Below are 972,500 nucleotides of genomic sequence, written 5' to 3' on the forward strand. Positions count from 1 at the left end.
TTGTCGCCTTCTTAGCGCAGTGGGCAGTGCATCAGTCTCATAAATTAATTAAGTTAATTTAATAATTAAATTATTAATATTAATTTAATGTTTAATTAATTTAAAAATGTTTACTGTCTGGATCTTATAGAATACCTAAACCTGATGTACACGGGGGAAAAACATGATGAAATAAACATGTTCTGGGGCACCTGGGTGGCTCAGTGGGTTAAGCCTATGCCTTCGACTCAGGTCATGATCTCAGGGTCCTGGAATCGAGCCCCGCATCGGACTCTCTGTTCGATGGAGAGCCTGCTTCCCCCTCTCTCTCTGCCTGCTTGTTATTTCTCTGTGTGTCAAATAAATAAATAAGATCTTAAAAAAAAAAAAAAAAGAAACATACATGTTCCATCCCTTTTGATTTCAGTCCCCTGAACTTGGACAAGATTGTATAAAGGGTGTCGATAAATTCCAGATTTGGCGATTTCCCTCCCTAGTGCACGAGAAACAAATTTTGCTTCTTATGTGTCACCGAGTTATTCTTCAGCTATCATAATGTCATTAACTGTCATTTTCCTTTGGCAGTTTAGCTTTCATTACATTTCCAGGCCAACTTCATCTGATTTTTTGGACCTATAAATAACACTGTTGTTCGGGAGGACTTCTGTAGATTCTGCTTCTCGTAGATCACAGGTAGTATAATCTAACTTAGGGATTGATGGGTATTTTGTGTAAAGTGCTGAATAGTAAGCATTTTTGGCTTTTCAGGACTGACAATGTCTTTTTTGAAACCACTCATTGCTGCCGGAACTACTGAACTTTGTCACTGTAATGTGAAAGCAGATACAGAAAATTTGAAAATGAATGGGACAAGTGTGTTTCAATAAAACTTTAATTATAGAAATAGGAGGTGAGCTGAAATGGCCCACGGGCCATAGCGTGTCAAACCCTGATCTAATTTGTTCTTTTATATTCCAACTCAAGTTCTATAAATATCTATTTATTTCCATTTGCTATTATATCCACTTTCAAAGGAAAGGAGCTGTCCTACTTCTGAATAAACTATGTATTAGAGAATCCAATCAATCAGCTAATATAATTTGGGGAAGAAAAATAACTCACCGAATTGGCAGATGTAAACGAAACTTCAGAACTGTTTTTCAATTTTGAACTTTTCCAGTGACTGCAGTAGCCTTAAATTTAATCCCCAAGGGTCATGCATGCTCAGGTACAGCTTTCAAGCAAGCAACTCCTCATACCCATATTTCCTGTTGGACTCTGACTGCACCCTTCTTGAAAGGAAGTCTTTGTTTGAGACAGTCCATGTTTTCACTGAGGCTTTTGGCTACTGTCTTTGAGTAGTGAGTCACTTTGAGTAGTGAGTCAGATTTGAGTGCAAATCTGAGGATGCCACCTTCTACCTGGAAAACAGGGCTGGTCAGAATGTCCCTGAATGCTGTTTCTTTCAGGGAACAACTCTAAACGTTTAAACAAATTGGTCATCTGACTAAAATGAGGTCCATAAAATCTTCTGAGGCACGTTCCTTTTTGATGGATGGACTAAAATGAAAGCGATTTCAGAGTCAACTTCAGCAGAATAATGCATTCTGTGTTTCCAATCATTAAAGTTGAAATTAAAACAGGTAGCATTCTGCCTCAGTGTTCTTGAGATTTAACTCTTCAGAGGTCATAATTGATACACCTTATTAAATAATGCAGGCCAGAAAACACTGCCTTAATAGAAGTGAAATGTCACTTTGGGTTTGAATTGATTTTCTTGCTTCAGGACCTGTCAGGTTTGCAAATCAGAATTGCCTTGTATTTGCACGTCTGAAGGAGGTTGGCTTTCCCAGGGTTAGCTTAAAAAATGCAGATTGATGGGAAAGGTTTGTATTGGGTCAGTATGGAATAGCCTTCTATAGGGGGCTTGAATTATTCATGAGCATCCATGTGTTTTATGTTTCTTGCTTAACACTGTGGAAGGTGGGGGGCAGGAAAAGAACATAGACAACTGCACACACAGATTCCTTCTTGAATAAGGTTAGCAGTTAGAGGAGGCTGGGGGTGGGCAAGGGTGGAGCCTGGATCTAATTTTACAGGAATTTGAGCCAATAAACCTTGAAATGGAATAACTGGTCAACAGCTGAGGATATCCAAGTTTTATGTTACCTATGGTTCACTTTTGACAAGCTGTGTGCTCTTCAAACAAAGGCCAAAGGAAAAAAAAAAGCAACAACAACCACCACAAAGCCAACTGTCTTCTGATTGTGCATATAGCTATTATTTGGGATTGTCTCTGACTTTGCAGTGGGCTGGCTGCTATAGATGGACAAGCACACAACTGGCATATGGACCTAAGATTCAAAAGAGCTCCCCTTCCTGTTGGGTCAGTTGTTCTGAGTATGTGAGCTAGCATCTCTGAGGTGCAGGTTCTGCTTCTATAGAATGAAGCACTTCTGGCTTTTTAAGTGGTTTTCAAGTTTGGGGAGATACAGAGAAGAGGCTGAGCTTTCCACTGTCCCAACTTGGTAGAATTGGTCTACCAGTTGGTAGAATAGTTGAATAACAATAGGGAAATTGGTATTTCCTCTGATCCCATTCTCCAAATATCAAGAGTGAGAAGCCAGGAGAAAGGCAGAGCTCACCCTTCTCCTAATCCCCGCCCCCAACACTCCTTCTCCCAGCCCCTCCTCCTTCTGCCTGTGGTTCCCCAACTTTGGGTCTTAATACAACTTCTCAGCTCACAACCTGGGAGTTCGTTTGTCTTCAGAGGAGTCCCAGAGTGAACCACAATGAAAAGGCTCTATTTTCAGGGACCACCTCCTGCCTTCAGAGGAATCCTGCGTGTGTACACTACTTTTGAGAGCGGCGAGGGAAGGAGGGAATGAGGAATGGTACAAAGTGAAGAGAAGGAAAGATTCTTGGATAAATGCTATTGTGTTGGACCTGGAGCGCTGCAGCTAAAACTCAGGTCTTAATTTTGAAGCAAAACCAGACACACAGGATTATACCAACATCTGAGGGCCTAAAGAAAAGTTACAGTACCTGTCGTTTCTCACCAAATAAATGCTTTTAAGGAACCAGCTGGCTCCCCTATATCTAATGGTCACCTTATTAACAAAGAAATGTATTTTCATGTCAAGGAGGAGTTGTCCTTTGTCATCTGGGCTTTTATTTTGTCTAGGACCTGGACAATAACACAATATATATACATATATATATATATATATATATATATATATATAAGCAATATATATACATATAATATATACCTATAATATATATACATATATGTGAAAATATATATAGTATACATACAATATACATAACATAAATACATATATTTATATAATGTATATATAATTTTTTTTTCTGACAAAAAGAAAATATGCCACCTTTTACCACTTCTACAGAAAAGATATCCAAGAAAAATATCCAGGGAAAAACCCTGCTTTAGCCTCAAAAATCTGTGTCCTTAATGCTAAATGCAAAAAGGTGATTTTATGACCAGAAAAGAAATGTCTAGATTTCAATTCATTTTTTTTTTCCTTGCTGTTAATTAAGGAAGGCAATGAGGACAGTGACCTTAAAAGTGTAACACTCCTTGGAGCAGGGAAGAAATAATGACTGCCCTCAAGATAGCCACTGAATGGACAAAGTATGCATTGATTATGCATGCAATTTCCCAAAAGTTTGTTATTTTACAAAATTGAATTCTTTCCTGCTGAAGTCCAATGCTGAGTAATTAAATACAGACTGTACTTAATTTTGTCACAGAACAAATAGCAGAGGTTATGGAAAGTGTTATGGCTCCGCAGTCATTAATATTCCACAGGTGTTGGAATAGATTAGCAAGCGAAGAACACAGCAGGTTAGGATTATAGGAATCTATTCAAACCCCACATAATGAATGTGAGGAGTGATTTGAATGTCTAATATCAGTCACTCTGCAGAAAGAGACAAATTCTCATGCTCATTCCCAAGGCTTTTTAAAGGGCTGTTTATTTCATAAATTTTCACTCACCTATTATAATCAGACCTACTGAAATAAATTGCTAGTGATTGTCAAACTAAATGAACTCAGTTTTTTTTTTCTCTAGAAAATTTCTAAACTTCCCGCTGTCACAAGAATTCAAATTCTGTAGCTTTTTCAAAGACAAGGATTCTGAGCAGTCCACAGCCCAGGAAGGGGGTCAGGAGAGGAATCATCCATCCTTCTTGAAATCAATAACCAGATGTGGTTACTTGCACTTTTTAGTGGAGATGACTGAAGTGCCCAGCCATTTATGTTTCTCTTTTACTGACTTATTTAGGTAAAGGTGATCAAAGGAGGAGTTACACACCAATTAAGGGATGAAAGAGAAATCTCCCGATTCCAAGATAAAAGTGCAGTATCTATCTGAGAACTTCGATGGTACGGGGTGGGGAAATCAAACAATAAAAGGTGGGGAAAGAGATCAGCAGAAAAGAGCAAGTTCAATCATTAGCACTGGTGGAGAGGAAGAAAGGAAGATGGAATGTTAGAGAATAGAAGGGCTACGGGAAAAGCCGAAACTATGTGAAAACCCCGTAGCATCTTGCCTGCCATCTCGGGAGACAGTCTTTCCAAGAATACTGGTAGCATTATACCAGGAACTCTATTCCCTACGAAGTCTTCTGTCTGCCAGCAAGGGTCCTAGCAGTTCCGAGGTCAGGTCCATGCCCATCAGCATCCGTGGAACATCACTGCTAAATCCTTAGGGTGCTCACCTATCTGTTGGGACCTGGCTACCATGCTTGAACTCTACCAATGGCGGAGTCTGCTACACTTGACCATGCTGTCACTGCTATGAGCTTTGGCTACTTGTACTAAGAAATCTCTGCCATCTTCCACACATGTTCCTGAATTCCACTGGAAGTACCTGCAACTTCTGTCTCTTCCCTCCCAGTACCACCCCAGGGCATCAGACCCTTATGGTGCCCACACACTGGGTAGAGGTCTAGGGGAAAATCATTACCTTTCCCTTTCATATTCTGATATGACAATATTGGCTTACTCTGACACACATATTTTTGGCAAACTAGCATTGCCAGCTTTTATTTTGATTGTTGTTCTTCTTATGATGAAAATAGGAGTCCTTCCTTGTGTTTGAGTTGGACTTTAATCGATGTGTTATTCATCACTCAGAGCTAATATTACTCCATTCCTCCTCTCCAGCTATATGGTTGTGCCTGACTTCCTCCTTCCTTGAAATAAGTTCTTAACTAGGAGACTCTCATGCAAACAGATTCCTAAGGGACCTGCCTCACTAGCCCAACCCACCTGCCCAGCCTGAATCAGACGTACAGACAATGTAGACCCAACCAGAGATCCAACTACAAATACTAGGAAAACATCCCCACATCCATTTGGCATGTTTACCTTTACAAAAAAATATGTTCTCATTATTCTTTCTTAATCCTGTTCCATTGAAAAATGGCAGAGCTGCAATCATGGGGACATTCTTCCAGAGACCTAGCCTCTCAGAGTGTTTCTGGACACCTGAGCAAATAGAATGGAGAGCCAAAGCAAGAATTAATTGGCAACCTTAGGCTTTCAAAATGCATCTTACAGTCAATTGTTAGATCATCATTCTATTGATACTGAAGGATATTTCTCTTTTTTCTGCAGGGTAATAAAATCCTCATCCAATTGGGCCATGGAAGGACTAACAGCAAGAAGAGAAAAACTCTGATCTCCTGAGACACATGGTTATTACCTTATTACCACATGCATCCCACTCTATTATAATTTCTTTTTTACTCATGTTGGTTCCCCACCAGCTTAAGGCTCATGTTTCTCTTGTTCACAGGGGATCCTCAGCACCTCGCCAAGCCTAACACACAGGATAGTCACAGTAAATATTTTTGAATGAATGACTTTGATATCTTCTGAGTTTGAGTTATAAGAATTTATCTATTTTTATTTTGTCTCTATCCTCTTCCTTTTGTCCAAAACTTAGAAAAAGTTGTGTTAAATAAATAACTGATAATTGAATTTTGTTTTATTTCTCTGGATAGAACACAAGTTAGGAAGGAAAAAAAAATGGCTTACTTTTCCATTGGATTGACAATATAAAGGTAGTCATATACCTTACACAGAGAGCTACAGTTCCTCAATAAGATATACTTTCAGAATTTGGGAACAAGATGATTAGTTACCAGAGCTTCAATATTTAATATTACATCTGAAATATAAAATGGATAAGTTTTGCCATAATCAAAAAGATTGACCGTTACTGAGTGTGTTAAGCTAGGACCAGGTTGTTGATCAACACTTCATTGACAAAATCAAAAGTGATACACTATTCTAATCATGGGATGCTTTCAGGAAAATATGACTGATTAGGATAAAGCTATAAAATTCATCTAGAAAAAAAATTTCATCAAGGAGGAAATGTCTTTCGCAAATGAGCAAAATGGCTAACCTACCTGGTAGATGCTCTGATGTGAGTCAGTTGCTGGGATCCAATTCCCCTGAGCAGCCTCTGCAAAGTCTTGAAACCTCTGGGGCTGCAGGTGCTGCTGCCTAAGGGCATTGGGGAACTGACACTCACAGCTGGTGTGCAAATCCCCCAGCCTGCTTGTCCTTCGACTGGGTTAATTTCACACCTTGTGTTCTACACCACTTTCCAGACTTTGTTTTCAGAGTCAAATACTAATTGCCCACTTGGGCAGCTGGCTTATGAGGACACACACCCCCTCCCTGTGTCACTACCCCACTCTGCACAACCCAGATGGACTACGTGTACTGAAATCCACGCTCAGGATTTCTAGGGAAATCTGAGCTAAAACACACATAGGTATTAAAGTAAATTGAAAGTATTGCTCCACGTATTTGGGTCTCTTTCTTTATGTTTTCTCTTTTTTTTTTAAATTTTTTAAAAGATTTTTATTTATTTATTTGACAGAGGGAGATCACAAGTAGGCAGAGAGGCAGGCAGAGAGAGAGAGGAGGAAGCAGGCTCCCTGCTGAGCAGAGAGCCTGATGTGGGACTTGATCCCAGGACCCTGAGATCATGACCTGAGCCGAAGGCAGCGGCTTAACCCACTGAGACACCCAGGCGCCCTTTCTCTCTTCTTTTAACATCCAGAGAAGAGATGGATGCAGTATCAATATCCCAGCAGGTGTCTGCATGAATTGGATATTATTACTTGGCTGCCTTCCCCACAGAGTAAACAGCTCAATATGACAGTGTATAAAACTTTATAACCCTGTGGCTGTCTCGTAGACCCAGCAAAGTGTTCTGTATATATTCACAGCACAGTGTGCTGCACAGTTCAGGAAGCCCTCAGAAGAGCCGTGATTTGTGATTTACACAGCAATGGTAGCCCTTGGAGTTCCCAAATAGTCAGGAAGACATAGAAAACAAAGAGAAATGTCCAGAAGTTAAAGGTAATGAAAGAAAGCATCCTTTAATTCTGTGAAAAGAACAATTGTGGGACCCTAAATCGTAGTTTCTTTATAATTTATACACAACATATACCTCTAGTCAAGATGGTATAGATCTGCATTGTCCAACAGAGCAGCACCCAAATACTAGCCGCTGTGGAGTTTGAGTCCTTGTACCATAACTGGTACAAGAAATAGATGAACTACTGCTCAGTACACATCTGGTTTTAAAGACTCAGTATGATAGGGATACCTGAATGGCTCAGTTGGCTAAACGTCTGCCTTCAGCTCAGGTCATGATCCCAGGGTCCTGAGATCGAGTCCTTGCTCAGCAGGGAGCCTGCTTCTCCGTTCGCCTGCTGCTCCCCTTGCTTGTGCTCCTGCTCATGCTGTCTCTCTGATACATAAAAAATTAAAACTTATAAAAAATAAAAAATAAAGACTCAGTATGATTTTAAAAAAAGATATCTCTAGAGTTTTTTTTACATTAATGTTCAAAGTATAATATTTTGAAAATGTTGGGGTAGACAAAATAGATCATTATAATTAATTTCACCTGTTTTACTTTTTAGTGCAGCTATTAAGTAGTTTATAATTATCTATGTGGCTCACATTCTGTTTCTATTACACCATAATAGTCCAAATGGTGCTGAGATAACAGATAAACTCTGAATTCTTGGTAGTGAATAATATAAGGATAGCCACTTTCTTATTCATGGTCCACACCCAAAAATGACACCACTTGGTGCACGTAAAAACCCAAGGAGGAAGGGGGAAGGGGCTCTACTCCTCACAGTCTCTTAGGAGCCCAGGCTGTTGGAGGGACTGTCCTTTAGCTCACAGATATAAAGATAAGATTTTCTCTTTTGCCCAGAAGGGAGAGAGAGTTCTGGGGCATCTTGCCCCAGCATGAAATATTTTGGATCAGAAGTGGCATACGTCACTCCACTCACAGCCCACTGTCAGAACTTGTCACAAGATGCCAACTGTAAAGGAGATCAGAGAAATGTCACCCTCCCATGAGCCAGAAGATGAGTCAGAGTGGATATGAAGGAACTCCCGGACTGTCTCCCATAACACACACAGCTCAGTGATGCCAAGTTTCCGACATCATTCACTCCAGTCTAGAGTATAGAAGCACATAGAGGGCAAGATGGGTGATACCCTCCGTCACCTACACCTTGACAAGAATGGCCTGTCGCACAGTCAGGGGAGGAAAAGAACTCAAGACTGAGAAAACAAACCTGCTTTGCTGCCTAATCTCTCCTAACAGTGGCCTGCACTTCAGTATATATCTCAGGTGAATGAAGTGAAACAAATGCCACCCAAGGAAGGCCAGAGAGCCGCTGAGAAAGAACATGCAATGTGAACTCACCATGGTCCAAAATCTAATGATCAGGGAGGCTTTGTTGGAAGGCCAAGAGTAGTTTTGTCTCATAGGAATGAGGTCATATTTTTTTAATGATTTTATTTACTTATTTATTTATTTGACACACAGACAGACAAGCAGGCGGAGTAGCAGGCAGAGGGAGCAGGAGAAGCAGGCTCCCCTCCAAGTAGAGAGCCCGATGTGTGGCTCCATCCCAGGTGGGACTCAATCCCAGGACCCCAGAATCTTGACCTGAGCTGAAGGCAGCTGCTTCACTGACTGAGCCACCCAAGCACTCCAGGAAGGAGGTCATATTTAAGCAGAATTCCAGGAACACCTGGGTGGCTCAGCAGTCGAGAGTCCAATTCATGATTTGGCTCAGGTTATAATCACAGGATGACCGTGGGTTCGCACCCCATGTTGAGCTCTGTGCTCAACACAGAATCTGCTTGTGCCTCTCCCTCTGCTTTTCCCCCTGCTTGTGCACACTCTCCCTCTCTCTCTAGCTGTAAAATAAATAAATAAAACCTTTAAAAGATACATCTTTAAAATAAGTACAAAAAATAAACAAAATTCCAACGTATTAATTTAAGATGGAAACACTGCATTCTCCGATGATAAGACTCACCAACTCATTCCCTTATTACAAGGAGAAAATAGGAAATGGAAAATCACTGTTAGTCAAAAAATAGGAAACTCAAGTCAAGAACATCAGCTTCTCTCAACAATTGCTTCTCAGGTAAGGAAGATTGTGGGAGCCCCACATTTTATAGGAATAATGCGGCCAAAATGAGTAGGACGCATCAGTCTACTTGGCCAAGAGCAACTATCTATTGGTGTAGACCTACAATGCCGCCCATGACCTGGTACTCTTTCTATTTTATGCTTCTGTGGCTGTGAGCCATCTATTTTCCATGATAAAAATTGTAGAAATACAAACAGAAGAAGCAGAAGTAATGGGATTTCAGATGGCTGAGTTGCATTGGCATCCGTTCCACCCTACCCCTCTGAGATGACTTCCAGAAAGCCTTAATTACAGTCTTAGATGTTCCCACATCCTTTCAGCACGTATTCACTCATAGTATTACACCTCTCCTCGCTTAGGGTTGAAGATTTTGCGAGTGTAGCTCTCAGAGGGCTCTCTCATTCTCACATTTATTCATCAACCAGAACACCTCTTTGTGGCCCCCATGAAATAAAATGCTGCCTGGTTAGGATTAGCGCAGCAACTTTATTTTCTATGGCAAATTATGTTGCATTGGGCATGAAGTTTTGCTACTCAGACTGGAAAAGGGAAATTGAACATTAGCCTCAATAATTCTAGGTGATAGGAAAGATCTAATCAAGCCAATGATCAGCCTTTTACTTAATAATAATAATAATAATAATAATAAATACAGATGGCTTTGCCTTTCAAGTGTTTACTCAAATGTTAATTCATTTCCATGGACTATCAAACAAATTTATCAAATGTTTCGTCAGAAACATCTGCCATTCATACAACACAAGCACTCAAAAACAAACAAAAAATGTAAACTAAAAAAATTGAAAAACACATATAGAGACAAATCTGCTACTAAGGAGAAACTTTCAACATGATGCTGAGAGGAGGTCAGCATAATCTGCCACTGCATTGGCTCTGGGTATGTTTAAAAAGACAGTTACACCAAGGATAAGTAGGGCCAATAGAATTTATGTTTATAGGTAATACAGATGGTTAATTACACTGCATGTTTCCAAAAATGATAAATAGCTTTCCTAAAATCCAAATATACCCTTGGCTGAAGTACAACCATACCTGACATTCCATTCTTTTAATATTTGTGGAAGATTACAGTTGAAGGTATCTTAGGGATCTAATTCCACTGTCAGCTTTTTGAGTTCAGCATTGCCCTTTATAGGCCTTCCAATCTAAAAATCCAAATGATACAAGACCAGTAGCAAATCAAGAAAATAGTTTTCCAATGTCAATTAGCGAGCACCTAGGACCAAAAATACCTAAGTTGTATAAAGTTCCTAATGCCTCAGGAAAGACACAGCCAAAGCAATCCAGAAGGGGAAACAAGAACAATGATGAGTCATAAAAAGAAGTTAGATAGGCTTTATAATTTTATTCTGTGTTTGTCCTTAGAAAAAAATATAACTACAGATAATTTTTAAGACCCTGAAGAGAGAAGTTATACTTTTATACTGCTTTATGTTCCCCTTAGCTTCTCATAGTATGCTATAAAAATGGAAGATAAAACATAAAAATAAAGATTTGTTCATTCAACAATTACCACTTTTTATAGTGCCAACTATATGCTTGTTGCTAAACCAGTTTATAAGTATATTTCATAAACAAGAAAGATTTTCTGCCTTCATAGGGTTTATGGTCTATATGGGGTTTCCAAACAATAAAATATGCCATTAGAATGCACTATAGAGGGGCACCTGGGTGGCTCAGCTGGTTAAGCATCTGCCTTTGGCTTAGGTCGTGATCTGGGAATCCCAGGATCAAACTCCACATCAGGCTCCCTGCTCAGCTGGGAGTCTGCATCTCCCTCTGTCCCTCCCCCTGCTCATGATTACTGTTTCTCTCTCTCTCAAATAAATAAGTGCAATCTTTAAAAAAAAGAATTCATAATAGATATAAGAGCAAAATACAAAAATCAGCTATATTTGTATAAACTGGCAATAAATAAAAATAAAGAAAAATTTTGACTCACAATATTATCAAAAACAATAAAATACTTAGGAATAAATTTATCCAAAAAAGCACAGAATTTATACTCTGAACACCATAAAACATTGTTAGAAGACATTGAAGATCTTAAAGAAATGGAAAGATGCCCTGTGTTTATGAGTCAAATGACTTAGATTGACCAAATGACCAAGATGGCAATACTACACAGATTTATCTACAGATTCACCATAATCCCTATCACAGATGTCTTCTTTGCAGAAATTGACAGCTGATACTAAAATTGACTCAGATATATACAGTACACAAAATGGCCAAAAGAATCTTGAAAAAGAAAAACAAAGTTGGAGGACTTACACATCCTAATTTCAGAACTTATTACAAAACCACAGGAATCAAGCAAGTATGGTGCTGGCACAAGGCAGACATAAAAAACAAAGGAACAGGGGGCACCTGGGTGCCTCAGTGGGTTAAAGCCCCTGCCTTCAGCTCAGGTCATGATCTCAGAATCAGGTTCCTGGGATCGAGCCTCACATCAGGCTCTCTGCTCGGCAGGGAGCCTACTTCCTCCTCTCTCTCTGCCTGCCTCTCTGCTTACTTGTGATCTGTCTCTGCCAAAGAAATAAATCAAATCTTTAAAAAAAAAAATCAAAGGAACAGTATTGAAAGTCCAGAAATAAAACCTCTCATTTATAGTCACTATATTTTTGACAAGTTTGGCAATTTAATGAGATAAAGAACAGCTAGATATCTAAATGCAAAAGAATGGTGTTGAATCCCTGATTCACACCATATAGAAAAATTAATACAAAGTATGTTTTTAGGTATGACATAGATGTAAATGTCATACCTAAAAACATAAGACTCTTAAAAGAAAACACAAGAACAAATCTTCATGATGTTGGCTTAGATAATGAATTCTTAGAAAGGACACCAAAAGGCCAAGCAACCATAATAACTATATATATATAAAATAAACTATAAAATTTAAAACATATAAAATCATATATGTTTATATATATTTATCTATAATTATATATGTTACATACTAATGTAATATATATGAACATATTTTATATGTGAAAATAATGGATTTCATAATTTTTTTAAAAATATACTTTAATGAATACCATCAAGAAAGTAAAAATACAACCTACGAAATGGGAGAATATATGTGAATTTTATATCTGATAAGGGATTTCTAGCTAGAATATAGAAACAACTCCTATAATTCAACAATAGGAAAATGAACATTTTACTAAAAATGGGTAAAGACTGGAATAATCATTTCTCCAAACAGGATAACCACGTAGCTAGTAAACATATAAAAAATGCTTAATGTCATTAGCCATTAAAGCAATGCGAAAACAGGGGTACCTAGGTGGCTCATTCAGTTAAAGCTGTGACTTCAGCTCAATGTCATGATCCAGGGTCCTGGGATCCAGACCCAGGTCAGGCTCTGTGCTCAGTAGGGAGTCTGCTTGAGGACTTGCTCTCTCCTTCTCCTTCTGCCCCTCCCCCCACTATCTCTGTCTAATGTAAATAAATAAATCTTTTAAAAAAAGAAGCAGGGGCACCTGGGTGGTTCAGTGGGTTAAGCTTCCGCCTTTGGCTCATGTCATGGTCTCAGGGCCCTGGGATCAAGCCCCACATGGGGCTCTCTGCTCAGCAGGAAACCTGCTTCTGCCTCTCTCTCTGCCCATCTCTCTGCCTACTTGTGATCTCTCTCTGTCAAATTAAAAAAAAAAATCTTAAAAAAAAATAGAATAAATTAAAAATGAAGCAATCTGAAAGATTTCCGCAAGTGAACTTTCTACTATCCTCAGTGACATGTTACCTTCCCAACATCTATATGCTACAATGTACATGGAGTATTGCCAGTCAGGGAAGCTCACACATGCTTTAGAGCTTCTATTGAGGTTTCATGTGTAGGCATGTATAATTGAACCATGGCCCATGGTTGTAGTCAATTTCCAGGCCTTCTTCCTTGCCCAAAATTTGGGCTGATGATATCAGGTAATTGAAAGCCCCAATCCTCTACTCACTTGGTTGGTCCTTCTGGCATGATGAATTGTCATCTCCTTACCATAACTTAGAATCTCCCTTAGCATAAACTATCAGATGTGATCCAGGTGACCCACCTTGATTAACAAAGACATTCTTACCCTTGGGGAAATCAAAAGATATTGGGAATTACCCGCCAGAATTCCCAGGACAAAATTTAGACCACTCTTTAGAAGAGGACAAATTTCTTACTATAAAGAATTGCATCTCAATAAAGCTTCTGTGAAAGAAAAAAAGAGAGAGAGAGACATCGAATCCCAATCCATGACAAATACCACTGATACAATGAACACAGAAATTTAATTCATATTAAATAAATTAAGCAAGATTCCTAAAAGGATAATATATGTGTATTACTGTTAATAAAATAGCACCCCAATTATGGAAATTTTAAATGACTGGCAATAAAAAGAATTACTGTGGAAGTGCTGTTCTGGAGATAAACAAAAATAACTGTGGAACAAAAGATGCACGTGTTGCAGGAAGAATATCAAGAAAGGCTACTAGCAAAGCACTGGCTTCAGGAAGTCTCCATGGGGTCAAGTGGTGAATTGTCAACAATAATCATGGCTAAGTAGTATAATCCTTAAAGATGCCATAACCAGACTAGAACCCAAAGTCAAGGAATATAGTGGAAAATATGACTTAGTTCTGGGGTCCAGAGTGATGAGCTAAAGCAGTGTAAATGTCCTCACCTTCCAGAGGATTTGTCCTAGAGTCAAGGTAGGACCATCTCTTTAGCTAAAGACCAAGAGGTCCCAGAGAGTCAAAGAAAAGAGAATGCAGAGGGCATAGCTCAGAGTCAACATGAAACATACATTCACAATGAATCCACTTGGAATAATTATCTGGCTCCCAAGGCATTGATTGTTGTTAAAGATTTTATTTATTTATTTGAGAGAGAAAGGGTAAGGGGATGTGGACAAGTACACTCTGCACCTAGCACAGAGCCCAACACAAGGCTCTGTCTCATGACCCTGAGATCATGACCAGAGCCAAAATTAAGAACCACAGGCTTAAATCGACTGAACCACCCAGGCGTTCCCCAAAGACATTGATTTTAATCTTTATTTCTCCTCAAAAATAAACTATGCAGGGAGAATCCTATGGACTGTGCCTCAGAGTAGACTTGTTAGAACTCTGAAGACAGTTTCCAGTTGGGAAATTGGGAGCCATGTCAACTTCACGCATGGCCAGGAACCAAAAGGAGCTGAGGAACACCTAGGCCCAGTGGCACCGATACCTTTCACCTACTTATGAATAGAATTCACATCTACTAGAGAAGTCTTGTTTGGTTTTATAAGTTAATATCCAGAGCCGAATTAGTTTCTAACAGAACCCTATTTTTAATGGAATGCCAAAGCATGGATTGTAATTAAAAAAAAAACTTATTTGAATAAGCTTGTATAATAAAATTCACTTACTGATTGATCATTTCACTCATCCAAAATATACCTGCGAACAGCTACTGATCCTGTATTTATCCATACAGCAGGTATTTGTATACTTACTAAGATTAAAGATCATCTTAGCATTGGTGATCCAGAAATAAACAAGTCAAATAGATACAGGTTGGCATTCAGAGGATCACAGGTAATACATACACAAAAATACAGACAAAAACATAGATATGTACATAAGAAAAATAATTCATACAGTGGCAAGTGCACAAAAGAAAAAGAAGGAAATAAGCATTAAGAATGCATGCAGAGGGGTACAACTCTAGTTTTGATGTGTGAGATCAGAGAATGTCTTGCTAAGACAGTGACATTTGGATGACATTTTGCATGGAAGACAGCCAGGCAAAATCTGGAGGAAGAGATCCAGGCAGAGAAAACATTAAGTATAACAGGCCAGGAGTAGAAATATGTTGGAGATTCTGAAAAATAGAAAAGGGGATGGCACAGAAAATAGACATCAATCCACAAAGCACAGGGAGGGGGTTGATTGAATCTAAAGGTCGCACCCTGAACCATGTGGATGACCAGGTCACTCTCTCTGTCCCCACCCCCACTCCCCAAGCCTTCCAGCCTAGACCTTGAGGCACAAACACTAAACACATAGTCACAAAGGTAAAGATAGAACTGCAGATTGGGACACACTGCAGAGAAAGACTTTGGCCCACTGTAGGGTTTTATAATTGAAGAACCTGATTTAATGGGGGCCAAGAAAGGCTTTTGGGAGAAAATAACATTTAAGGGGAAATTTGAAGGGGAGTCATATAAATATAACCAGTTATAGTAAATCAATTATTTTAAGAGTATGTGAATAAAGAGATGAAGATAAAAAGAGAGACAGAGATGGAGATTATAGATATATTCATGGGATTCACTCACTTTAATTAAAATTATAAAATAGTGACCCTAATGAGGCTTCTGATGAAAAGAATGGCAAATTTTCAGTCAAACAGAATATATCCCATCAGACATGAAAATTCTATTATCTTTGCAATGACAGATTGATTCACTATACAGGACTTCATAATATTTGAAATTAGGAACGTGGCATTAAAGTTCACGAACTGATTACTCTAATTACAGTTCATTTGATCTTGATTGCTTTTGTAGGGACTCCTGATTAAATCTGTCTGCCCTTGTAATTCCTAATGTGTGTTTCTTGCAAAGCTAAAAATTTCTGGGGATAATAATTCAGTGTTTCCCTTTCAGCCCTTTCTTCCCACACCATATGGTGACAGTTGTTTCAATCATAAATATACATTTTTAAAAACTCTGACTTGTTATAGTCCTCTTTGGTTTGCAGAGATTTTCACTCACAGGATTTGGAGCTCAAAACAACTTGGGGGAGGCAAGCATTAACTAATTCTTGTTAATGCACCTCATTCACGAAGGTGAAGTGAACTGACCTAGCTCATATAACCCCTTCTGTGTGCTATTCTCTTCAACAAATTGCCAGAGAACTAACTCTAGAATGTGGGATTCTCACAGGGAGGAAGCCATCCATGCATTCTTCTTCACCGACTGGGAGATGCATGCTAGAGCCACTTCACTTCTCTAGCAAAGGGCACCAGAGAGGATATAATGAAGCAGAAAAACTGAAGACAAATTCCCACCGAAATGCACACAGCTTTTGTTCATAAACAGGTGCACACACACACACAAACACACACACACACTTTCTGAGCTCTCAGCACACATCTTAGACCTAGGATCCTGACAGCAAAACAATAAGCCAATATATACTTCCTGGGGCAAGGGAAGAGGCTGTAGAGTAAGGAGACTTTGTCTTCCATGGACATTAACCTCTGAAGATGAGCTTCTGTAGAACTAGAGCCTCAGCCCTTTATGAAATGATTTGGCCAAGAGCGTCCAGTTGGCTGAGTGGAGTTAACAGAATTTCCAGGAAACCAAGGCCACCAGTGAGGGGGTACAGTATTCTTTTGGAATACTTAGCCATGGGAAGCTAAAGCCTGGGACCCCAGGAGGCTGGCAATTAGGGACAATTCCAGAAAAGGTAGCAGTGAACATTAATTGGGCACCAGAGTACTGTGAAAAGGGTGGGCATCTTGAAGAGAAGTTTCCATCCCAACCAAGACCATCGGGTGAAAACTCAGTCCCAGGGAGACTGCTGACCTTGTAGGGCACAGCAATAGGCTGAGAGAAGCACAGCTATTGGCTGAAACTCACAGATAAAGTGAAGGCCAAGGAATTTCTTCCAAGGACCAGCTCTAAGCCTTCTATCAATAGATGCTGGCAATCTCTTCCAAGAGAATTTCCTTCTCTTGAAAGGAAATAAGAGCACCCTTAACATTCATATGTTGAAGTCTTAAGACCAGTCAGAATACGACTGTATTTGGAGGCAAGGCCTCTAGAGAGGCAATTAAATTGAAATTACGTCATGGGGTGGGCCCTTATCCAAAAGGACTGGTGTCTTTATAGGAAGAGGGTATGTGGGGGCGCCTGGGTGGCTCAGTGGTTTGGGCTACTGCCTTCGGCTTGGGTCATGATCTCAGGGTCCTGGGATCGAGCCCCGCGTTGGGCTCCCTGCTCCACAGGAAGCCTGCTTCCCTCTCTCTGCCTGCCTCTCTGCCTACTTGTGATCTCTGTCTGTCAAATAAATAAATAAAATCTTTAAAAAAAAAAAAGAAGAGGGTATGTGGACACAGACAGGAGGGAAGATCATGCAAGGACACATCAGGAAGATGGGCCTCTACAAGTCAAGGGGGAAGAATATAAAAGAAGAAAATCAAGATGTATTGGGTAACTATTTTCAATAGTCTCACTCTTGACATTCTGGTATTTTTTTTTCTTTTGTATTCAGAATCACAGCCCCTGTGGTTATTCAGTTCTCAACTTGCTTTGGTTATACTTTATTTTTTTTTTAAGATTTTTATCCTTTTTTTTTTTTTTTTTTGAGAGAGAGGAGAGAGAGAATGAAAAGTAGAGGGAGAGGAACAAGGAGCCTCCACGCTAAGCATGGAGCCTGACACAGGACCCTGAGATCATGACTTGAGCTGAAACCAAGAGTCGAAGGCTCAGCTGACTGAGCCACCCAGGCATCCCTATACTTTACTTTTTAAAAAGACAAAGAAAGCATTCAAGTGAGACATGGTGAGTGCATGGCCCCATACTCGGGTTGTGGTGCATTGCAGCAGCACTAAAGTCAAAAGCACCCCCATGCTCAGTGCTCTACATGCAACAAACATCAGGGTGAGTGGCCAGGTGGGGTCCTTGCCTCCAAGTGTCCCTAAAGACGTCCTTAGCCAAGCAGGCAGGCAGGCAGGCAGGCAGCTACAGAGGGGCCCTTCCCCTCTGAGAAGGTAAGAGTTCTTCTCATGCCCTTGACCAGCTGATTATAATCATTCTGAATCTGAGAAATCAGCAAGTCTATCACCTGGAGATTTAATCATCTTTTCTCTACTCAAATCTGATAATGAATGATTCCAGGAGCTTATTAATTTTTCATTTCAGAATGAGCACATGAAGACTACCTAGTATAGAGTTCTATTGCCTTTGAAAAATTCCATTCATGCCTTGGGTCTGTGCTGTGAATGCACTATACATTCTCCTGATGAACACACTGAATCACAGTGAATCTTACTGACAAGGGTTTAAGGTGAGATCATACTAGCATGCACCTAAATCTGTCCACTGCAGTATTGCCAAAGCTCTCCTCTGGCTTCAACCAGAGGTGAGAGTGTGGGGCACCACAGAGCCTTTCCAGCCAGAACTTGCTGTGAGTCCCTCATATCTAACATCTGTCCCTCTGCATATACTGTGCCATGTCCCCCTGCTTCTGCCTCAATTCAAGTTTGTCATCTTTCACTTGGATGATACCATTGGTCCTCATCTTTCTCTTCCAGCTCATCTATTTGCATTTGACCACAACAAACTACCTGCACTTCCTTGGACATACCCCCCTGGAGCTCTGTGTATTGTTTGCCTTTGGCCAGAAATGCCCTCCTGCATTTGCTCCACTTGGCTGACCTCTACTCTTCTTTCAAGAAGCAGTCCAGGGCCACCTGGGTGACTCAGTCAACTGAGTGACCAACTCTTGATTTTGGCACAGGTCATGATCTGAGTCGTGGGACTAAACCCTATTTCGGGCTCCATGATTGCCGTGGAGTCAACTTGGCCCTCTCCCTCTGCTCCTCCCCCCTACTCTCTCTCTCTCTCTCTCTCTCTCTCTCTCATTCACTCTCTCAAATAAATAACATCTTAAAAAAAAAAAAAGAAACAGTCCAAGGGTCATGTCCTTTGAGAAACCATCTTCCCACAGACATCACTGCCTCTTTCCAACTGGACTATTCCTTATACAGAATGATTCAAAAAGAATGGGACACTTCTAAAAACATATTACTCAATAACTAGTTCATATATAAGAATATACCATACACATGGCACCTGGGTGGCTCAGCCAGTTAAGCATCTACCTTTGGGTCAGGTCATGATCCTGAAGCCCCAGGATCAAGTCCCACATTGGGCTTCCTGCTCAGCAGGGACTCTGCTTCTCCCTCTGCCTTTTGTCCCATTCCTTCTCTCTCCCTCTCTCAAATAAATAAACAAAATCTTAAAAAAAAAAGAATATACAGTATACACCAAATTTTAATTACCCTGATATTTGTCATTTTTCTTATTGATGATAGTACCCAATTGCCTTAGGAGTGGTGCTTGATCAGACAGTACCCTCTGAGATCAGGCAAGAGGGTCTCTGCTCTTTAGAAGAATCCAGATATTACAAACACACCAAAAAAATGTATTTATTAAAAAATACATAGGCCCCTCTGTCCCTTTGGATCTGGTGTATAGTATTTGCATAGAAACACTCCTAACCCTATTTAGTTTGTTCATATGCCTGGGCCATATTTGGGCCCAGAAAAATGCTTTTCCACATGCCTTAGGTCCAGATAAGAGAACTGCATTCAAATTCTGTAGAGCTTTTGGGTTACATCACTTCTCAAGTTAGAGATGGACTGCTTTGGAGTGTAGAGAAGATTTGGTAAGTGAAAAGCCTGGTAGGAGGAAAGACAAAACAGCTTGTCTCATCTCTCTCCCCAGTTAGAAATACAATGGAACCTGGGACATCTGGGTGGTTCTGTCAGTTAAACATCTGCTTCTTGATTTTGGTTCAGGTTATGATCTCAGGGCCATGAGGAGCCTTGGGGAGCCTGCTTGATATCCTCTCTCCCTCTGCCTCCCACCACGATCTGTCTATCTCTCTCTCTCTCTCAAAAATAAATAAATAAAATATTTAAAGAAAAGAAATACAATGGGTCCTAATGAATGAATTATCACTTCCCAATAGTGCTGAGCATCCAATCTCCTGCTTCTCTTTGGTTTCAATTCTTTGTTTCAGAGATTTTTATGAATTAATGCAATACACATAACAACTAGGTAAGTTTGCCAAGGAACATTTTGCACAATAAAACAATCATTTATTTAAACATCACTGGCTCTTCTAAATAACACTCAAACACATGCAACAATGAAGTTCAGTTGTTTGATACTTTGTTGACTTTGAGTCAACTAAAAACACACCTGTATACATATTTCATCATAGTGTGATATACAACTTTTCCATAAGTTGGTGTATGGATTGTGGGACTTCACTTGTGCTCTGGCCCTAAGTGTTTAGAGAAGACTCTACCTGGATTCACAGATATCCTGCACCACCAACTTCTTATGGAGAAAGATCAGGATTCTCAAGTCAGGACCATTCACTCTTCACCGCCCCGAGGACATGAATGAACTCATGATGCTGTTGATTATGGTATGCTAGAAAAGACCTCTGATATGCTGCAAAAGACAAATTAGCCTTTCATATTAATGTGCATAATTTCATTATGAGTGGGGTGCAATGAGCATTTCTAATACTATACAAATAGGCATGATTGTTTCCTTGGTTGTGACAACATGTTCACATAAAACCCGGTTCCAGAGTGGTAATCTTTGAGAGGGTTCAATTCTCCCTGAGTCTCCTGTCTGCAGCTCTCACTAGTTATTCTTGCAATTATGCATTTGCATAGTTGGCTTCACTCCTAGAAGACAGGAACCAATCATACTCTTCTTGGACATGCAAAAAAGATTGTGCGTGCCTCTTTTTCTTTTTTTTTTTTTTAAAGATTTTATTTATTTATTTGACAGAGAGAAATCACAAGTAGGCAGAGAGGCAGGCAGAGAGAGAGAGAGAAGAGGAAGCAGGCTCCCTGCTGAGCAGAGAGCCCGATGTGGGACTCGATCCCAGGACCCTGAGATCATGACCTGAGCCGAAGGCAGCAGCTTAACCACTGAGCCACCCCAGGCGCCCTGCGTGCCTCTTTTTAATGGAATGTCTGGCTATTTTCAAACCCACCTGGGGTTGAAATGGAAACATTTGTTGGAAGAAGATTCCTGAAGCTTATCAAGGCCTCTTTGGCAATCCAGATCTTTTCCTTATTTGTTTTCATGTCATGGTTGGTGCTCCATAAATGCACATGAAAATAAGAAAGCATGCCTTAGGAGTAGCTCCCTACTCTTGTAGACACGGCATCGCTACGAGTGATGGGTTTCCCATCTTGGCCTCGGATACTCTTGATCATATCAAGGTTTTCTTTTTTAATAGTATCTTTATCATTTCCATTTCTTTAGTTAACAATCATTGAATTAGCATCCACTGGGTGCTTTAAATTATCTTACATATTTACTATGTTTACTTCTTTACTGTTTTTCTTTCTCAGTAGAATCTAAACTCCTCAGAAGTTGACACCTATGGGTCTCACTCGCTACAGAATCCTCAGCAGGTGGAAGACAGTAGGCACTAAATATATGCTGCATGGTTGAGTATGTAAACGTGCATCTATATTATCAACAACTGAGATTCTTATGTGTTTTTTTTTTCTCCCCCTAGTGCTTTCTCCTTTATTCAAACAACAGCAAGGTAGTATCTACCTGTTTTCAAACAACCGAAAATGCTACTTTAGAAGGACTCTCTAAATTAACCGATTCTTGGTGGTGGTGGAAAGACTGATATTTTCGGTTTTTCATCCTTTATTTCTGTCCTGAGTCGTTCTTGATTCTAATGCGCACCATACATTACTAGGTGCTTCTCCAGCTGTTCCAGCACCTGCTGGAACAATGTAAAGCCTCTTTTTCCAGCAAAACCGCCGCTCTTCAGTAACACATCCATTCTCCACAGCCAAGATTACAAGTTGATTTTTGTTTTTTTTTGGTTTTTTTTTATTATTTATTATTATTTTTTTTTTCACTCAGATTTCACTTGCTTGGGATAAATCTTGTAAGCTATTAAATCTGACTTTCTGATCCCAGCGCCCAGAGCATTTGAAGAGCTATCAAAGGGACACTACCAGCATCTTGTATATTACAGTAAGCTCTTGATAGCAGCCATTAATGGGTTGTATGATGGGGAACATCAGTCTGAAAATAAAAATAGGTAGGCTGGAAGGAATAGGCTCAGTCGACTTCATTTCACACATGTACAGCCACTGACGCATCCGCAATGAGATTAGGCAGGGCCCTTGTTGATGGCAACCTATTTAAAACTTTTCTGAAATAATAAATCTCTAATTCGTTTCTGCTCTGGAGTTTGTGTCACTAAGCTGAAAGAGGAAGAACAAATAGTAGTTAATGGTAAAGGAGCCCCTTGCTTTAAAAAGCTCACCAGTGGAGAAGACAAATACCAGATAGAAGGATTTACAGTTCTTTTGTTTTAAAATAGTTGGAGGTATAAATAAGCAGAAGGGTCTGAAAGCTGTTGTCAGACCCTTTCCCTTTTCTGCCTTCGCAGCTGTCTTACATTTGTTACAGGCTCTCTATTAAACTGTAACGTAGTTTTCCTGCACAGTGGTAGGGCTTTAGCGGATCACTTGGAGCATCTCTTTGAAATGAGTGAGGCCCACATAGGCAGGAGGCACCATAAAAATAGCCTTGTTAGATACCACCTGTGATTCCAATGATACATCAAAGCCAAGACTCAGAGAGAACAAGGTCAAAAACACCCTGCAACCACAAGCAGTATATACTCCTGCTTCTAGGCGGAACACAAGGTCGGGGGATCCCATGGCAGGTGAATGCATCAGATTACTGGGAACTTATGTCTTATCACAAGTTTGGTTGTACAGGAGGTGGGAATGAGATACAGAACCTATGGGGCACATTGAAGATGCATCCCGAATGCAGTTCTCAGAATTTTGTTTAAGGAGAGAATGACTGTATGGAACCAGGGAATGTGGGGGGTGGGGAAAAGCAAGGCTTGAGGCTGAGAACACTCCCTTCTTGTCACAGCTGGGTAGGTGTGCTCATCCAAGAGTTCACAGGCATTTCTGCACTGATACTGTGAAATGTGAGCTTTCCTTTGATATAGAAGAAGAAAAGCTAGGTCTTGAAAAGTAGAATAATTTCAGTGTTTTTGTACTGAAATTCATAAGTAGGATGTATTTGCTAATTTAATCCTAAGTATTTGTTTCATGCCCCCTTCTTAAGTCAAAGGAAATTGCATGCAGATACAGCAGGGGTATAGGGAAAAAGTTCTTCCATTTGTGACAGGCCTGCTTTTACCAAAGCCTGAACTCCGAGCTAGCTGAGATTATCTCTGTGTCTAATGGGAAAGGCACTGTGGATTCTGAATGCGGCATTATCTTGCATTAGAGCTGTGTTGCCTAATAACAGAAGAGGGCTTTGGGCCATAATTAATAGCCATTCTTACAGATTTTTTAACTCTGCCATCTCCAAGGAGCTTACTTTCCATTAACATTTCCAGAAATAGCTTACTTTACATTATTATAGTGCTGCAAGAGATAGTTTCCAAATTATTCCCAAGCTAATTATTTTTAAAAAATGATTACTCAAAAAGCTTTCCCCACTTTAAATTGTACCTTTAAGAGCCTTGCAGTAAATATGAAGATAGAGCCATAACCATCGGAAGAATCTCTGTTTGTGATATAGCCAACTCCATTAACTCAATCTCTAGTGTGCTCTAAAATGTGTTTTCATTACAAGTTATGGTGCTAAATACCAGGGGAAAAGATATGCAAATCAGCAATATTAACTATGCCAGTTAAGACGAGCCAAACTAACCTAATGAAGGGGATATAGCCACTATAAAGCTATGTTTTGCTTCTTTTAAAGGTTAATTAGACTGCCTAATTATCCCAGACAGAGAGCATATTATTCTCTTGGAAAAGCAAGCATAATTAACTTAGAGAGGCTTCCCCTACAAGCAAACACAAGTAAATAGAAAAACTCCAATCCAAAGTGCTTTGCTTCCACTTGGTTTGAAATCTAAAAGATGGCTCAATGTTCACGTGAATAGGAGCAGAGGTACACACACAAACACACTCACACTCACACCCAAGAAGACGAAAAGGAAAGTATCACTAGGGAAGATTGTTATTAGACATTTGCTGCTTTGGGCTGCCTAGCAGTACTTCCCTTTTCTGTTGCTAAGGTTGGATTTTCCTTCTGCAAAAATTATGCACCTACAGTGCAATTCAGCCTCTCTCCTGCCCAATCCTACATCCCTCCCTCCCTGCCAGATAATATTTCTTGGCAAACTATCCAATAAACCATCTGCACACAAATGTCCATTTCAAAGTCTCTGAAAAGACTTTCCCAGGGGAGCTGATAAATGCCATTGTTGCCAGGATGGGTCCTAGGAAGCAGAAACTCAAATGGGATTTGGGGAGTTAGCAGCATTTGTCTGCTGGCTAGTAATGAGGGTAACATCACTGGGGGTTGGGCTGGAACCAGTAGCCCTTGGTACATTGTCACGAGATGACTGTTCATACCTTCACTGGGGGTCAGCCAGGATAGAACGCAGGCAGAAGCAAATGTACGGGTGTGTATGGTAAATGTAAGATTGGTACAATATCACAAGTGTTTGAGGATTTCAGGAGAGACAGCAATTATAAACACAATGAAGTTTGATGCTTGTTGCTGGGACTTTTGACGAATCAGGGAAAGACAAGAAAAGGCTGATTGTGATTACTAATTTAAGGTAAAGAATGGAAGGCAGAAGTCCTCCTTGGCAGCATATTTAAAAAAAATAAAAATAAAAAAGCACCTCTCCTGTAGACAGGTGGCAGAAAAGGCTGAGGACCAGGATCGAGAATTAACTATAATTACAGTGGAGATCCAATGAGGGTCGAAATTCCTTTCATTTATGGTAACTGAAATTGACACATTCTGTATACATATAGTTTTGCCCTTCTGACTGCAGAGCCTAGTAGCTCCAATATATGAGGGTATAAAAAATGTTTGGTCTACTGATTGAGGATCCTCCTCAACATTTCATGAGACTAAATTTCTCTCTTTACAGCAAAGGGGGTGAGGCAAGGACACCGGGTGCCTCAGTCCGTTAAACATTTCCTTCAGCTCAAGTCATGATCCCAGGGTCCTGAGATCGAGTCCTCCCCTGCTCAGCAGTGAGCCTGCTTCTCCCTCTGCATGTCGCCCTCCCTCTCTCTCTGTCAAATGAATAAATAATTTTTTTTTTTAAAGATGAGGCAGTTGACACAAAATCATTGGATCTATCCATCTTATACCACACCACCGAGAAACTGCAGGCATAATAAAGCCATGGGACAACACTTTGAAGACACAACAGAGGCACTGGATTGAAGATAATACACTCAAAGATGGGTACTACTTAAGGCCTCTTACACACCCTACATTCATGGTGTGGTTCTGTGCTCCAATAGGGAGAACACATCACAAGTCTGAGAACCAAGGATTAAAAGTAGGAGAAAATCTACTTCCTTTCATACTCAGTGAGCCCTTGAGCATTTTTTCTCTCTCATCCACACAAATGGAGCTCTTGAGTCTAGAGGATCTGATTCCCAGAAGGAGGATGCTTCTACCAGGAGATACTGTGAGAGTCCCATTCAACTGTAAGCTTGGGTTGCTGTCCTATCACTTCAGGTTCCTTGTGTCAGGAGACCAGATTACAAGGAAAGTTCATTATGCTCAAGGGATAATTGACCTTCATCTTTAGGAGGATGTTGAACTATTGTTATACAGTGGAAGAAATGCCAGAAACCTATTCGATCCACTGGAGTTTTTAATGATCTCCTGTCCAACTGTAATGCTAAAAGGGCAAGAGAAGCATTCATAGCCTATGGAGAACATGGTGACCATGGATCAGACCCCTCAGGGATGAGTGTCTGGGTCACCTCATCAGGGAGGTCCTGACAGGGGAGGTTCTAGAACAAGAGGGAGTCACCATGAGCCATGCAGGAGGAAGATGAGGAGCATCAGTGTGGCCCCACGCATAATGGTAGCCATTTGGGCTGTAATTTGTCCCATTAATGTTACCCTCAGAAATTTCCCCGCAAATGGAGATCAATGAGAATCCTAGAAAAACTGTTACCAGATGGGCAGAACTTACATACAGCAAGTGGGTCCAAGCCATAGAGGTGGACTGTAGTTCATGCTGGGGTGCAGCATGAGAATCCCATCATTAAGACTGAGTTACACTCTCCCCCAGCTGCCAACATCTATTTCCTGATGTCAACTGAAGTGTTACTTCTCCAGGAATTACTCTCAGCCAATGAGCTTGCCCATTCAATATTATGCCCCACCTTAAGTATATACTTCACTCAACAACTCCTTATTGTTGAGGCATAATATACAACTAGCTATTGTAGGGATCCCTCCAACCTCAGGGTGCCATCAACAATCATAAGACCATGAGAAGCAAGAACAACTTTCTGACATTTATACATTTCAGTCAATGTGGTACTCTCCAGGTGAGGACTCCTTCCAAGGTATATGAGCTATCATAAAGTAACTTGGATTTTCCCATATTTAATGAAAGGATCTGCCACAGGATACATACCTTTAAGTGGGCTTCCATGTTCTATGAAGAAGTATTTATGAGCTAGGCCAATATAAGGCAAGAGCAATCTATTTTCCTGGAAGGGGGTTTTATAGTGGCCTTATCTTTATCTGTTTATATTCATGCAAAGATTTGGCAATTAAAGAAAAAAGAGAAGGAGGAGGGAGAAGAGGGAGAAGTGTGGAAGCAAGGAGGAGAAGAAAGAGAATTTCAAGATCCAAATTTAGCCGTATATAAGACTATTCAAGATGACCTGTTCTCCTTCACAACTAACATATTCCACTCAACAATCTGTCATGTAATCCCCCACACTCACCCTTATAGTCCTTGGCTTCCTAATAAGTTATAAGGAATAAACACTGAAACTAATTCTAATGCCCCAGCTTCTCCATTATCTACCTCTAATCAGGAGAACTCTTGTCCCTGCCTGTTAGGAGCCTGAAATAGTCCTATTGGTTAAAGGTCACCGCTTTCTAATCACAAACATGACATTGCCTTTGGGTCCTAGGATGCTTGCAAAGATACAAATGTTAGCACACAGCTCAACAAGCGTAGAAAAAGGATTTAAGGGGAGTCAATCAGAGCAGTGGGGTGAATTCTGAGTCTTGGTTTCCTCACCTGCCCGAAGAGTTGGTTCTGCTGGGCTTTCTATCTGTTCCTTTCCAGAAGAACTTTGCCAAGGTGACATGGGTCACCCCAGAGAGAGGTGGTCATTCCTCCCAGCCAGGATGTAAGAGCTCTGTTCCTTTCTAGTCTCCACATCAAGCAAGCAAGGCTTCGGCATCTCTGCCACCTCCCACATGGACTTGGAAGTATTAACAATTTTCCAAGGTCAACACTCAGCCCCTCTCCCTTCCTCAGCAGAGTGCCATTTTCAGTCAAGGAAAATTTTCTCCTTCATGTAGAGCCGCTTGCCCTCTGCTTTTTGTCTCCTTCGAGTCCACCTCCTTGGCCCTAATTCTTTGCCTCAGTAAACTAGGAACAACATCAGAAATTGAACAAATTGCAGTGGCCATTTCCACTACCAGAGGTCGGAAGTTGCTCAAGGCCAAATGTTGCAGGGGCATTTGAGGCCAAGAAAAAGCAATTTACTTCTCACAACATTTTATCAAGAAGACAAGTAGAGTCACCCCATTAAAACAAGTCACCTCTTACATTTCCCCGCATCGAGTAGATCCCCTGAGCAGGGAGAGTCAACAATGCCGTTCACTTCAAATGAAGTGGACACAGCCTTGCTTTATAACGGTGGCTCCCACACAAATCAGGGCATCAGGCTCCTGAGCTTCAGATGCGCTCGCTGGAGTTGGGGCTTAAAGATTTGTGTTTCTAATAAACTCCAGGTGATAGGGCCCCTAGTGGCACAGGGCCCCACTTTGGGGACTGCTATTCCATACCATGGTAGCCCTTACATGGGGGTTGGGACACCGGGTGACCCCAACACATTGGCTCATCAGCAAGTCTGCACGGGATAGAGAATTTGATTCGAATAAACCACAGAGGTGAAAATCAATGAGCCAATTTCAAAAGGAGGCACTGGTGGCAAAGAAAACCTTCAATTAGCACATCTGCAACAGAGATCCTTGTCTGATTTTTTTTTTTTTCTTTTGGCTTCAATAATCTTATCAGCCAGGCACCAGAAGTCCAGCCAGTGATAGGTTTGTAATTGTTTTTAATCACCCTGAAAACTAAATGCTGGTTCAGAGGAGAATTCAATTGATTTGCAGACAGTGTTTACTGCTTTCCCTGTCACCCCACAGACAGCCAATTAATGACATTAAAGATTAATTAACAGAAAAGCCTGTGCCCTACCTGCCAAAGAGATGATTAAACTGGGACTTCTGTGTTTCTTCCCAGAGAGGAAAATAACCCTCAATAATGAAAGGTTCAGAGGCAGCTTTTGTCCTGAGTCCAGAGTCCATCCAAGGCTGGGCCAGAAAGGTTGGGTAAAGAGCAAAGTGGGCAGTGGGTGGGCTCTAGCTGAGGCTTAGCCCTCCCCCAGGGGGCACCGACCCGTGTGCATCCCCATGTGATCCAGCAGACAGGTCCTCCTTGCAGGGGAGTGGGACATGGCACAGCCCCCCGGTGTGCCTTCCCTCAAGATGGTGCAGCCACATCTCCCATCTGGCTCCCCATCCCTGTTCCTGCCCGTCCCTTGCCATCACATCCACTTCCCTAGAAAGTCCTCTGAATCCAAAACCATCTTTTATCACGTAACCATGCAGAGGCTGTCCATCCTTTTCTCAAAGAGGCAGGTAGCAAAGGTAAAGTGTGATCATTCCAAACACGTGTAATTAAACAGAAAGGACTCTGAGATCAGGAGAAGGACAGGAACTCGCCAGGATACTCTGGACGCTACCAGTAGCCCACACTGGAGAGCATTTCCTTGTTTACAGTTTGTCTTTCATCTACATTTTATCCCGTTAAATACTCCCCACAGCCTTGAAAGGGGGCATTTTGGGGTTTTTTTTCCCAGCTAAGGAAACTGAGCCAACGTGGGTGTGTGGAGTCCAGAGCAAGGTCGGGTGGGTCAAAGCTTCCCTCCTACCAAGGATGCTGAAGTACCCATAGCTGTGGGCATCTCTCACTGACAGTGCTAAACAAGGGGCTTGGCTCTACCACCCAGTGTGGTTAAAGCAGTTAGTCATGAAAATCTGACACTGAGAGAAAATATAAAATGACATAACTTCTAACTCTAAGCAGCCAACCAATTAAACAATAGAGGTATGAAAAGGCTCTTGCATTAGTAATGATATAATATGGCGCAGCTCTGATGCAGGATACTTTTGAGAATGATAGGGGACGAACAGAAACACGGGCAGCTCATGACTAGTAAACTGCTTCAAAAATGAATTCCCATGATTTTCAGCTTTCAGGTAGAAGTCTTAGGAGCACAGCAGCTGTGTCCACCTTTGAGACACATAATGTGATAGTTAAAATGTATCATGGTTTAGCCAAGATGGATTTCTTATATGTTCTTGCCTAGAAAAGATTCTTCAATGAAAAGCCTTTTTTTTTTTTGTATTGGAAGAGGTATATAATTATAAGGGAAGGAGGCAATAATTCCATTTGAAGCACTGAAGAAAATTTTATGGAGGACGTGATGTTTAAGTTCAACTCTGAAAGACCAGTAGACCATCTATTATAAGATAAAGAACATTTTGAGGCTGAGGGAATTGTTTGCACACATAATAAAGCGAGGCAATATTATGGAAGTAGAAAATGCCATGTTGTGCTTGGAGAACAGTGAGTGATCCTGACTTTGAGGGCAATTTTTATGTTTTTTTTTTAATTTAATTTTTTTCTCTCCAAGAGGAAATGAGTACAGATTCCACAGTACGTTTATTAACACACGGTGTTATCTCCTTTCCATGGACAATTCTCCCAAGAGATTAAATATTTATGAAGTTGCATTTTCTTTCAGATAAAAGATAAAATTTGCTTTAAGTAACATTCAATATAAGAATGATAATGCTGATTAAAAAGGCTCTCAGTTACAATGCCAGATAACATTTGATGTGATTATCACCAAAGTTCCCGAGTCAGCAGAAGACCCTGCAAATAAGTAAAAGTGTAGAATTGGAAATGTCTCAGACCTGATAACAACAGAAATGCCAACAAATAAAAGAGCAAATGTATCTATTCAAATCAACAGGTCACAATGCCTTTCTTGTGCAGTTAAGTGTTAAAGTTGCCATATTTAATTCCCTGCTCAAATTCACGTGCGGGTAGATAGTGAGTTGCAATGAGATAAACAGCCTGGTTCTCAATGCCTCGGTGACTGCCTGATGTTAAGAAAGCACCCCAAAAGTGTTGACCTCCCAGGTGCAAAGTAGAATTAAGAGAATCTTGTTCACTTAATCCATTTACTTAATGCATATTGAATGAATACAGAAATTAATGAATCAAACACAGGCAGAAGGAGACCGTAGAGCGTGAGGCTGTGTAGCAGAAGAGCAGAGATTATCGCTGTAAAAGTAAGAGTGGAAATAATTCAATTTTGTAATAGCTAGCAGAGCTGTGAAACCATATGCTATTCTTTCATTCTACAAATTTTTCTTGTACACGTTCTGTGCCAAGAGGTTCTCGGGACCTAGCAATAAATAAAGCTCCTGCCCTCTTGGAAAAAAGACAATAAAAATACATACATCAATCAATTTCAGCCGTGATAAGTATTACAAGGAAAAACAGCAGGCTCGGAGTGCAGAGTGGCAGCCGTGCTAGTTTCGATCAGAGAAAGTGTCTCTTTTGTCTCCATCATTTTCCAGTTTACACAGTGTTTCCATTGACTCCGTTATTTCATTTAACTCTGACATCAGACTGTAATTTAGGTACGACTCCCATTTTTGCTGATGAGAGGACCTGGAGAACTTGACTGACTCGCCCCGCAAGGGGTGGTCACTGTTAAGAAAGGTAACATTGGTTGTTCACTTGGGTATCAAACACCTGTCAAGGTGCTCTGCAAATGTCATCTTCTATAATCCTCATGTGATGTTCGGTGTTTCTGCTTCTCTTAAACTTCCCTGTGGTGGGTTTAAAGTTATTGTCCAAGGTGCAAAGTCAGTAAATGGCAAGAAAAGTCAAGTTCAGGATGGTCGATTCCAAATCTTGTTCCAATCCTACTGCCTTATGGTCAGGATGTTTAAAAAGAAAAAATGCAGGTTGCCTATTCCTTCCCCAGAGGAGAAGAAGGATAGTTTAAGCAGATGGTTGGGAAGTCGAATGGAGCAGAGTTATATATTTGTAAATTCTTTACAACATGATAAACACTTTATTTTCATATCTTTCCTTTGTTGAGAACTATTAAATGTTCACTAAGGAAATCAGGGTAGAGTCTAAATTCCCAGGGCTACCGATGTTTACATTCACCCCAGGCTGGTTTCTATAATGTAAATGATAAAGAGATTTGTTTTTCCTGCTAAGTTCTATAATATCCGTGTGTCTTTCCTAATCACCACGGGCTTTTTGTATCTGTCTTCTTCACTGAAATGCACTTCCTACTGAAGTAAATTTGTTGTCCTTCCTCTAAAAAAAAAAAAAAAAGATTTTATTTCTTTATTGGTGGGGGGAGGGAGAGAAAGCCTGCCGGGGCAGAAGGGTGAGGAGGGAGAGGGACAAGCAGACTCTGGGCTGAGGGAGGAGCCTGACACTGGGCTTGATCCCAGGACCCTGAAATGATGTCCTGAGCAGAAGCCAAGAATCAGAAGCTCAACCCACCCAGTCGCCCCAGCCCTTCCTTTCTACAGGAAGGGATGATGGCAGTGAGGGGAGAAGACGGCCAGGAGGGGAAGACAACACACAGAAGGAAACCAAGTATCCCTACTACTCAGAAAGAGTTGACACATCCGAATTACAAAATACACCAATGAAAATGAGCACATTCAAAGTGATACCAATGTCATAAAAGCATCTGCTAAAGAGATTAAAAGAAGTTAATTTTAGTTTGCTCTCAGAGACAAATAAAGGGATAATATCCACCTGGCAAACAAATTACTAAACAAACACGGATTTTTTTTTTTAAAGATATTTATTTATTTATTTATTTATTTGACACACAGAGAGAGAGAGAGATCACAAGTAAGCAGAGAGGCAGGCAGAGAGAGAGGGGGAAGCAGGCTCCCAGCTGAGCAGAGAGCTTGATGCGGGGCTCGATCCCAGGACCCTGAGGTCATGACCTGAGCCAAAGGCAGAGGCTTAACCCAATGAGCCACTCAGGCACCCCCAAACACGGATTTTAAAAGGACCATAAAGAAACCATTAACAATCTTTGAAATGAAAGATACAATAATTAAACTGGAAACCAAAACCAAAAAGAAAACAAAACAGGAAAACTTCCATGACCAAGACAACTACTATAATCCCAGAGAACTCTTATTCTGTTGTCTCTAAAGTGCTTCTGAAAACTGCTAAATGTATCATTAGCAGGAGCCTTTGTTCTTTAAATTCTGCAAACTGAGGAGACAAACAACCTAACAGGAGAGTAAAAACCACAGGCCAGCTGACAATGGAGAGAGAAAACCCAAATTGTTCGTAAATATTTAAAAACTTGCTTAATCTCACTCTTCCAGAAGAAACGCAATTTGAAACAGTAATGGGCCCTTGTTTCCCCACAAATCAGAGCAGAAGAATGAAAACATCTCACGAAAGTAAGTATTGGTGAGGTTGTAACCCTGGGAAGCGCCACTGTCTACACAGACATACAAGCTGGGGGAGCCTCTGTACCAGCATGGAGGAACATAATTTGCTGCCTCTCTTTGGAGAGCAGAATATCTCTGGATATTCTGGAAATATCCAAAAAAATTGAAGGTTCAGACACTTTTCAATCCAACATTTCCATTTCTAGATATCGACCCTAGAGAAAGCTCATGTAAACATAAGGAGATGCATAAGGAGAATTTTCAATATGGCATCAGTTATAATAACAAACGAAAGTTAAAGCACAGCAATTAGTCATTAGAAAGAGAAAAGTGAATGAAAGTTTCAAATAGGAGCATGGGGGGCGCCTGGGTGGCTCAGTGGGTTAAGTCTCTGCCTTCGGTTTAGGTCGTGATCCCAGGGTCCTGAGATCGAGCCCCGCATTGGGCTCTCTGGTCAGCAGGGAGCTTGCTTCCTTCTCTCTCTCTGCCCGCCTCTCTGTCTACTTGTGATCTCTGTCAAATAAATAAATAAAATCTTTAAATAAAAAATAGGAACATGGATGTATCTCAAAATATTATATTGAGATGAGCTAGCAAGTCACAGAAGGATATGCCCCACATGATGCTACTGGTAAAAATTTAAAAGCAGATCAAAAATATGATATGCCTTTATGGATACGTCCATGAGTGGTAAAATCATCAACAACAAATTGAAGGACTTTTGGCATCATGGTACTCGGGAAAGAAATAATAAAAAATAAGTTTAATATGGAAACATGAGATTTTAAGTGTCTCTGTGATATTTTATTTCTTCAAAACAACTGGTGGGAGATTGAATAGTCAAGGAAGATAGAGTACCCCTACTACCAGCATGGTTCTAGATGGTCACCCAAGTTAATACACAGGAGAAGCTTCTGTGCTGGGGGACCAGGGTGGTCTTTTCCCTGCAAGGTACATACTGCAAGGAATTGATAGCCACGTGAGACCAAGTGAATCTTGAACCCCATGTAACACTGAACATCAACTCTAGATATAGATATACTGTGGGCCTAAATGTAAAATAGAAATAAAAGAACTTTAAGGAAAATATGTCTATGACCATATGGTAGGCAAAATTCCTAAATACAATATCCAAAAAAAAATCTAATCATAGAAAAAATGACACACTGGACTAAGAATTTATGTTTATGACATGCTATCTTGAGTGTGAAAAGGCAAACCACAGACACTATTGAAATGCATCTATTTGCATATGCCCAAATGCATGTGTGTATATACAAAGAACTATAATAAAAGTAGTTTTTAAAAGACAGAGGACCTCACAGAAGAAAACAGGGGAGGGTAATAAAACTTAACAGGTGATTCACAAAAGACAATATCCAAGTGGCTAAAAAAAATCAAAATAAAAAGGACTCATGTTTCTTAATCATCAGGGAAACACCAAGGAAAACCACAAGGTAACAGTGATTCATACACACCCAAAGGGCTACAACACAATAGAGACCATACCCAGTGTCAACAATGATGTGAGATGGCAGGAACTTTCATAAGCTGCTGATTAGAATGCAAAGCAGTTCACTTTGGAAACTCTTTAGTAGGACTGATTCAAGATAACTCCTCTGGGACCTAGAAATTCCATTCCTGGGTATATCCTTAACCTTCATTGAAAGATGTATCCAGGAATATTCAAGCCTCCTTTATTCAGGACAGCCCCGGTGGAGGCAACGCAAATGGGTATCCACAGCAGGATATGAGATAAACTTGACCTATCTGTGCAGGTGCGTTCTGTAGAGCAATGAGAAGGCTCCACACATAAGGACACATTGCGACAGAGCTGAATCTCACCACATAATGAGCAAAAGAAGTCACACAGAAGACAGTTCCTGCTGTATGATTCTAATTACACCAAGTTCAAACACTTGGAAAACTAATCTTTTGAGCTAGGAGTCAGTCTGGTCTGGAGCGAGGAAGCTGCTGGGAGAGGAGGGGCCCCAGTGAGTACCACACTGTTTCCCCTAAAATCTCTCTCTCTTGGTCTGGGTGTGGATTACATGGATGGGTTCACTTTGTGAAAATTTATCAAGCTGATTCTACGTCAAAAAGTTTTCAGTCTTCAGAAAAGCAAAGACAAAAGTAAAACTTGTGGAAACAAAGGAAGGAATGCAGGCCAGATCCCTGGAGGACTAAAGCAAAGAGAAGGGGCCAGCAGCAGCCTTGGGAAGAGGGCAGGCAACCTTTCTCCTGGGTGCCTTTTATCCACCGCCATTAGGCTGTTGGCTCTAGCCCTTGGAGCTTCCAGCAGAGAGAAAGAGCTCTCTAAATTCATCATGAGAACGAAAAGATTTTAAGGTGCCTGTTTCTAAAGCACACTCAATCTTTTTATTTGGTACAGGCAATGTCTATACAGTGGAAGCTCCTTTCAGGTTCTGCACTGAAGCCTGTGGCTTTTTCAATTGATATTGAAATGTGGCCTTGGCTCTGTTTAGCTCTTAGAGGAGATGTTTTAAATTGCTCAGAGGCAAAATGGAAAACTCCAGGCTGAGTTGTTAAAGCTCTGCTTGGGATGAACCAGGGAAGCTGATCCTCTGTCACATGGTTCTTTCTGTGAATTGGTTTATGCAAAGCCCTACAGCCTAAGTTCTCTCTGCAACTTCTTTGCTCTTTATACAAAGGATTCTGGAACAATCTACTGGACCTCCAGATCCACTGAAAGGGATGTGGAAAGCACTCTCATAGATGAACCTCAGTATTTTACAGATTCACACACTTATTTGCTATTTCAGCAAATAGCTACTGGATGGCTCCTAGGCTGGATCATCTCCTAGGAGCATGGCGGAGGACAGATTTGAGTAGGAAGCCCCATGGCATGCAGGAAAGGGGGCCACAGCACCAATGATGAAGTCCCAGAACCTAAGTCAGGTTCGGTGGGGTGAGGAGGTTCGGAGCCGACGACTAAAGAAAGAATTCTTAAGACATCTTTGGTGCAAAATGGTGGTTTATTAGAGCACGGGGACAGGACCCGTGGGCAGGAAGAGCTGCTGCCCCGGGTTGTGAGGAGTGGTTGGTTATATACACAGGAGTTGGGTAGGTGAGGACAAAGGGGTGTTCAGAAGGGCTATTGGGGCAAAGAATACTATCAGAATATTGAAGGCTTAGTTACTATCAAGTAAAGACAATTGAGAGTCTCCTGGTGGAATGTTACATTCCTGCTATCAAGCATCCCTGTTAATGAGATTTAGGTTTAGAAGAAATTTAACTTTATTTACTTTTCCTTCTACTTCCACCTCCTTCGGTTTTTTATGGAGGGGAGGGTGACATTAGGCTTGAGGAACTGAGTTCTGTGTCTTTGGAAATTGGGCTATTGATAAGGTAACTTCTTTGTTGTAATCTCAAGGACATTTGCAAACCAAGGGAGACTCCTGTCTTGCAGGATTGTGATCTCAGCAAGTTAACTATTTATCATTTTATGGCAGTCAGGGGTGCCTGAGGAATGCTACACATATGGAGGGGAGCGGATGAAAGGGGGGTGCAAGGCGCCAGCTTTTGCTTTGTCCTCAGCCAGCCTCCTGATCCCTCATCACCAACATTTGGACTCAGGGCTCTGGCCCTCCTGGAAAGCGCTGTTTCTAGTCCCACTGCCTTACCTCTCCTCCATACCTCTGAAATATAGGATACCTTCTTAAGTGATTTTAAAACTATGAAGCCCAAAGGAAATGTCAGGGAAAGAGTCCTTATCTAGTTGTCAAAATGACAAAGAGTTGGACAAGATAGGAGCAAAGTGTGGCAAGGAGATTTTCTTTTGTTTTTTCCTTCTTTTACAGTTGGGAGAAGGTGGGAAAAAAAGGTGGTTTTCTACCATTATTCACTTCCAAAATATAGGTCAGATGTGCATGATCAGTACCAGAAAAGAATCAAAGAGAAATATGGTCCTTTCAAAGGAAAGATAAATAGGAAGGCCATAACACTAAACGTTCCCTCGCATAGACTTTAACTTTCTCCAAACAAGACAAATGCAGTTTTCCAATGAATATCCAGGTTGTGGTAGGCAGTCTCACCTGTTACACGAGATAATTAGAATGTCAGAGATGCTCTGGGCAGAAAGGACATGTCACCCTGGAGGGCCTTCCCATCACAGAACATTCTCTCCATAGTACCCTGGACAAGTGACCATGCCATTGTTGAACAAAATTTCTTTGATAGATGTTCTCTACTAAATTAAGCCAAAATGTCCCTCCCTGTAATTTTTGTCCTCATTCTGAATTTTTTCCTATGGGAGAAGCATATTAGAGGTGTAATTCCTCTTTACTTTGACAGTTCTTTAAGGATTTAAAAACCACAAGGGTATTATCTACCCCTGGCCTTCTCTTGTAAAAATTAGAACCGGATCCCCTAAGATTATGTTTCATTTGCCAGTGAGTATAATTTTTTTTCAAAGACCAGTTAAATGATAAGAATTAACCTTTATCTTTGGATTATAAAATTTGTAAATATTCAGTGCAAAAATAAACTTAAAATCCACATAAACATGAAGATGTAATAAAAATCATCAATAAATCTATTACTCTAAAAAAGCTACTATTTTGTTACATAGTTCTTTGAACAAGTTTCTATGCATATTTGTAAGTAGAACCTGCATATTTTTAAATGGGTCCATATCATACATGTTTGTCTCAAACCTTAAAACTTCACTTATTACATAATGGATATTTTTTCTTATCAAAAGTGGTACATTGGATAGACTTCAGTTCTGGAGAAAGATGACATAAGACTCAATTTTCTTGTTCTTGGTTCAACTTAATACCCTGGAAATTATTCAGCAGACAAGGATAAAAGGACTTTGAAAGCTGGAAGCAAGAAGGTAGACTGGCTTGCCATCCTAAGAATGAGGAACAAAAATGTGATGAGTTCACTGAGTTATAGTCTTGTCTCCCCAATACCCCTGTGTAGGCTCTGGAGAGACCACAACCCAGAACCACACACACAAAGAGAAAAACAAACAAATAAGCAAAGCCTGTGTTGTCTGGTGAAGGGACTGGTAAAGAGAAGTCCTTCTCTATCTCTCTCTAAACCAGCAAGTGGTCTGACCCATGTGAACCAGAGCAGTGAATCCCAGGCAATCCCAGTTCCCACCCACAACCAGGCATTGGTGAGCAGATGACAGCAGCATCAGCATGGAAATCTCTGTCTCCCTGATCTCCACCCAGTGGCATAGGCCACTCAGGTCAAATGGTTTCTGACCTGACCCCCCCACACACACACACACACAGAAGGTAGCCCAGTGACTCAGGTAATTCAGGTAAATGCCTTTCCCCCATGCATATGTCACCAGCTGAAATTGAGTTAGAATTCCCATCAGTGCCAGGAAAAGAAGGAGGAGGAAGAGGGAGGGGGAGGAGGAATGAAAGGAGGGGGAAGGGAGAAGAGGAACAGGGGAGACAGAAGAGGAGAAGGAGACAACATTGCAAGGGTTCTGAACACTAAAAAGTGTCATTGGAAATAAAGCTTATAAAAATAGGCTAGAACTTAGAATAATAAACCTGAACAAAGCCACTGCTGGCTAAAATAGAATATTTAAATAGGATTAAGCATCTCCTAACATAATAACCAAAGTGTCCAGAATAAAATAAAGCATTACTTGTGCAAGAAACCAAGAAAATGACTATGTGATTGAAAAAAGACAATCAACTGATATCAACATTGAGATGAATCAGGTGTTAGGATTACCTAAGGATTTTAAAGCAGCTGTCATAAAAATGTTCTAACAATCAATTATAAATTCTCCTGGGGAAAACAAAAAGGAAAAGATAGCCAAACCCAGCAAAGACATGAAAGTCATAAAAAGGAATTAAATTGGGAAAATGTAACTAAAAAAATAAAATCACCAAAATTTAAAGTGATCTGGATGGACTTAAGAGTAGAGTGAAGATAACAGAGGATAGAATCAGTGAGCTTGCAAACAGATCAATAGAATGTTCTCAATCTGAACAGAGGGAAAAAAATAGACCAAAAAAAAAAAATGAACAGAGTCTCAGGATCTCTGGGACAATAACAAAGAAAAAAAAAAAGCAAATATTTGTATCATTGGAGTTCCAGGAGGAGAAGTGTGGGATTTAAAAAAATTATGACTTCAAGGGTCATCTGGGTGGCTCAGTGGGTTAAGCCTCTGCCTTTGGCTCAAGTCATGATCTCAGGGTCCTGGGATTGAGCCCTGCATCCAGCTCTCTGCTCAGCAGGGAGTCTGCTTCCCCCACTCCCCGCCTGCCTGTCTGCCTACTTGTGATCTCTCTCTCTGTCAAGTAAATAAATAAAATCTTTAAAAAAAGAAATCATGACTTCAAATGTTTCAAAATTGCTAAAAGGCATAAATGTACAGATTCAAGAAGCTAAATGAACTTCACATAGAGTAGGTTTATATGAATAAATTCACGTGGAGACACAACATAATTAAATTTCTTAAAACTAAAGACAAAGAAAAAATCTTAAAAATAACCAGACAGAAGAGACACATTATGCATAATGGAACACCAATTCAAATGACAGTGGATTTGTCCCCTGAAACCATGGAAGCCAGATGATGTGGCACCACAATCTTGCAGATGTGGAAAGAAAAGAATGGTCAACCCCAAATTCTATACCTGGCAACACTATCCCTCAGGAATGAAGGGGGAAGACAGACATTCTCAGATGAAGGAAAACAAAGAGAATCTGTTGGTGGTCCATCTACCCTTCAAGAATGGCCATTAGAAGCTCTCCAACAGAAAGTTAACAATAACATAAGCAGTCTGGACCCACCATAAATAAAAGAGGGATAACAGAATGGGTGAAAATAAAAGTAAACCTAAAAGGTTATCCTCATCTCATGGATTCTCTTAATTTTATTTTTATATTATTTACATTATAACAAGATAGCACATATGCTCAATGCATGTAGAGAAAATACTTAAGACAATTTTATTTTAAAAGTAGGGAAGTAAAGGGATCTAAGTGGAATATATGATATATATATATATATATATATATATATATATGTACTAGGTATATTCTAGGTACTAGAATAGGTACTATTATAGAATAGAATACTACTATAGAATAGAATATTCTAGGTACTAGGTATATACCTAGTACCTAGAATAATTAGTAAGAACAGTATGGAAAGTGATATATTCACAAATATTGTGAACAGTATGGAAAGTGATATGTTCACAAATATTATAGGTAAATCAAATCTAAATATTTTTAAGTAGCCCACATGAAAGCATGAAAGAAATACAGAGGCACAGGGATGCCTGGGTCGCTCAATCAGTTAAGTGTCTGACTCTTGATTTCAGCTCTGGTCGTGATCTCATGGGTGGTGGAATTGAGCTTCCCATCAGACTACACAGTCAGCTCAGAGTCGGCTTGAGATTCTCTCTCTCTCTCTCTCCCCATCTCCCCACTTGCATGCTTGTCCTTTCCCTAAAATAAATAAATAAATCTTTAAAAAAAATATAGAGGAACAGAAAGCCAAAGGAACAAAAAGAATACAAATAATAACATGGCAGATATGAGCCCTAACATATCTATATTTACTATAAATGGGGGAAGCTGTCCCGATTTCCCAACTGGATAAAGTGTATTCTGATTAGTTTCATGGTGATACTGGGCAAAAACTGTATAATTACATAAGTGCATGTCAGGTCAACTCAGTGGAGAAAAAGACCAGGGAATTTGTTGGTGTGGAATGACATAACCCATTTTGTGAAAACCTACAGACAAGTAAGAGTCAAGTTAATAAATACTAATAACTATATTTTGGTTATTTAAAAATACATAGTAGTAATTAGCTAGCTATAAAACTCACTAACTCCGAAGTGCTTTACATATTTACCTAATATCTAGATAGGTAAATTAGTAACTAGTGTATAAAAGATTTTTAACAAAAATTTTCACATTTACTCTTTTGAGCCTCACATCAAAACTATAAGTTAGATGTTTATAATCCTCAACTGAAATGTAAAGAAACCTCTAAGTTTAGGCTGCTTGCAAGTTACAGTCCTGAGACCCCAACCAACATCTTCTAACCCAATATACCATCATTATTCTACCTTATCATGTCTTTATCCCAGAGCCTTCAGGGAATGCAGTAACTCTCAGTATTTCTTGCAAGACTGAAAAGACATGAGATATCCCGGCATATAGAGTTTATGGCATTATAAACAATAACCCCACAGGCGTGATTAAACCACAGCTGGGGAATTAAACCTTCTGGATTTGGAGAAGGACTTTCTGAATATCCTAAGTTCAGTGGAGGGGCTTTCACTGGCTCTTCAAAGGGACTTTTTTCCACTTCTGAGTATTTATCTGAAACAAATGAAAACGCCAATTCAAAAAGATATATTCACTCCTATGTTCATTGCATTATTACTTACAAAAGCCAAGATATTCGAGCAACCCTAGTGTCCATCAACAGATGAAAGGATAAAGAAGATAGGGTATATATACACAGGGGAATATTGATCAGCCATGAAAAAGAACAAGATCTTGTCATTTGCAACAAAATGCACAGACCTTCAAGGCATGATGCTAAGTGAGCTAAGTTAGACAGCGAAAGACAAATATCATAGTATTTCAATTATATGGGGAATCTAAAAATCAAAACAAACTGTTGGCACCAAAGTGGGGAAGGGTTGGGGGCAGGAGGGATGGGCCAGTAAATTAGATGAAGGGAATTAAGAGGTACAAACTTCAAGTGATAAAGTAAGTCATGAGAACATCATGTAGAGCAGAGGGAATAAAGTCAATAATATCGTAGTAACCTTGGATGGTGACAGATGGTGACTAGATTTATCATGAGGATCATTCCATGATGTATGCAAATATTGAATCACTAGGATGCATACCTGAAACTAATAAGATATTGTATGTCAGGTACACTTCACTAAAACAATTTTGAAAATTTAACACACGTGTTGAACGTCTGTGTGCTAGGATCTGTGCAGGACATTGTGTGGAAAGACAGAAGAATGGAAAAGATGAATAAATGCCTAGGTCACGGTAATTGTATCAGTCATGAGATTCAGTCAGAGAAGCAGAACCGCTCTGTGTGCTGTAGGGTAAGGATTGGGTACAGGACTTTGACCTTCACAACTGTGGAGTTGCTGAGGGAAATGAAGATGCAGTAGGGGAGCTGGAAAGTCCAAGGAAAGGTCACCCACCAACCTGTCTGACATACTGGTGTGGGTGGACAAGTCAGAACAGGAATAGGTATTCAGGGGCCAGCAAAGGGGGAGCTTCTGGAGAAGGTCTGGGCAGCCATGACCTCTGCAGACCCACCACTAAGTGTCTGTTGGGAAGACTAACACAGCCAGTGAGCAGCAGCAGCAGTCAGGAGATGAGCTGGAGGCAGAGCAATAGGGAGCAAAGATGGGACCAGTAGATCATCCTGGCCCCCTCAGCAACATTCTAATAGCTCTATGTAACCAGGGGAAGACATTCAGAGAATACGAGCAGCTGCTTTCCTTCCACCTTCCAATACATTACAAGTTCCTCTTTGGGCCAACTTGAATTTGGAACAAAACAGCAAAGGAGATTCTGGTTGGTCCCAGAGTGACTATATTAACAATAAAAATCCAGTACAACCAGTTAGACCAAGGGTGTGTTAGAGCAGGGGTGCAAAGAACATATAATAGGAGGAGGGAGAGGGGAGAGAGACAGGGGCTCAGGAGCCAGGTTTGGGGAAACTCTCGGACTCCACATTTCTTGTCTCCTGTCTTTATTAAAATACTTTGCTTGGGTGCCTGGGTGGCTCAGTGGGTTAAAGCCTCTGCCTTTGGCTCGGGTCATGATCCTGGGGTCCTGGGATCGAGCCCCGCATCAGGCTCTCTGCTCAGCGGGAAGCCTGCTTCCTCCTCTCTCTCTCTCTGCCTGCCTCTCTGCCTACTTGTAATCTCTGTCTGTCAAGTAAATAAATAAAATCTTTTAAAAAACAAATAAATTAATTAAAATTAAAAAAAATACTTTGCTCTAGTGAGAATGATGTTAGAACTTTGTTACAGCACTTACTGTGTTATGTTGGGTGACTTAACCTCAACTTAAATACATTACAAGTTCCTCTTTGGGTCGACTTAAAATACACCTCAAGGCATCACAAAAATCATGAGCAATTGTAAGCAGAGGCTCATGGAACACAACAGCTACTCGATAAACACCACCTTCTCCCCCACTTTTTTCTGCTTCAGAGGCTGACAGTCAATCTTTGGCCATGGGTCAACTCTGGTCTCCACCAATGACTCTGGTGGATACATAGAATCTTGTTGAAGGCTCTAATAATTCTGAAATACACCATGCCCTCTGAATTTCCTTTTTATTTTTAAAATTTTTTTAAAAATTTTGTGTTTATTTGAGAGAGAGAGAGAGCAGGGGTAGAGCAGAGGGAGAGGATCTCCAGCAGACCCTGTACTGACTGTGAACCCTGATGTGGAGCTTTATTTCAGGGTCATGAGATCATGACCCGAGCTGAAGCTAAGAGTTGGAGGCTTAACCTACTGAGTCACCCAGGCGCCCTTCTGAATTTCCTTTTTAAATAATGGAAACTATGTTTTAAAACATTCCAAGCTTCCATTTCTAAAATAATATCTAAAATATCTAAGCCCTTAGAGGGTGCCAAGATCTGTAGAATACGTACGATTATAAAATGCAAGACCTTAAATATTCCATTCCAGGTATCTTTGTCAAGCAATGATTTCCCCCAGTTCTTTACATGTGACCCCTTTGTTCATCAGCGAAGTTTTCATTTTTGCACTGAGTCTTCGGGAACTCCCCTCCACCTAGTCTTGAGCTATTCAAGATGTCTGGCAAAGAGATTTCCAAGTGTAGGTGTACGTAATTAGGATCAGGTGGGCTGTCCTCTTTACTCACCCCTCTTTCCATCTGTTTCGTTCCTTGCTTGTCATCTATCATACCAGATAATTGATTCCAGATTGAACCAGTTTTCTTCTGCATCTCCCCAACCCTAGGCTGAAATTGAGAAACTAGCTCTCACTGACTGCCTTTTTTTTCCTCTCTTTTTCTTGCTCTCTCTCTCTCTAAATATCCCATTTTATATCGTGACCATCATACCCCTTTGGGATAAATCGACTGTAATCAAAAATAGGATTTTTTAAAAATGGCAATGGGGAACTTGGGACCAGGAGAGCTCATGATGGGAAATATTAGCACATATGCAACAGACCAGTTGGAGAATATTGTCTAGTACCACTCAGCCAAGTTGAAGGAAATTGAAGGGATTCCAACTGGAATTCCAGGTTTCTCCTGGAATCCATAAAAATTCAAAATGACATTTTATGCATGAGCAGAGTAATCCACAAGTCAGAGAAAAGATGGATTTGCAAGTGCAGCTTTTTTGTGTGTGGCTGCAGAGTTAATGCTCTCAGAACAATTGTGCAACTCTGGGTTTGTTGTGGTGGAAAAAATAAAATGCACAAAGCACTTGGAAGAAGGGGATGAGCCAGGGGAGCTTCTCAAAACCCTTACCCCACATTTGACATTAAAAATGGAGCACATACTACCGCCCTGGTGCAGCAAAGGTTTCAGAGAATTACATGAAGCCATGAATCTAAGAATATTTTAAAATAATAAGACACTCCAGAACTCTAAGGCATTTTTAGCAGCACAAGATTTAAATTATTTACTTATTATTTAAATTATTATTCGATCACTCGTCCTTACTGTCTTTGGAAATGTCAGCATCAAGTAGCATTTATGTAAACATTGCCTTTTGCATCTTTCCGTTATTAAGCTAAAGTCAGGTCGCATATAAGTCTCGTTCCTTCTTTCTAAGATAATACAATCTAAACTGAATCCAGTACTGTAGACAAACATATAATTAGGACCGATAACTGCACAAAGAAGTATGGTTGCACAACTAATGAAGTATTTTCAGATGTGTTTCCATTTGAATACTATGTTCCGAATGAAAGCAACCTGCCCAGTGCCTGTCCTCCTCCCTGCCTGCTCCACCTCACCCCCATCCAACCCTCAGCCCGAAACTTGCATGAGGAAATATCATACAGTTGAGTCGGCAATAAGCAACTGAGCTTCCGGGTCATGCTATATTGTGCTAACATTTTTTTAAGCTGCTACTCGGCTAAGGAAAAGGTGAAGATAAGCAAAGTAGAACAAATCTAGGTTTCCACTGAGATTTTATTGGCCTAAATCAGCCAATGCACTATTTCTTATGACTGCTCCTATTATGGCCCTGCACATTTTATAGTTCCTTTGCGAAATATGCGAACAGGTGTATAAGTGCCCTATTGCCTCCAAACTGTGGGCCAATTGCCCATGTTCTGCCTTTTTTTCTAAACTGGGTTTGGCTGGTCTCATCACTGAAGGGCAGTCATTTCTAGAAGCCCCTTGAAAGTCCTCACTGCTGAGGAAAAAGGGGTTCCATATACAGAGTCCAATAGTTCAGTTGGATAAGGAAGCATTTTGTGCTCTGCCCTCTCCATCAGTGTTGTATTAAAAAAAAATCAAATCATAGCATGACAGCTTTTGCCTTGATAGTCTCTGCTTGTTTTAAGGTTTAAGGTATTTCAGCAGCATGCAAATCATATTTGACTTAAGTCTTGGAATGCTACCTGTGTCATGTCTTCCTATTCTCCACTCTAAACTGTGGCCCGATTAAACCTGGAATTCATTGGTATGACTTGAATCCCCATGGATTTGCTTATGTCTAGGACACTCCCCCTGTACTTGATCACATGGAGATTATCTACCCAACTTTTAAGTCTCTGGACCAGATAGTATGCCTGGGCCCTCAAAAGGATTGGAAAAAGTGTTTGCATTGTGTATTTGGTACCGTCTTATCTCATAACCCTACTTACATTTTATCATCATCTGGTTGTTTCTTCACTAATCTGTCCAATTTACTAGACTAGGCATTCCCAAGACTTTTGTTATTAATTTGATTTTGCTTAATCCTGCTCTTTGCTAGCACATAGTAGATACTTGCTACATATTTATTAAAGGACTGATTTAATGGATGGACAGATAGAGAGATGAATGGTATCAAGCCAGAATATCTATTCCCAAGCCGGTCATCACCTGCCTTTCATAACAAAGTGATGTTGTGATGTGCTGTGGGAAATGGGACTAAAATGATCCATTCTCCCACTTTCTCCAGCCATCATGGAGCCGTGGACACTTTAGTGAAGAGGCATGAAAATTTGAGAATTTTTGAAATAAAAATCTAAGTAAACACCAATCAGTGATCTCCTCAACAGGAGAAAAGTTGCTTCCATTGTTTTACTGCATAAGAATCAACAACCACCACTGACAGTTTAAAATTCAAAATATGTTGTACACATATGTTAATGATATTTTGATTTCCTACCTCTGCCCATATATGCTTGTGTGATGAAGATAGAAAGTGACTTCCCTTATCATTGATCTTCTTCCTTGAAGAAGCATGCCAGAGAGCTTGGTACAACTCCCCTTACTCTCTCAGTGACAGATGGACAAATATTTCAAGGTACAATTATGTTAACTTGTAGAAGAAATCAAATATTCCCCCATCATCCAAAGGATGATTTCATTCCAGTTAATATTTTGGCATAGCTAAACCAATGAGAATCTTTATTTTGAAAAGTGGAGTTAAAGAATGTTAAGGCTGGAAGTTACATCCACGGTGTAGTACAGATTTTAAGAGCGGTCAATTCATGATCTAACTTCTGTAGGTAATCTGAGATCTTTCAGTGCTTGTGTTCTCTTCTAAAGAACTAGAAATAATAATGATAATGAGCTCCTAGGGTGATTTTGGAATTGAATGAGATGATGCATGTATAAACCTAGAGCATTTTAGTCATTCCTGGCACGTAGCAAGCATTGACTTAATTCTAGTAGTTAAGAAAAGGAGGAGGCAGTATTATATCTTCATTATAAAGGCAGGAATATGAGGTCAGAAGAAATAAAGTGAAATTACTCAAGTTTACAGTGGAATTTATCTTAAATTTCCCATGGTTATCTCTATCATAGGCAGTGATTATTCATGAAACTGCAGATTTTTAAAGCAAAACAAATAACAACAAAGAACTATGGTCGTTGTATTAAAACAGAGCTGAATGAATTTGAAGCCTATTTTAGGACCTATCAGAATCAGCATGGCTGCAAAGACCCAACTAAACATGAAAGAGAATATCACACAGAAAAAGCAATATTAGAAAGCCTTTCCAAATGCCCAGTATACACTTTATAATAGTTCTTCTATCTAATTGGAGGAGGTAAGAAAAAAAGAGGCAAATATGAAATTTCAGAGGACAGGTTTGTACACACACCCTTAAATGGGGTTATTGTCATGTTCTGATGTTCTGTTTGCCTCTGACCTCAACTCAGCTACTAATACATTCTCTGGCCTCTTGACAAAAACTTAGTGCAAGAATCTAGACTGTTTCAGTCCAGAGTCCTCCACAGGTCAGCAAAATTGGAGCCTTAATAGTTTTCTTATAAGCTTTCCCACACTCTCCGTCTTGGCTCAAACTTCAATCTAGTATCATTTATCATAAGTTCTTGCCCCCAGAAGGAGAGATGTCAGCATTTGGGAGCCTTCCTGAAGAAGGAATGATGGAGGAAACCCAAAAGCAGAATCAGGGGACTACCAGATGGATACAGATGGCAGCAAATCAGGGTTGAGACTGAGAGGAGTTTAGGATGGGAGCACCACAGGGCTTGAATGGAAAGCTAGCCAGAAGAAATGAATTCAGTGATGGTCTTGAGGAAGAAATCATATGATCAGGACTATGCTTTAGAAACACAACTCTGGTCCCATTGTGGGAGAGGGGGGCAAAGGGAGAAATGAAAATCAATAGGGTAAGTATTTTGAAACAGCATTGTATATCACCTGCATTCTCAGGGAGTCTTGTTAATAGATTTTTTAATATAGCATATGTTTTTTTATTATTATTCCATTTATTTAAACTAACAAAAGACACACACACACACACACACACACACACCCCTTAAGAACAGTTCACCTATTTCCCCCACCCTCCGACTCCCACTTCAAGTAACCGCCAATCTGTTCCCTCTATTTATGAACTTGGTTTGGATGTATGGATGGATGGATGGATTGAAGGAAGGAAGGAAGGAAGGAAGGAAGAATGGATTCCACAGATAAGAGAGATCATGTCTTCCTCTATCTGAATTAGTTACCTTAGCATTAAGCCCTCAAGGTCCATCCATGTTGTTGCAAAAGGCAAGATTTCATTTTCTTTAATGATTGAACAACATTTGGATATATATATTTATAGATATAGATTAAATTTTTATATTTATGTATATAAAAGTTACTTCATTCATCCACCCATCAATGGACACTCACGTTGTTTTTGTATCTTGGCTATTGTAAATAATGCTGCATCAAACATAGCAGTGTTCTTTCTTTGGAAAAATGTCTATTCAGATCTGCTTCCCATTTTTAATTGAATTTTGGGTGATATTCTTTTCTTTGCTATTAAGTTGAATGAGTTCTTAATATATTTTGGAAATTAGCCCCTTATCAGATGTGTGATTTACAAACATTTTCTCCCACAAAGGAGGTTGTCTTTTCATTTTATTGATGGCTTCCTTTGCTGTGCAGGAACTTCTTAGTTTGATGTGGTCCCACTTGTTTATTTTTGACTTTTTTGCTTTTGTGTTGGTGACAGATTCAAAATATTGCCAAGACCTATGTTTACTGATTATGTTTTTTCCTTCTAGGAATTTTATGGTTTCGGGTCCTGTATTAAAGCCTGTAATGCATTTTCAGTTAATTTTTGTGTACGATGTAAGATAGTGATCCAGTTTCATTCTTTTGCATGTGGCCATCCAGTTTTCCCAACAATATTTGTTGAAGAGACTATTTCCCCCATTGTATATTCTTGGCTTCTTGTCATAAGTTAATTGACCATATATGAATGGCTTTATTTCTAGGTCTCTGTCCTGTTCCATTGATCTATGTTGTCTGTTTTTGTGCTGTTTTAATTACTATAGCTTTGTAATACAGTTTGAAATCAAGGAGGGTTGACGGCTCTAGCTCTGTTCTTCTTTCTCAAGATTACTTAGGCTATTTTGGTCTTTTATGGATCCTTACAAATTTTAAGACTGTTCATTCTATTTCTGTGAAAGATGCTGCTGGAAATTTAACAGGAATTGATTTGGGTAGTATGAGCATTTTAACAATAACAGTTCTTCTAACCTATGTATGATTTGCATCACAAATCAGTGGGGGAAAGAAGGAAGTATTTTAAAAATGGTATTAAGACTATTTGGATCACCATATGGGAGAGAGCATTTGAAAGATAGTAAGTAAGTAATCCAACAGAGGTGAAGAATCAACCTGGATTAAAGTCTTAATTATGAAACTTAACTATAAATCTAACAGAAGGATAAAAATGATATATTTTTTTTTGGTCCTCAGAAAGAAAGGATCCTGTAAGGAAGAACTCTAACAGCATATACTATACAAGGAAAACTCTGACTCTACCAAAGTTAAAAATTTCTGCTTAGTTACTAAAAGCCAAAGATGAGAACAGAGATTAGTAACAAATAAAACTAGTATGATAGCAATATTCAATAGATGTAAAAATTTCTTCTGAACCAACAAGAAAATATAAGAAACCCAGTAGGAAAATATGCAAGGAATATGCAATTTACAGAATGAAACTATAGCGGCTGAGAAAGATAAGAAGAGATCTTCATTTATAAATCTCTAATTATTAGTGAGGTTAAGACACCAATGAAATAGTATTTTATATCCATGATATTGACAAAATCACAACCTAGTAAATGACAGGGCAAAGATTGAGAAGCTATTCCATTTCACCCCAAAGTCCTGTATGTCCTCGTTTTACTATGATGTATAAGAAAGAAAACAGAACGTTTTCCAGCTCAATGAGTAGAACTCAATTCTTCACAGTGGGCCCAGCAGTGGGGTGAGGTGTTCACCTCAGGCACAAATTTAAGAAAGTGCCCAAAAGTTAATAATCAAGATGAATATTATTTTAATGAAGTATTTTTTAAAAATGAAATTAATGGGGGAAACATCCATAATGAACAAAGTATCAAAATTTAAAATAAAATGAAGATAGAAACCAACAGTAGCTCATCTATCCATATTGGAGCATGGGGTGATAGACAGGCCGCCCTTCTATACATATGTCTTTATGTATTTTTTAGTGGTTCTTTATCCCTGAACATTAAAATAGTTGAAAAATTATTGAAATGTCCAGAAGCCCATGTATTAAAACTCAGAATTATTTTGTGTTCAAATATTTATTTATCTTAAAAAGAATTTTTTGAAATTTTGTTTTCCTGGCTTTAAGAGAAGCAAACGTCCCCATAACATTTTTATCTGAAAACAAGACAGGCCAAGAAGTATATAGTAAACACTTGTGGCTTAGGGAAGATACAGCTATACCCTGGGGAGGAGTCCCTGCCTTGACATTGGGTTCGAATCTGCACCTATTTGGAATGGGTACTACCTCGTCCTGGCACTTTTGGGTGTCCCATCAGATCATGCTTTGGTTGTGTCTCCTTGTTCCCGAACTTTGCAGTTCCTGCCTACCCACACATCAGCACTTGCTTACAAAACCCTTGTCTGTATTTGACTAGGCAATGACTGGCCAGTGACTAGTTGGCTGGCCAAAAGAGGCCAGGCATCTCTTTTGAAACATCTTTGGGAATCATTCACATCATTCATTTAGAAGACCGCATTGACTTAAAGTGGGTTATTGACTCTGCAGATTCTTCTCAGCTAGTTGTAGCGATGTAGTGTTTATGGGAATCTCTGTGGTATCCACCAGAAGCTGTCTCCCTGAGCAGGGAGGATATTGTGATTAAAAATGAAAATCTAGGTGTTGGCCAAGTGTTTAGCAAAAGGATTTTAAAAATTACTGAACCTATAACTTTTGCAATTATCTTTAAGATAATAATGTCACTGAGCTACAATACAAGTCTCTGTCATTCATTCAACTTCTAACCCTTCAAATCCTGCTGCATTGCTTTGTAATGACCAGATGGCCTGCTTGGCCACTGGAGGAGATAGGAATGATGGTAGCAGGTCTCAAAATTTAGAAGCTATCAGAATTATCAGGAAGGCTTGTTGAAACAGATTGTTGGGCTCCAACCCCAGAGTTTCTGATTCAGTAGGTCTGGAGGGGGGTGGGGGGGGTTCTGAGAATTTGAATCTCCAACAGATTCCCAGGGCCTATTGTCGCTAGAGCCCAAGGACTCCTCTTTGAGAAGCATTGTACTAGCATGATATATATAAGTACAGATATCTTGCTAAACGGCAAGATTTACCTAAGATGTAATAAGTATGTGTGTTCCGTATCACAACTAAGTGGACACTTGTAATGAAATAAACCAAAAATACACACAGAGACCACATACTAGTCTGGGTATTTGGAGTAGCATTTCTCGGTCCTTCGTGTGCACTCAAATCACCTAAGGATCTCGTTAAAACACAGATTCTGATCTAGTGCATGTGAGGGAAGGCCCTGATTTTTCATTTTTCACCCATGATGCTGCCATTCCACAGACCACACTTTAAGTAGGAAGAGGCTAAAATAAACCCTATTTGATCCAGCCTTCATTTCATTCCTTACAACGAATTCAAAACAGAAGGTTTCTACTCCTGTGAACAACTTGTGAAAAATACTTTAAATTCAGAAACAGGGTTTGTCACTAATGTTGTGTTTATTAAAAATATAAAGTTTTATTTTATGGCTTCTGTCTTAAGCCACTTCCTTAGAATGGTGAAGGAGGAAAGTGCATATTCTCTTCAAAGGGAAAGATGCAGAGGAATATATAGGACATGGGATAGTACACAATGTGGTCTCCTTTCCAAAACTTAGGCCTCAGTGTCTCCTGTATCTTTATTTTTATTCTGTTCTCACACCAGCTGCTGTCTGGAGCTTCATCTAGCTTATATACTTCCAAGAAGATGGCTTTGATAGGTCAAGGTTGCCACTATGTAGCACAAAGCAACTTTATTGTAAAGAATTTATTCCAAGTCACAGAAGAGGTGCCCTTGCCTTTGGGTGGTACCCCACCTTAGTCAATGAAAAGTAATCAGATTCAATGGCAAAGTCAACATCAATGCAGCATCACCAGCACTTTTACAACTTCCTCGGTCTAGCACAGCCCCAACTATACACATACTAGAGGTAGGGTGACTAGCACTTCTGGTGTCCTGGTGGTTGTCTGGATTCTGGTGCTGAAAGTTTTGCATCCTAGGAAACCTCTGAGTCCCAAGCAAACAGGGGCAGTTGGCATCCTATAGGGAGCAGGGCAGCATTCTTTGCTCTACCGAATTGTGTGTGTGGCACGAATTTACACACGGGGAAGTGCAAACACCTGCCGGCTCCATGACTTCTCACAAAACATATGCCATTATGTAACCAGCATTTTGAGTAAGAAACAGAATGTTACCAACACCCCCAGAAGTCTCCCATGTTCCCTTCCAAACACTATGCTCTCCCAAAGATAACAAGTATGTATTTTTTTAAAGCTTAATGAATTATTACAAGGCAAACACCCTTCTAACAATAATCCAGGTCAATAAATAGAGCTTTTCCACTCACCCCGGAAGCCCTTTACCCTCCAAAATTAACCACCATCCTGATCTCACAGTATCTAGTTTCATTTTTTTTCTTAATCTCACAGAAGTTCTCTTGAAATATGATTTTTTGTATCTGTTCTGTTACCTTGCTTTGTTTCTCCCCCTTTGAGAATTTCTATTAACCACAAGTTGGAACTTTTTTGTCTGTCTTCTATATGTATGGCTTTCTCTCAAATTCTATCTCCTTCATTCTCCCCCCCTTTTTTTCCCCCAAATTTTCTTTCTTCTATTTTCTACTTCTTTTATGGCATCATTTGTTATGTTTCTTCATTCTTGTATATCTTCTAGCTTAGCCATTAGTTTCAAAATTACTTTTTCATTGATTTCCAATTCCTTCTACAGCTCGTTATCTTCATTTCTGAGGTTTTTTTTTTTTTAATAAAAAAAAAACCTATGACTGATGTTGTTTTATGTCGTGCACCATATTCTATTTCTTTTAACTTATTTTCAGTCATTAGAATTTTGTCCCTTTTATGAGTATTACTTTCTAGTGTCCCATTGCCTGTAGGGAAATCTTTCTGCTCTTTGTTCTCTTTTTTTTCTTTATATGGGATTAGACCCTCACACTTTTCTGCAGTTCACTTTTATATATTTAAATAAGTTTTTATTCTAAAATGACTTTAGAGTCACAGAAAAGTTGCAAAGATACTACTGTACCTAATTTCATCTATGGCTTAGCCTCTAACATTATTCTGATACATTGGTCACTTTCCAGTTTAAAATGTTCCCAATTTGCCTATTCTCATTCCAGAAAGCACCTGTTGCCTGTTTTTCAGTTGCAGTAACTCAAATCCATCAGATGGCCTCTGTATCACTCTGCTCTTGCCCATACAGGCACGTGGCTCTGGTGGTCATTGGTGGTTTGTTCCCAGTCTTTATTTTGGAGTTTGTTGAGACACTCGTCTCTGTATTTGTCTTTAGGGCTGTCCATGAGATTTCCATATTGCTATCAAGTTGTCCCGTCTGTTTTCACGTAGGGAAGTGGAAGACCTCAAAACTACATTGCTATTAGAGTCTTTCCAAAATCCCTGGAGTTTTCATTAAGCATTATAACTCATTAAAATTTTGTTTTGAGAAAATTATATCACCAAGAGAGAACTTTGTTTATCTTATGAGGTATTCACTCTCAAGAATGTAAGGGAGAATGAGAAGGAAGGAGAACTTCCAGGACTCTCACATAAGATGGTCTTGTCACAGACAAGGAAACAAGGGGAGACCCAAAGAGACTAACAAAGAAACATACCCACCACTTGAACTAAGTGATCAAAATTAGCTTCACTAGTGGTGAAATTAACATTATGTGCCCCATGATAAGAAGCGTGCACCACTTTTGTGGAGTTCTGCCAAAACCTGTTATGTCAATCTAATCTTGAGAAAATACAAAACAAACCTAACTGGAGGGATATTATATAGAATAACTACTCTGTATTCTTCAAAAATTCAAATTATGGAATACAAAGACAACCTCAGGAACCACGCTAGATTAAAGGAGACTTATAAAAAAGCATAACAACCAAACATAATGTCTGTAGGATGCATCCCGAATCAAAAACTTTCTTCTCTCTCTCATTCTATCTCCCTCCTCCTTTACCTCTGCTTCTACATCTTCCCTTCTTTTGTTTTGCTCAAAAGGTTATTACTAAATATATGGAAAATGAATAAGGTTTATAGTTTATATAATAGCATCAATATTAATTTCTTGATTTTGACCATTGTACTGTTGTCCTAGAGGATAATGTTCTCAATCATAGGACATACATGGTGAAGTGTTTAAGAGAAAAAAGGGCATAGTATTTGCGACTTACTCTCAAATGGTTTATAAAACAAATAATATGTATACCACAGAACTATAAAAGTCATAGAGGATAATTTTTTTAAAAAAGTCTGGATAACCTTCAATATGGTTATGCCTTCTTAGATGCAATGCCAAAGATAAGATCAACAAAAGAAATAATTGATAAGCTGGACTTCATTAAATTAAAAACTTCCACTCTATGAATGATAATGTCAAGAGAATGAGAAGACAAACCACATACTGGGAGAAAATCTTTACAAAAGATATATCTGATAGACTAGTATCCAAAATATATAAAGAACACTTGAGAGGAGTCAAGATGGCAGAGAAGTAGCAGGCTGAGACTACTTCACCTAGCCGGAGATCAGCTAGATAGCTTATCTAAAGATTGCAAACACCTGAAAATCCATCGGCAGATCGAAGAGAAGAACAGCAATTCTGAAAACAGAAAAACAACCACTTTCTGAAAGGTAGGACTGGCGGAGAAGTGAATCCAAAGCGAAGGGAAGATAGACCCCGGGGGAGGGGCCGGCTCCCGGCAAGCGGCGGAGCAACGGCGCACAAAATCAGGACTTATAAAAGTCTGTTCCGCTGAGGGACATCGCTCCAGAGGCTAAAACAGGGCAAAGCCCACGCAGGGTCAGCGTGGCCTCAGGTCGTGCAGGGTCACAGAAGGATCGGGGGTGTCTGAGTGTCGCAGAGCTTGCGGGTATTGAAACAGGAAAGCCGGCTACCGAGCCAGAGCCAACAGTAAGCTCACAGCTCAGTGTTACCTTGAACCGGTCGCTGGCTCGGTGAGCTCGGAGCGCGACCGGAGGTCAGGCAGACAGGAGTAACTGGGCGCTGTTCTCTGAGGGCGCACTGAGGAGTGGGGCCCCAGGCTCTCGGCTCCTCCGGGCTGGAGACCAGGAGGCCGCCATTTGTATTCACCGTCCTCCGGAACTCTATGGAAAGCGCTAAGGGAACAAAAGCTCCTGAAAGCAACCCTGAGCAGATTACTCACCCTGGCTCCTGGTAAGGGCTGTGCAATTCCGCCTGGGGCAAAGACACTTGAGAATCACTACAACAGGCCCCTCCCCCAGAAGACCAACAAGAAATCCAGCGGAGACCAAGTTCACCTACCAAGGAGTGCGGTTTCAATACCAAGGAGAGCAGCAGAATTCCAGAGGAGGAGAAAGCAAAGCACGGAACTCATGGCTTTTTCCCTGTGATTTTTTTTTAGTCTTGCAGTTAATTTAATTTTTTTCCTTTTCATTTTTTGTTTTTTTTTTTCTCGCCTTCTGGTTAATTTTTTTTAACTTTTTTTTTAATTTTTTTATTTATTTATCAGAGAGAAAAGGGGGCAGAGAGCAAGCACAGGCAGACAGAGAGGCAGGCAGAGGCAGAGGGAGAAGCAGGTTCCCTGCCGAGCAAGGATCCCGATGTGGGACTCGATCCCAGGACGCTGGGATCATGACCTGAGCCGAAGGCAGCTGCTTAACCAACTGAGCCACCCAGGCGTCCCCAATTTTTTTTTTAACTTTTACCTTTTTCTTTTGTGACGTTTTTAAACTAGTTTATCTAATATACATATTTTTTCTTTTTTATATTTTTCTTATTTGTTTTCTTTTTTTTTAATTCTTTTCTTTTCTTTTTTTCTTTCTTCCTTTTTGAACCTCTTTTTATCCCCTTTCTCCCCCCTCATGATTTGGGATCTCTTCTAATTTGGTTAAAGCATATTTTCCTGGGGTTGTTGCCACACTTTCAGTATTTTACTTGCTCCTTCATATACTCTTATCTGGACAAAATGACAAGGAAGAAAAATTCAACACACACAAAAAAAGAACAAGAGGCAGTACCGAAGGCTAGGGACCTAATCAATACAGACATTGGTAATATGTCAGATCTAGAGTTCAGAATGACAATTCTCAAGGTTCTAGCCAGGCTCAAAAAAGGCATGGAAGATATTAGAGAAACCCTCTCGAGAGATATAAAAGCCCTTTCTGGAGAAATAAAAGAACTAAAATCTAACCAAGTTGAAATCAAAAAAGCTATTAATGAGGTGCAATCAAAAATGGAGGCTCTCACTGCTAGGATAAATGAGGCAGAAGAAAGAATTAGTGATATAGAAGACCAAATGAGAGAGAATAAAGAAGCTGAGCAAAAGAGGGACAAACAGCTACTGAACCACGAGGGGAGAATTTGAGAGTTAAGTGACACCATAAGACAAAATAACATTAGAATAATTGGGATTCCAGAAGAAGAAGAAAGAGAGACGGGAGCAGAAGGTATACTGGAGAGAATTATTGGGGAGAATTTCCCCAATATGGCAAAGGGAATGAGCATCAAAATTCAGGAGGTTCAGATAACGCCCCTCAAAATCAATAAGAAAAGGCCCACACCCCGTCACCTCATAGTAAAATTTACAAGTCTCAGTGACAAAGAGAAAATCCTGAAAGCAGCCCTGGAAAAGAAGTCTGTAACATACAATCATAAAAATATTAGATTGGCAGCTGACTTATCCACAGAGACCTGGATATCATGCCAGAAAGAGCTGGCATGATATTTTCAGAGCACTAAACGAGAAAAACATGCAGCCAAGAATACTATATCCAGCTAGGCTATCATTGAAAATAGAAGGAAAGATTAAAAGCTTCCAGGACAAACAAAAACTGAAAGAATTTGCAAACACCAAACCAGCTCTACAGGAAATCTTGAAAGGGGTCCTCTAAGCAAAGAGAGAGCCTATAAGTGGTAGATCAGAAAGGAACAGAGACCATATACATTAACAGTAACCTTACAGGCAGTACAATAGCACTAAATTCATATCTCTCAATAGTTACCCTGAATGTTAATGGGCTAAATGCCCCTGTCAAAAGACACAGGGTATCAGAATGGATAAAAAAAAACAAAACCCATCTATATGTTGCCTCTACGAAACTCATTTTACGCCCGAAGACACCTCCAGATTTAAAGTGAGGGGTTGGAAAAGAATTTACCATGCTAATGGACATCAGAAGAAAGCAGGAGTGGCAATCCTTTTATCAGATCAATTAGATTTTAAGCCAAAGACTATAATAAGAGATGAGGAAGGACACTATATAATACTCAAAGGGTCTGTCCAACAAGAAGATTTAACAATTTTAAATATCTATGCCCCGAACGTGGGAGCAGCCAACTATATAAACCAATTAATAAGAAAATCAATGAAACACATCAACACTAATACAATAATAGTAGGGGACTTTAACACTCCCCTCACTGAAATGGACAGATCATCCAAGCAAAAGATCAGCAAGGAAATAAAGGCCTTAAACGACACACTGGACCAGATGGACATCACAGATATATTCAGAACATTTCATGCAAAGCAACAGAATACACATTCTTCTCTAGTGCACATGGAACATTCTCTAGAATAGATCACATCCTCGGTCCTAAATCAGGACTCAACCAGTATCAAAAGATTGGGATCATTCCCTGCATATTTTCAGACCACAAGGCTCTAAAGCTAGAACACAACCACAACAGGAAGTTTGAAAAGAACCCAAATACATGGAGACTAAACAGCATCCTTCTAAAGAATGAATGGGTCAACCGGAAAATTAAAGAAGAATTGAAAAAATCATGGAAACAAATGATAATGAAAATACAACGGTTCAAAATCTGTGGGACACAACAAAGGCAGTCCTGAGAGGAAAATATATAGTGGTACAAGCCTTTCTCAAGAAACAAGAAAGGTCTCAGGTACACAACCTAACCCTATACCTAAAGGAGCTGCAGAAAGAACAAGAAAGAAACCCTAAGCCCAGCAGGAAAAGAGAAATCATAAAGATTAGAGCAGAAATCAATGAAATAGAAACCAAAAAAACAATAGAACAAATCAACGAAACTAGGAGCTGGTTCTTTGAAAGAATTAATAAAATTGATAAACCTCTGGCCCGACTTATCAAAAAGAACAGAGAAAGGACCCAAATAAATAAAATCATGAATTAAAGAGAAGAGATCACAACTAACACCAAAGAAATACAAACTATTATAAGAACATACTATGAGCAAATCTTCGCCAATAAATTTGAAAATCTGGAAAAAATGGATGCATTCCTAGAAACATATAAACTACCACAACTGAACCAGGAAGAAATAGAAAGCCTGAACAGACCCATAACCAGTAAGGAGATGGAAACAGTCATTAAAAATTTCCAAACAAACAAAAGCCCAGGGCCAGACGGCTTCCCGGGGGAATTCTACCAAACATTTAAAGAAGAACTAATTCCTATTCTCCTGAAACTGTTCCAAAAAATAGAAATGGGAGGAAAACTTCCAAACTCATTTTATGAGGCCAGCATCACCTTGATCCCAAAACCAGACAAGGATCCCATCAAAAAAGAGAGCTATAGACCAATATCCTTGATGAACACAGATGCGAAAATACTCAACAAAATACTAGCTAATAGGATTCAACAGTACATTAAAAGGATTATTCACCACGACTAAGTGGGATTTATTCCAGGGCTGCAAGGTTGGTTCAACATCCGCAAATCAGTCAATGTGATACAACACATCAATAAAAGAAAGAACAAGAACCATATGATACTCTCAATAGATGCTGAAAAAGCATTTGACAAAGTACAGCATCCCTTCCTGATCAAAACTCTTCAAAGTGTAGGGATAGAGGGCACATACCTCAATATCATCAAAGCCATCTATGAAAAACCGACCACAAATATCATTCTCAATGGAGAAAAACTGAAAGCTTTTCCGCTAAGGTCAGGAACACAGCAGGGATGTCCATTATCACCACTGCTATTCAACATAGTACTAGATGTCCTAGCCTCAGCAATCAGACAACAAAAGGACATTAAAGGCATCCAAATCGGCAAAGAAGAAGTCAAATTATCACTCTTTGCAGATGATATGATACTATATGTGGAAAACCCAAAAGACTCCAATCCAAAACTGCTAGAACTTATACAGGAATTCAGTAAAGTGTCAGGATATAAAATCAATGCACAGAAATCAGTTGCATTTCTCTACACCAACAGCAAGACAGAAGAAAGAGAAATTAAGGAGTCAATCCCATTTACAATTGCACCCAAAACCATAAGATACCTAGGAATAAACCTAACCAAAGAGGCACAGAATCTATACTCAGAAAACTATAAAGTACTCATGAACGAAATTGAGGAATACACAAAGAAATGGAAAAATGTTCTATGCTCCTGGATTAGAAGAATAAATATTGTGAAAATGTCTATGCTACCTAAAGCAATCTACACATTTAATGCAATTCCTATCAAAGTACCATCCATCTTTTTCAAAGAAATGGAACAAATAATTCTAAAATTTATATGGAACCACAAAAGACCTCGAATAGCCAAAGGGATATTGAAAAAGAAAGCCAACGTTGGTGGCATTACAATTCCAGACTTCAAGCTCTATTACAAAACTGTCATCATCAAGACAGCATGATTCTGGCACAAAAACACACACATAGATCAATGGAACAGAATAGAGAGCCCAGAAATAGACCCTCAACTCTACAGTCAACTAATCTTTGACAAAGCTGGAAAGAATGTCCAATGGAAAAAAGACAGCCTCTTCAATAAATGGTGCTGGGAAAATTGGACAGCCACATGCAGAAAAATGAAATTGGACCATTTCCTTACACCACACACAAAAATAGACTCAAAATGGATGAAGGACCTCAATGTGCGAAAGGAATCCATCAAAATCCTTGAGGAGAACACAGGCAGCAACCTCTTCGACCTCAGCCGCAGCAACATCTTCCTAGGAACAACGCCAAAGGCAAGGGAAGCAAGGGCAAAAATGAACTATTGGGATTTCATCAAGATCAAAAGCTTTTGCACAGCAAAGGAAACAATTAACAAAATCAAAAGACAACTGACAGAATGGGAGAAGATATTTGCAAACAACATATCAGATAAAGGACTAGTGTCCAGAATCTATAAAGAACTTAGGAAACTCTACACCCAAAGAACAAATAATCCAATCAAGAAATGGGCAGAGGACATGAACAGACATTTCTGCAAAGAAGGCATCCAGATGGATCAACAGACACATGAAAATGTGCTCCATATCACTCGGCATCAGGGAAATACAAATCAAAACCACAATGAGATATCACCTCACACCAGTCAGGATGGCTAATATTAACAAGTCAGGAAATGACAGATGCTGGAGAGGATGCGGAGAAAGGGGAAACCCTCCTACACTGTTGGTTGGAATGCAAGCTGGTGCAACCACTCTGGAAAACAACATGGGGGTTCCTCAAAATGTTGAAAATAGAACTACCCTATGACCCAGCAATAGCTCTACTGGGTATTTACCCTAAAGATACAAACCTAGTGATCCAAAGGGGCACATGAACCCGAATGTTTATAGCAGCAATGTCCACAATAGCCAAACTATGGAAAGAACCTAGATGTCCATCAACAGATGAATGGATCAAGAAGATGTGGTATATATACACAATGGAATACTATGCAGCCATCAAAAGAAATGAAATCTTGCCATTTGCAACAACATGGATGGAACTAGAGCGTATCATGCTTAGCGAAATAAGTCAAGCAGAGAAAGACAACTATCATATGATCTCCCTGATATGAGGAAGTGGTGATGCCACATGGGGGCTTAAGTGTGTAGGAGAAGAATAAATGAAACCAGATGGGATTGGGAGGGTGACAAACCATAAGTGACTCTTAATCTCACAAAACAAACTGAGGGTTGCTGGGCAGAGGGGGTTTGGGAGAAGGGGGTGGGATTATGGACATTGGGGAGGGTATGTGCTTTGGTGAGTGCTGTGAAGTGTGTAAACCTGGTGATTCACAGACCTGTACCCCGGGGGATAAAAATATACATTTATAAAAAATAAAAAATAAAAAAAAAAAAAAGAATACAGTAACATGGGGCGCCTGGGTGGCTCAGTGGGTTGAGCCGCTGCCTTCGGCTCAGGTCATGATCTCAGAGTCCTGGGATTGAGTCCCGCATCGGGTTCTCTCCTCAGCAGAGAGCCTGCTTCCCTCTCTCTCTCTCTGCCTGCCTCTCCATCTACTTGTGATTTCTCTCTGTCAAATAAATAAACAAAATGTTTAAAAAAAAAAGAATACAGTAACAATTTCATAGTTGCCATTTCTTCGCCATGTCAAAGTCTCTGTTGGTTAATTAAAAAATTAATTATAAATATATATTGTAGGTACAAAGTTTAATAAAAAATAAACCCAACAATTGTCAATACTTAGGGTCAAGAAAACAAGCATTACTACTTTCCAGTGACATCTAACCGGGAATATGGAGGAAAATTTCCCATCTTTGACTGCATTAACGAAAATCCCCTGTAACAGTTCTAATAAATAATAAAATGCACTAAACATTTTTTGCCTGAGGCCTTCCTTTTACTTTATAGTGCCTTAATGTCCAAGACTTGGAAACAGATGTGGGTCCCAATGTCTTTCAGTTACCCATAAGTAAACTGCAGCCAGAGACAACAGGAAGCACACCAATATCCCCAAACTGGGCGGGAATAGAAGTAGGACTGATAAAGGCATCACAACATAATATCTTTTTAAATTAACATAGAATGTATTATTTCTTTCAGGAGTACAGGGCTGTGATTCATCAGTCTTACACAATTCACAGCACTCACCATAGCATATACCCTCCCCAAAGTCCATCATCCAGCCACCCCACAACATAATATTTTAAACATTTACATAAGCAAGGATTTCATTTTCAACAATATTCTCAGAGAGAAGGATAATCCCCCAAAAATATAAACTTTGCATGTTTTCTAGACAACTAGATTTCCAGACAGAAAGATCCACAATCATAAAGAAAATGATTCTTCAAATTCAGTGAAATCTGCCCTGTTTATCTGATAAGGTATTTATACAGACTACCGTTAGAGAGAAATGTATTTTCAGAACAGCCAAGGGTAAGGAATAAAACTTCAAGTGTTACAAAATTTAGTTATATGTGAAAAACAATAAACACGTCAAAGCACAGAGACAATAATAGACACATACAGTCCCATAAAGAATGTTCTAGCTCTATACAGCATCTCACATTATGATTATTTTTTTCTATAGGCAACGAATGTAAAATAATTAGAGAACAAAAATATTTATCCAACATCATTAATAAATCTGTGGCCATTATAAACAGAAGGAAGACTCCTCTGAGTCCAGCCTTTCATTCATAAATAAAATCAAGACAACAATTTATTCTTTTCAGAGAAGAAAGATCATTTTTATAAATGATTAACAAATAAATGCATTCCAAGGAATTGTGTTATATTTCTGTTGTATTTCTATCACTAAAAGATGTGATTCTCTCAATTTCAACTTATTTGACTGCATACCTCCAGAAAATTAAGATGAAGTTTAAACCCAAACACTACTTGAAACAGTATTATGTATTTAAGAAAATTTGCACTTACATTAATTACCAATGAGAGCAAGTCAACTAATCAATACAATGTTTTTTTGTAATTCTCAATTTTACACAAGAAAGGACTTTAGAGTCTAGCTACTAAAGAAAAATTCAAGCCTACAACTTGAGCTATGAATCTTAAATTGCCCCTGGCGTGCCTGGGTGGCTCCATCTGTTAAATGGCTGACCCTTGATTTCCCCTCAAGTCATGATCTCAAGTCCAGTCACACACTCAGCATGGAACCTACTTAAGATTCTCTCTCCCCCTGCTGCACCACTGTCCTCCCCCAACTCAGGTGTATATACATGCACATGCCCTCTTAAAAAAAGAAAATAAATCATTGCTCATATCCTAACAAAAAGACTCACATAGCTTACACAAGCATAACTTTTCTTAAGCGTATCAAAACCCTGAGGCTATAGGACAAACACATGAATGGAATTCCAAAGGATGACAAAACTCTCTTGGCAAATAGTACACATGAACTGATTCACCTCTGGCAGAACATGAGACAAACAGGATGCTACCACAAAAGCTGCTAAGAAACTAGCTCATATTTTAAAATATTCCTAAAGGCTGACTGGGCTAGTTAGACACTTTAGAATCTCTGGAAAAGGCAGACAAAGGATAATGTTTTCTTTTCCATGGACCTGTTCTACATGCTTATAAGAAAGACTAGAGGGGGGTGCCTGGGTGGCTCAGTGGGTTAAGCCGCTGCCTTCGGCTCAGGTCATGATCTCGGGGTCCTGGGATCCAGTCCCGCATCGGGCTCTCTGCTCAGCAGGGAGCCTGCTTCCTTCTCTCTCTCTCTGCCTGCCTCTCCATCTACTTGTGATTTCTCTCTGTCAAATAAATAAATAAAATCTTAAAAAAAAAAAAAAAAAGACTAGAGGGATAATACAAAAGATATGAGAGGGGCCCTCTTGGTGACACACAAACACAAAATATTCTCCACTTTTCAGACATCAAAGTCGTTTACTAGATATAGGACTGTGGGCTACAAACAAGTAGAATTCTCTTACCCTTAGTTTTCAGATCTATAAAATGCGAGTAATATATTTTACACAGGGGTCTATGAGAATTGGTCAAAATAAAGGAACTTCAGCACTTGACACATATCGAGTGTTTAAAAAATTATACTTATCACTCAACTGATTCCAACTCCAAATACTTACTTGATCATAAAATTAATGATAGCAACACAGGCTGGGCGGCCAGCTATAAAACATCTAAAAGGCAAAGGAACCAAAAATGGGGGGGGGGGGAGAAGCACACAAAAGATCAATGTCAAATTCTGCTAATTTAATAAGGTATTTAGAAAAATTCGTTAGATATTTTAAATCTATAAGAAATCTGCATTTATAATGACAGAAAGAACTAGCTATTTATGAGGAACCTGTGGTTCTCGTTCATGAAATGAAGAACTGTCTCTTAATTTCCCCTGAAAATTTATTACTTAAATATACTGGATTTTCATCAAGAGTATTTACTCTTTTTAACATGCTTTCTTCATTTTATACTACAGATATCACAAAAATTGGACTCGATTTATTGACAGGATTCTTTATTACTTCTGACTATAGAAAGAGGGGCTTCTGCCTACAGAAAGAAACACTCATTACTCTCTATGCTTTTCTTAGTGTTCATTTTCCTTGATGTATATGTTTAACTAAAAAATAAACATCATTAGATACTTAGGAGACTCTTCATATTTCTTTAGTTTCAACAAAGAAAATAAAAGATGAAGCAAAATAAGCTAGGAAAAATCCAGGGCAAAGAAGTCTATGACTAATAATTGCCTTTTTCAACCCACAGTGTAGGTAAATCACATATTGCTAAGGGACTATGCCACTGGGAAGGACAACTAAATAAATACATTTAGAATGAAATAGTAAAACACAAAAATGACAGAGAAGAGGCAGAAAAGGGACCCAAGTTAAGTAACCATAGAACCAACCTAACTTTGAATTTCTTATTAGACAAGAGGGTAAATTCTGTTTTGGTTAGCCTCTCTGGTAATTGCAAAGAACGCATCCTACATGCACACAAACAGTTTAAGAGTTCATTATAATCTGTTCCCAAAGAACAAATTATAAATCATTTTTTAATGTTTCAGGTAGGTCATTTTCATAATAGGTCATAAATATTCTTTTCTTATCACTTTATAATTTTTACTCTAGACATTAAAAAAGAAAAATGTAAGACCAAAATCTTCTAAGTCAAAATATCAGATGATACAGAAAAGATCTGTAAATAAACATAGACAAAATATATATACAAACTTAAAAATAAAAGTTTCCTATGTAGTTCTAATGAAAGCTATTTCTGATATCCTAAAGGCAGCCTGTACACCAGTCTTTACAAGTAATGATGTGTGAACTAAGCCCTCAATTAAAAATTGCGAAACAAACAAACAAAAAGTCACTGGGACAAATCTTAAGCATTCTCACCATATAATCGGGAGTTAACTGTGTTAATTATTTGAGATGATGCTGTGTTAATTGTCTTAATCTTTGTAATTATTCTATAATGTATATGTATATCAAGTTATTTCATTGTAGACTTTAAATAAATACAACTGTATTTCTCAATGATTCCTCAATAAAGTTCACAAACTAAAAAAAAAAAAAAAATTGCTCAACAAAGCAGTGTTAGATGACAGAACCCAGCATTCAAAAAGGAGCAGTCAATTCTTGTAATATACACAGATCATACTCATATGCAAAATAAAAGGCAAATTAACAAATGACTATAATAAAGATGAAGCAGGAAATAGTAGAACAGTAAGCTTGATGATTTAGCTACTCACTGGTTCTTAAAATTCAAAAGAACCTTTTAAGACTGCTTCAAAATTCTCACACGCAACCAAACTAATCAAACTTTAGTTGTGTTTCAGAAAGGTTCTACTGGCATAGTGAGACAATTTTTTTTCATTACTGTAATAAGAAATCCTACAGCCACAGCTCTCAATAGTGTATCCAATCCACTCACCAAAAAAAACCTGAATATAGCATTACTTTATAAGCAAGCATTCAGTACCCAAGACATTCCACATCAAATGATAGCACAAAACTAAAGGTAGCTGATAGGTCAATTTTGGTTGCTTTTGTTTTTCATTTTTAGAATGTGTTAAGTCCTTCTGCAAAGGGCTTACTGAGAGAAAGAAAAAAAGACTACATATTCCAAAGCCAGATCCTGAAGAAGGAGCTGGATTGTTAATACTAAGCTTGTCTTTCACTGATTTTTAACAGGCACTCACAAGTACTGGCAAGGTGAAAGTCTTGAACTCATTCCCATTTATAAAATCTCCACAGACTAAATGGCCTACAAGATCAAAGCCATTATAAGACCTTTCTCCAACTCCCATTTCTAGTCATAGCACAGTACTCTACTTCCAGAAACAGCTACTGCCACCTCTAGCCTAGGCTTTGCAATAGCCTGCTAACTGGTCTCTGCAGACATTCTTACTCCTCTCCAATCCAATTTCCCCATTTTCATTAGAGTGACTTTAAAATGCAAATGTCAGCTGCCACGTTCTTTAAGTCCAAACCCTATAAACATGGCCTAGAGAACCCTGTCTAATCTTGCCCCCACCTTTACCCACCATCCTCACTCTTTGCTACTCTTCCGGTTACCCAGTAAGCTTCTGGGCATAGGCTTTTCTGAACTTAACACAATTCCTAAATCCTCTCTGGTGCATGGACTTCACACATACTACCCACCGGCTCACTATCTCCTGCGAGGTCTCATCCCAAGCATTTCCCCTCACCACAAGTTCCATAGATCCATTACGTCTCAGTATTAGCATTATTTTGTCCAAAATATTCCCTAACTTTACTCAAACTGTATTAGCGCTCCTTCTAATACGCTTTCAAAGGACATTATATTTCTCTTTTATGACACCACAACTGTAATTAACTACTTATGCAATATTTAATCTTTTTTCTCCAACCAAATTGTAAGCTCAGTGAGGGAGAAGACCAAGTATGTTATATTTGTCCCATAACTCCAGCAGCTACCAAAGTGCTAGCCCAAAACAGATGCTCAATAAGCAGATGCACAGTTAATGAATGAATGCAATAAATCGACATGTAGAAAAATTTCAGGCCCCAGGCTATGAAAACTCTCATCTTCTGAGGTCAGTCAGCTGTGCACTGAATTGCAGAAGGAAAGGCCACTTACCCACTTCCCTAATATCTACAAGTACGCATAGCTACGTTAGACCTTAACGTATGCTGTATTCATTCAATAGCCACAATAATTCTGTGGGGCAGCTATCATTTGTTCTATTTCCTAGATGAAGCAACTAGGTGCCAAAATGTCAAGAACTCTTGCGAAGTCACAGGAGGAGAGAGAGTTGAAATTCTGGCTCTAATGTCATGTATGGTACAACAATACAGAATCACCATGGTTACTATTTAGGCAGCCTAAAGAAAGGCTCTCAGTCAAAAATGTCATAGGGACACAGCTGGATGGTCATAATCCCTCATTAAATAAGGTGAATTACAAATCTTTGAGGAACCATACAACTCCAATGTCATGAGTCTAGGCTACTTTTCAGTAGCAGTGTTAGGGGAATTTCTGAACTGTGCATGGCTGCACGAGAGAAACGAGAGAAGTGAAAGAACCACAGGTTGCACTGTGTCCTTTCTCAGTTCCAACAACAGAGAGCAATTTACTTGCCATTACAATGGGCTGTCAAAATACAAAGGCCATGAGCAGTTCTCAGCTAACTTAGAGAGTTCTGACCCTCTAAAAGGCCTCTCTCTCTCAACCCCTCCCGTCTGTACAGTGATGGTAATACCCTTCCCCTCCTACCAAAGATAGATTTTCAACATTTGCAAAGGAACTGCAGCTTCTATCTACTTCCCACTACTCCTCCCACCTCAAAATGACCTAAATAAACAAATAAGATAATAATAATAACAATATAATATAATAATAAATAATAAGATATCCAAGCATCTCAATGCTTGGGAGAATTAAAAGAATCACAATATCTGCATTATCAACACACAGGGCTGGCCCAGGAAGAAAGGGGACGGTAGGTGAGTGTAGTTAGAATGAGCTTCTCTGTTGCTACCTCTGCTTACTAGTTGTGCACAAAACAATAATAACTATAGATTTTAATAATGGAGTAATAAAACTCATTGATTTAATGTACCAGTTCTCAATTGAATGAATACTGATTCAACTGGAGAGCTAAAACATATTTTGCATACATGAACTTACCCTAACCCTACAATAAAACTATCAAATCATAATTGAGATTAATGCCCAAGCTAGAATAATTTTTAAAAGCTCCACAGATTATTATGAAACACATCTCTAGTTCAGAGAAGATGTTTTATTATATTACAACACAAAACTCCTTATTCATTCAAACACTGATTGGCTATGTATGGAGTGAAGTAACAAAATCACATAAAGGAGTAAACTCTTAGTTGTACACACTGCACTTAACACACACATAAATACTCATTTTCATTAAGAAATACCTTCTCTCCCACTTTTTTGAATTACATGGCTTTCTTAATCATTTTCTTTTTCCCCACATTTCCCCACAAAAAGCCGGGAGAACATACATACAGGTTTAACTGGGACAGCTGGCTTTATGTGTATCTTGCAGATTAGTTAATTATAACTTATGTAATTATAATTTAATTATAATTATTAAGTGATACCCCTCACTCTCAAAAACATCCTGGTTTGATAATAAATTCGATCACAAGTAGGCCACTCTTTTCATTTCTATGTGATTTTTTAAAAATTGAGGTATAATCCACATGTCATAAAACTCACCTTTTAAAGTATACAATTCAGAGTTTATTTGTCTTAATATATTCACAAAGTTGTACAACCATCCCCACTATCTTAATTCTAGGATATCTTTGTCATCCCAAAAAGAAATTCAACACCAATTAACTATCATTCCTCATTCCTCCCTCTCCACAACTCTGAGCATTTACTTTCTGTCTCTATGATTTGCCTATTTGAGATATTTCAAACAAATGGAATCATACAATATGAAGCCTTTTTTGTCTTCTTTCACTCAGCACAATGTTTTCAAAGTTCATCTGTGTTAAGTATTATCAGTACCTTGCTTCTTTCTTGGCTGAATAATATTTTATTTTATGGAAATACCACATTTCATTTACCCATTCAACAGCAGATGGAAATTTGAGTTTTTTCCACTCTTATGAACAATGCTTTGAATGTGTGTGTGTGTGTGTGTGTGTGTGTGTGTGTGTGTGTGTGTGTGTTACATGTTTTCAATTCTCTTTAATATACAGCTCAGAGCAGAACTTATGGGTCGTATGGTAACGCTATGTAATTGAATCTGTTTGGGGAGTACTGCAATCTTAGTTATATTAAGTCTTCCAATCCATAAACAGAGTAATCTGTCTTTGCATTTATTTAGGTCTTCTTTAATTTCTTTCAATGATATTTTGTGGTTTTGGTGTACAGATGCTGCATTTCTTTTAAGTGCTTTATTCTTTTGATGCTATTATTAATAGAACTGTTTAATTTCATTTACAGATTTCACTGCTAACATTCTACATCATTCTGGATTTCAAGAACTTTCAATGATAGGGGGACTTGGTGGCTCAGGCATTAATTATCTGCCTTCAGCTCAGGTCATGATCCCGGGGTCCTGGGATCGAGCTCCATATCGGGCTCCCTGCTCAGTGGGAAGCCTACTTCTCCCTCTCCCAATATCCCCCGCTTGTGTTCCCTCTCTCAATGTGTCTCTGTCAAATAAATAAATAAAAATCTTTAAAAAAAAAGAACTTTCAATGATAAAAAAAAAAGATACTAGAAAAGTTAACTGTATTGAAGTATAAATGCCATGGATCCTTGAATTACGATCTAAGACAAAAAGGGGGAAAAAAAAGCAAGCAAGAAATGCTATTGGCTACCCACTTTGCTAAAAGAGCTTTCTGAAAAATCAGAATCAAGCAATGTCTAATAATTTTAATCCCAATGTCAGTATTGACCAATGCAACTATATTACACACACACACACACACACACACACACACACACACAATGCCCTATATATATTCCCTTACAAAATATACAAACAAAAAATCACTCATACTGTACAATATGTTTATCAGACAACCTTGGGGGAAACCACCTTACTGTTAATTTTTAATACAACCAGAGGTTTTTGACTTTATGTAATTATCTCTTTCAGTTACTTTTACTGGAAGAACATTCTCCTTCGTTCCCTTTAAAATAGGATGTTTTCATACAGCTTACAAACAATTAAATCCAGGCAAAAGTTCAAATTCTAAATTAATTTAAGACTATCATTAAACTACTGTTTTATGGAAAATGACTAAAGCATTCCATTTCAGCCAGAATTGTACATGTTGTATCTAATTACACATTTTAAAAATACAATGATATGTTGTATGAACACAGTAACGGCCATTAGTCACTATTTAAAGAAATGACTCAACAAGGAAAACAAACTTTAGTTCAAATATAGAGCTAATACATTCATGGTCATCACTTGAAAATGCAGCTATGTCATAGTATGTAACTTTCATAAAGGCAGAATGTAACCTACAAACATTAACACCTAATTTTATAAAGTTCTGATTTGTATTGTTATAAATTTTAGGTAAAATTCAAAACACTAACATCTCATTGAAGAAATAAGATCACAAAAGTACAGACCACATTGAGAAAATAATCCTTGACCAACTAGAAAAGAAACTGTTTGTTGAACCCTGTGGGTACTAGGACATATTCTGATCTGCAAATTCTAATGCTATAAACCTATCAAAAGAAAGGCAAGAAATCATTATGACTCAAGGCCACTATGAACAATGCAGAGGTTGTACCTTGCACATAAGTGAGTGGCCAAGAGAGAGCAAATGGGGACTGAAATCCAACTTGTTCTCTACTTTCTAAGCACTGAATGCTCACAGAAGGCAGCATCCACCAAAAATTGGGAGATGAGCCTTTTATGAGTTTTGTAAAAACTAGCTGTGGCCTGGCTGTGGCACCTCCAAATAACTCACTACTTGTTAGAAAGTTAAGACAACTAAAATATAGGATATTGGTGTCCCTACCTGAAATCATAACACCACAGTATCACTTCTTACTATGTGTTTATTCAGAATGTTTTAGATAAAATCATCAACAGAAAAAATAATAAATAGGTTGGGGGAGGAGAGAAGTCATGTAAAAATCTTAAGAGTGATTTAAATATGCATCTATCTTAATTTGGATTTCTTTGATTAATAACAGGTTATATATTTCTATATGCTTTGACCCTATGCTTTTGAATGAGAGATATTTTAAAGCAAAATGCTAAAAAAAATTTGAGAAGCATAGGAATAAAATATTAAAGAGTCTATTCCCAGAAGGCTCTATTCCTATTAGAGAAATACAGACCTTGTTTTACACAACATGTAAGGAAGTGCTAAAAATTGTGTATTAATTACAAATACTGGTCACTTAAGCATCTTAAATTTGCTATGGAAATTAAGTGATGGAAACTGGAAGTAATATTTTTAATTAGTATCACTCTCTTCATTCCATTGTACAGGGCATTAAAGATTTTCTAAATTGTGAGACTGTGCTTCCTTAAAGCAAGAAATACTATTATTTTCAAATTATATAAAATTATCAATCAGGATAAATAATCCAAATACTAACAAAAAAGATACTGTAACCTCAAAAATTTTTATCAGAATGACCAGTATATAAAATTTGTTTTACTTCTAGATATACCAATGAACTGTCATATGATTTTCAATGACTCACTTCCTTACTACCTCACTCAATTCTACAAAGTGGAGCAAGAATATAGCTCAAACTTTTACGAAAAATTATGAGAATACCAGAAGGCATCCTTGGCTCCTTACATTTAGGAACAATATTATTAAAATCATTATTAGAAAGGAGACTTTGTAAACTTCCCTTATTAAGATTAAAGCCCATCCACACATAACCAGTCATTCCCAGATTAATTACACCCACTTAAGAGCAATGTCCTGTCTTCAAACAGGACATGCAAGAGAAATAAAGGACACAGTTAAGGCAAGGTGAGGGAATGAAAATGAAGTTCTAGTCTTTCAATCACCACCAGCTTACTCTCCATATTAGCATTCCCTTCATTTGTAAAATTCAGATATTCCCAGTACTTTTTGGGCTGTCATAATGATTTCTGGAAAAACTGCTTTGCCAATAATTATATGTTGTACAGAGATTAATTATCATTACTAGAAACCATACCAATTCTCTATGCTACTTTTCAAATATGAGCTATAATAAAAACTTTAAATCTTCTATCCCCTAAATCAATCCTGTACATAAATGCTGTTTTATCTTTATTTATAAAGATGAATATGATTATAAAGTATACCGCTATACTCAGAATCAGAAAATTTCTTAATGAATGTGGAAAGAAGTTTAGAAATGTGGACAGGCATGCATTGGAATTAGGAAATGGCATTTTTGGTGTTAACATATAATTGTTCATAAACATAAATATATATATACACTTGCTATATTTTTGTGTGTTTTGATTTTATTTTACAAAAATGGAATCACAAACTATGAATTCTTTGTCCCTTGCTTCTCTTGAGAAATGTATCTGCAAATTTCACCTGGGCAGCATGTAGCTGTACTTCATTCACTTTTATTTTTTAAAAGTATTGTGTTATATGAATAGATCACAATTTTACTTATTCAGTCAGCTGCTGATGAACAATGAAATGAGTTTGAAGCTATTATAAATACCCCTGCCTCCAGGTTATTAACACATCTATTAGTGTACATGCTCATACATTACTCTCAGGGATATACCCCTAGAAAGAAATTACTGGGTCAGAGGGTATGCAAATATTGAAGTGTTTCCTAAACTGTTTGTAATAGTATACATTCCCAAGAGCAGTGTTTAATGAGTTTCCATAACTTAACATCCTCTCCAAAATGCGTACTGTCTCTTTTTTAATTTTAGCCACTCCGGTGGTTTATGATGAAGCCCCTTCAGTTTTCATTTATATTTCTCATATTACTAATGAGGTTAAACACATTTTTCCCATGTTTCCTGCATATCTGGATTTCTTTTATGAAGTGTCTTTTCATGACTCTTGTCATTATTCTATTGTCTCTGTCATACTGATTTGTAAAAGTGAATATTCTGATACATGCTTTTTGCCTGTTATATGTATTGCAAGTATGTTCTTCCACTCTGGTTAGCCTCACAATTCTCCTATTGGTAATTTGGCAAGAATAAAATTTCTTAATTGTAAGGTAATAAAACGTATCAATTGTTTTATTTATATTAGTAATTTTTACTTCTTTTAAAGAAATCTTTGCCTGCGGCACCTGGGTGGCTCAGTGGTTTAGCGCCTCTGTCTTCAGCTCAGGACATGATCCCAGGATCCTGGGATTGAGCCCCGCATCGTGCTCTCTGCTCAACAGGGAGCCTGCTTCTCCCTCTCTCTCTGCCTACATCTTCCTACTTGTGATCTCTGTCAAATAAATAAATAAAACCTTAAAAAAAAAAAAATTTGCCTGCCAGAAGATCATGAACATATTCTCCCTATACTAACTTCTAAACTTTTAAAATTTAGTCTTTCACACGGAGATGTACAAATCAATCTTAACTTGATTTTTGCCAGTGGTATGGAACATGGGTAATTGTTTTCTGTATGGATCACCAATTGTTCTAGCATCATCTGTTAAATAGTTCTTTTCCTACTACTCTATAGTGCCAGTGTTGTCAAAAAGCATACATCCATGTACATATACACTGGCCCTCTTCCAGGCTCTTTATTTCTTTTGTTTATCCTTGTGGCATTATTTCATGAAAGTAATTATTACAGATTTATAAGTTATGAGTAAAGAAAATCCTTCCGCTTTAATATTTTCTTGCAAGAATACCAAAGTTATTCCTGAGCCAAAAAAATTTCCTTCAAAACACAAAATGAAAACAGATGAACTAATGAAAATTTTATAATATTGGTTAAGAGTAACATCGAGAATAAGCCTCAAATGGGCATAGATTGTAACACTGAGAAAGATATAACCTTATTGGGCAACTAAATTACCTCTATAAAGAATGTTCTGGACCAATACCAACAAAGCTTTAAAAACAAAAACACCTCAGAGAGATTCAGCTGATACCTAGTAACTTACATGAATACAAAAACAAAGCTCTCCTCTATGTAAAATAATGCAAAAAATTTCTTTGCTCAACAATCTTAACACCACAATGTCCAGCATCCAAAAAAAAAAAAAAATTATAGAAAATGAAAAGAAACAGGAAATGGGCCCGATATGGAGAAAAGTCAGTCAGTATAAACTCATGAATGATAAAGTTAAAGGAATTAACTGACGAGAGCATTAAAACAATGATTATAAATAAGCTCTAAATGTTAAAACAGGTAAAGGAAAACAATAACATGATCAAAAGAGAAATGGAAGAAATAAAACTTCTACAGATAAACAATAATTATCAGAAATAAAGATACTGAATGAGATTAAGAACAGATAACCTATTGCAGGAAAAAATAGATCAGAACCTCGAAACATGGCAATATCAATGATCCAAAAAGAAAAAAAGAGGAAAAAAAATACAATTACAAGTGCTGAGACAGTATCAGATGTATGAAATTTTCTCCTCCACTTCTAAAAAACAAATGAAAAACCCAACCCTGAGATGTGATATTTGAAGAAACAGTGCCAATATTTTCCCAAATTGGTGGGGAAAATAAATCCTAAGAAGGATTTAAGGCATATCATAATCCAATGACTAAAGCACAATCGTTGAAAAAGTCTTAGACCAGTCAACAAAATTGAAAAATTAGAATAAGAAAAACAGCAGTCTTTGTATCAGAAACTATGCAAGTTATTTCAGAAAAGATTTCACAACATATTACCAAAGACATAGTGGGACATCAAGATACAGAATTCATTAAGAATATAGAAAAAAATTAAATATGCATGCAACTAATATTAGAGCTTCAAAATACATGAACCAAGAAGTGAAAGGAAAAACAGACAAGCCCACAATTAAAGTTGAAGATTTCTTACTCCTCTCTCGCAATTACTGAAAGAAAATCAGAGGGATCAATTTTGAAAAAAAACTTTCAACCAATTTGGCCCAATTAACATTTTTAGAAAGTTCTACTCTGCAAGTGCACAATACACATTCTTCTTAAATACACACAAAACATTCACGAACACAGAAAACATTCTGCACTTTATAATTCATAAAATATGTTCTTAGCCACAACATAATTAAATTAAAAACAAAGAAATGGTGCCTGGATGGTTCAGCTGGTCAAGTGTCTATCTGCCATTGGCTCAAGTCAAGATCCCAGGATCCTGGGATCAAGCCCCAGGACAGGATTTCTGCTCTGTGGAAAGCCTACTTCTCCCTCTCCCCCTGCCTGTGTACACTCTTACTCTCTCTGTCAAATACATAAAATCTTAAGAGAGAAACATATCTAAAAAATTAACCAAATATTTGACAATTAAGTAGATCCAAAAAAAATCACAAAGGAATTTAAGAATTCTTTGAACTCTATGTAAATGAACACAAAACAAACTTTGCAAAATGCAGAAAAAGGAATAATTGCTCCTTTAGAAAAAGAAGGGAAATCTCTAATACCAGAACAAAGGAGTGGATATCACTATAAATCCTTCAAACATTAAAAAGAGTAAGGAATTACAATATGCAACCTTATGCTAATAAATAAGGCAATTCACCTGAAATGGACAAATTCACTTCAAAGACACAAACAACTGAAACTTTAATCAAGAATTACCATAATATGAATAGCCCAAATCAAAGAAATTGAGTTCATAGTTTAAAATCTTGTAAAAGACGCCTGGGTGGCTCAGTCCTTTGGCTCAGGTCATGATCCCAGGGTTTGGGATCAAGTCCCATATCAGGCACATTGCTCAGACGGAAGCCTGCTTTCCCCCTACCTGCCACTCCCCCCCCCATTCCTTCTTTCTCCCTATGTCAAATAAATAAAATCATTAAAAATAAATAAATAAGTAAAACCTTCCCACAAAGAAACTCCAAAACCAGAAGTCTTCATTATTGAATTCTACCAAACAATTAAAGAAGCAGTAACACCAAATGGATGGCAACTTTTCCAGAAGAGGACATCTTTTCAACTCACTCTTATCCAAATACAAGATGCAGACAAAACATTACAAAAAAGAAAAAACTACAAACCAGTATCTACTAAGAGCACAGATGAAAAAAAGTTAACTAAAATTTGGCAGATTAATCCAGCAATATATAAACATAACAAGTGGAGATTATCTAAGCGGAAATGCAAGACTTCTTAGTTTGATATTAAAAAAAATTAATGTAATTAACTACATTAACAGGTAAGAGAGAAAAAAAAAAAGAGGATCATCTCACCCATGATCATCTCAATAGTGTGGAAAAACTGATAAAATTTCAATACTCATTCATGACAAGAAAAAAAATTCTCAACAAGCTATGAATAAAAGAGAGCTTAATCTCACACAAAGGGTATCTGTTAAAAATCTGTAATTAACATCATACTTAGTGGTGAAAAACTGAATGTACTTGACCGAACATCAGGAGTAAGGCAAGAATGTCAGCTTACCATTTCCACATTGCACTAGGACTACTAGGCAGTGCAATAAAGCAAGCAAAAAAATAAAGGGATAAAAAATTTAAGGGAGTCTTTATTCACAGACAAGACGAAAGTCTACACAGAACATCTTAAGGACTATAAAAAAATATCCCTAGAACAGGGAGCCTGGATGGTGCAGTTGGTTAAGCATCTAATTCTTGGTTTTGGCTCAGGTCATGATCTCAGGATGAGATGGAGCCCCGTGTCTGGCTCCCTACAGAGTCTCTCCCTTTTTCCCCCCTGCCTCTCCCACTCGTGCCCTCTTTCTGTCTCACTCTCTCTCTAAAATAAACAAATCTTTTTTTAAAAAAAATGTTACTACAACTAATAATGAGCTTGGCAGAATCACAAATTACAAAGTCTAATAAAAAATCAATTAAGAGTCCGCATACAAAACCTTATTTTTTTTACATTACCACTTAACATAAAAATTTAAAAGAGAGATCAACATAACAAAATAGATGTAATATGCTTACGTTGAAAACACAACTCCAAGAAAAACTAAACACAACTTAAACAGAGAGAGGTACCAAGAAGATTCAACATTCTTCACAGGTCAATTCTCCCCAGTGTAGCCTCTAGGATAAAAGCAATCACTTATGGTTTGTCTCCCTCCCAATCCCATCTTGTTTCATTTATTCTTCTCCTACCCACTTAAGCCCCCATGTTGCATCACCACTTCCTCATATCAGGGAGATCATATGATAGTTGTCTTTCTCTGCTTGAGGGTTGCTGGGGGGAGGGGGTTTGGGAGAAGGGGGTGGGAGTATGGACATTGGGGAGGGTATGTGCTTTGGTGAGTGCTGTGAAGTATGTAAACCTGGTGATTCACAGACCTGTACCCCTGGGGATAAAAATATATGTTTATAAAAAATAAAAAATTATATTTAAAAAAAAAAAAAGCAATCACAACTGAAATCTCATTGACTTCTTTGTAAAAACTGACAAGCTGATTCTAAAATACACGGAAAGATATGGAAAGGATGCAGAGTACAAAAACAACTCTGGGAAACAGAAAAACAAGGGTGACAAATGGATAAGGAAGATGTGGTCCCTATACACTACGGAGTATGTAGTATCCTCCATCAGAAAGGATGAATATCCAACTTTTGTAGCTACATGGAAGGGACTGGAAGAGATTATGCTGAGTGAAATAAATCAAGCAGAGAGAGTCAATTATCATATGGTTTCACTTATTTGTGGAGCATTAACAAATAGCATGGAGGAGAAGGGGAGTTAGAGAGGAGAAGGGAGTGGGGGGAAATTGGAAGGGGAGGTGAACCATGAGAGACTATGGACTCTGAAAAACAATCTGAGGGATTTGAAGCGGTGGGGGGTGGGAGGTTGGGGGAACCAGGTGGTGGGTATTAGGGCAAGGTTTGCATGGAGCAGTGGGTGTGGTACAAAAAACAAGGAATACTGTTATGCTGGAAAAAAAAAAAAACAAGGGTAGAGGCTGTACACTACCTGATTTTAAGACTTATTACAAATCTACAGTAATCAAAACAGTACAATATTGGGATAAATAGATATACAGATCAATAAAATGAAAAGGTCCTAAAAAAAGACCCCCATATTTAATGGTCAGCTGACTTTGAACAAAGTTACCAAGGAAATTCAACAGGGAAAAATACAATCTTTTCAAAATTGCTTCGGGAAAAACTTGATTTTTATAGCAGAGAAATAAATCTTATCCCTTACTTCATACCATAACAAGAATTAACTCAAAAGTGGATCACAGACCTAAAATATAAGAGCCCAATGCAGTTCCAAGACACAAAGGAGAGGGAAAAAGGTAGAAAAAAAATTTGCCCAATCTCTGTACCAGCCTCCCCAATTTCCACCCTACCCCAAATTAGGACAGAATTATAGGGAAAACTAATCTGAAGCTCTTTAGTCAGCACATGAATCTGTTGAAAAGGAAAGCATTACTCAGAGTAACTCCTAAGCAAGTACTTATTAACTCAAGTACAACTCTCAGAGCCATAGAAGCCTGCCATGAAGAATAAGACACTGTATACATCCATAGATGTAGAGCCTAGTGGAAGAAGCATCATAAAGGATTTCATTAAGTTTAAACAGATCCCAAACTATAAGAGCTGAAGTTATGCCCACAGCTATCCCTGAGGTTCACAGAAGGTGCAGAGTTCAGAATTATGGACATCAAGATGGCTAAAATTCCTATAGTGCATTTAGAACTCAAATCTAGTTTCAAACAGTTAATGGACAAAAGAAATGTAAATAAGATATAAAGAAAAAACAAATATTCAAAGATTTACACAACACTCATCAAGGTTTATATTTAAAAATGGGAATTAAAGGGGCACCTGGGTGGCTCAGTGGGTTAAAGCCTCTGCCTTTGGCCCAGGTCATGATGGGGTCTTGGGATAGAGCCCTGCATCAGGCTTTCTGCTCAGTGGGGAGCCCGCATCCCCGATCTCTGCCTGCCTCTCTGCCTACTTGTGATCTCTGCCTGTCAAATAAATAAATAAAATACTTGAAAACTTAAAAAATAAAAATTGGAATTAGACTCTATTTTTCCCATCCTGCCTGTGTGTATACAAGTTCTGGCCTGTAGGATATTTTGCTTCAATTGAAAAAATTATGCCTTTTCTCCTACTTCCCCAAACTGAAAGATATCATAAAATGGACGCTTCCTCTGTCAAAGTTTTAAAAGAAAAATATAGAAACATAAGAAACTGGTATCATGGGGCGCCTGACTGGCTCAGTCTGTTAAGCATATGACTCTTATTCAGCTCAGATCATGATCTCCAGGTTGTGAGATAGTGCCCCACATTGGGCTCTGCTCTGGGCATGGAACCTACTTAAGATTCTCTCTCTCCCTCTACCTCTGGCCTTCCCCCTCCCTCCCTCCCTTCCTCTCTACCTCTCCCCATCCCTCTCTCTCTAAAAAAATGAAATAAAAATTTAAAAATAAAAAATTTTTAAAAAGAAACTGGTATCACAATAAAGTACTTTAACAAAGAATTCATTTTATAAATCATAAGGTTTTAATACCACCTAATACCCTCAAAATTTTACATTTTATGTTAAATAAAACTGTTCTTAAAACAAGTACAAAAAATAAATGTCAAGTTCCACTCCATTTTCTTACTGAGATAATCATCAGGCACATCAATGAGTTCTAATATTTATTTAAAATGTTAATGTTAAAACACATCAAAAACTATCCCCTACTAACATTTTTCAAAATTTTATTATTTCAAAATGTTCTGGTATTAATGTAACTAACTTCTTTTCCATTTTGAATACAGGAGGAATTCAGATAAAGTTTCAGTCACGAAAACTTTTTTTTTTTTTTTGATAGACAGAGATCACAAGTAGGCAGAGAGGCAGGTAGAGAGAGGGGGGGAGGATGGTAAGCAGGCTCCCTGCTGAGCAGTGAGCCCCATGTGGGGCTCGATCCCAGGATCCTGAGTTCACGACCTGAGCCAAAGGCAGAGGCTTTAACCCACTGATCCATGTGGGTGCCCCCATGAAAACTTTTGAAGAGCACCATACATCTTACAATCTGGAACCATGAACCTAGACCACTGTAAATTTGTAAGTCAAACACCCTACTCAGAAGCTTTGCAAATATGCACCTATGATTTAAGGAGGCAAATTCAAGTTACAAATGTTAAGTTGACATTTTTAAAAAATCTCTTAACTCTGCTTAACTTTTTTCTTTGACCCTTCCTAAGATATTTTCAGGAAATATTTGTACACTTCATCTTTCATTTGAACATCTTTCTCAGCTTATATCTAACTCATGTCCTCAAATCCACACTTTCTTCTATTTATTGTCACAGAAAATATGGACTACTTCAGGTTTTTTTCTTTTTTTAAATAAGGGTAAATGATATGGAAGATGAAATGAGAACAATGAAAAAGTTAGGATTATCTCAGCGGTATAAGATAAAATATATGAAAAACTGTCAGTGTACAGAAGAATGCGCTTCAAATGGACATTATAAATTCCCTTAATTAATCTACATTAAGCCACAAAATGAACTCCAAAAAGACTACTATTCAAGCTCACAAGACCATCTGATTTTAATAAAGGAAATAATTTCCATTGTGTTTATTTCCTTCATAACATAATGAAAAATATCTTACTAGAAATGATATATCAGCAAGAAAGTGCACTTCATATGATCCTTGCAGAAAATTATTCTTTGCTCCTTTTTCACAAAATGCAATTCCTAAAGGAAAAAAAAAAATGAGATGGGTAAGTGTTCTTAACTCCAAAATTGAACTAAATATGTTTTGTCATTATACATTCCAACTCTCAACACTATGCCCAGCAGATAGCTCCACAAATACTTGCTGAAAAATAGGAAAATAAATTTTTAAGTCATTTGTGGTATTTGCCTAATAAAAACATAATGTTAGCCAATGGAGAATTTCTAATGTCACTAACCTATTTTTTCAGTTAAGTATTACTTAGATGTTCAGTAATATTCTGTAACTCCCTAGATTCACAAATTGGGGTTCCTAGGTCCCATTTTCCTACACTCTAGATCCCAAGATATGCTTTCTATTTACCTTGTACACACAGCCTACTGAATGTGCGCTTTGCTAAAATATTGGAAGTATTCACTGTATTATGTTCTCATTTATAAAAGAAAATTGTCAGAGGGTCAGTGATCTGCATTGCCGTAAAATATGTTTGTATTCAAATACATGTATGCTTGTAGCTTTCACTGTCTTTTAAAGGTAATAATGAAATGAAAATAATGAACATAAGATTGTCAAAGTGCACATAAAACTGATGTCAATAATTCATATTTAAAAAAGGAACACTGGTGAATACTAAGCAAGGATCAGTACATAAAGAATAATCCAGTTTGCTTTGAATAACAATAAGGCCTTTAGGTATAAAGGAAAGATGGTAAAAGCCCCTTCCCTCAGTCCCCACCTTGCTCACCCAGATTGGCCAGGACCAATTATGATGTTGTTCATCCAATAATTTAGAAATGCATGACTGGATGACTCTACCAACTCCCAAGTAAATCTGCTACATCAAATAAAAATGGTAATTTCTCCATGGAAAGAATTACCAGTCTTTAGAATCTGATTCAGCAATATTAATTACTGTGATACTATAATTTTATTTCCATTTCAAATCAACCCCTTCTCTAGAGGGGAAAAATACAAATTGCCAAATATTCTTTTTGTATTAATAAATTAAATATTAAAAGCCTGAACTTTTAAGACATACACACACACAAATAAGCTTTTTTTGGCAAGGTTAAAAAGAGCTTGCTTTAAAAAGCCAATTTTAGCTTTTAATCTAATTACACTGAAATGAAAAAAAACTCCTTAAAGTTTCATCACCAATTTCTAAAATCAAGTAATTCAAAGTGGAGCACTTTTTTTATGGGTTCTCAAATTAAAGTTTAGCAATTTGACCCATATTAAATTACCAATTAAACACAAATCTGAGCGGCACCTGATTGGCTCAGTCGGTTTAAGCATCTGCCTTGGGCTCAGATCATGATTCTAGGATCCTAGGATTGAATCCCATACCCAGCTCCTTGCTCAGCAGGGAGCCAGCCTACTTTTCCCTCTGCGGGCTACTTCCCCAGCTTATGTGCACACTCTTGTAGTCTCTCTCTCTCTCACTCTTTCTCTGACAAATAAACAAAATCTTTAAAAATAAATCAATAAATAATCAATTGTTATCGGGAATTAGTGTTTTGTACATAGTTCTCAATTTCTAAAAGGAAATATTTTAAAAAATCAAATTCTTTTATAATATTCTATAATGAAACATACTCTTACCTTCAAAATAAAACCTGAACTAAAATGTTAGTGCTACATCCAGTTATCATTAAATTTCATATATTAAATCTCCAAATCTCATTGCTTCTGTCCAGGCAAGGGCTAGACAACCTGCATCTCCAATTGCTATTACTCCCAAATCTGATTCTGAGATCCCCACCAACTTCCTAGCTAGACCCTCTACCTTTTTTTTTTTTTTTTTTTTTTGAGAGGGAGCAGCTTGCATTCGAATAAGCAAGCAAGTTGGGGAGAGGGGATTTAGCAAAGGGAAAGAGAGACAGAGACTCCTAAGCAGGCTCCATACCAAGCATGGAACCAAACCTGGGCCAACTGCAGAACCCTGAGATCATGACCTGAGCCAAATCCAGTCAGACACCCAACTGAGTCACCCAGTCCCTCCGTTTCTAATCAGCCTACATTGTTGTTAACCTGGACTTCAAGCTCTGTAATTCCGCTCAAATTTTCACCTCTGCTAGAAAACAGGGTGCCCCCATCTCTTAAACAATCTTCCTCAGTTTAACGGCACCTTCTGTGACAGCAACCTCAGGAATACTCTTACCATCACAATCACTTCTGGGAGGTGGGGGGGAGTAAAATCATACTGAGTTTTGTTTAAGTATGAGCCTCTTCTATTCTATACTTTATGTTTTTTTTAGAGAAAGAACTTCATGTATTTTTATATCCCCAATATCTAGTTACTATTTGGAATAGAATTCAATAGAGTTCATTCAGAAAATGTTTACTGAGTATCCAATATACTCCAGACACCTTTCTAGGTTCTAGTGAAAAATCTCTACATCTCTACGACTGATCTCACGGAGCTTGCATTCTAGTTGGGGAAGCCTACATCACACAATGAATGAGGAATATGTAATATACAGCAGTTATATGAAGTCCTTAATAAAAAAAAAAAAGAGAGTGAGAGAGAGAGAGAAAGCAAGGAAGTAAGTACTATCATATGGGATTAAGATTTGAGAAAGACTTAATGAGATGATGACAATAACAGCAACTGCAACAGCAGTATTTATCATATGCTAACCAATATCCTAACTGCTTTAGATGCAGTTAGGAACAGCAACAAAGGCAAGCCAACAATAATCTCATTATTATCCTCAAAAGGAAACTGAAAGACTAAGAAGGTACCTACCAAGGTCACATAGCAAAGTCAGTCAAGTTGTCTAACCGAGGCATGCTTTTAACAGTTACGCACAACCACAGTTCAGCTCACTTATTTTTTTAAGGTTTTATATATTTATTTGTGAGAGAGAGAGCGAGTACGAGCAGGGGGAGAGGAAGAAGGAGAGGATGAAGCAGACTCCTTGCTGAGCAGGGAGCCCAACTCTGCTGGAGCTCAATCCCAGGACTCTGAGAACATGACCTGAGCCCTGAACCAAAGGCAGATGGCAAACCAACCGAGCCACTCATGTCATGAGATACCATGACAACAGGTGAGTGCTTGCTGTGAACAAAAATGATAAACACTGACAACTTCTCAATCTTATTCTTAAAATAAGTTTTAAGTTTCTATATGATAATTACCGGAGCAGAAATTACACAAGACAATATCACAAAATCACATGGATACATCTTGTAAAGAAGTAATCTGAAACAAATTAAAACAGTGTAGACACTATCATTCCAATAATACTTGAATGTCAAATATCGCAGTTTGTATTGTGAAACAAGTTACTACAACTTCCAATTTTCCATATTAACAAGAAGGGTTAAATGAAATGACTGATTCAAACTCCTCTTTTCAAATATCTCAACTACATTTTACAAAGCAAATAGATAACACTTAATACAATTGCTGATGATAACTGAAGACCTGAATGACCCAAGAAAAACCACTCCCTAATGCCTTCTCCTGCTATACTAGCTTGTTAATTATGTGCTTAATCAGTGAATGCCAACAAATTAGAAAGCAAAATGAAACAAAGTGCTCCTGACATGGTATTAACATTCCCCGTATCAAGTCTTAAGGGCCTAAAATTCTAAGCATCTCCTCACGTCTTGATAAAAAAAAACCTCAACCTAATTATGAAGAAAATTTCTGCTTTATGTTTGAACTTACCAAATTTCACTGGATACCTCTGCCCTGAGTATAATGCAGTATGAAAGAAAAGAGGTTTGTATATGCAAACAGCTTTTAAAATCAATCACGATTAAGGAGAAAATTAAACAGGCAATAACCAAAAATAAGTCTATAAACACAATAAATGGTGCATATTTGCTCAAATATTAATTTCATTTTGTAATGACTGAACGTTAACAGTCTTCAGGACCCCCAGCATGGCCTGGTACAACCTGTTTTGCTGGTAAACCTGTTTGGATTACAAACTGGGGAAGTGTTTTGAGATTCCAGGAGGACGGGGCTCCTGGGTGGTTCAATCAGTTAAGTGTCTGTCTTAGGCTCAAGTCATGATCACAAGGTCCTGGGATGGAGCCCCACATAGGACTCCTTGCTCAGTAGGAAGGCTGTTTCTTCCTCTTTCTCTGCCTGTTGTTCCTTTGTTCCTCCTGCTTGCTGCTTTCTCTGTTAAAAAAAAGAGGGGAGTGATATAACTGGGTTTAATCACCAGCTACATTTGAGATAGGAAGACCTACCTGAGAAATGTTCTCTAGGTAGAATCATCGTTCTCTTTTTAAAAAGATTTTTTTTATTTATTTATTTATTTATTTATTTATTTGAGAGAGAGAGAGAGAGCATGCACGTGGGGGAGTAGAAGTGCGAGGGACAAGCTCAGATGCAGGGCTCCATCCAGGACCCTGAGATCATGACCTGAACCCAAAGCAAGAACTGGATTCCTCAGGCACTGAGCCACTCAGGTGCCTTTAGAATAATCTCTATCTTGAGGTTATATCTAGGATATTCTCCAGAGGTATATAATCAGGGCACCCAAACATCATAGAGTAATAGGAAAATAAGACACCAGCTTCCTCCTTATTGCTAACTCCCAAACTTCTGATTTGATTCTGGCGGGATAGGAAGGACACATATGTTCTCACGCGAGTTTGAGTTTGCTGTTTTGTATTACTAACTAAATTCACATAATTGTGCAAGGATTGCTAGAAATTTTAATCTTGCAAATCTGAAACTCTATGCCCAGGGAAGAACAACCCCGTTCTTCCACCCCTCAGCCCTGGGAGCCATGGGTCCAATTTCTGTTTGTAGAAATTTGACTGCTTTATTTTTTATTTTATTTTTATTATTATTTTAAGATTTTATTCATTTATTTGACAGACAGAGATCACAAGTAGGCAGAGAGGAGGAAGCAGGCTCCCCGCCGAGCAGAAAGACCAGAGTGGGGCTCGATCCCAGGACCCTGGGATCATGACCTGAGCCAAAGGCAGAGGCTTTAACCTACTGAGCCACCCAGGTGTCCCTATTTTATATTATTTTCAACCACTTTAGAGATCTCATATAAGGGGACTCAGAAAATCTGGTGTGTGTGTGTGTGTTTGTGTGTGTGTGTGTGTGTGTGAGAGAGATACTGGCTTATTTTGTGTAACGCAATAACCTTAAGTTTCATTCATATTGTAACGTGTGACAGAATTTCCTTCTTTTTAAAGAATAATATTACATTTTCTTTACTCATTCACACCACATTCTCTCAGCCCATCCATCCATCCATGGGCTCCTGGGAATAGTGCCCTACGAACCTAGAAATGCAGAAACCCCCTTCAGATCCTGATTTCAGTTTTCCGCAATACAGAAGTGGGATTACTGGATCATAGAGTATTTTTTAATTTTTGGAGGAAACTTCGCACCATGTTCCACAGCAGTTGCACTGTTTCACATTCCCAACCATCTGCGTTCCAATTTGTTCACGTCCCTCCACAGCCCTGCCCGCTACCAGAAGTCTTCATGACAGGAAGGGTAGGCTGATGCGGCAACCTTGGTCGTCGTCGTCTTTGAAGAAATTGTCACAGTTTTCTATCAACCACCACCCTGATCAACGTGCATCAATACTGAAACGAGACCCTCCTCCCAGCTAAAAGATTACAGCTTGCTAAATGCACAGATGACGGTTAGCAGTTTTCAGCAAGAAAATATTTTTTAATTTGGGTGCCTGGGGGACTCCGTTGGCAAAGCAACGGCCTTCAGCTCGGGTCATGATCCCAGAGTCCTGGGATCGAGTCCCACATGGGGCTCCCCGATCCACGAGCAGTCCGCCTCTCCCTCTGTTCTTCTCCCCTCTCATGCTCTCTCTCACTCTCACTCTCTCTCTCAAATAAATAAATAAAATAATAACAAAAAATATTTTTTAAACAAGGCTTTTTTTATTTGATTTCCATAAAAAATATTAATTAATGAATTATGTGCTTTATGGTGACATTTGCATTATTGCGGTGGCCTGGAACTAAATCTGCCTTCCCTAGGGACCTGATGGCACCACTTTCCCCCTCCTCCCTCCAGGCAGGCCCAAGAGTGGGAACAGCTCCCCCTAGAAACAGAGGGCAATCATCTATCTGATACATTGGGCAATTCTCCTTTTGTGTATATACGAGCTAGGTATATTTTGCATATTATACAAATTGTGTGAACATCATTTCTTTCTCTCCTTAAAATTGTTTTAAAAATTGGCAGCTTTCTTTACTATTCTATTACTCTCTGTTATCGCCAAACTGACTAAAAGTGCCTTGTAAACTGCATGGGGGAGGTCTGTTTGCTTGCCATCTCTGAAAAACTTTTATTTTCGCTACATAAATTGAGAAATGTCTAAATATATAGCAAACAATAACTTAAAGAAAAGGGAAAAAGTTTTGAATGTTAACAAAGGGAGAAAAAATTGTAACTAAACTCTGCTAAGATAATCAAAATTTTATGAAGTTGGAATAGGAAATTGTTGTTTTAGGGTTTTCTTTTCCCCAGTTTTTCAAATCAAAATTTATTCAAATACATATTAATTGACTTGTGCAGATGTCTAATACAACCTTATGTGTATGAAAACAGCACACAAAAATGTTCATGCCATAGAAAAACGTTCTTAAAAAAAATGTTGATTATTTTAAATGTTTGTATCCATGCCAAATTTTGATAATTGTTAAAGTAACTGGAGATCTTTAACTTAAATCTTTAATTTAATATTTTCTAGTTCTAGAGGGTCTGGTGAAAATAATACATCTGTAAGAATTATAGGAAATGACACTTTAATGGAAAAATACTATCTGAAATCTATAATGCTAAATCTACTTGAATAAAAGCAATTGTACTATAAATTAAATAACTATCTAACTATCTATCTAAATAATACCTAAACTAAAAAGAGATAAGTCAAAATAACTTTAAAGACAGAAAACACATGCAGATGTTATGCTGTGGTTGTGGGAATTCAGGACCGGCCTGCGGTGAGCTCAGTCAAATCCCCAGGGGGCTCTGGTGTTGTGGCCCAGCTGCCTGGGCCCTCAAGTCCTGGCTCTTCTCCTTCCTGGGGGTGCTGATGATCCAGGGGTTCTCTGACACTTCTGGGCCTCTGTGGGCAGCTGGTGGAGGAGCAGGAGTAAAAGGGCCACTTGGGAAAAGCTGGAAGTTGGACTCTGCTTTGGCCAACATTTGCCTGTTGTAATCACTTTCTTTCTTTAGCTCCTTGAGGCTTCTCTCGGTCAGCACAGCTGCCATCCAGCTTTCCTGAGCTCTCTTTGCATGGAAGAGGATCCCCTTTTGATAGTGTATGGCATTTTCCTCCAATTGTCTCCTGGTGTCTTCAGCGATGTCCTTGTAGAAGTCTCGAGTCTGAGACATGGCCTTGATGTTTCTACGTGTGCAGGAAAGATTCCACTTAATGTCTGCACACTGCTCTTCTGCCTCAGACCATTTTCTCTCAACGGGGATGATGCATTCTTGATATAATTGAGGCAGAGTTTGAAGCTTCTGTTTCAGCTGCTGAATCTCCTCTTCAAGCTGTGAATTTTCACGCTGCAAAGAGGCCTCCTTGGCTTGAAGATCTGTTATTTGTGCCATAAGCTCCTCATTCATTTGCTTTCCTTCCTGCAATTGTCTGGCTAATTCCTGCTTTTTAACTTCAGCACTTTGAAGGGACACATTGGAAACAGCATCATCAGTGACACCCTTCAGATCACCCTCTGACCGTGGATGGGGCCATCGTCATTTTCTGATTCCCTCTTTTCCTGGACCTCACAGTTGACATGACCCAAATGATCTTCAAGCTGTGTGGGCCCGGGGAAGGTCTTCAGCAGGTTTTCACCCATGGGTACTAACTGGCTTACTTTCTCGTTCAGGGCCTGTTGGAATCCTGCGTTTGACTGTTCAAGCCTTTCTTTCTCCTGCTCCATTTCTTGGAGTCTCGGCTTCCATCTCGCAGTTTCTTGGGCAAGCCATTCTGGACTCTGGAGATCAGGAGGGTTTTTAGTCACATCACCCAGTGTTTTCTCCCCAAGGTCTTCTCCCTTCTCTTCTGAGGCTTTGAAGATGGGTCTGTGACCAGTCTCTTGAGATGATTTAGGAGGCTGGCCCTTCAGTAACTTTTTCAGAAAGTCAAGAGTATTCTGAAGAGACAGCCTACAGTGGTTTGTATTTATTGCTGATAAGCACGAGGATGTTAAGTTGGGAAGACTGGCCTCCGCCCCGGGCAGACCTCGGGCATCATCAGCTTGTGTCAGCGGTTCCATATTCTCACTGCCTTTTCCACAGACTTCAGCGTGGGCGAAACACCTTTTGCCTGACACCTTCACACTTCTCTAAAATGTGTTGTTTCTTCACTGGTAAAACCAGTATCACAGTTTATACCAGGATCTCCCAGGGAAATCCACGGAGACCTGAAACGTGTCTCCAGCTTTCAGAAATCACCAGCAGAGGACTGCACAGGTGGTCTAGGACCAAGTGGAAAGTGGATCTATGGTAGGCAGGAGGCCATCCAGGGCTATGGAGAGATCCCCAGCTCTGCCTCCAAAGGCCAGTGTTCTCTGGGTCTCAACTGAAGGCTCAGAACCTTGGGGGGCTCTCTACCTCTAAGGTAAACAGTTGCCTGACAACCAGAGCACAGCAGTTGCATTGGGGGATGGGGAGGCCAGCCAGCTTCTAGGAGAAAGTTGCTCTAACTTTACCCTGAAATCAAAAGTGATCTCACTTCTACCGGCATGGGGGGAGGTGGAAAGACTGATTGTAGCCAGGTGTCCAGCCACTGAAGGCCCACATGACCCGACAGGAAACCTACGGGTCAAAGCAGGACCAGACCTTGAACATTCTCTCAGGACCCCCACCTGTAAGTGAGGCTCATTCTCCTGATTTAAAGCTTCCTTCTGCTTCAGAGAAGCCTGGCCCTGTCCTCCAAGGTCTCAGGGATCTGTCTCTTTTGAGGTCCCCTCAACCACTCTGGGCAGGCAGCTTCCCAGTAGTGAAAGTGTCTCCCCAAAGGTATTAATTAAGACAATGGATTCTAGTTCTAGCAAGTCAGAAGAAATCAGCTGGAGCTGGCAGAGTCTCATGAATTCATGAATTTTCTGTGGAGCCAGCATGTCCAAGAATATTTGGAAGGGATTAACTCTGTTCTAGGGGTGACTGCAGTGGTCCATGTGGTTCTCCATCTTTAGCCCATCACCCCCAAGATGGCCCCCAAAAGGGTCCCTGGACCACAAATGTCATTTCCAGAAGCAGACCTGTGGGGAGAGGGCAGGTCCTTTTTTTTTTTTTTTTTTTTTTCCTTTTTAATATAATTTTTATTTTTTATAAACATATATTTTTATCCCCAGGGGTACAGGTCTGTGAATCACCAGGTTTACACACTTCACAGCACTCACCAAAACACATACCCTCCCCAATGTCCATAATACCACCCCCTTCTCCCAAACCCCCTCCCCCCAGCAACCCTCAGTTTGTTTTGTGAGATTAAGAGTCACTTATGGTTTGTCTCCCTCCCAATCCCATCTTCTTTCATTTATTCTTCTCGTACCCACTTAAGCCCCCATGTTGCATCACCACTTCCTCATATCAGGGAGATCATATGATAGTTGTCTTTCTCCGCTTGACTTATTTCGCTAAGCATGATATGCTCTAGTTCCATCCATGTTGTCGCAAATGGCAAGATTTCATTTCTTTTGATGGCTGCATAGTATTCCATTGTGTATATATACCACATATTCTTGATCCATTCATCTGTTGATGGACATCTAGGTTCTTTCCATAGTTTGGCTATTGTGGACATTGCTGCTATAAACATTCGAGTACACGTGCCCCTTTGGATCACTACATTTGTATCTTTAGGGTAAATACCCAATAGTGCAATTGCTGGGTCATAGGGCAGTTCTATTTTCAACATTTTGAGGAACCTCCATGCTGTTTTCCAGAGAGGTTGCACCAGCTTGCATTCCCACCAACAGCATCTGTCATTTCCTGACTTGTTGATTTTAGCCATTCTGACTGGTGTGAGGTGATATCGCATTGTGGTTTTGATTTGTATTTCCCTGATGCTGAGTGATATGGAGCACTTTTTCATGTGTCTGTTGGCCATCTGGATGTCTTCTTTGCAGAAATGTCTGTTCATGTCCTCTGCCCATTTCTTGATTGGATTATTTGTTCTTTGGGTGTTGAGTTTGCTAAGTTCTTTATAGATTCTGGACACTAGCCCTTTATCTGATATGTCGTTTGCAAATATCTTCTCCCATTCTGTCAGTTGTCTTTTGATTTTGTTAACTGTTTCCTTTGCTGTGCAAAAGCTTTTGATCTTGATGAAATCCCAATAGTTCATTTTTGCCCTTGCTTCCCTTGCCTTTTGCGTTGTTCCTAGGAAGATGTTGCTGCGGCTGAGGTCGAAGAGGTTGCTGCCTGTGTTCTCCTCAAGGATTTTGATGGATTCCTTTCGCACATTGAGGTCCTTCATCCATTTTGAGTCTATTTTTGTGTGTGGTGTAAGGAAATGGTCCAATTTCATTTTTCTGCATGTGGCTGTCCAATTTTCCCAGCGCCATTTATTGAAGAGGCTGTCTTTTTTCTATTGGACATTCTTTCCTGCTTTGTCGAAGATTAGTTGACCATAGAGTTGAGAGTCTATTTCTGGGCTCTCTATTCTGTTCCATTGATCTATGGGTCTGTTTTTGTGCCAGTACCATGCTGTCTTGATGATGACAGCTTTGTAATAGAGCTTGAAGTCCGGAATTGTGATGCCACCAACGTTGGCTTTCTTTTTCAATATCCCTTTAGCTATTCGAGGTCTTTTCTGGTTCCATATAAATTTTAGAATTATTTGTTCCATTTCTTTGAAAAAGATGGATGGTACTTTGATAGGAATTGCATTAAATGTGTAGATTGCTTTAGGTAACATAGACATTTTCACAATATTTATTCTTCCAATCCAGGAGCATGAAACATTTTTCCATTTCTTTGTGTCTTCCTCAATTTCTTTCATGAGTACTTTATAGTTTTCTGAGTATAGATTCTGTGTCTCTTTGGTTAGGTTTATTCCTAGGTATCTTATGGTTTTAGGTGCAATTGTAAATGGGATTGACTCCTTAATTTCCCTTTCTTCTGTCTTGCTGTTGGTGTAGAGAAATGCAACTGATTTCTGTGCATTGATTTTATATCCTGACACTTTACTGAATTCCTGTATAAGTTCTAGCAGTTTTGGAGTGGAGTCTTTTGGGTTTTCCACATATAGTATCATATCATCTGCGAAGAGTGATAATTTGACTTCTTTGCCAATTTGGATGCCTTTAATTTCCTTTTGTTGTCTGATTGCTGAGGCTAGGACCTCTAGTACTATGTTGAATAGCAGTGGTGATAATGGACATCCCTGCCGTGTTCCTGACCTTAGCGGAAAAGCTTTCAGTTTTTCTCCATTGAGAATGATATTTGCGGTGGGTTTTTCATAGATGGCTTTGATGATATTGAGGTATGTGCCCTCTATCCCTACACTTTGAAGAGTTTTGATCAGGAAGGGATGCTGTACTTTGTCAAATGCTTTTTCAGCATCTATTGAGAGTATCATATGGTTCTTGTTCTTTCTTTTATTGATGTGTTGTATCACATTGACTGATTTGCGGATGTTGAACCAACCTTGCAGCCCTGGAATAAATCCCACTTGGTCGTGGTGAATAATCTTTTTAATGTACTGTTGAATCCTATTGGCTAGTATTTTGTTGAGTATTTTCGCAACTGTGTTCATTAAGGATATTGGTCTATAGCTCTCTTTTTTGGTGGGATCCTTGCCTGGTTTTGGGATCAAGGTGATGCTGGCCTCATAAAATGAGTTTGGAAGTTTTCCTTCCATTTCTATTTTTTGGAACAGTTTCAGGAGAATAGGAATTAGTTCTTCTTTAAATGTTTGGTAGAATTCCCCCGGGAAGCCGTCTGGCCCTGGGCTTTTGTTTGTTTGGAGATTTTTAATGACTGTTTCAATCTCCTTACTGGTTATGGGTCTGTTCAGGCTTTCTATTTCTTCCTGGTTCAGTTGTGGTAGTTTATATGTTTCTAGGAATGCATCCATTTCTTCCAGATTGTCAAATTTATTGCCGTAGAGTTGCTCATAGTATGTTCTTATAATAGTTTGTATTTCTTTGGTGTTAGTTGTGATCTCTCCTCTTTCATTCATGATTTTATTTATTTGGGTCATTTCTCTTTTCTTTTTGATAAGTCTGGCCAGGGGTTTATCAATTTTATTAATTCTTTCAAAGAACCAGCTCCTACTTTCGTTGATTTGTTCTATTGTTTTTTTGGTTTCTATTTCATTGATTTCTGCTCTGATCTTTATGATTTCTCTTCTCCTGCTAGGCTTAGGGTTTCTTTCTTGTTCTTTTTCCAGCTCCTTTAGGTGTAGGGTTAGATTGTGTACCTGAGACCTTTCTTGTTTCTTGAGAAAGGCTTGTACCGCTATATATTTTCCTCTCAGGACTGCCTTTGTTGTGTCCCACAGATTTTGAACCGTTGTATTTTCATTATCATTTGTTTCCATGATTTTTTTCAATTCTTCTTTAATTTCCCGGTTGACCCATTCATTCTTTAGAAGGATGCTGTTTAGTCTCCATGTATTTTGGTTCTTTTCAAACTTCCTTTTGTGGTTGAGTTCTAGCTTTAGAGCATTGTGGTCTGAAAATATGCAGGGAATGATCCCAATCTTTTGATACCGATTGAGTCCTGATTTAGGACCGAGGATGTGATCTATTCTGGAGAATGTCCCATGTGCACTAGAGAAGAATGTGTATTCTGTTGCTTTGGGATGAAATGTTCTGAATATATCTGTGATGTCCATCTGGTCCAGTGTGTCGTTTAAGGCCTTTATTTCCTTGCTGATCTTTTGCTTGGATGATCTGTCCATTTCAGTGAGGGGAGTGTTAAAGTCCCCTACTATTATTGTATTATTGTTGATGTGTTTCTTTGATTTTGTTATTAATTGGTTTATATAGTTGGCTGCTCCCACGTTGGGGGCATAGATATTTAAAATTGTTAAATCTTCTTGTTGGATAGACCCTTTGAGTATTATATAGTGTCCTTCCTCATCTCTTATTATAGTCTTTGGCTTAAAATCTAATTGATCTGATATAAGGATTGCCACTCCTGCTTTCTTCTGATGTCCATTAGCATGGTAAATTCTTTTCCACCCCCTCACTTTAAATCTGGAGGTGACTTCGGGCTTAAAATGTGTTTCTTGGAGGCAACATATAGATGGGTTTTGTTTTTTTATCCATTCTGATACCCTGTGTCTTTTGACAGGGGCATTTAGCCCATTAACATTCAGGGTAACTATTGAGAGATATGAATTTAGGGCCATTGTATTGCCTGTAAGGTGGCTGTTACTGTATATGGTCTCTGTTCCTTTCTGATCTACCACTTGTAGGCTCTCTCTTTGCTTAGAGGACCCCTTTCAAGATTTCCTGTAGAGCTGGTTTGGTGTTTGCAAATTCTTTCAGTTGTTGTTTGTCCTGGAAGCTTTTAATTTCTCCTTCTATTTTCAATGATAGCCTAGCTGGATATAGTATTCTGGGCTGCATGTTTTTCTCATTTAGTGCTCTGAAAATATCATGCCAGCTCTTTCTGGCCTGCCAGGTCTCTGTGGATAAGTCAGCTGCCAATCTAATATTTTTACCATTGTATGTTACAGACTTCTTTTCCCGGGCTGCTTTCAGGATTTTCTCTTTGTCACTGAGACTTGTAAATTTTACTATTAGATGACGGGGTGTGGGCCTATTATTATTGATTTTGAGGGGCGTTCTCTGAACCTCCTGAATTTTGATGCTCGTTCCCTTTGCCATATTGGGGAAATTCTCTCCAATAATTCTCTCCAGTATACCTTCTACTCCTCTCTCTCTTTCTTCTTCTTCTGGAATCCCAATTATTCTAATGTTATTTCGTCTTATGGTGTCACTTATCTCTCGAATTCTCCCCTCGTGGTCCAGTAGCTGTTTGTCCCTCTTTTGCTCAGCTTCTTTATTCTCTGTCATTTGGTCTTCTATATCACTAATTCTTTCTTCTGCCTCATTTATCCTAGCAGTGAGAGCCTCCATTTTTGATTGCACCTCATTAATAGCTTTTTTGATTTCAACTTGGTTAGATTTTAGTTCTTTTATTTCTCCAGAAAGGGCTTTTATATCTCTCGAGAGGGTTTCTCTAATATCTTCCATGCCTTTTTCGAGCCCGGCTAGAACCTTGAGAATTGTCATTCTGAACTCTAGATCTGACATATTACCAATGTCTGTATTGATTAGGTCCCTAGCCTTCAGTACTGCCTCTTGTTCTTTTTTTTGTGTTGAATTTTTCCGTCTTGTCATTTTGTCCAGATAAGAGTATATGAAGGGGCAAGTAAAATACTAAAAGGGTGGCAACAACCCCAGGAAAATATGCTTTAACCAAATTAGAAGAGATCCAAAATCGTGAGGGGGGATAAAGGGGATAAAAAGGGGTTCAAAAAGGAAGAAAAGAAAAATTAAAAAAAAAAAGAGGAAAAAAAAGAATTAAAAAAAAAGAAAACACCTAAGAAAAATATAAAAAAGAAAAAATATATGTATTAGATAAACTAGTAAAAAATCGTTGAAAAAGGTAACAGTTAAAAAAAAAAAAATTTTACCCGAAGGCAAAAAAAAAAAAAAGAAAAAAAAAATTAAATTAACCGCAAGACTAAAAAAAATCACAGGGAAAAAGCCATGAGTTCTGTGCTTTGCTTTCTCCTCCTCTAGAATTCTGCTGCTCTCCTTGGTATTGAAACCGCAGTCCTTGGTAGGTGAACTTGGTCTCGGCTGGATTTCTTGTTGATCTTCTGGGGGAGAGGCCTGTTGTAGTGATTCTCAAGTGTCTTTGCCCCAGGCGGAATTGCACTGCTTTAACCCGGGGCCCGGGTGAGTAATCCCCTTGGGTTTGCTTTCAGGAGCTTTTGTTCCCTGAGCGCTTTCCGTAGAGTTCCGGAGGACGGGAATACAAATGGCGGCCTCCTGGTCTCCGGCCCGGAGGAGCCGAGAGCCCAGGGCCGCACTCCTCAGTGTGCGCTCAGAGAACCGTGCTCAGTTACTCCCGTCTGCCTGACCTCCGGCCGCGCTCTGAGCTCACCGAGCCTGCGACCGGTTCAAGGTCACCCCGAGCTGCGAGCTGCGAGCTTACTGTCGGCTCTGTCTCTGTAGCCGGCTTTCCCGTTCCAATACCCGCAAGCTCTGCGACACTCAGACACCCCCGATCCTTCTGTGACCCTGCGGGACCTGAGGCCACGCTGACCCCGTGTGGGCTTCGCCCCGGGTAGCCTCTGGAGCAATGTCCCTCAGCGGAACAGACTTTTAAAAGTCCTGATTTTGTGCGCGGTTGCTCCGCCGCTTGCCGGGAGCCGGCCCCTCCCCCCGGGGTCTATCTTCCCGTCGCTTTGGATTCACTTCTCCGCCGGTCCTACCTTTCAGAAAGTGGTTGTTTTTCTGTTTCCAGAATTGCTGTTCTTCTTCTCTTCGATCTGCTGATGGATTTGCAGGTGTTTGCAATCTTTAGATCAGCTATCTAGCTAATCTCCGGCTAGCTGAAGTAGTCTCGGCCTGCTACTTCACCGCCATCTTGACTCCTCCCCGAGGGCAGGTCCTTTTTTGGGCTCACCTTTTATTTCATTAAACCCTGTCTCATTCCCCAGGCATCTCTCTGGCAGACACAGCTCAGAACCCGTGAGCTAAAATGTTCATTCTTAGAAAGGGTTAATAATTATGGTGACTAACATAACACAATAGAAAAAGAAGAAAAGAAAGGTTAATAAAACTGACATAATCTCAGTGATCAAGGGAAAGAAAGACACGAAGTAACAATATAAGGAATGGAAGACAAAATATAAAAGAGAATATGAGCAATATGAAGAAAATTAGAGCATATGCACGTTGAATATTCATAATATTAACAATTTAAATAAAATAGAGAATTTCTTGAAAAACCCAACTTACCCAACTGGCAGAAAAAGTAGAAGAGTAGGAATCAGTCTATCTCTTACAGAAATTAAATATTTACTTTAAAAAACTCTCACACAGTAAACTCCAAGGACAAACAGATTTACTGGTAAACTTTTCCAAGTATTCAAAGAAGAAATATATTACTATTACACAAACTTCTCCAGAGAACAAGAAACAAGACTTCCCAACTCATTTTCTAAGGCCAGCATAACTTGTCATAACCTAAGAATGACATTAAAAGAAAAAAAAATTTCAGACTAAACTCACACACACACACACACACACACACACACACACACATACTTGCAAAATAAAAAATGGGGTAAGAACAATCAAATCAAGTGATATATATAAAGGTGTATTTCAAGAAATGCATTTTTAAAGCATTCAAATGCTTTAACATTGGAAAATCAACCAACATAGGATACTACATTAAAGAAAAAAGGGGAGAAAAATACCATAGAATCGTCTACATAAACTCAGAAAAAGCTTTTGATAAAATTCAATACTGATTCAGGATAAAAACAGTGGCATTAGAAATAGCAGAAAACTTTTCTATTCTGATAAAAGGGATCTTTTAGAAAAACTCTCAGTAAATACCATAATCAATGATCACATATTGAATGTTTTTTCCTAAAGTTGAGAATGAGACAAAGGATGCCCACTACCTTCACATTTATTCATTATTCTAGAGGTCCTAGCTAGTGCAATGAAACAAGATAATGTAATAAAGGATTTCAAAAAGTGTAATTCACTGTTCACAGACAACACAACTGTTTACATAGGAAATCCAAAATAATGTACAACTTATACTATTAGAAATAAGTAAATTTTGAAAGTGAATTTTGCAAGATTGCTAGACACAAAGTCAACATTAAAAAAATGAACTAAGCTTTTATAGGCTTACCAACAAGCATCGAGAATAATGAAATCTGGGGAAAAACATAATGACACTAAAAAAATTCCAATACCTAAAAATAAACAAAATAAAAAATGTTTAGACCTGTACATTAATAAAAAACAAATGTAAGGTAACCATATCTATTTATGGATTACAAGACTTAATACTGTAAAGATTTCAGTTCTCCTAAATCAATCCATACATCTGAATTCCAGTAAGTTTATTTTGTTGATTCTCTTAAGTGAATATTTTTTTTAAAGAATTTATTTATTTATTTGATAGAGAGAGATCACAAGTAGGCAGAGAGGCAGGCAGAGAGAGAGAGAGAAGGAATCAGGCTTCCTGCTGAGCAGAGAGCCCAATGTGGGACTCGATCCCAGGACCCTGAGATCATGACCTGAGCCGAAGGCAACAGCCTAACCCACTGAGCCACCCCGGCGCCCATCTCTTAAGTGAATATTGACACTTGGTTTCACTTGGAAAGAAAAATGACAAGAACAACCACTCAGTCATGCAGAATACCATGGTAGAGAATTTCTACTACCAAATATTAAACTATAGTAATTAAAATAGTACAGAATTGAGCAAGGATATAAAATACACAAATGGAACAAAACGGAGTTCAGAAACAGCCCCACATGTGTATGATTCCTTGATTCACAGCAAAGGCAACCCCTGTCATGCAATGGAGGAAGGATGGTTCTTAAAACAAACTGTACTGGGTGAACTGAGTATTTATCAGGAAAACAAATCTTAACCCAACACCTCAAACCATAAACAAAACTAAATTAAAAATGGATAACAGATCTAAAACATGAAAGGTAAAAGGCAGAAGAAAGCATAAAAACAATCTTTATGGACTTATGATAGGTAAGTATTTCTCCAACACAACACAGAGCATTAGCTATAAAGGAAAAAAATAGAAGAGAAACTGGACAACATTAAAAAAAAAAAAGGATTGAAAAAGTGAAAAGGCAAGCCATGATATGAGGGAAGTTATTTGAAATGCACACAATGAACAAAACACTCAGAATATATTATATACAGAATGTATACTAATAATTACTAAGAAAAAAGCAGTCAAGGAGACTGCCTAAGAAAAGGTAGTGAGGTACGACTTAACAGGTAAGTCATAAAAGAAGGTATCTAAAGGGCCAGGAAAGATATGAAAAGGTGATCAACTTCATCAAACATCACAGAAACTTAAAATTAAAATGTTACTTTTGCTCACCCACCAGAACAGCTAAAATGAAAGGGATAAAAACTAGTAATGGTGAATATTTAGAGCAGCTGAGCAGCTAGAACTTTCACACCCTGTTAGCAGAGCAAATATTATAAATCAGTACAACCACTTTAGAAAACTATTGTTATTAAAGCTATCACAGGTATATTCTCTGACTTAGCAACTGTACCCCTCGACATATACCCAAGCATTCATAGGTACCAAAGACACACATGGGAGTATTCAAAATAGCACTCTTTATAATAGTCTCAAAGTAGAAAACAACCCAAAATTCTATTTACAGTAGAAAAAATAAGTGTGCACATTGTGTTCTATCCACTCAATGGGATATCATACATCAATGAAAACATATATGAATATGTAGATTTATAAAATACATCTACATATATACCCACATGCAACACTAACATTAATTTCACAAACATAATGTTGCCTAAATGAACATATGCTGTTCACATAAATTCAAAACCAGGGGTAATTAACCTATGTGTTAGAAAGTTCAGTGAATGATTTTCCTTCCCTGGGGCAGGGAGATAATGCCTGGGAGACAAGACAGAGAGTTTCTGGGGTGGTGCACTGGGATATGCTGGTTACGTGGCCATGTACTTTTGCAATAATTCTCTTAGCCACACTTAGGATTTGTGTGCTTTTCTTTTATGTTATACTTTAATACAAAATTTACTTTCTAAAGAGAAACACATTATGCCAAGAAGGACCAACACAAGGTTTCACTAGAAGCTCCCAAATGGAAGTCAAGTGAAAGCTTCCAAGTAGAATTGAAGTGAGGTGAAGCAGCTCTTAAGTGCATGGTAGTGTCAACCCCAAGAGTTTTAACTCACTCTTCTAATGACTTGAAGTGTGATTTTATCTTAGTAGCTCCAAAAATCCATCATTAAAAACTCTATTCGCTGTTACCTCCTTCAGTACTGCTCTCTAAACAACCCCAGAGTTTGGTAGTTCCTTCCATAAACCCTCCCAGCACCTAAGCTTAGCATCTATCTGCCACATAGTTAAATTTCTTCTGTAGGCTATATGTTTTGAATGAGTCTCCAGTGCTTAACAGTCTCTCTCTGATATGGTAAATGTTCAAATTTGGATGAATAAGTGACACATATTCTCTTCAGCACAGAAACCTTTTTTTCCCCATTTTAATTCAAGAATAATGAAACTTTTAACTCAAAATCCACAAGTTAAAAATGACCAATTACGTCTGTGCCTAATCAAACCTAAAAACCAAATTGTCTAACTACCTCTACAGTATGGTTTCTGCATTCTTTGCCAAAATCTCCTGAGAAGAAATTCAGACACCCTTACCCTTGCCCCATCTGGCAGCTTAGTAAGAAAATGACTTAGGTAAACTCAACATATTAATTATTAATTCAGGCTAATTCTAGTTGCTGAGTATAGTGGCAAGCTTCATCTTTTAATAATATCATTTCCTTATCTTAAAAAGCTCCATTACACAGTCACTTACATATGCCTATCCCCCTTTTCTCTCTAAAGATGGGACGTCTTTTCCACTGGTAGATCCAGTGTATCTATGCTGAATTTAATCATGACTCTCTATGGGATAATTAGAGTTCAGGAAATGTTACGTCCTTTGCCAGTTCTCTGCTTTTATGTTATTCCCCGAATAAACCCTATTTTACATTAATATTGCATGTGTTCATGAAGCAGGTCCCCCATGTTCCCTCTATGTGACATAGTCCTCAGATTTATGAAGGGACATTTACTTGCAAGCTTGCTTAGAATCATGATGGACTAGTTATTTTATCACTCTCCCCTGTTTTATCAACCTTCATAAAGGATCATACTGTGTGAGCCCTACATTTTATCAGAAGAATTTTCATGAGATGAAACAGGAGTTCTCTTCATTTAGGTCCAGTGACAACTCTAATCACTTCCACTAACTTCTCTATCAGCTATTCAGCTGAGTTTTGTCTCCAATTATATCCATATTACCAGATGAATTACTACTCAGACTCTGCAGATTTTATCTTTAGTGCTGTTCTGTTCCTGGTAAGCTTCCAGAAACCAGCTTTTCTGGAAACTTCTCCTGAGAGGTAAACTTTCCAGAGCAGAATCTACCCCTCCTGCATATGCTGTGACTACTAGATTATTTACAATATTCTATGAAACTATTTTTCCTTCTTTCCTGTAAGCCAAGAGCATGGCAAACGTCTTCTTAAAAGGCCAGGAGTAAATATTTTAGGCCTATGGGCAACTACTCAATTATGCTGTTACAACGTGAAATCAGGCACAGACAATATGTAAACAAATGCACATGGCAGTTTTCTAACAATGATTTGTTTGTCAAAAGAGCCAGCGTGCCCATGAACCACAGTTTGCCAATCCCTGCTCTAAACTCTTACAATTTCTAGTCTTCATATATCAGTATTATAATTATCTTAAACTTACAAGGGTTTATTGACACTGGTGCTAAAAATTAAGTTCAATATATTTTATCAATTAAAACTGAGATCAATATAATAACTGTTCTGGGAATATTTGTGATAATATGAGTTATAAAAAAATTCTCTTTATTTGTTGGTTAACCAGAAAATTTAAGTGACTAAAGCTCATTCACTGATAACCATAGTTAACTTAGGTATTCCCTAATTATGAAAATAGAGGTGATAATTTATAATAATAATTAACCTATTAAAAACAAACATAATCAAATGAACAAAAGACTAAGTATATTACAATAAATCTACACAATGGACAGTAACGGTGGGACTACAGTGATCTCTTCTTTTCCCCTATATTTTCTAGAACCAACATCTATGATTTTTGTAGTAAGAAAAAGTTTCTTTAAAGCACATGATGACAAGCTAAAAGTGTTTAAATTTTTTATTTAGTTTAAAAACAAAAATAGTCCTGGAATAAAATTTAAGAAAAATTCAACCATTCTATCCTATGCTCCTCTTTATAAAAAAAATATTTACATCAAGAATAAATAAGTTAAAATTTTCATTTACCTGTCGATTCCTCTCATCCATTATGCGTGTGATTTGAATTTTCTTCCGCCCCATTTTCAATCACCTTTCCTTCCTTATATTCCAAACATTTAATTCAAAATGTATTTTCTTCAATACCCTAATGCATCGTACACAGCTTCTATTATTTCACCTTCTGGTGCAAGGGCTACAGCTGAAATTTTGTAGAAGATCTAAAAGAAAACACAAATTGGAAAATTTAAGTTCTCTAAGTTTGTAAATCATGGAAATGTTATACAAATTTCAAACTTACCTCTACGCTGCACATAGGCATATATTAGTTGAAATTCCTGGTTACATTTTGGTAGTTAAGTAGAAGCTTTGTTAACTTCACCCCTAAGAAATCCCTGGAATCTTTTTGTGCCTCTAGCTCTGGCTGAAAATAAGCTTTGAGTTTTTCTCAATGCATATAGTAAAAGCAACAAGAGCAACAAATTATTGGGATTTTTCTATGTGCCAAGAATTTTTCCATGTACCTGATATATCTTAACTCATTCAATCCAAACAGCAATCTTTTTGGTTATAATTATCTTCACCATTTTATAAATAAGGATACTGAGGCAGAGAGATCCTAAATAAATATGTCCAAGGTAACACACACAGTAAAGGGCAGGGCTTGGAATATGAACTCAGGGACTCTGGCTCCAGAATTTCTCTGCTTGGAAAATATCCTTGGAAATATCCTTGGAAAGTTTCTGATGTCCTCCATGTCAAAGGATGAACTAATAATCTGGGTAGCCCCAATCTGCCCTTACAAATGATTCTTGCAAACTGCCCTCGCTACCACCCAAATTACTGTCAATCCATAAAGGCACCCTATGATTTCATAATAATGTCCACTTATTAAATGAAATATTGTTCCTTTTAGCCATTTAATAAAATTCTCCTAATTTATCAAGATTCAGTTCCCCCGGATAGAGTAAACTATAGCACCTTATGCTCTGTGGCTATTTGTAGAATAAATTCTAAGTCCGTATTCCTGAGACCATGAATCCTTCAAGAACAGGATTTTTTTTTATTATTATTCCATTTATCTCTGTAATTCAATGACTGGCAATGATATCATCTGTCATGTTCCAAATGACAGTTGTGTCAAAGACCTAGTGTTTTCAAAACTTACATAATAAAATATTTACAAGGGAATAAAACACAAATACTATATACAATAATAAATTCTCAGGGGAATTTTATTCAAGTATTTCTAATATTGTGCATATACAGCCATAAAATTTTAAAAGTACTGTGCAAATCCATGCTTGATTAAATCTGGCTTTTGCTCAAAAGCAGTGAATTTTTCATTTCTTAACACTACCATCATAACTATAAGCATAGCATGTCTTACGTATCTTCCCTTGTATTCTTTCATTTCTTCATTCATACAAACATTAACTGAACATCTATTAACAATTGATAACCTATTAACTGATCACCAACTTGCAAAAGTATTCTACTTCCAAACACTGAAGTAGGCACATAGAGTAAAATAATTAAAAAGAAAAAAGGCATGATTTCTGATCTCACTGAGTTCATAGTTTAGAGGGGAAAACAGACATTAATCAAACTACCATATAAATGAGTCCAGAAATTAAAATTAGGATGTTAGTTTATTTGACCTAAATTCACAAGTTAGGTAAGGCTTCCTTTGGAATGTGCCTCAAACCTGAGTATGAAGGTATACATTCTAAGCAGAGAGAATACCATGTGCACGGAAGCAGGAAACATTAGAAAAACTGAAGGATGGCTAGTCAAGTGGTGGGAACCAAACAAACAACTGTGCTGTAGAATGTTTTTGCTTCCTCATGAGACTGCACTATAAACCAATAAAAGTCAGTTTATTCAAATCATGTTCCTTAACAGATCACACTGTATTCAATTCCCATTATAAAAATTTGAACTGTAGTAGACAAGATAAATATTTGTGCATTTCAATTCTAATGCCTCTAATGCCTCTAAGGTGTATGCACTCTGCTCTCTTTTAGAATCTGAAAAATTCTGAATTCTATTAGACCATATCTAAGCATTTTGCTTTTGACAATAGTTGAATAGGTTACTTCAACCTTCTCTCTTAAGATTTATTTATTTCAGAGGGAGGCTGAGAGAACATAAGCAAGCACAAATGGTGGGGGGTCAAGGAGATTCCGACCTGAGCGCGAAGCCTGACAGAGTGCTCAATCCCACAAACAATGAGATCACAACCTGAGCCAAAAGTAAGTCAGATGCTTAACTGACTAAGTCACCCAGGAGCCCCAAACCAACCTTCTAATAATGAGAAAACAACAAGAAAAGTAATCTGTTCAAAACCACTGGAGAACTTCCAAGACAGAATTGAAGGGCTGAGATCTGGAAGAAACGGATGAGAACGCACTTCAGAATAATTCTCCCCCTAGTCATTAGTAGATTCTTAAAATATTGCCTGAGCCCCATGTCAGGTTCTCTGCTCAGCAGGGAATCTGCTTCTCCCTCTTCCTCTCCATGTAACCCCCACCCACTCGTGCTCTCTCTCTCACTTTTTCTCAAATAATTAAGAGTGTGTGTGTGTGTGTGTGTGTGTGTGTGTGTGTATCTGTTTATTTTTAGACCCAAAAACGTTGGCTGAGAGGCTGAGAAGCTAAACAGAGCTTTCAACAGATCTTCAGTAGGACACAAAAGTAGATGCAAGGTCTGCCAAGGAATAGCCCAGCTCCAGTAAACACACCGGGAGTAGGGAGGGAATCCAAAAGACTATACCCTAGGTATATACGTAAATTAGAAATAGACCAGACCAACAAGGAGGAAAGTATAGCTTCATATCATCTCAATCCCTGATTAGGTTAAGGAATCTGGGCTACCTAGTGTCATTAGCCTAGCTGCAGGCCAATAAAAACTCCTGTAAAGATTTTAGCAAAAGTATATCTTACCAGCAAAACTTAACATCATCTAGAAATTTAAATGATCTTATCATTATTATACAAAATGTCTAAAAATGAAAAATTACCAGTCAAGACCTGACTTGAAAACTCTGATTTTAAAATGGCAAGAAATCAGACCTATAGTAGATCCAAGTAATGGTGTTATCAGAAAAGAACTTTAAAATATGTGAATGTGTTCAAAGAATTAATAACGACTATTAGCAGATAATGCTAAAAGTATGGAAAACAACTGAAAAATACAATTCTGAAAACAGAAAATAAAAAAATAAATCATAATAGGTTAGAATACAGCTGAACAATCAATGATCCAGAAGCTAAGAATGAGGAAAATACTCATACTGATGCCCAAAAAGACATAAATTGGGAAATACAAACAGAGTGTGAAAAACTTATGACACATGGATCCAAAATACATGTAACTGCAGTCCTTGAAAGAAAAGAGAGAAATGTTTAAAGACATATAGTTGAAAACTTTTTAAAAACTTACCAGTGACATCATGCCACAGAACCCAGATCTACAAACTCCCAAGCAAAACAAATCCAAAGAAAACCACTACAAAAAACATATCAAAGTAAAAAGGGTGGATGGAGGGAAAGAGAGAGACTCACGCAAAGAGACACAGCCACAGACAGAGAGATCTTAAAAGTAGTCAAAAAAGGAAAGATTTACAGTGGACTTTTTCACAGTAGTAATGGAAGTCAGAAGACATGGAATGATATTCTCAAAGTGCCAAGAGTGGGAGAAATGCCAAATTAGAATAGTCTATCTGGCAAGTAATACTCCTGAAGGGGGTGGGGGGGGCAAAACACAGACATCTGTAATCAAATAGAAACAAAGAATTTAACACCAAAAACAATGAAGGGGCTTCTTCAAGTAGAAAGAAAAAAGGATGTTTTCTTTGCAGAAATGTCTGTTCATGTCTTCTGCCCATTTCTTGATTGGATTATTTGTTCTTAGGGTGTTGAGTTTGCTAAGTTCTTTATAGATTTTGGACACTAGCCCTTTATCTCATATGCCATTTGCAAATATCTTCTCCCATTCTGTCAGTTGTCTTTTGGTTTTGTTAACTGTTTCCTTTGCTGTATAAAAGCTTTGGATCTTGATAAATATTCCAATAGTTCATTTTTGCCCTTGCTTCCCTTGCCTATGGCAATGGAAGATGTTGCTGTGGCTGAGGTCCAAGAGGTTGCTGCCCGTGTTCTCCTCAAGGATTTTGATGGATTCCTTTCTCACATTGAGGTCCTTCGTCTATTTGCAGTCTATTTTTGTGTGTGGTGTAAGGAAATGGTCCAATTTCATTTTTCTGCATGTGGCTGTCCAATTTTCCCAACACCATTTATTGAAGAGGCTGTCTTTTTTCCATTGGACATTCTTTCCTGCTCTGTCAAAGATTAGTTTACCATAGAGTTGAGGGTCTATTTCTGGGCTTTCTATTCTATCCCATTGATCTATGTGTGTGTTTTTGTGCCAGTACCATGCTGTCTTGATGATGACAGCGTTGTAATAGAGTTTGAAGTCCGGAATTGTGATGCCACCAACTCTAGCTTTCTTTTTCAATATTCCTTTGTGTATTGGAGGTCTTTTCTTGTTCCATGTAAATTATAGGATTCTTTGTTCCATTTCTTTGAAAAAGATGGATGGTACTTTGATAGGAATTGCATTAAATGTGTAGATTGCTTTAGGTAGCATAGACATTTTCACAATATTTATTCTTCCAATCCAGGAGCATGGAACATTTCTGCAAAGAAGACATCCAGATGGCCAACAGACACATGAAAAAGTGCTCCATATCACTCGGCATCAGGGAAATACAAATCAAAACCACAATGAGATATCACCTCACACCAGTCAGGATGGCTAATATTAACAAGTCAGGAAATGACAGATGCTGGAGAGGATGCGGAGAAAGGGGAAACCCTCCTACACTGTTGGTTGGAATGCAAGCTGGTGCAACCACTCTGGAAAACAACATGGGGGTTCCTCAAAATGTTGAAAATAGAACTACCCTATGACCCAGCAATAGCTCTACTGGGTATTTACCCTAAAGATACAAACCTAGTGATCCAAAGGGGCACATGAACCCGAATGTTTATAGCAGCAATGTCTATAATAGCCAAACTATGGAAAGAACCTAAATGTCCATCAATAGATGAATGGATAAAGAAGATGTGGTATATATACACAATGGAATACTATGCAGCCATCAAAAGAAATGAAATCTTGCCACTTGCAATGACGTGGATGGAACTAGAGGGTATCATGCTTAGCAAAATAAGTCAAGCGGAGAAAGACAACTATAATACGGTCTCCCTGATATGAGGAAGTGGAGATGCAACATGGGGGGTATAGGGGGTAGGAGAAGAATAAATGAAACTAGATGGGACTGGGAGGGAGACAAACCATAAGTGAATCTTAATCTCACAAAACAAACTGAGGGTTGCTAGGGAGGGGGGGTGGGAGAAGGAAGGTGAGGTTATAGACATTGGGGAGGGTATGTGCTTTGATGAGTGCTGTGAAGTGTGTAAACCTGGCGATTCACAGACCTGTACCCCTGGGGATAAAAATATATTCTATGTTCATTAAAAAAATAAAAAATTTAAATAAAAAGAAAGAAAGAAAGAAAAAAGGATACCAGACACAGCTTGGATATTTCACCAAAAAGTACGTACGTAAACAAAAAAATAAGTATAAGGAAGAGGGTAAATATGTAACTCTAAGTAAATATAGACTAAGAATATAATAATACACTGTAGAATTTAAAATATTAATAATACACAACAACAGTACAGTACAGGAGTAAATAAAGTTAAGGTGTTCTAAAACCCTTTCATTTAATGGGAAATTAAAAAAGTACTTTTTTACTTTTTAGACTTGAGTCAAAGATGCATGTAAGAACAGTAAAAGTACAGAAAGCTAACAAGCTAATGGAAGGGGAAAATGAATTAATAACTGAATTGTATTAAAAAAAGATCTGATGACTACAAAAGTACATCTTAAATATGAGATAGAATGGAAGTAAAAGCATGGAGAACATACTGTGTAGAACACAAATCAAAAAAAAATCTGTAGCTATACTTTATCACAGTACATTTTTTTTATTTTATTGAGGATTTTATTTATTTATTTGACAGAGAGAGAGAGACACCGTGAGATAGGAACACAAGCAGGGGGAGTGGGAGGGAGAGAAGCATGCTTCCCACGAAGCAGGGAGCCCGATGTAGGACTCAATCCCAGGACACAGTAAAAGCTCAATTCACTGGAAAGAGCTAGCAATTCTAAATCTGAATATACCTAGTAACACTTAAAGTCAGGAATCTGTTCCTTAAAATCAGATATCCTGTACAAAATCCTAACTAGGACTTTATTTTCCATTTTTTTAAATAGGAAAAATTATATTACATATAAACTCATAATCCCCAATCGTTTCTCTTTTAATACTTAACTGAAATACAGAAAATGTCCATTTATAATAGAAAATTATCATGGTTAGGATGTAAAATACTACATGACTTCAGATGCAATAGCTTTCTCACTGGCTTTATTTCCTTTTCCATGATTTAACACTTTCTGTGTTAAACACTTTTTGTGCTTTCTACAAAACTAAGCAAAATTAAGGGACAAATACAACAGCAAATAGAAATTTATGCAAGACAAACACATACAGCAGATAACAGCTCAAAGGCTTATAATATGGAAACCTCTTTCTTTTTGCCAGTAGCAACAGAGATGCACATTCCCTCTGTTGACAGAACATGTCTCAAAAATGTCTACCTGTGATTCTAATGTTCTACAAATTGATTTGAAATTTAATTTGTGACTTTGCCCACATATCAGTTTGTTAAAATATTGTACTGAACTGTGCAGATGGAAAAACACTTTTGTTTTCAAAATTTATTTGAGAGAGAAAGCAGGGTTGGGAGAAGGCAGAGGCAGAAGGAATCTCAACCAGACCCTGCTGAGCACAGAGCCTGATGTCGGGCTCAATCTCACCACCCTGAGATCATGACCTGAGCAAAAATCAAGAGTCAGACACTTAACGACTGAGCCACCAAGGCATCCCAAAAACATACTTTCTCCAAATAAACTTCAGTCAGTACCAAGGGAACTAGTAAGTAAGACGACAAATCTAGCAAGTTGATTTTAACAAAGCTTTCTCAGAAACTAATGGAACAAGCACACCAAAACAAGGAATAGATTAGAAGAAACAAAGAGATTTGAATTTTACAATTACCAGCCTGACATACAGAACGGTATACCTAACAAGAGCAGAAGACACATTCCTTGTAAGTGAATAAAAACATTTGCCAAAAGTGACCACATGCTGGATCATAAACTGCTAACAAATTCCAAAGGACAGACAAGTTTCTCTGACCTCCAATGAATTAAGCTATGAAGTAACAACGATATGATTAGAAATGCTTATAGAGTGAAATTAAGCAATAAACTTCTAATCAACTCATGGGTCAAAGAAGAAATCACAGCCACAATCAGAAAAGAATTGAACACTATAAAATTCACATAACATCAAAAGTTATGGGATGCAGGTAACACCATGCTTAAGAGGGAAATTTATAGCTTTAGAACACATATATGGAGGAAATGCCAAAAACCAATGTTCTAAGCAACCATCTGAAAGAGTTATAAAAAGAACAAATTAAACCCAAGACACTACAGATGAAGAAATAAAAGAGCATACCATAATGGAATAAAAAATATACAACAGAGATCAACAAAACTAAAAGTTAGTTCTTTGGAGGGAATAATAAAACTGGCAAGTTCCTGGAAAAAATAATAGAGAAGCTGAAAATAAAACAAATATCTGTCCCCAAAGGTTTTAGATTAAAAAATATGAACTTGTTTTTTATAACATGTGCTGCATTTACCACATGAAGATTAATACGAATAACCAACAAAAATCTGAAAGCAAATTATATCAAACTAAACTCATAAGTATAACTCTTTAACTACTACGTCCCATATTTCTGGCTCAAATGCTGTAGTAACATAATTTTAACACTCTTTAGATCCCATTAGGTGCTATAATTTAACTATACCTACCACCTTTTCACTGTTCCTCAGCCAATTTATGTCTCTTTATCTAATTAAATTCTCATGCACCCTCACTCCCTCGGCTCTTGCTCTCCCTCTTCTCTCCTCCCTCCAGTCATTTCCTGGGAAAGAACCCGCTCTTGACTACCTGCTTACTTCCATGTAGCTGAATAGGCTGAGAATAAACAACCATACTAACCAGGCTAATTAATCTTTCCTTAAGTTTAGTAATTTTCCATTTCCCAGTTATGTGCATGATTATTTGATGCCCTATTCTAACACTCTAATACTCATCACTCATCCTCACTTTCAGTTGATGACTTTGCTACCTATTCTACTTATGGAAAAAAAAAACAGTAATCAGAAGAGAATCTCCTCAAGTTCCTGCCACCATATCTATCAATCCATCAACATCTGTCCGACTATACATGCCTTCTTTCCTATTTAGGTCTTGGCTACAGCAATTCCTCCTTTCTTTCCTTCAAAGTCAAAATTTTCTTCTATACTGAAGCAAGCACTCCCACGGGCAAAAAATTAAATGAAAGATGCTATTATCTCAGTTATCCAAAACAAAACACAGAAAACAAAAATGCCTTGATCCTGAAATTTAAAATATACTAAAAGAAAAATCCATCTTGCAGATTCTGAGATGTTTCAATTTCATAAAGATGTCAATTCTCCCCCAAATTAATCTAGAGATTCAATGCAATCCTAATCAAAATACCAGATTTCCTTTTATTACATGCAGAAACTAACAAGATTATTTTAAAATCCATTTGTGAATATAAAGAATAGTCAAAACTACCTTGAAGAAAAGACTCATACAGTTATTTAATAGACTTATTATAAAATGAATAGTAATTGAGATGGTGTGATGTTGCCTGTTGTGTGTTTTGCATGTTGAAAGGACTGTACACCATGACAAAGTGGGACTTATTCCTGGAAATGTAAGGATGATTTAACACACTAATAAAATTAATCAATGTGATAAACCACATTAAGAGAATGAAGGAAAAAAACACATGACCCTCTAAATTGATGCAAAAGCAGCATGTGACAAAGTACAATATTCTTTTATGATAAACAAAATCAACTAGAAATAGAAGGAAACTACCTCAACAAAATAAAAATCATATAGGAAAACCCCACAGCTCACACCATGTTCAAGTGGTGAAAGACTAAAAGCTTTTCCTCTAAGATCAGGAATAAGACAGAAATGACTGATTTCGCCCCATAAATTCAACAGGGGAAGTTCTAGTCAAAGCAATTAAGCAAGAAAAATGAATAAAAGGTATCCAAACTGGAAAGGAAAAAGTGTAAGTACCTCTGTTTGCAGATGATGTCATCTTATACATAGAATCCACTAAAAAGATTCCACAAAAACCTGTTGAACTAATAAGTTCATCAAAGTAGTAGGATACAAATGAACACAATAAATCAGTTGCATTTCTACACTAACAATAAACAGTTTGAAAGAAGAAAATAATTCCATTTGCCATAGCATCAAAAATTTTTAAAAAATATTTTAGAGAGCGTGTGTGCGTGCAAGAGTGGGGAGAAACAGAGGGAAAGGAAGAGAATCCTCAAGCATGCTCCCCGCACAGCACAGAGCCCAATGTGGGCTCAATCTCAGGATCATAATCTGAGCAAAAATCAGGATGCAAGAGCCAAAGCCAAAATTTGGCTTAACTGACTTGAGCCACCTTAGGTGCCTCTACAATAGCATCAAATTTTTTTAAATACTCAGGAATTACCTTAGTCAATGTGAAAAACTTGCACACTGAAAACTCAACAACACTGATAAAAAAAAAACTAAAGAATACAGAATAAATAAAAAGACACCCTATGTTCACAGACTGTAAGACTTATTGTTGTTAACATACAGATATTACCCAAAGTGAACCACAAATTCAATGCAATCCCTATCAAGATCCCAAATTTTGAAAAGCCACCCTAAATTAATATTGAATCTCAAAGGTCTCCAAATATCCAAAACAATTTTGAAAAAGAACAAATTTGGAGGACACACACTCCCTAATGTTGAAATTTTCTATAAAACTATAGTAATCAATACAATATGGCGTTGGCATAAAGACAGACGCATAGATCAATGGAACAGAATAAAGAGCACAGACAAATCCAGGAATACATGGCCAAATGTCAAAAAGTGTCCATGGACACTATCAACAGAGTAAATGAGCAACCCACCAAATAGAAGAAAATAATTCTATGTCATATTATCTGAGATTAATATCCACAATATATAAAGAATCCCTAAAACTCAAAACCAAAAATAGGCAGAGGACTTGAATAGACATTTCTCCAAAGATGGTATACAAATGGTCAATAAGCACGTGAAATGATACTCAACATCACTAATCATTAGGCAAATGCAAATCAAAACCACAATGACATACCACTTCACACAATTTGGACAACTATCATTAAAACCAACGAAAACCAAAAAAAAAAGTCATATTGTGAATGGGGGTAAATGTGAAACCTTGTGCGTTGCTTGGGGGAATGTAAAATGGTACTGTTGCTGTGAAAACCAGTATGCTGGTTACTCAAAAGATTAAACAGCAAATAATCATTTGATCCAAAAATTCCACTTCTAGGTCTATATACAAGAGAACCGTAAGCAGGGACTTGAATAATATTTTTGTACATCTATGTTCATAGGAGCATTATCCACACTTAAAAGGTAGAAAAATCCCAATGTCGTTGGCAGATGAACAGAAAAACAAAACGTGTTATCTACATACAATGGAGTATTTTTCAGCTTTACAGAAAATCCTATCACTTAGGGTACCTGAGTAACTCTGCCAGTTAAGCATCTCCCTTCAGCTCAGGGTGTGATCTCAGTGTCCTGTCAGGCCTCCTGCTCAGTGGACAGCCTGCTTCCCCCTCCCTCTGCCCACTGCACCACTCATGAGTGCATGCACACATGTGCTCTTCTCAATCAACAAATAAAATCTTTTTTTTTAAAGATTTTATTTATTTATTTGACACAGAGAAATCACAAGTAGGCAGAGAGGCAGGCAGAGAGAGAGGAGGAAGCAGGCTCCCCACCGAGCAGAGAGCCCGACGCAGGGCTCCATCCCAGGACCCTAGGATCATGACCTGAGCTGAAAGCAGAGGCTTTAACCCACTGAGCCACCCAGGCGCCCCTACATCTATTTATTTTAAAAACAAAATGGGCAGGGTGACCTCTTTCGGAGCCATTACATGGATGGAGTTTCTCATCTCTAGCTTCTCTGGAATTTAAATAAAGAGCTAAAAGGAAGCAGACAATTACCTTGGATTGAGAACCCATGGAAAAGAGAATCCATGAGTTCTCTTTAGCCAGTGCAATTGCCTTGGAAAGTCAAGCAGGGCATCTGAAAGTCATCAAGTGCCTTGGGCTCTCTAAATCATGTCCATTTATTCCAGACAGTTCCAAGAGGCAAGTGATTTAAAAGGATAACTCTATTCTCTACACAGTACATGCAAATTTGAAATAGAAATTAAGCTTTCAGTTTCTTCCCAATACAACCTCATTCCAGAAGGGTTTAAAATCAAAAACTGAAACTTGATTCATAGCATAATAGGTAAGTTGTTTTTCTGAGAACAAGAAAATTTGCTCTAACTCATTTGTTCACGAGACTGATTTTTCAAATACAAATAGTGAAGGAGTTTGGAAAAGAACAAAACGTGATCATTCATTAAAAAAACAAAAACAAAAAAACAGATAACAGAACAAAACAAAACTCTGTGAGTTTCGGGTGCCTGGGTGGCTCAGTGGGTTAAGCAGCTGCCTTCGGCTCAGGTCATGATCTCAGGGTCCTGGGATCGAGTCCCGCATCGGGCTCTCTGCTCAGAGGAGAGCCTGCTTCCCTTCCTCTCTCTCTGCCTGCCTCTCTGCCCACTTGTGATCTCTCTCTGTCAAATAAATAAATAAAAAAAATCTAAAAAAAAAACCTCTGTGAGTTTCTCCTTATGGCTTGTTGCAAACTATGCCCTCCAAAACAGATTGAATAAAATTTCTTTGAGAGTAAGATCATAAGCTAACAGCAAGAACAAAAATCCCTCTACAGACACAAGGATTTAGCATCATATTTTGAAAAGGCACAGAGACAAAACAAGCAAGCAGCTCACAAGACACAGGCAAAGTGAATTGTCTCTACTTTATGGAGCCTGAGAATTTCATCTTTTTTGAACACTTCACATTAGGCATTTTTATTTATTGGATGCTTATCTTTTTTTTTTTTAGTATGCTTATTCTATTACAGGCAACCTGCAGCTGTTATGCACATTTCTGAATAAACGTTAATTTATAATAAGGTATTGTTTGTCACAGAAGACAAGGGGGAAATTGAACTCTTTCTGTCCATCTGGAGATGGTGAGCAGCTGGTTGAAATCAGGGATCTGATATATTTCATTTTCTAGGTATCTCACCACCCTAACACACTAGCCCAGCCATAGCTGGTTCCCTGAAATACATGTTGGTCTCTATCATCTAAACTTCCCCATTATTCTGTGGCCATCTGGCTGGGGGTTTGTTCTAAACCTTGGAGGTTTTGCCTTCTGTGAAATAAGTGTCTGAGAATTCATGAGAAGAGACTCTGTGCCACACTGGGGCAGAGGTTTCTCCATAGTCAGAGTCTGAAATTAACCATAACCAGACTGCATGCATGCCTGAAGTCAAATTATTCATATTATAGGGGAAACACAACAGCAATTTTGTGGCTGAAAAAGATTTTCTCAATCACGCCTGTGGCAAAACCATTAAAACACATAAGAGACAAACAAACAGAAAAGGCAAACACAAATGTGCTTTATATCCCTCTGATTAGTCAGCTGGTGGAGGGTCACATCCAGATTATATGCCACGGAGAAACTCTGAAGTGGATCTTCACCAAAAGCTCTCTGTGAGGGCCAAGAAGTGAACCACTAACTTTAGAAATGTGCAAATATGTGTCAAGTGAGAGCATTCTAAATCTTGCCAGAGGAAAACCATTAAACTGAACATCTATCTTCTCTTAAAGCTTTTTGACGTGTGCCTGGGTGGGTCAGTGGGTTAAGCCTCTGCCTTTGGCTCGGGTCATGATCTCGATCCTGGGATCGAGCCCGGCATCGGGCTCTCTGCTCAGCAGGGAGCCTGCTTTCCCCTCCCCCACCACCTCTGCTTGCCTCTCTGCCTAATTGTGACCTCTGTCTGTCAAATACACAAATAAAATCTTTTTTTAAAAGAAAAAGCTTTTTGATACATAGTTCATTTATTTTAAATTACTGTTACACTAATATATGTAATTTACATTTTCCCTAGACCCACAAGCCGAGGCAACATAAAATTAGTGAATCTGGACATAAGGAGTAGTCACAGGTTGTTTCCTCAACATCAAAATTATTACATTGTTAGTCCATAAATTCCAAGTATTCAGAATTTAAAGTCATTTCTTCATGGTCGTTATGGGCTTCCTGATTTTTTTTTTTTCTTTTCATATTAGGTTTGTGGTCCATGAAGTTATGAGACGCTATAAAATGACTAAGAATCGTAGCCTCAGAGACCACAATCATACAAATATGACCAGACTTTGTAATTCTGGGGAGAATTACTAGACTATCATTCTAAGACTAGCTTACCAACTTCTGGCAAGTCTTAGAGTGAAAATAAAATCTCAGGGCATCATCCAGAATTAAGGTCAAACCAAAAATGGACTAGGCCTAGATCATAATAGACCATAATTGGATCATGATAATTGTCCAATGTCCTAACTGACCAACAGAAAGCTTAAATTCTGTAAGAAGTTTACATCATCCAAGGCCTACAAAATAGTTCATAAGCAATTCCTAGCATTTAATCAAAAATTACTAAGCATGACAGGAACAACTGACCAAAACAGACAATAAAAACAGACTTACAAATGATAGGGTGATTATACTCATCAGACAACATGATTAAAAAAAGAAGGAGAAGAAAAGAAAAGAAAAAAGAAACTATAATGAATATATTAAGAAAATGAAGAAACAGATGCAGAATTTTATCAGGCAACTGAAATCTATTAAAAAGAATCCAAAAGAAATTTCAGAACTGAGAAAATGATTTCTTGAAATTAAGAGCTCAGAAGGTGAGTTTAACAGCAGAACAGAAAACTAGTGAATTGGAAAACAAATCAGTAGATAAATTAGATTGAAGAACAGAGGACGTGAAAGTGGGATATTTAAAAAATAGTATTAAAAAAATGTATGGGACATAGTAAAAAATTCTAATGTACATGTAATTAGAGAAACCAAGAAAACGGAGGATAATGAAGTAGGATTTAAATAGATAACAGCTAAGGGGAGGTGAACCATGAGAGACTATGGACTCTGAAAAACAATCTGAGGGTTTTGAAGGGGTGGGGGGTGGGAGGTTGGGGTACTAGGTGGTGGGTATTATAAAGGGCACGAATTGCATGGAGCACTGGGTGTGGTGAAAAATAATGAATACTGTTATGCTGAAAATAAAAAATAAATTTAAAAAATAAATAAATAAATAAATACATAACAGCTAAGAAAATTCTAAAATAGACATTCAAGAAACTTCATAAAACAAAGGGGGATGAATTCAAAGACAACCAAACCTAGGAACTTTATTGTAAGAGCTCTCAAACCAAAGACAAAGGGAAAATCTCAAAAGCAGCCTGATTACATGTTTCTATCAAGAAAACAAAACAAAAACAAAAACAAAAAACAAAACTACAGATATCATCAAACAGAAAGATCAGACTTCAGAATTTTCTTTAATAACATGAAAAACAAAATTAGACAACCCCATGTTTTCAGGTGTTTGGTAATTCCAAATTATTTCTTTAGGCCTATTATGGCTTTTGAGTTTGTATTTGTGTGTGTCTGTGCGCGCATGTTTTCACATTTGGGATATGGTCCAAGGAGAAGTTAGAATATCTAAAAGTCTCACCTCAGAATCCATAATGAATACAAACACAAACAGATATTGTTACCAGCCATAAAAGTACAATAAGACAAAGAAATAAATTTGAAAAATTTGAAAAAAGTTAAAAGATTGAGATTTACTCTCCTTATTTAGAGGTTTTTGATTATATATATATATACTCTTTTATATATATATCTTGTTTTGATTATATGTATATTTTTATATATAAATCTCTTATGTGTATAAATCTTATATTTGGAAAATCATGCATATATAAATAATAAATATTATCTATAAATCTAATACCAAATTATTAGACAATCTACTGGCAAAATATTAGAACAATTATAGTGGGTAAGATCAGTATGCAATTGATATAGAATATACAAACCGATATATAAACTGATCAAATAACAACAAAATTTTTGTGAGGCTTGACAAACTGATACTTAAATTGATATGAAAAAACAAAGGCCAAATATCACTAATATAATTTTACAGAAGAAATACAATGTGTAGGAATCCGATAGCCCAATCTTAATTGACACCACAAAATATGATGATTAAAGTATGTGCCATCAATGAATTAAATATGGAAAAAATAGACAGTATTAAAACAAATCCATACGCACATTAAAATTTGATATGTGATTGAAATTAAAGTAAGAAGGCAGAATGATAGCCTCCAGTTTCTAGAAAAAACCACTGTGAGAGGATCAGTTGGCCAGGAGACAGACTCTTGATTTCAGCACAGGTCATGATATCAGGGTCTTGAGATGAAGCCCTGTGTTGGGTTCCTCACTCAGTGGGGCACCTGTTTGAGAGTCACTCTCTTCCTCTCCCTCTAACCCTCCCCCAACCTGTGCACCCTCTCTCTAAAATAAATAAATCTTTGTATCAAAAATTTAAAAAAAAATAAAAGTTTAAAACTTTTTACAAATGTGGTGGGAAAATAACCAAAAAATATGGAGACATGCATAACACACATATGCACCAGCATACACTCATATTTAAACAAATCACTTTATTCACAAGAAGGCAAACAAAACAAAACAAAATAAACAAGCAAACAACAACAATAACAAAACAATTCTTCAAAACCAAACATGTAGGAAAGGCAGAAATCCAAAAAGGCAAATAACTTCTGAATTTAGTTCTTCTGATGCAAGGTTGATGAATCATAGCTGTCATCTCCACACCTATATGCATGGACAACAGGAGAATAAGCCCAGGTTTTCCCAAATATTGGCCATCAATTACAAAATGTCTGCATAAATGTGGGATTCCTGAGACCTATCCCTTTAGTTTTTGGGTGAACAAGGGGAAAAAGTCATAAAGCAAAGAGGAGAGCAAGAAATGGGAGGAAAATAAAGCTTCTATAATTATTCTAAGTCTTTTAGGGAATATGCACGTTTTATTTCTCCTAGGTAAATACCTAGTAGTGGAGGGGCACCTGGGTGGTTCAGCGGGTTAAAGCCTCTGCCTTCAGCTTGGGTCATGATCCCAGGCTCCTGGGATCGAGCCTTGCATCAGTCTGTCTGCTCAGCAGGAAGCCTGCTTCCCCCTCTCTCTGTCTCTGCCTGCCTCTCTGCCCACTTGAGATCTCTGTCTATCAAATAAATACATAAAATCTTAAAAAAAAATACCTAATAGTGGAGTCATTAGGTAAGGGCATGTTTAAGTTTGAACTACCAAAACTTTTTTTCCCCTTCGTTTTTAGCTTTATTTTTTAATTAAAAAAAATTATTGTGTTATGTTAATCACCATAACGATACCGTTAGTGTTTTTTTATTTAAGATTTTATTTATTTATTTGACAGAGAGAGATCACAAGTAGACGGAGAGGCAGGCAGAGAGAGAGATAAAGGGAAGCAGGCTCCCTGCTGAGCAGAGAGTCCGATGTGGGACTCGAGCCCAGGACCCTGAGATCATGACTTGAGCCAAAGGCGGCCGCTTAACCCACTGAGCCACCCAGGCACCCCGAGATATCGTTAGTTTTTGATGTAGTGTTCCATGTTTCATTGTTTGCATATTACGCCCAGTGCTCCACGCAATCCATGCCCTCCTTAATATCCATCACTGGGTTCACCATTCCCCCATTACTATCAAAACTTTTTTAAAGTAGTAGTGTTTTCTATTCTCAACAGAACTTCATGAAAGTTACAGTTCTGTGAAATCTTATCAATAGTTTGAGTTTAAGTCTTTCATCATTCCAGGGGTTGAATTAAGAGTATCTTGTGGTTAGTTTGTATCTCCCTGATTCCTAAAGATATTAAGCCCATTTTCACATGCCTTTCAGTCTTTGTCTTCTTCTTAAGCCTTTTGGCCATTTTTAATTGGGTTATTTGTCTTTATTATTTAGTTGTAAGTGTTATTTATCTATTCCAGATACAAATCCTTTGTCAAATGTGCAGTGGTGAATAATTTCTCCTGGCCAATTCATGTTCTTAGTAATGCCTTTTGATAAGGAAAAATGTTCTAAGGTTGATAAAGTCCAATTTACCAATTAAAATAAATTATTGTGAGTGCCTAAGGGTGTCTTAAGAAAGTTTTGTTCACATTGAAGTGGTAAAGATATTGTCCTGTGTTTTCATCTAGAAACTTTGTAGTCCTAAGTTTTACCTTTCAGTGTCTGACCCATCCCAAATTAACATATACCAATGCTATAAGAAATGAGTTGAGGTTGATTTCTTTTTTATATAAATATCTAGTTGTTATAGCAACACATGTTCAAAGGTTTTACTTTGCTGATCTTCATCAGCCACATTATCATTGTTGCAAAAATATTTTGCTCATATCAGTGTGGTTCTATCTCTGAACTGTGGAATCTGTTCCACTGATCTATTTGTCTATCTTAATGCCAATACTAACCTGCTTCAATTAATATAGTTTTAGGTAAGTCTTGAAAATCAGTATTGTAAGTCCTGAACATTCTTCTTTTTGGGGGTTATTTGGACTATTATTGTTTCTTGTATATTAACATAATTTTTTTTTCATTTTTTAAAGGTTAATTTATTTGAGGGAGAGAATGTGAGGGGGGAGGGGGCAAAGGAAGAGGGAGAGAATCTGAAGTGGGGTCCCCACTGAGTGCAGAGCCCCACATGGGGCTAGATCTCACGACCCTAAGATCATGACCGGAACTAAAATCGAGTCAGATGCTTAGCCAACTGAGCCACCCAAGCACCTCTCCATATTTATCAATTTCTACAGAAAAGTTTGCTGAAATTTTGATTAGGAGCATATTGAATCTCTAGATCCATTATAGGGAAAAGATTGTTAAAATGGCCATTCAAAATTATGGATTTGTCTGTTCTTCCCTTCAGCTCTGTCCCTTAAGTTCTTTGCATTTTGAATCTTTAAAATTGAATGTTTATGTACAATTCCATTTCACTTCTTCTACTGGTTTCTACCTATATCAATGTGGGTTTCTTTTTTTTTTTTATTTGTTTATTTGCTTCCTTTTTTTGCAGTTACTCAGGGGATTACAGTTGTATCATTAACTTATCTTATTCCACACAGGATTAATGTTACATCCCTTCATATATAATATGAGACTCTCCTAACATACTTTCATTTACCACCTTCTGTCTTTTGTGCTATTTTTGTTCCATAATTTTTCTTTACATAGGTTACAAACACCATAATACTCGATAATCATTTTCACTTGAAATAGCAAAATGCCTCTTAAATAAATTAACAAAAAGAGTTTTTTAATATCTTTACCCACATATTAACAATTTCTCACACTCTTCATTTTTCATGTAGATATGAACTTATACTTGACATTATTTGGAACTTCCTTCAGCATTCTTTATAGCGCAAGCCTACTGGTGATAAAGTCTCAGTTTTTATGTCTCAAAATATCTTTCCTTCATATTTTTGTATTATAGGTTGACCATTCCCACTCACTCCCGCAACATTAAGGAATCATTACTTTAGAGACTCCATTATGTTTTAAATGAAGTCTTTAGAATTTTTATTGACTTTCCCATATATTAATCTCTTCCATACCCCCTTACTCCCCACTCCCAGACTGCTTTTAAAATTTTCTCTTTATTTGTAGTTAAGGCAACTTGACTATATTTTAGCTACAAATTGTTTCTTGGAGTCTGTACTTCTTGGTGTTTGTTGATTTTCTTGGATTTGTAGGTGGACATTCTCTTTTAAATCAAGTTTGGTGGGAAAATATGCTCCTATCTCTTCAAATATTATTTCTGACCCAATTTACCTTCTCTTCCTCCAAGTCACCAGTATATCCTCTGATATATTTTCAGCATTTGTTTCTCTCTTTACTATACTTTGTATGGTTTTTGCTGTTCTTTATTCAAATTAATTGGTTTTTGATCTATAGCAGCCAATCTCTCTGTTGATTCCATCTAAAAATGGATATTGTATATATCAGTTATATTTCTGTTTGGTTCTTTTTTATGGATTCATTTTTTCTGACATTACTCCCCATATGCTCATTCATTGTATTTTCCCTTAAATTTCAAGCATATTGTAATTGTCCTAAAGCCTTTGCCTACTAATGCCAACCTATGTCTTGTATTTGAGCCTATTTCCACTCACCTGACTTTTCTTTTGGTTTTGGGTCACATTTTCTTGTTTCTTCTCATGTCTAGTAATTTTTCTTTGTATACTGGACATTGTGTATGTGAAGACATTGAGATTCTGGATTTGACATCTTCTAAAAGAATATTGAGTTTAATTCTGGCAGAGAGGCAGTTTTCTTCAAAGATAAGCTTGATCCAGTCATGGTTTCTTTTTAGGCCTTCTTGGTAGGATCCAGAGAAACCGTTTTCCTAGGCAACGTGTAACCATACTCAAAGGCAGGTTTTGTGGTGGTGACATCTCAGCTAATGACCTGGCTGAGATGTCCAGCTATTCAGAAACTTAACATCTCTCAATACTGTGGGGTGATCTCTAAAATCTTGGCTCAGCTTTTCTCCACCAGGGTTCAAGAAATAGCAGCTCAGTATTTGGACAAAACTTGAAGGAGTCCTCATGAAGATTTATGAAATCCCTTCTCTGAGAATATCTCTGCTCTGGTACCACACTCTTTACATTCCAGCCTTGTAGCAGCCCTCAACTCTGATCTTGGTTAATTCTACCCAGAAAAAACTTCTAACTCTGTTTCAGTTCCAATTCCCTGTGTGGTAGTTTGGAACATGCCCCAGGCAGAAATCCAGAGTCAATGTGGTGTTTCCTTGAGTGATTTCATTCTTTCAAGGAGTCAAGTCCTGCATTGCTGCTTGTTCAGTATCTGAACAATTTGCTTTATATATTTCATCTAGTTCTATAACGGCTTATGGTGGAAGCATAAGTCTTTTAACTGTCCCTCCATCAAAGCCAGAATAAGAAGTTTAATGTTTTTGCCTTTTCTACATTTACAGTTTATATTCATCTCTCACTGTTGTCCTTCCCATTATATCTGCTTTTCCTTGAACACCTTTTAATTTACTCTTTAAATCTGAGATGGATGTTATATTTTTCTTTTGTTTCTTTTCTGAGTTCTATCAACTCCTATTTCATAGCTTCCCGTTTTTCATCTTTTCTATTCTGTGCCTCATACCCCTTCATATGTGCAGTGGCTCTTTTAATGATATTTAACTCACAATAGAGTGTTTTGTTGCAAAGTTCCTCATTTCATGACTTTTTTTCAGTATCTTCATCTGCCAAGGTTTTTGGTATTAATTTATGTTTTCTTCTTATAACAATATTGCACAGGTATTGACTTCTTATTTGTTATTGTAATTAATAGTATTGAATTTCCCCCCGATTCACAATAGCAAGAAATTCCATGTGGAGAGACACTTTTCTCTTTTCCAGGGAAAGGAAGCATAAGTATTGTCATTATTTAGAAGTCAAAATTTCCATATTCTGAGGCTATAGTAAATAACAGGGCTTTTCCCCCCTCTTTTGTTTTTCTTATTCTGTTTTTAAAAGATTTTACTTATTTATTTGAGAGAGTATGCGAGAGCATGATCTAGGTGACAGGCAGAGGGAGAAGCAGACTCTCCATTGAGCAGGGACCCCAACATAGGGCTTGATCCCAGGACTCCAGGATCATGACCTGAGCCAAAGGCAGTTGCCCAACCAACTCAGCCACCCAGAGGCCCCTGTTTTTCTTATTGTTAAAGGCTATTTTGTTTCAGTAAGTTCTTTATTTTGGACTAGTACCTTCATTATCCAATAAAGGTAAAACCCTAAAGAGACACCACTTATACACTATGTCTCCTTTTCCATGAAAAGGGACCTTACCAGAAGCTCCTTTTCCCTTTGACTTTCCATGGCTCTGATTCACTTGATCTAAAACCTTTTCACAACATTTGCCCAATCATGATGAGACCATCCAAAAGGAAATTTTTAATTTTTGTAGTGAAGTACTCACATCAAAGATTTTTAAATATTGGCAATTTTTAAATGACATTCCCAACCAAATCCATTAGCTTAGTGTTCAGTAAAGTTTTGATTGTTCGAAGTAGTATCAAATCTTAGACATTTTTTTCTGTAGAAGAATATGAGCACATTGCACTGAACAGTATTAAGATACTTCCAGACTTCCTTCAAGTGAAGAACAGTGAGTAGAAATAAGAAAATGACATGGAGTGTTATATAGCACAAGTACGTGGAGAGATTTTTCTAACAATGTGTTCTTGCTCCCTATCTCCACTACCATGAAGGAAATATAATTTGAGGTGATTGAAGAAGTTGACATGTATGTTTTGAGATAAATAAAGCAGGGGTGGGGTAGCAAGGAAGGAATGAAGGAGGAATAAGAGGGAAGAAGGGAGGAAGGAAGGAAAGGGAGGAGAGAGGTGGAAGGAAAGGAGAGGGGAGGGAACAGAAAAAGGAGGAAGGAAGGAAAATACTCCTGGATATTTCTGGAAAATTCTCAACCACTGGCATTATCATGAAAACAAACACCAAAATAGAAAGAATGGCAATTTAAATTTTTTTTTTTTAATTCAACTTAACAGATAGTGTATTACTAGTTTCAGGGGTAGAATTTGGTGACTCATCAGTTGTATAAACATCTAGTGCTCATTACATCAAGTTCCCTCCTTAATGTCCATCACCCAGTTACTCCATCCTCCTACTCACCTCCCTTCCAGGAACCCTCAGTTTGTTTCCTAGAGTTAAGAGTTTCTTATGGTTTGCCTCTGTTTAAGTAACCCCAGAAACACACGGGGGGAGTTGGACATACATCAGTAGTTAGGGACCAGTCAGAGTCAGAGGAGAAACTGGATGATACTAGAGAGCAGGAGAGGTCTTGTGGGGCAGGGCAGTGGGTGGGGGCAGCTGATACACCAGAGGAGACAGAAAGGGAACCTGGAAATGCAGACAATACTCACCTGACATAAAACTACATGTTCTTCTCCTTTTCCAGAAAACCAATGCCTGACCTCCCTTAGCTCAACTTGTCTTTGAACTAAAGGGAGTTACGTGCTCTAATGAGGGAGGCATGCTTAGCTTTTGGAAGAGTTCACAACCAACTGCTAGGGAAGTGGTGTTAATGCTTGATTATGAGGCACACAAGCAAACTGAGGGGGTCCAATGCAGAAGTGCAGCTTTGTAAAGACATTCAGATATACACAGACTAGATGCACTAACTGGAGATCAATTAGGGTTAAAAAAAAAAAAAAGTCTCAGAGGTTTTGAAGTCCATGCCCAGGAAGAAAAGTTAGATGATCCTCCATGATCCACGAGGGCAGAACTAGCATTTCCAAAGGCGGCAGGCTTGGCTTTGACATAAGGATGGCCCTTCCAACAGGTGAAGGTGAACCAGCATGAATAAAACAGATATTCACAGGTAAAATGGCCATCTGGTGGGAATGTTGGAGAAGAAATTGAAACATGGAAGAAAAGTTAGATTCCAAGGCATATCTCACTCCTCCTGGGATCCCACGACTTCATGTTGGAGGCAAAAACACCACGGTGAGTGAAACGGGCTTGTTCCAGCTTCTCCCACTCAACCTGGGACCTGGAGAAATGTCCTTAAGTACTTTCAGCCTAGTTTCCTCCACTGTGGATGGAACAATGATAGCCCTATCTCATAGGTTGTGAGCTTCTTTAACGAGATGATAAATGTCCCATGTTTATCCGGAGCACAGTCAGACCCTAATGGCATTTGCTGCTGCTATTATTGAGAATGAATGTGACACTGGGACACAGCACAGTTCATCTACTTTGCGGATTCAGACAAGGGAAGATTCAGCAGATATTCCAACAGGCCCTTGGGTGTGTGGACACAGCAAGGTCAAGGACAGAGAACAGAAAATCGTCAACAATGATACCACATGGCATGTGGTCTAGAAGAGGGGAAAATGTGTTGGTCAATGATCAGTTGATCATTGAGAGGAACAACTGCCAAGCCTGGCCCCCTAAGAGGTAACTATTTGCAAGAGGAATTAAATAGAAAAAGTGCCATCTTAAAAATAAGTATACAAAATATGATCCAGGAAGAAAACTTTCCTCATTGGCAGTCTTACGAAGAGAAGTCATGTGTTGGAATTCATGGAGAAGGAAAGAAGCAGAATGATGAACTTTTCCCTGGTATTATGACATGTCAGAAATGCAAAATACACTGAAACTTGGAACTAGAGGCAGTGAGGACGTGATTTGGACCAGCACAAATGTATTTTAGACTTCTTTCTGCCACTGGGTATCATTATTTCTCAAGAAAATTACCAGGAAGACACAGACTGTCTTAGATAACCCCTTGGAGTGTTCATTCATCTACTACAATGTAAAACGGTGCAACTGGACGGCCTCCTTGATCACTTAAACCTATAAACCACAGCATATCACCCTTAAGTTTCCGATTCTGCAGGAATCTCATTTTGCATGGAACAGCTTCTAAAATCCCAGCAAAGAAAGTATGTTTCTTTCTGTCTCTGACATGAACGGTTGGCACTATCCTGGATACAGCAGGGGCAAAATATGTGTGAAATTGAATCATTCCAGTATAGGGAGTTAGATTATAGGAATATACCAAGAGGATTAAAAAGGAGTTGGATGCTGAGTAAAGAGCCTTCAATACTTCTCCCGAAATCTTGTCAATTGCCTGTAATTAAACATAAAATAATTTTTGTTTTATTTACATTTTCTCTTTTCAAATGCATAATAGATTCTATAACTTTGGCTGAACTGTCAAACCTGCTTCAAATTTAATTATACTATAAATAAAAATGCCAGAAAGAGGAGCTTTTACTTAAAAAAAAAAATCTAGTATGACTTCATTCCTGGCTTCTGTTGTCATTTGTGACGTTCAAAGCTGTGACTGTTGAAGAAACGTGCTGTGTCATGATCCTCTCTGGCCTCTTTAATTACTGGGATCACACCAATAATGAGGGCTGGTGGACCCCAAAATGAGACTCACCAGAGAGGGAAAGGAAATCATTGATTTAATTCTGCTGGAAGCATTAGGTGAGGCATTTTTGGTATTAGAAGTGTCTTTACCGCTTGGGCTGTGGTGGGTGCTATCCTGGGAGTGACGGGATTTGTATGTGAATGCCTGTTCCACCCTTTAGCAGCTCTGTGTTAATGTGAAAGCCAGTTAACCTCAGTGAACCTATAATAATTAAACTGCAAAATCAGAATAATAATTCAGACTTCACAAAGTTGTTATGAATATTAAATGGGGATTTATACCAAAATGCTTGAATAATTATAAATCAGCTTATAAAATTAAAGTAACAGTATTATTTTGCATAAATTAATTTTGTTACTTTGCATAATAAACAACGCAAAGAAGCACAGCGCCCTGCCTTCATTTCAAACTTTGGTTAGGAAGTTTATTTTATTCTTGATTCCAGAGATGCCGCATACACCTCATTTGAACTTTCTGGAAGGGACTTCTGTTGATTTCATTTGAGTCTCAACTTTAGGGATATGCTATTGAGAGGGTCACTTGTGGGGGTGGGACTAGGTAATCCATAAGGCCCTTTCCAGCACTGATTCCTGTGATCCAAAACCAAAAATGACCTTAACTATAAAATGTCATTTCTCCCTTTGCTTTTTTTCAGTCCTGCCCTTAGATCACCCCTGGCTTGATTTTCCTGCAAGCCCAGAGGAAGGGAATGTCATGGGAAGAGAAACAAGCCTGGCAGAAGCAGGACACCAACTGGATCCAAGAACCTTGCTCCTTGTCACTACCCTCAGTCCATTCCCTGGGTCTCTCCATGTGTTCTGCATGTAAGAGCGCCAAAAACTTTAGTCGATGCAAATATACAGTATTGAGCTAGCAGGACTGTTCAGAAGGAGGGGCATCTGTGGAAAAGGGGGGGGCAGTATGCGTCAAGGTACGTTCATAGAAATAAAATGTAGACAAAGGTACCAGCTAAAAGAAACACAACGCTGCAGAATTATGATATGCTTCATTTCAAGTGCAGGAGAGGAGAGTGCTGAGAACCCAGTGGGATCATGATTAGGTAGCCTTAAGTTTGCTCTGTGGTCAGATGCTATTAGCCTCGCCATCTCACAATAGAAAAGGGGGGAACTATGGGGTTACTGGGTGGCTCAGTCAGTGAAGCATCTGCCTTCAGCTCAAGTCATGATCCCAGGGTCCTGGGATCGAGCCCTGCAAAGGACTCCCTGCTCTGTGGGGAGCCCGCTTCTCCAGTTCCCTCTGCTGCTCCTCTGCCCCACCCAACCCCAGCTTGTGCTCTCTGGCTCTCTCTCTCTCTGTCAAATAAATAAATAAAATAATTTTTTTAAAAAGAGAGGATAACCTACATGAAATTAAAGCAGCAGCACAGAACAGCATAAAGCTGGTCTTTCCTAGTACATAGAGTTTTTCCTGGTTTGAAATTTTCACATCAATAAAGAACAGATATTGTATCTATTCCTACATGGGCAGGTATTCCTATAGGATTAATTATTAGAAGCAAATTGCCAGATCCAAGGTCAAGTACATTTAGAATCTGAATAGAGTGTTATTCTGTCCCAGTCAATGGGCCAAATCAGATTTCCATAGGCCACAGGAGACTGCCCATTCTCCACATCCTCACCAGCCCTATACCTTGTTTTAAAATATTTTGCTGGTATAACAAGCAGTATCACTTAAGTTGCATTTGTGCGATTGATAGCAGAGGTGAATATATATATATATATATTTTGCACGTTTCTTGGCCATTCTTATTTTCTCAGCTTGCCCATGGTATTTGCTCCTTTTCTCATGCAGCTGTTTGTCTTTTTCTCGTTAATATATAGGAATTCTTTACTCTGAATGTGAATCTTTGTTTGTAATTTTTGGTGCTGATAAAAATATCTCAGCCATCAGTTTATCTCTCATCAATGAGGTTTTTTTCATCATATAAATGTTTTTGAGTTTTCGTGGTGGTAAAATCTTTTTATCTTTTTCTCTATACAATTTCATTTTTATTTTTTTCTTAGGAAAGCTTTTCCTACTCGAAACTGTTTCAAGAAAAATCATTTTTTTTCCTCCTTCTAGGATTGCTACTGCTGTTTGCTTGTTTATTTTTTTTTTTTAAAGATTGTATTTGAAAATGAGCTAGATTATGTTTTCATATGGCGTGGGGTATTTTTTGTCAGATGGATAACGAATTGTCCCCAAAATATTTATATCAATTCAGGATTTTTCCTCCTAAGGCACAAATGCACAAATTCTTCTTGTACATCGAATTCCCAAAGACATATGGGTTTATCAGCCCTCTTGCGAGCCCTGGATAAATTTGAAAGGGCACAGAAATTCGGTGGAATAAAAACGGCATGTAGCAATTACTTTATTCTACCATATTATTAAAACAACAATAATATCTACTTCATCTCCTGGAATTTTCTGTTTCCTCTAAGTCAATGAAATGTCCTTTAAATAACTTTGACCAGCCATAGAGAAGGCAGATTTCCTGGAGACAATTCAGCTGTGGCGTCCCAACCACCTAAGCCCCCGATGGAGTCAGCATAGGAGAAACAGGTCCACAGGTAACTGAAAGGCTGTTGAGATATTTGTGTGGGGTTCAGTAAGGTCAGAAAGCTGCTTCTCACTCAAGCAGCCTGGAGCCAGGCAACTCATCTGAAGGTGCACGCCCCCCTTTTCCTTCTGGGTCTGCAGGTGCTGGCTGAAGCGGGCTCTTACAAGAGCGTGCTGAGGCTCTCCTGATAATACAGTTTTTCCAAGTGGGAACATTCCCAGCCAAAACTTTCAGATTCAGCTCTTCTAAACAGAGAACTGAGCCAACCGGGTTGCAGCCTCCTATATGATCCGAGGTACTGGGCTCTTTGACAGACGCAGAACAATGTGCCCTGGGAAAAAGACCCCTTGGGAAAGCAAAGCCCAGCCTCCAGCCCGGGCTTGCGCAGCCAAGGGGTTGCGGGAAAGGAGAGGGTGAATATTCTTCTTGACTTACCACCTACTGAATTAGGCTCAGAGAGGGGCCAGGATTAGCAAGTACTGTATGGCCAACACAGGTCTTTTTATGCTGCAAGATAAACACACACTCTTTCAGGTTATAGCACGTTAGGATCTCCTCCCTGTGTAGGGAACTCACCCGGTGAGGATCTGCCACTTCCTGGTGACTCAGGGGACCACAACAGCATACTTGGACTGAGGACAGTCTCCTTGAGCCAGAGGTGAGCGGGACCCTGTGCAGGGAGGAAACGGAGCTGAGGCTGAGCTTTCCCTGTTCAGCTGCAATAGGCATCACCTTGTGTCAGAGAAGACAGCAGAGCCCATTTGACAGGCGACAACCATCCTCCTCCTGCATTCAGACTAGTTCGGCTGGAAGACACCAACGTTGTGTGGATGCGTGTCAATCAGTGTATATCTTGAGTATGAAAAATGCAAAAATATCCCCTTTGATGGCTTTGACTTTCCTTTGCTTCCACACCCAAGCACTCACCTCCCCACCTCCACTCCGTGACGGTGGTGTTCCATCCATACCCCTCTAACTGAGTTCCCAGGCCACACTGTCCAGCACAAAAGCCACATGAGGCTATTGAAACTTACATTCAAAGGAATTAAAATTAAATAGAATTAAAAACTCTATTCCTCTGGCCACATTTCAAATAATCAACAGTTTGTGTCCACCATAACAGAGAGCACAGATTTAGAACATTTCCACGATTACAGAAGTTCTATGAATCTCACATAGTCCTTGCATACCCTCACAAGTCCTTGCATACCCGTCTTTCTATGTTTTCTTCTCTGCTCTGCCTTCAAAGAGGATGGGACCCACTAAGGAAACAGACAAAAGCCAGTATTCTTGCAAATGAATCAGCGGTCCCAGTTGGTGATAGGATATGAGGGAAGGTGCTGGGGGCTTGGAGAGAGGGCAGTGTGTGGTCCAAGACCTTCCGGGAGCGCCACAGACTTCACTTCAAGCCATCACTTTGAGAAGTGAAGTTTCAGTGGAGAAATGAAGAATCCATGGACGTGAGTGTGTACATATGGCATAGAGGTTGGAGCAGGTGTAAAGGTGTTCACCCTACAGAGACAGACAAGGGGAGAGAGCCAGAGGAGGAACAGATCCCAGAACGTCTCTGGTTTCCCTGCATTTGTTTTGTTTCCAAGCCCATAGAGATGCTGCGCTCTGATTTATTCTGTTTCCTGCTCTATCACCAGGCTCCCAATCAAAATTAGGTTCTACCCAAGGTACCTCAGCCTAAAAACAAGATAAGAACTTTCAATTCCTAAAATGCATATTAAAATTCCCACCCTTTGCACATCTGGTGGAAAAAGTCAGGCCCAGTTTGCACTGCCCCCCATCCAAGCTGAGCAAGAAAGGCCAAGTTTGCGCCACTGTGCTGGTGGCTCTTGGCAAATGTATATAGGGAATCGCTGAGTCAGCAGTGACTTAGAGCCCCTTGGAGGGAGGAAGGGGAGCATTCGGAAAACTCAGATTCCCTCAAAAAGAGGAAAGTTACAGGAGGCCAAGATGCAAGTGAAAATCATTAAGCAGAATATTTGTAACGTGGCTCTAAAATTAGGCTGAGCTGGCAGTTTTCATCTGAATATTATTTATGGAATTCTTTTATGACTTACATGCTTCCTCCTTAAACAGATGCTTCAAGAACAAAATTGTAAGGGAAAGCCAGCATTTAAAACAAAATTTCCAAATACTATGCTAGGTTGCCTAATTGAAGGAATAAAGACAAGTGTGGAATCACATGTCTGATTTTAATAAGCAAATAGCTCAAGTTGGAAAAGAGCTACTACTCAATGTCCCTTTCCAATGTAGCAGAATTAAAATGAACTTTAAGCTAGCTATTTTAATGATGGAAACAAAAGGACTGATTAAAAGGGGATTCCTAAAATAATCCAAACTTTGAATTATTGATTTAGGGAAGATTTACACATGGAATTATTGAGCAAGAAAACGAAGAAGGGAAACATGTATAATGTGAATTTTTGAAAAGCAAATATTGAGAAAACTCTTATATAAATATGGACAAAAATTTCAAAAGTTAGGTACCACTTCATGATAATATGTTAAATACAGATCCAGTGTCAGTAAAATCAGACAAATAGAAGGCGTGTGTGTGTGTGTGTGTGTGTGTGTGTGTGTGTGTGTGTAACTTGCTTATAAGACTTTCAGTTCTCTTTTTTTTGCAAGTCCCACATGGTGGTGGTTTTACCATGTTTAGTTAACCTCTTTCTTGAGACCAGGTTTCTGCTCTCAGCTGTGCATTCCTGGTGCCCTAGGACAGTCTCTGGTATGCATTAGGCATGAGATGAACTATTGTTGCATAAATGACACCAGATAGATCAAACAGCATAGTTGGTAGAGGATGCTTGGAAACAAGTAGAAAAGCACAAGAGTTGAGGTCAGAGAACTGTAGCCAAGGTATTTCCTGGGAGAGGCAGGCACATGAAACTTGAAGACTCTATGGACTTGGATTCTGCACCAAAGACATAACCTACTGATGTAGTTTGTGGAGCCCAGTGCAAAATAAAATTTCAGGGCCTCTCGCTTAAATAATTATTAAAGGGGGTCCTGGGTGGCTCAGTCAGTTAAGTGTCTGACTCTTGATTTTGGCTCAGGTCATGATTTCAGTATCATGAGATGGAGTCCCACCCAGGGCTCCTCGCCCAGCAGAGAGCCTACTAGTTCCTCTCTCTTACCCACCGCTTTCTCCCTTTTTCCCCCACCCCTAACTCATGTACACATGTATGCACTTGCTCTCTCTCTCTCTCGAATAAATCAATATAAATAAATAAATAATTAGAAGAAGAAAATAAAGATTTGTAAGAAGTTCAAGATTGTGACCACAGAGCATTAAACCCATCAGGGGGCTCTGTGCCCATGCACGGTCACAGACCTGTGACACCAACCCCAATAAAGGTGATCAAGGGTCCTTGAGAGACGCATTTAAGAAAGATCTTTAAGCAGGATCACTACAGATGTAGTGGAGGCAACTGTTGGCAGAAGGTCTGGGGAAATCGCTTGGAAGAAAGGTGCACCAGCAGTGCAAGAGGAAGAGGAGGGCCTGAACAAAACAACCAGTGGTCGCAGGGTTGGAGAGGTGCGGACACTGTCCAAGAGGAAATGAAGGAACGGGGCACCACTATCCTGATTGCACTGGGGGTGCAGACTCCAGGTAAATGGAGCTGCAGCAGGTCCAGCCCGCCAGGACTCCAACATGCTTCTGAAAGTAATAGTAAACCAGGGAATGTGATAACCGTGATAGAGCTATGAAATAGTAGAAATAACCCACTAATAATCTCAGAGGAGACTGACATCATTTCCTTTATAGGACCTGGGAGAACAGGACCTGCTCCATATTAACACTGGCATGGGTGCTGCATCTCAAAATATTGTTCAGATGCCGGGGGAGCGGGGAACAGTCAGTTGACAGACTGCCTCCTGGTTTCAGCTCAGGTCATGATCTCAGGGTCATGAGATTGAGCCCCACGCTGGGCCCCACACTCAGCGCAGAGTCTTCTTCGGAATTCTGTCTCTCCCTCTCCACCAACCTCCCTCCCCAAAATATATAAATAAGTTTTAAAATGCACATATTGTTAATTTTTGAATAAAAAGCAGCAGGGAGGAGAGTCCAAGAGTCCAGGAGTCCAGTCAAGTGAGTGAGGAGGATATATACAAGCAGCGTATAGACAAGGATCCCGTGATGTTTGGGATCACAGCACTTTTCTGAGCAAGTTGAGTCCTATTTACAGGTGATAAAAGGAGGTCACCTGGAAGCAAGGTGATACTTTCAAGGTTACAGCGAGAGCTAGAAAATTATGTCACCAGACTCCTTTTCCAGGGTTTTCTCCAACAGACCACACTTTCTTCCCCAAAACTCTTCTATGGTATAGACTGTTAGTCACTGATTGGATTAGCAACATGGCAAATTCAGTGGAAGGCAGGATAGATGCCAGATGTTGCAACCACTAAGGATTTGAAGGATAAATAATCAAAGGGTTGGAAATGAGCTGGGCACCAGGGTTAACCCATTCAGGGTAACAACATGCTCCTGGCAAAGACTAGCTTCCTGATCTTTAGGATCAAGGCAAACTACTCAGCCAAATTCAGTGCACAAGTGCTCATGAAATGGCAGATTTGGTTTTTTTGCTTTTGTTTTTTGCTTTTCTTCAAGTTATGCTTGAATGCCCAGTATTGTCATGAGAAAGTGCTGGTTGGAACGTTTGCTTCTCTCTTATTGATGGGCAGCTGTGGTTGACAGAAATATAAGACTCAGAAGTTTCGGTCCCTTGGCCCCATCCGTCCATTCTGGCTTAAGATGATTACACAGCTATTTTGTATAACAAGAGCCAGACAAAAGAGAGACAAATGGTTGTATTTCTCAAACCAGCTCCATCAAGGATTACTCAGAGCATGGTCTCCTTCGTCTTTGCAGACTTATACTCCCATTATGGCTTGGAAATGGTAAGTCATTTTTCACAAGGCTGATCTTTAACTAGTTAGCACTGGAACTGTTAACATTGGTGCATCCTGCAATACTGGACCTTTGTTTTCTGACCCTTCTGGCTTCAGGTGTCCTGTACATTCCCATCCATCACAGCAACCTCTTGGATAGCCTGATTCTGCTCTTCCATGGCCCTTCACGATGGGAGCCCAGAACCTGAAGAAGGGGAAATGGCCAAGGAAACGGCTTCCCAGAACCTTTCAGAAGGAGCCACAAAACCACTGTTCCTGAGAGAAGACCATGTAATATATCATCTCCTGGAATACTTTAGAAATTAAGAAATGTTTTATTATAAATTACATCAAGTCCACAGATATAAATCAATTGTAAGTGAGAAAAACTAAAACATATGTCACTCTTACCCTTATCAATGTAAATTACTAAGTAATTTAGTGAAGTAACTAAAGAGACCATTTCCATGATGGGCTATGGCTACAGGATTCCACAACCCAACCCTCTTCCTTTCCTATTAGGGATAACTCCAACAGTCACAGATCACCCAAAGGAAAACCCCGCATTACAGAAGACATAAGGGAATTACAGTTTTAGAAGGATGAGAAAAATCAGGCAGAAATTACATGCATACGTACACAAAACAAAAAACAATGTTCTCATTATTTTAGGGTCTTAGAAAACCTATGTGTCTCAATATGCCTGGTTGTCTTCATCAAAGAGCATTTATCAAGGGGGAATTCTCACATGCTCTGCTGTGTCATTCACAAAAGGAACTATACATCCCTTGCTCTGTCCCTAGAGGGTGGCATCCCTTGTGCACTGGGTCCATGAGGGGGAAATCATTTCCACAACTCACAAAATGTCCTAATTGAATGGTGAGAGGAGAGGCCATTTGAGGAGAACTAAAAGTAAAATGGTCTCAAGAGTGTCCCTGTGGATTTCTACAAAATCTTTTAATAAAAGCAGCTGGAATTTCATCCTGGCTCACTCGCTTTCGTTATGTGTCCCAAGTACTTCAATCTAATTTTTTTTCTTTTTTCTTTTACTACTTGTGCCAAATATCAGAGTCTTGAAAATACTGGAAAGATTGTTTGCTTTTCATTTTGTTCCTTTCTCAGGTTCCTTTTGAAAATGGGTTTCGGGCTCAACATTCCTTGGACACATTTCTTTGCAGTGAGTTATTGAAATGAGTGTTTCCTTGTGGCAAAGTTTAGCTATGAGTGCCACTAGGCCATTAAGCTATAAGGCGTAGTGCAGCCCCCCTGAGCATCCCTGCATTTCCTTACATACTGCAGATTCAGGGGAGGGAGAGAGGGGAACAGCCACATCCAAGGTGGCTGATACTTTGGACTCACTCAAGGCTTGCTATCATCATATCTCCTAGAAAAACCCAGGCAGCCCCTAAAGCCCATCCCAATGTCCCCACAGTGTCCATATGCCAGGATTCTCTCAGCACCACTATTTGCCCGGTGAAGCCTATTGAGCACTATCCGTGAACATCAGCTGGCCTAAAGCTGACGTCTTTCTACAGACCATGAAGCAAATGGGAAAATAATGGGACTTGGCACCCACAACCTTGACTCTCAGTTCCAGTTCTATCTTTGGTAGTAATTAGTATCATAATTAGCTGGGAAGGTTGTTTAGATTCACCGAGTCTCTGGGGGGTTTTGTCTGTTTGTTTTCTAAAATGGGCTATTCATATAAAACTATAGGAAAAACTAACCAAAAGAGGACATTACTTTGCATTAAAAGTAAATATAAAAAATAAAACTAGATTTAAAAAAAATACCTAAACTGCAGGTTTGGGTGGCTGGCAGAATGACTCTCTGGGGGACTTAGAAAAATGCTCAGTCTGGTCTTGATCAATCATTTGGGATTGATAAAGATGATAACTGAGTAGACCAAGACTTGGGAAAATCCAGATTTCTAGGCCCAACAATGTATGAGGCACACTAGCAGTCCCCACTAACCCTGCACCAGGGAAAGAGGTTTCAGAAATGGAGAGAAAAGAGGGAGGGACCATAAACTAATATCCGCCTTGTAAAATTTCCAGGAAAAGAATTATATATTTCCAAGAAAGTTATTAATAAATTAAGTATAATTAGCATCTGTATGGCTCCTCACAATTAGTTTTCATATCCTTTTTAATCTTACTTAATCGTAGTTGATTCTACCTACCTAATCTCATTCAATTCTTACCACAACCCCAGTGGTATCAGAATTGTTGTTAGGGAGACTCAAACCCAGGCCCCCACATACAGTTTCATTATACTGCAAGTAAGGTGGTATATTTTGGCAGATTTGCCTACTCTTGATATACCCATTAACCTCTCCAACCTCATGGGAAAACTGGAATGATGGCACAAAATTAAAAGGAAAAACCCACAAGAAGTAAGAGTCTGTGGACTTGAACTTTGTCCATTTGCTTTCCCAAACCCACATGTAGTCTGCTTACCCTCTCCTTTTATTTCCATCTCTATTGGCCTATGTATCTAGCCAGGCTGGGGCAGTTATCTCTGATCCTCATGTGAAATAGTGAGACCATGATTCAGAAAAAAATGCTTCTCTTTGGAAACACCCTCTGAAAATAAATCAGACATTTCTTCTTTTTTCAGTGAATGGCTTCATTTCCCACCCTTTTCTGTCTTCTAGAAGTATGAGTTCCATTTGGGGTGTGAAATCCACCATGGTTCCTTGGGCAATGCTCAGATGAGACTTAAGCTCCCTATTGTAAAATCTGCAAGAAACAAGAGGGCCTTTTGCATTCCCAAAGAGCTTCAGATCTGGATGGCACAGGAAGGCAAGCACCTAAACCTGTCATAATTGTGCCCAAATTGAAGACCTCTTGTCGATGACAGGAGGGATGCCACAGGTTTTTTAACGTCATCTAATTTGGCTGAGCTGCTAAAGAGAAGTTACAAAAATGTACGTGCCTTCTGTCATCCAAAGGGACAGCATCAATGCCTTTGAACCAATAGACTTTTCAGCTAAGAGAAAATTAAAAGCAAATAGCAAGGCTCTGTGTGCACCTGTGTCCTTGTCTAGCACATGGATGGTGAGTTCCAGCATGTTTGGGCCTGGCTTTGCCTTCTTCTCGACAAGAGAAGGGGAAGGGGGTCAAGGACAAAGCTGACGGGCAGACTGCAGGACACTACTTGCTATAGTCCTTGCATTCGCCACCTTAACAGTCAAAGAAATTAATCTTATCTCAATGGATTTCAAGATTCCAGCATGGCTGGCTGGCCTGGTTGTGAGAGAAGCTGGATAAATACAAAAGTATCCCCCAAGTCAATTTTTCTCAAGAAACTCATTCTTTATCTGAGGTAATCAAAAAGCAGATAAATGGTAACTTGAGCAATAGGCTCCATTTTAGGCAAAGCAAATGATGTATACGAAAAATAAAAATAATTCCTCTGCAAAGAATAGTCAGGGAAGGAGGGAGAGAGGGAGGGAGAAGCAAAGACAGGAAAAGAGAGAGACAGATTAGGTGTAATAACCACACACAGATAAAGTTTTACCCTTAACTCTGTCCCCCTGTTGACTGCATGACCATTAGTATGTGTGGACGACTATGACTATGGGGGCATCTGAATGTATCTGTATGTCTGTGTGGACATGTGTGGACATGGTGGGAGGGAGAATGTGTATGGGCCTGAGGTATGTGCAGGGGGCAGGTGAGAGGGATGGGTACAGGCAAGCAGGTGTGTATCTTGAGATGTGGGTGGGGTACCTGGGGGGCTGCGAGCTTAGACATATTAGAGAACATGTATATGAGAGTATGTAGGTGATATGTGTAAGCTATAAGGGGGATTGTGTTTGGTAGGTGGTAAGTGGTGGGTTTGTGGACATCAGGTGGGAACTGTGTGCACAGAGCTGCGTGTATGTATGTAGGGTACGTGTGAGGGTTGAGGGCGTGTGCATAGGGAGTGTGTGTGGATACGGTGTATTAGAGGAGGATGTGCATCTGTGCAATTAAAGTGAAGTATGGGACCCGATGAAAAACCAATTGAGCTTTCCTTTTGCCTCAGCTGCCCCACCCATGGATCCTGGTGCGACACCTAGAGTGTCTTGTCCCAGAGATGTCTCCACATGCTTCTTCAGTCCCCTGGAACTGCTTCAGAATCCAAACCACACTTGGAAGCCCACACCCATGTCTCCTTTGCTGCAACTCAGAAGACTGCCTTGCCATGATTTATGTGACAACAGAGCCTTTATTCCCCCACTGGACTGATTTGGGAAGAATACTTCTGGGCCACAATTCCTGCTAATAAATTGTCTTCCTCATCATGACTGCCATGACCATCGCCATCGCCATCGCCATCATCCCCATGTGTGGCGAGGTGCTCAGTGGTGATGATGCATCATCACCTCCTTGCTCTGTTTCCTAAGTCAGCTAATGACACATTATCCTTTGTGAAACTTAATTCTGTGGTATGAAATACAGCTGGATTTGCTCATGACTCCATGTTACTAGAGGGAAAAAAAAATCTTTGAAACCCTAAGACTGGGGAAGCTTAGAGATCTTCAAATCAACATACAATCTCCATTTCTTGGCCAAAGCCTTAATCCCTCCAGACCCCTTCTTGATTCTACCCTAACATGCAAATTCTCTCACTACAGCTCCAACTTCTGTACCCCTTCTACCACCTTCTAAAATACAAAATTAATAATCCATACTATTCCCATGGATGGTTGCATGGAGAAATATTCCTTTTGTGGCTATTGTCTGTACATGAATAGATGTGTCACAATACCGCTAGTGACAATGATGAAAGCACTATTCCTCCATTTTCCTGCATGGAACTTCATGGAGAGTAGTTAGTTACAGCATTTGTCCTGGGGTAAGAGCATTTTCACAAGCCTCCATATTTCCATTTCACAAACACCCATTCCCAGAATAGTTGCTGAAGAATTTCTCAGGGACAGCACAACAGGTGCAGTGGCAGAGATATTGCAAGTGTGCCAAACTGTTGAAATTGAAGGCAGAGCTCAGTCTAGTTAGGAGAAAATAGCACCTGGTATTTTCTCCAAGGAAGGGAGAGAAGGAAAGAAATGCCAGGGGCGGATGCACCCTACCTCTATCCAGGCAATGAGATTTTCTCTGATTGCACTGGAGGGAACAGTGGAGAGGTTATTCAAACATGCAGAGAATTCAGTTCTCATTTTTCTGGCCCAGTGAGTTCTGTATCCTTCTGCATTAGGAAAAGAAGTGACAGTGTCCTCAGAACTTTTATCTGGATCCAGGCAGAAGGGAGAGTGTGTCCCATGCCTGGAGGCAAAGATCTGCAGCACCCCATGTGGCTGCTGGTCTAAGTTCTTCCGAAAGCCAGATGGTTGTTAGGTCTTCCAGAGACCCAGATGGCAGATCATGCCCTCGCTCTCCTCTGGCATCGACCTCAGGCCACAACCAGGGAAAGCACAGATGTCCCAGCATCACCAAAATTGGGCTCCTCCCCGCCGTGGGACTGGGGCCGAGAATATTAGGACTTAATGGAGAATGTACATTCACTCAATTATAATGTCAGGCAACCTGCTGATGTATACTATTTTTCCCTGATGGAATTGTTTTGAAGACTGATTTAGACTTCAGAGAGTAATGATATTAGTTTCAAGTGTACAACATAGTGGTTCACCAATTCTATACATAGCTCAGTGCTCATCACGGCAGGTGCACTCCTTAATCCCCTTCACCAATGTCATCTACCTCCCAACCATCTCCTCTCTGCTAACCACCAGTTTGTTCTCTACCATTAAGAATCTGGGTCTTTTTGTTTAGTTTTGGTTTGGTTTTGCGTTTGGTTTGTCTCTTTTTCTCTTTGCTCATTGGTTTTTTTTCTTAAATTCCACATGTGAGCAAAATCATAAGGTATTTGTTTTTCTCTGACCGGCTTATTTCACTTAACATTATACCCTGTAGCTCCATCCACGTTGTTGCAAATGGTGATATTTCATTCTTCATTATGGCTGAACAGTATTCCATTGTGTATAGATATACCACATCCACTTTACCCATTCACATAGACTAACAATAATCAGCTCATCCATGAACATGGTTACAAACATAATGTGGACACAAAATGTATCAGAGCCCATGTTTTAACAGCATCCATCCATTCATCTAGCCACTCACAAGCCTCTGTGGGAAGACTGCAGTGGCCAAGCATAGGGCTTAGAGCTGAGCACACAGGGACAACTATCACAGACCCCACACACTCAAGAAATTCAAAGTCTGCAGACAATTCAACCAACAAAGAACAGACAGAGAGGTCAGTGCTTCAAACGCAGCTAAAGAACAGGGTGAAGGGACCCTGGTCAGAGTCTGGGTCGGGGTGAGGATTTCTTTTGAAGTCATGACACTTGAGCTGAATCATGAAAGATAAGCAGGAGCTGTCTTGGGAGATGGGAGCAATACTCCATTTGCAGAGTAAGTGGTCCCAGATGATCCCCTTACGTGATCAGTAGAGGGAGCAGGAACTAGGAAATGTTAGGCCAAATGCTTCACCCAGGAATCAGTGAGACCTCAGAAGAAATCTGACTTCCCCATATTGTTCTATATAACTCATAGTAAACACCTTCTCTCTCTCTCTCTCTCTCTCTCTCTCTCTCTCACACACACACACACACACACACACACACACACACACACACACCAGTCGTGTGTTTTACTCCCTCTTCCTAGAAAGCAGAGAGAGAATACTGTGGGAAACTTGAGGCAAGATTACAGTTTGTGCAGTTTGTTCTTTGGGCAGGAACTGGTAGATGGAACTTTTGGAGGGGAGGGGGATTGGTGTGTTAATGCCAATCTGAGGGCATATAGCTGCATAATTTATGTTGGGCTTCCCTGGGAAATAAAATCACCTAAAGACTGTAAAATCTTGCCTTGTATTACTTTCCAAGGGATTAAGTACCATCCTGTTTACAGGGGCCTAAATCCCTCCCAGTCTCACACTTTGCATCTGTCCTTAAGCTAGCTACCCGGTGCCAGCTACAGTCCCGAGACACAGACCCACTTCAGATGTAATGTAGATGGAAGTACATACAACACCAAAATAGGCACAAAGTACGGAAAGGCAGAACTATATGGGGATCCCACACCTGCCCTTCAGCAGGATAGTTATCAAGTCTTCCATGCATGCTGACTATGTCATATAGATACGTACTGATTTTACAAGATAGCGACAATGTCAGCCTTCCCAGCTCTTGCTCCCAGCTAAAACCTCCCATCCATCAAGGCCAAGGCAACTTTTCAATGTTTCTAAAAAGTCATTAATTCTCTTTTCCCCCTAAATTCTACAGCAAACGAGGTGTGTCACACCAATTTAGCCCTGAATTATATTCTCTGCATTACCTTGACCTCTCAAGTAGATTTTAAGCTCTCTCAGGAACCAAAAAATAACAAGACCTTATAAGGCACCTGGACCCTCATACTATGACCACGGGTTGTCCCTTCCCCAGAAACCCCAGGTCTAATACCTGGTTTCTGCCTATTGGATTTCCCCAGGAGGATGGTCTATAAGAACCAGAACCTCAATACATGTGAAGGTAAAATCATCTTTCTGCCACAATAAAGTCAGCTTGTTGACTGTCCTCTATCTCTTTAAGCTCTGACTTTTCCTTGGGTTAACCTTCCACCAGCCATCTTTGGTATTACGACTCTCCTATATTCTTCTGCCTTTCTGTTACAAATCCAGTCTCCCATACAACTCAGTCAGATTAATTTTCCCACAGCATCACATGAATGGTCCCTCCTATGCTTCTCACTGTCTGCTTCATAAAAAAAACAAAGACTTCTTGATGTAGTGTTCAAAACCCTCTAGATCCTGGCACCCATTTTGTCAGCTGCATATTTTACTACATCTTAGTCCATACCTTTTATTCTAACAAGGCCATGCTTGCTACCTGAACCTCCCTTGTGCCTCTCTAGCTCCACACCTTCACTCAAGTCACTAATTCACATTAAATGCTTTTTCCAGCTAGCATAATCTGGCTCTGTCTTTAAGGAATACTCAATGTGTATGAGTTCTTTGTAAGTGAACCCATCAAGATTCAGGCATTGTGTTCTTTGCTGAGGGCATTTTCAAATTAAGTGACTTTACAATGCATCTGATACACTAAAGGCACTATGCTCAATGCTGGAGGATCAATCTAGATAGTCCTACTTCCATTTAGTAAGAGTTTTAAAACATAAAGACATGAAAAGAAGAGACTCATTAATCAATTAATAGCAGGAAAAAAAGTCCTTGATATGAAGAAAAACATGCCTCTTCATACTGCAAAAGCACACTGAATAACAAGTTTATGAATTTATAGATGACTCACATAAAATATATCTTAGTAAAATGTTGGAATTCCATTCCATGGATAGCAACAAAAGCATAACATTTTTTTCTTAAAGATTTTATTTATTTATTTGACAGACAGAGATCACAAGTAGGCAGAGAGGCAGGCAGAGAGAGGAGGAAGCAGGCTCCCCGCTGAGCAGAGAGCCCAATCCGGGGCTCGATCCCAGGACCCAGGACCCTGGGATGATGACCTGAGTCGAAGGCAGAAGCTTTAACCCACTGAGCCACCCAAGTGCCCCAAAAGCATAACATTTTTAAAGAAATGTACAGAGACCCCCTAGAAAAATCTACATTTTGCTTTTCATCAGCACCACTAGGCAATCACCACAAATCAGAAGCAATTATCTTTGAAGTTTCGAGGGTAAATTTTTGGACCCTAGTATTCTATACACTGTCTAATTAACACATCCATGCAAGGGTCAAAAGTATATATGTATTTTAAAAAGCATACACATATATATACACACACAAATAAAAGGCCAATAAATGAGGGAAACAAAAAAAGAACAGCGCATATAGAAAAAACACAGGGGCACCTCAGTGACACAGTCAGTTAAGCAGCTGCCTTTGGCTCAGGTCTGATCCCAGAGTCCTGGGATCAAGCTTTGCTTCAGACTCCTTACTCAGTAGGGAACCTGTTTCTCCATCTCCCTTGGCCTGCTGCTACACCTGCTTGTGTTCTCTCTCTGTCAAATGAATAAATAAAATCTTAAAAAAAAAGAAAGAGAAAACAAAATATGAAACCTGCGATATTAAATGTAAATGGCTTAAACTTTCTCATTAAGAAGTGATTATCAAAATAAATTTTTAAAATAAACAAAAATCTAGCATTATGGTACTAATGACAAGTCTAAAATAGGATGACATACAAACCTTAAAAATTTATAAAAATAGGAAGGGATGACCATATAAAATAGGAAAACAAAATAGACACAGAGAAACTCTAAGTGAGACAAAAGAAATACAAATCAAAACCACAATGAGATATCACCTCACACCAGTCAGAATGGCTAAAATCAACAAGTCAGGAAATGACAGATGCTGGCGAGGATGCGGAGAAAGGGGAACCCTCCTACACTGTTGGTGGGAATGCAAGCTGGTGCAGCCACTCTGGAAAACAGCATGGAGGTTCCTCAAAATGTTGAAAATAGAACTGCCCTATGACCCAGCAATTGCACTATTGGGTATTTACCCTAAAGATACAAACGTAGTGATCCAAAGGGGCACATGCACCCGAATGTTTATAGCAGCAATGACCACAATAGCCAAACTATGGAAAGAACCTAGATGTCCATCAACAGATGAATGGATCAAGAAGATGTGGTATATATACACAATGGAATACTATGCAGCCATCAAAAGAAATGAAATCTTGCCATTTGCGACAACATGGATGGAACTAGAGCGTATCATGCTTAGCGAAATAAGTCAAGCAGAGAAAGACAACTATCATATGATCTCCCTGATATGAGGAAGTGGTGATGCAACATGGGGGCTTAAGTGGGTAGGAGAAGAATCAATGAAACAAGATGGGATTGGGAGGGAGACAAACCATAAGTGACTCTTAATCTCACAAAACAAACTGAGGGTTGCTGGGCGAAGGGGTTTGGGAGAAGGGAGTGGGATTATAGACATTGGGGAGGGTATGTGCTTTGGTGAGTGCTGTGAAGTGTGCAAACCTGGTGATTCACAGACCTGTAGCCCTGGGGATAAAAATATATGTTTATAAAAAAAAAAGTGGTACAAAGTCAAAAGCAAGAACTGAGGCAAAAAGAGAGATTCTATGACAATAAAATGTAAAATCAAAATGATGTTATAATATTAATGAACTTTATTTAACTAAAAATATAGAATCAAAATACCTAGGGCAAAAATTTGGAATGAAAGTGGAATTGGCAAATTCGGTTTCAGAAATTCTTCCCTTGGTAAAAATAGATTAAAATGAAAAAAAAAATGAATAGACTTACAGGAAAATTTAATAACTCAGTAGACCTATGTCATCTGAAATTGTGTGTGTGTGTGTGCACATGTGTGATGAGAGACAATAGTTTGTAAAACTTTGTACTTAACAAAATATGCTTATTTTATAATACATATGAACCTTCCAAAATCTTACGTATTAAGCCACGAAGAATTTTAAAAGTTCCAAAAGACTGCATTTACTGAATATAAAGCTAATAATAAACAGGGATAACCAAAAATGTATCCAGTCTTCTAGAAATCAGAAAAATGAAAGAAACTTCCAATATGTTATTTGATAAAACAGGAAGACAGGACTAAAATAATATATTTTGAAGTGAACAACAGTGAAAGCATCACATTTACAAACTTGTCATATGTGCTTACTCAAAATAATAAGTGTAATCTTGAACATCTTATAAAACAAGTAATATTAAAGTAAGATTTACATATTATACACCAGAAACTAGGAAATAAGCTGCAAATTGAACCCAAGGGAGGTATCAGAAATAAATAAATAAATATTAAAAATTTAACTTGATATAGGTTACAAAACAAACACCTGATTAATAAAACCAAGAGTTGGGACTCTTGGGTGGCTCAGTTGGTTAGACGACTGCCTTTGGCTCAGGTCATGATCCCAGAGTCCCGGGATCGAGTCCCACATCGGGCTCCCAGCTCCACAGGGAGTCTGCTTCTCTCTCTGACCTTCTCCTCACTCATGCTCTCTCATACTGTCTCTCTCCCAAATAAATAAATGAAATCTTTAAAAAAAAATAAAACCAAGAGTTCATTCTTTGAAAAGACCCCTTCCTCCCCAAAAATGAATCAATCTTTGACATATACACTAAGTAAAAATGAGAGAAGATCAAATTAAAAGCATGAAACATGAGAAAAATACCATAAATAAATAAAACCTGAAGATATTTAAATTATAAGAAAATGGTAGGTACAATACTCCAACAATACACATAAAATATAAATTAAGTCAGCTATTTCCTAGGGAATATATGTTATATAATACTGATCTGCCTTATTAGAAAACATGAGTGAACTTACACTCATATATCTTAGAGTACCATTATCATAGAAATTTCTTCAGAAAAATAAAACTAAGACCAGAGTTTCAATACAAATTTGATAAAACCCGGAAGAAAGGAATAGTTCCAATATCACATAAGCAGATTTAGTCTACTTTTTAGAAAAAAAAAAAAGAAGTCCTCAACTCTTTGAGTCCAGAAAAGCCCCTAATTTAAGAAAACCCCCAGAACAAATATACACAATAGTGGTCTTAAGTTAGGGAACAATCATCATAAGAACAAAAATAAAATGTATAATCTTCAAACTAGTAAAAGGAAATAAAATCTAGCCAATAGAAAAGAGAAAAGTACATATATAGAGAGAGACAGGGAGGGAGGGTAGGGGTGCAATAAATGGAGAATATGAAATAAAATGGCAGAAATAAACACTAACAAGGTTATTTATGAGAAGTATAAATAGGATAAACTTATCAACTAAAGACAGAGACTAATAAATTGGCTAATAAAAAAGGTCAAAATATTGTCTACAAGAGACACACTAGAAGCAAAAAACACATAGGTTCAAAAATACAAGGTCTCAGTTAATTCCAAAGAATAGATATCATACATACTATGTCACTGATCTTATTCAGTAAAATTAAAAATAAGCAACAAACCAAAAGATAAAAGATCCTATACATTTAGTAACATAGTCACAATAACAAAATAATTCAAAAAGTTAACTAAGAAATATTTAGAAAAGAGTGTGAATACAAATGCCCAAAGAGCTAAATTACAGAGGGATTTATAGTTATAGATATCAGAAATTCACCTCCATACCTAAATGAGTACTGGAAACACAGAAACCACCTGTTTCTGAAGACTCAATTTAAAAAATCAATCCTCTATAAATTAATTTATCTATTCAAGGCAATCTCAATCATAATTCTCCCAAGGATTATTATTATGTAACTTCAGAAAAATTATTTCAATTTTTACCAATATGCGAATATCTCCTCAACATTTTCAAGTGATGAAAAGGGCTTTCCTCCATCAAGGGCCAAAGAATACTGAAAAGCCCTGGTAATTGAAACAATGTTGGGTAGGTTTCAGAAAAGACAAACCTACTTACCGTTATAACTTGGATTATTACTATTACATAAACTAGACCAGACAGAGAGAAAGTGGTCTTTACAGTTGTCTTTTCACCTTTATATTCTCTTATAGCACTTTATATTTCAAAGAAATGTATTTAGATTTCCTTCTAATATTAGAAAAAAGGGGCACATAGGTAGATCCGTCTGTTAAGCATCTGCCTTGGGTTCAGGTCATGATACCGGGGTCCTGGGACTGATCCTGCACTGGGCTCCCTGTTCATCAGGTACCCTGCTTCTTCCTCGCCCTCTGGCACTACCCCAGTTTGTGCTCTCTCTCTCTCTCTATCTCTATCTCACTCACTCAAATAAATAAATAAAATCTTAAACAAACAAACAAAAAAAGACAATTGTCCTGTGTTTGACTCCCTGCTCAGTGGGGAGCGTGTTTCTCCATCTCCATCTGTCCATCCCCCCCACTTGTGTGAGCTTTCTCATGCTCTGCTCTTTCACTCAAATAAATATTTAAAATCTTTTTTTTTATTTATTTTTTTTTACAAAGATCACAAGTAGGCCGAGAGGCAGGCAGAGAGAGAGGAGGAAGCGGGCTCCCCGCTGAGCAGAGAGCCCAATGCGGGACTCAATGCCAGGACCCTGAGACCATAACCTGAGCCGAAAGCAGAGGCTTTAACCCACTGAGGCACCCAGGTGCCCCTAAAATCTTTTTTAAAAAATTAAATTAAATCAAATTTAAAAAAAAAGAATTGTTACCAAAAGCTAATTAAAAACAATAAAAAGAAGATACTTAAGAAGAGGCTATTCATATATTACTATAATTCATTCTTTTGAGTTGAACTTCTCCCAATGTGCTTGACAGAAATTTAGGGACTTTTAGTAATTGGAAAGATTGAAAGAATCTCTTATCCCAAAATAAAATAAGCAATAATCCTATTTCCCACCCAAACTTCTTAAGATGGGGGGATTTTAATAGATACCAGCTGACCAGCAGTGGGGAAGAAACATAACACACAGAATGGCTATTTCATCTATGTTGTTTCAGATAAGCAATGGGAATAATTATGAGCAGCATCTTCTTTGCTAAGCTGTAACTTTCAGAGAAGAAGTTAAAGACAGTGGGTTGACGATAATAGCCAATTGTCTTTGGAATCCCCCCCCCCCCAAAATAGCCCATGATGGACCTAATCGGTGACCATCACTGAAACTTTGTTTAGAAGAATTCTGAACATTACCAGAAGTCAGGAATTTTTGTTTTCAGTATTCATATCATTGTGAAACTGAACAAATTATGGCCCACAAGTTGCATAGTGCATGCAGTTATCTTAGAACTAAATCTTTCTTTGTATAGTCTCCCATTTGGTTATTCTTTGGCTTATCAATATTAATATCTCAAAGCCACCAGTCGCCAACCCATCTGTTTAAAACCCAGCTAGACGTTCATTGTAATATAAGTGAACCAGCCACAATGCATGGATATGGAATTTTATGATGTGCAAATATTACTACAATGCATACAATACAATATATACAATCAACTGAAGGTAAATTCCGTTGAGCAAAGAAATCCGATGTACCTGCTCGTGACCTGTTTAGGTAAAATAACAAAAATGCTAAAGAAGTCTAGCTCTTAGCACATACCATAAGAAGTGGAAGGAAGCTGGACATATCTAATCTAACTGGATCTAATCCAGTTAGATCCTGACTCAAGTATTTTGTGGGTTCTTCATTAGTACACAGATTTAGTGGTTATTCCTGTCATTGTACAGAAATCATCTGAACTCTCAGTCAGGAGAAATAGAAAACTAGGCTTGATATTTCCTAGGCACGATTCTCTGGAGATTCTCCAAACAAGACTGTGAGACCATACGCAGGACCCTTCCAGAAAATTCTGTTCCATCTATTTATTCATCTGAGTTGATTCTAAAGCCGACATCATTTCTCTTTGTTTGGTCACGCTGGTTCCTTCACAGGTAATTAAGATAAGTTACCACGAAAGCCTGGAGAGCAGCAAAAGTGCTCATGGTAGAGACACGAAATAAGATTAGAAAAATGAACGTTCGAAATGGCCATTTAATCTTGAAGTTACACTACAGGGGAAATGTCTTTGATTCCCAAATGATATTTCACAGATGTCTATGTGGGATAATGGATGGGGTAAAGAAGGCAGAAATGACTAAAATTAATGGAGTTGTTATCACAGAGAGCCAGCTCTTTGCGGATCTGATTTTTCTTTCCCTGTGGCATATGAGGCGAAGGCAACCGCACAGAGGGGAAGGAATGGAATTCGCAGTCAGAAGTTTGAGTTGTTGAGACTCTGAGCAGGACAGTTGTGCACTTCTTGTGCACTGGTCCTCTCCTGTGAAGCACAGACAGTGACACGACCTCAAAGGCAGTTGCCTTGGTGGTGCAGTTGGGTAAGTATCTGACTCTTGGTTTTGGAGTAGGTCCGCCCTCAGGGTCCTGGGATGGAGCCCCACATTGGACTCTACACTCAGTGCAGGGTCTGCTGGAGATTGTTTCTCTCTCTCTCTCAAGTAAATAAATACTTTTTTTTTTTAAGCAGCTGTACAGATTGAACAAGGCAACAGGCAAAATCCTTCATCAATGGTGAAGTGTACCCCATTCACAACAAGGATCTGGTGAATCTAGGAAGATTTCTAATGCCACGAGCTGTTCCACGCTTGAGGCAATGATAAGTTAGACAGATGTTCATGCAGAAAGAACAGATGAGTGAGAAAAAGACCAACTTTGAGTCCCCTGCAAGCAGATGCAGTCTCTCTGGCAACGCAAGAAACAAGCCAGGCAGTCTTAGCACATTCTGCCTTTGGAAGTCAGAAGCAAGGCCAGCAGAGACCTGTCTTCCTTCAACACACCCGGCCTTGGCCGGCAGTGTTCAACCTCGCTGGTTCTTATTGATCCTTCCTTGGCCCAAATTCATTTCTCCCTTGTTTTCCCATTTCACATCTTACTGCTTTTCTGAATGATTTGATTGGTAAATTATTCAGTAAAGCAACCATCAATTATTCTATTTCATCAATTTCACAACCGCTGAAGGAAGCTGTTCAAAGCTTCTACATCTCGGTGGATGCTTGCTGTGTACCTCTACCAGAGCTCAACTTCACTCGGGGGTCAGCCATGCAGGAAGCCTCTGTTCGGCTCCAGCCAGTTATCAATATGATATGAACATCTAATCAGAAACCACATTTACTGTCTGCCTTGGCTAACAAACACGTCCTAGCTGTGTGACCTCGGCAAAGTTATGTAATCTTTCTTTGCCTCCATTTCCTTGTCTATAATACGAGGCTAATAATAGCACTTGTCTCCTAGAACTATTAAGGATTAAATCAATGTATACAATGAATAAAACACTGAAAATAGTGCCTGCACACGGTAAGCACTGTATATATACTTATAAAGTAAAGAAATACATTATTTGTGGGAAAAATTATATATGAATCCAGAATAGCCATTTCCAGGTGAACATATAGCCACTTCCAGGTGAAGATGAACATATAATAATTTTTATGGTGAAACAATATTCCCTAGAAAGAAGATGCATTTGACAAAACACATAGAACTTTATAGCACAGGGAAACCTTAATGCATGTAAATTTTTAAAAAATCATTTAGGAGGTCAGGGGATCCCAAGATGGAAGGCAGACTGTGGCAAGTGACTCTAAGTATATGATGAATGTATGAGATGACCTCAGCAAAGGGGACGAAAGATAGAGGTGAGCCAAGTAACTTTGGAAATGAATGAAATCAGAAGACTAAAGGCTAAAGAAACTATACATGGCCCCACATCTAGTAGATAAAGCCATTTTCCAAGAGAGAAGGTCTTGATCATGCTCATACCGTTAGAAAGGGACAATTCAATAAGCACGCAGGAGGGTGGGAACCAGGTTTCTCACTATTGAGAGAGATGTTGTAGACAAGCACAGAGAGGAGGTTCCAATGACCCATGTGCTAACAGACTGTAGCTGGAGATACAAGTATGAATGCAAATGTAACTTAACATCAATACAGATGATTACGTGCTGCCCTGTGTTTATACACACAAGTATCTCCTTGCTCTGTCCATGGAGAGGGCAGCCCAGTAACAATAAGGACACCGAGTGCCAAGATCAATATTTTTAATAATATTCTTGGTTAAAGAACCAGGGATCCTTGAGAAATGGCTGATTCTAGGACTGAGGCAGAAAATGCTCAAGATGAACCTGGGCCATTTTGTAGTGCCAGAAAAGCAGGACATGGTTAAAGAGAAAAGAGCAAGAGAGGACAAAACAAGTGGTAAAAGACAGAGGAAGAGAGAGAGAGAGAAGTTGCATATCAAAAGGACATCGAAACCAACTGAAAGCATTCTCAGAAACCAGTTAAAACAATTTGATTTGAGCAATAAAATAAAGTAGTATCAGGTGTGATCAGAGCAGGGGACATACCATGAGAGACTGTGGACTCTGAGAAACAAACTGAGGGCTTTTTTGGGGGGGGTTGTGTGAACCCAGTGGTGAGTATTAAGGAAGGCATGTATTGCATGGAGCACTGGGTGTGGTGCATAAACAAGGAATTTGGGATCACTGAAAAAAATTTAATTTAACTTAATTTAATTTAATTTATTTTAAAAATAATAATAAATAAAATAGCATTGGATTATAACCTGAAGTATAAAATAAATATTCATGAGCTAATATAAATAAATGATTAAATAAATAAACAGAGGTGAGGAGAAGAGATAAATCTCCTGAAATGAACTCCAAATAGTCTATGTAGATGCTGTATGTCAAAGGGGTAGAATAAGGCCTCCTAGTCCTTACTAGTGGGCTCTACATCAGGACATCTTTCCAAAGCAGACAGCATGGAAAGGGAGGAAAAACAATAATCTTACAGTGAGAAATCAGAAAAACAAGACCTAGGCCAGTTCATCAAAGCCAACATCAACAGTGACGAGCCATGTTGACAGTACATACCTTTGATATCATGGGATGAAAATGACTTTACCTCTGTGGTCTTCCTCCCTAAAACCCAGGACCTCAACACTGTCAAAGTCATCAAACACAAGGAAAGTCTGAGAAACTACCACAGCCAGGAGGATCCCAAGGAGACATGATGACCAAATGTAGGTAGGATCCTGGAACAGAAGGGGAACATTAGGTTAAAACTAAGGAAAAGGGCAGGAAAGGGTAATGGGGGGAGGCAGGAGTGACCATTAGCCATGATCATGGTGTGCTGTGGGTTGAGAAGAATGTTAACTCATCCCCCTGCCCCCGAGGCAACAAATCCAACAAACCAACTAACAACTAATGCTTGTAAAACTGAAAGGAAGTAACTGAAGAAGTTAGTTATGCTGAGAAGAGAAGCAAGAAGAAGGGGCAGTTATATCTAAGGTGACTGGCCGCCCTTGAAGGCAGCTTCCCTGGGGTCACCATGGGGCCACCAAGCAAGGAGCGAAGGCCGTGGGTGAGACCTCATTACATGCAGTCAGTCCTGGAGGGAGTGGCAGACGGGATTTACGTCATGGGTGGTGGGCCCACGCATCAGCATGTTTGAGGGGACCTCCAGGTGACAGTAAAATTCAGCCGTGGTTGAAAGCACACCATCGGACTGTTTCAAGACACTCAAGGGGGAATTTGTGAAGTTCTGTAGCTTTCAGCATTTGGAGTTTATGAGGTCTTGTGGCCACCAATCCCATCCATCTTGTCAGGCAAGAGGCCAACAACCCGGAAATAGATAAAAGAGAAGATGAAGAATAAAACACAAGGGCTGGGGGTTGAGGGGAGTAGAAAGAGAGAGAAGACGAACAGCCAGACTGTTTAATTATTTGTTAGACTTGCAGCAAATCCCTCCAGAAGATGCCACGGATCCCAGTTTGGAAAATCATGGAACAGATCATACAGGTAACTGTTTACAGAAAAGCTGAGGAACCACCAAAGCCTCTCTGTTCTCTGGGTTAATTTCCTCCAAGAGTAGAGGAAAAAACAGCAGTAATGTTGGCCACCCTCCGGCGCCCACACTGAACAACTTAAAACCACTATCACAAAAGCAAGCCTTGGAAAATAATGAATTGTTCCTCGAATGGCTCAGACATCCAAAGTGGACCCTTGGTCCACAGGCTTCTCAAAAGGAGCCCCTTACTCTGGTTACAGTTGAAAACTACAAATTTGCTTTCAAGATGGCAGTCCAGATTAAAACTGGTCCCAGGCACGCACACCCTGGGACTAGGGACACTTTTATTTCAAGGGTGACCTGGTATGAGAAAATCTTTTACTAAGATTCTCCAAGGTTTTTTTTTTTTCTTTTCAGAGAGAAGTACTATAAATAAATAAGGACATCTATTAATATAACACTTGACACAAGTAGATTAAAAAAGAAAAATATGATCTAAATATACATAATATCTGGCATAAGTGGATTAATGTTCCTAGTACAAGTAGGAAAAATGTTAAAAATTGGTGACATTCTTTTTATAAAATACTAAAATACAGGAATAGAGGAAAACTACTTTACTATAATAAAGTCCATATTTCAATCTAAGAGCTATATCTATGGTAAAATAAACGTGTCCGGTTTCACTGTTATTAATATTATAGATATACTGTTCACTGAAAGCAAAAGTGAGATAGCATGAAAGGTTAGATTATTGAAAAAGAAGTGATAAAACATGTGGGACAGTATGATTTTATTGTCAGACACCCCAAGAGAATAAGCTGAGAAACTGTTTTAATTAATAACATTTGATAGGTAACCTGGAAGAAGATACACACACACACACTACTTCCCATTGTGCAGCTGAAGTTGTAATGGGAAAGAAATCTCATTCACCTGAGAACTATGTGTGGTCTACATGAATAACTCTGCAATATTTTAATAAAAGATACAAAGACTTGACAGTGAAAAAGAGCAGGTGGGAGACAATATATTTTAAAAGGACCAATTTTCCCAAATCATTTACATCTCATACAAATTGAATCTGAATCCCAACATGCCTTTTTTCTTGAAAAATTGCTTTAAATGTCACCAGGAAGGAAAGATTACAGAGTAAATATAATTTTGAAAATGTATAATGAAGAAGGAACAATCTTTTCAGAAAGCAATGCATATTACAGAAAAACAGTACTAAAAATTGATACTGATACAAACTGGATGAAAGAGTCACTTTGTAGCAAAGAGAAATGGTTAACAATTCACACACACACACATTTTGTCCATAAGAGGTTTTCAGACTGATAACAATGTGGAGAAATAGACTTTCAAGTCATGCTTAGACCAAATTAAATATAACACTATACTCAACACATAGTCAACACTCAATATTTAATAATTGTAAGACCTACAGACAAAATTGAAAATGGCATTAAATAAAAGGATTTTATATACAGTTATCTATCAGATCTCTGGAAAGGGATAATTCTCTACCCTAGAAGAAAAGAAGAGATGGACGGATCTCCTAGGAACAGAAGCAACATAGTGATAGGGTTTAGGTCATACCTATTTCTGGCTTTCTCTCTGTCCTCAGTAAATGTTTGTTAAACTGAATCAGCCTTGGATAGCATGACAGCAGTGAAAATAGCAAAGGGCCACAGAAGGTGAAGCAGGCATCATAGGGAAATCATGAACATGAACTTCTTCTAGGTTAAGCCTTATGCCAACTGCGGCTGGTCTGGCTAAGCAGGGCATGCCTGGGCCTTGAAGATGTGACTGCTAGGGCACAGGACCACTGCTATGGAGTCTCAGCTTGGCTACTGGTTGCAAAAGTACTCGGGCCACCAGCTAGTCACATTCCTCTTGCCGATGACTGGCCAGAGGCCCTTCCTTAGCCATTTACTTCTGTTCACATTTACTTCTGTTCACAGCAAGGTTTCCACCACTAATAATAAAAGTCATGATGCTAGTTCTTTAGAACAAGACAATATTTTGCAGTTTATAAAGTGCTTTGATATGAAACAGCTCATTTAATATTCACTCTAACCTTGCCAAGTATTGTCACTATCATTCATCCTTAATAAGCCTGAGGGGACTGACAACTGTCTCCTGAAAACCCTTTTTTTTTTTTTTAAAGATTTTATTTATTTATTTGTCAGAGAGAAAGAAAGAAAGAGCACACAAGCAGGGGGAGCAGCGGCAGGCAGGAGGAGAAGCAGGCTCCCCGCTGAGCAAGGAGACTGATGCAGGCAGGTCTTGATTACTGGACCCTGGGATCCTGACCAGAGTCAAAGCAGACACTTAACCAAATGAGCCACCCAGGCATCCCTCATTCATTGCTTTCAAAAGAGTCATGGGAAACAGTGTAGTCAACTGAACCAAATGTGTCATTCAAAGAACTAGTGCATGGTGGCCCAAGAAAGAGCACAGGCAGATGCCCTAAGACATAGTTCTACCTCTCCTCATTCAAGAGAGTTAACATATATATTTAAAAATTGCAGTGCTGGCAATGCACAAAAAGCAGTCTCCACTGCTGTGAATGGGATCTACCTCTTAGATTTCAATTACCAGTGGATAAAACAGGCATTGCATCACAGAAAAGGGACATGTCTGTAAGAGCACATGAACATATGTGTTTCCTGAAATGAGGCTGCCCCACTGTCTCTGACAAATGAGCTTTCATTGATTCCCACTCTCATCCTTTGGCAAGTATCTATTGGGACAATGGCAGTGTGGCACACACTGGGCAGCCTCTCCATTGTGCCCATAGCTCCACAAAGTTCACAGACTCCAGTTTAAGAACCTTTACCTAGAAGGTGCAAGTATCTTGTCCTCACTGAAGTGATAGAAGAGAGGATTAACTAAGCCCTGACGTTAGGTAACAGCCTCAGACATTAACACATGGGCTTCTCGGTAGACAGTCTAAACATCTGGCATCAGTTGATTTACATAAGTGATTCTGAACTGAATTAGCTAAGGAGCCCCCTTGCAGGGTTATGATGGAACTGATTCCAGGTCAGGTACAGTATGTAGAAGGAAGGAATTAGTTCAATTGCTATTCCTATGACTCGGTGCTGATGCATAACCACCAAATTGGATCCTTAACATACCTGCCTCTCCCACAGGAGAACATCAGTTCTCTTTGGTTAAGGTATCCCAAGTACCACCATCTGAAATCACAACCTGACACTCTAGCGATCCGGGTTCAAAATTGCTTACTGACAAATGTTTGGTCTCCCATCGCTAATCATCAGCAGACGCAAAATAATGGCTCTTACCAAGTGGGATTGTCTGTCCTTGTATTTCACCTTCAGGACTTGTCATTGCTAACATTGAAAAGCAAACACTGCATTGCAGACTTCCTCCAAAAGTGTCCTTGAGACCATTGCCACCTGACCCCTGCCCTATGAACTTTTACCAAAATTGATGGGCCTGGGGGGGCAAATTTGGAAGGAGTGAGCCTGGGGGGTTGCTGACTAGAAGTCAAGCAAGGAAGAAAAATAAACCCAAGGGAACCTAGGAGTCAGGATGCAGGTGGGAGCAGAGCAATTCCCAGGATTCACCTGAGTACAAGGGGACAGACCAGAGTCCCTACAAGGGTGGATTAGGGGAGCAACTGGTAGAGAAGCTCTAGTCCCATGAGCCTGATGGAGAAGTGGTAACGGAAGTCTGGGGCTCACCATTGGCGACCAACCTGTTCTGAGTGTGGCTCAGCCTGAACCAGGAAGAGGTGGGGGGAAGTGACAGAGATATGGAAATGAAGGTCAGTCCATCCCAAGATGAGGGCAGAATGTAGATAAAATTAAGACTGCCTTCCACTGAGATTAATTAGAGAGAGAGAAAGAGAGAGAGGAGATGTGTTGGAAAAGACTGGATTTAGAAGGTAAACCAGAGGCTCTGGCATGAAAGAATCACTTTTTAAGATCTAGCCGAGTGGACGCAATTGCCCTTTGAATCTAGTTGGTTACGATTTATGATCTGACAAATATTAAGCTGGAATGAATGGGCTTTGTTCATTCAAGACAAATGCACAGAGAGAATGGCTCCCGTTGCTTCATGCAAAGTCTCAGATTTGGTACAAAAATATACCAAGCGTTCATTAAATATTTATTAATTAATTTTTATATTTGTTAGAAAGGACCTGTCTGTCCAAATGATTTTTACCTTATGGTGATCTGACTCTCTCCTATTTAGATATCAGATAGGAAGGGAATAAAAATTAAATCTATGTCTCTTTTATATTTTGACCTATCTAGTTTATATTTCATTTCGTCTTTCTTCTTCTAATTTTTTCATTGATAATGTGGCATGTCACCTCATTTCAGACATATCCAAATTATCCTTTTTTAGAAATTATAGATCAAAATATTCACATCCCCAACATCCCTTGCCGGTCAGGGTGATCATGTCCCTCAGGTAAATGCAGGGGAAATTTCTGGGGGTGGTGAAAGGCTATATCATTCTTGAGCCCTGGACTGCCACCTAGTTCTGGCTTTCTGACAGCATGAGAAACATTGACCCATTTGCTAATGTGCCTCATTGTCAGGGTGTCTATACTTCTCAGCTCGGGGTATCCCCAACTGTTACAGATAGCGTCTTAATCAGCTCAGGCTGCCCTAGCAAAACATCACAAAGTAGGTGGCTTAAACAACAGAGATGTAGTGTCTTGCACTTTTGGAGGCCAGAAGGCCAAGATCAGAGAGTGCCAGCATGGTACAGCTCTGGTGAGGGGCCTCCTCCTGGTTTGCAGATGGCTACCTTCTCACTGTGTATTTATGTGTCCTATAGAGAGAAAGAGAGTCTTGGTATCTTCTCTTATAAGTACAATAATTCCATCATGGCGGTCCTACCCTCATGACCCTATCTAAACCTAAAAACTTCCCAAAGACCCCATCCCCAATACCACCCCACTGGGGATTAGGACTTCAACAAGTAATTTTGAGGAAAACAAATATTCAGCCTATAACATTCACTTCTTATGGCTAATTATGTGTGTCAAACTGGACTGGGCCATGAGGTACCTAGACCTTTACAAAACATTATTCTGGGTGTGTCTGTAAGGGTGTTTCTGGATGAGAATAATACTATGGACTGAGTAAAGCATTTTAGCAGAGTCCCCTCATTAGTAACAAGCTAAACAGAATCTCTAATACTTGTTCATTTTATATCCATATAGTAGCCATGATGTTACCATTCTTTTAAAAAAATATCCTCTAATAAGGATATGTATGCTATTTCATTCATCTTTGCATTCCCTATGCCTATCCTAAAATAAGATGTGTAGTCAACGTTCATCAAATAGGGGTGCCTGGGTAGCTCAGTTGGTTAAACATTGTACTCTTGATTTCAGCTCAGGTCATGATCTCAGGGTCCTGGGATCGAGCCCCCCCCATCGGGCTCTCTGCTCAGCGGTGAGCCTGCTTCCCCCTCTCCCTCTGCCTGCCTCTCTGCCTACTTGTGATGTCTCTCTCTGTCAAATAAGTAAATAAAATCTTTTAAAAAATATTCGCCAAGTAGAACTGACACTGGATTTAAAATATGTGGGGAGTTCGAGAGAAGGGATCTTGCAATCTGAGATGAAATTAGAACTTGATCTACCTATTGAAGATCTTAATAGAGCAATAAAGAAGCTAAGAGTCCCAGTGTAAAGTCAGCAGTATTTTGTCTGCGGGAGGCACCTGCGGCCTTATGCATTAATACCCAGACCCCAGCTGATTTTTGCTTAGGAGGAAATGCAACTACTTTGTGGCTACGAAGCCAGGAGCAATTTTCACCATTTACAGGATGCTCAGGAGGCTTTCATTTCAGGTGGTTTATTATTAGCGTTAGTAATCCTTAATGCACGTCTACTAGCTCCCCCAGATAGTCGGAGAGCTCATGTGCTCTCCAAAGGCCAATGTGAAATGCTTCAGACCACTTTTTAGATTCAGACCAATCTAGGTTGAAATTTCAGTATGTACTGGCCACATGACCTTGGGACTGGGGAGGGTTATTTGCATGGAAAGCTGGGACTAGTGCACAGCAGGACTCAAAAAAGAGTAACACTTCCATTGCAATCACTGGACAAATGAGACAAAGTTCTTTTTTTTTTTTAAAGGAATATTTTATTTATTTGACAGAGAGCGAGAGTACACAAGCAGGTGGAATGGGAGAGGGAGAAGCAGGCTCCCTGCTGAGAAGGGAGCCCCATGTGGGCTTCAACCCCAGCACCCTGAGATCGTGGCCTGAGCCAAAGACAGATGCTTAACCGATGAGCACCCAATCTCCCCCAAAGTTCTCAATTTCTGATGACTCAGAAATCCCAAGGAAATTCGAAAAAGAAGACAAGATAGAGTGTAACTGGTTTATTTGAATGCATATTCTAAAACTGGTTTCATTCATTGCTGTAGTAGTTTAATGTTCATTCGGGTCCCTGCCTCCCATTCCCTACTGGAAAGCTGATGCCATGAGGGGTCAGGGAGGGGCTTTTCCAGCATGGCATGGTGAGTGAATGGCAGCGGAGACATCAGAACTTAGTCCCCCAGCCTCTGCTCTAGATCTCCTTCTGAAATATGGCATTGGCTTCCAAGTCCCAGATGGAGGGCAGCAGAGCAGCTCTCTGCTTTAAACACCCATCAGAACACACAACACTCCTCTTAAAAAAAAATAAATAAATAAGTAAATAAATAAATAAAAACACAATGCAAGCAGATAGGAAGATGTAGGTGTCACTATAGTGTACCTGAGACCAGCATTCTGGATCTGCAGTTCCTAAAATTCTGTACAAGGCCACTGTCTGTGATGGCCTCAAGAAGCTGACCTCTTGTCTCTTTGTCAATTACAGCAACTATTTTTTTTATAAATTTATTAATGGAACAATGATTCTACACCATCATGTTCAGTAAAATGAGGGAATCAAGCTCACCCAGTTCATTCCAGGATTCAGGCTGCACTTTTTTTTTTTAAGGTTTTTTTTTTTAACTTTTTAATTTTTTTTTTAAAGATTTTATTTATTTATTTGACAGAGAGAGATCACAAGCAGGCAGAGAGGCAGGCAGAGAGAGAGGAGAAAGCAGGCTCCCCGCTGAGCAGAGAGCCCAATGCGGGGCTCGATCCCAGGACCCTGGGATCATGACCCGAGCCGAAGGCAGCAGCCCAACCCACTGAGCCACCCAGGCGCCCCAAGTTTTTAATTTTTTAATTAAAATATAATGTATTATTAGCCCCAGGGGTACAGGTCTGTGAATTGCCAGGTTTACACACTTCATAGCACTCACCATAACACATACCTTCCCCAATGTCCATAACCCCACCACCGTCTCCCTACCCCCCTGACCCCTGCAACCCTCAGTTTGTTTGGTGAGATTAAGAGTCTCTTATGGTTTGTCTCCCTCCTGATCCCATCTTGTTTCATTTATTCTTTTCCTACCCTCCAAACCCCCCACATCGCCTCTCAACTTCCTCATATCAGGGATCTCAAATGATAATTGTTTTTCTCTGATTGACTTATTTCACTAAGCATAATACCCTCCAGTTCCATCCACATAGTTGCAAATGGCAAGATTTCATTTCTTTTGAAGGCTGCATAGTATTCCATTGTGTGTGTGTGTGTATATATATATATATATATATATATATATATATATATATATCTTCCATCCATTCGTCTGTTGACAGGCATCTAGGTTCTTTCCATAGTTTGGCTATTGTGGACATTTGCTGCTGGATATTTGGGTGCGTGTGTCCCTTTGGATCACTGCATTTGTATCTTAGGGTAAATATCCATTAGTGTGATTGCTGGGTCATAGGGTAGCTCTATTTTCAACTTTTTGAGGAATCTCCATGCTGTTTCAGGCTGCACTTTTAATGCCATTTCTACTAGGGGTGTGTGTGTGTGTGTGTGTGTGTGTGTGTGTGTGTCTGCACACACATGTGCATTTCAAGCTTCTCTTTTCAACATTACAGTAGGTATTTGGGGAATAAAACAGAAGGGAAAGACTTCCAACCCCTATGAACTAAAGACCTAATAAAGAAACACCTTTGTGGGCGCCTGGGTGGCTCAGTGGTTAAGCCGCTGCCTTCGGCTCAGGTCATGATCTCAGGGTCCTGGGATCGAGTCCCGCATCGGGCTCTCTGCTCAGCAGGGAGCCTGCTTCTCCTCTCTCTCTGCCTGCCTCTCTGCCTACTTACAATCTCTGTCTGTCAAATAAATAAATAAAATCTTTAAAAAAAAAAAAAAAAAAGAAACACCTTTGTCCACAAAAAGGTCTGTTCAAACAGGTTTATAGCAACTTTATTGATAACAGCCTCAAACTGGAAATTGTCAGGTGTCTGTCAACAGACTGGATAAACATATCAGTTTATATCAGTCATATAACAGAATATAACTCAGCAACAAAAGGACAAATGACTGACACAGAGGAGAATGGATGAAACCCAAAAGAACCCTTCACACAACAGAGTGTAAATATATTATCCAATTTATTTGGAGTTCTAGAATAAACAGAACTAATTTGTGATGGACAAACTGCTGGAACTGAGTAACCTGTGCGTGTATGTGTGTGTGTGTGTGTGTGTCTAAGACAGGGAAGCATCAACTGGAGAGAGACAGGAATTATGGAGGGTGAAGATAATGTCTTATATCATGGTTGCCCAGATGTACTTATTTATCAAAACTCAGTGAATTTACACTTAAGATTTGTATACTTGAATATATATAAGATTTATATTGAAAGAAAAAAACCTAGCTAAACTAAAAGAAATTCTAATTAGAAGTATGCATGGGGGGGGGGGTATAAGAATGTCTGCAGTTTACTTTGAAATGTGTCCCAACTTAGATTGGTGGAAGAGAGAGATACAGAGTTGTATAGATATGTAACAAAATGTCTGATGGAATCTAGCTGGTAGATATACAGGTTTTCATGGTTTTACAGGTTTGTTGTATGTTTGAAATTTATCATAATAAAAATATTGAAAAAAAAAACCCCAGTGAATTTAAGGAACTTAGAGGGAATGAGCCTTATCACCATCATCACTATCATCACTACTATATCCAAATACTCAATTTGTTAGGAATCCACTTTGGTTCAGATACCTTCAAAATATTTATTAACCAAAAATGAATCTTGGGCTGTAGATAGTATTTCCAACTCACATAGAAGGGAAATTAATTTTCTTTAAGTCACCGACTACCAATGGCTGACCTTGAGCTTATAATCTATACCAGGTTTGTTTTATTTGCCTATTAGCTTATTGTTGCTTTTGCTCTACTTAGGGCCATCCTACTTCCCAAGTGTGGGTCCAAAAACAACTCAAATATAAGCTTCTACAGACTCAAGTTTGAAGTTTCGTTGTTCAGATTATAGGATACATTGGATAAACAGAAAAAGGAATTATTAACTTGTATACTAATGGGTAGTATACAAGTTAATAGATGGATAAATTAGCAAAGAGAGCTAATTTGAAGTGGAAGTTCACATGACTGATGTTATTTGTTCTGCAAATGGCTCTCGAAGTGTGAAGTCAACCAGAGGACAGGAGCTGCTAAGCTGGATTTGGGAGGCACGGGAAGACTGTTAGTCAAAGATAACTTCGATATATTGCAATTACCCACCGGAGTATAATATAGAGAGCCTGTCATTTTTAAAGAAAACTTTTGATAATACATTTGCAGCTTTGTCAGGCTGATAGATGAAAGATGCATAAGGGTGTTTTGGATCGTGAGTCATATCTTTGCTAGCTTGCCAGTTACCTTGGAAGGCAAATTTGCTCAGTGACTTCATGCTTGATGACTTCACTTCCCAGTTGCTTTAGGTTCTATGAATCTAGAATGCAATGAGTTCTTGTCCAAGTGCCTTGAGGAAGAAATCAGCATGTACTTGGTTTAGTTCAAAGAGAATGAGGAGCAGTGTCCTGACCTAGAAATTTTGCTAAGTGTCATTGATACCTGGGAATTTGCTGGGTTGATATTCAGAGTTGTAAGCCCTGTGTGAAGTTTTTTTTTTAAGATTTTTTTTTTTATATATTTGACACAGTGAGAGAGATCACAAGTAGGCAGTCAGAGAGAGAGGGGGAAGCTCAGCAGAGAGCCTCATGTGGGGCTCAATCCCAGGACCCTGACATCATGACCTAAGGTAAAGGCAGAGGCTTAACCCACTGAGCCACTCAGGTGCCCCGAGCACCTGTGTGAAGTTTTAAATATCATCTCTACTTATGCAAAGGTACTATTTAGTACTGAGGCAAAGACTGATTAAGATTCAAGCACTGCGCTCATAAAGGCTTATACTTAATGCAAGTAGACTGTTCCTCAGAATAAGATGTCACAGGTGGTCTAAGTCGCTGCCTCTTTGCAGTCACTAGAATTGATCAACTCAGAGAATCAATACTGATGATGTCATGGCTATGAGCCCTCTGACTGCATGCTAATGAAGTTTTTGTAAGAGGGCTGGACCAGCTTATCAGAGCTGCCAACAAGATATTTATTGTAAACAAATCAAAAATAGTAGTTATACAGTGAACTTTTTGGGTGAAAATACTAAGAACCTTTGTTCTGGTTCAATCAGTCTTCAGAAAATTGACTGCCTGAAAAATGACACTATAATCTGATGAATGAAGAACTATGTTATGAACTCAGATATCCTGAGTCCTTGTATAGTTTACTATAATTAAAATATTTTTAGTATGTTTCTTTTCTCATAGAGAATATATGCTATGCAAGTCACTGAGAGGCTATATGTTTGAGATCCAAATATTTACGGCATGTGAACTCAGCTTCTGGCCATGATGAAATAAAATAAACTAGTTTTACCCTCCCACAGCTAAAAGAGAAAAAATACAACCAATATATATGTGCCAATGGTTTTCAGGCATTAGAAAACCGATAGCACAGTACTGCGATCCCAGAGAAAAGGGACAAAAATGAGGTAAGGTCGGTGATTGCCCTAACTTACTCTCTGGAGAATTTCCAGTCGACAGCCTGGGGATGGGGAGACCAAGCAGAGCCCGGTGGCTTTTCTTAGTTGAGGAAAGAGTAGGGAGACCAAAGTAGCCATAATTTGTGTGCATTGAGGAAGCAGTATACAGAGGAAAGATCTACATACAGAGAGACAGGAAGAGAGGAGAGATACAGAAATCTACAAAGGATTCCCCTCAGGTGTTGAGCTGAATGCTAATTAGCTCACGTGTACAAGGAAACCACCAAGATCAGGAAAGAATCACTGGAAGATGCAGGTGAAACAGTCCCTCAAGTTCATGCCGGGCCATAAATAGTTCAAGTTTCCATAAGACAGTAAGGCAAGATTTCCTAATACAAGGGTTAAGATCCTTAGAGAGTTTAACCCCAGATGAGAGATTGTTCCATATCTACCCAACAAAGCTTAAAAACAACCCTCAAGAGAAGCAAACTATTTCCAAGCAAACTTAATCTGCATTTCAGAAAAAAAGATCCCAAAAGTTTAAAGGAATAATCATTTAAAAAATTCAGCACCCAGCAACATAAAGTTTATATTGCATAGCATTTTATCAAGGTTGACAAGGCAGGCAGGGAAGCAGGAAAAATGACCCATGGCAAGTAGGGAATAATGAGTGAATAGAAAAAAAAAAAAACCTAGAAGCAAAACAAATGACAAGAATTAGTAGACAAGGAAGATAAGCAGTATATCAATAAATTCCCTACATTTAACAAAGTGGAAGAGAGGATGAGCAGAAAGGAAAAATAAAAGATACACAAAGAACCAAAATCAAAATTTTCAAATTGGAAAATTAAATGTCTGTTGAAAAAAACCATTCAATAGGATTAATAGCAGGTAAGATATTGGAGGGAGAAATTAATTAACTTGACCACATAGAATGAAAAACACGGAAAATAGAAGCCTAAAGAAGGGGAAAAAATGAGCAGAGCATTTGTGAACTCTGGGGACAACTTTAAGTGGCCTCACATATATATGTGTGTGTATTACTATATATGTGTATTATACATGATTATATTAATTGTATATACATATAGTTCTCAAACTGAAAAAAACAGGGTCATAAAATATATGAAGAAAGTATGTTTGAAAATTTTAATCAAATTTTAATCAAATTCAATGTAAACCACAAACTCACAGGTTCAAGAACCCTCAACATTTTCTTCATCACACACTTACTGTGTGTGGTAATTAGGCATGCTAGGAGGTCTCTAGATTTATAACCCTGGCCTCCTGGTGTTCATGTTCTTGTGTAATCCTCTCTCCCTGAATATGTGATGAATTTATTGGTTTGCATCTAATAAGTAGAATATGGCAGAAGTGGTAAGATCTCATTTCTAAGATGAAGTTACAAAAACAATGGTGGCTCTATCTGGGTCTCTTCCACTCTCTCTTTGATCACCATGGCCATAACATGGGAGTGCATGGGCCACCTATGGAGGAGCTCATATGGTGAGGAATTATGGTCTCCCAACAACCATTTGAGTGAGTTTTGAAGCAGATTCTCCAGCCCCATTGGAACCTTGAGATGACTGAGACCTCACGTGAGATGCTGAGCCAGATACATCCATCCTAGCCACACCAGGACTCCTGCTCCACAGAAATTCTGACATTAGAGCACCTGGGTGGCTCAGTGGGTTAAAGCCTCTGCCTTTGGCTCAGGTCATGATCCCAGGGTCCTGGGATGGAGCCCCTCATTGGGCTCTCTGCTCAGCAGGGAGCCTCCTTCCTCCTCTCTCTCTGCCTGCCTCTCTGCCTACTTGTGATCTCTGTCTGTCAAATAAATAAATAAAATCTTAAAAAAAAAAAAAAGAAAAGAAACTCTGACAACATAAATGCTTGCTGCTTTGAGCCATTCAGTTTTTAAGTAATTTGTTACGTATCAAGAGTAAGTAAATAACTCATTGGGTATATGCATGAATTTCAAACAAAAAATCTTATATTCTAGTTTATGCTTGAATCAAGGTTTTCCAGAAACATTTGCAAAACAAATGAATGCATGAAAGACAAGACAGGTACCCCAAAAATGGTTTCATAAAGGCGAAAGCAATTGTTCTTGATTAAATCTTTATAAGATTGGCAAGGATATTGATATGAGAGTTCTTGGGAGGAGGGATTTCTCCTGTTTGAGAAAAGAGGGGATTCTTTTAGGAGGAGACAGTATTTGGGACCTTGAGGGAATAGAATTTGACTACATTTTGCTGACAATGAATCTAGGCACTTGGAGTGAAAGAATCAGTCAGGACTGATGGGAAACCAAGAGGTACATAGAAGAAACCATGAGCAGGATGTAACATGAGAAAACAAGAGAAAAGATACCGAGGGAAAAAATGCTACTCTTACAGACAGATCTTTGTAACTTTTGTTTTGAACTCATGTTATGGAGATATTGCATATTAACATAAAGCATTGATTTTTGCAAATAACTCTCTTATCATTATACTTTCCTTAGTCACATTGAACATATGGTATCTTCCTGAGTTGAAGTTCTAGGCAAGACCTAATGAGCTTTCTTATTTTTAGAGAATAATAGATAAGGCACAATATTAGGCTAGTAATCTCTTCATTAGAGTGTGTCTGCATTTCAAAAAGTTGTAGTGACAGGTACACCTCAAGATAAATGTGATCACAAGGAAGAAAAATCCATTTTCTTGTCTGACTAACATTACTCCTATACCTAGTATGAACTTTGATTTTACGGAGCACCTTTTACTTATTGTCTATATTATTTATCTTCACACTTTGATTTTCTTGCCCTGATGGTTCATAGTAGTTTTCCCTTGCCAATTTAAATTTCAGCTTGCTTCTTTATATTGTTCATTGATCACTCAATTTCTCATTTTTAATTTCTGCCCTTTAGAGTCCAGTCACACTTCATATGGTGCTGCTAATGCTGTCCTTTATTCTCCAATCATGTTTCATCATTAAGTGACCATGGAAGTTTCCAGCTTGTTGGGGACACAAGCTTCCTTGAGCACACCTTGCTAAAATGTATACTTCAGAGCTGTATAAAACATGAGCAGGAAACAGCACAATGATCTTATATGCATTTTAAATATTTTATTTATTTATTTGAGAGAGAGAAAAAGAGAGAGAGCACATAAGCAGGGGGAGGGGCAGAGGGAGAGAGAGAATCTCAAGCAGATTGTGTTGAGCAGGGATCCTGACTTGGGGCTCTCTGAATCCTGAGATCATGACCTGAGCCAAAACCAAGAGTCAGATGCTTAACTACGCCACTCCCACATCCCCTACTGCCTGACACGCATTTGAAATACAAGGCACCTGGGTGGCTAAAGGTAGTGTCTGCCTTTAGCTCAGGTCATGATCCCAGGGACCTGGGATCCAGCCGCAAGTCAGGCTCCCTACTTGGCGGGAAGCCTGCTTCTCCCTCTCCCACTTCCCCTGCTTGTGTCCCCTCTCTCACTGTGTCTCTCTCCATCAAATAAATAAATGAAATCTTAAAACAAACAAACAAACAAAACAACGCTGGTTCTCTGAGGCCACTCCTTCTGACTCGATTTGCAGCTCTCTTTAATTTAACAAAATTGACATTTATGGTATATACCAAAATACGGTTTGTTCAGGTGAAATAACATGTTAGGATTTGCTTAGAGAATCAGAAAAGTGATTTGTTTTTATTCCTGGGGAAGAAATATAGAGCCTGTAAGAAATAAAGCAAATGTAAGACTGTAAGAAATGACACAAAACTTAACAAAGGCCCATGGTGTTTTAATCACTTCTATGGTCATAGAGCTTGAACTCCTGCCTTAGGTTTAGGAATTCCTGATCATGTTTTACCACTGAGTGTGTGTGGTAAACCATACTCAGTTTGATATACAAGGCTTGGGTTTTTGAATGAGAGTTACTGAAGTGGAACTCCATTTTACAAATTCATCAAGTAGGGACTAGTTTCACAAAACCCATCAGGAATGAGGAGAAAAGTCACAAACTCATTTCGAGGGTGGGTGCAAAGATCATTTAAAAGGTTCAAACCATAACCAAATTTGTCTGTCATTGAATCAGCTGAGAAATTCTCTTTTCTTTATAATCTAAAGTATATTTTACATTTCACTGAAAAGATTTTTATCCCTCCCATTCTTCATTTTCAAATCAGCCTAGCAGGAAGTTCCAACTACCAAGCCAAGCTATTTTTCTTTTTAAAGAATAATCTCTTAGCAGAATGTAAAAATTTTGAGAATATAGTTCAATATAAGGAGTTCCCTAATAAGAAAAAATGGTTGAGCACATATATACGGGGAATTAAGAAATTCATTTAGCATTAAGGTCGTACTTCTTACTATTTTATTCTCTATTTTGGGCCCAGATTTTCTCAGGAAGATACAATAGTCATTATAAATATAAACCTAAAAAAATCAGTAAAGCTGGTGTTTACCAAGTCAGCTTGAAAATATTACTATGCACTTAATAAAGCCCCATGTATTTCCTGACTACTTTTCAATCCATTAATTAGTGATTCTGTATTTTCTTTGTAGGGTATCATTACCGCCAGTAATTGGAGGCTCAATGAGTGAAAACGTATTCAAATTATATGTCCCAGCACTCAGAAATATAGGCTGGAGACTACCCGTCCCAAATTTGTTGATGCCCTCAACTAAAAGTGTTATTATTTCTTTCCATGTATCTATATTTTAATTTTCTGATTACTCTAGTAATAATAATTGAGTAATAATACTCGAGTAACTGGAAATATTGCCAGATGGGTCTGGCTTCATTTCCTGACTTGATCTCTTGCTGGTTGAGCCCGTGTTCCTTGCAGTGACTCAGTCATGAGGATCTCTTCTCTCAGCCGTTGGGGCTGTGCAGAGTCACTGTGTTTGCTATTTCCCTTCTATATTTCCTGCCTGGGCTCCAGCACCTGACTCTGTACTTAACTTTCTGGACCCTGCAGGTGCTGCAACTAGTCTCATCCTTCTGACATGCTGTTGTGCTTATTTGTTTCCATGGTTTGCCCCTTCAACAAACTGTGAGCCCCTGGGGGGCAGAAGCAATCTTATTTATGTATACCCACCGTGTTTACTCAGAGCTTGACACATTGTTGGTCAGGGAACCGGAACAGCCACCTGATGTCTAGCCACCTGCCTTGTCTGGCCAGAACAGAGTTAATAAATGAATTCGAATGCCTTTAGGTGGCCAGTGTGTGGGAGTCTCTATTTTTTTTGTTGTTGTTGTTGACAGTCACATATACATTTCATCAGCCTGGCCCCTGATCATCCTAGTCTGTGGTCCTCCTTGAGCTACTCAATATATGTTATTGTTTTGTGAGCGAATGTGTCAACAAATGTACATCTAATTGCACAGAAAATTATTATTCCAATAGTTTGGTTCTGGAAATTCCTTTAGTTTCATCTCAGACTTAAAACAGTAAAGGTAGAAAAATAAAAATGTGTTAAACAATGTACCAAAAAGCACTGTTGAGGCGGGCCTCTCTGAGCATTCTAGTAATCAAATCAGAAAGGAAAACCAATTCAGTTGTGCTGTTTGCAGAATTCAGGGGATGCAAACAAACCCATTGTGTAGAAGAGCCTAGGTTTGCATTCTGGAGAGGACTAACAATTTCTACATTGGATCATCTTAAAACAAGCACCAGGATTTTAAGAACAATAACCCTGGCCAATATTCCAGGTGCAGATTCAACAATCCATTTCTCAAGACCAATTCCAAGATGCTTTAAACTAGGGCAACGACAGCACACAAGAGAACAACCCTACAAAGTGATTCTGTGTGGGGCCACAGTGATGTTGTACTGTTTGAAATGCTCTCTTGCTCTGGTTTAATCTGGGGGAAAAGCTTAAGCATGAGCTCACCAGATGGAATTCAAAACCAGACATAAAATATTGATGATGATGAAGTATTCTTGAGAAAGGTTAAGCTTTACCTAAAAAAGTAAGTTTGGGTCTGCTTTAATTATCTGATAAGTGGGGGACCAAGGTTCTAAGATTTACCCTACCACATCTTCAATAATTTTAACTTTTTTTAAAAGGCAAAAGATTTATGCAATCTGAAGAGAAACCAGAGTATAATTTTAACTTTCTAAAAGCAACTATTACCAAATGTTCATCTTGGGCATAAAAATTTTCAGCCTTGAAAACTATAATGTCTATGAAAATGTAACTTTGAGCAACTTACTACGTGCGAACACTTCCAATTAATTAGCTAGTGTTAAATACATGACTGGATATTTGAAATAACTTGTTACATAGGCTTATTATTAATAACACAACTAACTGTTGGTGTTGGTTTCCAAAGAAAGATTTTATAACAATTCTTACTTCTGAGCAATTAGAAAGGAAGACTCCTTTTCTGTTAGGGCCACTCCCTTTGTTCAAGAAACTGAAACCCTACCAACCACTGCTTTTTAAATTTTTTTTTCTGACCAACTGCAGGAAAGCATGTAGTTAGTTAAATGACAGAATTAGGAGTGAGTCACTAAGTGTGGTCTCTCTACACCAACAAAAGGGGATATGATTTCTATAAACTCTCAGGACAATTAAATGGTAGGAAGAAACCAAACTGAGCAAATATAATAACAAAGATGGATCGTGTGAACAATACAAAGAATACCGTTTTCTCAAGGCCACGTAGCAAAGTCCATATGCTTCCTTATGGCACACACTAAACATTGGCCACTTGGATAGTGGATTAAATTTTGCCTTAACCACGACATGGATTTCACCTCCTGAAAGGTCTAGATCTCTGTATTTATATCTCAATTGTTTTCCTACTTCAGCTTTTTTTGCCCCAGTAATAACAAGAAGCACCGATGAAGGCAAATGTGAGTGATGCTAGGTATCAAGCTTTTATGTCCCTGTTATCAGAGCTCACAAACTTTTTTCTGGGGCACCCAAGGGGTTCGTCCTCCCAAGATGATCTCTGAGTCCTCTGATCAGAGCTGGACTGGATTGATTCTCTGCACTTATAGACAGGAAAACCTCCTTTAACTCCACGGGCAGAGAGCCTAGGTGACTACAGCTGCCGAACTTGTCCTATTTAAATTACTCTTGCAATTCAGACAGGCACTGCGACATTGCTAACATACCTCCACGCGGCACTTCTGATACATGACAGGCGACATCAGCTGCGGTGGCAAAGGAGCACGTGGGATCTGTAGAAGACACATCCGCCATTCCAAATGGAAAAGAACAGGTGAAATTATTACGTCGCCATGCAACCCAGTATATGTTGTCTAGCATCGAAGAGCAATTGTATCTGGCAAGAGTCTAATCTAAATGTGGACAGTGAGAAATCCCTGCCTCAAAGGTTATATTCTCAATAGAGTTCTTTCTTCAAAGGCTACATATCTTGATGTTCATGTGAATTACAAAGGCAAGACTATTTTATTTTTTCAGAAAAGTCACCATTATGGCATCATGGACAGTGCCTATAAAACTTGGTTCAGACTTGCTTATGTCAAGAAATTCAATGTCACAACAGTGTATTTTGAATTTATCTGCCACATATGTGAGTCTAGCAGCTGTTCTAAGTGCTTCTTGTGTTTACAGAATGAAGTCAAGTTGGTTAAAGCAATGATATAATTTCCTGGATGGAACATACTAGAAAGAGGCAGGCTATATATTTGAACAAGTGAAAAAAAAAAAAAAAAAGAAAGAAAAAGCAACAACAACAAAAAAAAAACTTCAAGGAAGCTTGACAGAAGAGTATATTGTGGTGAGATGAGGAGGTATGACCTTAGATTTCTGTCTCTTCAGATGTTTCACTTTCTGCAGCATTTAATGATTGAAAAATGCTGTTAGTCATTTTCAGCCTGTGGTTGAGCTACAGGAACCACAGAACAGGAACCCCATTGTGGCAGGGGTTGGAAGCAAAAAGCTTTTATGTGTGGGTTCACTTACTATTTTAATTCTGTTGTATTATTAGTGGCCTTCAATGCTATGGTTACTTTCCCTATTTACTGTTCTTTCCCTTCTTCCAGTGTCCTTTATGTCCCCCTTTTCCCCCATTACCTTCCCTCCCCGAGGAAGGGGATACAGCCTGCAGGGCCACCATGGGAAAAGCCAGATTCCCCTAGGCTCAGGTGACTCTGCTCTGCCTGCTACGAACGTGTTTCATACCTTCAAGGCCGATGATTTCATGGCTCTGAGGCTAATTTTCCTCATCTTCAATGAGGGAAATTATGAACGGTTTCAAAGGTTTGTGAAAATTAAATAGGATCGGGTATTGTAGGCAGAGCCCCCAAATCGGAGAGTGGTGAGCCCTTCTGTTCATTCACTGGTAGCCACTACTGAATGCCTTCTTTGCATGAAGACTACACCTCTGCTTCCAAGTTCTCTTGTGTTCTAAATGTTCTCCCTCCTGGCCCACAACAGTTCTTACCATGCTGTTATTCTAATTAGCCAATGCTTCATAAGTGTGGATCCGTGGGCCAGGACACTGCGGTTAAGTACTTTACCTAAAACACTTAAGTATTTCTCAGAATCTATATAATAGCTGTTATTTGAATCCCCATTTATTAAAGACAAAGTGGGAATTCAGAGGCATTAAGTGAACTCTTGGGTTTATACCATCAGTTGCCAAGGCAGGACTTGGTGAGGTCTTTCTGACTCGGAGCCCAGGCTCTTAACCACCAATTATAACAATTAAATTCTCCAGTTGACAGGCCACCCACTCCCATCACCTATAGAACGCCAGGTCTGTCCCACACTCTTTTATATCTAATTCCTGCTCTTCCAAGGGGGTGGCCGGGTGTGAAGTTCTGACCTCCTGGAGGCAGGGATCTGGCCCTTTTCCTCCCTAACCACCGAGTGTCTTGCAAGGTCGACTCAGAACACAGAAGACACGGGCTCCTTGGTGGAGGGGAAAAGAAACCGCCAGGCGGAGATCAAGAGTAAATAAAAGTGCAAGAAGAGCACAGCAGGAAAAGGAGAGGAAGGAGGAAGAAAGTTCATGGGAAGGAACCAAGGGCAAATATTTGCTGAACGCTTTAGGGCCAGTCATGGGACCCAAGGATCTCTAAGGGTCTCTGAGTAGGAGTACTCAGCGCACTGGGCACGGAAATCGGCCCAATCTCTCCAGACCAGCGCGTCTGCGTGGCCGAACTTGCAGCCGCAGTCTTGCAAACATGGCGGGGCTTAATGGGGTGCCTGGTTCTGGTACCTCCTGCCCGGGTCAGGGTGGTAAAAACGCAGCTTGCTCTCCCCACTGATCCCTTCGGGAGCGACGGCCCCAAGCACTCCTCTGAGTATCCGCGGAGACACGTTACTCAGCCATTACAAGTTTGCAAGTCACACTTGTTCTCTTTCCTCACTTTGAACACAGACTGCTGGGGCGCATCTTCCTTTTTTGGCGAGCGAAGCCGGACCAGTGCGTTAAGAGCGATCTCTTCCTCTTCGCTCCGCCGGCGGCCCGCCGGGGCCCAGGGGCAGCCGGCAGCGGAGCCCCTGGCCGCCGCGCGACCGCGCTTGGGGGGGCGGTCGCTCCAAGGTGACGCGAGGCCGCCTCCGTCCCCTGGAGGCGGGGCTGGCGGGCGGGGGTCTAGGAAGTCGGAGGGCGCGAGACGTGCCCCCGCCCCCGGCGCGTCCCGGCCGTTTCTGCGCGTGCGAGCGGCGGCGGCGGCGGGTCCCGGCAGGTGAGGGGCGCGCCGGCTCCTGGGCAGCCCCCGGGACGCGGCCTCGGACAGGTGAGGGCGGGGTCGGGCTTACCTGGCAGCGCGCCCGGCGGGGACGCGGGGGCAGCCGCCGGCTCTCTTCCGGGGCGGGCGCCTGCTCGCCACCGAGGTGAGGCGTTGGGGACCCTGAGGGTTCGGGCTGGGAATTCAGCGGAGCTCCTTCCCGGGAGCCGCGGCTTCCGGAATAAGGTGTGCGAAGGAGGGAGGCAGAAATCCGAGGGGGGCAGTCCCGGAGAGCGCACGAAGGGCAGGCGGCTTGTCCCAGGAATTCGTGGCTTTTTAAAGGACACACCGTTGGTCCCCTCGGGGCGCAGTGGAGTTAGTCACCGCCACCGCCTGGGCTCTTTCTGCGGAGCCCCTCGTTTGTGTGGGATTTCATGCGCTCCCTTCGTGGAGACCCGGAGGTTCAACTCTGGTTGCCAGCGCAGGCATTGGCGCAGCTGCCCAGGAGAAGAAAGCCTTAGGATAATTGTGTGGGGGTTCGAGTCTTGCACATTAAAAACAAAAATACCAGAAAACCAAAAAACCCAATACGGGGATGGTGGTGGTGAACTTGAGAGGCGATTGCTTCCGCAGTGAGTTCCTCAGCGCGCGGTCCATCTGTCAAGCAAATGGGGCGCCGAAGGCTTTTAGTCGTGGTTGGGTTTCCATAAACGGGTTAGAACGTCTGAAGGAAATTCTGTGCGGTGTCTGAAGGTTTCAGCGGCATGTAGGTAGGTACTTACCAAGAGCGGACTGGAAGTGACATTGACAGGAGTGACTTAAGAGTTACCAAGCAGCTTCCAGGTGAACCTTGGAACTTTACAAAAACCTGCTTCCCAACGCACTGAGTGGCAAAGAGGTCTACGGGTTATGATTCCTATTAGCATCCATTTTCGCTTGGGTCAGCAGCATTTAATTCAGTACGTATTTGTTGTATGTCTTTTAAGGAGGAACCTTTGTGAGAGCCAGGTTGGCGTGCCCTTTGGTAGCACAGGTGTTGATACACAGGGGCCATTTAGGGCCCTCATTCTGCGCAGCTGGGTGCTCAGAAAGAGCAGGGGCTTGGGCCCGCATTTCTTAAATCTCTGGTACTAAGCGTTTAAATGCAGGGAGAATGCAAATCTTTGAAGAAGTCTGACATCCCAGCTGACAAGGATTATGAAAAACCATCCTCAAAATAAGGTTATTGGGCACTTTATCTTGTTGTGTAAAATACACAAGGTAGATATTATTCCCCCTTTTTCAGGTCAGAAACCCAGGCAAGGAGGAATCTAGCAGTTTGTTGAAAGTAATTAGTGGACCTGAGAGCCAAGGGGGATATTTCTGAATGCAAAACCCATGCTTTTTCACTATTCCAAGGTTCTCGGACATTTAATGTAAATCTGACAGATTTAATGGAAAATAATTCAAATTTATTTTCCTAAAACAATCCATCAGTTGCAGTGACGGTTATGAATAAATGAGTATTGCTTTCAGTCTCTTTGTGTGGTTAAACTATAACCAGTCTGGGCCAAGAAGATGAACGGCAGTTTTTAAAATACAAAGTTTATTATGCGTCTTTGTTAACATATTTTTAAGGACCAAATATGTCCAAGAGGGACAAATATGGTAAAACTTTGTAGGTATTCCTTGTGGATTACACATTGAAGTAACAGTTAATTTTCTTATTATTCATATTCTTTAACACAGGTCAGCTTGATTCCATATCTTTCAGAAGAATAGAAATCACTGTTTTCACCTAGAGAGGACTTTGTGTGTGTGTGTGTGTGTGTGTGTGTTTAAATCTATAATCATATATGAATATATGTAACATTTATTTTAAAAGGTGTATCTGTTTTTCCTTAAATTTGTCTCTAGAAGTGTAGAGAGTACTGCCGTGCACTTATGGGGGAAGGAATCCTAATATTCCCAGTTTAGCCTTTGAGTGAATGATCCATTACAACTTGTAATTTCTTCAAATTCCTGTCAACCACGAAAGTGATTTTCAAACTGCAATTATTAGGCTGTAGATGAGAATGAAAATAATGTAATAATTTTAATACGCTATAATAAATAAAATTTAATACATTTACATTTAATAATGTAAATGTAAACCACGAAAGTGATTTTCAAACTGCAGTTACTAGGCTGTAGATGAGAATGAAAATAGTCCTTAGACTTTTAAAAAAAATTTTTAGAAGTTTTTATTTATTTGTTTGTCAGAGAGAGAGAGAGCACAGCAGGCAGAGTGGCAGGCAGAGAGAGAAGCAGGTGCCCTGCCGAGCAAGGAGCCTGATGCCAGACTCGATCCCATGACCCTGGGATCACGATCTGAGCTGAAGGCAGCCGCTTAACCGACTAAGCCACCCAGTTATCCCTAGTCCTTAGAATTTTAAATAATATTCCCGACACGGAGAGCACTTGCTTTCTTAAACTCTTCCTTATCATTGTTAGTAATTATACAGAGATATTGAGGGGTTTTGTAATTAAATTATCTTAAGGTGTTGAAAATAAGTGTCTTTTTGGGGGGTGAGGTGGGGAAGAGAGTCTTTGCCTGTGTTGGGAGGATCACGTAGGCTATATTCTGCCCAAGTTGTGCTTGGCACAATTTTTATTTTTGTTTTCATTTGACAGTGAAATCAACAACGCACCTTGAACTCCTCTCTAGGAATATTTGAAATCCTGACTAGAATGTGTTTGTAGATGTGTGCTTGGCTTGGTTAAGATTCTCTAATGGAGGGGCCAAGAGTGATGAATTAGAGAACTTTCCAGAAGACCAAAAGGGCCAAGGAGCAGAGTATGCATGAGATGTGAAGTGGGCAGATCTAGATTTTGTGACACCTGAAAGGCAAATGACTTGGGGATCTTTAAAAAAATAATGTAAAATTAGTTATGAAAGTGAATGCTTATTTAGAATGGAAAAAGATATGATCACCATTTGCTGGAAGTTTCTTTCTCTTTCAGCTGAGAACTTTGGGCAATTTACCAGAAATGCTTACATAAAAATGCTTCCTGATTGCAGCCCTCTCTCCCTGAGAACACTGAGCATCTCCTAGCAGCCTGTAGCCCTCATAGGGACCTCTGCCAGCGAGAGGCCGGAAGCTGAAGCGCCATTACCATCAAAAAGTAAGAGGGCCAACTGTGGTTGTAGGCAAAGGACTCATGGTTCACTGAGCAGGATGAAGGCTGGTCGCTGGGGTGGGAGGGATACTCAGCTTATTGGGGACTCAGGGCATTTCATATCTAGTAAACAGCCTGGAGGTAAGGCTCAGAGCTGACTTTTAGGACCTACTTTGCTTGGCTCTCCAGGGAGGCCTTTGGCTATTGGCTCTCTCAGTGCTCATTCTACCACTCATCGTTAATGGAGGCTTCTCTATGTCCCAGGCACGGACTATGGCAAGGTCCTATTTACCAGGGAGCTCCTACCCTCATGGAGCTGATTTCACTCTGACAGCACAGGGTCCTAGGGGCTGGCCTGGAGCCTGGGGGGCTCCTGATGGCTTGAGCTGAATTTGGAATTGTTGGTGGAGTTACCAAGATGGAAGAGTCCAGGGAGGGCATTCTAGGTGGGTGGAGGGCTGGAGACAGCCAGAGGTTCGGACCCCCGTACTCTCCTCCATGGATGCAGTGAGGCCCCTTTGGTCAGGGGTTCTCTGCATGTCCTTTCAGACCAGCTGCACCCATACAACTGGTTTTAACTTACTAGAGATGCATGTTCTCAGCCCCCATCCCAGACCCTCTGCATTGGAAACTCTGTGTCTGGGGCATAGCGATCTGCATTTTGAGAAGCCCTCCTGATGACTGCGGTGCGTGCTAAAGTTTGAGACCCGGTGCTCTTGGTATTTCACGGAACTGGTTGGGCATAGACTCCCCTGTGGAGATGGTAAGAGGGGAGTGGGATTCATGCCAACGCTAATATGCTGTGACTGTGATATGAGTATCATTTATGTTACGGTCACTGGCATTTTTGGAGTACCTGGACTGTACTCAGGCGTTGTGCTAAGAAATAGGAACTCTTTTAATCATGAACATAACCCCACAAAGCAGGGCTGTTGTCACTTACATTGAATGTGAGAAAACTGCAGCCCAAGGAGACAAGGGGAGTGTCCCCCGGCACACAGCTGGAAAGCATTTCAGCCAGGATTCCGGCACTTTCCCTCTCTTCTGCCTGGGATAGTTTTCATCTGTGTCTTTGTTGCGTGTGGGTCTTGTAGGGGAGGCTGGAAGGGAGACTTGAGACTACGTGGACTGGCCCTTTTTAACAATCATTGTCATTTGCTGACCATGTGGGTTTAACAGCTTTTCCTTTAGGGACAAATCGCCAGATGAGATAGGTACCATTTTGTCATTCCGTCCTTGGGGGAATTTCTAAAGTTTCAAAAGCAAATGGACACAAGTGCATATACGTAATTGAGCAACATGGATGTTTCCTCCTTCCCTGGTATGGTGATGGGCTCATGTGCATTCCCTCCATGGGTAGAAGGTAGCCTTGTTTTGTAATGTGGGTTTCTTCTGGGTATGGGCATGGGGACTTTCTTCTAAAGCCCAGCTCCCTGTCCAGGACACAGATATCTTGAAGATGATGGTGTGTTTGTCTATGAGGTCCTGGAAGGTACCTAGAAGAGCTATGCTTTGCATTTTCACATTTTTTTTCTTTCTGAAAACGATTGTTCTCCACAACTCTCTATATTTTGTCATGGAATACCTCCATCATTTCAGGAGGCATGAAATAGAACACAGGTGGGGTACCTGGGTAGCTCAGTGGGTTAAAGCCCTGCCTTCAGCTCAGGTCACCATCCCAGGGTCCTGGGATGGAGCCCCACATCGGGCTTTCTGCTCAACTGGGAGCCTGCTTCCTCCTCTCTCTGTCTGCTTCTCTGCCTACTTATGATCTTTGTCTGTCAAATAAATAAATAAGATCTTTAAAAAAAAAAAGACACAGGTATAGATGTGAGGACATGTGTGAGTGTGCCAAATGGTGGTTTGCCTTTGGGTGTGGACCTCAGGTTACTGAGCCTTCGCTTCTCTGCACGCAGATGTTGAGACAAATGTTAATTTGAGTGCAGGGCAGGCAGCAGAACTTAATTCTGGGAGTGCTGGCTGTCTCAGCCATGCCTTCATGCATTCACATAGTCATTTGTCGCCTGCCTGGTTGTGCTGAGTCTTAATGTCAGGCACCGGAAGAAGATACAGTGGTGGCTGGACAGATGTGATCCTTACAGAGTCCTGAGGACAAACTTACCCGCTGTGCTATGGCTGAATGGAGCCAGATGCCCTACTTCCCACAATGAGTCATCTGGAAAGGAGTTAAGAACTTATCTTAGTTCAGGAGAGAGGCTGTAGGGCTTGGCTTAAGGCAACTGGGAAGCAGAGGTGTGTGAGGGTTTAAGAAATGATCTGGGAGATTGCGTAGGTGATAGGGGGTTGTAGGAGGTTGTGGGTCAGGGTTTGTGCCTTGGGCCCCTGTGTTGGTGCTAGGACCACAAGTCAGGATGGAGTTGTTTTGAACAAATAAAAATGAGTTTTGTGGACATTGTGAGTTTGAAATGTCCGCATGACTCCAAGGTAGAGGTTTGGGTACATTGAATAATGCAGCAGAGAACCCAACTGAATAATTCAGCAGGTTGAGTAATATCAACAAATGAATGATGCCATCTCCCAAGGAGAGGGTGGAAGCGAGAAGCAGTTCACAAAGGAAACGCGGGCATTTCCCCTGGCATTGGCAGGGTAGGCACAGATTCGAAGTCCTTTGATGGAAAAGGTGAAAAGAGTCTACTTCCACTTTTTCTTGAGAGGGTGGAGATAAATTCTCTGGCCCTTTTGCATGATTGATAGCCTGCTATCTGGCCCATGGGAGGAGGGTGGCAATGTGGAACAGCAAACAAGGGCTGGCCGGAGCAGAGGGGCAAGGGGCTCATTGAAAGCTCATTTGCAGCGTTTCAGCTCATATAATTGTCTTAAGGTAAAATGCTTGCCATCTGTCCTCTTTTTTTTTTTTAAAGATTTTATTTATTTATTTGACAGAGATCACAAGTAGATGGAGAGGCAGGCAGAGAGAGAGGTAAGCAGGCTGCCTGCTGAGCAGAGAGCCCGATGCAGGACTCGATCCCAGGACCCTGAGATCATGACCTGAGCTGAAGGCAGCAGTTTAACCCACTGAGCCACTCAGGCGCCCGCCATCTGTCCTCTTAATGGGTTATTTTCTCTTGTTAAAAGTACTCACTATACAGGTGCCTGGCTCAGTGGCTTGAGGCTTCTGCCTTCGGCTCTTGTCATGATCCCAGGGTCCTGGGATGGAGCCCCATATTGGGCTCTCTGCTCGGCAGGGGGCCTGCTTCCACAACCACCCTCCCCGCTGCCTGCCTCTCTGCCTCCTTGTGATCTGTGTCTGTCAAATAAATAAATAAAAATCTTAAAAAAAATACTCACTATAAATATCTATCATAAATAGTTGTATTTATTGTATATCATATTTATTATAAATTAACTATCTGGATCATTTTGTAGCTCATACAGATCAGCCAGTGCTGTTTTGTAGGCACTGCTGATACGAATACTACAAAATTAATTTTTGTGTAGAATGTTAGGTTTCCGTAGGTGCTCAGAGTTGAGTCGAAAGCTTGTTTAAAAATTGTGTTAGAAAGTGGCTGAATAAATGAAACAAGATGGGATTGGGAGGGAGACAAACCATAAGGGACACTTAATCTTACAAAACAAACTGAGGGTTGCTGGGGGGAGGGGGATTGGGAGAGGGGGGTGGGGTTATGGACATAAGGGAGGGTATGTGCTATGGTGAGTGCTGTGAAGTGTGTAAACCTGGCAATTCACAGACCTGTAGTCCTGGGGATAAAAATATATTTTTATTTAAAAAAAAACGAAAAAAAAAAGAAAGTGGCTGAAATAAATAAATACATGTTCCTTTGTCCAAAAAACTATTAATTGAGCATGCATTATATGGAGTTTTAGTTGTGAATCATCTCCCTGTCCCCTGAGAGCTTACAGCCAAGATGGGAAGTCGGACAGTTTTACAGATACCTGCAAGAAAGTGTGCTGTTTGCTAAGGATAAGGGGCAAGGTGCCATGGGAGCCAAGCGGTGAGGGGCTGGGCTGCTTGCACTTAGTAGGACTGGGCAGCTGGAGTGAGCCAGCGGTGGGCAGGGATCACTCTGTAGCATGAAGCAACATTTGGAAAGAACAAACAGGTTTTCAGAATTTGCTGGATGGATGCTTTTGAGGAACTGAAAGTTTATGATCAACTTTGTCCATTAAAAGTCAGACATAGGGGGGCGCCTGCGTGGTTCAGTGGGTTAAGCCACTGCCTTCAGCTCAGGTCATGATCTCAGGGTCTGGAATTGAGTCCTGCATCCAGCTCCTTGCTCAGCAGGGGGCCTACTTCTTTCTCTGCACCTGCCTACCATTCTGCCTCCTTGTGCTCTGTCTCTCCCCGACAAATAAATAAATACATACATACATACATACATATAAAAGACATATTCACGAGAGGTTGTGATCTGGTCAGGAAACCTAGAAAAGAAAGTACTAAACTTATCTGCATGACTGTCCCCACGTTCAGAGCCAAGAGGTGACTGAGGGGATGGTACAAAAATGAAGCAAACCCCACTCAAACCAGAAACAAGTAAAAATAATGATTGTGATGATTGTATGATAATTTGTGTTTTGGGTGGTAGTGGGGAGGGGGCTATTGGGAAAGATGTTGGTGTTTAGTTTGAGAACTTCTTAGAAAAGGATACTATATTATTATGTAATGTCATATAATATATATATACATTATAATGAATATATATAATATATATAATGTGTATAATGTATATAGTGTAATTGTATATAACCAATATCATTATGATTAACAGTCTTACGAAGTGTAAAACATCACATAATTATTACATATATAGGTTTCTAGTCTGAAAATGGCCTTGGGGGTCAGTGCTTCCACCTCCTGTTGCTCTTTCCTGAATGAGGTGGGGTCCAGTGGTGCCGCAGGCTTGCTTACCTTCCCCTGGTCAGTCTGTCTGGTGAATGAGTCTGTCGCCGTTTGTCCTCTGGCAATGTGTCTCACTTGAGTGAGAATTCTTGTCTGTTAATGAACTGTCTCCATCTTCTCCCAGTCTTTGTGTCACCCTCTTTTAAAGATTTTATTTATTGATTTGACAGTGTGAGAGACAGAGAAGGAACCCAGGCATGAGCAGGGGAAAGAGCAGAGAGAAAGGGAGAAGCAGATGCCTTGCTGAGCAGGGAGCCTGACACGGGGCTCGATCCTGGGACCCTGGGATCATGACCTGAGAGGAAGGCAGACGCTGAACCGACTGAGCCACCCAGGCGCCCCTGGTGTCACCCTTCTAACTTAACTTCCTCTCTGCTGTGGTTGTCACGCACTTTGTTACATAGTCGAGTGTTTTGGATATTATAAGAATCTTTGGCGGAAGTCGCTTTCAGTGTTTTAGACCTGCCTAAACAGGCAGAATTTCTCTGATGTTTCTTTCTTTCTCTTAAATCTATTTGATTTGTGCTGGCACAGAAACGTTTGGCTTCAGCAAGGGATGAGAAAGAAGGTTCTCAGGAAGTTTCAAACTCTGTTAATATTTGAACCAGAAGACATGGCAGACCTGAGAAGGTACATGATACATTGTTTCTAAACATCATAAACTCTTTATGTGATTAAAAAGAAAAAGTTTGAACAGGTTGGTGCCGCCCTGCTCATTAATAACCAATTGGCATTTACTTGCTTTGTTAACAACTTCCTTTCCAACTTCCGGCTTTGTGTCCACTTCTGCCTTTGTCACCGTGAGCTCAAGATTATAAATCAATAATTGAGTGCTTAGTTTTTGTGTTCCTTGCCAATATGTGCCTTTTCATGGATGTTTTTCTCTTTTGGTGGAAGAAGCTTTTTGTTTTCCCTGGTTTGTAGGGCATGTGGATTCAGCTGGCATATATTTCATGTCACGTGCCCACTCCTGGGATTATGGAGGTTCTGCTAGGTAGCAGCATCCTCTTATTCTCAGGAACCGTGCTGGATAGGAGTCATACCCATTTTATAGAAGAGAGCACTGAGACCCAGAGAAGCCATGTGAGTTGTACAGGGTCAGCCCATTGGATGGAATTTTACTTCCAACCCCCACCCCCCACTATTCCATCCTAAGCCTGGGCTATTTTAACAACTCCGTTCTGACTTATTTTCTGGTGATGTGGTTTAGCCCCCAAACTAGGGAGTCTCCAAGACTCATGACAGCTAAAATGCCGGGTATTTCTTTGGTTCATGGATTTGGAAGCAGCTGTTCTGTGCATTCCCAGGCTGAATGCAGAGTTGAAACCCTTCACCGCAGAGGCTACTTTAAAAGCCATATCGATAAAGCTTTGGATTCCTGCTAACCCCTATTCTGGAGATGGATTTGGCAGGATCTTGATAAACACATCACGTTAGAACAATTTTCTGCCAGAAGCTTGTGAATACATGAAACTAGATGCTCTGAGAAGGTCTCTCTTTCCTATCTGACCCAAGTGAGGATTTAAAACACGAAATTGTTATAATAAATTTGTGTAGCAAAGCAAGCAGTCAGTAATTGTAAAACTCATGGCTCGTTCCACATGAGTACAACCCCAAGAGAACAACTTAACTGTGTGTTTTTTTTGTTTTTGTTTTTTAAACTGATGTCAGCTTTTAAAGAGATACAGATGTTGACATTTTAAAATCCAGATGAAATTCTTGTGGTGCTGTTGTTTGTATCTGAGTGCTCTTTTGCTGTTCATTCATTTACAGATATCAAGAACAAATGAGATCTTTTAAGGGTCCACAGTGTACAGATGGGGTTGGTATTCTGGTTGATGTGATCTTGGAGAAGCTAAGAGTTAACTTCTGCTGAATGTTCTGCTTATCCCCATGGGGACTTCTGAGGTACCTCTTGGGAACCTTTCTTTAATCTAGATAGTCTGTTCACTGAGAACACAGAAGGAAATTGAGAATACATATTTCAAGCTCTATTCATTACACTTCCTTTAGGACTGCATTTTACCTTTCTGTTGAGGCTGATGTGGTGTCTATGGGAAGCAGCAGGATATGACCAAAATGGCCCAGCATCTGTCCTCATGTCCTACCCATCATAACTTCATGGGCCTTTGAATAAAGCCCTCATCAGTGTTGTCTCTATCCATTCCAATTAGAAGTCAGTTTCTTTCAGGGGCGCCTGGATAGCTCAGTCAGTTAAGTGTCTGACTTGTGGTTTCAGCTCAGGTCATGATCTTAGCGTCATGAGATCGAGCCCCATGTTGGGGCTCCCCACTCAGAGGGAAGTTGGTTTGAGATTCTCCCCTTTTGCCCCACACCCCATTCACACCCCCCCCAAATAAATACATCTTTAAAAAAAAAAAAGGAAGTCGGTTCTTTCATGGTATGCAATGAATGATGAGTTTGTTGTTGTTAAACTATTTTTAATGTAAATTTTGCTGAGCAGTTCTGGCTGTCTTGTTGGTATAATTTTGGTAGTGTCTCTGGTTTGTAGTAATAGCCTCGGTCTAGCCGGATTGAAAACCAGCCCTTGCTATATGAGATTTTTTTTGTTGTTTTATTGTTATTTTTTCTCTAGTGGCTCTGGTTGAGAGCTGTCTTAGTGCTTAAAAATCATTGATTTTACAGCTGCTTTTTTTTTTAAGATTTTATTTATTTATTTGACAGAGAGAGAGATTGAGCAAGCACAGACAGGCAGAGACAGAGGGAGAAGCAGGCTCCCCCCTAAGCAAGGAGCCTGATGGGACTCGATCCTAGGACACTGGGATCATGACCTGAGCCGAAGGCAGCTGCTTAACTGACTGAGCCACTCACCCTTACAGCTGCTTTTAAGATTACATAGAAAGCACGAATGGAATAGTGTAGAGCAGGACCTCTTTACACACACACATATATTCACACTATGTGCTGCTGCATCAGTACATTTGTTTTCTGTTAATAAGCACTAGAAATATACTAGTGGTTCCCTTATGGAGACCTCTAGTCTGGGCTGAGTCACTTCTCACTGCGTGCCTCTCTGCACAATTACAATTTCCTAAAGGCATACCTTGACAAAACATTGCCAGGGCCAATTTGATGCTGGGATAACAGGCCTTTTTCTGTAGTCTTTAAATGTCACTTAAACAAACTCCTCCTCAGACATGAGACTCTTAAAAAGACTCTGCATTTGTTTAACTTGTTAAAGGTCCTAAAAAAGTCTTGTTATCTATGTCCAGATTTTATCAGCCAAACATCTCCATTTGCGATCAGGAGAACCAGTCCTCCAGTGCGTGCTGCTTGAAATGATTACAGGGAGGAAAGTGTCCTGAGTATTTCTGTCTACTCAGTAAGCATTTCTGGAGGTCACTGCAGATGGGGTGGGCAAGGAGTGGGACCAGAGAAGACACTTCTTCTCCAGTAGGGCATTGATGGAGCCTCACACTGTGGCTTCCTTGTCTCACCATGACTGAGTTACTGGGAAGAGCCCCAAGTCTGGACAAACCCTGGGCTCAAATATCAGTTCTGCCCTTGTAAGACTTCAGTGGCTCCAAAATTCTGGTTTCTTGTTTGTAAAACAGAGTTTGCGACTATTTACCTGGGTGTGCTGTGAATATTAGTGGTAATCCCTGCAGAGTGCTTTGTGTGTAACACGTACTTTATAAATGCCTGTTATTCCAGGAAAAGAGGGAGTCTGGCTCCTTCGCCGTATCCACACTTTGGAGAACTGAGTGCCAACCATGTTAAGGCAGCTTTTCTCCAGGGATCAGATGCCTCTTCACTGTTGGTGTTTGGCTTTATGTTGCCTTTTAACCAGAAGAATGAGAAGAGAGAGGGCAGAAAGCAGGAGTAGGACCTGGTACTAAATTGCATAATTTCAGTTCAAAAATTAACTGGAGACAGATTTTTTTCTTTTTTGAGACACATTTGAGGGAGCAATAAAAATTATCTAAATTCAGTCCATTTTACCCCAGTGGAGGTTCTTATCTTTCGAGTTGAGACACTATCTCTTCCTTTTTTTCCTTTAGTTTTTTTCCTTTCACGTTTAAGGTATTTTTTCCCTTTTGCATTTTTAAGTAAGTCTTGACATTAGAAAGCTGATACTGGACATGCACACATTGATCGTGTGCTGAATTTAGCATTTTCTTGGTGATTATAGTATAATTTGATGAAAGCCCAGCCACTCCTCAGGGAAACCAGACAGTGTTTCCTAATTATATGTGGACGAATTAATACCTTGGAAGTTTGACTTTGGAAGGTGACACCAAATGGTTTCATTGGGTTCACAGCCTACATTTCTGATGGCTGAAAAAGAGAAGGGAAAAAAAAAGTATTGATTAGCTAAGGATTTCATGTTTAAATGGAACAACAGGGAAAACAGAAGCAGTTTCTGATTTCAAAATGCACATCTCCTTGGAGAGTCAAGATAGATCTTCCTAAAAAGGTGATTAGAGGAACCCTCTTGGGAGCAGAGAGGATTGTAAAGATAGGCAAGTTCTGTTTGGACCGAGAAGTGGAGGGAAAATGTGACTTGAATCTGGAAGGCTGGTGAGTAAGTGACCCTCAAAGTCTTGTAGAGGTCGCCGGGAGTCATTGGGATTTTTTTTTTCCAAAGTTTTCATTTTTTAGAGAAAGCTTGCAAACTAGAGTAAGTGGAAGGAGCTCAGCAGACTCTACCCTCAGTGCAGAGCCCCATGGGGGACTCCATCCCATGACCCGGGACCATGACCTGAGCTGAAACAGAGTTGGACGCTTAACCCACTGAGCCACCCAGGTGCCCAAGATTGGCGCTCTATGTTCCTCTCCTACTGCATGACCTTGTGCAGTTTTTGTGATAGTTTCTTCACAGTGCTGGCCCTTTCAGGAATGTTGACGCTGAGCAGGAGTTAGGTGAAAAAGACAGAGGGACAAAGTGTCACAAAGAACAAGGACATACAGCTGGGACGCTAGGCTCACAGGTGGCTCTGCAGCATTTTCAGTGTGTGACGTTGGGCAAGTAACTTAAGCCTTCTGTGCCTCTGTTTTTCCATCAGTAAAATAAGGCTTTGATGGTGAGAGGCTCGTATTAGCTTTGAAGAACTACCATGTGTCACGTTCACTGGTCCTAACAGAACCTAGCGATTCCATCCTATTTAAAACCTCATTTGCAGCATTTTAGCTCAGTGGGGAGATTTGTTTTGGAGGTTTTGGGATCGCTCCCAGCCTTTTTGTAGCTGACAGTCTATGACATGAGTTGCAGAGTGCATGCCCTGCGAGACTGTAGAACATTGGGGAATTTCATTTGGGAATTACCAACTGAAGCTGTCATAGGATCGTGTCCACTTCACCGAGCTGGCACTGGCATTGATGGAATCTGAGAAGCGGGGGGGGGGGATCGATATAACCTTTTTAAAAGATAGATGGTTTTAATATTGATAATAGTGTTCTTTACCTTTCCATTTGATTTCATTTGTAACGGAACGCCACATAAATGCTAGGGCGTGCTGACTGCCTTGCGATAGTGAGTCACCCCTTCAGGTATAGACACAGAAAGTTCAATGATCTGGACAGATGTCACTCTAATGCATCACTAACAGGCTGAGAGGTACAGTCTTCAAATAAACTGTCCTTCACATGACTGTAGGAAATACCCTTTCATCTGCATTTTAAAAATCTTCCTTCAATCATAGATGAGGAAAGTCTTGGCTGTGCATGTCTCTGACTCGTTTTGGTTCACCTGTGGCAGTTTTCCACGTTTGCTTCAGATGTTTGGATTCTTTTGGAGGTGACTGAGCACGTGTCCTTCCGTTCCTCAGGTGTGTGCCTTGGAGACCTCATCTGTTGCCTTTTCTCCTGTTGGGACACCTGCTGTCTCAAGACTGGAAAAGGATCTCAGCTTATTGAAATCCAAATGTTGATGGGAGGAGGGAAGCGTGGCTGGCCTCATAGGCTTGCAGTCATGCCCGGGTCGAGGACCCCTCGGCCCTTGGTGGATAGTTTCAGAGACCCCCCAGTTCGGTGGCCTTCTTCTATGCTGGAGTGCAAGGACTTCTCTGGCAACTTGTTGACCGTGATTTTATAAAGGTGATAAGAAAAGTAGATCATTCTACTGATGAAATGTTTTGGGGAAATCCAGATGGGAGGCGTGGGCAGAGAAATGAGTTCTGTCCACAGCAGGTTACACTCAGACCTCTAGGAAGGCTGTGTCATCATTATTGATGTGATGCGCTGGACCCAGTGCACGAAGCTGCTCCCACACCTTATCAGAGAGCAATCCGTAGATTGCCCATCAATAGTTATTCAATGATGAAGCATTTATGGGAAAGCTCACCAATTGTGAAACTTTTTAGGTTGTTGGGAGGTGCTGGTCTCTATGCAGGCTCAGAGTTCTGATGAGTATTCAGTCAGGATTGTAGTAGACTGAATTGCCCTCTGAATGAGTTCATTCATTCATTCAATCCAAACTCAACCACTGTGTGCCAGGTACTGTTCTGGGTGCTGAAGTGCAGGGGTGAACTGGGCAAATACCATCTCCTCTCCTTAGAGGACTTAATTATTGTGGGGGGATGGGAGTGGATAGGAGAGTCCAAATAAACCAACTCATGGGACAGTTTTGATCATGAAGGCCATGCTGAATGTCAGGTGTGACAGATTATGGTGCAAACATGTGCTTTCATACTAATGGGTCAAGGTCAGGGTGAGGGTTAAGGTTAAGGCTCTTGGGGTGCCTGGGTGGCTCAGTCAGTTAAGCATCCAACTCTTGATTTTGGCTCAGGTCATGATCACAGGGTCTTGAGATCAAGCCCTATGTTGGGCTCTGTGCTGGGTGTGGAGCCTTCTTAAGATTCTCCATCTCCCTTTAATTCTGTGCCTGCCCAGCCCCGCATTCAGGCTCTCCTCTCCCTCAAGAAGAAAAGAAAAGAAAAGAAAAGAAAAGAAAAAAAAAAAGGTAAGGCTCCCTAAGGAGGTGATGCTTGGTCTAAACCTGAGGTGAGAGAGCTAGGTGTTTGATCTGTATGGAGAACAGATTCTATTGTTAACAGCCTGAACCAACAAAACAAAATCCCTAGGTCTTCCCTCCAAAAGTTTGCTGCACCCACTTTTCCCCTTGGTGGGGGAGGGGGTGCTCCTTTCTCCTTCATGCAGAATTTACTGTCAGACCTGGTAGCACTGAACATCAAGGAAAGGAGGGCCGCTTCAGGCTGAGGTCTTCGCTGTGGGTTCAGTGAGCCTTCCCCCTTGTACACAACCCAAGTTGACCAAACTTTGCATCTGGCAATAGCTTCTCTTTTCACTTGTTGATGATACTGGCTGGTCAGATGAGCCCAGAGTTGTGGCTAGGCTTGCTTTAACTTCCCTTTCATGGTTAAAACATATGTAAACTTGTGTGATGCTTTTAGCTTTCTGCAAAGGACACACTGTCCTCTTCTCACTTTGTCAAGATTCTGTTCATTTGTGTCAAGACACCTGCTGGAACTAAGAGCTTCCTCTTCCTTTAAGTCTGACTCTTTTCAACTATGGATTATTTTTAGCCTTTTTCTGTCAATTATGAAGCTTGAATTGTATTGAGTATTTATAGAAAATGAATTAAAGCAGCCAGTGAGGCTTTGCAAAGGTGCAAGTTTCTGACTCAAAACTGCTTTATGTTCTGTCACTGGAAACTCACTCCGCATGGGTTGACTTGGTTTTTTGGATTTGTTGCCTAAGTATAGAATAGTATAATTTGGTCCTTAGAATAGAAAATAATTGTATTACATCACTACTACTTTATAGGAAAGCAGAAAATTTACTAAATGATGTTATTAAACCCAAACCTAGATGCTCTTTGAACATTTGTGTAGATATTTATACAGGTTGTTTTCCCTCCGGAAGTTTCTGTTCTGTATGGAGACAGTAAGTGTGAAAACCTTTCACTGCAAATAAATAAGAATTCTACCAACCGAATAACAGATCCGATTAAATAAATGGCTGTTGTAATCCTCTGACACTTTTGCTCCAGGCGAATGAAGTGACTGCATTGAGTTTTAAGAATTTATTTCTGGAATATTAATTAATTAATTAATAAAAAACCCCATACCTGGACTTTTCCCCTTTGGCTGTCAGATCAGAACAAAATTAGTTATGTCGTGTTTTTTGAATTGTAGAGGCCTCTTGAGTTGATTATTCTACGGAAAATCATAGAATACATTAGGTCCTCAGACAGGATCTGTGTTTCTGATATTAGGAGCTGAACAGAGATAGCCTCTGACTGGTCTGGAGCCACTGTTCCCTTTTCTGAAGCCTGGGGCAGATTTTCAGGCTGATAACATCAGGTTTCCCACTGAGCCTCAGAATCATTTGCAGTAATCTCTCTCCAGGCATCTACCTTCCCTTTATCACACCAGATCCTCAGAAATGTACTTGTCATCCAAGATGATTTTGGATTGAACTTTTCCTTTCTGTTGGAGGAAAGCACACAAAGACATACATATATAAAATACCAATGCACAGGGACACCTGGGTGGCTCAGTTGGTTAAGCAGCTGCCTTTGGCTCAGGTCATGATCCCAGCTTCCTGGGATCGAGTCCCATATTGGGCCCCTTGCTCAGCAGGGAGCCTGCTTCTTCCTCTGCCTCTGCCTGCCACTCTCTCTACCTGTGTTCGCTCTCTCTCCCTCTCTCTCTCTCTCTCTCTAACAAACAAATAAATAAATAAATACCAACACACACACACATCAACTTTTGTTTTCATATGTATTCTTTGGACAAAGTGCCATGTCAATACTAAAGGGCATAACATTTTTAGAATTAGAAAGAAAGCCAATAGTCTCTGCTTTGAAAAAACCAGTCGTTCCCATCAGTTCATACTTATACATCATTATGCAGTGCCGTAAGCATAGTTTAGGTACTATTTTTATAATTTGCGTGTCTTGCATTTAAAATTATAAATCATTTTCCAGGCAGCTACTGGCATCAGAGAAACAAATTTTCATGGCTGAGTTAATGAAGATTTGTGGTTCATTCTGTCCACAATGTGTGTATCTCTACAAATATATCTCTGGGATAGTATACATTCTGTGCTAGATATTCTGGGCTTGTAGTATGTTTACATTTTACATTAACCCAATTGTCATCTTGTACAACTGTGCAGAAACTGCCTGTTCTTCAGCTGTGATCACGGACTAATTTAAAATTTCACATGATGGGGTTGTACTGGGAGTTAGTATAGAAGTCTATGAATCATGTGTTTTGGTGTGGATTTTCTTTAATATATTCAAAGTCTAAAAACATTAAGGTAAATCACTGGGCTCTCCAAGGAACTAACACCATAGAATAACCTTGAAAACAACTTTATCTAAGCACCTAAGTGAATTTATACCTCGCAATGGGGGAGCGGTGAGTTGTATATTTTTCCTTTTATTAACTCAGTAAGGGTCTTTGTATCTCGGTTGTTTAATTGCTGTGACATCCACAGGGGGAAATCACTCAGAGAACAGCCTTAAAATTAAGGGAAAAATGGCCTCAAATAATACATTTTGACTATTATGCTTATTTATTGAATTCAGTGCAGAGGGACGAAGAGAGCACAACCGACAGCAGAGCCCGACAACGCTGGTACAGAAATGATCCATTCTGGGGAAAAAAGCTGTCTCTGTTGTGTTATTAAATGTGAATTGCTCTTGAGTGTTTATGGAGTGAGAAGCAGCAGAAAAATGTTTTCATAGTCAAGTTTTAGCAAACATTTTATCCAAATGAAAAGCCATATGTTGATATTTATGTAATGACATAGAAGAATGCCTATGGAAAATGATTTGAAAGTAGTGATACTCCGACTGCCAGGGTATAAAACGGTGGAAATTTCACATACGTGTTTAAGCTGGATGTATCTCTTGAAAAACCAGCACAGCTCCAGCCCTGTGCCTTCTCCCTCGTGCCTCAGCCCCCACCACAGCTCAGCCTGCCTAGGTCTTCTTGTTCCTTTCCTGGCACATGTGATCACCTGAGGTTTTGACCCAGCTATAGTAACATATATCTTATTATTTTACCTAATAAATAAATTTAAAAAGAGGTTGTATTAGGTAAAATTGTTTAAAAACAGGCTTCTTTTTAAACAATTTTACCTAATACAACCTCTTTTTTTTTTTTGAAGAGTTATTTATTTTATTGGGGGAGGGGTTCGTGACAGAGGGAGAGAGAATCTTAAGCAGGCTCCACACTGAGCACGGAGCCTGATGTGGGGCTCGATCTCATGACCTTGAGATCATGACCTGAGCCAGAACCAAAAGCCGGACTGTTAACTGCCTGAGTCACCCAGGTACCAGGTACTTCTCATATGACCTCTTCAAGGTACCACTTTATAAATCTATCTATTCACTCCAGCTTGGCTTAAAAATTGGTTTTCTAACTTATGTACATTTTATTTTAAACATTGGTAAAATACACCTAGAATTTACCATCTTAACCGTTTTCTGAGAGTGAAGTTCAATGGTGGTGAAGTCCATTCACGTTGTTGTGCAAGTATCACCGCCAACCATCTCCAGAGCTGTTCTCATCTTGCAGAACTGAAACTCTGTACCCAAAACAACCATTTCTCCTCTTTCCCTACCCCCAGTCCCTAGAGACCACCATTCTATTCTCTGTCCCCATGAATTTGACTACTCTCATGTAGTAAAGTCATATAGCGTTGGTCCTTTTGTGACAGCCTTATTTCACTTACCGTGATATTATCAAGGTCCATCCATGCTCTAGCATGTGTCAGTTTCCTTATAAGGTAGAGTAATATTCTTTTATATGTATGTACCACATTTGGCTTATCCATTCATCCAGTGATGGACACCAGTATGGCTTTCGTCTTTGGCTGAATGTGAATAATGCTACTATGAATATGGGTGTATAAATAGCTCTTCAAGTCTCTTCTTTCACTTCTTTTGGGTATATACCCAGAAGAAGAATTACTGCAATATAGCATGATCCTATGTTTAATTTTTTGAGGTGCCGTTATCCTGTTTTCCCAGAGGCTGCACCTTACATTCCCACTAACAGTGCATAAGAATTCCAGTTTCTCTAGATCCTCACCAACACTTTCTATTTTCTGATTTTCTTAAGATTTTATTTATTATTTGAGAAAGAATGCATGGGGGGAGGCTCAGAGGGAGAGAGAGTATCTCAAAGAGACTCTTCACTGAGCATGGAGCCCAACGTGGGACTAGATCTCATGACGCTGAGTTCATGACCTGAGTCGAAATCAAGAGTTGGATGATTAACCCAACTGAGCCACCCAGGACCCCCCTGTTTTTCTTAATGTTAGCCACCCCAATGGGTATAAGGTGGTATTTTATTGTGGTTTTGATCTACATTTCCCTAATGATTAATGATATTGCATATGCCTTCTTTATAAAAAGTTTACTGGAAGTGTAAGGACATAACATTTTGCCTTGTCATTGAAAGAAAATTACCTGGCAAGTCAAAAGATCTGGGTTTTAGCCATAGCTCTATCCTAATTAGACATTTGAACTTCAGTTCTATTTAAGAAATGTTATTTAGACTTCTGCCATCCACATAAGACATGAAAATTGTAACCTAGAGGGAAAAGTAATTGTGAATTTTTTGAAGGGGGTATCTATGATTAAAACCTGAGTTTTGCCTATTTACAGTGTGTACTTAGTTTGCTTTTACATGTCTTCCTTTAGGACTTTAATTTTTAAAATTTAGCCTATCTTAATGAAGTGACACTGTTCATTTATTGTATCTTCACTGGTGTACGCGTAGAGAGTATCTCTTTCCTCCTCACAGCAGAGCCTCCTGAAAGGGTGTCTCTTGTCATATCTTTGCTTCTTGCCTTCCCAATTTTCTGCCTTCCAGATCCTGTATCTCCAAAGTCTCTGCAGCCTTCCCAGTAGCCTAAAGCTGTGGATGCACCTCTGCTTTCCTCAGCCCACTTCTTTGAAGTGTTGAGGTGGTTGCTCACTCTCTCATTGAAACTTCTGCTTTCAGCTTCCTTGATCCTCGTTCCTTTTCCTCCCTGAGGAAATGGAGGTCCCCCTGGCGAGTCCTTAGTTTTCATGAAGACTTCCCTTTTGGGGCTCCTGGATGGCTCAGTGGGTTAAAGCTTCTGCCTTCGGTTCAGGTCATGATCCCAGGGTCCTGGGATCGAGCCCCACATCAGGCTCTCTGCTCAGCAGGGAACCTGCTTCTCCTCTCTCTCTCTCTCTCTCTCTCTGCCTGCCTCTCTGCCTACTTGTGATCTCTCTTCCTGTCAAATAAATAAATAAAATCTTCAAAAAAAGAAAAAAGACTTTCCTTTTCTCTGTGCTTCCACTAAGTCTGTGATCCCTATCGTTCTGTCCTTATCTTATTTTCTTTTCACTTTACCCCCTTGCTTGGGGAGGGGGTGGTGGTTCTGTCTTCTTCAATTCTATCCCACACCTTGTTCCTAAACTTTAAACCTGAATATCCAGTTGGGCTACAGTTAGCCTTGACTTTGTTAATTTATCAGTTTTTGAGCTGAACACATTCAACAGGGAGCTTATCTTGCCTTTTGTAAATAACTCTTGCTCTTATTTCCCTGTGTTAATTGCTAGTTCCATTGGATTCCTTGCTGCCCAAGAAGCCTTAGACATTTGCCTTGGCCTCACCCCTACCCTCCCAACACATATGATAACGGATTACATAATTCACTTCTCCACCAGTCCCCTAAACTTCATCGTAATTACTCTTTCCTTGGTCCAAGTTCTTGCTGTGCTAGTTGGATGCATCTCCCGTGTGTTCCATTAGCTTCTCATTCTTAACACCTCATAGGCCATACCAGCTTGTATTGGGGTTGTTTTGTTATCTGCCTCTCCTACTGAACTCCGAGTGCCTTGGGAGAATGAATAGTGTGCATTTTGCTCCTTGAGCCTAGGAGGAGAAAACACATCCCTTCATTCCCATTGCACTCCATTTTTTTTTAACTCATAAAAAATAGGAGCAGTTTATAGTCCCTTGCCTTTTCATGTTACAGTTCTTATCCTATTGTACTATTCATGTAATTATAACCAGTAAAGTCCAAAGATGGAAAAAGAATGTTTTCTCACCAGCTTAAAAAAAATTTGGTAGTATTCTAATTCAGTGGTGGACTGAAACCAACATCTGCTTTTAACTCGTTTTTATGCTCTGGAGCACACCATTTACTTTCCCCTTCAGTGACTCGGATTTTAAACTGTATGAATCAAGGTTGCACATGCGTGGACAGGAGGTTGGAGCTGGGTGACATGTAGAAAACTTTGAATACTTCGATGATGGATTAGTGTCTTCTTCTTCTTCTTTTTACTTGGATTAGTGTTTTCTTCATAGGGTTTGGGTCTTCTTTTAATGCTTTTTTAAATTTCTTCCATTTATTATAGCTACTTATTTCATAGGATAGTTAAATCCTATCCTTTTTTAACTAGCCTTTGTAATTTTCTGTACTGTTTCCCACTGTAATGCACCAATAATTATAATATCCATGGTATCTCTTTGGGTTTTTTAATTCTTAATTTAGAATTATGACTGACTTACCCAGAGAAGAGATTTGATGAGCCCCATTTAGGGATGACAATGCAGTCTATAGGACTAAGCACAGATTTTGTGATTTTAGAGAGAAACTGTTCAAATCTTCACACTGCCACATATTAGCAGACAAGATGCTTAATATTTATAATCTTTGATTTCTTCTCATGTTCATTTGGTTTTTTGGGGGGGCAATGGGGGGGATGGGAAGACAGAAAATTCATAGACAAAGAGTTCAATGCAGTGCTTACCCATAGTCACTACACAACAAAGGGTCACAAGCCAAATTACCAAATTACCCACTTGATTTGGGAAATGTAACAAATGTGTCCTGTGTGATTTCCTTCTCTCTCTCTCTCTCTCTCTTTAAAGTTTTTATTTATTTATTTATTTGACACTGAGAGTGAGAGCACAAGCAGGGTGCACAGTGGGGGGAGAGAGAGAGAAGTGGACTGCCTGCTGAGCAGGGAACCCGATGCGGGGCTTGATCTCAGGACCCTGGGATCATAGCCTTAGCCGAAGGCAGATGCCCAACCATCTAAGCCACCCAGGCACTCCCCATGTGTGATTTCTTAATGATTTTGTATGCGGGTAAAATTGAGGTTAACACAACTCAACTATATACAGTTTTTTTAAATTTATTAATTTAACAGAAAGACACAGTGAGAGAGGGAACACAAGCAGGGGGAGTGGGAGAGGGAAAAGCAGGCTTCCCGCTGAGCACAGAGCCCAGTGCGGGGCTAAATCCCAGGACCCTGGGATCATGACCTGAGCCGAAGGCAGACGCTGAATGACTGAGCCACCCAGGTGCCCCTCAACTATATAAATATTAAGAAAACACATAGGGCGCGTGGGTGGCTCAGTGGTTAAGCCGCTGCCTTCGGCTCAGGTCATGATCTCAGGGTCCTGGGATCGAGTCCTGCATCGGGCTCTCTGCTTAGCAGGGAGCCTGCTTCTGTCTCTCTCTCTCTGTGCCTGCCTCTCTGTCTACTGTGATCTCTCTCTGTCAAATAAATAAAATCTTTAAAAAAAAAAAAAAGAAAAAAAAGAAAACACAGATTTTACATTCTGATAAATACTAAGTTACAGATATATTTATTGGATGAACAAATGAATTTAAACTGTCATGCTTGCCCTTATGAGAGTAAGCTTTATTTTGCCATTAATCACAGCCTTAAATGATTGATGATTCTTTATTTAGAAATGAATGACTCTGCCAGAGAGAATTTCCAACTCTGTTGCATTGCTTGTAACTTCAATAATGTCACTGAATTATTTCTCTAAGGCTTGTAGTTTTCAGAAGAGCTTAATTTGACATTTTTATTAAAAAAATGTTTTATGGGGGCACCTGGGTGGCTCAGTGGGTTAAAGCCTCTGCCTTCAGCTCAGGTCATGGTCCCGGGGTCCTGGGATCGAGCACCACATTGGGCTCTCTGCTCAGCGGGGAGCCTGCTTCCCTCTCTCTCTGCCTGCCTCTCTGCCTACTTGTGGTTTCTCTCTGTCAAATAAAAAATAAAAAATCTTTAAAAAATTCCCAACCATCTGGGAATGGCCAGTGAATATGGTGCCAGGCTAGGCCAAACAGGGATTTATGGACATACAACTTTTTAGAAGTCTCTCTTTGGGACATCAGACACATGGTTCCTTTTTTTCCCTAAAGACAATATTCAGTAGATTATATTGATCAGTACTTTCACAACTAGTTCCTAACGCTTTGATCTTGCAGCTACGCACTCATTTTCTTGGTGAGATAATCTAGTCAGGACTGTTGACAGAAATTAATCAAATATATGTTTAGGGAAGATGGCTAAGTATGAAGTTTGGTCAGGCCTGTGCTTTGGAGACCTAGGAGTAAAAAAAGGAAGATCTCTTTAGAATTGTTACTGTATTTAGTAGAGAGCTGGCATTCATCTCTACAACAGAGATCTTTGGTATCAGCATCCTTTTAATTTAGTTTAGTTTAGGTGAAGAGGGCTAAAAAGTTAAATTTTTTTTAGCAATTTTGTTTTTGCCAAGGCACATCTCATCATCTGAGACAGTAAATATTTTAATAATTGATTATTTTATTTGTACCTGTTTTTGCCAAATAGTGAGAAATCCCATTTGGACAAACACCCTTAAGAATGGAAAGTGCTCCCCATGGGGAATCCTGGAGTACATTGGGAGGAAGGAGTAGAGAAGGGCTCTGGGCTAATGGAGGATAGTATTTTTTTTTTTTTAAGATTTTATATATTTGAGAGAGAGAGAGAGAGACAGACAGACTGAGCAAGCACGAACAGGGAGGAGGGGCAGAGGGGGAGGGAGAAACAGACTCCTTGCTGAGCAAGGAGCTTAATGGAGGGCTCGATCCCAGGACCCTGTAATCACGATCTGAGCTGAAGGCAAATGCTTAACCCACTGAGCCACCCAGGCGCTCCTTGCAGGATAGGTTTAAGTAAGGCCAGGCAAAGCTGGGACCACCTCTGTACTGGGTGCTGTTCTGAAGCACCTGTTGTGTATCCCAGTCATCTGTGTTCAGGAGGCAGAAAGAATACAGTGGTTTTGGGAAGAACTGGTCTGAAAGAAATCATTGCTCAAAAGTAGTTGTTGGGAAGCCCCAACATGATTTAGGGGGAAAATGCATTCTGCTGACGTGCAACTAGGCTTCACTGTGTATGTTAGTGGTCCCACTATTTTTGGTCAGGATGACTTTTATTTTCTCAGATGTCCCGAGAAGTCTTTACTTTCTTTCTCCCGAGCTACACTGCTGTGTCCAAAACATTTACGGACATATGGTAGGAATAAAATAAACACTGTCCTCCCCTACCACCCTATGTCTGTGGAATGAGTAACGGCTCCTACTGACGACACACAGGACTGCCCTGAAGCTGTTCCTCTACACAATATGGGGTTCCTTTGAGACAGAAATGGAAATCCCAGTAAATTCATGCAGAAGTTTGCATGGTGTTGTTTAGGTTGGGAGGCTGTGATGATGTCACTGGTGAGTGTTAGGAAGGCAGCCTGTCTCAGGGATGAATGACTTTTCTGAGAGTGTGATTCGCAGTGAAGTAAAGGCTCTCTTGGAAAGGAAGCATAACCTTCAGTTTTCTTCTTTCCTGAATGAATGCAACAGGCAGTGTGACGTAAAATGTGATATAGAACTGGCCTTTCCAGCAGTGTTGCGGATCCACTATTAATGACATCTGGATAGCCAGAAAGCTAAAAAGAGAAAAAGCAAATAACAAATGAAAGACCCTTTGATCCTTTACTTCTACGTGGTCTCCTTCAGCTGTTGTTCTAATTGGGACAGGTTCTCCACAGCAGCCGTTGTGATCCCTTAGAAGCATACAAGTCAGATCCTTCCTGTGACCAAGCCTCACCTCTCCAAGACCTCCCTACCCTAGGTCTTGGGGTGCCTGGGTGGCTCAGGTGGTTAAACACCTGACTCTTGATTGCGGCTCAGGTCATTATCTCAGAGTCCTGGGATGGAGTCCTGCATCAGGTTCTGTGCTCAGTGGGGAATATGCTTCTTTCCCTCTCTGTCTGCCCCTCCCCACCTCCCTTTCAAAATAAACAGATCTTAAAAAAAAAAAAAATCTAAAGTCTTTGCTGGTCCCAGGTCCCTCTCTGATGTCATCTCTTCTTACTGCCTGCTAGATCATGTAGTCTGGGTATACAGACCCTTGCTATTCCTAGGACACAGGGATCATGCTCCTGGCTGTGGGGCTTGCATGGACTCTTCCCTCTGTCTAGGATCCTCTTCCCTAAGTAGCCAGGTTTTTCCTTGTCACTTAGGCATCCGCTCCTGTGTTACCGCTTCCTCTGTGAAATGACTTTATTTGCCTTTCCAGACATACATACCCCAACAGGAACATGAGCTTCAAGGGAGCGGGTGTTCTGTCCGATCTGGCCACTGAACTGAGCTGTAAATAAGTGGTCAAGTCACACATGGAAAGCTGAGCCTGGGCGTTAATTCAAAAGAGGAACTTTCAGAATTTGTGATAGATCAGACCAAATGCAACCTCATCTCCCATACATTTTGCTTCTGTAACAGCAGTGTATATTAACTACAATGACCTGGAAGCATTCCAAATGAAGGTGATTTTGTTTTTGAGAACAGCACCATGGAAAGGATACTTACAGTCTTCTCTGCATATTGGCCTTTCCTTGTGCTCCAGGGCCATGAGGGTTTCCCTGTGTGTAAATCACAGTTAAAGCAAGGCTTCCAGTGACCAGATTTCTCTAAGCTTGCACTATGGTTAATGGATTTATTTTAATGTTGTGACTTTAATTTTCTGCTCTAATTATGAGTGACTTCTCTCTCAGAGGAGATGCAAATCTTTTTTTCCTACCTCTGCCCCATCACCTGGGTCCACAGAAAGGCACCTGCGTCTACTTCTGAAATTGCAAATGATATGAATGCTTTGGAGGAAGCAAAAGGAAACAGTGCATAATGTAGTTTGTAATGTTAGAGTAAACTTGAGACAAATGAGATCATTTGTTGAAATTAGTGCTCGGTGGATTTCCCTAGAGAAACTCTGTTAACAGAGGTGACAGCAGCATTTACCTATTTTCTGAAAACCCTATTTGTATCACTTACTTTTTTTTTTTTTTTTTTTTAAACAAGCATCTTGTGTATTTAACCTTGTCTGGTTTGTTTTATGTTGGTTACCTGATCTTTTTTTCACAAAGAAGAAACACAGTTCCAAAAATAGTTTTTGCCTGAAGGGGAAAAAACAAATTCTTTTCTTAGTATGGTACGGTTTTGTTTTTGTTTTTGTTTTTGTTTTTCAGCAGATTAAAGGATTTAATTGTTCAGGTGCTCTAAAAATGTTGTGTTCTTTTGATCATAAGCCTATGAGGAGATATTTTTTGAGTAGCCACACCCAGTCTAAGTTTATATATTTGCTTATAAATTATGTACATGTACATGTACTGTGTACTGATATTAGATGTATTATTAAACACTCAGCAAAATAGAAATTAAATGGACACATTAGACCCGTCTGAATGACAGTTCCAGTATTTTCTTTGCCTGTGCCGGGGTTGTCCTGGACACTCCCTACGGCATGCTTCTGGCAGCCTGCCCTCCCCACCCCCACAGCCTAGAGCACTTCACGGGGTTTGCCGGATCTCAGTAGAAATGCAGCGTGAAAAGATGTCCAAAATCTGCATAGAGAGCCTGGAAGGAGCATCATTTGCTGAAGGTTCTGAAATAAGCTCACTGAACTCTTAATTCTCCATCTTCAGAGAGAACTCAGGAGGGCAGTGGGGTTGGGAAGCAGAAGCTGATGTAGAAACACTTCGGAAGCTATTTTGTCTATCCCCTTCCGAGCGAGCCTTGGTATGTTTCATTATGGGGGTGTGACGCCAGCACTCGTTAGGTGGTTATGTAACATACAATGCGTGCTCTCCAAAATCTCCAATTCAGAATTCCAACAAAGAAACCTGGCCCAACATTTTCACAGAAGGGATGGCATCATTGTGCTCTAACTTTTCCTTCGAAGCCTGGATTGCTCTGTGGTTGAAACTCTTGCTGGAAGATGATTTTGTAAAGGGTGTGGCTTCTGGAAGGTCGTGATGATTTATAAGGGCTTACTCGGGTCTCTGCTCTACAAATGTCTATCTGGCCTGCTTTGGTCCCTTGTACCAGTATTTCCATTTTATACTTTGTGATTGGGTGGAACCATGGATGATTCTAGTCTAACCCGCATGCACCATAATGCCCTCCTCACTGCTACATAATTGCTCTTTCCACATTCCGTGTATTTGATGAGTTGCTGTCTAATCTCCCTGTTCTTTATCTTACTAAAACCCCTGCTCTTCCCCCTTTGGCCAGTCACCAGCTAGGTCATTTGCTTTAAACCCAAGACTATTATGAAAAGATTCTACCTCCACTTCCAACTCTGTTCTTCTGAGAGTCCAGCTTCCATACCAATCATCTCTGTTTGTTCTACTCACAGAACATTGACATCTTCCTCCTGGGGATTCTGGCCCCTGGGCATCTCCATGGAGAGATTAAATCTGTGCAAAATTCCTCTCCAGCCCCGAATCGAACAAGACCTCCTCCAGTGTGGTGTATTCAATTCCAGAATGCTTTCCTGTCTCTTTGCCATATCTCCCTTGTCCACCCCCTGAGACCAGGCCCACGCAGCATGCCTGCTGTTCAGCAGTGGGCACCATCTCTTGATCAGAGGGCACCTCCTTCAAGGACAAGCTGGCTTGCTGTCCAGAGTGACAGCTCCAAGCCTCCTTTTCCTCCTGACCTCCCACCTCCCATCACAGATGGAATGGCGGGACCTGTAGGTGGTGGCCAGATAGTCAGTGGGGTTTCAAATGCATAAAGGACTTTCAGTCCTTTCCTGCAGACAGTACAGGAACCATTCGAGGGGATCGCATCCCTGCCTTGTCAATGCCCTTGCTCTGGTGGGGTGGAAGGGAGATTGCCAGGGGAGAAGGTTGAGAGGAGATTCAAGAGGCTTCAAGGAGTCAGCTCTCAGCTGCCCTTGGAATTAATATCTCATTCCAGTTTCTAAACGGTAATTTGATTGACGATGTTGCCATTTGCATAGTGGAGCAGCGAGTCTGGCAGAGTGGAAAGCTCAAAGGTCCTGAGCTAGACAACTGTGACTTTTCATGACAGCCCTGCTACCAAAACCAAGCTGGTGACCTAAGGCTAAGTTCACTTTAGTTCCTTCATCTGTAAAGATTTTTTTTTTTTAATGTCATCATCCCTGCAGGACTTTAAGAGTATTATATAAATCAAATTTGTGACCTGTAACTCAGTATGAGGGACATAGTACATGCTCAGTGAATTTTATTCACTGTTTTCTATCACCCCTGCCATGAGATATTTGTGCTGAGGTCCGGCTTTGTGACACCCAAGGTGTATGAAGGCGATTCTGACAGTATTGCAAATAGTGCCTCTGTTAAGTAAGGGAGGTAGATCATTTTGGGTGGATTGTGTTAATAAAAGAAAAGGTTTTCCTGACGGTATTCGAGGCTAAAATCCCTGTGTGACTAGTGTTTCTGTCCTTCCAGAATGAATTCGTGCCATGGTGTAAAACTAGTGTTAAGTTTGTTTCCCATTATATGCAACTTTGGATGGAACATTCTAGTTAAATCAGTGTGGTCAATGTGAGGTTGTGTTTATTAGAGACTATTTTTATTTCAGGACTTTCGAAAAACATTATAATGATGTTATGTTATATACATTTCCTGTATATACCAGTGAATCTAATAAGGCAGCTACTTAATTACTTTTGGGACACTTCTAAGTCAGTGCTTTGTTTCCTTCCCCTCTAATTATTGTCATTATGCATTTTATTCCAATAATATAATCCACTGTATTCTTTTATTCAGATAATGTTGCTTATTTTAAAAGTTAAAAAATAAACTATGCTTAAAAGGTTTTTAGTTGCCATCACCTAAATAATTATAGGACCAGGAAAGGAAATGAAATTGTAACATTTGTATTGTACAATTATCATTAAATATGTTACTGCAGTGTACCTTTTCATATATATATATTAAGTGAGGTTCATTTGAAAAGAATTGTTGGAATGTTGTAGTTTTAATTAGCGTGACTTTTGTGTGTGTGTGCATGTGTGTGTGTTTCCTAATCTGTCTTTCCACTCCTAGTAACATGAACTGTTCTTTTGCGTGATCTTTAGGAAACTGATGGAAACATATTGGCCTAGCGTCACTTATTAAGATCAATGGCCTCTAAACTTACTCTTTATTTGGACTTTACTTGTGAATGCGAATGACTGCAAGATTTATGGGAGTCATAGCTGCAGTGTTTATGTGCTCAGTTTAGCATGCATTTAAAATATTTATTGTTCCTCAAAGCACATTACTATTTTATTTACTTTTAAAGATTTTATTTATTTATTTGAGAGAGAGTGTGCATACACACAAGCGGGAGGTGGGTAGGGAGGGGGAGAGGGATAGGGATTCTCAAGCAGACTCCCCATCGAGCGTGGAGTCCAGTGGGGAGCTGGATCTCAGCACCCTGAGATCTTGACCTGAGCCAAAATCCGGAGTCAGATGCTTAACCAACTGAACCACCCAGGCGTCCCACATATTATAATTTTAGTTGTAAAATGAATTGGGCATAAATTTACATTATGAAAAAAAATTTCTAGGTTGTTATTTCATCTTTATAGTGCAAAATAGACTCTTGACATAAATCTTTGTGACCACTGTTTTTTTTAAATCATTTTATTATTTTTTAATTTTTAAAAAATTTTTATAAACATATAATGTATTATTAGCCCCAGGGGTACAGGTTTGTGAATTGCCAGGTTTACACACTTCACAGCACTCACCGTAGCACATACCCTCCCCAATGTCCATAACCCCACCACCCTCTTCCTTCCCCCCTCCCCCCAGCAACCCTCAGTTTGTTCTGTGAGATTAAGTCTGTTATGGTTTGTCTCCCTCCCGATCCCATCTTATTCCATTTATTCTTTTCCTACCCCCAAAACCCCCCACATTGCATCTCCACTTCTTCATATCAGGGAGATCATATGATAGTTGTCTTTCTTCGACTGACTTATCTCGCTAAGCATAATACCCTCTAGTTCCATCCACGTCATTGCAAATGGCAAGATTTCATTTCTTTTTATGGCTGCATAGTATTCCATTGTATGTATATGTGTGTGTGTATATAGATATACACACACACACCACATCTTTATCCATTCATCTGTTGATAGACAGCTAGGTTCTTCCCATAGTTTGGCTATTGTGGACATCGTTGCTGTAAACATTCGGGTGTACGTGCCCCTTCGGATCACTATATTTGTATCTTTAGGGTAAAAACCCAGTAGTGCAATTGCTGGGTCATCGGGTAGCTCTATTTTCAACTTTCTGAGCAACCTCCATGCTGTTTTCCAGAGTGGCTGCACCAGCTTGCATTCCCACTGACAGTGTAGGAGGGTTCCCCTTTCTCCGCATCCTGGCCAGCATCTGTCATTTCCTGACTTGTTAATTTTAGCCATTCTGATTGGTGTGAGGTCATAAACCTGTTTCTTAAGCAGGAAAGGACCTATGATGCCCTTGGATTTCTGGCTGAATTCTGACCAGACAAAATGTCTATCCAAAGAAACACAGAATTGCCTGTTGTTATTCACAGTACTTATGATTCCCAAAGTCACCAGGAACTTTGAATGAGTACTTCTAAAGGAAATACAGAGTTAGGTTCTTGAGAAACTCTGGTCATCTTTTTGTCACCCTATTAATAAATAACCTTGTTTTATGTGCATTTCTGTTTAAAGTCACCTTTATTTCATGTATATAGCTGGTTCATTAACATGGAACTCACAACCAACAGCACCGTAACTCACACCTGAGCAAAGTTGATCGAACATGCGTATTTTCTTCATAACACACGTCACAGCCTTCTTGTATCTAGAACACCAGATAGCACTTTAGCGCTGTGTGTGTGGGCCATTATAAACAGCAAAATTCATGAGAAATAGCAAAGAAACTGCAAGCAAGTGGCATTAGATCTCCAGAAGGACGCTTGGTTACAGTGTAAGCACTGAAACAAGGAAGCTGAGCCTTGCTCTCCTCAGCCGACGTTAGGACGGTGTCTGCAGGGCCATTCAGATTTGTTGCCACTTCGCACGTGTTTGTGAATGACTGGGAAAGTGCTGCTGGGGTTGCATACATACATACACTTTTGTATGTACATACATATGTACAAATGTATGTACATACATATGTACAAATGTACATCATACATTTTTGAATAGGCAGATTCACACACATGGGTTATGTGAACAAGGAGGATTGGCTACACTTAGAAGAAAGTGATTCTGAGGCCATGTATGCCTCGCGTTACCAGCGGACCAGTTACACTATTCCTTTCCAAGAGCTGAAGCCGGGAGAAGTGGCTGGTAGGTCCCAGATCTCCTACCTAGAAAAGTGCAGTCCTCTTCCCTCGTGCTAACACTTGAGACCTCTTTTAGGTCACAGTCCCTCCTTCTGCTTGCATAAGGATGTCACTTAGGCCACCTCTCTGTGACCCTCCAGTTAGCTTTGCTAGCCTGTCCCATACTCTTAGTCGGGAGACATTACAAGAAAGCAGCCTGTGGGTTCAGTTGGCCTGGGTTCAAATCTTGCCTCTGCTGCTTAGTAGCTGCCTGCCCTTGGGCATGCTTTTCAAATGCCTGTACGTTGCTTTCTCATCTATCCAATGGCTGTCACAACATTGCCTGTTGTGTCGTGTTAGTGACTGATGAGAAAATACGCATTTCAGGTATGGCAGACGTTTAAGACAGGTAGCATGTTAGCCCTCAAATATGAGCTCTTAATCTACTCAGTTATCCATCTCAATGTTCCTTTCTGTTTTTCTTAAGGATTTGATTATGCATCACCAACAAAACCAAAACCAAAAATAAAATTGAGGAAAAGAAGGGCATCTTGGTGGCTCAGTAGGTTAAATGTTGGACTCCGGATTTTGGCTGGCGTCATAATCTCATGACGTCATGGTTGTGGGATTGAGCCCCACATAGGGCTCCACAGTCAGTGTGGAGTCTGCTTGGGATTCCCTGTCCTTCTCCCTCTGCCTCTCTCCTTGCTCACACATGCTCTCTTTCTCTCTCAACCTAAGTAAATAAAATAAAAATTAAGGAAAAGAATTAAGGTGAAAGATACTCAAGTATGAAAAGATGAAGCAGAGATGATTTAGAAAAAGCTATTAGGGAGAGAGAAACTCTCACATTGGCCTTGTGTTCTGACCAGTTTCAAAAAAGAAAGACAAGTCTAACCGGGTTTTGGATAAAAGCAATTGTTTAGGAAATACACGGCTAATTTTAGAAGGGAGCAGTTTTTCTCTTGGTTCTTCTTGGAGCACCTTGCTATTCAGATGTCTGTTATACTGATTTGTCACTTATGTGTGTGTGTGTATGTGTATGTGTGTGTGTGTACGTGTCTCTCTTTCACCCTGGAGTCTTGGAGTTTGAATGTTAACTCATCGAACTTGAGGCCTTCAGGCCTAGGGTCCAGACACTGATTCTGCTAAGGATTACCCCCTTGTAAAATGATGGCCAGAACACTTGTTTGTTCTTCTTCCAATGTTATCATGGATCCCAGAGACACAACTAAGTGTGGAGAAAGGTACTGAGTGTTGTGTCAACATAGCAAAGGCATTGGAGAGTCTGATAAAGGAACCAAGTGCAGTGTGGCTTGTGCAAAGGGGTTTAATGGTTATATGGACTTGGGGGACATTGTGATGGGGACCCTAAAGCCATAGTCTCCATGCTTTTGGACCATGCCTGTCTTTTAGCAAATAGTCTGAGATACATAGGTCACGTGTATGCATTTATTTACCTGTAGATTCTACATACTTAGTTTGGAACTACTGTAACACATACATTGTAATTTGCATTTAAGGAGATATTGAAAAGGAAGGATGATTGTCCTAAAAGTAGATGGTGGTGATAGCTTCCTAACTCAGGAGGGTGACTAAATATTACTGAGTAACACAGATAAAACAGGTAAATTTTATTGTATATAAATTATGCCTTTGAAGTAGCTTAAAAGAAAGGATGACACCAAGTTGAAATTAGAAGGGTGTAAACATGTAGAACCTTTCATAAGTATGAAAAAGCTATTGCTCTCACCCAATGTATTAACAGATCCGCATTTTAGGATCAGACATGCCAAGCTTAACACTTTTAATCACTTAATTTGATTTTTACGAAAAGCTCATTCTCGGAGTATAGTTACTGCTCTTTAATACTTTTGCCTGTGCTATGTTTTATCTTTAAGATTTTATTTATTTATTTGATAGAGGGAGAGATCCCAAGTAGGCAGAGAGGCAGGCAGAGGGGGAGTGGGAAGCAGGCTCCCCGCTGAACAGAGAGCCCAATGGTGGGGCTCGATCCCAGGACCCTGAGATCATGACCTGAACTGAAGGCAGAGGCTTAACCCACTGATACACCCAGGTGCCCCTTGCCTGTGCTATGTTATTAGCATTTTCTTCAGCTCACTGTTTCTCAGCAAGAAGCTTTCTCAGTGACTAGGTAGCCTCTGTCAATCTCTTTGGTCAGGTGTGCAGGTGGTCATTGTTGCGCGCGCGCGCACACACACACACACACACACACACACACTAGAGTCTATCCAGATGCCTCACACAGGAGGATCCTGGTAGCATGTGGCCCATGAACCACTTCTCTGTACCGTGAAACCTGCATTTTTCCCTCAGAGCAGCTCCCAGTGGGCCCAGAGCATTGACTGATTCTTGGCACAAATTCTTGGCTCGATAAATACTGTCCAACAAGCAAATCAATCTGTGTCCTAAATTTTAGCGACACTGATTTTTACTCAGTTTTGGGGTGAAGGTCAATATATGTAGAAGTTCTATTATTAAGTTCCTGCCTACACAGAGGTATTCACTCTGGAGACCACTGCCTGTCAGTGAGCGGAATGTGAACGGTGTAGAGGGAGTTGGGGAGTATGGAGGCAAGGTGACAGAGCATGTGTTTCATGGAGAGACCAGATTCCCTCTTTGAGCATCTGATCTGTGGGACAGACCCACCTTACCACGCTCCCCTTACAAACGGAAAGGACAGAAAGAATCTAATCAGAAAACAGAACAGGTAAATGTAATACCTTTCCAAAACAGTGTAAGGGATTTTGGAAATACTGTGCAAAAGGCAGCTGCTGGTGATGTTTGAGGGATTTGTAAAATTTGAAGGGTGACATTGTGACACAGGACTTTTCCACATTGGCAGGACTGGCAAGAACCAGGAAGTACTCGGGTGAATTTTATCTTTTCAGTTTGTTTTGTGGAACTGCTTTGTAACTTGATTGAAATCCAGTTTTTTTTTTCCCCAAGATCTGATTTCCTGAGATATAATTTACATACTAGAGTTTCCTTGTTTAGGAAATAGTTGTCCAAACTTGAGACAGAGATATGGGACCATTATCATGATATAAAAGGTTTCTGTCACTCCTCTGAAGTTCTCCTGTCCTTTCTGTATCCCATTGGCTGTCCCTAACAACCATTGATCTTATTTCTGTCCTTCTAGTTTTCCCTTCTCCAAAATGTTATTACAGTATTTAGCTTTCTGCTTTTGACTTCTTGCAGGAACATACTGTTTATATTCTTCCATGAAATTTCATATATTATTTCATTCCTTTTTATTTCCGAGCGGTATGCCATTGTATGCACATGTGCCATGTCTTTCAAATCCATTCCTTAATAGTTAGTGGGAAGTGGGATGATTTATGTTTTTGATGATTTTGAACAAAGTTTCCATAAACATATATGTGCAGGTCTTCATATGCAAATCCGTTTGAATTTCTCTTGAGTAAATACTGCTAAGTGGGATTTCTGAGCTGTGTGGTCATTGCAATTTTAATTGTATGAAAACCATCGAATGGTTTTCCTGAGTGTCTGTGCCACTTTGCATTCCTGCCAGCAATTTATGAGAGGAGAGGTAGGGGCAGAGGGAGAGGGAAGCAGACTGCTGAGCAGGGAGCCCAACACAGCGCTGGATGCCAGGACCCTGAGATCATCACCTGAACTGAAAGCAGACACTTAACTGACAGAGCCACCCAGGCACTCCTCATGAAGCCCTTCTATATTGATTTTCTGGGGTTAAGAAAACATAGAATCAACCCAGAAAATACAACTATTTTTTAAAGATTATTTATTTATTTATTTGACAAAGAGAGAGAACAAGTAGGCAGAGAGGCAGGCAGAGACAGAGGGAGAAGTAGGCTCCCCACCGAGCAGAGATGTGAGGCTCGATCCCAGGACCCCAGGATCATGACCTGAGCTGAAGGCAGAGGCTTTAACACACTGAGCTACTCAGGCACTCCTGAAAAAACCATTATTAAAAACAAAAACCAAACCTCTTATTTTTATACCTTTTGTTTTAAGATGTTATTGGTAGATTTTTTAGGACTTAAGAAAAGCATGTTTGCCAGGTTTCCAGTCCTGAATTGAGGATCAAATGGTGGAACACTGTCATTAACATTATTGCTTAAGCTAATAATATAAGGACTTTTTAATTATTCTAGCTACATTACTCTGTCTTCTTCACGTAGAATCAAGTGCTATTTCTAAAGCACCCATTGAAATGTCTTTTATTGCAGCAATTAGGCTTGGTTGGGCTTGGGTTCAAATTCTGCCAATTTTGAAGCTCTGTTTTTCAGCTGTAAGCATAATTAATGTTTTAGACACATAATAATATAGATTTGTCCCTGCAACTTTGGTTATCTTGAGTCACATCTTTTCACAGATTGCATTATGAGGATTTAGGCTTGGTTTCAAATTCTGCTAATTTTCAAGCTGTGATCAAATTCATTTGCAGGCATAATTGATATCTTAGGCAGATAATAATACAGATTGATGCTTACAACACTGAGAATATTGAGTCATATCTTTGTCAATGACTGCCTTATAAAGGCGTATTAAAAACTGATGTCTCAGTATTAATTTTCAGTGTTTATATAAGCAGTCTCATGGGATATAATAGTTTGGAAAAACAGAATGGATCAGACTCACATGCATATGATTATACATCACTGTGGACAGCTTTTTCCTAGTAGTTCTTGTCAGTTTTTCCTCAAGCACATTTTAATAGACCTAGCATTCCGAAGAAAATCTTCTCACCTGAGTATTTTGCTCAGAGCCCATTATATCCTCAGGTCTACAAGCCATTGTTTTATTACTCCAAGGTCTCTCAAGGCTCAACTCTGAACCTGAAGAATATTATGTTGTTCTCTGGCCTGGCTGTGTTCCATCGGTGATATTTGACAGTGATACTGTTTTAGAACTTGAAACAAGGGAGGAGGTCTACAACAAATGGTTTCTGTGGAGAAAATAGTCAACTTTAAAGAGCGTTTCACTCATCCATCCATCCATCCATCCATCCATCTGTCTTTCTTTTTTAAAAAAATTTTAATGCACCCACCCATCTTATGAATTTTGTTTCAATCGCCCATTTTCAGCTAGCAGGATAAAACACAGGAGAGAGAGCAGGGTGGTGGAGTGGGCAGGGATGGCACAGCGGGTCTAGCTAGTGGAAGTAGTGTCCCTCTGGGGTTACCTTTGAAAATGTGTATGTTTTTGAGGGTGGCGGTGACAAGGGGCATTGCTAGTGTATGGGAGATTGAGGTTGGGGTTGGTGACTCTCATCCTATAGTGTGTAGGACAGTCCCATACAACAAAGAATGATCCTATTCTAAATGCCAGTAGTGGTTCCTGTTGAGCAATTCTGAGATAAGCCTGGGTTTCAATTTCCAGCTATAAACCTGAAAAAGTTGCATTTTCCTCATCGGTGAATTTTGAGTGAAAATATGTACTTAAAAGATCATTCTGAGCATTGCTGACAGTGAACACAGGACCAGATATGTAGTAGGATCTAGTAAAGAATCATTGGCATCATTTTTCACCCTCCAGTGGCTTCTCAACCCAGTCGAGTAAAACACAGCGTCCTCACACTGGCACACAAGGACCTGCCTGATCTGATCCCTGCTCCCCTCTGAACACACTTTCTCCCAGTTCCTCCCCTGGGTCTGCTCCAGGCCTGGCCTCCTTCCTGTTTGTCAGTCTTCCAGATAGCTCTGCCCTGCTCTGGACCTGCGCACTTCCTTGTCTGTTTTCTGTGTGGGAGGTGCTTCCCTTTCAAGCATCCACTTGGCTGTCTCCCTCACTGCTTTCGTTCTCTGCTCATCTTATCTGAGGGGGCTTTCCTGACTCATGATGTAAAGATGGCTGCCTGGCTGTCTGCCTGCAGCCACCCCTTCCCCTCAGCTCTCACTCCTTTTGCCATCACGTGACCACCATAGTCAATGTATGTTTGCTTGTTGTCTATCTCTTCCAAGTAGAACATAAGTTGGATGAAAGGAAGGACTCTGTGTTGTTCACTGATGTATCCCCAGTGGCTGTAATGCCATAGAGCCTAGATACCAGCAAATATTTATTGAATCAATGAATGACTAAAAACAGCAAAGGAAAAGGTTGTGTTGTGGTTGACAATGTTCGGTGTAAACAGAGGCTGTTTGTGTATATCATAAAGTTATACTTTCTGCTAGTTCTGTCATTTTTACACCAGATGATGGAATTGTTTACTAGAATCTCCCTATCTAAACAATTTTGACAGATGTTCCAAGAGAGAGTGCCTGCCTGGTTGTCTAAGAATTGGATTTCTCTGTTCTCCTCCATCACTTTTTTTTTCTGTGTTCCAAAATTCATTGTTTATGCACCACACCTAGTGCTTTATGTAATACATGTCCTCCATAATACCCATCACCAGACTTACCCAACCCTCAACGCTTCTATCCTCCAAAACCCCCAGTTTGTTTCTCAGAGTCCACAGTCTCTCATGTTCATCTCCCCCTTGATTTCCCCCAACTCAACTTGTCCTCTCCAGCTCCCAATGTCCTCCGTGTTACTCCTTGTGCTCCACAAGTAAATGAAACCATGTGATAATCAACTCTCTCTGCTTGACTTATTTCACTCAGCATAATCTCCAGCAACTTCTTTCAAGACATGTCTCCAAAAACAAAGGAAACAAAAGTGAAAATGAATTTTTGGGACTTCATCAAGATCAAAAGCTTCTGCACAGCGAAGGAAACAGCAAAACAAAGAGGCAACACATGGAATGGGAGAAGATATTTGCAAATGACACTACAAAGGGCTGATACCCAAGATCTACAAGGAACGTCTCAAACTCAACATACACAAAACAGATAATCACGTCAAAAAATGGGCAGAAGACATGAACAGACTTCTCCAAAGAAGACATACAAATGGCTAACAGACACATGAAAAAATGTTCTTCATCACTAGCCATCAGGGAGATTCAAATCAAAACCACATTGGGATATCTATCACCTTACACCAGTTAGAGTGGCCAAAATTAATGAGACAGGAAACAACAAGTGTTGGAGAAGATGTGGAGAAGGGGACCCTCTTAGACTGTGGGTGGGAATGCAAGTTTTGGAAAACAGTGTGGAGATTCCTTAAGAAATTAAAAATAGAACTTCCCTATGACCCTGCCATTGCACTACTGGGTATTTACCCCAAAGATACAGATGTAGTGAAAAAAAGGGCCATCTGTACCCCAGTGTTCATAGCAGCAATGGCCACAGTCACCAAACTGTGGGAAGAGCCAAGATGCCCTTCAACAGATGAATGGATAAAGAAGATATGGTCCATATATGCAATGAATATTATGCCACCATCAGAAAGGAGGAATACCCAACTTTTATATCAACATGAATGGGGCTGGAGGAGATTATGCTGAGTGAAATGACTCCTCCATCACTTTTAATTGAGGAAAGCATGAAAATATTATTTTTATATCAGATGGCCTTATGGGTAGGAAGATGTGATTTTCTTTGAGTATATGTTTTTAAATTGGTTGCAAATGTGGAGAAGTCATTAATAAAATTGTCTATAGCATATTAGAATTATTGAGTTGTCCTGTCTTCTTTGAGGAAGCATAATCATTCTTCAGAGAGACAATTAGTGTTTGCTGCTTTCGTTGACATAGGCTTCACTTGGGCTTGGGGAGTGCTTTGGAAGTTTCTGTTGTAAAAGAAACCACTGGCTTGGGGTTTTGAAAGTAGGGCAATGATAAACTATGTGTGATGTTTATTTGAAAGGTAGGTATTTGTGTGTAAAAGTTTCTTTTTGTTTTTGATAGGCAGAGCCATATTTCTGAAAGGTTTTTCTTTGTATTCTGAAATACTTATATTGATTTGGTAACTGATGGGTATGCACAGTTTGTTTAACTCGTTCTGTTTCACACCAGAAACAGCATAAGAAGATGTGTCTAAGGATTCTTTTGTTCTAAATTAATGTATGTCTTTGGGCTTACCTTTTAGTCACACTTTTATATCCTAAGATGGCTTCTATAACATGCCTTTTACTCAAGAGGGATACGATTTTTAGTGGAAATTATCATCTTTCCATAATTCCATCCCTCTGCCAGTAAGGCTCTAAAGATACTTCAAGTGTTCTGCTTCTGCAGGTAGTTTCCTAGAAGAAGTGTCTTTAAATGTGATAATCATGTTCAGCAGGACATTTGAGGTTTGGCAGTTGTTCTGCAATGTAGACACTGGTTTAGAGGTCAGTGTGTGTGGTTTAATAGGAGGCCATTAAACTCAAGTGTGCGAAGAAGTAAATTACTTTCTATTACACTTGATATGTATTGTTAGGGGTGTGCATTTGTTTATTGGGCAGTGCTTGATTTTCAAAATTTAGGTCTGTAGTTCCATGACAGATAAGAAATATTCCAATAAGGAATCAAGAAAATTGAGTGTCTGTGTGTTTATGGGTGTGTGTGTGTGTGTTTGTGTGTGTGTGTGTGTGTGTGTGTGCGTGTGTGTGTGCACATGCATATATGCACTGGCAAGTGGTGGGGCGCAATTTTGTCAAGAGATAATCATTCATTGAACACTGTAGCCAGAAAAACATATACCTTTAGCAAGATATTACGTCTGTCTACCTCTTACCATGATCAAGTGTTCTCAGCTTGACCTACATCCTTCCCATTCAGCCTAATTTTATCTTTTGTCTTCAGTTTTTCCTTTCCCACACCCTTCAAAATTTACCCCAGTCAGGTTTTTTTTTTTCCCGTTTCTACCCCCACAACAAGTCATACGCAGATTACCAAGAAGCTCCATTGCACCAGTGGGAGCTCTCAGGACTGGTGTTATCTACAAGCAGGTCTTGAAGCTCTTGACCACTTCCTCTATACAGTGCCCTTCCCTTGTTATCTCTGTTTTGGTTTCTAGTTTTCATAAGGTGACACCACACTTTTTTTCATCATCTGGCTATATCATCTTAATGTCTTTTGCAAATTTATCCTGCTCTAACAGACTGCTCAGTGCTGGAGGTCCTTGAGGCTCATGCCATCTTTCCATTTCATACTCTTCTTGGCAAGGTCATCCATTATTATGCCTACAGTGACCGTAATCTGAACGCCAATCTCTCCAAACTCTTTTTTCTAGACCTGATCTGTCAGCTCTATAGTCATGTACTCAGCTACCCAAATGGCTTCTCCAGCTGAACTTCTGAAATACAGAGAAACCAAGACTGATCCCACAATCAGTGAGTGAATAGCTCTAGTATTTTTTAATTGGGCTCAGCTCAATCCTGACATCCTCCTCCCTCTCATTCCTTTTATTGAGTCCTGTTAACTCAATATCATTACTGTTGTTCAGTACCTCCCTTCTTTACTGATAAAACAATAAAAGAGCAGAATCAGAAGAACATAGGTCTAAGCATCACAATTGGCTTCAAATAGTTGACATACATAGAACCCGAGAATTGCAGATAGGCCATAAGGTGGATCATAAAGAAAGCCTCCATTTGCAGAGGAATGAAAACATATGGATTTTCCCTTCTGACTCAATTCTTAGGAATTAAGCTAGAAGTCAATAACATGAAGATAACTGGGTAATCCCATTTATGTTTTAGAATTAAGCACTATACCTCTAAAAAAATCAAACAAACAAAACCACCACCAACAAAAACTCTCCTATAGAAGAACTTAAAATGGAAATTAGGACATATTTTGAGTTATGTGGTAATGAAAACATGACACGCCAAAACTTGTTTGATGCAGCTCATTTAGTGCTTAGAGGGAAATTTGTAGCATTAAATGGATAAATAAGAGACTAGTAGAGTCCAAAAATCAGTATCTAATTTTCTATTTCAAGAAATTAAAAAAAAAGGCAACAAAAAATGGCAAATCAAACACAAAGGGTACAGAAAGAATGAATGAGGTTTTTTTTTTTTTTCTGTCTAATCCCTTTATTATCATGAATGTAGATTTGTAAACTTACACTCACAGTGGCAGCTTGTCTTCAGAAAGCTGTTTGGAATATTACTCAGCAACAAAAATTAATGTACTATCAAGCCACCAAAAGGTTTGAAGGAAATGTAAATAAATATTACCAAGTGCAAGAAGCCAGTTTGAAAAGTCTGTGTAATATATGTTTCCCCTCATCTTGATCAGTTTCTATTACCCAGAACCAGACCAAATAAATATACAATCTACACACCAGTAGTTTTCTAGGCAAGTACAACTTTAAGATTCTTCCCCTAAGATACCACTTCCAGGTGAATTACAGCCTTCAGTCCTTCCCCATGTAGAAATTCTAGAGTCCACATTCACACACATTCATGGCTTGTGTCTACCAAAACTAATTTTAAAACATATTAAAAATTGGAATGATGGGAACACCTGTGTGGCTTAGTCATTTGAGTGTCCAACTCTTTGTTTTGGCTTAGGTCATGGGATCAAACTCCACATCAGGAATCAATACATAAAATCAACAAAGGAAAGTTAGCTTTAGAAAAGTTAATAAACTAATAAAGCCTTTGAGAGCCTGATCAGGAAAAACAATATAGAAAATATTACCAATATTCTGTTACTTATTGAATTGGAAGCCTCATTCAGTGCAGAAAGGAAAAAGCATAGGTATTTTAGAAAAGATGAAACAAAATTGTTATCATTTGAAAATAATTTAGTGGTCTACATTGAAAACTAAAGTTATAATTTACAGAGAAATTATTAGAATTAATAAATGACCTCAACAAGATGTTAGGAATTAGAATCCATGTATAAAAGTCAATTGTTTTCCTCTGTAGTAGCTACTGAAAATGAAAATATAATACAAATATCAATTACTGTAAAACCATGAAGTACCTAGAAATTAATTTGACAAAATATGTGCAAGTTGCCTATTATGAAAATGTATACATAGGTAACTGATGATCAGTTAAAGACCGTTAAGAGTTATATACCATATACTTTAGTGATTGTGCTACTTGATCTTTACCCAAATCAGCTGAAAACTTATGTTTCCACAAAAATTTGTGCACAAAAATTTATAACAACTTTATTCATAATTACCATTCAAATTTATTGAAGCAACCAAAATATCCTTCAACAGCTGAATGGATAAACAAACTGTGGCAAATCCATACAATGGAATATTATTCAGCAACAAAAATACGTGAGCTATCTATCAGGCCACAAAAAAATATGAAGGATATGTAAATAAATATTATTAAGTGCAAGAAGCCAGTTTGAAAAGTTTGTGTAATGTGTGTTTCCAACTATATGACATTCTGGAAAAAGCAAAAACTATAGAGATAGTAAAAAGATCAGTGGTTGCCAGGGGTTGGGGGAGGGGAGGAGGAATGTATAGGTCAAGCAGAGGAAATTTTTAAGGGAGTAGAAACTATTCTGTATGATACTGTAACGGTGGATTCATGACATTATACACATGTCCAAACTCAGAAACGTATACTACAAAGAGCGAACCCTCAGGTACATTATGAACTTCAGTTAATTATAATATATCAGTAATACTTCATCAGTTCTAACAAATATATCCCATTAATGACAGATGGCAATCATTGGAGAAATGTTTTTGGGCAGAAGAAGAGATATATGGGAACATAGTTACTTTTGTGCAATTACTGTATATATCTAATATTGCTCTAAAAATAAAAAAGTCTATTACCAAAAAAAGACATAGAAAATAACCATATTCATGGCTAGGAAGATAACGGTATCTTGAAGCTGTCCTCAGATTAATTTGTAAAGCAACTGCCAACTAAAATATTTACTACTTTTATTTGGGGTGGCAGTATTAGACAAATATACGCAGATCTGAAATTTATATGGAAGAGCAGAGAAAAAGGAAACCAATCAGAAGAACCACAAGAAGATGGGACCTTATGCAGCTGGATATCAAACCTGTAGTGACTAACTATGTGATATTGGCACAAGTATCAATAACTAGGTATGGACCTTATATATGGAAATTATATATCTAGTTAAGATGGCCTAATATATCACTGGGAGGTAGGGTAGGTTTTATTTGAAATTCAATTATGTACACAGATGGAAAACCAAAATCTCACCCCACCCCCACAAAACCACACATAAACAATTTAGGATAGAACAAATAACTGTGAAATGCAAAACTTCAGAGCTTTATCAAGAAAATAAATGAAAATATATTAGTGATCCTGAGGATTTTTAAATTGTACCCACCATATACATGCTATACACATGAACAAAACATGCAAAGAAAAAAAAATACTGGTAAATTGAAGTCATCAAATTTTTTCAGATGTGGATCTCGACACCTAATTTTTTTAAAAAGCTATACATAGGGTGGAGAGTTTTTCAGCTGAAAGTACCAAGGAAGCATTATCAAAATTTTGAAAGTACTATTTCAGATAAGAGGAAACAAAGTGATCAACCAATAGAATAATGGGTCCACTTTCACAATTTCAGATTGGCAAATATTAAAAAAAAAAAAATCTTGCAATAGTAGTTACAGGCAAAGAGATTGCACAACAGAACTTATTGGCTGATGTTAAATATATTAATTAATATATCTATTTTGGAAAACAGTTTGGCAATACCTAGCTAGTCAAGTTTAGGACACACGTAACTTACAAGTCAACAATTCAACTCCGAGATAGGGTGTTTCTCAATGAGGTCTTATTGTTAATTTGGGCAGGACACGTGTCTCTTGTAAGATACCTTTTGTAACTCTGATTTGCTCCCACTGTGTATAAGTTATGCCCCCAGCTTTGGTCATTAAAACAACCATTCCTTGCATGTTTCTAACCACTTTTAGTGGGACAGTCCAGAGATGATGGAAAAAACTCTAGGGAAAAACTAACATTAGCACCAGAAGAAAGTCGAAGAATAGTTTTTATAAAGTCTGCTTACCTCTGTTTTTAGTAGTGAAATGGAGTACCTTCAGAATCCAGCTGCAGGAAAATTAATAATTAAATTATAGCATCTTCTCACAACAGAATATTATACCATAAACTACGAAAACAAAATATAGGAGTTCGTATTGGAAGCAGACTGAGAAAGAACCAAGAGACACCCTCTAGTTCTGGCCCAAGGAATAGAAAAGAGAAGCCCTAAAGTACAGAGAGAAGGGAGAAATCCCTCATTGAGCAAAGGAGAGGAGAATGATTGAAAAATACCGAACAGAGACCCTTGGACTGTTGGGCGATTACAGAAGGCATTTTGTTTATATTATTGGAGTCCCAGAAGGAAAGGAAAAAGAATGTGACTAATAAGTATTCCAAGAAATAAGGGCTGGAAACTTTCCAAGTTTGACAAAAGTTATAACTTTACAGATTCAAGAAGCTAAGCTGCCCCAAACAAGATAAACCCAAAGAAATACATACCCAGGCATATCATAACTGCTTAAAACTGAGGACAAAATCTTGAAAGCAATCAGAGAAAAAGTGACACCTTATCTATAGGAGACAGAGATTCAAATGAAAAATTTCTCAGCAGAAATCATGGAGCCCGGAGGAAATGTCTTACCATTTTTAAAGTGCTGAAATAAATAAAAGTGCAGAGCCCAGAATTCAGTGAAAATATCCTTGAATGTGAAATGAGGATCTTCTCATTTCAGGTAAAATTGAGAGAATTTGGAGTCAACAGACCTGCTGTAAAATAGCAGGTTAAAGAAATGTCTTAGGCTATGGGAATTGATATGAGAAATTTTGGAATATTAAGAGTGGCAGAAATAGTAAATATAATAAGCTGATCTCTTCCTGAATTAGTTAAAATATGGTTTGTGAATGAAATCAAAGTAAAACCTTGTCTGACAGGAATTTTATAAAGTCAAAATCACAATTGGTGAATTAAAATGAACACTAAAAAAAATGAAGGAAGGAAAAACAGGAAACGGAAACAGAAGAATAAAAAACAGTGGAAACAGTTACATTGGGAAACCTTCATATAATACAAACATATAAATTATTATGTTAAATTTAAATGGTCTATACAAACCAAATAAGAGTCTTTCAAAATGGATTTAAACAGCAAGATGATATTAACAGTTGTAAACATGTATACAAATAACAAAACTTCAAAATACAGAAGTAAAACCTGACAGAACTAAAGGAGAAATATACAAATTCACACTTATGATTGAGAGACTCAGCATTCCTCTCTAGGTAATACTAGTAGAAAGAAAATCACCAAGAGTATAGAAGAATTGAACCATTCACAAACTAGATCTAATAAACATTTATATAACTCTCCACTAAATGCTAATTGACTAAAATATTTCTAAATGAATATAGAAGAAATTCTTTTTAGCATATTTGCAAGTTAAGCTATGAGAGGTGAATTAAATAATGTATTTGTGTCTTGCTAATGTGAACTACAAGTTTATGTTTAGAACAACATTTTACAAAGCAGGAAAAAGTGGTGAAATATTTTCAAAGCTAGAGTGGCTCTGCGTGAAATAAGTGATATAATAATTTAAAAACTAGCTAACATTATCTTAAGTATTTACTCTGTGCCAAGCACCGTTCTTCTCTTTATATAGACGAATTCATTCAGTCCTCACGAGGCCATCGAGGTAGTTACGTATACAAATAACAATGAGAAAGAGAGCTCTTTAATAAATTAAGATGTCAAAATTGGAAATTATAACAACAGTATCAGTAATTTAAAAAGCTTTTCTTGACTAAATACTTTTTCTGCATTTGACACTGGGCCTTAAACCTTGTCTCAACTGGTTTGCACACTATGATGACTTGCCGCTAATGGTACATCTAAGTAAAATGTGACACAGCAAAATTCCAAATCTTGGAGTTTGTCTCTGGAACCCAAGTTCTTTATCCCTGCATTACCTTCTGAAGATGCCCATTTCATCCTGGAAGAAGCTGTTGCCTGTCCTGGTGGTCATCCAGTGATCCAGCAAAAGCTATAGATTCTCATAGTCCTGCTCTTCCAAAGGCAGTGACTTCTCAATGACTAACTATCCTGCCTAGAGTAAGATAGGGCTGGGTACAAACACTTGTCTTTGATATTCGAAAATGTATTTTCTTGTGGCTCTTGGCCTATTTTATCCTCAGCCGAACATGGCAATGTAAATACAGGCCAGATCAGAATTACCTGACTCTGCTGTTCTTTTTCATACTGAAAGGATTTATTATGAGCTACTTGACACATAGAATAAGGTTTATTTCTCCAAAGTTGATTTTTTTGGATTAAACCCCTAAGACCTTCAGATAATTTTCTCTTTTTTTAATTTATTAGTTTTCATTATGATAAATGTACTCTTTAATCCCTATCCCCTATTTACCCCATCTACAACCCCCAATAACTATCAGTTTGTTCTCTTGGTTTCTATCTCCCTCTCGTTCCTTTGATCATTTATTTCTCAAATTGCACATATGAATGAGGTCATATGGTATTTGTCTTTTTCTGACATATTTCAATTAGCATTTTTCTTTTTAACTCTACCCATGTTGTTGCAAATGGCAAGATTTCCTTCTTTATGGCTGAGTAGTTAATTTGTGTGTGTGTGTGTCTGTGTGTGTGTGTGTGTGTGTGTGTGTGTGTATCTTTATCCATTCATCTCTTGATGAATGTTTAGGCTGCTTCCATAGAGTTTGGCTATTATAAATAATGCTGCAATAAACATGGGGTGCATGTAATACTTTGAGTTAGTATTTTTTTATTCTTGAGGTAAATACACAGTAGTGCAATTCCTGGATCAAAGGGTAGAACTATTTTAATTTTTTAGAAGCTTTCATGCTATTTTCCAAAGTGGCTGCATCAATTTGCATCCCTACCAATAGTACATGAGGGTTCTTTTTTTTCTCCACATCTTTGCCAATATTTGTATTTTCTTGTGTTTTTGATTTTAGCCATTCTGACAGGTGTGAGGTAATATATCCTTGTGGTTTTGATTTGCATTTCTCTGCTGATAAGTGGTATTGAGCATCTTTTCATGTGTCTGTTGGCCATCTGGGTATCTTTGGAGAAGTGGCTGTTCATGTCTTCTGCCCATTTTTAATTGGATTATATGTTTTCTGGGTGATGATTTATATAAATTCTTTATATATTTTGGATTCTAACCCTTTATCAGATATGTCATTTTCAAATATCTTCCCCCACTCAGCAGGTTGCCTTTTCATTTTGTTGATTGTTTCCTTCACTGTGCAGAAGATTTTTATTTTGACATAGTACCAATAGGTTATTTTTTGTTTTACTTCCCTTGCCTCAGGTGATATAGCTAGAAAAATGATGTTATGTCCAATGTCAAAAAGATTACTGCCTGTGTTCTCTTCAGGGTTTTTATGGTTTCAGGTCTCACATTCAGGTCTTTAATCCATTTTGAGCTTATTTTTGTGGATGGTGAAGAAAGTGGTCAATTTCATTCTTTTTCATGAAGATTTGACTTTGACTTGATCCCTAATGAGTCCAACCTGTAATATGTCAAGTCACCCCTTTTCCTGCATAGTATTTACCACTCTGTATAAGTACATGTTATTTGTGAAGCATTCCTGTAATTCACACCTAACTTTTTGTGGGAAATACGTTCAATCATATATTCTGAAGCTAAAGCTCTGAAGCTTGCATTTCTTGAGATTTCCCTTACAGTTTTGTCAATTTTTCTGACTTGGTACATTGGAACAAGAACAGGCCTCTTACTTCTATAAATGCTTTTCTCTTTAGTCAACCTTATTTTTACTATAAAGTTTTAAGATTATCAGGTGGAATTTTTGTCAACATGAGTATGTGTGTATACTTCCAAATGCACCTATCTTGGTGGAAGGGAAGATGGTAACTTTAAAGCAGGGATTGGCCAACTACACTCTGCTGAATTTACATCAATAAAGTTTTATTGGAACACAGCCACACTCATTTAGGTGTTGTCCATGTCTCCTTGGGTGCCAAACAGCAGAACTGAGTAATCGTGATACACCATGTGTCCTATAAAGTCTTAAATATTTACTGACTGATTTCATACAGAGAATCTTTGTCTACCCTGGTTCAAACACTAAAAGGTACTGGTTATTTAATAATATTGATTAAAGATGCTGTTATTGTGGTGGCAAATTTTGGCTCTGCTTTCCCCTGGGGCAACATAAGAAAGTAGTCTTTTAGTTATGAAACAAATATTTTATGTGTAGAAATTATGTGTGTGTGTGTGTGTGTGTGTGTGTGTTTAGGGTAGACAACATGAGTTAATTACATGTATTGTGAAATGAGTACCACAATCAAGTTAATTAACATATTAACTTGTTAATTTGTAAATTTCACCTCACATATTTAGAACTTTTGTGTATGTGTGGTGAGATCACAGAAGATGTATTCTCTTAGCAAATTTCAACTCTACATGGCATTATTAAAAAAAAAAAGATATGAGATCACAAGTTTTGGTGAGGATGTGGAAGACAGAGAGCCCTTGTGCACTGTTGTCGGAAGGTAAACTGATACAGACACATGGAGAACAATATGGAGGTTCCTCAATAAACTGAAACTAGAAGTATTATATGACTCTGGGTATATATATCCTCCCAAACTAAAATCAGCATTTCCTCACTCCCTAGTTCACCTTAGCATTATTCACAGTTGCCAAGATGAGGAAAACAATCTAAGTGGTTATTGAGGGGTGAATGGATAAAAAAATGTGAGACACATTGAGATATGAGTTAGGCATCTGGAGAGAAGGAAATCCTGTCATTTTCAACAACATGGCTGAACCGGAAGGGAGGACATTAAATGCAGTGAACTAAGTCAGAGAAATCGTTCTTCTTATGAAACATTCTTTTCACATCAACCTCACAGTTCCATTCATGACTAGAATTTTTCTATGGCTCCTCTGACAAAAATGTTAAAAATTCAGTGTCTTAAAATTGCTTTAAGGGGGGGCGCCTGGGTGGCTCAGTGGTTAAGCCACTGTCTTCGGTTCAGGTCATGATCTCAGGGTTCTGGGATCAAGCCCCGCATCAGGCTCTCTGCTCAGGAGGGAGCCTGCTTCCTCCTCTCTTTCTCTCTGCCTGCCTCTCTGCCTACTTGTGATTTCTCTCTGTCAAATAAATAAATAAAATCTTTAAAAAAAAATGCTTTAAAAATATTTGTAAACATTACCAACCAAATGTTTCCATCTCAGTCCCTTAGTGGAACGTGTGAGATTTTCCAGTCACATCTTACACTTCGATGTGCTTAGATACTACCGAGAAGGGTCATTTGTGTTCTCTCTCCTCACATGGTGTTTTCTAGGAGCCGCTGCAGTTGTTTCCCACACGGAGGAGCTCTCTCATGGAGTGACTTCCTGGGTCTTCAGGCAGCCATGGAGGATAAACCGTCTGTCTGGGGCTCTTTGAAACAGCAGAGCAGGCCTTTGTTAATCAACCTGAGCAAGAGGAGGGTGAAAAAGAACCCAAACAAGCCCATAGACCTACGGGCAAGGCGTTCCCTGGACCGCCGCCTCAGCCTCTCTGTCTAACCTCTTGGAGGCTGAGGCCTTGGCCCCAGAGGGCAGGCCTTAACTCTGGGCCCCAGTCATCGTACACCTCGGTGCCCAGCAGCCTGTCAACGGCGGGGATCTTGCCCAAGAGCAGCAGTAGCTCCTTGAAACAGTCTGAGGAGGAATTGGACTGGAGCCAGGAAGAAGCCGACTACCTCCATGTGGTGGAAACGGACTCCGAGGAGGCCTATGCCTCTCCCGCCGAGGACAGGAGGCCTTCTAGCAATGGCATCCTGGATCTGCTGCAGAAGACGCCGGCTGGAGACGAGGCCCTGGAAGAGCCAGAGGTGAGACCAGGGCTGGGCACTTTCCTGCTCCTTCTTCTGTTTTTCTCCTTTCTATGTGTACTCCTTGACCTTGGAAGATTTGGTTTGGAGTTATTTTTGTGGTTCACTTGGATGGAGAGAATGTCATTTATAAGAATTTAAATTCAGGTAATATTGATTGCACCCACTGTTCCCATTCGTTTTAGGGTTGACCTCTATGTATTTTAAAACTATTACAAATAACCTCTCTGGGATACTTTAAGGCATTAAAAGCCCTATTGGATGAGTTTTCCTTTTCCCATGTTCCTGGCAAAGAAATTAAGAGCATAACTTTTCCTCGAACTTTTTGCTTTGTGTGTGTGTGTGTGTGTGTCTCCACCACTGCTCAGTGTTATGGTAGACAAAAATGCATGTTAATATTCCTTTAAAAAAAAGATGAACCATGAAAGACTATGGACTCTGAAAAACAATCTGAGGGTCTTGGAGGGGCGGGAGGTTAGGTGAGCCTGGTGGTGGGTATTACGAAGTTCACGTATTGCATGGAGCACTGGGTGTGGTGCATAAACAATGAATTCTGGAACACTGAAAAGAAATTTAAAAAATTAAAAATAAAAATTAAAAAAAAAATTAAATAAAATAGATGAAAAGTGTTCCCCAAATGTGGAAGAGGGAGGTTGAAGACGTGGAGTCAAAGTACAATTTTTGGATGTCCTCTTGCTGGCTTTGAAGGTAAATGAAGGACACATGAACCATCGAGTACAGGTGGCTCTAAGGCTAGGATAGAAAAGAAAACATAGTCTCCTCAGACTATGAACTCTTCTGTGCAGACAGTGATTTTAGCTCATGGAGACCTATTTCAGATTTCTGACTTCAAAAACTATCAGAGAATAAACTGATTTGTTAAAAAAAAAAAGATTTTATTTATTTATTTGAAAGAGAGAGAGAATGAGCAGAGAGAGGGGAAGAAGCAGACTCACCTGCTGGGCAGGGAACCTGACATGGGACCTGATCCCAGGACCCTGGGATCACGACCTGAGCCGAAGGCAGTCGCTTAACTGACTGAGCCACCCAGGGACCCTTGCATATTCATCTTCCTAAGAAATGTATGAATGTGTGTCTCCGTTTGACTGTCAGAGGGTTTGAACTTGCTCCAGTCTCACTTGTATGTGTGTGCATTTGTGTGTGCTTGTGAACACGTGTGCATGTTTGCCTGTGGACAGCTTCACTTGCATTAAAAAAAAAAAAAAACTCAAGTATTCAAATTCTTATGGTTTCATTGATTTTTTAATGCTTTAGTATTTTGATGAGATAAAATAGCCAAATACAATTATGATAAAATCTTGTATATCTAGAACACATTTAATATAAATTCAGTCCCCAGATTAGTAAATCATGGTGACTGGTTTAATCAGTTTTTTTTTGTTTGTTTGTTTGTTTTTGTTTTTTTTTTTTTTTTAGTTCCCCATCAATTTTTACTAACGTAGGTTGCAGCTTTGAGGGAAGAAGTGAATTTTTTTGTGTGGAGACTCTAGGTTTCTGTTATAATTGCATACAAACCTGGATCTTCAACTGGGATTTTTGTTATTCAACCAAATTTTTTTATTTAACCAAAGACTGTCATATTTTGGGGTGTCATATATTTATATTTAATTGTGTCATATATTTGGGTGTCATTATGGAATGGATCTTGGATATCTGGAGTAAGTACATTGCGACCAGATTCCTTTGGAAACTTGATGATAAGTCACGATTAACCATTCAATGACTTAACTATCTTTTTCCTTACCACTTAGTTTTATGAAATTCTTTTTGTAACTGTGTTACAGTTGTTACCATTGTTTATAAACTTGAAATATGTTTTTCCAGTAATCAAGATATAAATCAGGTGAATTATTAAACATAATTCATAATTCATAGTTTGGTGTGAAGGAGGTAATTATATCCAATGTAGAATTGGATACTGAAGTTTATCTTCTTGTTACATTATTAACCGATCAGAAGAAAATGTGTGGGTTTTTTGGGTTTGATAGGCTAACACTCTCGGATTAGAATTCTTCTTTTAAGATTATCTTTTTTTAAAGACTTTATTTATTTATTTGACAGACAAAGATCACAAGTAGGCAGAGAGGCAGGTAGAGAGAGAGAGGGGGAAGCAGGCTCCCTGCTGAGCAGAGAGGCTGATGCGGGGCTTGATCCCAGGACCCTGAGATCATGACCTGAGCCAAAGGCAGAGGCTTTAACCCACTGAGCCACCCAGGTGCCCATGATTACTTTTTTACAAAAGATTTTATTTTTATTTATGGGCGAGAGAGAAAGAAAGCAGGAGCATGGAGGGAGGAGGGGGGGGAGAGGGACTAGCAGACTCCCGCTGAGTGGGGAGCCTGACGGGGGGATCAATCCTAGAACCCTGAGATCAGGCCCTGAGCAGAAACCAAGAAACAGACACTTAACTGAGCCACCCAGGTGGCCCCAGAATAATTTTTTTTTTTTAGGTTAATGCCGTGAAGTTGTTTGGCTGACTATAAATATTCGAGTACCTACTCTTAACTCAGGCACCATAAAGGTCGTGACTAGAAATAGAGATGGATAGGAAAGTGACCCTGCCTTTAAGTTACGAGGTATTAAGAGACAGCTTTGTGTAGCTCTAAAGAAAGCATAAGAGGCAAGAAGATATTGGAACTGTCTGTGCAAAACATCTAAGCCTTGCCTCTTGGCAGCCTGGTGGTTGGAGGATATCAGTGCATTGGGACAGACAGGCATTGTGACAGGACGTGAGGGCTTGCGCAAGTTGGTGTAAATTTGATAGGTGAGGAAATATGGTGGACACAACCTGAAGTGTGAGTGGGGTGGTTAGGAGGTGGTGAGCATTTTGCTGCCCCTGACATAGGTGTTTGAGGAACTTTCTGATGTGATATGTGCTAGGAAGGGTGGTCTTTGTTGAGGGGCTGTTTATGGATGGTCAATGGATGGTTGGTAGTGGTTACTTTCTCTTTTCTGGGCTAAATGCAAAACTCTTGGAATAATTTAAAAAATTATTTTAAATAATTTTCCTTTTTAACTCACCCATGAAGAGAAAGCAAACTTTTTTAAATATTTTATTTTGAAGTCATCTGTGCCCTGAATCTGAGGTTCAGACCCACAACCCTCAGATTAAGAGTTACATGCTTCATCAGCTGAGTCAGCCAGGTCTCTCTAAACCTCTTTTTTGAATACAAATCTTCTGCTTCTATTTTCCTGTCCTAGGACGTGCAAAGTAGAAACTGAGACTGATCCTCCCATGGTCACTTGAGTGCTACATATCTGCTTGGTTTGCAGAGGATGGCAGGACTGGGCTATAGCTAATCAGGCCTATGGGATGACATGTGGTCAAGTGCATTGCTCTGTCTATCCCCCTTTTGAGCTCCCTTCCACCATATTGAGAGGGCTTCTCCCACTACCTGAGGATCTAAAATTTATTACATGGTATAGAAGTTACCACTCCCTTGCTTATCTTCCCCACTAGGCTGTGTAATTTGGTCTGTGGGTAGTTCTAAAGGAGTCATGTCTAATTTGTCTTTGTTTTCTTGGGGCCTTGCTGTGTGCCTGACACAGAGCATGTGCTCAATCACTATTTATATATGAGGAAATCAATGATAGTAATGAATCCATTCAGGTTCATACAGTTTTTATCAGTGTCTTTGTTGTAAGTTCTCTTCAGTTTATAATTTCATTAAAGTCAGAATTTCTTTATTTGTTTAGGATTTTTTGGAAAGAAACATACTGTAAATGAAATTTCTATCTATATGATTTCACTGAAAACAGATTTAGACAGGTGTAGACTTTTCATCCCAAGTCTGATACTAGCCTTAAATCTAAATGTGTTTGTCTCTGTCTTTTTTTCAATGAAGATGGAAGATCTGGTGAATCCATGTCATGTGAGTTTGGGGGTTGGTGAATCTGTATCTAGGATACAGGTCATCTCTTTTCTTCCTGATGAATAGTGGACAGGTTACTATCACTCTCATGGAATGGGAGAAGCAATGAGGAGGGAAGAAAGGATTGGCATGGACTGGGCTATAGCTAGTCAGGCCTATGGGATCACATGTGGTCAAGTGCATTGCTCTGCCTATCCCCCTTTTATCTCCTTCCACCATATTGGGGTACCACAAAGACAATAAGATGTTTGCTGAGTATTCGTGGTGTGGCTGATATTATTTGTAGCTTTCCAGAGCGGGGAGGGGTAAAGCAAGGAGCATCTGTGGTTCAAGTACCCATTGATGTTTGTCTCCCATGTTTTATGTCCAAGGGCAACTTCAAGGCTGAACCTGCAGCAGTGGGATAACACCCCAGATAATGATGTTGGCTGAGTGTCTTCCAGTTTTTTCCCCACTCCTGTCAGGGTCAGCAATGAAGTGAGGCGTGGGCTTACATTTAGGGGAAATGGAATGAGAAAGCAAAGAAAAAAATTAAGAGGGAAGAGGAAAAATGAATGTGAGAATGTAGAGACGTCACATGGAAGTCTGAAATAGTCAAGTATGGAACAGTCTCACTGTCGTGCTCAGTCATCCCTAAGATCAAAGTGGAAGAAAGTCATTTTAGAATAAAGGATGCATTTGCTGGAAGAGGAGTCTCCAGACTTTCTCCTGGGTCCCAGATTCATACCACACTGGATAGTCCACAGAAACCTGATCACAACTGGTTCTGGCAGAATTCTGTCTCTCTGAAGTGTTCTCACAGATACAAACATTTGTTTCTTGGCAACATCACCATTATGCACCAGGTGGCACCCGTGAAATGACATGAAATGCTGTTAGACTGTTCCCTTTCCTTGCTTCTCATGGTCTCTGTAATCTTCAGAGACCCATCTCACATCTGTCTTCTCCTCTCACATAAATTCTCTCAATCCTTCAAAGCCCAGCTGAAAATTTCTTTTCCTTGTCTGGGTTTCCTGACTATATAATCTGTATCTTCCCCCTACCTTTATTTACACAGCATTTCACTTTTGCTGTCATGGAACACTAACCTCATTCTGCTTTCTCTAGAAATCTGTAGAGGGAGAAAGGGTTTGGAGCAAATAGAGGGAGTAGGGAAGGGAAGGCAAATGGGTAGTCGGCAAAGGTGTCACTGAGTAAGATCCCGAGAAGATCATTAGCTTCCAAGACCTGTATTAACTGTCCACTGGCCATCTGGCTCAGAGTACCACCTCATGATAACCCAATACCCATGAGACTGAGCTAGAAATTACAAATGGTGACTTATATGCAATGAGAATGAAATACTATGTAGACTCTCCTATTTATTTTGATATAAACAGCTCACTGTGTCATTATTGTCAAGTTCTTTGGGAAGTCAAATCATAATGAGCATCAACTTCATTAAAGTGGAGTGAGCAATAATTATATCAGGGCCTAGAAATACTTTGGAGAGCCTGTTGGGTGTATTGGCTCCCTGAAGTCAGCCTGCATTACAAGTCACATAGAATCAGGAGACTGTTTTGTGGACTCAAATGCCTGAGAAGAGAATGGTGTAGATAGCCATCCATCTCCCAATAGCGATTGAATTCTGAATGAGGACTTGACATACTCACATTTTGTTGGCATGGGCCAATGACATGATGCCCACATGCCAACCTGCCTAGGCCATGAGGCCAAGGTTCTTAGAGTCCTGTGTGCTGGGCTCTCTCTTCCCTCCATAGGGTTCAGGAGTAAGTACAAACTTTTATCCAGGTCTTCTTGCATGACCTTGTCCTCTTTTGGATTGACACACTATTTGATTAGCTGTGTAATTATCACTTTCAGTCAGGATGAGAACATCACATGGTTGCCCGGCAACCAGATTTTCTCCTTTACATGACTTTGTATGTCTGGCTTCTGATGGATGAAAGGTGGTCTTACAGTTTTATCCTGCTTGCTGTCATCACCAAAACTTGGGGATAGGAGGTGGCAAAGGGCACCTTTTTTATTGCCAATCCCATCCACCATTTTGTATTTTCATTGGTTGTTTAGAAGTTGGCATCTCTCTCTCTCTCTCTTTTTTTTTTTTTAAGATTTTTTAAAAATTTATTTGACATACAGAGATCACAAGTAGGCAAAGAGGCAGGCAGAGAGAGAGGAGGAAGTAGGCTTCGCTGAGCAGAGAGCCTGATGCGGGACTCGATCCCAGGACCCTAGGATCATGACCTGAGCCAAAGGCAGAAGCTTTAACCCACAGAGCCACCCAGGCGCCCCTTGAAGTTGGCATCTCTTATTAGACTGGGAGCTCCTGAGGAACAGACACCTTTTTTTCTTTCCATTCCAGCTTTCTGCACATCTCATTTATGTGGAAAAAAAAAATATACACACACACACACACACACACACACACACACATTTTAAAATAATCATTTCAGTGGTGGGAAGAAGGAGAGGGAGAGCAAGAATCTCAAGCCAATTCTGCATGTTGAGCGTGGAGCCCTGCGTGGGGTTCAGTGTCAGGACTCTGAGATCATGACCTGAGCTAAAACCAAGAGCTGGACACTCAACGAACTGAGCCACCCACAGGCCCTTACGTGAAATATATTGACTCATGTTTCTCCACAGCTGATTTTCAAGCCACAGGCCATGCTAGGTACTGTGGGGCTGCATGAATTTCCGCTGGGTTGGGGAAGGTGGTGATACATGGAGGCCTGGGGGAAGGAGGGCGGGCTCTAAAGGAATTCCTAAGTGTCAGGTTAAATACAGTTAAGGAGACCCAGGGGTAGAGTAGCTTCTTTTTTCTTTCTTTTTTCCCCCCTTGCCTTTTTTCTTCTCACTTCCTTCCCTGGTACTCATTTTATAAGATACTCTCTTCTGCTTTATAAAGTCAGGTATTTAGAAAATACAGAAAGTTGCCACTGGTTCCCCTCCTTCGTGTTGATGGTGGTGTAGTTGAGCATAGGCCCAGATTTCACAAAGACAATGACGAAGATCTGAGGTGGTCCGGGCCCCTGATTCGTGCTGGATTACTGGGCAAGGTGAATGGGGAGGAGTCATGTAGCAGGTGGTCAGGAAAGGGCCTGAAGAGGGAGGGCATATCCACTCCAACTCAGGCAGGGAATAAGCCAAGTTGCTGAGTTTCATGCAAAATTTTAAGGCCAAAAAAAAAAATGAAGGGCTTTTAGCTCAAATAGCTTGAGGGCACAAGCACCTGACATGGTTTGCATATTACCTTTGTATTTATTAGTTATTATAGTGGTTTCTACCATTACATTTCCCAGAATGAAATGAGGGCCCGGAAGGTTTAATGACTTACCTAACATCATCAAGCTGGTGTTAGAGCCAGGAGCTAAATCCAGGACTGTCTGAATCCAAGTGCAAAACTCTATGTACATCAGGAGTTTGGAAATGAGACGACTCAGAGCCGCTGATCTAAAAAAGTTGGTAGTCAAAGGGAGATTTTTCTTTTTTAAGATTTATTTATTTTAGAGAGAGAGCTCACACAAGCAGGGGGAAGGGAAGATGGAGAGAGAAAGAGATGCTCCAGGAGACTCCATGCTGAGTGCGGAACCCCCAATGCGGGGTTTGATCCCAGCACCCTGAGATCATGTCCTGAGCCAAAATTGAGAGCCAGGTGGGCACTCAGTCGACTGAGCCACGCAGGTGCCCCTCGAAGGAAGGTAGTTATTTTTGTGTGTCCACTGTGCCCTTTTAAAGGTGAGGATAATTATAGTGGTTGAATGGCCTTGTTGTGCTCAGCGACTAATAATCCTGAATGAGAGGATTATTGCCTCCTACCACCACATTGTCCATGTAGTCGCCCACTGGGGATTTTCTGACATTTCATTTGGCAGTTGAGGTTTTAAATAACTAGCGTAGCGTCGGTGCTAGCTTATGCAGATGAGTTTAGTGGTTTAGAGAAGTACCTTACATTATTGGGAGGTTTCCAGAAAAACTACCAGCCAACCACAGACCTTCAGTTTCGTGACCACAGAGAAGCACAGTGACAAAGCAGTACAGAGGAACTAGCTTACACCTGGCACAACTGAACAGGTACATTAATTTCTCTACCTTTCAGTTATGTGTTCTGTACTGTTAGTGATTTATCTCCAGAATCATTCCTCACCATCACCGTGTCCACGAGACGGGCACGTCAGCCATGTTCCAGGAGCTTCTGTGGGGTTGGCCTCTTTCTTCTTCTTTCCTCCCTCCTTTCTCCTCTGTTTAGTGCCTACTATGTGCAGATGCTGCTGTAGACACCAGGAACACAACTGTCAACCGAACAAACACCCACTATCTCGTGGAGATCTCATCCTGGTCCCAATGGGGGCAGGCTACAGATATGTTCAGAGAGGGCCAGGTGTAATAGAGAAAAACAAAGCAGAGAAGGTTATTGGGAGTGCTTGAATAGAGAAGTCCCAAAAGACCTCTTCTGGCCTGGTTGCATTTACCCAAAGACCTAGAGGAGGCAAGGAATCCAGGTGTGTTGGTGCCTGGAGAAAGAGCTTCTCTAGAGGAGAGAAGAGTAAGTGTACAGGCTCCAGGAAGGCAGAGGAGTGCCTGGTGTGATTCAGGAATAGCAGGGCAGCAGTGTGAGGGGACAGTGGGTGGGGATGTGAGTTAATTTGGAGGCTGTGTGCATCATGTGGGCTTTCCTTTTCTATTGGGCAAGCTTGCGAGACCATAGGGCTACTTGGGTGTACCAAAGAATGGGCTAAGAAGGATCCCTTTGGGCTCAATAATGGTGTTGCTCACAGGCAGGGGTAAGTAGTATACAGGTGGTGCTTATAACACCTGCTCTAGACCCTGGGAATAGCATTAAGTAGAAGCTTTGCCTTGGAGGAGAGCCATGGAGGAAGCATGCACAGGTCAATGAGCTGTGCTTGTGAGGATTGGGGGCACTGTCCTGAGACTTCATTACCAGCCGTCTAGCTCTGTTGTGATGAAAGTATCAGAGGGAAAGGGATGGTTGGAATGAAGGAAGGGACTTGGTTGGCAGACCACCTTCATTGAGCTTTTTCCTCCAGTCTTCCTAAACACATCCCCCACCTTAATAACAATCATACTAGTAAGACAGCAATACTAACAGAAAGGCCACACCAGTATCGCTTTCTGAGAGGTTACATATAAGGACCTGTGCTTGGTACAGTATAAGAGTATTATCTCATGGGACCACATCTATTTGGTTTCCTCTACATACAATTAGCCTAGTAAAGTGTCTGGCCCAGAGACAGCCTTTCAATGAATTAATTTTTCTCCAAATAATCTGTAAAGTAAGTATCTTTTTTGGCCCTTTTGGAGATGTTCTCATGTCTTGAATTTTAAGTAAATTGTGCAAGAACCCAAAGATAGGAAGTAGAACAAGTAGGATTCGAAATTCGGTCTTTCTGACTCCCAAGTCTCGTCTTCTCCGCACAGAGCTGGGCATTCTAATTTTGAATTCTCCTGGATCTGGGCACTGTGAAAAGAGTGGAGGATCCAGGACACTCCAGTAAAAGTCTAACTCTTTAATCTCCCTTCAGCAGCCAATTATCCTGTTCACGTCGGCTTCCTTATTCCTACATCGATGATACTGATGACAGCTTGTGGGCCCCTTAACAGGAGAATGTGTGTATTTGAAATTACAAAGTGCTAAGAAAGTGTAATGGGGACCATTATTCTTTTAACCTACGTGCTGGTAACAAGCGTGAAAAGAGTGCATGCAAGGTGAGTGGACAGATATTACTGAGCGTGAAAATAAAGGTTGATTATACCAGGGGTTGGCAAACTTTTTCCACAAAGGGCCAGATAATAATAGGTTATCAATTGTTAATAGATGTTCAGTTAATGTTTGTATGAATGAAGAAATGAAAGAATACAAGGGAAGATACGTAAGACATGCCATGCTTATAGTTATGATGGTAGTGTTAAGAAATGAAAAATTCACTGCTTTTGAGAAAAAGCCAGATTTAATCAAATATGGATTTGCACAGTACTTTTAAAGTTTTGTGGCTGTATATGCACAAAATTAGAAATACTTGAATAAAATTCCCCTGAGAATGTATTATTGTATTTTAGTATTTGTCTTTTATTCCCTTGTAAATATTTTATTATGTAAGTTTTGAAAACACTAGGTCTTTGACACAACTGTCATTCGGAACATGACAGATGATATCATTGCCAGTCATTGAATTACAGGGATAAATGGAATAAAAAAAAAATCCTGTTCTTGAAGGATTCATGGTCTCAGGAATACGGACTTAGAATTTATTATACAAATAGCCATAGAGTATAAGGTGCTATGGTTTACTCTATCCAGGGGAACTGAATCTTGATAAATTAGGAGAATTTTATTAAATGGCTAAAAGGAACAATATTTCATTTAATAAGTGGACATTATTATGAAATCATATGGTGCCTTTATGGATTGACAGTAATTTGGGTGGTAGCTAGGGCAGTTTGCAAGAATCATTTGTAAGGGCAGATTGGGGCTACCCAGATTATTAGTTCATCCTTTGACATGGAGGACATCAGAAACTTTCCAAGGATATTTCCAAGGATATTTTCCAAGCAGAGAAATTCTGGAGCCAGAGTCCCTCAGTTCATATTCCAAGCCCTGCCCTTTACTGTGTGTGTTACCTTGGACATATTTATTTAGGATCTCTCTGCCTCAGTATCCTTATTTATAAAATGGTCACGATAATTATAACCAAAAAGATTGCTGTTTGGATTGAATGAGTTAAGATATATCAGGTACATGGAAAAATTCTTGGCACATTGAAAAATCCCAATAAGTATTGGCTCTTGTTGCTTTTACTATATGCATTGAGAAAAACTCAAAGCTTATTTTCAGCCAGAGCTAGAGGCACAAAAAGATTCAAGGGATTTCTTAGGGGTGAAGTTAACAAAGCTTCAAGTTAACTACCAATATGTAACCAGGAATTTCAACCAATATGTGCCTATGTGCAGCGTAGAGGTAAGTTTGAAATTTGTATAACAGTTCCATGATTTACAAACTTCTAGAACGTAAATTTTCTAATTTGTGTTTTCTTTTAGATCTTCTAGAAAATTTCAGCTGTAGCCCTTGCACCAGAAGCTGAAATAATAGAAGCTGTGTACGATGCATTAGGGTATTGAAGAAAATACATTTTGAATTAAATGTTTGGAATATAAGGAAGGAAAGGTGATTGAAAATGGGGCGGAAGAAAATTCAAATCACACACATAATGGATGAGAGGAATCGACAGGTAAATGAAAATTTTGACTTATTTATTCTTGATGTAAATATTTTTTTTTTAAAAGAGGAGCATAGGACAGAATGGTTGAATTTTTCTTAAATTTAATTCCAAGTCTATTTTTGTTTTCAAACTAAATAAAAAATTTAAACACTTTTAGCTTGTCATCGTGTGCTTTAAAGAAACTTTTTCTTATTGCAAAAATCATAGATGTTGGTTCTAGAAAATATAGGGGAAAAGAAGAGATCACTGTAGTCCCACCGTTACTGTCCATTGTGTAGATTTATTGTAATATACTTAGTCTTTTGTTCATTTGATTATGTTTGTTTTTAATAGGTTAATTATTATTATAAATTATCACCGCTATTTTCATAATTAGGGAATACCTAAGTTAACTATGGTTATCAGTGAATGTGCTTTAGTCACTTAAATTTTCTGGTTAACCAACAAATAAAGAGAATTTTTTTATAACTCATATTATCACAAATATTCCCAGAACAGTTATTATATTGATCTCAGTTTTAATTGATAAAATATATTGAACTTAATTTTTAGCACCAGTGTCAATAAACCCTTATAAGTTCAAGATAATTATAGTACTGATATATGAAGACCAGAAATTGTAAGAGTTTAGAGCAGGTATTGGCAAACTGTGGTTCATGGGCAAGCTGGCTCATTTTACAAACAAATCATTGTTAGAAAACTGCCATGTGCATTTGTTTACATATTGTCTGTGCCTGATTTCACATTGTAACAGCATAATTGAGTAGTTGCCCATAGGCCTAAAATCATTACTCCTGGCCTTTTAAGAAGTTTGCCATGCTCTTGGTTTACAGGAAAGAAGGAAAAATAGTTTCATAGAATATTGTAAATAATCTAGTAGTCACAGCATATGCAGGAGGGGTAGATTCTGCTCTGGAAAGTTTACCTCTCAGGAGAAGTTTCCAGAAAAGCTGGTTTCTGGAAGCTTACCAGGAACAGAACAGCACTAAAGATAAAATCTGCAGAGTCTGAGTAGTAATTCATCTGGTAATATGGATATAATTGGAGACAAAACTCAGCTGAATAGCTGATAGAGAAGTTAGTGGAAGTGATTAGAGTTGTCACTGGACCTAAATGAAGAGAACTCCTGTTTCATCTCATGAAAATTCTTCTGATAAAATGTAGGGCTCACACAGTATGATTCTTTATGAAGGTTGATAAAACAGGGGAGAGTGATAAAATAACTAGTCCATCATGATTCTAAGCAAGCTTGCAAGTAAATGTCCCTTCATAAATCTGAGGACTATGTCACATAGAGGGAACATGGGGGACCTGCTTCACGAATACATGCAATACTAATGTAAAATAGGGTTTATTCGGGGAATAACATAAAAGCAGAGAACTGGCAAAGGACGTAACATTCCCTGAACTCTCATTATCCCATAGAGAGTCATGTTTAAATTCAGCATAGATACACTGGATCTACCAGTGGAAAAGACATCCCAACTTTAGAGAGAAAAAGGAGCTAGGCATATGTAAGTGACTGTGTAATGGAGCTTTTTAACCTAAGGAAATGATATTATTTAAAGATGAAGCTTGCCACTATACTCAGCAACTAGAATTAGCCTGAATTAATAATTAATATGTTGAGTTTACCTAAGTCATTTTCTTACTAAGCTGCCAGATGGGGCAAGGGTAAGGGTGTCTGAATTTCTTCTCAGGAGATTTTGGCAAAGAATGCAGAAACCATACTGTGGAGGTAGTTAGACAATTTGGTTTTCAGGTTTGATTAGGCACAGACGTAATTTGTCACTTTTAACTTGTGGATTTTGAGTCAAAAGTTTCATTATTCTTGCATTAAAATGGGGGAAAAAGGTTTCTGTGCTGAAGAGAATATGTGTCACTTATTCATCCAAATTTGAATATTTACCATATCAGAGAGAGACTGTTAAGCACTGGAGACTCATTCAAAACATATAGCCTACAGAAGAAATTTAACTATGTGGCAGATAGATGCTAAGCTTAGGTGCTGGGAGGGTTTATGGAAGGAACTACCAACCTCTGGGGTTGTTTAGCGAGCAGTACTGAAGGAGGTAATAGCGAATAGAGTTTTCAATGATGGATTTTTGGAGCTACTAAGATAAAATCACACTTCAAGTCATTAGAAGAGTGAGTTAAAACTCTTGGGGTTGACACTACCATGCACTTAAGAGCTGCTTCACCTCACTTCAATTCTACTTGGAAGCTTTCACTTGACTTCCATTTGGGAGCTTCTAGTGAAACCTTGTGTTGGTCCTTCTTGGCATAATGTGTTTCTATTTAAAAAGTAAATTTTGTATTAAAGTATAACATCAAAGAAAAGCACACAAATCCTAAGTGTGGCTAAGAGAATTATTGCAAAAGTACATGGCCACGTAACCAGCATATCCCAGTGCACCACCCCAGAAACTCTCTGTCTTGTCTCCCAGGCATTATCTCCCTGCCCCAGGGAAGGAAAATCATTCACTGAACTTTCTAACACATAGGTTAATTACCCCTGGTTTTGAATTTATGTGAACAGCATGTGTTCGTTTGGGCAACATTATGTTTGTGAAATTAATGTTAGTGTTGCATGTGGGTATATATGTAGATGTATTTTATAAATCTACATATTCATATATGTTTTCATTGATGTATGATATCCCATTGAGTGAATAGAACACAATGTGTACACTTATTTTTTCTACTGTAAATAGAATTTTGGGTTGTTTTCTACTTTGAGACTATTATAAAGAGTGCTATTTTGAATACTCCCATGTGTGTCTTTGGTACCTATGAATGCTTGGGTATATGTCGAGGGGTACAGTTGCTAAGTCAGAGAATATACCTGTGATAGCTTTAATAACAATAGTTTTCTAAAGTGGTTGTACTGATTTATAATTTTTGCTCTGCTAACAGGGTGTGAAAGTTCCAGCTGCTCAGCTGCTCTAAATATTCACCATTACTAGTTTTTATCCCTTTCATTTTAGCTGTTCTGGTGGGTGAGCAAAAGTAACATTTTAATTTTAAGTTTCTGTGATGTTTGATGAAGTTGATCACCTTTTCATATCTTTCCTGGCCCTTTAGATACCTTCTTTTATGACTTACCTGTTAAGTCGTACCTCACTACCTTTTCTTAGGCAGTCTCCTTGAATGCTTTTTTCTTAGTAATTATTAGTATACATTCTGTATATAATATATTCTCAGTGTTTTGTTCATTGTGTGCATTTCAAATAACTTCCCTCATATCATGGCTTGCCTTTTCACTTTTTCAATCCTTTTTTTTTTTTTTTTTAATGTTGTCCAGTTTCTCTTCTTTTTTTTTTTTTCCTTTATGGCTATTGCTCTGTGTTGTGTTGGAGAAATACTTACCTATCATAAGTCCATAAAGATTGTTTTTATGCTTTCTTCTGCTTTTTACCTTTCATGTTTTAGATCTGTTATCCATTTTGAATTTAGTTTTGTGTATGGTGAGGTGTTGGGGTTAAGATTTATTTTCCTGATAAATACTCAGTTCACCCAGTACAGTTTGTTTTAAGAACCATCCTTCCTCCATTGCATGACAGGGGTTGCCTTTGCTGTGAATCAAGGAATCATACACATGTGGGGCTGTTTCTGAACTCTGTTTTGTTCCATTTGTGTATTTTATATCCTTGCTCAATTCTGTACTATTTTAATTACTGTAGTTTAACATTTGGTAGTAGAAATTCTCTACCATGGTATTCTGCATGACTGAGTGGTTGTTCTTGTCATTTTTCTCTCCAAGTGAAACCAAGTGTCAATATTCACTTAAGAGATGGGCGCCGGGGTGGCTCAGTGGGTTAGGCTGTTGCCTTCGGCTCAGGTCATGATCTCAGGGTCCTGGGATCGAGTCCCGCATTGGGCTCTCTGCTCAGGAGGAAGCCTGCTTCCTTCTCTCTCTCTCTCTGCCTGCCTCTCTGCCAACCTGTGATCTCTCTCTGTCAAATAAATAAATAAAATCTTTAAAAAATATTCACTTAAGAGAATCAACAAAATAAACTTACTGGAATTCAGATGTGTGGATTGATTTAGGAGAACTGAAATCTTTACTGTATTAAGTCTTGTAATCCATAAATAGATATGGTTACCTTACATTTGTTTTTCATTAATGTACAGGTCTAAACATTTTTTATTTTGTTTATTTTTAGGTATTGGATTTTTTTTAGTGTCATTATGTTTTTCCCCAGATTTCATTATTCTCAATGCTTGTTGCTAAGCCTATAAAAGCGTAGTTTATTTTTTTAATGTTGACTTTGTGTCTAGCAATCTTGCAAAATTCACTTTCAAAATTTACTTATTTCTAATAGTATGAGTTGTACACTATTTTGGATTTCCTATGTAAACAGTTGTGTTGTCTGTGAACAGTGATTTACTCTTTTTGAAATCCTTTATTACATTGTTTCATTGCACTAGCTAGGACCTCTAGAATAATGAATAAATATGAAGGTAGTGGGCATCCTTTGTCTCATTCTCAACTTTAGGAAAACGCATTCAATATGTGATCATTGATTATGGTATTTACTGAGAGTTTTTCTAAAAGATCCCTTTTATCAGAATAGAAAAGTTTTCTGCTATTTCTAATGCCACTGTTTTTATCCTGAATGAGTATTGAATTTTATCAAAAGCTTTTTCTGAGTTTATGTAGATGATTCTATGGTATTTTTCTCCCCTTTTTTCTTTAATGTAGTATCCTATGTTGGTTGATTTTCCAATGTTAAAGCATTTGAATGCTTTAAAAATGTATTTCTTGAAATACACCTTTATATATATCACTTGATTTGATTGTTCTTACCCCATTTTTTATTTTTGCAAGTATGTGTGTGTGTGTGTGAGTGAGTTTAGTCTGAAATTTTTTTTTCTTGTAATGTCATTCTTAGGTTATGACAAGTTATGCTGGCCTTAGAAAATGAGTTGGGAAGTCTTGTTTCTTGTTCTCTGGAGAAGTTTGTGTAATAGTAATATATTTCTTCTTTGAATACTTGGAAAAGTTTACCAGTAAATCTGTTTGTCCTTGGAGTTTACTGTGTGAGAGTTTTTTAATGTAAATATTTAATTTCTGTAAGAGATAGACTGATTCCTACTCTTCTACTTTTTCTGCCAGTTGGGTAAGTTGGGTTTTTCAAGAAATTCTCTATTTTATTTAAATTGTTAATATTATGGATATTCAATGTGCATATGCTCTAATTTTCTTCATATTGCTCATATCCTCTTTTATATTTTGTCTTCCATTCCTTATATTGTTACTTCGTGTCTTTCTTTCCCTTGATCACTGAGATTATGTCAGTTTTATTAACCTTTCTTTTCTTCTTTTTCTATTGTGTTATGTTAGTCACCATAATTATTAACCCTTTCTAAGAATGAACATTTTAGCTCACGGGTTCTGAGCTGTGTCTGCCAGAGAGATGCCTGGGGAATGAGACAGGGTTTAATGAAATAAAAGGTGAGCCCAAAAAAGGACCTGCCCTCTCCCCACAGGTCTGCTTCTGGAAATGACTTTGTGGACCAGGGACCCTCCTGGGGGCCATCTCGGGGGTGATGGGCTAAAGATGGAGAACCACATGGACCACTGCAGTCACCCCTAGAACAGAGTTAATCCCTTCCAAATATTCTTGGACATGCTGGCTCCACAGAAAATTCATGAATTCATGAGACTCTGCCAGCTCCAGCTGATTTCTTCTGACTTGCTAGAACTAGAATCCATTGTCTTAATTAATACCTTTGGGGAGACCCTTTCACTCCTGGGAAGCTGCCTGCCCAGAGTGGCTGAGGGGACCTCAAAAGAGACAGATCCCTGAGACCTTGGAGGACAGGGCCAGGCTTCTCTGAAGCAGAAGGAAGCTTTAAATCAGGAGAATGAGCCTCACTTACAGGTGGGGGTCCTGAGAGAATGGTCAAGGTCTGGCCCTGCTTTGACCCGTAGGTTTCCTGTCGGGTCATGTGGGCCTTCAGTGGCTGGACATCTGGCTACAATCAGTCTTTCCACCTCCCCCCATGCCTGTAGAAGTGAGATCACTTTTGATTTCAGGGTAAAGTTAGAGCAACTGTCTCCTAGAAGCTGGCTGGCCTCCCCATCCCCCAATGCAACTGCTGTGCTCTGGTTGTCAGGCAACTGTTTACCTTAGCACTAGAGCGCCTCCCAAGGTTCTGAGCCTTCAGTTGAGACCCAGAGAACACTGGCCTTTGGAGGCAGAGCTGGGGATCTCTCCATAGCCCTGGATGGCCTCCTGCCTACCATAGATCCACTTTCCACTTGGTCCTAGACCACCTGTGCGGTCCTCTGCTGGTGATTTCTGAAAGCTGGAGACACGTTTCAGGTCTCCGTGGATTTCCCTGGGAGATCCTGGTATAAACTGTGATACTGGTTTTACCAGTGAAGAAACAACACATTTTAGAGAAGTGTGAAGGTGTCAGGCAAAAGGTGTTTCGCCCACGCTGAAGTCTGTGGAAAAGGCAGTGAGAATATGGAACCGCTGACACAAGCTGATGATGCCCGAGGTCTGCCCGGGGCGGAGGCCAGTCTTCCCAACTTAACATCCACGTGCTTATCAGCAGTAAATACAAACCACTGTAGGCTGTCTCTTCAGAATACTCTTGACTTTCTGAAAAAGTTACTGAAGGGCCAGCCTCCTAAATCATCTCAAGAGACTGGTCACAGACCCATCTTCATTGCCTCAGAAGAGAAGGGAGAAGACCTTGGGGAGAAAACACTGGGTGATGTGACTAAAAACCCTCCTGATCTCCAGAGTCCAGAACGGCTCGCCCAAGAAACTGCGAGATGGAAGCAGAGACTCCAAGAAATGGAGCAGGAGAAAGAAAGGCTTGAACAGTCAAACGCAGGATTCCAACAGGCCCTGAACGAGAAAGTCAGCCAGTTAGTACCCGTGGGTGAAAACCTGCTGAAAACCTTCCCCGGGCCCACACACCTTGGAGATCATTTGGGTCATGTCAACTGTGAGGTCGAGGAAAAGAGGGAAACAGAAAATGACGATGGCCCCATCCACGGGTCAGAGGGTGATCTGAAGGGTGTCACTGATGATGCTGATTCCAATGTGTCCCTTCAAAGTGCTGAAGCGAAAAAGCAGGAACTAGCCAGACAATTGCAGGAAGGAAAGCAAATGAATGAGGAGCTTATGGCACAAATAACAGATCTTCAAGCCAAGGAGGCCTCTTTGCAGCGTGAAAATTCACAGCTTGAAGAGGAGATTCAGCAGCTGAAACAGAAGCTTCAAACTCTGCCTCAATTATATCAAGATTGCATCAGCCCCGTTGAGAGAAAATGGTCTGAGGCAGAAGAGCAGTGTGCAGACATTAAGTGGAATCTTTCCTGCACACGTAGAAACATCAAGGCCATGTCTCAGACTCGAGACTTCTACAAGGACATCGCTGAAGACACCAGGAGACAATTGGAGGAAAATGCCATACACTATCAAAAGGGGATCCTCTTCCATGCAAAGAGAGCTCAGGAAAGCTGGATGGCAGCTGTGCTGACCGAGAGAAGCCTCAAGGAGCTAAAGAAAGAAAGTGATTACAACAGGCAAATGTTGGCCAAAGCAGAGTCCAACTTCCAGCTTTTCCCAAGTGGCCCTTTTACTCCTGCTCCTCCACCAGCTGCCCACAGAGGCCCAGAAGTGTCAGAGAACCCCTGGATCATCAGCACCCCCAGGAAGGAGAAGAGCCAGGACTTGAGGGCCCAGGCAGCTGGGCCACACCACCAGAGCCCCCTGAGGATTTGACTGAGCTCACCGCAGGCCGGTCCTGAATTCCCACAGCCACAGCATAACATCTGCATGTGTTTTCTGTCCTTAAAGTTATTTTGACTTATCTCTTTTTAGTTTAGGTATTATTTAGATAGATAGTTAGATAGTTATTTAATTGATAGTACAGTTGCTTTTATTCAAGTAGATTTAGCATTATAGTTTTCAGATAGTATTTTTCCATTTAAGTGTCATTTCCTATAATTCTTACAGATGTATTATTTTCACCAGACCCTCTAGAACTAGAAAATATTAAGTTAAAGATTTAAGTTAAAGATCTCCAGTTACTTTAACAATTATCAAAATTTGGCATGGATACAAACATTTAAAATAATCAACATGTTTTTAAAGAACGTTTTTCTTTGGCATGAACATTTTTGTGTGCTGTTTTCATACACATAAGCTTGTATGAGACATCTGCACAAGTCAATTAATATGTATCTGAACAAATTTTGATTTGAAAAACTGGGGAAAAGAAAACCCTAAAACAACAATTTCCTATTCCAACTTCATAAAATTTTGATTATCTTAGCAGAGTTTAGTTACAATTTTTTCTCCCTTTGTTAACATTTAAAACTTTTTCCCTTTTCTTTAAGTTATTGTTTGCTAAATGTTTCGACATTTCTCAATTTATGTAGCGAAAATAAAAGTTTTTCAGAGATGGCAAGCAAACAGACCTCCCCCATGGAGTTTACAAGGCACTTTTAGTCAGTTTGGCAGTAACAGAGAGTAATAGAACAGTAAAGAAAGCTGCCAATTTTTAAAACAATTTTAAAGAGAGAAAGAAATGATGTTCACACAATTTGTATAATATGCAAAATATACCTAGCTCGTATATACACAAAAGGAGAATTGCCCAATGTATCAGATAGATGCTTGCCCTCTGTTTCTTGGATCTGTGGAAGCAGAAAGCAAGGCAAAAAGCAGAGGGAGACTCCCAGATGCTAACAACAGGGGGAGCTGTTCCCACTCTTGGGCCTGCCTGGAGGGAGGAGGGGGAAAGTGGTGCCATCAGGGCCCTAGGGAAGGCAGATTTAGTTCCAGGCCACCGCAATAATGCAAATGTCACCATAAAGCACATAATTCATTAATTAATATTTTTTATGGAAATCAAATAAAAAAAGCCTTGTTTAAAAAATATTTTTTGTTATTATTTTATTTATTTATTTGAGAGAGAGAGTGAGAGAGAGCATGAGAGGGGAGAAGAACAGAGGGAGAGGCGGACTGCTCGTGGATCGGGGAGCCCCATGTGGGACTCGATCCCAGGACTCTGGGATCATGACCCGAGCTGAAGGCCGTTGCTTTGCCAACGGAGTCCCCCAGGCACCCAAATTAAAAAATATTTTCTTGCTGAAAACTGCTAACCGTCATCTGTGCATTTAGCAAGCTGTAATCTTTTAGCTGGGAGGAGGGTCTCGTTTCAGTATTGAGGCACGTTGATCAGGGTGGTGGTTGATAGAAAACTGTGACAATTTCTTCAAAGATGACGACGACCAAGGTTGCCGCATCAGCCTACCCTTCCTGTCATGAAGACTTCTGGTAGCGGGCAGGGCTGTGGAGGGATGTGAACAAATTGGAGCGCAGATGGTTGGGAATGTGAAACAGTGCAACTGCTGTGGAACATGGTGCGAAGTTTCCTCCAAAAATTAAAAAATACTCTATGATCCAGTAATCCCACTTCTGTATTGCGGAAAACTGAAATCAGGGGTTTCTGCATTTCTAGGTTCATAGGGCACTATTCCCAGGAGCCCATGGATGGATGGATGGGCTGAGAGAATGTGGTGTGAATGAGTATAGAAAATGTAATATTATTCTTTAAAAAGAAGGAAATTCTGTCACACGTTACAATATGAATGAAACTTAAGGATATTGCGTTCCACAAAATAAGCCAGTCTCTCTCTCTCTCTCTCTCTCACACACACACACACACACACACACACACACACACCAGATTTTCTGCGTCCCCTTATATGAGATCTCTAAAGTGGCTGAAAATAATATACAATAGGGACACCTGGGTGGCTCAGTAGGTTAAAGCCTCTGCCTTCGGCTCAGGTCATGATCCCAGGGTCCTGGGATCGAGCCCCACTCTGGGCTTTCTGCTCGGCGGGGAGCCTGCTTCCTCCTCTCTGCCTACTTGTGATCTCTGTCTGTCAAATAAATGAATAAAATCTTAAAATAATAATAAAAATAAAATAAAAAATAAAGCAGTCAAATTTCTACAAACAGAAATTGGAACCATGGCTCCCAGGGCTGAGGGGTGGAAGGCACGGGGTTGTTCTTCCCTGTGCATAGAGTTTCAGATTTGCAAGATTAAAATTTCTAGCAATCCTTGCACAATTATGTGAATTTAGTTAGTAATACAAAACAGCAAACTCAAACTCGCGTGAGAACAAATGTGTCCTTCCTATCCCCCCAGAATCAAATCAGAAGTTAGGGAGTTAGCCAATGAGGAGGAAGCTGGTGTCTTATTTTCCTATTACTCTATGATGTTTGGGTGCCCTGATTATATACCTCTGGAGAATATCCTAGATATAACCTCAAGATAGAGATTAATCCAAAGGCGCCTGGGTGGCTCAGTGCCTGAGGAATCCAGTTCTTGCTTTGGGTTCAGGTCATGATCTCAGGGTCTGGGATTGAGCCCTGCATCTGAGCTTGTCCCTCGCACTCCTCCTCCCCCATGTGCGCTCTCTCTCTCTCTCTCTCTCTCAAATAAATAAATAAATAAATAAATAAAATCTTTTAAAAAGGGAAAGATGATTCTACCTAGAGAACATTTCTCAGGTAGTTCTTCCTATCTCAAATGTAGCTGGTGATTAAACCCAGTCATATCACTCCCCCCCCCCTTTTTTTTTTTTAACAGAGAAAGCAACAAGCAGGAGGAACAAAGGAACAACAGGCAGAGAAAGAGGAAGAAACAGCCTTCCTACTGAGCAAGGAGTCCTATGTGGGGCTCCATCCTAGGACCCTGGAATCATGACTTGAGCCTAAGACAGACACTTAACTGATTGAACCACCCAGGAGCCCCTCCTCCTGGAATCTCAAAACACTTCCCCATTTTGTAATCCAAACAGGTTTACCAGCAAAACAGGTTGTACCAGGCCATGCTGGGGGTCCTGAAGACTATTAACGTTCAGTCATTACAAAATGAAATTAATATTTGAGCAAATATGCACCATTTATTGTGTTTATAGACTTATTTTTGGTTATTGCCTGTTTAATTTTCCCCTTAATTGGGATTGATTTTAAAAGCTGTTTGCATATACAAACCTCTTTTCTTTCACACTGCATTATATATACTCAGGGCAGAGGTATCCAGTGAAATTTGGTAAGTTCAAACATAAAGTAGAAATTTTCTTCATAATTAGGTTGAGGTTTTTTTTATCAAGACTTGAGGAGATGCTTAGAATTTTAGGCCCTTAAGACTTGATACAGGGAATGTTAATACCCTGTCAGGAGCACTTTGTTTCATTTTGCTTTCTAATTTGTTGGCATTCACTGATTAAGCACATAATTAACAAGCTAGTATAACAGGAGAAGGCATTAGGGAGTGGTTTTTCTTGGTCATTCGGGTCTTCAGTTATCATCAGCAATTCTATTAAGTGTTATCTATTTGCTTTGTAAAATGTAGTTGAGATATTTGAAAAGAGGAGTTTGAATCAGTCATTTCATTTAACCCTTCTTGTTAATATGGAAAATTGGAAGTTTTAGTAACTTGTTTCACAATATAAACTGTGATATTTGACATTCAACTATTATTGGAATGATAGTGTCTACACTGTTTTTATTTGTTTCAGATTACTTCTTTACAAGATGTATCCATGTGATTTTGTGATATTGTCTTGTGTAATTTCTGCTCTGGTAATTATCCTATAGAAATTTAAAACTTATTTTAAGAATAAGTTTGAGAAGTTGTCAGTGTTTATCATTTTTGTTCACAGCAAGCACTCACCTGTTGTCATGGTATCTCATGACATGAGTGGCTCGGTTGGTTTGCCATCTGCCTTTGGTTCAGGGCTCAGGTCATGTTCTCAGAGTCCTGGGATTGAGCTCCAGCAGAGTTGGGCTCCCTGCTCAGTAAGGAGTCTGCTTCGTCCTCTCCTTCTTCCTCTCCCCCTGCTCGTACTCGCTCTCTCTCTCACAAATAAATATATAAAACCTTAAAAAAAAAAAAAGTGAGCTGAACTGTGGTTGTGCGTAACTGTTAAAAGCATGCCTCGGTTAGACAACTTGACTGACTTGCTATGTGACCTTGGTAGGTACCTTCTTAGTCTTTCAGTTTCCTTTTGAGGATAATAATGAGATTATTGTTGGCTTGCCTTTGTTGCTGTTCCTAACTGCATCTAAAGCAGTTAGGATATTGGTTAGCATATGATAAATACTGCTGTTGCAGTTGCTGTTATTGTCATCATCTCATTAAGTCTTTCTCAAATCTTAATCCCATATGATAGTACTTACTTCCTTGCTTTCTCTCTCTCTCTCACTCTCTTTTATTTTATTAAGGACTTCATATAACTGCTGTATATTACATATTCCTCATTCATTGTGTGATGTAGGCTTCCCCAACTAGAATGCAAGCTCCGTGAGATCAGTCGTAGAGATGTAGAGATTTTTCACTAGAACCTAGAAAGGTGTCTGGAGTATATTGGATACTCAGTAAATATTTTCTGAATGGACTATATTGAATTCTATTCCAAATAGTAACTAGATATTGGGGATATAAAAATGCATGAAGTTCTTTCTCTAAAAAAAATAAAAAAGTATAGAATAGAAGAGGCTCATACTTAAACAAAACTCAGTATGATTTTACTCCCCCCCCACCTCCCAGAAGTGATTGTGATGGTAAGAGTATTCCTGAGGTTGCTGTCACAGAAGGTGCTGTTAAACCTGGGAAGATTGTTTAAGAGATGGGGGCACCCTGTTTTCTAGCAGAGGTGAAAATTTGAGCGGAATTACAGAGCTTGAAGTCCAGGTTCAACAATGTAGGCTGATTAGAAATGGAGGGACTGGGTGACTCATTTGGGTGTCTGACTGGATTTGGCTCAGGTCATGATCTCAGGGTTCTGCAGTTGGTTCCATGCTTGGTATGGAGCCTTCTTAGGAGTCTCTGTCTCCCTTTCCCTTTGCTAAACCCCTCTCCCCAACCTGCTTGCTTATATGAATGCAAGCCGCTCCCTCTCAAAAAAAAAAAAAAAAAAAAAAAAAAGGTAGAGTGTCTAGCTAGGAGGTTGGTGGGGATCACGGAATCAGATTTGGGAGTAATAGCAATTGGAGATGCAGGTTGTCTAGCCCTTGCCTGGACAGAAGCAATGAGATTTGGAGATTTAATATATGAAATTTAATGATAACTGGATGTAGCACTAACATTTTAGTTTTTTAGTTCAGGTTTTATTTTGAAGGTAAGACTATGTTTCATTATATAATATTATAAAAGAATTTGATTTTTTAAAATATTTCCTTTTAGAAATTGAGAACTATGTACAAAACACAAATTTCCAATAACAATTCATTATTTATTTATTTATTTTTAAAGATGTTGTTTATTTGTCAGAGAAAGAGTGAGAGAGTAGAGACCACAAAAGTGTGCATATAAGCTGGGGAAATAGCACACATAGGGAAAAGTAGGCTGGCTCCCTGCTGAGCAAGGAGCTGGATATGGGACTCAATCCTAGGATCCTAGAATCATGATCTGAGCCCAAGGTAGATGCTTAAACCGACTGAGCCAATCAGGTGCCGCTCAGATTTGTGTTTAATTGGTTATTTAATATGGGTCAAATTGCTAAACTTTAATTTGAGAACCCATTAAAAAAAGAGCTCCACTTTGAATTACTTGATTTTAGAAGTTGGTGATGATACTTTTTAAGGAGCTTTTTTTCCTTTTTTTCATTTCAGTGTAATTAGTTTAAAAGCTAAAATTGCTTTTTTTTTTATTAAAGATTTTATTTATTTATCCGACAGAGAGAGATTACAAGTAGGCAGAAAGGAAGGCAGAGAGAGAGGAGGGAGCAGGCTCCCCGCTGAGCATAGAGCCTGATGCGGGACTGGATCCCAGGATCCTGAGATCATGACCTGAGCCGATGCAGCGGCTTAACCCACTGAGCCACCCAGGCGCCCTAAAATTGGCTTTTTGAAGCAAGCTCTTTTTAACCTTGCCAAAAAAAGCTTATTTGTGTGTCTATATGTCTTAAAAGTTCAGGCTTTTAATATTTAATTTGTTAATACAAAAAGAATATTTGGCAATTTGTATATTTTCCCCTCTAGAGATGGGGTTGATTTGAAATGGAAATAAAATTATAGTATCACAGTAATTAATATTGCTGAATCAGATTCTAAAGACTGGTATTTCTTTCCATGGAGAAATGACCATTTTTATTTGATGTAGCAGATTTACTTGGGAGTTGGTAGAGTCATCCAGCCATGCATTTCTAAATTATTGGATGAACAACACCATAATTGGTCCTGGCCAGTCTGGGTGAGCAAGGTGGGGACTGAGGGAAGGGGCTTTTACCATCTTTCCTTTATACCTAAAGGCCTTACTGTTATTCAAAGCAAACTGGATTATTCTTTATGTACTGATCCTTGGTTAGTATTCACCAGTGTTTCTTTTCTAAATATGAATTATTGACATCAGTTTTATGTTCACTTTGGCAATCTTATGTTCATTATTTTCATTTCATTATTACCTTTAAAAGACAGTGAAAGCTACAAGCATACATGTATTTGAATACAAACATATTTTACGGCAACGCAGATCACTGACCCTCTGACAATTTTCTTTTATAAATGAGAACATAATATAGTGAATACTTCCAATTATTTTAGCAAAGCGCACATTCAGTAGGCTGTGTGTACAAGGTAAATAGAAAGCATATCATGGGATATAGAGTGTAGGAAAATGGGGCCTAGGAAACCCAATTTGTGAATCTAGTCATTTATTGAATATTACTGAACATCTAAATAATACTTAACTGAAAAAATAGGTTAGTGACATTAGAAATTCCCCATTGGCTAACATTATGTTTTTATTAGATAAATACCACAAATGACTTAAATATTTATTTTCCTATTTTTCAGCAAGTATTTTTGGAGCTATCTGCCGGGCATAGTGTTGAGAGTTGGAATGTATAATGACAAAACATATTTAGTTCAATTTTGGAGTTAAGAACACTTACCCATCTCATTTTTTTTTTCCTTTAGCAATTGCATTTTGTGAAAAAGGAACAAAGAATTTTCTGCGAGGATCATATGAAGTGCACTTTCTTGCTGATATATCATTTCTAGTAAGATATTTTTCATTATGTTATGAAGTAAATAAACACAATGGAAATGATTTCCTTTCTTAAAATCAGACGGTCTTTTTAGCTTGAATAGTAGTCTTTTTGGAGTTCATTTTGTGGCTTAATGTAGATTAATTAAGGGAATTTATAATGTCCATTTGAAGCGCATTCTGTTGTACTCTGACAGTTTTTCATATATTTAGCAATACCGCTGAGATAATCCTAACTTTTTCATTGTTCTCACTTCATCTTCCATATCATTTAGCCTTATTTAAAAAAAAGAAAAAAAAAACCTGAAGTAGTCCATATTTTCTGTGACAATAAATAGAAGAAAGTGTGGATTTGAGGACATGAGTTAGATATAAGCTGAGAAAGATGTTCAAATGAAAGATGAAGTGTACAAATATTTTCTGAAAATATCTTAGGAAGGGTCAAAGAAAAAAGTTAAGCAGAGTTAAGAGATTTTTTAAAAATGTCAACTTAACATTTGTAACTTGAATTTGCCTCCTTAAATCATAGGTGCATATTTGCAAAGCTTCTGAGTAGGGTGTTTGACTTACAAATTTACAGTGGTCTAGGTTCATGGTTCCAGATTGTAAGATGTATAGTGCTCTTCGAACGTTTTCATGGGGGCGCCCCCGTGGCTCAGTGGGTTAAAGCCTCTGCCTTTGGCTCAGGTCATGATCTCAGGGTCCTGGGATCGAGCCCCACATGGGGCTCTCTGCTCAGCAGGGAGCCTGCTTCCCGCCCCCGCCTCCCCCGCTCTCTCTGCCTGCCTTTCTGCCTACTTGTGATCTCTATCAAATAAAAAAAAAAATGTTTTCGTGACTGAAACTTTATCTGAATTCCTCCTGGATTCAAAATGGAAAAGAAGTTAGTTACATTAATACCAGAGCATTTTGAAATAATAAAATTTTGAAAAATGTTAGTAGGGGATAGTTTTTGATGTGTTTTAACATTAACATTTTCAATAGATATTAGACCTCATTGATGTGCCTGATGATTATCTCAGTAAGAAAAGGGAGTGGAACTTGACATTTTTTGTACTTGTTTTAAGAACAGTTTTATTTAACATAAAATGTAAAATTTGGGGGGTATTAAGTGGTATTCAAACCTTATGACTTATAAAATGAATCCTTTGTTAAAGTACTTTATTGTGATACCAGTTTCTTTTTAAAAATTTTTTTATTTTTGAATTTTTATTTCATTTTTTTGAGAGAGAGAGGGATGGGGAGTGGTAGAGAGGAGGGAGGGAGGGGAGGGGGAAGGCCAGAGGTGGAGGGAGAGAGAGAATCTTAAGTAGGTTCCATGGCCAGTGCAGAGCCCAATGTGGGGCACTATCTCACAACCTTGAGATCATGATCTGAGCTGAATAAGAGTCAGACACTTAACAGAATGAGCCAGCCAGGCACCCCATGATACCAGTTTCTTATGTTTCTATATTTTTCTTTTAAAACTTTGACAGAGGAAGCGTCCATTTTATGATATCTTTCAGTTTGGGGAAGTAGGAGAAGAGGCATAATTTTTTCAATTGAAGCCAAGTATCCTACAGGCCAGAACTTGTATACACACAGGCAGGATGGGAAAAATAGAGTCAAATTCCTATTTTTATTTTTTAATTTTCTAAATATTTTATTTATTTATTTATTTGACAGGCAGAGATCACAAGTAGGCAGAGAGACAAACAAAGAGGGGGGAAGCGGGCTCCCCACTGAGCAGAAAGCCTGATGCAGGGCTCTATCCCAAGACCCCATCATGACCTGGGCCAAAGGCAGAGGCTTTAACCCACTGAATTTAAGAAGATAAATGTGTGTAAGGTGCAATACAAGGTTTCTAAGATAAATTGGTGATTTCTAAGATAAACAGGATTCTGTTGTTTTCCAAGCACCTTGATTGAAGTTTGCTAAAGAAAAATGTATAGATTAAAATGGGTCCTGGAACAGTATTCACTCAGCAGTTCCCCTTCTTTTTGTTGATGAATATTTAAAGAAAAGGGAAGAATTCAGAGTATCTACTAAGTTAAGCAAAAGAATTTAAACTATGTAGAAACTACATATGTAATATATGTATTATATACTCTTATGTTTTAGTTTGCTTTTTTTAAATGGTATAACCGTAGATACCAATTGGACATTTAATTTTTGAAAATTAATTATAAGAATATTTTCCGTTGAAGTTTTTCTCCTGATTTCTAGTGTATGTACAAAAAAAGGTATTAATATGTTTCAAAGAAAGTAAATATGTGAAATAGCATGAATGCAGTAAATACTCATTTTTTTATGATCATAAATACTAATATCATGCTTGGAAATACATTTGTTAGTAGTAATAATGATTCACTCTCCCGCAAATATTTACAATTGTGTAGCATTTTGTTCTAGCCCCATGTGGTACATATAATATGTATAATTTCAATTTTCCTCTTATAAAAAGTTAGTTTTAGAAATTGTGAGATACTGAAGGTTATGCAGCTCAAACAGTGAAATGTTTGTGGCTAGGATCCTCCTTTCTTACTCAAATAGTAATGGATCTTCTCAGTCAGATAGTGCTTTGAAATTCTAAGCAAGTTGTGAAGAAGGAGTAATTGGAAATGGCGCAAAATGCTAAAGCAGAAGGAAGATTTCAGCGATGTTTAAAGTTCATGATTTTTGGTCTTCAGGATTTGTCTTTCTTCTTTAATTTAAAGGCAGCCATTGTGGTGTTGTTTATAGGAACTTTCTTCCTTTTCTACTACTTCAAAGTAGAATGCATTTTTTCAAGGGAAGCTGAAAGATTTCTTTTTGGAAAATATTTAAAAAATTATTTTTCTTTAGAGGTGCCTGGGTGGCTCAGTTGGTTAAGTATCTGCCTTCAACTCAGGTCTTGATCCCAGAGTCCCTGGATCAAGCCCCACATCGGGCTCCCTGCTCAGTGGGGAGTCTCTCCCTCTCTCTGTCCAGACTCAGACTCACCCTCTCTTGCTCTCTTTCTTTCAAATAAGTCGATAAAATCTTAAAAGTCTTTTTATTCTTTACTGTTGACCACATTGTTTAAAAACCTCATGTCTAGATGATAGTTCTGGGGTATTCATTTGCAACAGTAATATATATTGTGTTCCTTAGGACTTTGGTGCTGATTTCATTTTATGTTATCCCTAGATGAGCACAGTGTTTCCCACAACATTAATAATTATATGCTCAAGATTCCCAAAGGCATATTTTTAGCTCTAATCTCTGAGTCTTGTGTCTAGGTTCCTGTTTGACATTTTCAATTGTATGATCCATGACCATCTCAGGTTTAATATGTCCCAAATTGAATTAAGTCCCCTCCTCCTCCTCCTCCTCCTACTCTTCCTCCTTCTTCTTCTCCTTCTTTCCTTCCTTCCTTCCTTCCTTCCTTCCTTCCTTCCTTCCTCCTTCTTCCTTCTTCTTTCTTCTAACAATTTATTTATTTGAGAGAGAACATGCCTGCCAACACAAGCTGGGTCAGGAACAGAGGGAGAGAGTCTTCATGTGGACTCCCTGCTGAGCACGGAGCTCAACAGAGGCTCAATCCTAGGACCCTGAGATCCAGACCTGAGCTGAAATCAAGAGCCAGTGCTTAACTAACCTGAACCACCCAGGTGTCCTCTAAGTTCCCTTCTTTTAAAGCAGTAATGAATCATTCAAGATTTTCTCTTGTTAAGTACTTGTTTATTTGTTTAAAAAGCTCAGTTGTTGATTGTACACAGTTACTTCTATTACAAAGGTACTTTTTACTAAAAATTTAGTACTTTTTACTAAAAGTATTTGAAAAACATTAATAATTGATTTACCAGGATCATCAGAATGAGATGTTCTGATGAACTCAGAGATTGATGTTTATTTAATAAGAGCTAACCTTAGAAAGTAAAGTTCACCTTGTGTTTAAAGTTCATGCTCTTAAAATATTTAGTTACTTAAGCAACAGAGTTCTTTAAAACAGTGAACAAAATTGATTTGAAAAGACTGAAATTCTGTGATCAGTATTAGTATGATTTTGAGTGTTAGACGATGTTATTTCTCTTTTCTTTTTTTTTTTTTAATTAAGTGAACTGTACCCCCCCATCGTGGGGATTGAACTCATAACCTGAGATCTAGAGTCACAAGCTCTACTGACTGAACCACAGGTGCCCTGGTATTTCTTAAATTAAGACAGCAGAACCCATATTGGAAGTCTTTCTAAAATGTGGTTTCTGATTTTATGAAAATGACCCACTAAAAAGAATTTCAGTTAACTGAGAGTTCAGTTTAAACTGATTTTTGACTTTAATGTTGCCTGAACACAGATATAGGCCTTGGAGATAGTGAGATTCCTTCCCCTCTCCCCGAAGGATAAGATATATTACTTTGCGGGGAAAATGCCATCTGTGTTTGCTAAAGATAACTATTAGTCTCAAAGCTTAGTATTAAATGTTTCCATTTCTTACAATTCCTTTAGTTTTATCATATAGAAGAATTAGCACTCCGTTGACCTAATATGTTAGTGGTTAGCTTAATTTAATAAAATCATAATCCTGCAGTTGTTTTAAAGGTGTGTACATACTTTTGTTTAGCATTTATATTTTTTGAAAGTGTGGTAGAATGTATATAACACAGTATTTATCATTTTAATCATTTTTAAATGTATAGTATGGTGGTATTAAGCAAACTTCTATCGCTGTGCAAAATCACCACCATCTCCAGAACTTTTTCATCATCCCATTTTAAAACTGTGCACTCATTAAGCAATAATTTTCCATTTGTCCCTCTCTGTCATCCCTGGGAACTATTTTACTTTCTCTATGAATTTTGACTACTCTTTGTACCTTATATAAATGGAATTATCTAATATGTGTCTTTTTTTACCTCTTTCTCTTATCATATATTTTTAAGGTTTATTCGTGTTATAACAAATGTTAGGATTTTTTTTTATAACCGTTTTATCAGTGAAGGTATCTTTTTTTTTTAAGGTTTTATTTGTTGATTGATGGGGCGCCTGGGTGGCTCAGTGGGTTAAGCCTCTGCTTTCGGTGCGGGTCATGATCCCAGGGTACTGGAATCGAGCCCCACATCGGGCTCTCTGCTGGACAGGAAGCCTGCTTTCTCCTCCCTGCCTGCCTCTCTGCCTACTTGTGATCTCTCTGTGTCAAATAAATAAATAAAATCTTTAAAAAAAAATTTTATTTGTTGATTGAGAAGAGCACATGTGTGCATGCACTCATGAGTGGTGCAGTGGGCAGAGGGAGGGGGAAGCAGGCTGTCCACTGAGCAGGAGGCCTGACAGGACACTGAGATCACACCCTGAGCTGAAGGGAGATGCTTAACTGGCAGAGTTACTCAGGTACCCTAAGTGATAGGATTTTCTGTAAAGCTGAAAAATACTCCATTGTATGTAGATAACACGTTTTGTTTTTCTGTTCATCTGCCAATGACATTGGGATTTTTCTACCTTTTAAGTGTGGATAACGCTCCTATGAACATAGATGTACAAAAATATTATTCAAGTCCCTGCTTACGGTTCTCTTGTATATAGACCTAGAAGTGGAATTTTTGGATCAAATGTTTATTTGCTGTTTAATCTTTTGAGTAACCAGCATACTGGTTTTCACAGCAACAGTACCATTTTACATTCCCCCAAGCAACGCACAAGGTTTCACATTTACCCCCATTCACAATATGACTTTTTTTTTTGGTTTTCGTTGGTTTTAATGATAGTTGTCCAAATTGTGTGAAGTGGTATGTCATTGTGGTTTTGATTTGCATTTGCCTAATGATTAGTGATGTTGAGTATCATTTCACGTGCTTATTGACCATTTGTATACCATCTTTGGAGAAATGTCTATTCAAGTCCTCTGCCTATTTTTGGTTTTGAGTTTTAGGGATTCTTTATATATTGTGGATATTAATCTCAGATAATATGACATAGAATTATTTTCTTCTATTTGGTGGGTTGCTCATTTACTCTGTTGATAGTGTCCATGGACACTTTTTGACATTTGGCCATGTATTCCTGGATTTGTCTGTGCTCTTTATTCTGTTCCATTGATCTATGCGTCTGTCTTTATGCCAATGCCATATTGTATTGATTACTATAGTTTTATAGAAAATTTCAACATTAGGGAGTGTGTGTCCTCCAAATTTGTTCTTTTTCAAATTGTTTTGGATATTTGGAGACCTTTGAGATTCAATATTAATTTAGGGTGGCTTTTCAAAATTTGGGATCTTGATAGGGATTGCATTGAATTTGTGGTTCACTTTGGGTAATATCTGTATGTTAACAACAATAAGTCTTACAGTCTGTGAACATAGGGTGTCTTTTTATTTATTCTGTATTCTTTAGTTTTTTTTATCAGTGTTGTTGAGTTTTCAGTGTGCAAGGTTTTCACATTGACTAAGGTAATTCCTGAGTATTTAAAAAAATTTGATGCTATTGTAGAGGCACCTAAGGTGGCTCAAGTCAGTTAAGCCAAATTTTGGCTTTGGCTCTTGCATCCTGATTTTTGCTCAGATTATGATCCTGAGATTGAGCCCCACATTGGGCTCTGTGCTGTGCGGGGAGCATGCTTGAGGATTCTCTTCCTTTCCCTCTGTTTCTCCCCACTCTTGCACGCACACACGCTCTCTAAAATATTTAAAAAAAATTTTTAATGCTATGGCAAATGGAATTATTTTCTTCTTTCAAACTGTTTATTGTTAGTGTAGAAATGCAAATGATTTTATTGTGTTCATTTGTATCCTACTACTTTGATGAACTTATTAGTTCAACAGGTTTTTGTGGAATCTTTTTAGTGGATTCTATGTATAAGATGACATCATCTGCAAACAGAGGTACTTACACTTTTTCCTTTTCAGTTTGGATACCTTTTATTCATTTTTCTTGCTTAATTGCTTTGACTAGAACTTCCCCTGTTGAATTTATGGGGCGAAATCAGTCATTTCTGTCTTATTCCTGATCTTAGAGGAAAAGCTTTTAGTCTTTCACCACTTGAACATGGTGTGAGCTGTGGGGTTTTCCTATATGATTTTTATTTTGTTGAGGTAGTTTCCTTCTATTTCTAGTTGATTTTGTTTATCATAAAAGAATATTGTACTTTGTCACATGCTGCTTTTGCATCAATTTAGAGGGTCATGTGTTTTTTTCCTTCATTCTCTTAATGTGGTTTATCACATTGATTAATTTTATTAGTGTGTTAAATCATCCTTACATTTCCAGGAATAAGTCCCACTTTGTCATGGTGTACAGTCCTTTCAACATGCAAAACACACAACAGGCAACATCACACCATCTCAATTACTATTCATTTTATAATAAGTCTATTAAATAACTGTGTGAGTCTTTTCTTCAAGGTAGTTTTGACTATTCTTTATATTCACAAATGGATTTTAAAATAATCTTGTTAGTTTCTGCATGTAATAAAAGGAAATCTGGTATTTTGATTAGGATTGCATTGAATCTCTAGATTAATTTGGGGGAGAATTGACATCTTTATGAAATTGAAACATCTCAGAATCTGCAAAGATGGATTTTTCTTTTAGTATATTTTAAATTTCAGGATCAAGGCATTTTTGTTTTCTGTGTTTTGTTTTGGATAACTGAGATAATAGCATCTTTCATTTAATTTTTTGCCCGTGGGAGTGCTTGCTTCAGTATAGAAGAAAATTTGACTTTGAAGGAAAGAAAGGAGGAATTGCTGTAGCCAAGACCTAAATAGGAAAGAAGGCATGTATAGTCGGACAGATGCTGATGGATTGATAGATATGATGGCAGAAACTTGAGGAGATTCTCTTCTGATTACTGTTTTTTCCATAAGTAGAATAGGTAGCAAAGTCATCAACTGAAAGTGAGGATGAGTGATGAGTGTTAGAGTGTTAGAATAGGGCATCAAATAATCAAGCACATAACTGGGAAATGGAAAATTACTAAACTTAAGGAAAGATTAATTAGCCTGGTGAGTATGGTTATTTATTCTCAGCCTATTCAGCTACATGGAAGTAAGCAGGTAGTCAAGAGCGGGTTCTTTCCCAGGAAATGACTGGAGGGAGGAGAGAAGAGGGAGAGCAAGAGCCGAGGGAGTGAGGGTGCATGAGAATTTAATTAGATAAAGAGACATAAACTGGCTGAGGAACAGTGAAAAGGTGGTAGGTATAATTAAATTATAGCACCTAATGGGATCTAAAGAGTGTTAAAATTATGTTACTACAGCATTTGAGCCAGAAATATGGGAAGTAGTAGTTAAAAAGAGTTATATATATGAGTTTAGTTTGATATAATTTGCTTTCAGATTTTTGTTGGTTATTCGTATTAATCTTCATGTGGTAAATGCAGCACATGTTATAAAAAACAAGTTCATATTTTTTAATCCAAAATCTTTGGGGACAGATACTTGTTTTATTTTCAGCCCCTCTATTATTTTTTCCAGGAACTTGCCAGTTTTATTATTCCCTCCAAAGAACTAACTTTTAGTTTTGTTGTTCTCTGTTGTATATTTTTTATTTTATTATGGTATGCTCTTTTATTTCTTCATCTGTAGTGTCTTGGGTTTAATTTGTTCTTTTTATAACACTTTCAGATGGTTGCTTAGAACATTGGTTTTTGGCCTTTCCTCCATATATGTGTTCTAAAGCTATAAATTTCCCTCTTAAGCATGGTGTTACCTGCATCCCATAACTTTTGATGTTATGTGAATTTTATAGTGTTCAATTCTTTTCTGATTGTGGCTGTGATTTCTTTTTTGACCCATGAGTTGATTAGAAGTTTATTGCTTAATTTCACTCTATAAGCATTTCTAATCATATTGTTGTTACTTCATAGCTTAATTCATTGGAGGTCAGAGAAACATGTCTGTCCTTTGGAATTTGTTAGCAGTTTATGATCCAGCATGTGGTCACTTTTGGCAAATGTTTTTATTCACTTACGAGGAATGTGTCTTCTGCTCTTGTTAGGTATACCGTTCTGTATGTCAGGCTGGTAATTGTAAAATTCAAATCTTTTTGTTTCTTCTAATCTATTCCTTGTTTTGGTGTGCTTGTTCCATTAGTTTCTGAGAAAGCTTTGTTAAAATCAACTTGCTAGATTTGTCGTTTTACTTACTAGTTCCCTTGGTACTGACTGAAGTTTATTTGGAGAAAGTATGTTTTTGGGATGCCTTGGTGGCTCAGTCGTTAAGTGTCTGACTCTTGATTTTTGCTCAGGTCATGATCTCAGGGTGGTGAGATTGAGCCCGACATCGGGCTCTGTGCTCAGCAGGGTCTGGTTGAGATTCCTTCTGCCTCTGCCTTCTCCCAACCCTGCTTTCTCTCTCAAATAAATTTTGAAAACAAAAGTGTTTTTCCATCTGCACAGTTCAGTACAATATTTTAACAAACTGATATGTGGGCAAAGTCACAAATTAAATTTCAAATCAATTTGTAGAACATTAGAATCACAGGTAGACATTTTTGAGTCATGTTCTGTCAACAGAGGGAATGTGCATCTCTGTTGCTACTGGCAAAAAGAAAGAGGTTTCCATATTATAAGCCTTTGAGCTGTTATCTGCTGTATGTGTTTGTCTTGCATAAATTTCTATTTGCTGTTGTATTTGTCCCTTAATTTTGCTTAGTTTTGTAGAAAGCACAAAAAGTGTTTAACACAGAAAGTGTTAAATCATGGAAAAGGAAATAAAGCCAGTGAGAAAGCTATTGCATCTGAAGTCATGTAGTATTTTACATCCTAACCATGATAATTTTCTATTATAAATGGACATTTTCTGTATTTCAGTTAAGTATTAAAAGAGAAATGATTGGGGATTATGAGTTTATATGTAATATAATTTTTCCTATTTAAAAACATGGAAAATAGGTCCTAGTTTGGATTTTGCACAGGATATCTGATTTTAAGGAACAGATTCCTGACTTTAAGTGTTATTAGGTATATTCAGATTTAGAATTGCTAGCTCTTTCCAGTGAATTGAGCTTTTACTGTGTCCTGGGATTGAGTCCTACATCGGGCTCCCTGCTTCGTGGGAAGCATGCTTCTCTCTCTCCCACTCCCCCTGCTTGTGTTCCTCTTTCACGGTGTCTCTCTCCCTCTGTCAAATAAATAAAATCGTCAAAAAAATAAAAAATATGTACTGTGATAAAGTATAGCTACAGATCTTTATTATTGATTTGTGTTCTACACAGTGTGTTCTCCATGCTTTTACTTCCATTCTATCTCATATTTAAGATGTACTTTTGTAGTCATCCGATCTTTTTTTAATACAATTCAGGTATTAATTCATTTTCCCCTTCCATTAGCTTGTTATGTTTCTGTACTTTTACTGCTCTTACATGCATCTTTGACTCAAGTCCAAAAAGTAAAAAAGTACTCTTTTTATTTCCCATTAAATGAAAGGGTTTTAGAACACCTTAACTTTATTTACTCCTGTACTGTACTGTTGTTGTGTATTATTAATATTTTAAATTCTACAGTGTATTATTATCTTCTTTAGTCTATATTTACTCAGAATTGCATATTTACTCTCTTCCTTATTCTTATTTGTTTGTTTATGTATGTACTTTTTGGTGCAATATCCAAGCTGTGTCTGGTATCCTTTTTTCTTTCTTTCTTTCTTTTTTATTTAAATTTTTTATTTTTTTTTATAGACATATCATATATTTTTATCCCCAGGGGTACAAGTCTGTGAATCGCCAGGTTTACACACTTCACAGCACTCATCAAAGCACATACCCTCTCCAATGTCTATAACCTCACCTTCCTTCTCCCACTCCCCCTCTCCCTAGCAACCCTCAGTTTGTTTTGTGAGATTAAGAGTCACTTATGGTTTGTCTCCCTCCCAGTCCCATCTTGTTTCATTTATTCTTCTCCTACCCCCTAAACCCCCCATGTGGCATCTCCACTTCCTAATATCAGGGAGACCGTATTATAGTTGTCTTTCTCCGCTTGACTTATTTTGCTAAGCATGATACCCTCTAGTTCCATCCACGTCGTTGCAAGTGGCAAGATTTCATTTCTTTTGATGGCTGCATAGTATTCCATGGTGTATATATACCACATCTTCTTTATCCATTCATCTATTGATGGACATTTAGGTTCTTTCCATAGTTTGGCTATTATAGACATTGCTGCTATAAACATTCGGGTGCATGTGCCCCTTTGGATCACTAGGTTTGTATCTTTAGGGTAAATACCCAGTAGAGCTATTGCTGGGTCATAGGGTAGTTCTATTTTCAACATTTTGAGGAACCCCCATGTTGTTTTCCAGAGTGGTTGCACCAGCTTGCATTCCCACCAACAGTGTAGGAGGGTTTCCCCTTTCTCCGCATCCTCTCCAGCATCTGTCATTTCCTGACTTGTTAATATTAGCCATCCTGACTGGTGTGAGGTGATATCTCATTGTGGTTTTGATTTGTATTTCCCTGATGCCGAGTGATATGGAGCACTTTTTCATGTGTCTGTTGGCCATCTGGATGTCTTCTTTGCAGAAATGTTCCATGCTCCTGGATTGGAAGAATAAATATTGTGAAAATGTCTATGCTACCTAAAGCAATCTACACATTTAATGCAATTCCTATCAAAGTACCATCCATCTTTTTCAAAGAAATGTAACAAAGAATCCTATAATTTACATGGAACAAGAAAAGACCTCCAATACACAAAGGAATATTGAAAAAGAAAGCTAGAGTTGGTGGCATCACAATTCCGGACTTCAAACTCTATTACAACGCTGTCATCATCAAGACAGCATGGTACTGGCACAAAAACACACACATAGATCAATGGGATAGAATAGAAAGCCCAGAAATAGACCCTCAACTCTATGGTCAACTAATCTTTGATAGAGCAGGAAAGAATGTCCAATGGAAAAAAGACAGCCTCTTCAATAAATGGTGTTGGGAAAATTGGACAGCCACATGCATAAAAATGAAATTGGACCATTTCCTTACACCACACACAAAAATAAACTCCAAATAGACGAAGGACCTCAATGTGAGAAAGGAATCCATCAAAATCCTTGAGGAGAACTCAGGCAGCAACCTCTTGGACCTCAGCCACAGCAACATCTTCCATTGCCATAGGCAAGGGAAGCAAGGGCAAAAATGAACTATTGGAATATTTATCAAGATCCAAAGCTTTTATACAGCAAAGGAAACAGTTAACAAAACCAAAAGACAACTGACAGAATGGGAGAAGATATTTGCAAATGGCATATGAGATAAAGGGCTAGTGTCCAAAATCTATAAAGAACTTAGCAAACTCAACACCCTAAGAACAAATAATCCAATCAAGAAATGGGCAGAAGACATGAACAGACATTTCTGCAAAGAAAACATCCTTTTTTCTTTCTACTTGAAGAAGCCCCTTCATTGTTTTTGGTGTTAAATTCTTTGTTTCTATTTGATTACAGATGTCTGTGTTTTGCCCCCCCCCCACCCCCTTCAGGAGTATTACTTGCCAGATAGACTATTCTAGTTTGGCATTTCTCCCACTCTTGGCACTTTGAGAATATCATTCCATGTCTTCTGACTTCCATTACTACTGTGAAAAAGTCCACTGTAAATCTTTCCTTTTTTGACTACTTTTAAGATCTCTCTGTCTGTGGCTGTGTCTCTTTGCGTGAGTCTCTCTCTTTCCCTCCATCCACCCTTTTTACTTTGATATGTTTTTTGTAGTGGTTTTCTTTGGATTTGTTTTGCTTGGGAGTTTGTAGATCTGGGTTCTGTGGCATGATGTCACTGGTAAGTTTTTAAAAAGTTTTCAACTATATGTCTTTAAACATTTCTCTCTTTTCTTTCAAGGACTGCAGTTACATGTATTTTGGATCCATGTGTCATAAGTTTTTCACACTCTGTTTGTATTTCCCAATTTATGTCTTTTTGGGCATCAGTATGAGTATTTTCCTCATTCTTAGCTTCTGGATCATTGATTGTTCGGCTGTATTCTAACCTATTATGATTTATTTTTTAATTTTCTGTTTTCAGAATTGTATTTTTCAGTTGTTTTCCATACTTTTAGCATTATCTGCTAATAGTCGTTATTAATTCTTTGAACACATTCACATATTTTAAAGTTCTTTTCTGATAACACCATTACTTGGATCTACTATAGGTCTGATTTCTTGCCATTTTAAAATCAGAGTTTTCAAGTCAGGTCTTGACTGGTAATTTTTCATTTTTAGACATTTTGTATAATAATGATAAGATCATTTAAATTTCTAGAAGATGTTAAGTTTTGCTGGTAAGATATACTTTTGCTAAAATCTTTACAGGAGCTAGGCTTATAACACTAGGTAGCCCAGATTCCTTAACCTAATCAGGGATTGAGATGATATGAAGCTATACTTTCCTCCTTGTTGGTCTGGTCTATTTCTAATTTACGTATATACCTAGGGTATAGTATTTTGGATTCCCTCCCTACTCCCGGTGTGTTTACTGGAGCTGGGCTATTCCTTGGCAGACCTTGCATCTATTTTTGTGTCCTACTGAAGATCTGTTGAAAGCTCTGTTTAGCTTCTCAGCCTCTCAGCCAACGTTTTTGGGTCTAAAAATAAACAGACACAGACACACACACACACACACACACACACACACTCTTATTTATTTGAGAAAAAGTGAGAGAGAGAGCACGAGTGGGTGGGGGTTACATGGAGAGGAAGAGGGAGAAGCAGATTCCCTGCTTAGCAGAGAACCTGACATGGGGCTCAGGCAATATTTTAAGAATCTACTAATGACTAGGGGGAGAATTATTCTGAAGTGCGTTCTCATCCGTTTCTTCCAGATCTCAGCCCTTCAATTCTGTCTTGGAAGTTCTCCAGTGGTTTTGAACAGATTACTTTTCTTGTTGTTTTCTCATTATTAGAAGGTTGGTTTGGGGCTCCTGGGTGACTTAGTCAGTTAAGCATCTGACTTACTTTTGGCTCAGGTTGTGATCTCATTGTTTGTGGGATTGAGCACTCTGTCAGGCTTCGCGCTCAGGTCGGAATCTCCTTGACCCCCCACCATTTGTGCTTGCTTATGTTCTCTCAGCCTCCCTCTGAAATAAATAAATTTTAAGAGAGAAGGTTGAAGTAACCTATTCAACTATTGTCAAAAGCAAAATGCTTAGATATGGTCTAATAGAATTCAGAATTTTTCAGATTCTAAAGGAGAGCAGAGTGCATACACCTTAGAGGCATTAGAGGCATTAGAATTGAAATGCACGAATATTTATCTTGTCTACTAGAGTTCAAATTTTTATAATGGGAATTGAATACAGTGTGATCTGTTAAGGAACATGATTTGAATAAACTGACTTTTATTGGTTTATAGTGCAGTCTCATGAGGAAGCAAAAACATTCTACAGCACAGTTGTTTGTTTGGTTCCCACCAGTTGACTAGCCATCCTTCAGTTTTTCTAATGTTTCCTGCTTCCGTGCACATGGTATTCTCTCTGCTTAGAATGTATACCTTCATACTCAGGTTTGAGGCACATTCCAAAGGAAGCCTTACCTAACTTGTGAATTTAGGTCAAATAAACTAACATCCTAATATTAATTTCTGAACTCATTTATATGGTAGTTTGATTAATGTCTGTTTTCCCCTCTAAACTATGAACTCAGTGAGATCAGAAATCATGCCTTTTTTCTTTTTAAATATTTTACTCTATGTGCCTACTTCAGTGTTTGGAAGTAGAATACTTTTGCAAGTTGGTGATCAGTTAATAGGTTATCAATTGTTAATAGATGTTCAGTTAATGTTTGTATGAATGAAGAAATGAAAGAATACAAGGGAAGATATGTAAGACATGCTATGCTTATAGTTATGATGGTAGTGTTAAGAAATGAAAAATTCACTGCTTTTGAGCAAAAGCCAGATTTAATCAAGCATGGATTTGCACAGTACTTTTAAAATTTTATGGCTGTATATGCACAATATTAGAAATACTTGAATAAAATTCCCCTGAGAATTTATTATTGTATTTTAGTATTTGTGTTTTATTCCCTTGTAAATATTTTATTATGTAAGTTTTGAAAACACTAGGTCTTTGACACAACTGTCATTCGGAACATGACAGATGATATCATTGCCAGTCATTGAATTACAGAGATAAATGGAATAATAATAAAAAAAAAATCCTGTTCTTGAAGGATTCATGGTCTCAGGAATACTGACTTAGAATTTATTATACAAATAGCCACAGAGCATAAGGTGCTATAGTTTACTCTATCCAGGTGAACTGAATCTTGATAAATTAGGAGAATTTTATTAAATGGCTAAAAGGAACAATATTTCATTTAATAAGTGGACATTATTATGAAATCATAGGGTGCCTTTATGGATTGACAGTAATTTGGGTGATAGCAAGGGCAGTTTGCAAGAATCATTTGTAAGGGCAGATTGGGGCTACCCAGATTATTAGTTCATCCTTTGACATGGAGGACATCAGAAACTTTCCAAGGATATTTCCAAGGATATTTTCCAAGCAGAGAAATTCTGGAGCCAGAGTCCCTCAGTTCATATTCCAAGCCCTGCCCTTTACTGTGTGTGTTACCTTGAACATATTTATTTAGGATCTCTCTGCCTCAGTATCCTTATTTATAAAATGGTGACGATAATTAAACCAAAAAGATGCTGTTTGGATTGAATGAGTTAAGATATATCAGGTACATGGAAAAATTCTTGGCACATTGAAAAATCCCAATAAGTATTGGCTCTTGTTGATTTTACTATATGCATTGAGAAAAACTCAAAGCTTATTTTCAGCCAGAGCTAGAGGCACAAAAAGATTCCAGGGATTTCTTAGGGGTGAAGTTAACAAAGCTTCTTCTTAACTACCAAAATGTAACCAGGAATTTCAACTAATATATGCCTATGTGCAGGGTAGAGGTAAGTTTGAAATTTGTATAACAGTTCCATGATTTACAAACTTAGAGAACTTAAATTTTCCAATTTGTGTTTTCTTTTAGATCTTCTAGAAAATTTCAGCTGTAGCCTTTGCACCAGAAGCTGAAATAATAGAAGCTGTGTATGATGCATTAGGGTATTGAAGAAAATACATTTTGAATTAAATGTTTGGAATATAAGGAAGGAAAGGTGATTGAAAATGGGGCGGAAGAAAATTCAAATCACACGCATAATGGATGAGAGGAATCGACAGGTAAATGAAAATTTTGACTTATTTATTCTTGATGTAAATATTTTTTTTTAAAGAGGAGCATAGGATAGAATGGTTGAATTTTTCTTAAATTTAATTCCAAGTCTATTTTTGTTTTCAAACTAAATAAAAAATTTAAACACTTTTAGCTTGTCATCGTGTGCTTTAAAGAAACTTTTTCTTATTGCAAAAATCATAGATGTTGGTTCTAGAAAATATAGGGGAAAAGAAGAGATCACTGTAGTCCCACCGTTACTGTCCATTGTGTAGATTTATTGTAATATACTTAGTCTTTTGTTCATTTGATTATGTTTGTTTTTAATAGGTTAATTATTATTATAAATTATCACCGCTATTTTCATAATTAGGGAATACCTAAGTTAACTATGGTTATCAGTGAATGTGCTTTAGTCACTTAAATTTTCTGGTTAACCAACAAATAAAGAGAATTTTTTTATAACTCATATTATCACAAATATTCCCAGAACAGTTATTATATTGATCTCAGTTTTAATTGATAAAATATATTGAACTTAATTTTTAGCACCAGTGTCAATAAACCCTTATAAGTTCAAGATAATTATAGTACTGATATATGAAGACCAGAAATTGTAAGAGTTTAGAGCAGGTATTGGCAAACTGTGGTTCATGGGCAAGCTGGCTCATTTTACAAACAAATCATTGTTAGAAAACTGCCATGTGCATTTGTTTACATATTGTCTGTGCCTGATTTCACATTGTAACAGCATAATTGAGTAGTTGCCCATAGGCCTAAAATCATTACTCCTGGCCTTTTAAGAAGTTTGCCATGCTCTTGGTTTACAGGAAAGAAGGAAAAATAGTTTCATAGAATATTGTAAATAATCTAGTAGTCACAGCATATGCAGGAGGGGTAGATTCTGCTCTGGAAAGTTTACCTCTCAGGAGAAGTTTCCAGAAAAGCTGGTTTCTGGAAGCTTACCAGGAACAGAACAGCACTAAAGATAAAATCTGCAGAGTCTGAGTAGTAATTCATCTGGTAATATGGATATAATTGGAGACAAAACTCAGCTGAATAGCTGATAGAGAAGTTAGTGGAAGTGATTAGAGTTGTCACTGGACCTAAATGAAGAGAACTCCTGTTTCATCTCATGAAAATTCTTCTGATAAAATGTAGGGCTCACACAGTATGATTCTTTATGAAGGTTGATAAAACAGGGGAGAGTGATAAAATAACTAGTCCATCATGATTCTAAGCAAGCTTGCAAGTAAATGTCCCTTCATAAATCTGAGGACTATGTCACATAGAGGGAACATGGGGGACCTGCTTCACGAATACATGCAATACTAATGTAAAATAGGGTTTATTCGGGGAATAACATAAAAGCAGAGAACTGGCAAAGGACGTAACATTCCCTGAACTCTCATTATCCCATAGAGAGTCATGTTTAAATTCAGCATAGATACACTGGATCTACCAGTGGAAAAGACATCCCAACTTTAGAGAGAAAAAGGAGCTAGGCATATGTAAGTGACTGTGTAATGGAGCTTTTTAACCTAAGGAAATGATATTATTAAAAGATGAAGCTTGCCACTATACTCAGCAACTAGAATTAGCCTGAATTAATAATTAATATGTTGAGTTTACCTAAGTCATTTTCTTACTAAGCTGCCAGATGGGGCAAGGGTAAGGGTGTCTGAATTTCTTCTCAGGAGATTTTGGCAAAGAATGCAGAAACCATACTGTGGAGGTAGTTAGACAATTTGGTTTTCAGGTTTGATTAGGCACAGACGTAATTTGTCACTTTTAACTTGTGGATTTTGAGTCAAAAGTTTCATTATTCTTGCATTAAAATGGGGGAAAAAGGTTTCTGTGCTGAAGAGAATATGTGTCACTTATTCATCCAAATTTGAATATTTACCATATCAGAGAGAGACTGTTAAGCACTGGAGACTCATTCAAAACATATAGCCTACAGAAGAAATTTAACTATGTGGCAGATAGATGCTAAGCTTAGGTGCTGGGAGGGTTTATGGAAGGAACTACCAACCTCTGGGGTTGTTTAGCGAGCAGTACTGAAGGAGGTAATAGCGAATAGAGTTTTCAATGATGGATTTTTGGAGCTACTAAGATAAAATCACACTTCAAGTCATTAGAAGAGTGAGTTAAAACTCTTGGGGTTGACACTACCATGCACTTAAGAGCTGCTTCACCTCACTTCAATTCTACTTGGAAGCTTTCACTTGACTTCCATTTGGGAGCTTCTAGTGAAACCTTGTGTTGGTCCTTCTTGGCATAATGTGTTTCTATTTAAAAAGTAAATTTTGTATTAAAGTATAACATCAAAGAAAAGCACACAAATCCTAAGTGTGGCTAAGAGAGTTATTGCAAAAGTACATGGCCACGTAACCAGCATATCCCAGTGCACCACCCCAGAAACTCTCTGTCTTGTCTCCCAGGCATTATCTCCCTGCCCCAGGGAAGGAAAATCATTCACTGAACTTTCTAACACATAGGTTAATTACCCCTGGTTTTGAATTTATGTGAACAGCATGTGTTCGTTTGGGCAACATTATGTTTGTGAAATTAATGTTAGTGTTGCATGTGGGTATATATGTAGATGTATTTTATAAATCTACATATTCATATATGTTTTCATTGATGTATGATATCCCATTGAGTGGATAGAACACAATGTGTACACTTATTTTTTCTACTGTAAATAGAATTTTGGGTTGTTTTCTACTTTGAGACTATTATAAAGAGTGCTATTTTGAATACTCCCATGTGTGTCTTTGGTACCTATGAATGCTTGGGTATATGTCGAGGGGTACAGTTGCTAAGTCAGAGAATATACCTGTGATAGCTTTAATAACAATAGTTTTCTAAAGTGGTTGTACTGATTTATAATTTTTGCTCTGCTAACAGGGTGTGAAAGTTCCAGCTGCTCAGCTGCTCTAAATATTCACCATTACTAGTTTTTATCCCTTTCATTTTAGCTGTTCTGGTGGGTGAGCAAAAGTAACATTTTAATTTTAAGATTCTGTGATGTGTGATGAAGTTGATCACCTTTTCATAACTTTCCTGGCTTTTTAGATACCTTCTTTTATGACTTACCTGTTAAGTCGTACCTCACTACCTTTTCTTAGGCAGTCTCCTTGAATGCTTTTTTCTTAGTAATTATTAGTATACATTCTGTATATAATATATTCTCAGTGTTTTGTTCATTGTGTGCATTTCAAATAACTTCCCTCATATCATGGCTTGCCTTTTCACTTTTTCAATCCTTTTTTTTTTTTTTTAATGTTGTCCAGTTTCTCTCTCTTTTTTTTTTTTTTTTTTCCTTTATGGCTTTTGCTCTGTGTTGTGTTGGAGAAATACTTACCTATCATAAGTCCATAAAGATTGTTTTTATGCTTTCTTCTGCTTTTTACCTTTCATGTTTTAGATCTGTTATCCATTTTGAATTTAGTTTTGTGTATGGTTTGAGGTGTTGGGGTTAAGATTTATTTTCCTGATAAATACTCAGTTCACCCAGTACAGTTTGTTTTAAGAACCATCCTCCTCCATTGCATGACAGGGGTTGCCTTTGCTGTGAATCAAGGAATCATACACATGTGGGGCTGTTTCTGAACTCTGTTTTGTTCCATTTGTGTATTTTATATCCTTGCTCAATTCTGTACTATTTTAATTACTGTAGTTTAATATTTGGTAGTAGAAATTCTCTACCATGGTATTCTGCATGACTGAGTGGTTGTTCTTGTCATTTTTCTCTCCAAGTGAAACCAAGTGTCAATATTCACTTAAGAGATGGGCGCCGGGGTGGCTCAGTGGGTTAGGCCGCTGCCTTCGGCTCAGGTCATGATCTCAGGGTCCTGGGATCGAGTCCCGCATCGGGCTCTCTGCTCAGCAGGTAGCCTGCTTCCTTCTCTCTCTCTCTCTCTGCCTGCCTCTCTGCCTACTTGTGATCTCTCTCTGTCAAATAAATAAATAAAATCTTTAAAAAAAATATTCACTTAAGAGAATCAACAAAATAAACTTACTGGAATTCAGATGTATGGATTGATTTAGGAGAACTGAAATCTTTACTGTATTAAGTCTTGTAATCCATAAATAGATATGGTTACCTTACATTTGTTTTTCATTAATGTACAGGTCTAAACATTTTTTATTTTGTTTATTTTTAGGTATTGGATTTTTTTTAGTGTCATTATGTTTTTCCCCAGATTTCATTATTCTCAATGCTTGTTGCTAAGCCTATAAAAGCGTAGTTTATTTTTTTAATGTTGACTTTGTGTCTAGCAATCTTGCAAAATTCACTTTCAAAATTTACTTATTTCTAATAGTATGAGTTGTACACTATTTTGGATTTCCTATGTAAACAGTTGTGTTGTCTGTGAACAGTGATTTACTCTTTTTGAAATCCTTTATTACATTGTTTCATTGCACTAGCTAGGACCTCTAGAATAATGAATAAATGTGAAGGTAGTGGGCATCCTTTGTCTCATTCTCAACTTTAGGAAAACACATTCAATATGTGATCATTGATTATGGTTTTTACTGAGAGTTTTTCTAAAAGATCCCTTTTATCAGAATAGAAAAGTTTTCTGCTATTTCTAATGCCACTGTTTTTATCCTGAATGAGTATTGAATTTTATCAAAAGCTTTTTCTGAGTTTATGTAGATGATTCTATGGTATTTTTCTCCCCTTTTTTCTTTAATGTAGTATCCTATGTTGGTTGATTTTCCAATGTTAAAGCATTTGAATGCTTTAAAAATGTATTTCTTGAAATACACCTTTATATATATCACTTGATTTGATTGTTCTTACCCCATTTTTTATTTTTGCAAGTATGTGTGTGTGTGTGTGAGTGAGTTTAGTCTGAAATTTTTTTTTCTTGTAATGTCATTCTTAGGTTATGACAAGTTATGCTGGCCTTAGAAAATGAGTTGGGAAGTCTTGTTTCTTGTTCTCTGGAGAAGTTTGTGTAATAGTAATATATTTCTTCTTTGAACACTTGGAAAAGTTTACCAGTAAATCTGTTTGTCCTTGGAGTTTACTGTGTGAGAGTTTTTTAAAGTAAATATTTAATTTCTGTAAGAGATAGACTGATTCCTACTCTTCTACTTTTTCTGCCAGTTGGGTAAGTTGGGTTTTTCAAGAAATTCTCTATTTTATTTAAATTGTTAATATTATGGATATTCAACGTGCATATGCTCTAATTTTCTTCATATTGCTCATATCCTCTTTTATATTTTGTCTTCCATTCCTTATATTGTTACTTCGTGTCTTTCTTTCCCTTGATCACTGAGATTATGTCAGTTTTATTAACCTTTCTTTTCTTCTTTTTCTATTGTGTTATGTTAGTCACCATAATTATTAACCCTTTCTAAGAATGAACATTTTAGCTCACGGGTTCTGAGCTGTGTCTGCCAGAGAGATGCCTGGGGAATGAGACAGGGTTTAATGAAATAAAAGGTGAGCCCAAAAAAGGACCTGCCCTCTCCCCACAGGTCTGCTTCTGGAAATGACTTTGTGGACCAGGGACCCTCCTGGGGGCCATCTCGGGGGTGATGGGCTAAAGATGGAGAACCACATGGACCACTGCAGTCACCCCTAGAACAGAGTTAATCCCTTCCAAATATTCTTGGACATGCTGGCTCCACAGAAAATTCATGAATTCATGAGACTCTGCCAGCTCCAGCTGATTTCTTCTGACTTGCTAGAACTAGAATCCATTGTCTTAATTAATACCTTTGGGGAGACCCTTTCACTCCTGGGAAGCTGCCTGCCCAGAGTGGCTGAGGGGACCTCAAAAGAGACAGATCCCTGAGACCTTGGAGGACAGGGCCAGGCTTCTCTGAAGCAGAAGGAAGCTTTAAATCAGGAGAATGAGCCTCACTTACAGGTGGGGGTCCTGAGAGAATGGTCAAGGTCTGGCCCTGCTTTGACCCGTAGGTTTCCTGTCGGGTCATGTGGGCCTTCAGTGGCTGGACATCTGGCTACAATCAGTCTTTCCACCTCCCCCCATGCCTGTAGAAGTGAGATCACTTTTGATTTCAGGGTAAAGTTAGAGCAACTGTCTCCTAGAAGCTGGCTGGCCTCCCCATCCCCCAATGCAACTGCTGTGCTCTGGTTGTCAGGCAACTGTTTACCTTAGCACTAGAGCGCCTCCCAAGGTTCTGAGCCTTCAGTTGAGACCCAGAGAACACTGGCCTTTGGAGGCAGAGCTGGGGATCTCTCCATAGCCCTGGATGGCCTCCTGCCTACCATAGATCCACTTTCCACTTGGTCCTAGACCACCTGTGTGGTCCTCTGCTGGTGATTTCTGAAAGCTGGAGACACGTTTCAGGTCTCCGTGGATTTCCCTGGGAGATCCTGGTATAAACTGTGATACTGGTTTTACCAGTGAAGAAACAACACATTTTAGAGAAGTGTGAAGGTGTCAGGCAAAAGGTGTTTCGCCCACGCTGAAGTCTGTGGAAAAGGCAGTGAGAATATGGAACCGCTGACACAAGCTGATGATGCCCGAGGTCTGCCCGGGGCGGAGGCCAGTCTTCCCAACTTAACATCCTCGTGCTTATCAGCAGTAAATACAAACCACTGTAGGCTGTCTCTTCAGAATACTCTTGACTTTCTGAAAAAGTTACTGAAGGGCCAGCCTCCTAAATCATCTCAAGAGACTGGTCACAGACCCATCTTCATTGCCTCAGAAGAGAAGGGAGAAGACCTTGGGGAGAAAACACTGGGTGATGTGACTAAAAACCCTCCTGATCTCCAGAGTCCAGAACGGCTCGCCCAAGAAACTGCGAGATGGAAGCAGAGACTCCAAGAAATGGAGCAGGAGAAAGAAAGGCTTGAACAGTCAAACGCAGGATTCCAACAGGCCCTGAACGAGAAAGTCAGCCAGTTAGTACCCGTGGGTGAAAACCTGCTGAAAACCTTCCCCGGGCCCACACACCTTGGAGATCATTTGGGTCATGTCAACTGTGAGGTCGAGGAAAAGAGGGAAACAGAAAATGACGATGGCCCCATCCACGGGTCAGAGGGTGATCTGAAGGGTGTCACTGATGATGCTGATTCCAATGTGTCCCTTCAAAGTGCTGAAGCGAAAAAGCAGGAACTAGCCAGACAATTGCAGGAAGGAAAGCAAATGAATGAGGAGCTTATGGCACAAATAACAGATCTTCAAGCCAAGGAGGCCTCTTTGCAGCGTGAAAATTCACAGCTTGAAGAGGAGATTCAGCAGCTGAAACAGAAGCTTCAAACTCTGCCTCAATTATATCAAGATTGCATCAGCCCCGTTGAGAGAAAATGGTCTGAGGCAGAAGAGCAGTGTGCAGACATTAAGTGGAATCTTTCCTGCACACGTAGAAACATCAAGGCCATGTCTCAGACTCGAGACTTCTACAAGGACATCGCTGAAGACACCAGGAGACAATTGGAGGAAAATGCCATACACTATCAAAAGGGGATCCTCTTCCATGCAAAGAGAGCTCAGGAAAGCTGGATGGCAGCTGTGCTGACCGAGAGAAGCCTCAAGGAGCTAAAGAAAGAAAGTGATTACAACAGGCAAATGTTGGCCAAAGCAGAGTCCAACTTCCAGCTTTTCCCAAGTGGCCCTTTTACTCCTGCTCCTCCACCAGCTGCCCACAGAGGCCCAGAAGTGTCAGAGAACCCCTGGATCATCAGCACCCCCAGGAAGGAGAAGAGCCAGGACTTGAGGGCCCAGGCAGCTGGGCCACACCACCAGAGCCCCCTAAGGATTTGACTGAGCTCACCGCAGGCCGGTCCTGAATTCCCACAGCCACAGCATAACATCTGCATGTGTTTTCTGTCCTTAAAGTTATTTTGACTTATCTCTTTTTAGTTTAGGTATTATTTAGATAGATAGTTAGATAGTTATTTAATTGATAGTACAATTGCTTTTATTCAAGTAGATTTAGCATTATAGTTTTCAGATAGTATTTTTCCATTAAAGTGTCATTTCCTATAATTCTTACAGATGTATTATTTTCACCAGACCCTCTAGAACTAGAAAATATTAAGTTAAAGATTTAAGTTAAAGATCTCCAGTTACTTTAACAATTATCAAAATTTGGCATGGATACAAACATTTAAAATAATCAACATTTTTTTTAAGAACGTTTTTCTTTGGCATGAACATTTTTGTGTGCTGTTTTCATACACATAAGCTTGTATGAGACATCTGCACAAGTCAATTAATATGTATCTGAACAAATTTTGATTTGAAAAACTGGGGAAAAGAAAACCCTAAAACAACAATTTCCTATTCCAACTTCATAAAATTTTGATTATCTTAGCAGAGTTTAGTTACAATTTTTTCTCCCTTTGTTAACATTTAAAACTTTTTCCCTTTTCTTTAAGTTATTGTTTGCTATATATTTAGACATTTCTCAATTTATGTAGCGAAAATAAAAGTTTTTCAGAGATGGCAAGCAAACAGACCTCCCCCATGCAGTTTACAAGGCACTTTTAGTCAGTTTGGCGGAAACAGAGAGTAATAGAACAGTAAAGAAAGCTGCCAATTTTTAAAACAATTTTAAAGAGAGAAAGAAATGATGTTCACACAATTTGTATAATATGCAAAATATACCTAGCTCGTATATACACAAAAGGAGAATTGCCCAATGTATCAGATAGATGCTTGCCCTCTGTTTCTTGGATCTGTGGAAGCAGAAAGCAAGGCAAAAAGCAGAGGGAGACTCCCAGATGCTAACAACAGGGGGAGCTGTTCCCACTCTTGGGCCTGCCTGGAGGGAGGAGGGGGAAAGTGGTGCCATCAGGGCCCTAGGGAAGGCAGATTTAGTTCCAGGCCACCGCAATAATGCAAATGTCACCATAAAGCACATAATTCATTAATTAATATTTTTTATGGAAATCAAATAAAAAAGCCTTGTTTAAAAAATATTTTTTGTTATTATTTTATTTATTTATTTGAGAGAGAGAGTGAGAGAGAGCATGAGAGGGGAGAAGAACAGAGGGAGAGGCGGACTGCTCGTGGATCGGGGAGCCCCATGTGGGACTCGATCCCAGGACTCTGGGATCATGACCCGAGCTGAAGGCCGTTGCTTTGCCAACGGAGTCCCCCAGGCACCCAAATTAAAAAATATTTTCTTGCTGAAAACTGCTAACCGTCATCTGTGCATTTAGCAAGCTGTAATCTTTTAGCTGGGAGGAGGGTCTCGTTTCAGTATTGATGCACGTTGATCAGGGTGGTGGTTGATAGAAAACTGTGACAATTTCTTCAAAGATGACGACGACCAAGGTTGCCGCATCAGCCTACCCTTCCTGTCATGAAGACTTCTGGTAGCGGGCAGGGCTGTGGAGGGACGTGAACAAATTGGAGCGCAGATGGTTGGGAATGTGAAACAGTGCAACTGCTGTGGAACATGGTGCGAAGTTTCCTCCAAAAATTAAAAAATACTCTATGATCCAGTAATCCCACTTCTGTATTGCGGAAAACTGAAATCAGGGGTTTCTGCATTTCTAGGTTCATAGGGCACTATTCCCAGGAGCCCATGGATGGATGGATGGGCTGAGAGAATGTGGTGTGAATGAGTAAAGAAAATGTAATATTATTCTTTAAAAAGAAGGAAATTCTGTCACACGTTACAATATGAATGAAACTTAAGGATATTGCGTTCCACAAAATAAGCCAGTCTCTCTCTCTCTCTCTCTCTCTCACACACACACACACACACACACTCACACACACACCAGATTTTCTGTGTCCCCTTATATGAGATCTCTAAAGTGGCTGAAAATAATATACAATAGGGACACCTGGGTGGCTCAGTAGGTTAAAGCCTTTGCCTTCGGCTCAGGTCATGATCCCAGGGTCCTGGGATCGAGCCCCACTCTGGGCTTTCTGCTCGGCGGGGAGCCTGCTTCCTCCTCTCTGCCTACTTGTGATCTCTGTCTGTCAAATAAATGAATAAAATCTTAAAATAATAATAAAAATAAAATAAAAAATAAAGCAGTCAAATTTCTACAAACAGAAATTGGAACCATGGCTCCCAGGGCTGAGGGGTGGAAGGCACGGGGTTGTTCTTCCCTGTGCATAGAATTTCAGATTTGCAAGATTAAAATTTCTAGCAATCCTTGCACAATTATGTGAATTTAGTTAGTAATACAAAACAGGAAACTCAAACTCGCGTGAGAACAAATGTGTCCTTCCTATCCCCCAGAATCAAATCAGAAGTTAGGGAGTTAGCCAATGAGGAGGAAGCTGGTGTCTTATTTTCCTATTACTCTATGATGTTTGAGTGCCCTGATTATATACCTCTGGAGAATATCCTAGATATAACCTCAAGATAGAGATTAATCCAAAGGCGCCTGGGTGGCTCAGTGCCTGAGGAATCCAGTTCTTGCTTTGGGTTCAGGTCATGATCTCAGGGTCTGGGATTGAGCCCTGCATCTGAGCTTGTCCCTCGCACTCCTCCTCCCCCACGTGCACACTCTATCTCTCTCTCTCAAATAAATAAATAAATAAATAAATAAAATCTTTTTACAAAGAGAAAGAAGATTCTACCTAGAGAACATTTCTCAGGTAGTTCTTCCTATCTCAAATGTAGCTGGTGATTAAACCCAGTCATATCACTCCCCCCCCCTTTTTTTTTTTAACAGAGAAAGCAACAAGCAGGAGGAACAAAGGAACAACAGGCAGAGAAAGAGGAAGAAACAGCCTTCCTACTGAGCAAGGAGTCCTATGTGGGGCTCCGTCCTAGGACCCTGGAATCATGACTTGAGCCTAAGACAGACACTTAACTGATTGAACCACCCAGGAGCCCCGTCCTCCTGGAATCTCAAAACACTTCCCCATTTTGTAATCCAAACAGGCTTACCAGCAAAACAGGTTGTACCAGGCCATGCTGGAGGTCCTGAAGACTATTAACGTTCAGTCATTACAAAATGAAATTAATATTTGAGCAAATATGCACCATTTATTGTGTTTATAGACTTATTTTTGGTTATTGCCTGTTTAATTTTCCCCTTAATCGGGATTGATTTTAAAAGCTGTATGCATATACAAACCTCTTTTCTTTCACACTGCATTATACTCAGGGCAGAGGTATCCAGTGAAATTTGGTAAGTTCAAACATAAAGTAGAAATTTTCTTCATAATTAGGTTGAGGTTTTTTTTTTTATCAAGACTTGAGGAGATGCTTAGAATTTTAGGCCCTTAAGACTTGATACAGGGAATGTTGATACCCTGTCAGGAGCACTTTGTTTCATTTTGCTTTCTAATTTGTTGGCATTCACTGATTAAGCACATAATTAACAAGCTAGTATAACAGGAGAAGGCATTAGGGAGTGGTTATTCTTGGGTCATTCAGGTCTTCAGTTATCATCAGCAATTCTATTAAGTGTTATCTATTTGCTTTGTAAAATGTAGTTGAGATATTTGAAAAGAGGAGTTTGAATCAGTCATTTCATTTAACCCTTCTTGTTAATATGGAAAATTGGAAGTTGTAGTAACTTGTTTCACAATATAAACTGTGATATTTGACATTCAACTATTATTGGAATGATAGTGTCTACACTGTTTTTATTTGTTTCAGATTACTTCTTTACAAGATGTATCCATGTGATTTTGTGATATTGTCTTGTGTAATTTCTGCTCTGGTAATTATCCTATAGAAACTTAAAACTTATTTTAAGAATAAGTTTGAGAAGTTGTCAGTGTTTATCATTTTTGTTCACAGCAAGCACTCACCTGTTGTCATGGTATCTCATGACATGAGTGGCTCGGTTGGTTTGCCATCTGCCTTTGGTTCAGGGCTCAGGTCATGTTCTCAGAGTCCTGGGATTGAGCTCCAGCAGAGTTGGGCTCCCTGCTCAGCAAGGAGTCTGCTTCATCCTCTCCTTCTTCCTCTCCCCCTGCTCGTACTCGCTCGCTCTCTCACAAATAAATATATAAAACCTTAAAAAAATAAGTGAGCTGAACTGTGGTTGTGCGTAACTGTTAAAAGCATGCCTCGGTTAGACAACTTGACTGACTTTGCTATGTGACCTTGGTAGGTACCTTCTTAGTCTTTCAGTTTCCTTTTGAGGATAATAATGAGATTATTGTTGGCTTGCCTTTGTTGCTTTTCCTAACTGCATCTAAAGCAGTTAGGATATTGGTTAGCATATGATAAATACTGCTGTTGCAGTTGCTGTTATTGTCATCATCTCATTACGTCTTTCTCAAATCTTAATCCCATATGATAGTACTTACTTCCTTGCTTTCTCTCTCTCTCTCTCACTCTCTTTTTTTTATTAAGGTCTTTATATAACTGCTGTATATTACATATTCCTCATTCATTGTGTGATGTAGGCTTCCCCAACTAGAATGCAAGCTCCGTGAGATCAGTCGTAGAGATGTAGAGATTTTTCACTAGAACCTAGAAAGGTGTCGAGTATATTGGATACTCAGTAAATATTTTCTGAATGGACTATATTGAATTCTATTCCAAATAGTAACTAGATATTGGGGATATAAAAATGCATGAAGTTCTTTCTCTAAAAAAAATAATATAGAATAGAAGAGGCTTATACTTAAACAAAACTCAGTATGATTTTACTCCCCCCCCCCACCTCCCAGAAGTGATTGTGATGGTAAGAGTATTCCTGAGGTTGCTGTCACAGAAGGTGCCCTTAAACCTGGGAAGATTGTTTAAGAGATGGGGGCACCCTGTTTTCTAGCAGAGGTGAAAATTTGAGCGGAATTACAGATCTTGAAGTCCAGGTTAACAACAATGTAGGCTGATTAGAAATGGGGGGACTGGGTGACTCATTTGGGTGTCTGACTGGATTTGGCTCAGGTCATGATCTCAGGGTTCTGCAGTTGGTTCCATGCTTGGTATGGAGCCTTCTTAGGAGTCTCTGTCTCCCTTTCCCTTTGCTAAACCCCTCTCCCCAACCTGCTTGCTTATATGAATGCAAGCCGCTCCCTCTCAAAAAAAAAAAAAAAATGTAGAGTGTCTAGCTAGGAGGTTGGTGGGGATCATGGAATCAGATTTGGGAGTAATAGCAATTGGAGATACAGCTTGTCTAGCCCTTGCCTGGACAGAAGCAATGAGATTTGGAGATTTAATATATGAAATTTAATGATAACTGGATGTAGCACTAACATTTTAGTTCAGGTTTTATTTTGAAGGTAAGAGTATGTTTCATTATAGAATATTATAAAAGAATTTGATTTTTTAAAATATTTCCTTTTAGAAATTGAGAACTATGTACAAAACACAAATTTCCAATAACAATTCATTATTTATTTATTTATTTATTTATTTTTAAAGATTTTGTTTATTTGTCAGAGAAAGAGTGAGAGAGTAGAGACCACAAAAGTGTGCATATAAGCTGGGGAAATAGCACACATAGGGAAAAGTAAGCTGGCTCCCTGCTGGGCAAGGAGCTGGATATGGGACTCAATCCTAGGATCCTAGAATCATGATCTGAGCCCAAGGCAGATGCTTAAACCGACTGAACCAATCAGGTGCCGCTCAGCTTTGTGTTTAATTGGTTATTTAATATGGGTCAAATTGCTAAACTTTAAGTTGAGAACCCATTAAAAAAAAGAGCTCCACTTTGAAATACTTGATTTTAGAAGTTGGTGATGATACTTTTTAAGGAGCTTTTTTTCCTTTTTTTCATTTCAGTGTAATTAGTTTAAAAGCTAAAATTGGCTTTTTTTTATTAAAGATTTTATTTATTTATCCGACAGAGAGAGATCACAAGTAGGCAGAAAGGAAGGCAGAGAGAGAGGAGGAAGCAGGCTCCCCGCTGAGCACAGAGCCTGATGCGGGACTGGATCCCAGGATCCTGAGATCATGACCTGAGCCGAAGGCAGCGGCTTAACCCACTGAGCCACCCAGGCGCCCTAAAATTGGCTTTTTGAAGCAAGCTCTTTTTAACCTTGCCAAAAAAAGCTTATTTGTGTGTCTATATGTCTTAAAAGTTCAGGCTTTTAATATTTAATTTATTAATACAAAAAGAATATTTGGCAATTTGTATATTTTCCCCTCTAGAGAAGGGGTTGATTTGAAATGGAAATAAAATTATAGTATCACAGTAATTAATATTGCTGAATCAGATTCTAAAGACTGGTATTTCTTTCCATGGAGAAATGACCATTTTTATTTGATGTAGCAGATTTACTTGGGAGTTGGTAGAGTCATCCAGTCATGCATTTCTAAATTATTGGATGAACAACACCATAATTGGTCCTGGCCAGTCTGGGTGGGCAAGGTGGGGACTGAGGGAAGGGGCTTTTACCATCTTTCCTTTATACCTAAATGCCTTACTGTTATTCAAAGCAAACTGGATTATTCTTTATGTACTGATCCTTGGTTAGTATTCACCAGTGTTCCTTTTCTAAATATGAATTATTGACATCAGTTTTATGTTCACTTTGGCAATCTTATGTTCATTATTTTCATTTCATTATTACCTTTAAAAGACAGTGAAAGCTACAAGCATACATGTATTTGAATAAAACATATTTTACGGCAATGCAGATCACTGACCCTCTGATGATTTTCTTTTATAAATGAGAACATAATACAGTGAATACTTCCAATTATTTTAGCAAAGCACACATTCAGTAGTCTGTGTGTACAAGGTAAATAGAAAGCATATCAGGGGATCTAGAGTGTAGGAAAATGGGACCTAGGAAACCCAATTTGTGAATCTAGGGAGTTACAGAATATTACTGAACACAGCCTCAGAGTGACCACCTCAGTTCTGCTCCTCCCTTCTCACTAGTTTATCAACCCCTGGAGTTTTCAGTGTTCAGCTCCCAGGACAAGAGCTATTTATTAGCAGCAATCCATTGCCCATACAAAGGTTAGATTCTTCATCTCCCTATACACAGATCCTTCATCTCCCTTTACAGATTCTGTAAAGGGCTACAAGGGAAAAAACAGTTGCAGAAGACCAATTCACATCTGTCAGGTTCTCACCCCTCTAGAGTCTTGGCAACTCAAGTCCTTTTTCCTGCAGGAACTTTCCAGTGTCTTTTGTTGTATTTTATCTTGTTGTTCTGGTTGATGTCAGTGGGTTATTTAGTCTTCTATCAGTTACTTCATCTTACCTAGAAGCAGGTTTGTCAATTTCTTTCAACATTTTATTAATATAATACATGCTATTTTATATATTTTGAGACTACATACCATTAGGCTCATACATATTTAGAATTATTTTACCTTCTTGATGAATTTTTCAATATATATTGATCTTCTCTGTTTTCAGTGAGACTTCCAATTTTAAGTCTATTTCATCTTACTTTAACATAGTTATACCTTTCTTACAGCTAGTGTTTTCTCAGTAGGTCTAGATCTCTACATTTACTTTCAACCTTACTATGTACTTAATGCTTTAAGTATATGTTTTATAAATAGTATATGGCTGGATTTTTCTTTTTAATGTAGTCTGATAGTATCTCTTGACTTGCCAGTTTACTTGGATTTTATTCTTTGTTTTGTTTGTATATTTGCACTATTTTATAACATCTTATTGATTTCAATTTGTTTAAGGGCCTCAGGCATTAAAAAATGACATAATCATATCACTCCTTGTGTCCTTAAAGGGGATATCAGAGGGGGAAGCATACCATGAGAGACTGTGAACTCTGAGAAACAAACTGAAGGTTTTGGAGGGCAGGAGGGTGGGGGTATGGGGATGGGGATGGGTGGTGGGTATTAAGGAGGGCACGTATTGCACAGAGCATGGGGTGTGGTGCATAAACAATGAATTTTGGAACACTGAAAAGAAATAAAATAAAATGGGGGGGGAGAACTCTTCAGATTCAGCTTTACACAGAGTCCCCTACAGAAAAGAGCACTGGAAGAAGATACTCTATCTAGATGGAAATCTACCAATGGGGGGGGTTGGTTTGTATTTTGTTTTGTTTTGTTTTTGGATTTGTTTGTTTGTTTTGTTTTGTTTTAAGATTTATTTAGAGAGAAGGCTTGAGTCGGGGAAGGGGCAGAGGGAGAGAATCTTTCAAGCAGACTCCTCTCTGAGTGAGGAGCCCAATGCAGGGTTCAATCCCACAACCCTTGAGATCAGGACCTGAACCAAAACCATGAGTCAGATGCTCAACCAGCTGAGCCACCCAGGTGCCCCAACCTTGGAGGTTTTGATTAAGAATGGTTAGGTAGCCAATGCCAGAGATTAGTCAGTCCCTACCCATGTTTTTCAGACTCTTATACAAACCATTGCTTCTGTGATGCTCTGATATTAATCCCTCTTATGAGGTGGCAGGTAGTAGGTGTCCCAGAAATGAAGATGAGAGGCATAAGCTGAACTGAAACTGCTCTTTTTATTTTATATTATATTATTTTATTTTGTTTTATTTTATTTTTTAAGTAGACTTCCGTGTCCATTAGGGATCCCAATGAGGGACTTGAATTCATGACCTGAACTCAAGACATCCCTCACATTCAGAGTTAGATGCTTAACCAACTGAGCACACAGGCACCCCAAAACTGCTTTTTATTTTTAAATTTTTAATTTTTTAAAAGATCTTATTTATTTGCCAGAGAGAAAGAGAGAGCAAGCGAGTGAGCACATACAAGCAAGGGGAACAGCAGGCCGTGAGTGGAGTAAGCTCTCCACTGAGCAAGGACCGAGATGCAAGACTCTATCCAGGACCCAAGATCATGACCTCTGCTGACAGCAGACGCTAAACCAACTGAGCCACCCAGGTGCCCCACCACTGGTTTAATTCTAAGGGAGGTAGATCCTGTGTCAACATCTTGTCAGAAATCTCAATTTGCTATTTTTTGATTTTGTTAAAATTAATAGTCCTATTCTATTCTGTGATCTAAATTTCCAGTATTTTAGTCATAGTTCTCAATTGAAAGGATTCATTAGTTATCAGTTATTCTTTACTGTGGTTCTTGCTCCCTTTTGTTGTTGTAATCTGTTTCGTGCTTTATGGATTAATTTAGAGAATTCTTTAGCACCACTCAGTGCCATGTGGCATTTTAGAAGCTGACTGAATATGCAGCATTGAACAAAACTGAAAAAAATCCCAGTTTTTCCCAATTTACATTTTACTTAGATGACTAGGTTTATTTCAGCTAGTAGTTTTGTTTTGTTTTTCTTCCAAGAAGAGTTTCTGGGTGCTATATTTCCTTAGTATTTTTTTTAAAGATTTTATTTATTTATTTATTTGTCAGAGTCACAGGTAGGCAGAGAGGCAGGCAGAGAGAGAGAGAGGGGGAAGCAGGCTCCCCGCCAAGCAGAGAGCCTGCCATGGGGCTTGATTCCAGGACCCTGAGACCATGACCCAAGCCGAAGGCAGAGGCTTTAACCCACTGGGCCACCCAGGCAACCCTCCTTAGTATTTTTATGTTTGAAAATGTTTGTTACTTTGTACTTGCACTATGGCTTGGCAAGGTGTAATGGTCTAGGACCCCATTCCTTTTCCCTAGAACATTGCAAAGGTTAGTTCAAGGCGTTCTGGCTTTCAGTTTTGCCAGCATCAGACTGAGTATATTTTTCTTTTCACCAACAAGTGACTTAACATTCAGTAACTTATGCAGAATATGACATGAGTTTGATTACTTAAAGTGTGTGTGTGTGTGTGTGTGTGTGTGTGTGTGTGTGTCTGAAGTTTGTGACCTTTCAGTATTGTTTTATTTTTTTAATTTTTAATTTTTTTCATTTGGTATGGCTATACTTTGCTTTCTTTTTTTTTTTTTTTTTAATTTTAATTCCAGTGCAGTTAACATGTTGTATTAGTTTCAGGTGTACAGTATAGTGATTCAGAGTCCCATATATTACTCAGAGTGCATCAAGGTAAGTGTACTCTTAATCCCCTTCACCTATTTCACGCATCCCCCACTCCACCTCCCCTCTGGTAATCTACTGTTCTCTAAGTTGAGAATCTGTTTTTTTTTGGTTTCTCTTTTTTTCTTTATTCATTCATTTTGTTTCTTAAATTCCACACATGAGTGAAAGCATATGGTATTTGTCTTTGCCTGACTGGCTTATTTTATTTAGCAGTATACTCTCTAGATCCATCCACGTTGGTGCAAATGGCAAGATTCCATTCCTTTTTATGGTTCAATAATATTCTAATGATATATAACACATCTCCTTTATTCTGCAATCTGTAGACACTTGGAGTGCTTCCATATCTTGTAACAAATGCTGCAGTAAATATAAGGGTACATATATCCCTTTGAATTAGTGTTTTTGTATTCTTTGGGCAAATACCCGGTATTGTGATTACTGGATTGTAGGGTAGTTCTATTTTTAGTTTTTTGAGGACTCTCCATAGTCTTCCACAGTGGCTGCACCAGTTTGCATTCCCACTAAGAGTGCACAAGGGTTCTTTTTTCCCCATATCTTCTCCAATGCTTGTTGTTTCTTGCATTTTTTTATTTAAGCCATTCTGATAGGTGTGACATGATTATCTTATTGTGGTTTTGATTCGTATTCCTGTGATGATGAGTGTTTTCATGTGTCTGTCGGCCGTCTGAAAGTGTTTTTTGGAGAAATGTCTGTTCATATCGTCTTCCTATTTTTTATTTGGGTTATTTGTTTTTTTGGGGTATTGAGTTGTATAAGTTCTTTATATACTTTAGATAATTCCCCTCGATTGGATATGTCATTTGCAAATATCTTTTCCCATTCCCTAGCTTGTTTTTTAGTTTTGTCACTTGTTTCCTTTGCTGTTTTCAATGTAGTCACAAGAGTTTGCATTTTGCTTTTATTTCTCTTGCCTCAGAAGACATGTCTAGAAGAATATTGCTATGACTAGTGTCAGAAAAGGCTACATGCGAAAGAATGAAACTAGACCACTTTCTTAGACTATACACAAGAATAAACTCAAATGGATTATGGATCTAAAATGTGAGATGTGAAACCAAAAAAAAATCCCAGAGAAGAACACAGCCAGAAATTTCTCTGATGTTTTATTTTTAAACAAATATTTTTTTTCTTTCCAGTTGTGTGCTTTTTTAATATACTTTCTTTTGACTATACCTGATGTCTTTATTCATACTAATTTTTTGTTTGTTTGTTTTGATCCTTTGAATTTCCTTATTGTGGCTTTAATCTCTGTTACGATTTCTTTTCTTCCTGGTTCTTGTCTGTGTGATACTAGCTCACTTTTTAGGTCATTATATTATGTCTTTGGTAATGGCATTAGGTACTAGTAAACAAGGGATGATTTTTTTCTGCCCCTAAAGATTTTATTTATTTATTTGAGAGAGAAAGAGCAAGAGCCAGAGGGAGGGGAGAAGGACAAGCCAACTCCCTACCGAGGTATTCTCTAGCCTAATTTTATGTTATGTTATCTGCTTCACATGAAATACATGAACTGAAATGTAGCTGGATTGCAACATTACTAATTAACAGTATACCAATTAGGAGACTGACTAATACCCACTTTTAGATGGAAAACTGATGTCTAGAAGGAAATCTCTATATGCCACCCCAAAATTTCTTAACTGCAAACTCTGAAGTAGAGGCAAAATGTAGAGACTCTGAAGGCTTATTTTTTTCCTTTGTATCTTATTATTTTGTTACAATCTAGTATCTTGGGCAGAATGTTTTTTACCTTAAACTGTAATCGTTATCTTTTCATTCTCTCTGTTGTTGCCCTCCCCCACCTGAATTCCATTTCCTTAAAAACGAAAACAAATATTTCAGCAGATGTTGAGGGTTTTTTTTGTTATTTGTTTTGTTTTGTTTTAACGTAACTTGTAATTTGTGTTTCATACTGAGAATTAAAATATCAGCTATAGGCCAGTATTCAAAAATACTTCATAAAAAGTATTTTGGATGTGTGGACACCTTTCATATAAGTAAGTGCCATAAGCAGGCTGCATTGCTTTGGCTCATTAACTTTTCTCGTCACGTGAAAGTTTAATTAAAAAAAAAAAACTTTTAACCCTATTTTCAGTCAGTCCACAAAAATGTGGCTTATTTTTCTGGTTATATAATATGTGGAACTTTATACTTGGTGTACTGTGAAATATAAAAAGAACTTAAGGAGATCGATCTCTATAAAGTTAGGAGAATAAAGTAATCAAGTGCTAAGAGGTATAGATGTTAAATGCATCTGATGTTACCAAAAGGAAGAACACATACATCTTGCCTAAATTTACTGAAAACTATTAAATCATGTTACATTTTAATTTTATCATGCTACATAGGAAATTTATTGAAAAATAAGGAATATCTTTCATTTGTACAGTGAAATGCATTTTAATTGTTGCTTCTCTTTTACATGTGTAGATTATATTTGTAATATAATAGTATAGTATAGTCAATAGTATAGTATAGTCAATTTTATACCTGTGGGAACAACTTTGTAGTAGAAACAATTACCTTAATCATATTAAAGATTCTCAGCTTCTTCAATAACTACTGTAATGATTGATTATAAATGTAGGTCGGTAATGAGACAAAGTTCATGGAAGGAAAAGCATATCGTAGTTGTTGGTGAGGAGAGAAAATGCTGCAGTTAACACTGTTTCCAGTTCTATAGACTATTAAAACCCATTTTTTTAAAAGATCTTATTTATTTATTTATTTATTTGACAGAGAGAGAGAGATCACAAGTAGATGGAGAGGCAGGCAGAGAGAGAGAGGAGGAAGCAGGCTCCCCGCTGAGCAGAGAGCTCAATGCAGGGCTGGATCCCAGGACCCTGAGATGATGACCTGAGCCGAAGGCAGAGGCTCAACCCACTGGGCCACCCAGGCAACCCCCCCCCTTTTTTTTTTAACCCATTTAAAAAAAATAGACTTTATTTTTAGAACAGTTTTAGATTCACAGCAATATCAAGGAGAAAGTTTGCGTATACTTTGTGCTCCCACGGATGCACAGTTCCCTGACTACCATATCCTACATCAGAGTATGGTACATTTTTTTAAACTGTTAAAGCTACATTGAACAACATCATCGCCCAAGGTCCATGGTTTACTTCGGGGTTCATCCTCAGTGTTGTACAGTCTCTGTGGTTTTGACAGTTGTTTAATGACATGTAGTCATCATTATAATATCATGCAGAATAGTTTCACTGCCCTAAAAATAATCCCTCCTGCTAACCCCTGAAAACCACTTACCTCTTGACTCTTTAGTTTTGCCTTTTCTGAATTTCCTGGGATTTTTGCGAATTAAATTTTCCCAAATTAAATCGTATAGTATGTAGCCTTTTCAAATTGTTTTCTTCCATTAGTAATAATACATTTAAGGTTCCTACATGTCATTTCATGGCGTGATCGTTTATGGCTTCTTAGAGTTGAATAATATTCCATTGTCTGGATGTATCACAGTTTATCCATTCACCTACTGAAGGTACATACATATTTATTGGGTTCTGTTGATATTATGTTGAGTGTTTTTACATCTATGTTCATAAGAAATATTGGCCTGTAGTTTTATTTTCTTGTTCATCTATGTGGTTTTGGTATTTAGGGTAGTCTTAGTCCCTTATAGGTACCATTGGATAAGTTATATCCTCATAGGATAAGTTAGGAAGTATTCCCTCTGCTTCTGTCTTCTAGAAGAGGTTGTAAAATGTTGATATAATTCCTTAAATGTTTGGTAGAATTCACCAGTGAATCCATCTGGAGCTGATGCTTTCAGTTTTCAAAGGTTGTTTACTATTGATTAATAGATGATCTGAATAGGCTTGTATTGATTTCTCCTTGTTTGAGATTTGGCACATTGTGGCTTCCAAGGTACTGGCCTATTTTATCTAGCTCATCAAATTTGCAGGCATAGAGCTGTTCATATTCCTCTGTTATCTTTTTAATGTCAGTGGGATTTGTAGTTGAGTTGTAATGTCAGTTTTTCATTTCTAGTGTTAGTAATGTCTGTCTTTGTTCTTAGTTAGCTGGCTAGAGGTTTATGAATCACTCCTCGCCCCCAGAGAATTAGTATTTGGTCATAACATTTTCCCCTTTTGATTCCCTATTTTCAACTTAAGTGTTTGCTGTTCTAATTCTTATTGTTTCTTCTCCTTCCTTTGGATTTAATTTTAATCTAATTTCTTAAGCTTAGATTTTTGATTTTAGATCTTTCTTCTTCTTAGTTTATGCATCTAATACTATTTTCCCTCTAAGCATTGCTTTCATTCTCAGTACCTGAGTACTTTGATTTAGTTCAAAATAGTTTTTCATTTCTCTTGAGATTTCTTCTCTGACCTCTATGTTATTTAGAAGTATGCTGCTGGGTGTTATATTCAACTAATGATGTACTATAAGTTGGCTCTTTAAATTTAAATTAAAAATAAATTAAAAAATAAAAGCACACACACAAAATAAAAGTATGTTGTTTAAGTATTTTGATATTTTCCAGCCAATTTTCTGTTACTGATTTATTTAATTTCATTGTCATCTGAAAACCTATACTTTGTGATTTCTATTCTTATAACTTTGTTGAGGTATTTTATGGCCCAGAATGTGGTCTGTCTTATTGAATATTTCATGTGAGCTTGACAGTAATGTATATTCTTCTGTTATTTGGTGAATTTGATGTCAGTTATATTAAATTGCTTGATGATGCTGTTGAGTTCAGTTATGCCCTTACTGATTTTTCTGCCTGTTGGAACCAATATTCAACATTTCCGATAGAAATGTAGTAAATAAAATGCAGTCTAATTTAATAGCTTTCACTAAATTTACTCAAGATGTCTGTTTTCTTCTTTTTGGTAATATCAAATCCCTTTAATATCTATTTGTCCTATGTTGAAGTCTCCTCCTATAATAGTAAATTTCTCTGTATTTCTTTGAGGTTTTAACACTTTGTCTCATATATTATGATGTTTTGTTATTAGGTTCATATGCTTTAAGGACTGTTATGTCTTCACAAGAATTGACTCCTTTATCAATTTTTAATGCCCTTCTTCATTTGAAATAATTCTCCTTGCTCTGAAGATTGCTCTGCTGGAAATTAATGTAGCTATGTTCGTTTTGATTGGTGTTATAGCAAAGTATATCTTTCTCTACTTTTAATCATTTATGTGTCCTTTAAGTGTTTTTTTTTTTTTTGTAGACAGAATATAATTGAGTATTGGTTTTGATATATGGACAATCTGGTTTTTAATTGGTGTATTTAGACCATAGACTTTTACAGTGATTGGTGATACAGTTAGATTAATAACTGCCATATTTGTGTTCTAATTGTTGCTCTAATTCTTTGTTCCTCTTTTTGTTTATGGTCTTTTTCTGTGTTCTGTGGGTTTAGTTAAGTATATGATTCCATTTTCTCTCCTTCCTTAGCAGATCAGTTATAGTTCACTTTTTATTTTTATTTTTTTAGTGTTTGCCCTAGAGTTTGCAGTATAAATCTACTTTCAGATAAACACTTCACAGTTATAGATTTACAGGTAGTACAATAACCATATAATAACAAGTATTCCCAATTCCTCCCTTCTATCCATTCCATGTCATTACTGTAATTCATTCCATTAGTATTTTGTTGCTATTATTATTTGAATAGACTGTTATCTGTTATGTCAATTAAGAAAAAAAGAAAAACATTCGGGTGCACGTGCCCCTTTGGATCACTACGTTTGTATCTTGAGGGTAAATACCCAATAGTGCAATTGCTGGGTCATAGGGCAGTTCTATTTTCAACATTTTGAGGAACCTCCATGCTGTTTTCCAGAGTGGCTGCAGCAATGTCCACAATAGCCAAACTATGGAAAGAACCTAGATGTCCATCAACAGATGAATGGATCAAGAAGATGTGGTATATATACACAATGGAATACTATGCAGCCATCAAAAGAAATGAAATCTTCCCATTTGCGACAACATGGATGGAACTAGAGCGTATCATGCTTAGCAAAATAAGTCAAGCAGAGAAAGACAACTATCATATGATCTCCCTGATATGAGGAAGTGGTGATGCAACATGGGGGCTTAAGTGGGTATGAGAAGAATAAATGAAACAAGATGGGATTGGGAGGGAGACAAACCATAAGTGACTCTTAATCTCACAAAACAAACTGAGGGTTTCTGTGGGGAGGGGGTTTGGGAGAAGGGGGTGGGATTATGGACATTGGGGAAGGCATGTGCTTTGGTGAGTGCTGTGAAGTATGTAAACCTGGTGATTCACAGACCTGTACCCCTGGGGATAAAAATATATGTTTATTAAAAAAAAAAAAAGAAAAGCTTTTATCTTCCCTTATTACTTTTTTGATATTCTTTATCTACATGAGTTTTTGTTCTGTAGGAGTTACCTACTTTTTGAATAATTTCTTTTGACATTTCTTGCAAGGCAGATCTATAGACCATGAATTCCCTCAATTTTGTTTGTCTGAGAGGGTCTTTGTTTCTTTTAAAGTGTAATTTCTCAAGATACAGAATTTTGGATTGGTGGATTTTCCCCCCTTAATACTGTATATATCACTCCACTGTCTTATTTCTTATATTGTTTCTGAGGAGAAATTGCTTATAATTCTTATATTTGTACTTCTGTAAGTACGGTGTTTCCCCCACTCTCCCGGCTTCTTTCAAGATTTTTTATTTTCTATACTTTATATCGACTATACTTAGATGTAGTTTTTTGTTTTTTGCAGGGGGCGGGGCAGGGTTGTTGCATTTCTTCCTTGATCTGTGGTTTGCTGTCTGACATTAATTTGGGGAAAATTCTCAGATGTTATTGCTTCAAATGTTTCTTACTTTCATTTTCTTCCCCTTCTGGTATTCATGTTATGCATATGTTATACTTTTTTAGTTGTCCCACAGTTCTTGGATATTTCATTCTATTTTTTTCAGCCTTTGGTCTTTTTGATTTTCAATTTTGGAAGTTTCTGTTGACATATACCTTAGCTTAGAGGTCCTTATCAGTTTGCAGCCTGCTAATGATCCCATCAAAGACTTTCTTCATTTCTCTTAGAGTATTTTTTATCATGAGCATTAAAAACAACAAAAAAAAGTTTTTTAGAAGTTCTGTCTTTTTAGTTATGTTACTCACATATATTGTCTGCTTTTCCTCCATTAGACTCCCTTAGCATGTTAATTAGCATGTATTGCTGGTCTGATCAACATTTTTGTTAAATATGAGTAGTTTTGATGCTTCCCTTTTCTCTTCAAACTGTTTTTTTGCCATGAAGTTTGCCTTGTAAATTTTTTTTTGAACCAGGCATGATGTCCTGGGAAAAGGAACTGCAATAAAAAGACCTTTAGTAATGTGGTGGTATGGTATGGGGAAAGGGGAAGTGTTCTGTAGTCTTCTGATTAGTTTTCAGTCTTTTAGTGAACCTGTGCCTGTGGCCTGTAAACTTTAAACCTGTTTCTCAATCCCTGCCCCCCATCTTTAGGTGGGACAGAATGGATAGAGGGGTTTAAAGGTGAATATTTCCCTTTGCTCATGTTAAAGGCTTGAGGGAGCTGGAGCTGGATATTTCCTTTTCCCTAGGTTACTTGGGCTCTGCTGTCATAGAATAGTTTGTCTTGAAGGCAGGCCTTGTAAAGAACAGAATGTTCTGGTGTATTTCAAAATGATCACTTTTCCTATATTCCCTGCTTAGAAGCACAAAGGGATTTTTCACTGATCTTTACTGTGAGAACGTGAGAGGCATAAAACTCACAAAAGTGTATACATGCAACCCAAAGCCCAAACACTCCCCCGCCCAGGAGTTTTTAACTTTTATATTTGTCTTCTCTGAGACTTCAGGAATTCCTCAATTACAGTTTAGGTTTTTTTACCTTGGTATTTCTTTTTGTGATAGTTTCTGCTGTGGCTCTGGTATTTTATGATTTTCTGTATCTGCCCATCTGTGTCCAATTTGGAGAGCAGAAATTACTCTGCGACCTCAGTAGTGGGGGATCTAAAAGAGTTGTTGATGTTCAGATTGCTCAGTTTATTTACACACATAACATGGAGGGTAAATAACATGCTGGGTCAACCAGGAAATCAAAGAGGAAATGAAAAAATACATGGAAATAAATGAAAATGAAAGCACAATCGTCCAAAATCTTTAGGATTCAGCAAAAGCTGTTCTGAGAGGGAAGTTTGTAGCAGTGCAGGACTACCTGAAGAAACAAGAAAAATGCCAAATAAACAACCTAGCCTTACCCCTAAAAGAGGTAGGGGGAAAATAAAAGAACAAAGCCAGTAGAAGGAAGGAAATAATCTAGCACAAAAAGAAATAAAATAGAGACTTCAAAAAGCAACAACAACAACAACCAAGAAAGATTAATGAAACTAATAGCTGGCTCTTTGAAGAGAGCAACAAAATTGATAACCCTTTAGCCAGACTCATGAAGAAAAAAGAATAATCAAATAAATGAAATCATAAATGAAGGAAGAGAAATAACAACTGACACCTCAAAAATGTAAAAGATTATAAGAGAATATTGTGAAAAATGGTATGCCAACAAAATTGGACAACCCGTAAGAAATAATTAAATTTCTAGAAACATACAACCTACCCAAACTGGAACAGGAAGAAAAACAAAAACAAAAACTGAACAGAATGATTATTAGCAATGAAATTAAATCAGTAATCAGAAACTCCCGACAAATAAAAACACAGGATCAGATGGCTTCACAGGTGAATTCTACAAAAGATTTAAAGAGTTAATACTTATCATTTTCAGAGTATTTTTTAAAACTAGAAGAGGAGAGAAGGCTTCCAAATTCATGCTATGAAGTCGACATTACCCTGATAACCAAAACAAAATAAAGGCACTACAAAGAAAGAAAAATAACAGGCCAATATCTCTGAATGAACATCGATGCAAAAATTCCTCAACAAGAAGATATTAGCAAACTGAATCCAACAATACATTTTAAAAAATCATGTACCATGATGAAGTGAGATTTATTTCAGGGATGCAAGAGGGGTTTGTATGGGTCATTATTCACAAATCAATTACTGTGACATACCACATTAATAAGAGAATGGTGGAAACCATCTGATTATCTCAATAGATGCAGAAAAAAGCATTTGGCAAAGTACAACATCCATTCATGATACAAACATTCAACGAACTAGGTCTAGGGGGATCATACCTCAACATAATAAAAGCAGTATATGACAAACTCATACCTAACCCCTTACTCAATGGTGAAAACCAGAGTTTTTCCTCTAAGACCAGGAATAAGACAGGAATGTCCATTCTCACTACTTTAATTCAAAAAGCCATCTAAATTGGTAAGGAAGAGGTAAAGCTGTCACTCTTTGCAGATGGCATGGTGTACTGTCTGTAAAAAACCCTAAAGACTCCACTAAAGAAACTCCAAGAATTGATAAATTCAGTCAGTCCTAGGATACAAGATTAATATACAGAAACCTGTTATATTTGTATACACAATAATGAAGTAGTAGAAAGATAAAGAATACAGTCACACTTTAAATTACACCAAAAATAATAAAATACTTAGGAATAAATTCAACCAAGGAAGGGAAAGACTTCTACTTTGAAAACCATAAAACACTGATGAAAGAAATTTAAAAGTTACCCAAACAAATGTAAAGATACTTCTTGTTTATGGATTGGAAGAACAAAAATTTTTCAAATGTACATACTACCAAAAGTAATCTAGAGATTTAATGCAATCCTTTTCAAAATACCAACATTTTTCACAGACCAGAATAAATAATCTTGTAATTTGTATGGAGCCACAAAATTCTCCAAATAGCCAAAGCAGTCTTGAGAAAAAACAGCAAAGCTGGAGATATCCCAGTTCCAGATTTCAAGATATACTGCAAAGCTGTAGTAATAAAAAACTGTGCTATTGGCACTAAAATAGACGTATAGATAATGGAACAGAATAGAGAGTCCAGAAAGAAACCCATGCTTATATGGTCAATGTGCAATAAGAGAGGCAAGAATCGACGATGGGGAGAAGACAGTCTCTTCAACAGATGGTGCTGGGAAAACTGGACAGCTACATGCAAAAGAATAAAGCTGGGCCACTGTCTGAAAACATACACAAAATTTAAATGGATTAAAGATCTAAATGTGAGACTCAAAACCATAAAATTCCTAAAAGAAAACACAGGCACTAATTTCTTTGAAATCAATTGTAGAAACAGTTTTCTAGATGTCTCCTAAGGGAAGGGAAACAAAAGTAAAAATAAACGATTGGGACTGTATCAGAATAAAAAGCTTTTGCATAGCAAAGGAAACTGAACAAAACAAGGCAACCCACTGAATGGGACTTCTCCCATTTATTTACAAATAAATATTTAAATAAATATTCATATACTTACAAATGAATATATTTGTAAATGATATATCCAACAGGGGGTTCATATCCAAAATATATAAAGGACTTAGATCAATACTATAAAAAAACAAACAATCTGATTAGAACATGAGGCAAAGGACCTGAATAGACATTTTTCCAAAGAAGACCTCCAGATGGCCAGCAGACACATGAACAACATCGCTAATTATCAGGATAATGCAAATCAAAACCACAATGAGAGATCACCTTAATAATCTGTCAGAATGGCTAGAATCAAAGAGACAAGAAATAACAAGTGTTAGTGAGGATGTGAAGAAAAAGGAACCCTTGTGCACTGTTGGTGGGAATGCAGATTGGTGCAGCCACTATGGAAAATAGTGTGGAAACTTCTCAAAAAATTAAAAATGAACTACTTTATGATCCAGGAATCACACTGCTGGATAATTTGCCCAAGGAAAACAAAACCACTAATTCACAAAAAAAATTTATATATCCCTATGTTTATTGCAGCATTATTTATAGTAGCCAAGATAAGGAAGCAAATCAAGTGTCCATTGACTGAAGAGTGGATAAAGAAGGTAAAGATAAAGAAGATATTGAGATAAAGATAAAGAAGATATTAAAAAAATTATATATAGTATATATATACACACATACATACATGCAGTGGAATATTATTCAGCCATAAAAAAGAATGTAGATGGACCTAAAGGGAAAAATGCTAAGTGAAATAAGGCAGACAGAAACATAAATACTATATGATTTCACTCATATGTGGAATTTGAAAAACAAAACAAATGAATAAGAGACAAAATAGACAAATACAGAGAACAAACTGGTGGATGCCAGGAGGCAGGTGAGGTGGGTAGGAAATAGATGAAGGGGATTGAGAGTATACTTATACTGATGAACACGGAGTAATATTTAGGATTGTTGAATTAAAAAAAAAATTCAACAGTAAAGATAGACCGAAATACATTGCATGTAAGAATCTTTGCAGGCACTTGGGATCTTAAATATAGATGGTCTTTGAGATATGGTGTGCCACCCTTGTTAAATTCAGAGAATTATATGAGTCCCAGATTTGATAACAAAATCCAGAAAACTATTTAGGGTAAAACAAATTTGTCTCAATTTATAAAGGTAATGAGTGTTTTTTAGGTTAGGCTTTTAGTCCTATTTTTTTTTTCTTTATAGTGATGGTAGTACAGGAGTAAAATGATTTAAAATTTGTGTTTATTTTGGCTACATATCACTGAAATAGTGATACTTTAAGGATTATTAAAATTTGACAATAGTTAGAATAAAATATCTAATGTGTTTGATGTAATTTATAAACCCATTTCATGATGTATTCAGAATACTGAAGGGGAAGAATCTACAGCCAAGAATACTCTATCCATCAAGACTATCATTCAAGGGCACCTGGGTGGCTCAGGGGGTTAAGCCTCTGCCTTCGGCTCTGGTCATGATCTCAGGGTCCTGGGATTGAGTCTCGCATTGGGCTCTCTGCTCAGCAGGGAGCCTGCTTCCTCTTCTCTTGCTCTGTCTGCCTCTCTGCCTCCTTGTGATCTCTGTCTGTCAAATAAATAAAATTTTAAAAGAAAAAGATTATCATTCAAGATACCATTTTACCTTTAAGTGGGAAGAGTTTCCCAGACAAAAGTGAAGATTCATGACCCCCCTACACCAGCCCTGCAAGAAATATTAAAAGGTACTCTTAAGTGCAAAAGAGAGACCAAAAGTGAGAGAGGACAAGAAAGGAAGGGGGGAATTCTTAGTAATCAAGGTAATGAGGGCTGCATAAATCCTGATTCACTCAACATAATTTCCAAAAATAATCCACACAGAAAAGCATGAAGAACAAATACAATTGTATGAAACCTACAACTTTGGTGCAACTAGAAAGCAAATGATGTCCAAATTTGTTTTAGCTTTAGGGAAATATTACCAACTTACAGTGTGCTATTTTTTCTTTAACTTCTGCAGGTCTTTCACATGAGCAAGCATACTTAAGGAAAAACAGTGTGAAAGGGAGAAGAGACTTTGTGAATATCTAAAGTTGATTTGAAATCATTACTAAAAAAAGGAAGTCTATTCTAATAAGTACAAAAATTCTGAAAAATACTACTTGTAGGTCAAACAGACCAGCGGTAAAGGACTTAAAATTTATGTGATATTTAAGGAAGTGGTCTTGGGAGGGTAACTGTTTGGGGGCTTTTATAAAGGAAGACAGAGGTAATCATTTGGAAAATGTTTTTTGAATGGAAAAGAAGGGAAGAGATAATGAAATCCTTCAAGAAAAATTTAAAAAAAAAGTACAAAAAAAGATATTGAATGATATCAGAACTCCTCTCCCTCCTGCTGCTCCCTTAAAAAAAAGCTTCCATTAAAGAGACCATACTGAATGATCCATCCTCCCACTGCCAGTACTTTCCATTGCAATTAATTGAGGCCAGTAATTTTCACGTATACAATCTACTATAAAGAAGAAAACAGATGATTTATAGCTGTTCAGGTGATGAAGTTGTTGTCCCCAAACAATGGAAAAGTGGAAAAAAACCTGTAAAATGATAACTCCAAGCTGAAACCATTCTCCATAAATAAGTGTTTAGAAATGTGACCGATGAAAAAAATCATTATTCAGAATTTGGAAATACTAAGAATAGATTTCGATTTTTTCCAAAGGTATAGATAAAACAAAGTGATTAAATTGCATAAAGAAAAATAAAAAGATAGCATTATATCAAAACAAAGATTAAATTACACAGTGACCACAGAAGACTAGATTCAAGTGAAATCTTAAAAAGATTACTGAAGGAAAGCAGGAGATAACTAAGTGAATGGAAATGAGATAAGATTGGTATATATATACAATGGAATACTATGCAGCCATCAAAAGAAATGAAATCTTGCCATTTGCAACAACATGGATGGAACTAGAGCAAATCATGCTTAGTGAAATAAGTCAAGCAGAGAAAGACAACTATCATATGATCTCCCTGATATGAGGAAGTGGTGATGCAACATGGAGGCTTAAGTGGGTAGGAGAAGAATAAATGAAACAAGATGGGATTGGGAGGGAGACAAACCATAAGTGACTCCCAGGATCCTGGGATCAAGACCTAAGCCAAAGGCAGATTGAGACACACAGGCACCCCTATAGTTTTTATTTTAACAAATTTTCTCTAATCATGCTTAATGGATATTGTGAAGCCGCATTACTTGTCTCAATTTTCATACTTTTTCATAGCTCACTTAATTTGCAAGCCTTAATTTAGAGTAAGAATTATTCTTGGAATAAATACTTTGTTGATTGTCATTTTCTTTCTCTTCTTCAGTATTAGAAGTATGGGAAAACATTTCTGACTAAATCTTTGCTAAACTCAGAATTTTAGTACAGCAGGTACATCTAGGTGCATCTCAAAACATAACTGATTTCAAGTTCAGTGTTTTAATAAGGGTATTCTTATATTCATTATATTTTTAAAGTGGTATGATACAAGGCCAGGATTCTAAGAAACAGTGTCACAATCATTAATGAAAGCTTAAAACTTTCTAATGACAAATATTATGTAAACAAAGTTGATATATTAGTGGGAAATTTGGGAAAGTATTTGTAAAACATAGTTAATATAGCTAAGGAGCTTTTACTTAGATAAGTAAAAAAAAAAAAAAAATCATAAAGTATGAAATGGCCAAAAGATGGGCAATATAGAGAAAGCAAATCCCAAATGACAACAAATATAAGAAAAATATATCTAACAATTACTAGTTAGGAAATGCATATTAAAGAAATGAGATTTTTATTTTACATCTATCATACTAACAAAACAGTTGTAACATTTATATGAAAAAATTATGAAAGAGTCCATTAGTATACCATTTGACATAGAGGCATATCCACAAGGTGTGGTTGAATTACTAAAATAAAGAGTATTGATAGAGTCCCTGTTTTATCAAATGCTGACAAAATCCCTTATTATGTATAAATGTATATATGAATATGGTTATATGATCTTGCATAAAAATGTGGAATGAAAAATACTAAGTGAAAAACACTGGTTAAGGGGGTAATTTTGGTTCAGGGGAAAGTAGGGAGGCAAGTATAAAACACTATTTCCATATATATATGCACTTATATAAAATATATATTTGTGTATTTATATTGTAAGGATTTTTTTTTAAGATTAATTAATAATAGATTTACTATCACAAGGTGAGGAAAGGAACCATTAGGCACATGTAGTGTTAAGAGTGTTCCACAAGGAGGGAAAATAGAAAAGTTCCCAGGGAGGAAAGTAGCTGGTGGTTAAGGAAGACACACACACATGCACATAAGCACACACACAGACACATGAATGAGGCTTACTGGATGTAAAGGAGAGTGATGGGAAATAACTTCAGAGAGATAGTTTGAAGCCAGATAATTTATTTTGTTTACTTAATGAGTTTGGATATTACTTCCAGTGCAGAAAAAAAGCTCTAAACTTCTACTTAAATAATTGGATGTATGTTTTAAAAATATCACTTGGTTATCCAAAGGATACGAGCATAGTCATTTGAAGGGCACATGCATCTCAGTGAGGGAAGAAAGGACCTGAGAATAGACTGTAACAAAGGGGTGAGGTAAGTGGACTGCAGGACTGGATGCAGGTTAAAGAATTTCTGGAGAGAGGATACAAAGCAGGAGAGCTAGATAGGAGGCAAAGTGGAATACAAGAAATTGAGATTTTGGAGGTGATGTTGATGAAGTTCTAGAACCTAGATGAGGTTCGGTGGGCTGAGGTCTGGTGCCGATGACCAAGAAAGAATTCTTGAGACATCTTTGGTGCAGAATGGTGGTTTATTAAAGGACAGGGACAGGACCTGTGGGCAGGAAGAGCTGCTGCCCTGGGTTGTGGGGATGGCAGGTTATATAGCCTGCGGTTGGGGGAAGGTGAGGGGGAGGAAGGTTTCAATGGAGTTTTCATATGCTAAGGAGGGCCTATAAGGTGCCAGGATGTCCCAGGCCTACCTGAGGCCTTGCCCTGGCGACTTGATCAATGTTGTCTTTAGACCAGCCATTAACATTAAGATAGTTGGGAGACTTTTTGGTGGGGTGTCACAATCCTGCTCTCAATCGTCTTTGTTAGTGAGATTTAGGACATTTGGAAGCCAAGGGAGACTCCTGTCTAGCAGGATTGTGAGCTCTGCAAATTAACCATTTGCTTATTGTTCATGCAGTCAGGGCTGCCTGAGGGATGCTACACATATACTGAGCGGGAGCAGATGGAGAGGGGGGTGCAAGGCACCAGCTTTTGCTTTGTCTTCAGCCAGCCTCATGCTCCCTCATCAATGTGATTATTGGTGGTGGCAGAGTTAAAGGTGTGACAGTAGGAGTGGGTGTTTAACATAGGGTGGATGTGGATCATTTGGAGGTTGGGGATGTTTTTGCAACGTTCTTTTTTTTTTTTAAACTGGGATACTGAAATCACCAGTTATACAAGTAGGGCTGGAAAGGGAAGTACCAGGTGAAAGATATCAGTACATGAGGGGGTCACATGGTGCCCTTCAAGAGGACAGTTATTGAGTGGTTTAAGTTTCATGGTGTGAGCTTCAAAATACCTGGGGCTTTTGAAGGAAAAGGAAGGAAAAATAACTTGTAAGATAGAATACGGAGCAAAAAGGACTTACTTATCTTTCCCGCTCTTGAGCATAGTAGATGTAATATTTAAAATAGACCAACAAATATTGGTCTCTGTTTGAGAGGACTTCAGGTGACAGGTTTCAGTTGGAAACTGGAAGAATATTCAAAGAAAAATTTGAGGACACTGGGGAATTTGTTGACCCTAGACTGTGAATTTTACACTGGATGATAAGGGCCCAGTGGTCAACTGTGTCCTCTTGTTTTTTGCGTTCTGCAGCAGACTGGCAGCCAGGGATAAAGGAAAACTTCCTCAGGAGAGTGCTTTCTGAGGAATTAGAAGTTAAACGTGGAACACTAGTCTTGCGGCAGATGGGGGAGTAAGAGGCTCATGTGGAACATGAGGCTACCAACCTTTTTCAGCTGTGGAATCTGACTCAGGATTAAAAGAGGCCTCATCTTTAGGTAGCCTGTATTCAAGTACTGCTAATGCTTTTACTAAAAATATACCTTTTTTTTTCTTTGATCGTCTAGGTTACTTTTACAAAGAGAAAGTTTGGATTAATGAAGAAAGCCTATGAACTTAGTGTGCTCTGTGACTGTGAAATAGCATTCATCATTTTCAACAGCTCTAACAAACTGTTTCAGTATGCCAGCACTGACATGGACAAAGTTCTTCTCAAGTATACAGAGTATAATGAACCTCATGAAAGCAGAACCAACTCGGATATTGTTGAGGTAACACATATATCTAGTAATGCCTGAATTGCAGACATGATTATTTCTTCCCTTTAGTAACTTTTAACTGTCAGATTGCTTCACATCCACATTTCAAATCCGTTGTATATATATATAAAATACATAAAAATATTTAAAAACATATATTTAATTATATATATATAAAAAAATTTTTTTTCTCCAAATCATTTCCTGAGATGATCTGATTATTGTATAATAATGTATATATATTTTTTATCCAAATAATTTGTTACAAGGATCTGATTATTGCTCTGTCATGACCCACTTAGGCTATATACATATCCTGTTTATTGAGACAAAATTAGGCTATTGTACTGTGTAGAGCAGTATAATACAGCATTTTATCTATGATCATTTTGTATGCATTTTAAAGTTAATATTATAAGAATCTATATCACTTGGGATAGTATGAAGTTACACTGTTAATATGCTTTAATCATTTCGTTGCATCAGTGACTACCCACAATTTTAAACACTAATGAAATGGAAGAAAATGACAAAAATAATACTTCTATTTTGTGAATATTATTTTAGTTGTGGGGTGGGGAGAGATTCTTCACTTTTTTTCCCCTCCTTATCTGTTGTCCTTCAGTATTTCTAATAATTCTGCCAACCTAATTAAAGTGAAAATAAAAGGAATTTTTTGGAATTATTTCCATCTTACTCAGAAATAGGTTTTAAAGCAAAACCTTCAAAAAGGAGAATCTGTATGCCTTCCCCTATAATTCTTTTCTGCTGTAAAATATTTTTATAAAAGATAATTTTCCATTTATATTTCTAATGACATTTTAAATTAGCTTAATACTTTTGTCTTTTTTGTTTACATTTAGAGATTCTGTTTCATTTTTATTCAAAAAAGGAAATTTTTTCCCCTACTACTTCAAAAGTTACATACTTTGGCTTAGTTTTTATATTAGAAGACTATTTCAGTAAATTAGGGATTTCCTTGTGAAAACACTAAAACCATGTGAAACGATGCAGAATTAACCACAAAGGAAGAAATGAAATCCTAATGTAGATTTTATATGAGTAATTAAAATTAAGATAAAGATTCTTTAACTATTGTAGTGTACAGGAAGCTAATTTACCTGCCTCCACTGATGAAATGCATTTTAAATTTCCTCTATACCCTATTACTCTACTGCAACCATTCATTTTTGGACAGTAATTGATTTAGTTTGTTACTGCGGGGGAAAAAAATCTGCTACTTATAGTTAAAAAAAACCTCTGTTACTTTTTAGCAGTTAATCAGTTGTTTGCAGTGAGAAGTAAAAGCATCTTCTATTACAGCTACAACTCATCTCTGTTGCTTGTTCCCCACAGTTTTATTTAAATGGCTCTTTGCTATGAACATCCCCTGAAATGTGTATGAAGTGTTCGATTTTGCTTTTGTGGTTCACTTCAGTTAAACAACATGGTTACATAGCCAAACCCCTTAATGCAGTTGTGATTGTATCAATTTTAAGTTACTTTATATTAGCATTTATGGTATATCTTAATCACTTATGTGCGGTATAAATTAGACCCTTTCCCTATTAAACCATAATTCACTTTGAATTATGATTTTGTAAATTATGAGATCATTATTCAGGTAATCTTTTATCAGAGACTTCATAACTGGATTCCCTTGAAATGGAGAATATCCCTGGTGTGTTTAATTTAAAATGACATCTTATTTTAAAAATCTTTGTATCTTATCAAACGCTCCACTGCCTAAGTCAAAGAAATAGAGTTGACTTTAATAATGCCAACAAATAGATAGTTCAAGCTAGTTTCATTGTAGAAGGCAACCACCTCCTTAACCCTAACTACTCTGCTCTTTCATTGCAGCAGTAGTTGTTCTTGGCCCCTGGAAGTTGAGGGTACTTCGCACAGCCTAAAGTTTACTTCCTTAGAGAATATGAAGAATATAGTCTGATTTAATCCTCACAGAATTTTCAAACTACCTCAGTCTTCATCTCTGTTGTGGTCAGCAATCAAAGTGTAAGAGAGTAAATCCCAAACAATTTTTAGCAGTCTCCTATATTACAGTTTACTTTAGTGTGAAGGGAAACTTCGCAGGTCAATTATCAATTGGGAGTTGAATGTTTTCTTTTTAAGTGAATTTCTTAGATACAAGTGAACATGAATATTATGTGGAGGTCTGAATTATATAAATACAGTGGGTAGAAGACATATTGGCTTATAAGGGATAAATTTGTTGGTAGGATAAATTATAAGGCTGAATTTACTTTGTATGTGAAGCTGACTGAATTAACCTTCATTATAAAACAATGGTGGTTATCCTAGATACTCTTTCTTCCACATATAAAGGTAATGGAACTGCAGTCTCACTAGTGGTGTGCATGTGTCTGAGTTCCTTTTATCAGTGGTGGTGATGGCTTATACTAAGGGAGCTATGAAGATTATTGTGAGCCAAACTAAGATTATAGGATAAGAGTAATGACAGATACATATAGAACTTCCTATGGGCCAGGCATTTCCAAGTGCTTTACAAATATCTCATTTAAAGATACTGTTAGAATACCATTGTAAGTATTTTTTTCATATAGTGTTTCATATAGTTTCCTTTCAAACAGTTGTAGTCATTGGAAGCACATTTTTGTCCATTTAACAGAAATATTCAAGGGGTTCCTGTGTGCCATGGAGTCTGCAGAGTGATGTTATTTAGTGATTTCTGACTCAGGCGCCAAGACTATTCTTTCTACACATAGTTTTGTAAACCAGTGAGATACACTTGTACCAACTGAAGATTTTTTATCTGTGAACGTCTAACAAATTGGTGTAATGTTCTGGGTGGCTGAAAAGCCATCTCCTGTGACTGAGTTCATCAGCTACAGTAAATGGAAGCATAAGTGACTCACTTTAGAGTGTTTTCTAATGCAATACGGTTGTCAGTGAGACTAACTGAAAACTTTGAGAACAACCTTCATAAGGCCTCTAACATGAATTCATTTATTTCCTATTGCATGTAAGGTGATGAAGTTCCAGAACCTAAGTCAGGTTCGGTGGGGTGAGGTTCGGAGCTGACGACTAAGGAAAGAATTCTTAAGACATCTTTGGTGCAAAATGGTGGTTTATTAAAGCACGGGGACAGGACCCGTGGGCAGGAAGAGCTGCTGCCCCGGGTTGTGAGGAGTGGCTGGTTATATACACAGGAGTTGGGTAGGTGAGGACAAAGGGGTGTTCAGAAGGGCTATTGGGGCAAAGAATACTATCAGGATATTGAAGGCTTAGTTGCTATCAAGTAAAGACAATTGGGAGTCTCCTGGTGGAATGTTACATTCCTGCTATCAAGCATCCCTGTTAATGAGATTTAGGTTTAGAAGAAATTTAACTTTATTTACTTTTCCTTCTACCTCTGCCTCCTTCGGTTTTTTATGGAGGGGAGGGTGATCTTAGGGATTGAGGAACTGTGTTCTGTGTCTTTGGAAATTGAGAAATTGATAAGGTAACTTCTTTGTTGTAATTCTAAAGGACATTTGCAAACCAAGGGAGACTCCTGCCTTGCAGGACTGTGATCTCTGCAAGTTAACTATTTATCGTTTTGGGCAGTCAGGGGTGCCTGAGGAATGCTACACATATGGAGGGGAGCGGGTGAAGAGGGGGTGCAAGGCGCCAGCTTTTGCTTTGTCCTCAGCCAGCCTCCTGCTCTCTCATCAAGTTACTCTTTAAGATCAGTAGGATTTTACTTTCTCCCATATTGCTAAAAAGCTATACCTGCAAGGATGTACGTGTATTAGGCCTATGGAACTAGATCTAGTATGTTTTTTGGGAACACAGTGAAAAAAATATATTAAAAGTAGTTGGTATTTAAATATTATGATGATAAACAGATAAAAAGAAAGATGTGGTTCTCACATTCTATCTATCTTTTGATTTTAACCTCAAATTTAAGAAACCCATATACAGAATGGTGTTCTATCTTTGCTGTCCCTTGTTTCACATTACTTATATTTTGAAACTAGTTTCTTAAAATTTTAACAATTACAATTGATAAAAAATAATTTCTCTATGGCTTTTAAAAAAAATCAACAGCATTTCCATATTTTAAATTGCATTTAGATATTTTAAAGTCTGTAATGTCTTGTAGGATGTAAATACCCCCTACATTCAGAAAGCTTAAATAAATGAAAATGGAAACTTACACATTAGTCAATTAGATAGTGTCATTAAGATAAACTTTATAAGAGACTTCATAACTGGATTTCTTTATAATGGAGAGTATTGCTGCAGTGTTAATGGGATCTTATTTGAAAATGCTTATACACTGCTTTTTAGGAGCTTATTCCTTTAAAAAATGGGTTTTACTATATTTACTATATTTCATTAGGAGACATTCTGTAAAGAATGTCATCAGAAATATGCATTGTACCTCTCCATGTTATTAAGCATTGATAACAAAAATATGTGGCTTTTTGTTTGGTAATTTAGTTGAAATGTACAAAGGCAATGTTATAATCCCCCATCTTTCTCTTTTCAATAAATTAAGATTTAAAAGCTTATGAACTGTAGTGTGCAATTTGATAAGAACATTGGATTTGTCTTAGAGTATTAGAGAAACTAGCAATGAAAATCAGTTGGTTACCGTTATTCATACACGTGTGTGTACATTGTGTTTACACTAAACAAAAGCCTAGGGCCAATAAAACATTTCTGTATCAAAATAAAAATGATGCTAAAGCCACAAAGTGAGGATTTTAGCAGCTGCTAGTAAATGCCTGAGAATAGTTCTGTATCTACTTTTCTCTTTGCTTCGCTTTGCAGGAATATTTGAAATATGATATATTCCAGTATATAAATATTTTAAAAATAGTTATGACTTGGTGATATTGGAGAATATTCAGCAAATAGCTTATGTGGTGATTCTGATCACTGTGCTGTTATTTAAGAATGTAAGAGACCATGGCCATTTACCTCTTTAGTTAGTATCTTGTAAACTGTTCCCAGATAGAGGTATCTTCCTCATGACAGGAATACTGTAGTACTTAAAAGAAAAATTTCTCTTGTACTATCTTATTTGATCTTCATATCCAAGGTATGCTTTTTCAGAAGTGGGGATTGAGACTCCATTTGCCCAGAGTCATTTAGCAATTTAACAGCAGAAATAGGATTGGAATCTGGCATTGACATTATAGCCTCCCTTTGCTCCCCAGTTTATTGAATCCATTGGAGCTTTGGAATATTTCGTCATAAATGGATGAAGGTTTTTTTATATAAGTCAGTGATGTATACATAACATGTAGCAACCATGAATGAGTTTTCCTCAAAAATAACAGAAAATGAGTGGGGATAATTGTAGTAAGAATAGTAGATAACTTTTATCTAGTTGCTAATTTAGCCTGGTACCTTCTGGGGCTTTTACTTATTTCATCTGATTGAACCCTCTTACTGTCCTTATTTCACAGATGAGGAATTTGAGACACAGTGATAAAATAGGATGACAATAATTCGGATTCTAAAGAAAGAGAAAATCTGCTTTTTCAGAGTCTTACTCATTCCTCCGACTTTCAGATCACAAAGAATTTAGAAATTACCAATATCTTAAAAAAGAGGAAGATAGGGAATCAATATAAGGTGCATCTACCAATTATTAAATAAAAAGAGCTGGTAGTGAAAGTTGACCATGGCAGGGATACATTATTTGAAAATCCGTGGCTCTCAGAGTATAGTACCTTGACCACCAGGAGCAGCATCATAAGAGAACTTTTAGAGATCTGAGGCTACTGAAGCAGAAACACTGAGGGGAGGTCTGAGCAATCTTGTATGAACTCGAATTAACTTGTCCTAAGTGGTGTGAGCCCAAAAGCTTCAAGGTAACATGCAGTCCCTGGGCAGTGGTTATCCAGCTTCTTAAACATTTTTATTCCCAAGAATATCCCTGAAATCATTTTAAGCAATGAGCAAGAACAAAGTGTAACTTGTAAGACCTTCTAAGGAAGCAATCCAAAATAGCATGCCAATTTCGGTGTGAATTACAAACTAGGGGACACGTTTCCAGTGGGTTACCTTCTAACGGGTTACTTTCAATTCACTTCTGCATGGTTATAAGTGCTTCTTTGAATGTATATAGAGGGCCTGGTGCGGATGTGTGGGCCATGGATTACAGTTCCTCAGTTGAACAAAACAGAAAGATAAAAATGATTTTTGTCTCCTGAGATCATCTAGTACTGACCTTATAGAATCAGAAGCATCATTATACTTCGGTTTTCTGACAGTATTACAATGTTCTCAGAGAATCTTTCTGAGCCAATCAGTTTTTTTTTTTCTCCCCATGTTACAGATAAGGAATGGAACAGACAGGGAGTGTTTAAGAGGCTTGCCTAATGTTTTACAGCGCTGCAGTGGAGCGGCAGGGAAAGGGGAAAAATAATGAGACAACTGAAGACAAGACAAAGCTTCCCTCCACCTCCAGCCCCCTGCCCTGCTCTTTTATTCCTAACAGAGCCTGATGCAGCAGGATGGTGATTCACAGGGCGAGGCACGAAATCCTCATGGCCCTCCTCCTCTTCTCACTTGTCCTGCATCATCACCTCACGCAGCAGTCACCATAGCTCTCGTAATTTCAGTTTGACTCTTTTTATTTTTACTATGTATTTGAATATTATTATTTATCATACAATTATTGGTTCTCACGTATGTGCTTTTTAAGGAACTGTGCATCTCTGCTTGTGATTTTTATTTTCTTGAGGTCAGATTTTTCTCCCATCGAAGATTGATGTTGCTGATATATGAACAGGAGTTCATGTGGGAAAGGGATGAGGGATCACTTTATAATACAGCTTACATTTCTCTACTGCATTTCTTGTGTTCGTCGATGAATACCTATGTATCTTTTTCATGTCTCTTTGGGTCACAGATTGAGTGTTTTAGTAGTTAGCATCAGTAAGTTGTTCTTTTTCCTCTGAAGTTCTTTGCTACATTAGCCACATTTTTGGCCAGTGAGAAAAAGGGTACAGAGGATTGGGGGAGTGATCAGAGAAAACTTCCTCTCGAGGAAACACCATCATCTTAGTTCTTTAAAGGACAGAGTTGGAGAGCAAAGAGGGTAGAAGAACGGTGTTCTAGCTCAAAGGGGCAGCTTATGTGGAAATTGGGAAATGAAACCTAGCACAGTTATTTTATGGAGTTAAAGTCAGCCAAGCATAGCTGTAGTAGTATAGTGTGAAGAGTGGAAATGGCCAAGATCTGGAAAGGAAACCAGATCCCAGGGAGGTGTATAAGGCCCTTGACTTTCTCCTGAAGGCTTGGGTAGCTATTGAAAGAGCTGTGTCTAAGTTTTATGGACTCTCTTCTCTTTCCAAGCAGTACCTTGTGTTCAAATCACACTGTAATTTTGTTTGTTTGTTTTTGAAAGGGGTTGAAAAGGGAGGAGGAAAAGGGTAAAAATGTTGACTATAGTGCATTATTTTTACATTTTTAATTTATTGTACTGATACTTACCATACCATGTGCAAGGCATTGTGCCAGACACTGGGAATAAGTGGCCATATCTCCGCCATTTTCCTAAAAGCTATTTTATTATCTTTCTACAGAAGTTCTTTTGTTAGATACATTTCAGTATAGATTCAAGACACTTAGAATCTCAAGGGTTTGATGTTTTCCATCAAAGAGTAATCATTCAGCATATAAATACTATCTTACTATTAGAGTTATAAGCTTATTTAGTGCAAAAGATGCAGGGTACTTACCATGTTTAAGGATGTTCTGTGTGTGCCTATAGAGTGAGAGATCGATAGAGTGTAAGTGATATTTCTCTTATAAAGTTGTAGCAAGTGCAGACATGCAGTTTTTTTTTAAATAAAATGGCCATTGAAACACATAGCTCTTCTTAAAACTAAGGAGACAATTTGTATAGTTTTTATATTTATTCTGATATTATTTTTGTAGCTCAGCTTTGAGAGAAGCTCTAGAGATCTAGAGTCTAAAGAAAGGTATCTTTGGGTTTTTTTTTTAAGATTTTCTTTGTTTATTTGAGAGAGAGAGAGAGAGAGAATGTGTGCATAAGCAGGGGGAGCAGCAAAGGGAGAAGGAGAGAAGCAGGCTTCCCGCTGAGTAGGGAGCCTGATGCAGGGCTTGATCCCAGGACCCCAGGATCGTGACCTAAGCCAAAAGCAGACACAACCAACTGAGCTGACCAGGGACCCTGAGAGATATCTTCTTATCATAGATTAGTCATAATCCTACTTTTTAAATTTACAATTACACATTCAGTGCTTGACCGAATAAATCCTTCCAAATGGTAGTATGAACTTCCCTTATTTTGGAAAAGTAAGCATACCTTATAATTTTGTAGGTTTTGTTTGGTGTGTTGATTTGTGAATCAAATCAATTTTGGATATGTGCTTTGATACTTGTGTGTCCTAGGGATATTCTGTGAAGAATCTTATTGTATGTGTAGGCACACTGATATTTGATTTTATTTCTTACTCAAAGAATAGTTCCTAAAATTTTGATTTTAATTGATGGGCAGTAAAAGATCAGAAGTACGCTTTTAAGATTGTTTTTGAAATGTTAATGACTCTTGCAACTTGTTATGTAAACTACAAGTCTGAGTCTTAGAGAATAAACCAAAGCTTGAATTCATATTGGAATTTACCTCTTGTAATTTGACAGGGAGTATTGTTCTGTGCTGCTTTGTTTTTAAAGAAATTTTCATTCCATATAACTGCTTTGTTATTTTGTGGTAATTTCTGGGCTTGAGTTGTTATTTCCAAAGTCTCTTGAAAATCTCAAAAAGCTTATGTTCTGCAAAAAACCCTTAGAAATAGTAACTAGTATTTGTAAAGGAATTTTTAAAAAATCAGTTTGCTTTTTCATGCTACCAGTGGTCTTATAGGATTGTTCCATTGTATGGTATAATTAAAATATTTTTAGTGCTATTTTTCATATGTGTTATAGTTGGATTAAGTTTTTAAAAATTGTTCTGTTAGTTTGAGGTATAAAAAAATCTATCAGTTATGTTCTGTACAACAACAGAAAGGAAGGGTTTTAGATGAAGATTTAGGCATTTTGTGAAAGGTGGTAATAATTCTCAAATTCTGTTATTTGAGATTTCACTGATTAGGATCTAAAGTAAGTTTCTATATATATTTAGTATTTATAATTAGCATTTCTTTGCTATCCTGATCTGTTATTTATTGAATATTTATGGTACCTATTTAATAGGAACAGAAAGTAGAATTAAAGTTCTAAATCCTGGGGCACCTAGGTGGCTCAGTGGGTTAAAGCCTCTGCCTTCATCTTGGATCATGAGCATAGAGCCCTGGGATTGAGCCCCACATCAGGCTCTCTGCTCAGTGGGGAGCCTGCTTCCTTCTCTCTCTCTGCCTGCCTCTCTGCCTACTTGTGATCTCTCCCTATCAAATAGATAAATAAATCTTTAAAAAAAAAGTTCTAAATCTTGTGGGTATTCAGTATCAATTAAAATAATATATGCATAAGCATTTTTTAAAAAAGATTTTTTATTTTTAAGTAATCTCTACATGCAGCATGGGGCTCATACTCACAAGCCCAAGATCAAGAGTTGTATGCTCTTCCGACTAACTCAGCCAGGCACCCCATGAAAGCATTTTGAAAACTCTTTTGTATTAGGTTGTTTCTGATTACAAGCAACAAAGACCTGACTGAAACTCACCTTTAAAATAAGGGTACTTGTTGGGGCGCCTGGGTGGCTCAGTGGGTTAAAGCCTCTGCCTTTGGCTCAGGTCATGATTCCAGGGTCCTAGGATTGAGCCCCACATCGGGCTCTGTGCTCAGCAGGGAGCCTGCTTTCTCCTCTCTCTGTCTGCCTCTCTGCCTGCTCGTGTCTGTCAAATAAATACATTTATTAGCAAAGTCTTTGCTAAAGAACATCAATATTCTTCCCACTGGATTCCCAAGATCTTTTAAAAATCTTTTTAGAAAATTAAAAAATAAATAAAGTAGGGGTACTTGTTACATCACATAACAAAAAATGCAGCAGTGTGGTAGAGATTAGGCTCTGCTCTGTTGAAGTAGGCTCCAGGTTTCTGCCTTCTCTCAGGCATCAGCTTTGTCCTTATGCTGGCTGGTGCATATTGACAGTAGCAGCTCCCGATCTTACCTCTGCACATGGCATCATCTATAGCAGCATTACCCAATAGAACTTCTTGTGGTGATGGAAATGTTCTCTATTTGTGCTGTCCAGTAGTGGTAGCCATTAGTCATATGTAGCTGTTGAGCACTTGAAATAGAAATAGTGCCATTGAGAAACTGTATTTTTAACTTGTCTACCATATTGTTAAGCACCAATATAAAGCATCAGAGATCTGTTGTGTCCTAAAGTTTTCACCAAATGTCCTGAAATTAACTCTATTATGCTGGCTTGGATAACATGCTTCCACACTCCTCCCTGCAGTACACTAATCATGGTAGCGAGGAGAAAATGGAAAGTGCTGATTGGCTTATTCTTGCTAGATACTCCACCTCTGAGAGGTACTATGAAGCTACATTGATCCAGAAAGTTTCTATTTGCATAGGTGGGGATAGACCTGTAGCTCAGTGGAACAGGGCACAGAGCTCAGAAACAGACCCATACATTCATGGTCAGTGGACGTTTGACAAAAGTGCTAAGGTTAATCAATGAGAAAAGGAAAGTCTTTTCAATAAATGGTGCTAGAAAAGCTGGATATACATAAAGAAAAAATAAACCTTAATATTACTACACATCATACACACGTCTGTGGAGTAAAGAGTTTGTATGGGTGAATAATAAAGGTGAGGAACAGACAGACTGGGTGTAGCTGATACAGTGCCTTGACTATCAGGCTGTGGTGTTTGACCTTTGTCTTACAGGCAGTGGGCAGCCTTTAGAGGTGTTTAAAAGTTTAGGTAGTCAAATAATTGTTACAAGAATACTAATCTGGCAGCAGATTACCAGCATTTTAAACATGTTTATAGCTTTTAAAAATAGACTACAGATCTCATCTTTTAATTATGATAGTCTTTGGTAATGTTGAGATTTTATGAAGAAGAATGCTGTTCCACTTAGTTTGAATGAGGAATGGTGATTAAAATGGTGGTTTAGACTGTGTCCTAAAGATTATGGAATATTGACATGTCATGCTTTTTCTTAATTGATCTATAAAAAAATTGAAGAGAGCATCATTTGTAGAAAAGGAAATGTTTAGAATTTACCCATAATGTGAATGTGATCAAGTATAAGTATAAATAAGCTTTGTAATGTGATCTCCCTTAATGTAACAATTTACAGTATTTTTATTTAAAGTCATTATTTATTATGAAAAGTGACCAAAGTTACTGTAAAAGGGAGTTTATTATGAGAAGGTTTGGAAAACCCTGATCTAGTTCTGTACTTTATTTAAATGATAAGAAAGCAGGAGTCCAAACAAAGCCAAGGACTGGTCCAAGATCTTACGAGTTTGCAGTGACAAAACCAAGACTTAAATAATGTTTTCTTGAAGACCCTGGGTCTATCTCAGAAAGTCTTTGCTAAAGAACATCAATATTCTTCCCACTGGATTCCCCAAAATCAGCACACAGCTTAATAATAACCTGTACGGTTGAACTAAAAGCATTGTTGCTTCCTTCAGTTAATTTATACTCTTAAAACTTTATCAGGGACGCCTGGGTGGCTCAGTTGGTTGGGTGTCCAACTTGATTTTAAGTCAGGTTCACGGTCTCATGGTGACAGGATCAAGCCCCACGTTAGGCCCTGCACAGTGTGGAATCTTGCTTGAGATTCTCTGCTCCCCTGCCCCATACACACACTGTCTCTCTGTCTCAAATAAATCTTTAAATTAAAAAACAAAAAACAAACATCAGACGTTACCCAAAAGTGTTAAGGACAAAAAGCAATGAAGTATGTTTAAATGGAAATAAAGTTCAAGAATGAAAGAATGTGATTCTCTTCACACTGTAATACTGGAAATACTGCCTTGATTGCTGTATTGCCCCCATCTTCCACATTGACTCCCACGATATATTATTTCCAACCTTTAGAAAAGTAAACAGAAAAACATACAAGTGCTTCTGCTGTAATGCATTCCTGAAAAATCTCATAAACTCCAAAACCTGTGCAACGTTGTGTTTTGATCAACACAAACTAAAAAATAATTAGTAATTGAAAAGAGAATTTGAACTGCTCAGTGAGACAGCTTAGTATGTAGTTAGTGGCTACCACAGTAGGTGTTATAAATGCACAGAATTGATTACTTGAGTAGAAGTGTTGGCAACATTTAATTAGAATGGAGATAGTGGGTCTTAGGACAGTGCAGATGACTGTGTAGCAATGAGCAATGGAAGGTGGGGGGGGGCTTGCCATTAAAGTGAGCATGGGAAATATTACAACCTTCATCAAGGCTGGGAATAGTCCTCTGAAGCCCTCGTTTTCAATTTCTTTTTTTCTTTTTTTAAAAAGCTCTGGCTCTCAGGAGGCCTTTCTCCTTTCCTGCTAAAGGTTGCCACTTTCCTGGCTCCCCTTTCCTAGGAAAAATCCCCAGTGAACCAGAGTGACTTCTTTATACTGACACCATTCCCTATTTGTCAGTTTCATGGCACCTAATTTATATTCCAAAACACATTATAGTAGAGCAGACTGTATTGTTTAATCATAGAAAGAGTTTTGCTTTTTTTTTTTTTAAAGCAAATTTATCAGCTAATATTCATCTGAATAAGCGGCTGCTGTGTAAAAGATTATTCTGGGTGTGGGGGGAGTTGTATTATTACTGGTTTCTTTTAAGGTACAAAAAATAGCTGTTTTCATAGATTCTATTGGCTTTTGTTTCCTATAGTTCTGTTCAGTGCTAATCTTAATATACCTGGGTATAAGACTCAATAGGTGTGAATTCCAGTGTGATTATTCGTAATAATGGTAAAGATTTCTAGTGTTTTCTGCAACCTGCATAAAGTGCTTTCACACTACCTGATATCTTTATAAATTATTGCCCCCAAATCCTTCACTGTCATGTGAAGTTGAATGATTGAATGTTCAGCAAGGCAACGTAGTTTAGCTAGTGGCTACCACAACGTAGACACATTTGAGATTAACTTTTTCTCTTTTTATTGAGATATAATTTTCAGACCATAGAATTCACCATTTAAAATTATAGTTTTTAATGTATTCAAAAGTTTGTGCAACTGTGCACGCTAATTCCAGAACATTTTCATCAACTGTTCACAGTCATTTCCCAGCTCCCCTTACCTCCTCATCCTGGCAAACACTAACCTTTTTTGTGTGTCTATGAATTTGCCTATTCTGGATATTTCATCTAAATGTTCTGTCTTGTGTCTAGCTTCTTCCATTCAGCATAATACTTCCAAGGTTCATTTATATTGTAGTATGTACCAATATATCATTCCATGGTTAAATGATATTCCATTGTATGGATAAACCATATTTTATTTATCCAGTCATTCATTGATGGACATTGGGTTATTTCTACTGTTTTATTGCTACAAAAATGTGGCTCTGAATTTGTGTACAAGTTCTTGTACGGACATGTTTTCATTTTTCTTAGGTATCTACCTAAGAGTGGCATTGGCCAGTTTGTATGATAGCTCTGTGTTGAACTTTTTGAGGAACTTGACAGTGGAATTCTGTAGAAAATATGGGACTCCTTTCCACAATTCAAGGAAAAGCAGAAACATCATCAAAAAACTTTGTAGATTTCATTAGAAAATATTTGGTCAATTTTTTTCTAAAACGTTGTTGTTGTTGTTTTTTATTTCTGTAATGTTGGATCAGGTTATCTGGACCAACCCTTCTGCTGAAGACAACTAAAAATACTAGAAAAATTGTACAAAAACTTCCTTATAGTATCAAAGAGCTGTTAAGGAACATGCCAGACCAAAATCTAAGAAAAGGTAAGATCCTAAGAGGTAAAGAAGTATTTAAAATTCTGGCTACCCTGAGTCATTTGCCCACCAGGATAAAACAGTTGAAAACTGAGCTTCAGGTTTTGTTGGATCCAGAAGCAAAGAACAACTCATTACATGTAGGTTTCCAAGTCTAATAGATCGCCTCCCATATCAAACTGGGACCTCAGGAAGAACAAAAAGTCCACAGTCTTTTCTCACTTGAAAAAATTGCAAGGGGAGATCTGTTGTCCTGAACAGATGGGGGAAGAGGAGAATAAGAAAAGTAAGAAAGAGAACCTGTCTCTGTGGGTTGTAAAACAAGTACCAGCATTGTGTGGGACTACTCATTGTCCAAAATCATTTAACACAGGAAGCCCGGGAAAACTTTTGCCTCAGGTATCTGGAAGAAGCAAATTGATATACTTTTTGAAGAAAGGCACTTTATTCAAAGCATCAAAAATCTCTTTCAAATAACCTTTCAAAACCATAGAGCATACCTCATACAAAGATGACTGACCATAAAAGAAAATAAGACACCATAAGCAAAATGCAGAAGAAATAGCAGAAACTAACATCTAAATACTTCAGATACTCATTATTATACATAGATTATAAACAGTTTCACTCTGTTTTAATAAACAAGCTTGAAAATATCTGCAAGAAACAGGAAAATCTGAAAGAAGTAATATAGCAAAATTGAATGAAATACTTAGAGCAATGAAAATTCACAAGAATTTGTGAACTGAAACAGGTTATCTGGAGGCTCACCACAAAGAGATGAAAAGGTAGAAAATATAAGATGTTGAGGAAAAGGAAAATTGGTTGGAAATTCTAGCCTGAATTTTTGTTGGCTTTCTAGAAGGAGGGGAAGAGAGGATGAATATGATGGGGGCAGATGCGATATTTGAAGAGATAATGACAATTTTCCAGGATTGGTTTAAGGAGTTCAACAAATCCCTTGCAGAATAAAAGAAAAAAGAATATATATATATATATGGAGTAAAACTACAGAAAACAAAGACAAAGAGAAAAACATACAGAGCAGTTTATCTTCAAAGGAGTAGTGACTCTAAATAGCCGCAAATGAAAATCTCTAGTCAATGAAATGATATCCTGAATGTGTTGAGAAGACGGAACTTGTAATCCAATTTAGAATTCTATATTCAGAGAAAATGTCTTAAAGAATGAAGGCAGGACACCTGACTTACATGCCCAGGAAACCCCATTGCTTCCTTTCTTCTGGCTGGCAGCAGGGAGGCCACACTATAGCTGGAGGTACTGTAAAAGACATGAACTAGCAGGAATTCATCAGCGCTTTGGCAGTCTTTGCTGAAAAAATTTGGGGAGCTGAAAGCCCCTGCATGGGTAGACACTATAGCAGAAAGAGCTTGCTTGCTCCCTGTGATGAGAATTGTTTTGTTTGTTTGTTTGTTTGTTTGTTTGTTTGTTTTTTAAAGATTTTATTTATTTGTCACAGAGAGCACAAGCAGAGGAAACAGCAGACAGAGGGAAAAGCAGACTCCCCACTGAGCAAGGACTCCCTCCCAGGACCCTTGGATCATGACCCAGGCCGAAGGTAGCAGCTTAACCGACCGAACCACCCAGAAGTCCCTGATGAGAACTGGTTCTACACATGGGCTGCTTCCACAGCACGGCACCTGTTTCTCTAGGGTGGTGCTGGGGTCAGCTCCATAACCAATATCTACGGGGGACACCAGAGAAATGGGTTCATGCCCAGCCACTTCAGCAGAGGTTCTAGGAGCATGGCCCACAAGTCCTCCAAAACTTAGGAGCTGAAAACTATGAAGAAGGACCAAGAGGGAACCTGCACACTGACACATCAGGGACAGAGAAATCTGGAAAGAATCACCAGACAGGTATCAAGTGCCACCAGAAGTATTAGAACAAATGCTGGGTTAATAAATTGGCTCATTCATTTAAAAAAAAAAAAAAAGCAAAAAAACTGTGTATCAGTTTTGCAACTAAACCATGTCAGGCTTTTGAAGAAGGGGTCCAAAACCCAAGTCAGACTGTCTTGGTAAGAAAGCAGTCTTCATGGGAAGATCAAATGATCTTCAGAAGCTTCCAGTAGACAGTGACCCGTGTCTCTGTTTCATCAGTGAACATTAGAACCTAGTAGGTACTCTCAGTAAGTTTTGTTGGAAAAAAAGAAGGCAAATTAAATTATTTGTACAATTAAAACACACACACACACACTAAGAAGGGATGGTGAAAACCAATAGCCAAGGCTTTTGAAGATACACTTTCCTGACTTCATGGTGCACTGAGAACCAAGTTTATCAAAATATTTATGTGTGAAGATTTGCAACAGAATTACATTATCCTCTGTTGATAGGCTGATGCCCAATATCTGGGTTTCTGTGAGTTAAGGGCCCCCTCAAACTGTTGGTATTGCTCAGGGTTAAGGGAAGAAGTATCATTGTCATTTATTGGGATCTTTACACTCAATCCTAGGAGTATCATAGAACTTTTAAAATTTAAAGAAGCCATATTTTGAACATGACACACTTCTTACTGAGGAAGATAGGAATAAGATTATGGAGGACCTGGAGAAGGAGCCAGAAGGCATTGCCTATAGCTATATGCAAAAGGAATGTGCTGTCTTCCCAAGGTTGAAGTGTTTCCTGATCCCAAGCCTCTCTGTGTTCTCCCTTTCATTTATCAGCTTATTAATGCAGTCTGTTGAACCAGCTGAACTAGTACAGTGTGGTGGAAAAAGCACTGAATTGGACATCAGAAGATTTAGATTCTAGTCCTAGTTCTGCTATTTAAGAGCTGTGTGATGTGGTAGGGTTGAAGGCAGAGTACTTGGGTCTCTCCTAAGCTTCATATTCTCCTTTGTAAAGATAGGAGGTTAACCTAGGTTGCAATGGTACCATTTAATTTGTTTTTCATCAGCTATCTTAGTATACTTTTTTTGTGTATGTAAAATCTCAGGATCCTGTTGTGCCTCAAATATTTTGACTCAGTGGACAAATTTTCAGAAAAATAAAACTTAACAAAATGGAATCATGAAACTATAGACAACCTGAATAGTCTTAATTGTGAAGTTTACCACAGAAGATCTCCAAGTCCAGATGGCTTCATAAGCAAGGACTAACAGATTTTTTAAGGAAGAAATAATGCCAGTATTTCTAAACTCTTTCAGAGAACAGAAGAAGAAGAAACACTCTTTTCTCCATTATATGCGCTAGCCCAACTTTGATAGCAAAACCAGCAAGCAGAGTTCGAAGAAGAAAAATCAGAAGTCAGCCCCACTGAACATAAATGCAGAACTCCTAAACAAAATATTAGTCCACTCCTTTGAGCTCACATCTTTTTTAGTGGAGACACTTAACTTGTTTTCACTTTGATCCATTTTCTGTACTCCTTGGGCATGCATATAGACTCTATCAGCCTCTCTTTGGGAGTAGCCATGTGACTAAATTGGCCAATGGAATTTGAGTAGAAGTGACACATGCTGGTTCCAGGGCTGATCTGTCAAATACCTCCCACATGATCTTCATACTGTCTCTTCCCTCTTTGCCTGCCAGGTGCAGAGAATCCAGATGGGCACTCTTGAGGTCTTATGTGTGGAAGCACAAGATAAATGAATCTGGGCTCTGAATAATCTCATGCAAGCCTCTGAGATAAGAAACATCCTCATATGGCTTTTTATAAATAGGAAACTTCATTGTGTTAGACCACTGAGAGTGTTTTGTTCATTAAAGCATCTCACGTTACTTATGCTAACTAAAACAGAAATTAAATCCAGCAGTATATAAAAGGGACAGTGTATTATGACTACATTGGATTGCTCACAGGAATGTAGGGTTGATTTAACAGAGTTATCCCATCATTGTGGAATGGAACTCTCAATAGGTATATATCTCTGCCACCAAAAAACCAACCAACCAAATAAATAAATAAATAAATAAATAAAATAATAATAATCTTTATAGAGTCAAGGAAATGCCAGTCAAAAGAATTCAACAACTGATTCTGAAATAAAGGAAAAATGAGGGGGAAAAGAAGACATCCTGAAGAATAACAGTGTGAGAGGGTTTGCTCTACAATATATTGTGACTAATTTTAAAGCTGTAGTAATGAAGATACTATGACAATGCACAAATACTGATTTCCAAACATAGCAGTGAAGTAATAGCTTAGAAACTGAACCATGTGTGCATAAATGGGGGTATCTATAATCATAGGGGAAAGAAAAAAATTCTTTAATAGTGTTGGGACAATTAGATACATAGGAAACTATGAAGGGAGTCTACCTCATATCTTACATAAAATCTATCTCCAGGAAGATTATAGACTTAAATGCAGAAGGCAAAATTGAAAGCTTTTAGAAGATATAGGAGATTATTTTTATGATTTTGAGGTAGGGAAGGATTTATTGAAGACATAAAAAGTATAAAGGAAAAATTGGTAAATTTGACTTTGTTTTTAATCTGAAGGCAGTTTTTTTTTTCAAACCACAGAATGGAAAAAGATTTTTTATAATGCATAAAATTAGTAAAGGACTTATGTTGATTTCAAATTATAAAAATGACAATAAATAAGAAAAAGATGAACAACCCAATTGAAAATTTGGAAAGTACTTGACCAGACACTTAGAAAAAAAAATTCAGAGAGCCAATAGGTATGAAATGTGCTTCAGTTCCTTAGTAATCAGGGAAATGCAAATCAACTTCTCATTTCAGGTAGAAATGTACTTTGATACAATTATACAATTGTACAACTATACAATTATAGTTGACCCTTGAACAGCTCCACAGTTGGGAAAACAGCACCCTGTGCAGTTGAAAATCCATGTTTGACTTTTGACTCCCCCTAAACTTAGCTGCTTACCAGAAGCCTTACCAGTAACATAGTCAGTTAACACACATTTTTCAAGTTATATGTGTTACATACTGTATCCTGACAGTAAAGTCAGCTGGAGAAGAGAAGATGTTATTAAGAAAACTCGAAGGAAGAAAAAATACATTTACTGTATTATACTGTATTTATTAGGAAAGAGATTTGGGTAGGTCTGCACAGTTTAAACCTGTGTTGTTCAAAGAAAAAAGTACTTTAAAAAATGTTTTGACATTATCTAGTATAAGAAAGATAAGAGCCACATATTTTATGAACTTAGCAGTTCCTTTCCCAAGAATATACTCTAGAGAAGTGTGTGTAGATATGGGGTAGATTATGTTTACAAAAATGTTCATAGCACCATTTTCATTTCAATAATGGCCAAAAACTGAAGCAACTCCAATATCTGCAGTAGAATGAATAAAGTTTTTCCCCTATACAATGAGTTACAATATTCAGTGAAAATGAACAAACTAGATCGGTATGCAACCCTGAATCTAATAAACATAATGTATAATAAAAGAGGCGAGACAGAAGAATGCATCGCATATACTTCATTCACATAATATTAAAAAGTAAGCCGAAGGATATAGTTACAGGTACGCATACATGTGGTAAACCAGAAAGCTTCATCATCACAGAGGTTGGGTGGTCTTTCCTGGAGAGGGCAGAGAGGAGAGGTGTGTGATTGAGGGAGATATATAGGTTCCAGTTCTAGTCTGTGTTTTGATTTGGTTTGATTACTAGTAGTCATTTTATAATTGTTGAATTTAATAAATTTTGATGGCCTTTCTTTGTGAATTTTTCAGTTTTAAAAAATGTTTTTATGCATTTTCAGAGTGTTTAGGAAGAATATAAAATGTCTTTAATTAACAACAGTTATTAAAAATGAGGAAAAAGAGAACTTTGCCTATTTAAAATAGCCCTATTTGGTTTGAGTTTCTTGAAACTTAAGATATGTTATTCCTTTATTTTACAAGTAGTCATATCTTGTGCTAGATCTGATTATCCATTCATCCAGTATTTATGGAGCATTTACTGCTCAGGTGCTTGACAGAAATGAGATTCAGGATGGGTGGTGTTATTATAGATTGATTAATTAGCTCCTTGTGCATTTAAAAAATCATGCATATATACCTATTGAGTATTTTAGTTCCATAGTTTTGCTTCTGAGTACTGTGATTCTATTAGCTTGTAATGGAATTTGGCAGTAGCAGAATTGAGCATACATTAAAGAACATTTCAGTTCTTTGTAGACAGTTGTTAAACACAGTCTTGTCAGGTGTGGGCTCTGGTAAACACTCAGAGAGTATAGACTCCTGAGTTGAAAACTTTGTAGCATAACAAAAATTGCAGAAAATGCCAGCCCCCTGTGATTATTTTTAATTTTTTATTTTTTTTATAAACATATATTTTTATCCCCAGGGGTACAGGTCTGTGAATCACCAGGTTTACACACTTCACAGCACTCACCAAAGCACACACCCTCCCCAATGTCCATAATCCCACCACCTTCCCCCAAACCCCCTCCCCCCAGCATCCCTCAGTTTATTTTGTGAGATTAAGACTCACTTATGGTTTGTCTCCCTCCCAATCCCATCTTGTTTCATTGATTCTTCTTCTACCCACTTAAGCCCCCATATTTCATCACCACTTCCTCATATCAGGGGGATCATATGATAGTTGTCTTTCTATGCTTGACTTATTTCGCTAAACATGATACGCTCTAGTTCCATCCATGTTGTCGCAATTGGCAAGATTTCATTTCTTTTGATGGCTGCATAGTATTCCATGGTGTATATATACCACATCTTCTTGATCCATTCATCTGTTGATGGACATCTAGGTTCTTTCCATAGTTTGGCTATTGTGAACATTGCTGCTATAAACATTTGGGTGCACGTGCACCTTTGGATCAGTACGTTTGTATCTTTAGGGTAAATACCCAGTAGTGCAATTGATGGGTCATAGGGCAGTTTTATTTTCAACATTTTGAGGAACCTCCATGCTGTTTTCCAGAGTGGCTGCACCAGCTTGCATTCCCACCAACAGTGAAGGAGGGTTCCCCTTTCTCCGCATCCTCACCAGCATCTGTCATTTCCTGACTTGTTGATTTTAGCCATTCTGACTGGTGTGAGGTGATATCTCATTGTGGTTTTGATTTGTATTTCCCTGATGCCGAGTGATATGGAGCACTTTTTCATGTGTCTGTTGGCCATCTGGATGTCTTCTTTACAGAAATGTCTGCTCATGTCCTCTGCCCATTTCTTGATTGGATTATTTGTTCTTTGGGTGTTGAGTTTGCTAAGTTCTTTATAGATTCTGGACACTAGTCCTTTATCTGATATGTCTTCTGCAAATACCTTCTTCCATTCTGTCAGTTGTCTTTTGATTTTTTTAACTGTTTCCTTTGCTGTGCAAAAGCTTTTGATCTTGATGAAATCCCAATAGTTCATTTTTGCCCTTGCTTCCCTTGCCTTTGGCGATGTTCCTAGGAAGATGTTGTTGCGGCTGAGGTCGAAGAGTTTGCTGCCTGTGTTCTCCTCAAGGATTTTGATGGATTCCTTTTGCATATTGAGGTCCTTCATCCATTTTGAGTCTATTTTCGTGTGTGGTGTAAGGAAATGGTCCAATTTCATTTTTCTGCATGTGGCTGTCCAATTTTCCCAGCACCATTTATTGAAGAGGCTGTCTTTTTTCCATTGGACATTCTTTCCTGCTTTGTTGAAGATTATTTGACCATAGAGTTGAGGGTCTATTTCTGGGCTCTCTATTCTGTTCCATTGATCTATGTGTCTGTTTTTGTGCCAGTACCATGCTGTCTTGATGATGACAGCTTTGTAATAGAGCTTGAAGACTGGGATTGCGATGCCACCAACATTGGCTTTCTTTTTCAATATCCCTTTGGCTATTCAAGGTCTTTTCTGGTTCCATATAAATTTTAGCATTATTTGTTCCATTTCTTTGAAAAAGATGGATGGTACTTTGATAGGAATTGCATTAAATGTGTAGATTGCTTTAGGTAGCATAGACATTTTCACAATATTTATTCTTCCAATCCAGGAGCATGTGTCTTCCTCAATTACTTTCATGAGTACTTTATAGTTTTCTGAGTATAGATTCTGTGCCTCTTTGGTTAGGTTTATTCCTAGGTATCTTATGGTTTTGGGTGCAATTGTAAATGGGATTGACTCCTTAATTTCTCTTTCTTCTGTCTTGTAGTTGGTGTAGAGAAATGCAACTGATTTCTGTGCATTGATTTTATATCCTGACACTTTACTGAATTCCTGTACAAGTTCTAGCAGTTTTGGAGTGGAGTCTTTTGGGTTTTCCACATATAGTTTCATATCATCTGCAAAGAGTGATAATTTGACTACTTTTTTGCCGATTTGGATGCCTTTAACTTCCTTTTGTTGTCTGATTGCTGAGGCTAGGACCTCTAGTACTATGTTGAATAGCAGTGGTGATAATGGACATCCCTGCCGTGTTCCTGACCTTAGCGGAAAAGCTTTCAGTTTTTCTCCATTGAGAATGATATTTGCGGTGGGTTTTTCATAGATGGCTTTGATGATATTGAGGTATGTGCTCTCTATCCCTACACTTTGAAGAGTTTTGATCAGGAAGGGATGCTGTACTTTGTCAAATGCTTTTTCAGCATCTATTGAGAGTATAATATGGTTCTTGTTCTTTCTTTTATTGATGTGTTGTATCACATTGACTGATTTGCGGATGTTAAACCAACCTTGTAGCCCTGGAATAAATCCCACTTGGTCGTGGTGAATAATCCTTTTAATGTACTGTTGAATCCTATTGGCTAGTATTTTGGTGAGAATTTTCGCATCTGTGTTCATCAAGGATATTGGTCTATAGCTCTCCCTTTTTATAGGATCCTTGTCTGGTTTTGGGATCAAGGTGATGCTGGCCTCATAAAATGAGTTTGGAAGTTTTCCTTCCATTTCTATTTTTTGGAACAGTGTCAGGAGAATAGGAATTAATTCTTCTTTAAATGTTTGGTAGAATTCCCCTGGGAAGCCGTCTGGCCCTGGGCTTTTGTTTGTTTGGAGATTTTTAATGACTGTTTCAATCTCCTTACTGGTTATGGGTCTGTTCAGGCTTTCTATTTCTTCCTGATTCAGTTGTGGTAGTTTATATGTTTCTAGGAATGCATCCATTTCTTTCAGATTGTCAAATTTGTTGGCGTAGAGTTGCTCATAGTATGTTCTTATAATAGTTTGTATTTCTTTGGTGTTAGTTGTGATCTCTCCTCTTTCATTCATGATTTTATTTATTTGGGTCCTTTCTCCTTTCTTTTTGATAAGTCGGGCCAGGGGTTTATCAATTTTATTAATTCTTTCAAAGAACCAGCTCCTAGTTTCGTTGATTTGTCCTATTGTTTTTTTGGTTTCTATTTCATTGATTTCTGCTCTGATCTTTATGATTTCTCTTCTCCTGCTGGGCTTAGGGTTTCTTTCTTGTTCTTTCTCCAGCTCCTTTAGGTGTAGGGTGAGGTTGTGTATTTGAGACCTTTCTTGTTTCTTGAGAAAGGCTTGTACCACTATATATTTTCCTCTCAGGACTGCCTTTGTTGTTTCCCACAGATTTTGAACCGTTGTATTTTCATTATCATTTGTTTCCATGATTTTTTTTCAATTATTCTTTAATTTCCCGGTTGACCCATTCATTCTTTAGAAGGATGCTGTTTAGTCTCCATGTATTTGGGTTCTTTCCAAACTTCCTTTTGTGGTTGAGTTCTAGCTTTAGAGTATTGTGGTCTGAAAATATGCAGGGAATGATCCCAATCTTTTGATACATGTTGAGTCCTGATTTAGGACCGAGGATGTGATCTATTCTGGAGAATGTTCCATGTGCACTAGAGAAGAATGTGTATTCTGTTGTTTTGCGATGAAATGTTCTGAATATATCTGTGATGTCCATCTGGTCCAGTGTGTCATTTAAGGCCTTTATTTCCTTGCTGATCTTTGCTTGGATGATCTGTCCATTTCAGTGAGGGGAGTGTTAAAGTCCCCTACTATTATTGTATTAGTGTTGATGTGTTTCATTAATTTTGTTATTAATTGGTTTATATAGTTGGCTGCTCCCACGTTGGGGGCATAGATATTTAAAATTGTTAAATCTTCTTGTTGGACAGACCCTTTGAGTATTATATAGTGTCCTTCCTCATCTCTTATTATAGTCTTTGGCTTAAAATCTAATTGATCTGATATAAGGATTGTCACTCCTGCTTTCTTCTGATGCCCATTACCATTGTAAATTCTTTTCCACCCCCTCACTTTAAATCTGGAGGTGTCTTCGGGCTTAAAATGAGTTTCTTGGAGGCAACATATAGATGGGTTTTGTTTTTTTTATCCATTCTGATAGCCTGTGTCTTTTGACAGGGGCATTTAACCCATTAGCATTCAGGGTAACTATTGAGAGATATGAATTTAGTGCCATTGTATTGCCTGTAAGGTGACTGTTACAGTATATGGTCTCTGTTCCTTTCTGATCTACCACTTGTAGGCTCTCTCTTTGCTTAGAGGACCCCTTTCAATATTTCCTGTAAAGCTGGTTTGGTGTTTGCAAATTCTTTCAGTTTTTGTTTGTCCTGGAAGCTTTTAATCTCTTCTTCTATTTTCAATGATAGCCTAGCTGAATATAGTATTCTTGGCTGCATGTTTTTCTCCTTTAGTGCTCTGAAAATATCATGCCAGCTCTTTCTGGCCTGCCAGGTCTCTGTGGATAAGTCAGCTGCCAATCTAATACTTTTACTATTGAATGTTACAGACTTCTTTTCCCAGGCTGCTTTCAGGATTTTCTCTTTGTCACTGACACTTGTAAATTTTACTATTAGGTGACGGGGTGTGGGCCTATTCTTATTGACTTTAAGTAGTGTTCTCTCAACCTCCTGAAGTTTTGATGCTCGTTCCCTTTGCCATATTGGGGAAATTCTTCCCAATAATTCTCTCCAGTATACCTTCTGCTCCCCTCTCTCTTTCTTCTTCTTCTGAAATTCCAATTATTCTAATGTTGTTTCGTCTTATGGTGTCACTTATCTCTCGAATTCTCCCCTCGTGGTCCAGTAGCTGTTTGTCCCTCTTTTGCTCAGCTTCTTTATTCTCTGTCATTTGGTCTTCTATATCACTAATTCTTTCTTCTGCCTCATTTATCCTAGCAGTGAGAGCCTCCGTTTTTTATTGCACCTCATTAATAGCTTTTTTGATTTCAACTTGGTTAGATTTTAGTTCTTTTATTTCTCCAGAAAGGGCTTTTATATCTCTGGAGAGGGTTTCTCTAATATCTTCCATTCCTTTTTCGAGCCCAGCTAGAACCTTGAGAATTGTCCTTCTGAACTCTAGATCTGACATATTACCAATGTCTGTATTGATTAGGTCCCTAGCCTTCGGTACTGCCTCTTGGCTCTTTTTTTTGTGGTGAATTTTTCTGCCTTGTCATTTTGTCCAGATAAGAGTATATGAAGGAGCAAGTAAAATACTAAAAGGGTGGCAACAACCCCAGGAAAATATGCTTAAACCAAATCAGAAGAGATCCTAAATCGTGAAGGGGGAGAAAGGGGATAAAAAGAGGTTCAAAAAGGAAGAAAGAAAAAACAAGAAAAAAATTTTAGAAAAGAAAACAAATAAAGAAAAATATAAAAAAGAAAAAATATATATATTAGATAAACTAGTTTAAAAACGTTAAAAAAAGGGTAAAAGGTAAAAAAAAATTTTACCAGAAGGCGAGAAAAAAAAAATTAAATTAACTGGGAGATTAAAAAAAATCACAGGGATAATGCCATGAGTTCCGTGCTTTGCTTTCTCCTCCTCTGGAATTCTGCTACTCTCTTTGGTATTGTAAACCGCACTCCTTGGTAGGTGAACTTGGTCTTGGCTGGATTTCTTGTTCATCTTTTTGGGGAAGGCCCTGGTGTAGTGATTCTCAAGTGTCTTTGCTCCAGGCGGAATTGCACCACCCTTACCAGGGGCCAGGCTGAGTAATCCGCTCGGGTTTGCTTTCAGGAGCTTTTGTTCCCTGGGCGCTTTCCGTAGACTTCCGGAGGACGGGAATACAAATGGCGGCCTCCTGGTCTCCAGCCCAGAGGAGCCGAGAGCCCGGGGCCACACTCCTCAGTGTGCCCTCAGAGAACAGCGCCCAGTTACTCCCATCTGCTTGACCTCCAGCCGTGCTCCGAGCTCACCGTGCCTGTGGCTGGTTCAAGGTAACACCGAGCTGTGACCTTACTGTCCGCTCTGTCTCTGTAGCTGGTTTTCCCGTTCCAATACCCGCAAGCTCTGTGACACTCAGACACCCCAGATCCTTCTGTGACCCTGCGGGACCTGAGGCCATGCTGACCCCACGTGGGCTTCACCCCGGTTTAGCCTCTGGAGTGATGTCCCTCAGTGGAACAGACTTTTAAAAGTCCTTATTTTGCTCCGTTGCTCCACCGCTTTCCGGGAGCTGGCCCCTCCCCCCGGGGTCTATCTTCTCATCGCTTTGGATTCACATCTCCGCCAGTCCTACCTTTCAGAAAGTGGTTGTTTTTCTGTTTCCAGAATTGCTGTTCTTCTTCTCTTCGATCTGCTGATGGATTTGCAGGTGTTTGCAATCTTTAGATAAGCTATCTAGCTGATCTCCTGCTAGCTGAAGTAGTCTCAGCCTGCTACTTCTCCACCATCTTGACTCCTCCCTGGGATTTTTTTTTTAAGATTTTATTTATTTACTTGTCAGAGAGCGAAGGAGCGAGTGAGCACAGGCTGACAGAGTGGCAGGCAGAGGGAGAAGCAGGCTCCCTACTGAGCAAGGAGCCTCGATGTGGGACTCGATCCCAGAACGCTGGGATGATGATCTGAGCCGAAGGCAGCCGCTTAACTGACTGAGCCACCCAGGCGTCCCTCACCCCGCCGGTCGGGATTTTTATCAGTTCTTATTTCAGACTTCCTAGAGTTTAAATATTTAAACTTATTTACAGTGAAAAATATCATGAGTACTAGATTTCTTTATTAAAAAATAAAATATTATGGTAACATGATTTTATGTATATGTATTTATATAATATCTCTATATATACACATGCATATATGTAATTTCCATGGAGAATAAGCGTATCTAAAATTTTAAATACATTGTTTTTTGGGGATAAGAGCATGTAAGCTAAAAAAAAAAAAAGCTGTTTAAAATTGACCACCTTTTGTATACAACCCATTTTGAAATATGTTTGCTTTTTTAAATTTATTGTATAAAAGAAAACTTGGATATACTTAGGGAAAAAAGTAAACAGCATTGTTTTTGTCTTGAGTTTCTTTTCCCTGTCTCCTTTCCACCATTTCCTTATCCTTTCCATCTCCACTGTCACTAGCAGATTTAATAATATAGGCTAGAAAATGAATTATAGGACCTGCCACGCTGTGCTATATACCGAGAATTCTGTATCTGCTTCCTTGAACTTGAGAAATAGGGTCGGTGATGCTTTGTAAGTAGAACAATACAGCACTTTAAGGATCTTTGTTGGTATATGTACCATTATTTGAATCAATTATCTTTGGCTAGAAACAGTGAGCACTGCTCAGGCATCTTACTTCCAGGTTTGGGATCCTTTCTGAGCTCAGAGTAGTGGGGGCACTAGCCAGACTTGTTTTGGGAATTATAGGACTTAGATAAGAGACCACTAATATATGACCTAAAGGATTATGATAGTTTTTTTCATCAAGGTTCTTTGATTCTAAGAACTAGAAATCCATTTAAAGTAACTCAAGCTAAAGAAGAATTTATCATTTTTTTAAAAAAGATTGTATTTATTTGAAAGAGAGAGCACAAGCAGGGAAGAGGGGCCGAAGGAGAGGGCGAAGAAGGCTCCCTGTTGAGCAGAGAGCCTGCTTCAGGGCTCGATCCTAGGACCTGGAGACCATTACCTGAGTCAAAGGCAGATGTTTAATTAACTGCGCCACCCAGATACCCCTAAAGGAGAATTTATTGAGAGAATACAGTCACGTGGCACCCAAGGCAGGAAGGAATACCGGGTGTTCTAAAGGCTTGACACCAGGAGCTCCATCTCAAGGTCTGCATGGTGTGTCATCTCTGCCACCAACCCTGGTTTGCTGGATGACTCTGGCAAAGGCTTTATGTAAAAATAATTGATGTTCTGGGTACTTTTCCAGTTAACCATTTTTATAATCAGAGTATAATTTCCAAATTTAAAAAAAGCTTTATTTATCTTACTGTCTTTTGTCTCAGTGGGAGAAAAGGGTTGGTGAGCTGTGGGACCTCTATCTTAGTACTAATAAGATTTTTTTAAAAAACTGGGTTGGTTCTCTATAGATGGTATGAATTTTTCTACTCTAGAAAAGTATGACTTTTGTTTTTCAGGTTACCAAGTTTGTATTCCAACCTGCTGGGATCAAAATAAGATCCAGAATCAAAACCTTTGTTTGGTAAAGACTATACACACACAGTGTAAGAGATGTTCTCTTGCACTACCAGTTCTATTCTATATTATCCAAAAGCCCACTGGGGCATCTCCCAGCAGCTTTCAGAATATAAAAGTTAAATACATGTATGAATTTAAGAAATTATACCTATGAAATTATATTTTTTCTCATAGTTCAAAAGTAGCCAAATACAACAATTTCTGTGGATCCATCTGATACAAACTAAAATTTTAGATTGCCTTATTATGTATTTTTACAAATTCATAACTTTATGTTTTAGAAGACTTCTAAAGGAACTTGTCATAGCATCCTGATCTCGTTCTTTGCCTTTTTTTTTTATCTTGCAAGTATTAATAAATAAATATTTTATGCTTGTCTACCACCTTGTTTGTCTAGATTCAGAAAAATGTAAAGCAGTCTAGACTTCAGTCTTTGACTTGAAAGTTCACGTATTAGTTGAGGGTACATTAGATAGGTAAATACAAGGTAGTATAAATAAATGAATCTTCTATTGAATAAGTGCTCTTAGAATTTTATTGTAGGGAAGTAGTAGGGGAAAAGTTTCATGGAAGATGGGGTTCAAACAAGGCCACAGGCCATAGTGAGCTATAAAACAGTCCTACAGAAAAGAGGGCAGGGTTTTAAACAAGTGAGCCGGTAAGTAGGAGCTAAGCTGTTGGTGACTTGCAGTTAGGCTAAGGAATTTTGGTTCTGTATTCTGTATCTGTTATTTCCAAAGAGGGATGTAAGATATGTAAAACAGTCTCTTGCGGTTTAGGAAGAAAATATTAGAAATTCTACTCTAAAATGTGCTTATTAATATTAAAAGGATTAATTTATGCATATAAATTGCAAAATGTATGCATATTTGGGGGGCTGTGCATAAAATATGTGTCTGGATAGGGTAGCTAATCTAAGTCTTAGAGACTGCTGCTTTAGATTCTAGAGAAGCATCAAAGATTTAAAACAGGTGTGATAATACAAAGTGGTTTTGAGGAGACCCGAATCTCTAACAAGTTATGGGACAGATTAGAAAAGAGAGTAGAAAAAGTACAAGGGTATATTCTAAGCATCTAGATATAAAGCAGCACAGGCCTGTGTTGAATATGGTGGCAGTGGAAATAACTATAATCTATAAAACTTGGTGTTCCCTGTGAATTGTGGGGGAGAAAACAAAGCATGCACCGCAAGATTGCTTTCTGTGTTGACTGGAGAAGGGTAAGTCTGAAGAGGGGATCTGTTTAATGAGAGGTAGTGAGTTCCATTGAAATAGAGTAGCCAGATATCCAAATGAAAATGTGCAACAGGCAGTTGAGACTATAGGTCTTCCAAATGTTAGGTTAGGTGTGAAAGAAAGCATAATCATTACTCTTACAACTATAGAATGAACAGGCATCAAAGATTTTATTTAACGAATGAGTACACCAGTAAGATGTTACAGCCAGTTCAAAGAACTCAAAATACCATGTAATAGTGGTTAAAGAATGCTGAAGTGAATTTACAAATGCAAGAAAACAGGTCAGTATCCACAAGGTGATAATCAGTGACATCCCACAGGAAACAATTTCTATGAACAGGAGTTATTTGCAGTTATTATTCATTTTCTGCAAGTTAATTAACATCCATCCCTACAGAGTTGTAATATAGCTTTGTCAAAGAACAAAGGTAGATAAACCTGAATGAAAGTTCTAGCCAGGATGTAATTTTCATTGTTTTTTCCATAAATTGATGGAAATGTTTTAAATTTCAGAGCCTTCCTATTGGTAGGGCCTTTAATCAATAGAAGTTTTTAAGTTCCTCTTCATTTAGTTAAAACTCATTTAATTAATACAAAAAAAAAAAACAAAAAAAAAAAAAACGACCCACCTCTTTTAAGTTTAATTTGGGCATTTCCAGCTCAGAAACTGTGGATGTGATACAGGGATCCCTTGTCCCTTGGAAGTTTTGTTTTTTGTTTTTTGTTTTTTTGTTTTAAGATTTTATTTGTTTATTTGAGAGAGCACAAGCAGGGGAAGCCTCAGGTAGAGCGAGAGGGGGAGAAGCAGGCTTTCTGCTGAACAAGGAGCCCAATGCAGGGCTTGACCCAGGACACTGGGATCATGACTTGAGCCGAAGGCAGACGCTTAACCAACTGAGCCACCCAGGTGCCCCTCCCTTGGAAATTCATATATGTAAAACACCACCCAGTCTTCTAGCAGCTCAAATTTCACCTTAGAACTCACTTGCTTCAGATGGAGAGGAACCCTGCCTCAGAAGATTGTGGGTTTGTTGTTGTAGACTGTTGTACTCTTAATACTGTGATAGGAATAGCATTTAATTTATGAATTACCACAAGAATTAAGGATTACTCTTTTATTTCTTGAAGAAGAATACTGAAAGGTTACAAGCCTTCTCTGATCATCTCTCCTTAATTTTTGATACTATAATAAATTAACACAAATCACTAATCAGTTAACCAAATATTTTCAAAAAATTTAGCAGCACATTAGTTTTTTCTTTTAAAAACCAATGCTTAGTACATACTAAATCCTAACAAGAATTACTGGGAAGCTCCCTTGAGTTTACATTTACTGTGAAACATAAGTCAAGGGTAGTTTTATACTACTGTTAAACAGTACTCTTCAAAAGTAAAATCATGACTCTCAAATTGAAAATGAACATGAATCAAAGACTTTAACTCGTGGGCACCTGAGTGCTCAGTCCGTTAAGCATCCAGCTCTTGGTTTGGGTTCACGTCGAGATCGTGGGGGTCCTGCGATCACCCTGCATTGGCCTCTGCATTCAGTGCAGAGACCACTTGAGAATTCTGTCCCTCTGCTCCTCTTTCCCACTCACACACACTCTTTAAAAAAAAAAAAAAGATTTTAACTCATTAGTGACTGAGGAAACTGGAAAAAATTACAAGTGGTTAATAGATAAATCCTAAGATTAGACAAATACACAAGCCCATCAAGAAGGCAAAATAAATTTTCTTCATAGGTGCAAAAAAATAAAAGACCTGACCTCTTCCACAGTAGTGACAGAAGTCAATTGAACCACCATCAGACAGAATTTATTTGCATGTCTACAAACATTAATTTCCATTATTACCAGTTTCAACAAATTAACTTCTATCTCTACAGAGTTGTTAAATAGCTCAAAGGCACAAACCCCATAGAATCGGATGACATGGAAGGATGTGCCCTAAACAATACATAGTTTTCCATAAAGACACTTAGGAGGGTTTTTTTTTTTTTGATCCATTTAAAAAGCTTTCAGAATCTGTCCTTAGATAACTAATACTTAAGGTAAATATTAGCTAAGGACGTTGATTATTTAAAATCTGCATTTTATAATGTATGTTCAAGTATGCAGAAAGTACCTGACCGAATTGGCCCAAAATATAAGAAGAAGTGCCATTAAAATCATAATATTGTTTACATCTATTGTGAGGAGTAGAAATGTTTGTTTTTTAAAGGTGTTTAGCTAACCCTCCAAAAATAAAATTTCTTTTATAGAAACGCACTGATGAAAATTATATGGGCATTCATTTTAGGATTTCATTTAAGTAATCTTTGCAGTTGGAATCATTAGACATGTTTAGAACACTGGTACAAAAGAACACTTAACAGGTTGTATCAAGTTAGCTTAAATTAATAACTTAATTATTTAAGAAAAGCAACTTCAGTCAACTTACATGATACATACCCGTGAAACTTGAAATTATTTTGGCACAATTGAACTTTCCCCATGAGTTTGCCATAATGTCACTGAAAACTGTCAGTTGATGTACAATAGCAAAGTACTTTTTATGAAGTACTATTTACTTCAGAATGGACCATAATAATCATCTGTAATAGCCATAGACTGTGCACCGTGCTAGTACTCTTAAGGAATACACAACAACAGATTCCTCAAAATGGTAGCCTTTCACACTGTTTTCTTCATTAACCAAGTGTTTTTATTGTGGCTGACCTGAAGCACGTGAAAAAATTGAAGCTAGCCTGTTTCTTATATGCCTCACCTAAGCTTGTTAATAGATGACAGCATTCCATGTGTTAGTTCCTGTGACACAGGAGAGACTTTTACTATTAAGCTATGTGGTAATGATAAAGAAGACAGAAAAAGTCTTTTTATGGTAGTTGGGTCCTCACAACAACTCTTCGTGTTCTGGTGATAAGAAGACGCAAGTTGGGTATCCAGTAGAGGTACATGAGCTTGTTATCTCCAGAGCTGATAGAGCCTCTTGAATTCCCTCACAATGACAGGAACCCCATCTGAAGTGAAGGCTTGCAGAGCTGGAGATACCAGAACACTATTCTTTATGAGTGCAAGTAGGGTTAACCCTGTTGTTGTAGAATAAAACTTCTGTGTAATTACTTTAAAAGGCCATATTCTTTTTCTTCAGTAATTTGAAAGGACTTCAAAGAGGCACATAGTTGGTGGTCACCCTAGTCTTAAGATGCATGAATATGATGGGAAAATATCTGGAGATTTCAGGCTAGAATAAGTCAACAAGTTCATGATGAAATCTGTGTAGGCACTTTTGTTTCTAGGGCTGTGTAGGTTATAAGAGTTCATTGTGTTCCAATATTCTGAATGTTAACGTCTTCATTGCTGATAGCAACTTGCAGAGCTTTGGCAAGCAGAACTTGCTACAGTGAGCAGGGGAGAATACATGTCTCCATCCCTTAGTTCTAAATAACTGGACCTTTTATGGATAAGTACACATAAAAGTTCATGTGATTAGTTATATCCATAGAACGTAGAGCCATGGGGCCAGTGTTAGGGAAGTACAGGTAGTGTTTGCTCTATGCTTATGTTTAGTGATTGTGTTACGGTGGGGGTTTCAGAGACTATATGTGGGATTCCTAGTGCATTCTAAGTAATTGAAGAAGTTAACGTATCAGCACTTAGGATTTTTTATGATTCTGTAAGCATGAAAAAAATCAAATTGACTAAAGGATTTTAAAATAATTTGACTTCAGGGAAACTAAGAAAATAATTTTCTATCTTAACCTGTTGTGTGTTTACATTCTTTCAGTGCTTATAAAATAAGCATTCATAATTGTAAATTATATTTTAAATGATATCAAGATTACTATGAATTAATTAAGTGCATCTTAAATCTAATTTAAATAATCATTAAAGAATATATTAGCAAACATAGTACTAATTTATTGATCAAACTTTGTTTCCCAATTAAATAAACTTCATTAGTTTACTTGGAAAATTTTAACTTCCCAAAACTTCACAGTGGTTGATTAGAAAATCAGCCAGCCTCAAAGCTATTTAAAATGTTGAACTCTGTAATTCTACTTTAAAAAAACACCCATTGGGGTTTTTAAAAATTTAGACATTCTGGAAATAAATTAGTATTCCACAGATTGTCAAGCCCTTGGTTGTAAAGCTACTCTTTTAAATATTGAACAAGTCATTTCATGGTGATTTTAGTGAAAAAAATTAAAAATCAGAAAACAAATGGTTCATTATATTTTTACCTCAAAATAAGAAGGAAAAGTGAACATATTGTCTAGGAGATACTCTCATAACACAAAGTTTTCCAGAAAGTCAGTTCAGTGGATTAGGTCAACCCCTGAAGGAGCTCTGTACGAAGAGGTAGCCAAGGGGGTGAAAGATACATGCTGTTTAACATATTATTACAAACTTTAAAAGTAAGTAGAAGGGGGAAAATTTCATTAGTGGGGTGTTTTTTTGTTTTGTTTTATAGAACTTCAAAATAAATTTGTTGCAATCTTACACCAATAGATGTTCAGTGTCACTAATAAAGTCACTAATAATATTTATACTCTACATAGAAAAGAGTCATAGCTGTCATATGTAAATAAGTATTTGAGTTTTTTGCCTTTAAGTTTTGTAGGAAAATGATAGTATTTAAGAACAAATTAGGAATGAGGTTACTGAGATAGGATGCTAATTGTTTCTGGTGGCTAGGATAAACTCAGGTGGAAAGCAGTTTCAGTAGATGAAGTTGCTGAAATGTTCATTTTGTAAAGGCACTATGATAGCTTCTCAGAGCATCATTTTGATACATTTCTGTGTCAGTTTGCACACTCATTGGCCCTATCAGATGTGTTGATCAGGCTGTAATCAGATTCAGATTGTAAATGTCAGAGCCGTGAGTAATTTAGTATTCTCTAGGAAGTTTGGGAAGAAAGAATCCAAATAAATTAACATTCCTTTTTTTCTTAATGTGCACTGGGAGCATTAATTTTGCTTATACCTAAGGTTTACCTTATTTGGAGGATTAGAGTACATTTGTGATCATTTAAAAACCATTTCAGTGGCTCTTGTAATAATTCATTCAGTCTGTGCTCTCTTAATAAATTTTACAAAACTCATGGCAAGTTAGTATCATTTGTGTGTGAATTTTCCAATTGTATTTCAGACTTTAAGAAAGAAAGGCCTGAATGGTTGTGAGAGTCCTGATGCTGACGATTACTTTGAGCACAGTCCACTCTCGGAGGACAGATTCAGCAAACTAAATGAAGATAGTGATTTTATTTTCAAACGAGGCCCTGAAAGTACTTTTACTTTACCTCTACTTTTTATTTGTTGATCCTTTTTGTTAACTTCATTATATAGGCTCTGAACAAGAAGGAACACAGAGGGTGCGACAGCCCAGACCCTGATACTTCCTATGTGCTAACTCCACATACAGAAGAAAAATATAAAAAAAAAAATAATGAGGAATTTGATAATATGATGCGGAATCATAAAATCGCAGTGAGTACTAAAGTATGGTTTCTGCTTTTATCTTGTGCATGAAGATATTGGCTACACATCCTGTTTATTTTTGCAGTGGGTGATGATACCAATAAGTAGAAGGGGAAGAAATTTTGTTAGGGTTTTTTTGTTGTTGTTTGTTTTACAGAACTTCAAAATAAATTTGTTGGAGTCTTATAATAATACATGTTCAGTGTCTTAAACAAGGAAGTGAAGAGAAAGCATCCTAATCTAAGTTCTACTTACTGTCTCCTATACCTTTGGACAGGGCGCATAAATCCCTCTCAGATGCCAATTTTCTCATCAGTAAAGTGAATGAGCTGGCTTACGTAATTTTTAAGGTCCCTTCTAGCTCTTAAATTTCCATGATCGTAAATATAAAGGGTTCATATAAGATTTCCCTTTCCCTCTCATGACTTAAAAAATATTACATGTACATTAGTAGATCTTGAGACTATAAAATATAAAGTGATTAGATTTATTACAAAATTTGATGTTTCAGGATTATTTTTAATTATTTTGTATAGTTGATGTAATAGTAGTAACTTACTCTTTGGTTCTTTGTAAATGTCCGAAAACTATTTGGCAAAATACCTCCAAACTTTTCTTTTCTTTTATTGTAGGTATTGAGGAAGAGAGGCTTGGCTTGATACTAATTTAAGGAAGCAATGTTTTTAAACTGGTTGCAAATCAAATACTTGGTTTAAAATTTTCCTATGCTCATACATCTAACCATCATGAAAACCAGTAGTTTTTTGAGTTATCCTTCTTTGATAGTTCTTCAAAGAGTTCTTACGGGAAGCTCATTGGCAAGAGCTGCTTAAAACAGCTATTTTGGATCTGATTTTCTAAAGCTGCATCTGTAGTGTAGGCTTCAGGGAACAAATTGGTTCTGATTCTGATATTTATCTTATTGTCAGAGTTAATTCTCTTAAAAACTATGCCTTGAAGTATACATCATGGATTATCTCTTCAAAGGAGTCCTTTACTATAAGAAGCTCATGAAAAATAGATTTAAGGAAGTATTTTTGTGCTAATACAGTTATTATTCTTTAAAAACATAAAATAAAATCCCTTCTGACCTCACATGGATGCTGGTGACTTTGTAGTAAATGTTAAACTGCAAAATATTGTGTAAATAAAATTGCTTTACCTTTGAAAAAAATTTTTTTGTCATGTAGCCATTGTTTTATGTCAGTTAATGAATGATAATTTTCTTTCTGAAATAATCTATTGAATAGAGAACATAAATTATATTCTTCCAACTTTGAATTAGCAGTGTTGTCACATTTTGCAATCACTTTTAAAATATGGGGAGAAGAAAGCTTTCTTCTTTCTCTATAATGGAGATTTTATAAAGAGAATTGTTATATTCATGGTTAACAAGTATATTATATATGGTCTACGAAGGAAATACAAGAAGAAATGACAAATACTGTTTTAAGGGGGTGTGGAATACTTAGGAGGGAAGTAAGATAGCATTTATAATTATAACTTAATCTTCATACAATTTAAAGATAGGTTTTCAGCGGTTAATTTTATTGTTTAGATGGTTTCTTTGCATTTCATCACACTCAGATTGCATTGTGTTGTATATATGACTTGAATTTTTTTTTTAAGTTTTGTCCATTAAGAATGTCAGTCAGTTAAACCAGGGCTGATTTATAATGTCCCACATTTGGTGTATTAAATTTATAATTTGTGTACATATTTTCTCCTTTTGTTAAATTTGTAATCTCTCAATAGAAATGTAATGTTACTAAACTGGTTTGGATTATTAAAGTGCAAATTTTATGCTTACTTGGTAACAATATATTTTTAATGTCTAAATCTGACAACACTATGTTAGTATCAGGTTCTGACATCTAATTTTCATTTCTAGGACTGTTTGAAATATATATATATATATACACACACACACTTTATAGTAGTGTATATGTATTCATATATAAAACGGAAATTGAAAAGTTTATGTCAGACATACTCATGTTCAAATGTAATTCTGAAGAAAGCAACTTAAATCTACCAGTTGATTAGTAAGAAACTATCCCTGTCCTCAACTTTTAATAACTGTGGAGTTACCTTATCCAAATTAAAATTCGTAAGTTATTTATTTAATATAGATGAAAATGAAACTAACAGTTTTCTCTTCCTTGTTCTTTATTTACAGCCTGGTTTGCCACCTCAAAACTTCTCAATGTCTGTCACAGTCCCTGTGACCAGCCCTAATGCTTTGTCCTACACTAACCCAGGGAGTTCACTTGTGTCGCCATCTTTGGCCGCCAGCTCAACATTAGCAGATTCAAACATGCTGTCTCCACCTCAAGCCACGCTGCACAGAAATGTATCCCCTGGAGTCCCTCAGAGACCGCCGAGTACCGGCAGTACAGGTGTGTAGTGGTCTCTCTTCTGCTGGTTCTTTAAGAAAAAGAATTGCTGACATAAGCAGTTTCTTATTTCGCTACCTTTAATTTTCTATGATGTGCGAGAGTCACTGCCACATAATTGATTCCATTTTAAGGAATATTTTTGAGGATTTACTGCGGCGCTGTGGCATCCTCTTGGGTACAGTGGACCCATATACAGAATCTGCCATCTATAACTTTCCTTTTCACGGGAAACCATACTTTGACAGGCAGAAAATTTAATTAGGGTATCATGAGCAAAGACTTAAAGTTCGAGTGTGAGTCACTCATGTCAAAAATAAGAGAGTAGATGTACCTGACTGGAGTTAGAGTTCATGAATTCAGCAAAAATCAGCATTTATGACTTTATTCTTTGTAATACAGTGTTTCCTCTTCTTTAAGTCCCAAATTTAATAGTACTGTTAGCACTGACCCCATTCTTAGGAATTTGTACTTTTTGATATTGATACAGGAAAGCATTTGTATCCAGAGCTTGATAGGTGAGCTTTTATATGTATATTTAACTATATCATATGACACAGTTATGCCAGATTCAGTCTAGGGCTAGTTTTTATTTTTGCTTTTTAGGAAAGGAGTGCAGTTTACTTCGTTCAGATAAGGAAAACCAATTCATGTTCATTCTCTGCCCTCTCTGTTCTCTCTCCAAAATTTTTAGGTGGGATGTTGAGCACTTCAGACCTCACAGTGCCAAATGGAGCTGGAAGCAGTCCAGTGGGTGCATGAATTACTCCTGTTTGTCTTTCTAGGCATCTGCCCTATATGAGATAAAGGGAATATTGTCCCTCAAATGAGGCCTTATACCAGATAAGGGAAAAATGGGTATATGACTAGATCAGACATGTCCCTTCATAGACTTAATTTTCTTCTGAGGGGTGTTTTTACTAATACCTAACATTTTTAAATAACATCCCTGCTCTGTTCTTTATACCTTGGCCTTGAGTGCTTCCTCAAGTGCTTTCAGATACTGTTCTTTGCTAAAGATGCAATTGCCTTCATACAGTTTTTACATCAAGCTAGTTTCTTAAAAAGAAGATTTCTGTATCATCTATTCTTGCCAAAAGTTAGATCATTAGCAGATGATACATTTTATAATAGCATGAAATGTTTTTGGAGAGGTTGCAATAACAAAGAAATGGTGGGCCTGCTTCTAGAGCTACAAAGATTATTAAGAAGTTTGTCTTCAAAGCATTGTTTTGGTGGCTACGTGTAGAACATCCACATTTTGTCACAGTTGTAGCCAAATTGGGTTAGTTTTGTTTTGTTTTTTACTTTAGGATCCCAAAGATGACTAGCAAGTTTAAACACATGTTTAAATATGTCTGCCCAACCTCCGAGTGCCGGCAAAGATACACTATGAACTGAACATTACAGAAACATGGCATATATGTCAAAGAGTTGTAAGAATAACTGTATTCCTTTGGATTATCATCACATTAAGTGGTCTTGGTCTCTTAATCTGTGATAAACATAGTTGTCATCATTGTATCATCATTGTATCTGGAAAAAAAAAATTTCCTCCCTGATTTAGATATTGTGTGTTCCTGGAGACTTCTGAACACAGACACTTCTAAGAAAAATTTACACTTGTATGTATTCAGCCCATTCATTCTATTAAAATGTAAGGAGCTTCTGCCTCAAGAGATTTGCAGAGATAATTGAATAAGTTAATTTAAGGTGATGAGAAAGAAACCTATTGCTGAGACAAGTTATAAAACATAGTGGTAGGTTAAATGCCTAATTCTACCACATATTAATTGTGCTTTGGATGGAATATTATAGAAGACCAATGTAGGATCTTTTTTAACATAATTGTGGAAAATTCATAACAGTCTTAATAGTTATACATTAGGCTGCTTTACTTATATGTGTATTTCCAAATATTTATAGTTTATTTAAACTTCATTTGAGTTATTTGCATGCCCATATACATACTCTTTTTGTGTTAAACCTTCCCATATGCTTGTACTCCCCCAGTACTGCCCATCTTACTTTGCCTTCTACTTCCTAGCTTAGCTAAGGCTAGACTCAAGAATTTCTATTTCATTTAATGTTAATTGTAAGTACCTCTTGGTTTATTTCTGAAATAGTTCCCCCCTCCCCCATGGAGTTTAACTCTTTGAAGATTTCTAATGTGTTTTCCCCTTGACTTTCCTTCTTTTTTTTTTTCTTCATCCTTCTGGCATATTGTAAACACGGTTCTAACTCCTGTCAAACAAGTGTTTCAATTCCCATTTTTTTTCTTGTACTTTTTACACTTCCTAAAAGCTTTTATCAATATTTTTTCTTATCTGCCATGCAACTGTAAATCTAAACTCTGTCTCTGCTGCTTGGTTTTTTTGTGCTCCCTTTGGTAATTTCAAACTCAGACTTTGTCATCATCAAAATACATTTTCTTTTGTTGTTGTTGTTGTTTTCATTCATTTTTCTTTTTTTATAAGCCTCCTCTCCCTGTCGTGACCTTTATGTTTAGAGGACTACATAATCCTACTCCTGGGATCATGGCACATCGTCATTACTTCATACAAAGCATCTCAGTCTGCTGTGTATTAATCCCTTTTATACCTCTGTTCCATTCCCATGCCCTTCCTCCCCCCATCTTAGGTAACTAATGTGTTTAGTGTTAATAGTGTTAATAATCATGATTAGGGAACATGTATTTCTATTAAAACTTAAAATTCAAGTAAGTATTAAAATATTGTAAGTGCTTAGTGAGAAACTTAAAGATTTTATTTATTTGAGAGAGAGAGCGTTGCATGAATGGGGGGCTGGGGGAGAGAGAGGAGACAGAAGGAGAGAAACAAGGAGCCTCCTTGCTGACCTGCTGACTGGGGAGCTGGACATGGGGCTCAGTCCCAGAAGCGCATCACAACCTGACCCACAGGCAGACATTTAACCAACTGAGCCCCCCAGGCACCCCTTTAGTGAGTTATTTAAAAGTCTGTTTACATTATTACGTATAAACAGAGATAAATCCTGCTTCTTAGGGTACACCTCAGCATCTCATAATGCATCAAGATTGTATGTCCTGATACTCGTACATGCCAATTTTACCTAGACTGCGTGTAACTCTACTTACTCCACTTGTGTGGCTTGTATTCTAAATGGCATATATATATATATATATATCTGCTTTTTAACAGAATTAGATCTGAGTAGACTTTTTATGTCAACTAAGATACCAACTGGAAGCATGTATTTATGTGAAATACTTAGAGCATACATGGGTTTAAAGTGTTTTTACTATAAATTGTCCCTAAAATAAATGATCTGCCATGGGTATTTTTAAAATGTTATTTTTGTGAGGAAGAGCCAAATAATATGTTTTAGCTCATTTTCAACAATGATGCCATTTTGATTTAGTAGTTTGGAAAAAGTAGTTTAAACTCATTATTATACCAGATATACTCTTTATGAATAAAAAGATTAAACAGTTAAGATTCCCAGGGAAGTTTAGAGGGAAAAATATTTAAAAGTAAAGAATGATTTCTAATCTATTTTACCAGATATGTTTCTTGGAACTGTATGAGAAGAAGGATTTATCAATGTTTGGTAAACCTTGTGTTAAATAAAACTAAGCTGATGAACACAGATGCGAAAATACTCAACAAAATACAAGCCAAAAGGATTCAACAGTACATTAAAAGGATTATTCACCACGACCAAGTGGGATTTATTCCAGGGCTACAAGGTTGGTTCAACATCCGCAAATCAGCCAATGTGATACAACACATCAATAAAAGAAAGAACAAGAACCATATGATACTCTCAATAGATGCTGAAAAAGCATTTGACAAAGTACAGCATCCCTTCCTGATCAAAACTCTTCAAAGTGTAGGGATAGAGGGCACATACCTCAATATCATCAAAGCCATCTATGAAAAACCCACCGCAAATATCATTCTCAATGGAGAAAAACTGAAAGCTTTTCCGCTAAGGTCAGGAACACGGCAGGGATGTCCATTATCACCACTGCTATTCAACATAGTACTAGAGGTCCTAGCCTCAGAAATCAGAGAACAAAAGGAAGTTAAAGGCATCCAAATCGGCAAAGAAGAAGTCAAATTATCACTCTTCGCAGATGATATGATACTATATGTGGAAAACCCAAAAGACTCCACTCCAAAACTGCTAGAACTTGTACAGGAATTCAGTAAAGTGTCAGGATATAAAATCAATGCACAGAAATCAGTTGCATTTCTCTACACCAACAGCAAGACAGAAGAAAGAGAAATTAAGGAGTCAATTCCATTTACAATTGCACCCAAAACCATAAGATACCTAGGAATAAACCTAACCAAAGAGACACAGAATCTATACTCAGAAAACTATAAAGTACTCATGAAAGAAACTGAGGAAGACACAAAGAAATGGAAAAATGTTCCATGCCCCTGGATTGGAAGAATAAATATTGTGAAAATGTCTATGCTACCTAAAGCAATCTACACATTTAATGCAATTCCTATCAAAGTACCATCCATCTTTTTCAAAGAAATGGAACAAATAATGCTAAAATTTATATGGAACCAGAAAAGACCTCAAATAGCCAAAGGGATATTGAAAAAGAAAGCCAACGTTGGTGGCATCACAATTCCAGACTTCAAGCTCTATTACAAAGCTGTCATCATCAAGACAGCATGGTACTGGCACAAAAACAGACACATAGATCAATGGAACAGAATAGAGAGCCCAGAAATAGACCCTCAACTCTACAGTCAACTAATCTTCGACAAAGCAGGAAAGAATGTCCAATGGAAAAAAGACAGCCTCTTCAATAAATGGTGCTGGGAAAATTGGACAGCCACGTGCAGAAAAATGAAATTGGACCATTTCCTTACACCACACACAAAAATAGACTCAAAATGGATGAAGGACCTCAATGTGCGAAAGGAATCCATCAAAATCCTTGAGGAGAACACAGGCAGCAACCTCTTCGACCTCAGCCGCAGCAACATCTTCCTAGGAACAACGCAAAAGGCAAGGGAAGCAAGGGCAAAAATGAACTATTGGGATTTCATCAAGATCAAAAGCTTTTGCACAGCAAAGGAAACAGTTAACAAAATCAAAAGACAACTGACAGAATGGGAGAAGATATTTGCAAACGACATATCAGATAAAGGGCTAGTGTCCAAAATCTATAAAGAACTTAGCAAACTCAACACCCAGAGAACAAATAATCCAATCAAGAAATGGGCAGAGGACATGAGCAGACATTTCTGCAAAGAAGACATCCAGATGGCCAACAGACACATGAAAAAGTGCTCCATATCACTCGGCATCAGGGAAATACAAATCAAAACCACAATGAGATATCACCTCACACCAGTCAGAATGGCTAAAATCAACAAGTCAGGAAATGACAGATGCTGGCGAGGATGCGGAGAAAGGGGAACCCTCCTACACTGTTGGTGGGAATGCAAGCTGGTGCAGCCACTCTGGAAAACAACATGGAGGTTCCTCAAAATGTTGAAAATAGAACTGCCCTATGACCCAGCAATTGCACTATTGGGTATTTACCCTAAAGATACAAACGTAATGATCCAAAGGGGCATGTGCACCCGAATGTTTATAGCAGCAATGTCCACAATAGCCAAACTATGGAAAGAACCTAGATATCCATCAACAGATGAATGGATCAAGAAGATGTGGTATATATACACAATGGAATACTATGCAGCCATCAAAAGAAATGAAATCTTGCCATTTGCGACAACATGGATGGAACTAGAGCGTATCATGTTTAGCGAAATAAGTCAAGCAGAGAAAGACAACTATCATATGATCTCCCTGATATGAGGAAGTGGTGATGCAACATGGGGGCTTAAGTGGGTATGAGAACAATCAATGAAACAAGATGGGATTGGGAGGGAGACAAACCATAAGTGAGTCTTAATCTCACAAAATAAACTGAGGGTTGCTGGGGGGAGGGGGTTTGGTAGAAGGGGGTGGGATTATGGACATTGGGAAGGGTATGTGCTTGGGTGAGTGCTGTGAAGTGTGTAAACCTGGTGATTCACAGACCTGTACCCCTGGGGATAAAAATATATGTTTATAAAAAATAAAAAATTAATAAAAAAAAAGTAGATTAGAATCTCAAGAGAAAAATAAAAATTATAAAAAAATAAAAAATAAAAAATAAAAATAAATAAAACTAAGTAATTTTCTTCACTGTAGGACTTACTGGAGCCTTTAAAATGCTAATTTGTGAGTCATTAAACTTAGTATGTAACATATGGTTACACAAAGTGATTTCATAATAGAAACCTTCATTTTTTCCTCATGAAAAAGCATCTTTCATAATTAGTATCATAAAACATTTTGGGAAATCTTCTTTCTGGTCTTAAGATGATATATAGAAAAGAGCTTTTGGATAATGAAACCTTCCATAAATAAAATTAAAATTGAGGTTTAAAAAAAGACAAGACAATTAAGCTTGTGCTGTGATAATAGTAGACCTGATTATTGGGACCAACCCTTCCACTGAAGACACCTACAAATGCTAGGCAAAATGTTTTTTAAATCTGCTTGAAAGCACTTGAGAACCTACAAAATAATGAAGAATTCCTGGCTCAAGATCCAGGGAATGTTGGAGACAGATCCTCAAAGAGGGTGAGCCTGGCATTAATGACTGCTTTTCCGCAGGTGGTAGTTGCCACTTCCACAGTGGAGCAGGATGCCTCAGAGACCTAGGGGGACACAGAAGTCAAAGTTCAGGGCCCTTAAAAATTGGGAGGGTCCAGTGTGCTCCTGTCACTTTGTCCCTAAAATAAATGATCTGTCATGGGTATTTTAACACTTTGTGTTAAGCCCCCAAAAGGCAAGACCATAGAAGTAGAGTGAATCAGAGATTAACAGGCCCTTCTAGTAGCTACATCTAACATCTGCGCCATCTGCTTTCTGTACACTAGAGTGTTGTTATCTACATTTAAAGTACAGAGTAAACGTTCTTTACACTGTGTTCCTTTTTTCTCTTTTTAAAGATTTTGCTTGTTTATTTGTCAGAGCATGAGCGGGGAGGAAAAACAGGGCAGAGGGAGAATCAGAGTCCTTGCTGAGCAGGGAGCCCAGTGTGGGACTCAGTCCCGGGACCCTGGGATCATGACCTGAGCTGAAGGCAGATGCTTAACTTGACTGGCCACCCAGGTGTCCCATATGTTCTTCTATACTTAAAAAAAAAAAAAAGTTCTTTGTGTACATAAAACTGAAAATTGACCACATGCTGGGCCACAAAAAATGTATCAACAAATTTTGGAGAATTTAATCACATAGAGGTAAGCTCTCTGGTGACAGAGTATTTCAGCCAGCAACCATTTTTTATGTATAATAAATCAATTTTTTATACATAATCTGTATAATAACTTTAATTTTTCAGTCCAGGCTTAAAGACTTGCCATGAACCACTTCCATATAGTTTCAATTAACCTTTAAACTGGAACATTTTTACTGATACTGTAATTTTCAAATGTATAATGTTTTTATAGATGAGCCTCTGTTCTCCTCGTTCTTATTTTAATTTTTGTTGAGTCTCCTGCTTCCCAAAATACAGGATGTTTCAGGCCCATGTAATAAGGCAAGCAGAAGCATCTTTGAGGTCTTTAAGCATGAGACAAACTTAGAATAGGGAAAGACATGTTAAATAGGAAATCAGAGGAAGCATAACTGTAAAAGAAGGATTGATTTGGTTGTGTAAAATTAAGAATCTTTATTGATCAAAATCACCATGAAGAGAACAAAAAGGCAAGACAGTGAGAAAATGTAGATTGTATACATACAGCACACAGAGGTCTTTTTTATCAAGAATACATACAAGTCATCATGAAAAATATCTGATTTTTGAAAATGTGCATGAGAACATTTTACAAAAGAAGTTACCAGGTATCCAGTAAGCCTGTGACAAGATACTCAGTCTCAGTAACCAAGGCAATGCAAAATTAAAATCACAGAAAGCATCATACACCAGCCAGAATGGCCAAAGCAGAATAGGCTGATAATACCAGGTGTTGATAACTCTCATTGTGAGAGTTCCAAACTCCCATTCCCTGAGGATTACAGTGCAAATTGATGCAGCTGTTTTGACATTGTCTCCTAAAGTAGTAGATATATGGGTTCTACAACTCACCATTTTTATTCATCCTTATATACTGTAGAGAAATGCATATGTGTACCATGAGCATCAGGAAATAAAGGAATGCGCATGGCATTGCCTGTTACAGGCAACATCTAGAAATAATCCAAATTTCTGCCAACAGTAGAACAAATAAATAAGTGATAGTATGTCTATGTGAAGGAGTTCTATACTGGAATGAAAAGAAAGAAACTATAGCAGTAATTAGCATGGTGGCTGAATTTCATCAGACTATGATGTATGAAAGACAATGGATGCAAATACAAAATTATTCTATTCTATCTAAATAAATCTGGAAAAATAGCCAAGCAATATTATGTGCTAAGATTGCGTGTAGATAGATGATAAAACTGTAAAGAAAAACAAGTCACTGTAATAGTCATAATACTGGTTATTTTGGGTAGGTGGGACAACAAGAATGTTCGGGGGGCCCAATTATAGAGCCTTTTCAGGGTTTTGGCAGTATTCTTTTTCCTGATGTAATGGATACGTGGAGATTTTAAATTTATGCTAAAGCCTTGATTGTTAAGTTTTTATTTTATGTACCATTTTGTATTATGTGGTATGTTAATATGAGTTTTAAAATAGATACATTTGATTTTTAAAAGGAATTCTAAACCAAAGTGTGGAGGTACTTTTAAAATGCTAAGAGAGGGGCGTCTGGGTGGCTCAGTGGGTTAAAGCCTCTGCCTTCAGCTCAAGTCATGATCCCAGGGTCCTGGGAGCCCTGCATCTGGCTCTCTGCTCAGTGGGAGACCTGCCTCCCCCTTTCTCTCTGCCTGCCTCTCTGCCTACTTGTGATCTCTGTTTGTCAAATAAATAAATAAAATATTAAAAATCAATCAATCAAATGATAAGAGAATGTAGTGTATATTGTATAGGTGTTATACTATCCTGAAATCTAGAGAGAAAACATTACACATTCATACTCTCAGAAAGAGTTAACAGTCTTTGGGCAAAGACTCCGTTCATTGGGCACTATTGTCTGCATGTGGCAGCAGGATGTACAGTCCCATCTTGAGATCAGGAACCACGACTGTGTCAAGGGGACAGACCAGCAAAAGCCTAGGATGGCAGAGCAGAAAGCTGGAAAGCTCTGGCTCCTCCACAGTGAGCTGCAAAAGCCACTGAGCTTGCAACCACTTTTCTCCAGTTGTCTTAAGGGAGATAAAAAGATTTTCTCATTCCATAGAGAAGTAAAATAAAATACAAGCAAGAGGAAGGGGAATATTTAATAAGTAGGTGGGTTTTTTAATGTACCTAAATGTACAATTCAAAAAAGAAACCCAACTAGTATTTGAAAAATGGGAAGGATATATCAGAAGATTTAAATAAAAATGACAAAAGAAAACCACAAACTCACTAATTGCCAACTATTACCACTTTGTGTTGTGATCTGGAGAACCAGTGTAGGTGTGAGGAAACTGATGATGGCATTGTAAGTTAGTAATGAGCTTTCTGAAAAGATTTTGCAAAGATGTTCCAGTAGTCATAAAAATGTTCATGCCTCTGAGCCCACAAATCCCATTCCTGGGAATCTCTCCTAAAGAAATGAACTAGAACTTGCAAAGATTCACTGCAACTTTATTTATAGTATGAATAATAGGAAGAAACCAATGTATTCAACAGTATGAAAGTTATGTAAATGAAAATTTTCATCTGAACTTCTTTTTAGTTGTAATTTAAAACTATGCAAAAAAATATGCATGTGGAAAATAAAAAGGAGGGGAAATCCAAACTGATTATCATAGTTATGTTGGGATGGTGGATATAGGAATTTTCTCTCTCCTTTTCTAGTTTCTAAACTTTCTATATTGATATGGTTGGTACCTCCACAGTCATAACATTTTATTATAGTAAATTAAAGCATTCATTTGTTTTTCCTTGAAACATAATTTGTTTTCAGTCTTTTATTGTTCAAGTAAAACCTACCAGTTTTGTACATGCTGTAAATTGTATACATTTTCCAGAGTGGCATTCTGACTTGGCATACGAGGTACATTTCTCTACTGAAAGTTGACCTACTCTGACGTAGGTGAAGTCCAAGTTCTTTTGGAGGCTTTTTCTTCACAAACCCCACTGGGTGCTCACAAAAGAGATTGGGAACATCCTGAAGATGTCTCCCCTATGATGTACGGCTGAGAAAAGGGACGAGCAGCCCCTGTAATAGGGACAAAATGTGCTGCCTGGACCCTTCTCCCCTTTCTGTCCTATGGACCAGAAGTGTTCATCTGTGAGGGGATGAACGACAGAAAGTGTCACCCTCCAGGCCCTTTGGCGACCTCCCATTGTATCTTGAGAAATGGAAAAGGAAAAACATTTGAAGCCAGGGCGGAGGTGCAGGAACAATGTGAATGCCAAGAGCATGGCAGATGCCCAAAAGGCCCCAGCCCGGGGCGCAGCACCAAGAGGGGAAGGCTGCAGACTGAGAATGGATCACACACTGGAGAAAAACCGACTTCCGGCAAACCAGCCTCACTTCCTGCTGCAGGGATTCGGGGCCCATGGTGGCGGCACCGAGGGTGATGACTGCACCCATGAGCTCCAACTCAGCCCAATTCCTAACTAAATGAACTCCAACCAAGCGCTAAAGACCTATTGGTCTGTAGGTCAGTGAAGTTAACCCAAACTGCAAAACAAAGAGCAGAACAAATCTTCCAAGAGCTGTGGACTTCTATCAGGTGGTTTAACATATTTGTCATTGGAATTCCAAAAAGAGGGGAGAGAGAACAGAGCAGAAGAAATATTTGAAGAAACAGTAACACCAAGTAGGACAAATACACACACATTTCAGGTTGCTAAAAGCAAAGGACAACAAGGAGAAAATCTTAAAGGCAGCCAGAGGAAAGAGAAGGAAAAAGAAAATATATACCAAACTTCTCTTCAGAACCTATGCAAGCTATAAAACCGTGGAGTAACCTGCGGTGCTGGAATTCAAAACAAGAAACCCTCAACCTGGAATTCTGTATCCAGCAAAGTTGTCTTTCAGAAATGAAAGAGAAATAAAAACTTTCTCAAACAAAAAAATCTGGGGAATTTATTGCTGGGAGATCTGTTCTGCAAAAAATGCTGAAGGAAGTCCTTCTGCAAAGGGACTGTGATGCCAGCGAAAACTTGGATCTACACAGAGAAATATAGAACACAGAGAAATATAGAACAATGGAAATGAAATAAATGAAGATAAAATAAAACACAATTTATTTTCCCCTACATTTTATAAACCTTTTATTTTAGATTACAAAGATAGTACAGAAAGTTCTCCTAATGCTTCGTACCAGTTTCTCCGATTATTAACATCTTGCATTAGTATAGTACAATAGTATTGTAGTACTGCATAGTACTAAAAGGTCAGTATTGATACATTATTATTCACAGAAATTTTGTACTTTATTCAGATTTCTTTAGTTTTTAAACCACATAGCTTGTGTTCTGGGACCCCATCCAAGACACCACATTACACTTAGTAGGCTGTTTCCCACTTAGTAGGCTGTTTCCGCAGACTCCTCTTGGCTGTGATAGTTTCTAAGTCTTTCCTTGCTTTAATGACCTTGACAGTTTTGAGAAGTACTAGTAAGGTATCTTGTAGAATGTCCTTCCATTGGGACTTTTTTCCCCACGTTTTACTCATGATTAGACTGGGGTTATGGGTTCAGGGAGGAAAGCCACAACTCAAGTGTGCCATTTTGATCACCTCATACAAAGGGTACATAGTATCATTATGAGTAATTACTGTTGTTGTCAACCTTGGTCACCTTGCTGATGCAGTGTTGCATGTGTTTCTGTGCTGCAAAGTTACACTTCTTCCTTTGCGTACTGTCCTCTTTGGAAAGAAGTCCTATGCAAGGTCCATACTTAAGGAGTGGGGAATTGGGCTCTACCTCCTTGAGGGCAGAATATCTACATAAATTATTTGGAGTTCTTCTGAACAGGTGATTTATCTGTTTGCTTTTATTATTTAATGATTTACTTTAATACAGACTTATGGATATTTATACTACTAAATTCTGCTAACATATAGTTCTACCAATACTGTTTCATTCTGTTGCTCATATTCCAGCTTTAGCTGTCGAGGACTTTTCACTTGGTTCCAGTTCCTCTGAAAATACACCCTCATCCTTGTGGTGTTATTTTTGGCAGGGAGGGGATAATAAAGGTTACTTTAAAATTTTTCAGTTACGATGAAGTGTTCCGGGCTCATCTTGTATATTCCCTGCCCCAGTCCCAGAATCAGTCATTTCTCTAAGGAACCTGGTTCCTTATTATTGGAGACTGGTATTAGAAACCGGAATCCAGGCATCTCTCTCTTTTTCATTGTTCTAAAAGATCACTACTTTCTAAAGCAAAAATAGCGGGAATGAATTTGGTGCTTATAATACATGTAGAAATAAAGTGTAGGACAACAAAAGACAGGAAGCAAAGTTGTAAACACACTGTTCGAAGCCCTTACTCTACACCTAATATGATATCTACTTGACGGTAAACTCTAGTTAACTAAAGATGTATGTTATAAAACCTAGTGCAACTACAGAAAACAATTTATGAAAGAGGTATAAAAAGTCAATAGAGGAGATAAAATAGAATTATTAAAAAATGCTCGAATAGCCCAAGATATGGGAGAAAACAGGAAAATACAACAAAGAGACAATGAGGCAAATAAATACAGCTAACAACATTGTAGATTGTAATCCAACCATACAAGTAATCACACTGAATGTTGTTGTAAACATCAGTTAAAAGACAAAATGTCAGATTGTTTAAGAAAAGAAAGGTCATGGCGATTCATAGACCTGTACCCCTGGGGATAAAAATACATCATATGTGTATTTATTTATTTATTTATTTTTAAAGATTTTATTTATTTATTTGACAGACAGAGATCACAAGTAGGCCAAGAGGCAGGCAGAGAGAGAGGAGGAAGCAGGCTCCCTGCTGAGCAGAGAAGCCGATGTGGGGCTCGATCCCAGGTCGCTGAGATCATGACCTGAGCCGAAGACAGAGGCTTTAACCCACTGAACCACCCAGGCACCCCCATTATATGTTTATTTTAATAAACATATTAATTAATTAATTTTTAAAAAAGGAAGGTCATACTATACACAGTCTATAGAAACCCTACTTTAAATATAAAGGCAGAGGTTAGCAGATAGAGAAAACATACTATGCAAATGTTAACCACAAGAAGGCTAGTGTAGCAATATTAATTTCAGACAATATGGGCTTCACAATAAGGAATATTATCAAGAATAAAGAAGGACTTCACACAGTCCATTTTCCAAGAAATAAGTATCTTTAATGTATACACACGTAACAGCCTGCCTTCAAAATTTGTAAGCCAAAAACTGATGGAACTAAAAGGTGAAATAGAAAAATCCACAACTGTAGCTGGAAACTTAAACATTCTTCTCTCCGTAATCGGCAGAACAAGCAGGCAGAAAAATCTGTACGGATCTGGACAACCTGAGCAATACTCAACCAGCCTCACCAGTACTCTAACAGACTTTTATGGGACACTTCACAACAGCAGAGCATAACATTTTTCTTAAGGGCCCTTGGAACATTCACCAAGATAGACCATTACCTGTGCCATAAAGTAAATCTCAACAAATATCAAAGAGTTAAAATCATCTAGATTATATTCTCTGATCATAATGAAATCATAACAGAAAGGAAAAATCCTTATATATTGAGAAATTAACACACTTTTAAATAATCTCTGGGTCAAAGAGGAAATCTTAGGAGAAATTATAAAATATGTATGTGTGTATGTATGTATGTATATGAGAGAGGGAAACTTACAGCATTTGATGTTTATATTAGAAAAGAGAAGGTACTAAATCAGTAAACTTTTGTTAAAACTCATAAACTCAAGAAAGAAGAGCAAAAACTTAACCCAAAGCAATCAAAAGAAAAAATTCAGAAATAAATGAAATTTAAAATGAAAGCAATAGAGAAAAGCAATCAAGCAAAGCCTAGTTTTTTGATTGCTAAACTTCTGGCCAAGCTGACCAAATTAAAAGAGAAGGCACAGGTTATCAATATCAAGAATGAAAGAGGTACTGGCAGAAAGGTGGGCGCCAGTGGACAAAACAGAGAGCCGAGAAAATAGACCTACACAGATATATTCTGTTGTATTTTGACAAAGGCAGTAAAGCAGTTCAGCCGAGAAAGGATAGCTGGTCCAACTGACTCTCCTGGAACAGTTCACCATCCATATGCAAAAATAAAACCTCAAAATACAAATCATACCTTATTCAAAAATTAACTAAAAACGCATCATAGACTCAAGCATAAAATACAAAACTCTGAAACTTTTAGAAGAAAATTTTGGAAGAAACAATACACCAAAAACATGATCCATAAAGAAAATTCTGATATATTGATGCTATCAAAATAGTTTCACTATCAAAAAGTTTTACTCTGTAAACGGTCCTACCCAGAGAATAAAAAGACAGCCTACAGATGAGGGGAAACTGTTTGCAAATCACATACTCGTAAAGGACCTGCTTCTATGATGATACAACTGTACATCTATTAGGATGGCTAAGATTTAAAAAATAAAATCAGTGGTACTGTGATAGCATTGTATGGGGACAGATGGAAAAGCTACACTTGTGAGCACAGCATACTGTATGGAGTTGGGGAACTGCTGTGTTGTACACCTGAAAAAATGTAACATCATGGGTCAGCTTTACTCGGGTGCCTGGTTGGCTCAGTCGGTTAAGTGTCCAGCTCTTGATTTCAGCTCAGGTTTTGATATCAGAGTTCAAGACCCGCTGATATCAGAGTTCAAGGCGAGTTCAAGGCCCGATGAGGGCTACTTAAAAACAAAACAAAAACCCAGCATTCTAAAATGCCAAGTTCTGACAAGGATGCAGAGCAACAAGAACTCTCGTATATTCATGCTTAGAGCAAAGTCACACACCACTTGGGAAAACAGATCAACAACGTCTTACAAAGTTAAATATATACTTGTCATACAACCCAACAGTCCTCTCCTAGAGAATTTACACAAATGAATGGAGAACTGTGCTTATAGAAATCTGTATTTTTCACAGTTGCCAAAAACTGAGAACAACCTAGATGTCCTTCCAACAGAAGAATGGATGGATATACACACTGTGGTACATCCAAAGAGTACTGCTCAGCAAAAAAAGGGACGAGCCACTTATTCACAGCAGTATAGATGATCTTAAATGAGTTTTGCTAAGTGAAAGAAGCTGGATCCAAAAGACTACATAGCATTTGATTCTATTTATATTTCATTCTGCAAAATGCAAAACAGATCAGTAATTGCCAGGGATGGAGAGAGGAGTTGACTGCAAAGGGTATGTGAGGTGAATTTTTGAGGCAATGGAACTCTTCAGTGATCCTGTGCTGGTGGGTGTACATATGAGTCTATGCCTCTGTTAAAACTCATAAAACTGTAGAAAGAGTGGTTTTACTATATGCTGTTAAAAATCAACCAGGATTCCAGGGGAACTGCAGATGGAATACAGACTGTGACACATGAATATGGCTGTAGTACAAGTCTGTGACAGGATGATCCGGAAGGGGACGGGGAAGGAGCTCTCAGTAACTTTGGAAACGGTTTTAACTCTAGATAGAGAAAACATAAAAATGAGGAAGTCGTTGTGCTCAAGATGGTACATTTGTTAGACAACACTCAAACAGTGAATACATTGTAGATAAAGCCAGGTTTTTCATTGTTCGGGGGGGAAAAACTTGCAAATAAGCAAGGTGGTTGGGGTTGGGGAAGGAAGGCTACAGTGAACACTGTGTTTCTGGGCTATTGTTGGAAGTTTCAGTATGAACTTACTTTCTTAACATAGAGAAATATCAATGTATATACACGTGAATAGTGTACCTCATATATTTCCTAGCTCTACCGATAGACCCTTCAGGTAATGGCACCTGATAACTGAACACACCTAGTACTCAGATCTTCGTTTCTAAACATTCTCCAATAAGAGGAATCAGGATTCCTTGGAAAAATGATTGATTATAGAGTGGGGGCAATGAAAATACAGGATGAGTCGGAGGTGCCAGAGGATAAGGAAGTGCAGGTGAAATGCTTACAGGAACCAGCCTCTCTGAAGAGCTCCAGTGGCCCAAACTAGAACAAGTTAAGCAACAAAATAAGTAACAATAGTATTGGATTAGTACCAAAGGAATACAAAATACCAAGTCTGTTATTGATAAAAATGATGAAAGAAACAGCTCTTCCTTAGAGAAGAGTTCTAATTATTACATGTAGAAAGAATGAGAGAAATAGCAAATCATCACTGTCATTACCACAGTACAGAGATCATGGCCAGACAGGGTCAATGGATGCTAAAATGAGTGAGCAAAAGTTTAAGGAAAAACAGGGTGTTTGCATAGCCTCAAAATGTCTCTCCCCAAATAACTGACAAAGGGAACAATAGTAATTTTGTAGTAGGGAGTGCTCGAAGACGTGACTTTCACCAGCAATCGAGTTTAACATCACCAATAATGGACTGACATACCTTCTGGTATGTGCTAAGAGGGTCGCATCACCTCTTTGGTACTCTTCCAAAAATCCATGCTCTCTATCCAAGAAAATTTAAGACTCAAATTACGGGACGTTCCATGAGATATCCACCCAGTACTCTGCAGTTTTTTTTTTCCAAAGATTTTATTTATTTATTTGACAGAGAGAAATCACAAGTAGACTGAGAGGCAGGCAGAGAGAGAGAGAGGGAAGCAGACTCCCTGCTGAGCAGAGAGCCCGATGCAGGACTCGATCCCAGGACCCCGAGATCATGACCTGAGCCGAAGGCAGCGGCTTAACCCACTGAGCCACCCAGGCGCCCCTACTCTGCAGTTTTTAAGGTCATGCAAAATGAGGAAAGATGGAGGGAGCGGTCACAGACCAGAGGAGATGAAGGGTATGTGACCGGTAAGGGCATGTGGGATGCAGCATCCAGTCCTGGAGTAGAAAAAGGACATCGGTGAAAGATGGGTGAAATCCAGGTGAAGTCCTGTAGCCTCAGTTATTGCTGGTTCCTCTGTCAGTTTTTTTTTTTTAAGATTTTATTTATCAGAGAGAGAGATGGGGAGAGAGCGAGCACAGGCAGACAGAATGGCAGGCAGAGGCAGAGGGAGAAGCAGGCTCCCTGCTGAGCAAGGAGCCCGATGTGGGACTCGATCCCAGGACGCTGGGATCATGACCTGAGCCGAAGACAGCTGCTTAACCAACTGAGCCACCCAGGCGTCCCTCCTCTGTCAGTTTGACAGTTGTCTCGTGCTTCTTTGAGAGGCAGACCCGGGTGGGGTGGTGCTGGGGTGTGTGCTGTGATGGTGCGCTCTCTTCACAGCCGCTCTCTATGGGTAAAATTATTGCAGGATACCGAGTTAAAGATACACACAGGTGTAACAGGTAACCCCGAAAAGAAAAACATGTGGGCATTCAGGGTAGTCATTTGGCTCACCGTTTAGGAACAGGATGTCGAACACCTGCCCCTGTCTTTCAGAGAGGCTACAGAAAGTTTCATTTAAGGCTCAGTCAACTGCAGAAGGTAAGGGCAGACCTGCATGGAGGACTTCAGCTGCTGGTCAGAACTATCTCTGTCTGGGCTTTCTTTCAGAGATCATGAAGCAGCTCTTAGAAGACTCAGAATTTGCCATATAAACTATTTTACACCCTTGGCCTGGCAGGTGCAAGTGGAAACCACACAGCACTTACCTGTGATATTTGCATGCAGGTCCTGTGGTTGGAGGACTGTGAAGATCTGTGTAACTCTGCCGCTGAAGGGCCTCTCGCCCACATTTGAGACAGCAGCTGTAGGCTGGGCGCTTGTTATTCAGAGTTGGCAACCAGCCTGCCTGTGTTACCGTTTGTTTGCAGGTTGGCTGGCTTTTGGATCCGGGTCTCCTCCATCACTGATGCTTACAAAGACTTCCGTAGATTGACAGAGAAACTTGACTCCTTCAAATAAAATAAGAAAGCACTAGCTAGCAGATTATTTCTAGCCTGTTAGTATTTTCTGAATGCTTAGGAGAAGAGCAAATATGTGTCCTTCATCTCTTTTCTGGACGTGATTTATCAGTTCAGTTCTCTTCCAGTCTCATTAGCTTCATACATGTTACTGTTTTTCCGCAGCGAAATTATACACACGAAAGCTGTATTTGCATCCAAATCCGTGTTATCCAAGACTGTTATGAACTACTGTTGGAGTTCTTCTTGTTTTGTAACACTATGCTAGCTGCGGTGGGAAATTAGAAAATAAAATAATTCCTGCTGACCGAAAAGCACACATCTAGGAGATAAATAATGGACGTGTGTGACCAGGTGGGCTAGGGATGCGAGGACGAAGTACTCTCAGGGTTTCAAGTATAAACCGGTGTCATGATGAGGAACTCTGTTTAAACACAGTGGCGGTAGCCCGGCGGTATGTGGGTGAGGCCGACACAGGAGTGGACGAAGCCAGGGAGCGGGGGCAGCTTTAAAGCCTGGCCTGCAAGAATCCGAAGAATCTTTCTTCTGAAAGCAGCTACTAGTGGAGATACGATAAATAATTTATATTTGTATTCACTGCTTATATTTAATCATCTCTTTAGAGTTCAAAGCAACTGCTAGTGTCCGAATAACGTGTTTTTCTAAGGAAATATTTTATTTTTGAGTATCAACAGTCTTAGTAACTCTCGTATCCCTCTCATGTGCTGAGTGCAGTCGGAGGAAGAATTGGAGTTGGTGACTCCAATTGGTGAGTGTGCGTTTCTGCTTGAAGGGAGTTGCAAAAGATCTGGAAAGTACGAATTCTCTTAAGTGTTTATATCTAACCAGTGTTCCCTTTGTTACACAGTTTTTCTTGCTGTTATTAAACACTATCCAAGCACTTTTAATAACGGAACCAATCTAGTACTACTGAGTCCATCCCGTTTTTCTGCTTATAGTTGTATATCTTGACCCATTTTGTTTGTTGGAGGGAACATTGGAACAGAGCCTTTAAAAACAATAGCTGTCAATGATCACAAGACACTTGCTAAAGATTTTTTTTAAGGAAGGATATAAAATACCTTATATAGTTCCCCAAATTATTAACATATTTTTAGAAAATGACTTCACCCTCAAAGTTCCTCAGATTGTAACACATGGTCTTGTGTTATTTCTCTTTCTTTCAAAAAGATTACATCATTTTTGGTGAGGTCACTTTTTTCAGACTTGGAATTATTTCATACTGCATGAGATGATCTGACCCATAAGGGGGGTTCCCTGTTTGCTAAAAGGAATGTCTGTAATTTAATATATACAAATTTACCTTTTTCTATCAGGACATACTCTGTTGTTAAAAGTTTTTCTAAAATAAATGATTTCTTTTTTCTAAAATAAATGATTTCTATTGGCTTCTCTTCTAGAAAATAAATTTGACTAAAAATAACTTTTATCTCTTCTTTGGGAACTAAAACCCAAAATTCACAGAAATCATATAAATTCTGTCAGTTGCGAATTAGTGACCTTAAGGGAGAAAAACTTGAAAATGTTTAGTTTGTAGCATGGACAAGGGTTCAGATTGCATGAGAGCATGGGGGGAAGGCATCTATTGGTTTAATTTATATTTTATTATTACATATATACGCATGCTGGTGTGTTTTGCACAGTTTGTGTCTTGTTAGATTAGGTTGTCTGTGTTCTGTCCTTAAACTAAGAGATCATTCTTTAACTTCGTGATCACTCACAGTTTGAGATGTGGTTTTGTATTCAGTAAACTAAAATATACTAGTGTGCCATCAACTGTGGTGTTGGATTATATCATGTGCAGATTTAGACTTTCTTCTGGGGAAATACTTTATTTAGTAATATGGTAATAATTAGAAAATGGAAGTTTATAATTAAAGATGAAATGATTTGTCTTCGACTGTTTACCCTTAAGAAGTTAGTTGTCACAAGTGTTTCCTTTCAATTCTGTAGCAGTATGTTGCCCTCTAGTGGTCCCACAAGTCTCTTACTCAGAAAAATCAATGCCTTGGAGATTCGGAGCTTTGATGCATCCTGCCGATATATTGGCATTCACTGTTACACACACACACACACACACATACACACCACCTCTTCTTGAGGTCATGCCCGGAGATTGCCATGGAGTTGAAGCCCTGGCATGGATAGAGTTAGGCCAAACTGGGTCATGCTGTGTTCTTTTGCCTACTGTCTGACTCTGAGTTTCCAGATTAAGTCCAAAGTATATCTCTACCTCAAAAACTCATTAAAATTATTAACTTGATGCTGAGATGAACATGTGTTCCCACTTACCATACACTGACTTCCACCCACTTAAAGTTCACTCCCCAGTTACAGAATCTCAAAGATAAATTTCTAAATCTTTGAAAACCACAAGGTGAAGAAAGACTCTCATGGTGAGAGCCGGGCTGCTGAGATGCCTTGAGAAGCCTTGCTGTTCTAAACAACCTCGCTTTGTGGTAGCTCCAGGGGTCTTACCTGTGGATCTGAAGTGACATAGAAATGTGGGCCAGAGGGTTTCTCAGGAGAGTCATTTAAGGATACTGTCTTACATCTGGGTGGTACTCCAGTCACCAGAGCACTTCCCAACTCTTGGCTCATTAGAGCTTCCCAGTAGTGCCCAAGGCCGGCAGCACAAAGATCACTGTCTTCCCTACTGTGCAAACAGAGAGGTTCAGAAAAGTGAAATGATTCCCCCCTCCCCAAGCTTAGGGAGTCGGGAATTGGGGAGAAAAACGTAGGTGATGTCTCTATATTAAAAGCCCTGGGCTAGTTGTGCTTTGGCCTTCTTGGGTGCTGAACCCATGGATCATGGAGTCTGTTCTCTTTATCTGATCCTGCTTTTGGAGCATTCTCGGAAGCCCCTGTCGTGAGAAAGTGCTGTCACCCCTGAAATGTAGAGTGGCCATGTCAGGCTGACTTGATTATTCAGTAGTTGGGTTTTTTCACTCCCGGTACAGATAGGATACGGTGTAGATGGAGTCGGTCAGCGAGCATTTAGTGTTGCCCCATTCGCCGTCTCATGAGAAGTGTGCTAGTTACAAGCTCTCCACGCAAAGCCTCTCCTTTCAGAAGTGTCGGGAGCCTGAGCAGGGATGTGTATTGGAACCTGCTGCCAAGAAATAGGTCACGGGGTGGGGGGGTGACAGTAGGGGAGGCTGAGCTTGTATGGGCGTGGGGCACCGGGGGTGTGGGGGGCACGGGGTGGGGGGGTGTGGGTGTAGCAACTGTAGAAGCACAGGGCAAGAAAACTGGAAGCAAACTGTACTATAGGAAGCCAGGACCTCACAGCACGCTAACATGGGAATGCTGCCGGTGCAAGTGGTTTCGATCCCTAAACTTACTTACACTCTCAGGATAGAAAAGACTTTTGGCTCTCCTCAGCTCGAAAACCTAGATGTTTGATTTGGGGCAGCCTGGCGGTATTTTAGTGCCAGCAAGTCCTCATTTATGGTAACACATCAAAGCATTCTCACCCAGAGTGCAGGTTTCTGTTTTAAGGATATATCCTTGCCACCGATAAACACTATGAAAGACAAGGGAAAATAAATAATTAATGTAAAACTATGTCCCTTGAAATTAAATATTTAGTTCACATTAGTATTTCTAAGGTTTTGACGTTCACATCATAAAACTGTGAAAAATGTCACTTTTAAATTGAATGTTATTTTTTAAATACTAAGGCTGAATATAAATACTCAAATAATGACCCTTTTTTCTACTCTCTCACAGAATACCCAAAGGATAAGCAGTTCTCACACCACTCAGCCTCTAGCTACCCCAGTCGTGTCTGTGACCACCCTGAGCTTGCCTCTGCAGGGACTCATGTACTCAGCCATGCCGACCGCCTACAACCCTGGTTAAGCCTGCTCTCTTGCCTTCTGTGGCTCGTACTTCTTTGTTTGGTGATCACCATGTGCTTTTGTGATTTTCTTTTTTTTACAAGTATATTGATTGAAATCAATTATCTCCAGTTCTTTAGAGTCACATTTGGGCATATTAAAAGACAAAGGTTAGCTTTGAAAAACGTACAAAAAAATACATTGTGGAATGATTTCCCAGTGTCCGCTTTTACTTACCCTGACAAAGAAACAGAGAGCTGTTCCCAGAATCTGTGACCAGACAGGACGAGAGCGCCGCTTGGCATTTTCTCTGGTGCGTCTCGCTGCAGTCCTCCAGGCTGGCAGGTGTTGACCTGCTGGGGGGAGCACGGCCTCCGCCTGGACTCGGGACTCCGGAAGAGGACACGTGCGTGGCTGCGCCGGGCAGCTGGTGTATTCCTCTGTGTACCTACCTTTTTTAGTTTCTGTCCCTTGTGCCTCAGGAGCAAAACCAGGACATTTCTTGTTTCTCCTCAGAGCCAGTCAGTCATTCCTCCCTTCTGAGAGGAGCTTCTCACTCATTTATGTTTACTTAGACGTTTCATCTTAAAACACCTATTGCGGGGGTCTGTAAGGCAAAGTCAGCACTGCTGAGTGACCGGAGAGGTGCTGTGGGCCACGCAGGCTGTCCACAGAGGCCCGGCACGTGGCAGGTTTCTTCCAGATCAGCCGTTCTGGGGAGAGGCAGAAGGTTGGCGGGTGTGGTTTCGCCTTCTTACCCACTGAGCCAAACACCTGATGCTTCAAAGGGAGAAGGAAAGAAGGAAATAGTTAAGCGATACCTTGTCAGCTTTCAGACTGCGGTGCAGGGTATTCATCCTTTCAGGATTCTTATAAGCAGACTGTAATAAAAACCATCTAATTTTAGCCTTCAGAGTAAATGCTTTAGCACGGTGCTTTCACACTGCTGTCTGACGCTCCCTGTGGCCATTGATACATTTGCTTGTCACTTGCTGTGTAGTTCATTTAAAACAGAATTTTAAAGGGTTTTCTTGAAAAAAGAAAGCCTCTTAGGAGAATGTCCACTACCTTTTCTAACAATCAATATGAAAAAAATGCCCAAACCTATTAAGTGCAAATTTAGAGTGAAGCGAGAGATAACACGTTCATAGAAATTCTGTGTCCTGGCGGTGATCGCCAGCTGTAGGCGCGCCCATATGCCAGGGGCAGAGCTTTTGTCCCAGGTTCGTGCCAGCTCGGGATACAGGCCGGAGCTGAGGTCAAAGCGGCTGAGGTTAGTAGTTTGTGCTCTGAGACCTGAGAATATGAGGAAAGAGGGGGGAAAGCACAACCTGAAAGGTTCAGAGGCACTCCAGCGGGGAAGGTGGCACTTGAACTGGTTCGGAGCGAGAGCAGTTTCTTGAGCTTTCATGACGGGTTTTCCAGGATATGTCCCTGTGCCACTCTGCGTGCTTAAGAAATGTTGTTGGATTAGCATGAAGTTGTTTTTTAAAAATCCAGAAGGAATTACCAAAACATAAAAACAGAGTCTGATTCTCTCAAAGCCATCAATCACTTGGCCTCAGTCTCATTCCTTCTTTTAACTGTGACTCAGTCTCTGTGCTCATTTTCAGAGCATGTGTGCAGCTTAATCTTAAAAAACATTATTTTTACTCTGTCTCGTTGCCCTTTTTAAACACCTCCACCTTCATCTTTCTGTAGTTTGGCAGCTGCCTTTCTGTGCAGAGTCAGACTCGTGCCAAATGATCAGGAAAGGGATGAAGGTGGGATCAACATTTCCAAAAGTGCAAGTTTTTATGTGGAAAAGCCCCGGTGCTTCGTCTTGTCATGCCCCTCATAAGGTCCCTCCGCAGCCCTGCTTGTGTGTCCATTCAGCACACGCCTGCTGAACACTCGCTGGGTGGCAGCTGTGGGGCTGGGCAAGCGGGAGTGTACGGTTCACAGCGGAACTTGGGACAGACCGCTGTGAGAATCAGGTACCACAGTCGTGTTAAGAGCTACGAGAAGCCTCGCTAGAGGGGCACCCTTGACTCAGCGGGGCGGGGCAGGGAGATTGTTCTGGGGAGAAGGGAGCACGGCGGGATCGGGATGGCGCAGGGTGTGAAGGGTGGAAACTGTAGAGGTACGTCACAATTTCTAGGCCATGTTGAAGATTTTGGATGTTGAGAGCACAGGGAAGCCAGAAAGTCGTAGGCAGAGAGGTATCGTGAGCCCATTTGTTACTTTAAGATCACTTTGGCTTGTGTTCCTGGGGCAAGGCTGCATGCTAGGAGACTGTCCGGAGGCTCGCATGGTGGCCCAGGTAGTGGATCCTGATGGCTTAGAGGAGAGCGGTGGCAGGAAAGCTGGTGAAACAGGCAGGTTTGAGAGACAACACAGAGAACTGACGGGCCTTGGTGGTTGGCGCTGGAAGTCGGAGAGAAGTATCAAGAACACCCACAGGTCTCTGGCACGACCGAGGTGAATATCGGTGCCATTTATTAAGATAAGGAGCAGGTTTGGAGGAGACGATTCCAGTCAGGTGTCAGATTTGAGGGGTTTGGAGAGACATCCAAATGAAGATACCAAGGAGGTAGCTGGGTGGACCTAGAGGTCGAGAGCTGGGGGCTGCAGGGGGCACCGGTGTGCATGCGGGACCCCTGCGCACCTCGGCGGGGAGTGGCTGAGGCGGTCAGAGAGCATGGCGGGAGCAGAGTGTGGAGGCCGGCAGGATCCCAAGCAGCAGCTAGGTTCTTTCCTCTGAGTCCCTTTTTTTTATGAATGTTAATGCACTAGGAAGATGGGCTTCCTTAAATACCTCCCTTGAGACGGGAAAAAACAGTTAAAAGTAGAAGGGTTTTTGCCACCTCTCTTTGAAAGTAAATGGAAAAAACAAGTGTTAATGAAGAACTGAAATAGCTCGACGTGTGAACGATACCTAATGTCCTGGGTCTTGGCCAGAGTGATTATGACTGAGCCTTTCTGAGGAAATGAGCCACATTCTCTGTTACACTCTTGTCACACGTAAGTTTTTCATGAACTTGAAGCTGTGTTGCGCGCAGTCAGCGATCTCAGACAGCCCCGGCCGCGAGCGACCGCTGCTCACCCGCTGTGTGCCGGCGTCCTTCACTTGGCCACCGAGCTGGCCCCACACGAGGAGGGCTGCTGTGTCCTTCCTGCTCCCCTCTTCTCGGGAAGAGAAGAGCTGCTGCTCTAGGCTCCATCCGGTCTGTCGCTGCTTTTCCCAGGAGGTAGCGGTGCGCACGTGTCAGGCGACCGCTGCGTGCGCACGTCCCTTAGCAATGGCCCTGCCATTATTTCTATTTACAAGTCTGGAGAAAGGATCTCAACCTTTTGTGAGACAGGAGACTGTAAACACGTAGCACAGAGTTGACGCTGACTTTATCGAGATCATCCCAGACAAGCAAATGCAGCTAGGACCTGCCGAAAGAAAAACTGTTGTCGGTTTAGACCTGTGTGTTTTAGTTAGGAAGTACCTGGCTTCTCGCAGCTGGGGTAACCGGCTTGTGCTTGGGCCTTCTCTCTCTCACATGAGTGATACTTCTCTCTTTGTTCTAGATTACTCACTGACTAGCCCAGACCTGTTGGCCCTGCAGGGCTTCAACTCCCCGGGCATGCTGTCTCTGGGACAGATGTCGGCCTGGCAGCAGCACCATTTAGGACAAGCCACCCTCTGCTTTCTGGTGTGAGTAACGGGAAATTGTCTCCGAATCTCTCCTCCCGGCCCTTGCACTTTATTTTTCTATCAGTTACAGTCTTTGGTGCTGTTGACTGTCACGTGACGGTCCTAGGACGACTTCTTTATGTGGTACAAGTGTTTGGAGAAAATATTTCCTTTACGTGCTTCTGGATAATAGCTTGGGTCCTGCTCAAACTAGGCGTTCCCTGAAGAGATTCGGGAGGCAAGGCTTCTCTTCTCTGGAGATGGTGACCAAGGGGTACTGAGGCACAGGCGGCCCCCACATTCTCCCTGCTACTAGGGCTTTTGGATACCCCTGGGCCCCACCGTAAGCTTTTCTCACGCCTGTCCCCTCACTCTGCCCAGAATGAATGTTCTCTGCGTTGAACTCTTCTCGGTGAGGGACGGTGTGGGCAGTGGGCTGGGATCATCCACATGAAACCCAGTAGCTAGCTGGCTCCACACACAAGACGCCCACCCCCTACTGTTCCTCCCGTCCTGTCCGTGGAGAAAGCCAAGGTGGTTTTCCTTGCATTTCTTCACCCGTTGGCCCTTGGGGGTCTGTTCATCCTAAATGAACACCCCATGAGCTGAAAGGGTCGCTCAGCTCGGGGGGAGAAGCCTGTACGCACGCTCCGCTACTCTGAGTGGCCTGTCTGAGGCGGTGCCCTCCCCTGGAAGACGGGGTCAGGTGACGGCCTTGCAGGTACTGTGCGAGCAGTGAGCGGTGCCTCTCCCAGGGCTGGAGCAGAGGGGAAGCCAAAGGCTTCCTCTCCCGTTCTGGTCCACGCACAGCAGTGGACACACAGTTTCGGCTCCTTCATCTGCAGAAGGACCAAGGGCTTGGGCAGGAGAACTAGCCACCCGATTTTGTTTTCCTCCCATGGAGAGGTCATTAAAACCAGTCTGGGCATTTGGACAGGCTCTGTTGGGTGGAGGCTGCAGTATCACTCCGGTCACACAGATGCACTCACCAACCCTCTAACATCTTGTCTTTCCTTCAGTGCTGGAGGGCAGTTATCTCAGGGTTCAAATTTATCCATTAATACCAACCAAAACACCAACATTAAGTCAGAACCAATTTCACCTCCCCGGGATCGAATGACCCCATCAGGCTTCCAGCAGCAGCCACCGCTGCAGCGGCCGCCACCACAGACCCCCCCAACCCCCCCAGCCCTGGCAGGAAATGGGGCGCTCCCCTGTGGACAGTCTGAGCAGCTCGAGCAGCTCCTATGATGGGAGTGACCGGGAGGATCCATGGGGCGACTTCCATTCTCCAATCGTGCTTGGCCGACCCCCCACCACGGAGGACAGAGAAAGCCCTTCCGTCAAGCGAATGAGGATGGACACATGGGTGACCTAAGGCTCCTGGGCTGGTATTCCTACTTCGTGATCCCGCAGCGAACTGCCCTACATATCTACATAGGTAAATAAGGACATGAGTTAACTATATTTATATGTGTGGGTGGAAGTGTGTGTGTGTGTGTGTGTGGGTGTGTGTTACATACAGAATCGGGCACTTACCTGCCTCGTAGATCTACAGATGTATGTCCCGTGGCAAACAAAGCGCCCTGTAGGCAGATTCTAGTCTGGCACTTCCTTGGACTACTTGTTTCATAAGATAACCAGTTTTTGCAGAGAAACGTGTACCCATATATAATTCTCCCACACTAGCTTGCGGAAACCTAGAGGGCCCCTACTTGTTTTATTTAACTGTGCAGTGACTGTAAGTTACTTAAGAAAAATGCTTTGTAGAACAGAGCAGTAGAAAAGCAGGAACCAAGAAAGCAATACTGTACATAAAATGTCATTTATATTACCCAGCCTGGCATGGGTCTCTGTTGCAGAGGGGTGCATGGGAAGGGCTGTTGATATTTTAAAACAAAACAAAAAAGCCCCACACATAACTGTATTGCACGTGCAAAAAATGTATTGGGTCAAAGAAGTGATCTTTAGCTAATAAAAAAGAGAGAGAGTAGAAAACACACATGAGATATTCTGAAAATACTAGCCTAGAAATATAGAGCATTAACAAAATAAATTAATATATTAAGCTATAATTGGACTATGCCAGAAGTTTCTTTTTACATTCATATTTTAAAGAAACTGATTTTAGCTCATGTATATTTTATATGAAAGAAAACACCCTTATGAATTGATGACTATATATAAAATTATATTCACTACTTTTGAACACATTCTGCTATGAATTATTTATATAAGCCAAAGCTGTATGTTGTAACTTTTTTTTTAAGAGAATAGCTTTATCTTGTTTTAACTTTTTAGATTTATTTTAAGAGGGGAAAAAAACAAAAATATCTTGCAAGCAGAACCTTGGGGAAAAAAAGCCATGAACACTTATTATTCTATATGTAAATTAAAAGTTGAGCCAAACTCTTTTGTGTATATAGCATCTTAAATATATTATCACCTTTGATGTAAGTACCTATGTATTATATGGTCACCAGATTAAAAAGTATATTTTTGTGGATTGCCGCCAATTTGGGGGGAAAAGGTGAGATCCTTACTAAGTAGAGTATTCACTGTTTAATATTTACTATTTTGTTAAATATACTGTACTTTGGATTTTAATTATTAGCCCAGTCTTTTCAGAAGATTATATAAAGGGGTTTCTCCTCTCACTCGTGGTGAATGTGTGATGTTACGTTGTAATCTTTGTGCTGTATGGGTTGAATACCATAATATATTTTATATGTGTACATAAATAGCAAAGTGGCAAAAAAAACTGGTGTTAAGTTCATCTTGCATAAATATAAAATGTGTTGTAACAGATTTAAGGCATTATTTAAAACTTGCCTTTTGTGAGGAAAAAATATAGTAGAAAAAGCTGACTTAATTTAATATTAGAGAACATGGCAAAATAGTAGACGAGCACAAAGGTTTTATAAGTGGTAAATGATTAGGGAAAAATACTTGTGGGGAAAGGGATCTTTCTTCCTGGCCCCTCTAAAATAGAATGATGCAGCTGGTTACAAAATACTACCATTCTGAGCTCTCTGTGCATCGAAATGGCACTTCGGTGTGGGGAGAAATTCTCTCACGGGCACACCGCTGGCTGGCATGGCGCGCCGTCCTCCTGAAACCCGTTCTGCACCCTGCTCCACCTCTGAGCGTGGCCTCCCTCTTACAGAGACAGCGGGGCTGAAGGGCAGGTTCGTCCGTTTCCTGGGCTTGTGCCACAAACAAAATTCAAAGTCCTGTATATCTTTCATCGTAGATTTTTAAATACTCCCTTTCCTGAGAAACTCAAAATAAGGGTTTAAAAACTGCTGCTATTTTGTATTTTAAACTTAATGTTGAGCAGCTACCTACAATTTTTTACTTAGGTTTTGCTTTTCCCCCTAAATTGCCTTGCTTCTGACATTTTCCTCATATGCTATTTGTGACAAATCATCAGCCAGACTTCCTGACTGACATGTAATAGGTATTAGGTACAGGGGAAACCTGTGGTGTTCACAGCTACAAAATGGAATTCGGTTTTAGTAACAGTTCGGGTAGTAAATTTTGAGAGGCCAAAAAAAGGGACGGTGACATGCTGTCTCCTCTCAGCAGGATGGCCCTTGGGCTCTTGTTCAGAAAGGATTAGTTTCTCTTTCAAACGTACTTACTTTACTGAACTGCATACCGGGACGTTTCTTTGTAAGGTCACACCTGATTGAGACAAGACAGTCTCCCGACACTGAATTTCCAAGATAATCCTTACCACTTTGTAAACCATTTATAGCTTTGAAAGTGTTAAGTGATTCTTCCCTTACTCTTCATGCACGTTCATGAACTTCTGCTGTACATTGGAATAGGAGTTACCACATTCGCATTTACTGTCTATTTTCTTGTGTGCCTTATGAGATGGCTTTTCTGACTGTATCTCAATAGTCTTTCTTTCTATGCAGGTTTATAATCAGTACAACTACTGTTTTCTAAAATACTATTACACGAGGCTCGGAGTTTGTATTTCAATTATACTGACCAAGTAACAATGTATTCCGTTTTCAGAAAGTGAATATTTGACTGTTAACCCTTTTCCTGTCTGCCCAGTGTGACCTGGAGCGTGTGGACTTATCAGACACCCTCATCCAGACTCCATATACAAATACCACATACACATGCACATCTCCTGGTGGAAACCAACTCAGAGTGGGGAAGACACGAATGGTGTTTCTTTAGAACTGACTTTTCTTACCGTTTTAGACTCGTGTGTTTTGTATCACACCATCACCAAAAAATTTTATCCTTCAGATGAAGTATTTTATTAATAAAAGACAAAAAAAAAAAAAAGCTTAGAGGCCACCGCACTGGCTCAAGTACGGTTTCCAACAGCTGTCCTTCCCTCAGTGCGTGAACCGTCCTGCATTGAGTGAGAGTCACCATTGTATGTCTGCAGATGGTCCCAATCAAAACTCCATCTTTTGAGCCCTAATTATGTCCATTGTGTTAGAGACTAAATCAGGGGTTTGTTCGAAAAGAACAATATATGTTTTACCATTTCGTTTAACTGTAAGGACAACTAATAAAGCATTAACCTATTTTCTGTATTAACCATCATGCGCACAAGAAATACATAGTAAATAAGGAAGCGGAAAACTCCTGGCATTGGATCATAAGAAGCTAGATGATTAGAATGTGAAAAAGATTTTACAAATGTAAAACTTTTATTTCTCTGTAGAAACTTTCTTCACTTTGCTGTGCAAGAAGACACTGCTTTGCTATATTTAAAATGGCTTTTTTAAAAAGAGATTTATGTATTTGGTAAATGTTTGTAGTCAACAGTTCACACAAGAAGCTGTACACGGTTTGATCATGTAAAACCGTTTGGCGGCACAAGCTGGACTTTGTTGCCATCCTTGAGATGAACCTTTTAAGAAAAATAAGTTAATCTCAATTTTTCCCTGAATGTGTTGTTCTTTCTTCATTATACAATAAATATTATAGTGAACTTTTTATCAAATGGTTAAGAAAATGCTAGAGGTTGTTGTAAACTATTTGTATCCTGCACTCACTACAGTAAAGACGGACTGGCTTTTCCTGTGTACTCCAGACTCTGTCATGTTTGCCGCCAGTCGTTCGCTGGCCCCGCCCCCAGATGCTTCTCCTGTCCCTTCCCCTCACAGGCCTCTTCCTGCCCGAGATCCCCTTTACCTACTTTGAGGCTTGGTCAAGGAAGCTGCGGCCACAGCTCACCAGCCTCGCGCACAGCTGCTCCTGAGGCTTCCCTTCCTGGGCTGCCCGGGTCCCTGCAGGAGGCAGGGGCGATCCGGGGCCCAGCTCGGCCAGCCTGGCCCGTCACTGCAGCCGGCGTGGATGGGGCCGGCCCTCCCAGGCGCTGCCGCACTGCCCGCAGGATATACCGGCGGGGGGAGAGGGCGAGTTACTGCTAAACAGGCTCTGAGGATAGCGACTCGGTCTACCCAAAATGCACACCCAATACTGAGCGAGCCGCAGCAGAGGACAGATTTACTGAATGAGTTAGTTTCAAAAATGACAGGTGTGAAAACTTACCTTAAACTTGGCAGTGGCAAGCGCTCTCTTCCTTGGATTTGCCTTTTAAGCCAGCTCGTAACGGAGCACATTCTTGCTGTCAGTTAGATTAAAAGCTAAATTTTTGTGCTGGTTTTACTCGCTGGCTCCAGTGAGGCTCCTATTAGCAGGTTTTGAAAGCTGCTTGAGTCCCGTGGCTAAAAATAGTCTGATCACAGCTGCAGCTGCTTAAAATCAATTCATCGCGATTTCCAGGCTCGCTGCCACGGGCGCCCTCCGCTAGCCTGGAGCCTGCTTTTAAGCTGATGCTGCCTGGCACCTGCCTCGAAGAGGAGTTTTCGTTTGGAACTCTCCGCCAGCCCGGTGGCCCCGGCCTGCTCTCATGTGCCCCGCCAGTCGCTCGGCAGGGGTCAAAGCACCACCTAGGCATGGGACCCAGGAAACCGGTTGTGTTTTCCTGTCCTCCACAGAAAGGGGGTTCCGGAGAGGTGCCTGGAACATTAAGGAGAGGGGCTCCTCAGGGGCCCGTGGACTCGCGCCATCACACCGCAGACACCGCTGAGCCCAGTGTGGGAGAGGTGAGCCCTGGGCTCCAGCTGTCACAGGACACGCTCTTCTCAGCCAGCCCCCAGCCAATGACTGCACACAGCTGGGCTACGTCCCTTCCCTCCTGCAAGGAATCATCTGCACTCCCAACTCCCATCTGCTTCTGCTTCCAGACGACCCAGACTGACACGAGCTCACCCAGCTTTAGAGAATGCTTAGACTTCAGTCACTTCCTGACATCATCTGCCTGCTCACTCTCTACCAAAGCAGCTGAAGGCAGCTAGGGAAGAAAATCAAAATCACAGTTGTACTAATTGGTTTCACTGTAAACTACCCTCCCACCCCGCCCCACTCCCCCTTTTAAGCTTTTTTTAAACTTTACTTTGAACTTACTTCTAACTTACATAAAAGCTGCAGAAATCATCGTTTCCATATATCCTGCACCCACCTTCCCGACAGTTAACATTGACATAACTGTCATTCCACTATCAGAACCAGGAAGCTGACGCTCTTCCAGGACTACTAAGCCCGCCTTCCGGTGCAGGCCAGCATCAGCACGGCCACCTGTAACTAGCTCCTCCAGTGTGCATGCCCCCAGCACAGCCACCGGGGAGCCCTGCCTTCCGTTACTGGCCAGCACCACCATGCCCACTTGCAGCTAGAATGAGTCCCTCTGGCCAAGGGCCTACATGCCCTCCACCTCCTTTTCTGCAGCCTAACACCTGTCTCCGACCTCCACTGCAGTATGCACACCCAGGGGTAGAGGGTCAAGTTCTAGGGCAGCACACAGACACTCGGGTCCTCTGCCAATGCCAGGGAGCCCCCAGTTGGCCCTAGCCCTTGCTACCTGCCCTGACCCCATCACGACAACTTTATCAGCAAGTGACCTCTGCCTCTACCAAGGGGCCTATATCTGGCCCCTCACAGTCGAGTGTGAATACCACTGGCCCTAGCCACTAATGCTGCCTGCTCTGGTCCCTAGCTACTAACTGGTTCTAGAGGCTGAGAAGCCCAATAGCCCTTACAGGTGCTGCAGACACCTGCAGTGATCACCAAGAACACTGTTACCAACAGTGTGGACCCCAGTGGCTTGAGCCAAAGAGCCATCATGCCCCAACTGAACCTACTGCTACTGAACACTCCTGCACCTGTTGCCCCGCACCACTAGACCTGGTCACAAGGCGATCCGCGCTCCCCCATATGCAAGTGAAAGTCTTCTCTAACCAAAAGCAATCCATAAAGTCTGGAAGACATGAGGGAAACATGTCTCTACCAAAGGGGAGTCCAGTAACGGGACCCAAAGAAACAGAGATGCAGGTATTGCCCATCACAGGATTCAAAATAATTGTAGTACAAATGCACAGAGCTATAAGAGAAAACATAACTGATTCAACAGTATGAGGGAAACCATACAAGAACAAAAGGAGCAGCTAAACAAAGAGAAAAGAACCGAATTTGGGGGCTGAAGAATACAATGAACTGAAGAATTCAATAGTTTCAACAGTGTAGTTGAACAGAAGAGAGAGGCAGTGAGCAAGAAGGCAGATCAGTTGAATTTAAACAATTAGAAAAAATAATGAAAAGGCACAATCAAAAGAAACAATGTACATATTACTAAAGTCCCAGAAGAGAGGGAGAAAGGAATGAATAGCTTGTTTAAAGAAATAATGACTGGGAATTTCTCAGACATGGGAAGAGAACTAGATATCCAAGTTCATGAAGCTTGGTCACCATAAACCTTCAACCCAAAATGTTCTCCAAGATATATAATAATGAAATGGTCTAAAAATCAAAGACAGAATTTTAAAAGCTAGAAGAGAAAAAAAAATTCTCTCACACAAGGAAACCCCCATAAGGCTCTTAGAGGATTTCTCATCCGACAACTTACAGGCAAAGAGAGAGTGGGATGATAAATTCAAAGTGCTGAGAGAAAAACTGCCAGCCAAAATACTTTACCCAGCAAAGCTGTCCATCAGAAATGAAAGTGAAATAATAAAATTTTTCCCTAAAAAACAAAACCTGCTAAACTCTTGCCAGTAAACTACATTATAAGAAATGCTAAATAACAATAAACATACAATAATAATAATACACATATAAAAATAAATAATAAAATCTTCCCCTAATAAAAGCTGCTAAGCTTTTGCCACTAAACTACACAAGAAATGCTCAAAGTGGGGGGTGCCTGGGTGGCTTAGTCGATTAAGTGTTTGACTTGATCTCAGCTTGGGCCTTGATCTCAGTGTTGTGAGTTCAAGCCCTATGTTGAGCTCCTTTCCAAGTTAAAATAAATAGTATTTATTTTATATTGGATCATAAAATAGTAATGAGCCCACTTTAAATAGAATTTTTTAAAAAATTAAAAAAATGCTAAAAGGATTTCCTCAAGCTGAAACAAAAGGACACTAATTAGTAGCTTGAAAACATAGAAATATATGACACACTGGTGTAGAGTCAGACTTAGAATACCTTAACACTGTTAATATGGCATTGTGCTAGGTAAAGATTCACCTAAAGATTAAAAGCCAAAGGTATGAAACCTAGGTATAGCTTTGACAGTTTGTTAATGGATACACCATTAACAATGTAAATAGTGTCATCAAAAATATAAAATGGGGGAGAAAAGGATAGATTTTTTTAAAATGCAATCAAATTATTATTAGCATAAAATACACTGATATCTATAAGATTTGTTATGCAAACCTCATAGGAACTCCAAAACAAAAAGCTACAACAGATACACATAAGATAAGAAGGGAATCAAAGTATACTGATACCAAAAATCTCTTATTTACATAGGGAGGCAACAAGAGGAAAAGGAAAATGGAACTATATACAGCCAGAAGATAATAAAGTGGCATTCGTAAGTCCTTACCTGCCAATAATTACTGTAAATGTTAAGGGACCAAATTCTCCAATCAAAAGGCAGACTTACTGCCAGGATTAAAAAAAATAATACCCTATTATATGCTACCAGGGACTCACCTCAGCTCTAAGGACACACATAAAAATCAAAGGAATGGCAAAAGCTACCCCATGCAAACAGAAGCCAAAAGAACATAGGTAGTTATACTAATACCAGACAAAACTGACATTAAGCCAAAAACAGTTAAAGTGACAAAGATGGTCACTGCATAGTGAGTGATAAGGGGGTCAATTCATCAAGATACAAAAATCATCAACTATATGCACCCAACTTTAGAGCACCTGAATTACATTAAGCAAATTCTAACAGATTTGAAGGAAAAAACAGATAACACAATAATAGAAAGGAAATTCAGTACCCTACCTACCAACACAAGATCATCTAGATAGAAAACCTGTGAGAAAGCACTGCACTAGAACTATACTTTAGACCAAATGGACCTAACATGTATAAACAGGCCAACTAACAGCAGCAGAATACACATTCTTCTCAAGTGCATACAGAACATTTTCCAGAATACATCACATGTAGGTCATTAAAGAAAAAAAAAAAGTCTTAGCAAATTTTAAAAGATTGAAAAAAACCCAAGTATCTTTTTTAACTATAGTGGTATGGAACCAGAAATTAATAAATAACAGGAGGAAAGCTAGAAATACAACAAATATATGGAGACTACAAAACATGCTCCTGAATATAGGCCAAAAAAGAAATCAAAAGAAAAATCAAGAAGTATCTTGAAACAAATAGGAATGGAAGCACAACATATCAAAAGCTATGGGACATTGCAAGAGTAGTTCTAAGAGGGAAGTTTATAAAAACAAAAAATCTACAACAGATACACATAAGATGAGAAGGGAATCAAAGGGTACTGCTACAGGAAAAATTCACAAATACCTACATCAAAACACAAGAAAACATGAACCACCTCAATTTACAGGTCAAGGCACTAGAGAAAGAACTAAGCCCAAATTTAGTAAAAGGAAGAAAATTTAAAAATAGATGAAATAGAGACAAGAAAAATAATTAAAAAGATCAATGAAACTAAGAGCTGTTCAAAAAAATGTGAAGAATTTGAAAATCTGAGAAGACAAGTATCACGTAAGGAGATTGAATCAGTAATCAAAACGTCCCAACACACACACACACACACACACACACACACACACTTCCTACCTCCCAACACAGAAACGTATAGGACCAGATACTTTCACTAATGAATTCTACCAAATATTTATTATAATTTTTTTTATTTTTTTATAAACATATGATATATTATTAGCCCCAGGGGTACAGGCCTGTGAATTGTCAGGTTTACACACTTCACAGCACTCACCATAGCACATACCCTCCCCAATGTCCATAACCCCACCATTCTCTCCCTCCCTTCCCTCCCCTGCAGCAACCCTTAGTTTGTTTTGTGACATTAAGAGTCTCTTATGGTTTGTCTCCCTCCTGATCCCATCTTGTTTCATTTATTCTTTTCCTACCTCCCAAACCCCTTCACGTTGCATCACCACTTCCTCATAACAGGGAGATTATGTGATAGTTGTCTTTCTCCAATTGATTTATTTCACTAAGCATAATACTCTCTAGTTCCATCCACATTGTCGCAAATTCTACCAAATATTTAAAGAAGAGTCAGTAGTGACGGTCTTTCTCAAACTATCCAAAAATTAAAGAGAAGCGACTCCCAAACTTATTTTACATGGCCCGCATTACCTGATACCAAAGCCAGATAAGGAGCCTATAAGACAAGAAAATTACAAACAAATATACTTGATTAATATAGATGCAAAAATCCTCATCAAATATTAGCAAACCAAATTAATTAGCACACAGCACATTAAAGAACCACTCACCATCCAGTGGGATCTGTCCCTGGAATGCAAGGCAGTTCCACACACACAAATCAATGGGTGACTGTGAGACACAGTAACAGAAAGAGAAAAAAAAATCATCTGACATATCAACAGGTGGAAAAAAGGCATTTTATAAATATAACAACCTTTCATGATAAAAATGGTCAACTAATTAAGTATAGGAGAAAGACACCTCAACACAACAAAGGTCACATATGACAAACCCATAGCCAACATTGTAATGGTGAAAGCTGGAAACTTTTCCTCTAAGGTCAGGAACAACACAATGATACCTACTGTCACCACTCATAGCCAATCAGTTAAAAAAAGTAAAAGGCAGGGCACCTTTGGCTCAGGTCATGATCTCAAGGTCCTGGGATCGAGCTCTGCATCGGGCTCTCTGCTCAGCAGGGTGCCTGCTTACTCCTCTCTCTCTCTCTCTCTCTGCCTACTTGAAATCTCTCTCTGTCAAATAAATAAATAAAATCTTAAAAAAAAAAGTAAAAGGCATCCAAATAAGAAAAGAAGGGAAACTGCCTTTGCTTATGAATGATATGATCTTATATACACAAAATTCTAAAGACACAACCAAAAAACTGCCAGAATGGACAAATTCAGTAAAGTTGCAGGATACAAAATAAACATACAGCAAACAGTTTTTAGCATTAACAACAAAATATCTGAAAAAGAAACAAAATAATCCTATTTATATTAACATTTAAAACAATACTTAGGAATAAATCTAACCAGAAAGGTAAAAGTTTTATCTGGTGAAAACAATGACTTTGATGCAAGAAACTGAAGAAGACACAAGGAAATGTAACAGTAACCTGTGTTCACGGATGGAAAGGACATTGTTAAAATGTCCATACGACCCAAAGCCATTTATAGATACAGTGCAAACTGTAAAAAAAACATCCCCATGACATTTTCAAAGAAATAGAAAAAACAGTCCTGAAATCTATATGGATCCACAAAAGACCTTGAACAGCCAAACCAATTCTGAGAAAGAACAAACCTGCAGGCATCACATTTCCTGATTTCAACCTATTCTCCAAGCCACCATCGTCAAAATAACAGGCACATAGGTCAACAGAACAGAATTGAGAGCCCAGACGAAGGAAAAAACAAAACAAAACAAAAACCTCCTGCATATAGAGTCAACAACTATTGACAAGGGAGCCAGGAATACTGGGGAAAGGACAGAAAGAAGATCTGTGGGGAAAACTGGATGACCACATGCGGAAGAATGACGGTGTGTCTCTATCTTACACGTTCACAAAAATTGACTCAAAATGGATCAGACTTACACATAAGACCTGATACCATAAAACTTCTACAAATAAACACAGGGAAAAAGCTCCTTAAAATTGGTCTTGGCAATGAGTTTTTGGATTTGACACCAAAAGCACAAACATCAAAAGCCACAATCAACAAGTGGGACAACATCAAACTAAAAAGCAAAAGACACAACAAAATGAAATGGGAATGGGAATGGGAGAAGAAATGGGAATACGAATGGGAGAAGATATTCGCAAACCACATAGCTGATAAGGGGTTAATAACCAAAATACATAAAAACACATACAGTTCAATAGTATAAAAACAAACCATCTGATTTAAAAATGGGCAGAGGATCTAAGTAGACATTTTCCTGAAGAAGACATAAGGATGACAAACGGGTACATGAAAAGATGCTCAACATCACTACTCATCAGGAAAACGTAAATCAAAACCAAAATGAGGTATCATCTCACCTTCAGCAAAAAGAGGGAACAAGGGTAAGGGTGTGGAGAAAAGAGAACCCTTGTGCTCTGTTGGTGGGAGCATAAGTTGTTTCAGTCATTATGGAAAATGGCATGGACGTTCCTCGAAAAATTAAAAATAAAACTACCATATGACCAGGCAATCCCATTTCTAAGTGTATATCAAAAGAAAATGAAGACAGGATATCGAAAGATAGCTCCCCCGCCTCCGACTTCAGGTGTCACCTAAGGAAATGCCATCTTCTCTAGAAAATCTTTCTTGTTTTATCCACCATGAATCTTCTTATCTATTACCTTCTCACAAGGCCCAGCACGTTTTACCACATCAGCGCCCTTAATATAAATTTTACCTTTCCCCCCAGATTAGAAGCACCTTGAGGGCAGGGCCAATGCCTTGCTTTCACATAGCCTCTTGGCATATAATAGGTGCTCTGAAAGTTTGTGAATGAATGAATGAATGAATGGTAACACATGTTCCTTACTCGGGGTGGCCAGTGGGATTCAAAATAACAGTATTTTCTAAAGTTCTGGGAAGGTCTCCCTGTGATCAGAGCCCCTCCCCAGAGCACTGCTGTAGTTGTCCCTTGGGAATCCTACAGAAAAAAGGGAGGGATGGAAGAGGGCCCAGGGCCCAGGTAGGTTCTGCACATCACCGCCATGCCAATCCTTCCCAGGGCTGTGGGGCCTGACCATGCAGGGGGCAGGGAGAGTGGCCCATCTCTCCTCAGAAGCTGTCGTACCCAGGTGGCTCCTGGAGAACAGACAAAAATGGATCCTGTACCTTCCCCCTCTCACCACCCCCTATGCCCTTACTGGCCCTCCTCTCTGAAAATAAGCTTCGAGGAACCTTGTCCTAAGGTGTTAAGTATTTCAGGGAAATGGCTAAGTTTCGGGGAAGTTTCCTTTACTGACACAAATGAGGTTTATTTCTCAGAGTCAAGGAGCCTGGCTCACTGGCACCACCCAGGAAATAGGCAGGTAAATTCTGATTCCACAGTTCTCCCTCAGGTGAAGGCAGGGATCTAACGTCTTAACAGGTGTGGCCAGTAGCACATTGGGGACCAGAAGATATTTTCTCAGTTCTTCTCTTGCTTCTCTTCTCTCAATTCTGCCTCCTCCTAAAACCCTGTTTTGGGAGGGAAAGAGCAGCAAAGTCCCAAGCAAAGGGGTTCAAGACCCCAGGTTCCCAAGCCAGTTAGCCTGGGTGGGACTCCCACATCCCCATTTGCAAGTTACATGATCTTAGCTTCATTTTTCCGTTAACAAAACAGGAAGAGTAAGTGCCAACCTCCCGAGGACACCATAAGGAAGTGAGTTGGTGATAAAGCTCTTAGAGCATCATCTAGCATCTCGGGAGTGTCATGGTTTAAATGAGGATTATTTTTATTCTGCACTGCATCCCAGTCTTTTCCCAAAGAGAAATCTTCACATCTGTTTGGGTCCTTCCTATAGCCAAGCTCAGGTTCCTGCCTTGCCAACCCAAGTGGCTACTGTCTCAGTTCAGGAACTTGAGTTCTTTTTCCACTTCTCCCCTCCACACTCCAGCCACGGCAGCCTAGGCCTTACATGGAGCTGTGACCATCCCCCAGCTGATATCTTCCAGACAAACCTTCCTCAACTCTCAGCACCACCCCAGCCAGCACCCGGCTGGTGCAGGGCTCCAAGTACACTGCTTCAATAAATAGATACATTAGTCTACTAGGAGGTCATCCCATCGTCTTCTCTGCCACTCCCTCTAGGCACCAGGTATGGGGAAGTGGGGAACCTGCCAAAGCACAGGGACAGATACCCTGATCTCCTGCTAGGGAAAGCAAACACTTTAAAACCCCATCTCATATACAAATGGTTGTAACTTTTTAAGACACACATTTCCGCTAAGAACTCCTGGCTTATGTCAGGAAAAGGCTTTCAAGGAATGGTAGAAGACAGGCCAGGAGAGGGAAGCTTCTTTGCTCATTTAAAAAGCAACATGAGGGGACCTGGGTGGCTCAGTCAGTTAAGCTGCTCACTTTGGCTCAGGGTGTTGGGATCAAGCCCAGTGTCAGGCTCTGTGTTCAGTGGGGACCCTGCTTCTCCCTCTGCCCCTCTCCCTGCTTGTGCACATGCACTCTCTCAGGTAAATAAAATCTTTCAAAAATAAATAAATAATAACAAAAAAATAAAAATAAAAAGCAACATGAAAGCTATGGTCATAGCTGGGGAAAAACCCACAGGGAACAGGCAGCATTGCCCCATGCATTTTACCTACAAGTGGGTAGCAAACCCTTTTAAGAAAAGCTTCCTGAAGCAACTGGGTGGCTCGGTCCATTGAGCATCTATCCCTTGATTTCAGCTCAGGTCATGATCTCAGAGTACTGGGATCCAGCCCTGCATCAGGCTCCGTGCCCAGCAGGGAGTCTGCTTGAGGATTCTCTCTCTCTCCCTGCTTCCCTCTGCCCATCCTCAAGATGACAACATATATCAATCCTGACTTTACTCCTTCCCACCCCCAAGAACAATAACAATTATTCATGGACAAGACACCACTGAAAGAATCCTAGAATATGGAGGTGAGGTTGAAGCACCACAGATACCAAGACAGATCTCATTAGAAAGGTAGAGAATTAGCTACACATCGACTGCATTGCTCCTCACTCAGACTGGCACAGCAGCCCAACAATAGCCTACTGTTCCTCTAGAAGGAAAAGAGAGCTTAGGGTGGACATCCAGCTCCCCCAGCATTGTGGGCCCCTCCCTGAGAGCATCCACACTTGCCCCATGGTGACTATGGGGGAGTTTGTAGGGCTTGACCACCTGTAAAGTCTAGAACCTGTAAAGAAAACTTTTCAAATGTGTATACACCAATGTCAGTAATCAAGAATTACAAAGTATCAGATACAGGTGACACTGCCAAAGGAAACTAATAAAGCTCCAATAACTGACCCTAATGAATGAAAATCTATTAACTGTCAAAGAATTCAGAATGATCCCCTAAATTCCTCTTTAAAAAGTTTAGTGAACTATAAGAATACACAGACAACTAAACCAAATTAAGAAAACAATGCATGAACAGAACAAGTTCAACAAAGAAAAAGAAACCATTTAAAAAAAGAGATAGATCCTAAAGTTGAAAAAAATACAATGACTGAAGAATTTAATAGAGAGATTCAAAACAGACTTGACAAGGCCAAAGAATCAATGATCTAGAAGAGAGGATATTTGAAATTATCCAGAGAAAAGAAAAGAAAAATGAGGAAGAGTGAAGAAAGCATACAAGACTTAAGGAACACAAATGGAGAAGAGAAAGGGAGAAGAGAAAGAGAAAAGGACAGAAAGTATATTTAAAACAAAAATGGCTGCTAACTTCCCAAACCTGGAAAGAGAGATGGGCATCCATTTTCACGAGGCCAAAAGGACTGTAAATTGGTTGAACCTGAATAAGGCTACACTGCGATACATCGTAATTAAAATGTCAAAAGTCAAAGACAAAGAACTTTAAAAGCAGCAACAAAAAAGAGAGAAGTTACACACAAGGTAATTCCCATAAGACTACCATCAGATTTCTCAACAGGAACATTTCAGGCCAGGGATGATATATTCATAATATTCAAAGAGAAAGAAAACTGTCAGCCAAGAGTTCTATACCCAGCAAGTTGTCCTCCAGAGATGAAGGAGAGCTATACTTTCCAAAACAAACAAAAGCAGAGGGATTTCATCACCACTAAACTTGCCTTCCAAGAAATGTTAAAGGGAGTTCTTTAGTGGAATTAAATGTATGCTGATTAAGGTCATAAAAACATAAGAAAGTAACATAAAACTATCTGGTAACAGTAAATACATAGTCAAAATTAGATTCTATAAAACAGTAATTGTGATGCATAATTCATTTACAGCTCTAATTTAAAAGATAAAAAATAGGGCACCTGGGTGACTCAGATGGTGAAGAATCTGCCTTAGGCTCAGGTCATGATCCCAGGGTCCTGGGATCAAGTCCCACATCAGGATCCTGGGATCGAGTCCCGCATCAGGCTCCTTGCTCCTTGGGGAACCTGCCTCTCCCTCTGCCTCTGCTTCTCTCTCTCCCTCTGTCTCTCATGACTAAATAAATAAAATCTTAAAATAAATAAATAAATAAATAATAAAAATAGTAGTAAAAACAACCATAATTACAATGTTATTGTTTCACAATATAAAAAATATGTAAACTTTAGCATCAATAAACTAAAATAAGGGAGAGCAGAAGTAAAAGCATAGTTTAGGAATGCTATAGAAATTGTTATCAGTTTAAAATAAGCTGTCATAATTCTGATACTTTATGTTAGCCTCATGGTAACCACAAAGAGAAAATCTGTAGTTATCACAACAAAAAATAAAATAGAAAAAAATGATAAAGAATTCAAAGCATACTGATACCATAAGACACCAAAATACCAAACAAGACAGTAGGAGAAGAAACAAGGAGCAATGGATCTACAAAACAGTCAGAAAACAATGAAATGGCAACAGTAAGTCTTTACCTATCAATAGTTACTTTAAACATAAATGGATTAAATTTTTCAGTCAAAAGACATAAAATAGATGAACAGATTGAAAAAAAAAAAAAGAAAAACCACAAGACCCAATGATATGTTGCCTACCAGAAACTCACTTTAGCCTCAAAGATACACAGACTGTGAGTGAAGAGATGGATAATGATATTTCAAGCAAACAGTAACCAAACAAAAATAATCAAACAGGGGTAGCTGTACTTAGACCAAGCAGAACAGATTTTAAAGTAAAAATGGTAAGAGACACAGGTCATTACACACAGATAAAGGGGTCAATCCATCAAAAAGATATAAAATGTAAGTATTTATGCATTCAACATTGGAGCACCTGAATAAAACAGAGGATAAAGGAAAAACAAACAGCAATACAATAATTATTGGAGACTTTAATACCTCACTTTCAACAATGGATATATCTTTCAGAGAATTAATTTTTAAAAAAGTGGATTTGAACAGTATAGACCAAAAGGACCTAACAGATATACAGAGAGCATTATTATCCTACAACAGAATATACATTATTATCAAGTGCCTATGAAACATTTTCTAGGACAGACCATACATTAGGCCACAAAACAAGTCAAAGAAAATTCAAGGTTAAAATCATATCATGTATCTTCTCTGAACACAATGATATGAAACTGGAAATCAGTAACAGGAAGAAAACAGGAAAATTCATGGAGAAATGGAAATTAAACACCACTCTATCTTTTTTTTTAATTTTATTTATTTATTTGACAGAGAGAGAGAGATCACAAGTAGTCAGAGAGGCAGGCAGAGAGAGAGGGGGAAGCAGGCTCCCTGCTGAGCAGAGAGCCCAATGCAGGGCTCCATTTCAGGACCCTGAGACCATGACCTGAGCCAAAGGCAAAGGCTTAACCAACTGAGCCCCCAGGCACCCCTAAACACCACTCTCTTAAACAACAGATCGATCAAAGAGGAAATTAAAGAGGGAAATAAAAAACTCTCCTGTGACAAACTAAAATGGAAACACAACATACCAAAACTTACGTAATATGTGCAGAAAGCAGTTAATAGAAGAAAATTCAAAGCAATAAGAACCTACATTAAGAAACAAGAAAGATCTTAAATAAGCAATCTAACATTTTAAGAAACTAGAAAAAGAAGAACGAAGTAAACCCAACATTAGCAGAAAGAAGGAAAGAATAGATTACAGCAGATAAATCAAATAGAGAATAGGAAAACTATAGAAAAGATTAATAAAACTAATAGCTGGTTCTTTGAAAAGATAAACAAAACTGATAAACCTTTAGCTCGACTAAGCAAGGAAAAAAGAGAGAAGACCCAAGTCAACAAAATTATAAAAGAAAAAGGAGACATCACAACTGATACCACAAATACAAAAAGGATCATAAGAGACTACTGTGAACAACTATTCATCTACAAACTGGACAATCTAGAATAAATAGAAAAATTTTAAAAAATATATAATCTACCAAGACTGAATCAGGAAGAAACAGAAAATCAGAATGGATCCATACTAGTAAAAAGATTGAATCAGTAATCAAAAATCTGCCCAAAAAGAAAAACCCAGGACCAGATGGTTTCACAGTGGCTTTTACCAAACATTTAAAGAAGAATTAATGCCAATACTTTTCCCAAACTTAAAAAAAAAGGAAACATTTCCAAACTTATTTTATGAGTCCTGACCAAAGGTAGAAAAGTATCAGGCACTACCTGATACCAAAGCTAGGAAAGAATACTATAAGCCAATTCTCAAATTCTCAATAAAATACCAGCAAACCAAATTCAGCAGCACATTACAGAGATCATTCACCATGACCAAGTGGGATTTATTTCAGGGTCAGAAGGTGGTTTAACATATGCAATCAATGTGATGCACCTTATTAACAAAATGAAGGACAAAAATCATATGATCCTCTCAATAGATAGAGAAAAAACATTTGACAAAATTCAAAATCTATTCATGATAAAAACTCTTAACAAATTAGGTGTAGAAGGAATGTGCTCAACATTACAATGGCTATATATGACAAGGCCACAGCTAAGATTATGCTTGATGATGAAAGGGTGAAATCTTTTTCTCTAAGATCAGTAACAAAAACAAGCTCACTCTCACTGCTCTTATTCAACATAGTCCTGGAAGCCCTAGCCAGAGTGATCAGGCAAGAAAAAAAAAATAAATAAAAAGCAGGAAATTGGAAAAAAAAATGTAAGTAAAATTGTCTCTATTTGTAGATGACTTGATTTTATGTATACAAAATCCTAAAGACTCCATTAAAAAAACCAAAAACCAAAAAACAAAAACTAGCAATGAATTTGGTAAAGTTCCAGGATACAAAATTAACATACAACAATCAGTAGCATGTGTATACACTAACAATGAATGACCTGAAAAGAAATAAAATGATTCCATTTGCAGTAACATCAGAAACAAATATTTAAGAATAAATTTAACCAAGGAGGTGAAAGAATACTGGACACTACAAAAAGACACTGATGAAAAAAGATAAAAATAAATGGAAAGGTATCCTGTGTTCATGGGCTGGAAAACTGAATATTGTTTACCTTTCCATATTACTTAAAACCGTCTATAGATTCAATGCTATCCCTATCAAGATTTCAATGGCAAATTTTACAGAAGTACAAAAAAATCCTAAAATTTATATGGAAGCACAAAAGACTGAATAGCCAAAGGAATCCTGAGAAAGAAGTACAAAGCAGGGGCATAACACGTCCCGATTTCAAGCTATATTATAAAGCTATAGTAATCAAAACCATGTGGTAATGGCATTAAAACAGATACAGACCAGCAGAACAGAAGTGAGAACCCAGAAATACATCGATCGGTGCCTATACAGTCATACTGAGAAGGGAGCCAAGAAAACTCAATAGAGAAGAGTCTCCTCAATAAATGGTGCCGAGAAAATGGGTTTTCAGGTGTACAAAAATGAAAGACCTCTATCTTTTTCAACTCCCCAAAATTAACTCAAAATGGATTAACAACTTGAATGTAAGCTCCTTCATGGTAAACTTCTTGACACTTGTCTTTGCAATGATTTTCTGGATAGAACACCAAAAGCACAAGCAACAGAAGCAAAAATAAACAAGCGGGACTAAATCAAACTAAAAACCTTCTTCATAGTAAAAGAAACAATCAACGAAATGAAGACAACCTGTGGAATGGGAAAAAATATTTGCAAACCATATATCCAATAAAGAGTTAACAGCCCAAATACATCAGGAACTCACACAACTGAGCAGTGAAAAGAAAGAAATGTAACAATTTTTAAAAATGGCAAAGCACCTGAATAGATATTGTGCCAAAGAAGTTATACAAAGGGCCAACAGGTACATGGGAAGGTGCTCCACATCACGGATCATTAGGGAAATGCAAATCAAAACCACAGTGAGATATCCCCTCATGTCTGTTAGAATAGCTATCATCAAAAAGACAAGAGATCACAAATGCTGGTAGGGATGTAGAGGAAAAAGAACCTTTACCATTCTTCTTCAACCCCAGGAAGACTTCATTATTAACAGAGGCAGTTTAAAGAACTACCTTCCCGAGGAAGGACTGTGGCATGGCCTTGACTGGGCAGTCCTGCTCAGGGTGACCCTGGACTTCGGCTTGGTCTCTGCAGCCTTGTCACTCCAGGGTAAAACGGGAGCATCATTTTCCTGATGACGTAGATTCCCCAGGTGTCCACAGTATTGGGCACTACAGTTCAATGAAAAGACTGAACATTTCCTATCAAATCTAATTACTTCTTTAAAAGATTTTATTTGACAGAGATCACAAGTAGGCAGAGAGGCAGGCAGAGAGAGAGGAGGAAGCAGGCTCCCTGCTGAGCAGAGAGCCCGATGCGGGGCTCGATCCCAGGACCCTGGGATCATGACCTGAGCCAAAGGCAGAGGCTTTAACCCACTGAGCCACCCAGGCACCCCTCTAATTACTTCTTTAAAACATTAACTCCCAAGACACTATAAATGTAGTAAAATGTGTAAAAAACAAGCTTCATGGTATCTCTTGTGTATACTAAACAAAACCACTTTAAAGCACATTGTACAGACCAATCAGTGAGACCCTGCTGGTTTACCACTTCTGTTCTTCACCTGTTCGACCTTGAGCAGCACAAGCCCTGGGGGGACACCCCTGGACAGGGGCACCTCCATGTTCTCCAACATTGTCACACATCTTTTAATTCTGAATTACCACCCCCGTTTAAAAAAAAAAAAAAAGAATCCTCAATTTTTCTTCACAGAAGAAATTATTTTATTCCATTTTTTTAAAGTAAGAGATACATATATTTATTCTTTGCCCGGCAAAAGCCATTTCCCTGTAGGTCTCTGCCTGGTGAAGTTAATGATATATTAGAGAAACCTGCGGCCTCCAGGGGCACAGTGAGTGCACCCTTCTGGCTGGAAAATCATTCACATGATCAAAGCAGTTCCTGTAGCAAAGATCCACAAGTTCATTTTATCCTGAAGACCATTTTGGTTTTGAAGAAAGGATTTCCTTCTGAAGATACTTTAAGTTTACCAACCAACTGAACCCAGGGCAAATCGTTCCCCACACAGCTGAGAGGAGAAAAATGAGAAGCCCATTTCAAGCACTCTTGCCACCACACTCCCTTCCTCTTACTTGAAGAAATCTTCCCAGTTCATCTCTAGGCCTGATGTGTCCAGGGACATAAACCACCTCCAAGCTCAGCATTTGTGCAGTCTTCCTCCCTGAAGGCAAGCTCCTCCGAACCATGTAAGCCCATTTCCACCCTTCCATGGGACCAAGATGGGCTCCAGCCAAACAGGCCTTCACCCTCACCTCGTGTACCCCTGCTCCACCTGCAAGGCCTGAGGCTGACCCAGGCCTCCCTTGAGCCTCTAGCATGTTGCAGCAGACACCTGATGTGTAGACGGGAAAACCTCCGGCCGATGGGAGCTTGTGGTTTGGTCTTTTAACATTATGAGCTACACTATATAAAGTGTATTTAGACAAAGAAAAACACTGAGCCTGATTCTGGGGCAACGGCTCTAGACTTCCCAAGATTAGAGTCAGGGAGGCAGCAGGAAGCACGCCCATTCTCCCTGTATTTCCCTTCCAAGTACCTCCAGGGGCTGCTGCTCTCAGAAATGCCAGACTGGCGACTGGCATTGACTGTCTGGCCTTATATGTGCCACGTGTTGAAACCCTGGCGATAGGCACTCCTCTTTCTCTCTGCACCTACTCAGCTCCAGGCACTGGGCAGCACGAATTCTTCCCAAAAATGCTAACTTGGGAAATCTGATTAGCCACTGCAGTGGGGATGCTCTTCAGAAGAAACTGAGCAAAAGCTCCAAATGATCTAGCCAGGAAGTGCTGGCCATACCATGCAGCAGCTTAAAGCAAGCCTGTGTACTCCTAAGTAGTTCTAGAAGTACAAGGTACACACCTGCCATTTATTCAGTATTAGAGCAATTCAGATTCAGGCCTTTTTTGATCCTAGAAGTGACGTTGCCTCAAAAAGGCCAACTGGTGGGACAAATATGAAATAGAGCTAATTATAATTCGGTCATACTCCAAAACAGGGTGATATTCACCACTGCTGGACAGCACCTTTGTCAGGGAGACAAAGAGCACCACGTGTCACGGCAGAAGACACTGCAAACAGCAGTGACCAAAGCTGACGTCAGAGGCTCCCACAGTGAAGGTCCAATGCTGCTCCTCAACTTCCAAACACTTCCAACTTGGGGGCCCATGCAGTGCCAGTCCACTATATACCTTCAAGAAATAGCATGTGTCACATGCAAATGTCCCTTACTCTACCTCTGGATGTAGGGGGATAGCAGGGGGGCGCATGTTTTGGCTCCCACAGCCTTGGATTAGGTCAGCCTATTCCCCAGGGTCAAATGTTCCTGGAGAATACACAGCAGCTTCTGAGACATGTCCGTAGGTCATAGAAAAGGAAAGGCAGCACCCTAGGATATGACCGATGTCAGGTGATCCACATTAAGAGGCCAAATGCTCACACTACCTGATTCTTTATAAACAAGAGCTAGTTCCCTGCCTGGGTGGTTTGACTGAACTGGCTGTCTGCAGAGGGGACAGTTGGCACTGGAACTGCTAATCTGGGGGCTTGCCCTGGAACTGCACTCACGCTCATCGAGCCATTGGGGACAGCAGTTATGTTCAAGCTACTGGGGATCTCGCCAGTAGCTTGTATTTTAAAATAGACCAATTATAACACTGGTAAAACAATCCCAATTAGAAGCATGATAAAAACGGCATTCCACCACTGAATTCCACAGTCGGCACCCTTCGTGGGGGTCTTTGGAGAAGTCGGGAGCAGCAGCTGATTGGAGGTCTCTGCCGAGTAACTTTCATTTAAAAAGATTTCTGACTGCACCACGCGCTCAATATTCTCGTCAATGCCCTTAAAGAAATCTGTCAGTGGGCTGGAGAGGGCACCGGCGCCTACAGCTGCTCTATCTGGGTCTGGCTGCTCCTCGAAGGTCACTCTGGTCTCTGAGGATGGGCTCAGGAGGGATCTGAGTTCTCTGTGGGTCTCTGTAAGGATCCCATGATTTTTCACTGGAATCTTAATAGATTTCAAAGCATATAAGTCTTGTTCTCTGATCAAGTTGTTGACTTTCTTGATATCTGCGACCTAGGAAAGCCACGAAGACAAACAGCACAAAACATGTAAACTCCTTAGAATGAATATCCAAAAAGTAGCTCTTTCTGGAAGAGGATCCAAGCCCACCCCGCTTACAAATCTGATGAATATTGGAAAACCGCACCTAGGCACAAAATTAGTTTAGGCTGAATAAAACTGTTTTTTGACTTTAACTCAGCCTGAATGTATAGCTTAATCATCACGTTTCCATACAGATGTACAAGTTTGAAAAACATAAGATCAGTTTTGGAAGAGTCTCTTGCTAATTCAAAGTGTGACCGCAACAAAATATTTTTAGGTGAAACCCAACCTCGGCCAGCTCCTTTTTTCTACTTCTTCTAACTTTTGAGGCAACAGTGCTCCCATCTGGCTGACTTCCCTCCCACATCAGAACCCAATTCAGTAGCTGATTATATTAGGGATCCCCAAACACAAAGCCTCAGCCCAGCCAGCTCCACACTCAGAACGTATTTTAACTGTTATAATACTTAAAGAGGTATGTCCTCAGGATTCTACCATGTTTCCTTGCCCAGAAGTGCTGTATGGCATATAAATTTATTTTCTAAATAAAATGACCTAGGGGTAATATACTTTGGAAGGTTTCACACACTTGTGATAATTAGAAACATATAGAAAATCATGAATCAAGCTGGAAAGTATGGACTGAAATCTGTTGCAATTTTAGGACTGGAAGAGAAAGGAACAGCACTGTGAGTCTTACAAAGTTCGGGACAAACTCCTTCCACAGTCAAATCTTAAGGGAGGGGTGGTGCAGACAGTTAAGTCAAAGAGAAACCCTCCCTCAAGCTAATGTTTAAACTTAACTTGAAAGCATTAGAGGTGGACCTTAAGATTTGACTCATAAGCCCACTAACTAGAGTATAAATACAGCCACAGACCTGTAGATAACACCTAATTCAAACCAATCATCTCTATTATTTCACTTATTGAGCAACTGTTTTTATTATCTAATTGAATTGAGGTAGCAGATATTTTTAACAGATCACACCTGAAAACTAAACCAGCTTGAGACCTGTTTGTCTTTACCCTTAGTGAATTAACACCAAATTTATATTTACTTTAAATTGGAAAATTGATTGCTTTTTGGAAGCATTATATGTAACATCTTCACAGATGTATTAGACATCAGTATTCCAGGAATCCCACTGCATCCACTCAGTGTGGGGTTGGATTCATTATCAGCCCATGTTCCATAAACCACACTGTATGCCTACAGAAAAATCTCAGTACAACTGAGAGACCACAGTAAGTCCCTAGAGACAAGCCTCTTTATTTCTTCTGGGAAATACAGCATCCTATACAATGTGTTTAACCATTTGAACCTTGTTAGATAAATGACAAGAAACTAAGGAGTAAAAGGTTTCTAAAATATATTGGTTAGATAGCCTTAGGGGAGGCCACAGAAAGTTATAACAGTGTCATTAGCGAAATGAAATAAATCATTTCAATCTAGGAGAAAATGCAGCAATTCTATAAATACTTTACTACTTACTTTGCCATGTTAATCACTCTGAATGCTAAAAACATAATTAAAGAGAGAAACAGGGTTATACAGATACACAGCATACAAAGCCTAGATCATGCAGTTCTAAGAGAGGACATAAAACTTGACCAAATAAGCTATAAGCAACAAGAAAGGGTCAGAAAAAGTGAAGCAGCTAAAAAAGCAAGCCTACCAAACAAATCTTGGATAAATTCTGCTGGCATCTTTGGCCCTAGTAGGTCTTAAACAAAATGTGCTTGGGGAAAAACAAACAAACAAACAAACAAACAAAAAAGGTGGGGGGAGGTGGAGGGGGACATCTGGGTGGCTCAGTTACCTGAGCATCTGACTTTTTTTTTTTTTAAGATTTTATTTATTTGAGAGAAAGACAGAAAGCACAAGCCAGGGGGAAGGGTAGAGGGAGAGGAAGAAGCAGATCCCCACTGGGGCTCGATCCCAGGACCCTGGAACCATGGCCTGAGCCAAAGGCAGCTGCTTAACCAACTGAGCCATGCAGGCACCACTGCAAGATTCTTAATCCATCTGGGACCTCGAGGTATCAACTGAGCTTATGACCTATGTAGGGTAGCTGGGAATGGAAGATTGAACAGTGGCAGAGAAGAAGGCCAGAGGCACAGAGAAAGGAGGGTCCTGAGCAGGAGGAGTATTTCAAGATTCCCATCTAGGGGCTCCTGGGTGGCTTAGTTGGTAGAGTGGCTCTTGGTTTCAGCTCAGGTCATGCCAGGCTTTTAGGATCAGGTCACACTTAATGGGGAATCTGCTTGAGCTTCTCTCCCTCTGCCCCTCCCCCCACTCATTCTCTCTTTCTAAAATAAGTCTTAAAAAAAAAATTTAAAAAAAAAACAAAAACAAACTCCATGCTTCCCCCTTCAGCTCCTCCTCCTGATGCACCCCCAGAAATGCAATGGTGTTACCAGGAAACAAAAGCACAGCACTGCCACCATGGAAAGCTTTGATTTCTTCCCCTTTTAAGGCTGCTTCCCTCTCCTTGGGACTTGTGCTAAGAACTTTTCGTATCATTTAAGAGAGAAGGGGTATTAGGGAGCTGAAGGGGCAGCCACATGGCAAACATGAAAGGCTGCTACAAGACATCTTTATAAGCTCCATTTCCATCGGGGTCCTTCTCAGAGCCACCTCCCTGCAGAGCTAACTGAGGCTTGAAGAGCCAGCCTGCTTATGCCCTGCCCTTCAACACGGGGCTTTATTTTATCCTGCGATTGCTAGGGAGAGCTACAGACGGCAACCAGCGGACAGTGATAGATAGCATTACCTCTTCTCATTGTCATTTTCAGTTTCATTTAGATTCGGCTGCCTTAAGCCCTGGAAAAGCTTTACTTAAAAGACTGGGCTCTCCATGCTAAGGGAGTTAGAGAGGAGAAGGGAGTTGGGGGAAATTGGAAGGGGAGGTGAACCATGAGAGACTATGGACTCTGAAAAACAATCTGAGGATTTTGAAGGGGTGGGGGGTGGGAGTTTGGGGTACTAGGTGGTGGGTATTATAAAGGGCACGAATTGCATGGAGCACTGGGTGTGGTGAAAAATAATGAATACTGTTATGCTGAAAATAAAAAATAAATTAAAAAAAAAAGAAAGAAGAAAAAAAAAAGATAAAAGAAAAAAAGAAAGAAAAAGAAAAAAGCCAGATAACAAAAATTAAAAAAAAAAAAAAAAAAAAAAGACTGGGCTCTGCCTTTCCAGGTTTATCAAAATAAAGCAGAAGTCGAGCTGGCTAGTTTTAAGGGCACAGAGGAAAACACGGTTTGGGGACTGGAGGTTTTGAATTGCAGGAGGCAAATATAGCAGGCTCCTGCATAAGGCTTTAAACATCCAAATATTTAAAATAACTGCCCCCACGGCCTCCATCTGAATTCTCCTGCCTTTGTAATCAACAGAAAGGGAATGGCTCAGCAGCAGGTCTTCCTAAATTCCAAGGATTAAACGGCACAGATTGCCTTTGCGATTCAACAGCACATTCTAGAAGGAAGAGTGTTTTTGTACCGATGCCTTTCTTTTGGGGTATTTGTAGAACAGCTCTCAGTTTTTGAGACTTTAATTTGGAAATGATAATAGTTATTTACTGAGTGCTTTAATGTGCAAGGTAGGGACCTTTCAAGGACTTTATATAAGATCATTAAACTCTGACAAAACCGTGTAAGATACATAGGATGAAGAAATTGAGACTCCGATAATTTGCTAAAAATCAAAGAACTAGTGAGTAACGGCGAAGCAGAATATAAGAAAGAAAGGGTATTAGAGATTCAAGGGGCTGGTGTATCTTCCACATTCCAAGTCATGCCTTGTCCATCAGACCTCACCTCTGATGCATGTGAAATAAATATTGCCATATTTTTCCAAGTTTAGGATGGTATCGATGGTAAGATGCTCCTTTGTGTAGCTCAAAGGGGAAAAACGTCTGTGGCTTAAACTGATGATTAATTCCAGGTAGACTCGTGTGAGAACAAATGTGTCCTTCCTGTCCCCCCAGAATCAAATCAGAAGTTTGGGAGTTAGCCAATGAGGAGGAAGCTGGTGTCTTGTTTTCCTATTAGTCTATGATGTTTGGGTGCCCTGATTATATACCTCTGGAGAATATCCTAGATATAACCTCAAGATAGAGATTATTCAAGGGCGCCTGCATGGCTCAGTGCCTGAGGAATCCAGTTCTTGCTTTGGGTTCAGGTCATGATCTCAGGGTCGAGGATGGAGCCCTGCATCTGAGCTTGTCCCTCGCACTCCTCCTCCCCCATGTGCGCGCAGGTGGGCTCTCTCTCTCTCTCTCTATCAAATAAATAAATAAATAAATAAATAAATAAAATCTTTTAAAAAAGAAAACGAGGATTCTACCTAGAGAATATTTCTCAGGTAGGTCTTCCTATCTCAAATGTAGCTGGTGATTAAGCCCAGTCATATCACTCTCTTCCTCGAATCTCTCTCTTTTTTTTTTTAAACAGAGAAAGCAACAAGCAGGAGGAACAAAGGAACAACAGGCAGAGAAACAGGAAGACACAGCCTTCCCACTGAGCAAGGAGTCTATGTGGGGCTCCATCCCAGGACCCTAGGATCATGACTTGAGCCTAAGATAGAAGCTTAACTGACTTAACCACCCAGGAGCCCCGCCCTCCTGGAATCTCAAAACACTTTCCCTGGTTCTAGACAACTTCTGTGGCCTCCTCCCATACCACCTACCCCAGGCTCCAGGTAACTGAGAACACCTGTGAACACATCCTGTGTCCATTCCTAGCTCCAGGCCTCTCCTCCATATGTTCTTCCCCTAAGTCTCTGCCCATAAAAAAATCCTCATTCTTCAAAAGTAAGTTTGAGTTCCTTAATGAAGTCTTTGCTCACTTAAAACTCATTGACCTCCACCAGAGCTTTTTTTTTTTCAAGATTTTATTTATTTAACAGAGTGAGAGAGAGAGAGAAAACTCAGACAGAGGGAGAAGCAGGCTTCCTGGTGAACAGGGATTTGGATGTGCGGCTCAATCCCAGGACCCCAGGATCGTAACATGAGCTAAAAGCAGACGCTTAACCAACTAAGCCATCCAGGGGCCCCCACTCACAGCTCTTAATAGCTCTCTGTAAATCATTGGTATGCCAGCCACCTCATTAGTTATCAAAGTGACAATCTGCCTTTCTCTGTCTGATTTATATCCATACCCCTAACACCCCACACAAGGCTCAGGTTATAGTGGAAACTCAATTGATATTTACGGAATGAACAAAAAATTAAATGTCCCTTTTCTAACATATACCAGAACCGACAGGGAAATTGTTTTTAACAATTGTGAAATTGTTTTTAACTTTTGCACTTTTAAAGCTCCTGATGTCCAGACCCCCCACCCAAAGCAGTGAAATTTCAGAACTTCTCAACTGAAGCTTGGGTTCAGTACAGGCATTGGTGTTTTGCAAAGCTTCCCAGGTGATCTCAAGGTACAACCAAGGTTGAGAATCTGACAATTGCCTCGATGGCAATAGTTCTCAGTGTGGTCCTAGCTCCAGCATTAGAATATCGCTGTCATCTTATTTGAAATGAAAATTCTTAGGACCCACCCCAAACTGTAGAATCAGGAACGGCAGGGCTGTGGGGATGGGGGAAGTGGACAAAAATCTGTGTTTTAACAAGACCTTCCATGATACAAAGTCAAGTTTGAGAAGCACTGCCTTAGAAGTTTACTTTAAATAAGTCTATACAGACTCTGTAAATAAGGCCCTCCCATCTTCTTCTGATTCCTGTCTGGCCCCTATTTCTTCATAAGGTTGTGCATACCCACAAGCACAAGCCCCTTTTTTGGAAGATTTTTTTTCCCCCCAACCTAGTTTGGTCTTACAGTCAACATCAACTTATAGTAAAATAGCTTAAGAAGATACTTTATGTGGGTTTTTTTTTTCAATCTTTAAAACAACCAAGGAAGTATTCTCCTGGCTATTTTTTGAATCATGGAAAAGAAATGGACAAAACCCAACATACATGGAATTTGTCCCCCATGTTATGTCTGATGTGAAGTGTGCCATCGTCTTACAATAAATCGAAGACATCCATCCCACAAAGGAAGAGAGAAAGGCTGCAGAAAAAAACGATGAATGCCGGGGGGCACAGCAGAGATCTGACCCCAGATCTGTCCTACCATTGGGGCATTCTCAGGATTTTCAAGACCCCCATTTTGTTATTTTTGCCCATAATCCCATAGTTTTTGTAAAGAAAATCTGCTGCTCTCAGGAATTCCTGGCTATCTCTTGAAGGGAAGTGTTCATTTTGAGAGCATTAAGTACTCAATGCTGTTTCCTACTCATTCGCAGTGGTATACTCTCAGAGCTTTCTTTTTCTTTAAGACCTGGGGAAAAGGGATGGTTTCAACACCTCTAAGAGTGGAGGGGCTGTTTTCTTCTAAAATGTCTGCTTCTCTGAAACTCATATGCTTTGCTCCAAATCTATGGTCTGAATTCTTGGGTTTGTTATTAACATGGCTCCTTTTTGAATCATGATTCTTATAAAAGTTGTACAGGCTCTAAGCTAGGCTCTGTGAGGGATCAGCAGTGAGAAAGATAGACAGACCCCACTTGCTCCCGAGATTCAAAAGCCTGGTGGGAGGTGTTGTCTGAGCAAACCCTCCATCATCTGTCCACTATCCACCTGCAGGACTTCTCTCTCCTTTCTTTCTTTCTTTTTTTTTTTTAAGATTTTATTTCTTTATTTGGCGGAGAGAGACAGCTAGAGAAGATCACAAGCAGGGGGAGTGGGGGAGGGAGACATAGGCTTTTCACTGAGCAGGGAGCCCAGAGGGGGGCTAGATCACAGGATCCTGGGATCATGATGGGCTCCTGACTTGAGCCAAAGGCAGATGCTTAAGTACTGAGCCACCCACACGCCCCTACAACCATGACTTCTAAGAGGACCTGAAGGTCCTGCTATGCGAGACATACTTGATGTCCCCACAGGATACCCAAGGCAGACCTTGTTTCAAAAAATAAGGCTCTGGGACGCCTGGTTGGCTCAGGTGCTTGGACGACTGCCTTCGGCTCGGGTCATGATCCTGGAGTCCCGGGATCGAGTCCCGCATCGGGCTCCCAGCTCCATGGGGTGTCTGCTTCTCTCTCTGACCTTCTCCTCATTCATGCTCTCTCTCACTGTCTCTCTCTCAAGTAAATAAATAAAATCTTTAAAAAAATAATAATAAGGCTCGTACTAAAAATAAAAATAAAAATAAGGCTCTAACAAAAACAAAACAAAAGTCTGACAGTCAAGAGCAGCCAAATAGGAGACTCTAATCTACCCCTCCCCAGCTCTCCATTTCCCACACCTGCATTTCAAAACCAAAACCAAACAAGGCATATGATGCAAAAGGCTCTGCCTCACATGAAAACAGGCAGCCTTGGCACCACTGAAAACACCCTATTTCACAAACCAGCTCATTAAAATCTCTCCAGGCTATCCAAGCTCCGCCCCAAGACCCATGACTGACATCTGTTCCTTTGGTTTTCATTCTCCAGCAAGCTTGTTCTGATATTTTGTAAGCCACAGACTCAGGACAAAGTCAGAGGACACTAATGCATATGTACACTTGGTGGAAAGAGATTGAAAAGAAGAAAGTTGAAACACTGACATGATACAATACGGAAGGAAGCTCTGGGTCATGGCTCTAGTTCTCTCTGCGGTAGGTCTCTGCTGTGGGTCATGCTGAGGGCTTCCCTAGACCACAGCCTGCTCTGCTTTGCCTTCAGCCAGCCCTTCGGAGGCTGGAGGCCCTGCATCACTGGGGTTCCCCTCATGTCCCACAGGAAGATTTCAGCTCTGGGTCCTCTTGTGGCCTTCCAGAACTGCCTTTCACTAATTTTCTGTTTCTTTTTAAAGCATAACTTTAGTTTGGGGCATCTGGGTGGCTCAGTTGTTAAGAGTCTGCTTTCAGCTCAGGTCATGATCCCAGAGTCCTGGGATGGAGCCCCACATCAGGTTCCCTGCTCAGCAGGAAGCCTGCTTCTCCCTCTCCCACTCCCCCTGCTTGTGTTCCCTCTCTTGCTGTGTCTCTCTCTGTCAAATAAATAAATTTTTTTTAAATGTTTTTTAAAAAAAACCCATACTTTGGTTTTTTATTGGGCAAGAACATATATGACTTGATAGTAAATCAATCCTACCCTATAATTATAAAATGATGCTCTTTACCACATTGTAAGATTTCAATTCTCAGCCAGCCTATTTCTGATGTCTTCATGGGAACTCATGTGATATAATAATAAAATGGCTGTATCCCCACCTTATTCAAATCCCCACTTAAATCCTACACAAGGGGTGCCTGGGTGGCTCGGTGGGTTACAGCCTCTGGCTTTGGCTCAGATCATGATCAGAGGGTCCTGGGATCGAGCCCTGCATTGGGCTGTCTACTTGGTGGGAAGCCTGCTTCCCCCTTTCTCTCTCTGCCTACTTGTGAACTCTGTCTATCAAATAAATAAATATAAAAAATCTTAAAATCCTACACAAGTGGCCCCAACTTTTCTATCAAAATAAAGACTTTAAGACACAAGATGGTTTAAGAAAAAATGGAAACTCCATAACCTTAAACCAAACAATCTGAGGGGTGGGGGGTGGGGAGAACCAGGTGGTAGGTGGTAGGTGTTAGAGAGGGCACGGATTGAATGGAGCACTGGGTGTGGTGCAAAAAACAACGAATACTGTTAAGCTGGAAAGAAATAAAATTTTTTTTTAAAAATCTGGCTTTTTCTGTACAACTAATAAGCAGTGTTTTCCTCTGATTAAATCATCTTTCATTCAAAGAAATATTTCATACCTGACGTTCTTACACCCTATCCAACTGCTATGGGATAAACTGTGTTCCTCCAAAATTTATGTTGACGTCCAAACCCCGGGTTAACTAAGAAGGTGAATGTATTTGAAGATAGGGCCTTTTACAGAGGGATTAAGCTACACTGAGGCAATTAGGGTGAGCCTAATCCAATCTGACCGATGGCCCAATAAGAAAAGGAAATTCAGACACACAAAGAGACACCAGGGACATACACTCACAGAGAAGGGAGGTGGCCATTTGTAAGCCAAAGAGCAAAACCCTAGAAGAAGCTGAACCTCCCTGTACCTTCATCTTGGAGTCCAGCCTCCAGAACTGTGAGAAGATAAATCTCTGCTGCTTAGCCCCCCCAGCCTGTGGAACTGTGTCGTGGCCGTCCTAGTACTCATACAACAACCCGTTCAAAGAGACCAACTGAATTATTAGTAAAGAAAACAACGTGTGAATTACCATCTGCTTTCCTTGGCATTTTAAATATTTTTCACATGTCATGAGTGTATGAATTTTGAAATTCCCAGCGGGAAAACATACTTGAAAAGCCTAATGGCAGATCAGTTGTACTGTGTCTGCTGTGTTGGAGCAGGCAGTAGGGACTGTCTTCCAAGTCCCCCGACTTACTATATTAAAAGGCCAGATGTTAGCTGCTTGCATGAGGGTGTCCCTCATTAAAGGATCTGTGTTGTTTTTCTTTCAGCAAAGGCTTTATTTGTTTAAAAGACACGAAGCTTGACTTCCAAATTCAAGGGACCATTTACTGATGAGATTCGTAATTGTCCCAGGTCCACTGCCTCCACCTCAGACTCTAAGACAGGGAGTGCTGTACACGTGACTTATGAATGAAGGAATCCCAAAAGTAAATTTCTGAGCAAATCAGAAAATCAGGACAAGAACAAGAAGGAAGCCATATTAGGTAAACTTCAGGTAAAGTTTACAGATAATTGACTCAGATTTATCCCACGATGGGGATCTCTGGATCACTGGAATGTAGTTTGCAGCTCAGCCCTGTCCTGACCAAAGGCAACAGGCATGGAGATTTCAAACTCCCAAATCCATCAGTCACTGGCTTAGAAGAGAGGAAATTCCCAGACTCTGCCAGACCAATCCTTCGATGGTCATGGGGGAAGCTTCAGGAGCTGGTTATTGGGAGCAAAATCTCAAAGTCCTGGGACCCTAATAATAAAAGAGACCGAAGGAGATCTGGTGGGAGTACCAGCATTATCCATCACAGTAAACACTGAATTACTCTGTTTCGTCAACTCACCTGTAAGATTCTGGGTCATATTCTGGAAGGTCACCATAGACTTCTGGAGTCTGTATTAACAGCTTTAAGAACTTCAGCGTTACCCAGATTTTTATTGGGCCAGGATATTCCTCTCATTTCTACCATGCCCCTCCCCCTGCCCAATTCCAGACATTCCTTCCTCAGGGAAACCAGCTGGAATGAGCTACCTCCTCTATAGGGTCTCTGTATGCTCTCTCCCTCCGGGTCCTGCCACCTTCTTCACCCAGCTCATCCTCCTTCTGAAGGTGTCTCTCTCTCTATCTCGTCACATCCTTCCTTTCTACTTTCTGATGTTCTACATTTTTCCAGACTCTTGGCTGCATTTCTTTCACTACTGGACTGACACCCTTACTACAATCTGGTTGACAAACAAGAACAGTGTCTTGTCTGGGGCCCCTTTTCCCCAGTGTCTCGGAAGAATGCGTGCTTTCCCCTGCCACCTCAGGCTGGGTTGAATTAAGACTTACATGCATGTCCCTGTCACAGTCTCCAGTGAGAACATTCGGGTTTTGCAGTCTGAAGAGTCCCTTGATTTTTCAGCCTTTACACTGACTAATTGAGAATTAAGCCTAATAGGGTACAGCAGAAGTAGGCAGAAGAAAAACATGAGTCCTAGGCTGATACCATTTACCTGTGCCTTGTAGGGCCAGCTCAGACCTCATCTTTACACACTGCTTGCACGTGGTGAAGCTTTGCTAAATGGAATAGATCCACAGGTCCTAATGAGTGACTCAGGGCCTCGGCTCCCCTGGCTTTCCATAACCAAGAGTTCAGTACTTATCAAAGCCCCATATCAATCCAAAAGCTCTTTCTGTCAAAGAGAATAAATTCCTGCTAAGCAGGAACTTGATGAAAACCTCAGTGGTCTGAGACTTTCCTCCTGGGGTTTGTCGTTGTCTCCTACAATATCTTGATCTACCTCCAAAACTTTAAGGGCCATTGATGGGATCTGCTTGGACCGTAACCTGGACCATCTAGGGAAAATTGTTCTGGATCCTTTTCCAATGGGGACATTGTTTTAATTTTCTAGGGCTCTTGTAAGAAATTACCACAAACTCGGCGACTTCAAACAGCAGGAATTTACTCTGTTTTGGAGGCCAAAAATTAAACATCAAAGAGTTGGCAGGGTTGGTTTCTGCTGGAAGCTCTGACGAGAATCTGCCCCCTGAGTCTCTCCTAGATCCTGGTGCCTGTGGCAATCTTTGGCGTTCCTTGCCTTGCAGACGAATTACTCCAAACTCTGTCCCTGTCTTCGCATTGACTTCCCCCTGTGTCTCCTTGCATCTTTCCCTTTTCTTATTCCCTTATTCACTGGACTTAGGGTACATGTTTTTATAAGGATGAGTTAAATCTGGGGTGATTTTCATCTCAAGATCCTTGACTTAATTATATCTGTAAAGACTCTTTTTTCAAATAAGATAACAGTTACAGGTCCTGGGGTTTAGGACATGGACATATATTTCAACCCACTAGAGGAGTATTTCTGAATACTCAGTTATTAGCTTCAAATATCCATCCAAAGACAGCATATGTTCTTTTTTTTTTTTAAGATTTTATTTATTTATTTGACAGACAGAAATCCCAAGTAGGCAGAGAGGCAAGCAGAGAGAGAGGAGGAAGCAGACTTCCCACTGAACAGAGAGCCCGATGCAGGGCTCGATCCCAGGACCTGGGGATCTGACCTGAGTTGAAGGCAGAGGCTTTAACCCACTGAGCCACCCAGGCGCCCCAGCACATATTCTTAACAATACACAGTATGAGGTAGAGTAAACAAAGGAAAGTCCTCTTTTATTTTGGGGAAAACAAATACCCGAGCATCTCTCAGACTATGAGGTAATAGGGTTTTCACAGAACTCATGTCTCCTTCCATGAACAGACATAAGCTTGACTAAGGCCAAAGACCTTTCTTGTCTTCATTCTAGCGGCTCATGTCACCAGGATGTTTGGCCTGTGTAATATGTTACAAGTGACTAAGACAGTTGTGCCTCTATAGACTAAGTTGTGACATGGAGCCAAACAGCTGGAGTAATTCTGCAGTGAGATGGTTGTGGCCATCCCAGTGGATCAACAGGAGAACTTTCATCGCCTTGCTCCTCCAAAGAGATCACATCCAAATAATAAATGTGATTGGAGTTACCACCTGCTAAACCTCAATAATGCACTTTCTTTTCTTTTTCTCAAGATTATTATTTATTTATTTATTTGACACAGAAAGAGGGATCACAAGTAGGCAGAGAGGCAGAGAGAGAGAGAGGGAGAAGCTGGCTCCCTGTGGAACAGAAAGCCTGATGTGGGGCTCGATCCCAGGACACTGAGACCATGACCTGAGCCAAAGGCAGAGGCTTAACCCACTGAGCCACCCAGGTGCCCCAATAATCCACTTTCATTCTCCAAGACCAATCCAAGATCAATTGAACTGGCCACATCTGAGAGTTAAGTAAAAATAAAAAAGATACCGCCCCTGTCATACCAAGTGCCCGCCCTAACGCCCATCTCCCAATGTGATAAGCAGCTGATAGATGATTGAACACGACATCTGAAACTAATGGTGTGCTATATGTTGGCTAACAGAATTTAAATTAAACAATTAAAAAAAAACCCGCCATCCTCATATTTTCCCGGAAATTTTTTTGGTTGGGGGTAACATTAACTTTAAATATTTCTCCATAGAAATTATAATACCTCCGCATTATTAGTTTGATTGCTAGAGGGAGGTCCATACGTTTCAACTTGGCTCCTCTTACCTTAATAGCTCTTGTATCAAATCTGAAAGGCATGTTCGTACAGGATAGACGGTATATGCAACAACTACATGCTCCCCAACCAGAAAATTGATTAAAAAAAAAAAAGAAAAAGACTCATGATCTGCTGGAACTATGAGAAGCATTTGTGAATCAAAACTCCATTTGTTCCTTGACCCTTGTAAGACTATTGTGACTAGTGCAAAGCAATGGTACACTGAGATCCCAATAATTAATGGTACCTATAGCCAGTGTCCAGTGACCCTTGGAAGATGTGAGTAGCTCATTCTCCTTAGAGAAAAATAACCCTGCTACATAGTTGATGGGAAGTTAAATCAAAGATTCAATATGTGTATTTCTGATCTTTGTTTTTTTGTTTTGTTTTTGTTTTTGTTTTTTTGTTTTTTTGTTTTTCCAAAACACCAAAGGTACCCATTCGAGAATCAGGCAGTGACATATGACATTATGGTCCAAATTAGGCTACTATTCTCTCCAAACCAGAAGTAATTTTTCAATTAAAAGAGCCATGGGAAGGGGATTTCCACTTTGGAGAAGATGGACTCTTCCAAATATTTTTCAATATGGACTCATCTCAATATTTCTTTCTGTTCCTCTTACCAAATACAATTAAAAATCCTGGGCAGGGGCACCTGAGTGGCTCAGTGGGTTAAAGCCTCTGCCTTTGGCTCAGGTCATGAACCCAGGGTCCTGGGATCGAGCTCCAAATCAGGCTCTCTGCTCAGCATGAAACCTGCTTCCTCCTCTCTCTGCCTGCCTCTCTGCCTGCTTGTGATCTCTGTCTGTCAAATAAATAAATAAAATCTTTAAAAAAAAATCATGGGTGTCTTCTCTATTTAAAGGAGAAACAGAAAAGTCGACAAATACAATTGTAGACCTCAACACCCCTGTCAACACTGAATGATACTACTAAACAGAAAATCAGCTAGTATAGGGAATACAAGGTACCCTCAACCAATAGGATTTAACTGACATTTATAGAACTGCCCCCCCCAACACGAATGGCAGAATACTCATATTTGAGACACATATCAAGACAGACCACATCCTGGGCCATAAAATAAACCTCAACAAGTTTAGAACTGCAATGATACAGAGCGTGTTGTCTGACCACAACAGAATTAAACCTGAAATCAGTAATGGAAAGATAACAGGAAAATCTTCAAATACTTAGAAACTAAAAACACACTTAAAAATATTAAATGAATCAAAGAGGATGTCTCAAGGGGAAAAAACAAACAAACATTAACCTGCATGAAATTATGGAAACCCATCTTTCCTTCTTTAAAGCTGTCTGGGGTATGAGAGGGAGCTGTCTCATCCTATCTTTCTGGAAGATTCCATGCCCAATAATCTTCAAATGGTAGAGACACCATGGTTCCAATACTGACCCTCAGTAGGCACTTTCTTCCACATGACCACATGCGATAATTACATCAATTATTTAAATCAGAATCCTAATTCTTAAAAGAAAAGAAATATAATTTCTTTTCTGAGCCACACCTCAGTCAGATAGACAATCTCAGACTGTCGTTGCTGTTCTATTCGCTTAGTTTATACTGCCTTCAAGACACTACTGGATCCCACACTGTAGACCACTGGGTAGAAGAATGCTTGGTGGCACACAGTGGAGCCCAGCTCTGCCTAAGGAGACTTGGTAACTTCCAGAACTGATGAGAACCTGGGCAACCAGGCTTTGAAACTCAGCTAGGATGAGGAGAGACCAGACGACAGGATGTATAGGCATTTCTTACACAGAACTGTCCTTCTAGGATATCTTCACCAGCAACGCTGTCACTAGAGCTCAACATCATCAGTGCAGGACTCTCGATGCTGCCATAGCACCGCGCCCCACCCCCGGCCCCAGAATAATGTTCCAACTCTCTCGATAGGACATGGCCACTACTTAAGGAATAAAAGTTCCAGAGAAGAACATCCATCTGGCTCGCATGCCACCAAGTCAGGATTCACAACTGGATTTACTTGACTTCACCCTAAAATTAAGCTATCTGGTCTCCATACAACACGCTCTGGGTAAGTTAGGGTGCCTGTGTAACTCAGTCAGTGGTGTTCGGCTCAGGTCATGATTCCAGTGTCCTGGGATGGAGCCTCACATTGGGCTTCCTGCTTGGTGGAAACCCTGCTTCTCCCTCTCCCTCTGCCTGCCAGTCCACCTACTTGGGCTCTCCCTCTGTCAAATAAATAAATAAAATCTTTAGAAAAAAATAAAAGATTTGGGTAAATTAGAAAATTGTTGTGGAGGTAGGGATGATGGGTGGGTGGAGGAGATGAAATTGATGGGCTAAAGAAATTGATGGATTAAAAATAATCTATTATTAAATTCTTTATTTGCCTCTACCTATTGATTGACAGAGGGGAAGGAACACCCAGGCCAAACTGATATATTTTATGGTGAAACTGACTATATTACCTTACTGAAAAGACCAGGAGTAGATCTGACTTTAACTGATACTTAGTCAAGAGTTCAACAGTCCAGACTTTGGCTTTTGTCTACTTCTATACCCGCGACTACACCTCAAACTCAGTCTTCTACTCCACATGGTGACAAGAAGGCTGCTGCTGCTCTTCCATCCTGGTCCTCTCAGCTTCAAGCCATGTAACAAGGGGAAGAAGGATCTCTTTCATATGAGTTCAGCAAACCCACACTGTTCCTCACTATGTCAGCCCGGGACACATTCCCTAAACCCTAGCTTATCACTACAATGAATATGATGTTCTGCATTGATTGGCCAGGCTGGTCTAAGGCCTAACTTTTGGAGGGGTCTAAAGCAAGATTTTACATAGAGGCCCATATAAAATACATAAAATTATTTTGAAAGTATAAATCAAATTATATTTTAAATAAAATACATTCTATGCTCTTAAAAATATACCTTCATAATAACCTGGGAGGAAGGTCTGCATTTAGAATTCTCAGACTCTGTAGATGGCCTGCTCTGGACTATAGCATCCTTGAAAAGGGAAGCCCGGGGGCACCTGGGTGGCTCAGTGGGTTAAGCCTCTGCCTTCAGCTCAGGTCATGATCCCAGGGTCCTTGGATCAAGCCCCACATCGGGCTCTTTGCTTGGCAGGGAGCCTGCTTCCCCTTCTCTCTGCCTGCCTCTCTGCCTACCTGTGATCTCTCTCTGTCAAATAAATAAATAAAATCTTTAAAAAAAAATGGAAGAGGGTAGCTCAAAGCCCGACGAGTTCTCTTTCCCTTCTTGACTCTGGCCTACAGCCTAAGGGGCCACATATGCACACATATGGTCCACACTGCCACAAACAGCTAGCTATTACCCACCCAGGGGAGGACATACCCCCAGCCTAGTCTGCCCTCAGGACGGGGAAGAGGCCACCATGGGACTTGGAAGCAGGTAGAGATGTTTAGGCCAGTCATTTTCGGATCCTGGGTACTTAGATCCAGAACATGGACCAGAATGGGAGGTGTGGGGTCCTGTGGGGTGTATCGACTGGGCCCAGGGTATGTTCCCCACTGTGCAGATGACTATGAAGCAGGATCCAAGACAGGAACCCACTTGCAGGGGTTGTTGAGCAGAGAGTCAGCTACGCCTCCTTCCCTTTGGCCAGGAGTGGCATCAGTACCAGGGGAAACACAGGGCCATCGAATGCAGATCTCGGAGGGGTCCTCCAGAAAGAAATTAGAGACAGTCCTTGGACTTTGCATGCATGGATATTTGGTGGCTAGGAAATGGTGAACGCCAACAGCATCCATGACATTAAGTATATTTTAACATCGAAGAGGTGTTTCTGGTTCCCACTTTGTTGCTCTTCTGTGTCCACCGTGGGTCAGTTTGGTTTCCTCCCAATTTAAATTTCACTGCTTTCCCCCCATTTTATCTTTTCCTGCCATTTCCTGCTGCCGCAGTGATTCCTGGCTGTGACCTGGACAGAGATTCCACTGGAATCTAATGGAACATTACCCCATGGAACATACACCCCATTGCCTCTCATGTGGACCATCGTAACTGCCTCCTTACGGGTCTGCTTCCCTAAATCCAGTTTTGTTCCCTCACCCTTACCCCTGACATGTACCTCTCACTGCTGCTGCATTCTATCAACAGACATTATCTGTCCTGTAGTCAGAGCCAGAATCTTTTAAAAATAGTTTTTAAAACCTAAATATTGCACCTGCTGCAAAGACCCCCAGCCCTCAGAAAAGCACTGCCGCTCAGTGTGGTTGGCAAAGGCTATGTGGTCTGGGCCAGGTTAGCCTCCCCTACAAACCCTCTCTCCACTTTGCCCCTTGGGCCTTTCCTCCCCTGTCATGGGGGATTTCTTTCACTTCTTCCGCTCTACTCCTCACCCCATCTAGCTCTCTCCCTCCTTGTCTGGACTCTCTTATCTCCATAGTTTCACAAAGAATTGTCACTCTTTTGACTCCATTTATATCTCTCTCTTTACTTTCACTTTAATTAAATAGACACTTGACATCCCTTAGCGTTTTTTTTTTTAATTTCTTTTCAGCATAACAGTATTGTTTTTGCACCACACCCAGTGCTTCATTCAATCCCTGCCCTCTCTAATACCCACCACCTGGTTGTCCCAACCCCCCAACCCCCACCCCTTCAAAACCCTCAGATTGTTTGGCTTAAGGCTATGGAGTTTCCATTTTTTCCTAAACCATCTTGTGTCTTAAAGTCTTTATTTTGAAAAGAGAAAAATTGGGGCCACTTGTGTAAGATATTTTTTTTAAGATTTTTTTATATTTATTTATTTGATAGAGAGTTCAAAAGTAGGCAGAGACAGAAAGGGGGAAGCAGGCTTCCCACCAAGTAGACAGCCCAATGCAGGGCTCGATCCCAGGACCCTCTGATCATGATCTGAGCCAAAGCCAGAGGCTGTAACCCACCGAGCCACCCAGGCACCCATTGTGTAGGATTTAAGCGGGGATTTGAATAACCTGGTGGGGATACAGCCATTTTATTATTATATCACATGAGTTCCCATGAAGACATCAGAAATAGGCTGGCTGAGAATTGAAATCTTACAATGTGGTAAAGAGCATCATTTTATAATTATAGGGTAGGATTGATTTACTATCAAGTCATATATGTTCATGCCCAATAAAAACCAAAGTATGGGTTTTTTTAAAAACATTTTTTAAAAGATTTTATTTATTTGACAGAGAGAGACACAGCAAGAGAGGGAACACAAGCAGGGGGAGTGGGAGAGGGAGAAGCAGGCTTCCTGCTGAGCAGGGAACCTGATGTGGGGCTCCATCCCAGGACTCTGGGATCATGACCTGAGCTGAAAGCAGACTCTTAACAACTGAGCCACCCAGATGCCCCAAACTAAAGTTATGCTTTAAAAAGAAACAGAAAATTAGTGAAAGGCAGTTCTGGAAGGCCACAAGAGGACCCAGAGCTGAAATCTTCCTGTGGGACATGAGGGGAACCCCAGTGATGCAGGGCCTCCAGCCTCCGAAGGGCTGGCTGAAGGCAAAGCAGAGCAGGCTGTGGTCTAGGGAAGCCCTCAGCATGACCCACAGCAGAGACCTACCGCAGAGAGAACTAGAGCCATGACCCAGAGCTTCCTTCCGTATTGTATCATGTCAGTGTTTCAACTTCCTTCTTTTCAATCTCTTTCCACCAAGTGTACATATGCATTAGTGTCCTCTGACTTTGTCCTGAGTCTGTGGCTTACAAAATATCAGAACAAGCTTGCTGGAGAATGAAAACCAAAGGAACAGATGTCAGTCAGGGGTCTTGGGGCAGAGCTTGGATAGCCTGGAGAGATTTTAATGAGCTGGTTTGTGAAATAGGGTGTTTTCAGTGGTGCCAAGGCTGCCTGTTTTCATGTGAGGCAGAGCCTTTTGCATCATATGCGTTGTTTGGTTTTGGTTTTGAAATGCAGGTGTGGGAAATGGAGAGCTGGGGAGGGGTAGATTAGGGTCTCCTATATGGCTGCTCTTGACTGTCAGACTTGTGTATGTTTTTGTAAGAGCCTTATTTTTATTTTTTGTAAGAGCCTTATTTTGGAAACAAGGTCTGCCCTGAGTATCCTGTGGGGACATCAAGTATGTCTCACATAGCACAATCGTCAGGTCCTCTTAGAAGTCATGGTGGTGGGGACGCATGGATGGCTCAGTCCTTAAGCATCTGCCTTTGGCTCTGGTCAGGATCCCATCATGATCCCAGGATATTGTGATCCAGCCCAGCTCTGGGCTCCCTGCTCAGCGGGAAGCCTATGTCTCCCTCCACCACTCCCCCTGCTTGAGATCCTTCTCTTGCTGTCTCTCTCCGCCAAATAAAGAAATAAAATTAAAAAAAAAAAAGAAAGAAAGAAAGAAAGAATAGAGAAGTCCTGCAGGTGGATAGTGGACAGATGTTGGAGGGTTTGCTAAGACAACAACTGCCACCAGGCTTTTGAATCTCGGGAGAACAGGTGGGGGCTTCACAGCTTTGCGGGGACCATAGCTGAAGCCAGATCACATCTGACTGCATATCCAGAGGCAGCCGGGCCAGCGGCGGGGCCTCACCTGGGCTCATGCCGTGTTTTGAGCTTTCCTGTCTTTTTCACACCCCGTTCAGCCATGTTGCTGAGTCTGGTTACCTGGTCTTCTTCTGAATTTTGGGAGTTTGCCCAAAGCCTTGCAGATAACATTCCTTTTTACTTGAGTTAGCAAAGTTCTTTCGCTGTGGCTTGTAGCAATAAATTCCAGCAAATCACCTTTCTTTCGGCACTCATCTTTAACCTTTCCCTCCTCGGTTTCCAAACCGAATTCTCTCACCTGCGCCTAGAAATCTTCCCCTTCCTGCCTTTCCGGGAATCTTCTTACGTTGGATGTCCTCCTTCCCATAACTTTCTGCAGCAAAGATCCTGCTAGCCAGCACCTCCCCGCCCCAGCCCTTTCCTCTGACTTAGTCCCAGGATGCTCTCTGTCTCGCCCTCCACCCCTTGGGCTTCATTTCTCTGTCTTGGCTACTTCCTCCTCCTTGTTACACCCCTGTCTGGGCCTCTTCCTTTTCTCATAAGCGTTCTTATTCATTATACAGTGGAACACATAAGGCACCTGTTCCAAGAGGGAGGATTTTGGCCAACTGCAGCTGTGCCCCAAGGATCGGCCTGAGGCTCACGGCTCTTCTCTCGATTAAAGCACTCTGCGAAAGTACCAGGTCTCACCATGATGCCTCTTCACCCCTGGACCCAATCTCCCTCCTGTGTGTTTCGACACGCACACCATCCTTTCTACAAACATTGCGTGCATCACCATTCTCCCGATCCCTCCACAGCGAAGCCTGAGAAGCACCTCTGATCCTTTGCTACGTCTGACCCCCACCAAGTCCCGTGTGCAACCTGTCTTACCTCTGGCCCTTCCTTTCCATTCCCCTATCGCTCCTTGCATTCAGTCCATCTTCCCCTGACAACAGGGTCATTTCTGAGATAATTACCTTTCTTCTAATGACTTTTGTTCTCACCTTTCGCACACACATCCAGTAAAGATTAGTCATCAAAAATATAATGAACCTTATATGAATATTTAAGAATCAGGTACTCCTTTGGCTTGGGTGGGGTAAACCTTGCCCTTTTCTACATTATCATGTTCTCAGCATGAATTACTTTAGAGAGATGCTGATCTCTGAGCATCCAATGTGAGCTGATCGTCCCTCTGATCTAACTGATGAGGTGTAACGGAGGGAATTTTCAGAAGATAAGAAGGTCAGCATTTTGTACCGTAAAGGACTTTGTCTTAGAGTGGAGGACTAAGATATTCTCTTTATAATTACAATACAGTTAGATTTTAGAACTGAACAGAACCTTTAAAAATTATTTAATCAACTTGGTAATAAATTAATTACATTAACTTATTAACTGACATGTAGAGTGGTGAAGTCATTGGTCTGAGACTTAGCTCTAGCCTAATTCCCCACAACTCAAATCCTTAAGCTCATATTCATATCTTTTTTTTTCCCCAATTGAGGTAAAAAACGCATGATATGGAATGTACCATTTTCATTCTTTTTAAGTTTGCTGTTTTGTATTACTAACTAAATTCACATAATTGTGCAAGAGATTGCTAGAAATTTTAATCTTGCAAATCTGAAACTCTATGCTCAGGGAAGAACAACCCCGTTCCTTCCACCCCTCAGCCCTGGGAGCCATGGTTCCACTTTCTGTTTGTAGGAATTTGACTGCTTTATTTTTTATTTTATTTTTATTATTATTTTAAGATTTTATTCATTTATTTAACAGACAGAGATCACAAGTAGGCAGAGAGGAGGAAGCAGGCTCCCCGCCGAGCAGAAAGCCTAGTGCGGGGCTCGATCCCAGGACCCTGGGATCATGACCTGAGCCGAAAGGCAGAGGCTTCAACCTACTGAGCCACCCAGGTGCCCCTATTTTATATTATTTTTTCAACCACTTTAGAGATCTTATATAAGGGGACTCAGAAAATATGGTGTGTGTGTGTCTGTGTGTGTATGTGACTGGCTTATTTTGCGTTAGGCAATATCCTTAAGTTTCATGCATATTGTAACGTGTGACAGAATTTCCTTCTTTTTAAAGAATAATATTACATTTTCTTTACTCATTCACACCACATTCTCTCAGCCCATCCATCCATCCATGGGCTCCTGGGAATAGTGCCTTATGAACCTAGAAATGCAGAAACCCCGTTCAGATCCTGATTTCAGTTTTCCGCAATACAGAAGTGGGATTACTGAATCATAGAGTATTTTTTAATTTTTGGAGGAAACTTCGCACCATGTTCCACAGCAGCTGCACTGTTTCACATTCCCACCCATCTGCGCTCCAATTTGTTCACATCCCTCTACAGCCCTGCCCGCTACCAGAGACGTCTTCCTGACAGGAAGGGTAGGCTGATGCGGCAACCTTGGTAGTCGTCGTCTTTGAAGAAATTGCCACAGTTTTCTATCAACCACCACCCTGATCAACTTGCATCAATACTGAAACGAGACCCTCCTCCCAGCTAAAAGATTACAGCTTGCTAAATGCACAGATGACGGTTAGCAGTTTTCAGCAAGAAAATATTTTTTAATTTGGGTGCCTGGGGGACTCTGTTGGAAAAGCAATGGCCTTCAGCTCAGGTCATGATCCTAGAGTCCTGGGATCGAGTCCCGCATGGGGCTCCCCGATCCACGAGCAATCCGCCTCTCCCTCTGTTCTTCTCCCCTCTCATGCTCTCTCTCACTCTCACTCTCTCTCTCAAATAAATAAATAAAATCTTAACAAAACATATTTTTTAAACAAGGCTTAATTTTTATTTGTTTAGAGATAATGATATTGCCCACTCACAAGACTGCAGTGTCGTGGGATAAACACCTTTTATATGCACTGGGAAACGTGAAAAAAAAATGATTTCCAGAAAAAATATTAATTAATGAATTATGTGCTTTATGGTGACATTTGCATTATTGTTGTGGCCTGGAACTAAGTCTGCCTGACCTGGGCCCTGATGGCAGCACTTTCCCCCTCCTCCCTCCAGGAAGGCCCAAGAGTGGGAACAGCTCCCCCTGTTGTTAGCATCTGGGAGTCTCCCTCTGCTTTTTGCCTTGCTTTCTGCTTCCACAGCTCCAAGGAACAGAGCATCTATCTGATACATTGGGCAATTCTCCTTTTGTGTATATACGAGCTAGGTATATTTTGCATATTATACAAATTGTGTGAACATCATTTCTTTCTCTCTTTAAAATTGTTTTAAAAATTGGCAGCTTTCTTTACTGTTCTATTACTCTCTGTTACCGCCAAACTGACTAAAAGTGCCTTGTAAACTGCATGGGGGAGGTCTGTTTGCTTGCCATCTCTGAAAAACTTTCATTTTCACTACATAAAACTTAGAAATGTCTAAATATTTAGCAAACAATATCTTAAACAAAAGGAAAACAAATTTTAAAAAGTTAACAAAAGGAGAAAAATTGTACTTTAAGCTCTGCTAAGATAATTAATGAATTTAAGGTTAGTCTAATCAAAATTTTATGAAGTTGGAATAGGGAATTGTTGTTTAGAGTTTTCTTTTCCCCAGCTTTTCAAATCAAAATTTATTCAAATACATATTAATTTACTTGTGCAGATGTCTAATACAAGCTTATGTGTATGAAAACAGCACACAAAAATGTTCATGCCATAGAAAAATGTTCTTAAAAAAAGAAAAATGTTGATTATTTTAAATGTTTGTATCCATGCTAAATTTTGATAATTATTAAAGTAACTAGAGATCTTTAACTTAAATCTTTAACTTAATATTTTCTAGTTTTAGAGGGTCTGGTGAAAATAATACATCTGTAAAAATTACAGGAAATGACACTTTAATGGAAAAATACTATCTGAAAACTATAACGCTAAATCTACTTGAATAAAAGCAATTGTACTATCAATTAAATAACTATCTAACTAACTATCTATCTAAATAATACCTAAACCTAAAAGAGATAAGTCCAAATAACTTAAAGACAGAAAACACATGCAGATGTTATGCTGTGGTTGTGGGATTTCAGGACGGGCCTGTGGTGAGCTCAGTCAAATCCGCAGGGGTCCCTGGTGGTGTGACCCAGCTGCCTGGGCCCTCAAGTCCTGGCTGTTCTCCTTCCTGGGGGTGCCGATGATCCAGGGGTTCTCTGACACTTCTGGGCCTCTGTGGGCAGCTGGTGGAGGAGCAGGAGTAAAAGGGCCACTTGGGAAAAGCTGGAAGTTGGACTCTGCTTTGGCCAACATTTGCCTGTTGTAATCACTTTCTTTCTTTAGCTCCTTGAGGCTTCTCTCGGTCAGCACAGCTGCCATCCGGCTTTCCTGAGCTCTCTTTGCATGGAAGAGGATCCCCTTTTGATAGTGTATGGAATTTTCCTCCAATTGTCTCCTGGTGTCTTCAGCGATCTCCTTGTAGAAGTCTTGCGTCTGAGACATGGCCTTGATGTTTCTACGTGTGCAGGAAAGATTCCACTTAATGTCTGCACACTGCTCTTCTGCCTCAGACCATTTTCTCTCAACGGGGCTGATGCATTCTTGATATAATTGAGGCAGAGTTTGAAGCTTCTGTTTCAGCTGCTGAATCTCCTCTTCAAGCTGTGAATTTTCACGCTGCAAAGAGGCCTCCTTGGCTTGAAGATCTGTTATTTGTGCCATAAGCTCCTCATTCATTTGCTTTCCTTCCTGCAATTGTCTGGCTAGTTCCTGCTTTTTCGCGTCAGCACTTTGAAGGGACACGTTAGAATCAGCATCATCAGTGACACGCTTCAGATCACCCTCTGACCCGTGGATGGGGCCACCGTCATTTTCTGTTTCCCTCTTTTCCTCGATCTCACAGTTGATATGACCCAATGATCTCCAAGGTGAGTGGGCCCGGGGAAGGTCTTCAGCAGGTTTTCACCCACGGGTACTAACTGGCTGACTTTCTTGTTAGGGCCTGTTGGAATCCTGCGTTTGACTGTTCTAGCCTTTCTTTCTCCTGCTCCATTTTTTTGAGTCTCTGCTTCCATCTCAGTTTCCTGGGCGAGCCGTTCTGCACTCTGTAGATCAGGAGGGTTTCCATTCAAATCACCTAGGGTTTTCTTCCAAAGCTCTTCTCCATTCTTCTCTGAGGCTTTGAAGATGGGTCTGTCACCAGTCTCTTGAGACGATTTAGGAGGCTGGCCCTTCAGTAACTTTTTCAGAAAGTCAACAATATTCTGAAGAGACAGCCTACAGTGGTTTGTATTTATTGCTGATAAGCACGAGGATTTTAAGGTGCGAAGACTGGCCTCCGCCTCGGGCAGACCTCGGGCATCATCAGCTTGTGTCAGCGGTTCCATATTCTCACTGCCTTTTCCACAGACTTCAGCATGGGCGAAACACCTTTTGCCTGACACCTTCACCCTTCTCAAAATGTGTTGTTTCTTCACTGGCAAAACCAGTTTCACAGTTTATACCAGGATCTCCCAGGGAAATCCACAGACCTGAAGCGTGCCTCTAGCTTTCAGAAATCACCAGCGGAGGACCACACAGGTGGTCTAGGACCAACTGGAAAGTGGATCTATGGCATGCAGGAGGCCATCCATGGCTGTGGAGAGCTCCCCAGCTCTGCCTCCAAAGGCCAGTGTTCTCTGGGTCTCAACTGAAGGCTCAGAACCTTGGGGGGCTCTCTACCTCTAAGGTAAACAGTTGCCTGACAACCAGAGCACAGCAGTTGCATTGGGGGATGGGGAGGCCAGCCAGCTTCTAGAACACAGTTGCCCTCTAACTTTGCCCTGAAATAAAAAGTGATCTCACTTTTGGCTTCATGCTATGGATGCATTCACATCTTTTCTTATGCATAATTAAAGTAGAATCAAAGGAACATTTTCATGAGCAGTTGCTATATGCCAGGCATAAAGCTATGACCATCATCTCATCTCATTTAAAACAACTTTATGTGATTATTACTATTATCATTATTGTTATTAATTTAATAACACTAAAAGACAGTAAGATTCAGGGGATTAAATACTTTGCTGCAAAGGCCTTGATATTTAAGAGGTGTAGATTTGAGCTCCACCCTGTTGCAGGAGATGGGAAAGGCGGCCTAATCATGTAGAGATAAGAGTACAGACGCAGGTGTGCCAGGCGTACCACAGCGGTCCCGGATGACCAGGTTCCGGCCTTCCTTCAGGTGGATGGTGAGGAGGTAGGCAAAAGGACTGGGCAGGTTACTCAAGCCATCACTGGCTTCCCCAAACATCTACAAAGACAGAGAAGTAGGTTAAGTCTGCTATTTGGCGATCGAGGGAGAGAATTTCAGAGCTGAAGCAAAACTCACTACAGAGGCAAATCTTCAAGCTGCATCTCCCACCCCCCAAGCTTGATGGCCTGGCTACAATGATTTATTAGCACATCCTTCATGTTTCTCCCCAGTGGGATTTTTTTACCAGAATTCCTGATCATATCTTTGCAATCTTAACTCTGTCCCAACATAATCACCCACGTGGTAAGCCAGTATCTGACATACCCTTAAGCTCAGTGATTTCTGGTAGGATTCTTTCTTCTGGAACTCAAAGGGCAGCCCAGAGGGAGGGAGTAGCACATGCGGATTCCACGTGTGTCCCACAGACATGGGTCCAGACTCAGATGCAAAGCGGCTTCCTTATTTTCTCCCCTTCCCACCAAACCTTTCCACCCTGGCACACCTCCTCTACATTTCTGTTCACAACCACTCCACCATCAACCCGGAGCCCACACATCCGTCGGGTACATACCCCTCCCATGTCCACATGTGACACACTTTGAGTGCTCTCCCTTTTACTAATTGTCCTCCATTCCCTGCCTCCACTGTGGTGTCTCCTCCACTTACCCTCAATCTTGCTTCCCCTCAACATGGCTCTCTTCCATGTCCAGGAATTCATCAACTCCTACCGGCCACAAGGTCGACTCCATTTCTGAATATTTATTCAATGAATTCAAATAAAGTGTTGAACTAGAACTTTGCACTCTAGCTCAAATTTTTGTCTTTCCAAAGAGAAAGGACAGATAAAGTAATTTATCATTCACTTATTGGACATTCAATTAATCGATTTTGTCGCTGGGTCTCCCTTGACAGCCTTCTTTTGAAAGTTTCCCCCATCAAGGTTTCAAAGCACTTCCGAATGGCTTTGTCTCCTTTACCATCCCACTCAACTGCCTAGCTGCTATTTTTAGAAAAATCGGTCCCAGTCTGACAGATCAATAGACCCTGAATTAATCTTTCCCAGCCATAATGTGCAAGGCCTGCCTTTGTAGGTGGATCTGCTTCGGCGTGCTTTAAAAACAGGCAAAAAATACAGATCCACACATTTGCTAAGAAATCATGTTTACTCCAGTGTTTGTTTTTAAGGAACATCACTCACAGATTGTTATTCAAATTGTTGGGATGTCAGAGAAGCATTCAGATCGCCACTTTCACATAGCTTCTGTAAAAAAAGAAAAAAAGTCTTGCTTTCAAAAGGCAAAATGGTATCAGCCTACAGGGATAGATAGCCTTTATCAGGTCATTCGCTTTGAGTCTGCCATCTGCATGGTCAATTTCAAGTGCGCAGGCTGCCTTCCTACAGACGTGGCCAGGGTTGGCGATAACAGTTGGATTCAGTAGAGGCCCTCTGGCTACAGCCTCTGCCAACTTAGTCCATCGGAGGATGGACAAGGCTGACTCTGTTCTACCACCAGGCTGCTCTGCCATCTTTCATTAAACCAGGCTCTAGTGGGCAGGCAGCATGAAGTGGGAGCACCTGAGCCCTACCACCAGGTCCTTCCCACCACGGGCCTCCCTGGTCCTCTGCAACCAAAGAGACGTGGGCATATCACATGGCAAAGACCTGGGCTCATCGCTCAGGAGAAAACATTTCAAAATGTGATCTAGAAGACCTTCCTCCCACCTTATCTTCCAGAGTCTGTACAATCCCCAAGCAAAAAAGTAAAAAATGGAATTATGAACGAAAGCTCAGAATGGGAGGGGTGTGGGTTTCCTAACTGAAGATACCTATGAAATGATCCCACAGGGTAGTTAGTGTGGGATACAGTAAACATATCCACTGTGCAAGTTTTAGATGCAGATTCAGGGTCCAGGAGAGCTCTCAGACCCCTTGAGGTGTTCTGGGCTGGAGATAAGGACAGCTGTCTGCACAGAAAGGCAGTGTAAGGGACATGAGTTAACGGTCTTCCCGCATTTTGGATATGTTCCTGCTGGGCTGGTGTCTTAGCCAGGGCTGATTTCTTGTGTGAGAAACATGGGATTTCTCCCTCCAAACAAGGCTGGGTAACTCCAAAGTTTCAAGAAAACTGAGGCAGGCAGTCAACCTGCAAAGACAGCTTTGATGACCATGAACCTCTGAGGGTAGACACTCTGAGGACCAGGAGCACTGTGGTCACTCACTGGGCCTTCCCATCCACAATGCTCATCAGGGACGGCCAATCACAAGTCAGAGATCCTGCCTGGAGGGTAGGCTACCTTCCAAGACATGACCACACACACACACACACACACACACACACACGGCTTGTGTATGTGTGTGTCTCTCTCAAGTAGAGCTTCAGGCAGCAAGAGAATCTGGGTTCCCAAGCAGCAGCCCCCAGGAGATGGGGGGATGTGAGGGGTTACATACAAGCTGGGGTCCTCTAGTTCACCCCCTCTGCAGGCAGTGACATCATGAAATGCTACAACCAGGCAGCAATGGGCCCTGATCCCAGGATGTCCTGAAGCATCACACATCCTCCCCACTTAGAATGGAGGCCCCATGGCTCCTCATAGGAATCCCTGGTATCCCACAATCACGAGGATATATTGTTGATGTTCTCAACAAGCATAATCAAGCACTCTGTTTTTTATTTGACTTTTGAAAAGTTAACACACAAAAATTGTTGTGTACAGCATTACAATTTTTAAGCCACGTATAGATTTGTGGGACCATGACAACAATCAGGACAGAACAGTTCTGTTCCCTGATAGCACTCATTCATTCAAGCCCACTGGGGTTCAGCCTGTCTTCCCCATGTAGTTTCACCTTTTCCAGAATATCCTGCACATGGATTCATACTGTATGCAAACCTGACATCTGACATATTTCACTCAACACAATGCCTTTGAAACCCATCCACGTAGTCCTCTGCATAAGTCATTTAAATTAAACCTTTTTCATTGCTGAATCGTATTCCACTGAATACATGAGTCGTAATTTATCCAACAAGTGTGGGTTTCAAACATTTCAACCAAATGATTTCCAAGGACTCAGGGAAAGATAAATAATTTTGAATACCATGAGCACTAAACAGTTTACTATGACAGGGGCACTTTGGGGGTTCAGTAGGTTAAGTGTCCAGCTGTTGATTTCAGCTCAGGTCATGATCTCAGGGTTGTGAAACTGAGCCTCACATCAGGCTCTGAACAGGGCATGGAGTCTGTTTATGATTCTTTCTCTTCTTCTCCCTCTTTTCCATCCCACCTCACCACTTATGCATTCTCTCTCTCTCTCTCTCAAAAATAAAAGAAAAAAAGAAAGAAAAAAGAAAAACGTTTAATATGACAAAACAGTCTAATTACATAGAAACATTAAAAAAATATAGCACCAACATTTTAGTATAAAAACTAGTATAAGGTTAGCCAGCTCTCACACAACTCTCACTGCCTCTTTTTGGGTGAGTGGTTTTGTGCTTTTGGTTTGGTTTGGTTTTTAAAGACACAGACTTTGCATTGGTATTTCCTTTCTACCTAAATAGAAATTGGTGGGAAGGTAGTATATTTTGCATTCTCTTTAGTTGAGAGTCCTCTATCTGCAAGAATGCAGGTTTATTAAAATTCAACAGGATATGGGAAGAAATGAGCACGGATGGGCTAATGATATAAAAAAGAAAATCTCCCCTACTCACTCACCAAGGATCTTAAGAGAAAAACACAGATGAGAGTAAACATCTTTCTTTTGTGTACACAAAGCGTGATCTTGTACAAATACCTTGTTCCATATCCATGGATATGGAATGTAAGCTCACTAGAGTGGAATGTAAGCTCCATAAGGGCCAACAAATTCAGGTGGATTGCAATTTTCCCCCAATGATAAGTATTATAAACAATTAGGGAAATACCTGGTACGTACAGATACTCAGTATTACCTAAATAACTTCTTCCCTTATAAATGTCAGTAAATTTTTTTCACTTAAGCTAGATTTTTAAAGCATAGTATCAAATATTTTATGCATTCATTTCTGCATACATAATATGTACTGATACATAGAGTCTGATGTGGAGCAGGTGAAGGGGAACAGAATTTTTCACCCCAAAAATCGATCTTTTGGGCATAAGGATTATTTTATTTTATTTAAGAAACAGCAGACACAAGAGAAGCTTTGAAAACCGAGTAGAAGTTACCCTTTTGTAAGAGATCTTTGGATTTATAAGGGAAATTTCCCCTTGTAAGGGCATCTCTTTTTCAAGATGGGGAGGGTTCTGTCTCTAGAAACTCCTCAGTGGAGAAATCAAAGACTTAAATCTACATAACGTTACCCTTATTTAGTGTGCTTTTCTCAGTAACCTCTCATAACTGGCGTTCTCACCCTCCACCAACATCTTTTTTTGTCTGTAGCTGAAGATAGTATTTAAGGTGCTAACTTGGGCCATTTTGGGGAGTTACTCAGTTTTCCTGGGTCTCTCCCATGTATACAGGACATACATTTTTAGACGAACAAGGGAAAAAACAAACCAAAATTGTCTTTTTATTACAGGAGGGTCCCAGCCAATAACCTAGGAGGGTAAAAGGAAAATTATTTTCCCGCATCTACGCAGGGATAATGTAAGGGCATAGGCCCCAGTAATAGTAGTTGAGTGTTCATGGAACTTGCATTCTGATGGACCAGCAGGCAAACAGAATATAAGTAAGCAAATAAGTAAGCAAACAGATGTAAAATAAAAATTGCAGAATAGGAATGATATTATAAGAAAATACATGGGTGCTGTGATAGAGAATAATAGAAGAAACTACTCCCAGGCTTTTAACAAATCTTTATTTTTTTCTTTTCCCTTTCTTCCTGATCCTAGAATAATAAATAAAATGTCTCCCATTTTACTGAATCTTCTACATAAGAGAGAATATTGTAAACAAAATTGCAGACTGGTTTCTTCACTATGGCATAGAATTTGTGACTCACAAACCATTTTAACTATGAAGGATGTTAGTTCAGTCATATATTTCAGGCTTACTTAAAGAAAAAAAGACACATCTTAAAAATAATTGTATCCATGTGTACAATATATTGATTCTCTTATTAGTTATAACAATGGTGTAAATAGAAAGATGGCAAATTCAAGAAATCATTGGTATTTTTCTTCTTATTGGTCAGATTCTCAAAGTCATACTAACCTACCACACTTCCTTCATTCCTTTACAATTTGATGTTTATTACTTTGTAGTAGGTAACTTTTTGATACTGGCTCTTTCCCCAAAGCATAATACCCTTGTTATCCACCCAATTTGGTATATGTTTCAATATTGTATTCCTTCTCAGTGCTGAGTAATGTTTTTTTAACCCTTCACCCATTGAAGGACAATAAGGATGTTTCCATTTTGCGATCATTACAAATACAGTTACTATAAACATTCAAGTACAGGTTTTCATCTGGATGTAATTTTTCATCTCTCTGGGATAAATGTCCAAGGTTATGATTACTAGGTTCTATGAGAAAAGTATATTCAGTTTTTAAAGAAATTACTAAGATATTTTCCAGAGAGACTATCCCACTTTACATTACCACTAGCAAGATACAAAAGATCCAGTTTCTTGCATCCCAGCATTTGGATTGTCTTAATTTTAGCTGTCCCAATAGCCACATAGTGATATCTCGTTGTGGTTTTCATTTGCATTTCTTAAAGACTAATGATCCTGAATATATTTTCATGTGCTTGTTATCCATTGGTCTTTGATAACCTGTACTTTCCTGATGTTTCCCATTTTCCAGTTTTGTTGTTTATGGTTTTGCCATTTTTTTATGTATTGTATTTGTCAGAGAGAGAGCACAAGCAGGGGGAGCAGCAGCAGGCAGAGCAGGCAGAGGGAGAAGCAGGTTCCCTGCTCAGCAAGGAGCCTGATGTGGGTCTTGATCCCAGGACCCTGAGATCATGACCTGAGCCAAAGGCAGATGCCCAGGTGCCCCCTTTTTCTGTATTGTAGACATAATTTCTTTGCCAGATATTTCTTCTAAGTTTGTGTTTTGTCTTTTTATCTTAAGGTATTTTAGAGGACAAAAATTGGTCTTTGATGAAGTTCAATTTATTGTTCTATACTTTTGTGGGTTTATTTCTGGGTTCTCTATTCTATTCCTTTGATTGGTTGGTCTTCCACTCAACAAGTTCTATAGTCTTTTAAGGTTTACATTTCTTAATTTTTATTTTGATAAATTGCATATATTTTAAGTATATAACAGTCATTTCATATACTTTGCAAAATGATTGCCACAAGCAAATTATCAGATATCTGTCACCTCACGTACGTTCTCACAAAACACACATACATACACACACATTCCTTTAAGATCTACTTAGCAAATTTCAATATAGTATGTATACAACACAGTATTAACTAGAGTTACCATGATATAAAATAGACTTTCAGAACTTCCTGTTTTGATTACTGTTTCCTTTGGTAGACATAGTAATTTCTACCACTTTTCCAAAATTGTTTAGCTATTATAACACCTGTTGCCTTTCCAAAGAAATTTTAGAATAAGCTTGCCAGTATCTACAAAAATCCACTAGAAATTTAATAAAAGTTGCATGAAACTCGTAGATCAATTAACTTGGGGAGAACTGACATATTTACTATGTTCATTCTTCCAATCTACAACCACTGTATGTGTCTCCATTTATTTAGTTCTTTAAAAATTTTTTTTCCATAAACATTTTATAGTTTTTGGCATATAATTCCTGTACCTGGTTTATCATATTTATATCAAATATTTTACCATTTAATTATAAATGGTATTTTAAATTCCATTTTCATATGCTTATTGCTAATATATAGAAATGCAGTTTATTTTTTTTTAATTGATCTTGTATCCTTAATTCAAAGGTTTTTGGAGAATGATATTTTACCTCATTCTGCCCCATATAATGTGTATAGTTCAGTGTTTTTAAAAAATAATTTTTTAGTAGCACAACACTTTCTTCAGATAAAATCTTAATCAGAGGTGGGAATTAATAAAACATAAAGGGGGGCTTCTATGGGGAACTGTAAGGAAATAAAGAGATTAAAGTTGAACACCACCAGTTGAAACCATGCTAGAGATGGGGGAGTATTTGCATTACAAAGGTGGCTATTCACTACAGGTCTTACCGATTTTCTTTCTTATATAAGTAGAATTTTAATACATTAAGGTACATCTATGTGTTATTATGAGCACTCCTCTCAGCCTATCCTGTATACTGGCTGTATACTTGTATATGTGAAGCTCAAACTCATGACCCTGAGATCAAGAGCCACACACTCTTCCAAATGAGTCTGCCAGGTGCCCCCATAGTTATTCTTAACCCTAATATTATCCTTTGGTCTGATAACTCAGGCTACCTTAATATCCTGGGACATCAAGATAAAGATATTCCCACAGCCAGATTTTCATTAATACTCTCCAAAATGGGGGGCAATTTTAATGATATGTCTAAAAACTATTATTTCCTATAATCTCTAGGCATGAGGGGTACATCAACAACACTGCTGAAGGAAGAACCATCCTTAAAAAAAAATTCAGATATTGCTACAGAACACAGATCACCTTCTGAAAAAGCACCTAAAGATCTGAAAATTCTCTCTCTGTATCCTCTAAACACCCAGTAGATCTGCAAGACAATTTGTTTGATTGACAAGAGAGAACTATTTCAAATGCCAGTGGGTAGCCTTCCAGCAAACAAGACTACAACAAGAATGTTTTCCCCCTACTGCTAATGGCTAATCCTGGCACTGAGCCTTTGGCTGCTGCTTCCCAACATGGGTATCCTTTTAGTAAATGTGCCTGCCACAGCTTGCCTCAAACGGATATGGTGTCAAAATGCACAGAAAAGAAATGAGTTTAAGAAAGAGAAAACTGGGGGCGCCTGGGTGGCTCAGTGGGTTAAAGCCTCTGCCTTCAGCTCAGGTCATGATCCCAGGGTCCAGGGATCGAGCCCCATATCGGGCTCTCTGCTCAGCAGAGAGCCTGCTTCCTCTTCTCTCTCTCTCTGCCTGCCTCTCTGCCTACTTGTGATCTCTGTCTGTCAAATAAATGAATAAAATCTTTAAAAAAAAGAAAGAAAGAGAAAACTGGTCTCTATTAGCCTCATATCCATTAGGGTGCAGGGTAGATTCAGCTGGAAGGGCAAACAGGCATTTGCGCAGACAGAAAGTCCGTTTGTTCACTATGATAACATACAAGCTTCTGAAGACGAGATACCCTAATGCTCTAAGCACCATTCATGTTTAAGTATAGAGTGCAATTCTCTTTTATTAGTACTTTTTTCTTTGTGGGCTTTTGATCTTAAGAATGGAAATACTCAGAAATCAAGGGCAACAAAAGAGCCTAACCAACACGGAGCTTATATGGCAGTCCATACCCTAAGATGAGAGCACAGTTGACAACAGAGATCCACATGAGTAAGCAGAGCTTGGAGAAAAATGCCCTGCATCGTGATTCCACAGCATTTGGACAAAGATTGCCTTTGGTCTCATGATCATAGCTGCTATTTGAAAACCCTGGTGCAGTTCTTGACTGTGCCTCCTAAGCTTAGAGTCATCTCAAAGCCTTTCCTCAAAGATAAATATAAAGCGTTATTAACCAACATCCAGAATGATAGTGTAAGGCAACCAAGAACATGATAAGGACTACCTAAGTCCCCGGTCTCAAAAGGCCAGTGTTCTAAAAGAGGCTTTGCAATATTTTCTGCATAAATTAGTGACACAATGAGTATAAGATTAAAATTGGGTCAAATCTAACCAATACTAATCAGGTAAAACTAATACATGGTCATAAAAATTGGAAAAATAAATATGCTTCTTTATGATTTCAAATGTCTGCAAGAAATGGTTAAATGATCTCGGGAAGGAATATTAACTTTTAAAAATAATATATGTCAGATGTTTTCAAAGGTTAGAAAATTGGTACTTGGCATACCAGAACAGGTAGGAAAATCAGAAATATGCACACCACCCAAAAGCACTATATTATGTGACTCTGGCATTCTTCCACCTAATGTATAATTAAATTACATTAGGCATTTATTGAAGCCCACTATGTACCCAGCATTGAAATAGATGCTAGAAATAGAAATACAAGTGACATTTATTTTTTGCTTTCAAAGTGGAGCTCATAATTTAATGGAGGAGATAGAACTCGTTGAAGATTGAATACAAAGATGAAATTCCTGTTTGGTTGGGCTCACTTGACCCTACTATGGAAAACCCATCTTCCTTATTAGGCCACTTTGGTACTAAAGTGTTAAAAACATCATGTGATGAGTTATAAACAAAACAGTATGAACCAAATACTCTGGAAATGTTCCAAATGACATGGAAAGGTTTCACCAAGGTCAGAACAACTGAGCAGGGCCTCAGTCAGTGAAGAGCACTTACTCGGCTAAGAAGGAAAGAAGGAAAGGGGAGATTGGGTCAGCATGATCTATGGAGATTTGAGAGTATGTCACATCTGAAGAAAGATAGCCCTTTGTGAACAACAGCTGGGGATATATAATAGGGATGGGGAAGTGGGAAGTAAATAAAGAATTGCAATTAGAGCATAAAGTAGCTAAATAATCTTTGACCTAATAGGTTTCAGTGATGTAATAAATCTATCTTCTGAACTTTATGTTTTTAAATTTGACAATGACAGAGCTCTTGGTTTTATTTAGAGTCCTTGTTTTCCTAAATACCTCCATGTTTATATCCATTTCACAATAAAACAAACCATAAAGGATAAATTCATAGCTACTCATCCTGACCAATGCATCAATAATACTTTAACATAGAGTTCAGTAATTATATGTTTAAAAAAAATAGTAAGAATTTGAAGATAAAAATTCATGGACCTTTGCGGTATATTTCTATCTGGAAGGTTAAAACAAGGCAAGTGTTAGGTGGAAGGGACCTAGAGTAAGAGAACAATAGTGAGGGGTGCCTGGGTGGTTCAGGTGGTTGAGCTGCTGACTTGATTTCAGATCACGTCAAGATCTCCGTGTCCTGGGATGTAGCCCCATGCCTGGCTCCATGCTCTGCTCTCTCTCTTTTTGTCCCTCTCCCTGCTCACTCACACACTCTCTCTCTCTCTCTAATAATAAATAAATCTTTTAAAAAATGCTGAAAATGGAGAAAAAGAGATGACTCAGAACGGTGCTTTAAAGTAAGAAGCAAAATTAGTATAAAGAGAAGTAGATGCCCTACACTACAAATTCTGGGAGAACAGAACTCCCTCCTGCGACTGGACAAGCTAAGACAAAGTGAGACAGTCGTTTGCATGAGCAGTCCTCACCTCCTTCGCCACCCTTCTGTGTTTGACTCTGTTGGGACATGACAACCTCTCTCTGGCTGGCTTCTTGTTAGATTCTGCCACTCTGAGGTACTGGTGGATATTGGAAGATGAAAAAGAGGGGAAATAAATATTTTTTTTTCTTTCAAGCCTTCCTTTCAAGAGCACCTTTCAGCACTTCTGGCACCCACAGAGTCGAGTCTCTTCCTCGGTCCTGGTTCCAGTGTTCACATGCTCTCAGCAGTCCTAAAAACTGGCTGCCTAGAACACCCTTAGCATCACTGGTCCTGGCTTCTCAACAATTGCTCCATGGTTCAAGCACTGATTAGGTTCAAGCACTTCCTTGGGTGCCAGGCCTGTTTTGTACACCAAGTCATAAGGTTAGAGAAGTGTCCCTGACCTCGAAGAACACACCCCCTCTTCTCCTTTGTTTCCCAGACTTAAGGACATAAGCTTCATTCTGCATTCATCTCTGGATTACATCAGCTCCTGTTTTTTGTTCTCTTAACTCCTCAACACATTTGTAACCAGTCACCTAAATCACCTCTGTTTGAAAAACAAAGCACTTTACTGACTAGACCCTAAATTATTCAATCCTTGTTAGCAACAGTCAGCCCACAAAACAGATTCACCAAGATTAAATTCTTAGAGTGAGTTCCTGAGCTATGCGACTTTAAATGCAGAGATGTCATAAATCCCACAGGAAAACAGGATACTTATAATCTATGGCATGCTTTGGATTCATGATTTCTTAAATTAATGACTGAGATTATTTGAGATCAATTGCCTATAGAAGGCAATAATTTGGGAGAACAGTTCGGTGTTACATTGAGTTCTTATGGTAGAAATGATTTTACGTACTATGGGGTGAAGTGTCTGCTTTTGGAGAGTTTACAGAAATAAAATCATAATCACAGGGCTTTAAACTCCTAGAACAAGACATCATCAAAAAGTATCCCTGAAAAAAATCACTTATTTTTTTCAGTGCCAGGCAGATATTGGATTATTTATTATTATTATTATTATTATTATTATTATTATTAAAACCACTAATCTCTTGCTGAAGATAGGGTAACAAATTTCCCCAGGCAGTTGCCTTGTAAGAGGGTAACTGTTCTCCTTAAAATAAGGAGAACACCCATCATTATCTCTATATCCCTAACTGGAATCTTTTTGCATATACCCCAATGGGAGCAAATACAAAACCTAACCCAGGAAAAAAGAAACACCAAAATAGTTACAACATTTCTCTAATTCTTATCAGCAGATACCTGGAGAATATGGAGGAAATAAATTCCAAGGGTGGTAAGCCAAGGAGAATAGAATATAATAATGCATGGAACCAGATTTTTTACTCTGGATACACTAATCTGAGATACTGAAATTAATGGGTTAACTTGAACAACTAGAAATGTTCTGATAGTTGGCTTTGTTAGTTTACTAAACCAGGACTCAGTGGGTAACCTGTATTCAATATTTAGATGAAAAAATTTCCCTAGCATAGAGAAAAGAATCCATAAACCTAGACAGATGGAAATGTTAGCATGGATTTACTCATATATGATCCATCACATTTCCTCCCTATTTCTCAAGGGGTCCCAAAAGACATTCATTTTCTTAAGCATTAAAAAAATGCTTTATTTTGGAGAGAACCAAATCATGTAAAAGCTCTGTGTGTCTGTCCTCTGAAGACTAAAGATGATAATGTCGAGAGATACCCCACTGACCCAAGTTTCCTGATTTCAATGGGAAACAAGAACTAAAGAGACAGAGGCCAAATAACAGAGAAAAGATGAGTTTACTTTAATGAAACGGGCAGAAGGAAACAATGACAATCAGACAGAAATCCCTATATGGATAGAAATATTCGGTGGTAGTTAAAGAACTATGGTGTTCTTAGGAATGAAATAAGTAGATTTATTAACTAATCTATATATCTCAAAACAACTCTAGGAATCCAAAATGCCACTGTGGTACCATTTGTCAAAGTAGGAATTTATGAAGCTAGATAATATACAGAATTTGGACCTAGATTTGCCTTATAATATGTTCAGATACTCATGGTTATTTCTTCAGCTCTAGAATATATAACTGAAATAGATCAGTAGAATTTTCACATTGACTCCCTGACCCCTGGAGCGAGACACCCCAGAATATTAAAACAAAAGCAATACTTTATTTTCATGGAAATTGACAAAATTATTGTTATCATTGAAACCTTAAAAACTTTTTTTTCTTTTTTTCCTCCGTCCTGCTGTGTGTGGCTGACTGTTTCTGGCCATGTCTTCTCACAAGACTTTCAGAGTCAAGTGATTCCTGGCCAAGAAACAAAAGCAGAATCATCCCATTCCCCAGTGGATTTGTTGAAAACTGGTAGTAGAATCAGGTACAACTCCAAGAGGAGGCACTGGAGAAGAACAAAGCAGGGCCTATAAGGCATCACATGTCATGAAATGACATACCTAACTGGCATCACGTATTTAATTAAACTGTGTGAAGATCATGTGTTCTATCCTATCACTCTGTAAATATCCTTCCTACCTGGCCAACAGACATGTTTTATCAGGGAAATGATTTTTCTGCTACTATGCCTTTGCACCAATATTTTGGTTTGGTATTAAATTTGAGAACTTTTAGTCCTAAAAAAACAAACAAACAAAAGGAACAAATAAAAAACCTTGAAAAATATTACAGTGAAGGACGCCTGGGTGGCTCAGTTGATTAAGCAGCTGCCTTCAGCTCGGGTCACGATCCCAGCATCCTGGGGTCGAGTCTCACATTGGACTCCTTGCTCGGCGGGGAGCCCGCTTCTTTCTCTGCCTCCACCTGTCAGTGCTCGTGCGCGCTCTCTCTCTCTCTCTCTGACAAATAAATAAATAAATAAATAAATAAAATCTTTAAAAAAAGAAATATTACAGTGATGATATCTACCAACTCGCAGTATTCACATATGTACAAGGGACAGGTGGATGTTGAAGAATAACTATAGATTATGATAGATTTGATTATGTGCTGGTTCTAAGTGCATCTGATGATCTATATGTAGGATCTTCAGATATGGTCTAGATGTGAAGCAAATCAATTCAGAAATTAACTGTGCTATTTCCTCTGTACCAATTATAAAGAATTGGAATATAAAGAACCAGAGCAATTTTCTTTTACCAGGAAGGGTCAGCAATATACCTTCATTTTGGGATTATATCGACTCTCTTGCTCTTTGTAAGCTAGTCTTCAAAGACGTTGATCATCTTGACATCCCACAGATATATTAGTGAACTAAATGATATATAAATAACTTTTATTTTTTAATTTCTTTAAAGATTTTATTTATTTATTTGAGAGAGAGCATGTGTGCATGCAGGAGCGAGGCTGGGGGAAGCAAAGGGGCAGGGAGAATGACAGACAGACTCTGTGCTGAGCTCAGAGCCTGATGTGGGGCTAGATCCCAGGATCCTGAGATCATGACCTGAATCTGGAGCTTAAACAACTGAGCCACCCAGGTGAACCTCTGACTAACTTTTAAAATGCAATTGCACATATATTGTATTCTTTGGAGCTGTTGAAATAGCATTCATAATCTATTCTTCAAAGGTATGGTAGAAAGAAAAGCTACACAAGGTAATAAACTGACAACATTCACTATTTCCTCCATGAAAATTAATCTAATTTTTTATATCTCTTTACTGTTTACTTTTTGTAAATTATACTTTCTTATAAAATTATTATTTCATTCATTTGTATCTTTTTCTTTTTTAACCACTAGCATGGGCTAAGAGGTAAGTTTAGCCATCTATTACATGTTTATTTCTCTATCTTATAGTTTTTGTTTTATGAAGTTGAGACATTTGGCTCATAGATATTCGACACTATTATATTTTTATTGTGAATGACTCTTTTTAACATTACAGAGTTTTGTCATAGTTAATGCTTTTTGGCCAGAATTCTGCCTTGACTAATATCTTATGACTCCAGCTTTGCTTTTGTCTTGTATAATTTGCTTTCCTTTTATTTTCAGTCCTTCTAAATTACTTCTTTTAGTTATTTATCATGTATACTATGATACTGTGATTTATAAAAAATATATATTTGGTCTTTGTCCACGGTTTCCGACTCAAAGCTCTTAAAACGCCTAGAATCTCCTGTGATAAGAGCAATAATGGAAAGCCCTTAGGTAATTTAAGGATGGGGAGCTGGTTGCCAGGAAAATCATTCTTGTGATCAGAGGGTTGGAACTTTCAGTACCACCGCCCCCCCCCCCATCTCTGGGGAGGAGAGGGGCTGGAGATTGAGTTCATTCACCAATGGCCAATGACTTAATCAATCATGCCTATGTAATGAAGCCTCAGTAAAAAACCAGAAGGAGAGCATCCAGAGAGCTTCCAGGATGGTAAACACATGGAGATCTGGGAAGAGTGGCACACCTGGAGAGGGCATAGAAACTTTGAATCCTTTTTCCATATCTTGCCTTTGCAACTCTTTCATCTGCCTATTCCTGGGTTATATCCTTTTATAATAAACCAGTGATCTAGTAAGCAAAATGTTTCTCTTTGTTTTGTGAGTTGCTCCAGCAAAGTAATCAAACCCAAGGAAGGGGTCTTTAAAACCTTCAATCTGTAGCTAATTGGTCAGAAACACAGGTGGCAACCTGGACTTGCAATTGGCATCTGGCAGGGGTGGATGGGGCAGCCTTGTAGGAAGACCCCTTAACCTTTGGGATCTAATGCTATCTTTGAGTAGATAGTGTTGAAATTGAGTTAAATAGTATGACACTCAGCTGGCATTGGAAAATTGCTTGTTCGTGTGGGGAAAGTCCATACACACACACACCCCTATACAAACACACATGTTGGAATTGGTGACCAGAATCTTTAATGTATAGAGAGTGTGTGTTTATATATATTTGTATAAAGTATTCTGCTTTCTTGAAAAATTTTTCTGAAATTATATTCATTTATATTTATTGATAGTTCTGATCTTATTTCTATTATATAATTTAATGTTGTTGATCTTTTATAGATTTTTAAAGACACTTAATATCCTGGTCCCCTTTCTTATTTTTTATGTGTAGTTCTTCTGGTAGTAAAGGAGGTTTGCCCTTTCGTTTTAATCATTGTTTCATAATTATGACTTTATATCATGTCATTACTTATTTATGTCTTTTGACATAATTATCCCTACTTTGAATAATGATAAAAGTGTTCCATTTTATTTCTTCTTCTCTACTTCCTAATTTAAGTTGATAATATTAACTGTAACAATATTTATGTTTATATTTTTAAATACGTCTATAATTACATTACTGGTTTTTCAGCTCTGAAGGATTTAACTCCTATCTAACAGAGCACCTTTGTTTTTTGTTTTGTTTTGTTTTAAAGATTTTATTTATTTAACAGACAGAGATCACAGGTAGGCAGAGAGAGAGGAGGAAGCAGGCTCCTCATGTGGGGCTCGATCCCAGGACCCTGGGATTATGACCTGAGCCGAAGGCAGAGGCTTTAACCCACTGAGCCACCCAGGCACCCCTAACAGAGCACCTTTGTAATCAGTGATCTTATCTTTCATGTTGTTTCCTCCTCCTTTCCAATTTTAGTTAGCTGTCTCATTTCTACATATATAGGCATATAACTTTCACATTTCTACATATATAGGCATATAACTTTCACATTCTGTTCTGTCACCATAAGCCCCACATTTGTTTGAGTCCTGGTTTTATAGTTACATATGTTCAATATTCAACAAAATAATGTCATGAATTCCTTTGCCACAATTTCCCCAGCTCATCTCTTGGTTTAAATTAATTTTCCAGTGGTTGTTCTCAAGAAAGGTTCATGGGAAAATATTCCTTGGTTTTTTACATATTCAAACTTGTTTATCTGAGGTCTTTATACTTGAAGAACATCTTGGTTGAATAAAAAAAAATCCTTGGCTCACGATTTCTTCCCCTGAGTATTTTGTAGCTCTTCCCCTCTGTCTGTTGCTGTGGAGAAATCTATGGATGGCTAGATTCTTTCCTCCCTTACAAGTCTCTTGTTCTTTTTATACCACTACCCAAAAGATTCCTTCCTTATCTTTAGAGTCCAAGTAATTTACTTAGCCATGTCCTAATATTGAGTTTTCTGGCCAGGGTTTTTTTTCCCCATAAAATGTGCCTTTGCAATGTACAGATTCCAGTGTTGTTTCATTTTGTTTTTTAAATCTCAAGAAAGCTTTTTTGAATAATATCTTGAACTTAATTTCTGTTCCTTTGTTTTGACTTTATTTTTCAGATACTGCAGCTATGCATCATTTAGATATCTATTTCTTGCCTTCTAGAATGTCTTTGGTCCTCTTTGCTCAGTAATTTTGAGAAGATTTTATGTGTATTTTCATGTTTATGAATTATATGTGTCCCCTAATTTTAATGAAGATAGAGAATGTGGGTCTTTTTTTTTTCCATTTAAAAAAATTGCTGTTAATTTTGAGCAATTTCCAAAGAGAGATGGTGTCATGAAACCACGTTTATAAAAGAAGGCCCTCCAAGTATTTAAATTAAAATCAGTAACAATCTATAACCACTGCTATTTAAAGTTTTACTGCAGATCCTGGTACATAGTAAGGAATAAGAAAAACTGTCACAAAGATTGAAAAGGAAAAAATAAATGGTCATTACTCACAAATGTATGACTTTTTACATAGAAAACACAAGATATTTGCTTATAAATTATTAAAATTAATAAAAGTTTAAAGAGAGCTAGAGAAAATACAAATAAATATTCAATTTCATGTCTGTGCCACAAAAACCAAGCAGTACAAAAATGCAATTCAAAAAATTTGCAATAGCAACAAAATATGTAAGGTACCTTCAAACAAGTCTTAAAAAATGTAAAGAAGGCAAAGACCTATATGGAGAAAATTATAAAACTCTATAGAACAACATTAAAGAGACCTAAGTAAAAGAGAGTCATCTAATCTTAATGGTTAAGACTACTCAATATAAAGAGGTCAAACCTGCCCACATTGAGCCAAAGATGTAATAATTTTAAAATCATAGGCATGGCTGGATCTTATATGGAGATCAATAAATTAATACTAAAATGCATATGGAGTTCTAAAGAAGAAGAAAAAGTGGAAGAACCTCGCCCTACAAATTATCAAGACATTAGGAATTTACAGTAACAGTACAGTATGATATTGGCATAGGGATAGATAAATATCCAACAGAGAGCCTGGAAACATGCCTATGTATGTAAATTTGTTATATGACAGAGGTTGCATTGCAAAGCAGTGAGAAAATGAAGAACTGTTTAATGAATGGTGCTGATATAATTAATTGCCCATATGGAAAACAAGTCTATTGTACTCCTACTTCAATTCCAGAGAGATTAAGATTTACATGTGAAAGTACACCTCTTTCAAAACTCAAAAGATAATATAGAAGATTATCTATATGACTTTAGAATAAGGAATGATTTCCTAAATAAGACACCAAAACTATTAACTGGAAAGGAAAAGATAATAAATATAACCACATTATAATTTCAAAACCCCATTCATCAAATGACATCATTCAAAGAGTAAAACAATAAGCCACAAAACAGGAGAAGATACTACAACACATTTAGCCAATAAGGGTGTTTTTCCATTAAATTGATAGAAAGAAAAATCCATGTAACAACATGGAAAAAACAAATCACAGAAGACTACACACAGTGTATAAGCATTTTTGGTAAAGCTCTAAAACAAGCAAAAGAAAACAAATCTTGTTTAGGGTTACATAGGTTTGGGATGCAACTTTTTTTTTCAAGAAAAGGAAAATAAATAAAAAATGCAAATCAGTATATCAGTTACCTCTAAGATGAGGAGATAGAAATGGATAAAAGTGGAAGCATATAGATAATAAATTCAATGGTATTGATCATTTTTAAGTTCTTTATTTGGATAATGCTTACTGGTACTTCTAAGTATTTAAAGAAATCCTTAAAGGTTTTTTTGTATGCTTTATATCTTAAATATATATTACTTATATTCTTAAAATCAAATATATTTTTGAATTATAATATATGCACAGAAATATGCATAAATCATTAAGTATATAGGTCATTTATCACATTTATCACAAATTGGTCACATCCATGTAACTACCACCCAGATTAAGAAATAGCACCTTATTATCACAAACCAAAAGCCTCTCCCTTCTCATTACCTTTAACTTCCTCCTGCAGTAACCAATCTCAAATATTCTTTTGTTTGTATGTAAATGTATATAAAAATATCATGAAGAATGTTAAGCAAGGAGAGCATGTTTCTTCTGAAATCAATTATTTCCAGGAAAATTTTCATTTTCAACCAGGCAATAAATTTTATATAAAAAAGAAGGAAGAGGACACCTACCCTGCACACAGTTCAAATTACTATACCCTATTAGTCAAAGGGATGATAAAAATAATAGTTAAAGTCCCTTTCCTATGGTATCCATTCCTTGAAAAGACACACTTGTGACTACTACAATCCACACTTCTATGGCAGTCAAGAATGTTTAACATGTAGTGAAAGAGAACTAATAGAAATAGCATAACACTGCTAGTTCATGTAGAACTTATTTTTTGTGAACTTAGTCCTACCATGAACAGGTGAAACCTCTGTTCAAGTGAGCAAACCTTTGGTGATAGATACTTTTAGAGTGGAGAGCTCATAGATTATGACCTGCTTGTTTCACAAAATGTGTTTTTCTCCACCCATCTGGATAATTTCATTCTCTTCTCTGTTACTGCTGCAAACTCTAAACTTATCATTATTGATTCATAATTCCACCCCAAACTCCATTAAATTTTCCAATAATTACTAGAACAATCTTCTTAAATATAGGTCTGATTAAATTAATTATCTATCAAAAGCTTTCAGAATTTAAGATAATCTCAGCATCTTCTTACAGAAAGATTCCTTTTTATTTGATTTTTTACTTAATTCCCATGTTTACCATTGACTATACTATCATCTATTTCCCACATGCTAATATAGAGACATTGCATATTTAATTTCCTAGAATTCCCCCCTTCTTGCCATTCTACCTCAGGATAATTGCACAAATATTTCCATTTACCTGAATCTAAAGAAGTCACACGAAACTGTAATAGTTGATGTCACTCAGAAAGGAGCTCAGATCCCCATCTTGTGCCTTAATGTTTTATGACTGCCACCAGGGAACACCTCTACATCACCTGGTTCTGATAGCTAGTGGGGTTTATGCCCTGGATCCCACAGGACTATAACCAACAGAGGAAGAGTTCTTAGATGACTACTAGCCCCAGGGCCTGGCAAGATGCAACAGAATTAAAGTCTTTCTGTAAATGAGATTTATTACATATCTGTAATGATTGTGACCTGAGTGGTAGGCTTATAATTAAACATGAAACTAGGGACAAACTATAATCTTTCCAGAAACCTTGGGGGGTGGGCACTGTCTTCATGCTCACCCTCTGGCTTGCTCCAGAGAATCACTGTCTCCTGGAGGAAGATTTACAAGCAGCCATTGTCCAGGTTTTTGTCTGGTGCCCCAGTTTTTTTTGCAGCTGCCACAATCCAGGGAACACCTCTTGATTGCCTGGCTCTGATGATGGGGTAAGACTGTATTCTTGTGTCCAATGAGACTGTAGCAATTAGAAGGATCGTTCTTGGCTGGCTACCACCAGGACACTGCACACACAATGGACTGTGGAATACTCCTAAGACTTTCTGTGAAGGGGGTTCCTTTGCTTACTTTAGAGCTTCAACATGAGGGGCAGGCTTCAGGTTTGGCACACATTTAGTGGCTTACAGAGCTTCTCTCAAAAACTTAGGCTGGAAATGCCATTTTGGTGCTATTCCTCTGCCTGGTTTTAACTTGCCTCCATAACCCAGGAAAGAACTTATACACTTACCTGGAAGCCATATCTTTGTGACTGCTGCCCAGAAGTATACTTCCAGATCACCTAGCTTTAGTAGCCAACAGGGTTTATGCTTGCAGTCCCAGAAGACTATATGTAGCTGTACCTCATTTTATTGCACATTCAAGATATTATAGCTTTGTTTTGTTTTGTTTTACAAATTGAAGAATTGTGTCAACTTTTCATCAAGCAAGTCTAGGGGTATTATTTTTCTGACAACCTTGGCTCACTTTATGTCTCTGTGTCACATTTGGGTAATTCTCACAATATTTCAAACTTTTTCATTGTTATTATATTTGTTATGATGATAAGAGATTGGTATTTTTTTTACTATTGTAATTGTTTTGGGGACCACAAACTATGCCCATATAAGATGGTAAACTTAACTGATAAATGCTGAGTATTTCTGACTATACCACAGACCAGTCATGCCCCCAACTCTCTCCCTCTCCTCAGCTATTCCTATTCCCTGACACAGAACAATATTGAAATTAGGTCAGTTAATAATCCTATAACAGGCTCTAAGTGTTCAAGTGAAAAGCAGAGTCAAGCATCTCTTACCTTAGATCAAAAGCTAGAAACAATTAAGCTTAGTGAAATGGGCATGTTAAAAGCTGAGACAGGTCAAAAGTAGGCATCTTGGGCCAAATAGTCCAATTGTGAAAGATTAAAGTTTTTGAAGGAAATTAAAGTACTACTCTAGTAAACAAATAAATGAAAAGTTAAACAGCCTTATTGTTTATATGAAGAAAGTTTCAGTGGTTTGGGACAGAAGATCAAACAAACCAAAGCATTCCCAAAACAAGCCCAATCCAAAGCAAGGCCCTGGTTTTCATCAATTCTGAGAAGACTGAAGAGATGAGGAAGTTGCAGAAAAAAAGTCTGAAGCCAGCAGATGTTGGCTTATAAGGTTTTAAGGAAAGAAGTTGTCTCTATAGCATAAAAGTACAAGGTGAAGCAACAGGTTTTTTAGAAGATCTAGCTAAGATAATTAACATAGGTGGCTACACTAAACAAAATATTTTCAATGAAGATAAAGCAGCTTTGTATTAGAAGAAGATGCCATCTAAGATTTTCAGAGCTATAGAAAAGAAGTTAATACTTAGCTCCAAAGCTTCAAAAAACAGGCTGACTCTTTTGCTAGAGGCTAATGTAGTTGATGACTTTCAGTTGAATTCAATGCTCATTTACCATTCCAAAAATCCCAGGGGCCTTAAGAATGATGCTAAATCTACTCTTCCTGTGACGTTTAAATGGAACAACAAAGCCTGTATGACAGCACATCTGTTTACAACATAATTTCCTGAATATTTTAGCCAACCATTGGAAGTTACTGCTTGGGGGCATGGGGGGGAAGATTCCTTTCAAAATATGACTGTCCAATGACAATGCACTGGGTCACCTTAGAGTTCTAATAGAGATGGACAACAGGAATTAATAACAAGAATCTGGAAGAAGTTGATTCCAGGGTTACCTGGGTGCCTCAGTGAGTTAAGCTTCTGCCTTCAGCTCAGGTCATGGTCTCAGGGTCCTGGGATCGAGCCCTGCATAGGACTCTGCTCAGCAGGGAGCCTGCCTCCCCCCCTCTCTCTGCCTGTCTCTCTGCCTACTTGTGATCTCCCGCTGTGTGTCAAATAAATAAATTAAAAATCTAAAAACAAACAAACAAACAACAACAACAAAAAAGAAGTTGATTCCAACCCTCATGGATGACTTTGATTTATTCAAGATTTCAGTAACTTCAGATTTGGTGGAAACAGCAAGAGAATTAGGGCCTGAAAATGAGACTGAATCATTGTAATCTCATGATATAACTTGAATGGGTAACGGTTGCTTCTTATGGGTGGACAAAGAAAGTCGCTTCTTGAGATAGAATCGACTCTTTATGAAGATGCTGTGCAGATTGTTGAAATATCAACAAAGCATTTTGAATATTGCATAAACAGGTGATAAAGCAGTTGCAGGGTTTGAGAAAATTAAACCCAGTTTTGAAAGATGTTCTACAGAAAAATCATTTACAAAAGGAAGAGTCAATCCATGATGCAAAGTTCATTATTTTCTTCATTTGAGAAATAGCCCTAACCATCCAAGCCTTTAGTAGCCACCACTCTAATTAGTTAGCAAACATCAATGAGGAAGCAAGACCTCCACCAGCAAAAGACTGAGTCACTGAAAGCTCAGATGACAGCAGTTTTTTACCCAAAAAAGTATTTTAATTAAGATACCTACACTTTTAGATATAACATTATTTCACACTTAGTACAGTATAGTATAAATATAACTTTTATATGCACTGGAAAATTAAAAAAATATTTGACTCTCATTACTGTAATGTTCACTTTATTGTGGTGGTTTGAAACTAAACCTGCAACACCTCTGAGTAATGCTTGTATGTGGAATGAGAATAAAAGTAAGGAAGGAAGGAAGGAAGGAAGTACAGAGGAAGGGAGGTAAGGAAGAAGGAGGGAGACAAGGCAGGCAGGAAGGAAGGAAAGTAGGAACAAAGGCAGGCAGGCAGGCAGGCAACCAAGCTCAAGCTGTGTTGCCAGAGAAGGAGTTAGAGGAAGGGAGATGTAGAGGAAGAATGAATTTTTGTTTTTGTTGTTGTTAAGTTTAAATAAATTTTAAAAAATGAAATAAAATAGAATAAAATAAAATAAAACCCAACAATAAGTGAATAGAAAAAAGAAAAGGGAAATTAAGGTAACTCTTTGAACCAGGGATGTTAAACAAACAATTTCAAAGTAAAGAGGTTATATGGATTATCTGAATACACCTAAACCCAGAAGACAAGAGAGGAAGAGTGGGTAATAGAGCTGGCATCATAAGAACCCACTGACCTTTGCTGGGTTCAATTTTCAAGAAAAAGGCCACAAACCTAGAAATTCTTTCTGAAGCTGGAAAAGACAAGAAAATGGATTCTCCCTTAGAGGTTTCAAAGATAAATGTAGCTGGTGAGATGCACTGTGGCTTCTGATCTGCAGAACTGTATGGTAATAAGTATGTGCTGTTTCAAGCCTTTAGGTTTGGGTTAACTTGGTACATAAACAATATGAAATCTTTAAAATATTTTATTGTCCTCAGCAAAATGATCTAAAATTATTTAAAAAATCAACCACACAAGTGATTCAATTGTATTTTAATCTTCCAAATGAATTTTGATAGAGATTTATCAGCATATTATACATTTAGAAAGAAATTAATCTACTTTTTAAAGATTTTATTTATTTATTTGACAGAGAAATATCACAAGCAGATAGAGAGGCAGGCAGAAAGAGAGAGAGAGAGGGAAGCAAGCTCCCTGCTGAGCAGAGAGTCCGATGCGGGACTCGATCCCAGGACCCTGAGATCATGACCTGAGCCGAAGGCAGCGGCTTAACCAACTGAGCCACACAGGTGCCCCATAGAAAGAAATTAATATTTTAAAATTCAAAAAGAAGCTACATAAACAACACTTCAGAAAGGTCAATGGTAAAATGTGTGAGGAGAGAGATACTTTATTAATTAATGAATTTATTTTTCATTCTTTACTAGACATACATTTATTATATTTGATACTCAACCACAGACTACTAGCATTCTGATTTAGTTTATTATTACATCTAAGCTAAATGATTTATGTGTAAATGTACTAAATTTGATATTATATAGCTGTCTAGCAACTTCTATTTTCCTGCTAAGATATGTGCAATTTTATTCTCTTTGATGTTGAAGAAAATCTATAGTGAGATCCAGTTTTCTTTTAAAAAATTGTTTTAGAGATATAGATTATTATTCATGGACTCTGGACTAGAAACAGATTCAAATAGATTCAGCATTCAGATCAATTGCAGCATATATATTTTTAGGTGATAACATTTTATTAAAAAGTTTTCTGAAAGAGCTTAGAAAAAAATAACACTTGAAGAATAATACCAATTCATATGAATTAATAAAAAGAAAGCCTAAACTTGTTAGGATATTTTTGTGACATGGAAATGGTTTATTTTTATAATATACTCCAAATTAATTCACTGTTCTTATGCTTGTTATTCAATCTTAATATATATCAATATTGTTTGCTTATATTAGCATAAACTTATCAAATTATGTATTAATTATGTAATAATCAGTGGCAGAAGTTGCCTGTTTGTTCCAACTTATAAAACACATTATTCTTCTTATTAAACACATACATTTACTTAATATTTACTAATATTTACTTACTTAATATTTACTTAATAATAAATTAATAATAAATATAAATCATTGACAAAACTTCCTTTGAAAAAACTAAAATGATGGTCTAGTGTTATCTAACAGGGTCCAAATTTGATCTTGCAGCTTCCATAATATTTTCAGCATTCTTTATATTAAACAACCCATCAATTTCACTTTTTAAAAATCCTATTAGGAGAGAAAACATATTTCTCTTATTTTTTGTTTGTTTCTTTGTTTATTACAGTTAAGCCTTTGCTACCAGTAAGTTGCAATCTTTAAACACTGACTGATCAGAATGAAAATATACAGGAACAAGGACATCTACAGAGGCTTTGTGAAGACCCTTGAAGAAATTACAGTTGACCTTTGAACAATTTGGATATGAACTGCATGGGTCCTCTAATAGGTGGATTTTTTTTTTGTTACAAATACAGTACTGCAAATGTTTTTTTTTCTTACAATTTAATAATAATATTATCTAGCTTATTTTATTATAGGAATACAGTATATAACACATATAGAAAATATGTGTTAATACACTATGTTATTGGTAAAGCTTCTGACCAGCAGTAGACTATTAGTAGTTAAGATTTGGTGGGAGTCAAAAGCTGTATGTAAATTTTCGACTATGTGGGATATGGGTTCTCTTAACCCCCACATTGCTCAAAAATTAACTGGATTTACATCTGGAAATTTAAATAACTTTGTAGTTTTAATAAAATGAGGTATGTGTCAGTGCTAAAAGCATTGTATCTTGGCTCTTGACAACCACACAATAAAGAATTAGAGATCAATGCCCAAAGTGAAAGCAGAAGGCAGGTTTATTAAAGCAACAGCACACTATCTAAGGGAGAGCAGGTGGTATTCCATGAGGTGGAGCTGGCCCTTACTTTGTTTTGGGATTGGATATTTCTTGGTCTTTTTGAAGTGGGAGGAGCTTCAACATGCAGTGGAGTGATCTCTAATGGGGGCTGCTTCCAATCATTTGGGGGACTCCTACCACAGGTTGGGAAGAGGAGTTGTTGTTGTCACTTTTATTTTATTTTTTTCAGGGTTCCAAAATTCATTGTTTATGCACCACACCCAGTGCTCCATGCAATATGTGCCCTCCACAACTCCCATTAACAGGCTTACCCAAATCTCTGCCCCCTCCCCTCAAAACTCTCAGTCTGTTTCTCAGAGTCCACAGTCTCTCATGGTTTGTTTCCCCCTCCAATTTCCCCCCACTCACTTCTCCTCTTGATCACCCAGTGTCTTCCGTGTTATTCTTTATGCTCCACAATTAAGTGAAACCATATGAAAATTGACAATCTCTGCTTGACTTATTTCACTCAGGATAATCTCCAGTCCCGTCCATGCTGATACAAAAGTTGGGTATCCTTCCTTTCAGAAGGAAGCATAGTACTCCATTGTAAAAATTGATCATATCTTCTTTATCCGTTCATCCATTGAAGGTCATCTTGGTTCTTTCCAAAGTTTAATGACTGTGACCATTGCTGCTATAAACATTAGGGTACAGATGTCCTTTCTTTTCACTGCATCTGTATCTTAGGGGTAAATACTCAGTAGTGCAATTGCAGGGTCGTAGGATAGCTCCAATTTTAATTTCTTAAGGAGTCTCTACACTGTATCCCAAAGTAGCTGCACCAACTGGCATTCTCACCAATAGTGTAAGAGGGTTCCCCATTCTCCACATCCTCTCCAAACCTTGTTGTTTATTGCCTTGTTAATTTTGGCCATTCTAACTGTGTAAGGTGGTATCCCAATGTGCTTTTGATTTGAATCTCCCTGATGGCTAATGATGATGAACATTTTTTCATGCATCTGTTTGCCATTTGTATGTCTTCTTTGGAGAAGTGTCTGTTCATGTCTTCTGCCCATTTTTTGACATGATTATCTGTTTTGTGTGTGTTGAGTTTGAGGAGTTCTTTATAGATCTTGGATATCAGCCCTTTATCTGTAATGTCATTTGTGAAAATCTTCTCCCATTCCGTGGGTTGTCTCTTCATTTTGTTGACTGTTTCCTTTGCTGTGCAGAAACTTTTGATCTTGATGAAGTCCCAAAAGTTCATTTTTGCTTTAGTTTCCTTTGCCTTTGGGGACATGTCTTGAAAGAATTTGCTGTGGCCAGTGTCCAAGAGGTTACTGCCTATGTTCTCCTCTAGGATTTTAATAGATTCCTGCCTCACGTTGAGGTCTTTTGTCCATTTCGAATTTATCTTTATGTATGGTATAAGAGAATGGTTGAGTGTCATTCTTCCATACATAGCTGTCCAATTTTTCCAGCACCATTGATTGAAGAGGCTGTCTTTTTTCCACTATATAATTTTCTCTGCTTTGTCAAAGATTTTTTGACCATAGAGTTGATGGTCCATATCTGGGCACTCTACTCTGTTCCACTGGTCTACATGTCTGTTTTTATGCCAGTAGCATGCTGTCTTGGTGAACAAAGCTTTGTAGTAAAGCTTGAAATTAGGCAACATGATGCCCCCAGTTTTGCTTTTTCTTTTTCAACATTCCCTTAGCATTTCAGGGTCTCTTCTGCTTCTATACAAATTGTTTGGAATTGTTTGTTGTTGTTTGTTCCAGCTCTTTGAAAAGTTCCAGTGGAATTTTGATCAGGATAGCACTGAAAGTATAGATGGCTCTAGGCAGTATAGACATTTTCACAATGTTTATTCTTCCAATCCATGCATGTGGAATGATCTTCATTCTTTTTGTGTCTTCTTCAGTTTCTTTCATGATTGTTCTGTAGTTCCTCAAGTACAGATCCTTTACCTCTTTGGTTACATTTATTCCAAGGTATTTTATGGTTGTTGGTGCTATAGGAAGTGGAATCAATTCTCTAATTTCCCTTTCTACAGAAATCAACTGATTTCTGTACATTAATTTTGTATCCTGCCACATTAGTGAATTGCTGTTATGACTTCTAGTAGTTGGGGGGGGTGGAATCTTTTGGGTTTTCTATATAAAGTATCATGTCATCAGCAAAGAGAGAGAATTTGACTTATTTTTTGCCAATTAGAATACCTTTTATTTCTTTGTGTTGTCTGATTGTTGTTTCTAGGACTTTTAGTACTGTGTTGAATAACAGGGTTTTGGACATCCTTGTCGTGTTCCTGATTTCAATTGGTAGGCTGTCAGCTATTCCCGTTTGAGGATGATATTCGCTGTGGGTTTTTCATAGATAGATTTTATGAAGTTGAGGAATGTTCCCTCTATCCCTGTACTTTGAAGTGTTTTAATCAGGAGTGGATGCTGTATCTTACCAAATGCTTTTTCTGCATCAATTGAGAGGACCATGTGGTTATTCTCTCTTCTTTTATTGATTTGTTCTATCACATTGACTGATTTGTGAGTGTTGAACTACCCTTGCATCCCATGCATAAATCCCACCTGGTCATGGTGGATAATCTTTTCAGTGTACTGTTGGATCCTATTAGCTAGGATCTTGTTGAGAATCTGGCATCCATATTCATCAGGGGTATTGGTCTGAAATTCTCCTTTTGGATGGTGTCTTTGCCTGGTTTGGGGATCAGAGTAATGCTGGATTCATAGAAAGAGTCTGGAAGTTTTTCTTCTGTTTCTATTTTTGGAAGCAGCTTCAGAAGAATAGGTGTTATTTCTTCTTTGAAAGTTTAGTAGAATTCTCCAGGGAATTCACCAGGTCCTGGGCTCTTGTTTTTTGGGAGGTCTTTGATGACTGCTTCGATCTCCTAACTAGATATTGGTCTATTCAGGCTGTCAATTTCTTCCTGATTCAGTTTTGGAAGTTTATAGGTTCCTAGGAATGCATCTATTTTGTCTAGGTTGCTTAACTTACTGTCATATAACTGTTACAACTGTTGATAATCATTTATGATGATTGTTTCTATTTCCTTGCTATTAGTCATGATCTTTCCCTTTTCATTCATAATTTTATTAACTTGGGTATTTTCTCTTTTCTTTTGGATTAGTTTGGCCAGTAGTTTATCAATCTTATTGATTCTTTCAAAATTCAGCTTCTAGTTTCATTGATGTGTTCTACTGTATCTCTAATTTCTATCTCATTGATCTCTGCTTTAATCTTGATTATTTCCCTTCTTGCATGTGGGTTTGGCTTAATTTGTTGTTTATTCTCCAGGTCCTTAAGGTGTAAAGAGAGCTGGTTTATTCTGGAGTTTTCAGTTTTTTTGAGGGAGCCTGGTGGGAAGAGTTGTTTTTTACCTTAAAAGGTTTGTTCTGGAACCATCATGGCAACTCTTTTCCATGGGGATGGCAATGCAAATGCATTATGATAGATCTAGGGGTTACTCTGGGGTAGAGGTATAAGGGGAGATAATATTTTCAGTACCAGTGTCTCCTGGTTTGTTAGGCCCAGGATCTCAGAAGTCACAAAGTCGGGAGGTTGTGCCCTCAGTCTTCTAATGTGTAACCCATTTTTCACCATCCTTGCCTCTAACTCATCTCTCACTGCCCACACATTCAGATATAGGGGAATATTGATTGACAAAATATTAATTGCCAAATAACAGTAGTTGGAGAATAAGAAAAATGCAGGCACCTGATTATATAATATTACTTAAATAAAATATGTTTTTATAAGTGCTATTGGAAGTAAATTCCTCAATACTTTAATCACACAGAATGATGGAATCCTAGATTTTTTTTCTTGTATTTACTAAGAAAAATTATCATGCCTCATGTATATTAAAATGGAATAGGGAAAATTAAAAATTGTTTTAAGTTGATTTGCGTGTGTTTTGCGTATATGAGAGAGAAAGAGAAAGAGAAAAAAGAGAAAGGGAAAGACAGAGAGGTGGCTACAGTGAATTGATGAGTTGCAGGATAGATTTTAAAGTTTTGTCTTTTGCTTTCTACATTTCCTTTTCCTTAGGTTCAAGAGAACAATCGGTAATATCTCAGATGCCTGCTGGTAACATCAGCAGAAAAGTTAGAGGTTCCCAGAAAATTAAAGATGAGATATAGTTTTCCTGACATAAGAAAAGTCATGTTTTGTCCTCAGCTATTTTTAATGATCTATACCCCACCTGTGTACTTGCCCAAGCACACTTCTTCCAAAACTTCCTGGGAGGTTATTACAAAGAAATGCAAAAATCTCACTAGTTAAGGATTTTGAGGGAATAAGGCAATGGGAAAACTAACAGTCACCACCAGACCAGGAAATAGCCTAAGCTATTGAGACAATAAATCAGTGGAAAAACTCCTAGTGCTATTTCAAAAGTAATCAAGGCCTTGCATTCCTTGTCCCAGAAAATGAGCCCAAGACCCCATCTAGTTTATATCTGCTCTTGAAGCCTGCAGAGTCCCTTTCCCTTGTCCAACAGTTACCTCTGCTTTATTCTAACGTTGAAGTTTCTGCCCTCGGTGGAATACAAGCTTCATTCAGGTGAACATGCAATACATATTGAACAAATAAATATGTGGATGTGCATGCATCCACAACCTTATGACCAACCATACACGGGATAATAAAACTCTCCCTTCTGAATATTCATCTTAAATACTAAATAAAAATCCCTCTCCTGTTCAAACAGTCAAGGCTTTGGAACTTATTCCCTGTGATCTCCTTGTATGTTGTAAACAAAGATTCCTTTGTTTGACAACTCCACCTGTTTCTGTGATTCACACAAAGACTGACCTCAGTTAGTTCAGTTACTGTAATGGCTTTCACTACTCTGATTCTACCTCTGCAAGTCTCCAAATTTAACTATTTTTTTCTCCCAATTCCGCTTGTTCTTGGCTTAAACTGCAACTCTGAAGAGATGATTTGCTTGTTTAAAAAAAAAAAATCAAGAAAAGGGAATAGTAGTCAACATTGTTACTTGGAACTTCCTGCCCTAAGGGGCTCTCCTGTTGTTTTTCTTTGACTTCCTGGACTAAAAGGACAGAAATTTGGCAATACATCACTCCCCAATCCAGATTACTGACAGAACAGTTTATACTCTTAGAAAAGTATTAGTTTAAAGATCACATGATTAAATACTCAAGCATGTAGTGTAATATTGTGGTTTACAAGAAATATATTTTGGTCATCTGAATATTTGGTTTTCAACCATGGCTACTGACTCACAGCTCCTAAAACTCTTGGAGTTTCCTGTGATAAGGGTGAGAGAGGTGTGTTTTGTTATGTTAATGAAGTGACCTTCAGACCTCACTCAAGGGCAAGGGCTGTTTGCCTGAAGGACCAACCACTTGGTGAAAGCCTTTATAACTTTTTGCCCAACATGCCTCCCCTTCCCCCAATTCAGGATTATCTGAGGAGGGAAGAGGAGCTGGAGATTAGATCAGCAAATGACAATGATTTAGTCAGTCATGACTATGTCATGAAGCCTCCACAGAAAACCTGAAAGGACTGGGTTCAGAAAGCTTTTAGTTTGTTAAATGTATGAAAAGGCAGGAAGGGTAGCAGTCTTACAGAAGGTAATAGAAGCTCTGTGCCCATTCTCCATACCTTGCCCTGTGTACTTCTTTATCTAGCTATTGGTTTAAATCCTCTATTATATCTTTTAATAAGCTGGCAAATATAAATTAAGTATTTTTCTGAGTTTTGTGAGTCCCTGTAGCAAATTAAAAGATCGGAAGAAATAGGCCACTTGGACCTCCAACCTATAGTTGCTCAGTCACAAGCACAGGTAATAACCTGGGGCTTACAGTGAGACTGGCATCTGAGGTGGGGTCGGAGATAGTCTTGGAGAACTGATCCCTTAACTGATAAAATCTTACGCTATGTTCAGGTAGATAGTGTCAGAATTTAGTTGAATTCTTGGAGACCCTGCTGTTGTCTGAAAATTATTTGGCATTGTTGGTATGATGTCCTAAAACTCAAAAAGATATAACTACCTCAAAATAAGAATAAGGTTGACAGCTTATATATAATAAGTGAGTATATCAGGGATTTAAAATATACCCAATAAATAGTGTAAGGAAATAAGGAAAGATTTTGAAATAAAAACAAAAATAAGAACCTAGTGGTACTAATAGATTAAATATATGTAATCTAGTTGAATTAAGAATACAATGGATAGAATACGTAATGGGTTCGATAGAGATAAGAAGTCACTTAAGGATATAGTCATCTGGATACCAGCAAAGCATTAAAATTATCAATATAAAAGAGATGTAAGATGTAGGTGATGTGTGTGGAACAAAAGCTAGAGAAAAAATTAGATTTCCTTACTACTCATAGCCTGTTGACAAGTCCTTGAAGTTCCTCTGGGGACTCAGCTGCTTCAATGTGTACAAGTCCACTCAGGGCAAAAAGCATTCTTAGTCCACCCCCCAAGATACTGAAAATCTACTTTCACATGTAAAAATTACTTTGGAAACTTCTTTATCTCTACTCCCCACCCCTGCCCTCAAGATATACATTGGCAATCATCTCCCAAGCATATACCCACTGATACACATCAGAAGAGTCTCTTCCCTGAGTTTTTACTAAATAGTAATAAATGACCTTTCCCTAACAATAGCTAGCCCCCTCAAGGTCCTGGAAACCTTGTTTATAAAATACCTTGGAGGCTTATGCTATCCCTAACCTCCTCCAAAATTGAAAGTATGTAATCAGCCACTCTTCATGACCTCTCTCTCTCTCTCTCTCTCTCTCTACTCCAAATAAATATATAAATAAATATTTTTAAATAAAATAAAATAAATGACTTTTTTTAAATGAAAGAAGAAAAAAGGAAAGAAATATTTGAATATTAATGTACATCTATTTCTCAAGCATAAAATAGTCAAGACACTGGATTAAAACTTACATACAAGAAAAGAAAAGAATATTCATAACTATAGTTGACTCTATGAATACCAAACTAGGGCATACATACCAAAGACAAAAAAAAAAAAAATCATAAGTGTTAGAGAGAAAAAAAATAATTCATTAATAAAGAAACAAGAATCAGACTGACAGAAAATTTTTAAATAACATCAGATATAAAAAAGAATGAAGTAATAGCTTTATTATCTTGAAAAAAATAATCACAAATGTAAACTTTTAGATCCTTATAAAATGTCATTGGAATAGGAAGGCATAATAAAAAAATATTTTCAGGAATACAGACCACAGATAATTTGCCTTAATTTGTGTAGGCAGCACTTAAATACTAATATTATTTTAACAATTAAAATGTACTCTATGACCTATGGGGTGGGGGGAAAGAGGACGACCAAGTCATCTTGAAATAATTCAGTCTTATGAAAAAAGTAAAAAGATAGAAAAAAAGACTTGAAGAAAAGAGAGATAAAACATATGCATAAGAAAAATAAATAAATAAATAAACAACTGGAGTGCCTGGGTGACTTAGTCGGTTCAAGTATCTGCCTTTAGCTCAGGTCATGATCCCAGGGTCCTGGTATTGAGCCCTGCATCAGATTTCCTGCTCATTGGAGAGTCTGCTTCTCCCTCCCATTGAGAAAAAAATTTTTACTTATTTATTTGAGAGAGATAATCTTTAAATTTTACTTATTTATTTGAGAGAGAGAAAAGAAAAACATGCACACTGCACGGGGAATAACAGAGGGAGAGGGAGAAGCACCCCATTGAGCAGGGAACCCCCTGCGGGGCTCTATCCCAGGACCCGGGTATTATGACCTGAGCTATAGGTAGACACTTAAGTGACTGAGCCACTCAGGTACCCCAATGAATACAATCTTTAAAATAATAATAATAATAATAATAATAATAAAGATATAATATTTCAGATAGTATGATTTCTTTTTAATGTAAGACTTGGTATAAAAACAGGATGACATACTTGTCTAATTATGGCAAAAGACTTTGATAAGTTTAGATGCAGTAGTATGTAAAAAAATTTAACCTCTTTCATTAACTGATAATTTAATTAGATTAAATAAGAGACATCAAAATTTAGAGAATTTAATAGTCCTGATCTATTAATAAATGTAGCCATCCTGACCCCAAAACAATAGTCTTCAGTAAGTATATAAGCATAAGTTGAACATTTACACAAACAGGCCATTATTTAGGCCAGAAGTATATGCCAATAAATTCCTAGAGTTAAATATCAGGCTATATTTTCCAAGAATAAGGCAATAAAATTAGAAAACAATGACCAAAATATTAAATTCATATAATTGGAAGTTAACTTCATACCTATAAAGAAATAATACAGCTAATTCAGAAATTTTTAGAATTACAGTACAATGGTAATATCAACTCTCAAAATGAGTAACGGACAGGTGGGGCTAGGGAGGAAGAGATCCATAGGGAACTTTGTGAACAGGCTCTCAGAAATCCCCAAAATGTGGTGTGGGAAAACCAGAGTAAAGAGATAAATTGGACCACCCTACCCCAGGGAAGAGCACCCTGATCTAGGCATGTGGGATGGAGGACCACCCTGCCCTAGGTGTATGGGGTGGGTCATGTGGGGTGGGTGTCTCTATGATAATCACCTGTAACCAAAAAAGAATAATCAGACCCTAAAAAGGAGGTAAGCCATTGAAGGAGATATTGATAGAGACGTTAAAAGGATTAAAGTTGCCTGGTTACCTTTTTATAAAAAAATAAACCCTGAAGGCACTCATTGTTAACTGTGTGGGGACCCCTCTTAGTTGTGAGAGCTTTTTCTATATATTCACTTGATAAACTTCTATCACGTACTCACTCTCCATTGCCCACGAGATTCCTTCTTTGACTCAAAGAGAAGAAACTAGCTCTCCCACATCATTCCCTAGAGTTAAGCATCAGGCTATATTTTCCAATGATAAGGCAATAAAACTAGAATATAATGACCAAAATATTAAGTCCATGTAACTGGAAGTTAACTTTATACCTAAAAAGAAATAATACAGCTAATTCAGAAATATTTAGAATTACTGTACTATGGTAATATCATTTGTGAAAATAAGTGACAATAATTAAAGGTATTAAGGAAATCTAAAGGTTTAATTTTATTAATTCAAAAGAAAAACAAAACAATACAACAAAAACACCAAAGCATAAAACAAAAACAAAACAAAACAAAACAAAAAGAATATAAAGGCATAACCTAAGAACGACAGCAGTAATAACAAAATATTATAGAAACAAACAAGTTTGTGGAATAGGTTAATAAAAAAATATTTGACCAATGAGTACTGGTCAGGAATACTCAGAGATGATGAAGATAAAATAAAATACTAAATGAAATGTATAAAAACTAAATTATAGACCTAAGAAACTGATTAAAAATGCTTCTAGAAAAAGAGTCTAATTTTAAGACAATAAAATTAATAGCACCATAGAGAAAACTGTATTTGTGACATAGGGGATCAATTAGAGATGATAAAGTATTTCCTTAAATATCAAAGATAACAATTAGACTCAGGGCTCAGTCAGCTAAGCCTCTGCCTTCACCTCAGATCATGATCCCAAGGCCCTGAGACTGAGCTTGACTCCCTGCTTGGTGGGGAACCTGCTTCTTCTTTTCCCTCTCCCTCTGCAGCTTCCCCTGCTTGTGCTTGTTCTCTCTCTATCTCTCTCTCAATAAATAAAATTTTAAAAGTTAAAAAATTAAGAAATAAGCATCAAAGATAAATCCATAAGGTAAAAATATTTATTAACTTGATTAATTAATTTATATTAAAATTAAATATTTCCTTGCAATTAAGTACAGTGTGGAGAAAAAGTTAATAGACAACTGACATAGGAATGAACAATACTTAAAATATTTAAAACTGACAAGGAATTATTAGATTTAGACTCCATGATGATCTCTATGTATGTGCATATAAAACACCTTAAAATACTTTGTAGGAATGTGCTACAGGAAATTAAAGAGACAGGGAGATAAAGGGGGGAAAAAATAGCTCAACTTGAAATGACTAGTTGGTTGCCACTGTGTTTTATTTACATTTTCCACCACTTTTTTGGTCAATGAAATTATTTTACATGTATCTATTATTATCTTGTAGGACATGTTACACTAATATCATTATTAATGAAGTTGAGAATAAGAATATGAGCCTCATTTCATCATAATTGTTAAAAATAATCCCTGAAGCTGGTAAATGCAGGAAGCCAGAAACAGAAATAATAATTAGCACCAGTTCAAAAGCTTGTCCACCTGGAACCCGTAAGAAAATCCAACTAGATCCTGAAAATAATGAGTGATTTGAGGAAACTGGACAGGGATATAGATTTCCAGATGCTTTTTACTTATAATGGCAATAGCAACTTAGACAATGTAATGGAAAAAAATCTATTAATTGGCAGTAGGAAAATTATTAAAAAAATATAAACCATAAGCTAATGAACTTGGGAAAATTATGAAGAATCTACATAAACATAAAAAGAAACAATATGTATTTGCCAAGGCACATTCACATTTTTAAAAATAAATTAAAAGGGGGCTTAAGTGGGTAGGAGAAGAATAAATGAAACAAGATGGGATGGGAGGGAGACAAACCATAAGTGACTCTTAATCTCACAAAAAAAAATGAGGGTTGCTGGGGGGAGGGGGTTTGGGAGAAGGGGGTGGGATTATGGACATTGGGGAGGGTATGTGCTTTAGTGAGTGCTGTGAAGTGTGTAAACCTGGTGATTCACAGACCTGTACCCCTGGGGATAAAAATATATGTTTATTAAAAAAAAAAAGAAGGGAATCTTTCTGCCCTTCAACAGACAAATGGATAAGGAAAATGTGATCCATATACACTATGGAGTATTATGCCTCCATCAGAAAGGATGAATATCCAACTTTTGTAGCAACATGGATGGGACTGGAAAAGATTATGCTGAGTGAAATAAGTCAAGCAGAGAGAGTCAATTATCTTATGGTTTCACTTACTTGTGGAGCATAACAAATATCATGGAGGACATGGGGAGTTGGAGAGGAGAAGGGAGTTGGGGGGAATTGGAAGGGGAGGTGAACCATGGGAGACTATGGACTATGAAAAACAATCTGAGGGGAATGAAGTGGTGGGTGGGTGGGAGGTTGGGGTACCAGGTGGTGGGTATTATAGAGGGCACAGATTGCATGGAGCACTGGGTGTGGTGCAAAAATACTGAATACTGTTATGCTGAAAATAAATAAATTTAATTTTAAAAAAAGAGCTTTTAGAGTACTTGCCCTTTGATAATTTAGCAAAAATTCCCTGTAAAATTGAAAACATTTTATTTTCTGTGGAATAATTTTTCTACCAAATACCTTCTCTTAATAAATATTGTATTTTTAGAGATTGTAAAAAAAATAACTTAAAAGGGGAACAATATGCCATAATACATATATCAATGTTTTTCATAGAAGTTTAGTATAAAAAATAAACATTTTAAATAATTTATTTGGAAATTGATATCACATATCTGAAAAACTTGGAAGAAGAAATGGATAACCATGACTAAACAAATGTAGCAAAAAAATGATTTACAATAATAGATAAAAGCTATTCAAAAATGCAGTGAATATTGGCCAAAACTTAGAAAAATTTATAAAATATAAAATGTAAAATGAATTCATAAACGAAAAATAGAATCCCATTTGGATTCTAATCTAATTTGGAAAGAACTAATAATTTTTTTTTTTTTGCCTGAATCTGCTCTGCCTTTTATTAGGTGGGACACTGACCAAGCCCACTCAGCTCCTCTCTCATGCCCAGTAATAGTAAAGTCAGGGACATTAATTACTTCTGGGATGAATTTTAACCACTGTGGATAGGATGCAGACGCCAGTGGGTTAAACAGATTCTTTCTTGTTTCAGGAAAATAATTCCGAGATGTATTCTGTGCATTAGGATTGATGCTCAGTTGTCCACAATCATAATCCACTCAGTCTGAACACATATATGTTTCTCCTGGACCACTTAGCTCTTCTCATTCTCTCCTCTTCCATGTGATCAAATCACAAAATAATTATTTAGGTTGTGTATGCAAGTCCTGATTTTGAAGGGAAACTCAGTTACAGAAGGAGATGAAAATAAAGATACAGGAAAAAAATGGTGCACTTGGGTGACTCAATTAGATAAGCATCTGACTCTTGATTTCAGCTCAGGTTGTTATCTCAGGGTGATGAGATCAAGCCCCTATAGGCTCTGTGCTGGGCAAGGAGGTTGCTTAAGATTCTCTCTTCTTATCCCTTTCCTTCCACCCCTCACCTCCCACACTGTCTTTCTCTTAAATAATAAGCACTGCTAAACTATCTTAGATTCTGTACCTTCTCTCCAGCCATGAACCTATCACTGTCTTTAACTCTTGAAAACTTTATTAGACAAATTAATGTGGTGAAGGAAGTAATATGAGAAAGCCTATTAATCTGATGAGCATGGAACTGAACAAACCCTATAGATACTTTCCCTTTGACTTCTAACCTATCAATACCTACAGTGAGTTACATACACTCAAGATTATTGTTTTTATTGTATACTTCATATATTCATTAATTTTTGGCTCGTTATCATTTTGTTGAAGTGTTAAACTACGGTAATAAACAAACTTTTAATTAACTTTTTTCCTCCTATGATACAAATATAACTTGCACTTGCGCTTTAGCTAATTTTATATTCTAAAATTGCCAAAACAAAATGATCAAGGTTTCTAGATTATTTACTGTATTTTATACTATATAATATTGTTCTATCTCTTCTGTATAAAGAAAATAAATGCTTGGGGCTCTTGGGTGGCTCGGTGCATTAAAGCCTCTGCCTTCTGCTCAGGTCATGATCCCAGAGTCCTGGGATAGAGCCCCACATCAGGCTCTCTACTCAGCAGGGAGCCTGCTTCCCTTCCTTTCTCTCTGCCTGCCTCTCTGTCTACTTGTTATCTCTGTCTGTCAAATAAATAAATAAAATCTTAAAAAAAAAAAAGAAAATGCATGCTTGATAACTAAATGAATGCTTTACTGAACAAATTAAATATGGCAATATCATTTTATTTTATCATGCTTTACATATTAAACTATAATATTATATCACTGGTCTACAAATAATCTACTCGCATAGTCATTTGGAAGCTTTTAGCAAAAGAATTCTTCCTCCTGATTGTAGTATAGAAGCCACAGAAATATATAGAAGACTCCTAGGATAGAAAGTTAAGTCCAGTTATCCGTGATGCCTTGAGTAGGACCTGACCTATGTATGTCCTGGGATGCAGTAGTAACTGTTACATGTGATAGGATTATATTTAATATATACAGTTTCATTTACTTCACAAAGGAGATATAAATTTGAGAACAAAATATTTGATGAATCTATAAAGTCTGTATCTATTTGTAACCAATGTGATAGAATTAAGATGTTAATTTGAAAAAATATTTCATTGAAGACATACACATGTTCAATTGTTTTTATATATATAAACAGCATTATTTATTTATGTAAATAAATGCATTGTCAGTAAAATCCATTTACTTATCAATCATAAGGGTAATTTTAAGTACTAAGAATAAGAAATATGTGAAAAGATAAGTGTTCAAGAGTGTAGTTTGTGGTAATTAATACAATATGATAGGCTCATAAAAAAGATATATTACTTGAACTTAAAAGCTTCTATACTTAAGCAATGAACACTTGAAATTTGTAATTAGTCTTGCTGCAGTTTTTCCCTGCACTTACTGCCCTTCCCCAGAAGTTCATTAAGAATTTCTGTGAATGTCCTTATGTTTAATCTCATTCATGGATTCCACAGCTGCTCACAAAACAAAGCCAAAAAGAGAGGTGACTCTATGTGGCACTCCATCCACAAGCAATACATTCATAAATAATTAAAAAGCTCTCTACTTCATTTGTTACCCATTCAGCTGATAATTTAAATTAGTAACTGAAGCCATTTTATCAGCACTTTTAAAAGAATGCAACTCAGAAACTTCACAGTGTTATTTAAGAAGAAATGTTCCTGTGTTAAGGTTTTTATTTTGTTTAAATCAACAAAATAATTTTCAAATATTAAAAGCAAATGTCTCCTTTTCCTCCAAGTTTTCTTGCTATGTCAAAGTTATAAATAAATACAATACAATCGTATTTTGAGTAGTAGATAAAAACAAATGTTTTGAAACTGTCTGTGGGTTGAGAGTCTGGGTTAACTTGTATAAATATCTGAACTCAATGTATTTAGACTTTATTAGATGGTTTTTTTAATTAGACTATTTAAAAATACATGCTCAGATAATGACAACATTATTTTATTCATTTTAATAAATAAATTATTTTATTTAATTACTTTTAGATATTTATTTATTAAATTAATGATTTAATATATAATAATCTAAATTTGAAATATTTTAAATTCTAAAATATATTTATTTAATTAAATTGATATATTTAATATAAATATTCAATAAATTATTTAATCATCATTATAATTATGATATACATTACTGTGTAATAATTGCATTTTAATAAATAAATAAATGTATTATTTACATTATTTTATTTTATTTTATTTAGTTGACAAAGAGAGGGAGAACGCAAGCAAAGGGAGCTGCAGGCAGAGAGAAAGGGAGAAGTAGGCTCCCAGCTGAGCAGAAAGTTCAACCTGGGGTTCCATCCCACGACCCTGGGATCACCACCTGAGTCAAAGGCAGATGCTTAACTGACTGAGCCATCCAGATGCCCAAGGCTTTGTATTCTTAGCTTCTAAATATTGGTGCTGCTTCATCTCTGGAGTTAGTAAATTGATGTTGAGAATTCATATCAAAGAATTGATAGTAGCTGATAAACAGAAACATGTAATTTAGGGAGGAAAAAAAGAACAGAAGGAAGAGAAAGGCCAAAAGTCAAAAGCACATTAATATAAAATTTAATTAGATAAATAAAGCTGATATTCCTAAAGGGGGCTAATAAGAGAGCAGCAAAGAGCTGATAGGACTAGGAAAATTGTCCACTCCTGGTCATTTCATAATTTTAAACTATTCCTTATTAATAAATATACTTAGTTCCAGAAACACAACCACATAAGGATATTTCCACCAAGTTTCCTCTAACAGCATTTCCAAATTAGACGTTCAAACAATGTAGTTCGTTACATGCTGCATCTGTATATTAAAGTTTAAAAACTTTCTGTGACACATTTTCTAACAATTAAAATATATATATATATAGATATAGATATCTATATATATATATTGAAACCTTATACCTAAATGGAAAATATATATATATATATATATATATATATATATACCTTATCCCTAAATGAAACCTTATCCCTAAATTCTTTCTTTGTTTATTAGCTTAAATAGGTAAATTAACAACAACAACAAACAGCTAATATTATAGAGGTAGGAACAATTTACCTTTTCATTGATTGCTATTTTCTAAAAATTCCTATTTTATTTTTTTCTCAAATCGGTCATAATAATTTTCTAAATCTCCTGCCTTATTCAATTTTTTTCTTTTAGTGGAAATCTCTATTTCATATTTATTTTCTCTTCCTCCACTCTTTGCTCTAATAATTCAATGTATTCTTAGATTTTCTGTTTTTCTCTTTATCCAGACATATCTTTTCTTTCTTTCTTTCTTTTTTTAATAATCTGATTTGCTGGCATTTTACATCAATACATGCTTTCTTATGGATGTTAGAAATGTCTGTGGAACTACTAGAAGAATAAACTTTTTTACCTTTAAGAAGTTTACAGTCTAGAGTGCCTGGGTGGCTCAGTTGGTTAAGTGTCTTCCTTCAGCTTAGGTCATGATGCCAGGGTAATAGGATCCAGTCCTGCATCAGCTGCCTGCTCAACAAGGAGTCTGGTTCTTCCTCTCCCTCTGCCCCTCCCCACCCACTCTCTCTCTCTCTAATAAATAAATAAAATCTTAAAAAAAACCTTACTGAAATCTGAGACTGAATTACTAAATTCAGTCTTAATATAAGACAGCTAAACAAAGCAATGATCACAACTGGAAAATTTAGTCAGATCATGGTTTAACATTTTTGGTTGACACAGGACCACTTTCAGTAACAACTTTCCATAAATATCAATTTCTTTTTAAGGCAAAAAATTTTGACAAGAAATTCAGATCCTTCTCATCATTTTCACATCAATTTAATGTGACATCCTCGGAGTATATAATCAAATATGTAATTATTCTATCTGTTGCCTTGTATATTGCCTGTATCTTTTTCAGACTCAAAGTTCCATTGAGGTAGAGTTTTTTTTTTAAAGCAAAGATTTTTAAAGTGTTTGATGTATACAAGATGCTTAATAAGTGTTTACAAAACCTATGTATTTCAGAAGCCTTAAACAGGCTTTAAAATAATGTAGGTGATATTCTAGTCATATCAAACAATTTGTAGGTTTCAGTCATGTAAATAACTACATTTCTCAGAGACAGAGAAACATACAAATAATCTGGGTCCAGTAGGATAATGCTAGTATGTGTGGTAAATTCTCTTATATGACCTTATTCTTGCAAGAATTGGTTATGTGGCAGAATAAAAAAGGTATCACTACTTATACTTTATTATTTAAAGAGATTTATGGAAGTTGTTAACCCTTTGTTTCAGTGGACCCAATTTCCGTGGTAATGGTGAGAGAAAAGTAGGCAATTTAGGCAGCAGCAAAAATCTCCTACAAGGCACTATAAAATAAGGCTTGTTCTAGATCGTGGGTCTGTCCAAAAGGGAATGTTAAGGGCTAGGGTGGATGATGAATGCATTGTGGACTTATAACTATAAGATTAATACTGTTATGCCCCAATAATGGGTCTATGATTAAAGGAGCAAGACTGATATAAAGTGAAGGTCAAGCAAAGCTTTATTTGACACCAAGCATCAAGAATCTAACCAAACGTTTGGGGCCACACCACTTACAAGAGAAGGCAACCCTTCTCTGTTTCACAGTCTAGCTTTTAAGGGCAAAGGCCATGCGGTCAGGCCTGGCCATGCTCAGGTGACCAATGAGATTTTAACACACACAGGAAACTCCATAGTGATGCTAGGTGACCAATTGAGGTACAATTTACCCTAGTATAGACATTTGACCCAGCCTATTACACCTTGATTAGGATTGGTGCCAAAAAGGTTCCCAAAGGGCGAAGGAGTGGGGCATACTCCTTAGTATCTAGGGAGACAGTATGCAACACCTCCCCCCCCATCCCGCTGATTGATGTCTCCACCTGGCCTGACCCACCCTTGTATATGGGCTTTGTTACCTGGAGCTGATTTCCAGGACTTGTTTTTAAGTAAATCCCCTGGGGGAAGGGGAGCAAGGACACTTTAAAGGTTAAACAACGTTTTTGTTTAACCTCAATGAAAGCCTCCTACTAAAATATAAAAATATAAAATAGGTCCTTACATTACAACAACTCAGTAGGGAAAGTCCCAGTGTGGAGATAAATGAAGTGATGTAACTTGCATTGCACATTTTATTTTTAAAACGTGTAAGTCGTATTTTTCCCTGCCATGACATCATACTTTATCTTCATCACTGTCTACTAGTTTAAAACTAGTTAAACAAACTCAACAATTTTTTTAAAAAATATTTTATTTATTTATTTGAGAGCAAAAGTGAGAGAGAGAGAGAGAGAGAGAGAGCATGAGCAATATGGGGCTCGATTCCAGGACTCTTGAAATCATGATCTGAGCCAAAGGCAGACACTTAACTGACTGAGCAAATGAGACTCCCACAAATTCAACAATTTTATAAAATTTTTATTTGTTGGGGTGCCTGTCTGGATCAGTCAGTAAAACATGTAACTCTTGATCTTGAGGTTGTACGTTTGAAATCCACTTTGGGTGTAGAGGGTGTTTAAAAATAAAATCTTTAAAAATTTTTTTTCATTTTTTTATTTAAGCCATTGTATGGCAGTGTTGATCACTCTATTGTACACCTGAAACTAATATTAACCTTATTTTACCTAACTGGAATTTAAATAAACACTTTAAAAATAAAATAATAATAATAATAATCAAGAGGAAAATTATTTGGCAGGCAATGTTCTTAATTGCATTATTATTTATTATTATCATAGAGTGTGTGTCAGTGGGAAGTGGCTGGTATTACAGTGAGTTCTATATCTGTGTTACACTGAGGTCCATGTCTGTAGTCAGTCTTTTTTTTTCTTTTAATTTATTTTCAGTGATCCAAAATTCATTGTTTATGCACCACACCCAGTGCTTCATGCAATAAATTCCCTCCTTAATACCCACCACTGGGCTCACCCAACCACCTGCCACCCTCCTCTTCAAAACCCTCAGTTTGCTTCTCAGAGTCCACAGTCTCTCATGGTTTGTCTCTCCCTCCGATTTCCCCCAGCACACTTCTCTCCATCTCCCAGTGTCCTCCACGTTATTCCTTATGTATTGAGTCTTATAAAAACTTTTATGTCTTTCCCTATTCTGCTTTGCATATGCTTACCTTAGATGTTAAAATGTTATAAACCTCTCCTGCCTGGTCCATTTTCTCTCTCTACTCTCATGATTTCTCATGCTCTCCCTGCCAACCCCACATGCCTTACAATATCTGGATATGACTAATTTCTTCCTGAGCTGCTTTATTCTACTCTGCCATACGGTTGCCCTTCCCTCTTCTGTACCATAACTTCTATCCCCTGCATTTGTGCTTTAACAATACCTAATTCTTTTCACTACATATGTATCTTTGAGCTCAATACTCAGTAGTGCAATTGCTGGGTCATAGGCTAGCTCTATTTTACTGAAAAGAAGGGCCATATGCACCCCAGTGTTTATAGCAGCAATGTCCACAATAGCCATTCTGTTGAAAGAGCCAAGATCCCTTCAAGAAACAAACGGATAAAGAAGATGTGATCTATGTATACAATGGAATATCACTCAGCCATCAGAAAGGATGAATACCCAACTTTTGCATCAACATGGATGGGACTGGAGGAGATTATGCTAAGTGAAATAAGTCAAGCAGAGAAAGTCAATCATCATATGGTTTCACTTTTTTGTGGAACCTAAGAAATAGCATGGAGGACATTAGGAGAAGGAAAGGAAAAATGAAGTGGGGGACTAATTCAACTCAATTAGAGACATTGTCTTCAAGGGATAACATCATAGAGACTAGAATCAGAATCATACTTTTGGGAAAATTGGGCCCAGGTTTTGTTTTGTTTTAAGATTTTATTTATTTATTTGACAGACAGAGACCACAAGTAGGCAGAGAGGCAGAGAGAGGGGGGAAGCAGGCTCCCTGCTGAACAGAGAGCCTGATGCAGAGCTCAATCCCAGGACCCTGAGATCATGGCCTGAGCCGACAAAGGCAGAGGCTTAACCCACTGAGCCACCCAGGCACCCCTGGGCCCAGGTTTTGATGGCTTCTTTCCTCAATCTTATAAAACCTATTTGAACTCTACTGGATGCCAGAACTGCTCAAAAATATTTGGTCCCTTGTAATTTTAACCTTCTAGTATTCAATGCACCTGATCCATGTAATATCCTATAGTATTTTTGTCAAATGAAGACTCTCAAAGTGTGTTTCTTGGGAGACACTTTTCAATTGGTTGCTTACATTTATGCATTTATTATTTGTTCTAGACCATCCTTTGAAGATGGTTGTATTGAATAGACTTGGAAGACAGAATTAGTATCTTTTTTTTTAACTTAACCTGTTGTGTTTGCAAATATTATCGGCCTCTCTTTAGATTCTTCTTATGGGAACTGAGGCTCAGAACTGATATATAACTCCCACCCCTACACACACACACACACACACACACACACACACACAAATACTGTTAATATTCTGGCTACCTCTATTGCTGTGAATAATAAACTATATTATTTCTGAACCATGAGTCTGTGTCTTCTATCAACACCCAAGAAACCATGGCAGACTCATACACCAGCTTTCAAATAAGGGAAAATAATCTCAGATGCTTTATATTTTTTGATAGTGTTACCTACTTCTGAACATATGACTTAACACATATAAAGCTGGAGCCATTACCATTTAGAGCTTCTTCTGTGGAAGACCTATGCATTCACTAGTAAACAAAAGTACTTTCATCTTTTTTTTTTTTTTTTCCTCCTGGATACCTTTTCCTCTCTCACACTATTGCTCAAATTGGATGGAGTCTAAGGTCCTTTGAGGAAATTTTTGTTTAATGACTCAAAATAAAATAGGAAGAGTCTAAAGTGCTAAAAATAATTCTAGATAAAAGGTATAAGATTATGCCAGAAAGGATAGTAATTTTATCTAACAACTGCCTGTTCACCCCTTTATTTGTTCATTAACTAATCTCCAAATTCCTGACTAAATCCCTTTTGTAAACCAGAATGTGAGCTAAAACCTGGGTATTTTAAAAAAGTTTTCATTTGAAATCCAGTTAGTTAACATATACAGTTGTATTAGTTTCATGTGTACAATATAATATATAACATTCAGTGCTCATCATGACAAGTGCCCTAATTAACCCCCATCACTTATTTAATCCATCACTCCTTTCAGATCCCCTCAAGTAACGATCAGTTTGTTCTCCATAATGAAATGTCTGTTTCTTGCTTTGTTTCTCTTTCTATGTCTTATATTTTCCCCTTTGCTTGTTTGTTTTGTTTCTTTTATTCCATATATGATTAAAGGTATTTGTCTTTCTCTGACTGACTTACTTCACTTTTAGCATTATACTGTCTAGTTCCATCCATGTTATTGCAAATGGCAAGATTTCAGTCCTTTTTAATGCTGAATAATATTCCATTGTATATACATACCACTTATTCTTTATTCATTCATCAATTGATGAATACTTGGGGTCTTTCCATATCTTCGCTTTATAAATAATGCTGCTATAAACATAGGGGTGCTGGTATCACTTTGAATAAGTTTTCTTATATTCATTGGGTAAATATACACCAACAGGATTGTTGGATCACAAAGGACTTCTATTTTTAAATTTTATGGAAATTCCATACTGTTTTCCAGCATGGCTGTATCAGTTTGCATTACCACCAACAGTTCACAATTGTGACTTTTTCTTTTCTTTTCTTTTCTTTTCTTTTCTTTTCTTTTTTTATTTTAAGATTTTATTCATTTGACAGAGAGAGATAACAAGTAGAGAGAGAGAGGATGGATCAGGCTCCCCGCCTGGCAGAGAGCCCAATGTGGGACTTGATCCCAGGACCCTGAGATCATGACCTGAGCTGAAGGAAGAGGCTTAACCCACTGATCCACTCAGACAGCCCCCACAAGTGTTACTTTTCCACATCCTCTCCAACACCTTTTGTTTCTTGTAGTGTTGATTTTAGCCATTCTGACAGGTGTGAGGTGGACATCTTTTCATGTATCTACTGAACATTTGAATGTGTTCTTTGGGGAAACACTCGTTCATGTCTTCTATCCATGTTTTTATTGGATTATTTGTTTTTGGATGTTGACTAAAAACTGGATATTAAGTAAAAAACAAGACAGGTTTCCTTGAGCTTAAATTTTATTTGCATGAGTATCATTAACAGGAAAAAATATGCATATGTGTATGTACAAGTGTGTTTATGTATACATCTATCTATCTACCCTCTATCCCTATCTTCTAATTGTGGTAAATCCTGTAAGGTGGGGAATGGGATATTCTGAGGAAATATGCTGCTGGATATGTTGGGTAAGCAAATTTAATTGCACTCAGATGCATTGGATATAAGTGAATCACTCAAATGAGTTATTTAATATTATATAGAAACAAATTAAAGTTTCATATAGTTGAAAATAATAGGTAGTTAAAATAATTTTTGTTGTTTGTTGTTTTTGTATCTTTTTTTGTTTATATATACTATGGTGTGAATGTTTGTGTCTCCCAAAATCATATTATGAAATCTAACTCTGGAAGTGATAGTATTAAAACATAGGGGCCTTTGGGAGGTGATTAGGTCATAAGTCGGATTACAGTCCTTTTAAAGGAGACCCCAGAGAGTTCTCTTGCTTCATTCATCATGTACGTTTACAGTGAGAAGATAGCCAACTATGAGGAAATGGGCTCTTCCTGGATCTGCCCATTCCTTAATCTTGAACTTCTCAGTTCTAGAACTGTGAGAAATAAATTCCCGTTCTTTATAAGCTATTCAGTCTATATCATGTCTGTTATAGCAGCCTGCATGCAGAAGGACAATATGAACTAAAATGAGAGCAATAAATATAAAGTTTCAGTAAAGTCAGTTGGTACAATGTTTTTTTACTTAGAGAAGACATGCTGCTTCATGTTAAACCTTGATATTGTATATGTTTCTGGAAGGGCCACTTCTTACTCCTTTGTATGTTATCCACAAAGTCCAGAATGATGCCTTACATTAAGGTAATATTTTATAAATACTGTTGGAAATATATACTTCTCTAAAATCTTATTTTGCCTACAGATTACTTGGATCCACTTTGCCCTGTGTAGAATATTTGAAATATATCAAGAACAGAAAGTCTCTCTAAATAACATTTAGAATCATCATTAGTTTATGACTTCTGACTCATTTGTTTATGAAGTGATACTTACTGCAAGAACACTGAAGTTCATAATATAATTTTTGAATTAATCACCAAGCTAGTTTATTATAACTTATGAAAAAATAATTTCTCATATTGGTTTAATTCTGCTCTTGTGTTATGGTCATGATATTTCCATTAAAATAAAGTAGAAAATAAAAGTAAATAATAAATGAAAAATAAAAATAATAAATAAAAAAATAAAAATAAATCTCTTGTGAAATGTTAAACTTTTCTTACTTATTTTGTTTTGCTTTTCCTCTACCATGCAGTCAAAGCTGTATTTTGCAGATAGATACAATTTTCTAGTTGCTAGGTTTGTTACTTTTGCTAAAATTTTCAAAATATAAGAAGTTGAATAGTCATGGATTGTTTACTAAACTCCTTATCTACACATACAAAAATAAAACAATGATGGTGACCTGCGTATTTCTAAAATTGTATTCTGTTTTTCCATATTATGTTTTACAATGTAATTAATAAAGATTCTGCATATATTAACACCCATCCCCTTCTATCTCATCCGTATGTCCATTACAGAGCATGTATGATTTCTATTCATTGCTATGTTGTGGTGACGGGATTGTCTGAAGTTGTTTACCTCTTAAAAACACAGCAAGTTAAGTCCTTACCTATCAATAATTACTTTAACTGTAAGTGAATGGAATCATCCAGTTGGAAGACATAGAAAGGCAGATGATATGATACTATATGTGGAAAACCCAAAGGACTCCACTCCAAAACTGCTAGAACTTGTACAGGAATTCAGTAAAGTGTCAGGATATAAAATCAATGCACAGAAATCAGTTGCATTTCTCTACACCAACGACGAGACAGAAGAAAGAGAAATTAACCAGTCAATCCCATTTACAATTGCACCCCAAACCATAAGATACCTAGGAATAAACCTAACCAAAGAGGCATAGTATCTATACGCAGAAAACTATAAAGTAATCATGAAAGAAATTGAGGAAGACACAAAGAAATGGAAAAATGTCCATGCTCATGGATTGGAAGAATAAATATTGTGAAAATGTCTATGCTACCTAAAGCAATCTACACATTTAATGCAATTCCTATCAAAGTACCATCAATCTTTTTAAAAGAAATAGAACAAATAATTCTAAAATTATAGTCATATTTTATCCTCCATTGTATCTAACTATATATATTTTTTTACACATAGGGTTTTTTTTTTCTAAAAAATTTGGGGTATAACTTCTCCGAATAGATCAAAATATACCCTTAATCTAGCTCCAGGATTGGTCTAGTGTCCAGCCTAAGCAAATTCTCTCCAGTTTATTTTTCTTTATTGTCCCAAACAACTTGCTCTATCACTTATTTTTTAGAAATTAAATTTTTTTCCTTGTTTTTATAGGTTTATTCCATCTCTTCATTGTGCCTACCCTTATATGTTTTCCATCCTTTAAAATCTTGGGAGGTAGTTTCTTCTAAGAGACCGAAATACCCCCATAATTAAGTGAGTGACCCAATTCTAATCACAAGTCTAGCATATATATATATATATATATATATATATGCATATAATTTTTCTTTTTTAATATTTTTTTCTTGTTTTCTTTTTTTCCCCTCGAACTTCTTTTTTATCCCCTTTTTTTCTCCCACAACTTGGGGTCTCTTCTGATTTGGTTAAAGCACATTTTCCCGGGGTCTTTAACACCCTTTTAGCATTTTATTTGCTCCTTTATATATTCTTATCTGCTCAAAATGACAAGGTGGAAAAACTCACCACAAGAAAAAGAACAAGAAACAGTACCAAAGGCTAGGGACCTAATCAGAACAGACATTGGTAATATGACAGAACTAGAGTTCAGAATGACAACTCTGAAGGTTCCAGCTGGGCTTGAAAAAGGCATGGAAGATATTAGAGAAACCCCGTCCAGAGAGATAAAAGCCCTTTCTGGAGAAATAAAAGAACTAAAATCTAACCAGGTTGAAATCAAAAGAGCTATTAATGAGGTGCAATAAAAAAATGGAAGTTCTTACTGCTAGGATAAATGATGCAAAAGAATTAGTGATATAGAAGACCAAATGATGGAGAATAAAGAAGCTGAGCAAAAGAGAGACAAACAAATACTGGACCACGAGGAGAGAATTTGAGAGATAAGTGAAACCGTAAGACGACACAACATTAGAATAATTGGGATCCCAGAAGCAGAAGAAAGAGAGAGAGGAGCAGAAGGTATATTGGAGAGAATTTTTGCAGAGAATTTCCCTGATATGGCAAAGGGAACAAACATCAAAATCCAGGAGATGCAAAGAATGACCCTCAAAATCAATAAAAATAGGTCCACACCCCGTAACCTGATAGTAAAATTTACAACTGTTAACGACAAAGGGAAAATTCTGAAAGCACCCTGGGAAAAGAAGTCTGTATTGTACAAGAGTAAAAACATTTGATTGGCAGCAGACTTATCCACAGAGACCTGGCAGGCCAGAAAGAACTGGCATGATATATTCAGAGTGTTAAATGAGAAAAACATGCAGCCAAGAATACTATATCAATCTAGGCTATCATTGAAAATAGAAGGAGAGATTAAAAAGCTACCAGGACAAACAAAAGCTGAAAGAATTTGCAAACACCAAACCAACTCTCCAGGAAATATTGAAAGGGGTCCTCTAAGCAAAGAGAGAGCCTAATAGTAGTAGATCAGAAAGGAACAGAAACAATATACAGTAACAGTCACATTATAAGCAGTACAATGCCACTAAATTCATATCTCTCAATAGTTACCCTGAATGTAAATGGCCTAAATGCACCAATCAAAAGACACAGGGTATCACAATGGATAAAAAGCAAAACCCGTCAATATGCTGCCCAAGAAACTCATCATAGACCCGAAGACACCCCCAGATTTAAAGAGAGGGGGTGGAAAACAATTTACCATGCTAATGGACATCAGAAGAAAGCTGGGGTGGCAATCCTTATATCAGATCAATTAGATTTTAAGGCAAAGACTATAATAAGAGATGAGGAAGGACACTATATCATACTCAAAGTGTCTGTCCAACAAGAAGACCCAACAATTTTAAATATCTATGTCCTTAACATGGGAGCAGCCAACTATATAAGCCAATTAATAACAAAATCAAAGAAACACATTGACAATAATAAAATAATAGTAGGGGAATTTAACACTCCCCTCATTGAAATGGACAGATCATCCAAGCAACAGATACACAAGGAAAAAGGCCTTAAATGACACACTGGACAAGATGGACATCACAGGTATATTCAACACATTTCATCCCAAAATAACAGAATACACATTCTTCTCTAGTGCACATGAAACATTCTCCAGAATAGACCACATCCTGGGTCATAAATCAGATCTCAACCATTATCAAAAGATTGGGATCATCCCCTGCATATTCTCAGACCACAATGCTCTGAAAATAGAACTCAATCACAAGAGGAAATTTGGAAAGAACACAAATACATGGAGACTAAACAGCATCCTTCTAAAAAATGAATTGGTCAACTAGGAAATTAAAGAAGAACTGAAAAAATTCATGGAAACAAATGATAATGAAAACAAAAGTGTTCAAAATCTGTGGGATACAGCAAAGGCAGTCCTGAGAGGAAAATATAAAGCTGTACGAGCCTTTCTCAAGAAACAAGAAAGATCTCAAATACACAACATAACCCTACACCTAAAGGAGTTGGAGAAAGAACAACAAAGAAAGCCTAAACCCAGAAGGAGAAGAGGAATAATAATAATCAGAGCAGAAATCAATGAAATAGAAACCAAAAAAAAAAAAAAAAAACATAAAACCAACAACAACAACAAAAAAAAAAAACAATAGAACAAATCAACGAAACTAGGAGCTGGTTCTTTGAAAGAATTAATAAGATTGATAAACCCCTGGCCCGACTTATCAAAAAGAAAAGAGAAAGGACACAAATAAATAAAATCATGAATGAAAGAGGAAAGATCACAACCAACACCAAAGAAATACAAACAATTATAAGAACATACTATGAGCAACTCTACGCCAACCAATTCAAAAATCTGGAAGAAATGGATACATTCCTAGAGACATATAAACTACCACAACTGAACCAGGAAGAAATAGAAAACCTGAACAGACCCATAACCGGTACGGAGATTGAAACAGTCATCAAAAATCTCCAAACAAACAAAAGCCCTGGGCCAGATGGCTTCCCAGGGGAATTCTACCAAACATTTAAAGAAGAATTAATTCCTATTCTCCTGAAACTGTTCCCAAAAAATAGAAATGGAAGGAAAACTTCCAAACTCTTTTTCTGCAGCCATCATCACCTTGATCCAAAAAACAGACAAGGATCCCATCAAAAAAGAGAACTACAGACCAATATCCTTGATGAACACAGATGCAAAAATTCTCACCAAAATACTAGCCAATAGGATTCAACAGTACATTAAAAGGATTATTCACCACGACCAAGTGGGATTTATTCCAGGGATACAAGGTTGGTTCAACATCTGCAAATCAATCAATGTGATACAACACATTAATAAAAGAAAGAACATGAACCACATGATACTCTTCATAGATGCTGAAAAAGCATTTGACAAAGTGCAGTATCCCTTCCTGATTAAAACTCTTCAAAGTGTAGGGATAGAGGGCACATATTATCAATATTATCAAAGCCATCTATGAAAAACGCACTGCAAATACCATTCTCAATGGAGAAAAACTGAATACTTTCCCGCTGAGGTCAGGAACACGGCAGGGATGTCCGTTATCACCACTGCTATTCAACATCGTACTAGAAGTCCTAGCCTCAGCAATCAGACAACAAAAAGAAATTAAAGGCATCCAAATTTTGCCAAATTGGCAAAAGAGAAGTCAAACTATCACTCTTTGCAGATGATATGATACTGTATGTGGAAAACTTAAAGGACTCCACTCCAAATCTGCTATAACTTGTATAGGAATTCTGTAAAGTGTCAGGATATAAAATCAATGCACAGAAATTGGTTGCATTTTTTAATACCAAAAAGACAGAAGAAATAGAAATTAAGGAGTGAATCCCATTTAAAATTGTACCCCAAACCCTAAGATACCTAGGAATGAACCTAACCAAAGAGACAAAGAATCTATACGCAGAAAACTCTAAAGTACTCATGAAGGAAAATGAAGAAGACACAAAGAAATGGAAAAATGTTCCATGCTCCTGTATTGGAAGAACAAATATTGTGAAAATGTCTATGCTACCTAAAGCAATCTACACATTTAATGCAATCCCTATCAAAATCCCATCCATTTTTTTTCAAAGAAATGGGACAAATAATCCTAAAATTTATATGGAACCAGAAAATACCTCGAATAGCCAGAGGAATATTGAAAAAGAAAGCCAAAGTTGTTGGCATCACAATTCCAGACTTCAAGCTCTATTACAAAGTTGTCATCATCAAGATAGTAGGGAACTGTCACAAAAACGGACATAGATCAATGGAACAGAATAGAGAGCCCAGAAATACACCCTCAACTCTATGGTCAACTAATCTTCAACAAAGCAGGAAGGAATGTCCAATGGAAAAAGACAGCCTCTTCAACAAATGGTGTTGGGGAAATTGAACAGCCACATGCAGAAAAATGAAATTGGACCATTTCCTTATGCCATACATGAAAATAGACTGGAAATGGATGAACAAGCATAATGTGAGAAAGGAATCCATCAAAATCCTTGAGGAAAGAACAGGTAGCAACCTCTTTGACCTCAGCAGCAGTAACTTCTTCCTAGGAACATCGCCAAAGGCAAGGGAAGCAAGGGCAAAAATGAACTATTGGGATTTCATCAGATCAAAAAGCTTTTGCACGTCAAAGGAAACAGTTAACAAAGCCAAAAGATAACTGACAGAACGGGAGAAGATATTTGCAAATGACATACCAGATAAAGGGCCAGTGTCCAAATCTGTAAAGAGCTTATCAAACTCAACACCCTAAGAACAAATAATCCAATGAAGAAATGGGCAGAGGACATGAACAGACATTTCTGCAAAGAATACATCCAAATGGCCAACAGACACATGAAAAAATGCTCCACATCACTCGACATCAGGGAAATACAAATCAAAACCAGAATGAGATACCACCTCACACCTTTCAGAATGGCTAAAATGAACAAGTCAGTCAATGACCGATGCTGGCGAGGATGTGGAGAAAGGGGAACCCTCCTACACTAACGTGGGAATGCAAGCTGGTGCAATCACTCTGGAAAACAGCATGGAGGTTCCTCAAAAAGCTGAAAATAGAACTACCCTATGACCCAGTGATTGTATTACTGGGTATATACCCTAATGATACAAACGTGGCATTCTGAAGTCGCACATGCACCCAAATGTTTATAGCAGCAATGTCCACAATAGTTAAACTATGGAAAGAACCTAAATGTCCTTCAACAGATGAATCAATAAATAAGATGTGGTATATATGTACAATGGACTACTATGCAGCCATCAAAAGAAATGAAATCCTGCTATTTGTGATGACGTGGATGGAACTAGAGGGTATTATGCTTGGCGAAATAAATCAATCTGAGAAAGACAACTATCATATGATCTCTTTGATATGATGAAGTGGAGATGCAATATAGGCGGTTTGGTGGGTACGAAAAGAAAAATAAAAGAAGATGGGATTGAGAGGGAGACAAACCATAAAAGACTGAATCTCACAAAACAGACTGAGGGTTGCTGGGGGGAGGTGTGTTGGGAGAGGATGGTGGGGGTATGGACATTGGGGAAGGTATGTGCTATAGTGAGTGCTGTGAAATGTGTAAACCTGGTGATTAATAGACCTGTACCCCTAGGGATAAAAACACATTATGTGTTTATAAAAAATTTTAAAAATAATTTTAAAAATCCATTAAAAAAACACATATTGCAAGCCCAGAGCTAATCTCATATTCAATCAAAAAAGTTTGAAAGTTTTCCCCTTAAAGATCAGAAACAAGACAAGTGTGTCCACTTTCACTACTCTCATTTGACATAGTACTGGAGGTCCTAGCCAGAGAAACAAGGAGCACAAAGAAATAAAAGACTCCAAAAAAAAAAAAAAAGGAAGAAGAAAAATTTTCTTTTTTTGGATGACATGAACTTACATGTAAAAAAATTCTAAAATCTTCACAAAAAAATTTGAATAAACAAATTTAGTAAAGCTGCCAAATACAAGATCAATATATAAAAGACAAGAATTTTGTTTTGTTTTGTTTTGTTTAATATGGAATGCTTCCCAGTTTTTCATGTCATCCTTGTTCAGTGATCACGCTAATCTTCTCTGCATCATTCCAATTTTAGTATATGTGCTGCCAAATTAAGCACAAGACAGGAGCATTTTAACACTCTAATGATGAACTATCTGAAAAAATAAAGAAAACAATCTAATTCACAACAGCATCAAAAATAATAAAATACTTAGGAAAAGATTTAACTAAAAAGATTAAAGATCTGTACCGCATAAACTATGACATTGATAAAGAAATTGAAGGAGACACAAATGGAAAGATAGCCCATATTTATGAAAGGCAAGAATTAACATTGTTAAAATGTCCATACTACTGAAAACAATCTGTAAATTCAATTCCTATCAAAAATCCAATGTTAGGGGCGCTTGGGTGGCTCAGTGTGTTAAGCTGCTGCCTTCAGCTCAGGTCATGATCCTAAGGTCCTGGGATCGAGCTCTGCATCAGGCTCTCTGCTCAGCAGGGATCCTGCTTCCTCTTCTCTCTCTTCCTGGCTCTCTGCCTGCTTGTCATCTCTCTCTCTGTCAAATAAATAAATAAATAATCTTTTTTTAAAAAATCCAATATTATTTCTTACAGAAGTAAGTAAAGAATCCTAAAATTTATATGAGACCATAAAAGACAACAAATAATCAAAGCAGTTCTGAGAAAGAATGAAGAAGAGAAATTACACTTCTTGATTTGAAACTATACTACAAAGCCCTCTTGCTCAAAACAATAAAGTATACTGGCATAAAAACAGACCAATAAACAAGTAGAACACAATTGAGTGTCCAGAAATAAATCCTTTCATACAGTCACCTAATATTTGACAGGGGCCAACATATGTAGTGGGTAAAGATAGTCTTTTCAATAAATGATATTTAAAACTGAATAGTCACATAAAAGATTATGAAACTGGAACCTTATATCACTTATAAATCTTAACTTGAAGTTGATTAAAGACTTAAATGTGATGCATGAAACTAAATTTCCTAAAGGAAAACATAGGAAAAATTCTCCTTGACATAGGTCTTGCCAATAGTTTTTTGGATACTAGACCAAAAACACAAGCAAAAAAAGCAAAAATAAATAAATGGTATTACATCAAACTAAAGTTTCTGCATTGCCAAAAAAAAAAAAAAAAGAGAGAGAGAGAGAGAGAGAGAGAGAGAAAATGAAAACACAATCCACAGAATGGAAGAAAATACTTACAAATCTTATATCTGAAAAGAGGTTAATAACCAACAGATACAAATAGAAAAAAATATATAATTTAAAAAATAGCAAAAGGATTTCAATAGGCTTTTTTTCCCAAAAAGTATATAAATGACCAACAGGAGTATTAAAAAGTGCTCAATGTAAAAACTCAGGGCAAAGCCATTATGTTGTTGTTGTTATTTACGTCTATTACTACCTATTAGAATATATACTACCAAAAAAATTAAAACTAACAAATTTTGGTAAATATTGGGGAAAATGGGGAACTTATGCACTGTGACTGGGATATAAATTTGTATGGAAAACAGTATGGATATTATTCATCTTATTAAAAGTAAAATTACCATATGATTCAGTAATCCCACTTCTAGGTATATATCTAAAGGAAACGAAGTCACTATTCAAAGACATATCTGCACTCTTATGTTCATTATAAAATTATTAACTCTAAGCAAGGGATGGAAATAACTTCAGTATCCATTAATGGATGAATGAATAAAATAAATATGGTAAATATATACTATGGAATACTACTTAACCATGAAAAATTAAGAAATACTGCCATTTGCAACAGCATGGATGGATCTTGAAGGTATTATACTAAGTGAAATATTTCAAAGATTTTATATATTTTTTAAAATTTGTGTATTATGATATCCCTTACATACAGAATCTGAAGAAAAGGCAAACTAATGGAAGCTTAGTTGAGTTGAGTTGACAAGGGGTGAACCTGGGGTGGAGTAAGGTGGTCAAAGGGTACAAACTTGCAACTATAATATGAAAAAGTTCTGGGGATCTAATGTACAGCATGATGATCATAGTTAATAATATATACATACTTTTTTTATTGTGCTTCCCTTTATTAAACTTTGCATATATCACATTCTTACAAGTTGAAAGTTTATAGCAATCTTGTATAAAATAGGTCTGATGCCACCATTTTTCTAACAACATTTGTTCATTTTGTGTCTCTCTGTCACATGTTGGTAATTCTTGCAATATTTCAAGTTTTTTCATTATTATTGTATTTGTTATGGTGATCTGTGATTAGTAATTATGACCCACTGAAAACTCAGAACTAGTTTACTTAAGGTATATACATTGTTTTTCTTTAAAAACATAATGCTTTTGAACAGTACAGTATAGTGTTTATTTTTTATATGCACTGGGAAACATAATTTTTTATATGCACGGGGAAACCAAAAATAATAATAGTAATAATTTGACTTAGTTTATTGAGATAAACGCTTTATTGAGGTGGTCTGGAACAAAACCCACAAGACCTCTGAAGTTTATCTCTACTGTCCTATATACATAAAAGTTCCTAAGAGAGTAGATCTTAAAATTCCTTATGATACATGCATAAAAAACAGTGGCAACTATATGAGATAGTAGATGTATTAACATTTTTATGTAGATTATATTGCAATACAGATGTATACCAATTTATCAAATTGTACAAAATTTACACAATGTTAAAAGTTTGCAATGTTATAAGAAATTATTTCTTAAATTTACAAATTATAATATGTCGATTATTTTTCAATAAAGCTAGAAAAAACTTTTTGTAGAATTAATCTATTTTTCAAAAAAGGAAGTAAGGAAGTAGAAACTGCAACTAACTGAAATAATAGAATATAAAATCCATTTTAGTTATATACACTGTGACAAAAACTATTACTTAGTTTACAATGAAGGAATACTTATGAAGCATGCAGGATGGTCTATAAATAAGGCTGAAAGAGCTCAGTTTTAAGGTTTAAATTTAAAATCTTCTTTTGAAATACTAAACTGACCACCCAGTTTTCCAAACATAAATGTCTTAACTGCATGAATTTATTTCATAGAACTCTATAATCTAGTTTCATAAGAAAGCAGCATGCAAATTTTGAATAAGACAGACTTGCTTAAGTTTCTTTATGTTCAACAGTAAAGGATGCTTCCCTAAAAATATCGAAGAAAAATCAGCATATTTATTCTGATAATTATTATTCATAGTGAGATTCATATTGAATTATGGAATATATATCCTCAGATGGGGTAAAGTAAAATGAAATTTATTTTGGTAAATGTGTCTATGAATAGTCAATACAATGCCTCAATATAAATGAATATTAACATTTTGAACAATTTAACTACTATTATTAGAATTATTATAAGTATAAAAATAGCTATCATTTTAGCATGGAATATGAGACTCTCATGCTCCATGCTTCATTACATCCACACAACAACTCTGCAAAATAAGTATTATCATCACCATTTCATGGGTGAAAAAACTGAGGCTAACACATTTAGATAACTGGTTTATGATTACATGGATAGTAAAGATGCATCACACTAATTTAGGCTTTATGATTTCAGAATTGTACTCTTTCCACTGCACATTCTATTCCTCTGTAAATACATGGCTTGTTTTCATTTAGTTCTTTAATTTTATTCATGTGGTGATGGCTTAAAGCTTCATTTAAAGGAAGCTTAAAAAATTCATTTAACCAAAAGCTCCCAAGAATTAAAAATGTCATGGATCTAATGTAGACATGGATATCATTAGTTAATGGGTAACTATATATTTTCCACTCTAGTGAGATAACAGAGTATTTTTCTAAGTTTTAGTCTCTGAGTGTTAAAAAGGACTTTGTTAAAATAGAAATATTTAGACAAAGGTGATCAAAAGTCTAGATCAGGTCACCTTAAGATAAATATTAGGAAACTGAGGAAACAAATGGAGATTTGAACACTGAGCTATGATATAATGAATGGTTTAAAGTATTTAGTAGAGTATAGAAAAGCCGTTTAAAGCCTGGTCTTAGCCTAGCATTGAAGCTTCTGGGATATCTGTCTATCTATCATCTATCTATCTATCTACCTATCTATCTAGATATAAATTTGAAAACTTTTTTAACTTCAAGATTTTGAGAAATAGAACAAAATCAGCACCATAGAAGATCTCTTTATGATAACAACCTAGCCCCTCCTCCCAGTTTGTTAATATTCTCTCTTATTTAATGTAACATTGTGCAAATATACCACTACTGATCTGCCATTCGGAATGAAATAACTATAATCATCTGTTTGCATATACTGGTGAAAATATTCATTTAGTTCCATATTGTATTTCTAGGAATGGGCCAAATTATTTTTTTATTTTAAGTTTTCTAAATATTGTCCAACTTACCTCAAATGTATTTATTATGGGCACTGTCATTCTTTCACATTCTTGCAAGACATTTTTCCTGTTGCCCAATATGGCAAGTGTGTAATAGTATGCCATTCTATTGCTTAGAGTTTTAATTTAAATTTAATTTAATTTAATTTAATTCCAGATTCATAATAAAGATAAACAGTTTTTATATATGAGTGGCCATTTGGATTACCCTTTCTGTAAAGTACATGCTCAAATCTTTTGATATCTTAACATTGTGTCATACTGACTTCTTTAATAGTAGATTTTCTGAATGAACTTTTAGCTGTGTAGGCCTTCTCTATTTTATCTTGAACTTGTTTTCATTTCAAAATCTTTATATTTATTTTCATAATCTGCTTTTATTTTGCTTTGTCTATTATCTATCTATTTATTTATTTATTTTAAGATTTTATTTATCTATCAGAGAGAGTGGGCGAGAGAGCAAGCACAGGCAGACAGAATGGCAGGCAGAGGCAAAGTGAGAAGCAGGCTCCTGGCCGAGCAAGGAGACCGATGCGGGACTCGATCCCAGGACGCTGGGATCATGACCTGAGCCAAAGGCAGCTGCTAACCAACTGAGCCACCCAGGCGTCCCTTTTGATGAAAATTTAATCTGTATAAACAATATATTTTCTGTAATGCGTGGTTCATGGACAACGTCTTATTTAATTATAAGCAACAACAGTATTAGAAATTAAGTAAATGTGTCTATAATATTTAAAGTTTTAACACATAATTCCAGTGCTTTGCCTTATTTTCTCAAATCCCTTTACCATTTTCACTGACAGAGTCAAATGTACTTTTTCTACTAGTAGCAGCTCTTTGTCTTTTGTCAGAAAGATGCCCTTGTGAATTATTTATAATAGAGATATTAGCAATAATAATAATAATAATAATAATAATAATAAATAGCAATGAAAATGCTAAAAAACAGTTTTCATAACTAATTAGGGTTCTTAGACATCAATTAGAGGAACCACCTCTGGCAAGCAAATTAATTTACAAAACATTCCCAGAATTAACAAGTCAGTCAGATACAGGGTTGTCCGTAGACTGAAAGGTGAAGCAAAAGGACTAGGTTTGGAAAATAGGTAAGGACAGTGGAAAAAATGATCAAATTTTTGGGCAAAATAAATTCTTAGGTGTCCTTTCAATGGCGTCCTGGGCATTATGTAGCAGAAACTCTGGAGATTATCTCAATCCTTTGGAGTCACACCATTTATTAGCTTGCTATTGACAAAGTTATTTACAAACTGTAGAGCAAGAGGTTATAATGTAGAAAACTGATGGTAATGCACAAGATTCTTGTTAACAATAATGCAAGTTAATGATTTTTCATTAGAAAAACATAAATTCTATAACCCAAATTATGGGCCCAGAGAACTTCTGCTGCACAACTCTGCTTATATCCCAAATTACCATGTGAACTAGTTTTAATATCTGCTTCTCTTATTAATTTTTGAATAAAAATTCTTGACACAAGTATTTTATAATTGTGTGATAATCATGCATTTAATTTCTTGGAGAACAAAACACACTTTAGCATAACTATGTTCGTTCACAGAACCAGCCTTGATAAGACACTTCTATATGTTAGAAATGATATAATAAATGTAGAATATTGGGCACTTGTTTGGTATTCTTTGCCATGTTTTGCACTATCTAAAAAGAGATCAGTGAACTTGGACTGGAGTTAGTAGACATGGAAGAAAATAAAATATTACAGAGAAGAATACTCTGTGGTCCACAACCTAAACGGGCCTGGATTCCCATCATTTGGATCCCTGTAGCTTTACAAAAGTCAATTAAATTTTTGTATCTCTGATTAAAGTTGATTCCCCAGTACTTTTTCAAACATCTCTTGTAAAGTATTGTTTCCCGGAAAAAAGGGATTTTGCACATGTATCTGCCTTTGTCTCTGGTCATGATCTCAGTCAGGATCCTGGGATCGAGCCCCATATCGGGCTTCTGCACATGTATCTGCCTTTGTCTTTCATCATGATCTCAGTCAGGATCCTGGGATCGAGCCCCATATCGGGCTTCCTGCTCATTAGGGAGTATACTTCTCAGTCTCTCTCTGCAGCAACCTCCCCCTGCCCCACTCATGCTCTCTCTCTCTCTCAAATAAATACAATCTTTATTTTTTTAATTAAAAATAAGATAAATAAAATAAAATAAAAATTCTGGTCTTACTGCCTCATTTAGCTCCTTTTTTTTGAGTTGTATTTAAAGCAGCATGAAAGAACATGAGGCTCTCAAACTTTAAAAAAAAAAAAGGAAAAAATTGAGTTTTTTTAGGATTTAAGATCTTGTCTGCTAGTCAAAAACGTTGGCTTTCTTAACATGTGAAAATTAACAAAAGAGAATAAGATAGAATTCTAATAATTTTTGTAGAAATTAAAAATTTCCTCCAACCCAATTACAAACAGACCCATTAAGTAAATTCATTCCAATGTCCCAAACCAACCTTTTCTAATACTAATGCATCTGTGTAAACAGGGTCAACCCAAGGAATGTATAAATATTATTATTTTTTTCCTGTCTCTTCCACAGTCACATCTGGGTATATTGGTAGCAAGCCAATTATCTATCTTATAAGACATGATATCATAAGGAAGGGTATTCTGTCCATTTGGAACGACTGAAAATCATTATAATTTTATCTTGGTGCAGTAACTTGAGATGGCACAGTGTGGGTTATGAATATATTTTATTTTTTTTTACTGGGAAGAAGAGATTATAGAGATATTGGTTATCCAAGAGAGACTGACAGGTGTTGATAGTTGCCAGGTCAATATCCATCTACTTTTTCCTTTCATATCAGAAAGCGCTGAGGGATTGACAACAAGGAAACTTAGAACAACATCAAATATTTTATTGTCTCTTTTCTAGCTACATTGTAACCATATGACAAAGTATCAGCCTTACAAGATATCATTCTCTTTTACCTCTATCTTTCTGCCAGAAATGTGGGCTTAATAGTGAGAACTCCAACAGCAATTTTTGCACCCGTGAATAAAAAGCCATGAAAACCTCTAAGATAGTTCACTGGACTTTCTTAAGACTCTGAACCAACACCAGAAAACACTCTCTGTAGTCTTCTTGTTAAATGAAAAAATATGGTTAAACCACTTTTGACAGTCTACTACATACAGCAAAATGTAAATCTTAATTGAAATATGTCCTCTCAGCTGTGCTTAAGCAACTGATTCCTGAGCTTTTCAGGTTTTCAGTCTGAAAGAGTACACCTCTGGCGCTCTGAGAGGGAAGAGAAAGGACACCCTGTTCTCCATATAAATTAAAGAAGAGAAATCTGTGCGTTTAAGTGGGCCATATAAAATTTATCAAGAATTATCTCCTAACTCCTTCCTATCCAAATGACCTGAGATGCTCTCCCTACTCCTTTATTCCACGTTACTGCCTTTTCCAGGATTCTGTATCACAATACAACATGTCTTCTGTTATTTCCTTCTTGCAAGCTAGTTTTGTTTTCTCCATCTAAAAAAAATCAACAATCATTGTGTATTTCAATTCCCATTTTCCTCAAATGCATTGATACTTCTTATCTATTACTCTTTTCTCATACTCTGTGTCTTTGTCTTTATGGGGTTTGTACTTTGCGTTTCCCCATCCTTTACTGCCATTATATAATCAAATCTAATAACTTCTTAGAGAAAGTTAAAAATTCCTGCATAGCCACACGTGAACACAAAGTCACTGATTTTTAGCAAACGTATAAGATAGTCAGACATCCATTCAATTTCTTTTTTTTTTAAGATTTTTTTTATTTATTTGGCAGAGAGAGATGACAAGCAGGCAGAGAGGCAGGCAAAGAGAGAGGAGGAAGCAGGCTCCCTGCTGAGCAGAGAGCCCGATTTGGGGTAGATCCCAGGACCCTGGGATCATGACCGAGCCGAAGACAGCGGCTTAACCCACTGAGCCACCCAGGCGTTCCTCCATTCAATTTCTTGACTGAGTCTCAAATGCATCCTGAGTTCTAACCTAAACCTAAGTTCTACTTTTTACATGTTGTTATATGACCAAATTCTTTCAGTTCAGTATTTTGTAACATTTAAATATTAATTAATTGATGCTTTGTCTGTGAATTTCTATGAAAAATAATATGAATACAGTAGATTTATTGTTATATTTATAGATTTGTAATCAAAGTTTCATCAGTTGAAGTTTTTGGAAATTTCAGATATAGTGATTAACCTAAAATGATACTGCCTCAAATACCTCTGATATCAAGGCCCAACACCTGATTATAGCCACACCTGTGGTGGATAGTTCCATGGGAAATTACAGTTACTTAACACTGATAGCATCTCATGTTCTATCTCTCATTTTAGAATGTCTCTAACACAACCCAAAAGTGTAGGAGAGTTAATGTCCTCTGAGGACAGCTCTCAGTGAAGTGGAAATAAGAACCATAGATAAAATTGTCAGTTTTCAGGTCTTCATGAGGACAACTTAAAGAAGTTTCTCAGGAACTTTCAGTAAAAGCAAGCCTTCATTTTCTATCCACAACAATTATATCAACAATATACCTTTTTGACAAAGTTGCTTCTTCACTGTCTCACTTTCCCATTCTTTTCTACCTTGGATAATCTCCCAGATAAACTAACAGTACTCAAATCCTTTGTCCTACTCTTTGCTCTCAGGATAAATGGAGCCAAAAGACTTAGATTAATATCAAGTTCTGAATGGGATCTTAGAGCTATTTCTGTCCAGATTTTCATAAACATAGGGACCTTTGAATTATCAGGCTATAGATAAGTTCCAAATGGAGGGGGAAAAAGCAATAAGTAGACATTTTAATGTTTGATTTTTAATCATGATTTATTGACTTTATTGATTATTAAAAATACTAACATTATAAAAGTGTGGATCTTTGTAAAACAATGTCATAATGTAAGAAATAAGTTGCATAGTCCTTTTGAGAATATTAAACCGAGTGTTCAGGTGCCATCTAATTTCTTGTTTACTCTAGAATTTGGTGGCATTATCTTGAGGAATAGGATTTTGAAGTCCGGACAGACTAACAGAAAACTGATACAAATGTGTGTGTTTATATTTCTGCTTTTGTTGTAAAAATCAAAGTGTGATTGCTGGTTTAAAATGGTAAAACTAATAATGTTCATGGACTCTATTATACATTTTCTAATTGTATGGGAAGAATCCAAGAAACATATAATTAGTTGATTTGCAAATCCTCAAAGAGGATTTTTTTTTTTTGCTAGCACATCAAAGCATATTTCTTTTAATAAAAAATCGACAGTATGTACATTATTTACAAAAAAAAAGAAAAAGAAAAACCAAGTTAAAATTGTGTGTGTGTGTGTCAGAGAGTAAAGCTGGTGGATGGCACTAGGGTAGACTAGTAAAGAAGCAGGTACAAAACAGTTCCATGGGAGCTAAAAAGGACGACGGATTTGAACTTGCTGAGGTAGAGAACCAGAGGAGAGTGTAAAGGGTGGGCAGCGAGGGATTCGTCAGGAAAAACCCACAAGATGATCAATCCCAAAGCCAAACTGCAGGTCCCAGATAAAATCTAATGGGTGATCTAGATGTGCTCGAGTGACCAGGAAGAAAAAGAAAAAGAAAAAAAAAATCAAATCCAGTTTTTTTTTTCCTTTTGGGGGGGAGGAGAGGAGCAGTGACCATCAGAGTTACAATCCATCTGAGCGGTGAGTCCTTCCCCAGTCTGTCAGTGCACGTCCATCCAGTCAAGGTGTGAACAGCGTCTGGCTCCTTCATCGAAGGTCAGGCCCCAGGAGACTCCAGTCTTAGCTCTGCTGGTGTGTGCAAGCGAGCTGCGCGTCTCTGTTCTTGCACGGATTTCCTTCCCCTCCAGGGCAGGCTAACACCCCAAACCCCTTGGGAAAAGTTCCAGCTCCGGCTTTGTATGGTATCCACGTTCCTTCTATGCAGCTCACTTGGTGCCAGGTTAAACCAGCCACACACAGATTGGGTGGCCATGTCCCAGAGAGGCCCAGTGAGGCTTGAAAGGCATCTTCCTTGTTCTTCAGTGTGCGTGAGTGCACACGCTCCCCACACACACTCCCTCAGCTACCTGTTCCGGCTCTGCGGTTACGGGGCTTTGAAGGCTGCGCCGTATTTGACAGGGTACTTGTTTATGCTTACAAAGTGCAGGGTCTCTGTGTCACAGGTGGTGGTACAGGGCACCAGGCCCTCCAGCTCCTCACCCATGAGCCACTTGCTGGTCTCTGCTGCCATCTCACGGGGCACGTTTTCCTTGGTCCATTTGTCCACCCAGGCCTGGAACCTCTGATGTAGCCGCTTGCTCACACGCTCATGGGACTGATGAGCCTGGAGCAAGGCTGTTCTCCGGTACATGTAGTCCTCTGACTTGATCACGTACACCATCTTGTAGGAGTTCAGCTTGAATCTACACTCCAGTTTATCCAGGCTATCCACATTCTCCATGGTCTTCTTGCTGTTTCCTTCCTTCCCTTCCTTTTCCTGCTGTTCCCGACCACGCTGACATTTCCGGATTCGCCTTAGATTCCTTGGGAGAAATACTGGTTTCCGTGCCAGGTGCTCACGGATCAGGTAGTGGTATGTTCTGATTCAACAGCATCATAATGCAGCATTTTATATGTGTGGCTAATGCATATTTTCATGAATGTTTGCTAGCTAGTCAGCCAATACAGAGAAATATTAGATAGGATAATTACTCATAGTTGTGTTTAATAAAATGAGAGAAAATCATCAAATGACACTAATAATAATAATCCTATAGCAGGCTAAATAATTCAATGATAATTACAAGTATTAATCTAGCTTTCTTCCCTGATTATGACTCTTCTCTCCCTTATCATAATGGGAGTAGCAGATTGTCTGCAATGAATTGTGAAAACCCAGCAGTGACTTTGGCAGTGAAGGCCTCCCATCAATTTTGATAGGTTAAAATGATTCTGGTTGGTCTTGAGCAAATGTGTCAATTTTTTTTCTGTGTGTGTCATAAAAGAAAGAAGCAATGGTAAATTCCATGGAGCCAATATAATCATACTGCCAACAAGAGGCTGTTGACACCGTAAGTGTAGTTAACTGTCTTGAAATACTAGGCCTGGAAATAAAATTCCAATATTTCACATAACCTCTGTTTTTAAAGAAAAAAACAAAACAACTATACTGCTTACATTTAAGGCCCTGTTGTTGTGTAACTATTTTTGAACATGTCTACTGTAAATGTGTATTTATATATATATTTTTTTTTCTGTGCAATAAATTTATTTAGAGATAAATTTGGATTGCAAATTATTTTGGGGGAGGCATGGTATTTGTAGCTAATTTTACAAGTTAAAAGGACTAAAAGAAAGAAGAAAAAAATTGTTATTACAGCATATTTATATCTGTCCAAAGTACTTATTTACTATAACACTGACTAATGTATAATACTGTACACAAAGAAAGAAGTTAAATGAGTTATAATTCAGTCAAAGTATAGCTGGCCATTTTAAAACTTACCACTGAATCTTTCTGGTATGAAATGTGATATCCGGCAATCTGGTCCAGTTCATTACATCAGGTCATTTATATGTTCTTATTACCATTTTGATAGCATAGCACATTTTATAACCCAGATATTTTACAATGGAACTATGATGCATATATTTTCAAAAGTATAGACATACATGAAGCTATGAGGTCAAAAAAGATGAATGTCCGTAGTACCATATAGACTCAACAAATAAAAGTATACAAGGCTCTGAGTGAGATTTATGAATATTGTATAAGATTAGGCCAACATGTGGTTTTGATATAAATAATCTGTTCTTAAATTAGAATTACAATCATTGAGTACAGTGTTGAAAATGGCAGATAGATTTTAGCTCTCTTTGCTCACTAAGGAAAATGGAAAAATGTTTAGTTTGGTCAGATTTTCACTTAACTTCTGAAAAGAGAGAACCCTTCTGAAATAAGAATCCTTAAAGATATAACCCCTTTGGCACAAGTTTTCAAGAAACTTGTTTGATGTTGTAGACAATTATATGGCACACATACTGTTCTAGATGTTTCATGCCAATAATATGTAAGCCATACCAAGGCTACATATTCATATAGAGATGTTCCTCAGCTTACAAGGGGGCTATGTACAGAGAAACACATAAAAAATTGAAAATGCATTTAATACCCCTAAACTATCAAATATCATAGCTTACCTTAACCTTATTTAAACATACTCAGAACACTTACATTTGCCTGCATTTGGGCAAAATCATCTTAAGCAAAGCCTATTTTATAACAAAGTATCAAATATTACATGCAATTTATTAAATATTACACTAAAAAAAAGAAGAATGGTTATATATAGAATGGTTCTAAGTATATCAAGTGTTCACCCCTGTCATCTTGTAGCTGACTGGGAGCTGTGGCTCACTGCCCCTGCCCAGCATCACAAGACGGCACCATAACCACATGTCACTGGCCCATATAAAGACCCAAATTCAAAATTCAAAGTACAGTTTCTACTGAATCACTTTCAATTTCACATCACTGCAAAATATATCATAAGTTGAATCATTGTAAATCAGGAGCCATCTTATTTGAAAGTTAAATAACAGTCACCCATATACACACACAAAAAAGCCTTCATGTAGGGCCATCTATGGATCTCTAAACAACATAGCATGACATATCAACAGCAAAAAATGGATGTGAAGGGGACAATTGCTTTGCGTCAGTACTCTGAGCAGTAACATACATGGCCTTACTCACCTAGCAGAACTCCAGAGCTAGTTGTTGGCAAGGAATTTTACAAATGTTTGCTGAACAGATTAAGCACTATTATTTTTAAATCAGTGTGCATGTCTGTTTTCTAAAGATATGTTACTTTATTTTATTGACTTATTACAAAACCCAATAATTTCCTCTTATTTAAGTGGCAGGAAAATAGAATTCTTTTTAATTGTAATCAAATGGCTTTTTAGGGAAAATATACTGAAAATTCTGAAACTTATATTGCTTATGAATCTTTTATTGGAATCCTTATCAAGTTGTATTTTTCAAGTGTTTCCTAAATAATCTTCAATGAATTGAAAATATTTTTTGGATTTTATTCAAGGCTATTAACACACAATTTCACTTTGTTAAATATAGTGCTAAAGTTTCAACCAAAACGTTGTGTTTTTTTTTTTTTTTCCACTACCACATCCTCCATCTACTGACTGGATTCTCTCCCCAACTAGCACATATATATACCATTGTCTATTTTTAGGATAAGTAAGGGTCATCTTTTGTCTTTATTCTATTTCTTGTATGCTTCTGAACTTGTTGAATTTTAATATAGTCACACCATAAGCATCACATATTCCGTTCCCCTTTAAATAGTAAACAGTGCACAACCAGAACATACCTTCAAAGCTATCAATATACTTACTCTGATATATTATTTTTGTATTTTTGTAAATTAAAATAATTAAATTAAAGAACAAGAGTTTCAGGTGGTAGCTGTTGTAAGTTTTACCCAAACTGACTTTGTCAAACTCGTTTTTGTCATCATATATGTCAAGTACTTTTCTCAGGTTTATTTTTAGAATATCCTTGTATAATGAATATTTACCCTGATATCTAGTATAAAAATCTTGCAATTTACTTTAGAAACATTAAGATATTGAAAATCAATCTATTTCTTTAATTCATTGAAGACATTTTTGGCTTGTTTCCAGTACTTTCTTACTGGTTAAAAAATGAATTTGAAGTGGTCTGAATTTCATTATCATATGGCACTTTCTCTTTGATGAATAAAAAGTGATATTCTATATTAGCTATCTGAGAAGAATTTGTTTTTTAAATTTTACTTATTTGTAAGAGAGAGTGAGAGAGAGCACAAGCAGGGGAAGCAGCAGGGTGAGGGAGAAGCAAACTTCCGGCTAAGCAGGGAATCTGTTGCAGAACTCAGTCCCAGGACCCTAAGATCATGACCTGAGCTAAAGGCTCAGGCATTTAACTGACTGAGCCACTCAGGTGTCCCAATCCGAGAAGAGTTATGTATGTTATTCCTATTAATATGCAGTTTAAAGTCTAGGTAATTAACTTAATATTTTAGTGGCTATTACATAGATAGCACTATGTTCCAGGCAGAGAGTAAGATAGAAATATTAAATCAACCATAATCTAGGCATTCTAAATGAAAATAATTAATCAATCATAATAAATCCTTCTATTTATGGAATATCAACTTATAAGCTTTCCTCCATATGAACAATGCCAAATACCAGAATAAAGGGTCATCTAATACAAATAAAGGATAGAATTAAAGAATTCTGGTAAGCCATTTAATTTAGAAAAATGGTGTTATATTGTTGCTGAGTTGTGGTTTTCAGTTACATAATATCTGATAAGTGCAGAAGTAACATGAGTGTTATGTGAGATGAGAAATGGTATATAATTAAGATATTTTTAAACGTACAGATAAATACAAATTTGTAAACATAGCATTATGGAGGAATAAAAATAAACGATAGCTATACACTGTAAAGTGAATAAATCTTGGAAAGTTAATAGAGAAGTAAAACAAGGACAGTAGAAAAAGTATGGTACATTTTTATGAAGTTCAAACAAATTCTGTTAAACCATAGATGGACTTAAAGATACTATTATGTATCAAATATTGTAAAAATTAAGCAAGGAAATAGCAAACATCAAATAACAAATAACAAACTTGGGTAGATACAATAGATGTGATCATGTTCTACTTCATAAAGAGATGAGTTAATAGATAAATAAAAGTAACTAGACTTTTTAGAAGTTAATAAAACTTCGCCTGTTATTTCTTAGTAATATAAAATATATGGTTTTCTAACAAAAACGTTTATCTTAAAAATATTTAAAAATAAATTTCAGGCTACTCATAAGGTTATATTTACTTTTCCACTAAAGGAAAAGCTGGTTGTTGTAGTTGTAGTTGTTTGTTTGTTTTAGTCTCCTCCTACTTTTTATTATTATAAGGTGGAATGAGGAATTTTAGATTGAAAACTGAATTATTTTATAGACAAAAATCATTACCTGATTCACCTCCTGGTACAGCAGATGGAACTCCTGAAAGCATGCCCTTTTGCCTTACGGAAGAGTAACAGTTATGCTTACTTCTGAAACATACTTGGTGGTGGCCCTAAATAGTGACACCATAGTAAACATTTTGAATATTTGCAATTAATTTTTATAGTCATAGGGCTCCAAAAGGCACTGCTGGTATCTTAGAAGGTATTTCAATAAAGCTAAAAGTTGCCTGACTGTTTAATAATATTAACAAGGCACAAAACATGGCAGAAGTATTGTCCTCAGATATTATTTTTTTCCATATGCTCCTGATTCCAGACATGACAAGTTATTTTTTTTAAATTTTTTATAAAAGATTTTATTTATTTATTTGACAGAGATCACAAGTAGGCAGAGTCAGACAGAGAGATAGGAGGAAGCAGGCACCCTGCTGAGCTGAGAGCCCAATGTGGGACTCGATCCCAGGATCCTGGGATCATGACCTGAGCCAAAGGCAGAGGCTTTAACCCACTGAGCCACCCAGGCGCCCCCACGACAAGTTATTTTTGATAGATATATATATACAATGTATTATCCAGTTATAAGAAAAATGGTTCTGCTATTTTAACCTTTTTTTAAAATTACATAATTTTTTAAATTAAAATTTCATTTTTTAATGTTTTACTTTTCAATATACTTCTTAGAATATAAAACCTATTCCATTTTGTAAGAAGTTTACCACTTAAAAATGGTAATTTTCTCATTGTATCTTCCCCTCACATTGCTTTATTTTGAATAAAAAATTTACAATAACATAACTGATGCTTTCCTTCTGATGGTCCCTCTGTTGGTCATATTGTATATGAGCCATGACAATTAGTTTTACAAAATTTATTGATGTTTCTTGATATCTTTTATCATAACTAATTTTCCGTCTCTTTTCTAGATTCCCCAGCTTTCAGACAGGTGGACACTTCAATAAACCATACTCAAGGGATGTATCAAGTACTTCTTAGACATTCTCTCAGATCCTTGAGGTCTCATTTTGCCTAGGGATTTGCAATAGGTTCTGCCAGAGGCACCACTGTGACAACTGATGTCCATGTTCTATCTCTTGCTAAGCTCAAGAGGTCACTGGTTTCCAAGTTTATCCATACAATTAATGCATTCCAGCAAGTTCTTTTTTTTTTAATATTAACAAACTTATTTTAAAGTTTATATGGAGAGGCAAAGACTCACAATAGTCAACATAGTGTTGAAGGAGAACAAAGTCTGAGGACTGACTTCAAAGTTTACCATAACGATGGGGTGCCTGGGTGGCTCAGTGGGTTAAGCCTCTGCCTTCGGCTCAGGTCATGATCCCAGGGGCCTGGGATGGAGTCCTGCATTGGGCTCTCTGCTCAGCAGGGAGCCTGCCTCTCCTCATCTCTCTCTCTGTCTGTGTCTCTGCCTATTTGTGATCTCTCTCTCTGTCAAATAAATAAATAAAATCTTAAAAAAAAGTTTACCATAATAATAGTAAGCAAGATATTGTAATATCAAAGAAAGACTAGATTAAAGGAACAGAATATATATTATCAATTATATTTTATATATAATATAAAAGTAAAAGCAATACCAGAGAGCAAAATACAATCTTTTAAACAAATGGTTCTGGAGTAATGGTGAGGCTAAATGTAAAAATATAAAATAAAAATAAAATAAAATAATAAAATAAAATAAATCCAGGCAGATATCATACACTCTTCACAAAAATTAACTCAGATCAGATTATAAACCTAAACATGAAACATGTAGAAGGAAATATAGAGGAAAATTTAAATGACCTTGGTTTTGGCAATAACTTTAGCTACAAAAGCACAAGCACTGAATTTAAAAATGTCTACTCTGTGAAACACAATGCCAAGAGAATGAAAAGGCAAAGCACAGACTATGAGAAAAAATTTGCAAAATACACATCTGGCAAAGGACTGTTAATAAAAAATACACAAAGACCCCTTAAAACTCAACAATGGGGGAAAATCCTGATTAAAAATGAGCCAAAAGGAGTCAAGATGGCGGAGAAGTAGCAAGCTGAGACTGCTTCAGCTAGCCGGAGATCAGCTAGATAGCTTATCTAAAAATTGCAAACACCTGAAAATCCATTGGCAGATCGAAGAGAAGAAGAACAGCAATTCTGGAAACAGAAAAACAACCACTTTCTGAAAGGTAGGACCGGTGGAGAAGTGAATCCAAAGCGACGGGAAGATAGACCCCGGGGGGACGGGCCGGCTCCGGGCAAGCAGCAGAGCAACCGCGCACAAAATCAGGACTTTTAAAAGTCTGTTCCGCTGAGGTACATCGCTCCAGAGGCTAAACCGGGGCGAAGCCCATGCGGGGTCAGCGTGGCCTCAGGTCCCGCAGGGTCACAGAAGGATCGGGGGTGTCTGAGTGTCGCAGAGCTTGCGGGTATTGGAACGGGAAAGCCGGCTACAGAGACAGAGCCGACAGTAAGCTCACAGCTCGGTGTTACCTTGAACCGGTCGCAGGCTCGGTGAGCTCGGAGCGCGGCCGGAGGTCAGGCAGACGGGAGTGACTGGGCGCTGTTCTCTGAGGGTGCACTGAGGAGTGGGGCCCTCGGCTCTCGGCTCCTCTGGGCCGGAGACCAAGAGGCCGCCATTTGTATTCCCGTCCTCCGGAACTCTATGGAAAGCGCTCAGGGAACAAAAGCTCCTCAAAGCAAACCCGAGCAGATTTCTCACCCCGGCCCCGGGTAAGGGCGGTGTAATTCCACCTGGGGAAAAGACACTTGAGAATCGCTACAACAGGCCCCTCCCCTAGAAGATCAACAAGAAATCCAGCCGAGACCAAGTTCACCTACCTAGGAGTGTGGTTTCAATTCCAAGGAGAGCAGCAGAATTCCAGAGGAGGAGAAAGCGAAGCACGGAACTCATGGCTTTTTTTTGTGATTTTTTTTAGTCTTGCAGCTAATTCAATTTTTTCTTTTTCATTTTTTGTTTTTTTTTTTTTTTCTTCTCGCCTTCGGGTAAAATTTTTTTTTTTAACTGTTACCTTTTTCTTTTTTAACTAGTTTATCTAATATATATATTTTTTCTTTTTTACATTTTTCTTAGGTGTTTTCTTTTTTTTAAATTCTTTTCTTTTTTTTTCTTTTTCCTTTTTTTTTCTTTCTTCCTTTTTGAACCTCTTTTTATCCCCTTTCTCCCAACTCACGATTTTGGATCTCTTCTAATTTGGTTAAAGCATATTTTCCTGGGGTTGTTGCCACCCTTTTAGTATTTTACTTGCCCCTTCATTTACTCTTATATGGACAAAAATGACAAGACGTAAAAATTCAACACAAAAAAAAGAACAAGAGGCAGTACCGAAGGCTAGGGACCTAATCAATACAGACATCGGTAATATGTCAGATCTAGAGTTCAGAATGACAATTCTCAAGGTTCTAGCCGGGCTCAAAAAAGGCATGGAGGATATTAGAGAAACCCTCTCGAGAGATATAAAAACCCTTTCTGGAGAAATAAAAGAACTAAAATCTAACCAAGTTGAAATCATAAAAGCTATTAATGAGGTGCAATCAAAAATGGAGGCTCTCACTGATAGGATAAATGAGGCAGAAGAAAGAATTAGTGATATAGAAGACCAAATGACAGAGAATAAAGAAGCTGAGAAAAAGAGGGACAAACAGCTACTGGACCACGAGGGGAGAATTCGAGAGATAAGTGACACCATAAGATGAAACAACATTAGAATAATTGGGATTCCAGAAGAAGAAGAAAGAGAGAGGGGAGCAGAAGGTATACTGGAGAGAATTATTGGGGAGAATTTCCCCAATATGGCAAAGGGAATGAGCATCAAAATTCAGGAGGTTCAGAGAACGCCCCTCAAAATCAATAAGAATTGGCCCGCACCCCGTCACCTAATAGTAAAATTTACAAGTCTCAGTGACAAAGAGAAAATCCTGAAAGCAGCCCGGGAAAAGAAGTCTGTAACATACAATGGTAAAACTATTAGATTGGCAGCTGACTTATCGACAGAGACCTGGCAGGCCAGAAAGAGCTGGCATGATATTTTCAGAGAACTAAACGAGAAAAACATGCAGCCAAGAATACTATATTCAGCTAGGCTATCATTGAAAATAGAAGGAGAGATTAAAAGCTTCCAGGACAAACAAAAACTGAAAGAATTTGCAAATACCAAACCAGCTCTACAGGAAATATTGAAAGGGGTCCTCTAAGCAAAGAGAGAGCCTACAAGTGGTAGATCAGAAAGGAACAGAGACCATATACTGTAACAGTCACCTTACAGGCAATACAATGGCACTAAATTCATATCTCTCAATAGTTACCCTGAATGTGAATGGGCTAAATGCCCCTGTCAAAAGACACAGGGTATCAGAATGGATAAAAAAACAAAACCCATCTATATGTTGCCTCCAAGAAACTCATTTTAAGCCCGAAGACACCTCCAGATTTAAAGTGAGGGGGTAGAAAAGAATTTACCATGCTAATGGACAACAGAAGAAAGCAGGAGTGGCAATCCTTATATCAGATCAATTAGATTTTAAGCCAAAGACTATAATAAGAGATGAGGAAGGACACTATATCATACTCAAAGGGTCTGTCCAACAAGAAGATTTAACAATTTTAAATATCTATGCCCCCAACGTGGGAGCAGCCAACTATATAAACCAATTAATAACAAAATCAAAGAAACACATCAACAATAATACAATAATAGTAGGGGACTTTAACACTCCCCTCACTGAAATGGACAGGTCATCCAAGCAAAAGATCAGCAAGGAAATAAAGGCCTTAAAGGACACACTGGACCAGATGGACATCACAGATATATTCAGAATATTTCATCCAAAAGCAGCAGAATACACATTCTTCTCTAATGCACATGGAACATTCTCCAGAATAGATCGCATCCTCGGTCCTAAATCAGGACTCAACCGGTATCAAAATATTGGGATCATTCCCTGCATATTTTCAGACCAAAATGCTCTAAAGCTAGAACTCAACCACAAAAGGAAGTTTGGAAAGAACCCAAATACATGAAGACTAAACAGTATCCTTCTAAAGAATGAATGGGTCAACCGGGAAATTAAAGAAGAATTGAAAAAAATCATGGAAACAAATGATAATGAAAATACAACGGTTCAAAATCTGTGGGACACAACAAAGGCAGTCCTGAGAGGAAAATATATAGCGGTACAAGCCTTTCTCAAGAAACAAGAAACGTCTCAGGTACACAACCTAACCCGACACCTAAAGGAGCTGGAGAAAGAACAAGAAAGAAACCCTAAGCCCAGCAGGAGAAGAGAATTCATAAAGATCAGAGCAGAAATCAATGAAATAGAAACCAAAAAAACAATAGAACAAATCAACGAAAGTAGGAGCTGGTTCTTTGAAAGAATTAATAAAATTGATAAACCCCTGGCCCAACTTATCAAAAAGAAAAGAGAAAGAACCCAAATAAATAAAATCATGAATGAAAGAGGAGAGATCACAACTAACACAAAAGAAATACAAACTATTATAAGAACATACTATGAACAACTCTACGCCAACAAATTTGACAATCTGGAAGAAATGGATGCATTCCTAGAAACATATAAACTACCACAACTGAACCAGGAAGAAATAGAAAGCCTGAACAGACCCATAACCAGTAAGGAGATTGAAACAGTCATTAAAAATCTCCAAACAAACAAAAACCCAGGGCCAGACGGCTTCCCGGGGGAATTCAACCAAACATGTAAAGAAGAACTAATTCCTATTCTCCTGAAACTGTTCCAAAAAATAGAAATGGAAGGTAAACTTCCAAACTCATTTTATGAGACCAGCATCACCTTGATCCCAAAACCAGACAAGGATCCCACCAAAAAAGAGAGCTATAGACCAATATCCTTGATGAACACAGATGCGAAAATACTCAACAAAATACTAGCCAATAGGATTCAACAGTACATTAAAAAGATTATTCACCACGACCAAGTGGGATTTATTCCAGGGCTGCAAGGTTGGTTCAACATCCACAAATCAGTCAATGTGATACAACACATCAATAAAAGAAAGAACAAGAACCATATGATACTCTCAATAGATGCTGAAAAAGCATTTGACAAAGTACAGCATCCCTTCCTGATCAAAACTCTTCAAAGTGTAGGGATAGAGGGCACATACCTCAATATCATCAAAGCCATCTATGAAAAACCCACCACAAATATCATTCTCAATGGAGAAAAACTGAAAGCTTTTCCGCTAAGTTCAGGAACACGCCAGGGATGTCCATTATCACCACTGCTATTCAACATAGTACTAGAACTCCTAGCCTCAGCAATCAGACAACAAAAGGAAATTAAAGGCATCCAAATCGGCAAAGAAGAAGTCAAATTATCACTCTTCACAAATGATATGATACTATATGTGGAAAACCCAAAAGACTCCACTCCAAAACTGCTAGAACTTATACAGGAATTCAGTAAAGTGTCAGGATATAAAATCAATGCACAGAAATCAGTTGCATTTCTCTACACCAACAGCAAGACAGAAGAAAGAGATATTAAGGAGTCAATCCCATTTACAATTGCATCCAAAACCATAAGATACATAGGAATAAACCTAACCAAAGAGAGACAGAATCTATACTCAGAAAACTATAAAGTACTCATGAAAGAAATTGAGGAAGACACAAAGAAATGGAAAAATGTTCCATGCTCCTGGATTGGAAGAATAAATATTGTGAAAATGTCTATGCTACCTAAAGCAATCTACACATTTAATGCAATTCCTATAAAAGTACCATCCATCTTTTTCAAAGAAATGGAACAAATAATGCTAAAATTTATATGGAACCAGAAAAGACCTCGAATAGCCAAAGGGATATTGAAAAAGAAAGCCAACGTTGGTGGCATCACAATTCCGGACTTCAAGCTCTATTACAAAGCTGTCATCATCAAGACAGCATGGTACTGGCACAAAAACAGACACATAGATCAATGGAACAGAATAGAGAGCCCAGAAATAGACCCTCAAATCTATGGTCAACTAATCTTCGACAAAGCAGGAAAGAATGTCCAATGGAAAAAAGACAGTCTCTTCAATAAATGGTGCTGGGAAAATTGGACAGCCACATGCAGAAAAATGAAATTGGACCATTTCCTTACACCACACACAAAAATAGACTCAAAATGGATGAAGGACTCAATGTGCGAAAGGAATCCATCAAAATCCTTGAGGAGAACACGGGCAGCAACTTCTTCGACTTCTGCCGCAGCAACATCTTCCTAGGAACAACGCAAAAGGCAAGGGAAGCAAGGGAAAAAAATGAACTATTGGGATTTCATCAAGATCAAAAGCTTTTGCACAGCAAAGGAAACAGTTAACGAAATCAAAAGACAACTGACAGAATGGGAGAAGATATTTGTAAACGACATATCAGATAAAGGACTAGTGTCCAGAATCTATAAAGAACTTAGCAAACTCAACACCCAAAGAACACATAATCCAATCAAGAAATGGGCAGAGGACATGAACAGACATTTCTGCAAAGAAGACATCCAGATGGCCAACAGACACATGAAAAAGTGCTCCATATCACTCGGCATCAGGGAAATACAAATCAAAACCACAATGCGATATCACCTCACACCAGTCAGAATGGCTAAAATCAACAAGTCAGAAAATGACAGATGCTGGCGAGGATGCGGAGAAAGGGGAACCCTCCTACACTGTTGGTGGGAATGCAAACTGGTGCAGCCACTCTGGAAAACAGCATGGAGGTTCCTCAAAATGTTGAAAATAGAACTGCCCTATGACCCAGCAATTGCACTATTGGGTATTTACCCTAAAGATACAAACGTAGTGATCCAAAGGGGCACATGCACCCGAATGTTTATAGCAGCAATGTTCACAATAGCCAAACTATGGAAAGAACCTAGATGTCCATCAACAGATGAATGTATCAAGAAGATGTGGTATATATACACAGTGGAATACTATGCAGCCATCAAAAGAAATGAAATCTTGGCATTTGCGACAACATGGATGGAACTGGAGCGTATCATGCTTAGTGAAATAAGTCAAGCAGGGAAATACAACTATCATATGATCTCCCTGATATGAGTAAGTGGTGATGCAACATGGGGGCTTAAGTGGGTAGGAGAAGAATAAATGAAACAAGATGGGATTGGGAGGGAGACAAACCATAAGTGACTCTTAATCTCACAAAACCAACTGAGGGTTGCTGGGGGGAGGGGGTTTGGAAGAAGGGGGTGGGATTATGGACATTGGGGAGGGTATGTGCTTTGGTGAGTGCTGTGAAGTGTGTAAACCTGGTGATTCACAGACCTGTACCCCTGGGGATAACAATATATGTTTATAAAAAATAAAAAATCTAAAAAAAAATAATAAATAAATAAATAAATAAATAAATAAAAATGAGCCAAAGACCTTAGCAGATACCTCACAAAAGAAAATATTACAGATGGCAAATAAGCATATAAAAAGATGCTTCACATCATATGTCATCAGGAAAATGCAAATTAAAGCAAAAAGTAGACACCAGTACATACCCAGAATCCAGAACACTGACAACAGAACACTAAATGTAGGTGAGGATGTGGAGCAACAGGAATGTTCTTCCATGTCTATTGAGAATAAAGAATGGAAAACAACTTGGCAGTTTCTTACAAAACTAAACATATTCTTGCCAGATGATTCAGCAGTAGCAGTTCTTGGTATTTATCCAAAGAAGATGAAAACTATACCCACAAAAATGTCTATATAGTTTTATTCATAACTGACAAAAGGTTGGAAGCAACCAAGATATCCTTCCATAGGTGAAATGTCAAATAAAGTGTAGTACATGCAAACAATGGAATATTATTTAATGCTAGAGAAATGAATTACCAAGCCATGAAAAGATATGGATATAAATATTTAATAAATATTTGATTTTAGGCTTCTACCAGTCTATCAATAGTAGTAATATATTTTAACAGTGAATGCTCAGCATTCATGAATTTACCTAATAAAATATTGTGGGTTCAATATTTTAAATACTTCAACCTCTATGATTATATTCCTAATAATTTTGAATTGGGGTAAATAAATCTTAATTTTTTGTAACTTATTTCTTATTGCAAAAGAGCTCAATGAAATTTTAGAAAATAAAAATTTACAAAAAAAAGTTTAGTTTACCATTGCCAAATAATTTAAAACTTTATCTTATATTCAAATACATATATTTTTCTAAATTGATTTATATGCTTCTAAAACCAAAACCTTTCAGTTATACTAGATTTCATATCATGCAATCAATTCCAGAAATCCATCTGGCAATGATTTGTCTTAAATAGAGTTAAGATGGGTGTTATTACAATGCAAGATGGAAACATAGATAGTATAACAACTGAGTGTTACATAACTTTTCTGTTTTGTATCAAGTTACTAATCTACAAAAGGCTTTTATCAGTTACAGACTTGGGAATTTAACAAAAATTTTAAACAAGCATGTGCGACTCATTCCTAGAAAACAACACAATCAATAACACTTTATTTAGCTTAAATCATGACTATTTCTCCATTTGAATAAAAAAGGTAGCAACCCCAATAAGTTTATTGACATAAAAAGTTGAAATGCTATAATGCTCTTAAGGAATTAAATGATCCAGTCATGAATTACAAAAAAAGGATATAAATTACCAAAGTGTTTGTATAATTGTAATGTACAACTGTCCATTATCGTACATTAGTGTAGGCTTGTACAAGAACTCTATAAAAGAACTCCACTTCTTTAGGGTAAATACCCAGTAGTGCAATTGCTGGGTCATAGGGCAATTCTATTTTCAACATTTTGAGGAACCTCCATGCTGTTTTCCAGAGTGGCTGCACCAGCGTGCATTCTCAACAACAGTGTAGGAGGATTCCCCTTTCTCCGCATCCTCGCCAGCATCTGTCATTTCCTGACTTGTAGACTTTAGCCATTCTGACTGGTGTGAGGTGATATCTCATTGTGGTTTTGATTTGTATTTCCCTGATGCCGAGTGATATGGAGCACTTTTTCATGTGTCTGTTGGCCATCTGGATGTCTTCTTTGCAGAAATGTCTGTTCATGTCCTCTGCCCACTTCTTGATTGGATTATTTGTTCTCTGGGCATTGAGTTTGCTAAGTTCTTTATAGATTCTGGACACTAGTCCTTTATCTGATATGTCGTTTGCAAATATCTTCTCCCATTCTATCAGTTGTCTTTTGATTTTGTTAACTGTTTCCTTTGCTGTGCAAAAGCTTTTGATCTTGATGAAAGATACAAACGTAGTGATCCAAAGGGGCACATGCACCCGAATGTTTGTAGCAGCAATGTCCACAATAGCCAAACTATGGAAAGAACCTGGATGTCCATCAACAGATGAATAGATAAAGAAGATGTGGTATATATACACAATGGAATACTATGCAGCCATCAAAAGAAATGAAATCTTGCCATTTGCGACAACATGGATGGAACTAGAGTGTATCATGCTTAGCGAAATAAGTCCAGCAGAGAAAGACAACTATCATATGATCTCCCTGATATGAGTAAGTGGTGATGCAACATGGGGGCTTAAGTGGGTAGGAGAAGAATCAATGAAACAAGATGGGATTGGGAGGGAGACAAACCATAAGTGACTCTTAATCTCACAAAACAAACTGAGGGTTGCTGGGGGGAGGGGAGTTGGGAGAAGGGGGGTGGGGTTATGGACATTGGGGAGGGTATGTGCTTTGGTGAGTGCTGTGAACTGTGTAAACCTGGTGATTCACGGACCTGTACCCCTGGGGATAAAAATATATGTTTATAAAACTTAAAAAATTAAAAAAAAAAAGAACTCCACTTCTAAACTGTGGAAAATATGTTCCCTTTCTCCCTATATGCAACTATTAAGCCATTCATTTAGCTTTTAAAATATCCACTTAATACAGGCTTTTTACTCATTTGAACAGGCAGCAGGGCTCTATTCTTATTGCTTACATCTGAAGGATAGACTTCTAACATAAGAGGTAAAGCCCATAAAGGAGCCCAATAATAACAACAAAATACAGTTTAGTGAGCCCTTACAATCTGCCAGCTACCTTTCTGAAAATACTTCAATTAATAAAACATATAAAATACCTGACCACAAAGAGCTTACATTCTTTTGAAATAGAATAGTGAAATAAACCAATAATAGAGGGGCACCTCGGTGGCTCAGTCCATTGAGTGACTGCCTTTGGCTTGGGTCATGATCTCAGGGTCCTGGGATGAACTCCCCAGCAGGCTTTCTAGGCAGTGGGGTGTTTTCTTCTTCCTCTGCGCCCCCTCCCAATTCTCTTTCTCTCTGTCTCAAATAAGAAAATAAACCAGTAATAGAATAACGATTGATGGTTGATGGTGATTAGTGTTACAAAGAAATACAAGAAAGGTAAAAGCCATTGGAGAATGCTGGGATGAAAGTTAATTTTATTTTGTGTTGGGTGGTTATATCTCATTTATGAGATGTTCTTTGCACAAAGACTCAGGAAGTGAAGGAGGGTGTTATACAAATATTAAAGAAAAAGAGTGCTCTAGGCAGAGCAAAAAGTATATAGACTTTGTGTGAACAGCTTGTCTGTTACTTTTGAGAAAAAGCAAGGAGGCCAATGAGGAGTTCATAGTGGTGGAGAGAGGAAGAACGTATTGATATATGACCTTCTAGTACATTAAAATGCCTTCAGTTTTTATTTAATATGAAACAGGAAGATACCAAAAGATTTTCAACAGCAGAATAAAATCATCTGACTTGATTTTTAGGTTAAGTTGCTGTGCCAAAATAAATTTGCAGGGAGAAAGGAGTGCAGTATGGGTGGAAGTGGGGCTATCAATCAAGTCAATAATTCAGGAACATATGATGGTGTTTTTAGCATGCTGGGTGGTAATAGAAGTGGTGAGGTATGGTTTTTATTTTGAGTATAGTTTGATGGTGAATATTCTGGTGAACAGGATGGGGTATGTGCAGGACAGACAATATCAACATTTATTTACCTGCACAAACAGAAGAGTGGAGTCTTCATTCCCTGATATGGAGAGAACTCTGAGTTCAAATGTTCTTTCTGATTAAATGGCATAGTGGTGATGAGGATTTAGTCAGACAGTGAAAGAGAACAGTAAGCATAGTGTTAAGCGGTAAGACATTATAATACATTTGAACATCAAAAAACATTGTGTTGGATCATCTGTTTATGTGAGTAAATAAATAAATAAAGCTTCCTGGAGTTCTGATAGAGGTAAAGAAGACTACTATATGATACAAAGGGGCATGTGCACCGAATATTTATAGCAGCAATGTCCACAATAGCCAAACTATGGAAAGAACCTAGATGTCCATCAACAAACGAATGATATATATATATATATATATATATATATATATATATATATATAATGGAATACTATGCAGCCATCAAAAGAACTATGGAAAGAACCTAGATGTCCATCAACAAACGAATGATATATATATATAGATAGATATCTATCTATATATATATAATGGAATACTATGCAGCCATCAAAAGAAATGAAATCTTGCCATTTGCGATGACATGAATGGAACTAGAGGGTATTATGCTTAGCAAAATAAGTCAATCAGAGAAAGACACTATCATATGATCTCCCTGATATGAGGAAATGGAGGTGCAATGTGGGGGGTTTGGGGGACAGAAAAAGAGTAAATGAAACAAGATGGGATTGGGAGGGAGACAAACCATAAGAGACTCTTCATCTCACAAAACAAACTGAGAGTTTCCGGGGGTGTGGGGAGGGTAGGGAGAGGGTGGTGGGTTTATGAACATTGGGGAGGGTATGTGCTGTGATGAGTGCTGTGAAGTGTGTAAACCTGGCGATTCACAGACCTGTACTCCTGGGGCTAATAATATATTATATGTTAATTTTTAAAAAAAGAAGAAGAAGAAGAAGAGGACTACTATAAATCCAATGCTATGGTTTTCAGCGAAGAGTGTGTAATCAGGCATATTTTATTAAAGTAACCAAGTAAAATGATGTTCAAAAATTGGAATAACAGAAAACATAAAAATCAGAGATTTTAAAAAGAGATATGGGACAGTGTAGAGAATATAGTCAATGATATTATAATAGTGTTATATGGTGACAGATGGTGGCTATATTTGTAGTGATCATAGAATAATGTATGGAGTTATTGAAAACCTGAAACCAATGGAACACTGAATATCACCTATACTCAAATAAAAAATAGTAAAAATAAAACCTTTTAATTTAAAAAGATAAAAAGAGGGACAAGAATTTGAAAAGTGAATTTCAAAGATGAGGCTAAGGCATACTCTGAACCTTGAGGAAAACACCATTTTGAAAATTCTTCCCATTTTGAGAAAACTCAAATGAATCAATACCATAAAAGAACCCAATTTAACTGAGAGATGTAATGAATTCTCAAGAAATAATTTTATGACAGGATAATTCTTCCCTATGAAACATCATACAGAAAACAGGGGAAACACCTGGAAGCAAAATAAACTATACTGAAAATAAGAATTAGGAAAAAGGTAAATGATGAAAGATAAGAAAATTTGACGTGTGACAGAGACCTAGTGAAGAGAATTTTTAGCCTGTGGTTTAATGATTTTGAGGATAATCTAAAGTTCATAACTGCCTTGAGACAGGCTGGTTGTAGGCAGTTTAGGCAGACCCCTAAGACAGGCCTACTTTGGGCAGGTGGTGTTGGAGGAGGCCATTGGGCTGGACAAAGACAAATCCAACCATTTGACTAAAGTGTCTGTGAAGATGTTGAAGTCAGATGCAACAGAGAAAGACCTGTCAAACCTAATCTCAGAAATGGAGATGATGAAGATGATTGGAAAGCACAAGGACATCATCAACCTGCTGGGTCCTGCATACAGGATGGTCCTTTGTACACTATCATGGAGTATGCCTCCAAAGACAACATACAGGAGTACCTGCAGGCCCAGAGGCCTCCTGACCTGGAGTACTGTTACAATATCAGCCACAATGCAGCAGAGCAGCTCTCCTCCAGGGACCTGGTATCCTGTGCCTATCAGGTAGCCTGAGGCATGGAGTACCTTGCCTCCAAGAAGTGCATACACCAAGACCTGGCCACCAGGGAAGTGCTGGTGACAAAGGACAACATGATGAAGATCTCAGACTTCAGCCTTGCCAGAGATATCACCACATCAATTACTATAAAAAGACAACCAACAGTGGTCTGCCTGTAAAGTGGATGGTCCCTAAGGCCATGTTTGACCACATCTACATCCACTAGAGTGACTTCTGGACTTTTGGGGTGATCCTGTGTGAAATCTTCACTCTGGAAGCCTCCCATATCCTGGAGTGTCTGTGGAGGTGGTTTTCAAGCTGCTGAAGGAGTCATTTGATGGATAAGCCAATAACTGCACCAGAGAGTTATACACAATAATGATAGGTGGCTGGCATGTGATACCTTCAAGCTGCTGGTAGAAGACCTGGATCATACTGTGGCCTTGACCTCCAACCAGGAGTACCCGGACCTGTCCTTGGCCCTGGAACAATACTGTCTAGGCTTTCCCAACACCCAAAGCTCCACCTGCTCCTCAGAGAAGAATTCCACCTTCTCTCATGAGCCGTTGCCCAGGGAGGCCTATCTGCCCTGACACCCAGCCCAGCTTGCCAATGGTGGACTCAAATGACTAGTATCCCTATTACTCCTGTCCAGATTCCGTCATAAGCTATAACCCTTACCCCCCCACCCTCCCTGCAAGACTCACTGCCTTCTCCTTTGTCCCTTTACTACTGGCAGGAGCCAGCTGCCTACCTGAGGCCTTCACCCCTTGAAGTTCACCTCTCTTCCCCTTCTTCTTCCTCCTCCTTACAACCTGCTCATGAAAGAAAGGAACAGAGAGGCAGGTACTTGCTCGTGGCTACTTCCTTCCCTCCCATATGTTGGACCAAGACCCCTCTCTGTCATCTGGTACTGCCTGGACATCGAGGGAGTGGGAGATGAGGCATGCCAGTGAAAGCTGTCGGAGCTTTCCTGTTTTGGTTTTGTCTGCTTAGCATAACATGTAAGACCAAGTTCTGGTTGCAGGGACCTAGTCCTTGGGGCTATAGCACAAGCGAGGGGAGGTCAACTGCTCTGGGCCTTGGCTAAGAGCAACCCCTGCTCCAGAGATATGGTGCCAAGGGCTTATTAATTTCGATACTAATTTGCTTTGATGACCAAATACCTGGTATCAAAAGATGGTAAGGCAAAGACTGGAAGCAGTGTTGTTACCATGGGGTCCAGCCCCAAACTATGAAGAAAACACAAAGTGTATAAATCTGAGTAAGTATATATTTACACACCTTTTTAAATAGGTTGTTATCAAAGATTTAATCAATGGGTAATATGCTCCTCGTGGCTAGGAAGCATCAGTTGCCATATATTAAAAACAAAGAAAAGAGGTGTCTGGGTGGCTTCCTCCATAAGTGTCCCTTCTTTTCAGGTCATGATCCCAGGGTCCTGGGATGGAGCCTCACATCAGGCTCTCTGCTCAGTGGGAAACCCGCTTCTCCCTTTCCCTCTGCCCTGCTTATAGTTCCTCTTCCTGTCTCTCTGTCTGTCAAATAAATAAAATATTTTTAAAAAAAAGAAAGAAAGAAAATGTTTATAAAAGGTCTTTTTTTTATTTTAATTTTCTAGGGGGTGCCTTGTTGACTCAGTTGTTTAAGCAGATGTTTGCCTTTGGCTGAGGTCATGATCCCAGTGTACAGGCTTCCAGCCCTGCATGGGACTACTTGCACCCCAAGGAGCTTTCTTCTTCTTCTCCCTTTGCACGTGATTCTCCCTGCTTGTGCGCTTCCTCTCTCTCTCTCTCTCTCTCACTGTCAAATAAACAAAATAAAATATTTTACTAAATAAATAAATAAATAAGTTCTAAACCTACTTTCAGTTTAGGTCCCTTAACAAAAATTGCTACTGCTTCATTTAAAAAAAAAAAAAGATAATTTAGAAAGATGCTTCCAGAGTTAAAAAGCTGTTTTGTTTCTTTGTCAGGATTAAATATAGAAGTGCTTTAAAAAGTAATAGAAAAAATATGCTATATTAACACTAATCACACTATAGCTTTGGTGGTTATATCAAGATAATGCAAAGTGATTTTAAAGCAAATTTCATTATCAGACATAAAAATCAAGTCAAAATTACAGAAGAGTAAAAGAATGAATTCATCAGGGAGTATAATAATTCTTGGCTTTTAATACTTAATAACAGATTTGGGGATATATAGGGAAAAACTAAGAACAAAAATCATAACTTCTACCTTAGAAGAGAAATGGAAAAAAATTTCAACACCTTTATTTTAAGATTATATAGACGAATGGTCATCAAAGTGGTAAGATATGTAAGACTTGAACAAAATTATCAACTAACTAGATATGCTTGATATTACAGAACACTCCCAACAACCGCAGACTACATATATCTTAAGCCATCATTTTCTTTGCAAAGGTCAACATTGATAATGTTCTAGTCATACCTCTGTGTACCAGGAAAGAAGTAGCATATTTCTTGAAAGACAAATCTATCAAAGCTCCATTGAGAAACCATAAAGATGGAGAAGGGATTTTCAAATTATATATCTGATAATGGACATCTACTCTGATTATTAAAAAATGAATAAAAATAAAAAGCCTTACTAATAACCAAACAGAGTATCCAATTTTACATGTGAAGAAAATAATTGAAGAGACATGTCACCAAAAGTATATGGATGGCTTATCAGCACATGACAAATTTCTCAAGATTTAGACATTAAAGTAATACAAATTAAAATCATAATGAGACATGCTTACATATCTATTAGAATAGCTAAAATTATAAAGGCTAATTGTACTTCGTCTGAGCTAGATTGAGAAGCACCAAAAAGTATAAACTGTTGTTGGCATATATCATGATACAACCACTTTGGAAAATAGTTTGAAAAATTTTTTAAATGCAAAATATGTAGCCATTTTACTTCTAGGCATTTAACCAAGAGAAACAAACCCTATGTTCATACAAGGACTTGTATATGAATTTCATAGCAGCTTTATTTTTAAGAATTGAAAACAGTGGAAATGTTCATCAATGTCCATCAATAGAGCAAAGACAAATTATGATCTATTCATTAAAGAGATTACTATTCAACATCAAAATGAACTATTTACAATTGGAGATTCTCAAAGTAATGATGCTGAGAAAAGAAAAGCCGGGCAATGACTTGTATATGCTGTGTGATTCCATGACTATAAAAAATCTAGAAAATACAAATTTATATATAGTCACAGTCATCAAATATATTGGTGTGATTTTAGTGCCTTCTTCTGTGCTCCCATAGCTTCCTACACTTGGATCTCCGAGCATTTGTTACACCATGTGAAAATATGAACTCTTTTTCTTTATTCTGTCTTACTAGAATAAGAATCCTTGAAATTTTATGGACATCTGAACTCTCAGTTATTAGCAGAAATTCTATCACACAGTAAGTTTCCAAATATAAAAGCCAGAGTTTCACAATGACTTCTAAGCTATTACATGATCTAGCCACTCATTTAACCTCTGTGACCTCTTTCCCTGCTACTCCCTGTCACTCACAGTGGCCTCCTTGCTATTCCTCAGATATGCCAGGCATGATCCAACCTTATGGCCTTCAAGATAGCCAATTCCTTTGTCTGGAGTGACCTTATTGCTGATAGTTCTGGGCAAATTCATCACCTTTCCATACCTTTGTTCAATTGTCAGCCTCATTGTAACTACCCTGATCTTCCTATTAAAAATTTTAACTCCCCATCCCCTGCCTAGCAACTTTGATTTTTCTCACCCTGATCTAATTTTTCTTTTTCCCCATTGTACTCATCATTTTTGAATGCACTATGCAAATTTTATTAAGGTTTATAGCTTTTAATTGTCTCACCCATTAAAATAAAAGTTCTACAAATCCAAGTATTTCATTTACCAGTGTAGTCTGAAGTAATATCTGCCATATAATAGGTTCAATAGACAATTGGTAATTTTCAGAATAAATTAGTGTTGAGAGTATACTGAATTTCATAAGTCATTTCAATAATTTTTTCCAAAAAATAAACTATGTAAAACATACCTTAAATTTACTTTCAAAATATTTTATAGCATATAATGGACAATATACATAAGCCTTAAAGAAACAATCATATAAATGACCATTTCATACCTACTTAAAAATCACATAATACCACACTCCTAGATCCTCTCTGAACGCTCTAAAATAACCCTTCAAAGGAAATACATTTTTAAAAATAACAGATTCTTTGGCAAATAATTTAATAAAATAAAAGTTTCATTCATCTATGTAGATCATAATAAATGTTTTTAATAAGCATGAAATTATAACTCTGAAGTGTGCTAAAATGAAACCACCTGCTAAGGGTGAGAGAACAAAAATAAACATCATTTTTCCAAATAAGAGGAATTTATTACCTTTGAATCAAAGCATGTGGATTTGTTCAAACTGGCAATAAAGGAATATGGAAACACAAACCATAGAAAGTCATATTTTAGATTTCTAAGAGACTTCAAATGAAGAGTATACATTTTTTAAATGTTACATAATGCTACATAATGACAAGATGACAGGTTGTGACAAATAGTATTTTAAAAGCTCTACTCATGATGGAACGGAAGGTGTCATTTCCCTATAATTTTATATATGTCATTAATTTACTATATCTGGATACAACATATTACCAAACAGATGTTCATCAAAGACTAAATCATTTTTAATGGAGCATAATAATTTGAACCTACATCTATTATTCATTTTTTCAGTCTAACATTTATAGTCTTGCTAAACATTTTATCAGTTGTCGACAAAATTTAAAAAAAATAGGATAAAAAGTCGTGTTTGGAAAAGTAGACTTTTTTCAAATTTGCATTTAAATGAAAATATTTGCTGATATTTTTAAAACTTTAAATGTAATTTTATATATATCTGACCTATCAGATGATATAAAATTTTTGGAGAAAATACGACATATTTTTTTGATCTTGGTTGAACGTATTAATAAAGAGCAACTGTTTGTATTATTTGTATTGTGATATCTTAGTTAATAAACATGAATAACTGGTATAAAACATGTTTTTTAAAAAATTTTATTTATTTATTTGACAGAGATCACAGGTAGGCAGAGAGGCAGGCAGAGAGAGAGGAATGGAAGCAGGCCCATTGTGGGACTCAATCCCAGGAACCTGGAATCATGACCTGAGCCAAAGGCAGAGATTTTAACCCACTGAGCCACCCAGGCGCCCTAAAATATGTTTTTTTATATAGAATTATAGTTCTTGCCAAAATATGGAACTAGCTGAATGGAATGCCTCCTTCAAAGTCAGCTCTGGAGAAATTATGCAAGTGTTATATAGAACTATTTCAGATATTAAATAAGAAATGATGATAAATTCCTTAAAAGACTCAAAGTTGCTCTTGACTGGTATGTTTCAAGCTCTATTCCTGGTTTGAGGACAGGTTTTAACAGGCTTGTCACTGTAGAAGTCAGCTGGATGTTTAGAGGCTATCAGGACTGTGCAAAAACCTTGAAGGGGTAAAGAAAATTCTTGAAAATTCTTTAGAGATATTAGCTCCCTAAGGCATTATTCTTCCACACATTTTCCTCCAAACAATTAAGGCTGATGGATAAGGGGCACCCTAGTGGCTCTCTCATCACGTGGGTGGTGGGTTAAGCCTCTGCCTTCATCTCAAGTCATGGTCTCAGGGTCCTGGGATACAGCCCCACATCGGGCTCTGCTCAAAAGGAAGCCTGCTTCCACCCTGCTTGCCTGCCTCTCTGCTTACTTGTGATCTCTCTCTCTCTCTCTGTGTCCAATAAATAAATAAAATCTTAAAAAAATAAAAAAGGCTGATGGATGATAAATTATGAAAACTGCTCCCTCCAAATGATGCTTCTTCATAAGGATTTAAGAATTTAAAATTGTAAGAATTTAAAATTGAAACTTGATCGTAGGATTTACCTTATAGAATAACATCAAGTGAAGGCAGTTATTATGAGTTCTGAAGTAATTGTGATTCTGAATTCTTGGCCTCATTAGTAAATTTATTTTTAAATTCTCCCATGGAGTGGTGATTGGCCTTCAGTCTTTCATTGATGCACATCATTGGGTCAAATGAGATGTGTGTGCCCAGAACTATATATAATCTTCTTTGTATTTCATTGGAGATGGCATTGCTGAGTTTTGTTCAATTGGATTTGGACAGATGTTTTAATAATCACTTCTAGAGTTGGCCCTGGAGAATATCTTCCTTTTTTTCTCTTCCCGATTCTCTGAAAAACCCTGACTAATTCACATTATAACAGTGATATCACAATTCAAGTTTTTCCAAACACTATAGCTGCAAAATAGAAGGAAGCTACTTGGAATGTAATGCTATTGTGAATGATTGAGAAAGAAAACATTATTATAATTAAGCTATCAGGTTTCAATGTATTTTATTGTTGCTTAGAAAATCCTAGCATACCCAGACTTTACAGAGATTTGATGATCCTAAGAGGAGCTGAACTCATGGACCAAAATAACTATGCACATAAAAAGTACAATTACTTACCTAAAAAAGATGATGTGGTTAACTTTATATGGCAATCCAAGTGTTATTGGAACAGGAATTAAAAAAAAAATAGCTTAGGGGCGCCTAGGTGGCTCAGTGGATTAAGCCACTGCCTTCAACTCAGGTCATGACTTCAGGGTCCTGGGATCAAGTTCCGCATCAGGCTCTCTGCTCAGCAGGGAGTCTGCTTCTCTCTCTCTCTCTCTCTCTCTCTCTGCCTGCCTCTCCATCTACTTGTGATCTCTCTCTGTCAAGTAAATAAATAAATAAAATCTTTAAAAAAAGAATGATGGTACTTTTAAAAAATAGCTTAAAAGTATATGATAAAATAATGATATACATATACAAAGAAAAGAAAGATACTATACTGTGAATATAAATTAAGTGAAAATTGTTGAAATAAAGAATACAATAAATGGAGACTAAGATGAATATAGCTGTAAAATAAATAAATGAGTTGGGGAAAACAAGCAAACAAACAAATTAATGACTTCTGCCCAAATGCAGCAGAAGAGAAAACAAAATAAAGAAAATATTTAAATAAGTACTGAGATAAATTTTGGAGAATTAAAGAAAGATGAAATATACCAGACTTAAAAGAATGCCAAACATGAGAAATCAGAAATAAAGCAAAACAAAAACCACACACACAAAAAACCACTCATATATATTATGGTGAGTTTTAAGAATATCAAAAACAGAGAAGAGCATAAATAATGCCCAAGAGAAGAACAGATCACCTAAAATGTACAAGAATAATACTGACAGCAGAATTCTCAATAGTAATAGCATATAAAGGAGACAGTTGGGTGTTTGTATAGATGGGAAAGATATTTGAAACTAGATATTATACATCAAGCCAAATTATTGATTAAATTTGAGAGCACAGTAAAAATACAATGAAGCATGTTAGGTCTTAGAACATTTATCACACAGAGACACACATTTTAGAAAACTTCCTTGGAGGACAACTCAATTTAGATAGAGAAAACAGAATTATGTACTCAAAGGCATATTTTGAAGGAAGGATTGAATATAGTCTGCACTGCAAATATTCTTTAATCCTTATGTTCTGAATTTCCTAAATTTAAGAAGTATTTGTTCAAATATTTATCTTTAAATAAACCCTAGGAGACTTTTTCTTGGATTCTGGAAAATCAGTCCATTTGGATACAAATCTCTTTGTCACTGATGGAAATTTTCATGGCCCTTAACTGTGGAATGCCTAATGTATTGTTACAGCAATTGTGATTTGCCAATACATGGGTGATGTGTGTGTTGTGTGTGTTTATTTTTATTTTTGATGGTTTTACTCTTCTATGAGATGTTTAAGTAGACATAATTTTAATAAATTATGATTTGTTGAAATTTATCTGAAGTTATATATAATAAAATAAAATTTGTGTGAACTAAAGAAGTGCATCTCCATTTTTTTTTAAAGAGTAGACTGGTCTTTAAAAATTGTCCAAAGAAGTATATTATATTCATTATTAAATTTGATAATATACAATAAAGTATTTATGGTCATATGGAACATATCAAATTCTACTATTAATTCATGTTAATACTTACCATAAGAGGAAAAAGGGATATTTTTCAAAATGAAAATTAGTGTATTTTTCAGAATATGATATAGTGTTATTCACTGAACAGAGGGAACAAATGTCAAAGTTTAACACAGTTTACAGAATGTTTTAACATAAATTGACATTTAAATATGACCAAATTTCACAGTTTTAAGTAAAATGATAGCACTTTATATCCTTGAAAAGTGGTAAGTGACCCAAAACATTGCTTAGAAAAACAAATTTAACACTACACTAGTCTGAGATGGTTAAGTTAAGTTATGGTACAACTTGCCATTGTGTATCATCAAATGGCATATTTTTTTCTTTTGGTCTCGTCATTATATTTTATTTTAGGCACTCTGATAAGTGTGTAGTGATAACTCAGTGTCATTTTAATTGCATTTCCTTGATGTCTAATTATATCAAAATATATTATTTTGATGTTTAATGTTCTGAGCTTCTTCAGTTCAAGACCATGAAGCCACTTAGGAAAAATACAGTTGCAGATGCACTCATAGACCAACTCTTATTTCGAAATAAGAAGAAACATTACTACCCATTCCAACAAAAAATAGATTTGTTATGCAGTAGGGATTTTATAAATTACCTGACACAACTTATATAGTAAGATGAAATGGGACAGGCGGCTTCTTGCAGCTATATACAACATTGTTTTAATTTCAATTTTCAGTATAATTTTTCCAAGGTATACACAGAATGTATATTTAATGCAAATTGTGAACATTTTAAACTCTGTATATGGAAATTAATCAATTTTAAGTTTATAAAAATCAAAATTAACGGAAGTTTATTTTAAATTAGTTAGCTTTTTCTGCATTGCTAGACAGAATAATCAAGAATTGGTAAGAAAAAAATAATCTCTGTAAAATTACCGGAGGTGCATTATAAAGTGTTCGGTAACCGATCAAACTTACAATTTGGATCTAATGGCAAGTGATTTTTAAAATCTGGAACTCATTGTCAATTTTTTTTTCTTCATTGTGTCTTAACAAATTACTGTGTTCATTTGCATGGAAGTGAAGTAAAATGCATGACATTTCATCTCAACACTAACACTTTTAACTGGCAACTCTGAATGTACTTTACAGCAGTGTGACAAAGTAAAGATCAATGATGTTTCATGAAATATTTGTTATGATTCTCAAGGAGATAGGGAGTTTGTGCAAAAATGCAAATCACTTTGCGACTAAACACATTGTTTATTTCAGCTAATTTTAAGAAAATATGCTAAGACTCTCTCAAAAAAGGAAGCAATGATTTAGGTTTTCCTTCAAACTCCTTATCTAATCCTGAACCAACAGCACATAGTTCAAAGAGCAACTAATTTGAGCAGCTCCAATTTACACGTTTCCTAACAATGCTTAATTTAGTGGAATTTCTGTCCAATTATGTTAATTTGATGTAGTGAAAGACAAAAATTCAAAAAGATCATCCTTAATTTATATAGATTGCCAAACTCTGCATTTTCTTTTTTTTTAAAGATTTTATTTATTTATTTGACAGACAGAGATCACAAGTAGGCAGAGAGGCAGGCAGAGAGAGAGAGAGAGAGAGAGAGAGAGAGGGAAGCAGGCTTCCTGCGGAGCAGGGAGCCCAATGCAGGGCTCGATCCCAGGACCCTGAGATCATGACCCAAGCCGAAGGCAGCAGCCCAAACCACTGAGCCACCCAGGTGCCCCAAACTCTGCATTTTCTGAATGATGCCCAGGAAAGTATTTTCAAAAACAAACAAACAAACAAACAATGCCAGAACCACTATTAGGTCATCTCTAGGCAGAAAGTGACTCAGAGCCTACTTTACTCTCTCCCTGAAAGTATACTGTAGGCACTGAAACTACTACCCTGAGTCTGTGCTATCAAATTCCTTAAGTTAGAAAGTTTTAAAACCAGTCTGTGTGGGAGTATTTCATTTACAGATAGAGACTTGGTTGTTTATACATTTTCATACTTGATTTTTAGGGTGTAATAACTATGTTTTAAAATTCATGGTGGTTTTGAATACTGTTGGATAATTGTGCTAAAATGGTATATCCATTCATCCTAGGAAACAGAAATTATAGAAAGGTAGTGCTTTTCAGATCTGACATCTTGGAGTCATTGCAGTTTCAGTATAAATGCAATAGGAAAAGTGACATTCATGTTTATGATATTTTCTATAAATAAATTAGAATGTACTGGAGGCCTGATATAAAGTGGGATGACTAAACTTCAGTAAGATCTTGTTTTCAATTCAAAATAAATTTTAAATTGAATTATGCACCTCTAAGTTCAGAGACAATAAACATTAACCAACACAATTCATAAGTTCTATTTCTTGAAATTTTGGGAACATTGATAGTCTCACCTACTGGATGAACAACAGCTAAAATTTTTGGTCATGGATTCTTGCTAAAATATCACTTTCCCAAAGAAAATTAATGTTATGAATTTTCATTGATTGTTATTGATCATGAAGAATATAACAACCACGATAAAAAGAGTAGGAAAAACACGATATCTCATCTGTAAGGGCATGTGGAAAGTAGGAAATGCTAATAAAAATAACTACCATTATTTCCTAAGTTAACATAATACAACAGAACAAAAATATTTCATAACAATATTTTCTAGCCTCATTCTGATAACTCTTTTCTACATTCAAATTTAAAGGTTGAGGCATGTGATATATATTACACAAAAACCATCCCAAGGAATTCGTTTAAAAAAATACTCTTAATAAAGGGCAAATCCAAAGGAATTTCTTTTCTAATTTAATTAACAAATTATGAATCGACTTACCTATTTCATCACAGTGTATCAGGCACCAATAATATTTTTAATCATCACACCTGATGCAATAGTTACCATCTTTCAGACATACTGATCACAAACAAGCAAATAAACAAGAGCACTGTAGCTTAAGATCTACCTGCATAAATATAGGGCTACTTCAGACAATCTCTTCACCACAACATAGCAATAAATAGAAATTATACATGCTCTGTAATGGACATACAGATGAGATAGAAGGGGATGGGTGTTAATATATGCAGAATCTTTATTAATTACATTGTAAAACATAATATGGAAAAACAGAATACAATTTTAGAAATACGTGAAGGAGCAGGAGGCTGGCTGAGGACAAAGCAAAAGCTGGCACCTTGCACCCCCCCCTTCACCCGCTCCCCTCCTTATGTGTAGCATTCCTCAGGCACCCCTGACTGCCATAAAAATTGTAAATAGTTAACTTGCAGAAATCACAGTCCTGCAGGGTAGGAGTCTCTCTTGGTTTGCAAATGTCCTTGAGATTTACAACAAAGAAGTTACCTTACGTTTGATAGCAGGAATGTAACATTTCACCGGGAGACTCCCAATTGTCTTTATGTTAGTGCCTCATTAGAGGGAAAGTGGCCTTGGCTTGATAGTAACCAGGCCTTCAATATCCTGATAGTGCTTTTTTTTGCATGCGTGGGCTAACCGGCCAGTTCTGCTTCTGTAAGATTGCTTTGTCTGCTTTCGTGCGCAGGTCCCCTGACCCAATCCACTGACGCCAAGTATGCCTGTTCAAACTATCAATCAATCATCTCAGCCCCACCCGAAACTTGTTTGTATCTGTCTATAAAAATCCTGCACCGACCCAGCTCTGGACCTCTCGGCGCTATCGGCAACGAGCGGCGCAGAGGTCCAGGTTCGAACCTGCAATAAACGACCCTTGCTGCTTGGCTTTGACTCATGTCTCTGGTGGTCTTTTAAGGTGGGGGTAATATTCAGTTGGCATTACATTTGGAGGTCCCACCGAGATCTCCCCTTCAAGCCCACCAGACAACTGGTCAACGGGTCGCTGCAACTGATCGGTAAGAAAGCCGGCTTTGTCTCTTGTCTCTATGTTTTTCGTATGCTTTGTTCTTATGTCCTGACTGTGTGTCTTGTCCTTTCTGTGATTTTTCCTGGGTTAGAGTCCAAGGACCTGGGTTAGAGTCCCAGGACGGTGGCTGGCAAATACGCCCTGGCGGATGCTCTATAGGATTGCCAGCAGGCTGAAGGAGACACGGGAACGGCTTCTCAGAGATCGTGGGTTTGAGTCCCACCTTGGGGGCCAGGAGGGCCTCGCAGAGATCGTGGGTTCGAGTCCCACCTCGGAGGCCAACAATGTATGTCTTCATGTATGTCTCCATGTTATGTCTTTAAATGTGGATATATGTTCCTTGTACTGGTCATGAAGGTTACATTCTGTTTAACGGGAGGGTGTCTAACCCGTTTGAATCTGAGGAACGCCTGACTGTATGAATATGTTTGTGTAGCTCCACCACCTTCGGCTCCGGAGTCTGAATGGGCTGCACCCTGAGTCTCGCAGAGCATCATACGGCATAATGGTCATCTACTCCATGGAGTAGCCTGGTCCGGGGTTTATACGGATAGACCTTAGCTAAGACGCTCCTAAGTTCCCGCGAGGGACGCGAGCAGGACAGCACCTGAAAGATCCCCCTCCCCTTGTCTGCAACATCATACATATCGGGAGGGAATATAAGAGATAGGTATTAAGAGCTAAAACCAGATTCAGTGAGTCAGCTAGTAAATTTCCTCCTGACATTGGATGATAATTACGTAAATAAGCCTTCTTCTAGTAAACCCAGGTTGCTGGGCCATCCCTAGCAAAGGGTACTCTGGATTTATTTCTCTCTGTTTCTCCTAATAGATGTGGGGGCTTCTCCCTCACTCACTTCCCGTGTTAATGGCTATAACTGGAGCCACCTGGGGTTGGTCTAACTCGAGACAGAGACTATAAGGAATATTCCCAAGCAGCTGCCGAAACTCTCTTTGTTTCGGGGAAGTTTCCCTGTGTTCTCTGGCCTGACTTGGACTGCCTAGCCCCTCCCCCCTGGCTGATGGGAAAGCATGGCATCTGCTCCTCTGTTGGGGCTTAGGAGCTCCAAAACTGGGAATCCTTTCTCTGCCTCCTGGCAGCACTTTGTTTCTTCTGTTTCCCTCTTCTCCTATTTCTGTACCAACGTGTGTGCAGCCTGCATGACTGGCCTATAGATCATGCACCACAGCTCCTTCTCTCTTCACTGTCAAGGAGCAAGAAGAGCACCCCCTGGACCTAACACCCACCCCCACTCCAGATCTTCCCAACCATGTCTCAGGTAAACAAAGTGGAGTGGGTCCAGGTGGAATGTAAATCAGTGTTGGAACTAAGTTAAGTTTGTTGGTTTAATTAAGATAAGACCTGTCTTTTAAGTTATCAGCAGTAAATGTGAAACTTTGAAGTTACTGAATGTCAAATAAGCTCATGTTATTTATTAAAATTTGTTAGCAAAGAAATAACTAAACTGATGGTTTAGTTATTTGTCTCAAAGTTCTAATGGGTAATTGCTGAAGTAGCTTTCAAAATCTTTGATAATCTGAAAGTTTTAAAGTTTTGCTTGGATGACAAATGGAATTGAATTGTGGACATCTAGGTCTTAACCAAGCAGAATAAAATGCTAGGTCATTAATTACTGGATGTAGGTTTGTGCTTTTGACTTCTTACTGCAAAGAAACTAAGAGTATTTAAATCTTTTGGTAAACTTGTTTGCCACTTAACTGATTCATAAATTTACCACCTGAAGAATTCTGTTGTAACAGTTCACAATTGGTTAATACTTAGTCTTCACTAGAGATTAAGGGGTTTCTAAGAGTATCAAATTCTGCTTAGTGTAACTAAGACTGATGGAAATAAGGGAAACTCTGTAGGAAAGTAGATGATAAGTAAGAAAGATTTAAGGAATGGGAATACATTTTGTTGAAGGTAAAGGAAGGTAATTTTGTCCTAAATGAGATGGTTGTTTGGAAGGAAATGGCTTGGGACAAAACCTGAATGCAAAGGAAAGTTGTAGAAGGTTTATGAAGGGAAATCTTCAGAAAAGGAATTTTAGCTATGGTCAGGACGGACTAAGATGGACTAAATGAATGGGTTTTAAAGTTACAGTACATTGGTACAATACTGAAACAGTCTCTGTTCAAAAGGACAATGTTTTCTTAGATCAATTGATCTGCTGTTAAGAAAATATAAATGGTTTTCTCTTTGCCTTCCCAGAAAAACCAGTTTCTATGTTTTGTTTTATCAGGTGTTTAACATCCCTAATTATATGTAGGTGTGTGCTTTAAAACTTCATAAGATTTTAACAAATGTTGACAAGATTTAAATTGTAAATCTCTTTAACTCAGGCTTTTCCTTGGTATGTGAAGTTGCTCGTGAAATACTACTGAACCAATGATAAACCTTGGATTACATTTGGGAAAATACTATAACTATTCTAGAGATTGTACGCACTTCCTAAAGTTTTAATGTTTTGAGAGATCACCGCTTGATACTGTAATTATGGAAATGTTATGTATCACAGAAAAAACCTGATTTCCTTGCAGCTAAATTGTAAACTCCCATGTCTCTTTAGCTCTAACCATGTCCATTCTGAGTTTTTGTCATTTATAATTGTTTTAATTCTCTTGTAAAATGAGTTTTATCTTCAAGGAGATTCCTATAAAGGACTTTCAGGACAAATACAGATAGTTGATATACTTGAAAATCCTAAAACTGAAATGGGTAAGAATTTCCAAAACTGACTAAAGCCACATTCACCAGAATAAGTAACATGGGACTAAATCAACTAAAAAATTATAATGTTGTGTCTCTTAATGTTTTGTCTTACTTTAAACATTGCTGGTTCTCTCTAATGTTTGCTATTCCAGACTAGGGATACTTTTTCTTAAGTTATCTGTAACTTACAGAGATGTAAAAGTGCTCAAGGCATTCAAATTTTCTCTCTATATGAACCCTCTGAAACCAAAAGGTCTCAGTAAGTATTCTTTCTTCCATGGCAATCAGTCATTTGCATAAGTTCAATAAGAATCTGTTCTCCTTTAACAGGACACCATTGTTATAACACTGGTTATTTTACCAAGGCTTTGACTGGAATGTCATATTTGAGAAAGACATGCATAGACTCAGATATGACCAGACAGCTTTAAGGAACTAAGGTTGACTTTATGAAACCTGAAGCCATAAAGCCCCTTGGGACTGTTGGCCTGATACCTTGCTTACAGAGTTCCCAGCAGCCCCACCAGGTAAGTAAAGAATGTCACTCTTTGGTAGGCGGGGAAACTCAGAAGAGGAACTCGCCCAAATCAACAGGTATTGCAGGCATGCCTGATGGCAAGTACAGGGCTTGGCTTCTGACCCAGAGAGGCTACTAAAAGTTCAACCTAGAGATTCTTTATAAGAAGTTCCAGAAAAGCAGATTCTAAAAGATCTATATGATCACACTCAACTGTTCTTGCTGAGCTTATGTAAATAATGGGCCAAGTTTGTCAAAACTGGACTTGTTTCACAAGTGAATTAGTCCTGATTTGGCTATCTCTGTAAATAAGGGTTATTTTAGAGAGAAAAATTGTTTTAGTAACACACCTTTATGGATGTTAAATTCTAGATTTGATTGTCTTTAAATGTTTACCTAAGCTAAACAATTTGAGGTAAACTTCGGAGAAGTGGTACAATAGCTTCTTTGGTCAATCTTACTGTATTGTGGGAATATTAGCAGACCCCACGGCACATGATGAAATTGCCTAAAAGCCAGCATACTGCACTCCATAGGATTAACTATGGACTTGTGGAGATAATGGATGACCCCACTTTCTTTATGAATGGATTGTATGATGCATGGGGGACTCCCCTTATCTCTTGACAAGTTTTCTCACTTGCCAGTGATCCTCTGTAATCAGGATATTGTTAAGGCTTGACCACTCAAAGGTCTTCTTATTGGTTTCATCCCTTAGTCATATTTATCCTAGAGGCCACCTCTGTTGAGGTGCAATTGCAAACAGATGCTTTAGCTAAGCATAAAACAGCCCTCCTCATAAAAAGAGCCTCAAAGCTCACTATGGAACAGTCCCTGACTGTAATAACTTCACATCAGGTCCAGATTTGTCTTAGAAGCCAAAGACCACCAATGGATGATGGAGGCCGACTTATTAAATACTGTGCTACACTAACAGATATGCCAGAAATAATACTTAAAACTTGTCAAACTTTAAACCTAGTTACCTGTATGCCTGAACCTGACCACTGTACTTCTTTCTCTATAGAGCAAAAATGTTCAGAGGTTATTGATCTTGCTTACTCTATTTGTCCAGATTTAAGATGCCCCTGTTAAAAATACGAATGACAGTTGGTTTTCTGATGACAATAGTTTTCATAGAAAAAAATAAGATAAGCTAGGTGTGCCATAGTGCTCACTAGCACTTTGCAATTGCCAAAGCCTAAGAATTAACATTTATACTGACTCCAAATGTGCTTTCCTGGTACTACATGCCCATGGAGCTATTTGGAAGGAAAGGGGATTGCTATCAAGCCATAACTCCCCAATCAAATATGGGCCTAAGTTCCAAAACCCTCCTTATCGCTATACTAAGGATGGCATATATCAAATCTGAGATACATATCTGTGGCTTACACTTACGATTAGACAGCTCAGTCAGAAGGCAGTTTTATGCTGGGAACAAAGGAATCATACGAGTGGTACTTGGGCAAATAACACACGATGTCTAGGATGGCTCACTAGAAATGTGTTCCCAAATAATATTACTCCAGGCTACTGACTGGTTTGCTACTGACTGGACAAGGCGACGTGGCATCAGATGGCCAGCTCCAAACGGAACCCACTGGATATGTGGAACCAACCTGTGGCCCTGGCTTCCTCCAGGGTGGATAGGTCGCTGTACTTTAGGATTTGCCTGGATTCATGGGCACATTACTAAAACCATTACAACCCCAGCTAATCTCCCCAACTTGAAACAAAGATGGACACGATCTGTTTTTAAATGGTATGATCACTTAGCATCCATTTTTGTTCCATCTGTGGGACTAGAGGATGTCACGTGGCATGTAGAAGCCCTTAATAAATATACTACAAAGGCACTCAATGATCCACTAAATGGCATCTCCCTACTTAATACCGAAGTGTCACAGATACGCAAGGCAGTCCTATAAAATAGGATGGCCTTAGATGTTCTGACAGCAACCCAGGGTGGCACATGTGCAATTATCAAGACAGAATGTTGTGTGTACATCCCAGACTATCACAAAAGTATCACAGGACTAATAAAAGATATGAATGCCCAGATTAAGGCTCTACAAGGTCCCTCTCTTTCTTTCAGTGATTGGCTAAGTTCCTGGCTTGGAGGAGGGCTATGGACAAATCTCCTTTTCGGGCTTCTTATTCTTATTGCCTTATTAACCTTAATATGTTGCTTTGTTCCATGTTTCTCTACTTGGTGCCGAGACTCCATTGCTACAATGACTACACCATGACAGATGATCCTTATCGCGTGCGAGGACGCCTCTTCACTGTCAGCGCTGGATTCAGCTGCCTCCACCTTTCGTAACTCCCTTATACATTCCTACCCTGATCAATATTAACCCGAGCAGGTAGGGATAGCTCTACACCCCTATTCAGCACGAAGAAGTTACAGAAGATGAGAGCTTCCACCTTCAACCCCCTTAAAGATTTAAGGGTCAAAATTGTTCAGGGGGGAATGAAGGAGCAGGAGGCTGGCTGAGGACAAAGCAAAAGCTGGCACCTTGCACCCCCCCCTTCACCCTCTCCCCTCCTTATGTGTAGCATTCCTCAGGCACCCCTGACTGCCATAAAAATGATAAATAGTTAACTTGCAGAAATCACAGTCCTGCAGGGTAGGAGTCTCCCTTGGTTTGCAAATGTCCTTGAGATTTACAACAAAGAAGTTACCTTACGTTTGATAGCAGGAATGTAACATTTCACCAGGAGACTCCCAATTGTCTTTATGTTAGTGCCTCATTAGAGGGAAAGTGGCCTTGGCTTGATAGTAACCAGGCCTTCAAAATCCTGATAGTGCTTTTTTTTGCATGCGTGGGCTAACCGGCCAGTTCTGCTTCTGTAAGATTGCTTTGTCTGCTTTCGTGCGCAGGTCCCCTGACCCAATCCACTGACGCCAAGTATGCCTGTTCAAACTATCAATCAATCATCTCAGCCCCACCCGAAACTTGTTTGTATCTGTCTATAAAAATCCTGCACCGACCCAGCTCTGGACCTCTCGGCGCTATCGGCAACGAGCGGCGCAGAGGTCCAGGTTCGAACCTGCAATAAACGACCCTTGCTGCTTGGCTTTGACTCATGTCTCTGGTGGTCTTTTAAGGTGGGGGTAATATTCAGTTGGCATTACATTTGGAGGTCCCACCGAGATCTCCCCTTCAAGCCCACCAGACAACTGGTCAACGGGTCGCTGCAACTGATCGGTAAGAAAGCCGGCTTTGTCTCTTGTCTCTATGTTTTTCGTATGCTTTGTTCTTATGTCCTGACTGTGTGTCTTGTCCTTTCTGTGATTTTTCCTGGGTTAGAGTCCAAGGACCTGGGTTAGAGTCCCAGGACGGTGGCTGGCAAATACGCCCTGGCGGATGCTCTATAGGATTGCCAGCAGGCTGAAGGAGACACGGGAACGGCTTCTCAGAGATCGTGGGTTTGAGTCCCACCTTGGGGGCCAGGAGGGCCTCGCAGAGATCGTGGGTTCGAGTCCCACCTCGGAGGCCAACAATGTATGTCTTCATGTATGTCTCCATGTTATGTCTTTAAATGTGGATATATGTTCCTTGTACTGGTCATGAAGGTTACATTCTGTTTAACGGGAGGGTGTCTAACCCGTTTGAATCTGAGGAACGCCTGACTGTATGAATATGTTTGTGTAGCTCCACCACCTTCGGCTCCGGAGTCTGAATGGGCTGCACCCTGAGTCTCGCAGAGCATCATACGGCATAATGGTCATCTACTCCATGGAGTAGCCTGGTCCGGGGTTTATACGGATAGACCTTAGCTAAGACGCTCCTAAGTTCCCGCGAGGGACGCGAGCAGGACAGCACCTGAAAGATCCCCCTCCCCTTGTCTGCAACATCATACATATCGGGAGGGAATATAAGAGATAGGTATTAAGAGCTAAAACCAGATTCAGTGAGTCAGCTAGTAAATTTCCTCCTGACATTGGATGATAATTACGTAAATAAGCCTTCTTCTAGTAAACCCAGGTTGCTGGGCCATCCCTAGCAAAGGGTACTCTGGATTTATTTCTCTCTGTTTCTCCTAATAGATGTGGGGGCTTCTCCCTCACTCACTTCCCGTGTTAATGGCTATAACTGGAGCCACCTGGGGTTGGTCTAACTCGAGACAGAGACTATAAGGAATATTCCCAAGCAGCTGCCGAAACTCTCTTTGTTTCGGGGAAGTTTCCCTGTGTTCTCTGGCCTGACTTGGACTGCCTAGCCCCTCCCCCCTGGCTGATGGGAAAGCATGGCATCTGCTCCTCTGTTGGGGCTTAGGAGCTCCAAAACTGGGAATCCTTTCTCTGCCTCCTGGCAGCACTTTGTTTCTTCTGTTTCCCTCTTCTCCTATTTCTGTACCAACGTGTGTGCAGCCTGCATGACTGGCCTATAGATCATGCACCACAGCTCCTTCTCTCTTCACTGTCAAGGAGCAAGAAGAGCACCCCCTGGACCTAACACCCACCCCCACTCCAGATCTTCCCAACCATGTCTCAGGTAAACAAAGTGGAGTGGGTCCAGGTGGAATGTAAATCAGTGTTGGAACTAAGTTAAGTTTGTTGGTTTAATTAAGATAAGACCTGTCTTTTAAGTTATCAGCAGTAAATGTGAAACTTTGAAGTTACTGAATGTCAAATAAGCTCATGTTATTTATTAAAATTTGTTAGCAAAGAAATAACTAAACTGATGGTTTAGTTATTTGTCTCAAAGTTCTAATGGGTAATTGCTGAAGTAGCTTTCAAAATCTTTGATAATCTGAAAGTTTTAAAGTTTTGCTTGGATGACAAATGGAATTGAATTGTGGACATCTAGGTCTTAACCAAGCAGGATAAAATGCTAGGTCATTAATTACTGGATGTAGGTTTGTGCTTTTGACTTCTTACTGCAAAGAAACTAAGAGTATTTAAATCTTTTGGTAAACTTGTTTGCCACTTAACTGATTCATAAATTTACCACCTGAAGAATTCTGTTGTAACAGTTCACAATTGGTTAATACTTAGTCTTCACTAGAGATTAAGGGGTTTCTAAGAGTATCAAATTCTGCTTAGTGTAACTAAGACTGATGGAAATAAGGGAAACTCTGTAGGAAAGTAGATGATAAGTAAGAAAGATTTAAGGAATGGGAATACATTTTGTTGAAGGTAAAGGAAGGTAATTTTGTCCTAAATGAGATGGTTGTTTGGAAGGAAATGGCTTGGGACAAAACCTGAATGCAAAGGAAAGTTGTAGAAGGTTTATGAAGGGAAATCTTCAGAAAAGGAATTTTAGCTATGGTCAGGACGGACTAAGATGGACTAAATGAATGGGTTTTAAAGTTACAGTACATTGGTACAATACTGAAACAGTCTCTGTTCAAAAGGACAATGTTTTCTTAGATCAATTGATCTGCTGTTAAGAAAATATAAATGGTTTTCTCTTTGCCTTCCCAGAAAAACCAGTTTCTATGTTTTGTTTTATCAGGTGTTTAACATCCCTAATTATATGTAGGTGTGTGCTTTAAAACTTCATAAGATTTTAACAAATGTTGACAAGATTTAAATTGTAAATCTCTTTAACTCAGGCTTTTCCTTGGTATGTGAAGTTGCTCGTGAAATACTACTGAACCAATGATAAACCTTGGATTACATTTGGGAAAATACTATAACTATTCTAGAGATTGTACGCACTTCCTAAAGTTTTAATGTTTTGAGAGATCACCGCTTGATACTGTAATTATGGAAATGTTATGTATCACAGAAAAAACCTGATTTCCTTGCAGCTAAATTGTAAACTCCCATGTCTCTTTAGCTCTAACCATGTCCATTCTGAGTTTTTGTCATTTATAATTGTTTTAATTCTCTTGTAAAATGAGTTTTATCTTCAAGGAGATTCCTATAAAGGACTTTCAGGACAAATACAGATAGTTGATATACTTGAAAATCCTAAAACTGAAATGGGTAAGAATTTCCAAAACTGACTAAAGCCACATTCACCAGAATAAGTAACATGGGACTAAATCAACTAAAAAATTATAATGTTGTGTCTCTTAATGTTTTGTCTTACTTTAAACATTGCTGGTTCTCTCTAATGTTTGCTATTCCAGACTAGGGATACTTTTTCTTAAGTTATCTGTAACTTACAGAGATGTAAAAGTGCTCAAGGCATTCAAATTTTCTCTCTATATGAACCCTCTGAAACCAAAAGGTCTCAGTAAGTATTCTTTCTTCCATGGCAATCAGTCATTTGCATAAGTTCAATAAGAATCTGTTCTCCTTTAACAGGACACCATTGTTATAACACTGGTTATTTTACCAAGGCTTTGACTGGAATGTCATATTTGAGAAAGACATGCATAGACTCAGATATGACCAGACAGCTTTAAGGAACTAAGGTTGACTTTATGAAACCTGAAGCCATAAAGCCCCTTGGGACTGTTGGCCTGATACCTTGCTTACAGAGTTCCCAGCAGCCCCACCAGGTAAGTAAAGAATGTCACTCTTTGGTAGGCGGGGAAACTCAGAAGAGGAACTCGCCCAAATCAACAGGTATTGCAGGCATGCCTGATGGCAAGTACAGGGCTTGGCTTCTGACCCAGAGAGGCTACTAAAAGTTCAACCTAGAGATTCTTTATAAGAAGTTCCAGAAAAGCAGATTCTAAAAGATCTATATGATCACACTCAACTGTTCTTGCTGAGCTTATGTAAATAATGGGCCAAGTTTGTCAAAACTGGACTTGTTTCACAAGTGAATTAGTCCTGATTTGGCTATCTCTGTAAATAAGGGTTATTTTAGAGAGAAAAATTGTTTTAGTAACACACCTTTATGGATGTTAAATTCTAGATTTGATTGTCTTTAAATGTTTACCTAAGCTAAACAATTTGAGGTAAACTTCGGAGAAGTGGTACAATAGCTTCTTTGGTCAATCTTACTGTATTGTGGGAATATTAGCAGACCCCACGGCACATGATGAAATTGCCTAAAAGCCAGCATACTGCACTCCATAGGATTAACTATGGACTTGTGGAGATAATGGATGACCCCACTTTCTTTATGAATGGATTGTATGATGCATGGGGGACTCCCCTTATCTCTTGACAAGTTTTCTCACTTGCCAGTGATCCTCTGTAATCAGGATATTGTTAAGGCTTGACCACTCAAAGGTCTTCTTATTGGTTTCATCCCTTAGTCATATTTATCCTAGAGGCCACCTCTGTTGAGGTGCAATTGCAAACAGATGCTTTAGCTAAGCATAAAACAGCCCTCCTCATAAAAAGAGCCTCAAAGCTCACTATGGAACAGTCCCTGACTGTAATAACTTCACATCAGGTCCAGATTTGTCTTAGAAGCCAAAGACCACCAATGGATGATGGAGGCCGACTTATTAAATACTGTGCTACACTAACAGATATGCCAGAAATAATACTTAAAACTTGTCAAACTTTAAACCTAGTTACCTGTATGCCTGAACCTGACCACTGTACTTCTTTCTCTATAGAGCAAAAATGTTCAGAGGTTATTGATCTTGCTTACTCTATTTGTCCAGATTTAAGATGCCCCTGTTAAAAATACGAATGACAGTTGGTTTTCTGATGACAATAGTTTTCATAGAAAAAAATAAGATAAGCTAGGTGTGCCATAGTGCTCACTAGCACTTTGCAATTGCCAAAGCCTAAGAATTAACATTTATACTGACTCCAAATGTGCTTTCCTGGTACTACATGCCCATGGAGCTATTTGGAAGGAAAGGGGATTGCTATCAAGCCATAACTCCCCAATCAAATATGGGCCTAAGTTCCAAAACCCTCCTTATCGCTATACTAAGGATGGCATATATCAAATCTGAGATACATATCTGTGGCTTACACTTACGATTAGACAGCTCAGTCAGAAGGCAGTTTTATGCTGGGAACAAAGGAATCATACGAGTGGTACTTGGGCAAATAACACACGATGTCTAGGATGGCTCACTAGAAATGTGTTCCCAAATAATATTACTCCAGGCTACTGACTGGTTTGCTACTGACTGGACAAGGCGACGTGGCATCAGATGGCCAGCTCCAAACGGAACCCACTGGATATGTGGAACCAACCTGTGGCCCTGGCTTCCTCCAGGGTGGATAGGTCGCTGTACTTTAGGATTTGCCTGGATTCATGGGCACATTACTAAAACCATTACAACCCCAGCTAATCTCCCCAACTTGAAACAAAGATGGACACGATCTGTTTTTAAATGGTATGATCACTTAGCATCCATTTTTGTTCCATCTGTGGGACTAGAGGATGTCACGTGGCATGTAGAAGCCCTTAATAAATATACTACAAAGGCACTCAATGATCCACTAAATGGCATCTCCCTACTTAATACCGAAGTGTCACAGATACGCAAGGCAGTCCTATAAAATAGGATGGCCTTAGATGTTCTGACAGCAACCCAGGGTGGCACATGTGCAATTATCAAGACAGAATGTTGTGTGTACATCCCAGACTATCACAAAAGTATCACAGGACTAATAAAAGATATGAATGCCCAGATTAAGGCTCTACAAGGTCCCTCTCTTTCTTTCAGTGATTGGCTAAGTTCCTGGCTTGGAGGAGGGCTATGGACAAATCTCCTTTTCGGGCTTCTTATTCTTATTGCCTTATTAACCTTAATATGTTGCTTTGTTCCATGTTTCTCTACTTGGTGCCGAGACTCCATTGCTACAATGACTACACCATGACAGATGATCCTTATCGCGTGCGAGGACGCCTCTTCACTGTCAGCGCTGGATTCAGCTGCCTCCACCTTTCGTAACTCCCTTATACATTCCTACCCTGATCAATATTAACCCGAGCAGGTAGGGATAGCTCTACACCCCTATTCAGCACGAAGAAGTTACAGAAGATGAGAGCTTCCACCTTCAACCCCCTTAAAGATTTAAGGGTCAAAATTGTTCAGGGGGGAATGAAGGAGCAGGAGGCTGGCTGAGGACAAAGCAAAAGCTGGCACCTTGCACCCCCCCCTTCACCCTCTCCCCTCCTTATGTGTAGCATTCCTCAGGCACCCCTGACTGCCATAAAAATGATAAATAGTTAACTTGCAGAAATCACAGTCCTGCAGGGTAGGAGTCTCCCTTGGTTTGCAAATGTCCTTGAGATTTACAACAAAGAAGTTACCTTACGTTTGATAGCAGGAATGTAACATTTCACCAGGAGACTCCCAATTGTCTTTATGTTAGTGCCTCATTAGAGGGAAAGTGGCCTTGGCTTGATAGTAACCAGGCCTTCAAAATCCTGATAGTGCTTTTTTTTGCATGCGTGGGCTAACCGGCCAGTTCTGCTTCTGTAAGATTGCTTTGTCTGCTTTCGTGCGCAGGTCCCCTGACCCAATCCACTGACGCCAAGTATGCCTGTTCAAACTATCAATCAATCATCTCAGCCCCACCCGAAACTTGTTTGTATCTGTCTATAAAAATCCTGCACCGACCCAGCTCTGGACCTCTCGGCGCTATCGGCAACGAGCGGCGCAGAGGTCCAGGTTCGAACCTGCAATAAACGACCCTTGCTGCTTGGCTTTGACTCATGTCTCTGGTGGTCTTTTAAGGTGGGGGTAATATTCAGTTGGCATTACATTTGGAGGTCCCACTGAGATCTCCCCTTCAAGCCCACCAGACAACTGGTCAACGGGTCGCTGCAACTGATCGGTAAGAAAGCCGGCTTTGTCTCTTGTCTCTATGTTTTTCGTATGCTTTGTTCTTATGTCCTGACTGTGTGTCTTGTCCTTTCTGTGATTTTTCCTGGGTTAGAGTCCAAGGACCTGGGTTAGAGTCCCAGGACGGTGGCTGGCAAATACGCCCTGGCGGATGCTCTATAGGATTGCCAGCAGGCTGAAGGAGACACGGGAACGGCTTCTCAGAGATCGTGGGTTTGAGTCCCACCTTGGGGGCCAGGAGGGCCTCGCAGAGATCGTGGGTTCGAGTCCCACCTCGGAGGCCAACAATGTATGTCTTCATGTATGTCTCCATGTTATGTCTTTAAATGTGGATATATGTTCCTTGTACTGGTCATGAAGGTTACATTCTGTTTAACGGGAGGGTGTCTAACCCGTTTGAATCTGAGGAACGCCTGACTGTATGAATATGTTTGTGTAGCTCCACCACCTTCGGCTCCGGAGTCTGAATGGGCTGCACCCTGAGTCTCGCAGAGCATCATACGGCATAATGGTCATCTACTCCATGGAGTAGCCTGGTCCGGGGTTTATACGGATAGACCTTAGCTAAGACGCTCCTAAGTTCCCGCGAGGGACGCGAGCAGGACAGCACCTGAAAGATCCCCCTCCCCTTGTCTGCAACATCATACATATCGGGAGGGAATATAAGAGATAGGTATTAAGAGCTAAAACCAGATTCAGTGAGTCAGCTAGTAAATTTCCTCCTGACATTGGATGATAATTACGTAAATAAGCCTTCTTCTAGTAAACCCAGGTTGCTGGGCCATCCCTAGCAAAGGGTACTCTGGATTTATTTCTCTCTGTTTCTCCTAATAGATGTGGGGGCTTCTCCCTCACTCACTTCCCGTGTTAATGGCTATAACTGGAGCCACCTGGGGTTGGTCTAACTCGAGACAGAGACTATAAGGAATATTCCCAAGCAGCTGCCGAAACTCTCTTTGTTTCGGGGAAGTTTCCCTGTGTTCTCTGGCCTGACTTGGACTGCCTAGCCCCTCCCCCCTGGCTGATGGGAAAGCATGGCATCTGCTCCTCTGTTGGGGCTTAGGAGCTCCAAAACTGGGAATCCTTTCTCTGCCTCCTGGCAGCACTTTGTTTCTTCTGTTTCCCTCTTCTCCTATTTCTGTACCAACGTGTGTGCAGCCTGCATGACTGGCCTATAGATCATGCACCACAGCTCCTTCTCTCTTCACTGTCAAGGAGCAAGAAGAGCACCCCCTGGACCTAACACCCACCCCCACTCCAGATCTTCCCAACCATGTCTCAGGTAAACAAAGTGGAGTGGGTCCAGGTGGAATGTAAATCAGTGTTGGAACTAAGTTAAGTTTGTTGGTTTAATTAAGATAAGACCTGTCTTTTAAGTTATCAGCAGTAAATGTGAAACTTTGAAGTTACTGAATGTCAAATAAGCTCATGTTATTTATTAAAATTTGTTAGCAAAGAAATAACTAAACTGATGGTTTAGTTATTTGTCTCAAAGTTCTAATGGGTAATTGCTGAAGTAGCTTTCAAAATCTTTGATAATCTGAAAGTTTTAAAGTTTTGCTTGGATGACAAATGGAATTGAATTGTGGACATCTAGGTCTTAACCAAGCAGGATAAAATGCTAGGTCATTAATTACTGGATGTAGGTTTGTGCTTTTGACTTCTTACTGCAAAGAAACTAAGAGTATTTAAATCTTTTGGTAAACTTGTTTGCCACTTAACTGATTCATAAATTTACCACCTGAAGAATTCTGTTGTAACAGTTCACAATTGGTTAATACTTAGTCTTCACTAGAGATTAAGGGGTTTCTAAGAGTATCAAATTCTGCTTAGTGTAACTAAGACTGATGGAAATAAGGGAAACTCTGTAGGAAAGTAGATGATAAGTAAGAAAGATTTAAGGAATGGGAATACATTTTGTTGAAGGTAAAGGAAGGTAATTTTGTCCTAAATGAGATGGTTGTTTGGAAGGAAATGGCTTGGGACAAAACCTGAATGCAAAGGAAAGTTGTAGAAGGTTTATGAAGGGAAATCTTCAGAAAAGGAATTTTAGCTATGGTCAGGACGGACTAAGATGGACTAAATGAATGGGTTTTAAAGTTACAGTACATTGGTACAATACTGAAACAGTCTCTGTTCAAAAGGACAATGTTTTCTTAGATCAATTGATCTGCTGTTAAGAAAATATAAATGGTTTTCTCTTTGCCTTCCCAGAAAAACCAGTTTCTATGTTTTGTTTTATCAGGTGTTTAACATCCCTAATTATATGTAGGTGTGTGCTTTAAAACTTCATAAGATTTTAACAAATGTTGACAAGATTTAAATTGTAAATCTCTTTAACTCAGGCTTTTCCTTGGTATGTGAAGTTGCTCGTGAAATACTACTGAACCAATGATAAACCTTGGATTACATTTGGGAAAATACTATAACTATTCTAGAGATTGTACGCACTTCCTAAAGTTTTAATGTTTTGAGAGATCACCGCTTGATACTGTAATTATGGAAATGTTATGTATCACAGAAAAAACCTGATTTCCTTGCAGCTAAATTGTAAACTCCCATGTCTCTTTAGCTCTAACCATGTCCATTCTGAGTTTTTGTCATTTATAATTGTTTTAATTCTCTTGTAAAATGAGTTTTATCTTCAAGGAGATTCCTATAAAGGACTTTCAGGACAAATACAGATAGTTGATATACTTGAAAATCCTAAAACTGAAATGGGTAAGAATTTCCAAAACTGACTAAAGCCACATTCACCAGAATAAGTAACATGGGACTAAATCAACTAAAAAATTATAATGTTGTGTCTCTTAATGTTTTGTCTTACTTTAAACATTGCTGGTTCTCTCTAATGTTTGCTATTCCAGACTAGGGATACTTTTTCTTAAGTTATCTGTAACTTACAGAGATGTAAAAGTGCTCAAGGCATTCAAATTTTCTCTCTATATGAACCCTCTGAAACCAAAAGGTCTCAGTAAGTATTCTTTCTTCCATGGCAATCAGTCATTTGCATAAGTTCAATAAGAATCTGTTCTCCTTTAACAGGACACCATTGTTATAACACTGGTTATTTTACCAAGGCTTTGACTGGAATGTCATATTTGAGAAAGACATGCATAGACTCAGATATGACCAGACAGCTTTAAGGAACTAAGGTTGACTTTATGAAACCTGAAGCCATAAAGCCCCTTGGGACTGTTGGCCTGATACCTTGCTTACAGAGTTCCCAGCAGCCCCACCAGGTAAGTAAAGAATATCACTCTTTGGTAGGCGGGGAAACTCAGAAGAGGAACTCGCCCAAATCAACAGGTATTGCAGGCATGCCTGATGGCAAGTACAGGGCTTGGCTTCTGACCCAGAGAGGCTACTAAAAGTTCAACCTAGAGATTCTTTATAAGAAGTTCCAGCAAAGCAGATTCTAAAAGATCTATATGATCACACTCAACTGTTCTTGCTGAGCTTATGTAAATAATGGGCCAAGTTTGTCAAAACTGGACTTGTTTCACAAGTGAATTAGTCCTGATTTGGCTATCTCTGTAAATAAGGGTTATTTTAGAGAGAAAAATTGTTTTAGTAACACACCTTTATGGATGTTAAATTCTAGATTTGATTGTCTTTAAATGTTTACCTAAGCTAAACAATTTGAGGTAAACTTCGGAGAAGTGGTACAATAGCTTCTTTGGTCAATCTTACTGTATTGTGGGAATATTAGCAGACCCCACGGCACATGATGAAATTGCCTAAAAGCCAGCATACTGCACTCCATAGGATTAACTATGGACTTGTGGAGATAATGGATGACCCCACTTTCTTTATGAATGGATTGTATGATGCATGGGGGACTCCCCTTATCTCTTGACAAGTTTTCTCACTTGCCAGTGATCCTCTGTAATCAGGATATTGTTAAGGCTTGACCACTCAAAGGTCTTCTTATTGGTTTCATCCCTTAGTCATATTTATCCTAGAGGCCACCTCTGTTGAGGTGCAATTGCAAACAGATGCTTTAGCTAAGCATAAAACAGCCCTCCTCATAAAAAGAGCCTCAAAGCTCACTATGGAACAGTCCCTGACTGTAATAACTTCACATCAGGTCCAGATTTGTCTTAGAAGCCAAAGACCACCAATGGATGATGGAGGCCGACTTATTAAATACTGTGCTACACTAACAGATATGCCAGAAATAATACTTAAAACTTGTCAAACTTTAAACCTAGTTACCTGTATGCCTGAACCTGACCACTGTACTTCTTTCTCTATAGAGCAAAAATGTTCAGAGGTTATTGATCTTGCTTACTCTATTTGTCCAGATTTAAGATGCCCCTGTTAAAAATACGAATGACAGTTGGTTTTCTGATGACAATAGTTTTCATAGAAAAAAATAAGATAAGCTAGGTGTGCCATAGTGCTCACTAGCACTTTGCAATTGCCAAAGCCTAAGAATTAACATTTATACTGACTCCAAATGTGCTTTCCTGGTACTACATGCCCATGGAGCTATTTGGAAGGAAAGGGGATTGCTATCAAGCCATAACTCCCCAATCAAATATGGGCCTAAGTTCCAAAACCCTCCTTATCGCTATACTAAGGATGGCATATATCAAATCTGAGATACATATCTGTGGCTTACACTTACGATTAGACAGCTCAGTCAGAAGGCAGTTTTATGCTGGGAACAAAGGAATCATACGAGTGGTACTTGGGCAAATAACACACGATGTCTAGGATGGCTCACTAGAAATGTGTTCCCAAATAATATTACTCCAGGCTACTGACTGGTTTGCTACTGACTGGACAAGGCGACGTGGCATCAGATGGCCAGCTCCAAACGGAACCCACTGGATATGTGGAACCAACCTGTGGCCCTGGCTTCCTCCAGGGTGGATAGGTCGCTGTACTTTAGGATTTGCCTGGATTCATGGGCACATTACTAAAACCATTACAACCCCAGCTAATCTCCCCAACTTGAAACAAAGATGGACACGATCTGTTTTTAAATGGTATGATCACTTAGCATCCATTTTTGTTCCATCTGCGGGACTAGAGGATGTCACGTGGCATGTAGAAGCCCTTAATAAATATACTACAAAGGCACTCAATGATCCACTAAATGGCATCTCCCTACTTAATACCGAAGTGTCACAGATACGCAAGGCAGTCCTATAAAATAGGATGGCCTTAGATGTTCTGACAGCAACCCAGGGTGGCACATGTGCAATTATCAAGACAGAATGTTGTGTGTACATCCCAGACTATCACAAAAGTATCACAGGACTAATAAAAGATATGAATGCCCAGATTAAGGCTCTACAAGGTCCCTCTCTTTCTTTCAGTGATTGGCTAAGTTCCTGGCTTGGAGGAGGGCTATGGACAAATCTCCTTTTCGGGCTTCTTATTCTTATTGCCTTATTAACCTTAATATGTTGCTTTGTTCCATGTTTCTCTACTTGGTGCCGAGACTCCATTGCTACAATGACTACACCATGACAGATGATCCTTATCGCGTGCGAGGACGCCTCTTCACTGTCAGCGCTGGATTCAGCTGCCTCCACCTTTCGTAACTCCCTTATACATTCCTACCCTGATCAATATTAACCCGAGCAGGTAGGGATAGCTCTACACCCCTATTCAGCACGAAGAAGTTACAGAAGATGAGAGCTTCCACCTTCAACCCCCTTAAAGATTTAAGGGTCAAAATTGTTCAGGGGGGAATGAAGGAGCAGGAGGCTGGCTGAGGACAAAGCAAAAGCTGGCACCTTGCACCCCCCCCTTCACCCTCTCCCCTCCTTATGTGTAGCATTCCTCAGGCACCCCTGACTGCCATAAAAATGATAAATAGTTAACTTGCAGAAATCACAGTCCTGCAGGGTAGGAGTCTCCCTTGGTTTGCAAATGTCCTTGAGATTTACAACAAAGAAGTTACCTTACGTTTGATAGCAGGAATGTAACATTTCACCAGGAGACTCCCAATTGTCTTTATGTTAGTGCCTCATTAGAGGGAAAGTGGCCTTGGCTTGATAGTAACCAGGCCTTCAATATCCTGATAGTGCTTTTTTTTGCATGCGTGGGCTAACCGGCCAGTTCTGCTTCTGTAAGATTGCTTTGTCTGCTTTCGTGCGCAGGTCCCCTGACCCAATCCACTGACGCCAAGTATGCCTGTTCAAACTATCAATCAATCATCTCAGCCCCACCCGAAACTTGTTTGTATCTGTCTATAAAAATCCTGCACCGACCCAGCTCTGGACCTCTCGGCGCTATCGGCAACGAGCGGCGCAGAGGTCCAGGTTCGAACCTGCAATAAACGACCCTTGCTGCTTGGCTTTGACTCATGTCTCTGGTGGTCTTTTAAGGTGGGGGTAATATTCAGTTGGCATTACATACGCAGGTCACCTTCTTTGTTTTATTTTTATATGTGTAGATAAGGAGTTTAGTAAACAATCCATGACTACTCAACTTCTTATATTTTGAAAATTTTAGCAAAAGTAACAAACCTAGCAACTAGAAAATCATCTCTATCTGCAAAATACAGCTTTGCCAGCATGGTAGAGGAAAAGCAAAACAAAATAAGTAAGAAAAATTTAACATTTCACAAGAGTTTTACTTTTATTTTTTTATTTATTATTTTTCATTTAGTATTTACTTTTATTTTCTACTTTATTTTAATGAAAATGCCATAACCATAACATAAGAGCAGAATTAAACCAAGATGAGAAATTATTTTTTCATAAGTTATAATACACTAGCTTGGTGATGAATTCAAAAATTATATTACAAACTTCAGTGTTCTTGCAGTAAGTATCACTTCATAAACAAATGAGTCAGAAGTCATAAACTAATGATGATTCTAAATGTTATTTAGAGAGACATTCTGTTCTTAATATATTTCAAATATTGTACACAAGGCAAAGTGGATCCAAGTAATCTGTAGGCAAAATAAGATTTTAAAGAAGTATATATTTCCAACAGTATTTATAAAATATTACCTTTATGTAAGGCATCATCCTGGACTTTGTGGAAAATATACAAAGGAGTAAGAAGTGGCCCTTCCAGAAACATATACAATATCAAGGTTTAACATGAAGCAGCATGTCTTCTCTAAGTAAAAAAACATTGTACCAACTGACTTTACTGAAACTTTATATTTATTGCTCTCATTTTAGGTCATATTGTCCTTCTGCATGCAGGCTGCTTTAACAGACATGATATAGACTGAATAGCTTATAAAGAACAGGAATTTATTTCTCACAGTTCTAGAACTGAGAAGTTCAAGATTAAGGAATGGGCAGATCCAGGAAGAGCCCACTTCCTCATAGATGGCTATCTACTCACTGTAAACTTACACGATGAATGAAGCGAGAGAACTCTCTGGAGTCTCCTTTAAAAGGACTGTAATCCGACTTATGACCTAATCACCTCCCAAAGGCCCCTACATTTTAATACTATCATTTCCAGAGTTAGATTTCATAATATGATTTCGGGAGACACAAACATTCACAACATAGTATATATAAACAAAAAAAGACACAAAAACAACAAACAACAAAATTTATTTTAACTACCTATTATTTTCAACTATATAAAATTTTAATTGTTTCTATATAATATTAAATAACTCATTTGAGTGATTCACTTATATCCAATGCATCTGAGTGCAATTAAATTTGCTTACCCAACATATCCAGCAGCATATTTCTTCAGACTATCCCATTCCCCACCTTACAGAATTTACCACAATTAGAAAATAGGGGATAGAGGATAGATAGATAGATGTATACATAAACACACTTGTACATACACATATGCATATTTTTCCTGTTAATGATACTCTTGCAAATAAAATGTAAGCTCAAGGAAACCTGTCTTGTTTTTTACTTAATATCCAGTTTTTAGTCAACATCCAAAGACAAATAATCCAATAAAAACATGGATAGAAGACATGAACAAGTGTTTCCCCAAAGAACACATTCAAATGTTCAGTAGATACATGAAAAGATGTCCATCATCATGTATCATCAGGAAATTGCAAAGCAAAACTAGAAAGAGATACCACCTCACACCTGTCAGAATGGCTAAAATCAACACTACAAGAAACAAAAGGTGTTGGAGAGGATGTGAAAAAGTAACACTTGTGGGGGCTGTCTGGGTGGCTCAGTGGGTTAAGCCTCTTCCTTCAGCTCAGGTCATGATCTCAGGGTCCTGGGATCAAGTCCCACATCGGGCTCTCTGCCAGGCAGGGAGCCTGCTCCCTCCCCTCTCTCTCTCTACTTGTAATCTCTCTCTGTCAAATGAATAAAATTTAAAAAAAAGAAGAAAAAGTCACAATTGTGAACTGTTGGTGGTAATGCAAACTGATACAGCCATACTGGAAAACAGTATGGAATTTCCATAAAATTTAAAAATAGAAGTCCTTTGTGATCCAACAATCCTGTTGGTGTGTATTTACCCAATGAATATAAGAAAAGGATACCAGCACCCTAATGTTTATAGGAGCATTACTTATAAAGCTAAGATATGGAAAGACCCCAAGTATTTATCAATTGATGAATGAATAAAGAATAAGTGGTATGTATATACAATGGAATATTATTCAGCATTAAAAAGGACTGAAATCTTGCCATTTGCAATAACATGGATGGAACTAGACAGTATAATGCTAAAACTGAAGTAAGTCAGAGAAAGACAAATACCTTTACTCATATATGGAATAAAAGAAACAAACAAACAAGCAAAGGGGAAAATAATAAGACATAGAAATAGAAACAAAGCAAGAGACAGACATTTCATTATGGAGAACAAACTGATGGTTACTTGAGGGGATCTGAAAGGAGTGAGGATTAAATAAGTGATGGGGATTAATTAGGGCACTTGTCATGGTGAGCACTCAATGTTATATATTATATTGTACACATGAAACTAATACAACTGTATATGTTAACTAACTGGATTTCATATAAAAGCTTTTTTAAAATACCCAGGTTTTAGCTCACATTCTGGCTTACGAAAAGGGATTTAGTCAGTAATTTGGAGATTAGTTAATGAACAAATAAAGGGGTGAACAAGCAGTTGTTAGATAAGATTACTATCCTTCCTGGCATGATCTTATACCTTTTATCTAGAATTATTTTTAGCACTTTAGACTCTTCCTATTTTATTTTGAGTCATTAAACAAAAATTTCCTCAAAGGACCTTAGACTCCATCCAATTTGAGCAACAGTGTGAGAGAGGAAATGGTATCCAGGAGGAAAAAAAAAGATGAAACTACTTTTGTTTACTAGTGAATGCATAGGTCTTCCACAGAAGAAGCTCTAAATGGTAATGGCTCCAGCTTTACATGTGTTAAGTCATATGTTCAGAAGTAGGTAACACTATCAAAAAATATAAAGCATCTGAGATTATTTTCCCTTATTTGAAAGCTGGTGTATGAGTCTGCCATGGTTTCTTGGGTGTTGATAGAAGACGCAGACTCATGGTTCAGAAATAATATAGTTTATAATTCACAGCAATAGAGGTAGCCAGAATATTAACAGTATTTGTGTGTGTGTGTGTGTGTGCAGGGGTGGAATATAAAGTGTCTGAGATTATTTTCCCTAATTTGAAAGCTGGTGTATGAGTCTGCAATAGTTTCTTGGGTGTTGATAGAAGATGCAGACTCATGGTTCAGAAATAATATAGTTTATTATTCACAGCAATAGAGGTAGCCAGAATATTAACAGTATTTGTGTGTGTGTGTGTGTGTGTGTGTGTGTGTGTGTGTGTAGGGGTGGGAGTTATATATCAGTTCTGAGCCTCAGTTCCCATAAGAAGAATCTAGAGGCCGATAATATTTGCAAACACAACAGGTTAAGTTAAAAAAAAAGATACTAATTCTGTCTTCCAAGTCTATTCAATACAACCATCTTCAAAGGATGGTCTAGAACAAATAATAAATTCAGAAATGTAAGCAACCAATTGAAAAGTGTCTCCCAAGAAACACACTTTGAGAGTCTTCATTTGACAAAAATACTATAGGATATTACATGGATCAGGTGCATTGAATACTAGAAGGTTAAAATTACAAGGGACCAAATATTTTTGAGCAGTTCTGGCATCCAGTAGAGTTCAAATAGGTTTTATAAGATTGAGGAAAGAAGCCATCAAAACCTGGGCCCAGGGGAGCCTGGGTGGCTCAGTGGGTTAAGCCTCTGCCTTTGTCGGCTCAGGCCATGATCTCAGGGTCCTGGGATTGAGCTCTGCATAGGCTCTCTGTTCAGCAGGGAGCCTGCTTCCCCCCTCTCTCTGCCTCTCTGCCTACTTGTGGTCTTTGTCTGTCAAATAAATAAATAAAATCTTAAAACAAAACAAAACAAAACAAAACCTGGGCCCAATTTTCCCAAAAGTATGATTCTGATTCTAGTCTCTATGATGTTATCCCTTGAAGACAATGTCTCTAATTGAGTTGAATTAGTTTACTAAAGAGCATACCCCCATTTGTTGTAGGAGATGAACAATATGCAAGAGGCAAAATGCCACATGGAAGCCACCTGGTCTTCAGTGGAATATAGAATCAGTTCCTTTGGGATGAATTTGTTCCACATTTGACTTCCCACTTAAGGGAAAATAAGAGTGCCTTCTAATAGATTTTAAATAGGAGATGACAAGGGAAGCTTATACAAGATTATAAAATGGGAAATATCATTTAGATAAGCAATAATTTCAAAGTCATCTTCTTAATATTACAGAATCTTCACATAATCATAATTTTATTTTGGTATTATATGGTAATTTCAAATATAGTAAATATAAAGACTTTACCTCTGTAATTATAGCGAGTCTGGTGGTAGTTTAATGGCAACAAAACTTCAATTTAGAAGTGTGGTCTACCAATTATTAATACATTTGGAAATGGTGTGTCATCTTCACTCCACTTGTCTCACTAAAACAGTGAGCCAAAAAAGTAGGTCCAAGCTGTTTACTATGGTCAAAATGGGTTGCTTTTGCACTTGGTAAAGAAGCAGTCATATTTTGGAAGAAGAAACTGAGGCTATTAATATTTTCAACGTATTTTCAGAAAAGGAAAGAAAGGATAATCTAAGCTAAAGCCAAAATCTTACACAAGGCAGCAGGAAGATGATCTTTTCCCAGATAAAGGGTTTTTCAACTTAGCCATGTTAGGAGGAAGAAGAGATGAGATGAGACATTGTGGACTTGACTAAGGTTTGTACACTGTTCAAAAAGTTTTCAAAATAATGTGTATTATTTTTCTTCTTTTAGTTGAGACAAAACAAACAAACAAAAAACCACTAATGAGCTTACTCTTAAAAGGAGGTAAACAAGAAACTAGCAAAGATTGTTAGGTATTGTCCCCTTCCTTTTTTTTTAAATTATGTTATGTTAGTTACCATTAGTTTTTGAAGTAGTGTTCCATGATTCATTGTTTGTGTAAAACACCCAGTGCCCCATGCAATATGTGCCCTCCTTAATATCCATCACCAGGCTCACCCATCCCCACACCCTTCTCATCTTTAAAACCCTCAGTTTGTTTCTTGGAGTCCATAGTTTTTCATGTTTCATTTCCCCCTCCAATTCCTCCACTTCATTTTTCCTTTCCTTCTCCTAATGTCCTCCATGCTATTCCTTAGGTTCCACAAAAAAGTGAAACCATATGATGATTGACTTTCTCTGCTTGACTTATTTCACTTAGCATAATCTCCTCCAGTCCCATCCATGTTGATGCAAAAGTTGGGTATTCATCCTTTCTGATGGCTGAGTGATATTCCATTGTATACATAGATCACATCTTCTTTATCCGTTTGTTTGTTGAAGGGATCTTGGCTCTTTCAACAGAATGGCTATTGTGGACATTGCTGCTATAAACACTGGGGTGCATATGGCCCTTCTTTTCAGTAAAATAGAGCTAGCCTATGACCCAGCAATTGCACTACTGAGTATTGAGCTCAAAGATACATATGTAGTGAAAAGAATTAGGTATTGTTAAAGCACAAATGCAGGGGATAGAAGTTATGGTACAGAAGAGGGAAGGGCAACCGTATGGCAGAGTAGAATAAAGCAGCTCAGGAAGAAATTAGTCATATCCAGATATTGTAAGGCATGTGGGTTGGCAGGGAGAGCATGAGCAATCATGAGAGCAGAGAGAGAAAATGGACCAGGCAGGAGAGGTTTATAACATTTTAACATCTAAGGTAAGCATATGCAAAGCAGAATAGGGAAAGACATAAAAGTTTTTATAAGACTCAATCCATAAGGAATAACGTGGAGGACACTGGGAGATGGAGAGAAGTGTGCTGGGGGAAATCGGAGGGAGAGACAAACCATGAGAGACTGTGGACTCTGAGAAACAAACTGAGGGTTTTGAAGAGGAGGGTGGCAGGTGGTTGGGTGAGCCCAGTGGTGGGTATTAAGGAGGGAATTTATTGCATGAAGCACTGGGTGTGGTGCATAAACAATGAATTTTGGATCACTGAAAATAAATTAAAAGAAAAAAAAAAGACTGACTACAGACATGGACCTCAGTGTAACACAGATATAGAACTCACTGTAATACCAGCCACTTCCCACTGACACAAACACACTATGATAATAATAAATAATAATGCAATTAAGAACATTGCCTGCCAAATATTTTTTCCTCTTTATTATTATTATTATTATTATTAAAGTGTTTATTTAAATTCCAGTTAGGTAAAATTAGGTTAATATTAGTTTCAGGTGTACAATAGAGTGATCAACACTGCCATACAATGGCTTAAATAAAAAATGAAAAAAAGTTTTTAAAGATTTTATTTTTATTTTTATTTTATTTTTTCTTTTTCTTTTTTAAGATTTTATTTATTTATTTGTCAGAGAGAGAGAGAGCAAGAGCGAGCACAGGCAGAGTGGCCGGCAGAGTCAGAGGGAGAAGCAGGCTCCCTGCGGAACAAGGAGCCCGATGTGGAACTCGATCCCAGGACGCTGGGATCATGACCTGAGCCGAAGGCAGCTGCTTAACCAACTGAGCCACCCAGGCATCCCTAAAGATTTTATTTTTAAACAACCTGTACACCCAAGGTGGATTTCAAACGTACAACCTCAAGATCAAGAGTTACTTGTTTTACTGACTGATCCAGCCAGGCACCCCAACAAATAAAAATTTTATAAAATTGTTGAATTTGTGGGAGTCTCATTTGCTCAGTCAGTTAAATGTCTGCTTTTGGCTCAGATCATGATTTCAAGAGTCCTTGGATCGAACCCCATATTGCTCATGCTCTCTCTCTCTCGCTTTTGCTCTCAAATAAATAAATAAAATATTTTTTTAAAAAATTGTTGAGTTTGTATAACTAGTTTTAAGCTAGTAGACAGTGATGAAGATAAAGTATGATGTCATGGCAGGGAAAAATACGACTTACACGTTTTAAAAATAAAATGTGCAATGCAAGTTACATCACCTCATTTATCACCACACTGGGACTTTCCCTACTGAGTTGTTGTAATGAAAGGACCTATTTTATATTTTTATATTTTAGCAGGAGGCTTTCATTGAGGTTAAACAAAAACGTTGTTTAACCTTTAAAGTGTTTTTGCTCCCCTTCCCCCGGGGATTCACTTAAAAAAAAGTCCTGGAAATCAGCTCCAGGTAACAAAGCCCATATACAAGGGTGGGTCAGGCCAGGTGGAGACATCAATCAGCGGGGGTGGGGGTGCATACTGTCTCCCTAGATACTAAGGCGTATGCCCCACTCCTCCACCCTTTGGGAACCTTTTTGACACCAATCCTAATCAAGGTTTAATAGGCTGGGTCAAATGACTATACCAGGGTAAATTGTACCTCAGCTGATCACCTAGCATCACTGTGGTGTTTCCTGTGTGTGTTAAAATCTCATTGGTCACCTGTGCGTGGCCAGGCCTGACCGCATGGCCTTTGCCCTTAAAAGCTAGACTCTGAAACAGAGAAGGGTTGCCTTCTCTCGTAAGAGGTGTGGCCTTGAACGTTAGGTTAGATTCTTGATGCTTGACGTCCAATAAAGCTTTGCTTGACCTTTGCCTTATATCAGTCTTGCCCCTTTAATCATAGACCCATTATTGGGGCATAACAGGATTAATTTTATAGTTATAAGTCAACAATGCATCCATCATCCATCCTACCCCTTAACATTTCCCTTTGGACAGACCCATGATCTAGAACAAGCCTTAATTTATAGTGCCTTGTAGGAGATTTTTGCTGCCGCCTAAATTGCCTACTTTCCTCTCACCATTACCACGGAAATTGGGTCCACTGAAACAAAGGGGTAGTCTTAGAAATTAACAACTTTCATAAATCTCTTTAAATAATAAAATATAAGATAGTGATACCTTTATTTTCTGCCACATAACCAATTCTTGAAAGAATAGGTCATATAAGAGAATTTACAACACATGCTAGCATTATCCTGCTGGACCCAGATCATTTGTATGTTTCTCTGTCTCTGAGAAATGTAGTTATTTATATGACTGAAACCTACAAATTCTTTGATATGACTACTAATATCACCTACATTATTTTAAAGCCTGTTTAAGGCTTCTGAAATACATAGGTTTTGTAAACACTTATTAAGCATCTTGTATATATCACTTTAAAAATCTCTGTTTAAAAAAAAATCTCTACCTCAACGGGACTTTGCGTCTGAAAAAGATACAGGCAATATACAAGGCAACAGATAGAATAATTACATATTTGATTATATACTCCGAGGATGTCACATTAAATTGATGTGAAAATGATGAGAAGGATCTGAATTTCTTGTCAAAATTTTTTGCCTTAAAAAGAAATTGATATTTAGGGAATGTTGTTACTGAAAGAGGTCCTGTGTCAACCAAAAATGTTAAACCTTGATCTGACTAAATTTTCCAGTTTTGATCATTGCTTTGTTTAGCTGTCTTATATTAAGACTGAATTTAGTACTTCAGTCTAGGATTTCAGTAAATTTTTTTAAGATTTTATTTATTTATTAGAGAGGGAGAGTGGGTGGGGAGGGGCAGAGGTAGAGGAAGAACCAGACTACTTGTTGAGCAGGCAGCTGATGCAGGACTGGATCATAGTACCCTGGCATCATGAACTAAGCTGAAGGAAGACACTTAACCTTAGCAGCCAGGCTTCCGTCTAGCCGCACAGGGCATGGAGGACTCTTCTCTTGCCACCGCCCCGCTGATCCTGACAGGTCCGCCTCTTCTGCTTTGCGACCCTTTCATGACAACAAGGATAATGGCTCCTTCTCTTCTCCTGGGGCAGCGTGCTGCACCTTCCCCACACATGCTCCTGGGGAGCACCGGGACAGACGTGTCCCTTTCCTTAAGGCTGTTTACACGGGCTCAACCAAGCAGCTCTCTCAGGTTGAGGGGATGCCCGGCAAAGAGGATTTCCTCCACGCGGTTATATTACACCATGCTGGGAGACTAGCAGAGGCAAGCAGCAGCAACATCCCACCGACCCGACACTAATTTTCGAAAGAATGCTGTGCTTTCCCAAAGGGGATGCCCGGGCAAAGATTGTTTCGCTGCATGCGGGTTTCTCCCACCGTGAGCCTGGTCTCAGGCAAGCAGCAGCAGTAGCTCGAAGAAACGACTCTGATTTCTGAGCAAATGCTGTGCTTTCGCAGAGGCTTTGGGCTTGGAGCGAAACGCACACGCCGCTGCTTCCTCAACAGGGCTTCAGTCGCGTCAGGGAAGAAGAGCTGCGGGAGAACTGGTGCCTCTTGGCCTTGCTTTCCCGGGCTCCATGTTCACGTCCTGGGTTCACCCTGCCAAACAGAAATAAGCAGACAAAGTCTCCACACTGCAGCAGCATGTGTGGCCTAGGATGGCACTCTGCATACAGTGCCATCTCCTGGCGTAGGCAAGGCCTGCCCTTTTGCTCTGGCATTCAGGTGGACAGGGGACTAGGCCAGTGTCTTCCCCATCAAGAGGAGACGCGACAGGATCACTGCACATCGCTTGCGCGCAGCAATGGGGAGCAATGGGTAATTGTCCGTCCTTCCCTGGGCAACCCGCTGCCTCCGCCAACGCTTCAACATCCTGGAGGAAAACGGCATCTGACTGCCCGTTGCTCCAGAAGCTGTTTCTTCGAGTTCAGGGCCGGGCGCCTGGTGGAAAGCACATGTCTGCACCACGGACAGGTGGCCAAGGAGCTGCTCTACCCTTGGGCCCAACGGCACAGGACAGGCCTGCCTTCTTCCCAACTCCTTCCTCAGAGGGGACCACTCGCTCCTGCTCTAGTCTTCCGCTCGTGTCTCCTTAGCAGCTAGGCTTCATTCTCTCTGCACAGGGAGAGGATGACACTTGTCTTGCCACCCGCCTGCTATTTCTGCCTGGCAGGCTCTCTTGCTTCCCGACCGTTTCCCGACAGCAAGGCCAACGGCTCCTTCTCCTCTCCTGGGGCGACGTGCTGCGCCTTCCCCAGACTTGCTCCTAGGGAGCGCAGAGACAGTGTGTCCCTTTCCTTAAGGCTGTTTCCACAGGCGCAACCAGGCTTCTCTCCCAGGCGGAGGGGTTGCCTGGGCATAGAGGATTTCGCTTCATGATGGCTTATTACAACGTACTGTGGAGACAAGCTCAGGCAAGCAGCAGCAGCATCCCAAAGGCCTGACTCTGATTTCCCAAAGAATGCTGTGCTTTCCAAGAGGGGATGCCCGAGCAAAGAGGCTTTCACTCTATGCGGGATTCTCCTACCGTGCTGCGAATACTAGGCTAAGGCAAGCAGCAGGAGCAGCCAACGGTATGGCTCTGATTTCCCAGTGAATGCTATGCTTTCTCTGATGTTTTCAGCTTGGCGTGAAACGCACTTCGGAGCTGCTTCCTCAGCAAGGCTTTGAGCGTTCGCTCTGTCACGTCAGGTAAGAAGTGCTGCAGGAGAGCTGGTGCGTCTTGGGCCTTGCTTTCCTGGGCTCCAAATTCGCGCCCTGAGTTCACCCTGCCAGGCCGAAATAAGCAGACACAGCCACAACCCAGCAGCACCATGCGTGGCCTAGGTTTGCACTCGATGCACACTACCATCTCCAGGTGTAGACAACGCTTGGCCTTTTGTTCTGGCGCTTAGGCGGACTCGGGAACTAGGCCAGTGCCTTCCCCACAGGAGAGGAGAGGTGACAGAATCCCTGCACACCGCCCATGCCCTGGGATGGAGCCGTGGGGGACTGTACCCACTCCTTCCCCGGACACAACCGTGCCTCCGTGAACGCTTCCTCATCCTGGAGGAAGAGGGCATCTGACTGCCCGTTCTTCATGGAGCTAATTCTGCGAGTTAAGGGTAGGCGCCTGGTGGAAAGCACATGTCTGCACCAGGGACAGGTGGCCAAAGAGCTTCTGTCCCCTTAGGCCCAGGGGACCAAGACAGGCCTGCCTTCTGCTCAGACTCCTTCCTCAAAGTGGAGCACGCGCGCCAGCCCTAGTGGTCCCCTCGTGTCTCCTGAGCAGCCAGGTTTGCGTCTCTCCGCACAGGGAGCGGGTGACACTTGTCTTGCCACCGGCCCGCTGTTCCTCCCTGGGGCCGGCTCTCTTGCTTCACGACCATTCCCGAGAACAAGGCCAACGGATCACTCTCTTCTCCCAGGGCAACGTGCTGCACCTTCCCCAGACATGCTCCTGGGGAGTGCAGGGACAGACGTGTCCCTTTCCTTAAGGCTCTTTCCACAGGGGTAACCACGCTTTTCTCTCAGGCAGAGGAGATGCCCGGGCAAAGAAGATTTCGCTCCATGCGGGTTTATTCCACCGTGCTGAGACTAGCTTCGGGAAGGAGCAGAAGCATCCCTCAGACCCGACTCTGATTTCCCAAAGAATGCTGTGCTCTCCCAGAGGTGATGCTAGGGCAAAGAGGCTTTCGATCTATGCGTGTTTCCCCCACTGTGCTGCGAATCCTCGGCTAAGGCAAGCAGCAAGAGGAGCCAACAGAACCGACTCTGATTTCCCAAAGAATGCTGTACGTTCCGAGAGGGGATGCGGGGGCAAAGAGGATTTCGCTCCATGCGGGTTTATTAGACCGTGCTGTGGAGACTAGCTCACGCAAGCAGAAGCAGCATCCCTGAGACTCGACTCTGAATTCCCGAAGAAAGCTGTGCTTTTCCCCAGGGGATTCCCCGGCAAAGAGGCTTTCGCTCTATGCGGGTTTCTCCCACCGTGAGCCTGGTCTCAGGCAAACAGCAGCAGTAGCCCGCAGAACCGGCTCTAATTTCTCACCAAATGCTGTGCTTTCGCAGAGGCTTTGGGCTTGGAGCGAACCGCACACGCCATTGCTTCCTCACCAGGGCTCCAGTCGCGTCAGGGAAGAAGAGCTGCTGGAGAGCTGGTGCCTCTTGGGCCTTGCTTTCCCGGGCTCCATGTTCACGTCCTGGGTTCAACCTGCTAAGCCACGCATGCTGCTGCAGGGTCGAGGCTGTGTCTGCTTATTTCGGCTTGGCAGGGTGAACCCCGGACGTGAACATGGGGCCCGGGAAAGCAAGGCACAAGAGGCACCAGCTCTCCTGTAGCTCTTCCCTGAAGCGATAGAGCGAACGCCCAAAGCCTTGCTGAGGAAGCAGCAGCGAAGTGCTGTTCGCGCCCAGCTGAAAACTTCTGCGGAAGCATAGGAGTTGCTGGCGAATCAGTGTCGGTTCTGTGGGCTACTTTTGCTGCTTGCCTTAGCCTAGTATTCGCAGCACGGTGGGAGAAACCTGCATAGAGGGAAAGCCTCTTTGCACGAGCATCTCCTCTGGGAAAGCACTCCATTCTTTAGGTAATCAGATTCGGTCTGTGGGATGCTGCAGCTGATTGTCTGAACTCGTCTCCAAAGCACGGTGTAATAAACACGCATGGAGCGAAATCCTCTTTGCCGGGGCATGCCCTCTGAGAGAGATGCTTGCTTGCGCCAGTGGAAAGAGCCTTAAGGAAAGGACACGTCGGTCACTGTACTCCCGAGGAGCATGTCTGGGTAAGATGTAGCCCGCTGCTCTGGAGAAGAGAAGGAGCCGTTGGCCTTAGTGTCAGGAAACGGTCTCGAAGCAGGAGAGGCGGCGCTGTCAGGAACAGAGAGCCGGTGGCACAAAAACTGTCCCCTGCTCCTTGTGCGGTGCGACGGAAGCCTTGAGGCTAAGTAGACTCGGCGGGGACGACTAGGGCAGGGGCGCGTGCTCCATTCTGAAGAAGGAGTCTGGGCAGAAGGCAGGCCAGTCCAGAGCCTCTGGGCCCAAGGGGACAGCAGCTCCTTGGACACCTGTCCATAGTGCAGACGTGGGCTTGCCACCAGGCGCCCGGCCCTGAACTCTCAGAATAAGCGCCTGGAGGAACGGGCACTCAGATGCCGTTTTCCTCAAGGATGTCGCAGTGTTGGCGGAAGCAAGGAGTGTCCCGGGGAAGGAGGGAGGAAAGTTACCCATTAACCCCATCCCAGGGTGCGTGGGGTGTGCAGGGATCCTGTGGCGTCTCCGCTCGCCTGGGGAAGGCACTGGCCTAGTCCGCTGTCCTCCTGAATGCCAGAGCAAAAGGGCAGGCCTTGCCTAAGCCAGGAGACGGCACTGTAAGCAGAGTGCCATCCTAATCCACGCATGCTACTGCAGTGTGGAGGCTGTGTCTGCTTATTTCTGTCTGGCAGGGTGAACCCAGGACGTGAACATGGAGCCCGGGAAAGCAAGGCCCAAGAGGCACCAGTTCTCCCGCAGCTCTTCTTCCCTGACGCGACTGAAGCCCTGTTGAGGAAGCAGCGGCGTGTGTGTTTCGCTCCAAGCCCAAAGCCTCTGCGAAAGCATAGCATTTGGTGAGAAATTAGAGCCGGTTCTGCGGGCTACTGCTACTACTTGCCTGAGACCAAGCTCACGGTGGGAGAAACCCGCATAGAGTGAAAGCCTCTCTGCCGGCGCATCTCCTGGGGGAAAGCACTGCATTCTTTGGGAAATCAGAGTTGGGTGTGATGGATGTTGCCGCTGCTTGCCGGAGCTAGTCTCCACATCACGGAATAATAAACCCTCATGGAGTGAAATCCTCTTTAGCTCTGGGAAAGCACAGCATTCTACGGGAATTCAGAGTAGGGTCTCAGGGATGCTCTTCTGTTTGCCTGAGCAAGTCTCCACAGCACGGTGTAATAAACCCGCATGGAGCGAAATCCTCTTTGCCCCTGAATCCCCTCTCGGAAAGCACAGCTTTCTTTGGGAAATCAGAGTCGGTTCTGTTGGCTCCTCTTGCTGCTTGCCTTAGCCGAGGATTCGCAGCACAGTGGTGGAAACCCGCATAGATCGAAAGCCTCTTTGCACGAGCATCACCTCTGGGAAAGCACAGCATTCTTTGGGAAATCAGAGTAGGGTCTGAGGGATGCTTCTGCTCCTTTCCTGAGCTGGTTTCAGCACGGTGGAATAAACCCGCATGGAGCGAAATCTTCTTTTCCCGGGCATCTCCTCTGCCTGAGAGAAAAGCGTGGTTCCCCATGTGGAAAGAGTCTTAAGGAAAGGGACACGTCTGTCCTTGCGCTCCCCAGAAGCATGTCTGGGGAAGGTGCAGCACGTTGCCCTGGGTGAAGAGAGGGATCCGTTGGCCTTGTTCTCGGGAAAGGTCGTGAAGCAAGAGGGCTTGCCCCAGTCAGGAACAGCGGGCCGGTGGCAAGACAAGTGTCACCGTCTCCCTGTGCAGTGAGAATGAAGCCTAGCTTCTAAGTAGACACGAGCGGACGACTAGGGCAGGAGCGAGTGCTCCCCTCTGAGAAAGGAGTTTGGGCAGAAGGAGGCCTGTCCTGTTCCGTTGGGCCCAAGGGAAGAACAGCTCCTTGGCCACCTGTCCGTGGTGCAGACATGTCCTTGCCACCAGGCGCCCGGCCCTGAACTCGAAGAAACAGCTTCTGGAGCAACGGGCAGTCAGATGCCGTCTTCCTCCAGGATATTGAAGCGTCGGCGGAGGAAGGGCGTTGCTTGGGAAAGGACGGACAGTTACCCATTACTCCCCATCCCAGGGTGCGTGCGGTGTGCAGGGATCCTGTGGCATCTCCTCTCGGTTGGGGAAGGCACTGGCCTAGTCCGCCTACCACCTGAACGCCAGAGCAAAAGGGCAGGCCTTGCCTACGCCGGGAGATGGCATTGTAAGCAGAGTGCCATCCTAGGCCACGCATGCTACTGCAGGGTCGAGGCTGTGTATGCTTATTACGCTTTGGCAGGGTGAACCCAGGACGTGAACATGGAGCCCTGGAAAGCAAGCCGAAGAGGCACCCGCTCTCCCATAGCTCTTCTTCCCTGAGGCGAGAGAGCGAACGCCCAAAGCCTTGCTGAGGAAGCAGCAGCGAAGTGCGGTTCGCGCCAAGCTGAAAACCTGTGAGAAAGCATAGGAGTTGCTGGCGAATCAGAGTCGTTTCTGTGAGCTGCTCTTGCTGCTTGCCTTAGCCTAGTATTCGCAGCACGTTGGGAGAAACTGGAATAGAGCGAAAGCCTCTTTGCACGGGCATCTCCTCTGGGAAAGCACAGCATTCTTTAGGTAATCAGATTCGGGTATGTGGGAGGCTGCCGCTGATTGAACTCGTCTCCACAGCACTGTGTAATAAACTCGCATGGAGCAAAATCCTCTTTGCCGGGGCATGCCCTCTGAGGGAGATGTTTGCTTGCGCCAGTGGATAGATAGAGGCTTAAGGAAAGGACACGTCGGTCACTGTACTCCCGAGGAGCATGTCTGGGGAAGGGGCAGTCCGCTGCCTGGAGAAGAGAAGGAGCCATTGGCCTTATTGTCGGGAAACGGTCGCGAAGCAGGAGAGGCGGCGTTGTCAGGAACAGAGGGCCGGTGGCACGAAAACTGTCACCTGCTCCTTGTGTGGAGAGACGAAAGCCTTACAGCTAAGGAGACAGGAGGGGACCACTAGGGCAGGTGCGCGTGGTCCACTCTGAAGAAAGTCTGGGCAGAAGGTAGGCCTGTCCTGTGCCTTTGGGCCCAAGGGTAGAGCAGCTCTGAGGCCACCTGTCCGTGGTGCAGACATGTGCTTGCCACCAGGCACCCGGCCCGGAACTTGAAGAGACAGCTACTGGAGCAATGGGCAGTCAGATGCCGTCTTCCTCCAGGACGTTGAAGCGTTGGCGGAGGAAGGGCGTTGCCTGGGAAAGGACGGACAGTTACCCATTACTCCCCATCGCAGGGTGCGTTCGGTGTGCAGGGATCCTGTGGCATCTCCTCTCGGTTGAGGAAGGCACTGTCCTAGTCCACCAGAGCAAAAGGGCAGGCCTTGCCTATGCCGGGAGATGGCATTGTAAGAAGAGAGCCATCCTATGCCACGCATGCTACTGCAGGGTCGAGGCTGTGTGCTTATTTCGGCTTGGCAGGTTGAACCGAGGACGTGAACATGGAGCCCGGGAAAGCAAGGCCCAAGAGGCACCAGCTCTCCCTCAGCTCTTCTTCCCTGACGCGACTGGAGCCCTGGTGAGGAAGCAATGGCGTGTGCGGTTCGCTCCAAGCCCAAAGCCTCTGCGAAAGCACAGCACTTGGTGAGAAATAAGAGCCGGTTCTGCGGGCTACTGCTGCTGCTTGCCTGAGACCAGGCTCACGGTGGGAGAAACCCGCATAGAGCGAAAGCCTCTTTGCCTGGGCATCCACTGGGGAAAAGCACAGCATTCTTCGGGAATTCAGAGTTGGGTCTCAGGGATGCTGCTTCTGCTTGCATGAGCTAGTATCCACAGCACGGTCTAATAAACCCGCATGGAGCGAAATCCTCTTTGCCCCCGCATCCCCTCTTGGAAAGCACAGCATTCTTTGGGAAATCAGAGTGGGTTCTGTTGGCTCCTCTTGCTGCTTGCCTTAGCCTAGGATTCGCAGCACAGTGGGGGAAACACGCATAGATCGAAAGCCTCTTTGCCCGAGCATCACCTCTTGGAAAGCACAGCATTCTTTGGGAAATCAGAGTCGGGTCTGAGGGATGCTTCTGCTCCTTCCCGAAGCTAGTCTCAGCACGGTGGAATAAACCCGCATGGAGCGAAATCTTCTTTGCCCGGGCATCTCCTCTGCCTGAGAGAAAAGCGTGGTTACCCCTGTGGAAAGAGCCTTAAGGAAAGAGACACGTCTGTCCCTGCGCTCCCCAGCAGCATGTCTGGGGAAGGTGCAGCACGTTGCCCTGGGAGAAGAGAGGGATCCGTTGGCCTTGTTCTCGGGAACGGTCGTGAAGCAAGAGAGCCGGCCCCAGTCAGGAACAGCGGGCCGGTGGCAAGACAAGTGTCACCGGCTCCCTGTGCGGAGAGACGCAAACCTGGCTGCTCAGGAGACACGAGGGGACCAGTAGGGCAGGCGCGCGTGCTCCCCTTTAGGAAGGACTCTGAGCAGAAGGCAGGCCTGTCTTGGTCCCCTGGGCCTAGGGGACAGAAGCTCTTTGGCCACCTGTCCCTGGTGCAGACATGTGCTTCCCACCAGGCGCCTCCCTTAACTCGCAGAATTAGCTCCATGAAGAACGGGCAGTCAGATGCCCTCTTCCTCCAGGATGAGGAAGCGTTCACGGAGGCACGGTTGTGTCCGGGGAAGGAGTGGGTACAGTCCCCCACAGCTCCCCATCCCAGTGCATGGGCGGTGTGCAGGGATTCTGTCACCTCTCCTCTCCTGTGGGGAAGGCACTGGCCTAGTTCCCGAGTCCGCCTAAGCGCCAGAACAAAAGGCCAAGCGTTGTCTACACCGGCAGATGGTAGTGTGCATCGATTGCAAACAAACCTAGGCCACACATGCTGCTGCAGGGTTGTGGCTGTGTCTGCTTATTTCGGCCTGGCAGGGTGAACTCAGGGCGCGAACATGGAGCCCAGGAAAGCAAGGCCCAAGACGCACCAGCTCTCCTGCAACACTTCTTACCTGACGTGACAGAGCGAACGCTCAAAGCCTTGCTGAGGAAGCAGCTGCGAAGTGCGGTTCACGCCAAGCTGAAAACATCAGAGAAAGCATAGCATTCACTGGGAAATCAGAGCCATACCGTTGGCTGCTCCTGCTGCTTGCCTTAGCCTAGTATTCGCAGCACGGTGGGAGAATCCCGCATAGAGTGAAAGCCTCTTTGTTCGGGCATCCCCTCTTGGAAAGCACAGCATTCTTTGGGAAATCAGAGTCAGGCCTTTGGGATGCTGCTGCTGCTTGCCTGAGCTTGTACCCACAGCACGTTGTAATAAGCCCTCATGGAGCGAAATTCTCTATGCCGGGGCATCCCCTCCGCCTGGGAGAGAAGCCTGGTTGCGCCTGTGGAAACAGTTTTAAGGAAAGGGACACACAGTCTCTGCGCTCCCTAGGAGCAAGTCTGGGGAAGGCTCAGCACGTCGCCCCGGGAGAAGAGAAAGAACTGTTGGCCTTGGGGAAACGGTCGTGAAGCAAGAGAGCCTGCCATGGCAGGAAAATCAGACGGGTGGCAAGACAAGTGTCACCCTCTCCTTGTTCAGAGAGAATGAAGCCTAACTGCTAAGGAAACACTGGCGGACGACTAGAGCAGGAGCGAGGGCTACCCTCTTAGGAAGGAGTTTGGGCAGAAGGCAGGCCTGTCCTGTGCCGTTGGGCCCAAGGGTAGAGCAGCTCCTAGGCCACCTGTCCGTGAGCAGACGTGTTTGCCACCAGGCGCCCGGGCCTGAACTCGAAGACACAGCTTCTGAAGCAATGGGCAGTCAGATGCCGTCTTCCTCCAGGACATTGAAGCGTTGGCGGAGGAAGGGCGTTGCTTGGGAAAGGACGGACCGTTACCCATTACTCCCCATCGCAGGCTGCGTTCGGTGTGCAGGGATCCTGTGGCATCTCCTCTCGGTTGAGGAAGGCACTGTCCTAGTCCGCTGTCCACCTGAACGCCAGAGCAAAAGGGCAGTCCTTGCCTATGCCGGGAGATGGCATTGTAAGCAGAGTGCCATCCTAGGATGCGCATGCTGCTGCAGTGTCGAGGCTGTATCTGCTTATTTTTGCTTAGCAGGTTGAACCCAGGACTTGAACATGGAGCCCGGGAAAGCAAGGCCCAAGAGGCACCAGCTCTCCCTCAGCTCTTCTTCCCTGACGCGACTGGAGCCCTGGTGAGGAAGCAATGGCGTGTGCGGTTCGCTCCAAGCCCAAAGCCTCTGCGAAAGCACAGCATTTGGTGAGAAATTAGAGCCGGTTCTGCGGGCTACTGCTGCTGTTTGCCTGAGACCAGGCTCACGGTGGGAGAAACCCGCATAGAGCGAAAGCCTCTTTGCCGGGGAATCCCCTGGGGAAAAGCACAGCTTTCTTCGGGAATTCAGAGTCGAGTCTCAGGGATGCTGCTTCTGCTTGCGTGAGCTAGTCTCCACAGCACGGTCTAATAAACCCGCATGGAGCGAAATCCTCTTTGCCCCCGCATCCACTCTCGGAACGTACAGCATTCTTTGGGAAATCAGAGTCGGTTCTGTTGGCTCCTCTTGCTGCTTGCCTTAGCCGAGGATTCGCAGCACAGTGGGGGAAACACGCATAGATCGAGAGCCTCTTTGCCCTAGCATCACCTCTGGGAGAGCACAGCATTCTTTGGGAAATCAGAGTCGGGTCTGAGGGATGCTTCTGCTCCTTCCCGAAGCTAGTCTCAGCACGGTGGAATAAACCCGCATGGAGCGAAATCTTCTTTGCCCGGGCATCTCCTCTGCCTGAGAGAAAAGCGTGGTTACCCCTGTGGAAAGAGCCTTAAGGAAAGGGACACGTCTGTCCCTGCACTCCCTAGGAGCATGTCTGGGGAAGGGGCAGCACGTTGCCCTGGGAGAAGAGAGGGATCCGTTGGCCTTGTTCTCGGGAATGGTCGTGAAGCAAGAGAGCCGGCCCCAGGCAGGAACAGCGGGCCGGTGGCAAGACAAGTGTCACCCGCTCCCTGTGCGGAGAGACGCAAACCTGGCTGCTCAGGAGACACGAGGGGACCACTAGGGCTGGCGCGCGTGCTCCACTTTGAGGAAGGAGTCTGAGCAGAAGGCAGGCCTGTCTTGGTCCCCTGGGCCTACGGGGACAGAAGCTCTTTGGCCACCTGTCCCTGGTGCAGACATGTGCTTTCCACCAGGCGCCTACCCTTAACTCGCAGAATTAGCTCCATGAAGAACGGGTAGTCAGATGCCCTTTCATCCAGGATGAGGAAGCGTTCACGGAGGCACGGTTGTGTCCGGGGAAGGAGTGGGTACAGTCCCCCACGGCTCCCCATCCCAGGGCATGGGCGGTGTGCAGGGATTCTGTCACCTCTCCTCTCCGTGGGGAAGGCACTGGCCTAGTTCCCGAGTCCGCCTAAGCGCCAGAACAAAAGGCCAAGCGTTGTCTACACCTGGAGATGGTAGTGTGCATCGAGTGCAAACCTAGGCCACGCATGGTGCTGCTGGGTTGTGGCTGTGTCTGCTTATTTCGGCCTGGCAGGGTGAACTCAGGGCGCGAATTTGGAGCCCAGGAAAGCAAGGCCCAAGACGCACCAGCTCTCCTGCAGCACTTCTTACCTGACGTGACAGAGCGAACGCTCAAAGCCTTGCTGAGGAAGCAGCTCCGAAGTGCGTTTCACGCCAAGCTGAAAACATCAGAGAAAGCATAGCATTCACTGGGAAATCAGAGCCATACCGTTGGCTGCTCCTGCTGCTTGCCTTAGCCTAGTATTCGCAGCACGGTAGGAGAATCCCGCATAGAGTGAAAGCCTCTTTGCTCGGGCATCCCCTCTTGGAAAGCACAGCATTCTTTGGGAAATCAGAGTCAGGCCTTTGGGATGCTGCTGCTGCTTGCCTGAGCTTGTCTCCACAGTACGTTGTAATAAGCCATCATGAAGCGAAATCCTCTATGCCCAGGCAACCCCTCCGCCTGGGAGAGAAGCCTGGTTGCGCCTGTGGAAACAGCCTTAAGGAAAGGGACACACTGTCTCTGCGCTCCCTAGGAGCAAGTCTGGGAAAGGCGCAGCACGTCGCCCCAGGAGAGGAGAAGGAGCCGTTGGCCTTGCTGTCGGGAAACGGTCGGGAAGCAAGAGAGCCTGCCAGGCAGAAATAGCAGGCGGGTGGCAAGACAAGTGTCATCCTCTCCCTGTGCAGAGAGAATGAAGCCTAGCTGCTAAGGAGACACGAGCGGAAGACTAGAGCAGGAGCGAGTGGTCCCCTCTGAGGAAGGAGTTGGGAAGAAGGCAGGCCTGTCCTGTGCCGTTGGGCCCAAGGGTAGAGCAGCTCCTTGGCCACCTGTCCGTGGTGCAGACATGTGCTTTCCACCAGGCGCCCGGCCCTGAACTCGAAGAAACAGCTTCTGGAGCAACGGGCAGTCAGATGCCGTTTTCCTCCAGGATGTTGAAGCGTTGGCGGAGGCAGCGGGTTGCCCAGGGAAGGACGGACAATTACCCATTGCTCCCCATTGCTGCGCGCAAGCGATGTGCAGTGATCCTGTCGCGTCTCCTCTTGATGGGGAAGACACTGGCCTAGTCCCCTGTCCACCTGAATGCCAGAGCAAAAGGGCAGGCCTTGCCTACGCCAGGAGATGGCACTGTATGCAGAGTGCCATCCTAGGCCACACATGCTGCTGCAGTGTGGAGACTTTGTCTGCTTATTTCTGTTTGGCAGGGTGAACCCAGGACGTGAACATGGAGCCCGGGAAAGCAAGGCCAAGAGGCACCAGTTCTCCCGCAGCTCTTCTTCCCTGACGCGACTGAAGCCCTGTTGAGGAAGCAGCGGCGTGTGCGTTTCGCTCCAAGCCCAAAGCCTCTGCGAAAGCACAGCATTTGCTCAGAAATCAGAGTCGTTTCTTCGAGCTACTGCTGCTGCTTGCCTGAGACCAGGCTCACGGTGGGAGAAACCCGCATGCAGCGAAACAATCTTTGCCCGGGCATCCCCTTTGGGAAAGCACAGCATTCTTTCGAAAATTAGTGTCGGGTCGGTGGGATGTTGCTGCTGCTTGCCTCTGCTAGTCTCCCAGCATGGTGTAATATAACCGCGTGGAGGAAATCCTCTTTGCCGGGCATCCCCTCAACCTGAGAGAGCTGCTTGGTTGAGCCCGTGTAAACAGCCTTAAGGAAAGGGACACGTCTGTCCCGGTGCTCCCCAGGAGCATGTGTGGGGAAGGTGCAGCACGCTGCCCCAGGAGAAGAGAAGGAGCCATTATCCTTGTTGTCATGAAAGGGTCGCAAAGCAGAAGAGGCGGACCTGTCAGGATCAGCGGGGCGGTGGCAAGAGAAGAGTCCTCCATGCCCTGTGCGGCTAGACGGAAGCCTGGCTGCTAAGGTTAAGTGTCTTCCTTCAGCTTAGTTCATGATGCCAGGGTACTATGATCCAGTCCTGCATCAGCTGCCTGCTCAACAAGTAGTCTGGTTCTTCCTCTACCTCTGCCCCTCCCCACCCACTCTCCCTCTCTAATAAATAAATAAAATCTTAAAAAAATTTACTGAAATCCTAGACTGAAGTACTAAATTCAGTCTTAATATAAGACAGCTAAACAAAGCAATGATCAAAACTGGAAAATTTAGTCAGATCAAGGTTTAACATTTTTGGTTGACACAGGACCTCTTTCAGTAACAACATTCCCTAAATATCAATTTCTTTTTAAGGCAAAAAATTTTGACAAGAAATTCAGATCCTTCTCATCATTTTCACATCAATTTAATGTGACATCCTCGGAGTATATAATCAAATATGTAATTATTCTATCTGTTGCCTTGTATATTGCCTGTATCTTTTTCAGACGCAAAGTCCCGTTGAGGTAGAGATTTTTTTTTAAACAGAGATTTTTAAAGTGATATATACAAGATGCTTAATAAGTGTTTACAAAACCTATGTATTTCAGAAGCCTTAAACAGGCTTTAAAATAATGTAGGTGATATTAGTAGTCATATCAAAGAATTTGTAGGTTTCAGTCATATAAATAACTACATTTCTCAGAGACAGAGAAACATACAAATGATCTGGGTCCAGCAGGATAATGCTAGCATGTGTTGTAAATTCTCTTATATGACCTATTCTTTCAAGAATTGGTTATGTGGCAGAAAATAAAGGTATCACTATCTTATATTTTATTATTTAAAGAGATTTATGAAAGTTGTTAATTTCTAAGACTACCCCTTTGTTTCAGTGGACCCAATTTCCGTGGTAATGGTGAGAGGAAAGTAGGCAATTTAGGCGGCAGCAAAAATCTCCTACAAGGCACTATAAATTAAGGCTTGTTCTAGATCATGGGTCTGTCCAAAGGGGAATGTTAAGGGGTAGGATGGATGATGGATGCATTGTTGACTTATAACTATAAAATTAATCCTGTTATGCCCCAATAATGGGTCTATGATTAAAGGGGCAAGACTGATATAAGGCAAAGGTCAAGCAAAGCTTTATTGGACGTCAAGCATCAAGAATCTAACCTAACGTTCAAGGCCACACCTCTTACGAGAGAAGGCAACCCTTCTCTGTTTCAGAGTCTAGCTTTTAAGGGCAAAGGCCATGCGGTCAGGCCTGGCCACGCACAGGTGACCAATGAGATTTTAACACACACAGGAAACACCACAGTGATGCTAGGTGATCAGCTGAGGTACAATTTACCCTGGTATAGTCATTTGACCCAGCCTATTAAACCTTGATTAGGATTGGTGTCAAAAAGGTTCCCAAAGGGTGGAGGAGTGGGGCATACGCCTTAGTATCTAGGGAGACAGTATGCACCCCCACCCCCGCTGATTGATGTCTCCACCTGGCCTGACCCACCCTTGTATATGGGCTTTGTTACCTGGAGCTGATTTCCAGGACTTTTTTTTAAGTGAATCCCCGGGGGAAGGGGAGCAAAAACACTTTAAAGGTTAAACAACGTTTTTGTTTAACCTCAATGAAAGCCTCCTGCTAAAATATAAAAATATAAAATAGGTCCTTTCATTACAACAACTCAGTAGGGAAAGTCCCAGTGTGGTGATAAATGAGGTGATGTAACTTGCATTGCACATTTTATTTTTAAAACGTGTAAGTCGTATTTTTCCCTGCCATGACATCATACTTTATCTTCATCACTGTCTACTAGCTTAAAACTAGTTATACAAACTCAACAATTTTTTAAAAAAATATTTTATTTATTTATTTGAGAGCAAAAGCGAGAGAGAGAGAGCATGAGCAATATGGGGTTCGATCCAAGGACTCTTGAAATCATGATCTGAGCCAAAAGCAGACATTTAACTGACTGAGCAAATGAGACTCCCACAAATTCAACAATTTTATAAAATTTTTATTTGTTGGGGTGCCTGGCTGGATCAGTCAGTAAAACAAGTAACTCTTGATCTTGAGGTTGTACGTTTGAAATCCACCTTGGGTGTACAGGTTGTTTAAAAATAAAATCTTTAGGGATGCCTGGGTGGCTCAGTTGGTTAAGCAGCTGCCTTCGGCTCAGGTCATGATCCCAGCGTCCTGGGATCGAGTTCCACATCGGGCTCCTTGTTCCGCAGGGAGCCTGCTTCTCCCTCTGACTCTGCCGGCCACTCTGCCTGTGCTCGCTCTTGCTCTCTCTCTCTCTGACAAATAAATAAATAAAATCTTAAAAAAGAAAAAGAAAAAATAAAATAAAAATAAAAATAAAATCTTTAAAAACTTTTTTTCATTTTTTATTTAAGCCATTGTATGGCAGTGTTGATCACTCTATTGTACACCTGAAACTAATATTAACCTTATTTTACCTAACTGGAATTTAAATAAACACTTTAATAATAATAATAATAATAATAAAGAGGAAAAAATATTTGGCAGGCAATGTTCTTAATTGCATTATTATTTATTATTATCATAGTGTGTTTGTGTCAGTGGGAAGTGGCTGGTATTACAGTGAGTTCTATATCTGTGTTACACTGAGGTCCATGTCTGTAGTCAGTCTTTTTTTTTTCTTTTAATTTATTTTCAGTGATCCAAAATTCATTGTTTATGCACCACACCCAGTGCTTCATGCAATAAATTCCCTCCTTAATACCCACCACTGGGCTCACCCAACCACCTGCCACCCTCCTCTTCAAAACCCTCAGTTTGTTTCTCAGAGTCCACAGTCTCTCATGGTTTGTCTCTCCCTCCGATTTCCCCCAGCACACTTCTCTCCATCTCCCAGTGTCCTCCACGTTATTCCTTATGGATTGAGTCTTATAAAAACTTTTATTTCTTTCCCTATTCTGCTTTGCATATGCTTACCTTAGATGTTAAAATGTTATAAACCTCTCCTGCCTGGTCCATTTTCTCTCTCTGCTCTCATGATTGCTCATGCTCTCCCTGCCAACCCACATGCCTTACAATATCTGGATATGACTAATTTCTTCCTGAGCTGCTTTATTCTACTCTGCCATACAGTTGCCCTTCCCTCTTCTGTACCATAACTTCTATCCCCTGCATTTGTGCTTTAACAATACCTAATTCTTTTCACTACATATGTATCTTTGAGCTCAATACTCAGTAGTGCAATTGCTGGGTCATAGGCTAGCTCTATTTTACTGAAAAGAAGGGCCATATGCACCCCAGTGTTTATAGCAGCAATGTCCACAATAGCCATTCTGTTGAAAGAGCCAAGATCCCTTCAACAAACAAACGGATAAAGAAGATGTGATCTATGTATACAATGGAATATCACTCAGCCATCAGAAAGGATGAATACCCAACTTTTGCATCAACATGGATGGGACTGGAGGAGATTATGCTAAGTGAAATAAGTCAAGCAGAGAAAGTCAATCATCATATGGTTTCACTTTTTTGTGGAACCTAAGGAATAGCATGGAGGACATTAGGAGAAGGAAAGGAAAAATGAAGTGGAGGAATTGGAGGGGGAAATGAAACATGAAAAACTATGGACTCCAAGAAACAAACTGAGGGTTTTAAAGATGAGAAGGGTGTGGGGATGGGTGAGCCTGGTGATGGATATTAAGGAGGGCACATATTGCATGGGGCACTGGGTGTTTTACACAAACAATGAATCATGGAACACTACTTCAAAAACTAATGGTAACTAACATAACATAATTTAAAAAAAAAGGAAGGGGACAATACCTAACAATCTTTGCTAGTTTCTTGTTTACCTCCTTTTAAGAGTAAGCTCATTAGTGGTTTTTTGTTTGTTTGTTTTGTCTCAACTAAAAGAAGAAAAATAATACACATTATTTTGAAAACTTTTTGAACAGTGTACAAACCTTAGTCAAGTCCACAATGTCTCATCTCATCTCTTCTTCCTCCTAACATGGCTAAGTTGAAAAACCCTTTATCTGGGAAAAGATCATCTTCCTGCTGCCTTGTGTAAGATTTTGGCTTTAGCTTAGATTATCCTTTCTTTCCTTTTCTGAAAATACGTTGAAAATATTAATAGCCTCAGTTTCTTCTTCCAAAATATGACTGCTTCTTTACCAAGTGCAAAAGCAACCCATTTTGACCATAGTAAACAGCTTGGACCTACTTTTTTGGCTCACTGTTTTAGTGAGACAAGTGGAGTGAAGATGACACACCATTTCCAAATGTATTAATAATTGGTAGACCACACTTCTAAATTGAAGTTTTGTTGCCATTAAACTACCACCAGACTCGCTATAATTACAGAGGTAAAGTCTTTATATTTACTATATTTGAAATTACCATATAATACCAAAATAAAATTATGATTATGTGAAGATTCTGTAATATTAAGAAGATGACTTTGAAATTATTGCTTATCTAAATGATATTTCCCATTTTATAATCTTGTATAAGCTTCCCTTGTCATCTCCTATTTAAAATCTATTAGAAGGCACTCTTATTTTCCCTTAAGTGGGAAGTCAAATGTGGAACAAATTCATCCCAAAGGAACTGATTCTATATTCCACTGAAGACCAGGTGGCTTCCATGTGGCATTTTGCCTCTTGCATATTGTTCATCTCCTACAACAAATGGGGGTATGCTCTTTAGTAAACTAATTCAACTCAATTAGAGACATTGTCTTCAAGGGATAACATCATAGAGACTAGAATCAGAATCATACTTTTGGGAAAATTGGGCCCAGGTTTTGTTTTGTTTTGTTTTGTTTTAAGATTTTATTTATTTATTTGACAGACAAAGACCACAAGTAGGCAGAGAGGCAGAGAGAGGGGGGAAGCAGGCTCCCTGCTGAACAGAGAGCCTATGCAGAGCTCAATCCCAGGACCCTGAGATCATGGCCTGAGCCGACAAAGGCAGAGGCTTAACCCACTGAGCCACCCAGGCTCCCCTGGGCCCAGGTTTTGATGGCTTCTTTCCTCAATCTTATAAAACCTATTTGAACTCTACTGGATGCCAGAACTGCTCAAAAATATTTGGTCCCTTGTAATTTTAACCTTCTAGTATTCAATGCACCTGATCCATGTAATATCCTATAGTATTTTTGTCAAATGAAGACTCTCAAAGTGTGTTTCTTGGGAGACACTTTTCAATTGGTTGCTTACATTTCTGAATTTATTATTTGTTCTAGACCATCCTTTGAAGATGGTTGTATTGAATAGACTTGGAAGACAGAATTAGTATCTTTTTTTTTAACTTAACCTGTTGTGTTTGCAAATATTATCGGCCTCTCTTTAGATTCTTCTTATGGGAACTGAGGCTCAGAACTGATATATAACTCCCACCCCTACACACACACACACACACACACACACACACACACACAAATACTGTTAATATTCTGGCTACCTCTATTGCTGTGAATAATAAACTATATTATTTCTGAACCATGAGTCTGCATCTTCTATCAACACCCAAGAAACTATTGCAGACTCATACACCAGCTTTCAAATTAGGGAAAATAATCTCAGACACTTTATATTCCACCCCTGCACACACACACACACACACAAATACTGTTAATATTCTGGCTACCTCTATTGCTGTGAATTATAAACTATATTATTTCTGAACCATGAAACCATGGCAGACTCATACACCAGCTTTCAAATAAGGGAAAATAATCTCAGATGCTTTATATTTTTTGATAGTGTTACCTACTTCTGAACATATGACTTAACACATGTAAAGCTGGAGCCATTACCATTTAGAGCTTCTTCTGTGGAAGACCTATGCATTCACTAGTAAACAAAAGTAGTTTCATCTTTTTTTTTCCTCCTGGATACCATTTCCTCTCTCACACTGTTGCTCAAATTGGATGGAGTCTAAGGTCCTTTGAGGAAATTTTTGTTTAATGACTCAAAATAAAATAGGAAGAGTCTAAAGTGCTAAAAATAATTCTAGATAAAAGGTATAAGATCATGCCAGGAAGGATAGTAATCTTATCTAACAACTGCTTGTTCACCCCTTTATTTGTTCATTAACTAATCTCCAAATTACTGACTAAATCCCTTTTCGTAAGCCAGAATGTGAGCTAAAACCTGGGTATTTTAAAAAAGCTTTTATATGAAATCCAGTTAGTTAACATATACAGTTGTATTAGTTTCATGTGTACAATATAATATATAACATTGAGTGCTCACCATGACAAGTGCCCTAATTAATCCCCATCACTTATTTAATCCTCACTCCTTTCAGATCCCCTCAAGTAACCATCAGTTTGTTCTCCATAATGAAATGTCTGTCTCTTGCTTTGTTTCTATTTCTATGTCTTATTATTTTCCCCTTTGCTTGTTTGTTTGTTTCTTTTATTCCATATATGAGTAAAGGTATTTGTCTTTCTCTGACTTACTTCAGTTTTAGCATTATACTGTCTAGTTCCATCCATGTTATTGCAAATGGCAAGATTTCAGTCCTTTTTAATGCTGAATAATATTCCATTGTATATACATACCACTTATTCTTTATTCATTCATCAATTGATAAATACTTGGGGTCTTTCCATATCTTAGCTTTATAAGTAATGCTCCTATAAACATTAGGGTGCTGGTATCCTTTTCTTATATTCATTGGGTAAATACACACCAACAGGATTGTTGGATCACAAAGGACTTCTATTTTTAAATTTTATGGAAATTCCATACTGTTTTCCAGTATGGCTGTATCAGTTTGCATTACCACCAACAGTTCACAATTGTGACTTTTTCTTCTTTTTTTTAAATTTTATTCATTTGACAGAGAGAGATTACAAGTAGAGAGAGAGAGGGGAGGGAGCAGGCTCCCTGCCTGGCAGAGAGCCCGATGTGGGACTTGATCCCAGGACCCTGAGATCATGACCTGAGCTGAAGGAAGAGGCTTAACCCACTGAGCCACCCAGACAGCCCCCACAAGTGTTACTTTTTCACATCCTCTCCAACACCTTTTGTTTCTTGTAGTGTTGATTTTAGCCATTCTGACAGGTGTGAGGTGGTATCTCTTTCTAGTTTTGCTTTGCAATTTCCTGATGATACATGATGATGGACATCTTTTCATGTATCTACTGAACATTTGAATGTGTTCTTTGGGGAAACACTTGTTCATGTCTTCTATCCATGTTTTTATTGGATTATTTGTCTTTGGATGTTGACTAAAAACTGGATATTAAGTAAAAAACAAGACAGGTTTCCTTGAGCTTACATTTTATTTGCAAGAGTATCATTAACAGGAAAAATATGCATATGTGTATGTACAAGTGTGTTTATGTATACATCTATCTATCTATCCTCTATCCCCTATTTTCTAATTGTGGTAAATTCTGTAAGGTGGGGAATGGGATAGTCTGAAGAAATATGCTGCTGGATATGTTGGGTAAGCAAATTTAATTGCACTCAGATGCATTGGATATAAGTGAATCACTCAAATGAGTTATTTAATATTATATAGAAACAATTAAAATTTTATATAGTTGAAAATAATAGGTAGTTAAAATAAATTTTGTTGTTTGTTGTTTTTGTGTCTTTTTTTGTTTATATATACTATGTTGTGAATGTTTGTGTCTCCCGAAATCATATTATGAAATCTAACTCTGGAAATGATAGTATTAAAATGTAGGGGCCTTTGGGAGGTGATTAGGTCATAAGTCGGATTACAGTCCTTTTAAAGGAGACTCCAGAGAGTTCTCTCGCTTCATTCATCGTGTAAGTTTACAGTGAGTAGATAGCCATCTATGAGGAAGTGGGCTCTTCCTGGATCTGCCCATTCCTTAATCTTGAACTTCTCAGTTCTAGAACTGTGAGAAATAAATTCCTGTTCTTTATAAGCTATTCAGTCTATATCATGTCTGTTAAAGCAGCCTGCATGCAGAAGGACAATATGACCTAAAATGAGAGCAATAAATATAAAGTTTCAGTAAAGTCAGTTGGTACAATGTTTTTTTACTTAGAGAAGACATGCTGCTTCATGTTAAACCTTGATATTGTATATGTTTCTGGAAGGGCCACTTCTTACTCCTTTGTATATTTTCCACAAAGTCCAGGATGATGCCTTACATAAAGGTAATATTTTATAAATACTGTTGGAAATATATACTTCTTTAAAATCTTATTTTGCCTACAGATTACTTGGATCCACTTTGCCTTGTGTACAATATTTGAAATATATTAAGAACAGAATGTCTCTCTAAATAACATTTAGAATCATCATTAGTTTATGACTTCTGACTCATTTGTTTATGAAGTGATACTTACTGCAAGAACACTGAAGTTTGTAATATAATTTTTGAATTCATCACCAAGCTAGTGTATTATAACTTATGAAAAAATAATTTCTCATCTTGGTTTAATTCTGCTCTTATGTTATGGTTATGGCATTTTCATTAAAATAAAGTAGAAAATAAAAGTAAATACTAAATGAAAAATAATAAATAAAAAAATAAAAGTAAAACTCTTGTGAAATGTTAAATTTTTCTTACTTATTTTGTTTTGCTTTTCCTCTACCATGCTGGCAAAGCTGTATTTTGCAGATAGAGATGATTTTCTAGTTGCTAGGTTTGTTACTTTTGCTAAAATTTTCAAAATATAAGAAGTTGAGTAGTCATGGATTGTTTACTAAACTCCTTATCTACACATATAAAAATAAAACAAAGAAGGTGACCTGCGTATGTAATGCCAACTGAATATTACCCCCACCTTAAAAGACCACCAGAGACATGAGTCAAAGCCAAGCAGCAAGGGTCGTTTATTGCAGGTTCGAACCTGGACCTCTGCGCCGCTCGTTGCCGATAGCGCCGAGAGGTCCAGAGCTGGGTCGGTGCAGGATTTTTATAGACAGATACAAACAAGTTTCGGGTGGGGCTGAGATGATTGATTGATAGTTTGAACAGGCATACTTGGCGTCAGTGGATTGGGTCAGGGGACCTGCGCACGAAAGCAGACAAAGCAATCTTACAGAAGCAGAACTGGCCGGTTAGCCCACGCATGCAAAAAAAAGCACTATCAGGATATTGAAGGCCTGGTTACTATCAAGCCAAGGCCACTTTCCCTCTAATGAGGCACTAACATAAAGACAATTGGGAGTCTCCTGGTGAAATGTTACATTCCTGCTATCAAACGTAAGGTAACTTCTTTGTTGTAAATCTCAAGGACATTTGCAAACCAAGGGAGACTCCTACCCTGCAGGACTGTGATTTCTGCAAGTTAACTATTTATCATTTTTATGGCAGTCAGGGGTGCCTGAGGAATGCTACACATAAGGAGGGGAGAGGGTGAAGGGGGGGGTGCAAGGTGCCAGCTTTTGCTTTGTCCTCAGCCAGCCTCCTGCTCCTTCATTCCCCCCTGAACAATTTTGACCCTTAAATCTTTAAGGGGGTTGAAGGTGGAAGCTCTCATCTTCTGTAACTTCTTCGTGCTGAATAGGGGTGTAGAGCTATCCCTACCTGCTCGGGTTAATATTGATCAGGGTAGGAATGTATAAGGGAGTTACGAAAGGTGGAGGCAGCTGAATCCAGCGCTGACAGTGAAGAGGCGTCCTCGCACGCGATAAGGATCATCTGTCATGGTGTAGTCATTGTAGCAATGGAGTCTCGGCACCAAGTAGAGAAACATGGAACAAAGCAACATATTAAGGTTAATAAGGCAATAAGAATAAGAAGCCCGAAAAGGAGATTTGTCCATAGCCCTCCTCCAAGCCAGGAACTTAGCCAATCACTGAAAGAAAGAGAGGGACCTTGTAGAGCCTTAATCTGGGCATTCATATCTTTTATTAGTCCTGTGATACTTTTGTGATAGTCTGGGATGTACACACAACATTCTGTCTTGATAATTGCACATGTGCCACCCTGGGTTGCTGTCAGAACATCTAAGGCCATCCTATTTTATAGGACTGCCTTGCGTATCTGTGACACTTCGGTATTAAGTAGGGAGATGCCATTTAGTGGATCATTGAGTGCCTTTGTAGTATATTTATTAAGGGCTTCTACATGCCACGTGACATCCTCTAGTCCCGCAGATGGAACAAAAATGGATGCTAAGTGATCATACCATTTAAAAACAGATCGTGTCCATCTTTGTTTCAAGTTGGGGAGATTAGCTGGGGTTGTAATGGTTTTAGTAATGTGCCCATGAATCCAGGCAAATCCTAAAGTACAGCGACCTATCCACCCTGGAGGAAGCCAGGGCCACAGGTTGGTTCCACATATCCAGTGGGTTCCGTTTGGAGCTGGCCATCTGATGCCACGTCGCCTTGTCCAGTCAGTAGCAAACCAGTCAGTAGCCTGGAGTAATATTATTTGGGAACACATTTCTAGTGAGCCATCCTAGACATCGTGTGTTATTTGCCCAAGTACCACTCGTATGATTCCTTTGTTCCCAGCATAAAACTGCCTTCTGACTGAGCTGTCTAATCGTAAGTGTAAGCCACAGATATGTATCTCAGATTTGATATATGCCATCCTTAGTATAGCGATAAGGAGGGTTTTGGAACTTAGGCCCATATTTGATTGGGGAGTTATGGCTTGATAGCAATCCCCTTTCCTTCCAAATAGCTCCATGGGCATGTAGTACCAGGAAAGCACATTTGGAGTCAGTATAAATGTTAATTCTTAGGCTTTGGCAATTGCAAAGTGCTAGTGAGCACTATGGCACACCTAGCTTATCTTATTTTTTTCTATGAAAACTATTGTCATCAGAAAACCAACTGTCATTCGTATTTTTAACAGGGGCATCTTAAATCTGGACAAATAGAGTAAGCAAGATCAATAACCTCTGAACATTTTTGCTCTATAGAGAAAGAAGTACAGTGGTCAGGTTCAGGCATACAGGTAACTAGGTTTAAAGTTTGACAAGTTTTAAGTATTATTTCTGGCATATCTGTTAGTGTAGCACAGTATTTAATAAGTCGGCCTCCATCATCCATTGGTGGTCTTTGGCTTCTAAGACAAATCTGGACCTGATGTGAAGTTATTACAGTCAGGGACTGTTCCATAGTGAGCTTTGAGGCTCTTTTTATGAGGAGGGCTGTTTTATGCTTAGCTAAAGCATCTGTTTGCAATTGCACCTCAACAGAGGTGGCCTCTAGGATAAATATGACTAAGGGATGAAACCAATAAGAAGACCTTTGAGTGGTCAAGCCTTAACAATATCCTGATTACAGAGGATCACTGGCAAGTGAGAAAACTTGTCAAGAGATAAGGGGAGTCCCCCATGCATCATACAATCCATTCATAAAGAAAGTGGGGTCATCCATTATCTCCACAAGTCCATAGTTAATCCTATGGAGTGCAGTATGCTGGCTTTTAGGCAATTTCATCATGTGCCGTGGGGTCTGCTAATATTCCCACAATACAGTAAGATTGACCAAAGAAGCTATTGTACCACTTCTCCGAAGTTTACCTCAAATTGTTTAGCTTAGGTAAACATTTAAAGACAATCAAATCTAGAATTTAACATCCATAAAGGTGTGTTACTAAAACAATTTTTCTCTCTAAAATAACCCTTATTTACAGAGATAGCCAAATCAGGACTAATTCACTTGTGAAACAAGTCCAGTTTTGACAAACTTGGCCCATTATTTACATAAGCTCAGCAAGAACAGTTGAGTGTGATCATATAGATCTTTTAGAATCTGCTTTTCTGGAACTTCTTATAAAGAATCTCTAGGTTGAACTTTTAGTAGCCTCTCTGGGTCAGAAGCCAAGCCCTGTACTTGCCATCAGGCATGCCTGCAATACCTGTTGATTTGGGCGAGTTCCTCTTCTGAGTTTCCCCGCCTACCAAAGAGTGACATTCTTTACTTACCTGGTGGGGCTGCTGGGAACTCTGTAAGCAAGGTATCAGGCCAACAGTCCCAAGGGGCTTTATGGCTTCAGGTTTCATAAAGTCAACCTTAGTTCCTTAAAGCTGTCTGGTCATATCTGAGTCTATGCATGTCTTTCTCAAATATGACATTCCAGTCAAAGCCTTGGTAAAATAACCAGTGTTATAACAATGGTGTCCTGTTAAAGGAGAACAGATTCTTATTGAACTTATGCAAATGACTGATTGCCATGGAAGAAAGAATACTTACTGAGACCTTTTGGTTTCAGAGGGTTCATATAGAGAGAAAATTTGAATGCCTTGAGCACTTTTACATCTCTGTAAGTTACAGATAACTTAAGAAAAAGTATCCCTAGTCTGGAATAGCAAACATTAGAGAGAACCAGCAATGTTTAAAGTAAGACAAAACATTAAGAGACACAACATTATAATTTTTTAGTTGATTTAGTCCCATGTTACTTATTCTGGTGAATGTGGCTTTAGTCAGTTTTGGAAATTCTTACCCATTTCAGTTTTAGGATTTTCAAGTATATCAACTATCTGTATTTGTCCTGAAAGTCCTTTATAGGAATCTCCTTGAAGATAAAACTCATTTTACAAGAGAATTAAAACAATTATAAATGACAAAAACTCAGAATGGACATGGTTAGAGCTAAAGAGACATGGGAGTTTACAATTTAGCTGCAAGGAAATCAGGTTTTTTCTGTGATACATAACATTTCCATAATTACAGTATCAAGCGGTGATCTCTCAAAACATTAAAACTTTAGGAAGTGCGTACAATCTCTAGAATAGTTATAGTATTTTCCCAAATGTAATCCAAGGTTTATCATTGGTTCAGTAGTATTTCACGAGCAACTTCACATACCAAGGAAAAGCCTGAGTTAAAGAGATTTACAATTTAAATCTTGTCAACATTTGTTAAAATCTTATGAAGTTTTAAAGCACACACCTACATATAATTAGGGATGTTAAACACCTGATAAAACAAAACATAGAAACTGGTTTTTCTGGGAAGGCAAAGAGAAAACCATTTATATTTTCTTAACAGCAGATCAATTGATCTAAGAAAACATTGTCCTTTTGAACAGAGACTGTTTCAGTATTGTACCAATGTACTGTAACTTTAAAACCCATTCATTTAGTCCATCTTAGTCCGTCCTGACCATAGCTAAAATTCCTTTTCTGAAGATTTCCCTTCATAAACCTTCTACAACTTTCCTTTGCATTCAGGTTTTGTCCCAAGCCATTTCCTTCCAAACAACCATCTCATTTAGGACAAAATTACCTTCCTTTACCTTCAACAAAATGTATTCCCATTCCTTAAATCTTTCTTACTTATCATCTACTTTCCTACAGAGTTTCCCTTATTTCCATCAGTCTTAGTTACACTAAGCAGAATTTGATACTCTTAGAAACCCCTTAATCTCTAGTGAAGACTAAGTATTAACCAATTGTGAACTGTTACAACAGAATTCTTCAGGTGGTAAATTTATGAATCAGTTAAGTGGCAAACAAGTTTACCAAAAGATTTAAATACTCTTAGTTTCTTTGCAGTAAGAAGTCAAAAGCACAAACCTACATCCAGTAATTAATGACCTAGCATTTTATCCTGCTTGGTTAAGACCTAGATGTCCACAATTCAATTCCATTTGTCATCCAAGCAAAACTTTAAAACTTTCAGATTATCAAAGATTTTGAAAGCTACTTCAGCAATTACCCATTAGAACTTTGAGACAAATAACTAAACCATCAGTTTAGTTATTTCTTTGCTAACAAATTTTAATAAATAACATGAGCTTATTTGACATTCAGTAACTTCAAAGTTTCACATTTACTGCTGATAACTTAAAAGACAGGTCTTATCTTAATTAAACCAACAAACTTAACTTAGTTCCAACACTGATTTACATTCCACCTGGACCCACTCCACTTTGTTTACCTGAGACATGGTTGGGAAGATCTGGAGTGGGGGTGGGTGTTAGGTCCAGGGGGTGCTCTTCTTGCTCCTTGACAGTGAAGAGAGAAGGAGCTGTGGTGCATGATCTATAGGCCAGTCATGCAGGCTGCACACACGTTGGTACAGAAATAGGAGAAGAGGGAAACAGAAGAAACAAAGTGCTGCCAGGAGGCAGAGAAAGGATTCCCAGTTTTGGAGCTCCTAAGCCCCAACAGAGGAGCAGATGCCATGCTTTCCCATCAGCCAGGGGGGAGGGGCTAGGCAGTCCAAGTCAGGCCAGAGAACACAGGGAAACTTCCCCGAAACAAAGAGAGTTTCGGCAGCTGCTTGGGAATATTCCTTATAGTCTCTGTCTCGAGTTAGACCAACCCCAGGTGGCTCCAGTTATAGCCATTAACACGGGAAGTGAGTGAGGGAGAAGCCCCCACATCTATTAGGAGAAACAGAGAGAAATAAATCCAGAGTACCCTTTGCTAGGGATGGCCCAGCAACCTGGGTTTACTAGAAGAAGGCTTATTTACGTAATTATCATCCAATGTCAGGAGGAAATTTACTAGCTGACTCACTGAATCTGGTTTTAGCTCTTAATACCTATCTCTTATATTCCCTCCCGATATGTACGATGTTGCAGACAAGGGGAGGGGGATCTTTCAGGTGCTGTCCTGCTCGCGTCCCTCGCGGGAACTTAGGAGCGTCTTAGCTAAGGTCTATCCGTATAAACCCCGGACCAGGCTACTCCATGGAGTAGATGACCATTATGCCGTATGATGCTCTGCGAGACTCAGGGTGCAGCCCATTCAGACTCCGGAGCCGAAGGTGGTGGAGCTACACAAACATATTCATACAGTCAGGCGTTCCTCAGATTCAAACGGGTTAGACACCCTCCCGTTAAACAGAATGTAACCTTCATGACCAGTACAAGGAACATATATCCACATTTAAAGACATAACATGGAGACATACATGAAGACATACATTGTTGGCCTCCGAGGTGGGACTCGAACCCACGATCTCTGCGAGGCCCTCCTGGCCCCCAAGGTGGGACTCAAACCCACGATCTCTGAGAAGCCGTTCCCGTGTCTCCTTCAGCCTGCTGGCAATCCTATAGAGCATCCGCCAGGGCGTATTTGCCAGCCACCGTCCTGGGACTCTAACCCAGGTCCTTGGACTCTAACCCAGGAAAAATCACAGAAAGGACAAGACACACAGTCAGGACATAAGAACAAAGCATACGAAAAACATAGAGACAAGAGACAAAGCCGGCTTTCTTACCGATCAGTTGCAGCGACCCGTTGACCAGTTGTCTGGTGGGCTTGAAGGGGAGATCTCGGTGGGACCTCCAAATGTAATGCCAACTGAATATTACCCCCACCTTAAAAGACCACCAGAGACATGAGTCAAAGCCAAGCAGCAAGGGTCGTTTATTGCAGGTTCGAACCTGGACCTCTGCGCCGCTCGTTGCCGATAGCGCCGAGAGGTCCAGAGCTGGGTCGGTGCAGGATTTTTATAGACAGATACAAACAAGTTTCGGGTGGGGCTGAGATGATTGATTGATAGTTTGAACAGGCATACTTGGCGTCAGTGGATTGGGTCAGGGGACCTGCGCACGAAAGCAGACAAAGCAATCTTACAGAAGCAGAACTGGCCGGTTAGCCCACGCATGCAAAAAAAAGCACTATCAGGATATTGAAGGCCTGGTTACTATCAAGCCAAGGCCACTTTCCCTCTAATGAGGCACTAACATAAAGACAATTGGGAGTCTCCTGGTGAAATGTTACATTCCTGCTATCAAACGTAAGGTAACTTCTTTGTTGTAAATCTCAAGGACATTTGCAAACCAAGGGAGACTCCTACCCTGCAGGACTGTGATTTCTGCAAGTTAACTATTTATCATTTTTATGGCAGTCAGGGGTGCCTGAGGAATGCTACACATAAGGAGGGGAGAGGGTGAAGGGGGGGGTGCAAGGTGCCAGCTTTTGCTTTGTCCTCAGCCAGCCTCCTGCTCCTTCATTCCCCCCTGAACAATTTTGACCCTTAAATCTTTAAGGGGGTTGAAGGTGGAAGCTCTCATCTTCTGTAACTTCTTCGTGCTGAATAGGGGTGTAGAGCTATCCCTACCTGCTCGGGTTAATATTGATCAGGGTAGGAATGTATAAGGGAGTTACGAAAGGTGGAGGCAGCTGAATCCAGCGCTGACAGTGAAGAGGCGTCCTCGCACGCGATAAGGATCATCTGTCATGGTGTAGTCATTGTAGCAATGGAGTCTCGGCACCAAGTAGAGAAACATGGAACAAAGCAACATATTAAGGTTAATAAGGCAATAAGAATAAGAAGCCCGAAAAGGAGATTTGTCCATAGCCCTCCTCCAAGCCAGGAACTTAGCCAATCACTGAAAGAAAGAGAGGGACCTTGTAGAGCCTTAATCTGGGCATTCATATCTTTTATTAGTCCTGTGATACTTTTGTGATAGTCTGGGATGTACACACAACATTCTGTCTTGATAATTGCACATGTGCCACCCTGGGTTGCTGTCAGAACATCTAAGGCCATCCTATTTTATAGGACTGCCTTGCGTATCTGTGACACTTCGGTATTAAGTAGGGAGATGCCATTTAGTGGATCATTGAGTGCCTTTGTAGTATATTTATTAAGGGCTTCTACATGCCACGTGACATCCTCTAGTCCCGCAGATGGAACAAAAATGGATGCTAAGTGATCATACCATTTAAAAACAGATCGTGTCCATCTTTGTTTCAAGTTGGGGAGATTAGCTGGGGTTGTAATGGTTTTAGTAATGTGCCCATGAATCCAGGCAAATCCTAAAGTACAGCGACCTATCCACCCTGGAGGAAGCCAGGGCCACAGGTTGGTTCCACATATCCAGTGGGTTCCGTTTGGAGCTGGCCATCTGATGCCACGTCGCCTTGTCCAGTCAGTAGCAAACCAGTCAGTAGCCTGGAGTAATATTATTTGGGAACACATTTCTAGTGAGCCATCCTAGACATCGTGTGTTATTTGCCCAAGTACCACTCGTATGATTCCTTTGTTCCCAGCATAAAACTGCCTTCTGACTGAGCTGTCTAATCGTAAGTGTAAGCCACAGATATGTATCTCAGATTTGATATATGCCATCCTTAGTATAGCGATAAGGAGGGTTTTGGAACTTAGGCCCATATTTGATTGGGGAGTTATGGCTTGATAGCAATCCCCTTTCCTTCCAAATAGCTCCATGGGCATGTAGTACCAGGAAAGCACATTTGGAGTCAGTATAAATGTTAATTCTTAGGCTTTGGCAATTGCAAAGTGCTAGTGAGCACTATGGCACACCTAGCTTATCTTATTTTTTTCTATGAAAACTATTGTCATCAGAAAACCAACTGTCATTCGTATTTTTAACAGGGGCATCTTAAATCTGGACAAATAGAGTAAGCAAGATCAATAACCTCTGAACATTTTTGCTCTATAGAGAAAGAAGTACAGTGGTCAGGTTCAGGCATACAGGTAACTAGGTTTAAAGTTTGACAAGTTTTAAGTATTATTTCTGGCATATCTGTTAGTGTAGCACAGTATTTAATAAGTCGGCCTCCATCATCCATTGGTGGTCTTTGGCTTCTAAGACAAATCTGGACCTGATGTGAAGTTATTACAGTCAGGGACTGTTCCATAGTGAGCTTTGAGGCTCTTTTTATGAGGAGGGCTGTTTTATGCTTAGCTAAAGCATCTGTTTGCAATTGCACCTCAACAGAGGTGGCCTCTAGGATAAATATGACTAAGGGATGAAACCAATAAGAAGACCTTTGAGTGGTCAAGCCTTAACAATATCCTGATTACAGAGGATCACTGGCAAGTGAGAAAACTTGTCAAGAGATAAGGGGAGTCCCCCATGCATCATACAATCCATTCATAAAGAAAGTGGGGTCATCCATTATCTCCACAAGTCCATAGTTAATCCTATGGAGTGCAGTATGCTGGCTTTTAGGCAATTTCATCATGTGCCGTGGGGTCTGCTAATATTCCCACAATACAGTAAGATTGACCAAAGAAGCTATTGTACCACTTCTCCGAAGTTTACCTCAAATTGTTTAGCTTAGGTAAACATTTAAAGACAATCAAATCTAGAATTTAACATCCATAAAGGTGTGTTACTAAAACAATTTTTCTCTCTAAAATAACCCTTATTTACAGAGATAGCCAAATCAGGACTAATTCACTTGTGAAACAAGTCCAGTTTTGACAAACTTGGCCCATTATTTACATAAGCTCAGCAAGAACAGTTGAGTGTGATCATATAGATCTTTTAGAATCTGCTTTTCTGGAACTTCTTATAAAGAATCTCTAGGTTGAACTTTTAGTAGCCTCTCTGGGTCAGAAGCCAAGCCCTGTACTTGCCATCAGGCATGCCTGCAATACCTGTTGATTTGGGCGAGTTCCTCTTCTGAGTTTCCCCGCCTACCAAAGAGTGACATTCTTTACTTACCTGGTGGGGCTGCTGGGAACTCTGTAAGCAAGGTATCAGGCCAACAGTCCCAAGGGGCTTTATGGCTTCAGGTTTCATAAAGTCAACCTTAGTTCCTTAAAGCTGTCTGGTCATATCTGAGTCTATGCATGTCTTTCTCAAATATGACATTCCAGTCAAAGCCTTGGTAAAATAACCAGTGTTATAACAATGGTGTCCTGTTAAAGGAGAACAGATTCTTATTGAACTTATGCAAATGACTGATTGCCATGGAAGAAAGAATACTTACTGAGACCTTTTGGTTTCAGAGGGTTCATATAGAGAGAAAATTTGAATGCCTTGAGCACTTTTACATCTCTGTAAGTTACAGATAACTTAAGAAAAAGTATCCCTAGTCTGGAATAGCAAACATTAGAGAGAACCAGCAATGTTTAAAGTAAGACAAAACATTAAGAGACACAACATTATAATTTTTTAGTTTATTTAGTCCCATGTTACTTATTCTGGTGAATGTGGCTTTAGTCAGTTTTGGAAATTCTTACCCATTTCAGTTTTAGGATTTTCAAGTATATCAACTATCTGTATTTGTCCTGAAAGTCCTTTATAGGAATCTCCTTGAAGATAAAACTCATTTTACAAGAGAATTAAAACAATTATAAATGACAAAAACTCAGAATGGACATGGTTAGAGCTAAAGAGACATGGGAGTTTACAATTTAGCTGCAAGGAAATCAGGTTTTTTCTGTGATACATAACATTTCCATAATTACAGTATCAAGCGGTGATCTCTCAAAACATTAAAACTTTAGGAAGTGCGTACAATCTCTAGAATAGTTATAGTATTTTCCCAAATGTAATCCAAGGTTTATCATTGGTTCAGTAGTATTTCACGAGCAACTTCACATACCAAGGAAAAGCCTGAGTTAAAGAGATTTACAATTTAAATCTTGTCAACATTTGTTAAAATCTTATGAAGTTTTAAAGCACACACCTACATATAATTAGGGATGTTAAACACCTGATAAAACAAAACATAGAAACTGGTTTTTCTGGGAAGGCAAAGAGAAAACCATTTATATTTTCTTAACAGCAGATCAATTGATCTAAGAAAACATTGTCCTTTTGAACAGAGACTGTTTCACTCTTGTACCAATGTACTGTAACTTTAAAACCCATTCATTTAGTCCATCTTAGTCCGTCCTGACCATAGCTAAAATTCCTTTTCTGAAGATTTCCCTTCATAAACCTTCTACAACTTTCCTTTGCATTCAGGTTTTGTCCCAAGCCATTTCCTTCCAAACAACCATCTCATTTAGGACAAAATTACCTTCCTTTACCTTCAACAAAATGTATTCCCATTCCTTAAATCTTTCTTACTTATCATCTACTTTCCTACAGAGTTTCCCTTATTTCCATCAGTCTTAGTTACACTAAGCAGAATTTGATACTCTTAGAAACCCCTTAATCTCTAGTGAAGACTAAGTATTAACCAATTGTGAACTGTTACAACAGAATTCTTCAGGTGGTAAATTTATGAATCAGTTAAGTGGCAAACAAGTTTACCAAAAGATTTAAATACTCTTAGTTTCTTTGCAGTAAGAAGTCAAAAGCACAAACCTACATCCAGTAATTAATGACCTAGCATTTTATCCTGCTTGGTTAAGACCTAGATGTCCACAATTCAATTCCATTTGTCATCCAAGCAAAACTTTAAAACTTTCAGATTATCAAAGATTTTGAAAGCTACTTCAGCAATTACCCATTAGAACTTTGAGACAAATAACTAAACCATCAGTTTAGTTATTTCTTTGCTAACAAATTTTAATAAATAACATGAGCTTATTTGACATTCAGTAACTTCAAAGTTTCACATTTACTGCTGATAACTTAAAAGACAGGTCTTATCTTAATTAAACCAACAAACTTAACTTAGTTCCAACACTGATTTACATTCCACCTGGACCCACTCCACTTTGTTTACCTGAGACATGGTTGGGAAGATCTGGAGTGGGGGTGGGTGTTAGGTCCAGGGGGTGCTCTTCTTGCTCCTTGACAGTGAAGAGAGAAGGAGCTGTGGTGCATGATCTATAGGCCAGTCATGCAGGCTGCACACACGTTGGTACAGAAATAGGAGAAGAGGGAAACAGAAGAAACAAAGTGCTGCCAGGAGGCAGAGAAAGGATTCCCAGTTTTGGAGCTCCTAAGCCCCAACAGAGGAGCAGATGCCATGCTTTCCCATCAGCCAGGGGGGAGGGGCTAGGCAGTCCAAGTCAGGCCAGAGAACACAGGGAAACTTCCCCGAAACAAAGAGAGTTTCGGCAGCTGCTTGGGAATATTCCTTATAGTCTCTGTCTCGAGTTAGACCAACCCCAGGTGGCTCCAGTTATAGCCATTAACACGGGAAGTGAGTGAGGGAGAAGCCCCCACATCTATTAGGAGAAACAGAGAGAAATAAATCCAGAGTACCCTTTGCTAGGGATGGCCCAGCAACCTGGGTTTACTAGAAGAAGGCTTATTTACGTAATTATCATCCAATGTCAGGAGGAAATTTACTAGCTGACTCACTGAATCTGGTTTTAGCTCTTAATACCTATCTCTTATATTCCCTCCCGATATGTACGATGTTGCAGACAAGGGGAGGGGGATCTTTCAGGTGCTGTCCTGCTCGCGTCCCTCGCGGGAACTTAGGAGCGTCTTAGCTAAGGTCTATCCGTATAAACCCCGGACCAGGCTACTCCATGGAGTAGATGACCATTATGCCGTATGATGCTCTGCGAGACTCAGGGTGCAGCCCATTCAGACTCCGGAGCCGAAGGTGGTGGAGCTACACAAACATATTCATACAGTCAGGCGTTCCTCAGATTCAAACGGGTTAGACACCCTCCCGTTAAACAGAATGTAACCTTCATGACCAGTACAAGGAACATATATCCACATTTAAAGACATAACATGGAGACATACATGAAGACATACATTGTTGGCCTCCGAGGTGGGACTCGAACCCACGATCTCTGCGAGGCCCTCCTGGCCCCCAAGGTGGGACTCAAACCCACGATCTCTGAGAAGCCGTTCCCGTGTCTCCTTCAGCCTGCTGGCAATCCTATAGAGCATCCGCCAGGGCGTATTTGCCAGCCACCGTCCTGGGACTCTAACCCAGGTCCTTGGACTCTAACCCAGGAAAAATCACAGAAAGGACAAGACACACAGTCAGGACATAAGAACAAAGCATACGAAAAACATAGAGACAAGAGACAAAGCCGGCTTTCTTACCGATCAGTTGCAGCGACCCGTTGACCAGTTGTCTGGTGGGCTTGAAGGGGAGATCTCGGTGGGACCTCCAAATGTAATGCCAACTGAATATTACCCCCACCTTAAAAGACCACCAGAGACATGAGTCAAAGCCAAGCAGCAAGGGTCGTTTATTGCAGGTTCGAACCTGGACCTCTGCGCCGCTCGTTGCCGATAGCGCCGAGAGGTCCAGAGCTGGGTCGGTGCAGGATTTTTATAGACAGATACAAACAAGTTTCGGGTGGGGCTGAGATGATTGATTGATAGTTTGAACAGGCATACTTGGCGTCAGTGGATTGGGTCAGGGGACCTGCGCACGAAAGCAGACAAAGCAATCTTACAGAAGCAGAACTGGCCGGTTAGCCCACGCATGCAAAAAAAAGCACTATCAGGATATTGAAGGCCTGGTTACTATCAAGCCAAGGCCACTTTCCCTCTAATGAGGCACTAACATAAAGACAATTGGGAGTCTCCCGGTGAAATGTTACATTCCTGCTATCAAACGTAAGGTAACTTCTTTGTTGTAAATCTCAAGGACATTTGCAAACCAAGGGAGACTCCTACCCTGCAGGACTGTGATTTCTGCAAGTTAACTATTTACAATTTTTATGGCAGTCAGGGGTGCCTGAGGAATGCTACACATAAGGAGGGGAGCGGGTGAAGGGGGGGGTGCAAGGTGCCAGCTTTTGCTTTGTCCTCAGCCAGCCTCCTGCTCCTTCACGTATTTCTAAAATTGTATTCTGTTTTTCCATATTATGTTTTACAATGTAATTAATAAAGATTCTGCATATATTAACACCCATCCCCTTCTATCTCATCTGTATGTCCATTACAGAGCATGTATAATTTCTATTTATTGCTATGTTGTGGTGAAGAGATTGTCTGAAGTAGCCCTATATTTATGCAGGTAGATCTTAAGCTACAGTGCTCTTGTTTATTTGCTTGTTTGTGATCAGTATGTCTGAAAGATGGTAACTATTGCATCAGGTATGATGATTAAAAATATTATTGGTGCCTGATACACTGTGATGAAATAGGTAAGTCGATTCATAATTTGTTAATTAAATTAGAAAAGAAATTCCTTTGGATTTGCCCTTTATTAAGAGTATTTTTTTAAACGAATTCCTTGGGATGGTTTTTGTGTAATATATATCACATGCCTCAACCTTTAAATTTGAATGTAGAAAAGAGTTATCAGAATGAGGCTAGAAAATATTGTTATGAAATATTTTTGTTCTGTTGTATTATGTTAACTTAGGAAATAATGGTAGTTATTTTTATTAGCATTTCCTACTTTCCACATGCCCTTACAGATGAGATATCGTGTTTTTCCTACTCTTTTTATCGTGGTTGTTATATTCTTCATGATCAATAACAATCAATGAAAATTCATAACATTAATTTTCTTTGGGAAAGTGATATTTTAGCAAGAATCCATGACCAAAAATTTTAGCTGTTGTTCATCCAGTAGGTGAGACTATCAATGTTCCCAAAATTTCAAGAAATAGAACTTATGAATTGTGTTGGTTAATGTTTATTGTCTCTGAACTTAGAGGTGCATAATTCAATTTAAAATTTATTTTGAATTGAAAACAAGATCTTACTGAAGTTTAGTCATCCCACTTTATATCAGGCCTCCAGTACATTCTAATTTATTTATAGAAAATATCATAAACATGAATGTCACTTTTCCTATTGCATTTATACTGAAACTGCAATGACTCCAAGATGTCAGATCTGAAAAGCACTACCTTTCTATAATTTCTGTTTCCTAGGATGAATGGATATACCATTTTAGCACAATTATCCAACAGTATTCAAAACCACCATGAATTTTAAAACATAGTTATTACACCCTAAAAATCAAGTATGAAAATGTATAAACAACCAAGTCTCTATCTGTAAATGAAATACTCCCACACAGACTGGTTTTAAAACTTTCTAACTTAAGGAATTTGATAGCACAGACTCAGGGTAGTAGTTTCAGTGCCTACAGTATACTTTCAGGGAGAGAGTAAAGTAGGCTCTGAGTCACTTTCTGCCTAGAGATGACCTAATAGTGGTTCTGGCATTGTTTGTTTGTTTGTTTGTTTTTGAAAATACTTTCCTGGGCATCATTCAGAAAATGCAGAGTTTGGGGCACCTGGGTGGCTCAGTGGTTTGGGCTGCTGCCTTCGGCTTGGGTCATGATCTCAGGGTCCTGGGATCGAGCCCTGCATTGGGCTCCCTGCTCCGCAGGAAGCCTGCTTCCCTCTCTCTCTCTCTCTCTCTCTCTCTCTCTCTCTTCCTGCCTCTCTGCCTACTTGTGATCTCTGTCTGTCAAATAAATAAATAAAATCTTTAAAAAAAAAGAAAATGCAGAGTTTGGCAATCTATATAAATTAAGGATGATCTTTTTGAATTTTTGTCTTTCACTACATCAAATTAACATAATTGGACAGAAATTCCACTAAATTAAGCATTGTTAGGAAACGTGTAAATTGGAGCTGCTCAAATTAGTTGCTCTTTGAACTATGTGCTGTTGGTTCAGGATTAGATAAGGAGTTTGAAGGAAAACCTAAATCATTGCTTCCTTTTTTGAGAGAGTCTTAGCATATTTTCTTAAAATTAGCTGAAATAAACAATGTGTTTAGTCGCAAAGTGATTTGCATTTTTGCACAAACTCCCTATCTCCTTGAGAATCATAACAAATATTTCATGAAACATCATTGATCTTTACTTTGTCACACTGCTGTAAAGTACATTCAGAGTTGCCAGTTAAAAGTGTTAGTGTTGAGATGAAATGTCATGCATTTTACTTCACTTCCATGCAAATGAACACAGTAATTTGTTAAGACACAATGAAGAAAAAAAAATTGACAATGAGTTCCAGATTTTAAAAATCACTTGCCATTAGATCCAAATTGTAAGTTTGATCGGTTACCGAACACTTTATAATGCACCTCCGGTAATTTTACAGAGATTATTTTTTTCTTACCAATTCTTGATTATTCTGTCTAGCAATGCAGAAAAAGCTAACTAATTTAAAATAAACTTCCGTTAATTTTGATTTTTATAAACTTAAAATTGATTAATTTCCATATACAGAGTTTAAAATGTTCACAATTTGCATTAAATATACATTCTGTGTATACCTTGGAAAAATTATACTGAAAATTGAAATTAAAACAATGTTGTATATAGCTGCAAGAAGCCGCCTGTCCCATTTCATCTTACTATATAAGTTGTGTCAGGTAATTTATAAAATCCCTACTGCATAACAAATCTATTTTTTGTTGGAATGGGTAGTAATGTTTCTTCTTATTTCGAAATAAGAGTTGGTCTATGAGTGCATCTGCAACTGTATTTTTCCTAAGTGGCTTCATGGTCTTGAACTGAAGAAGCTCAGAACATTAAACATCAAAATAATATATTTTGATATAATTAGACATCAAGGAAATGCAATTAAAATGACACTGAGTTATCACTACACACTTATCAGAGTGCCTAAAATAAAATATAATGACGAGACCAAAAGAAAAAAATATGCCATTTGATGATACACAATGGCAAGTTGTACCATAACTTAACTTAACCATCTCAGACTAGTGTAGTGTTAAATTTGTTTTTCTAAGCAATGTTTTGGGTCACTTACCACTTTTCAAGGATATAAAGTGCTATCATTTTACTTAAAACTGTGAAATTTGGTCATATTTAAATGTCAATTTATGTTAAAACATTCTGTAAACTGTGTTAAACTTTGACATTTGTTCCCTCTGTTCAGTGAATAACACTATATCATATTCTGAAAAATACACTAATTTTCATTTTGAAAAATATCCCTTTTTCCTCTTATGGTAAGTATTAACATGAATTAATAGTAGAATTTGATATGTTCCATATGACCATAAATACTTTATTGTATATTATCAAATTTAATAATGAATATAATATACTTCTTTGGACAATTTTTAAAGACCAGTCTACTCTTTAAAAAAAAATGGAGATGCACTTCTTTAGTTCACACAAATTTTATTTTATTATATATAACTTCAGATAAATTTCAACAAATCATAATTTATTAAAATTATGTCTACTTAAACATCTCATAGAAGAGTAAAACCATCAAAAATAAAAATAAACACACACAACACACACATCACCCATGTATTGGCAAATCACAATTGCTGTAACAATACATTAGGCATTCCACAGTTAAGGGCCATGAAAATTTCCATCAGTGACAAAGAGATTTGTATCCAAATGGACTGATTTTCCAGAATCCAAGAAAAAGTCTCCTAGGGTTTATTTAAAGATAAATATTTAAACAAATACTTCTTAAATTTAGGAAATTCAGAACATAAGGATTAAAGAATATTTGCAGTGCAGACTATATTCAATCCTTCCTTCAAAATATGCCTTTGAGTACATAATTCTGTTTTCTCTATCTAAATTGAGTTGTCCTCCAAGGAAGTTTTCTAAAATGTGTGTCTCTGTGTGATAAATGTTCTAAGACCTAACATGCTTCATTGTATTTTTACTGTGCTCTCAAATTTAATCAATAATTTGGCTTGATGTATAATATCTAGTTTCAAATATCTTTCCCATCTATACAAACACCCAACTGTCTCCTTTATATGCTATTACTATTGAGAATTCTGCTGTCAGTATTATTCTTGTACATTTTAGGTGATCTGTTCTTCTCTTGGGCATTATTTATGCTCTTCTCTGTTTTTGATATTCTTAAAACTCACCATAATATATATGAGTGGTTTTTTGTGTGTGTGGTTTTTGTTTTGCTTTATTTCTGATTTCTCATGTTTGGCATTCTTTTAAGTCTGGTATATTTCATCTTTCTTTAATTCTCCAAAATTTATCTCAGTACTTATTTAAATATTTTCTTTATTTTGTTTTCTCTTCTGCTGCATTTGGGCAGAAGTCATTAATTTGTTTGTTTGTTTGTTTTTCCCAACTCATTTATTTATTTTACAGCTATATTCATCTTAGTCTCCATTTATTGTATTCTTTATTTCAACAATTTTCACTTAATTTATATTCACAGTATAGTATCTTTCTTTTCTTTGTATATGTATATCATTATTTTATCATATACTTTTAAGCTATTTTTTAAAAGTACCATCATTCTTTTTTTAAAGATTTTATTTATTTATTTACTTGACAGAGAGAGATCACAAGTAGATGGAGAGGCAGGCAGAGAGAGAGAGAGAGAGAGAGAGAGAAGCAGACTCCCTGCTGAGCAGAGAGCCTGATGCGGAACTTGATCCCAGGACCCTGAAGTCATGACCTGAGTTGAAGGCAGTGGCTTAATCCACTGAGCCACCTAGGCGCCCCTAAGCTATTTTTTTTTTAATTCCTGTTCCAATAACACTTGGATTGCCATATAAAGTTAACCACATCATCTTTTTTAGGTAAGTAATTGTACTTTTTATGTGCATAGTTATTTTGGTCCATGAGTTCAGCTCCTCTTAGGATCATCAAATCTCTGTAAAGTCTGGGTATGCTAGGATTTTCTAAGCAACAATAAAATACATTGAAACCTGATAGCTTAATTATAATAATGTTTTCTTTCTCAATCATTCACAATAGCATTACATTCCAAGTAGCTTCTTTCTATTTTGCAGCTATAGTGTTTGGAAAAACTTGAATTGTGATATCACTGTTATAATGTGAATTAGTCAGGGTTTTTCAGAGAATCGGGAAGAGAAAAAAAGGAAGATATTCTCCAGGGCCAACTCTAGATGTGATTATTAAAACATCTGTCCAAATCCAATTGAACAAAACTCAGCAATGCCATCTCCAATGAAATACAAAGAAGATTATATATAGTTCTGGGCACACACATCTCATTTGACCCAATGATGTGCATCAATGAAAGACTGAAGGCCAATCACCACTCCATGGGAGAATTTAAAAATAAATTTACTAATGAGGCCAAGAATTCAGAATCACAAATACTTCAGAACTCATAATAACTGCCTTCACTTGATGTTATTCTATAAGGTAAATCCTACGATCAAGTTTCAATTTTAAATTCTTACAATTTTAAATTCTTAAATCCTTATGAAGAAGCATCATTTGGAGGGAGCAGTTTTCATAATTTATCATCCATCAGCCTTTTTTATTTTTTTAAGATTTTATTTATTTATTGGACACAGAGAGAGAGAGAGAGATCACAAGTAAGCAGAGAGGCAGGCAAGCAGGGTGGAAGCAGGCTTCCTTTTGAGCAGAGCCCGATGTGGGGCTGTATCCCAGGACCCTGAGACCATGACTTGAGATGAAGGCAGAGGCTTAACCCACCACCCACGTGATGAGAGAGCCACTAGGGTGCCCCTTATCCATCAGCCTTAATTGTTTGGAGGAAAATGTGTGGAAGAATAATGCCTTAGGGAGCTAATATCTCTAAAGAATTTTCAAGAATTTTCAAGAATTTTCTTTACCCCTTCAAGGTTTTTGCACAGTCCTGATAGCCTCTAAACATCCAGCTGACTTCTACAGTGACAAGCCTGTTAAAACCTGTCCTCAAACCAGGAATAGAGCTTGAAACATACCAGTCAAGAGCAACTTTGAGTCTTTTAAGGAATTTATCATCATTTCTTATTTAATATCTGAAATAGTTCTATATAACACTTGCATAATTTCTCCAGAGCTGACTTTGAAGGAGGCATTGCATTCCAGCTAGTTCCATATTTTGGCAAGAACTATAATTCTATATAAAAAAACATATTTTAGGGCGCCTGGGTGGCTCAGTGGGTTAAAATCTCTGCCTTTGGCTCAGGTCATGATTCCAGGTTCCTGGGATTGAGTCCCACAATGGGCCTGCTTCCATTCCTCTCTCTCTGCCTGCCTCTCTGCCTACCTGTGATCTCTGTCAAATAAATAAATAAAATTTTTTAAAAAACATGTTTTATACCAGTTATTCATGTTTATTAACTAAGATATCACAATACAAATAATACAAACAGTTGCTCTTTATTAATACGTTCAACCAAGATCAAAAAAATATGTCGTATTTTCTCCAAAAATTTTATATCATCTGATAGGTCAGATATATATAAAATTACATTTAAAGTTTTAAAAATATCAGCAAATATTTTCATTTAAATGCAAATTTGAAAAAAGTCTACTTTTCCAAACACGACTTTTTATCCTATTTTTTTTAAATTTTGTCGACAACTGATAAAATGTTTAGCAAGACTATAAATGTTAGACTGAAAAAATGAATAATAGATGTAGGTTCAAATTATTATGCTCCATTAAAAATGATTTAGTCTTTGATGAACATCTGTTTGGTAATATGTTGTATCCAGATATAGTAAATTAATGACATATATAAAATTATAGGGAAATGACACCTTCCGTTCCATCATGAGTAGAGCTTTTAAAATACTATTTGTCACAACCTGTCATCTTGTCATTATGTAGCATTATGTAACATTTAAAAAATGTATACTCATCACTTTGAAGTCTCTTAGAAATCTAAAATATGACTTTCTATGGTTTGTGTTTCCATATTCCTTTATTGCCAGTTTGAACAAATCCACATGCTTTGATTCAAAGGTAATAAATTCCTCTTATTTGGAAAAATGATGTTTATTTTTGTTCTCTCACCCTTAGCAGGTGGTTTCATTTTAGCACACTTCAGAGTTATAATTTCATGCTTATTAAAAACATTTATTATGATCTACATAGATGAATGAAACTTTTATTTTATTAAATTATTTGCCAAAGAATCTGTTATTTTTAAAAATGTATTTCCTTTGAAGGGTTATTTTAGAGCGTTCAGAGAGGATCTAGGAGTGTGGTATTATGCGATTTTTAAGTAGGTATGAAATGGTCATTTATATGATTGTTTCTTTAAGGCTTATGTATATTGTCCATTATATGCTATAAAATATTTTGAAAGTAAATTTAAGGTATGTTTTACATAGTTTATTTTTTGGAAAAAATTATTGAAATGACTTATGAAATTCAGTATACTCTCAACACTAATTTATTCTGAAAATTACCAATTGTCTATTGAACCTATTATATGGCAGATATTACTTCAGACTACACTGGTAAATGAAATACTTGGATTTGTAGAACTTTTATTTTAATGGGTGAGACAATTAAAAGCTATAAACCTTAATAAAATTTGCATAGTGCATTCAAAAATGATGAGTACAATGGGGAAAAAGAAAAATTAGATCAGGGTGAGAAAAATCAAAGTTGCTAGGCAGGGGATGGGGAGTTAAAATTTTTAATAGGAAGATCAGGGTAGTTACAATGAGGCTGACAATTGAACAAAGGTATGGAAAGGTGATGAATTTGCCCAGAACTATCAGCAATAAGGTCACTCCAGACAAAGGAATTGGCTATCTTGAAGGCCATAAGGTTGGACCATGCCTGGCATATCTGAGGAATAGCAAGGAGGCCACTGTGAGTGACAGGGAGTAGCAGGGAAAGAGGTCACAGAGGTTAAATGAGTGGCTAGATCATGACTTCTAGCTTAGAAGTCATTGTGAAACTCTGGCTTTTATATTTGGAAACTTACTGTGTGATAGAATTTCTGCTAATAACTGAGAGTTCAGATGTCCATAAAATTTCAAGGATTCTTATTCTAGTAAGACAGAATAAAGAAAAAGAGTTCATATTTTCACATGGTGTAACAAATGCTCGGAGATCCAAGTGTAGGAAGCTATGGGAGCACAGAAGAAGGCACTAAAATCACACCAATATATTTGATGACTGTGACTATATATAAATTTGTATTTTCTAGATTTTTTATAGTCATGGAATCACACAGTATATACAATTCATTGCCCGGCTTTTCTTTTCTCAGCATCATTACTTTGAGAATCTCCAATTGTAAATAGTTCATTTTGATGTTGAATAGTAATCTCTTTAATGAATAGATCATAATTTGTCTTTGCTCTATTGATGGACATTGATGAACATTTCCACTGTTTTCAATTCTTAAAAATAAAGCTGCTATGAAATTCATATACAAGTCCTTGTATGAACATAGGGTTTGTTTCTCTTGGTTAAATGCCTAGAAGTAAAATGGCTACATATTTTGCATTTAAAAAATTTTTCAAACTATTTTCCAAAGTGGTTGTATCATGATATATGCCAACAACAGTTTATACTTTTTGGTGCTTCTCAATCTAGCTCAGACGAAGTACAATTAGCCTTTATAATTTTAGCTATTCTAATAGATATGTAAGCATGTCTCATTATGATTTTAATTTGTATTACTTTAATGTCTAAATCTTGAGAAATTTGTCATGTGCTGATAAGCCATCCATATACTTTTGGTGACATGTCTCTTCAATTATTTTCTTCACATGTAAAATTGGATACTCTGTTTGGTTATTAGTAAGGCTTTTTATTTTTATTCATTTTTTAATAATCAGAGTAGATGTCCATTATCAGATATATAATTTGAAAATCCCTTCTCCATCTTTATGGTTTCTCAATGGAGCTTTGATAGATTTGTCTTTCAAGAAATATGCTACTTCTTTCCTGGTACACAGAGGTATGACTAGAACATTATCAATGTTGACCTTTGCAAAGAAAATGATGGCTTAAGATATATGTAGTCTGCGGTTGTTGGGAGTGTTCTGTAATATCAAGCATATCTAGTTAGTTGATAATTTTGTTCAAGTCTTACATATCTTACCACTTTGATGACCATTCGTCTATATAATCTTAAAATAAAGGTGTTGAAATTTTTTTCCATTTCTCTTCTAAGGTAGAAGTTATGATTTTTGTTCTTAGTTTTTCCCTATATATCCCCAAATCTGTTATTAAGTATTAAAAGCCAAGAATTATTATACTCCCTGATGAATTCATTCTTTTACTCTTCTGTAATTTTGACTTGATTTTTATGTCTGATAATGAAATTTGCTTTAAAATCACTTTGCATTATCTTGATATAACCACCAAAGCTATAGTGTGATTAGTGTTAATATAGCATATTTTTTCTATTACTTTTTAAAGCACTTCTATATTTAATCCTGACAAAGAAACAAAACAGCTTTTTAACTCTGGAAGCATCTTTCTAAATTATCTTTTTTTTTTTTTAAATGAAGCAGTAGCAATTTTTGTTAAGGGACCTAAACTGAAAGTAGGTTTAGAACTTATTTATTTATTTATTTAGTAAAATATTTTATTTTGTTTATTTGACAGTGAGAGAGAGAGAGAGAGAGAGGAAGCGCACAAGCAGGGAGAATCACGTGCAAAGGGAGAAGAAGAAGCAAGCTCCTTGGGGTGCAAGTAGTCCCATGCAGGGCTGGAAGCCTGTACACTGGGATCATGACCTCAGCCAAAGGCAAACATCTGCTTAAACAACTGAGTCAACAAGGCACCCCCTAGAAAATTAAAATAAAAAAAAGACCTTTTATAAACATTTTCTTTCTTTCTTTTTTTTAAAAATATTTTATTTATTTGACAGACAGAGAGACAGGAAGAGGAACTATAAGCAGGGCAGAGGGAAAGGGAGAAGCGGGTTTCCCACTGAGCAGAGAGCCTGATGTGAGGCTCCATCCCAGGACCCTGGGATCATGACCTGAAAAGAAGGGACACTTATGGAGGAAGCCACCCAGACACCTCTTTTCTTTGTTTTTAATATATGGCAACTGATGCTTCCTAGCCACGAGGAGCATATTACCCATTGATTAAATCTTTGATAACAACCTATTTAAAAAGGTGTGTAAATATATACTTACTCAGATTTATACACTTTGTGTTTTCTTCATAGTTTGGGGCTGGACCCCATGGTAACAACACTGCTTCCAGTCTTTGCCTTACCATCTTTTGATACCAGGTATTTGGTCATCAAAGCAAATTAGTATCGAAATTAATAAGCCCTTGGCACCATATCTCTGGAACAGGGGTTGCTCTTAGCCAAGGCCCAGAGCAGTTGACCTCCCCTCGCTTGTGCTATAGCCCCAAGGACTAGGTCCCTGCAACCAGAACTTGGTCTTACATGTTATGCTAAGCAGACAAAACCAAAACAGGAAAGCTCCGACAGCTTTCACTGGCATGCCTCATCTCCCACTCCCTCGATGTCCAGGCAGTACCAGATGACAGGGAGGGGTCTTGGTCCAACATATGGGAGGGAAGGAAGTAGCCACGAGCAAGTACCTGCCTCTCTGTTCCTTTCTTTCATGAGCAGGTTGTAAGGAGGAGGAAGAAGAAGGGGAAGAGAGGTGAACTTCAAGGGGTGAAGGCCTCAGGTAGGCAGCTGGCTCCTGCCAGTAGTAAAGGGACAAAGGAGAAGGCAGTGAGTCTTGCAGGGAGGGTGGGGGGGTAAGGGTTATAGCTTATGACGGAATCTGGACAGGAGTAATAGGGATACTAGTCATTTGAGTCCACCATTGGCAAGCTGGGCTGGGTGTCAGGGCAGATAGGCCTCCCTGGGCAACGGCTCATGAGAGAAGGTGGAATTCTTCTCTGAGGAGCAGGTGGAGCTTTGGGTGTTGGGAAAGCCTAGACAGTATTGTTCCAGGGCCAAGGACAGGTCCGGGTACTCCTGGTTGGAGGTCAAGGCCACAGTATGATCCAGGTCTTCTACCAGCAGCTTGAAGGTATCACATGCCAGCCACCTATCATTATTGTGTATAACTCTCTGGTGCAGTTATTGGCTTATCCATCAAATGACTCCTTCAGCAGCTTGAAAACCACCTCCACAGACACTCCTGGATATGGGAGGCTTCCAGAGTGAAGATTTCACACAGGATCACCCCAAAAGACCAGAAGTCACTCTAGTGGATGTAGATGTGGTCAAACATGGCCTTAGGGACCATCCACTTTACAGGCAGACCACTGTTGGTTGTCTTTTTATAGTAATTGATGTGGTGATATCTCTGGCAAGGCTGAAGTCTGAGATCTTCATCATGTTGTCCTTTGTCACCAGCACTTCCCTGGTGGCCAGGTCTTGGTGTATGCACTTCTTGGAGGCAAGGTACTCCATGCCTCAGGCTACCTGATAGGCACAGGATACCAGGTCCCTGGAGGAGAGCTGCTCTGCTGCATTGTGGCTGATATTGTAACAGTACTCCAGGTCAGGAGGCCTCTGGGCCTGCAGGTACTCCTGTATGTTGTCTTTGGAGGCATACTCCATGATAGTGTACAAAGGACCATCCTGTATGCAGGACCCAGCAGGTTGATGATGTCCTTGTGCTTTCCAATCATCTTCATCATCTCCATTTCTGAGATTAGGTTTGACAGGTCTTTCTCTGTTGCATCTGACTTCAACATCTTCACAGACACTTTAGTCAAATGGTTGGATTTGTCTTTGTCCAGCCCAATGGCCTCCTCCAACACCACCTGCCCAAAGTAGGCCTGTCTTAGGGGTCTGCCTAAACTGCCTACAACCAGCCTGTCTCAAGGCAGTTATGAACTTTAGATTATCCTCAAAAACATTAAACCACAGGCTAAAAATTCTCTTCACTAGGTCTCTGTCACACGTCAAATTTTCTTATCTTTCATCATTTACCTTTTTCCTAATTCTTATTTTCAGTATAGTTTATTTTGCTTCCAGGTGTTTCCCCTGTTTTCTGTATGATGTTTCATAGGGAAGAATTATCCTGTCATAAAATTATTTCTTGAGAATTCATTACATCTCTCAGTTAAATTGGGTTCTTTTATGGTATTGATTCATTTGAGTTTTCTCAAAATGGGAAGAATTTTCAAAATGGTGTTTTCCTCAAGGTTCAGAGTATGCCTTAGCCTCATCTTTGAAATTCACTTTTCAAATTCTTGTCCCTCTTTTTATCTTTTTAAATTAAAAGGTTTTATTTTTACTATTTTTTATTTGAGTATAGGTGATATTCAGTGTTCCATTGGTTTCAGGTTTTCAATAACTCCATACATTATTCTATGATCACTACAAATATAGCCACCATCTGTCACCATATAACACTATTATAATATCATTGACTATATTCTCTACACTGTCCCATATCTCTTTTTAAAATCTCTGATTTTTATGTTTTCTGTTATTCCAATTTTTGAACATCATTTTACTTGGTTACTTTAATAAAATATGCCTGATTACACACTCTTCGCTGAAAACCATAGCATTGGATTTATAGTAGTCCTCTTCTTCTTCTTCTTCTTTTTTTTTAAAATTAACATATAATATATTATTAGCCCCAGGAGTACAGGTCTGTGAATCGCCAGGTTTACACACTTCACAGCACTCATCACAGCACATACCCTCCCCAATGTTCATAAACCCACCACCCTCTCCCTACCCTCCCCACCCCCCCGGAAACTCTCAGTTTGTTTTGTGAGATGAAGAGTCTCTTATGGTTTGTCTCCCTCCCAATCCCATCTTGTTTCATTTACTCTTTTTCTGTCCCCCAAACCCCCCACATTGCACCTCCATTTCCTCATATCAGGGAGATCATATGATAGTGTCTTTCTCTGATTGACTTATTTTGCTAAGCATAATACCCTCTAGTTCCATTCATGTCATCGCAAATGGCAAGATTTCATTTCTTTTGATGGCTGCATAGTATTCCATTATATATATATAGATAGATATCTATCTATATATATATATCATTCGTTTGTTGATGGACATCTAGGTTCTTTCCATAGTTCTTTTGATGGCTGCATAGTATTCCATTATATATATATATATATATATATATATATATATATATATATATATCATTCGTTTCTTGATGGACATCTAGGTTCTTTCCATAGTTTGGCTATTGTGGACATTGCTGCTATAAATATTCGGTGCACGTGCCCCTTTGGATCATATAGTAGTCTTCTTTACCTCTATCAGAACTCCAGGAAGCTTTATTTATTTATTTACTCACATAAACAGATGATCCAACACAATGTTTTTTGATGTTCAAATGTATTATAATGTCTTACCGCTTAACACTATGCTTACTGTTCTCTTTCACTGTCTGACTAAATCCTCATCACCACTATGCCATTTAATCAGAAAGAACATTTGAACTCAGAGTTCTCTCCATATCAGGGAATGAAGACTCCACTCTTCTGTTTGTGCAGGTAAATAAATGTTGATATTGTCTGTCCTGCACATACCCCATCCTGTTCACCAGAATATTCACCATCAAACTATACTCAAAATAAAAACCATACCTCACCACTTCTATTACCACCCAGCATGCTAAAAACACCATCATATGTTCCTGAATTATTGACTTGATTGATAGCCCCACTTCCACCCATACTGCACTCCTTTCTCCCTGCAAATTTATTTTGGCACAGCAACTTAACCTAAAAATCAAGTCAGATGATTTTATTCTGCTGTTGAAAATCTTTTGGTATCTTCCTGTTTCATATTAAATAAAAACTGAAGGCATTTTAATGTACTAGAAGGTCATATATCAATACGTTCTTCCTCTCTCCACCACTATGAACTCCTCATTGGCCTCCTTGCTTTTTCTCAAAAGTAACAGACAAGCTGTTCACACAAAGTCTATATACTTTTTGCTCTGCCTAGAGCACTCTTTTTCTTTAATATTTGTATAACACACTCCTTCACTTCCTGAGTCTTTGTGCAAAGAACATCTCATAAATGAGATATAACCACCCAACACAAAATAAAATTAACTTTCATCCCAGCATTCTCCAATGGCTTTTACCTTTCTTGTATTTCTTTGTAACACTAATCACCATCAACCATCAATCGTTATTCTATTACTGGTTTATTTTCTTATTTGAGACAGAGAGAAAGAGAATTGGGAGGGGGCGCAGAGGAAGAAGAAAACACCCCACTGCCTAGAAAGCCTGCTGGGGAGTTCATCCCAGGACCCTGAGATCATGACCCAAGCCAAAGGCAGTCACTCAATGGACTGAGCCACCGAGGTGCCCCTCTATTATTGGTTTATTTCACTATTCTATTTCAAAAGAATGTAAGCTCTTTGTGGTCAGGTATTTTATATGTTTTATTAATTGAAGTATTTTCAGAAAGGTAGCTGGCAGATTGTAAGGGCTCACTAAACTGTATTTTGTTGTTATTATTGGGCTCCTTTATGGGCTTTACCTCTTATGTTAGAAGTCTATCCTTCAGATGTAAGCAATAAGAATAGAGCCCTGCTGCCTGTTCAAATGAGTAAAAAGCCTGTATTAAGTGGATATTTTAAAAGCTAAATGAATGGCTTAATAGTTGTATATAGGGAGAAAGGGAACATATTTTCCACAGTTTAGAAGTGGAGTTCTTTTTTTTTTAATTTTTTAAGTTTTATAAACATATATTTTTATCCCCAGGGGTACAGGTCCGTGAATCACCAGGTTTACACAGTTCACAGCACTCACCAAAGCACATACCCTCCCCAATGTCCATAACCCCACCCCCCTTCTCCCAACTCCCCTCCCCCCAGCAACCCTCAGTTTGTTTTGTGAGATTAAGAGTCACTTATGGTTTGTCTCCCTCCCAATCCCATCTTGTTTCATTTATTCTTCTCCTACCCACTTAAGCCCCCATGTTGCATCACCACTTACTCATATCAGGGAGATCATATGATAGTTGTCTTTCTCTGCTGGACTTATTTCGCTAAGCATGATACACTCTAGTTCCATCCATGTTGTCGCAAATGGCAAGATTTCATTTCTTTTGATGGCTGCATAGTATTCCATTGTGTATATATACCACATCTTCTTTATCTATTCATCTGTTGATGGACATCCAGGTTCTTTCCATAGTTTGGCTATTGTGGACATTGCTGCTACAAACATTCGGGTGCATGTGCCCCTTTGGATCACTACATTTGTATCTTTCATCAAGATCAAAAGCTTTTGCACAGCAAAGGAAACAGTTAACAAAATCAAAAGACAACTGATAGAATGGGAGAAGATATTTGCAAACAACATATCAGATAAAGGACTAGTGTCCAGAATCTATAAAGAACTTAGCAAACTCAATGCCCAGAGAACAAATAATCCAATCAAGAAGTGGGCAGAGGACATGAACAGACATTTCTGCAAAGAAGACATCCAGATGGCCAACAGACACATGAAAAAGTGCTCCATATCACTCGGCATCAGGGAAATACAAATCAAAACCACAATGAGATATCACCTCACACCAGTCAGAATGGCTAAAGTCTACAAGTCAGGAAATGACAGATGCTGGCGAGGATGCGGAGAAAGGGGAATCCTCCTACACTGTTGTTGAGAATGCACGCTGGTGCAGCCACTTGGAAAACAGCATGGAGGTTCCTCAAAATGTTGAAAATAGAATTGCCCTATGACCCAGCAATTGCACTACTGGGTATTTACCCTAAAGAAGTGGAGTTCTTTTATAGAGTTCTTGTACAAGCCTACACTATTGTACGATAATGGACAGTTGTACATTACAATTATACAAACACTTTGGTAATTTATATCCTTTTTTTGTAATTCATGACTGGATCATTTAATTCCTTAAGAGCATTATAGCATTTCAACTTTTTATGTCAATAAACTTATTGGGGTTGCTACCTTTTTTATTCAAATGGAGAAATAGTCATGATTTAAGCTAAATAAAGTGTTATTGATTGTGTTGTTTTCTAGGAATGAGTCGCACATGCTTGTTTAAAATTTTTGTTAAATTCCCAAGTCTGTCACTGATAAAAGCCTTTTGTAGATTAGTAACTTGATACAAAACAGAAAAGTTATGTAACACTCAGTTGTTATACTATCTATGTTTCCATCTTGCATTGTAATAACACCCATCTTAACTCTATTTAAGACAAATCATTGCCAGATGGATTTCTGGAATTGATTGCATGATATGAAATCTAGTATAACTGAAAGGTTTTGGTTTTAGAAGCATATAAATCAATTTAGAAAAATATATGTATTTGAATATAAGATAAAGTTTTAAATTATTTGGCAATGGTAAACTAAACTTTTTTTTGTAAATTTTTATTTTCTAAAATTTCATTGAGCTCTTTTGCAATAAGAAATAAGTTACAAAAAATTAAGATTTATTTACCCCAATTCAAAATTATTAGGAATATAATCATAGAGGTTGAAGTATTTAAAATATTGAACCCACAATATTTTATTAGGTAAATTCATGAATGCTGAGCATTCACTGTTAAAATATATTACTACTATTGATAGACTGGTAGAAGCCTAAAATCAAATATTTATTAAATATTTATATCCATATCTTTTCATGGCTTGGTAATTCATTTCTCTAGCATTAAATAATATTCCATTGTTTGCATGTACTACACTTTATTTGACATTTCACCTATGGAAGGATATCTTGGTTGCTTCCAACCTTTTGTCAGTTATGAATAAAACTATATAGACATTTTTGTGGGTATAGTTTTCATCTTCTTTGGATAAATACCAAGAACTGCTACTGCTGAATCATCTGGCAAGAATATGTTTAGTTTTGTAAGAAACTGCCAAGTTGTTTTCCATTCTTTATTCTCAATAGACATGGAAGAACATTCCTGTTGCTCCACATCCTCACCTACATTTAGTGTTCTGTTGTCAGTGTTCTGGATTCTGGGTATGTACTGGTGTCTACTTTTTGCTTTAATTTGCATTTTCCTGATGACATATGATGTGAAGCATCTTTTTATATGCTTATTTGCCATCTGTAATATTTTCTTTTGTGAGGTATCTGCTAAGGTCTTTGGCTCATTTTTATTTATTTATTATTTATTATTTTTTTTTAGATTTTTTATTTTTTATAAACATATATTGTTATCCCCAGGGGTACAGGTCTGTGAATCACCAGGTTTACACACTTCACAGCACTCACCAAAGCACATACCCTCCCCAATGTCCATAATCCCACCCCCTTCTTCCAAACCCCCTCCCCCCAGCAACCCTCAGTTTGTTTTGTGAGATTAAGAGTCACTTATGGTTTGTCTCCCTCCCAATCCCATCTTGTTTCATTTATTCTTCTCCTACCCACTTAAGCCCCCATGTTGCATCACCACTTCTCATATCAGGGAGATCATATGATAGTTGTATTTCCCTGCTTGACTTATTTCACTAAGCATGATACGCTCCAGTTCCATCCATGTTGTTGCAAATGGCAAGATTTCATTTCTTTTGATGGCTGCATAGTATTCCACTGTGTATATATACCACATCTTCTTGATACATTCATCTGTTGATGGACATCTAGGTTCTTTCCATAGTTTGGCTATTGTGGACATTGCTGCTATAAACATGCGGGTGCATGTGCCCCTTTGGATCACTACGTTTGTATCTTTAGGGTAAATACCCAATAGTGCAATTGCTGGGTCATAGGGCAGTTCTATTTTCAACATTTTGAGGAACCTCCATGCTGTTTTCCAGAGTGGCTGCACCAGTTTGCATTCCCACCAACAGTGTAGGAGGGTTCCCCTTTCTCCGCATCCTCGCCAGCATCTGTCATTTCCTGACTTGTTGATTTTAGCCATTCTGACTGGTGTGAGGTGATATCGCATTGTGGTTTTGATTTGTATTTCCCTGATGCCGAGTGATATGGAGCACTTTTTCATGTGTCTGTTGGCCATCTGGATGTCTTCTTTGCAGAAATGTCTGTTCATGTCCTCTGCCCATTTCTTGATTGGATTATGTGTTCTTTGGGTGTTGAGTTTGCTAAGTTCTTTATAGATTCTGGACACTAGTCCTTTATCTGATATGTCGTTTACAAATATCTTCTCCCATTCTGTCAGTTGTCTTTTGATTTCGTTAACTATTTCCTTTGCTGTGCAAAAGCTTTTGATCTTGATGAAATCCCAATAGTTCATTTTTTTCCCTTGCTTCCCTTGCCTTTTGCGTTGTTCCTAGGAAGATGTTGCTGCGGCAGAAGTCGAAGAAGTTGCTGCCCGTGTTCTCCTCAAGGATTTTGATGGATTCCTTTCGCACATTGAGTCCTTCATCCATTTTGAGTCTATTTTTGTGTGTGGTGTAAGGAAAAGGTCCAATTTCATTTTTCTGCATGTGGCTGTCCAATTTTCCCAGCACCATTTATTGAAGAGACTGTCTTTTTTCCATTGGACATTCTTTCCTGCTTTGTCGAAGATTAGTTGACCATAGATTTGAGGGTCTATTTCTGGGCTCTCTATTCTGTTCCATTGATCTATGTGTTTGTTTTTGTGCCAGTACCATGCTGTCTTGATGATGACAGCTTTGTAATAGAGCTTGAAGTCCGGAATTGTGATGCCACCAACGTTGGCTTTCTTTTTCAATATCCCTTTGGCTATTCGAGGTCTTTTCTGGTTCCATATAAATTTTAGCATTATTTGTTCCATTTCTTTGAAAAAGATGGATGGTACTTTGATAGGAATTGCATTAAATGTGTAGATTGCTTTAGGTAGCATAGACATTTTCACAATATTTATTCTTCCAATCCAGGAGCATGGAACATTTTTCCATTTCTTTGTGTCTTCCTCAATTTCTTTCATGAGTACTTTATAGTTTTCTGAGTATAGATTCTGTCTCTCTTTGGTTAGGTTTATTCCTATGTATCTTATGGTTTTGGATGCAATTGTAAATGGGATTGACTCCTTAATATCTCTTTCTTCTGTCTTGCTGTTGGTGTAGAGAAATGCAACTGATTTCTGTGCATTGATTTTATATCCTGACACTTTACTGAATTCCTGTATAAGTTCTAGCAGTTTTGGAGTGGAGTCTTTTGGGTTTTCCACATATAGTATCATATCATTTGCGAAGAGTGATAATTTGACTTCTTCTTTGCCGATTTGGATGCCTTTAATTTCCTTTTGTTGTCTGATTGCTGAGGCTAGGAGTTCTAGTACTATGTTGAATAGCAGTGGTGATAATGGACATCCCTGCCGTGTTCCTGACCTTAGCGGAAAAGCTTTCAGTTTTTCTCCATTGAGAATGATATTTGTGGTGGGTTTTTCATAGATGGCTTTGATGATATTGAGGTATGTGCCCTCTATCCCTACACTTTGAAGAGTTTTGATCAGGAAGGGATGCTGTACTTTGTCAAATGCTTTTTCAGCATCTATTGAGAGTATCATATGGTTCTTGTTCTTTCTTTTATTGATGTGTTGTATCACATTGACTGATTTGTGGATGTTGAACCAACCTTGCAGCCCTGGAATAAATCCCACTTGGTCGTGGTGAATAATCTTTTTAATGTACTGTTGAATCCTATTGGCTAGTATTTTGTTGAGTATTTTCGCATCTGTGTTCATCAAGGATATTGGTCTATAGCTCTCTTTTTTGGTGGGATCCTTGTCTGGTTTTGGGATCAAGGTGATGCTGGCCTCATAAAATGAGTTTGGAAGTTTACCTTCCATTTCTATTTTTTGGAACAGTTTCAGGAGAATAGGAATTAGTTCTTCTTTACATGTTTGGTTGAATTCCCCCGGGAAGCCGTCTGGCCCTGGGTTTTTGTTTGTTTGGAGATTTTTAATGAGTGTTTCAATCTCCTTACTGGTTATGGGTCTGTTCAGGCTTTCTATTTCTTCCTGGTTCAGTTGTGGTAGTTTATATGTTTCTAGGAATGCATCCATTTCTTCCAGATTGTCAAATTTGTTGGCGTAGAGTTGTTCATAGTATGTTCTTATAATAGTTTGTATTTCTTTTGTGTTAGTTGTGATCTCTTCTCTTTCATTCATGATTTTATTTATTTGGGTTCTTTCTCTTTTCTTTTTGATAAGTTGGGCCAGGGGTTTATCAATTTTATTAATTCTTTCAAAGATCCAGCTCCTACTTTCGTTGATTTGTTCTATTGTTTTTTTGGTTTCTATTTCATTGATTTCTGCTCTGATCTTTATGAATTCTCTTCTCCTGCTGGGCTTAGGGTTTCTTTCTTGTTCTTTCTCTAGCTCCTTTAGGTGTCGGGTTAGGTTGTGTACCTGAGACGTTTCTTGTTTCTTGAGAAAGGCTTGTACCGCTATATATTTTCCTCTCAGGACTGCCTTTGTTGTGTCCCACAGATTTTGAACCGTTGTATTTTCATTATCATTTGTTTCCATGATTTTTTTCAATTCTTCTTTAATTTCCCGGTTGACCCATTCATTCTTTAGAAGGATACTGTTTAGTCTCCATGTATTTGGGTTCTTTCCAAACTTCCTTTTGTGGTTGAGTTCTAGCTTTAGAGCATTTTGGTCTGAAAATATGCAGGGAATGATCCCAATATTTTGATACCGGTTGAGTCCTGATTTAGGACCGAGGATGCGATCTATTCTGGAGAATGTTCCATGTGCATTAGAGAAGAATGTGTATTCTGCTGCTTTTGGATGAAATATTCTGAATATATCTGTGATGTCCATCTGGTCCAGTGTGTCCTTTAAGGCCTTTATTTCCTTGCTGATCTTTTGCTTGGATGACCTGTCCATTTCAGTGAGGGGAGTGTTAAAGTCCCCTACTATTATTGTATTATTGTTGATGTGTTTCTTTGATTTTGTTATTAATTGGTTTATATAGTTGGCTGCTCCCACGTTGAAGGCATAGATATTTAAAATTGTTAAATCTTCTTGTTGGACAGACCCTTTGAGTATGATATAGTGTCCTTCCTCATCTCTTATTATAGTCTTTGGCTTAAAATCTAATTGATCTGATATAAGGATTGCCACTCCTGCTTTCTTCTGTTGTCCATTAGCATGGTAAATTCTTTTCTACCCCCTCACTTTAAATCTGGAGGTGTCTTCGGGCTTAAAATGAGTTTCTTGGAGGCAACATATAGATGGGTTTTGTTTTTTTATCCATTCTGATACCCTGTGTCTTTTGACAGGGGCATTTAGCCCATTCACATTCAGGGTAACTATTGAGAGATATGAATTTAGTGCCATTGTATTGCCTGTAAGGTGACTGTTACTGTATATGGTCTCTGTTCCTTTCTGATCTACCACTTGTAGGCTCTCTCTTTGCTTAGAGGACCCCTTTCAATATTTCCTGTAGAGCTGGTTTGGTATTTGAAAATTCTTTCAGTTTTTGTTTGTCCTGGAAGCTTTTAACCTCTCCTTCTATTTTCAATGATAGCCTAGCTGAATATAGTATTCTTGGCTGCATGTTTTTCTCGTTTAGTTCTCTGAAAATATCATGCCAGCTCTTTCTGGCCTGCCAGGTCTCTGTCGATAAGTCAGCTGCCAATCTAATATTTTTACCATTGTATGTTACAGACTTCTTTTCCCGGGCTGCTTTCAGGATTTTCTCTTTGTCACTGAGACTTGTAAATTTTACTATTAGGTGACGGGGTGCGGGCCAATTCTTATTGATTTTGAGGGGCGTTCTCTGAACCTCCTGAATTTTGATGCTCATTCCCTTTGCCATATTGGGGAAATTCTCCCCAATAATTCTCTCCAGTATACCTTCTGCTCCCCTCTCTCTTTCTTCTTCTTCTGGAATCCCAATTATTCTAATGTTGTTTCATCTTATGGTGTCACTTATCTCTCGAATTCTCCCCTCGTGGTCCAGTAGCTGTTTGTCCCTCTTTTTCTCAGCTTCTTTATTCTCTGTCATTTGGTCTTCTATATCACTAATTCTTTCTTCTGCCTCATTTATCCTATCAGTGAGAGCCTCCATTTTTGATTGCACCTCATTAATAGCTTTTATGATTTCAACTTGGTTAGATTTTAGTTCTTTTATTTCTCCAGAAAGGGTTTTTATATCTCTCGAGAGGGTTTCTCTAATATCCTCCATGCCTTTTTTGAGCCCGGCTAGAACCTTGAGAATTGTCATTCTGAACTCTAGATCTGACATATTACCGATGTCTGTATTGATTAGGTCCCTAGCCTTCGGTACTGCCTCTTGTTCTTTTTTTTGTGTTGAATTTTTACGTCTTGTCATTTTTGTCCATATAAGAGTAAATGAAGGGGCAAGTAAAATACTAAAAGGGTGGCAACAACCCCAGGAAAATATGCTTTAACCAAATTAGAAGAGATCCAAAATCGTGAGTTGGGAGAAAGGGGATAAAAAGAGGTTCAAAAAGGAAGAAAGAAAAAAAAAGGAAAAAGAAAAAAAAAGAAAAGAATTTAAAAAAAAGAAAACACCTAAGAAAAATGTAAAAAAGAAAAAATATATATATTAGATAAACTAGTTAAAAAAGAAAAAGGTAACAGTTAAAAAAAAAAATTTTACCCGAAGGCGAGAAGAAAAAAAAAAAAAAACAAAAAATGAAAAAGAAAAAATTGAATTAACTGCAAGACTAAAAAAAATCACAAAAAAAAGCCATGAGTTCCGTGCTTCGCTTTCTCCTCCTCTGGAATTCTGCTCCTCTCCTTGGAATTGAAACCACACTCCTAGGTAGGTGAACTTGGTCTCGGCTGGATTTCTTGTTGATCTTCTAGGGGAGGGGCCTGTTGTAGTGATTCTCAAGTGTCTTTTCCCCAGGTGGAATTACACCGCCCTTACCCGGGGCCGGGGTGAGAAATCTGCTCGGGTTTGCTTTGAGGAGCTTTTGTTCCCTGAGCGCTTTCCATAGAGTTCCGGAGGACGGGAATACAAATGGCGGCCTTCTGGTCTCCGGCCCAGAGGAGCCGAGAGCCGAGGGCCCCACTCCTCAGTGCACCCTCAGAGAACAGCGCCCAGTCACTCCCGTCTGCCTGACCTCCGGCCGCGCTCCGAGCTCACCGAGCCTGCGACCGGTTCAAGGTAACACCGAGCTGTGAGCTTACTGTCAGCTCTGTCTCTGTAGCCGGCTTTCCCGTTCCAATACCCGCAAGCTCTGCGACACTCAGACACCCCCGATCCTTCTGTGACCCTGCGGGACCTGAGGCCACGCTGACCCCGCATGGGCTTCGCCCCGGTTTAGCCTCTGGAGCGATGTACCTCAGCGGAACAGACTTTTAAGAGTCCTGATTTTGTGCGCGGTTGCTCTGCTGCTTGCCCGGAGCCGGCCCGTCCCCCCGGGGTCTATCTTCCCGTCGCTTTGGATTCACTTCTCCACCGGTCCTACCTTTCAGAAAGTGGTTGTTTTTCTGTTTCCAGAATTGCTGTTCTTCTTCTCTTCGATCTGCCAATGGATTTTCAGGTGTTTGCAATTTTTAGATAAGCTATCTAGCTGATCTCCGGCTAGCTGAAGCAGTCTCAGCTTGCTACTTCTCCGCCATCTTGACTCCTTTTGGCTCATTTTTAATCAGGATTTTCCCCCATTGTTGAGTTTTAAGGGGTCTTTGTGTATTTTTTATTAACAGTCCTTTGCCAGATGTGTATTTTGCAAATTTTTTCTCATAGTCTGTGCTTTGCCTTTTCATTCTCTTGGCATTGTGTTTCACAGAGTAGACATTTTTAAATTCAGTGCTTGTGCTTTTGTAGCTAAAGTTATTGCCAAAACCAAGGTCATTTAAATTTTCCTCTATATTTCCTTCTACATGTTTCATGTTTAGGTTTATAATCTGATCTGAGTTAATTTTTGTGAAGAGTGTATGATATCTGCCTGGATTTATTTTATTTTATTATTTTATTTTATTTTTATTTTATATTTTTACATTTAGCCTCACCATTACTCCAGAACCATTTGTTTAAAAGATTGTATTTTGCTCTCTGGTATTGCTTTTACTTTTATATTATATATAAAATATAATTGATAATATATATTCTGTTCCTTTAATCTAGTCTTTCTTTGATATTACAATATCTTGCTTACTATTATTATGGTAAACTTTTTTTTAAGATTTTATTTATTTATTTGACAGAGAGAGAGATCACAAATAGGCAGAGACACAGACAGAGAGAGAGATGAGGAGAGGCAGGCTCCCTGCTGAGCAGAGAGCCCAATGCAGGACTCCATCCCAGGCCCCTGGGATCATGACCTGAGCCGAAGGCAGAGGCTTAACCCACTGAGCCACCCAGGCACCCCATCGTTATGGTAAACTTTGAAGTCAGTCCTCAGACTTTGTTCTCCTTCAACACTATGTTGACTATTGTGAGTCTTTGCCTCTCCATATAAACTTTAAAATAAGTTTGTTAATATTAAAAAAAAAAGAACTTGCTGGAATGCATTAATTGTATGGATAAACTTGGAAACCAGTGACCTCTTGAGCTTAGCAAGAGATAGAACATGGACATCAGTTGTCACAGTGGTGCCTCTGGCAGAACCTATTGCAAATCCCTAGGCAAAATGAGACCTCAAGGATCTGAGAGAATGTCTAAGAAGTACTTGATACATCCCTTGAGTATGGTTTATTGAAGTGTCCACCTGTCTGAAAGCTGGGGAATCTAGAAAAGAGACGGAAAATTAGTTATGATAAAAGATATCAAGAAACATCAATAAATTTTGTAAAACTAATTGTCATGGCTCATATACAATATGACCAACAGAGGGACCATCAGAAGGAAAGCATCAGTTATGTTATTGTAAATTTTTTATTCAAAATAAAGCAATGTGAGGGGAAGATACAATGAGAAAATTACCATTTTTAAGTGGTAAACTTCTTACAAAATGGAATAGGTTTTATATTCTAAGAAGTATATTGAAAAGTAAAACATTAAAAAATGAAATTTTAATTTAAAAAATTATGTAATTTTAAAAAAAGGTTAAAATAGCAGAACCATTTTTCTTATAACTGGATAATACATTGTATATATATATCTATCAAAAATAACTTGTCGTGGGGGCGCCTGGGTGGCTCAGTGGGTTAAAGCCTCTGCCTTTGGCTCAGGTCATGATCCCAGGATCCTGGGATCGAGTCCCACATTGGGCTCTCAGCTCAGCAGGGTGCCTGCTTCCTCCTATCTCTCTGTCTGACTCTGCCTACTTGTGATCTCTGTCAAATAAATAAATAAAATCTTTTATAAAAAATTTAAAAAAAATAACTTGTCATGTCTGGAATCAGGAGCATATGGAAAAAAATAATATCTGAGGACAATACTTCTGCCATGTTTTGTGCCTTGTTAATATTATTAAACAGTCAGGCAACTTTTAGCTTTATTGAAATACCTTCTAAGATACCAGCAGTGCCTTTTGGAGCCCTATGACTATAAAAATTAATTGCAAATATTCAAAATGTTTACTATGGTGTCACTATTTAGGGCCACCACCAAGTATGTTTCAGAAGTAAGCATAACTGTTACTCTTCCGTAAGGCAAAAGGGCATGCTTTCAGGAGTTCCATCTGCTGTACCAGGAGGTGAATCAGGTAATGATTTTTGTCTATAAAATAATTCAGTTTTCAATCTAAAATTCCTCATTCCACCTTATAATAATAAAAAGTAGGAGGAGACTAAAACAAACAAACAACTACAACTACAACAACCAGCTTTTCCTTTAGTGGAAAAGTAAATATAACCTTATGAGTAGCCTGAAATTTATTTTTAAATATTTTTAAGATAAACGTTTTTGTTAGAAAACCATATATTTTATATTACTAAGAAATAACAGGCGAAGTTTTATTAACTTCTAAAAAGTCTAGTTACTTTTATTTATCTATTAACTCATCTCTTTATGAAGTAGAACATGATCACATCTATTGTATCTACCCAAGTTTGTTATTTGTTATTTGATGTTTGCTATTTCCTTGCTTAATTTTTACAATATTTGATACATAATAGTATCTTTAAGTCCATCTATGGTTTAACAGAATTTGTTTGAACTTCATAAAAATGTACCATACTTTTTCTACTGTCCTTGTTTTACTTCTCTATTAACTTTCCAAGATTTATTCACTTTACAGTGTATAGCTATCGTTTATTTTTATTCCTCCATAATGCTATGTTTACAAATTTGTATTTATCTGTACGTTTAAAAATATCTTAATTATATACCATTTCTCATCTCACATAACACTCATGTTACTTCTGCACTTATCAGATATTATGTAACTGAAAACCACAACTCAGCAACAATATAACACCATTTTTCTAAATTAAATGGCTTACCAGAATTCTTTAATTCTATCCTTTATTTGTATTAGATGACCCTTTATTCTGGTATTTGGCATTGTTCATATGGAGGAAAGCTTATAAGTTGATATTCCATAAATAGAAGGATTTATTATGATTGATTAATTATTTTCATTTAGAATGCCTAGAATATGGTTGATTTAATATTTCTATCTTACTCTCTGCCTGGAACATAGTGCTATCTATGTAATAGCCACTAAAATATTAAGTTAATTACCTAGACTTTAAACTGCATATTAATAGGAATAACATACAGAACTCTTCTCGGATTGGGACACCTGAGTGGCTCAGTCAGTTAAATGCCTGAGCCTTTAGCTCAGGTCATGATCTTAGGGTCCTGGGACTGAGTTCTGCAACAGATTCCCTGCTTAGCCGGAAGTTTGCTTCTCCCTCACCCTGCTGCTTCCCCTGCTTGTGCTCTCTCTCACTCTCTCTTACAAATAAGTAAAATTTAAAAAACAAATTCTTCTCAGATAGCTAATATAGAATATCACTTTGTATTCATCAAAGGGAAAGTGCCATATGATAATGAAATTCAGACCACTTCAAATTCATTTTTTAACCAGTAAGAAAGTACTGGAAACAAGCCAAAAATGTCTTCAATGAATTAAAGAAATAGATTGATTTTCAATATCTTAATGTTTCCAAAGTAAATTGCAAGATTTTTATACTAGATATCAGGGTAAATATTCATTATACAAGGATATTCTAAAAATAAACCTGAGAAAAGTACTTGACATATATGATGACAAAAACGAGTTTGACAAAGTCAGTTTGGGTAAAACTTACAACAGCTACCACCTGAAACTCTTGTTCTTTAATTTAATTATTTTAATTTACAAAAATACAAAAATAATATATCAGAGTAAGTATATTGATAGCTTTGAAGGTATGTTCTGGTTGTGCACTGTTTACTATTTAAAGGGGAACGGAATATGTGATGCTTATGGTGTGACTATATTAAAATTCAACAAGTTCAGAAGCATACAAGGAATAGAATAAAGACAAAAGATGACCCTTACTTATCCTAAAAATAGACAATGGTATATATGTGCTAGTTGGGGATAGAATCCAGTCAGTAGATGGAGGATGTGGTAGTGGAAAAAAAAAAAACACAACGTTTTGGTTGAAACTTTAGCACTATATTTAACAAAGTGAAATTGTGTGTTAATAGCCTTGAATAAAATCCAAAAAATATTTTCAATTCATTGAAGATTATTTAGGAAACACTTGAAAATACAACTTGATAAGGATTCCAATAAAAGATTCATAAGCAATATAAGTTTCAGAATTTTCAGTATATTTTCCCTAAAAAGCCATTTGATTACAATTAAAAAGAATTCTATTTTCCTGCCACTTAAATAAGAGGAAATTATTGGGTTTTGTAATAAGTCAATAAAATAAAGTAACATATCTTTAGAAAACAGACATGCACACTGATTTAAAAATAATAGTGCTTAATCTGTTCAGCAAACATTTGTAAAATTCCTTGCCAACAACTAGCTCTGGAGTTCTGCTAGGTGAGTAAGGCCATGTATGTTACTGCTCAGAGTACTGACGCGAAGCAATTGTCCCCTTCACATCCATTTTTTGCTGTTGATATGTCATGCTATGTTGTTTAGAGATCCATAGATGGCCCTACATGAAGGCTTTTTTGTGTGTGTATATGGGTGACTGTTATTTAACTTTCAAATAAGATGGCTCCTGATTTACAATGATTCAACTTATGATATATTTTGCAGTGATGTGAAATTGAAAGTGATTCAGTAGAAACTGTACTTTGAATTTTGAATTTGGGTCTTTATATGGGCCAGTGACATGTGGTTATGGTGCCGTCTTGTGATGCTGGGCAGGGGCAGTGAGCCACAGCTCCCAGTCAGCTACAAGATGACAGGGGTGAACACTTGATATACTTAGAACCATTCTATATATAACCATTCTTCTTTTTTTTAGTGTAATATTTAATAAATTGCATGTAATATTTGATACTTTGTTATAAAATAGGCTTTGCTTAAGATGATTTTGCCCAAATGCAGGCAAATGTAAGTGTTCTGAGTATGTTTAAATAAGGTTAAGGTAAGCTATGATATTTGATAGTTTAGGGGTATTAAATGCATTTTCAATTTTTTATGTGTTTCTCTGTACATAGCCCCCTTGTAAGCTGAGGAACATCTCTATATGAATATGTAGCCTTGGTATGGCTTATTATTATTGGCATGAAACATCTAGAACAGTACGTGTGCCATATAATTGTCTACAACATCAAACAAGTTTCTTGAAAACTTGTGCCAAAGGGGTTATATCTTTAAGGATTCTTATTTCAGAAGGGTTCTCTCTTTTCAGAAGTTAAGTGAAAATCTGACCAAACTAAACATTTTTCCATTTTCCTTAGTGAGCAAAGAGAGCTAAAATCTATCTGCCATTTTCAACACTGTACTCAATGATTGTAATTCTAATTTAAGAACAGATTATTTATATCAAAACCACATGTTGGCCTAATCTTATACAATATTCATAAATCTCACTCAGAGCCTTGTATACTTTTATTTGTTGAGTCTATATGGTACTACGGACATTCATCTTTTTTGACCTCATAGCTTCATGTATGTCTATACTTTTGAAAATATATGCATCATAGTTCCATTGTAAAATGTCTGGGTTATAAAATGTGCTATGCTATCAAAATGGTAATAAGAACATATAAATGACCTGATGTAATGAACTGGACCAGATTGCCAGATATCACATTTCATACCAGAAAGATTCAGTGGTAAGTTTTAAAATGGCCAGCTATACTTCGACTGAATTATAACTCATTTAACTTCTTTCTTTGTGTACAGTATTATACATTAGTCAGTGTTATAGTAAATAAGTACTTTGGACAGATATAAATATGCTGTAATAAAAATTTTTTTCTTCTTTCTTTTAGTCCTTTTAACTTGTAAAATTAGCTACAAATACCATGCCTCCCCCAAAATAATTTGCAATCCAAATTTATCTCTAAATAAATTTATTGCACAGAAAAAAATATATATATATAAATACACATTTACAGTAGACATGTTCAAAAATAGTTACACAACAACAGGACCTTAAATGTAAGCAGTATAGTTGTTTTGTTTTTTTCTTTAAAAACAGAGGTTATGTGAAATATTGGAATTTTATTTCCAGGCCTAGTATTTCAAGACAGTTAACTACACTTACGGTGTCAACAGCCTCTTGTTGGCAGTATGATTATATTGGCTCCATGGAATTTACCATTGCTTCTTTCTTTTATGACACACACAGAAAAAAAATTGACACATTTGCTCAAGACCAACCAGAATCATTTTAACCTATCAAAATTGATGGGAGGCCTTCACTGCCAAAGTCACTGCTGGGTTTTCACAATTCATTGCAGACAATCTGCTACTCCCATTATGATAAGGGAGAGAAGAGTCATAATCAGGGAAGAAAGCTAGATTAATACTTGTAATTATCATTGAATTATTTAGCCTGCTATAGGATTATTATTATTAGTGTCATTTGATGATTTTCTCTCATTTTATTAAACACAACTATGAGTAATTATCCTATCTAATATTTCTCTGTATTGGCTGACTAGCTAGCAAACATTCATGAAAATATGCATTAGCCACACATATAAAATGCTGCATTATGATGCTGTTGAATCAGAACATACCACTACCTGATCCGTGAGCACCTGGCACGGAAACCAGTATTTCTCCCAAGGAATCTAAGGCGAATCCGGAAATGTCAGCGTGGTCGGGAACAGCAGGAAAAGGAAGGGAAGGAAGGAAACAGCAAGAAGACCATGGAGAATGTGGATAGCCTGGATAAACTGGAGTGTAGATTCAAGCTGAACTCCTACAAGATGGTGTACGTGATCAAGTCAGAGGACTACATGTACCGGAGAACAGCCTTGCTCCGGGCTCATCAGTCCCATGAGCAGGTGAGGAAGCGGCTACATCAGAGGTTCCAGGCCTGGGTGGACAAATGGACCAAGGAAAACGTGCCCCGTGAGATGGCAGCAGAGACCAGCAAGTGGCTCATGGGTGAGGAGCTGGAGGGCCTGGTGCCCTGTACCACCACCTGTGACACAGAGACCCTGCACTTTGTAAGCATAAACAAGTACCCTGTCAAATACGGCGCAGCCTTCAAAGCCCCGTAACCGCAGAGCCGGAACAGGTAGCTGAGGGAGTGTGTGTGGGGAGCGCGTGCACTCACGCACACTGAAGAACAAGGAAGATGCCTTTCAAGCCTCACTGGGCCTCTCTGGGACATGGCCACCCAATCTGTGTGTGGCTGGTTTAACCTGGCACCAAGTGAGCTGCATAGAAGGAACGTGGATACCATACAAAGCCGGAGCTGGAACTTTTCCCAAGGGGTTTGGGGTGTTAGCCTGCCCTGGAGGGGAAGGAAATCCGTGCAAGAACAGAGACGCGCAGCTCGCTTGCACACACCAGCAGAGCTAAGACTGGAGTCTCCTGGGGCCTGACCTTCGATGAAGGAGCCAGACGCTGTTCACACCTTGACTGGATGGACGTGCACTGACAGACTGGGGAAGGACTCACCGCTCAGATGGATTGTAACTCTGATGGTCACTGCTCCTCTCCTCCCCCCAAAAGGAAAAAAAAAACTGGATTTGATTTTTTTTCTTTTTCTTTTTCTTCCTGGTCACTCGAGCACATCTAGATCACCCATTAGATTTTATCTGGGACCTGCAGTTTGGCTTTGGGATTGATCATCTTGTGGGTTTTTCCTGACGAATCCCTCGCTGCCCACCCTTTACACTCTCCTCTGGTTCTCTACCTCAGCAAGTTCAAATCCGTCGTCCTTTTTAGCTCCCATGGAACTGTTTTGTACCTGCTTCTTTACTAGTCTACCCTAGTGCCATCCACCAGCTTTACTCTCTGACACACACACACACAATTTTAACTTGGTTTTTCTTTTTCTTTATTTTTGTAAATAATGTACATACTGTCGATTTTTTATTAAAAGAAATATGCTTTGATGTGCTAGCAAAAAAAAAAAATCCTCTTTGAGGATTTGCAAATCAACTAATTATATGTTTCTTGGATTCTTCCCATACAATTAGAAAATGTATAATAGAGTCCATGAACATTATTAGTTTTACCATTTTAAACCAGCAATCACACTTTGATTTTTACAACAAAAGCAGAAATATAAACACACACATTTGTATCAGTTTTCTGTTAGTCTGTCCGGACTTCAAAATCCTATTCCTCAAGATAATGCCACCAAATTCTAGAGTAAACAAGAAATTAGATGGCACCTGAACATTCAGTTTAATATTCTAAAAAGGACTCTGCAACTTATTTCTTACATTATGACATTGTTTTACAAAGATCCACACTTTTATAATGTTAGTATTTTTAATAATCAATAAAGTCAATAAATCATGATTAAAAATCAAACATTAAAATGTCTACTTATTGCTTTTTCCCCCTCCATTTGGAACTTATCTATAGCCTGATAATTCAAAGGTCCCTATGTTTATGAAAATCTGGACAGAAATAGCTCTAAGATCCCATTCAGAACTTGATATTAATCTAAGTCTTTTGGCTCCATTTATCCTGAGAGCAAAGAGTAGGACAAAGGATTTGAGTACTGTTAGTTTATCTGGGAGATTATCCAAGGTAGAAAAGAATGGGAAAGTGAGACAGTGAAGAAGCAACTTTGTCAAAAAGGTATATTGTTGATATAATTGTTGTGGATAGAAAATGAAGGCTTGCTTTTACTGAAAGTTCCTGAGAAACTTCTTTAAATTGTCCTCATAAAGACCTGAAAACTGGCAATTTTATCTATGGTTCTTATTTCCACTTCACTTAGAGCTGTCCTCAGAGGACATTAACTCTCCTACACTTTTGGGTTGTGTTGGAGACATTCTAAAATGAGAGATAGAACATGAGATGCTATCAGTGTTAAGTAACTGTAATTTCCCATGGAACTATCCAGCACAGGTGTGGCTATAATCAGGTGTTGGGCCTTGATATCAGAGGTATTTGAGGCAGTATCATTTTAGGTTAATCACTATATCTGAAATTTCCAAAAACTTCAACTGATGAAACTTTGATTACAAATCTATAAATATAACAATAAATCTACTGTATTCAAATTATTTTTCATAGAAATTCACAGACAAAGCATCAATTGATTAATATTTAAATGTTACAAAATACTGAACTGAAAGAATTTGGTCATATAACAACATGTAAAAAGTAGAACTTAGGTTTAGGTTAGAACTCAGGATGCATTTGAGACTCAGTCAAGAAATTGAATGGAGGAACTCCTGGGTGGCTCAGTGGGTTAAGCCGCTGTCTTCGGCTCGGTCATGATCCCAGGGTCCTGGGATCTACCCCAAATCGGGCTCTCTGCTCAGCAGGGAGCCTGCTTCCTCCTCTCTCTTTGCCTGCCTCTCTGCCTGCTTGTCATCTCTCTCTGCCAAATAAATAAAAAAAATCTTAAAAAAAAAGAAACTGAATGGATGTCTGACTATCTTATACGTTTGCTAAAAATCAGTGACTTTGTGTTCACGTGTGGCTATGCAGGAATTTTTAACTTTCTCTAAGAAGTTATTAGATTTGATTATATAATGGCAGTAAAGGATGGGGAAACGCAAAGTACAAACCCCATAAAGACAAAGACACAGAGTATGAGAAAAGAGTAATAGATAAGAAGTATCAATGCATTTGAGGAAAATGGGAATTGAAATACACAATGATTGTTGATTTTTTTTAGATGGAGAAAACAAAACTAGCTTGCAAGAAGGAAATAACAGAAGACATGTTGTATTGTGATACAGAATCCTGGAAAAGGCAGTAACGTGGAATAAAGGAGTAGGGAGAGCATCTCAGGTCATTTGGATAGGAAGGAGTTAGGAGATAATTGCTTGATAAATTTTATATGGCCCACTTAAACGCACAGATTTCTCTTCTTTAATTTATATGGAGAACAGGGTGTCCTTTCTCTTCCCTCTCAGAGCGCCAGAGGTGTACTCTTTCAGACTGAAAACCTGAAAAGCTCAGGAATCAGTTGCTTAAGCACAGCTGAGAGGACATATTTCAATTAAGATTTACATTTTGCTGTATGTAGTAGACTGTCAAAAGTGGTTTAACCATATTTTTTCATTTAACAAGAAGACTACAGAGAGTGTTTTCTGGTGTTGGTTCAGAGTCTTAAGAAAGTCAAGTGCACTATCTTAGAGGTTTTCATGGCTTTTTATTCACGGTTGCAAAAATTGCTGTTGGAGTTCTCACTATTAAGCCCACATTTCTGGCAGAAAGATAGAGGTAAAAGAGAATGATATCTTGTAAGGCTGATACTTTGTCATATGGTTACAATGTAGCTAGAAAAGAGACAATAAAATATTTGATGTTGTTCTAAGTTTCCTTGTTGTCAATCCCTCAGCGCTTTCTGATATGAAAGGAAAAAGTAGATGGATATTGACCTGGCAACTATCAACACCTGTCAGTCTCTCTTGGATCACCAATATCTCTATAATCTCTTCTTCCCAGTAAAAAAAATAAAATATATTCATAACCCACACTGTGCCATCTCAAGTTACTGCACCAAGATAAAATTACAATGATTTTCAGTCGTTCCAAATGGACAGAATACCCTTCCTTATGATATCATGTCTTATAAGATAGATAATTGGCTTGCTACCAATATACCCAGATGTGACTGTGGAAGAGACAGGAAAAAAATAATAATATTTATACATTCCTTGGGTTGACCCTGTTTACACAGATGCATTAGTATTAGAAAAGGTTGGTTTGGGACATTGGAATGAATTTACTTAATGGGTCTGTTTGTAATTGGGTTGGAGGAAATTTTTAATTTCTACAAAAATTATTAGAATTCTATCTTATTCTCTTTTGTTAATTTTCACATGTTAAGAAAGCCAACGTTTTTGTCTAGCAGACAAGATCTTAAATCCTAAAAAAACTCAATTTTTTCCTTTTTTTTTTTAAAGTTTGAGAGCCTCATGTTCTTTCATGCTGCTTTAAATACAACTCAAAAAAAAAGGAGCTAAATGAGGCAGTAAGACCAGAATTTTTATTTTATTTTATTTATCTTATTTTTAATTAAAAAAATAAAGATTGTATTTATTTGAGAGAGAGAGAGAGCATGAGTGGGGCAGGGGGAGGTTGCTGCAGAGAGAGACTGAGAAGTATACTCCCTAATGAGCAGGAAGCCCGATATGGGGCTCAATCCCAGGATCCTGACTGAGATCATGACGAAAGACAAAGGCAGATACATGTGCAGAAGCCCGATATGGGGCTCGATCCCAGGATCCTGACTGAGATCATGACCAGAGACAAAGGCAGATACATGTGCAAAATCCCTTTTTTCGGGGAAACAATACTTTACAAGAGATGTTTGAAAAAGTACTGGGGAATCAACTTTAATCAGAGATACAAAAATTTAATTGACTTTTGTAAAGCTACAGGGATCCAAATGATGGGAATCCAGGCCCGTTTAGGTTGTGGACCACAGAGTATTCTTCTCTGTAATATTTTATTTTCTTCCATGTCTACTAACTCCAGTCCAAGTTCACTGATCTCTTTTTAGATAGTGCAAAACATGGCAAAGAATACCAAACAAGTGCCCAATATTCTACATTTATTATATCATTTCTAACATATAGAAGTGTCTTATCAAGGCTGGTTCTGTGAACGAACATAGTTATGCTAAAGTGTGTTTTGTTCTCCAAGAAATTAAATGCATGATTATCACACAATTATAAAATACTTGTGTCAAGAATTTTTATTCAAAAATTAATAAGAGAAGCAGATATTAAAACTAGTTCACATGGTAATTTGGGATATAAGCAGAGTTGTGCAGCAGAAGTTCTCTGGGCCCATAATTTGGGTTATAGAATTTATGTTTTTCTAATGAAAAATCATTAACTTGCATTATTGTTAACAAGAATCTTGTGCATTACCATCAGTTTTCTACATTATAACCTCTTGCTCTACAGTTTGTAAATAACTTTGTCAATAGCAAGCTAATAAATGGTGTGACTCCAAAGGATTGAGATAATCTCCAGAGTTTCTGCTACATAATGCCCAGGACGCCATTGAAAGGACACCTAAGATTTTATTTTGCCCAAAAATTTGATCATTTTTTCCACTGTCCTTACCTATTTTCCAAACCTAGTCCTTTTGCTTCACCTTTCAGTCTACGGACAACCCTGTATCTGACTGACTTGTTAATTCTGGGAATGTTTTGTAAATTAATTTGCTTGCCAGAGGTGGTTCCTCTAATTGATGTCTAAGAACCCTAATTAGTTAAGAAAACTGTTTTTTAACATTTTCATTGCTATTTATTATTATTATTATTATTATTATTGCTAATATCTCTATTATAAATAATTCACAAGGGCATCTTTCTGACAAAAGACAAAGAGCTGCTACTAGTAGAAAAAGTACATTTGACTCTGTCAGTGAAAATGGTAAAGGGATTTGAGAAAATAAGGCAAAGCACTGGAATTATGTGTTAAAACTTTAAATATTATAGACACATTTACTTAATTTCTAATACTGTTGTTGCTTATAATTAAATAAGACGTTGTCCATGAACCACGCATTACAGCAAATATATTGTTTATACAGATTAAATTTTCATCAAAAGGGACGCCTGGGTGGCTCAGTTGGTTAGCAGCTGCCTTTGGCTCAGGTCATGATCCCAGCGTCCTGGGATCGAGTCCCGCATCGGTCTCCTTGCTCGGCCAGGAGCCTGCTTCTCACTTTGCCTCTGCCTGCCATTCTGTCTGCCTGTGCTTGCTCTCTCGCCCACTCTCTCTGATAGATAAATAAAATCTTAAAATAAATAAATAAATAGATAGATAATAGACAAAGCAAAATAAAAGCAGATTATGAAAATAAATATAAAGATTTTGAAATGAAAACAAGTTCAAGATAAAATAGAGAAGGCCTACACAGCTAAAAGTTCATTCAGAAAATCTACTATTAAAGAAGTCAGTATGACACAATGTTAAGATATCAAAAGATTTGAGCATGTACTTTACAGAAAGGGTAATCCAAATGGCCACTCATATATAAAAACTGTTTATCTTTATTATGAATCTGGAATTAAATTAAATTAAATTAAATTTAAATTAAAACTCTAAGCAATAGAATGGCATACTATTACACACTTGCCATATTGGGCAACAGGAAAAATGTCTTGCAAGAATGTGAAAGAATGACAGTGCCCATAATAAATACATTTGAGGTAAGTTGGACAATATTTAGAAAACTTAAAATAAAAAAATAATTTGGCCCATTCCTAGAAATACAATATGGAACTAAATGAATATTTTCACCAGTATATGCAAACAGATGATTATAGTTATTTCATTCCGAATGGCAGATCAGTAGTGGTATATTTGCACAATGTTACATTAAATAAGAGAGAATATTAACAAACTGGGAGGAGGGGCTAGGTTGTTATCATAAAGAGATCTTCTATGGTGCTGATTTTGTTCTATTTCTCAAAATCTTGAAGTTAAAAAAGTTTTCAAATTTATATCTAGATAGATAGGTAGATAGATAGATAGATGATAGATAGACAGATATCCCAGAAGCTTCAATGCTAGGCTAAGACCAGGCTTTAAACGGCTTTTCTATACTCTACTAAATACTTTAAACCATTCATTATATCATAGCTCAGTGTTCAAATCTCCATTTGTTTCCTCAGTTTCCTAATATTTATCTTAAGGTGACCTGATCTAGACTTTTGATCACCTTTGTCTAAATATTTCTATTTTAACAAAGTCCTTTTTAACACTCAGAGACTAAAACTTAGAAAAATACTCTGTTATCTCACTAGAGTGGAAAATATATAGTTACCCATTAACTAATGATATCCATGTCTACATTAGATCCATGACATTTTTAATTCTTGGGAGCTTTTGGTTAAATGAATTTTTTAAGCTTCCTTTAAATGAAGCTTTAAGCCATCACCACATGAATAAAATTAAAGAACTAAATGAAAACAAGCCATGTATTTACAGAGGAATAGAATGTGCAGTGGAAAGAGTACAATTCTGAAATCATAAAGCCTAAATTAGTGTGATGCATCTTTACTATCCATGTAATCATAAACCAGTTATCTAAATGTGTTAGCCTCAGTTTTTTCACCCATGAAATGGTGATGATAATACTTATTTTGCAGAGTTGTTGTGTGGATGTAATGAAGCATGGAGCATGAGAGTCTCATATTCCATGCTAAAATGATAGCTATTTTTATACTTATAATAATTCTAATAATAGTAGTTAAATTGTTCAAAATGTTAATATTCATTTATATTGAGGCATTGTATTGACTATTCATAGACACATTTACCAAAATAAATTTCATTTTACTTTACCCCATCTGAGGATATATATTCCATAATTCAATATGAATCTCACTATGAATAATAATTATCAGAATAAATATGCTGATTTTTCTTCGATATTTTTAGGGAAGCATCCTTTACTGTTGAACATAAAGAAACTTAAGCAAGTCTGTCTTATTCAAAATTTGCATGCTGCTTTCTTATGAAACTAGATTATAGAGTTCTATGAAATAAATTCATGCAGTTAAGACATTTATGTTTGGAAAACTGGGTGGTCAGTTTAGTATTTCAAAAGAAGATTTTAAATTTAAACCTTAAAACTGAGCTCTTTCAGCCTTATTTATAGACCATCCTGCATGCTTCATAAGTATTCCTTCATTGTAAACTAAGTAATAGTTTTTGTCACAGTGTATATAACTAAAATGGATTTTATATTCTATTATTTCAGTTAGTTGCAGTTTCTACTTCCTTACTTCCTTTTTTGAAAAATAGATTAATTCTACAAAAAGTTTTTTCTAGCTTTATTGAAAAATAATCGACATATTATAATTTGTAAATTTAAGAAATAATTTCTTATAACATTGCAAACTTTTAACATTGTGTAAATTTTGTACAATTTGATAAATTGGTATACATCTGTATTGCAATATAATCTACATAAAAATGTTAATACATCTACTATCTCATATAGTTGCCACTGTTTTTTATGCATGTATCATAAGGAATTTTAAGATCTACTCTCTTAGGAACTTTTATGTATATAGGACAGTAGAGATAAACTTCAGAGGTCTTGTGGGTTTTGTTCCAGACCACCTCAATAAAGCGTTTATCTCAATAAACTAAGTCAAATTATTACTATTATTATTTTTGGTTTCCCCGTGCATATAAAAAATTATGTTTCCCAGTGCATATAAAAAATAAACACTATACTGTACTGTTCAAAAGCATTATGTTTTTAAAGAAAAACAATGTATATACCTTAAGTAAACTAGTTCTGAGTTTTCAGTGGGTCATAATTACTAATCACAGATCACCATAACAAATACAATAATAATGAAAAAACTTGAAATATTGCAAGAATTACCAACATGTGACAGAGAGACACAAAATGAACAAATGTTGTTAGAAAAATGGTGGCATCAGACCTATTTTATACAAGATTGCTATAAACTTTCAACTTGTAAGAATGTGATATATGCAAAGTTTAATAAAGGGAAGCACAATAAAAAAAGTATGTATATATTATTAACTATGATCATCATGCTGTACATTAGATCCCCAGAACTTTTTCATATTATAGTTGCAAGTTTGTACCCTTTGACCACCTTACTCCACCCCAGGTTCACCCCTTGTCAACTCAACTCAACTAAGCTTCCATTAGTTTGCCTTTTCTTCAGATTCTGTATGTAAGGGATATCATAATACACAAATTTTAAAAAATATATAAAATCTTTGAAATATTTCACTTAGTATAATACCTTCAAGATCCATCCATGCTGTTGCAAATGGCAGTATTTCTTAATTTTTCATGGTTAAGTAGTATTCCATAGTATATATTTACCATATTTATTTTATTCATTCATCCATTAATGGATACTGAAGTTATTTCCATCCCTTGCTTAGAGTTAATAATTTTATAATGAACATAAGAGTGCAGATATGACTTCGAATAGTGACTTCGTTTCCTTTAGATATATACCTAGAAGTGGGATTACTGAATCATATGGTAATTTTACTTTTAATAATATGAATAATATCCATACTGTTTTCCATACAAATTTATATCCCTATCACAGTGCATAAGTTCCCCATTTTCCCCAATATTTACCAAAATTTGTTAGTTTTAATTTTTTTGGTAGTATATATTCTAATAGGTAGTAATAGACGTAAATAACAACAACAACATAATGGCTTTGCCCTGAGTTTTTACATTGAGCACTTTTTAATACTCCTTTTGGTCATTTATATACTTTTTGGGAAAAAAAAGCCTATTGAAATCCTTTTGCTATTTTTTAAATTATATATTTTTTCTATTTGTATCTGTTGGTTATTAACCTCTTTTCAGATATAAGATTTGTAAGTATTTTCTTCCATTCTGTGGATTGTGTTTTCATTCTCTCTCTCTCTTTTTTTTTTTTTTTGGCAATGCAGAAACTTTAGTTTGATGTAATACCATTTATTTATTTTTGCTTTTTTTGCTTGTGTTTTTGGTCTAGTATCCAAAAAACTATTGGCAAGACCTATGTCAAGGAGAATTTTTCCTATGTTTTCCTTTAGGAAATTTAGTTTCATGCATCACATTTAAGTCTTTAATCAACTTCAAGTTAAGATTTATAAGTGATATAAGGTTCCAGTTTCATAATCTTTTATGTGACTATTCAGTTTTAAATATCATTTATTGAAAAGACTATCTTTACCCACTACATATGTTGGCCCCTGTCAAATATTAGGTGACTGTATGAAAGGATTTATTTCTGGACACTCAATTGTGTTCTACTTGTTTATTGGTCTGTTTTTATGCCAGTATACTTTATTGTTTTGAGCAAGAGGGCTTTGTAGTATAGTTTCAAATCAAGAAGTGTAATTTCTCTTCTTCATTCTTTCTCAGAACTGCTTTGATTATTTGTTGTCTTTTATGGTCTCATATAAATTTTAGGATTCTTTACTTACTTCTGTAAGAAATAATATTGGATTTTTTAAAAAAAGATTATTTATTTATTTATTTGACAGAGAGAGAGATGACAAGCAGGCAGAGAGCCAGGCAGAGAGAGAAGAGGAAGCAGGATCCCTGCTGAGCAGAGAGCCTGATGCAGAGCTCGATCCCAGGACCTTAGGATCATGACCTGAGCTGAAGGCAGCAGCTTAACCCACTGAGCCACCCAAGCGCCCCTAACATTGGATTTTTGATAGGAATTGAATTTACAGATTGTTTTCAGTAGTATGGACATTTTAACAATGTTAATTCTTGCCTTTCATAAATATGGGCTATCTTTCCATTTGTGTCTCCTTCAATTTCTTTATCAATGTCATAGTTTATGCGGTACAGATCTTTTATCTTTTTAGTTAAATCTTTTCCTAAGTATTTTATTATTTTTGATGCTATTGTGAATTAGATTGTTTTCTTTATTTTTTCAGATAGTTCATCATTAGAGTGTTAAAATGCTCCTGTCTTGTGCTTAATTTGGCAGCACATATACTAAAATTGGAATGATGCAGAGAAGATTAGCGTGATCACTGAACAAGGATGACATGAAAAACTGGGAAGCATTCCATATTAAACAAAACAAAACAAAACAAAATTCTTGTCTTTTATATATTGATCTTGTATTTGGCAGCTTTACTAAATTTGTTTATTCAAATTTTTTTGTGAAGATTTTAGAATTTTTTTACATGTAAGTTCATGTCATCCAAAAAAAGAAAATTTTTCTTATTCCTTTTTTTTTTTTTTTTTGGAGTCTTTTATTTCTTTGTGCTCCTTGTTTCTCTGGCTAGGACCTCCAGTACTATGTCAAATGAGAGTAGTGAAAGTGGACACACTTGTCTTGTTTCTGATCTTTAAGGGGAAAACTTTCAAACTTTTTTGATTGAATATGAGATTAGCTCTGGGCTTGCAATATGTGTTTTTTTAATGGATTTTTAAAATTATTTTTAAAATTTTTTATAAACACATAATGTGTTTTTATCCCTAGGGGTACAGGTCTATTAATCACCAGGTTTACACATTTCACAGCACTCACTATAGCACATACCTTCCCCAATGTCCATACCCCCACCATCCTCTCCCAACACACCTCCCCCCAGCAACCCTCAGTCTGTTTTGTGAGATTCAGTCTTTTATGGTTTGTCTCCCTCTCAATCCCATCTTCTTTTATTTTTCTTTTCGTACCCACCAAACCGCCTATATTGCATCTCCACTTCATCATATCAAAGAGATCATATGATAGTTGTCTTTCTCAGATTGATTTATTTCGCCAAGCATAATACCCTCTAGTTCCATCCACGTCATCACAAATAGCAGGATTTCATTTCTTTTGATGGCTGCATAGTAGTCCATTGTACATATATACCACATCTTATTTATTGATTCATCTGTTGAAGGACATTTAGGTTCTTTCCATAGTTTAACTATTGTGGACATTGCTGCTATAAACATTTGGGTGCATGTGCGACTTCAGAATGCCACGTTTGTATCATTAGGGTATATACCCAGTAATACAATCACTGGGTCATAGGGTAGTTCTATTTTCAGCTTTTTGAGGAACCTCCATGCTGTTTTCCAGAGTGATTGCACCAGCTTGCATTCCCACGTTAGTGTAGGAGGGTTCCCCTTTCTCCACATCCTCGCCAGCATCGGTCATTGACTGACTTGTTCATTTTAGCCATTCTGAAAGGTGTGAGGTGGTATCTCATTCTGGTTTTGATTTGTATTTCCCTGATGTCGAGTGATGTGGAGCATTTTTTCATGTGTCTGTTGGCCATTTGGATGTATTCTTTGCAGAAATGTCTGTTCATGTCCTCTGCCCATTTCTTCATTGGATTATTTGTTCTTAGGGTGTTGAGTTTGATAAGCTCTTTACAGATTTGGACACTGGCCCTTTATCTGGTATGTCATTTGCAAATATCTTCTCCCGTTCTGTCAGTTATCTTTTGGCTTTGTTAACTGTTTCCTTTGATGTGCAAAAGCTTTTTGATCTGATGAAATCCCAATAGTTCATTTTTGCCCTTGCTTCCCTTGCCTTTGGCGATGTTCCTAGGAAGAAGTTACTGCTGCTGAGGTCAAAGAGGTTGCTACCTGTTCTCTCCTCAAGGATTTTGATGGATTCCTTTCTCACATTATGCTTGTTCATCCATTTCCAGTCTATTTTCATGTATGGCATAAGGAAATGGTCCAATTTCATTTTTCTGCATGTGGCTGTTCAATTTCCCCAACACCATTTGTTGAAGAGGCTGTCTTTTTCCATTGGACATTCCTTCCTGCTTTGTTGAAGATTAGTTGACCATAGAGTTGAGGGTGTATTTCTGGGCTCTCTATTCTGTTCCATTGATCTATGTCTGTTTTTGTGACAGTTCCCTACTATCTTGATGATGACAACTTTGTAATAGAGCTTGAAGTCTGGAATTGTGATGCCAACAACTTTGGCTTTCTTTTTCAATATTCCTCTGGCTATTCGAGGTATTTTCTGGTTCCATATAAATTTTAGGATTATTTGTCCCATTTCTTTGAAAAAAAATGGATGGGATTTTGATAGGGATTGCATTAAATGTGTAGATTGCTTTAGGTAGCATAGACATTTTCACAATATTTGTTCTTCCAATACAGGAGCATGGAACATTTTTCCATTTCTTTGTGTCTTCTTCATTTTCCTTCATGAGTACTTTAGAGTTTTCTGCGTATAGATTCTTTGTCTCTTTGGTTAGGTTCATTCCTAGGTATCTTAGGGTTTGGGGTACAATTGTAAATGGGATTCACTCCTTAATTTCTATTTCTTCTGTCTTTTTGGTATTAAAAAATGCAACCAATTTCTGTGCATTGATTTTATATCCTGACACTTTACAGAATTCCTATACAAGTTATAGCAGATTTGGAGTGGAGTCCTTTAAGTTTTCCACATACAGTATCATATCATCTGCAAAGAGTGATAGTTTGACTTCTCTTTTGCCAATTTGGCAAAATTTGGATGCCTTTAATTTCTTTTTGTTGTCTGATTGCTGAGGCTAGGACTTCTAGTACGATGTTGAATAGCAGTGGTGATAACGGACATCCCTGCCGTGTTCCTGACCTCAGCGGGAAAGTATTCAGTTTTTCTCCATTGAGAATGGTATTTGCAGTGCGTTTTTCATAGATGGCTTTGATAATATTGATAATATGTGCCCTCTATCCCTACACTTTGAAGAGTTTTAATCAGGAAGGGATACTGCACTTTGTCAAATGCTTTTTCAGCATCTATGGAGAGTATCATGTGGTTCATGTTCTTTCTTTTATTAATGTGTTGTATCACATTGATTGATTTGCAGATGTTGAACCAACCTTGTATCCCTGGAATAAATCCCACTTGGTCGTGGTGAATAATCCTTTTAATGTACTGTTGAATCCTATTGGCTAGTATTTGGGTGAGAATTTTTGCATCTGTGTTCATCAAGGATATTGGTCTGTAGTTCTCTTTTTTGATGGGATCCTTGTCTGTTTTTGGGATCAAGGTGATGATGGCCGCAGAAAAAGAGTTTGGAAGTTTTCCTTCCATTTCTATTTTTTTGCAACAGTTTCAGGAGAATAGGAATTAATTCTTCTTTAAATGTTTGGTAGAATTCCCCTGGGAAGCCATCTGGCCCAGGGCTTTTGTTTGTTTGGAGATTTTTGATGACTGTTTCAATCTCCGTACCGGTTATGGGTCTGTTCAGGTTTTCTATTTCTTCCTGGTTCAGTTGTGGTAGTTTATATGTCTCTAGGAATGTATCCATTTCTTCCAGATTTTTGAATTGGTTGGCGTAGAGTTGCTCATAGTATGTTCTTATAATTGTTTGTATTTCTTTGGTGTTGGTTGTGATCTTTCCTCTTTCATTCATGATTTTATTTATTTGTGTCCTTTCTCTTTTCTTTTTGATAAGTCGGGCCAGGGGTTTATCAATCTTATTAATTCTTTCAAAGAACCAGCTCCTAGTTTCGTTGATTTGTTCTATTGTTTTTTTTTGTTGTTGTTGTTGGTTTTATGTTTTTTTTTTTTTTTGGTTTCTATTTCATTGATTTCTGCTCTGATTATTATTATTCCTCTTCTCCTTCTGGGTTTAGGCTTTCTTTGTTGTTCTTTCTCCAACTCCTTTAGGTGTAGGGTTATGTTGTGTATTTGAGATCTTTCTTGTTTCTTGAGAAAGGCTCGTACAGCTTTATATTTTCCTCTCAGAACTGCCTTTGCTGTATCCCACAGATTTTGAACACTTTTGTTTTCATTATCATTTGTTTCCATGAATTTTTTCAGTTCTTCTTTAATTTCCTGGTTGACCAATTCATTTTTTAGAAGGATGCTGTTTAGTCTCCATGTATTTGTGTTCTTTCCAAATTTCCTCTTGTGATTGAGTTCTATTTTCAGAGCATTGTGGTCTGAGAATATGCAGGGGATGATCCCAATCTTTTGATAATGGTTGAGATCTGATTTATGACCCAGGATGTGGTCTATTCTGGAGAATGTTCATGTGCACTAGAGAAGAATGTGTATTCTGTTATTTTGGGATGAAATGTGTTGAATATACCTGTGATGTCCATCTTGTCCAGTGTGTCATTTAAGGCCTTTTTCCTTGTGTATCTGTTGCTTGGATGATCTGTCCATTTCAATGAGGGGAGTGTTAAATTCCCCTACTATTATTTTATTATTGTCAATGTGTTTCTTTGATTTTGTTATTAATTGGCTTATATAGTTGGCTGCTCCCATGTTAAGGACATAGATATTTAAAATTGTTGGGTCTTCTTGTTGGACAGACACTTTGAGTATGATATAGTGTCCTTCCTCATCTCTTATTATAGTCTTTGCCTTAAAATCTAATTGATCTGATATAAGGATTGCCACCCCAGCTTTCTTCTGATGTCCATTAGCATGGTAAATTGTTTTCCACCCCCTCTCTTTAAATCTGGGGGTGTCTTCGGGTCTATGATGAGTTTCTTGGGCAGCATATTGACGGGTTTTGCTTTTTATCCATTGTGATACCCTGTGTCTTTTGATTGGTGCATTTAGGCCATTTACATTCAGGGTAACTATTGAGAGATATGAATTTAGTGGCATTGTACTGCTTATAATGTGACTGTTACTGTATATTGTTTCTGTTCCTTTCTGATCTACTACTATTAGGCTCTCTCTTTGCTTAGAGGACCCCTTTCAATATTTCCTGGAGAGTTGGTTTGGTGTTTGCAAATTCTTTCAGCTTTTGTTTGTCCTGGTAGCTTTTTAATCTCTCCTTCTATTTTCAATGATAGCCTAGATTGATATAGTATTCTTGGCTGCATGTTTTTCTCATTTAACACTCTGAATATATCATGCCAGTTCTTTCTGGCCTGCCAGGTCTCTGTGGATAAGTCTGCTGCCAATCAAATGTTTTTACTCTTGTACAATACAGACTTCTTTTCCCAGGGTGCTTTCAGAATTTTCCCTTTGTCGTTAACAGTTGTAAATTTTACTATCAGGTTACGGGGTGTGGACCTATTTTTATTGATTTTGAGGGTCATTCTTTGCATCTCCTGGATTTTGATGTTTGTTCCCTTTGCCATATCAGGGAAATTCTCTGCAAAAATTCTCTCCAATATACCTTCTGCTCCTCTCTCTCTTTCTTCTGCTTCTGGGATCCCAATTATTCTAATGTTGTGTCGTCTTACGGTTTCACTTATCTCTCAAATTCTCTCCTCGTGGTCCAGTATTTGTTTGTCTCTCTTTTGCTCAGCTTCTTTATTCTCCATCATTTGGTCTTCTATATCACTAATTCTTTTGCATCATTTATCCTAGCAGTAAGAACTTCCATTTTTTTATTGCACCTCATTAATAGCTCTTTTGATTTCAACCTGGTTAGATTTTAGTTCTTTTATTTCTCCAGAAAGGGCTTTTATCTCTCTGGACGGGGTTTCTCTAATATCTTCCATGCCTTTTTCAAGCCCAGCTGGAACCTTGAGAGTTGTCATTCTGAACTCTAGTTCTGTCATATTACCAATGTCTGTTCTGATTAGGTCCCTAGCCTTTGGTACTGTTTCTTGTTCTTTTTCTTGTGGTGAGTTTTTCCACCTTGTCATTTTGAGCAGATAAGAATATATAAAGGAGCAAATAAAATGCTAAAAGGGTGTTAAAGACCCCGGGAAAATGTGCTTTAACCAAATCAGAAGAGACCCCAAGTTGTGGGAGAAAAAAAGGGGATAAAAAAGAAGTTCGAGGGGAAAAAAAGTAAACAAGAAAAAAATATTAAAAAAGAAAAATTATATGCATATATATATATATATATATATATATATATGCTAGACTTGTGATTAGAATTGGGTCACTCACTTAATTATGGGGGTATTTCGGTCTCTTAGAAGAAACTAACTCCCAAGATTTTAAAGGATGAAAAACATATAAGGGTAGGCACAATGAAGAGATGGAATAAACCTATAAAAACAAGGAAAAAAATTTAATTTCTAAAAAATAAGTGATAGAGCAAGTTGTTTGGGACAATAAAGAAAAATAAACTGGAGAGAATTTGCTTAGGCTGGACACTAGACCAATCCTGGAGCTAGATTAAGGGTATATTTTGATCTATTCGGAGAAGTTATACCCCAAATTTTTTAGAAAAAAAAAACCCTATGTGTAAAAAATTATATATAGTTAGATACAATGGAGGATAAAATATGACTATAATTTTAGAATTATTTGTTCTATTTCTTTTAAAAAGATTGATGGTACTTTGATAGGAATTGCATTAAATGTGTAGATTGCTTTAGGTAGCATAGACATTTTCACAATATTTATTCTTCCAATCCATGAGCATGGACATTTTTCCATTTCTTTGTGTCTTCCTCAATTTCTTTCATGATTACTTTATAGTTTTCTGCGTATAGATACTATGCCTCTTTGGTTAGGTTTATTCCTAGGTATCTTATGGTTTGGGGTGCAATTGTAAATGGGATTGACTGGTTAATTTCTCTTTCTTCTGTCTCGTCGTTGGTGTAGAGAAATGCAACTGATTTCTGTGCATTGATTTTATATCCTGACACTTTACTGAATTCCTGTACAAGTTCTAGCAGTTTTGGAGTGGAGTCCTTTGGGTTTTCCACATATAGTATCATATCATCTGCCTTTCTATGTCTTCCAACTGGATGATTCCATTCACTTACAGTTAAAGTAATTATTGATAGGTAAGGACTTAACTTGCTGTGTTTTTAAGAGGTAAACAACTTCAGACAATCCCGTCACCACAACATAGCAATGAATAGAAATCATACATGCTCTGTAATGGACATACGGATGAGATAGAAGGGGATGGGTGTTAATATATGCAGAATCTTTATTAATTACATTGTAAAACATAATATGGAAAAACAGAATACAATTTTAGAAATACGCAGGTCACCATCATTGTTTTATTTTTGTATGTGTAGATAAGGAGTTTAGTAAACAATCCATGACTATTCAACTTCTTATATTTTGAAAATTTTAGCAAAAGTAACAAACCTAGCAACTAGAAAATTGTATCTATCTGCAAAATACAGCTTTGACTGCATGGTAGAGGAAAAGCAAAACAAAATAAGTAAGAAAAGTTTAACATTTCACAAGAGATTTATTTTTATTTTTTTATTTATTATTTTTATTTTTCATTTATTATTTACTTTTATTTTCTACTTTATTTTAATGGAAATATCATGACCATAACACAAGAGCAGAATTAAACCAATATGAGAAATTATTTTTTCATAAGTTATAATAAACTAGCTTGGTGATTAATTCAAAAATTATATTATGAACTTCAGTGTTCTTGCAGTAAGTATCACTTCATAAACAAATGAGTCAGAAGTCATAAACTAATGATGATTCTAAATGTTATTTAGAGAGACTTTCTGTTCTTGATATATTTCAAATATTCTACACAGGGCAAAGTGGATCCAAGTAATCTGTAGGCAAAATAAGATTTTAGAGAAGTATATATTTCCAACAGTATTTATAAAATATTACCTTAATGTAAGGCATCATTCTGGACTTTGTGGATAACATACAAAGGAGTAAGAAGTGGCCCTTCCAGAAACATATACAATATCAAGGTTTAACATGAAGCAGCATGTCTTCTCTAAGTAAAAAAACATTGTACCAACTGACTTTACTGAAACTTTATATTTATTGCTCTCATTTTAGTTCATATTGTCCTTCTGCATGCAGGCTGCTATAACAGACATGATATAGACTGAATAGCTTATAAAGAACGGGAATTTATTTCTCACAGTTCTAGAACTGAGAAGTTCAAGATTAAGGAATGGGCAGATCCAGGAAGAGCCCATTTCCTCATAGTTGGCTATCTTCTCACTGTAAACGTACATGATGAATGAAGCAAGAGAACTCTCTGGGGTCTCCTTTAAAAGGACTGTAATCCGACTTATGACCTAATCACCTCCCAAAGGCCCCTATTTTTTAATACTATCACTTCCAGAGTTAGATTTCATAATATGATTTTGGGAGACACAAACATTCACACCATAGTATATATAAACAAAAAAAGATACAAAAACAACAAACAACAAAAATTATTTTAACTACCTATTATTTTCAACTATATAAAATTTTAATTGTTTCTATATAATATTAAATAACTCATTTGAGTGATTCACTTATATCCAATGCATCTGAGTGCAATTAAATTTGCTTACCCAACATATCCAGCAGCATATTTCCTCAGAATATCCCATTCCCCACCTTACAGGATTTACCACAATTAGAAGATAGGGATAGAGGGTAGATAGATAGATGTATACATAAACACACTTGTACATACACATATGCATATTTTTTCCTGTTAATGATACTCATGCAAATAAAATTTAAGCTCAAGGAAACCTGTCTTGTTTTTTACTTAATATCCAGTTTTTAGTCAACATCCAAAAACAAATAATCCAATAAAAACATGGATAGAAGACATGAACGAGTGTTTCCCCAAAGAACACATTCAAATGTTCAGTAGATACATGAAAAGATGTCCACCTCACACCTGTCAGAATGGCTAAAATCAACACTACAAGAAACAAAAGGTGTTGGAGAGGATGTGGAAAAGTAACACTTGTGGGGGCTGTCTGAGTGGATCAGTGGGTTAAGCCTCTTCCTTCAGCTCAGGTCATGATCTCAGGGTCCTGGGATCAAGTCCCACATTGGGCTCTCTGCCAGGCGGGGAGCCTGATCCATCCTCTCTCTCTCTACTTGTTATCTCTCTCTGTCAAATGAATAAAATCTTAAAATAAAAAAAGAAAAGAAAAGAAAAGAAAACAAAAGAAAAGAAAAAAAAAGAAAAGAAAAAGTCACAATTGTGAACTGTTGGTGGTAATGCAAACTGATACAGCCATGCTGGAAAACAGTATGGAATTTCCATAAAATTTAAAAATAGAAGTCCTTTGTGATCCAACAATCCTGTTGGTGTATATTTACCCAATGAATATAAGAAAACTTATTCAAAGTGATACCAGCACCCCTATGTTTATAGCAGCATTATTTATAAAGCGAAGATATGGAAAGACCCCAAGTATTCATCAATTGATGAATGAATAAAGAATAAGTGGTATGTATATACAATGGAATATTATTCAGCATTAAAAAGGACTGAAATCTTGCCATTTGCAATAACATGGATGGAACTAGACAGTATAATGCTAAAACTGAAGTAAGTCAGTCAGAGAAAGACAAATACCTTTAATCATATATGGAATAAAAGAAACAAAACAAACAAGCAAAGGGGAAAATATAAGACATAGAAAGAGAAACAAAGCAAGAAACAGACATTTCATTATGGAGAACAAACTGATCGTTACTTGAGGGGATCTGAAAGGAGTGATGGATTAAATAAGTGATGGGGGTTAATTAGGGCACTTGTCATGATGAGCACTGAATGTTATATATTATATTGTACACATGAAACTAATACAACTGTATATGTTAACTAACTGGATTTCAAATGAAAACTTTTTTAAAATACCCAGGTTTTAGCTCACATTCTGGTTTACAAAAGGGATTTAGTCAGGAATTTGGAGATTAGTTAATGAACAAATAAAGGGGTGAACAGGCAGTTGTTAGATAAAATTACTATCCTTTCTGGCATGATCTTATACCTTTTATCTATAATTATTTTTAGCACTTTAGACTCTTCCTATTTTATTTTGAGTCATTAAACAAAAATTTCCTCAAAGGACCTTAGACTCCATCCAATTTGAGCAATAGTGTGAGAGAGGAAAAGGTATCCAGGAGGAAAAAAAAAAAAGATGAAACTACTTTTGTTTACTAGTGAATGCATAGGTCTTCCACAGAAGAAGCTCTAAATGGTAATGGCTCCAGCTTTATATGTGTTAAGTCATATGTTCAGAAGTAGGTAACACTATCAAAAAATATAAAGCATCTGAGATTATTTTCCCTTATTTGAAAGCTGGTGTATGAGTCTGCCATGGTTTCTTGGGTGTTGATAGAAGACACAGACTCATGGTTCAGAAATAATATAGTTTATTATTCACAGCAATAGAGGTAGCCAGGATATTAACAGTATTTGTGTGTGTGTGTGTGTGTGTGTGTGTGTGTGTGTGTAGGGGTGGGAGTTATATATCAGTTCTGAGCCTCAGTTCCCATAAGAAGAATCTAAAGAGAGGCCGATAATATTTGCAAACACAACAGGTTAAGTTAAAAAAAAAGATACTAATTCTGTCTTCCAAGTCTATTCAATACAACCATCTTCAAAGGATGGTCTAGAACAAATAATAAATGCATAAATGTAAGCAACCAATTGAAAAGTGTCTCCCAAGAAACACACTTTGAGAGTCTTCATTTGACAAAAATACTATAGGATATTACATGGATCAGGTGCATTGAATACTAGAAGGTTAAAATTACAAGGGACCAAATATTTTTGAGCAGTTCTGGCATCCAGTAGAGTTCAAATAGGTTTTATAAGATTGAGGAAAGAAGCCATCAAAACCTGGGCCCAGGGGTGCCTGGGTGGCTCAGTGGGTTAAGCCTCTGCCTTTGTCGGCTCAGGCCATGATCTCAGGGTCCTGGGATTGAGCTCTGCATCAGGCTCTCTGTTCAGCAGGGAGCCTGCTTCCCCCCTCTCTCTGCCTCTCTGCCTACTTGTGGTCTCTGTCTGTCAAATAAATAAATAAAATCTTAAAACAAAACAAAACCTGGGCCCAATTTTCCCAAAAGTATGATTCTGATTCTAGTCTCTATGATGTTATCCCTTGAAGACAATGTCTCTAATTGAGTTGAATTAGTCCCCCACTTCATTTTTCCTTTCCTTCTCCTAATGTCCTCCATGCTATTTCTTAGGTTCCACAAAAAAGTGAAACCATATGATGATTGACTTTCTCTGCTTGACTTATTTCACTTAGCATAATCTCCTCCAGTCCCATCCATGTTGATGCAAAAGTTGGGTATTCATCCTTTCTGATGGCTGAGTGATATTCCATTGTATACATAGATCACATCTTCTTTATCCGTTTGTTTCTTGAAGGGATCTTGGCTCTTTCAACAGAATGGCTATTGTGGACATTGCTGCTATAAACACTGGGGTGCATATGGCCCTTCTTTTCAGTAAAATAGAGCTAGCCTATGACCCAGCAATTGCACTACTGAGTATTGAGCTCAAAGATACATATGTAGTGAAAAGAATTAGGTATTGTTAAAGCACAAATGCAGGGGATAGAAGTTATGGTACAGAAGAAGGAAGGGCAACCGTATGGCAGAGTAGAATAAAGCAGCTCAGGAAGAAATTAGTCATGTCCAGATATTGTAAGGCATGTGGGGTTGGCAGGGAGAGCATGAGAAATCATGAGAGCAGAGAGAGAAAATGGACCAGGCAGGAGAGGTTTATAACATTTTAACATCTAAGGTAAGCATATGCAAAGCAGAATAGGGAAAGAAATAAAAGTTTTTATAAGACTCAATACATAAGGAATAACGTGGAGGACACTGGGAGATGGAGAGAAGTGTGCTGGGGGAAATCGGAGGGAGAGACAAACCATGAGAGACTGTGGACTCTGAGAAGCAAACTGAGGGTTTTGAAGAGGAGGGTGGCAGGTGGTTGGGTGAGCCCAGTGGTGGGTATTAAGGAGGGAATTTATTGCATGAAGCACTGGGTGTGGTGCATAAACAATGAATTTTGGATCACTGAAAATAAATTAAAAGAAAAAAAAAGACTGACTACAGACATGGACCTCAGTGTAACACAGATATAGAACTCACTGTAATACCAGCCACTTCCCACTGACACACACACACTATGATAATAATAAATAATAATGCAATTAAGAACATTGCCTGCCAAATAATTTTCCTCTTTATTATTATTATTATTATTTTATTTTTAAAGTGTTTATTTAAATTCCAGTTAGGTAAAATAAGGTTAATATTAGTTTCAGGTGTACAATAGAGTGATCAACACTGCCATACAATGGCTTAAATAAAAAAATGAAAAAAAATTTTTAAAGATTTTATTTTTAAACACCCTCTACACCCAAAGTGGATTTCAAACGTACAACCTCAAGATCAAGAGTTACATGTTTTACTGACTGATCCAGACAGGCACCCCAACAAATAAAAATTTTATAAAATTGTTGAATTTGTGGGAGTCTCATTTGCTCAGTCAGTTAAGTGTCTGCCTTTGGCTCAGATCATGATTTCAAGAGTCCTGGAATCGAGCCCCATATTGCTCATGCTCTCTCTCTCTCTCTCTCTCTCTCACTTTTGCTCTCAAATAAATAAATAAAATATTTTTTAAAAAAATTGTTGAGTTTGTTTAACTAGTTTTAAACTAGTAGACAGTGATGAAGATAAAGTATGATGTCATGGCAGGGAAAAATACGACTTACACGTTTTAAAAATAAAATGTGCAATGCAAGTTACATCACTTCATTTATCTCCACACTGGGACTTTCCCTACTGAGTTGTTGTAATGTAAGGACCTATTTTATATTTTTATATTTTAGCAGGAGGCTTTCATTGAGGTTAAACAAAAACGTTGTTTAACCTTTAAAGTGTCCTTGCTCCCCTTCCCCCAGGGGATTTACTTAAAAACAAGTCCTGGAAATCAGCTCCAGGTAACAAAGCCCATATACAAGGGTGGGTCAGGCCAGGTGGAGACATCAATCAGCGGGATGGGGGGGGAGGTGTTGCATACTGTCTCCCTAGATACTAAGGAGTATGCCCCACTCCTTCGCCCTTTGGGAACCTTTTTGGCACCAATCCTAATCAAGGTGTAATAGGCTGGGTCAAATGTCTATACTAGGGTAAATTGTACCTCAATTGGTCACCTAGCATCACTATGGAGTTTCCTGTGTGTGTTAAAATCTCATTGGTCACCTGAGCGTGGCCAGGTCTGACCGCATGGCCTTTGCCCTTAAAAGCTAGACTGTGAAACAGAGAAGGGTTGCCTTCTCTCGTAAGTGGTGTGGCCCTAAACGTTTGGTTAGATTCTTGATGCTTGGTGTCAAATAAAGCTTTGCTTGACCTTCACTTTATATCAGTCTTGCTCCTTTAATCATAGACCCATTATTGGGGCATAACAGTATTAATCTTATAGTTATAAGTCCACAATGCATTCATCATCCACCCTAGCCCTTAACATTCCCTTTTGGACAGACCCACGATCTAGAACAAGCCTTATTTTATAGTGCCTTGTAGGAGATTTTTGCTGCTGCCTAAATTGCCTACTTTCCTCTCACCATTACCACGGAAATTGGGTCCACTGAAACAAAGGGTTAACAACTTCCATAAATCTCTTTAAATAATAAAGTATAAGTAGTGATACCTTTTTTATTCTGCCACATAACCAATTCTTGCAAGAATAAGGTCATATAAGAGAATTTACCACACATACTAGCATTATCCTACTGGACCCAGATTATTTGTATGTTTCTCTGTCTCTGAGAAATGTAGTTATTTACATGACTGAAACCTACAAATTGTTTGATATGACTAGAATATCACCTACATTATTTTAAAGCCTGTTTAAGGCTTCTGAAATACATAGGTTTTGTAAACACTTATTAAGCATCTTGTATACATCAAACACTTTAAAAATCTTTGCTTTAAAAAAAAACTCTACCTCAATGGAACTTTGAGTCTGAAAAAGATACAGGCAATATACAAGGCAACAGATAGAATAATTACATATTTGATTATATACTCCGAGGATGTCACATTAAATTGATGTGAAAATGATGAGAAGGATCTGAATTTCTTGTCAAAATTTTTTGCCTTAAAAAGAAATTGATATTTATGGAAAGTTGTTACTGAAAGTGGTCCTGTGTCAACCAAAAATGTTAAACCATGATCTGACTAAATTTTCCAGTTGTGATCATTGCTTTGTTTAGCTGTCTTATATTAAGACTGAATTTAGTAATTCAGTCTCAGATTTCAGTAAGGTTTTTTTTAAGATTTTATTTATTTATTAGAGAGAGAGAGAGTGGGTGGGGAGGGGCAGAGGGAGAGGAAGAACCAGACTCCTTGTTGAGCAGGCAGCTGATGCAGGACTGGATCCTATTACCCTGGCATCATGACCTAAGCTGAAGGAAGACACTTAACCAACTGAGCCACCCAGGCACTCTAGACTGTAAACTTCTTAAAGGTAAAAAAGTTTATTCTTCTAGTAGTTCCACAGACATTTCTAACATCCATAAGAAAGCATGTATTGATGTAAAATGCCAGCAAATCAGATTATTAAAAAAAGAAAGAAAGAAAGAAAAGATATGTCTGGATAAAGAGAAAAACAGAAAATCTAAGAATACATTGAATTATTAGAGCAAAGAGTGGAGGAAGAGAAAATAAATATGAAATAGAGATTTCCACTAAAAGAAAAAAATTGAATAAGGCAGGAGATTTAGAAAATTATTATGACCGATTTGAGAAAAAAATAAAATAGGAATTTTTAGAAAATAGCAATCAATGAAAAGGTAAATTGTTCCTACCTCTATAATATTAGCTGTTTGTTGTTGTTGTTAATTTACCTATTTAAGCTAATAAACAAAGAAAGAATTTAGGGATAAGGTTTCATTTAGGGATAAGGTATATATATATATATATATATATATATATATATATATATATATTTCCATTTAGGTATAAGGTTTCAATATATATATATAGATATCTATATCTATATATATATATATTTTAATTGTTAGAAAATGTGTCACAGAAAGTTTTTAAACTTTAATATACAGATGCAGCATGTAACGAACTACATTGTTTGAACGTCTAATTTGGAAATGCTGTTAGAGGAAACTTGGTGGAAATATCCTTATGTGGTTGTGTTTCTGGAACTAAGTATATTTATTAATAAGGAATAGTTTAAAATTATGAAATGACCAGGAGTGGACAATTTTCCTAGTCCTATCAGCTCTTTGCTGCTCTCTTATTAGCCCCCTTTAGGAATATCAGCTTTATTTATCTAATTAAATTTTATATTAATGTGCTTTTGACTTTTGGCCTTTCTCTTCCTTCTGTTCTTTTTTTCCTCCCTAAATTACATGTTTCTGTTTATCAGCTACTATCAATTCTTTGATATGAATTCTCAACATCAATTTACTAACTCCAGAGATGAAGCAGCACCAATATTTAGAAGCTAAGAATACAAAGCCTTGGGCATCTGGATGGCTCAGTCAGTTAAGCATCTGCCTTTGACTCAGGTGGTGATCCCAGGGTCGTGGGATGGAACCCCAGGTTGAACTTTCTGCTCAGCTGGGAGCCTACTTCTCCCTCTCCCTCTGCCTGCAGCTCCCTTTGCTTGCGTTCTCCCTCTCTTTGTCAACTAAATAAAATAAAATAAAATAATGTAAATAATACATTTATTTATTTATTAAAATGCAATTATTACACAGTAATGTATATCATAATTATAATGATGATTAAATAATTTATTGAATATTTATATTAAATATATCAATTTAATTAAATAAATATATTTTAGAATTTAAAATATTTCAAATTTAGATTATTATATATTAAATCATTAATTTAATAAATAAATATCTAAAAGTAATTAAATAAAATAATTTATTTATTAAAATGAATAAAATAATGTTGTCATTATCTGAGCATGTATTTTTAAATAGTCTAATTAAAAAAACCATCTAATAAAGTCTAAATACATTGAGTTCAGATATTTATACAAGTTAACCCAGACTCTCAACCCACAGACAGTTTCAAAACATTTGTTTTTATCTACTACTCAAAATACGATTGTATTGTATTTATTTATAACTTTGACATAGCAAGAAAACTTGGAGGAAAAGGAGACATTTGCTTTTAATATTTGAAAATTATTTTGTTGATTTAAACAAAATAAAAACCTTAACACAGGAACATTTCTTCTTAAATAACACTGTGAAGTTTCTGAGTTGCATTCTTTTAAAAGTGCTGATAAAATGGCTTCAGTTACTAATTTAAATTATCAGCTGAATGGGTAACAAATGAAGTAGAGAGCTTTTTAATTATTTATGAATGTATTGCTTGTGGATGGAGTGCCACATAGAGTCACCTCTCTTTTTGGCTTTGTTTTGTGAGCAGCTGTGGAATCCATGAATGAGATTAAACATAAGGACATTCACAGAAATTCTTAATGAACTTCTGGGGAAGGGCAGTAAGTGCAGGGAAAAACTGCAGCAAGACTAATTACAAATTTCAAGTGTTCATTGCTTAAGTATAGAAGCTTTTAAGTTCAAGTAATATATCTTTTTTATGAGCCTATCATATTGTATTAATTACCACAAACTACACTCTTGAACACTTATCTTTTCACATATTTCTTATTCTTAGTACTTAAAATTACCCTTATGATTGATAAGTAAATGGATTTTACTGACAATGCATTTATTTACATAAATAAATAATGCTGTTTATATATATAAAAACAATTGAACATGTGTATGTCTTCAATGAAATATTTTTTCAAATTAACATCTTAATTCTATCACATTGGTTACAAATAGATACAGACTTTATAGATTCATCAAATATTTTGTTCTCAAATTTATATCTCCTTTGTGAAGTAAATGAAACTGTATATATTAAATATAATCCTATCACATGTAACAGTTACTACTGCATCCCAGGACATACATAGGTCAGGTCCTACTCAAGGCATCACGGATAACTGGACTTAACTTTCTATCCTAGGAGTCTTCTATATATTTCTGTGGCTTCTATACTACAATCAGGAGGAAGAATTCTTTTGCTAAAAGCTTCCAAATGACTATGCGAGTAGATTATTTGTAGACCAGTGATATAATATTATAGTTTAATATGTAAAGCATGATAAAATAAAATGATATTGCCATATTTAATTTGTTCAGTAAAGCATTCATTTAGTTATCAAGCATGCATTTTCTTTTTTTTTTTTAAGATTTTATTTATTTATTTGACAGACAGAGATAACAAGTAGACAGAGAGGCAGGCAGAGAGAAAGGAAGGGAAGCAGGCTCCCTGCTGAGTAGAGAGCCTGATGTGGGGCTCTATCCCAGGACTCTGGGATCATGACCTGAGCAGAAGGCAGAGGCTTTAATGCACCGAGCCACCCAAGAGCCCCAAGCATTTATTTTCTTTATACAGAAGAGATAGAACAATATTATATAGTATAAAATACAGTAAATAATCTAGAAACCTTGATCATTTTGTTTTGGCAATTTTAGAATATAAAATTAGCTAAAGCGCAAGTGCAAGTTATATTTGTATCATAGGAGGAAAAAAGTTAATTAAAAGTTTGTTTATTACCGTAGTTTAACACTTCAACAAAATGATAACGAGCCAAAAATTAATGAATATATGAAGTATACAATAAAAACAATAATCTTGAGTGTATGTAACTCACTGTAGGTATTGATAGGTTAGAAGTCAAAGGGAAAGTATCTATAGGGTTTGTTCAGTTCCATGCTCATCAGATTAATAGGCTTTCTCATATTACTTCCTTCACCACATTAATTTGTCTAATAAAGTTTTCAAGAGTTAAAGACAGTGATAGGTTCATGGCTGGAGAGAAGGTACAGAATCTAAGATAGTTTAGCAGTGCTTATTATTTAAGAGAAAGACAGTGTGGGAGGTGAGGGGTGGAAGGAAAGGGATAAGAAGAGAGAATCTTAAGCAACCTCCTTGCCCAGCACAGAGCCTATAGGGGCTTGATCTCATCACCCTGAGATAACAACCTGAGCTGAAATCAAGAGTCAGATGCTTATCTAATTGAGTCACCCAAGTGCACCATTTTTTTCCTGTATCTTTATTTTCATCTCCTTCTGTAACTGAGTTTCCCTTCAAAATCAGGACTTGCATACACAACCTAAATAATTATTTTGTGATTTGATCACATGGAAGAGGAGAGAATGAGAAGAGCTAAGTGGTCCAGGAGAAACATATATGTGTTCAGACTGAGTGGATTATGATTGTGGACAACTGAGCATCAATCCTAATGCACAGAATACATCTCGGAATTATTTTCCTGAAACAAGAAAGAATCTGTTTAACCCACTGGCTTCTGCATCCTATCCACAGTGGTTAAAATTCATCCCAGAAGTAATTAATGTCCCTGACTTTACTATTACTGGGCATGAGAGAGGAGCTGAGTGGGCTTGGTCAGTGTCCCACCTAATAAAAGGCAGAGCAGATTCAGGCAAAAAAAAAAAAAAATTATTAGTTCTTTCCAAATTAGATTAGAATCCAAATGGGATTCTATTTTTCGTTTATGAATTCATTTTACATTTTATATTTTATAAATTTTTCTAAGTTTTGGCCAATATTCACTGCATTTTTGAATAGCTTTTATCTATTATTGTAAATCATTTTTTTGCTACATTTGTTTAGTCATGGTTATCCATTTCTTCTTCCAAGTTTTTCAGATATGTGATATCAATTTCCAAATAAATTATTTAAAATGTTTATTTTTTATACTAAACTTCTATGAAAAACATTGATATATGTATTATGGCATATTGTTCCCCTTTTAAGTTATTTTTTTTTACAATCTCTAAAAATACAATATTTATTAAGAGAAGGTATTTGGTAGAAAAATTATTCCACAGAAAATAAAATGTTTTCAATTTTACAGGGAATTTTTGCTAAATTATCAAAGGGCAAGTACTCTAAAAGCTCTTTTTTTAAAATTAAATTTATTTATTTTCAGCATAACAGTATTCAGTATTTTTGCACCACACCCAGTGCTCCATGCAATCTGTGCCCTCTATAATACCCACCACCTGGGACCCCAACCTCCCACCCATCCACCACTTCATTCCCCTCAGATTGTTTTTCATAGTCCATAGTCTCCCATGGTTCACCTCCCCTTCCAATTCCCCCCAACTCCCTTCTCCTCTCCAACTCCCCATGTCCTCCATGATATTTGTTATGCTCCACAAGTAAGTGAAACCATAAGATAATTGACTCTCTCTGCTTGACTTATTTCACTCAGCATAATCTTTTCCAGTCCCATCCATGTTGTTACAAAAGTTGGATATTCATCCTTTCTGATGGAGGCATAATACTCCATAGTGTATATGGATCACATTTTCCTTATCCATTTGTCTGTTGAAGGGCAGAAAGATTCCCTTCTTTTTTTTTTTAATAAACATATATTTTTATCCCCAGGGATACAGGTCTGTGAATCACCAGGTTTACACACTTCACAGCACTCACTAAAGCACATACCCTCCCCAATGTCCATAATCCCACCCCCTTCTCCCAAACCCCCTCCCCCCAGCAACCCTCAGTTTGTTTTGTGAGATTAAGAGTCACTTATGGTTTGTCTCCCTCCCATCCCATCTTGTTTCATTTATTCTTCTCCTACCCACTTAAGCCCCCTTTTAATTTATTTTTAAAAATGTGAATGTGCCTTGGCAAATACATATTGTTTCTTTTTATGTTTATGTAGATTCTTCATAATTTTCCCAAGTTCATTGGCTTATGGTTTATATTTTTTTAATAATTTTCCTACTGCCAATTAATAGATTTTTTTCCATTACATTGTCTAAGTTGCTATTGCCATTATAAGTAAAAAGCATCTGGAAATCTATATCCCTGTCCAGTTTCCTCAAATCACTCATTATTTTCAGGATCTAGTTGGATTTTCTTACGGGTTCCAGGTGGACAAGCTTTTGAACTGGTGCTAATTATTATTTCTGTTTCTGGCTTCCTGCATTTACCAGCTTCAGGGATTATTTTTAACAATTATGATGAAATGAGGCTCATATTCTTATTCTCAACTTCATTAATAATGATATTAGTGTAACATGTTCTACAAGATAATAATAGATACATGTAAAATAATTTCATTGACCAAAAAAGTGGTGGCAACCAACTAGTCATTTCAAGTTGAGCTATTTTTTCCCCCCTTTATCTCCCTGTCTCTTTAATTTCCTGTAGCACATTCCTACAAAGTATTTTAAGGTGTTTTATATGCACATACATAGAGATCATCATGGAGTCTAAATCTAATAATTCCTTGTCAGTTTTAAATATTTTAAGTATTGTTCATTCCTATGTCAGTTGTCTATTAACTTTTTCTCCACACTGTACTTAATTGCAAGGAAATATTTAATTTTAATATAAATTAATTAATCAAGTTAATAAATATTTTTACCTTATGGATTTATCTTTGATGCTTATTTCTTAATTTTTTAACTTTTAAAATTTTATTTATTGAGAGAGAGATAGAGAGAGAACAAGCACAAGCAGGGGAAGCTGCAGAGGGAGAGGGAAAAGAAGAAGCAGGTTCCCCACCAAGCAGGGAGTCAAGCTCAGTCTCAGGGCCTTGGGATCATGATCTGAGGTGAAGGCAGAGGCTTAGCTGACTGAGCCCTGAGTCTAATTGTTATCTTTGATATTTAAGGAAATACTTTATCATCTCTAATTGATCCCCTATGTCACAAATACAGTTTTCTCTATGGTGCTATTAATTTTATTGTCTTAAAATTAGACTCTTTTTCTAGAAGCATTTTTAATCAGTTTCTTAGGTCTATAATTTAGTTTTTATACATTTCATTTAGTATTTTATTTTATCTTCATCATCTCTGAGTATTCCTGACCAGTACTCATTGGTCAAATATTTTTTATTAACCTATTCCACAAACTTGTTTGTTTCTATAATATTTTGTTATTACTGCTGTCGTTCTTAGGTTATGCCTTTATATTCTTTTTGTTTTGTTTTGTTTTGTTTTTGTTTTATGCTTTGGTGTTTTTGTTGTATTGTTTTGTTTTTCTTTTGAATTAATAAAATTAAACCTTTAGAGTTCCTTAATACCTTTAATTATTGTCACTTATTTTCACAAATGATATTACCATAGTACAGTAATTCTAAATATTTCTGAATTAGCTGTATTATTTCTTTTTAGGTATAAAGTTAACTTCCAGTTACATGGACTTAATATTTTGGTCATTATATTCTAGTTTTATTGCCTTATCATTGGAAAATATAGCCTGATGCTTAACTCTAGGGAATGATGTGGGAGAGCTAGTTTCTTCTCTTTGAGTCAAAGAAGGAATCTCGTGGGCAATGGAGAGTGAGTACGTGATAGAAGTTTATCAAGTGAATATATAGAAAAAGCTCTCACAACTAAGAGGGGTCCCCACACAGTTAACAATGAGTGCCTTCAGGGTTTATTTTTTTATAAAAAGGTAACCAGGCAACTTTAATCCTTTTAACGTCTCTATCAATATCTCCTTCAATGGCTTACCTCCTTTTTAGGGTCTGATTATTCTTTTTTGGTTACAGGTGATTATCATAGAGACACCCACCCCACATGACCCACCCCATACACCTAGGGCAGGGTGGTCCTCCATCCCACATGCCTAGATCAGGGTGCTCTTCCCTGGGGTAGGGTGGTCCAATTTATCTCTTTACTCTGGTTTTCCCACACCACATTTTGGGGATTTCTGAGAGCCTGTTCACAAAGTTCCCTATGGATCTCTTCCTCCCTAGCCCCACCTGTCCGTTACTCATTTTGAGAGTTGATATTACCATTGTACTGTAATTCTAAAAATTTCTGAATTAGCTGTATTATTTCTTTATAGGTATGAAGTTAACTTCCAATTATATGAATTTAATATTTTGGTCATTGTTTTCTAATTTTATTGCCTTATTCTTGGAAAATATAGCCTGATATTTAACTCTAGGAATTTATTGGCATATACTTCTGGCCTAAATAATGGCCTGTTTGTGTAAATGTTCAACTTATGCTTATATACTTACTGAAGACTATTGTTTTGGGGTCAGGATGGCTACATTTATTAATAGATCAGGACTATTAAATTCTCTAAATTTTGATGTCTCTTATTTAATCTAATTAAATTATCAGTTAATGAAAGAGGTTAAATTTTTTTACATACTACTGCATCTAAACTTATCAAAGTCTTTTGCCATAATTAGACAAGTATGTCATCCTGTTTTTATACCAAGTCTTACATTAAAAAGAAATCATACTATCTGAAATATTATATCTTTATTATTATTATTATTATTATTATTTTAAAGATTGTATTCATTGGGGTACCTGAGTGGCTCAGTCACTTAAGTGTCTACCTATAGCTCAGGTCATAATACCCGGGTCCTGGGATAGAGCCCCGCAGGGGGTTCCCTGCTCAATGGGGTGCTTCTCCCTCTCCCTCTGTTATTCCCCGTGCAGTGTGCATGTTTTTCTTTTCTCTCTCTCAAATAAATAAGTAAAATTTAAAGATTATCTCTCTCAAATAAATAAGTAAAAATTTTTTTCTCAATGGGAGGGAGAAGCAGACTCTCCAATGAGCAGGAAGTCTGATGCAGGGCTCAATACCAGGACCCTGGGATCATGACCTGAGCTAAAGGCAGATACTTGAACCGACTAAGTCACCCAGGCACTCCAGTTGTTTATTTATTTATTTATTTTTCTTATGCATATGTTTTATCTCTCTTTTCTTCAAGTCTTTTTTTCTATCTTTTTACTTTTTTCATAAGACTGAATTATTTCAAGATGACTTGGTCGTCCTCTTTCTCCCCACCCCATAGGTCATAGAGTACATTTTAATTGTTAAAATAATATTAGTATTTAAGTGCTGCCTACACAAATTAAGGCAAATTATCTGTGGTCTGTATTCCTGAAAATATTTTTTTTATTATGCCTTCCTATTCCAATGACATTTTATAAGGATCTAAAAGTTTACATTTGTGATTATTTTTTTCAAGATAATAAAGCTATTACTTCATTCTTTTTTATATCTGATGTTATTTAAAAATTTTCTGTCAGTCTGATTCTTGTTTCTTTATTAATGAATTATTTTTTTTCTCTCTAACACTTATGATTTTTTTTTTTTTGTCTTTGGTATGTATGCCCTAGTTTGGTATTCATAGAGTCAACTATAGTTATGAATATTCTTTTCTTTTCTTGTATGTAAGTTTTAATCCAGTGTCTTGACTATTTTATGCTTGAGAAATAGATGTACATTAATATTCAAATATTTCTTTCCTTTTTTCTTCTTTCATTTAAAAAAAGTCATTTATTTTATTTTATTTAAAATATTTATTTATATATTTATTTGGAGTAGAGAGAGAGAGAGAGAGAGGTCATGAAGAGTGGCTGATTACATACTTTCAATTTTGGAGGAGGTTAGGGATAGCATAAGCCTCCAAGGTACTTTATAAACAAGGTTTCCAGGACCTTGAGGGGGCTAGCTATTGTTAGGGAAAGGTCATTTATTACTATTTAGTAAAAACTCAGGGAAGAGACTCTTCTGATGTGTATCAGTGGGTATATGCTTGGGAGATGATTGCCAATGTATATCTTGAGGGCAGGGGTGGGGAGTAGAGATAAAGAAGTTTCCAAAGTAATTTTTACATGTGAAAGTAGATTTTCAGTATCTTGGGGGGTGGACTAAGAATGCTTTTTGCCCTGAGTGGACTTGTACACATTGAAGCAGCTGAGTCCCCAGAGGAACTTCAAGGACTTGTCAACAGGCTATGAGTAGTAAGGAAATCTAATTTTTTCTCTAGCTTTTGTTCCACACACATCACCTACATCTTACATCTCTTTTATATTGATAATTTTAATGCTTTGCTGGTATCCAGATGACTATATCCTTAAGTGACTTCTTATCTCTATCGAACCCATTACGTATTCTATCCATTGTATTCTTAATTCAACTAGATTACATATATTTAATCTATTAGTACCACTAGGTTCTTATTTTTGTTTTTATTTCAAAATCTTTCCTTATTTCCTTACACTATTTATTGGGTATATTTTAAATCCCTGATATACTCACTTATTATATATAAGCTGTCAACCTTATTCTTATTTTGAGGTAGTTATATCTTTTTGGGTTTTAGGACATCATACCAACAATGCCAAATAATTTTCAGACAACAGCAGGGTCTCCAAGAATTCAACTAAATTCTGACACTATCTACCTGAACATAGCGTAAGATTTTATCAGTTAAGGGATCAGTTCTCCAAGACTATCTCCGACCCCACCTCAGATGCCAGTCTCACTGTAAGCCCCAGGTTATTACCTGTGCTTGTGACTGAGCAACTATAGGTTGGAGGTCCAAGTGGCCTATTTCTTCCGATCTTTTAATTTGCTACAGGGACTCACAAAACTCAGAAAAATACTTAATTTATATTTGCCAGCTTATTAAAAGATATAATAGAGGATTTAAACCAATAGCTAGATAAAGAAGTACACAGGGCAAGGTATGGAGAATGGGCACAGAGCTTCTATTACCTTCTGTAAGACTGCTACCCTTCCTGCCTTTTCATACATTTAACAAACTAAAAGCTTTCTGAACCCAGTCCTTTCAGGTTTTCTGTGGAGGCTTCATGACATAGTCATGACTGACTAAATCATTGTCATTTGCTGATCTAATCTCCAGCTCCTCTTCCCTCCTCAGATAATCCTGAATTGGGGGAAGGGGAGGCATGTTGGGCAAAAAGTTATAAAGGCTTTCACCAAGTGGTTGGTCCTTCAGGCAAACAGCCCTTGCCCTTGAGTGAGGTCTGAAGGTCACTTCATTAACATAACAAAACACACCTCTCTCACCCTTATCACAGGAAACTCCAAGAGTTTTAGGAGCTGTGAGTCAGTAGCCATGGTTGAAAACCAAATATTCAGATGACCAAAATATATTTCTTGTAAACCACAATATTACACTACATGCTTGAGTATTTAATCATGTGATCTTTAAACTAATACTTTTCTAAGAGTATAAACTGTTCTGTCAGTAATCTGGATTGGGGAGTGATGTATTGCCAAATTTCTGTCCTTTTAGTCCAGGAAGTCAAAGAAAAACAACAGGAGAGCCCCTTAGGGCAGGAAGTTCCAAGTAACAATGTTGACTACTATTCCCTTTTCTTGATTTTTTTTTTTAACAAGCAAATCATCTCTTCAGAGTTGCAGTTTAAGCCAAGAACAAGCGGAATTGGGAGAAAAAAATAGTTAAATTTGGAGACTTGCAGAGGTAGAATCAGAGTAGTGAAAGCCATTACAGTAACTGAACTAACTGAGGTCAGTCTTTGGTGAATCACAGAAACAGGTGGAGTTGTCAAACAAAGGAATCTTTGTTTACAACATACAAGGAGATCACAGGGAATAAGTTCCAAAGCCTTGACTGTTTGAACAGGAGAGGGATTTTTATTTAGTATTTAAGATGAATATTCAGAAGGGAGAGTTTTATTATCCCATGTATGGTTGGTCATAAGGTTGTGGATGCATGCACATCCACATATTTATTTGTTCAATATGTATTGCATGTTCACCTGAATGAAGCTTGTATTCCACCGAGGGCAGAAACTTCAACGTTAGAATAAAGCAGAGGTAACTGTTGGACAAGGGAAAGGGACTCTGCAGGCTTCAAGAGCAGATATAAACTAGATGGGGTCTTGGGCTCATTTTCTGGGACAAGGAATGCAAGGCCTTGATTACTTTTGAAATAGCACTAGGAGTTTTTCCACTGATTTATTGTCTCAATAGCTTAGGCTATTTCCTGGTCTGGTGGTGACTGTTAGTTTTCCCATTGCCTTATTCCCTCAAAATCCTTAACTAGTGAGATTTTTGCATTTCTTTGTAATAACCTCCCAGGAAGTTTTGGAAGAAGTGTGCTTGGGCAAGTACACAGGTGGGGTATAGATCATTAAAAATAGCTGAGGACAAAACATGACTTTTCTTATGTCAGGAAAACTATATCTCATCTTTAATTTTCTGGGAACCTCTAACTTTTCTGCTGATGTTGCCAGCAGGCATCTGAGATATTACCGATTGTTCTCTTGAACCTAAGGAAAAGGAAATGTAGAAAGCAAAAGACAAAACTTTAAAATCTATCCTGCAACTCATCAATTCACTGTAGCCACCTCTCTGTCTTTCCCTTTCTCTTTTTTCTCTTTCTCTTTCTCTCTCATATACGCAAAACACACGCAAATCAACTTAAAACAATTTTTAATTTACCCTATTCCATTTTAATATACATGAGGCATGATAATTTTTCTTAGTAAATACAAGAAAAAAAATCTAGGATTCCATCATTCTGTGTGATTAAAGTATTGAGGAATTTACTTCCAATAGCACTTATAAAAACATATTTTATTTAAGTAATATTATATAATCAGGTGCCTGCATTTTTCTTATTCTCCAACTACTGTTATTTGGCAATTAATATTTTGTCAATCAATATTCCCCTATATCTGAATGTGTGGGCAGTGAGAGATGAGTTAGAGGCAAGGATGGTGAAAAATGGGTTACACATTAGAAGACTGAGGGCACAACCTCCCGACTTTGTGACTTCTGAGATCCTGGGCCTAACAAACCAGGAGACACTGGTACTGAAAATATTATCTCCCCTTATACCTCTACCCCAGAGTAACCCCTAGATCTATCATAATGCATTTGCATTGCCATCCCCATGGAAAAGAGTTGCCATGATGGTTCCAGAACAAACCTTTTAAGGTAAAAAACAACTCTTCCCACCAGGCTCCCTCAAAAAAACTGAAAACTCCAGAATAAACCAGCTCTCTTTACACCTTAAGGACCTGGAGAATAAACAACAAATTAAGCCAAACCCACATGCAAGAAGGGAAATAATCAAGATTAAAGCAGAGATCAATGAGATAGAAATTAGAGATACAGTAGAACACATCAATGAAACTAGAAGCTGAATTTTGAAAGAATCAATAAGATTGATAAACTACTGGCCAAACTAATCCAAAAGAAAAGAGAGAATACCCAAGTTAATAAAATTATGAATGAAAAGGGAAAGATCATGACTAATAGCAAGGAAATAGAAACAATCATCATAAATGATTATCAACAGTTGTAACAGTTATATGACAGTAAGTTAAGCAACCTAGACAAAATAGATGCATTCCTAGGAACCTATAAACTTCCAAAACTGAATCAGGAAGAAATTGACAGCCTGAATAGACCAATATCTAGTTAGGAGATCGAAGCAGTCATCAAAGACCTCCCAAAAAACAAGAGCCCAGGACCTGGTGAATTCCCTGGAGAATTCTACTAAACTTTCAAAGAAGAAATAACACCTATTCTTCTGAAGCTGCTTCCAAAAATAGAAACAGAAGAAAAACTTCCAGACTCTTTCTATGAATCCAGCATTACTCTGATCCCCAAACCAGGCAAAGACACCATCCAAAAGGAGAATTTCAGACCAATACCCCTGATGAATATGGATGCCAGATTCTCAACAAGATCCTAGCTAATAGGATCCAACAGTACACTGAAAAGATTATCCACCATGACCAGGTGGGATTTATGCATGGGATGCAAGGGTAGTTCAACACTCACAAATCAGTCAATGTGATAGAACAAATCAATAAAAGAAGAGAGAATAACCACATGGTCCTCTCAATTGATGCAGAAAAAGCATTTGGTAAGATACAGCATCCACTCCTGATTAAAACACTTCAAAGTACAGGGATAGAGGGAACATTCCTCAACTTCATAAAATCTATCTATGAAAAACCCACAGCGAATATCATCCTCAAACGGGAATAGCTGACAGCCTACCAATTGAAATCAGGAACACGACAAGGATGTCCAAAACCCTGTTATTCAACACAGTACTAAAAGTCCTAGAAACAACAATCAGACAACACAAAGAAATAAAAGGTATTCTAATTGGCAAAAAATAAGTCAAATTCTCTCTCTTTGCTGATGACATGATACTTTATATAGAAAACCCAAAAGATTCCACCCCCCCCAACTACTAGAAGTCATAACAGCAATTCACTAATGTGGCAGGATACAAAATTAATGTACAGAAATCAGTTGATTTCTGTAGAAAGGGAAATTAGAGAATTGATTCCACTTCCTATAGCACCAACAACCATAAAATACCTTGGAATAAATGTAACCAAAGAGGTAAAGGATCTGTACTTGAGGAACTACAGAACAATCATGAAAGAAACTGAAGAAGACACAAAAAGAATGAAGATCATTCCACGTGCATGGATTGGAAGAATAAACATTGTGAAAATGTCTATACTGCCTAGAGCCATCTATACTTTCAGTGCTATCCTGATCAAAATTCCACTGGAACTTTTCAAAGAGCTGGAACAAACAACAACAAACAATTCCAAACAATTTGTATAGAACCAGAAGAGACCCTGAAATGCTAAGGGAATGTTGAAAAAGAAAAAGCAAAACTGGGGGCATCATGTTGCCTAATTTCAAGCTTTACTACAAAGCTTTGTTCACCAAGACAGCATGCTACTGGCATAAAAACAGACATGTAGACCAGTGGAACAGAGTAGAGTGCCCAGATATGGACCATCAACTCTATGGTCAAAAAATCTTTGACAAAGCAGAGAAAATTATATAGTGGAAAAAAGACAGCCTCTTCAATCAATGGTGCTGGAAAAATTGGACAGCTATGTATGGAAGAATGACACTCAACCATTCTCTTATACCATACATAAAGATAAATTCGAAATGGACAAAAGACCTCAACGTGAGGCAGGAATCTATCAAAATCCTAGAGGAGAACATAGGCAGTAACCTCTTGGACACTGGCCACAGCAAATTCTTTCAAGACATGTCCCCAAAGGCAAAGGAAACTAAAGCAAAAATGAACTTTTGGGACTTCATCAAGATCAAAAGTTTCTGCACAGCAAAGGAAACAGTCAACAAAATGAAGAGACAACCCACGGAATGGGAGAAGATTTTCACAAATGACATTACAGATAAAGGGCTGATATCCAAGATCTATAAAGAACTCCTCAAACTCAACACACACAAAACAGATAATCATGTCAAAAAATGGGCAGAAGACATGAACAGACACTTCTCCAAAGAAGACATACAAATGGCAAACAGATGCATGAAAAAATGTTCATCATCATTAGCCATCAGGGAGATTCAAATCAAAAGCACATTGGGATACCACCTTACACAGTTACAATGGCCAAAATTAACAAGGCAATAAACAACAAGGTTTGGAGAGGATGTGGAGAATGGGGAACCCTCTTACACTATTGGTGAGAATGCCAGTTGGTGCAGCTACTTTGGGATACAGTGTAGAGACTCCTTAAGAAATTAAAATTGGAGCTATCCTACGACCCTGCAATTGCACTACTGAGTATTTACCCCTAAGATACAGATGCAGTGAAAAGAAAGGACATCTGTACCCTAATGTTTATAGCAGCAATGGTCACAGTCATTAAACTTTGGAAAGAACCAAGATGACCTTCAATGGATGAACGGATAAAGAAGATATGATCAATTTTTACAATGGAGTACTATGCTTCCTTCTGAAAGGAAGGATACCCAACTTTTGTATCAACATGGACGGGACTGGAGGAGATTATCCTGAGTGAAATAAGTCAAGCAGAGATTGTCAATTTTCATATGGTTTCACTTAATTGTGGAGCATAAAGAATAACACGGAAGACACTGGGTGATCAAGAGGAGAAGTGAGTGGGGGGAAATTGGAGGGGGAAACAAACCATGAGAGACTGTGGACTCTGAGAAACAGACTGAGAGTTTTGAGGGGAGGGGGCAGAGGTTTGGGTAAGCCTGTTAATGGGAGTTGTGGAGGGCACATATTGCATGGAGCACTGGGTGTGGTGCATAAACAATGAATTTTGGAACCCTGAAAAAAATAAAATAAAAGTGACAACAACAACTCCTCTTCCCAACCTGTGGTAGGAGTCCCCCAAATGATTGGAAGCAGCCCCCATTAGAGATCACTCCACTGCATGTTGAAGCTCCTCCCACTTCAAAAAGACCAAGAAATATCCAATCCCAAAACAAAGTAAGGGCCAGCTCCACCTCATGGAATACCACCTGCTCTCCCTTAGATAGTGTGCTGTTGCTTTAATAAACCTGCCTTCTGCTTTCACTTTGGGCATTGATCTCTAATTCTTTATTGTGTGGTTGTCAAGAGCCAAGATACAATGCTTTTAGCACTGACACATACCTCATTTTATTAAAACTACAAAGTTATTTAAATTTCCAGATGTAAATCCAGTTAATTTTTGAGCAATGTGGGGGTTAAGAGAACCCATATCCCACATAGTCGAAAATTTACATACAGCTTTTGACTCCCACCAAATCTTAACTACTAATAGTCTACTGCTGGTCAGAAGCTTTACCAATAACATAGTGTATTAACACATATTTTCTATATGTGTTATATACTGTATTCCTATAATAAAATAAGCTAGAAAATATTATTATTAAATTGTAAGAAAAAAAACATTTGCAGTACTGTATTTGTAACAAAAAAAAAATCCACCTATTAGAGGACCCATGCAGTTCATATCCAAATTGTTCAAAGGTCAACTGTAATTTCTTCAAGGGTCTTCACAAAGCCTCTGTAGATGTCCTTGTTCCTGTATATTTTCATTCTGATCAGTCAGTGTTTAAAGATTGCAACTTACTGGTAGCAAAGGCTTAACTGTAATAAACAAAGAAACAAACAAAAAATAAGAGAAATATGTTTTCTCTCCTAATAGGATTTTTAAAAAGTGAAATTGATGGGTTGTTTAATATAAAGAATGCTGAAAATATTATGGAAGCTGCAAGATCAAATTTGGACCCTGTTAGATAACACTAGACCATCATTTTAGTTTTTTCAAAGGAAGTTTTGTCAATGATTTATATTTATTATTAATTTATTATTAAGTAAATATTAGTAAATATTAAGTAAGTAAATGTATGTGTTTAATAAGAAGAATAATGTGTTTTATAAGTTGGAACAAACAGGCAACTTCTGCCATTGATTATTACATAATTAATACATAATTTGATAAGTTTATGCTAATATAAGCAAACAATATTGATATATATTAAGATTGAATAACAAGCATAAGAACAGTGAATTAATTTGGAGTATATTATAAAAATAAACCATTTCCATGTCACAAAAATATCCTAACAAGTTTAGGCTTTCTTTTTATTAATTCATATGAATTGGTATTATTCTTCAAGTGTTATTTTTTTCTAAGCTCTTTCAGAAAACTTTTAAATAAAATGTTATCACCTAAAAATATATATGCTGCAATTGATCTGAATGCTGAATCTATTTGAATCTGTTTCTAGTCCAGAGTCCATGAATAATAAGCTATATCTCTAAAACAATTTTTTAAAAGAAAACTGGATCTCACTATAGATTTTCTTCAACATCAAAGAGAATAAAATTGCACATATCTTAGCAGGAAAATAGAAGTTGCTAGACAGCTATATAATATCAAATTTAGTACATTTACACATAAATCATTTAGCTTAGATGTAATAATAAACTAAATCAGAATGCTAGTAGTCTGTGGTTGAGTATCAAATATAATAAATGTATGTCTAGTAAAGAATGAAAAATAAATTCATTAATTAATAAAGTATCTCTCTCCTCACACATTTTACCATTGACCTTTCTGAAGTGTTGTTTATGTAGCTTCTTTTTGAATTTTAAAATATTAATTACTTTCTATGGGGCACCTGTGTGGCTCAGTTGGTTAAGCCGCTGCCTTCGGCTCAGGTCATGATCTCAGGGTCCTGGGATCGAGTCCCGCATCGGACTCTCTGCTCAGCAGGGAGCCTGCTTCCCTCTCTCTCTCTCTTTCTGCCTGCCTCTCTATCTGCTTGTGATATTTCTCTGTCAAATAAATAAATAAAATCTTTAAAAAGTAGATTAATTTCTTTCTAAATGTATAATATGCTGATAAATCTCTATCAAAATTCATTTGGAAGATTAAAATACAATTGAATCACTTGTGTGGTTGATTTTTTAAATAATTTTAGATCATTTTGCTGAGGACAATAAAATATTTTAAAGATTTCATATTGTTTATGTACCAAGTTAACCCAAACCTAAAGGCTTGAAACAGCACATACTTATTACCATACAGTTCTGCAGATCAGAAGCCACAGTGCATCTCACCAGCTACATTTATCTTTGAAACCTCTAAGGGAGAATCCATTTTCTTGTCTTTTCCAGCTTCAGAAAGAATTTCTAGGTTTGTGGCCTTTTTCTTGAAAATTGAACCCAGCAAAGGTCAGTGGGTTCTTATGATGCCAGCTCTATTACCCACTCTTCCTCTCTTGTCTTCTGGGTTTAGGTGTATTCAGATAATCCATATAACCTCTTTACTTTGAAATTGTTTGTTTAACATCCCTGGTTCAAAGAGTTACCTTAATTTCCCTTTTCTTTTTTCTATTCACTTATTGTTGGGTTTTATTTTATTTTATTCTATTTTATTTCATTTTTTAAAATTTATTTAAACTTAACAACAACAACAACAAAAATTCATTCTTCCTCTACATCTCCCTTCCTCTAACTCCTTCTCTGGCAACCACCAGTCTGTTCTCTGTATACACAGCTTGAGCTTGGTTGCCTGCCTGCCTGCCTGCCTTCGTTCCTACTTTCCTTCCTTCCTGCCTGCCTTGTCTCCCTCCTTCTTTCTTACCTCCCTTCCTCTGTACTTCCTTCCTTCCTTCCTTCCTTCCTTTTATTCTAATTCCACATACAAGCATTACTCAGAGGTGTTGCAGGTTTAGTTTCAAACCACCACAATAAAGTGAACATTAGAGTAATGAGAGTCAAATATTTTTTTAATTTTCCAGTGCATATAAAAGTTATATTTATACTATACTGTACTAAGTGTGAAATAATGTTATATCTAAAAGTGTAGGTATCTTAATTAAAATACTTTTTTGGGTAAAAAACTGCTGTCATCTGAGCTTTCAGTGACTCAGTCTTTTGCTGGTGGAGGTCTTGCTTCCTCATTGATGTTTGCTAACTAATTAGAGTGGTGGCTACTAAAGGCTTGGATGGTTAGGGCTATTTCTCAAATGAAGAAAATAATGAACTTTGCATCATGGATTGACTCTTCCTTTTGTAAATGATTTTTCTGTAGAACATCTTTCAAAACTGGGTTTAATTTTCTCAAACCCTGCAACTGCTTTATCACCTGTTTATGCAATATTCAAAATGCTTTGTTGATATTTCAACAATCTGCACAGCATCTTCATAAAGAGTCGATTCTATCTCAAGAAGCGACTTTCTTTGTCCACCCATAAGAAGCAACCGTTACCCATTCAAGTTATATCATGAGATTACAATGATTCAGTCTCATTTTCAGGCCCTAATTCTCTTGCTGTTTCCACCAAATCTGAAGTTACTGAAATCTTGAATAAATCAAAGTCATCCATGAGGGTTGGAATCAACTTCTTTTTTGTTGTTGTTGTTTGTTTGTTTGTTTTTAGATTTTTAATTTATTTATTTGACACACAGCGGGAGATCACAAGTAGGCAGAGAGACAGGCAGAGAGAGGGGGGGAGGCAGGCTCCCTGCTGAGCAGAGTCCTATGCAGGGCTCGATCCCAGGACCCTGAGACCATGACCTGAGCTGAAGGCAGAAGCTTAACTCACTGAGGCACCCAGGTAACCCTGGAATCAACTTCTTCCAGATTCTTGTTATTAATTCCTGTTGTCCATCTCTATTAGAACTCTAAGGTGACCCAGTGCATTGTCATTGAACAGTCATATTTTGAAAGGAATCTTCCCCCCCATGCCCCCAAGCAGTAACTTCCAATGGTTGGCTAAAATATTCAGGAAATTATGTTGTAAACAGATGTGCTGTCATACAGGCTTTGTTGTTCCATTTAAACGTCACAGGAAGAGTAGATTTAGCATCATTCTTAAGGCCCCTGGGATTTTTGGAATGGTAAATGAGCATTGAATTCAACTGAAAGTCATCAACTACATTAGCCTCTAGCAAAAGAGTCAGCCTGTTTTTTGAAGCTTTGGAGCTAAGTATTAACTTCTTTTCTATAGCTCTGAAAATCTTAGATGGCATCTTCTTCTAATACAAAGCTGCTTTATCTTCATTGAAAATATTTTGTTTAGTGTAGCCACCTATGTTAATTATCTTAGCTAGATCTTCTAAAAAACCTGTTGCTTCACCTTGTACTTTTATGCTATAGAGACAACTTCTTTCCTTAAAACCTTATAAGCCAACATCTGCTGGCTTCAGACTTTTCTTCTGCAACTTCCTCATCTCTTCAGTCTTCTCAGAATTGATGAAAACCAGGGCCTTGCTTTGGATTGGGCTTGTTTTGGGAATGCTTTGGTTTGTTTGATCTTCTGTCCCAAACCACTGAAACTTTCTTCATATAAACAATAAGGCTGTTTAACTTTTCATTTATGTGTTTACTAGAGTAGTACTTTAATTTCCTTCAAAAACTTTAATCTTTCACAATTGGACTATTTGGCCCAAGATGCCTACTTTTGACCTGTCTCAGCTTTTAACATGCCCATTTCACTAAGCTTAATTGTTTCTAGCTTTTGATCTAAGGTAAGAGATGCTTGACTCTGCTTTTCACTTGAACACTTAGAGCCTGTTATAGGATTATTAACTGACCTAATTTCAATATTGTTCTGTGTCAGGGAATAGGAATAGCTGAGGAGAGGGAGAGAGTTGGGGGCATGACTGGTCTGTGGTATAGTCAGAAATACTCAGCATTTATCAGTTAAGTTTACCATCTTATATGGGCATAGTTTGTGGTCCCCAAAACAATTACAATAGTAAAAAAAATACCAATCTCTTATCATCATAGCAAATATAATAACAATGAAAAAGTTTGAAATATTGTGAGAATTACCCAAATGTGACACAGAGACATAAAGTGAGCCAAGGTTGTCAGAAAAATAATACCCCTAGACTTGCTTGATGAAAAGTTGACACAATTCTTCAATTTGTAAAACAAAACAAAACAAAGCTATAATATCTTGAATGTGCAATAAAATGAGGTACAGCTACATATAGTCTTCTGGGACTGCAAGCATAAACCCTGTTGGCTACTAAAGCTAGGTGATCTGGAAGTATACTTCTGGGCAGCAGTCACAAAGATATGGCTTCCAGGTAAGTGTATAAGTTCTTTCCTGGGTTATGGAGGCAAGTTAAAACCAGGCAGAGGAATAGCACCAAAATGGCATTTCCAGCCTAAGTTTTTGAGAGAAGCTCTGTAAGCCACTAAATGTGTGCCAAACCTGAAGCCTGCCCCTCATGTTGAAGCTCTAAAGTAAGCAAAGGAACCCCCTTCACAGAAAGTCTTAGGAGTATTCCACAGTCCATTGTGTGTGCAGTGTCCTGGTGGTAGCCAGCCAAGAACGATCCTTCTAATTGCTACAGTCTCATTGGACACAAGAATACAGTCTTACCCCATCATCAGAGCCAGGCAATCAAGAGGTGTTCCCTGGATTGTGGCAGCTGCAAAAAAAACTGGGGCACCAGACAAAAACCTGGACAATGGCTGCTTGTAAATCTTCCTCCAGGAGACAGTGATTCTCTGGAGCAAGCCAGAGGGTGAGCATGAAGACAGTGCCCACCCCCCAAGGTTTCTGGAAAGATTATAGTTTGTCCCTAGTTTCATGTTTAATTATAAGCCTACCACTCAGGTCACAATCATTACAGATATGTAATAAATCTCATTTACAGAAAGACTTTAATTCTGTTGCATCTTGCCAGGCCCTGGGGCTAGTAGTCATCTAAGAACTCTTCCTCTGTTGGTTATAGTCCTGTGGGATCCAGGGCATAAACCCCACTAGCTATCAGAACCAGGTGATGTAGAGGTGTTCCCTGGTGGCAGTCATAAAACATTAAGGCACAAGATGGGGATCTGAGCTCCTTTCTGAGTGACATCAACTATTACAGTTTCGTGTGACTTCTTTAGATTCAGGTAAATGGAAATATTTGTGCAATTATCCTGAGGTAGAATGGCAAGAAGGGGGGAATTCTAGGAAATTAAATATGCAATGTCTCTATATTAGCATGTGGGAAATAGATGATAGTATAGTCAATGGTAAACATGGGAATTAAGTAAAAAATCAAATAAAAAGGAATCTTTCTGTAAGAAGATGCTGAGATTATCTTAAATTCTGAAAGTTTTTGATAGATAATTAATTTAATCAGACCTATATTTAAGAAGATTGTTCTAGTAATTATTGGAAAATTAAATGGAGTTTGGGGTGGAATTATGAATCAATAATGATAAGTTTAGAGTTTGCAGCAGTAACAGAGAAGAGAATGAAATTATCCAGATGGGTGGAGAAAAACACATTTTGTGAAACAAGCAGGTCATAATCTATGAGCTCTCCACTCTAAAAGTATCTATCACCAAAGGTTTGCTCACTTGAACAGAGGTTTCACCTGTTCATGGTAGGACTAAGTTCACAAAAAATAAGTTCTACATGAACTAGCAGTGTTATGCTATTTCTATTAGTTCTCTTTCACTACATGTTAAACATTCTTGACTGCCATAGAAGTGTGGATTGTAGTAGTCACAAGTGTGTCTTTTCAAGGAATGGATACCATAGGAAAGGGACTTTAACTATTATTTTTATCATCCCTTTGACTAATAGGGTATAGTAATTTGAACTGTGTGCAGGGTAGGTGTCCTCTTCCTTCTTTTTTATATAAAATTTATTGCCTGGTTGAAAATGAAAATTTTCCTGGAAATAATTGATTTCAGAAGAAACATGCTCTCCTTGCTTAACATTCTTCATGATATTTTTATATACATTTACATACAAACAAAAGAATATTTGAGATTGGTTACTGCGGGAGGAAGTTAAAGGTAATGAGAAGGGAGAGGCTTTTGGTTTGTGATAATAAGGTGCTATTTCTTAATCTGGGTGGTAGTTACATGGATGTGACCAATTTGTGATAAATGTGATAAATGACCTATATACTTAATGATTTATGCATATTTCTGTGCATATATTATAATTCAAAAATATATTTGATTTTAAGAATATAAGTAATATATATTTAAGATATAAAGCATACAAAAAAACCTTTAAGGATTTCTTTAAATACTTAGAAGTACCAGTAAGCATTATCCAAATAAAGAACTTAAAAATGATCAATACCATTGAATTTATTATCTATATGCTTCCACTTTTATCCATTTCTATCTCCTCATCTTAGAGGTAACTGATATACTGATTTGCATTTTTTATTTATTTTCCTTTTCTTGAAAAAAAAAAGTTGCATCCCAAACCTATGTAACCCTAAACAAGATTTGTTTTCTTTTGCTTGTTTTAGAGCTTTACCAAAAATGCTTATACACTGTGTGTAGTCTTCTGTGATTTGTTTTTTCCATGTTGTTACATGGATTTTTCTTTCTATCAATTTAATGGAAAAACACCCTTATTGGCTAAATGTGTTGTAGTATCTTCTCCTGTTTTGTGGCTTATTGTTTTACTCTTTGAATGATGTCATTTGATGAATGGGGTTTTGAAATTATAATGTGGTTATATTTATTATCTTTTCCTTTCCAGTTAATAGTTTTGGTGTCTTATTTAGGAAATCATTCCTTATTCTAAAGTCATATAGATAATCTTCTATATTATCTTTTGAGTTTTGAAAGAGGTGTACTTTCACATGTAAATCTTAATCTCTCTGGAATTGAAGTAGGAGTACAATAGACTTGTTTTCCATATGGGCAATTAATTATATCAGCACCATTCATTAAACAGTTCTTCATTTTCTCACTGCTTTGCAATGCAACCTCTGTCATATAACAAATTTACATACATAGGCATGTTTCCAGGCTCTCTGTTGGATATTTATCTATCCCTATGCCAATATCATACTGTACTGTTACTGTAAATTCCTAATGTCTTGATAATTTGTAGGGCGAGGTTCTTCCACTTTTTCTTCTTCTTTAGAACTCCATATGCATTTTAGTATTAATTTATTGATCTCCATATAAGATCCAGCCATGCCTATGATTTTAAAATTATTACATCTTTGGCTCAATGTGGGCAGGTTTGACCTCTTTATATTGAGTAGTCTTAACCATTAAGATTAGATGACTCTCTTTTACTTAGGTCTCTTTAATGTTGTTCTATAGAGTTTTATAATTTTCTCCATATAGGTCTTTGCCTTCTTTACATTTTTTAAGACTTGTTTGAAGGTACCTTACATATTTTGTTGCTATTGCAAATTTTTTGAATTGCATTTTTGTACTGCTTGGTTTTTGTGGCACAGACATGAAATTGAATATTTATTTGTATTTTCTCTAGCTCTCTTTAAACTTTTATTAATTTTAATAATTTATAAGCAAATATCTTGTGTTTTCTATGTAAAAAGTCATACATTTGTGAGTAATGACCATTTATTTTTTCCTTTTCAATCTTTGTGACAGTTTTTCTTATTCCTTACTATGTACCAGGATCTGCAGTAAAACTTTAAATAGCAGTGGTTATAGATTGTTACTGATTTTAATTTAAATACTTGGAGGGCCTTCTTTTATAAACGTGGTTTCATGACACCATCTCTCTTTGGAAATTGCTCAAAATTAACAGCAATTTTTTTAAATGGAAAAAAAAAAGACCCACATTCTCTATCTTCATTAAAATTAGGGGACACATATAATTCATAAACATGAAAATACACATAAAATCTTCTCAAAATTACTGAGCAAAGAGGACCAAAGACATTCTAGAAGGCAAGAAATAGATATCTAAATGATGCATAGCTGCAGTATCTGAAAAATAAAGTCAAAACAAAGGAACAGAAATTAAGTTCAAGATATTATTCAAAAAAGCTTTCTTGAGATTTAAAAAACAAAATGAAACAACACTGGAATCTGTACATTGCAAAGGCACATTTTATGGGGAAAAAAAACCCTGGCCAGAAAACTCAATATTAGGACATGGCTAAGTAAATTACTTGGACTCTAAAGATAAGGAAGGAATCTTTTGGGTAGTGGTATAAAAAGAACAAGAGACTTGTAAGGGAGGAAAGAATCTAGCCATCCATAGATTTCTCCACAGCAACAGACAGAGGGGAAGAGCTACAAAATACTCAGGGGAAGTAATCGTGAGCCAAGGATTTTTTTTTATTCAACCAAGATGTTCTTCAAGTATAAAGACCTCAGATAAACAAGTTTGAATATGTAAAAAACCAAGGAATATTTTCCCATGAACCTTTCTTGAGAACAACCACTGGAAAATTAATTTAAACCAAGAGATGAGCTGGGGAAATTGTGGCAAAGGAATTCATGACATTATTTTGTTGAATATTGAACATATGTAACTATAAAACCAGGACTCAAACAAATGTGGGGCTTATGGTGACAGAACAGAATGTGAAAGTTATATGCCTATATATGTAGAAATGTGAAAGTTATATGCCTATATATGTAGAAATGAGACAGCTAACTAAAATTGGAAAGGAGGAGGAAACAACATGAAAGATAAGATTACTGATTACAAAGGTGCTCTGTTAGGGGTGCCTGGGTGGCTCAGTGGGTTAAAGCCTCTGCCTTCGGCTCAGGTCATAATCCCAGGGTCCTGGGATCGAGCCCCACATGAGGAGCCTGCTTCCTCCTCTCTCTCTGCCTACCTGTGATCTCTGTCTGTTAAATAAATAAAATCTTTAAAACAAAACAAAACAAAAAACAAAGGTGCTCTGTTAGATAGGAGTTAAATCCTTCAGAGCTGAAAAACCAGTAATGTAATTATAGACGTATTTAAAAATATAAACATAAATATTGTTACAGTTAATATTATCAACTTAAATTAGGAAGTAGAGAAGAAGAAATAAAATGGAACACTTTTATCATTATTCAAAGTAGGGATAATTATGTCAAAAGACATAAATAAGTAATGACATGATATAAAGTCATAATTATGAAACAATGATTAAAACGAAAGGGCAAACCTCCTTTACTACCAGAAGAACTACACATAAAAAATAAGAAAGGGGACCAGGATATTAAGTGTCTTTAAAAATCTATAAAAGATCAACAACATTAAATTATATAATAGAAATAAGATCAGAACTATCAATAAATATAAATGAATATAATTTCAGAAAAATTTTTCAAGAAAGCAGAATACTTTATACAAATATATATAAACACACACTCTCTATACATTAAAGATTCTGGTCACCAATTCCAACATGTGTGTTTGTATAGGGGTGTGTGTGTGTATGGACTTTCCCCACACGAACAAGCAATTTTCCAATGCCAGCTGAGTGTCATACTATTTAACTCAATTTCAACACTATCTACTCAAAGATAGCATTAGATCCCAAAGGTTAAGGGGTCTTCCTACAAGGCTGCCCCATCCACCCCTGCCAGATGCCAATTGCAAGTCCAGGTTGCCACCTGTGTTTCTGACCAATTAGCTACAGATTGAAGGTTTTAAAGACCCCTTCCTTGGGTTTGATTACTTTGCTGGAGCAACTCACAAAACAAAGAGAAACATTTTGCTTACTAGATCACTGGTTTATTATAAAAGGATATAACCCAGGAATAGGCAGATGAAAGAGTTGCAAAGGCAAGATATGGAAAAAGGATTCAAAGTTTCTATGCCCTCTCCAGGTGTGCCACTCTTCCCAGATCTCCATGTGTTTACCATCCTAGAAGCTCTCTGGATGCTCTCCTTCTGGTTTTTTACTGAGGCTTCATTACATAGGCATGATTGATTAAGTCATTGGCCATTGGTGAATGAACTCAATCTCCAGCCCCTCTCCTCCCCAGAGATGGGGGGGGGGCGGTGGTACTGAAAGTTCCAACCCTCTGATCACAAGAATGATTTTCCTGGCAACCAGCTCCCCATCCTTAAATTACCTAAGGGCTTTCCATTATTGCTCTTATCACAGGAGATTCTAGGCGTTTTAAGAGCTTTGAGTCGGAAACCGTGGACAAAGACCAAATATATATTTTTTATAAATCACAGTATCATAGTATACATGATAAATAACTAAAAGAAGTAATTTAGAAGGACTGAAAATAAAAGGAAAGCAAATTATACAAGACAAAAGCAAAGCTGGAATCATAAGATATTAGTCAAGGCAGAAATCTGGCCAAAAAGCATTAACTATGACAAAACTCTGTAATGTTAAAAAGAGTCATTCACAATAAAAATATAATAGTGTCGAATATCTATGAGCCAAATGTCTCAACTTCATAAAACAAAAACTATAAGATAGAGAAATAAACATGTAATAGATGGCTAAACTTACCTCTTAGCCCATGCTAGTGGTTAAAAAAGAAAAAGATACAAATGAATGAAATAATAATTTTATAAGAAAGTATAATTTACAAAAAGTAACCAGTAAAGAGATATAAAAAATTAGATTAATTTTCATGGAGGAAATAGTGAATGTTGTCAGTTTATTACCTTGTGTAGCTTTTCTTTCTACCATACCTTTGAAGAATAGATTATGAATGCTATTTCAACAGCTCCAAAGAATACAATATATGTGCAATTTCATTTTAAAAGTTAGTCAGAGGTTCACCTGGGTGGCTCAGTTGTTTAAGCTCCAGATTCAGGTCATGATCTCAGGATCCTGGGATCTAGCCCCACATCAGGCTCTGAGCTCAGCACAGAGTCTGTCTGTCATTCTCCCTGCCCCTTTGCTTCCCCCAGCCTCGCTCCTGCATGCACACATGCTCTCTCTCAAATAAATAAATAAAATCTTTAAAGAAATTAAAAAATAAAAGTTATTTATATATCATTTAGTTCACTAATATATCTGTGGGATGTCAAGATGATCAACGTCTTTGAAGACTAGCTTACAAAGAGCAAGAGAGTCGATATAATCCCAAAATGAAGGTATATTGCTGACCCTTCCTGGTAAAAGAAAATTGCTCTGGTTCTTTATATTCCAATTCTTTATAATTGGTACAGAGGAAATAGCACAGTTAATTTCTGAATTGATTTGCTTCACATCTAGACCATATCTGAAGATCCTACATATAGATCATCAGATGCACTTAGAACCAGCACATAATCAAATCTATCATAATCTATAGTTATTCTTCAACATCCACCTGTCCCTTGTACATATGTGAATACTGCGAGTTGGTAGATATCATCACTGTAATATTTCTTTTTTTAAAGATTTTATTTATTTATTTATTTATTTATTTATTTATTTATTTATTTGTCAGAGAGAGAGAGAGAGAGAGCGCGCACGAGCACTGACAGGTGGAGGCAGAGAAAGAAGCGGGCTCCCCGCCGAGCAAGGAGTCCAATGTGAGACTCGACCCCAGGATGCTGGGATCATGACCCGAGCTGAAGGCAGCTGCTTAATCAACTGAGCCACCCAGGCGTCCTTCACTGTAATATTTTTCAAGGTTTTTTATTTGTTCCTTTTGTTTGTTTGTTTTTTTAGGACTAAAAGTTCTCAAATTTAATACCAAACCAAAATATTGGTGCAAAGGCATAGTAGCAGAAAAATCATTTCCCTGATAAAACATGTCTGTTGGCCAGGTAGGAAGGATATTTACAGAGTGATAGGATAGAACACATGATCTTCACACAGTTTAATTAAATACGTGATGCCAGTTAGGTATGTCATTTCATGACATGTGATGCCTTATAGGCCCTGCTTTGTTCTTCTCCAGTGCCTCCTCTTGGAGTTGTACCTGATTCTACTACCAGTTTTCAACAAATCCACTGGGGAATGGGATGATTCTGCTTTTGTTTCTTGGCCAGGAATCACTTGACTCTGAAAGTCTTGTGAGAAGACATGGCCAGAAACAGTCAGCCACACACAGCAGGACGGAGGAAAAAAAGAAAAAAAAGTTTTTAAGGTTTCAATGATAACAATAATTTTGTCAATTTCCATGAAAATAAAGTATTGCTTTTGTTTTAATATTCTGGGGTGTCTCGCTCCAGGGGTCAGGGAGTCAATGTGAAAATTCTACTGATCTATTTCAGTTATATATTCTAGAGCTGAAGAAATAACCATGAGTATCTGAACATATTATAAGGCAAATCTAGGTCCAAATTCTGTATATTATCTAGCTTCATAAATTCCTACTTTGACAAATGGTACCACAGTGGCATTTTGGATTCCTAGAGTTGTTTTGAGATATATAGATTAGTTAATAAATCTACTTATTTCATTCCTAAGAACACCATAGTTCTTTAACTACCACCAAATATTTCTATCCATATAGGGATTTCTGTCTGATTGTCATTGTTTCCTTCTGCCCGTTTCATTAAAGTAAACTCATCTTTTCTCTGTTATTTGGCCTCTGTCTCTTTAGTTCTTGTTTCCCATTGAAATCAGGAAACTTGGGTCAGTGGGGTATCTCTCGACATTATCATCTTTAGTCTTCAGAGGACAGACACACAGAGCTTTTACATGATTTGGTTCTCTCCAAAATAAAGCATTTTTTTAATGCTTAAGAAAATGAATGTCTTTTGGGACCCCTTGAGAAATAGGGAGGAAATGTGATGGATCATATATGAGTAAATCCATGCTAACATTTCCATCTGTCTAGGTTTATGGATTCTTTTCTCTATGCTAGGGAAATTTTTTCATCTAAATATTGAATACAGGTTACCCACTGAGTCCTGGTTTAGTAAACTAACAAAGCCAACTATCAGAACATTTCTAGTTGTTCAAGTTAACCCATTAATTTCAGTATCTCAGATTAGTGTATCCAGAGTAAAAAATCTGGTTCCATGCATTATTATATTCTATTCTCCTTGGCTTACCACCCTTGGAATTTATTTCCTCCATATTATCCAGGTATCTGCTGATAAGAATTAGAGAAATGTTGTAACTATTTTGGTGTTTCTTTTTTCCTGGGTTAGGTTTTGTATTTGCTCCCATTGGGGTATATGCAAAAAGATTCCAGTTAGGGATATAGAGATAATGATGGGTGTTCTCCTTATTTTAAGGAGAACAGTTACCCTCTTACAAGGCAACTGCCTGGGGAAATTTGTTACCCTATCTTCAGCAAGAGATTAGTGGTTTTAATAATAATAATAATAATAATAATAATAATAAATAATCCAATATCTGCCTGGCACTGAAAAAAAAAAGTGATTTTTTTCAGGGATACTTTTTGATGATGTCTTGTTCTAGGAGTTTAAAGCCCTGTGATTATGATTTTATTTCTGTAAACTCTCCAAAAGCAGACACTTCACCCCATAGTACGTAAAATCATTTCTACCATAAGAACTCAATGTAACACCGAACTGTTCTCCCAAATTATTGCCTTCTATAGGCAATTGATCTCAAATAATCTCAGTCGTTAATTTAAGAAATCATGAATCCAAAGCATGCCATAGATTATAAGTATCCTGTTTTCCTGTGGGATTTATGACATCTCTGCATTTAAAGTCGCATAGCTCAGGAACTCACTCTAAGAATTTAATCTTGGTGAATCTGTTTTGTGGGCTGACTGTTGCTAACAAGGATTGAATAATTTAGGGTCTAGTTAGTAAAGTGCTTTGTTTTTCAAACAGAGGTGATTTAGGTGACTGGTTACAAATGTGTTGAGGAGTTAAGAGAAAAAAAACAGGAGCTGATGTAATCCAGAGATGAATGCAGAATGAAGCTTATGTCCTTAAGTCTGGGAAACAAAGGAGAAGAGGGGGTGTGTTCTTAGAGGTCAGGGACACTTCTCTACCTTATGATTTGGTGTACGAAACAGGCCTGGCACCCAAGGAAGTGCTTGAACCTAGTCAGTGCTTGAACCATGGAGCAATTGTTGAGAAGCCAGGACCAGTGATGCTAAGGGTGTTCTGGGCAGAGCCAGGTTTTAGGACTGCTGAGAGCATGTGAACACTGGAACCAGGACCGAGGAAGAGACTCTACTCTGTGAGTGCCAGAAGTGCTGAAAGGTGCTCTTGAAAGGAAGGCTTGAAAGAAAAAAAAGATTTATTTCCCCTCTTTTTCATCTTCCAATATCCACCAGTACCTCAGAGTGGCAGAATCTAACAAGAAGCCAGCCAGAGAGAGGTTGTCATGTCCCAACAGAGTCAAACACAGAAGGGTGGCGAAGGAGGTGAGGACTGCTCATGCAAACGACTGTCTCACTTTGTCTTAGCTTGCCCAGTCGCAGGAGGGAGTTCTGTTCTCCCAGAATTTGTAGTGTAGGGCATCTACTTCGCTTTATACTAATTTTGATTCTTACTTTAAAGCACCGTTTTGAGTCATCTCTTTTTCTCCATTTTCAGCATTTTTTAAAAGATTTATTTATTTATTTATTATTAGAGAGAGAGAGAGTGTGTGAGTGAGCAGGGAGAGGGACAAAAAGAGAGAGAGCAGAGCATGGAGCCAGGCATGGGGCTACATCCCAGGACACGGAGATCTTGACGTGATCTGAAATCAAGTCAGCAGCTCAACCACCTGAACCACCCAGGCACCCCTCACTATTGTTCTCTTACTCTAAGTCCCTTCCACCTAACACTTGCCTTGTTTTAACCTTCCAGATAGAAATACACCGCAAAGGTCCTTGAACTTTTATCTTCAAATTCTTACTATCTTTTTAAACATATAATTACTGAACTCTATGTTAAAGAATTATTGATGCATTGGTCAGGATGAGTAGCTATGAATTTATCCTTTATGGTTTGTTTTATTGTGAAATGGATATAAACATGGAGGTATTTAGTAAAACAAGGACTCTAAATAAAACCAAGAGCTCTGTCATTGTCAAATTTAAAAACATAAAGTTCAGAAGATAGATTTATTACATCACTGAAACCTATTAGGTCAAAGATTATTTAGCTACTTTATGCTCTAATTGCAATTCTTTATTTACTTCCCACTTCCCCATCCCTATTATATATCCCCAGCTGTTGTTCACAATGGGCTATCTTTCTTCAGATGTGACATACTCTCAAATCTCCATAGATCATGCTGACCCAATCTCCCCTTTCCTTCTTTCCTTCTTAGCCGAGTAAGTGCTCTTCACTGACTGAGGCCCTGCTCAGTTGTTCTGACCTTGGTGAAACCTTTCCATGTCATTTGGAACATTTCCAGAGTATTTGGTTCATACTGTTTTGTTTATAACTCATCACATGATGTTTTTAACACTTTAGTACCAAAGTGGCCTAATAAGGAAGATGGGTTTTCCATAGTAGGGTCAAGTGAGCCCAACCGAACAGGAATTTCATCTTTGTATTCAATCTTCAATGAGTTCTATCTCCTCCATTAAATTATGAGCTCCACTTTGAAAGCAAAAAATAAATGTCACTTGTATTTCTATTTCTAGCATCTATTTCAATGCTGGGTACATAGTGGGCTTCAATAAATGCCTAATGTAATTTAATTATACATTAGGTGGAAGAATGCCAGAGTCACATAATATAGTGCTTTTGGGTGGTGTGCATATTTCTGATTTTCCTACCTGTTCTGGTATGACAAGTACCAATTTTCTAACCTTTGAAAACATCTGACATATATTATTTTTAAAAGTTAATATTCCTTCCCGAGATCATTTAACCATTTCTTGCAGACATTTGAAATCATAAAGAAGCATATTTATTTTTCCAATTTTTATGACCATGTATTAGTTTTACCTGATTAGTATTGGTTAGATTTGACCCAATTTTAATCTTATACTCATTGTGTCACTAATTTATGCAGAAAATATTGCAAAGCCTCTTTTAGAACACTGGCCTTTTGAGACCGGGGACTTAGGTAGTCCTTATCATGTTCTTGGTTGCCTTACACTATCATTCTGGATGGTGGTTAATAACGCTTTATATTTATCTTTGAGGAAAGGCTTTGAGATGACTCTAAGCTTAGGAGGCACAGTCAAGAACTGCACCAGGGTTTTCAAATAGCAGCTATGATCATGAGACCAAAGGCAATCTTTGTCCAAATGCTGTGGAATCACGATGCAGGGCATTTTTCTCCAAGCTCTGCTTACTCATGTGGACCTCTGTTGTCAACTGTGCTCTCATCTTAGGGTATGGAATGCCATATAAGCTCCGTGTTGGTTAGGCTCTTTTGTTGCCCTTGATTTCTGAGTATTTCCATTCTTAAGATCAAAAGCCCACAAAGAAAAAAGTACTAATAAAAGAGAATTGCACTCTATACTTAAACATGAATGGGGCTTAGAGCATTAGGGTATCTCGTCTTCAGAAGCTTGTATGTTATCATAGTGAACAAATGGACTTTCTGTCTGGGCAAATGCCTGTTTGCCCTTCCAGCTGAATCTACCCTGCACCCTAATGGATATGAGGCTAATAGAGACCAGTTTTCTCTTTCTTTCTTTTTTTTAAAGATTTTATTCATTTATTTGACAGACAGAGATCACAAGTAGGCAGAGAGGCAGGCAGAGAGAGAGAGAAGAGGAAGCAGGCTCTCTGCTGAGCAGAGAGTCTGATATGGGGCTCGATCCCAGGACCCTGGGATCATGACCTGAGCCGAAGGCAGAGGCTTTAACCCACTGAGCCACCCAGGCGCCCCCAGTTTTCTCTTTCTTAAACTCATTTCTTTTCTCTGCATTTTGACACCATATCCGTTTGAGGCAAGCTGTGGCAGGCACATTTACTAAAAGGATACCCATGTTGGGAAGCAGCAGCCAAAGGCTCAGTGCCAGGATTAGCCATTAGCAGTAGGGGGAAAACATTCTTGTTGTAGTCTTGTTTGCTGGAAGGCTACCCACTGGCATTTGAAATAGTTCTCTCTTGTCAATCAAACAAATTGTCTTGCAGATCTACTGGGTGTTTAGAGGATACAGAGAGAGAATTTTCAGATCTTTCTGTGCTTTTTCAGAAGGTGATCTGTGTTCTGTAGCAATATCTGAATTTTTTTTTTTAAGGATGGTTCTTCCTTCAGCAGTGTTGTTGATGTACCCCTCATGCCTAGAGATTATAGGAAATAATAGTTTTTAGACATATCATTAAAATTGCCCCCCATTTTGGAGAGTATTAATGAAAATCTGGCTGTGGGAATATCTTTATCTTGATGTCCCAGGATATTAAGGTAGCCTGAGTTATCAGACCAAAGGATAATATTAGGGTTAAGAATAACTATGGGGGCACCTGGCAGACTCATTTGGAAGAGTGTGTGGCTCTTGATCTCAGGGTCATGAGTTTGAGCTTCACATATACAAGTATACAGCCAGTATACAGGATAGGCTGAGAGGAGTGCTCATAATAACACATAGATGTACCTTAATGTATTAAAATTCTACTTATATAAAAAAGAAAATCGGTAAGACCTGTAGTGAATAGCCACCTTTGTAATGCAAATACTCCCCCATCTCTAGCATGGTTTCAACTGGTGGTGTTCAACTTTAATCTCTTTATTTCCTTACAGTTCCCCATAGAAGCCCCCCTTTATGTTTTATTAATTCCCACCTCTGATTAAGATTTTATCTGAAGAAAGTGTTGTGCTACTAAAAAATTATTTTTTAAAAACACTGAACTATACACATTATATGGGGCAGAATGAGGTAAAATATCATTCTCCAAAAACCTTTGAATTAAGGATTCCCATTTGAATTGTTTATCCCAATGGGAATTATCCTGTGAAAGGCAGAGTCCTTTGAAGAGTTCATCACTCTTATGACATTCCTTATAAAAAGCTCCGTGATGCTGCCAGGCACATGCTCTCTCCTTTGCATTTACCAAACTCCCCTGGGCCATAAAGACATGAATAGTGTCTATCTATATACCACAGGTATATTTTTATAGTGTTTATGAGTTATTGGTCCCCCCTCCCCAATTATAGGAGTAACTCAGGATAATTGCAGTCTGAGAACATGGGTTGGTGATTTTGTACTGTCAACATACCTAATGTGGAGCTCCATATCCTAGACATCTTTTCTCTGTATGTTTTAAGTTTAGTGTTGACCACTAGACGAATCTGTGTGGGATTTGGAATATGAATGTAAAATAGTTATGATTATACTCCAAAGCATGGTTGGCATATTGTGTCCCACAGGCCAGATTCAGTATGCCAACTGTTTTGGTAAATAAAGTTGTATTAGAAGCCAGACACACTTGTTTATATATTGTCTTCTGCTATTTTCATGCTACAATGACAGAGCTAGGTGACTACAAACCACATGACCTGCAAAGTCTAAAACGTTTTTACCTTATGGCCTATCAATTCTGTACCTATTAATAGATATTTCATAAATTAAAAAAAAATTGGCTGATCATGTCTCTCCAGGTTGGTGCAAGGCTCCACGTGCTACTGAAACTCACAAAGGCTGGTTCATCTCTTTGACAAAAATGTGCTGGAGCTCCTCCTTCAGCTTGGGATTAGATATGGTGAGAGATAGTTACAGTATGCAGTTTGTCTTTGTCAGTTTTAATTGTCTTCATGCGTTCCAGGTGTACTAAATTTTCTAAGCTATGTGTCCAGTTTTCTTTCTAACTATCATCCTTGTTGAACTGAAATGACTTCAGGCCTACCATCAGATGCCCTCCACTTTTTTTTTTTTCAACCAGGAAATGGGTCTACTAGCATAGTAAAAATGATCTCAGGATGGGATATCCCAAAGTAGTTTGGAAAATACTGCTATTTTTATAACAGATATGTAGTTTGTGAATATATAATGGGTTTATTATGGTTATTATAAGTAAAGTAATAAACACATTTTAAAAAAGAAATTTAAATAAAATTAAAAATTCAGTTACTTATCCAAAAGTCACATTTCAAGTGTGCCATAGCCACAAATGCCCACTGACTACCATATTGTACAGTGTAAGTAGACCATACAGTAGGCTCTCAAAAGTGCTTTGCATTGATATCGAGGAATCTATCTATGCTGTTGATTACATTTCTCATGACACACAGTCTCACAAACATGTGCACTAACTGCACTAACAGTTCACTAACTCCTCTTATCTAAAAGTAATTTTCTTCCTTTCAGTTCTCCCACATCCAACCTGAGAAATAATTATTTATTTTTCAAGTATCATCTATCAATGAAATACTTTGACTCTTTCTTCTGAAAAGAATCAATTATTTCATCCTCTTTGTTCCACTGTACATCTATGGATTTTCCTTCTAGGATAATTTTTCATACTTTATTGAATTTCATACTTTATTGGAGGCCTCTGGATGGCAGGAACTGGGGCTTATTTGTCTTTGTATTTTCCATATCTGGCACAATTCTGGCATACAGAAGTCACTCAGCAGATGATGGTTTAAGTGAAAGAAGCAAAAGGATCTCTCTATTTTTATTTTTCATTTTCTTATGACATCTATTACTTCTACCCCTTGAATTTTGAATCTCAATTTCTCTTCTTTTGCATGTAAACATGCTAAAGTCTTTTCTGTTTGTTAAAAAATCACATTTATGAAGCTTTCTCAGGTCATATTTAGAGGTTACATGATTGGATAGACCAATTTCCAGACATGTAGATATCTTGTTTGACAGTAATAATAAATACAACTCTTTATTTATAACTCCAAAACCTGACATGTTCTAAAAATCAAAAGATTCCTTAAAATTCATCTGGTACTACATGGTAATAAACCCTGATTTGGTATGCATAGACATGAGACTATTCGTAGTCTACTGACGTTAGTTAATGTGAATTTTCAAATGGTACTTGAGTATCTGTGCCATACTACTTTTTTTTTAATTGGAAAACTTCTGAGTTCTGAAACACGTGTAGCCTCAAAGGCTTGGCATTGTCTGTGAACTTGTCCATCACTCTGGCTATTTATGTACAGCAAATACATTTTTTTACAGAAACATAAAAACAATTCATCAAAAACAGTTCACTTTTTATATATAAAAGGAATTCTAAGGCTAGTTATTGAAGTTGCAATACCAGAACAAAATTCTGTTCGATACTTAATAAAATAAACTTTTCTCAAGATTTTGAGGGCATGCCTTATTTTTTAGTCGGATAATGACCAGATGGCTATAAGATTTAGTTTCATCATTTTTAAAAGAGAACACACTTTTATAGAGCCAAAAATAGTTATATAGCCAACAATTACAGAATCGTTCTGGAATTTTCTGTACTTACACTGTCTATATTCAAAGTTGCAGGATACTCTGTCTTTTTGATAGACATAATTCTACCAGGCAGAATAAAATCATCTTGAAATGAAATGGCAGATACTTGACTATTCAGTCACACACAGAGGTTCACACTCTAGAAGCAATCATGGAAACTTAAAACATGATTCATGCTCAAAGACTGTGAATCTTCCCCAAATTTTGACTGCATTTCCAGTAAATAACTCTGCATTTCTTCAGTAACCGTGGTTCCATTGACTACAGGGAAGTTTAGCAGTAGAAGTGAATGGAGTCTCCAGTGGACATTGGCCCAATCCACATGAACAATTTGAGTGTGAATGCACTCACTTCCTGGAACAAATCAGCAATGTTCTTACATTTTCCCCTGCAGTTTCAAGTTCAGTGTTGAATTACTCTATCATATCAGTAGAAAAATACAAGTTGTGAACCTCTGGCAGACGAACAAGTTAGAGATCTAAGACATGTCTGATTTCAAAAAAGTACCTGATTTGGGGAATCAGTTCAGCGAATCTCTATCAAGTTACAGTGACTAGGTCAGTTACTAAGCTATGCTCTGGCAGCGTTAGGCCCACATGGCCACTGGGAGCTTTGGGAACCTGGGGTTGGTATTCTGTAAACTGCGTTCTTGTAAACTGCATTTGACTCCTGCACTTGGCCTGCAGGAGGCACTAGAGAGAGACCAGGAGCCTGGGTGGAACAGAAGGGACAGGCTCCTTCCCATATATCCCCCCCCCCCATATATTTTCTATTCCTGATTTTATGTTTTGCACCTGTCATTGTTATCCTAACAATGCTTCCTCACTCTAGAAGCAATGTATTTTTTTCCTAATAGCAACAGGTGTTTCAGTCTGCTATTTTTCTGACACTTCCCCAAATCAGCCTCATTGAACCTTGTCAGAGATACCATCACCAGCTGACAGGTTCCTCCTTCCCAAAGTCTGGGTTCTGGCTGCAGAGTCTCTTCTTTGACCTGATACCAGCTGGCCAGAGACCCAGCATCCCCAAGGACTCAGCAAGCCCACCCTCTCTGGTGCCTCTCAATCTCCAAGTTTCTTTCTTTCTTTCATTTTAATTTAAAAATTTTAAAAAATTTTTTATAAACATATAATACATTTTTATCCCCAGGGGCATAGGTCTGTGAATCACCAGGTTTACACACTTCACAGCACTCACCATAGCACATACCCTCCCCAATGTCCATAACCCCATCCCCCTCTCCTGACACCCCTCCCCCGAGCAACCCTCACTTTGTTTTGTGAGATTAAGAGTCACTTATGGTTTGTCTCTCTCCCGAACCCATCTTGTTTCATTTATTCTTCTCCTACCCCCTTAACCCCTCATGTTGCATCACACTTCCTAATATTAGGGAGATCATATGATAGTTGTCTTTCTCCCTCAATCTCCAGGTTTCTAACTTTTAACACAAATGTTAACCCCATTTCTTCCCTCCCTAGCCTAGGGGTAGTAGCTGCTCCTGCTGTTATTATCTCCTTGATGCCTTCATATTCCCTCTTTGACTTTGCAGTTTTCCAATACCTGAACTAAACATTCTTTTTTTTAAGATTTTATTGATTTCTTTGACAGAGATCACAAGTAGGCAGAGAAGCAGGCAGAGAGAGAGAGAGAGAGAGAGGAGGAAGCAGGCTCAGTGCCAAGCAGAGAGCCCGATGTGGGACTCGATCCTAGGACCCTGGAATCATGACCTGAGCTGAAGGCAGAGGCTTTAACCCACTGAGCCACCCAGGCGCCCTGAGCTAAATATTCTTTATGGTAAATCTCGCAGTTCAAATAACAAGTCTGACTTTTGTCTTCTGAGTGGATGTTGGCTCATAAAGCTGATAGCCACAGGATTGCATCAAAAGAAACTCAGACATAAGATTTCAATCCATCTTCTCCTAAATACTCTTTATTTGTTAAGACCTCAAACTGAAGGCACCTCCCTGATTACTTTTCCATCAAAGTGAGTAGTGAGCCTCATGTGCTGGCCCAGAATACTAATTCTTGTGGTGAAGTTCTTCTTGTAAATGTTAATTATCTGTTAAGTCATCTCAACCCTTCATTTGTAAATGCTTGGTGTAGCAAGTAAACTCATTTTTCTCATATTTAGGCTAAACTCAAATTTGTTACTGAAAAAACACTATTCCTTATTAGCTAATGTTATGCTGATATGATTAAGAACAATTTCCCCTAAAATCCCAGGTGATTCTCCTCCCCCACCCTACCATGAGGTCACATGCTGGGAACTCCTTATATAGGAAGATACCCAAAACAAAAGTTTGCATTGTGATGTTTTTGTTTGTTGTTTTGTTTTACTGTTTCAAAATCAGATTGCACCTGGACCTTTGCTCTCAAATAGGTTAACTGGGAGCTTGCTTTAGCGTTTCCAGTTTTCCTGAGGCCTAAGTTCAAATTAATACCAATATCTGTTTCTGTATATCACAATTACACTTTTAAAGATTTTATTTATTTATTTGACAGACAGAGATCACAAGTAGGCAGAGAGGCAGGCAGAGAGAGAGGGAGAGGGGGAGAAGCAGGCTCCCCGCTGAGCAGAGAGCCTGATGCTGGACTCTGGGATCATGACCTGAGCTGAAGGCAATGGCTTGACCCGCTGAGTCACCTAGGCGCCCCACAATTATACTTTTAAATCAGTTCTTAGAATTGCTTAGTGAAGATTTAAGTGTGTGGAGAAGAACAGAGATAGCAAAGAAAACAACTCCAAAGTCTTTTGGCTTTGTGGAAGTCACATTCTCTAAAGCTTTTTGTTTTTTATTTTTATCTATTTATTTAATTTATTTTATTTTTCTTATTTTTTATTCATTTTTAATTTAGTCTTACTTTATATAAGCTATTCCTAAATGCCCTGAATTGTGAAGTAAATCAAAACAAATCTCTTGGATAATTCTTACTTGTATCACATTGTATATGTAAACACTGTTTTCCACTTGGTAAGCATAAGTAAGACGGATCTTGCCCACACAGTTTACCGGCTTACAGGGATGCTGCATAGGAGGAAAACAGAGAAGAGGCTATTTTGCTTTTGTTTGAGATTCACAACAGCTCTTATATTCTTCTTGACTGCTTCAAAATTTAATAAGGCCCAATAAATCTCTAAGAAAACAGCACTGAGACACTGCTATTGTTTTTATTTTGCTGTTGAGCTCATAGTACAAGTCTCTCTCTCTGCAGCACTCTTTCTGGCTCATTTACGAGTGACTCATGCCAGATATAACCCCCAAAACACGAGCCCGGAAAAGCACACAGGAAAAGCACATCTCTGGCAATGGATGTCCACTAACAGAAATCTTCACTTAAAACCCAATTCAGACTAGTAACTTGTGCAAGTCAGGTGTCTGAGATTGCTAGTCTGCCTGTCCTCAGAGCCTTAAATGCCCTTTCCAAACCATTGCTTCAAATTCCTGGCTATTGTTCTCTTATAAACCATTTGCAGGAAAAATATCATCAGAAGCTCATGTAATTTCCTGGTCGGCAAAATGCACCCGAGCCTCCTTCTTTGGGATCACTGTCATGGAGATTACACACCCAGTGTAGGAAGCCGAAAGGAGCATACTACTGATGCGAGTAATATATTTTCAATTTTTAATGAAGTGTTACTTGTCTGCAACATTATCTGTGTTAGGTTCCAGGCTGTGTGCCAGTGATAAACTGCATAGCTCAACATCTTATCTATTTTTAAGAGACCAGTCTTTAAAGGTAAATTCCCTGTTTTCCTCAGTGAACCGATCCAGTGTTTGGCTACCATTATACGCTTTAAAAGTGTACGCGATGTGATTTTCTTGATATGTGTGAGGACGGGGGACTTAAATATATTTCTGTTCCATCTTTCATGCAAAAATTGAAGTGATATGCACAACTGATTGTACACAACTGAGGCCAGTCTTCTAATGAGCTAGAGGCTCGTGGGATTTCTGCCTCAGGTGGGCGACAATTAAACACGTTATAAAGGTAAGTCTGGCTGCTGGGTAAGCGGGTCGAAGGAAGGAGAGTCATCTTCTTTGCTGTAAGTTACTTGTGAGTAAGCGCTAGCTACCTTCAGATAAGCCAGAGTAAGTCATCCAACTAAAGCTAGGCCTAAAAGAAACCCACATCCTCTGCAAGGGTGGTAGAGAATGAAGACCAGTGTCTTCACTGGCTTTTGGATGGAAGAATAAGGCTGAGGGGAAGGAGGAAGACTCTGAGCCAGTCTGTTCTTAAGAATCAGACTAATAAGGAACTTTCACAGGCGCCTGCAAATGTAACGAACAGGGACAGACCTCAGCAGATCTCTTTCCTGTGGAGGCACACAAGGTCGCTGCATCCAGTTTTGAAACGACTTGTTGAAAGGTGAGTGGGGTATTTCTTGAGTAGATATCGGAGATTTGCTGGAGAGCCCAGTGAAATTTATAAAACTCACAGGCTACTGGCCAGTTTGACTGACTAAATGATACTGTGAGAACTTTTCTCATTGATTCCTTTGGCAAGTCAAAAGTCCTGTTACAAAGCTAAAGGTTAGGAGGAGGCAGGCTGTACCATAATTTCTCTTTTTGTTGATTTTTATGCTGTGACTTTGGAAAATAAACAAGAGGGTTTAAGACGTGAGAATGTGGTAGATCTGCCCGCTCACGTAGGGTACCAAACAATAGAATTAGAAATAGATTTAGTTCTAAGTGAAATAATTTTATAAACTGGAATTTGAGGGGATGGCATTAATAAAGAAAGAGAAGTAGGTAAATTTGTGAAACTTGCTGTGTGGTCGACATTGGTTATATCATGAATTAATAAAGGACTGAGTAGTGTTTCACAGAAGAATAAAAAAAAAGAATGAAAAAAGAGCTGCACCAAGAGGTTCAAATAGGTGTTATGTCAATATACAATAGAAGATACAAGATGTGCTTTATTTTTTTAATTTTAAGATTTTAATTATTTATTTGACAGAGAGAGACACAGCTAGAGAGGGAACAGAAGGAGGTAGAGTGGGAGAGAGAGAAGCAGGCTTCCCTCAGAGGAGGGAGCCTGATGCGGGGGCTCAATCCCAGGACACTGAGATCATGACCCGAGCTGAAGGCAGATGGTTAATGACTGAGCCACCCAGGCGCCCCTCAAAGTTTGCTTTAAGTTTGACAGGTAAATATTCTCATAAGGGGGTTCCACTGATTCTTGAAGTTGGGACAGATAACCTATAAGCATTTAAATAAAACTTTGCCTAAGAAGTAAATGAAATAAACAGGAAAAGGAGATGTAAAAAAATAAAATACAAAATTTTCTGGAATAAATCTGAAGATAGAGCCCTCCTAGACATATTTGAATAATAATAAAAATAGAGAAAGCCATAAGGTTGAAAAAAATCCTATACATTTTAGGTGTAATGTGATTCTGTTCTAATGTAAAATCTCAACTGTATTATCAGTGGAAAGATGCCAACATTCAGACATGTGTTGAAGCCCCATTCTGCCTCAAACAAAATATCTGACAAATTATTTCCTTGCTTATTTGGTGATTTGTTTTTTACTCAGAGAGATGAAAACAACCAGTACAACTGATGTTCTAGATCAGTGGTGGGAGAGGATTTGCCTTTGCAAAATCCCCCCCCCACCAACGTCCCCCACCAAACACTTCTTGTTGAGGGAGGGGAGCAGATTCAGATACATTTTCACATCTGCCTTAGATTTGCTTCTAATTGATACGGAGCCATAGATCATTAAAGCATTGCTAACAGTTAAAGAACATGTAGTTACAGAATTAAACCTAGTTTTAGGGGAAGTAGTACTAGATATTAGGAAAATAGATTTTGAAAAGTTAAGAAGAAGGGTGGATACTCAATGATTTTTGAGCAATTGTTTTGGTCTTGGCACTGGGCTAGACACATGATTAAACAAAAACTATCTACTATTAAGTCACAAGGATTACATTGCAACATATTACTATCAAGTTACAAAGTGGGGGTAGGGGATGAAAATTCAGAGATTAGATCACTTGCTCCAGCTCCTAAAGGCAGCCAAAGCAGTGCTATAATCTGAACTCATCAGTCTAGCTCCAAAGCCCAGGCTTTATGGGTGTGACCTGTTGACCTGAAAACCTTGCAAGTCTAACCACCGTTTGAAAAGCCTCTACAATAAATAAATCCTTGTAGTGGTACAGGACCTCTCAGAGGAGTTCATATTTAAAAGGTCCACCTGCAAAAGATGCAAGGTGGGCATTTGCAAGGGTGAAATAATCCATAGATTTTCCAAATTAAGAGGACTTTATTGACAATGTTTTAAACATGAGAGAGAGAATGAAAGAGCAATTCATTACTGTTGAGGAAAGATAATATCAAATCACAAGGCGGCAACAGCCTTCTCCTCCTCTGCCTTCTGTATTCTTCCCCATATTTCCAGGTATAAACAATAGGAATCTAGTATGCAAATATCCAAGAACTGTAAAAAGTTTGCATTCCATTACCCCCTCCTACTGCTCAATCTTTAATAGCATTTGTAATCTCTTCTGTCATCAGAGGTTTTTTCAATCTTAATTTACTTTTTCACGTTTCCATTGTGCTCAGTCAGACACTGTCTCTAATTAACTACCTAAGAAAAGTCACTGTGCACCCACAAAGAGATCCACAATTGGTTAGAACCCCCAAAAGCCCCCACTATTAAAATTAAAGTTTCATCCTGTGCCTCTGTGCATATATAAGCCTTTTATGTATGGAAAATGCTTGCATTTCATCCTTTTACACACTGGCTGTAAATTATGAGTTTTATCATTCTCAGCATGAGGTCAGTTGAAATGTTCAGTGTATTATTTCTACTAATTACCTTGGCTGTTCCTTATTTCTGACAGTCTTAGCATCCAGTAATCAGTGGTTGTTGACAAGTAAAAACTAGAAGTTCTCGTTAGCAGCGTTAGAATCGTAGCTGAGATCGGTACTGCTATTATCGAGGGAGAATGTCTCTTCTTGGTATAGCTCTTTCTATTTGTTTATTTGTTTAAATCATTTCCTATTTCCAATGTCCTATTTCCATAATTAGAAAATTATGGGAAAAGCTGTAAGATTACCCCTCAGCTTGAGCCTAAACCCATTCTTCAACTGTTCTTGAGTGTGCCAGAATGCAGTGTCTTTCCCAAGCCAAGCCCTAGTGTGTTTCCCTGGATAACTCTATGGGCTCCCAAGAGTCTTGTTTCACCTGCTACATTACAGAGCTGAATCCCTCCACTGGCCATCTGTACCCTTTCCAGTGGAGCTTTACTTCTCTAGGCATCTTTCTGGACCAAGCATGCGCTGACTGGTGAGAACCGAGTGTTAAATTTTCAGGAATTTTGTGCACTGTTGATGTCCTTCAGGAGCTTGAAATGGACTATGGTTAGAATATTTATACCACTGAAATCAGTGAATGCTAGAAATCAGCAAACGTTACAAATCAGGGCTCCAAGAGCCCGTTGTTAAAACACTGACCAGCACACCAGTGGTGGTAGGCAATAGTTCCTTACAATTGTACTCAGGGCTAATTGGAAGGATCATTTGACAACCCAGAGAACAAATTTTCTTGTTTCTTATTTCTGAAAATAGCAAGTAGCTGCACTAATGCAGCTGAAAATCTTTTAGGAAAAAATTTCCTTTCCCCCACTATTAATCTCTCTCTGTTCCCAACCCTCATTTCCAGTCTTTTTTTGTATTTGCACCAGGTCAGAAATGCTCCAAGTTGGATTGTGTGTGTGTGTGTGTGTGTGTGTGTGTGTCTGTGTGTGTGTGTGATATCTTACTAGATGGTCTTTGTGTTCTCTGTGTGGTTTCTATCACGTGCCAAATGTGGAGCTTTGTATATAATAAGTCTTTAAAAACTTCACTGCTACACTAACATAAAATCCAAACAGTCACCATTCAAATCTAGAGAGACCTCTGAACTCAGGTTGACTCTTTTTCTCAAATCTGCGGAATCATTTTACAAAGGCAAATATAGTAAGAGAAGTCTTGGTGTTAGAAGAGGAGTCTGAGTGCCATACATTCCGTGCTGATTGGTAAGGTGCCGGCTGGGCAACACTTGCTCCTTGCATTTCCTTCCCTGTAGAGGGAGCTCCACTAGGGCAACTCTTCTGACTTTTCTTAACTGCCAGGCATACTACTGTCTAGGAGAATGCAGTGGCTTATCTTGTTCTTGAGTGTCAAAATGCCAGTTATTTCTTCCTCTGTGTACAATCCAGTTGCCAAGGAATAAGTCATTTTGGTTTCTCTTCCAGGTCTCTTCCATCATATTTTACATGATGTGCACTCCAATTCCGTTGTCTGAGAATGATAGGAACATCTACTTTTAGAGTTCTATATTAGGAAACCCTTGGTTCTTACAAACCTAGACTGTGTTCCTTAACTCAATCTTAATAATAAAAATAACATTTTGGCTTCTATTTTTAGACTCCTTTGTCTTCATTAATGGTTCAGAACTAAGGAAATGAGGAGTGCAATTTGTTGGGTCCCTTCAAAACAAAACTGATGTGATTTTGGAAAAGTCACTTAAGTTTTGTTTCTCAATTAGTTAAAAAAAAAAAAAAGAGGAACGTTAATGATGTGGTCGGGTTCCCTGATTTGGCAAACATTGAATACCTGTTACATTTAGTAAGTGCCTGATGTGTGTCAAGCATTACCTAAGGTACTAGGAATATCCTGTCCCAGGCAATATAAGGGCAGTTATAGATGTGCAAAAAATCTACTTGCAGAGAGTTCATAATCTAGGAATGAGCTATAATATACTCTAAGTGCCATAGGCAGAGCATGAAGAGAGAGGGCCTAACTCTAATTTGAATTCAAGAAGAGGAAAGAGATGTTTTTTCTTAAGTAAACTCCCAGCAACAAATGTTTACCAAATTGATTTTTCTTTTAATTCCTATTCAGTTTATGGGAAATATGTTAATGAACTAGAAAGGGAGGAAAATTAGCTGGAGAACCTATGTACTGATTATTGAAAAAAAAAATCAAGTTGACCATAGTAACATTTTCCAAACTATTAGTTTGTAAGTCCTGCCATTTAGCATAATATCTCAGTCTTACAAGTAGCTGAAAAACAGAAATGTGTTTCTCATGATTTTGTAGGCTGGAAGTTCAAGATCAAGGTACTGGCAGGTGGGTTTCTTCTGAAGTCTCTCTCCTTGTTTGTAGATGGTCATCATCTCCCTGTATCTTCAGATGGTCTCCCCTCTGGATGATTGTGTCCTAATCTTCTCTTATCTTCTTATAAGAATGCCAGTCATACTGAATTAGAACTTTCCCTAATGACCTTATTTACTTGTTTTATTCTTCAGAGACCCTATCTCCAAGAGTCACATTCTGAGTTCTGGGGGTAAGGACTTCAATGTAAGAATACCAGTGGGAGACAGTTTAGTCTGTAACAGCAACCTTGCATGGAAACTTCTCTAGCAGTAGCAAGAAACTTAGTCATAATATTGAGAATCAAACATCCTCTAGCACCCTTTTCCAGATGTTAGTGATTTGCCCAATTGTCCTTAGTAAGTACATCTTTTTCCTCACCTAAAATTCTGTCTTTTCTGTATGACGTACTGGTTATACTGGCCTCTTTCAGATGATTATTATGTGTGGAACTGTATAATTAAGAAATGGTTAAAATTTGCTGACTTATTAAAATTCTCCTGTTACTTTTAATTGGAAGAATTATGTCTAAGAGACCTTAGGATAGCATGTATTTCTTTATCTCTTGTTTACTTTTTTATTTTCATTCTAATACTTAGAATTACCTTGGGGACAAAATGAGGGAATTGGAGATCAGTCAAGAAGAGTTGAATTCGGAGGAGTCAAGATGGCGGAGAAATAGCAGGCTGAGACTACTTCAGCTAGCCAGAGATCAGCTAGATAGCTTATCTAAAGATTGCAAACACCTGAAAATCCATCAGCAGATTGAAGAGAAGAAGAACAGCAATTCTGGAAACAGAAAAACAACCACTTTCTGAAAGGTAGGACCAGCGGAGAAGTGAATCCAAAGCGACGGGAAGATAGACCCCGGGGGGAGGGGCTGGCTTCCGGCAAGTGGCGGAGCAATGGCGCACAAAATCAGGACTTTTAAAAGTCTGTTCCGCTGAGGGACATTGCTCCTGAGGCTAAGCCAGGGCGAAGCCCACGCGGGGTCAGTGTGGCCTCAGGTCACGCAGGGTCACAGAAGGATCGGGAGTGTCTGAGTGTCGCAGAGCTTGTGGGTGTTGGAACGGGAAAGCCAGCTACAGAGACAGAGCCGACAGTAACATCACAGCTCGGTGTTACCTTGAACCGGTCCCAAGCTTGGGGAGCTCGGAGCGTGGCCGGAGGTCAGTCAGACGGGAGTAACTGGGCGTTGTTCTCTGAGGGCGAACTGAGGAGTGGGACCCTGGGCTCTCGGCTCCTCTGGGCCGGAGACCAGGAGGCGGCCATTTGTATTCCCATCCTCCGGAACTCTACGGAAAGCGCTCAGGGAACAAAAGCTCCTGAAAGCAAACCCGAGCGGATTACTCTCCCCGGGCCCTGATAAGGGCGGTGCAATTCTGCCTGGGGCAAAGACACTTGAGAATCACTACAACAGGCCCCTCCCCCAGAAGATCAACAAGAAATCCTGCTGAAACCAAGTTCACCTACCAAGGAGTGCGGTTTCAATACCAAGGAGAGCAGCAGAATTCCAGAGGAGGAGAAAGCAAAGCACGGAACTCCTGGCTTTTTTCCTGTGATTTTTTTTTTTTTTTTTTTTGTCTTGCAGTTAATTTAATTTTTTTTCATTTTTTGTTTTTTTTCTCAACTTCTGGTTAAATTTTTTTTAACTTTTAACTTTTTCTTTTTTAACGTTTTTTAACTAGTTTATCTAATATATATATATATATATATATATATATATATTCTTTTTTATATTTTTCTTATTTGTTTTCTTTTTTTAATTCTTTTTTTTTTCTTTTTTCTTTTTTTTTTCTTTCTTCCTTTTTGAACCTCTTTTTATCCCCTTTCTCCCAACTCACGATTTTGGATCTCTTCTAATTTGGATAAAGCATATTTTCCTGGGGTTGTTGCCACCCTTTTAATATTTTACTTGCTCCTTCATATACTCTTATCTGGACAAAATGACAAGATGGAAAAATTCAACTCAGAAAAAGACCAAGAGGCAGTACCAAAGGCTAAGGACCTAATCAATACAGACATCGGTAATATGTCAGATCTAGAGCTCGAATGACAATTCTCAAGGTTCTAGCCGGGCTCGAAAAAGGCATGGAGGATATTAGAGAAACCATCTCGAAAGATATAAAAGCCCTTTCTGGAGAAATAAAAGAACTAAAATCTAACCAAGTTGAAATCAAAAAAGCTATTAATGAGGTGCAATCAAATGGAGGCTCTCACTGCTAGGACAAAAGAGGCAGAAGAAATAATTACTGATATAGAAGACCAAATGACAGAGAATAAAGAAGCTGAGCAAAAGAGGGACAAACAGCTACTGGACCACGAGAAGAGAATTCGAGAGATAAGTGACACCATAAGACAAAACAACATTAGAATAATTGGGATTCCAGAAGAAAAAAGAGAGAGGGGAGCAGAAGGTATACTGGAGAAAAATTGGGGAGAATTTCCCCAATATGGCAAAGGGAACGAGCATCAAAATTCAGGAGGTTCAGAGAACGCCCCTCAAAATCAATAAGAATAGGCCCACACCCTGTCACCTAATAGTAAAATTTACAAGTCTCAGTGACAAAGAGAAAATTCTGAAAGCAGCCCGGGAAAAGAAGTCTGTAACATACAATGGTAAAAATATTAGATTGGCAGCTGACTTATCCACAGAGACCTGGCAGGCCAGAAAGAGCTGGCATGATATTTTCAGAGCACTAAACGAGAAAAACAGGCAGCCAAGAATACTATATTCAGCTAGGCTATCATTGAAAATAGAAAGAGAGATTAAAAGCTTCCAGGACAAACAAAAGCTGAAAGAATTTGCAAACACCAAACCAGCTCTACAGGAAATATTGAAAGGGGTCCTCTAAGCAAAGAGAGCCTACAAGTGGTAGATCAGAAAGGAACAGAGACCATATACAGTAACAGTCACCTTACAGGCAATACAATGGCACTAAATTTATATCTCTCAATAGTTACCCTGAATGTGAATGGGCTAAATGCCCCTGTCAAAAGACACAGGGTATCAGAATGGATAAAAAAAACAAAACCCATCTATATGTTGCCTCCAAGAAACTCATTTTAAGCCCGAAGACACCTCCAGATCTAAAGTGAGGAGGTGGAAAAGAATATACCATGATAATGGACATCAGAAGAAAGCAGGAGTGGCAATCCTTATATCAGATCAATTAGATTTTAAGCCAAAGACTATGATAGATGAGGAAGGACACTATATCATACTCAAAGGGTCTGTCCAACAAGAAGATTTAACAATTTTAAATATCTATGCCCCCAACGTGGGAGCAGCCAACTATATAAACCAATTAATAACAAAATCAAAGAAACACATAAACAATAATAGTAGGGGACTTTAACACTCCCCTCACTGAAATGGATAGATCATCCAAACAAAAGATCAACAAGGAAATAAAGGCCTTAAACGACACACTGGAGTAGATGGACATCACAGATATATTCAGAATATTTCATCCCAAAGCAACAGAATACACATTCTTCTCTAGTGCACATGGAACATTCTCCAGAATAGATCACATCCTCGGTCCTAAATCAGGACTCAACCAGTATTAAAAGATTGGGATCATTCCCTGCATATATTTAGACCACAATGCTCTAAAGCTAGACCTCAACCACAACAGGAAGTTTGAAAAGAACCCAAATATATGGAGACTAAATAGCATCCTTCTAAAGAATGAATGGGTCAACCGGGAAATTAAAGAAGAATTGAAAAAAATCATGGAAACAAATGATAATGAAAATACAATGGTTCAAAATCTGTGGGACACAACAAAGGCAGTCCTGAGAGGAAAATATATAACGGTACAAGTTTTTCTCAAGAAACAAGAAAGGTCTCAGGTACACAAGCTAACCCTACATCTAACTAAAGGAGCTGGAGAAAGAAGAAGAAAGAAACCCTAAGCCCAGCAGGAGAAGAGAAATCATAAAGATCAGAGCAGAAATCAATGAAATAGAAACCAAAAAAACAATAGAACAAATCAATGAAACTAGGAGCTGGTTCTTTGAAAGAATTAATAAAATTGATAAACCCCTGCCCAACTTATCAAAAAGAAAAGAGAAAGGACCCAAATAAATAAAATCATGAATGAAAGAGGAGAGATCACAACTAACACCAAAGAAATACAAACTATTATAAGAACATACTATGAGCAACTCTACACCAATAAATTTGACAATCTGGAAGAAATGGATGCATTCCTAGAAACATATAAACTACCACAACTGAACCAGGAAGAAATAGAAAGCCTGAACAGACTCATAACCAGTAAGGAGATTGAAACAGTCATTAAAAATCTCCAAACAAACAAAAGCCCAGGGCAAGACGGCTTCCCGGGGGAATTCTACCAAACATTTAAAGAAGAACTATTTCCTATTCTCCTGAAACTATTCCAAAGAATAGAAATGGAAGGAAAACTTCCAAACTCATTTTATGAGGCCAGCATCACCTTGATCCCCAAACCAGACAAGGATCCCATCAAAAAAGAGAGCTATAGACTAATATCCTTGATGAACACAGATGCGAAAATACTCAACAAAATACTAACCAATAGGATTCAACAGTACATTAAAAGGTTTATTCACCATGACCAAGTGGGATTTATTCCAGGGCTGCAAGGTTGGTTCAACATCCGCAATCAGTCAATGTGATACAACACATCAATAAAAGAAAGAACAAGAACCATATGATACTCTCAATAGATGCTGAAAAAGCATTTGACAAAGTACAGCATCCCTTCCTGATCAAAACTCTTCAAAGTGTAGGGATAGAGGGCACATACCTCAATATCATCAAAGCCATCTATGAAAAACTGACCACAAATATCATTCTCAATGGAGAAAAACTGAAAGCTTTTCCGCTAAGGTCAGGAACACGGCAGGGATGTCCATTATCACCACTGCTATACAACATGGTACTAGAGGTCCTAGCCTCAGCAATCAGACAACAAAAGGAAATTAAAGGCATCCAAATTGGCAAAGAAGAATTCAAATTATCACTCTTCGCAGATGATATGATACTATATGTGGAAAACCCAAAAGACTCCACTCCAAAACTGCTAGAACTTGTACAGGAATTCAGTAAAGTGTCAGGATATAAAATCAATGCACAGAAATCAGTTGCATTTCTCTACACCAACAGCAAGACAGAAGAAAGAGATATTAAGGAGTCAATCCTATTTACAATTGCAACCAAAACCATAAGATACCTAGGAATAAACCTAACCAAAGAGACACAGAATCTATACTCAGAAAACTATAAAGTACTCATGAAAGAAATTGAGGAAGACACAAAGAAATGGAAAAATGTTCCATGCTCCTGGATTGGAAGAATAAATATTGTGAAAATGTCTAAGCTACCTAAAGCAATCTACACATTTAATGCAATTCCTATCAAAGTACCATCCATCTTTTTCAAAGAAATGGAACAAATAATTCTAAAAAATATGGAACCAGAAAAGACCTCGAATAGCCAAAAGGATATTGAAAAAGAAAGCCAACGTTGGTGGCATCACAATTCCGGTTGTAAGCTCTATTACAAAGCTGTCATCATCAAGAGAGCATGGTACTGGCACAAAAACAGACACATAGATCAATGGAACAGAATTGAGAGCCTAGAAATAGACCCTCAACTCTACAGTCAACTAATCTTTGACAAAGCAGGAAAGAATGTCCAATGGAAAAAAGACAGCCTCTTCAATAAATGGTGCTGGGAAAATTGGACAGCCACATGCAGAAAAATGAAATTGGACCGTTTCCTTACATCACACACAAAAATAGACTCAAAATGGATGAAAGACCTCAATGTGTGAAAGGAATCCATCAAAATCCTTGAGGAGAACACAGGCAGCAACCTCTTCGACCTCAGCCGCAGCAACATCTTCCTAGGAACAACGCCAAAGGCAAGGGAAGCAAGGGCAAAAATGAACTATTGGGATTTCCTCAAGATCAAAAGCTTTTGCACAGCAAAGGAAACAGTTAACAAAATCAAAAGACAACTGACAGAATGGGAGAAGATATTTGCAAACGACATATCAGATAAAGGACTAGTGTCTAGAATCTATAAAGAACTTAGCAAACTCAACACCCAAAGAACAAATAATCCAATCAAGAAATGGGCAGAGGACATGAACAGACATTTCTGTAAAGAAGACATCCAGATGGCCAACAGACACATGAAAAAGTGCTCCATATCACTCGGCATCAGGGAAATACAAATCAAAACCACAATGAGATATCACCTCACACCAGTCAGAATGGCTATAATCAACAAGTCAGGAAATGACAGATGCTGGCGAGGAGAAAGGGGAACCCTCCTACACTGTTGGTGGGAATGCAAGCTGGTGCAGCCACTCTGGAAAACAGCATGGAGGTTCCTCAAAATGTTGAAAATAGAACTGCTCTATGACCCAGCAATTGCACTATTGGGTATTTACCGTAAAGATACAAATGTAGTGATCCAAAGGGGCTCGTGCACCCAAATGTTTATAGCAGCAATGTCCACAATAGCCAAACTATGGAAGGAACCTAGATGTCCATCAACAGATGAATGGATCAAGAAGATGTGGTATATATACACAATGGAATACTATGCAGCCATCAAAAGAAATGAAATCTTGCCATTTGTGACAACATGGATGGAACTAGTGCGTATCATGCTTAGCGAAATAAGTCAAGCAGAGAAAGACAACTATCATATGATCTCCCTGATATGAGGAAGTGGTGATGCAACATGGGGGCTTAAGTGGGTAGAAGAATAAATGAAACAAGATGGGATTGAGAGGGAGACAAACCATAAATGACTCTTAATCTCACCAAACAAACTGAGGGTTGCTGGGGGGAGGGGGTTTGGGAGAAGGGGGTGGGATTATGGACATTGGGGAGGGTATGTTGTTTGGTGAGTGCTGTGAAGTGTGTAAACCTGGTGATTCACAGACCTGTACCCCTGGGGATAAAAATATATGTTTATAAAAAATAAAAAATTTAAAAAATAAAAAGAAAAGTTGAATTCATGCAGCTGTTTGCATCCAGCTGAGTTCTCTGTTTATTTATTTTTCAGGAAATTATAGAAACTGTTAAAAGAGAGTTCTGCAAAAATGGAAAGTTTTTAGCAGATAATTTGCTTTGGGTATGAGACCTTGTTGGAAAGCTCTCTTGAATCTGAAATTACCTTAACTTGAGCATAGAGCTTAAAGCATGTTAGAAATCCACTAATGAGAAATCTTCCATATCCTTTGCCATCTGTGCTATGCCCACAGATGAGTCTGGAATTTTACCATCAGCCCTTGCAATATGTATTGAGTATAGAACAAATTCCTACCCCTCCCCCACACCTTGTGCTTTGTCATTCTGACTCTTCCACACATTTTATTTTTCTGTCTTTATTCTAAAATGTATTTTATCTTTGTTATTCTTTCTCTCAATTTTATTTTCTTATTTTGTATTTCAATAGACTTCCATTTAAAGTTCTGGAGAGTTTTAAGGAAAATAGTTGTGACAGAAACCTAAGGAAAGAGATTTCCAAATTAAATACCCTCTGTTTCACGGGCAAATGAGACCAAACCAGCAATTCATTTGGAGACCCATATAGTAAGTTGTTCATACTTGACCAGGTGAAAATCTCTAATAGAGAATATCTTAGACTTAATAAAAAATGAAGATTTTGTTTTTCCTTTAATCTTGATATTATTAAATTCTTTGAATTTGGAGAACAACCAATCATTGTATGTCAGTTTCATGAGACCCAGTTTTTTAAAAGAATTTAAATGTTACAACCACATCAATTGATTTTATTTTTATTTTATTTTTATTATGTTCAGTTAGCCAGCATATAGTACATCATTAGTTTTTTGATGTAGTGTTCAACGATTCATTAGCTGTGTTTAACATCCAGTGCTCATCACAACACATGTCCTCCTTAATACCAATAACCCTCAGTTTGTTTCCTGGAATCCAGAGTCTCTCATGTTTTGTCTCCCTTGCTGATTTCTTCATTCAGTTTCCCATTCAGTATTCCCTCCTTCCCCTGTGGTCCTCTGTGCTATTCCTTATAATCCACCTATGAGTGAAACCATGTGATAACTGTCTTTATCTGCTTGAGTTATTTCACTTAGCATAATTCCCTCCAGTTCCATCCATGTCAGTGCAAATGGTGGGTATTCATCCTTTCTGATGGCTGAGTAATACTCCATTGTATATTTGATTTTTTAAAAAAAAAAGATTCTACTTAAATACTTGTCAGAGAGAGAGAGTGAGAGAGAGAGAGCACAAGAGCAGGGGGAGTAAACAGGGGAAACAGCAGGCAGAGGGAGAAGTAGGCTCCCATAAACCCAATTCCGGGCTTGATCACAGGACCCTGGGATCATGAGGAGAGCCAAAGGCAGATGCTTAACTGACTGAGCCACCCAGGTGTCCCTGATGTGATTTTTTTTTTCCGATTAAATGGCCTTACTGAATTTCAACAGCTTTACTCTACCTATGTAATGTAATTAATTTTGGAACTAGTGAATTAATAAAAGTAGTTGATAGACAAGTTTATTTTTCTATTTCCCATTTCAGGTTATTCTCTTTTTCACCCTAATCTCTGAAGTGGAGAGTTGATGATAAATTAACAAAAAATAGAAGGATGATTCTATACTTGTTACTCCCCTTTCTCTAGAAAAACATCTTTTAAATCCTATCCATAATACTGACAATAATAATAATAGTAATATGTTGATATCTGGCGTTTATTGTGAATTTATTGCCTGCACTATAACCTCATTTAAACTTGACATAGGAAATGTACTATTACTATACTAATTTAACAAAAAACTCAAAATAAAACATAAAGACCTGGGAATTATTGGCAATACCAAATACTCTTTCTATGAGCAGTCTCTTACCATTTTTCACCCTTCTAATAGCCAATAGACATATCTAACTGGATTATCTGTTCATTTGAAAAGGAAATTTTTGATTTAATACAAAAACAAATTACTGTCTCAAAAACTCTACTTCTCTGAAACTTTTTTTTTCCAATAAATATTTAAGGAAAGGTATTTTATACCATTTTATAAAAATGTAAATTGACTTAGAAAAAATTAATATATTTCTCAAATGCAGGTAATAAGGGAAATGGGAATTAGGTATTCTATAAGAAGAGAGAAATTGTGTTAGAATATTAAAATTTTAATAATGTTCTGATCCTTGCCACAGATGTAGTACTTATGTTTGAATCTTGGAATAAGCCTGGGGAGTTTTATTTCAAATTGGCAGAGATTTTCTTTTAGCTTGAGCTTTCTTATTTTCTAGACTTCACCTGTTTTGTTTATCTGATTCTGTTTTTATTCTTTGTCTTTTCTTTGATTCTTGCTTTTTCTTTCATTTTCTTAACTCTTTTCTCAGAAGATTTCCTTTCAAAATATAGGCATATTTCTAAGAAAATGTCTTAGGGAATGGGCTCCCCAGAGCTCAGGTCTCAAGAAATGAAAGGGTTCAATATAAATAAAACAAGGAATTGGCTCCAGACCTGGTTGAAAGTCCTAAAAGAGATACTAGATTGTTGGCTTGCTATTTTCTAATTTCTTCATACCAATGAACACTTTATTTGTGTGAAAGTATCGGCAGTCTATGGGAATGTGAGGGTAATTAAGATTTTAAGACAACTGAGTGTTAACATTTACTGTTGGGTTTGAATAGCCCAACTCCAGAAACTTTCCTTAAAATACTTCAGGCCCCCAAATATAGCAGTCTGTCCACGTTATCGAGATATATCATGGAGAAACCTAGACCAGCACATTCATCTTATACAGAAGTGACAGTACATGTCAAGATATTATTGAAGTTCTCCCTGAGCGGAAAAGTTTCAAATAAAATAACACCTAAAACTTTCATGTTATTTGGATGTTTTCCAATAACTACATAACTAATAGGTAACTTCTAATGGATTATTTATTGTAATTTCAGACCTGCAACAAATTTGAAAAATAAAGTGATCAGCCTATTTACACTCATAGTGCTGTGACCACAAAGAGATGCTTCTAACTGTAAAGTTTTCTCAAAGTAGCACAGTTTCAATATTAATGGAAAAGGTGAATTAACTAAGGTAAAGAGGCTTTTTCTGATTTTGGACCGCTGATGTTCATGGCTGAATATGATTTCTTGAGTTATGACAACTGCTGCCACATAAGGAAAGGCCCACAAGGTGGGGATGGTTTCTTGCTCAGACTTCTGACCAATTTTTCCTCACTAATTCAAAATGGCCTCTAACATAGAAAAGCGTTTACATTGGTGCCCCTTTATTATAGGCATTAGGAAAGTTCCAGAACTTGATATATAGGCAAGATTTAATGGAAAATATTTTCTGTTTTTGAAGGTATTGTAGTTGTTGATTACTGAGGACCATCTCCTTGAGAATCTTTGGACTTTGTGATCTAGGGTCAACTTTATTTCTTTTTGTTGTGGCTTATGTTCTTCTTTTTGAAACAGAAATAAAATCTCTGTGTCTGATTTAACTGATGTATTATTTTATTTTTTTTAAATATTTTATTGGCTAGAGCACAAACCTGCAGAGAGAGAGGGGGGGGGGGAGAAGCAGACTCCCTACTGAGCGGGGAGCCTGATGTGATGCTCCATCCCAGGACCCTGGGATTGTGATCTGAGCCAAAGGCAGAAGTTTAACCAGCAGAGCTACCCAGGCACCCTGGGTAACTGTATTTTTGCTTACCACATGAGTCTTGGCCAGACAGTGGTCTTCTACCAACAGATGTATTTGTGTTGTTTTTTTTGCGGTTTTCCAGTCTCCTTCAGTGGTTTCTTCAGACCTAAAACATTGTGGCTCTAAAGGCTCTACTACTTACTTCCTTTTTCCACTTCAGAACCTGAGATTTTTACTTTTTGTCCTCTATGTTCTATTCACAAGCTTATGGTATTTGTGACCTCTTATGGAAAGATGAGTTTGTTTGTTTTTTACTGCATTCTACTCTTTCAGGAATGGTAGTAGTGTCTCAAATCTGCCTAAACAATCTGGACTTAAATATTTAGTGAAAAATATTTTGTAAACAATCTTCCAGTAGCTATAACCAAAGCTGCTTGAATTTAAGGAAGTAGATACTATCTCAAAATGGTAAAATATGTTTATATTTGTATCTGTACCTATACATACAACTGTCAATAAGTATATGTAATAAATATATGCTTATTCATATTTTCTTTAAGCCCGAAAAATTCCAAGATAAAGTTATAAGTCTTTCTGGGCATTAGTATTACCTGGTTGATCTTCTTTGTTTACTTCCATAAATTTTTAGGACCTCTACTTGTCTGGATGCCTCTACTGAGATTGTTTCTCTACTATGGTGAATGTTCTAAGAAGATGTTACTCCACAGAAATGGTTATAGATACCGTTGTTTATCAGTGACAAGATTTATCCAAGTACTTGGCCCTAAATCATTGTTCTGGAGAATATTATGTTCACTCTCTCCCTCTCTGCATCCCTGTTGCCACCTAGAATCTTTCTGATCTAACTATTCCCACATCTTTATCCCTGGATTGTTTATAGCACAATGACAATTGTGTGGTTTTTAATTTGCCAAATACTTATTCAGCCTAAATAAGTAGTCTGGAATGTTGAATAGCCTATTTAAATGCTTCTGCAAATTTGTCTTATTTTTCCTACCTATAGTCAAACATAGATCATGGGAATAACAAATCAGCTTAGTTTGTGGGAATTCTCTTTACTGGATTATCAAGAGTATTAGATAAAATGATGCAAGCACTGACACATGTGTAAGTGTTTACAGAAAAATATTGTGTGGTTTTTAAAATATTTGATAAAACATGTTGAAATATAATACACTGGCACAACAGAATGGATTGAAATTTTTTAAAATTGTTACTTAAGATCATTTTGGAATGATAGCTCATTGTGTAAAAGTCTTGTGATTCAAAAATAACAATGACAGAGTATAATTTGAGATATATTAATGACTGAGAATCCTTGCCTTTTGCAAAATGTTAGGTAGGAATAGAAATGTTAAATGGGTTTTGACCGAGTAAGTTAGACTATGAAAAGGAAAGTGATATATACAAACTCAGAAGTGCTATAATTTAAAAAGAATTGGAATAGGCATCTCATAAAATATTTTGCCAGTTCACTCCTTAACGAAGCATAAAAACAACCAAATTCATCGTCTTATTCTAAATATTTTGAGTTCCTCAAGCAAAATGGACACTTCAGTGGCTACTGATGTTATAACATTCTTTTCCTTAAATGGGGGGGTGTTATCCATTAATTAAACAAGTCATTATTTGAATATTTTATTGAGCACCTATCATGCTGATGAGAGCTCGAATAAGGCTGAGGTTTTTACAGACTAGAAACCTAGATAGTAATAGAGCTTGAAGGAATCTTGGGAGATTGCACTTAAGTAAAACGTTTTTAATAAATGAGAAAATAAAACTAATGTCCGAACATAGATGTGAAAAAGCTTACAAGCTACATCAGTTAAAAAAAAAAAAGAAGAAGAAGAAGAAGAAGAAGAAAAAGACTTGTTCTTATGAAGAATTATTTAAAAAAGTTAAGCTAGTCTACCACAGTGGTGAAAATAGAAACTTTTTTTTTTCTTAAGACCACACACATATATGCAGTGTCCAGGGGTGGAGGGAGAGGAAGAGTCCAAACCAGTCTCCATACCCAGCATGGATATTATGGGGCTCCACCTCCAACTCTGGGATCATGATCTGAGCCAAAATCAAGAGTCCCATGTAAAACCAACTGAGCCACCCAGTTGCCCCAAAAGTAGGGACTTGTGAATTGAACTGGTCTACTTACTAGCTGTGTGACCTTTGGCGGTATACTTAACTGCCTCAGGGCTTCAGTTTCATTATCTGTAAAGACCCTATCTTGCAGAATTGGTTTGAGAATTAGATATGATCATGTTTTTAGAATGATACATCTTGCCTGTGGTGGGTGCTTAACAAATGGTGTTGTCATTACTACTGAGCTAATGCTGTCTTGGAATGCCATACTAGTATGATAGATACCAGCCGCCATAGGCAATAGGAGTCCAGGGAGGCAGTGTCCAAGAGAACTCAATCTTTCCCCTTGTTCTCTCTTCCCTTTTGTTTCTTCCTTCTCACCCCTTTCTTAAACAAAATGACACCATATAATTACTAAAAACACACTTTTGGGGCACCTAGGTGGCTCAGTTGATTGAGTATCTGCCTTCAGCACAGGTCATGATCCCCGGGTCTTGGCATCGAGCCGTGCACAGGGCTTCCTGCTCAGGGAAGGGCGGGGGACCTGCTTCTCCCTCTAGCTCTGCTACTCCCCTTACTTGTGCTCTTGTCAAATAAAATCTTAAAACAGACAAATCCACACTTTCCTTTCATCTTCTATCACATTAGTGTCCTCTGTATTGTCACCATAAACACATATCCACTAAATGTTTACTACCATAGAGGCACAAACCCTCAGGGTATGGCAACAATTTCTTTATAGATGATAATGGTTTAGCCACATTGGCTTAGTCTTTTTGAACAATAGCATGATGATTCAGATCTTCAGTTACAAGTGGCTGTCACTTCCCTTTCAGATAAGCTTGAGTTTCTCTGATGTTAGTGTTTTTTACAAAAAATCGTTTTGAACTAAGTAGTTGCAAAATTAATTTCCCAGCAAGCTTTATTTTCTGAGGACCAGGGAAAGCCATTGCACTATAGAGATGGAAATAAGATCAGTGCTCAGAAACTCTATCCCTGCTGCAGGGCCAAAAGGTAATGTCGTGCTCATTTTGGATAGTGATGTGGAAATTCTTTTAACACCATTCTTCTCATTGTATTTCATTTTTCTATCTGTAGGACCAATCCCTTGCCACTCTTTTTTCTGGAGGTTTTGATTGCATTGCTATATTATTTTTCAATCTTTTTACATATTTATTGTTCCCTAAACCTAGATGTTGATTTTCTTTCATATTTGATTTAATTTATTCTGTGAGTTTGTGTTCAATTTATGGATTTTGAGATAAATCTCTCTCATTGGTTCTTTACATTATAGACTGCATAAAATTTGATTTATAAAAGTTTACTTTGTTTTTGATATAAAAGCAAATATCACATTTGATTTGGCCTCAGTCTCATAGGGTTATTAAGAAGGGGAAATGATTTTGATACTAGTAAAATTAGCCCTTTTGATTTTCAGTTGAAGCAAAGAAGAGGGAAATGGACATTTGCCTGAGTTTGATATTTGAGCTCTGATCTTTGATTATTTTAAATGTTTATGTAAATATGAGTCCTGTCTAAGCAATCTACCATTAGCAGGATTTTAACAAATCAGCAGTCACAGCAGACTGCTGTGACTTGTTTTTAAAATTAAAGCCACTTCTATACTTTCTAAGAATTGTATTTTATAAAGGTAAGAATAGTTGTAATCAAACAATTTCACTTTGGAGTCTATAAGATTTTCATAAATGAATTAGGACCTATTCTTGCACTGGTTCAGGGCACCCATCTTTTGCCTGTGAGGGCCTTCCAAAATAAATGTTGTAAGATATACATAGGTATTAGTTAGCTTCAGACCTAATGCATATTTACAGGAACTGCCCAGAAAACAGCAATTAGTCTTTAAGATATCTGTGGATATATTTTATTATAATTATTCAGTATCATAATTGAGTTTATTTTTCACCTGGATTTCTGCACTGCTTAGCAAAATTCATTTTATCAGTTTCCAAACTTTTTTTGTTAACAATTTCTGTGTTGTCCAGAGAGGCACCCACGCCCCAGTGTTTTATCTGATTTATTTCTTGAGGTCTCATTATGCAGAGACTTGCTGCCTTCTTTCTAGACAATTTTTTAAAATGTGACTTGCATTATTTTCAAAAGATCTCTGTTTAGAGCAATGGAGGAATAAGTGGTATCAAATGAAGCCTTCTACTGAAACAACTAAAAAAGATGAAACACAAAGAAAAAAAAACCAACCAATATAAAATAATCTGGTTGGAGCTATAATTGTTAAAGAAATTGAGTTCATAGGTGTAAAACTCTAGAACAACTCCAATTTATCTGAATTTGGCAACATTGTTTGCAAACCCAGCCAGAAGCTATGCTTCTGACTTGTCCAGCCTCCTCAGGATTCTCTGGGATGGGGCAGTTGTGGAGCAGAGTGCCAGGGCTTAGCTTTTTATTTCATGAGTTAGTGGATTAGATCATTAAATCCTGAATTGATCATTCAGTAAAAATACCCAAAACTGGACAAAACAGTGAAAACAAACAAAAAACAACCAAAACATTACAGGTGATGATCTCTAATGAACTTAGCTCAAAAATACTCAATAAGATAATAGCAAATCAAAGCCAGCAATTAAAAAATTATATGCCACAACTAATGCAAAGCTAGTTCAATAGTTTAAAAAAAAAAATCAGTCCTTGTGATCCATCACATCAATAGCCTAGTGTCGAGCGCCTGGGTGGCTCAGTGGGTTAGGCTACTGCCTTCGGCTAAGGTCATGGTCTCAGGGTCCTGGGATCGAGTTCCACGTCGGGCTCTCTGCTCGGCGGGGAGCCTGCTTTCCTCTCTCTCTCTCTGCCTGCCTCTCTGCCTACTTGTGATCTCTGTCAAATAAACAAATAAAATCTAAAAAAAATAGGCTAGAGTCATATGATTGTATCAATATAAGAAAAACTTTTGATAAAATTCCTCACTCATTGATGATTGAATCTCTCCACAAACCTAGGAATAGAAAAAAAAAACTAAATTTGATGAAATCATCTTTAAAACACCTGCAGCTAACATACCTAATGGTGAAAAACTGAATGATATACCCCTAAAATCTGGAACAAGGCAAAATTTCTACCCTTACTACTCTGATTCAACATAGTATTGGATATTCTAGCCAGCACAATAAAGCAAGAAAAGGAAATTAGACCCACAAATTGGAAAGTTAGAAACAATGCTATCTCTATGAGCAGATGACATGTCTATGTAGAAAATTGTGAGAAACTTAGTCCTCCAAAACTCATAGAACTATGTGAGTTCAACAAATGCTAGGATACAAGATCAATTAAAAAAAAATAAACTGCATTTCTATATATTAGCAATAAGCATATGAAAATGGAATTTAAAATACCATTTATAATTAAATGGTAAAATATTTGATATAAATATGATAAACCAGGTACAGGAATTATATGCCAAAAACTATAAAATGTTTATGGAAAAAAAATTTTTAAAGAACTAAATAAATGGAGACACATACAGTGGTTGTAGATTGGAAGAATGAACATAGTAAATATGTCAGTTCTCCCCAAGTTAATTGATCTACGAGTTTCATGCAACTTTTATTAAATTTCTAGTGGATTTTTGTAGATACTGGCAAGCTTATTCTAAAATTTCTTTGGAAAGGCAACAGGTGTTATAATAGCTAAACAATTTTGGAAAAGTGGTAGAAATTACTATGTCTACCAAAGGAAACAGTAATCAAAACAGGAAGTTCTGAAAGTCTATTTTATATCATGGTAACTCTAGTTAATACTGTGTTGTATACATACTATATTGAAATTTGCTAAGTAGATCTTAAAGGAATGTGTGTGTATGTATGTGTGTTTTGTGAGAACGTACGTGAGGTGACAGATATCTGATAATTTGCTTATGGCAATCATTTTGCAAAGTATATGAAATGACTGTTATATACTTAAAATATATGCAATTTATCAAAATAAAAATTAAGAAATGTAAACCTTAAAAGACTATAGAACTTGTTGAGTGGAAGACCAACCAATCAAAGGAATAGAATAGAGAACCCAGAAATAAACCCACAAAAGTATAGAACAATAAATTGAACTTCATCAAAGACCAATTTTTGTCCTCTAAAATACCTTAAGATAAAAAGACAAAACACAAACTTAGAAGAAATATCTGGCAAAGAAATTATGTCTACAATACAGAAAAAGGAGGCACCTGGGCATCTGCCTTTGGCTCAGGTCATGATCTCAGGGTCCTGGGATCAAGACCCACATCAGGCTCCTTGCTGAGCAGGGAACCTGCTTCTCCCTCTGCCTGCTCTGCCTGCTGCTGCTCCCCCTGCTTGTGCTCTCTCTCTGACAAATACAATACATAAAAAAATGGCAAAACCATAAACAACAAAACTGGAAAATGGGAAACACCAGGAAAGTACAGGTTATCAAAGACCAATGGATAACAAGCACATGAAAATATATTCAGGATCATTAGTCTTTAAGAAATGCAAATGAAAACCACAATGAGGTATCACTATGTGGCTATTGGGACAGCTAAAATTAAGATGATCCAAATGCTGGGATGCAAGAAACTGGATCTTTTGTATCTTGCTAGTGGTAATGTAAAGTGGGATAGTCTCTCTGGAAAATATCTTAGTAATTTCTTTAAAAACTGAATATACTCTTCTCATAGAACCTAGTAATCATAACCTTGGACATTTATCCCAGAGAGATGAAAAATTACATCCAGATGAAAACCTGTACTTGAATGTTTATAGTAACTGTATTTGTAATGATCGCAAAATGGAAACATCCTTATTGTCCTTCAATGGGTGAAGGGTTAAAAAAACATTACTCAGCACTGAAAAGGAATACAATATTGAAACATATACCAAATTGGGTGGATAACAAGGGTATTATGCTTTGGGGAAAGAGCCAGTATCAAAAAGTTACCTACTACAAAGTAATAAACATCAAATTGTAAAGGAATGAAGGAAGTGTGGTAGGTTAGTATGACTTTGAGAATCTGACCAATAAGAAGAAAAATACCAATGATTTCTTGAATTTGCCATATTTCTATTTACACCATTGTTATAACTAATAAGAGAATCAATATATTGTACACATGGATACAATTATTTTTAAGATGTGTCTTTTTTTCTTTAAGTAAGCCTGAAATATATGACTGAACTAACATCCTTCATAGTTAAAATGGTTTGTGAGTCACAAATTCTATGCCATAGTGAAGAAACCAGTCTGCAATTTTGTTTACAATATTCTCTCTTATGTAGAAGATTCAGTAAAATGGGAGAGATTTTATTTATTATTCTAGGATCAGGAAGAAAGGGAAAAGAAAAAAATAAAGATTTGTTAAAAGCCTGGGAGTAGTTTCTTCTATTATTCTCTATCACAGCACCCATGTATTTTCTTATAATATCATTCCTATTCTGCAATTTTTATTTTACATCTGTTTGCTTACTTATTTGCTTACTTATATTCTGTTTGCCTGCTGGTCCATCAGAATGCAAGTTCCATGAACACTCAACTACTATTACTGGGGCCTATGCCCTTACATTATCCCTGCGTAGATGCGGGAAAATAATTTTCCTTTTACCCTCCTAGGTTATTGGCTGGGACCCTCCTGTAATAAAAAGACAATTTTGGTTTGTTTTTTCCCTTGTTCGTCTAAAAATGTATGTCCTGTATACATGGGAGAGACCCAGGAAAACTGAGTAACTCCCCAAAATGGCCCAAGTTAGCACCTTAAATACTATCTTCAGCTACAGACAAAAAAAGATGTTGGTGGAGGGTGAGAACGCCAGTTATGAGAGGTTACTGAGAAAAGCACACTAAATAAGGGTAACGTTATGTAGATTTAAGTCTTTGATTTCTCCACTGAGGAGTTTCTAGAGACAGAACCCTCCCCATCTTGAAAAAGAGATGCCCTTACAAGGGGAAATTTCCCTTATAAATCCAAAGATCTCTTACAAAAGGGTAACTTCTACTCGGTTTTCAAAGCTTCTCTTGTGTCTGCTGTTTCTTAAATAAAATAAAATAATCCTTATGCCCAAAAGATCGATTTTTGGGGTGAAAAATTCTGTTCCCCTTCACCTGCTCCACATCAGACTCTATGTATCAGTACATATTATGTATGCAGAAATGAATGCATAAAATATTTGATACTATGCTTTAAAAATCTAGCTTAAGTGAAAAAAATTTACTGACATTTATAAGGGAAGAAGTTATTTAGGTAATACTGAGTATCTGTACGTACCAGGTATTTCCCTAATTGTTTATAATACTTATCATTGGGGGAAAATTGCAATCCACCTGAATTTGTTGGCCCTTATGGAGCTTACATTCCACTCTAGTGAGCTTACATTCCATATCCATGGATATGGAACAAGGTATTTGTACAAGATCACGCTTTGTGTACACAAAAGAAAGATGTTTACTCTCATCTGTGTTTTTCTCTTAAGATCCTTGGTGAGTGAGTAGGGGAGATTTTCTTTTTTATATCATTAGCCCATCCGTGCTCATTTCTTCCCATATCCTGTTGAATTTTAATAAACCTGCATTCTTGCAGATAGAGGACTCTCAACTAAAGAGAATGCAAAATATACTACCTTCCCACCAATTTCTATTTAGGTAGAAAGGAAATACCAATGCAAAGTCTGTGTCTTTAAAAACCAAACCAAACCAAAAGCACAAAACCACTCACCCAAAAAGAGGCAGTGAGAGTTGTGTGAGAGCTGGCTAACCTTATACTAGTTTTTATACTAAAATGTTGGTGCTATATTTTTTTAATGTTTCTATGTAATTAGACTGTTTTGTCATATTAAACGTTTTTCTTTTTTCTTTCTTTTTTTCTTTTATTTTTGAGAGAGAGAGAGAGAGAATGCATAAGTGGTGAGGTGGGATGGAAAAGAGGGAGAAGAAGAGAAAGAATCATAAACAGACTCCATGCCCTGTTCAGAGCCTGATGTGAGGCTCAGTTTCACAACCCTGAGATCATGACCTGAGCTGAAATCAACAGCTGGACACTTAACCTACTGAACCCCCAAAGTGCCCCTGTCATAGTAAACTGTTTAGTGCTCATGGTATTCAAAATTATTTATCTTTCCCTGAGTCCTTGGAAATCATTTGGTTGAAATGTTTGAAACCCACACTTGTTGGATAAATTACGACTCATGTATTCAGTGGAATACGATTCAGCAATGAAAAAGGTTTAATTTAAATGACTTATGCAGAGGACTACGTGGATGGGTTTCAAAGGCATTGTGTTGAGTGAAATATGTCAGATGTCAGGTTTGCATACAGTATGAATCCATGTGCAGGATATTCTGGAAAAGGTGAAACTACATGGGGAAGACAGGCTGAACCCCAGTGGGCTTGAATGAATGAGTGCTATCAGGGAACAGAACTGTTCTGTCCTGATTGTTGTCATGGTCCCACAAATCTATACGTGGCTTAAAAATTGTAATGCTGTACACAACAATTTTTGTGTGTTAACTTTTCAAAAGTCAAATAAAAAACAGAGTGCTTGATTATGCTTGTTGAGAACATCAACAATATATCCTCGTGATTGTGGGATACCAGGGATTCCTATGAGGAGCCATGGGGCCTCCATTCTAAGTGGGGAGGATGTGTGATGCTTCAGGACATCCTGGGATCAGGGCCCATTGCTGCCTGGTTGTAGCATTTCATGATGTCACTGCCTGCAGAGGGGGTGAACTAGAGGACCCCAGCTTGTATGTAACCCCTCACATCCCCCCATCTCCTGGGGGCTGCTGCTTGGGAACCCAGATTCTCTTGCTGCCTGAAGCTCTACTTGAGAGAGACACACACATACACAAGCCGTGTGTGTGTGTGTGTGTGTGTGTGTGTTCATGTCTTGGAAGGTAGCCTACCCTCCAGGCAGGATCTCTGACTTGTGATTGGCCGTCCCTGATGAGCATTGTGGATGGGAAGGCCCAGTGAGTGACCATAGTGCTCCTGGTCCTCAGAGTGTCTACCCTCAGAGGTTCATGGTCATCAAAGCTGTCTTTGCAGGTTGACTGCCTGCCTCAGTTTTCTTGAAACTTTGGAGTTACCCAGCCTTGTTTGGAGGGAGAAATCCCATGTTTCTCACACAAGAAATCAGCCCTGGCTAAGACACCAGCCCAGCAGGAACATATCCAAAATGCGGGAAGACCGTTAACTCATGTCCCTTACACTGCCTTTCTGTGCAGACAGCTGTCCTTATCTCCAGCCCAGAACACCTCAAGGGGTCTGAGAGCTCTCCTGGACCCTGAATCTGCATCTAAAACTTGCACAGTGGATATGTTTACTGTATCCCACACTAACTACCCTGTGGGATCATTTCATAGGTATCTTCAGTTAGGAAACCCACACCCCTCCCATTCTGAGCTTTCGTTCATAATTCCATTTTTTACTTTTTTGCTTGGGGATTGTACAGACTCTGGAAGATAAGGTGGGAGGAAGGTCTTCTAGATCACATTTTGAAATGTTTTCTCCTGAGCGATGAGCCCAGGTCTCTGCCATGTGATATGCCCACGTCTCTTTGGTTGCAGAGGACCAGGGAGGCCCGTGGTGGGAAGGACCTGGTGGTAGGGCTCAGGTGCTCCCACTTCATGCTGCCTGCCCACTAGAGCCTGGTTTAATGAAAGATGGCAGAGCAGCCTGGTGGTAGAACAGAGTCAGCCTTGTCCATCCTCCGATGGACTAAGTTGGCAGAGGCTGTAGCCAGAGGGCCTCTACTGAATCCAACTGTTATCGCCAACCCTGGCCACGTCTGTAGGAAGGCAGCCTGCACACTTGAAATTGACCATGCAGATGGCAGACTCAAAGCGAATGACCTGATAAAGGCTATCTATCCCTGTAGGCTGATACCATTTTGCCTTTTGAAAGCGAGATTTTTTTTTCTTTTTTTACAGAAGCTATGTGAAAGTGGCGATCTGAATGCTTCTCTGACATCCCAACAATTTGAATAACAATCTGTGAGTGATGTTCCTTAAAAACAAACACTGGAGTAAACATGATTTCTTAGCAAATGTGTGGATCTGTATTTTTTGCCTGTTTTTAAAGCACGCCGAAGCAGATCCACCTACAAAGGCAGGCCTTGCACATTATGGCTGGGAAAGATTAATTCAGGGTCTATTGATCTGTCAGACTGGGACCGATTTTTCTAAAAATAGCAGCTAGGCAGTTGAGTGGGATGGTAAAGGAGACAAAGCCATTCGGAAGTGCTTTGAAACCTGGATGGGGGAAACTTTCAAAAGAAGGCTGTCAAGGGAGACCCAGCGACAAAATCGATTAATTGAATGTCCAATAAGTGAATGATAAATTACTTTATCTGTCCTTTCTCTTTGGAAAGACAAAAATTTGAGCTAGAGTGCAAAGTTCTAGTTCAACACTTTAGTTGTATTCATTGAATAAATATTCAGAAATGGAGTCGACCTTGTGGCCGGTAGGAGTTGATGAATTCCTGGACATGGAAGTGAGCCATGTTGAGGGGAAGCAAGATTGAGGGTAAGTGGAGGAGACACCACAGTGGAGGCAGGGAATGGAGGACAATTAGTAAAAGGGAGAGCACTCAAAGTGTGTCACATGTGGACATGGGAGGGGTATGTACCCGACGGATGTGTGGGCTCCGGGTTGATGGTGGAGTGGTTGTGAACAGAAATGTAGAGGAGGTGTGCCAGGGTGGAAAGGTTTGGTGGGAAGGGGAGAAAATAAGGAAGCCGCTTTGCATCTGAGTCTGGACCCATGTCTGTGGGACACACGTGGAATCCGCATGTGCTACTCCCTCCCTCTGGGCTGCCCTTTGAGTTCCAGAAGAAAGAATCCTACCAGAAATAACTGAGCTTAAGGGTATGTCAGATACTGGCTTACCACGTGGGTGATTATGTTGGGACAGAGTTAAGATTGCAAAGATATGATCAGGAATTCTGGTAAAAAATCCCACTGGGGAGAAACATGAAGGATGTGCTAATAAATCATTGTAGCCAGGCCATCAAGCTTGGGGGGTGGGAGATGCAGCTTGAAGATTTGCCTCTGTAGTGAGTTTTGCTTCAGCTCTGAAATTCTCTCCCTCGATCGCCAAATAGCAGACTTAACCTACTTCTCTGTCTTTGTAGATGTTTGGGGAAGCCAGTGATGGCTTGAGTAACCTGCCCAGTCCTTTTGCCTACCTCCTCACCATCCACCTGAAGGAAGGCCGGAACCTGGTCATCCGGGACCGCTGTGGTAAGCCTGGCACACCTGCGTCTGTACTCTTATCTCTACATGATTAGGCCGCCTTTCCCATCTCCTGCAACAGGGTGGAGCTCAAATCTACACCTCTTAAATATCAAGGCCTTTGCAGCAAAGTATTTAATCCCCTGAATCTTACTGTCTTTTACTGTTATTAAATTAATAACAATAATGATAATAGTAATAATCACATAAAGTTGTTTTAAATGAGATGAGACGATGGTCATAGCTTTATGCCTGGCATATAGCAACTGCTCATGAAAATGTTCCTTTGATTCTACTTTAATTATGCATAAGAAAAGATGTGAATGCATCCATAGCATGAAGCCAAAAGTGAGATCACTTTTTATTTCAGGGCAAAGTTAGAGGGCAACTGTGTTCTAGAATCTGGCTGGCCTCCCCATCCCCCAATGCAACTGCTGTGCTCTGGTTGTCAGGCAACTGTTTACCTTAGAGGTAGAGTGCCCCCCAAGGTTCTGAGCCTTCAGTTGAGACCCAGAGAACACTGGCCTTTGGAGGCAGAGCTGGGGAGCTCTCCACAGCCATGGATGGCCTCCTGCATGCCATAGATCCACTTTCCAGTTGGTCCTAGACCACCTGTGTGGTCCTCCGCTGGTGATTTCTGAAAGCTAGAGGCACGCTTCAGGTCTGTGGATTTCCCTGGGAGATCCTGGTATAAACTGTGAAACTGGTTTTGCCAGTGAAGAAACAACACATTTTGAGAAGGGTGAAGGTGTCAGGCAAAAGGTGTTTCGCCCACGCTGAAGTCTGTGGAAAAGGCAGTGAGAATATGGAACCGCTGACACAAGCTGATGATGCCCGAGGTCTGCCCGAGGCGGAGGCCAGTCTTCGCACCTTAAAATCCTCGTGCTTATCAGCAATAAATACAAACCACTGTAGGCTGTCTCTTCAGAATATTGTTGACTTTCTGAAAAAGTTACTGAAGGGCCAGCCTCCTAAATCGTCTCAAGAGACTGGTGACAGACCCATCTTCAAAGCCTCAGAGAAGAATGGAGAAGAGCTTTGGAAGAAAACCCTAGGTGATTTGAATGGAAACCCTCCTGATCTACAGAGTGCAGAACGGCTCGCCCAGGAAACTGAGATGGAAGCAGAGACTCAAAAAAATGGAGCAGGAGAAAGAAAGGCTAGAACAGTCAAACGCAGGATTCCAACAGGCCCTGAACAAGAAAGTCAGCCAGTTAGTACCCGTGGGTGAAAACCTGCTGAAGACCTTCCCCGGGCCCACTCACCTTGGAGATCATTGGGTCATATCAACTGTGAGATCGAGGAAAAGAGGGAAACAGAAAATGACGGTGGCCCCATCCACGGGTCAGAGGGTGATCTGAAGCGTGTCACTGATGATGCTGATTCTAACGTGTCCCTTCAAAGTGCTGACGCGAAAAAGCAGGAACTAGCCAGACAATTGCAGGAAGGAAAGCAAATGAATGAGGAACTTATGGCACAAATAACAGATCTTCAAGCCAAGGAGGCCTCTTTGCAGCGTGAAAATTCACAGCTTGAAGAGGAGATTCAGCAGCTGAAACAGAAGCTTCAAACTCTGCCTCAATTATATCAAGAATGCATCAGCCCCGTTGAGAGAAAATGGTCTGAGGCAGAAGAGCAGTGTGCATACATTAAGTGGAATATTTCCTGCACACGTAGAAACATCAAGGCCATGTCTCAGACTCGAGACTTCTACAAGGAGATCGCTGAAGACACCAGGAGACAATTGGAGGAAAATGCCATACACTATCAAAAGGGGATCCTCTTCCATGCAAAGAGAGCTCAGGAAAGCTGGATGGCAGCTGTGCTGACCGAGAGAAGCCTCAAGGAGCTAAAGAAAGAAAGTGATTACAACAGGCAAATGTTGGCCAAAGCAGAGTCCAACTTCCAGCTTTTCCCAAGTGGCCCTTTTACTCCTGCTCCTCCACCAGCTGCCCACAGAGGCCCAGAAGTGTCAGAGAACCCCTGGATCATCGGCACCCCCAGGAAGGAGAAGAGCCAGGACTTGAGGGCCCAGGCAGCTGGGTCACACCACCAGGGACCCCTGCGGATTTGACTGAGCTCACCACAGGCCCGTCCTGAACTCCCACAACCACAGCATAACATCTGCATGTGTTTTCTGTCTTTAAGTTATTTGGACTTATCTCTTTTTAGGTTTAGGTATTATTTAGATAGATAGTTAGTTAGATAGTTATTTAATTGATAGTACAATTGCTTTTATTCAAGTAGATTTAGCGTTATAGTTTTCAGATAGTATTTTTCCATTAAAGTGTCATTTCCTGTAATTTTTACAGATGTATTATTTTCACCAGACCCTCTAAAACTAGAAAATATTAAGTTAAAGATTTAAGTTAAAGATCTCTAGTTACTTTAATAATTATCAAAATTTAGCATGGATACAAACATTTAAAATAATCAACATTTTTCTTTTTTTAAGAACATTTTTCTATGGCATGAACATTTTTGTGTGCTGTTCTCATACACATAAGCTTGTATTAGACATCTGCACAAGTAAATTAATATGTATTTGAATAAATTTTGATTTGAAAAACTGGGGAAAAGAAAACTCTAAACAACAATTCCCTATTCCAACTTCATAAAATTTTGATTAGACTAACCTTAAATTCATTAATTATCTTAGCAGAGCTTAAAGTACAATTTTTCTCCTTTTGTTAACTTTTTAAATTTTGTTTTCCTTTTGTTTAAGATATTGTTTGCTAAATATTTAGACATTTCTAAGTTTTATGTAGCGAAAATGAAAGTTTTTCAGAGATGGCAAGCAAACAGACCTCCCCCATGCAGTTTACAAGGCACTTTTAGTCAGTTTGGCGGTAACAGAGAGTAATAGAACAGTAAAGAAAGCTGCCAATTTTTAAAACAATTTTAAAGAGAGAAAGAAATGATGTTCACACAATTTGTATAATATGCAAAATATACCTAGCTCGTATATACACAAAAGGAGAATTGCCCAATGTATCAGATAGATGCTCTGTTCCTTGGAGCTGTGGAAGCAGAAAGCAAGGCAAAAAGCAGAGGGAGACTCCCAGATGCTAACAACAGGGGAGCTGTTCCCACTCTTGGGCCTTCCTGGAGGGAGGAGGGGGAAAGTGCTGCCATCAGGGCCCAGGGCAGGCAGATTTAGTTCCAGGCCACAACAATAATGCAAATGTCACCATAAAGCACATAATTCATTAATTAATATTTTTTCTGGAAATCATTTTTTTTTCACGTTTCCCAGTGCATATAAAAGGTGTTTATCCCACGACACTGCAGTCTTGTGAGTGGGCAATATCATTATCTCTAAACAAATAAAAATTAAGCCTTGTTTAAAAAATATGTTTTGTTAAGATTTTATTTATTTATTTGAGAGAGAGAGTGAGAGTGAGAGAGAGCATGAGAGGGGAGAAGAACAGAGGGAGAGGCGGATTGCTCGTGGATCGGGGAGCCCCATGCGGGACTCGATCCCAGGACTCTAGGATCATGACCTGAGCTGAAGGCCATTGCTTTGCCAACAGAGTCCCCCAGGCACCCAAATTAAAAAATATTTTCTTGCTGAAAACTGCTAACCGTCATCTGTGCATTTAGCAAGCTGTAATCTTTTAGCTGGGAGGAGGGTCTCGTTTCAGTATTGATGCAAGTTGCTGGGTGTTGGTTGATAGAAAACTGTGGCAATTTCTTCAAAGACGACGACTACCAAGGTTGCCGCATCAGCCTACCCTTCCTGTCAGGAAGATGTCTCTGGTAGCGGGCAGGGCTGTGGAGGGATGTGAACAAATTGGAGCGCAGATGGGTGGGAATGTGAAACAGTGCAGCTGCTGTGGAACATGGTGCGAAGTTTCCTCCAAAAATTAAAAAATACTCTATGATTCAGTAATCCCACTTCTGTATTGCGGAAAACTGAAATCAGGATCTGAACGGGGTTTCTGCATTTCTAGGTTCATAAGGCACTATTCCCAGGAGCCCATGGATGGATGGATGGGCTGAGAGAATGTGGTGTGAATGAGTAAAGAAAATGTAATATTATTCTTTAAAAAGAAGGAAATTCTGTCACACGTTACAATATGCATGAAACTTAAGGATATTGCCTAACGCAAAATAAGCCAGTCACATACACACACAGACACACACACACCATATTTTCTGAGTCCCCTTATATAAGATCTCTAAAGTGGTTGAAAAAATAATATAAAATAGGGGCACCTGGGTGGCTCAGTAGGTTGAAGCCTCTGCCTTTCGGCTCAGGTCATGATCCCAGGGTCCTGAGATCGAGCCCCACACTAGGCTTTCTGCTCGGCGGGGAGCCTGCTTCCTCCTCTCTGCCTACTTGTGATCTCTGTCTGTCAAATAAATGAATAAAATCTTAAAATAATAATAAAAATAAAATAAAAAATAAAGCAGTCAAATTCCTACAAACAGAAAGTGGAACCATGGCTCCCAGGGCTGAGGGGTGGAAGGAACGGGGTTGTTCTTCCCTGAGCATAGAGTTTCAGATTTGCAAGATTAAAATTTCTAGCAATCTCTTGCACAATTATGTGAATTTAGTTAGTAATACAAAACAGCAAACTTAAAAAGAATGAAAATGGTACATTCCATATCATGCGTTTTTTACCTCAATTGGGGAAAAAAAAAGATATGAATATGAGCTTAAGGATTTGAGGATTTGAGGATTTGGGGAATTAGGCTAGAGCTAAGTCTCAGACCAATGACTTCACCACTCTACATGTCAGTTAATAAGTTAATGTAATTTATTTATTACCAAGTTGATTAAATAATTTTTAAAGGTTCTGTTCAGTTCTAAAATCTAACTGTATTGTAATTATAAAGAGAATATCTTAGTCCTCCACTCTAAGACAAAGTCCTTTACGGTACAAAATGCTGAGCTTCTTATCTTCTGAAAATTCCCTCCGTTACACCTCATCAGTTAGATCAGAGGGACGATCAGCTCACATTGGATGCTCAGAGATCAGCATCTCTCTAAAGTAATTCATGCTGAGAACATGATAACGTAGAAAAGGGCAAGGTTTACCCCACCCAAGCCAAAGGAGTACCTGATTCTTAAATATTCATATAAGGTTCATTATATTTTTGATGACTAATCTTTACTGGATGTGTGTGCGAAAGGTGAGAACAAAAGTCATTAGAAGAAAGGTAATTATCTCAGAAATGACCCTGTTGTCAGGGGAAGATGGACTGAATGCAGGGAGCGATAGGGGAATGGAAAGGAAGGGCCAGAGGTAAGACAGGTTGCACACGGGACTTGGTGGGGGTCAGACGTAGCAAAGGATCAGAGGTGCTTCTCAGGCTTCGCTGTGGAGGGATCGGGAGAATGGTGATGCACGCAATGTTTGTAGAAAGGATGGTGTGCGTGTCGAAACACACAGGAGGGAGATTGGGTCCAGGGGTGAAGAGGCATCATGGTGAGACCTGGTACTTTCGCAGAGTGCTTTAATCGAGAGAAGAGCCGTGAGCCTCAGGCCGATCCTTGGGGCACAGCTGCAGTTGGCCAAAATCCTCCCTCTTGGAACAGGTGCCTTATGTGTTCCACTGTATAATGAATAAGAACGCTTATGAGAAAAGGAAGAGGCCCAGACAGGGGTGTAAACAAGGAGGAGGAAGTAGCCAAGACAGAGAAATGAAGCCCAAGGGGTGGAGGGCGAGACAGAGAGCATCCTGGGACTAAGTCAGAGGAAAGGGCTGGGGCGGGGAGGTGCTGGCTAGCAGGATCTTTGCTGCAGAAAGTTATGGGAAGGAGGACATCCAACGTGAGAAGATTCCCGGAAAGGCAGGAAGGGGAAGATTTCTAGGCGCAAGTGAGAGAATTCGGTTTGGAAACCGAGGAGGGAAAAGTGAAAGATGAGTGCCGAAAGAAAGATGATTTGCTGGAATTTATTGCTACAAGCCACAGCGAAAGAACTTTGCTAACTCAAGTAAAAAGGAATGTTATCTGCAAGGCTTTGGGCAAACTCCCAAAATTCAGAAGAAGACCAGGTAACCAGACTCAGCAACATGGCTGAACGGGGTGTGAAAAAGACAGGAAAGCTCAAAACACGGCATGAGCCCAGGTGAGGCCCCGCCGCTGGCCCGGCTGCCTCTGGATATGCAGTCAGATGTGATCTGGCTTCAGCTATGGTCCCCGCAAAGCTGTGAAGCCCCCACCTGTTCTCCCGAGATTCAAAAGCCTGGTGGCAGTTGTTGTCTTAGCAAACCCTCCAACATCTGTCCACTATCCACCTGCAGGACTTCTCTATTCTTTCTTTCTTTCTTTCTTTTTTTTTTTTTAATTTTATTTCTTTATTTGGCGGAGAGAGACAGCAAGAGAAGGATCTCAAGCAGGGGGAGTGGTGGAGGGAGACATAGGCTTCCCGCTGAGCAGGGAGCCCAGAGCTGGGCTGGATCACAATATCCTGGGATCATGATGGGCTCCTGACCAGAGCCAAAGGCAGATGCTTAAGGACTGAGCCATCCATGCGCCCCCACCACCATGACTTCTAAGAGGACCTGACGATTGTGCTATGTGAGACATACTTGATGTCCCCACAGGATACTCAGGGCAGACCTTGTTTCCAAAATAAGGCTCTTACAAAAAATAAAAATAAGGCTCTTACAAAAACATACACAAGTCTGACAGTCAAGAGCAGCCACATAGGAGACCCTAATCTACCCCTCCCCAGCTCTCCATTTCCCACACCTGCATTTCAAAACCAAAACCAAACAAGGCATATGATGCAAAAGGCTCTGCCTCACATGAAAACAGGCAGCCTTGGCACCACTGAAAACACCCTATTTCACAAACCAGCTCATTAAAATCTCTCCAGGCTATCCAAGCTCTGCCCCAAGACCCCTGACTGACATCTGTTCCTTTGGTTTTCATTCTCCAGCAAGCTTGTTCTGATATTTTGTAAGCCACAGACTCAGGACAAAGTCAGAGGACACTAATGCATATGTACACTTGGTGGAAAGAGATTGAAAAGAAGGAAGTTGAAACACTGACATGATACAATACGGAAGGAAGCTCTGGGTCATGGCTCTAGTGCTCTCTGCGGTAGGTCTCTGCTGTGGGTCATGCTGAGGGCTTCCCTAGACCACAGCCTGCTCTGCTTTGCCTTCAGCCAGCCCTTCGGAGGCTGGAGGCCCTGCATCACCTGGGTTCCCCTTATGTCCCACAGGAAGATTTCAGCTCTGGGTCCTCTTGTGGCCTTCCAGAACTGCCTTTCACTAATTTTCTGTTTCTTTTTAAAGCATAACTTTAGTTTGGGGCATCTGGGTGGCTCAGTTGTTAAGAGTCTGCTTTCAGCTCAGGTCATGATCCCAGAGTCCTGGGATGGAGCCCCACATCAGGTTCCCTGCTCAGCAGGAAGCCTGCTTCTCCCTCTCCCACTCCCCCTGCTTGTGTTCCCTCTCTTGCTGTGTCTCTCTCTGTCAAATAAATAAAATCTTTTAAAAAATGTTTTTAAAAAAACCCATACTTTGGTTTTTATTGGGCATGAACATATATGACTTGATAGTAAATCAATCCTACCCTATAATTATAAAATGATGCTCTTTACCACATTGTAAGATTTCAATTCTCAGCCAGCCTATTTCTGATGTCTTCATGGGAACTCATGTGATATAATAATAAAATGGCTGTATCCCCACCAGGTTATTCAAATCCCCACTTAAATCCTACACAAGGGGTGCCTGGGTGGCTCGGTGGGTTACAGCCTCTGGCTTTGGCTCAGATCATGATCAGAGGGTCCTGGGATCGAGCCCTGCATTGGGCTGTCTACTTGGTGGGAAGCCTGCTTCCCCCTTTCTGTCTCTGCCTACTTTTGAACTCTCTATCAAATAAATAAATATAAAAAAATCTTTAAAAAAAATATCTTACACAAGTGGCCCCAATTTTTCTCTTTTCAAAATAAAGACTTTAAGACACAAGATGGTTTAGGAAAAAATGGAAACTCCATAGCCTTAAACCAAACAATCTGAGGGTTTTGAAGGGGTGGGGGTTGGGGGGTTGGGACAACCAGGTGGTGGGTATTAGAGAGGGCAGGGATTGAATGAAGCACTGGGTGTGGTGCAAAAACAATACTGTTATGCTGAAAAGAAATTAAAAAAAAAACGCTAAGGGATGTCAAGTGTCTATTTAATTAAAGTGAAAGTAAAGAGAGAGATATAAATGGAGTCAAAAGAGTGACAATTCTTTGTGAAACTATGGAGATAAGAGAGTCCAGACAAGGAGGGAGAGAGCTAGATGGGGTGAAGAGTAGAGCGGAAGAAGTGAAAGAAATCCCCCATGACAGGGGAGGAAAGGCCCAAGGGGCAAAGTGGAGAGAGGGTTTGTAGGGGAGGCTAACCTGGCCCAGACCACATAGCCTTTGCCAACCACACTGAGCGGCAGTGCTTTTCTGAGGGCTGGGGGTCTTTGCAGCAGGTGCAATATTTAGGTTTTAAAAACTATTTTTAAAAAATTCTGGCTCTGACTACAGGACAGATAATGTCTGTTGATAGAATGCAGCAGCAGTGAGAGGTACATGTCAGGGGTAAGGGTGAGGGAACAAAACTGGATTTAGGGAAGCAGACCCGTAAGGAGGCAGTTACGATGGTCCACATGAGAGGCAATGGGGTGTATGTTCCATGGGGTAATGTTCCATTAGATTCCAGTGGAATCTCTGTCCAGGTCACAGCCAGGAATCACTGCGGCAGCAGGAAATGGCAGGAAAAGATAAAATGGGGGGAAAGCAGTGAAATTTAAATTGGGAGGAAACCAAACTGACCCACGGTGGACACAGAAGAGCAACAAAGTGGGAACCAGAAACACCTCTTCGATGTTAAAATATACTTAATGTCATGGATGCTGTTGGCGTTTACCATTTCCTAGCCACCAAATATCCATGCATGCAAAGTCCAAGGACTGTCTCTAATTTCTTTCTGGAGGACCCCTCTGAGATCTGCATTCGATGGCCCTGTGTTTCCCCTGGTACTGATGCCACTCCTGGCCAAAGGGAAGGAGGCGTAGCTGACTCTCTGCTCAACAACCCCTGCAAGTGGGTTCCTGTCTTGGATCCTGCTTCATAGTCATCTGCACAGTGGGGAACATACCCTGGGCCCAGTCGATACACCCCACAGGACCCCACACCTCCCATTCTGGTCCATGTTCTGGATCTAAGTACCCAGGATCCGAAAATGACTGGCCTAAACATCTCTACCTGCTTCCAAGTCCCATGGTGGCCTCTTCCCCGTCCTGAGGGCAGACTAGGCTGGGGGTATGTCCTCCCCTGGGTGGGTAATAGCTAGCTGTTTGTGGCAGTGTGGACCATATGTGTGCATACGTGGCCCCTTAGGCTGTAGGCCAGAGTCAAGAAGGGAAAGAGAACTCGTCGGGCTTTGGGCTACCCTCTTCCATTTTTTTTTAAAGATTTTATTTATTTATTTGACAGAGAGAGATCACAGGTAGGCAGAGAGGAAGGCAGAGAGAAGGGGAAGCAGGCTCCCTGCCAAGCAAAGAGCCCGATGTGGGGCTTGATCCAAGGACCCTGGGATCATGACCTGAGCTGAAGGCAGAGGCTTAACCCACTGAGCCACCCAGGTGCCCCCGGGCTTCCCTTTTCAAGGATGCTATAGTCCAGAGCAGGCCATCTACAGAGTCTGAGAATTCTAAATGCAGACCTTCCTCCCAGGTTATTATGAAGGTATATTTTTAAGAGCATAGAATGTATTTTATTTAAAATATAATTTGATTTATACTTTCAAAATAATTTTATGTATTTTATATGGGCCTCTATGTAAAATCTTGCTTTAGACCCCTCCAAAAGTTAGGCCTTAGACCAGCCTGGCCAATCAATGCAGAACATCATATTCATTGTAGTGATAAGCTAGGGTTTAGGGAATGTGTCCCGGGCTGACATAGTGAGGAACAGTGTGGGTTTGCTGAACTCATATGAAAGAGATCCTTCTTCCCCTTGTTACATGGCTTGAAGCTGAGAGGACCAGGATGGAAGAGCAGCAGCAGCCTACTTGTCACCATGTGGAGTAGAAGACTGAGTTTGAGGCGTAGTCGCGGGTATAGAAGTAGACAAAAGCCAAAGTCTGGACTGTTGAACTCTTGACTAAGTATCAGTTAAAGTCAGATCTACTCCTGGTCTTTTCAGTAAGGTAATATAGTCAGTTTCACCATAAAATATATCAGTTTGGCCTGGGTGTTCCTTCCCCTCTGTCAATCAATAGGTAGAGGCAAATAAAGAATTTAATAATAGATTATTTTTAATCCATCAATTTCTTTAGCCCATCAATTTCATCTCCTCCACCCACCCATCATCCCTACCTCCACAACAATTTTCTAATTTACCCAAATCTTTTATTTTTTTCTAAAGATTTTATTTATTTATTTGACAGAGGGAGAGCCCAAGTAGGTGGACTGGCAGGCAGAGGGAGAGGGAGAAGCAGGGTTTCCACCAAGCAGGAAGCCCAATGTGAGGCTCCATCCCAGGACACTGGAATCATGACCTGAGCCGAAGACCACTGACTGAGTTACACAGGCACCCTAACTTACCCAGAGCGTGTTGTATGGAGACCAGATAGCTTAATTTTAGGGTGAAGTCAAGTAAATCCAGTTGTGAATCCTGACTTGGTGGCATGCGAGCCAGATGGATGTTCTTCTCTGGAACTTTTATTCCTTAAGTAGTGGCCATGTCCTATCGAGAGAGTTGGAACATTATTCTGGGGCCGGGGGTGGGGCACGGTGCTATGGCAGCATCGAGAGTCCTGCACTGATGATGTTGAGCTCTAGTGACAGCGTTGCTGGTGAAGATATCCTAGAAGGACAGTTCTGTGTAAGAAATGCCTATACATCCTGTCGTCTGGTCTCTCCTCATCCTAGCTGAGTTTCAAAGCCTGGTTGCCCAGGTTCTCATCAGTTCTGGAAGTTACCAAGTCTCCTTAGGCAGAGCTGGGCTCCACTGTGTGCCACCAAGCATTCTTCTACCCAGTGGTCTACAGTGTGGGATCCAGTAGTGTCTTGAAGGCAGTATAAACTAAGCGAATAGAACAGCAACGACAGTCTGAGATTGTCTATCTGACTGAGGTGTGGCTCAGAAAAGAAATTAGATTTCTTTTCTTTTAAGAATTAGGATTCTGATTTAAATAATTGATGTAATTATCGCATGTGGTCATGTGGAAGAAAGTGCCTACTGAGGGTCAGTATTGGAACCATGGTGTCTCTACCATTTGAAGATTATTGGGCATGGAATCTTCCAGAAAGATAGGATGAGACAGCTCCCTCTCATACCCCAGACAGCTTTAAAGAAGGAAAGATGGGTTTCCATAATTTCATGCAGGTTAATGTTTGTTTGTTTTTTCCCCTTGAGACATCCTCTTTGATTCATTTATTATTTTTAAGTGTGTTTTTAGTTTCTAAGTATTTGAAGATTTTCCTGTTATCTTTCCATTAGTGATTTCAGGTTTAATTCTGTTGTGGTCAGACAACACGCTCTGTATCATTGCAGTTCTAAACTTGTTGAGGTTTATTTTATGGCCCAGGATGTGGTCTGTCTTGATATGTGTCTCAAATATGAGTATTCTGCCATTCGTGTTGGGGGGGGGCAGTTCTATAAATGTCAGTTAAATCCTATTGGTTGAGGGTACCTTGTATTCCCTATACTAGCTGATTTTCTGTTTAGTAGTATCATTCAGTGTTGACAGGGGTGTTGAGGTCTACAATTGTATTTGTCGACTTTTCTGTTTCTCCTTTAAATAGAGAAGACACCCATGATTTTTTTTTAAAGATTTTATTTATTTATTTGACAGACAGAGATCACAAGCAGGCAGAGAGGCAGGCAGAGAGAGGAGGAAGCAGGTTTCATGCTGAGCAGAGAGCCTGATTTGGAGCTCGATCCCAGGACCCTGGGTTCATGACCTGAGCCAAAGGCAGAGGCTTTAACCCACTGAGCCACTCAGGTGCCCCTGCCCAGGATTTTTAATTGTATTTGGTAAGAGGAACAGAAAGAAATATTGAGATGAGTCCATATTGAAAAATATTTGGAAGAGTCCATCTTCTCCAAAGTGGAAATCCCCTTCCCATGGCTCTTTTAATTGAAAAATTACTTCTGGTTTGGAGAGAATAGTAGCCTAATTTGGACCATAATGTCATATGTCACTGCCTGATTCTCGAATGGGTACCTTTGGTGTTTTGGAAAAACAAAAAAACAAAAAAACAAAAACAAAAACAAAACAAAAAAACAAAGATCAGAAATACACATATTGAATCTTTGATTTAACTTCCCATCAACTATGTAGCAGGGTTATTTTTCTCTAAGGAGAATGAGCTACTCACATCTTCCAAGGGTCACTGGACACTGGCTATAGGTACCATTAATTATTGGGATCTCAGTGTACCATTGCTTTGCACTATTCACAATAGTCTTAGTCACTTGTAACATATTACACAGGCCAAACATCCTGGTGACATGAGCTGCTAGAATGAAGACAAGAAAGGTCTTTGGCCTTAGTCAAGCTTATGTCTGTTCATGGAAGGAGACATGAGTTCTGTGAAAACCCTATTACCTCATAGTCTGAGAGATGCTCGGGTATTTGTTTTCCCCAAAATAAAAGAGGACTTTCCTTTGTTTACTCTACCTCATACTGTGTATTGTTAAGAATATGTTGCTGGGGCGCCTGGGTGGCTCAGTGGGTTAAAGCCTCTGCCTTCAACTCAGGTCAGATCCCCAGGTCCTGGGATCGAGCCCTGCATCGGGCTCTCTGTTCAGTGGGAAGTCTGCTTCCTCCTCTCTCTCTGCTTGCCTCTCTGCCTACTTGGGATTTCTGTCTGTCAAATAAATAAATAAAATCTTAAAAAAAAAAAAAAAGAACATATGCTGTCTTTGGATGGATATTTGAAGCTAATAACTGAGTATTCAGAAATACTCCTCTAGTGGGTTGAAATATATGTCCATGTCCTAAACCCCAGGACCTGTAACTGTTATCTTATTTGAAAAAAGAGTCTTTACAGATATAATTAAGTCAAGGATCTTGAGATGAAAATCACCCCAGATTTAACTCATCCTTATAAAAACATGTACCCTAAGTCCAGTGAATAAATACCCTTATAAGAAAAGGGAAAGATGCAAGGAGACACAGGGGGAAGTCAATGAGAAGACAGGGACAGAGTTTGGAGTAATTCGTCTGCAAGGCAAGGAACGCCAAAAATTGCCACAGGCACCAGGATCTAGGAGAGACTCAGGGGGCAGATTCTCGTCAGAGCTTCCAGCAGAAACCAACCCTGCCAACTCTTTGATGTTTAATTTTTGGCCTCCAAAACAGAGTAAATTCCTGCTGTTTGAAGTCGCCGAGTTTGTGGTAATTTCTTACAAGAGCCCTAGAAAATTAAAACAATGTCCCCATTGGAAAAGGATCCAGAACAATTTTCCCTAGATGGTCCAGGTTACGGTCCAAGCAGATCCCATCAATGGCCCTTAAAGTTTTGGAGGTAGATCAAGATATTGTGGGAGACAATGACAAACCCCAGGAGGAAAGTCTCAGACCACTGAGGTTTTCATCAAGTTCCTGCTTAGCAGGAATTTATTCTCTTTGACAGAAAGAGCTTTTGGATTGATATGGGGCCTTGATAAGTACTGAACTCTTGGTTATGGAAAGCCAGGGGAGCCGAGGCCCTGAGTCACTCATTAGGACCTGTGGATCTATTCCATTTAGCAAAGCTTCACCACGTGCAAGCAGTGTGTAAAGATGAGGTCTGAGCTGGCCCTACAAGGCACAGGTAAATGGTATCAGCCTAGGACTCATGTTTTTCTTCTGCCTACTTCTGCTGTACCCTATTAGGCTTAATTCTCAATTAGTCAGTGTAAAGGCGGAGAAATCAAGGGACTCTTCAGACTGCAAAACCCGAATGTTCTCACTGGAGACTGTGACAGGGACATGCATGTAAGTCTTAATTCAACCCAGCCTGAGGTGGCAGGGGAAAGCACGCATTCTTCCGAGACACTGGGGAAAAGGGGCCCCAGACAAGACACTGTTCTTGTTTGTCAACCAGATTGTAGTAAGGGTGTCAGTCCAGTGGTGAAAGAAATGCAGCCAAGAGTCTGGAAAAATGTAGAACATCAGAAAGTAGAAAGGAAGGATGTGACGAGAGAGAGAGAGAGAGAGACACCTTCAGAAGGAGGATGAGCTGGGCGAAGAAGGTGGCAGGACCCGGAGGGAGAGAGCATACAGAGACCCTATAGAGGAGGTAGCTCATTCCAGCTGGTTTCCCTGAGGAAGGAATGTCTGGAATTGGGCAGGGGGAGGGGCATGGTAGAAATGAGAGGAATATCCTGGCCCAATAAAAATCTGGGTAACGCTGAAGTTCTTAAAGCTGTTAATACAGACTCCAGAAGTCTATGGTGACCTTCCAGAATATGACCCAGAATCTTACAGGTGAGTTGACGAAACAGAGTAATTCAGTGTTTACTGTGATAAATAATGCTGGTACTCCCACCAGATCTCCATTGGTCTCTTTTATTATTAGGGTCCCAGGACTTTGAGATTTTGCTCCCAATAACCAGCTCCTGAAGCTTCCCCCATGACCATCGAAGGATTGGTCTGGCAGAGTCTGGGAATTTCCTCTCTTCTAAGCCAGTGACTGATGGATTTGGGAGTTTGAAATCTCCATGCCTGTTGCCTTTGGTCAGGACAGGGCTGAGGTGCAAACTACATTCCAGTGATCCAGAGATCCCCATCGTGGGATAAATCTGAGTCAATTATCTGTAAACTTTACCTGAAGTTTACCTAATATGGCTTCCTTCTTGTTCTTGTCCTGATTTTCTGATTTGCTCAGAAATTTACTTTTGGGATTCCTTCATTCATAAGTCACGTGTACAGCACTCCCTGTCTTAGAGTCTGAGGTGGAGGCAGTGGACCTGGGACAATTACGAATCTCATCAGTAAATGGTCCCTTGAATTTGGAAGTCAAGCTTCGTGTCTTTTAAACAAATAAAGCCTTTGCTGAAAGAAAAACAACACAGATCCTTTAATGAGGGACACCCTCATGCAAGCAGCTAACATCTGGCCTTTTAATATAGTAAGTCGGGGGACTTGGAAGACAGTCCCTACTGCCTGCTCCAACACAGCAGACACAGTACAACTGATCTGCCATTAGGCTTTTCAAGTATGTTTTCCCGCTGGGAATTTCAAAATTCATACACTCATGACATGTGAAAAATATTTAAAATGCCAAGGAAAGCAGATGGTAATTCACAAGTTGTTTTCTTTACTAATAATTCAGTTGGTCTCTTTGAACGGGTTGTTGTATGAGTACTAGGACGGCCACGACACAGTTCCACAGGCTGGGGGGCTAAGCAGCAGAGATTTATCTTCTCACAGTTCTGGAGGCTGGACTCCAAGATGAAGGTACAGGGAGGTTCAGCTTCTTCTAGGGTTTTGCTCTTTGGCTTACAAATGGCCACCTCCCTTCTCTGTGAGTGTATGTCCCTGGTGTCTGTGTGTCTGAATTTCCTTTTCTTATTGGGACATCGGTCAGATTGGATTAGGCTCACCCTAATTGCCTCAGTGTAGCTTAATCCCTCTGTAAAAGGCCCTATCTTCAAATACATTCACCTTCTTAGTTAACCCGGGGTTTGGACGTCAACATAAATTTTGGAGGAACACAGTTTATCCCATAGCAGTTGGATAGGGTGTAAGAACGTCAGGTATGAAATATTTCTTTGAATGAAAGATGATTTAATCAGAGGAAAACACTGCTTATTAGTTGTACAGAAAAAGCCAGATTTTTAAAAAAAATTTTTATTTCTTTCCAGCTTAACAGTATTCGTTGTTTTTTGCACCACACCCAGTGCTCCATTCAATCCGTGCCCTCTCTAACACCTACCACCTACCACCTGGTTCTCCCCACCCCCCACCCCTCAGATTGTTTGGTTTAAGGTTATGGAGTTTCCATTTTTTCTTAAACCATCTTGTGTCTTAAAGTCTTTATTTTGATAGAAAAGTTGGGGCCACTTGTGTAGGATTTTAAGATTTTTTATATTTATTTATTTGATAGACAGAGTTCACAAGTAGGCAGAGAGAGAAAGGGGGAAGCAGGCTTCCCACCAAGTAGACAGCCCAATGCAGGGCTCGATCCCAGGACCCTCTGATCATGATCTGAGCCAAAGCCAGAGGCTGTAACCCACCGAGCCACCCAGGCACCCCTTGTGTAGGATTTAAGTGGGGATTTGAATAACCTGGTGGGGATACAGCCATTTTATTATTATATCACATGAGTTCCCATGAAGACATCAGAAATAGGCTGGCTGAGAATTGAAATCTTACAATGTGGTAAAGAGCATCATTTTATAATTATAGGGTAGGATTGATTTACTATCAAGTCATATATGTTCTTGCCCAATAAAAAACCAAAGTATGGGTTTTTTTTAAAAAACATTTTAAAAAAAATTATTTATTTGACAGAGAGAGACACAGCAAGAGAGGGAACACAAGCAGGGGGAGTGGGAGAGGGAGAAGCAGGCTTCCTGCTGAGCAGGGAACCTGATGTGGGGCTCCATCCCAGGACTCTGGGATCATGACCTGAGCTGAAAGCAGACTCTTAACAACTGAGCCACCCAGATGCCCCAAACTAAAGTTATGCTTTAAAAAGAAACAGAAAATTAGTGAAAGGCAGTTCTGGAAGGCCACAAGAGGACCCAGAGCTGAAATCTTCCTGTGGGACATGAGGGGAACCCAGGTGATGCAGGGCCTCCAGCCTCCGAAGGGCTGGCTGAAGGCAAAGCAGAGCAGGCTGTGGTCTAGGGAAGCCCTCAGCATGACCCACAGCAGAGACCTACCGCAGAGAGCACTAGAGCCATGACCCAGAGCTTCCTTCCGTATTGTATCATGTCAGTGTTTCAACTTCCTTCTTTTCAATCTCTTTCCACCAAGTGTACATATGCATTAGTGTCCTCTGACTTTGTCCTGAGTCTGTGGCTTACAAAATATCAGAACAAGCTTGCTGGAGAATGAAAACCAAAGGAACAGATGTCAGTCATGGGTCTTGGGGCGGAGCTTGGATAGCCTGGAGAGATTTTAATGAGCTGGTTTGTGAAATAGGGTGTTTTCAGTGGTGCCAAGGCTGCCTGTTTTCATGTGAGGCAGAGCCTTTTGCATCATATGCCTTGTTTGGTTTTGGTTTTGAAATGCAGGTGTGGGAAATGGAGAGCTGGGGAGGGGTAGATTAGAGTCTCCTATTTGGCTGCTCTTGACTGTCAGACTTTTGTTTTGTTTTTGTTAGAGCCTTATTTTTATTTTTATTTTTAGTACGAGCCTTATTATTATTTTTTTAAAGATTTTATTTATTTACTTGAGAGAGAGACAGTGAGAGAGAGCATGAATGAGGAGAAGGTCAGAGAGAGAAGCAGACACCCCATGGAGCTGGGAGCCCGATGCGGGACTCGATCCCGGGACTCCAGGATCATGACCCGAGCCGAAGGCAGTCGTCCAAGCACCTGAGCCAACCAGGCGTCCCAGAGCCTTATTTTTTGAAACAAGGTCTGCCTTGGGTATCCTGTGGGGACATCAAGTATGTCTCGCATAGCAGGACCTTCAGGTCCTCTTAGAAGTCATGGTTGTAGGGGCGTGTGGGTGGCTCAGTACTTAAGCATCTGCCTTTGGCTCGAGTCAGGAGCCCCTCATGATCCCAGGATCCTGTGATCTAGCCCCGCTCTGGGCTCCCTGCTCAGTGAAAAGCCTATGTCTCCCTCCCCCACTCCCCCTGCTTGTGATCTTCTCTAGCTGTCTCTCTCCACCAAATAAAGAAATAAAATCTTAAAAAAAAAAAAAGAAAGAAAGAAAGGAGAGAGAAGTCCTGCAGGTGGATAGTGGACAGATGATGGAGGGTTTGCTCAGACAACACCTCCCACCAGGCTTTTGAATCTCGGGAGCAAGTGGGGTCTGTCTATCTTTCTCACTGCTGATCCCTCACAGAGCCTAGCTTAGAGACTGTACAACTTTTATAAGAATCATGATTCAAAAAGGAGCCATGTTAATAACAAACCCAAGAATTCAGACCATAGATTTGGAGCAAAGCATATGAGTTTCAGAGAAGCAGACATTTTAGAAGAAAACAGCCCCTCCACTCTTTTCCCCAGGTCTTAAAGAAAAAGAAAGCTCTGAGAGTATACCACTGCGAATGAGTAGGAAACAGCATTGAGTACTTAATGCTCTCAAAATGAACACTTCCCTTCAAGAGATAGCCAGGAATTCCTGAGAGCAGCAGATTTTCTTTACAAAAACTATGGGATTATGGGCAAAAATAACAAAATGGGGGTCTTGAAAATCCTGAGAATGCCCCAATGGTAGGACAGATCTGGGGTCAGATCTCTGCTGTGCCCCCCGGCATTCATCATTTTTTTCTGCAGCCTTTCTCTCTTCCTTTGTGGGATGGATGTCTTCGATTTATTGTAAGACGATGGCACACTTCACATCAGACATAACATGGGGGACAAATTCCATGTATGTTGGGTTTTGTCCATTTCTTTTCCATGATTCAAAAAATAGCCAGGAGAATACTTCCTTGGTTGTTTTAAAGATTGAAAAAAAAAAACCCACATAAAGTATCTTCTTAAGCTATTTTACTATAAGTTGATGTTGACTGTAAGACCAAACTAGGTTGGGGGGAAAAAAATCTTCCAAAAAAGGGGCTTGTGCTTGTGGGTATGCACAAGCTTATGAAGAAATAGGGGCCAGACAGGAATCAGAAGAAGATGGGAGGGCCTTATTTACAGAGTCTGTATAGACTTATTTAAAGTAAACTTCTAAGGCAGTGCTTCTCAAACTTGACTTTGTATCATGGAAGGTCTTGTTAAAACACAGATTTTTGTCCACTTCCCCCATCCCCACAGCCCTGCCGTTCCTGATTCTACAGTTTGGGGTGGGTCCTAAGAATTTTCATTTCAAATAAGATGACAGCGATATTCTAATGCTGGAGCTAGGACCACACTGAGAACTATTGCCATCGAGGCAATTGTCAGATTCTCAACCTTGGTTGTACCTTGAGATCACCTGGGAAGCTTTGCAAAACACCAATGCCTGTACTGAACCCAAGCTTCAGTTGAGAAGTTCTGAAATTTCACTGCTTTGGGTGGGGGGTCTGGACATCAGGAGCTTTAAAAGTGCAAAAGTTAAAAACAATTTCACAATTGTTAAAAACAATTTCCCTGTCGGTTCTGGTATATGTTAGAAAAGGGACATTTAATTTTTTGTTCATTCCGTAAATATCAATTGAGTTTCCACTATAACCTGAGCCTTGTGTGGGGTGTTAGGGATATGGATATAAATCAGACAGAGAAAGGCAGATTGTCACTTTGATAACTAATGAGGTGGCTGGCATACCAATGATTTACAGAGAGCTATTAAGAGCTGTGAGTGGGGGCCCCTGGATGGCTTAGTTGGTTAAGCGTCTGCTTTTAGCTCATGTTACAATCCTGGGGTCCTGGGATTGAGCCGCACATCCAAATCCCTGTTCACCAGGAAGCCTGCTTCTCCCTCTGTCTGTGTTTTCTCTCTCTCTCTCACTCTGTTAAATAAATAAAATCTTGAAAAAAAAAAAGCTCTGGTGGAGGTCAATGAGTTTTAAGTGAGCAAAGACTTCATTAAGGAACTCAAACTTACTTTTGAAGAATGAGGATTTTTTTATGGGCAGAGACTTAGGGGAAGAACATATGGAGGAGAGGCCTGGAGCTAGGAATGGACACAGGATGTGTTCACAGGTGTTCTCAGTTACCTGGAGCCTGGGGTAGGTGGTATGGGAGGAGGCCACAGAAGTTGTCTAGAACCAGGGAAAGTGTTTTGAGATTCCAGGAGGGCGGGGCTCCTGGGTGGTTAAGTCAGTTAAGTTTCTATCTTAGGCTCAAGTCATGATCCTAGGGTCCTGGGATGGAGCCCCACATAGACTCCTTGCTCAGTGGGAAGGCTGTGTCTTCCTGTTTCTCTGCCTGTTGTTCCTTTGTTCCTCCTGCTTGTTGCTTTCTCTGTTTAAAAAAAAAAAGAGAGAGATTCGAGGAAGAGAGTGATATGACTGGGCTTAATCACCAGCTACATTTGAGATAGGAAGACCTACCTGAGAAATATTCTCTAGGTAGAATCCTCGTTTTCTTTTTTAAAAGATTTTATTTATTTATTTATTTATTTATTTGATAGAGAGAGAGAGAGAGAGCCCACCTGCGCGCACATGGGGGAGGAGGAGTGCGAGGGACAAGCTCAGATGCAGGGCTCCATCCTCGACCCTGAGATCATGACCTGAACCCAAAGCAAGAACTGGATTCCTCAGGCACTGAGCCACGCAGGCGCCCTTGAATAATCTCTATCTTGAGGTTATATCTAGGATATTCTCCAGAGGTATATAATCAGGGCACCCAAACATCATAGACTAATAGGAAAACAAGACACCAGCTTCCTCCTCATTGGCTAACTCCCAAACTTCTGATTTGATTCTGGGGGGACAGGAAGGACACATTTGTTCTCACACGAGTCTACCTGGAATTAATCGTCAGTTTAAGCCACAGACGTTTTTCCCCTTTGAGCTACACAAAGGAGCATCTTACCATCGATACCATTCTAAACTTGGAAAAATATGGCAATATTTATTTCACATGCATCAGAGGTGAGGTCTGATGGACAAGGCATGACTTGGAATGTGGAAGATACACCAGCCCCTTGAATCTCTAATACCCTTTCTTTCTTATATTCTGCTTCGCCGTTACTCACTAGTTCTTTGATTTTTAGCAAATTATCGGAGTCTCAATTTCTTCATCCTATGTATCTTACACGGTTTTGTCAGAGTTTAATGATCTTATATAAAGTCCTTGAAAGGTCCCTACCTTGCACATTAAAGCACTCAGTAAATAACTATTATCATTTCCAAATTAAAGTCTCAAAAACTGAGAGCTGTTCTACAAATACCCCAAAAGAAAGGCATCGGTACAAAAACACTCTTCCTTCTAGAATGTGCTGTTGAATCGCAAAGGCAATCTGTGCTGTTTAATCCTTGGAATTTAGGAAGACCTGCTGCTGAGCCATTCCCTTTCTGTTGATTACAAAGGCAGGAGAATTCAGATGGAGGCCGTGGGGGCAGTTATTTTAAATATTTGGATGTTTAAAGTCTTATGCAGGAGCCTGCTATATTTGCCTCCTGCAATTCAAAACCTCCAGTCCCCAAACCGTGTTTTCCTCTGTGCCCTTAAAACTAGCCAGCTCGACTTCTGCTTTATTTTGATAAACCTGGAAAGGCAGAGCCCAGTCTTTTAAGTAAAGCTTTTCCAGGGCTTAAGGCAGCCGAACCTAAATGAAACTGAAAATGACAATGAGAAGAGGTAATGCTATCTATCACTGTCCACTGGTTGCCGTCTGTAGCTCTCCCTAGCAATCGCAGGATAAAATAAAGCCCCGTGTTGAAGGGCAGGGCATAAGCAGGCTGGCTCTTCAAGCCTCAGTTAGCTCTGCAGGGAGGTGGCTCTGAGAAGGACCCCGATGGAAATGGAGCTTATAAAGATGTCTTGTAGCAGCCTTTCATGTTTGCCATGTGGCTGCCCCTTCAGCTCCCTAATACCCCTTCTCTCTTAAATGATACAAAAAGTTCTTAGCACAAGTCCCAAGGAGAGGGAAGCAGCCTTAAAAGGGGAAGAAATCAAAGCTTTCCATGGTGGCAGTGCTGTGCTTTTGTTTCCTGGTAACACCATTGCATTTCTGGGGGTGCATCAGGAGGAGGAGCTGAAGGGGGAAGCAGGAATTTTTTTTTTTTTTAAATTTTTTTTTAAGACTTATTTTAGAAAGAGAGAATGAGTGGGGGGAGGGGCAGAGGGAGAGAAGCTCAAGCAGATTCCCCATTAAGTGTGACCTGATCCTAAAAGCCTGGCATGACCTGAGCTGAAACCAAGAGCCACTCTACCAACTAAGCCACCCAGGAGCCCCTAGATGGGAATCTTGAAATACTCCTCCTGCTCAGGACCCTCCTTTCTCTGTGCCTCTGGCCTTCTTCTCTGCCACTGTTCAATCTTCCATTCCCAGCTACCCTACATAGGTCATAAGCTCAGTTGATACCTCGAGGTCCCAGATGGATTAAGAATCTTGCAGTGGCGCCTGCATGGCTCAGTTGGTTAAGCAGCTGCCTTTGGCTCAGGCCATGGTTCCAGGGTCCTGGGATCGAGCCCCAGTGGGGATCTGCTTCTTCCTCTCCCTCTACCCTTCCCCCTGGCTTGTGCTTTCTGTCTTTCTCTCAAATAAATAAAATCTTAAAAAAAAAAAAGTCAGATGCTCAGGTAACTGAGCCACCCAGATGTCCCCCTCCACCTCCCCCCACCTTTTTTGTTTGTTTGTTTGTTTGTTTGTTTTTCCCCAAGCACATTTTGTTTAAGACCTACTAGGGCCAAAGATGCCAGCAGAATTTATCCAAGATTTGTTTGGTAGGCTTGCTTTTTTAGCTGCTTCACTTTTTCTGACCCTTTCTTGTTGCTTATAGCTTATTTGGTCAAGTTTTATGTCCTCTCTTAGAACTGCATGATCTAGGCTTTGTATGCTGTGTATCTGTATAACCCTGTTTCTCTCTTTAATTATGTTTTTAGCATTCAGAGTGATTAACATGGCAAAGTAAGTAGGAAAGTATTTATAGAATTGCTGCATTTTCTCCTAGATTGAAATGATTTATTTCATTTCGCTAATGACACTGTTATAACTTTCTGTGGCCTACCCTAAGGCTATCTAACCAATATATTTTAGAAACCTTTTACTCCTTAGTTTCTTGTCATTTATCTAACAAGGTTCAAATGGTTAAACACATTGTATAGGATGCTGTATTTCCCAGAAGAAATAAAGAGGCTTGTCTCTAGGGACTTACTGTGGTCTCTCAGTTGTACTGAGATTTTTCTGTAGGCATACAGTGTGGTTTATGGAACATGGGCTGATAATGAATCCAACCCCACACTGAGTGGATGCAGTGGGATTCCTGGAATACTGATGTCTAATACATCTGTGAAGATGTTACATATAATGCTTCCAAAAAGCAATCAATTTTCCAATTTAAAGTAAATATAAATTTGGTGTTAATTCACTAAGGGTAAAGACAAACAGGTCTCAAGCTGGTTTAGTTTTCAGGTGTGATCTGTTAAAAATATCTGCTACCTCAATTCAATTAGATAATAAAAACAGTTGCTCAATAAGTGAAATAATAGAGATGTTTGGTTTGAATTAGGTGTTATCTACAGGTCTGTGGCTGTATTTATACTCTAGTTAGTGGGCTTATGAGTCAAATCTTAAGGTCCACCTCTAATGCTTTCAAGTTAAGTTTAAACATTAGCTTGAGGGAGGGTTTCTCTTTGACTTAACTGTCTGCACCACCCCTCCCTTAAGATTTGACTGTGGAAGGAGTTTGTCCCGAACTTTGTAAAACTCACAGTGCTGTTCCTTTCTCTTCCAGTCCTAAAATTGCAACAGATTTCAGTCCATACTTTCCAGCTTGATTCATGATTTTCTATATGTTTCTAATTATCACAAGTGTGTGAAACCTTCCAAAGTATATTACCCCTAGGTCATTTTATTTAGAAAATAAATTTATATGCCATACAGCACTTCTGGGCAAGGAAACATGGTAGAATCCTGAGGACATACCTCTTTAAGTATTATAACAGTTAAAATACGTTCTGAGTGTGGAGCTGGCTGAGGCTTTGTGTTTGGGGATCAGCTACTGAATTGAGTTCTGATGTGGGAGGGAAGTCAGCCAGATGGGGGCACTGTTGCCTCAAAAGTTAGAAGAAGTAGAAAAAAAGAGCTGGCCGAGGTTGGGTTTCACCTAAAAATATTTTGTTGCGGTCACACTTTGAATTAGCAAGAGACTCTTCCAAAACTGATCTTATGTTTTTCAAACTTGTACATCTGTATGGAAACGTGATGATTAAGCTATACATTCAGGCTGAGTTAAAGTCAAAAAACAGTTTTATTCAGCCTAAACTAATTTTGTGCCTAGGTGCGGTTTTCCAATATTCATCAGATTTGTAAGCGGGGTGGGCTTGGATCCTCTTCCAGAAAGAGCTACTTTTTGGATATTCATTCTAAGGAGTTTACATGTTTTGTGCTGTTTGTCTTCGTGGCTTTCCTAGGTCGCAGATATCAAGAAAGTCAACAACTTGATCAGAGAACAAGACTTATATGATTTGAAATCTATTAAGATTCCAGTGAAAAATCATGGGATCCTTACAGAGACCCACAGAGAACTCAGATCCCTCCTGAGCCCATCCTCAGAGACCAGAGTGACCTTCGAGGAGCAGCCAGACCCAGATAGAGCAGCTGTAGGCGCCGGTGCCCTCTCCAGCCCACTGACAGATTTCTTTAAGGGCATTGACGAGAATATTGAGCGCGTGGTGCAGTCAGAAATCTTTTTAAATGAAAGTTACTCGGCAGAGACCTCCAATCAGCCGCTGCTCCCGACTTCTCCAAAGACCCCCACGAAGGGTGCCGACTGTGGAATTCAGTGGTGGAATGCCGTTTTTATCATGCTTCTAATTGGGATTGTTTTACCAGTGTTATAATTGGTCTATTTTAAAATACAAGCTACTGGCGAGATCCCCAGTAGCTTGAACATAACTGCTGTCCCCAATGGCTCGAGGAGCGTGAGTGCAGTTCCAGGGCAAGCCCCCAGATTAGCAGTTCCAGTGCCAACTGTCCCCTCTGCAGACAGCCAGTTCAGTCAAACCACCCAGGCAGGGAACTAGCTCTTGTTTATAAAGAATCAGGAAGTGTGAGCATTTGGCCTCTTAATGTGGATCACCTGACATCGGTCATATCCTAGGGTGCTGCCTTTCCTTTTCTATGACCTACGGACATGTCTCAGAAGCTGCTGTGTATTCTCCAGGAACATTTGACCCTGGGGAATAGGCTGTCCTAATCCAAGGCTGTGGGAGCCAAAACATGCGCCCCCCTGCTATCCCCCTACATCCAGAGGTAGAGTAAGGGACATTTGCATGTGACACATGCTATTTCTTGAAGGTATATAGTGGACTGGCACTGCATGGGCCCCCAAGTTGGAAGTGTTTGGAAGTTGAGGAGCAGCATTGGACCTTCACTGTGGGAGCCTCTGACGTCAGCTTTGGTCACTTTGCTGTTTGCAGTGTCTTCTGCTGTGACACGTGGTGCTCTTTGTCTCCCTGACAAAGGTGCTGTCCAGCAGTGGTGAATATCACCCTGTTTTGGAGTATGACCGAATTATAATTAGCTCTATTTCATATTTGTCCCACCAGTTGGCCTTTTTGAGGCAACGTCACTTCTAGGATCAAAAAAGGCCTGAATCTGAATTGCTCTAATACTGAATAAATGGCAGGTGTGTACCTTGTACTTCTAGAACTACTTAGGAGTACACAGGCTTGCTTTAAGCTGCTGCATGGTATGGCCAGCACTTCCTGGCTAGATCATTTGGAGCTTTTGCTCAGTTTCTTCTGAAGAGCATCCCCACTGCAGTGGCTAATCAGATTTCCCAAGTTAGCATTTTTGGGAAGAATTCGTGCTGCCCAGTGCCTGGAGCTGAGTAGGAGCAGAGAGAAAGAGGAGTGCCTATCGCCAGGGTCTCAACACGTGGCACATATAAGGCCAGACAGTCAATGCCAGTCGCCAGTCTGGCATTTCTGAGAGCAGCAGCCCCTGGAGGTACTTGGAAGGGAGATACAGGGAGAATGGGCGTGCTTCCTGCTGCCTCCCTGACTCTAATCTTGGGAAGTCTAGAGCCGTTGCCCCAGAATCAGGCTCAGTGTTTTTCTTTGTCTAAATACACTTTATATAGTGTAGCTCATAATGTTAAAAGACCAAACCACAAGCTCCCATCGGCCGGAGGTTTTCCCGTCTACACAGCAGGTGTCTGCTGCAACATGCTCGAGGCTCAAGGGAGGCCTGGGTCAGCCTCAGGCCTTGCAGGTGGAGCAGGGGTACACGAGGTGAGGGTGAAGGCCTGTTTGGCTGGAGCCCATCTTGGTCCCATGGAAGGGTGGAAATGGGCTTACATGGTTCGGAGGAGCTTGCCTTCAGGGAGGAAGACTGCACAAATGCTGAGCTTGGAGGTGGTTTATGTCCCTGGACACATCAGGCCTAGAGATGAACTGGGAAGATTTCTTCAAGTAAGAGGAAGGGAGTGTGGTGGCAAGAGTGCTTGAAATGGGCTTCTCATTTTTCTCCTCTCAGCTGTGTGGGGAACAATTTGCCCTGGGTTCAGTTGGTTGGTAAACTTAAAGTATCTTCAGAAGGAAATCCTTTCTTCAAAACCAAAATGGTCTTCAGGATAAAATGAACTTGTGGATCTTTGCTACAGGAACTGCTTTGATCATGTGAATGATTTTCCAGCCAGAAGGGTGCACTCAGTGTGCCCCTGGAGGCCGCAGGTTTCTCTAATATATCATTAACTTCACCAGGCAGAGACCTACAGGGAAATGGCTTTTGCCGGGCAAAGAATAAATATATGTATCTCTTACTTTAAAAAAATGGAATAAAATAATTTCTTCTGTGAAGAAAAATTGAGGATTCTTTTTTTTTTTTTTCAACGGGGGTGGTAATTCAGAATTAAAAGATGTGTGACAATGTTGGAGAACATGGAGGTGCCCCTGTCCAGGGGTGTCCCCCCAGGGCTTGTGCTGCTCAAGGTCGAACAGGTGAAGAACAGAAGTGGTAAACCAGCAGGGTCTCACTGATTGGTCTGTACAATGTGCTTTAAAGTGGTTTTGTTTAGTATACACAAGAGATACCATGAAGCTTGTTTTTTACACATTTTACTACATTTATAGTGTCTTGGGAGTTAATGTTTTAAAGAAGTAATTAGAGGGGTGCCTGGGTGGCTCAGTGGGTTAAAGCCTCTGCCTTTGGCTCAGGTCATGATCCCAGGGTCCTGGGATCGAGCCCCGCATCGGGCTCTCTGCTCAGCAGGGAGCCTGCTTCCTCCTCTCTCTCTGCCTGCCTCTCTGCCTACTTGTGATCTCTGTCAAATAAAATCTTTTAAAGAAGTAATTAGATTTGACAGGAAATGTTCAGTCTTTTCATTGAACTGTAGTGCCCAATACTGTGGACACCTGGGGAATCTACGTCATCAGGAAAATGATGCTCCCGTTTTACCCTGGAGTGACAAGGCTGCAGAGACCAAGCCGAAGTCCAGGGTCACCCTGAGCAGGACTGCCCAGTCAAGGCCATGCCACAGTCCTTCCTCGGGAAGGTAGTTCTTTAAACTGCCTCTGTTAATAATGAAGTCTTCCTGGGGTTGAAGAAGAATGGTAAAGGTTCTTTTTCCTCTACATCCCTACCAGCATTTGTGATCTCTTGTCTTTTTGATGATAGCTATTCTAACAGACATGAGGGGATATCTCACTGTGGTTTTGATTTGCATTTCCCTAATGATCCGTGATGTGGAGCACCTTCCCATGTACCTGTTGGCCCTTTGTATAACTTCTTTGGGAAAATATCTATTCAGGTGCTTTGCCATTTTAAAAAATTGTTACATTTCTTTCTTTTCACTGCTCAGTTGTGTGAGTTCCTGATGTATTTGGGCTGTTAACTCTTTATTGGATATATGGTTTGCAAATATTTTTTCCCATTCCGCAGGTTGTCTTCATTTCGTTGATTGTTTCTTTTGCTATGAAGAAGGTTTTTAGTTTGATTTAGTCTCGCTTGTTTATTTTTGCTTCTGTTGCTTAGGCTTTTGGTGTTCTATCCAGAAAATCATTGCAAAGACAAGTGTCAAGAAGTTTACCATGAAGGAGCTTACATTCAAGTTGTTAATCCATTTTGAGTTAATTTTGGGGAGTTGAAAAAGATAGAGGTCTTTCATTTTTGTACACCTGAAAACCCATTTTCTCGGAACCATTTATTGAGGAGACTCTTCTCCATTGAGTTTTCTTGGCTCCCTTCTCAGTATGACTGTATAGGCACCGATCGATGTATTTCTGGGTTCTCGCTTCTGTTCTGCTGGTCTGTATCTGTTTTAATGCCATTACCACATGGTTTTGATAACTATAGCTTTATAATATAGCTTGAAATCGGGACGTGTTATGCCCCTGCTTTGTACTTCTTTCTCAGGATTCCTTTGGCTATTCAGTCTTTTGTGCTTCCATATAAATTTTTAGGATTTTTTTGTACTTCTGTAAAATTTGCCATTGAAATCTTGATAGGGATAGCATTGAATCTATAGACGGTTTTAAGTAATATGAAAAGGTAAACAATATTCACTTTTCCAGCCCATGAACACAGGATACCTTTCCATTTATTTTTATCTTTTTTCATCAGTGTCTTTTTGTAGTGTCCAGTATTCTTTCACCTCCTTGGTTAAATTTATTCTTAAATATTTGTTTCTGATGTTACTGCAAATGGAATCATTTTATTTCTTTTCAGGTCATTCATTGTTAGTGTATAGACATGCTACTGATTGTTGTATGTTAATTTTGTATCCTGGAACTTTACCAAATTCATTGCTAGTTTTTGTTTTTTGGTTTTTGGTTTTTTTAATGGAGTCTTTAGGATTTTGTATACATAATCAAGTCATCTACAAATAGAGACAATTTTACTTACATTTTTTTTTCCAATTTCCTGCTTTTTATTTTTTTTTTCTTGCCTGATCACTCTGGCTAGGGCTTCCAGGACTATGTTGAATAAGAGCAGTGAGAGTGAGCTTGTTTTTGTTACTGATCTTAGAGAAAAAGATTTCACCCTTTCATCATCAAGCATAATCTTAGCTGTGGCCTTGTCATATATAGCCATTGTAATGTTGAGCACATTCCTTCTACACCTAATTTGTTAAGAGTTTTTATCATGAATAGATTTTGAATTTTGTCAAATGTTTTTTCTCTATCTATTGAGAGGATCATATGATTTTTGTCCTTCATTTTGTTAGTAAGGTGCATCACATTGATTGCATATGTTAAACCACCTTCTGGCCCTGAAATAAATCCCACTTGGTCATGGTGAATGATCTCTGTAATGTGCTGCTGAATTTGGTTTGCTGGTATTTTATTGAGAATTTGAGAATTGGCTTATAGTATTCTTTCCTAGCTTTGGTATCAGGTAGTGCCTGATACTTTTCTACCTTTGGTCAGGACTCATAAAATAAGTTTGGAAATGTTTCCTTTTTTTTAAGTTTGGGAAAAGTATTGGCATTAATTCTTCTTTAAATGTTTGGTAAAAGCCACTGTGAAACCATCTGGTCCTGGGTTTTTCTTTTTGGGCAGATTTTTGATTACTGATTCAATCTTTTTACTAGTATGGATCCATTCTGATTTTCTGTTTCTTCCTGATTCAGTCTTGGTAGATTATATATTTTTTAAAATTTTTCTATTTATTCTAGATTGTCCAGTTTGTAGGTGAATAGTTGTTCACAGTAGTCTCTTATGATCCTTTTTGTATTTGTGGTATCAGTTGTGATGTCTCCTTTTTCTTTTATAATTTTGTTGACTTGGGTCTTCTCTCTTTTTTCCTTGCTTAGTCGAGCTAAAGGTTTATCAGTTTTGTTTATCTTTTCAAAGAACCAGCTATTAGTTTTATTAATCTTTTCTATTGTGTTTCTATTCTCTATTTGATTTATCTGCTGTAATCTATTCTTTCCTTCTTTCTGCTAATGTTGGGTTTACTTTGTTCTTCTTTTTCTAGTTTCTTAAAATGTTAGATTGCTTATTTAAGATCTTTCTTGTTTCTTAATGTAGGTGCTTATTGCTATGAATTTTCTTCTATTAACTCCTTTCTGCACATATTATGTAAGTTTTGGTATGTTGTGTTTCCATTTTAGTTTGTCACAGGAGAGTTTTTTATTTCCCTCTTTAATTTCCTCATTGATCGATCTGTTGTTTAAGAGAGTGGTGTTTAGGGGTGCCTGGGGGCTCAGTTGGTTAAGCCTTTGCCTTTGGCTCAGGTCATGGTCTCAGGGTCCTGAAATGGAGCCCTGCAGGGAGCCTGCTTCCCCCTCTCTCTCTGCCTGCCTCTCTGACTACTTGTGATCTCTCTCTCTCTGTCAAATAAATAAATAAAATTAAAAAAAAAGATAGAGTGTTTAATTTCCATTTCTCCATGAATTTTCCTGTTTTCTTCCTGTTACTGATTTCCAGTTTCATATCATTGTGTTCAGAGAAGATACATGATATGATTTTAACCTTGAATTTTCTTTGACTTGTTTTGTGGCCAAATATATGGTCTGTCCTAGAAAATGTTTCATAGGCACTTGATAATAATGTATATTCTGTTGTAGGATAATAATGCTCTCTGTATATCTGTTAGGTCCTTTTGGTCTATACTGTTCAAATCCACTTTTTTTTTTAATTAATTCTCTGTATGATATATCCATTGTTGAAAGTGAGGTATTAAAGTCTCCAATAATTATTGTATTGCTGTTTGTTTTTCCTTTATCCTCTGTTTTATTCAGGTGCTCCAATGTTGAATGCATAAATACTTACATTTTATATCTTTTTGATGGATTGACCCCTTTATCTGTGTGTAATGACCTGTGTCTCTTACCATTTTTACTTTAAAATCTGTTCTGCTTGGTCTAAGTACAGCTACCCCTGTTTGGTTGTTTCTGTTTGGTTACTGTTTGCTTGAAGTATCGTTATCCATCTCTTCACTCACAGTCTGTGTATCTTTGAGGCTAAAGTGAGTTTCTGGTAGGCAACATATCATTGGGTCTTGTGGTTTTTCTTTTTTTTTTTCAATCTGTTCATCTATTTTATGTCTTTTGACTGAAAAATTTAATCCATTTACGTTTAAAGTAACTATTGATAGGTAAGGACTTACTGTTGCCATTTCATTGTTTTCTGACTGTTTTGTAGATCCATTGCTCCTTGTTTCTTCTCCTACTGTCTTGTTTGGTATTTTGGTGTCTTATGGTATCAGTATGCATTGAATTCTTTATCATTTTTTTCTGTTTTATTTTTTGTTGTGATAACTACAGATTTTCTCTTTGTGGTTACCAAGAGGCTAACATAAAGTATCAGAATTATGACAGCTTATTTTAAACTGATAACAATTTCTATAGCATTCCTAAACTATGCTTTTACTTCTGCTCTCCCTTATTTTAGTTTATTGATGCTAAAGTTCACATATTTTTTATATTGTGAAACAATAACATTGTAATTATGGTTGTTTTTACTACTATTTTTATTATTGATTTATTTATTTATTTTAAGATTTTATTTATTTAGTCATGAGAGACAGAGGGAGAGAGAGAAGCAGAGGCAGAGGGAGAGGCAGGTTCCCCAAGGAGCAAGGAGCCTGATGCGGGACTCGATCCCAGGATCCTGATGCGGGACTTGATCCCAGGACCCTGGGATCATGACCTGAGCCTAAGGCAGATTCTTTACCGTCTGAGTCACCCAGGTGCCCTATTTTTTATCTTTTAAATTAGAGCTGTAAATGAATTATGCATCACAATTACTGTTTTATAGAATCTAATTTTGACTATGTATTTACTGTTACCAGATAGTTTTATGTTACTTTCTTATGTTTTTATGACCTTAATCAGCATCCTTTGAATTCCACTAAAGAACTCCCTTTAACATTTCTTGGAAGGCAAGTTTAGTGGTGATGAAATCCCTCTGCTTTTGTTTGTTTTAGAAAGTATAGCTCTCCTTCATCTCTGGAGGACAACTTGCTGGGTATAGAACTCTTGGCTGACAGTTTTCTTTCTCTTTGAATATTATGAATATATCATCCCTGGCCTGAAATGTTCCTGTTGAGAAATCTGATGGTAGTCTTATGGGAATTACCTTGTGTGTAACTTCTCTCTTTTTTGTTGCTGCTTTTAAAGTTCTTTGTCTTTGACTTTTGACATTTTAATTACGATGTATCGCAGTGTAGCCTTATTCAGGTTCAACCAATTTACAGTCCTTTTGGCCTCGTGAAAATGGATGCCCATCTCTCTTTCCAGGTTTGGGAAGTTAGCAGCCATTTTTGTTTTAAATATACTTTCTGTCCTTTTCTCTTTCTCTTCTCCCTTTCTCTTCTCCATTTGTGTTCCTTAAGTCTTGTATGCTTTCTTCACTCTTCCTCATTTTTCTTTTCTTTTCTCTGGATAATTTCAAATATCCTCTCTTCTAGATCATTGATTCTTTGGCCTTGTCAAGTCTGTTTTGAATCTCTCTATTAAATTCTTCAGTCATTGTATTTTTTTCAACTTTAGGATCTATTTCTTTTTTTAAATGGTTTCTTTTTCTTTGTTGAACTTGTTCTGTTCATGCATTGTTTTCTTAATTTGGTTTAGTTGTCTGTGTATTCTTATAGTTCACTAAACTTTTTAAAGAGGAATTTAGGGGATCATTCTGAATTCTTTGAGAGTTAATAGATTTTCATTCATTAGGGTCAGTTATTGGAGCTTTATTAGTTTCCTTTGGCAGTGTCACCTGTATCTGATACTTTGTGATTCTTGATTACTGACATTGGTGTATACACATTTGAAAAGTTTTCTTTACAGGTTCTAGACTTTACAGGTGGTCAAGCCCTGCAAACTCCCCCATAGTCACCATGGGGCAAGTGTGGATGCTCTCAGGGAGGGGCCCACAATGCTGGGGGAGCTGGATGTCCACCCTAAGCTCTCTTTTCCTTCTAGAGGAACAGTAGGCTATTGTGCTGCTGTGCCAGCCTGAGTGAGGAGCAATGCAGTCGATGTGTAGCTAATTCTCTACCTTTCTAATGCGATCTGTCTTGGTCTCTGTGGTGCTTCAACCTCACCTCCATATTCTAGGATTCTTTCAGTGGTGTCTTGTCCATGAATAATTGTTATTGTTCTTGGGGGTGGGAAGGAGTAAAGTCAGGATTGATATATGTTGTCATCTTGAGGATGGGCAGAGGGAAGCAGGGAGAGAGAGAGAATCCTCAAGCAGACTCCCTGCTGGGCATGGAGCCTGATGCAGAGCTGGATCCCAGTACTCTGAGATCATGACCTGAGCTGAAATCAAGGGATAGATGCTCAATGGACTGAGCCACCCAGTTGCTTCAGGAAGCTTTTCTTAAAAGGGTTTGCTACCCACTTGTAGGTAAAATGCATGGGGCAATGCTGCCTGTTCCCTGTGGTTTTTTCCCCAGCTATGACCATAGCTTTCATGTTGCTTTTTATTTTTATTTTTTTGTCATTATTTATTTATTTTTGAAAGATTTTATTTACCTGAGAGAGTGCATGTGCACAAGCAGGGAGAGGGGCAGAGGGAGAAGCAGGGTCCCCACTGAACACAGAGCCTGACACTGGGCTTGATCCCAACACCCTGAGCCAAAGTGAGCAGCTTAACTGACTGAGCCACCCAGGTCCCCTCATGTTGCTTTTTAAATGAGCAAAGAAGCTTCCCTCTCCTGGCCTGTCTTCTACCATTCCTTGAAAGCCTTTTCCTGACATAAGCCAGGAGTTCTTAGCGGAAATGTGTGTCTTAAAATGTTACAACCATTTGTATATGAGATGGGGTTTTAAAGTGTTTGCTTTCCCTAGCAGGAGATCAGGGTATCTGTCCCTGTGCTTTGGCAGGTTCCCCACTTCCCCATACCTGGTGCCTAGAGGGAGTGGCAGAGAAGACGATGGGATGACCTCCTAGTAGACTAATGTATCTGTTTATTGAAGCAGTGTACTTGGAGCCCTGCACCAGCTGGGTGCTGGCTGGGGTGGTGCTGAGAGTTGAGGAAGGTTTGTCTGGAAGATATCAGCTTGGGGATGGTCACAGCTCCATGTAAGGCCTAGGCTGCCGTGGCTGGAGTGTGGAGGGGAGAAGTGGAAAAAGAACTCAAGTTCCTGAACTGAGACAGTAGCCACTTGGGTTGGCAAGGCAGGAACCTGAGCTTGGCTATAGGAAGGACCCAAACAGATGTGAAGATTTCTCTTTGGGAAAAGACTGGGATGCAGTGCAGAATAAAAATAATCCTCATTTAAACCATGACACTCCCGAGATGCTAGATGATGCTCTAAGAGCTTTATCACCAACTCACTTCCTTACGGTGTCCTCGGGAGGTTGGCACTTACTCTTCCTGTTTTGTTAACGGAAAAATGAAGCTAAGATCATGTAACTTGCAAATGGGGATGTGGGAGTCCCACCCAGGCTAACTGGCTTGGGAACCTGGGGTCTTGAACCCCTTTGCTTGGGACTTTGCTGCTCTTTCCCTCCCAAAACAGGGTTTTAGGAGGAGGCAGAATTGAGAGAAGAGAAGCAAGAGAAGAACTGAGAAAATATCTTCTGGTCCCCAATGTGCTACTGGCCACACCTGTTAAGACGTTAGATCCCTGCCTTCACCTGAGGGAGAACTGTGGAATCAGAATTTACCTGCGATTTCCTGGGTGGTGCCAGTGAGCCAGGCTCCTTGACTCTGAGAAATAAACCTCATTTGTGTCAGTAAAGGAAACTTCCCCGAAACTTAGCCATTTCCCCGAAATACTTAACACCTTAGGACAAGGTTCCTTGAAGCTTATTTTCAGAGAGGAGGGCCAGTAAGGGCATAGGGAGTGGTGAGAGGGGGAAGGTACAGGATCCATTTTTGTCTGTTCTCCAGGAGCCACCTGGGTATGACAGCTTCTGAGGAGAGATGGGCCACTCTCCCTGCCCCCTGCGTGGTCAGGCCCCACAGCCCTGGGAAGGATTGGCATGGCGGTGATGTGCAGAACCTACCTGGGCCCTGGGCCCTCTTCCATCCCTCCCTTTTTTCTGTAGGATTCCCAAGGGACAACTACAGCAGTGCTCTGGGGAGGGGCTCTGATCACAGGGAGACCTTCCCAGAACTTTAGGAAATACTGTTATTTTGAATCCCACTGGCCACCCCGAGTAAGGAACATGTGTTACCATTCATTCATTCATTCACAAACTTTCAGAGCACCTATTATATGCCAAGAGGCTATGTGAAAGCAAGGCATTGGCCCTGCCCTCAAGGTGCTTCTAATCTGGGGGGAAAGGTAAAATTTATATTAAGGGCGCTGATGTGGTAAATCGTGCTGGGCCTTGTGAGAAGGTAATAGATAAGAAGATTCATGGTGGATAAAACAAGAAAGATTTTCTAGAGAAGATGGCATTTCCTTAGGTGACACCTGAAGTTGGAGGCGGGGGAGCTATCTTTCGATATCCTGTCTTCATTTTCTTTTGATATACACTTAGAAATGGGATTGCCTGGTCATATGGTAGTTTTATTTTTAATTTTTCGAGGAACGTCCATGCCATTTTCCATAATGACTGAAACAACTTATGCTCCCACCAACAGAGCACAAGGGTTCTCTTTTCTCCACACCCTTACCCTTGTTCCCTCTTTTTGCTGAAGGTGAGATGATACCTCATTTTGGTTTTGATTTACGTTTTCCTGATGAGTAGTGATGTTGAGCATCTTTTCATGTACCCGTTTGTCATCCTTATGTCTTCTTTAGGAAAATGTCTACTTAGATCCTCTGCCCATTTTTAAATCAGATGGTTTGTTTTTATACTATTGAACTGTATGTGTTTTTATGTATTTTGGTTATTAACCCCTTATCAGCTATGTGGTTTGCGAATATCTTCTCCCATTCGTATTCCCATTTCTTCTCCCATTCCCATTTCATTTTGTTGTGTCTTTTGCTTTTTAGTTTGATGTTGTCCCACTTGTTGATTGTGGCTTTTGATGTTTGTACTTTTGGTGTCAAATCCAAAAACTCATTGCCAAGACCAATTTTAAGGAGCTTTTTCCCTGTGTTTATTTGTAGAAGTTTTATGGTATCAGGTCTTATGTGTAAGTCTGATCCATTTTGAGTCAATTTTTGTGAACGTGTAAGATAGAGACACACTGTCATTCTTCCGCATGTGGTCATCCAGTTTTCCCCACAGATCTTCTTTCTGTCCTTTCCCCAGTATTCCTGGCTCCCTTGTCAATAGTTGTTGACTCTATATGCAGGAGGTTTTTGTTTTGTTTTGTTTTTTCCTTTGTCTGGGCTCTCAATTCTGTTCGGTTGACCTATGTGCCTGTTATTTTGACGATGGTGGCTTGGAGAATAGGTTGAAATCAGGAAATGTGATGCCTGCAGGTTTGTTCTTTCTCAGAATTGGTTTGGCTGTTCAAGGTCTTTTGTGGATCCATATAGACTTCAGGACTGTTTTTTCTATTTCTTTGAAAATGTCATGGGGATGTTTTTTTACAGTTTACACTGGATCTATAAATGGCTTTGGGTCGTATGGACATTTTAACAATGTCCTTTCCATCCATAAACACAGGTTACTGTTACATTTCCTTGTGTCTTCTTCAGTTTCTTGCATCAAAGTCATAGTTTTCACCATATAAAACTTTTACCTTTCTGGTTAGTTTTATTCCTAAGTATTGTTTTAAATGCTAATATAAATAGGATTATTTTGCTTCTTTTTCAGATATTTTGTTGTTAATGCTAAAAACTGTTTTCTGTATGTTTATTTTGTATCCTGCAACTTTACTGAATTTGTCCATTCTGGCAGTTTTTTGGTTGTGTCTTTAGAATTTTGTGTATATAAGATCATATCATTCATAAGCAAAGGCAGTTTCCCTTCTTTTCTTATTTGGATGCCTTTTACTTTTTTTTTTAAGATTTTATTTATTTATTTGACAGAGAGAGATTTCAAGTAGGCAGAGAGAGAGAGAGAGGAGTAAGCAGGCACCCTGCTGAGCAGAGAGCCCGATGCAGAGCTCGATCCCAGGACCTTGAGATCATGACCTGAGCCAAAGGCAGCGGCTTAACCCACTGAGCCACCCAGGTGCCCTGCCTTTTACTTTTTTTAACTGATTGGCTATGAGTGGTGACAGTAGGTATCATTGTGTTGTTCCTGACCTTAGAGGAAAAGTTTCCAGCTTTCACTATTACGATGTTGGCTATGGGTTTGTCATATGTGGCCTTTGTTGTGTTGAGGTGTCTTTCTCCTATACTTAATTAGTTGACCATTTTTATCATGAAAGGTTGTTGTATTTATAAAATGCCGTTTTTCCACCTGTTGATATGTCAGATGATTTTTTTTTCTCTTTCTGTTACTGTGTCTCACAGTCACCCATTGATTTGTGTGTGTGGAACTGCCTTGCATTCCAGGGACAGATCCCACTGGATGGTGAGTGGTTCTTTAATGTGCTGTGTGCTAATTAATTTGGTTTGCTAATATTTTGATGAGGATTTTTGCATCTATATTAATCAAGTATATTTGTTTGTAGTTTTCTTGTCTTATAGGCTCCTTATCTGGCTTTGGTATCAGGTAATGCTGGCCATGTAAAATAAGTTTGGGAGTTCCTTCTCTTTATTTTTTGGATAGTTTGAGAAAGACCGTCACTGACTCTTCTTTAAATATTTGGTAGAATTTGCGACAATGTGGATGGAACTAGAGAGTATTATGCTTAGTGAAATAAGTCAATTGGAGAAAGACAACTATCACATGATCTCCCTGTTATGAGGAAGTGGTGATGCAACGTGAAGGGGTTTGGGAGGTAGGAAAAGAATAAATGAAACAAGATGGGATCAGGAGGGAGACAAACCATAAGAGACTCTTAATGTCACAAAACTAAGGGTTGCTGCAGGGGAGGGAAGGGAGGGAGAGGATGGTGGGGTTATGGACATTGGGGAGGGTATGTGCTATGGTGAGTGCTGTGAAGTGTGTAAACCTGGCAATTCACAGGCCTGTACCCCTGGGGCTAATAATATATCATATGTTTATAAAAAAATAAAAAAAATTATAATAAATATTTGGTAGAATTCATTAGTGAAAGTATCTGGTCCTATACGTTTTTGTGTTGGGAGGTAGGAAATGTGTGTGTGTGTGTGTGTGTGTGTGTGTGTGTGTGTGTTGGGACGTTTTGATTACTGATTCAATCTCCTTACGTGATACTTGTCTGCTCAGATTTTCAAATTCTTCACATTTTTTTGAACAGCTCTTAGTTTCATTGATCTTTTTAATTATTTTTCTTGTCTCTATTTCATCTATTTTTAAATTTTCTTCCTTTTACTAAATTTGGGCTTAGTTCTTTCTCTAGTGCCTTGACCTGTAAATTGAGGTGGTTGATGCATTCTTGTGTTTTGATGTAGGTATTTGTGAATTTTTCCTGTAGCAGTACCCTTTGATTCCCTTCTCATCTTGTATCTGTTGTAGATTTTTTGTTTTTATAAACTTTCCTCTTAGAAATACTCTTGCAGTGTCCCCTAGCTTTTGATATCTTGTGCTTCCATTCCTATTTGTTTCAAGATACTTCTTGATTTTTCTTTTGATTTCTTCTTTGGCCTATATTCAGGAGCATGTTTTGTAGTCTCCATATATTTGTTGTATTTCTAGCTTTCCTCCTGTTATTTATTAATTTCTGGTTCCATACCACTATAGTCAGAAAAGATACTTGGGTTTTTTTCAGTCTTTTAAAATTTGCTAAGACTTTTTTTTTTTTTTTTTTTAATGACCTACATGTGATGTATTCTGGAAAATGTTCTGTATGCACTTGAGAAGAATGTGTATTCTGCTGCTGTTAGTTGGCCTGTTTATACGTGTTAGGTCCATTTGTTCTAAAGTATAGTTCAAGTGCAGTGCTTTCTCACCGGTTTTCTATCTAGATGATCTTGTGTTGATAGGTAGGGTACTGAATTTCCTTTCTATTATTGTGTTATCTGTTTTTTCCTTCAAATCTGTTAGAATTTGCTTAATGTAATTCAGGCGCTCTAAAGTTGGGTGCATATAGTTGATGATTTTTGTATCTTGATGAATTGACCCCCTTATCACTCACTATGCAGTGACCATCTTTGTCACTTTAACTGTTTTTGGCTTAATGTCAGTTTTGTCTGGTATTAGTATAACTACCCATATTCTTTTGGCTTCTGTTTGCATGGGGTAGCTTTTGCCATTCCTTTGATTTTATGTGTGTCCTTAGAGCTGAGGTGAGTCCCTGGTAGCATATAATAGGGTATTATTTTTTTTTAATCCTGGCAGTAAGTCTGCCTTTTGATTGGAGAATTTGGTCCCTTAACATTTACAGTAATTATTGGCAGGTAAGGACTTACGAATGCCACTTTATTATCTTCTGGCTGTATATATTTCCATTTTCCTTTTCCTCTTGTTGCCTCCCTATGTAAATAAGAGATTTTTGGTATCAGTATACTTTGATTCCCTTCTTATCTTATGTGTGTCTGTTGTAGTTTTTTGGTTTTGGAGTTCCCATGAGGTTTGCATAACAAATCTTATAGATATCAGTGTATTTTATGCTAATAATAATTTGATTGCATTTTTAAAAAATCTATCCTTTTCTCCCCCATTTTATATTTTTGATGACACTATTTACATTGTTAATGGTGTATCCATTAACAAACTGTCAAAGCTATACCTAGGTTTCATACCTTTGGCTTTTAATCTTTAGGTGAATCTTTACCTAGCACAATGCCATATTAACAGTGTTAAGGTATTCTAAGTCTGACTCTACACCAGTGTGTCATATATTTCTATGTTTTCAAGCTACTAATTAGTGTCCTTTTGTTTCAGCTTGAGGAAATCCTTTTAGCATTTTTTTAATTTTTTAAAAAATTCTATTTAAAGTGGGCTCATTACTATTTTATGATCCAATATAAAATAAATACTATTTATTTTAACTTGGAAAGGAGCTCAACATAGGGCTTGAACTCACAACACTGAGATCAAGGCCCAAGCTGAGATCAAGTCAAACACTTAATCGACTAAGCCACCCAGGCACCGCCCACTTTTAGCATTTCTTGTGTAGTTTAGTGGCAAAAGTTTAGCAGCTTTTATTAGGGGAAGATTTTATTATTTATTTTTATATGTGTATTATTATTATTGTATGTTTATTGTTATTTAGCATTTCTTATAATGTAGTTTACTGGCAAGAGTTTAGCAGGTTTTGTTTTTTAGGGAAAAATTTTATTATTTCACTTTCATTTCTGATGGACAGCTTTGCTGGGTAAAGTATTTTGGCTGGCAGTTTTTCTCTCAGCACTTTGAATTTATCATCCCACTCTCTCTTTGCCTGTAAGTTGTCGGATGAGAAATCCTCTAAGAGCCTTATGGGGGTTTCCTTGTGTGAGAGAATTTTTTTTTCTCTTCTAGCTTTTAAAATTCTGTCTTTGATTTTTAGACCATTTCATTATTATATATCTTGGAGAACATTTTGGGTTGAAGGTTTATGGTGACCAAGCTTCATGAACTTGGATATCTAGTTCTCTTCCCATGTCTGAGAAATTCCCAGTCATTATTTCTTTAAATAAGCTATTCATTCCTTTCTCCCTCTCTTCTGGGACTTTAGTAATATGTACATTGTTTCTTTTGATTGTGCCTTTTTATTATTTTTTCTAATTGTTTAAATTCAACTGATCTGCCTTCTTGCTCACTGCCTCTCTCTTCTGTTCAACTACACTGTTGAAACTATTGAATTCTTCGGTTCATTGTATTCTTCAGCCCCCAAATTCGGTTCTTTTCTCTTTGTTTAGCTGCTTTTTTTGTTCTTGTATGGTTTCCCTCATACTGTTGAATCAGTTATGTTTTCTCTTATAGCTCTGTGCATTTGTACTACAATTATTTTGAATCCTGTGATGGGCAATACCTGCATCTCTGTTTCTTTGGGTCCCGTTACTGGACTCCCCTTTGGTAGAGACATGTTTCCCTCATGTCTTCCAGACTTTATGGATTGCTTTTGGTTAGAGAAGACTTTCACTTGCATATGGGGGAGCGCGGATCGCCTTGTGACCAGGTCTAGTGGTGCGGGGCAACAGGTGCAGGAGTGTTCAGTAACAGTAGGTTCAGTTGGGGCATGATGGCTCTTTGGCTCAAGCCACTGGGGTCCACACTGTTGGTAACAGTGTTCTTGGTGATCACTGCAGGTGTCTGCAGCACCTGTAAGGGCTATTGGGCTTCTCAGCCTCTAGAACCAGTTAGTAGCTAGGGACCAGAGCAGGCAGCATTAGTGGCTAGGGCCAGTGGTATTCACACTCGACTGTGAGTGGCCAGATATAGGCCCCTTGGTAGAGGCAGAGGTCACTTGCTGATAAAGTTGTCGTGATGGGGTCAGGGCAGGTAGCAAGGGCTAGGGCCAACTGGGGGCTCCCTGGCATTGGCAGAGGACCCGAGTGTCTGTGTGCTGCCCTAGAACTTGACCCTCTACCCCTGGGTGTGCATATTGCAGTGGAGGTCGGAGACAGGTGTTAGGCTGCAGAAAAGGAGGTGGAGGGCATGTAGGCCCTTGGCCAGAGGGACTCATTCTAGCTGCAAGTGGGCATGGTGGTGCTGGCCAGTAACGGAAGGCAGGGCTCCCCGGTAGCTGTGCTGGGGGCATGCACACTGGAGGAGCTAGTTACAGGTGGCCGTGCTGATGCTGGCCTGCACCGGAAGGCGGGCTTAGTAGTCCTGGAAGAGCGTCAGCTTCCTGGTTCTGATAGTGGAATGACAGTTATGTCAATGTTAACTGTCGGGAAGGTGGGTGCAGGATATATGGAAACGATGATTTCTGCAGCTTTTATGTAAGTTAGAAGTAAGTTCAAAGTAAAGTTTAAAAAAAGCTTAAAAGGGGGAGTGGGGCGGGGTGGGAGGGTAGTTTACAGTGAAACCAATTAGTACAACTGTGATTTTGATTTTCTTCCCCAGCTGCCTTCAGCTGCTTTGGTAGAGAGTGAGCAGGCAGATGATGTCAGGAAGTGACTGAAGTCTAAGCATTCTCTAAAGCTGCGTGAGCTCGTGTCAGTCTGGGTCGTCTGGAAGCAGAAGCAGATGGGAGTTGGGAGTGCAGATGATTCCTTGCAGGAGGGAAGGGACGTAGCCCAGCTGTGTGCAGTCATTGGCTGGGGGCTGGCTGAGAAGAGCGTGTCCTGTGACAGCTGGAGCCCAGGGCTCACCTCTCCCACACTGGGCTCAGCGGTGTCTGCGGTGTGATGGCGCGAGTCCACGGGCCCCTGAGGAGCCCCTCTCCTTAATGTTCCAGGCACCTCTCCGGAACCCCCTTTCTGTGGAGGACAGGAAAACACAACCGGTTTCCTGGGTCCCATGCCTAGGTGGTGCTTTGACCCCTGCTGAGCGACTGGCGGGGCACATGAGAGCAGGCCGGGGCCACCGGGCTGGCGGAGAGTTCCAAACGAAAACTCCTCTTCGAGGCAGGTGCCAGGCAGCATCAGCTTAAAAGCAGGCTCCAGGCTAGCGGAGGGCGCCCCGTGGCAGCGAGCCTGGAAATCGCGATGAATTGATTTTAAGCAGCTGCAGCTGTGATCAGACTATTTTTAGCCACGGGACTCAAGCAGCTTTCAAAACCTGCTAATAGGAGCCTCACTGGAGCCAGCGAGTAAAACCAGCACAAAAATTTAGCTTTTAATCTAACTGACCGCAAGAATGTGCTCCGTTACGAGCTGGCTTAAAAGGCAAATCCAAGGAAGAGAGCGCTTGCCACTGCCAAGTTTAAGGTAAGTTTTCACACCTGTCATTTTTGAAACTAACTCATTCAGTAAATCTGTCCTCTGCTGCGGCTCGCTCAGTATTGGGTGTGCATTTTGGGTAGACCGAGTCGCTATCCTCAGAGCCTGTTTAGCAGTAACTCGCCCTCTCCCCCCGCCGGTATATCCTGCGGGCAGTGAGGCAGCGCCTGCGAGGGCCGGCCCCATCCACGCCGGCTGCAGTGACGGGCCAGGCTGGCCGAGCTGGGCCCCGGATCGCCCCTGCCTCCTGCAGGGACCCGGGCAGCCCAGGAAGGGAAGCCTCAGGAGCAGCTGTGGGCGAGGCTGGTGAGCTGTGGCCGCAGCTTCCTTGACCAAGCCTCAAAGTAGGTAAAGGGGATCTCGGGCAGGAAGAGGCCTGTGAGGGGAAGGGACAGGAGAAGCATCTGGGGGCGGGGCCAGCGGACGACTGGCGGCAAACATGACAGAGTCTGGAGTACACAGGAAAAGCCAGTCCGTCTTTACTGTAGTGAGTGCAGGATACAAATAGTTTACAACAACCTCTAGCATTTTCTTAACCATTTGATAAAAAGTTCACTATAATATTTATTGTATAATGAAGAAAGAACAACACATTCAGGGAAAAATTGAGATTAACTTATTTTTCTTAAAAGGTTCATCTCAAGGATGGCAACAAAGTCCAGCTTGTGCCGCCAAACGGTTTTACATGATCAAACCGTGTACAGCTTCTTGTGTGAACTGTTGACTACAAACATTTACCAAATACATAAATCTCTTTTTAAAAAAGCCATTTTAAATATAGCAAAGCAGTGTCTTCTTGCACAGCAAAGTGAAGAAAGTTTCTACAGAGAAATAAAAGTTTTACATTTGTAAAATCTTTTTCACATTCTAATCATCTAGCTTCTTATGATCCAATGCCAGGAGTTTTCCGCTTCCTTATTTACTATGTATTTCTTGTGTGCATGATGGTTAATAAAGAAAATAGGTTAATGCTTTATTAGTTGTCCTTACAGTTAAACGAAATGGTAAAACATATATTGTTCTTTTCGAACAAACCCCTGATTTAGTCTCTAACACAATGGACATAATTAGGGCTCAAAAGATGGAGTTTTGATTGGGACCATCTGCAGACATACAATGGTGACTCTCACTCAATGCAGGACGGTTCACGCACTGAGGGAAGGACAGCTGTTGGAAACCGTACTTGAGCCAGTGTGATGGCCTCTAACTTTTTTTTTTTTTTTGTCTTTTATTAATAAAATACTTCATCTGAAGGATAAAATTTTTTGGTGATGGTGTGATACAAAACACACGAGTCTAAAACGGTAAGAAAAGTCAGTTCTAAAGAAACACCATTCGTGTCTTCCCCACTCTGAGTTGGTTTCCACCAGGAGATGTGCATGTGTATGTGGTATTTGTATATGGAGTCTGGATGAGGGTGTCTGATAAGTCCACACGCTCCAGGTCACACTGGGCAGACAGGAAAAGGGTTAACAGTCAAATATTCACTTTCTGAAAACGGAATACATTGTTACTTGGTCAGTATAATTGAAATACAAACTCCGAGCCTCGTGTAATAGTATTTTAGAAAACAGTAGTTGTACTGATTATAAACCTGCATAGAAAGAAAGACTATTGAGATACAGTCAGAAAAGCCATCTCATAAGGCACACAAGAAAATAGACAGTAAATGCGAATGTGGTAACTCCTATTCCAATGTACAGCAGAAGTTCATGAACGTGCATGAAGAGTAAGGGAAGAATCACTTAACACTTTCAAAGCTATAAATGGTTTACAAAGTGGTAAGGATTATCTTGGAAATTCAGTGTCGGGAGACTGTCTTGTCTCAATCAGGTGTGACCTTACAAAGAAACGTCCCGGTATGCAGTTCAGTAAAGTAAGTACGTTTGAAAGAGAAACTAATCCTTTCTGAACAAGAGCCCAAGGGCCATCCTGCTGAGAGGAGACAGCATGTCACCGTCCCTTTTTTTGGCCTCTCAAAATTTACTACCCGAACTGTTACTAAAACCGAATTCCATTTTGTAGCTGTGAACACCACAGGTTTCCCCTGTAACTAATACCTATGTGTCAGTCAGGAAGTCTGGCTGATGATTTGTCACAAATAGCATATGAGGAAAATGTCAGAAGCAAGGCAATTTAGGGGGAAAAGCAAAACCTAAGTAAAAAATTGTAGGTAGCTGCTCAACATTAAGTTTAAAATACAAAATAGCAGCAGTTTTTAAACCCTTATTTTGAGTTTCTCAGGAAAGGGAGTATTTAAAAATCTACGATGAAAGATATACAGGACTTTGAATTTTGTTTGTGGCACAAGCCCAGGAAACGGACGAACCTGCCCTTCAGCCCCGCTGTCTCTGTAAGAGGGAGGCCACGCTCAGAGGTGGAGCAGGGTGCAGAACGGGTTTCAGGAGGACGGCGCGCCATGCCAGCCAGCGGTGTGCCCGTGAGAGAATTTCTCCCCACACCGAAGTGCCATTTCGATGCACAGAGAGCTCAGAATGGTAGTATTTTGTAACCAGCTGCATCATTCTATTTTAGAGGGGCCAGGAAGAAAGATCCCTTTCCCCACAAGTATTTTTCCCTAATCATTTACCACTTATAAAACCTTTGTGCTCGTCTACTATTTTGCCATGTTCTCTAATATTAAATTAAGTCAGCTTTTTCTACTATATTTTTTCCTCACAAAAGGCAAGTTTTAAATAATGCCTTAAATCTGTTACAACACATTTTATATTTATGCAAGATGAACTTAACACCAGTTTTTTTTGCCACTTTGCTATTTATGTACACATATAAAATATATTATGGTATTCAACCCATACAGCACAAAGATTACAACGTAACATCACACATTCACCACGAGTGAGAGGAGAAACCCCTTTATATAATCTTCTGAAAAGACTGGGCTAATAATTAAAATCCAAAGTACAGTATATTTAACAAAATAGTAAATATTAAACAGTGAATACTCTACTTAGTAAGGATCTCACCTTTTCCCCCCAAATTGGCGGCAATCCACAAAAATATACTTTTTAATCTGGTGACCATATAATACATAGGTACTTACATCAAAGGTGATAATATATTTAAGATGCTATATACACAAAAGAGTTTGGCTCAACTTTTAATTTACATATAGAATAATAAGTGTTCATGGCTTTTTTTTCCCAAGGTTCTGCTTGCAAGATATTTTTGTTTTTTTCCCCTCTTAAAATAAATCTAAAAAGTTAAAACAAGATAAAGCTATTCTCTTAAAAAAAAAGTTACAACATACAGCTTTGGCTTATATAAATAATTCATAGCAGAATGTGTTCAAAAGTAGTGAATATAATTTTATATATAGTCATCAATTCATAAGGGTGTTTTCTTTCATATAAAATATACATGAGCTAAAATCAGTTTCTTTAAAATATGAATGTAAAAAGAAACTTCTGGCATAGTCCAATTATAGCTTAATATATTAATTTATTTTGTTAATGCTCTATATTTCTAGGCTAGTATTTTCAGAATATCTCATGTGTGTTTTCTACTCTCTCTCTTTTTTATTAGCTAAAGATCACTTCTTTGACCCAATACATTTTTTGCACGTGCAATACAGTTATGTGTGGGGCTTTTTTGTTTTGTTTTAAAATATCAACAGCCCTTCCCATGCACCCCTCTGCAACAGAGACCCATGCCAGGCTGGGTAATATAAATGACATTTTATGTACAGTATTGCTTTCTTGGTTCCTGCTTTTCTACTGCTCTGTTCTACAAAGCATTTTTCTTAAGTAACTACAGTCACTGCACAGTTAAATAAAACAAGTAGGGGCCCTCTAGGTTTCCGCAAGCTAGTGTGGGAGAATTATATATGGGTACACGTTTCTCTGCAAAAACTGGTTATCTTATGAAACAAGTAGTCCAAGGAAGTGCCAGACTAGAATCTGCCTACAGGGCGCTTTGTTTGCCACGGGACATACATCTGTAGATCTACGAGGCAGGTAAGTGCCCGATTCTGTATGTAACACACCCACACACACACACACACACACACTTCCACCCACACATATAAATATAGTTAACTCATGTCCTTATTTACCTATGTAGATATGTAGGGCAGTTCGCTGCGGGATCACGAAGTAGGAATACCAGCCCAGGAGCCTTAGGTCACCCATGTGTCCATCCTCATTCGCTTGACGGAAGGGCTTTCTCTGTCCTCCGTGGTGGGGGGTCGGCCAAGCACAATTGGAGAATGGAAGTCGCCCCATGGATCCTCCCGGTCACTCCCATCATAGGAGCTGCTCGAGCTGCTCAGACTGTCCACAGGGGAGCGCCCCATTTCCTGCCAGGGCTGGGGGGGTTGGGGGGGTCTGTGGTGGCGGCCGCTGCAGCGGTGGCTGCTGCTGGAAGCCTGATGGGGTCATTCGATCCCGGGGAGGTGAAATTGGTTCTGACTTAATGTTGGTGTTTTGGTTGGTATTAATGGATAAATTTGAACCCTGAGATAACTGCCCTCCAGCACTGAAGGAAAGACAAGATGTTAGAGGGTTGGTGAGTGCATCTGTGTGACCGGAGTGATACTGCAGCCTCCACCCAACAGAGCCTGTCCAAATGCCCAGACTGGTTTTAATGACCTCTCCATGGGAGGAAAACAAAATCGGGTGGCTAGTTCTCCTGCCCAAGCCCTTGGTCCTTCTGCAGATGAAGGAGCCGAAACTGTGTGTCCGCTGCTGTGCGTGGACCAGAACGGGAGAGGAAGCCTTTGGCTTCCCCTCTGCTCCAGCCCTGGGAGAGGCACCGCTCACTGCTCGCACAGTACCTGCAAGGCCGTCACCTGACCCCGTCTTCCAGGGGAGGGCACCGCCTCAGACAGGCCACTCAGAGTAGCGGAGCGTGCGTACAGGCTTCTCCCCCGGAGCTGAGCGACCTTTTCAGCTCATGGGGTGTTCATTTAGGATGAACAGACCCCCAAGGGCCAACGGGTGAAGAAATGCAAGGAAATCCACCTTGGCTTTCTCCACGGACAGGACGGGAGGAACAGTAGGGGGTGGGCGTCTTGTGTGTGGAGCCAGCTAGCTACTGGGTTTCATGTGGATGATCCCAGCCCACTGCCCACACCATCCCTCACCGAGAAGAGTTCAACGCAGAGAACATTCATTCTGGGCAGAGTGAGGGGACAGGCGTGAGAAAAGCTTACGGTGGGGCCCAGGGGTATCCAAAAGTCCTAGTAGCAGGGAGAATGTGGGGGCCACCTGTGCCTCAGTACCCCTTGGTCACCATCTCCAGAGAAGAGAAGCCTTGCCTCCCAAATCTCTTCAGGGAACGCCTAGTTTGAGCAGGACCCAAGCTATTATCCAGAAGCACGTAAAGGAAATATTTTCTCCAAACACTTGTACCACATAAAGAAGTCGTCCTAGGACCGTCACGTGACAGTCAACAGCACCAAAGACTGTAACTGATAGAAAAATAAAGTGCAAGGGCCGGGAGGAGAGATTCGGAGACAATTTCCCGTTACTCACACCAGAAAGCAGAGGGTGGCTTGTCCTAAATGGTGCTGCTGCCAGGCCAACATCTGTCCCAGAGACAGCATGCCCGGGGAGTTGAAGCCCTGCAGGGCCGACAGGTCTGGGCTAGTCAGTGAGTAATCTAGAACAAAGAGAGAAGTATCACTCATGTGAGAGAGAGAAGGCCCAAGCACAAGCCGGTTACCCCAGCTGCGAGAAGCCAGGTACTTCCTAACTAAAACACACACGTCTAAACCGACAACAGTTTTTCTTTCGGCAGGTCCTAGCTGCATTTGCTTGTCTGGGATGATCTCGATAAAGTCAGCGTCAACTCTGTGCTACGTGTTTACAGTCTCCTGTCTCACAAAAGGTTGAGATCCTTTCTCCAGACTTGTAAATAGAAATAATGGCAGGGCCATTGCTAAGGGACGTGCGCACGCAGCGGTCGCCTGACTCGTGCGCACCGCTACCTCCTGGGAAAAGCAGCGACAGACCGGATGGAGCCTAGAGCAGCAGCTCTTCTCTTCCCGAGAAGAGGGGAGCAGGAAGGACACAGCAGCCCTCCTCGTGTGGGGCCAGCTCGGTGGCCAAGTGAAGGACGCCGGCACACAGCTGGTGAGCAGCGGTCGCTCGCGGCCGGGGCTGTCTGAGATCGCTGACTGCGCGCAACACAGCTTCAAGTTCATGAAAAACTTACGTGTGACAAGAGTGTAACAGAGAATGTGGCTCATTTCCTCAGAAAGGCTCAGTCATAATCACTCTGGCCAAGACCCAGGACATTAGGTATCGTTCACACGTCGAGCTATTTCAGTTCTTCATTAACACTTGTTTTCTCCATTTACTTTCAAAGAGAGGTGGCAAAAACCCTTCTACTTTTAACTGTTTTTTCCCGTCTCAAGGGAGGTATTTAAGGAAGCCCATCTTCCTAGTGCATTAACATTCATAAAAAAAAGGGACTCAGAGGAAAGAACGTAGCTGCTGCTTGGGATCCTGCCGGCCTCCACACTCTGCTCCCGCCATGCTCTCTGACCGCCTCAGCCACTCCCCGCCGAGGTGCGCAGGGGTCCCGCATGCACACCGGTGCCCCCTGCAGCCCCCAGCTCTCGACCTCTAGGTCCACCCAGCTACCTCCTTGGTATCTTCATTTGGATGTCTCTCCAAACCCCTCAAATCTGACACCTGACTGGAATCGTCTCCTCCAAATCTGCTCCTTATCTTAATAAATGGCACCGATATTCACCTCGGTCGTGCCAGAGACCTGTGGGTGTTCTTGATACTTCTCTCCGACTTCCAGCGCCAACCACCAAGGCCCGTCAGTTCTCTGTGTTGTCTCTCAAACCTGCCTGTTTCACCAGCTTTCCTGCCACCGCTCTCCTCTAAGCCATCAGGATCCACTACCTGGGCCACCATGCGAGCCTCCGGACAGTCTCCTAGCATGCAGCCTTGCCCCAGGAACACTAGCCAAAGTGATCTTAAAGTAACAAATGGGCTCACGATACCTCTCTGCCTACGACTTTCTGGCTTCCCTGTGCTCTCAACATCCAAAATCTTCAACATGGCCTAGAAATTGTGACGTACCTCTACAGTTTCCACCCTTCACACCCTGCGCCATCCCGATCCCGCCGTGCTCCCTTCTCCCCAGAACAATCTCCCTGCCCCGCCCCGCTGAGTCAAGGGTGCCCCTCTAGCGAGGCTTCTCGTAGCTCTTAACACGACTGTGGTACCTGATTCTCACAGCGGTCTGTCCCAAGTTCCGCTGTGAACCGTACACTCCCGCTTGCCCAGCCCCACAGCTGCCACCCAGCGAGTGTTCAGCAGGCGTGTGCTGAATGGACACACGAGCAGGGCTGTGGAGGGACCTTATGAGGGGCATGACAAGACGAAGCACCGGGGCTTTTCCACATAAAAACTTGCACTTTTGGAAATGTTGATCCCACCTTCATCCCTTTCCTGATCATTTGGCACGAGTCTGACTCTGCACAGAATGGCAGCTGCCAAACTACAGAAAGATGAAGGTGGAGGTGTTTAAAAAGGGCAACGAGACAGAGTAAAAATAATGTTTTTTAAGATTAAGCTGCACACATGCTCTGAAAATGAGCACAGAGACTGAGTCACAGTTAAAAGAAGGAATGAGACTGAGGCCAAGTGATTGATGGCTTTGAGAGAATCAGACTCTGTTTTTATGTTTTGGTAATTCCTTCTGGATTTTTAAAAAAGAACTTCATGCTAATCCAACAACATTTCTTAAGCACGCAGAGTGGCACAGGGACATATCCTGGAAAACCCGTCATGAAAGCTCAAGAAACTGCTCTCGCTCCGAACCAGTTCAAGTGCCACCTTCCCCGCTGGAGTGCCTCTGAACCTTTCAGGTCGTGCTTTCCCCCCTCTTTCCTCATATTCTCAGGTCTCAGAGCACAAACTACTAACCTCAGCCGCTTTGACCTCAGCTCCGGCCTGTATCCCGAGCTGGCACGAACCTGGGACAAAAGCTCTGCCCCTGGCATATGGGCGCGCCTACAGCTGGCGATCACCGCCAGGACACAGAATTTCTATGAACGTGTTATCTCTCGCTTCACTCTAAATTTGCACTTAATAGGTTTGGGCATTTTTTTCATATTGATTGTTAGAAAAGTTAGTGGACATTCTCCTAAGAGGCTTTCTTTTTTCAAGAAAACCTTTTAAAATTCTGTTTTAAATGAACTACACAGCAAGTGACAAGCAAATGTATCAATGGCCACAGGGAGCGTCAGACAGCAGTGTGAAAGCACCGTGCTAAAGCATTTACTCTGAAGGCTAAAATTAGATGGTTTTTATTACAGTCTGCTTATAAGAATCCTGAAAGGATGAATACCCTGCACCGCAGTCTGAAAGCTGACAAGGTATCGCTTAACTATTTCCTTCTTTCCTTCTCCCTTTGAAGCATCAGGTGTTTGGCTCAGTGGGTAAGAAGGCGAAACCACACCCGCCAACCTTCTGCCTCTCCCCAGAACGGCTGATCTGGAAGACACCTGCCACGTGCCGGGCCTCTGTGGACAGCCTGCGTGGCCCACGGCACCTCTCCGGTCACTCAGCAGTGCTGACTTTGCCTTACAGACCCCCGTAATAGGTGTTTTAAGATGAAACGTCTAAGTAAACATAAATGAGTGAGAAGCTCCTCTCAGAAGGGAGGAATGACTGACTGGCTCTGAGGAGAAACAAGAAATGTCCTGGTTTTGCTCCTGAGGCACAAGGGACAGAAACTAAAAAAGGTAGGTACACAGAGGAATACACCAGCTGCCCGGCGCAGCCACGCACGTGTCCCCTTCCGGAGTCCCGAGTCCAGGCGGAGGCCGTGCTCCCCCCAGCAGGTCAACACCTGCCAGCCTGGAGGACTGCAGTGAGACGCACCAGAGAAAATGCCAAGCGGCGCTCTCGTCCTGTCTGGTCACAGATTCTGGGAACAGCTCTCTGTTTCTTTGTCAGGGTAAGTAAAAGCGGACACTGGGAAATCATTCCACAATGTATTTTTTTGTACGTTTTTCAAAGCTAACCTTTGTCTTTTAATATGCCCAAATGTGACTCTAAAGAACTGGAGATAATTGATTTCAATCAATATACTTGTAAAAAAAAGAAAATCACAAAAGCACATGGTGATCACCAAACAAAGAAGTACGAGCCACAGAAGGCAAGAGAGCAGGCTTAACCAGGGTTGTAGGCGGTCGGCATGGCTGAGTACATGAGTCCCTGCAGAGGCAAGCTCAGGGTGGTCACAGACACGACTGGGGTAGCTAGAGGCTGAGTGGTGTGAGAACTGCTTATCCTTTGGGTATTCTGTGAGAGAGTAGAAAAAAGGGTCATTATTTGAGTATTTATATTCAGCCTTAGTATTTAAAAAATAACATTCAATTTAAAAGTGACATTTTTCACAGTTTTATGATGTGAACGTCAAAACCTTAGAAATACTAATGTGAACTAAATATTTAATTTCAAGGGACATAGTTTTACATTAATTATTTATTTTCCCTTGTCTTTCATAGTGTTTATTGGTGGCAAGGATATATCCTTAAAACAGAAACCTGCACTCTGGGTGAGAATGCTTTGATGTGTTACCATAAATGAGGACTTGCTGGCACTAAAATACCGCCAGGCTGCCCCAAATCAAACATCTAGGTTTTCGAGCTGAGGAGAGCCAAAAGTCTTTTCTATCCTGAGAGTGTAAGTAAGTTTAGAGATCGAAACCACTTGCACCGGCAGCATTCCCATGTTAGCGTGCTGTGAGGTCCTGGCTTCCTATAGTACAGTTTGCTTCCAGTTTTCTTGCCCTGTGCTCCTACAGTTGCTACACCCACACCCCCCCACCCCGTGCCCCCCACACCCCCGGTGCCCCACGCCCATACAAGCTCAGCCTCCCCTACTGTCACCCCCCACCCCGTGACCTATTTCTTGGCAGCAGGTTCCAATACACATCCCTGCTCAGGCTCCCGACACTTCTGAAAGGAGAGGCTTTGCGTAGAGAGCTTGTAACTAGCACACTTCTCATGAGACGGCGAATGGGGCAACACTAAATGCTCGCTGACCGACTCCATCTACACCGTATCCTATCTGTACCGGGAGTCAAAAAACCCAACTACTGAATAATCAAGTCAGCCTGACATGGCCACTCTACATTTCAGGGGTGACAGCACTTTCTCACGACAGGGGCTTCCGAGAATGCTCCAAAAGCAGGATCAGATAAAGAGAACAGACTCCATGATCCATGGGTTCAGCACCCAAGAAGGCCAAAGCACAACTAGCCCAGGGCTTTTAATATAGAGACATCACCTACGTTTTTCTCCCCAATTCCCGACTCCCTAAGCTTGGGGAGGGGGGAATCATTTCACTTTTCTGAACCTCTCTGTTTGCACAGTAGGGAAGACAGTGATCTTTGTGCTGCCGGCCTTGGGCACTACTGGGAAGCTCTAATGAGCCAAGAGTTGGGAAGTGCTCTGGTGACTGGAGTACCACCCAGATGTAAGACAGTATCCTTAAATGACTCTCCTGAGAAACCCTCTGGCCCACATTTCTATGTCACTTCAGATCCACAGGTAAGACCCCTGGAGCTACCACAAAGCGAGGTTGTTTAGAACAGCAAGGCGTCTCAAGGCATCTCAGCAGCCCGGCTCTCACCATGAGAGTCTTTCTTCACCTTGTGGTTTTCAAAGATTTAGAAATTTACCTTTGAGATTCTGTAACTGGGGAGTGAACTTTAAGTGGGTGGAAGTCAGTGTATGGTAAGTGGGAACACATGTTCATCTCAGCATCAAGTTAATAATTTTAATGAGTTTTTGAGGTAGAGATATACTTTGGACTTAATCTGGAAACTCAGAGTCAGACAGTAGGCAAAAGAACACAGCATGACCCAGTTTGGCCTAACTCTATCCATGCCAGGGCTTCAACTCCATGGCAATCTCCGGGCATGACCTCAAGAAGAGGTGGTGTGTATGTGTGTGTGTGTGTGTAACAGTGAATGCCAATATATCGGCAGGATGCATCAAAGCTCCGAATCTCCAAGGCATTGATTTTTCTGAGTAAGAGACTTGTGGGACCACTAGAGGGCAACATACTGCTACAGAATTGAAAGGAAACACTTGTGACAACTAACTTCTTAAGGGTAAACAGTCGAAGACAAATCATTTCATCTTTAATTATAAACTTCCATTTTCTAATTATTACCATATTACTAAATAAAGTATTTCCCCAGAAGAAAGTCTAAATCTGCACATGATATAATCCAACACCACAGTTGATGGCACACTAGTATATTTTAGTTTACTGAATACAAAACCATATCTCAAACTGTGAGTGATCACGAAGTTAAAGAATGATCTCTTAGTTTAAGGACAGAACACAGACAACCTAATCTAACAAGACAGAAACTGTGCAAAACACACCAGCATGCGTATATATGTAATAATAAAATATAAATAAAACCAATAGATGCCTTCCCCCCATCCTCTCATGCAATCTGAACCCTTGTCCATGCTACAAACTAAACATTTTCAAGTTTTTCTCCCTTAAGGTCACTAATTCGCAACTGACAGAATTTATATGATTTCTGTGAATTTTGGGTTTTATTTCCCAAAGAAGAGATAAAAGTTATTTTTAGTCAAATTTATTTTCTAGAAGAGAAGCCAATAGAAATCATTTATTTTAGAAAAAAGAAATCATTTATTTTAGAAAAACTTTTAACAACAGAGTATGTCCTGATAGAAAAAGGTAAATTTGTATATATTAAATTACAGACATTCCTTTTAGCAAACAGGGAACCCCCCTTATGGTTCAGATCATCTCATGCAGTATGAAATAATTCCAAGTCTGAAAAAAGTGACCTCACCAAAAATGATGTAATCTTTTTGAAAGAAAGAGAAATAACACAAGACCATGTGTTACAATCTGAGGAACTTTGAGGGTGAAGTCATTTTCTAAAAATATGTTAATAATTTGGGGAACTATATAAGGTATTTTATATCCTTCCTTAAAAAAAATCTTTAGCAAGTGTCTTGTGATCATTGACAGCTATTGTTTTTAAAGGCTCTGTTCCAATGTTCCCTCCAACAAACAAAATGGGTCAAGATATACAACTATAAGCAGAAAAACGGGATGGACTCAGTAGTACTAGATTGGTTCCGTTATTAAAAGTGCTTGGACAGTGTTTAATAACAGCAAGAAAAACTGTGTAACAAAGGGAACACTGGTTAGATATAAACACTTAAGAGAATTCGTACTTTCCAGATCTTTTGCAACTCCCTTCAAGCAGAAACGCACACTCACCAATTGGAGTCACCAACTCCAATTCTTCTTCCTCCGACTGCACTCAGCACATGAGAGGGATACGAGAGTTACTAAGACTGTTGATACTCAAAAATAAAATATTTCCTTAGAAAAACACGTTATTCGGACACTAGCAGTTGCTTTGAACTCTAAAGAGATGATTAAATATAAGCAGTGAATACAAATATAAATTATTTATCGTATCTCCACTAGTAGCTGCTTTCAGAAGAAAGATTCTTCGGATTCTTGCAGGCCAGGCTTTAAAGCTGCCCCCGCTCCCTGGCTTCGTCCACTCCTGTGTCGGCCTCACCCACATACCGCCGGGCTACCGCCACTGTGTTTAAACAGAGTTCCTCATCATGACACCGGTTTATACTTGAAACCCTGAGAGTACTTCGTCCTCGCATCCCTAGCCCACCTGGTCACACACGTCCATTATTTATCTCCTAGATGTGTGCTTTTCGGTCAGCAGGAATTATTTTGTTTTCTAATTTCCCACCGCAGCTAGCATAGTGTTACAAAACAAGAAGAACTCCAACAGTAGTTCATAACAGTCTTGGATAACACGGATTTGGATGCAAATACAGCTTTCGTGTGTATAATTTCGCTGCGGAAAAACAGTAACATGTATGAAGCTAATGAGACTGGAAGAGAACTGAACTGATAAATCACGTCCAGAAAAGAGATGAAGGACACATATTTGCTCTTCTCCTAAGCATTCAGAAAATACTAACAGGCTAGAAATAATCTGCTAGCTAGTGCTTTCTTATTTTATTTGAAGGAGTCAAGTTTCTCTGTCAATCTACGGAAGTCTTTGTAAGCATCAGTGATGGAGGAGACCCGGATCCAAAAGCCAGCCAACCTGCAAACAAACGGTAACACAGGCAGGCTGGTTGCCAACTCTGAAAAACAAGCGCCCAGCCTACAGCTGCTGTCTCAAATGTGGGCGAGAGGCCCTTCAGCGGCAGAGTTACACAGATCTTCACAGGCCTCCAACCACAGGACCCGCATGTAAATATCACAGGTAAGTGCTGTGTGGTTTCCACTTGCACCTGCCAGGCCAAGGGTGTAAAATAGTTTATATGGCAAATTCTGAGTCTTCTAAGAGCTGCTTCATGATCTCTGAAAGAAAGCCCAGACAGAGATAGTTCTGACCAGCAGCTGAAGTCCTCCATGCAGGTCTGCCCTTACCTTCTGCAGTTGACTGAGCCTTAAATGAAACTTTCTGTAGCCTCTCTGAAAGACAGGGGCAGGTGTTCGACATCCTGTTCCTAAACGGTGAGCCAAATGACTACCCTGAATGCCCACATGTTTTTCTTTTCGGGGTTACCTGTTACACCTGTGTGTATCTTTAACTCGGTATCCTGCAATAATTTTACCCATAGAGAGCGGCTGTGAAGAGAGCGCACCATCACAGCACACACCCCAGCACCACCCCACCCGGGTCTGCCTCTCAAAGAAGCACGAGACAACTGTCAAACTGACAGAGGAGGGACGCCTGGTTGGCTCAGTTGGTTAAGCAGCTGTCTTCGGCTCAGGTCATGATCCCAGCGTCCTGGGATCGAGTCCCACATCGGGCTCCTTGCTCAGCAGGGAGCCTGCTTCTCCCTCTGCCTCTGCCTGCCATTCTGTCTGCCTGTGCTCGCTCTCTCCCCATCTCTCTCTCTGATAAATAAAATCTTAAAAAAAAAAAACTGACAGAGGAACCAGCAATAACTGAGGCTACAGGACTTCACCTGGATTTCACCCATCTTTCACCGATGTCCTTTTTCTACTCCAGGACTGGATGCTGCATCCCACATGCCCTTACCGGTCACATACCCTTCATCTCCTCTGGTCTGTGACCGCTCCCTCCATCTTTCCTCATTTTGCATGACCTTAAAAACTGCAGAGTAGGGGCGCCTGGGTGGCTCAGTGGGTTAAGCCGCTGCCTTTGGCTCAGGTCATGATCTCGGGGTCCTGGGATCGAGTCCCGCATCGGGCTCTCTGCTCAGCAGGGAGTCTGCTTCCCTCTCTCTCTCTCTGCCTGCCTCTCAGTCTACTTGTGATTTCTCTCTGTCAAATAAATAAATAAAATCTTTGGAAAAAAAAAAACTGCAGAGTACTGGGTGGATATCTCATGGAACGTCCCATAATTTGAGTCTTAAATTTTCTTGGATAGAGAGCATGGATTTTTGGAAGAGTACCAAAGAGGTGATCCGAACCTCTTAGCACATACCAGAAGGTATGTCAGTCCATTATTGGTGATGTTAAACTCGATTGCTGGTGAAAGTCACGTCTTCGAGCACTCCCTACTACAAAATTACTATTGTTCCCTTTGTCAGTTATTTGGGGAGAGACATTTTGAGGCTATGCAAACACCCTGTTTTTCCTTAAACTTTTGCTCACTCATTTTAGCATCCATTGACCCTGTCTGGCCATGATCTCTGTACTGTGGTAATGACAGTGATGATTTGCTATTTCTCTCATTCTTTCTACATGTAATAATTAGAACTCTTCTCTAAGGAAGAGCTGTTTCTTTCATCATTTTTATCAATAACAGACTTGGTATTTTGTATTCCTTGGGTACTAATCCAATACTATTGTTACTTATTTTGTTGCTTAACTTGTTCTAGTTTGGGCCACTGGAGCTCTTCAGAGAGGCTGATTCCTGTAAGCATTTCACCTGCACTTCCTTATCCTCTGGCACCTCCGACTCATCCTGTATTTTCATTGCCCCCACTCTATAATCAATCATTTTTCCAAGGAATCCTGATTCCTCTTATTGGAGAATGTTTAGAAACGAAGATCTGAGTACTAGGTGTGTTCAGTTATCAGGTGCCATTACCTGAAGGGTCTATCGGTAGAGCTAGGAAATATATGAGGTACACTATTCACGTGTATATACATTGATATTTCTCTATGTTAAGAAAGTAAGTTCATACTGAAACTTCCAACAATAGCCCAGAAACACAGTGTTCACTGTAGCCTTCCTTCCCCAACGCCAACCACCTTGCTTATTTGCAAGTTTTTCCCCCCCGAACAATGAAAAACCTGGCTTTATCTACAATGTATTCACTGTTTGAGTGTTGTCTAACAAATGTACCATCTTGAGCACAACGACTTCCTCATTTTTATGTTTTCTCTATCTAGAGTTAAAACCGTTTCCAAAGTTACTGAGAGCTCCTTCCCCGTCCCCTTCCAGATCATCCTGTCACAGACTTGTACTACAGCCATATTCATGTGTCACAGTCTGTATTCCATCTGCAGTTCCCCTGGAATCCTGGTTGATTTTTAACTGCATATAGTAAAACCATTCTTTCTACAGTTTTATGAGTTTTAACAGAGGCATAGACTCATATGTACACCCACCAGCACAGGATCACTGAAGAGTTCCATTGCCTCAAAAATTCACCTCACATACCCTTTGCAGTCAACTCCTCTCTCCATCCCTGGCAATTACTGATCTGTTTTGCATTTTGCATAATGAAATATAAATAGAATCAAATGCTATGTAGTCTTTTGGATCCAGCTTCTTTCACTTAGCAAAACTCATTTAAGATCATCTATACTGCTGTGAATAAGTGGCTCGTCCCTTTTTTTGCTGAGCAGTACTCTTTGGATGTACCACAGTGTGTATATCCATCCATTCTTCTGTTGGAAGGACATCTAGGTTGTTCTCAGTTTTTGGCAACTGTGAAAAATACAGATTTCTATAAGCACAGTTCTCCATTCACTTGTGTAAATTCTCTAGGAGAGGACTGTTGGGTTGTATGACAAGTATATATTTAACTTTGTAAGACGTTGTTGATCTGTTTTCCCAAGTGGTGTGTGACTTTGCTCTAAGCATGAATATACGAGAGTTCTTGTTGCTCTGCATCCTTGTCAGAACTTGGCATTTTAGAATGCTGAGTTTTTGTTTTGTTTTTAAGTAGCCCTCATCGGGCCTTGAACTCTGATATCAGCGGGTCTTGAACTCTGATATCAAAACCTGAGCTGAAATCAAGAGCTGGACACTTAACCGACTGAGCCAACCAGGCACCTGAGTAAAGCTGACACATGATGTTACATTTTTTCAGGTGTACAACACAGCAGTTCCCCAACTCCATACAGTATGCTGTGCTCACAAGTGTAGCTTTTCCATCTGTCCCCATACAATGCTATCACAGTACCACTGATTTTATTTTTTAAATCTTAGCCATCATAATAGATGTACAGTTGTATCATCATAGAAGCAGGTCCTTTATGAGTATGTGATTTGCAAACAGTTTCTTATCTGTAGGCTGTCTTTTTATTCTCTGGGTAGGTCCGTTTACAGAGTAAAACTTTTTGATAGTGAAACTATTTTGATAGCATCAATATATCAGAATTTTCTTTATGGATCATGTTTTTGGTGTATTGTTTCTTCCAAAATTTTCTTCTAAAAGTTTCAGAGTTTTGTATTTTATGCTTGAGTCTATGATGCGTTTTTAGTTAATTTTTGAATAAGGTATGATTTGTATTTTGAGGTTTTATTTTTGCATATGGATGGTGAACTGTTCCAGGAGAGTCAGTTGGACCAGCTATCCTTTCTCGGCTGAACTGATTTACTGCCTTTGTCAAAATATAACAGAATATATTTGTGTAGGTCTATTTTCTGGGCTCTCTGTTTTGTCCACTGGTGCCCACCTTTCTGCCAGTACCTCTTTCATTCTTGATATTGATAACCTGTGCCTTCTCTTTTAATTTGGTCAGCTTGGCCAGAAGTTTAGCAATCAAAAAACTAGGCTTTGCTTGATTGCTTTTTTCTATTGCTTTCGTTTTAAATTTCATTTATTTCTGAATTTTTTCTTTTGATTGCTTTGGGTTAAATATTTGCTCTTCTTTCTGGAGTTTATGAGTTTTAACAAAAGTTTATTGATTTAGTACCTTCTCTTTTCTAATACAAACATCAAATTCTGTAAGTTTCCCTCTCTCATATACATACATACACACACACATACACACATACATATTTTATAATTTTTCCTAATATTTCCTCTTTGACACAGAGATTATTTAAAAGTGTGTTAATTTCTCAATATATAAGGATTTTTCCTTTCTGTTATGATTTCATTATGATCAGAGAATAGATGATTTTAACTCTTTGATATTTGTTGAGATTTACTTTACGGCACAGGTAATGGTTTATCTTGGTGAATGTTCCAAGGGCCCTTAAGAAAAATGTTATGCTCTGCTGTTGTGAAGTGTCCCATAAAAGTCTGTTAGAGTACTGGTGAGGCTGGTTGAGTATTGCTCAGGTTGTCCAGATCCGTACAGATTTTTCTGCCTGCTTGTTCTGCCGATTACGGAGAGAAGAATGTTTAAGTTTCCAGCTACAGTTGTGGATTTTTCTATTTCACCTTTTAGTTCCATCAGTTTTTGGCTTACAAATTTTGAAGGCAGGCTGTTATGTGTGTATACATTAAAGATACTTATTTCTTGGAAAATGGACTGTGTGAAGTCCTTCTTTATTCTTGATAATATTCCTTATTGTGAAGCCCATATTGTCTGAAATTAATATTGCTACACTAGCCTTCTTGTGGTTAACATTTGCATAGTATGTTTTCTCTATCTGCTAACCTCTGCCTTTATATTTAAAGTAGGGTTTCTATAGACTGTGTATAGTATGACCTTCCTTTTTTTTAAAATTAATTAATTAATTTTTAAAATAAACATATAATGGGGGTGCCTGGGTGGCTCAGTGGGTTAAAGCCTCTGTCTTCGGCTCAGGTCATGATCTCAGCGACCTGGGATCGAGCCCCGCATCGGCTTCTCTGCTCAGCAGGGAGCCTGGTTCCTCCTCTCTCTCTGCCTGCCTCTTGGCCTACTTGTGATCTATGTCTGTCAAATAAATAAATAAAATCTTTAAAAATAAGTAAATAAATAAATACACATATGATGTATTTTTATCCCCAGGGGTACAGGTCTATGAATCGCCATGACCTTCCTTTTCATAAACAATCTGACATTTTGTCTTTTAACTGATGTTTACGACCACATTCAGTGTGATTACTTGTATGGTTGGATTACAATCTACAATGTTGTTAGCTGTATTTATTTGCCTCATTGTCTCTTTGTTGTATTTTCCTGTTTTCTCCCATATCTTGGGCTATTCAAGCATTTTTTTAATAATTCCATTTTATCTCCTCTATTGACTTTTTATACCTCTTTCATAAATTGTTTTCTGTAGTTGCACTAGGTTTATTAACATACATCTTTAGTTAACTAGAGTTTACCATCAAGTAGATATCATATTAGGTGTAGAGTAAGGGCTTCGAGCAGTGTGTTTACAACTTTGCTTCCTGTCTTTTGTTGCCCTACACTTTATTTCTACATGTATTATAAGCACCAAATTCATTCCCACTATTTTTGCTTTAGAAAGTAGTGATCTTTTAGAACAATGAAAAAGAGAGAGATGCCTGGATTCCGGTTTCTAATACCAGTCTCCAATAATAAGGAACCAGGTTCCTTAGAGAAATGACTGATTCTGGGACTGGGGCAGGAAATATACAAGATGAGCCTGGAACACTTCGTCATAACTGAAAAATTTTAAAGTAACCTTCATTATCCCCTCCCTGCCAAAAATAACCCCACAAGGATGAGGGTGTATTTTCAGAGGAACTGGAATCAAGTGAAAAGTCCTCAACAGCTAAAGCTGGAATATGAGCAACAGAATGAAACAGTATTGGTAGAACTATATGTTAGCAGAATTTAGTAGTATAAATATCCATAAGTCTGTATTAAAGTAAAACATTAAATAATAAAAGCAAACAGATAAATCACCTGTTCAGAAAAACTCCAAATAATTTATGTAGATATTCTGCCCTCAAGGAGGTAGAGCCCAATTCCCCACTCCTTAAGTATGGACCTTGCATAGGACTTCTTTCCAAAGAGGACAGTACGCAAAGGAAGAAGTGTAACTTTGCAGCACAGAAACCCATGCAACACTGCATCAGGAAGGTGACCAAGGTTGACAACAACACTGCATCAGGAAGGTGACCAAGGTTGACAGCAACAAGTATCATAATGATACTATGTACCCTTTGTATGAGGTGATCAAAATGGCACACTTGAGTTGTGGCCTTCCTCCCTGAAACCCATAACCCCAGTCTAATCATGAGTAAAACGTGGGGAAAAAAGTCCCAATGGAAGGACATTCTGCAAGATACCTTACTAGTACTTCTCAAAACTGTCAAGGTCATTAAAGCAAGGAAAGACTTAGAAACTATCACAGCCAAGAGGAGTCTGAGGAAACAGCCTACTAAGTGGGAAACAGCCTACTAAGTGTAATGTGGTGTCTTGGATGGGGTCCCAGAACACAAGCTATGTGGTTTAAAAACTAAAGAAATCTGAATAAAGTACAAAAGTTCTGTGAATAATAATGTATCAATACTGACCTTTTAGTACTATGCAGTACTACAGTACTATTGTACTATACTAATGCAAGATGTTAATAATCGGAGAAACTGGTACGAAGCATTAGGAGAACTTTCTGTACTATCTTTGTAATCTAAAATAAAAGGTTTATAAAATGTAGGGGAAAATAAATTGTGTTTTATTTTATCTTCATTTATTTCATTTCCATTGTTCTATATTTCTCTGTGTTCTATATTTCTCTGTGTAGATCCAAGTTTTCGCTGGCATCACAGTCCCTTTGCAGAAGGACTTCCTTCAGCATTTTTTGCAGAACAGATCTCCCAGCAATAAATTCCCCAGATTTTTTTGTTTGAGAAAGTTTTTATTTCTCTTTCATTATTGAAAGACAACTTTGCTGGATACAGAATTCCAGGTTGAGGGTTTCTTGTTTTGAATTCCAGCACCGCAGGTTACTCCACGGTTTTATAGCTTGCATAGGTTCTGAAGAGAAGTATGGTATATATTTTCTTTTTCCTTCTCTTTCCTCTGGCTGCCTTTAAGATTTTCTCCTTGTTGTCCTTTGCTTTTAGCAACCTGAAATGTGTGTGTATTTGTCCTACTTGGTGTTACTGTTTCTTCAAATATTTCTTCTGCTCTGTTCTCTCTCCCCTCTTTTTGGAATTCCAATGACAAATATGTTAAACCACCTGATAGAAGTCCACAGCTCTTGGAAGATTTGTTCTGCTCTTTGTTTTGCAGTTTGGGTTAACTTTACTGACCTACAGACTAATAGGTCTTTAGCGCTTGGTTTGAGTTCATTTAGTTAGGAATTGGGCTGAGTTGGAGCTCATGGGTGCAGTCATCACCCTCGGTGCCGCCACCATGGGCCCCGAATCCCAGCAGCAGGAAGTGAGGCTGGTTTGCCGGAAGTCGGTTTTTCTCCAGTGTGTGATCCATTCTCAGTCTGCAGCCTTCCCCTCTTGGTGCTGCGCCCCGGGCTGGGGCCTCTTGGGCATCTGCCATGCTCTTGGCATTCACATTGTTCCTGCACCTCCGCCATGGCTTCAAATGTTTTTCCTTTTCTATTTCTCAAGATACAATGGGAGGTCGCCAAAGGGCCTGGAGGGTGACACTTTCTGTCGTTCATCCCCTCACAGATGAACACTTCTGGTCCATAGGACAGAAAGGGGAGAAGGGTCCAGGCAGCACATTTTGTCCCTATTACAGGGGCTGCTCGTCCCTTTTCTCAGCCGTACATCATAGGGGAGACATCTTCAGGATGTTCCCAATCTCTTTTGTGAGCACCCAGTGGGGTTTGTGAAGAAAAAGCCTCCAAAAGAACTTGGACTTCACCTACGTCAGAGTAGGTCAACTTTCAGTAGAGAAATGTACCTCGTATGCCAAGTCAGAATGCCACTCTGGAAAATGTATACAATTTACAGCATGTACAAAACTGGTAGGTTTTACTTGAACAATAAAAGACTGAAAACAAATTATGTTTCAAGGAAAAACAAATGAATGCTTTAATTTACTATAATAAAATTTTATGACTGTGGAGGTACCAACCATATCAATATAGAAAGTTTAGAAACTAGAAAAGGAGAGAGAAAATTCCTATATCCACCATCCCAACATAACTATGATAATCAGTTTGGATTTCCCCTCCTTCTTATTTTCCACATGCATATTTTTTTGCATAGTTTTAAATTACAACTAAAAAGAAGTTCAGATGAAAATTTTCATTTACATAACTTTCATACTGTTGAATACATTGGTTTCTTCCTATTATTCATACTATAAATAAAGTTGCAGTGAATCTTTGCAAGTTCTAGTTCATTTCTTTAGGAGAGATTCCCAGGAATGGGATTTGTGGGCTCAGAGACATGAACATTTTTATGACTACTGGAACATCTTTGCAAAATCTTTTCAGAAAGCTCATTACTAACTTACAATGCCATCATCAGTTTCCTCACACCTGCACTGGTTCTCCAGATCACAACACAAAGTGGTAATAGTTGGCAATTAGTGAGTTTGTGGTTTTCTTTTGTCATTTTTATTTAAATCTCCTGATACATCCTTTCCATTTTTCAAATACTAGTTGGGTTTCTTTTTTGAATTGTACATTTAGGTACATTAAAAAACCCACCTACTTATTAAATATTCCCCTTCCTCTTGCTTGTATTTTATTTTACTTCTCTATGGAATGAGAAAATCTTTTTATCTCCCTTAAGACAACTGGAGAAAAGTGGTTGCAAGCTCAGTGGCTTTTGCAGCTCACTGTGGAGGAGCCAGAGCTTTCCAGCTTTCTGCTCTGCCATCCTAGGCTTTTGCTGGTCTGTCCCCTTGACACAGTCGTGCTTCCTGATCTCAAGATGGGACTGTACATCCTGCTGCCACATGCAGACAATAGTGCCCAATGAACGGAGTCTTTGCCCAAAGACTGTTAAGTCTTTCTGAGAGTATGAATGTGTAATGTTTTCTCTCTAGATTTCAGGATAGTATAACACCTATACAATATACACTACATTCTCTTATCATTTGATTGATTGATTTTTAATATTTTATTTATTTATTTGACAAACAGAGATCACAAGTAGGCAGAGAGAAAGGGGGAGGCAGGTCTCCCACTGAGCAGAGAGCCAGATGCAGGGCTCCCAGGACCCTGGGATCATGACTTGAGCTGAAGGCAGAGGCTTTAACCCACTGAGCCACCCAGGCGCCCCTCTCTTAGCATTTTAAAAGTACCTCCACACTTTGGTTTAGAATTCCTTTTAAAAATCAAATGTATCTATTTTAAAACTCATATTAACATACCACATAATACAAAATGGTACATAAAATAAAAACTTAACAATCAAGGCTTTAGCATAAATTTAAAATCTCCACGTATCCATTACATCAGGAAAAAGAATACTGCCAAAACCCTGAAAAGGCTCTATAATTGGGCCCCCTGAACATTCCTGTTGTCTCACCTACCCAAAATAACCAGTATTATGACTATTACAGTGACTTGTTTTTCTTTACAGTTTTATCATCTATCTACACACAATCTTAGCACATAATATTGCTTGGCTATTTTTCCATATTTATTTAGATAGAATAGAATAATTTTGTATTTGCATCCATTGTCTTTCATACATCATAGTCTGATGAAATTAAGCCACCATGCTAATTACTGCTATAGTTTCTTCCTTTTCATTCCAGTATAGAACTCCTTCACATAGACATACTATCACTTATTTATTTGTTCTACTGTTGGCAGAAATTTGGATTATTTCTAGATGTTGCCTGTAATAGGCAATGCCATGCGCATTCCTTTATTTCCTGATGCTCATGGTACACATATGCATTTCTCTACAGTATATAAGGATGAATAAAAATGGTGGGTTGTAGAACCCATATATCTACTACTTTAGGAGACAATGTCAAAACAGCTGCATCAATTTGCACTGTAATCCTCAGGGAATGAGAGTTTGGAACTCTCACAATGAGAGTTATCAACACCTGGTATTATCAGCCTATTCTGCTTTGGCCATTCTGGCTGGTGTATGATGCTTTCTGTGATTTTAATTTTGCATTGCCTTGGTTACTGAGACTGAGTATCTTGTCACAGGCTTACTGGATACCTGGTAACTTCTTTTGTAAAATGTTCTCATGCACATTTTCAAAAATCAGATTTTTTCATGATGACTTGTATGTATTCTTGATAAAAAAGTCCTCTGTGTGCTATGTATACAAGCTACATTTTCTCACTGTCTTGCCTTTTTGTTCTCTTCATGGTGATTTTGATCAATAAAGATTCTTAATTTTACACAACCAAATCAATCCTTCTTTTACAGTTATGCTTCCTCTGATTTCCTATTTAACATGTCTTTCCCTATTCTAAGTTTGTCTCATGCTTAAAGACCTCAAAGATGCTTCTGCTTGCCTTATTACATGGGCCTGAAACATCCTGTATTTTGGGAAGCAGGAGACTCAACAAAAATTAAAATAAGAACGAGGAGAACAGAGGCTCATCTATAAAAACATTATACATTTGAAAATTACAGTATCAGTAAAAATGTTCCAGTTTAAAGGTTAATTGAAACTATATGGAAGTGGTTCATGGCAAGTCTTTAAGCCTGGACTGAAAAATTAAAGTTATTATACAGATTATGTATAAAAAATTGATTTATTATACATAAAAAATGGTTGCTGGCTGAAATACTCTGTCACCAGAGAGCTTACCTCTATGTGATTAAATTCTCCAAAATTTGTTGATACTTTTTTTGTGGCCCAGCATGTGGTCAATTTTCAGTTTTATGTACACAAATAACTTTTTTTTTTTTTTTAAGTATAGAAGAACATATGGGGCACCTGGGTGGCCAGTCAAGTTAAGCATCTGCCTTCAGCTCAGGTCATGATCCCAGGGTCCCGGGACTGAGTCCCACACTGGGCTCCCTGCTCAGCAAGGACTCTGCTTCTCCCTCTGCCCTGTCTTTCCTCCCCACTCATGCTCTGACAAATAAACAAGCAAAATCTTAAAAAAGAGAAAAAAGGAACACAGTGTAAAGAACGTTTACTCTGTACTTTAAATGTAGATAACAACACTCTAGTGTACAGAAAGCAGATGGTGCAGATGTTAGATGTAGCTACTAGAAGGGCCTGTTAATCTCTGATTGACTCTACTTCTATGGTCTTGCCTTTTGGGGGCTTAACACAAAGTGTTAAAATACCCATGACAGATCATTTATTTTAGGGACAAAGTGACAGGAGCACACTGGACCCTCCCAATTTTTAAGGGCCCTGAACTTACACTTCTGTGTCCCCCTAGGTCTCTGAGGCATCCTGCTCCACTGTGGAAGTGGCAACTACCACCTGCAGAAAAGCAGTCATTAATGCCAGGCTCACCCTCTTTGAGGATCTGTCTCCAAAATTCCCTGGATCTTGAGCCAGGAATTCTTCATTATTTTGTAGGTTCTCAAGTGCTTTCAAGCAGATTTAAAAAATATTTTGCCTAGCATTTGTAGGTGTCTTCAGTGGAAGGGTTGGTCCCAATAATCAGGTCTACTATTATCACAGCACAAGCTTAATTGTCTTGTCTTTTTTTAAACCCCAATTTTAATTTCATTTATGGAAGGTTTCATTATCCAAAAGCTCTTTTCTATATATCATCTTAAGACCAGAAAAAAGATTTCCCAAAATGTTTTATGATACTAATTATGAAAGATGCTTTTTCATGAGGAAAAAATGAAGGTTTCTATTATGAAATCACTTTGTGTAACCATATGTTACATACTAAGTTTAATGACTCACAAATTAGCATTTTAAAGGCTCCAGTAAGTCCTACAGTGAAGAAAATTACTTAGTTTTATTTTTTTTATTTTTTATTTTTTATTTTTTTATAATTTTTATTTTTCTCTTGAGATTCCAATCTACTTTTTTTTTTATTAATTTTTTATTTTTTATAAACATATATTTTTATCCCCAGGGGTACAGGTCTGTGAATCACCAGGTTTACACACTTCACAGCACTCACCAAAGCACACACCCTCCCCAATGTCCATAATCCCACCACCTTCCCCCAAACCCCCTCCCCCCAGCATCCCTCAGTTTATTTTGTGAGATTAAGACTCACTTATGGTTTGTCTCCCTCCCAATCCCATCTTGTTTCATTGATTCTTCTTCTACCCACTTAAGCCCCATATTTCATCACCACTTCCTCATATCAGGGGGATCATATGATAGTTGTCTTTCTATGCTTGACTTATTTGGCTAAACATGATACACTCTAGTTCCATCCATGTTGTCGCAAATGGCAAGATTTCATTTCTTTTGATGGCTGCATAGTATTCCATTGTGTATATATACCACATCTTCTTGATCCATTCATCTGTTGATGGACATCTAGGTTCTTTCCATAGTTTGGCTATTGTGAACATTGCTGCTATAAACATTCGGGTGCACGTGCACCTTTGGATCAGTACGTTTGTATCTTTAGGGTAAATACCCAGTAGTGCAATTGATGGGTCATAGGGCAGTTTTATTTTCAACATTTTGAGGAACCTCCATGCTGTTTTCCAGAATGGCTGCACCAGCTTGCATTCCCACCAACAGTGTAGGAGGGTTCCCCTTTCTCCGCATCCTCGCCAGCATCTGTCATTTCCTGACTTGTTGATTTTAGCCATTCTGACTGGTGTGAGGTGATATCTCATTGTGGTTTTGATTTGTATTTCCCTGATGCCGAGTGATATGGAGCACTTTTTCATGTGTCTGTTGGCCATCTGGATGTCTTCTTTACAGAAATGTCTGTTCATGTCCTCTGCCCATTTCTTGATTGGATTATTTGTTCTTTGGGTGTTGAGTTTGCTAAGTTCTTTATAGATTCTGGACACTAGTCCTTTATCTGATATGTCTTCTGCAAATACCTTCTCCCATTCTGTCAGTTGTCTTTTGATTTTGTTAACTGTTTCCTTTGCTGTGCAAAAGCTTTTGATCTTGAGGAAATCCCAATAGTTCATTTTTTCCCTTGCTTCCCTTGCCTTTGGCGATGTTCCTAGGAAGATGTTGTTGCGGCTGAGGTCGAAGAGTTTGCTGCCTGTGTTCTCCTCAAGGATTTTGATGGATTCCTTTCGCACATTGAGGTCCTTCATCCATTTTGAGTCTATTTTCGTGTGTGGTGTAAGGAAATGGTCCAATTTCATTTTTCTGCATGTGGCTGTCCAATTTTCCCAGCACCATTTATTGAAGAGGCTGTCTTTTTTCCATTGGACATTCTTTCCTGCTTTGTCGAAGATTAGTTGACCGTAGAGTTGAGGGTCTATTTCTGGGCTCTCTATTCTGTTCCATTGATCTATGTGTCTGTTTTTGTGCCAGTACCATGCTGCCTTGATGATGACAGCTTTGTAATAGAGCTTGAAGACTGGGATTGCGATGCCACCAACTTTGGCTTTCTTTTTCAATATCCCTTTGGCTATTCGAGGTCTTTTCTGGTTCCATATACATTTTAGCATTATTTGTTCCATTTCTTTGAAAAAGATGGATGGTACTTTGATAGGAATTGCATTAAATGTGTAGATTGCTTTAGGTAGCATAGACATTTTCACAATATTTATTCTTCCAATCCAGGAGCATGGAACATTTTTCCATTTCTTTGTGTCTTCCTCAGTTTCTTTCATGAGTACTTTATAGTTTTCTGAGTATAGATTCTGTGTCTCTTTGGTTAGGTTTATTCCTAGGTATCTTATGGTTTTGGGTGCAATTGTAAATGGGATTGACTCCTTAATTTCTCTTTCTTCTGTCTTGCTGTTGGTGTAGAGAAATGCAACTGATTTCTGTGCATTGATTTTATATCCTGACACCTTACTGAATTCCTGTACAAGTTCTAGCAGTTTTGGAGTGGCGTCTTTTGGGTTTTCCACATATAGTTTCATATCATCTGCGAAGAGTGATAATTTGACTACTTCTTTGCCGATTTGGATGCCTTTAATTTCCTTTTGTTGTCTGATTGCTGAGGCTAGGACCTCTAGTACTATGTCGAATAGCAGTGGTGATAATGGACATCCCTGCCGTGTTCCTGACCTTAGCGGAAAAGCTTTCAGTTTTTCTCCATTGAGAATGATATTTGCGGTGGGTTTTTCATAGATGGCTTTGATGATATTGAGGTATGTGCCCTCTATCCCTACACTTTGAAGAGTTTTGATCAGGAAGGGATGCTGTACTTTGTCAAATGCTTTTTCAGCATCTATTGAGAGTATCATATGGTTCTTGTTCTTTCTTTTATTGATGTGTTGTATCACATTGACTGATTGCGGATGTTGAACCAACCTTGTAGCCCTGGAATGAATCCCACTTGGTCGTGGTGAATAATCCTTTTAATGTACTGTTGAATCCTATTGGCTAGTATTTTGGTGAGAATTTTCGCATCTGTGTTCATCAAGGATATTGGTCTATAGCTCTCCTTTTTTATGGGATCCTGGTCTGGTTTTGGGATCAAGGTGATGCTGGCCTCATAAAATGAGTTTGGAAGTTTTCCTTCCATTTCTATTTTTTGGAACAGTTTCAGGAGAATAGGAATTAATTCTTCTTTAAATGTTTGGTAGAATTCCCCTGGGAAGCCATCTGGCCCTGGGCTTTTGTTTGTTTGGAGATTTTTAATGACTGTTTCAATCTCCTTACTGGTTATGGGTCTGTTCAGGCTTTCTATTTCTTCCTGATTCAGTTGTGGTAGTTTATATGTTTCTAGGAATGCATCCATTTCTTCCAGATTGTCAAATTTGTTGGCGTAGAGTTGCTCATAGTATGTTCTTATAATAGTTTGTATTTCTTTGGTGTTCGTTGTGATCTCTCCTCTTTCATTCATGATTTTATTTATTTGGGTCCTTTCTCTTTTCTTTTTGATAAGTCGGGCCAGGGGTTTATCAATTTTATTAATTCTTTCAAAGAACCAGCTCCTAGTTTCGTTGATTTGTTCTATTGTTTTTTTGGTTTCTATTTCATTGATTTCTGCTCTGATCTTTATGATTTCTCTTCTCCTGCTGGGCTTAGGGTTTCTTTCTTGTTCTTTCTCCAGCTCCTTTAGGTGTAGGGTGAGGTTGTGTATTTGAGACCTTTCTTGTTTCTTGAGAAAGGCTTGTACCACTATATATTTTCCTCTCAGGACTGCCTTTGTTGTTTCCCACAGATTTTGAACCGTTGTATTTTCATTATCATTTGTTTCCATGATTTTTTTTCAATTCTTCTTTAATTTCCCGGTTGACCCATTCATTCTTTAGAAGGATGCTGTTTAGTCTCCATGTATTTGGGTTCTTTCCAAACTTCCTTTTGTGGTTGAGTTCTAGCTTTAGAGCATTGTGGTCTGAAAATATGCAGGGAATGATCCCAATCTTTTGATACAGGTTGAGTCCTGATTTAGGACCGAGGATGTGATCTATTCTGGAGAATGTTCCATGTGCACTAGAGAAGAATGTGTATTCTGTTGCTTTGCGATGAAATGTTCTGAATATATCTGTGATGTCCATCTGGTCCAGTGTGTCGTTTAAGGCCTTTATTTCCTTGCTGATCTTTGCTTGGATGATCTGTCCATTTCAGTGAGGGGAGTGTTAAAGTCCCCTACTATTATTGTATTAGTGTTGATGTGTTTCATTGATTTTGTTATTAATTGGTTTATATAGTTGGCTGCTCTCACGTTGGGGGCATAGATATTTAAAATTGTTAAATCTTCTTGTTGGACAGACCCTTTGAGTATTATATAGTGTCCTTCCTCATCTCTTATTATAGTCTTTGGCTTAAAATCTAATTGATCTGATAAAAGGATTGCCACTCCTGCTTTCTTCTGATGCCCATTACCATGGTAAATTCTTTTCCACCCCCTCACTTTAAATCTGGAGGTGTCTTCGGCTTAAAATGAGTTTCTTGGAGGAAACATATAGATGGGTTTTGTTTTTTTTTTATCCATTCTGATAGCCTGTGTCTTTTGACAGGGGCCTTTAACCCATTAGCATTCAGGGTAACTATTGAGAGATATGAATTTAGTGCCATTGTATTGCCTGTAAGGTGACTGTTACAGTATATGGTCTCTGTTCCTTTCTGATCTACCACTTGTAGGCTCTCTCTTTGCTTAGAGGACCCCTTTCAATATTTCCTGTAAAGCTGGTTTGGTGTTTGCAAATTCTTTCAGTTTTTGTTTGTCCTGGAAGCTTTTAATCTCTCCTTCTATTTTCAATGATAGCCTAGCTGAATATAGTATTCTTGGCTGCATGTTTTTCTCCTTTAGTGCTCTGAAAATATCATGCCAGCTCTTTCTGGCCTGCCAGGTCTCTGTGGATAAGTCAGCTGCCAATCTAATACTTTTACTATTGAATGTTACAGACTTCTTTTCCCAGGCTGCTTTCAGAATTTTCTCTTTGTCACTGAGACTTGTAAATTTTACTATTAGGTGACGGGGTGTGGGCCTATTCTTATTGACTTTGAGTAGTGTTCTCTCAACCTCCTGAATTTTGATGCTCGTTCCCTTTGCCATATTGGGGAAATTCTTCCCAATAATTCTCTCCAGTATACCTTCTGCTCCCCTCTCTCTTTCTTCTTCTTGTGAAATTCCAATTATTCTAATGTTGTTTCGTCTTATGGTGTCACTTATCTCTCGAATTCTCCCCTCGTGGTCCAGTAGCTGTTTGTCCCTCTTTTGCTCAGCTTCTTTATTCTCTGTCATTTGGTCTTCTATATCACTATTTCTTTCTTCTGCCTCATTTATCCTTGCAGTGAGAGCCTTCGTTTTTTATTGCACCTCATTAATAGCTTTTTTGATTTCAACTTGGTTAGATTTTAGTTCTTTTATTTCTCCAGAAAGGGCTTTTATATCTCTCGAGAGGGTTTCTCTAATATCTTCCATTCCTTTTTCGAGCCCAGCTAGAACCTTGAGAATTGTCATTCTGAACTCTAGATCTGACATATTACCAATGTCTGTATTGATTAGGTCCCTAGCCTTCGGTACTGCCTCTTGGCTCTTTTTTTTGTGGTGAATTTTTCTGCCTTGTCATTTTGTCCAGATAAGAGTATATGAAGGAGCAAGTAAAATACTAAAAGGGTGGCAACAACCCCAGGAAAATATGCTTAAACCAAATCAGAAGAGATCCTAAATCGTGAAGGGGGAGAAAGGGGATAAAAAGAGGTTCAAAAAGGAAGAAAGAAAAAAAAAAGAAAAAAATTTTAGAAAAGAAAACAAATAAAGAAAAATATAAAAAAGATAATATATATATATATATTAGATAAACTAGTTTAAAAACGTTAAAAAAAGGGTAAAAGGTAAAAAAAAATTTTACCAGAAGGCGAGAAAAAAAAAATTAAATTAACTGCGAGACTAAAAAAAATCACAGGGATAATGCCATGAGTTCCGTGCTTTGCTTTCTCCTCCTCTGGAATTCTGCTACTCTCTTTGGTATTGAAACCGCACTCCTTGGTAAGTTAACTTGGTCTTGGCTGGATTTCTTGTTCATCTTCTGGGGGAAGGGCCTGGTGTAGTGATTCTCAAGTGTCTTTGCTCCAGGCAGAATTGCACCACCCTTACCAGGGGCCAGGCTGAGTAATCCGCTCGGGTTTGCTTTCAGGAGCTTTTGTTCCCTGGGCGCTTTCCGTAGACTTCCGGAGGACAGGAATACAAATGGCGGCCTCCTGGTCTCCAGCCCAGAGGAGCCGAGAGCCCGGGGCCCCACTCCTCAGTGTGACCTCAGAGAACAGCGCCCAGTTACTCCCATCTGCTTGACCTCCAGCCGTGCTCCGAGCTCACCGTGCCTGTGGCTGGTTCAAGGTAACACCGAGCTGTGAGCTTACTGTCCGCTCTTACTCTGTAGTTGGTTTTCCCGTTCCAATACCTGCAAGCTCTGTGACACTCAGACACCCCAGATCCTTCTGTGACCCTGCGGGACCTGAGGCCACGCTGACCCCACGTGGGCTTCACCCCGGTTTAGACTCTGGAGCGATGTCCCTCAGTGGAACAAACTTTTAAAAGTCCTGATTTTGTGCTCCGTTGCTCCGCCGCTTTCCGGGAGCTGGCCCCTCCCCCCGGGGTCTATCTTCTCATCGCTTTGGATTCACATCTCCGCCAGTCCTACCTTTCAGAAAGTGGTTGTTTTTCTGTTTCCAGAATTGCTGTTCTTCTTCTCTTCGATCTGCTGATGGATTTGCAGGTGTTTGCAATCTTTAGATAAGCTATCTAGCTGATCTCCTGCTAGCTGAAGTAGTCTCAGCCTGCTACTTCTCCACCATCTTGACTCCTCCCCGGGATTTTTTTTTTTAAGATTTTATTTATTTACTTGTCAGAGAGCGAGGGAGCGAGTGAGCACAGGCTGACAGAGTGGCAGGCAGAGGGAGAAGCAGGCTCCCTACTGAGCAAGGAGCCTCGATGTGGGACTCGATCCCAGAATGCTGGGATGATGACCTGAGCCGAAGGCAGCCGCTTAACTGACTGAGCCACCCAGGCATCCCTCACCCCGCCGGTTGGGATTTTTATCAGTTCTTATTTCAGACTTCCTAGAGTTTAAATATTTAAACTTATTTACAGTGAAAAATATCATGAGTACTAGATTTCTTTATTAAAAAATAAAATATTATGGTAACATGATTTTATGTATATGTATTTATATAATATCTCTATATATACACATGCATATATGTAATTTCCATGGAGAATAAGCGTATCTAAAATTTTAAATACATTGTTTTTTGGGGATAAGAGCATGTAAGCTAAAAAAAAAAAAAAGCTGTTTAAAATTGACCACCTTTTGTATACAACCCATTTTGAAATATGTTTGCTTTTTTAAATTTATTGTATAAAAGAAAACTTGGATATACTTAGGGAAAAAAGTGAACAGCATTGTTTTTGTCTTGAGTTTCTTTTCCCTGTCTCCTTTCCACCATTTCCTTATCCTTTCCATCTCCACTGTCACTAGCAGATTTAATAATATAGGCTAGAAAATGAATTATAGGACCTGACACGCTGTGCTATATACCGAGAATTCTGTATCTGCTTCCTTGAACTTGAGAGATAGGGTCGGTGATGCTTTGTAAGTAGAACAATACAGCACTTTAAGGATCTTTGTTGGTATATGTACCATTATTTGAATCAATTATCTTTGGCTAGAAACAGTGAGCACTGCTCAGGCATCTTACTTCCAGGTTTGGGATCCTTTCTGAGCTCAGAGTAGTGGGGGCACTAGCCAGACTTGTTTTGGGAATTATAGGACTTAGATAAGAGACCACTAATATATGACCTAAAGGATTATGATAGTTTTTTTCATCAAGGTTCTTTGATTCTAAGAACTAGAAATCCATTTAAAGTAACTCAAGCTAAAGAAGAATTTATCATTTTTTAAAAAAAGATTGTATTTATTTGAAAGAGAGAGCACAAGCAGGGAAGAGGGGCCGAAGGAGAGGGAGAAGAAGGCTCCCTGTTGAGCAGAGAGCCTGCTTCAGGGCTCGATCCTAGGACCTGGAGACCATTACCTGAATCAAAGGCAGATGTTTAATTAACTGCGCCACCCAGATCCCCTAAAGGAGAATTTATTGAGAGAATACCGTCACGTGGCACCCAAGGCAGATAGGAATACTGGGTGTTCTAAAGGCTTGGCACCAGGAGCTCCATCTCAAGGTCTGCATGGTGTGTCATCTCTGCCACCAACCCTGGTTTGCTGGATGACTCTGGCAAAGGCTTTATGTAAAAATAATTGATGTTCTGGGTCCTTTTCCAGTTAACCATTTTTATAATCAGAGTATAATTTCCAAATTTAAAAAAAGCTTTATTTATCTTACTGTCTTTTGTCTCAGTGGGAGAAAAGGGTTGGTGAGCTGTAGGACCTCTATCTTAGTACTAATAAGATTTTTTTAAAAAACTGGGTTGGTTCTCTATAGATGGTATGAATTTTTCTACTCTAGAAAAGTATGACTTTTGTTTTTCAGGTTACCAAGTTTGTATTCCAACCTGCTGGGCTCAAAATAAGATCCAGAATCAAAACCTTTGTTTGGTAAAGACTATACACACACAGTGTAAGAGATGTCCTCTTGCACTACCAGTTCTATTCTTTATTATCCAAAAGCCCACTGGGGCATCTCCCAGCAGCTTTCAGAATATAAAAGTTAAATACATGTATGAATTTAAGAAATTATACCTATGAAATTATATTTTTTCTCATAGATCAAAAGTAGCCAAATACAACAATTTCTGTGGATCCATCTGGTACAAACTAATATTTTTAGATTGCCTTATTATGTATTTTTACAAATTCATAACTTTATGTTTTAGAAGACTTCTAAAGGAACTTGTCATAGCATCCTGATCTCGTTCTTTGCCTTTTTTTTTTATCTTGCAAGTATTAATAAATAAATATTTTATGCTTGTCTACCACCTTGTTTGTCTAGATTCAGAAAAATGTAAAGCAGTCTAGACTTCAGTCTTTGACTTGAAAGTTCACGTATTAGTTGAGGGTACATTAGATAGGTAAATACAAGGTCGTATAAATAAATGAATGTTCTATTGAATAAGTGCTCTTAGAATTTTATTGTAGGGAAGTAGTAGGGGAAAAGTTTCATGGAAGATGGGGTTCAAACAAGGCCACAGGCCATAGTGAGCTATAAAACAGTCCTACAGAAAAGAGGGCAGGGTTTTAAACAAGTGAGCCGGTAAGTAGGAGCTAGGCTGTTGGTGACTTGCAGTTAGGCTAAGGAATTTTGGTTCTGTATTCTGTATCTGTTATTTCCAAAGAGGAATGTAAGATATGTAAAACAGTCTCTTGCGGTTTAGGAAGAAATTATTAGAAATTCTACTCTAAAATGTGCTTATTAATATTAAAAGGATTAATTTATGCATATAAATTGTAAAATGTATGCATATTTTGGGGGCTGTGCATAAAATATGTGTCTGGATGGGGTAGCTAATCTAAGTCTTAGAGACTGCTGCTTTAGATTCTAGAGAAGCATCAAAGATTTAAAACAGGTGTGATAAATACAAAGTGGTTTTGAGGAGACCCGAATCTCTAACAAGTTATGGGACAGATTAGAAAAGAGAGTAGAAAAAGTACAAGGGTATATTCTAAGCATCTAGATATAAAGCAGCACAGGCCTGTGTTGAATATGGTGGCAGTGGAAATAACTATAATCTATAAAACTTGGTGTTCCCTGTGAATTGTGGGGGAGAAAACAAAGCATGCACCGCAAGATTGCTTTCTGTGTTGACTGGAGAAGGGTAAGTCTGAAGAGGGGATCTGTATAATGAGAGGTAGTGAGTTCCATTGAAATAGAGTAGCCAGATATCCAAATGAAAATGTGCAACAGGCAGTTGAGACTATAGGTCTTCCAAATGTTAGGTTAGGTGTGAAAGAAAGCATAATCATTACTCTTACAACTATAGAATGAACAGGCATCAAAGATTTTATTTAACGAATGAGTACACCAGTAAGATGTTACAGCCAGTTCAAAGAACTCAAAATACCATGTACTAGTGGTTAAAGAATGCTGGAGTGAATTTACAAATGCAAGAAAACAGGTCAGTATCCACAAGGTGATAATCAGTGACATCCCACAGGAAACAATTTCTACGAACAGGAGTTATTTGCAGTTATTATTCATTTTCTGCAAGTTAATTAACATCCATCCCTACAGAGTTGTAATATAGCTTTGTCAAAGAACAAAGGTAGATAAACTTGAATGAAAGTTCTAGCCAGGATGTAATTTTCATTGTTTTTTCCATAAATTGATGGAAATGTTTTAAATTTCAGAGCCTTCCTATTGGTAGGGTCTTTAATCAATAGAAGTTTTTAAGTTCCTCTTCATTTAGTTAAAACTCATTTAATTAATACAAAAAAAAAATGACCCACCTCTTTTAAGTTTAATTTGGGCATTTCCAGCTCAGAAACTGTGGATGTGATACAGGGATCCCTTGTCCCTTGGAAGTTTTTTGTTTTTTGTTTTTTTGTTTTAAGATTTTATTTGTTTATTTGAGAGAGCACAAGCAGGGGAAGCCTGAGGTAGAGCGAGAGGGGGAGAAGCAGGCTTTCTGCTGAACAAGGAGCCCAATGCAGGGCTTGACCCAGGACACTGGGATCATGACTTGAGCCGAAGGCAGACGCTTAACCAACTGAGCCACCCAGGTGCCCCTCCCTTGGAAATTCATATATGTAAAACACCACCCAGTCTTCTAGCAGCTCAAATTTCACCTTAGAACTCACTTGTTTCAGATGGAGAGGAACCCTGCCTCAGAAGATTGTGGGTTTGTTGTTGTAGACTATTGTACTCTTAATACTGTGATAGGAATAGCATTTAATTTATGAATTACCACAAGAATTAAGGATTACTCTTTTATTTCTTGAAGAAGAATACTGAAAGGTTACAAGCCTTCTCTGATCATCTCTCCTTAATTTTTGATACTATAATAAATTAACACAAATCACTAATCAGTTAACCAAATATTTTCAAAAAATTTAGCAGCACATTAGTTTTTTCTTTTAAAAACCAATGCTTAGTACATACTAAATCCTAACAAGAATTACTGGGAAGCTCCCTTGAGTTTACATTTACTGTGAAACATAAGTCAAGGGTAGTTTTATACTACTGTTAAACAGTACTCTTCAAAAGTAAAATCATGACTCTCAAATCTAAAATGAACATGAATCAAAGACTTTAACTCGTGGGCACCTGAGTGCTCAGTCCGTTAAGCATCCAGCTCTTGGTTTGGGTTCACGTCGAGATCGTGGGGGTCCTGCGATCACCCTGCATTGGCCTCTGCATTCAGTGCAGAGACCACTTGAGAATTCTGTCCCTCTGCTCCTCTTTCCCACTCACACACACTCTTTAAAAAAAAAAAAAAAGATTTTAACTCATTAGTGACTGAGGAAACTGGAAAAAATTACAAGTGGTTAATAGATAAATCCTAAGATTAGACAAATACACAAGCCCATCAAGAAGGCAAAATAAATTTTCTTCATAGGTGCAAAAAAATAAAAGACCTGACCTCTTCCACAGTAGTGACAGAAGTCAATTGAACCACCATCAGACAGAATTTATTTGCATGTCTACAAACATTAATTTCCATTATTACCAGTTTCAACAAATTAACTTCTATCTCTACAGAGTTGTTAAATAGCTCAAAGGCACAAACCCCATAGAATCGGATGACATGGAAGGATGTGCCCTAAACAATACATAGTTTTCCATAAAGACACTTAGGAGGGTTTTTTTTTTTATCCATTTAAAAAGCTTTCAGAATCTGTCCTTAGATAACTAATACTTAAGGTAAATATTAGCTAAGGACGTTGATTATTTAAAATCTGCATTTTATAATGTATGTTCAAGTATGCAGAAAGTACCTGACCGAATTGGCCCAAAATATAAGAAAAAGTGCCATTAAAATCATAATATTGTTTACATCTATTGTGAGAAGTAGAAATGTTTGCTTTTTAAAGGTGTTTAGCTAACCCTCCAAAAATAAAATTTCTTTTATAGAAACGCACTGATGAAAATTATATGGGCATTCATTTTAGGATTTCATTTAAGTAATCTTTGCAGTTGGAATCATTAGACATGTTTAGAACACTGGTACAAAAGAACACCTAACAGGTTGTATCAAGTTAGCTTAAATTAATGACTTAATTATTTAAGAAAAGCAACTTCAGTCAACTTACATGATACATACCCATGAAACTTGAAATTATTTTGGCACAATTGAACTTTCCCCATGAGTTTGCCATAATGTCACTGAAAACTGTCAGTTGATTTACAATAGCAAAGTACTTTTTATGAAGTACTATTTACTTCAGAATGGACCATAATAATCATCTGTAATAGCCATAGACTGTGCACCGTGCTGGTATTCTTAAGGAATACACAACAACAGATTCCTCAAAATGGTAGCCTTTCACACTGTTTTCTTCATTAACCAAGTGTTTTTATTGTTGGTGACCTGAAGCACGTGAAAAAATTGAAGCTAGCCTGTTTCTTATATGCCTCACCTAAGCTTGTTAATAGATGACAGCATTCCATGTGTTAGTACCTGTGACACAGGAGAGACTTTTACTATTAAGCTATGTGGTAATGATAAAGAAGACAGAAAAAGTCTTTTTATGGTAGTTGGGTCCTCACAACAACTCTTCGTGTTCTGGTGATAAGAAGACGCAAGTTGGGTATCCAGTAGAGGTACATGAGCTTGTTATCTCCAGAGCTGATAGAGCCTCTTGAATTCCCTCACAATGACAGGAACCCCATCTGAAGTGAAGGCTTGCAGAGCTGGAGATACCAGAACACTATTCTTTATGAGTGCAAGTAGGGTTAACCCTGTTGTTGTAGAATAAAACTTCTGTGTAATTACTTTAAAAGGCCATATTCTTTTTCTTCAGTAATTTGAAAGGACTTCAAAGAGGCACATAGTTGGTGGTCACCCTAGTCTTAAGATGCATGAATATGATGGGAAAATATCTGGAGATTTCAGGCTAGAATAAGTCAACAAGTTCATGATGAAATCTGTGTAGGCACTTACTATATTTTTGTTTCTAGGGCTGTGTAGGTTATAAGAGTTCATTGTGTTCCAATATTCTGAATGTTAACGTCTTCATTGCTGATAGAAACTTGCAGAGCTTTGGCAAGCAGAACTTGCTACAGTGAGCGGGGGAGAATACATGTCTCCATCCCTTAGTTCTAAATAACTGGACCTTTTATGGCTAAGTACACATAAAAGTTCATGTGATTAGTTATATCGATAGAACGTAGAGCCATGGGGCCAGTGTTAGGGAAGTACAGGTAGTGTTTGCTCTATGCTTATGTTTAGTGATTGTGTTACGGTGGGGGTTTCAGAGACTATATGTGGGATTCCTAGTGCATGCTAAGTAATTGGAGAAGTTAACGTATCAACACTTAGGATTTTTTATGATTCTGTAAGCATGAAAAAAATCAAATTGACTAAAGGATTTTAAAATAATTTGACTTCAGGGAAACTAAGAAAAAAATTTCCTATCTTAACCTGTTGTGTGTTTACATTCTTTCAGTGCTTATAAAATAAGCATTCATAATTGTAAATTATATTTTAAAGGATATCAAGATTACTATGAATTAATTAAGTGCATCTTAAATCTAATTTAAATAATCATTAAAGAATAAATTAGCAAACATAGTACTAATTTATTGATCAAACTTTGTTTCCCAATTAAATAAACTTCATTAGTTTACTTGGAAAATTTTAACTTCCCAAAACTTCACAGTGGTTGATTAGAAAATCAGCCAGCCTCAAAGCTATTTAAAATGTTGAACTCTGTAATTCTACTTTAAAAAAACACCCATTGGGGTTTTTAAAAATTTAGACATTCTGGAAATAAATTAGTATTCCACAGATTGTCAAGCCCTTGGTTGTAAAGCTACTCTTTTAAATATTGAACAAGTCATTTCATGGTGATTTTAGTGAAAAAAATTAAAAATCAGAAAACAAATGGTTCATTATATTTTTACCTCAAAATAAGAAGGAAAAGTGAACATATTGTCTAGGAGATACTTTCATAACACAAAGTTTTCCAGAAAGTCAGTTCAGTGGATTAGGTCAACCCCTGAAGGAGCTCTGTACGAAGAGGTAGCCAAGGGGGTGAAAGATACATGCTGTTTAACATATTATTACAAACTTTAAAAGTAAGTAGAAGGGGGAAAATTTCATTAGTGGGGTGTTTTTTTGTTTTGTTTTATAGAACTTCAAAATAAATTTGTTGCAATCTTACACCAATAGATGTTCAGTGTCACTAATAAAGTCACTAATAATATTTATACTCTACATAGAAAAGAGTCATAGCTGTCATATGTAAATAAGTATTTGAGTTTTTTGCCTTTAAGTTTTGTAGGAAAATGATAGTATTTAAGAACAAATTAGGAATGAGGTTACTGAGATAGGATGCTAATTCTTTCTGGTGGCTAGGATAAACTCAGGTGGAAAGCAGTTTCAGTAGATGAAGTTGCTGAAATGTTCATTTTGTAAAGGTACTATGATAGGTTCTCAGAGCATCATTTTGATACATTTCTGTGTCAGTTTGCACACTCATTGGCCCTATCAGATGTGTTGATCAGGCTGTAATCAGATTCAGATTGTAAATGTCAGAGCCGTGAGTAATTTAGTATTCTCTAAGAAGTTTGGGAAGAAAGAATCCAAATAAATTAACATTCCTTTTTTTCTTAATGTGCACTGGGAGCATTAATTTTGCTTATACCTAAGGTTTACCTTATTTGGAGGATTAGAGTACATTTGTGATCATTTAAAAACCATTTCAGTGGCTCTTGTAATAATTCATTCAGTCTGTGCTCTCTTAATAAATTTTACAAAACTCATGGCAAGTTAGTATCATTTGTGTGTGAATTTTCCAATTGTATTTCAGACTTTAAGAAAGGAAGGCCTGAATGGTTGTGAGAGTCCTGATGCTGACCGATTACTTTGAGCACAGTCCACTCTCGGAGGACAGATTCAGCAAACTAAATGAAGATAGTGATTTTATTTTCAAACGAGGCCCTGAAAGTACTTTTACTTTACCTCTACTTTTTATTTGTTGATCCTTTTTGTTAACTTCATTATATAGGCTCTGAACAAGAAGGAACACAGAGGGTGCGACAGCCCAGACCCTGATACTTCCTATGTGCTAACTCCACATACAGAAGAAAAATATAAAAAAAAAAATAATGAGGAATTTGATAATATGATGCGGAATAATAAAATCGCAGTGAGTACTAAAGTATGGTTTCTGCTTTTATCTTGTGCATGAAGATATTGGCTACGCATCCCATTTATTTTCGCAGTGGGTGATGATACCAATAAGTAGAAGGGGAAGAAATTTTGTTAGGGTTTTTTTGTTGTTGTTTGTTTTACAGAACTTCAAAATAAATTTGTTGGAGTCTTATAATAATACATGTTCAGTGTCTTAAACAAGGAAGTGAAGAGAAAGCATCCTAATCTAAGTTCTACTTACTGTCTCCTATACCTTTGGACAGGGCGCATAAATCCCTCTCAGATGCCAATTTTCTCATCAGTAAAGTGAATGAGCTGGCTTACGTAATTTTTAAGGTCCCTTCTAGCTCTTAAATTTCCATGATCGTAAATATAAAGGGTTCATATAAGATTTCCCTTTCCCTCTCATGACTTAAAAAATATTACATGTACATTAATAGATCTTGAGAGTATAAAATATAAAGTGATTAGATTTATTACAAAATTTGATGTTTCAGGATTATTTTTAATTATTTTGTATAGTTGATGTAATAGTAGTAACTTACTCTTTGGTTCTTTGTAAATGTCCGAAAACTATTTGGCAAAATACCTCCAAACTTTTCTTTTCTTTTATTGTAGGTATTGAGGAAGAGAGGCTTGGCTTGATACTAATTTAAGGAAGCAATGTTTTTAAACTGGTTGCAAATCAAATACTTGGTTTAAAATTTTCCTATGCTCATACATCTAACCATCATGAAAACCAGTAGTTTTTTTTTTTTTAACTTTTTATTTTTTATAAACATATATTTTTATCCCCAGGGGTACAGGTCTGTGAATCAAGAAGATGTGGTATATATACACAATGGAATACTATGCAGCCATCAAAAGAAATGAAATCTTGCCATTTGCGACAACATGGATGGAACTAGAGCATATCATGCTTAGCGAAATAAGTCAAGCAGAGAAAGACAACTATCATATGATCTCCCTGATATGAGGAAGTGGTGATGCAACATGGAGGCTTAAGTGGGTAGGAGAAGAATAAATGAAACAAGATGGGATTGGGAGGGAGACAAACCATAAGTGACTCTTAATCTCACAAAACCAGTAGTTTTTTGAGTTATCCTTCTTTGATAGTTCTTCAAAGAGTTCTTACGGGAAGCTCATTGGCAAGAGCTGCTTAAAACAGCTATTTTGGATCTGATTTTCTAAAGCTGCATCTGTAGTGTAGGCTTCAGGGAACAAATTGGTTCTGATTCTGATATTTATCTTATTGTCAGAGTTAATTCTCTTAAAAACTATGCCTTGAAGTATACATCATGGATTATCTCTTCAAAGGAGTCCTTTACTATAAGAAGCTCATGAAAAATAGATTTAAGGAAGTATTTTTGTGCTAATACAGTTATTATTCTTTAAAAACATAAAATAAAATCCCTTCTGACCTCACATGGATGCTGGTGACTTTGTAGTAAATGTTAAACTGCAAAATATTGTGTAAATAAAATTGCTTTACCTTTGAAAAAAAAATTTTTTGTCATGTAGCCATTGTTTTATGTCAGTTAATGAATGATAATTTTCTTTCTGAAATAATCTATTAAATAGAGAACATAAATTATATTCTTCCAACTTTGAATTAGCAGTGTTGCCACTCTTTGCAATCACTTTTAAAATATGGGGAGAAGAAAGCTTTCTTCTTTCTCTATAATGGAGATTTTATAAAGAGAATTGTTATATTCATGGTTAACAAGTATATTATATATGGTCTACGAAGGAAATACAAGAAGAAATGACAAATACTGTTTTAAGGGGGTGTGGAATACTTAGGAGGGAAGTAAGATAGCATTTATAATTATAACTTAATCTTCATACAATTTAAAGATAGGTTTTCAGCGGTTAATTTTATTGTTTAGATGGTTTCTTTGCATTTCATCACACTCAGATTGCATTGTGTTGTATATATGACTTGATTTTTTTTTTAAGTTTTGTCCATTAAGAATGTCAGTCAGTTAAACCAGGGCTGATTTATAATGTCCCACATTTGGTGTATTAAATTTATAATTTGTGTACATATTTTCTCCTTTTGTTAAATTTGTAATCTCTCAATAGAAATGTAATGTTACTAAACTGGTTTGGATTATTAAAGTGCAAATTTTATGCTTACTTGGTAACAATATATTTTTAATGTCTAAATCTGACAACACTATGTTAGTATCAGGTTCTGACATCTAATTTTCATTTCTAGGACTGTTTGAAATATATATATATATATATATATATACACACACACACGTTATAGTAGTGTATATGTATTCATAAATAAAACGGAAATTGAAAAGTTTATGTCAGACATACTCATGTTCAAATGTAATTCTGAAGAAAGCAACTTAAATCTACCAGTTGATTAGTAAGAAACTATCCCTGTCCTCAACTTTTAATAACTGTGGAGTTACCTTATCCAAATTAAAATTCGTAAGTTATTTATTTAATATAGATGAAAATAAAACTAACAGTTTTCTCTTCCTTGTTCTTTATTTACAGCCTGGTTTGCCACCTCAAAACTTCTCAATGTCTGTCACAGTCCCTGTGACCAGCCCTAACGCTTTGTCCTACACTAACCCAGGGAGTTCACTTGTGTCGCCATCTTTGGCCGCCAGCTCAACATTAGCAGATTCAAGCATGCTGTCTCCACCTCAAGCCACGCTGCACAGAAATGTATCCCCTGAAGTCCCTCAGAGACCGCCGAGTACCAGCAGTACAGGTGTGTAGTGGTCTCTCTTCTGCTGGTTCTTTAAGAAAAAGAATTGCTGACATAAGCAGTTTCTTATTTCGCTACCTTTAATTTTCTATGATGTGCGAGAGTCGACTGCCACATAATTGATTCCATTTTAAGGAATATTTTTGAGGATTTACTGCAGCGCGGTGGCATCCTCTTGGGTACAGTGGACCCATATACAGAATCTGCCATCTATAACTTTCCTTTTCACGGGAAACCATACTTTGACAGGCAGAAAATTTAATTAGGGTATCATGAGCAAAGACTTAAAGTTCGAGTGTGAGTCACTCATGTCAAAAATAAGAGAGTAGATGTACCTGACTGGAGTTAGAGTTCATGAATTCAGCAAAAATCAGCATTTATGACTTTATTCTTTGCAATACAGTGTTTCCTCTTCTTTAAGTCCCAAATTTAATAGTACTGTTAGCACTGACCCCATTCTTAGGAATTTGTACTTTTTGATATTGATACAGGAAAGCATTTGTATCCAGAGCTTGATAGGTGAGCTTTTATATGTATATTTAACTATATCATATGACACAGTTATGCCAGATTCAGTCTAGGGCTAGTTTTTATTTTTGCTTTTTAGGAAAGGAGTGCAGTTTACTTCGTTCAGATAAGGAAAACCAATTCATGTTCATTCTCTGCCCTCTCTGTTCTCTCTCCAAAATTTTTAGGTGGGATGTTGAGCACTTCAGACCTCACAGTGCCAAATGGAGCTGGAAGCAGTCCAGTGGGTGCATGAATTACTCCTGTTTGTCTTTCTAGGCATCTGCCCTATATGAGATAAAGGGAATATTGTCCCTCAAATGAGGCCTTATACCAGATAAGGGAAAAATGGGTATATGACTAGAGCAGACATGTCCCTTCATAGACTTAATTTTCTTCTGAGGGGTGTTTTTACTAATACCTAACATTTTTAAATAACATCCCTGCTCTGTTCTTTATACCTTGGCCTTGAGTGCTTCCTCAAGTGCTTTCAGATACTGTTCTTTGCTAAAGATGCAATTGCCTTCATACAGTTTTTACATCAAGCTAGTTTCTTAAGGAGAAGATTTCTGTATCATCTATTCTTGCCAAAAGTTAGATCATTAGCAGATGATACATTTTATAATAGCATGAAATGTTTTTGGAGAGGTTGCAATAACAAAGAAATGGTGGGCCTGCTTCTAGAGCTACAAAGATTATTAAGAAGTTTGTCTTCAAAGCATTGTTTTGGTGGCTACGTGTAGAACATCCACATTTTGTCACAGTTGTAGCCAAATTGGGTTAGTTTTGTTTTGTTTTTTACTTTAGGATCCCAAAGATGACTAGCAAGTTTAAACACATGTTTAAATATGTCTGCCCAACCTCCGAGTGCCGGCAAAGATACACTATGAACTGAACATTACAGAAACATGGCATATATGTCAAAGAGTTGTAAGAATAACTGTATTCCTTTGGATTATCATCACATTAAGTGGTCTTGGTCTCTTAATCTGTGATAAACATAGTTGTCATCATTGTATCATTATTGTATTTGGAAAAAAAAAATTTCCTCCCTGATTTAGATATTGTGTGTTCCTGGAGACTTCTGAACACAGACACTTCTAAGAAAAATTTACACTTGTATGTATTCAGCCCATTCATTCTATTAAAATGTAAGGAGCTTCTGCCTCAAGAGATTTGCAGAGATAATTGAATAACTTAATTTAAGGTGATGAGAAAGAAACCTATTGCTGAGACAAGTTATAAAACATAGTGGTAGGTTAAATGCCTAATTCTACCACATATTAATTGTGCTTTGGATGGAATATTATAGAAGACCAATGTAGGATCTTTTTTAACATAATTGTGGAAAATTCATAACAGTCTTAATAGTTATACATTAGGCTGCTTTACTTATATGTGTATTTCCAAATATTTATAGTTTATTTAAACTTCATTTGAGTTATTTGCATGCCCATATACATACTCTTTTTGTGTTAAACCTTCCCATATGCTTGTACTCCCCCAGTACTGCCCATCTTACTTTGCCTTCTACTTCCTAGCTTAGCTAAGGCTAGACTCGAGAATTTCTATTTCATTTAATGTTAATTGTAAGTACCTCTTGGTTTATTTCTGAAATAGTTCCCCCCTCCCCCATGGAGTTTAACTCTTTGAAGATTTCTAATGTGTTTTCCCCTTGACTTTCCTTCTTTTTTTTTTCTTCATCCTTCTGGCATATTGTAAACACGGTTCTAACTCCTGTCAAACAAGTGTTTCAATTCCCATTTTTTTTCTTGTACTTTTTACACTTCCTAAAAGCTTTTATCAATATTTTTTCTTATCTGCCATGCAACTGTAAATCTAAACTCTGTCTCTGCTGCTTGGTTTTTCTGTGCTCCCTTTGGTAATTTCAAACTCAGACTTTGTCATCATCAAAATACATTTTCTTTTGTTGTTGTTGTTGTTTTCATTCATTTTTCTTTTTTTATAAGCCTCCTCTCCCTGTTGTGACCTTTATGTTTAGAGGACTACATAATCCTACTCCTGGGATCATGGCACATCGTCATTACTTCATACAAAGCATCTCAGTCTGCTGTGTATTAATCCCTTTTATACCTCTGTTCCATTCCCATGCCCTTCCTCCCCCCATCTTAGGTAACTAATGTGTTTAGTGTTAATAGTGTTAATAATCATGATTAGGGAACATGTATTTCTATTAAAACTTAAAATTCAAGTAAGTATTAAAATATTGTAAGTGCTTAGTGAGAAACTTAAAGATTTTATTTATTTGAGAGAGAGAGAGCGTTGCATGAATGGGGGGCTGGGGGAGAGAGAGGAGACAGAAGGAGAGAAACAAGGAGCCTCCTTGCTGACCTGCTGACTGGGGAGCTGGACATGGGGCTCAGTCCCAGAACCGCATCACAACCTGACCCACAGGCAGACATTTAGCCAACTGAGCCCCCCAGGCACCCCTTTAGTGAGTTATTTAAAAGTCTGTTTCCATTATTACGTATAAACAGAGATAAATCCTGCTTCTTAGGGTACACCTCAGCATCTCATAATGCATCAAGATTGTATGTCCTGATACTCGTACATGCCAATTTTACCTAGACTGCGTGTAACTCTACTTACCCCACTTGTGTGGCTTGTACTCTAAATGGCATATATATATATATATATATATATATATATATATGCTTTTTAACAGAATTAGATCTGAGTAGACTTTTTAACAGAATTAGATCTGAGTAGACTTTTTATGTCAACTAAGATACCAACTGGAAGCATGTATTTATGTGAAATACTTAGAGCATACATGGGTTTAAAGTGTTTTTACTATAAATTGTCCCTAAAATAAATGATCTGCCATGGGTATTTTTAAAATGTTATTTTTGTGAGGAAGAGCCAGATAATATGTTTTAGCTCATTTTCAACAATGATGCCATTTTGGTTTAGTAGTTTGGAAAAAGTAGTTTAAACTCATTATTATACCAGATATACTCTTTATGAATAAAAAGATTAAACAGTTAAGATTCCCAGGGAAGTTTAGAGGGAAAAATATTTAAAAGTAAAGAATGATTTCTAATCTATTTTTCCAGATATGTTTCTTGGAACTGTATGAGAAGAAGGATTTATCAATGTTTGGTAAATGAAACTTTCTGTAGCCTCTCTGAAAGACAGGGGCAGGTGTTCGACATCCTTTTCCTAAACGGTGAGCCAAATGACTACCCTGAATGCCCACATGTTTTTCTTTTCGGGGTTACCTGTTACACCTGTGTGTATCTTTAACTAGGTATCCTGCAATAATTTTACCCATAGAGAGCGGCTGTGAAGAGAGCGCACCATCACAGCACACACCCCAGCACCACCCCACCCGGGTCTGCCTCTCAAAGAAGCACGAGACAACTGTCAAACTGACAGAGGAGGGATGCCTGGGTTGCTTCAGTTTTTGGCCATTATTGAAATGAAAATGGTGCTATGAACATTTTTGTAAACATAATCTACCCCATATCTACACACACTTCTCTAGAGTATATTCTTGGGAAAGGAACTGCTAAGTTCATAAAATATGTGGCCCTTATCTTTCTTATACTAGATAATGTCAAAACATTTTTTAAAGTACTTTTTTCTTTGAACAACACAGGTTTAAACTGTGCAGACCTACCCAAATCTCTTTCCTAATAAATACAGTATAATACAGTAAATGTATTTTTTCTTCCTTCGAGTTTTCTTAATAACATCTTCTCTTCTCCAGCTGACTTTACTGTCAGGATACAGTATGTAACACATATAACTTGAAAAATGTGTGTTAACTGACTATGTTACTGGTAAGGCTTCTGGTAAGCAGCTAAGTTTAGGGGGAGTCAAAAGTCAAACATGGATTTTCAACTGCACAGGGTGCTGTTTTCCCAACTGTGGAGCTGTTCAAGGGTCAACTATAATTGTATAGTTGTACAATTGTATAATTGTATCAAAGTACATTTCTACCTGAAATGAGAAGTTGATTTGCATTTCCCTGATTACTAAGGAACTGAAGCACATTTCATACCTATTGGCTCTCTGAATTTTTTTTTCTAAGTGTCTGGTCAAGTACTTTCCAAATTTTCAATTGGGTTGTTCATCTTTTTCTTATTTATTGTCATTTTTATAATTTGAAATCAACATAAGTCCTTTACTAATTTTATGCATTATAAAAATCTTTTTCCATTCTGTGGTTTGAAAAACAAAACTGCCTTCAGATTAAAAACAAAGTCAAATTTACCAATTTTTCCTTTATACTTTTTATGTCTTCAATAAATCCTTCCCTACCTCAAAATCATAAAAATAATCTCCTATATCTTCTAAAAGCTTTCAATTTTGCCTTCTGCATTTAAGTCTATAATCTTCCTGGAGATAGATTTTATGTAAGATATGAGGTAGACTCCCTTCATAGTTTCCTATGTATCTAATTGTCCCAACACTATTAAAGAATTTTTTTCTTTCCCCTATGATTATAGATACCCCCATTTATGCACACATGGTTCAGTTTCTAAGCTATTACTTCACTGCTATGTTTGGAAATCAGTATTTGTGCATTGTCATAGTATCTTCATTACTACAGCTTTAAAATTAGTCACAATATATTGTAGAGCAAACCCTCTCACACTGTTATTCTTCAGGATGTCTTCTTTTCCCCCTCATTTTTCCTTTATTTCAGAATCAGTTGTTGAATTCTTTTGACTGGCATTTCCTTGACTCTATAAAGATTATTATTATTTTATTTATTTATTTATTTATTTATTTGGTTGGTTGGTTTTTTGGTGGCAGAGATATATACCTATTGAGAGTTCCATTCCACAATGATGGGATAACTGTTAAATCAACCCTACATTCCTGTGAGCAATCCAATGTAGTCATAATACACTGTCCCTTTTATATACTGCTGGATTTAATTTCTGTTTTAGTTAGCATAAGTAACATGAGATGCTTTAATGAACAAAACACTCTCAGTGGTCTAACACAATGAAGTTTCCTATTCATAAAAAGCCATATGAGGATGTTTCTTATCTCAGAGGCTTGCATGAGATTATTCAGAGCCCAGATTCATTTATCTTGTGCTTCCACACATAAGACCTCAAGAGTGCCCATCTGGATTCTCTGCACCTGGCAGGCAAAGAGGGAAGAGACAGTATGAAGATCATGTGGGAGGTATTTGACAGATCAGCCCTGGAACCAGCATGTGTCACTTCTACTCAAATTCCATTGGCCAATTTAGTCACATGGCTACTCCCAAAGAGAGGCTGATAGAGTCTATATGCATGCCCAAGGAGTACAGAAAATGGATCAAAGTGAAAACAAGTTAAGTGTCTCCACTAAAAAAGATGTGAGCTCAAAGGAGTGGACTAATATTTTGTTTAGTAGTTCTGCATTTATGTTCAGTGGGGCTGACTTCTGATTTTTCTTCTTCGAACTCTGCTTGCTGGTTTTGCTATCAAAGTTGGGCTAGCGCATATAATGGAGAAAAGAGTGTTTCTTCTTTTTCTGTTCTCTGAAAGAGTTTAGAAATACTGGCATTATTTCTTCCTTAAAAAATCTGTTAGTCCTTGCTTATGAAGCCATCTGGACTTGGAGATCTTCTGTGGTAAACTTCACAATTAAGACTATTCAGGTTGTCTATAGTTTCATGATTCCATTTTGTTAAGTTTTATTTTTCTGAAAATTTGTCCACTGAGTCAAAATATTTGAGGCACAACAGTATCCTGAGATTTTACATACACAAAAAAAGTATACTAAGATAGCTGATGAAAAAGAAATTAAATGGTACCATTGCAACCTAGGTTAACCTCCTATCTTTACAAAGGAGAATATGAAGCTTAGGAGAGACCCAAGTACTCTGCCTTCAACACTACCACATCACACAGCTCTTAAATAGCAGAACTAGGACTAGAATCTAAATCTTCTGATGTCCAATTCAGTGCTTTTTCCACCACACTGTACTAGTTCAGCTGGTTCAACAGACTGCATTAATCAGCTGATAAATGAAAGGGAGAACACAGAGAGGCTTGGGATCAGGAAACACTTCAACCTTGGAAAGACAGCACATTCCTTTTGCATATAGCTATAGGCAATGCCTTCTGGCTCCTTCTCCAGTTCCTCCATAATCTTATTCCTATCTTCCTCAGTAAGAAGTGTGTCGTGTTCAAAATATGGCTTCTTTAAATTTTAAAAGTTCTATGATACTCCTAGGATTGAGTGTAAAGATCCCAATAAATGACAATGATACTTCTTCCCTTAACCCTGAGCAATCCCAACAGTTTGAGGGGGCCCTTAACTCACAGAAACCCAGATATTGGGCATCAGCCTATCAACAGAGGATAATGTAATTCTGTTGCAAATCTTCACACATAAATATTTTGATAAACTTGGTTCTCAGTGCACCATGAAGTCAGGAAAGTGTATCTTCAAAAGCCTTGGCTATTGGTTTTCACCATCCCTTCTTAGTGTGTGTGTGTGTTTTAATTGTACAAATAATTTAATTTGCCTTCTTTTTTTCCAACAAAACTTACTGAGAGTACCTACTAGGTTCTAATGTTCACTGATGAAACAGAGACACGGGTCACTGTCTACTGGAAGCTTCTGAAGATCATTTGATCTTCCCATGAAGACTGCTTTCTTACCAAGACAGTCTGACTTGGGTTTTGGACCCCTTCTTCAAAAGCCTGACATGGTTTAGTTGCAAAACTGATACACAGTTTTTTTGCTTTTTTTTTTTTTTAAATGAATGAGCCAATTTATTAACCCAGCATTTGTTCTAATACTTCTGGTGGCACTTGATACCTGTCTGGTGATTCTTTCCAGATTTCTCTGTCCCTGATGTGTCAGTGTGCAGGTTCCCTCTTGGTCCTTCTTCATAGTTTTCAGCTCCTAAGTTTTGGAGGACTTGTGGGCCATGCTCCTAGAACCTCTGCTGAAGTGGCTGGGCATGAACCCATTTCTCTGGTGTCCCCCGTAGATATTGGTTATGGAGCTGACCCCAGCACCACCCTAGAGAAACAGGTGCCGTGCTGTGGAAGCAGCCCATGTGTAGAACCAGTTCTCATCAGGGACTTCTGGGTGGTTCGGTCGGTTAAGCTGCTACCTTCGGCCTGGGTCATGATCCAAGGGTCCTGGGAGGGAGTCCTTGCTCAGTGGGGAGTCTGCTTTTCCCTCTGTCTGCTGTTTCCTCTGCTTGTGCTCTCTGTGACAAATAAATAAAATCTTTAAAAAACAAACAAACAAACAAACAAACAAAACAATTCTCATCCCAGGGAGCAAGCAAGCTCTTTCTGCTATAGTGTCTACCCATGCAGGGGCTTTCAGCTCCCCAAATTTTTTCAGCAAAGACTGCCAGAGCGCTGATGAATTCCTGCTAGTTCATGTCTTTTACAGTACCTCCAGCTATAGTGTGGCCTCCCTGCTGCCAGCCAGAAGAAAGGAAGCAATGGGGTTTCCTGGGCATGTAAGTCAGGTGTCCTGCCTTCATTCTTTAAGACATTTTCTCTGAATATAGAATTCTAAATTGGATTACAAGTTCCGTCTTCTCAACACATTCAGGATATCATTTCATTGACTAGAGATTTTCATTTGCGGCTATTTAGAGTCACTACTCCTTTGAAGATAAACTGCTCTATATGTTTTTCTCTTTGTCTTTGTTTTCTGTAGTTTTACTCCATATATATATATATATATATATATATATATATATATATATATATATATATATTCTTTTTTCTTTTATTCTGCAAGGGATTTGTTGAACTCCTTAAACCAATCCTGGAAAATTGTCATTATCTCTTCAAATATCGCATCTGCCCCCATCATATTCATCCTCTCTTCCCCTCCTTCTAGAAAGCCAACAAAAATTCAGGCTAGAATTTCCAACCAATTTTCCTTTTCCTCAACATCTTATATTTTCTACCTTTTCATCTCTTTGTGGTGAGCCTCCAGATAACCTGTTTCAGTTCACAAATTCTTGTGAATTTTCATTGCTCTAAGTATTTCATTCAATTTTGCTATATTACTTCTTTCAGATTTTCCTGTTTCTTGCAGATATTTTCAAGCTTGTTTATTAAAACAGAGTGAAACTGTTTATAATCTATGTATAATAATGAGTATCTGAAGTATTTAGATGTTAGTTTCTGCTATTTCTTCTGCATTTTGCTTATGGTGTCTTATTTTCTTTTATGGTCAGTCATCTTTGTATGAGGTATGCTCTATGGTTTTGAAAGGTTATTTGAAAGAGATTTTTGATGCTTTGAATAAAGTGCCTTTCTTCAAAAAGTATATCAATTTGCTTCTTCCAGATACCTGAGGCAAAAGTTTTCCCGGGCTTCCTGTGTTAAATGATTTTGGACAATGAGTGGTCCCACACAATGCTGGTACTTGTTTTACAACCCACAGAGACGGGTTCTCTTTCTTACTTTTCTTATTCTCCACTTCCCCCATCTGTTCAGGACAACAGATCTCCCCTTGCAATTTTTTCAAGTGAGAAAAGACTGTGGACTTTTTGTTCTTCCTGAGGTCCCAGTTTGATATGGGAGGCGATCTATTAGACTTGGAAACCTACATGTAATGAGTTGTTCTTTGCCTCTGGATCCAACAAAACCTGAAGCTCAGGTTTCAACTGTTTTATCCTGGTGGGCAAATGACTCAGGGTAGCCAGAATTTTAAATACTTCTTTACCTCTTAGGATCTTACCTTTTCTTAGATTTTGGTCTGGCATGTTCCTTAACAGCTCTTTGATACTATAAGGAAGTTTTTGTACAATTTTTCTAGTATTTTTAGTTGTCTTCAGCAGAAGGGTTGGTCCAGATAACCTGATCCAACATTACAGAAATAAAAAAAAAAAACAACAACAATATTTTAGAAAAAAATTGACCAAATATTTTCTAATGACATCTACAAAGTTTTTTGATGATGTTTCTGCTTTTCCTTGAATTGTGGAAAGGAGTCCCATATTTTCTACAGAATTCCACTGTCAAGTTCCTCAAAAAGTTCAACACAGAGCTATCATACAAACTGGCCAATGCCACTTTTAGGTAGATACCTAAGAAAAATGAAAACATGTCCGTACAAAAACTTGTACACAAATTCAGAGCCACATTTTTGTAGCAATAAAACAGTAGAAATAACCCAATGTCCATCAATTAATGACTGGATAAACAAAATATGGTTTATCCATACAATGGAATATCATTTAACCATGGAATGATATATTGGTACATACTACAATATAAATGAACCTTGGAAGTATTATGCTGAATGGAAGAAGCTAGACACAAGACAGAACATTTATATGAAATATCCAGAATAGGCAAATCCATAGACACACAAAAAAGGTTAGTGTTTGCCAGGATGAGGAGGTAAGGGGAGCTGGGAAATGACTGTGAACGGTTGATGAAAATGTTCTGGAATTAGCGTGCACAGTTGCACAAACTTTTGAATACATTAAAAACTATAATTTTAAATGGTGAATTCTATGGTCTGAAAATTATATCTCAATAAAAAGAGAAAAAGTTAATCTCAAATGTGTCTACGTTGTGGTAGCCACTAGCTAAACTACGTTGCCTTGCTGAACATTCAATCATTCAATTTCACATGACAGTGAAGGATTTGGGGGCAATAATTTATAAAGATATCAGGTAGTGTGAAAGCACTTTATGCAGGTTGCAAAAAACACTAGAAATCTTTACCATTATTACGAATAATCACACTGGAATTCACACCTATTGAGTCTTATACCCAGGTATATTAAGATTAGCACTGAACAGAACTATAGGAAACAAAAGCCAATAGAATCTATGAAAACAGCTATTTTTTGTACCTTAAAAGAAACCAGTAATAATACAACTCCCCCCACACCCAGAATAATCTTTTACACAGCAGCCGCTTATTCAGATGAATATTAGCTGATAAATTTGCTTTTTAAAAAAAAAGCAAAACTCTTTCTATGATTAAACAATACAGTCTGCTCTACTATAATGTGTTTTGGAATGTAAATTAGGTGCCATGAAACTGACAAATAGGAAATGGTGTCAGTATAAAGAAGTCACTCTGGTTCACTGGGGATTTTTCCTAGGAAAGGGGAGCCAGGAAAGTGGTAACCTTTAGCAGGAAAGGAGAAAGGCCTCCTGAGAGCCAGAGCTTTTTAAAAAAAGAAAAAAAGAAATTTAAAATGAGGGCTTCAGAGGACTATTCCCAGCCTTGATGAAGGTTGTAATATTTCCCATGCTCACTTTAATGGCAAGCCCCCCCACCTTCCATTGCTCATTGCTACACAGTCATCTGCACTGTCCTAAGACCCACTATCTCCATTCCAATTAAATGTTGCCAACACTTCTACTCAAGTAATCAATTCTGTGCATTTATAACACCTACTGTGGTAGCCACTAACTACATACTAAGCTGTCTCACTGAGCAGTTCAAATTCTCTTTTCAATTACTAATTATTTTTTAGTTTGTGTTGATCAAAACACAACGTTGCACAGGTTTTGGAGTTTATGAGATTTTTCAGGAATGCATTACAGCAGAAGCACTTGTATGTTTTACTTTTTAAGTCTGTTTACTTTTCTAAAGGTTGGAAATAATATATCGTGGGAGTCAATGTGGAAGATGGGGGCAATACAGCAATCAAGGCAGTATTTCCAGTATTACAGTGTGAAGAGAATCACATTCTTTCATTCTTGAACTTTATTTCCATTTAAACATACTTCATTGCTTTTTGTCCTTAACACTTTTGGGTAACGTCTGATGTTTGTTTTTGTTTTTTAATTTAAAGATTTATTTGAGACAGAGAGACAGGGTGTGTATGGGGCAGGGGAGCAGAGAATCTCAAGCAAGATTCCACACTGTGCAGGGCCTAACGTGGGGCTTGATCCTGTCACCATGAGACCGTGAACCTGACTTAAAATCAAGTTGGACACCCAACCAACTGAGCCACCCAGGCGTCCCTGATAAAGTTTTAAGAGTATAAATTAACTGAAGGAAGCAACAATGCTTTTAGTTCAACCGTACAGGTTATTATTAAGCTGTGTGCTGATTTTGGGGAATCCAGTGGGAAGAATATTGATGTTCTTTAGCAAAGACTTTCTGAGATAGACCCAGGGTCTTCAAGAAAACATTATTTAAGTCTTGGTTTTGTCACTGCAAACTCGTAAGATCTTGGACCAGTCCTTGGCTTTGTTTGGACTCCTGCTTTCTTATCATTTAAATAAAGTACAGAACTAGATCAGGGTTTTCCAAACCTTCTCATAATAAACTCCCTTTTACAGTAACTTTGGTCACTTTTTCATAATAAATAATGACTTTAAATAAAAATACTGTAAATTGTTACATTAAGGGAGATCACATTACAAAGCTTATTTATACTTATACTTGATCACATTCACATTATGGGTAAATTCTAAATATTTCCTTTTCTACAAATGATGCTCTCTTCAATTTTTTTATAGATCAATTAAGAAAAAGCATGACATGTCAATATTCCATAATCTTTAGGACACAGTCTAAACCACCATTTTAATCACCATTCCTCATTCAAACTAAGTGGAACAGCATTCTTCTTCATAAAATCTCAACATTACTAAATACTATCATAATTAAAAGATGAGATCTGTAGTCTATTTTTAAAAGCTATAAACCTCTTTAAAATGCTGGTAATCCGCTGCCAGATTAGTACTCTTGTAACAATTATTTGACTACCTAAACTTTTAAACACCTCTAAAGGCTGCCCACTGCCTGTAAGACAAAGGTCAAACACCACAGCCTGATATTCAAGGCACTGTATCAGCTACACCCAGTCTGTCTGTTCCTTACCTTTATTATTCACCCATACAAACTCTTTACTCCACAGACGTGTGTATGATGTGTAGTAATATTAAGGTTTATTTTTTCTTTATGTATATCCAGCTTTTCTAGCACCATTTATTGAAAAACTTTCCTTTTCTCATTGATTAACCTTAGCACTTTTGTCAAACGTCCACTGACCATGAATGTATGGGTCTGTTTCTGAGCTCTGTGCCTTGTTCCACTGAGCTACAGGTCTATCCCCACCTATGCAAATAGAAACTTTCTGGATCAATGTAGCTTCATAGTACCTCTCAGAGGTGGAGTATCTAGCAAGAATAAGCCAATCAGCACTTTCCATTTTCTCCTCGCTACCATGATTAGTGTACTGCAGGGAGGAGTGTGGAAGCATGTTATCCAAGTCAGCATAATAGAGTTTATTTCAGAACATTTGGTGAAAACTCTAGGACACAACAGATCTCTGATGCTTTATATTGGTACTTAACAATATGGTAGACAAGTTAAAAATACAGTTTCTCAATGGCACTATTACTATTTCAAGTGCTCAACAGCTACATATGACTAATGGCTACCACTACTGGACAGCACAAATAGAGAACATTTCCATCACCACAAGAAATTCTATTGGGTAATGCTGCTATAGATGATGCCATGTGCAGAGGTAAGATCGGGAGCTGCTACTGTCAATATGCACCAGCCAGCATAAGGACAAAGCTGATGCCTGAGAGAAGGCAGAAACCTGGAGCCTACTTCAACAGAGCAGAGCCTAATCTCTACCACACTGCTGCATTTTTTGTTATGTGATGTAACAAGTACCCCTATTTTATTTATTTTTTAATTTTCTAAAAAGATTTTTAAAAGATCTTGGGAATCCAGTGGGAAGAATATTGATGTTCTTTAGCAAAGACTTTGCTAATAAATGTATTTATTTGACAGACACGAGCAGGCAGAGAGGCAGACAGAGAGAGGAGAAAGCAGGCTCCCTGCTGAGCACAGAGCCCGATGTGGGGCTCAATCCTAGGACCCTGGAATCATGACCTGAGCCAAAGGCAGAGGCTTTAACCCACTGAGCCACCCAGGCGCCCCAACAAGTACCCTTATTTTAAAGGTGAGTTTCAGTCAGGTCTTTGTTGCTTGTAATCAGAAACAACCTAATACAAAAGAGTTTTCAAAATGCTTTCATGGGGTGCCTGGCTGAGTTAGTCGGTAGAGCATACAACTCTTGATCTTGGGCTTGTGAGTATGAGCCCCATGCTGCATGTAGAGATTACTTAAAAATAAAAAATCTTTTTTAAAAAATGCTTATGCATATATTATTTTAATTGATACTGAATACCCACAAGATTTAGAACTTTTTTTTTAAAGATTTATTTATCTATTTGATAGGGAGAGATCACAAGTAGGCAGAGAGGCAGGCAGAGAGAGAGGAGGAAGCAGGCTCCCCACTGAGCAGAGAGCCTGATGTGGGGTTCAATCCCAGGGCTCTATGCTCATGATCCAAGCTGAAGGCAGAGGCTTTAACCCACTGAGCCACCTAGGCGCCCCAGGATTTAGAACTTTAATTCTACTTTCTGTTCCTATTAAATAGGTACCATAAATATTCAATAAATAACAGATCAGTATAGCAAAGAAATGCTAATTATAAATACTAAATATAGAAACTTACTTTAGATCCTAATCAGTGAAGTCTCAAATAACAGAATTTGAGAATTATTACCACCTTTCACAAAATTCCTAAATCTTCATCTAAAACCCTTCCTTTCTGTTGTTGTACAGAACATAACTGATAAATTTTTTTATACCTCAAACTAACAGAACAATTTTTAAAAACTTAATCCAACTATAACACATATGGAAAATAGCACTAAAAATATTTTAATTATACCATACAATGGAACAATCCTATAAGACCACTGGTAGCATGAAAAAGCAAACTGATTTTTTAAAAATTCCTTTACAAATACTAGTTACTATTTCTAAGGGTTTTTTGCAGAACATAAGCTTTTTGAGATTTTCAAGAGACTTTGGAAATAACAACTCAAGCCCAGAAATTACCACAAAATAACAAAGCAGTTATATGGAATGAAAATTTCTTTAAAAACAAAGCAGCACAGAACAATACTCCCTGTCAAATTACAAGAGGTAAATTCCAATATGAATTCAAGCTTTGGTTTATTCTCTAAGACTCAGACTTGTAGTTTACATAACAAGTTGCAAGAATCATTAACATTTCAAAAACAATCTTAAAAGCGTACTTCTGATCTTTTACTGCCCATCAATTAAAATCAAAATTTTAGGAACTATTCTTTGAGTAAGAAATAAAATCAAATATCAGTGTGCCTACACATACAATAAGATTCTTCACAGAATATCCCTAGGACACACAAGTATCAAAGCACATATCCAAAATTGATTTGATTCACAAATCAACACACCAAACAAAACCTACAAAATTATAAGGTATGCTTACTTTTCCAAAATAAGGGAAGTTCATACTACCATTTGGAAGGATTTATTCGGTCAAGCACTGAATGTGTAATTGTAAATTTAAAAAGTAGGATTATGACTAATCTATGAAAAGAAGATATCTCTCAGGGTCCCTGGTCAGCTCAGTTGGTTGTGTCTGCTTTTGGCTTAGGTCACGATCCTGGGGTCCTGGGATCAAGCCCTGCATCAGGCTCCCTACTCAGCGGGAAGCCTGCTTCTCTCCTTCTCCCTTTGCTGCTCCCCCTGCTTATGCACACATTCTCTCTCTCTCTCTCTCTCAAATAAACAAAGAAAATCTTAAAAAAAAAACCCAAAGATACCTTTCTTTAGACTCTAGATCTCTAGAGCTTCTCTCAAAGCTGAGCTACAAAAATAACATCAGAATAAATATAAAAACTATACAAATTGTCTCCTTAATTTTAAGAAGAGCTATGTGTTTCAATGGCCATTTTTTTTTTAAAAAAAACTGCATGTCTGCACTTGCTACAACTTTATAAGAGAAATATCACTTACACTCTATCGATCTCTCACTCTATAGGCACACACAGAACATCCTTAAACATGGTAAGTACCCTGCATCTTTTGCACTAAATAAGCTTATAACTCTAATAGTAAGATAGTATTTATATGCTGAATGATTACTCTTTGATGGAAAACATCAAAACCTTGAGATTCTAAGTGTCTTGAATCTATACTGAAATGTATCTAACAAAAGAACTTCTGTAGAAAGATAATAAAATAGCTTTTAGGAAAATGGCGGAGATATGGCCACTTATTCCCAGTGTCTGGCACAATGCCTTGCACATGGTATGGTAAGTATCAGTACAATAAATTAAAAATGTAAAAATAATGCACTATAGTCAACATTTTTACCCTTTTCCTCCTCCCTTTTCAACCCCTTTCAAAAACAAACAAACAAACAAAATTACAGTGTGATTTGAACACAAGGTACTGCTTGGAAAGAGAAGAGAGTCCATAAAACTTAGACACAGCTCTTTCAATAGCTACCCAAGCCTTCAGGAGAAAGTCAAGGGCCTTATACACCTCCCTGGGATCTGGTTTCCTTTCCAGATCTTGGCCATTTCCACTCTTCACACTATACTACTACAGCTATGCTTGGCTGACTTTAACTCCATAAAATAACTGTGCTAGGTTTCATTTCCCAATTTCCACATAAGCTGCCCCTTTGAGCTAGAACACCGTTCTTCTACCCTTTTTGCTCTCCAACTCTGTCCTTTAAAGAACTAAGATGATGGTGTTACCTCGAGAGGAAGTTTTCTCTGATCACTCCCCCAATCCTCTGTACCCTTTTTCTCACTGGCCAAAAATGTGGCTAATGTAGCAAAGAACTTCAGAGGAAAAAGAACAACTTACTGATGCTAACTACTAAAACACTCAATCTGTGACCCAAAGAGACATGAAAAAGATACATAGGTATTCATCGACGAACACAAGAAATGCAGTAGAGAAATGTAAGCTGTATTATAAAGTGATCCCTCATCCCTTTCCCACATGAACTCCTGTTCATATATCAACAACATCAATCTTCGATGGGAGAAAAATCTGACCTCAAGAAAATAAAAATCACAAGCAGAGATGCACAGTTCCTTAAAAAGCACATACGTGAGAACCAATAATTGTATGATAAATAATAATATTCAAATACATAGTAAAAATAAAAAGAGTCAAACTGAAATTGCGAGAGCTATGGTGACTGCTGCGTGAGGTGATGGTGCAGGACAAGTGAGAAGAGGAGGAGGGCTATGAGGATTTCGTGCCTCGCCCTGTGAATCACCATCCTGCTGCATTAGGCTCTGTTAGGAATAAAAGAGCAGGGCAGGGGGCTGGAGGTGGAGGGAAGCTTTGTCTTGTCTTCAGTTGTCTCATTATTTTTCCCCTTTCCCTGCCGCTCCACTGCAGCGCTGTAAAACATTAGGCAAGCCTCTTAAACACTCCCTGTCTGTTCCATTCCTCATCTGTAACATGGGGAGAAAAAAAAAAAAAAAGTATTGGCTCAGAAAGATTCTCTGAGAACATTGTAATACTGTCAGAAAACCGAAGTATAATGATGCTTCTGATTCTATAAGGTCAGTACTAGATGATCTCATGAGACAAAAATCATTTTTATCTTTCTGTTTTGTTCAACTGAGGAACTGTAATCCATGGCCCACACATCCGCACCAGGCCCTCTATATACATTCAAAGAAGCACTTATAACCATGCAGAAGTGAATTGAAAGTAACCCGTTAGAAGGTAACCCACTGGAAATGTGTCCCCTAGTTTGTAATTCACACCGAAATTGGCATGCTATTTTGGATTGCTTCCTTAGAAGGTCTTACAAGTTACACTTTGTTCTTGCTCATTGCTTAAAATGATTTCAGGGATATTCTTGGGAATAAAAATGTTTAAGAAGCTGGATAACCACTGCCCAGGGACTGCATGTTACCTTGAAGCTTTTGGGCTCACACCACTTAGGACAAGTTAATTCGAGTTCATACAAGATTGCTCAGACCTCCCCTCAGCATTTCTGCTTCAGTAGCCTCAGATCTCTAAAAGTTCTCTTATGATGCTGCTCCTGGTGGTCAAGGTACTATACTCTGAGAGCCACAGATTTTCAAATAATGTATCCCTGCCATGGTCAACTTTCACTACCAGCTCTTTTTATTTAATAATTGGTAGATGCACCTTATATTGATTCCCTATCTTCCTCTTTTTAAGATATTGGTAATTTCTAAATTCTTTGTGATCTGAAAGTCGGAGGAATGAGTAAGACTCTGAAAAAGCAGATTTTCTCTTTCTTTAGAATCCGAATTATTGTCATCCTATTTTATCACTGTGTCTCAAATTCCTCATCTGTGAAATAAGGACAGTAAGAGGGTTCAATCAGATGAAATAAGTAAAAGCCCCAGAAGGTACCAGGCTAAATTAGCAACTAGATAAAAGTTATCTACTATTCTTACTACAATTATCCCCACTCATTTTCTGTTATTTTTGAGGAAAACTCATTCATGGTTGCTACATGTTATGTATACATCACTGACTTATATAAAAAAACCTTCATCCATTTATGACGAAATATTCCAAAGCTCCAATGGATTCAATAAACTGGGGAGCAAAGGGAGGCTATAATGTCAATGCCAGATTCTAATCCTATTTCTGCTGTTAAATTGCTAAATGACTCTGGGCAAATGGAGTCTCAATCCCCACTTCTGAAAAAGCATACCTTGGATATGAAGATCAAATAAGATAGTACAAGAGAAATTTTTCTTTTAAGTACTACAGTATTCCTGTCATGAGGAAGATACCTCTATCTGGGAACAGTTTACAAGATACTAACTAAAGAGGTAAATGGCCATGGTCTCTTACATTCTTAAATAACAGCACAGTGATCAGAATCACCACATAAGCTATTTGCTGAATATTTTCCAATATCACCAAGTCATAACTATTTTTAAAATATTTATATACTGGAATATATCATATTTCAAATATTCCTGCAAAGCGAAGCAAAGAGAAAAGTAGATACAAAACTATTCTCAGGCATTTACTAGCAGCTGCTAAAATCCTCACTTTGTGGCTTTAGCATCATTTTCATTTTGATACAGAAATGTTTTATTGGCCCTAGGCTTTTGTTTAGTGTAAACACAATGTACACACACGTGTATGAATAACGGTAACCAACTGATTTTCATTGCTAGTTTCTCTAATACTCTAAGACAAATCCAATGTTCTTATCAAATTGCATAATACAGTTCATAAGCTTTTAAATCTTAATTTATTGAAAAGAGAAAGATGGGGGATTATAGCATTGCCTTTGTACATTTCAACTAAATTACCAAACAAAAAGCCACATATTTTTGTTATCAATGCTTAATAACATGGAGAGGTACAATGCATATTTCTGATGACATTCTTTACAGAATGTCTCCTAATGAAATATAGTAAATATAGTAAAACTTATTTTTTAAAGGAATAGGCTCCTAAAAAGCAGTGTATAAGCATTTTCAAATAAGATCCCATTAACACTGCAGCAATACTCTCCATTATAAAGAAATCCAGTTATGAAGTCTCTTATAAAGTTTATCTTAATGACACTATCTAATTGACTAATGTGTAAGTTTCCATTTTCATTTATTTAAGCTTTCTGAATGTAGGGGGTATTTACATCCTACAAGACATTACAGACTTTAAAATATCTAAATGCAATTTAAAATATGTAAATGCTGTTGATTTTTTTTAAAAGCCATAGAGAAATTATTTTTTATCAATTATAATTGTTAAAATTTTAAGAAACTAGTTTCAAAATATAAGTAATGTGAAACAAGGGACAGCAAAGATAGAACACCATTCTGTATATGGGTTTCTTAAATTTGAGGTTAAAATCAAAAGATAGATAAAATGTGAGAACCACATCTTTCTTTTCATCTGTTTATCATCATAATATTTAAATACCAACTACTTTTAATATATTTTTTTCACTGTGTTCCCAAAAAACATACTAGATCTAGTTCCATAGGCCTAATACACGTACATCCTTGCAGGTATAGCTTTTTAGCAATATGGGAGAAAGTAAAATCCTACTGATCTTAAAGAGTAACTTGATGAGGGAGCAGGAGGCTGGCTGAGGACAAAGCAAAAGCTGGTGCCTTGCACCCCCTCTTCACCCGCTCCCCTCCATATGTGTAGCATTCCTCAGGCACCCCTGACTGCCCAAAACGATAAATAGTTAACTTGCAGAGATCACAGTCCTGCAAGGCAGGAGTCTCCCTTGGTTTGCAAATGTCCTTGAGATTTACAACAAAGAAGTTACCTTATCAATTTCTCAATTTCCAAAGACACAGAACACAGTTCCTCAATCCCTAAGGTCACCCTCCCCTCCATAAAAAACCGAAGGAGGCAGAGGTAGAAGGAAAAGTAAATAAAGTTAAATTTCTTCTAAACCTAAATCTCATTAACAGGGATGCTTGATAGCAGGAATGTAACATTCCACCAGGAGACTCCCAATTGTCTTTACTTGATAGCAACTAAGCCTTCAATATCCTGATAGTATTCTTTGCCCCAATAGCCCTTCTGAACACCCCTTTGTCCTCACCTACCCAACTCCTGTGTATATAACCAGCCACTCCTCACAACCCGGGGCAGCAGCTCTTCCTGCCCACGGGTCCTGTCCCCGTGCTTTAATAAACCACCATTTTGCACCAAAGATGCATCCACCTAGCACAGCAAGAACTTGGACCAAGGAAAGAGTAATTACGATGAAGTTTAGGGGACTGGTGGAGAAGTGAATTATGTAATCCGTTATCATATGTGTTGGGAGGGTAGGGGTGAGGCCAAGGCAAATGTCTAAGGCTTCTTGGGCAGCAAGGAATCCAATGGAACTAGCAATTAACACAGGGAAATAAGAGCAAGAGTTATTTACAAAAGGCAAGATAAGCTCCCTGTTGAATGTGTTCAGCTCAAAAACTGATAAATTAACAAAGTCAAGGCTAACTGTAGCCCAACTGGATATTCAGGTTTAAAGTTTAGGAACAAGGTGTGGGATAGAATTGAAGAAGACAGAACCACCACCCCCTCCCCAAGCAAGGGGGTAAAGTGAAAAGAAAATAAGATAAGGACAGAACGATAGGGATCACAGACTTAGTGGAAGCACAGAGAAAAGGAAAGTCTTTTTTCTTTTTTTGAAGATTTTATTTATTTATTTGACAGGAAGAGAGATCACAAGTAGGCAGAGAGGCAGGCAGAGAGAGAGAGAGAGGAGAAGCAGGCTCCCTGTTGAGCAGAGAGCCTGATGTGGGGCTCGATCCCAGGACCCTGGGATCATGACCTGAACAGAAGGCAGAAGCTTTAACCCACTGAGCCATCCAGGAGCCCCAAAAGGGAAGTCTTCATGAAAACTAAGGACTCACCAGGGGGACCTCCATTTCCTCAGGGAGGAAAAGGAACGAGGATCAAGGAAGCTGAAAGTAGAAGTTTCAATGAGGGAGTGAGCAACCACCTCAACACTTCAAAGAAGTGGGCTGAGGAAAGCAGAGGTGCATCCACAGCTTCAGGCTACTGGGAAGGCTGCAGAGACTTTGGAGATACAGGATCTGGAAGGCAGAAAATTGGGAAGGCAAGAAGCAAAGATATGACAAGAGACACCCTTTCAGGAGGCTCTGCTGTGAGGAGGAAAGAGATACTCTCTACGCGTACACCAGTGAAGATACAATAAATGAACAGTGTCACTTCATTAAGATAGGCTAAGTTTTAAAAATTAAAGTCCTAAAGGAAGACATGTAAAAGCAAACTAAGTACACACTGTAAATAGGCAAAACTCAGGTTTTAATCATAGATACCCCCTTCAAAAAATTCACAATTGACTTTTCCCTCTAAGTTACAATTTTCATGTCTTATGTGGATGGCAGAAGTCTAAATAACATTTCTTAAATAGAACTGAAGTTCAAATGTCTAATTAGGATAGAGCTATGGCTAAAACCCAGATCTTTTGACTTGCCAGGTAATTTTCTTTCAATGACAAGGCAAAATGTTATGTCCTTACACTTCCAATAAACTTTTTATAAAGAAAGCATATGCAATATCATTAATCATTAGGGAAATGTAGATCAAAACCACAATAAAATACCACCTCATACCCATTGGGGTGGCTAACATTAAGAAAAACAGGGGGGTCCTGGGTGGCTCAGTTGGGTTAATCATCCAACTCTTGATTTCGACTCAGGTCATGAACTCAGCGTCATGAGATCTAGTCCCACGTTGGGCTCCATGCTCAGTGAAGAGTCTCTTTGAGATACTCTCTCTCCCTCTGAGCCTCCCCCCATGCATTCTTTCTCAAATAATAAATAAAATCTTAAGAAAATCAGAAAATAGAAAGTGTTGGTGAGGATCTAGAGAAACTGGAATTCTTATGCACTGTTAGTGGGAATGTAAGGTGCAGCCTCTGGGAAAACAGGATAACGGCACCTCAAAAAATTAAACATAGGATCATGCTATATTGCAGTAATTCTTCTTCTGGGTATATACCCAAAAGAAGTGAAAGAAGAGACTTGAAGAGCTATTTATACACCCATATTCATAGTAGCATTATTCACATTCAGCCAAAGATGAAAGCCATACTGGTGTCCATCGCCGGATGAATGGATAAGCCAAATGTGGTACATACACATAAAAGAATATTACTCTACCTTATAAGGAAACTGACACATGCTAGGATGGACCTTGATAATATCACGGTAAGTGAAATAAGGCTGTCACAAAAGGACCAACGCTATATGACTTTACTACATGAGAGTAGTCAAATTCATGGGGACAGAGAATAGAATGGTGGTCTCCAGGGGCTGGGCGTAGGGAAAGAGGAGAAATGGTTGTTTTGGGTACAGAGTTTCAGTTCTGCAAGATGAGAACAGCTCTGGAGATGGTTGGCGGTGATACTTGCACAACAACGTGAATGGACTTCACCACCATTGAACTTCACTCTCAGAAAACGGTTAAGATGGTAAATTCTAGGTGTATTTTACCAATGTTTAAAATAAAATTTACATAAGTTAGAAAACCAATTTTTAAGCCAAGCTGGAGTGAATAGATAGATTTATAAAGTGGTACCTTGAAGAGGTCATATGAGAAGTACCTGGTACCTGGGTGACTCAGGCAGTTAACAGTCCGGCTTTTAGTTCTGGCTCAGGTCATGATCTCAAGGTCATGAGATCGAGCCCCACATCAGGCTCCGTGCTCAGTGTGGAGCCTGTTTAAGATTCTCTCTCCCTCTGTCATGAACCCCTCCCCCAATAAAATAAATAACTCTTCAAAAAAAAAAGAGGTTGTATTAGGTAAAATTGTTTAAAAAGAAGCCTGTTTTTAAACAATTTTACCTAATACAACCTCTTTTTTAATTTATTTATTAGGTAAAATAATAAGATATATGTAACTATAGCTGGGTCAAAACCTCAGGTGATCACATGTGCCAGGAAAGGAACAAGAAGACCTAGGCAGGCTGATCTGTGGTGGGGGCTGAGGCACGAGGGAGAAGGCACAGGGCTGAGGCACGAGGGAGAAGGCACAGGGCTGGAGCTGTGCTGGTTTTTCAAGAGATACATCCAGCCTAAACACGTATGTGAAATTTCCACTGTTTTATACCCTGCCAGTCGGAGTATCACTACTTTCAAATCATTTTCCATAGGCAATCTTCTATGTCATTACATAAATATCAACATATGGCTTTTCATTTGGATAAAATGTTTGCTAAAACTTGACTATGAGAACATTTTTCTGCTGCTTCTCACTCCATAAACACTCAAGAGCAATTCACATTTAATAACACAACAGAGACAGCTTTTTTCCCCAGAATGGATCATTTTTGTACCAGCGTTGTCGGGCTCTGCTGTCGGTTGTGCTCTCTTCGTCCCTCTGCACTGAATTCAATAAATAAGCATAAAAGTCAAAATGTATTATTTGAGGCCATTTTTCCCTTAACTTTAGGGCTGTTCTCTGAGTGATTTCCCCCTGTGGATGTCACGGTAATTAAACAACCGAGATACAATACCCTTACTGAGTTAATAAAAGGAAAAATATACAACTCCCCGCTCCCCCATTGCGAGGTATAAATTCACTTAGGTGCTTAGATAAAGTTGTTTTCAAGGTTATTCTATGGTGTTAGTTCCTTGGAGAGCCCAGTGATTTACCTTAATATGTTTTTAGACTTTGAATATATTAAAGAAAATCCACACCAAAACACATGATTCATAGACTTCTATACTAACTCCCAGTACAACCCCATGATGTGAAATTTTAAATTAGTCCGTGATCACAGCTGAAGAACAGGCAGTTTCTGCACAGTTGTACAAGATGACAATTGGGTTAATGTAAAATGTAAACATACTACAAGCTCAGAATATCTAGCACAGAACGTATACTATCCCAGAGATATATTTGTAGAGATACACACATTGTGGACAGAATGAACCACAAATCTTCATTAACTCAGCCATGAAAATTTGTTTCTCTGATGCCAGTAGCTGCCTGGAAAATGATTTATAATTTTAAATGCAAGACACGCAAATTATAAAAATAGTACCTAAACTATGCTTACGGCACTGCATAATGATGTATAAGTATGAACTGATGGGAACGACTGGTTTTTTCAAAGCAGAGACTATTGGCTTTCTTTCTAATTCTAAAAATGTTATGCCCTTTAGTATTGACATGGCACTTTGTCCAAAGAATACATATGAAAACAAAAGTTGATGTGTGTGTGTTGGTATTTATTTATTTATTTGTTTGTTAGAGAGAGAGAGAGAGAGGGAGAGAGAGCGAACACAGGTAGAGAGAGTGGCAGGCAGAGGCAGAGGAAGAAGCAGGCTCCCTGCTGAGCAAGGGGCCCGATGTGGGACTCGATCCCAGGAAGCTGGAATCATGACCTGAGCCAAAGGCAGCTGCTTAACCAACTGAGCCACCCAGGTGTCCCTGTGCATTGGTATTTTATATATGTATGTCTTTGTGTGCTTTCCTCCAACAGAAAGGAAAAGTTCAATCCAAAATCATCTTGGATGACAAGTACATTTCTGAGGATCCGGTGTGATAAAGGGAAGGTAGATGCCTGGAGAGAGATTACTGCAAATGATTCTGAGGCTCAGTGGGAAACCTGATCTTATCAGCCTGAAAATCTGCCCCAGGCTTCAGAAAAGGGAACAGTGGCTCCAGACCAGTCAGAGGCTATCTCTGTTCAGCTCCTAATATCAGAAACACAGATCCTGTCTGAGGACCTAATGTATTCTATGATTTTCCGTAGAATAATCAACTCAAGAGGCCTCTACAATTCAAAAAACACGACATAACTAATTTCGTTCTGATCTGACAGCCAAAGGGGAAAAGTCCAGGTGTGGGGTTTTTTATTAATTAATTAATTAATATTCCAGAAATAAATTCTTAAAACTCAATGCAGTCACTTCATTCGCCTGGAGCAAAAGTGTCAGAGGATTACAACAGCCATTTATTTAATCGGATCTGTTATTCGGTTGGTAGAATTCTTATTTATTTGCAGTGAAAGGTTTTCACACTTACTGTCTCCATACAGAACAGAAACTTCCAGAGGGAAAACAACCTGTATAAATATCTACACAAATGTTCAAAGAGCATCTAGGTTTGGGTTTAATAACATCATTTAGTAAATTTTCTGCTTTCCTATAAAGTAGTAGTGATGTAATACAATTATTTTCTATTCTAAGGACCAAATTATACTATTCTATACTTAGGCAACAAATCCAAAAAACCAAGTCAACCCATGATGAGTCACACTGCGGAGTGAGTTTCCAGTGATGGAGCATAAAGCGGTTTTGAGTCAGAAACTTGCACCTTTGCAAAGCCTCACTGGCTGCTTTAATTCATTTTCTATAAATACTCAATACAATTCAAGCTTCATAATTGACAGAAAAAGGCTAAAAATAATCCATAGTTGAAAAGAGTCAGACTTAAAGGAAGAGGAAGCTCTTAGTTCCAGCAGGTGTCTTGACACAAATGAACAGAATCTTGACAAAGTGAGAAGAGGACAGTGTGTCCTTTGCAGAAAGCTAAAAGCATCACACAAGTTTACATATGTTTTAACCATGAAAGGGAAGTTAAAGCAAGCCTAGCCACAACTCTGGGCTCATCTGACCAGCCAGTATCATCAACAAGTGAAAAGAGAAGCTATTGCCAGATGCAAAGTTCGGTCAACTTGGGTTGTGTACAAGGGGGAAGGCTCACTGAACCCACAGCGAAGACCTCAGCCTGAAGCGGCCCTCCTTTCCTTGATGTTCAGTGCTACCAGGTCTGACAGTAAATTCTGCATGAAGGAGAAAGGAGCACCCCCTCCCCCACCAAGGGGAAAAGTGGGTGCAGCAAACTTTTGGAGGGAAGACCTAGGGATTTTGTTTTGTTGGTTCAGGCTGTTAACAATAGAATCTGTTCTCCATACAGATCAAACACCTAGCTCTCTCACCTCAGGTTTAGACCAAGCATCACCTCCTTAGGGAGCCTTACCTTTTTTTTCTTTTCTTTTCTTCTTGAGGGAGAGGAGAGCCTGAATGCGGGGCTGGGCAGGCACAGAATTAAAGGGAGATGGAGAATCTTAAGAAGGCTCCACACCCAGCACAGAGCCCAACATGGGGCTTGATCTCAAGACCCTGTGATCATGACCTGAGCCAAAATCAAGAGTTGGATGCTTAACTGACTGAGCCACCCAGGCACCCCAAGAGCCTTAACCTTAACCCTCACCCTGACCTTGACCCTTTAGTATGAAAGCACATGTTTGCACCATAATCTCTCACACCTGACATTCAGCATGGCCTTCATGATCAAAACTGTCCCATGAGTTGGTTTATTTGGACTCTCCTATCCACTCCCATCCCCCCACAATAATTAAGTCCTCTAAGGAGAGGAGATGGTATTTGCCCAGTTCACCCCTGCACTTCAGCACCCAGAACAGTACCTGGCACACAGCGGTTGAGTTTGGATTGAATGAATGAATGAACTCATTCAGAGGGCAATTCAGTCTACTACAATCCTGACTGAATACTCATCAGAACTCTGAGCCTGCATAGAGACCAGCACCTCCCAACAACCTAAAAAGTTTCACAATTGGTGAGCTTTCCCATAAATGCTTCATCATTGAATAACTATTGATGGGCAATCTACGGATTGCTCTCTGATAAGGTGTGGGAGCAGCTTCGTGCACTGGGTCCAGCGCATCACATCAATAATGATGACACAGCCTTCCTAGAGGTCTGAGTGTAACCTGCTATGGACAGAACTCATTTCTCTGCCCACGCCTCCCATCTGGATTTCCCCAAAACATTTCATCAGTAGAATGATCTACTTTTCTTATCACCTTTATAAAATCACGGTCAACAAGTTGCCAGAGAAGTCCTTGCACTCCAGCATAGAAGAAGGCCACCAAACTGGGGGGTCTCTGAAACTATCCACCAAGGGCCGAGGGGTCCTCAACCCGGGCATGACTGCAAGCCTATGAGGCCAGCCACGCTTCCCTCCTCCCATCAACATTTGGATTTCAATAAGCTGAGATCCTTTTCCAGTCTTGAGACAGCAGGTGTCCCAACAGGAGAAAAGGCAACAGGTGAGGTCTCCAAGGCACACACCTGAGGAACGGAAGGACACGTGCTCAGTCACCTCCAAAAGAATCCAAACATCTGAAGCAAACGTGGAAAACTGCCACAGGTGAACCAAAACGAGTCAGAGACATGCACAGCCAAGACTTTCCTCGTCTATGATTGAAGGAAGATTTTTAAAATGCAGATGAAAGGGTATTTCCTACAGTCATGTGAAGGACGGTTTATTTGAAGACTGTACCTCTCAGCCTGTTAGTGATGCATTAGAGTGACATCTGTCCAGATCATTGAACTTTCTGTGTCTATACCTGAAGGGGTGACTCACTATCGCAAGGCAGTCAGCACGCCCTAGCATTTATGTGGCGTTCCGTTACAAATGAAATCAAATGGAAAGGTAAAGAACACTATTATCAATATTAAAACCATCTATCTTTTAAAAAGGTTATATCGACCCCCCCCCCCCCGCTTCTCAGATTCCATCAATGCCAGTGCCAGCTCGGTGAAGTGGACACGATCCTATGACAGCTTCAGTTGGTAATTCCCAAATGAACTTCCCCAATGTTCTACAGTCTCGCAGGGCATGCACTCTGCAACTCATGTCATAGACTGTCAGCTACAAAAAGGCTGGGAGCGATCCCCAAACCTCCAAAACAAATCTCCCCACTGAGCTAAAATGCTGCAAATGAGGTTTTAAATAGGATGGAATCGCTAGGTTCTGTTAGGACCAGTGAACATGACACATGGTAGTTCTTCAAAGCTAATACGAGCCTCTCACCATCAAAGCCTCATTTTACTGATGGAAAAACAGAGGCACAGAAGGCTTAAGTTACTTGCCCAACGTCACACACTGAAAATGCTGCAGAGCCACCTGTGAGCCTAGCGGCCCAGCTGTATGTCCTTGTTCTTTGTGACACTTTGTCCGTCTTTTTCACCTAACTCCTGCTCAGCATCAACATTCCCGAAAGGGCCAGCACTGTGAAGAAACTTTCACAAAAACTGCACAAGGTCATGCAGTAGGAGAGGAACATAGAGCGCCAATCTTGGGCACCTGGGTGGCTCAGTGGGTTAAGTGTCCAACTCTGTTTCAGCTCAGGTCATGGTCCCGGGTCATGGGATGGAGTCCCCCATGGGGCTCTGCACTGAGGGCAGAGTCTGCTGAGCTCCTTCCACTACTCTAGTTTGCAAGCTTTCTCTAAAAAATGAAAACTTTGGAAAAAAAAAAATCCCAATGACTCCCGGCGACCTCTACAAGACTTTGAGGGGAGGGTCACTTACTCACCAGCCTTCCAGATTCAAGTCACATTTTCCCTCCACTTCTCGGTCCAAACAGAACTTGCCTATCTTTACAATCCTCTCTGCTCCCAAGAGGGTTCCTCTAATCACCTTTTTAGGAAGATCTATCTTGACTCTCCAAGGAGATGTGCATTTTGAAATCAGAAACTGCTTCTGTTTTCCCTGTTGTTCCATTTAAACATGAAATCCTTAGCTAATCAATACTTTTTTTTTCCCTTCTCTTTTTCAGCCATCAGAAATGTAGGCTGTGAACCCAATGAAACCATTTGGTGTCACCTTCCAAAGTCAAACTTCCAAGGTATTAATTTGTCCACATATATTTAGGAAACACTGTCTGGTTTCCCTGAGGAGTGGCTGGGCTTTCATCAAATTATACTATAATCACCAAGAAAATGCTAAATTCAGCACACGATCAATGTGTGCATGTCCAGTATCAGCTTTCTAATGTCAAGACTTACTTAAAAATGCAAAAGGGAAAAAATACCTTAAACATGAAAGGAAAAAAACTAAAGGAAAAAAAGGAAGAGATAGTGTCTCAACTCGAAAGATAAGAACCTCCACTGGGGTAAAATGGACTGAATTTAGATAATTTTTATTGCTCCCTCAAATGTGTCTCAAAAAAGAAAAAAATCTGTCTCCAGTTAATTTTTGAACTGAAATTATGCAATTTAGTACCAGGTCCTACTCCTGCTTTCTGCCCTCTCTCTTCTCATTCTTCTGGTTAAAAGGCAACATAGAGCCAAACACCAACAGTGAAGAGGCGTCTGATCCCTGGAGAAAAGCTGCCTTAACATGGTTGGCACTCAGTTCTCCAAAGTGTGGATACAGCGAAGGAGCCAGACTCCCTCTTTTCCTGGAATAACAGGCATTTATAAAGTATGTGTTACACACAAAGCACTCTGCAGGGATTACCACTAATATTCACAGCACGCCCAGGTAAATAGTCGCAAACTCTGTTTTACAAACAAGAAACCAGAATTTTGGAGCCACTGAAGTCTTACAAGGGCAGAACTGATATTTGAGCCCAGGGTTTGTCCAGACTTGGGGCTCTTCCCGGTAACTCAGTCATGGTGAGACAAGGAAGCCACAGTGTGAGGCTCCATCAATGCCCTACTGGAGAAGAAGTGTCTTCTCTGGTCCCACTCCCTGCCCACCCCATCTGCAGTGACCTCCAGAAATGCTTACTGAATAGACAGAAATACTCAGGACACTTTCCTCCCTGTAATCATTTCAAGCAGCACGCACTGGAGGACTGGTTCTCCTGATCGCAAATGGAGATGTTTGGCTGATAAAATCTGGAAATAGATAACAAGACTTTTTTAGGACCTTTAACAGTTTAAACAAATGCAGAGTCTTTTTAAGAGTCTCATGTCTGAGGAGGAGTTTGTTTAAGTGACATTTAAAGACTACAGAAAAAGGCCTGTTATCCCAGCATCAAATTGGCCCTGGCAATGTTTTGTCAAGGTATGCCTTTAGGAAATTGTAATTGTGCAGAGAGGCACGCAGTGAGAAGTGACTCAGCCCAGACTAGAGGTCTCCATAAGGGAACCACTAGTATATTTCTAGTGCTTATTAACAGAAAACAAATGTACTGATGCAGCAGCACATAGTGTGAATATATGTGTGTGTGTGTAAAGAGGTCCTGCTCTACACTATTCCATTCATGCTTTTCTATGTAATCTTAAAAGCAGCTGTAAGGGTGAGTGGCTCAGTCAGTTAAGCAGCTGCCTTCGGCTCAGGTCATGATCCCAGTGTCCTAGGATCGAGTCCCATCAGGCTCCTTGCTTAGGGGGGAGCCTGCTTCTCCCTCTGTCTCTGCCTGTCTGTGCTTGCTCAATCCCTCTCTCTGTCAAATAAATAAATAAAATCTAAAAAAAAAAAAAGCAGCTGTAAAATCAATGATTTTTAAGCACTAAGACAGCTCTCAACCAGAGCCACTAGAGAAAAAATAACAATAAAACAACAAAAAAAATCTCATAGCAAGGGCTGGTTTTCAATCCGGCTAGACCGAAGCTATTACTACAAACCAGAGATACTACCAAAATTATACCAACAAGACAGCCAGAACTGCTCAGCAAAATTTACATTAAAAATAGTTTAACAACAACAAACTCATCATTCATTGCATATCATGAAAAAAACGACTTCCTTTTTTTTTTTTTTTAAAGATGTATTTATTTGGGGGCGGGTGAATGGGGTATGGGGCAAAAGGGGAGAATCTCAAACCAACTTCCCTCTGAGTGGGGAGCCCCAACCTTGGGTTCGATCTCATGACGCTAAGAACATGACCTGAGCTGAAACCACAAGTCAGACACTTAACTGACTGAGCTATCCAGGCGCCCCTGAAAGAAACTGACTTCTAATTGGAATGGATAGAGACAACACTGATGAGGGCTTTATTCAAAGGCGCATGAAGTTATGATGGGTAGGACATGAGGACAGAGGCTGGGCCATTTTGGTCATATCCTGCTGCTTCCCATAGACACCACATCAGCCTCAACAGAAAGGTAAAATGCAGTCCTAAAGGAAGTGTAATGAATAGAGCTTGAAATATGTATTCTCAATTTCCTTCTGTGTTCTCAGTGAACAGACTATCTACATTAAAGAAAGGTTCCCAAGAGGTACCTCAGAAGTCCCCATGGGGATAAGCAGAACATTCAGCAGAAGTTAACTCTTAGCTTCTCCAAGATCACATCAACCAGAATACCAACCCCATCTGTACACTGTGGACCCTTAAAAGATCTCATTTGGTCTTGATATTTATAAATGAATGAACAGCAAAAAAGCACTCAGATCCAATCAACAGCACCACAAGAATTTCATCTGGATTTTCAAATGTCAACATCTGTATCTCTTTAAAAGCTGACATCAGTTTAAAAAACAAACAAACAAAAAAACACAGTTAAGTTGTTCTCTTGGGGTTGTTCTCATGTGGAACGAGCCATGAGCTTTACAATTACTGACTGCTTGCTTTGCTACACAAATTTATTATAACAATTTCGTGTTTTAAATCCTCGCTTGGGTCAGATAGGAAAGAGAGCCCTTCTCAAAGCATCTAGTTTCATGTATTCACAAGCTTCTGGCAGAAAATTGTTCTAACGTGATGTGTTTATCAAGATCCTGCCAAATCCATCTCCAGAATAGGGGTTAGCAGGAATCCAAAGCTTTATCGATATGGCTTTTAAAGTAGCCTCTGCAGTGAAGGGTTTCAACTCTGCATTCAGCCTGGGAATGCACAGAACAGCTGCTTCCAAATCCATGAGCCAAAGAAATACCCGGCATTTTAGCTGTCATGAGTCTTGGAGACTCCCTAGTTTGGGGGCTAAACCACATCACCAGAAAATAAGTCAGAACGGAGTTGTTAAAATAGCCCAGGCTTAGGATGAAATAGTGGGGGGTGGGGGTTGGAAGTAAAATTCCATCCAATGGGCTGACCCTGTACAACTCACATGGCTTCTCTGGGTCTCAGTGCTCTCTTCTATAAAATGGGTATGACTCCTATCCAGCACGGTTCCTGAGAATAAGAGGATGCTGCTACCTAGCAGAACCTCCATAATCCCAGGAGTGGGCACGTGACATGAAATATATGCCAGCTGAATCCACATGCCCTACAAACCAGGGAAAACAAAAAGCTTCTTCCACCAAAAGAGAAAAACATCCATGAAAAGCCACATATTGGCAAGGAACACAAAAACTAAGCACTCAATTATTGATTTATAATCTTGAGCTCACGGTAACAAAGGCAGAAGTGGACACAAAGCCGGAAGTTGGAAAGGAAGTTGTTAACAAAGCAAGTAAATGCCAATCGGTTATTAATGAGCAGGGCGGCACCAACCTGTTCAAACTTTTTCTTTTTAATCACATAAAGAGTTTATGATGTTTAGAAACAATGTATCATGTACCTTCTCAGGTCTGCCATGTCTTCTAGTTCAAATATTAACAGAGTTTGAAACTTCCTGAGAACCTTCTTTCTCATCCCTTGCTGAAGCCAAACGTTTCTGTGCCAGCGCAAATCAAATAGATTTAAGAGAAAGAAAGAAACATCAGAGAAATTCTGCCTGTTTAGGCAGGTCTAAAACACTGAAAGCGACTTCCGCCAAAGATTCTTATAATATCCAAAACACTCGACTATGTAACAAAGTGCGTGACAACCACAGCAGAGAGGAAGTTAAGTTAGAAGGGGCGCCTGGGTGGCTCAGTCGGTTCAGCGTCTGCCTTCCTCTCAGGTCATGATCCCAGGGTCCCAGGATCGAGCCCCGTGTCAGGCTCCCTGCTCAGCAAGGCATCTGCTTCTCCCTTTCTCTCTGCTCTTTCCCCTGCTCATGCCTGGGTTCCTTCTCTGTCTCTCACACTGTCAAATCAATAAATAAAATCTTTAAAAGAGGGTGACACAAAGACTGGGAGAAGATGGAGACAGTTCATTAACAGACAAGAATTCTCACTCAAGTGAGACACATTGCCAGAGGACAAACGGCGACAGACTCATTCACCAGACAGACTGACCAGGGGAAGGTAAGCAAGCCTGCGGCACCACTGGACCCCACCTCATTCAGGAAAGAGCAACAGGAGGTGGAAGCACTGACCCCCAAGGCCATTTTCAGACTAGAAACCTATATATGTAATAATTATGTGATGTTTTACACTTGGTAAGACTGTTAATCATAATGATATTGGTTATATACAATTACACTATATACATTATACACATTATATATATTATATATATACATTATAATGTACATATATTATATGACATTACATAATAATATAGTATCCTTTTCTAAGAAGTTCTCAAACTAAACACCAACATCTTTCCCAATAGCCCCCTCCCCACTACCACCCAAAACACAAATTATCATACAATCATCACAATCATTATTTTTACTTGTTTCTGGTCTGAGTGGGGTTTGCTTCATTTTTGTACCATCCCCTCAGTCACCTCTTGGCTCTGAATGTGGGGACAGTCATGCAGATAAGTTTAGTACTTTCTTTTCTAGGTTTCCTGACCAGATCACAACCTCTCGTGAATATGTCTTTGTATGTATGTATGTATGTATGTATGTATGTATTTGTCGGGGAGAGACAGAGCACAAGGAGGCAGAATGGTAGGCAGGTGCAGAGAAAGAAGTAGGCCCCCTGCTGAGCAAGGAGCTGGATGCAGGACTCAATTCCAGACCCTGAGATCATGACCTGAGCTGAAGGCAGTGGCTTAACCCACTGAACCACGCAGACGCCCCCCTATGTCTGACTTTTAATGGACAAAGTTGATCATAAACTTTCAGTTCCTCAAAAGCATCCATCCAGCAAATTCTGAAAACCTGTTTGTTCTTTCCAAATGTTGCTTCATGCTACAGAGGGATCCCTGCCCACCGCTGGCTCACTCCAGCTGCCCAGTCCTACTAAGTGCAAGCAGCCCAGCCCCTCACCGCTTGGCTCCCATGGCACCTTGCCCCTTATCCTTAGCAAACAGCACACTTTCTTGCAGGTATCTGTAAAACTGTCCGACTTCCCATCTTGGCTGTAAGCTCTCAGGGGACAGGGAGATGATTCACAACTAAAACTCCGTATAATGCATGCTCAATTAATAGTTTTTTGGACAAAGGAACGTGTATTTATTTATTTCAGCCACTTTCTTTTTTTTTCCAGTTTTTTTTAATAAAAATATAATATATTTTTATCCCCAGCAGTACAGGTCTGTGAATTGCCAGGTTTACACACTTCACAGCACTCACCATAGCACATACCCTCCCTTATGTCCATAACCCCACCCCCCTCTCCCAATCCCCCTCCCCCCAGCAACCCTCAGTTTGTTTTGTAAGATTAAGTGTCCCTTATGGTTTGTCTCCCTCCCAATCCCATCTTGTTTCATTTATTCAGCCACTTTCTAACACAATTTTTAAACAAGCCTCAACTCTGAGCACCTACGGAAACCTAACATTCTACACAAAAATTAATTTTGTAGTATTCGTATCAGCAGTGCCTACAAAACAGCACTGGCTGATCTGTATGAGCTACAAAATGATCCAGATAGTTAATTTATAATAAATATGATATACAATAAATATGATATATCAGATATGATATATAAATATCTATCATAAATACAAATATTTATGATAGATATTTATAGTATTTTTTTAAAGATTTTTATTTATTTATTTGACAGACACAGATCACAAGGAGGCAGAGAGGCAGGCAGGGGGGAGGGTGGTTGTGGAAGCAGGCCCCTGCCGAGCAGAGAGCCCAATACGGGCCCAGGACCCTGGGATCATGACAAGAGCCGAAGGCAGAAGCCTCAAGCCACTGAGCCAGGCACCTGTATAGTGAGTACTTTTAACAAGAGAAAATAACCCATTAAGAGGACAGATGGCGGGCGCCTGAGTGGCTCAGTGGGTTAAACCGCTGCCTTCAGCTCAGGTCATGATCTCAGGGTCCTGGGATCGAGTCCTGCATCGGGCTCTCTGCTCAGCAGGCAGCCTGCTTACCTCTCTCTCTGCCTGCCTCTCCATCTACTTGTGATCTCTCTCTGTCAAATAAATAAATAAAATCTTTAAAAAAAAAAAAAGAGGACAGATGGCAAGCATTTTACCTTAAGACAATTATATGAGCTGAAACGCTGCAAATGAGCTTTCAATGAGCCCCTTGCCCCTCTGCTCCGGCCAGCCCTTGTTTGCTGTTCCACATTGCCACCCTCCTCCCATGGGCCAGATAGCAGGCTATCAATCATGCAAAAGGGCCAGAGAATTTATCTCCACCCTCTCAAGAAAAAGTGGAAGTAGACTCTTTTCACCTTTTCCATCAAAGGACTTCGAATCTGTGCCTACCCTGCCAATGCCAGGGGAAATGCCCGCGTTTCCTTTGTGAACTGCTTCTCGCTTCCACCCTCTCCTTGGGAGATGGCATCATTCATTTGTTGATATTACTCAACCTGCTGAATTATTCAGTTGGGTTCTCTGCTGCATTATTCAATGTACCCAAACCTCTACCTTGGAGTCATGCGGACATTTCAAACTCACAATGTCCACAAAACTCATTTTTATTTGTTCAAAACAACTCCATCCTGACTTGTGGTCCTAGCACCAACCCAGGGGCCCAAGGCACAAACCCTGACCCACAACCTCCTACAACCCCCTATCACCTACGCAATCTCCCAGATCATCTCTTAAACCCTCACACACCTCTGCTTCCCAGTTGCCTTAAGCCAAGCCCTACAGCCTCTCTCCTGAACTAAGATAAGTTCTTAACTCCTTTCCAGATGACTCATTGTGGGAAGTAGGGCATCTGGCTCCATTCAGCCATAGCACAGCGGGTAAGTTTGTCCTCAGGACTCTGTACGGATCACATCTGTCCAGCCACCACTGTATCTTCTTCCGGTGCCTGACATTAAGACTCAGCACAACCAGGCAGGCGACAAATGACTATGTGAATGCATAAAGGCATGGCTGAGACAGCCAGCACTCCCAGAATTAAGTTCTGCTGCCTGCCCTGCACTCAAATTAACGTTTGTCTCAACATCTGCGTGCAGAGAAGCGAAGGCTCAGTAACCTGAGGTCCACACCCAAAGGCAAACCACCATTTGGCACACTCACACATGTCCTCACATCTATACCTGTGTCTTTTTTTTTTTAAAGATCTTATTTATTTATTTGACAGACAAAGATCACAAGTAGGCAGAGAAGCAGACAGAGAGAGGAGGAAGCAGGCTCCCAGTTGAGCAGAAAGCCCGATGTGGGGCTCGATCCCAGGACCCTGGGATGGTGACCTGAGCTGAAGGCAGGGCTTTAACCCACTGAGCTACCCAGGTACCCCACCTGTGTTCTATTTCATGCCTCCTGAAATGATGGAGGTATTCCATGACAAAATATAGAGAGTTGTGGAGAACAATCGTTTTCAGAAAGAAAAAAAAATGTGAAAATGCAAAGCATAGCTCTTCTAGGTACCTTCCAGGACCTCATAGACAAACACACCATCATCTTCAAGATATCTGTGTCCTGGACAGGGAGCTGGGCTTTAGAAGAAAGTCCCCATGCCCATACCCAGAAGAAACCCACATTACAAAACAAGGCTACCTTCTACCCATGGAGGGAATGCACATGAGCCCATCACCATACCAGGGAAGGAGGAAACATCCATGTTGCTCAATTACGTATATGCACTTGTGTCCATTTGCTTTTGAAACTTTAGAAATTCCCCCAAGGAGGGAATGACAAAATGGTACCTATCTCATCTGGCAATTTGTCCCTAAAGGAAAAGCTGTTAAACCCACATGGTCAGCAAATGACAATGATTGTTAAAAAGGGCCAGTCCACGTAGTCTCAAGTCTCCCTTCCAGCCTCCCCTACAAGACCCACATGCAACAAAGACACAGATGAAAACTATCCCAGGCAGAAGAGAGGGAAAGTGCCGGAATCCTGGCTGAAATGCTTTCCAGCTGTGTGCCGGGGGACACTCCCCTTGTCTCCTTGGGCTGCAGTTTTCTCACATTCAATGTAAGTGACAACAGCCCTGCTTTGTGGGGTTATGTTCATGATTAAAAGAGTTCCTATTTCTTAGCACAACGCCTGAGTACAGTCCAGGTACTCCAAAAATGCCAGTGACCGTAACATAAATGATACTCATATCACAGTCACAGCATATTAGCGTTGGCATGAATCCCACTCCCCTCTTACCATCTCCACAGGGGAGTCTATGCCCAACCAGTTCTGTGAAATACCAAGAGCACCGGGTCTCAAACTTTAGCACGCAACGCAGTCATCAGGAGGGCTTCTCAAAATGCAGATCGCTATGCCCCAGACACAGAGTTTCCAATGCAGAGGGTCTGGGATGGGGGCTGAGAACATGCATCTCTAGTAAGTTAAAACCAGTTGTATGGGTGCAGCTGGTCTGAAAGGACATGCGGAGAACCCCTGACCAAAGGGGACTCACTGCATCCATGGAGGAGAGTACGGGGGTCCGAACCTCTGGCTGTCTCCAGCCCTCCACCCACCTAGAATGCCCTCCCTGGACTCTCCCATCTTGGTAACTCCACCAACAATTCCAAATTCAGCTCAAGCCATCAGGAGCCCCCCCAGGCTCCAGGCCAGCCCCTAGGACCCTGTGCTGTCAGAGTGAAATCAGCTCCATGAGGGTAGGAGCTCCCTGGTAAATAGGACCTTGCCATAGTCCGTGCCTGGGACATAGAGAAGCCTCCATTAACGATGAGTGGTAGAATGAGCACTGAGAGAGCCAATAGCCAAAGGCCTCCCTGGAGAGCCAAGCAAAGTAGGTCCTAAAAGTCAGCTCTGAGCCTTACCTCCAGGCTGTTTACTAGATATGAAATGCCCTGAGTCCCCAATAAGCTGAGTATCCCTCCCACCCCAGCGACCAGCCTTCATCCTGCTCAGTGAACCATGAGTCCTTTGCCTACAACCACAGTTGGCCCTCTTACTTTTTGATGGTAATGGCGCTTCAGCTTCCGGCCTCTCGCTGGCAGAGGTCCCTATGAGGGCTACAGGCTGCTAGGAGATGCTCAGTGTTCTCAGTGAGAGAGGGCTGCAATCAGGAAGCATTTTTATGTAAGCATTTCTGGTAAATTGCCCAAAGTTCTCAGCTGAAAGAGAAATAAACTTCCAGCAAATGGTGATCATATCTTTTTCCATTCTAAATAAGCATTCACTTTCACTTTCCATCCAGGAAATTATATCATTGCTTTAACCAACTTGACTTCATTCTGTAACCACAAGAAGCACTTAGAACAGCTGCTAGACACACATATGTGGCAGATAAATTCAAAATACACTGTTATGACATTTAATTTCTTGACATAAGCAAGTCTGAACCAAGTTTTATAGGCACTGTCCATGATGCCGTAATGGTGACTTTTCTGAAAAAATAAAATAGAATCTATTTTCTACTCAGTCTTGCCTTTGTAATTCACATGAACATCAAGATATGTAGCCTTTGAAGAAAGAACTCTATTGAGAATATGACCTTCGAGGCAGGGATTTCTCACTGTCCACATTTAGATTAGTCTCTTGCCAGATACAATTGCTCTTCGATGCTAGACAACATATGCTGGGTTTCATGGCGACGTAATAATTTCACCTGTTCTTTTCCATTTTGAATGGCAGATGTGTCTTCTACAGATCCCACGTGCTCCTTTGCCACCGCAGCTGATGTCGCCTGTCATGTATCAGAAGTGCCGCGTGGAGGTATGTTAGCAATGTCGCAGTGCCTGTCTGAATAAGCAAGAGTAATTTAAATAGGACAAGTTCGGCGGCTGTAGTCACCTAGGCTCTCTGCCCGTGGAGTTAAAGGAGATTTTCCTGTCTATAAGTGCAGAGAATCAATCCAGTCCAGCTCCGATCAGAGGACTCAGAGATCATCTTGGGAGGACAAACCCCTTGGGTGCCCCAGAAAAAAGTTTGTGAGCTCTGCTACCAGGGACATAAAAGCTTGATACCTAGCATCCCTCACATTTGCTTTCATCAGTGCGTCTTGTTATTACTGGGGCAAAAAAAGCTGAAGTAGGAAAGCAATTGAGATATAAATACAGAGATCTAGACCTTCCAGGAGGTGAAATCCATGTCGTGGTTAAGGTGAAATTTAATCCACTATCCAAGTGGCCAATGTTTAGTGTGTGCCATAAGGAAGTATATGGACTTTGCTACGTGGCCTTGAGAAAACGGTATTCTTTGTATTGTTCACACGATCCGTCTTTGTTATTATATTTGCTCAGTTTGGTTTCTTCCTACCATATAATTGTCCTGAGAGTTTATAGAAAACATATCCCCTTTTGTTGGTGTAGAGAGACTACACTTAGTGACTCACTCCTAATTCTGTCATTTAACTAACTACATGCTTTCCTGCAGTGGGTAAGAAAAAAAAGTTTTTAAAGCAGTGGTTGGTAGGGTTTCAGTTTCTTGAACAAAGGGAGTGGCCCTAACAGAAAAGGAGTCTTCCTTTCTAATTGCTCAAAAGTAAGAGTTGTTATAAAATCTTTCTTTGGAAACCAACACCAACAGTTAGTTGTCTTATTAATAATAAGCTGATGTAACAAATTATTTCAAATATCCAGTCATGTATTTAACACAACTAATTAATTGGAAGTGTTCACAGGTAGTAAGTTGCTCAAAGTCACATTTTCATAGACATTATAGTTTTCAAGGGTGAAATTTTTTATGCCCAAGATGAACATCTGGTAATAGTTGCCTTTAGAAAGTTAAAATTATACTCTGGTTTCTCTTCAGATTGCATAAATCTTTTGCCTTTAAAAAAAAAGTTAAAATTATTGAAGATGTGGTAGGGTAAATCTTAGAACCTTGGTCCCCCATTTATCAGATAATTAAAGCAGACCCAAACTTACTTTTTCAGGTAAAGCTTAACCTTTCTCAAGAATACTTCGTCATCATCAATATTCTATGTCTGGTTTTGAATTCCATCTGGTGAGCTCATGCTTAAGCTTTTCCCCCAGATTAAACCAGAGCAAGAGAGAATTTCAAACAGTACAGCATCACTGTGGCCCCACACAGAATCACTTTGTAGGGTTGTTCTCTTGTGTGATGTCGTTGCCCTAGTTTAAAGCATCTTGGAATTAGTCTTGAGAAATGGATTGTTGAATCTGCACCTGGAATATTGGCCAAGGTTATTGTTCTTAAAATCCTGGTGCTTGTTTTAAGATGATCCAATGTAGAAATTGTTGGTCCTCTCCAGAATGCAAACCTAGGCTCTTTTACACAATGGGTTTGTTTGCATCCCCTGAATTCTGCAAACAGCACAACTGAATTGGTTTTCCTTTCTGATTTGATTACTAGAATGCTCAGAGAGGCCCACCTCTACAGTGCTTTTTGGTACATTGTTTAACAAATTTTTATTTTTCTACCTTTACTGTTTTAAGTCTGAGATGAAACTAAAGGAATTTCCAGAACCAAACTATTGGAATAATAATTTTCTGTGCAATTAGATGTACATTTGTTGACACATTTGCTCACAAAACAATAACATATATTGAGTAGCTCAAGGAGGACCACAGACTAGGATGATCAGGGGCTGGGCTGATGAAATGTATGTGTGACTGTCCACAAAAAAAAAAAAAAAAAAAAAAAAAAATAGAGACTCCCACACACTGGCCACCTAAAGGCATTCGAATTCATTTATTAACTCTCTTCTGGCCAGACAAGGCAGGTGGCTAGACATCAGGTGGCTGTTCCCGTTCCCTGACCAACAATGTGCCAAGCTCTGAGTAAACACGGTGGGTATACATAAATAAGATTGCTTCTGCCCCCCAGGGGCTCACAGTTTGTTGAAGGGGCAAACCATGAAAACAAATAAGCACAACAGCATGTCAGAAGGATGAGACTAGTTGCAGCACCTGCAGGGTCCAGAAAGTTAAGTACAGAGTCAGGTGCTGGAGCCCAGGCAGGAAATATACAAGGGAATTAGCAAACACAGTGACTCTGCACAGCCCCAAGGGCTGAGAGAAGAGATCCTCATGACTGAGTCACTGCAAGGAACACAGGCTCAACCAGCAAGAGATCAAGTCAGGAAATGAAGCCAGACCCATCTGGCAATATTTCCAGTTACTCGAGTATTATTACTCAAGTATTATTACTCGAGTAATCAGAAAATTAAAACATAGATACATGGAAAGAAATAATAACACTTTTAGTTGAGGGCATTAACAAATTTGGGACTGGTAGTCTCCAGCCTATATTTCTGAGTGCTGGGACATATAATTTGAATAAGTTTTCACTCATTGAGCCTCCAATTACTGGCTGTAATGATGCCCTACAAAGAAAATACAGAATCACTAATTAATGGATTGAAAAGTAGTCAGGAAATACATGGGGCTTTATTAAGTGCATAGTAATATTTTCAAGCTGACTTGGTAAACACCCGCTTTACTGATTTTTTTAGGTTTATATTTATAATGACTATTGTATCTTCCTGAGAAAATCTGGGCCCAAAATAGAGAATAAAATAGTAAGAAGTACGACCTTAATGCTAAATGAATTTCTTAATTCCCAGTATATATGTGCTCAACCTTTTTTTCTTTTTGGGAACTCCTTATATTGAACTATATTCTCAAAATTTTTACATTCTGCTAAGAGATTATTCGTAAAAAAAAAAAAAATAGCTTGGCTTGGTAGTTTGAACTTCCTGCTAGGCTGATTTGGAAATGAAGAATGGGAGGGATAAAAATCTACTCAGTGAAATGCAAAACATACTTTAGATTTTAAAGGAAAGAGAATTTCTCAGCTGATTCAATGACAGACAAATTTGGTTATAGTTTTGAACCTTTTACAATGATCTTTGCACCTACCCTCGAAATGAGTTTGTGACTTTTCTCCTCATTCCTGATGGGTTTTGTGAAACTAGTCCCTACTTGATGAATTTGTAAAATGGAGTTCCACTTCAGTAACTCTCATTCAAAAACCCAAGCCTTGTATATCAAACTGAGTATGGTTTACCACACACACTCAGTGGTAAAACATGATCAGGAATTCCTAAACCTAAGGCAGGAGTTCAAGCTCTATGACCATGGAAGCGATAAAAACACCCTGGGCCTTTGTTAAGTTTTGTGTCATTTCTTACAGGCTTACATTTGCTTCATTCTTACAGGCTCTATATTTCTTCCCCAGTAATAAAAACTAATCACTTTTCTGATTCTCTAAGCAAATCCTAACATCATGTTATTTCACCTGAACAAACCGTATTTTGGTATATACCATAAATGTCAATTTTGTTAAATTAAAGAGAGCTGCAAATCGAGTCAGAAGGAGTAGCCTCAGAGGACCAGCATTGTTTTGTTTGTTTCTTTGTTTTAAGATTTCATTTATTTATTTGATGGAGAGAGACACAGTGAGAGAAGGGACACAAGCAGGGGAAGTGGGAGAGGGAGAAGCAGGCTTCCCGCCAAGTAGGGAGCCTGACTTGTGGCTGGATCCCAGGTCCCTGGGATCATGACCTGAGCTAAAGGCAGACACTACCTTTAGCCACCCAGGCGCCTTGTATTTCAAATGCCTGTCAGGGAGTAGGGGATGTGGGAGTGGCGTAGTTAAGCATCTGACTCTTGGTTTTGGCTCAGGTCATGATCTCAGGATTCAGAGAGCAAGCCCCAAGTCAGGATCCCTGCTCAGCACAATCTGCTTGAGATTCTCTCTCTCCCTCTGCCCCTCCCCCTGCTTATGTGCTCTCTCTCTTTTTCTCTCTCTCAAATAAATAAATAAAATATTTAAAATGCATATAAGATCATTGTGCTGTTTCCTGCTCATGTTTTATACAGCTCTGAAGTATACATTTTAGCAAGGTGTGCTCGAGGAAGCTTGTGTCCCCAACAAGCTGGAAACTTCCATGGTCACTTAATGATGAAACATGATTGGAGAATAAAGGACAGCATGAGCAGCACCATACGAAGTGGGACTGGACTCTAAAGGGCAGAAATTAAAAATGAGAAATTGAGTGATCAATGAACAATATAGAGAAGCAAGCTAAAACTTAAATTGGCAAGGGAAAACTACTATGAACCATCAGGGCAAGAAAATCAAAGTGTGAAGATAAATAATATAGACAATAAGTAAAAGGTGCTCCGTAAAATCAAAGTTCATACTAGGTATAGGAGTAATGTTAGTCAGACAAGAAAATGGATTTTTCTTCCTTGTGATCACATTTATCTTGAGGTGTACCTGTCACTACAACTTTTTGAAATGCAGACACACTCTAATGAAGAGATTACTAGCCTAATATTGTGCCTTATCTATTATTCTCTAAAAATAAGAAGGCTCATTAGGTCCTGCCTAGAACTTCAACTCAGGAAGATACCATATGTTCAATGTGACTAAGGAAAGTATAATGATAAGAGAGTTATTTGCAAAAATCAATGCTTTATGTTAATATGCAATATCTCCATAACATGAGTTCAAAACAAAAGTTACAAAGATCTGTCTGTAAGAGTAGCATTTTTTCCCTCGGTATCTTTTCTCTTATTTTCTCATGTTACATCCTGCTCATGGTTTCCTCTATGTACCTCTTGGTTTCCCATCAGTCCTGACTGATTCTTTCACTCCAAGTGCCTAGATTCATTGTCAGCAAAATGTAGTCAAATTCTATTCCCTCAAGGTCCCAAATACTGTCTCCTCCTAAAAGAATACCCTCTTTTCTCAAACAGGAGAAATCCCTCCTCCCAAGAACTCTCATATCAATATCCTTGCCAATCTTATAAAGATTTAATCAAGAACAATTGCTTTTGCCTTTATGAAACCATTTTTGGGGTACCTGTCTTGTCTTTCATGCATTCATTTGTTTCGCAAATGTTTCTGGAAAACCTTGATTCAAGCATAAACTAGAATATAAGATTTTTTGTTTGAAATTCATGCATATACCCAATGAGTTAATTACTTACTCCTGATACGTAACAAATTACTTAAAAACTGAATGGCTCAAAGCAGCAAGCATTTATGTTGTCAGAGTTTCTTCTTTTTTTTTTTAAATGATTTTATTTATTTATTTGACAGACAGATCACAAGTAGGCAGAGAGGCAGGCAGAGAGAGAGGAGGAAGGAGGCTCCCTGCTGAGCAGAGAGCCCAATGAGGGGCTCCATCCCAGGACCCTGGGACCATGACCTGAGCCAAAGGCAGAGGCTTTAACCCACTGAGCCACCCAGGTGCCCTAATGTCAGAGTTTCTGTGGAGCGGGAGTCCTGGTGTGGCTAGGATGGATGTATCTGGCTCAGCATCTCACGTGAGGTCTCAGTCATCTCAAGGTTCCAATGGGGCTGGAGAATCTGCTTCAAAACTCACTCAAATGGTTGTTGGGAGACCATAATTCCTCACCATATGAGCTCCTCCATAGGTGACCCATGCACTCCCATGTTATGGCCATGGTGATCAAAGAGAGAGTGGAAGAGACCCAGATAGAGCCACCATCGTTTTTGTAACTTCATCTTAGAAATGAGATCTTACCACTTCTGCCATATTCTACTTATTAGATGCAAACCAATAAATTCATCACATATGCAGGGAGAGAGGATTACACAAAAACATGAACACCAGGAGGCCAGGGTTATAAATCTAGAGACCTCCTAGCATGCCTAATTACCACACGCAGTAAGTGTGTGATGAAGAAACTGTTGAGGGTTCTTGAACCTGTGAGTTTGTGGTTTACATTGAATTTGATTAAGATAAAATTTTCAAACATACTTTCTTCATATATTTTATGACCCTGGTTTTTTCAGTTTGAGAACTATATGTATATACAATTAATATAATCATGTATAATACACATATATAGTAATACACACACACATATATGTGAGGCCACTTAAAGTTGTCCCCAGAGTTCACAAATGCTCTGCTCATTTTTTCCCCTTCTTTAGGCTTCTATTTTCCGTGTTTTTCATTCTGTGTGGTCAGGTTAATAATTTCTCCCTCCAATATCTTACCTGCTATTAATCCTATTGAATGGTTTTTTTCAACATTTTATTTTTCATTTTGAAAATTTTGATTTTGGTTCTTTGTGTATCTTTTATTTTTCCTTTCTGCTCATCCTCTCTTCCACTTTGTTAAATGTAGGGAATTTATTGATATACTGCTTATCTTCCTTGTCTAGTAATTCTTGCCATTTGTTTTCCTTCTAGGTTTTTTTTTTTTTTTTTATCTATTCATTCATTATTCCCTACTTGCTCTGGGTCTTTTTTCCTGCTTCCCTGCCTGCTTTGTCAACCTTGATAAAATGCTATGCAATATAAACTTTATGTTGCTGGGTGCTGAATTTTTTAAATGATTATTCATTTAAACTTTTGGGATCTTTTTTTCTGGAATGCAGATTAACTTTGCTTGGAAATAGTTTGCTTCTCAAGAGGGTTGTTTTTAAGCTTTGTTGGGTAGATATGGAACAATCTCTCATCTGGGGTTAAACTCTCCAAGGATTTTAACCCTTGTATTAGGAAATCTTGCCTTACTGTCTTATGGAAACTTGAACTATTTATGGCCCGGCATGAACTTGAGGGACTGTTTCACCTGCATCTTCCAGAGATTCTTTCCTGATCTTGGCGGTTTCCTTGTACACATGAGCTAATTAGCATTCAGTTCAACACCTGAGGGGAATCCTTTGTAGATTTCTGTATCTCTCCTCTCTTCCTGTCTCTCTGTATGTAGATCTTTCCTCTGCTCCCTCAATGCACACAAGTTATGGCTACTTTGGTCTCCCTACTCTTTCCTCAACTAAGAAAAGCCACCGGGCTCTGCTTGGTCTCCCCATCCCCAGGCTGTGGACTGGAAATTCTCCAGAGAGTAAGTTAGGGCAATCACTGACCTTACCTCATTTTTGTCTTTTTTCTCTGGGATCGCAGTACTGTGCTATCGGTTGTCTAATGCCTGAAAACCATTGGCACATATATATTGGTTGTATTTTTTCTCTTTTAGCTGTGGGAGGGTAAATCTAGTTTCTTTTATTTCATCATGGCCAGAAGCTGAGTTCACATGCTGTAAATATTGGATCTCAAACAGATAGCCTCTCAGTGACTTGCATAGCATATATTCTCCATGAGAAAAGAAACATACTAAAAATATTTTAATTATAGTAAAATATACAAGGACTCAGGATATCTGAGTTCATAACTTAGTTCTTTATCAGATTATAGTGTCATTTTTCAGGCAATTTTCTGAAGACCGATTGGACCAGAACAAAGCTTCTTAGTATTTTCACCCAAAAAGTTCACTGTATAACTATTATTTTTGATTTGTTTACAATAAATATCTTGTTGGGCTCTGATAAGCTGGCCCAGGCCTCTTACAATGTCATTACCATGCAGTCAGAGGGCTCATAGCCATGACATCATCAGTATTGATTCTTTGAGTTGATCAATTCTAGTGACTGCAAAGAGGCAGTGACTTAGACCACCTGTGACATCTTATTCTGAGGAACAGTCTACTTGCATTAAGTATAAGCCTTTATGAGCCCAGTGCTTGAATCTTAATCAGTCTTTGCCTCAGTACTAAATAGTACCTTTGCATAAGTAGAGATGATATTTAAGACTTCACACAGGGCTCGGGGCACCTGGTGGCTCACTGGGTTAAGCCTCTGCCTTTAGCTCAGGTCATGATCTCAGGGTCCTGGGATATAGCCCCACAGGAGGCTCTCTGCTGAGCTTCCCCCTCTCTCACTCTGATTGCCTACTTGTGATCTCTCTCTCTATGTGTCAAATATATATATATAAAAAATCTTAAAAAAAACCCAAAAACTTCATACAGGGCTTACAACTCTGAATATCAACCCAGCAAATTCCCAGGTATCAATGACACTTAGAAAAATTTCTAGGTCAGGACACTGCTCCTCATTCTCTTTGAACTATACCAAGTACATGCTGATTTCTTCCTCAAGGCACTTGGACAAGAACTCATTGCATTCTAGATTCATAGAACCTAAAGCAGCTGGGAAGTGAAGTCATCAAGCATGAAGTCACTGAGCAAATTTGCCTTCCAAGGTAACTGGCAAGCTAGCAAAGATATGACTCATGATCCAAAACACCCTTACGTATCCTTCATCTATCGGCCTGACAAAGGTGCAAATGTATTATCAAAAGTTTTCTCTAAAAATGACAGGCTCTCTATATTATACTACGGTGGGTAATTGCAATATATCGAAGTTATCTTTGACTAACAGTCTTCCCGTGCCTCCCAAATCCAGCTTAGCAGCTCCTGTCCTCTGGTTGACTTCACACTTCGAGAGCCATTTGCAGAACAAATAACATCAGTCATGTGAACTTCCACTTCAAATTAGCTCTCTTTGCTAATTCATCCATCTATTAACTTGTATACTATCCATTAGTATACAAGTTAATAATTCCTTTTTCTGTTTATCCAATGTATCCTATAATCTGAACAACGAAACTTCAAACTTGAGTCTGTAGAAGCTGATATTTGAGTTGATTTTGGACCCACACTTGGGAAGTAGGATGGCCCTAAGGAGAGCAAAAGCAACAATAAGCTAATAGACAAATAAAACAAACGTGGTATAGATTATAAGCTCAAGGTCAGCCATTGGCAGTCGGTGACTTAAAGCAAATTAATTTCCCTTCTATGTGAGTTGGAAATACTATCTACAGCCCAAGATTCATTTTTGGTAAATAAATATTTTGAAGGTATCTGAACCAAAGTGGATTCCTAACAAATTGAGTATTTGGATATAGTAGTGATGATAGTGATGATGGTGATAAGGCTCATTCCATCTAAGTTCCTTAAATTCACTGGGTATTTTTTTCAATATTTTTATTATGATAAATTTCAAACATACAACAAACCTGTAAAACCATGAAAACCTGTATGTCTACCGGCTAGATTCCACCAGACATTTTGTTACATATCTATACAACTCTGTATCTCTCTCTTCCACCAATCTGTTAAAGTTGGAACACATTTCAACGTAAACTTCAGACATTCTTATACTCCCCCCCCATGCATACTTCTAATTAGAGTTCCTTTTAGTTTAGCTAGATTTTTTTCTTTCAATATAAATCTTATATATATTCAAGTATACAAATCTTAAGTGTAAATTCACTGAGTTTTGATTAATAAGTACATCTGGGCAACCAAGATATAGGACATTATCTTCAACCTCCATAATTCCTGTCTCTCTCCAGTTGATGCTTCCCTGTCTTACACACACACACACACATACATACACACACAGGTTACTCAGTTCCAGCAGTTTGTCCATCACAAATTAGTTCTGTTTATTCTAGAGCTCCAAATAAATTGGATAATATATTTACACTCTGTTGTGCGAAGGGTTGTTTTGGGGTTTTTTCCCTCTTTCTGGTTTTTAGGATTCGTCCATTCTCCTCTGTGTCAGTCATTTGTCCTTTTGTTGCTGAGTCATATTCTGTTATATGACTATGATATGTAACAGTTTGTTTATCCAGTCTGTTGACAGACACCTGACAATTTCCAGTTTAAGGCTGTTATCAATAAAGTTGCTATAAACATGTTTGAACAGAACTTTTTCTGGACAAAGGTGTTTCTTTATTAGGTCTTTAGTTCAAGGGGTTGGAAGTCTTTCCCTTCTGTTTTATTCCCCAAATACCTACTGTAATGTTGAAAAGAGAAGCTTGAAATGCACATGTGTGTGCAGACACACACACACACACACACACACACACACACACACCCCTAGTAGAAATGGCATTAAAAGTGCAGCCTGAAACAGCATGGAGATTCCTCAAAAAGTTGAAAATAGAGCTACCCTATGACCCAGCAATCACACTAATGGATATTTACCCTAAGATACAAATGCAGTGATCCAAAGGGACACATGCACCCAAATGTCCAGCAGCAAATGTCCACAATAGCCAAACTATGGAAAGAACCTAGATGCCTGTCAACAGATGAATGGATGGAAGATAGATAGATAGATATACAATGGAATACTATGCAGCCTTCAAAAGAAATGAAATCTTGCCATTTGCAACTATGTGGATGGAACTGGAGGGTATTATGCTTAGTGAAATAAGTCAATCAGAGAAAAACAATTATCATATGAGATCCCTGATATGAGGAAGTTGAGAGGCGATGTGGGGGGTTTGGAGGGTAGGAAAAGAATAAATAAAACAAGATGGGATCAGGAGGGAGACAAACCATAAGAGACTCTTAATCTCACCAAACAAACTGAGGGTTGCGGGGGTCAGGGGGGTAGGGAGACGGTGGTGGGGTTATGGACATTGGGGAAGGTATGTGTTATGGTGAGTGCTATGAAGTGTGTAAACCTGGCAATTCACAGACCTGTACCGCTGGGGCTAATAATACATTATATTTTAATTAAAAAATTAAAAAGTTAAAAAAAAAAACCTTAAAAAAAATGTGCAGCCTGAATCCTGGAATGAACTGGGTGAGCTTGATTTCCTCATTTTACTGAACAGGATGGCATAGAATTATTGTTCCATTAATCAATTTATTAAAAAAATAGTTGCTATAATTGACAAAGAGACAAGAGGTCAGCTTCTTGAGGCCATCACAGACAGTGGCCTTGTACAGAATTTTAGGGACTTCAGATCCAGAATGCTGGTCTCAGGTACACTGATAGTGACAATGTTATTCTGTTTTATTCCAACATCTCTTTAATATCAAATAATCATAATTTCCAGGGAGAAAATGAAGAGATGGAAGCGATGCCACCTTCTAACAAGTAAGGCAGGGAGAGTTGAAACTGCAGGAGAGGATAGGGTTGGATTATGAAGTTGGAAGGTTGGATGGGTCATGCTGCAGAAGCCCAAGAATCTACAGCAGTCAAGGATGGAAAAAAGCCAAGTCAGCCTGAGGGAGTTGACCAAAACCCATCGAACTGTTCACTCTCAGGGGTGAGCACAAGGCAAGTATGGAATTTAATGAACAATAGACCTGAGCCATCCTACCAGAGGCCTGATGATGCTATCCATGTACTTTTGGGACCTGTGTGATACTAGAGTTTCCCTCCACCTTTGTCTCATGTCAGTAAGATACCAGCTGACACCAGATATGTTCTGCTATCATCTTGGGAAAGGAAGTAGGGAATGAGGAGGTCACCTGTGACATTAAGCTTTTTTCTTTTTTTCTTTCTTTCTTTTTTTTTTTTTTAAATTAGAAAATCACAGCAACTTTATTCCTTTGCAAGGTGCAAAAAGAAAGCATAAAGTGTTTGTTTTCCCAGGCTGCCAACAGAGACTTTTCAAACTGTTAAAAGTAAGTAACACCAAGGACGTAGTTAGATATCCCATCTTTCATGATGCTATTCATTAGCTTTAAGAAACATTTTCAACTGAAACCAATTACATATTTATATATGTAAATATATTATGTAAAAATTACCTCTAATTCTCTTGAAAAACAGTATGATACAGTTATTAATACTAAACTTGATTACAATCTAAAATTCTATATGATAAACCTGATAAGGCCTTAAATGTAATTATTTGGGGGGAATGTTCAGTTCACAAACTTCACCTGTCTTAGAACTGGAAGGAATTTTAGGTCATCACCTGGTTCAGCAAACTCCTTAGGACAAATAAAGAATTATTATCACTTTTTAGATCAAGTTACATGGACTATTGATGTCAAGTGACCAGGCCACAGAGTTATTGAATTTCCTCTTTCCTCAGCTTTTCTTTTTCCCTAGGCAAACAGACCTCAAAGCTGATTTCATGCGTAAGCGTAAGACATTCAAGTGCAAGATAATTTACTAAGAAACCTCATTCCAGGATCCACTGTGCTTATTTAGTGAGATCAATTAAATCTGTGTAATGAAAATACACAACAAACATTGCATTTATTTGGCTTCAATTTTAATTAGTAAGCAGAGCCCTTACGCTGAGGAGAAACATGATGTAAATATCAATACAAATATATTGCTCGATTGGCTAAGTTTAAGGCATCCAACTCAGTCCAAAACACTCATTATATCCAAAACCATGTTTTCAGGGGGAAGGAAAGAAATATAAATAAAGAGAACATAATTCAAAGAAGCCTGGTGTGTTTGTACTTAGAGCCATCTTGGGTTGGCCGTCTCTCTATCTATCTTACAGATGCTAACCAAGAGGATGATCTCAGGGCCAGTAGGGCACAAGTCCCAGGTCTTCTTTGTAAGTGTCCCCTACCCAAAGATGGCTCTGTGGGAGTGTCCACAGACAGTCAGGACACATGGACCCTTTCTTCAGGGGCACTTGGCTCAAGGATCAGGCCAGAGTCCCCATTGATGGAGTGTGGCCATATGGGGAAAAAGGCAAGTCTTCTACATCAAGATCCCATCAGTGGCCCAGGTGTAGGCATGGGAGAGGCTGAAGGGGCTTCTGTTGATTTGGGAGATCATCCTGGTTGCCTCTGTGTCCCTCATGCTTTCTGGATAAGACAAAACTTGGAAGTATTTGGTAGGAATGTAGTTAATATATATATATTTTAAAAAGTTTGTTATACTTGAAAAAGCAACCACTGATCTCTGGCTGGAACATGACAGTCTCAGCCTTGATGGGTCCATTGGTCAGAAGGAAGGATAATGGTTTAAGTAAAACCAAAATGTCTGGTCTCCATTTTTCTAGGACACGCTCTGTTTATGCAACAGAAATCTGGGAAAAACAAGCAACCAGTCATGGGCCTAGATGCATCAAACAACACCAAATCTAGCAAAATGGGTAATTACATTTTGGAGTCATTACAATTAATTACAATTATTTTGGATTATTCTTAAAACCGTCTGGAGGACTTTTTCTCTTGAGGGGCTGGCATCAACCACATGGCAGCCGGGGTTCTCCATCCGCTATAGGACACTTCTACCTTTTGACGGAATATGCTGTTGGCCTCCAGCTCAGCTTCCTCTCTGGTCCTCTCCATGCCCCGGCCCTCGATCCGATGTATCCTCTCCTCGGGACTCACTGTGAGCAGCAGGACCAGGTCGGGCTTGAGCAGGTCTCTGGGCCACTGGTAGATGGGATGATGGGCCGGGGGCAGGTGCTGGAGCCCCCCGGTCACCTCGGTGGCTATGGCGTAGGTGGCCGTGCTGTGCCAGTACCTGTCTACAATCACAGGAGATCTGGCAGATTCTTTAGCTATCTCAGAAGCCACAATGTAATTGCCCAAAGAGTAAAAAGCTCTTCTAATGATAGTCGGTTCATCATCAAAGATTTTCCTCCACTGGCTGATGCAAGCAGGTGGCGACTTTAAGAGCACAGCCTTGAGTGAGTCTGAAACTGACTGGGTCACAGTGGTTTTGCCTGTGGCATTCAGGCCTTCGATGGCAATGACCGAGAACTTCCCTTTCTGGACCGGCTCCAGGCACTGGTCAACCAGGTCAAGCACGGCTCGGGCTTCAGGAATGAAGGGTATACACGCCTCCAAAACGGCGCGGGCAGCCTCCCGGTGCGGGAAGACCCCGGAGCTGGGCAGGTCGGGCACCACCGGGTGCAGGGCGGGCTCCGGGGCGGCCACGACGCGCTCGCAAGCTGCTCCCAGCCCGCGCCGTCCCGCAGCTCCCACAGGTGCTGCCACACCTGCTGCTGCGCGTCGCCCACGAACTCGCCCAGACGCGGGCCCTCCGGGGACTCGCCGAGCAGGGAGAAGAGCGCGCGCCGGGTGTCCGGGCTGTCGCCGGGGTCGTGGAGCAGGAAGCCGTGCTCCACGCCGCCCGCCCCGCCGCCGGGGCCGTAGCACAGCAGCCGGCGCAGCTGGCACCACCGGAGGGGGTCGCGGCGCAGCTGGTGCAGCAGGCGCTGGTGCAGCCGCGCCGCCCTCACCCGGGCGGCGCAGTCCCCGCCGGGCGCCAGCGGCTCGCACAGCGAGTAGCTGCTGCCGGGCGGGCCCAGCAGCGCGGCCACGCGGGGGTCGGGGAGCGCGTCGGGGGCGTCGCCGCCGACGGCCAAGTGAGCCAGCGCGCAGCCCGGCAGCTCCAGCGCCAAGCGGCGCGGCGGCGCCGTGGCCCGAGCGCAGGCCCTGCGACGCGGCCCCGGGAGGCGCCCGAGCGAAAGTGGGGAGCGCGGGCGGAGGGCCGAGGCCATGGGCTTGTCCGGTCCCGCCCCCGCCCCCGCCCCCGGGAAAACGAAAGCTAAGTGACCGGCGGGCGGGGCCCGGCGGGGCCGGGCCGGGGTGGGGCGCCCTCCGCGGCCTCCTCCGCCCGCTCCCGGGGCGCGCCCCGAACGGCGGCGCCGGCGGGGAGGGGGACGGGCGCAGGCGGGGCGCGCGGTCCCGGCGGCCACCCCGAGGGTGCGCTTGGCCGGGCGCCCTGTGAGGCCGCGGGGCGCGGGGCGGGTAGCCCCAAGCCCCGCGCGGAGACCTCCGCTGAGCTTTGCGTCTTTCTTTTGTTTTTGTTCAAGAAAGACAATACTATCTGACAGGACTTCTTTGATTACTGAATCAAACTAAGCCTAAACTTCTACTAAATACATAGTTTTGCCTATTAACCAGAGGATGTTGTCTTGAAGGGAGCTATAAACACAATCAAGGCAATTTATCTTCTGTGCATATCTAATACAGTATAATAAATTTTATAACACTGCTATATGCAGTGGAGATTAAATGAAAAGGAGAAATTCTCTTATTCTTTACCAGAATATGACTGCAATCATTTTCTTTCCATGCATTTTGGAAAGCTAGTCCTTCATTGAGAGGGATGTTATTCTGTGTGATGGGATGGTGGGAACCTGCATACATTCTATTCTGAATGACGAAAGTTGAAATTCTTCTCCACTATCTGCAATCTGTTTGGTTCTTCATACATGAGAGTTGTAAAAACACACCCCTCTCCAAGTCAGAACGCTTTGAGTTACAGGGTCCCTAGGCCATAGTAATGTTTAGGCAGTGTTGAAAAACTCTGGTCGGGTCCCCTAGGAAGGATGCTATGAGCCACCTGTGCAGCACTGTTCTGAATCTGGGAGAGTTGCACGACCATTAGCACGCTGAATGGCTGCCAACTTTGTTCTGCACACTTCAGAAAGGTAGACTTTCAAAAGAGTAAACGTTTTTCCATCCTTTAACATCTATTTAAAGTTTTCTTTGCTGTGCTAGTGATTTGGAGTCTGATAGAAAGCACTGGAGTTCTTTACCATGTTCTTGCCCGTATCTATTAATTCCTACCTCCTGCTCAAAAAGCAAGTGCAATTTAGGTGAATGAAGATGACTTGGGGAAATGTTTATCTCTGACCCATAGTTCTTCCAAGCAGTACAGACAACATCTTCTTGGGTCCACTAGATAAAGGAAAGCTGATGGTTTCTGGTATTAATTGTATGTGTCTGGTAATTGGTATTTATTTTTATACATGGTGGGCCACTTATAAAATGATGAACCCAGTGTTCAGACAGTAAGAGGAAAAATTAGGATCCTAACCTGGGATTCAGAAGGATTTATCTAGGCTCTGAAGCTACCCTCCACTCAAGGAAACTTTTCTTCAAATTCAGGGGCACTACAATTTATTAATTTGAATTTAACACTATGTTACAAGTGTTAAGTTCCTTTTTTGGATGGTGAACTTTGAACTTCCTCTTAAAGTACTGGTTTTGTAATGGAGATTTTGCCACTGATCTAACTCTGTGACTTTGGATTTGTTTAACTTTGACATAGCAGTAAGAACACTCTAGCAACCCCTTGTGCATTCAAATAGCCTTGCCTAAAAAGCTGAACCAACAAATCTTTAACAGTTACAAGAGTAATGTGTATTGAGAGGCAGTTACTGGATAAAAATTGGGTTCAAGATGATTTTCAATCGAGCTGATTCAAACAAAACCAGAGAAGTGTCATAAAAATATAATTTCGCACACAAGGAGCACATTCAGAGGCTGATGCTGCAATATTAATGGACACTCTCCCCCTCCTATTTCCATCAAAATTCTTAGCCATAGAGACTAAAATGAGAGATTGCTATTGTATTTTGAAGCCTGGATGAGGATTTTAGAAAATCCTTAGAAAAGACAACAGCTTCACGTAGTCAAAATATTAAACCTTGTCTCCTGTCATTGGGCTTCAGAATTATAAATGACTAAACGTCTAGGAAATCTAATGAAATATATATGAAAACACTCAGAAGAAAAATTTTTTGAAACAATCTTAATATCAGAGAAAGATCTCAGAGTTGTATATATTTAGCAAAAAAATAAAAAGTCAACCCTAGAAACTTTTCCATATATATTGGATTTATTATTATTTTTCCAAAGCAATTTGAAAAGCACTGAATTATGTTCCCTTTCAGCTTCCAAAAAAATAAAAACACCATAAATAATAAAAGCAGAAAAGTTGACTCTGAAATTCATTTTCGTATAGATTTAGAGGAAAACTGCTTTGATGTCTTTTCCATTCCCCTGCCAGTTTAAAAGAAAGAAAGAAAGAAAGAAAGAAAGAAAGAAAGAAAGAAAGAAAGAGGGGACGTCTATTAAGTTTAACATTAAAAAACCCAGTCTTCAAACCTCATTTATCTTTGATGAGCCCTGGGCAGAGTGCCATAATAACACTATGCACATTATAAGAATTCTATAATCGTTCAGTCTTTTCCCTTTCTTTTATAATCAGCTGAGTGTTGTTATTGGCCCTTCCTCTAACTGAGTTAGCGAGACTGGGCTGACATTTGATGCAGTGCAGGTTGCTGTACACAAAAGTTGAAAGGGGATTTCAGCAGTCTCCAGGAGGAAGTCCTCATTTCACTTTCAACACATACGAATTCAGGATGCTTTCTTCGGTATGTTAGGACCTAATGTTTTAATTAAGTGGGACTTCTCAGGGGTCTGGGGGTCCTACCGGTGCTAAGCAGAATCTGCCAATGCCCCTGGCATTGATGGGGAAACAGATCCCCCGGCCTTTTCTGAATGCTTGGTGTACGTGAATTGGTTAGACCCCACAGATGTAAGTCCTGGCTGAATCCTGGCTCTGCTTGCTTCCTCCAGGCATAGGAAAGCACATACAGGGAGGGTTTGAGTTAATAAGTTGGAGTGTATTCATGTTTCAAACCAAGTAGGACACTCAAAGCGAATGGAGCCGGCACATCCAAACTTGTGTTCTCTCTCTCTTTTATCACTCTTTCTAGCCATTAGAATGAGAATATTTTCATTAACTGAAAATTCTGGTTTTCAGGGAGCTAGTCAAAGTATTTCTGGTTCTGCATTTAAAAATATAAAATAAAAATGAAATAATCTATTTTCTGAGGAACAAAATGTCAGATATGTTTCGTGAAGTTAGAGTTGATCGAGTCTGAAGTCTAATTTTTTATTTAGCAATTGTGTTTACTGGAGGAGGTTCAGGTTAAGATAACATAGTTTTTTAACTTATTTTTAAAAAATGAACATATAATGTATTATTTGCCCCAGGGGTACAGGTCTGTGAATCGTCAGACTTACACTTCACAGCACTCACCATCACACATACCTCCCCAATGTCCATAACTCAACCATCCTCTACCCCCCACCCCGCTACCCCCAGTTTGTTTTCTAAGGTTAAGAGACTCATGGTTTGTCTCCCTCCTGATCGATTTTCTTTCATTGTTTCCTTCCCTATCCCGCAGGACCCCACATTGCCTCTCAAATTCCTCATATCAGGGAGATCATAGATAATTGCCTTTCTCTGATTGACTTATTTTGCCCAGCATAAGACCCTCTACTTCCATCCCTGTCATTGCAATGGCAAGATTTCATTTCTTTTGATGGCTGCATAGTATTTCATTGTGTGTGTGTGTGTGTGTGTGTGTGTGTGTGTGTGTGTGTGTGTACCACTTCTTCATCCATTCATTTATTGATGGCCACTTAGGTTCCATTCATAGTTTGGCTATTGTGGACATTGCTGCTATAAACATTCGGATGCATGTGCCCCTTCAGATCACTACATTTGCATCTTTAGGGTAAATACCCAGTAATGTGATTGCTGGGTCATTGGGTGTCTCTATTTTAAACTTTTTGAGGAACCTCCATGCTGTTTTCCAGAGTGGCTACACCAGCTTGCATCCCCACCAACAGTATAGGAGGGTTCCCCTTTCTCCGCATCCTCATCAGCATCTGTGGTTTCCAGACTTGTTAATTTTAGCCATTCTGATTGGTGTGAGGTGGTATCTCATTGTGGTTTTGATTCGTATTTCCCTGATGCCGAGTGATGTGGAGCACTTTTTCAAGTGTCTATTAGCCATCTGGATGTCTTTTTTGCAGAAATGTCTGTTCATGTCCTTTGCCCATTTCTTGATTGGATTCTTTGTTCTTTGGGTGCTGAGTTTGAGAAGTTTTTTTATAGATTTTGGATATTAGCCCTTTATCTGATGTGTCATTTGCAAATATCTTCTCCCATTCTATCAGTTGTCTTTTGTTTTTGTTGACTGTTTCCTTTGCTGTGCAAAAGCTTTTGATCTTGATGAAGTCCCAATAGTTCATTTTTGCCCTTGTTTCCCTTGTCTTTGGTGATGTTTCTAGAAAGGAGTGGCTGTGGCTGTGGTCGAAGAGGTTGCTGCCTGTTTTCTCCTCAAGGATTTTGATGGATTTCTTTCTCAGGTTGAGGTCCTTCATCCATTTTGAGTCTATTTTTGTGTGTGGTATAAGGAAATGGTCCAGTTTCATTGCTCTGCATGTGGCTGTCTAATTTTCCCAGCACCATTTGTTGAAGAGACTGTCTTTTTTCCATTGGACATTCTTTCCTGCTTTGTCAAAGATTAGTTGACCATAGAGGTGAGGGTCTATTTCTGGACTCTCTAGTCTGTTCCACTGATCTATATGTCTGTTTCTGTGCAGTACCACATTGTCTTGATGATGACAGCTTTGTAATAGAACTTGAAGTCTGGAATTGTGAGGTCACCAACTTTGGCTTTCTTTTTCAACATTCCTCTGGCTATTTGAGGTCTTTTCTGGTTCCACATTAAATTTTAGGATTACTGGTTCCATTTCTTTGAAAAAAAAATGGATGGCATTTTGATAGGGATTTCACTAAATGTGTTGATTGCTTTAGGTAGCATAGACATTTTCACAATATTTGTTCTTCCAATCCATGAGCATGGAACATTTTTCCATTTTATTGTGTTTTTCTCAATTTCTTTCATGAGTACTTTATAGTTTTCTGAGTATAGATTCTTTGCCTCTTTGGTTAGGTTTATTCCTAGGTATCTTATGGTTTGGGGTGCAGCTGTAAATGGGATCGACTCCTTAATTTCCCTTTCTTCTGTCTTGCTGTTGGTGTAAAGAAATGCAACTGATTTCTGTGTATTGACTTTATATCCTGACACTTTACTGAATTCCTACACAAGTTCTAGCAGATTTGGAGTGGAGTCTTTTGGGTTTTCCACATAAAGTATCATATCATCTGCAAAGCGTAAGAGTTTGACTTCTTCTTTGCCAATTTGGATGCCTTTAATTTCTTTTTGTTTGATTTGTGAGTCTAGGACTTCCAGTACTATGTCGAATAGCAGTGAAGACAATGGACAGCCCTGCCATGTTCCTGACCTTAGTGGAAAAGCTCTCTCAGTTTTTTTCCATTGAGAGTGATATTTGCTGTGGGTTTTTCATAGATGGCTTTGATGATATTGAGGTATGTGCTCTCTATCCCTACATTTTGAAGAGTTTTGATCAAGAAAGGATGCTGAACTTTATGAAATGCTTTTTTAGCATGTATTAAGAGTATCATATGGTTCTTGTTCTTTCTTTTATGAATGCATTGTATCACATTGATTGATTTGCAGATGTTGAACCAAACTTGCAGCCCTGGAATAAATCGCACTTGGTTGTTGTGAATAATCCTTTTAATGTACTGTTGGATCCTATTGGCTAGTATTATGGTGTGAATTTTCACATCTGTGTTCATGAGGGATATTGGTCTGTAATTCTCTTTTTTGATGGGGTCTTTGGCTGGTTTTGGGATCCAGGTAATGCTGGCCTCATAAAATGAGTGTGGAAGTTTTCCTTCCATTTCTATTTTTTGAAGCAGTTTCAGGAGAATAGGTATTAATTCTTCTTTAAATGATTGGTACCATTTCCCTGGAAAACCATCTGGCCCTGGGCTCTTGTTTGTTGGGAGATTTTTGATGACTGTTTCAATCTCCTTACTGGTTATGGGTCTGTTCAGGCTTTCTATTTCTTCCTGGTTCAGTTGTGGTAGTTTATATGTCTCCAGGAATGCATCTATTTCTTTTAGATTGTCAAATTTGCTGGCATTTGGTTGCTCCTAATATGTTCTTGTTATTGTTTGTATTTCTTTGGTGTTGGTTTTGATCTCTTCTCTTTTATTCATTTTTATTTATTTGCGCCTTTTATCTTTTCTTTTTCATAAGTCTGGCCATGGGTTTATCAATCTTATTAATTCTTTCAAAGAACAAGTTTCCAGTTTTGTGATTTGTTCTACTGTTTTTTGTTTGTTTCTATTTCATTGATTTCTGCTCTGACATTTATGATTTCTCTCCTCCTGCTGGATTTAGGCTTTCTTTGTTGTTCTTTCTCCAGCTCCTTTAGGTGTAGGGTTAGGTCATGGTATTTGAGACCTTTCTTATTTTTTGAGAAAGTTTTGTATCACGATATATTTTCTTTTCAGAACTGCCTTTGCTGTGTTCCACAGATTTTGAACAGTTGTGTTTTCATTATCATTTGTTTCCATGAATTTTTTTCAATTTTTCTTTAATTTCCTGTTTGACTCATTCATTCTTTCGTAGGATGCTCTTTAGCCTCCATGTATTTCGGTTCTTTCCAACTTTCCTCTTGTGATTGAATTCTAGCTTCAGAGCATTGTTGGTCTGAAAATATGCAGGGAATGATCTTAAACTTTTGGTACCAGTTGAGACCTGATTTAAGACTCATGATGTGATCTATTCTGGAGAATGTTCCATGTGCGTTACAGAAGAATATGCATTCTGTTGCTTTGGGATGGAATTTTGTGACTCTATCTATGATGTCCATCTGGTCCATTGTGTCATTTAAGGCCTTTATATCCTTGTTGATCTTTTGTTTGGATGATTTGTCCATTTCAGTGAGGGAGGTGTTAAAGTCTCCTACTATTATTCTATTATTGTTGATGTGTTTCTTTGATTTTGTTTTTAATTGGTTTGTATAGTTAGCTGCTCCCATGTTAGTGGCATAGATACTTAAAATTGTTAGATCTTCTTGTTGGAGAGACCCTTTGAGTATGATATAGTGTCCTTTCTTATGTCTTATTGTAGTCTTTGGCTTAAAATCTAATTTATCTGATATAAGGATTGCCACTTCAGTTTTCTTTTGATGTCCATTAGCATGGTAAATTGTTTTCCACCCCCTCATTAAATCTGGAGGTGTCTTTGGGACTAAAATGAGTTTCTTGTAGACAGCATATTGATTTTTTTTAATCCATTCTGATACCCTGCGTTTATTTGATTGGGGCATTTAGCCCATTTACATTTAGGGTAACTATTGAAAGATATGAATTTAGTACCATTATATTGCCTGTAAGGTGACTCTTACTGTATATTGTCTCTGTTCCTTTCTCATCTACTACTTTTAGGCTCTTTCTTTGCTTAGAGGACCCCTTTCAATATTTCCTGTAGTCCTGGTTTGTATGTTACAGACTTCTTGTCCTTAGCTGCTTTCAGGATTTTCTCTTTGTCACTAAGACAAAGTTTCACTTTGTCTTACTATTAGATGACAAGATGTGGACCTATTTTTATTGATTTTGAGGTGCGTTCTCTGTGCTTCCTGGATTTTAATGCTTGTTCCCTTTGCCATATTTGGGGAATTCTTTACCATAATTCACTCCAATATACCTTCTGCTCCCCTCTCTCTTCCTTCTTCTTCTGGAATCCCAATTATTCTAATATTGTTTCATCTTAAGGTATCACTTATCTCTCAAATTCTCCCCCTGTGGTCGAGTAATCATTTGTTTCTCTTCTTTTTAGCTTCTTTATTCTGCATTATTTGGTCTTCTATATCACTAATTCTCTCTTCTGCCTCATTTATTTTAGCAGTAAGAGCCTCCACTTTTAATTGCACCTCTTTAGTAACTTTTTTTAATTTCAGCTTGGTTAGATTTTAGTTTTTTTATATCTCAGAAAGGGCTTTTATTTCTCCAAACAGGGTTTCTCTAATATCTTCCATAGATCAAAATACACCCTAAATGTAGCACGGGGCTTTGTTCTAGTGTCCAGCCAGAGCAAATTCTCTCCATGGTCTTTTTCTTTCATTTTCCAACTAACTTATCTTATCAATTCCTTTTCAAGAAATGTTTTTTTTTAATTTTCAAATTTACAGTCATATTCCATCCCTTTACTGTGTTTACCTTATTTTTGTGTATATATAAAAGTTTTTCTTTCTTTCTTTCTTTGTGTATATATAAAAGTTTTTCTGCCTTTAAAGTTTTGGGAGGTAGTTTCTTTTAAGAGACCAAAATATACCCCAAATCAGGTGGGTGGCTCTGTTCTATTCACTAGTCTAATATATATATATATAGAGAGAGAGAGAGAGCAATGTTCCTCAGTGGAACAGACTTCTGAAAGATTGGATTTTGTGCTCCGTTGCCTCCACTGCTTGCCAGGAGCTGGACCCTCCCCCCACGTTCTATCTTCCCCTTGTTTCGGATTCACTTCTCCACATGTTCTACCTTTCAGAAAGTGGTTGATTTTCTATTTCTAGAATTGCTGCTCTTCTCTTCGATCTCCTTTTGGGTTTGTCAGTGTTTGGAATGTTTTCCTAACTAACTGAACTCCTTCGACCTGAGGTCATCTCGGTCTGTTACTCCTCCACTATCTTGACTGTCCTCCCTCTAATAGGTTTTTATCTCTATTTAGCTTTTTTGAGGTTTTTAGAAAAAAATTATGAACTTGTAAATCTGGCTTATAGACTTGCTGATAATACTAGGGAAAAAATTGGAAGATGAGAATTGCAAAATACGTGTTCTACTGGGAAAGGAAGACGGTCTCCCAGGATGGGCTACTTAGCTGGTCAGGTTCTGGTCAGTCTCGCTGAGATTGAATTTTGCAAATGGTCTCCAGTTGTTTGTTCTTTCACCATATACAGTGGCCAGAAGTCACTTCTCAGTACAAATCTCATATTACCCATGACTATTTATGCCATTTCTTGCCCAATTATATCATGCCTATAGTATTGACTATGCAGACTCATTTTCAATTCATGAGGACAGTGTGATGTATTAGCGCTACTGGAACTTAGAGCTTAGCTCTATATGGAACTATTCCAGTGTATTTTGGGGTTTTTTTGTTTGTTTGTTTGTTTGTTTGTTTCCTGGACCTTAGGATTCCATTGGTTTTCCATTCTCTCTTTACATCAGTTTTATCTGGTATATTGGCACATTCTTTGAGGTTTTACTTTGAAAAAAGTTCTGCTGAGTTTTTTATATTTTAATTTACAGATGCTAAATAAAGTTCTAGAATAGGGAAATGACTTCACCAAGGGCACACACTAGTTTCTGTTCATTTTTCATCCTAGCTTTTTTTAAATAATTTATTTTATTTTATTATAAACATATAATATATTTTTATCCCCAGGGGTACAGGTCTGTGAATTGCCAGGTTTACACACTTCACAGCACTCACCATAACACATACCCTCCCCAATGTCCATAACCCCACCCCCCTTCTCCCAACCCCCCTCCCCCCAGCAACCCTTAGTTTGTTTTGTGAGATTAAGAGTCACTTATGGTTTGTCTCATTCTAGCTCTTGATTCTTCTTTTCAATTAGTATATTTAGCTTTCAAGTTAAATTCCTTTAATTTGAAGAACCACCAATCACTTTTAGTTCCATGATGACTGGTAAAGTCACACAGATCATTGCCATCTTTCATTGTATATCTATGGGAAAGGTGCCACGTCGAGATATATGAAATATCTACTTTGTTACATTTCATGTACACAGACTTGCCCTTTACACATGCTTCAGAGCGCTGCTTCCGTCCCGAATTTCCTTGTAAAACTGCCTCTGAGAAATCTGTTGCATGACTTTTCAGGCTTTCTGCCAGTAAATCTGACCTAGATTGCCCAATCTCAGCCTGCTGTATTTCTTGCAATGGACAGAAACATCAGCATGTGAGTTGCACTACAAGTTAAGAGGGTTGTGAAAACTTTGACAATTTCCTAAATTGAAGCCAAGATGATCTAATTATTTGCCATAACATGTGTGTTGTGTGACTTATGCTATCAAAATGTCTATTGTAATTCTCTCTGCATGGTTCTGGGGATTACTAATATTGTTAGCACTTACTTATGAAAGTGATTGATCTTGGTATTCTTCTCTGGACACATTTTTCCACTCTAGGTCTTTTATAGTTAATGGGTTTCTAAAAGATAAGTTAATTAGTCTAAAACAATCTAGCGTAAGAAAGATGCTGTCTTTCATGAAAAGAACTCTAGAAAAGAACCCTAGCCAAAATATATTGGCTCAAGAGTGGGATCTACCATTTAATAAAACTCATTTGGGGCAAATTGTTTCTATGTTTCTGATTTTTAGTTTCTTTAATTTTTGAAAGGAAATAATAGTCCTCGTCCTTTCTCAGGTGACTTTGTGAAAACAAAATAATATGTGTGATTTTTTTATATAATTGGAATGTGGTCACCATATATATTTAGGATTCAATGTCAATTAGTCTCCTAAACAATAACACTAGGACATGACAATCAAAGATGGACAAGACAAGACCAAGCATGGATATAAGAAAGGTTGGTATAAAAAAATATGGTTAATATAAGTTTAATTAATACTATATAATACCAAGAAGGTATTAGTCCCAGTGGATTCTGCAATAGATACAGCTGATACATTGGATTTAGTTCTTGGCATCATGTTTTTAAGACAGGCATTTTCAAATTACCATATGCCCAAAGGAAAACACCCATATGGTAAGGTTCTATAAAAATGGAACTTGCATAAAGACTGGCAAAAGAAACTAGAGCATAGATTTCTCAGAAAAGAAAAGATTTGGAGACATAGTATAGTTGTGTTCAAACATTGATGAGCTCTCAAGCAGAAAGGCTTTAGACCTAATCTCAGAATTTAATTGAGACCAAACTATGATAGTAGTTTCTCAGGAAATATTAGGGGACTTTAACTATTATCTTTTATCATCCCTTTGACTAATAGGGTATAGTAATTTGATCTGTGTGCAGGGTAGGTGTCCTCTTCCTTCTTTTTTATATAAAATTTATTGCCTGGTTGAAAATGAAAATTTTCCTGGAAATAATTGATTTCAGCAGAAACATGCTCTTCTTGCTTAACATTCTTCATGATATTTTTATATACATTTACATACAAACAAAAGAATATTTGAGATTGGTTATTGCGGAAGGAAGTTAAAGGTAATGAGAAGGGAGAGGCTTTTGGTTTGTGATAATAAAGTGCTATTTCTTAATCTGGGTGGTAGTTACATGGATGCGACCAATTTGTGATAAATGTGATAAATGACCTATATACTTAATGATTTATGCATATTTCTGTACATATATTATAATTCAAAAATATATTTGATTTTAAGAAGAATATAAGTAATATATATTTAGGATATAAAGCATACAAAAAAACCTTTAGGGATTTCTTTAAATACTTAGAAGTACCAGGAAGCATTATCCAAATAAAGAACTTAAAAATGATCAATACCATTGAATTTATTATCTATATGCTTCCACTTTTATCCATTTCTATCTCCTCATCTTAGAGGTAACTGATATATTGATTTGCATTTTTTATTTATTTTCCTTTTCTTGAAAAAAAAAAAAAGTTGCATCCCAAACCTATGTAACCCTAAACAGGATTTGTTTTCTTTTGCTTGTTTTAGAGCTTTACCAAAAATGCTTATACACTGTGTGTAGTCTTCTGTGATTTGTTTTTCCCATGTTGTTACATGGATTTTTCTTTCTATCAATTTAATGGAAAAACACCCTTATTGGCTAAATGCGTTGTAGTATCTTCTCCTGTTTTGTGGCTTATTGTTTTACTCTTTGAATGATGTCATTTGATGAATGGGGGTTTTGAAATTATAATGTGGTTATATTTATTATCTTTTCTTTTCCAGTTAATAGTTTTGGTGTCTTATTTAGGACATCATTCCTTATTCTAAAGTCATATAGATAGTCTTCTATATTATCTTTTGAGTTTTGAAAGAGGTGTGCATTCACATGTAAATCTTAATCTCTCTGGAATTGAAGTAGGAGTATAATAGACATGTTTTCCATATGGGCAATTAATTATATGAGCACCATTCATTAAACAGTTCCTCATTTTCTCACAGCTTTGCAATGCAACCTCTGTCATATAACAAATTTACATACATAGGCATGTTTCCAGGCTCTCTGTTGGATATTTGTCTATCCCTATGCCAATATCATACTGTACTGTTACTGTAAATTCCTAATGTCTTGATAATTTGTAGGGCGAGGCTCTTCCACTTTTTCTTCTTCTTTAGAACTCCATATGCATTTTAGTATTAATTTATTGATCTCCTTATAAGATCCAGCCATGCCTATGATTTTAAAATTATTAAATCTTTGGCTCAATGTGGGCAGGTTTGACCTCTTTATATTGAGTAGTCTTAACCATTAAGATTAGATGACTCTCTTTTACTTAGGTCTCTTTACTGTTGTTCTATAGAGTTTTATAATTTTCTCCATATAGGTCTTTGCCTTTTTTACATTTTTAAAGACTTGTTTGTAGGTACCTTACATATTTTGTTGCTATTGTAAATTTTTTGAATTGCATTTTTGTACTGTTTGTTTTTCTGGCACAGACATGAAATTGAATATTTATTTGTATTTTCTCTAGCTCCCTTTAAACTTTTATTAATTTTAATAATTTATAAGCAAATTATCTTGTGTTTTCTATGTAAAAAGTCATACCTTTGTGAGTAATGACCATTTATTTTTTCCTTTTCAATCTTTGTGACATTTTTTTCTTATTCCTTACTGTGTATCGGGATCTGCAGTAAAACTTTAAATAGCATTGGTATAGATTGTTACTGATTTTAATTTAAATACTTGGAGGGCCTTCTTTTATAAATGTGGTTTCATAAGACACCATCTCTCTTTGGAAATTGCTCAAAATTAACAGCAATTTTTTTAAATGGAAAAAAAAGACCCACATTCTCTATCTTCATTAAAATTAGGGGACCCATATAATTCATAAACATGAAAATACACATAAAATCTTCTCAAAATTACTGAGCAAAGAGGACCAAAGACATTCTAGAAGGCAAGAAATAGATATCTAAATAATGCATAGCTGCAGTATCTGAAAAATAAAGTCAAAACAAAGGAACAGAAATTAAGTTCAAGATATTATTCAAAAAAGCTTTCTTGAGGTTTAAAAAACAAAATGAAACAACACTGGAATCTGTACATTGCAAAGGCACATTTTATGGGGAAAAAAAACCCTGACCAGAAAACTCAATATTAGGACATGGCTAAGTAAATTACTTGGACTCTAAAGATAAGGAAGGAATCTTTTGGGTAGTGGTATAAAAAGAACAAGAGACTTGTAAGGGGGAAAAGAATCTAGCCATCCATAGATTTCTCCACAGCAACAGACAGAGGGGAAGAGCTACAAAATACTCAGGGGAAGAAATCGTGAGCCAAGGATTTTTTTTTATTCAACCAAGATGTTCTTCAAGTATAAAGACCTCAGATAAACAAGTTTGAATATGTAAAAAACCAAGGAATATTTTCCCATGAGCCTTTCTTGAGAACAACCACTGGAAAATTAATTTAAACCAAGAGATGAGCTGGGGAAATTGTGGAAAAAGAATTCATGACATTATTTTGTTGAGTATTGAACATATGTAACTATAAAACCAGGACTCAAACAAATGTGGGGCTTATGGTGACAGAACAGAATGTGAAAGTTATATGCCTATATATGTAGAAATGAGACAGCTAACTAAAATTGGAAAGGAGGAGGAAACAACATGAAAGATAAGATCACTGATTACAAAGGTACTCTGTTAGGGGCACCTGGGTGGCTCAGTGGGTTAAAGCCTCTGCCTTCAGCTCAGGTTGTGATCCCAGGGTCCTGGGATGGAGCCCCACATGGGGCTCTCTGCTCCGCAGGGAGCCTGCTTCCTCTTCTCTCTCTGCCTGCCTCTCTGCCTACCTGTGACCTCTGTCTGTTAAATAAATAAAATCTTCAAAACAAAACAAAAAACAAAGGTACTCTGTTAGATAGGAGTTAAATCCTTCAGAGCTGAAAAACCAGTAATGTAATTATAGATGTATTTAAAAATATAAACATAAATATTGTTACAGTTAATATTATCAACTTAAATTAGGAAGTAGAGAAGAAGAAATAAAATGGAACACTATTTTATCATTATTCAAAGTAGGGATAATTATGTCAAAAGACATAGATAAGTAATGACATGATATAAAGTCATAATTATGAGACAATGATTAAAACAAAAGGGCAAACCTCCTTCACTACCAGAAGAACTACACATAAAAAATAAGAAAGGAGACCAGGATATTAAGTGTCTTTAAAAATCTATAAAAGATCAACAACATTAAATTATATAATAGAAATAAGACCAGAACTATCAATAAATATAAATGAACGTAACTCACATAGTTTCAGAAAAATGTTTCAAGAAAGCAGAATACTTTATACAAATATATATAAACACACACTCTCTACACATTAAAGATTCTGGTCACCAATTCCAACATGTGTGTTTGTATAGGGGTGTGTGTGTGTGTGTGTGGACTTTCCCCACACGTACAAGCAATTTTCCAATGCCAGCTGAGTGTCATACAATTTAAATCATTTTCAACACTATCTACTCAAAGATAGCATTAGATTCCAAAGGTTAAGGGATCATCCTACAAGGCTGCCCCATCCACCCCTGCCAGATGCTAATTGCAAGTCCAGGTTGCCACCTGTGTTTCTGACCAATTAGCTACAGATTGAAGGTTTTAAAGACCCCCACCTTGGGTTTGATTACTTTGCCGGAGCAACTCACAAAACAAAGCGAAACATTTTGCTTACTAGATCACTGGTTTATTATAAAAGGATATAACCCAGGAATAGGCAGATGAAAGAGTTGCAAAGGCAAGATATGGAAAAAGGATTCAGAGTTTCTATGCCCTCTCCAGGTGTGCCACTCTTCCAAGATCTCCATGTGTTTACCAACCTGGAAGCTCTCTAAATGCTCCCCTTCTGGTTTTTTACTGAGGCTTCATTACATAGGCATGATTGATTAAGTCATTGGCCATTGTTGAATAAACTCAATCTCCAACCCCTCTATCCTCCCCAGAGATGGTGGGGGGGGGGCAGTGGTACTGAAAGTTCCAACCCTCTGATCACAAGAATGATTTTCCTGGCAACCAACTCCCCATCCTTAAATTACCTAAGGGCTTTCCAAGTCACCTCATTAACAAAACAAAAGACACCTTTATTGCTCTTATCACAGGAATTTCTAGGCGTTTTAAGAGCTTTGAGTCGGAAACCATGGACAAAGACCAAATATATATTTTTTTATAAATCAAAGTATCATAGTATACATGATAAATAACTAAAAGAAGTAATTTAGAAGGACTGAAAATAAAAATAAAGCAAATTATACAAGACAAAAGCAAAGCTGGAGTCATAAGATATTAGTCAAGGCAGAATTTTGGCCAAAAAGCATTAACTGTGACAAAGAACACTCTATAATGTTAAAAAGAGTCATTCACAATAAAAATATAATAGTGTCAAATATCTATGAGCCAAATGTCTCAACTTCATAAAACAAAAACTATAAGATAGAGAAATAAACATGTAATAGATGGCTAAACTTACCTCTTAGCCCATGCTAGTGGTTAAAAAAGAAAAAGATACAAATGAATGAAATAATAATTTTATAAGAAAGTATAATTTACAAAAAGTAACCAGTAAAGAGATATAAAAAATTAGATTAATTTTCATGGAGGAAATAGTGAATGTTGTCAGTTTATTACCTTGTGTAGCTTTTCTTTCTACCATACCTTTGAAGAATAGATTATGAATGCTATTTCAACAGCTCCAAAGAATACAATATATGTGCAATTGCATTTTAAAAGTTAGTCAGAGGTTCACCTGGGTGGCTCAGTTGTTTAAGCTCCAGATTCAGGTCATGATCTCAGGATCCTGGGATCTAGACCCACGTCAGGCTCTGAGCTCAGCACAGAGTCTGTCTGTCATTCTCCCTGCCCCTTTGCTTCCCCCAGCCTCGCTCCTGCATGCACACATGCTCTCTCTCAAATAAATAAATAAAATCTTTAAAGAAATTAAAAAATAAAAGTTATTTAGATGTCATTTAGTTCACTAATATATCTGTGGGATGTCAAGATGATCAAGGTCTTTGAAGACTAGCTTACCAAGAGCAAGAGAGTCGATATAACCCCCAAATGAAGATATGTTGCTGACCCTTCCTGGTAAAAGAAAATTGCTCTAGTTCTTTATATTCCAATTCTTTATAATTGGTATAGAGGAAATAGCACAGTTAATTTCTGAATTGATTTGCTTCACATCTAGACCATATCTGAAGATCCTACATATAGATCATCAGATGCACTTAGAACCAGCACATAATCAAATCTACCATAATCTATAGTTATTCTTCAACATCCACCTGTCCCTTGTACATATGTGAATACTGGGAGTTGGTAGATATCATCACTGTAATATTTCTTTTATTTAAAGATTTTATTTATTTATTTATTTATTTATTTGTCAGAGAGAGAGGGAGAGTGCGCATGAGCACTGGCAGGTGGAGGCAGAGGGAGAAGCGGGCTCCCCGCCGAGCAAGGAGTCCAATGTGAGACTCGACCCCAGGATGCTGGGATCGTGACCCGAGCTGAAGGCAGCTGCTTAATCAACTGAGCCACCCAGGCGTCCTTCACTGTAATATTTTTCAAGGTTTTTTATTTTGTTCGTTTTGTTTGTTTGTTTTTTTAGGACTAAAAGTTCTCAAATTTAATACCAAACCAACCTATTGGTGCAAAGGCATAGTAGCAGAAAAATCATTTCCCTGATAAAACATGTCTGTTGGCCAGGTAGGAAGGATATTTACAGAGTGATAGGATAGAACACATGATCTTCACACAGTTTAATTAAATACGTGATGCCAGTTAGGTATGTCATTTCATGACATGTGATGCCTTATAGGCCCTGCTTTGTTCTTCTCCAGTGCCTCCTCTTGGAGTTGTACCTGATTTTACTACCAGTTTTCATCCAAATCCACTGGGGAATGGGATGATTCTGCTTTTGTTTCTTGGCCAGGAATCACTTGATTCTGAAAGTCTTGTGAGAAGACATGGCCAGAAACAGTCAGCCACACACAGCAGGACGGAGGAAAAAAAGAAAAAAAAGTTTTTAAGGTTTCAATGATAACAATAATTTTGTCAATTTCCATGAAAATAAGGTATTGCTTTTGTTTTAATATTCTGGGGTGTCTCGCTCCAGGGGTCAGGGAGTCAATGTGAAAACTCTACTGATCTATTTCAGTTATATATTCTAGAGCTGAAGAAATAACTATGAGTATCTGAACACATTATAAGGAGGAAAATCTAGGTCCAAATTCTGTATATTATCTAGCTTCATAAATTCCTACTTTGACAAATGGTACCACAGTGGCATTTTGGATTCCTAGAGTTGTTTTTAGATATATAGATTGGTTAATAAATCTACTTATTTCATTCCTAAGAACACCATAGTTCTTTAACTACCACCAAATATTTCTATCCAAATAGGGATTTCTGTCTGATTGTCATTGTTTCCTTCTGCCCGTTTCATTAAAGTAAACTCATCTTTTCACTGTTATTTGGCCTCTGTCTCTTTAGTTCTTGTTTCCCATTGAAATCAGGAAACTTGGGTCAGTGGGGTATCTCTCAACATTATCATCTTTAGTCTTCAGAGGACAGACACACAGAGCTTTTACATGATTTGGTTCTCTCCAAAATAAAGCATTTTTTTAATGCTTAAGAAAATGAATGTCTTTTGGGACCCCTTGAGAAATAGGGAGGAAATGTGATGGATCATATATAGTAAATCCATGCTAACATTTCCATCTGTCTAGGTTTATGGATTCTTTTCTCTATGCTAGGGAAATTGAATACAGGTTACCCACTGAGTCCTGGTTTAGTAAACTAACAAAGCCAACTATCAGAACATTTTTAGTTGTTCAAGTTAACCCATTAATTTCAGTATCTCAGATAAGTGTATCCAGAGTAAAAAATCTGGTTCCATGCATTATTATATTCTATTCTCCTTGGCTTACCACCCTTGGAATTTATTTCCTCCATATTCTCCAGGTATCTGCTGATAAGAATTAGAGAAATGTTGTAACTATTTTGGTGTTTCTTTTTTCCTGGGTTTGGTTTTGTATTTGCTCCCATTGGGGTATATGCAAAAAGATTCCAGTTAGGGATATAGAGATAATGATGGGTGTTCTCCTTATCTTAAGGAGAACAGTTACCCTCTTACAAGGCAACTGCCTGGGGAAATTTGTTACCCTATCTTCAGCAAGAGATTAGTGGTTTTAATAATAATAATAATAAATAATCCAATATCTGCCTGGCACTGAAAAAAATAAGTGATTTTTTTCAGGGATACTTTTTGATGATGTCTTGTTCTAGGAGTTTAAAGCCCTGTGATTATGATTTTATTTCTGTAAACTCTCCAAAAGCAGACACTTCACCCCACAGTACGTAAAATCATTTCTACCATAAGAACTCAATGTAACACCCAACTGTTCTCCCAAATTTCCTTCTATAGGCAATTGATCTCAAATAATCTCAGTCGTTAATTTAAGAAATCATGAATCCAAAGCATGCCATAGATTATAAGTATCCTGTTTTCCTGTGGGATTTATGACATCTCTGCATTTAAAGTCACATAGCTCAGGAACTCACTCTAAGAATTTAATCTTGGTGAATCTGTTTTGTGGGCTGACTGTTGCTAACAAGGATTGAATAATTTAGGGTCTAGTCAGTAAAGTGCTTTGTTTTTCAAACAGAGGTGTTTTAGGTGACTGGTTACAAATGTGTTGAGGAGTTAAGAGAACAAAAAACAGGAGCTGATGTAATCCAGAGATGAATGCAGAATGAAGCTTATGTCCTTAAGTCTGGGAAACAAAGGAGAAGAGGGGGTGTGTTCTTCGAGGTCAGGGACACTTCTCTAACCTTATGACTTGGTGTACAAAACAGGCCTGGCACCCAAGGAAGTGCTTGAACCTAATCAGTGCTTGAACCATGGAGCAATTGTTGAGAAGCCAGGACCAGTGATGCTAAGGGTGTTCTAGGCAGCCAGTTTTTAGGACTGCTGAGAGCATGTGAACACTGGAACCAGGACCGAGGAAGAGACTCGACTCTGTGGGTGCCAGAAGTGCTGAAAGGTGCTCTTGAAAGGAAGGCTTGAAAGAAAAAAAAATATTTATTTCCCCTCTTTTTCATCTTCCAATATCCACCAGTACCTCAGAGTGGCAGAATCTAACAAGAAGCCAGCCAGAGAGAGGTTGTCATGTCCCAACAGAGTCAAACACAGAAGGGTGGCGAAGGAGGTGAGGACTGCTCATGCAAACGACTGTCTCACTTTGTCTTAGCTTGTCCAGTCGCAGGAGGGAGTTCTGTTCTCCCAGAATTTGTAGTGTAGGGCATCTACTTCTCTTTATACTAATTTTGCTTCTTACTTTAAAGCACCGTTCTGAGTCATCTCTTTTTCTCCATTTTCAGCATTTTTTAAAAGATTTATTTATTATTAGAGAGAGAGAGAGAGTGTGTGAGTGAGCAGGGAGAGGGACAAAAAGAGAGAGAGCAGAGCATGGAGCCAGGCATGGGGCTACATCCCAGGACACGGAGATCTTGACGTGATCTGAAATCAAGTCAGCAGCTCAACCACCTGAACCACCCAGGCACCCCTCACTATTGTTCTCTTACTCTAAGTCCCTTCCACCTAACACTTGCCTTGTTTTAACCTTCCAGATAGAAATATACCGCAAAGGTCCATGAATTTTTATCTTCAAATTCTTACTATTTTTTTTAAACATATAATTACTGAACTCTATGTTAAAGTATTATTGATGCATTGGTCAGGATGAGTAGCTATGAATTTATCCTTTATGGTTTGTTTTATTGTGAAATGGATATAAACATGGAGGTATTTAGGAAAACAAGGACTCTAAATAAAACCAAGAGCTCTGTCATTGTCAAATTTAAAAACATAAAGTTCAGAAGATAGATTTATTACATCACTGAAACCTATTAGGTCAAAGATTATTTAGCTACTTTATGCTCTAATTGCAATTCTTTATTTACTTCCCACTTCCCCATCCCTATTATATATCCCCAGCTGTTGTTCACAAAGGGCTATCTTTCTTCAGATGTGACATACTCTCAAATCTCCATAGATCATGCTGACCCAATCTCCCCTTTCCTTCTTTCCTTCTTAGCCGAGTAAGTGCTCTTCACTGACTGAGGCCCTGCTCAGTTGTTCTGACCTTGGTGAAACCTTTCCATGTCATTTGGAACATTTCCAGAGTATTTGGTTCATACTGTTTTGTTTATAACTCATCACATGATGTTTTTAACACTTTAGTACCAAAGTGGCCTAATAAGGAAGATGGGTTTTCCATAGTAGGGTCAAGTGAGCCCAACCGAACAGGAATTTCATCTTTGTATTCAATCTTCAATGAGTTCTATCTCCTCCATTAAATTATGAGCTCCACTTTGAAAGCAAAAAATAAATGTCACTTGTATTTCTATTTCTAGCATCTATTTCAATGCTGGGTACATAGTGGGCTTCAATAAATGCCTAATGTAATTTAATTATACATTAGGTGGAAGAATGCCAGAGTCACATAATATAGTGCTTTTGGGTGGTGTGCATATTTCTGATTTTCCTACCTGTTCTGGTATGACAAGTACCAATTTTCTAACCTTTGAAAACATCTGACATATATTATTTTTAAAAGTTAATATTCCTTCCCGAGATCATTTAACCATTTCTTGCAGACATTTGAAATCATAAAGAAGCATATTTATGTTTCCAATTTTTATGACCATGTATTAGTTTTACCTGATTAGTATTGGTTAGATTTGACCCAATTTTAATCTTATACTCATTGTGTCACTAATTTATGCAGAAAATATTGCAAAGCCTCTTTTAGAACACTGGCCTTTTGAGACCGGGGACTTAGGTAGTCCTTATCATGTTCTTGGTTGCCTTACACTATCATTCTGGATGGTGGTTAATAACGCTTTATATTTATCTTTGAGGAAAGGCTTTGAGATGACTCTAAGCTTAGGAGGCACAGTCAAGAACTGCACCAGGGTTTTCAAATAGCAGCTATGATCATGAGACCAAAGGCAATCTTTGTCCAAATGCTGTGGAATCACGATGCAGGGCATTTTTCTCCAAGCTCTGCTTACTCATGTGGACCTCTGTTGTCAACTGTGCTCTCATCTTAGGGTATGGACTGCCATATAAGCTCCGTGTTGGTTAGGCTCTTTTGTTGCCCTTGATTTCTGAGTATTTCAATTCTTAAGATCAAAAGCCCACAAAGAAAAAAGTACTAATAAAAGAGAATTGCACTCTATACTTAAACATGGATGGGGCTTAGAGCATTAGGGTATCTCGTCTTCAGAAGCTTGTATGTTATCATAGTGAACAAACGGACTTTCTGTCTGGGCAAATGCCTGTTTGCCCTTCCAGCTGAATCTACCCTGCACCCTAATGGATATGAGGCTAATAGAGACCAGCTTGTATGTTATCATAGTGAACAAACGGACTTTCTGTCTGGGCAAATGCCTGTTTGCCCTTCCAGCTGAATCTACCCTGCACCCTAATGGATATGAGGCTAATAGAGACCAGTTTTCTCTTTCTTTCTTTTTTTTAAAGATTTTATTCATTTATTTGACAGACAGAGATCACAAGTAGGCAGAGAGGCAGGCAGAGAGAGAGAGAAGAGGAATCAGGCTCTCTGCTGAGCAGAGAGTCCGATATGGGGCTCGATCCCAGGACCCTGGGATCATGACCTGAGCCGAAGGCAGAGGCTTTAACCCACTGAGCCACCCAGGCGCCCCCAGTTTTCTCTTTCTTAAACTCATTTCTTTTCTCTGCATTTTGACACCATATCCGTTTGAGGCAAGCTGTGGCAGGCACATTTACTAAAAGGATACCCATGTTGGGAAGCAGCAGCCAAAGGCTCAGTGCCAGGATTAGCCATTAGCAGTAGGGGGAAAACATTCTTGTTGTAGTCTTGTTTGCTGGAAGGCTACCCACTGGCATTTGAAATAGTTCTCTCTTGTCAATCAAACAAATTGTCTTGCAGATCTACTGGGTGTTTAGAGGATACAGAGAGAGAATTTTCAGATATTTAGGTGCTTTTTCAGAAGGTGATCTGTGTTCTGTAGCAATATCTGAATTTTTTTTTTAAGGATGGTTCTTCCTTCAGCAGTGCTGTTGATGTACCGCTCATGCCTAGAGATTATAGGAAATAATAGTTTTTAGACATATCATTAAAATTGCCCCCCATTTTGGAGAGTATTAATGAAAATCTGGCTGTGGGAATATCTTTATCTTGATGTCCCAGGATATTAAGGTAGCCTGAGTTATCAGACCAAAGGATAATATTAGGGTTAAGAATAACTATGGGGGCACCTGGCAGACTCATTTGGAAGAGTGTGTGGCTCTTGATCTCAGGGTCATGAGTTTGAGCTTCACATATACAAGTATACAGCCAGTATACAGGATAGGCTGAGAGGAGTGCTCATAATAACACATAGATGTACCTTAATGTATTAAAATTCTACTTATATAAAAAAGAAAATCGGTAAGACCTGTAGTGAATAGCCACCTTTGTAATGCAAATACTCCCCCATCTCTAGCATGGTTTCAACTGGTGGTGTTCAACTTTAATCTCTTTATTTCTTTACAGTTCCCCATAGAAGTCCCCCTTTATGTTTTATTAATTCCCACCTCTGATTAAGATTTCATCTGAAGAAAGTGTTGTGCTACTAAAAAATTATTTTTTAAAAACACTGAACTATACACATTATATGGGACAGAATGAGGTAAAATATCATTCTTCAAAAACCTTTGAATTAAGGATTCCCATTTGAATTGTTTATCCCAATGGGAATTATCCTGTGAAAGGCAGAGTCCTTTGAAGAGTTCATCACTCTTATGACATTCCTTATGAAAAGTTCCGTGATGCTGCCAGGCACATGCTCTCTCCTTTGCATTTACCAAACTCCCCTGGGCCGTAAAGACATGAATAGTGTCTATCTATATACCACAGGTATATTTTTATAGTGTTGATGAGTTATTGCCCCCCCCCAATTATAGGAGTAACTCAGGATAATTGCAGTCAGTTTGAGAACATGGGTTGGTGATTTTGTACTGTCAACATACCTAATGTGGAGCTCCATATCCTAGACATCTTTTCTCTGTATGTTTTAAGTTTAGTGCTGACCACTAGACGAATCTGTGTGGGATTTGGAATATGAATGTAAAATAGTTATGATTATACTCCAAAGCATGGTTGGCATATTGTGGCCCACAGGCCAGATTCAGTATGCCAACTGTTTTGGTAAATAAAGTTGTATTAGAACCCAGACACACTTGTTTATATATTGTCTTCTGCTATTTTCATGCTACAATGACAGGGCTAGGTGACTACAAACCACATGACCTGCAAAGTCTAAAACGTTTTTACCTTATGGCCTATCAATTCTGTACCTATTAATAGATATTTCATAAATTTAAAAAAAAATTGGCTGATCATGTCTCTCCAGGTTGGTGCAAGGCTCCACGTGCTACTTACTGAAACTCACAAAGGCTGGTTCATCTCTTCGACAAGGATGCGCTGGAGCTCCTCCTTCAGCTTGGGATTAGATATGGTGGGAGATAGTTACAGTATGTAGTTTGTCTTTGTCAGTTTTAATTGTCTTCATGTGTTCCAGGTGTCCTAAATTTTCTAAGCTATGTGTCCAGTTTTCTTTCTAACTATCATCCTTGTTGAACTGAAATGACTTAAGGCCCACCATCAGATGCCCTCCACTTTTTTTTTTTTTTCAACCAGGAAATGGGTCTACTAGCATAGTAAAAATGATCTCAGGATGGGATATCCCAAAGTAGTTTGGAAAATACTGCTATTTTTATAACAGATATGTAGTTTGTGAATATATAATGGGTTTATTATGGTTATTATAAGTAAAGTAATAAACACATTTAAAAAAAGAAATTTAAATAAAATTAAAAATTCAGTTACTTATCCAAAAGTCACATTTCAAGTGTGCCATAGCCACAAATGCCCACTGACTACCATATTGTACAGTGTAAGTAGACCATACAGTAGGCTCTCAAAAGTGTTTTGCATTGATATCGAGGACTCTATCTATGCTGTTGATTACATTTCTCATGACACACAGTCTCACAACCATGTGCACTAACTGCACTAACAGTTCACTAACTCCTCTTATCTAAAAGTAATTTTCTTCCTTTCAGTTCTCCCACATCCAACCTGAGAAATAATTATTTATTTTTCAAGTATCATCTATCAATGAAATATTTTGACTCTTTCTTCTGAAAAGAATCAATTATTTCATCCTCTTTGTTCCACTGTACATCTATGGATTTTCCTTCTAGGATAATTTTTCATACTTTATTGAATTTCATACTTTATTGGAGGCCTCTGGATGGCAGGAACTGGGGCTTATTTGTCTTTGTATTTTCCATATCTGGCACAATTCTGGCATACAGAAGTCACTCAGCAGATGATGGTTTAAGTGAAAGAAGCAAAAGGATCTCTCTATTTTTATTTTTCATTTTCTTATGACATCTATTACTTCTACCCCTTGAATTTTGAATCTCAATTTCTCTTCTTTTCCATGTAAACATGCTAAAGTCTTTTCTGTTTGTTAAAAAATGACATTTATGAAGCTTTCTCAGGTCATATTTAGAGGTTACATGATTGGATAGACCAATTTCCAGACATGTAGATATCTTGTTTGACAGTAATCATAAACACAACTCTTTATTTATAATTCCAAAACCTGACATGTTCTAAAAATCAAAAGATTCCTTATAATTCATCTGGTACTACATGGTAATAAACCCTGATTTGGTATGCATAGACATGAGACTATTCGTAGTCTACTGACGTTAGTTAATGTGAATTTTCAAATGGTACTTGAGTATCTGTGCCATACTACTTTTTTTTTAATTGGAAAACTTCTGAGTTCTGAAACACTGTAGCCTCAAAGGCTTGGCATTGTCTGTGAACTTGTCCATCACTCTGGCTATTTATGTACAGCAAATACATTTTTTTTACAGAAACATAAAAACAATTCATCAAAAACAGTTCACTTTTTATATATAAAAGGAATTCTAAGGCTAGTTATTGAAGTTGCAAAACCAGAACAAAATTCTGTTCGATACTTAATAAAATAAACTTTTCTCAAGATTTTGAGGGCATGCCTTATTTTTTAGTCGGATAATGACCAGATGGCTATAAGATTTAGTTTCATCATTTTAAAAAGAGAACACACTTTTATAGAGCCAAAAATAGTTATATAGCCAACAATTACAGAATCGTTCTGGAATTTTCTGTACTTACACCGTCTATATTCAAAGTTGCAGGATACTCTGTCTTTTTGATAGACATAATTCTACCAGACAGAATAAAATCATCTTGAAATGATATGGCAGATACTTGACTATTCAGTCACACACAGAGGTTCACACTCTAGAAGCAATCATGGAAACTTAAAACATGATTCATGCTCAAAGACTGTGAATCTTCCCCAAATTTTGACTGCATTTCCAGTAAATAACTCTGCATTTCTTCAGTAACCGTGGTTCCATTGACTACAGGGAAGTTTAGCAGTAGAAGTGAATGGAGTCTCCAGTGGACATTGGCCCAATCCACATGAACAATTTGAGTGTGAATGCACTCACTTCCTGGAACAAATCAGCAATGCTCTTACATTTTCCCCTGTAGTTTCAAGTTCAGTGTTGAATTACTCTATCATATCAGTAAAAAATACAAGCTGTGAACCTCTGGCAGGCGAACAAGTTAGAGATCTAAGACATGTCTGTTTTCAAAAAAGTACCTTATTTGGGGAAGCAGTTCAGCGAATCTCTATCAAGTTACAGTGACCAGGTCAGTTACTAAGCTATGGTCTGGCAGCGTTAGGCCCACATGGCCACTGGGAGCTTTGGGAAGCTGGGGTTGGTATTCTGTAAACTGCATTCTTGTAAACTGCATTTGACTCCTGCACTTGGCCTGTAGGAGGCACTAGAGAGAGACCAGGAGCCTGGGTGGAACAGAAGGGACAGGCTCCTTCCCATATATCCCCCCCCCCATATATTTTCTATTCCTGATTTTATGTTTTGCACCTGTCATTGTTATCCTAACAATGCTTCCTCACTCTAGAAGCAATGTATTTTTTTTCCTAATAGCAACAGGTGTTTCAGTCTGCTATTTTTCTGACACTTCCCCAAACCAGCCTCACTGAACCTTGTCAGAGATACCATCACCAGCTGACAGGTTCCTCCTTCCCAAAGTCTGGGTTCTGGCTGCAGAGTCTCTTCTTTGACCTGATACCAGCTGGCCAGAGACCCAGCATCCCCAGGGACTCAGCAAGCCCACCCTCTCTGGTGCCTCTCAGTCTCCAAGTTTCTTTCTTTCTTTCATTTTAATTTAAAATTTTTAAAATTTTTTTAATAAACATATAATACATTTTTATCCCCAGGGGCATAGGTCTGTGAATCACCAGGTTTACACACTTCACAGCACTCACCATAGCACATACCCTCCCCAATGTCCATAACCCCATCCCCCTCTCCTGACACCCCTCCCCCGAGCAACCCTCACTTTGTTTTGTGAGATTAAGAGTCACTTATGGTTTGTCTCTCTCCCGAACCCATCTTGTTTCATTTATTCTTCTCCTACCCCCTTAACCCCTCATGTTGCATCACACTTCCTAATATTAGGGAGATCATATGATAGTTGTCTTTCTCCCTCAATCTCCAAGTTTCTAACTTTTAACACAAATTTTAGCCCCATTTCTTCCCTCCCTAGCCTAGGGGTAGTAGCTGCTCCTGCTGTTACTATCTCCTTGATGCCTTCATATTCCCTCTTTGACTTTGGAGTTTTCCAATACCTGAACTAAACATTCTTTAAGATTTTATTGATTTCTTTGACAGAGATCACAAGTAGGCAGAGAGGCAGGCAGAGAGAGAGAGAGAGAGAGGAGGAAGCAGGCTCAGTGCCAAGCAGAGAACCCGATGTGGGACTCGATCCTAGGACCCTGGAATCATGACCTGAGCTGAAGGCAGAGGCTTTAACCCACTGAGCCACCCAGGCGCCCTGAGCTAAACATTCTTTATGGTAAATCTCGCAGTTCAAATAACAAGTCTGACTTTTGTCTTCTGAGTGGATGTTGGCTCATAAAGCTGATAGCCACAGGATTGCATCAAAAGAAACTCAGACATAAGATTTCAATCCATCTTCTCCTAAATACTCTTTATTTGTTAAGACCTCAAACTGAAGGCACCTCCCTGATTACTTTTCCATCAAAGCGAGTAGTGAGTCTCATGTGCTGGCCCAGAATACTAATTCTTGTGGTGAAGTTCTTCTTGTAATTGTTAATTATCTGTTAAGTCATCTCAACCCTTCATTTGTAAATGCTTGGTGTAGCAAGTAAACTCATTTTTCTCATATTTAGGCTAAACTCAAATTTGTTACTGAAAAAACACTATTCCTTATTAGCTAATGTTATGCTGATATGATTAAGAACAATTTCCCCTAAAATCCCACGTGATTCTCCTTCCCCACCCTACCATGAGGTCACATGCTGGGAACTCCTTATATAGGAAAATACCCAAAACAAAAGTTTGCATTGTGATGTTTTTGTTTGTTGTTTTGTTTTACTGTTTCAAAATCAGATTGCACCCGGACCTTTGCTCTCAAATAGGTTAACTGGGAGCTTGCTTTAGCGTTTCCAGTTTTCCTGAGGCCTAAGTTCAAATTAATACCAATATCTGTTTCTGTATATCACAATTACACTTTTAAAGATTTTATTTATTTATTTGACAGACAGAGATCACAAGTAGGCAGAGAGGCAGGCAGAGAGAGAGGGAGAGGGGGAGAAGCAGGCTCCTCGCTGAGCAGAGAGCCTGATGCTGGACTCTGGGATCATGACCTGAGCAGAAGGCAGTGGCTTAACCCGCTGAGCCACCTAGGCGCCCCACAATTATACTTTTAAATCAGTTCTTAGAATTGCTTAGTGAAGATTTAAGTGTGTGGAGAAGAACAGAGATAGCAAAGAAAACAACTCCAAAGTCTTTTGGCTTTGTGGAAGTCACGTTCTGTAAAGCTTTTTGTTTTTAATTTTTATCTATTTATTTAATTTATTTTATTTTTCTTATTTTTTATTCATTTTTACTTTAGTTTTACTTTATATAAGCTATTCCTAAATGCCCTGAATTGAGAAGTAAATCAAAACAAATCTCTTGGATAATTCTTACTTGTATCACATTGTATATGTAAACACTGTTTTCCACTTGGTAAGCACAAGTAAGACGGATCCTGCCCACACAGTTTACCGGTTTAAGGGATGCTACATAGGAGGAAAACAGAGAAGAGGCTGTTTTGCTTTTGTTTGAGATTCACAACAGCTGTTATATTCTTCTTGACTGCTTCCAAATTTAATAAGGCCCAATAAATCTCTAAGAAAACAGCCCTGAGACACTGCTATTGGTTTTATTTTGCTGTTGAGCTCATAGTATAAGTCTCTCTCTCTGCAGCACTCTTTCTGGCTCATTTAAGAGTGACTCATGCCAGTTATAACCCCCAAAACACGAGCCCAGAAAAGCACACAGGAAAAGCACATCTCTGGCAATGGATGTCCACTAACAGAAATCTTCACTTAAAACCCAATTCAGACTAGTAACTTGTGCAAGTCAGGTGTCTGAGATTGCTAGTCTGCCTGTCCTCAGAGCCTTAAATGCCCTTTCCAAACCATTGCTTCAAATTCCTGGCTATTCTCTTATAAACCATTTGCAGGAAAAATATCATCAGAAGCTCATGTAATTTCCTGGTCGGCAAAATGCACCCGAGCCTCCTTCTTCAGGATCACTGTCATGGAGATTACACACCCAGTGTAGGAAGCCGAAAGGAGCATACTACTGATGCGAGTAATATATTTTCAATTTATAATGAAGTGTTACTTGTCTGCAACATTATCTGTGTTAGGTTCCAGGCTGTGTGCCAGTGATAAACTGCATAGCTCAACATCTTATCTATTTTTAAGAGACCAGTCTTTAAAGGTAAATTCCCTGTTTTCCTCAGTGAACCGATCCAGTGTTTGGCTACCATTATATGCTTTAAAAGTGTACGCGATGTGATTTTCTTGATATGTGTGAGGACTGGGGACTTAAATATATTTCTGTTCCATCTTTCATGCAAAAATTGAAGTGATATGCACAACTGATTGTACACAACTGAGGCCAGTCTTCTAATGAGCTAGAGGCTCGTGGGATTTCTGCCTCAGGTGGGCGACAATTAAACACGTTATAAAGGTAAGTCTGGCTGCTGGGTAAGTGGGTTGAAGGAAGGAGAGTCATCTTCTTTGCTGTAAGTTACTTGTGAGTAAGCACTAGCTACCTTCAGATAAGCCAGAGTAAGTCATCCAACTAAAGCTAGGCCTAAAAGAAACCCACATCCTCTGCAAGGGTGGTAGAGAATGAAGACCAGTGTCTTCACTGGCTTTTGGATGGAAGAATAAGGCTGAGGGGAAGGAGGAAGACTCTGAGCCAGTCTGTTCTTAAGAATCAGACTAATAAGGAACTTTCACAGGCGCCTGCAAATGTAACGAACAGGGACAGACCTCAGCAGATCTCTTTCCTGTGGAGGCACACAAGGTCGCTGCATCCAGTTTTGAAACGACTTGTTGAAAGGTGAGTGGGGTATTTCTTGAGTAGATATCGGAGATTTGCTGGAGAGCCCAGTGAAATTTATAAAACTCACAGGCTACTGGCCAGTTTGACTGACTAAATGATACTGTGAGAACTTTTCTCATTGATTCCTTTGGCAAGTCAAAAGTCCTGTTACAAAGCTAAAGGTTAGGAGGAGGCAGGCTGTACCATAATTTCTCTTTTTGTTGATTTTTATGCTGTGACTTTGGAAAATAAACAAGAGGGTTTAAGACGTGAGAATGTGGTAGATCTGCCCGCTCACGTAGGGTACCAAACAATAGAATTAGAAATAGATTTAGTTCTAAGTGAAATAATTTTATAAACTGGAATTTGAGGGGATGGCATTAATAAAGAAAGAGAAGTAGGTAAATTTGTGAAACTTGCTGTGTGGTCGACATTGGTTATATCATGAATTAATAAAGGACTGAGTAGTGTTTCACAGAAGAATAAAAAAAAAGAATGAAAAAAGAGCTGCACCAAGAGGTTCAAATAGGTGTTATGTCAATATACAATAGAAGATACAAGATGTGCTTTATTTTTTTAATTTTAAGATTTTAATTATTTATTTGACAGAGAGAGACACAGCTAGAGAGGGAACAGAAGGAGGTAGAGTGGGAGAGAGAGAAGCAGGCTTCCCTCAGAGGAGGGAGCCTGATGCGGGCTCAATTCCAGGACACTGAGATCATGACCCGAGCTGAAGGCAGATGGTAATGACTGAGCCACCCAGGCGCCCTTCAAAGTTTGCTTTAAGTTTGACAGGTAAATATTCTCATAAAGGGGGTACCACTGATTCTTGAAGTTGGGACAGATAACCTATAAGCATTTAAATAAGACTTTGCCTAAGAAGTAAATGAAATAAACAGGAAAAGGAGATGTAAAAAAAGAAAATACAAAATTTTCTAGAATAAATCTGAAGATAGAGCCCTCCTAGACGTATTTGAATAATAATAAAAATAGAGAAAGCCATAAGGTTGAAAAAAATCCTATACATTTTAGGTGTAATGTGATTCTGTTCTAATGTAAAATCTCAACTGTATTATCAGTGGAAAGATGCCAACATTCAGACATGTGTTGAAGCCCCATTCTGCCTCAAACAAAATATCTGATAAATTATTGCCTTGCTTAGTTGGTGATTTGGTTTTTACTCAGAGATAAAAACAACCAGTACAGCTGATGTTCTAGATCAGTGGTGGGAGAGGATTTGCCTTTGCAAAATCCCCCCCCACCACCAATGTCCCCCACCAAACACTCCTTGTTGAGGGAGGGGAGCGGATTCAGATACATTTTTCACATCTGCCTTAGATCATTAAAGCATTCCTAACAGTTGTTAAAGAACATGTAGTTACAGAATTAAACCTAGTTTTAGGGGAAGTAGTACTAGATATTAGGAAAATAGATTTTGAAAAGTTAAGAAGGGTGGATACTCAATGATTGTTGAGCAATTGTTTTGGTCTTGGCACTGGGCTAGACACATGATTAAACAAAAACTATCTACTATTAAGTCACAAGGATTACATTGCAACATATTACTATCAAGTTACAAAGTGGGGGTAGGGGATGAAAATTCAGAGATTAGATCACTTGCTCCAGCTCCTACAGGCAGCCAAAGCAGCGCTATAATCTGAACTCATCAGTCTAGCTCCAAAGCCCAGGCTTTATGGGTGTGACCTGTTGACCTGAAAACCTTGCAAGTCTAACCACCTTTTGAAAAGCCTCTACAATAAATAAATCCTTGTAGTGGTACAGGACCTCTCAGAGGATTTCAGATTTAAAAGGTCCACCTGCAAAAGATGCAAGGTGGGCATTCGCAAGGGTGGAATAATCCAAAGATTTTCCAAATTAAGAGGACTTTATTGACAATGTTTTAAACATGAGAGAGAGAATGAAAGAGCAATTCATTACTGTTGAGGAAAGATAATATCAAATCACAAGGCAGCAACAGCCTTCTCCTCCTCTGCCTTCTGTATTCTTCCCCATATTTCCAGGTATAAACAATAGGAATCTAGTATGCAAATATCCAAGAACTGTAAAAAGTTTGCATTCCATTACCCCCTCCTACTGCTCAATCTTTAATAGCATTTGTAATCTCTTCTGTCATCAGAGGTTTTTTCAATCTTAATTTACTTTTTCACGTTTCCATTGTGCTCAGTCAGACACTGTCTCTAATTAACTACCTAAGAAAAGTCACTGTGCACCCACAAAGAGATCCACAATTGGTTAGAACCCCAAAAAGCCCCCACTATTAAAATTAAAGTTTCATCCTGTGCCTCTGTGCATATATAAGCCTTTTATGTATGGAAAATGCTTGCATTTCGTCCTTTTACACACTGGCGGTAAATTATGAGTTTTATTCTCAGCACGAGGTCAGTTGAAATGTTCAGTGTATTATTTCTACTAATTACCTTGGCTGTTCCTTATTTCTGTCAGTCTTAGCATCCAGTAACCAGTGGTTGTTGACAAGTAAAAACTAGAAGTTCTCGTTAGCAGTGTTAGAATCGTAGCTGAGATCAGTACTGCTATGATCGAGGGAGAATGTCTCTTCTTGGTATAGCTCTTTCTACTTGTTTATTTGTTTAAATCATTTCCTATTTCCAATGTCTGGAATTAGAAAATGATGGAAAAGCTGTAAGATTACCCTTCAGCTTGAGCCTAAACCCATTCTTCAACTGTTATTGAGTGTGCCCGAATGCAGTGTCTTTCCCAAGCCAAGCCTTAGTGTGTTTCCCTGGATAACTCTATGGACTCCCAAGAGTCTTGTCTCACCTGCTACATTACAGAGCTGAATCCCTCCACTGGCCATCTGTACCCTTTCCAGTGGAGCTTTACTTCTCTAGGCATCTTTCTGGACCAAGCCTGCGCTGACTGGTGAGAATCGAGTGTTAAATTTTCAGGAATTTTGTGCACTGTTGATGTCCTGCGGGAGCTTGAAATGGACTATGGTTAGAATATTTACACCACTGAAATCAGTGAATGCTAGAAATCAGCAAACGTTACAAATCAGGGCTCCAAGAGCCCGTTGTTAAAACACTGACCAGTACTCAGGGCTAATTGGAAGGATCATTTGACAACCCAGAGAACAAATTTTCTTGTTCCTTATTTCTGAAAATAGCAAGCAGCTGCACTAATGCAGCTGAAAATCTTTTAGGAAAAAGTTTCCTTTCCCCCACTATTAATCTCTCTCTGTTCCCAACCCTCATTTCCAGTCTTTTTTTGTATTTGCACCAGGTCAGAAATGCTCCAAGTTGGATTTTGTGTGTGTGTGTGTGTGTGTGTGTGTGTGTGATATCTTACTAGATGGTCTTTGTGCTCTCTGTGTGGTTTCTATCACATGCCAAATGTGGAGCTTTGTATATAATAAGTCTTTAAAAACTTAACTGCTACACTAACATAAGAGCCAAACAGTCACCATTCAAATCTAGAGAGACCTCTGAAGTCAGGTTGACTCTTTTTCTCAAATCTGCGGAATCATTTTATGAAGGCAAATATATTAAGAGAAGTCTTGGTGTTAGAAGAGGAGTCTGAGCACCGTACATTCCGTGCTGGTTGGTAAGGTGCCGGCTGGGCAACACTTGGCTCCTTGCATTTCCTTCCCTGTAGAGGGAGCTCCACTAGGGCAACTCTTCTGATTTTTCTTAACTCCCAGGCATACTACTGTCTAGGAGAATGCAGTGGCTTATTTTGTTCTTGAGTGTCAAAATGCCAGCTATTTCTTCCTCTGTGTACAATCCAGTTGCCAAGGAATAAGTCATTTTGGTTTCTCTTCCATGCTCTATATTTTACATGATGTGCACTCCAATTCCGTTGTCTGAGAATGATAGGAACATCTACTTTTAGAGTTCTATATTAGGAAACCCTTGGTTCTTACAAACCTAGACCATGTTCTTTAACTCAATCTTAATAATAAAGATAACATTCTGGCTTCTATTTTTAGACTCCTTTGTCTTCATTAATGGTTCAGAACTAAGGAAACGAGGAGTGCGATTTGTTGGGTCCCTTCAAAAACAAAACTTATGTGATTTTGGAAAAGTCACTTAAGTTTTGTTTCTCAATTAGTTAAAAAAAAAAAAAGAGGAAAGTTAATGATGTGGTAGGGTTCCCTGATTCGGCAAACATTGAATACCTGTTACATTTAGTAAATGCCTGATGTGTGTCAAGCATTACCTAAGGTACTAGGAATATCCTGTCCCAGGCAATATAAGGGCAGTTATAGACATGCAAAAAATCTACTTGCAGAGTTCATAATCTAGGAATGAGCTATAATATACTCTAAGTGCCATAGGAAGAGCATGAAGAGAGAGGGCCTAACTCAAATTTGAATTCAAGAAGAGGAAAGAGATGTTTTTTCTTAAGTAAACTCCCAGCAACAAATGTTTTACCAAATTGATTTTTCTTTTAATTCCTATTCAGTTTATGGGAAATATGTTAATGAACTAGAAAGGGAGGAAAATTAGCTGGAGAACCTATGTACTGATTATTGAAAAAAAAATCGAGTTGACCATAGTAACATTTTCCAAACTATTAGTTTGGAAGGCCTGCCATTTAGCAGAATATCTCAGTCTTACAAGTAGCTGAAACAACAGAAATGTGTTTCTCATGATTTTGTAGGCTGGAAGTTCAAGATCAAGGTACTGGCAGGTGGGTTTCTTCTGAAGTCTCTCTCCTTGTTTGTAGATGGTCATCATCTCCCTGTATCTTCACATGGTCTCCCCTCTGGATGATTGTGTCCTAATCTTCTCTTATCTTCTTATAAGGATGCCAGTCATACTGAATTAGAACTTTCCCTAATGACCTTATTTACTTGTTTTATTCTTCAGAGACCCTATCTCCAAGAGTCACATTCTGAGTTCTTGGGGGTAAGGACTTCAATGTAAGAATACCAGGGGGAGACAGTTTAGTCTGTAACAGCAACCTTGCATGAAAACTTCTCTAGCAGTAGCAAGAAACTTAGTCATAATCTTGAGAATCAAACATTCTCTAGCACCCTTTTCCAGATGCTAGTGATTTGCCCAATTGTCCTTAGTAAGTACATCTTTTTCCTCACCTAAAATTCTGTCTTTTCTGTATGACGTACTGGTTATACTGGCCTCTTTCAGATGATTATTATGTGTGGAACTGTATAATTAAGAAATGGTTAAAATTTGCTGACTTATTAAAATTCTCCTGTTACTTTTTATTGGAAGAATTATGTCTAAGAGACCTTAGGATAGCACGTATTTCTTTATCTCTTCTTTATTTTTTCTTTTTCTTTTTTTTTTTTTTCATTCTAATACTTAGAATTACCTTGGGGACAAAATGAGGGAATTGGAGATCAGTCAAGAAGAGTTGAATTCATGCAGCTGTTTGCATCCAGCTGAGTTCTCTGTTTATGTATTTTTCAGGAAATTATAGAAACTGTTAAAAGAGAGTGCTGCAAAAATGGAAAGTTTTTAGCAGATAATTTGCTTTGGGTATGAGACCTTGTTGGAAAGCTCTCTTGAATCTGAAATTACCCTAACTTGAGCACAGAGCTTAAAGCATGTTAGAAATCCACTGATGAGAAATCTGCCATATCCTTTGCCATCTGTGCTATGCCCACAGATGAGACTGGAATTTTACCATCAGCCCTTGCAATATGTATTGAGTATAGAACAAATTCCTACCCCTCCCCCACACCTTGTGCTTTGTCATTCTGACTCTTCAACACATTTTATTTTTCTGTCTTTATTTTTTTTTTTTTTTGTTAATTCTGCGGGGGGTGGGGGGACCCAACAACAACAACAAAAAAACCAGCATGACTTCTGATTTTAATCACACATTTCTTCTGGAATCTCATGTGGATTAAGGATGCCAGGGACAGACATTTGAAGTTTATGTTTCTCTTCCTGAGCCTGTCGAAGGGCTGTTTCTCTTTCTTCCAAAAACATATCAGAAGTATCTTCACCTGCAAACTCCTTTATTTGTACTAGGAAATCCCTAAGATGTTCCTTGAAAGCAGGAATATCCTGATTTAAGCTGAAAAGCCTCTTGTAGATGAGGGAATGCAGATTTAAGGAGATTTGCCACATATTCCTGAATGAACATCTGGTTGTTAACTGGATTTCCAGGATTTAATGGTGTACTTATTTTTCCTTCTTCAACCAAATTAAACATATATGCAAGTATTGACGCATGCATTGTCAAACCAGCAGTATGTGAGGTGTCTGTCACAACAGAAAAGATATGCTGAAGAATATCACAAAAATAAGTCTGATAGAAACTCTGAGCTGCAGCTTCTTCTTGTGCAACACTTTGTAAGAGTGTAAAAAGTATCTGTAAGCCTGTATCTGCAACGTTCCTCATAGTATGTTTAAAAGCCCAAATAATGGAATCCAAAACAAGTTTAAATTGTGCAGGTGGTATAGCCAGGAATGCTGGGAAACAATGAGAATTGACAGCCTGAAGTAGTAAGAAAAAGTTCGTTCTGTGTTCAGGATATTCTTCAAAGTCCTTATTTATCATATTCAATGTGCATTCAAAAACAGCATCAAATATTTGAGGTATTTCAGCTGTTATATGTCCTCCTAACTTGTTGACAATAATAGCCATAGTACTAAGCACTTCTGGTTCTCTAGCAGCTGGGACATTTCTCTGATAATCAATGAGAACTGCCTCCAATAGAGGAGGAACAAAATTTTCAGCTACCATCTGTGGATCATTGGATCGGCTCACCCAACCAGATATTAACTTTAAAGTTTCCCTTTTTACTGTTCGCATACTTCTAATCAGAGGTTGCTTTGTAACCATCTCACCATTAGCTTGGATAGCTGCTGAAATATTTTCACTGAGGCACTTGTATACATTAAGCATATCTAAATAAATTCTCCCAAGCTGAATTACAAAGGGATGTCCGACAGCTTTGCAGGCTCTAACATTTGTTTTCAATATGCTACCGAGCTGCTTAACTGTTTCAGGATCTTTAAGTATATCCACATTTTTGGTTGCCTGCTGGATTATGCTATCCCAAACCTGATTAGGGAGTAGCATATATTTTTCTATCAAATGTTCTTGTACTGTTTGGTCTGTTTGTGCACCAATCATGTACCCGACAGCTTCATAAAATGTATGGACCTGTTGAGGCTGAAGATCACAAATTATAGTGTTGATATTGTTCAAAATTTCATCAATAAATGGCATTACTTCTCCAACCTGAACCTGAACAAAATGCCTGCGGCATTTCTGAGCTATTTTAATGAAAGTATCACAAGCCATGTCTTGGACTCTGTCATGGGTCTCGTGCATGAATTCAAACAACTTGTTAACTACAGTCTTCAAAAACTTCCAGTGAGCTCTTAAAAACCTTGGATATTGACCTACTATGTACATGATATTTGATGCAATAATAGCTTTATTATCTGTGCCTCTTTTCTGTTCACATAATCCTAATAGATCCTTTATAACAGCAACAAGAGAGCGTTTTTCATCCTCTTCATGCATTGCTCCACTAATGGAGCCTATTGCCCAACACAATGTATTCAAATTTTTCCATGACCACTCTGTACCATTCACTTGATTGTGAAGTTTCTCAGTCATTATTCTTTCTGTATCTACATAATCCAGATGAGTAAGATAAACTAATGTTTCTCTCATATTCTTATACAAATTAATGGAATCTGTATCCTTCATGAATTCTCTTACAACTTCTCCCTGATCATTTTCTACAACCAATACTTCCTCTGGTTTAGCCATACGACTAACCATCAATAAACGGACCTTGGATAACACGGGCAAATACAGCTGTCTCCTGGGAGGAACATCAAAATGTTGACTTCCAGATAGCAATGGAGAAGCAGATGTAGAGAATGGGCTCTCTCTATAGAGTTCAGCTGCCAAATGATTCCAGTACTCAAGACAAATCTTAAAGATTTCAGTTTCCTCCACTTCTGATACCAACAACATGTAATGAAGGGCCTCCATGAGTGTTTCCCTGAGATTTAACCTTTTCTCTAGAAGTTGACCATGTTCCTTAAGAAAGGTGCAGAGAAACAAACTGAGATTTTGAATAAAGTTCTGTTCATCATCTTTTCCATTTGAGTATGCAAGTTGAATATTGGTATTTAAAGGAAGCATCTGTTTTAGCTGCATCATTGTCAGTGTAAATAGCGTTACAAATTGTTCCTCATACTGGCTTACACTTACACCAGCAATCTCAGTGAGGCACTTCAGAGAGACATTTCGAAACATTGGAACATTCAGGAACTTATAAATTAATGTGCTGATTAACTTGGTCTCAAAAATATATCCCAGTGGAATCCAATTAAGAAATCTGAGCAATGTTTCCAAAGTTGCATGTACAAGTGGAACATTCTGGGAATTTTCCATCACAAACTGACACAGCTGAAAAATTTGTGAGAATTCATTGCACATGCTGTCTTTTAAATGCTTAGCTTTCACTTGAGTTATCTGTCCACTAGAGAAATCAAATACTTCTTCACTCAAGAGTTTGAGAATCACCATATTATTCTGACAGAGACTTTCACTGGTTCTACTTGCTCCAACAATGTCACTGATAAAAGTTGGCCAGTGTTTTGGCCATTCTTGTTTTAGTATCTGAACAAGAATCATATTTAATTTCCCAATATACACCTTTTCCTTCTCTACACAAGTTGGGTCAGATGACGTCTTGATAATGAGGCCAACAACATATTTTTTAATTCCTTCACACTGGTTCCTTGGAAGAATCTTCCACCTTGTTTTTTATCACATTTTCCAAAATTTGTAGTCCATAATATTTCGTGTTCATATTCTGTGAAAATTCCAAAATTGTGTCGACTCTTGTCCACGCATCAGGATGCTCCTTTAAATGTGTCAGTACTTCTTGAGCCATTCTTTGCTGGGCTCCTTCTTCATGGTATAAGCAATTCACCACATTGTCTAGAAGGTTGATATCCAGTTTTTGGCTGAAATCGAGCAGCTGACGAGCTGCATGGTCTGCTAACATTGTCATAATTGCTGGCATAGATTACCAGAGATTGAACCAACTGCTTCTTCTTTCCTTGTCGGGGGGATTAGGGCGAGGGAAGGTGGGGAGGGGGGAGAGGGGAGGAAATCAAGGTGGGTTTCACAGTTTTCCCACCTTAAAAAAAAGGAAATTAAATAAACGAAGATAAGGGCAAAAAAAGCTCAACAATATTTACTATTTCAGGGATACTCCCCACGACACACACCCACCCGTCCCCCCAAAAAAGGAAGGGGAATTAATCCGTGGAATAAATGCTCCCGCCTGGCTGGGGAGTGAGGGAAGGGGGAGAGGAAAGAGGTCAAGTCCCAAAGATTCAGCCCCAGGGGGACCCTCCAGCCACAGGCAGCAGCAGAAGCGGCAGGAGTAGGGGGTATAGAGTCCACAAGGTCGGGGGACGCTCTGCTGCCAGTTGCAGTCCGACTCCCCTCTACCAAAATAGAGCTCCCTCTCTCACGCGGCTCCGGCGCTGGGCCCCCCCACCCAGGCTCGCCTAAACTTTCCCCCCTTCTCCTGCTCCTCAGCGACTGGTGGTTCCCCCCCTCCCCCTCTGGGTGGTTGCACGGACTGCAGCAGCAAAGACTGGAACAGGCACCGCCGCCGGGGCTGTAGCTACTGTTGCTCTTGCTGATGCTGTAGCTCCCGCTGCTCCTGCCACGGCCGCTCTGTCTTTATTCTAAAATGTATTTTATCTTTGTTATTCTTTCTCTCAATTTTATTTTCTTATTTTGTATTTCAATAGATTTCCATTTAAAGTTCTGGAGAGTTTTAAGGAAAATAGTTGTGACAGAAACCTAAGGAAAGAGATTTCCAAATTAAATACCCTCTGTTTCACGGGCAAATGAGAGCAAACCAGCAATTCATTTGGAGACCCATATAGTAAGTTGTTCATACTTGACCAGGTGAAAATCTCTAATAGAGAATATCTTAGACTTAATAAAAAAATGAAGATTTTGTTTTTCCTTTAATCTTGATATTATTAAAGGGTCGAGTTCTTTGAATTTAAAGAACAACCAATCATTGTATGTCAGTTTCATGAGGCCCAGTTTTTTAAAAGAATTTAAATGTTACAACCACATCAATTGATTTTATTTTTATTTTATTTTTATTATGTTTAGTTAGCCAGCATATAGTACATCATTAGTTTTTTGATGTAGTGTTCAACGATTCATTAGCTGTGTTTAACATCCAGTGCTCATCACAACACATGTCCTCCTTAATACCTATAACCCTCAGTTTGTTTCCTGGAATCCAGAGTCTCTCATGGTTTGTCTCCCTTGCTGATTTCTTCATTCAGTATCCCATTCAGTTTTCCCTCCTTCCCCTGTGGTCCTCTGTGCTATTCCTTATAATCCACCTATGAGTGAAACCATGTGATAACTGTCCTTATCTGCTTGAGTTATTTTACTTAGCATAATTCCCTCCAGTTCCATCCATGTCAGTGCAAATGGTGGGTATTCATCCTTTCTGATGGCTGAGTAATACTCCATTGTATATTTGATTTTTTTAAAAAAAAAGATTCTACTTAAATACTTGTCAGAGAGAGAGAGTGAGAGAGAGAGAGCACAAGAGCAGGGGAGTAAACAGGGGAAACAGGATGATTCTATACTTGTTACTCCCCTTTCTCTAGAAAAACATCTTTTAAATCCTATCCATAATACTGACAATAAAAATAATAGTAATATGTTGATATCTGGCATTTATTGTGAATTTATTGCCTGCACTATAACCTCATTTAAACTTGACATTGGAGGGACGCCTGGGTGGCTCAGTTGGTTGGGCAGCTGCCTTCGGCTCAGGTCATGATCCCAGCGTCCTGGGATCGAGTCCCACATCGGGCTCCTTGCTCCGCAGGGAGCCTGCTTCTCCCTCTGACTCTGCCTTCCACTCTGTCTGCCTGTGCTCGCTCTCGCTCGCTCTCTCTCTGACAAATAAATAAATAAAATCTTTAAAAAAAAATTATAAACTTGACATTGGAAATGTACTATTACTATACTAATTTAACAAAAAACTCAAACTAAAGACCTGGGAATTATTGGCAATACCAAATACTCTATGAGCAGTCTCTTACCATTTTTCACCCTTCTAATAGCCAATAGACATATCTAACATGGATTATCTGTTCATTTGAAAAGGAAATTTTTGATTTAATACAAAAACAAATTACTGTCTCAAAACTCTACTTCTCTGAAACTTTTTTTTCCAATAAATATTTAAGGAAAGGTATTTTATACCATTTTATAAAAATGTAAATTGACTTAGAAGAAATTAATATATTTCTCAAATGCAGGTAATAAGGGAAATGGGAATTAGGTATTCTCAAAGAAGAGAGAAATTGTGTTAGAATATTAAAATTTTAATAATGTTCTGCTCCTTGCCACAGATGTAGTACTTATGTTTGAATCTTGGACTAAGCCTGGGGAGTTTTATTTCAAATTGGCAGAGATTTTCTTTTAGCTTGAGCTTTCTTATTTTCTAGACTTCACCTGTTTTGTTTATCTGATTCTGTTTTTATTCTTTGTCTTTTCTTTGATTCTTGCTTTCTCTTTCATTTTCTTAACTCTTTTCTCAGAAGATTTCCTTTCAGAATATAGGCATATTTCTAAGAAAATGTCTTAGGGAATGGGCTCCCCAGAGCTCAGGGCTCAAGAAATGAAAGGGTTCAATATAAATAAAACAAGGAATTGGCTCCAGACCTGGTTGAAAATCCTGAAAGAGATACTAGATTGTTGGCTTGCTATTTTCTAATTTCTTCATACCAATTAACACTTCATTTGTGTGAAAGTATCGGCAGTCTATGGGAATGTGAGGGTAATTAAGATTTTAAGACAACTGAGTGTTAACATTTATTGTTGGGTTTGAATAGCCCAACTCCAGAAACTTTCCTTAAAATACCTCAGGCCCCCAAATATAGCAGTCTGTCCACATTATCGAGATATATCATGGAGAAACCTAGACCAGCACATTCGTCTTATACAGAAGTGACAGTACATGTCAAGATATTATTGAAGTTCTCCCTGAGAGGAAAAGTTTTAAATAAAATAACACCTAAAACTTTCATGTTATTTGGATGTTTTCCAATAACTACATAACTAATAGGTAACTTCTAATGGATTATTTATTGTGATTTCAGACCTGCAACAAACTTGAAAAATAAAGTGATCAGCCTATTTACACTCATAGTGCTGTGACCACAAAGAGATGCTTCTAACTGTAAAGTTTTCTCAAAGTAGCACAGTTTCAATATTAATGGGAAAGGTGAATTAGCTAAGGTAAAGCCTCTGATTTTGGACCACTGATGTTCATGGCTGAATATGATTTTTTGAGTTATGACAACTGCTGCCACCTAAGGAGAGGCCCACAAGGTGGGGATGGTTTCTTGCTCAGACTTCTGACCAATTTTTCCTCACTAATTCAAAATGGCCTCTAACATAGAAAAGCGTTTACATTGGTGCCCCTTTATTATAGGCATTAGGAAAGTTCCAGAACTTGATATATAGGCAAGATTTAACGGAAAATATTTTCTGTTTTTGAAGGTATTGTAGTTGTTGATTACTGAGGACCATCTCCTTGAGAATCTTTGGACTTTGTGATCTAGGGTCAACTTTATTTCTCTTTGTTGTGGCTTACGTTCTTCTTTTTGAAACAGAAATAAAATCTCTGTGTGTCTGATTTAACTGATGTATTATTTTATTTTATTTTTTTAATATTTTATTGGCTAGAGCACAAACCTGCAGAGGGAGAGGGAGAAGCAGACTCCCTGCTGAGCGGGGAGCCCGATGTGATGCTCCATCCCAGGACCCTGGGATTGTGATCTGAGCCAAAGGCAGATGTTTAACCAGCAGAGCCACCCAGGCACCCTGGGTAACTGTATTTCTGCTTACCACATGAGTCTTGGCCAGGCAGTGGTCTTCTATCCACAGATGTATTTGTGTTTTTTTGGCGGTTTTCCAGTCTCCTTCAGTGGTTTCTTCAGACCTAAAACATTGTGGCTTTAAAGGCTCTACTACTTACTTCCTTTTTCCACTTCAGAACCTGAGATTTTTACTTGTTTGTCCTCTATGTTCTATTCACAAGCTTATGGTATTTGTGACCTCTTATGGAAAGATGTTTTTACTGCATTCTACTCTTTCAGGAATGGTTGTAGTGTCTCAAATCTGCCTAAACAATCTGGATTTAAATATTTAGTGAAAAATATTTTGTAAGCAATCTTTCAGTAGCTATAACCAAAGCTGCTTGAATTTAAGGAAGTAGATATTATCTCAAAATGGTAAAATATGTTTATATTTGTATCTGTGTCTATACATACAAATGTCAATAAGTATATGTAATAAATATATGCTTATTCATATTTTCTTTAAGCCTGAAAAATTCCAAGATAAAGTTATAAGTCTTTCTGGGCATTAGTATTACCTGGTTGATCTTCTTTGCTTACTTCCATAAATTTTTAGGACCTCTACTTGTCTGGATGCCTCTACTGAGATTGTTTCTCTACTATGGTGAATGTTCTAAGAAGATGTTACTCCACAGAAATGGTTATAGATACCGTTGTTTATCAGTGACAAGATTTATCCAAGTACTTGGCCCTAAATCATTGTTCTGGAGAATATTATGGTCACTCCCTCCCTCTCTGCATCCCTGTTGCCACCTAGAATCTTTCTGATCTAACTATTCCCACATCTTTATCCTTGGATTCTTTAGAGCACAAAGACAATTGTGTGGTTTTTAATTTGCCAAATACTTATTCAGCCTAAATAAGTAGTCTGGAATGTTGAATAGCCTATTTAAATGCTTCTGCAAATTTGTCTTATTTTTCCTACCTATAGTCAAACATAGATTATGGGAATAACAAATCAGCTTAGTTTGGGGGAATTTTCTTTACTGGATTATCAAAAGTATTGGATAAAATGATGCAAGCACTGACACATGCGTAAGTGTTTACAGAAAAGTATTGTGTGGTTTTTAAAATATTTGATAAAATATTTTGAAATATAATACACTGGCACAACAGAATGGATTGGAATTTTTTTAAATTGTTACTTAAGATCATTTGGAATGATAGCTCATTGTGTAAAAGTCTTGTGATTCAAAAATATAATAACAATGACAGAGTATAATTTGAGATATATTAATGACTGAGAATCCTTGCCTTTTGCAAAATGTTAGGTAGGAATAGAAATGTTAAATGGGGTTTGACCGAGTAAGTTAGACTATGAAAAGGAAAGTGATATATACAAACTCAGAAGTGCTATAATTTAAAAAGAATTGGAATAGGCATCTCATAAAATACTTTGCCAGTTCACTCCTTAACGAAGCATAAAAACAATCAAATTCATCGTCTTATTCTAAATATTTTGAGTTCCTCAAGCAAAATGGACACTTCAGTGGCTACTGATGTTATAACATTTTTTTCCTTAAATGGGGGGGGGGGTGTTACCCATTAATTAAACAAGTCATTTTTGAATATTTTATTGAGCACCTATCATGCTGATGAGAGCTCGTCTAAGGCTGAGGTTCTTACAGACTAGAAACCTAGATAGTAATAGAGCTTGAAGGAATCTTGGGAGATTGCACTTAAGTAAAACATTTTTAATAAATGAGAAAATAAAACTAATGTCCGAACATAGATGTGAAAGAGCTTACAAGCTACATCGGTTAAAAAAAAGAAGAAGAAGAAGAAGAAAAAAAAGACTTGTTCTTATGAAGAATTATATAAAAAAGTTAAGCTAGTCTACCACAGTGGTGAAAATAGAAACTTTTTTTTTCTTAAGACCACACACATATATGCAGGGGCTAGGGGTAGAGGGAGAGGAAGAGTCCAAACCAGGCTCCATACCCAGCATGGATATTATGGGGCTCCATCTCACAACTCTGGGATCATGGTCTGAGCCAAAATCAAGAGTCCCATGTAAAACCAACTGAGCCACCCAATTGCCCCAAAAGTAGGGACTTGTGAATTGAACTCATCTACTTACTAGCTGTGTGACCTTTGGTGGTATACTTAACTGCCTCAGGGCTTCAGTTTCATTATCTGTAAAGACCATATCTTGCAGAATTGGTTTGAGAATTAGATATGATCATGTTTTTAGAATGATATATCTTGCCTGTGGTGGGTGCTTAACAAATGGTGTTGTCATTACTACTGAGCTAATGCTATCTTGGAATGCCATACTAGTATGATAGATACTAGCCACCATAGGCAACAGGAGTCCAGGGAGGCAGTGTCCAAGAGAACTCAATCTTTTCCCCTTGTTCTCTCTTCCCTTTTGTTTCTTCCTTCTCACCCCTTTCTTAAATAAAATGACACCATATAATTACTAAAAACACACTTTCGGGGCACCTAGGTGGCTCAGTTGATTGAGTGTCTGCCTTCAGCACAGGTCATGATCCCCAGGTCCTGGCATGGAGCCCTGCACTGGGCTTCCTGCTCAGGGAAGGGCGGGGGACCTGCTTCTCCCTCTCCCTCTGCTGCTCCCCTTGCTTGTGCTCTCGTCAAATAAAATCTTAAAACAGACAAATCCTCACTTTCCTTTCATCTTCTATCCCATTAGTGTCCTCTGTATTGCCACCATAAACACATATCCACTAAATGTTTACTAGAATAGAGGCACAAACTCTCAGGGTATGGCAACAATTTCTTTATAGATGATAATGGTTTAGCCACATTGGCTTAGTCTTTTTGAACAATAGCATGATGATTCAGATCTTCAATTACAAGTGGTTGTCACTTCCCTTTCAGATAAGCTTGAGTTTCTCTGACGTTAGTGTTTTTTACAAAAAATTGTTTTGAACTAAGTAGTTGCAAAATTAATTTCACAGCAAGCCTTATTTTCTGAGGACCAGGGAAAGCCATTGCACTATAGAGATGGAAATAAGATCAGTGCTCAGAAACTCTATCCCTGCCGCAGGGCCACAAGGTAATGTTGTGCTCATTTCGGATAGTGATGTGGAAATTCTTTTAACACCATTCTTCTCATTGTATTTCATTTTTCTATCTTAGGACCAATCCCTTGCCACTCGTTTTGCTGGACGTTTTGATTGCCTTGCTATATTATTTTTCAATCTTTTTACATATTTATTGTTCCCTAAACCTAGATGTTGCTTTTCTTTCATATTTGATTTAATTTATTCTGTGAGTTTGTGTTCAATTTATGGATTTTGAGATAAATCTCTCTCATTGGTTCTTTACATTATAGACTGCATAAAATTTGATTTATAAAAGTTTACTTTGTTTTTTATATAAAAGCAAATATCACATTTGATTTGGCCTCAGTCTCATGGGGTTATTAAGAAGGGGAAATGTTTTTGATACTAGTAAAATTAGCCCTTTTGATTTTCAGTTGAAGCAAAGAAGAGGGAAATGGACATTTGCCTGAGTTTGATATTTGATTTCTGATCTTTGACTATTTTAAATGTTTATGTAAATCTGAGTCCTGTCTAAGCAATCTATCATTAGCAGGATTTTAACAAATCAGCAGTCACAGCAGACTGCTGTGACTTGTTTTTAAAATTAAAGCCACTTCTATACTTTCTAAGAATTGTATTTTATAAAGGTAAGAATAGTTGTAATCAAACAATTTCACTCTGGAGTCTGTAAGATTTTCATAAATGAATTAGGACCTATTCTTGCACTGGTTCAGGGCACCCATCTTTTGCCTGTGAGGACCTTCCAAAATAAATGTTGTAAGATATACATAGGTATTAGTTAGCTTCAGACCTAATGTCAGCAATTAGTCTTTAAGATATCTGTGGATATATTTTATTATAATTATTTACTATCATAATTGTGTTTATTTTTCACCTGGATTTTTGCACTGCTTAGCAAAATTCATTTTATCAGTTTCCAAACTTTTTTTTGTTAACAATATCTGTGTTGTCCAGAGAGGCCCCCACGCCCCAGTGTTTTATCTGGTTTATTTCTTGAGGTCTCAATTATGCAGAGACTTGCTGCCTTCTTTCTAGACAATTTTTAAAAATGTGACTTGCATTATTTTCAAAAGATCTCTGTTTAGAGCAATGGAGGAATAAGTGGTATCAAATGAAGCCTTCTACTGAAACAACTAAAAAAGATGAAACACAAAGAAAAAAAACACCCAATATAAAATAATCTGATTGGAGCTATAATTGTTAAAGAAATTGAGTTCACAGGTGTAAAACTCTAGAGCAACTCCAGTTTATCTGAGTTTGGCAACATTGTTTGCAAACCCAGCCAGAAGTTATGCTTCTGACTTGTCCAGTCTCCTCAGGATTCTCTGGGATGGGGCAGTTGGGGGCAGAGTGCCAGGGCTTAGCTTTTTATTTCATGAGTTAGTGGATTAGATCATTAAATCCTGAATTGATCGTTCAGTAAAAATACCCAAAACTGGACAAAACAGTGAAAAACAAACAAAAAACAACCAAAACCTTACAGGTGATGATCTCTAATGAACATAGCTCAAAAATACTCAATAAGATAATAGCAAATCAAAGCCAGCAATTAAAAAATGATATGCCACAACCAAATGCAAAGCTAGTTCAATATTAAAAAAAAAAAATCAGTCCTTGTGATCCATCACATCAATAGCCTAGAGTCGGGCGCCTGGGTGGCTCAGTGGGTTAAGCCACTGCCTTCGGCTTGGGTCATGGTCTCAGGGTCCTGGGATCAAGTCCTACGTCGGGCTCTCTGCTCGGTGGGGAGCCTGCTTCCCTCTCTCTCTCTCTGCCTGCCTCTCTGCCTACTTGTGATCTCTGTCAAATAAACAAATAAAATCTAAAAATAAAAAAATAGGCTAGAGTCATATGATTGTATCAATACAAGAAAAACTTTTGATAAAATTCCTCACTCATTGATGATTGAATCTCTCCACAAACCTAGGAATAGAAAAAAAAAAAACTAAATTTGATGAAATCATCTTTAAAACACCTGCAGCTAACATACCTAATGGTGAAAAACTGAATGATACACCCCTAAAATCTGGAACAAGGCAAGATTTCTACCCTTACTACTCTGATTCAACATAGTATTGGATATTCTAGCCAGCACAATAAAGCAAGAAAAGGAAATTAGACCCACAAATTGGAAAGTTAGAAACAATGCTATCTCTATGAGCAGATGACATGTCTATGTAGAAAATTGTGAGAAACTTAGTCCTCCAAAACTCCTAGAACTATGTGAGTTCAACAAATGCTAGGATACAAGATCAATTAAAAAAAAATAAACTGCATTTCTATATATTAGCAATAAGCATGTGAAAATGGAAATTAAAATACCATTTACAATTAAATGGTGAAATATTTGATATAAATATGATAAACCAGGTACAGGAATCATATGCCAAAAACTATAAAATGTTTATGGAAAAAAAATTTTTAAAGAACTAAATAAATGGAGACACATACAGTGGTTGTAGATTGGAAGAATGAACATAGTAAATATGTCAGTTCTCCCCAAGTTAGTTGATCTACAAGTTTCATGCAACTTTCATTAAATTTCTAGTGGATTTTTGTAGATACTGGCAAGCTTATTCTAAAATTTCTTTGGAAAGGCAACAGGTGTTATAATAGCTAAACAATTTTGGAAACGTGGTAGAAATTACTATGTCTACTAAAGGAAACAGTAATCAAAACAGGAAGTTCTGAAAGTCTATTTTATATCATGGTAACTCTAGTTAATACTGTGTTGTATACATACTATATTGAAATTTGCTAAGTAGATCTTAAAGGTATGTGTGTGCAGGTATGTGTGTATTGTGAGAACGTACGTGAGGTGACAGATATGTGATAATTTGCTTATGGCAATCATTTTGCAAAGTATATGAAATGACTGTTATATACTTAAAATATATGCAATTTATCAAAAATAAAAATTAAGAAATGTAAACCTTAAAAGACTATAGAACTTGTTGAGCGGAAGACCAACCAATCAAAGGAATAGAATAGAGAACCCAGAAATAAACCCACAAAAGTATAGGACAATAAATTGAATTTCATCAAAGACCAATTTTTGTCCTCTAAAATGCCTTAAGATAAAAAGACAAACACAAACGTAGAGGAAATATCTGGCAAAGAAATCATGGCTACAATACATAAAAAGGGGGCACCTGGGTGGCTCAGTTGGTTAATCTGCCTTTGGCTCAGGTCATGATCCCAGGGTCCTGGGATCAAGACCCACATCAGGCTCCTTGCTGAGCAGGGAACCTGCTTCTCCCTCTGCCTGCTCTGCCTGCTGCTGCTCCCCCTGCTTGTGCTCTCTCTCTGACAAATACAATACATAAAAAAATGACAAAACCATAAACAACAAAACTGGAAAATGGGAAACACCAGGAAAGTACAGGTTATCAAAGACCAATGGATAACAAGCACATGAAAATATATTCAGGATCATTAGTCTTTAAGAAATGCAAATGAAAACCACAATGAGGTATCACTATGTGGCTATTGGGACAGCTAAAATTAAGATGATCCAAATGCTGGGATGCAAGAAACTGGATCTTTCGTATCTTGCTAGTGGTAATGTAAAATGGGACAGTCTCTCTGGAAAATATCTTAGTAATTTCTTTAAAAACTGAATATACTCTTCTCATAGAACCTAGTAATCATAACCTTGGACATTTATCCCAGAGAGATGAAAAATTACATCCAGATGAAAACCTGTACTTGAATGTTTATAGTAACTGTATTTGTAATGATCGCAAAATGGAAACATCCTTATTGTCCTTCAATGGGTGAAGGGTTAAAAGAACATTACTCAGCACTGAAAATGAACACAATATTGAAACATATACCAAATTGGGTGGATAACAAGGGTATTATGCTTTGGGGAAAGAGCCAGTATCAAAAAGTTACCTACTACAAAGTAATAAACAAATTGTAAAGGAATGAAGGAAGTGTGGTAGGTTAATATGACTTTGAGAATCTGACCAATAAGAAGAAAAATACCAATTTGAATGATTTCTTGAATTTGCCGTCTTTCTATTTACACCATTGTTATAACTAATAAGAGAATCAATATATTGTACACATGGATACAATTATTTTTAAGATGTGTCTTTTTTTCTTTAAGCCTGAAATATATGACTGAACTAACATCCTTCATAGTTAAAATGGTTTTGTGAGTCACAAATTCTATGCCATAGTGAAGAAACCCATCTGCAATTTTGTTTACAATCTTCTCTCTTATTTAGAAGATTCAGTAAAATGGGAGAAATTTTATTTATCATTCTAGGCTCAGGAAGAAAGGGAAAAGAAAAAAATAAAGATTTGTTAAAAACCTGGGAGTAGTTTCTTCTATTATTCTCTATCACAGCACCCATTTATTTTCTTATAATATCATTCCTATTCTGCAATTTTTATTTTACATCTGTTTGCTTACTTATTTGCTTACTTATATTCTGTTTGCCTGCTGGTCCATCAGAATGCAAATTCCATGAACACTCAACTACTATTACTGGGGCCTATGCCCTTACATTATCCTTGTGTAGATGCGGGAAAATAATTTTCCTTTTACCCTCCTAGGTTATTGGCTGGGACCCTCCTGTAATAAAAAGACAATTTTTTTATTGTTTTTGTTTTTTCCCTTGTTCGTCTAAAAATGTATGTCCTATATACATGGGAGAGACCCAGGAAAACTGAGTAACTCCCCAAAATGGCCCAAGCTAGCACCTTAAATGCTATCTTCAGCTACAGACAAAGATGTTGGTGGAGGGTGAGAATGCCAGTTATGAGAGGTTACTGGGAAAAGCACACTAAATAAGGGTAATGTTATGTAGATTTAAGTCTTTGATTTCTCCACTGAGGAGTTTCTAGAGACAGAACCCTCCCCATCTTGAAAAAGAGATGCCCTTACAAGGGGAAATTTCCCTTATAAACCCAAAGATCTCTTACAAAAGGGTAACATCTACTTGATTTTCAAAGCTTCTCCTGTGTCTGCTGTTTCTTAAATAAAATAAAATAATCCTTATGCCCAAAAGATCGATTTTTGGGGTGAAAAATTCTGTTCCCCTTCACCGGCTCCACATCAGACTCTATGTATCAGTACATATTTATGTATGCAGAAATGAATGCATAAAATATTTGATACTATGTTTTAAAAATCTAGGTTAAGTGAAAAAAAATTACTGACATTTATAAGGGAAGAAGTTATTTAGGTAATACTGAGTATCTGTATGTACCAGGCATTACTCTAATTGTTTATAATACTTATCATTGGGGGAAAATTGCAATCCACCTGAATTTGTTGGCCCTTATGGAGCTTACATTCCACTCTAGTGAGCTTACATTCCATATCCATGGAATTGGTTAAGGGTTTTGGAAATGGATCATCATATGTAATAATACTCTGCTGGGACTAGAAGAGGAATAAAACAAATGGTTTGCTCTCTGATTAAAGGAGATATGCCAGTGTCCTTGATCTTTCTTCTCTTATCTACAGGAGGAAAATTTGGAAGGATAACTAAGAGGAAGTGATAGCCTAACCTCTCTTTTCCAAGTTTTTGTTTTGAACTATTAGCTGATGTAAGTTTGGCACACTTGGAAACCTTTACAATGGAAATGTATTTTAGGCGCTAAAATAACAGAACTACTTGATATTCAGAGTGATAGTAGATGTAGAGAGCTGAACTGCAAAGTGACATAGGCTAGACCAGGAGGAAAAGGCAGTAAATCCAGTATGGTACTGTTTCAAAGCTATTAATTTTTGAAAGGAACCATGCCCCCGCCCCAGCATTATATCTGCTAAGTATATCTTAAGATTGTCTTTCCTCTTAATACAGTAGGTCAAGTATTAATAACTTTAATAACCTAACATTTAGGGAAAAAACTAGTAAGAATATTTTGTTCTAAGACTTGATATCTGAAAAAAAAAAAAATGGCTGTAATAGCATCGTCACTCTAACAGCCATAACAATCCTCCAAATTGCAGGCGTCTTGCGGCGTAGTCTGTAGCAAAGGCATAATTCACAAGTAGTATCACTTATTGACCATTTACTCATCAGAAATTAATAGCAAACCTTTGAAGCCACTTAGATCTCCATGATACCATCAAGAAACATCGTCTTCGAAAAACTTTCCTCCGTATGCTTTTTTCAGAGGGGGACACTGAGTCACTTGAAATCTAAGTTCCCAGAGGTGCTTGGGAAAACAGTAGCCTCGCTCAGAGAGACAAGAAAATCAAATGGAAATTTCTAAACAAAAATGCTTTGCTGTTTTTTAAGATCTCATATAATTATTTCTACAATAAACACAGATTATTAAAAGATACATAGGTGATCTGGTTTGTCTTGAGATGGTGTAAATCGGGGTGCCTGGGTGGCTCAGTGGGTTAAAGCCTCTGCCTTCAGCTCAGGACATGATCCCAGGGTCCTAGGATCGAGCCCTGCATCAGGCTCTCTGCTCAGCAGGAGACTGCTTCCTCTTCTCTCTGTGCCTGCCTCTCTGCTTGCTTGTGATCTCTGTCTGTCAAAAATTAAAAAAAAAAAAAAAAAGGTGTAGACTCGTAATGCTTACTGTGTGAATTGTCACATCCAAAAGAGGCCTTATAAATCCAAACTCTGTTTATATTTTTACACCCAGATTTCTCAGTCAGCACTCCATTGTATTTATGGAGTCTAAATTGCTCCACCAGATGAAATTTTATTCAGGGGTCATTGATGTTGGCTTCACAAGATCACTTTAAAAAGTTTATTTCCCAGATCCTATTGCCATGAAGGGGGTTTCCTAGGCAATAGCCAATGCGCTTTGGCACATGGCTTTCTGGCCCTGTAGAACACAGGGCTGTTTGCCTCCCAGCTTGCTGTTCTGAAGTAAATATTCCTTGTTAGAAGATGGGATGCTGCTTCAACCTTGAAGGCGGAGGGAAGGAAGAAATAGCATTTTCTCAATATAAGCCTCTGTGATAACACCAAAATGTGAAACTTTATGAATGCTGTTTGAGAGATTCTATTTTTTGATAACTCAGAAATTGCATTTTTGGCAGGGTGGTTTCAAAAAGAGAACACTAGGGCTTTGATTTGGTCCTCTGTTTTTATCTGCAACTTTAATCTATATAAGGGGAAGGTTTTCTTTGACAAGTGTGTGTGTCTTCTTTATGGCTGAGTAGTTAATTTGTGTGTGTGTGTGTGTGTGTGTGTGTGTATCTTTATCCATTCATCTCTTGATGAATATTTAGGCTGCTTCCATAGAGTTTGGCTATTATAAATAATGCTGCAATAAACATGGGGTGCATGTAATACTTTGAGTTAGTATTTTTTTATTCTTGAGGTAAATACGCAGTAGTGCAATTCCTGGATCAAAGGGTAGAACCATTTTGATTTTTTAGAAGTTTCCATGCTATTTTCCAAAGTGGCTGCATCAATTTGCATCCCTACCAATAGTACATGAGGGTTTTTTTTTCTCCACATCTTTGCCAATATTTGTATTTTCTTGTGTTATTGATTTTAGCCATTCTGACAGGTGTGAAGTAATATATCATTATGGTTTTGATTTGCATTTCTCTGCTGATAAGTGGTATTGAACATCTTTTTATGTGTCTGTTGGCCATCTGGGTATCTTTGGAGAAGTGGCTCTTCATGTCATCTGCCCATTTTTAATTGGATTATATGTTATCTGGGTGATGATTTATTTAAGTTCTTTATATATTTTGGATACTAACCCTTTATCAGAGATGTCATTTTCAAATATCTTCCCCCATTCAGCAGGTTGCCTTTTCATTTTGTTGATTGTTTCCTTCACTGTGCAGAAGATTTTTATTTTGACATAGTACCAATAGGTTATTTTTTGTTTTACTTCCCTTGCCTCAGGTGATATAGCTAGAAAAATGTTGCTATGTCCAATGTCAAAAAGATTACTGCCTGTGTTCTCTTCAGGGTTTTTATGGTTTCAGGTCTCACATTCAGGTCTTTAATCCATTTTGAGCTTATTTTTGTGGATGGTGAAGAAAGTGGTCAATTTCATTCTTTTTCATCAAGATTTGACTTTGACTTGATCCCTAATGAGTCCAACCTGTAATATGTCAAGTCACCCCTTTTCCTGCATAGTATTTACCACTCTGTATAAGTACATGTTATTTGTGAAGCATTCCTGTAATTCACACCTAACTTTTTGTGGGAAATACGTTCAATCATATATTCTGAAGCTAAAGCTCTGAAGCTTGCATTTCTTGAGATTTCCCTTACAGTTTTGTCAATTTTTCTGACTTGGTACATTGGAACAAGAACAGGCCTCTTACTTCTATAAATGCTTTTCTCTTTAGTCAACCTTATTTTTACTATAAAGTTTTAAGATTATCAGGTGGAATTTTTGTCAACATGAGTATGTGTGTATACTTCAAAATACACCTATCTTGGTGGAAGGGAAGATGGTAACTTTAAAGCAGGGATTGGCCAACTACACTCTGCTGAATTTACGTCAATAAAGTTTTATTGGAACATAGCCACACTCATTTAGGTGTTGTCCATGTCTCCTTGGGTGCCAAACAGCAGAACTGAGTAATCGTGATACACCACGATTACCTATAAAGTCTTAAATATTTACTGACTGATTTCATACAGAGAATCTTTGTCTACCCTGGTTCAAACACTAAAAGGTACTGGTTATTTGATAATATTGATTAAAGATGCCGTTATTGTGGTGGCAAATTTTGGCTCTGCTTTCCCCTGGGGCAACATAAGAAAGTAGTCTTTTAGTTATGAAACAAATATTTTATGTGTAGAAATTACGTGCGTGTGTGTGTTTAGGGTAGACAACATGAGTTAACTACATGTATTGTGAGATGAGTACCACAATCAAGTTAATTAACATATTAACTTGTTAATTTGTAAATTTCACCTCACATATTTGTATGTGTGGTGAGATCACAGAAGATGTATTCTCTTAGCAAACTTCAACTCTACATGGCATTATTAAAAAAAAAAAACAATAAGAGATCACAAGTTTTGGTGAGGATGTGGAAGACAGAGAGCTCTTGTGCACTGTTGTCGGAAGGTAAACTGATACAGACACATGGAGGACAATATGAAGGTTCCTCAATAAACTGAAACTAGAAGTATTATATGACTCTGGGTATATATATCCTCCCAAACTAAAATCAGCATTTCCTCACTCCCTTGTCTTAGCATTATTCACAGTTGCCAAGATGAGGAAAACAATCTAAGTGGTTATTGAGGGGTGAATGGATAAAAAAATGTGAGACACATTGATATATGAGTTAGGCATCTGGAGAGAAGGAAATCCTGCCATTTTCAACAACATGGCTGAACCGGGAGGGAGGACATTAAATGCAGTGAACTAAGTCAGAGAAAGCAGTCTTCTTATGAAACATTCTTTTCACATCAACCTCACAGTTCCATTCATGACTAGAATTTTTCTATGGCTCCTCTGACAAAAATGTTAAAAATTCAGTGTCTTAAAAATGCTTTAAGGGGGGCGCCTGGGTGGCTCAGTGGGTTACAGCCTCTACCTTCAGCTCAGGTCATGATCCCAGGGTCCTGGGATCAAGCCCCACATCAGACTCTCTGCTCAGGAGGGAGCCTGCTTCCTCCTCTCTCTTTCTCTGCCTGCCTCTCTGCCTACTTGTGATCTCTGTCAAATAAATAAGTAAAATCTTTTTAAAAAATGCTTTAAAAATATTTGTAAACATTACCAACCAAATGTTTCCATCTCAGTCCCTTAGTGGAACGTGTGAGATTTTCCAGTCACATCTTACACTTCGATGTGCTTAAATACTACCGAGAAGGCTCATTTGTGTTCTCTCTCCTCACATGGTGTTTTCTAGGAGCCGCTGCGGTTGTTTCCCACACAGAGGAGCTCTCTCATGGAGTGACTTCCTGGGTCTTCAGGCAGCCATGGAGGATAAACCGTCTGTCTGGGGCTCTTTGAAACAGCGGACCAGGCCTTTGTTAATCGACCTGAGCAAGAGGAGAGTGAAAAAGAACCCGAACAAGCCCTTAGACCTACAGGCAAGGTGTTCCCTGGACCACCGCCTCAGCCTTTCTGTCCCTGACCTCTTGGAGGCTGAGGCCTTGGCCCCAGAGGGCAGGCCTTAACTCTGGGCCCCAGTCATCATACACCTCGGTGCCCAGCAGCCTGTCAACGGCGGGGATCTTGCCCAAGAGCAGCAGTAGCTCCTTGAAACAGTCTGAGGAGGTATTGGACTGGAGCCAGGAAGAAGCCGGCTACCTCCGTGTGGTGGAAACGGACTCCGAGGAGGCCTATGCCTCTCCCGCCGAGGACAGGAGGCCTTCTAGCAATGGCATCCTGGATCTGCTGCCGAAGATGCCGGCTGGAGACAAGGCCCTGGAAGAGCCAGAGGTGAGACCAGGGCTGGGCACTTTCCTGCTCCTTCTTCTGTTTTTCTCCTTTCTATGTGTACTCCTTGCCCTTGGAAGATTTGGTTTGGAGTTATTTTTGTGGTTCACTTGGATGGAGAGAATGTCATTTATAAGAATTTAAATTCAGGTAATATTGATTGCACCCACTGTTCCCATTCGTTTTAGGGTTGACCTCTACGTATTTTAAAACTATTACAAATAACCTCTCTGGGATACTTTAAGGCATTAAAAGCCCTATTGGATGAGCTTTCCTTTTCCCATGTTCCTGGCAAAGAAATTAAGAGCATAACTTTTCCTCGAACTTTTTGCTTTGTGTGTGTGTGTGTGTCTCCACCACTGCTCAGTGTTATGGTAGACAAAAATGCATGTTAATATTCCTTTAAAAAAAAGATGAACCATGAAATACTGTGGACTCTGAAAAACAATCTGAGGTTTTTGGAGGGGCGGGAGGTTGGGTGAGCCTGGTGGTGGGTATTACGAAGGGCACGTATTGCATGGAGCACTGGGTGTGGTGCGTAAACAATGAATTCTGGAACACTGAAAAAAAATTAAAAAAATTAAAAATAAAAATTAAAAAAATATTAAATTAAATAGATGAAAAGTGTTCCCAAAATGTGGAAGAGGGAGTTTGAAGACGTGGAGTCAAAGTACAATTTTTGGATGTCCTCTTGCTGGCTTTGAAGGTAAATGAAGGACACATGAACCATCGAGTACAGGTGGCTCTAAGGCTAGGATAGAAAAGAAAACATAGTCTCCTCAGACTTCCAGAATGAACTCTTCTGTGCAGACAGTGATTTTAGCTCATGGAGACCTATTTCAGATTTCTGACTTCAAAAACTATCAGAGAATAAACTGATTTGTTTAAGAAAAAAAGATTTTATTTATTTATTTGAAAGAGAGAGAGGATGAGCAGAGAGAGGGGGAGAAGCAGACTAACTAACCTGCTGGGCAGGGAACCTGACATGGGGCCTGATCCCAGGACCCTGGGATCACAACCCGAGCCGAAGGCAGTCGCTTAACTGACTGAGCCACCCAGGGACCCCTGCATATTCATCTTCCTAAGAAATGTATGAATGTGTGTCTCCGTTTGACTGTCAGAGGGTTTGAACTTGCTCCAGTCTCACTTGTGTGTGTGTGCATTTGTGTGTGCTTGTGAACACATGTGCATGTTTGCCTGTGGACAGCTTCACTTGCATTCTCTAAAAAAAAAACCTGAAGGATGCAAATTCTTATGGTTTCATTGATTTTTTAATGCTTTAGTATTTTGATGAGATAAATAGCCAAATACAATTATGAGAAAATCTTGTATATCTAGAACACATTTAATATAAATTCAGTCCCAGATTAGTAAATCATGGTGACTGGTTTAATCAGTTTTTTTTTTTTTAATTCCCCATCAATGACACTAAAGTACGTTGCAGCTTTGAGGGAAGAAGTGAATTTTTTTTTTTTTTTTTTTTGTGGAGACTCTAGGTTTCTGTTATAATTGCATACAAACCTGGATCTTCAACTGGGGTTTTTGTTATTCAACCAAATTTTTTTATTTAACCAAAGACTGTCATATTTTGGGGTGTCATATATTTATATTTAATTTTGTCATATATTTGGGTGTCATTATGGAATGGATCTGGGATATCTGGAGTACATTGTGACCAGATTCCTTTGGAAACTTGATGATAAGTCACGATTAACCATTCAATGACTTAACTATTTTTTCCATACCACTTACTTTTATGAAATTCTTTTCATAACCATGTAACAGTTTTTACCATTGTTTATAAATTTGAAATATGTTTTTCCAGTAATCAAAATATAAATCAGTAGAATTATTAAACATAATTCATAATTCATAGTTCAGTGTGAAGGGGGTAAATATATCCAATGTAGAATTGGATACTGAAGTTTATCTTCTTGTTACATTATTAACTGATCAGAAGAAAATGTGTGGGTTTTTTGGCTTTGATAGGCTAACACTCTCAGATTAGAATTCTTTTAAGATTACTTTTTTTTTAAGATTTTATTTATTTATTTGACAAAGATCACAAGTAGGCAGAGAGGCAGGTAGAGAGAGAGAGGGGGAAGCAGGCTCCTTGCTGAGCAGAGAGCCCGATGTGGGGCTCGATCCCAGGACCCTGAGATCATGACCTGAGCCGAAGGCAGAGGCTTAACCCACTGAGCCACCCAGGCGCCCATGATTACTTTTTTAAAAAAGACTTTATTTTTATTTATGGGCGAGAGATAGAGAAAGCAGGAGCATGGAGGGAGGAGGGGGGGAGAGGGACAAGCAGACTCCCCTGAGTGGGGAGCCTGACGTGGGGATCAATCCTAGGACCCTGAGATCAGGACCTGAGCAGAAACCAAGAAACAGACACTTAACTGAGTCACCCAGGTGGCCCCAGAATTTCTTTTTTTAGGTTAATGCTGTGAAGTTGTTTGGCTGACTATAAATATTCGAGTACCTACTCTAACTCAGGCACCATAAAGGTCATGACTAGAAATAGAGATGGTTAGGAAAGTAACCCTGCCTTTAAGTTATGAGGTATTAAGAGACAGCTTTGTGTAGCTCTAAAGGAATCTTAAGAGGCAAGAAGATATTGGAACTGTCTGTGCGAAACATCTAAGCCTTGCCTCTTGGCAGCCTGGTGGTTGGAGGATATCAGTGCATGGGTATGGACACACATTGTGACAGGACGTGAGGGCTTGCCCAAGCTGGCGTAGATTTGATGGGTGAGGAAATATGGTGGACACAACCTGAAGTGTGAGTGGGGTAGTTAGGAGGTGGTGAGAATTTTGCTGCTCCTGACATAGGTGTTTGAGGAACTTTCTGGTGTGATGTGTGCTAGGAAGGGTGGTCTGTGTTGAGGGGCTGTTTATGGATGGTAAATGGATGGTTGGTAGTGGTTACTTTCTCTTCTCTGGGCTAAATGCAAAACTCTTGGAATAATTTATTTTAAATAATTTTCCTTTTTAACTCACCCATGAAAAGAAAGCAAATTCTTTTTTTAATATTTTATTTTGAAGTCATCTGTGCCCTGAATCTGAGGTTCGAACCCACAACCCTGAGATTAAGAGTTATGTGCTTCATCAGCTGAGCCAGGCAGGTGTCTTTAAACCTCTTTTTGGAATACAAATCTTCTGCTTCTATTTTCTTGTCCTAGGACGTGCAAAGTAGAAACTGAGAAAATCCTCCCATGGTCACTTGAGTGCTATGTATCTGCTTTGTTTGCAGAGGATGGCAGGACTGGGCTATAGCTAATCAGGCCTATGGGATCACATGTGGTCAAGTGCATTGCTCTGTCTATCCCCCTTTTGAGCTCCCTTCCACCATATTGAGTGGGCTTCTCCCACTACCCGAGGATCTAGACTTTATTGCATGGTATAGAAGTTACCACTCCCTTGCTTATCTTCCCCACTAGGCTGTGTAATTTGGTCTGTGGGTAGGTCTAATGGAGTCATGTCTAATTTGTCTTTGTTTTCTTGGGGCCTTGCTGTGTGCCTGACACAGAGCATGTGCTCAATCACTATTTATATATGAGGAAATCAACGATAGTAATGTATCCATTCAGGTTCATACAGTTTTTATCAGTGTCTTTGTTGTAAGTTCTCTTCAGTTTATAATTTCATTGAAGTCAGAATTTCCCTGTTTATTTGTTTAGGATTTTTTGGAAAGAAACATACTGGAAATGAAATTTCTATCTATATGATTTCACTGAAAACAGAGAGATTTAGACAGGTATAGACTCTTCAGCCCAAATATGATACAAGCCTTAAATCTGAATGTGTTCTTCTGTCTTTTTTTCAATGAAGATGGAAGTTCTGGTGAATCCATGTCATGTGAGTTTGGGGGTTGGTGAATCTGTCTCTAGGATACAGGTCATCTCTTTTCTTCCTCATGAATAGTGGACAGGTTACTATCACTCTCATGGAATGGGAGAAGCAATGAGGAGGGAAGAAAGGATTGGCGTGGACTGGGCTGTAGCTAGTCAGGCCTATGGGATCACATGTGGTCAAGTGCATTGCTCTGCCTATCCCCCTTTTATCTCCTTCCACCATATTGGGGTACCACAAAGACAATAAGATGTTTGCTGAGTATTCATGGTGTGGCTGATATTATTTGTATCTTTCCAGAGCGGGGAGGGGTAAAGCAAGGAGCATCTGTGGTTCAAGTACCCATTGGTGTTTGTCTCCCATGTTTTATGTCTAAGGGCAACTTCAAGGCTGAACCTGCGGCAGTGGGATAACACCCCAGATAATGATGTTGGCTGAGTGTCTTCCAGTTTTTTCCCCACTCCTGTCAGGGTCAGCAATGAAGTGAGGCACGGGCTTACATTTAGGGGAAATGGAATGAGAAAGCAAAGAAAAAAATTAAGAGGGAAAAGGAAAAAGGGATGTGAGAATGTAGAGGCCACATGGAAGTCTGAAATAGTCAAGTATGGAACAGTCTCACTGTGGTGCTCAACCATCTCTAACACCAAAGTGGAAGAAAGTCATTTTAGAATAAAGGATGCATTTGCTGGAAGAGGAGTCTCCAGACTTTTCTCTTGGGTCCCAGATTCATACCACACTGGATAGTCCACAGAAACCTGATCACAACTGGTTCTGGCAGAATTCTGTCTCTCTGAAGTGCTCTCACAGATACAAACATTTGTTTCTTGGCAACATCACCATTATGCACCAGGTGGCACCCATGAAATGACATGAAATGATGTTAGACTGTTCCCCTTTCCTTGCTTTTCATGGTCTCTGTAATCTTCAGAGACCCATCTCACATCTGTCTTCTCCTCTCCCATAAATTCTCTCAATCCTTCAAAGCCCAGCTGAAAATTTCTTTTCTCTGTTTGGGTTTCCTAACCATATAATCTGTATCTTCCCCCTACCTTTGTTTACACAGCATGTCACTTTTGCTATCATGGAACACTAACCTTATTCTGCTTTCTCTAGAAATCTGTAGAGGGAGAAAGGGTTTGGAGCAAATAGAGGGAGTAGGGAAGGGAAGGCAAATGGGTAGTCGGCAAAGGTGTCACTGAGTAAGATCCTGAGAAGATCATTAGCTTCCAAGACCTGTATTAACTGTCCACTGGCCATCTGGCTCAGAGTACCACCTCATGATAACCCAATACCCATGAGACTAAGCTAGAAATTACAAATGGTGACTCATATGCAATGAGAATGAAATACTATGTAGACTCTCCTATTTATTTTGATATAAACAGCTCACTGTGTCATTATTGTCAAGTTATTTGGGAAGTCAAATCATAATGAGCATCAACTTCATTAAAGTGGAGTGAGCAATAATTATATCAGGGCCTAGAAATACTTTGGAGAGCCTGTTGGGTGTATTGGCTCCCTGAAGTCAGCCTGCATTACAAGCCACATAGAATCAGGAGACTGTTTTGTGGACTCAAATCCCTGAGAAGAGAATGGATAGGTTCTGCACTGAATGGTGTAGATAGCCATCCATCTCCCAATAGCGATTGAATTCTGAAAATTCCGAATGAGGACTTGACATACTCACATTTTGTTGGCTTGGGCCAATGACATAATGCCCACATGCCAACCTGCCTAGGCCATGAGGCCAAGGTTCTTAGAGTCCTGTGGGCTGGGCTCTCTCTTTCCTCCATAGGGTTCAGGACTAAGTCCAAACTTTCATCCAGGTCTTCTTGCATGACCTTGTCCTCTTTTGGATTGACACACTATTTGATTAGCTGTGTAATTATCACTTTCAGTCAGGATGAGAACCTCACATGGTTGCCCGGCAACCAGATTGTCTCCTTTACATGACTTTGTATGTCTGGCCTCTGATGGATGAAAGGTGGTCTTACAGTTTATCCTGCTTACTGTCATCACCAAAACTTGGGGATAGGAGGTGGTAAAGGGCACCTTTTTTTATTACCAAACCTCTCCACCATTTTGTATTTTTATTGGTTGTTTAGAAGTTGGCATCTCTCTCTCTCTCTTTTTTAAGATTTTTAAAAAATTTATTTGACATGCAGAGATCACAAGTAGGCAAAGAGGCAGGCAGAGAGAGAGGAGGAAGTAGGCTTGGCTGAGCAGAGAGCCTGATGCAGGACTCGATCCCAGGACCCTAGGATCATGACCTGAGCCAAAGGCAGAAGCTTTAACCCACAGAGCCACCCAGGCGCCCCTTGAAGTTGGCATCTCTTATTAGACTGGGAGCTCCTGAGGAACAGACACCTTTTTTTCTTTCCATTCCAGCTTTCTGCACATCTCATTTATGTGGAAAAAAAATATATATATACACACACACACACACACACACACACACACACATTTAAAAATATTTAATTATTTAAGTGGTGGGAAGAAGGAGAGGGAGAGCAAGAATCTCAAGCCAATTCTGCATGTTGAGCGTGAAGCCCTGCGTGGGGTTCGGTGTCACGACTCTGAGATCATGACCTGAGCTAAAACCAAGAGCTGGACACTCAACGAACTGAGCCACCCACAGGCCCTTATGTGTTTCTCCACAGCTGATTTTCAAGCCACAGGCCATGCTAGGTACTGTGGGGCTGCATGAATTTCCTCTGGGTTGGGGAAGGTCGTGATACATGGAGGCCTGGGGGAAGGAGGGCGGGCTCTAAAGGAATTCCTAAGTGTCAGGTTAAATACAGTTAAGGAGACCCAGGGGTAGAGTAGCTTCTTTTTTCTTCTTTTTTTTCCCCCCTTGCCTTTGTTCTTCTCACTTCCTTCCCTGGTACTCATTTTATAAGATACTCTCTTCTGCTTTATAAAGTCAGGTATTTAGAAAATACAGAAAGTTGCCACTGGTTCCCCTCCTTGGTGTTGATGGTGGAGTTGAGCATAGGCCCAGATTTCACAAAGACAATGACGAAGATCTGAGGTGGTCCCGGCCCCTGATCCGTGCTGGATCACTGGGCAAGGTGAATGGGGAGGAGTCATGTAGCAGGTGGTCAGGAAAGGGCCTGAAGAGGGAGGGCATATCCACTCCAACTCAGGCAGGGAATTAGCCAAGTTGCTGAGTTTCATGCAAAATTTTAAGGCCAAAAAAAAAAAAATGAAGGGCTTTTAGCTCAAATAGCTTGAGGGCACAAGCACCTGACATGCTTTGCATATTACCTTTGTATTTATTAGTTATTATAGTGGTTTCTATCATTACATTTCCCAGAATGAAATGAGGGCCCGGAAGGTTTAATGACTTACCTAACATCATCAAGCTGGTGTTAGAGCCAGGAGCTAAATCCAGGACTGTCTGAATCCAAGTGCAAAACTCTATGTACATCAGGAGTTTGGAAATGAGATGACTCAGAGCCGCTGATCTAAAAAAGTTGGTAGTCAAAGGGAGATTTTTCTTTTTTAAGATTTATTTATTTTAGAGAGAGAGCTCACACAAGCAGGGGGAAGGGAAGATGGAGAGAGAAAGAGATGCTCCAGGAGACTCCATGGTGAGTGCAGAACTCCCAATGCGGGGTTTGATCCCAGCACCCTGAGATCATGTCCTGAGCCAAAATCAAGAGCCGGGTGGGCACTCAGTCGACTGAGCCACCCAGGTGCCCCTCGAATGAAGGTAGTTATTTTTGTGTGTCCACTGTGCCCTCTTAAAGGCGAGAAGTGGTTGAATGGCCTTATTGTCGTACTCAGCGACTAATAATCCTGAATGAAAGGATTATTGCCTCCTACCACCACATTGTCCATGTAGTCGCCCACTGGGGATTTCCTGACATTTCATTTGGCAGTTGAGGTTTTAAATAACTAGCTTCGTTGCTAGCTTATACAGATGAGTTGAGTGGTTTAGAGAAGTACCTTACCTTATTGGCGGTATCCAGAAACACTACCAGGCAACCACAGAGCTTCAGTTTTGTGACCACAGAGAAGCACAGTGACAAAGCAGTACAGAGGAACTAGCTTACAGCTGGCACAACTGAACAGGTACATTAATTTCTCTACCTTTCAGTTGCGTGTTCTGTACTGTTAGTGAATTATCTCCAGAATCATTCCTCACCATCACCGTGTCCACGAGACGGGCACGTCAGCCGTGTTCCAGGATCTTCTGTGGGGTTGGCCTCTTTCTTCTTCTTTCCTCCCTCCTTTCTCCTCTGTTGAGTGCCTACTACATGCAGATGCTGCTGTAGACACCAGGAACACAACCGTCAACCGAACAAACATCCACTATCTCGTGGAGATCTCATCCTGGTCCCAATGGGGGCAGGCTAAAGATATGTTCAGAGAGGGCCAGGTGTAATAGAGAAAAACAAAGCAGAGAAGGTGATTGGGAGTGCTTGAACAGAGAAGTCCGGAAAGACCTCTTCTGAGCTGGTTGCATTTACCCAAAGACCTAGAGGAGGCAAGGAATTCAGGTGTGTTAGTGCCTGGAGAAAGAGCTTCTCTAGAGGAGAGAAGAGTAAGTGTACAGGCTCCAGGAAGGCAGAGGAGTGCCTGGTGTGATTCAGGAATAGCAGGGCAGCAGTGTGAGGGGACAGTGGTTGGGGGTGTGAGTTACTTTGGAGGCTGTGTGCGTCATGTGGGCTTTCCTTTTCTGTTGGGCAAGCTTGCGAGATCATAGGGCTACCTGGGGGTACCAAAGAATGGGCTAAGAAGGATCCCTTTGGGCTCAATAATGGTGTTGCTCACAGGCAGGGGTAAGTAGTATACAGGTGGTGCTTATAACACCTGCTCTAGACCCTGGGAATAGCATTAAGTAGAAGCTTTGCCTTGGAGGAGAGCCATGGAGGAAGCATGCACAGGTCAATGAGCTGTGCTTGTGAGGATTGGGGGCACTGTCCTGAGACTTCATTACCAGCCCTCTAGCTCTGTTGTGATGAAAGTATCAGAGGGAAAGGAATGGTTGGAATGAAGGAAGGGTCTTGGTTGGCTGACCACCTTCATTGAGCTTTTGCCTCCAGTCTTCCTAAACACATCCCCCACTTTAATAACAATCATACTAGTAAGACAGCAATAGTAACAGAGAGGCAACACCAGTATCGCTTTCTGAGAGGTTACATATAAGGACCTGTGCTTGGTACAATATAAGAGTATTATCTCATGGGACCACATCTGTTTGGTTCCCTCTACATACAAGCAGCCTAGTAAAGTGTCTGGCCCAGAGACAGCCTTTCAATGAAGTAATTTTTCTCCAAATAATCTGTAAAGTAAGTATCTTTTTTGGCCCTTTTGGAGATGTTCTCATGTCTTGAATTTTAAGTAAATTGTGCAAGAACGCAAAGATAGGAAGTAGAACAAGTATGATTCGAAATTCGGTCTTTCTGACTCCCAAGTCTCGTCTTCTCCGCACAGAGCTGGGCATTCTAATTTTGGATTCTCCTGGATCTTGGCACTGTGAAAAGAGTGGAGGATCCAGGACACTCCAGTAAAAGCCTAACTCTTTAATCTCCCTTCAGCAACCAATTATCCTGTTCACGTCGGCTTCCTTATTCCTATATCGATGATACTGATGACAGCCTGTGGGCCCCTTAACAGGAGTATGTGTGTATTTGTAAATTACAAAGTGCTAAGAAAGTGTAATGGGGACCATTATTCTTTTAAGCTACCTGCTGGTAACAAGTGTGAAAACAGTGCATGCAAGGTGAGTGGACAGATATTACTGAGCGTGAAAATAAAGGTTGATTATACCAGGGGTTGGCAAACTTTTTCCACAAAGGGCCAGATAATAAATATGTCTAGCTTTGTGGCCCACAAGCCTCTGTTGCAACATCCCAGCCCCGATACAGTATCATGAGATTAGCCATAGATAAACATGTCAATGAATAGATAGGACTGTGTTCCAAAGTTTAAACCTAATCTGTAGAATCAGGTGGTGGGTTGGATGTTGCCGACCAGTGCTTTAAACTGACATGTGATTGAATAGAGCATATTTGTATGAACACATGCGCACACACACACACACACACACACATGCATGCATGTGTGACTTCTAGTTTGCATCTCAGTATCCCGGGGTAATCACAGAGAACAATCTTGGGAGTGTGTGGGGGGGAACTAACTAGGTAGCTGACGATTGTACAGTAAATAGCCCCTTGAAAAGTTGTGTACAAATTTAATAGGCACGAACTCAGCCATTTGGTAGACCTGGATTTTTCTCAACTGACGTCTTAATTTTGTCCTCTCATCGCCACGTGTGTTGTTTTGATTCTGTCACTGTATCCAGGCTCTGCGTTGGGGTCTGTCTTTCCTCCTCTGTCTTTCCATCCCATCTCCTTCGTGCATTTTGCTACTTCCTTTGTCTGGTAGGTGTTTGTGTGTATGAACGCTGCCATCCAGAGTGTCCGATTCTCGGGAACCTAGATGCGGGTACGGTGGTTAAGTAAATCTGTATCCATGTACTGTTCGCTATAGTGACGTACTCTTGAGTGTTGTTCAGACACTGTAGAAGTGCTCTTCTCAGCCAGCGTTTTACTCACTTAGCTTTTCGGGATGTGGGTTTATGTCTTCTTGTATTGAGGTTTAAATGCCCAGCGATTGTTTACATGATTTATAATTTGGCTTCCTGTGTGTGCTTCATGGTGAGAGCGTTCGATGAGCCCCATGGGAGGGGGTATTTGTACAAGATCACGCTTTGCACACACAAAAGGAAGATGGTTACTCTCATCTGTGTTTTGCTCTTAAGATCCTTGGTGAGTGAGTAGGGGAGATTTTCTTTTTTATATCATTGGCCCATCCATGCTCATTTCTTCCCATATCCTGCTGAATTTTAATAAACCTGCATTCTTGCAGATAGAGGACTCTCAACTAAAGAGAATGCAAAAGATACTACCTTCTCACCAATTTCTATTTAGGTAGAAAGGAAATACCAATGCAAAGTCTGTGTCTTTAAAAACCAAACCAAACCAAAAGCACAAAAGCACTCACCCAAAAAGCAGCAATGAGAGTTGTGTGAGAGCTGGCTAACCTTATACTAGTTTTTATGCTAAAATATTGGTGCTATATTTTTTTAGTCATATTAAACTTTTTTCTTTTTTCTTTCTTTTTTTCTTTTTCTTTTTTTCTTTTTCTTGAGAGAGAGAGAGAGAGAGAGAAAATGCATAAGTGGTGAGGTGGGATGGAACAAAGGGAGAAGAAGAGAAAGAATCATAAACAGACTCCATGCCCTGTTCAGAGCCTGATGTGAGGCTCAGTTTCACAACCCTGAGATCATGACCTGAGCTGAAATCAACAGCTGGACACTTAACCTACTGAACCCCCAAAGTGCCCCTGTCATAGTAAACTATTTAGTGTTCATGGTATTCAAAATTATTTATCATTCCCTGAGTCCTTGGAAATCATTTGGTTGAAATGTTTGAAACCCGCACTTGTTGGATAAACTACAACTCATGTATTCAATGGAATACTATTCAGCTACGAAAAAGGTTTAATTTAAACAATTTATGCAGAGGACCACGTGGATGGGTTTCAAAGGCATTGTGTTGAATGAAATATGTCAGATGTCAGGTTTGCATACGGTATGAATCCATGTGCAAGATATTCTGGAAAAGGTGAAACTACATGGGGAAGACAGGCTGGACCCCAGTGGGCTTGAATGAATGAGTGCTATCAGGGAACAGAACTGTTCTGTCCTGATTGTTGTCATGGTCCCACAAGTCTATACGTGGCTTAAAAATTGTAATGCTGTACACAACAATTTTTGTGTGTTAACTTTTCAAAAGTCAAATGAAAAACAGAGTGCTTGATTATGCTTGTTGAGAACATCAACAATATATCCTTGTGATTGTGGGATACCAGGGATTCCTATGAGGAAAGTCATCACTGCGCTCTTTTTAAAGAAGAACTCATTGATGCAGTTACTGGGTTTACAAACAAGTGAAATCATTTAACTTCTACTCAGTGGATAATACCTTCGTCTCTATGCAGAATGGAAGGGAATAGTCAAGGTTATGTGTCCCCCAGTGGCCGTAACTTGGTCCTCAGTGTCTATGTAGCATTTCTGCTCTTCTTTATGTGATTACTTTCCTTCGTTGGTGTGTATATATGGTGTGTGACAGTTATGGTGGCTGTGGGAACCATAACTTTAAGTTCTGTGACTTTTCTGTGAGTAAAACCAGCCATAATATTGAATTAATGTCATTCTTCACATTTAATTTCCATGTTGTTGTAAGTGGAAGACTTGTCACATATTTGAGTAAGAGCTCTGTGCTCATGTTTGATAGTGTGTAAGTGACGGTGGTTGTGTGGACTCATTTTGTCCCTTAATTAATGTTATCATTAAGCACAGAGAGGCTAGTTTGGGGCAGAGCATGTTGGGTGTGACCTCTGAGGGGTGATGCTTTAAAGCCCCTATCCGTCCACCATTCTCCTTGGTGATAGAAGATTCTGGGCCATCACAATCTTTGGATCTTTGGCTAGTAACTGTGCACTCTGAATGGAAACTTTGAGCCCAACAGTGGTAGGTTTGTGATAGGTTTGTGGGACTGCAAAATGGGAGACATTACCAGTGGGTCTTCAGGCTGCAGAGGATCAGACAGGAGATGTTTTTTGTTGGTTCTGCCCGTGAAGATGTGTCTGGTCTCTCTTGGCTTTGTAAATCAGGCAGAAGAGTTGCTAAGCTTCCAGGAAATAATAGTGTGCAATGTAAAAGGCATGAGGGCAAACATTGAAATTGGGGGAGTAGAGTGAGATTCTGATTGTCTTCCTGATGTGGTCTTCAGATAGTCCTGTCCACATACACTAGGATGTGTTTTTACATAGAGCAACAAGGGAAGTATAAAGAGCCAGAGAGGAGGGTGACTAGTGAAGGCCCCGCTGGTGCCTCCCTTTCGGTCTGCTAACAGGTCTCCCACATACAGGGTTGGGGATCCTTTCCTGTCTGGGCAGTGGTGGTCCTTCCAGGGCCAGCGGCCTCTAGTGGCTGTGGTGCTGGGGGCCTAGAGGAAAGGTTGAAGTGTCTGAAATCACCCTTGTGATCGTGATGAATGAATGAGAAGAGGAATTATATACACAGTCAAGCGACTTGAGGGCTGGGATGGGTGGAGAAAGAGGCCTGTGTGAGAACCACAGATGCAGGAGCCATGGGGCCTCCGTTCTAAGTGGGGAGGATGTGTGATGCTTCAGGCCATCCTGGGATCAGGGCCCATTGCTGCCTGGTTGTAGCATTTCATGATGTCACTGCCTGCAGAGGGGGTGAACTAGAGGACCCCAGCTTGTCTGTAACCCCTCACATCCCCCCATCTCCTGGGGGCTGCTGCTTGGGAACCCAGATTCTCTCACTGCCTGAAGCTCTACTTGAGAGAGACACACACATACACAAGCCGTGTGTGTGTGTGTGTGTGTGTGTGTGTGTGTGTGTGTGTGTGTTCATGTCTTGGAAGGTAGCCTACCCTCCAGGCAGGATCTCTGACTTGTGTTTGGCTGTCCCTGATGAGCATTGTGGATGGGAAGGCCCAGTGAGTGACCACAGTGTTCCTGGTCCTCAGAGTGTCTACCCTCAGCAGTTCATGGTCATCAAAGCTGTCTTTGCAGGTTGACTGCCTGCCTCAGTTTTCCTGAAACTTTGGAGTTACCCAGCCTTGTTTGGAGGGAGAAATCCCATGTTTCTCACACAAGAAATCAGCCCTGGCTAAGACACCAGCCCAGCAGAAACATATCCAAAATGCGGGAAGACCGTTAACTCATGTCCCTTACACTCTGCCTTTCTGTGCAGACAGCTGTCCTTATCTCCAGCCCAGAACACCTCAAGGGGTCCGAGAGCTCTCCTGGACCCTGCATCTGTGCATCTAAAACCTGCACAGTGGATATGTTTACTGTATCCCACACTAACTACCGACCGTTTCCTTGCCCTGTGGGATCATTTCATAGGTATCTTCAGTTAGGAAAGCCACACCCCTCCCATTCTGAGCTTTCATTCAGAATTCCATTTTTTACTTTTTTGTTTGGGGATTGTACAGACTCTGGAAGATAAGGTGGGAGGAAGGTCTTCTAGATCACATTTTGAAATGTTCCCTCCTGAGCGATGATCCCAGGTCTCCGCCATGTGATCTGCCCACTTCTCTTTGGTGGCGGAGGACCAGGGAGGCCCGTGGTGGGAGGGACCTGGTGGGAGGGCTCAGGTGCTCCCACTTCATGCTGCCTGCCCACTAGAGCCTGGTTGAATGAAAGATGGCAGAGCAGCCTGGTGGTAGAGCAGAGTCAGCCTTGTCCATCCTCCGATCGAGGACTAAGTTGGCAGAGGCTGTAGCCAGAGGGGCTCCACTGAATCCAACTGTTATCGCCAACCCTGGCCACGTCTGTGGGAAGGCAGCCTGCGCACTTGAAATTGACCATGCAGATGGCAGATTCAAAGCGAATGACCTGATAAAGGCTATCTATCCTTGTAGGCTGATACCATTTTGCCTTTTGAAAGCGGGATTTTTTTTCTTTTTTTACAGAAGCTATGCGAAAGTGGCGATCTGAATGCTTCTCTGACATCCCAACAATTTGAAGTACAACCTGTGAGTGACGTTCCTTAAAAACAAACACTGGAGTAAACATGATTTGTTAGCAAATGTGTGGATCTGTATTTCTTTGCCTGTTTTTGAAGCACGCCGAAGCAGATCCACCTACAAAGGCAGGCCTTGTACATTATGGCTGGGAAAGATTAATTCAGGGTTTATTGATCTGTCATATTGGGACTGATTTTTCTAAAAATACAGAGCAGCTAGGCAGTTGAGTGGGATGGTAAAGGAGACAAAGCCGTTCGGAAGTGCTTTGAAACCTGGATGGGGGAAACTTTCAAAAGAAGGCTGTCAAGGGAGACCCAGCCACAAAATTGATTAATTGAATGTTCAATAAGTGAACAATAAATTACTTTATCTGTCCTCTCTCTTTGGAAAGACAAAAATTTGAGCTAGAGTGCAAAGTTCTAGTTCAACACTTTAGTTGTATTCATTGAATAAATATTCAGAAATGGACTTGAGTCGACCTTGTGGCCGGTAGGAGTTGATGAATTCCTGGACAGGGAAGTGAGCCCTATTTAGGGGAAGCAAGACTGAGGGTAAGTGGAGGAGACACCACAGGGGAGGCAGGGAATGGAGGACAATTAGCAAAAGGGAGAGCGCTCAAAATGTGTCACATGTGGACACGGGAGGGGTATGTACCCGATGGATGTGTGGGCTCCGGGTTTACGGTGGAGTGGTCGTGAACAGAAATGTGGAGGAGGTGTGCCAGGGTGGAAAGTTTTGGTGGGAAGGGGAGAAAATAAGGAAGCCGCTTTGCATCTGAGTCTGGACCCATGTCTGTGGGACACACGTGGAATCTGCATGTGCTACTCCCTCCCTCTGGGCTGCCCTTTGAGTTCCAGAAGAAAGAATCCTACCAGAAATCACTGAGCTTTAAGGGTATGTCAGATACTGGCTTATCACGTGTGTGATTATGTTGGGACAGAGTTAAGATTGCAAAGATATGATCAGGAGTTCTGGTAAAAAATCCCACTGGGGAGAAACATGAAGGATGTGCTAATAAATCATTGTAGCCAGGCCATCAAGCATGGGGTGTGGGAGATGCAGCTTGAAGATTTGCCTCTGTAGTGAGTTTTGCTTCAGCTCTGAAATTCTCTCTCTCGATCGCCAAACAGCAGACTTAACGTACTTCTCTGTCTGTGTAGATGTTTGGGGAAGCCAGTGATGGCTTGAGTAACCTGCCCAGTCCTTTTGCCTACCTCCTCACCATCCACCTGAAGGAAGGCCAGAACCTGGTCATCCGGGACAGCTGTGGTAAGCCTGGCACACCTGCGTCTGTACTCTTAATCTACATGATTAGGCAACAGAGTGGAGCTCAAATCTACACCTCTTAGGTGTCAAGGCCTTTGCAGCAAAGTATTTACATCTGCTGAATCTTACTGTCTTTTACTGTTATTAAATTAATAACAATAATGATAATAGTAATAATCACATAAAGTTGTTTTAAATGAGATGAGACGACGGTAATAGCTTTATGCCTGGCATATAGCAACTGCTCAAGAAAATGTTCCTTTGATTCTACTTTAATTATGCATAAGAAAAGATGTGATTGCATCCATAGCATGAAGCCAAAACTGAGATCACTTTTTATTTCAGGGCAAAGTGAGAGGGCAACTGTGTCCTAGAAGCTGGCTGGCCTCCCCATCCCCCAATGCAACTGCTGTGCTCTGGTTGTCAGGCAACTGTTTACCTTAGAGGTAGAGTGCCCCCCAAGGTTCTGAGCCTTCAGTTGAGACCCAGAGAACACTGGCCTTTGGAGGCAGAGCTGGGGAGCTCTCCACAGCCTTGGATGGCCTCCTGCCTACCATAGATCCACTTTCCACTTGGTCCTAGACCACCTGTGCGGTCCTGCGCTGGTGATTTCTGAAAGCTGGAGACACGTTTCAGGTCTCCGTGGATTTCCCTGGGAGATCCTGGTATAAACTGTGAAACTGGTTTTGCCAGTGAAGAAAGAACACATTTTGAGAAGGGTGAAGGTGTCAGGCTAAAGGTGTTTCGCCCACGCTGAAGTCTGTGGAAAAGGCAGTGAGAATATGGAACCGCTGACACAAGCTGATGATGCCCGAGGTCTGCCCAGGGCGGAGGCCAGTCTTCGCACCTTAAAATCCTCGTGCTTATCAGCAATAAATACAAACCACTGTAGGCTGTCTCTTCAGAATATTGTTGACTTTCTGCAAAAGTTACTGAAGGGCCAGCCTCCTAAATCGTCTCAAGAGACTGGTGACAGACCCATCTTCAAAGCCTCAGAGAAGAATGGAGAAGAGCTTTGGAAGAAAACCCTAGGTGATTTGAATGGAAACCCTCCTGATCTACAGAGTGCAGAACGGCTTGCCCAGGAAACTGAGATGGAAGCAGAGACTCCAAGAAATGGAGCAGAAGAAAGAAAGGCTAGAACAGTCAAACGCAGGGTTCCAACAGGCCCTGAACGAGAAAGTCAGCCAGTTAGTACCTGTGGGTGAAAACCTGCTGAAGACCTTCCCCGGGCCCACTCACCTTGGAGATCATTGGGTCATATCAACTGTGAGATCGAGGAAAAGAGGGAAACAGAAAATGACGATGGCCCCATCCACGGGTCAGAGGGTGATCTGAAGGGTGTCACTGATGATGCTGATTCCAATGTGTCCCTTCAAAGTGCTGACGCAAAAAAGCAGGAACTAGCCAGACAATTGCAGGAAGGAAAGCAAATGAATGAGGAGCTTATGGGACAAATAACAGCCAAGGAGGCCTCTTTGCAGCGTGAAAATTCACAGCTTGAAGAGGAGATTCAGCAGCTGAAACAGAAGCTTCAAACTCTGCCTCAATTATATCAAGATTGCATCAGCCCCATTGAGAGAAAATGGTCTGAGGCAGAAGAGCAGTGTGCAGACATTAAGTGAAATCTTTCCTGCACACGTAGAAACATCAAGGCCATGTCTCAGACTCGAGACTTCTACAAGGAGATCGCTGAAGACACCAGGAGACAATTGGAGGAAAATGCCATACACTATCAAAAGGGGATCCTCTTCCATGCAAAGAGAGCTCAGGAAAGCTGGATGCCAGCTGTGCTGACCAAGAGAAGCCTCAAGGAGCTAAAGAAAGAAAGTGATTACAACAGGCAAATGTTGGCCAAAGCAGAGTCCAACTTCCAGCTTTTCCCAAGTGGCCCTTTTACTCCTGCTCCTCCACCAGCTGCCCACAGAGGCCCAGAAGAGTCAGAGAACCCCTGGATATTCAGTACCCCCAGGAAGGAGAAGAGCCAGGACTTGAGGGCCCAGGCAGCTGGGCCACACCACCAGGGACCCCTGCGGATTTGACTGAGCTCACCCCAGGCCGGTCCTGAACTCCCACAACCACAACATAACATCTGCATGTGTTTTCTGTCTTTAAGTTATTTGGACTTATCTCTTTTTAGGTTTAGGTATTATTTAGATAGATAGTTAGTTAGATAGTTATTTAATTGATAGTACAATTGCTTTTATTCAAGTAGATTTAGCGTTATAGTTTTCAGATAGTATTTTTCCATTAAAGTGTCATTTCCTGTAATTTTTACAGATGTATTATTTTCACCAGACCCTCTAAAACTAGAAAATATTAAGTTAAAGATTTAAGTTAAAGATCTCCAGTTACTTTAATAATTATCAAAATTTAGCATGGATACAAACATTTAAAATAATCAACATTTTTCTTTTTTTAAGAACATTTTTCTATGGCATGAACATTTTTGTGTGCTGTTTTCATACACATAAGCTTGTATTAGACATCTGCACAAGTATATTAATATGTATTTGAATAAATTTTGATTTGAAAAACTGGAGAAAAGAAAACTCTAAACAATAATTCCCTATTCCAACTTCATAAAATTTTGATTAGACTAACCTTAAATTCATTAATTATCTTAGCAGAGCTTAAAGTACAATTTTTTCTCCTATTGTTAACTTTTTAAAATTTGTTTTCCTTTTGTTTAAGATATTGTTTGCTAAATATTTAGACATTTCTAAGTTTTATGTAGCGAAAATGAAAGTTTTTCAGAGATGGCAAGCAAACAGACCTCCCCCTTGCAGTTTACAAGGCACTTTTAGTCAGTTTGGCGGTAACAGAGAGTAATAGAACAGTAAAGAAAGCTGCCAATTTTTAAAACAATTTTAAAGAGAGAAAGAAATGATGTTCACACAATTTGTATAATATGCAAAATATACCTAGCTCATATATACACAAAAGGAGAATTGCCCAATGTATCAGATAGATGCTCTGTTCCTTGGAGCTGTGGAAGCAGAAAGCAAGGCAAAAAGCAGAGGGAGACTCCCAGATGCTAACAACAGGGGGAGCTGTTCCCACTCTTGGGCCTTCCTGGAGGGAGGAGGGGGAAAGTGCTGCCATCAGGGCCCAGGGCAGGCAGATTTAGTTCCAGGCCACTGCAATAATGCAAATGTCACCATAAAGCCCATAATTCAATAATTAATATTTTTTCTGGAAATCATTTTTTTTTTCACGTTTCCCAGTGCATATAAAAGGTGTTTATCCCACGACACTGCAGTCTTGTGAGTGGGCAATATCATTATCTCTAAATAAAAATTAAGCCTTGTTTAAAAAATATGTTTTGTTAAGATTTTATTTATTTGAGAGAGAGAGAGTGAGAGTGAGAGAGAGCATGAGCGGGGAGAAGAACAGAGGGAGAGGCGGACTGCTCGTGGATCGGGGAGCCCCATGCGGGACTGGATCCCAGGACTCTAGGATCATGACCTGAGCTGAAGGCCATTGCTTTGCCAATGGAGTCCCCCAGGCACCCAAATTAAAAAATATTTTCTTGCTGAAAACTGCTAACTGTCATCTGTGCATTTAGCAAGCTGTAATCTTTTAGCTGGGAGGAGGGTCTCGTTTCAGTATTGATGCAAGTTGATCAGGGTGGTGGTTGATAGAAAACTGTGGCAATTTCTTCAAAGATGACGACTACCAAGGTTGCCGCATCAGCCTACCCTTCCTGTCAGGAAGACGTCTCTGGTAGCGGGCAGGGCTGTGGAGGGATGTGAACAAATTGGAGCGCAGATGGGTGGGAATGTGAAACAGTGCAGCTGCTGTGGAACATGGTGCGAAGTTTCCTCCAAAAATTAAAAAATACTCTATGATCCAGTAATCCCACTTCTGTATTGCGGAAAACTGAAATCAGGATCTGAACAGGGTTTCTGCATTTCTAGGTTCATAGGGCACTATTCCCAGGAGCCCATGGATGGATGGATGGGCTGAGAGAATGTGGTGTGAATGAGTAAAGAAAATGTAATATTATTCTTTAAAAAGAAGAAAATTCTGTCACACGTTACAATATGCATGAAACTTAAGGATATTGCCTAACGCAAAATAAGCCAGTCACATACACACACAGACACACACACACCATATTTTCTGAGTCCCCTTATATAAGATCTCTAAAGTGGTTGAAAAAATAATATAAAATAGGGGCACCTGGGTGGCTCAGTAGGTTGAAGCCTCTGCCTTTCGGCTCAGGTCATGATCCCAGGGTCCTGGGATCCAGCCCCACTCTGGGCTTTCTGCTCGGCGGGGAGCCTGCTTCCTCCTCTCTGCCTACTTGTGATCTCTGTCTGTCAAATAGATGAATAAAATCTTAAAATAATAATAAAAATAAAATAAAAAATAAAGCAGTCAAATTCCTACAAACAGAAAGTGGAACCATGGCTCCCAGGGCTGAGGGGTGGAAGGAACGGGGTTGTTCTTCCCTGAGCATAGAGTTTCAGATTTGCAAGATTAAAATTTCTAGCAATCTCTTGCACAATTATGTGAATTTAGTTAGTAATACAAAACAGCAAACTTAAAAAGAATGAAAATGGTACATTCCATATCATGCGTTTTTTACCTCAATTGGGGAAAAAAAAAAGATATGAATATGAGCTTAAGGATTTGAGTTGTGGGGAATTAGGCTAGAGCTAAGTCTCAGACCAATGACTTCACCTCTCTACATGTCAGTTAATAAGTTAATCTAATTAATTTATTACCAAGTTGATTAAATAATTTTTAAAGGTTCTGTTCAGTTCTAAAATCTAACTGTATTGTAATTATAAAGAGAATATCTTAGTCCTCCACTCTAAGACAAAGTCCTTTACGGTACAAAATGCTGACCTTCTTATCTTCCAAAAATTCCCTCCGTTACACCTCATCAGTTAGATCAGAGGGACGATCATCTCACATTGGATGCTCAGAGATCAGCATCTCCCTAAAGTAATTCATGCTGAGAACATGATAACGTAGAAAAGGGCAAGGTTTACCCCACCCAAGCCAAAGGAGTACCTGATTCTTAAATATTCATATAAGGTTCATTATATTTTTGATGACTAATCTTTACTGGATGTGTGTGCGAAAGGTGAGAACAAAAGTCATTAGAAGAAAGATAATTATCTCAGAAATGACCCTGTTGTCAGGGGAAGATGGACTGAATGCAGGGAGCGATAGGGGAATGGAAAGGAAGGGCCAGAGGTAAGACAGGTTGCACACGGGACTTGGTGGGGGTCAGACGTAGCAAAGGATCAGAGGTGCTTCTCAGGCTTCGCTGTGGAGGGATCGGGAGAATGGTGATGCACGCAATGTTTGTAGAAAGGATGGTGTGCGTGTCGAAACACACAGGAGGGAGATTGGGTCCAGGGGTGAAGAGGCATCATGGTGAGACCTGGTACTTTCGCAGAGTGTTTTAATCGAGAGAAGAGCCGTGAGCCTCAGGCCGATCCTTGGGGCACAGCTGCAGTTGGCCAAAATCCTCCCTCTTGGAACAGGTGCCTTATGTGTTCCACTGTATAATGAATAAGAACGCTTATGAGAAAAGGAAGAGGCCCAGACAGGGGTGTAAACAAGGAGGAGGAAGTAGCCAAGACAGAGAAATGAAGCCCAAAGGGTGGAGGGCGAGACAGAGAGCATCCTGGGACTAAGTCAGAGGAAAGGGCTGGGGCGGGGAGGTGCTGGCTAGCGGGATCTTTGCTGCAGAAAGTTATGGGAAGGAGGACATCCAACGTGAGAAGATTCCCGAAAAGGCAGGAAGGGGAAGATTTCTAGGCACAGGTGAGAGAATTCGGTTTGGAAACCGAGGAGGGAAAGGTGAAAGATGAGTGCCGAAAGAAAGGTGATTTGCTGGAATTTATTGCTACAAGCCACAGCGAAAGAACTTTGCTAACTCAAGTAAAAAGGAATGTTATCTGCAAGGCTTTGGGCAAACTCCCCAAATTCAGAAGAAGACCAGGTAAGCAGACTCAGCAACATGGCTGAACGGGGCGTGAAAAAGACAGGAAAGCTCAAAACACGGCATGAGCCCAGGTGAGGCCCCGCCGCTGGTCCGGCTGCCTCTGGATATGCAGTCAGATGTGATCTGGCTTCAGCTATGGTCCCCGCAAAGCCGTGAAGCCCCCACCTGTTCTCCCGAGATTCAAAAGCCTGGTGGCAGGTGTCGTCTTAGCAAACCCTCCAACATCTGTCCACTATCCACCTGCAGGACTTCTCTCTTCTTTCTTTCTCTCTTTCTTTTTTTTTTTTTAAGATTTTATTTCTTTATTTGGCGGAGAGAGACAGCAAGAGAAGGATCTCAAGCAGGGGGAGTGGTGGAGGGAGACATAGGCTTCCCGCTGAGCAGGGAGCCCAGAGCTGGGCTGGATCACAATATCCTGGGATCATGATGGGCTCCTGACCAGAGCCAAAGGCAGATGCTTAAGGACTGAGCCATCCATGCGCCCCCACCACCATGACTTCTAAGAGGACCTGACGATTGTGCTATGTGAGACATACTTGATGTCCCCACAGGATACTCAGGGCAGACCTTGTTTCCAAAATAAGGCTCTTACAAAAACATACACAAGTCTGACAGTCAAGAGCAGCCACATAGGAGACCCTAATCTACCCCTCCCCAGCTCTCCATTTCCCACACCTGCATTTCAAAACCAAAACCAAACAACGCATATGATGCAAAAGGCTCTGCCTCACATGAAAACAGGCAGCCTTGGCACCACTGAAAACACCCTATTTCCCAAACCAGCTCATTAAAATCTCTCCAGGCTATCCAGGCTCCGCCCCAAGACCCCTGACTGACATCTGTTCCTTTGGTTTTCATTCTCCAGCAAGCTTGTTCTGATATTTTGTAAGCCACAGACTCAGGACAAAGTCAGAGGACACTGATGCATATGTACACTTGGTGGAAAGAGATTGAAAAGAAGGAAGTTGAAACACTGACATGATACAATACGGAAGGAAGCTCTGGGTCATGGCTCTAGTGCTCTCTGAGGTAGGTCTCTGCTGTGGGTCATGCTGAGGGCTTCCCTAGACCACAGCCTGCTCTGCTTTGCCTTCAGCCAGCCCTTCGGAGGCTGGAGGCCCTGCATCACCTGGGTTCCCCTTATGTCCCACAGGAAGATTTCAGCTCTGGGTCCTCTTGTGGCCTTCCAGAACTGCCTTTCACTAATTTTCTGTTTCTTTTTAAAGCATAACTTTAGTTTGGGGCATCTGGGTGGCTCAGTTGTTAAGAGTCTGCTTTCAGCTCAGGTCATGATCCCAGAGTCCTGGGATGGAGCCTCACATCAGGTTCCCTGCTCAGCAGGAAGCCTGCTTCTCCCTCTCCCACTCCCCCTGCTTGTGTTCCCTCTCTTGCTGTGTCTCTCTCTGTCAAATAAATAAAATCTTTTAAAAAAATGTTTTTTTAAAAAAACCCATACTTTGGTTTTTATTGGGCAAGAACATATATGACTTGATAGTAAATCAATCCTACCCTATAATTATAAAATGATGCTCTTTACCACATTGTAAGATTTCAATTCTCAGCCAGCCTATTTCTGATGTCTTCATGGGAACTCATGTGATATAATAATAAAATGGCTGTATCCCCACCAGGTTATTCAAATCCCCACTTAAATCCTACACAAGGGGTGCCTGGGTGGCTCGGTGGGTTACAGCCTCTGGCTTTGGCTCAGATCATGATCAGAGGGTCCTGGGATCGAGCCCTGCATTGGGCTGTCTACTTGGTGGGAAGCCTGCTTCCCCCTTTCTCTCTCTGCCTACTTTTGAACTCTCTATCAAATAAATAAATATAAAAAAATCTTTAAAAAATATCTTACACAAGTGGCCCCAATTTTTCTCTTTTCAAAATAAAGACTTTAAGACACAAGATGGTTTAGGAAAAAATGGAAACTCCATAGCCTTAAACCAAACAATCTGAGGGTTTTGAAGGGGTGGGGGTTGGGGGGTTGGGACAACCAGGTGGTGGGTATTAGAAAGGGCAGTGATTGAATGAAGCACTGGGTGTGGTGCAAAAACAATGAATACTGTTATGCTGAAAAGAAATTAAAAAAAAAAACACTAAGGGATGTCAGGTGTCTATTTAATTAAAGTGAAAGTAAAGAGAGAGATATAAATGGAGTCAAAAGAGGGACAATTCTTTGTGAAACTATGGAGATAAGAGAGTCCAGACAAGGAGGGAGAGAGCTAGATGGGGGTGAGGGGTAGAGCGGAAGAAGTGAAAGAAATCCCCCATGACAGGGGAGGAAAGGCCCAGAGAGGGTTTGTAGTGGAGGCTAACCTGGCCCAGACCACATAGCCTTTGCCAACCACACTGAGCGGCAGTGCTTTCCTAAGGGCTGGGGGTCTTTGCAGCAGGTGCAATATTTAGGTTTTAAAAACTATTTTTAAAAGATTCTGGCTCTGACTACAGGACAGATAATGTCTGTTGATAGAATGCAGCAGCAGTGAGAGGTAGATGTCAGGGGTAAGGGTGAGGGAACAAAACTGGATTCAGGGAAGCAGACCTGTAAGGAGGCAGTTACGATGGTCCACATGAGAGGCAATGGGGTGTATGTTCCATGGGGTAATGTTCCATTAGATTCCAGTGGAATCTCTGTCCAGGTCACAGCCAGGAATCACTGCGGCAGCAGGAAATGGCAGGAAAAGATAAAATGGGGGGAAAGCAGTGAAATTTAAATTGGGAGGAAACCAAACTGACCCACGGTGGACACAGAAGAGCAACAAAGTGGGAACCAGAAACACCTCTTCGATGTTAAAATATACTTAATGTCATGGATGCTGTTGGCGTTCACCATTTCCTAGCCACCAAATATCCATGCATGCAAAGTCCAAGGACTGTCTCTAATTTCTTTCTGGAGGACCCCTCTGAGATCTGCATTCGATGGCCCTGTGTTTCCCCTGGTACTGATGCCACTCCTAGCCAAAGGGAAGGAGGAGTAGCTGACTCTCTGCTCAACAACCCCTGCAAGTGGGTTCCTGTCTTGGATCCTGCTTCATAGTCATCTGCACAGTGGGGAACATACCCTGGGCCCAGTCGATACACCCCACAGGACCCCGCACCTCCCATTCTGGTCCATGTTTTGGATCTAAGTACCCAGGATCCGAAAATGACCGGCCTAAACATCTCTACCTGCTTCCAAGTCCCATGGTGGCCTCTTCCCCGTCCTGAGGGCAGACTAGGCAGGGGGTATGTCCTCCCCTGGGTGGGTAATAGCTAGCTGTTTGTGGCAGTGTGGACCATATGTGTGCATATGTGGCCCCTTAGGCTGTAGGCCAGAGTCAAGAAAGGAAAGAGAACTCGTCGGGCTTTGGGCTACCCTCTTCCATTTTTTTTTTAAAGATTTTATTTATTTATTTGACAGAGAGAGATCACAGGTAGGCAGAGAGGCAGGCAGAGAGAAGGGGAAGCAGGCTCCCTGCCAAGCAAAGAGCCCGATGTGGGGCTTGATGCAAGGACCCTGGGATCATGACCTGAGCTGAAGGCAGAGGCTTAACCCACTGAGCCACCCAGGTGCCCCCGGGCTTCCCTTTTCAAGGACTTGGAAGCAGGTAGAGATGTTTAGGCCAGTCATTTTCGGATCCAGAGCAGGCCATCTACAGAGTCTGAGAATTCTAAATGCAGACCTTCCTCCCAGGTTATTATGAAGGTATATTTTTAAGAGCGTAGAATGTATTTTATTTAAAATATAATTTGATTTATAGTTTCAAAATAATTTTACGTATTTTATATGGGCCTCTATGTAAAATCTTGCTTTAGACCCCTCCAAAAGTTAGGCCTTAGACCAGCCTGGCCAATCAATGCAGAACATCATATTCATTGTAGTGATAAGCTAGGGTTTAGGGAATGTGTCCCGGGCTGACATAGTGAGGAACAGTGTGGGTTTGCTGAACTCATATGAAAGAGATCCTTCTTCCCCTTGTTACATGGCTTGAAGTTGAGAGAACCAGGACGGAAGAGCAGCAGCAGCCTTCTTGTCACCATGTGGAGTAGAAGACTGAGTTTGAGGAGTAGTCACGGGGATAGAAGTAGACAAAAGCCAAAGTCTGGACTGTTGAACTCTTGACTAATTATCAGTTAAAGTCAGATCTACTCCTGGTCTTTTCAGTAAGGTAATACAGTCAGTTTCACCATAAAATATATCAGTTTGGCCTGGGTGTTCCTTCCCCTCTGTCAATCAATAGGTAGAGGCAAATAAAGAATTTAATAATAGATTATTTTTAATCCATCAATTTCTTTAGCCCATCAATTTCATCTCCTCCACCCACCCATCATCCCTACCTCCACAACAATTTTCTAATTTACCCAAATCTTTTATTTTTTTCTAAAGATTTTATTTATTTATTTGATAGAGGGAGAGCCCAAGTAGGTGGACTGGCAGGCAGAGGGAGAGGGAGAAGCAGGGTTTCCACCAAGCAGGAAGCCCAATGTGAGGCTCCATCCCAGGACACTGGAATCATGACCTGAGCCGAAGACCACTGACTGAGTTACACAGGTACCCTAACTTACCCAGATTTTGAAGGCCATTCCTCGGAGACCAGATAGCTTAATTTTAGGGTGAAGTCAAGTAAATCCAGTTGTGAATCCTGACTTGGTGGCATGCGAGCCAGATGGATGTTCTTCTCTGGAACTTTTATTCCTTAAGTAGTGGCCATGTCCTATCGAGAGAGTTGGAACATTATTCTGGGGCCGGGGGTGGGGGGCGGTGCTATGGCAGCATCGAGAGTCCTGCACTGATGATGTTGAGCTCTAGTGACAGCGTTGCTGGTGAAGATATCCTAGAAGGACAGTTCTGTGTAACAAGATGCCTATACATCCTGTCGTCTGGTCTCTCCTCATCCTAGCTGAGTTTCAAAGCCTGGTTGCCCAGGTTCTCATCAGTTCTGGAAGTTACCAAGTCTCCTTAGGCAGAGCTGGGCTCCACTGTGTGCCACCAAGCATTCTTCTACCCAGTGGTCTACAGTGTGGGATCCAGTAGTGTCTTGAAGGCAGTATAAACTAAGCGAATAGAACAGCAACGACAGTCTGAGATTGTCTATCTGACTGAGGTGTGGCTCAGAAAAGAAATTAGATTTCTTTTCTTTTAAGAATTAGGATTCTGATTTAAATAATTGATGTAATTATCGCATGTGGTCATGTGGAAGAAAGTGCCTACTGAGGGTCAGTATTGGAACCATGGTGTCTCTAACATTTGAAGATTATTGGGCATGGAATCTTCCAGAAAGATAGGATGAGACAGCTCCCTCTCATACCCCAGACAGCTTTAAAGAAGGAAAGATGGGTTTCCATAATTTCATGCAGGTTAATGTTTGTTTGTTTTTTCCCCTTGAGACATCCTCTTTGATTCATTTATTATTTTTAAGTGTGTTTTTAGTTTCTAAGTATTTGAAGATTTTCCTGTTATCTTTCCATTAGTGATTTTGGGTTTAATTCTGTTGTTGTCAGACAACACGCTCTGTATCATTGAAGTTCTAAACTTGTTGAGGTTTGTTTTATGGCCCAGGATGTGGTCTGTCTTGATATGTGTCTCAAATATGAGTATTCTGCCATTCGTGTTGGGGGGGGCAGTTCTATAAATGTCAGTTAAATCCTATTGGTTGAAGGTACCTTGTATTCCCTATACTAGCTGATTTTCTGTTTAGTAGTATCATTCAGTGTTGACAGGGGTGTTGAGGTCTACAATTGTATTTGTCGACTTTTCTGTTTCTCCTTTAAATAGAAAAGACGCCCATGATTTTTTTTTTTAAAGATTTTATTTATTTATTTGACAGACAGAGATCACAAGCAGGCAGAGAGGCAGGCAGAGAGAGGAGGAAGCAGGTTTCATGCTGAGCAGAGAGCCTGATGTGGAGCTTGATCCCAGGACCCTGGGATCATGACCTGAGCCAAAGGCAGAGGCTTTAACCCACTGAGCCACTCAGGTGCCCCTGCCCAGGATTTTTAATTGTATTTGGTAAGAGGAACAGAAAGAAATATTGAGATGAGTCCATATTGAAAAATATTGGGAAGAGTCCATCTTCTCCAAAGTGGAAATCCCCTTCCCATGGCTCTTTTAATTGAAAAATTACTTCTGGTTTGGAGAGAATAGTGGCCTAATTTGGACCATAATGTCATATGTCACTGCCTGATTCTCGAATGGGTACCTTTGGTGTTTTGGAAAAACAAAAAAACAAAAAAACAAAAAAAACAAACAAAGATCAGAAATACACATATTGAATCTTTGATTTAACTTCCCATCAACTATGTAGCAGGGTTATTTTTCTCTAAGGAGAATGAGCTACTCACATCTTCCAAGGGTCACTGGACACTGGCTATAGGTACCATTAATTTTTGGGATCTCAGTGTACCATTGCTTTGCACTAGTCACAATAGTCTTACAAGGGTCAAGGAACAAATGGAGTTTTGATTCACAAATGCTTCTCATAGTTCCAGCAGATCACGAGTCTTTTTTTTTTTTTTAAATCAATTTTCTGGTTGGGGAGCATGTAGTTGTTGCATATACCGTCTATCCTGTACGAACATGCCTTTCAGATTTGATACAAGAGCTATTAAGGTAAGAGGAGCCAAGTTGAAACGTATGGACCTCCCTCTAGCGATCAAACTAATAATGCGGAGGTATTATAATTTCTATGGAGAAATATTTAAAGTTAATGTTACCCCCAACCAAAAAAAATTCTGGGAAAATATGAGGATGCTGGGTTTTTTTTAAATTGTTTAATTTAAATTCTGTTAGCCAACATATAGCACACCATTAGTTTCAGATGTCGTGTTCAATCATCTATCAGCTGCTTATCACATTGGGAGATGGGCGTTAGGGCGGGCACTTGGTATGACAGGGGCGGTATCTTTTTTATTTTTACTTAACTCTCAGATGTGGCCAGTTCAATTGATCTTGGATTGGTCTTGGAGAATGAAAGTGGATTATTGGGGCACCTGGGTGGCTCAGTGGGTTAAGCCTCTGCCTTTGGCTCAGGTCATGGTCTCAGTGTCCTGGGATCGAGCCCCACATCAGGCTTTCTGTTCCACAGGGAGCCAGCTTCTCCCTCTCTTTCTCTCTCTCTGCCTCTCTGCCTACTTGTGATCCCTCTTTCTGTGTCAAATAAATAAATAAATAATAATCTTGAGAAAAAGAAAAGAAAGTGCATTATTGAGGTTTAGCAGGTGGTAACTCCAATCACATTTATTATTTGGATGTGATCTCTTTGGAGGAGGAAGGCAATGAAAGTTCTCCTGTTGATCCACTGGGATGGCCACAACCATCTCATTGCAGAATTACTCCAGCTGTTTGGCTCCATGTCACAACTTAGTCTACAGAGGCACAACTGTCTTAGTCACTTGTAACATATTACACAGGCCAAACATCCTGGTGACATGAGCTGCTAGAATGAAGACAAGAAAGGTCTTTGGCCTTAGTCAAGCTTATGTCTGTTCATGGAAGGAGACATGAGTTCTGTGAAAACCCTATTACCTCATAGTCTGAGAGATGCTCGGGTATTTGTTTTCCCCAAAATAAAAGAGGACTTTCCTTTGTTAACTCTACCTCATACTGTGTATTGTTAAGAATATATGCTGGGGCGCCTGGGTGGCTCAGTGGGTTAAAGCCTCTGCCTTCAGCTCAGGTCAGATCCCGGGGTCCTGGGATCGAGCCCTGCATCGGGCTCTCTGCTCAGTGGGAAGTCTGCTTCCTCCTCTCTCTCTTCCTGCCTCTCTGCCTACTTGGGATTTCTGTCTGTCAAATAAATAAATAAAATCTTAAAAAAAAAAAAGAACATATGCTGTCTTTGGATGGATATTTGAAGCTAATAACTGAGTATTCAGAAATACTCCTCTAGTGGGTTGAAATATATGTCCATGTCCTAAACCCCAGGACCTGTAACTGTTATCTTATTTGAAAAAAGAGTCTTTACAGATATAATTAAGTCAAGGATCTTGAGATGAAAATCACCCCAGATTTAACTCATCCTTATAAAAACATGTACCCTAAGTCCAGTGAATAAATACCCTTGTAAGAAAAGGGAAAGATGCAAGGAGACACAGGGGGAAGTCAATGCGAAGACAGGGACAGAGTTTGGAGTAATTCGTCTGCAAGGCAAGGAATGCCAAAGATTGCCACAGGCACCAGGATCTAGGAGAGACTCAGGGGGCAGATTCTCGTCAGAGCTTCCAGCAGAAACCAACCCTGCCAACTCTTTGATGTTTAATTTTTGGCCTCCAAAACAGAGTAAATTCCTGCTGTTTGAAGTCGCCGAGTTTGTGGTAATTTCTTACAAGAGCCCTAGAAAATTAAAACAATGTCCCCATTGGAAAAGGATCCAGAACAATTTTCCCTAGATGGTCCAGGTTACGGTCCAAGCAGATCCCATCAATGGCCCTTAAAGTTTTGGAGGTAGATCAAGATATTGTAGGAGACAACGACAAACCCCAGGAGGAAAGTCTCAGACCCCTGAGGTTTTCATCAAGTTCCTGCTTAGCAGGAATTTATTCTCTTTGACAGAAAGAGCTTTTGGATTGATATGGGGCCTTGATAAGTACTGAACTCTTGGTTATGGAAAGCCAGGGGAGCCGAGGCCCTGAGTCACTCATTAGGACCTGTGGATCTATTCCATTTAGCAAAGCTTCACCACGTGCAAGCAGTGTGTAAAGATGAGGTCTGAGCTGGCCCTACAAGGCACAGGTAAATGGTATCAGCCTAGACTCATGTTTTTCTTCTGCCTACTTCTGCTGTACCCTATTAGGCTTAATTCTCAATTAGTCAGTGTAAAGGCTGAGAAATCAAGGGACTCTTCAGACTGCAAAACCCGAATGTTCTCACTGGAGACTGTGACAGGGACATGCATGTAAGTCTTAATTCAACCCAGCCTGAGGTGGCAGGGGAAAGCACGCATTCTTCCGAGACACTGGGGAAAAGGGGCCCCAGACAAGACACTTCTTGTTTGTCAACCAGATTGTAGTAAGGGTGTCAGTCCAGTGGTGAAAGAAATGCAGCCAAGAGTCTGGAAAAATGTAGAACATCAGAAAGTAGGAAGGAAGGATGTGACGAGAGAGAGAGAGAGACACCTTCAGAAGGAGGATGGGCTGGGTGAAGAAGGTGGCAGGACCCGGAGGGAGAGAGCATACAGAGACCCTATAGAGGAGGTAGCTCATTCCAGCTGGTTTCCCTGAGGAAGGAATGTCTGGAATTGGGCAGGGGGAGGGGCATGGTAGAAATGAGAGGAATATCCTGGCCCAATAAAAATCTGGGTAACGCTGAAGTTCTTAAAGCTGTTAATACAGACTCCAGAAGTCTATGGTGACCTTCCAGAATATGACCCAGAATCTTACAGGTGAGTTGACGAAACAGAGTAATTCAGTGTTTACTGTGATGGATAATGCTGGTACTCCCACCAGATCTCCTTCGGTCTCTTTTATTATTAGGGTCCCAGGACTTTGAGATTTTGCTCCCAATAACCAGCTCCTGAAGCTTCCCCCATGACCATCGAAGGATTGGTCTGGCAGAGTCTGGGAATTTCCTCTCTTCTAAGCCAGTGACTGATGGATTTGGGAGTTTGAAATCTCCATGCCTGTTGCCTTTGGTCAGGACAGGGCTGAGGTGCAAACTACATTCCAGTGATCCAGAGATCCCCATCGTGGGATAAATCTGAGTCTATTATCTGTAAACTTTACCTGAAGTTTATCTAATATGGCTTCCTTCTTGTTCTTGTCCTGATTTTCTGATTTGCTCAGAAATTTGCTTTTGGGATTCCTTCATTCATAAGTCACGTGTACAGCACTCCCTGTCTTAGAGTCTGAGGTGGAGGCAGTGGACCTGGGACAATTACGAATCTCATCAGTAAATGGTCCCTTGAATTTGGAAGTCAAGCTTCGTGTCTTTTAAACAAATAAAGCCTTTGCTGAAAGAAAAACAACACAGATCCTTTAATGAGGGACACCCTCATGCAAGCAGCTAACATCTGGCCTTTTAATATAGTAAGTCGGGGGACTTGGAAGACAGTCCCTACTGCCTGCCCCAACACAGCAGACACAGTACAACTGATCTGCCATTAGGCTTTTCAAGTATGTTTTCCCGCTGGGAATTTCAAAATTCATACACTCATGACATGTGAAAAATATTTAAAATGCCAAGGAAAGCAGATGGTAATTCACACGTTGTTTTCTTTACTAATAATTCAGTTGGTCTCTTTGAATGGGTTGTTGTATGAGTACTAGGATGGCCACGACACAGTTCCACAGGCTGGGGGGCTAAGCAGCAGAGATTTATCTTCTCACACAGTTCTGGAGGCTGGACTCCAAGATGAAGGTACAGGGAGGTTCAGCTTCTTCTAGGGTTTTGCTCTTTGGCTTACAAATGGCCACCTCCCTTCTCTGTGAGTGTATGTCCCTGGTGTCTCTTTGTGTGTCTGAATTTCCTTTTCTTATAGGGACATCAGTCAGATTGGATTAGGCTCACCCTAATTGCCTCAGTGTAGCTTAATCACTCTGTAAAAGGCCCTATCTTCAAATACATTCACCTTCTTAGTTAACCCGGGGTTTGGACGTCAACATAAATTTTGGAGGAACACAGTTTATCCCATAGCAGTTGGATAGGGTGTAAGAACGTCAGGTATGAAATATTTCTTTGAATGAAAGACGATTTAATCAGAGGAAAACACTGCTATTAGTTGTACAGAAAAAGCCAGATTTTTTAAAAAATTTTTTATTTCTTTCCAGCTTAACAGTATTCGTTGTTTTTTGCACCACACCCAGTGCTCCATTCAATCCATGCCCTCTCTAACACCTACCACCCACCACCTGGTTCTCCCCACCCCCCACCCCCCGCCCCTCAGATTGTTTGGTTTAAGGCTATGGAGTTTCCAATTTTTCTTAAACCATATTGTGTCTTAAAGTCTTTATTTTGATAGAAAAGTTGGGGCCACTTGTGTATGATTTTTTTTAAGATTTTTTATATTTATTTATTTGATAGACAGAGTTCACAAGTAGGCAGAGAGAGAAAGGGGGAAGCAGGCTTCCCACCAAGTAGACAGCCCAATGCAGGGCTCGATCCCAGGACCCTCTGATCATGATCTGAGCCAAAGCCAGAGGCTGTAACCCACCGAGCTACCCAGGCACCCCTTGTGTAGGATTTAAGTGGGGATTTAAATAACCTGGTGGGGATACAGCCATTTTATTATTATATCACATGAGTTCCCATGAAGACATCAGAAATAGGCTGGCTGAGAATTGAAATCTTACAATGTGGTAAAGAGCATCATTTTATAATTATAGGGTAGGATTGATTTACTATCAAGTCATATATGTTCTTGCCCAATAAAAAACCAAAGTATGGGTTTTTTTTAAAAAACATTTTTAAAAAAATTTATTTATTTGACAGAGAGAGACACAGCAAGAGAGGGAACACAAGCAGGGGGAGTGGGAGAGGGAGAAGCAGGCTTCCTGCTGAGCAGGGAACCTGATGTGGGGCTCCATCCCAGGACTCTGGGATCATGACCTGAGCTGAAAGCAGACTCTTAACAACTGAGCCACCCAGATGCCCCAAACTAAAGTTATGCTTTAAAAAGAAACAGAAAATTAGTGAAAGGCAGTTCTGGAAGGCCACAAGAGGACCCAGAGCTGAAATCTTCCTGTGGGACATGAGTGTCACCCCAGTGATGCAGGGCCCCCAGCCCCCGAAGGGCTGGCTGAAGGCAAAGCAGAGCAGGCTGTGGTCTAGGGAAGCCCTCAGCATGACCCACAGCAGAGACCTACCTCAGAGAGCACTAGAGCCATGACCCAGAGCTTCCTTCCGTATTGTATCATGTCAGTGTTTCAACTTCCTTCTTTTCAATCTCTTTCCACCAAGTGTACATATGCATCAGTGTCCTCTGACTTTGTCCTGAGTCTGTGGCTTACAAAATATCAGAACAAGCTTGCTGGAGAATGAAAACCAAAGGAACAGATGTCAGTCAGGGGTCTTGGGGCGGAGCTTGGATAGCCTGGAGAGATTTTAATGGACTGGTTTGGGAAATAGGGTGTTTTCAGTGGTGCCAAGGCTGCCTGTTTTCATGTGAGGCAGAGCCTTTTGCATCATATGCGTTGTTTGGTTTTGGTTTTGAAATGCAGGTGTGGGAAATGGAGAGCTGCGGAGGGGTAGATTAGGGTCTCCTATTTGGCTCCTCTTGACTGTCAGACTTTTGTTTTGTTTTTGTTAGAGCCTTATTTTTATTTTTATTTTTAGTACGAGCCTTATTATTATTATTTTTAAAGATTTTATTTATTTACTTGAGACAGAGACAGTGAGAGAGAGCATGAATGAGGAGAAGGTCAGAGAGAGAAGCAGACACCCCATGGAGCTGGGAGCCCGATGCGGGACTCGATCCTGGGACTCCAGGATCATGACCCGAGCCGAAGGCAGTCGTCCAACCACCTGAGCCACCCAGGCATCCCAGAGCCTTATTTTTTGAAACAAGGTCTGCCCTGGGTATCCTGTGGGGACATCAAGTATGTCTCGCATAGCAGGACCTTCAGGTCCTCTTAGAAGTCATGGTTGTAGGGGCGTGTGGGTGGCTCAGTACTTAAGCATCTGCCTTTGGCTCAGGTCAGGAGCCCATCATGATCCCAGGATCCTGTGATCTAGCCCAGCTCTGGGCTCCCTGCTCAGTGAAAAGCCTATGTCTCCCTCCCCCACTCCCCCTGCTTGTGATCTTCTCTAGCTGTCTCTCTCCGCCAAATAAAGAAATAAAATCTTAAAAAAAAAAAAAAGAAAGAAAAGAGAGAGAAGTCCTGAGGTGGATAGTGGACAGATGTTGGAGGGTTTGCTCAGACGACACCTCCCACCAGGCTTTTGAATCTCGGGAGCAAGTGGGGTCTGTCTATCTTTCTCACTGCTGATCCCTCACAGAGCCTAGCTTAGAGCCTGTACAACTTTTATAAGAATCATGATTCAAAAAGGAGCCATGTTAATAACAAACCCAAGAATTCAGACCATAGATTTGGAGCAAAGCATATGAGTTTCAGAGAAGCAGATATTTTAGAAGAAAACAGCCCCTCCACTCTTAGAGGCGTTGAAACCATCCCTTTTCCCAAAGTCTTAAAGAAAAAGAAAGCTCTGAAAGTATACCACTGCGAATGAGTAGGAAACAGCATTGAGTACTTAATGCTCTCAAAATGAACACTTCCCTTCAAGAGATAGCCAGGAATTCCTGAGAGCAGGAGATTTTCATTACAAAAACTATGGGATTATGGGCAAAAATAACAAAATGGGGGACTTGAAAATCCTGAGAATGCCCCAATGGTAGGACAGATCTGGGGTCAGATCTCTGCCTTGCCCCCCGGCATTCATCGTTTTTTTCTGCAGCCTTTCTCTTGTCCTTTGGGGGATGGATGTCTTTGATTTATTGTAAGACGATGGCACACTTCACATCAGACATAACATGGGGGACAAATTCCATGTATGTTGGGTTTTGTCCATTTCTTTTCCATGATTCAAAAAATTGCCAGGAGAATACTTCCTTGGTTGTTTTAAAGATTGAAAAAAAAAAAAACCACATAAAGTATCTTCTTAAGCTATTTTACTATAAGTTGATGTTGACTGTAAGACCAAACTAGGTTGGGGGGAAAAAAAATCTTCCAAAAAAGGAGCTTGTGCTTGTGGGTACACACAACCTTATGAAGAAATAGGGTCCAGACAGGAATCAGAAGAAGATGGGAGGGCCTTATTTAAAGTAAACTTCTAAGGCAGTGCTTCTCAAACTTGACTTTGTATCATGGAAGGTCTTGTTAAAACACAGATTTTTGTCCAATTCCCCCATCCCCGCAGCCCTGCTGTTTCTGATTCTACAGTTTGGGGTGGGTCCTAAGAATTTTCATTTCAAATAAGATGACAGCGATATTCTAATGCTGGAGGTAGGACCACACTGAGAACTATTGCCATCGAGGCAATTGTCAGATTCTCAATCTTGGTTGTACCTTGAGATCACCTGGGAAGCTTTGCAAAACACCAATGCCTGTACTGAACCCTAGCTTCAGTTGAGAAGTTCTGATATTTCACTGCTTTGGGTGGGGGTTCTGGACATCAGGAGCTTTAAAAGTGCAAAAGTTAAAAACAATTTCACAATTGTTAAAAACAATTTCCCTGTCGGTTCTGGTATATGTTAGAAAAGGGACATTTAATTTTTTGTTCATTCCGTAAATATCAATTGAGTTTCCACTATAATCTGAGCCTTGTGTGGGGTGTTAGGGATATGGATATAAATCAGACAGAGAAAGGCAGATTGTCACTTTGATAACTAATGAGGTGGCTGGCATACCAATGATTTACAGAGAGCTATTAAGAGCTGTGAGTGGGGGCCCCTGGATGGCTTAGTTGGTTAAGCGTCTGCTTTTAGCTCATGTTACGATCCTGGGGTCCTGGGATTGAGCCGCACATCCAAATCCCTGTTCAGCAGGAAGCCTGCTTCTCCCTCTGTCTGTGTTTTCTCTCTCTCTCACTCTGTTAAATAAATAAAATCTTGAAAAAAAAAAAAGCTCTGGTGGAGGTCAATGAGTTTTAAGTGAGCAAAGACTTCATTAAGGAACTCAAACTTACTTTTGAAGAATGAGGATTTTTTATGGGCAGAGACTTAGGGGAAGAACATATGGAGGAGAGGCCTGGAGCTAGGAATGGACACAGGATGTGTTCACAGGTGTTCTCAGTTACCTGGAGCCTGGGGTAGGTGGTATGGGAGGAGGCCGCAGAAGTTGTCTAGAACCAGGGAAAGTGTTTCGAGATTCCAGGAGGGCGGGGCTCCTGGGTGGTTAAGTCAGTTAAGCTTCTATCTTAGGCTCAAGTCATGATCCTAGGGTCCTGGGATGGAGCCCCACATAGACTCCTTGCTCAGTGGGAAGGCTGTGTCTTCCTGTTTCTCTGCCTGTTGTTCCTTTGTTCCTCCTGCTTGTTGCTTTCTCTGTTTAAAAAAAAAAAAAGAGATTCGAGGAAGAGAGTGATATGACTGAGCTTAATCACCAGCTACATTTGAGATAGGAAGACCTACCTGAGAAATGTTCTCTAGGTAGAATCCTCGTTTTCTTTTTAAAAAGATTTTATTTATTTATTTATTTATTTATTTGATAGAGAGAGAGAGAGCCCACCTGCGCGCACATGGGGGAGGAGGAGTGCGAGGGACAAGCTCAGATGCAGGGCTCCATCCCCGACCCTGAGATCATGACCTGAACCCAAAGCAAGAACTGGATTCCTCAGGCACTGAGCCACCCAGGCGCCCTTGAATAATCTCTATCTTGAGGTTATATCTAGGATATTCTCCAGAGGTATATAATCAGGGCACCCAAACATCATAGACTAATAGGAAAATAAGACACCAGCTTCCTCCTCATTGGCTAACTCCCAAACTTCTGATTTGATTCTGGGGGGATAGGAAGGACACATTTGTTCTCACACGAGTCTACCTGGAATTAATCGTCAGTTTAAGCCACAGACGTTTTTCCCCTTTGAGCTACACAAAGGAGCATCTTACCATCGATACCATCCTAAACTTGGAAAAATATGGCGATATTTATTTCACATGCATCAGAGGTGAGGTCTGATGGACAAGGCATGACTTGGAATGTGGAAGATACACCAGCCCCTTGAATCTCTAATACCCTTTCTTTCTTATATTCTGCTTCGCCGTTACTCACTAGTTCTTTGATTTTTAGCAAATTATCGGAGTCTCAATTTCTTCATCCTATGTATCTTACACGGTTTTGTCAGAGTTTAATGATCTTATATATAAAGTCCTTGAAAGGTCCCTACCTTGCACATTAAAGCACTCAGTAAATAACTATTATCATTTCCAAATTAAAGTCTCAAAAACTGAGAGCTGTTCTACAAATACCCCAAAAGAAAGGCATTGGTACAAAAACGCTCTTCCTTATAGAATGTGCTGTTGAATCGCAAAGGCAATCTGTGCTGTTTAATCCTTGGAATTTAGGAAGACCTGCTGCTGAGCCATTCCCTTTCTGTTGATTACAAAGGCAGGAGAATTCAGATGGAGGCCGTGGGGGCAGTTATTTTAAATATTTGGATGTTTAAAGTCTTATGCAGGAGCCTGCTATATTTGCCTCCTGCAATTCAAAACCTCCAGTCCCCAAACCGTGTTTTCCTTTGTGCCCTTAAAACTAGCCAGCTCGACTTCTGCTTTATTTTTATAAACCTGGAAAGGCAGAGCCGTCTTTTAAGTAAAGCTTTTCCAGGGCTTAAGGCAGCCGAACCTAAATGAAACTGAAAATGACAATGAGAAGAGGTAATGCTATCTATCACTGTCCACTGGTTGCCGTCTGTAGCTCTCCCTAGCAATCGCAGGATAAAATAAAGCCCCGTGTTGAAGGGCAGGGCATAAGCAGGCTGGCTCTTCAAGCCTCAGTTAGCTCTGCAGGGAGGTGGCTCTGAGAAGGACCCCGATGGGAATGGAGCTTATAAAGATGTCTTGTAGCAGCCTTTCATGTTTGCCATGTGGCTGCCCCTTCAGCTCCCTAATACCCCTTCTCTCTTAAATGATACGAAATTGTACATTCCAAGTTCTTAGCACAAGTCCCAAGGAGAGGGAAGCAGGCTTAAAAGGGGAAGAAATCAAAGCTTTCCATGGTGGCAGTGCTGTGCTTTTGTTTCCTGGTAACACCATTGCATTTCTGGGGGTGCGTCAGGAGGAGGAGCTGAAGGGGGAAGCATGGAGTTTGTTTGTTTTTTTTTTAAGACTTATTTATTTATTTTAGAAAGAGAGAATGAGTGGGGGGAGGGGCAGAGGGAGAGAAGCTCAAGCAGATTCCCCGTTAAGTGTGACCTGATCCTAAAAGCCTGACATGACCTGAGCTGAAACCAAGAGCCATTCTACCAACTAAGCCACCCAGGAGCCCCTAGATGGGAATCTTGAAATACTCCTCCTGCTCAGGACCCTCCTTTCTCTGTGCCTCTGGCCTTCTTCTCTGCCACTGTTCAATCTTCCATTCCCAGCTACCCTACATAGGTCATAAGCTCAGTTGATACCTCGAGGTCCCAGATGGATTAAGCAGGGGCACCTGCATGGCTCAGTTGGTTAAGCAGCTGCCTTTGGCTCAGGCCATGGTTCCAGGGTCCTGGGATCGAGCCCCAGTGGGGATCTGCTTCTTCCTCTCCCTCTACCCTTCCCCCTGGCTTGGGCTTTCTGTCTTTCTCTCAAATAAATAAAATCTTAAAAAAAAAAAAAGTCAGATGCTCAGGTATCTGAGCCACCCAGATGTCCCCCTCCACCTCCCCTCACCTTTTATGTTTGTTTGTTTGTTTGTTTTTCCCCAAGCACATTTTGTTTAAGACCTACTAGGGCCAAAGATGCCAGCAGAATTTATCCAAGATTTGTTTGGTAGGCTTGCTTTTTTAGCTGCTTCACTTTTTCTGACCCTTTCTTGTTGCTTATAGCTTATTTGGTCAAGTTTTATGTCCTCTCTTAGAACTGCATGATCTAGGCTTTGTACGCTTTGTATCTGTATAACCCTGTTTCTCTCTTTAATTATGTTTTTAGCATTCAGAGTGATTAACATGGCAAAGTAAGTAGGAAAGTATTTATAGAATTGCTGCATTTTCTCCTAGATTGAAACAATTTATTTCATTTCGCTAATGACACTGTTATAACTTTCTGTGGCCTCCCCTAAGGCTATCTAACCAATATATTTTAGAAACCTTTTACTCCTTAGTTTCTTGTCATTTATCTAACAAGGTTCAAATGGTTAAACACATTGTATAGGATGCTGTATTTCCCAGAAGAAATAAAGAGGCTTGTCTCTAGGGACTTACTGTGGTCTCTCAGTTGTACTGAGATTTTTCTGTAGGCATACAGTGTGGTTTATGGAACATGGGCTGATAATGAATCCAACCCCACACTGAGTGGATGCAGTGGGATTCCTGGAATACTGATGTCTAATACATCTGTGAAGATGTTACATATAATGCTTCCAAAAAGCAATCAATTTCCCAATTTAAAGTAAATATAAATTTGGTCTTAATTCACTAAGGGTAAAGACAAACAGGTCTCAAGCTGGTTTAGTTTTCAGGTGTGATCTGTTAAAAATATCTGCTACCTCAATTCAATTAGATAATAAAAACAGTTGCTCAATAAGTGAAATAATAGAGATGATTGGTTTGAATTAGGTGTTATCTAAAGGTCTGTGGCTGTATTTACACTCTAGTTAGTGGGCTTATGAGTCAAATCTTAAGGTCCACCTCTAATGCTTTCAAGTTAAGTTCAAACATTAGCTTGAGGGAGGGTTTCTCTTTGACTTAACGGTCTGCACCACCCCTCCCTTAAGATTCGACTGTGGAAGGAGTTTGTCCCGAACTTTGTAAAACTCATAGTGCTGTTCCTTTATCTTCCAGTCCTAAAATTGCAACAGATTTCAGTCCATACTTTCCAGCTTGATTCATGATTTTCTATATGTTTCTAATTATCACAAGTGTGTGAAACCTTCCAAAGTATATTACCCCTAGGTCATTTTATTTAGAAAATAAATTTATATGCCATACAGCACTTCTGGGCAAGGAAACATGGTAGAATTCTGAGGACATACCTCTTTAAGTATTATAACAGTTAAAATACGTTCTGAGTGTGGAGCTGGCTGAGGCTTTGTGTTTGGGGATCCCTAATATAATCAGCTACTGAATTGGGTTCTGATGTGGGAGGGAAGTCAGCCAGATGGGGGCACTGTTGCCTCAAAAGTTAGAAGAAGTAGAAAAAAAGAGCTGGCCGAGGTTGGGTTTCACCTAAAAATATTTTGTTGTGGTCACACTTTGAATTAGCAAGAGACTCTTCCAAAACTGATCTTATGTTTTTCAAACTTGTACATCTGTATGGAAACGTGATGATTAAGCTATACATTCAGGCTGAGTTAAAGTCAAAAAACAGTTTTATTCAGCCTAAACTAATTTTGTGCCTAGGTGCGGTTTTCCAATATTCATCACATTTGTAAGCGGGGTGGGCTTGGATCCTCTTCCAGAAAGAGCTACTTTTTGGATATTCATTCTAAGGAGTTTACATGTTTTGTGCTGTTTGTCTTCGTGGCTTTCCTAGGTCGCAGGTATCAAGAAAGTCAACAACTTGATCAGAGAAGAAGACTTATATGCTTTGAAATCTATTAAGATTCCAGTGAAAAATCATGGGATCCTTACAGAGACCCACAGAGAACTCAGATCCCTCCTGAGCCCATCCTCAGAGACCAGAGTGACCTTCGAGGAGCAGCCAGACCCAGATAGAGCAGCTGTAGGCGCTGGTGCCCTCTCCAGCCCACTGACAGATTTCTTTAAGGGCATTGACGAGAATATTGAGCGCGCGGTGCAGTCAGAAATCTTTTTAAATGAAAGTTACTCGGCAGAGACCTCCAATCAGCCGCTGCTCCCGACTTCTCCAAAGACCCCCACGAAGGGTGCCGACTGTGGAATTCAGTGGTGGAATGCCGTTTTTATCATGCTTCTAATTGGGATTGTTTTACCAGTGTTTTACTTGGTCTATTTTAAAATACAAGCTACTGGCGAGATCCCCAGTAGCTTGAACATAACTGCTGTCCCCAATGGCTCCATGAGCGTGAGTGCAGTTCCAGGGCAAGCCCCCAGATTAGCAGTTCCAGTGCCAACTGTCCCCTCTGCAGACAGCCAGTTCAGTCAAACCACCCAGGCAGGGAACTAGCTCTTGTTTCTAAAGAATCAGGCCAGTGTGAGCATTTGGCCTCTTAATGTGGATCACCTGACATCGGTCATATCCTAGGGTGCTGCCTTTCCTTTTCTATGACCTACGGACATGTCTCAGAAGCCGCTGTGTATTCTCCAGGAACATTTGACCCTGGGGAATAGGCTGACCTAATCCAAGGCTGTGGGAGCCAAAACATGTGCCCCCCTGCTATCCCCCTACATCCAGAGGTACAGTAAGGGACATTTGCATGTGACACATGCTATTTCTTGAAGGTATATAGTGGACTGGCACTGCATGGGCCCCCAAGTTGGAAGTGTTTGGAAGTTGAGGAGCAGCATTGGACCTTCACTGTGGGAGCCTCTGACGTCAGCTTTGGTCACTTTGCTGTTTGCAGTGTCCTCTGCCGTGACACGTGGTGCTCTTTGTCTCCCTGACAAAGGTGCTGTCCAGCAGTGGTGAATATCACCCTGTTTTGGAGTATGACCGAATTATAATTAGCTCTATTTCATATTTGTCCCACCAGTTAGCCTTTTTGAGGCAACGTCACTTCTAGGATCAAAAAAAGGCCTGAATCTGAATTGCTCTAATACCGAATAAATGGCAGGTGTGTACCTTGTACTTCTAGAACTACTTAGGGGTACACAGGCCTGCTTTAAGCTGCTGCATGGTATGGCCAGCACTTCCTGGCTAGATCATTTGGAGCTTTTGCTCAGTTTCTTCTGAAGAGCATCCCCACTGCAGTGGCTAATCAGATTTCCCAAGTTAGCATTCTTGGGAAGAATTCGTGCTGCCCAGTGCCTGGATCTGAGTAGGTGCAGAGAGAAAGAGGAGTGCCTATCGCCAGGGTCTCAACATGTGACCCGTCTAAGGCCAGACAGTCAATGTCAGTCGCCAGTCTGGCATTGCTGAGAGCAGCAGCCCCTGGAGGTACTTGGAAGGGAGATACAGGGAGAATGGGCGTGCTTCCTGCTGCCTCCCTGACTCTAATCTTGGGAAGTCTAGAGCCGTTGCCCCAGAATCAGGCTCAGTGTTTTTCTTTGTCTAAATACACTTTATATAGTGTAGCTCATAATGTTAAAAGACCAAACCACAAGCTCCCATCAGCCGGAGGTTTTCCCGTCTACACAGCAGGTGTCTGCTGCAACATGCTAGAGGCTCAAGGGAGGCCTGGGTCAGCCTCAGGCCTTGCAGGTGGAGCAGGGGTACACGAGGTGAGGGTGAAGGCCTGTTTGGCTGGAGCCCATCTTGGTCCCATGGAAGGGTGGAAATGGGCTTACATGGTTCGGAGGAGCCTGCCTTCAGGGAGGAAGACTGCACAAATGCTGAGCTTGGAGGTGGTTTATGTCCCTGGACACATCAGGCCTAGAGATGAACTGGGAAGATTTCTTCAAGTAAGAGGAAGGGAGTGTGGTGGCAAGAGTGCTTGAGATGGGCTTCTCATTTTTCTCCTTTCAGCTGTGTGGGGAACGATTTGCCCTGGGTTCAGTTAGTAAACTTAAAGTATCTTCAGAAGTAAATCCTTTCTTCAAAACCAAAATGGTCTTCAGGATAAAATGAACTTGTGGATCTTTGCTACAGGAACTGCTTTGATCATGTGAATGTTTTCCAGCCAGAAGGGTGCACTCACTGTGCCCCTGGAGGCCGCAGGTTTCTCTAATGTATCATTAACTTCACCAGGCAGAGCCTAGAGACCTATGGGGAAATGGCTTTTGCCGGGCAAAGAATAAATATATGTATCTCTTACTTTAAAAAAATGGAATAAAATAATTTCTTCTGTGAAGAAAAATTGAGGATTCTTTTTTTTTTTTCAACGGGGGTGGTAATTCAGAATTAAAAGATGTGTGACAATGTTGGAGAACATGGAGGTGCCCCTGTCCAGGGGTGTCCCCCCAGGGCTTGTGCTGCTCAAGGTCGAACAGGTGAAGAACAGAAGTGGTAAACCAGCAGGGTCTCACTGATTGGTCTATACAATGTGCTTTAAAGTGGTTTTGTTTCGTATACACAAGAGACACCATGAAGCTTGTCTTCTACACATTTTACTACATTTATAGTGTCTTGGGAGTTAATGTTTTAAAGAAGTAATTAGAGGGGTGCCTGGTGGCTCAGTGGGTTAAAGCCTCTGCCTTTGGCTCAGGTCATGATCCCAGGGTCCTGGGATTAAGCCCCGCATCGGGCTCTCTGCTCAGCAGGGAGCCTGCTTCCTCCTCTCTCTCTGCCTGCCTCTCTGCCTACTTGTGATCTCTGTCAAATAAAATCTTTAAAGAAGTAATTAGATTTGATAGGAAATGTTCAGTCTTTTCATTGAACTGTAGTGCCCAATACTGTGGACACCTGGGGAATCTACGTCATCAGGAAAATGATGCTCCCGTTTTACCCTGGAGTGACAAGGCTGCAGAGACCAAGCCGAAGTCCAGGGTCACCCTGAGCAGGACTGCCCAGTCAAGGCCATGCCACAGTCCTTCCTTGGGAAGGTAGTTCTTTAAACTGCCTCTGTTAATAATGAAGTCTTCCTGGGGTTGAAGAATAATGGTAAAGGTTCTTTTTCCTCTACATCCCTACCAGCATTTGTGATCTCTTGTCTTTTTGATGATAGCTATTCTAACAGACATGAGGGGATATCTCACTGTGGTTTTGATTTGCATTTCCCTAATGATCCGTGATGTGGAGCACCTTCCCATGTACCTGTTGGCCCTTTGTATAACTTCTTTGGCACAATATCTATTCAGGTGCTTTGCCATTTTTAAAAATTGTTACATTTCTTTCTTTTCACTGCTCAGTTGTGTGAGTTCCTGATGTATTTGGGCTGTTAACTCTTTATTGGATATATGGTTTGCAAATATTTTTTCCCATTCCGTAGGTTGTCTTCATTTCGTTGATTGGTTCTTTTGCTATGAAGAAGGTTTTTAGTTTGATTTAGTCTCGCTTGTTTATTTTTGCTTCTGTTGCTTGTGCTTTTGGTGTTCTATCCAGAAAATCATTGCCAAGACAAGTGTCAAGAAGTTTACCATGAAGGAGCTTACATTCAAGTTGTTAATCCATTTTGAGTTAATTTTGGGGAGTTGAAAAAGATAGAGGTCTTTCATTTTTGTACACCTGAAAACCCATTTTCTCGGCACCATTTATTGAGGAGACTCTTCTCCATTGAGTTTTCTTGGCTCCCTTCTCAGTATGACTGTATAGGCACCGATCGATGTATTTCTGGGTTCTCACTTCTGTTCTGCTGGTCTGTATCTGTTTTAATGCCATTACCACATGGTTTTGATTACTGTAGCTTTATAATATAGCTTGAAATCGGGACGTGTTATGCCCCTGCTTTGTACTTCTTTCTCAGGATTCCTTTGGCTATTCAGTCTTTTGTGCTTCCATATAAATTTTAGGATTTTTTTGTACTTCTGTAAAATTTGCCATTGAAATCTTGATAGGGATAGCATTGAATCTATAGACGGTTTTAAGTAATATGGAAAGGTAAACAATATTCAGTTTTCCAGCCCATGAACACAGGATACCTTTCCATTTATTTTTATCTTTTTTCATCAGTGTCTTTTTGTAGTGTCCAGTATTCTTTCACCTCCTTGGTTAAATTTATTCTTAAATATTTGTTTCTGATGTTACTGCAAATGGAATCATTTTATTTCTTTTCAGGTCATTCATTGTTAGTGTATAGACATGCTACTGATTGTTGTATGTTAATTTTGTATCCTGGAACTTTACTAAATTCATTGCTAAGATCTAGTTTTTGTTTTTTGTTTTTTTTTTAATGGAGTCTTTAGGATTTTGTATACATAAAATCAAGTCATCTACAAATAGAGACAATTTTACTTACATTTTTTTTCCAATTTCCTGCTTTTTATTTTTTTTTTTTTCTTGCCTGATCACTCTGGCTAGGGCTTCCAGGACTATGTTGAATAAGAGCAGTGAGAGTGAGCTTGTTTTTGTTACTGATCTTAGAGAAAAAGATTTCACCCTTTCATCATCAAGCATAATCTTAGCTGTGGCCTTGTCATATATAGCCATTGTAATGTTGAGCACATTCCTTCTACACCTAATTTGTTAAGAGTTTTTATCATGAATAGATTTTGAATTTTGTCAAATGTTTTTTCTCTATCTATTGAGAGGATCATATGATTTTTGTCCTTCATTTTGTTAGTAAGGTGCATCACATTGATTGCATATGTTAAACCACCTTCTGGCCCTGAAATAAATCCCACTTGGTCATGGTGAATGATCTCTGTAATGTGCTGCTGAATTTGGTTTGCTGGTATTTTATTGAGAATTTGAGAATTGGCTTATAGTATTCTTTCCTAGCTTTGGTATCAGGTAGTGCCTGATACTTTTCTACCTTTGGTCAGGACTCATAAAATAAGTTTGGAAATGTTTCCTTTTTTTTAAGTTTGGGAAAAGTATTGGCATTGATTATTCTTTAAATGTTTGGTAAAAGCCACTGTGAAACCATCTGGTCCTGGGTTTTTCTTTTTGGGCAGATTTTTGATTACTGATTCAATCTTTTTACTAGTATGGATCCATTCTGATTTTCTGTTTCTTCCTGATTCAGTCTTGGTAGATTATATATATTTTTTAAAATTTTTCTATTTATTCTAGATTGTCCAGTTTGTAGGTGAATAGTTGTTCACAGTAGTCTCTTATGATCCTTTTTGTATTTGTGGTATCAGTTGTGATGTCTCCTTTTTCTTTTATAATTTTGTTGACTTGGGTCTTCTCTCTTTTTTCCTTGCTTAGTCGAGCTAAAGGTTTATCAGTTTTGTTTATCTTTTCAAATAACCAGCTATTAGTTTTATTAATCTTTTCTATTGTTTTCCTATTCTCTATTTGATGTATCTGCTGTAATCTATTCTTTCCTTCTTTCTGCTAATGTTGGGTTTACTTCGTTCTTCTTTTTCTAGTTTCTTAAAATGTTAGATTGCTTATTTAAGATCTTTCTTGTTTCTTAATGTAGGTGCTTATTGCTATGAATTTTCTTCTATTAACTGCTTTCTGCACATATTACATAAGTTTTGGTATGTTGTGTTTCCATTTTAGTTTGTCACAGGAGAGTTTTTTATTTCCCTCTTTAATTTCCTCATTGATCGATCTGTTGTTTAAGAGAGTGGTGTTTAGGGGTGCCTGGGGGCTCAGTTGGTTAAGCCTTTGCCTTTGGCTCAGGTCATGGTCTCAGGGTCCTGAAATGGAGCCCTGCATTGGGCTCTCTGCTCAGCAGGGAGCCTGCTTCCCCCCTCTCTCTGCCTGCCTCTCTGACTACTTGTGATCTCTCTCTCTCTGTCAAATAAATAAATAAAATTTAAAAAAAAAGATAGAGTGGTGTTTAATTTCCATTTCTCCATGAATTTTCCTGTTTTCTTCCTGTTACTGATTTCCAGTTTCATATCATTGTGTTCAGAGAAGATACATGATATGATTTTAACCTTGAATTTTCTTTGACTTGTTTTGTGGCCTAATGTATGGTCTGTCCTAGAAAATGTTTCATAGGCACTTGATAATAATGTATATTCTGTTGTAGGATAATAATGCTCTCTGTATATCTGTTAGGTCCTTTTGGTCTATACTGTTCAAATCCACTTTTTTTTTAATTAATTCTCTGAATGATATATCCATTGTTGAAAGTGAGGTATTGTATTGCTGTTTGTTTTTCCTTTCTCCTCTGTTTTATTCAGGTGCTCCAATGTTGAATGCATAAATACTTACATTTTATATCTTTTTGATGGATTGACCCCTTTATCTGTGTGTAATGACCTGTGTGTCTTACCATTTTTACTTTAAAATCTGTTCTGCTTGGTCTAAGTACAGCTACCCCTGTTTGGTTGTTTTTGTTTGGTTACTGTTTGCTTGAAGTATCGTTATCCATCTCTTCACTCACAGTCTGTGTATCTTTGAGGCTAAAGTGAGTTTCTGGTAGGCAACATATCATTGGGTCTTGTGGTTTTTCTTTTTTTTTTTTTCAATCTGTTCATCTATTTTATGTCTTTTGACTGAAAAATTTAATCCATTTATGGTTAAAGTAACTATTGATAGGTAAGGACTTACTGTTGCCATTTCATTGTTTTCTGGCTGTTTTGTAGATCCATTGCTCCTTGTTTCTTCTCCTACTGTCTTGTTTTGTATTTTGGTGTCTTATGGTATCAGTATGCTTTGAATTCTTTATCATTTTTTTCTGTTTTATTTTTTGTTGTGATAACTACAGATTTTCTCTTTGTGGTTACCATGAGGCTAACATAAAGTATCAGAATTATGACAGCTTATTTTAAACTGATAACAATTTCTATAGCATTCCTAAACTATGCTTTTACTTCTGCTCTCCCTTATTTTAGTTTATTGATGCTAAAGTTTACATATTTTTTATATTGTAAAACAATATCATTGTAATTATGGTTGTTTTTACTACTATTTTTATTATTTATTTATTTATTTATTTAAGATTTTATTTATTTAGTCATGAGAGACAGAGGGAGAGAGAGAAGCAGAGGCAGAGGGAGAGGCAGGTTCCCCAAGGAGCAAGGAGCCTGATGCGGGACTCGATCCCAGGATCCTGATGCGGGACTTGATCCCAGGACCCTGGGATCATGACCTGAGCCTAAGGCAGATTCTTCACCATCTGAGTCACCCAGGTGCCCTATTTTTTATCTTTTAAATTAGAGCTGTAAATGAATTATGCATCACAATTACTGTTTTATAGAATCTAATTTTGACTATGTATTTACTGTTACCAGATAGTTTTATGTTACTTTCTTATGTTTTTATTACCTTAATCAGCATCCTTTGAATTCCACTAAAGAACTCCCTTTAACATTTCTTGGAAGGCAAGTTTAGTGGTGATGAAATCCCTCTGCTTTTGTTTGTTTTGGAAAGTATAGCTCTCCTTCATCTCTGGAGGACAACTTGCTGGGTATAGAACTCTTGGCTGACAGTTTTCTTTCTCTTTGAATATTATGAATATATCATCCCTGGCCTGAAATGTTCCTGTTGAGAAATCTGATGGTAGTCTTATGGGAATTACCTTGTGTGTAACTTCTCTCTTTTTTGTTGCTGCTTTTAAAGTTCTTTGTCTTTGACTTTTGACATTTTAATTACGATGTATCACAGTGTAGCCTTATTCAGGTTCAACCAATTTACAGTCCTTTTGGCCTCGTGAAAATGGATGCCCATCTCTCTTTCCAGGTTTGGGAAGTTAGCAGCCATTGTTGTTTTAAATATACTTTCTGTCCTTTTCTCTTTCTCTTCTCCCTTTCTCTTCTCCATTTGTGTTCCTTAAGTCTTGTATGCTTTCTTCACTCTTCCTCATTTTTCTTTTCTTTTCTCTGGATAATTTCAAATATCCTCTCTTCTAGATCATTGATTCTTTGGCCTTGTCAAGTCTGTTTTGAATCTCTCTATTAAATTCTTCAGTCATTGTATTTTTTTCAACTTTAGGATCTATCTCTTTTTTTAAATGGTTTCTTTTTCTTTGTTGAACTTGTTCTGTTCATGCATTGTTTTCTTAATTTGGTTTAGTTGTCTGTGTATTCTTATAGTTCACTAAACTTTTTAAAGAGGAATTTAGGGGATCATTCTGAATTCTTTGACAGTTAATAGATTTTCATTCATTAGGGTCAGTTATTGGAGCTTTATTAGTTTCCTTTGGCAGTGTCACCTGTATCTGATACTTTGTAATTCTTGATTACTGACATTGGTGTATACACATTTGAAAAGTTTTCTTTACAGGTTCTAGACTTTACAGGTGGTCAAGCCCTGCAAACTCCCCCATAGTCACCATGGGGCAAGCGTGGATGCTCTCAGGGAGGGGCCCACAATGCTGGGGGAGCTGGATGTCCACCCTAAGCTCTCTTTTCCTTCTAGAGGAACAGTAGGCTATTGTTGTGCTGCTGTGCCAGCCTGAGTGAGGAGCAATGCAGTCGATGTGTAGCTAATTCTCTACCTTTCTAATGCGATCTGTCTTGGTCTCTGTGGTGCTTCAACCTCACCTCCATATTCTAGGATTCTTTCAGTGGTGTCTTGTCCATGAATAATTGTTATTGTTCTTGGGGGTGGGAAGGAGTAAAGTCAGGATTGATATATGTTGTCATCTTGAGGATGGGCAGAGGGAAGCAGGGAGAGAGAGAGAGAATCCTCAAGCAGACTCCCCGCTGGGCACGGAGCCTGATGCAGGACTGGATCCCAGTACTCTGAGATCATGACCTGAGCTGAAATCAAGGGATAGATGCTCAATGGACTGAGCCACCTAGTTGCTCCAGGAAGCTTTTCTTAAAAGGGTTTGCTACCCACTTGTAGGTAAAATGCAGGGGGCAATGCTGCCTGTTCCCTGTGGGTTTTTCCCCAGCTATGACCATAGCTTTCATGTTGCTTTTTATTTTTATTTTTTTGTTATTATTTATTTATTTTTGAAAGATTTTATTTACCTGAGAGAGTGCATGTGCACAAGCAGGGAGAGGGGCAGAGGGAGAAGCAGGGTCCCCACTGAACACAGAGCCTGACACTGGGCTTGATCCCAACACCCTGAGCCAAAGTGAGCAGCTTAACTGACTGAGCCACCCAGGTCCCCTCATGTTGCTTTTTAAATGAGCAAAGAAGCTTCCCTCTCCTGGCCTGTCTTCTACCATTCCTTGAAAGCCTTTTCCTGACATAAGCCAGGAGTTCTTAGCGGAAATGTGTGTCTTAAAAAGTTACAACCATTTGTATATGAGATGGGGTTTTAAAGTGTTTGCTTTCCCTAGCAGGAGATCAGGGTATCTGTCCCTGTGCTTTGGCAGGTTCCCCACTTCCCCATACCTGGTGCCTAGAGGGAGTGGCAGAGAAGACGATGGGATGACCTCCTAGTAGACTAATGTATCCGTTTATTGAAGCAGTGTACTTGGAGCCCTGCACCAGCTGGGTGCTGGCTGGGGTGGTGCTGAGAGTTGAGGAAGGTTTGTCTGAGAGATATCAGCTGGGGGATGGTCACAGCTCCATGTAAGGCCTAGGCTGCCATGGCTGGAGTGTGGAGGGGAGAAGTGGAAGAAGAACTCAAGTTCCTGAACTGAGACAGTAGCCACTTGGGTTGGCAAGGCAGGAACCTGAGCTTGGCTATAGGAAGGACCCAAACAGATGTGAAGATTTCTCTTTGGGAAAAGACTGGGATGCAGTGCAGAATAAAAATAATCCTCATTTAAACCATGACACTCCCGAGATGCTAGATGATTCTCTAAGAGCTTTATCACCAACTCACTTCCTTACGGTGTCCTTGGGAGGTTGGCACTTACTCTTCCTGTTTTGTTAACAGAAAAATGAAGCTAAGATCATGTAACTTGCAAATGGGGATGTGGGAGTCCCACCCAGGCTAACTGGCTTGGGAACCTGGGGTCTTGAACCCCTTTGCTTGGGACTTTGCTGCTCTTTCCCTCCCAAAACAGGGTTTTAGGAGGAGGCAGAATTGAGAGAAGAGAAGCAAGAGAAGAACTGAGAAAGTATCTTCTGGTCCCCAATGTGCTACTGGCCACACCTGTTAAGACGTTAGATCCCTGCCTTCACCTGAGGGAGAACTGTGGAATCAGAATTTACCTGCCTATTTCCTGGGTGGTGCCAGTGAGCCAGGCTCCTTGACTCTGAGAAATAAACCTCATTTGTGTCAGTAAAGGAAACTTCCCCAAAACTTAGCCATTTCCCTGAAGTACTTAACACCTTAGGACAAGATTCCTCGAAGCTTATTTTCAGAGAGGAGGGCCAGTAGGGCATGGGGAGTGGTGAGAGGGGGAAGGTACAGGATCCATTTTTGTCTGTTCTCCAGGAGCCACCTGGGTACGACAGCTTCTGAGGAGAGATGGGCCACTCTCCCTGCCCCCTGCGTGGTCAGGCCCCACAGCCCTGGGAAGGATTGGCATGGCGGTGATGTGCAGAACCTACCTGGGCTCTGGGCCCTCTTTCATCCCTCCCTTTTTTCTGTAGGATTCCCAAGGGACAACTACAGCAGTGCTCTGGGGAGGGGCTCTGATCACAGGGAGACCTTCCCAGAACTTTAGGAAATACTGTTATTTTGAATCCCACTGGCCACCCCGAGTAAGGAACATGTGTTACCATTCATTCATTCATTCACAAACTTTCAGAGCACCTATTATATGCCAAGAGGCTATGTGAAAGCAAGGCATTGGCCCTGCCCTCAAGGTGCTTCTAATCTGGGGGGAAAGGTAAAATTTATATTAAGGGCGCTGATGTGGTAAATCGTGCTGGGCCTTGTGAGAAGGTAATAGATAAGAAAATTCATGGTGGATAAAACAAGAAAGGTTTTCTAGAGAAGATGGCATTTCCTTAGGTGACACCTGAAGTCAGAGGTGGGAGAGCTATCTTTCGATATCCTGTCTTCATTTTCTTTTGATATACACTTAGAAATGGGATTGCCTGGTCATATGGTAGTTTTATTTTTAATTTTTCGAGGAACGTCCATGCCATTTTCCATAATGACTGAAACAACTTATGCTCCCACCAACAGAGCACAAGGGTTCTCTTTTCTCCACACCCTTACCCTTGTTCCCTCTTTTTGCTGAAGGTGAGATGATACCTCATTTTGGTTTTGATTTACATTTTCCTGATGAGTAGTGATGTTGAGCATCTTTTCATGTACCCGTTTGTCATCCTTATGTCTTCTTTAGGAAAATGTCTACTTAGATCCTCTGCCCATTTTTAAATCAGATGGTTTGTTTTTATACTATTGAACTGTATGTGTTTTTATGTATTTTGGTTATTAACCCCTTATCAGCTATGTGGTTTGCGAATATCTTCTCCCATTCGTATTTCCATTTCTTCTCCCATTCCCATTCCCATTTCATTTTGTTGTTTCTTTTGCTTTTTAGTTTGATGTTGTCCCACTTGTTGATTGAGGCTTTTGATGTTTGTGCTTTTGGTGTCAAATCCAAAAACTCATTGCCAAGACCAATTTTAAGAAGCTTTTTCCCTGTGTTTATTTGTAGAAGTTTTATGGTATCAGGTCTTATGTGTAAGTCTGATCCATTTTGAGTCAATTTTTGTGAACGTGTAAGATAGAGACACACTGTCATTCTTCCGCATGTGGTCATCCAGTTTTCCCCACAGATCTTCTTTCTGTCCTTTCCCCAGTATTCCTGGCTCCCTTGTCAATAGTTGTTGACTCTATATGCAGGAGGTTTTTGTTTTGTTTTGTTTTTTCCTTTGTCTGGGCTCTCAATTCTGTTCGGTTGACCTATGTGCCTGTTATTTTGACGATGGTGGCTTGGAGAATAGGTTGAAATCAGGAAATGTGATGCCTGCAGGTTTGTTCTTTCTCAGAATTGGTTTGGCTGTTCAAGGTCTTTTGTGGATCCATATAGACTTCAGGACTGTTTTTTCTATTTCTTTGAAAATGTCATGGGGATGTTTTTTTACAGTTTACACTGGATCTATAAATGGCTTTGGGTCGTATGGACATTTTAACAATGTCCTTTCCATCCGTGAACACAGGTTACTGTTACATTTCCTTGTGTCTTCTTCAGTTTCTTGCATCAAAGTCATAGTTTTCACCATATAAAACTTTTACCTTTCTGGTTAGATTTATTCCTAAGTATTGTTTTAAATGCTAATATAAATAGGATTATTTTGCTTCTTTTTCAGATATTTTGTTGTTAATGCTAAAAACTGTTTTCTGTATGTTTATTTTCTATCCTTCAACTTTACTGAATTTGTCCATTCTGGCAGTTTTTTGGTTGTGTCTTTAGAATTTTGTGTATATAAGATCATATCATTCATAAGCAAAGGCAGTTTCCCTTCTTTTCTTATTTGGATGCCTTTTACTTTTTTTTTTAAGATTTTATTTATTTATTTGACAGAGAGAGATTTCAAGTAGGCAGAGAGAGAGAGAGAGGAGTAAGCAGGCACCCTGCTGAGCAGAGAGCCCGATGCAGAGCTCGATCCCAGGACCTTGAGATCATGACCTGAGCCGAAGGCAGCGGCTTAACCCACTGAGCCACCCAGGTGCCCTGCCTTTTACTTTTTTTAACTGATTGGCTATGAGTGGTGACAGTAGGTATCATTGTGTTGTTCCTGACCTTAGAGGAAAAGCTTCCAGCTTTCACCATTACGATGTTGGCTATGGGTTTGTCATATGTGGCCTTTGTTGTGTTGAGGTGTCTTTCTCCTATACTTAATTAGTTGACCATTTTTATCATGAAAGGTTGTTGTATTTATAAAATGCCTTTTTTCCACCTGTTGATATGTCAGATGATTTTTTTTTTTCTCTTTCTGTTACTGTGTCTCACAGTCACCCATTGATTTGTGTGTGTGGAACTGCCTTGCATTCCAGGGACAGATCCCACTGGATGGTGAGTGGTTCTTTAATGTGTTGTGTGCTAATTAATTTGGTTTGCTAATATTTTGATGAGGATTTTTGCATCTATATTAATCAAGTATATTTGTTTGTAATTTTCTTGTCTTATAGGCTCCTTATCTGGCTTTGGTATCAGGCAATGCTGGCCATGTAAAATAAGTTTGGGAGTTCCTTCTCTTTAATTTTTGGATAGTTTGAGAAAGACCGTCACTGACTCTTCTTTAAATATTTGGTAGAATTTGTGACAATGTGGATGGAACTAGAGAGTATTATTTCACTAAGTCAATTGGAGAAAGACAACTATCACATGATCTCCCTGTTATGAGGAAGTGGTGATGCAACGTGAAGGGGTTTGGGAGGTAGGAAAAGAATAAATGAAACAAGATGGGATCAGGAGGGAGACAAACCATAAGAGACTCTTAATGTCACAAAACAAACTAAGGGTTGCTGCGGGGGAGGGAGGGAGAGGATGGTGGGGTTATGGACATTGGGGAGGGTATGTGCTATGGTGAGTGCTGTGAAGTGTGTAAACCTGGCAATTCACAGGCCTGTACCCCTGGGGCTAATAATATATCATATGTTTATAAAAAAATAAAAAAAATTTTAATAAATATTTGGTAGAATTCATTAGTGAAAGTATCTGTTCCTATATGTTTCTGTGTTGGGAGGTAGGAAGTGTGTGTGTGTGTGTGTGTGTGTGTGTGTGTGTGTGTGTGTGTTGGGACGTTTTGATTACTGATTCAATCTCCTTACGTGATACTTGTCTGCTCAGATTTTCAAATTCTTCACATTTTTTTGAACAGCTCTTAGTTTCATTGATCTTTTTAATTATTTTCTTGTCTCTATTTCATCTATTTTTAAATTTTCTTCCTTTTACTAAATTTGGGCTTAGTTCTTTCTCTAGTGCCTTGACCTGTAAATTGAGGTGGTTGATGCTTTCTTGTGTTTTGATGCAGGTATTTGTGAATTTTTCCTGTAGCAGTACTCTTTGATTCCCTTCACATCTTATGTGTATCTGTTGTAGATTTTTTGTTTTTATAAACTTCCCTCTTAGAACTACTCTTGCAGTGTCCCATAGCTTTTGATATGTTGTGCTTCCATTCCCATTTGTTTCAAGATACTTCTTGATTTTTCTTTTGATTTCTTCTTTGGCCTATATTCAGGAGCATGTTTTGTAGTCTCCATATATTTGTTGTATTTCTAGCTTTCCTCCTGTTATTTATTAATTTCTGGTTCCATACCACTATAGTCAGAAAAGATACTTGGGTTTTTTTCAATCTTTTAAAATTTGCTAAGACTTTTTTTTTTTTTTTTTTACTGACCTACATGTGATGTATTCTGGAAAATGTTCTGTATGCACTTGAGAAGAATGTGTATTCTGCTGCTGTTAGTTGGCCTGTTTATACGTGTTAGGTCCATTTGGTCTAAAGTATAGTTCAAGTGCAGTGCTTTCTCACAGGTTTTCTATCTAGATGATCTTGTGTTGTTAGGTAGGGTACTGAATTTCCTTTCTATTATTGTGTTATCTGTTTTTTCCTTCAAATCTGTTAGAATTTGCTTAATGTAATTCAGGTGCTCTAAAGTTGGGTGCATATAGTTGATGATTTTTGTATCTTGATGAATTGACCCCCTTATCACTCACTATGCAGTGACCATCTTTGTCACTTTAACTGTTTTTGGCTTATTGTCAGTTTTGTCTGGTATTAGTATAACTACCCATGTTCTTTTGGCTTCTGTTTGCATGGGGTAGCTTTTGCCATTCCTTTGATTTTATGTGTGTCTTTAGAGCTGAGGTGAGTCCCTGGTAGCATATAATAGGGTATTATTTTTTTTAATCCTGGCAGTAAGTCTGCCTTTTGATTGGAGAATTTGGTCCCTTAACATTTACAGTAATTATTGGCAAGTAAGGACTTACGAATGCCACTTTATTATCTTCTGGCTGTATATATTTCCATTTTCCTTTTCCTCTTGTTGCCTCCCTGTGTAAATAAGAGATTTTTGGTCTCAGTATACTTTGATTCCCTTCTTATCTTATGTGTGTCTGTTGTAGTTTTTTGGTTTTGGAGTTCCCATGAGGTTTGCATAACAAATCTTATAGATATCAGTGTATTTTATGCTAATAATAATTTGATTGCATATTAAAAAAATCTATCCTTTTCTCCCCCATTTTATATTTTTGATGACACTATTTACATTGTTAATGGTGTATCCATTAACAAACTGTCAAAGCTATACCTAGGTTTCATACCTTTGGCTTTTAATCTTTAGGTGAATCTTTACCTAGCACAATACCATATTAACAGTGTTAAGGTATTCTAAGTCTGACTCTACACCAGTGTGTCATATATTTCTATGTTTTCAAGCTACTAATTAGTGTCCTTTTGTTTCAGCTTGAGGAAATCCTTTTAGCATTTTTTTAATTTTTAAAAAAATTCTATTTAAAGTGGGCTCATTACTATTTTATGATCCAATATAAAATAAATACTATTTATTTTAACTTGGAAAGGAGCTCAACATAGGGCTTGAACTCACAACACTGAGATCAAGGACCAAGCTGAGATCAAGTCAAACACTTAATCGACTAAGCTACCCAGGCACCCCCGACTTTGAGCATTTCTTGTGTAGTTTAGTGGCAAAAGTTTAGCAGCTTTTATTAGGGGAAGATTTTATTATTTATTTTTATATGTGTATTATTATTATTGTATGTTTATTGTTATTTAGCATTTCTTATAATGTAGTTTACTGGCAAGAGTTTAGCAGGTTTTGTTTTTTAGGGAAAAATTTTATTATTTCACTTTCATTTCTGATGGACAGCTTTGCTGGGTAAAGTATTCTGGCTGGCAGTTTTTCTCTCAGCACTTTAAATTTATCATCCCACTCTCTCTTTGCCTGTAAGTTGTCGGATGAGAAATCCTCTAAGAGCCTTATGGGGGGTTTCCTTGTGTGAGAGAATTTTTTTTTCTCTTCTAGCTTTTAAAATTCTGTCTTTGATTTTTAGACCATTTCATTATTATATATCTTGGAGAACATTTTGGGTTGAAGGTTTATGGTGACCAAGCTTCATGAACTTGGATATCTAGTTCTCTTCCCATGTCTGAGAAATTCCCAGTCATTATTTCTTTAAATAAGCTTTTCATTCCTTTCTCCCTCTCTTCTGGGACTTTAGTAATATGTACATTGTTTCTTTTGATTGTGCCTTTTCATTATTTTTTCTAATTGTTTAAATTCAACTGATCTGCCTTCTTGCTCACTGCCTCTCTCTTCTGTTCAACTACGCTGTTGAAACTATTGAATTCTTCAGTTCATTGTATTCTTTAGCCCCCAAATTCGGTTCTTTTCTCTTTGTTTAGCTGCTCCTTTTGTTCTTGTATGGTTTCCCTCATACTGTTGAATCACATATGTGTTCTCTTGTAGCTCTGAGCATTTGTACTACAATTATTTTGAATCCTGTGATGGGCAATACCTGCATCTCTGTTTCTTTGGGTCCCGTTACTGAACTCCCCTTTGGTAGAGACATGTTTCCCTCACGTCTTCCAGACTTTATGGATTATTTTTGGTTAGAGAAGACTTTCACTTGCATATGGGGGAGCGCGGATCGCCTCGTGACCAGGTCTAGTGGTGCGGGGCAACAGGTGCAGGAGTGTGCAGTAGCAGTAGGTTCAGTTGGGGCATGATGGCTCTCTGGCTCAAGCCACTGGGGTCCACACTGTTGGTAACAGTGTTCTTGGTGATCACTGCAGGTGTCTGCAGCACCTGTAAGGGCTATTGGGCTTCTCAGCCTCTAGAACCAGTTAGTAGCTAGGGACCAGAGCAGGCAGCATTAGTGGCTAGGGCCAGTGGTGTTCACACTCGACTGTGAGGGGCCAGATATAGGACCCTTGGTAGTGGCAGAGGTCACTTGCTGATAAAGTTGTCGTGATGGGGTCAGGGCAGGTAGCAAGGGCTAGGGCCAACTGGGGGCTCCCTGGCATTGGCAGAGGACCCGAGTGTCTGTGTGCTGCCCTAGAACTTGACACTCTACCCCTGGGTGTGCATATTGCAGTGGAGGTCGGGGACAGGTGTCAGGCTGCAGAAAAGGAGGTGGAGGGCATGCAGGCCCTTGGCCAGAGGGACTCATTCTAGCTGCAAGTGGGCATGGTGGTGCTGGCCAGTAACGGAAGGCAGGGCTCCCCGGGGGCTGTGCTGGGGGCATGCACACTGGAGGAGCTAGTTACAGGTGGCCGTGCTGATGCTGGCCTGCACCGGAAGGCGGGCTTAATAGTCCTGGAAGAGCATCAGCTTCCTGGTTCTGATAGTGAACGACAGTTATGTCAATGTTAACTGTCGGGAAGGTGGGTGCAGGATATATGGAAACGATGGTTTCTGCAGCTTTTATGTAAGTTAGAAGTAAGTTCAAAGTAAAGTTTAAAAAAAGCTTAAAAGGGGGAGTGGGGCGGGGTGGGGGGTAGTTTACAGTGAAACCAATTAGTACAACTGTGATTTTGATTTTCTTCCCCAGCTGCCTTCAGCTGCTTTGGTAGAGAGTGAGCAGGCAGATGATGTCAGGAAGTGACTGAAGTCTAAGCATTCTCTAAAGCTGCGTGAGCTCGTGTCAGTCTGGGTCGTCTGGAAGCAGAAGCAGATGGGAGTTGGGAGTGCAGATGATTCCTTGCAGGAGGGAAGGGGCGTAGCCCAGCTGTGTGCAGTCATTGGCTGGGGGCTGGCTGAGAAGAGCGTGTCCTCAGCTCACACCCTGTGACAGCTGGGGCCCAGGGCTCACCTCTCCCATACTGGGCTCAGCGGTGTCTGCGGTGTGATGGCGCGAGTCCACGGGTCCCTGAGGAGCCCCTCTCCTTAATGTTCCAGGCACCTCTCCGGAACCCCCTTTCTGTGGAGGACAGGAAAACACAACCGGTTTCCTGGGTCCCATGCCTAGGTGGTGCTTTGACCCCTGCCGAGCGACTGGCCGGGCACATGAGAGCAGGCCGGGGCCACCGGGCTGGCGGAGAGTTCCAAACGAAAACTCCTCTTCAAGGCAGGTGCCAGGCAGCATCAGCTTAAAAGCAGGCTCCAGGCTAGCGGAGGGCGCCCGTGCGAGCGAGCCTGGACATCGCGATGAATTGATTGTAAGCAGCTGCAGCTGTGATCAGACTATTTTTAGCCACGGGACTCAAGCAGCTTTCAAAACCTGCTAATAGGAGCCTCACTGGAGCCAGCGAGTAAAACCAGCACAAAAATTTAGCTTTTAATCTAACTGACAGCAGGAATGTGCTCCCTTACGAGCTGGCTTAAAAGGCAAATCCAAGGAAGAGAGCGCTTGCCACTGCCAAGTTTAAGATAAGTTTTCACACCTGTCATTTTTGAAACTAACTCATTCAGTAAATCTGTCCTCTGCTGCGGCTCGCTCAGTATTGGGTGTGCATTTTGGGTAGACCGAGTCGCTATCCTCAGAGCCTGTTTAGCAGTAACTCGCCCTCTCCCCCCGCCAGTATATCCTGCGGGCAGTGCGGCAGCGCCTGGGAGGGCCGGCCCCATCCACGCCGGCTGCAGTGACGGGCCAGGCTGGCCAAGCTGGGCCCCGGATCGCCCCTGCCTCCTGCAGGGGCCCGGGCAGCCCAGGAAGGGAAGCCTCAGGAGCAGCTGTGGGCGAGGCTGGTGAGCTGTGGCCGCAGCTTCCTTGACCAAGCCTCAAAGTAGGTAAAGGGGATCTCGGGCAGGAAGAGGCCTGTGAGGGGAAGGGACAGGAGTCGCATCTGGGGGCGGGGCCAGGGGACGACTGGAGGCAAACATGACAGAGTCTGGAGTACACAGGAAAAGCCAGTCCGTCTTTACTGTAGTGAGTGCAGGATACAAATAGTTTACAACAACCTCTAGCATTTTCTTAACCATTTGATACAAAGTTCACTATAATATTTATTGTATAATGAAGAAAGAACAACACATTCAGGGAAAAATTGAGATTAACTTATTTTTCTTAAAAGGTTCATCTCAAGGATGGCAACAAAGTCCAGCTTGTGCCGCCAAACGGTTTTACATGATCAAACCGTGTACAGCTTCTTGTGTGAACTGTTGACTACAAACATTTACCAAATACATAAATCTCTTTTTAAAAAAGCCATTTTAAATATAGCAAAGCAGTGTCTTCTTGCACAGCAAAGTGAAGAAAGTTTCTACAGAGAAATAAAAGTTTTACATTTGTAAAATCTTTTTCACATTCTAATCATCTAGCTTCTTATGATCCAATGCCAGGAGTTTTCTGGTTCCTTATTTACTATGTATTTCTTGTGCGCATGATGGTTAATAAAGAAAATAGGTTAATGCTTTATTAGTTGTCCTTACAGTTAAACGAAATGGTAAAACATATATTGTTCTTTTCGAACAAACCCGATTTAGTCTTTAACACAGTGGACATAATTAGGGCTCAAAAGATGGACCATCTGCAGACATACAATGGTGACTCTCACTCAAAGCAGGACGGTTTGCGCACTGAGGGAAGGGGAAGGACAGCTGTTGGAAACTGTACTTGAGCCAGTGCGGCGTCCTCTAAGCCTTTTTTTTTTTTTTTTGTCTTTTAGTAATAAAATACTTCATCTGAAGGATAAAATTTTCTGGTAATGGTGTCATACAAAACACACGAGTCTAAAACGGTAAGAAAACTCAGTTCTAAAGAAACACCATTCGTGTCTTCCCCACTCTGACTTGGTTTCCACCAGGAGATGTGCATGTGTATGTGGTGTTTGTATATGGAGTCTGGGTGAGGGTGTCTGTCAAGTCCACACGCTCCAGGTCACACTGGGCAGACAGGAAAAGGGTTAACAGTCAAATATTCACTTTCTGAAAACGGAATACATTGTTACTTGGTCAGTGTAATTGAAATACAAACTCCGAGCCTCGTGTAATAGTATTTTAGAAAACAGTAGTTGTACTGATTATAAACCTGCATAGAAAGAAAGACTATTGAGATACAGTCAGAAAAGCCATCTCATAAGGCACACAAGAAAATAGTAAATGCGAATGTGGTAACTCCTATTCCAATGTACAGCAGAAGTTCATGAACGTGCATGAAGAGTAAGGGAAGAATCACTTAACACTTTCAAAGCTATAAATGGTTTACAAAGTGGTAAGGATTATCTTGGAAATTCAGTGTCGGGAGACTGTCTTGTCTCAATCAGGTGTGACCTTACAAAGAAACGTCCCGGTATGCAGTTCAGTAAAGTAAGTACATTTGAAAGAGAAACTAATCCTTTCTGAACAAGAGCCCAAGGGCCATCCTGCTGAGAGGAGACAGCATGTCACCTTCCCTTTTTTTGGCCTCTCAAAATTTACTACCTGAACTGTTACTAAAACCGAATTCCATTTTGTAGCTGTGAACACCACAGGTTTCCCCTGTACCTAATACCTATGTGTCAGTCAGGAAGTCTGGCTGATGATTTGTCACAAATAGCATTTGAGGAAAATATCAGAAGCAAGGCAATTTAGGGGGAAAAGCAAAACCTAAGTAAAAAATTGTAGGTAGCTGCTCAACATTAAGTTTAAAATACAAAATAGCAGCAGTTTTTAAACCCTTATTTTGAGTTTCTCAGGAAAGGGAGTATTTAAAAATCTACGATGAAAGTATTTAAAAATCTACAGGACTTTGAATTTTGTTTGTGGCACAAGCCCAGGAAACGGACGAACCTGCCCTCCAGCCCCGCTGTCTCGGTAAGAGGGAGGCCGCGCTCGGAGGCGGAGCGGGGCGCGGCCCGGGTCTCAGGAGGACGGCGCGCCTTGCCAGCCAGAGGTGTGCCCGTGAGAGAATTTCTCCCCACACCGAAGTGCCATTTCGATGCACAGAGAGCTCAGAATGGTAGTATTTTGTAACCAGCTGCATCATTCTATTTTAGAGGGGCCAGGAAGAAAGATCCCTTTCCCCACAAGTATTTTTCCCTAATCATTTACCACTTATAAAACCTTTGTGCTGGTCTCCTATTTTGCCATGTTCTCTAATATTAAATTAAGTCAGCTTTTTCTACTATATTTTTTTCCTCACAAAAGGCAAGTTTTAAATAATGCCTTAAATCTGTTACAACACATTTTATATTTATGCAAGATGAACTTAACACCAGTTTTTTTTTGCCACTTTGCTATTTATGTACACATATAAAATATATTATGGTATTCAACCCATACAGCACAAAGATTACAACGTAACATCACACATTCACCACGAGTGAGAGGAGAAACCCCTTTATATAATCTTCTGAAAAGACTGGGCTAATAATTAAAATCCAAAGTACAGTATATTTAACAAAATAGTAAATATTAAACAGTGAATACTTAATAAAGATCTCACCTTTTCCCCCCAAATTGGCGGCAATCCACAAAAATATACTTTTTAATCTGGTGACCATACAATACATAGGTACTTACATCAAAGGTGATAATATATTTAAGATGCTATATACACAAAAGAGTTTGGCTCGACTTTTAAATTACATATAGAATAATAAGTGTTCATGGCTTTTTTTCCCAAGGTTCTGCTTGCAAGATATTTTTGTTTTTTTCCCCTCTTAACATAAATCTAAAAAGTTAAAACAAGATAAAGCTATTCTCTTTAAAAAAAAGTTACAACATACAGCTTTGGCTTATATAAATAATTCATAGCAGAATGTGTTCAAAAGTAGTGAATACAATTTTATATATAGTCATCAATTCATAAGGGTGTTTTCTTTCATATAAAATATACATGAGCTAAAATCAGTTTCTTAGAGATATGAATGTAAAAAGAAACTTCTGACATAGTCCAATTATAGCTTAATATATTAATTTATTTTGTTAATGCTCTATATTTCTAGGCTAGTATTTTCTGAATATCTCATGCGTGTTTTCTACTCTCTCTCTTTTTTATTAGCTAAAGATCACTTGTTTGACCCAATACATTTTTTGCACGTGCAAAACAGTTATGTGTGGGGCTTTTTTGTATTGTTTTAAAATATCAACAGCCCTTCCCATGCACCCCTCTGCAACAGAGACCCATGCCAGGCTGGGTAATTAATATAAATGACATTTTATGTACAGTATTGCTTTCTTGGTTCCTGCTTTTCTACTGCTCTGTTCTACAAAGCATTTTTCTTAAGTAACTACAGTCACTGCACAGTTAAATAAAACAAGTAGGGGCCCTCTAGGTTTCTGCAAGCTAGTGTGGGAGAATTATATATGGGTACACGTTTCTCTGCAAAAACTGGTTATCTTATGAAACAAGTAGTCCAAGGAAGTGCCAGACTAGAATCTGCCTACAGGGCGCTTTGTTTGCCACGGGGACGTACATCTGCAGATCTACGAGGCAGGTAAGTGCCCGATTCTGTATGTAACACACACCCACACACACACACACACACACTCACACCCACATACATATATATATATAAAGGAATATATATGTATGTATGTACATATAAATATAGTTAACTCATGTCCTTATTTACCGATGTAGATATGTAGGGCAGTTCGCTGCGGGATCACGAAGTACGAATACCAGCCCAGGAGCCTTAGGTCACCCATGCGTCCATCCTCATTCGCTTGACGGAAGGGCTTTCTCTGTCCTCTGTGGTGGGCGGTCGGCCAAGCACGATTGGAGAATGGAAGTCGCCCCGTGGATCCTCCCGGTCACTCCCATCATAGGAGCTGCTCGAGCTGCTCAGACTGTCCACAGGGGAGCGCCCCATTTCCTGCCAGGGCTGGGGGGGCTGGGGGGGCTGTGGCGGCCGCCGGCGGTGGCTGCTGCTGCTGGAAGCCTGATGGGGTCATTCGATCCCGGGGAAGTGAAATTGGTTCTGACTTAATGTTGGTGTTTTGGTTGGTATTAATGGATAAATTCGAACCCTGAGATAACTGCCCTCCAGCACTGAAGGAAAGACAAGATGTTAGAGGGTTGGTGAGTGCATCTGTGTGACCGGAGTGATACTGCAGCCTCCACCCAACAGAGCCTGTCCAAATGCCCAGACTGGTTTTAATGACCTCTCCATGGGAGGAAAACAAAACCGGGGTGGCTAGTTCTCCTGCCCAAGCCCTTGGTTCTTCTGCAGATGATGGAGCCGAAACTGTGTGTCCGCTGCTGTGCGTGGACCAGAACGGGAGAGGAAGCCTTTGGCTTCCCCTCTGCTCCAGCCCTGGGAGAGGCACCGCTCACTGCTCGCACAGTACCTGCAAGGCCGTCACCTGACCCTGTCTTCCAGGGGAGGGCACCGCCTCAGACAGGCCACTCAGAGTAGCGGAGCCTGCATACAGGCTTCTCCCCCGAGCTGAGCGACCCTTTCAGCTCATGGTGTGTTCATTTAGGATGAACAGACCCCCAAGGGCCAATGGGTGAAGAAATGCAAGGAAAACCACCTTGGCTTTCTCCACGGACAGGACGGGAGGAACAGTAGGGGGTGGGCATCTTGTGTGTGGAGCCAGCTAGCTACTGGGTTTCATGTGGATGATCCCAGCCCACTGCCCACACCGTCCCTCACCGAGAAGAGTTCAACGCAGAGAACATTCGTTCTGGGCAGGGTGAGGGGACAGGCGTGAGAAAAGCTTACGGTGGGGCCCAGGGGTATCCAAAAGCCCTAGTAGCAGGGAGAATGTGGGGGCCGCCTGTGCCTCAGTACCCCTTGGTCACCATCTCCAGAGAAGAGAAGCCTTGCCTCCCGAATCTCTTCAGGGAATGCCTAGTTTGAGCAGGACCCAAGCTATTATCCAGAAGCACGTAAAGGAAATATTTTCTCCAAACACTTGTACTACATAAAGAAGAAGTCGTCCTAGGACCGTCATGTGACAGTCAACAGCACTAAAGACTGTAACTGATAGAAAAATAAAGTGCAAGGGCCGGGAGGAGAGATTTGGAGACAATTTCCCGTTACTCACACCAGAGAGCAGAGGGCGGCTTGTCCTAAATGGTGCTGCTGCCAGGCTGACATCTGTCCCAGAGACAGCATGCCCGGGGAGTTGAAGCCCTGCAGGGCGGACAGGTCTGGGCAAGTCAGTGAGTAATCTAGAACAAAGAGAGAAGTATCACTCGTGTGAGAGAGAGAAGGCCCAAGCACAAGCCGGTTACCCCAGCTGCAAGAAGCCAGGTACTTCCTAACTAAAACACACGTCCACACCGACAACAGTTTTTCTTTCGGCAGGTCCTAGCTGCATTTGCTTGTCTGGGATTATCTCGATAAAGTCAGCGTCAACTCTGTGCTACGTGTTTACAGTCTCCTGACTCACAAAAGGTTGAGATCCTTTCTCCAGACTTGTAAATAGAAATAATGGCAGGGCCATTGCTAAGGGACGTGCGCACGCAGCGGTCGCCTGACACGTGCGCACCGCTACCTCCTGGGAAAAGCAGCGACAGACCGGATGGAGCCTAGAGCAGCAGCTCTTCTCTTCCCAAGAAGAGGGGAGCAGGAAGGACACAGCAGCCCTCCTCGTGTGGGGCCAGCTCGGCGGCCAAGTGAAGGACGCCAGCACACAGCGGGTGAGCAGCCGTCGCTTGCGGCCGGGGCTGTCGGAGATCGCTGACTGCGTGCAACACAGCTTCAAGTTCATGAAAAAACTTATGTGTGACAAGAGTGTAACAGAGAATGTGGCTCATTTCCTCAGAAAGGCTCAGTCATAATCACTCTGGCCAAGACCCAGGACATTAGGTATCGTTCACACGTCGAGCTATTTCAGTTCTTCATTAACACTTGTTTTTTCCATTTACTTTCAAAGAGAGGTGGCAAAAACCCTTCTACTTTTAACTGTTTTTTCCCCGTCTCAAGGGAGGTATTTAAGGAAGCCCATCTTCCTAGTGCATTAACATTCATAAAAAAAGGGACTCAGAGGAAAGAACGTAGCTGCTGCTTGGGATCCTGCCGGCCTCCACACTCTGCTCCCGCCATGCTCTCTGACCGCCTCAGCCACTCCCCGCCGAGGTGCGCAGGGGTCCCGCATGCACACCGGTGCCCCCTGCAGCCCCCAGCTCTTGACCTCTAGGTCCACCCAGCTACCTCCTTGGTATGTTCATTTGGATGTCTCTCCAAACCCCTCAAATCTGACACCCGACTGGAATCGTCTCCTCCAAACCTGCTCCTTATCTTAATAAATGGCACCGATATTCACCTCGGTCGTGCCAGAAACCTGTGGGTGTTCTTGATACTTCTCTCCGACTTCCAGCGCCAACCACCAAGGCCCGTCAGTTCTCTGTGTTGTCTCTCAAACCTGCCTGTTTCACCAGCTTTCCTGCCACCGCTTTCCTCTGAGCCATCAGGATCCACTACCTGGGCCACCATGCGAGCCTCCGGACGGTCTCCTAGCACGCAGCCTTGCCCCAGGAACACTAGCCAAAGTGATCTTAAAGTAACAAATGGGCTCACGATACCTCTCTGCCTACACTTTCTGGCTTCCCTGTGCTCTCAACATCCAAAATCTTCAACATGGCCTAGAAATTGTGACTTACCTCTACAGTTTCCACCCTTCACACCCTGCGCCATCCCGATTCCGCCGTGCTCCCTTCTCCCCGGAACAATCTCCCTGCCCCGCGCCGCTGAGTCACGGGTGCCCCTCTAGCGAGGCTTCTCGTAGCTCTTAACACGACTGTGGTACCTGATTCTCACAGCGGTCTGTCCCAAGTTCCGCTGTGAACCATACACTCCCGCGTGCCCAGCCCCACAGCTGCCACCCAGCGAGTGTTCAGCAGGCGTGTGCTGAATGGACACACGAGCAGGGCTGCGGAGGGACCTTATGAGGGGCATGACAGGACAAAGCACCGGGGCTCTTCCACATAAAAACTTGCACTTTTGGAAATGTTGATCCTACCTTCATCCCTTTCCTGATCATTTGGCACGAGTCTGACTCTGCACAGAAAGGCAGCTGCCAAACTACAGAAAGATGAAGGTGGACGTGTTTAAAAAGGGCAACGAGACAGAGTAAAAATAATGTTTTTTAAGATTAAGCTTCACACATGCTCTGAAAATGAGCACAGAGACTGAGTCACAGTTAAAAGAAGGAATGAGACTGAGGCCAAGTGATTGATGGCTTTGAGAGAATCAGACTATGTTTTTATGTTTTGGTAATTCCTTCTGGATTTTTAAAAAACAACTTCATGCTAATCCAACAGCATTTCTTAAGCACGCACAGTGGCACAGGGACATATCCTGGAAAACCCGTCATGAAAGCTCAAGAAACTGCTCTCGCTCCGAACCAGTTCAAGTGCCACCTTCCCCGCTGGAGCGCTTCTGAACATTTCAGGTCGTGCTTTCCCCCCTCTTTCCTCATGCTCTCAGGTCTCAGAGCACAAACTACTAACCTCAGCCGCTTTGACCTCAGCTCCGGCCTGTATCCCGAGCTGGCACGAACCTGGGACAAAAGCTCTGCCCCTGGCATATGGGCGCGCCTACAGCTGGCGATCACCACCAGGACACAGAATTTCTATGAACATGTTATCTCTCGCTTCACTCTAAATTTGCACTTAATAGGTTTGGGCATTTTTTTTCATATTGATTGTTAGAAAAGGTAGTGGACATTCTCCTAAGAGGCTTTCTTTTTTCAACAAAACCTTTTAAAATTCTGTTTTAAATGAACTACACAGCTTTAAGTGACAAGCAAATGTATCAATGGCTGCAGGGAGCGTCAGACAGCAGTGTGAAAGCACCGTGTTAAAGCATTTACTCTGAAGGCTAAAATTAGATGGTTTTTATTACAGTCTGCTTATAAGAATCCTGAAAGGATGAATACCCTGCACTGCAGTCTGAAAGCTGACAAGGTATCGCTTAACTATTTCCTTCTTTCCTTCTTCCTTTGAAGCATCAGGTGTTTGGCTCAGCGGGTAAGAAGGCGAAACCACACCTGCCAACCTTCTGCCTCTCCCCAGAACGGCTGATCTGGAAGAAACCTGCCACGTGCCGGGCCTCTGTGGACAGCCTGCGTGGCCCATGGCACCTCTCCGGTCACTCAGCAGTGCTGACTTTGCCTTACAGACCCCCGCAATAGGTGTTTTAAGATGAAACGTCTAAGTAAACATAAATGAGTGAGAAGCTCCTCTCAGAAGGGAGGAATGACTGACTGGCTCTGAGGAGAAACAAGAAATGTCCTGGTTTTGCTCCTGAGGCACAAGGGACAGAAACTAAAAAAGGTAGGTACACAGAGGAATACACCAGCTGCCCGGCGCAGCCACGCACGTGTCCCCTTCCGGAGTCCCGAGTCCAGGCGGAGGCCGTGCTCCCCCCAGCAGGTCAACACCTGCCAGCCTGGAGGACTGCAGCGAGACGCACCAGAGAAAATGCCAAGCGGCGCTCTCGTCCTGTCTGGTCACAGATTCTGGGAACAGCTCTCTGTTTCTTTGTCAGGGTAAGTAAAAGCGGACACTGGGAAATCATTCCACAATGTATTTTTTTGTACGTTTTTCAAAGCTAACCTTTGTCTTTTAATATGCCCAAATGTGACTCTAAAGAACTGGAGATTATTGATTTCAATCAATATACTTGTAAAAAAAAGAAAATCACAAAAGCACATGGTGATCACCAAACAAAGAAGTACGAGCCACAGAAGGCAAGAGAGCAGGCTTAACCAGTGTTGTAGGCAGTCGGCATGGCTGAGTACACGAGTCCCTGCAGAGGCAAGCTCAGGGTGGTCACAGACACGACTGGGGTAGCTAGAGGCTGAGTGGTGTGAGAACTGCTTATCCTTTGGGTATTCTGTGAGAGAGTAGAAAAAAGGGTCATTATTTGAGTATTTATATTCAGCCTTAGTATTTTAAAAATAACATTCAATTTAAAAGTGACATTTTTCACAGTTTTATGATGTGAACGTCATTATGTCTTAAAGCAGTGATGATGTGGAAAAAAACCTTAGAAATACTAATGTGAACTAAATATTTAATTTCAAGGGACATAGTTTTACATTAATTATTCATTTTCCCTTGTCTTTCATAGTGTTTATCGGTGGCAAGGATATATCCTTAAAACAGAAACCTGCACTCTGGGTGAGAATGCTTTGATGTGTTACCATAAATGAGGACTTGCTGGCACTAAAATACCGCCAGGCTGCCCCAAATCAAACATCTAGGTTTTCGAGCTGAGGAGAGCCAAAAGTCTTTTGTATCCTGAGAGTGTAAGTAAGTTTAGGGATCGAAACCACTTGCACCGGCAGCATTCCCATGTTAGCGTGCTGTGAGGTCCTGGCTTCCTATAGTACAGTTTGCTTCCAGTTTTCCTGCCCTGCGCTCCTACAGTTGCTACACCCACACCCCCCGCCCCGTGCCCCCCACACCCCCCGGTGCCCCACGCCCATACAAGCTCAGCCTCCCCTACTGTCACCCCCCCCCCCCAGTGACCTATTTCTTGGCAGCAGGTTCCAATACACATCCCTGCTCAGGCTCCCGACACTTCTGAAAGGAGAGGCTTTGCGTGGAGAGCTTGTAACTAGCGCACTTCTCATGAGACGGCGAATGGGGCAACACTAAATGCTCGCTGACCGACTCCATCTACACCGTATCCTATCTGTACCGGGAGTGAAAAAACCCAACTACTGAATAATCAAGTCAGCTTGACATGGCCACTCTACGTTTCGGGGGTGACAGCACTTTCTCACGACAGGGGCTTCCGAGAATGCTCCAAAAGCAGGATCAGATAAAGAGAACAGACTCCATGATCCATGGGTTCAGCACCCAAGAAGGCCAAAGCACAACTAGCCCAGGGCTTTTAATATAGAGACATCACCTACGTTTTTCTCCCCAATTCCCGACTCCCTAAGCTTGGGGAGGGGGGAATCATTTCACTTTTCTGAACCTCTCTGTTTGCACAGTAGGGAAGACAGTGATCTTTGTGCTGCCGGCCTTGGGCACTACTGGGAAGCTCTAATGAGCCAAGAGTTGGGAAGTGCTCTGGTGACTGGAGTACCACCCAGATGTAAGACAGTATCCTTAAATGACTCTCCTGAGAAACCCTCTGGCCCACATTTCTATGTCACTTCAGATCCACAGGTAAGACCCCTGGAGCTACCACAAAGCGAGGTTGTTTAGAACAGCAAGGCTTCTCAAGGCATCTCAGCAGCCCGGCTCTCACCATGAGAGTCTTTCTTCACCTTGTGGTTTTCAAAGATTTAGAAATTTATCTTTGAGATTCTGTAACTGGGGAGTGAACTTTAAGTGGGTGGAAGTCAGTGTATGGTAAGTGGGAACACATGTTCATCTCAGCATCAAGTTAATAATTTTAATGAGTTTTTGAGGTAGAGATATACTTTGGACTTAATCTGGAAACTCAGAGTCAGACAGTAGGCAAAAGAACACAGCATGACCCAGTTTGGCCTAACTCTATCCATGCCAGGGCTTCAACTCCATGGCAATCTCCGGGCATGACCTCAAGAAGAGGTGGTGTGTATGTGTGTGTGTGTGTGTAACAGTGAATGCCAATATATCGGCAGGATGCATCAAAGCTCCGAATCTCCAAGGCATTGATTTTTCTGAGTAAGAGACTTGTGGGACCACTAGAGGGCAACATACTGCTACAGAATTGAAAGGAAACACTTGTGACAACTAACTTCTTAAGGGTAAACAGTCGAAGACAAATCATTTCATCTTTAATTATAAACTTCCATTTTCTAATTATTACCATATTACTAAATAAAGTATTTCCCCAGAAGAAAGTCTAAATCTGCACATGATATAATCCAACACCACAGTTGATGGCACACTAGTATATTTTAGTTTACTGAATACAAAACCATATCTCAAACTGTGAGTGATCACGAAGTTAAAGAATGATCTCTTAGTTTAAGGACAGAACACAGACAACCTAATCTAAAAAGACAGAAACTGTGCAAAACACACCAGCATGCGTATATATGTAATAATAAAATATAAATAAAACCAACAGATGCCTTCCCCCCATGCTCTGATGCAATCTGAACCCTTGTCCATGCTACAAACTAAACATTTTCAAGTTTTTCTCCCTTAAGGTCACTAATTCGCAACTGACAGAATTTATATGATTTCTGTGAATTTTGGGTTTTAGTTCCCAAAGAAGAGATAAAAGTTATTTTTAGTCAAATTTATTTTCTAGAAGAGAAGCCAATAGAAATCATTTATTTTAGAAAAAAGAAATCATTTATTTTAGAAAAACTTTTAACAACAGAGTATGTCCTGATACAAAAAGGTAAATTTGTGTATATTAAATTATAGACATTCCTTTTAGCAAACAGGGAATCCCCCTTATGGTTCAGATCATCTCATGCAGTATGAAATAATTCCAACTCTGAAAAAAGTGACCTCACCAAAAATGATGTAATCTTTTTGAAAGAAAGAGAAATAACACAAGACCATGTGTTACAATCTGAGGAACTTTGAGGGTGAAGTCATTTTCTAAAAATATGTTAATAATTTGGGGAACTATATAAGGTATTTTATATCCTTCCTTAAAAAAAAATCTTTAGCAAGTGTCTTGTGATCATTGACAGCTATTGTTTTTAAAGGCTCTGTTCCAATGTTCCCTCCAACAAAAAAAATGGGTCAAGATATACAACTATAAGCAGAAAAACGGGATGGACTCAGTAGTACTAGATTGGTTCCATTATTAAAAGTGCTTGGATAGTGTTTAATAACAGCAAGAAAAACTGTGTAACAAAGGGAACACTGGTTAGATATAAACACTTAAGAGAATTCGTACTTTCCAGATCTTTTGCAACTCCCTTCAAGCAGAAACGCACACTCACCAATTGGAGTCACCAACTCCAATTCTTCTTCCTCCGACTGCACTCAGCACATGAGAGGGATACGGGAGTTACTAAGACTGTTGATACTCAAAAATAAAATATTTCCTTAGAAAAACACGTTATTCGGACACTAGCAGTTGCTTGGAACTCTAAAGAGATGATTAAATATAAGCAGTGAATACAAATATAAATTATTTATCGTATCTCCACTAGTAGCTGCTTTCAGAAGAAAGATTCTTCGGATTCTTGCAGGCCAGGCTTTAAAGCTGCCCCCCTCCCTGGCTTCGTCCACTTCTGTGTCGGCCTCACCCACATACCGCCGGGCTACCGCCACTGTGTTTAAACAGAGTTCCTCATCATGACACCAGTTTATACTTGAAACCCTGAGAGTACTTCGTCCTCGCATCCGTAGCCCACCTGGTCACACACGTCCATTATTTATCTCCTAGATGTATGCTTTTTGGTCAGCAGGAATTATTTTGTTTTCTAATTTCCCACCGCAGCTAGCATAGTGTTACAAAACAAGAAGAACTCCAACAGTAGTTCATAACAGTCTTGGATAACACGGATTTGGATGCAAATACAGCTTTCGTGTGTATAATTTCGCTGCGGAAAAACAGTAACATGTATGAAGCTAATGAGACTGGAAGAGAACTGAACTGATAAATCACGTCCAGAAAAGAGATGAAGGACACATATTTGCTCTTCTCCTAAGCATTCAGAAAATACTAACATGCTAGAAATAATCTGCTAGCTAGTGCTTTCTTTTACTTGAAGGAGTCAAGTTTCTCTGTCAATCTACGGAAGTCTTTGTAAGCATCAGTGATGGAGGAGACCCGGATCCAAAAGCCAGCCAACCTGCAAACAAACGGTAATACAGGCAGGCTGGTTGCCAACTCTGAAAAACAAGCGCCCAGCCTACAGCTGCTGTCTCAAATGTGGGCGAGAGGCCCTTCAGCGGCAGAGTTACACAGATCTTCACAGGCCTCCAACCACAGGACCCGCATGCAAATACCGCAGGTAAGTGCTGTGTGGTTTCCACTTGCACCTGCCAGGCCAAGGGTGTAAAATAGTTTATATGGCAAATTCTGAGTCTTCTAAGAGCTGCTTCATGATCTCTGAAAGAAAGCCCAGACAGAGATAGTTCTGACCAGCAGCTGAAGTCCTCCATGCAGGTCTGCCCTTACCTTCTGCAGTTGACTGAGCCTTAAATGAAACTTTCTGTAGCCTCTCTGAAAGACAGGGGCAGGTGTTCGACATCCTGTTCCTAAACGGTGAGCCAAATGACTACCCTGAATGCCCACATGTTTTTCTTTTCGGGGTTACCTGTTACACCTGTGTGTATCTTTAACTCGGTATCCTGCAATAATTTTACCCGTAGAGAGCGGCTGTGAAGAGAGCGCACCATCACAGCACACACCCCAGCACCACCCCACCCGGGTCTGCCTCTCAAAGAAGCACGAGACAACTGTCAAACTGACAGAGGAACCAGCAATAACTGAGGCTACAGGACTTCACCTGGATTTCACCCGTCTTTCACCGATGTCCTTTTTCTACTCCAGGACTGGATGCTGCATCCCACATGCCCTTACCGGTCACATACCCTTCGTCTCCTCTGGTCTGTGACCGCTCCCTCCATCTTTCCTCATTTTGCATGACCTTAAAAACTGCAGAGTAGGGGCGCCTGGGTGGCTCAGTGGGTTAAGCCGCTGCCTTTGGCTCAGGTCATGATCTCGGGGTCCTGGGATCGAGTCCCGCATCGGGCTCTCTGCTCAGCAGGGAGTCTGCTTCCCTCTCTTTCTCTCTGCCTGCCTCTCAGTCTACTTGTGATTTCTCTCTGTCAAATAAATAAATAAAATCTTTGGATAAAAAAAAAACTGCAGAGTACTGGGTGGATATCTCATGGAACGTCCCGTAATTTGGGTCTTAAATTTTCTTGGATAGAGAGCATGGATTTTTGGAAGAGTACCAAAGAGGTGATGTGACCCTCTTAGCACATACCAGAAGGTATGTCAGTTCATTATTGGTGATGTTAAACTCGATTGCTGGTGAAAGTCGCGTCTTCGAGCACTCCCTACTACAAAATTACTATTGTTCCCTTTGTCAGTTATTTGGGGAGAGACATTTTGAGGCTATGCAAACACCCTGTTTTTCCTTAAACTTTCACTCACTCATTTTAGCATCCATTGACCCTGTCTGGCCATGATCTCTGTACTGTGGTAATGACAGTGATGATTTGCTATTTCTCTCATTCTTTCTACATGTAATAATTAGAACTCTTCTCTAAGGAAGAGCTGTTTCTTTCATCATTTTTATCAATAACAGACTTGGTATTTTGTATTCCTTGGGTACTAATCCAATACTATTGTTACTTATTTTGTTGCTTAAATTGTTCTAGTTTGGGCCACTGGAGCTCTTCAGAGAGGCTGGTTCCTGTAAGCATTTCACCTGCACTTCCTTATCCTCTGGCACCTCCGACTCATCCTGTATTTTCATTGCCCCCACTCTATAATCAATCATTTTTCCAAGGAATCCTGATTCCTCTTATTGGAGAATGTTTAGAAACGAAGATCTGAGTACTAGGTGTGTTCAGTTATCAGGTGCCATTACCTGAAGGGTCTGTCGGTAGAGCTAGGAAATATATGAGGTACACTATTCACGTGTATATACATTGATATTTCTCTATCTATGTTAAGAAAGTAAGTTCATACTGAAACTTCCAACAATAGCCCAGAAACACAGTGTTCACTGTAGCCTTCCTTCCCCAACCCCAACCACCTTGCTTATTTGTAAGTCACCCCCCCCCCCGAACAATGAAAAACCTGGCTTTATCTACAATGTATTCACTGTTTGAGTGTTGTCTAACAAATGTACCCTCTTGAGCACAACGACTTCCTCATTTTTTTGTTTTCTCTATCTAGAGTTAAAACCGTTTCCAAAGTTACTGAGAGCTCCTTCCCCGTCCCCTTCCGGATCATCCTGTCACAGACTTGTACTACAGCCATATTCATGTGTCACAGTCTGTATTCCATCTGCAGTTCCCCTGGAATCCTGGTTGATTTTTAACCGCATATAGTAAAACCACTCTTTGTACAGTTTTATGAGTTTTAACAGAGGCATAGACTCATATGTACACCCACCAGCACAGGATCACTGAAGAGTTCCATCGCCTCAAAAATTCACCTCACATACCCTTTGCAGTCAACTCCTCTCTCCATCCCTGGCAACTACTGATCTGTTTTGCATTTTGCAGAATGAAATATAAATAGAATCAAATGCTATGTAGTCTTTTGGATCCAGCTTCTTTCACTTAGCAAAACTCATTTAAGATCATCTATACTGCTGTGAATAAGTGGCTCGTCCCTTTTTTTTGCTGAGCAGTACTCTTTGGATGTACCACAGTGTGTATATGCATCGATTCTTCTGTTGGAAGGACATCTAGGTTGTTCTCAGTTTTTGGCAACTGTGAAAAATACAGATTTCTATAAGCACAGTTCTCCGAGAGGACTGTTGGGTTGTATGACAAGTATATATTTAACTTTGTAAGACGTTGTTGATCTGTTTTCCCAAGTGGTGTGTGACTTTGCTCTAAGCATGAATATACGAGAGTTCTTGTTGCTCTGCATCCTTGTCAGAACTTGGCATTTTAGAATGCTGGGTTTTTGTTTTGTTTTTAAGTAGCCCTCATCGGGCCTTGAACTCGCCTTGAACTCTGATATCAGCGGGTCTTGAACTCTGATATCAAAACCTGAGCTGAAATCAAGAGCTGGACACTTAACCGACTGAGCCAACCAGGCACCCGAGTAAAGCTGACCCATGATGTTACATTTTTTCAGGTGTGCAACACAGCAGTTCCCCAACTCCATACAGTATGCTGTGCTCACAAGTGTAGCTTTTCCATCTGTCCCCATACAATGCTATCACAGTACCACTGATTTTATTTTTTAAATCTTAGCCATCCTAATAGATGTACAGTTGTATTATCATAGAAGCAGGTAGGTCCTTTACGAGTATGTGATTTGCAAACAGTTTCTCCTCATCTGTAGGCTGTCTTTTTATTCTCTGGGTAGGACCTTTTACAGAGTAAAACTTTTTGATAGTGAAACTATTTTGATAGCATCAATATATCAGAATTTTCTTTATGGATTGTGTTTTTGGTGTATTGTTTCTTCCAAAATTTTCTTCTAAAAGTTTCAGAGTTTTGTATTTTATGCTTGAGTCTATGATGCGTTTTTAGTTAATTTTTGAATAAGGTATGATTTGTATTTTGAGGTTTTATTTTTGCATATGGATGGTGAACTGTTCCAGGAGAGTCAGTTGGACCAGCTATCCTTTCTCGGCTGAACTGCTTTACTGCCTTTGTCAAAATACAACAGAATATATCTGTGTAGGTCTATTTTCTGGGTTCTCTGTTTTGTCCACTGGCGCCCACCTTTCTGCCAGTACCTCTTTCATTCTTGATATTGATAACCTGTGCCTTCTCTTTTAATTTGGTCAGCTTGGCCAGAAGTTTAGCAATCAAAAAACTAGGCTTTGCTTGATTGCTTTTCTCTATTGCTTTCATTTTAAATTTCATTTATTTCTGAATTTTTTCTTTTGATTGCTTTGGGTTAAGTTTTTGCTCTTCTTTCTTGAGTTTATGAGTTTTAACAAAAGTTTACTGATTTAGTACCTTCTCTTTTCTAATATAAACATCAAATGCTGTAAGTTTCCCTCTCTCATATACATACATATACACACACATACACACATACATATTTTATAATTTCTCCTAAGATTTCCTCTTTGACCCAGAGATTATTTAAAAGTGTGTTAATTTCTCAATATATAAGGATTTTTCCTTTCTGTTATGATTTCATTATGATCAGAGAATATAATCTAGTTGATTTTAACTCTTTGATATTTGTTGAGATTTACTTTATGGCACAGGTAATGGTCTATCTTGGTGAATGTTCCAAGGGCCCTTAAGAAAAATGTTATGCTCTGCTGTTGTGAAGTGTCCCATAAAAGTCTATTAGAGTACTGGTGAGGCTGGTTGAGTATTGCTCAGGTTGTCCAGATCCGTACAGATTTTTCTGCCTGCTTGTTCTGCCGATTACGGAGAGAAGAATGTTTAAGTTTCCAGCTACAGTTGTGGATTTTTCTATTTCACCTTTTAGTTCCATCAGTTTTTGGCTTACAAATTTTGAAGGCAGGCTGTTACATGTGTATACATTAAAGATACTTATTTCTTGGAAAATGGACTGTGTGAAGTCCTTCTTTATTCTTGATAATATTCCTTATTGTGAAGCCCATATTGTCTAAAATTAATATTGCTACACTAGCCTTTTTGTGGTTAACATTTGCATAGTATGTTTTCTCTATCTGCTAACTTCTGCCTTTATATTTAAAGTAGGGTTTCTATAGACTGTGTATAGTATGACCTTCCTTTTTTTTAAAATTAATTAATTTTTAAAATAAACATATAAAGGGGGTGCCTGGGTGGCTCAGTGGGTTAAAGCCTCTGTCTTCGGCTCAGGTCATGATCTCAGCGACCTGGGATCTAGCCCCGCATCGGCTTCTCTGCTCAGCAGGGAGCCTGCTTCCTCCTCTCTGCCTGCCTCTTGGCCTACTTGTGATCTCTGTCTGTCAAATAAATAAATAAAATCTTTAAAAATAAATAAATAAATACACATATGATGTGTTTTTATCCCCAGGGGTACAGGTCTATGAATCGCCATGACCTTCCTTTTCTTAAACAATCTGACATTTTGTCTTTTAACTGATGTTTACGACCACATTCAGTGTGATTACTTGTATGGTTGGATTACAATCTACAATGTTGTTAGCTGTATTTATTTGCCTCATTGTCTCTTTGTTGTATTTTCCTGTTTTCTCCCATATCTTGGGCTATTCGAGCATTTTTTAATAATTCCATTTTATCTCCTCTATTGACTTTTTATACTCTTTCATAAATTGTTTTCTGTAGTTGCACTAGGTTTTATAACATACATCTTTAGTTAACTAGAGTTTACCGTCAAGTAGATATCATATTAGGTGTAGAGTAAGGGCTTCGAACAGTGTGTTTACAACTTTGCTTCCTGTCTTTTGTTGTCCTACACTTTATTTCTACATGTATTATAAGCACCAAATTCATTCCCGCTATTTTTGCTTTAGAAAGTAGTGATCTTTTAGAACAATGAAAAAGAGAGAGATGCCTGGATTCCGGTTTCTAATACCAGTCTCCAATAATAAGGAACCAGGTTCCTTAGAGAAATGACTGATTCTGGGACTGGGGCAGGGAATATACAAGATGAGCCCGGAACACTTCATCGTAACTGAAAAATTTTAAAGTAACCTTCATTATCCCCTCCCTGCCAAAAATAACCCCACAAGGATGAGGGTGTATTTTCAGAGGAACTGGAACCAAGTGAAAAGTCCTCGACAGCTAAAGCTGGAATATGAGCAACAGAATGAAACAGTATTGGTAGAACTATATGTTAGCAGAATTTAGTAGTATAAATATCCATAAGTCTGTATTAAAGTAAATCATTAAATAAAAGCAAACAGATAAATCACCTGTTCAGAAGAACTCCAAATAATTTATGTAGATATTCTGCCCTCAAGGAGGTAGAGCCCAATTCCCCACTCCTTAAGTATGGACCTTGCATAGGACTTCTTTCCAAAGAGGACAGTACGCAAAGGAAGAAGTGTAACTTTGCAGCACAGAAACCCATGCAACACTGCATCAGCAAGGTGACCAAGGTTGACAACAACAGAAATTACTCATAATGATACTATGTACCCTTTGTATGAGGTGATCAAAATGGCACACTTGAGTTGTGGCCTTCCTCCCTGAAACCCATAACCCCAGTCTAATCATGAGTAAAACGTGGGGAAAAAAGTCCCAATGGAAGGACATTCTACAAGATACCTTACTAGTACTTCTCAAAACTGTCAAGGTCATTAAAGCAAGGAAAGACTTAGAAACTATCACAGCCAAGAGGAGTCTGAGGAAACAGCCTACTAAGTGGGAAACAGCCTACTAAGTGTAATGTGGTGTCTTGGATGGGGTCCCAGAACACAAGCTATGTGGTTTAAAAACTAAAGAAATCTGAATAACGTACAAAAGTTCTGTGAATAATAATGTATCAATACTGACCTTTTAGTACTATGCAGTACTACAGTACTATTGTACTATACTAATGCAAGATGTTAATAATCGGAGAAACTGGTACGAAGCATTAGGAGAACTTTCTGTACTATCTTTGTAATCTAAAATAAAAGGTTTATAAAATGTAGGGGAAAATAAATTGTGTTTTATTTTATCTTCATTTATTTCATTTCCATTGTTCTATATTTCTCTGTGTTCTATATTTCTCTGTGTAGATCCAAGTTTTCGCTGGCATCACAGTCCCTTTGCAGAAGGACTTCCTTCAGCATTTTTTGCAGAACAGATCTCCCAGCAATAAATTCCCCAGATTTTTTTGTTTGAGAAAGTTTTTATTTCTCTTTCATTTCTGAAAGACAACTTTGCTGGATACAGAATTCCAGGTTGAGGGTTTCTTGTTTTGAATTCCAGCACCGCAGGTTACTCCACGGTTTTATAGCTTGCATAGGTTCTGAAGAGAAGTATGGTATATATTTTCTTTTTCCTTCTCTTTCCTCTGGCTGCCTTTAAGATTTTCTCCTTGTTGTCCTTTGCTTTTAGTAACCTGAAATGTGTGTGTATTTGTCCTACTTGGTGTTACTGTTTCTTCAAATATTTCTTCTGCTCTGTTCTCTCTCCCCTCTTTTTGGAATTCCAATGACAAATATGTTAAACCACCTGATAGAAGTCCACAGCTCTTGGAAGATTTGTTCTGCTCTTTGTTTTGCAGTTTGGGTTAACTTCACTGACCTACAGACCAATAGGTCTTTAGCGCTTGGTTGGAGTTCATTTAGTTAGGAATTGGGCTGAGTTGGAGCTCATGGGTGCAGTCATCACCCTCGGTGCTGCCACCATGGGCCCCGAATCCCTGCAGCAGGAAGTGAGGCTGGTTTGCCGGAAGTCGGTTTTTCTCCAGTGTGTGATCCATTCTCAGTCTGCAGCCTTCCCCTCTTGGTGCTGCGCCCCGGGCTGGGGCCTCTTGGGCCTCTGCCATGCTCTTGGCGTTCACATTGTTCCTGCACCTCCGCCCTGGCTTCAAATGTTTTTCCTTTTCCATTTCTCAAGATACAATGGGAGGTCGCCAAAGGGCCTGGAGGGTGACACTTTCTGTCGTTCATCCCCTCACAGATGAACACTTCTGGTCCATAGGACAGAAAGGGGAGAAGGGTCCAGGCAGCACATTTTGTCCCTATTACAGGGGCTGCTCTTCCCTTTTCTCAGCCGTACATCATAGGGGAGACATCTTCAGGATGTTCCCAATCTCTTCTGTGAGCACCCAGTAGGGTTTGTGAAGAAAAAGCCTCCAAAAGAACTTGGACTTCACCTACGTCAGAGTAGGTCAACTTTCAGTAGAGAAATGTACCTCGTATGCCAAGTCAGAGTGCCACTCTGGAAAATGTATACAATTTACAGCATGTACAAAACTGGCAGGTTTTACTTGAACAATAAAAGACTGAAAACAAATTATGTTTCAAGGAAAAACAAATGAATGCTTTAATTTACTATAATAAAATGTTATGACTGTGGAGGTACCAACCATATCAATATAGAAAGTTTAGAAACTAGAAAAGGAGAGAGAAAATTCCTATATCCACCATCCCAACATAACTATGATAATCAGTTTGGATTTCCCCTTTTTATTTTCCACATGCATATTTTTTTGCATAGTTTTTAATTACAACTAAAAAGAAGTTCAGATGAAAATTTTCATTTACATAACTTTCATACTGTTGAATACATTGGTTTCTTCCTATTATTCATACTATAAATAAAGTTGCAGTGAATCTTTGCAAGTTCTAGTTCATTTCTTTAGGAGAGATTCCCAGAAATGGGATTTGTGGGCTCAGAGGCATGAACATTTTTATGACTACTGGGACATCTTTGCAAAATCTTTTCAGAAAGCTCATTACTAACTTACAATGCCATCATCAGTTTCCTCACACCTGCACTGGTTCTCCAGATCACAACACAAAGTGGTAATAGTTGGCAATTAGTGAGTTTGTGGTTTTCTTTTGTCATTTTTATTTAAATCTCCTGATACATCCTTTCCATTTTTCAAATACTAGTTGGGTTTCTTTTTTGAATTGTACATTTAGGTACATTAAAAAACCCACCTACTTATTAAATATTCCCCTTCCTCTTGCTTGTATTTTATTTTACTTCTTTACGGAATGAGAAAATCTTTTTATCTCCCTTAAGACAACTGGAGAAAAGTGGTTGCAAGCTCAGTGGCTTTTGCAGCTCACTGTGGAGGAGCCAGAGCTTTCCAGCTTTCTGCTCTGCCATCCTAGGCTTTTGCTGGTCTGTCCCCTTGACACAGTCTTGCTTCCTGATCTCAAGATGGGACTGTACATCCCGCTGCCACATGCAGACAATAGTGCCCAATGAACGGAGTCTTTGCCCAAAGACTGTTAAGTCTTTCTGAGAGTATGAATGTGTAATGTTTTCTCTCTAGATTTCAGGATAGTATAACACCTATACAATATACACTACATTCTCTTATCATTTGATTGATTGATTGATTGATTTTTAATATTTATTTATTTGACAAACAGAGATCACAAGTAGGCAGAGAGGCAGGCAGAGAGAAAGGGGGAGGCAGGTCTCCCACTGAGCAGAGAGCCAGAGGCAGGGCTCCCAGGACCCTGGGATCATGACTTGAGCTGAAGGCAGAGGCTTTAACCCACTGAGCCACTCAGGCGCCCCTCTCTTAGCATTTTATTTTTTTTTTTATTTTATTTATTTATTTTTTTTAACTTTTTATTTTTTATAAACATATATTTTTATCCCCAGGGGTACAGGTCTGTGAATCACCAGGTTTACACACTTCACAGCACTCACCAAAGCACATACCCTCCCCAATGTCTCTTAGCATTTTAAAAGTACCTCCACACTTTGGTTTAGAATTCCTTTTAAAAATCAAATGTATCTATTTTAAAACTCATATTAACATACCACATAATACAAAATGGTACATAAAATAAAAACTTAACAATCAAGGCTTTAGCATAAATTTAAAATCTCCACGTATCCATTACATCAGGAAAAACAATACTGCCAAAACCCTGAAAAGGCTCTATAATTGGGCCCCCCGAACATTCCTGTTGTCCCACCTACCCAAAATAACCAGTATTATGACTATTACAGTGACTTGTTTTTCTTTACAGTTTTATCATCTATCTACACGCAATCTTAGCACATAATATTGCTTGGCTATTTTTCCAGCTTTATTTAGATAGAATAGAATAATTTTGTATTTGCATCCATTGTCTTTCATACATCATAGTCTGATGAAATTCAGCCACCATGCTAATTACTGCTATAGTTTCTTCCTTTTCATTCCAGTATAGAACTCCTTCACATAGACATACTATCACTTATTTATTTGTTCTACTGTTGACAGAAATTTGGATTATTTCTAGATGTTGCCTGTAACAGGCAATGCCATGCGCATTCCTTTATTTCCTGATGCTCATGGTACACATATGCATTTCTCTACAGTATATAAGGATGAATAAAAATGGTGGGTTTTAGAACCCATATATCTACTACTTTAGGAGACAATGTCAAAACAGCTGCATCAATTTGCACTGTAATCCTCAGGGAATGAGAGTTTGGAACTCTCACAATGAGAGTTATCAACACCTGGTATTATCAGCCTATTCTGCTTTGGCCATTCTGGCTGTTGTATGATGCTTTCTGTGATTTTAATTTTGCATTGCCTTGGTTACTGAGACTGAGTATCTTGTCACAGGCTTACTGGATACCCGGTAACTTCTTTTGTAAAATGTTCTCATGCACATTTTCAAAAATCAGATTTTTTTCATGATGACTTGTAAGTATTCTTGATAAAAAAGACCTCTGTGTGCTGTATGTATGCAATCTACATTTTCTCACTGTCTTGCCTTTTTGTTCTCTTCATGGTGATTTTGATCAATAAAGATTCTTAATTTTACACAACCAAATCAATCCTTCTTTTACAGTTATGCTTCCTCTGATTTCCTATTTAACATGTCTTTCCCTATTCTAAGTTTGTCTCATGCTTAAAAACCTCAAAGATGCTTCTGCTTGCCTTATTACATGGGCCTGAAGCATCCTGTATTTTGGGAAGCAGGAGACTCAACAAAAATTAAAATAAGAACGAGGAGAACAGAGGCTCATCTATAAAAACATTATACATTTGAAAATTATAGTATCAGTAAAAATGTTCCAGTTTAAAGGTTAATTGAAACTATATGGAAGTGGTTCATGGCAAGCCTTTAAGCCTGGACTGAAAAATTAAAGTTATTATACAGATTATGTATAAAAAATTGATTTATTATACATAAAAAATGGTTGCTGGCTGAAATACTCTGTCACCAGAGAGCTTACCTCTATGTGATTAAATTCTCCAAAATTTGTTGATACTTTTTTTGTGGCCCAGCATGTGGTCAATTTTCAGTTTTATGTACACAAAGAACTTTTTTTTTTTTTTTAAGTATAGAAGAACATATGGGGCACCTGGGTGGCCAGTCAAGTTAAGCGTCTGCCTTCAGCTCAGGTCATGATCCCAGGGTCCCGGGACTGAGTCCCACACTGGGCTCCCTGCTCAGCAAGGACTCTGCTTCTCCCTCTGCCCTGTCTTTCCTCCCCCCTCATGCTCTGACAAATAAACAAGCAAAATCTTAAAAAAGAGAAAAAAGGAACACAGTGTAAAGAACGTTTACTCTGTACTTTAAATGTAGATAACAACACTCTAGTGTACGGAAAGCAGATGGCGCAGATGTTAGATGTAGCTACTAGAAGGGCCTGTTAATCTCTGATTCACTCTACTTCTATGGTCTTGCCTTTTGGGGGCTTAACACAAAGTGTTAAAATACCCATGACAGATCATTTATTTTAGGGACAAAGTGACAGGAGCACACTGGACCCTCCCAATTTTTAAGGGCCCTGAACTTTGACTTCCCTGTCCCCCTAGGTCTCTGAGGCATCCTGCTCCACTGTGGAAGTGGCAACTACCACCTGCGGAAAAGCAGTCACTAATGCCAGGCTCACCCTCTTTGAGGATCTGTCTCCAACATTCCCTGGATCTTGAGCCAGGAATTCTTCATTATTTTGTAGGTTCTCAAGTGCTTTCAAGCAGATTTAAAAAATATTTTGCCTAGCATTTGTAGGTGTCTTCAGTGGAAGGGTTGGTCCCAATAATCAGGTCTACTATTATCACAGCACAAGCTTAATTGTCTTGTCTTTTTTTAAACCTCAATTTTAATTTCATTTATGGAAGGTTTCATTATCCAAAAGCTCTTTTCTATATATCATCTTAAGACCAGAAAGAAGATTTCCCAAAATGTTTTATGATACTAATTATGAAAGATGCTTTTTCATGAGGAAAAAAATGAAGGTTTCTATTATGAAATCACTTTGTGTAACCATATGTTACATACTAAGTTTAATGACTCACAAACAAATTAGCATTTTAAAGGCTCCAGTAAGTCCTACAGTGAAGAAAATTGCTTAGTTTTATTTAACACAAGGTTTACCAAACATTGATAAATCCTTCTTCTCATACAGTTCCAAGAAACATATCTGGAAAAATAGATTAGAAATCATTCTTTACTTTTAAATATTTTTCCCTCTAAATTTCCCTGGGAATCTTAACTGTTTAATCTTTTCATTCATAAAGAGTATATCTGGTATAATAATGAGTTTAAACTACTTTTTCCAAACTACTAAACCAAAATGGCATCATTGTTGAAAATGAGCTAAAACATATTATCTGGCTCTTCCTCACAAAAATAACATTTTAAAA

General features: G+C 39.1%; 5 protein-coding genes, 1 long non-coding RNA gene and 6 pseudogenes across 20 annotated transcripts in view; 6 read left to right on the top strand and 6 right to left on the bottom strand.

Moving 5' to 3' along the window:
- The first annotated feature begins 172,250 nt into the window (after window positions 1–172,250).
- On the top strand, window positions 172,251–697,896 carry LOC309867653 (melanoma inhibitory activity protein 2-like). 9 transcript variants are annotated; one of them, XM_082736709.1, is made up of 5 exons: window positions 172,251–172,347; window positions 221,865–222,398; window positions 693,242–693,304; window positions 694,445–694,553; window positions 694,915–697,896. In XM_082736709.1, the coding sequence occupies exon 5, from the start codon at window positions 696,001–696,003 to the stop codon at window positions 696,616–696,618; it is 618 nt and encodes a 205-aa protein (XP_082592835.1). In that variant the 5' UTR covers window positions 172,251–172,347; window positions 221,865–222,398; window positions 693,242–693,304; window positions 694,445–694,553; window positions 694,915–696,000; the 3' UTR covers window positions 696,619–697,896. The 9 variants fall into 9 exon arrangements, 1 of the variants encoding a protein (XP_082592835.1); XR_014313281.1 differs by lacking the exons at window positions 694,445–694,553; window positions 694,915–697,896 and adding an exon at window positions 175,370–175,473 and having other exon boundaries at window positions 693,242–693,655; XR_014313284.1 differs by lacking the exons at window positions 172,251–172,347; window positions 221,865–222,398; window positions 693,242–693,304; window positions 694,445–694,553; window positions 694,915–697,896 and adding exons at window positions 172,409–172,495; window positions 175,370–175,473; window positions 180,884–181,018.
- Window positions 264,614–363,471, top strand: LOC309867644 (myocyte-specific enhancer factor 2A-like; the record flags this gene model as incomplete). The annotated part of the gene is given in 8 exon segments (XM_082736703.1): window positions 264,614–264,667; window positions 298,986–299,189; window positions 333,726–333,857; window positions 336,234–336,453; window positions 337,145–337,204; window positions 361,988–362,114; window positions 363,113–363,262; window positions 363,264–363,471. Coding segments are annotated over 8 exon segments (1,155 nt in total).
- On the bottom strand, window positions 385,245–400,666 carry LOC309866669 (lysM and putative peptidoglycan-binding domain-containing protein 4 pseudogene; annotated as a pseudogene). The gene is made up of 2 exons: window positions 400,481–400,666; window positions 385,245–385,856 (listed from the first exon to the last, which is right to left on the bottom strand). The product of its transcript is annotated as a lysM and putative peptidoglycan-binding domain-containing protein 4 pseudogene (transcript).
- A 7,291-nt stretch (window positions 697,897–705,187) lies between the features above and the next one.
- LOC309866670 (lysM and putative peptidoglycan-binding domain-containing protein 4 pseudogene) lies at window positions 705,188–719,281 on the top strand (annotated as a pseudogene). The gene is made up of 2 exons: window positions 705,188–705,373; window positions 718,670–719,281. The product of its transcript is annotated as a lysM and putative peptidoglycan-binding domain-containing protein 4 pseudogene (transcript).
- A 21,753-nt stretch (window positions 719,282–741,034) lies between these two features.
- LOC309866671 (myocyte-specific enhancer factor 2A-like) lies at window positions 741,035–751,878 on the bottom strand (annotated as a pseudogene). Its single transcript has 4 exons — window positions 751,831–751,878; window positions 746,060–746,186; window positions 742,392–742,518; window positions 741,035–741,393 (listed from the first exon to the last, which is right to left on the bottom strand). The product of its transcript is annotated as a myocyte-specific enhancer factor 2A-like (transcript).
- Window positions 751,879–829,923: 78,045 nt separating this feature from the next.
- Window positions 829,924–832,175, bottom strand: LOC309866541 (UMP-CMP kinase 2, mitochondrial-like). The gene is given in 3 exon segments (XM_082734324.1): window positions 829,924–830,908; window positions 830,914–831,602; window positions 831,605–832,175. Coding segments are annotated over 3 exon segments (1,326 nt in total). The 5' UTR covers window positions 832,143–832,175; the 3' UTR covers window positions 829,924–830,809.
- Window positions 832,176–849,120: 16,945 nt separating this feature from the next.
- Window positions 849,121–849,331, bottom strand: LOC309868191 (large ribosomal subunit protein eL39 pseudogene; annotated as a pseudogene). The gene has a single exon. The product of its transcript is annotated as a large ribosomal subunit protein eL39 pseudogene (transcript).
- Window positions 849,332–867,716: 18,385 nt separating this feature from the next.
- Window positions 867,717–871,110, bottom strand: LOC309867437 (exportin-1 pseudogene; annotated as a pseudogene). The gene has a single exon. The product of its transcript is annotated as an exportin-1 pseudogene (transcript).
- Window positions 871,111–887,772: 16,662 nt separating this feature from the next.
- On the top strand, window positions 887,773–904,374 carry LOC309866672 (multiple C2 and transmembrane domain-containing protein 2-like; the record flags this gene model as incomplete). Its single annotated transcript, XM_082734455.1, has 5 exons — window positions 887,773–887,786; window positions 887,887–888,238; window positions 902,610–902,672; window positions 903,824–903,932; window positions 904,275–904,374. 5 exons carry the CDS (start codon window positions 887,773–887,775, stop codon window positions 904,301–904,303), a joined length of 567 nt encoding a protein of 188 aa, XP_082590581.1. The 3' UTR covers window positions 904,304–904,374.
- Window positions 904,375–916,453: 12,079 nt separating this feature from the next.
- LOC309866673 (lysM and putative peptidoglycan-binding domain-containing protein 4 pseudogene) lies at window positions 916,454–929,726 on the top strand (annotated as a pseudogene). The gene is made up of 2 exons: window positions 916,454–916,486; window positions 928,980–929,726. The product of its transcript is annotated as a lysM and putative peptidoglycan-binding domain-containing protein 4 pseudogene (transcript).
- A 21,132-nt stretch (window positions 929,727–950,858) lies between these two features.
- Window positions 950,859–972,500, bottom strand: part of LOC309867643 (myocyte-specific enhancer factor 2A-like) — a 96,452-nt gene continuing 74,810 nt past the window's right edge. The window contains 3 exon segments of the mRNA XM_082736702.1: window positions 950,859–951,633; window positions 951,635–951,772; window positions 952,774–952,993. Coding sequence (XP_082592828.1) covers window positions 951,417–951,633; window positions 951,635–951,772; window positions 952,774–952,993 — 575 coding nt within the window. The 3' untranslated portion in view covers window positions 950,859–951,416.
- On the top strand, window positions 957,191–961,254 carry LOC309867656. The gene is made up of 3 exons (XR_014313290.1): window positions 957,191–957,856; window positions 960,361–960,603; window positions 960,965–961,254. It is a non-coding gene; the product is annotated as an uncharacterized lncRNA (long non-coding RNA).

This window comes from Mustela nivalis, assembly GCF_964662115.1.
Source record: "Mustela nivalis genome assembly, chromosome: 6".
Taxonomy (NCBI): domain Eukaryota; kingdom Metazoa; phylum Chordata; class Mammalia; order Carnivora; family Mustelidae; genus Mustela; species Mustela nivalis.

Bases quoted from the DNA above. Each gene is read 5' to 3' on its own strand.
- LOC309867653 (XM_082736709.1), top strand. From the start codon at position 696,001: ATGAATGAGGAACTTATGGCACAAATAACAGATCTTCAAGCCAAGGAG.